The sequence below is a fragment of the Dromaius novaehollandiae genome, chromosome 12, assembly GCF_036370855.1.
Source record: "Dromaius novaehollandiae isolate bDroNov1 chromosome 12, bDroNov1.hap1, whole genome shotgun sequence".
Lineage (NCBI taxonomy): Eukaryota > Metazoa > Chordata > Aves > Casuariiformes > Dromaiidae > Dromaius > Dromaius novaehollandiae.
In genome coordinates, this window is record NC_088109.1 from 15,121,049 (window position 1) to 16,031,635 (window position 910,587).

At 51.3% G+C, this 910,587-nt stretch overlaps 38 protein-coding genes and 3 long non-coding RNA genes across 91 annotated transcripts in view; 27 read left to right on the forward strand and 14 right to left on the reverse strand.

The window, feature by feature from the left end:
* GRIP2 (glutamate receptor interacting protein 2) overlaps positions 1–283,012 on the reverse strand; it is a 299,043-nt gene extending 16,031 nt beyond the window's left edge. Inside the window, exons 1-19 of one of the 3 annotated variants that reach the window (XM_064518999.1) lie at positions 282,910–283,012; positions 48,905–48,985; positions 44,762–44,897; positions 43,817–43,962; positions 41,202–41,288; positions 40,843–40,918; positions 40,209–40,354; positions 32,967–33,114; positions 32,045–32,214; positions 27,891–28,016; positions 26,313–26,465; positions 25,567–25,753; positions 19,100–19,245; positions 18,388–18,468; positions 10,387–10,453; positions 9,425–9,570; positions 8,990–9,134; positions 4,267–4,406; positions 1,735–1,911 (exon numbers count right to left, since the gene is read on the reverse strand). In XM_064518999.1, coding sequence (XP_064375069.1) covers positions 1,735–1,911; positions 4,267–4,406; positions 8,990–9,134; positions 9,425–9,570; positions 10,387–10,453; positions 18,388–18,468; positions 19,100–19,245; positions 25,567–25,753; positions 26,313–26,465; positions 27,891–28,016; positions 32,045–32,214; positions 32,967–33,114; positions 40,209–40,354; positions 40,843–40,918; positions 41,202–41,288; positions 43,817–43,962; positions 44,762–44,897; positions 48,905–48,985; positions 282,910–282,964 — 2,413 coding nt within the window. In that variant the 5' untranslated portion in view covers positions 282,965–283,012. Of the gene's footprint in view, positions 1–1,734; positions 1,912–4,266; positions 4,407–8,989; positions 9,135–9,424; positions 9,571–10,386; positions 10,454–18,387; positions 18,469–19,099; positions 19,246–25,566; positions 25,754–26,312; positions 26,466–27,890; positions 28,017–32,044; positions 32,215–32,966; positions 33,115–40,208; positions 40,355–40,842; positions 40,919–41,201; positions 41,289–43,816; positions 43,963–44,761; positions 44,898–48,904; positions 48,986–73,528; positions 74,398–139,536; positions 139,798–282,909 lie in introns of those variants that run through there. The other 2 variants (XM_064518998.1, XM_026093139.2) reach the window with 2 other exon arrangements.
* A 366-nt stretch (positions 283,013–283,378) lies between these two features.
* Positions 283,379–286,300, forward strand: LOC112979188 (uncharacterized). Its single transcript, XR_003258125.2, has 2 exons — positions 283,379–283,798; positions 284,601–286,300. It is a non-coding gene; the product is annotated as an uncharacterized LOC112979188 (long non-coding RNA).
* Positions 286,301–299,412: 13,112 nt separating this feature from the next.
* On the forward strand, positions 299,413–313,730 carry CCDC174 (coiled-coil domain containing 174). 2 transcript variants are annotated; one of them, XM_064519006.1, is made up of 11 exons: positions 299,413–299,531; positions 301,009–301,113; positions 302,048–302,148; positions 303,020–303,078; positions 304,148–304,328; positions 306,293–306,388; positions 307,816–307,952; positions 308,321–308,415; positions 308,652–308,799; positions 310,375–310,524; positions 312,833–313,730. In XM_064519006.1, the coding sequence occupies exons 1-11, from the start codon at positions 299,490–299,492 to the stop codon at positions 313,567–313,569; spliced, it is 1,851 nt and encodes a 616-aa protein (XP_064375076.1). In that variant the 5' UTR covers positions 299,413–299,489; the 3' UTR covers positions 313,570–313,730. The 2 variants fall into 2 exon arrangements, with proteins under 2 accessions (XP_064375076.1, XP_025948931.2); XM_026093146.2 differs by having other exon boundaries at positions 310,378–310,524.
* Positions 313,731–328,919: 15,189 nt separating this feature from the next.
* LOC112979177 (uncharacterized) lies at positions 328,920–335,161 on the reverse strand. Its single transcript, XR_003258123.2, has 4 exons — positions 335,031–335,161; positions 334,890–334,945; positions 332,473–332,560; positions 328,920–329,090 (listed from the first exon to the last, which is right to left on the reverse strand). It is a non-coding gene; the product is annotated as an uncharacterized LOC112979177 (long non-coding RNA).
* On the forward strand, positions 335,098–340,860 carry CCDC51 (coiled-coil domain containing 51). Of its 2 annotated transcripts, none has more exons than XM_064519007.1 (5): positions 335,098–335,171; positions 336,261–336,525; positions 336,654–337,000; positions 337,282–337,446; positions 338,687–340,860. In XM_064519007.1, exons 3-5 carry the CDS (start codon positions 336,683–336,685, stop codon positions 339,461–339,463), a joined length of 1,260 nt encoding a protein of 419 aa, XP_064375077.1. In that variant the 5' UTR covers positions 335,098–335,171; positions 336,261–336,525; positions 336,654–336,682; the 3' UTR covers positions 339,464–340,860. The 2 variants fall into 2 exon arrangements, with proteins under 2 accessions (XP_064375077.1, XP_025948923.2); XM_026093138.2 differs by having other exon boundaries at positions 335,168–335,320.
* Positions 340,861–347,690: 6,830 nt separating this feature from the next.
* Positions 347,691–435,250, forward strand: PLXNB1 (plexin B1). 4 transcript variants are annotated; one of them, XM_064519010.1, is made up of 38 exons: positions 347,691–347,766; positions 370,202–370,263; positions 390,687–391,830; positions 396,144–396,326; positions 396,763–396,891; positions 399,365–399,465; positions 400,210–400,342; positions 401,044–401,200; positions 404,179–404,287; positions 404,377–404,485; positions 405,088–405,951; positions 406,365–406,490; positions 407,594–407,716; positions 408,732–408,840; positions 409,058–409,224; positions 410,258–410,409; positions 412,253–412,358; positions 413,969–414,105; positions 414,790–414,966; positions 415,163–415,331; positions 416,647–416,889; positions 419,277–419,453; positions 419,781–419,929; positions 420,282–420,382; positions 421,173–421,390; positions 421,549–421,727; positions 422,480–422,546; positions 423,150–423,296; positions 423,786–423,963; positions 425,489–425,592; positions 426,293–426,377; positions 427,160–427,326; positions 428,411–428,571; positions 428,815–428,962; positions 429,644–429,708; positions 429,801–429,876; positions 430,184–430,258; positions 430,864–435,250. In XM_064519010.1, the coding sequence occupies exons 3-38, from the start codon at positions 390,697–390,699 to the stop codon at positions 430,966–430,968; spliced, it is 6,630 nt and encodes a 2,209-aa protein (XP_064375080.1). In that variant the 5' UTR covers positions 347,691–347,766; positions 370,202–370,263; positions 390,687–390,696; the 3' UTR covers positions 430,969–435,250. The 4 variants fall into 4 exon arrangements, with proteins under 4 accessions (XP_064375080.1, XP_064375082.1, XP_064375079.1 ...); XM_064519011.1 differs by lacking the exon at positions 347,691–347,766 and adding an exon at positions 367,327–367,585; XM_064519012.1 differs by lacking the exon at positions 370,202–370,263 and having other exon boundaries at positions 347,695–347,766.
* Positions 435,251–437,031: 1,781 nt separating this feature from the next.
* Positions 437,032–450,786, forward strand: LOC112979141 (SRSF protein kinase 3-like). Its single transcript, XM_064518558.1, is given in 14 exon segments — positions 437,032–437,227; positions 437,535–437,702; positions 440,230–440,293; positions 440,295–440,353; positions 440,552–440,660; positions 441,227–441,314; positions 443,714–443,801; positions 444,050–444,156; positions 446,457–446,622; positions 447,816–447,901; positions 448,492–448,599; positions 449,058–449,127; positions 449,212–449,304; positions 450,587–450,786. Coding segments are annotated over 14 exon segments (1,590 nt in total). The 3' UTR covers positions 450,775–450,786.
* Positions 450,787–452,887: 2,101 nt separating this feature from the next.
* SETD5 (SET domain containing 5) lies at positions 452,888–527,525 on the forward strand. Of its 8 annotated transcripts, none has more exons than XM_064519017.1 (24): positions 452,888–453,022; positions 480,498–480,672; positions 484,518–484,623; positions 485,312–485,523; positions 485,842–485,900; positions 486,310–486,497; positions 487,602–487,640; positions 489,763–490,005; positions 495,156–495,304; positions 495,630–495,747; positions 496,191–496,300; positions 496,583–496,832; positions 497,028–497,108; positions 499,525–499,788; positions 500,713–501,033; positions 502,835–503,077; positions 506,797–506,926; positions 509,515–509,780; positions 511,939–511,995; positions 513,503–513,970; positions 515,654–515,940; positions 518,956–519,089; positions 524,967–525,040; positions 525,227–527,525. In XM_064519017.1, the coding sequence occupies exons 2-24, from the start codon at positions 480,602–480,604 to the stop codon at positions 525,821–525,823; spliced, it is 4,467 nt and encodes a 1,488-aa protein (XP_064375087.1). In that variant the 5' UTR covers positions 452,888–453,022; positions 480,498–480,601; the 3' UTR covers positions 525,824–527,525. The 8 variants fall into 8 exon arrangements, 7 of the variants coding, with proteins under 7 accessions (XP_064375087.1, XP_064375088.1, XP_064375083.1 ...); XM_064519018.1 differs by having other exon boundaries at positions 496,586–496,832; positions 509,527–509,780; XM_064519013.1 differs by lacking the exons at positions 452,888–453,022; positions 484,518–484,623 and adding an exon at positions 479,887–480,239.
* A 1,660-nt stretch (positions 527,526–529,185) lies between these two features.
* On the reverse strand, positions 529,186–542,432 carry LHFPL4 (LHFPL tetraspan subfamily member 4). Its single transcript, XM_026093119.2, has 4 exons — positions 541,701–542,432; positions 531,344–531,580; positions 531,189–531,205; positions 529,186–530,612 (listed from the first exon to the last, which is right to left on the reverse strand). The coding sequence occupies exons 1-4, from the start codon at positions 542,104–542,106 to the stop codon at positions 530,604–530,606; spliced, it is 669 nt and encodes a 222-aa protein (XP_025948904.2). The 5' UTR covers positions 542,107–542,432; the 3' UTR covers positions 529,186–530,603.
* Positions 542,433–545,776: 3,344 nt separating this feature from the next.
* On the forward strand, positions 545,777–579,303 carry MTMR14 (myotubularin related protein 14). 3 transcript variants are annotated; one of them, XM_064519020.1, is made up of 19 exons: positions 545,777–545,986; positions 546,057–546,202; positions 551,547–551,655; positions 552,694–552,769; positions 553,518–553,578; positions 554,170–554,292; positions 554,823–554,896; positions 557,546–557,616; positions 558,225–558,299; positions 560,253–560,319; positions 561,060–561,145; positions 561,555–561,631; positions 561,882–561,918; positions 563,396–563,466; positions 564,090–564,139; positions 564,368–564,506; positions 567,294–567,470; positions 575,341–575,496; positions 578,929–579,303. In XM_064519020.1, exons 1-19 carry the CDS (start codon positions 545,864–545,866, stop codon positions 579,104–579,106), a joined length of 1,896 nt encoding a protein of 631 aa, XP_064375090.1. In that variant the 5' UTR covers positions 545,777–545,863; the 3' UTR covers positions 579,107–579,303. The 3 variants fall into 3 exon arrangements, with proteins under 3 accessions (XP_064375090.1, XP_064375091.1, XP_025948880.1); XM_026093095.2 differs by lacking the exon at positions 545,777–545,986 and adding an exon at positions 547,717–547,808 and having other exon boundaries at positions 546,063–546,202; XM_064519021.1 differs by lacking the exon at positions 575,341–575,496.
* A 472-nt stretch (positions 579,304–579,775) lies between these two features.
* On the forward strand, positions 579,776–587,472 carry CPNE9 (copine family member 9). Its single transcript, XM_064519022.1, has 20 exons — positions 579,776–579,883; positions 581,862–581,902; positions 581,972–582,018; positions 582,286–582,389; positions 582,485–582,524; positions 583,552–583,628; positions 583,739–583,802; positions 583,907–584,010; positions 584,104–584,208; positions 584,552–584,593; positions 584,683–584,758; positions 584,833–584,886; positions 584,955–585,016; positions 585,103–585,149; positions 585,236–585,417; positions 585,758–585,885; positions 585,970–586,072; positions 586,251–586,308; positions 586,405–586,478; positions 586,571–587,472. Exons 1-20 carry the CDS (start codon positions 579,807–579,809, stop codon positions 586,721–586,723), a joined length of 1,638 nt encoding a protein of 545 aa, XP_064375092.1. The 5' UTR covers positions 579,776–579,806; the 3' UTR covers positions 586,724–587,472.
* Positions 587,473–587,950: 478 nt separating this feature from the next.
* On the forward strand, positions 587,951–603,366 carry BRPF1 (bromodomain and PHD finger containing 1). 5 transcript variants are annotated; one of them, XM_064519024.1, is made up of 14 exons: positions 587,953–588,154; positions 588,727–589,331; positions 590,533–591,492; positions 594,129–594,285; positions 595,435–595,566; positions 595,988–596,134; positions 597,127–597,439; positions 598,298–598,609; positions 599,987–600,274; positions 600,377–600,524; positions 600,899–601,035; positions 601,126–601,244; positions 602,176–602,330; positions 602,473–603,366. In XM_064519024.1, exons 2-14 carry the CDS (start codon positions 588,736–588,738, stop codon positions 602,654–602,656), a joined length of 3,648 nt encoding a protein of 1,215 aa, XP_064375094.1. In that variant the 5' UTR covers positions 587,953–588,154; positions 588,727–588,735; the 3' UTR covers positions 602,657–603,366. The 5 variants fall into 5 exon arrangements, with proteins under 5 accessions (XP_064375097.1, XP_064375094.1, XP_064375093.1 ...); XM_064519023.1 differs by having other exon boundaries at positions 587,954–588,154; positions 598,295–598,609; XM_064519026.1 differs by having other exon boundaries at positions 587,954–588,154; positions 595,988–596,116.
* A 29-nt stretch (positions 603,367–603,395) lies between these two features.
* Positions 603,396–606,118, forward strand: OGG1 (8-oxoguanine DNA glycosylase). 3 transcript variants are annotated; one of them, XM_064519028.1, is made up of 8 exons: positions 603,396–603,531; positions 604,078–604,267; positions 604,368–604,729; positions 604,829–605,008; positions 605,090–605,268; positions 605,348–605,489; positions 605,608–605,657; positions 605,737–606,118. In XM_064519028.1, the coding sequence occupies exons 1-8, from the start codon at positions 603,411–603,413 to the stop codon at positions 605,839–605,841; spliced, it is 1,329 nt and encodes a 442-aa protein (XP_064375098.1). In that variant the 5' UTR covers positions 603,396–603,410; the 3' UTR covers positions 605,842–606,118. The 3 variants fall into 3 exon arrangements, with proteins under 3 accessions (XP_064375098.1, XP_064375099.1, XP_025948898.2); XM_026093113.2 differs by having other exon boundaries at positions 603,473–603,531; positions 604,041–604,267; XM_064519029.1 differs by lacking the exon at positions 604,078–604,267 and having other exon boundaries at positions 603,452–603,531.
* Positions 606,070–609,679, reverse strand: CAMK1 (calcium/calmodulin dependent protein kinase I). The gene is made up of 12 exons (XM_064519030.1): positions 609,585–609,679; positions 609,247–609,368; positions 608,512–608,643; positions 608,255–608,329; positions 608,043–608,181; positions 607,838–607,964; positions 607,617–607,692; positions 607,364–607,476; positions 607,116–607,194; positions 606,936–607,023; positions 606,711–606,843; positions 606,070–606,628 (listed from the first exon to the last, which is right to left on the reverse strand). Exons 2-12 carry the CDS (start codon positions 609,330–609,332, stop codon positions 606,573–606,575), a joined length of 1,104 nt encoding a protein of 367 aa, XP_064375100.1. The 5' UTR covers positions 609,333–609,368; positions 609,585–609,679; the 3' UTR covers positions 606,070–606,572.
* A 541-nt stretch (positions 609,680–610,220) lies between these two features.
* Positions 610,221–615,443, reverse strand: TADA3 (transcriptional adaptor 3). Its single transcript, XM_026093149.2, has 8 exons — positions 615,034–615,443; positions 614,668–614,915; positions 614,377–614,482; positions 612,765–612,906; positions 612,350–612,453; positions 612,151–612,260; positions 611,641–611,826; positions 610,221–611,572 (listed from the first exon to the last, which is right to left on the reverse strand). The coding sequence occupies exons 1-8, from the start codon at positions 615,238–615,240 to the stop codon at positions 611,380–611,382; spliced, it is 1,296 nt and encodes a 431-aa protein (XP_025948934.2). The 5' UTR covers positions 615,241–615,443; the 3' UTR covers positions 610,221–611,379.
* Positions 615,444–615,655: 212 nt separating this feature from the next.
* On the forward strand, positions 615,656–618,073 carry ARPC4 (actin related protein 2/3 complex subunit 4). The gene is made up of 6 exons (XM_026093150.2): positions 615,656–615,895; positions 616,121–616,239; positions 616,824–616,935; positions 617,018–617,113; positions 617,258–617,428; positions 617,785–618,073. The coding sequence occupies exons 1-6, from the start codon at positions 615,893–615,895 to the stop codon at positions 617,788–617,790; spliced, it is 507 nt and encodes a 168-aa protein (XP_025948935.1). The 5' UTR covers positions 615,656–615,892; the 3' UTR covers positions 617,791–618,073.
* A 902-nt stretch (positions 618,074–618,975) lies between these two features.
* TTLL3 (tubulin tyrosine ligase like 3) lies at positions 618,976–625,601 on the forward strand. The gene is made up of 13 exons (XM_064518559.1): positions 618,976–619,069; positions 619,157–619,269; positions 619,384–619,549; positions 619,724–619,860; positions 619,952–620,080; positions 620,193–620,307; positions 620,378–620,500; positions 620,572–620,725; positions 620,799–621,266; positions 621,340–621,775; positions 622,154–622,262; positions 624,188–624,325; positions 625,147–625,601. Exons 1-13 carry the CDS (start codon positions 618,976–618,978, stop codon positions 625,599–625,601), a joined length of 2,637 nt encoding a protein of 878 aa, XP_064374629.1.
* JAGN1 (jagunal homolog 1) lies at positions 625,508–626,968 on the forward strand. Of its 2 annotated transcripts, none has more exons than XM_064519037.1 (3): positions 625,508–625,634; positions 625,918–626,023; positions 626,129–626,968. In XM_064519037.1, exons 2-3 carry the CDS (start codon positions 625,935–625,937, stop codon positions 626,589–626,591), a joined length of 552 nt encoding a protein of 183 aa, XP_064375107.1. In that variant the 5' UTR covers positions 625,508–625,634; positions 625,918–625,934; the 3' UTR covers positions 626,592–626,968. The 2 variants fall into 2 exon arrangements, with proteins under 2 accessions (XP_064375107.1, XP_064375106.1); XM_064519036.1 differs by having other exon boundaries at positions 625,618–625,721.
* Positions 626,969–627,159: 191 nt separating this feature from the next.
* On the forward strand, positions 627,160–631,449 carry IL17RE (interleukin 17 receptor E). 5 transcript variants are annotated; one of them, XM_064519034.1, is made up of 16 exons: positions 627,160–627,310; positions 627,384–627,399; positions 627,814–627,969; positions 628,076–628,182; positions 628,280–628,403; positions 628,487–628,626; positions 628,735–628,803; positions 628,903–628,969; positions 629,060–629,247; positions 629,353–629,400; positions 629,471–629,516; positions 629,594–629,742; positions 629,821–629,892; positions 629,967–630,018; positions 630,111–630,212; positions 630,291–631,449. In XM_064519034.1, the coding sequence occupies exons 1-16, from the start codon at positions 627,212–627,214 to the stop codon at positions 630,893–630,895; spliced, it is 2,040 nt and encodes a 679-aa protein (XP_064375104.1). In that variant the 5' UTR covers positions 627,160–627,211; the 3' UTR covers positions 630,896–631,449. The 5 variants fall into 5 exon arrangements, with proteins under 5 accessions (XP_064375104.1, XP_064375101.1, XP_064375105.1 ...); XM_064519031.1 differs by having other exon boundaries at positions 630,111–631,449; XM_064519035.1 differs by lacking the exon at positions 630,111–630,212.
* A 792-nt stretch (positions 631,450–632,241) lies between these two features.
* On the forward strand, positions 632,242–636,303 carry IL17RC (interleukin 17 receptor C). Of its 3 annotated transcripts, XM_064519040.1 has the most exons (17): positions 632,245–632,495; positions 632,575–632,596; positions 632,690–632,979; positions 633,469–633,580; positions 633,667–633,711; positions 633,838–633,974; positions 634,065–634,124; positions 634,210–634,264; positions 634,342–634,526; positions 634,605–634,655; positions 634,724–634,769; positions 634,846–634,967; positions 635,046–635,114; positions 635,189–635,246; positions 635,329–635,424; positions 635,512–635,550; positions 635,701–636,303. In XM_064519040.1, exons 1-17 carry the CDS (start codon positions 632,412–632,414, stop codon positions 636,261–636,263), a joined length of 2,034 nt encoding a protein of 677 aa, XP_064375110.1. In that variant the 5' UTR covers positions 632,245–632,411; the 3' UTR covers positions 636,264–636,303. The 3 variants fall into 3 exon arrangements, with proteins under 3 accessions (XP_064375109.1, XP_064375108.1, XP_064375110.1); XM_064519039.1 differs by having other exon boundaries at positions 632,242–632,495; positions 632,575–632,946; XM_064519038.1 differs by having other exon boundaries at positions 632,243–632,495; positions 632,575–632,979.
* A 161-nt stretch (positions 636,304–636,464) lies between these two features.
* CRELD1 (cysteine rich with EGF like domains 1) lies at positions 636,465–641,566 on the forward strand. Its single transcript, XM_064519041.1, has 10 exons — positions 636,465–636,654; positions 638,275–638,357; positions 638,446–638,556; positions 638,666–638,757; positions 638,858–639,034; positions 639,136–639,231; positions 639,391–639,474; positions 639,694–639,789; positions 639,865–640,008; positions 640,107–641,566. The coding sequence occupies exons 1-10, from the start codon at positions 636,490–636,492 to the stop codon at positions 640,325–640,327; spliced, it is 1,269 nt and encodes a 422-aa protein (XP_064375111.1). The 5' UTR covers positions 636,465–636,489; the 3' UTR covers positions 640,328–641,566.
* Positions 641,567–641,856: 290 nt separating this feature from the next.
* On the reverse strand, positions 641,857–645,321 carry PRRT3 (proline rich transmembrane protein 3). The gene is made up of 3 exons (XM_026102670.2): positions 644,537–645,321; positions 644,331–644,459; positions 641,857–643,689 (listed from the first exon to the last, which is right to left on the reverse strand). Exons 1-3 carry the CDS (start codon positions 645,171–645,173, stop codon positions 641,927–641,929), a joined length of 2,529 nt encoding a protein of 842 aa, XP_025958455.2. The 5' UTR covers positions 645,174–645,321; the 3' UTR covers positions 641,857–641,926.
* Positions 645,322–648,498: 3,177 nt separating this feature from the next.
* Positions 648,499–673,193, reverse strand: IHO1 (interactor of HORMAD1 1). Its single transcript, XM_064518560.1, has 7 exons — positions 673,138–673,193; positions 663,469–663,628; positions 661,894–662,051; positions 660,026–660,074; positions 659,296–659,383; positions 651,892–651,995; positions 648,499–651,099 (listed from the first exon to the last, which is right to left on the reverse strand). Exons 1-7 carry the CDS (start codon positions 673,191–673,193, stop codon positions 649,783–649,785), a joined length of 1,932 nt encoding a protein of 643 aa, XP_064374630.1. The 3' UTR covers positions 648,499–649,782.
* Positions 673,194–678,771: 5,578 nt separating this feature from the next.
* KLHDC8B (kelch domain containing 8B) lies at positions 678,772–682,110 on the reverse strand. Of its 2 annotated transcripts, none has more exons than XM_064519044.1 (6): positions 681,938–682,110; positions 680,810–681,295; positions 680,018–680,182; positions 679,675–679,899; positions 679,360–679,461; positions 678,772–679,280 (listed from the first exon to the last, which is right to left on the reverse strand). In XM_064519044.1, the coding sequence occupies exons 2-6, from the start codon at positions 681,180–681,182 to the stop codon at positions 679,084–679,086; spliced, it is 1,062 nt and encodes a 353-aa protein (XP_064375114.1). In that variant the 5' UTR covers positions 681,183–681,295; positions 681,938–682,110; the 3' UTR covers positions 678,772–679,083. The 2 variants fall into 2 exon arrangements, with proteins under 2 accessions (XP_064375114.1, XP_064375113.1); XM_064519043.1 differs by lacking the exon at positions 681,938–682,110 and adding an exon at positions 681,565–681,620.
* A 92-nt stretch (positions 682,111–682,202) lies between these two features.
* On the reverse strand, positions 682,203–687,033 carry LOC135329702 (uncharacterized). Of its 2 annotated transcripts, none has more exons than XM_064519045.1 (5): positions 686,724–687,033; positions 686,114–686,499; positions 685,276–685,436; positions 684,721–684,853; positions 682,203–683,017 (listed from the first exon to the last, which is right to left on the reverse strand). In XM_064519045.1, exons 1-5 carry the CDS (start codon positions 686,872–686,874, stop codon positions 682,811–682,813), a joined length of 1,038 nt encoding a protein of 345 aa, XP_064375115.1. In that variant the 5' UTR covers positions 686,875–687,033; the 3' UTR covers positions 682,203–682,810. The 2 variants fall into 2 exon arrangements, 1 of the variants encoding a protein (XP_064375115.1); XR_010391278.1 differs by having other exon boundaries at positions 682,888–683,017; positions 683,755–684,853; positions 686,724–686,959.
* A 97-nt stretch (positions 687,034–687,130) lies between these two features.
* CCDC71 (coiled-coil domain containing 71) lies at positions 687,131–698,145 on the forward strand. Of its 2 annotated transcripts, none has more exons than XM_064519042.1 (2): positions 687,131–687,247; positions 689,795–698,145. In XM_064519042.1, exon 2 carries the CDS (start codon positions 689,855–689,857, stop codon positions 691,058–691,060), a length of 1,206 nt encoding a protein of 401 aa, XP_064375112.1. In that variant the 5' UTR covers positions 687,131–687,247; positions 689,795–689,854; the 3' UTR covers positions 691,061–698,145. The 2 variants fall into 2 exon arrangements, with proteins under 2 accessions (XP_064375112.1, XP_025958470.2); XM_026102685.2 differs by lacking the exon at positions 687,131–687,247 and adding an exon at positions 687,296–687,496.
* Positions 698,146–701,238: 3,093 nt separating this feature from the next.
* Positions 701,239–719,008, forward strand: LOC135329703 (laminin subunit beta-2-like). 2 transcript variants are annotated; one of them, XM_064519048.1, is made up of 35 exons: positions 701,239–701,396; positions 703,021–703,071; positions 703,817–703,992; positions 704,134–704,257; positions 704,364–704,437; positions 704,732–704,920; positions 705,001–705,064; positions 705,171–705,373; positions 705,457–705,577; positions 705,781–705,969; positions 706,049–706,228; positions 707,014–707,126; positions 707,387–707,466; positions 708,008–708,164; positions 708,248–708,385; positions 708,547–708,705; positions 708,841–708,962; positions 710,800–710,920; positions 711,554–711,746; positions 712,438–712,581; positions 713,038–713,269; positions 713,355–713,518; positions 713,614–713,838; positions 714,447–714,661; positions 714,749–714,845; positions 715,567–715,945; positions 716,029–716,213; positions 716,287–716,507; positions 716,613–716,816; positions 717,409–717,553; positions 717,632–717,843; positions 717,928–718,065; positions 718,252–718,428; positions 718,506–718,662; positions 718,736–719,008. In XM_064519048.1, exons 2-35 carry the CDS (start codon positions 703,041–703,043, stop codon positions 718,867–718,869), a joined length of 5,463 nt encoding a protein of 1,820 aa, XP_064375118.1. In that variant the 5' UTR covers positions 701,239–701,396; positions 703,021–703,040; the 3' UTR covers positions 718,870–719,008. The 2 variants fall into 2 exon arrangements, with proteins under 2 accessions (XP_064375118.1, XP_064375116.1); XM_064519046.1 differs by lacking the exon at positions 701,239–701,396 and adding an exon at positions 701,672–701,850.
* A 115-nt stretch (positions 719,009–719,123) lies between these two features.
* On the forward strand, positions 719,124–730,038 carry LAMB2 (laminin subunit beta 2). The gene is made up of 33 exons (XM_064519049.1): positions 719,124–719,436; positions 719,864–720,033; positions 720,110–720,245; positions 720,349–720,422; positions 720,508–720,696; positions 720,777–720,840; positions 721,552–721,754; positions 721,846–721,966; positions 722,307–722,495; positions 722,587–722,766; positions 722,856–722,968; positions 723,119–723,198; positions 723,294–723,429; positions 723,600–723,755; positions 723,863–723,990; positions 724,069–724,189; positions 724,412–724,604; positions 724,684–724,827; positions 724,929–725,160; positions 725,246–725,409; positions 725,496–725,720; positions 725,946–726,160; positions 726,250–726,346; positions 726,424–726,796; positions 726,869–727,053; positions 727,130–727,371; positions 727,438–727,641; positions 727,713–727,857; positions 728,167–728,374; positions 728,470–728,611; positions 729,282–729,458; positions 729,539–729,698; positions 729,784–730,038. The coding sequence occupies exons 1-33, from the start codon at positions 719,397–719,399 to the stop codon at positions 729,918–729,920; spliced, it is 5,343 nt and encodes a 1,780-aa protein (XP_064375119.1). The 5' UTR covers positions 719,124–719,396; the 3' UTR covers positions 729,921–730,038.
* A 904-nt stretch (positions 730,039–730,942) lies between these two features.
* On the forward strand, positions 730,943–753,559 carry USP19 (ubiquitin specific peptidase 19). Of its 8 annotated transcripts, none has more exons than XM_064519050.1 (27): positions 730,943–731,147; positions 735,491–735,735; positions 737,683–737,739; positions 738,866–738,994; positions 739,610–739,743; positions 740,139–740,546; positions 740,981–741,248; positions 741,396–741,552; positions 741,658–741,729; positions 742,264–742,379; positions 742,705–742,919; positions 743,275–743,476; positions 743,566–743,699; positions 743,905–744,063; positions 744,196–744,306; positions 744,470–744,580; positions 744,681–744,782; positions 745,163–745,303; positions 745,577–745,695; positions 745,920–746,057; positions 746,148–746,512; positions 747,206–747,316; positions 747,753–747,969; positions 748,268–748,420; positions 748,520–748,683; positions 748,775–748,953; positions 751,028–752,116. In XM_064519050.1, exons 2-27 carry the CDS (start codon positions 735,627–735,629, stop codon positions 751,259–751,261), a joined length of 4,305 nt encoding a protein of 1,434 aa, XP_064375120.1. In that variant the 5' UTR covers positions 730,943–731,147; positions 735,491–735,626; the 3' UTR covers positions 751,262–752,116. The 8 variants fall into 8 exon arrangements, with proteins under 8 accessions (XP_064375120.1, XP_064375122.1, XP_064375121.1 ...); XM_064519052.1 differs by having other exon boundaries at positions 751,046–752,116; XM_064519051.1 differs by having other exon boundaries at positions 742,711–742,919.
* Positions 753,560–754,397: 838 nt separating this feature from the next.
* On the forward strand, positions 754,398–761,200 carry SLC6A8 (solute carrier family 6 member 8). Its single transcript, XM_064519056.1, has 14 exons — positions 754,398–754,719; positions 755,038–755,262; positions 756,030–756,161; positions 757,209–757,470; positions 757,554–757,686; positions 757,951–758,085; positions 758,167–758,270; positions 758,354–758,478; positions 758,556–758,668; positions 758,739–758,876; positions 759,396–759,498; positions 759,569–759,669; positions 760,517–760,687; positions 760,769–761,200. The coding sequence occupies exons 1-14, from the start codon at positions 754,638–754,640 to the stop codon at positions 760,898–760,900; spliced, it is 1,956 nt and encodes a 651-aa protein (XP_064375126.1). The 5' UTR covers positions 754,398–754,637; the 3' UTR covers positions 760,901–761,200.
* A 3,010-nt stretch (positions 761,201–764,210) lies between these two features.
* QARS1 (glutaminyl-tRNA synthetase 1) lies at positions 764,211–772,111 on the forward strand. The gene is made up of 24 exons (XM_064519057.1): positions 764,211–764,400; positions 764,722–764,869; positions 764,958–765,067; positions 765,325–765,400; positions 765,792–765,856; positions 766,116–766,169; positions 766,611–766,668; positions 767,273–767,344; positions 767,549–767,634; positions 767,873–767,959; positions 768,218–768,317; positions 768,500–768,578; positions 768,682–768,790; positions 768,876–769,006; positions 769,165–769,257; positions 769,460–769,597; positions 769,668–769,755; positions 769,834–769,977; positions 770,049–770,153; positions 770,292–770,384; positions 770,735–770,862; positions 771,354–771,420; positions 771,649–771,774; positions 771,859–772,111. The coding sequence occupies exons 1-24, from the start codon at positions 764,266–764,268 to the stop codon at positions 771,907–771,909; spliced, it is 2,343 nt and encodes a 780-aa protein (XP_064375127.1). The 5' UTR covers positions 764,211–764,265; the 3' UTR covers positions 771,910–772,111.
* A 1,774-nt stretch (positions 772,112–773,885) lies between these two features.
* On the forward strand, positions 773,886–803,244 carry QRICH1 (glutamine rich 1). 4 transcript variants are annotated; one of them, XM_064519058.1, is made up of 11 exons: positions 773,886–774,028; positions 775,044–775,104; positions 778,914–779,243; positions 787,887–788,906; positions 792,766–792,943; positions 793,546–793,700; positions 794,447–794,561; positions 795,871–795,979; positions 796,348–796,499; positions 797,203–797,293; positions 798,086–803,244. In XM_064519058.1, exons 3-11 carry the CDS (start codon positions 778,935–778,937, stop codon positions 798,276–798,278), a joined length of 2,322 nt encoding a protein of 773 aa, XP_064375128.1. In that variant the 5' UTR covers positions 773,886–774,028; positions 775,044–775,104; positions 778,914–778,934; the 3' UTR covers positions 798,279–803,244. The 4 variants fall into 4 exon arrangements, with proteins under 4 accessions (XP_064375128.1, XP_064375130.1, XP_064375129.1 ...); XM_064519060.1 differs by having other exon boundaries at positions 773,894–773,941; XM_064519059.1 differs by lacking the exon at positions 775,044–775,104 and having other exon boundaries at positions 773,899–774,028.
* A 2,644-nt stretch (positions 803,245–805,888) lies between these two features.
* On the forward strand, positions 805,889–818,338 carry IMPDH2 (inosine monophosphate dehydrogenase 2). Of its 2 annotated transcripts, XM_064519062.1 has the most exons (15): positions 805,889–806,121; positions 806,245–806,293; positions 806,408–806,509; positions 807,025–807,099; positions 807,587–807,793; positions 809,812–809,899; positions 810,519–810,718; positions 811,782–811,872; positions 812,738–812,833; positions 814,236–814,307; positions 816,539–816,682; positions 816,921–817,065; positions 817,147–817,290; positions 817,682–817,765; positions 818,076–818,338. In XM_064519062.1, the coding sequence occupies exons 1-15, from the start codon at positions 806,024–806,026 to the stop codon at positions 818,095–818,097; spliced, it is 1,617 nt and encodes a 538-aa protein (XP_064375132.1). In that variant the 5' UTR covers positions 805,889–806,023; the 3' UTR covers positions 818,098–818,338. The 2 variants fall into 2 exon arrangements, with proteins under 2 accessions (XP_064375132.1, XP_064375133.1); XM_064519063.1 differs by lacking the exon at positions 814,236–814,307 and having other exon boundaries at positions 805,891–806,121.
* A 995-nt stretch (positions 818,339–819,333) lies between these two features.
* Positions 819,334–821,723, reverse strand: NDUFAF3 (NADH:ubiquinone oxidoreductase complex assembly factor 3). Its single transcript, XM_064519064.1, has 5 exons — positions 821,586–821,723; positions 820,362–820,554; positions 820,214–820,280; positions 819,980–820,080; positions 819,334–819,778 (listed from the first exon to the last, which is right to left on the reverse strand). The coding sequence occupies exons 1-5, from the start codon at positions 821,648–821,650 to the stop codon at positions 819,695–819,697; spliced, it is 510 nt and encodes a 169-aa protein (XP_064375134.1). The 5' UTR covers positions 821,651–821,723; the 3' UTR covers positions 819,334–819,694.
* Positions 821,724–825,139: 3,416 nt separating this feature from the next.
* DALRD3 (DALR anticodon binding domain containing 3) lies at positions 825,140–830,595 on the forward strand. Of its 3 annotated transcripts, none has more exons than XM_064519066.1 (13): positions 825,140–825,714; positions 825,817–826,106; positions 826,189–826,463; positions 826,685–826,743; positions 826,848–826,970; positions 827,406–827,476; positions 827,965–828,023; positions 828,420–828,502; positions 828,918–829,041; positions 829,298–829,356; positions 829,462–829,575; positions 829,720–829,843; positions 830,104–830,595. In XM_064519066.1, the coding sequence occupies exons 1-13, from the start codon at positions 825,328–825,330 to the stop codon at positions 830,124–830,126; spliced, it is 1,791 nt and encodes a 596-aa protein (XP_064375136.1). In that variant the 5' UTR covers positions 825,140–825,327; the 3' UTR covers positions 830,127–830,595. The 3 variants fall into 3 exon arrangements, with proteins under 3 accessions (XP_064375136.1, XP_064375138.1, XP_064375135.1); XM_064519065.1 differs by having other exon boundaries at positions 825,412–825,714; positions 829,775–829,843; XM_064519068.1 differs by lacking the exon at positions 829,720–829,843 and having other exon boundaries at positions 825,143–825,714.
* On the reverse strand, positions 830,469–835,348 carry WDR6 (WD repeat domain 6). The gene is made up of 6 exons (XM_064518561.1): positions 835,186–835,348; positions 832,735–835,123; positions 832,494–832,589; positions 832,235–832,351; positions 831,984–832,102; positions 830,469–831,873 (listed from the first exon to the last, which is right to left on the reverse strand). The coding sequence occupies exons 1-6, from the start codon at positions 835,346–835,348 to the stop codon at positions 831,383–831,385; spliced, it is 3,375 nt and encodes a 1,124-aa protein (XP_064374631.1). The 3' UTR covers positions 830,469–831,382.
* A 43-nt stretch (positions 835,349–835,391) lies between these two features.
* Positions 835,392–853,971, reverse strand: P4HTM (prolyl 4-hydroxylase, transmembrane). Its single transcript, XM_064519069.1, has 9 exons — positions 853,639–853,971; positions 853,483–853,564; positions 843,436–843,626; positions 842,333–842,429; positions 839,955–840,117; positions 838,145–838,330; positions 837,529–837,619; positions 836,830–836,953; positions 835,392–835,787 (listed from the first exon to the last, which is right to left on the reverse strand). Exons 1-9 carry the CDS (start codon positions 853,894–853,896, stop codon positions 835,570–835,572), a joined length of 1,410 nt encoding a protein of 469 aa, XP_064375139.1. The 5' UTR covers positions 853,897–853,971; the 3' UTR covers positions 835,392–835,569.
* LOC112984667 (secreted frizzled-related protein 5-like) lies at positions 845,651–852,180 on the forward strand. Its single transcript, XM_064519070.1, has 4 exons — positions 845,651–846,137; positions 847,195–847,367; positions 848,715–848,804; positions 849,675–852,180. Exons 1-4 carry the CDS (start codon positions 845,812–845,814, stop codon positions 850,004–850,006), a joined length of 921 nt encoding a protein of 306 aa, XP_064375140.1. The 5' UTR covers positions 845,651–845,811; the 3' UTR covers positions 850,007–852,180.
* A 130-nt stretch (positions 853,972–854,101) lies between the features above and the next one.
* Positions 854,102–890,530, reverse strand: ARIH2 (ariadne RBR E3 ubiquitin protein ligase 2). 5 transcript variants are annotated; one of them, XM_026102673.2, is made up of 16 exons: positions 890,395–890,530; positions 889,527–889,574; positions 885,348–885,693; positions 871,635–871,702; positions 869,746–869,809; positions 867,670–867,817; positions 866,823–866,944; positions 865,802–865,911; positions 864,636–864,753; positions 863,079–863,129; positions 862,958–862,979; positions 861,290–861,441; positions 860,032–860,175; positions 859,612–859,680; positions 858,066–858,149; positions 854,102–857,600 (listed from the first exon to the last, which is right to left on the reverse strand). In XM_026102673.2, exons 3-16 carry the CDS (start codon positions 885,594–885,596, stop codon positions 857,529–857,531), a joined length of 1,473 nt encoding a protein of 490 aa, XP_025958458.1. In that variant the 5' UTR covers positions 885,597–885,693; positions 889,527–889,574; positions 890,395–890,530; the 3' UTR covers positions 854,102–857,528. The 5 variants fall into 5 exon arrangements, with proteins under 5 accessions (XP_025958458.1, XP_025958459.1, XP_025958457.1 ...); XM_026102674.2 differs by lacking the exons at positions 889,527–889,574; positions 890,395–890,530 and adding exons at positions 888,030–888,105; positions 890,119–890,347; XM_026102672.2 differs by lacking the exon at positions 890,395–890,530 and adding an exon at positions 890,119–890,347.
* Positions 861,878–862,951, reverse strand: LOC135329705 (uncharacterized). Its single transcript, XR_010391282.1, has 2 exons — positions 862,834–862,951; positions 861,878–862,721 (listed from the first exon to the last, which is right to left on the reverse strand). It is a non-coding gene; the product is annotated as an uncharacterized LOC135329705 (long non-coding RNA).
* Positions 890,531–890,663: 133 nt separating the features above from the next.
* On the forward strand, positions 890,664–903,398 carry SLC25A20 (solute carrier family 25 member 20). Its single transcript, XM_026102676.2, has 9 exons — positions 890,664–890,929; positions 891,629–891,721; positions 893,812–893,939; positions 897,023–897,113; positions 898,052–898,169; positions 899,298–899,370; positions 899,968–900,077; positions 901,558–901,682; positions 902,209–903,398. Exons 1-9 carry the CDS (start codon positions 890,825–890,827, stop codon positions 902,269–902,271), a joined length of 906 nt encoding a protein of 301 aa, XP_025958461.1. The 5' UTR covers positions 890,664–890,824; the 3' UTR covers positions 902,272–903,398.
* Positions 903,399–910,587: the final 7,189 nt, after the last annotated feature.

Sequence of the window (910,587 nt, forward strand, 5' to 3'; positions counted from 1 at the left end):
AGAGAGCCCCAGAAAAATGCTTGCCAACGCTTTACAACAGTCAGGAGCATCAGCTGTTTGCCGGGCCAGGAGAGTCCCTGCATGCAAGTCCCTGCAGTGGGTAGGAAGCAGATTTGCCTGGGAACACCTTTGGGAACCCATGGGTATGCATACACAGCCGTCACCCGGGTGCCATTGATTTAACCTTCTCCTTGCAGTCCTGCCTCTACAAGCATTTCCCCGGGAGAGCTGCTGCCGAATCCCCGGGATTCAGAGCCACCTGGTGGCATGTTCCCACCAGGGCCTCACAGTGCCCTCGCCCAAGCCCTTCCCGGAGCTGCTTCCCTCAGCCTAAAGCTGTGACTGAAACTAAAAAGCACAAGGGTGAGGTGGCTGATCCATTGCGCTCTATTTGGAGAGTAAACACCCCAACCTCCGTGCTTCCCGCGAGCTCTCCCTGCATTCTGCCTTCCCTGTACTCCTGCTGGCCCCACGGTCGAGCCCGCCTTTGCTGCTCACATCCCACTGCCTCCCAGTATTCCTCTTTCCAGCCAGCGACACCACAGCACCGTGCAGCAAAATGCAATTACCAGGAAAGACGAGAAAGCTCCCGAAGCAAAGTTGCCTTCTATGGATATTGGGCCACTCGGCATCAGCCCTTCTCCGCAGAGCTCTGCGTTCAATTACTCGCTCTCAATTTACCAGTAAAAGTAATCACTTTGCTAAATCCAGTGTCTGACTTGTGTTAACATTTAATTAGATGGAGAAAGACTGCAGCATTTTGAAGGCCAGGGGATCTCTCCTTAATGAAGCCTCTAGTCCCATTTGCACTACTGAATTAAGACTTCAACAGAGAACGAAGTAAGACATGAGCACTGTGAAGCGACACACCAGCGTGGTGCTGTCTTTTGAGCTTTTCTTTCTAAGTCAGAATGCACCAAACACAGGCACGCACTTTGCTCAGCTCATTGGAGATACTACGCAACACCACTCCTGGAGCACCTCCCTCTATTTTCATGTTCTTTTCTGGACCACAGTCTTTTCACCAATTTCGTTTTTTTGGTGGCGTTTCAGGCGTTTGTTTCAAGACAAGCAAACGCTAGCTTGTGTCACTAAATCTGAACTAGAATAGCTATTTTCCAAGTGCTTTCCTCCAAATTAAAATCTATTCCCAGGACTAGAGCATCCTCCATCCCAATTCCAAATGCCTTTCAGAAGCCACAGCTGAACAAACCTGGCCTCATAGACAGACAATACATCTGATCACTCACTGGAGAGTTAGAGAACCTTTCTTGTAGTATTACCTTAATTATTTTGAAAAATGAGTGCTTCTATTCAAAAGAAATTCTTGTATATTTTAAAACATCCTGAAGAGGATTAATACATCCCACATGGCCTCTCTGCAGAATTAAAAGTGAGCTATGGACCAAATATTTTGCAAGACATATGGAGGGCGAATATTTCTCCTGATTACATGAATTATTAAGTGCTGTAATGGTTTTGAAAACGCTGTGAACAGCACGATGCCACATAAGCAAGGAGGAACACACTGATAAAAATACAAAACAGACACATCAACTCAGAGCACCACATGAATGTATTTTAGAAGGCCATCTCCTTGCTGGAGCCAAGGAGCCATGCAAGTGCAGGCAGATCACAATCCATGGCTCAGTCTGAACCTCCAAATGGGCCAGAAGGCTCTGCCTGTCTTCACATGGGCTCAGAGACCTGTAATGAAGGAGGACACTGGCCTACCTTGGCTTCCATAGCTGGCATCAATGCCTGAGCCATCCCAGGACTCCATAGCACTGTCCACGCTAGGAATTGTGGTAGAGTAAATCTCAGACAGCTTGCTAGTTTTCTGGGAGTCTGTCAGTTCATCTTCTGGGTCACTCACTTCATTTATACTCCCGGATTTCTTGGGATAGGGTTCTGAAACCAGAACATACTGCTTTACCAGGCATGAAAGAGCAAGCTTCAGGGAAAGGTTCACATGTGAGCAAACCCAGGTGATATAAGTTCCGAAGAACCCCTTTAGCTCTTCAAATGTAACTGAGAAAGGTCTATGCATCACAGTTAAATGGATTTCATAGAGTACTCTTACCTCATACCAGACTGAAAAACTGTCTTTCATGGGATATAAGATATAAGAAGCAACTACTGGGATTTGGGTATCCCTGAATATGAGAGCGCTGGGACCTAATCTAGACTCACAAGTGCATCTTCTTGTGCCTTTGTAAGCTTCCTACAGAACACGCCTGCCTAGAGAAGTGAGAGCCACTGAGGAGCGAGGCACCGTAGGCCCTTCTGATCTCGGAGAGCCTCCTTTGTGACTCAGATCAGAAGTGCTTCCAGCCAAGGAGCTTCTGGCATGGTTTGCCTTTGGGGACAGGACCGGAACCATTTCAGCAGCACCTAGTCAGGGTGCTGGCTATAAACTCCATACTAGAAAAAGTTTCAGTGACATTCCCAAGACAATACAAACTAGTCCCAAACTATCATGGCTGAATTTACGTCCCTCTTCCAAGACTGTACAACCTCATATCAATTCAGGGCAAACCATCACTTCTCCAAGAGTCTCCTATGCAGCCTCCAGACAACAGTTGTATTCCTAGGCCTGATATTGTGAGACTGAATTTCCCCTGATTAATGACTGGAAAATGGAAAGCTGAATGTGGATGATGAAGCTCAGTCCTTCCCTTCCATTATTTTACTAATAACAGGCCTTTATTACCATTGTATCAAATTCCCTTTCAAGCTAAAGCTCTACAAAGAAGGTTTCTCAACACAAGCATTTCTTTGTACTGAATACTTTAAAGTCCTCATTGATTAAAAAACCTGTTAGCCACCCACACCGTGGATCTCCCATCCTGGGCCTTTGACTGTCAGAGCATTAGCTGGAATAAAGAGCCCTCTGAAAGTCTGCATTTGTCAAGGAGGACAGATTATTTTACCAAAGGCCGGTGTCCTGAAAGTCCCTGTTTTCCAAGCATTCAAAGGACTGCTCACCTTTGAATTGAATTGAGAACAATTAACACAATATTACCTTGAAATTTCAATTACACCTGATTCATTCTTGGAATGATTAATGAGACTCCAACTGGCACTTGCACATCAATTATTTCAATGAGTGATTGAGATGATGCTAAGTGTCAGCAGGGAAAAATGATTATTTCAGACCAAGGATCAAGAAGCTTGGCTTCAGGGAATAAGACTGGGATTTCTTGAAGAGGGATCAATTCCCCAGTTGTACCTCTACTTTGCTAAGTCACTGTGCCTTGGCTAGTTTTCCTCCATTTCTAAAATAGCTGCAATGCCACAGATTTGTAAAGTGCTTTGAGATTTACAGATAAGAATTGCAACACAAGACAGCAATGCCACCTCAGATGCAGGACGGAAGTCCCATAGGCCAAGTGAGCTTGGAAGAGCTTTATCACTTGATGCCTTCCAGTTCCTGCAGCATTGTGGGCCACTTCTTGGGTAGGTCAAGCCAGATCTAGAGGCTGCTGAAGCACAGCACAAAACAGATAGAAAACGCTGTGACATGGCAGAGGCAGTCTAGGGAGAAACGTTGACACTTTCCCTGGTTTCTACCATCCTCCCTCTCTTTCCCCAAAGAAGTGGTCTGCTGTACTAGCTCCTCTCCTGCTCCTTTGGTACCGTGTCAAGTGGGATGACTTCAAAGCTGCAGGGAGCTTGGTGGGGAAAGGGGAAGGGGATTCTAGAGGGAAGGTGAATTGCTTTGAAAGATAATCTCAGGACCCTGAGCTAGAAAGGGAGCATAAAAGATTTATTGCCAATTACTTTCAAGAGTTGAGCTAAGGTCATTTTTTTCCACAAATTCCACCTGCTCAGAGTCCCCTTGCTCATTTTGGGGGTTTGTATTTAAAAAAATCTGCACTCTTCTACTTCTAAAACATTTTCTGCTTCCCTTCAGCCTGAAACACTCACATGGACAGGGAGAACTGGGAAGCCAACAGCACAAGGTGCCAGACTGAAAACATTGTTATAGCCAATAACCTGCTGCCTAATCTCTTCCCAGTACCACAGAGTCCATGGCTTGGCTTTTTTTTTTTCATCTTCGTCTTAGAAGTCCAAAACATGCCCTTCTTTTCCCACTATCCCTGCTCCAACCACACTGCCTTGTCTCAAGTGCCACCAACAGCCAGCCAGGTCCCCGCACACCGACGCACACGGGGACACCGACAGCACTACCTACTTCATCGCCTGGGGTCCTGGTTGGGGTACAATTGTGTCCTCCCACCCCAGCCAGGCTCCTGAACTCACTTTCAGTCTGTTTCTTGATCTTCAGCGTTACCGTCTCTCCAGCCATTTGGAGTAGGTGAATGGCTTCACTCAGTGGCTTGCCCTTGAGGCTCACGTTATTAATAGCTAATATCCGGTCACCGACATGGATGGCTCCAGTTCTAGAGAGGAAAAATGCTGTTAGAAATGTAGAAAGGCAATCTGCCTGAGCGAGACAGGCCATTAAGTTCTTGCTTCAAGCAATAGCAAATTAACTCTCAGTACTTTAAAACAGAATTGAGACCATGACTCGCTTTCCCCTTGACACTGCCTACCAGTGATTCCCTTATTCATCACCACTACCAGGAATCTGGTTTTCCCCCAGTCTTTCACCAGTGTATATACATACACACATGTGCGTGAACATAGGCACATCTCGGTTCCCAGGCCCCTTGGGAACTGGGACTTTAGACCAACTTACATTCAGTTTAAATTCAGAACTCTTCAACGCCAAAGGGGCTTATATGCTAAAAGGACAAGCATTCCCAGTGTGTGATGGCTACAGGTCTTCTTCACACAGGGAGCTGAAGGGCATGTTTCATATTGATGGAAAGAAATGAGGGATAAACCTAGAAACCCATAAACAAATCCAGTCCAACACAGATCGCATGTGCAAGCTGTGAGCTGAGCCAGCTGCAAATCAGTTCATGATATGTTTAAAGTTCAGCCCTATGCAGCTAAACCACTGTGATTTTCTCAGGCAGGACCACAGAGCTAGAAGGTTACTGTGTTTTGTTGCACAGCTCTTTTCCAACGCTAACGTCTGCTCTCTGATAAATAAATCCTCAGGCTTCAGGAACAGCTAGGAATGAATTAATGAATCATGCCTATTCTCACTCTACTCCTCAACCCTTCCTTTCTGGGTCTACCCGCAGACACAGACTCACTTTACCTCTGTCAAAGCTCTGCTGCGCTGGCTGGCAGCTCCCGTACAGCAGGTAGTGCAGAACATATCCATCACCAGCCCCGGCAGCTCCAAAGAGACTTAACGCTTGCTGCTTGCCGGACTGTGCTCACTGCACTCATGCTACAGCTCCCTAACGATAACAAGTGAGAGCAGCGATTCTCCCTTTCTCCAGCAGTGCTACAACGTTTAGCTAACAGGAACCGCAGATGATTGACTCAGGAGGAGCCACAAATCCGGACTGTCATCTCCTATTGTCCATGGCAGTGTGCCTCCCTCCAAGGTTATATTTAGTCCATTAGGAAAGAAAACTGGATTGCTGCTCCTGCAGGAACAGTATTTCATACACTGTCGCAGGCGAAACAGCTACTTATCTTCCCCCCAAATATGGGACCGTTTCAGGAAGGACAAAAGAAAGATTACAAACGTGCCACTGTGAAACATCTACCAGAAGTAAATCAGATAAGGAAACGCAGCCAAACAGCAGGCAGGGCTGTTCAGCCTGGTCCTGTTGAGATGTCCATGCAGCACGTCATGATGGTCCCAACCAGCCACTAGATGTCCGTCTTGTACCACCCAAACCGCACTGAAAAAGCGCTTGGGGAAAACTCGCGTAGTTTGAATAAATTATAGATCAAACCAGAACCAGAGTATTGGTCTTAAAAGTTTCATCTACACAGTCAAAAAAAAATCTTAACTGCTGGCGTACTAAAGGTGCTCCTTTGCTTGCTGCAGTGGTTTAGCATTTAAGGGCCTTCTCTCACGGCAATGAAGCCAGTCACTGCTCTTTCATGGGAACACATCTCTTCCATCCTCAACGCCAGCCTGACTGCTCCCGTCTGAATAACACAATCTCTGTGCAGAAACTGTGAAACTCCCTCGGCAGGGGAAAATACAAAAATGATTAACAAGAAAGGTCACATCCAGCCAGGATTTTCTTCAAGGGGGAAAAAGAAAATCAAAATCCAGGCCCACCAAGGGATGTCTCCCTCTGGGTCTCCCAGGCACTCCTCCGTGGACAAGCAGACAGAAGCTGAGCAAGAGTTAGCCAGAAACAGCTGCTTTCTCTGTAACAACCCTCGCGCCTCTCTGTTCATCACAGGGAATCCTTATTCACCTTAAACACCGACCAGTCTAAGGACCTTCGTGCAACAGCAGAATTGAGCATGGGGTAAGCTGTGAGGCGCACATGGGCCACAGCGCCAGCCGCTCTCCAGACAGATTGGAGGAGAGGTGGACGCCTGCACGCGGTGTGGATTCGCTTGGTGCGTGGGCAGCAGAAGCATCCCGGCTCCCCTTGCAAACACAGGTGGGTGCTGAGGACTCCTGGATCACACTACAAACCCCTCCTGGAGCCACCCCTGTCTACTTCACCAGCGGGTATTAGAGGAGGCTGGTCAAGCCCTTAAGACACTTTAACACATCAGTGATAGTCCAAAATTGCTCTCTGAGAACAATTAAACCTTGACCAGAACCTAACCGTTATCAGTCCCTATTCTAAGCATACATGTTTAGGGAAGAAGGAAAACAAGTCCCACGGCCCATGCTAAAGTCACTCCCAGGCACTGCAGGAGGGGTGACAGAGTGACTAACAGTGGGAGAGAACCGCCGCTTGACAGTAATCCCATCGTCCTGAGCCGCCTCTGGAGCGCTCTGTAGGATCAGACATGCACAGGAAGAAAAATGCTCAAGGTCAAGATAAAACCCAAGTCATTTGAATCTGGAGCCTTTTCAACTCCAACAGTCTGTCATCCGCTGTGACAGACGTGTGACAGGTCCTGGAGGACACTCTGCCTTCCCCGTTACCGGGAGAGCAGCACGAGCCGCAGTGCAGACCTTTGCCTGCCCCTGCATGAGCGCGGGCAGAGCATCCCCATCAGCAGACACCAGGACCTGGTTTGCCCTGCGTCACCGCTGCCCAAACACGTGCTGTGCTCCAGCAAAAGCCAGGCACAGGTTCGGATTTAAACTCCAGCCTTGAGAAACCTGTGACACCCTCAGAGCGTGGCTAAGAATGTCTGTGGCATGGGGAAGGGTATGTGATGGAGGAAAGGGACATCTCTTGCCTTCACAAGGTCAAGGGAAGCCACTGCTTACTGCCACTCCCAGGAGAAAAACATACACCATCTCAGTAGAAAAACATGCAACCTTTCCTGCAGGCAGGCTTCACCGCAGCTCTCCTTCCCCTCCCCGCAGGGAGCTAAGGTTACCCAGAGACCTCCCCACGGCGCTCCGTCCCCATGCTGCTCCGTTGGATAGGCACCATTTATTTGTTAGACTGTTAGGGTGAAGGTGCTAAACGATCCCACCGCTCTTCTCAAAAGGCTTTTTATTTCTTACTGCGTGCCAGTTACTGATCAAAATTCAGTAGTACTGCAGCACTTGACTGTACTACCTTTCTCCAAGGAACAGGCACTGTCATGCATCCAAGTTCAAGGGAGGAACAGCCAGCAGCATTGCAAAGGGACCAGAGAGCAACAAGGGAACGAGACTGTCTTCTGATGCCTGACAGCATTTGGGCTTCCTGTCTTTAACCTCTCCCATGCTGGGCTGCAGGCACAGTGTAGAACCGCTATACAGAAAAGTCTCAGATGTTTTATGGACCTAGCTGTTATTTGCCAGGAAAAAAAACGACTGAATCTATAGGGGTGGGCAGTGATACAAAATCCCCAAAGAGCAGAACCACTACTGAAGGAATCCAGCCTTCTTTCTTACTTCTCAGGATACAATGAAATTCTGCTTTCGGTACCAAAAGAAAGAAACGGCAATGTGCAGCACTGCAGGCACTAAGAGCCAAGGAACCGAATGCAGAACACTGCACTGATTTGTTGTACAGCTCAGCTCAGAGGGAGGCTAGCCTAGAACCAGGAGGAACCAGAGTCAAACCTGAAGTCAAACCTACCCAAGGCCTAGCACTTTATACCTACTTGCTCAGAGGTTTTTGCTGCCATTCTGCCCATCAAGCATCAGAGAGTAATGTAACCCTATGAAGAAGAGTGACTCAGGGCTGCTGAAAAGATCTATTTACAAGTCACAGCTATGGTATGGATAAATTAAGATACAGCGTATGACTCCGTTCCACCTTAAATCCTCAGCAATGTCCTGATCCTTTAAATCCCACACATGCACATATATTCAGACACACGAACACACAGAGTCAACTTCTCCAGCTGCTGAAGGTAAACCTGCACCTAGCTTTATGCAGTATAAATGCCTGCTGTTCTGGCGCATGCCAGCCCTACACTAAGATATCTCCAAATGCAACAGACTGAGCAACAAGCAAAGACAGGTTGGGAGACCCCCGGGGATCTGTAGTTTGAGCAGGACCCACTGCTGTCATGGCCACGAGCCGCAGTCCATCAGTACGGCAGCTCCAGCCAGGATGCTACGGGGGTTTCGTGGGCAGGCTGGGCACTCACCCCGCGAGAGATACAGTGGGGGAAATCAGGGATGAGGAAGCATCTCAGTGCAAGAGGGGGCGGACAAACACATTTTTGTAGACGTTGCATTCAACCTGGATCTGACCCTTCCAAAAGGGCTCTGCTTTGAGTCTCTCTCATCATTTGGCCCTACCATAATGGCACAGTCTCAGCCACCCCACACTTCCTACGTGTGGGTCTGCACATCCCTCACCTGCAGGGCTGCCTCTTTGTAACGGTGCTCGTATCTTTACAGCACCTTTCCTTTTTTCCAGACTAATTGGCTAAAACACCTATGAAGAGTCCATGAAAGCAGAGGAAGCTTTGCAGACTTCAAGATCCCTTCCTGTGCCAATACATTCTTCTGCCCCCTAAACCTCACCTTTCTGCCAGCCCACGCTTAGTCAACCCCGAAATGACGATAGGATCGAAAGGTTCCTCTGTCCCAGAGATGGTTATTCCTAAGGGACCACCATACCGCTTCAGCTCCACTGTGTAGATAATGGCACCGGTTGTCTCCTGCTCATCTGCAAGAAAAAACAGGAATACTGAATTTTTTAATTTGACATACAAAATAGGTCACAAGAAAGACTTACAACATTTAGAATTAGAAGCCTGCAGTCTTTGGTTGTGCTCAGACAGAACAGAATTTTAACCTTCCAGGCTCCATTTAAGCGCAAAATAACAAAAATAGACTACAATCAATTGGAAAGTGGTAACCAGACAGGCTGCAGCCCTTATCTTTGTTGGTTTGCACTACCTACTGGGAAATGTCATTAAAGTGGACAGGCACCAGTTTGCATCAGAATTTCTATACCAGAGTTATCTTCATCCTTCCTAATCTTCAATTTGACCAGGTCTTCACACTGCCTTAAAATCTGCACAGCATCCTCCATGGAGCAATTGTCGAGTCGGATGTTATCAATGGCTAACAGCTTGTCTCCCGGCTCCAAGGTGCCAGTTCTATGTGGAAAGGAAAAGAAAACTAAAAGTACATTTGTATTTGCCTTTCAGATCTTGTGATGCATTCAGTCCTGCAGGGGATATGATGATATTAGCTTTTCACTCTCCTGGATCTTTTCTGGGAAACAACCACTAAGTCTGGGGCAATTATAACTTAAAGGAAGGACGCTTGTGTAAGAGCATGCACTGACCCAGAATAAGTCAGGAGGACTAGTTTGCCACCCTTACCTATTTGGATATACAGCCTGGGTAACATATAGCACTCAAGAAGGTCCCCTGACACATATTCTACCTTTTCTGCAAGCTCCTGCACAAGCAGCCCTCCAGCAGCACTAAATTGTCCTGAAAGCCTTGCTCCCAAGGCGTTGGGATCAGAGGTACAGTTAATAACGGCTGAGTTATTCGCACAGTTCTCCACCAGTGCCCACAATGCACTCACTTGGTTCAGCCAGGCAGGAGCTGAGATGCAGCAAACTACCAGATGGGCTGCAGCACCTTGTGGCATATATAGGGGAAGCCCTTCATCATGCTTTTGAACGAACTCATGAGTGGGACAAACACCCCTCTCCTATAGGAGCAGCACCTCTGAGTCAGTGCCCCAGCCATCTTCTCCATTAGCTCAGCTTCGCTTATCTCAATACAGACAGTTTTTATCCCAAACCCTACTGCAGTTTAAGACAAACTTCTAGCGTCTGCATTTCCTTAGCTACTGGCAAAAACCCAGACCCAAGCGCTGCTGCTTGGACTTCTTTCTACCCTTATTACTGGGCTGCGTATTTTGCATTGGGTTTGGCAGACAGAAAATCCTGCACTCACCTATGAGCAACGCTCCCCTTCTTGATGTCAGAGATAATCAAAGGCTCCCCCGGCTTTCTGCTTGCTGCTGCAAAAGAGACAGATGGATATGAAACTCAGTATTGAGTCTGTAATCTAGGAGGTGGACAGTTAATGGGGAGAAGGAGTTAAAGGAAAGGGAATTTACGTTCCTTTGGCAAAATGATGCTTCACACTTGAAATGTGGCTTCCCTGGAAGCCACACCAGGGAGGGAAAAACCAAATCCCAGCAGATATCTGCTGGTTGCTGCTTCCTTTGGTCTCCTCTTGAGCAAGGGGAGGCTGCATGGAGCCCAACAGCAAGAGGCAAGATTCCCTGACCCCAGCACTGCTAAATAGCCTTCTCCTCACATCTCTAAGTAGAGACAGAGAGCAAGTCACCATCTACGGCAATAGTCAGCCATCCCACAGTATTGCTGCCTAGGGAATACCTGCTCTCAGTGCTGGGCTAACATAAGCCTCTCCATGGGCTTGCAGTGAAGTGTGTTTGGAAATTTTCCGGTGGAAAATAACCCAAGAAAAATTTCAAAATGGCTTTTCCCTGCTGGTTCAGCTGCCCAGGCCACTACCTCATGCAACCACATAAATTACAGCATCGGGACTGCTCTCAGGGCTGGAGGTGGCGGGGGTGGTTTCCAGCCCAGCTCTCCTCTCCTCTCCTCTCCCCTCCCTGATAATCTTTTCAGCCCACAAGAGATCTGAGTATGCATCTCCTGGAGCATTTGCTTTTTAAATTTGCCTGTAAGACCTGATGCTCTCTTGAGAAACCCAAGAGGGATTTATGCCTTGACCCCCTCCTGCCCCCTCTGCCATCCACATGCCAACCTTGTGCCGAGAGCATCCTTGTTGCCCCACGTCACTCTTCCCTGCCTTGCTACAGAAGTTGCATCATCTCACTTAAAGCTGATGGTGCTTCTCAGCAAAAACCGCATGGAAAGGAACAAACTTGCAAGTGTCTGAACATACCCAGTGCAGGTCAGATATTAATATCTGAGAGGTATGTGCCATCAATCACACAGAAACCCACCAACCTGAAGAGGAGTCAGAGAGTGCCCCAGAAAGTCAGACAATGAAGGAATAAACACTTCTTACCACCATCTCTGTTCTGGCTTTTTCTGTCGGTTACATTCATTTACGAGATTTAAAAACCACACATGCTTTGCCAGTCACCTACTCTCTCCCTGATGTAACTAAACCTTCTGCATTGAACAGTGCAAAAAGACAGCCAACCTCAGTTGCAATAGGGTTGAGTATAAAAGTCAGGTCAGACAGCAAACAGCAGACTGTGACTGATTTTATGATAGTCATGGCAATGCGACTGTTGAATGATACAGAACCTGAAAGAATTATTTTGCCCATGTCTCTCTGAGGACCCACCAGTGCATGGTGCCATGCAAGTTTTGTCTGGAAACTCATGTTCAGCTTGTGGCTGTGGGTTGAAGAGAAGTGGAGGGGTTGTTCAGCTTCACTAAGGGCTCGTGTCCGTGCTGAACCTGTCCACGGCGCAGACAAGCGGATACACCAACACAAGCCGGGGAGAGCTGAGCAATGGGAGGGAATGATATCCTATGGACAGAGGCTTACGTGGCTAAAACCAATGCAAAAACACCAGAAGGTGTCTCAGATCCCTCAGGTCACCAGAAGGAGATCCAGTAGGCCACAAGCCACAGGCTGCTGGCTGTCGGCACAGGGAGATGGAGGTGTGCCGCTCTGTATCTACCATTGCTATACGACTTCACTCAACATCAAGCACGGGCTGCTGTCCAAGACCTTTAGTCCAGCTCAGACCAGCTGTTCCTACGTCTTCTTGAACGCGAGATGCGTCTTCCCTGTCGAGGGAGGTGCGCAGAGCCACAGCAGGGCAGCGGCGGTGGAGGTCTTGCTAGCAGACCTCCTCCACCCTCTCCCATGGGGCCAAGCCTGGTGTAGCTGCGTGTGCAGTCGCTCTCTAGCCTCCTTCTGTCAAAACCATCCAGGTTAGTTCAACTGCTTTTCACCACATGCTGTGTTTATTCGTTTCAAAGCAGAGCTGGCGTGATGAAGCAGGTTAGAAAGCAACTCCACAGCCCAGGCACTGGGTTGGGGACGGCAACCTCAAAACCTGGCCCAGTCGTGGCGGGAACAACAGGTCCAGAGACCGCAAATACGCAAATGAGCAAAGAGGGGGAAAAAGGAGCATAGGCAACAACGTGCCTCAAGCTCTGCAGAAAAGGTGTTTTACACAGCATCCGCCTGACAAGCGCTGTGACTCTTGGGATCGCGGCCACGGTGGTCAGGCCCGGAGCGGAGGGCTAGACCCCGTCCTTCTGCAACTTGGCCACAGGGCTCAGCACTGAACACGGCACCGCTCTGCTCACAGCAGAAGGGAGGCTGAAAAACAGTGCTTTACCCATGAGGAACAAAGCAAATTTTAAGGAAAATTTTTTTTTAAAACTGATACTTTCCAAACAGACTTCATGATATTTTAGTTAAATGTAATACAAGCAAGGTATAACGACATACTACTTCCCCTAACAGTAACGAATATCCAAACTGTGCATTAATAAACTGCCAGCCCTCCAGTTTTAAATGATCACTTAGTATAAAATTGAAAGGCTTTATAAAATCATCCTTATTAGTCAGTACCTACAAGGCTGAAAGGTAAGTTAGAATTAATGAATAATTCTCTCTCAAGAGGCATAAGATTCAAAGTTAAGATAATGAAATCTGAAAGCAGTGAATAGTGACTTGCTGTTCAATTTGAAAACCAGTAGTTATTAACTCCCTTATTTTGTCTGTGGTATCCCAAAGCCCTTTCTAGTCTCAAAGTGAGCATTTAGCTGGGATCACTTTGTTTTCCATCCCTCAGTGAGGACTTGGCTCTTCGAGACATACGGACAGAAGCTGGCACACAGAAACCCGCGCTGGTCTCTGCGGGCACTCGGGTTTGGCTTACATCCACCAGGGCAAATCACTTTTAGCGGAAGTAGGTCCTTTTTCAGATGGATTCATATTTTTGGTAAGTTTAACAGCACAGAAGATAGGCTGAATCTGCTCCAGTGACTAGGAGAAAGCTTCATAAATCAACAGTTGGCGAAGCTGGAAGCACGGGGTAGGGGAGAAAGTCCAAATGAAAACACTGTTTCGCAGTGGTGACAGGGCAGCGATAAAAAGGCAAATTGATCAATACTGTTATTTACTTTTTATAAATTGCTTTCAGTCTCTCGCCACCTCTGCTGGGATTCTGCCTCGCTTGGCATTTACTCTTTGATGGATGACGAGGCCAGAAACACATGTCCATTTTGTGTTTTTAATAGAATGCATAATGACTCCTATTGGTAAATTATTCCCCTCCAAGGAGCACCAGCCCATAACTCAATGCCTCAATGCTTCTACCAGTTATAAATGCCCTCCGTTATTGATCAATCCAAAGCAGCATTCTGCCAATCTATAATTAAACAAATTGTAATAATGCCATAAGAATGCATTTATGAAAGCAAACGTTTATAAAGGGGAAAAAAACAAACAAAATCAGAAACTCAATAATTTCAGGATAGCTAAGCAATGGGAAAAGGAATAAAAGCAAATCTGAATCAATTACAATAAAGCAGCAATGAAAATCAAATCCCTTCTACTCGGCTTTTGCCTGTGTCATTTATTAGTCTTAGCGGTAGGCACATAAATTATCAGTGCTTGCAGCAAGCAGGATATTTACACTACTCTAGATCTATTTCCTTTCAAAATCTCCAGGTAGCAAAACCAGGACAGAATATCTCACTTCTGTATAAGCATCTTAGTAGAACAGATGCAAATCTCACTTGAAGCTGCAAGTCAGTGCAGGGGCAGAACGGGAGAGGAGCAGGGCACGCTCCAGCCTGCAGGCTCGCTCTGCCAGGGCAGCGGCAGCTCCCAAGTGGGTCCAGCACCCACAAGCGGGATTTGCTTGGCTCACGCATCCATCTTCTTCCTAGGACAGTGATTCCACTCCTTAAGCAACTTAATTGAAGTTATCTATGCACCCAAATTCTGTTTTTATTGCCCACAGGCTGTTATAATAGCTACTCCTTATCTGTAGTACTTCACCAAGGGCACAGGAATTGATTTTTAAGATATATAAGAGTAATTCTACAAACATGCTATATAAAGAATTAATGCATAGCTCAAATGAGTGATAATATGAATACCTGCTTAAACAGCAACAACATACCTGTACCCTGCAGTGAATCTCCCAAATAGCCCTTGGAGAGGGTATTGGAGACAGACAAGAAAAGGAAAACAGAAGCAGCAATCTTTCATGTAATCAACTATCATTTTCAAGAGGCTAATAACAAATCCATATCTTGTTTTAAGAAGTCAGGTATTGAACATCCAAGAAAACATGACCATTAGCTTCTTGCTGCTGGAGATTTTAATTTGTAGGAGATTTACAGACAGTCTGCACAGGCACAAGTATATCATTCGAATTGAACGCAACCAGAAAGGCCGAGCACTGGTGGCACGTGTTCTGCTAACGGGGACGAGCAGTGCAGGCTAACGAGAGCCAAGTCTTACACTATCGTGCCAAAAGCCTCCCTTTGCACCTTGCACGCGAGCGATTCGGAGCACCTCCGAGGCCTCTGCAACCCAGGGCGCTCCCCAGCCCTCTCCTCTCCGCGCACCAGGCAGCGACGCAAGCGCGTGCACGCTGCCGTTTCAACGCGAGCCGCCGCTCTAAAAGCAAACGCAGCCGTCGCCCTGTGGCAGAACCAGGGCCCTGGAGTACGGAGAAATGGAGATCACTTTTACTGGCTTCTTGTCCCTTCACCCCTGGAAGGGACGAGTGTGCACAAGGCGGCTCTGTCGCTTTGCTTTGCTAATCTTCACTCAGCAAAAGCAGGAGACTGAAAGGGGACGTGAGGCGCCGTAGAAATATGAAGCAGAATCAATGAGAGCCTGAACCCTTGGACTTGCCATTTACCCTTTGGGGGACAAAAGGGGAAACAGTGCTGTCAGCAGATGTCTGCAGCACGCTTTCTAGCTTGCTGCATCCCTTTGCTACACTCTGTTTGGGCCCGGGGAAGAAATGCATCTCTGGGCGCACAGACTGTGCACGCAGAGCACAAATACCCGCCTTAACCAGAAGCAAGCACAGACCCACGCCGCACGTCACACCAGAACCAGCAGCGCCTGCCCTCCTTGCACAAAAACCACTTGGATTTGCAGTCCTTTTATGATGCTTTCCAGCAGATTCATGGTCCCTTCTGCAGACAGCTCCATTATATGCATCTTTCAGTACATCCATCAGGAACTTTGCTCTCTCCCCACCAGCTCCCAATCAGCTCTAAGAGCTGCAGCATAAGGCAAGCTCAATCGCCTTTATTTCTGCAGCACTTCTCAGCAACACTTTTTGCCTGTGTAAAAAGGCAGCACAAACCCTCCTAGACAGAGGAATCAACTACAGCTGAGCCTGCTGAAGCCAAGAGGTAAAACTCGAGGGAAGCAATTCATCTCCAGTGCAGCTGCACCACAAAGTTTTAACACAAACCCAATTCTGTGGCAACTACAGTGCAGGGGCGCATGTACTGATCCTGCCAGGTTGTCATCTATTCAACCTGTCCCAGTGATACAGTAAAGGAAATGGGAATCCAATGTGAGAGGCCAATTAGCCAAGTCCTCTACCCTAAACACAAGTTACGGTCCCTTCCTTGTCAGGAGGAAGCCTGTAAAGGTGGTTTCTAGGTCTAGATCAGCAGAACTAGGAAGAACTGAACAAAATAGAAAAGAGCTCTTTTTACCTCTTTTCTCGTTCTGCTTGCATCACGCTCCTGCATGCACATCATGTCTCTGCAGGGGGGACTTACTGTAAGGCTGCTTGTTTTGATGTTAATGTTTGAGACTGGTGTATTTATCTGCTTGGTCAGAGGCAGAGTGACAGCATGATGATATAATTCACTAGGGGTCACATGGAAATAGCTTATACGGACTAATATATGAAGACACAATCAGGATTCAATTAGCATTTCATACTTGCCACCATGTTTTCTGGATGGTTGGTCAATAAGCAGCCAACAATCTAGTCTTTTGCTGTAGTTTTGGTGTTGATTCAGCACAGGACTGAAATATATTTTAAGTTTATGTATGTGTGTTACTTAAATGATGTCCCGCAAACATGTTCGGCAATGAAAAAGATCAAATCTATTATATTATTAAAATATTGCTTTGTAGTTGATAATGGCTATCTAACCATTTTAAAACTAGTGGTCAGTTCATTCACTTTTTATTCAACAGTGATTGCAAAAGGGTGTGTGCAATCAATTTTTTAAACACAATTCACATGAAAATATTTTCAACACAAAAATACGTCTGAAGTAAATGCATCTCTGAAAGAGATCCCATTTAAGTGAGACTCCAAAAATGAAACCTGGCACTCTCGCTGGTAACCTTCAGGTTCATTTTGCTCCCCAGCTGCAGACAAAGACTAAGCTTTGAAGCTTAAATGGGGTGAAATCCTGGCCATGGTCAAGCCAGCAGGAGTTTGCTGTCAAATTCGGCACCCTTCATTTCTCCCTGAGATTTTAATACTAACGCTAGGAGCAGGGCACCAGGCTGGAGGACCCAAGGCAAGCTCTGCCTCGGCTGTTTCCCTATGCCCCTGCTTGCCTGCTAGTGAAAGGGTTTTACTGACACTCCACTATGTTCGGAAAGCACTTTGATGTCTTCACAAACAGGAGTTGCTACTAAGCCAAATGTTAAATATTGTGTTCTTATTTCTTAGAAGTGCTCTTGTAGCACAAATATGGGAAGCTCAGAAGAGCGGGAAAAGAAAGAACACAAGGTGCAAAGTCACCCCCCAATCAACATCAGTATCATTCCTGAGAATCACCCTAATCGGACAAAAACACCTCCACTTAACTCACTGACTAATCCTGTAAAAACCAAGAGGTAATTGCAAATAGCTTATCTATTTTAATGAAACCCATGTTTAAAGTGTCCTTAGTGACTCTATTCCCCAGACCAAGCTGAGTCCATGCTCCTAAGGGCTCAGACATAAGATCCCATTACTGCAGCTTCACAGGTCGCCTTGTTTCAGCTGAGATGCTGTAGCTGCCTTTGGGCATGGCAAATCGGAGATAATGCAAGTTGGTTTATCCAGCAGTGAGAGAGGGATGAGTGATGTGAGACCAGTTCACATTTGCCATAAAGGAAAAGTTCACAGATGCAAGGCGCAGCAAGACCAAAAGCTGGCCAGAACTTAGGGATAGATATGCCTTATCGTCTCCAAACAGTGTCCTCTCTGAAGAGGCCAAAAGGTCTTTACATGAGAAATATGCATCAGAATAGAAACCAAGATAATTAAACAGGAGTGACGTGATGAAGACAGAACAGAAAGGAAAAGGTTTATGCCTTGCCCTCTGGGTGCCCACCAAGTCCTGGCAGGCACGTCTTACCCTCTACGGCTGCATTTAGTCAATGCAATGACTTTCTCAGTTGTGGCAAACCTTGCCCAGCACCCTCTTTTCTCTAAATTTCCCCCTCCCCTCAGAGGCTCATCTGCCTCTTCCTCCTCTCAGCAGTTTCCCCTCTCTTGGCATGAGCAGCAGGTTCCCAGCTGGGTGCCACATCTCGCTTGCTCTCCTCCCTCCACCTCCTCTCCCTGGCTGCCGCCTCCACATGCACGGGCCCCACCTGAGCCAGGCGATTCTGCTTTAAAGGAACATAATATAACTGCGAGCAAGGAAATAAAAACAGTATTACTAATACTATCTGTGGCACATTCCAGCTGTTAAGCTGTCCTTTAGAGATGCATGCTTTTCCCCTACCACTCCAGTGGCTGCTTTTCCCTTCAGCTGTCAGCTCTTAGAGGCAGGAACCAACCATCTAATTTAGGCTGGAATAAATCACAAGCATTGCAAGTGCTACCAGGAAATTGCACATCATCTTTTCTTTCTGCTGGGCCCCTCTGATGAGCTAGGGTAGACGCCAGTAGCTCTTGCAACTGATAGCAAAAGTCTGAGCAATACTTACAGCTGATGGTAATTCCAAGCTCCACACCTCTTTTCTTGGGCAATTTAACATGGAAAGTACCGCTGCTGGGTATGACAGACTCTGTAAAACCAAAAATAGACAAAAAGAAAACATGAGAAAAGAGAAAGTTTCCAGCTGCATGGATGGTTTCATTGGAACCAAGGAAAAAAAGCCCATAAAACTTCGCTTTATTGGTTCAAATGAGGTCTGAGGCCCTGTGGACTTCAGGTTAAAACTTGGATTCTCATTAAAAATGCATGCTCTGAACTTCAAGCAAAGCACTCACCTCACAGTATTTCGAGGTACTGCTGTCACCAGAGAAGGAAAATTTTTACAATGCTGTACTTTAGCATCAGCCAGTAGCTTTAGCTCCATCCTTGTTTCAAGGCCATAAATTAATACAAGTATTATTTTTATTAATGAAAAAGTATTTGAAGAACAGGTGGCTTCTTCACCTACTCAATAATTTTACTTCAGACACGTGGTGATAGATAATAAGGGATTTATAAAAGCACTAAAGGAAGGAACCTCCATCTCAGTGCACATCAGAAAACAAGACGACATGGAAAGGGTCTTCTCACAGGGTCTTCTCATCCTTCCCCTCAAGATCTATCAGAGACCTCATGTACTTGTGTGCAAACACTGCCTCTATGGGTGAAGAAAAGCCCCTTGCCCAGGGTGGTGAGGAGCAGTAAAACCTTTGGCAACTTACCTGCAACATCAAATTCAATTTCAAGCACCACTTTGTTAGTGAGTGCAGCATCACGCAAAAGCTGGTTGGCTTCCTCCATGGTCCCGTCTTCGGTTGCGATGCCATTGATAGAAAGGACTCTGTCTCCTACTTGTAGCAGCCCACATCTGCAGTCCAGATTGGAAAAAGAGGGAAAGGGGATGAAGAGGAAAGAGAGGAAAGAAGGAAAGAAACAACCCCACAACCAACCATGAGTTACTTTTGCCAAGCAAATCCGTTACAAGATGCACAAAGTGGTGATAAATCGTGACCGAAGTGGCCCCAAAGAGACGACAACCCACTCTGCAACGCCTGTCCCAGCGCAAAGAGCCTGTGGAAGATCACAACACTGCAAAGCCATGTGGTTTGCTTCAAGTTCAGACATACTCAGCACCTAAACAATCGTTTTCTGTCATATTTCATGCAACTTCCAGGAAAATAAAACAAACACTCCCTCTCCTAAAAGTCAACACCATGGCCATGAAATGAAAGTGATAAATGCAAGGGCATGTGCCCTGCTACCATATCTAATGGTACACAGCTCTTTCTGTGCGCCTGAGCCCACTGGAGCCCAAACTAATGGCACTGAAGATTGCACAGAGTCCTCTGCTTAATACATGGCTGATACTGAAGCTGCAATCCAATGAACTCACTGAAATGTCTCAGCAAATTGGATAATCATTTATCCCTTGTAATTGCATTTCTGGAAGCCAAATGTACATTGATACTGTTTAACTGCCTTGAAAGGCCAATATTATTCTGATGTGATAGCCCGCCAATATAACTGCAACTGGCGCTTTGGGCTTTTTGGTTTAGACCCTTGTTCTCCAAGAGCACAAATCAGCAATTTTTTCACTTTAGAAGAAAAATACTGATTGCAAGGCAATGTTGGAGATGTACAGCTACAGCATAGTTTGTGTCTTGAGACTCCTCTGTACTTATAAGCAGAGTTTTTTCACACATGAGCCACTACTTTCACTAACCACCCTCTGCTCTTTTTTTTTTTAAACTTACTATAAAACTAGCAAGACAGTCCTCCACATTACTTTCCACAGCTAATCTGAGCTGGCCCATGACTCCACAAAAGCAAGAGTGCAGTGTTCCCCACTGGCCGTGGGGCAATGGTTACTCATCATCTTCCTTCTCTGCCACACTCTCCAGCAGTTGTTAGCTATAATGCCATCTTTTTGGCTTTTTCACTCAGCACCTCTCTATAAGGCCATTCATTTGAGTACAGCTTGCAAAACTGTTGCTCATCCACCATTAATGTAAGCTACAGACTGGTCTCCCAGATAGCTTCAGGGATAAGGGAAGAAGCCTAAGGTCCACCTCTACATTTGGAGTCGTTTTACTGCAAAGGTTTCCCAGAAGGCATTGAGCATTCTCCAAAGAATCTTTATTTTGCTTCTATTTAATGATCAAGCACTTCCTTTGCCTGCCCTCTTTTAGATGTCAGCTTCCACTGACATTTCATGGAAGACAAGTTCTTTTTTCTTTCTTTCTTTCTTTCTTTTTTCTTTTTCTTTTTTTTTAAGTAATCACTCCAGCCACTCTTCATCACTCACACAGGATTCAATTGTAAGATGGTACCATGGCTTCTGGCCACATAAAGATAACATCAAAGGCAATGGATAGTGGGTGCATTATTCACTTCCAAACAACAGGATATAAATGAAAGGCCAGGTTATCAAGAGAAAACACACCACCAAATTCAAGAAAAATGCACAGGCACAACAGTTTTTTGTCTGTGGCCCATCAAAAGCTGAGATATGAGCCAGTTTGGAGACAGCCTACAGAGGTTATTTTACTGGTAGGGAGGAATATGCTTGCAATATATTTATGTTGCTGCCTGAGTTCATGCCATCCATGGAAAACTGCTGGCGATTTCATGAGAGGTAAATTCAGAAGTGTTTGTTCAAGGAGACTTGGATTAGGACAAACAACTCCATGGAGTATAAATGAAGTCACTCTCGTGAATAAATGCTGTCAATTACATCAAGTTTAATTACAGTCCTTTACTGGACTTGTGGATACACAGTCACATATATGTTTGGAAATTTCAGCTTATAACCATGAAGACCATGAGGAGTATGACAGAGACGTCTCCCTCCAGCACTAGATCTCTCTTGCTCCAGCCAAGACACCCCTTTCAGAAAGGAGGGACCAACATCTGCAAGCCACAGACATCACTTTATCATTTTAAGGTCACACAAGGACTCAACCTGTTTTGACACCACTGTTTTGGCCGCAGGGGGCTGGGAGAACACAGGTTACTTTTACACAGCACCAAAGCAAACCACTAAACCACTACCACCTTCCCCACTAGAGCTGCTTTCTCACAAAACAACAGTTTCTTGTGTTCCTTCACTCAAGGTAGATTTTCCAGCTAATGTACTTTACAGCTAATAGCTCTGGTGGTCAAAAGCATTTTATTTCTTTTTGCATTAGCCTCAGTTGATCATGGTTGCTTAAACCCTGGTCTTGCAGGTTTATAAAAGTTTGTGGAGTGAAGCCACAACTGCCTGGCACCCTCGGTGAGGATCAGGAGACTTAATGTGCCTTGTTACCTCTTCAGAATAATTTCATGGACATCCGTTTCATAACATAATGTGCCCTTGTGTTGAGAGCAGTGTCCTGACAGCCAGGGTTCCTGGTGTCCTTTCTTTGACTCTGCTGTGGGATCCTACACAAACCTTTCAGATGACTTCGCCAAAGAGACAGCATGGGACATGTCTCTCAGATATGCAGTCTAACATCAGAGCTCATAAAGCACTCTGAGATTACTGGAGGACAAGTGACGTAAAATCAGAAAGAACAAGAACACAAGCATCTCCTGGAGTGAAAGGTAGCCCTATGGATGTGTTGGAGCTCAGGACTGGAAGGTCTCCCCTGGGCTTCAGAGATCTACATTTTGTCCTGACACATTCCTTGGGCTCAAAGATGGCAATGGAGCAGCTGAAGTGTCTTGCTAGACATGGAGAGGTGCAAGTTCAAGCCTTGGAAGGCTTGAAGGCACTGAAGATCTCACTTAGGTGTCATTAAACATCTCCCTGGTCACTCTAGCTGTGAGGCAGCAGCTGTGACTGTGACCACATCACTGGCTGTAGAAACTGATGCATTGCGCCCTACCAGGTCCCCGAGTTAACGTGGGCAGGTCAGATGTGTGCACATCTGTGCGTGTGCGTGCACATCTGCATGTGTACCTCTGTGGGTAGGTCACATCCTAAAAAGCTCAGAGCTTTGCTGACTGCTTTACCCAGCTGCCTAACTTTCCTCTTGCAAACCCCTCACGCCAAAAAGCCAGAAACATGATGATCAAACAACTCTGGCTGAGCAGAGCTAAAAAAACATGTAATGCAGCAGACAGCATTGATTTTTGGATACCTGGACAGAGAAGCAAGATACTCTCCCATTGCTGTCAGTGACAGCTGCGGGAGGACACACACAAAATCATGGAAAAGCTGTATGTTGCAAGGCAGCTAAGAGGGAACTTCAGGCATCTTGTTCCACCCTCCCTGCTGATAACAGGGGCTGAATCACTGTCTCATTTTGAGCCCAAAGGGTTCATCTTGCACCCAGTAAACAAAGCACAGGATGGAGAGGGAGGTCTAATAGAAGCTATTTGCTGTAAAACAAATCACAAGTCAGGGAAATGAGAACTTTTGCCCGAGACTGCCTGTCGCAAGCTAACATAGCAGATACGACATGTGAGGCGATGCAGCTTCCTCAAAAACAGGATGATGCTGATCTCCTTCCCGCACTAACTGGAAATTAGTGCAGCTCCAGGAGTCAGTGGTGCTGCCATGGGGTGCAAAGCACTGACCTGAAACACAAGTGCTCGGAGGCGGTAGGGGTAGGCATCCGCCTGCTCCCCTCCTCTTGGGCTTTGGCCACTCAAGACACGGTAGGCACACGGTGCTGGCAGCGCTGTGCCGGACTGGAGATCTTGCGCAGCAGCCCTGCGCCAGCAATGCAGGGAGGGCTGCTTTGCAAGGGATGCAGCAAGGCCTGGAGCAGCCCCATCCTGCACAACGCTCAGCAGTTGGGGATCGTTTCAACACTGCATAGGGGAATTGACATTACTGTCACCCTATTGCCTCCTGTTAGCACCTGTTCTTCAGTGGGAAAACCACTCCTCAAATCCATGCAGAACAGACGCAGGCTGGTGAGCCCAATCCCTCTATCCCCGCTGCTCACCCGCTTTTGCAAAGGGCAACGACTGCAGCACAAGAACGGCATAGCCCAGCCTCAGCTGAGCGCCCGGCCTTGCAAATGGGAGAAAAACGGCTCTGATGTCTTGAGTTGTAGTTACAGCAAAACCTGTCAAGGGTAGGGAATAAGGTACCTAGCAAGGACAGAGCAAACAAGCTCTGCATGACAGCAAGAAACAAAAAGTGAAATGAAAACTTAAAACCGCCTTTTCCACCTCACTGCAAACCTACCGCATTTGTCACTTCAAGACTGCAAGGAAAGAGAGTGCTTTACTGCCAGCTAGGAAAAGGAGCACAGTCTAGGAAAGGGAGAAACACACTGCAGAGATTTTAATCCCCAAATCAAATCCACGCTGCAAATGTTCCCTGCCACCAGAAAGCAGAACAAGGCAGCCAGGAGAGCGTGAGTCCTGCTGGGTGGGCAGCCGAGAGGGAGCGCAGCGTGTGAGACACACAGAGCCAAGCAAGACCGCACCGCAGGGCTTTGCTTCTGCTCCAGGCTTGGCAAGAGGATAAAGAAAAGCCAGGCGGACTTCAGCACATCTCCCTTCTCCCCTGGGATAGCAGGCTTTGTTGCCGCTTGATTTATAAAAGGAGTTTGGTGCTTTGCAATGTGAGCCAAATTCACCCTGGTAATAGGGGATTAAAAAAAACAAAGCCACCACTTTCATTTTTAAATCCTGTTTGGAAACAAAAAAAAATGGTGCAAAAGCTCTTTGAAATCCCTTTCAACCTGCATCACGCAGGACAACACTTCTTCCTCTGCCAGTCCCTTGTGTCCGTCCTGCCCACCTGCCCTCGCACTCACGCTCTCCCTGCCGCAGCATCTGCCGCCCCGAGATGCTACTGCGCAGAGAGACCGCACTGCAAAGACTGGCGCTTTCCTATGCAGGTGCTTTCCCTGTCATATGAAAACACTGCCCTGATTCTCCAGCGGGTTTGGTCCATGTTTTATTTTCCTGATCTGGCTTGGGGATGCCAAACCATGAGCAGGCTGACAAGGCCCACAGGGATGTCTCCTTCCAAGGAAGGTCTGAGCAGGTGCCAAGCACTGTCACTTCATTGCACCTCAGACACCACGACGCAGGACAGATCATCAGGGTAAATCACAGGCAGGAAGGGAAACCTGCCTGTGGGCGTAAGTGCCAGCAGCGGGCTTTGGAGCTGCTGCTGCGGCTCATTCAGCAGGAACTCAGCGTGAAAAGGGCTCTCTTATCCCTCACTATTTCATCTGCCTAAAGAAGCCAGCTCTCCTTTTTACCCAACAAGAGCTAAAGCCATACTGGGATCTGCTCTGTTCAGTAATAAATCCCTGTCGGAGGGCCTCTGCACTGTAGCAGCACAGAGACACTCCAGCAGATCTCAAATGCAGGTAGCAAAGGTGTAGGAAGGAGTTCAGCCACAGCAGTCAGAGTCCCTGAGCTGAGGCTGGGCAGCTGGCAGAGAGATCCTTGCTCCCAGGACCCAAACTAGCTTTGCAGCTAGCTGAGATAACGCTACGCTACATTACCCTGATGACATTATATCCAGGAGTTACCAGACACATCAAACCTGGGTAACAGTTCAGGTGCGTTATTAAACAGATAAGAAAACAAAAGGCACAAAGAGCTGAGAGAAGCATTCAACACTTGCAAACCAAGAAGCCGGCATATTGCATGCTGGCTTGCTTCCCTGGAGGGTCAATGCAGACAGCTATAGACCTTAGTACCGCTCCTCCGTTTGCTCTTTGCCCTGAGGTTGTGGAGCGGAAAGCAGGAGTGCTTAAATGCAACAACTGCCCACTCTGAACCACCAGCATCATCTTCTGGGGTTTGAGATTCTGACTTTCAGGGCCGCGTATACAGCTGGGCTCTGCTGCAATGAAACTGGGCAGAAAACACTTTCCTGGGCCCACATATTTAGCTTTTTCCCCATTCTGCATCCAGACAAAAGCTTTATTTTTCAAAGAAAAAGAAATGGGAATGGTGCGCTCTCTCACACACAGACACACGCTCCCTTCCTCCTCCTCCCAGAACAGCCATAGCCTGGTGCCAAGACGTTCACCTGGGATACGAGGGAGGCCGTGGTCAGCCGACGAGTGCAGAAATGGCAGTGACAGTAAACCATGCCCAGTGAAGAATGGGAGATATTACAAGGATGATAGTAAATATCTAAATGAGCCTCTGAGGAGAGAAAACAAACCAAACCATGAAATGTTCAGCAGCAGCACCATCAGCATCCAAGGGCAAGGTCTCTAACCTCTCTGCCGGGCTGTCAGGCTCAATAAAACGGACGAGAGGTGGGGAAGACAGGGTTTCGGTAGCAAAGATGCCTCCCTGGAGCTGAAGTCCAAAGCCATTCAAAGGGTCTCCCCTGAGAACCACCTCTGTCGTTTCCGTGTGGACAATCTGCCCGCCAGGACCCACCGTGCTAGAGGCCAGCGACACTGAAAGGAGGAGAGAGGCAGAAGGTCAGGGTCGCCATGGCCTAACGGGGTGGCCGCATGCGTCCCAGGGGATGGCCAAAGCTCCTCGGAGGTGACATCAACAGGAGGCGAGGTGGCAGTGCCAGCACTTGCTGTACAGGAGAAGAGGGCAGTAGGGACAGTCTCAGGGGGCTCAGGAGGAACGAGGCCCGCACATGCAGAGAGGAGGGATGGGGAACACTGATGCTGCTGCAGAGCGAAGGTCAGGGGAAGAAGGCAGCAAAAAAAGAAAAATTAAGGGGAGAGAAGCTAAACCTGTTGCATGTTCCTTCATCTCGGAGAGTGCATGTGTAGGGAGAAGACTGTATTGGCATCAAGGCACTGAGTCAGCATAACGGGTCTGGTCACAGACCTTGGTCTGGCAGCAGTGGGGCAGCGAAAGAAGAGGGAGGCACCAACAGCGCTGGGATGAACAGTCCTACCCCGGCACCCTGGGCACCCTGTTAGCAAGGGCAGTAAGGACAGCGAGGCAAGCACTTGCACCCCTGCCAACCAGGCCCCAGCCCATTGCCACTCTTACATGAACTCTTGTGCTCCTTCTTCTTCTGTCTCCTCCTCATCATGGTGGTGCGGGGGCTCATGGGATGGGAGCTGCGAGGTAGCGTATTTGAGTTCTGGCAGGGGAAGCCTTGCGCATTCATGGTGGGAGACGAGAAGTTGGCAGCAACCAGAGCTGGGGAAACAGAGAATGTTACAGGACATGCACAGAAAAACGTGGCGGTGCCACAGGGAAACAGACCCCATACCAGAGACATTTATTGACTAAATCAATTTGCCAGCTGGAATCTGACTCAGACAATTAGAATTGGGATGTGGCTTCCTGACAGGAACAGCCCCTGCCTAGCTGGACACTGGCTATGTCTGCATGGCCATAGAAAGAGAGGTTTCAAACATGCCAAGCTGCACAACTTGCAGGCTTTCCATCTGCCTGGTGGGCGGCTGAACGGGGCTCAAAGCACCTGTACCGCTCTCAGGAAGAGCATGTCCACAGCCCTCTCTGTGTCCAGCCCATCTGCTCGGGTTCCCACTAAAATGTTTGGACAGCTAACGGGTTCAGACCAGCCTTTTCTTCCTAACTCTAGGGCTCAAGGCTGAGGTGAACCCTTGTCCTGAGCTTGAAGGTCTATAAAAGAAATGAGTGGTAAGAGTGGCTGTGAGGAGGGGGCTTAGATCCAAGAGAAATATTGCTTTCCAGGGTGTACGGCCTAAAGAAACAGCAGTGACTGCAATTATTGGGGTGTCTACAACAGAAACGTGCAGGCCACCAGGCAAGAAGTGCATCACAGGTGCAGAGTGGCTAACGGAAGTTTGACACGATGGCACTAATGAAGATTAAGTATAGAGAAACCGTATCTTGGACTTGAACTGCTGGGCAACTGTGCTCCTCTGTTTGCTTACCAATACACAGTCCTGTGTTTGTTTCCTACCCTACTGCCCTAAGACAAGAAACCTGAGTGCCAAATGAAAGTCAAATTCAGCTCGATGAGGTACAATAGAGTCTGGTTCCTGGAAGAGGTGAGTTTATGGACAGATTTTGAAGTAGGCAGTAGTGGTCACAGGAAAAGCTTCTGCACCATGCAGAACCAGAAGAGGGGCAAGGTCCCTGGGGTGCTACAGGTATGGCCTGAGGGGGAAGCAGACCCTGTGGAGCAGCCATAGTCCCGCTCCTAACGTGTCATATAGCACCAATGCTGAGCTGGATGTGCTGGTGTACCACATTCCTATTCCCCGACAAGCCACCAATTGTGCAGAGCTGACCTCTTTGTCCTACAGCAACTCATTTTTGCCCTGCCAATATTAACGGGGCATATGGCTGTGGGGTTGGGGATCAACATGGGGTCAGGGTCAACATGGGGTCAGCTCTGCAACCCACTATAACTGCAGTTACTAGCTCTGCGTGTGCTGAGCTGCATCGACTGATTTTGTGCAAATTATCTCAGCATTGGACCTTTGGAAACAGACTCAGGTCATGGGAGAAGAAATGAGGGACACTTCTGGCTAAGGAGCTGGTGTTACAGGTCGGGTTATTAAGGGAATGGAGGTGCACGACAGAAACGAACACATGCAAAGACAGGGTGACGCCACACGCAGGGGTTACATTTGCAGTAATCCTGGCTGGACGTCTGGTTCCAAGTGGGCGTCTTGCAGTGGCCGGGGTGGTGGGTGTGACAGTAGTTGACGCAGGGGTCCCAGCAATGGTGATGGTCACTCTTCTGCACTTTGACTGATGGCACCCAAGGGAACAGAAATCACCGCAGACAGGGAGGAGAAAGCAGAGAAAGAAATGGTAAGAAGCACAAGCCGGGAGCTAGGGCCTACTGTTCATATCTCCCTTCAGCAGAAAAGACAACCTTGTACAGGCTCAGGACAAGTCAGGATGCAACCACAATATGTCAAGTACCAGCAGCGAGAACGCATCCACATCCACATGTAACCTCGTGACCCTTGATGCAAGGTGGCAGAAATCATCCCTTCCCCATGAAACACTCCGCATCCTGAGCCAACAGCTTGACTAAGGCATGCTGGCAGCATGCAGATGTCACTACCATTTGCAGTCTGTTGTGCGATGTGCAGAAGCTCCCTCTAACCACGGGTTTCCCACAGAGGCCATCAACACTACCAGGGAATCCTCCTTGTACTGCTTCCCACCTTACTGAGTGAGCTGCCCTCCCTGGGACAAGGCTGAATGCCTCTCAGACACGCCACGGCCAGTTTCGAGCACTTTGCTTGGCTCCAGCATTTGACTGTTTCATGGCTCCTCGTGGCCAGGAATCCATTGCAGGGTGCACACAGGGAAAGAGAGGAGCAGTGGAGGGCAGACTCCAGCTCACCAGAACAAAAGGGATTTTACACACTGCTGCTTAAAGGCAATTACACAGGCTCACCTACCCAGGAAGGGAAGCCAATGCTATGGCCAAGAGTAAATGAAAACAGGGCACCAACAGGGCAGACTCCCTATTCAAGGCCACACAACTGCTTTAACTTCAACCCTAACCCTCAGCCCAGCATGTGTTGGCAGAGATCTGTCTACAGCATGACATCCTTCACCCAGAAATCCCTTGTCCCAGGAACCGTGGCCTTGCAATATCAGGTCACGGTGCCACAAATCTCTGAAACACATCAGCAAACACATCCCCAGACACAGGCACCTTTTTCTGTTCTTCCTGAAACTCCTTCTGCTCCTTGGTAGCACAGGATTGATTTTATTTTCTATGCTCAGCAGCACTGGGTTCTCGCTCCCCAATCCCTGCACCATGCTGTCTGCATCTATTTTCTTCCAAGGGAAATTACTAGCTAATGAGCAAGATTGCAACAGTCTCTTTTTTCAGCTAAGCATAAATGGCATCCCACAGCAGTGTGTCACTGGAGACATGTTTTATCCTACAGCTCTTAAACTTGCACTGACTGGCAACCACCCTTCCCGGATGAGATCTCCTCAGGTCTGCACTCCCCAAGTAGGTGTGACTGCAGACAGCACTAGTAGCACCAGCTCTTTCCAAGGGTGCAGATCTTGGACAGGAACACAGCTTAACCAGTGCGTCCACCCAGAGATCTGATCTAAAGGTCATCTGCTAGTGACTTTAACGGCAGAAATCCATTTTGTGAACGTGCATCACAGGCATCAAGTCACTGGGGTCAGCTTTTCTGACCAATAATAGTAATTAATTCTGTGCCCTTGCTAAACATTTAGTGAATTTAGGACTTATTCTATCAAACTCTTCAAAAGTTCATTTCCAGCTCTGAGGCTTCTATTTTGTGAATTGAAAAGCAAACTCACATTCAGAGGGCTTTTAAAAACAAAAATCAAATAAATCTATGTAGCTATGTCTAGACAAACAGGAGAATGTTAACTGTGCTTAGAAAAACTAAATACTTTGAACACTGGGGACACAGCTTATGGGCATATAAACAAGATCATTTAACCCATTTGTAGTAATTAAAGCTTTCCCATTTGTCTACACATTCTTAGTTCATATCTGACACAACAGATAAAAGGCCTACGAAACTCAGATGCTGGTGCACTGGGGGAAGAAAATAGATTTTGGACATTTCTGTGATAAAGCCTACAGCAACCTTCCCCAAGCTTCCTGCCCATCATCCCTGCCTAAGAAGACCCATCCATCCCGGCATCCCTCCCGGGCGCCATCCACTCCCTCTGATCTTGCAAGCAGATCACAAGCTTCCCCACAAGCTCTCCAAATGCCTCAAGGGCCAGAGAAAGCAAACTCAGTTTGACAAATCCTGCGCTTTGACATTAGACCAAAAGGACCATATTTTTTCATGACAGCCAATAGTGCTGAGCAGCTGCAGCTTCAGATCTCTCTCCACCTACTCAATAACTGGACTTTGATTGCACTAGAAGCCACATTTAAAAAACATGACAACAAGTCACATGCAGGCACACCTTGGATGGACTTATTAATGCAAATGCCAAACAGGAACGTGTCTGCGTAGTCTCCTCTGCTCAGCTGCTTTCCAGTAGTTGGTGTCATAGCCTTCAGTCTCCTGCCAACCATGACAGTCTGCCTTTGCACGGCCCATTTTTCCTTGTTGCCCATGTTTGCTTCCTACAACAGCCTGTGGAATTGGCACACGTTGTCTAGCGCGGATGGCAGAGCCTCTCCCAGATCCGAAGTGGGTTTGTTAACTTTGGTGCGACTCCTCAGCTCTCTGCCACAGGCTGTGCGACGCAGCGGTTGGTTAAGCCACCCTGAAGCACCGTTCAGTGATCTGCTCCTTTTGTCCAAACCATGCTGCTAAGACCCTGCTCCTTTTTTCCTGTCCTCACCACCTCCCTTCCCATCCCCATCAGCATCGGTGAAGATTTGAGCCCAAGCACTGGTCTCGAACCACGCACCTCTGCCTCCTAACAGCAGTGCACGTGAACGGCATCCTTTCTTGTGATCCTTTACTTGTTAAAGAGTTTAACTAAAAGTGGGAACAATTGTCATATCCTTTATATTTTCATGTTTTGCAATTACTCTTACAAGTTTGTGCTCTGAATTTCTGCCACAGTAGACTGGTCCAATGTATGGGAATAAGGGGAAAGAGGCTTTGAACACAGAGCTGTCCCTCCACAGACCTTCCTTCTCTGAAACTGCTGCTGAATGCTTATATTCTGAAAGGAGATTAGGACCAGGGCACTAATGGAAGAAGGAGAATGGTTCATTTTAACAGCCATTGAAAAAGGATTATAACTTTCCATTTTTTCCTGGGCACAAAGGTCAAGTCATTCTTCCCCTTTGTTAAACCACTTTAATTCTGCACAAATTGGACTAGACATGTATGAGATTTATTTCTAGACATGGAGATGTTATTAGATTTTATGTTTCACTGCATCATGCTAAAGAAGATGACACAAATATTTCCTTCCTGTTCCCAAACTGTCCAAGAAGAGGATAGAAAGAAGAGTTGTGCCTGGGGCACACAAGCATTATTAAAATGTATGTTCCTGAGGGACATCCATCATCCAGGTGATTGGAAATGGTAGCAAAAGGGGCTGGACTGAACAGTCAATGCCTGAAACACAGGAATTGCAAGACCACCAACATGCACTACATCAAAAGTGCAGGCAAGACCTGCACTAAACCAAGCAGTACTGAGGTTACGTTCCCACTAGGTTTAGATGAGGGGCTGAGTCTCTCACATGGAAGGAGACGCTAAAGGTGGGCCATAAAGATGCTCACTCAGGTAAATTCCTGATGAAGCCTGAAATTTACAGGGATTTTGGTTTTGATTTCATAGGAGCCACTTCTGCGATTTAATGGTCAGACACAGCTGCCCTTCAAACAGGCCTGTCCAGATGATGAACACTCGTGTTCCAGCACTGTTTCCTATGGGAGTCCAATGCGACCCTGCCTAGCCATTGACATGTCCTTTGCGGAGCCTCACCAAACACCAGCAAATGAAAGCTGAGCTTGGAAATATATTTGCCAGAACCAAAGTTGTTTTCCTCCGTGTCCATTAAAGTCTCTTATCTGGGGTACTGAGAAAGTGGCTTGCACAGCACTCAGCACTGCAAAACCCTGGGATTCCCAACGACAATTTTCCCATTCAAGCACAGATGTTACCTTTTTTCCTATTCACATCCTGGAAGAACATCAACTAATCATATGCATTTCATCAAAACATCACTTTTTTTTCCTCAACAGATGTCTCTCTTCAGAGTCTTTTGCCAGCATTCAAAAGCAGCAAGTAGGGACCTAAAACAAGTTTTGAAGGGAACCAAAAATGTTTGCATGGGGCACACACCTGTTTCTGGAGGCTTCAAAGGCAGCCTGCTTTGGTGAACAGGTAGTATCTCCAGCTTGACATTTTCTGAAGTGGCAGCTAAAAGCTGAGTTGCCTCTAATAAGGAGCAGTGCTCTGTGCTCGTGCCATCAATAGAGAGAATATGGTCACCAACATGCAACGCGCCACATCTGCAAAGGAAACAACAAGAGGTATAATTAGACACATGGCTGAAATCCATGTCCTTTGTTGGGAGCAGAAATGTACAAAATCCATCTGTTTTGGTTCACGTGAATTTATTTTTATCTATTTTCATATTCCACTCTTTGACTTCCAATTTGAACCTTAGGTTCAAGTGTTGCTGAAAGCACAAACTAAAATGGTCAGATTTGAGTTAGCGCTGCTGGTGGCTTGGGAAAGATGTTTAAGTTTCTAACAGTGCCCAGCCGTGGCCAGTCAGGACGGCCGAGCGCACACCCAGACTGTTTCTCTGAGCTCCTAGGCACAATTTCAGAATTTTTAGGAATCAGTCCTAAGAGCCAGCAATTCAGTTGAGCAACAAGACTAATCATGGCTAGGACTGCAAAGAGGTCTGTCTTTCTGCATCCCAATGTAATGGGTGACTTGCCTTGCACATCAGAAAAAGGCTCCAGTGACAAGTTTCCAAAATAGGTTTTTGTCGTTCCGATGCTCCAGGGCAGCCAGAGCAGGGTTTTATTTTAAAAAAGGAGCTCAGCTTTCACATGCACTGAATTACACTCATTCCTGGAGAGGAGTGCCCACTGGCATTACGTCAGATATTTTTAGCACACTTGGTTTACCCAGAACATGGACATGGCTATTTCAAAGAGAGGGAGGGAAGAATGGTATATAACTAATAAGGGGACAAAAAAGCAGCAGAGAAGGGAAAAGCAGAACAGGTCCAGCCTGTTGAGCTCTGTACCTGTCCACCACGCTGGCCGGTTTGATCTTGTCAATGACAATGACCTGCTTACTCCGGTGCGTGGTCGTCGTCAGCGTGATTCCCAGCGTCGAGCCTGGGGTCTTGGCTATCTCCACTAGTAAAGGACCTGAAGCATTTGCTACAGTATCTGCAAAACAAGAGAGCATCTGAAGATGCTTCTCATACAGTGTTTCCCATTTCTAAATACGGAAGCAGACAGTGGGTTGGCCAATAGTGCTGACTTGCTGTATGTATCAGCAAACCTGTAGTTTGGACCTCCTACATGCTCACCACTCTGCCTCACATGCTAAGAAGGAAATAAATTCAAGAAGCAACATTGCTTCTGCACAAAACATACATTATAATAAAGTGAAAAGATATAACAACCATTCACTCATGGGTTCAAACCCCCCCACACACCTCCTTTTTGGGGTTAAATAGCAAGATCAAGGAAGCCGCTGCTCAAAGGTCATGCAGCAGTCACATGAACAGTATTATAAGAAAAGCACAAAGAGGAAGATCAGAAGGATATCACCGTTTTAGGCTTCTTCAAAAACAATCGAAGAAGGAACAAAAAACCAGGACCCCACTTTCTGAGATACTCTGAAGTCTCATGTGCAGATGACCAGCCTGGGAGCTAACAACTCTTGGGTCCTCCAGCACTAGCTCTGCCACATCCCCTCAACTGTTCACTTCACCTCCTCCAGCGTGGCAGTGGGAGCAGAGACACAGCTCTCTCTACCTGCATGCTTACAAAAGCCTCCTCTCTCCCATCAGACAATACAGAGGTAGCTCATGTTTAAAAGACGTATTTTTGCAATAAGCTTAATAGATGCTGTAACTGAGACTATGAAACTCCCACAAAATTGCACCTGTTAGCAGAAGCTTGCATCATACCTATTCATCTGCTCTGAGAAAGAGGGAGGAAGTGAAATCTGGGTCTCGGACTGATTAGACAGAAATTCCCTCCACCTCCGTTACACACATTTGCTTCCAGATTACCTAAAGCCATAATAAAGAGGCTGGATTCCTGGTGCATTACCAACCCCACCAAGGCACAGGCAGCACCCCTGGGTGCAGTTTGACCTCCTGCCTCCCCAGAGTGCTTCACAGAAGTCCAGCCACTGGCTCCAAAGGAAAGGTCCACAGAGCCCTCTCTGAGAGCACGATGCTTCTTCAACCCTCAATTATTCAGAGAAGGCTGTTATCTTCCAAAACTACACTCCACTAAAAATACTGGTGCTATTTGGCTCCAAAACTTGACACACGGCTCATTCTTGCTCTCTGATAAATGGGAGCTTTAGTGCAGATCTCAGAGGTTAAGCTGCAGCGTGGTCTTTCCTGAGATTCCTTTAAGATGCTGATTCTCCAGAGACAGAAATATCCCTGGCATGGAGATCAGCCAAGGGGCGTTCGGGCTCTGGCTCTGCTCACTGTGCTCTTTTCTTGGGGGGAGAAAGGAGGAGGAAGAGGCCATGTTAAAGCTTATGAACGACTGACTCCAAGTAAAACAATATTTATTCTCTGTTGAAAAGGGCCACTGGCGAGATTTGCAGACCCTGGCAAAAAGCACAGCCCTAGTTCAATCAAGAGATGCATGAAGCACCCAGGTAAAGCCCGCACAAGGTGCACTTAAGTCTTCGTTAGCAGAGGAGGCACCAAGAGACTGAGGCATCTCCTCCAACAGCAAACGCCAGCTACACAACACTGATTTTGCAGTTGGTATGCAAAATCCAAAAAGAGTCACATGCATATAGTCTTCCAGTCAAAGGGAAGCAGGTACAAAAAAAACCTTGTGGAAACAGGGCTTGCTGCAGTGGTAGACCTGGGTGTTTCTTTGCAAGAAAAATACTTGCTCCTCTTGGTTTTGTCCTATGTCCCTCTCACCTCTCTTCCCAGTGACAACAACTATGTAAAGCACTAATGCCCACTGACTGCTTGGACCAGAGCAGCAACCGAGGTTAATCCCAGCTCCCTCGAGGTGGTTTGCATCTTCTGAATTAGCCTTGTAGCCCAGAGGCCGGGGTCTGGCTAGTTCATGCACTCGCGCTCGTTCACATGCGGTGTGCTGCAGCCGTGCAAACTCCTGTACTTTACACCAAATGTTTCCCAGCGGCTGGTCTCCGCGTGATGGTAAGGGGAAAGGGTTCTGGGCATCTGCTCCCCTGCCAGGAGCCAGGTATCAATAAGACGGTAGGAAATTACGGTCCTTCCTGCACGGGCTTTCCTCCTGCCGCTCAAAGCAAAGGCCACCCTGCTGTCCCTTTAACTCTGACCTCCTGTTGCAAAGATGAGGATTGCTCTAAATCCATTTTATAAAGGCATTTGCTGGGGAAATAGGAGCCAAGCCTCTATTAATTATTTCAGGGAAATATTTGGCTCAAATCAAAGGTCAGGAGTCTGCAGTTTAGCAATATTTCTCAGGCATGATTAGCACGGGGCAATTACACCCAAGCTAATTTAAAAAGAAACATTGAGAGGACCCAGCAGGCCATGCAATCATCTTACTTTAGGGAGTCAATTTGCATCGCTGCTTTGGCACCATGGAGGTATTTCTGTGCTGTCAGACACATCAGCAACCTCACCCAGCCCAGGAAGGAAGCAATGGCAGGGAAAGGCACCCACATCTTCCTGCATTTTGGAGCGGATCTCACCTCACTTAAAGCAAGATCCTTTCTCACAAGTCAAGAGAGTTTAATCAGTTGTTCTGGAGCCTCAGCATTCAGGGGAGATATTCAACTCACTGCTCAGCATCTGCTGAGGGCCAAAATCACACTACTGCAGAACAAGCATTGCAGAGACCAGTGGCACTCAGTTTATATAATGCAACAGCCTTCATCATTTCTGTAGGGTTTTGTTACCAAAGAACAGAAAAACCACGTATGCTTACGCTGACTTTCATGACTGCCGTTTTTTACATAAGGGTTTGAAGGCATTTTGTGAGCCGTGCTTCCCAGAGGAGAAAGGTACCATTTTACAGATTGGGAAACTGAGGCACAGCTGTCACACAAATTGTCCAAAACCACACAGTCGTTCAGTGGTCAGCCAGAAAGGGCCCAGAAAAGGAACCCACTCCCATTCCCCTTCACTGGACAAAAGATTTTATGTCTCCTGACATTGCTGGGAAAATTCTATCTTTATCCATCCTCAAAAACAGTATATTTAGTAAATAAATAAACCCTTAAGCCCTCCACCTTTTGGAAGATATCTGCTCTTTTTAAGTTGTATTGACTAAACGAATAGGACGAACAAATTGGACAGGACCCTCTTAAAATTCAATATCAGCAGCTTCGACCTAAAATCAGTCCCAGAAGCCCAGTTAACCTCCACCTCCAAATCCTGCCTCTGCCTTTCCTTCTGAACCCAAACTCACTCCATTTCAAAATGTTCGGGTAGAAATTCAGCAGCCAAGAGGTTACTCACTACAGATCTAATCAACCCTAATCTTCTCCACCAAAACAGAAAGCAGAAAATCTATCAACACTTGCTCAAGTGCAGTGAATCCCGTCCTCCTGCCTAGCTGGCTGACCCGGGGAGGACACGAAGGGCTGTGAAAACCCACTCGCACCCCTATGCCTGAGGCCTACTCACCCACAGATGGACACTAGGGAACCAGAGTCTTCTCCATGCTGGCACCAAGTAGGAACGGTATAAGACTAGCTGGTCGCCCCACCAATTGAATGCCGAGTGTTGGCAGGTGTTTTATTCGAGATCTTTCACCAGCTTATTTGGGAGGAAACACAGTTGTTCCTCCCTTGCACTAGGCTTCCTCGAGCCCCCCTGCCCTGCTAACCTCCCCAAGGAGGGATGCTCTGGCAACCACGCTGCAACGCCTTACGAGTGCTGCCCAGGGGAGGGATGCCGGCAGGGAGGATGTCTTCCCTGCCGTACCACGTGCCGGGGAGAAACAAAACAAAACAAAAAGGCAAACCAAATCAAGCACAACGCCCCAGAAGAACTGGATCAGGGAGCTTTCCCAGTACAGCACAGCGGCTCCCAGTTCCTCTGGCATCACAAGCGCAAGGAGACTTCTGATTTCATGGCCCCCCGTGCTCTACCCTGCCGGTTCACCGCTTGCCACAGGCCACCAGCACATCAGTGGGTTGGAGGTGGCCAGGGAAGGGAGAGGAGGAAGAGGAGGAGGAGGAGAAGGAGGACACAGCAAATCTCTCTGCTCATTCATCATCCCCAGCAGAGCCTCCCCCAAAGGCTCACAGCCTCGAGTCACGGCGCATACGGCTTTTTTTACAGAGTAACTATTCAAATGCCACTGATTTGCAGCCGGTCAGCTTATTTGCTGGTTGGGGAGGGTTTTTTGCCTGTTTTAAAAGGCCCACAAGCGTCGCCACACGAAAGCACCTGTTTATCGCAATGGTTATCCGGCATCAGCGCAGGGCAGCAACTTTCCGAACCCCCGAGGGACGCGTGTGCCCAAGCCGCCTTCCTTTTAAATGGAAATGGGAGAGTAATTTAACTCTGTAGGTGGCCTTGAGAAGTCCCAGCCAGTTTGATTCAGAGCAGGCGGTGGCCTCGTCCTACGCTGGCCTCCCCGGCAGCCGGGGCTGCAGCGCCCGCTTGCAGAGCGGCACTGGCTCTCTCCGGCTCAGCCTCGGCGCACAGTTTTGGCTGGGAAACTGAGGGCTCCAACCCCACACGTGTGTTTTCAGGCTGTTCACAAGTCCCCAAGCGGCTCCGGCGGTTGCAGAGGTGTCACACCGTACCCAAATCCCGGTCACGCGGCACCATGCCCCATCAGAGGGAAGATGCCGCCCAGCACCGTCCGTGTCCAGAGGTGCTGTGCACGCTCCCCTCCGCTGTGACACCCCGCGGCAACAGGGGCTGCTCAAAGAGCCGTTATCTTTCCCCCCAAAAACCGAAAGCAAGCTCGGGAACGGGGTGTGCTAGGTGTAAGCACCAGCCAGGGCAGTGGCGTTAGGTGAAAAGCTCCGCAGACCCAGGCTCTCTGCACACGAGGAGCTCACTTTGACACGCTTCCCCGCAGCGAGCTGCCGTCTGCTCCCCAGAGAGCACAGGCCAAGGTTTTTGCAACTCTCCCTTCAGGCTAATAACGTACCCCCACGGCTTCCAGTATCTGTTGTTCTCTTCTCTTATCACCTTCCTCTGGTTAGCAAAGAGAGTTTCTATAGCAGTTGTGATTTGGGGGTGATACGCTCACCTCCTATTGCAGTTATTAGCTGTTCCCTGGCAAAACTGTCCGCAGAGATTGTTTTAAGCTTCATGTTCTGCATTTTCTTGCTCTTAAAAAGAAGTATTCTTAGGTGCCTAAAAAAAGTGAAAGCCAGGCAAGTATAGCCCTATATGACATTGGGGAGAAGCACCCTCTATGAAGGAATTATCTGAGGAAAGGGCTGTTTTTGTATCTTCTTTGCAGGCATCTGGCTGTGGTCACTGCACAGTGACACAGGATGGAGAATCGTTACATAAAACCTGACACTGCTCGGTGCTCACTCAACGCTACCATTTTTAGGTGGGAGAGTTACTCAAGAAGAAATATCAAGACATCATCATGGCTATTTTTGCTCCAAGTCTGGTTTTAAAACAATCAGCTTTCTGCAGAAAAGGCACCAGGGAACTGTACAAACAACCCCCCCCCCCCAAAGCCCATTTCCCACGCACCATTAACGGTTTGCCTCTGTTCAGGCTTTGTGCAAAATTCCTCCCTAGCCCTGCCGGCCCCGCTCCCAGGACAGGGCTGCCAGCACAGAAAGCTGCTGAGAAAAAGCACAGACATCCCTTACTGACCTTTGCAGAGGTACTGCAATCAGAATCATATAAAAGGGTAGAAAATAGGGTCTGAGTAGTTTCTGTTTTCTGTAATTTTCATAATTGAGAGTTTCCTCTTTTTCTTGTATACCATCCAGTTTCTAAGCAGAAACTCCCCCTGTAACAGGGCAGAAGCCAGCTAGCATGCAGGTAATCGCAGAGGTCTCAACTACTCCTTTCAGCTCTCCCAGCGGAGCATGTGTCTGTGTCACACGCTGCTGCCCAGGTCCTGGCAGCCTCCTCCACAGGGAGACGGCAGACTATGTTGATGCTTGTGCAATTTGTGCTGAAAAGAAGAGACACAGTTCTGCAGAAAGAGACTAAAAAGGAAGCAGAAAGCTCTCAGAGCTTGTGCAAGGAGCTCCCTTACTTTTGAGCAATCTTCTCGCATCTTGCATGGAGTGAGTTGTACAGTTCTCAGCTCCTCTTTTCAGGGGGCGAGGAGGGGGCAGAGCCGTTAGACTCTCTCAACTGCAGATCCTTTTGATTTCCCTCCTTACTGGCAAACCAGAAAACAACCTGATCTCATTGATTTCTATTCCTCACCAGATCCTAGGCTCAGACATGCCAGACTAGTTTGTGAGATTCGTAGAAGATACTCCAAAATAATCCAGCTCGTGGCTCCAGTGGGGGCAGAAACCCCTCTGGAAACATATACAACATCCAGATCTAACGTACAGCAAAATGAGCTTCCAGAGCCAACACAGCTTCGGACTCTGTGGTAACCTTAAACTCATTAACTACGCTCCCTGCAGTAACAGCTGTGTGTCACAAAGCCAGCTCAAAATGACTTTACAGTAGCTAATAATAAACCTTTTCCCAGAACTTGAAACTGAAAACTCAAACAAACAAAAAAAAAAAACCCCAACCCCCAAACCAATCAGCCCCTCCAGTCCTCTAATTTACCATCCACTGTGTAGAACATTTCTTTGAAATTCCCACCCTCTGCCCTCCAGTAAGTTCTGTCTTCTTTGGGGTCAATCAGTTGAACAACCCTCATTCATTTCGGAAGCAGATTTGAACTAAAATTTCTAACAAAGGGAATAGCTCTAGAATTAAGCAGGGTCAAAATTCAGAACCTGAACTATAGCCACATCAAGCCGACGCCTGCTTGCAATCCCTCCCTTGCACAGATTTAATAGCAGTATTTGCAGTGCTGGCAGTGTGCCCACATTCCAGGCGCCTTTAACTCAGACTTCTCCTATGTCCTCCCTTTGCCTACACTAGAAACTCCCTTCCAGCCTTCCTAAAATTAGTCGTCATTCGCCTCGAGAGACATCATCAAATGCAGACATTTCAAATGCCTTTAACTAAGCCAGCTTTGAACTCTCCATCCATGCTGGTAGCACATTGCTCAGCAATTCTTCCATTGAAACCAAGTATCCCAGTTGCTGCCTCTACTCATGTGTATTTTCCAGGTAGTTGGTGAAAATGCCTCCCAGACCACCTTGGCCTTACCCATGATGGTCACATCGTACTCAATCTGGAAAAGGGCCTCCTGGCTGCACTGACGCAGGATGTTGAGGGCATCGGCGTGAGTCACGCTGTGCAGAGGAATCCCATCAACGCTCAGCAGCCTGTCCCCGATTTTCAAGGACCCTTCCCTGTAGGAAGCCACAGGCAAAATTCACTTAAAAAAAAAAGTGTATATGTATAAGCCAATTACCTTGATCCAGCAGGAACTAAACACTCCTTGGGGCAATAATTTGGGGTATTTAGAGTGTCAAGCCCATCACATTAAATTAGTAGCATGCAAATAGATAGACCACCTCCTGTTTTTTAATATAGCATAAGCTCTTCATGTTCACCGAGTTAATTAAGCAGCTGTCTTTGGAAGAGGTGTTTCTGGGTGCTCCAGTAACATCCATGCGCAGGCCAGCATATAAGCATGGCACATGTCCTCCCCACACACCAAGGGCCCCAAACTTCACAGCTGTGTCACTCCGCACACCGCCTGCACTCAGAGCCTTGGGGGCATATGTAGGGGAGACACCAGCAAGAAGGACAAGAGCACACATCCAAAAGCATGATGGTGGCTGCTGGCCTGTTTCATTAAAGCCCACCGCTCTGGGAGGTGAAACGTGAGCGTTACCTGTCTGCTGGGCCACCCGGCCTCACGTAGGTGAGAACCAGCGGTCGGGACTTGTGCCAGTCTTCGTGGGCTCCCCCTGTAATGAAAGCGGGAACGCTGTAATTAACCGTAGATTTGGAAGTCGGAAGGGGAGTGCTGAGAAACTAGAGACATTTATCACGTAACGGCTGACACAGCTCGAAAGCAAAAAGACTGCCCTGGACGAGGCAGCCAGCAGTCCTTGGAGGCTGCGCAGCACGCTCGCCGAGAATGCTCTTGCTCTTCATTGGAGCTGTATGACATTTGCCCGCTTCCTTTTTTCTCTTCCCACTCCCTGAATCGCCCCTGCCAACACGCTTCTCGCCAGAGAAGCCACTAACCTCGCAGCACAAAGCCAAAGCTGTTGCCTTCCTTGTACAGGGACACTTCGATGGTCTTGGGAATAATGCCAGCGCTGCTCTCCGGCACTACAGGGAAGAGAGGGAGATGCAGTTACCCCCATCCTGTCTCACCCTGTGAAACCTGACCAAAACTCAGCTGAACGTCGTTGAAATGAAAGTGCAGTCCCCGTAACGGGGCTCTCCACCCCACCGGGAGGCACAAAGGCCCCGACCCAGGTGCCCGAACCTTCGTTAGAGCAAACCACCACCTTCTGGTATGACTTCACCTGCTGAGCTTTGTGCATCTCCCCTCACATTTGTCTTGGTTGATACTCTGACATTCAAGTAAAACCCTCTTGTTTATCAACCGGCTTTAAAGGGTTCAGCATTACTCAAAAGCCAGCAGCTTCTGCCACAGATGGAAACTTACTCGGGGGAAGAAAAAAAAAAAAAAAAACAAAAAAAAACCAATCCACCAGGAGCCACGTAAGGAATCAAGTCACTGGCTGACCTTAAAGAAAATGAAAATCCCAAATCCTCAGTGCAAAGGGTTGAGGATTTTTTCCCTTCCCTCCCATGTTTTGACTTTAGAAAAGATTAAGTGAATCCTTTAAACTGATCCTGGGGGCAATGCAGTAATTTTATGTTAAATACACAGTACTGTTTAATGTACAAAAGTAAAGAGAAAAAAGAAAGAAAACCATTTCTGTCTCTTGCCATCTCCTGCTATTTAATGATTTATCAAAGTACTACTGTGAATATAGGACAGTCTCCCAGTCTCCTCTGTCCAGACCTGCCCGTGGGATTTCGGCAACCCCTGAACCAGCATCCCTGGGGCAGCCGCTCTGCTCCCGGGCCCTGCTGGCTAATGTGGACATGGCCTAGAAATGCTTCAGAGCGAAACACCTGGGGGACAGGGAGGCTCTAAGCTAATGGGTGATACCCACCTACCAAGAAAAGGGTATAAAGCATCAACAGGCGGGTTAGGAAACTGTCCAATTTCCATCCTAAGCAGCCAAGCATAATGTTTTGCAGCAGTCTTTCACCAGAGCAGCAGGAAGCAGGGAAACCTAAACTAGCGTTAACACGGGGCTTGGCTTATTGATGCAAGAGATGATAGGGCACCATGGCCTGAAAACTAGACCTGGACTGGCGAGGTCCCTTCCCAAGCAGGAAATTACAAAGCAGGGAGAAAAATTCAAACCCACAAGTACAAGCTATTGAGTTGCGCTATATTTCTGCTTTTTGCCCAGGGAGGGAAAGAGGGGTGCACATAACAGCAGCAAACCCTCACCACAGACAACAGCACACGGGGAACCAACGTTTCACTGGAGCAAGGCAGTAATTGACAACTCTCTCTATTCGCCTTTTGCAGTGCCTCTTCGTTTAGATTAGCCATAAAGAGCATCAATAATCTCATTTGAGCAAAGTCATTGTTTTGGTAGTGCTCTTACTGCTCATTCAGAAGTGGAGACATTTTGCTTTGCTGCTATTGATTGAGTCATGCAGTATTGGCTCTGTTCCTTAGCTCGTAAGTACAGCTTATCCGATTTCTAATAGCAAGGCTCACAGCTAAGGAGCAAGGTTAAGAGTTGTCATCTTTAGTGAGCATGAGAACATGGAAAACTTGAACTGGGGCAGGGGAGTTGTTTTACAAGGGTTGTGTGGAAAAGCTAGCTAACATTTACAGCAGGAGAAGAGAGAGAGATGATGAACAAAGGTTCAACTAATTCATTTTTTTTTTCTCCTTAGGTTTTTATATGGCCATTTATTGTAATTCAGTACTTTTCATGGAAAGGCAGCAGCAAAAGCAAAGCCTAGGAAATGTAAGATAAGGTCTTATCTGGGCTAAAACGTTTAGATTTCATTAGCTTTGTTTTTCCTCTTTTTTATTTTATTTCCTCTGCTCAATCATTCTCTGAATTTCTGAGATGCTGAAGAAGTGGTAACAGTGCAGATCATTTCAGCGACAGAAAGACCATGATGAGAAACTGTTGCACAGAATGTATTTGTTTTAATCAGAACAAACAAATCCGTGCAAATGCAGTCTCCCATGTTAGGACACAGCCCCAGTTTATCAGATCCTGGCTCGGCAGCCTCTGCCAAGGGCCCCTTAGCTAGAAAGCAGATTGCTTTAACTTTCCTTCTGAAAACACATAACGTTTTAAAGCATCTTGAGGAATAACAGCACTTGATGCAGTTCAGAGAAGAGGATCTGGCACTGTATGCTAAAGACTGAATAAAACCTCCTGTAGCCATGCTCCAAAAGGAAAAAAAAAAAAAAAAAAAGAGGAAAACAAGCTGAAGTAGCATCAGGAGGCAGATTGGCCTGTGCTACCAAGCCACTGCGAGGCAAGACAAATCTAATCAGCCATCTCCCGCCAGTGTGCATGAACAGGCACCCACTGTGCTGGAAAACACGGCTCTCCGCTCTGCTCCGACGGCACACAGCTCCGCAGCATCCGCCGCAGCTCTGCGAGCAGATGAAGACAGAGTGTAAAAATGCCCTAGGAAACAGCCTTGGCCATGTCGGCTAGAGCACAAACGGACCCATCTGCATCCCAGGACAAAAAGCAGCCAAGAAAAGCAAATAGCATTATCTTAGAGGCACCCACCGGCTGGCGGAAGTTCATACTCTACTTCTAGTACTACCCTTTCGCCCACGTTTTTCAGCAGGCTTATGATCTCGTCGTGCCGCAGCTTGGTTAGGTTAATGCCATTCACTGACTTGATGTAATCCCCAACGTTCAGCTGGTCACTTCTGTAAAGAAAAAAAAAAGAAAAGCAGTGGTAGCAGAAAGTCTCTGCTGCGTTCAGCCTGGACACACATGGGGAACCTTTTGTGACTGCAAGGTTTTCTGAACGAGCCACCAAAGATGTGCGGACCTTAGCTGTCTAATTACATGTGCCCACTATTTCGGAAAGAAATGCAAAAATCAAAGCCGTCTGTCTTTCCTGGTGGCAGTTTTTTAGATCCGTACATAAAGTAACAATCGCAGTGTACATGTTCACAACCTCTCGTTTTGTTGCTCCGTTCTCATTCATGTAGAGCAATCAGTCGATGAGAAACACAACAAGAGCTCTCTGAAAAAAAAAAAACCCAACAGGAAAAAAGAAAACATCCTTCCTTTTACCTGTTTTCTGCAAAGTTGTTCAATTACTCCTTTCCTTTCTCTGCTTCCTGAAGCATTTCTTCTCCCATTCCTCTACTGATCCAGTAACGTTACTTATACACTCGGTATCAAAAAGATACAGTATTAGGCCACTTGGCTTGATCAAGATATATTTTTGTACACCACGCACTCTCCTGACAAAGCTGTCTAGTTTCACGGAATCCCAAATATCCTAAAACAAAGTTTCAGGATGTGATTGCACAGGCCATGGGAAATAGCTCAAAGTAGAAGAGGGTCTACTTACGGAAGCAACAACTTTGCAGTTTGAGGAACTTGGATAAAAAAAGTCTGGCACCAACTATTTTAAGTATAACCATATTCATTCAGTAACTGGAACATGCAGCTGTTCCTTTCCAGCACTCTCTGGGTCCCATTTCCATTTCTCACCTTGCTGCCAGTCCTCCTGGCCTCAGGTTGGAGACTCTGGGCTTTCCATCTTTGTCTGTGCCACCCGAAATAGTTAATCCGAGGGTGCTTCCTTCCTTTTTAATCAGCTCTACGATGGTGACCCCTCTGAACTCCTCTGAAATATCAGGCATAAAGGTAAACATCTCAGCAGCGCACATGTTCCTTTCAATCCCAAGGACACCCTACCCTTCCGGAGAGCGGGAGAGCAGATCTGGGATGATTTATACAATCAGCAGGAATAAAAATCTTCAGTTTCTTTAAAGTGATGAGACAAACGTGGAGGACTTACTATGAAAGGGAAGCTTGGAGGAGAAAGAGGAAAGAAAGAGAATTTTAAAAAGTTCAGGAAAGCGAAAATTCTCTTCTCTGGATGTTCATTTTTTTCATTTTTGAGTCAGTCTGAGTTCTCGGGGGAACTCAGCCCAATGAGCTGTTTTTCTCCAATTGCCGCTGACACTCGCATTACCACAGCTAAGTGGCAGCTCTTCCGATGGCTGGTGTCCGGGAGACACCCGAGCTGCAGCATGAACGACTAATACTGTACCGCTGCCTGCCCTGTGCCAGGGCCAAGGGCCCAAAACATGTCCATTTGAGCAAGCCCCCCCTCCAAAACACTCACTTAGACAACAGGCAACAAACAACAGTTTTACTGGGTTGTAAAAGTGAAGCAGATCCTGATGGACCCACAGAAGTGGGGGGAAAACATTTCATGCAGGTCTGGTGGGCGAGACCAACCAGGGCAAGGCAGAGGAGTGAGGAGTCGTGAGAGGATAAAAGCTTGGTGTTTCCAAGGTGCCAGAGATGGAATCAGTGAAGGGATTCAAAACCAGGGTGATGTGAGCAGGGCAGTGGTCCAGGGAGATTACCTCAGTAACTAGGTTTTATATGGACCAGGATGGGTGTTAGGAAGGCTGGATAACAGGCAGTCACAGTTACCAGGCAGGAGGATGCTGTGGACCTGGAGAAGCTGCCTGGACAGACAGAACAGGGTGAATCTTAAAATATCGTGATTGAAAAAAATATACTGAGCCTTCAATGCAGTTGGGACGTAAGGAACGTAAGGTGGGGAGGGTGGGATCCTGCGTTGGCAGGATCACAGCCACGTCAGAGGAGGGGGAAGCATGAGCTTCATTCATTCACTGCAGTTTCCCCACCCACCTGCACCTGGTCTAAGACAAACTTATTTCACATTGCCCACCTCATCTGCTGCTGGAATTGAAGACATTAGCCACTTGTAAAACAAAACCGGTTACATACGCACTGCAGGCCGTGATACATATGGTAGGGTCCGTTTTACGGCACATCAGCCCCATGCTTGCTGCACCAATACCCCTCCTCCATCTGCTGCAGGTGAATACTCTTTATCCTCCCTTTAGTTCAAGACAACATTCGTGTTTATTCACCACCTATGAATCAAACCAGATCTGATGCCAGTTTGGATCCCACCACAGCTCATCTCTGGGCTTTACAAAAGCAGTATCCCTAAATTATTTCAACTTCTGGATTTGACATGGAGGAAGGGCATAAGTGTGCGGGAGGGCCAGCACTGGCCCAAGGAAAGACCAAGAGCGCCGCTGACTTGGCAAACGCAGCTCCGCGTTAATCCACATGACGGCATTCGCACTCTTTGCTCGGAGGCCTAGCCCTGGGGCAAATCAGATGACTTTCATGCCTTGCCAGAGCCTCCTCGAAGAAGCTTTTGCAGAATTTGCCTACAACATGATTCGTTCACATGCACTGTCCCTGAGTACTGAAGTCCTACAGCAATCTTACAGGAGCAAAACAGCCTCCCTCGCGCAGGGCACCTTTCGCTGAGACCCCGCATGAGAAGGTGGTGAAGGGCATTGGCAGCGCATGGCAAACAACGCTCTCAAGGCTGTAGACTAAAACCCATGCTACAAAAGGCCAAGGAGGAGATCGTTTGCACAGCAAGCCCTACCAGGCTTTAATGAGATGCTCTGCTTGGAGAGGGAACGTTTCAAACCTTTCACACACCGAGTTTCCAGAGCAGTGAAGCAGGCTCTCTTAAACAACATATTGACACAGCAGCTCTGTGCTAGTGTCAGGCTCTCCCCTCAGTCCCTTTGACCATGAGAAAGCACGGCGTCCTTTGGCACCACAGTGCCTCATCTGTCCACGAGGCTCAGCTAGCGCTTTGCTCCTTCTGCAATGCCACTGTGCCACCAGAAATTGCACCTCACTTAAAGTCCCACCATGCACTACCTGTTTTGTAAAGCACGACCCCAAGACTAATCTCTGCACTTGATGAACGCGAGTGGGGAACCTCTTTGCAATCTAGCGCTGGTTTGGAAGGCATTCAGGCACTGCTGTGCCCCCGTTTAACACAGCAATAGCAGCTCATTGTAAAACGTCAGGTCCATAAAGCTCCTGCTCTTTAAACTCCAACAGTTTTGATCCCTTGCCAACTACAGTAACTTAGTTTTCAATTCCCCAACCCAGGATCTCAGGGGCTGCCAGAAACTTTGTGGGGGCTCCCCGCTGTGCTGGATGGAAAGCCATCCGGCACTACCCTGCAAATTTCCTCTCAACTACAGACATGACTGATCAACACAGATGGTGCCACAAGGGGAGATTATTAGCTCTTCAATGGGTTTAATTTTGATCCTTGATAAGTGCTTAAAATGAGAAGTCCCAGAGTGCAATTATCCATCTTGTGGGTTCAAGGGGAAATCACCACTCTGAAAAAAAGGCAAGTCCCCGAGATCAATCCATCAAGGTAAACAACAGGGGATGTTGACCAATACTGCTATAAATCTGCTGCTGGTATCACAGACGCATGCAAACAGGTAAGAGTGCTGGTTAAGCAGGGTCTGGTCCTTCAAGACCTTGTCTTTAAGTGCAAACAGCAGAAGCCCAAGACTGCTCTCACAGGCCACCCTAAGGCCAGCTTGGGGTTGCCATCTCACGCCGATGATGGCCAAGGGGACAGCCTGTTTTGCCCAGCACAGACAGGGGCTGGTTCTTCCAGCTTGTGCAGCTTTGTCTTCACACCTCTCTGCTCACGATGCTCCTGCCAAGGAATTGGGGGAAGGCTTTGGGACAGGACCAACGGGTAGGGAGCATAGATCCCCTCCATCCCTCTCTTTGGGAACCTAAATCTAACACCTACTCCATGATCCAGAGCCATTTCAAGCCCTCCTGACTCCTGCCAGCCTCATTTTCTCCACTGCCCCCCAGGATCTGCTCAGTCATGGATGCCAAGGTACTCTTTGTTGTTCAAAGCACCCTTGGGTGGGGGGAGCACCCCTGAATTTTGCCCTCTCTAAGGGAAGCTTTGAGCCAGGGCTGGTGGACAGACTCGCTCTTGCAATTGAGGAGTCACCCCCTCTCCACAAGGGCCCTGGGACGGCAGCAACACATCACAGCAGCCCTGATCACGCAGGGTAACCCTGGAGCTTGCCAAACCTTTTATCCTTCCTGGAGACTTTTCAGCAGCCCTGGAGGAAGTGCCACATCTGCACTGCTGCAACGAAGAAGAGATGGCAAAAGGGCTGTACTCCCTCCCTGACCTCTCCAGCACGCAAAAGCAAACTGGAGACTGTGCCATTAATGGTCAGAAGTTGAAGCCAAGTCCCAATCTTAACTAGGAAGCAGATGAATTGTCCAGAGCAGCCCATCCAAATCTGCTGACAGGCCACCGACAGACAAGACCTAGCACCAACATTTCTCTATTACCTCTTCAGGCCTCTGAGAGCTCTTCTGCATGGGAAGGGTTATATCACACAGCACTGTGCTGCCACTGATTAAAGTCCCACGTGCAGGGAAATGCGAAGCCAGCCAGCCACTGCCAACCTCCTTCCCAGCTCCCCGAGTCTGGATGCAGCAGTGCTTCTTCCCTCTCTCTTTGCTGTGATTTTCCTCCTTCGCAGGTGTAATCTCAGGGCGGGCACCAGGTCTTTCCTGGCTCATTTTAACTGCTCCAAACCAGACTGTGGATGCACCCATAATACACTGTTCACACTGACGCTGGTTATTACCACCCACTGCTGCCCTCCAGCAAAAGCCCCGCTCACCAATACACTGAAACGGGGGTAACTAGGTAAAGCCCAAGGGATTCCCAGGTGGGGTGGGGCAGGAGCAGGATGCGACCCCCTCCTTTACCTGGGATGCTTTGCCTTCTGGACACCAGGGCCGCGTCCATCCCACTGGAGTCCTTGCTCCCCTTCGAGTAAGGGCCATCATCTGGGAGCAGAGCAGACACAGAAGCTAACGTTAGTGCCAAAAGCAATAAACCAGTAACAAAACCGCAGCATTTCAAAAAGGGTCACCGTAGCTGGGATCACAACCCTGTCATGGACTGTAGGTGAGAAAAAACATTTCCAGCCCCTTGCACTGCCCTGTGTGGGCTCGCCTGCCTTTTAGAGAGGGAGGGAAAGAAACAAGAAACTGGTGGTGCAATAGCATTATCTGATTTATTTCTCTTGGAGCTAATCCGTCAGGAGAGAACAAAATTCCCTTACTCCTGTAATTATGGGGAACAGCTGAGGACAGAGAAAGCTGTGGCATTAGTCTCACAAGTTTTAAGCCTGTCATTATGCTTGTGAAGAAACTTACGGTCTTTGGAAATGGAGTAATACATCAGGACACTAACAGGGCACTAAATCACTATACTTGAATTCAATTGCCTATTCTTACAGATCCTATTATTTCAAAGTCACATTTTCCTGCTGCTGTTCCAGGTTCTGTACAGTACAGAGAGCACCTTCTCTTTAGGGAATTTTAAAAAAAAAAGGATAGAAAAAAGAAGAAATGATATCAGTATCAGCACTGTCCAACATCATTTGAAAGTTAAATGTTAAGTATTTAAATTTCTTTGCATTCTCCTATTGGTAGACTCCTACACTGCAGAGAGTTCATTTGCAGAGAAGTGAGCGTGCTGCCACAGATTTCATTGCCACACATCTAAAATGCCTGTTCGCTGTGGCATTTCATAAAAAGCTGAGCATTGCTGATCAATAATTTCCAGTAAACATGTAGTATCGAATAACTCCCGTTCTCAATAACTGGACTCCTGGATTGCCCTTCCCAACTCTCCAGGAGCTATGGAGGTGTAGAAGTTGCACGTGTTAGTTTAAATACTTGTTACTGCAAAACTCATCCACTTATTCCTGTCCCCAGCCCTTCAGTAACTTAAACATAAGTTACAGGGAAGTTTTTGTCTTGTTGTGTGCAAAGAGAACGACTATTTGTTCAGCCTTGTTCAGAACGAGTTTGTACCCAGAACAATCAAAATCGATTTTCAGTTTGCTGGCAGCCCTCTTCCTCCAATAACAGAAAAATTATAGTATTAATTGGATCACGGGTTGCATTTTACTACTAGGAGCTGCATTTCACTTGAGGCTTGAGCTTTTTTTTTTTTTTTTTTTTTTTTTTTAAGTCAGATAAAAATAAGTTTCCATCTTATCATCCATCCATCTTCCATCCATCACACAATTTTCAAAAAGGCACAATGCATTTTTTTGATTTAGTTTTAATTCTTGTTTCCCCAGCTGAAACGATTTTCACCAGTTGATGGTAGTCAGTGAAATGTTTTAGTTGACCCAAGTCTGCACTCTTAAGCATAAAAATTTCAGCTGAAAAATAAACACCCTTGAGTTTTTCAGCCCGGAATTTGCAGCCCATGAAGGGATAAGGAAGAGACCCAGCCCCTGGTCCCTTCTCCTCGGTCAGTTTGAGGGCTTTTCCATCACCATGAAACTGAAGATTTCTGATAAAACAAGAACTGGCACTTGCAACGAGACCACCACCAAACCACACCAAATCACTGCTGCCAAAGCACACTGACACAGGCACCCACGCCGCCGGGACCTCTGCAAGAGGAAGGGGAAGCGCAGGCAGGACGAAGCGATGCTGTCCCCCCCGGGGAGATGCAGCACATCCCTCGCTGCTGCCAGCTGCATGGGGCTGCAGAGTCGCAGCGAGCACCAAGCGGAGCCATCGATTTCAGATAGATGCTGGTACCATCTGGCCTCAAGAGCAGAAGGCTTGAAAATTAAATTTGCATTTTTAATGACAAGGATCCTGTGGGTGATGTGGAGACCAGGGACAAGGTTAACCTGGGTTTAATGACTCTGGACAGAACTTTGCTTGGGACAGTTTTGCTTCAGCATCCAATTTTTAAAAACCAAAGCAAAGCCGCCTGCCATCTCTTCTTCAGTAAATGTTTGATAGCGATAAATATTCAGAGCTCTGGCTCTCGTTCACCTGAATTTCTCTCTGGCAGGTTATTCCTAACGCCGCGTCCTCCTCCCTCCCCACCACCCCACAGAACTGCGAGTCGCAAAACGGGGACGGCCAAGGGGAGCCTAAGGCAGGCGACGTTTCCCGGTGGAGCCATCCGTTAGCTCGGGACAGCGCTCGGCCGCTCGCTCCCCAACGGCGTCGCGGGGCCAGGCGGCCGCTTGCTGCATGGGGGTGTTTTCACCTGCTCTGACACAAGGTAACGCGCCTGGGGCAAAGCTGCTCTGCCGCGCACGGGAAGCCGGCGTTCCCGGGAAACCGCAGAAGACGATTCGAAGCCAACTCGCTAATCTGTTGGCAAAGCAAAACAGGCAGCCATCTGCTTCGCATAAACACGCCGCCCGCGCGAGGCGGCTACCGGGGCCTCCTGCGCTGAACCTCCCCCTCGCAGCCCCAGTCAGCATCGACACGAAACCTCGTTTCAGTAAGTTATTCCCCCTATCCGGAGAACTTCAATAGCTACTGGCAAATGCCCCTCGGCTACCATTTTAGCAAGCAAGCAGGTTGCCCTCGCATTGCCAACAGCCGAGCGGCCAGGAACAGCCGCCCAAGCTACAGCCGCCGCCTGCAACGAGCCCAAAGCAAGGTCCCGCGCCGCGCGGCTGCAGCCGTCGCAGCCAGCACACAATCAGCACCGCCACTCCCCTCCCTCCTGGGCTTCTCCCTTCCAAACGCAGCTGATTATGCTAAAAACATGTGGCTTTTTTTGCTCATTAGCTGGCAAAAACGTTTGCACAGGAAAGGAAGCTGCCTCGCGCTGCCTGCGAAGTGCGAACTGGCACCGCTCGCAGGAGCGTCCCCGCCGGGCGGCTCTGCGCTCGCTTGCAGCCGCTCTCCTGCTCTGCCTCTCAAGCTGGTACGACTGGAGTCACCCTTCTTTGTTGTTTTTTCTTTGGGGGGGGGGGTCCTTTTTCTAAAAAAATAATAATAAAAAAAGGAATTTTAGCCCTTTGTGCTCCCTATTAGTAATTCCCCTGGCCAGCACAGCAGCTCGGCAGGGGAATTGCTGGTAAGCAGCCTGATTGCTCAGTCGGCCCAAACATTACCAAGCACAACAGCACAACCCAAGCACTGAAAATTCATGAGCCTCTCCGCTCCCTAAAACCAGGAAAATAACTTTTATTTTTTAAGCCCAGGCAGGTTCTTTTTGCAGGCACTCAGCGCTGGAGCCATTAAAGGTATATTTCTCAAGCTTTTTCCCTCACACCAAGCGGGCCAAAAATCTTCAAGAGAAAAACATCAAAAAGCGGTGGTTTTCAGGCAGTTGTGTTAATGCAGGCTCTAGATCTTTGAGAAAATAAGCTCCCTGAGTACTTAAGACTCTCAATAAAACTGAGGGCGCAACACTTTCCATACATTAACCCACGGAAATCTGTGCCAATATAGAAAAGTTCCTGTAAATTCTTTGATAACTTTTTTGCTATTTCGGTGTCTCACTAACACAGGGGAGAGAGGAGCTCCCAAGTCTCTGCCTCTGCGCAGGTAGCCCTAGGCTTTTTTTTTCTGCAGCAACAGTGTTTTTATAGCTGCATTATGTATCTCACGCAGTAATAAAACGAGGACATAATCCCACCTGATCCCCTCAAGAACAAACTTGACAGATGAAGAAAAAGGAGCAGGAACAACATCTGCGTGCTTCAGCTGAAGTAGCAGAGGTAGAGAGAAGGGAAGGTCAGGGAAAATCACAAAACTCAGTATCGCTGCCGGGAAACGCCAGCTCTCGGCAGTGCCTGACGCGCTGCTCCAGCCACTGCACGCGATGCTCCAGACCGGCCCCGCCATCCCGGGCTCACACTGCATTGCCCAGGTTTCCAGGCGAGACAGCCAGGGAGCCCGAGAAGGAGAAGAAGGGGTAATCTGGGGCTCATGGCAAGGTGAGCGACAGCCGTGACCGTGGGGAGCGCGCTGCGGGGCTGCGACGCCCAGAGCCTCGCGGCTCTGCTACTAACCGGCCCCGAGTCTCAGAGCCGGAGCTCTGCCGCGCGCTTCACAAACACCCTCCATCGCCTGCGCTCCAGCAGGGGCCACGGGGCACGAAGAACTTACCGTCACCTGCTCTGTCCCCAGCAGGACCACCCCTCCCTGCTTTTTCAGTGTTTATTGTTTTGGGAGGATTTTCTACCACAGCCTACTTTTTGATGGAAGCTGACCCAATCTGTGTATTTTTTTTTTCCTCTTTTAAGAACTGGGGTATTTATAGAAAAAACAAGATGCTCCATGTGCAGCAGGACTCGCTCTCCTAATTTCCCACGGCTGTCTCTGATGTGGATTCTCTCAGGTCTAATAGTAAGGTTGAACTTACCTCCCCGCCTTTCCCTGCTGAGAAAAAGATTTGGGGGTGGACAGAGTTAGGACACTCAAAACCAGCGCGACCCCCCGGTGCGGCATTGTGCCAGGGACAGAATTGCTCGCGGCCTCTCCCCGGAGAGCATTTCTCCCTTCTCCAGACAACAAAGCGGGAAAATGAGGAGGAACAGAAATGGAAGATGATAAACTAAATTAACAAAAAAAAAAAAAAAAAGGACAATGGCTCTAATCATCTCTAAGCATCCTCATACATCATCTTGCAGACATTCAAGGTACCTGAGGCCTCGAATCCGATCGCTTTGCTAGCAGAGTTGTTGCAGCTGGTACATTTTGCACTGCTCCAGCTAGCCTAGATTTCAGTCACATCCTAAATAACGGCACTTCCAAAACTTCCTTCAATAACATGCCCCTAGTCCAAACGGAACCATGATTGTTGCGCTGGAAAGAATGAAAGGCGGCATCAAGGAAGTGAAAAGCTTATTTTAGAGGAGAACAAAATCAGCTGCTTTGGCTTTGTATTAACACTTAGTCTGGGGGAAGGTTAGGAAGAAGGGAGAAGGTTAAAGAAAATAGTTTTTAATAAGAGAAAAAATCCAAATGAAGCCATTCTCTTTTTGAACAAATATCATTTTTATCCAGAAACTGTTTTTCCCCCCTCGGCAAAAGTTTAAATAAAGCTCTTCCTAAAGACATGCGACAATAATCCCTATAATCAAGCTGTTGCTAGCCCATTGATTCACAGGGGCCAACTACATACGTTTAAATCACATCCTATCTGACAGGAAGACCACAGCTTCCCTAAGTTAGGGATCCCCAAGCTTACAGAACAGTTTAACCCATCTGTCGCCCAAGCCAGTCCACCTTGCAGCCTGTCCGAGATGCCCCGTCAGCCCCTGGCTTTCCCCACAGGGAGCAAATGGGGAAGTCCTGGGTCAAATTCTAGCTCTGTAGCAACCAGCAGTAAAGCTGACTTCAGTAACACCAGGATTTCACTCAGTTAAACTCCCAACGGGACGTGCGCGCAGGCATCAGGAGCTTCTGACATCAGCAAGGTCTCAAGCCAACCTATGTCAAAAGAAGAAAAAGCTTCCTCGGAAAGAGCACTGATTTAGGAGTTCATTACCCCTGCCCGTGAGGGGGGAAAGGGAAGGGTTTTTTTCATTTAGAAGGGTTATAAGTCTATGTTATTAACAGAGATCACCTCTTAATGAAAATTGGCATTGGCTAAATAAGATTCGGTGACAATTAGGCTTGCTGTCTGCAAGTTGTTCAAATTCCCCGATTGGTTTAAGACAGTTCCTGCAGCGAAAGTGCATTAATCCACTGGGAAGACCAAGAGGTAAAACCTCCCATTTGTTTAATGGAAAAAAGACAGTTGGAGACAGTTATTTTGCCACAGGGTAATTGCTTTCCTTGTTTAGAGAAACGAATACTAAAACAGCGTTAAGAACCAAAAGCTGTTCATGCTAACGCAAGCTGGTCTTTTTTTGCTAGAATAAAAGCACGAGGTTGGTAGCAGAACTCAAATGACTAAAACTAAGCGTGATTTGATCCACTTCAAAGAGAGTTATTTCTTTAAGTCAGAGGAAGCATTTATCTGTAGTCAGATAAAGAGCAGTCGGGGTGCATAAGAGTGGGTCAGGTAGCTAGCGATAATTCAAATTGCAGCCTCCTGGGAGGTAGTCTCCAAGGCCCAGGATTTTAAAGACCTATGAGTGCCTAAAGATGCAGACATGCACTTGACAAATGGACTACAGGCATGCATCTGATTCTTTAGGCACCTAACTACCTTTAAAAAGACCTGTCTCTAACAGGTTTGGGAGGATTTGCAAGTTGTCATATTACTAGAAAGGGAAAAAAGACAAATATCTTGCATGAGTTGCTGATCTACTCAACTGCATCTGCCAAGAGTTCCTCCTGTGCCTCCGCTCCAGGTCACTGCACACAGGAGCCCCCATTTCCACAGCCAAAGGCTCCCATCCTCCTCAAGCCTTCCTCACAAGCTGGTTTGAGACTTCTTCCAAGCGATTAAATCCAAAGCTCCTGAGCCCCTTGGAAAATTTGTACATGAGTTCGTTAAGCCCAGTGCAGATGTTCAGTTCTTTTCCTATCTCCAGAAATCCACTGCTCCGGCTTATTAGATAATAGTAAAGCTAAAAAATAAACAAAACCCAAACAAACGGACGAAAAAATCTGCCTGTGATTTCCAGGCTGTTTTTCTTAGAATACTGCAAAAGTTGAGCTAAGGTTCATGAATCTGTCCTAGGCAAAACCAGCCCCAGCATACAGCAACTAATATGCTGACTTCTTAGGCAAAACAGCCCATGCTCTTGTGGAGTGCTTAAAAAGAAAAAAAGATTATTCTGCTTTGGGATTCTGCAGCACAATTTCATTTTTATGACACCATTTTGCTCACTGAATCCAAAAAAACCAAAAAACAAACCCCAACAGCAGTGTTTGCTTCCATTTTATTCTCTGGGAGGTTGGTCGGGGCATTTGGAAATAGGCTGGTTTGACAAACCGGTGCACGTCCTGGACCTCATCTCCAACTCCACCAGTCCCGTGGAGATGTTTCCAAAGCCCCCACAGGCACTAGGCAGCGAGATCCTCCCACGGGAGCTGCTCAGACCTAAATGGGGTTTGGAAACTCTTCTCCCCCTCTGCTGCACCATGAAGATTTTGAAAAAAGTTCTCCCCTTATCAGTGTGTTCAGTCAGAAACAGACCAAGTTATTTTGGGAGCAGCCCCCTTCTCCCCCCAGCTTCATAAATACATGTACCAACAAATTTGTGGTACACACGATGGAGGCTGCCTGTCACTAAGAAAAACCCAGTATTTTTCCTTTCATTGGAAATAAACCTCCATACAGCAGATATTCATGAATTACAAAGATGATAGATGAGGGCTGGAGGGAATGCTTTCTCTTCGATTTCTCTTACGACAAATTTTCTAAGAGCACAGCCAAAGAGGAAGGCTGGACTGTATAATCACAGAACAGCCGGGGTTGTCAGGGTCCTGTGGAGATCATCTGGTCCAAACCCCCTGCTCAAGCAGGTCACCTAGAGCAGACTGCCCAGCACCACGTCCAGTCAGGCTTTGTGCATCTCCAAGGATGGAAACTCCACAACCTTTCTGGGCAACCTGTTCCAATGTTCAACCACCTTCTATGTAAAGAAAGTTTTTTTCTAACATTTAAAAACAATTTCTAATATTTCTAGATAACTGCACTTGCTGGAACTTGCCTCTAAGAAGAAAACTGAACTTTCTTCCTTGCCTCTAAGAAGAAAACTGAACTTTCTCCCCAGCAGTGTTTTTCAGCAGACATCAGAACTAAGAACACCAACGACCTACAGAGATGTTAAGAGAACCCTATTCCTGCTCCTCTGAAGTGATCCATTTGTTTCCAGAAAACATGCAAAGCAGGTCAGAGCAAGTCTTCAACACAGTGATGAAACTTGAAGCAGGTGCCCTTCACGTGTCCTTGCAATGAACCACAGAGCAACGTTGTCCTCGCCACTCCAAGGAGCACCCATGGGGGCTGTGCGCCAGACGGGCAAGCCATACCCCTTTCCACTCTGCACCTAACGATGGTGCCCTTACTCTTCTCCCCGCGGCTCACTACAGCTCCTCTGAGACAACTCCAGCCCCAACTGTCTTGAGCTCCCCTCTGAAGGCCAATTTTTTCTAAAGACAATTACAAAGTCCTAGCTACATCTGGTAGGAGAAAGGTCCCAAGAGCATCATCAAAGCACTTACAGTAGCTGTGGCAGCTACGCTGTGACACCGCTGCGCTCCCTTCCCCAAGGATGGGAACATGCCCCACCGACCGCAGTTTCTTCAGGCATGAAACAGATTTTCACGTCATCTCCTCCATCTATTTGTACAGTCTCTTGGTATCCAAGTCAGAGAAAAGTTGTCTAAACTTTGAGGTTATTCCAGGAGGACGCTGTACTACTTAATTCCCCATACACACAGCGCACATTTCATCTCCCCCGAACCCCCACTCCTTCCCTTCTTTTCTTCTAAAGCCTTTATTCAGTTATCTACCAACCCTCCTAAGGCATGTATAATTTCATAACCACCTGCTACTTTATTCACAGGAAACAGATCTATAAAAGATACAATAGCCTATTGTTCAACAGAAAACTCCATGCTTTGTTCCTCTATTTTTTTCATTTTAATAAGAAACCAAAATTACTTTTAAAGGAACAATTTGTTTCAAGCAACCATTTTCAACCAGAAATGATGCAGATAATTATTTGCATAGCAGTAGCCTTTATGAGACCCAGATATGGGCCAGAACACGCCAGTGTTATCAAGCAGGTTGTCTTCCAAGGGATACCAGAATATAGCTCTTGCTGTCTGCCAGCTCTCAGCATAACATATATATATATAACACTTGAGAAAGAAGGCTCCTGTTTCCCATAGCAAAGCAGGGAGAGAGCATCAGCATTTAGTGAACCTGCAAAAGATCTATATTTTTGTGCAAACCCCCTTTTAAGCTGGCTCTGCAGAGAAGCCAGGCTTTGGAAAGGCTTCACATCAACTTTAACAGGATATTAAACACCTCCCAAGGACTGATCCAAGTCTGATCTGATAAGAACGAATTGGACCAGACTTGAAATGCCAAGATCTGGTATTCCTCATACTTTCTTTAAATATACAGCATTCTATTATGAAAAAAAAACAAAAACAAAAGGGGAAGAAATGAAAAAGACATGATTTAAGAATCTGCAGTCAACCTGCCATTACAGTTGTGTCTCTTATATACCAGACACTGCTACAATGCACTGTCTGTCATCTGTTATTGCTGTGGAAGCCAGCCACACAGTAACTTTATTTACCTAATCAGCATGTCTGATGGGATGTGCAATACAGGACCTGGAAGCAGTTGTTTGTTTCCATTCAAGCTGTACCGAGACACAGAGGAAAAAATACTTTTAAAAGTGGCTAGAATTTATTATTAAATCAAGCTCCGTGTTTTAGCTTGGTTTTCTAGGAAAACTAATTTCACATGCTGCCTGTATGTCCATCCATCTACCGTCCTCTTGTGTCTCTGGAACCCATTGGCCAGCATCAACCAACTTCAGAGGAGGGGTAGTGGCCCAAAAGAAGATTAGAGTCTCATCACTTTCATTAAAATTGTGTTCTGAACAGGAGAGGCCCAAATTAGTGCTCTCAGCAAAGCAAAGAAGTCCACTGCGCAAACAGCTCCACACTAGCCACAGCACCCACTTTTCCGTGGTAGGGATAAGAGTAAGGGATAGTGGATGCAAAGGCTGTAGGAAATAAGGCTTCATTTGCTCTTCTGCTCACAGAGGAGCTTATGTTGTTCTTCTAAAGTAGCCTGGGGTTTTTTTCTTTCTCTAATTTAAAAATATCAGGGACAACTCTGTCCTCATTCTGGTGAGGATGTGCTTTGTGTGTTAAGTCAGGTTTATTAAGGGCTCCTTGAAGGAGGGAATAGGCTGGGTCTTTAGTACAGATAGCATTTTCCAAATGAAAAAAGTAGACATCTTCCCTTTTATCTGTCCCTTCCGAAGCATCTTCTTAAAACTCCAAAAACCAAAAGGTCCCTTTTGCACCAGGGAGCCCTTCCTGGTTCACTTCTTTTCAAGCACTCCTCAGCAAGATCTGGATTTCCAGTGTTAAAAAGGGAAAATAAGAGAGAAAAGGGGAGAGAGTCTCCCTTCCCGCAGTCCTTCCCACTGCTTTCTGACAGCATTTTCAGATAGCTTCCTTGGTTTATATTTATGAGCAACTCACTGGCAGGGGAAACGACGCAGACTCTCAGCCCCTTGCAGGTCACATTTGCGCACACACACATTATACACAGTAATTTTGTGCATGAGAGATGAGAATAGTGCAGAAACCAATTCATTGAGATTATTATTTCTCACTGGTTCTAGTTCTTGAAATAATGTTATTAAAGTTACATTTTCCAGTCAATCTGGCAATTTCTCTTATTAAGCAGCGTAGGCTGTATGGGGGAGAAGCCAGCAATAAGCTAGGAAGATGAAATATCACTGATATACTGATTGTGTTATCTGAAGAAACCACCTTTCAAAAGTAAAACTAAAGAGGAGTAAGATACTTTTTCAAACCAATCTTTCATGAAAGTTATCCAAGTGAGCAATTGTAATACGGTGAGAAGTGACCAGTAAAGTCTAAAGCCATTTGCGAGGAAGAATGCCTCTCCAGCGACAACCGGGTCTACTGGTGCGTGCAACGGGCAGCAGGAAATCCCAGCCAGCAGCGGAATACAATCCTCCCCGTTAACTCCAAGCAAGCTTCCAAACTTCTTCGATACGGAGATGGATAAGAAATGCAGCCTCCTAAATTCAAACCCTGCAGCCTTCCCCCCCCCCCCCTTTTTTTTTTTTTAATCAACAAATGCCATACTAAGCATCTCTGGAGCAAAATCAAATAAAAAGACAAGTCTAGTGCAGCTTTTCACCAGAGAAAGACTGGTGCCATCTAAACCTAATAGCCACTATTACCTGCTTGTTTGAAAACCTTAGTCAAAAAAGTGAAAACAAATTTTGTTTTAATGAAAAACACCATGACTGCTTTCACTGCACAGGGTTTACCCCAAGTTCCCTCCTAACTGGGACAGTTTTTCAAAAGCTATGACAGAAAGGGAACATTTTTATTTTTTGATACATCAGTAGTTAAAGCCAAAAAATGTGTCACTTCGCAATACAAAACGTTTTTTTTTCTGAGCAGCAAAAGCCTCTTCTTTATGAAAAAAGAAAACCGACAAACTCCAAACCCTGATTAATCCAGATCTGTCTCACCTAACAGCGGGCTTAGAGTCACAAAGCTCCAGGGAGGAGAAGGGGAGACCAGAATCAGCCCCCATTTGCAGTGCTGAGCACCGAGCGCACTCGTGCCACAGCCTGGGCGTGAATCCCCGGCACAAATCAACAGCTTGGAAATGGCAGAAGAGGTGGGAGACGCCAGCGCTCCCGCCTTTTGAAATGGAGATCAATTTGCTGCAGCGATAGCGGTAAATTCTTTGACCTATTTTGTCTTCTACGAGCTCCCTTTGGTCCCTATGATCTTCACACTAAGAAGGGTACCTGCTGTCTCCCATCCTCCAACGTCTCCATCAAAGCGCTGTCAGCTCAAGAGGTTGTTAACTTCCTGATGGAGAGAAACCCGCCTCTGGTTTGGGGGAAAAGCCTCCTCCTGATCTCCGTGGTGGACGTGTGCTGAGAAGCCTCCCAGGGAGGGAGGGAGCTTCAGAAGCACGGTCCAGTTCACGTGCCGAAGGGAAGGGGAGAAGGCAGCTCCCAACGCGGGAGCACCTACGTGGGAGGAGAGTACGTAGCTCCTTAAGAAGAGGTCGGAGGGCCAGAAGTTGGACAGGGAAGCGGCAGCACTCGAGCCTCAGTGTGGGAACACGTGTGTCCTCCCCATGAGAGGAAGCGACATCCGCGACACTGAGGTACCCGGTGGCTTTTCACTCCTCTTAGAGCAGGCAGTGGCCAGGGCAGAGAAAAACCCACTGGATTCAGGGGAGAGGAAGGGTAAAGCAGCAGCAAGACGCCGTGCCAGCGAACAGCTTGATAATCTTTTTTTGATGAGGGGACCGTTAAAGTTGCAACACATCTTTTTTTGTTTGTTTGTTTTACTCCTGTAGTACTTCCGAGAGAGTCCACGCTAGCCATGTAAAATAAGTGCTCCCAAGAGCACACATAAAATTTTAGTGCCTGCGCTAGATTTACAGCATGCTATGTGGGGCTCGGCTAACGGCGGTAAACCAATCTCAAGGAAACCTTCTAGGAAAGGTAAGTTTTTGATAACGATGGGATGGGGAAAAAACCCTCTTACAGTGAATCACACTTTCTCTGCTGATCTATTAGAGAGGCTCAGCTTGACATCAGCAGCCCCTGCTCGCGCAAGGCTTAACAAGGGGCCGGCGCCGGGAGCCTGGCCGGGCAGCTGCGAGGGAGGTCGCCCTGCCCCTGCCCAGGCTAGCGCCGTCTCCCCGCTCCTCATCACAAGCCTGCGCCAGCTCTGGGAGCAGGACCAGAAAAAGAAATGAAGAATCAAATCTGGGAGATTTGCTGTGCTGGGTCAAGAGGTGGCTCAGATCGATGCAGGATCAATCGCAGTGCCAACAGCGGCAAGCAAGCCCACACAAAACGCAAGAAAACAGAAAACCCCAAGCAAATGAGGCAGCAGAAGAGATGGGCTTCAGTGCAATAACATTTAATAACAGCATGAGCCAGGGACCAAGGGGTGAAGTGAGAAAACAGATATAAATAAAACCTAAATGATGCCGTCAACACCGGCACAAAAAACAAGAGTGAAATGAACTATGAGAAGCGGATATCAAAGCTGTCCGTGACACCATTTGTTATGGCACTGATCTTATCATCTCGGCTAGACTACAACTTCAAGAGGGGTAATGGAAAATCAGCACAGTTTGGTGAAGCAGGACCATCGTGGTTAAGAGAAGCCCAAAGCCGGGCACATGCACAGTGACCTGCTCGGGGGAGCTTGTCCAGCTCTGAGAGGGGTCCCTGACCGTGGGAAGAGAATAAAATAGATTGACCCAGCAGCGATGAGAGGTAGCAAGTCACCAGCCTTCTTTTGAAAGGGGTGACCTATATCTTCAACAGCTTTTTCCAGCCCGCCATGGGCCAAGGCCACTAGAATTTCTCACAAGTAGGTCTGCCAGCGACACTGCAACGGGGCAACCACCCAACTGGACCCCCAGCCCATGTTGAGGCTCCTGAGGCTTGGGAACCCTTCTAGGAGGACTGCAAAGACAGCTAGTGAGAGACGGCATCACATGGGATGACATTCAATGCAGTAGTTGCAAATCAGGTGCTTTATCCTGGATTTGCACTGCATTCTGAAGCAAAGTGCTTAAAAACCACTAGGAGTCAAGAAATGGGGAATAAGTTGCAGACAGCATTAACTTAAAAATAAAGAAAGATTTCCGGCACCCATTTAGACTTGTTTCCAGCTTATCCACAAAGCTCCACTAAATCTTACTAAGACTTAATTCCCATAAATGTGCTTCTCCCCCCAGTGTTTAGCTAAGTAGCAATGTTTCAAAAAAGTAAATAGCAAATCGTGGGAGTTGGATTATTCATTCATGTGGTAAAAGCCATTATATATGAATATATACAGATGTTCCCACTTCACGACTGATCTAAACATATGTAGATTTTAGACTCTGACACACAAACCATCCATTATGCAATGGCCCGTGTATGCGTCTGGGCTGCTTTTATCCTAGACTGTGTCAGGAGGATTCACAGGAGCTGTAAGAGAGATGGAATAAGCTTATAGATAAATGACTAAGGAAAGTTTATGCAAGAGGCTTGCTGAAAATGAAAGGAGAAGGGAGAAGAGGAGAAATCAAAGAGTTGGGGAATATCAGATTTATAAGGACAACAAGATGAAATAAGAAAGTTTCAAAGCTCGAAGTTCCTTGATGCTGGAAGTGGTTTGGTCTCACCCCCATCAAAATAGCTGTTAAAAATCAGCGAGTCCCTGAATTGCCCATTAAATCTAGTCTCCCACAAGCCCTGCTCCTGTTACCGCCCCTCTTGCTTTCTCTATGAGCCCCAGCTGGGACAGCCGTCCCCCCGCACCAGCAGGGAGTGGGCCGGCTCTGCTGACTCCCCATCCTCCAAAGAGGCTGATGCTCAAAGACCAGCACAGCACCATCGTGACGAACACAAACATCCGTATAGTATGAAAGATGGATAAGGCCGTGCTCCAGCAGGGTTATTAATGCACTCCAGCTGTTTTACGTATCTCCCTTCATGCAAACACTTGTGCCGGTGCTTTACACTGCACGGGCGATGCAAAGCAGGTGGAGAACCCGCTCTCGACCACAGCCAGCACAATAATTCCAAGAGGCATGGAAAATCCTTGCAAAAATCAGAACACACTGCTGCAAGCTGGCCTCTGCTATCCGCTGAAAGGCTCAGGAGATCCTCACGCTTGTGAGCACCTTTCTGAACAAGCAGGGACAGTCTTGGGCTTTTCAGGCTGAAATCCTGCTCCTTGCAGGACTCGGACCCCTACCTTCTCCCCACCCCCTGCAATCCAAGGCCGAGCACAGTTAGAGAGGAACATATATCTGAAAAAATGCAGCTAGGAGTTTTACAGCTTACACAGGGTAGGAAGTGGCAATGAAATTGGGGAAAATTCAGGTGTAACAGAAGACCGCAGGGTACTGAGGAGAGAGAAGACTCACGTGATAGCCTCTCACCCGTCGAGAACACACACCGTTAAGTGTAATGCTTCACATTATGGTTCCCAAATATGCACTTAATTTTGATTCAACAAGGCACTTACGTTAATAAAAATTAAAACCAGCAGGTTCTGTCGAGTGTGTAATAGATGTGTGGAAGAGTAATGCACGCAGGTATTTCTAAAATTAACCACAAACAGTAAAACCATCTGACTGCTTTCCAACTCCAGCAAAGTCTAGGGAACGCTTCATAAATCACTGCCTATCACTCGACACGTGCACTCTGCCGAGGCACGCGAGGCTGCGCGGTACCCGTATGACCCCCCCACCACACCGTGTCTGCAGCACAAGGCAAAGGAAAATCCTTGGCATCAGGCTCCTCCTGTACCCACCTTGCCAACCTCTAGATGGAGTCCGGATGTCTCCGGGAGCAGCTAACGCCATGTACTTACCTCTCGCCACTGCTTACCCAGCACCAAAGGCAGCTGCCAAGTAACAGAGTTTTAGACGAGTGTTAAAGTCTGGGGGTCACTGCTGTAAAGTGACAGCAAGAGAGCTGAGCACGTGCACAGGGAGGAGAGAGAAAGATCGGCCTTGTGAACATTAGATACAGCAGATCCATTTAATGATTAAACGCATATGATTGTTTGCTTATAAAATGCAGTGTCACATAAATCTGCTAGGAGCTAATTGCCTATTATAGCTCATGGTGCTGCTTGAGTCGGCTGCTGAATGATAAAGGGACTTATAAAAAGGAGAGAAAGCCAGTGGCACTTCACTTGTTAGCCGGAGCCGCAGACTCCAAAAGGTTTTGTTTTCCAGTTTCTGCAAGGCGAACGCTTATCACAGCTCCGGCTAATTGATGGGATCCATCTGCTGAGCTCACCTGAATGCGAAGGATGGGGATAAAAAGAACCAAGGGGGGGGGGGGGTTCCCTTGTTTTTTGTTTATTATTATTAATAATAATAAACATACCTCTCTTTCTTGCTCTTCCCCAGCCTGACAACATCACTGCAGCTACTTGACTATCATCGCCTCTCTGGGGCCTGTCTGGAGCTGGGCAATGCTCAGCCACCGCCCGACAGCAACAGCAGCGAGAGGGAAGGAAAACTTCAGCGCAAGCGGAGAGCTGCACGCTGCACGGCAAGGGCAGGAGAGGAAGCAACGGACTGCGGGGCGAAACTTGGCTTAGGTGCAAAATGGGGAGCAAGCAGGGGAGCGCTCTCTAGGTCAGGCACCTCCAAACCTCCTCCTGATTTTGGCTCTACAGGCTGGCAAGAGAGAGAAGTCACCTGGGACACTTGGTCCAGATCTACAAAAAGTACCTGCGCATCTTTCCACTGATCTCTCTGGAGGTCAAGCACCTCCTGTGATGCTGTGCCCCGACTTGCAGCTAGTCCTCTCCTGCCCTGCACACACTTGGTTCCCGCAAGCGACTCCATCGTGTGCTCTGGAGGAGCTGGCAGAGGACGGACCTGCAGGAATCTCCCAGAGATGCCCTTCTCCAAACACATCCTTGCACCGGGGGAGATGAGGACGACGAGCTGCGGGGCCGTGGTTTTGAGGTATTCTTGCAGTACGGATAACAGAGCATAGCGTTACATGGCAGGAAGGAACATGGTGTGTTTACACAAAAGGTTATATGGGGAATGCCTTAAGTTATTAAAAAAAACTTTAGCAAAATACATACATTCGTCTTATGCCAAGAGTTTAATCCTACCCAAGTGGCATTACATTTCATATTAAAAAAAAAAAAAAAAGTTACCCTTGATAAATCACAGGGGCAGGAACAGGCTACGGGCTGAAAGATCCACCTCTAAGATGGCCTGGTAAGGATCAGCCATCACCCAGAGCAGGGCAGGAGGGGGCCTATGCTACCGGCACGGTGGAGGGGCGGATTTATTGCTGGGACAACTCCACCAGGGTTGGGGACACTACAGTGGGGACCGGTTACAGCACAGGAGCAACAGGAAAACTGAGCCCTTCAGCATTTGTAACACGTGTGGTTGCTGAAAGACAGAGGAGCAGGCCCCTGCCTTAGGGGGGTTATTTGGCTGGGCAAAGCACCTGATGGAGCTGCACCCTCACACCTGCCCCGGGTCTGCCAGGGCAACAGCTCCCGCGGAGGAAGGGGCTGCCCGCGCTGCTCCTGCAGGCTGCGGGGCTCCGCGCGGGTGGGAAGAACGAGGCAGAGCCTGGGAGGGAGGAGTTGCTCAGCGATTCGGGTGAGCCGGGTCGTTTAACAGCTGCGGATGACTTGGTGCACGAACCACGCGGCACGCGAAGGGTGCGACAGGAAAACATTCGCCGCGTTGCGGAAAAGAAGTTACTGCTGCAGGTCTATGGAAACAGCCATCCCGCAGGAATGGGTCCACACCAGCGTCCCGGCGCGAGCCACAGCAGGCTTAAAAGCACAGCTGCCACATGCATGCCAAGCCCTGCTCCAAAGCCGCGCTCCTCCAAAGCACACCCCGAGCGTGCCCAGGAGAGCCAGCTCTGGGGGTGCAACAGAGACTCGCCCCACGGGTCCTACCTAGGTTATCTGGGAAACGCAGCACATTATTGAAAAAACTTCAGCGAAATACGCACATTCATCTTACACCAGGCATTTAACCCTACCCAAATGGCATTGCATTTCATAAAAAGTCACCCTCGATAAGTCACAGGGGCAGGAACATCCCTCAGGTAGGTCCTGCCTCCCTCCCCACCTCCAGCCCCCAGAGCCGGGCAGACGCAAGATCAGGAACCCCCCTCCCCTCCTAGGGAGGAGGAGGATGTGATGAAGGATGAGGATGCAACAAATCCCATTTTCATCCTTACGCCAGCAGAGCTGGGAGCCAGATCTTGCTCATCACAGCGCAAGGTCCTGCCTCCCCGGACAAGAGTGTGCTTACTCTTTCTGTGACTGCTCTGCGACCCTTCTTGCCTCGATGCCAATATTGCTCTCCCCAGACCCGAGTCAGCTCTTAACTTACAGCTTCATTAGGATATACACACAGAGTGGTAATTATATACGGAGACTGGAAGCTAGAGTACTACCAGCAAGAAAACCACAACTCCTTTCACCTTTCTAACATAATTTCACGAACTTGCACAACAAGAAACAGATCAGCTGTGAGGCATGATTAAGTGGGACCATCTCTTCACGTCTCAGCTTCACTAAATAGCTTCTGCAAGGCCATTTTGGGACTGATATGCAAAGCAAATTAACAATGATTTAACAAAAAAATATGATATTCCATCTTTTCATGGTTTCCAGGTGTTAGGACCAATTTACTTCACAGCAATTTTCATTTCTGGTCCTTTTTTTCCCCTCCTACCCACAAAATCCTGCAGCTGCCAACTATGTTGGCATCTACAGCAGCTAGGAAACGAATTTCCCTGTGAAGCAAATTCTTCCAGGATGAATTGAATGAAGGCAGAGCTCATAATTGCACATTACTGAAAACATTTCTGATAAAAAAACTGGGGAGATATTTTTATCCACATCTCCAGTTGAAAATTGCTGGGAAAGATGCTTTTGAAAAGCCATCGTCTCCAAGCATGTAATTATCAGATCCTTGAACAAAAACACACGGTCAAAGGAAAAAAAATTCTCATTAAAATAAAAAAATTGAGGATGGCAATTGTTGGGAATGGAAGAAGAGAAATTCACGTAACCTATCCTTTGTGATTTTGCACGTCGCTAAAGTTACCAGACTGATTTGAGAATCCACAGATTAATAAATTAGGCAGATGAGAACATTCAGCTTGGCTAGTAATTTTTCTTGTTATAAAGGGAATAATAATAAAAAGAATAATCAGAACCAGACTGGCAGTCAGACTGTCACAGAACCCACATTTCCATAACTCCCACGGAAGCACGCTTGTCTTGAAAAAGTATTCTGCCACCTTGACTAGACTAGACAGCCATAAAATGACCCAGGGGTCCTATCCTAGCAAGGCTTAAGACCATGCACATACCCTGATGGGATTACTCACATGCTAAAAATTATGCCGTAGCTGAACTGACAGCTGAAGAGACCCTTAAATGTTATTATGCCTGGTAGCATTCAGTTGTCAATTGGCGAACCCTGATAAATATTTATTTTTGCTCTACTTCCTCTCCTCCAGATCTGCAACACCACCTCCTTCCTGATTTTTATTACTTGTTAGCTTTAATTGTTCCTTTTATTCGTAACACCTACTCTTGCCCAAACACAAAGGCACAGGCACCCTTCCCTCCTCTGAGCTCCCTTGTACCTTCTTCTGACTTTCTGCTAGAATTTCATTATTTCCATCCTTGAACTAACTAGACAGCATTACAAGCAATAAACATTGGCATCCACATGCAAATATCAATTTTAAAATTCCATTTTCAAAGGAAATCAAACCCTACATGCCTTAACATATGCACACGCTTTGCCCTAACATACGCATACGTTCAGCTTTAAAAGAGATGCAATATTGGAGAGCGGGCAAAAATATTACAAATCTATCGCCTTATCTTCAGTTCCTGGAACTGATCATCTATTTGTGAGCTGCTAGAAGAAAACTAGGAGGGCTAATCTCAAATCTGGATCTACCATGACTAAGTCATGCCCACCCAATTTCTAGAGCAACATTTCTGGGTGGATGGAAAACGCGAGTTGCAAGGAAGTTCTGTCTGAACACGAGGAAAAACTTCTTTCCTGTGAGGGTGACTGAGCACTGGAACAGGTCACCCAGAGAGGCCGTGGAGTCTCCTTCCTTGGAGATATTCAAATGTAGATGCAGGGTATCTCAATTTTAGAAATGCTTCTGACATGATTTCACATGCTATTTTTATAAGCATGTTTGGGAACAGGATACAGATGATTATGAAGTGTATGCAAAACTGATTGGAAAACCACACACTGAGAAAAGTCATCAGTTGTTCACAATCAGAAGGGAAGGATGTATTAAATGGAGTTCTACAGGGGCCCATCCCGAGCCTGGTAACAGTCCAGCTTTTCATTAACGACCTGAATGATTGCAGAGAGATTGCACTTATTAAGCTTACTGACAATCACCAGCTACGAGGGACTGGAAGTAGGCTGGAAAGCAAACTTTTAATCCAGAATGACTCATACCTGTTTGACATTGATCTGAGAAAACAAATAAGCAATTCAGTAGAGATGCATGCAAGTTACTACACCTGGGCAGGAGCAATCAAATGAACAAATAAAGGATGGGAAAAGCAATCTAAATAATAGTTTTGTGGAAGAGGCTCTTCAGATGCTGTGGATCACAAACCAAACACAAGTCAACAGTGACATGGCATATGCAAGAAGAGCAAATACCTTAGTGGTACATTATAATGATGGCTAGAGCCTGCAAGAGCTGTGAAATCATTTTTTCATTTTACCCATCATTTTACTCATCACAACGTCCAGATTTGGATACCACAGTCCAAGAAAGATGTGGTCCAGCTGGACTTCATTCTGATTAGGTCAATGCAGTCTGGTCAGACATCTAGAAGACATCTTATCAGACTAGGTTGAAGTAAGATGAGTTGTCTATCCTAAAGAGAAGAGAGAGGGGAAAGAGAGAAAAGGTTATTACTGTCTTCAGACATTTGAAAAAGTGATGCACAGAGTGAAGGAGTAATCTGTTCTCCCAGTTAGGACAGGAAAAGCTTTTCTTTAATATTAAAGTTTAGTGAAAAAACTGGAGTTAATGTGGAGTCTCCAGCATGGCTGTCTTCAAATGCAAAGTGGACTAACAAGTAACATTGGTACAGTTGATACTAGTTCAAGGCAGAGGAATGGCCCAAACTCAGTGACCCTTTATTCTCTCTGCCCAGTTTAGGAAAAAAAAAAAAAAAAAACAAAAAAAAACACCCACAACTGTGATTGTGTCCCAGACCCAAAGATGTCTCAGTTGCTAAGTGCATCTCAGTTTCTCATTCTCTTAATCTTTTACTTAGCTGCCTCTGAGGCAAAATCGACAAGTGACGTAAGCAGCTGGATGAGTAGAAGTTACATTAAATAATACTATTGTGATAAATTTTTTAATAAGAAAGATAAAATCTTTCTTCCTAGAAGACTTATCTATAAAGGTTTCCTCCTGTTGTCTTCTAGCTCCTCACAACAGCTCTCTTTTTCTTTCAGGCATTTTTCTCTATTTGTCCTCCTGCCTGTTTGGGAAGATGGGAAGATAGGAAGATCTGGCCCAGCATATGACAGCACAGACCAGGATCACAGGTGAACCGATCCCCTCAAAATCTGCAAGCAAGAGGAGGCAAAGATCTATTAACGAGTCACTTTTGCTGGCCATCCTCACCCTACAAATAAAGGATGGAGTTTGTTGGTGAGGATTAAGGCACAGGAAATTCGTACTGCTGTCCCTTGTGTGCAGAGAATGCATCTCGGTTAGGCTGCGAGCATGGCTTGCAACAGCAAAAGAAAACAAATGGGAAATGTACTGAAGAACATCCTGATCTACCACGTTTGTTTTCTTTCCCTGGCTTTCTACACAAACCATGTTTTAAAAATGAAAAAATAATGGTGTCACCCAAACACATGACCTGCTTGAAAGCAGTTCTGCAGAGAAGGACCTGGGAGTCCTGGTGGACAAAGTGACCATAAGCCACCAATGTGCCCTTGTGGCCAAGGAGGCCAGTGGTATCCTGGGTTGCATTAGGAAGAGCTTTGCCAGCAGGTTGAGGGCGATGATCTTTCCCCTCTACTCAGCCCTGGCGAGGCCAGATCTGGAGTACTGTGTCCAGTTCTGGACTCCCCAGTACAAGAGAGACATGGAGCTACTGGAGCGAGTCTAGCGGAGGGCTAAGATCATCATTAAGATGATCAAGAGACTGGTGCATCTCTCCTGTGAGGAAAGGCTGAGAGAGCTGGGACTGTTCAGCCTGGAGAAGACTGGGGGGGGGGGGGGGGGGGGGTATGACTCTAATCAACGTGTGTAAGTGTCTGAAGGGAGGGTGTCAAGAGGATGGGACCAGACTCTTCTCAGTGGTGCCCAGCAATCGGACGAGAAGCAATGGGCACAAACTGAAACACAGGCAGTTCCGTCTGAACACGAGGAAAAACGTCTTTCCCGTGAGGGTGACTGAGCACTGGAACAGGCCACCCAGAGAGGCTGTGCAATCTCCTTCCTTGGAGATATTCAGAAGCTGTCTGGACAGGACCCTGGGCAACGCGCTCTAAGTGGTCCTGCTTGAGCAGAGGGGTTGGACCAGACGATCTGCAGATCACCTGCCGACCTCAACCATCCTGTGATTCTGTGAAACACATACCTCCAACATAGGAAGGGTTTTCTGAAATTGCCTATGTCACATCAGCTCACCATTTAACTTGGAGTAGTCTGTGATCAGATCTCAGCTGGTCAGTTTGACCAGCAAGAAGCAGGTTCAATTACCTCTGCCATTCTGCCCACTCCTGCAGTGATCCTGCCATAAGGACTAACTGAACATAGAGTTTGCTAGAGAAAAACATACCAGGTCTTCCCAGACTTCAAGAAGGCCAAAAAGCATTTTAGGAAGTCCTCCAACTGCAAGAAGAATTTGATTGTAAAGTCTCTTGTGGAAACACCATGTCACATTGGTATTAGCAGAGCCACATACAAGTTTATGCTAAGCAGAAGATAAAAGTTCCCCCACCTTCCCATACCACATCACTGCTAGTTTGCGCTTTGTGGCCCTTCAGTTATGAAGGGCAGACAAGAGCTCTGTATTAAAAAATATATTTATCTGATAGGACTTTTTTTTTTTATTATTATTAAACAAAGGCCAGTGGGGAAGAAAGAAATCACCAAGACCCTGGCAGTGGTGGTCAGCCCAGGAAGTCAGGAAACACTTTTTGACTGCCTCTTAAAAAAAAAAAAAAAAAACTATTTGGGTTCCATTTTTGCCCGTCACACTTAAAATGCTAAAATGAGTAATGTGAACACAAGTCACTTTATTGCTTCCATCTCAGATGATTTCCAGATGATGAAATTTCACAGTCTCATGAAAATGCAGGTTATCAGGAGAAAAACCACACTGAGAACAGACTTGGGTGATCAAGAGCTGCATTAAGCCATGGCAAAATCAAACCCACTACGTTGTAACCAGTCCCCCCCAAAGCTTTCCTCTGGGCTCTGTCTGCAGGAGAGAGCTAAGAGAAAGATGGCGCAGACAAGATGAGACGGCCACCGGCCTCTCTCTGTGTCTTCGCACTATGGTTGGGGCAAAAGAGGGCCTCGCTGAAGGATGCTACAGAAACCAGCACCTACCGGGTGATGGAAGCGTGGAGGTGGTCCCCAGGAGCACCACCAGCACAAGCCGTAAGGGTCTGGTGCCTGGGTGAAGGAGGTTTCCTCACCAGGTCCGTGAATGCACCATTCCCTTGTACGAGGCAGGGCTACGCACAGGGTTGACCCAATGTCCCTCAAGAGAGGTCTGGGAGTTCAGGCCAGGAAAATTTCCCATTCAATCACGCAGCACCCAGGCAATATCACGAATTTGCAGCAGCAGCGCTATCGCCAGGACTTGCACGAAAGAAGCCTCAGAAGCCTCTGGCGACACATCTGAGGAACTGGACAACTGACCTGCCCCCACGGCTGGTGGCATCCAGGAGACTCCTCTACCGCAGTCAGCATCAGCCAGCCCCGAGTCGGGGGCCCAGCTTACGGCTCAGCCCCGAGAGCGGTGGGAGCTCCTGCCAAGTTGCCGTTTGATCTCTCCGTGGAACGGCTGCATTCCTGCCCCGTTAAATCACACGCTCGGGCTCTCTCTACCTACTGGGACTCCTCTCCGTGGCTCAGTCAGCTTTGAAATAAGCCCCAGCCCCCAAACCACTCCTTGCTGGGCTGATATGGTAAGTGGACATTGCATTTAGTCACCATTCATGTGATTAGGCAACACGGCCAAGCTGAACTGGTTTACACCCGGTTTATTTTACCCCTCAGATTTAGGGAGGGAGGACAGTTTTCTGAAGTTAACTGATACAAGGTTCATGCTTTAGGGCAACTTGGGGCCAGAGTCAGGACAGAGTGTGTCTCACTAAATCCCTTCAAGCAATGTGAAATGATTCAGAAACCATAAATTACCTCTCTACTTCCAACTCCAACGTCTCTGCTTTCAGAAGGGAAAAGCTTGTATCGGAGAAGAGAAAAGCCAGCTCCATGCAGCAGATTTAGCTCCAACAAGCAGAGAGACAGCATGCAGCAAAGTGCCCAAATATTGCACCCCGGCTGGAAATGCCAGAGCCTACCCATCCTGGAGAAGCTGGTGCCAGGATTTGGTGGCTGTGCCCTTTGGCAAGGTGCCCTTCTACACTGATCTACCTACTCTTGTGTAGGGACAAAACAGATTTCTTACACTCCACATTAACAGCACCCCAGGTTTCCAAACAGGAGTCAGCGTCTCATCGAAATGGCAGTTTTCTAGCATGAGCTGAAATATTTTAAGTTGGACAATGCAGCGGCAGACGATGCTCAGGGTGGGGAGTGATCCCCTGTGGTCAGCAGAGCCCCTCACCCCCCTCCTTCTTCCAGAGTCACAAGCAGAGCCCCATTTTCACCGTCACTGAATGCCCAGCCCGTTCACACACTGATCTTGAAAAATAATTTTAGAAGAGTTACATTTTGCTTTTGTTAAAAGAAAAAATAAAATAAAACAAAGCAGCTGCAAAGGCTTCGTAATATTTCAGGTGCCTTAAGAGCAGCCCCTATGTCTTCCAATCCCGCAAGCCAAGAAGGCAGAAGAGGGGGAGCAGCCTACAGGGTAATCTCCAGGGGCTACCGGGAGAAAGTCTTCCCACAGCAGCAGAGACACATTTCACAAATCAAAGAAATTAAGTCACAGTCTGTACGCTAAGGTCTGGATTTGTAAAATCCCCTGGAAAGTAGCACATGAAATCGCTAGTGATATTTAAGGCAGTTAAAGGAAATGCGAGTAAATAAAAGTAAACTACTGGAGGAAAGGGGGAGGGGAGGGAAATATTACAGGCTCACTCACCAAAGTCTGACTGCAAATCCTTTTTCAGTCCACAAAGCATGTCTGCTTTTATCTACCAAAGCATTCGACTATCTGCAACAGCAGCTCCTTCGCTCTCCCTGGCTGCGCTGGAGTCACTTCGCAGCCCTCCCTTCCAGCCCGCTCCCGCAGCCGAGCCGGGCTGCACCGCGCACGCTGCTCCTCCGCTCCACAGCGGGAAAAACACCGCCGTCCTGTGCACTCCGGTTTGCGAGGACTCAAAACCGTTGCAATCCCTAAAAACCAAATGTCTTTACATGACTCTTTGGAAAGCGAGACTCTCCAGTCCTGTGTGGCGATTGAAGAGCGAAGGCTACGGGGTTTTTTTAGCTGGTCCTAAAAATCCAGTGCTAGCTCTCTCAGCTCGACCGGCCATCGGGCATTGCAAAGCAAAAGTTGGAAAGGCGCTGATTAACGCGAGCAGCTGGTCGAAGGGGAGGCGGCAAGCGGACCCCGGCTCTCCGGCAGATGCAGCAAACGTAAAGCGTGCACTTCATTCCCGGCGGCGTTCCCACTCGGAGCGCGCTGGCCGGGAGCAGGCATCATCCCATGGAGACGCGCTTGCCCTTTTGCGCGTGAACCCTGCGGTGGCTTTCACGGGGATTTCAGGCAGGAGGGAAAAAAATAAAGGAAAAAAAAGAAAAGGAAGCAGAAGGGAAGCTGCAGGCAGCTGGTGCTGCGGCGGAGGCTGCCTCCTGCCCCCGAGCCGGCCGGCAGCTGAGCTGCGCCGAAACCCCCAAGTTGCAGCAGCGGGGCTGAGCGCAGGAGGCGGCTGCGGCTGCAGTGCTGCCTGACACGCTTCCCGCTCCCCCACCCCCTCCCGGCAAGTGCTTGCAGAGCCTCCAGCACCTTTCGAGGCAATGTCAAGCTGCTGTCAAAGCAGTACGCTGCCTCCCAAGCGCACTCACGCGCGCGCCGAGGGCTCGTAAGGGAGTACGGAGCTGCAGTCTTATGTCCTGCCTACAGCGGTTGCTGAAAACTCAGTTTAACCCTTTCGTGGGAAGGGCAGAGCGATCCCCTCTGCATGCCTCCAGCACTCGTCGAGCCAGGCAAAACGCACGCAAGCCCTGCGCTAGGATTCAGACGAGCAATGGACTGCAGCGAGGGAGGCGGGTTACAGCTCGTGGGCTTTGGGGGAAAGTGTCCGTCACCAGCTGGGTCACAGGGAATTTTGCCCTCCGGGGCAGGAGGCTTCATGCATCACCCCGAAACAGCTGGTACCGGCCCCTGGCTGGAGGGATGCTGCTGGACTAGAAAGAAATCGTCACAATAAACCCGTGTCTGCTTCCTTTGTTTTTAAAAGGACAACTCAAGCAGGCAGACGAGTCGCGGTGGTGGAGGTACCGAGCAAGCGGGTGATGCTGCCCGCGCTGCAAGACGCACGGCCTGCGGGTACCAACCAGCCCGCGGCTTGCGCCAGCGCAAGGGCAGCATAGTCGCTTTATCCATCTGGGAACTGGCATCACCCGGGACAGCAGGACCGTGCACAGCGAGGGCCTGCTCCCCCCGGATACGTGCCAGCAGGAAACGCTGCAGTCCCAGGGCCCGTAACGCTGCACAGCCCACGCGGGGCAAGACAACTGGGTTTCAGTCTAGCGAGAGTTTTTGCTTGGATTGAAATGCAGCGACATGTCTATTTTGGTTCGAACTCAGCTGTTTCATGCAGAGAAAACTTATACAAAAGCAATAAAATTACTAAGTAAGAAAAACCTACTCACAAAAGAGATATTTTGGTCCATAATTTGTTTTTAAAAAGTTGTTCAGTCTGACAATAGACTTAATTAGTAATTGAGCTGAAGTTTGTAATTAGGAATCTTTTCACACGGCTATTAATGCTTTTGCTGCAGAGAAATCTCATCTTAAAGAAAAAAAAAAATCTCCAGTTGCACCACAAATACAACAAGAAGCTGCTAATTCGAGAATAGTACATTGCTTTGGATGCCATGGCATGGACGTCTCCAACAGGATATTCTGAAGAAAAGCTAAAAGCAATCATTCATGTCTATGCCACCCTAAAAATCTTTCCAGAATCTCTGCCGTGTTGCGGAAGGGTATGAGAGGGCACGTGGCCCTCTAAAGCCTCTCCCGACAGACCAAATCTGGGCAGGTAACAGGACTCAGTGTGGGGGGAAGGGAGAGGACCTCCCTCCCGATTTGGGGAGGAGAGACATTTCGGTAGGGTACACCTCTTGGAGGAAGGGTTGCAACCAGTGGGTCTGCTATGTAGCTGAAGCTCCTTGCTTTTGTGGATGAAAATTGGATGGAGCTGCCCCATCCCCTGCTGCCCGTAGAGGATGAAGGGGCATTTTGGCATTTCAAACTGGGACTGCCTGTGGCGTTCGCCGACCTGGCTGCCAGGAGCCCGTAGAGGAGAGCATAAAGATGTTTACTCTGTGGTTACCAGCCAAAACGCATAAACTCAACACTTGCTTCAAGTTTGTGGTGGCAGAATTAAAACCAGTTGAAGCGAACAGCTTGAGTGCCTCATGGGGCGGGGCACACCTTACATGGTGACAAAATTAGGGAGCCAAAAAAGATGCATTATGATATCGAAATATATGGGCACTACAAAAGCGCGAGGCATCAACCTAAAGCACAGCTTGACAAACCGGAGCAACAGCAAAGAGAGCTTTGACTTTTCAAGAACGTTCTGTACACGCTCTTCTACCTCTTCACATTAACTTTACAATTAAGTGTCCTAAATTAGCAGCTATCCAAAACTGCTTTTGCAGCACCAAGTACATACTAAACAGGCCTCACCTAAGAATTTATTTTTTTTAAACCAAAATGCTATGTCCACTGAAAACGGGAGTTGATTTAAGAAAAAGTTAGAGGGGGGGGAAAAAAAAAAAAGGCAAACTTTTCACAGGAGAAAAAAGTAGTCCTGCTTTCATGGCAAATACTGATCTCCTATGACCTGAACTGGTAGTAATGAGCATGTAAAAAATGTTTTTTCAGGCTCCCTTTCAGTTTGAAACGTTGAGTTGAAGGGACCAGCGCAGGTTCGGGACAAGTCCATTGCTAGAGCAGCTTCCACATGGTCCCTCTTGGAAATATCTACCTGAACAGGTTCTTGATGGGAATCAGCAACTAAAGAGGCAAAAGCAGTCAATAGGCCGTCAGTCTAGAGAAAAGGGTATTTATTCTTCGCATGGATAGGCTGACCTTTGAGAAGTTACTTTCATCCATTTAAAAAACAAAGCAAAATTTATTTTTTGTAACTGAGGAGTTACACGTAGCTACCTTGCCATATACCCACGCACACTAATGCCTGGTTTGTCATTTACCTGACACATACTGTCCTGCTCCTGAACTTAATATCTTTCCCCAGAGCTAACGTACAAATCCTCGGAGAACAGCAGCAAGAGTGAAGCTGCAAATCTGACATAGTCTACTTTGGGCTGGGATGACATTTACAGAATACACTTTTATGCAAACAAAACGGAGAAGAGAGAAGATCACAAGCTATTCAGAATATCAATGATTTAGTCCATTGCTTGATTGATACTTTTCCTGTGACTTAAACCGTTATTTATTTAACCACATCCAAAAGCACTCTCATCCGAAGTCACAGGACTGTGGAACGCTACAGCAAGACCCTGAAAAGGGCCATTTAGTGTCCAACATACTCCGAGCTTGGAAGAATTTGGAGAAGATCTTACATCACTCCACCTCCGTAAGTCTCCAGAGACTCTCCAAAGACAACTGAATGGATGTAACAAACAGTCAGACGCAGAAAAATGAGGAGGAAAAACGCCCAACCACATGCACTTAACAGCACACAGAAAAACACCTAAGTTCTAACCACATATAAAAATCATATTAACAACAACCGAAATTGCTTTGGGTTAGGGAAGGTTCAAAAGAGACTGACGCAGATGCTTTCCATTTCTGTTAAATTTGGATTTTAAGCTGAGCTTTTACATTGCAGTCTCCTTCTCCCCATCCTACTTTCCCCATTTCCCAATACACCCCTCCACATCGGGGCTCTGCCTGGGACTGGAGACCCCCATCCTGCTCGCGCCCCTCCTCTAGGCTGTATCCGACCCAGCAGATTCCTGCTGCCAGTTGTCTTACTGGGAACTCCAGCCCAGCCCTGCACAAAAGCAAAAGGTTTGGACAGCCTCCGTCCCTCCCTGACTGACTTTGGGCCAGAGCAGAAGGGGAGGAGGAGGAGGGATGAGAGGAAGGCCCATCACTCTCTTGATGGAAGAGGGTTCACAGTTGATTACTCAACTATCCACCGGCCACATACTTGCTCCATTTCATTTGCTCCAATTTTACTTAGTTGTGTGTATTTAGAAACCCTAGACAACCGCCTGCCAGCCTCAGGCCTGCGACAGGGCTTATCTTGGTCCTAGCAGATGCCTCATTTTTAGTACACAGGGCTAAAATGCAACACAGTTTTAAATATATATATATATATATTTAGGAAAGGGAAAAAGTATTTTTTATTTTTAATCTTTAGGAAGTCTGGTATTTAAACAGCTTAAAGATGGAGCCAGAGAAAGTACTCCTTGATTACTCTGTCCTTTAAGAGCAAATTCCACCAGCCAGTCCAAAACATTAATTTATTGTCAGTAATGAACACTGTAAGATAAATTGACCCATCCAATAGGCAATTAGAGCCCTTGCTGCACGCACACATGCAGAGCACCAAGACGGAGAGTGTTTCTAAAGGTATTTCCAGGACCTCCATCCGTTCCCCCCCTATCATTAGGGCACAATAAAATGGTCACTGTGCATTTTTCTGCTTAACCATTTCGGAAAGAGACATCCACATCTGTCATTGCCTGACATCGCTGCAGGGAAGTGGAGGGGGAGAAGATGTTAGTGAATATAGGATGCCTCCAAGAGCTGTGATTAATGGGGAAAAAGGAAGGGCTGCAGTGACCCCGCCGTGTGACGCCAGCTCTTTGAAGTTCCCAGATTATGCGTTTCACTTGTATGGTAGCCATCCCTAATCGGGCTGGAGTGCACATTAAGATAATAGACTTTTAGTTCAGGAAAGAAATAAAGCTAAAAATTATAGCAATTGGAAGATCCGATTAAAAAAAAAAAAGTCAGCAGGAACAGGCTGAAGTTTCAAAACAGGGCAAAGTTTCAACGCTCCCTGGTCAACCTCAGCAGATGTCCCTCTTTCATAATGGAGGGGGAGACATTTCCTTCCCCAATCCATGTAGATCCAAGCCCGGGCACTTGAATTTTCTCTTGCTGAAGTTACAAGAGATGTGTTTTCCAAGGGGAAAAAATCCCTGGCCCTCAGTGGGTTTATGTGCCAGATGGCATTGGTCCTCTCTCTCCAAATCAGTCTGGCCTTCTTGACTGGACCCTGCCCTGGAGGCAAATTACAACCAGTGATGGCTCAGTCCTTTCCTTTCGCATGCATCCAAGAAACAAGTCACACACCTGAAAGATTTTTAGCTAAAAGGAGACATACCTAAAAGATTTTTAGCTAAAAGGAAGGGAGAAAACCTCTTGTCTCAGCTTAATGAAAAGAGTTCATCATACTCAACCAAAATGAAAAGTGAATTACATTTCATTCCCTTGGAGACTTCACTGGCTGGTCTCAAATGGATGAAAGCACAGCAGCTCTCTAAACATCAAGGGTCTGCACGTCCACCGTGCAAATGCATGTTCACTGACAATTTGTGTTTGGTTTCTCCCTGTTTGTTCCTGAAAAAAATCTTTTGTAGAATGAGGGGAACAAATATGTGAGAAGACGCCCAAGAACAAAACTCGAGGGTCAGATCGGTAGGCTAATTAACGAGACAGGAGGTACCAGCATCATTAATATCAAGAACAAATTTAAAGGACTGAACCATGTGAGAAGGACTGTCAAAGAAAAGAAATAGCTGCACAGATTTGGGAATAAAAAAATCTATGCCAAAACTGGAATAAGAAGAGCATGCTTTATCTGCTGCCATTTTAGTAGTCACAGGAGTTCCTATTAACAGTTTAGACATAAATGACTTCAGGAAGAAAATACTGTCTCCCAGTGTCATTCCGGGTCCTCATAAAAGTTTACAGTCACGGCCACAACAGTCGCTTCATACACTGCCCTCATCCTTCCGCCTTTCTTTGCCCACATCTGTCTCTGCCCACAGGGTTTTTCTGAGGGAAGCCGGGTTCCTGCCTTCTGCAGCAATCTGCCAGGGGACACCATGCCACCAGGTAAGACAGTCATTTCACAGGAGCCAAGAGCCGTGAATAACAGGCACCATCTCCAGAATCGTGCCCAAGAACCAAACCCCCATCAAGACTGGCTTCAGACCATTTGAAAGCATTTCCCAGCTTTTCTGTTTAACTGCAGTTTGTCTTGAACTAAAAGGAACAGCTTCCTCCAGGCAATTCCTTCTTTCTGCCCTCCTTTAGCTAATGCTAAAGCCAGTTAGCAGCCAGGTATCTAAAGTTGTAAAAATGGGTTCAAAACCCAGGTAAAAAGAAAAAGGACTTCTCATCCTCAATCTGAGTGGGAAGAAGGCTGCGCTCAAACTCTTTGGGGAGCAACTGCATTTATGGATCCTTCACTTAAAGCTGTATCTCAGGTGATGCTAAGAGCAGCCCCAGCCACGTTGCCCTAGCTGAGGCCAGGAGGAGCAGGTCCTTGGGACAGCACGGAGCATGTCTGTCTCCCTTAATACTCTATATATTCCACACAAATTTCTCAGTCACTGAACTTCAGGGGAAATCCCACAGTTGACCCGGTGCTCCAGATTTCTAAATCTGAGTAATCAAAGTAGGAACACTTCAGGGTGGATTATGGGTTACCTGACGCATGTGACAGTGCCTGGCTCCATGGGGACTCCAGTGCTGATAAGAGAAACAGTAGAAGACAAGTTGACTGCAGCAAAGTACAAGATACCTTACTTTCTGGCCAGCTCTAATGATGCAGAAGAGCTTGTTCTGGGACCTTGTTAGCAGAGGCAGCCTTTCATCCCAGCAAAAGTGAATTTCAGCTTTTGGATTTTTTTTTTTTAAGCCAAATGGAGATCATCTTGACAACATATAGCAATAAGCAGTGCAGCAGGAAGTTAACGATCTATAAATAAGCACCAGGCACTCCTGGGCAAGGCAGGATTTTAAGACCTCTCCCCACTGCCCTGCTTTCACCCCCTGGCAGGGCTCCCGGGGTCTCCAAAGGGAGCAGCTCTAGCCTTGTGCAGGCTGCTTTGGATGCTGCGTGCACCAGATCTGAAAGCGAGCCCACTGCTTTCTGCTAGACAGAGCACATTTCTCCCATTTATCCTCAGCTCTGTTACCATACTGTTCCCAATAAGCATTTCTGCTGAGCGAAATACATACCCCCATTTGGGGATGCTCCTGATGGGCTTTACTCTTATTTTGCAAATCTCTCATAGCAATGTAGCTAGCAGACAGAAAACAACCTTGGACACAAGTAAAAACCTCCTGAGTCCTCACTGAACCAGCTCAGCAGAAAACTGTGTGCACGAGTGGAGGAACGGTGCAGAAACCAGAGATGAAGAGCAGTGCCACGCAGCAGGGGGAAACCAAAACGCACAGGAGCTCCCACCTTGTGGGGTAACAGCAATCAGTACTCAGCATCATAGCCCCATCCTTCCAAATTATGCTCTTTTCACTTCAAATAGAGAGAAGGCAACTTGCCTCCAGTTTCAGCAAGAGCGATCAACGTGGCCTTAAGTGCTTAGTAACGCAGGGGCTCTTTGCCTTGGGGGCCTGGGAGAAGGAGAGGAGAGGGGGGAAAGGTGACCCCGCGCTCCCAAGGGTGCCCCTTGCCCCTCATACCTATGGAGCGGACGTGAAAGCCGTGCTTGGCACCTCAATACGATCACCAGCACTGCCCTGGCAGGGCCTGATCATGACCTCTCCTCTTTGGCAGAAATACAGTTTCTTCCTCGCATTTCATTAGCATTGCCAAAAAGCACAACAGTGGAGAGTCTGTACTAGCAGCGGGTCAGCATCCACTTCTGAAGAGCAGTTTAGACCAAAAAAAAAAGCTCCATCATACAAGCTCCCCAAGGGGAGCCCCAGGTGGGAGTCCCAGCTCGCTGCCGGGAGCCACGAGCCCCGCTGCAGGGCTCACGAGCCTGCCCGCGGGGGCTGACCCCGCTGCAGCGGCACGCTGCGTGCCCCGGGCTCGCGTGGAAAGGCACAGCTCAAATGATCAAAGCAGCCCTCTCCTGCAGGAAGAGAGGGGGATTTGAAGAGGGTGGCACAGATGGGAGAGACATGTAAAACCAAGGGGCTGCTTAACCCCCGGGATGCCAAAGTGCCAATTCCCCATTTTCTGTCTAGTCTCAGGATCTCTAGGGGTATGTTTCCCCACTTCTCGTTCTGATTAATGCACTTTGTGGGATGTCACCTTTGGCTGCTTTTCCAATGCAAGAGCCTTCCTCTTGGAAATTAAGAGCCAGAGAGGTCGCGTTGCACGGGGAGCATGGGCAGAGCCCAGCACATGGACTGGTGTCTCTTTTGCGGCTTACAACTGCCGCTCCCCCTTTGAACCTGGCAAGGCTTAGCCACGTTTGCCACTCTGCGCTTTCCCCTGCGAGGAGACGCAGGGCACCGGTGGAGCCTGCTGCGGTAATGCAGCCGTGCACGACGGAGAGCCATGGGGGACATGCATTTATTGGAGCGTGGGCAGAGAATGGGGGAGAGGAAGCAAGAGCAGGATCCCAGGTAACCTCTGGGAAATCCAGAGCGTGAAGGGTTTTTTGGAAAAATGTTCCAGGATTTCTGTTCTTCCCTCTACACAACTCTTCCCAAAAAAGGGACAGCAACTCCTCAGCTCATTTGTCCCCAAGTGACAGCGAGGGAGCTGCACCGTGGCAGCAGAGGCGCAAATGCCGTTGGCGTGATTGCAGAACACATCAGCACCCCTAACCAATCCCCTTGCTATATTACATGCCATGAGCACTCAGGTCTTTGCAGCAGCAGGGCCTGATGCCTTGCTCCTCTTGCTCCAGAAGCACCAGGCGCTTGAGTCCACATAAAATCTCCTTAAGGTAGCAGGAAGATGGGCCATGGCACGTCTCACCCCAAAGGTGAAGAGGCAAAGCTACAGTTTACTGCAGCTTGAAGGACCGGTCTTAACATTTAGTCAGCCTCCAAGTCCACTCCTCTCTGCAGGATGAAAAACCTCTGCATCTTCTCCTTGAAAGATTTATCTCATAGCACCACTATTTTCAGAGACACTGCCAACGCAAATGGAAAAATAAGCAAGTGGGTCATCAGTCTTAGCAGTTGTCACACAGTTTCTGTTCAATGGGTAACAGTGTAACAATGCATTAACAATAAATGAAATGCCATGTTAACACTAATTTGCATAGTATGAAGCCTCGATGCTTTGCCTCCCCTATTCTCCTTCCAGACTCTCCTGACCTGCATATGAATCGAGATGAAATTTAATTGCTGGGGTATTCAGCAGAATCACTGAATTTCTGCTTAATGAGGCTTCATTTGCACTCTGTTGCATCAGATACCTTCTCTCCAAGGTGCTGTATTAACTAGTTCATATGTAAAATATTTTGCAAGGCATATTTTAAGAGGCATTTCAACAGACAAAGAAATCGCAGGAGAAGTGCCAATTTCGGAAAGACAACGTTGCTATCAGGAGCATGATAAGGCTAGCGAGATCCCAACAGCATCACGTCGTATTTCTTAACACACAAAAAAAGCTTTAATAGCCTTCACATCCACTGTTATGTGCTACCATACAGTATCCAGGCAATGCAACTCCTCCAGAGGAGGCAGGGCAAAGCTAGGCGGGACCTATCCAAGGTTTGAACGGGAGGCGGCCAACAACCAGGAGCAATACCAACAACTTTTATGACTCAAAGAGCACAGCCTACATTGCACCTCAAAGTCAGAGCCTCTGCGTGTTTTTACACTCGGACAGCTCATAGAGCTTACCTCATTTAGAAGTCCTTGGCCGTGGCAGGAGGGCTAATTTCTATCTTAGATACTTCAGTCTACATAGCTGAGCAGTTCCCTGAGAAAATCAAATTTGCTTTCTTGTTTAGATATAGCGTAGCTGTTGATGGTAACACAGGCACAGCTGTGTCTCAGCCACACACAGAGACCCCCGCACAAGCTGTATTTTGCAGTCCCAGAGAGTGGAAAGTTTTACATTCACAATAGTCTGGGGAACAAAGGCACAAGTCCCCTGAAAGACATCCGAGCACACTTACTTGCCGTATAGTATCTGATGCAAACTCGCACACACTGTGCAAACAGCTATCAGGATGACGGGAGGCAGTCACGAGCCACCTGATGGGTCTAGCCAAGGCCTCTTGCCCCAAACTAGCACCTCCTGTAGCACAAGTAACGCTGATGAAGGCCAGCACTGCACTTGTGCATCACCTGAAGGAGCCACAGGGGAATTCAGATCACAGTCCAAAAATGGAGATGACCCAAAAGGCTCTACAGCTAGTTGGTGATCAGATCGCAGCTTTCCAACACAGGGATAAAACCAGCTCTTACTCCCTTTCTGCTACTAGAAGATTCATGTCTCTACCCAGGGATCTTGAGGTGTGACACAGCTTTCAAAAGCGCTCAAACACGCAGACACCTTGGTTCCAGTAAACCAGCCATGTATTTTGAGGTAGGGGGTTCCCATCTGCTGGTTTGGGTCTAGCTCCAGCTTGTGAAGTTTCACCTCCCATGCTGGAAGAAAGCAGAGCCACTAGCAGCTTCAGACAACCCCCGAATGCTGGGACCCAACGATACATGAAGGAGCATCTTGGCCTTAGAGCATGCAGAGATCCCCAAGGGACTGTGAACTGTTATTGCAAGCCTGTAAGATGGGATCAGCCTCTCTCCTCCCATCCATCCTGGGAGGAACAGCTACATAACACTAGTAACAGCTAGTGAAGGTTCATCCTTTTTCTTGCAAGTTGTGGGAACTGAGGTGCCTTTTAAGGCTGCTCACCAGCGCGGGTACAAGCAACAGCAGTGAACACATGCTTTTTGCAACAGGCCACATCAGGGGCCCCCAAGCCTGTTTGCCATTTGTGTTATAAGGGGAAAGAGCGAGGAACAGGGTACAGTGCAAGTCAGCCCTCGTTATCCCAGGGTAGCTAATTATAAAGGCTGTAAATTGACAGAAATAAAACCTCATGGTCAATAATAGTATTTTTTAAAAGCTGGAAATTTTAGCCCATTATCTTTCCAGCTGAAAAGCTTTAGTTGAAAATGACTAATCTTCCAGTGGGTTCATGAAGGGTTTACAAGCTAATTGCTCTCTTTTCTTTGGGATTAATACTGTGTGCTGTGAATAGGGGTGGAGGGCAGCAGATGTGCAGCCTTTACTCTCTTTAATCCAAATGCCCCTACTGCCACAGATGCTCCCAATGCTGTGTGGTGGCATAATGGAATCGCTTTCTCGCACATAAAGTGGTTGTTCTGAAATGAAATTACAGCTATCTATTAGGAAGGGAACAATAAATTTCCTCCACCACACATCCCCATCACGAAAGACACAGCATTAGCCTATAAAATGCCTGATGAAAGTAAATCTTGCGGGAGAAAGCAGCTAACAGATGAATTTGCCATTCTCCTTTTGTAACCAGTAGCTGGTGTCATTTGGACGTGGTCAGAAAAGTCATTATCCCGCAAAAGTCCGTGCATGCTTCCACAAACTTCAGGGTGACTGGGTAGGAGCTACCACCTATCGCTCCCCCAGGCAGCAAGCAAGGCTGCTTGGTAATCTTAACTACCTGGCATAGATGGCATTCGCATTCGATGAGAAACAGGGGTTGGTCTGACTGTGCGATCTCTCTGGGAGAGATGCACTTGCGGAAGGAGAGAGAGAAGAATCCCTAATAGCAGAGAAAGGGCGAGCCCTAATTCTAAGAAAGAGTGGAAAAGAAAAAAAAAATGGATTAAAGACTTCTGAAACTGAACCAAACCAGGTCGTGGCCATTCAGCTCTTGCTGCACTGGGCACGGAGGCCTGACTTCTCCCTCATATGAAATCCGTACACACGCTGTTTGGAAAACCAAGCTTCCAGCACCTCCTTGCAAGATCCCAACTACCAGATCCTCACTCTAGTCCAAAAGAGGTAACACACCCGTTAGCAAAGATTTGTCACATTCCCCGATCGGATCAGGGGAATGCTGTTATTCGTAAGTATGCCAACCCACCCTACCCAGACCATGTCTCAGAAAAGCAGTAGACCACCTGGGGCCAAAAGGGACAGGGTGAAGGACAAAACATCCAGTATTTGAACCAGAAGGGAAGTAAAGCTGGCATTTTCTACCATAAAAGCTCAGCAGTGCTGCCAGAGCACCAGCAGCACCTTGCAGGAAGGCGTTAAGGAAGGAATCCACCCTCACCTGTATGAGCTGCCCAGTGAACACAAGGGCATCACGGAGGCTTCCTCTAGGACAACTGAGTATACAGGGAGCTTGGATTAAGCTCCTAGATTTAGCAATCTAGAAGCTGGAGTCAAGATTCATCTCTTTTGAGGTAACAGGCAAAATAATTAATGAGCCTTATTTGCTATTCCTCCTCCCTCTAAAACCTAGAATTTCCTGCTAAATCAGTAGCAGAGCAAACGTACTAAACCACAGCAAGAAAGCAAGGCAAACACCACCCACACAAGAGTGTCTCAGCCAAACCCACGGCAGCAGAAGGCACAAGACTCTGTGGGACAGGTACCAGACACAGAAACATCAGAAGCTCAACTAGTTTTTAAAAACTGTGTGTGTTTAAAGTTAAACTGAATATTTGCCTTTTTAAACCCTTGCCTGGTACAGTCACTAAGCCACTGTCCTATATCAAGCCTTTCCCTAGCTAAAGAAATGGAATATTTAGCCTTCAAATGAAGGCAAATTGTTGCCAGTCAAAGCATCTTATTGCATTCAGTAGAGATCTCTATCATGTAAAGTTATCTCCTCCTCTTCGTGACAAAACCTTTAGAGTAAGCAGATGACAGACAGGCATATCATGGGCATATGACAGTATTAAAATATAGATAGATGGCGAGATATTAAAGGCATGGGTTAGGAGGAGATATTTTCTAAACTTTATTAACCCAGTGACCCACATCAAGAGAAAGGTGCCTTCTCACTTGTACCTTTTGATTACACACGAGAAGAGCTAGCAAGTGCATACTCTATGCTACCTCTGCAGCCATCTGCATGTCAAAACACAGTAGTTACATGTGCCAATATGGCATTCAAAATTGGAGATTTATTCCTTTTTGCCCTGAAGTTTAGAGCTATACTTACAGCAGAGCTGTTTCTTCAATGTCTTATTTCCCTGTACTCTCCTGGACATCGTTTCTACTACTCAAAGGCACAGGAACTGCTGCAGAAGTTCCTTCTCCAAAGCTACATCTCCTCCTCTACCAGTATATCTCTATGCAGGAGCAACTAGGAACAATACTTAAACTTTACTACCACAAGTCTTATTACTCCACAAAGATATGAACACCGAGAATCTAGGCCAGAATCAACACTGTATGAATTATTGCCAAGAAAACACAGTTCTGAAGCTGTAAATTTGCCATGAAGAAGGTTTGACTGCACCCTTCCCCCGCCACACACCTTTTTTTTTAAAGGGGAGGGAAAAAAAAAAAAAAGACAGAGAGGAAATTATTTTCCTAAAGCTATAGGAGGTGCTATGAAGACCTAGATTTGCTATCTCCCACCTTCATACTAGCTGACATCTCTGACACACACTAATAACCAGACCTACTGCAAAACAGGAACAAGCATTACAGGTTTAAAAGAGCTCCCTAGGAAAAGTTTTACATAACACAAACGGTCTCTCCAATTACTTAGAGAATGGTAATTTAAGAATATTTATTCTCTAAAATACACTGTACTATAAAACCTTTTCACTCAGCTATTAATTCGTTGCTAAGAAGCAGCACAAGACTAATAGGACTTTAAGATTAGAGTGAAAATTAGGGGGTTGCTCTCTACGTAGCCAGGAATTGATGTGTGCACGTCAGGCGGGAGGAGAGACAAGAAGAACAGAACGGAGGCCTTGATCAAAACGCTCAGACGGAGCTATAAAGCTCACGGATGCTCTGCACCAGCAAGCACCCACTGAGCACCGGCTCGGGAAGTGGGATAGGGATGCTTCCTTACAGGATTTCAGGTGCACACGGACAGTATCAGCACACTTCTGGACACCATCGTGGGCTAGATGAATAGTGGCCCAGGCATAATCGGCAAACAATTACTGTACATTTTTGGTGATTTTCAGGGCAATGAAGAACTGGATTCCTTTAGAAATAGCATATTTCTCAAGCCCGCAGGGGTGGCTTTTAGGTAGCATAGTTGTGCCTTTGCAAAGGGTATTTGTGATCTGAATTGCGGTCATGTTAAATATATAATTAAACATACAAAATATCACGCAGCCCTAGTTGTCCCTCAAACAGCTCGTTCCCGGAGGCTGGCCTGCTGCAAAGGTGTCTGGTCACAGGCAAAGGGTGCTGGAGGAGCAGGGCGCGAGCACTCTCCACAAGTCATTCCTGTAGCGGCCACATCAGTCCTCTCCCAAAGTCACTCTCTCCTCTCCTGAAGGGAGCCCGCATGCCTCCTTCAGCTCCTCCTCCCAGGAAAGCTTATTTCTGGCCTCCTCTGGAAGCCCTGCCGTGAAGCGACCCCACAGACGAAGACAAAACACTCCCCTTCCTTGAGAAGCATCCAACAACTTCAACGCTTCCTCAGATCCCACAGCGGCGAAGGGCCGAGGTGGCTGGTCCCGATGGCTGCGCTCATGCTCTCCGCCGCTCAGAGAGGGGCAGTGGGCACACACCCGCGAGGAGCCCCCCCCCCCGTCTGCTCATCCGTCAGAAGATGTACGGCTTTGCCTTCTGGCAGGGATTCGCCGCTCTCCCGAGGGCAAGCGGAGTTCAGCAGCTTCCCTCTTGTCTCTCTAAGAAGAGGGTATTTGGCAGGATTTGACAGTTGAGCGAGAGCACATAATTCCGGATGAAAGATGCCAGATTGAAGGATTTCTGCATAGTTAGGAGTATAATACTGTATTTAAGAGCCCGTCGTTAACTGTGGGTATTTAGGAGGCAGCGCGCTCGGTGGAAGCCTGTCTCTCGCCGGATGGGACTAAGGCTGGCGCTAAGTGGATGCAGAGCTTTGTTCTCTTTTAATACCACCCAAAGGCATCCCAAAAGCAGGGCTGGACAAAAGTCCTGCCCCGAATGTGCCAAGCCCACAGCAGATTTCCTTGACCAGATCCTCTCCAGCTTGGAGACATCAGATGTTCCCGGAGCAGCGAAAGGGCTTGTGTGCGCACCGGCTTCGCAGGAAGTTACTATGGCAACAGGATGCAAATGTAATTTAAGTGTTTACAGGGCGCAGCTGATTTACGCCAGCTTGGCCATGCTAAGTTGCCATGGCCTATGGAAAAAGGGAATTACACCTTCTTCTTACAGGCTATCTGAGGAGTTTTGCTCCCTCTCCATCTAATTTCCATAACAGTTTTCAAATTCCAGATTTTGGATTGACAGGTCATTTTCCTGTTAGCTCTGCTACAGAGGAGGGTGGAGGCTTTTTCCACACTTAAGTTGTTAAAAGTTCTCGAAAGCTTGGAAACCTGGGATTTTATGAAGATGTAGTCCAGACAGCACCTACACTGCAAGATAGACTCCTCTCCAAGCAGCAGGTGAAACCATGGTGGTTACAGGGCAGTATCACTTCTCACGTGAGCGGAGCAGAACAGGACAGCTTTACATGCACGTTTTCTAAATATACAACACACATTTCCTCCACGGCTGTTGGGAAGCAGCAGGCAGCACCATCACCAGCTCATCCTTTCTGAAGGCCACAGTACCACCAGGGGAGCTGCCGAGGGTGGTGGACCTCTCTGTGGGGGTGGGTGCAATCCCAAGCAGCAGCTGGAAGCAAACAGGGCGGCTCTCTACAGGGTGTGGGGACGACCCCTTAGGTCACCATGAGATCTTCCAGGGCTTCGTGCAGAACGGAGGTGCTCATGCAGATTTAATCCATGTCCCCACAGTGCAGACCAGTACCCAGGCCATGTTTGCTGAGATTAGGACACAAAGGAAGGAGTGTTGCATGTACCAATAGAAAAAGTCTGAGAGCAAAGAACCTGTCATGTTTGCAGGATCCATCCTGGCTTAACACCACCACATTTAGTCTGGTCAAGTGCACCTGGGTTGCCTCCACTAGCTGGCAGAGCCTGAGCAACAGCCTAACTTGCTTGCCGTTGTGGGAACATAAAGCCTGTTTGGGAAGTGGACCAAACCAAGCTACAGAAGGGCACACTTAGGAAATGTGTGTGTGCAGAAAACACTCAGGAGACCTAATTCATGCCCTCCCTACCTCTGCAAGGGCTTCCCCAATCCTCTCCCTTCTTTCTCCATCCAAATCTTAAAGCATGAGTCAAGAAGCACTCCGAAGAAATTATAACTTTTGATCTCCGAGGCACGAGGGGACGCAGCAGACCTCGAACGCACGCAGGACACTATTCCTAGCAAATCACTTGATGCCTGATGACCTCTTTGGAGCTTTCTCAAAACCCACACTGCTGAAGTTTTAAGATACAGGCATCATTATTAACCCACATCCAGAAGACTCACCAGGTCACAGATTTAAGGCTTGCAGGGACCTTTCTGATCACTTGGTTGCGGGCCAGCAGGCACTTCCCTGCAGTAAGCCTGGGCCTCGCGCCCCGCAAGGAGGATGCATTTGCCTTCCCTACAAGGAAGCCTGCAGCAGAGGAGCTAGCACTGCCTACTAAGTCAGCCAGGCTCAATGCTCAAATTAAAGTAGAAATCTTCCTGCCATCGCCCTGGTATCACGCTACAGCATTCATTCCTCTGCACACTACCACTCCCTCTGCCCCCAGGCTACGCAGCGTCTGCCGCTTCAGGAGGGCTGAGTCTGGGTAAGCGCGTGCTGCCAACACACAACACACCTGCACTAAGGAGGCACCATATGGGGTAAAATTTGAGGCTGTGTTTCCATTGCTGTTTGCAGCTCTGCATGCTCCTACCCCACCTCATTCCCTACAGCACCACCTGGACCTGGAGCCTGAGGTTGACAGGGAATATCAGATTAATGGGCTAAGAAAAGGAGATACACATGTACCACGTGAAGGAGGAATAGGCAGCAGCTTGGCTCAGTCTGCTCTCCAACTCCAGACTTTTCCAAGCCCTCCCCCCTGTTAAAACAATATTGCCACTCATTTGCTGCCCCATCTTCCCTCCCTAACCCTTGCCCTCCTGAGAAACAGGCTTTCTTAACAAATCAGGAGTTCACCATTTGCTGGTTTTAAAGCAGCAAAAGTTTCAAAGTACGTGAGAGGCAACAGTTTGGAGGTTTCCTCTCACCTGCTCTATGGATCACAGCTTGTAAGAGATGGTCCTGCAAAGCCTTCCCACCTCCTCCACGTGCTCTCTTGGATCCCCTCCCTGGAAGCACTAGCTGGAAGGCAGTTATATATATATTTTTAAATCAAATGGTGAAAAGGATGGGCAAGGAAGAAAAAGCATGGGGATTGAGGAGACAGCAGATTAATAGCCTTGCATTTATGGCAGTTTAATAATAGAGCTGTCACAATAGGAGAGATTTACTAATTGCAGAGTCATTTGCTATGGATTCCCGTCAAGCTGCCATTTAAATCGCTGCACAGTTTTTAAGATGGCTTTCGAAACAGGGGAAGGGGGGGGAAGAGACAATGCCCACAGTACTTAGGCAGCTAAATTTAGGAAACCATTGTGTTTGGTTACAGATGAACAAGTAGATGAGGAAAACAAGGAAGGACCCAGCCTTACTATGAGCCCAAAGGTAGCTGGTACTCATATTTGTGTGACAGGGCCCCCCACAAGCAACAAGCAGGTCTTATGTCTGGGGACAAGGCTCTGACCTCAAACCAAGACCTGGCAAGTTTTACATAGCTTTAACCAATGACCTACTAATATCTCTAGCATCTCCTCTCAAGCACTGAGCTATAGCTCTGATGTGTCTTTTTGTAGAATTATAGTCAGCATCAGTTTTAGGGGCAAAAGTCACATTAAAAACCGATACAAACAAGTCACCATCTCTCTGCATTGTCAGGGGGAAGAATCAAGTTGGTCCTTCTTCTAACTGACTTCAAAGTGAGCTCTAAGCTCATAATTCATATTTTCTCACCAAGCAAATCTTAAATTATGCAGTACCTCAACCTGAGGCATACACAGCTATTTTTGTTGTGGGAGCTTGTTGAAGACATGAATTAGTGAAGAACTGCCTTGCATGCCACATCCATGACTCAACTCCTCTCCGTTGGGTCCCTGAAGACACTGATGTCAGCCCTGCAGCGTTTCACAGAGCTACGAGTGCTCAAGGTCCTCCATGGAGCCAGGGTTGTAGGAGAACTGAGCAGGCTGAGCAATCTTTCCAACAAAATCTCCCAGGGAGAGCTGTCATCTGATTGCAATACCTCATTGCAGTTGAGACTGATGTTCCTGAGCCTCGACCAGAAAGCTTTCTGGCACAGTCTGGGGTGAATAAAAGCCAGACCAGGTGCAAGCAAGAGAAGACTGCTCTGAATTAGGCAAGAAGCTTAGATCTTTGAAGAACACATTGGCCCTCATGTTTTTGGGAAGGAAAAGAGGCCATCAGAACAAATGAAAACAGCTCTGCATCCTCAGGTGAGCACAGAGTCAGAAGCCCTTTTCCCCTTGGACACATTAGTCCCTGGACTCATTTCCCCTCAACATAAAAGGGGCGACTGTCCTTTGCCTCCAAATTTTTGAGCTCGTGGCTATGGCAGAAGCAGCAGTTAGCAGGTGCTGCCATGAACGGCGAGGGTCCAGGAGTGCAGCACGAGCTGTGGACACCAACGCCACAGAGAAGCATCCCACATAGGGCTCTGTTTGAGGTATGGGGAGGTGGTGCAGGAGATGGGCCATTTCCGGGCCCCAGGGCCACACTGCCACCCCCTCTCAGCCAGCATCTCATGGGGAGGCCATGCCTTCTGCATCACAAGTGCTCTCATAGCTCAACTGAGATGCTGGTATGTTATAACAGCAAAAAGGCTGTTTTAATCCCCTTTTTCATTAGGGAAACAGGCTCTCTTGGAAGTTGGGTCAGGGCTTTGCCTTTGCAGATCATCAACAATTAGCAGCCTACATGAGTGCACGGTGGGGCTTTCTAGGCATTTCAATTTTACTGTCATCTAATAATCACCAGTGACTCAGAGGCTGCTTTCCTCCCACACACCCTGGCCCAGAACTCTAGTTCTTTTTTATCCTTTCATATCTGCTGGTATGGAAGATGAAAGTCTATGAAACAAAACTGTTTTAGAATTGCATCTGCAGCTATTCCAACAGACTAAGAGCATGATTTGATCAGGTGTTACGGGGCTGTTCCCAAGATTGCTCACCAAATGCATCAGCAAAAAGTATGTTGTATAAAGGCAATATAGGGCTTTTCCCACATTATCTTCAAGGACAGGACAACACAGCATGCAGCCCTGGCACCTTTGCCTTGCTACAGCTGTTTAAATGGTTTTGGTCTACCAGGAACACATTTAGACATAGATGAGATGTGTTACATGGCATTTTCTTCTCAGAGGCACAATCAATCCCTATTTTGTACTCAGTAAAGATAAGATGGGTAAAGCATAATTGCTTTTATTTTATAGGATGCTCTACCATGAACATCCCTAAACAGAATTCAGCTATAACAGACATACAACATGAGATGGTTCCTTATTGAGGCAAATGTTGTTGCCTAGAGCAAGTTCAGATCTAGGCAACTTCAGATGTGTTACTCTGCACCTAAGATGAGGCTTTCTAGTCATGTTAAGCCAAGCCAAGTGTGTCAACACATATGTTCCCTACACATTCCCATCAAGATGAGGGCAACATTACCCTCATCTCCCTGGTTAATTGAATACCTCCCACTTCACTCTGGAAGACGCAGAAGGAAAAGGACTCCCCAGTCACCTTATTCGTGGTATCTTCGGAAACACTCTTCAGGCTTTATAACAAAAGTTTGATCTACGGGAGATGTTGCTTCCGTATAACATCCCGAAGAGTTACCTCTGTGCTCTGGGTCTGCAATCTCCCTCTCACCCTACTCCTGCCTGGAGTCCCCACCACCAGATCCTTCCTGCATTGCCACAAATGCCACAGTGGATCGTTAGTGCTGGAGGAGAGTGTTTGCCTGTTTAGACACACACGCGCCATCACCGTTGGCTCTGGCCGCCACTGCTCTGAGCTGGCTCTCGTCCAGAAGCTATTCAGATGCACGTGCACGCCTGCACTGGTAAGTCCTACCTCAAACACTGCTTTTGCACACTACCAGACACCACCAATTTGGGATTACAAAACCAAAGGAGTTAGTCACCCAGTCTCCCAGCCAGCAAAACAGAGAGCAAACATGACTAACCAGTGAAAGCTTTTTTTCCTGTGAAAATGCTGTGCTTGGGTAGGGCCAGATGAGGATTAGAGCGGTGTTTGACTTGAACAAGTACGATGAGCAAGGGGGGTGGTGGGAAGGGTAAATTACAGAAGACACATTTCAAAGTAATTCCTAAGACTGATGAGATGGAGATTTGGGGGAAAATATTTACAAAAGCTGCCACGAATTATATAAAAACATGATTGAGCTCAAACATGCACACAACCTGGGAGGTTCCTGCAGTTTATTTTTGCTTTATTGGTTAGTTTTGGTCAGGATTCTCTCTCCCAACCGTTCTGCCAAAGTGAGACTGTGCTTCACTCCTACTATTTTTTGTAGGTCTGCAGTGGGGGGAATGAGGTAAGGGAAGAGGGGAGCCTGCTGGGTACTAGAGCCTGCTGAACCTCCAACAACACCCTACTGAGTTTAGCCACCACATACTAATACTTAGTTTCTGATCAGTCACCACTTGTGTAATTACAGCAACCTGGAAGGTTAACAGCAAGCTCCATCTACCATCACCTCACTAGAGGGGATCCGTAATACGGACACAAGCATGTAACTTATTAGCGGTGATGCACACCAGAGACATGCTTGATAGACTGACAGATCTAGCAAGCCACAAATCTTAATGAAACTGCTTAGGATAGCTACTCTTGAATCCCATCCACAGCAAGAGGAGCACGATGAAAGACAGTAGCATGCCTGGGACCAGAGCACAGTTCTGTCTCCAGTTTTACAACTCCTAATTTTTCCTTACAAGAAGTAAAGTTGGAGGGGGACAACTCTATTTTCCCCACACCAAGAGATATCTCACAGAATAAGCAGTTGTCTATTCAAGATGACTTTATTGTTGGAATCAAGGGCATCAATGAGACCTAGTGAAGGTTACACATGGTCTTGCCTAAAAGCACACAGGTCACACATTGATTTCCAGATTTCAGACTGTTCAGTACAGTTGTGCAATGGATTTCTCTTTTGACACCAACTAGCCTCAGCAACACACACACATGACTTTCTCCTGAGAATACATTACCCAGAACATCAAGCACACAAAAAAGCACCCACTTTCCCCTAACCCACCAGATGTCCCCTCAGTTGAGTGTGGTGGTGGTGGGGGCGGGGGAGAACACCTCCCACGCACATTAAGTCTAACCAGCTTTCATTGCTTGGTTTCCCGTAAGCTGGTCCACGTCTCAGATCTGCAACTGAGAAACATTTCCTTGGCGTAGAGACTGAAACAGTCAACAGGAAAAAACTGTTGACAATAAGCAAGCATTCCTGGGATTGCAAACTGAAGCTGGGAAGAGAGGCTGAAGTACAGCAACACAGACATTCCAGTTGTTTCCCTGCCATGTAGTTGCAAAAACCTTCGAAGTTTAAAGAAGAAAAAGCCTGTGAGGAAGAGAAGCTCCCAAGAGGAACGCAAACAGCGTGACTCAGTAACTAAACCTCCACGGACAAGACACATCTTCTGTGCCTCAGTCATCCTTTAAAACTTTGGTCTACCTGGACTCAAGTTCTGGGAGACCAGGACCATCATCCACTATGCTCCTGTACAGCCCCAAAACCCACTGAACAGGTTTCTATTCAGTGGAGTAAAAAACAGCAAGACAGTGGAATATACAGAGCAGCTCTGCCAGCATGGGATTTTAATTTGGAGCAGCACTATTTCATTTTTCCTGGGTACTGTCTATGAATTCCCTTATACAAAGTTTTGAGGTTGATCCTAGCAGACAGGGTGAATGGTATCCCTTACCTTAACAAATCTCTCCCAGGAAGCACTCAGAAGCCTGGCAGACTCAGGATGTCACTCGTCATAGCATCCAAAGGCTTCACATGGGACAGACCTTTATACACATGGGCCGAGAGAGTCAACAGCTCAGGCGGGTGGAGAGCATACCTCCGGGTTTTCCATGCTGGCTTCGTCCCAAGAACTGTACCACTATAGTCACATTTACACCTGCAGAGATGTAGCTAAGAGCACAGCCCTGAGATGGACATTCACAGTGCTCTTTGGCTTCAGTGAAGCGGAAGAGCACGGTCCAGGGAACCTGAGCCATGTCACATCATGCCAGCAGTGCCGGGATCAGCAAGTCACCTGGGGACATGCACCAGCTTTTCCCTGCAGCGGGATTTGTGGGAATGTGAATACAGACAGACAGACTTTTGAAGAGAACAGGACCAAGAGGCAGAGGGCTCCCCAATTCTCCTAGGAAGAAACCTACTAGATCCCACATGGTGATAAAGAGCCTGATGCAAGTTTAAGACGTGTCCAGACAATACTGTCAATACTCAGAGACAGGACAGCTCCTTTCAGAAGATGGTCTGGTCTCAGATCAGACTGAGTGCCTTTCCCACACCTCAGAGCGGGTGGGCTCACACTTTCCCAAGCAGGAACAAGCCTGTCCTGCTCATGTCCTGAGCTGGTGGCAGTGGGAAAAAGAGCCCACACGCAGGTGCCAGTTGTGTCTTTGCTTGAAGACAAAGTAGAGCATAGAAATATCCTCAGGCACTTGAGCTCTGGAGGGAGATGACACTTCACTCTCTACTTGGCTAAGTTTGGAAAGCTCTCTGTTGGGTATTCAGTTACAGTTGCATTGACTGGCAACTGGCTTCTGCATCCAGACCATGTCTGCAGCCCAGGTACCCAACTCTGGGTTCATATTCCAGTCTGGGATCCAAGCAGGCAAGGCCCAGGTACCTCACCACCTTATCTGTGGGCACCAAGTATATCAGCTGATTTGAAACTGAGTACTTGAGAAACCATGCACATCAGGGGAGAGGGAAGACCCTTACACTCACACAGACCTTGGCCAAAGCTCATGCAGGAGATGCAGCGACAGGGCTGCAACGCAAGTATGAGTCTCCCACATCCCAAAATAATCTGAAAGGAGCTTCTGCACTCAGAGCGCTCCAGGAACCTAAGCAGCCAAGCTTGGGGGGGGAAGAAGGGGGCTTCAGACACCCATACAACATCACGCTTCAGTCTCGAGGCAGGTTCCCAGAGGCAGTGGCTGAACTAATCCAGGTGACTACTTTCCCTTGAAATTGGAAGAGATGATGCAAATCTGTCTCCTCCCGTCATTTAAATCCAAAATTCACTTAAAAGCCCCAAACTTCATTTTCTGCATAGCCTGGAAGTGCCAAAACCAACTATCAACACGTTAGCAGGAGGCAGGATCCCACCGCAACTATTCCAGCTCCTTCTAGGCAGTATCATGAAAGATACTCTCAAAACACGCCAGCACTAATAGCCTGCTGAGCATCTGCTAGGAAGATACGTCCATTAGCAATGGCACCTCTGCTAATTTAAACACAAACAGGACCTGTGATCTGCATTTATGCCACTCGCACGGTTTAGAGCGGACACTGCTTGGAAAGCCTACCCCCATGTATCATTAACAGCATCACTCAAGTCATTGTTCAGCTGCTAATTAAGAATCAATTGATGTTTTCAAGCCTCACATCAATATTAATATGAAACCTTTATTAATGCCAGCAACGTCTGTAGCAAGAGGCCCACAAGAATAGCAGGGGTGCAGAGCTGACCTTTCAAAGTGACTAGAGAAGAGAATTTATATATATATTTTTATATATACACACATACACACGCACACAAATACATATATATACGCACACACATTTATATAAAAAAATATATATAAAGACATCACCCCCCCACCCCCCGCCAAATAATATTGGGGCTGAAGGCCAGTCAGAGAGAGTCATGTTTCTGCCAACAGCCCAGCGGCTGCCGCAGCTCCGGCTGCTGTCGGTGCCGAGGGTAAGGCCTGCTCCGGCTTGGTAGGTCCACGGGATGGAGCAGCTCGGGAGCTACAAGCCAACTCTGCCCTCTTGTGATTACAGTCAGCCTTCAAAAAGTCTCTGCCAGACCAGTTGCTTCCCAGTGAGCTGGGAAGTGCCCCAAATGCTGGGGGCCAGCGAGCTTCTCAGCCCCCGACCCGCTGGGAGCCCCCGACCTGCTGGGAGCCCTCAGGCAGGACCTTGGGCGAAAGATCTCCTCCTCCCTCAAAGCTGCGCGATGATCAGTTTTATCTACCCTGCATGAGAGCTGCCAGGCAGCCTGCTGAACAGGGAGGAACAAACCAGCTAATCACAGCACTTTAGGAGGCAAAAGCAGCCCATCATACGTATCTACAACCCGAGATGTCTGGCTGCTAAGAAGGCAAGCGGCAGGCCACGCTCTGGTCTCCAGCTGACCAGCCGAGTCTCACACGTTCTCCTCAATCCCAAACACGGGACTCGCCTCCCCTGCCACAAGGAAACAGGGCTTTTCTCCAAAAAAGCTGCCTACTTCTGGCGGTCTTGTTGTGACTGCTAAGCATATGGATCACTGCCCGGGGCTGGCACTTCCTCGGAAGAGCAGCAGTTCACCAAGCCCTCCAGAGTCACGAGCTGCCGGACAACAGCAGCAGGATTTAGCAGACTCTGCAGCAGGGAATCACTTGAGACAATTCCTGCTCCTCTTCAAGAACAGCCCAGGTTTGCTCCACCTCTTGCAAGAGACATTTAGCCCTGCATTAGGGAGAGCCGGGCACCCTGCCCTGGCCTTAGGCCGGGATGCTGCAGACGCAGGCTAACTGCGGGGAGCGCGGGCAGCAGCCTCTCACTGCCCAGGCACGCCGGCTGCCTGAATCCACAGCGTTGGCTTCTCCAGGAAAATTCATCTCCAGAAAAAGGATGGAGAAATCTCTCTCCCCTGCCACATCCCCCTCCTTCCTTACTCATCCATCCTCAAAAGCTAAGCTGGCTCCACAAGTTAGTCCCACATGTTACAGCCCAGGCAAGGCAGGAGCTGGCGGAAAAAAACAAAGAGAGGGAAAACCCTCATTTCATCACCTGCAAAATTCCATTTTCCCCTCCCTAAAGGGAACAGCACTTAATCTGGAGGCTGCTCAGCCAGGTCCTGCACACACAGCAGTCTGCCTGCGGATGCACAGCAAGGCAGCACCGCGTTCCTCCCCGGAGCCGCGCTTCGCCTGCAGCGCGTGATGCTCCACGAGGGAGCAGCATGTACTTTCAGTTGAAAGCGTCAGACTCCACAACTCCCTTTAACATGGCTAACGCAGGGCTGGGGGAGGAGGAGAGCAGGGACAGAAAGGGAGGCAGTTAAATACATTTATTCTCATGCACACCCAGGTTCACAACATCACCCTGCAATGAGCAGGGTGCTCCTGCAACACACAGCGGACTATTCCTTTGCTTTGCTGCTTGTATGGGCTCCCCTGTTGCTTGTATGGGCTCCCCTGTTGCTTGTATGGGCTGCTGGACAATTATACAAAAAAAGAGACATAGAAAAAACCCAAGTGCCAGAGAGAATCATGCCTCAGAGCTGATTTCAACCCAGCTGCCCAGGCTCTTCAGAAGCCACAAGGCAGGTATTGAATCCATGAGCGCCTGACTTGATCACCACGATAATCTGTCGATAGCCTGATCGAGTCCAATATAAGCACTGGATATCCTTGATCATCTTTTTTCCCAGCCTTTTGACAAGAACCAAGAGTGTCCTTTGACCTGTGTTTCTGCAGCCCCACTCATGCAAATTCAGCAAGTCACAGAATTCACATGCTAACTTTAGTCTTAAGAAAAAAAAAAACCACTAAAATTAATATCCATCAGCCTCTACAGTCAGCCCTTTTCGAAAGCACAGAGCAGCCAGCTAAAAAGGGATGGGGGGGGGGGGTTAGGACTGTTCGCACAGAGCTTCCTGAATCATGTTATTGATTATGTTAGCATTAAGATTACACAGCATTACTTCCAACTGAGCCTCACAGCCAGGCTTGCCAGCCCAAATCCCTGCTAGATCACTATACATTAGCTTTCTGATGATGGAAATACAAGATGCCCTCAATGCAGTGGCAGCCGTAAAGCCTTTTAGCTGGTGGGGATCTCAGAAAATTCTGTAGTGGGCTTGTATATCTGGATGCGTGCACACACATAATGCAGCGAGGGGTTAGGAGAACAAGACTGCACAGAACAAGAGCACAGGCTCTTCATTGTCGAGATAATACTAACAGGAATATTCAGTTGTTATATGATGGAAAATGAAAGATGACCACTGCCTTGTAAAGGACCTTGTAACTCCAGCTGAGCATGGAAAGGAGAATATAGAGGAAAGGTGCAAACTGCCTCTTGCTGCCAGCTTGGGGATAGCACATGAAGTCCACACCAGGGGCCACTGGACAGGCATATCAATGCAGGACAGACTAGTAACATCTTTAAGTGTTAGTAAAATATATATACAGGCACACATTTTTTATATGTATATATATACACACACACAGATGTATGTATCTCACTCTATCTACATACCATCAGATGGTTACATACCATCTCTGTTGCCTTTTGTCACCAGTGCATGTCACTATTCAGACAAAAATGACAAGGAAAAATTTTAGCAAGGTTTTTCTGGGCGTGGGGATGATGCGGGATGCCCTCACCAATGTTGTGAGCACAGAGAAGTAGCAATATCAAAAAAAAAAAAAAAAAAAAAAAAAAAAAAAAAAAAAAAAAAGAAGCATGCTATCACCTACGGCGTGGGTTATTCTTCAGGGCAGACTGATTTCTGGTGGGGATGTTTCCAGGAGCTATTTTGTGGAAGGACTGCTCCGACGGCCGCACAGTCCCACGCTGCTCGGCGCTGGCCGAAAGCCCCCTCGGAGCTGTGGGAGTTTGCCCCCGAGCTCAGGCAGCCTCAGGCCAGCATTTCAGCTGCTACCTGGAGAGGGACCGCAGGCAAGCCCTCCCTTCCCAATTCCGATTTATATTTGCTCTGTGGTAAAACTCATTTGGTTATCAGCCAGACACCTTTCCTCAGCTCTACTCTTCTGATATCTAATGCATAGACGTTTTCTGGGATGTTGGCTAATCTTGCAAAGTTTTATAAGCTCCTCTCCTTCCCAGTATATTGGCAGGGAGATGAAGCAAGAACTCAAACTGACAGATTATTATTTGCTAAGTGCCCTAGCCCAAGGCGTGCGTACATGTACGTACACACACACACACTCCCCATATTGAGCAGCTCCATGAATTAGCATGGGCTCTCAGGTCTGTCAAACTCAATGAGCAGTGATTGATGTAGCCTTCTAATTAATGGATTTTGTCAGGAAAAAGGAGGAAAATTATAACACTGCCCAAACTACTGCAGTAGTTGACATAACCCGGACAGCCAGCTTTGTCGTTCCTCCCCCTCCCCAAGCCAGCCTCACCCAAAGCCTTTCCGCTATGTTTTGCTGTTTCAAATACTTGACTAACTACACAGTAAAACCAGCTGCACCATCCCACTCCATCGAAGTCTCTCTCCCGCAGCAAGCAATAGAAAGGCTGGCTGACGCTTACAGGAGAGTCTTGCAGATCAAGGCACACGAAGCCTATTTAGACATACCTACTTTCCAGAAGGCTTGTATGTACAGCTCTCGATTACCTCCTTGCCCAACCCAGGTCAACAGCAGATGAAAGCCAGGCATTTAGCAAATAGACCATAGCACTACAAGACTTCACTTCCAAGCGCTTTAGGTGGCCCTGTACCTGCAGCTGCCTTGCCTCAAGCCTTTCACTCTCATCCCAAGAGCTGGAGTGCCCAGAGATCAAGGTACCAATAGCATCGGCATCATGGCTGGTGCCTCTAGCAGGGACTCCCCCACAGAGACATCCGATAGAGGCTATTACCACAACAGCTATTCAGCATCCATAGGGCACATGCTGGTCGCCCCCAGTCACCAAACACACACAGACGTGCCAGCACCGATGTCGAGCTCCGAGCGGACAACTCGCTCCTGGCAGCCGCGTCACCTCATCCCCCACCCACTGCAGGGATGGGAATGAACACCATGGCAGCGCGATAGCTTAGCCCCGCTCTGTCCCTAGCCAGCATTCACCTATGCCAATGGAGACATTTTGAGAACAGCATTTCACGGCCTTTTCAATTTTTCCCTACCAATAATGGCTTCTGCAGGCAAAACTGTTTAATGGGAAAATCCAGTTCTAGCTAGAGTTCTCCCCTACCCACAGTCACTGACTCTGACCTCAAAGCAAAAGCAGGGGAGAAGCATCTCCATCAAAGATCCCCTTTATGACTTGCAAAGTCATGACGGCCCACGGAGATTTTCAAAGCAAATTCTGCTGCCGTGGATCCCTGCAATCAGGGATTTCAGCGAGGGGATGCACTGTATTTGCTGTATCTAGTTCCTCCACTGAGGGATGTATTTCCCTCCTGCCAGGCATCCATGTAGGCATTATAGAGCTCACAGTCTCCCACAGGCCCTGGCTGGTCTCCAGAGCACCATCTTCTGGGACACTGGTCTCCTCCTTGACAGCATCAACACCCAGCACTTCAACCCCTTTAAAGCAAAGATCATGTCCCAGAGACTTCTGACCTCCGCAAGTTGCACGTGGAGTTGAGATACCAAGCGACACAGGTACAAAAAGTTCAAGCACTTGTTTATAGCCCTGACAACTCACTACCAAGAACAAACTCCAGGCCAAGGAAGCAAGCACGGCTAGCAGCACATGGGAAGCTTGCTGTACGAGCATGCAAGGGCACTTAATGTTCTACGAGAGAGTTATTTAAGATGCATTTGGGAGATTTAAGGTCCGGAGGAAAGCGGTAAGTAGCAGTTGGCTGGTAACATCCACTTTCATATAGCTTGAGAGTAAAACAGCAGAAGATGAGGTGGTAATTGTCAGCAGATAGAGAAGGGAGAAAACAAATAAAAACGAGGCTTTATGCAGAACCCTTCGGAAGTAGCTAGCTTTTAATTCCCACAGATTTCAGGGGAAGTAGAAAAAAAAAAAAAATTTGCTGTCTTTAGAGGATCCAGATTTGATGCCCTGCAAACAGCCGTGGCCTGCTGGGGGTTTCCTGGAGGCTATTTCTAGTGCACCCCCTCTCCCCAGCCCACTCAGACACATGGACAGGCAAACCAGCTGGCAGCTTCAAGGCAGCCACAGGCTTCACCCTTCTATAAAAGGACAGGCGTTCACCTAAAGAAACTCATGCTATGGAGGAAACATCAACTACATGGGGCGAACACAGGGAAGACACCGCAGAACCTGCGAGATCATTCCTGTACCAGAGCCAGGCTGGCCAAAGAGCATTTGTACAGTCAGACTCGTCTTTTTGGGGGTGCTTGCTATTCCCACTATGCAGCATGCAATAGGTCTGAAAGGCTGCAAATAAGCCTTCAGCTCAGGTACCAGCAACACAATGTATTTTAGAAGAGCAATCCAAGCATCTGCCCTCTTTACAAATCCAAACTTCATCAACATTCACAAGGGAACATCTCCTCTGTCTCCCTCCCCGGCTCCCACCCCAGAGGTTTGGGGACAACTGCCGTCCCTCAGCTAGCAGTCCTTGGTCCCCAGCTTGCTGTACCCGAGCCAGTTTCTCTGTCAGGAAGAAGATATGCATGCAGAAAGCCTGTATAATTTAAGTAAGCAGTAAAACATCCAGATGAAAAGATTATTCAGTGTATTAAAACATCATTATGGCAAGTCATTGCAGAGTTAGGAAGTTAAAGCACAAGGGTAATAATTTAAGATCTCTAGAAAAGAGAGCAGTCCGGCTTGGCTGTCAGCGCAGCACGTGGATGCCATCTGTAAGGCAGATGGCAGGTAGACCTTATAAAAAGGATAGAGGAGCACTGGAAAGCATTTGGTGTGAGACAGCTCTTTGCAGTTGTTTTGTTAACTCCAGATATTTCATATCATCTTTAACTGCGATCCTTAAGGCTGGTTTTTCTAGTCTAGCTGTAGTCAGACAGGCAGGAATCAAAGACTTACGAGAGAAAACAGAAAAATCATAAAAAAAAAATCCACACCACAGCAGACTACTGATCAGAAAAAAAGAGAGAAAGAAGAAAAAAAATAAACAGTTACTTTCTAGGGCTGGTTCAAGCTCCGCACCAGACTCATGCCTCAAGAACACTTCAGTCACTTTGGAAGCAGCTAGCGCGTGGCAGCACGCTCCCTGCGCGCCACCGTCCCCGTCTCCGTCCCCAGACCGCCCCAGGTACGCCCAGGGAGACAGCTGCCCACAGCCCCTGCGAACGAAGCATCCTCCCACTGATCCTCGGCTTCGGCAGTACACACAGCTTTACCAGCTGCTGTCTCCGCAGCCTCTAATCAGGACTGTCTCACCAGCAAACACCCTCAGCCGCTAACAAATAAAGCTCAAATCCACTGCAGGCAAACTCCAGGTCTGTTTATAAGAATAAGCCTCCACAGAAGATCAGCCGCTTTATTAAGAGCCCGTGAGTAGGAGAGGAAACAGCTAGACCACCTTCTTTTCTCCTTCCCAACCCACTTAAGCAACACATCAATACCGAGGCAGTCAGAAGATCACAAAAGTTATTGTTCGGTTAATGAAACATGAGCCTCCAGATCTGCACAGCAACCTAAACGCAAATCTCAGGCAAGCATCACACAACCCACGCTGGTCCCTTGTAGGGAGATTTAAAAACAAACCAAACACCAAACAAAACAAAAAACAACAGAAAAGATAAAAAGGTTAATTAAGCCACAAAACAAACAAAGACTCCAATCAAGAGTGCAATTACCTCGGAGTGCCCTCCATCGGAGGAAGGTCTGCAAGAAGTGCATGCTCTTTCTCCTCAGCCCCGGCGGCGGTGGCAGCATTGGCAAGACCTGGTCTGCTCCAGCGCTTGCTCACGCACAGCCCAGCATCCCCGGGCTCCTTCCACCCCCGGCACTAACTCAGTCCAGCCTCAACGAGGTGCACCTGGTCTGCTCCACTAATCACTGCTGCGGAGGCTGGGGATCCTCTCTCGCATTCTCTCACCCTCTCCAAATAAGCAATTAGCATGAATAATTACAGCTCTGATGATAATACCCAGCCACCTTTGAGCAAGAGGGAGAAGACTGTAATTAACTCTTTCTTAGGGATCAGAGGAGGTTGAAACAGCTCAGGCCCAATTATCTTCTTCTGGGACACCTCCTGGCTACCAAGGAGCCTTGAAGAAGGGTGGGTGGGAAAGGGCAGGTAGCATCCTTTTGGAAAACTCTCCAGCAGACTCAGTTTTAAGCATCCTCTACCCCAGCAGATGTTAGATGTGCAAGTTTACATGATGGGAAGAAGACCCCTCGGTTTCTTCTCTGCCTGCTTAGTCAGTAACGCCCAGAGACTGCCCGCGGTGTTACACTGCGGCAAATTAGGGCTTGGGAGCAGTTCCTCCATGCAGGGATGTGCCGTGGTGATGCACGGCTCGTCCCCAGCTATGACGGCAGGAGCGGTGCAGCGAGCCCCGTGCAGGACTCAGGAGACCTGACGCCACGTTGGGGAGGGTAATGACGCCCACCACGCCAAAGAGCTCACAAAAACCCAGTGCAAAGATGCTCCCACCCTGACAACTTTCTTCCTGCCCTATCCCCGGGCTGCAAGGCTAGGAGAAAAACACAGAAGTAATGCAAGGGAAGACTCGCAGTTGAACACAGCGATCAGGAGGAAGCTGGGCGAGCACGTTGAACATGCTCTGCCTTGGCGCCCACCGGGCCGTGCCCACCTCCCAAAGCCCCTCACGGCAGGCGGATGGGACCGGCACATGGCTACATCCTGCTCCCCCAGCATGCAAAAAGGCTACGCACACCACAAAAACATTAAAGTAAGTCCAGAGCCTACAACAACAGATGATGATCCTCTGCATTAATTGCCCCAAATTTTCAGAAGCACTGGGGGGTTCAGATGGTTGCTATAACATGCTCTCTTTGCGTTATCAGAAAAAGTGATTAATAGAGTTATTATACAATCCTGTCATGCTTTATTGCTATTGCAGCATCTAGAGAAGTTGTTACAGAGTGCTGCAGTACGGCAGTTCGGTACGCTGCCCTCCGAACGCTGAAGTTTCTTAATAAAAGAGCACAGATTTTGTTAACATCTCTTGTACTCTGTTGACCTGTAATGTATAAGAGCGGAAAAATTAGCGTGCTTATGAACCCTTAACACTAGCCGTAGAAAAACTGCTAAAATTTTTATAAGTCTCCAAGCATTTAAGCATTAATTTTCATGTTGCAAATTATTATTTTATTTATGATGCCAAGGTGCTGCAGGCACCATGCAATATAATAATGCAAATTAAAATGCAATAAAATATTTATTTAGATAATAATTTGAGAGATTTAACAATTTTGTAAATGGGACTTTACCAAGATGTTGTACCTAATGTGTATTTTAAGCTTACTTAGCTCATGTACTGTTCTACTACAGAACCATCTTTTTTGCTAATTTCTTGAAAAATGAGCAGATAGACACTTTTATAGTCTGAATCCTACAAATGATTACATATTTTAATTTCCCCTTACTGCGAACAGTTCCACAGGCATGAAGCAGACTAGCAAACAATATCAAGGCAAGCCTATGTGTAGGGACCCAGCCTTTCCAATGTTCAATATTAATAAATACTATGACTGATATGGTATAATGGTTGTGATATGGGGGTCTTAAAAGCTGTTCTGCTGTGAAAAACAAATGTGGGGCACCTACACTTATGCTGTAGTCCAACGCAGATTCAAGAGCGGGTCCAGTCTGAAAACAGAAAAAGTATTTTTGGCTTTAGTTTTATTCTTACTATGATCTAATTGCCAGGGCAGCACATTCAGCCTCCGCTCTGGATTCTTTGCAGCTTACGTATTATCCACAGCATCTCTGCTCAAGGGGTTATTTAAGCTTTATTAGTGGACTTTGGAGATGGACGCACCCGTGTCCGATAGGCAACGAGACATCGTTCCCACGAGGTTGCCCGCCTTGCTGAAGGCAGTCCAAGGACCTCTGTGCTCCATGTCCATGTAGGTGTCCCAGAGAAGGCGGCTTTGCAGGGCTCTACAGCAAAGTGTGGGCCTGGAGGCCAAGCAGAACACCCCCGATGGACCCGGCAGGGATGAGCCATTCAAAGAGTTATAATGGATAGGGAAGTCACAGCGCACACGAGATTTGGAGAGAGCAAACTGGCCTGAGGGCTGGGGGCTAAGCTGGAGAAACAAAGACATGGGACACTGAGAAGATTCAGGCTTCAGGCCACAGTAATCTGGCTCAAAGGCTTAAGGATGCTATTTCATTAACACCTTTTGGCGACTGCTGAACTCCCTAAGCGCGAGTCTGAGAGACGAGCCTTTAGTACTCTGCTCTCTGTACGCAGTACCTGGTGCCTTTGGGCGTTACCTTGCTAAAACCTCCACCACCTTCAATTAAAATGCAGCAAAACCTTTAGTCATGATGTCCTCATGACAAGCAATTGCTCTCCCTGGCTCCTTTCTTCATCGTTGGGGGTAATTTACGGACCCCAGCGAATTATGTAAAGAAAACCCAGAGATCAGTTTTCGACACCTTCGGTGGGGAGGGAAGTTGGCACTTTTCTACCCCCAGGGGGTTATTTAAGCTCGAGCACTGCGTGGCCGTCCTGGGCACGGGCAGCCCCAGAGAGCAAGCCAGCCTCCGCATCGCCATTCCCGTGCCCGTCCGCGTCCGGAGCTGGCACGAGCCCGATGTCCCGTCTCCCCATCACACGAGGCGCCCGGGAGCGTCTTGCTGGGCACCATGGCACTGGCGGCTTCCCCCCGCGGGAAGCGGCCTGGCTCTTCCAGAGCCGGCGGCCGGACCTGTGCGCTCCGGCGCGGTACGAAGCGCTGGCAGGGAAAAGCGAAGAACTGTGAATCTCAGCGGAAACGGGGGTTGCGCTATCATACCCCCGGCACCGAGGGAGAGGCCTAAATAATTAATCACAAAAGCAACCGAGTGTTAACGAGCCGAGCTGGATCAAACCGCATGAGAGATGCGGGAGCCCCCCGCCCCCGCAGCGTGCTGACAAGCCTCATTTTAATAACTTGGCAACCAGGGCCAAAAGGATACACCACAAATAAGTAAACGGGTCCCTGCCCTCGCCGACCTGTGCTTACACCGGGAATCGGCTCGCCACCTCCTCTCCCGCCAGGCACGGCAGGGATCGGCTCCGAGCCGGGATTTGGAGCGGGGAGCAGGGGGCGAGGGAAGCGGCCTCGGCCCTGCAGTGGTGCTGGAGACCCAAGCGTGCCGGCGGGGGTCTTGGCGGCGGCGCCTGCTCGCCTCGCAGCTTGAAGGGACAGGGAAAACGCACGCGGCACGGCAAGAGCAAGCCCCCCGCGCCGGCGTGGTGCCACCGCACGCAGCAGAGCCCAACTACGCAGAGCTTAGCGGCAAAGTCCAGCGAAGCCTAACCAGCAGCGGTAACGGCCTGCGCAGGAGATGGAAAGGTAAACACAGGAACACGCCCCACACCTCCCCTGGACGACTCTGCCGAGCCAGCCACGCCGAGGACGGAGATTTCCAGGTTTCGCAGCACCCCGCGCGCAGCGTATCCCCTGCAGGGTACAGGGCCCAGCGCTGCACAGCGCCAGCCTCCCACACAGGTGCCCCGTGCACAGGCTCACCGCGCACCGCACCCGGCCCTGCTGCCGTCTTACGCCAGCTCGCTAGGAGCTCTTAAACATCAATGTTTACATCGCAGTCCCTTGTCCTGTTTTTATCAGGCTTTTTCCATCCTACAAGAAAGGGTTGTCGGTTAGTGCGAGTAAGAGCATTTGGGCTCCATCATGCCAGCAGAAACAGCAAAAAAGCCTCTAAATAATTCTATCTTCTGCTTATGCAGCACCATGGCTTCCAGAAGGGCTCTGCAAAGTTAAACTGATAGACAACAGGCAGAGGGATCTTCGCCCATCACTCAGATGCAGCCACAGTCGGAAGGGAAATAAGGATCCTGCTTAAGGGCACACAGGAACACGTAAGATTCAGGAGCATTTGTGCACTCGCTGCAGGATACACGCACACATGCTACCCGAACGGATCCTCTCCAGTTTGTTTTGGTTTTGGTATCTTTAGCCTGTAAAAGCTGACGGGGCCATTTCCCATGCAGCTGAGTGCGGGAAGCTGAGGTCAAATACGACCATGAGACGGGCTTTTCAAAAACGAGCTGAGTGACTGCAGGGCACCAGTTTCCTGAAAAGACCTGTGTGCTGAAGTCAGCATGATGCTTCTGAAAATGCCCTGTATAAAACCCAAGGCCCTTTCTGTTCCACCAGGACATTAACATCACAAAACTTGGTTAAGTAGAAGCTGCTCAAGGGAAAGTCATAACCTAAAACAATACTCACACTTACTGCACTGCCAGTCTCCAAGTATCAGACTGTTTCATGATACTAAGGGCACCTACACAGCCATACCCTACAATCCGTTAATCTTCAATATAGCACATTATAGCAGAAAAAGACAACAGACTACAAAATCACTTCCTCTCTTACTAAGATGGAGAAAAAAAAAAGTGAGTTTCACAGGATTCCCCATCAAGGTGTGAAGCCAAAAGACACCAACGGGATGAAGATTTTCTTGGGATGAGAACTGCGGCAAACAGGTGGATGCTGCAGGCTGCGCTTGCAATTGTGTGAGACAGCACCATAGAGCAGGCTGGGGCAGATCGCTGACATACAGTCACCAATTCAGAATTTACTCAGGCAGTTGCTGGTTTGGAGGGGCTTTGCTGCAACCCTTTAATGATATATAGGCTGAATATTTTGCATTTCTGTATGTAAAACCCCATTCAGGCAGAACGAGGTTGCGTCCCTTGCGGTACATCATTTACATTAAAAATTCCCCTGCTTCTCAGTATTACTTTCATGTCCCCCCACCATTTAGATAGCAGAGGCATATGTATGTGTGAGGATAGACAGAAGGGAAAAGTATCTTTTTTAAACATTCATTGAGCTGGAAGCATGGAAGATGCCAGCATACAAAGGGTTTAACTGATGTGGAAATGCAACTCTTTGAAAAGAAGGAACCGAACACCAAAACTGGTTCAGTGCAGCTAAATTGGTCCCCTATGGGCCAGTGGTAACAGAAACCTTCAGTCCAAATAAGAACAAGTGAAATATTCAGCAAACAGCATTTGATACTTATGTGCAGGAGAAAGAAGTGGTGAAACGGCTGGAAAATGAAAATATCACATTACCCAAGCTAACGTAAAAGTGCCAGATGAAGTGGTTGTTGATAAGTACTCTGGGTGCAGAGAGCTTCTGGTGACACCACCACTGACATCTCCAATGTCTCCTAAGAACGTGGCCAAAATCGGTGACAGAGATCATTCCACGTTACAACAACCCACCGATCAGACTGGTTATGCTGGGCTCCCTCCAGGCTCCATGGCTCTGAGCAACGTCCCTCGTGGCGGTGCCGGGGGGAAGATGCCCAGTATGGACCCAAGATTGTTCCCTACCCACTCCGAGGGGGTCCAGGATGGGAGTGATCACAGGGGATCCAGGCTCCACTTCCTACGCGTATGTGAGTGGGACACTCACTGACAAACTTCCCCTTACGACCCAAGGCCACTTCTGAAGACCTCCAGCTTTGAAGGGATTTCAACAACTCCATTAAGGGGAAGGTAGCATTGAACAGACAACCTCAGACAACCTTAAAGACTCAGGCCAATACCTCAAGGCCTCAAAAGACCTGAGCCAAATTGCAGGTGTCCAAAACAGGGTTCACAATGAAGCCCCTAAATAAAACGGGTCTCAGAGCAAATCCCAGACAGACGTGGTCACAGCGTCCTTGACTTCAGTACCGCTGTGCAAGTTTACACCAGCTACCTGATGACGTTTTTTGTCTTCGTCAACCCAAGCGCTTCACCACTGGACATCTGGAGTGGGGCTCCCATGTGCCCTGGTGCAGACGTGAGCCATGTGCCCTCTGCCTACAGGGCAACACCTCAAAACAACCATTCTGCATGAAGCAAGATCGTACGATAAGATGGCAAAACCAACATGGCAATTGGCTTTGTTTTCCACTGCTAGCATAACCAGCTCTCTCCATGTACATGCTAAACAGCTTTCAAAGACTGATGACAGTCAGTCCTCAGGTTGAACCTTCATCTGATGGCCTAGAAGTAGGAAAGGGACCGAGCTCTCGTTGGGTACCTACGTAGTATAGGGCTCACCATCCAAGACTGCACCCAAGCCATGTGCATTTTACCAGTGGCAAAACGGACGTGCTGCTGGGTCAGGGACTGTGCAAGGTTCAGTTGAGCCCCTCAGTTCCCAAAATCAGGGTGGACCTGGCCACCAAGGCTTTAGCTGCCAGTGCCTCCCCTGCACTGTTCATAACCGTAAACCAGCAATACTCTACTGAACCAAATGGTATTATGTCAGCTAGACAGACACACAGATAAAGCCTGAACTTACTCAACATACTGAAAGCTCAGTTCCTGACTACTTTCCAAGAAAAAGATATCAGAAACACTACCACCATTTTAATTCACTCTACGGGGGACAACAGAAGTGCACTTTGTTGTTCAAATCAGTCTGTTCTGTCCCCTTTCCGTATTTCTTCAGTTTTTGTTCTTTCCAGAAAGGAATGTATAAATGTAGGTGCTCTAGTACATGAATTTCTTGAGTCATTTTAGTATCTACTATTAGGATCATTGCTTGAGGACAAAACTGTAAGCAGTGGCTGTTTCCAGGGTATGAAGGGAGTCCATCAGAAAACACAAGAGAAGATTCAAAGAAAGAAAATGCATTAGAAATGAACTGTTCTGGGAAGAAATGCTTGCTTTACAGGAGGAAACAGACAGTATCGAACTATTTGAATTCCTAGTTTTCTGCAAACATCTCATTTTTAGGCATGCTCAGCTAGGTATCATAACAAACAAAAAGGAGTTATTTCTCCCTGCTTTACTAATCTGGGATGAGTTTGACAAAGAAGAGACCTTGCTGGTATCTCTAGGATATAGGAATCCAAGTGCTGCTAATAAATAAGGGCAGTAGCTGATAAGTTAGCTAACTGGACAGTATTTTATTTTCCAGCTGGAATCACTGAACAGATATTGCATAAACTCAGTGTTGGAGCACTCACTTACTGGCAGAGGAAGAATGACTTCAGGAAGAAAGGCCTGTGTTACTGGATCCATATTTCTGTGTATTTCTGGTTGCACTGGCAGCAGGAGTGGGGAAGTATTTTTTTGTCCTGCAAAAATTGAACTTTTGTTTTTTGTGATGATACAGAGGCTGTTTATAGCACAACTGATAATTTGGGGGAAAAAAAGAAAAAAAAAGAACAGAGATTCCAGAGATTCTAAATTGGGCACAACAGAGATCTGAACTGGGATCTCTCCATTTCAGGTGAATGTTCTGACCACTCAGTCGCTGCCTATTTCTCAGAGAAACTTCCCTCACTCTTTAGGCTGATTTTGGTTAGAAAGCTCATCCTGGACTCAAGGAGGAGTTTCCAGTCACAGTTACATCCGAAATCTATAGATCCCCATATATCTAGGGGGTCAGACTCCTCCTTTTAACTAGAAAATTCCCAACTGCTGCCATTTGTTGGACTGCTCACACAGCTTGCGGTAGACCTAAGCAGAAATTAGAAGGACTGAGAGAAAGACACTGCTCTCCTCAATTCCAGACGTACCAGTTGTGTTCCTAATTTCCCAAAATATTTAAAGGCATGCAAACATGCTAAAAATATATATATACATTATATATATACATAAAAAAAAGAAAGCAGAGAGAAAAGCAGAGTCATCTGGAAAAGGATGAGACTTCCTTTTGGTTACATGCCATTCAGCAGAGAAAAGACCGCATCTTCTCATTGCGAGCCAGCAAATAAAGCTGAGACGAGCATGTAGTACACGGAGTCTCTGCTAAGTTCATGCTTAGGCAGAGGTACCATTGTGAAAGCACGTTCACACGAAAATATCTTAGCAAGTGTTGACTTTTAACTGCTTTTACTCTCTTGCAATGCATTTGTCTGTGGTGCAACAGATGCTGATCAACCAAGGGCAGCACAGTGAGAGCAGCAGCCATAGCATGGACCAAGCCACCAGAGGCCAGCCAAATGCTGAACAAATGTCCAAACCACTCAAATTTTCCTCAGGCTTGTTTTCTTGGTGGAAAAAGGAGAATATGCATGAGGAAAAAGCATTATCTGATGACTGTCCCTGAACAGCCCAATCCCCTCAGATTGGGGTTGGTCGTGAGCATACACCATTTATTCGAAAAGGCACTTAGTTTCCTTTTAGTTTTGCATTTCCTGAAATAGCTTGCAAAAAAGGAAATGCAGACAGATCTCCTGGGGATTGATAAGTCATGTGGCAACACAGTCCCTTCCCTGCTCTCTCCTATTATCAGTTATCGAGTCCTGGATTATACACTGCTGTTGATTTCCATGGCTTTGTGCGAGTTATCTGGCTATAGTCTGTAAAGCAAAGAGAACAAGAGGGGGAGAGAGCTCACAAAAAAAACTAGGTTACAATAACCCTCAGGGTCCGGGTGAAACCAAGAAGAGGAGGAAAGTTCAGCACTAGGCTGCCAGCCCGGGCGCAGACGCAATCCCGAGGCCGGCGCGTGGAGCCTGCCCAGGCTGCGCCCAAGGGCAGAGCGCGGCACGTTAATGCGGGCGACCACCACGAAAGGGAGAACAGACCTCGCCGGGGAAAACGAAGTGACGCAAAGGGGTGGCGTCAGCCCAGCTGAGGTGTCACACGGTGTATTTGTTAGGAGAAAAGTTTTTATAAGACTGTATTAAAAGACAACAACTGTAATCAGGCTCGTTGCAGGATGCCCACCCGAGGGTGAGGCAAGTTGCACCCCACACATGCCATATTCCTTCCCTGGCGTATAGCAGGATGCGACCAGCTCATACAACAGGCACTATGGGTAAGCAAGCTGCCTCCGTCCCCGGGGGATCCCCAACACCGGCCCCGCACGCTCTGCCAGGGGACAGAGCGCTCCTCTCACCCGAGAGGAAAGAGCCAGTGCAACGTGGCAGCAGGAAGGAGCCAGAAGCTGGAGGAGCATCTCTGGCGATCAGCTATAGCTGCTGCAACAGCAGGGCACCTGGGCACCAGCAGATTCCTTGGAGCTAATTGGGAAATGACCCTAATTTTAGCCTACAGCAAAAGCCAACCTTAGCTTTCTGTTTGTGCCTGCAACACACTTTTGGCCAGATTACAAAAAGATTTAAAAAAAAAAAAAAAAAAACCACAACAAAAACAACCCCCGCGCCTGCTAGTCTGTAGCCTCATTATAATCTCGGGACTCCACCAGGCTGAAACCTCGCCCCATCCTATTGCTTTGTCCTGTCTCTTACGCAACACACTGGTAAGATATTTTGTTAGTTAATAAAAGCATTTCATTTCATCCACCAGCAACTCTGTCAAAACATGAAATAGAAATCTAGTTTTGTCCCAGGTATTTACACTGAGGGTAACAAGCCTAAATATGCCAGCAAGGAAATAAAACATCTTATATTAGTAGTATCGGTCTGTGGAAAACTAGAACTCCTGCTTTCTTATCTCCTCATCTTGGATTTAAGGGGAGGAAGAAAACAAAATAAACCAAACAAACAAAAAAAACCCAAACCCACTCCTCTTTTTCATAGGTGAATGTTGCAGAAAGAGGCAAAGGAAGAAATTCATTTTTACTGACGTGGGGTTACAATTTTGCCTAGTTGCTTGAGCTGTCATCCTGGAGGCACAGAGGTGCAGGCAGCCTGGCAGCAGTCCCAGCCTTAGCGACTTTTGCTAGGAGGGTACAATGGCATCATAGAAACTTTACTGGGGAGACCCAAGTGGCGACTTTAGGCTTTCAATTCTCAATTCAATTTGGGTGGATTTTCACGAGAAAAACAAATGTACCTGCTGCCACGCTGCTAACAGAGTTAAAAACCCCACCGGTTTCCTTGACCTGGCCCTCGGGCACTGGAGCAGACCGGCCCCCTGCGTATCCCATCAAGTCCAAAACAAAAAGAAGCGTGATTTGGCACATCCCCACCAGCAGGCAAGGTCAGGGAAACCACGCTAGGAGGTCAAGGGATTTCCTCACCTATTTTAAGCGATGGCTTCCAGCCCGCTTCATATTATTCACAGACCTAGAAGAAATGGGCAAGAACTTCGCATAGCTACATATAGGGAATGGAGTTAGTAACAAAATATCTCAGTATCTCACTTACTAACCAGTGAAACTTCTCTAGAGCCATGGTTTTACATCCAACCCCTTTTTGGCAGCCTGCATACAACAGAGACAGGGAAACCTCGGACACAGCTTGTAAGCAGAAAGACACTGATACTGAAATAATATCCAAAAAGTATTGTTTGTATTGACCCTGGACTCATTGTATCCTAAATATTTTGGGGAATGTTTTATTTAAATAATAGTTAATAATATCTACTATTGTCTTTAATTAGTAATATCTACTATCGCCTGAACATGCGTTTCTTCCTCTCATTCACTCTGTGCATTGGCCAGTGGTGACTTTGCTGGCTTTCTGCAGCTTTACAAATTTAAGGCCCAATTTTTCTGTGTGCAATAAAGATGAGAAAAGTCACCTGAACCAAGGAGATGTTTTTCCCCCCCTCCATTCTCCAAAAACACCAGCTGAGCCTGTTAGCTGCAGGTGCACAGCAGCGGCAGCAGCAGCACCATGCTGCTCCCCAGCCTTGTGCAATCTCCCACGTGCCATGCCCAGTTTATATTTCTAAATCGGCAAACAAGAACCTTAAGAATAAATTTATAGCCAGAGCTACTATCAGTAATATTAAAATGATTCTTCCACGGCTCCTTTTGAAGCTCTTGATGCCACTGCGCCAGGCTCAGCGTTTGCCTGCAACGGAGCATCCCTCCGCAGGGAGTCTATCGACTGGATGAGCCAGCGCATTTCCACTGGCAACAGCAGTGGAAATGTCCCCTTTCCCTATAGCAAACATCCCCGACGGCGTCAGCATGGCCTCTGTGCTCTCCTAAAAAATATCCTCAAGTTCTGCCTTTAATTTGAAAGGCTGCCAATACTGCACGATGCAGGATCAATAAACGCATTGCATGAGGACATGGGGAGGATTTGTCTGAAGGTGAGTTAAGAAGAGAGCTGAAGGGTAAACGGGGTTGAGATAAAGATGGATATAATGCCAAAGTCAGTGCTCAAAGGCAGGAGCCAGTTTTTCCGGCACTTGCTCCCATCTTGCGCGTACTGTTAAGTTGCAGGAGACGGGCGGCCGCCCACCTTTCAGCTCCTGAGGCTTTAGGAATCCTGTTTTCAAGCTTCCCTTTTGCTGTGGTGGGAAGCGGAAACATCGGTCCACCTAATCCAATGACTCTAGCAGGTAAAACTTTAAAAACATCACAGGACTCTTTAATTAAATAGCAAAAGCTGGTAAGACTGAGGGCATTTGGAGCCACATCTGCCAGCGGGAGCCCCAGAAGGTCACTCCCCTCGGCACCCATCTCGCTCGGAGGCGCGTGATTTCTGCCATCAATCCTCCCTTAACAAAGCCTTCTCACAGCTCCTGCCCGCCATTAGCTCATTACCCTTCATTTACCCTGGCCTCATTAAAGTACAGCTCCCAGGCACGTTCTCCCCTTCCGAATTACAGCTGGGTCACTGCTTGGTCCATCTTACCGCACAGCGGGGAACGACCCCGATACCTTCGCTAGGGCTCCCACCACAGCCCGGGAACCACGGTTGCCCCACGGCGACCAGAACTGGGGTCTCAGATCACTCATGCAGCCACAAACACTAGAGACAGTGTAAAAAAAAGCCCAATAACTACCTTTTCTCTTGCAAAAAGAAATCCATTATCTGTGCATTCCCACAGCTGAAGGCAAATACTGCTTTTCTTCTGATTTTGAAAGCTGTTTCTGGAGAAAATACTCATCTTAGCTGGGGAAAAAAAAAAGTTTTCAAGACAAGTATTTCAACCAAAAGGTTGAACGGGATTCCTTTGCTGCAAGGGGCAGCTCCGGCCTCCTCCGGGCAGCCAGGCCATTTGTCTTGCCGGGAGGCTGCAAAATCCAAAGGGATCAGGGCTCCAAAGGGAACCTGGCTTTTTAGGTGCTCTTTTCTTTAATTCCACTAAGCACCTATCTATTCCTTTAGCCACCTCAATACCTGCAGCTTAGACACCTTCGAAAGCTATCCCATGGCCACCACGCAAAGGGGAATGAGGTCAGTCCAAAAAACAACTAATTTATCTGCTCTGTTATGGGTCCCCAAAGCCCGTTCTCACAAAGCTCTCTCCCCCCCTTACCCCTCTCCCTGATTTTTCCCGCGTTGGCTTTGAATTTACGTGCTGCCACACGGGCCCGGCTGACGGCAGGGTCGCTGCCACCCCGCCAGGCGTTCGGCCCCCACCCCGGTGCTGCGAGGGCTGCTCTGACCCCCACCCTGCCATGGCAGCACCCCCTCCGCAGCCTAGAGGAAGGCGAGGGCCGAGGCCGAAGCAGCTGCGCAGAGCTGAGCGCAGGTGATAGCCACCTGGGACGCTGCTACATCAGGCTGAAGAATGGGCTTCACTAGGAGGCATAAATAAAACATGCCTGACCATTAGTTATTAATGGATTATCGGAAGGGCGAAGCGCAGCCGTGCTCGCAGAAGAGGCATCGCAGGCAGGCAGCAGCGCGCTGCCAGCTCGGTGGCTCAGGAGCTCTCCTGTGCTTACCGGTGCCCTGCTTCTGCTGCTGGAGAAGGAACGACCCCATAAATATTCACCGCTGCTGCCTCCGAGATGCCTTCCACTAGAAATATTTAGATAAGAACAAATCCTGCGAGGCAACAGCCATCTGGAAGAAAAGGTGGCCCAGAGAGGAGCAGAGCGGTCGCACACTCAGGCTGAGGCTGTAGGTTCAGCCTCTGCGCCACGGCTGCCTTTTGGGGGCAAGTCTGGCTTCTGCGCACTGGTTTCCCAGCTGCAGGGTGACAACTGCTTCTGGGTCTGGAGGGTGACGGTGGCACCAGCTGCGACCTGCTCCAGGAAGAGATACTCCATAGCACTTCTCGCTCCAGCACCTGGCTGAGCCTTGGACCAGCGTCGTGCCACAAAATGAAACCAGTGTTCATCCAATGCTGGTTTTTGGTCCTTATCAAGGATGGATCCAAAATATTTCTTCCTTCCCTGCAGGGAGCAAACCTTGCGGTGACCAAATACCCGTCACAGAAACGCTCCCTGCAACGAAACCCAGCCAGGTTACTTTATGGCACGGTGACACTTCATGGCAAATAAAGTGACATGGCATGGTGACACTATGGCAAATAAGGTGACATGTCACCAGAGCTTGTTGCTCCTTCCTGGGACTGATTTCCATGACGCTGCTCACCACAAAGACACACAGGGGAAATCTAACATCTCTCTACACTGCGGGGGACACAGCAGCTTCTGTCCTTCAGGCCTGAAGGACAAGCCTGGTCACTCACAAGCTCCAAGACGGTATTTTTGAAAATCTGGATCTCGGTATAAGAGCTGCCTTGCCAAAACTCAGGATTTCATTGCAAATCTCATGTTACTTGGCAGTTTTTCAGAACATGTATTTTGGGGTTTTGTCTATTTTTGCTTAGACGTTGTCTCAGTTCCCATTCTAACACAAGAGAAAGAACAAAAGGTAAAAGGAAGCACCTAGTAGTAAGCGTGATTCAGTGAAGCTTAAAAGGCTAAAAAACCCAAAGGTAAATAAAAGGAAAGCAGAACGTATATTTTCTTTTACAAGTTTTGATGCCTGGCGTGTTCCCAAAATGACGAGTTTTGACAATATAACAGTGAAACGACTTTTTTCCACTCTAGCATTCACTCCGGGAGGAATTAGATTGGACAAAAATAAACACGTTTCAAGCTCAAGTACCTCCAACCAAGTTTCTCCTTCTGCCCTGGGATTTGCATTCAGGCCCCCAGGTTTGCGCTGCGGTGGCACCGGCACCGCGGCCCCTCGAGCGGAAGCGGCACGGCCTCGAGCTCACCCGCTCTCGCGGGGCGGCCCCGACCTGGGGCTGCGGCTCGCGGGAAGCAGCGAAAACCGCCAGCGAGCACACCTTTAAATTGCTCTCATTTGCTATTTTTCAGGCCTACACATGTATCTGGTTAATGATGTAGGATCTCAACCACTTCCATTTACTTATTTATAAAATATAGTTGATTTGCTCCAGTAACTGGGAGCCACTAGGGAAGCCAGCCACAACCCTTCTCACCAAATAGTCCAATTTTAGCCAGACCTGGAGCTCAGCTGCATGCCCAGCAAGGCCGTATGGAAACCACGGCAGGGGGACATTCTGCTGTAGCATGGTTATGGGGGAACAGCCCCTCAAACGCATTTGCTGCCTGGCAGCTGGGGCACTTGCTAGCGTCGTTTGGCATTTTCATGGCAACAGGAAAGCCTGCTATCATCAAGGAAAGTTTAATTACTGTATTTGACAAGCGCCCGTTTGCTCCTTGGGGCTGGTTCTTTGCAACAGCAGTGTCTGCAAGGGATCGCGGGACGCCGCGGAGGACGCGGGAGCCCCGACGCTGGACCAGCCGGGTCAGCCAAGAGCACCCGCAGCGCCGGGAAGGAGGCAGCGCTGCCTGGCTCCGGCCAGCCGAACGCCTGCCGGATTAACCGCAAACATTTCCCGTGCCAGGAGAAAGCTCAAGGGCTCAGAGAGAGAAGGAAAGCAGGAATCCAGGAAGACGGAGAGCAAGAGTTTCTCTCTGAAGGGGGAAGATCAGCTGGGGAGGAGCAGGCAGAGTCTGAGCAGTGGGAATGCAGCCGGGAGCTGGGGGAAAGCCTGCATGGGAAGAGGAGCCGGCCTGGGAAAAGGGCATCATCGCTGAGGTTTGAATCCACTAAATTACTACTGACTACAACCTTGCACCCTCGAGCAGAGGGGGTGACTCCCCTAGCAGACACCCCACCGGCCCCGCGCAGGCAGAGCGCAACACGCTCCTGCGACACAGCGTTACCCACCTGCCTGGGTTAGAGGACAGACGGACACCTGGGCTGGGCGACCTGCCACTTCCATTTACACATCCCTCCCTGGATCCACAGGCTATGTCTTCCTTTCCCTCTTTGAAATACAGACTGAGTCACTGATTTAAGGTGGTCGGGCTGTTTCAGGCCAAATAACAAATGCTTTCCCCAGGCTTGGCCATCCCCTGGGCTGCAGCAGGTAGATAGAAAGTTAGCTTTGGAGCATTTATGGATGGAAAGCACAGCAGAGTTCATTCCAGGCTGGCCTAATTCACACCACTTCATTCTGGTAGCAACAATGCTGAGGCATCATTTATTTTTGCTCAATCTTTTGAGGATGTACTTTAAACATCAGCTGTCCCAGAATACAGAAGACAAGTAACAGCATCTCTCTCTGGCTGCTCATTTCAAAGCTCTAGTCCCAAAAGCCAGTTTCAGCTCAGTTTAATCCTTGATCAAAGCAGTACAATTTAGCATTGGATTAGTGATCCTCATATTTAAATGTCACTGAGAAATGCAGGTGATCTAAGCAAACTCTAGATATTTCAACCAAAGCCACTGAAACTTTACCAGGTAGTGCAGGAGGAATGCTCCTTACAATCCCGGGCTACATTTCCAGTGTTTTGAACTTAGCGTACCCATGTCCTGAGCCAGGCAGAACAGTCTTTCCCAACTTTCCTTGAAAGCTGCATAAGAAAAAAATCCCTCAGTGTACAACACCATTGCCAATTACTTTAGGATGCTTGAGTGAAAGAGCATGCCAAAGGAAAAGAACTGGAAAAACTAACATGGCACCAAATCTTCTCCTTATGTCCCATCACTAAAAAGGACCCTGCAGTTGTGTTTGATCCAAAAACTTCTAGGCATCACCACAAAGGTTGAAATCCTGCCTGTGAAATCCTCTCTGACTGAGAAGATGGACCTAATTCCAGTGCAGAGAGATGCTCAAAGTCAGCTACCCGGCTCCAAATGAGGGAGGAGAAGAAACAAAGAAGCATCAGCATAAGTTATCAAAGGCAAGTGACACCAAATAAAAATTCATACATTCACAATAAGCCCAGATCCAGGGCTGCCACTGTAGAGGGGTAACCCCAGGGTGAACATGCCCTTGTGTGCAAAGAGCACGTGACACTGTCTCACTAAAGCCCTAAGCCCTTGGTGCCCTGGCAGGGCCTGTATATCCCTGGGGAAGGCGCACAGCAAGGCGAGCACAACCCCGCGTGCTTCCTAGCTCCCTTAGGACCCCAGTAAACAATTTAAAATACTGCAGTCATCAGGCTGTTGCTCCGTGCTGGGGTCAGTCCCCGAGAAGTGCAAACTGCATCTGAGCAAAGACTTCTTTACTTACTACGGACGTCATGCTCAGGAATTACACCCTGGACTTACAGTCTGATCCACCTCTGAACACACGCGTTGTGTTTTAGGCCCTTTCCTCTGCTACCAAAGTTTAGGACCTGCCCATGCCCTTACAGAGTTGCAGTGCATCAGTGCACACAACTCTGCCCCAGCAAACAACGCTCAGTCCCCTTCAGCGAGGGAAACAGCTGAGTTTGTCTCTTCAGTGGAGCCTGAAATCAGTAATATTCCAGTTACGCTGAACCCTTAAAAGCCATCGTTCTTTAGAGGTGCCTGTAAAAATGCAGGTTGTCCTCTTTTACGCAGAAGGGCTTTGATCTGCCACAAAAGTGCCCAGGAGCCGGCTGCTGAATCGCTCCCAGGCTCAAATACAGCTCCCACCGGCTACAAAAGGCTCCAGGCACCACAACCGCACAAACTTTCCCAAAATCAAAGGCAACAGCGGAGTGCACTGCGTGCCGGCTGCAGAGTGCTGCGCGAGCAGGACACCTTGCAGCACGAGGAACCTCCACCGTGGAAGTTTGGAAAATCAATTTAACACTATCGGAACCAAACCACACGCGAGAGGCACAGGTGTCCGCAGCCCAGCACGAGAAACTTCTTTAATTTCCATCACATGCGATGTTGCAGGATAGTGAAACAAGAAACTTCATCTTGTTTCAGATTAACTTATTCTGAGATCTCCTTAAAATATTACTGCTTCTCATTTCCCAAATCTTCTTGAAGTCGATTTCTCCCTGGGCGCTACTGACACATTTCTGCCCACGCTCATCCTTTCAGCGCGCTCCCTGGGAGGGAGCGCGTGGGTGGGACAGGCATCAGGACTGCCAGACGATATCCTGGTGTCCGGCAAACACCGACCTGCCTCTCCCTGCAAAGCAGCAGCTTCCACACGGGAGGAGGGAAACCTTGTAAGGCTCTGAGGCGAATCTAAATCTACTTTACTGCAATAACAACCGTGGCAGCTGGATAAAACAAAAATCCGGAAAGTCAAAGGAAAATACCTCCGAAAAACATATGACATGTAGGAAAGTAAAATAATCCTGCTCCCCCCCAAACACACACACACCCCCAATGGTGAAAATCGATCACAGACCACATACAATTTTTCCTCCTGCCCAGTGATGGAAAAGTAAACACCCAGTCTGGTCCCCTCCCAGTCACTCTTGCCGGCAGGAGCAAGCCGCTCCGCTCCGTACCTTTACTCCTCCGTCTCACCACCCCTAGCCGGCACTTGAGCGAAACGGCAAACATCTTCTCCGACCGCAGCCGCCCGTGCTCCGCTCACATGGCTCTGTGCAGCTTCTCCCTCTGCACGCTGCCTGGCTCTGCTGGCTCCAAACTCACGTACGGTTCCCGTGAAACGGAGCCGTGCTTCATGCAGTGGCACGGGGAGTAAAGGAAGGGTTTGGGGGAGGATGGTGAAGACGGAGGCAGAGGCACGGACCCTTTCCAACAATACTTCCAGCGCTGGGCTGTTTTGTTATCTTGTCCAGATGAATAAAATCACCAATTCATATTTATGAAACCAATCTCCAGCCTCCTGCTGCTAAGGGCTGGGAATCTGGTAGTATATTAACATATTAATTTGCAAAGTAATGTCATTCCTCAGCATGTATGTGTGCATGCTTGCACTTCACCAGAAAACTGCTCCTGCCAGGCTTACCAGAGCAAGAGACACGGAGCCCTCAACTTGGTGGGACCAGTCCTCTAGAAACCAAGCTGTAGCACACGCGCAGCCTGGGCCATGTGCTGGCAAAAGCCTCGGCAGCAGAGGTCTTGCTAAGGACACTTTTCTGCTAAAAGACTCTCCGTGTCGGCAAAAAGCACTGATGATGTCCCACTGGCTGCGGGGCCAGCACAGCTCAGCGTGGGGCTGGCAGGCTCCCAACTTGCCCCAGCTGGCCAGAGGATGCACCCACTCAGCGGGCAATGCCTAGCAGGCAGCAGCCACGTCCCACTCCCAGGGTGAAGAGAAAAGCGGGGGCAGAGGAGCAAGGCACCGTCGCCCACCCTCCCTCTGAAGGTACTGCCTGTGGGGCAAAGTCTCCAGGTGACGTGAAGCTGGGTGCTCCTCCTCGACTCTTGCGGTTCATCCAGTCCATGAAAGTCGCTGAGGATGTCCTATTAAAAGGGCAGCCTGAAATTGCTGCTGAGGTTTCTGCCGAGGTTGAGGGATCAAAGGATATCACACTGACCCCAGAAGCCTTCATCCTTTCTTCTTGGAGCGAGGCCACCACCCCGGGGGGCACACAGATATCCTGTATGAACACCACCTCACCGAACAACGTTCCTGGTGCATCCCCAGTTGGACCTGCCACTTGCAGAAGGGAGATGATAAATAATCCTGGAGATTTGGTTGAGTATTTCTTGGGGTAGTTGAGAGCTGCGCCTTCAAAACTACCAAAGAGTCTTTTCTTTTTAAAAGCAGTTGCCTACAGCAGCGGACTGCACGCAGCCCCAAGCAAGGTCCCCGCGTTTGGCTGGCTCTCGGCAGGCATTACTGAGTAATAGCAAATACCAGTCTTGTTTTGGGCAGAATTACCAGGGAATTTAAGGGAAGGCAAAATGGATGCCTCACTCTTGGCAGGATCACTTTGCATCCCTGAGAGAAGTCAGCCCAGTACAAGTTTGGGCCTCGCTAGGAGCTTGTGCTCTGGGAGACAGCAAGGGTCTCTTCCATATGCATTCCTGGGAAGGTTTTTGTGGATTGGGGTGTCAGCGAGAACCAGTTCACCTGGGCAAAGGAACCAGCCATGTTCAGGAGGTCCTACCGTGCAGAAGGAGGAGTTTGAGAGACTTGTACATGGGCTCAAACCCTTACATGAGGGGATGGATTTGGTACACAGAAAGAACAAAGCAACTATGAGAAAACCAGTTTTTGTCCATCTAGTTCTGGTGAATGGTGGACATGAAAAGCCAAGCCTGTGGGGTCACATGGTGACGAGACACCACCCACAGTACCCAAGTAACATCCCTGCCAGACACAAGCAACACAGTGGGGAGAAATACATATACAATACGTAAGATATACTGCAAGAAATCTGGCCAAGGAACAGCTATTTGAGATGCAGAGAGACCTAGCTGAGAAGTTGTGGTGTTACCTGTTCTTTCATTCAACTCACTAGTCTTCTGATATTAATCTCACTTTCAAACCTTCACATTTGAACAAATGAGAGAGAACAACAGGGGAGGTTCACTCCCGAGTCCTCACAGAGCATGGTCATATTCATTTGTCTTTTCAAACCCAGGGTAAACAGAGACTCACATAACCTGACAGTGCCTCAAAATGGTAAATTGCAGAGCTTCAATGGGTACAATTTTCTTCTTGTTCAACAAAAATTAGGACTGTGGTTTGCACTGCCCTGGTTTATGTGAACTGTCTTGTGATCGCGCAGTTCCCCCCCTCACATCCCTGTGCCAGAGAGCGGCAACTGGAGGTACCTTGCCTTTCTGTTTTTTAGGTCTGAACTGGATGTGTTGGTGTCACGTACCTGTGCACACTGCCCACTGCAACCTCAACTGGCCTCTTCTACTGAGCAGAGCCTCACCCAACACTTTTTAGCTGTTGAACAAGCACAATATTTCTTGCCCTCTCGCTGTCCAAGGACAGCGATGGAAGCAGTTCTGGGTTGCTTCTTACAGCATTCCCAGGGAGCCTCAAGGGATGGTCCAGGAACCAGTGGGGAAACCTCCCAAACTTTGGATTTACAGGAGAAAGCTCCATTACCAAATCAATATCTGGGAGCTAAAGGGTGCCCACAGTACATGGTCCATTTGGGATTTGCTATCATAAAACATCTGAGCACCTTCCTTAGCCAAACATTTCTGCTGATCCCACAGATGACTTAAGGAGGTCACAGTTTGTTTTCGCAGAGCAGGTGCAGCAGGCAACAACACCCTGCATCTTTTCAGAAGGCTCCTTAAAGACATGACATAATAATTCACCTCTGATGCCTGATCTTAGCTATGCTCTGTGGCTGAGACTTTGCACTTAATTACCAGGGTCACTGTGCCATTTTGCAGGGTGGAAAGACCCACGCACAATTTGATAAATTGAAACTCAGAGGCTGCCACAATAACAGGTATAAACCTGAAACCAAGGGAAAGCCTAACGCAGAGCAACCCAGAAAGCTTCCCAGCAAGAAAAGGGCTGAAAGAAGGCTGCTTCGAACGCGGGGCAGAGTCAGCGGCCCGGCACACATGGCATTCCCACAGGAGCTGACGCTGAGTTGCAAACTCAAGAATTCCAATTACAGACCCCAAAACTCAATAAACCCTCAGTGCTTTGGAGATCAATCTGCATGTAACAGCACCAGAGATTTTCTTGACTCAATATTGCTCTTTAAAATATAGAGCTGAAAGCACTGACTGGTGTGTGTATATATATTCAGTATAGATATACTTAAGATATAGTATATACATTTAAAGCCTCATACAACATATTAAAAGCCTGCGAAATGCCCGAGCATGTTTGCAATGTGCACGAGAAGCACTGCAGCTGGGTACCTGCTCTGTGACCGTTTCTGAGCTGGGGACACGGCGGTGGGGTGCCAGACAAGGGGACAGCCCCTTCTGCTCCTGCCTCTGGCACGAGAGCCCACAGGAGCCGATTTTTCTCCCTCTTCCTCCTGTCCATCTTGTCTACTTGGACTGGAAGGGCTTTGTGCCAGGGACTGGTTTTTCCCCCATCAGTATACGCAAAACCTGGCACAACAAAGTACCATGTCTCAGCCATGTCCCTCGCGCAGCCCATCACAAATCCGCCTTAGGCAGAGCTACACTCGCTCCTACCAGACCAGCAGTGGCCCAGCCCTAGGGTAGCTCAGAGCCACCATGACCCAGTCTGCTGCCTGATAGTTAACCTAAATTCCCCTTTTCTTAAGCCCATCCCATTCCTCCTACTCATCCTCCTTCAGGCAGACTCCGATGGCTTCTCCCTTCCCCAAGTACCACTTCCTAGCACTGAAGCAGTGTCTGCAAGCTGCAAACAGCTGCAGGTAGTCCTCCTCCCTACTTCAATACATGCATAATTATCCCCTCTTCAGACCTCTTGGCCTTTTTATTGCCTCTTTTTGGATTTGATTCCCTCTTGCTAGCATCTCTGGGGATATAAAAGTGCTACTCCAAGGACCAGCATTCCCTCCCCACCCCAAGAGACCAGACCAGCAGTAAGACACACAGTGAGATTTCCTGCCTCCCTCCACTATACTTCATATATTTGAAGGCTACTTCTTTCTTGCTGCCAGCTAGGTCCATGCATAGCTCCCTGCCAAGGGCTTATATTTGAATAACCCAACCCAAGCTGAGCAGCTCTCTGAGCATGAAAACCCAAATATTATAGTGAGTCTCACCTGCATTTCATCCCTATAAGCCACAGAGATGTAGTCAGTCTATACAAGGGGCAACCTCACCCCAAGTTCAAGCTCGATCACCCCAGCCAACAGGACTACACCAGGCTCCTGAGAGCATCTCTACCAAAACTACAGCTTCCCTACTGAGCAGGCACCAGGTGAGATGCATAATGTGGCCAAATGAGGGGCAACTGCCACAGGTGTGACCAACAGCTCATCACCAGCATTGTGGGTAACACACACCAGACCTCATCTCCGCTCTCCAGGTCAACTCACAGAGTTTCCCAGCTGGTGTATTAAGCCACGAGTTTCCCTCTCCAAACTCCTCTGTGGATGGCTGAATTGCTTTGGCTGCTTGAAAAGAGATGGAGAGAAGGCGCTTGCACAGGATGTTTCAGTCACACTGTTAATGTTTGGTGAGCAATGGGACTTCAAGTCTTGCTAGGATTTTTGCAGACACCTGGCCTGCACATTTGGGTGCTGCTGGATAATGTGAGTCCACACAGAGCCCCCATGCTTGATTTCTGTGCCAGGCAGAGAGCTCATCCCCACCTCCCTACCCACCGTCACTTTTAGGTTTTGCCCTTTACAGGTTGCTTTTTCTTCTCCTACTTGCACTGAGCAGATGTGTCTCTCATTAATTTCTCTGGAGCTGTAATAGAGGAATTTATATGGTTTTCCCAAACAAAATACCATTTTGCACCAGGTTTTGCCTGCTTTAATGATGCTGAAGTACCATTCTCTACTAGGGGAATGATGCCATTTCTTATTCTCTCTATGTTCAGCTCTGGGATTTAAGCATATTCAGACACAAACCCTGAATATTAATATCCTCTTACCCTCCCATCAGAGGCTCGGAAAACTTCTTTAGCCTCGGGAATTGCCTGGCTGTTCCCAGACAATTGGTTTTACCTCAGAGGAAATCCCAGCTGCAAAAAACACAGCTGTTTCTCTTTGATACCAAAACAAGCATGTTTGCAGCTCTCCCACATATAAATCTAATCCTCACTTCAGCTAAGGGAATGACTATGGGGACACTGGTCATCACAAGTGCACAATAGAAGGACTGAGAAATGCAGCAATTAAACTAAGCGGATAAAAAACCATTTGTATAATGGGAAATCTATTACCATTTATCATGTCTGGTATTTGAAGCAGCTCTGCCAAGCCATCAAATCCATTGCACATGATGCAAGAAGATACTGAAAACAGATATACACTCAGTATCACAAAAATAAAGCAAAATGTAGTGTGATTAATGAATATACAATATTCAGAATATATGAACGCACTGCTGCCTTTATCTACCTGGCAATGATTATACTTTTTCCATAATAGCGAACTGTGAAAAAATGAAAAGGAAGAAAACTGCTCCCTATTCATGTAAATCATTAAAAAATATACATGAATACAAAATTAAAGGAAGATAAACTATTCTAAGTAGAGCTGACATTAAATTAGTTCATTCCTTCCTTGAGGTTGCTAGACAGTTTGTTTCCTTCCTCAGGAATAATAATGTGAAATCCCATATGTTTAATATATACCTTGCAAATTACACACTGTAGTAAAAGTAATTTAAAAGGTACTGTTTCTCCTACAAAAAGGTACCGTTATGGATGAATGCATTAATGTTACAAATACTGAAAATATCTCCTTTGTGAATTTGTTCAGATTCTTTTCATCTTCTTTACAGTAGCTTAAAAGATGCTCCAACTTTATTTCATATATGCTTCAATTCTTTATGACTGTGGATACTGTTATTGGGTAGACCTATAAAACTGGGTTTTGGGGGGAAAAACGCACATTTCTAGGGAAAGTCGGTCTCTTTTTCTTTGCGTTACACATAAACAGCATGTGTCTTTCAGTTAAATAAACCAAGTTCACTACAAATGGCTGTGCTCAATAACTAGCACATGACTAACTCCTAATTGGAGTAATTTTGGATGTCACTAACAAAGGGTATGAAGCAGCCTGCTTTTTTTGAACACAGAACTTTGTTAAAATATTGCCCTTGTTAAATAGATCTTATTGTATAACTCTATTCATTAAAAATATGTCAAACAGACTGGCAAATGACTGACTGGAGATCTCTCTCAAGCACATTCGTTCAGTAGTGCATGTTAGGATAAGCTGCTGCACTTAGCAGACAACCATTCTCCCCCTAAGAGTCTGGTAGCTCTTGGAGAGCTACAGAAGCAAATAATATTGGCCAAAAGTGGCATTAACGCATTTGGAGACAAACAGTCTGCCTTAGATAAGCAAGTTGGATCAATGCTGAAACAACAAATCCAATAGCACCATGCCTTGAACCATGCTTGGGATGAGCTGATCTATATAAATCAGATATCGCGTAGACTCACGGAGATGACTATGCCATACGTTAGCACGGAAGTGATCCTTCCTGATGCATAAATTTCCTCAGAAATATCCGTATCGGGTGTTCAAAACACAGCAACAATGGGGGAGCCATGAGGCACCCCCTCGCCAAGGGGCTGAGCAGACCCCAGGCTCCAAAGGGACTGTCTCTCCGTGCCTGTCAAATCAAGCATGCTGGTACCAAACGCAGTCAGTCGGGGGGTTCACACCGACAGCTCGGCCAAGCCAGGCTGGGCTCCGTCCTCCTTGTGTGGTGCTGTTATCAATAATGAAGGTTTGGGAGAAGATGCTTTGATACCTATATGGCTTTAACTGATTACCCTTAATAAATGATCCCAGTGACAGCATGAATGATGAACGATTTCATGGAAACCATGCTCGATTAGCACACAATTCCCACAAGGAGATGGTCTAAATTATGCTTTACAAGTACCTTGCCAGCTCCTAATTAGCATGGCTACAGCCTTCCCCCGTGCTACGCCACAGCCTCCGAGGGAGCAACAACGAGGCAAAGTTGGACGCAGCACTATTAGGTTTAATTACCCTGACGGTAACTTAGGAAGGTGACAATCTGTCATGCAGCATCAAGCGATTTAGCCAAACAGGTTTTAATCATTAAGCTTCACCCCTGCTATTTTGAAAGCCTTACTTATTTTGCACATCCACAGGTGACTTCTTTCATGCTCTAGGCACCTTGTACAACTTCTTACAAATTCACTCACTTCACAGAAGGTTTTGTAGTATGAAAAGCCACATTCAACTTTTGGTTATACGCAATCGTTTCCCTGAACGAGAACTTTTCCAGACCATCAATCCTTTGAAGTATCAGCTGCAAGAAAGGAGCAAGAGGCTCTTTGGGAGGATGCCCAGCTCCGACCGTTACACTTGCTCAGACCATGAATGCAGCCCTGTGTAAGCACCAAACTCTCAGTTTCAAAAGTGGCACTCGTGGGGACTGCACCTCCAGCCCAAACCACTGAGATGCCAGTGGTTGGCATGTAGATTAGACTGAGACTAGAATTCAAGGAAGATTTAAAGGTGAATGAGGGCTAGGGGTGAATGCTATGTGCTGATGATGTCTCCCTAGTTATCCTCTCCATAATTCACACCCCAGAATGGCAGGAAGGCTGAATTTGTAGGATTTTATGAGCACTCTTTTGCAATTCAAGTGGGAAAATGGCATTTGGATTGTGCCCCAAAGCTACAGAAGAGGGCTCATTTAGGCATTCACATCTGTGTGCCTTTTTTGAGCATCTAACTTGAGCCCCATCAGTATTACTTAGACCTCTCTTCCTACTATCATTTTATCAGCTGGCAAGAACATCAGGACAATTCATCCATACACTTATTCTTATATTCTTCCCCTGTACTGTTTCAGGGGTGATGCTGCAGTCTTTTCAGCTTCAATAGCCAACCAAAAGCTCAGGTGCTTGGTGCTCAGCTCATCTTTTTTCCTGCTTCTACACAATACAGAATAAAAGAGAAGCGTGGTCCCTACTTGGAAATGCTTCTGCAATAGTAATAAATAAAAGCAGCTATTTAATTGCAGGAAGATATTGTATACATTTGGAAATGGGGTTATGAGAGTTATATTATACCAGTGAGTAGTGATCAAGGTGGTTCTGCCTATTTCCCGTTGTGAGAGATGTGGCCTAGCGGGTGGGATGCTGTTGCCTGGATTCAGCCTAAGACCATATTTTATTTTGCCAGGAAATGCTGAAGCCATTCTTCTTTAATAAATAAATGGTACGGTATGTTTGCTCAATCTGCGAATCCATGGACAAGGCATCAGTCTTTCCAAGGAGACAGCTGAGTCTCCTGAAGCAAGAAATTAAAACAGTCTTATCTCCGTGTGCTGTATTGCCACTTGCTCTGACTGCCAATTTACTTAAAAGAACGAAAGCCTCTCCTGCAAACGCTGACTGTGGATACTAGCCTAAACTGGGGTCACACTACGCCTTCACCTACGTATTCCCAACAGCCCCCTCGCCGGATTTTACATTGCTGTTGTGCTAATGAAGCAATTAGTAACAGCCCAAGACAAGTTAGTATGCCAAAGGCCAAAAGTCATTTCCCTTTTAAGCAGGTTCTCGTTACCCAGAAAAAGTGCCAGCTGCAGTCTTTTACCCTGAGCGCAGTTAAAAGATAATACACAAATCTGACTGCTCCTTCCACTGCATCAGCGGTCTGCCCAGTCCCGCAGAGGATTATAGGAAAGTTGTGCTCACTGCAGCATGCAGCTTACCTTCTAAATTAAACAGCATCGCTTCAGACATGCTATATGGGGAAATTCAAAACAACCATGCAGAATCAGTACTGCTTCTGTCAGGAAATACATATACCTCTTTAATTAGTAGGTCTGTGCTGGTAGACTTGCTTTTATTGATACTTAGTGCCTAGTAAATAACTACTACTATTTTTAAGCAAAAGATTGAAAGTGTGAAGTTACACTATTGTTAACCAATAGCGGTGTGGTTCAGGAGGTCATCAAGACCCATGAAATTAAAATATATATATTTTTTAAACACTGAACCAATATTGCGGTTGCTTACAGAGACCTCATCTAGGTGCTCATTTTGCCTGATGCTCCTGTATCAGAGCACGTATGGTTTGAGTGGAGAAAGAGGAGAAAGCATGGGACAAAAGAAGTACAATTCTCCCCATTTGAAGCTGTTACATACAGATCCCTTCTCCAAAATGCTAGCATCAAAGGTGTTTCACTCACTAAAACAGATTACTTAGGGAAGAGCACATTATCCATGTTCTGCTCTCTTTAAATCAAAAACAGATGCCTTTCTTCCAGAAAACCAACTGAAAGATTTGCTTTAGTCTTGTCCAAGTTACTAGGGATACATGGGTAAAGTTTTTGGCCTGTGTTTTTACAGGACATCAAGCTAAATTATCCTTGTCCACCATCAGAACTAACGGCCACATCCTCTGCCGCGTATAACTGGCATTGCTTTCTCATCTACAAAACAGCCACACCAGTTTACTCTGGCAAAGAGCTTGCTCATCAAGTGGCTTGCCCAGCATTCACACTGGGAGCCAACAGCAGGGTAAGGAACTGAGCCCAGTCCTAATTAAATGCCTACACGACAGGATCCTCCTTCCCATCTGAACTCTAAAAATTAATTTTTCCTGCTTTAAGTATTTCTTCATTCATGCAAAGCCTGATTTTCTTACCCTACGGGCAGCAGGTGCAGATTTGAGGCCCAACTCACCAATCCTTAAGGTTCTCAGACCCAGAGCTGCATCACTACAGAGGTGACCCAGGACTTGCTCTTCCAGGAATTGACTGTGCCCATAATTAACCAGAGACTCATTCGGAAATGCCTGAATTGTAGTAATTATCATCATGATGGTGTAATTAAAAATGGATGAAATCTCACTGACAGGTGGTATTTTGAAAAGCACTTACCATCAATTCAATACTTTCCACTGAGGAAGACACGTTACTTTTGCTATCCATGGGAGACTTCGAGATCTCCAGCTCCCACATCTACTCACTTGAGATCGCATTTATTATTGCTATTTCAGAAGTACTTTCCTACCCCAAATATCGTATGACTCCTCATCCAGGAACTGCTACACCCGTTTCTGTAACTGGCAATGTCAAACTCAGCCCAGCCCTTTGCAAAGGCCAGGACTTCAGTCTGTCCCTTATTTTATATTGACCTCTAAAAACAGTATCAGAGCTGCATTTTACAGCCAGGAAGCCTGAAACTCTCACTCTCTGTTTGCACTTCCTTACTAACAGATAGGTCCCATCATTAGGATAATGAAGGAAAACTGTGCTCCAAAGTCAACGTTAATGCACAATACAGGTGGGGCTCCATATCGATCAGAGGAAGGACAGTGCTTGGAGTTTAATAAAACTGTTATTGTGCCTGGCTTTATTTACTTCTTTTTATTCCTCAACTACAAAAAGCTGCCAAAACAAAAAGTTGAGGATAGATGAATTCCCTGTTCCACATCAAATGGCTGTGTCACCAAAAAGCTTGCCCTGAACTACCGGACGCAATGGGCTTGCCGTGCCTGGATACAACCTCACCGCGTGTAAGACGGGATAGGTATTTTGAGCAGCTGTTTCAGCACCGATCTCTGCTTTCCTAAGAAATCACGCTTTTGGCCTCCACATTTACCTGTCCTTGTGTCCTCTGTAGAGCCTAACTCAGGACCCAGATACGCTCCAGCTGTGAAGGGGATTGAGCTAACCAGCTTCTAGTACTACTATCGATAAGCAAGTAAGGTTTGGGCGTCACTTCTAACCTTAAGCGCATTCATGTACACACTGTTGAAGAAAAAGGCTGACTGTCCCATTACGGATTTTCATTATTATCTACTTCCATGGCGTTTCCCACAGGTGGTCCTGAAATGGAAGGACTGGATTGAATCTAACAGCTCCAGTCATCTGACAGCTCGTACCCACAGCTTGGATTTAGCCTATCCCTAGCTTTTAGCATTATATAAAAGGTGAGAAAGAGGCACGCAGAAATTTATGGAAATTTTAACAGTAAGGAAGTATATTTATCAAGACAAAGCTACTGAGATTAAAGGAATTCATCTGCTCTTCTTTCTTCTTTTTGCAAATATTAGCCTTCAGCAAAGACATAAAAACATTTGTCTTTATTCTAAGGAGGATATTACCGGCTAATTATTTTCTAACACCAAACAGAGTCCAGATGAAGAAGGGTTTAATTGCTGGAAATGTTGAAACAGAATATTTTCATAGTGAAATTCACGTTTGGTTACAATGGATTGATTCTGTTTGATCAAAAGCTTTCTCTGTACAATTGTCTTTGCTGGAAGTTAGAGATCCTATAATCAGCCGAGAGCTTTTAGTCGCCTTTGAATCTCCAGTGTATGCCAGCAACCCCTTTTCTGCAGCCACAGCAGGATGTGCAAGTGGGGTTCCCAGGAGGAGCTATAAATAATGCAGCTCCGCGACCCCATTAGCGAAGAGGGAGATGGGAGATGCTGGGGCTTCGAAAGGGCACCCAGCTCTGCTTAGGAATACAGCTTTTTCCTTCTACTGGTCACCACTGGGGAAATCACTTAGAAAGGCTGAAAAAGGGCAACTCTTTCTAGCTCAATGGACTGGTTTATATCTTGTGACTTGAGCACAACTGCTAGTAATCGCTTCGTTCACAATACGCTCACTACTGTTGGGCATACACGTAGACAGGACGTTAGGGTCTCCAGCCTGGTCTCTTCTTCAGGATCTTTTGCCTTTCTCTACACATAACCTTGCTTTGATATTAACTCTCACTTCATAAGAGCCACACATTAATTTCTGCTCTTAGGTTTTCCCTTTCCACCAGCAATAGTACTGCTCCTATTAGCAGGACGTGCCTTGCTGCCGGGTCTTAGCTTCGCCACAGCCTCTGCAGCAGGTTAAATCCCAGCTGGTGACTGCTACTTACAGTACTCCAGTGCCATCCTCACACCAGCAAGGACCTCCTCCCTTTCCAGCATGCTCACAGCAGCACATTCAGCACCGCCACTACACACACACACACTTCTGCATGACAGGAGAAGTGTCTGTGCTCCTGCACCCCGGGGCAAAGGCAGTTCTGCTCTTGGAGGGAACCAATGGATGCACCATCCCCCAGCAGACCCTCACCTGCTTTGGAAGAAAACTGGTGCAGGTGGGCAAGGGGAGATGCTGGGTACTCCATCTAGAAGATCAGGAGACCCCACAGGACAGTATAGCGCACAGGCACAGCCAGCCCGGTGCCAACGCACAGCCGAAAGGATCTTTTTCCCTTTCCTGTCTCTGCCCCTTACTTAATGTACAGCCTTGACCAAATTGTTTAACTTCCTGAATTCCCATAGGAAAATGACATTTATCTAGAGGTTCCACAGTGAAAAGACACTATTGTAGTTACCACTACTTTTACCAAACAATGTCTTTACATTTGAGGGTACAGGGAGCTCTACATCTAGCCACATTTGAAAACGAGTGGTGTAAGAATGCACGCATCTCTTTTTCCAACATCTGAATTTATTGCTGGAAACGAAACTATCAGCTTTGCAATGTTTTATTGCTGTACAATGAGACCCATGAGATACAAACAGAGGAGACAACCCAGCAGGACAATAAATTGCCACAAACCAAACTGTCATCATGTAACGCATAAAAGCCATGTGAATGCAACCCTGCTGATGGATACACAGCCTCTTGGCAGCTGCTCTTCTGCTGCCATGAGGTGCTGATGCCTCTTCCAAACCAGGCTAGGGTGGAGACTCATGTCTCCTGGCCTCCACTGCCACTAACTGCAGCTGTTCCTACTTCCTAGGACCTACCTGGGGAGCCTCTAGACAGCTCTCTAGCATTAGCAGCAAATATGTTTTTCCTCTTCTGTTGATGAAGGTAGGGGAAGAGATGGAGGATCTCAAGTCCCGTTTTGCCTTCACTCCACAGGAAACATCACTGCACGTAAAAGGATAGTGGTGCATTAAGACTATTTGGAAATTTCTGTCAGGCAGGGAGGTGGCAGCTTCCTTGCTGACAGTCTCTGACACCATGCTGACTTCCAGCTAGTTTTGAGGGACTAGTTTTGACCCACAGCATCCAGAGCTCCTGCCCCAAGCTCCTGATGATGGGACACTTCTGAAAGGCCATCAGGCCGAAAGGCACGTAAAGCAGCCAAGCCCTTTTGACAGCCCAGCCATGTAGCTTTGGAGTTTTTTGATGGTGTTGCCCCCCTCTGGGCAGGGCACCCTTTTGAAGACATTTGCCCTGGTCCTAGGGATCAGGTAGGACAAGACTGGCTCTGACAGGAGCCCATCAGTGATTACCACAGCCCTTGATCTCCAGTGCCTGCCATGAATACGCCTTTGTGGGTCCTCATGCCCCTCCAAGCCCTAATCCTCCCGAACTTCAAAGCCACAAGAAATGCAGGAACAATTCTGGGGAGCTAAGTCAGTGGCTTTATGAGGACAGCTCAGTTTTAATTATGTGCCTGGGGGCTTTCTTGTGGGAAGATGAAGCAACTAGGTTTGGCATCACTTTGCAATGGAAGGGTGGGGATTTAACACAGATGATCTGAAAGACTGAGCAAGATCCCTTTGAATGCATTTATTTAACATGGAGGTTGAGTAGCTCTGTATTTCTCAGGCATATGATAGTGCGTGGAAAAACAGAAGAAAAACTGTACCTCAGCTTTTAGAAGGGCCAGAGCAAAATACTGATCTCCAATATAGATTTAAGCTTCTCCCAACATTACACATTACTTGGCTGTGGGTTCACATTCAGAGCCCAAGTCTAGTGCAAAAAGAGCTATGATAGATGGCACGTAGGTCTTGGTCACTGGCAGTTCCCCCTCCCATACGAGATTCCCCCAAGTGGCCTCTTTGCTGAATCTGCCTTTCTGCTCGCTGATGCCACAAAGCCAGGCAACTTAGTGTTTCTTTGAAATGGGGTGGGGGGAAAAACAAAACAAAGAAATCTGCTGAGAATGTCAGTGGGGAAATCCACGGCGCTACAAGAAGATAAAACGAGAGGCAAAGAAAGAAATCCTTATGAAAATGCATGAGATGTGCAAAACTGACAGGCCAATTAAACAAGCCTAAATACAATCAGAGATTATCCCAATGCCACTGCCATGTCTTATTGTTCTCCACCCTCCCTTTGTTTCTCCTTGTCAGCCTATGGAGGAGCAGCTCGCGAACATCCCCAAATCCCTCCTGCTCTTCCCTCCGACCAGAGGCAACCACACAAATTACAGGCTCATCACTACTTGCCTTTTATCTTTGCACAAACTGTTTTCTCACCAGACTTAAGCCAGCGGATGACATTTCTGCTTTCTGTGCATTACTCCTAAAGAACGAGCACAAATGCCGAGAGCCTGCGGGAAGTGGGGGCTGGCTGACGGTTATGTAAACACCACGCTAATCTGTTTAAGATATTAGACTCCCATATATGTGTTTTTAATAACAAAGGCAACATTTAGATGCTGCCAAGGTATCAGAGACAGTGGCAGACGCAGAAGAGCCACCTCAACCATATAAACAATGGAAAATGCTCTCTTATCTTTTCATACCACCAGGCCTCCAGGCTGCAAAATAAATGATTGCCTTCATTTACATTTTATTGTGGAGATATAACTGGCTGGAATAACTGCCAGCTGAGAACCTGACTGCAGGAATGCACTATTTTTCTCCTCATTTGCCTTAACAGATGGGGGTTTTTTTCTGGCAAGCCATCTCTATCACAGTTGTCTAGATGGTAAAAGGGGCATTAACCCATCACCTATTTTACATTTAGGAAAAAATGCTACCAGTTCAGCCTCTTGCACGACCTCATGCTAGCCAGCCATTACAGAAGAGAAGAGACTGTGGAGGCTCTCCCTATGCATCTGAAGCATACCCATGTGCTAAAGCCAAGTCTTCCTTCGATGCTCACACATTCACTTCCCACAGACCCTCCAAACTGCACATGGGATAGGAATCAGCCCACCTGAGCATCTTCATCAAAATCAGTCATCTACATGTCCCTTACAGTCAATGGAGAGGAACAGCCTCTCAGGGGAATCATTCATCCATCCGGATTGAGACATCTGTCTCAGAATGAGAAGCACTGATTTCCCTCCATTCCCTACTAGGTGAACTAGAAATGTAGCTCAGAGGGAGATGTCCACATTGGATGCCTAGCTGATACAGACCCATGCCACCTATCTAGTCTTTCTTGTATAGGTTAGCCATTAACTGCAGGTTCATTCAGTGTCATTCATATAAACAAAAAATAACCAAAGACGCATGGAGGTAAGATCTTCCAAATCAGCACCCAAAAGGTAAAACGATGTTTCGAAGGATATGAATTGAATATAAATCTCAACTCTGATGGGACCACATTTGCAGGCAACAGAAAACTTGGGGCTGGATATGAACAGCTGAAGACTGCCTACTAAAAAATTAAAGTAAAATATGCACAGGGTCAACAATAGTAATTACTGTCAATTTAGGGCTAGCTAACGTTTTCCACTGTCGTCTTGCCGTTACCTATGGATTTTCATTTCTTAATCTACTGTTTTAGCTTAGCTGTTGATGAGTTTCTAATTAAAAATTATTTAAGAAATACCATGAAAAGTCTGAGCAAAAACACTTGAGCTGTATTTCACTGAAGAAAAGGTGGCAAAAACAAATCTCAGACTCTTGAACAGCCTGAAAAGGTGAGATGTGGGGGAAGTCTGTGCCACAAGAAGCAAAATGAACGGATGAATGAATGAAATTGAATCCAATCAAATCCCAGTGCAAGTGAAGAGGGCTCCGTTAAGGATATCCTCCTCTCACCAGGGCGACTAGTGACTGACAGAAGCAGGGAGACCTCAGGGGGACCAAAGTAGGAAGCTGCCGAGGAGTCCTCTGGTAGCTCAGTCCCACTGGGGGTAGGCGAAGGTCAGGGAAGGCGCTCTGGGCTGGCTTTGGGCCTGGCCCAGGTCCCAGAAAAAGATGAGATGTGCTAGAGTATGTCTTGCAAATTGCTGTGTTGGAATTAAAAAAGGCATTGTGTTCAAAAGCCCAAAGGGCCAGCCTGAGCTGTGCATGCCACCTTTACCTTGGTATTTGCTGGATTTCCACCTCTCATCAATTTGATCCGAACCACCTTTACAATGCAGATTTTAGCATGAAGAGATGTGAGCAGCAGAGTCAGCAGTGGTGCTTAACATGGCCCTGGCTTAGGACCAAGCCCTGCCCCAACCTGTGTAAACCCAGCCAAGTCATATAACCTTTCTGTGCCCCAGATCTCCATCTGAAGATGAACCCATGCAGCCTCCCGGGACGCAGTAAGAACAGGACCATCAGGCACGCCAGTGCAGGATCATAAAAGCAGCTGAACAGTTAGGTGGACAAGAAAGAAAGAAAAAGAGCAAGTCCATAAAACGTTCAAAAGCTGCAACAATACTATTGCAAACAAACTACCAACTGTGACAGCGAAAAGAACAGTGACCTACATTACGTATGAGTGTAATTTCACACAGAGTGTAGTTTCACACGGAGTGTAGTTTCAGAAGTACTCAGTGTCCCTTTGACACTTGCAGTGCAGAATAAAGGAAGCTGAGCCTCATAACTAAGCGCACAACCCTTCAGATCTTCCTCTGCTGGGTCACGCCACATGCAGAGTTCAAGCACGATGGAGACATGCCAGGGAATGCTGTACGTGCCCCTTTTCCAAGCACTGGGCTTGTCCTGTTTGGCTTTTTTACAGATGGGCTAAAACCAGAACCATTTTCGGTGATGTTTCAGCAGTAGTATAGTTTGCTTGGAATTTAAGGGTGGGTACAACAGGACCTGGATCCAGACCGACTTTGACTGCAGTACACTTCTGCAGACAAAAACAACCCTCAGAAAAACGCAACCTAAATGTGCCCATTTCCCATTGTTTCTCTGTTGCACAAACATACATGGTAAAAATCCTGGCTTAAATACTTTGAAATGTCACAACACATTTCAACCATCTTAATATTTCAACCATCAATAAAGTTAATGAGCTGCACACTCTCACCGCGCTCCTAGGAACACCATCCCACTGGAAAGAAGACTCTACCGTACCTGCTCTGCAGATGTGCAAAACGCCATCCTCACGGACAAGGCTGGGCTCAGGAAGGGGACCCAGGAGTCCCAGCTCCCTGCCCTTATCCCTTCTCCCACCAATATTTTTAAGCCCTTGACAATCAGGACAGTAATGGCTTTAGGAAGCTCTCCCGTCGCAAAGCAATGGATATCAAACATAGGCACGTTATCCGCAGAGGAGCAGGAGCATTCCTGTTTCCTTACCCCCGGCACAGAGGCGCAGGCTGCACAGACCGCCTGGGTCACAGAGTTCCCGGCTTTCCACCTCCTCCTCCACCCTCAGCTCCTCTCTCCATCGCCTCCTCCTCGATGACTTTTTAATGATCTTCAGAACCTTGTTCACTTTATGCATTTAGTCTGGCGGCCGCAGAGAGGGGACAGGATCTTCCCCACTCCTGTGTCTCGGCAGCTCCAGCTTCTCGGGGAGGAGGGACAGCTACAAAGCAGGCAGGTCACTCGGAGGCATGAAAGCACTCGTGTGTGGATGTGCGTGCATGCGTGCCTGTGTGTCAAAAGCTTCTTTCCGCCCGAAGAGAGAGTTTTGGGTGGTGGGGGGGAGGAGGGAGAAGGATTTCTTTTGCCTCTGCCCATCCACAGCTCTTGCAGACAGTGAGGGCAGGCATTTCTTCTCCCTGATGACTTGGGAAAGCTAACAACTCACAGGGGCAGCAGATCCTGTATAAGGTTTTCAATTTCTGTTTTCGACAATACATGCATTCTGGCAGATTTCAAATGCTCCTCAGGCAAAAGAGTCAGCATCAGCTCAGAAGAAGCAGCGACTCTCAAAAAAAAAAAAAAAAAAGGAAAAGAGAGAGAGAAGAATAATTCTGGCTTCATTTCAAAGATTAGAAATAGCTAATGCAGACAGCAAGTTATATCTGCGTTTATGGAAAATGCCAAAGATCTGTCCACTCTGTAGGAAAGAGCCTTGACTCTCCCAGATGTGAATAATTACTCCCACTTACCCAGCACCTTTCAGCAATTGCTTTCTCACCCACATCTTTGGGAACAGGCAAGTAATTGCCTTTGTATTCAGCAGCAGAAACAGAGACACTGAGAGGCGAAGTGGCTACACAAGACATTATTAGCACAGCTGCTAAATACCCCCCTGCAGATAGCCTGTCTCCCGTTTTCAAAAGTTTAGGCATCCCTAAGAGGGCTGCCTGTGCATCGCAAGCCTCTGATGTTTTAAACTGACGGCAATGGAAAATAATGCGCAGACTGCAGTGGTCCATCTAGGCCCATAGCTGGCCTTGGCCACCAGCCAGACAACTAAGGGAAGGATGCAAGAAGCCCATCCAGGAAGCTCTGAAGCAATCTCCTTTCCATGGAAATCTCCAAAAATGGCTTTAAGCCCCGAAGCCTGGAGCTCAGAGCCCCATCCACTACTGCCATTTCAAACCAAGGCGTCAAGGGGAGTAAAAAGAGTGGTCTCCTTAAAAGAAACATTTTCCATTCTGCTTGTTTTGTAAATGGCAGTTTTCAGTGTTAGGAGATTAAGTGGAAAATAAACTTGTGTGCTTGGGAAAGGCTTCAGGGCAGCGAGCAGAACCGGACAGATCACAAACAAAATCCAAGTACCTTTGCTGAGGCTGCCAGCCCATCGGCTCAAAATCAAGCTATAAGACGTGACTTTAGGTGGATGCTAATTAACCCATACCTACCCATGGAAACCAACAGCAGAGGCAAGCACTCAACATCACTGATAATCACGTCAAAACTGGGCCAACCTGCAAGGGCATTTAGGTGCCCTTTGCAGGACGGGTCTCCCAGCCCTGGGGCTACAGGGTCCTGGAGGTCCCTCTGGCCCAGCAGAGAAAGCGAACATTGCCTGATCGCCCAAAACTGATGCCAAAGACCTTTCATCATTACTGTCTCCCAATAATTTCTATGAGAAAAGGTGGTTTCTCAAAGGAAAAACTGCAGTTCTTCCAGGCAATGGTCTGCCAGCACAGGAACAGCACTCTGCAGCTGGGCGAGGAGGGGTTAAGCGAACAGAGAAGTCCTTCTCCAAGTACAAGCACAGGCGGGATGGACCTGGATGTGCCAGGAAGCAGGCCTGGGAGCCCATTAACATGCCTAAAACTCCATTTATAGTGATATAATTACAAACAAACCCTGCAGTAGATAGTATTAATGGATGTTCAAATTAAATTATCATGCACTTTGTTTAAGGCATTATAAATAGAGCTGTTATTCTCACTGTTGAGCAAGCCACAACCTGCCCCCGCCTCCACCACGCAAAGGCCAGCGCAGGGCAGAGTGCGGCCCGCCAGCGACGGCCACCACCAGCCTCGGGTTAACCCTGTCGGACCCCAACTCTCGGCCCGGCACGGCCGAGCCTGCAGTGCCGCAGAGCACAACCGAACGGCGAGCTTTGGCTGACGCGATCCGCTCAGCCGCCTGCTCCTTAGGGCCTAGATTTTAATGAGACATGGCCCTAAATAAGCAGCATTGTGTAAATTGTGCCACTCCAGGAACCATGTCACTCCCAGGCGTCCCTGCGGGGCACTGCTCCTCTGCTTCTGCCCCTCTCCGGGCCTGCGAGGCTCAACTGAGAGCACCTGGTTCGAGCAACAACACTTCAGCCTCCACCGCTCTGCCTTGGCGACTAAACACTCTCGTCCTCCAAACCTCTCCTCCATCTCCATCTCGCTCCCACCCCAACCTCACTCCATTTCCTCTCCTTTCCTTTGGAGGACGGCTGTAGTCCTTCACATATTCCTCATCAGGGAGATTTATGAGTACAATTCCATTTTATTTTGATGGTTAATACTAGCGCTAATACTGCTGTCATGTCGACATAATTAATAATGAGACTAATAATGCCAAAACCAATCTAAGAGTCACTTTATTGGTCTTCAGTGTCATTAGTTAGAGCTGACACAATCAATTCAAGTTGCCACTCCATACTGAGCTATCATTAACACTTTTCCTCTAAAATAAGCAGCAGCCAGACTCTCAATCCAGTAAGCAACGTTACAGAGGGTTACTTGCGGGGTGAGCCTCTTCTGATGCTGTAATTAATATTTTAGAGAACTGCAGCAAAGCAGTGAGTAGCAGGAAAGCAAGACAGTGTGGAACAACGTACAGCATTTTACCAGGATGAGCTTTAAGGGAGCAACGAGACCTCCAAGCTACAAGCTGCACTGCCACGTGGCTGCAAATGCTACTTGTATGTGGGTCATTCTGCGCTTTCCCGCCTGCCACAGCATCATGCAGCTTGTCGTACAGATGGACTAGGAATAATTTTCTTTGATGCAATATCACTGTGGTCTTCAGCATGCAAATGCCTGCCTGCACAGCTGGTGCTGCCTGCAGCAGAGGTCAGCCCACAATCTTAACACAGGCTCTGGCTGGGCACTATAACCAAGCAGCAAATAGACTAAGTACATGGAAAAATATCCAGATCTGGGGCTCTCTGAACTAACGGAGCCATCACAGTCTAGAAAGAACTGGAAAGGGGAGACCTGGAGGATTGTGCCATCCTTCCATGCAACCAGGGAGAGGTTAAATGTCCTCAGGGCTTCCAAGCCCAAAGTGCGTTTCCAACTGAGAAAGAACAGCACACGTGAAGGGGTGAGGCAGGTAATGAAGCAATTTATGATGCAGCTATTACCGCGTGTGAGGTATGCATCGTGTGCTATTCAACATACCTACATACGCACACAGCACGGACTGAACCGGGTTACACTCTGCCAGAGCACAGAGAGCCGAGAGCACACAAACCAGCTGGGGAAGTGGGGCAGAGCCCACAAAACGCTACCTGGGAAACCGCTACCTTCCGCCACGGCAGGAGGGCGGTCCAGCACTTCCCATCTTCGGGCTTCTCTCACAAGCTCTGCAGGGCTGGATCGCTGCTGAATGCCTGGAGAATGATGGTGAGTTGTCGCCTTTCTAAACCCATGAATCCCCCAGGCCGACATCCTTGCACACGTTGGTCCTCATGGCAAGGGACCATCTGTGCAGGCTTTTGTTTCTGCCCCTCCTATTTCTCTTCTAAGGCTGCTCTGAAAACTTTCATGCCCAACAAGTGACATTTAGAGAACTGATTACAGAGACTATTTGGAGAGATGTCTCCCACCACTCGCAATGCAACACCAGGCCTCTTCTCTCCTAACGCCTGGTTGGCGTTGGCTTCTAGCGGTGCTTTCTTGAAAGACATTAATGGGCAGCACAGATCAGCCTTCCTGGGTGCTTTCTGGAGGCTTGTCTGGCTTCTCCAAGATGACTGCCCTGATGGGATGAGCTGCTACAGCTCTTGTTTGCCAGAGCAATTGAGAGGCAGCTTGTTGCAGTTAATTCCAGCACTAGAAAGATAATCTTGTCCCACTGCCAGGACGGCAGCCTCACCAGAAGGATGGATGCGGGGATGGGCAGTGCTCTGGTCCTGGCATGGGCTTGGACACAGACCTTGGAACGGCCAGAGAAAAGGAACATTTCTGTCTAAACAGACTTCACTTTGCTCTACACGCCTGCTGATGAAAGATCAGGAAACCTGAAAAAAACAAAGGTCCCTCTTTGCAATCACAGAGGGACCCAAGATTGGGTAATACATACAGAGTCCAGACTTTGGACTCATATATGCCATGTTCTCATGATTAAGAGATCATGAGCTCTCTTAATAACCTGTTTTGGAAAGACTTCTGCTTTATGGCCAGCCTGGCTGCTAATCCTGTAGATTGCACTCACACTGGTTTCAAATTTTATTCTATAGTCAAGGCAGCAAATTACTCTTTTTTTCATCTAAAGGCTGAAATCACTGCCTCAAAGAGCTAAGGATTTAAGGGGTGAAAATCTTCCAAAGAAACTCACTAAATACTGTGAGAACTGGAAACACTTTGGTTTGTATTCAGGTAATCTGACATTCTTTCATGTTTTATTTCCACTTAGCTTTATGTTCTCCTTCTTGCACCTAGCTGAAGCTGTTCGATTTGAGCCAACATTTGGGTAGAACTTAGGAAAGCTCAATAATAACAGTTTAATATTGGTAAATTCATCTGAACTATTTATTTCTCCCTCCTCTTCCAATTCTAGTTCTAGAGTTAAAGTACAGCAGCTATTAAGTTTTTTCCAAAGCAAACCACACACGTTTCAAATTGGTCTCCATTTAGCAGTTTTATTTTTGTGTTAAATGATAGGGAACAGCAGTAACACCACGGTCATTACGTGAGTCAGCAGCACACAGCGGTTGCCTCTTGCCCGACAATACAGACTGCTGATGACTGTCAGTGTGAGGAGACCAGCTTTGCTCTGCTTGAACCTGGGCAATTCTTCTCTCTTCAAGCTCCTGTTTAATCACACCCCTGACAGTCGAGCCATCGTACGTGCCACGGAAGAGGCTGCTCTCTAACTAGCAGTATTATTACATACTTCTCAGCACTGGAGCATCCTCTGTGATTTCAAACAGGAAAGCGGACAACGCTATTATCCTTGATTTGTATCGATCATAGGCGCAACACATCTATCACTTACCCAAGAAGGGTGGCAGGTTTTCAGAAGGAAGACCCCAAGGAGAGAGGGCCCCAGAAACAATTCCATTTCTGCCTCTGTGTGGTTCCCACAGTCACAGCTGTCAGATACAAGCGCACACCAAGCCCCTGTTCTGTTTTGGCAGGCCAACCTCAGGCAAAACTGTAGACACCGTCCTCCAGAGGTAGTGCCTGGCAGCGAGTTCCCATAGCCAGCAGGTCAACCCATATGTCACCTACAGCTGCAGTGCTGTTCTCCACACGTGCTTGCACCCAAGATGTGCGTCCGCTGCAGTGTAGATCCATGCTGTAGAGACACCGTGTCCTCTTTGAAGAGTGAATTCCTCCAAGGCAAGGGCAGGCACCCTGCCCTCAGCACCACTTCATGCCCTACAGCAAGCCTGTGCCTGATTCTGCTCTGCCAGAAGACATTTTGCCATTTTGCTTGCTGCCTAAGTCCAGGTTTCTGCTAAACGTAGCAAGGGTAGAGACAGCATAAAATGCCTTCTTGCTTGCTGCAGTTATTAATCACACCACGCAGGAATGCAGTAGGGTTCACGTCATGAAATTTTCAGCTATTTTAACAGCAATCTGTGGCACTGACCCCTTTGCAAGTTCCTGCTGACTCCCTGTCCTTTAACTTGCCTCCCTGGATATTTTCTAGCTGTTTCAAAGACCATGAGAACCTGAGAAGACAACCACTTAGGGTCTTGTAGCTGCTGCATTTGAAAATACAATTAGTTTGGGCTTTTGACATCATTACAAAATAATAAATACGACAGTAAATTGAAGGCAACAAAGAAAGCAGACAATATGTGAGATTTGCCACCTGTGTGCAGCAGGAGTGGAGAGTTTCAAAAGCTTCAAGAAATAGAAGAGCACAGGCCTGGCAGAGCAAATAAGGATTTGGGCAGCTAGTTCCAGCCACTTGTGCTAAGCTCATGCTTATTTCTAGGGGAAGTGGTCTCAATTAAAACTGCCAGCGAAAGAAAAAAAAATCAAGCAGCTTTTAAAATCTCCCCAATTTTTAAAGCATCAGGTGCAGATTTGGTCTTTTCGGGGCAGGAAAACACATACTTGTGTATCTGTGGATAAATGAAAGGCTGTAACTGCTGTAGAGTCAATGAAAGCTGTACCAGCTGTATAAATAAATTTCAGTGCCTTACAGCGGCCACAGTGCTTTCACTGTAACAACAGGAGCAATGCTGAGACCAGGGAACAGAGAGTGGCCATTTATCATGGGTGGCCATTAAACACGTCTGGGTAAAATACGAACTTATCCGACTTGCACATTTTCTTTCCCAGGTCCTTTCCCGCAATTATCTTCATTTCCTTCCCTTGTCTGGCATTAGCTAGCAAGCTCTTTCAGCACCTGCAGTGCCCTTTTGGCCTCTGCAGATTGCTGTGCTATCATAATGGCACTACATAAATAGTCTCAGTCAAGCCTCAATAGGTTGGGTGAGAGCTGCAGCCCTGCAAAAGCAGGGCGAAATGACATTTAGTGCCTGAAGCATCTCCTAGGCATGTCCCTGGGACTGGCAGAGACCCATGCATGGCCTACAGCCAAGCCCGGGGAACACACAGGTATCAGCCACCTTTCTACTGGAAGGAAAATGAAGAGACAAATGCAAAACTGTCAAAGCAAAACTCTGTGTCTTGTTTTGTGAGAGTTCAAACATTGCATGTCAAAAGGCAAGACACTGCTCATTTAATTTCAATGCCACAACTTCATGCTTTCAGGTAATATTTCTCAACATTTCCATTCTACAACCTTTCTGAAAGTTTGTTTTGATTCAATGGAGTAAGTCTGGGAAGGTAAGATATTCAGGTCCTGCCCCACATGCTGGTTGGAAGACAGTTGCAGAAGAAAACAAATTTAGAGAAGCATTGCTTTTTTCAGGGCTTATCTAAAGGGAAACTCAGATTTGCTCAGCATAGCAGTATTAAGTATCGTGAAGTAGCACAGCAGTATCAAGTTTGAAGGGGAACGATTCTGTAGTGATGATTTCTATCTAGATATCTTGGAAGAAGCTGATCTCCAGCACTTAGAGAGGCAAAAAGGATACAAACACATGGGTCAAATCCTGATTTCATTTGAACCCATAAGGCTCAAAAGCAAAGGGTCAGAAAAAAAGAAATAGTACTGCAAGATGTTACTCAATAACAAAGAAAGAATAGCAAAGAGAGTGGAGTTAGACACCTGGAGGATGGCTCCAGGTGGAAAGGATGGCTGGAGAACAGTCAGTGGAGTGAATCAACTGGAAGCTCCCCTGCCACTGCACATTGAGCCCAAGCTTGCTGGGCAGGAGAGACATTCACTGTGGGGCTTTTTGACTGTAATGAGATGCTGGACTCAACCCAGACTCTGGTGAAGGGTCCTTCTCACAAACTGTGTGGTATTTTGATCGGTAGTTCAGATGCAGCAGCGGGGGATTTACCATCAGTTCTGTTTTTGTACCCCATGAAAGATATTTATTTTACAGCAGACCAAAGACATATTGACAAAGTGGTGTGCTTCAGTGGGATGAGATGGGAGAAGCTTGCTCTGCCACCTCCCAAACTATATCTGTTCTGCAGGCAAACAGAATGCCACTGCATCTTGCATGAAAGGGCTCAGAGCTCATTGCCTCATAAGGGATTCACAGTGATAAAGAAATGTTATTCTTATTTTGCAGATCAGAAAGCTGAAGAAGAGCAAACCCTACATTCTCCAATAGTTTCAGGCGTGACTGTGAATAATCCGCCTCTCAAAGCAAACTCCTAAGAATTTCAAGTTGAAATAGGTCTCACTCCCTTGCTGTAAGCAAGAAAAAGAAGCCAGAGGAAGACTCGTGTAAGCAGCATACAGTTCAGGCCTTAAGGACCTCTGGCTGGATCAAGAAGAGACCTCGGGGCTGCCAACTGGCCCCAGAACACCCTTCCCTTTCTCAGCAGGGAGGTCCAAGGAACGAGTGAGCGTGGCTTACTCATGGAGAGGTGAACTGGCCTCTCTTCCTAGCCTGTGCAAGGTGATGGACTTAGCAACCATGGCACAAGGCACGTCCTCCTAAGAGCCCCAGCTGTGATTTCTGGTGCTAGCTAAAGAGTGAGGGAGGATAGCGTGTGAAGGGTTATGTTTGTACCAGTCTATCTGCATCACATGGCAAAAACATTTCTAGAACTACTGAGGCAGAAACCAAGCCAGACACCACTCAGTAACACAGAGAATTAGTAGAAACAGCTCTGATCCTGTTGAGAGCTGACCAAGGGTTAAAACCCTGGAAGCGGGAAGTCCTATTGCCTCCTGCTCCACAAGCTCGTTGCATGATACAAAGCAAACCGCTTGTGGCCAGCGGGACTTCTGCCTCAACCACCCAGCTTAAAACGGGGATAAGAGCACATCCCCTCACCAAGACACTACCGAGAGAGTGAATACATTCACAACTGCAAAGCGCTCAAACAGCACAGTGATCAAGGCTTCAGTACAAGGATCTAAGCTTATTTAGGAAGAAAAACAATTGCATTTGCTTCTTCAAGTTAAGGATTATTCCAGTGAGCCAGGACTCAGTTCTGAGGAGGGTCACAAGAAAAAAGCTGTTCCCAAGTTTCTTGCTGCCGTCCCTCTTTCCCACTAGCTTCTATCTAGGATCCTAGCTTGAGTGCCAAAGTTTCCCAGCTGCCTCATCACTCCCCACTAATTACAGTGCCTCCTGACCCCTGAAATCTCCCTCCCCAGTGAGATGCAGCCAGCTCACTGCTGTTAACCACCACCTTATTCTTAATGTCCTCAAGAGATATCATTTGGAAATGAAGTCATGGACTTATTACAGCTGTTCAGAGGCTCTGCTCTCCCGATCTGGTACTGAGGGGGCTGAAACAAAACAATCTGAAAAAGATGCTACTGCAAAGCAAAGCAATACACAGTAATGCTTCTGGTTGAAGAAGCTGAGTTACCTCACCAGCATGTTGGACAGTTAAGAAACAGAAGGAATGACGTTTCTGGACCAAATTTTCCTTCTCCCACTACTACTTTCTCCAGTCTCTCCCCCGGGTCAAACGCAAACTTCAGTGTGATTTCCAGTTGCTCTCAGCCATCAATCCTTTGCTTCCATATCAAAGCCATGTGTCAGAAGAACTGGAAAGGAAGGACGTTTCCATACCACGAACTGTCAGGACAGATTATTTCACTCCCTTAAGCTCCTTGGGGATGTAATTTGAAGATAGCCCAAATAAAGCAGATGCCTAAACCCTTAGGCTTGCGGAGGTAGGTATTATTGAGGCCTGTCACCAAGGGTGGTGAAGCTTAGCATATTCTCCCCAGACACTTAGGTTTACTCCCATAATCACTAGAGGTAAACCCAGGTAAAGCTGAAGCTCTCATTTGAAAAGTAATCACTGCACTGCAGCCCCAAATAAATGACAGTTCTTGCAGAAGAACTTTATTATGGTAAAAGCTCCACTGATTTAATAGGAGTAGGTTTTAGCTCAGTGGCTTCCTGTATGCCCCAAGAGAAGTGCTCACATTTCCAGGTTGTTTCACTGGGCTTGTGTCTTCCAAAAACATGCCAGCTCTGGCTGCCTGCACAGGGATGGCAGCCCAATACCAGCACTTGGAACCAGAACTTCAGGGTGGCAGTAAAGGAGGCGGCAAAGAGGAGAGTGGTGTGGAGAGAGAGGAAGAATGAACAGCAAAGGGTTTTCTGATGAAATACGTTATGTTCCGAAGGGCTAGTGTGTTCTAAGGAAAACTTCTGCTAGAAGGAGCTCCGTTTTGATGGGTATCCACTGGGGCCTTGCCTGTTCCCTCGCCATTCTGACTGGGTTTCTCCAAGTTTTCCAAGTCCACAGTAACCATGACATAGAGGCTGCTCAGAATCAAATTGGTTTCAGGGTCTGTCAGGGCAATCTCAATGTAGAAGAGAGGGAAGAGGAGGGATGGAGTCAGCTGTCCCAAGGATCAGGCTGTACAGGGAGTCGGGATCAGACGGATGCTGGAGGCAGCTGTCACAAGATGAGAAAGGTGGGCAGTTGTGTCCTCACTTCTTATACTGCCAGCATGAACACGTGCCGCAGTGATCAAGCTAACTGTGGGGCTAAACAGCCTGCTCAGTCCTATCCGAGGCTCGCAAATTCACTCCTGCCCTCGAAGCACAAGGATCCCCAGAGCTGCAGAGGCTGGAAGCCCTGACAACTGCAAATTGGACTTGACATGAATTTTCTCAGTTTCCTACTGCCTCCCACCGATGAGCTAGCACAAAGCTGCCAAGACTAATGCCAAGTTCAGCCAACAGTCCCATGGAAATGCCAGACAGCAATAGACTTTTCTGGAAACACATTTCAGTGTTTCCATCAGGAATACTGTGAAATTTCACTTTGGAGGGAAATTTCTCAGTTTAGATCTGTTCTGATTCAGAAGTCATCTTCTTCCCCAAACCTCAAAAATGATTATGGAAATCAATTTTTCAGTAAGCTTTAATGCAAATAAATCTCTCTCCAAACACTTTCTAAATCCTTCTTGTTTTTTTCAAGAATATCCAGAGCAATGACCAGTGTAGGAGAACAGATAGTACTGCATCCACTTCAAGAGGATCTGAAGTATGTCCTTGTCCTGATGAAGTAGAAAGCTTTAAACTTTTGAAAAAAAGAATAAAGCCTGTGGCAGTTCAGACTGATTATCACCAACCAACAGCCCCAAAGGGCATATTTCAAGGGCTCTGACTGACTCAGTTTTCCAAATCTGCTGTCCTAATCAAGGCTTATAAGAGCATTTACACATAGTGGAGCTTCATCCAAGTCAACTGTCCAGCTCTTAATAATTAAATAGAACCCACCCATGATGTAAAAAACACTAGCATCATCTTATTTAAAGGAAAGATGGGCTGGGTGAGTCAGACCTCCACATGAAAATACTGTTTCCAAAAACTTCATCCATTTGAAATTTTTCTGGAAAAGGAGGAGGAGGAGAGAGGGGTAAGTGAAAAGGGACAAAGAAATATTCATAAGTTTGGGCTGAATCCAAAAGTTAATTACAGACAAGGAAAATTTAGCAACTGGGAGATTCTAACAGAGAAAAAGAAAAAGGAACTGTATTTAAAATTGTCATTTTCTTTCTTACAGGACTCAAAACAAATGAAGTATATTGATTTACCAGAGGTGCTTGCTTTCTTTGTTGGAGAAAAATATCCAAGACATTTTCAGCTTCTGGGTTGCCAAAGACGTACTTAGACAGTTTTAGACCTACCAAAACTCATCTATCACAAAAAGAGAAGGAAGTTTTTGCATATCTCCATTACACATCCCACCAACACAAGTGAGGAAGTAAGAGAGGGCTCCTGAAACCTGGCCAGAGAAGCAAACCTCTTCCCGGCTGCCATGCAGACTTGCTTTGCCTTGGCCTTGACACCCCCAGCTGTGGAAAGGCCTACTCAATCCACATTTATTAAACACTGACCAGTCAAGGAATTAAAAAACCTCTGTTGTCTTGGGCTGAAAATTAACCTGGGGGTCACAGAGAACGGCCACACTCCCTACGCCTGCCATCAGCTGATGGATGGAGCCCAACAACGTCATGGGGCTTCCCTCAGAGAGGGCATTAATGGACTAGCGAGGCGCCCCCAGGCCAGCCCTTCTCCTTCCAGGGTATCTCAGATCAGGGAAGTCTCATGGGTGCTGCACGGAGCTGGGGCAGCCCCAGTTATACAGGCTCCTTCCCCACGCCACCAGCAAGCCATTAATTTCTAACAGCAAAAGCGGCCCATCAAGCAGCCGTGACAAAAAGCATTAACAGCATTGCCTTCTCTTATGGCAAGGCATACTTAACGCATATAACCACTGTGAGTGCTCTACACGGTTATTTGCCAGCAAAAAAACCCCAATCAAGTGAATATCACTGTTATTCCAGAACTTTTGACAGCATCCCATTATGTCAGATTGCATTGGCCAAGGTCATATAATCCATCATAACTTGACTTAATGAGGCAATTAAACACAAATGCATCTCATGGACAAACTTCTTGGTATATAACCCTTTCCTGATTCCACTTCGCTTCACATTTTCTTCGGGGTGAAGAGTTTGAGAGAGATTAAGAGGAGTTGTTTATTTAATTTCCTTTCAAGTAAATGAAGTGGAAATCCAAAAGGGCTGATTGTATAGTGCTGCTCTCCTCCAAACAGGCAAATAGCGATATACCTGAGCGAGGCTGATAACAGAAGAATTTCTTCAGCGCTGAACAGACAAAAATAGGCAAGAAAACAAGAGGTCTTTTGACCCGTTATTTCAATTTTTTTTCTTTTTTAGAAGTAACAAAAGAGCAAGATAACAACCGGTCTTGGTAGAAAAACAGGAATAAAAAAATAACAAAATCCAGAAACATGACTACGGTCTGGTACCGCAAACCCTCACATGGCTCCCAGTCACAGCAGACAAACAGCCCCAACCTGAAAGCATGGTACATCTGGAAACGCAGGGCCTCGTTTTTTCTCCCAGTTAGAACAGCACAGGAGGCAGTTCTTAGTTTGAAGGATCCTCTTACACTTTTACAGCAGCCCCAGCTCCAGGCTAGAAGCCTTTGGCTGCTTGGGATGCAGAGGAGCTCTTCTCCCTGCGTAAATACCAGTATGAGTAGGTGTACCAGTGACGCAATTTATTTTTCTGAAAGCAGGGTTTATGAGTCACTCCAAGAGACAAGACACTGAACTACTTGGGCTAGCCACCTGGGATTCACTGTACTGTTTTCTCTTAAAAAAAAAAAAGAAAAATCCTGTTGGATCTGGCTCCTTTGCTTCACTAGTATTTGGTACACTTAAGTGAAACCACCTCTCACTGCCGTAGGCCATTTGGAAAGGCACAAGCTGCAGTGCAACTGCTCAGCTTGAAGCCCAAAACACCAGAAATTATGTTTCAGGCAATTACTAAGGGAAGATTTAATTTGTCACTGAGGAACATGCTGCCTCTGGGTTTATGCATCACTTCAGTGGAGCACTGAACCAGGGGAACATCCAGGGGTACAAGCACCTCCTGCAGCTTCGCTGACAATTCCTGCATTGCCGGATCATCACCGACGAGAGCTCTTGGCTCTCTTGGCCTGATTCACCTAGGCCGTCTACCGGTATCAGAAGTGACACTAATGCACTGCTCTTGCTGGTGAAACTCAGCTGTGATATCCCCAATTCCTTCCTCATCTTGAACAGCTTAAAAGGAGCAAATATGGCACTTTCAGAAGCCAGAGTGACACAGATACAAGAACTAAATGCAGACACCAGAGAGAAGCAGACCACAAAGCACATACAATGTCTATACATATACAGTACGGACAACACGAGTTCATACATCTATGTTCCCATACATAGCTATAACTAACACCCACTGTTTGAAATACGAGCCAGACAATTCTGTGCTGATAGAGACCTGGAACAAACGGCTTTGTCTTTTTAAAGCTGAGGCACTGCCCAGCATTTGCTGATAACATTGGTCATTTGTCCTTTCCGAAACCGAGGTCACCCAAACACCAGCTGGTCACCTGCAGGTTCATTGCAAGTGGTTGCTACAGCAAAGAGTGACCAGGGAGGTAGAGCATATTGCTTCATCACAAATAAAGGCAGCTTTTGGTGAAGGAGTGGTGAATTTGTTAATCTTTTGGAAAATACAAACACTCTGTAGCAATTCAAAATATGACTTTTTGCTCACAAAGCTCAGGGAGCCGGAAAAGATGAAATGGAAACCTCAGCTCACCTCCTGCAGCCCAATCAATACTTTCTGTCTCCCCACCATGAGTTATGAGGCGTGAGGGTGAGGGAAGGTCAGCCCATGCCTTACAAAAGACGGAAGGAGCTGGCATTTTCCATGAAGCACCATATGCATATATGTGAATTAGACTGGGGCAGCTGCACCTGCAGTGCCAGGGACTATTAGGAAAACAAGCTGTGAAAGAAATGTATTTCTCTTTCACAACAGTGAGTATCCAGCCCGTTTGCTAGTTAAGTAGCTACTGCATCAATTTTGCCCAGGAAGAAGAAAACTACAGAACTTCAAATGAGCAAGAATCCCTGAGTCCTCAAAAATCTTCACAGCTATTGAGTTGGGTGACCTGAAAAATACCACTTACTCAATAGAGAAATGAGATTTTTATAAATAAGTGTATCAGCAAATGAATATTTAATGCTTTCTGTACATATCAGTGTTCAGGGCTTGCAATATTTAAGCAATAAGACTCGTCAGTGAGTGTAGTAGCCATGATATAATTACATCCCTGGGGTATTTTGATGCACAAGGAGCAGACAAGTGCTTGTACCATCTCAAGAGTGTGATTATGTCATGAGTATAACATCGTACAGAAATAGGTTATTGCCAGTAAAAAATAAATAAATTCCCTACGTGATGACCACTCCGTGGCTTTCTTGGCTCAAAATGAGATAATAGTATGTTCTTTCATTAGCAAAATAATAATTACACTGTATTAGCAATGTTATTGGCATGATTGACAGGACACTCATTAGATGCCACTTTCTGCAATTAAATACACTGTTTAACATACAAGAAATTCCTGGCCTAAGAGGTGTTTTCTCATGTTTGCCCCGAATCTACAGCCAATTATACTTCTAGTCAGTTCTTTTTAGTCCTGTTATTTCTGAGTAAGTGTCCTGTGTCAGCAAAATACTAACACATGGGCTTTAGGAAGAATTCAGCCACACTTAAGTACTTTGATGAATCAGGTCCTAAGACATTTCTTAGATCCCAAAAGCCTAACTCAGCCCTCCTTTTATGCCCATGTCAATCTAGACTAACCTCACTGCCTTCAGCAGAGCTAAATCTCGACTGACACCAGCACACTGAGGCCCAGCCTTCTGCCTCAGAGACAGCTCCAGCTTGCTGCCTTTCAAAGGCTTTGTCCCTGCAAACCCTAACCAGCATTTACTGCTAGGGCCAACACCTCCCGCAAAGCTCCCCGGGTCGCGCAGTCACACCTGGCAGCAGGCAAAGCTGGCTTGGGCTGCACGTAGGGGAACATCGGTGAAAGCAGAGACCGGCTGGGACCCTGCGTCAGAGCCCTGTCTGCACCCTCCCATGTGGTGGGCAAAGGGACTCCCCGCTCTCTGGGATGATCCGGCCCCCGGCTCGGCTCCCGCTCGGCTGCGGAGCGCGGCAGAAACCCAAGCGACCCACCTGGGCAGCCTCCAAGGAAAGGAGAACCCAACCGCGGTCCCCGCGGCTGGACAGTCCCTGTGCTCCCCGCAGCACGCAGCAAAGCCGAGCTAAAACTGGGCTACTGGAAGTGCTTCGGTGCGTGGGATCGCCACGCAGCCCAGCCGCCAGCGAGGTTCATTTTACGGCAGGGGAAAGCACCGACGCCAGCACTAACAGCACCGCGTTACCAAGCCCGTTCTCGCGATGCATATCAAGGTGGAAGGTGGTGAGAGGGATGGGGGGGCCATTTGCTCAGGGTGGGAGGGAAAGGGTCCGTGCAGGGCTGCAACGTGCCCTCCGGCCACGAGCCGGGCTCTCCGCGGGCACGCGATGGGCCATCCCACGCCAGAGGGGAGCAACGCGGCCAACGCTGCTGTGCCGCCGAGAGTGGTGGAGGAGGAGCAGAGCTGTGATTTCCAGCAGTGTTTTCCACTGCTGTTATAAATAAATGACTTACTGGCTGTTTGGCCAGCAAATTGGTATTTCCCATCCCTTCCAGGGTGATTTTCGCCAACCCTCTGACGAGTCATAAGTCACACCCTGAGCAGGGGAGGAAAGATTTACAGGAGCTGTGTTGGACAAAGCAAGCAAACCAGCCAGTTACAGCTGCCTCCAGCAGCACAGCAGACTGCAAGGAGCAAACGTGAAGGCAGAGTATCACCCCGGATGGTTTTGAGACTATTGTTTTTCAGGAATGAGGAGCTGGGACAAGTCATCCTGGAAGACGCGACTGTAATCTCAGCGGCTTTCTACCAAATAAATAAAGCCAATGCAAGGGACCAGAGAGACGCAGGAAATTTTGCACTGAGCAATACAACTTACTGCTCTGTCCCTCTCCGTCTGCCCTGTTCCTTTACAATCAGTTCAGCATCGATTCCTAACAGCATGTTGTGCAGAAAGGAAAAAAAAACAAAAATACCCTGCCCAAAACAACCAGCAGGAACTGCAGCAGCTTTTTTTTTTTTCTTTTTTCCCCACAAAGTGAGAAAGCACCAAGAATTTCCCCCTCCCCTTTTTGCAGCTTTGCCACTGCTGAAGTTAGGCAAACAAATTCGGGGCTGATCCTGCCAGACGCTGAGCAGCTCTTGTGACACACCGAGCGTTGCATGTTAAGATCTTGCGCCCCTAATTAACGATTAAGCAGGACAGCGAAGGGCTCTGCCCTCTCCAGTGAAGTGAGGAGAGTCCAGCTGAGCTTCGGCTGAACAACTGCTCTGCTCAGCTCGCCGGAAAAACGTGCCGGCTCTGGTGTGGGCCCCGAGGATACCTTAGCAAGGCACCACCGTGCCAGGATGCGGGGAATTCGATCCGCAAGGAGGAACCCTGACCCCAGGAGCAGGGAGAGAGATCCCCTGCACGCCTGCCAGCTACTGCTTCTGCGCCCTGAAAACACCACGGGTGAACAGTGCCGCTGCCTGCGCCGCTCCGCAGGGACCGCACGCCAACCACGCAGGACGCGAGAATGGGAAAGCTATAAACTGTGCCACGAAAACCTTCAGGAGGGCAGACCGAAGAGTGTTTGCACCACCTCGGTTCAGCCACCTTAGGGTATAAATAGGAAGACGCAGGTTTAAACTATACAATCACATTCTGTTTTTAATGCAGGGTTTCATCTTCGTTCCCTCCACTGGCTCAATGGCAGTAAAGAAACGGGGCCCTTCGCTCCCTCCACCCTGCTCAAAGCCTGCTCTAAATATAGAAATACGTGTTTCTCGTGGGCATGCCTTTTCTATAGGATTAATTACCATAGCATCCAAGTGCTTCATCACAAATATTAAGGCATTTATCTTCACAATACTACTCAGGAGCGAGGAGGCGATTTCCGCTGTCCTCCCACAGGGTCCCACTGCACAGGCCCTTTGCTCTTTCTGCCCCAGCAATGGCAGGACTGCAATCACCTACAGTCTGCTCCTGTGCCTAACGCCTTGGATTTTGACGTCTAAAGAAAGAAAGAAAAGGGAAAGTCTAACGTAGCCCCCACAGCCCTAAGAGGAAAATCTTTCCTGTTCTGGTCAGCAGCCCACAAGCGTGCAGTCAGCGCAAAGCTGCCGCATAGGGAACGGAGCAGGTTCGGAGACCTTGCGTTGGGCGAACGCAGAGACCACACTCTAAAGAAGTCTTGTTTAGTTGCATGCACCAAGCCAAATTTTTTCCTCTCATGAAATATAGGCCAACACGTTCCCCTAGCTCTCTTCCCCAAGAGGCACAAAGCATTAATTCAGTCATTTCATTAATTCAGACTTTACACATCAAAGTGAATTGCTCCGGGTTTGTTTCTGGATGAGACTGAAGATGCTCCAAACATCAGGGCCCAGCGGGAGAGGACATCTGAGCCACGGTGCAAGGCTGAACACCCCGCTGCGGGTAAGGAGTTGCTCAGGTACAGGTCAGCGTGCTGAGGATCCTGAGCGAGGGGAACAGCGAGGGAAGTACCCATTAAAAAAAGCAAATGCAAGTTCATTTCATCCTCTTGCCCCTTTTGTGTTTCACTTTTTTTGTGATGACGTCAAGAAATGAAGCGCTATAGGCTGCTTGTGCACTGCCGTACAGTGGAAGAGTATCTGTCAGGTCCTGTAAACGTCCACCCGGCTGTTTCGTTTCCCACGTCTGTGGAAAGACTGCATGAACACGTGAAGACATCGCTATCGCTTCCTCTCCTGCCAAACCACGCTCCCAGCGTGCTGGGAGATCCTGCCCGAGGAAGAGCTCTAGCGCTGCCGGGCTGGCCTGTGGGATGGGGGGAGACCTGGCAAATGGAAATATTAGCAAAGACAGGCAGGCAGATCTGGAAAACAGTGATATCGGAGCACAGGAGACTCATTTATCACAGGAAGGATTTCAATAAATGAAAAAAAAGCAGCCCATCCATCATCCTTGCGTACCATCAACAGGCTCCTTGTCTGCTGTACATCCTCGTCCCCGCTCAGCAGACAGCGCGCTGCTCAGTGCTCAGATGGGACGAGCAACAGGAAAGGGTGAAGAAGCGCTTTCCCCAATCAGGGATCTGCAAAGCTTCTGCTGCCAGTGTGGCTCTCAACCTCTTCAAACACACAGCTCGCAGGTAGCTAAATACAGCTGTGGAAAGCGGCACCAGCCAAAGACGAAAGGCCACATGTTCAAATCCTCACTCCTGTCCTTCCAAATGTTTATTTAGCCAACTGCTGTGCTCTGTGTGTGGGGGAAAATTTTGTATCCTGCAAGAGCAGCCAGGATTTCATAAACATATCTTGTCCCCTAGGCTGTGGGAAAGTCACTTTTAAGCCCATGCCCCAACCAAATCGGTACAGTGAATTGAACCTGGATTTCGCACAAGCAGTACAGACTTCTTCCAGCAAGTTCCTGAGCATTTCAGACTCTCTCCCCTTCTCACTTTGATCAGGAACTTCACCGAGGATCTGAGAAAGACCCCTGAACAGCTCTGCTCCCAGGTGTTACCACCTCACTGCTGCGGGCTCTGCCATTCGCTCCCATGGAACGTAGCAACGGGTGAAACACAACCAGCGAGACACAGCGCAAACCCACCGGAACGAAGAGCCGAGGGACGGAAAGCTGGAAGAAAACCTCAAAACCCCAAAAGGATGTCATAGGGGAAAGCTGAGCATGAAACCGAGAGTAAAAATAAGACACAAGGATTTTGTCCAAAATGATCCTGGTCTTCCACCAAGACTCCTCATCAGTGTTTCCTAGCTTCCTGCAGGGAACAAGACGACCAATATCAGAGCGCTATACTGATGCTTGAAAAAGAGAGGACATTTTACACTGTGAGGGAGGTATTTTCAAAAAAAAGGGGAAAAAAAGTAGGCTGGAGAGAAGTAATTAAGCTTTTCCCATCAAATTTGACATTTGGCATCTGCTCAGGCGTCTGCTGAGACTTGCTTTGTTTCCAGTTAATATGTACAACATAATATGATTTAGCCTTTAGCTGAGTAACTCACAGAGCCCAAAGTCAGGGAGAGAGGCAGGCTGGGGTTTTTGCAGGGAAAAGGAGGACAGTATCTCATTTACTTTGCTTTTTAAAGTGATGCAGATCATCTGGCTACATAGTACCCTAAGTAGTACCATAGTGCCATACAGAGAAAGGGTATAGCTGTATTTGAACTGGATTAGGCCCTGGCTAAACAGCACAGCTACAAGTGGACCATACTGGCAGGGCAGTATGTAGCAACAGATGCGGTTATTCTGCACACCAGACTCAAAAGGCTCTTCTGTTCCCGGGGAGGTTGGTGCTGAAGTGAAAGAATTAGTCGCACAGCCAATTATATATATCTATACATATAAGCACAGCTCTCCTTCTGCTGTGGAAAGCCCAACCTTTTATAGCTTCTAGTATGAGGTTTACAAATCCAAGGAAATGCAAATCACGGACCCCTCCAGCATCACGGTACAAAGGCAGCTGCAGGACTAGGACTGTAGGACAGACGCAGCTACTTCTTGACAAGGTCATGGCTTTTCATAGGGAGATGAATGGGTCGTTTTAGTGCAAAACCAGTGATACGACAATGTTATGACTCACGAGGTACCCAGATGAAGACTAACTACCAGTCAAGAAAAAGATGGCAATTAAGACTCTTGGTGTGAAAAAGAAAAAAGAGCCATTGGAAGTCACCTTCCTCTGCAAGTTCACCGAAGACGTGTCCAGAGCTGAGCCTGCTGATACGAGCTTACCAAGCAGAGGTGTAAATTGGTTGTCGTTCTTTATGCTGCAGCACGCACACTCCTCATATGTGGTGGAGACGTGGGGCTGGGCAGCTCCTTCAGACCTCAGCTGCCTCTGCTCCATCCCTTCAACAAATTCCCTGTTTAGCCAAGCCTCCAGCAGGACATCCCCTGGGTGAAGGGGAGGGAAAGTCACAGCGGGCACTGTCAAAAATCTCCTTTCCGCAGTCACATCCTCCTGGAAATCAGGTAGGAGGTGGTGCAAAGTCGGGCCAACCCCTTCCCAGCTCTGCCCTGCAGGGGTGAGCTGGGGGCCCGAGTCTGAGCACCGCACCAGCCCTGCTCCTGGCCTCGCACGGCTCCTTGGGCAGCCCGGTGGCAGCCTGCAGCCTCCCCATCCGCTACGTCCGGGGTGCCGGCTTTGCAAGCAGCGGTTTCGCAGCAGCCCCTTGCTCGCCGCAGGGAGGTACTGACACCTCCCGCACCCCCCCGATGCATGGGGTGCTCGTCCCCCAGGACGGGCAGAGACAGCTAATTAAAGCTCTTTTCTTCAATCTTCACCCCCCTCCCAGCTCAGGATGACAAATGGGGCCATCCATATTTATGATTCCCGTTACCCATGAATGTGAGGGCTTCAGGACCAGTACAAAAGCATCTTTTTTGTGGCCAACTACTACATAAAAGAGGCCAGCCACAGACCAGAGGCAGATCTAATGGACAAGCGCCCAAAACAAAGCAGAATCTCACTACAACAGTATTCACCTGTGACTGAAATATGAGAGAAAAAGGATTAAACTGTGATAAAAGGGAGAAGTGCAGGTTTTGCACTGAGGTGCTTGCTGCAGGCTACCCCCCAACGTCTGCCCAGAGCCCTCCTGAAAGTGTCTTTCATCTGCGTTTCTGTTAAATGTGTGATGCTATTTACATACATCCAGCTAATTCAATCAAAACTACACTCCAAATTGGCCCTCAAGGGACTCCTCAAAAAGACTTTTTATCTTCATGCAGAAATGAACATTAGAGGGAAAACTGGGTTGGAGAACTGTCTCCTAACAGCTCAAAAAAAAAAAAAACTCACATAAATTACAAGCAGCAAAACATACCGCGGCTCCCGGCAGGGACAGAGCTCAGGACGCTGAATCGCTGCGCTCCTGGGAAGGAAAGCCCAGGGCTCTGCTTTCGTGGTAGATCCACTGTGGTGGCACGCGGGAATGGCCATCTCATCACTAGTGAGCTACTTCTCCAGAGGGGACCGGGAAGGACGCCTCTCTTGGCTGTCAAGACAACCTTCTACCTCTAGCGTGGCAGCGAGCATCAAGACGAAGGATTTGAAAGGCCCCGGATCAACTGGAGGAGACCAACCGGTGAGTTAAAACCCTCCTCTTTCATTCTCCAAAGGGCATTTAACATTGCTCTTCCCACACAGTGCCAAGCTCAGCCCTGCTCTTCTCAAAGCCGAAGTATAAAGCTGGTATTTCCCTTAATCCGTGGCATGTTCAGTTCACCCAAGAATCAGCCTCGACTGCACCTTTTTCTTCCTTTTGACACTGAACTCAGTTTCAGCATGTGAGAGAGATACTGGGCTGGCAATCTGGAAAGACAAATTTCACCCCGACAGCACATGCCGAACAGGCGGCAGCCAGGCAAACCCTTGGTGCCTCACCCGCCATCACCAACGCTGGTCTCCAGCACCAAAATCCTGCCCTCATTTCCCCCTCCGATCACTCTGTCAATATGGGGCCACTTATGATTTATGAATTTGTCCATAATGGAGCAAATGAAAGGCACCAAGTCATTTCACACAAACCACCAACAGCCATGTTACAATAATGACTTTCTTCTTGGAAATGAGATAGTAACCTAGAGTGAAAAAGCGTCGATTCAGCTATGAATCCCTTGAGACAGTAATTACAGTATTCAATTATTTTCCCATGTTAGAACATTGCCTATTATGATGCAGATTTCCCCTCCTTGCATAGATATATCCTCAGCATTTCAGTCTGCCTTCACAAAGGGCAACCTTTGAGCCACAGGATACTTTTTAGAGGAATTTTGTATCGCAACAGCAGCATTTCCAATTAAAAGACTATAGAGGAATTAATATTAGAAAGGCCTCAGATAAAAAGAGGCCTCTCTGCTGAGCACTGCTGTATTTGGGCCAGCTGGAAAACATAACAGAAAGGAAGGTTCATAACAGAAAGGAAATACAATACTGGATGAACTGATCTCATATGGGGAAAAAAATATATCTGCTTTCTTTCAGGTCAGTCTAGTGTAGATTCTTCTCTCTAAGGTACTGATGAGAACTGCTATTGACTCCAAGACAAACTCTCCCTTTTTCTCAGTTACTCCTAGGAATAGCCACAGCAAGAGTGCTCCCAGCTGAGACCAACGTGACATCCAAACAGTGGCTTTACACTAACTTTAATCCTCCACTGAGGGATGCAGAGAATCTCGAACACCTTGAGATTAAACTTCACCATTGCCTCTCCTCACCTGCCAGCGAGAGGGACGTGTGGCTGCAGCCCTCCGCCACGCAGGCAGGCTGAGCGGGAGGAAGGCACCGGTGTTCAGTGGCAAAAGTCACAGGAATCAAGAAATCCTGAACTCGGTCAACTGTTCCTAAAACAACTCATGCTTCACAGTAGCTAACAGAGGTAACATAAAACTGGCCATGTTGACCCAGACCAAGGGTCCATCCAGTGGCCACAAGTGGACATCCAGTGCAGACCAAGAACAGAGCAAGAGCATATGACACTCCCCAAGGAGTATCCCAGGCTCCAAATATTTTCTGCTCTGTGTTCTTCTGAGCCTGACCTAGATTGACGCATCTCTCTTCAAAGCACTTCTCCAGTCCCCTGCGAGTCCGTGTAAACCTTCTGCATTTACGACTTCCTTTGGAAAGGAAATTCCACAGGTTTACTACAAACCACCTCCTCTGTTTGTAGAATTTGGTCCATTAGCATCATAAAATATGTATGAGTTGAGGTGGGATACTTTGAAATGACCTTAAGCAAGACTGGTTATGAAACTGCAGTCAGAATTAAGTAAAAATTTGCAATGCTCTAATTCTAAAGGAAAAGACGACTGCATTTAATGAAGTACAACTGTTTTATCATTACCATTAAACCATTTTTACATTTCTTCTAAAGTTAGGCTGGCACAAAGCAACCAAGTCTGCTGATGAAGAAAGAATCAGATAATGGAATTTGGGGACCAAAACCTTATAGTGCACAATTTCTGTTATTAGCTAAATAGAAGTGTGTCAAACTCTTCAATCAGTAAGAATAAGTGTGACAAAGACAACAAACTGAAAAAGATCCTGTTAGTTGGATACAAACGGAAAATAAAATAAACCAAAACCAGCAAGTTCACAGTGGCAGCTGCTATGGGGGCCTAAGCAAATAACATTGGGATGGCAAAAGGCTTAGAGCCACAGATTACTCTGAGAATTTCCATCTGCTTTAATAGGAATAGAAATCAACTGTAAAAAAAGCATACTCAAAATGTCCTTACAGCATCTCTACTCTAACATTAACCACCTATTTGCCACCAACTACTCCAAATAGAGCACCTCTTCAGATGCACCTAGAACTTCTTGGCACACTGTTTGTACCAAAGAACATTCAAGTCATGTTTTAGCTTTCCCCTGGATTACCTTGGGATTCAAATGGAAACCAGCAGCTTACCAGGATGAGGGAAAGAGTAAAGCCCTTCACTGCTACATGGTCAGGGTTGAATCATCCCTAACATCTGAATTGCTTAGAACAATAATTTTTCAAACCAATGCAAAGCAAAAGCATCATTCCCTTCCTTTTTTAGGTGTGTATCAGCCACTAAAGCAGAGCAGGAAATGTATGCAGAGCTCCACCACAGTGAATGAGGTTAATATGGATGTCTTCAGTAGCAACTGCCTGCTGGGCAATTGTGCACGTCAACATCTCCAGATGGGAAGTACCGCCGGAGCGCATCAGTGCGAGCACGCTCTTTTCATGCCGCAAAAACACAGAGGAGCACTCACCTTATTAGTGCCAGAACCTGTGGAAGGCAAGCAACTGCTAATCTATTTTCTCTCTGTGCTCAGGAAGAGCTGACAAATCTGTCTACCGACTGGAAGATCACAGGCAGCGCCAGCATAATTTCCCCAGCAGTCAACCATCCTGCTTGCCTTTGTATCTCTACCTGCCCTGGAGGAGCCTTATTCAGGTGCACGAAGGGAACTGATGCTCCTTGTAGAGTCCCTCTTCACTCTGCTAGGACTGTCAATAAGAGCACTAGCAGATATCCAAATCTACTTAGAACTGAGCTGAGAGTTTCGCGTAGGCTGCCATGAAACCACCATTTGACAGGAACCAGTGAACCACAGGCAAAGACACACATCCCAGCACGAGTCATGAGGAACAGCCCTGTCAATGCAATGGGTTGTACATGGCTGTTCCAAAACAAGAGAACAATGAGAACACCAGTAAGGTGGCCTTTAGGTTGTCAGTGACCCAATGACACTATGGGGTACATCAGCAAATGGGATGTATTTGGTCTGTAACAAGAAAGAGGTTCTTAGGCCTACCAAGGTTTAATTAAAAAAGCTAACTTGCCAAAAGAAACGTTTGTTCAGCACTTGTTCTCCTTTTGTGTTCCCACTTTCTTCAGCTTCAATTCTTCTCTGTTCATTATGGGCCAATTCTCCCGAGCTTTCACCAGTGAACAAGGAAAGAATAATGCAGGAAGGGGCAGGAGGTTCAAAACACCACAACTAGGCATTTTGCTGACATGCCTTAAATCACCCTCCAAAAGACCATACTCCACTCCATTAGCCTGAGAGCAATTCCAGGCACCTGAATTGCTTGAATGAGCGACACAGGTTGGATGGTGTGAACACTCCCCACCCCGAGACGCTGTTCAAGAGAATGGTAATTATGGCTGTATTTATCAGGAGAACTAATTTTTTTTCTCTCTTAAAAGTCTGGTTCAGTTTTGCTATTCCAGCAGAGATTTGGAACAATAATTATTTTTTCAAAATACCTCTTTGATCATCATTTCTTTTAACAATGCAAGAACTAGGTAGAGGTACCTTCACAAGGAAGGGCCAAAGATGAGTATAAGATCGAGGTGTCTGCATCACCGACCCAGGAAGACAACCCCTAAAAGTCCTTAGTTATCTCTTACAACAGATGTGTTCTCACGTCTGCTTCATTTCTACAGCTACTGACCTGTTGAGGACTGCGATTAGGACTGGACCCAACCAGATCACACAACCAGTATATAAGCGCTCTGTGTCATTCCAAAAACCTTGGTTTCAATCAGTATAAACTGTGATTATGGGGGCCTGTCAGACGTTGCTACTCATGTCTGATACCATCTGGTAAATCTATCCACTGGCGCTGCTAAATCGGCTGGGGGATTGCGCAGAACATGCACGGCGGTGATTTCTGCACGCAGCAGAGCGGAACGGGGCTCCTGCAGCTGCCCTGAAGGAAACTGGTGAGTAATGTAGCTGACATCTCTCCGCGTTCAGCACCACTTCCCTCGCCCTCCCCTCCTCAGCGGCCTTTCGTTCTACCTGTAGGGCCTCTTGCTCTCCAGGCCCAGCTCCCCAGCGAGCTGCCACATCGCTTTCCAGTCACTCTGAATCAGGAAAGGCTCCTGTACTGAACTTCAGAGAGGGGAACACACAGTGCTAATGAGATGTCCTCCCCAGGAAGCTTCCTTCGGTGAATAACGCACGTCCCTCCTCCCTGAAGCACAAAGCCTCAAGCAGAAAATCTATCCCTTATCTCATTTGGTCTTTGCACCGCTGCCTGCATCCATGCACCCTGTGGGAATTTAACACTGAGCCTCAAGGGTTTCCTGATTATCTTGCTTGCAGAGTAAAGGATATTCCTGGCACATTAAGGTAAAGTGGCCAGTTCGCCTCTGTAGTGGAAGTTATTCTTAGATTTTCAATGAGCTGTTCACAAATTTGTATCAGGGTCAAGGAGGGAGGGTTGGGGGTATTCAATTCTGGGTTTTGACAATCAACACCTTCCAAGCAAGTCATGAAAAAAATTAATTTAGTCAAAAAAACAAAACAAAAAACACCCAAAGCCAAGCCCCTGTCTCAAACAATAAACTGGCCAGCGCTGCATGGAAGCTTTAAACTGCTTCTATTTTAATGCTAAGTCGTTCCCCTCCACTGTCAAACACACAGCTTATGAAACACATAAAGCCCCTGCGAAGGTCTAAAGGAGACAGCAGTCATATTATTTTACTCAATCCAATTTCGATCTGAACGCGGCTCCAAGAACGCAGCACTAGACTCGATGCAACGTGGCAGGCGGTGGGGCGGGGGGCCGCCGCCGCTGTCTCCTCGGGCAGGATCGCTGCTGGAGAGCTGTATACCAATAAAAGGTAATAGGCAATGATTTTTATTTCTCTTTTCATTCTTAAGAGGCACAGGAATAAAAAGTAAAGCCTTCTATATTTAGAGGGTCAATTAGACCAACTTGGGAAAAAGAAAGAAAAATTTGAGGCATCATTTTTTAGCAGTTTCCCTTTACGTGAGCCGATTTCCATGCAGCACAGGCTGGGGGTTAGGAGCCGCTCTGTTCCCCATGTCCCCTTCGGGCAGGAGTGACCCGGGGCTGGGCGCGCGGCGCAGACCTGCTCCTCGGCTGAGTGCCTGTCCCTTAGGGCTCGTTAAAGGTCTCAGACTCAGACGCTGCCCTGGCCCCACACAGGTGACCTCCCGCTCCTGGGAGAATTACACAGCATCGCTATAATTCACAGATTACACTCTCCCACGGCTGTAATTACACCGCAGCCGTTACTCAGATGGTTATATTCATCTCCTCTGAGTAAAGTTACACTACTGCTATTATATCAATACCGAGACCCTCTGACTTCTATATTATACTTACATTGTGGCTATTATTTGTATTTTTATGTTTTCCTGTGGGTGCAGTTACCTGATACTATCATCTGTGCAGGTAGTTATATCTTCCTAAGGGTGTACTTACATTGCAGGCCATATTTAAATAGTCTTCTACGGCTACAGTTACATTGCCGGGTACCTATAAATAGCATGGTTATGGCATACAGGCAGCAGGCAGTGGATGCAATGCTGCTGTTCTTTATGCAGCACTAGGATCCCACCGGTACAAATACCTCACTCCCCAGGCCCAGAGCTGCATTGCTACACGTATAAGCAAGCAGAGGGAAGCTGCCTGCCCATCACGCTCTTCCTACACCGGAGGAGATGGGAGAGAGCAGAAAACCAGAGCTGGGGTATGCACGTCCCCAAGGGATGTTTCGGCTTTAGAGCTCCAAAGTTCTCAAATTTTCATTTTCCAGACAAAATTTCTCACTTTGTTTCAGTATGGTATTTTTTCAGCTGAACTGCTGTGTCTTTCTAAAGGACTATTTCCACCAGGGAAATAGCTAGATACCAAGTCTTGCAAGGCAAAACCCACTAAAACACAGGCCTAAATAGGAATGACGAGGTATGGCTCAACAGACTGCCCAATAGCAGGATTATTTGCTCCTGAAGGACGAGCAGTTTGATTGCTGCTGTACTAACAGCTAGTCAGCAGTAATGATCACACTGATGCAGCAGGTCAACATAGGTATGGAAGAGCAGAGCAGGTCAAAGGCCTGCCTAGCTCAGCATCCCTTCTCAGACAGCAGCCACGAGTCTGCGCATGGGAAAGAACAGGAAAACTGAGCAAACCTATATTCCCAGAATACTCTCACAGCTCCCCCCCACTGGCAGGATAGGGATGTCCTGAACAGGAGGTGGTGCTTTTGCCTTTAACAGCCCTCTAAGGCCTCCTCCATTAAATCATCCACTTGCTAAGTAAACCCTGAGAACTTACAGCATCCACTGCCACCTGCCAAAAATCACATCCTCTGGTTTCTCTCAAACTTGCCCCCTGCTAGTTTCATTTGATGCCTCTAGGTCTTTACTGCAAGAGAGGGAAAACGATCAGCCCTTATTCACCCCCTCTGGGTCTCTCATGATCATACAAGACCTCTTTTGCATCTCCCCTCAGTGTTCTCCTCAGGCTGAAAAGTCGCAGCTATATAACCATCCTTGCCAGCCTGCCCTGACCTCGGTCTCTCTCCATGCTCACAGTCCTTCCTCCTCTCTGCTGCCAGTCCTAGTCAGTCCTTCCCAGCAGGTATTCATATATCCACCCGGACAGACATCCGCTCTGCAAGGCTGTAAGAGGGGCTGTGCTCATGTTCACCTCTGGGGCAGGAGGATGGAGCTGGACTCTGCCGGTTACCGTGATGTGATCCTGTTCTGCAGGCACCGAGCTCTTCTCAACTTCTGCGGGAAAGATTACATCGAGCAACACCTGCTGCTCTGTCAGAAGCATTTTCCACTAATACACATCACTGTCCTTTCTGAAAATGTTTAGATCCTCATGTATATCAGGAGTTGGCAGAAGAGATTACTACAGCAAGCAAAACCAGTATCTCTGTGGAGATTTGACAGTCCGACAGAAAAGCTCCTGAAGAGAACATCCCAAGGAAAAAATACAGCAACGGGTCTCAGGGGAGAGAGACTTTAATGTTCTGCTTAAAAATTGTGAGTGAAATAGTTTGGGAGTTGCCTCCTAAGAGCAGATGTGGCATGAGACCCTCCACCAGCCCATGACAGAGCTCATCTCCACCGCGGTGGCACCACCAGTGGGCTACCTGCCATGCCACGCCATGCGTAAGGGACCTCCTTCAAATGGCAGTGGGAGAAACGAGGTGCGAGTCTGCTGAGAAACCCCCCACACGAAGTATCCATTTAACATAAGTCTTAAGTCAGGATCAGCAGGGTTAATTCACAGCCCAGGTGATCTCTAGCTTGAGTACTTCATTTTAAGCACTGAATGAGATTTTACTGTATTACTGACAGAAAAGACATGTCTAACTTCTAAGGGACGGTTGAATTCTTCCTCACTATCTGTCACACTGTACCCCCAAAATTTGACTAAGGACTTAGAGCTAAAAGAAGCACAAAGCTGAATGAAAATTCAATCCAAACCTTTTCAATAATTTTTAAATGAAACTGTTCCCCCTCTTCAGAACTAGTTTCTGCCTATACTTTTGGCCCATAAAGTAGTCCTGGAAATACTACAAGAAAATGACTTTCGCAGTCAACCAAACTGCAGCTACCACATATCAAGTTCTCAAATACTTCAATTCATAACTACTAAGGCCAGAAGGCACCATTTGATAACTAGTGACAACTCTCTTCTAATACAGACCATTATCTTCTGCCCAGTTATCTTTATACTAGCTCAGCACCACATAATTTGCTGAAAAATATCTTTCAGAAAGGCACTCAATCATGATTTGAAGGTATCGAGAGATACCTTCAACTCCATTCTTTACCTGCTTCGTCTCAATGATTATCTAAAATTACTCTTTAAAACATTTACTTCTCTTTTCCTTTAAATTCATCTGGCTTCATCTTCCAGCCATCAGTTCCTGTTACGCATTTTTCTGCTAGATTCAAGAGCTTTTTAATATCCAGTACATTCCCATAGTAGAAGTACTTATTTATATACTGTAACTAAGTCACTGCAAAATCTTTTTGATAAGCAAGCCAAAAGGACTCAGATAAGTATCCAAGCATCTAGATGGTTTTCTGCCCTTGGTAAGACAAAGTTTGAAGCTCAACCATCACCAGAAAAAGGAAGGACTTTTCTTGCACATCTGCAGGCTAAGCTCCTAGCTAATATAAACCATCTAAAATCTAAAACAGAAAATCTCTCCCTCTCCCAATCTCTCTCTCACACGTTCATGACAAATTGCCAGATGAGAGATTTATCTCTACATGAAAGAAGTTGGAAAGTCCTGAATCCTTCACACTAAGTGACCTTCTCTTCTTTCGTAATGGCATCTATGACATTCTCTTCTGTCATGAGGCCCTGTTAGACCAATACCCTTGGATGCAAACTGAATGTTGCCTGAATGTGTTAAGCCATATACACCTTACAAATCAGAAATATTTTTTATGCCTATAGATCCTGTGATGCTTATGTAAACAGCTGGATCAGTCTCTCTGTATAGCTTATAAAAATCAAAGACTTTAATATAAAAAAATGCAGTTTTTCAGAAAACAGCAATAATAACCTTATGCTTAAAGGATACGATAGCAATCCAGAGAAACTATTCTTCCAGGTCTCTGCCCTTTGCAACGCAATGCAACTCACAGGGGCAATCATTTAGACAGTTTGATGAATCACTAAACCATGACCTTCAGGCCGAAAAATATTCACTGTATATTTGAGGCATGATGAACACAGTGGTTGACCAGAACTTAGCCATTAAATGCTAGTCTGATTTTTGATGCATAGAATGTGTTGATGGGCTTTTCAGCAAAAACTTGTTCAATGGCCTTTGTAAAATCATGTGTGCTACAGGTTTCTTTCCTAACTAGCATACTTGGCTTAAAGCCACACTTTAAGGATTAGGCCCTGATGCCCAAAACATCTGTATATAGGTACAAAACTTTATGCATATGTACATAGTTATGCATGTGTTTCTGTGTTTGCAGGACCAGAGATTTAAGAAAACAACTTATATATCTTTAATTATTAGAAGCTGTTGTCCAAGCCTCTAGATTACTTTAAATGGTACTACAAAGACACACTTAAGTACTAAAAGACAAAACCTACTTTCCCCATTTTCTAAGCTTATTCAGGAAAAAATATGATTCCAGAAAATCCATCAAGAAAAACCATTTCCCTTTTTGGATGCAATTTGAAGAGGTACATGATAATGCAACTTAATAAACTGATTCTGACTGTAATAACTTGCTATAAAACATTGCTAAAGACATCCAGTTAAAGATAGGAAAAAATGGCTTGCTACAGGTCACTTTTGCCCTCTAGGGCAAAGTGGCTAGGTGTGTAGATCTGTAAAACGGGTTGGCTTGCATGGGTTTCTGAGATTCGCATGCATCCTCTCAGCTTCAGCCCAAATCCAGGCATCTCCCGTCAGGACCACACACACAAGAAACATTAGACATAACACATATGCAAGACATTATGTTTAGCAATATTATTCTTTGCATCTCCTTGTGTTCTTCACATTTCCATAGCCACTTTTTATTTCTCCCTCTGTTCTTTAATATTGCCCCTCCAGTTCAGCTAAATTTAAATCTTCTCTAAAGCCAGGTACCAAGACAGGGCCACGCCATGAAGCTGACACAGCAATAAACTGCCAACCCTCATAAATGGCAATTCTTACAGCAATTTTATTCCATCATCCATATACTATAGGCTATTTCCTTCTCTTGTGCAATCTGCCTTATACTCAGATACTACCAAGAAACATTAGCTGCCTTTCCTGTCTTGTAAATACTAGAAATGGGCTAAAATTGGCCATTTGTTTCAGAGTTTTCTTGGAATGTCAAGGAGATTGGACTTGCAAATTTTCAGATCCAAATTCTATCAGATAGTTTAGGTTCCTGGTCAGTTCATACCTGAACATCATTAAAAAGATGCAGGAATGATTATTTCTGCTGAAATTTGACCTAAGTTGGCAAAAAATCTCTTGAGAGCAACCCACAAGAAAAATTGCATACAGCCAGCTAAATTTGTTTTGGGAACAAGGGAAATGCTTATACGTATGGTTACATTTGAAAAAGTAACCAAGTCTTACTTTGAAAACTGATTTTGGCACTTTGGGTCAGCAAAACCAAAGCCCCTTTTGAAACTGGACTTTGAAACTGGTCTCATCTACAGTTTGAGAACTTTGCTGGTTAGACTAAGCCAGTACAAGAATACAAGGAAACCTTCCTAAAAATAGATGCAACCAGATGAATAAGAAGTACTCAGACTCTTATACTTTATGGTGGTTCTTCTAACGGCACAGGCAATATCAGTATCAGCAATTGTATAGCAGGCTAACAGTACGCTTCCAAACAACACAGCAATAGCTCTGACCTGCCCTGTACTGGAATAACTAGAGAGAGATATATAGATACACATGCGCAGACACACGCATACACACAGTATACTATGTGTAGCACAGTTCACAATGGCATGTTGTTTGTGTGCTCATTATCATCTCAAATAACTCTTACAGATGTTTCTCTGCAGCAAATGAGCTCTGCTTTCATTGCATCCAAAATCAGGTAAAGACCTCCAGCTCTCCACATCTGCAAACAGGTTTCCCATTTCTATCTTAAGGGAAGTTTTACGTGTCTGTGTCTTTAGAAATGACCAAACAGGCTTGTGCACAGCATGGCTCAGTGCTTCAGGCTGCAGGGCTAGCGATCAGGAACACAGCATGATACAATTTATTTCCTATATACAATTTTTCATAAAACAGAGAGGAATGCTGTAAAGATTAAGAAAGGCAGTTTCACAAAAGCTTCTTAAACCTAGAAGAACGAACATATGGCTTATACAAAATGAAGCTCCCATTACGGGCTTCCAAAGCCCCAGATGTAAGATCAAAACCCAGGATGGGTCAAGCTCTGCAACATGAACGTCCTTACTCTGGACGTGACAGAAGAAATCCTGGACAAATCCCAACACGCGCAGATCTCCTAGAGGTGTCTAAGAGCTCCTCACTGAAACCACAGCGGTTCGGTCACGCACTAAAAGTACAGTTCGAACACACCGAGGCTGTTGGTCTGCTCTTAGCACAGCCATTGCCACCTCTGATAGTATATGACAGTGCGAGAAACATAATGTCACATGTGATAAAGGCAGCAGCAGATGACAAATAACCTCATATTGGGCAATGAAAAATAAACAAGCATGGGGGAAGCTACCAATATAGCTGCAGGTATTCAGATTCTGCCTATCTGCAAACTTTGCAATTTTCTTGGATCTAGTTCTGACAGCTAATTATTTGGGATGAAAAAAACCCCAGAATTTTACAAATTCTTCATCGGAGGGGTCTTCATCTAAATTCTGTACAATACTGAGAAAAATAGCTCCCGACCACAGACCCAAGCGTTCTTACATAAGGAACGCACACGCTGCAGACACGGTCGACATCTGCGCTCTGTTGATCCCCAAAGGGATTTTGACACTAAGGTAGAACAAAGATTTCCCCAAGACGTAAAAATGATTTCAAGCAACTTCTTTTGAATATTCAAACGGTGCTGCCTGGCTTGGAGTGAGCTCCCAGGTTGCTTCTTGGCCTGGCTTTGTTCCTCTTTCTGCTGGTGACCGGACAACTTTAGTTGTGCATTTCCCATGTGAAAGTTTATATTTGTAAACCTCAATGCTCATTTTTGTAAAAAAATCCCTGCAAGTCTCTTAAAATTTATGCCTTTTAGATGAAACACAGCACTGAAAAGAGCGTCAGTGCTTAACCTGTCAAATTAGAAATCTGTGGGTATTCCCAGAGCAGCCAACCCTTACAATTTTACTGGGAGTCTCACAACATTTGGTGTTTCTTTTAAATCTGCAATTCCTGAAGGCAAGTAATTATGTGAGAATCTCAGCGTTCATTTTTGAAAAAGCCATGCTTTTAAACCTCACAATTACCAATGGAAAAACTTTGAAAACATAAACTAACCATGCCTTAAAGGCTAAGAAATCACAATGCACATAAAGGACTCCAAATGTATTATTTATAAAGAAAAATAATAATTCAGGAGCTAAACTCAGATACCGAGGGTGTCAGAGACAGCAAATCTAGTTGAAAAAGAATTAATTCAGGAGACTTCGGGACAAGAAAATGAAAGGTGGAGGAAGAGTCAAAGACAACTCAATCTTGCATGTGAGTGAACAGCCTCAGAAGCATAATTTGAAGTACTTCCCCAGCTCTAAGGGTAATAACACTTGAAAATATTAGGGAGACACAAGGCAGCACAGAGCTTCAGTGTGGGCAGAGGAGAGACATCTCCCACGGAGGCACACCACACGGCCCTTATCCCAATACGATATCCCAATACGTTCACCTTTGCCTGCAACAAAGATGTACGTCAAGCACTTGGCACCACCACCAGAGCCACCACAGCTCCCAGGAGCTACTCAGGGGGTTTCAGCCAGCAACTACACGTCCAGAATACTCATCAGAGCTTATTCATTATTTATTACTTTGGCAATCTTGTGATCAAGGGGCTAATTAGCACTGATGGAGGACTTGGTGCTTTCTCATAGGAGGTGTATTTGAGCATGTCACTTCATCACTGCACCTCACATGGCTCCACTATTTCACCTCCTGGCCCGCCTCGCTCTTGTGCACCTCGACTCACCCCCTCGAGCACCGACAGCTCAGTCCTGCTGCAGTCACTGCCACGTTTGCAAGGTCCATCGTGCACAGGTTTGCGGCGGGGAAAAGCCCGGGGTAAGGCAGAGATTTCCAAAAGCCACCAATAATTTCAGCTGCTGCTGTTTGCTGGATCCCCAGGTCAGGAGACCAAAGACCTGACTTGCTGAAACTCAGTCCCAGGCTGGAGCTGGGGAGTATTTTCAAGTCCTTATCAAAAAGTGGCTACCACACGAACAGCCAAAAGCCCTTGTGCCTTTTATAATTATTGGTCATGATGTCCCAGCTGAAAACCTCAAGTACATTTTCACTTATAGCCAGAGGATAAAACACGTCAAAAGCAGCAGAATAGCTGAGACACCTGCAGCCCCTTGCCATTCCACACAATGCGGGTTCATAAATCACTTAGGCACCTCTGCAAATACCACTGCAAACATAGGAATAACCCTTTTCTTCTCCATCACCTACTCCTGCTCCACCCAAGCGTGGTCCCAGCAACTCGCGTGACAGTCAGCAAGGCAGGAGCCCCATGGACAGAGAGAGCACAGGGGCTTCAATGTCAAATCAGCGGAAAGCAGCTCTTTAATTGTCCAGCCTCTCCTAATAAGCCAAAAAAAAAAAAAAATTGCTATTGCAAGCACAGGCTGCCACCCTGTCAGCCTGAAAAGAGCTCTCAAAGTAATGAATGACTCCTGTTGTTCCTACCCAAACAGGGTATCACTCATCCTGACAGCGTAATATATGGGTTTCCCGCAGCCATGCTGCGCATGGAGGGACCCATGCTACTCCTAAGCATTTTACAGCGGATTGTTAAGGGGTTTATATCTTTATTTATTTAGGCAAATTCTCTATTGTTATTGTTCATTCAACACAGGCATTTAGCCACTACCCAGGCTCACTTGCTTTAGAACCACCCTTCTGCTTGTTGCTGAAAGACGCGGTTTAGCCGTCGGTTTGCTATTCCGCGCCAAGGCTGGGGATGCTCGGCAGAGCTCCCGCTGCAGCCCGAGGGCGCTCCGAGGGCAGCAAGGCGGCAGAGGAGATGAGGCTGTTGGTCGGTGCTCCCCAGCGGCACTGGGCCATTGCTCACCACCACGACTGCTTTTGTTTCGTAGCAGCACCGAGCAGCCCCGGCAGAGAAGCTCCTCGCTGCCTTTGCCCCTGAAGAGCTTCCAAGCCATGCGAGCAGATGGAGCAGTAGGAGGAAAGGTGCTTCATTAGTTCTTTTCAAGGTGAGAAGTTAAGGGCAAAACTAAGATATCAAGTCCCATTCAGATTCGAGGCCCACCACACTTGACCCAGAAATACGAATTATCAAGTTTCTATAGTCCCTATTTGCACCAGGGGCTTAGAGGTCGCCAGAGGTGGTAACACCGATATTACTGCTGTTTGCACCACTGTCTGCACAGCCTGGCAAGCTGTAGCCTTGCTGCCTCAGTGAGTCACCTCCACTTACAACAAGCCCTTGACAGATGGTAAACCGAAGGGCTAAGGCAGGCTACCAAAGATGGTAACACAAGCCTGTGGAGCAAGTGGGAACTCGACACACTTTGCTTCTTGCTTCCCCACCTCACCTTGCTGACCATCCTTCTCTCATGGCCTAGCAGCAAAAGTGCGCAGACCAGCCTTGAGCTGAAGTCCGAGCAACCCTGAGCAAATCCTTGCCTAAAGCAAAGCCCCAGAGTTCAGCTAAAAACAGAACATAGCAGGTATTCTTCCCACCTGTATCATCAGGAAAGAATAACATGAAGCACTCGGGAGAAAGAGCCCCTCTCCTTGAATCTGCATCTACAGCACAATCAAAATGCCCCTCAGTTTCCCTAGGACCCAAAATCACAAGATTTTCAGCTTGTTCCTAGGAGGGAGAGAGGAGTCAAGTCAAGTCGAGAAGAGAAGTCAACAACACTCCCAGTTTTCCTCCTCTGGATTCCCTGCATGTCTCTCCTCCAGGGCGGCTTTCACAGGCAGGTGTCTGCAACATTACTCACCACTTTGCATATTACACAGTTGGTTGCTAGCAGTAAAGTAAATAAAGAATAATAAATTAGTAAAAGTTTCTCTACAAGGAAATTTCAGTGGTTGGGAGCACAGCCGCTATCTTCTGATGTGCAAAACCTTGCACAACACAGATGCGCCGTCACCAGCTGGGAATTCAGTCAAATCTTGTGTAGCCCTTGGCCAGCCATTGACTGTGCTGGCTGGAAGGATGGCTAGGAAGAAGCAGAGTGAGCATGGGAGGCATGAGAAATCCCACTGAAACCCATCTGATCTTGCTGCTTTTCTTCTTTTTCACTTTCTCTGTTGCTCCCGATTGCCCTTCATCCAATGCTGTGACTCATTTCCGAAAGGTACGTTTCAGATGCTCCCGCTGCCCTATCCAGGACCATGAAATCGTGAAAAAATTGCAAAGAGAATATGGGCGGATGAAGTAAATACCCTTCTATCTGATTTAATACAGCTCTCACATGACAGATAGCTGCTGTTTTCCAGGCTCCTCTTAGCCTGCTGGCAACAAACATTCAAGCAGCATCCTGGAAATTAAAGGCAGCTGTCAGAGACTTTGCACAGCTAGGAAGGAGCCCATGGCAAACAGTCCCAAACAAATCGGGCAGCAATGCTAACATAAAAACCTGTTTGACGCGAGAGCTGTGCAGCTGGCTGAGACCCCGTCTGATCCCACCCCTCTGGTACTTCACCATCCGCACCACCACCAGCAGAACTGGTGCTGACCCAGAACGGGGCCAAGAATACCATTACGTCCCTTTGTGCACGAATACAACTCCCCAAGCACGTTTTTTTATCCAAGAAATGAAAATCTGTGCTGTTTGCCGTTACTGTTGCATTTACACCATATTCCAAGCATTAGGCCGTTCTGTTTACTGAGCAACATATGATTTTGTGATGGCTCAGATGCGAGGTGGGTGGAGGGCGCAGGAGCACGGGGAGGAGAGAGAGGAGGCGGCATCGTGTGCGTTCTCACAGTGCCTCCTGGGCAGAGGCTCATTACGGTTTAACTCACATCCCTCCGAGCAATCATAACACACAAACATAATGCAATATATAGTGCAAAGAAAGCTCCTTGGGGAAAAACCGCCTGGACTTCGTCCAAAGCAGGTGGCACTGTGCCCATGGCTCCCAGACAGCTCACTTCGACGAGCGGAGCCACTCCATACCTCTCGCTTTCCGCGAGCCTCGAGGCCAAAGCCTCATCGCAGGTAAATCACAGCTCTGACCTTGCTGGAGGTCATTTTCTATCAGCTGCATAGATGGGCCTCTGCATTTCACAGGACAGTAAAGTTCTTACCGGTAAAATCCTTCCCAGGCAAAGAACATAAAGACATGGAAAGGAAAAGAGTCACAGGAGGTTTTACCTGCCCAGGTAAAGTTTAAGCATCTGAATTAAAAACCACAGTCCTCAGGAGTGCATCTCTGCTTTCTTCTGACCTTGGAAGCATGTGAAGCGTGAGGACACCTTTGTTTTTTGTCACCGCAGGGATGAGGCCTGGAATATGGGTGCTTCTGGGCTGCACACGGTTTTCTTCCTTTCTCACTGCTGAAACCCAGGGATGGCCAAGCAAAGCCTTCAAAGACCAGACGCATGGACACAGGATCAGAACGTCTCATCCGTGCAGGGGTTAACCATGGGAAAAGGGTAGGGAAATGAGAGCGCTTTGGGTACCAAAGCTGCTGCCAGCATTTTGAATGCATCTTTACTAGAATAGCTTTTGCTGAGGGTATAACAACATGGCAAGGTCCATCGTAATTGCAGCACTGAGATCCTCTGCCCTGAACCAGAACGGCTTGCAGGCGTCCTCAGAGACATCTCCACGCTCGCGCCTAGAAGGATGTTATCCTACCTCTTGCTGCTTTTACTGCATATGTCCTTAAAACAGTTGGAAAACTGTTTTAGTTGTCCTCCTACTGAAGCTAATTATTTTTTCATTTATTTCTCCCTGACACTAAACAGCTCATTAAATCCAAGTCTTGCAGGGTACAGTTTTAATTAGCCCTTAGCTGTGTCTGGCTGAAAAGGGACCCCTCAGAGGCTGGCAGGGACAGCTCCTCGGCCCTGAGCCACGTAACTGATATTGGAAACTGGCACATGGTTCTTCACCTCCCTGTTTCTCCCTTTCTATGCAAGGATTTCTCCTCTCAGGCCATGTGGGAATGGTCCCTCTGCTGAAGCCCCTTGGAAGCTCTGCCCTCGCACCAGGCAATGCTGGTGGGTGATCTCCTGAGGGTCGTGTGGTCCCAGTGCTGCCATAAGTCACCACTGACCGACGTCCAGCTGAACCCTACCTCCAGGCCTCCAGCGGCAGAGACACCGCTCCATCCCCACACAAGCCATCCCAGCCCTTTGCTACCCCTGCTAATAAAGGTTTGGGTTTTTTCCCAAGCTCTAAGTCTTCCTTCTAACCTTCATCTCCCCTGCTGCTATTTAAGCCCATTCCTTCTTGATCTATTCACCTATCTATTCAAGATATCATTTATCCTTATAATAGCACTATTCCACTCTAAAAATGCATACAAAGGCAGACTTCGTGATTAGTGAATATAGACATCTTATCCATTACTAAGTATAAACATCGAAGAGCACACTGAGTAAAGCAAACATCATCTATCTGCTCCCTTCAAGCTGTGCAAAGCACTCTTTACTGGCCAGAAGAGAGCTCCTGCCAAGACCAAGCTAGCTGACATGAAAATCCCTAAGGAAATGTTCTTAAAACTGCACCTTCATAGATGAGATCTCGCTCCTAAACACAGGACAGAATAAAACAGTAAAGAGCCTTTCATTTAACCCTGCAACACCACAGTCCCACAAGGAGCTGGGGATGCGGAGCACCCCTAAATGCTTCCCGGGGCTCTCCCGGGAGCTGCATAGTGTTTCCTCAACGTTGTCTTCAAGGCATTTCAGCTTGTTGGACGGCAGGGTGAAATGGGTCAGCAGTTACCTTTGTGCTTAAAGAAAAAGAGAGCAAATGAACCCAGTTACCACATGCGAAGCTCTGCCTGGCTTCTGTGTAAATCCTGGTGTCGGTTCTGCTTGGGTTTTCTTGTTTTGAATCCTAACAGCTGAACCTGCCTGGCTTAGCCTCAAAGTCCCAAGCGAAGCACACTGGCCTCCAGCACACCTAATACCCCTTTGCTCCCACTCCTTCTCACCTTGAAGGAGAAAGCATCCATCATTATCCAGAAATCAGCAGCACCGAAAAACAAGCAGCCTTTCAAGTCAACCAGTCAGCTACTACTTGTGTCCTTCCATGAACTCAGCCTACTTTCACCTCTTTAATTCCCAGCAAAGATTAAAACGTTAACTGCACGCTGACTTTGCAACCACATGCTGAAATGGGAACAGTGCTGAATAAATTACCCTGAGAACTAACAGGTAGGCAAAGCACTCGAGGAATGATTTAAGCACGTGTGGGCTAGCAGGTCTGTTACGCCGGGACGTCTCAGTCCATAATTTAAACTAGCACGATTCCCCTTACCATCTCCGTGCTGGGCTGCGCCACTTTTTAATTTGCTAGCAGGAGTTGCTTCCCCCTATGTTGTCCCAGCACTGTGCAATACCCACAAGTAGTAACACACAGGAGATGAATGCCATGGGAAGATGAGAGTAAAAATGTTCTAATCAGTTTGCTGGCAGTAACAAACCAAAAATCAATATTGCACTATTGTCTGCCATGCTGAAATGTGTTATTTGCAGTTTTGCCAGTCCATGTTCTACCACTTCTGCCTCATCCACCACGAGTGGTGACTGCCAAAACAGCAGCTCGGCAGCTGCAGCAGCAGCCTCTGGGCGCTCGGGGGCCAGGCAGGGAGCGCAGGGCGCAGCTCTTTCAACTTACTTCTCTCATCACCGAGCTGAATGAACAAATGAGACAACAAACGGCAATGCCAGGTGCCTGATCAGCTCCCAAAACCAGCCAGCAAATGACCAGGGCTCTTTTAACAAAAGGAGACAAAAAAGCGTGTTTGCTAGGGAAACACAGAAGTCCTTCAGTTGATTTGTGTTTCGCTTCTGAACGGGCTCCATTCTCCAGCCTTCTGGTTTGACTGCTAGTTGTCTGGATGGAAGGAAAAAATCTGCTCCCACAAATACTTAGCAGATGGCTTTCGATTTTCCCAGGTGCTAAGCACACACAGTTCCCATTAAAGTCTGCTCAGACTGCAGGAGTGCAGTGCTGGACCATAAATTCCTCCTCCCAGGTTCCTTCACGTCTATCTTAGTTATGCTGCGGCTTATTTTGTTGCAATATTGACCTTAAACAATAATGGAAAAAATAAATCACTATGGCTCAGCTGCGCATTCAGTCTCATTCCTGCTTTGCACTTGGACCGAGCTGGAGACCACTGAGCTCTGCTTCTCGGGAACACTTGAACTGTGCTGTTCATTGGATGATCCCAAAAAAGAACTAGCAAGAGCAGCTTTCTCAAACCTCCTCTCATACTGCCAGAGTAGGGTTGCTTTCTGCTCTGCAAAGACGTGCAGCTATTTGCTTTAACTAGCAGGGAAACATCAATAAATAGAGTCGCAGCCCAAGTCCTGTAGAAGCCTTGAGAGGGTCTAAGAAAACAAGAGGCAAAGGGACTGGGGGAGATGGGAGGACAGAGCGACCGCGCAGTGCACATACAACTTGCAAACAGTTTCCTCTACCTGGACAGAGAAAATAAAACAGCCAAGAACAGACCCGACTGCTAGTGCTCACCCTCGAGCCGGGCTCCTGCAGATACAGACGCAGGCCGCTCCACCGGGAACCTTCCCAGACCAAGGCGGCTCCTCCACAGCTCCGGCGGGACCTGGGCCACCCGGCACCTGAGGCCACCAGGGGAGATGCGATCCCCCTCGTCACTACAGCAGGCCAGGACTTGAAAGGACACATTGCACTGAATCTGTTTGCATCAAGGCTGAAGCTTTTTTCCTCCCCTGTGTTTTGAACTGAGAACAGGACTGCAGCCAGTTATGTACGTTTGGTCTTAAATGATGGTGAAAGAGCTGCTTTCTGCCAGCTTGGAGCCGCAGTCCCAAGCTGCAGCCACTGCAGATGTGCAGACACTATGCAGGCAAATGGGGTTTTGCACATCGCTGTCGTTCTCTGTGCAGCTTTGGAAACCCTTTTACCAGAGCCGGTTCATCTACCACTAACAAGCGTCTACCTCTGGAGTGGCCCCCAGACAGTTTAACAGAGCAGTGCAGTGCCATAACATCTAGAACAGGAAGCAAAAAACGCCACTTGAAAATTTTAAGCAATAAAGTACTTGCTACATTAACAAAATCATTGCAGTACTCACAGAGTGCATATCTGGACAACTGCGCTCACGTTACATTTGCACAGACACATATAACACAACTGAAGGATTTAATCATAGCCGAACGTCTGCTAATCGCAGTCTCCTGAAACATGCCGGCATCTCCCGTGGGGTGGGAAAGGCCTTACTTGTCCTCCCTGCAGGAAGCAAGGCTGCCGCCCCTGCTGCCAGCGACCCCGTCCCTCCGCCAAGGTGTCCCGCTGTCCGGCCCGAGCTCCCAGTACCAGCCTGAAACTCGGCCAGCACAGGAACAGAAGAAAAAACATCGAGCCCCGGTCTCAGAATCAGTGGAGAAACATGATTTACCACCACCGAAAGCTACCAAAATGCAATAGCGCAATGCCAATGCTTGGCTAAAGAACGACAAGAAGTTTGTTCAAAGCAAGAATATAAACCTTATAAATAGATGCGGCGTCACCTGTTTCCCCCCTTTCCTCGTTACTCAGTTATGATGAAGGCTCCAGGATTATTACTGTTTTCATTACATGACAAAATGAGGACAAGGTTTCGCAATTTTCTGCCAAGTTAAATGAGAAAAAACATTTGTTTGAAACATTTCATTTCCATTTTAATTTTCAACAATATTACAAAATAAAAACAAAGGAATTCCCACTCTAAAAATTCCCGTTAAATATTATTTGGCCCAGAAAAACAGGATCTGTCAGAACAGTACACTTGTATTGCAATATTTGCTTTCGCCAAATCAGCATCTTTAGAAAAAACATTATTCCATGGGGAAAAATTTGGTTAGCAGCAAATGCATTCCCCAGCCAGCAATGCTTGCGCACGGAGAGCAGGCGGCCGGCCGTGCGCCCCGCTGGGTCGCGCTTTGTGCGGCCTGACCCTCGCGCACCGCTTCGTGGGGGCTCAGAGCTAGCCCGAGTCCATAAACATTTTCCCTCCGCAATCTGAAACCGAGATGGGTTTCAGAAGGTCGACTCAAATCAAGTCAAACTCATTTTCGAGGCGGTCGCTGGCGGAGGGAGGCAATCAGCCCCTCATTTACATCTGGGAGGAAAGTGCCTTCCCCGACCCGTGCCTCCCCGACCACGAGCCGTCACTCGTACATGCTCTGCGAGCGGCTCCCTGCCAGGACACGCTGGCTGTTTGCGTCGCAATTTATTGCTTTTTTTCTTCTTTTTCTCCTAGCGTTCCCAGGAGACCTTTCCAGAGCAGCCAGCTAGTCTAGGAATACAGGTCGCATAGGGAATCGACAGGACTCGCGTGCCTAACCCCCTTCAGTAGTTCTTAAAATGCCGTCCAAAATGCGTAACATCAGATCTAAGACTAACGACTAATAAATATGACCTGCTCTAACGGCAGCCTGCAGATGAAATGAGATAGAGACTGCAACTGGGCTTTGGAGTTGAAGAACCACGGCACTTCTGAGCTCCTCGATGTCCCAGCATAGCATTTCTCTTAAATTACAGGCAGAGCCTTTCAAAGCAACGCCGTTACCTTAGCGTGCAGGCCTGATTGGGGGGGGGGGGGGGGGGGGGGGTCTGTGCAGTCTGTCCTCCCTTGCCACTGTACAAAAAAGGCAACTGAGGCAGCGAGAAGGTCAGGGACTTGTTCAGCATGGGCTGGAGAGGGAGCCCTGAATGAACAGGATAAATGCCCACACAGATATATCTCACCTACGTTTTATTCATTGCTGCTGAAGGTATCAGTCTTCCTGCTTACCCCAATGCTTTCAGAGGGTTTTTCCCCCTTAAGATTTCTCTTTACCTTCCTTTCCCCCCTCGATGTACATCTCTACGTATCCTGACACCTGCCCCTGCCGATGGCATAGCGCTTTGCAAGATTTGAGCTCCCACCTGCCAACAAGACACGCAGAAACCATCAGATCTGGACAAATTAATCACTTCTCATCCCGCAGGCAGCTCCCCGCTTCCCTCCTCCGCGTCACTCCCAGCCCGGCGGGCACCGGCGAAGGGAGCATCCCCTGCACCTCCGGAGGGGCGGCGGCACCTTCCTCCCCTTCCCAAATCTAGCTGAAGCGCAAAAGCAGACATCAACCAAGACCCAACTCTCCTTTGCCATCGACTCCCGACGTGAGGACCTCCGGCGGACGCCGGCACGGGAAGCTACAGGTGCCTTTGACTGCTGCTGCTTTTCCAACACAAAGTGACTGGCAATCCCAGAGCAAAGTTTACAGTAATTCAGCATTCACGCCGTATTTGTCGAACGGCTTATAAACTGGCGAGCAAAGACGCTCAAGAGGCTTAAGGAAGGCAAAAGCTGCTGACAGGAGGGCACGCAAAGAGCCAGGCATAATGGCATCTTAAGAGGGTCGGTAATCAAGGCGATACACATGGCACGCGGAGCCAGATTAAATGCGGCCGTCTTCCTCAAACGACTTGAACTGTGATGTGGGCATGAAATTGCGGCAGGCTAATAAAAGCCTGTTAAGAAGGGGGATAAAGAGGGAGACAAGCCTGCATTATGATTTTATTCAGGTCACCAATGAGCATTTCACGGCTGCGAGTCAAGCTGCCGCTTTGCTGGAGGTTCCTCAAGCGCTGCAGCTAAATGGGAATTTTCTTGTCATTTGTCTACATTTGGATCTGAATCACTCTCTCCCCTTTTCCATACACACTATGTATGCTCTTATGTGCATACACGTGTGCACAGGGGGTATGTGCCCACACACATTTACACAAGTGTGCCCATGTATTTTTTGCATATTCCACAGCTACAAGCCAATAAAAGAATATTTTGCCCACAGAGTCGCTACAGGCTGTGCCCTGGCAACGCAATCTTTTCCCACTCTGTCCTACCCAGGTGCCTTATATCTGACATCAGGAAATCACAAGACATCATCGCCTCTGGAGCTGACAAGAGAGCAGTCTTCACAGTCCATTTAACCTCTCTGTTCAAACAGCAAATCAATTTTTTTGTGATGCAGACATCTGTCCCAGTAGGGACTAAACCAACACTCACCAAATTATGCTTCACAGATTACAGAGGAGCTATCAGATGGCGAAGACTTCTTTCCCATTGACTCAAGCTTTGTTTGAGTCACTGATGGAAAGATGAAAGCCTTGAAAGCCTTCTCACATCACAAGACAAAATGAGAAAACCATCCCCTTGTGAAGGGCAGAGCACACAAAAAGGCCTTCTGCTAGTTCCCAGGGCACAGGCAACATCCGTGAAATGTCCGGGAGCTCAAAGAGCTGCTCCGGCACATGCACGTCGCTCCTGAATTTACTTCCAGCGCCCTGAAGATCTGGAATCATCGTGGTGCTAACCATCACGCAGGAGGTTCACACGGACTCATGAGAGCTCAGCAAAAAGCAGAATTTTGTCCTTGCTGCACCTGGAGGGCAGATCAGATGGCAGGGCAGATCAGACGGCAGGGCAGATCAGCCCCTGTGCTCCTGCCATCGCTCCCTCCAGCAATGACTTACTGATGCCCGGGGGACGCAGGGCACTGCCGCCAAACATGGTTACCACCGTCCGGCTGCTTGCACAAGAAACCTCCCAGCCTGATGAGCGCAATCTCAGCCAGACCTTGCCCTCTGCAGAGTCCAGATTTACGTAAACTGCTGCTCATTCTTAAAAAGGCAAAACAAAACAAAAAAGCACTTATGTATTGTAAGGATTATGACAGAATTTGCCCAGATCCAGCACTTCTCACAATAGGAAAGAACTTTATGGCATCTTAATTAGTTAAACCTCCAGCCACCCACCAGAGAGAAGCACTATCAGTCTCATTTTGCAGAGAAGAGACTAAGGCATAAATCCACGGCAGTTCAAAAGAGATTCTGCTAAGAGCAGAAAACCATCGTGATCTGAAGCAGTGCCCTGTGGTTGTGTGATTTTAAAGTACCCTACAAAGCCATGGAAAGCACACATTAAAAGTAAGGCATCTGGATTTGGCCTAGTTGGAGTGGGGAAGTATTCAAACACGTTGGATGCATTTATGTCCTTCATGCTCTTGATCAGGATTTTGCAGTGACAAAAGGGAGGGAGCGAAGGAGAAGAGGTCTTTCGAGCTTGCACGAGTTCAAACACAAGGACACAAGATGCTCAGGCCTGTGCTTCCCAAGCCACTGCTTCCAGCACTGCACGCCACGATCGCCTGCACAGCGCTGACTGGTCCCACTGCTGAAAGCATCTCCAACAGTTTCTTTTCCACCTAAAAATCAGAAATTACCCACCGAGTCACTACATGGAGGAGACAATTCTGCAGCTGTGAGCAAGAGAGAGCTGGTCTGTCTGCTTCCTAATGAGAGAAAAGATCATCCACAAGGGAGTAGCTGCATTAATATATGGCCCAAATTGTTTACCTGTGTCTTAATTCTAAAGCTGATTTTCTGGCATTCATATCTCTCCCCTGTATCTCCCCGTTCTCTTCGGCATCACCTCTGTCCACTTCACACTCCTGAACTAATTTCTGCACACAGCACCCTCAGGAGACAAGGGGATGCTGTTAGCTGTCATCCTTACTTCGCAGACAGGAAGCTGAAACACAAGGCTAAGGCCTGGATTCAGCCCTACAAGTTCCTGCATCGTGCGTTTCCTATGGGCTACATGTCCCCAGAGACCTAGATCCAGCCAGCAACAACCATTAGATGAAGCAAGATCTCAGAGGGGGATGAGGCCTCCTTTGGTGATTTATCCACCATCAGGGGGAACTTGTGAAAAAGGAGAGAATTAAACCAACATCTCTCAAATTCCAACAAACAGCCTCTCTTGTAGACCCTTCTTATTGCATTTAATACAGCTAGTGCTTCTTTAACAGCGACCACCGGTGCACCCACGTCTCCTGACAGCACAGGATGAACTAACGGTACAGACTCTCCATTACCAGCCCAGAAATCAAAAACCTTCTGATGTCTGACAAACAAAACGTCTTGTTGCAACACTGCACGCAGCAGCGCTGACCTCCTAGAAATGCTTTTACAGCCTCAGGTGATGAGGCTTTTGCTCAGGGCTCAGTCCTGCCTCCAAAGGAGAGCTGGAGCAGAGCACCCCAGCCCCACTCGCCCAGGAAAACCCCCTCGTCCACGAGGCAGGTCGCAGGTTTCACTGCCAACAGGTTCAGCAGAAATCGCAGTCAACAGCACCACAACCGTTCAGCCACACTGTCATTTTTCATCATCCAGCACATGTACGCTTTCCAGCATTAGTTTCTTGTGCCATCCCCCTACCCCTTAATTTCAGCTTTTCCATTTGATTTAATAATAGAAATATCAGTTAGAACTAACACAGCCTGAGAAAACTTTGGGGAATAAAACATCACTGGTAGGCAGAGAACAAGTATGGATAGGGGCTGAAATGGATCACTGCTGTCTTTAAAAGTGATTAATCTACCATTGGGAAGAAGCAACCAATGTTTTCACCACCTCTTGAAATAAAATATCATATATGTACTTAAATGTCAAAGGTTTAAGTCAAAAGAGAAACACCTGGTAAATCGATCAGCCCTGGAATACCAAAGATCCCCAGAACCTGGATTATTTTTTTCCCCAGAAGTTTAAATATCCCAAACAGAGGTGGTCTTGGAAGACTACAATATCTTTTTTGAGCTGAAAGCTGGGAAATAGGATTTGCTGAGATAGTTGGTAGACAAGGATATTGCTTGCTTTTCTGCTGCATAGCTTCCCATCATAGGCACTTGGGAAAAAATTGAGATTTAAGGAAAACAAAAACAGCACTGTGATGCTCTCAACACTACGTGTGAAACACTTCCCTCCAGTGGAGAGATTCAGCATTGCTCAATTTTTCTGTCATATACCCTCTCCCATTTTAGACGAAACAGATGCCCGTTTTTCTGGAGAAGAGGAATCTAATCTCACCTTTGCTGTAAGAAGGAACTACAGAGTGACTAGACCGACCAATTGTAGAAAGGCCAATGTGGTCAGGGGTTTATTATAGTATTACATAAATTGAAAAAAAAAAAAAAAAAAAAAAAAAAAAAAAAAAAACCTAAACCTAAAACACTTGTTAACCAATCCAACAACTTTATTACTTCTGTACTGGAACTTCAGCCTCTCCAAATAAAAAGATCTCTCACAGAAGCTTGGTCATATATAAAAACAGCCCTCCAATCTGTGCTGGAATGTATGAACAAGATATATGCCCACTCCCAGGCTGAAAGCTGAACATGTCCATTCAAAAGGTTCAGAAATTATCATTAAATTTTCCAGGTTTGCTTTTTTCCCTTAAGCATTTCACTTCAGGAATCAAAGTGCAGATGCCGGAGTACTCCAGTACAACAGAGTGCAAAGGGAGTGCGAGCTCCTTTAGAGGTCCCTGTTCACATCTGCTCCCAAGAAAACAGCTTGTTCAGAAACTGAGCAACCAGTCCTAACACTTAGGTGTGCTCGGTCCTTATACTCAGGTTCCAGATATCTGAATGGGAATTCACCTTACAGCGACTTCTCCAAGAATTTGTTACTAGTTTCAAGCATGATTGTAAGAACTTCTGCAGAAAGTGTCACCACAGCCTATAGCATAAATCAAAAAGCTCAAAACAATGACAGCCATTGATATCACAGCAGGATCAGAAAATACAGGGCTTTCATTGGGTCAGGCATCCCTACAGGATAAGGGGATAACAGTTTCCTTTCCCATTGAAGCAGGAGTACTCAGCCACGGTCCATTCCCAGCTGCCCTCATTCCCAAATCAGGAAAAACTATTTCCCAGATGGACTATGCTGCGTTGGCAGCCCATGTCTGTGTCGCCTCTCCTGGGCATCGTGGGATGAGTCGGATGCTACAGGAGGAGGTAAAGACACTACCACAAGAGGCAATAATTTGGATTGGACTTTCATCATCTGAAAAGTCATCTGGCCTGCAGCCTGCCCACTGCCCGGGACCGACGAACGTTCACAGAAATGGGCTGATAGAAGGAACCGAGTCCTTGCTGAAAAGGAGCAACGTGGGCACCTGAAAACAATTTAAAACAGGCAAACACAATCCTAAACCTTCATTCACTATTGAAACAGCAAGAGCTTGAATGTCCAGCCACATAATGAAACATGCTCTGCAAAGGAGACATGTACAGTAGCAGCAGCTTTGAATTTTTTGCTTGGTGTAAAGGTTTATGCCACAGCCCCACTGTTATTTCATTGTGGATTTTGCATTCAGCGTAGCCTTTAAGCAAAGGTGCTCTGTGCAGTCTGCCCTTTGCTTGTACAAACTAATAGAGCATTTGTGTGCTTGACATTTCATGTGGCATTACCACCGTGTTCCCCATTCCCAGTGACAGTGTCGAAAGGGCAATCGATGCAAGCAAGGAGCAGGAAGCGCTGTTCTGATAGGTTAGGCCTTTCCACTGCCAAAATGTTCTTCACCGAGTAAAACGATAGCAAATTAAACCAAGTTAATGAACTGGTAGAAGAATGAACTGATATCGCTGCTACCTACATCCCTTTGAATTTGAAAAAGTCTCCTAGCCGAGTCAGAAAATCCACCAAACCCATCAAAATTCACAATCTCTCCAATACAGTATGAAGTTGCATACTCCAAGTGAAGCCATCCACACTGTGAAGACTACACCTGGGCAGGAATAGCACAAATGAGGATATAAGGAAAGATAAATTGGAGCATGAACCAAAACTTACCGAAATCAGTAGGAGTTTCACCAATGATTTCTGCAGGCTTTCAGCTGAGTACAGAGTGATGAACGTTCAGTTTGGTTAAAGGCATGACCTCCTTGAAAAACTAAGTAAAGAAAATCTGAACATGTCTTATGGGTTTTTAAACAGCCACACAATGGAAAGTAGGGCTGGGACAAAAGCCATGCTCATTTCAGTGACTGATGATCTAACAACAGATGAAAACTGGACTTGTTTGGCTCAGCGTATGTCTCGCACGCTGCTGGCCACACTGTGCTTCCGAGAGCGCCTTCAGTGTGGTGAGCACCAGCGGGTTTCTGCACGTTCCTGCTCAGCAGCAACACGAAGGCTACCGGGAAGACCGCACAACATTGCTAGCCATGGTATCTCCAACATTTAGCATTTAAATGATCACCCTGGATGACTTCTGGGCACCCTCTGTTTCAAGATGCTTCAGTTAAGAGGAATGCTGGACTGCCTGGCTGGAAAGTTGAGAGCTTTCCTTTCAGATTGGGGAGCCTAATCAAACCAGGAGGACACCCCAAACCACACAGGTCTCCAGCTGTTTCCCCAGGCAGAGGGCTTGGGTTGAAGCCTCAAGTCCTTAGAAATCCTGCTGCTCAGGGGGCTACTTTTCTCTTGGCTGATACTGCAGCTGTCAAGACCAGCTCAAGAGCTGGCTGCCTCCTCGTCACCGGGAGACGGGACGTAGCCCATGAGCAGTCTGAGCCGGCAGTGGGCCCAGGCTTTCAGGCCAAGGCCTTTTTGTTCCTGCAGCCCACACTTTAGTCCCAACTTGAAGGAACTGGTACCCACACCAATATCACTACGGATGCCCCCTCTTACTGTCTCCAGTGTCTCCCGTGCAGTACCCGCCAGCCCCAGTGTTTCTTAATTTGGGACATCTGATAAGACGTCACCACTGTATGACTGTAAAAACAAAATCAAACAGCTTTCGCATTCCTTATTCCTTTCCTTCCTAATAGTTCTCACATCCCATTTGCTCAGTTTAAAGTCTGACCATGATTTTTCCTAAGCTGACAGCATGCAGAAAGCAAAGGTTGGTATCGAGGGGGGAGTGTCAAACAACTTTTTCTGCTTCATGCATCATTGCCAAACATTATGTTTAAGAAATCAGAACCAGTGTGGTTTTGGCATTAATGATATAGGTAGCAGAAGAGAAGCCAACCTACCGCTCCACAGCTCCAATACACTGGCTCCACAGTATTGATGGGCTTGGATAACAAGGCCTGTAATTTTGCCTCAAACACTAGTTAGATCTAGCTTTGAAGTTCAAAACAAGTTTAGAAAACATTTTTTTTTCTTGTTGATCTCTGTTTTTCCTCTTTCTCTACACTTCCTGGGAGTATCTAAGAAAGGAAATGCAAATTTATGGTGCAATGTGTATACAATCTTCCTGGCTAATCCCTCACTGCTTATCATCGGTTTTCCACTCCACTTTTTTCTCCCTGGCTGCCAGGACTCGGAACCGATCAGCCGTACAGTGACAGCTCTGCCACGTGCCACTGCAGGGCTTCTAGGAGAGGTCAGCAAAGAGTGATGCTTTACAGCTATAGGTTGAACATTGCACACACACACACACACACAAAAAAAAAATCAATAATGTTGAACCGAAATGACCAAATCCTCCTGGCTGAGCTAAACAACAGATTAGAGTTCACATACTGCACCCACCTTCAAATAACAGTGACTATTAGTGCAAAGCTCACTCCTGTCCCTCTCCGAGGAGGACGGACGATTCAGAGAAGAAACGAGGAGGCGCAAGGCTCCTCACCTCTGGAGCGGGTTACTCCACTGTTAAAATCCAACGCAGCCCGGGAGCAAAGCAAGTAACAGTGCCTCTTCATGAGTCATGACAGGTCGTGATACGACATATCATGAGCCCACAGGACGTGCTAGCTCAGTCTCTCAGCGGGTATATCTTTGCATCACAAAAGCTGCTAGCACATACAACTCCAGTGGCCACACAAAATTAAAATAGCTTTGAATCTGATGACTCCAAGATTGAAGGGATGAGAGCTGAATTTAAACCTCGAGGTCAGATCTCGAACCCTGGTTCCAAGCCTGATTGGCAACCCAAAGAGACCTTCCTCTTTGAGCTAAGATTCATCTCATGGCACCTCTCAACTCAACGTGCTGGATGTCGCATAACAGCAGCTAAATCCAGGAAACTGCTTTGGGCAGAGAGCTTGTGAAGGGGGTGTGCAATTCAGTGCTGCTGATCACAACACCTAACAGAAAGCTTTCCAAGTCCGAATACTACCATCCTCAGCCCAGCTCTTCTTTGGCACATTTCAGCCAAGACGACTGAACAGGCCTAGCCACAGAGCTACCTTCTCATCCGTAATTATAGGCCACCTTTGTCAGTGTGTCTTCCCCAGCTGAAAGCAAGCAGATTCCAGAGCTGTGATTGTTCTACCATCTAAAAATTCACAAGATGTTAATTTAACTGAAAAAAGTCAAATTTTACAACCTTTCATTACGGAAGGGAAGAAACGTCCAAGGAGAAAGGACAGCCTACACCAGAATTTTCCCCTCTCTTTCTGAAAGATGTTCTGTGCTGTGACCTCTGTCATGCCACTGAACCTCTCCTCACCTCAACAGCCTGCCCTGCAAAACAAGGATAATAGTATTTGCTGTCTTATGGTTAGGCTGAAAGCCTCAGAGTCTCCAAAGTGTTGTGAGGCCTCCAGCCACAAAGCTGTTCCAGAGCTACCACGGAGAAGATGGGGAATGTATCATCCTCTTGCTAAAGATCTGAATATACAGAAAGAGAAGCAGGAGCCCTCCACTGTGAGGAAGATGGACTTGGGAAGACAGACTGAATTAATGAGCGTTAGTTATGTTATCTCCCCATGCTCTGCATCCAATGAAGTTTTAATAGTCCAGAGCTGGATATAAATACCTCTCTCTGTTTTCATTACAGTGCAGCTCTCCAAACAACCATCCAAGTTTGCACACAAGTATTGACAGTACTGCAGCTTTACGCCAGAGATGAGCGAACCCTGCCAGCTCACCAAATACTCTCACCCGCACAGCTCCGCAGGGTGTTAGGAAACCGAGGGCAAGTGTCCCATGCTCTCCTCCTACTGCCCCTTACAAAAGCCCTTCCACCTCGCAGAGATGGGTCAGAAACAGAGGCCAGATCCAGTCTGCCCTGGAAACATGCTGCTTGGGGCACAGATCCTCAACCAAAACCAACTTCACCGTTCCTGGATATGCCTCCCACAGTACTATACCATGAAATTTCTCCTCTCCTGTATGTCCTTTGAAAACTGCATACACACACACAGTCCCCGAGCTCCTTCAGTAGGTATCTCTAGAGCCTCACTTACAACTTTCTCCACTATCATGTGCCCAGAAGATAAAGGAGGTCATTTCATATCAAGAGTCCATGAGGGGATAAATCCAAGGTTTCTGGCAGCAGGGATGCAAGCAGGATGGGGCAGGCACCAGGGAGAAGGCTTCTCAAGAAAACCTCTCTTCCTCCCATTTCCCCTCTGGAAGATGAACTCCAGAGTCCAGTCTTTTATCAGCCGACCATTAGTCTAAGATTTAAGTGATCACTCAAGCAAAGGACACCTCAAAGGCTTTTCCGTTCACAAAGCCAGTGCCAAGGATGAAATTACTGCTTCCACACTTCCCCCACCAGCACCGGGCAGGCACATGGCAGCCTCCGCACGCCTGCCCAATGCCGCGCCACATCCTACCGAGCCAGCCCACCTCGATGCAGATGAGGCAACGGGACCCGAAAGCCACCCGCTAGCTCTGCCCTGCCGCCTCACAACATCCGCCCGAGCAGAGCACGGACAACCTCCTTGCCGTTGTGGCTTGCACGGATGTAGCCACTGACCAAGGCAAGTGAACTGGAAGGAGGACACAGCTACAGGGTCCAGAGATGCTCTTAGGCTGAAGAGTTCAACCCTCATGCTGCCACGGGCCAGGGGCAGCTCCAAAGGCTACATGTCTAAGTGGGCAGCAAGGATTGCCCTTAATGGAGAAGGGAAGGGGGGTAATTCGCAAAGCACAGCACTGCTTCTTCCAGCCAGTAATGACAATAACAAGGCTCTTAGCAAGCTCTTTCTCCCAACGTGGAAGCAAATGTGGGCCCCCCAGGAGACAAGGGGATAAAATCATCTACAAATTGAGGAGCAAATGGACAAAACGCTCCTTCTTTTCTTCTGAGAAGCCAGCAATTATGGCTGCAGGCTATGGAAATACTAACTGGTTGTTAAAGGAAAAGTCAGTAATGGCAAGATGACAATTTGCCAGAGTTTTCAAAGCCTGCAGGGGTGATGTTTTGTGTTAGGTGATGCAGAAGAACAAGGAGGCAGAAAAAACATCATTCAGCTCTTCAGCTATCCTAAATCTGCAGTGCAATAGTCAAAGCAATTGTTTCCGCAGCTTCACAAACCTTTGCACCTCTCTGTTAATGTGTCAGACTTCATTACATTAATTGCACCTTATTTTGCCCTTGGGGAAAAAAATAGAGTGATTTGTTTAGAGAATAAATAAGGATACACTTTCACTTCCCTCTTCTACTCCTTCATCCTTCTGTTCTACTGTCTGCTTACTATTCTCTGACCAAACATGCCCCTGCAGCAGTATCTCCTATTCCATACACCCTCTTCCTTCCAGCCACCCCACAGCAGCACAGCAGTATCCATTATTTTCATAAGTGCCTTGCAGTTTTATAGTAGGTGATGTCAAAACACATCACTAAAGGAGAATAAACATTTCCATCCCTTTGGGGGAAACTGAGGCATGGGATGGTGAATAGACCTGCCCAGGGATGCTCAAGAGATCAGAGACATGCCTCTGAGCTGAACAGGGACAGCCCCTGCTTTTGCCACACAGGCATCCTAATTAGCTTTAAAGCAGCTTCATAAATAGGATGAAAATCAACAATGATGAGTGGAAATAGGTGCCAGAGAAGATCCTACTCATTGGCTTTGCACATTTTGAAGTGTGCCCATCCTTGAGGCCTTTCCACAGTCCCTTCTTTCCATCCTCTGCCTTCCAGACCTGCACTACAGGAGCAGCTGAAACCAAACTGTTCCCATGTCACTCATCCCTTCCAGGCAGCAGTTTTGTTCTCTGCTAAAATACAATTCACACGATAAAAAGTAATTGAGTTGCCACGGTTTTAAAAAGTAGCCACAATTTACCATGATTCTGCTGATCTCACGCATCTTTCTTGCCTGCCAAAGACATGAGTAAAACCACCCCCAGTTCAGTAGTGAGTGATAACTCAGCCAGCCAAGGGACAGCAGGAACTTCACACCTCTCGATGGGGTCCAGATCCCACACCTCCACTGTGGGCTCAGCTACGTCCTTGCTAGATCAGACCTCAACAACAGCTGCTGATCAGGCTGGACAGGCCCTGGACAGGGCTAGGAGCCATAATGAAGTCTGTCCCTTTCTCTCCGTTTTCCTCTTCCTTCACACCCTCATTCCCCCTGCAAAATCCTCACTCACCACTCCCTCCCCTCTGGCCTTCAAGCACAGTGATGCCCTCCACACTGCATATTCCCCACGACCATCATCTGAACCAGCCTGTTCTTCCTCCCCATCTTTTTTCCAAACTTAAGTCTTTCTCAAAGTACCAGTAAATCAAATGCAACATGTCCTGGACAGCCTGGTTATATGGGCATAGCTTTCTGTGCTTCCTCTAATGCCTGAGCTTTACAGGTGTGAATACTCAGGGAAAAGCAAATTTTACACTCAGCTACTCAAATATTTGCAGGCTACAAGTTTCCAGCCATACAGCTACCCATCTGCAAACATTATGTTCAAATACGCTGTTCCAAATTCATGCTGCCATGGTCACATATGGCATCCAATGGGGAAAGTGCAGCATCGCCATCTGATGTAGGTAGCAAGTTGCGACAGCATGAATTGCAAATAGTTTTAAGGAGTTGTTCAGTTAATAACTTCAGGCCAAGAATTACAGACTGACAAAAGTTTGCTATTAAATGTGAGCACTGAATAAATATGGGAATTTTGCAATTTCTTTGCAGAGAGAAAAGGAACGAAAATGCATGGAATAAATTACATGTCAATTATTTTCTTTTTTTCTCCCTCCCACCTCTTCTCTCCTGTCCCTGTTGAATCACATAACTAGTGGTTTTGGTCCTTCCACCCTTTTGGAGTTCTCCTGAACTCCTGAAGCAAGTTTCTTGCTGAACCTCTGCAACACAATTCCAGTTAGAGAACGTCACCGAGACTGAAATGAGCCATCTGGTTCCTAAGAGAAAAGGAAAATAATTTCTTTTATGCATCTGCCTACAGTTTGTGGGTCGCCAAACTGAGATTATACAAGCACAAAAGCATTCAGGGATTTGTTATTTTTAGAAGAACAAACATAGATTTCTTTTTTAGGATAATTAACAAGCTAATATTAAAACAAACAAACAAAAGAAATAACTGAAGTCCAGCTGCAAACTTCAATACAGATGGAGATGTTCCTCTAAGAGTGACTCTGCCCATGCTCAGAAATCCTGGCAAGGTTGCTCCTCTGGAAGGAGACACAGCACCACATGCAGGTCAGGTCTGTGGCATCATTTCAGCAACAAATTCCACATGCCAAAAAGCTTTTTTTTTCTTTTTCTTTTTCTTTTTTTTTTTTCTTTTTAAACAGAACTAGGTGCCTCTCCATAAAGCAAAGGGGAGAAGCTTTACTGCTCCCTTCTCTGTCTAGCTCCCACACAGGCATCCAAAACTAGACTGCATGCTAAAAATTTTCCTAAAGAGACTAAAAAACGATGATAGAGTCACTGTCCCAGTGAGATGACCATCTACGTAGCATCCTACCCTTCCTGACAGACGGGCTCATCTTCCCTTAAGCATCTGCAAGGGACTGAAGGAGGCCTGCAGCACAAAGAGGAGCCAGGGAGACAAGAGGGCTTGGACTCCTGGCTCCTTCCTTCAGCGCCGTCAGGGTTTCCACCCAGTTCCTCATTTCTCCATCAGAAAGACAAAAGTGAGAGTGCTCAGCACGTGTGAGTCTTGCCCTGCTGCCCAGGTCATGCCGAGCACCACACGATGGCTGAGGTGCCCAGCGCGGCGGTGCCTCCACTTCCAGCGGAAAAGACCGTTCAGACGGGACATCGGCTTGCAGCTCGGCCCCGGCTCCAAAACTAGTTTTCTTGCAGAACCACGTCTTTAACAGCCAGGACCACTGTCCAAAACCAGGACGGAGGGTCACTGCCTTTGCCTCGGTGGGAGGAGGAGGCCAGCCTGCCGGCACCTCGCGGTGCAGCTTCTCCTCGAGGGCAACCCAACGACCCAACGGACGACCGCCTGTGCCTGACCCGACACGAGCCACGGGCAGGAGGCACAGCCTCGACCTTCAGCTCAGCCATTGCAACGAGACGCGCACCTAGGAGACGGCGCTTTTTGTCGTCATTTCCCAGACAGATGTTTAATGTGCTGAAAAGCTTTGTTCTTTATAACGGAGCCAGAAACAAGACCGAATAGCCAAGACGTACGCCTGTTCGAAGCTCCTCCTGGCTGCGATCTCAGCTGCCAGGAAGAGTCGAAGCAGGACGGCGTTCAAGCCAGGAGCGCCCGCCCCACGAGCTGCCCGTCCTCGTCCCGAGGGCAGCGCGAGGAGTGGAGGCCGCCCACCAGCAACACCGGGAGGCCTCAGGTCTGCCACGCCACGTACCTAGCATCTGAGAAGTCCCTCTCAAAAGAAAGGAGAAATCCCAATTCAGCATCCAAAAGTACAAGGGAGAGGTGGAAAAAACCATGAGAGGAGAAAAGGCAGCTGCAGAGAGCAAAGCAGACTAGTTACCAGCACTGCCGAGCAGTTGCCTCCAACAGAACGGGGATCGATAACAAACTGCAAATAACTTTCCATCGCAATAAAACCGGGCAGCGATTCTGCTGCAGTAGTATAAACCATTGCTTTTCAGAGAGGTTTTCAGCTCCTGCATGAGGATGAGCATTTCTGTAAGCGAGAAACAGCACAACATGTCATCTACAGCGATGGTTTGTACCAAAGCTGTGCAGACACGTTTACACACACGCACATGAAGACGACCTGCAGAAACCGCTGGGGACAGAGCCTAATCTCAGCTCAATCTAAAGTAACTCTGGAAATACAAAAAGGTGGAAGTAAAACTGGAATGTAGCCCAGAAAGGAGCCAACACTCAGCTGAACAAAAGAAAAATGAATTTTGTGAAAACAGGCAAGTTCCACCTGGGAAAGCAAAACAAAACAATACTTTAAACACATGAACAAACCTCCTACAAGTTTCTGGAAACTAGAAAAAATTACTAAATTTGCTGAAAATTACTACAAGAGACCTTCATGCAATGCAATGGCTTGAAAACCTCTACCAAAGATCAAAGATAGAAAAAAAATCTAGCAAAATTCAAAATGCTTTAACACTGTTTTGAAAAGCAGGGATTTTCTTACAGCCATATGAAAACCACGACGGGGTAGTCAAGCTCACACACTTAAATTAGCACTTTGTTCATTCGCTAATGACTAATAAATAGTAATTAATGAGTTCCACTCCATATATTTCCTCCTTCCCCTCTCATTATTATTATTTATACACTGTGCCCATTAAAACCAGCTACCTAAGCATTCACAAAGCACATCGTTTCTTCAGCAGATAGGTGGAAAGTGATAAAATATAAATATGCATTAGCACCCTAATCAAAGCAGAGATGATAGCACTGCTCACACTGAGGGAGAGGCTGTGTTTCAGAGGGTTTCTCGGGCAGTTGTCAGCAGTCCCTGCTTGCCGGCGTCACCTCCGGGCCAGAGGCTCCCACCCTGCTGCGGCCGCGAGCGGGGCTGTCTCAGCGGCCGCCCCCCCTCCTGCGTCTGTCCATGCAGTCGTACGTCCATCCCTGCCCACCTCCCAGCCCAAGCCAGTGCGTATGGGAACTGTGCCGAGCCGTTGCTGGGTTTTCAACAGAAAAAAAACAGGCACCTATAAATCTGCCCCTTACCAGCGTTTCCTCACGCCCCGGGAGTCAGGATCAGCCGGTGGCGTCAACTCAGTAGCAGCAGCAGATGCTCCAGACCCAAACCGAGGGGGACTGCGAGGCAGGCACAGGGACTTCCCAGCCAGTACCGTACTGAGTAAGGGCATGGCGCTGAGGAGATGGGTGGGAATGTAGCCCTGCAGTTTGAACCGGCTTCTGTCTTAAAAGACTTGTTCTGTGCATTAAGTCATGGGCAGATGCTCTTAAAGATGAGGGAATGTATTACTTGAGAGGGAACAACAAAACCTACCTCTGCATAGCACCGCTCCTCGCTTCCAGAGGTCCGGCTCATCGCCTTAACCACAAAACCATCCTGTATCTACTCAAGAAACGATCATCAGGGTGAGAAGACAAGAGGCCTGGGCTCTCGCCTTGGCTCTGCAACCATGCCACTCGCACGCCAGCGCCTCGGTTTCCCAGCAGCACAGACCACGCAACCTGCGTGGAAGCACGTCCATGAGAGGGAAGGGAGAGAAGCCCCGGCTTCACCGCTGCCACTCTCATACCTCTCTGTTCCAAAAATTATACTGAATGTTTACAAAATGCAAAAACACAAACCTTGGTATAAGGTACGGGAATCAGAAAAGATGCTTGACACATTTACAGTGTAGTTTAACAAGATCTCAGATACATGAATATTCAGACCCTGCCAATGAAAATGAAGGGCAAGATTCCAGCTTTTAGGAAGTGGACAGAAATGATTCAGGTTTTGGATATGTTTATGCCCTCACACATACACAGAGCAGGTATAGACATATGTGGTGACCTGCCCAGAGATCAGAGAATACCATCTACTACTGAAGGAAATTTTTAATCACAGTTGCTATTAAGATATCTATAACCTGGCACCTTTCACAAGCAATAAATTCATATGCAAATTGCATAATGGAAGAAGATTAAATGAAAGGAGAGGGAGAAAAAGAGAATTCAATATGAGATAAGTTCAATGGTTCAAGCTTTAAAAAGATCCTGATGAATAATGATATCACGTCTCTGCTTCTCTAACATCACCCTGATAGCAACACGTGTCTGGTCACCGAGATGGCCCTCTCAGCTGGCACTTGCGTTCTCCCTTGATTCCCTGGCCAAAGACAAGGAAAAGGTAAGCCAAAAACTAGACAAAATATAAGACAAAGCATAATCCTGCTCTACCTGAATATGGCGAGAAGGAGCAGCCCAACAGGCTGCCTTCAACCTTGCAAAGGCAGAAACATTTGATACAAGTATCCTGGAGCTTTTTGTTTTCACCTCTCATTCCCTTCTCTGAATTCAGGCTGTCCGAATATTCAGCAATTCCTCCTGAATACAGTCACATTCACACAAAGCTGTATCCAGGTGGGAGCGCGTTGCAGGGTGAAACGCGACTACAAGCCATACGCCTTCACCTTCAGCCCAGGGATTTTCTGCTGTCAGTATTAGACTGGGATAGGGAGGAACGGAAAAGCTAAATTGCTCCCTAACCCACCTTGCATTGACAGCATTCAGGGCTGCGGATCCGCGTGCTGCCGTTAGGACTGCAGGCGCCATCTGCACCGCAGGTACCGAAGGCCATAGGAGATCTCTCCACCTGCCGCCGAGCAGGGCTGGCTCGAGGCTTCCCGGGAACGCAGGCAAAACGACCGCACCAAGGCCGAGTGTGCGTCCGGCCCCAGCTGCCACGGCGAGGAGGCAAAGCTGGAGAGGACCAGGAGAAGAGGGAGACCCAGAGGATGGATGCACTGCCCAGGTAATGCAGCGTGGACATGATTTAATGGTTGGCCACAGATTCAAAACTTCTGCCAGGGCCGCTCTCCAAAAGCTCCTCGGGGAAGGGCAGAGATGGGCAACCGATATCTCTGACGTTACCATCTGCCTGATTGCTCTCACGTTGACCTCCTCTGCTTTGCAGTCCTTTCAGGCACAGCTCCAGCGTCCCAAAGCCAGACCAGATATAAAACATATATATTCAGATTTGAGACTATTACAGTAGCAGTGTGAAAGCTTTTATGCCGTTAAACCTGCCCTGATGATCTCTTAATTGTTTTATATACTACAGCGGCTCTAATGAAAGGATGGCACAGTCATGCTATCTGGGTAATTTGCCCCCCCCCCCCCGCAGCACACATGCGGCATGCAGATCGCAAGAGCCCGGAGCGGGCTGCAGAAGGAAGGGGAGCAGAGACCTCTGCCCAAAACACCACCGTGCAGCCGGAGCCCTGTCTCTGCACGCACACCAGACACGGAGGACAGCAAAGGGATCGGGAAGCTTTCATGGCTAAACCAAAGACATTAAAAATGTGGAGGAGAAACATAATCAAAAAGGAACGCGACAGGAAATTATCTGCCTTAGCCATGGCGAGACCCTTGGAGATAACAGTCCCCACGTCTTATTTCTTCTCCCCAGGTGGAAAGGGGTGGCTTTGCCAGGCCCCCGTGCAGGTGAGCAGCCCGACAGCTCCCTCCCCTGCCCCAGGAACCGCTGCCTCTGCCAGCCCCACCTCCCCGGGCCAGCAAAACGGACTTCTGAAGCACCCCCAAGCACCGTGGAGAGAAGAACAAATGTCCTCCACAGGACACACAGTCTTACAACCCTTAATTTTTAAGCAATGAAATTGGGGCTAGAGTGGGTAAATGATCACATCAGTACTCACAGGAAGGAGCTGAGAAGGGAAGCAGAGATGGAGCGTCCTTAAACCCTGCCGCAGGCAGAGCGGGTCTTCTCCCCTTGTTGGTCACACACTGCTGCACGCTGCTTGGGCAAACTAACCATAAACTTCAAATTACAGCCAGCAGAGCTCTCAATTTATATTTACAAACAGTGAACGTGTCCCTTCACCAGATCTCTGCTGGGGATACGGAGCAGCCAGGAAGAGCGAGGAGCCCGCGTCCCAGAAGCGAAATGGCAGGGACAGGTTAATTAACAGAGGGCAGAGAAGGCCCAGGAGAGCGCTAAAGCCTCCGGTGCAGCAAGGCAACGAGCAGGACTGAGTTAGCAATAAACAGTGCCCTGTGCTCCCAGGGACGTCAGGCAGAAACTTGCCATGAACGGTGATGGGAGCTGGCCTGGAGCCCTGACACTGAGCTCTGAGCTTGCCAACGTGAAGACCACGCTAGGTCAGAGCGGCAGAAGCAACGGCAAGAGCACTGCCCTGCTCCTAAAAACAAATCCATCCTTTTGACATCCTTAAAAAGAACGCAGTTTCTTGTTTTCACCTTTTGTTTTACTCGTATCTTAAATGTGGCCAAGATTCAAGTACCGTCTCCTCTATTCAGTGGATGTATCTGTGCCATCAGCTCCTCTGAGCCCAGCTCCCTGCCTGGCAAGGAGGAACTCGGAGAGGAGAAGGAAAAAAAAAACAAAAACAAAAAACAAGTAAGACGTATCCTTTAAGAGAGTCATTTCCCTACCCCGTAATTACGATAGCCAAGTCCCTGGAGCACAGAGTAAGGCCATCACCTGGTGCCACACAGGAAGCCTACAATTCTCTCTCTCTCTCCATTAAGAGCAAGACACCAAAACCAAACACATGCAACCTCCTGAAACTCCGCAAGCTCTTTGCCGTCCCACCCTCTCCTCCCCCTGACAGGAAGGGCTGCACTTTGGGCTTATTCTTGCAAAGAAAACACAGCTTCTAGCACTGTCGAGCCTTGAAAATGTAAACTCGTCTCCCAGGCTGTCTCTGCCCTTGAAATCAAGGGGGATGAGGAGAGATGCTACCCTTCAGTTCTCCCCTTGGAAAAGACCAGTCGCCACACGTGGCTTTAAGTTGTCCTCCAGCCTGAATGGCTCCTCTGCCGAGGGCAACTGCTGTATGCAGCCATGAGCATCCTAGCTTAATTATTTGCAAAACAGCCTAAGTGATGGGAGAAAACTGGAAATATTCCTCTTCCTGACATCCGCATACCCTATAGGCATTACTAGAGTCATTAAGCCAGTGTGCCTGGTCCTGCATCTTAGCACAGTAGTGATTCCTCGCTTACCTACGGTGGCGTTGTGACAGCAAGCACACGTTTAGCTCCTGAATTCACACCAGCCACTTTAGTTGTTGCCAGCCTTGTCACTTTACTGGACTTCTCTTTTTTCTTTAGGAAGATTTTTTTTTTTTTTTTAACTAAGCCTGTGTCACTAATCCCAGCCCTTGGCACGGACAGCTTGCCTCTGCTTCAAGTACAAGGACAAGGAGGTACAGTCCAATGTCCCCCTCCTATTTTATATAGTCAGGTGTGTCTAGAAGCATCACCAAATCCCCCAAATCTGACCCTTCCAGGTTATACACTGGTTATAGTACGAAGTCAGGCATCAGAGCGCACTAGGAACGGAGGGCAGCAGGTTTCAGGGACTCACCGCAATCCTCATGGCTGACTTTAACCTACAAGCTCCAGAGAGCACCAGTGAGACCCAGGAGCAGTCCCAGCGGCCCAGCGATCCTGTGGCAGGAAGGGAGAGACCTGGCCTAAGGACACGGCGGGGGGAAGGCCACCGACACTGTCAGACCCTGAAGGGTCAAAATCTGCATGGGAAGTGCCAGAAGAGGCAGCTCCACTGAAGCACGGCACCAGCTGACCGCATGAGAGGCGACATGGCCCTACGCTGCCTTCGCAGCCAGCCTGAGGCTGCTTTCAGAGCCCACCTGGGAGGGAGGGAGGGCAGAGAAGCGGCCAAAGTTATTCCACCCTCCTCCCTTGACATACAGGCCAAGGCTTGCAAACCGTGCTGCCAGCGGCAGGGCTGGATGGAAAGCGCCATCACCAGAAGCATTATTTTCTACGATCAGTGCTCAATGAAGAAACATCAGGTGCTGAGAGACCTCCCGCGAGGGGTGAAGATGGACCGGCGCGCCAGGGGACCGGCCGGTACACCTGCGGCTGCGCAAGCGGCCAAGCCACATTCGGCTCGTGAGCTCCCTGCAAACGCAAGCAAGAAATTATGAAGCTGTCTGAAAGAAAGCGACTCTGATTTGTGAGCGGCTCTACATAACTGCTCCTACTTCTTCACTGTCATTCAGTGCCGCGGTTACAGTGCAGCAGACTGCAGCAAAGCAAACACTAACGCAAAGTTGCTGGAGGACGCTGTATCCGGAGAGACACCAAGCACCTGAACGTCCATGGGACATGAGGTAGCTCAGCATTTCTGAGAATCAGGTCCTAAACTGCATTAGTGTATGTGAGGTGTGATCCTGCCATGCAAATGAACGCAGCCCCAGAGTCTCTTACTAGTTCACAATGTTTGTTCCTGTCGTCAACACGGAGCCAGCTGGGACACAGGAGACTTCTACCAACCTCAGCTCAGAGTGACAAACTGCACACAGGGGACTTCACCAGGAGAGCCAGGGAAGGGCTGCACTTCTGGACATGCCTTAAAGACAGAACCATTAAAAAGGAGGAAAAAAAAAAAAAGGAGACAGACAGACAAACAGACAGACCGAAATATCTGCAAAGGGCAACCCCAAGACCTGACGATGGATCAGGGAAGTCTGTGAAATGAGCATTGGCACCAGAACACAACAGCCAGAAAAGGTGATGCCCTTGAAGACAACAGCGACCGTGGATAACGGGAGCCTCACCTCTCTCCCCAGGAGGCAAGTCTTCTCTCAGAAAGCAACACAGAAATACTAATCATTTTAAGGAAAGAAGCCTTCTTTTCTTGAAAATGTCCTGGAATTAATTTTGTTGACAATTTCTCAGAAGAAAAACTGAAGCTACTGTTTGGGGGGGGGAGGGCACAAGTATTTTGGGGTTTAAAAAAAGATTCATTTTTGGTAACTCCATTGCCAGTTTTTTCCACAGCAACGCTTGGATCTGAGATTCCAAACACATATATGTATTTAAAAAAAATGCAAAACTAAGTACCAAGAATTAGAAAAATGCAGATTATGCAGAAACCTCTCAAATTAGCTTTGCCTTCTGAAAAAGATGAAAATCTCTGATTGGGTTTGTAAACCCATTTTTCACTAGACAACTACTGTGACAGAGCCTTTCGACTATCTCTTCCCTCATACGTGCACTCCACATGCTCGTCCAGTCTTGGAAGCTCCCATTCTCCCTGCTCCCCTCCTTGCCTGGCAGTGCTCCTGCATTCGATCTCCTGAGGATTTTCATTTTAAATTACCAGCTACACTTCCAGTCCCATCAAAGTCTCATCACTTCACTATTCCGAAGCAGAAGGTAATTTCAATCAAATGGACCCAAAGCAATTTAGCCTTTCGCTTTCTCGTTACTCAGCCGCGCACCACCCAGACACGCTCGCCCGTGCCAGCAGCCCCACACCGCGGCCTTCAGCTTCCTATGGGCGACGAGGGCATTTTCCAAGAAAAACGATGGATTCAGCGCAGGCTGGGAGACTTTCTAAATCTCCTTTTGGCATTGCTGAAGACTCATAGCGGAGAGGCTGCAGCAAAGAGCTGAACATTTCCCCATTCGCCGACCAGCAAAGGGGTTAATAGCGACCCGTGGCCGCACTGAGAGGCTTCTTAGTGAGAATGCTTGCAATCTTCATAGCAATAAATCCCAGTGAATGGGGGAACGCGCAGAGAAATGAATCAATCTTTCCACCTCTCAGTGGCCAATTCCTCCCTGGAAGGAGGGAGGTCTAAATGCATTTTGCTGCCCATCTCCTGCCACCCCTTGCCCCATCACCCCAGGCTTGTTCACCTCCCACCAAATTTCCAAAGGTGACTCCGTCACAACTCTCAGGGTCACGGACCAGCTTTACAGAGGCAATAAAACAAAACGCATGAGCTCAAAACCCCCCCAAAGCAGATCCCTGTGTGTTTGGGTCCAGCAGTTTTCTGCAGCAGAGTCGATTAATATTTTTGAACCTCCATGGTGACTGGCGTTGGATGAATGAAGCCTGCTGCTCTGAGGCATGCACAGCTGAGAGCTGCCACACTCAGCACAGATGAATATCTTGCAAAGTCAGGCCTTTTTAAGGCCGGTCAAAAATTTTCCAGCAACATCTTTTTTGAGATGTTTTTTTCCCCTAAACAAATCAGATTCTACATACACACACACATATATAAACATATAGAATACATATTTTATATATATTATACTTATTTTTTTTTAAATATCTACCATCCATGAACAAAAGGTTGAATTTTCATTGAAAAAAGTGAATCTGGGTTCAGGCCCATGGAAAAAACAAAAAAAGCTGGGAAGTTTCTGTGAAAAATACCAACCAAGCCATATTTTGCCCCATCTTTCCACTGCCATTTTCTGCTGGAAAAGAGAATTTCCATCCAGCTCTAGTCATTTTGTCCCTGTCAGGTCAAATTGGATCAGCTCAATGAGCGGTGCTTTTATTTGCAGTCATGTTTGAAACAGATAAATCAAGCCAGACATCAATGGAAAAATCCCAATCAAGTGAGCATCTAAGAAGAAAAGTGCATGTTATTGCAGGGCAGCAGCATTTGAATAGATTAGCAGGTTTCTTGCCTCTTAAGCAGAGCTGCGGATGTTTCTGTATTGAAGCGGGAGCAGTGGGGTGTCTTATCAGCCTGAGGGAGAGAGGTCTTTAGCTCTCTACAGCAGGAATGATTAGCAGGCACGACTCCTGCAAGCATTAGTCAGCCTCACTGCTGGGCACAACTTGGTGAATCATAAGACTTTTGCGGGGGAGCAGACCTCTATTTAGTCTTACTCTATTCAGTCTTACTCTTGCGCTGCTTGGGATGATCCTGCGCTGCTTCTGAACCTCACAGGACGTCCTCAAATCCACAGCCCGCGACCGGAGCACAGAGCAGCGCAGTCCCTGCTCTCCCAGCAGAGCCCGGCATTCATACCGTCAGCACGTGCTCCTCTTGGCAGTGGTCCCCAGGGACAGGGGTGGCAGCGTGCCAGAACAGCTACTTGTCTTTGTTTAGCTGTCTCAGGTACAGGTGTTTGACAGACAGGGCATTACGCCACCTTAAACAAGGGATCGGAGGACACTAACTCTGCTTTCACACTAACCCTAAATGGGACCAGGAGAAGCCAGTCAGCTGCAATAAAATCCTCCAAACGGCACTATAGTTCATGTATGTTTAGCCATAGAGACCAGCAACACAAAACCTGGCTTCACCTAGCCACCCTAAAGCATATCTGCAGCTGAACTAGATAAGGCAAAACCCACCTGAGATCTTGGTGGCTCACAGGGGAGGAATGGTCCCCCAGTACTGGGGACCAGAGATCTTGGTGGCAGTGAGGAGGACGTTCGTTCTCCTTCAATACAGTGGGGATAACACTACGACATGTTTCATGGGAGGGCTGTGTGATCCCACAACACTTCCCTTACTCCATAAGATCATCTGCTCAGGGACCCATATGCATGTCCAATACCCACAAGAGCAGGACCCTGGCCCTTCTGGGACCACCAGGTACTACCACGGTATCAGCCACAGTACATGGGCTATCTCCACACCTGAGTAAACCCTACACTTGGGCCATCACTGCTTGGGACTCAGCAAGCTAAAGCTTCTCATTCACACCCGCCCCTCAGCAGGCTGCACCTCTCGTTATGGAAAACAGCCTGCTCGTTTTGGAACAAGCACCCACACATGCAGCAGGGACGATGAGGGAAACGAGAACTGCTTACACTTCATGACTACGTTTTTCTTATCAGATTGTCTCTTGTCCCTAGTCATTCTGTCCTCAATTAAATTAAAACATAATGGATTAAAACCATACAGCAAAGCAGCATTTTTCCAGTAAACACAAGACAGAATCTATCTGTGAAATGCAACAGCCTACAATATTACAAAGTAAAAAGCTTACTAAGATTTTTTTTTTTTTTTTTTTGTTAATCTCAGTGTTTCAAACATCAGAAATACATCTGCTATCCCCCTGGCTGGAACAGACACATCCCATTAGCCCCTCAGTTCTCAGGTTGCAGAGCTTCTGCTGACCACTAGCTGCGACGAGGCACACGTTCCCTCTGCAACACGTGAATCAAACGTGAGGTGCTTCTTGAGACTTCTGCAACTTCTTAAACAGTTTTCAAGCTCTCCCAGACACAACACCTGACTAGATAGACCCCGTGTACACTGTGCTCTAGTATGTCACCTCCTGTGTGCACTGCCAGCGCTAAAAACACACATATTTCCTAACCCAATGTGACTTCAGAGGGCCGAGCCACACGCTATTTCAGGAAACACGCCTTGAGCAACACTTTCATTAATCTACAGCTGTTTGAGCAAATTATTAAGGCAACAAAGCTACAGATCTCTTCCCTTTAAATCAGACGTAATTATAAGTGAATGTTTCTTGTGGGCTTTGAAAGTCTGCTCTGGAGCAGGAAATGTGTAAGAGCCACCCCAAATAGAATTTTATGGGTGGATTTTAAACGTGAGTAAACAATGTAGACACCCTACATGCAACATAACTGGAGCATCAGCTTTAGACACTTCACAGATGGTCTCCTCTGTACCGCAGCACATAACAAACACCCACTGCAAACCACTACAGCCAGGTCTAAACCCCACCAGGCCAGCCTCCGGCGTCTTCCCTCGTACCGAACATGCTGGTGTTCATATCCGTAAGACTATGCACAGACAAGCACAACAATCCCTGTGTTTTGGGGGCTGTTTCACATTCTGTTTTTCTTTTCCAGGTACAGCAGAGAAATCTCTTTGGGGCAAAGACTATCCCTTATTTTTATGTAGCACGGGGCACAATGGAGACTTAATTTGTTTGAAATTTCTGGGCATCTTCACTATATAAAGGAACAGTGAGAAAGGACTTGCAGTTCCATCACAGCAGCACTCACACCCCCTTGGATCCGACAATAAGAAGTGACAAACAGGGAAACCCAGAAACCTACCCCAAAAGCAGAGAGGCTCTAATGTCTCAGCTATTGGGCAACCACTGGTTCCTGGAGGATAAGAAGGTCCTCATTTTCGACAGCTCCCCTAACTCTGAAAGCACCCTGGTGAGTTATACAGCTCTTAAGATCTGGGTATCAAAGTCTTCACTTAGCAAGACTCATACCACCTAGTTCAGAGAGCCAAAAGGACAGGGAGCTCTGGGAGTTCAAAGCCTGGAAGTGACACCAGGTCCCAGAGGTCCTGCTGCTCCCCCTGTGGCCTGGGGATTAAAATGCCAGAGCAACCCAGCCACAACCCCAGCAGCTCTGCCGGCTCACTTCTGGCCTGCAGTGGGTAAAGTGGCACCAAACTGAGGTCTACGTGGTTCCAGGAACCATGGTGGGCCACCCTTCACTAGAGCGTGGCCCCAACATCCTTGCAAAGGCTGAAATCCCAGCAAGCTGTGAAGATGCACACATGGGTTGACCCACAACATGCTCTACAGAGTAGGGACCTGCTAGGATCTTCAGTCCTTGTACCTTTGCCGCAAACTCACCTGCTATCCACACCGTCCAAATCCAGCTTGCTCTTGTCTTATGGTTTTTGTGTTTCACTGACAGGAACCTTCCATATCACATCCCTCCCACCTAAACCTTCTTCCCTTCCCTGCTTCACTCCTAATCCTTGCCTGCCTAGGATGACTTTAATCTCTCCCATGCGATGTCACACAGTGGTAATCCTTGTCCTCCTGCATAAACCACTGCGGGTGTAATCCTTCTTTCCACATTTCTAAGGAATCGCAATCTCCCTCCTGCACCCCTGCCCTTCCCCTTCCTCCCGCAGTCACACACACAGTCACGTACTGTAATGCTGAAGGGCTTGGAGAGATTTGCACACCCCTCTGGGATGTGCAGTGTCTACCTTTTCAGCACACTTGTTACAGTTCACTGCAGGCACAGATACGTTTAGCTCCGGCTAAATTCACTGTCAACATCTCCTGAGTAAAACTGAAGCTCCCCATGAACTGTGCTGACTCAAACGAATGACCACATCTTTATTTTAAGTGCCATAACCATTTCTTCATGGTCGCTGATTGACAGCAGAGCTGCTGCTCTGCAGGAGCCATTCCAGCTGCTCTCCTTTCCACTCGCAAATCCCAGGAGCAACGTGGCACCGAAAGGATTTCTGCAGGGATGGATATGTTTTCTCTCCTTTTTTTTTTTCCTCCTTTCTTTTTTTCCCCGTCTCCTGCTTGTTGCTCCATCAGAAGTTTTTACCTCCTCCACCTTTTCAGTTCAGCAGGCTGCATACAACCTCAGACTGCTGATGAATCCAGCCGCAGCTTGCACAGCTCTTGCGCAGCACCTCTCACGCAGGGTTCGGGGACATGTGCCTGACACCCACGGAGGCCTGACGGGACTTGGATGGTGTGGGCAAAGGAACTTTTCAGGTATGACTCCCTCCTTGCCCTTTCCAAGCCCAGTTGACTAATGAAGGATATTACATTCTCAGCAAGGGTTATGTGCTTTCCGTTTTCTATCTGATCCAACTGCTTGCTGCTTAATGAACTGGATGAAAAATATGCCACTGGAGACCTCGATCCAAGCCTCGCTGAATTCGGTGGAGTCATACCAGCAGAGAATTTGGCCAATAGCTTGCAGATATCCTAATAGCCCAGAAGAATAAGGTATTGATTCTGATCCCAGCTATGCTAGCTTAAATCCAGATAGTTTCCACTGGACTAATTCTGTATAGCTGAGGGAAAAAAAAATGCTCTCTGCATTTTCTACAGCCAGTTCCCATCAGGCAAGGGAGAACGTGTCCCTTCCCACAAAGGACGATATTTTCATAACCTTACTAACCCTGCCAGCCATCCAGTGCCCATTCCTACACCAAAACCAGTGACAAACACCCAAGTCCTCATGCCTGGCCTGTTTACAGCGAGAGAACAGTCTACCACTTCGATGGTCTCACGTGCTTTTGAACAGGCCTAAGGGAGGTCGTGCAGGCTTTCTGCCAGCAGTGGCAAGATAAGGGAATGGGTCTGAACCTAAGACCCCTGACAGCAGTGAAAGTTATTCCCCCACTATGCTGGTTCAAGAACACAGTCCACAAACTAACATCTGTTTTTACATCCTCTTGCTGAGGCTGAGGAGATGAAGAAACCCACATATTCAGCATTACTGTTAGTTGACCTCACCAACATGTCTTGCTCATTACCACTTTTGACTGAAACAAGATGCATGAGACCACTAGGAACCCAAATAACTTCTGTTCTCACCACCAGCCCACCTGGGTTCAAAACCATGTATTTCCCCATCCTGTCTCCCTGCTCTACGTGGCAAAGGTTTTGGCTTCTAATAACACCTCGCAGTACTCATCTCTCTGGTTGCCCTGTCCGAGGGACCTGCGTGTCCCCTGACCTGCTGTGCAAGCTACCCACAGAGGCCAGGATACGTATCCTATTAAACCAGTTCAAACAAATGGGCTTTTGTCGCTACGCTATCCTACTGTGCTTAGCGCAGAGGCAAGGTTGTCAGGATCAAGCCAAATCTCAGTCAAGCTCAAGCCTTCTTTTTACCACTTATTTTTCCCCTGGATAATCACAGACAGAGGCCAAAAGTTTTCAGAAACACCTTGCTGAAAGAGCGGGAGCTTTCTTTACAAATGGTCTTTCTATACTTGATTAACAGCATTGTACGGCACCTGGATGCTCTGAATGAGGAAAACAAGCAGCAATTAGACGTTAATGAAACCCTCTAAGACACAAGGGAACGCAAACACATGCAGAATCCCCTCACAGGTACACACCACACAACCGCAGTCATGCACACAACCCACTCAGACACAATGGCACTCTCCATTACTCATCACTGCCTGTTTGCTGGCTGCTGGTGGTGGGAGGATTGGCTAAAAGACTCCTCTATAGCCCAGGTGGAGCACAGAGAATTTATTATTACCCTAAATCTTTACCCCTGAGCCCCTTCAGCATTGCAAATCAGAGCCACAACCCTTACAGCTAAAGACGTGTTTGCTGTTTTTTCTTACCCTAACTAGAAGGATTAGCAAAGCCAGCTCGTACCATCTGGCCTCCGTGCATTTGAGGAAAGAGACCAACTTTGGCATCCAGACTTCCATCTCGATCATTCTCCTTTTTCTCCTCCGTCTGCCTGGTCTCCCCTCGTTGCACTAATGGCTGCATTAAACTTCGCACAAAAAATAAAATAATAATAATAATAAAAGCAACTTCCTATCCCAGCACCACATCCTTCACTGCAAGGTTTAGGGGTAACTTCACCTTGCTCTTTCTCTTCACGATTTTAGACACTGTGGCCAAGGCACTTCGTATCCCCTCCCACACCCAGGACTCCCCCTTCTCTCCCCCATGGGAAGCCCTCACAGGCACCCAGTTACTGTTCAAAGCGCGGCTTCCTATTTGTGACCGGGCCCCTCTCCCAGCTTGTTCCTCAAGCAGAGCTCTGTCGGTGCAGAGTCCAAACACATTCCCTGCCTGCAGTTTGCTTCCATTAACAAAGAAAACAAGATTAACAGTGCTTCAGTGTCTCCCGGGCTCGTTTGAACCTCCGCCCCCCACCCCCAGGACTGCTGTGCTCATACCCTCAACCACTGCTCTCTGGAGACTTGCTCTCCCCTTCTGCTCGGTGGAGGAAAAGGTCTAAGAAAGCATGTTCTTCAGCGAGGCAAAAGATCCCATTTATTCTTTTTCTGGTAGGATCAGTATTTGCTAATGAGATACTGTTGTTTCAGACAAGTGCTGCCAGCCTCTTGGAAATGTTACTGATCGCTCATGACCTGGACGTGCAGCTCTAAAGCTGCACGCCTGCCTCAACAGATTCGGTTCATCCACCGCAGAACGGCGCTCTGCCTTTCCGTCCTCGGTGCATCGGGGTTTTTTAAACCTCATTTCTCTTTCTAGTACGTTTCTCAGAAGTCTGACAAATCCTCCGCGTGCCCCTAACAGACATCCACCCCGTATGTCCTGGGGAAACGTTCCTCCAATTTGCAAAGCAGAGTCATCAGCAGAGAACGCTCCCCAGGACACATCGGACGGGCACAGCACGCCGTCCGCGGTGCTCGCCGGGGAGCGGTACCTAACGCGTCTCACTCCACTAGGACTCTCAGATCACGACTAAGCAGCACTAGCTACATTACCAATATGATTAGTAAAAGGGTGTTAATATTTAAAGTGGCCGTTAGCAGCACCTGCGTGGGAAGGAACCCAGTTAATATAATAAGGATTGTAAAAAGTGATTCAGAAAGAGACTACTTGTGGCTAAATATCGTCAGAAAACTCAAAGGAGGAAGGAGGGCTCGAGCGGCGGAGAATTATAATTAGTTGTAAATTATACTAACTGGTTAAATCGGGGTTATTTCTAAAGCTTCGTCTTTAACTCCAATTCTTCATAAAGAGCCATGGGAAAGAAAAATTCTATGATCTTAAAATGAGCAAACAAGAAAATCCTGATGTAGCTGCCAGCATAAGGAGCAACAGCACTGGTGAACGCTCATTTTTCTTTCTCCTCCTCACCCAGATGCAGCATGGCCATGCAGTGGAAGACGAGCGGAGCTGATCGTCCCCCACCTGCACCCCTGCAGCCTCGTCGCCGGAGGTGTAGCCGTGGAGCCTCTACCTCCCAAGTCCACTGCAAAACACTGCAGAACCAGAAGGCTTAAAAGATGTTTTTAAAAATCTTAATTTTCTTTGGCTGTGTTTCAGGACCTACCTCTGTGAGTAGGTTTTCTAAGGTGCTGAGTGCCCTCTGCTCTCACTGCCTTCAGTGAGGGCTGACCAAACCTCTGCACGTCTACCATCCCGCCAGCCTCCCTCTGCCCCTTGGAACCGAGACCCGAGCCTACTCGCATTTAAAAGTTGTGGCATACATCGTCAGAAACGTAGTAGTATTTGGAAGACTTATGGTGCCGGCTCCGGGTGCCCGTCCAGGCATCGGTGCGCTGCACAAGTTGCTCGCTGCTCCAGTGCACCGGCCCTCGGCCCCACAGCAGGGCACCCACGGGCTCGCCCGCACCGGCTGCCTGCTCCAAGCCTCACGGTGGGCACGGCGCAGGAGCCAAAACGTTGAAGAGCAACCTGAGTGAAGCCCTGAGAAAGCATCTTGTTACCTCTCTTGCTATTCTACGGGGAAGCGAGAAGCAAAACAAGCCACGTGCCCGCTCAAGCTCTACCTCAGCCATTATTTATTTAGGTATAAGCTTACATGTTATATATTATTTATGTACTGTGAATATTTAGCAGCGATGGAGGAGAAATAAGTTACTTGCTGTCTGCATCTATCTGCCTGTGTTACACCATCCCCTTGCCCCTTGGCAGGGAACAATTTTCCCACACTGCTACTGCAGTCCATCAGCCCACCAGAGACTTTACCAGCCCACGCTCCCCAAATGCCCTAAGGAGTGACACCTGGATAAGGTCCCTGCTTTTTCAAATCGTCTCTTGGGATTTTTGAGCGAGGGAGCAGGTCGCACAGGGCACGAGCAGCACCACGAGCCCACTCCCAGATACCTCCAGGCCAACTTGCAGCGGCTCCCAGCACCTTCCTTCCCCAACTCTTTCTGCCAAGGCCCATCACTTCCAGAACCAGGCCAAGGAGTCCCAATCTGAGCACAGCAGCTGCTACACAGACCCTGCAGAAAATGGTTCAAACGTCTGCCAGGCCTGGCTTTGACTCCGGCATATTTTAATGGCTCCTCTGCAGCAAGGCCCAGGGCTTCCTCCACCAAGGAGAGTTTAGCAGCAGTCAGGATTTGCAGCTAGCATCCGCCTGCTAATTTAAGCACCCTCGATCCCCTGAATTATTACATTCAGACTACATGCCACCTTAAGGACTCTAAGCAACACCACGCTTACTGCCTACTGAAGGCTAAAAACCTACTCAGCAGCCAGTGGCAAGCATGGACCGGCCTTTTTTACCATGCAAAGCTACTATTTAATGGCATGCGTGTTTCTCCCCCTTATTAGAGCTTCTAAACATCACTTTGTGCTTGAAGAGCACACACAAACCCAACTGTGACAACTCAGGAGGAGCCATCAAAAGCTGACCAGAAGGAAAAACAGAGGTTTTGTTTGGTTAATTAAAAATGGCTTTGTAATGGATGTTATCATGGTTCCTATCAAATAGCAATTAAGCAAGCAGGAAGTGACTGATGACTTTGCTTAAAAGATGATACAACCATTTTCCAGGCTCCAGCAAATCCAAATAATGACGACTTAGCCCAGTACAGAGTTAGCAGCTCAGTGTTGTCAATCTAATTTTATCCAAACTCTCACTTTATTAACATTTTCTCCTTAGTCCTGAATTCATGTGAATACAAGATAGCCCCTAGTTTTGCAAAGTAAATGACAGAGAAAATCTTGAAAATGTGATCCAAGTGCATATGGAAATTTCAAAACCAAATGGTAACTAAAAAAAGAAAGAAAAATGTATTTTTCCCTTAAATCTCTCCATTTTTAATCCTGTCTCAAGTTTTTAATGCTCCAGAAACATTTTGAGCTGGCAGCCCTGAGGATGAGGATCACAGTGGACAGACAGGGATGAGCAGGATGCACAAGGGAGTAAAACATGGGCCGGCTGCACATTGACAGCAGAGTCACCACAGACACCTTGCAGAAAGACAACTTGGTGCCATCCATTAACTCTGTTAGCAGGGGCTTTATCCCAAGCCAAGGTAATCCTTGGGACCACTCTGAAGCCCACAGAACTAAGCTGATTTACACCAGGTAAAATCCAGCCATGGGCTCTAACATACTTGTCCACAAAACTACGAGTCTCTCTGCTCAGCCCCTCTGAGATGACCAGCAACTAAAGCTTCTCACCTGGAAACAACGCCCTCAGTAAGCCGTTCAGCACGGTTCAACACATGACCTGTTCAATACTTCAGTACGGCTCAAGAGGCATTTTTCTCAGTCCAACGGACTTCTTAAGCTGTGCCAGGAGCACTCTATTTTCCATTATAAGACTCTGTCTTTCGTTGCTTAAGTCTTCACCAAATTTGAACAGATTGGGATGACATTTTTCACGCCAGATGTTTGCCTCAGGCTACACACTCTCATACCTATGTATGTGTGTGTGTACAAATATATATACATATGTATATATAAGTTTGGGGGGAAGGGTAAGATTTCACATGAAATAGGTCAGCTGTTCCTGAGGCTAGCGACAGGAGGGCCGAGTCCGACCGCGTCCTACGTGCATCCCTCCAGCCCAAAACAGCCCTGATCTCTTCTCTTGACACAGCCTCAACTCCAGTTTTGCATTAACTTACTTTTGGTAACTTCACTTTTTGACTGGAACATATTGCAGTGCGGCATTTTGGATACCATCCATACAGAGCATTCTCCCTACCCCAAAAACCAGCTGCCTGGCCGTAATACTGGGGTGTGATTCAGGTATCAGTTTCCTTCAGCAGCTGAAGGCAGAGAAACTCTCTGGGTGGAAGGATGTCATTCCTCATGACCAAGCTGAAATGGGACCACATTATGGAACTTACATTTCCCACCTTCCATAAATGATAAAAAGATTCACTTTTCCCCTCTTTCTTTGCAAATGAGCTTAGTGAGTTTACACTACTCACTTCCACTTTTGTCTCCATCCCTCCCTCCCACTCCCCAGTCAGAGCGTGAAGCAGTGATAACAGTGATATGCAGCAGAATAAACCTCACTGTAAAGAGCTGAAGTCCTCCAGAGGAAAGGAGACAGCTCAGAGGGGCATAAACCCTTTGCCATTTGCGTTGCTTGGCCTTCCCTGGGTTAGGGAGGTCTAGGGTGTGGAGAGAGTTTTCACAGGAGATGGAGTAGCCCATATTCTCACCCTCTTCTATGAAAGGGCTAATGGCAGAGTCAAATTCTGCTTCCTCCCAGCACGACCCGCATGCCTCCATCGACAGCACCATCAGCACCTCTCCACTGCTAAAAGAGCACTATTCACTGCTGCTCAATAACAGGAAATTACTGTCATTTAAAAGAAATGGATTGGTGGGGGTGGAAAGGGCGGGGGGAGAGGCCAATATAATGAAAAAATGTGAAATCTCTCAATAGCAAGGAATCCTTTAAAAAGCATTATATATAATTGCTTCAAAAAAAACAATCATCATCACTATAATTGAGGAAATCAAAGCAACTCTCTCTTCCACAGAATCAATCATTGATCCAAGGTGCAAATTCATCTAGCAACCTGGTCGTTCTGCAGGCTGGTAAGGAGAAAGCAATTACTTCCATAGCTGTCTCCCGTACGTCACAGGAGGATCCCCACTGGGAGTCTGATCATGTTCGCAATTCCACGAGAAAGGGCCCAATCTGATGTGCAGTTATGCCTGAAAAGGTGGAGGCGTTCTGCTAATGATGTGCTCACGCTCGAGACTGTATCTTTCGCTGAGGGCCACAGCGAAGAAGGTGAGAATCCAAGTGCCACCAATGCAAATTTGATCAACTCCGTAAAGCTGAAACACGTATTTAAAGTCTTTCTCATTGTAACTTCCTTTCGCATTATTTTTCCCCACTCCCTCCATGACACATGCCAGCATGCCTAATTCTGTTTGTTATTTTCATTAAGTTAAATTGCAGTGCTAATAGAAAAGCATTTGTTCCCACCTCGCTTTTCTCTGTTGCCACCAGGAGCCCCCCGCCACCCCCATGCACGTGCGCACGCACACACAGAACGGAGCTGACTTCAGACACGGATATTGAAAGGAGATAAGATAAACTGCATAAAGAATTAGAAAAAGCAGGTGATGGATTTTTTTTTTTATGTGATTAGACTGGAAATTACAGTCTCGGACTCTGAAATGGCCCTGCTGCAGCAGGTACCTGCGAGCTTCAGAAACAGGAAGGCAACAGGAGGAGTTGCTCCAGCGCGGCGGTCGCGGACAGACCGGCACCGCTGCCTGCGCTGGATTAAACACGGCGATGGAGGCAAGGACAAATGCAAGCAGATGAAGTCCAACTCCTTCCTGCTCTGGGCCAGGCAAAGCTTATCTCTGTGTCCACCCAGGGGCATGCAAGAGGTGAAGACGCTCACTCTCTTATCACTGTGTTGACGGCTACGTGAGACCTGAAGATCTCCTCCAGCCTTACACACCCGTAATCGTGGCGGTGTTCATTGGTGCCCATTTCTCCCCCCCAAACACCCAATATTGGCATTTCCTAGAGAGACACGTACACCCCTGCTGCACACAGCACGGTACCCACACAGTGCAGATGTGATTAATGAAGCTCATTATTGAGTCTTGGTGTCTTGATTTCAGGAGCCACACTAACAGACAAAAGCGGCCATAAAAGATACCAACCACGAACAGAGATTACATTACGAAAAATCCAACAATCAGAAAAATAACCAGCATAAAAAGCCCAGGAACCAAGAGATACAAACACCAAACAGAAAAGGCAAGTTCATGTAAACTGAAGTAAAGACTCCCTAGGGACTGCAGAAGGCAATGAAAGAAATAAAGAGGAATCACAGCCTGGCTTTGAACCTTATTTTCTCTTTGAGCTGCTGCTGATCTTTGTCCCCCAAGTTTCAATCAAGCTTTCAGCTATGCACACAAAAGACACTGACTTAAGCATTCAGGACAAGTAATCAGCAGGCAGAGTATGAAGTGCGGCCACATGCCATGTACCTGTAATAGCTTATCAAGAAAGCTTGGCCATTTTAGAAATGACAATAAACAAACATTCGGGGTGGGAGCTGGAGTAAGTGCCAGGTCAGGGAAGGGTCCTCGTTTCACCTGGTCAAAGTGTAACCACTGTAATACAGAACTCATTTCCTTCAAAGTCCATTCTCGGTATCTTTTCAGTGATAGAAATGTGGGTTCTGAATAACCCAGAAAACAACAGACTTACTGGGAATTGTTAAGACTTGTTAGTCTCATGATATACTGTAAGGAAATACATCCCAGTCAATGGAAGAGAAAAAGAAAATATACACGTTCTGACCGTCATCTCCAGCATGTTCACGTAAAGAAGTCTGAGACTAAACGAAAGGACTTCTACACAGAAGAGAGCAGAACTGAGTTTCTGCTTTTCCATGTTTTTAATTTATTTTAACTTCTTTATCTTAGAGACACTACGAGCAGTTAGGAAAAAAGATTTTTTGCCTTAAGACTCGGTACCTCTGCAGGCCTTCAGTCGAGCACTGAGAGGGGTCTTGACAGACCAGTCTGAAATAGCTACTAAGGACTCAGGTGAAGTCAAGGAAGGTTGGATGTGACATTCTTGATACTTCAAAACACAAAGGAAAACAAAAAGAAAGGTTTTAAATAATTAGTGGGTCTTTCTCTTTTGATTTAACACAGGAAAAAGAACAGCGTCTGCATGCCTCTCCCTCTTTTAGGAAGCTCGTACCCTGTTATGGACGCACCAGGGTCTCTGCCCCAAAGGTTCATCTACCCGACCAACTCAGGTGAATCTTCCCATCTCTCCGCGATGCTATGACAACTACACCAGCTGACTATCCTCCCCTCCCCGGCCCACTGCCCCACACACTTTCTCTGGTCCATGCTTCCAGGTCGTTATGCCATTTCTATCAGACATACTAATTACCAACCACATCAGGCAGAAGTCTTGCAAATTTAAATGAAGCTACCTGACATTCTTCATCTTCCATTTCTGTGTCAAAAATACAAAGTGAGAAATGGAAGCGACCCTGTCACATTCTTCAGACACTTCAAAATCCACAGCGGAAGCTCATCCATCTTTCACTGTAAACGGCCCAAACCAAACCAGGAAACGAAGCAGTGCAGGGAAGTCCTGGCGGCTCTTTTCCAAACCCTAAAGCACCGCAGTTTGGAAATGGCACCACAGGCGATGCCTGATACCAGCTACCCGTCTGCTATTTCTTACCACGGCAAATCTTTTACCCTGCTACACAACAGGGTAGCCATGGTCCAGTGCAGATTAGTACAGGACTGACTGGCTTAGCGAACACACACTGTGCATTAAAGAAGGTCACACGCTTCATTAAGGTATTGTCAGTCTGTCACAAGCCGCTCATCCACTTGCCCCCCCCCCATTAAAAAGCCCCAAACTCCACCACTAATTATGCTGAGGCTGAAGCAATCCTTGCGAGGCTTTGCCACTTGCAGAGATCTGCCCTCCCTCACATATCACACTTGAGCAGTTTAAGCACAGAGCCCTTTGATCAGAAAGCAGTAATCTAAACTGGAAATTGCCACCAGACTTCCACGGTAGCTCCTCTTAATGCCCGTCACCTACATCTTAGAAAACAGAGTATTCCGAGCACATGTATGCATAAATGACAGGTTTTGCTCTTAGTTCACAATCTGGCCTCTGGTCCCAACGATTTATCCAAGGTCTGTTAAATGTCTGCTGTACCCAGAGCAAGGTTAACTAAGTGAACTGCCTCGACTTCCTGACCATTCGGGAATCCTACAGAAGACAACTCCCTTCCCAAATAGGGATCCTGTCCTCGGTGTTGAATTTCTCCCCGTGAAAGGGCCAGGAGAGGCTGCAAAGCGCTAACCAACACACGGGATCGGAGACACGGCGCAAGGGCATCGCAGAAGGTGACAATTCAGCTCCTCACTAAATTATACACGGAAACAAATCTGGGGAACTCAGATCGTAACGTTCAACAAACTGGTGTAACCTAGTCCTGCTCCATTCCTCCGGCCGGCGGAGGACAACGGTTGCAGCAGGGTTTATCAGGCCACGCCAGCAAGGGGAGCACAGAGGAAAAGGGGTCGAAATCAGTAAAACCACAGAGTGAAACACGCAGGTTGGGACCACCTCAATACTTTCTTCCACTATAGATAGCTATAAAAAGATATACTCCACAAGCCAAACACTGGGTAAAAGAGGATCCTGACGCAGCAGCGTGCTCAGTGTTACAGCTACCCCAGCCATCCTCCACTCTAGCAGGAAACCTGCTCTCCAACGAAGAAACAATATTAAGAGAATGTGTTTTTCGCTGCCAATTTATTTTGAATCTTCTCCTGATTAAAAAATGCAGTAAGTTTCCGTAAGACCAACAGCACCAATAGAGTCTCCCACCACTAACTGCATTATGCCCAAGGTAATTTTGTAATAGGCTTATTCAAAGATTTTTAGTCATGATTGTTTTCCTTCTGGAAGGAATGGATTTTCAGCTAAATGCTATTTTTATGAAAAAAAATGCATCAAGAAATGATTATTATTTCCACTCAAATAAGTTCTTGCAGAGCTTCAGGCCAGCTGTAGTTTTATTCCCTCCTATCCTCGTCATCTTTTGAGGATAAGGTAACCTTGTAGGTAGGACTTGAGCGATTATACACTGCACTGACACAGAGCATCACTTCCTCTCATTTTGCTAAGCTTTTCATCCGAATTTTCTATGAAAGAACATCTTTGTTTTTTCTGTTGCTTCTGCTGGGTTGTATACAGAGCTATATTTTCCTCTGTGTACTGATAAGAAATGATTAGAAACCGGGAAGGACATATTCTATGACAAAATCAAAGTCTTGAGTGTTTGACATTTTCCACAGATTTTTCGATGCTGAATAAAAGAATGAGCCACAAATATGTATCTTTTAGTTAAAATATAAAAAAAAGTGAAACAGCAAAAATTCCCTGTAATGTTTTGCTTCCTCTGAAAAGCCATTTCTCCTAGAAAGAGAGCTTTGATGAAAACATTTTAACCAGACAAATGGCCTTTCCGTGAGGTACAAGCCTTGTGGTGCATTAAAGGAGACTGACTCCTGGCTCTCTCACGGGGGCTTTCTATAATTCTCTTTTGCTTTCATTTCAAATAAAGGTCAACATATATAGAAAAATCTTGGAGCTGCTCTCTGCATGGGGCGGGGGGGAAGCAATAACAACTGTCAAGGTTCTGGCAGAACAATCAATGGATTAAATACTGCTTCGTATCCGACAAGCGCCTAGCAGTCCCGGCATACAGTTTGGTCTCCTACGGGATACCCACAAAATATACAGCAAGTAATAACATCCACACATAGCAGTCCAGGCGGTTGAATTACGAACATCTCTTGCACACGAATAGTCACGGGTGCAGAGTCAGCCTCTGCCAACAAATACCCTGCGCTTACCACGGGAATCTCCTATCTTGAGGATGCATGAGTCCAGCAGTATCACAGAAGCCAAAAAGCGGGCAGCGTTGGCCAAAATGACCACTATTCTTGGCTGCCAGAGAAGGGCACTGGCAACCCCACATCCCTGGAGGCACCGTGACAACTCATGGTCAGCTCAACGCCCTCCTTGTCCTACTTCTGCCAGGATGCACTTCATCCCCATCCACGCCAACACGCGCCTGGAGGGTCCGCAGAGGTTCATGTTTCAGGATAGAGGCGGACAGATTTGATTTGGCCTCAGTCAGCTAATATTTTATTCTGAAATAAAAATATCCCCAAATGAAAAAAGCAGCACTCTTGGCAAGCCGGGCTCACTGAGCTGGCTTGAGGCGTTGCTGGCTGGATCATTACCTGCACCTCTTTAATGGACAGAGAAACGAGGAGTTGTGCTGGAGAAGTTTGGGAGCCCGAAACGTGCCTCTGTTATGCAAGATCAGCTTCAGCCAAAATCCAATAATTAATTTCCACCCTGCATGCGGAGCTCTTTGTAATTCCATCCCACATAAGCTCAATACCACTTTCCATTTGATTTCCTCAGTGTCCAGGACGTCCCTCTCTCTCTTCGCTCCACAGTTAATTACTGTAATATGTTTCCCTGTTCTGCAGGTTTGATTTATTTTTTTTCCAGCCACAACAAATCACAGCAAGTGCTATGCAGGCAGCTCCGTTTCTTTACCACTGTATTTTGACAGACATATCAAAACCCTTTGAGGTCTCCTAGCACCGCACTGCATTGGGAGTTTACCTGAAACACCTCCTGCTCTCTGAGATGCTGCAGGGGCTCTGCTGACGCAGGAAGGCGGCACAGACCCCCCCCGTAAAACCGTGTCGCTGGGCACCACATCTCTGGTGGGGAAAGGCACCCGCTCTGACTCCTTTCTCCGCTCTCCTCGCACGGTCTCACCCTCTCGCCTTGCTCCCCGACGCAGCCCTCACCACGTCTGCAGGCCCAGCACCCTTCAAACTCCCTGACCTAGGGTGTCAACCCCTTTCACGCCACGTCCCCTGGTGTCACCGCCACTCCTCCACCAGCGATGGGATTCACTGCTCTTCTCCCCTCGGTACCCACTACAGGCTCCCAGCCCCGCAAGCAGCGATGTATCACGCTGCTCTGATCCACTCACTGGTCTCTTGTAATTGTACACGTACAGCTTTGGCCAGAAAATGTAAAGTTCCTAACCACGTGAAAAGGGAGGTATTGCCTACCCCCTGCCTGGCAGGGGGTAATCTACTCTTTCAGCTGGTCCATTGGGGAAAGGCAATTTTTTGAGGAATATCTAAGCTCAGCCCTGAGCAGACAGGACAGTTGCTCCCTGTCTCAGTTCCTCGGCTCCCGTTCTCATGCAACCTCATCTCCTTGCATTGACCGTCACCTTCATCTCCCTGAGCTGCCTTAAAAAGGCCCCCTCAAAAGCCTCAATTGATACAAGAAAAAGGTAACGTGTCCTGACCATCTCCAGCAAGGATGCCCTCAGGCGCAGCGCCACAGGGACACAACCACACTGCTTCTAGGTCTGGAGGTGGCTGGGGAGCTCTGCACCCTCCTCCAGTCCACGGGGCAGGCACGTCCGAGGTTAGAAGTCCTGCACCGAGGGGCTGGATGCACATAAGGAAATGCAGAATTCAGCCCTGTATGCCTGGCAGTTACAGAAGGCAGCAACCAACTCCATCCTCTTCTCACAGCAAATTGGAGGTAATTCAAGCGATGCCAAAAAGGCTACTTTTTTCAATTTCTTATTGAAATAGATAGGCCTGCAAATTCGCCAAGCTCAGCAAAGTCGCATCAGCTTAAAAAAAAGCAGAAAGAAAGAGAAACAAATCCCAGATTCTATTTTAAAACAAACAAAACACGTCAGGATATGGGCCATACTTCAAATCTAACCCAAGCCACTCCATCGCGCAGCTTCCCGGCTGTGGAGCAGGGGCCTGGCTCCCCACTGCTGCACTCCACCGCGTGAGCCCGCAGGGGCCAGAGCTGGAGAAGACCGCTCTCCTGCCCTGACGGCTCCTAGCATTTCAGCACGATCCCCACAATACTTTTGGACAGCATATAGTTTTAAATACAATCCATCAACTTTGTAAGTTAAATGCCAGGAATGTGATTAAAGAAACTCAGTACCACGCTGCAAAAGATAATATCCAGAGAACAAGAAGATAGTATCTGCTCTTTGTATTACACTGAAAAATGGGGAACTTGTTATTTATTATTTGTAAGGCACCCAGACATAGATATACTTAATGACTGAGGCCGTTGTAGGAATGTGGTACTTACTCTGTAGCTGGGCTGATATTTATTAAGCAATTCCTCTGCGGTGTCAGTACGGCCTACGTAAAGGGCACTTGTGTGTATTTTCACGTGCAAAAAGGCACAGAAGCGTCAGTGTCACGAAATGCCTGGTGGCAGAAGCGTGAGGGGCTCATGGGAGAGGCAAAGAGCTGTTTCGCCTCGGGGGGCACGCGGCAGGGTGCCGGCAGTGTCCGTCTGAGCCGAGACGCCCGCCTGGGAGTTGCAGGGCAGGGCACGGTTCACCACGGGGACCGGCTTGCTCAGCTGCACGGAGAGGGGCGAACCCGAAAGAAGAGACCGTGCCACCACCACGCAGCCCCCCCAGGACCCAACTCATCACCCACCTTCTCCACCCAGGTCAGCCTCCAAAGCCGAGCCGTGCTGCGTTTGGATAGAAAAACAACTAAAACGGATGGTTGAACTGTCAAATTAGCCACCAGAGGGAGTTATGGCAATATAACAGAAAAAAAACATGTACTTGACAATACAAAAATAAAAAGGTAAAATTAAACACTGTAGATGCTAAGGTAAGTATTCAAATAAAGCACCGCCCCCTTCCTCCGCACCAGCCCCTTCGAGCCTGTAAGGGCAGGTTGGCCTTGCTGTACCAGCTGTATCCTTTGGTGCAGGTTTTCAGAAACAACAACAAAAAATTGCACGGCCACGGAGGTGGTGCACGCTGTCATGGCAGTGGTGCACGCGAACAGCGGCGAATGCGCCAGCCTGAAAATACAGGCCCAGATACACAGGCCAGCAGGTGCAAGCCGAGGTAACCACTGTGTCGGCGTCACGCTGAACTCAAAGGCTCTCCACAGCGATCTGTTCAGCAATAGATCTTCATCACGAATACTCCAAAAACACATGCTGACACTCCCAGGAAGATCTCGTGTTCAGCAGCTCCCTGCTCTGGTGCCTTGCTCTTCATCTGCCCGACCTGCTCGGTCCTCACCTGGCGTCACGCTCATCCTCTTTTCCCTCCTGCTCCTGATGCACCGTCCCAGAGGGGATCGCTGAACCATGCCCAGCACGGTGGAAAACTGATCACCACGGCCTCGGGCTACCGCTGCGATACGACTGTTAAATAATAGTTAGTGGAGGAAACAAAGGACAAAACAGAACGAAATGCAGCTTCCCCACCACCATCACCACGAGACATCCAGTCGTTTATGTGCAATGCTGCCCTAAAACCTCTGCGATCTAGCCAAGGATAGCTGCCGTTTTGGAGCATGAGGACAGGGTTGGCCACTGCCCACACACAAGAGATCTCGTTAGATGCCCCTGGCAAAAGCTACGCTGGGCTCGAACAGGGGTGGCCTGCAAGACTCTTCTAGGTCTCAGAAGTTGAAGAGCTTGAGGAAAAACACAGATGACGTTTTGGATGCTTATTTCCATTTCTAAGAGGAAAACAAATGTATTCTAGTAACTATTAAAGAAACACATTATTCATGTATTTATTGCGGCTTGAATAATAAGAAGGGCGTAGACACAGGGCTGTAAGCAGGCCACAGACAGCCCTTTCAACACAACTCCCAATACCGAGTACCTAAAGCCAAAGCAGCCCTGCTTGGGGCACCCAGAGAAACCCTCCTCCCCCGGCCAGGGACAAGCCACCAAAGAGGTACCTTTAGCCATGGGCAGGGAAGGGAGCTGGAAGGGAGGGCGAGCAGTTCGCAGAGGGGGGGTCGAGCGCCCTCGCAGGGACACCTGGGCCTGGTGTTCAGGTTGGGGTGATCAGCAAGGTCGGTCCTGCAGGCTCTTCCCCACCAACAGAGACACAAATCCCTCAACGTAGCCCCACCACAGGTACCACGACACAGAGCCAGTGCAAGAGCCACAGTTGTCCCCCCATCCAAGATGATGAGGAAGTCTCTCTTCCTTCTGCACAGCTGGTTATTTTCACAAAACCTGAAGACCTCACTTCTCCCCACGACCTCCCCTCTCCACCTCCTCCATTCGTACGGACCAGGGTTCCCGTCAAAGCCAAGAAGTGCTCCTTTCATTCACGGCTGGACTCATTAAAATCGCCGCCACAGCTCTCAAAGGAAAGCACGGCTATGAAAACCACCCGGGAATCCTCAGCGGAGATGCTGATACACATCAAACTGATGGGGTTTGATACATCTTCAGAACATTTTCCCAGGTCAAAAGGCAATTTCCCATCAAAATAATTGAGTGCCTCTGACTCGCTGCGTTGGACACTCTCTGGAGACGGGGCATAAGCAGGGTCGAGCCCTTGCTCCATCTGGCCTGGAGGTGACAGCAGAGAAGCAGCAGAAGGGACACTGCAGCCGGTCTCGTGTGCGCCCCAGAAACACCCTCTTCCCAGAGGGGAGCGCATCTCCTGTCCTGGCAGCTTAAGTCACAACACACTGTGAAAGCTCCCACAGCTTTTTGGTGGTAGAATAAAAGCAATCCTAAACCTCCGGGATTTGTTTTTTTTTTTTTTTTTTCCTACTTCTACTCTGCTTTTCTAACCGAAGATTAAAAAAATATTTCCGACACTGCTGATATAAAATATCAAGATATAAATCACAGATACACATTCTGAGTATAGAAGAGGCAGAATTTCATGCCATGGCTATGCCAGTTCTCTCTTCCAAACTTCTCTTTCCATCTGACACGTTCTGGGACAAACAAAAATCGCAAGTGTTGCTTTCAAGTGCTCCCCAGGAAGGAAGGCACGCAGAACCTCCTGGGTTTAATGGCTGCCAACCTGCCTGTTTAAATGTGTTTTGCTTGGACAAAAATAAAAAGGGAGAAAAGGAGAGGTAGGATGGCAGGGAAGGAAGGAAAGTGCATCACATGCGTAGCGAAATTCAACCAGACCTTTGCCTAGCACAGAGATATTTTGCAATTACTTAGCATAACAAATCAAAACACACAACAGCATACCCTCTGGGTAATAGCTAGAAAAAAATCCACTCATCTCCAAATGTCATCAGCTGAAGGAGTATTTGCGTCCTTATTTTGCAGCTTTATCAGCAAAAAGGACTTTAAATCAAGTTTAAAAGACCTCTTGCCTATCAGAGCAGTGAAAGGAATTAAAAAAACATCCCTGCACTGTTTGCAGGCCGTCCGACCTGCTCTGATGCACTCATTCACAACAGAGCAGCTCTGATTTCAGAGAAGCTTTTCCAGAAAGAAAATGACTCCTGCATAGGATTATGAAGAGCTACGTTTACTTTCTTTGGGACCTGTTTCATTTAGGAACGGGCTCTGGTAGCGTACGAGTCTTGACAGTGCCCAGCTGCCTCTCTGGCTTTAACAACAGGGAACATTAGTCCCATTTTACAGGAAAAGCAGAGGCACAGGCACAACGAGGCAGATGAGAGGCAGAACTGGGAATCAAGCTCACATCTCCTGACTCTTCCTCCAAGTCTTTAACCAAAGTTGGTCTTTCCGCACAGCCACTGCAATATGGGATTTTTGCCCTGTGTCTCCATGGCCAACCAGCATCTCCCCACTGAGCGACCAATCTCAGAGGCAAGGAGGATGCTTGTCTCACCTGGATCCTCTTCTGGGGTCAGTCCCAGGCTTGTGCCACACAGCATGTGCCTGTCTCCCCATCAGCCACCTCTGCCTCTGCTAACCCCTTACCGTATCGCCCCGACTCCCCTGGGCAGCAACTGTCCAGCCTGTCCCATACCCATCCCACCTGCACCAGTCCCATATGCCTGCCACTGCTTCTCCTGTAATTCATATATCTTCATTTGCCTCCCTGTCCCTTACATCTTAATGTTCACCTCCTCCCCTCCTCCTAACAACAACAAAAAAATGTTCAAATCATCCCCAAATCTCCGTCGCAGGGGAGCGATGCAACATTCACAAGGCAGGGCTAGCAGGGTAGCGAGAACACCTCCACCCAACACCGCCGTCAGAAGCGGCAAACCCCCCCCCCCCCCCCCCGAAAGCTGCGAGCAATACATTTTCTTGAAGGACTCGGCATCTCTCTCTGGGGATTTGTGGAGGAGAGAGGGCTCTGCATAACTCGTGTTTCAGAAGTCTAGCACAGAGACGGGGCTGTTTGTCTCTAAGCCCCTGGGGATGCATCAAACTCCTGACATACAGGGATGCAACACATTTAAAGCAATCTGGTATCTCACACGCCACCATCTGAATTACAACGCTGCCTTCCAGCCTGAGACTCAGCAAACACCTCTTCCTCTCCTCACCGTGCAGCTCCTCTATTCCTCTGGTAACCAACATGATTTAGGAGTAGCTTGGGACCGACTTTGCTGCCCTATAATAAGAAACTAACCTGTTACTTGCAATGCACTAGTGACCTTCAAAGTCCCTTGACATAAACCACAGAGAGGGCTGATAGCAGTAATTGCCCTTGGTAAATCAAGAAGTCTCAAGACTTTTCCAGACAACACCATTTTGAGTGGCCATCTGTATTTTGGATTTGCTCGAAGACTAGGACTGTTTCACACGGTTACTCAACCATATACCTTCAGGCCATTTTAGGATATTTGTTTCAAAGTGGCAAAGTACAAAATAAGCTCTGATTTATGCTGTAATTGTTAGGTGATCCTTGTCTCTCAAGCATGCCAGCTGCTCCCAAAGTGAGAGAGAGAGCTGGGAAAGTATTTTCGTTGGTGGTGGAGGCAGCACTCCTGCGTAAGCAACCCAGGGTATTTACAAAATTGTCCCAGGAAGAGTTCACCTCATGAGAGGCAAAGGATAAAGAATAGTCCAACAGTCAGAGAATTTGGGTTTAAATCTCTACTCCACTGCAGACACTCAACAGGACAAGCAGTAAATCAGCACAGGCCTTTTCTGTAAAACAGAGACAACAGCAGCTCCTTCCATCTGTTGAAGCTGTACAGGTCTGAATATTACAGTGTTTTAAAGGTCAGACCTTATAGTTATGGAGGCCATCAGGAGATGGATAGACAGACTGATGGATAGATCAATGAATCGACTGGTCTGAGGGAAAGGCTCAGACATTACCTTTGCTCGTGAAAATGGCTTCAGTAACAAGTATCTTGATGCATTACACAGCATGAATGGCAGGTCAGAGCTATAAATCTGTGTATGTGGCATAACTTGGGCATCTCTTCAGGAAAACTTGGTTTCCAAAATGTATCTGGCAGGAAGGCTGGCAGCTTCAGCAGAAAACTTTCCACAAGTGCTCGTTTGCATGGTTCTTTGCTTTTTGCACCAAGCAGGTTTGAGCTGCATTTGTGTTTGTTTCTTAAAACCCTTCCTGCAGATGAACGGCATTAGCGGAGGCACTTGAGGAAAACATACCTTAAAGGTTTGCAACACACTTTTTTTCCACTTTGGTTCCCATGAGCATCCACACCCCAAACCTGAGCTGGCCACAGCCCATGGAAAAACACCATGCCATCCACATCACCTTCCACACTTTGGTTCCACAGACTAAAGGAGCCACAGAGCAAATGAGACTGCAACTAGCTAATGAGATTAATACTGAGACAGTTGCAGTCTCTTTAACAGAAATGGGGGGGAGGGGAACAAAAGACAAAAAAACCAGAGGTTACAGGCTAAAAGCTGGCAAAACCCATCTACAAAAGACAATTCTACCCATCAAAGCCATGTATAAATTGATGAACTGTTGATCCATCACCTTAGTTTTCACGATTACTTCTCACAGTACATTCAGCAATGTCTTGTTCTTGCTTTAAAGCACCCTCAGAGCTAGAGCTCCCACTCTGAGCTCCCCCAAGAGATCATCTGCTGTTGAAAGCAATTGGATTTGTCTGGAACTTGTAGTTTGTCTGCTGGGTTTCTAAGTGATGCGCATCACCATTGAGACAGATTATAAACCAGTCTCACCACTATCAATCATAACAGTAGGTTATTCAGCCCAGTAAAGAAACATGAGATCCTTCTGTTTAGTTTTGTTACACTTGAAGGGAAAAGACACTGAAGTGTCCTCAGGAAGCATTTGATAGAGGGAGGGATAAATTAAACTGTAAATAGCAATGGAAATGCTGCAGCAGAGTCATCAGTCACTGCGGCTCTGACAGAGGTTTATCAGTCAGCCCAGAGCTGGGAGAAACCAGCAGCTGAATGAGGAGATCATTGCAGCTAACTGCAAATCATGAGGTTTCTGCAGCAAGCCAGGATTACCCAAACCTGAGAGGCATTTGAGGAGAGGAAATCAGAACACAGACTGTGATCTCAGGGCTGGAAAACACTCAATTTCCCCAAGCCCTACGATCACACCCTGAAGGGGTTACTTTGGCACGGAGCGTGCTTCGGATGGGACGACGTGCACGCGCCAGCACCTCGGCACGGAGCCCAGCGGAGGCAGGCGGCATCGCTGCCCCGGCGGCCACCTCCGCCCAGCCTGCCCACGGCCACCCTGCCCTCGGCCCACGGGCACCGCGTCGGTGCCGCTCGCCGCACGTCAGACTCACCAGCCCTTTGGCCACCAAAGGGGAGCGTGGGGGAAATGGGCGCCGTATGAGCTGTCTCACAGCTTCCGATCGCCAGAGAGCTTCTGCAGGAGAAGTTTCAAACTAAAACAAGGAATACTTGCACAAGGAGGGGAAAAAAAGGAAAGAAAAGAAAACACGCACACACTAGTGGAAAGGAGGCAGACTTCCCACCTTGAACTGCACCACCTGAGGGAGGATCCAGGATTAGCTGGTCGCTACCGACGCTGTGCTGCGCCCTTCTAGAAAGGTAGAGAAAGTTATCCAGTTTCTCAGCTCAAATCCTGCCTACTGGACTGAGGCTTAGTCAGAGGTGCAAATCCCTGCTCCACGAGCAGCCAGGGTGGGCAATCGGCAAACTCGCGGCCCCTGCTAGTGCCGATGCCTGGCTCACTGCCGGGCGAGGAAGGGAATTATCTCAACGCGGCAGCAAAAGCTCCGCTCCTTACGGCCCGCCAGGTCGAGCAGGGGCTCAGCTCGCACGGGGTCCAACACGCCGCCCACCCGACGGCTGCCGGACTCGAACGTCACCGCGTGGAGTCTCCTCAAAGGCATCGCCTGCCGTGGGGCTCACCCACCGTCACGGGGAGGTCGACCCCACAGACCCTAACCAGCAAGGCGCAAAACGTATCCACTGCCTTCCTGTCGCTCTTGTGGGCTCAGCAGAGGAGGGATCTGCAGCCTGTTTTACCCCAGCCCACACAATCAGTGTGCCGCTAGCTTGGGGTCTGACTTCATGACTCATTCGAGCAGCAGCAGCACAACACAGCAGCGTACCTGCAAACAAACCGCAGCAAACCTCCTCGAGGTGGGCATCCCGGCTTCCCTTTCTGCCGAAGGGCCAACCCTTCCTGAAGACCTTCCCTGGCCTCCAAGCGACTCAGCATCTCCCTCGAGTCTGCACGACGAAGGCCACGGGGTGAGGTGAGCTGCAACCTGAGCAGCCTCAGCACACAACACCCCAGCGCACCGAGAGGAGCAACTTCAGCAGCCTGGCCAGGCGGCCTTTGGATGCCTCCGTGCTGCCTGTCTACGACTCTCCCAGCAGCTTCGTACCTAGCAATCGTCTTGATTTGGTGCTCGACACCTGGATCCAGTGCTGCTCTGTGCAATTCAACAGCTGCCAAATTCTACTCCCGCAGCTGCATTTCAGCGCTGTACGGAGCGGCTCCTCTACCCATCCTGCATTTTGTACGATATGCCAAGTGTTTTGGAATATCCCACAACGAAGCATATTATATTTATGATATCATTACAAAGCTTAAAAGATTATCTCTGTGTCAAGTTGTTGAGTTACAGAATCAGGTCTGTTTTTAAATGCAAATCAGACAGTACACAGCACATGCTCACTTTTTAACTCTACTGTATGCTCCCTGGAAGGCCAAAGCGCTGGTAACTGAGGTACAGCACAGGGCAAAAATAAAGCGAGGAAAGCAATGAAATACAGGCCCCCCCCCCCGGAGCTCAATTACTTCTGACTCATCCTCCTAAACGAGTTCTTTGCCTTCATAAATCAGAGGGAACAGAAACACTTGCACTGCGGAGATAGAAGGTAATTATTCTTGCACAGTGTGAGGGGAAAACATACATGCTAATAGTGCCAGCTCGCGAGACCGTGCTTGTGTCAGCAGCGAGAAAAACGTGCTTTTAAAATGCACAGGGACCCGCTCGAGCCTATCTGACAGCCCTCAGTCCCATCTGCCTGCTTGGAGCTGCAGAAGGAAGGAGATGGCCCCCTCCAGACGGTCTGCAACCAAGGAGCCCCAGGAGGAGACAGCACAGCCACGTCCGCAGGAACGAAGCACCCCAGACCCTCTTAAAATTCGTCAGGGTACCATGTCCCCTTACAGGACTGCGAGGGAGGACCCAGGAGGGCACTTCAGAACAGGATGGGGTCTACTCCAAACCCACAAACTGGGCTTACGCTTTTTCCATAAAGGTCTGATCCAGATTCCCCGCAGGGCTGAGGAGAGCCAGGGAGGGGGCCAACTGGAGGAGTCAGGAGCACAGGCATTTTAGTCATCTGGCTGGAGAAGAAAAGGCAAATCCAAAACTGAGAACCCTTTACCCAAAACCTTTGAACATTTTCTCCTCTCTCTGAAGGAGAAAATGTCCAGCCTTGTATTCAGCAAAGGGTCTGGATAGTGCAGAGAGCTGCAAACGGCTTGTCGGGAATCTCACTCGTGCGTCAGCAAGAGCAGGCCTGAACCGTTAGAGCATTACGAAAATCAGCAGTCGACAGCAGCATGCGCCGAGCAGCTCTCCAGTGAGCTCCTCCTGGACAGGCGACCATCCCACCAGGAGGCCCCTTGGCAATCTCATTTGAAAAGGCAAAGGACTAAGCAGACGGCTGACTGATGCCCTCCCACGTGAGCCCTCCAGGCCACGACTCGGCACGCTCCGCTACCACTGGATGCGCCACAGAAGCCTCCTACCTCTGGGAAGCACTTTGGAGCTGGCAGATAAAGCTACCCAAAAATGGGGCTGCGAGTAAGAAGACAACATCTGAGCAGAGTCAACAGTGCACACTGAGGCCCAAATGAGTTTTGCTAAAGAACAGCAATCAGGGATACGGGCATGATCGGAGCAAGAAGAATCCTTGTACCACCAACCCAGGACACAAAACACTCATCCCATCTTTGCCATATCTCTGAAGGACCCTCACGAAACACGGGCTGTTAGATCAGCCACTCGTGCCACTTCTCCTGTGGAGCCTCAAACACAGGGAGAGATGAAGAGACTGCAGATCAGCCCAAACAGCTCATGCGTCTGCAGCAGGCTTTTTGGGAAACTTCTCAATTTTTGGCTCACCTGCAAGACCTCAGGGAACATCGCTGGAGTGGGAATTTGCACATCAGGCAGCATGATGAGGCCGATGGGCCAAACTGCCAAGCTCGCTCACAGCAGCGTACGCCAGGAGAGACTCGGGTGCTTATCAGAAGATGCATCACGGCTGCGTGATGGGCTGAAGAAAAGCACGGTGCACGCAGCCCCTCTCAAACAGCGCTTCCTTGGGTAGCTCAGGAGTCGTTCTGGGATTTTTTTGTGTCAAGGCTGTAGGTTAGACAGGTCTCATCTGCCACCTTAGCGGAGCATCCTGAATGCAAGGCACAACTCCAGACGTCTTAAGACTTTCCAGGGCTTTCCCCCTGCTCCCCAAAGCAGTGAAATTAAGCAAATCCAGGACATCTCTGTGACCTTTTCTAAGGTTTGTAGATCTGGATTTAGAAAATATTGCTAGTCCAAAAACAGCAGAGAAGAAAGAACATGATTTTGTTTGTGTAAGCATGAAAGGGCATATTGTTAAATGCCTTCTTTTGCAGTACCCCATAGGCATCACCAGACCAGCAGGGTATTTGATCGTATTGCAAATTTTACATTCCTGAACTCTTTTATCCTGAATTTATTCATTCTCAGATTTAGTTACTGGTAGGTCAAATTCTCTGTCAGGTTCTTCTATTCCAACCTTTTTTATTAAAACAACTCGAAGACAGACAATAGCAGATAAAACTCTGAACAACTAAAAGGAAAATCCAGTGTTTTACCAATTTGGCCTCATGAAGAAATTAAGATTGTGGTTTTCCAGAGAGCAGAGCTCAGCTTTCCCTAGGAGCTCTTGCAACCTCAGTGCCCCCACCTGCTACCCCAGCTCTTCCTTGGGCAAGCTCTTGTGTCAGTCCAAGCCTAAAAGGGCATTTAGCAGTGGCAGCTTATAGGAGCTGATAAACAGGAAAAGAATAGGGAGATGTAGGTGTGCATTTCTAATGGACACCTTTAAGATTATCCAAAAATCCCCAGTCTGAAAAATACAGAGGCAGAATTTCCTCATCCTCTGCCTCAAACCAACAAGCAAAGAAAAGTGATAGATCTGAGTCAGAATAAGGTACATGGGTCATACATTTAAAAGAACACAAACCTCACAGAGGTACCACTGAAATGCTCTTTTCCTCCTGTTCTACTTTTCCACACCACCAAAAGTAATTCTGGGAATAAAAAAAATAATAGTAGTAACAATGAAAAAAGGGGTAAATCCAAGAAAATAAGCCTAATGAGAGTGCAGTCACAGCCTCGGTGTTGTACAAAGCCAGATGCACCGTGCAGCCGAGCAATCTAATGTTTAGGTGAGCAGACAGTAAACTCAGCTCACTGAAATACTCGTTTCTTTTTGGGGAAACAATCTGTCTTCAGCATATACATCAACGCAGATGTCTCTGCAATGCCTGAATGCCAACAAAATGCCAGACAGGATTTTCTAAATAAGACTTGGCACTCCACCTAGCCAGTTTTGATCCATCCCAACTTGACTTGATCCTTGTTAGCAAGACCCTGGCCAGTGGTGGAGACAACAGACCCATCCCTGCTCACCAGGCACCTGAAGAGCATCACGCTGGCCACAGTGCCACCGTGTTACTGTCACACTGAAGCCAACCCTCCAGCGAGCAAGCCCTGAACCTACCCACACAGATGTTGGATGGCATCAAGAGACAGCAAGGCATATGGTCACATTAAAAATTACACAGTCAGGCAAAAGGAAAAGATTTTCATAGTAATCGCAAGGAGTTCGGAGGTCAGAGTGGAAGAAGCAAACGGAACAGCAGTACGCACTGGGAGTAGCCTAGTAACACCAGGATGACAACAGCAACCTCAGGGATAATTCATGAAACGCAGCCAGTTACATTAGAAATAAAAGAGACTTCACAAAAAGCCTGAATGGTCTGCAGCTGCATTGCTGTCAGGCTCTTGGATGCCAAAAACGCTTCATTCTGACAAGGTAACATTTGCCCTAAGCAAGGGGTAAGATCCCAGCTGGATTCTACCATTAAGATCTTCTTTAAGACAACAGTCCAGTTATGGAGTGAAATTAATTTGTAGACCATTCCCCTCAGCTTTCTTTAACCTTCTTCTTTTTATTAAGAGAGATAAAACCCAGACACACTTCCAAGAACAGGATCTCATCATCTTTGCAGACACTGCCCTGATGCACAGAGCGGTGAGGAGCAATGCCAGCGGAGCGTGCCGCTTCCCAGCACCGCTCAGCACGGAATTACCCCAGGTCTGAGCCAGGCTGACGGGAGCAGAGCCTGGCACTGCGCATGCCCTGGGGTAAGGTGGGGAGTAGTAAGGCCCACAGCCCTGCCAGGGCACTTCCCCTCTGAAACCCAGCCAGCTACAGGTGACCTCGCGACTTCAGGAAACATCAGTTAGGAAACAGTGTGAATTACTGTTCTACTGCAGCGTGGAGAAATAAAAATCAATGTGTCTTCATTCATGCACTCGCCTTTTTCTCTCAGCAACACCCCTTCTCCCTGGACACCTTTCTGCTGATCCTGCTCATCCACCATCTAATTAACCTTTCATTAAATACTTCCTAGACACTTATAAAAAGTGTGTGACTTCCCCAATTAGCACTTTATTTCGCACGCATCATTACAAGACCATATTCTGGTCTATGCTCCCCCTCAGACAAGCCCAAGTGCTCTACTCACAGCCTGACAGCTTCATTTGATGCCCCCTAGTACAAGGATGAAAGGGGACCACCAACAATTGCTCCCTAGATGGCCTTGCCATCTCTCTCACGGTTGTATAGACCTCTCTAGTATTTCCCTTTGGGCTTCTCTTTCTCAATCTAAAGGATATTGGTTTACTTAAATAATCTCAGCACATGAACTGTCCCATAACTCCGATTTTAACTCTGCTCTGAGCTTCCTTCCACTTCTTGATCTCTTATCTCAGGAACAAAACAGTAGAACCGCAGCAGTGCTCAAGGGATGGAGAAACCATGGGCTTATACAGCTGCATCATGTTTTCTTCCTGCTGCCTTTGCTAATAACTCCTAACATTCAATTTGTTTTGATCATTGTTGAGCACTGAGCTGATATAACCCAGGACCTCAGGCCCCGAGTGTCTGCAGGCATCTCGCAGCTCATCATCTTACGTAAAGACAGAATTGTTTTTCCTGGGTGCATCACTTCACATTTTCCTACTCCAAAATTCATCTGTCATTTTATCATCTTGCCGCTCAGTTTCAGAACATCTTTCTGCAAATCTTCACACTTTGCCCTTGTCTTTACTACCCCGATTAGTTTGCTATTCTGCCAAAATTCATCCATTTTCTACTCAATCCTTTTCCAGATCACTTATGCATGCTCGAAGCAGCCTAGGCCTCAGCACAGGACCCTGCAGTATTTCCTCCACCAGGAAAACTAATCATTCATTTCCACTCTCTGTTCCTTGTCTTTTAAACTGTTATTTATTCAAATAAGGACCCTCCCTCTTCTTCCACAGCAGCTTGGTTTTTTCCGTAATATCCTTCTCTGAGGAACCTTGATAAATGAGTTTGAAAATCCAAGCAGACTTTATCAGCAGAGCTCTCCGCTCCACATGCTTGTTAACCCCAAAGAAGCATTTTACCCCAGGCCTTCCCGTGCATTCATTTGCAGCTGGCTATCTCTCCATTTGAAAGTGAATTCAGAGTTTCATGGGACACTACTGAGGGCAAAGCTTGTCTAGTTTCAGGTGTTTTAAGAATTCACACTAAAAGACAAATTATGTCCCCAAATGCTTCTTATATAATCCTACAACACCTCCTGGCCCAATCTTCCCTTTAAGCAAAAAAATCCCTGCCCGCAAGTAGCTATCAATACTCATGCAAACTTTTTATCTCATGCCTCTCCCCACAGCCCCTCTGAATACTGGCTAGCCTCAGTCTAAGTTTATTAAAGGCTGGTGGATGTCTTCTTGCAAATATTTACGGGGGCATTGACCCCTGGAACAAATCTTACTCATCCAGTTGCCGATTCAGACAGCATTTCGGCTCTCAGACACACACATCCCTCACTGCAGGAGGCCTCATACGACCTCCTGCTTCTCACTGCGGATTTAAAACCGCCTTACTGCATTTCTTATCTTAACGGTGCTGAATTTGATTGTTTGTGGGCTAGGATTTTCAAAGTATCCTGAAGGAGCTGAATGCCACCGTATGTTACTGATTTTCATCAAATTTGGGTTTTTAATTTCCATGGAGCCTATTTGAAATCCCTACCTCCATGTTAACGTCCACTTCTTTAGCATGGCCAAAGGTCCTGCTTTCAGACACTGCTAGCAAGCAGATCAGATCACAAACACATAAGATAAATACATCAGGCAGAAAATTACCACTTGCACTACTTCTACCCTGAGCATTTCAGATTGCACGCCTTCCATTTTGGATACTAAAAGGCACCTGTGCCTTTTGACCCCACAACCTCTGTATTTCGCAGCAGTTTTACCTGTTTTTTGTCTGATCCAAGACCGCAGGCAGGTCAATAAGCCCCTGAGATACTCTTCACGCCCAGCTCTTGGAGCTGAACTGCCAGTTCCGCACATGTCCCTGGCTGATAAGGTGCCTGGTCTGACATCCGGCAGGACAAATGAGTGACGGATTATTCCCACGCCACCCAACCATCGGAGAACACGCACCACTGTGAGTTGCAGGAGAACAACAGTATGGTTGGATAGAGAAGGAGAAGTCGGAAAGGAGCACGGAAACCACACGAGGTTGGTATTACTCATGGCACAGCCCGAGGGCAGAGCCCAGCGGCGGGGGCAAAGGCAGGCCAGACGGAGCTCTCCCGTTCCTAACGGGGCGGCTGCAGCTCGCTGGGGTGGCCGCACACAGCGTGCACACGTTTCCGCAGATCCTACGGAGAAGGCTGCTGGTGACAGATGGAGAGGGAAAGGAGAGAGGGGAAGTGCACACTTGAGGATGCTCTGTGCATGCCCTAAATCCCCCCCCTTAAACACAAATGATGTTTTAACAGATCTGAATACGAGACAGTTTCTGTGGATACAAAATGCTGACCACATAATTTGTTTGTTTTCCCTCTCATCCCTTACAATTATTGTACAGTCAGACCCTTCTGTAGAAATTACCATTTCCCCAGCGTCACATGAAAGTATGAACCTCAGCTCTATTCCGGAGCAATTTGCACGAGAACACTGAACTGTGCGATACACAGTAGGGACAAAATCTTTTCAGAAAGGTTTACAACGCAGGGCAAGCACCTCGATGTTGAAACCATATTTAAAGCTGACAAGGGAAAACACACAGTTCTGCAGAGTAAACACAAAACAGAAACGTGCGGTTTGCTAACTTAAAATTGAGACTGGTGGCAGTTCCTTATACAAATTCGTAAGCTAAAGGCTTACGGGTGAAGAGCGTCCACTCAGAGCACATGCAGCTGAACCCCGCGAGCCACGCCATTTCTTTTGCTCTCGGAGAATAAGGATTTCAAAGAGGGCTCCAAACATGACAAGCTCAGGAGCCCCGCAAAGTTTCTGCTAAAGACTTGACATCCAACACACAAGTCAGTGATTCTGGAAACGAGTTCTTAGGTACCCGAATGGCTGACTATCCTTAGCAAACCTGGCAAGGGATACATGACCTGGCTTGCTATGTAGAATTACATCCCCTCCCCTCATTTAATTCTGGTAGCTCCCGATGGGTGCAGGCTGTGGACCATCTTAAACCTTTTGAAAGGCCTCTGAAGGCCACTTCACTGAGAAAAAAAAGGATATGCCTCTGGAAAATGATCCCATGTCAAGAGCTTGGGCTGAGAACAACCCCTAGTGCTCCCCTGAGCCAAGAGGAGATCAGACCTGAGCCTCTGATCTGCTGACACAAACTGCCAAGGGTTCAGCGGGCTGAAGTCAGATAACTCCAAAAAAAGAAAATCAGAATGTGTTCTTGCCCAATACTCCGTTAGAGCTAAGGGGCTGCAGGAGGTCTCTCAGCAGACATTCCCCTTCCAGTGCACCAGGCTGTTCCCAAACTTGCCAGACCATTAAACCACTGGTAACTTTTGACATTGCTCATGCACAATCATATGTTCTTCAGGGATCAGGTATCTCAATATCCATCTCACAAATGAAAATTTAGCAATACTGATATTGTCTCTTGGATTATTTGCCATGACCTTCTGGACCACCAATAGTCCATACACTGTAATTTGGTAATCACGGGTCTACGGGAAACTGTTAGAGCAAACAAATACAAGGGTTAGGAAATATCACCTTTTACTGCCTCCCTCAGGGAAGATAATATAGAGGTGGAAAAGCAGCTTCCAATATTGACGAATTTCTCGACTGAACTTCTGTTTTTGACAAATTGTCCGCTTGGTATGTTGTCGCAGTGGCAGTATTGAATAGTTATAGTGCTGCCCCCTGCTTCTCTCCCCCTCTCTTCAGCTAACTGCATAAACTCTGAAAGCAAACACAAGATCTGTGTTTGCAGCAAAGATGTCCTAAATGGGCCCTTTGGACTTTGCTCTCGCTGAAGCATTATGATAATTTGTGTGTTCAAATTAAGTACGTGACAGTAGGCAACAGTACGCCTGCGGCCCCGGCACTCCGCAAATCAAGGCTGCTGCGCTGGATGCCTTAGAAACACCAACAGCAGCACTTTGAGGATGGCAGAAAATTTCGAGGCAAGCAAAATCCGTACATGTGTCTGTGAAGGGAAAAATTAGAGACATCCACTTTCTATTAAAAGGGAGAAATGAAGAGTCTCTTCATAACCTCTGATCTGAATATATTCTTCGAAATTCACGTATGATGTGTGACCTTTAGTGCAGAAAGTCCTGTCTATTTTTAATATCATCTCTTTCAGGCAACTGATGTATTTCAAGTGTTTTCATCAAAAAACAACAACAAAAATCCAAAAGGAAAAAAACAAAAAATATAGATAGCATAATGTTGACATTTGAGGCTGGTATTTAGCCATAATGTCAAGTTTGCTAACTTCACAATTTGTCAGCAATGATCAGACACAGGGATCTTTCTGCATTAGGAAAAAATAACTAACATGAGTCTCAAGGAGACTTTAAGAGAGTATGAATAAAACACATGCCCTCTCCAAGAGAGAGGAGAGGGACCTTACCTTGTGCAAGTGTTCACAAAGCCTTGAGGAGAAACTGGATAAAATACATGAAAGCTGCGGTAATTTAATCCCCAGAAAAGGGCTGTGAAGGCCTCGTTCATATGATTTCAAAATCCCATGTAACATATCTTTTAGATCCGCAGTATAAACAGCGAGCAAAGAGCCTGCTAGCTCTGCGGGAAGGGTAGGAGCGCACCTGAGCTGCCTCCCCTAGAAAGGAGGATGGCAGCACTCCACGCGAGAAGTGCTGCTTCCCAGCCAGCACATGCAGATTACAGTCAATGGAGCTGATGGCAATTGACTGCAAGAAGGGCAGTTCATCTCCCGGCCCATGAAATTGCAGACTGCCATCAGAAGCTATTTCCTTCAATTCATAGTATTCCCTCCCTTTTTCCCCTTTAACAATAGGCCCAGAAAAAGCCGGAGACATCTGTCAAACCCAGATGGCTCACTCTGAAAATGACTGCGCGTCTGTTTATAAGGAAAGCGATAGAGTCAACAGAGAAAGTTTGGATATTTATGTACATTGGAAGCTGCTCCTCTCCTCAATGACAACTTGAACTTACGCCCAGCTCGGATGCAGGCGGGACCAGCGAGCCACTGTTCTGCTGAAGGAACTGATTTCCCATTTGCAACGGGCCACGTCCAGGGAAGGCGAGGCCGGGCGGTTTAAACGGCTCCTCCCTGCGTCACCACAGGCTTGCAAGCCTCCAGCTGGGAGACTCACTTTGGGAGAGGTACGTCCGGAGGAACACTCAGTGATTCGGCAGGTGATGGAAGCAGCAGACTATGGATCCTGGACGCAGCTGCAAATAAAGTGCAATTCTGCCCTTTGAAAGAAAATGAGGAGGAGATAAAAAGGAAACATAACTCCACACTGAAACGTGTAATTTCCAGGGGATTAAGCTATTGTGCTATTTGCTCTTGTCTATTTTAGCTGCTACTCAAGACGTTAACCTCACTATTCCCAGTGAAGCAATGGAAACAATTAACATGCTGGCAATGGGATTTGCAGCCGAGAAGAAACGTGCATTAAGAAAGGATCAAGGAGTCCCAATATGAATCACCGCCTCTGGTCCCAGCAGCACTCTAGAGCCTGTAAGAACACAAGCATATTAGCATCCCTGCAGCTCGGGCCCGGGTGGGCAGGCAGACGGAGACAGGGACAAGACATCTGACAAACCCCAACCCCCCTCAGAGGGAAAAGCATAGGTGTTTCCGCAAGGAGAACCTCAGAAAAGAAACCTGGCATAAGGACGCCTGTCATTGCCCTGGCATCTTCATTTACCAGCAGATGCTGCTAAAAGCAACGCTGTGATAAGAAAACATCCAGGAGGAAAAATATGCAGCCCACGCAGCTGGCCACGTGTCCTAAAGTCACTCTTCTTCTAACCAAAATTTGTTGAGTTTGCTGCAAGGGGGGAGAGAATGAGCTGTTGCAGGCCTGGAGCCCGGGGGAGCAGGTCCGGGTCGCGTCCACGCCGTGGCGCAGACCCCGCACAGCTGCCACGCAGCCGGGAAGAGCGCCTTGTGCGCGGCAAGGCACACGAGGGGGATCCAGCTGAGCGCAGCACACAGCCTTAATGGCCTTTCAACAGCCCTCACGCTGTCAGCCAGTGACACCAAATAACTGCGCTTGGGATTTCACTGTAAATTAGGTGAATTTAGTACTTGCAAAAGGTGTCACACTGACAGAGTTCAAGAAGCGAAGCAGTTTGCTTAAGAACAGAGGAAGACAGGCTCGGAGAGCTTCTGAGCAAAGCTGTTGCAAAAGCCCCCAGCGCAGCCAGGCCTGAACCGCAGCAGGCTCCTCCTGGGCAAACTCCAGCCAGCGCCTCCACCGTCGGATCTGGCCCGATCCAGCACCACTGGTACCCACAGGGATTTTGCCCTCGACTCCAACACGAGCAGGAGCAGGTCCACGAGGAGAACCGTTCTTATGTCTGTCATTAAGAGCTGCCTTTTCAGAGGAGGAGAAAGCAAAATATCCATTTAGTGTTTCCTGCATCCGACCCTCCCCGCCAGCTGTGCTTCCTCCCAGCCCTCTACCAGCACGAGGGGGCAGAGACACGAATCCTTTCCCTCTCACACCGTTTGCTCTGGAAGCAGACAGAGAGGCAGCTTTTATCGCTTCCCTCACGGGGATGATGCAGTGACCCCTCCCCAGCGCTCCCTTCACACCGCGATTAACCCCCACCACGCACCGGAGACCATCACTCAGTGCGACAAGCCCCACGAAGGTTTTGGCAGCCTGCCATCCCCAACAAACCTCTCCGAGGTCCCCCCCATCTCTCAGCAGCGCAGGCTGGCACCGAGCTGGCGATGGGCAGGCAGGGACCTTTCCCTCCCTCTTGCCCATTTTCTTGCTGACTACAGAAGTGGTCACAGCAAACAGACACCTCGGCAGCTTTGCTGCGTCCTGCACCCTTCTGCAGCTCCCCGGCAAGCTTCGCGGGCTGCCGGAGCCGTCTCACCTCAGCCCCGCCGCCTACGCTGCCTGTGCCGGGAACCGCTAAGGGAGCATGCGAGCCACTGCCCCCAGGGGAAGAGTATTTATTCACTCTGCTGCCGCCCTTGCTTTGAAACAAAAAACACCCAGGAAATCCACAAAGATGCCCTCACAACGGAAGAGGCATAAAATTACAAAATATAACCACCAGATGGAAGACAATGGCCAAACACAGAGACTGTGAAATAAAAGAGCAAGGGGATACACTGAGAAGGCAAATCACCCCCTTAATCACCACGTCAGCTTTACCATTTGTAATATCCTCTTCCTCCCAGCCCTGCCAAAGAGTTGGGTTGTACTGTATTCCCAGAAGCATGTCTACTTTGGAAAAAGGCCATAAACCCAGTGGAGCGATCACAAGAGATGCCTGTTGGGTGCCTATTCTACCCTTCTTCTTTCCATGGTACCAGAAATTGGTCACTAATAGTGCAGCAAGGCAAACATCTCCAAGCACACTGCCGCAGGGGCTATTTCCTCTGGCCACACTGCTCCTGCACCGAGGGTTGTTAAAAGAACAAGTAGAGGATGGTTGGTGCCTCGAGAGACACCCCAGTGGTCCGCTGGTGAGAGAGCTGCCCGGCTGGGGAGTCGGGAGAGCTGGGAGTCCCCAGCTCTACTGCTGCTGTGAGCTCACCGCCTGCAGACGCTGGCCCGTCTCCCTGGACTGGAAGAGCGCTGCAGAGCATCTGCTCCTCACCCAGCGCCGTTCTCCCACACTATCCCCAGATCCCCTGAGCACGGGATCCTCAAAAGCTGACACCATGGAGTTTGGATCCTGGACATCTCCGAAGCCCAAGGAGCTCAGGCCTAGAGGTTCAGGTCAAGTCCAACTCAAAGAAACATTTATTTTCTAGGCAAACTAAAGATTCACTGCAGAATTACATTAAACTGAGAAGATGAGAATTCCATTAGCTAATCTAATTTAACCTGATCTGTTTGAATTTCATTACATGTGGCTGCACTGGAGACTCCGTAATGAGACTCCAGTACATTGGGATCCTGACTCTTTCTAACTCAATCTACCAACCTGATGCAGACAGCTGTAATTGTGCTAATTAGCTGCAGAACCTGTGATGTACTTCAGCTGAGCTTGGGGTGAAGAGAGAAAGATTAAAACAAGCCAAATGAATGAGAAAACGTCAGTGCACTTGCATACAATTTACTGGATGGGAATAATACACCCTAGTTGTGCAGATGTCTTCTCTTGACTCACATGGGGGAGGGAATAGCAAGGGAACAACATGTCCCTGCGTAAGATCAGCTAATTAGCTTGATAAATTAAAGGATGAGACTGAAGGTAAAAGGAGTTTTCTTATTTAAATAACATCCCTACAAGTTCCGCCAACCACTGGAAGTCACACACTGAAGCTATTTCGGAAAACAATCGGAGCATTGTTATTTCTAAAGTTAGCCTAGTTGGTGTTTTACATACAGAGAAATCCTCGCTCTTCAATTTTTCAGCACTCCCACTGAGATCAAGAGGATGCAGCTAGACATCCTGCATGGCAGCACCTGGTCCCAGCTCCTGCTCAGGGAAGTTGAAGGGCCCGTGCTGCTTTCTGCTTGCAGGAGAAACGCACGAGTCAGGTTCAACCTCTTGATCAGGGCATGCGTTATTCTAGAATTTATGACAAAAGCAGCTTTGAACTTCAGTGTCACACAGGCAGCCTACAAAATAAATGGCATCTCCTACTGTGCCCGTAAATGCAGTTGTTTTAGAACCAGGGAAAGCGCAGTCCATCCACCGAGGGCATTCAGCCACCAGCTCTCGGACATCTGAGGACTTTTAGCTCAAAAGCCACAGACCATCTGACTTGTGTCAAGAAGGGAAAAGTGTCTTCCAGCAAAGGCCAGACAGAAGGAAGACAGAAGCTGAGATTTACAGTGACAACACCGAGACTCACCTGTGGCCCCAATAATCTGTTTCTCACCAAACTACAGCTGTTTGAGGAGGGGAGGAGATTTTATGATATTGGCCAGACTCTATTACAGACAAGCTCTGTACCCAGAGAATCAGGCTGCTTTCTCTCTAATACACATTTCTACAATACGTACACAAGACATTTGCCTAGAGAGCAAACAGCAGCTCTGCGAGACGCTACCAGGGGAGCCCTTCTGCCGAAACCTCAGCCCGCCAGCATCCATCCCACCACGCGCCAGCCCTGCAGCGCCTCAGCTCCCCTCCCGGGTCTCAGCCCCGTGCCACCGGCTCCCGGCGCACGCCGGGGCTGTCTGCCGAGCCCCACTAACCCTCCCGAGGCAGAAAGAACGAGTTCAGGGAGTTTCCCGCAGCACAGTGACACCAGCAGCACAAGCTCCTCTGCGGGAGACAGCCATCGGAGCTGCTCCCTCCGCCGGGCTGCGGAGGATGCCGAGCGATCTCAGGTGCTTCAGCAACCTGTGGTGCAGCCAGGGCCGCGTGAGCAACGCTTTTCCAGGGTAACCCTTTCTGCGAGGCAGCTCGAACTGCAGACCTCACTGCAGGGCTCCAACGGGCTGGGGATGCCGCTACAGCAGCACCTTGCTGGCAGCCTGTGGCCCCAGGCTGCTGCCTTTGCTGCCGCCCCCGTACAGCCCCCCAGCAAGCCCCCACGGAGCCCATTGCAAGCTGATCGGGGGCACGGGGACACAAGTCACACGCACGCTCCTGCCTCAGTTAACGCCTCCCTTGCAGGCTCCCGTGGTGGGGAGCCGGAGCTCGGAAAGCCAGGCAGGAGCATATTTCGCTGAGGAAGAGGAGGAATTGGGGAAGACTGCTGGCAACCTTCCCCTGGGCTCTCCCTTCTCCCACAGCCCTCTCCCTGGGACACACAGAGGACTTGAGACAAGCATCAGAAACCTCTGAGAAACGTGGCCTCAGGCAATTTAGGAACACTAAGTGTACCCAGCGTGGTGGAGATCTTGTTTATAGCTGGAGAAAAAACCCTGGGTAGAATTAATCCTGATAGCTCATAGAACAGTGGCTACCACTTAAATACTATGCTATTTGTGGCTGAAACTACTCAAGGCCTTCCCATTCCACGGCAAAGTCTCATTGATATCGATTTCAGAATTACTTTCAAATTACAAGTGCTAGCAATAAAATTAACTGCATGAATTTCAAGCATTGCACTTCTCTTGCGATTTCAATTATCGATTAAGCACCGTGGCAGAAGCATTAAGCCTTGAAATGTTAACTGTGATTATTACTTTGCTACTGTGGGTTTTTACTTTGGAGGGAGGAGGGTGTTTAACTTTGGGAGCAATGCTTATGCTGGGTATTCTGGGAGCTGTAGTTCAAATGCCACCAAGTTCAATGTGGATGCAAAGACAAACCTGTTTTCACTCAGGCAAATACAGTGAGTTTTGACAGCAAACAAACACTATCCACTGGATAAACCATCGCGGTCTGTTGGCCTGGCTGAAAGGGCTTTACAATTGGTGATCGTCCCACTATTTTTAGCATCCTACGTTGATCGGCTAGTATTTATCAGAGGTTACACATCATCCTCCCGAGGTTTCCATAAAATGAGGTGTTGAGGGTTTGCTCACAGAGAAGCAAACATTTTAGGAACAGTGCCTGCTGGGCCAGACGTATAGCCGGTGCAGCTCCGCTGGCTGCCCTGACGTTTTTCTAGAGATGAAGGTGGCCCCGGGTTTTTTAACGCAAAGAGCAAATTCATTATCGCCTGCGCTCCCCCACTGAACTCCCACATGCCTCACAAGCTGCACCGACTGAGCGGGAACAACTGAAAACAGCGTTACGGGCACATCCCGTGCAAACAGCGCAGCGCCATAACCCGAGGACTAATCGAGCCGAGCACAGCATTCCCTCGGCCGTGGTGCTGCGGCTGCTTGAACTCATCTACTGAAGCTGCCATCACAAGCGCCCAACCGCCTTCGGCTCAGATGCCTCCGTCTCCTAATTAATACAGCGGAGGTGAAGGTTGGACAGGGAACTATTGCAGCAGCAGTCTATCTGCCTTCCCCATTTATCGTTCTGGAGCAGGTCTGGAGCTACCTCAGGCAGGAAAGCTGAGATACAGATGCGCTTTGAGGGCGCGTGTGCACACACACCTATGCGAGGGAGACGGAGGCGGTCCGAAGTTGCTCGGTTGTTTATTCGCAGCTAGCAACTTACAGTGGGAGCCGTGAGGATTTGCATGGTCTTGCTCCACTGCATAAAGCTCTGTTTGGCACCTGCTTCCTCTGGCAAAGCCGGTCTCTGAAGGCTGGCCTCCATCACTCCTCCAATTTCTCATTCCTTCTAACTAAGCCGATAAGCTATGTTGAATGCTGCTTCTCAAATCACTCAGCAAAATCTCATAGTGGTGTAGGAAGATAGTTTCAAAATTATCCCAACAACTTTGAATTCCTTCTTCCTTTCCCTTGCACTGCTTCATTGAGAAATCCCTTCGCACAGAAATCCAAAGCCCGTTTCTCTATGTTCTTGCATGGTGCCAGTCTAACGCAAAAGCCAACCAAGTCACCGACTGCAAAAGCTTCACCCCATACACAGCCACGGAGAGCGCAACTCGTACACGCAGAGCCATAACGCATCCCTAAAGGAGAAGGCCGGGTAGCGGGGAGGCGCTGGGTTAGACCGCTGCAGCGGGGACGAGAGGCAGCGCCCAGTGGTGCCAGCTCAAGCGCGGGGAGGAACCTGCCCGGGCTCCTTCCCGGCTCCTACTTCACGCTTGCTCCAGAGGGAGGAAACGCAACCTGTGCCAGGACCCCCCCATCCTGCGCTGGCTCTTGGGGTGGATGGCTTGCCTCTAATCCCTGAAACCTCGGCTGTTTCTTAGTGATAAAAGCAACTTGGAGGAAAAGCTCTTGCTTTAGAAATTAGCAACGTCAGATCTTGAGGGCAGCCACTCATTTCCAAGGGGCAGCAGCGCACATCGCGTATGTACCCGGGCACACAGCAAGTTTCACAGGCTACAAACGTTCATTCAAAAGCTGCGTGTTGGATCATGGGTTGCGTCTGCACCTGCGTTCCCTCTTGCCTCCCTGGATATGGCCTTTTGCCTATTCCTGGCCAGTGGTGCCCAGGCATTGCAACATTTACATCCTCCCAGGACAGTTTTGACCTTCTAACTGGAGACATAGGGACCCCAGTAATTTTGGGCAGGCAAGGACATGCCATCTAAAACAAACAGGAGGGAGCTGCTGTTCGCCCCACACAGTTCACAGCTGCACTGCAAAACCCGCAGCTGAAGGATGAGAGAGGGGCCAAAAAGAGAGGTGGGTTTCAAAGGACACCCCCAGCTCACAGCCAGCTCTCAGCGGGTAGGAAGCCCAGCCTGGACTGGGAGCCAGGAGCAGCGGGAAGGCTGAACACACTGCAGAGGGCACCCAGGACACGCACTGACCTTGCAGTCCTCTCTGGGATAGATGGTCTGATCCTGCCTGGCAAGTCTTTGGTTCTTATGAGCAGAGATCATTTGCCAATTTAAGCTCAGTTCAACAATTTAACCCAGCACACTTCAGGTCTCTGAAGCAAAGACAGCAACTGAGCGTTTGAACCAATACCTGCCGGGTAACTGAGCTACAAGACTGAATCAAAACAAACTTAATCATCCCAAAGAATATTAAAGCTAGTAGGTAAGTCTACCCTAAAGCAGCACATAGCCGGGGATTGCAGCGCGATTTATCTCACAAACAATAATGCACCGATTAGCTCCGCTTCTCCGGGGAGAAGTCACCTCATAATTTACATATTTTGGTCATATAGTAAGGAGGGGAAAAATTATGAAAACATATGTGAAGCATTTGGATGTGCTCAACTACTCAAGATTTTATAATGAACACAGTCATGACATTAGATTAGTGTTTCCTGATGCAAAGAAGATTTTGTTTTAACTAGAAGCGTAACAAGGAATTATAGCAGCTGTGCCTGTCATTATTCTGCTTAGCCTGTTAATGGAATTGATTTGCTCGAACCAAATTGGTTCAAAAGATTAATTAAAAACAGGTGGTTCCTTGCAATGACTTCTCCATGCCACATGGATGACTTCTGCAGGTCTTTGGGTGCTTTGGCCCGAAAACGTTCTCTGTTTGCTTGTCTCTGGGGGCCACAAAATAGTAATAAAATTAAATTTGAAATACTACCTGTGCGGCAGGGAACATTGCAAAAACCACCTTCAGAGAAAAACACATCCAATAAACTAGCAAGACTGGTCCGTGTTCGCTCTCCCCGAAGGATGGAGTCCCCTGGAAACTTCCCCCATTTCCCAGTACCTCTCAGGAGGGATCGTCTTTGCACGAGACATCCCTCAAAGGGGCTTAGAAACAACTCGTTAGTCAACAGTGACCAAAGTTCATTAGGCTCAAGAAAAAGGAGGGTTTCAAGTACAGAGTCTTCTGACTGTAAGTAGGCAAGTGTTGTACTGGGAGGCTTTCGTTACCATCTCTGCGGCCCACACAACCCTGGTACAAGCCCACATCCCACGTCAGAGCCCTGCTGGCAAAACGGCTTCAGTAGGGGATGAGTTTCAACGCTGCTCACACAGTGAAACTTGGTCACATAGCCGTGGTCTGCCAATTAATTGGGGGGAAAAATAAAAGAATTTTGGATCTAAGAAGGGACTGGGAGTCCAAGAAGCATACTGAAAATCCCTGGGGAAAATTCAAAGGTTATTTAACTGAATATTTGGGTACCGAATTTTATGACAAAGTACTGGGAGCTTTGGGGGGGTGTTAGGCAGAGGCATTTGGCTGCAAAGGAATCGTCAGAGGTGATGAGGAAGCTGATGGTGATTTGGGTCTTAATGCTTAACTAGTCTCTTTAGACACTCGCTTTTAGTTTGCAAGAGAAAACATTAGAAGGTGCCATCCAAAGATGAAGAAAACAGATCTCACTTGTGAATCAGCACAGAAAACATTGGCTCCCAGTACTGCTGCCCATGAGTTGACACCACACAAATGCTTCCAGTGAGATGGAGAGCTGGAAATATTTTTAACTTGTTACATCGAGGCTGCTGGAGCACGCTCTGCAGAGCATATCCAAAATTGTGTGGGTATGGTGGAAAGGAGATAGAGAAACACTGTATTTGCAAAGGTACTGTGGGTCTGCTCCAAACAGAGGTCTAAGTGCTTCTGGCCACCACGTAACAGAGCAATTTTTAGCGTGTTTCCTAAGGAAACACAGACTTATGGCACGTCCGTGGCCAGGCAGCCACTGCTCCAGCGGGAGCCAGCCAGGACAGAGGAGCAGAGCGATGTGCAGCTCCCAGGAGCAGAGAGGAGACACCCTGCGCCAAGAAGAGGCAGGCCAGCAGAGATGAGAGATCCTGCGTCCCTGCACAGGTACAGGGGGATCAAACTGTAAGACGCAACCCCTCGGAAACCAGGCTTCATTAGCATGCGCACAGAACAGTTCGCTGGCAGGAAAAGGTATAGACGAGATCTCCATAGCTTTGGGGGATTTCACGGTTAGCTGCTATTTCACTGCAGACCTGTAGGACCCTCGCTGTGCGGCAGGGTGTCAGCGAGATCCCACACAGCTACACGCCACGGCATGCCACCCGAGCGGACCGTCCCCCTCTCTGTTAGCAGGACAGGCTATGGCACACCTGGGCGGTTGCAAGGCCCTACCGCAGAGGGAAGCGGCAATCCCCTGCAGCACGGCCGATGGCAGGAGACGGACAGCAGCACCAGCAGCACGCCACGCAGACAGCCACAGCAAGCAAACGTGCAGGTGCAAGACAACAGAAGCCCAGACCTCGAACTCTGTCAAGATCCACTGCTCGTCCAGGGCTTAAACTACACTTCTTTTTCACTTCCTCAGTGACAGGCACAGATAAAATCTCTCTGCAGCAGTGTAGACACCACATCAACGATTGCACAGGTTCTTGTGGGTGTCTGGAGCAGGAGAGGGCATGGACCAGCACTGCTTAAGGACGCCATGATGCTGGAGGGAGCATTAACTTGGGCGCGGTGCCGTGCTGGGAGAGCTATGTATCGTTCTGCATGGGCCTGGAGCAAGCGCTGGCCCGTCTGCAATAACCCCTACACATGCATCCTTTGGCTCTCGGCATCACTCACTCCCCAGGGCTCTTTAGATCAAACGTGTTTACTCAGACCCTCGCCTAGTTGTTAGTTTAGTTATAGCTTGACCTCTGCTCCCTCCTCCTCACTTGCAGATGTGGAATAAATTCAGTTGTACAAGGAAATACAGTTGCGCAAATTAGAGCCTTAGGTATTCTTGGCCTCCACAAGGTATAAAAACAGCAGTGTACGACAGCTCCGGGCAGGAATATGCATACAGGCTGTGCAGAATCTGGACAGCATCATTAAGTTACCCATATGCGAGAAAGGCAGGCTGAGCTGCAGTTTATGCAGCAGTAGATACCGTAAAGCCAAATCACAGCTTCACAAAAGACTGACAGTCACATAGCTGGGGAGGTTTCATTTATACCTGAATCCCTTTACAGAGCACATCAAAAACTCCTTGCCTGTGATACTGCAAACGCTTCTCAGTCACAAGCAGTTAGGAGTACAGCAGGGCCAGACTCGCCACGAGAGCAGGCTGGAGCTCAATACTTTGTCATGTCCTCCCTCATTTTAACTCCCAGAAGACCAGAGGGAAGTGGAAAGGAACTGCACCTGCAAAGTTGCTTTAACTTCATTTCCAGTTTGGGTTTAAATTTTACCATTTTACCGATCAGTTATTACATTACATCACAGAAAATTCCCGTGCTTATTCCTGCTTAGTTTTACTTTGCTTCGGCCTCTGGTTGGATCGATAATATAAAATCCTGCGCAATGGCAATGTTTGGAGGGGACTAGGAAGCAGGAGAGGGACGCGCATCTCCTGAACAAGCTGATAAAAACAGGTACCAAGGGCCTAACACCACAGGTCAAGAGCAAGGGCCCGTGAATCCGACCTCCCGAGCCCTCCTTTTGCTCTCTCCGCAGGTCAGAAAGGGCAGAGACCTGCCAGAGTGAAAGGCGAGGGGGAGGCAGCGCGCTGGCTTAGCTTCCCTCATTACCACCACGTAAATATAACCTGAGTCGCTTTTTCTCTTCTTTTTTAACAGGTATCACAAACATTGTGGACATGAAAATGTGGTATTTTACTTCTAACTTCACTCTAGCAGCTGGGGATTGACATGGAAAATGCCTATTAGCTTTGCAAGATAGGAAACCAGACAACATAAAGCACCTAATGACTGGAAAGTCCTAATAAACCGATCTCCCCTGATATTACCTGGTGCCAGGCTTCAGGCAGAGAGGCGCTGTCCGTGACCAAGACTAACGGGAACATTAGCAGGATACGATTCTAGCAGCCTCCTCCTCCTCCTCAAAGCCAGTGTCGCACCTCCATCACCTGCGCTCCCCAAGGCAATTACATCCCCCGGGAGAGAGCTGCCAACGCCACCTCCCTGGCTCCCCGACGCCTGCGGGAAGCAAAGTTACAAGCCAGTGGCAGCAGCCCCAATCAGGGGAAGACATCCTTCACAGCTGAGCTTCGGCTGGAAGGTTAAATGGCTGCTGCTGCACCTGCTGGCAATTCCCATTTCACAGCAAGATGAGCCAGACTGCCGCCAAGGCTCTCCTGCCACCCCGGGGCAAGGGAGGCAAAAGATTACAGCTAATGCCAGTGGTGATGTCCTCACGGCATCCTGCTGCTCCGCACGTGATCACGCCACGTGCCCTGTCGTCCCAGAGACCTGTCCGCAGCTCGAGGACAGACACTTCTTGCAGCACCAGGCTGCACCCAGCCCAGACAGGAGCAGAGCTCACAGGAGCAACAAGCTTCGATGCTCAGCCCAACACCGATCCTCTTGGCTTCACACCTATTGCAACCAAATGACGACAAGACTGTAGGAACTCCCATATTCCAGTAAGTCCTTCATGCTGGACCATCATCGTTTCCACTGAGTCAGCTCTGGGTGACACAGCGAGCAGAACACATGATGCTCCAGGTTTGGCCAAATAATACCATACCAGTACGGCTACGTCAAATCTAGATCTCTCCAGATGAATACTACAGGCGCATGCTGCAATGGTCGAGTCAGGCGGGTTTCCCTCTTGAACTGAACAATCTGGGAGAGGGGTTCTGGATACCTTAATAAAATAAACCTTGTCCTTAATAAGGCTATCTCAGCAAGCTGCATCGATCAGACCTGCTCTGCAAAGCAGCCTAGTGTGCACCGTGCTCAGGGTAAAATCTGCATGGGGTCCCTAGGCGGAGGAAAGGTCTCCTTGGTTGTAAAGTTAGGAGAGAAACTACCTGAATATTACAAGAACATGGTCTTATCCCAGAGGCAAAGGAGTCAGCCTCCCAGAGGCAAAGGAGTCAGCCTTAAAGATTAGGAGTAGGAGCAAACTGGACTTCCACAGCTTTAGGAGGACCCAGACTGAACACAGGGTTACAAAGCTTTTTTTTATTTTTTTCTCCCCCCCCCCCCTTTTTTTTTTTTTTTTTAATACATTGCAGCCTCATTCTAAACATGTTCTGGGAAGAAATCACACTAATTCAGCTCAGGGTAGAAAACAGAAAAAATGCCAGCAGTTTCCCCACTGCCTGTGCTTCAGTTTCTGAAGTGCTTAGTCCCCAGCAGACGCAACAGCATCCCCCAGCCAGTACTCCAGAAGAGGCCGGGATCCTCCCCATGAAGACCCTCTGCACAACCTGCCTTGCTGTCCTTTAGGTTTTAATAATATTCAGTGTTATGATTCTTGGAGCATAAAGAGAGGAAAGAAATTGCTGCCCAGGAACGTCAGAGATTTGTGCTAGGAATACAAATTTGTTTCCATTCCAAGGGGAATAAAGATGTCAAGTTAAAAAAATATTATTAGTGGGAGATTAGAATGATTCTGTGATCAAGGACAGAGTACTGTAACTAAATACATTTCATAGTCTACCAAGCAGCAAAATATGAAGACGCTTGCCACACAGGCTCTCTGTGGCTGAGGAAGGTATCCTAGAAAACTCTTAAGTTTAATGGAATAAAACTGCATTAAAAAACCCACTCAACTGCTCTTGCATGATTGAGTGCTCCCTCCTTGCATGGAGTATGCTCGCTTCTTTGTGCCTGTGCATAATTTGTGTTCTGTCTCCTGCCCATTTTGGGACTCTTCCATATTGCTTTGCAGATTCCCCCTGATAAGATATTTATTAACACTTAACATTCCCCTTCCCTTCCTGCCACTGGCAACCTGTACGTTTACGGACAGGAGCACGGGCTCAGCTGCTGTCAGGGGAGAGAGTTGCTGGACCCCATCTCCAGACTGCTGAGCACCCCTGTCCTCCCCAAACCAGGCTGATTCACTCACTACAAAAAAAGATAGAGTAGAGACCCTCCAGCATCATGAACCACATCTGCTGAAAGAGAAACCGTGCCCAAATACCGCATTGAACATTTGAAAAAAAAAAATATATATATATATATATATATATATCTCCCAAGGGATAATTTTACAAATAAGATCAGGTTCTGGCTGAATATTTGTTACCTGGCAGCAGACGAGGGGTTCACAAACAGCCAGGTCAACGTTAGTGATTTTATCCACTTCATTCAATCATTTCCTTATGAAAACCAGAGTTGCTAGCAGTATTAATATCAGCATTCAAAGCTCACATCCCATCCCTCTCCTCAGACCATTCTAGCAACAAAGAATTCCTGCTGGGAAATACAACAGAATAAGTAGAGTACATACATAAAATACAATCCACTAGCATAGCAAGACTGGGCATTTCATGCCTTATTTTTTCCCCCTTCTCTTTCCTTTTTTTTTCCCCCCCTAGTCCTTCTTCTCCTTCCTTCTCTCACTCTGGCTCCACATCTCCACAGCTAAAATAGGAAATATCTATTTAGTGCACGCCTTAAAATGCACTCACTAATTTCCCTGATCTCCTCCTCCTCAGGATGGGGCCATATCTTCAGCTAATTAAAACTACACTCACAGTGGCAGAGCTTTTTAAATCACAAACCCAAGCCATTGACTTCTTTGCAAAATGATGGGTTTTAGCATAAAATTTCATTTTTCTCCCAGTGGAATATCTTGGCCCAACCCCCCCCAAGGAAACGGTTGCTTTGGGGGGTGGGGGGAGAACTATTGGCTTTCTAGATTTTGACTAGGGAAAAATATATTTTCACTCAGGGAGAAATACTTTTAAAATGAGGGAAAGAAAGGTTTGAAAAAAAAACTTAAAACGATGCTCAAATATTCCACACCATCCTTCAGCATGTTGACTGCAGAAAGTCTGTAGTTTCCTTTTCCCCTCCTAGTTCTTCTCCGGGCTGAACTTACTGCAGAGGCTTTTAGCCTAAATGCTCCAAATCTCCCACGATGACTTCCTTGCCCCAACAGCCCCACCGCTTTTTTCATATTTACAGAATTTGCTGCTAATTTCATCATTTAACTTCAGTGTGACATCTTTCGCCTTGTCTTTGCCATATAGGTGCTACATATACATCCCAGACACATACCACATATAGGACACATGTCCATCTCATGCCCAGTGATCCCTACTGAGCAGCACCCACCTCTCTCTGCCCAACACACCTCGATGCTCTGCAGCGCGACAGCTGTAATGCTGCGAACAGAAACATTCCCTCGCGCTAGGGATGGGTGGGAAATGCTCTAACCCTCCCGGTTTTCGCTCTCCGTCATTAACTTCTCTGCAAATGCTTCTCTCAACAAGACAAATAATCAGTCAAAATCACTCTCAAGTTTTTTTTTTATTCACTAAAAATCTAAATGCGTTTTTATGGGTGAGCAGAGCATGTGGAAAAGGATTTTGAATAAATTGTCAGGAAAAGGAAAGGAAGATTTTCTTAGAACTAACGTTTTGAGATAAACTTATTTTGGGAAACATGCTATTTTTAGATGAAAAACCTTTTTGCTCGCAAATGTTTTGCCCCACTCTGCCTGACGCCTGGACGAGTACATTTATGTTGTCCCTTCTTCAACTTCCACCAACTGAGAAAAATAACATCATGTTTATTTTCCAGCTTAGAGCCCCCAGGCACAGCCTTGCTCTCCCCCTACCTGGCTAAGACTTCTGGCAACCTTGGCCTGGTGGGTTCAGTCACCTGTGCAGGCTCAGAGCTTTCTTTGACAGGTCTGCAAAAGTCAACTTCACTTCAGCCATCTAGCCTGGCTCATTTCCAAAGCTTTTTTTTGAAATACCCCTGCTGAAGGCTCCCCTCTTTCTTCTGACACTTTGCTCTGAGAGCTAGGACTTACCAGCCTTCAGACAGCTGGACTTTGCAATCAGCTGTTCTAAAATGACCCTAATTTCTGCCAGTAACTCCATCCTAGAAAAGCCATTTCTGGCATTTGTCCCTTGTTCGCCATAAATGATGATGCAAAGAAATCATTTATTTATTTTTAAAAATCAGTCTTCTCCCCTTCCTGTCCACAAGCCCCCCCCCCCGCTGATGTTCTCCAAGCTCTGCGGGTTCCCGAACCACCTCCTGATTAGAGGAACTTACATTCCTCAGCAATGGCTGCATCTCTGCACCTCTTGGGCAAGCTCCCTCTCCTGGGCCACTTTCTCCTTCCATGGCCTCTTTGGCTCTCGCCTGAGCTTCCAGTTTTGCTCTCCAAACCCCAAGCGCTGCTCTCCAAACACGCTCTGCAGGCCGGGCACAGCGCTGTGCCTGTGCTCTCGCCCGTCCCCGTGTGACACGGCAGAAGACCCCTTCTCTCGCAATAGCGACAGCCGACACCAACACCAGCAGCTACTGAGCCACTGAGGAGACACGAGATCGCAAAGCCACGGCAGCAGCCCCTGCCCGGGGAAATCGCTGCCCTCCCAGGCGGTATCGGCAGGGCTCCTGCTGCCCACGGAGCGGGCCGATGCCCCGGAGGGGAGCTACGGGCGACGCGCCGCCTCCGCCTGCACATCGACGGCAAAAGCGGCACGAGAAGGCGGCGTCCGTGCGGCGCCGCGGGCCCAGCGCTGCCCTAGGAGGAAGGCCCATGCCCCCGCTGCCAACGGCCCCATCGCATCCCCGCGCGTTTCTCCCCATTTCCCGAGCAGTCGTGCAGCGGCGCCTCTGCAGATGGCACCTCGGATCACAGAGGAAGCGCTCCTGCCGAAGTGAGAGATCGTGTTAGGAGGGGCGCAGACAGAGCGTGAAGCTGTCATCAGAGGCTATTAATGTTTTCTTAATGCAGGAACTGAGCTGGAAACAGGGAGCAGGAGAAAGAGAGAAAATTGAAAGCCTGTGCAGACACGGACGGTGCCTCCCCTGCCCGCCCTCCATGCTCCCGGAGGGAGAGGGGGGACCCTCTGGCTTTCCTTTCGCCGCTGTCACTGCGGAGAGTCAACGCAGCAGTGAGAAACCGAGCAGGATGCTACAGCCTGCTCTGCCTTTCCTCCCGTCTGGTCCCCTCCTCTCCTCTCGCTCAGAGCCACGGGAACTGCCGTGAGCGCAGGATCTGTGCTCCCCCGAAGGGCGAGGGTGCAGCCCTTCCCGCCCAAGCCCCGCGAGGAACGGCGAGGGCTACTGCACTCGGTTACGGATGCAGACGGGAGGGCTGGAGGAGGCAGAGGGCACCTCTCCGTGAGCCCCCAGCAGCGCAGCGTGGGCCGGATCCTGCCTCCGGAGACCGCCGCTGCCCCAGCTGCTCCCTCCCCACAGGGGACCATAAGCAGCCCTCCAGGGCACACGGCCCCGCTGCCATAGGAAGGACTAGGTGACCGCAGACCCCTGGTTCCAGTTCGATAACAAGAATGAGAAAAACGAACATACTTCTGCCAGGCGAAAGCCAGAAATCAGCACGTGGCTGACCTCGCAAGAACAAGGAATTTTAAACGCCTGGGAGCGAGCAACACGCGACAGCGAGATCCCCCGTCAGCGAGCCTCAACCTGCAGGAGCTCACGCATCCTTCCGAGGCACCTCGCCCCAGCCCCGGGACGCACGCTGTCCCCGCGGGTCACCGGCAGCCGCGGACGCTGCGGGAAAGACGGGCTGGCCACGCGGGCTGCTGCCGGCCCTGCCAGACCGTGAGGCATCACCCTCTCCCCGACTCGGCTCTGCCCTGCCGGGGCATCCCGGCCAGCCCGACATTTTTGTTAAGCCCTGCGGGTTTAAAAAAACGACCTGCTTTTTGCATGCATTTGGGTCTGGTTGAGCGGGGTTTAATCATGGCCTAACGCTGCAAAGCCCTGCTCCGGGACAAGGCTCAGAGGCAGCGGTGGCGAACAAGCTCCTTTTAGGGGTTAATGGGAACAGGAGATGGGATTTCCTGAACACCCTCAGGGCTTGTCTTCTATATAAAAGCTGCATGCATTTAATTACAGTCAGTTACATTAGCTACATCAGTCGATTTAATTAAATTGCAAGGACATTCGTAAGTTGATTTAACTCTGCCTCAAATGGATTTAGCAAAAGTTGGCAAGAAACTATAGCAACATAAACAAAGATTAAGTCAACTGAAGAGCATCCACACCGGTTTTTGCAGCAATTTAACAAAACCGATTTCAAGACCCATTCTGAACTGAGTTGGGAAACCTGGGCACGGAGGAAAACGGACTTTGGAGAAGATGGCAAAGCTGCTTGCATCTCAGCAGCCCCATCTAAGAGAATGGAGCTGTGAGAAGAGCCCCCTCCTTCTCCTCTATCTCCTGCACTTGGCATTTTATTTTTATAGCTTTAGCCGCACATAATTTGTTTTATTCATAATCTTGGAAAACATTTGCCCAACAGCACTCAACACGCGGTTGACATTTCCCGTCGCAGGCGTCCAAGCTGCGGGTCACACGCGCATGCGGAGCGCTGTGCAGCTGCAGCCTCCATCAGCGGAGCACCGGCATTTGTCAGGATGACGGAAAAAGGCTGCGAGTTTGTGAGCATCAAACAAGCCACCTCGAATTAACTCCCAGCTCTGAAAGCACGCCTAATTCTAATTGGAAGCTTTTAGCACTGTGAATTTTTCAGCACACAGGAGAACACACACAGTCGGCAGATAACGAGACACGGGCCTCTCGCGGGCAAGTGCAGCAAGCGAGCCGGGCTGCCGCTCTCCTTCCTGGGCGGCGATTCCAGTGCGTGCAACCAAGTCCACACGCGTCTTCAGCGTGCGCTTGTAACACCTTACTCTGTACCAAGAGCGGAGTGATGGAGTAGAAACACAACCCTGGTTTTCTATGTGGAAAGTGACAATTTGCAACGACACCCACACCAAGAAGGGAATCACTTTTCTTCAGGAAAATCAAGGGGCTCTCGCAGGCAGCACCCCGCTGACTCGCACCTCTCGTGGCACAACCCATCCCGACCTCCAGCCAAAGACACGCCGCAAGCTCAAAGCCAGGTAAGTATTTACAAACTCATTCTCCTCAACCAAACAGCTCAGTTAGCCCGGGATTTGCTTCTCGGAGGTCCGTCGGCCTGGAACCGATCCGTCCCAGCGAACACCAACCGCTCTTCTCACTACACAACCGATTTATTTCATAGCTGCACTTAAATGCAGAAGAAGTCACGTTTGCCCTCACAAATGAGCACCTCTTCTATAGGACAGGAACAGTCTTAACTCAATGGCTGGCTTTCCCAGCAAACCCAGGGAAGCCATAATGATTTATGCCCAGTTTAATGCCACTTTTTATTCCGCTATAAACTAGGTTTACAATTCTGTGACTAGCAAGAGTGAAGCTGCCATGGTTTCCTCAGTGCTATGATGACCATTATAGCAGTACTCTAAGCAAAGGTACCTCTGTCATAAAGTTTCAAGATTGCCTCATTTCAGTGCGAAGCCATTTGCAAGCCCAAGCTCTGCAGAAGGGGAGGAAGAGGAGAAAACCCACGGCATAACAGCAGCAATCTGAGAAAGAGGCAGTTCCTGCACCACCTGGGACTGCTCCTGCAAGAGCTGCCCCCACATCACACAAGCAGCAGAAACTCCTTGTATTAAAAACTCCAGGCTGCAAAAAAACAGCCCGGTCCTGCCGCCGCTCTGCAACCTGGGCAGATCTCTCTAGATCTCCATGTCGTGCTGTCTGTAAGATGTGCCCTCCCATTTTGTAAAGTTTTTTGATACACAGCACAGGAGAAATGCTGGGAAGCAAGCAGTGGTAGAAATTAGACTCAATATGTTGGTGATATTCCACTCAGCTTAAATATGATAAATGCCTAAATTCTGATATACATACCTATATTAAAAATGACACTTTCAACTGCTTCCAGATTAACTTTTCCATTAGTTTTTTTAATTATTTAAAATAAAACAAGTATCTGAAAACTTTGAAATGAATTTACATGAAAATACTATTTCTACATCTGACTGCCCAATATTAGGTAAGACTGGACGCACAGAAAGACAAGAGCAGCGTCCACCCTTTTTAACCACGCAGCCTGGCTTGGCAGCTGGCTGCTTGCCAGCTCACGTACTCAGCAATGGAAAATACGCGTCCCTGGAGAAGTTACTTCCAAAAATATCGCAGAGTTTGCAGCACCCTCCTCACTTTGCTGCCGTATCTCTGATACCTGGACTCTTTCCCCATGCTGGAAAGAGATGAATTTACTACCACACTGAAGGCGAATTAACTAAGAAGGGAAAGCAAAGAGCACACTGACTGCTTTCTGCCAGTCAGAGATGCAACGGATCTACGAAACAGGGCCCAGCCACGGATCAGCTAACAGGTGTGAATGCTGCTGTGAACTTCTCAGCCAGATTAGGTTGGACCTGCTGCTGCACGTCCGTCAGCTGAAGCCATTTCACTGATTTTCATGGGAGATTTACCAGGATCTGAAGGATGAAAGACTGTCTTTCATGCAGCTGACAGGGGGAACCATCCAGGCTATCTCCCATATTTGGAGCAAAAAGATCTACAAAAGGAGAAAAAATAAGATGCTGTGAACAGGAATGCTCTACTGCTACATATACCAATTGCATTTCTCAGCTTTCCTGTTACTGCAAATAGTTTCATTCCCAAAAATGGCCAGGGACAACACGACCATGCACAGAAGCAGGAACCAGCAGCAGCTCTGCCTGGTGTGATGCCTCAGCTTACAGACACCAAAAATGGGGATGGACTCCAGATGCCTTCAAGCCTCCAACTTCAGAAACAGAAGGCCACCAGGCATCTCGGACAACAGCAGCATTTAGGGGTGTCCTCCAGGCTTGTAGGTACTGAGCAGCCAACGTGCAAAGCTGCTGCTGTCAGGATGGCACTCCAGCTCTGCTTCTAATTCAGTCATTAAAAGAAAATACACCAACAGACAGTGTGGAAATACACATCGTTGTGTTGGATCCATTGTCAGGACAAAATTCATTCTTGCTGCCTCCAAAAGGACTGCATTTCTGTGCAGCTCAGGCACTCCGGGTGAGTAATCTCCAAGTTTGGTGTTCAGGACACATCTGTCACTTCTCACACTTGAGGATGAGAGATCATCACTTGGAAAGATCAGAGAAGACGCTTACTCCTTAGTGCACGCGCACGCACCCCACAGCCACGTGGATCCAGGCATTTCAGAGGCAGGTGAAAGACACTCCTGGTTTGAGATAATCTGCCCTCTGGGAGGTCTCATCGTAATCCATAAAGAGAGTTATAGACTGAAACTTTTTATGGACTAAATTTTGCAGGCTTTTTTTTTTTTAAAAAAAAAAAGCTCTTTTCTAAACCTCACTGATTACATTACAGTCTAGAATGAATTCTGACTAAGCCTGTAACAGTCAATCCCTGCTTGAATCTTTAAAAAATTCTCGCCCTTGACGGCATTTCAGAGTAGTGAATTCCTCAGCCCCACTGTGTGGATAATGACATGATATCTTAATCCTCAAGTGTCACCTTTCTGTTACATTTTACATCCCCTTTTTGTTCCCCTGTTGCCAAAACAGAAAGAGTGAACACTCACATTTGGCCTTCTCTAGACTGGTCATTATGGTACATACTTTATTGATATCCTCTCTTATATATCTCCTTTCTCAGGTACACTTCCAGCCTTTACCTTCTCTCTTCTTAAGAGACTTTTTCCACATCATTAATTATTTTTCTTCCATCCCCTAAATACTCCCTAATTCTGCAATATATTTTCCAACGTGGAGCAACCATCGCACACACTCTAAATAAGATGTCCACCTGATTACACAATGACACAGTGAGATGAGCTACTTGGGATACACTGTGCAGGGCTGTGCTTCATACCCCTAAAGTCTGAGTTGGCAAAGCAAATCTCCCGAGAAATTGTGGCAAGTCAGAATTGGAAAACCAGGCAGTCAAAATTAATAGCTACTTCACTCCCACAGCAGTGCCTGGGGGTCCAGCTTGCCGTCGCAGCAAAGCTGCCCGATGGAGCGAGGGAAGAGGCTGCTCCATGACCCAGACTACTCCTCCATCCCTCTCAGCGTGGGCCTTGTGTCTGGCACCTTTCCACGGGGCTTGGTTTCTCCACCGCCCTCCTTGCGCAGTCAAGTGTGAAATATGGAGCAGTGGTGCTCCCACCTCTTTCCTCAGGGGCTTATTTCATTGTTTAAGTGATCCTCTAGCATGAGATGTAAGGAGCTGTCAGGAGCACGGCTAATAGAGCCACCACCCGAAGGCTAGGAGCCCTGCTCTACCCACACTTTTTTTTTTTTTTTTTTTGGTAGGTTAAGTGATCTTTGACAGAATGCACTAGTGGTGAGGGACTGAGATCTGCGCAAACACCATACACCCAAGAAGGGAAACAAATTAATAGCCACAAAACCCACAAAAGGGAGGCAAGGAAAGGTTTACCGTGATCTCTTGCATGAGGTAGCAACTGGCAATGCAAAACTACTCCCTGTGCTGCGCTCTCACGCCTGGCCCAGCCCAGCCCATTCCTGAAGCACCAGTGCTGACTACCCCCCCGAGACCCCTGCCCTTCCAGCAAGCTCCACTACCACAAAATTTATCTTGGGAGGTTTGACTTGGATTTTCCTCTCCTCAGTGGCTAATCTTGGCTGCAAAGTGGATGTTCCAGGGAGACAAGTCCTCTTCCAATCCCACCTTCTCCAAGTTAAATGAGATATTCTGCTGCTGGCTCCAAACAACAGCAAATCTCCATAACAAGCTCGAAGGCATCCTTTCCCCTCTGCTGCCCATTACCACCTTCAGGAGGCTTCAGGAGCACAGAGGTGAAGGACAGGCCCAGTGCCACGCTGACTATTCACACACAGGCTGGCACACAAGTGACACGCAGGCTTGAGCTAAAACTCAACAACCAGCACATCTGCCCCACGCGCTCCTAGAGCGGGACAAGGCAGCACCAGGGCTCACTGCCGGTGCTGCGGCTGCCGAAAGCCCGGAGAGCGCTCTGCCACCAGCCCACTGAACCCATCGAGGCAGCGGAGACCGCCCAGGCTCTGCACGTTGCACCAAGGCATCGTGCACCTCTCACGGTACGTCAAAAGATGGTTTCAGCAGATGCTTTGGCTGCCTCCACCAGTTGGCCGCTTGCTTCAGAAACGCGACAGCCCAGTAGCCCTCTGCCAACCCCATTTTATAGGATTCAGGGGCAGCACTAAATTAGGCAAACACATGCCTGCACCCGACAGCACACTGGGACTCGGACAGTGGCGCCTCTATATGGAGGAGACACTGTGATCTTAATATTAAGCCACAAAGGAAACATTATGACCTTCCTCCCACTGACATGCCGAACCCCCCTTTGATACCTCCTGACCACACACGAGCAGTTGGGTGCCCGACAGCATTTCTCTCTCGACAGATGGGTCCATTTTCAGAAAGGGTTCCACGAGAAAGGAAAAAAAGGGACAAATCTGCTACATGCACAGAGACTCAGTATACTACTGATAGGAAGGAGAAGAAAAAAAGAGAGTCCCATCTGCCTCCCAGCTTATCCCAAGCAATGAACTCCTGAACCCTCTCTAAGCTTCTCTTTCCATGCACACACACAGAATTCCCTGGGGCATAAGGACAGAAATGGATTCACTCTACATTAAGGTGGATTAAAGCTATGGGTTACTAGCTAAAACACACACAAAGACGAACACCCGTCCTGGTTGCCGGTGCTGGACACGATTGTTTCTGACATCAGAACAACAAGGTCGCAGCACTTCCGCGCGCGGTGCCTCGCGGTCACAGCCCAGCACAGCTCTGCACCAGCTAGGCACTGCCCGGGGTGAGCATCCAGCTACCAGCTCCTCCCAAACCCCCACAGCTCCAGCAGAGGGAAAAGGATGCCCGGTCAGACCAGGCTCAGAAAAGGAGATACGTAATACGCGATATCCGACACGAGACACTAGCCTGTGGGTACCTGGCTAGGTATCAAGCAATCCAGCCTTGAAAACTCTCCCTGACGTCTCGCTCCCCAGCTCAGTTTTCCTTGCAAAGGGAACAAGAAGCTCAGCTTCAAGGAGAGGACAGAGGTGAAGGGAAGAGGGGATACAGGGAACAGGGGTTGTTTGTCCCTCGGGTGCATGTCTGACCTCCCGCGGGGTAGATGAGCTGTACAGCAGGGTGTGATCCTATATAACAGAGCAGAGGGAACTCCCTGGGTGCTGGGGCACGGGCACGGTCCTCCTCAGCTCGCCCCACCTCACATGCCCTTCTCCTTACGCTAAGGTGCGCACACAGCTCTGGGAGCACCCAGCAAGACACGTGGACATTTGTGAACAAAAAGCAATAGAAGAGGATGACAAGCACTAGAGTAACCAACAGATAGGACTGCTTTTCCCACCGCAACAATATGACTTAGAGCAATTCATTTATTGTATTTATTGTTACAACCAGCTGACCGAGTACGATACTGGAATACACTAAAGCAAAGCTCCTTGGCGCGGTGGCATCCTGCCTGCACGTGCCACGGTGAATTATGCCTGGGAGATACGACATGTATTTTCACAAGCAAATACAGAGCATTTACAAGTGCTGAATCTTTATAGCAGGAGTGCCGTTTACAGCTTCTGCTAGGTGCTATATGCTGCAGCCTTCCCCCCCAAAGCTTGCGAGCATTACTGCGACAGAGCAGCTGTAGGCGAGGGAGGAAGACAAAGCACAAGACTGGACAGGGAAGGGAGGAAGAGCAAACCTTTCCTCCCCACAGTTAGGGGACCGTACTCCCCTCAACTCCTCGGGAAGGTGCCACACACCTCCCCTGCTCAACGCGGGGCTCTGCTCCTACAGGGCCAGCTTAGGAGCCATCTGTTCAGGGTGCATAGATCAATATCCAGGAATAGCACTGATCAATTTTTAATGGGAATAACAACTATCTTACCTCTCACTAAACAGCTGCACACACATTATTCGCAGTTACTGCCAAACCTCTGAAAGATCCACTAGGGACCACACTAATCAATTTTTATTTCCAATTAAACTGATGCCTGCAGTATGCTGGAAGCAGCACAGGCAGGAGGCACTACCTACATTAAGATCTTTAGGAAAAGGGAGGCAGAGGGAAGATTTACACAGTGCAGTTGGTTTTTTGGGCAGTCCGCCAGGCAGCCAAGACACCACTCCAACTTGGGTTCCCAAATCTTTCCCTCCTTCACTTCATCCCTCTCTTAGTCACCTTAATGGGGATCTACTTCCAAAATTAGATCTCAGAGGACAAGGTAAGTTAGGATTTAGTGGACTGACTGGCAGGTTTGTACCACTAATTGCAGCCTTCTATTACCAACAACTCAAACTTCACTTTTCCGCTGAATCTCTGGTTCGACTTCCTCCTGCTTGGAGCTCAGCAAAGAGGCATCCTGGCTGGGGACACCCACCCATCTCTGTATTGTTACCTGCCTCGTTAAAACACCCCGGGCCCTGGCTGGACCTAGGCAGGGCAAGGGGACAAAGACAGCGGTATCCTGAGGTCCATCTGCCCCCCCAACCCCCCCAAGTGAAAGCAGCTCACTGCACTGCTCAGTCTCCCAAGCCAACTCAAAAGAGCCTCTGGAACAAGCAACAAAACATTATCATCTCTTTCTACACCCAAATCCTACCACCAGATGTAAGCAGTTTGCTGTAAACTTTAACTCTCACAGTGGGCAAATGAAAAGCTGCTTTGAGAGCTTTTTTTAATGCTTAAAGTTGTTTCACTGTTGTCTCCCCCTCTCCCAAATAAACATGAGCACTAAACAAGCTGCTACTGAGCTGCTTGCAGGGATTCATTTCCAGTTTTGCAGGACAGCCTATTTCAGTGCTCAGGTGCCAGCTCCTCCATCTGTTTTTCTTGTTTGCAATGCTGTGCTCTGTGCTGCTGCACGCTGTATCCACCGCGGAGCCGACACTTGGGAATGGTTTGGAGGTGCTTTGCTATTCTCTTTGCTGTTCTCTTTCTTCTCTTTTGGAGGGATTTCTGGGGTTTTGCCTGAGACAACCTGTGCATACAGATAAAGTAAAACGACTACTTCAAAAGGCTCCCTGCCATGTGTGCTCAGCATAGAGGCAAGGGGAGCTTGGGGGTCCACAGAACAAATGCATCAGCCTGGTCTCACATCCCTTCACTGGGCTCAACTTTGAAGTTCCTCTCGGCCAAATCCCAACCTATTTGCAAAAGTGCCCGATTCTCTGTAGTAACCTTTCTCCTCAGGAAGCAGTTTGTCACTCCTCCCTCCCAGGTACCATGGGATTGCTGCCATAGCTCGGAGAACGGCGATGGCACTTTGCACAGTGCAGCTGGTCCCACGCAGGAGCCATGGCAAGGGGAGCAGCCCCAGCATTCCTGCTGGCCTCCTTTCCCGTGGCCTCTTCCCCTTCTCCAGCGGTGGTGTTTATCCTTCTCACACAAATTTGCATTGCCCAAGCAAGCACCATCGTTCCTGTGGGAACTGCCATGTCACGTTCCCAATGACCTCTTCTTTCTGCAAGCTGAGGAAATTCAGGACTTTTTTCCTCTGTGAGGTTACAGTCTAGGATTTAGCTGCAGCCTGAGCAGTGACTACGTGCAGAGATATATCTAGGAGCAAAGGCATTTCCATACATATATATACATACATGCTGTGTCCCTCATCCAAAGATTGTGATCACACCCATCACTGCCGCTGGAAAAAAGGCATTTCAGGATGGTTGTCTGAGGGCTGCCCATACCCCCATGGGCAATGCAGGGTCTGTACCAGCACTGCTTTGGCGGCATAACGCTGGCAGTTGAACACCTACGCTGCTCCCAGAGGTGCTTCAACGTGACCAACATGCAGCAGGGTCTATACACCTCTGTCAACGAGAGGGAGAGAGGGAAGAGCAGCAGCTGCCCAGATGATGACTCAGAATCCTGGGAACAAGGAGCAAACATACTCTGCTCTGCAAGTCACTTCCAAGACTGTAGCCCAAATAGTGTAATTCTTAAGAAGATTGAACTAAAAACCTGTATTCTATACCATAAGGGTTTGTATTCCCGTGGCTTTATGTAGGTGGGACCTTGCAGTGTTCATGGGCTTCCTAGTCGAGGCCAAGCAGAGGAGCCCTGAGCAAGCCCTCACCCACCAGCTCCGATGAGCTCAGAGAGCATCACTTCACCTGCCCTGCTTCAGCTCTTAACCACAAATTAAAAGCTCTCAAAACTGTTGAGAGAGCCTATAATCTTCAGGAAATTTAAGGTAATGGAAATGAGCTAGAAAGGGTTGTGCTGACATTGGGAGGAGCTGGTAAAGCAGATGAGCTATCGTGGCTAGTCAGAGGAGCAGCCTCCTTGCAGCAGCTGGAGCAATACTGCGCAATGGGGACTGAGGAGGAAGTTACAGGAGAAATCTGAAACACGTTTGCAGAAATACCTGGGAAGCTTTAAACACCATGGAGGGCAATACCGAATTAGAATCCAAAAGTCTTATCATGCATATATCCCTCTAAAACCCTCACCTGCTCAGGTTTTCCAGGCTGGGGAAGGCAGAACTGAATCAGACACTGAGCTTACATGTCTCCGGGAGACAGCAGCACGGCAGGTCACTGCTTGCGGAGGCCGCCTGATCAGGGAATCGGTGAAGAATGATAGATGCTCACTGCCAAAATAGATGACGACCGAATGGCCGGCCGCCCCGGCACCCTCTCCTCTCCCGCTCCTCCCGCTGCGTTTCCCTGCCTGTCCAAGGGGACGGCAACGCAGCAGAGACCAAGGGGCCCAGCACTGCTTGCAAACTCCACTGCCTTCTGCCTAATCACAGCACAGCCCATAAATTTGCCACCGATGGCAGTAAGATTACTCATACATCAAGCGTGGCAGACAAGGAGATGGTCTCTCACTCACGCGACAGCTAGCTTCTGTGAAGGCAGATATCTGCGGGCGATGATTTTCAAATACATGCCCACATGCAGCAAAAACACACCACCAATTCCTAATTCCAGCTGCGTGATACTTAAAGACGGCTTCAGAAAACACGTCCTCGCGGAGTTTAGTTACTGTTGGGCTGGGCATTTTCTGAATACTTCTGATTTTGTACCAATCGCACGCAGCAGCTACGGCATCCTCCAGGGAACGAATGAGTTGACTTTTTTTAAGGAAAGAATTTTTGTCAAGAAATATTCCTCTCTCAAATAACAAAAACAACCTTTGCTTTCTACAGCCTGATAATTTTTAAAAAATTTACTAAAAGCCAAATTTCCTCCATAGAAATTAATTTTAAAAGCAAAACTTTGTATCAGTGCACACCAGAATAGTATCCGCAAGTAAGGCTAGTGGAACTTAGATCAAATATTTTCCTAACAAGATAACTGGTAGGACAAGAGGGGGAATGGGTCGTTTATACCCTCACAAATAGTACTACCGAAATATTAACATTTTCTATGACAATTTGTTTCATTTTTCAAATTAACAGTAGGAAAGAAATAGCAGCCAAGCTAGGAGGAAAACACATCTTGATTTGGGGCAGCAGATGTGATTTAACTAAGTTAAAAGCTGTTGAGGCTTTGACTAACAAAAAAAAAAAAAAACATTCTGTTTTTAGCTTTAAACAGTGGCCTGAATGACTTCTTGGTTGCCACAGGACTGGGTACACTGGCAAGGGATTCCCTGCACGCCCCGAAATGGAGGCACAGAGGCATCAGATAGCTCCGGTCTAAATTTAAAACTTTAGATGATCAGATAAATAACAGCTTCAAGAACTTTTGTTGCTTAATTGGGATATAATCAGGCAGCAAAGAGGTGCTTTCTTCTTCCGTTTTTTCCTAATATTGAATACCATGGATATAACTGGAAACCTAATTCCTACAAAGAACAAATTCAGTCCCCAAGCCTACCAACATCATCTACTCCTTGCTCTTCCCGTAAAGTCACATGAATCATAGAAAATATTCCTGAAGGCATCTCAAGAGGTCATCAGGCCCATGCCTTCTCTGACAGTATTTTGGTAGCACCTTTCAACTCAATGACATTTTGAACGTGCAATAAGCAAATTCTCTGTTCCTTCCACAGGTTGTTAACGAAAGAGTTGACTCATGCCAGACCTTCAACAGACACCAAGGGACTTCACTCACTCTTTGTCCCCTGTGACAACCACCACTGTGAAGGTACCTCAGGTACAACTTGCCAGCCACCACATAACATCATGTTCATCTAGGTCTTGTTTCCATAGCTTGTCTTCCTTATTTTCTTTAAGGAGAAATTAAGGTGGCAACAGGCAACACGCTGAGGGAGACTGTTTCTGGTAATTTATAATCTCAGTTTTCCTCCTAGTGAATTGAGCAGTATTTAATATACAACCTTATCTGAGCACCTCCACAGCAGAGCTTCATAAAAACACTGAAAGATAACAATCGTAAAATTTCGAAAACATAAATTACAGACCCATAATGGGAGGTTTAAGTCTCCAATTCACTTGGAAAAGAAGAGGGGCTATAAATTAGAAGAAATACAAGCTCCAGAAGAATACCTCTGCGCTAGATTTCACTTTATGTACCAAGAATAAATTTCCATTTTAGACAGGGGGAAGATCTGTTTACTTATTTCCCTGAAAAATGGATGTCACAGAACAGATCTATCTAGAGCTTGATATATTATTTCTTCATATGCCTTGCTGGAAGGCAAGGGCAGCGTAATTAAAATTACCTCAAAGGCCAACATACCGTATAAAACACCAACACACAAATGCACTGGAAGTTGCGCCACAGGCTTTTTGCTAAGAGCACAAGTAACCACTCAGCAAGACCCTCTTGGCAAGCAAATACTAGGATCCAAGCGCCTTGAGATCGTTTTGCTAAGCCCTATTAGTAATGCCCTTCCCATCTCTACCTGCACCTTTAAGCCAAGGACTATAAAGCCGTAACTCTATGGCTCATGTAGGAATTAGTTGCCATGAAATGTAAATAGTTTTAAAGTAACTGAATAGTTTAAACTGCCAACATGTGGAAAGAAGAAGTCAATATTTTATAGTGATCAGAGGTGTCAGAGGTGCTTCAGACAGAAAGGCACAATCCCTGCAGGCCATACAATCTAATTAAGTTAATTAACCATGTTATTTCCCTGGTTGCTGGTATCTCCTTAAAATCAATGAACTAAGACTTAACAGTGAAGTACATAACTAGGAGCCTTATTGATCATATCTGCACACAACACCGACTGACTCTCAAAGTCACAGCTCAGCACGCGCTGGGCTCAGGGTAAAACTTAGAAAGGACATGTCGGTAGCAGACTTTCACTTAATTATCCCACAGCCCTGGGCAGGTACCAGAAGATAGGGGAGAAGTGATGGAGATGCGAGAGGCACTGGAACGTGAACATCAAGACAGCAAATAAACACTGCAGACACCCAACTCGCAGCCCTGCCACCACCAAAACCTCCCCAGGGAGCAGCGAGACCGTCCTTTCCCCCACACAGCTGGGCGCAACTCACGCTGCCACGCGATGGCTCTTCACCCATTAAGACTCCATCTCATCTCCATTTTTATTAATGCTTGCCAGCATTAACCTTTCACCAAGCATTCAAGTTCCTCTTCCCTCAATGCATCTTGCAACACCCAGGCATGCCACACCAACCTTTCGGTGCTGCCCCACCGCCTGCCTTGGTTTTTCCTCCCTTTCCAGGCTGGGAAAGCCCAGCACGAGCACGCAGCTCCTCCGCCAGGGCAGAGGGGAGCAGAGAGGCCAGGTACAAGTCCACCGAGCGAAGGATTACAAGTCCGTCTCGTTTTTGATTCAGCTGTGACAGCAACTGCTCTAATCGACCAGGTGCCTATAGCTAATTCCACTTTTGCTCTGTTCTCTGTAGTACAACCACAGTTTTATATAGGCAGCAGTAAGTATGTACGACTAACGCAATGACGTAGCGCAGAGAAACACAGGCCTGGTATGAGAACAGAAACCTTGAGAAGTGAAGGCACAGGATGCAGCATTGAGGACTACCCGCATGGCGTGGCAAGAAATGGGGCACAGGCTTGGCCCCAAGCACCCCAACGTGATAAATAACTCACTAATGGTCATTTAAAAAATGCAGACCTCAAGCTGGACAAACCTGGTTTTAGGGGTAACAACAAAAAAAAGCAGTGCTTAACATATATAAATGGGGATGTAACCCAGAGCTACAAAACGATGAAGAAAGAGCAAAGGTGTGAAAGTGCGTTAGCAAACACAAAAATGACTCCAAGCAGATCCTAGGGTGAGGAAGAAGAAATCATCAACATGAACATCGTATTCCTCCTGGCAAAGGACTCCAAATGCTGACAACTCACTCTGACACCCCATCACCACCAGAATGAAACTGCTGACCCTAGGAAAAAAGAGTAGCAGCACAAGGATGAGTATAACGCCAGGAAAAAGGGCAGAAGCTAAGAGGACACTTGGAGCATAACAGCAGTCACACGCAGTCTAAAGCAATAGCAGGCATGAAGGGACAGACCCTCTAGCTGCCTTCCCAGCTCTTCTCCAGGATAAGCCATTACCAGCTCCTAATGACACAGAGGGGACTGTTCATTTTCGAATAGGTCAGTGACTCATTATTTTAACTCATTTCCCTGTCTTTAAAATCAATGAGCTCCTGAAATAGTATTATCCTGACAGATTGGTGTTTTAGCATCTCACTTACAGGGAAAGCAGACCCAGGAGGTCCCTTGCAATTCAGGGCCACCAGAATCACCCATGAAGATGAACTTAACCCCTTGGTGGGAAACAGCCACCTCCTGGGGAAGAGAACACCTGGATGGGTCCTTTTCTATGACTGTGGGGAGATTTCTGTGTGTCTTGTCTTCTCTGGCAGCAAAATAGGGACATCGTACATCAGAAGAGAGCTGTGCTCTGTCTAGTAGAGCCGGCTGGCCATGGCAGAGTCGGACAAACCACCCCCGTTCTCTTGCTTAGCTAGTCACATGAATGGGTTTTCCTACTCCCTCCACCTACCCCTGTATCATTCTTTTCCACTCTACTTCAAATTCCCATGCATGAAAAAAAGGAGGGAAATATCTCCCCTACCCCCCAAAAAAAAGTTCTCTTCAAAGAGCTTTGCCTCTACTCACATCACGCTCCCCAAAACACAATCAGCAACAGTTTCTTCTCACAGCACAGATCAAAGTATTCGTATTACCTGAGACGGCCTGTTTTGCTTCCAGCTTGCAAGGCTGGCTAACCCAGTGCATCTAAACTGTTCGCGAGTTTAGTAACTTGCCGGTGGCTAAGCAGCTCGGCCGGTGAGCAGCAGGCTGAGGAGGAAAACGGGAAACAGGTCCCACAAGCTGTCAGATCAGCTCTGCGTGGTGTTTTATCCCAGGAAACCTGCAGGGCTCCAGTGGGAAACACTGACCATGGAAAACCGCTGCTGGGGAAAGGAAGTGGGATCAGGATCTGTGACGGGTTACAGCATTCAGAGAGGAGTTCACAACGCTGGGGGCCACCACCGTCACTCTGGGGTGATTTCCCGGCTTTCGCGCTGTTTGTGTTGGGGGTTCAGCGGGTCACTCAGTGGCGATGAAAAACAACACAACTCCCCCAAGCCAACCCACCCCCGAATTAAGTTCACATTCAAAAAACCTGCACATGCTCATATACACAGAGGAAATTCCCCAGTCCTGTTAAAATACTGCTAGGGAGGCCATCGCCACTCACAACCTTTAACACAAGCACCAACTCCATCAGCGGTTTTTCCTTGTCAAATGCCCAAGGGAGAAGGGGGGAGGGAATCTTTTCAGCAGAGTACAACAGGCCCATGCTGCTAAAACCTGAGCACAGGGGATCTCGCTGCAATTCGCAGGCACACATACAGAAAACACATACACACGACGGCCACAGCTGCTTGGTCAGCAGCCTTCGCGGCTGCAGCATTTGGGGAAGCAGATGGGCGGCGGAGAACAGCACTCCCTGGCTGAAAGCCACACTCCCTCTTTTAATTATTCACAGGCAGAAATTGGACAGCATTCCTTGCCGCGTTGCCTGTCACCCATTTACTCCCGGGCGGTACGCGACCCTCGGCAGGAGGCAGCCCCAAAGCACCGCGGGGCAGCGCCGGCCGCCGGCACGCAGCCAGCGACCCCCCCCGAGGGCGGCGAGGCCGCGCGGGGGAACGGCCGCCACACGGCAAGGCGGGCCGCGCGGTGGAAGGGACACGGCCCCGCGGTCCGGCCCCGGCTGGCGCGTACCTACGGCGAGCCCCGGAGACCCGCGGGCACGGCGCCTTCTGTGCAGTGCAAGCGTTTGCCGCCTTACCCCACCCCGCTTGCCGCAAAGCCCTCCGTGAGCACGGCGACCACGAGAAAGAGAATAACGCAGTCAAAGCAGGATAGGATATGCCAAAAGCAAATTACAATGGCTATTCAGGAAAAAAAAAAGTGACCAAACGCCCTTGGCAGGTGACAGCGAGGAAAAGAATAAATACAATCAGAAAAAAGACAGACCGACCAGCTTGCTGTCACGCTGGAAACGCAGTCTCCTGCGGCCGGGAGCAGCCTGACGGATGAGGGTGAACTGTGAAGTTCCTCCAAGGCAGGTTGCCTAGAGGTACAACCAGACTCCGGCTGACAGAAACGCTGTTAACGGCGCCTAATTTGCTAGGGGATTATCACTTGATGTAAGGGATGGAAACTAGATTAGATACCTGGGGAAACTCACACCACAGATCGTTACTTTACAGGGAATTTTTTACACGCTTAAACAGGACTCCTTGTTCGCTTCCTCTATGTGCTACAATAGATTCGCAACCCTATGCCAGAAATGCATTTTCTGTGGCATTTTGGCCATTTTTCCAAAGATTTGGTGCAGCTGCCATAATTCTGACTGTGAAGATAGTAAGCAGAGAAAGCCAGCCATGAAATTACACTCAGTAACCGTACCTTCATATATGTTTTGATCGGAGCAGCAAAACCTTCTGAAACGCAGCCATTCCCCATGTTTTACAGGTAGGAAGGCTGGGGCACGCAGAGGTTAGCCGACTGGTTTTCCGAGAGGCGCAGAACTCCCCAGGCCCATTAATTTCAACTGACAGAGAGAAATTCCCTACTGCTCTGAAAACAGTCAAGTGATAGTTTTATTTTGTTCCAAGCTAGACACTCAGCCGGGAACAAAGCCAGGCACAGCACCGAGAGGCCTGCAGCTCAGTCCCCTGCACTAACCTACTAATAATAAACGCCAGGCACACTGGAACCACCGCAGTTTCCACCGGACCACAGCCCGATCTGCCGAGGAACACGGCAGCTATTAATGCAATGAGGTGGTACCGCACAAGGAGCTAGGAGGGGACGTAAAGGACATACAGCCCACAAAACATGGAAGAGTAGCAAAACATGACAGGTATGTTGGAATTTGCTCACAGCATCATCTCATCTAAATGCACACCCTGGGATTTGCAATGCACCTGAATTTATCTATCACTTGAAAGCACCTCGAGGTAGTACACAAGCCTCCAGCCCCATATGGGGACAGCGTCTGAATATGTTATCTGCACAGAAAAGGAGCTATCAGAAGTTCTGGCTTCTCTGTTAAAGAGCAGTTTAAACCATTCATTAAGTCAAAAGCTGTTTGCAAATGTTTTATATATATTTTTTATACATATATTTATATATATATATATATACACACACACATATATATATAAAAAAGAGCTGGAACACCAAATTACTTCTCTTCCATCCTCATTCACTCTTCAGCAACTTGTACTGATTTCTGCATTACAGGGTTAAAGCAACTCTTGTCTTCCATCTCCTCCAGAGCTACTAACAGCTCTGCCATTGGTGGCTCGCTCGTTTTTCCTGGGACTGAGCATTAGCTTTAAGACTTGTTCTCTTCCACTCCCCATTCCCTTTTATTGATCTAGAAATACTTCCTTATTTAGGGAAAAAGTAGTCATGCATTTTAAGGAGCCTTGGCCACCAACAGGAACCACCAGACCACAGCGTCTCTGGATACTGAGGCACAGAAGAGGCAAGGAGATACTGAACTTGTCTGAACCCCACGTACAGGGTGATCCTGCAGCAGCTCCAAGCCATCGTGCCCTTCGACAAGCCGGGGTGTCGGAGTTGCTGCTCCTCCTGGGAGCGGGAGGGAAGCATCCTGCTGGAACAAGACCTCACAGCACGTTTGCCACAAGGTTTTTCTCCAAGTTACTGACGATTGCCAGACAAGGAGACTAAGCATACCCCCAGCTTGAAGGAGAAAGCCCAGGAGAGGAGAAGGGGGAAGAGATCATGTTCCCAAGGGGACCGAAAGACAGCATCACAGGGCTGCTCCCAGCCTCACTCGGCAACAGGGACAGAAAATCCTACACAAGTCTACCTGCCCTCTCAACACAAAAAAGGAGGATTCATGAGGTTTTTAGGAACAAAACTGCATATACAATAAGGAGATTGACTGCTTCCAATTCAGAGATGAAAGTATGCGAAGGAATACTTAACTTAGGCATGAAATACCCATTCCATATAGTAGCCTCTGTTCAGGATTAACAAAAAGCCCCAAACAGGCTGCTATGAATATTTACTAACTCATCCTCCCAACTCACTGCAAAGTTTGTGCCACTGTGACAGACCCAGGGAATTTCCCTGAATTCCTGGTAGCCAAAGGCAGCAGATGTGGGCAACCTGTTTTCATAGAGGAGCCCTCACACCTGGCAAATACTAACATTTTCTGGAAAACACAAAAAAAAGGACTGAATCTGCATTGGTAAAGCACGTTGGTACCGGCTGAGATAACAGCAGCTTAGCACCACTAATTTCTGTAGAACTGCCATGCTCCCTGACAGTTTGCCTTATTCTCTTATTTTCGTTTTTGTTTCTTTGCATCTTACTTGTAGCTAGAGCTTCAAGGCCTTCGCTTGCAAGGGGATGGGAATGGAGACGAGCCCTCCCCTTCAGCCCCAGTTCGTATCCTCCTGCACAACATCCCAATTGCCCCTGCCAGCCTGCACACACTGCTCAGGTTGCGACCGCTCCTGCCGTCAAACTGGGGTCCGCAGGTAAGATACTGGGCCCCGCAGGTAAGATACTGGGCCATCACCTAACCTGTGCTCTAACAAATGGAGGGGAACAAATTTTTATCAAAGACAGGACAACAGATCCAGAAGCCAACCACAGACCTGTCCCACAGGACCCACGTGAGATCCCCAAAGCTTGAAGTAATTCCTACACCTAGCAACAGCTCCCCTTTTTGGCTGCATGAGGCAACACTCACACGACAGTCAGGACCTTTATTTCTCCGCGCAGACGAACCGAAGTGTCACCAAGACACCAAACAGCATCACGTTTGCAGAAAAGGTGACAGCACTGGTAATCCAAATAAATACTCAGAATATCCTCTAACTCCGGCAACAAAGAAACAGCCAAGGTTAGTGTAAGTGCTAAAATGAAAGCTCCGTAATGCTTTGTTCACAGTGGAAATAAAGTTGTTTAACAAGAAACGTGTGCTACTTCACAGACCAACACTCAACTGGAGGAGTGCAGAATTATCAGAGTTTATTTTGCCGTCTCAGCAAGAGACTTCTACCTGTCAGAAGGCAGCAGCTCAGCTGGCAGGGTCGCTGACACCTCCACTTACATACACGGATAAGACATGAATCTAACCACATCCTGATGCACAGCATTTCACTGACCTCAAACAACACACAGTAGCCCCTTCTCTTTAAATCCAGAGCGGTCTCACTGCAGAGTACCGGAGGCTGTCAGGGAAAAACGCGTCCGACTGAACTAATTCCCCGGTAGAAAGCAGCACTCCCAGCACTGTCAGCAGAATCAGCAAATTTTGCTGGAGCCAAAAACCAGTTCTGGTTCAAAAATGAAAGCTGATGCCAAGTTCATTTAATATTAATGAGGGGGAAAAGTCAGATAACAGGGAAATCATCATAATTCTACAATTTAAGTTTGTTATCTTATTTGAATTCCTTCATCTTCCAAATGGACAAAGAAGGAGAGAGAAACATGGGAGAAAGTAGAAAAGGCAGTTCATTCCCTTGACAAAGTGAGAGGGCTGAAAAAAAAATCATCCTACTTGAAGTTCAAGTGAAAAGCTTCATTACTTTTCCTTTCAGTGGAACAAGCCCATGGAAACACCAAACTTAACTGGACAAAATGCAGGCCCTTCCAGGAGAAGGTGTTTTATCACAAAGCATTTCACCTGAGCCAAGCACTGCCAAAGAGAGAGGCTCCCATTCCCTACGGAGCCCACCAGCATGGGATTTATTTTCTGAGTCAAACGCTAGCTGTGTTGCAACTCCAGCTACACCAGTGTCAATCCACAGTAGCTGCTCTGGTTTCAGAGACGTGAACACTCGCATGGTGTAACCCCGTATGGCCCAACACGTGCATGCAGGAGCAGGGGAGCAAGGAGCAGCACCTGCGCGTGCCGAGGAGCTGTTTTTCCCAGCACAGGCATCAGCAGCCTTTGCGGGAGTGGGTGGGAACGAGAGATGCTCAGTTCCTCTGGAAAAGGAGGCCACTGCGGGAAGAACACAGCGAGTTTTCGGCTTGCCCTAGACATTACACAACCCTTTCAGGCTAAGATCACTGCTCTAAACTTCAAGGGCTAGGACTGACTTTTTTAAAAAGAAGGCTCTGGTTACATGACGCAGAGCTCCAAAAATGCCTGCTTCTCTGTCTTAGGGCTCATCTACAAAGGGAAACTCTTCAACAGAGCTATACCCTGACAACTGTTCTACTACAATTATACCTCTGCGCATTTGCTTCTGTTTCAAAGGAAAAGCAACTTTATTCCACTATAACGAAGTCAAGTAATTAACAAAATAGTCATTTTCATTCTAGAACAGATCCAAAGGAAGGCCTACACAGCTTTAAGCATAGAAGATCTGACATGGAGCATGCGGTCCAGTGGAGAGCCCTGTTCCAGACCAGACTCCTGCCTGCTCACAGCATCACCCCAGAGCAAGCACCAGAACAGAGCAGCAAGGGCCTGGCTGCGGGTATGACTGAACAGCCCCTCTGCTTAGAAGACACAAATAGCAAACTTGAAAAAAAGAAAAAGCAAAGCAAATCATTTGCCTCTTCAACTGGCCACACATCTGGGTTTAGTCTGAGCAATCTTGGTTTCAGTGCAGCCCAAGGTATTAGAAGACCTCCCATCAGCAGCTGCACACATAGCTGGAGACCAGAGCATCTTCTAATACTGCGTCCACTGCTTGAGAATTGCTCATGTGCTGCACATACTTCTCCAATAAACCTGGCATAAACCCACAGCAACACCAACAGGTTTGGAGAACAACCAGCCTCCGCTGGCATGGACCAAATCCAGACAGATCTGGCAATTCTCACTCCACTATGGAAATTCTCCTGGCTCCCACAATTCATGGTTTCCATCAAGGTCTTCAGTCTCCAGAAAGGTTCCCTCCACACATCTTCCAACACTGGCACCTCTGAAGCGAGAACGTGCCAAATCACCGCAGCTGATTGATTTGCACAGCACTAAGTATCATCACTGATCATCGCTAATAAAAAGACGCCACTGGTATAAGTCCTACAGCACATAACAGCGTAAGAAACAGAGAGCAGAAATGCAGTTTCATATGACTGTAAATTGCACAAATACGGAATCGCATTCAGGTTGTAAAATCTGGCAGACCGATTCCAAAAACAAAACACAATGATCAATCTCTCTCTTTAATCAAATTCCCATAAGGCTCTAGAGTCATTCTGAAAAACCCTAGTGGCTTCATCCCTAACTAAATTGTGCAGGACTTTTCAATCAGAGCTAAATTTTACGACTGTTGAAGGCCGGGATCAAAAGCAGCAGCCCGAATTCAGCGCAGCATGACAGCGCGAGAGCCTGCGAGGAAGCAAGCGGGCAAGCTCAGGGCTCGGGCACAGCTATTACTCCCTCCCTTGACTGCTGCCAAATCCACATCAACATATTAATGAAAGAAAAAGACCTCATCAAAGTCTAGCAGGATTTGCTGTGGCTGTCCCATCAGTTTGATGAATGAACATTATCCTTTAAGCATTACCACCACAGCCATCAAGCAATTCTAATTCCCCGCCATACTTTACCGGGGGTCAGCACCTTTATTTTAACACTTTGTTTAAAAGCAGTGGCCTGTATAATTAGTATTACCAACAAACAGCAGCCCATAAATTCCTAAATACTGTGTATGCGGTTCCTCATCTCCAACAAAGCTTGGACGCACTGTAAAGTTAAGACTATCACACGCAGGCATATATTAATGGCTGCACGCTGGGTTCAGCAGACAGACGTAGCAGCTCTTCAACCACCCAGCAGTCAAACTGCTCACTGTTTAAATGACAACTATCCAGTTGAATTTCTTTACTGAAAATTAAGTGCCAGTACAAGAGATCGTGTTATTGTAGCTTTGGACAAAAGGACTCAGCAAAGCAAGGTATTGAACCTCAACAGACTCAACCCGGGACTGAAATACAGGTCTAAGACAACTTGATAAATTCAGGAACTCCTTTCTGAAAGACTGAATGAGATCCGCCTTAGCAAGCACAAGAGCAAACGCTTAATTTTTAAGCGGTGAAATAGCCCAACTGATTTCAGGTTATGCACACACATCTCAGTCTGCAAGATCAAAATGTTTATGGGTAAATGAACAAACATGATTTGCTTGATTTTTACAGTTACTCTAATTATTCTACATATAATGTGTGTATCACAGAAACACAACCGTCAGATCTTACAGAGCTTGCTGAAAAATCTAATTTTCTATTAATTGTGGCCAAAAAATTTCCATCTTCATGTTATTGGTACATTTCTCCTTGATGTGCGAGATTAAATAAAACGGAACCCTGTTTCCAATCATAATTGTACAGTTTCACAGCTACGGAGCAAAACATCCTGGTACACTGTTCTGAGGACAGAAAGCAAAAGCTGATGTTTATAGTCCAACTGTTATAAAACCTCTCCAGACAGACTGCTGCTATATTTTTACCTTTCGATTATAAAAATTTAAACAGCCCTGCCAAAATCACGAGAAACCACCCCACTGCTAAACTCTCCCCAGGGTCCCATTGCTGCCAAACCGAACCCGCAGCAAGATAACGCCGGCGAGAGAGATGCTGCCACGATTTCTCCTCTGCTGCCTTCGTCCCACAAATTACACACGTCACGGAGAATCTCCCTCTCCCGGCGCCTCCGCCGCAGGATGCGGCCACCCCCAGCGCGGCAGCCCCCGGCCGCGCAGCAGCACCGTGCCCCTATATGCTCCTACAGCTGTTTCCTAGGTAACCGGCGCGGAGCCGTATACACCAGCCGTATACGCCAGCCCTACGCGGGGAAGGAAGCAAACAGCAGCAACACAACCCTGCGACGACGTTTGGACTTTCCGGAGCAGGTTTAAGTTGCCGCCGTCCCTTTCCAACCCCCTGCTGCCCCCGATCCGTGCGAGGGGAACACAGCCTGCTTCACATCTTGTAATCTCTCTACATCAGTCTTTAGGGGTTTTTTAGGATAAGGATCATATTGGGGTTGTAAAGCACAAGCCAAATTTTCAGGTTGTTACTGAAGGAAAAATATCTGAGACGGGAAAGGGAATTGTATTAACAGCCCAGATTTATAATCAAACCCTGTATTTGCTCCAAGTAGTATTGGAAAACTGTTTCAGGTTCACCAAAGGGTGCCTGCATACTACTGTGACCGATGTTACACGGGTCACATTCCTCTAGATAACACTTATTTTCATCAGCTGGATAAAAGCATCTCCACTGCTCAGCCTGCAGAGGTGATTTACCCTTTCTACGTGCCCAATTTCTGCGTTCGCTCAGATGCGCTGAAGTCCCCGTGGACTTTCCCACCTGCCCACGTACGCTCATTCTCCTGGAGCAGAAACAGCCTTTGTTTCTTCTGCTATTGAAAGCCAGGGAACAGCAGGATACAGCCCGAATCCTGCAGTCCTCGCAGAGAGGACAGCAGCATGAGGGGAAAAAGAGGACGGGAAAGGCCCTGCGTGGCCAGCTCGTCCTCTCCCTGGCCCGAGAGAGGGAAATCAGCAACGAGGATGCTGCTCACGGGATTCGGCCTTGCAACTCCATACAGCCAGCGGCAGACAGCACCGCCTCGCCATGCATCCTAGCCCCATGTCACCAAGTCCGAGGCAACCCCACGGCTGTAGCACATTTCCAGCAATGGTAATGCACTACTCGGTCACGGGACTGAAAACTCAGTGACCAAGCGTGTCCGTTAGCACAGGGGAGTTGCAGCACGAGCTCTTTACCGAGGGATTTGAGGCACGTTCGGCAAGCGCTCAGATGAGGAAGCCTGGCGCCAGCTAGATCGGAGCAAGGCACTAACAGCAGGATTTTCCCATCAACTCCAATGGCCTTTGGCTCCCGTTCGTAGCAAGCAGCCGTCCTGGCTTTGACGGAGGCATTTGCATGGTCACAGACAGACTGACAGCATGGACCCCCCGACGTGGGAGTTGCAGGGCTATCGGCACAGGCTGCAGGGAACACCTCTTCCAGCAAGCACTTCCAAGCCATTGCTGTCAATGCTTTTTTCTGCATAAAAGCAAGAGTTGTATCAATCCCACACACAACCCTCTTCTAATGGGAAACAAAAGATCTGTCTGAGACCACAGCATGCCTGCACACTGGTCAGGGTCACCCCCTGCCCCCAAGGGACAGAGATTTTAAGACAAAACCCGTATAAGGGAAATCCCTGTGGATTTGGGAATGGCTATCATACATCAGTACAGCTCACGCACATCTTCCATTTTCCTAACTACGTGACTTGCTATAGATGACCTTTTGAATACCAACCGTGATTAATGAAGCTTCCAATCCAGCACTGAATGGCTGCAAATTGCAGGAGATGAGCATCACATTAATATTCAGTAACCAAAATACACCGCTCGTTCTAATCACCAATGTGCTTCCGCCGAACGCCAGGACTTTTGCTCTGGAAATTGAAATATTACAGTCCTCGTAGGAAGTTAACATGCCAACGGGCAAGAGCACATGTGTCTAGAGAGGGGCTACCTGATTTGGGTGTCTCAAATGAAATTACCACATCTGCATAGTCAGAGATGCCAACAAGGCAGTTATAACTTGTTTCAAATATGGAAAACTGGCAGTCAGCATTTCTTCGTAGACTGGTGAGCATTTGCCTTGCAAAGTAAATCCGAACAGAAAGAACGCTGCAGTGATTTCCTGGTGCTGTTATATATGAGAAGACGTGAAACTTTCTCCCGAGTCTAGTTAAATCTTGTACTCTACCATACCTGTCAACATCAGAGTGGTACAGATACATTAACGGGTACATCTCTGTTATTCCAGCACAAGCGCCAGGTTTCATGCTGCAATATGGATATCGAACTGCTTTGCCTTGTAGAAAGGGAAAGAAGTTCCCTATGAACTCAGCCTGTTACTTAGCAGGCATGCACCTTCTGCTCTGCGCAGCTCGCCAGCTCCAGCCTGCAGGATTTATTCCTCCAGATAAACCACTTTCTGATTAACCAAACGGTAACTTCCAAAGACAAACTGCTCTGGAGCCAGCCGCAGAAACAAGTGCGGTATCACTAGGGAAGATGTCTAACGTCTTTGAAAGGATGCAACGGGGAAACCAGTACACCAGCCACAGACTCGCTGCAGTGGGAGGTCGGGAGCAGGGAAGACGAAGAGAAAGTACATTATTCCACAGACCCCGGAGACAAGAGCCAGGATGTACATAGGAACTCATAAAGTAACAAGACAAATCATGTTATCCCACCACAGCTAATACATCAAGAGGTCAGTGCTATAAATGTTCTTTAAGACCTCCAAAACCTTCCCTGGTCCAGTGGTGCAAGAACAGCCCTGCCAGCTACAGCAGGGCAGCGCTGCAGAGCACTGCATCACATGAGGGCTGAATTCACAGGCAGGTCTCAGCGTGTCGAGCAGGGGGGACCTATTTATTCTTCTACAGAACAAGACTTCTGATTTCTAACAGCGCTCAGTTTCAGGTGGCTGGAGACTAAGTGGAATCAGTGGTCCCAGCAGGGTCAAATATCAGAAATAAATGGTGTTTTCCCAAAGCAGTGAGAGGAGGGAAACAGCATCAGAAAGAAAACTCATCAGCTTAGCGACTCAGTCCTGGCACCTCGCAAGGCACGTAACCGAGCCGTTTCCCCCTGTACTTCCTAACCGGCCGGCCAAGAAAAGCCCCTATTTTTTGCATTACTCACAGCAAACCGCGTAGCTGTGCTCCCTCAGGTATTCGGTGAGCCTGCTCGCCTTTGCAAGGTTGGGGAAGGGAGCAAGAGCAAAAACGCAACTCGCTCCTAACGGCTTGCGGTAGAGACGCTGAGGCTAACGAGCAGCCGCTCCTGCTGCCTCCCGGCCACCCCACGCCAGCTCCGCCAGCTGAGTCCCATGGAAGCACATGAGGATGCGCTTCGTTTCTGAGGCATCAACTTTCCCCACGGCTCTCGCCCCCATTCATACCTAAACCCAGGAGCCGGTGCGCAAGGTTTAAACCATCTCTGCGCTATGCCACCTTGTGGGTACCTTCTCCCAACTTTTACGAGCTGCAGGTCCAGCCTTAATTTAACAACATGCTCTCGAACACGTAAACAAAATAATTCGCAGTCACTGCGAGTCACCGCGAGCAGCACAACAGGAACAGGGTGAACACGACGCGCCCCCCGGGCGCCCCGCAAGCCCTCAATCCCCACGGGGAGCTGCGCAGCGAGAAGAATTACCAGCCGGGAGCAGCAGCACCCGCAGCTCTAGAAAGTTGCAGCTCAGATGCTGCAAAACCCCCTGAACGTCCAGGAAGGGGCCGCGCAGCCGCCTCTTCCCCACGTCTGCTCCCGCCGCACCGGCTGTGGCGAGCCGAGGTCCCCCCGCCCGGGGGCGGCGGGGCAGCCGCGCCGCAGCCAAGTTCGGTAACGCGGTGGGGGCCGCGGGCGAGGCAGGGCCGGGGAGGGGAGGGGAGGGGAGGGACGGGAAGGGCAGGGCAGGGGGCTCCCGCGGCGGGGCGGCGCTCACCGTCCTCCTGGATGCGCTGCAGGCAGAGGGCCAGGCTCTTCCTCCAGCCCGGCATGGCGGCGGGCGGCGCGGGCTCTAGGGGCCGGCGGGCTCCATGGGGCGGCGGCGGCGGCTCCCCCGCGCTTTATCGCCGGGCGGCGCCTGCGGCGGCGGCGGGAGGGAGCGAGGGAGGGAGCGAGCGAGCGAGGCGGCGGCGGCGGCAGCGGGGGTGGGGGGGGAGGCGGCCGCCCCGCCTGCGCGAAGCGCGCCGGGCACCCCGCGCCGCTCCAGTGGGGCCGGGCCGGGCCGGGCCGCCGGTGCGCGGAGCCGCGGCTTGGAGGTGCGCGCCCGGCGGAGGCAGGGGCAGGGGCAGGGGCAGGGGCAGGGGCAGGGGCAGGGGCAGGGGCAGGGCCGCGCACGTGTCGCGCATCGCCGCCGCCCGGCGCCTCCTCCCGGAGCGAGCGCGGCTGCGGCCCCGGTGCGGGGGCGGCCCCGGCGTTTCGCCACCTCGGCCGAAACGCAGCCGGGGGGGGCTGAAAAGCGCCTTTGTCATTTCTTAATATTCCAGAGGTTTCGGCGCTTCGGCGCGGACACAAAGGGGATGTTTATTGCCTGTGCCGCGGGATTCATGCTTTTAATTTCCTGGGGGCAACATATCTCTGCAATGACTAGCGGCTTTTTTTTGTTCTCCATCAGGCCTTTTATCAGCCGGCTGATAGGGCTCACTCCGCATCTCTGCCTCCCTTCGTGAGAGCGATTGTTATGTGCAGCGTCTGCTGTAACCTCAAGTATTACGTACCCAAGTCTCCCTGGGACAGCATGAGCTAATTCTCATTTCAGAGATCGAGCGTCTGACACACCAGACAGCACAGGACAGCACAGCTGCAATGCCAAGGCTGCCTCCCCCTAGGTACGTCCGTGCGCACTACCGCAGCTTGGTGTTCAGAGCGGCTTTTCACTCAGGTAGGGAGGGAGAAGCTGTTGTTAGGATAGCCACGCAGCCTGCCAAGGGCTGGCACTGGCGCTGCCCTGCCCTGCCCTGCCCTGCCCTGCCCTGCCCGTAGCTCGCGCCTGAGGACGGCTCGCCATTTGGGGCGTTAGCAGCCGGGTTTAAAGGGTAGCCGAATGTGCCAGGGCACGTGCCAAGCTGAGCAGCAGGGGTTTGGAAACCTCTCCGCTGCCTGGTGAAAACTGAAGTGCCTCAACCCAAAAGGCACTTTGGGGAGTGTCTGCTTGAAACAGCCTCCCGCAGCTCGGTGCATGCCCAGGGAGAAAAGCAGCTCCGCAGGAAGCGGGTGAAAGCAGAAACCGACCCACGGCAGTGACAACAGGGGAGTCTAACGGAGGGGAGGAGGATCCTAATTGCAGTACTTGAGTTAAATGCCTACAGTTAGGTCAGCTGAATATTCTTTATTCCTGCCCTCACATGTTCTTGAAGAGCAATGGGGGAGCTGCCAGCCCTGGGATGGGATGGGATGGCCTGGAGAGGATCTGGTTTGAAGTTATCATTACTGCATTTTCCCTGCAAGGTTAGGCTCTGATCCTCCGTGTAAGCCCATGAGGGTAGCCCTTTTCATCAAGGCATAAGAGTCTGCAACGCTGGGGAGGGCAGACAGTGAAGTGCAACACCAGAGAGCTGCATCAGAAGTTCCCATCACCATCACGGCAGAGTAGCACTGTAATGGCTTGCTCCTGTCAATATTTCCTACTAGGCAGTTACCCGTCAATTTAAAGGAGAGTGATTGGAGTGATGGCACCTGAAGGTTTACTCCAGTCAGCTAGAGCAACCACTAAGAGACCTTTCCTGAAGAATATCAGCAGCTGGAACAGTGTGATAAGCTCAGACCCTGCCTGTCCCCTGCTAGCAGCACAGAAACAAGGAGTTAGTTACACAGGAAAATTCATGGAAACAAAAAGATTTTTGTCCATATTTGCCATTAGGGTAGAAATGAGCAGGGATTGACTCCCCACCAAGCTAGAACTTCTTAAAGAGCTCCTTTCTTTAAATTTAATATGACAGCTTTCTGCAGCCTGCTTCTCCAGGAAAAACACAGCCCTCTGCAATTCGATTATAAATGTGCATGATACCTTTGGGACTAGCAGCAACGCAGAGCTCCATGGCTGAATTTGATCAGGGCATGTCACACCAACTTATAGGAAGTTTGTGATACGCACCAAATATTTTAGCTGACAACAAAACTCAAAAGTTTATAGAGAAGAAGTAATCTGAAGCCAGCATATATACTGGTGTTCAGTAGTTAAAGCACAGCACATGGAGAGATGCTGTTGAGTTATATTACTGACTCAGCCACATACATAGGCAAATCTACCTGCCCTTTCTATGGCTTGGTTTCCTCAACTGCAATTCAGAATCGCTTGCTGATACTCAGATTCTGTGCTATTAGGAAATGATTCCCAGAAAAGTGATCATTATTGATCTAGTGCTCTCAGGTAAAGCAATGAGAGTCTGAGGAAAACATGACATATGAAGGAGCTTTTAAAAATAAGGTCAAATCTACACTTTTGTGCTTAAAAGCTCATCTGTTTCTGTCATCTACACTGGCTGATCTCATAAAAGTCTCCTTTACGTTATCTCTTTAGACCATCATGGCTACAACAATACAACTTTTAAAGCACATTAGTGCCACAGAAATGATTAAACATGGATAATAGCAAGCACATTAATAGTTGAAAATGTAGCCCAGGGCTTTTAACAATTGATGCATGCGTTATTGTAAAAAGAACGAAAGCTAGCAGGGTGGGATTCTCAAGAGCACTTCATGTTAGCTTAGCGTCAGTACTCGAATGGGAAATTGTGCTGGAGAAAACAAAGCATAGCTAAAAATACTGGTGCTGAATTCATAAGCAGAGTCAATATCAAACAGATGCTATGGTAGATGTTTGGAGGGGAGATCCTTTCTCTACGAGAATCAGCAGTAGTCACAGAGAGATACTTCAAGCAGCAAAAATCCATAGGAAACCTCAGAAGTGAATATCCATGTCCTTGAACTATGCCTGGAATCTGCCTGCATGACTGAAATGCCTGGCTGTAGGATCTCAGGCACCATGATGACATGGATACTGCTACAACCACAAGAGATGCTGCTGGTTTGTTGCCAAACCTCCCACCAGCTGTGCCATCCTGCCGAGGCTGCTGTCAAACCACACTTGGGAGGAACAGACTCCTCTTAAGCAACATCCCAGGGCAACTTCACAGAATAGCTGGGTTTGGCAGAGACCCCTGGAGATCATCTGGTCCAGCTCCCCTGCTCAAGCAGGGTCAGATAGAGCACGCTGCCCAGGTGTCCAGTCACGGTCTGAATATCTTCAAGGATGGAGACTTCACAACCTCTCTGGGCAACTTGTTCCAGCATTCAACCACCCTCAGTAAAAAAGCATTTTCTGACATTCAGATGGGATTTCCTGTTTTAATTTGTACCTGTTGCCTCTCATCCTGTCACTGGTAACACTGAGAAGAGTCTCCATCTTTTTTTGCCCTCCCATCAGGTATTTATACTCACTGACGAGATCCCCCAGCCCCCCTGAGCCTTCTCTTCTCCAGAAACAGTCCCAGCTCTCTCAGCCTCTCCTTGTATGTCAGATGCTCCAGTCCCTTAATCATCTCTGTGGCCCTTTGATGGTCTCACTGCAGTAAGTCCACGTCCTTCTTGTCCCGGGGAGCCCAGCGCTGGACCCAGCACTCCAGATGGGTCTCAACAGGGCTGTGGTGTCTCTCCAGGGTTGGAGGAATGAAGATGGGTCCCAAGTTGCAGATTTGTTCCGAACGGGTTTGGAGAGAATGTACACAGGTCCTATAGGCTGAGCTAGGTTCAAGCACTTAACCTCCCACCTAGCAGCTTTCTTTGGCATATAAGAGGAGGGATTTGGGTCCATTGTGCTTCAGATACGATTAAAGCTGTAGGAAAAAAAGGTGAAAGCAGTGAGTTTTCCAGTCTCGAGAGCTGGCTGCTGGGCAAAGGTTCAGGTCTATCAGCAAGTGTGCAAAACAGTCTTTGGAAATTAGATGGGTCTTCCACCACTCTTGCATGCTGTGTGCACTGGGTGGTTAGCTGACAGTCACATCAAGTGTGTGGTTAGAGGAGGCTCACAAGTGCTCAACCTTTTCTTTTCAAGGTTGGGCTACTTCGAGTTTTGAAGCAATGCACCCTGCATCCTTACAGTGATAGCTAGGATAGCCTGTTCCCATACCCAACTGTGTGCGGAAAACTCCATTTTCACCTCCCAGGCACATGAAATAGGCCTGGGGATATAACGGGATTAATATCTATCACAACACAGCATCAGGATGGGTTTATTTCACTGATGTCTGCTACAGCTCTCACCTATATGCAGCTGTGTCCTGTAGCCCACAGACAGCAGTGATCTGCATTGAGATCATGGAATTTAAAAATAATCCTGTCATGCTGGAAGGTTAAAGACAGTTCTAAAGTGGATTATCTTCATTTTGCTACCACCAACAGAGGTTGATCAATAGCAAGTTTACCTGTTAATCCCACTTGGTTCTGTTTTGCCTTCAACACAGGCAGAGCAAAGAGTTTACTCAGTGTGGTGTCTGTTTCTTGTTAGGAACTTCAAGACACACATTCCTTCAGGCTCCTGCAGAAGTGTTTATGTCCAGCTAGGTTTTGAAGGCTGGAGGAATCTGCCATTCTGCCTTTTCTAGCTGATATTTACCCCTCTAAAAGGCTGAATGTCTTCCAGAGAGACGAAGGGAGGATGTCTTTGGATTTCACTGACAAAAGTTTACACTGTGTTTACAGGCACCGTGAGGACACGGTCACCGCTATGCTCTGTTCCTGCTGGAAGGGAGCACGAGCGCTCCTTGTTTCTGGCCCAAGGACACACTTGGAGATCAGCTCCAAAGTTGGTTCCTCACCTCCTTCCTTGGAAATTATGGCGTAAGTCCAAAGTGGCTCGGACCAGTCCCTCACCTCCTCCCAGTCACCTTCGTTCTGTGAGCACTCTGCAAAATAAGCATGTACCAAGGCTCTGAGCACCGAAGCAGCAAGGCTGCCTGTCAGCCTCAGAAGACTAAGTGGTATGAGGTGTCTGTGCTTGGCTCTTCTCCTGAATCACCACCATCAGTGGGTCTTCCTTCGCTCCTGGGCACAGGGCTTGTCCTTGCTGACTTCATTGCCAGGGCTGATGCTAATGCCAAAACCTTGGTTTTGCTTTCCTTCGAGGATGGTTTTTTTGTTTGTTTGTTTTAATTTTTCATTGCTCTACTGTCTCTGTTGACCGCACTGGTGTCCAGCTGCTGCTGCATCACTCACTCACACTACACCTCCGGAAGCAGGAACCTAATAGACACATCCCACCAGGCTGTTCCCAACCAAATGTCTCTCATTGCTGACTGACGATGCCTGCAGTACGGGAGGACTGGTGCCGGGAGGACTACACAGGGAGCAAAATGAAGCCCGAGGAGCTTTATATCTTCCTCTCTGCTCACTCAAAAATATCAGCACTTAAGCAAGATGCAGAGGTCTGTGCCGCTTCCCCTGCTAACAGCAGTGTTTATGGTCGTGCAGTGCACAAAGCTCCACTGCAACTGCTGTGTATTGATTTCCGGGCTGCTGAGGCAGGTTTCAGAAACCCAATACGCTGAGGTGACTGCCTATCTTAGCATGTTATCCTGTGTAGCCTCCAATTCCAAGCAGTCAGCACTGAGCCTGAAGCGCTAGCAGCTGATACAGTTGCTTAACGTTATCAATATTTCCTTACAATTGTACAGCATAAGAGAAAAGAGCCATTTGGTCCCCATCCTCTTTGCGAGACTCCTTGGGATGGCCAGCTCACAGCTTTCTCTGGGGTATAGTGAGGATGCTGTGTGATCTGGACAGTTATTTAGGAACAAGCCTGAACTCACTCACCCCCAGCAGTATGAGAGCTGCTTTTCAAACGTGTGGTTGAAGATGCAATTGCTGGAAACGTATTCTTTCCCTTTCAAAATTGCCTTTAGGACTCCCTCCCTGCCTTTTTTGCTCCTGTTAATTTCTCCCTCGCACACCATCCTTCCCCCTAGACACACATCCACACAATCATTCAATGCTGCACACACATAGCATCACAAATAAAATAGCACCCATTTGCACCATGACCAAGTATTCACCTTCACAGAGCCACATAATCCTCTTACAAGACTGGTGCTTATCAGCATTTACCCATCGTAAAGATCTCCATACCATCCCTGTATAAAGGTTTTCATTCCAGGAATTCACTTAGTAGCAAGATCATAATTTGCCTCTGGCTACATAAGGCTTCATCTCTGCTCCTCATTGCAGAGGTGCTTCAGGGAAGTTTTACAAATCACTTAAGTGAGAAAGAGTCATCAAGCATGGGACAGTCAGCTCTCTGCCACCAGGAATCCCAGGTACCCAGGATCTCAGCCTAGGAGAGTTTTCAGCTAGTACCTGCTCTATATTTCACTTTGATTTCCTGACTGATAAACACTTCTGCATGGGGAAGTATCTGCAAGCTGTCCCTACAAAGACAAATTGCATCTTTCTTGGTTACCAGCTATGCAAGTAAAAAAAAAAAAAAAAAAAGTTGCTTAGCTGGGATTTTCCATCTCTCCTAGGAATAGCTTAATGTCTTAACATCCACAGAAGAAATATATACCAGAAGTCCTTTTATGCCATCTATTAACATGACAACAGGATCTCCCATGCTTAGAACTCAATTTACAACCACATTGGGAAGGGAAGGGAGCGCAGCAGAGCATCCATCCCAGGTGCTCAGGAACAGCCAAACACAGGGTAGCAGCTGGCGGATTGGGCTGTGCCTTGTTTGGTGCTGCTGAGCCTGCTCTGTCCGGACCGCATGAGCTAAATGAGCTTGTGAGGCAAGCTTAAGTTGCGCATCAGCGGCAGATGGTTCAGGACATAAAAACAAGCTTGGACTCACCCCTTCATTCACGCTACAGACAGTCTCAAGCTCCCTCCTAAGCTTTCATTAAATCAGAGCTGGCATAAAATACTCAACTGCCCCACCAAAATTCACTCCAAACTACTGCACTTGATAACAAGCAGGGAGTCACCATCCGTCTTACAGCAAGGAGCATCAGCATTTGCATCTCAGGAAGACAACTTTCAGTATTGCCACCAGATAAGATTGAATGTTTTCTTTTTTCTGGTCACTGACCGGAAGCAGTTAGAATAGCGAACAGGGCTCAGAAAAGCAGTTCTACAGCTTTGTCAATGTATCTTAAAAATCATTTTACTATGACTATCTTGCTTCCTCGTCCTTTTCAGTTCTGACCTGACTTCAGCGATCAGTAACACAGTAATGCCTACTGTCCATTTCGAAACAGGGAAGGAGGCAAGACAGTTACAAATCAGGTCAAGAGAGTGATTGTTAATCTTAACCACGTATGTTCACATGTACATTCAAAGAGGATTGAGAAAAAAAAACAGGAAAAAATGGCCATTTCCATGTTCTGATCTCTCCCAAACTAGCTGGCAAAGAAAGAAGTACTGTGGGCAAAAGTCAAAAATATAAAGCCCCCTTTGCTTCCATGTATTGTAGGCTCCCTCCTCCAGTGTTTTATAAAATGTTGGAATTTGCAGTTTGTATGGCTCCTTGGTATAGCTGAGGAGTTGCTTGGCACTCATCAAGGCTTTAATAAAGCAATCATTGGACTTTTGCCTGATGTAGTTATTCATTCTGAAATATTATTCTAGTTCTCTCATTCCACTTGTCTATATTTGACTAATGGCAGCAATGCCACACACACTTCTAAGCTCTCCATGGGCACAGACGCAGTCCATTTCTTTTCCAGTCATTTTGAGAACAATATCCATAATCACACTCTAAGCTTTCTTTTGTGATACATATAGCAACACTTTGGTGCCTTCTGGGTTTCTATTTTAAGTAAATTTTGTATCAGGAGGCCTTTCCTGGATGCTGGAGCCCTGTTTGACAACAGGCCAGGGATCGCTCAAGCAAAAGTGCAGATTTCCTTAGGACATGCCTCAACAACCCTGCAAAGGTAACAGTCCTTTTGGAGGACTCCTTACCTATTTATTCTTTAGTCTTATCCCTAGCAAGGCTATTGTCAGCCTTGAGTTTGAAGGGGTGACAGCTGTTACACCCATGCTAGCTAAGGTACAAGCAGTTGTCTAGCTTGCATTTCACAGAGCCCGCTAATGCAGAATTTGTAACCTTTCAGTCCCTGCTAACCCATGCAGAATTTGAACAGGCAGCCTGAAATCGAAGGTCAGCTCTTCTGGTAATTCTGGGGTTTCTGCTTGTCCTACTTCAAGTAACTTTACATGTTTGACACTGTGGAGGAAGTGGGGAGGAAACCCCTTTACTCCTCAAATGTTGGAGCGATGACAAGGAACTGCAGGAGAGAGACGCTCATTGATGTGCGGTAACTTCTGCCAAGTGCTCACAGTACCACTGAGGTACGAACCCTGTGGCTGTAATAACAAGTCTTTTACTGCCATCTACCGCGTTGAGAGAGATCCAGTTACCAGCACGAACGATTAACCTCCATGACATTGCTGCAGAGGGAAGCTAGGGATGAACGGATGCCCACTGAAAGCTGCTTCTTCTGTAGCCCTGCCGATCTCCCTCTGCCTGGGGAAGGTTTTGCCACGCGCCCCTTTGAGCAGCGCGCCTCCCCCAACATGAGCACGACGCTCAACTACATCGTCCAGAAAGACAGTCATCTCAGCAACACACTTCTTCCGCTTCATGTTTTGGGTCTGGGCAACTCAGAGATGAGAGATGATGAAAGAGAGCACTTTACTTTCAGTAATTAGAGATTTACCTGCAGTGAAGATGGGAGCCCAAACTAGATCAAGGTATTGAGCCTTGGAAAAGTGGAAAAACAGTGGAAAAAGTCCTACAGTTCTAAAATGCATCTGATGGCAGCTTTTCACCACCACAGTATCAGAGAAGGAATATATACAAGATAATAGCATGAGGGGTTTTTTTTTTAGTTAATCAATCCTAGCTGCCACTTAGCCTTCTATGCAGACATACGGTGGACGACTGCTAGGTAACCAATGACCATATGCTAGAGAACCTCCATACCGAATTATGCTGATTTAAATCTCTCCAGTGCATCAAGGTAAAAATTATCATATGCCAGAGAAGTGTCATGCCCAAGTGCACAGCTTTCGTCATTCCTCTGCATGAGAAATCACATCATATGTGAAGCCACAGTCTGCTTAATTGTGCCAGCCCATCTTCTGCTCAGTGTGAAGAACTAGACCCTCCACAACCAGAAAGGATTATGTCTCCACAGCTGTGTCTCAAAGTGCAATTCAAGTATTGCTGATAGCTAACAGGATAAAGATTTTTTTAATATACTTTCTTTTTTTAATGTTGAAACATGCTGTGGCATTTCTAGCCTGAGAAGACAAATTAGAAACCTCAGGCTAGTTTTCCATAGTTCCCAGGAAGAAAGACATGCTGCTTTGCACTGAACTGAAATCCCACTCAGATCACATTTTAATGACACCAGCATGAATTCAAGATATATTTAAAAAACACCAACAGCAATTCAACAATATTGCACTAGGACTAGTAAACGCAAATTATGCCTCCTCCCCCAAAGTTGTGTAATAATGTGCTAGAGGACCCAGATTCCTGCCACCATGTCAGGAAACCTGAATATGCTGCCATGAGCCTGCTGGTTTAAAATAATTCAACTCAAACAGTGGGATATAAACAGAATCATTTCACAGGCAGTGAAGGTGATATAAATACAGCTCACAACATCACCCTGACACTAAATGCACGTAAATAACAGGTTTAAACTCGGAGTTAGAAAGCAGCTTCTTTGGAAAGTTACATCTGCAATGAGCATGTGTCTATCTTCTTGACACAATCAATAGCCCAGTGATTTCTTCAAGAGAAAAAAACTGGAGCATGAAGTAGGTACACGACCTTTAAAGTTCCCAACCATTATGCTCTGATAGCTGCCTTTTACCAGACACATACAACTTTACCAGTGCAAAAGCTGTATCTGCTAGGCCAGGTTCAGATTAAAGACAGGGCTTTAAGCAGAACAGGCATGAATTCACTAACAGCATCCTCACTGAGAAGATCTGGACCGGTACTCTGGAAGAGTAACCGATTTCAAGGAGAAAATACGCTTTCTAAGGCGAAGCTATACTGTAGTTGTTCTTTTCTTTTCTTTTCTAATAACCAATAGCCACATGTTTTTGGACAGATACTGGGGCTTCAGCAATGTCATGAGCAGCTAGAAAAAGGAGCATCGAGCCTACACTCTTCCCACAAGCATCTCTAGATTATAGTCTCCTCCTTTACTGTAATATTCCCTTCTTGCCTTACCTCTGTCCTGCATTCGCTGCAAACAAAGAGCAAGGCTCTTCCTCCAGCCTGGCATCCCAGCCCGAGAGAAAGAAATGCAAGTTCGCGGTGTCTTGAAGGGGCTTGTAGATATGCAGCTGGAATAGAAAACCCAGCTTCTTTATAGGGCTACACCTTAGCGTAGAGGCAACTCCATCCGAGCTTGCAAAGACAGGAAACCTCCACTGCACGTGAAAGCCTGACTGTGAACCATCCAGGCTGCATTTTGCTGCAGGGATGGAGCAACTTCACATGTCCACAGCAGAAGAAACAGATGGTGAGAGAAGAAGGGCAGACAGTTGAATGGGCAAATCTCAAGGAGTTGAGCAGTCCCTTAAAGGGCACGCTTGCCTTTTATGCCAGCTACACAGAAGCTACAGACAACAAAATAAGCACAACACAGTGCACTTACTCTAATAGCTTATGGCTCCTGTGCAGGGGATGAAAATATTTGCTCCTCTCACCACCACCATTTAACTGATAAGCCAAATAGTTTTCTTTGCAACATCCTTGCTTCTTACATCTCCAGTTCAGAAAATGTATGTATTTATACCTCTTGCTACAGGAAAACATTGAGAAATATGCTTATCTTTTCACTGGAACTCAAATTTTTCTTACGCCAGTCAGAGTTAAGAACATGCACATGTACTCCCCAAAGGAGGAAGGGTCATGATGCCCATTTTCATCAAGGCTTGCTAAAATGCGTATTAAAAAAGGCTATCAATAACAGTTTTCTAAGTAAATTCCAGTTATATTAACTATGTCCCTCCTACAGATTCTGAAATAAATTGGCATTAAGCCTACTTCTGATCTAAGTTGTTGAATGCTTTTAGGGAATTCTTACTTTTTAGCTGTATTTCTGAGAGGAATAACAATGTATACACAAATACTACATAAAAGCCACTCATAATACGTGCAAAGAGAGGAGAGAGGAAGATGCTGTTTATACATCACACAATTTCAAGTCCACTATAAAACTGTACATAAAATGCAGGTTCTCATAGAACAGCATGAAGCTGCTTAAGATTTCATTTCAATTTCGCATTAACAAGTTGTTAGCAGATTTGCCTTCTGTGCCCACTCTGCAGTTTGCAAACAGAAATAAGCTAGCACAACAGCATTCTGGCACTGCATCTTCTGACCCAAGCAGCAAAGGGCTGGAGAGCCACATGTGTACCAGGAACATTATAAACACTATTGTTATGCACCACTTCTGGTTTTGACTTGATCACAGAAAAAAGCATTTATTACAAGCATTTATTACAAGTTATAATTGTTTTCTCCTGACCTTCACAGCTAATTACATATCTAGAACATGGTTTAATTTTTATTTCTTAGTCTTCTCCAAAAGATATATCCATAGTGCCATCTCTGCACCAACTATATTTTTGACCAGCAAAGGGAGACTTTTTGTTTTTGCTGCAGCAATTTCCGACTCTTCTGTAAATTTAAAACTAGAACACAAAATCCTGGATTAAGTTTCAGGTATCTTCACAGAAATATACAGATCTGAGTAAAGAGAGAAGATATGCTGAGGACTTTGTCTTGGGAAGAGACGTAATCTTTGTTGTGAAGGAAAGGTAAGCGCTTCTGGATCATTCATGTTACAAGAACTAGTCTGCAAACAGTTTTGCTTGTGCCACAATCTATTTGTAGCCTCACGTATTAAGTCTCCTCTTTAAAAAGCTCAAACTCTGTGTGCTATGGATTGGATAGAGAATTAAACTGCAGGAAGTGAGAAAATTCTTGCCCTGTTTTAAAGGGATACTTGTTGACACAGCACAAATTGGCCATGGTATAATAACTTCTGAGTTGCAAAGTGCCTAAAAGACACCAAAAAATGGCCATTTCCTCACAGAAAGATAATTTCTCCATCTTCAGAGAGATGTGGATATATACCTTACATCAAGAGGCTATGAAACTGTTGTGTGATGACCCAGCACCCTAACCCCAAGTCTTATTTCAAAATGTTCAGCTGTTATTTGCCCACAGTTTTCTTTCACCTTAAAGCCAAGATGCAGTAACTAAGATGGGTTTAATTCTACCCTAAGGCCTTGCTGGTTTTACTGTCTATAAAAGAATCAATCTCAGAACAGCAAATCCTCCAAACATCAACATAATTTGTTTTTGAACTCCTTTTCTAAATCCAGTTTTTGGAATGGAGTGGGAGGTAGGGGAAGTACCCACCCAAGCTTTGCATCTAATTCATTTGGAGTTTGTACAGCTTTCCTCACCAAATCCTCCAAAGTGCTGAAATTCCCCTGTCTCTCGAAAAAACCCTTAGAATAATCCACTGTGATCCCCATCTTCCTCAAAAACAATAAACAAGCTTTTTGTGTTGATGCAGCTTTGTGGAAGTAAACACAATTAGGCCTCTTATGCTAAAATAAGTGGCACACTAATGAGAAATACTGAATGAGTTATTCCCTGGGAACTGAAGACTATCAGCAGTCTTAGATCAGACACGCTAGTTTATACAGACTTCACAAATTCCTAGCAAGAATTAAGCCTAATGCAGCTACACTGAATCTGTATCATACACACAAAAAGACAGTTTTCCCCTTCCTCACCCTGTTTCTTCTAAATTAATCAGATTTTGCTTCACAACCTAGTAGAAATGTTCTTATTCCAGCTCCCCCTCCTTCATTTACATGTTATTAATTGCCTGTGGGCAGGATTAAAAAAAAAAAATCCTGAAACAGACTTCCATAGGTTAAGGTTGACATTAAGCCTTTTTGGGGGAACCATACGTGTGAAAACTCGGCAGGTCTTAGACTGTAAATATGAGAATACTGAACTGACATTTACAAAGTGCTTGAAAGTCATCTGTCTGGATGCACTCTCTGGAGTACTGAATCACACACCTATAACAGCACAACAGCACACAGAGCAACCCCGCGGCTCCGGCAAGCACGGCAATCCCGTCTGTCTGGATACGCTTTCATTACTGCCTGCTGGTCTTGCTGATGTTAATTGAGAAAGGGGATGCGAGCTAAAGGTTATCTCATAGCTTGAGACCATCAGTTGTACAGCATCAAACAGTGACACTGATTGACTCGCTCCCAGTCCACGGATGCCTAGCCAGACCTTTGCAACCCACAAAACAGAAAAAGTCTACTGTTCCTTGCAAGCGCAGTGTCAGTTCTGCAATCCTTGCTCATGGCAACAGCATGAACTAACTTGCAGTTTCTAAAGATCAATTCCTTTTTCTGTCTCCTGTCAAGTAACTACCTAGTAGCACGGCTTTTCCTCACAACCCTGGTTATGCATGTCAACCTTAACCAGAAAGAAACATTTTAAGAGAAGATAGACACATCCAGGGCCTCGTTCTGTCTTTGCACGTTCCCTAAAACTATCCAAGTAATGTCTCTTACACAGAGGGCTGCTAAGATGATTCTGAGCCCTTACATAGATCAAGAATGCTAAGTCATTTATTTAATGCCAAGGCTACAAGGTAATATTTTATGCAACACCCAAAACAGGAAGAGTGCTGCTCCGGCGTGGTTTGGACAGATAAACATAAAAAGTCAGTCTAGGAAGGACAGAGTAAGTCACTGACAAAGAAACTGGTTGGTAAATATGGAAAAGGAGAATAGGTACTTCCAACATTACAAGAGAGGGTCAGTTTTCTTGTAAAGAGGAAAAAAACTGCTACTGCGAATTGAAATTAAGATGGTGTGACAAGCAGAGTGTTAAGAAATGTGGGCAGGTCACAGGGGAAAAAAGGCAGCAGCAAGGACAGCATGCAGTAAAAAGCTGTAGATAGCCTTACAGGAGCTTAGAGTCAGTGCCAAGGAGTAAGAAACCCTGTAGACAAAGGTCTGGTCTCAGATATTTGCCTACACTGAAAAGAGGAGATGAAAGATGGAAAAGTGGATTCCAGAGAGTAATGGCCTGAATAGATTCAGCATTTGAATCATTTTCCCTTTCAGCTAGACAGTATAAAGAAGCACCTATACAGCTATCAAGTATTACATTTCTAAAACTGGTCATTTACAGTTCCTATCCTAGAGCCTCACAGATGGGGTTTAGAAAGGGGGCATTCTACTCTACAGACCAAGTTTTGAAGAGATGTCAAGTTTTCCCGACACACTTTTGCATCTGCAGTTACAAGGAGACACAGAGGACCAGGTCTGATGGTCGGCTCTTCAGGAGCACTTCACGGTACGAGAAACCCACCTGATGCAAACACTGCTGAGATCCTGAAATGCTCAATACCTACAACACTGGAAACACAGAAATGTGAGCGTGCAATTCCTGTCACTGTAATGTAGAACATGAGTGACGGGGAGAAAAACTGATGCATGCCAAGGGGGAACGTGCCCTCACACACACTCCCCTGAAACAAATGATGGGAACTACTAAGTCAGAACCAGCCCTGGGTTGGGTGTGGGCTGGTTTCTCTCCTCAGTGTCGTCACCAGGTGAGGTTTGAACAGACAACTTAGTGCATGATTTGTTGTAGTGAGATTAATTAGAACAGCACAGCTGTTTTCATTCCTTTGTCCTACTTCTCAGCAATGCTATTTCTCTTCTTCCATTGCAGATAAAACCAGTAAACCTCATGGCCTTAATATGACCTGCAATTTTCTTTTCTGTTGTCTCTCATCATTTTCCTTTCTCCCTTCAATAAGCCAAAAGCAAGTCAGCCTTACTAAGGCTACAGATTGCTCTTTCTGAGCTGCACACCTGGTACTCCCTGCAATACAGGTGTAACATATTTAGCAATGGCGTACCTATGTCAGAGTGATTTGCAATTCTGTGTCCATAAACCACCCAAATATGGGCCTGACCCAGCTTCCCAAACATAAAAGCAATATATTTAAAAAACCAAAACAAGTGCATCTGAACCTTGTATCAGCTGTCACATCGCCAAGCAGCAACACCCAAGTACCTTGTATTTTTCCATTTTAATAAAGATGAGTGAAAGGCAGCCTCCTCTTGTAACTCCAGGTGATTACGATCTCCCGAATCACTCTGAATTAAAACCTACCAGGCAGCTCGCAGGTCAGACAGTGCAGCCTGGGGACTCAGCCGCCCTGCGGGGCCCTGCTCACCAGCCTCTGCTCCGGGCGCCGCGGGGGCTGAAGCAGCACTGCCAGGCCGCAGCCGTTGGCGTCACGTCCACACAGCACTGCCAGGCCGCAGCCGCTGGCGTCACGTCCACACAGCACCGCCGGGCCTCGTGCGTGTGGCGCAAGCGCCCGCCTGGAAGGGAGATGCGGGAGTTCAGCTTGATTTGCTGCCCGGCCACCTGGGTCCCCCCAAACCACACCGGGCAGGACGGGGCTTCCCTGTCTCGGGTATCCCCTCAGGTGAGCGTTACAGGACAGGGCCGCCCCGGCCCCAGGCAGCATTTTGGGTCCTCACACATCAACCGTGCCACGACCCAGGGGCTTTCTCACTTTCGCAAAGGGCCCTGATACCAAATTCACCTCGTTTAGCCCCGAGCACCGCTCCAGGCCGGCCGGCACCCCACCAAGCCCCAGCGCAGCCTTGCCGGCTGAGGGGGCTTTGGCTGCCACCAAGCCACACGAGGCTGGGAGAGGCTTGCTCCCGGGGCACTCCGCCACCACCGCGGGGAGATGGTAGAGCTCTGAGGGGGGTAAGGACCGCCTGACAGGGGCCTGCTGCCTGCATCACCTGCTCTGCACTGCGGGAGGCTGCGGCAGTGGTGCCAGCAGGGCCATGCACTGCTGCGCCCGTGCACCATTGCACCCTTCTACCATGTGCACCCGTGCACTCGTACAGCATTGCACCTTTCTACCATGTGCCCCCGTGCACCACTGCACCCTTCTACCATGTGCCCCCGTACAGCATTGCACCCTTCTACCATGTGCACCCGTGCACTCGTACAGCATTGCACCTTTCTACCATGTGCACCCGTGCACCATTGCACCCTTCTACCATGTGCCCCCGTGCACTCGTACAGCATTGCACCCTTCTACCATGTGCCCCCGTGCACTCGTACAGCATTGCACCCTTCTACCATGTGCCCCCGTGCACCACTGCACCCTTCTACCATGTGCCCCCGTGCACCCCGGCAGCGCGCGCCCTGCAGTCGCGCGCGGCCGCTCGCAGCGGAGGCTCCGTCCGCCTCGCCCCGCTCCCTCCAGCTTGACCTCCCCAACATGGCGCCGGGAGAAAGTCGCCTCAGCCGCCCTCACGGGCGCTGTCGCAATAAGCGCCGCACACCTTTGCCGCGCTTTACGAGATAGCCGTAAAGGGGGGAGGCGGGTGCCGGTGGGGCTGGCCGCCATGGACCGGAGGAAGAAGCCGCTGGACGTGGCTGCCTCCTCGGTGCGTGAGTGAGCCGGGACGGAGGGAGGGAGACCGGGAGGCCTCCTGCCCCTCCCTTCCCCCCGCTCCTAGGCGGCGCGGTGGTGTGGAGCGGCCAGGCGGGCCCCACTGGCGGGCGGGCCCCGGGGCTCGTCTGCCGGCGTCGTTCCCAGGGAGAGATGGGCGACCCGGGGGGGGGGGGGGGGGTAACTGCCGCTTCTTAGCCCGGGCCCGCTGAGGTGCGCGGTCCTGCACGCCAATACTGCTTCAAAAAGCTCCGCTTTGCGCTGTGACGCCGTGTGCGGCGAGGTCTAAAATCGCTTCTTGCTCTTTTGAGGTGCCCGAGGGGTTGGGGGAAGGTGTGTTTAGCCCCTTCTTTCTGACCGCCTGGCAGCTTATCCGAGTGTGCTGGGGCTGAATTTGCTGCCATCCTTCATGGGGTGATAAAAGTTTTGTGTTAGGGCGTGAGAGGGAAATGGGAGTGTGTTTCCTGGTTTGCCCTAAAAAACAGGAGGGCCGTGTCATGGGAATTTAACCGCTGAACCTTGAGGCATGGCGAAGCGATGTTCCCCTGCTCTTCCGTGCTTAGCTGATGAGGGATTACCACCAAACGCTTCATGCATTCTTCCAAATAAACTGTTAACGCAAACTATTGGGTGTTGTATATGTAACATTCAATGTTGAATTTTTGGGTGATCGCTTATAAGCGTTCAGAGGAAAAACCCTAGTTTTGCATCATTGTTACAGGTACCCAAAAAAGGAAAAAGCTATAGTCCTTGGGACAAATATTAATACCAAAGTTTCCCGCTTTCTTGGTCTAATATATGTCCATGCAATTTGGCTTCTATAGGGCTTGCAGGAAAAGTGACACAATGACCTCTTCCATACTAAATTTTTGAATGTAAGACAGTACCTCTGCTGAGTGAAGTTTCTTAGTAACAGATGAGATGGGGATTGTCATAGACCAGAATGCCGCATCCTTTTTTTTTTTTATGTTAAATGCTGTGGGAAAATATATATATTTTATGGACACAAACTTTTATCGATTGTTCTTTTTCTGAGACCGAATTTTATTCATTACCTAATTGTTAGAGGTTTCCTTTTGAAATTAAGCAACGTAGTTATTTCATTAGTCCTTCTCTATTTGTTTGCCTTTAAGAGGCTGGTAAAATCTGTGCGGGATTATGTCTGTCCTATTCCCATCCATCCCAGGTAGTAAAGGATCAAGGATAACTTTGATTTTTCTTTTTTTTTTCAATCCCTAATAATAAATTGCTTTCTGTGTCTTTTATGTATTGATTTCTGTAAACTTAAGAAGGATGTTCCTTTTGAGATCACTGCTTACAAGTTCCTCATGAGAAATGCAATGAAATACTCTTATAATTGTAAATGCCAGATTATTTTACCAGAAATATGCTTATTGTTTTACAATAGTAACTGATGTATGTGCACATAATGTGTCTTGGTTATTTATTCATTTATTTTGCTGCTCATGTAGTTGGTAGACCTCAAAGCAGAACTCTTCCGAAAGCAAGAAGAATTCAAGAAAGAAAAGCTATTGAAAGATGCTGGCATCTCTACAAAGCCCAAAACCTCTAATAAGGTAGAAATATTTTTCCATCATTGTTTTTTTTTTCATTCTTTCTCCTTAAATTAAGAAAGATTCAAATCATTAAAAAAAGTTTCCAGTACTGTGGTTTTTTCAAATGTAAAATCTTAATGATGAGGAGGCCCTTTAAATTTCTGTCAGCTCATTTCCAGATGACATTCTAGTGCACAGCTGAAAACTCATCTCATGCTCATGCCCATCTAAAACATCTCTTAATCTCTAGTCCCTGGGGAGCCACAGCTTTTGTAACTAAAGGGAAAGATGTTTCTTTTTCAGTATGCTCGAAGATTTTGTACTTTTCCTTGGAGGATAAGAGGCTCTTCCAGAATCACTGAACTTCCTTGATAAAAATTCTGCTATCCGTTCCTCTGTATTGTGGTGAATGATGATGAATAAATAATTATCTCTCACATGTTAATCTTTATTGCATTTTGTCTTCTATTCATTCTGTAGCTCTCAGTAGAAGAATATAGTATCACTGCCATATTTGAAGAACATGCAGCTATTTACACTGTTACAATGTAAATAGCCAAATTGGTTGTATGTTAGACCGGAAACAAAGAGTAATAGAGAATAGAAACGATTCATAGCTAGCTTCATTATTACTTTAGTAATGGGAACGATAAATGTTAGTAACTTTTTTTTACTTTAACAACTTCTCCAGCATGGATTTTCCTCATTTCTGAGTGCTTTCTTGCTTCTCAGCCTGTCCTTAACTGTCATATTGTAATGCAATGTATGCAATTTTAGCACATCCTTGTTGCATTCTACAGTGCAGTAGGAACAGTTTCAAACCAAACATGCTTAAGATGTTATTTACCAGTCTTTCATGATTTATTTGCAAAGTTTGCAATACGCAGTTGAAATCTTTATCATTATTATTTTTATTTATTTTTATTTGTTGTTACTGTAAAATTTTATCCTGCAGAAACCAAGCATCTGGAACAAACAAAATGCAGGAGTTGCAAATCGATCTGAGAAGGATGTTGAGCAGAAGACTGAAGAGGACCAAACATTAGATAAATCAAGGTAATTCTTAGGCTGTGTAAGAAATGAAGACTTTGCAGAATGTTTTTTAACATTTGGAAAAGCACGTAAAATGAGTTATGAATGTATTGGGCCAGCAGTTCTCACTAGGTTGACAGGTAAGATCTGCAACAATTCTGTGATCTTTACCAGTAATGTGCAAAACTGCATCCCCAGTCTCATACTTTTGGTCTCTTACTTTTAACTTTGGAGTAAAATAGCCACCCTTACATTACCATGACTATCTAAATATGTCAGATAACTGATTTTTTTTTAAAGTCATCTTTGGAAGTAAAAGCTGGGGCAGAGTTAGCCACCTCAGAATGCAAAGGGTTTCCTGAACTTGATAGAAAATGGCTGACTTCCCCCCCCAGGGTAAATAAGATTTGGCTCAGCCTCTAACTGGCTTGGTTGTACAACAAAATATACATTGAAAATGTAAATTATAACCTATTTGCTGATTGTTTGTAAGCAGTTCATACTTCTACCATGCCAGAAGCTAGCTAAAGTTTTCTTCCTCAGTTTCTAAGAACAAGCATAACTCCGTGTTATATCTTTCATATTTTTTTCAGTTACATAGAGGTAGAATATTTGTGACTTCATGTTCCTGCCTACTTGACAAATTGCACTGAAGATGAAGTCTGTAACTTCATTAAAACTATTTTCAGTATCGGCTCTGGAACTGGTTATCTATGTGTCTTCAGAAATATCAGTTAATGTTCAAAATCATAGCTCAGCTTCTGTTAAACATTTCAAGCACTACTGGTACTTTCCTATTGCATTTATCCAATGATAAATTGGTCATTTTGAACTGTGTTTGGAATTGGTGAGATTACAATTTTTATTTATTTATTTTTCGCCCCCTCTCTCTTAGGAAGAAACTAGAAGAGAAAGCAAAGCTCTATGAAAAAATGACAAAAGGCGATTTTCCAGGTGAACGAAACTAGTCTAAAATGTTTTTGTGTGTTTTTTTTTTTTAATAAATTTGCTTCTGAGGTTCATTCTAAAAATTAGCCTTCCTGACCATCTAGTAGTTGACAGCTGCTACACTATGAAGTTATTGTTTGTCTTCTTACAGGAAGGAAGATTTTTTTTTTTTTGCAGGTATTATACGAAGTGATTGGCATGTGTTATTTTGCTATGGAAGGGAGCAAAAATAAAAGTACTAGAAAACAAAAAGCATTACTTTCTGAAAACCAGCCTGCTCTAGTAAAGCACCATGGGCTTGTTCCATTCAGTCAGCCACTAAGTGGGTGAAATATATCCTGTTTTTTCAGTACAGAACCTTAGAAAAAACAAAATCAATTTGTCCTTCATCATATAGTCTCTCGATTTGATTGCTGGTTTTCTGTGCTTCCTTGTAATTCTTGGACCTTTATGAAGAGAAGAGGAGCAGGAGGGGAGTCTGGCTGGCCCATGTGTAAATGCAGCTAATAGAGTTAAAGTCTAACTTGTCCATTTCTTCTTTCACAAATTCAGTCCCTTGCATGAAATAATTATTAAAATACAAGTCAGATCTCTTTTTGCAATTAATTTCTAGTGTTTTCTTTACTAGTGTCTATCTTTGTCATATATGACCCCACCACTTTTCCCTCTTTTTCTAAAAAGAGCTCTAGTGACTGCTTAGTTGCTGTCAACATACCAAATATTAAGCATCAAATGAGTATTTTAACTATTAAGTAACAAGCCATATACTTCTGAAATAGTTAAGAAGCAGGGAGTATTGTAGCACAAAGACTGCAACCTTTTTTGTATTGTACACAAATGATTAATTGCTTTAAAAAAACCTCTGAAACTTGTATTGAAAAATAGAGGTTATCACTGTGGAGCCTGCTTATAGTTCCAAGTTTGTTTGGAACAAAATGAGATTAAAGTATTCTCCAATAGTATGGTCAAGGGCTTTGTTGGCAGCTGAAGAGCTGATTGTGGCTATCTGATATTGATTTTATGTTCAGTTCTGTTCTTTCATGCCTGTTCTCTAAGAACTGATTTTCTGCTGTAGATGAAGAAACTGAGGATTTGTACCTTGTGGATTTTACTCAGAAGATCATAGACAGACAGCGAGAAGTACAGGAACTGTATCAGAGTGAAGCTGCTAGAAAGACTTTTGAAAAAGAGATAGATGATGAAGAAACACAACCTGAAATGGAAATACCACCGCCTCAGGATCCAGATGAAGAATGGTTGGTACTACTGAGTGTGCTGAGCTGTCCCAGCTAATCTGTTTCTGGACAATTGCAGGAGAAATAATTTTATTCCCCCAAATACGTGGAGTGAGATGGGGGGATGCTAATACTACATGTTAGGAAGAGGTGGCAAGGTTCTTTTATTTCATATATCTTTAAAAGACATTCCTTTGTGTTACTTTCCTTTCCATGTAGGTAATGCTGCAATAGAACTTACGCACAGGATTTTTAGAAATATCAACCAGGGAAATGTACCATAAGTGAGAACCATTGGAATATTCTCTCTTTATTTTCTTGCAGAGTTTATGGGAGGTCTGAACTCAGCATCAATATGGTTTTACATGCTTTAGTGTCTTGCCTTGAAATATACTTTAGCAAAACATGGGGGGGGGGGGGGGGGTTATTGCATGTGACTTCCAAAATGAGCAGTCATTTTTGTTGTATGACCTCCTTTTGAAAGAGACAAATTTTCCAACTGGAGAAAGAACACGATTTTTCCAGATTTTCTTCCACAATTTAACTGCAGCATTGCAAATACCCTGTGAGAATTTTCTGTGACGTTCCAGGTAGCTACTGTTTTTTTTTATCCTCTAAGAAGCAATTATGCAACCAGTCTGGACTAAACATCTTCCTTGCCAATTTGTGAAAAATGCTTATGTACCAGGCATCTTACTTCTGGTAACCAGTTTAAAACAGCACTAGCCAGTATGAAAAACAGCACTCAGGTTCTCTAATATATTAGGCCGGGATAAGATTTGCAGTTAATTTTTCAGAATAAGTTGTGAGAGTGAATCCAGGTACCAGAAAATTGTTAGATTGGAAAGGCAGATGTACCTGTTACTAGTATCTAATTGAAATCCAGGATGAAACTGTGAAGCAGTCATCCGTAGTTTAGAAATTTAAACGAATATATTTTACCATTCATATGGTGCTTTTCAGTCACTGCCTACATCTCACTTCAGTGACATGTAAATTGTAAAACTACTGTATGAGAAGCCCTGTGGGATTAAATCTTTTTTAAAAAAATATTAATATATTGCCAAGCTCAGCGAGGTTTTATCCTAATGAGGATATTTGGGTGCTAACATAATTGTTGCTAATTATTCTGCAGCCATATTTATATCTTTTGTATAGAGATTGCAGAGGATTTTTTTTGTGTGTCTGTGTTAAATTATAATAAACCATGGGTACTGATATTAAGCTCTGAGTATCCTGGAAAATTATGTAAAAGACCTAACTTACTAAAAGTGCAGATCTTTAAAAGTTTGTATTTTGGGAGCTAGATTGCCAGTCATACTTTTTCCCCCATGATATGAATTCTTTAAAATGGGCCAATTGAGGCAGCTTGATGCTAAAGAACTCTCTAGCATTATTGGACAATAAGTACAGCTCTTTATCTGCTCTTTGACAACTGTAAATTAAGTGTTCAGTACTCTAAAGAGTTGCATAAGGAGCACAGTATGTGCTTCAAAGGAACATTTTGCTGAAATTTTCGTCCGCCTTTGTTATGCCAGTTGAATGAACACTATCAGCCTATTCTAAATGAGCTTTAGACTAGTAATTGAAATACATTGTAGCAATTTAATATTTGCAAGACATCAATGCTGCATCATTATTTTCACCATGGGAAGCAAGGATTAGGCACAGTTTTATTATGTCACGTAGTTTTGATACCAAAACTTTTAAACATTTTTTACACAGTCTTACTACGAAAGCAAACAGTTGGCTGGAAGTGAGATTGAATGCAATAAACTGTGTGATAAATCTGTCATATGCCCTATTCGAAATGCATCGTTTTAACCTGAGTCTGTAATTGAAAGGTAGAAGAAACTGTCACACATGAAGAGACTGAGATACAATGAATACTCTTCGGAAAGTGTCACTGCTTTTATCTTCTGGTTAAGTGTTCTGTAAATTTGCAAGTGTAAGTTTTCTGTGAAATTTCCTTTCTTTCGTTACAGGGTTGATTATGTGGATTCATTAGGCCGATCTAGACGTTGTATGAAGAAGGATTTGCCAAGTCTACTTAAAATGGATCAGGAACTTCAAGGGAAAAGGTGTGGTCTCTTCAACAGACGTGCATATTCCTTGCTTTATTTAGCATACATATGTCTAATGGGAGGGAAGAGAGGCTATGCTGTATTATCCCACCCTCCATCCAGAACTGTTGAAGCTGTTGCTTTCTCTAGTTTTAGTTTAGACCATCTCCTGCTGGTTACGACAGTATACCTTAAAAATAAAAGGAGTAGCTTTGGTCAAATTGTGTGTGACAGTGGTTTTATCAAAACTCTATTACAGAGTCATATAGTATTTCAGGGCTTCTATTTTATTTCACCTTGGCAGCTGACCATTTGAAATACGTAGCTGATATATCGGTTTTAAATTGCAACAGATTGAAGGCCTTGGACGTCAAATAAAATCCCAAATTAAATTTTTAATAAACTACTGGAAGCACACTTTTTGATGAAAATGCTGACTAAATCTAAAACCTTACTTGCAGAGTGTAGCTTGTACAGAGAAATTTTGATACCTGACAGACTGCCAAGTCAGTCTATCTGATGCATCTTTTGAAACTGTAGGAAAAAAAAAATGTAGAGAAATTGTGTCATATTGTACCTTTCAGAAAAACACCAGAAGAATGATTCCTGGTTCTGAATAAACGGGTTATAGACTTTTAACAAATCCAAATTCATTATGACATTCAAAGTGAATTTATTAGATTTCAATTTGTTTTTGTAATTACAGCTCTTCTGTAAAATTACTGTAGTAGCACTGGGAATTGTTTTCATGAAATACTCTAAAGGCACCTTGACTGAGCCCTTACTGTTGCCACAATGAAAATTCTTTCACACTGAAAATCCATTAGTATGTTCTCTGTATTTTAAAAGTAAGATAGAGAATACAGGTGTTTTGAAACTGCAGTGTCTGCATGGATATGGATGACTGTGTGCCAGCAAAACCTGCTTTAGCTAGACTGTAAGAGAAGAGAATGCTGCTGCTTCCCTTGTGAAAACAAAACTGTTTCTGATATTGGGTATTAATATTTGGGCTAGACTTCTAGGGTAAACTAATAGCTAGATTTTTGTTTTTTCCAAATCCTTTCATTTTCGTATATTAAATTTCAAATGTTTCTCTATACAGTTGCTAGCTTCCCAACAGATGCTGATAAAAGTGAACACTTATCTCCTGTTCTGTTTTGATAATGATTTCATAAAGCCTCTGAAAAGGATACAGTTTTGTTTTTAAAGAGTCTTTTAACAACATATTTTACTAGTACCATGTTTTGGAGGTAGTATTGTGTTTCTGTCTTTGCTTTGAACCATGCTCATCAGTGCTGCATCACCAACTAGTGCTAGAACAGTCTGTGTTTTTGTAAACACTGCAGTAGTGGATTAGACTCAATTGTACTTTCGTTGTTTGATACCATAGAACCTGTAAGTTCTGCTCTGTAATCCTTAATTTTTTTTTCTTTTTTTTGAATTAGACAAATTCCTGATGGGAACACTCTGTTATCTGAAGACATGAGAAGAGAACTTCAGAGGCAGCAGTGGGAAAGGGAGGAAGAAGAAGCTCTCAGGAAACCCATGGGACCCATACATTATGAAGACATTAGAGACAATGGTATATTTTCATATTTTGTGTCACTTCTCTTCACAAAGATTTTAGAGGAAGCAAGGGAAAGTTGCTTCCTGTGCCTGTATGACAAACTTTAGGTACGTGTTAAGCCACATTTGTAATAACCTTTTAAATTACCAGTACATTATTCTAGGAGGATTCTTTTCCTCAGGTTGTATTTTTCTTCAAATATATTTTTCAATTTTCATTCCTTCATCCTGCCTTCTCCTTCTGGATGCTTCATTTCATGCATCGGCTAAAACTAGCCTGTATGGTGTATGTTTTTGGGAGTAATTCAGTGCGTGAAAGCAGGGTGCATGATGTTGCTGTGGATTGTAAACTGAGTGTAACACGTTTATTGACTTTCTTTTCAGAGGCCAGACAGCTTGGTGTTGGTTACTTTGCCTTTTCTCGTGACAAAGAACTTAGACATAAACAAAGAGCAACACTGGATATGCTAAGAGAGCAGGTATGAGTGTAAAAAGCAAATTGACATACAAAGGCATCGAGTTGCAGTTGTCACTGTCTTTAGCTTGTTGTGTAAGTATTATGCGCAGTGATTCCTGCAGCTGACTCCAAAAAGTGGGACCTCTTTTCCCCTGTTGATGCCTGATAATGATTGCTTTTAGTTCTCTATTGAAGGAAGATACGCAATTGATTATAACAACACAGGAGGGTTAATTCATGTTTTTCTTTACTGTTAAGACACTTGATCAGAGAACTAAACGTGAACAGATAAAAGAAAAAAGGAAGGCAGCTCTAGAAGCCAGACTGTCTAAACTTCGAGCACGGAAGGCTAAGAAGTTAAAGGAAGATGGATTAGAGGAAGAGGGAGACCAGCTGGAGAGTGGAGGTACGATTTGTTGCCTTCTTTAAGTAAAATATTTGCTATCTCAGCTTATGCCTGAGCAGGTGGTTGCACTTTACTTGATTTAGATTTGGACACTTAATATATTGGAATGATATATTCTATATATGCAATTAGTATGATCATTAAAATAGTAGTTCTTATAACTGGGTGTAGGTATAAAATTATGCCAGAAATAGCTTAATAATGCAGGAAGAAATATGTGATATGTCACATGTGGATTATAGTTCTTTTTTTAATTCATGCCTGACAGCAGGAATTATGCAGGTTAATTACGCAGATAGAAGTTAGAGCTGCTGACATTTTACTGTTTTTTTTCCTAAAGATGAGCTGAGATTAAAAAAAAATAGTAATAAATTAATTTGTATATCATCTGATATACTCTCTTACAGTTGTAGAGCAATCTAAGTTGGGCATTTGTAAAACTTAAAATTTGTAAAAAACTTAAATCCTTAAATTAAGGACAAGATTCTGTGCTTAGATTGTTGTGTACACCCACTGGAGGAAGAAGTTTGCTATTAATGCTATAACTTGGCATACTTATGCAAAAAGACTCTATTTTGTGATGTGACTTTTTCTTGTGAATGCTTTAAAAGATGTAGTGTATATACAAATGGACATATTCCAGAGCTTGCTTATATCATACTGTACAAAGATAATATTCTTCAAGTGTAAGAGTCCATGGCTAGATGAAATTATGCTGTCTTTACTGCAGAGATAACTTGAGCATAGATAACTCAATTTAACATAGGTATGGCCCATCCTATCCTTTTTATACCTGTTCCTTTCTAGGCCTGCTAACTCACGTACATTGCTACTTCCCTGAAGTCTTGTCAACACATACAAATGCTTCACTTGAATGTTACCTTAAAATTAATGCTGGAGGGAAGTTTTGATAAGAGCTTTTCTGAGCTTTACCTGTAGAAGGCATACAGCCAGACATTTAGGATTCAGGATGATGAATTTGAGTTCTAATCCCATCTCTGTGCATTTTCCCTCATGACACTACCAGTCACTTGTATTGCCTGTCTCCTGCTCTAAAATGTAGTTCATGTTTAGTTGTGTCAGAATTTTAAGCAAGTGGTTAAATGTGAAGTGTTTTGGAAATGAAGAATGGTAGTGTGCCGCTGCTAACTGTTCCTGTTGTTCGGAACAATAAGAATGCAAATTGTTTTCTCCAAGATTATTGAAGTGGAGCTGCATGCTAATGTTCTTGTTTTTACCTAATTTTCTAGCTTCAATATAGCACTCAGCGCATTCTTTTTTGGGGTTATTAGGCAATAGATTTTTAGCATTCTCTTTGGTACCACTAGAAAGCTAATGAACTGTCTCTTGGTAGATTTGTTTCTTGATTATCTGACTTATCCATTATCTCTTCTGAAATAATATGCAGAAATTAAAAAAAACAAACAAACAAACTGCGTTTTATTATTAGAATGAAATTAGATAACTACTGTAAGCTTTCTAAATGCAAATAACCATTACTTGCTTATACCTCTTATGAAGCTCAAATAGGAGATTTTGTGTTAGTAACAGAAACTATTCTCTTGCTTTTTAAAGCAGAAGTTAAAAATGTTACTGGCTCAGTACAAACCGAACTGGAAGCTCCAAGAGTTACTGCAGCAAGTAGGAAGGTAGAGGTCATCATCCAGGAAAGAAGAGATACAAAGCCTGGCGTGCCTTATGTCCGAGAGTGGGATAGAGGCAAAGGTAAGGAAATGTAGATTCAGAAACATTGCTTAGAAATTGTGTGTACACAGCTGTCTTCTTCCCTCTTTGATGACAAAGTATGATAAGACTGAAAAGTAATGAAACACTTTCTCCTTTTAAATTGATGACTATCTAGTGCCAAGTGCAGTGATTGACAATGCATGCCATAGTGCCAGTAGCTGCCATTGTGTCCCCTAATTTTATCTTCTATGAGTTATTACATTTCTGGATGATCCAGAGAGCTTGACAGAATGACAAATTTCATAGTTCATGAAATTTACTATCTTTCAGTCTGATCTGTTCTTGATATATTACTGTAGTTTGTGCTACTTGATGGCAGAATGAAGCACAATGAAACAGGTACAGGATGATAATAAAAAGTGATGCAAGCAGTGACCACTTCAGTGCCAGTGTAATGTATGGTCAGTGTATCTAGGAGGTTTCATGGAATAAATGAATTACAGGGAAGAACTTGGAGGAGAAGCAAAGAGATGGTTGGTATATAGAGAAGGGAGATTGTTGCATGATTATTAGAAGGGTTACGCATATCATGAAATTAGATGCATGCAAGAGAACTGAAGAAGAGAAAGTATTGCTGGGTCTTGTTGCAAATATTTTTTAAATTGAAAAACTCAGTAAGGTGAGGAGCCATATTATTGTTGTTTACCTCATAGCTGAAATGTAGTATGTCTAAATGGGTTAGCAGTGAAATATATGGTTACACCCATTTTTACCAAATTACCAGATACATGGGAAAGCTGATGGTGGAATTACTTTCGTCTATATCAAAGAAAATCACTCTTTAAATCAGAAGGCTTAGTACTACTTTGCCTCAGCACTGCTACAGTGAATAAGAATTACATAACTTGACTGTTCATTTTAAAGAAAGTGATTGTCCAGAAATGTTCTTCGAAGAAAATGGGTTTTTTTTGTCATTAGTGGAGTTGAGCCTCTAGTTTTCTCAGACTCCATTTCTTACCTGCTTGCACAAGTATCCGTGTTGCTATCCCACTTGGAAGCGTCTTCCTTGTCACAGCATCAAGTGATTGGTCTCTTCCAGATGCTTTCAAACTCATTAACTCACTTTCACCATTAATCTAAGCTCATACACATTTTTCCTGTAGTCCGATGCCTGACTTCTAGATAAAAGCAAGCAAGAATGAGGTAAAGCGCATAAATCCACCTTCTGTGGACTCCTATAAAAGCTGCATTCTTCTGTAGAATACTGATGTATTTCCAGATGCTTCTTACTTTTCACAGCCTTGTCTTTGTGTTCAGTTAATGAATACTGTTTGAGTGGGAGGAAGGAAGTGATTCCATTAAAAAACAAAACTTTAAGTTTGTCTCTGTTAAGCCTTTATCCTGCCTGACCCTTTTTCGTACCCCTGCAGAATCCTAGTGTCTGACTGGGACATGCAGGCAGTACCATACTACACAACAAAAATTATCATCCGGAAATAGAGGGTAACTTACTCTAAAATGTGAAGTAAAATAACTATAGTTCAGGCTACCTAAATTTAACATAAGCATCTAGATTATTATGAGAAGGGATAAACAGAACTCTACAGTCCCTTAGATTACTTCCTCTTTTCTATTTAATATTTTTACCAGAGCAATGGAAGATGTCCTTTCCCTTGTTGGGGTTCTGTTTTGCTACATCAGATGAATATGTAGCCCTCCTATATCACAAGTTTCTACTTCAGTTCTTACAGAAGTCTTGGAAGAATTGGATAGTGAAAATATTCTTACTCCTTTTAGAAAGTAGATTTTGGGGACATCTTTGAAAGTATGGTGATTTTGAGTTGTCATCCCATTGCAGTACTTCAGAACGATATTTATCGTGCCATAGTAACTAGAATATCTACGAATTCTGCGGAAATAAAGAAGATACTGTTTTTTTCCGTACGCCCACTAACAGCATAACCCATTGTGATACTGAGACAATCTTATACTCTCCATCTTCTAATAACTAAGCTCTTAGTGCTTTGATTGGTGTGTACTTTGATTCACCCCTAACTAATTAGCAGTTTTTCATAACAAGTGACCAGGTTGTTAAAAGGATCTTAATGTGACTAAGATGGGTTATTTAGAGGATGATGGTTATCTTTAATGCTCAGTGGTTTAGTTTCTGTATAGAGAAAATGGACTATCGGCTTAGCTAACAGTTAGCACTAGATGGGAAAGTAACTTCAAATGGCTTTAAGCAGATACATCTTCCCTGATTGCTAATTCTCTCGTGACCTCCTTTCTGACTGATCTTCAGATGCTGAAGTCTATGTTCAAACTACCATTTCCTTATTTCTGACAGAACTGATTTTTGGACAATGGTTAAAGAAACAAGAAGAACTCAGAGATGAGCGAGATCCAGAATTTGCACCACCTTCTGATTACTTTATGGGACAAAAGAAAGCTGATAATTACAGCCAGAATTTGAACAGTCCTGAAGCCTCCCCTGAAAAAACAGAACAGGAGACAGGACAAGACCAACAGTTGCCATCACAGCAGGCCAATGACAGCAGCGCTGAAGATGTGCCACCATCAGCACAGGCTTGCAGCAGTGATGCTCAAGATGTGTCGGCCTCAGTAGAGGCCTGTGGCAGTGACGCTCAAGATGGGCCACTGTCAGAGGAGTCTGACAGCTGCAGCGCTGAAGATGCGCTGCAGTTGGCACAGGCTTACAGCTGCGACGCTCAAGACATGCCGCTGTCAATGCAGGATTACGGCTACGGCGCTCCGGATGTGCTGCCATCAATGCAGGCTTATGGCTACGGCACTCACGAGGTGCCAATGCATGCCTACGGCTATGGCGCTCAGGGCATGCTGCCGCCGATGCATGCCTACTGCTATGGCGCTCAGGGCATGCTGCCACCGATGCAGCCTTATGGCTACGGCGCTCAAGATGTGCTGCCGCCCATGCAGGCGTACGGCTGCGACACTCAAGATGTACCACCTTCAGCGCAGGCCTCCACCAGTGGCACTCAAAATCAGGAACCACTTTACCAAAGTTTAGATGATATGCTGTCATATTACAGACAAGTGACTTGAATTGAACAAAAGTACAAGCAAGAATCGTAATTTAAAGGACTGATATAGAATTATGTTCTAAGCACTGCTATTATTTTCCCGCATCTGGGAAAAATAAGTTTCTGTAAGTAGATCTGTAATAAATCTTCTGCAGACCTAAGCTATTTTACATCACAGCTATACATTTGCCCCCTCAGTCTTTTTACTAAACTTTTTTGGTTTTGTGTCAGCCTGTATTTAATTTAGCACACACTTCATTTTTATTCTTTGTCATTTATGCCTGAACTTTGGGGTTTATTAGTAGCTTTCTCTCAAAAATATGAACTCTTATTTTACTTTGTCACTCTTCCCCCCAGCTCTCCCTCATTAGCTAGCCCCAGCTAGCTTCTGGTTTGGAGGCACTGCAAGTTCAGTGGTATCTGTAGAAGTACTGTTGAAATTTCAGGCCTTCTGCTGCTGAATACAAAGAGGTTTTAAGAAATTTATTACATACTTGATCTACTGACTTTATGGACAGGAAATGCAAAACATCATCTAGTGAACAGTTGTAGCATGTAGTTCACATGGTCACAGTGCCTTCTGCATTCCTAAGATCTGTATATAACTTGTAATTCTGTGAAGCAGTTCAGAGTTGCAGAGGCACTGCAGAAATCAATAAATAATGATTGTTAGACCAAGACACTTTACTAAAATGGAAGCCTTGACACCTGAAATTACCATCTTACTTGTTTAGAAAATGCTCTCGTAATTCTCAAAGTGCATTTTTGTTGTATCACTTGTATATTTTCAGCTTTATTTAATTGTTTTTTCCAAAAACTGTGACATTGCAATGATAATATATATAAAGTAGGCTGACATTTGCTGAACAAACTTCTATTTCAGTATCTTAAATCAGTTAAATCGTAGGAGTATGTATTTACCATTTAGGAGATGAAGGTTCTGATTTCTGAAGGCAATTTAGATAACCCATTTCTATTTTAAAAGCTCATAAAAAGATAAACACTAGAAAAGTGGGCTGGAATGGACAATTTCATAATTATGTGTAAGGTGAAATGATGATGATACTGTCAAAGTAGTGAACATTTGAACCAAATAGTGAGTTGGCCAGGGTGACAGACAATGTGCTGCTTTTGTGTGCTTCAGTGGGATCTCAGGCTGCTCTGCAAAGCCTGATGTATAGTGGTGTCTCTACCACAGGGAAACCACATACGGCTAAACTGACCTGTTCAAGGTCACTGAACAAACTTAGCAGCACACAGAACACGTTCACTATCCCCAGACTGTTTGAACCTTGTCTAGTAAACGCACTTCTGTCTTCCCTCATTCCTACCTTGCTGGCTTTTGCACAGGGATTTGTAGGGCAGCAAGAACACCAGTGATACCATTTTAAAGAAACAACATACTCCCTTCAGTCTTGATCATTTACCAAATTGCTGAGAGACAGGAGCTTTATGATAACTTTGTGTTTATATGTCTCTAGTCAGACCTAGAATCTGAGGATAGTATGGCACAGTTAAAGGCCACATCCATCTGAAGTGCACAGAAAGTTTAGCACCAGTGCATTGCTTTTACTGCTGCTGGCACTGGCCTGAATTCAGCCGTTGAACGTGGAGTTAGGGTTTGTGTTTCTTCCCCTCCTTGAATATCTTCAGTGTGGATAAAGAGCTCGAAAATAAGCAACTGTTGTATGCTAATGACTAAAAGGAAGCGGATGATGTTACAAATCCATGTGTTTCTACCAAATGTGACAGCATCAATTCACAATTTTTTTTCCATTGAACAGGTACAATCTCAGATTAGTCAATGTCCATGAGGTGGCAGTCTAATCTCATGAATTTGCTAGAAGAAATTCTGCTGGTAGATACCTATTTGCTACTATTTACTTCATAGTAACGGTGAAGTAGCCTCCACATCTGGTCCAAGGAGGAATTTTTCAAATGCTGTGTCACTCCATGTTCAATGTAGAGTTTAAAATTGTTGTTTTGCTACAGCAGCTTTGTTCCAGAAAGGTAAGAGGTGGTCAGAAGGCAGTGTCAAAATTGAGTAGCTAGAAACAAAACAGTTTTCCTGCACTGCCCCCAGTTGTTCAACTTGTAGGTAGAAGCTGAGGTTAAATGTTGTAATGTAAATAAGAAGTGCTTGGCTGCCTCAGAGCAAGCAAGGCAAAACCGAGGTGCTAAATTTAAGAGTTATTTGCAAAGACCCTGCAGCTTCCTTAGGGTATCAAACCAGTCTAAGTTTACCAAGCAACCCACTACCAAATTCTGTTGCTGTGTGTGGCCTTCCCGTCCCATGGCTAAGACTATAAAAGGTTCCGGAGACAGATGCTCTCACGCTTGAGCTCGCTGAGAAGTGTGATCAGCTGGGTATGGCTGGAACATGTCTAACATGCTGACAGAAATGACTTCATGGTGGCTGTCGTTTTTGAACTATTTAATTAGGGCAGCCTGGTTGTTACAGCATTAGCCCAGGAAATAAAGGACCCAATTCAGATTCCTGCTGTCAGTCTGGGAAAGCTATGATCCAGTGATGTACCTTTTGTGGCTATGAGTGAATGGTAAGTTTGGACTCACTGAAAAAACAGCTTTGCTCTATGTTGGAACAAACATCCTGGAATAAACATCCAAGATTTCGCTTGTAACAAGCAGTTTCAATGTGTGAAGCAGGAGAGAATTGGTTTCCAGATTAGAAACGCTGTTGATAAACTCTTTTAAAGCAAGTAATGCTGTTTAGTAGTAGTTTATGAAATCTATTGAAAAAATAATCCCTTTTGATCAGAGATGCTTAACTAACCTATATTGAAATTTCATAGCAAGAAAGAATTTATTACTGTAGTTTCTTGGCTCCTACAGGTAGATAAGATCAGAGTGAATGAGTGTTTCTGCTGTTTGAAAGAAATTGAAAAAAAAAGATGAAAAAATCTTTTAAAAAATTTTTTTGTCTCTTCTGACATTTGGGTATTGTTTTGTATCTTTGAAAGGTCATAACTTAGAAACCGCTATACTGCCCTTGGGAGATGGGGATCCAGTTGTTATCGTTTCAGTTTGGAGAAAAGGGAAACTAAGATGGAGATTGAGCCACTAAGGGTCACACAGGGATCGCTAGTCGAGGCTCAGCTAGACCCAGGAGCTCTATGCTCAGACTGCTGCTGTACCTCCATCATATTGAGTCCCTCTTCTAAGTTTTTTGTTTGTGCAAGTCAGCCATAGGAGGAAGGATCAACTGGAGCATAAAAGCATGAGAACCTCCCTAGTGTGTTTTGCAGCTCAGTTTCCGCGTGTGGGTGTAGAGTGCTCTGTGCCACAGAGCTGAGAAAGGGCAGCTCTGGGCCCTTGTCACACGCGGCCATTTGGGTTTGGGGATGTCAAACACAGAGACGACAGCCTGTTCCTGCTAATAACGGTGAAAGCACAGCGGCTACCTGGTTTAGCTGTTCACGAGCTCTTTTTATTCAGGAGTAGGCTGCATGTTACGCTCTGGAATGTGAAACATTTTAAACGTTCAAGGTAAGAAAACCCAATGGTATTTTTCAGGGAAAAGGAGCTCTCTAATCTGCTGAGGATTCCCATTTTTCAGTGTTTTATTTTCATCTCACTTACAGAGGTATAAAATAACCCTGTTGTTCTTTAACAACCTATTATATTGTATGTAGTGTTCTCTGCAAGTCTACTATGGAATAAATAGAAGAACTGGAGCAAAGACGCATACTAGATGAATATACAGCTACATTTAAGAAACAAAACCTAGTAATATATATACATCTTATGTATAGGCTGTGAAGAGGCTGGGTTATTTAAGAAGGCAAGACAAAGAGCAAAGATATATTTAGAAGTGCTGAAAAGATTTTTCTCAGTACAGTTTAACTGTATATCTATCACAATTTGCTCAAAATAGCTGCCTTGTTCAATTAGGATGGAAAGCCCAGCCTTAAAGGATCTCAGAATTAAGAGTCTGGGTCCCTTTAAATTGGAAATTTAGATCTCCAGCTCCTTTGGAAATCTCAGTCCAAATGTTTGCTATTCAATTATAAAGGGTTATAGTGCAGAGAAAGGTATCTGCAGTCGGTGTGAATGGAGATGAGAAAGCAGCAAAGTGCCTTGGGTTTTTTGGACTTTGAAGACAGAATAAATAGAAGCAAGCACTGGGAAAAGTCTAAGGTTTTAAGTCACTGAGTGCACAGTCCTGTTAGACACATGCATAATTGTGGGATTGCACATCAGAATTAACTGCATTGGAATAGATGTGAAGGACTTAAGGGATGTTTGGGGTTGTGTTACTTCACCATTCCATAGTCATTCTCAGTCTAGAATCTGAGTATATTACAATTATTTGTGAATTAAGCTTCAGAATATTATTCTGAAGTAAGATAATACCATTATGCCCATTTTGCAGAAAGAAGAAAATTGAAATGCAGAATGTCTTCTGTCACACAGCAAGTCTGTGGCAGAGCAAAAGTTCAGCCCAGTTCTCCAGCCTTGCTAGTTTCTTATGCTAGAGTAATTCCCTGCTGAAGACCTCGCGTGCATCAGTAAGTGGAAGCCATTCAGAGTGAGGTATGATTTCTTTGGAGCTGAACTAACTCCAAAAAGTAGGCAAAATATTTTGAAACATTAGAGCTTGACTTGAATTCATTATGGCAATCTTATTCTTTGAGAGATTTCTCTATAAACAATATTTGCATCTGTTTTGCTATTTTAATCGTCTTTGGGGTTTTGTTTTTTCTGTGCCCTTCAGACTGGGTAACGTACGTGTGTGTGTGTGTGTGTGTGTGTGTGTATGTATGTATGTGTATATATATATATGTATATACATACATACCCAGCACTGTGTGGTGTCAGGGTTCAGGAACAGGGGTATGGCTTTTCACCCCAGCCCCCTCTTCAAACCAGCATAACCCCCAGCCCCAACAAACACACGCGCATGTACAGGCACAATGCAAGCGACAGAACAGATTCCCATCTGGGCTAGGAAAAGAACTGAGAAATATTTCTCTCATCTTCGTCGAACCATATCTTCTCATACTAACCTCTCAGCACTGCAGAAAATTAATAGTGAGAGATTTTTTTTCAGCCTGCCCCAGGCTACAGACAGACTGATGCCCTTGAGACATTTGTTTAAACCCTCAGAGTCACCTGGGTGTTAAAGGCAGCAGTTGCTGCCCATTTCCTTTCTCAGCAGAGCTGTTTGGGAAGGTCAGCACAGACACGTACCCAGGGAAAGAACTCGAAGAGTCAATGAAATAAATTGTGACTTACATTGGAAGATCTCTGCAGGTTTGAACCTGCCTTCCCTGGGACTCTCCTCTCACTTTATTTTGCAGTTTATTCATTGGGAGTTTTCTTTCAGCCTTTACCTTCCCATAGCTCTGTTCTGCAGGAAAGAGATCATCCACCCCATCCTGAGAGGTCTAAAGAAGGGGCAAAAGGTGGGAAAAAGAAACATCATTATTCCCACCTTATGGATCTGGTGTGAGGCAAAGAGGGAATAAAACTAGATCCAAACTGTGGGACCAGCTGCACTTTTTTCGCTCTCAGGTCCCAGTACGTGCCTGGCCATGTCCAGATGCCATGTCAGACCAAGAGTGAAGGGGACACTGTGCCTCTTATCTTGCCCCTTTTCCCCACAAAGGTTCACCATCCTTCAGGACAAAAAGGAGTTGTGATGCTTTTTGGGCAGGTAACCCGGGCGACCGGAGTACCAAGCCTGCTGGACAGGCTCATGTCTCCGGATCCCCAGACCAGGCCCTCCGCCTCAGCTCCCCTCTTTCTTGCCTGCCTGGGTGTGCAAATGTAACTGAAGAGCTGAGGTATCTACTTTCTAGTTTTCTTTTCTTGTTGGATGCTTCTTTTTATTTGAAAGTTAATCATTTTCACTTGCTAATCCCTGCCTTCCCTCTCCATTTTTTAATGCTTTGCCCAGAACCACAGGCTGCTGGCATGAGTAGCCCCCTGGCCAATGCTCCACAGTTTCGCCCGGTCTCTGCAGCGTGCTTCAGTTTCTCGCTGTCATCAGGAGAAAACAGAGTGCTGGAGCTGCTGGGTGAGTACAGTTCTGAGCACGTGCTGCTGCCTCAGTTTGGAGTGGGGGACTGGAGAAGGGGTCAAACAGGAGGCCCGTGGAAAAACAGAGAATTAGATCTGGAGGGTTCATAGGACTGTCTTGCTGCCTTTGCAACCAGCAATGAAATGACAGCAATCTTCTTATTGGTAATCTTCCTTTTTCCTCTTGTCACTTCCCCTCCCAAACTGTAGTGTTCCCCGTGTACATGTATTGTCTCCTATTCTATTAAAATTAAAGCTAGTTAAAAATGCTTTCTTTTTTCTGTAAAGAAATCAAATGTTTCTGGTTGTCTGTGAGAAATGCTCTCGTTTGTTGACAGGCTGTAATTCTAGTAGCTGAGAGTTTCAGTAGAGCAGAATTGACTCAGAAACCAGTTTGTTTTTTCTCCTTCTGAGTAAAATTGATGTTGCTTTGTGACAAGTACAACCTGTTTACAGTACAAAACAAATAAACTTCATCTCAGCTCCCATGTCACCCTATTCCAAGTACAAGGGCAGAGAAGTGATATTTGAGCAGCTTTTATATTATAAAACATCTACCTTGTAGGTTCCCCGGAAATTGGATCTGTCCATCATAAACACCAGAATGATCCCTGCCCAGAGGACGAGCGGAGAGATGCGCTGACATACGTTACCATCCTCAGTGGCCAACAGGTGCAGGTCAGAGCAATGCAAATAACTTCTTTCCTCTGTTATCTTCTTGCCTTTGCATCTCATGCCTTCGACATTGGAGAATCAGAGTTTTTAACAGAAGGAAACTCCACAATGGGCACACAACTTTCACATAAGCAGTTTCTGATTTAGTAGTTGGTTTACACTATATATGAGGGCTAGACCCCCTTGTGCATCTCAGTATGTCTAATTAATCTATTTACTTCTATTCTTTAGATTTATTTCCTGCTGCAAGAAGCTGATCAGAACTATCTTCAGCACATTACCTACTGGGGAAGAGAGATCTCCCTCTCTTTTTTCCCAAAACAATAAGATCTAATTATTTTTAGCCAATTTATGGTTTCTTCCTGCCTGATTAACATCACAAGGAAATACGCACTTTGAATGTTTATGCTTGTTGTAAAGACCAGCATCCCACCAAACATTGCTGGTGGTCCCGTCTTCTAATGGAAGTCAGCTATTTGATCGGCTCAGCAGGAGACTTGCTCACAAACCCTGTCTGTCCATAGTGACAGCACAGAAAATTCTTTTGTCTGTCTCCAGCATTTCCTTAACAGAACTGTGCGTGCATGCTGTGTGATATGTTCCTCCTCAGCACTGCCAGGAGGTATCAGATCTACTGCTTTTGAGCTTTTCAGTGAGCTTGCACAGTTAGGAATCAAATATACTGTGCACATGCAGTAAATGTTGACCATCCAGGGAATACAATCCTCGCTGCACCTGCACTCTGCCACTGATCCATCGGGATCCCAGTTAGGCTTCATCCAACTCCTTCGGAACTTGCTAAGAGACCTTTTCTTTCCCTCCTTTCCCCTGCTCTCTCTACTCCAGGCCCCCAAGCTCCATTATTTTCTGTTCTGTTAAATTTCCATTCTTTCAATCCCCCATTCCACTCTTCTTCTACCCTTCATCTCCCCAAATGTGAAAAACATTCGCAAAACCAAGCGAGAGAATGAGCGAATTCCTTCCTGAAATAATTAAATTTTCATAATTAAACTTTCCTTCCCTGTCCTTCAGGGAGTTCACAGCCTACTAAGAAGCTGGAGTGCGAAGGGACTTGACAGCCTTGTCTGAGTTGCTGTTGAATTCTCTGCTCTCTATTGCAGGGAATTCCTTTCCAATACCTTTCTTAAAAGCATCTTGGCCGCACTTTAATCTGTAGTTGCTTCATAAGAGCTTGTGTTCAGTTTGACCTTTTGACTGAACTGGATATTAAGAATTTAAAACTCTCACTTCAAGATTTCATATTATTTTTCTAGTTTAAAGGAGCCATTCCTCACCCTTTATCCACTCTGAAGCTTTTTAATACAGAATATTCAATACAAATGGCTCATTTGAAGACTTTTTCATTCCCTTTTTTATTCTGCTTCTTGCTCTTTACTTGGTTAATGGAAGGAGTTGCTGCAGGGTTAGGTAGGAAGACGTCAGCGAATTACACTCTTCTAGCACAGGCTTCCCCAGAGAGAGACAGAGCTGGTGCTCAGAGTTTTTATTCAATTTTTTCACATAAACGCTTTGGTAGTAATTTTGTAAGCTCCCCAACTCATTACAAAGGTCTGAGAAGGTTTTTGAAAGTACTTACAGCTGTGATCTGGCATTTGCTGCTTTGCAGAATTCCGCTATAATAGCAATGCCTGAGAGTCGAGCAGGAATATTACATATGATTGTTAATGCTAGATGAAGAAATTTTTTTTTTCCTGCACAAAATGAATTACCCAATTACTTTCAGACTGAATTAAGTATCCTGGCCTTAGAATAAGATGGAGAAAGGAGAAAAACAATGTTGCCCCACAAAATTAATGTGTTCATATATCTTTTTTTGAGACAGCAGAAAGTAGACTTTGTTGTAAAATTATTACTGAAGTTTTGATTAAAGTGGAAAAATGCTTAGAGAAAATGTGCATTTTTTGTTGCAAAAACAGCTTTCATATTTTGGCTGAAAATCTTCAAAGACATTTTGTTGTTGCTGTTTTCTTCAGAGGAAAATTTCATATTTTTGGAAGAAAAGCATCTGTATGTTTTCTATTTAAAAGTGTTAAAGGAATCCTTAAAGTTGAAGAAAGTCTGCAAAAAGTGGATGGTGTCTCTGGACACAGTATCTTTACAAAGTCCCTGGAACACAAAGGCTTTATAGTTTCCTAGATGTGGGTACCATGTTACCACGCGTTTCCATAGTATTTTTGTATCATTCATTAATGTAGGTGTTAACTGTGAGGGAAATTTCAACAAAATTCCTTGCTTATTAAGAAAACTTCCCCATTTGGAAATATTACTAAAAGCAGATCAGAAGCGTAGCTAAAATAGTGGACCTTTCACCATGCCCTGAACTTTATCAAAGTCTGCTTCCAGCAAACAGGTCACTGAGTGGGGCTGGGTCTTGTGACAAGGCACGTGCTATTCCAAGGAATTCATCTACCTCCTTAAGTACCATGATCCCAAGGTAATGGACTTGGGGGGTGTTGGGAGGGAATGCATGCGGTGCTGCTGTAAGGGACCAAAGTGAAAGGTGCCTGTAACAGACCTTTGACTAAAATTGTAAAATTTGGCAACACCAAGATAGAGCACCTCGGAAGACCCTTGTGTGTAAGCACTGGTTGCACTTGGCAGTGCATGCAAGTTACCTGTCAGGAAAGATTGCTGTTTGCCAGTTCCCTTTGTGCTGCATGGAAAAATTCATCACCCTTCTCTTTAATGGTGCTCCAAAGCCAGCTCTTTTAGTTCTTTTATAGGTGGAAGCCAGGCATGTGTATATTACTCCTTCAGAGCCTGGTGAGTGGATTTTTAACTTCCTTCTGTTGAGCAGTGGGGACTGCAGGAGGGAGGCCCAGGAATCTCTTTTCAAGAGCTATTAGGTACTAATGGCTCCTCTTGTCCTCTGGGAGATCTGGACAGAAATCTGGGAGATCTGTCTCAGCAAAGCAGGCTCTGAGGATATAACTTGATACTGAATTTTGAGTCCTAACAAGCAGGCAGCGGTGTTAGAGGAGCACAGCACTGTAAATGATACCATAGGGTGTGTTTACTGTGATACTGAATATTCATAGACCCAGAGAAGTTAAAAGAAGTTACAAAACAGAAGAGCACTTTTTATGGAAAAACTAAACAATTTTTTAATAGAAAAACTAGAAATACTTACAAACAGGACTGTAGTATCTGTCATATATTAATATAAGGCGAAAAGGGCATAAGGGTGTATTGCAGGTGATGGTGATTCTTTTTGCTGAAGTACCTTGTCTGAGCCCAGAGCAGAGAGACACTGCAAACTCATTACTTAGTGACTTTAGTAGTTTCCTATTGTGCGCTCTGTTAGAATAACAACTGGTCTGGATGCTGTGTGTTGCACAGAGGAGAAGAGGTAGATATGAATGGCATGGGCATGGGACCAAGCCTGGGGAGCGGGCACGAGGGGAAGGGAAAGGCACGTGGTGGGTGCAATGCAGGCCATAACCGAGACAGAAAACACCTTCGGGGAGCTGAGCTGGCAGGTGGCAGGAGCAGGCAGAACAGAACGGCGGCTGGGTGGTGAATGCACCATTGCTGTACCTGAGTGTTTGGCAAAGTTCATTATTATTGCTCGCTCTCACAAACACTGCATCTTAAAGCCAATCCTTTTGCTCACCCCTTCTGTGCCCAGCTGTCCAGTTGCATTGCTAATGGATCCTCAAAGAGTCGTCACAGACAAAAAAGGATATTTGACTCACAAATGGAAATGGTCTTCAACAAAGCCCATTTCTAATTCTTTAAAATTTCAGGTACTTGATATTCCTAAGGGTAGGAGAGCTGGTGCGTAGAACATCCTCTCAAGATGCGCAGTGGTTTGCATAGCACTGTGCTGCGCTGTTTAAGTCACTGACCCAGTTTTAAGTTCATCTGTTCAATCCAGTGGTGGCAGCTTAATTGTGATTTGATTATTCTTATTCCCTTTCTTCTACTTGTGCTCTACTTAGGGAAATAATTTACAGACTGTGAAGGCTGTAGTAGTAAAACATTCAAAAGACTAAACTTGTGAAATAGTTTTCTAGCTATGCTTTATTGCTAAAGTTGGGACTATGGCTTTAATAGTTAAAAAAGCAGATGGGAAGACCTTTTTACTTCCAAAGAGCTGACATTTTCAAAGGATCCTGTGAGACAAGGTGTGATTACTTCTAAACATTAGGGAAATTTATCATTTGAATCTCAGACCTGTCTCTAAAGCCTCCATCCAGATTAAGCTTTGACTTATTAAACTTGTGCTGCCTGACTAGATTAAAACATCCAAAATTCTCACAAACCAAAAGCTTCATTGGCTTTTGGCTTTCACTCTCTGATGACTATATAGATGACACCAAGCTTTCTTTCAACGGTGAATTGCCCCAAGCTTTTAATTTATTTCCATTCAGTCCATTTCACTCCATTCACACATAGTGTGTGACTCTCTGGACTCTCAACAGGAGCAGGACTAAACAAAGTGTCCACTTGTGAGAGAAGTCACAGTTCTGTGGAGCTGTGGATGGTTCTTAATGCCTGCTCCTGCAGAGGTTCCCCATTCCCTTCATCTCCTTAGGCAAAATTGTGAATTTGACATGATTCATACTTTTTCATTGAAACCATGTGAAAATATGATTTTCTGCACATTTTTGGCATAGGAGAACTGACACAGAAGTGTTTGACAAACTGATTCTTTCTTGCTCCAACTAGTCTGAAACTCTAATAGAATTTCTTAGATGTATTTCAAAAACCTTGCTAGCTGTCAGATGAAGAAATAGGTACAAATCTCCTTGACTATTACATAGCAAGAAAGCAGAATAGGAAAAGAAGGATATAATTAACCCTGTTTCTTTCCTCAGATAAATGAACAGCTAAAATTAGAAATATCTGGCAAAAACTATATGACTCTTTCTTTTACTGCTTTACCAGACTATTAACCTGTCTTTTACAAGAGCTGAATGTTCTCACCTGCTCAAAGCTGACAACAGGGTAAGGATGCAAACAAAAGTCAATTAAGCAGCCATGTGGTGTGGACTATAGCTCAGGACATTGCTGTTTTGCCTGGTCCAGCTGGGCTGTATTCACTTAAGAGGGTTAAATAGGCTGAACTGAATGTGAAACTTGTTTGTTCAGTGGGAATTTTAAAACTTGGTGTTTATTTAAAAACTTAATGTTTGTTTATTTGGTGCTCTGAGGCTTTTCAAAAGCTCTTCTCACTATAGGTCAGAGCCACATTAGTGCATTATCCCTCCTAAGTACTGCATGGACCTGGAGAGGTAAATGAATTTGTAAGCTTAGCTCTGGCAGTGCACTTTTAGGGTATTTCTACACTACCTGGTATTTAGGGAGAATGTTGTTCACATTTGCAGCTGAGATTTCAGGCAGGGTTGGTGTGAATGGTGCCTGACACATTACTACAATGCCTCATTGTAGTGGCCAGTTCAGAGCCATCTGCAATTTAAGAGGAGCAGAAATTAATAGTAGATACTTTTTATGCCCTCTTCTAGTCAACAAAGTTCAGCTCCCCTGCTTAAAAGAGGAAGCAAGCATCTCAAGGAAATTACTTTATTTGTAATTTTAGCCTACTTTTCATCTAGCACTCAGCCCAAAGCCTCTCACTTCGCTTGTGTCTGAGGTTTATGCTATCAGAATAACTGTGATTCTCACTTGTAAACATCTTCCTGAATTCTTTGCTGCTTCTTTAGTTTCTCTTTCTCCCTCAAACACTTGTACTCAAAATGGGGATTTCACCAATTGGTGCTTCCTCTTGGGCACTGGGATTCAATTTCTACTTGATCTCTCTTCTAAAAGCTGCCTACAGAAACTATTCTGAATAAAAAGCAGCTGGCTATAGCCACCAACCATTTCTGAGGGCTTAATCCAAGCCATAATACCACAAATCCAAGAATTCTCATAAAAAAGCCATTTTCTGTCAATCTCCATATCTGCCCTCACTTCAGGACCAGAAAAGAGTAGCTGAGCAACACCCTCAGTGAGTAAATGCAAAATTTACTACACTCGTGCACTACTGAAATCCACATTTTCCAAAAATATAAACAATTTTTTAAAGTAAATAATGTAGCTTGATTGAAGTAGGCCTTGACCCACTGGTCTTTTTGAGTTGGTCCCCAAAGCTCACTGACATTTAGAGGGTAGCCCCTAGCAACTACATTCAAACCTGCCTTAAGACAACCCTGTCTTTTAAGAGCTCATCCCCAGGTTTTCCAAAGGCCAACTAGCCTTCATAGGCTAGTTGGCGTATATTTTAACCATGTGGTGTTAATTTGTCCAGCCTTCACATGTAGAATTCATCACTGTCCCAGCAGTCATTTTTGGGTTTAGTGCTTCACTTTTTAAATACAGATAAAATAAAAAGGGTTATTCACCATAAAGAGGGAAAGCTGTCAGGTTAGAAATCAAACAATATGTGGAAAGCTATTTCCTCTTCATTAGCACATAGCTTCACTTTCAGTGTTAGAGTACAGTGAATGTGGGGCTTCCAGGAAATGTTTATTTGCTACAAGAAGCATTTTGACAGGTCATGGACTCAGAAGTGGGGAGGATCATTAAGATAGTTGTATTAGTGTGGGCTTTGCACAAGCTTGTGCACATCTTGGGATGGATTGCAGCATCTAATGTGCTTTTAAATCTTTGAATCTGGTGTGCTCTGAATACAGTCTGGATTTTCTTCTCATGCTGTGCTAGGCTATACAGTTGTTATGACATTTAAAAACCCTGTGTTTGCTTCAGCTGAGGGGCTGTCCAAATTAAAACCCAATAAACTGAATCAAATAAATACATGATACCTCCTCGTAACTGCAGTGACAATTTTGTAATCATGTGTTTTCATATGTCATAGGAAATCTTGAAGGTTGCAAACATCCTCCTTCAAACAACATTTGAAACAATTTTCCTATCCTTGGTAAGTCTACTTTGTTCTTGTTTGCTTGCTCAGTTCCCCCCAGCACTTTGAAATTGCAGTGTTGCTCATCTGCGCTTCCCAGCCCAAGATAGCATAGGATATATTTCATGGCACACGCAGCAGCATTTTGCTCATGTAAAAGCTGAATAGCTTCTAAGAGGCTTTGGGATTCCTGAAGTTGAAATGTCTATATGAGTGCATGAGGGAATTGTGCTTTAGTTACTCCCTTCTGTTCATTTAAAAATACCAAGAGACCACTCATATCCCTCCCAGATGGTCTATATATCTGGTTTATAGCCAGTGAAACTTGATGGAAGAGGTGTCTGACAGTGCACCTTCCTTCCCCCGTTGTTCACAACGATACATATGCCCCCGGTGATCACTTTGGTTCATAACCCACTTGATCACTTGATGAGGGAGTGACTGTCCCATGGGTACTTCTGTCGCCGTTCTCTCCGGATTCGTTGTGGAACAGTCGCTGCAGGTTGGGAAGAACAGCATCTCGGCTGTGTGTTAGAGCAGAGAGCTGCTCCTGCTTCGGTGATCCAACACGGGGCCATTGCACTGTGTGTTCTTCTGGAAGATCCAACTCCCCCAAAATGGATACTAAAATAATTTATTTTTTAAAAGTTGCAAGGTATTTAAGGTACACCACCCATAGGTTTCCTGTATGTGGATGTGTTAGAAAGTGGAAGATGTAAGTCATTTTTGATGTCACGTTCACATATGATAAGGGGAAAAGGATAAAAAGGTGGCAATCCAATGGTTTGTTTCTCTTACTGCCCCTGGCTAAGGCTGATGAGTCCTTATGGGGGGGGGCAAAGGGAGGATGGGGCAAAGGGGAAGCTTCATCCACACACTTAGGGTATGTGCCAAAACCTGAGGTGGGACAAGCCCTTTTCTGTTCTGAATTAGTAACTGTCCTATTTCTCTTTACGGATCTTTACGGATGTTCAGAACCCAGTGACACCGCAAACAAGCTGCACAGCTGAAGAGAGCTTTGCCAGAGATAAGGAAGCAGTATCAGAGGAAAGCAAAGCTATTTATTAATGCTATTTTGACTGCTTCAGCGTGCCGCCGCTCCCGGCAGCTCCCGGGATGCTCGGTGCCAGGGAGACGACGAGCCCAATGGCCCGTGGAGGCGAGGCGCTGCCCCGCCGCTCGCTTAGATGCCGTGAGGGGCGGTGGCTCCGCGCACCGCGCATACGCTGAGCGCAGCGCTCACGGGGCGGGGCTGCGGCAGACGGGCGGCGCATGCGCCCCACGCGCCAGGCGGTTCTGCCTGCAGCCCAGCGGCTGGCGCATGCGCCGCGAGGTGCCGCTGTCCCGTGAGGCCCCTGAGGAGAAAGCGTGGCGAGCGGCAGCGCGCATGTGCGAGCCGGCCGGCCGCAGCACTGCGGTGTAAGCAAGCCAGGGCGGCAGTGCGCAAGCCACGTCGCGCATGCGCGGTGCCCCCTCCGCGTGTGGCCGCTCTCAGCCGCAGTGCGCATGCGCTGAAACTGAATATTTCCTTGCGACTAAACCCAAAAGCGGAGCCGTTGGCGCCTCCCGGTGAAACTCTGCAGTTTTAACACTCAGACCGTGACCTTCACTCTCAGAAAAGAGAAGTTTGTTTATTCTCACACATTACCACCAAACCAGCAGCTGCACGCAGGCTGCATAAGGTCACGCGTGGCCTTCAGTTAGTGTTTCAATTCCAGGACAATCTGGTAATGCAATTTTTAGCATAAAACCTTCAGTTAGAGAATATATGACATCTTAACAAAAGAGATTTATTCTGACTAAACAAAATGTACAAGGTTTTTCAAATGACAGTGAGTTTTTTCGACTCTGAAGCCAGCAGATCCACTGAATAACTCGATCGCTTTTTCCAGCAGCTTGGTCAAACTACTTATTGCCAGACTTCTTGATTCCACCACTAGCTGCCAAAAGAAACAACACAACTGTTTAGACAATTTTTACACCTTAGCTACAGATTTAGTTCCTCAGAGTTGCTTCCCCACTAGACTACCTGCAAAACTCACTTCCCCGCTGGTAAACTTTAACAACACTGCTGTTTGTTTGCATTATATTCCCAACTTACTATTCGAGTGAATTGTTTTTTCATGTTACTGTTATGTTTGCGATCACACATGCCTTACGCTGAATAAATAACTTTACATTAGAGACCAGCTTTCTCAGGAAACCAAATAAACCCCTTAGATTTACAAAAGGGCCAAGTATTTCAGCAGTTCCTTCGTGCCTCTGAGGATACTCTCCATTGTTTACTTCTTTAGCAGCAGCATAATCACAATGAAGAAAACTTGAATTAGCATACGTATTTGATTGTCTGTTTCTGTCCTACTGAATGCAGTTGGGCTGCACAGCAGTAACAGACAAATTTCAGCCAGTGAGTGCAAGGGAAATGAGGATATATGTTAGAAAACTTGGTTAATGCCGTGTTAAGTCTTAGGCTTTTTCCTCCTCATTCATCATATATGAGGAAGAAAGCAATAGTTACATGCTCAAGGGCAATTGCTGACCAATCCACAATAATCACAAGTCAGTCCTTGTTTCTATACTTTTCTGTTTGAGTTAAATAGCTGCCCTTCTGCCAGAGAGGCAATCAAGTGAATAGTGTTTGGTGATTTCTTGATCATCTGCTTGTCAAATCATATTTACAATTATGGGAATAAAAGCATCAGTATTCCTACAGCAGTCAGAGTCCCCAGTTGGGATCAAAGCTCTGCTGAAGCAGATACTAGAATTACAAGAGCATCTGTTCTGTGTAGTCCCTATCATTGAAGAGACTAAAGCAAGGTGAAAGAACACAATGTATTAACACACTAAAAAGCACAGTATAGTTTGTAAATGCTGTTTTTTAGAGCACGTGTAGTATATGATTAACAGAAAAAGAGACAAGAATATCAGGGCTACAGCAAGATATGCTGCAAGGGCTGGCAGGCAACAGCAGACCGTGTGCCCTAGTATAGTCATTCTAACAGTGTTGCCTTGCTCAGCCTCTTGGGAATAGTCTAGCCAACACAATAACCTAACACTCACTATCTGCTTTTGCAAGCATTGGATGAGGACCAGATGACTGAAATTCAATCTAGAAAAAGGCAGAGTAACAATGGCAGCAAAGTACTATCAAGAAATATTTAAGTACTCGCAGCTGAAATGCCCTATACAGAACAAGTTTACCGTGGTAAGGCCACAGAAAAGAAGGCTCAATGAATTTTTTGCAACAGTCTGTACTATAACTATCATTACAACCACCATGTGAGAGGACTCATGGACTGTCCACGTAGCTCCCAAATACAGAAAAGAACTAGAAAGGAACTGGAAACCTACAGACCAGTGAGTCTAACTTCCATTTCAGGCAAGATAAAAGAGTCTGTAATAAACTAAAGGGATAAACAGTCTTTTGCATGTTTACAGGACTTGTGTAGATGGCAAGTCCTTCCTCACTAACCTGCTGGAACTCTATGAGGGTATCGTTAACCATGTAGATAAGCAAATCTAGGGGACATAATATTTTCAAACAACATTTGGCGAGATTCCATAGCAATGGAAACTAAGTTGCCGTGGGATTGCCGGAAAGGCCCTTCTAGGACTTTTTAGGGATTGAAAGCTTGCTAAAGAATAGGAAGCAAAGGGTAACGTTTAAGGGTCTTTATAGAATGGAAAAGATTCAACAGCTGGGTCCTGCAAAAAGCAGTGCTGGGATAAGTTTTATTGAACATCTTTGTCAGTGACCTGGACAACAGAGCAGACAGTTGAATCTCCAGTTTTACAGATCATGCTAAGCTCCTGTGGCTACTCAAATGCTTCACCAATGATAAGGAATTTCAGAAGGACCTTACAACACAGTGCACAGAAAAGCTTAAACCATGCTGACATGATGCTGAACTCAGAAGCAGCAGTTACAACTCAGGAATGAGCTGTCATTCCTTGATCACAGAGCTGTGAAATCATCTCAATGTGCAGCAGGAAAAAAGCCAGCAAAAATTGGATGGCATGAGGAAGCGTACAGAAGTCATTATTTCACCACTGTGTAAAACCTTGGTGTACACATCTTGAGTATTAAGTGCAGTTTGGTCTCCACATCTCAAGAAGGATGTAGTATGATTAGTAAAGACACAGAGAAGGGCAGCTATGGGGGCACAGCAGCTGGCTTTCAAACAGAAGCCAAAAAGGTTCAAATTCTTCGGTATGGAGAGGAGAAGACTAGGAGGGAATTTGATCAAGGCTTACAAAATTGTAAAGGCAGAAGAGAAGAACACAGAACCATGATTCACAAAATCCTACAATAGCAGAATTAGGGTCGCTCACTAAAACAAGCATTTACTTTCAGAAAACCAAACACATAATGGGTAATGAACTTCTGTAACTTGTTGCCATGGAAGGCTGTGGAAGCAGAATGTATCACTGGGTTCAGAAAGGGATTAGTCAAATTGATGGACCACAGGTCAAAAATATACCTCGAACGAATAGGCAGGGATGTACCCTTTAACATTCCTAATGCCTAATAGTGAATGATGGAGTACAAGGCAAGCGGACACACTCGTATGCTCTTGGTTAAAAGCATCTCCTACTCCTGCTGTTCGAGACAAAGACTAGTCTAGGTGGACCGTCAGTCTGAACCACTACAGCATTTGTGACATTCTGCCTTGCTTCTGACTGATGTGGACAGGCATACTTCATCACATCTCCTCCTGAAGTAGTTTCTCTGCGTGAACTCTATGCACTGCAGACATACAGCTATATGCCAGAGCTGCATAGAAACAGAGTTTGGCAACACGTTCTGTGATAGAGTGTATTTTACAGTCACTTAGGCAAAACAGTTGAAGCCAGACTGTTACAAGTCACAGGTTTTTTTCTGCCAGGAATCTTCTGCTCGTGGAAAAAAATCATCCTCTAAGAGAACAAAGACCGGATTTGTTAAACGTTTAGGACTGTGGCAAAGCCTGTGTGTTTCTTAATATATCTGGAAAGGAAAGACTGAGTGTACTAAAGGAAGGGCAGAAATGCCTCTGCACCACCCCCCAAGAAGAAGTTAGCTTGCCAGACATACTGCATACTGTTGTACCTGTTAAACCAGAGCTTGTATCAGTGATTTGGTGGTGAAACTACATAATCAAAAATTAAGGGAAAAAAAATAGCCACCATTTGTTACTTATCGTCTGCAGCTGCCATCAAGTTAATGATGTATGTTAAATAACTTAAAGGTGCATGCCTTTTATGTTTATCAAGAAAAAAACATTAAATTTTTGAAGCCAGCCAGCCCCTCAATTTTTCCTATCATTATGGCACCTCACTTACTGAGGGGCCCTTTTCCAGCAGCTTTTGCTTTCATCTCCTCAAGTTTCTTTTGCTCCTCCTTCTGCTTTTGTTTAAATGCCAGATCTGCCTAAAGAAAAGAACAACAGTGTTTGTTAACATCTTCTCTCAAGAACAACAAAAACCTAACACACTAAACAAGCAAGATGGGCGCATACTATTAAATATGGAAGACCTTTCAGAACTGTGAAAGTTTTTTTTTGCTGTACCAGAACACAGAGCTTTAATTCTGGGTGCATCTTTCTGATATTAAAGAAGTATCATTTCCCACACCATTATCTTATTCTGCCTTCTGAGTGACAGATATGTACACTAAAACCATTCATTAATATGCTACCACTGACACTAGGAACCTAGCACATGAGCATTAACAATAAAATTAGGGTTAAATAGAGTTACTTTTACCTCAAAAGTATTTTTAGAAGTCCTTCCACAATGTTACTATTTTTGCAGTTTTCCTATAAAGACTCTTTAATAAATTTGTATAATTTATCCCCCACTAATTCCAAGAAAAGTAATGAGACTGCAGATAAATCCTACATGCGAGTCAGCTGTTGAACATCCCTGCTAGAACAGCCTCCAGAATTCAGCAGAGCTGAGACATACTCGATCCTTTAGATAAACATTCTTCATAGACAACAAAGCTGAAAGGGACTTTAGTCCTCTTGCTTGGCGCGCAGGATTTTTGGGCAACTAACCTGAGTATCTTAGACAACTGAGATTCTATAGATTTCTCATGAACCTAGTCCAGGGCTCAACTGCCTTTATAATTGGAAAGATCTCCTCTTCTTTAATCTAAAGCTTCCCTTGCTACATATAAGCCTATTATTTCTTCTATTTGTGTCACACACAACAGAATATGCTGCTTCTCTCTGCACATTTTCTCCTTGGGTTTCTCTTCTGTAGCCTAATGCCTTTCCTAGTAAATCATTCTCTCCCATTCATCCACTTTTTTTTTTAAAAAAAAAAAACATACAACGTGATGCCCACATTTGCTCGCAGTACTGAGAGGAAAAAAAAATTACGTTCTATGTTTGACACATGAAGCTTTTTTCAGACATCTTGTATCATTTTTTTTCTTTTGCAACACCTGATTTTACTGGTTCATATTCTAACAGTACTGTCTAAGGTATGGTCCAAGTCTCACAGTCTAATATGATCTAGATCATGCAGACCTGCAGTTTAGCCAGTCATTCTCTCTGCATTTTACAAGATTATTATTCTTACCAAGGAAAGGCACTTAGCACATATGCTTGACTAAATACATCAAGATTTTGTTCAAGTTTTCTCCAATTTGTTAAGATTACTTTGAACACTAATCTCTCATGGCCTGTGGCCCCTCCAAATTTTCTGTTGTCTACCCAGAGAATAAGCAGCGTTGTCAGTAAGTTAGTCAGCCAACCAAATCAGTAATTAAAATGTTAGTAGAATCTGATCCAAAACAAAATCTTGCAAAATCCTATTCAATATATCCTCATAGTCAGGCATTAAATTGTTAGTAACTGCCTTTAGAGTGTGACATTCCAGCGAGTCGCATGCTCACCCTGCATCATTTTAAGCCCTTCTAGAACACGTTCCTAACCGGCTTTAGAGAACGTTATGTGGGTTAGCATCTAGAACCTCATATCTACTGTTTTTCTTCCCCCGTGCATAGCGTTTCCCCACTATAGAAAAAGAATTTGCTTTGGTTTGCCACAGTTTTATTAAAATCCATACTGGCTATTCCTCATTATGTTATTGCAATCTGGATGCTTGTAAACCAACTTGGTTGTAATATCTCTCTAGGAACGAGGGTAAACTCATTTACACAGCTATAGGTTTCTTTTCCCTTTTCAAAGGGGCATCATATTTGTTCTCTTCCAGCCACTGGTGCCTCATCTATCCTTCACGATTCTCTGAAGTAACAGCTTAAGCCCATTCTCTAAGCCGTTATCAATCTCTAAGTATGAGATTCACTACATTAAAGTATTTTTAAACTAAACTACTCGATAATCCATTGCTTTCCTATCCTATCTTAGCTTCATAGGACCGTGTTAATTCGTCACACTTCAGATCGCGGCTTGCTCCTTTAGCAAGGCCACCTCGGCCTTCCCGCTGGCATCCGCCTCCCCCGCGAGCCGGCACGGTGCCTCTACCAGGAACACAGCGGGACGTCAGCAAAAATAACGGGAAACCGCCGCCGCGGGCCCCGGCACGAACGCGCGGGCCGAGCCCTCAGCGCTCCGTGGCGTTACTAACGCAGCGCCTCACAGCTCGCAAAAACGGCATTCCCGTAGGAAGCTTCGCTGAGGCGGAATTAAGGCAGGGAAGGAAGGCGCCTTCCCCCCCCCCCCCCCCCAAAAAAAAAGGCCGGAGCCGCCGCGGGTCCCGGCTCGGCACCGCCCCCGGCGGGGCCCTACCTCATCCAGGTCCTTCGACTGCTTCTTCGGCTGCTTCAGCGGCTTCTTCTTGCCGCCTGCAAAGAGAGACGAGACAGTAAAGCCACGGGAGCGGGGGGCCGCCGCGGCGCCCGGGACCCTGCCGGTGCGGCCCGCCCTTACCCTCTCGGCCCGACATGGCGCCCGCTCCGCCGCGCTGCCGGCGCCCCCAGCGCGCGCGCGCACCCCACCGCTTCCGGCTGGCGCCGCGCGGCCGCCGTAGCGCTTCTGCCGCCGCTTCCGCCGCGGGCGCCGCGCGGGCAGGTAGGCGGGGGGCGGCGGCGACAGCGGAATGGGTGCTTCTGTGGGGAAAGGTCGTCCACAACCGTCTGCACGGAGACCCCCCTCAAGCCTCGCCGCCTCTCCCTGCTCCCGCTGTCCCGGCGCGGTGGCCTGACCGGTGCCGCAGCGCGGTGAGGAGAGGGAAATCCGCGCGTCTCCAAGCGGCAGAGCTGAGCTGCGGCTTTAGTGCGCGGCCTGCAGCAGGGGCTGGGGGTGTTACAACGGTGGGGTGAGAGCGTGCGGGTGATACCGCGGTCGGACGGAGGAGCGGTGCTGGGAGAAAAGATAACGTTTCCGTGGCGTTGTGGTTTTGGTCTACTCTGTTGTTAAGTGTGAGACAACTGGTCAGGTTTTCACAGCGCTGTTGTTCATTGTTACTATTATTTGTTTGAAGTATATAACCGGGAAGGGACCCATGGCTTTCCAGATCCGGATAAAAGCTGATCAAACGTGCCATCCAGCAGGGAAAATCCTTTCCAGCCGAGATGCTTCTCTCTGCACATACTTGAGTGTCGTTAGTCAAAATTAACATGGAAGTCCAAATTAACATAGAAACCTGTTAAAAAAATCTGTGCACCAAGTATCAAGCCTTTTTCAAACTATTCACGTTCTTATATTAGTCAAAACTTAATGCAGTCGTACACAAACTTCAGCTAAAACCTTGTTTCAAAGTTTTCCCACTTAAAATGTTTAGAGGAACACACTAAGTGGAAAATTTAAATCTTATTTACAACTGCAATGCTGAAATTAAACTGTAGTAAATAGTCTGTTTTTGCAGGGAAAGCAAGAATTTTAGGCTCATTTTAAAATGCAGCTCTAAGAGTGCGTTCAGAGCCTGATATTCTAATGATCTTATGGCTCTTCCATACATTTGAGATTTCTAGGTAGTCTCATGAGGAAAACCTGTCATGTTCAGTTTCACTTTTGTGTTTTCACTCTGTCCTTTATGTGTTTGTCTTTCTGTCTTTGACACTTTCAGTATCTGTTGAGTGTAAGATACAGGGAATGGTCAAGCCCTGTTTCTTTTCTTCTCAAGCTCCCCCCCCTTTTTTCCTCTCTGTTCTTTTTCAGAATTGTTATCTTCAGAAGCATTGTCTATTAAACCGAAGTATGAAAACACATAGCAGGAATTCATGCGGGAAGCACTTTTGGGGCTTAAGCATTGTGTTACTGTGAAGCTACTCCTGCTGATACTGGTTCTGCACATGGGCACCAGTCAGGATGCGGTGAGTGAATTAGTAATCAAAAGGCATGGTGGAAGTACTTACTAACGTGAGAAAAGCAGGAATCTGTGGCAGAACTGCCTTTTGCTGAAAATCCTGGAAAGTTCACTAGGGTAAGTAATGGTGTCAAACTCATGATGATTTAGCCATTCTTCAATTTTACTTTAATTTTAGCTTGCATGTTTAGTTTTAGGTGATATTTACCACTTACAAGTTTTTTTTTCCTTCTACATCTTTGTAGCACTTTTATTTAGTAATTAAATTCAAGACATGGGGCCAATGAAATATAAATCAAGTGTGTCCTCAGTGTCAAGTGGCCTGCAGTATCACCATTCTTTGGTAAAACGGAGTCAAACAATGAATTTACGCATAGTACGGACTTACTGTTCATCAACACCTAAAAGGCCCGAAACCAAGTCTGCAACAGAAATGGCCATGGGTCTTCTTAATCGGCTGACAGAAGCTGGGACCATTATGGGAAGAAAATCCCTTCAAAAAATATCCACAACATGCAAGAGTTGGTGGGACAGATACGAAGAGTTTGTTGGTCTTAATGAAGTTCGAGAGGCTCAGGGAAAAGTGACACAGGTAAATACAGAGGAAATCTGGAAATTTAAAATGATGAATTAAACTATGTGAAATCTAATTGCTGGCTGTGAGGCAAAAAAGAGCTTCCAAACAGAGTCGTGTATCTTTTCTGCTTTAACTGGCTATGTAGACACCATAAATGTGTTCCAGCCCATGCACATTAGTAAATGTATTTTATCCCCTAGATTTTGATGTAGGTTTTTTTTCTTCCAAATGCACATAATCAGCGTTTTAGATCTGTATGGTAATAAGACTCTAAAATAAATAATCTCTCTTCTCAGGCTGAAAATATCTTTATGATAGCTCGAGGGATAGTACGAGAGGCTCGTGAAAATGTAGAAGCCCAACAAATTAAACTGAAGGAAATTCGGGACCGCTTAGACAGGGTCTCTCGGGATGACATCCAGTATTTAGAACTGGCTACTCTGGAACACAAGTTGCTGCAGGTAATTTGTTCATACTTGAGCACTGGCTAATAGGATGAAAATTCATGTGTTATGCTTCCTCACTAGTGACTGTTTTTGCGGATGAAATTCAATTTTGAAATACAGTGGTGTGAGTTAATTTCTAATGATCTTGTTTTGCTTGAAGTAATTATTATAGATGATTGAGTCTAGTATGCAAATTGTATGCTAATGTTAAAATATAGTAGTAAGTTTGGAGAAGAAAGCTGAAGATAGTGAGCCTAGAAAATTAATTGTTTGAGTGGAGACAGGTACATGGGTAGTCGATTAAAAAGCTGGGATTCAGTGAATTGTTCCTCTAGGTGATGAGAAAAGTTAATTCCTGGTTGTTAATCCATGAAAAACTCTCTCAGCTGCCTTCTATCTGGCTGCAATGCCCAGGCAATTTAATGAAGCCCTTGTCAGGGAGCAGCAGGAGAGATGCTGCTCTGTGAGGAAGGGGAGCAGGGAGCTGCAGTTGACCATGGTGCAGGCAGGAGCAGCGCCCTCACCAACAGGGCACTGTCCTGCAGCTCCAGCGCTGCATGAGCAGAGCAGGGTTGGCAGCAGGAGCAGGCTCCAGCGACAGTCCGGCAATCACCAGACAACAGCAAGCAAGTCAAGGCCAAGCTCAGTCCAGGAAATCCAAACGATACTTTGGGAGCCGGAGGGAACAGGCCTGCAAACAGGTGCACCTTTGAGAAAGCTCAGGCAAGGCGGGGGTGCACAGGCCTGAGCTAAATGGAGCTTCTGGATCAATGTGCAGAGCATCAGAAGAGAACCAAAAGTAGCTGTCTAGGTAACGGATCAGGTGGGTGAGACCCCAAGAAGAGTGAAGCTCTGCGTGATTATAAGCAAAGGTAAAACTGAACCGAACTGAAAGGGAGAAGTGTGACAAAGGCATTATGGGGAGTGAAAGCATTGGGACAGAGAGAGAAGGACCTTGTCTGCTCACACCACTTTCCTGTCATCAGCATGTGGCAGGTTCCTGTGTAGAGAATCTCCAGCTGTAATTCTTGATGACCTTCTCTGTTTCTCAGTTTTGACTGAAAATAGTGTCTCACTGACTTAAGTAGCATAGCAAAAAAAAAAAAAAAAATCCCACAATAAAAGGAAAATTGCTGAAACAAAACTAATGAATGTGCTTCACTTCCACTCTTTCATCTGCACTGTTTCTTTTGTAAATACAGAATTTATAGCTTCACGTTACACCTTCTCCTTCAACTCACTGTGTTTCTTGCAGGAAGAGAAGAGACACCGAGCTGCCTATTTAAATGCAGAAGAATCTGAGCGAGAAAAATTCTCTCTCTTCTCTGCAGCTGTAAGGGAAAGTCACGAGAAAGAGCGAACAAGAGCTGAAAAAACAAAGAACTGGTCCATTATTGGTTCTGTACTGGGAGCCATTATAGGTGTTCTTGGTTCCACCTATGTTAATCGAGTGAGGCTACAAGAATTAAAAGTCTTGGTGCTTGAAGCGCAGAAGGGCCCAATAAGTCTACAAGAAGCCATCAAAGAACAGGCCTCCAGCTATTACTTACAGCAGAAGGATCTCAGTGACATCATAGCAGACATGAAAAACATGCTGCAGACAAGGACATCACAGGAAATAAAAGAAGGTGTTTTGCTAGCTAGACAAGACAGGAATGACTCCTTTAAAATAGATTCTCTTTTAATTCCTTTAAAAGAACAGCTAAGCCACACTAAACAAGTCAGTTCATGTCTGGGGAATTTACAGCAGCAGTTTAGCAGTCTGCAAGAAAGTATAGCACAAATGATTTCTGAAATGCAGAGTGTTAAACTTGCAGTTCATTCTAGACCTATGGAAAGAGTGGTGCCGAGGTCTTCAGTGGAGGGTAAGGGCCAGGCTTCTGCAGTGAAAGATGTGATTTTAGAATTGTATGATACAGAACGGAGACTGGAAACACAAATCAAGAGAAATTCTGTTTACAGCACTGCACTGACATGCGCGATGTTTGCTTTTACTCTGCCAGTACTTTATATTATATTTAAAGGAAACTGATTTCTAATTAATTACCATAACTTACTAGATTAATAAAAGTAAACTTGCACTCTAAGTAGTTAGAGTACAAGTCCAAATAAATGTGTGTTAGCATTTTCTCATGCTTTTCTTCTGTACAGTTGGAAAACTTGTAAAGACTTAGTCTGTCCACTGGCACAGACGGTATGTTAATACTCGTCATTGGGTGGTTTTAACCCCTCAAGCAAAGGAGATTCAGCTGTTTCAACTGTTGTACTTTTTTATTATCTAGTCTTATGTATCTTACAAACCAGTAACTTTCACTCTGGAGCTGTATTCATGATTTTCTGTTTAAATGATTCCTTTAATCTGTCAGGAAGCTAAGTGCTTTATGTAAAATCCTGTATAATTTTGCTCCATATTTCTTCCTAATTGTTCCGTTTGTCCATACACAAAGTTCTAGGAGTTGCTTTACCAAAAGGATTGAAAAATTTGCCCTGAAGATATCTTTTTTTTCTTTTTTTTTTTTTTCTTTAAGATATAGGGCAGGGATAGGATATGACAAACATCAAGGATCATATGGACAAGGAAGGATTGGAGTTACCATGAGACGTGTTTGTGCAGCCACATGATGCGTTTAAAATACATATAGTAGCTCTTTCCTAAGGCTATTTGTCATGTGTCCAAAAGCATTTCTGGAACTTCAGCCATTCCTTATTGATAGCTCTGTGTCCTTAAGGCTTACAGGCATGGAAAGAGAGAGAAGAGATGTGTAAGATGATGATCCTTCTGCAGATGCGGGCTGATTCTGTCCTTTCCCTGCAGCCTCATTGACCCATCACTCACTGGCTAGTTTGTGCTTTCAGTAATCCTCTAGGGAACAGTCGCTTTCTGATCCCTTCCAGTGTCTCTTCTTGGAACATTCTCCAGTTCTCATTCATTTTCAGTTACTGTCCTGTCTGGAAATTGAAATGCTTCTTCACAGCAGGTGCTCTTAAGCTGGTACATTAGTGGCAATAGTGTTATGCAAACTACTCCAAAATAATATTTGGAAAAAAAATAAAGGTTCAGCTGCCTGCCTTTTCTGGAGGGGATGAGCAATGGCCAATTGAAGAAAAACAGTCTAATCAGCTAAGCATCAGTATCTGCACAAAGCCCAGAACAAAGTTGTTTGTATCGCAGTGATAAAATACAGTTTCCTCTTATGATGGTAGCAGACAAGCAATCCAAATTTGGAACCCCTGCTCTATTTAGTACTTGCGTGAAACTGTTGCAGAGGAAGGACAGACGACCTCGCTTCATGCTGTAATGCCCTTGTGTAGGCATTTCAGAGTGACTAAGTTGTGTTTAGTATACAGTCTGCTATGTTTATTTTTCTGTCAGCCTTTTCTACTTCTGCCCAGTAAACAGATTAAAAGAGATTGAGGTTTTGATTGTGAGCTCTTAACACTGTGAGATCTTTGGGACAGGGACACTTGCTCTGTGAGGCATCAACCTTATTTGAAATCATTAGGTACTTTTATAGCATGACTGAATAAACCATATTAGGAAAGATCTGTGATGATTCACTATTTGTAAGTGAGATGAATTTTGATAGGTGTTGGTAGGTGTTTGGGGGAGGACTGCTGCTGATTTATATATTGATTATTTGGAGTTTAAAGTATATTGCAAGCATTTGTCAGGGAAGCTATATGAACTGATGGCAGACATTGAGATCTGGGATAAAAATTTTTAACTTCATCAAGAAGTACATGCACAGATTACAGATTTTCAAATCTGATGTTTCATTTTCTCACTTCACAAACGTTTCTACAGGTTATCCTTCTAGTAGGAGCTTGGTGAAAATCAGATTCAAGTACGTGATGAAAGGGGAGGGGATAGTAGAAAGGATCCTATTTACAATTGACCAACAGTAGTGACTGAGAATTCTGAAAAAAAATTTCCAGTTTGACTATGTGAAGTTAACCCCCCTTGTTAGGTAAGTGGCTGAATTTGGGATATTCAGCATCACTGAAAAGCATGTATTATATATCTGACTGGTTTTAAAATGCTAAATGTTAGGCAGCTAAACCTGAACACTTTGCTCACTGAATTGTACTTGTTTGAATTGTAGCATCAAGAGTGAGCAGGGGTGTGAGGCTGAACTTGGATATGATAAATGCAGGAGTACAAAAACTAGGGTTGTTTATTGTTCTACTTTCTTCCCATTTAAAGGATGTATGCCAGTAGGTAGCTTTAACATTATCTAGTGTTGTGGGAAGAAGTCAGTTAATGCGAACAGTAGCAAATAAATTTAATAATCTAGAGTGCACTGGACTAAATCTGAGGTGAATGAGAGCTTGAAGTACACAGCCTGACGTCTGAGAAAAGCTGGATAGTGTGATACATATCAGCATGAGAATAACTGGTCTTATCCTTTGCACGATGTTTGGAAGATTCAGGAGTAGGTTCTCTGTGTGCAGTATTGTACAACCGACAGAAATCACTGTTGCAACTGATTACTACAGTTCTCTTATTTCTGCTCTTCCTTGCTAAATTCCTGTATGTGAAGTGACAGCATGATCATTTTAATTAGAAAGCATCCTTTTAGGAACTGTGTCTGTGAAACAACCATGAGGGCAGATTCATCAATCCTGGATTAATCATCACTCCATTGCAGCAATGTTTTAAACATGTACTTTGGTACTTCAGCTTATGTGTACTCCAAAGTCAGAAGATGTAGTTGCATCAGTGGTAACTGTACCTTGAGCTAGCTGAAGGCAATATAGGTATACACTCTAATACAGACTTTGCTCATAATTTGTTCAGTACTTTGTGCTAAATTTCTGTCACGGTAACATGGGCAGCAAATATGCAAGTTTGAACAAAACCAGCACAGATGTACAGTGAAGTGTTTATCTGAGTGCTCACATTAGTGTATTTGCAATATTGGCAGTGAGTTACCCAGTGTACAGAGTGACATCTCCGTATATATTTCCTGATGATTCAGCCATGACCAAATTAATATTTTGTTGCTCGGGTTCTTCTGGGTTATTTAAGTAAAAGAACAGTGCTCTACTGTAGACCTATGACCTGTAGACCTATGGGTCTAGGCTATTTTAGTAAAAGAACAGTGCTCTAGTGCATAGCTATGGGTTATTAACACAACTTACAATGAATAGTTGACTTTTGCTTCTGGACTGAGGTCTCTCAGCTCTCTGTGTAAGCAAAGTCCTCTCTGGGCAGGAAGGTTCAGGCAGCCTTGCTCATCAGCTGGGAGAAATGGTGATTCACAGGTGCTAGTGAGGCCAGGGACTGACCTATGCATTGTGCTGTTGTACAGGGAAAGCCAGTGCTATTTCAAATTATTTCGACTGTTAACCAAGAACAAGAAACAGAAGATAAGTGAAAAGGGAACCCAGTAACAGCATCAGGAAGCTCTTTGATAGACAATAACCATAAAAAAATGAGTGGCAGTGGTCTGGGCTTGGCCCCTCCCAGGCTGCTTTGAATACTTAATGTTCCAGAAGAAACCACTGTTAACTCAAAAGCAAACAGCCTCGTGGCTATGGAAAAACTTTTAATAAGGTCAGTACAGACTTCTAACAATAAATGCATTTTGAAGAGAAAACTTGACATTCCTTCCGTTTATGAAGGTGGTATCAAATATTGCTTATGAATACAGAATAAAAGCAGTTATATTTGGTGTCACAGTCAGTATATACATATTTATTAATGCTTGAGTTTTGAATGTTCCAACATTCTGAGATTGTGGTGGCAAATTGCAGGTGCTCCCATTGACGTAATTGTAACCATCTGTTTGGCAAAGACAAGGAGAACTTTCTTTTAGAGAATACTCTCTAAAAACAAATTTTCTTCCCTCATGATGGATCTGAGGAGTGATAGAAATACCCTGTTTAGGAACAGCATTGAGATCAGCAGTCAAAATACGATTCATGAGCTAGCAAAAGGGAGACAAAGCTGGTTTGTCCATAGTTTATTTAGAACTGTATTTCACTGCCAAATTTTAGCTAGCAAGTTATATTTGCGCCCTGCCTCGCAAAAAGACAGAGAAATGCAATTTCTGGTGTTTAGCAACTGGTAATTAGTATAAGAAGGTGTGGGCTTAAACTACAGCAAAAATTATAAGGACTAAGCATTAGATAGGACACAGTTTGTATTTTGAAGGAGAATTAAGCGTTCAGGTAATTATTGTTGTGGTAAGGCTTTGAAGTTTCCATCATGGGAAGTCTTTAAGAATGATTTAGATAAACATCACTAGGACTGATACAGGTATAAATGGCTTCTGCCCTGAAGCAAGATGGATTCAGTCAAGAGTTTTCAACCTTTTTTGTTCTAAGGACCACCTTTCTATTTAATTTTTTTAATTTTTATAGAGGGGAGAGAGCGAGAGGGAAAGTCTGTGGACTGTCTGATATCTGCAAGGTCATCCTAATGCAAGTTACCCTGTAGTGTAGGCTACAACAGAATGAGAAAGCATTCTGTTAAGAAAATAGTATCTGTTTACTATGGGCTGTATGGTGTTGGCACCAGGAGAGATGTAGAGTTATATGTATGTATGTGCTGCTGCAAGAAAGTAGGACCCTAAAAGTATCATCTTGTAATTATTTTTCAGAATTCAGTTTGTAAGGTGGCTTCTCAATCAATTTTGAAATACTATACAGGGAACTTTCTGAAGCTGTTTTTTCATAAAGCCATTGCTGATTTGCGCACTCATGCTGTAAGCCTTTGATTTTATATGGCTGCGGCCTACGCTGGCCTTTCTATGAGTTTGCCTGAAGCTAACTGGCCCATCAAAGATCATCTTATTTAAATACTGGCACATTGTGAACGCTCAGGAACTTCCCTGTGCTTCAAGAGTTATTAAAAAAAAAAATCTGTGTTGATTCAGGGTGCCCATCACCCAACCCTGCCTAAGAGTTTGGTGTGTGTAATCTGCTTCAGCAAATAGATCTTAATACTTGATTTTCATGGAGGTGACTGTGACGACCTGTATGGCTGAAGCCCTCATCTGTGATGTTGGAAAACTTGTTCATGGTGACACTGGATGTGTCATGCGCAAATGCTCTAGCCACACAGCTCCTGGATAAAGGGATTGCCACAAGCATCCTAATCTTGTTGTGCTGTTTCTGCAGGGAAAGACGTGAGCAAATAGGTGTGTGGTAAGAGAGTCTCTTACTTTGCTCCTGCAGAGTAAAGCCACATGTTTGCATTCAGGTAGGCTCAGCCGTGAGCAGGCTCTCGGCTGCTGGGCACTGCGCAGGCTGCACGGCACGCAAGGCATGTTCAGAAGCAGACCTTCAAGCATCAACATGAGAGCAGTGACAGCCTTAATGCTGTTTCTAAATGTCCTGATGAACTGAAAACTAGAAAGGAGCCAAATTTAAAATAGGGCAGATGTAGTCAACCTTCTGATGGTCCCTGAATTACTGCTCTAAATGCAGTCTGTTTCCAGAAGCTATAGACAACATTCAGATATCCCTTGTGACTTTCTTAACCTGTCTCATCCCCTGCTTGGAGGGGAGGAAGAGTAAGAAGGAAATCAAAAGGAGGAGTGTAAGCAGCTGCTAGCCTTGTGATTATCATAATAGTTACGTAAGAAACTTAGCTAACCTGCTTAGAAGCAGACATGAAGAAGGGCTTTTACAGAGGAGGATCCTTTCTGTATTTAAATATATAAAAAAGCTTCTGAACAAATGGAAACCAAAGCCTATTTGAGTTAAATTTGTCCCTCATATAATGTTTGTTCTTTGTGTCACACTGTTTTCAGCTGTGTAATATTTGAGAACTAGCTTTTCCTCTAGTTTATTTTTAAGAACTGGAGAAGAGTTTCATGGAGAGCAATCAGAACTCCTCCCTGAAGAAGGAATGTATAATTCTACTGTGGTTTTACAATATGCTTGTCGCTATGGAGTGCTGCAAGTACGTAAAGGAGGCCTAAGGCACTGTAATGTCCTTCCAGTGCACAGAAGCTCTGTCGTTGCCCTGCTCCTGAAGCAGACCCTGCAGCCAGCTCCCTGCGCCAGCCCCACCGTGGCACAGGAGGAAAGGTGGCTCTTTTCCAACGCACTCTCCTGTTTTCTGCTTTTTAAGTGAAGCTTGGAGACATTTTGTAGTGGAGTGAAGGGGCTGCAGGTTGGGACTGGCTCTGGAGAAGTACAAAGGGGATTAGTGTTCTGAGTCAGGAATGGGTCAGAGCAAAGGAAAATGTTTCTTGCACTTAGCTACCGAATTTGAATTTTGGTGGAAGTTATTGGGGTGCAGTTAAAACGTGTCTGATTAGTGAAAAGGTAATAATATTCTGCACAGTGAGCTCTAACTTGAACAGCGATTCATTGGAGGGTGTGGTAATAGGATAGTTTTGTCTGTGTGGGGAGGGAAGGAGAGGAGCAACTACGGCATCATCTCCTCATGAGAGCGCTGATGGGCTCTGCACACAGTGAGCCCTCAAGACTCCTCCGCATAACAAAGCTCCAAGGAGCAAAGGCCCAGAGAAGCAGCTGGTGTTTCCCTCCCAAAGGATCCTTTGGGGATGACAATAATGCTGCAGATACTAGAGGCTGCTCACCATCCCTAAACTTTCAGAACTGCTTTTTCCTTTAAAAAATGCTGGCTGTTTGGGGTAGGGGGGCGAGAGGCAAATGGAGTGTAACAAAGGGAGTACATGTTTAAAGGCACTGCAGGACATGGGACTTGTACCAACGACGTTCCTCTGAAATGTCAGAAATGCACGTGGGAGGGAAGCCTGATTCTGACTTCCAGAGAAGCCTTGTGTCTTGAGCTGAGCCCTGTAGCTCTATCTAGCCAAGAAGGAAAAACGATGGGCATCCTTATCACACAGCTAACTCTGCTTCGCAGAACCTGGCCAGTGCCTGTTCCCCCCTCCCTGGAGCTTGCTCTGACCTAAAGCTCCTGTACCACTTCTGCACGTCCTCAGACACATCCTCTTTTCCACGCAGAATTTGCGGCTGGGTGGTAAAAGCAGAATTTGGCCATTTGTGGGGGACTTCGGAGCGTCGGATAGTCGTTACAACAGGCGAATGGCCATCAGGCTGTGTGGTGGTATTCAGTACCGCTGCAGTCAGTCACCACGTGTACCGCGGTCAGATGGGTCAGTCTAACTGTGTGCTTGCTGATAAGCAACGCAACAGAGCGCAGCACATCTGGGGCACATAGAAGTTGCAGTATAAGCAAGAAAAAATGGGAGCATTAATTCTGTCCCTCGCTATAGCTGTTCCTGACAGAACCTAGCCCTGATTCAGAGGGAGGTTTTATGCAGCCGGCTCCCGGGCAGGGAATTCCTCTGCGTATAGAGCACTAGTGTCTGCGCTGTTCTCATGACCGAAGCTTTCAGCTTCAAAGGAATAAAATCTACCAAACCATCAGCAGTTTATATTGCATATACCCACGTGGGGCAGTTCTGCTGGATGATGCTATTGTCTCCTCAAGGTTCAGCCGGAATGGTATGTTCTCCGCTGCTTTGTAACCGGAGATAACCACGCTTTGGTTGCGTTCTTGGGTGTTGCTGATGCCCCGCTTCCCGCGTGCTCTGCGAGTGGGAGCTGTGCCCCGTCCTCGCCACCTGATGCAGCGGTGCTCGTACGAGGAGACGGTTCCTCAGTGAGCAGAAAGTTCCCGGCGTCGGATCGTGCTCCCGCGCGTGCCGCGTCGCCGCAGAGCCCTGCTCAAGCAAAAGGCCGTGTCAAGCCAAACACCGGTGACTTCGCCACTAAATACAGAGAGAAACGCTCTGATTTCCCCCAGAACGCGCCGCTTCAGCCCACCGCCGGGCGCAGGCGGAGGTCGCCAGCACCAGCCCCCTGCAAGGGCCGTTTGCCCTTCGAGCCGGGCGGCCGCGAGCGTCGTTTTCGCGGAGGCTTCGTGAACGCCGGCCGCGCCGGGCCTTTGGCGGCATCGGCCCGCGGCCGGTAAGCCCGGGGCTGCCTTTCCGCGAGGCAGCGGCAGCCGGTGCCCGGCAGCGCTCGCCCCGGCCCTGCCGCCGCCGGGAGGCCCCGGAGCCGCCCCGCCCCGCCCGGGGGAGGCCGCGGCGCTGAGGCGGTGGCCGCGCGCCGGCCGCGCCCCCTCCGCCCCCCTACCTCACCCGGCGTCGGCGGCAGCCAATGGGGTCCCGCCGGCGGCCGCGAGCGCGAGTGGGCGAGGAGCGGGCGTGGGGACCGCGCGGCGCCGCGGGGGCGTGGCCGCGGAGGGCGGCGGGTTGCTATTGGGGCAGGGCGGCGGCCGGGGGCGCGTGCCCCGGCGGGGCGGGCGCGCGGCGGGGGCGGGGCCGGCGCTCCGCGGCTCGGTGCGGGCAGCGCTCCTCGGCGGCGGGCGGCGCGGGGCGGCAGGTGAGGGGCGGCGGCCACGGCGGGGGGGGGGGAGGTAGCGGGGAGCTGCCGGGCCCGGCGCGGCTCGACCCGACCCAACCCGGCGCGTCCCGGCTCGCCCCGGGGTTGCTGGCGGCGCGGGCGGGGGGCGGCAGGTGCCGGCGGGGCCGCGCTTTGTCTGCGCGTGGGGGAGGGGCGCGGGGCGGGCGCGGTGTCACCTGCGCGGCGCCGCTCGCAACATGCCGCGGCCGCTCTTTCCCCGGCGGCGGCCAAGAGCCGCGAGCTGCCCCGGGGCCGCGGGCGCCGCCGCGTTGGTCAGCGGAAGGCGCGAGAGCGGCCTCGGGGCCGGGGCCGGGCGGCCGGCGGCGAGCGGCGAACAATGGTCGGGGCCGGGCGGCGTTTGGAAACCCGGCGCTGCCGAAACTCCGGCCTCGGGGGAACAACGGCGCCTTCCGCGGGGAAGCTGCTGGCTGACAAGTGCGACTGAATTGTTAACGTGGGGAGGCGAAACGGTCTCTCCTGCAGCATCCCTTCAGTGTCTTCTTTTTTTCCAGCAACAGTGAAAAATGCGTTAGAAGGTAGCTTTCTGGTAAACGCGGCACCACTTCTGACTTCTGGAGGGCTGCGCGTTCCCGTTTCCCCCTCGGCACTTATTTCACTGTACTGAAACTTGCGTGATCGTATCCCGTTGTTCTGGAGATCTCACTTTTTGCCCTGAACATGCTCCTTTTGGACCGTGCGTAGCGAGTGTGTGGGCCCCCTGAGCAGGTGCGTTTTTTCGCTACATCAGTGCAGCTTGAGGTCTTTCCCAAATCTTGGGCTCTAAACTTTCTGTCACCGCCGCTCTAGCTCAGCGTCGCGGTCTGGAGCGAGGGCAGCCCCGGGAGCGTGCCCGGACTGCTGCAGCAGCTGTGGAGAAAGGGGCTGCAAGCCACAGTGCTCTGCAACAGCAGGGTCGGTATTTTCGTAAGCAAGCGCCTTATTCTGTGTAAGGTGGGGTGGGGTTGTGGTCTGCTCTCTTCTGCTCTGACTCCGTGAATGGAGGTCACAGAAGTCCTGTGTCGTCCTGTGTATTAAATACAGAAATCGATGACCATTACACTAATGATGTTTCTGTGCATGTGACAGTGGCAGCTAAGCCAGTGACGGAGCTGCTCATCCTGCGCCGGGTGGAAGCTGATCCGTTGGGCTGTTGTGCTGGGTTGTTCTGAGGGGGAAATTGGGGTTTCCACCTGATTGAGGGGTTTGTTGCAAAGTGAGCATGGGATTAAATGAGTTTTGTAGGGTTCCTCCGAGAGTCGTGCAGGATCCCAGGAGAAGAAAGCAAGTGGGTTTTGGACAGAAGCGAAGAGTCTGTCAGGGAGCCTGGGCAGTAGGTAGTTGGTGTGTGGCAGACTGCTTCCCTGCTCATCACACCCGTGTGTAGCAGAACTGGAGTTCGCAAGCAAGGGACTTGCCCTGAATTGGGATTTGGCTAGAAAGCATATAACCTAATGTGGTCATATATGGGATTTTCTCTTTAAATTTCTTCCAACATGTGAAAAGAGTTAAGTTAGTAATACGATTAACGATATTTAATAAGATTAAAATTACCAGCATAACTCTCTCCAGAAAGGTGGATGCAGACTGTCAGCAGCTGACCCTCTAATCTCTGCTCTCTCCCACGTAAGTGGCTGTACGGAGTTTGGACTCACAGGTTCTGCTCGCTTTTCAGAAAAGGAGTATTCTGTCCTCGTATGCTGACTGTTCAGGTATTGCCTTACCTTTCGTGTCCAGCAAGAGCATCGTATTCCCAGTGGGGCCTGGGATGTTCCCTTATAAGGGCAGAGGGAATAGCTGACAGAGGGCTGTAATTCCCTTTGCTTCGTTGCCAGTCTTTGTGTAAAGCAGGGTTGTTTCTGCAAATGCTGCTGTTGCTGGCACACTTGGGCTTTGCTGGCAGCGTCAGCAGAAACTGCAAGGACTGATCGGGTCTGGAGAGTATCTGTTGCTGCCGAAGGTGGCCTCGTGTGCCTAGAGAGAGCCTGCCGGCTAAATAAGAAAGCCTCTCCCATGCTGGGTGTGCTCCAAACAAAGGAACACCCACCCAGGTTGCCTGTTGGGGGGTGCTATCCAGCACTGTCCAACTGGGAAACAAAAGTATTTGCATTTGCTCTCTTCTGTTATTACTGTTTTCTTTCTGGAGTTATACTCAATCGTGCTGCTAGACGAATAGGGAGGCATGATATCTTTCAGTGGAAGCAATGCTTTATCCTTCAGTGACACCTTGGTGGGGGAGGAAACGTGTGAGGGGAAGTTCAGAAGAAGGTAAAGTAGCCAATACCCACAAATGCTTGGTATTTTCAGTGATAAAAGCCCTAGCTCTGGCTCATTCATTTTATTTCTCTGCTGTCATCTTCCTCTGCATCTTAGTCCTTTCTGCCTCTCAAAGGAAGCTCATAAGGGCTTCAGTCTCTCCTCCCAGGCAGCCCCTCTGTCTGTTTTGTTGTTGTTGTTTTTGGTTTTTTTCCTCAAAACTTTAATTTGCTGCTGTAACCAAGTTCTGAACTGAACTCTCCCTATCTTGTATCAGAATATCCTGGAGGAAGATAAGACTTTGATTTCATCCCAACTTGCAGGCTTTGCAGGGCGGCAGCAGTCAAAGAAGGCATGAGCGTGCCTGCTTGCTGGTAAGAATTAGTCCTCTAGATATGAGCTACTTTCAGGAAGTAGGAGTTGAACTGGTGCCCTTTTTTCTCACCTGGATCTTCAGTGAAGTCTTTGTGCTTTGAGTGTGGAAAGCTGGTGTGTTCTGCTGACTCTTCTTGGAATTCCCCATAATCTGTTAAAGCCTTGGATCTGATTATCGTTTATTTGCAGTTCTCTTAAGTATCTGATTGCAGGATTACTGTTTTTGAAAGGATTCATCTTTTGCTGTTCATCAAAACCACAGGATGTCTGCTTTTGCCTTTATGTGAATATGCCAGCTGGTCTTTCATTGTGGTGGTATCATTTTCTTTGTCCTGTTATCTAAGTCATCTTTGACCTGATGGTGGTAGTGATGATGTTGTTAGAGAAAGAAGGATTCATATTGATATTTATTCCAGTGTTGTCTGGTTTGGTCTCAGTGCTGGCAGAGAGTATTCAGAAAATTCTTGCATGTGTTTTTCAGGGATAGGAATCGGAGATGTTAGGAGCATGCTATCATCTTGTGACATGATGCAGTTGCTCCAGGAGGCAGATTAGGTGCTTGGTTCAACTGGGAAACAGTAATCTCAAATTTTGCACAGGCTTCAGTCCGGCACTGTGGTGGGAGGAAAGAACTGAAAAGCCATCCCGCTCAGCATGTTGAGTCTAGGGAGCTCTCCAAAAAGCACTTGGAGGGATTTTTGCTGTGTAGCTCCTTCTAGAACTGTATAGGATCAGCCTTGGTGCTGTGATTTGTGTTCAAGCGTGCTATAGTGATACCCGAGATATGCCCCGGTTGATAAAGTGGGCTGGGTTCTGGTTGCTGGAATTGCAGATTTGCTACTCTGTGAAGATGCAAAAATGTGAAGCAGGATGTTTCGACTTGTACTGACATGCACCCTTGACTAAGGGAAGAACCACGGTGCTTTGGTGTGATCTCTTTAAGGCACTGCTCTTTCTCCTCAGCCGCTTAAATAATAAATGTGGAGGAGTTGTTTTCACTGCTATTAGATTATTTCAGCCAAATAGTAACTAAGACATCTCAGCTATTTTGAGGTTGCAGGAAGCAATTAACATCTCCCTTTTATTAATCAGAAGTTAGCATCACCTCCCAATGCTTGCAAAAAGCCATCTCAGAAGAAACAATGATTTCAGTCTAGGTGGATTTGGTTTTGATTTGGCAGTAATTAAATTCATTGGGATTCTGAATTGGTTTTATAAAATACGGTTTCTAATGTCCTGAACTTAAGGATAGGATTTCACCTTCAAATCCCTGATCACCACCGAAAAAAAAAAAGGGGGGGGGGGGTAGAGAAGCAGAAAAGAGCTTTGTGTTAGCATGATCTGACAGGAAGACTTTTGAAGCCAATCAAAATCTGATGAACATCTTCAAATGCTATAGATCCTAAGGAAATTCCCAAATGCCAGATTTTAATTGCATGTGAACTTCAGTTATTTGCTTATAGTATAAACACTGTGAGTGCTGTAAAGAACACTTCTATGTCTGGCAAATATGAGATTTCACATTGCTTTGGTCTTTGAAGTTTAGCTTCCGAGCAGCGTGGAATTGCTGCGTTAGGTTTCCACAACCTCTCCTCCATGACGGTGCTTCTGCCTTCAAAATTCTTACATCTTCATAGCTGTTCTCTTTGAGGAAATGATAGTTCCTTTCCCCTCCTGAAGGATCTGAATGTTATCGTTTCATCTTCCTACTTATATTACTTTCTGTTCTGTCTTAATGCCAGGAGTCTTTTTTTTTGCCTTGGTGCCACTGGGGCATTTTTAAGACCGAGGTTGTAAGTGTATTGATTTTTGGTACTGGTGGTGGTTTGGCTAGCTGGCTTCTGTGCTGGGGACCGGAGTTTAGCAATTGTTTGACCGCTTGCTCCAAATACCCATCTGGAATCAGTGGTGAGCCAGCAGGACACACAGGTGTAAGCTATTAACTAAATGGATTGCTGTTGCTAGCAAGCATTATATCTGCAGGTGCAGAGAATTTCGAGTCATCGCTGTTTTCATTCTCTTTTGCATTTTGTCTTAATTCTGAGTTTGAAGACAATGCTGCCTTTGGAGCTTCTGGGTTTTGGTGAGAAAACATGCATGTAGCTTGTCTCAGCATAATGCAGTGTTGCCTGTTAATGGAGCTGCACTGACAAGATCCAAACTTCTGCAGAAGCTGCACAAGGAGAATACTGTTTTCCTTGGGTCCTGCCCTTCCCTGCAGCTCTGTTACGGCATTTTGATGGGAGAGTAGCTGTCTCCAGGACTATGCAGGTGGGGGAATTTGACTGTATTCAAGCATTTGTTTATGCTGATGAAACTAGTTTTCTGACTAAATTGCATGTAATTCTATGAATAGAGTGGGTATTTTGGTATCTTATCCCACTGTAATCATTCTGGAAATTACTACTGTAGGACTAGTGTGTTCAGCTTAAGGCTTCTGCACATGTTTGCCTATTTCAAAATGATTTTTTTTGTTTCAAACTAGTTCCCATAGCTCTCCCTTGCTGCACTGCTTCTTGTTTTGGGTAGGTGACCTTCCTATTCTTTATGTTGGCCCATGTTGCAGAGTTACCTTAAATACTGGAGTGCAGCCAGTCCAGTCCCGTCCCCTCCCACCGGCCCCTTGGTTCTGACTGCTGGAGAAAGCACACCTCTGAGATCCTTAGTTATGTACAGTAGCTATGCCCCCATCCTTCTGTGCAATATTGTGAGGAGTTTCTGGACACTCTCATCTCCATAAAGAAATGCCAACCTGTGTGAACTGCTGGCCAGGAAAATGCTTGAGAACATGCTCCAGACAGTGCTGCACGAGTGCTTTGCGTTCAGCCACAAGAGCTTTAGGCAACAAGAATCTAAAGCGCAGGAACAAGGGCTTCAGAGATGCTCCCGTACCTGCTGGACCAGAGTTTGCCAAGAATAAGGTTACCATTGAAGTTGGTGCGGGGAGTTGGACAGCCCGAGTTTAGGGGCCTGAAGCACCTCTCTCATTAACACTTTAACCTTTCCCCCAAGATTTTCACATCAGACGTACCTTCTGAAAGTGCTGGAGAGTGCAATTCTGTTAGTAAACTAGCAGGTGTGAGAGAGGATTTCAGTAACTCTTCTGGTATTGTCTGTCTGCTGCCATCTGCACACCCGAATCATGAGCTGTTCTCGCCTGCCTTGTGCTCTCTCCTACCCTTAGTGTAGTCAAAAAACAGATGTGCTGTAGAGCTGAAGTGCCAAAGCAATTCCTGGCCTTTCGAATCCCATCAACGTTTTGATCTCCATTCGCACGCGGCTTGACTTCTTCCTGTGTGCAGATTGCAGTGGGCCACTGATTGATTTTGCCCAAGAGAAGGGTGCAAGAGGCATGCAGCTGGATGAACTGCATGGGAGCTGTGCTTGCTATTGTGGGAAATGGAAGTAGTAGTAGTAGTCAGGGGCCCTATTTATTTGTCAACTTCTTTTTAGCTGCTTTGGCATTTTGAGAGAAATTGCTGAAATGAGACTGCAGAACTGTTGAAGGATCTAGGGAGACTAAGGCGTCTGTGGATTTATATTCTGATCTTTAGCATAGCTGAGATTTGTGGCTGCATTTCATGTCTGCCACTATGAGGGAGAGTGTGAGAGAGAGGTAAGGCAAAGAAAGTGCTTTTGCTTTTCAGCGTGCATGTCAGTGCAGCTTTCCCCTGGCTGCCATTAGAGGCGTGGTTCCCTTGCATGGCCATGCATTCTGGCGGGACTGCAGTTGCTGTGACTAGTAGCACTGTGTTTCTTACCTTTTTATTTGTTTCCTTCTCAATCCATTTTTTCCTGAGGTTTTTTGGGGAATTCATCACTAGAAAACATTCTCCAGACTTGTGACAGCCTACAGAGGTGCATGTGCAATTACTAAGTGGCCCTTGGTGCCTACTACCTGCTTGTCGTCTTGGCAGCCTAGGCAAAATTTAAATTGGAAAGAGAGCAGAGCAGGTCCTTGGGGCACTGCCATCCCTGGGTGACTCAGTGTGCTGAGCTCCTTGGCCACGGTTACAGGCAGTTGGAGCCCCAGTGCTTGAGTGTCTGGTCCTGCACATGCCCAGCACTGCTGAGATAACGTAAAGCTGGAGAAAAAGGAGTGGAGAGGTGGAGCAGCTACCTGCGAGTTCAGTTGTTCTCTACCTGCGAGGCCCCTCTCCGCAGCAGCAGAGATGGGCAGCGGGGGCTGCGTGTGCCGGCAGCGTGGCCGCGTGAGCAGCTGCACTGCAACACGTGAAAGAGCCATTTAGCCTGTTGTGCTTTCTCTTGGCTTGGGACAGACAAGTCTCTGTCCCCATAGTGTCCAAGTCACCATGGCCCCTGCCTTCTCAATGCTTAACTAATCTAGGAGGGAGGTGGAAGAGCACGTATTGTTAGCCTCAGTAACAAGCGCAGCAGAGAACCACTAATGTAAAGGCTTATAAAGTAGTTCTGACAATTGCATTTTCTTGCTTATTTTATTTTTAAACTGTTCCTGTGTGTCATAATGAAAGTACTGTGTTCTCAATATTCAAACCTTGTAAATGCATTATATATCCACAAAATGCAGAAGGCCTCCTTGCCATGAATAGTTTCGCAAATACTTGTTCTATCTCACTGCAGTAATGAGGGCTGTATGTTAAGGATGGAGGCATCAGGAAGCTTGCCTTAACGACCCATGTTGATACTGGCCAGTTTCCCACAACGCACAACTAGGCTTTGCAACACCGTGGAGAGCCCTCTTTGTTGAAGTCTGTGAATAAAAGTTGCAAAAGAGTAGGCAAGCTGATGGCCATATTGCAGTCCCATGTTATTTTGAAGCCAACCATTCAAACCATCTACAACGTCCTATTACCATGGACCTCCTATGGCAACAGCTATGACAGTGGATTTATGAATGTCAAACTCATTAGCTGCAGACAAATAACAGCTAAATAGTGCTTACCTTCCAGATGATGACAATGGTGGGATTCCTGCTGGGAGGAGTTTGTACGCTGGCATTCTGCTCACGAAGTTCCAAGAAACACAAAACCCAAACATTTCTGGCTAAGTAGTTTGGTCAGCAACCGAAGGTCAAACCGCAGGTCTGTGTCACCGTCTGGTGTGGGTGGTTAGCAGCAAGTCCCATGGTGGTGCTGTGCTGAGCAAGGCTGTTGTAGGACAATGACCTGCGCTTGCAATTTTGAGGCTTCATTCTTTACCTTCGCCTGTACGACCTCCTGAATTCTTGGAAGCCGTTGGGTTGTGCATCTGTTCGCCTCCTGACGGGCGCTGCGGTGACGACTGCAGTGCTCGGTGTTCTCCGCAGGCTGCCGGAGCGTGCGGGATCATCCAGACGCAGATGACACCTGGCAGCTCAGCTCGGCAAGTCTAAGAGCCATCGCCGGGTGCACCATGCAGAAAGTACCAGAAGGCGCAAGTCCTGGTGGTGGAACTTGGCCCAAAATGCAGGTGCTTATTTTAAACAGGTACCGATCACATGTGTGCAGTGATTCACGACGGTGATAGTTTCAACCAATACAAACACGTAGAGCATCCTTCTTATTCCAAGAATACAACGAAGACTACATCTTGAAAAGGTTTTTTCTATGTAGAGAAGGCCTTAAACTTTTTGTGCTTATGAAACTGTTACCTCTGCACTGGGAACCAGCATCTGTGATACTGCTTCACTTGCCGGTAACTGTTAGAAACTGTTAACGTACAAACTGGGACCACTTTCTTTACTACTCAGTGATCTATAGGCATATCTGTCTCTTCTTGTGTTTGTCTTCAGGCTGCTCTTTTGTATATGCTCTGAGAAGTGTTGTCCCTTTTGCCTATTTTTGACAGAAAGATGAGAAGTTTGGGGAGGGAGGAGAATTAATCTCTTGGAAGGTGCAGGAAAAAAGGAGTATTACTGAACTTTATCTTCCAAGTGAGCAAAACACTGCCCTTTAAAATGAAGACTTTGTGTGTGTTAATTGCCTTTGTTTTTGTGGGATGTAAAGGTCACTTTGTCTAAACTGTGAAGAAATCAATAATCTAATCAGTTTCTAAAGTAGAATCAGTTAAAATGACTATTGTGGTGTGGTTTGGGCCTGAACGTGTGAAGGTGTCCCAGAAAGCTGCAAGATAAGTGAGAAGTCAACGCAGAGTACCACTGCAAATAAGTTCTTAGAATCTGTAGGGGAATTTTGTCTGTCCTGTTCACTATGTCGACGGGATTTTCTCCCTCCTGGTCCCAGCATGGCTTCCTCCTGCTGTTTCTACTGAAAGAATGGATTGCTGTGAGCAGATGAACAAAAGCAGTCATGCAGTTCACTTGGGCAGTCATGCATAAATATGGGCAGACTTTCCCCTATTAAAACAGATGGGTAGCCCTCCCTGCCACCAATTTTTCAGAGGCCGCGTGCCCCTGCTACTTGGAGCTATGCTGAAAATCTCATCCAAGAGGGTCGCGTCCCTGTCGGACGGCCAGGTAGTCATGTTCTCAGGTAGCTGGGATGGGGCTTTCACAATGGCAAGTAAATGTCTTGCTTTGAAAATACAAAGTTAAGGATTAATAAAGCCACAAGTGTCTCATTCTACCCTATTGTCTTGGAACTGCTTTTTATTCTGAGTGATATAACAGGCAGAGTCCTTCCTGCCTTTCCTCCTGCTGTCGTACTGACCTGCACCCAAATCTCTGCCCTTGGTCCTGCCTGCGCCAAGGGCGTAGACCCTCTACCTTGTGCTTTTTGCAAGCTCAGATGTGCATTTGCAGTATAACACAAAATGAAGACTGTCACTAAATTGAAGTGCTGATTGGAGGTGGAAGTTCAATGAGCTTCTGTTCATTTGATATGTGGAGATGAGAAAAATAGAATTGTTTGATACATGCTTCTGCTTTCTACTAGAATAGAAGCAGTAGGAGGTACTTGTGCTCGTGATGTGGAATGCCTGGCTGACAAGTCGAGGGGGGTGTTAGTTAACATCTACAAGGAATTGATACTTTCTAAGCAGTCGGCCTGAATAACTCTGATCCCTGAAGAGACTTCTGACAGGTAGTCATTGCTTTTTGATATATATTGAGGGTTCTTCTGAAGGCTCGCATTTGTCTGGTGTACTCATTCAGAAAGGGCAGCTGGAAAGAATCAGGTAAGTGCATGACAGCAGGTAGCTATACGCATGTAATGTTGTTCTTAGTGTGTTTGACTTGGAGCTGTACAATGGTACAAATAACTGACCTGTGCCAAAACCAACAGCATAACTCAGAATCATTAAAAAATGGCTGGTGCATCTGAAATTACTAGTTACGAGGGAGATGTCAGAAAGGGATATCTTTAGTACCTGTCTTCAGTGGGCATCAGCACTAGACCCTGTGCTGTTCAGTAGTTTGTTAATGTTCTGGAAACTGAAGTTTGTGCTAATGCTGATTCAGCAGAGAAGTAGACAATGCAGAGGGCAGATCCAAAGCTGTGGCTGGAAATGATGGGTCTGTTTAGATTTCTTTGCTTGAAGATCCTGAACAGTATATACGTCTCTGAGTGGGAGAATGGGGGTCGGATAGCACAACTTTCCTTAGAGCTTTTGGAGAAACACTTAGATAGCGTTTAACAAAAGGTATGGGGTCTTCCTTGAGCTCCTTGTACTCATCAGAGTCAGACAATTCATGGTTAGTGAACCGTTGTAGTCTTTGCAGTCTAGGATTTCTGTAGTTCCTCCGTTATACTGTAAATGAGCCTAATGAAATAAATCCATCTGATGCAGGCAGATACAGACTTACACATGCTGGAGATGCTAATAGTTTACCAGTTGTATTTGTCACCAAAGCAGTGACTCTGAAGAGAATGAGTGTAGAGGGGGAAGGGAACCATGATCGAATTTGCAGAAAGAGCCCTAAGTTATTCAAGAGCTAAAGAAAGTGCTTTGTAATGAGAGCCTGGATAGGAGCAATCTGTTGATTGTCAAAAGACTATTGAGAGGTGACTTGGTCAAAGCACATGCATAACTGACTGAGGAGCTACTCTGTAATCCAGCAGAGAAGGAATTAATGGCTCGAGGCAGAAGGCAAACAGAAATAAGAAATTAGACTGACCTGGTTGCCAGAAAGAACGATAGAGCTGTTGGAAGAAACTAGTAGGAGAGTACTGAACTTTTGTTTTGGCCTCCGAAGGCCTCTAGTCTGGATAATCATAAACCACTAGATTTCACAGACCCACTTAATGGGCTATGTGGTGGTGTGAGTGGGTAAAATGGAATAGTACATGTGTGCAGGAAGTCAGAGTGGTCTTATCTTAAATTATGTGAATCTGATTCGTCCTGTTGCAATTGATTTCTGTTGTCCTGTCTTTTAGAAATAACCCCAAGACTAATGCAGTTGCCTTCCTCACCTTGGTTTTTTCCTCCCAGACTTTGTTCATATCTAAATGCTATGTGCAGAGTGAGCGATGTATCCTTGAAAGGAGGAGTCTGCTCATGACAGGACCATTAACTTGGGGGTTGTACTTGAGGTGTTTCCTGAGAACGGAAGCCTTTTGCTTCTCAATGTTTTTTTTCACTGCTGTTCCTTCTACCTGACCTATCTTGTGGTACTTATTGATCATAACCTTCCTAGGAAAGTAGAATTTTATGAAGCAATTTGTATATTTAACCACTGTGTATATCAAGGAGCAGTGTTAAATTTCAATTTCATTTAATCATTCCAGTTACTTTCTTTCATTGATCCTCTTTTGGATTCGATATGAAAACACTGTAGAAGAAGCAAACCTGGTGAATTATGTAGTTTAGTCCATGATTCTTTCAGAATAACTTCTGGTTGGTTGTTTACAGGCTGAAAACTAATTATAGTTTTGTAAAGCCAGATAAGTCATTGGGAGCATGTAGTCTGATCTCTTGTGTAATGCACAGTGGGCTTCCCTGAATTTAAGCTAAACATCTAAGTCAAGACTGAATGTTAGAGAGAGTTGTGAGTGATGGAGAACATGCCATACTTAATGCATTTTAAGTCATCTTGAGAATCTTTGTGAAACAAACCTTGGTCTTGCTCATTCCAAATACCTGCAATTTGCAAATCATTAACTTTGCTCTGAATTGGTTAACTAACATGGTGCTCATCCTCTTTGGCTTCTGATTGACTATATAATAGCCAACATCAGTGATCTCGGGCTCATGCTGGGCTGCAAAATCTGCTAATTAACACATTTGTTTCAAATTGTTACTGCCAACGCTTGCACTGAAGAACTCTGCTTTTTTGGGCCATGTGGATGGGTGGGAATATCAAGATCAAATTATGACTCTGGTCATTGGTGTGTGATGCTTTGTGTTCTGCTTTTCCCAAGAGGTCTAATCAGACGTGGGGTTGAACAGTGCCCTTCTGAGAATCTTTAACTGAAAGGTCAAAATAAGCACAAGGAAGGCCCTCAGCAGGGCCACAGTCTCTGTCTCTCCGTCTGCGTGTCTCTCTCTATGAACATATATATGCCCTATTGCCAGTGAGGGTCTTCCCAAGCAGCACACAGCTCTTTGCAGGCTGAATCTGTAACCGATTGTGATTGATTAAATATAACCGATATATAATCTCATGTAGCAATCAGAGTTTGTTTATTTGGGGGGGAAATCTGTTGTCTGAGAGCTCCTGGCACTGATGTACTGATTGGGCTGCTGGCTTTCCACCACTTCTGTGTACCATGAACTGCCTAGCATGCCTCTGTTAACCATGTCTAGGTAGACCAGGATAGACTGATTTCCCATAAAGGAAACAGTTGCTTGTAGACTGGGATCTTGTTCTTCCTCAGACGAGTGGTGGGGAAAACATACTTTAAAGTGGCCTCAAAGTGATGGCTCCTAGGCGTGGAGGCTGAACACTTGGGTTTGTTGTACAAATCAGGTTGGATGTCTATGGGATTTGTTCACACTTACCCTATGCTACCTCCCATCAGTGCACTGGAGGCTCTCCCTAGAAACTCCTTATGGGAGAGCATAGCTATTGGTAGTGACAGATGTTGAAGTCAGGATATTTACTCCATCTCTCAGTGTGCATATGGGTAAGGTGCCTTTGTTTTAGTAAATGAGGCGATTTATTCTTAAGGTCTTGATGGGCCCGTGCCTGATATGAGAGCATTCGGGACAATCAACTCTTGCTATTCTATTACTTTCACTGTTTCATCCCTGCCTTGACTACTTCCTTACCTTAACTCCCCACACGCACCTGAAGATATGGTATTTAAAGGCCCTAAGCAGCCCACCTAGTTGTTCTCGCGCAGTCTTGCAGCTCTTAGTGCTGGGAGCTAGTGCTGTTTGTCTGGTAACGTGAGCCTCCGTTGTTTCCTTGGGCTGCTTTTGAAATACGTTGTCTTGCTTTTCTCTGTGTGAGAGATGGCTTGCCTGTAAGTGCATGCCACCCCACCTCATTATTCTCCTCCAAAGTCCTTCATCAGATCTTTCCTGTCATATAGTTTAAAAAAACCCACTTCCTGCGCCCTTGGAAACAGCAGTCTCCTTGTTCTGCTGAGCTGACTGCTGGCCACACTGGTCAGTGCCGTTTCCTTTGTCTTCGCTTATTTTAGAGTTAAGCTATAAGCTGTTTAAGACTGGGCTCTTTCTGTTCTGTGTTTTTGCAGGATCTTTTACATGAGTCTATTAAATGCTAAAATAAATGCTCTCCTTAAAGGCAAAACTACCATCCAAGTCAGGGACAAAGTGACCATTGCTCTAAAAGTGAAGTTTTGTATTCCTGCTCTGCTAAACTGAAGCACATTTCTGGGCAGAGAAATTGCTAGGCCAGGGCCGGAGCCATGGCCATCTTTAGTAAGCTGGATTGGCTTTTGTCAGCTAGATTCCTTAGGATCTCCACCTTCCCTCTCGGTTACTTTTTTTACAGTAGCTGTGGGTGCTCAGCAGGGACTCGGCAGCCGTGTTTGCTTTAGCTGGGGAGATGTTTGCCTTTACTGCAGAATTCCAGCTTCCAGCTGCCGGGGAAACCTGGAGCAGCTCTGTTGATTTATTAGGGCACAGAGTGCCTCAGGAATGCCTCTCCGAAGGGGCTACGAGTGATGCAATGGATCCGGCCCCATGCGCGGTGTGGAGCGTTTTTGTTTCTCTTTACACAGGCGCTAAGCAGGAATTCCCCAAAGCGAGGTAAGAAAAATGGTTCACTCGGCTGATTACTTTAGACGGTGTCAAAGTGAGATTTGAGTTAGGTTTCCCTGGCGTAGAATCAAGGAGGTGGACAATAGCTGGGATTTTAAGAGTGCGATTTTAAGTGAGCGTTGGTGGGAGACGATGCCGTTGAATTGCCTGCCCAGCAGATTTGTATGCTTTTTGGTTTGTGTTAAGAGCTGGCATTCCCGTGCTACTGACTGGGGCTTTTTTCTGGGACTTGGCTTTGCGCCATCTGAATGTTTTGTACTTAAAGAAGCAGGTTTCAAACTTTTTGGATGTGCAGACTTTTAAACATTTTCCAATATAGGTATGGCAGTGGGTTTGCTTTTTTGATTATCTTTGCAGACAACTAAGGTCTACGGACTGAAAGTTAAGATATCACTGGTGTGACCGTGTGTTCTCTATAGTGAATTCACTAGAATACCTTTACCTCTCCATAATTTTTTTTGCAGCCATCTGAAGTACACCCTTTACTTTCCTTTCTTGTCTGGCATATACGAGAGATGAACTTTTCATTTCTCTTGAGATTTTGAAGACAATTGCCCAAGCTGATCTGAAGCCAGCACTGTTGGGTGTTCCTGCAGGGTGGGGTGGGCAGCTGGTCACTGTGTTGATCTAGTGTTTGGTAGTTGCAGAGTAGGTTGTGTTTATGTGGGGCATCAGTGCTGAGAAGGCATTTCCTTTCCTGGCTGAGGCAGAAAGACTGTCCACGTACAGCTTTCTTCCTTTGCTTTAACATTCCTTGAGGTTGTTTCCTATTTTACAAATGCATCTTTTGAGAACTGCCAGGAAAATGTCTTTCTCACAGGGAAATGGAAATTTCTGAGCTCACGGGGGTGAAAACCTTTGGGTCTGTGTTCACCGGCTGAAAAGGGGATTACCAACCAGCCGTTCTTCAGCGTGCAAAGCAGCAAAGGAATGTCTGCAGAGGCTCTCCCAAAGTTACTGGCTTTCCCGAAGAGGCTACTTGTGGGTAAAGTTAAATGAGATCAGTCCCATCCCTTTTAGCTTCCATGCACCAAGTATAGAGAGGACAATGTAACTTGGAACTCAGCAGATGTTTTGCAAACAGGTCCAGAGCCAGTGTTCATATGTCACTGTACATAGAGAACTGATGGTTTTGTGACTGCATTTGGACCTGATAGAAAGCAGGGTGAGGGAGGCAATGCTGATTTCCCAGAACTATTTGAAGGGCTCAGAAATGAGGATGGTCTGCTGGAGAGATGCAGATGGCTCGTTTTCATTGGGGACTGTAAAACCTGCCATAGTGCAAACTGCATCTTAATAGAAAGATGTGAGCCAAAGCCTGCACATCTCTTCCTCCTAATTACCACAGCCCAGCTGCTGCTGTCTCTTATGCTTACACATCTGAAAGGTGACAATGACAATGTCTTGCATTGCAAAGCCATAGTAGGGAGGTTCCTTTTTTTTAATTTCAGCTGTGTTCTAGAACAAAGAAGTCATTCAACAAATAGACAGGAATATCCTTGTGAAAATAAAATCTTTCTCTTGGACCACAGTGGCTCTTCATGAGGCCAGAGGGGTTTTCGTAGTTCTCAGTGATTTGACTGCTGAGTGACCACAGATAAAGCAGCCGCTGGCTTCCTCCTCTGTCCCCACTGATAGCCCTGGGAATGTCCGTCGGAGCAAAAGGACTGCTGCTTTTGCTGTGTTACTGCAGCTCCGCACGGGATTATCTCTGCACACGCTACCTTTCCAGGAGGTGGGAAGACTCTTCCCGCAGTGTTATGGCAAAACTTCCTCGTAGCTTTTTCACAGCATGCACTTTGGGAGCCAAAGTCGGGACCGGACTTTCTGATCCTCATCACCGCCCAGTCAGGGCACCCAAAAAGGAAGGAAGCTTGCTGGTTTCAACCATGACTTCCTCCCGGGAGAACAGGACTCTGCGGGGGATGATGGCACTGCAGTTGTGACTGTGTTGTGGTGGTGCAGAAAAACGGTGGAGGCAGCAGCTCCCGGTGGGCCTGCAAATGACGGTTTTGGCTTCCCTGTTACTCTTCTAGGTTGTGGTCTCTCATGGCAGTCCCGCTGGTTAGCTATTAACCTGCTCAGTCTCTCCTCACCTGCGGCCCTGCCCTGTTTTGTTGTACTCCCGTAAATCTGGTTTAAGCAACAGCTGTGTAAAAGTTTCTTTTCCTGCCTCCCCTCTTGTCCTGTTGATCTCAGGAGAATGTGCCGATGTCGAAGCTTTTGCAAGGCTTGTTGCAGTGCCCGTTTTGGTTCAGTCCCGTTCTGACACTTGTCCTTCAGCCCTTGGGGTGCCACCTTCTAGGGGCAGCAGGCAGGACGGGGCTCCGGTCGGGCGCTGTGCAGCAGGCTGGCAGGATTCCTGTCACCTGGGAAACGCAGCAGCAGAGGAAAGGCAAAACAGAGCTGGAAAATGTGCTTTTTCTTTTCTCTACTTCCCCCCCCCCCCCTTTTTTCCTTCCCTAGCCGAGGGGAGAGTGCCCGTACGTAGCCTCTTCCTGCGCACGGTGGTATGGTGTTTTCTCACACTGCCTCAGTGTTAGTGCAGATCTGAAAGAGCAAGCTGCATTAAGAGATTATTCTGCAGTGGTGTTTGCCCTGTTTCTGTGGAGGGCTCCGCTTCTTAAGGACTCAGCTACTTGCATCTGTTTCCTCTTGTAAGATGTTCCTGTGAGTACACTTGCTGCAACTCTGCTGGACCCTAGAGCTCTTCCACCCCCCCTTGTAATAGCCAGCTTCCCTCAGAAATAGAGGGGGGGAAAGGTTGGAGGGAGGGGACGTCTGTCCATTTGTATCAGCCTGGGGAGTGGTGGGTTTCTCTCCTGAGGCCTTTGCCCCGGGCATCTTGCCAGAAGGCGTCTACACTTCATTTGCTTCAAACACATGCAGTTCCGAAGCCAGAAATGTGCAGAAAGCTGGTGAACTGTGATCAGCCGAAGGCCAGACTGGTGCCTCCTAAAAGCCAACGAATTGAAGAGCTGTGACTTCTGGATGCTTGGGAGGTGTGAGCAGCCTGTGGCACCAGCTGTGCAATGTGCATCGGAAGAGGATCACAGGATGGTAGCTCAAAGATGGGTCTAATCTATATTTTCTATAGGAAAATATCCTAAACTCTGATCTGAAAGAATTAGGATTCGTGGAAATTAAATGCTTAGGCAAACACAAGCAAGTGATTACCTTCTTCACAGAACCTACATATGGGTTTCCTTTTTTCAGAGCGTGAGAAATTTAATGCAAATTTCAGTTTGGGGCTGAAAAGCATACTGCTAGCAAAGGCAGTGCAGGCCTCTGGTATTCCCAAAGAAACGCAAACTGCAGAAAAGGGTATAGCTCAGCCTTTTTTGCTGGTGTGCTTCGCAGGCAGTCCCGTACCAGCTCGGGTTCAGTCCTCCACAAGTGACCTCTGTCCCTGGAGCAGGAGCATAAAGAGCCTCAGTGAGCTTTGGCTGAACTGGGCCTTTGCCCGTCTGCTCCGGAGAGAGTAACCTCAGTGTTCCCCTTCCTCCCTCCCTCCCCCCAGTGTGTCTGTGAAAATACTAACTTGATTTAGCTGCCAAAAAAAGACATTTGAAAAGTATACATTGCGCTCTTGTGTCCTAACTCCTGTAAAATATGGGTTACGGTTGGTTCCTGTGTATGGTGCTCAGTAATTTTACAGAAGAGAAAACGGCATCATCACAACTATCTACACAACACTTAATACAGTGAGGTCTTAGTACTAGGGCTCCTGAGTGCTATTCGGCGCATTATTAACTGGATTGTATTACATATAGATGCATATAGAGGTCAAATGGCTCAGAGTAGTGCTCAGGATGTTAACTGTTTCTATTGAGCTCTGCATTTACAGATCTTTGTGGCAGAGGAGGGTTATGCTGAACGAGGTAGCTTTCCTTCAACAAAATAAAGCGTGTGTGTGCAGTTAGGGAGTGCTTTGTATTAGACTTGCACTTGGGGTGACCTGCGTTCCAGAACTTGCTAAGTTATGGTTGCTCAATATATTAATCTTGTCACTATCCCAGCTTGTGCAGCTGCAGGTGTTGTGAAAAGGCACTTGTTAACGTAGCTGTATAGAAGTGCATCAGAAACCTCGCAAGGTGCTTTGACTGTATCATAAGGGATAAAACCATATGTAGCATGTTATTTGACAAAGTTTGTAATAACAGCATCGAATGTGATTACTTGTAATTCTTGATAACCTGTGGAAGAGCGTTGTTAAGACTTGGTTTTGTTTATGAAAGTGACTTTAGGGATATAGAAGGTTCTTTCCAGTTTTAGTTTCCTACAAAAGGGTTTCTCTTTGTGATTTATGTTTTATTTGTGCTACTCCTGATTTTGTTTAAAAATAAATAAATCTGTAGGTAGGTTAGTGACCAAAACGAACTTGCTGAGTTTTGCACTGCTTGAATGTGCATGGAGTGCCGGGTGGGAACTGTGCAACTCTTCATCCATCACCCGAGAAGTACAGGAAGAGGTAAGAAACCTGTGTAATTCTGTTGTGACCCTGACTGAATGTGAAGTGTCCTCTGCCAGCAGACAGGTACGCCGAACTTGGAGTCCAGATGGCTGCTGGCAGAGGGAAAGGGGTGCAAGCAGTGTTGTGCTGCTGTTGTGGAGACGAGGTGCTGGGTTAGGGAAGGTTGCTGACTTGCTGGTGGGGATGGGAGAATAGGAGTGCTGGGAGTAGCAGCAAGGGCTTGCGGGGAAGGCCAGCTCCCATCCCTCCTTGGAGGCAGCAAGGCTCTACCTTCTGTGGGCTTGGGGTGAAGCTCTTCTCCCAGCAAAAGTGCAATTTGCAGCTCCTTTCTCTGTACTGGGAGAGATGGGAGTGTTCAGGCAGGGACACTGCCTGTGATGCAGTGAACACCTTTCTCTGTGGGAGACAGAAATGAGTGGATGGAAATAACCCATTTGCTGCATTGGGCCCATGTGCCACTGGTTAGATCGTGCTGCAGTTGATGGTGGGGGGTTCTTTTTCTTTCTTTTCTTTTTATGAATATCCTCTTTTTCAGAAAGGCAACAGCTTTGCCTTGCAAAGGCTTTGCTCTCCAAACTCAGGGTTGTGGAAGGCCTGTGATGACCTTGGTGTTTCTGTCCTTTCTCAGTTGCTTTCTGCCTTGGACTCTGTTGACCCTGAAATTTGGATGCATTTTCCTCTGCTGCTTCATGGTTAAAAAAAAAAAAAAAAAGGAATGAATTCTAAGATGGGGAAACAGACATAAAATAAAATAAACATGAAGAGGTGTTGATATTGGAAGGGTTCTGGTGAGCAGTGATAACTGGGCGGGATATTGTGGTGAGGGGAAGAAGGGAGGCTAAGGAGGGATTGCAGTAGGAACCAGGATCTGCAATAAATATTGCACAAGTGGGGCATGAAGGGATAAGTAGTCTCCTTCAGATCAGATTCTGCTCCTGAGCCCTTCTCCAGAATTCCCAGCAATTTAGATAAATGGCCAACATCAGATTTTTTTTAAGTGGTGTTTGTGCTGAACACTTGCAAGGGCGAGTTCCCGTCCAGCTGCTAAGCAGAAATCCTTGTACTTCGGTCTTGCTGGGAGCTGCTTTGAGCTTTTCTGTGGCAGGCTTTTGCAATCTGAGCCCCCCCCCCCCACTCAAAAAGGATGGTTTCTTCTGTGAAAGAAAGCAGCAGAGCCAAGCAGACATTATCCCCTTGCCGGAAGGAGGGATCCAAGCTCCCTGGGGAGGAGGGGACTGGGGGGAGCGAGTGATTCATTGCAGCTGGCTGTAGTTTGGCCTCCTTCTCTCTCTCTGCCCTGGGTGCCAGGGAGTGACAGCTTGTGGGCAGCAGGCCAAGCTGTGAAAAGAGGAGTGTGTGAGGCCTTCAGCTTTCTCATGCTTTATCAAGCTGCAAAGAATAGCTTGATATTCAGGCAGCGTTGGTGCAGGTCAGGAGAATGGAAATGGTAATTTAACTCCTGACATGCCGGGTGATTTTCGAGACGCTGACTTGACCGCACGCTTTGCGAGGAGCAGGGGCCGGTTTCCCGAGGCTTTGTGCGGCAGCACGCGGAGCAGAAGGAAGGAAACACACTGGGGTGCAATGATCAAGACATCTTCCTATTAGGTGGGCAAACTGGGGCAGGCTGATGGGAGCGTGGAAAGACGGCAGGCGCGCTGGCTTGCCGTCCACGCGCTGGGGGAGGATGCGAACGCTGCAAGGTAGGGCAGCGGGAGCCACGGGCGCCGTGGGAGAGCGCGAGCCCCTGCGGCTGGCGAGCGGCAGGGCTGCCCTTGGCAGACCCCGCGGCGCGGCACAGCCGGCCCCACGTGCGGTGGCTCTCAATGAGGGAGAAGTGGTGGCCTGGGAAGCGGGATGGGGCCCGTCCTGGAGCTGTAACCCTTTGCTGGAGGGCCCGGCAGCGAGGCGGCCGGCGGTGGCTGCTGCCCACCAAGGGCTGCCGCCGGCGCCGAGAGAGTTAAGCGCTGTCGGCTGCTGGGGGTGAGCCTACCTCAGGGGTGTTGAGCTCCATTCCCACGGCTTTTCCTTTCTGACTAGGGCTGGGGGAGGGATAATTCCTGGAACAAAGTAAAATGCCCTGAGGCCGGAAAGCAGCACCCCGGCCCCTCTGGCCTTGTGCGTTGGTCTGGGAGAGATCTGAGCTCATGGCGACCTGGACAGTGACTGCTGGCCGAGGCCGGGGTCCGTCACCGCTCGGTCAGCTGCTGTGCGCTGGGTAAGATCGCAGATTTATTTCCCTGCTTTAGGCAGACCGAGACGGCTTTCAGGCAGTCAAGTTCCTGCCTAGGGGACTGAAATAAATTATTTCTCAGCTGGAAGTATGTAAGGTAGAAATCAAGTCCCAGCACCTCTATGAGCAGATCACAGCCCAGGTTAATATATGGGTTTTCTGGCTGAGTGAGAGTAGTGTTTGAAGAAGGATTGTCCCCTAGAGGGACGTGTAAGTTTCTCAAAGGCATAAAACACAGGGCCCTTCTTTCCTGACGCTGACTCCACCTTCTCCTGTCACACTGTTTGAGCTGCTGAGTTGAGCTGTTTGAGCCCATGAGAAGCAGGGAAGAGGGGGAAGACCAGGTGAAGGTTTGAGGGGCCAGAGAGTTGATGTTCACTTGGAGTGCAGCCTGCGGCTCCCTCGGAGCCCAAATCCATAGTGGCTGAGTCAACAGTGCCAGGAGGGCTGCAAGAGCGAGCAGCTCTGCCACGTGAGCTGGCCTTGGAGCTGGGCGCATCTCCCTTCTGCAGGTGGTGTTAGTCCTGACCAGTAACAATTCACAAGCAGAGGGAGATGAAAGCACCGGTTCAGACCCCAGAAATATCCTCTGAAGTCCTCTATGAGGGCATACATGCAGTCAATATTCTCTACAACTTCTGAATGCAAGGCAGTCCACTGGTCTGAGTGGATGGGATTCGGTGGTAGCGTAAAGGAAGGATGAATCACGGGCTCGGAGTGCAATCCCATGTTTTAATTCCATGGGACTGTGCTTGCAGCATGCAGACCCTGTTATGCCAAGAAGTATGGCAAATATGTGGTTGGAGACTGGATTTTTGTTTGTTCACAGAGTGACTGGCCTTGCTGCCCCCGCCCCAGATCCTCTGTGGGAAAGCTGAAGCTCTGCGCTGCTCACACTTGCTGCGCTGGCCCCAGCGACAGGAGCATCTGGAGGGGAGAGGCCGTGGGAAGCAGCGTTGTCTGCGTGGGGCAAAGACTTTGCTTGCAAGACCAAGGGAGTAGCATGGGCTGGCAGCTAGATACGAGCACAGGTGGCGAAACAGTGTCTTCGCAAATGTTTTGCAAACGCTAAAGTTTGCAGAGATTTCCTAGCGGATGGATCTTGCTGGCTGCTGGATGGCAAAATCCTACCAGCTGGTAGGTGGCAGCCCGTGTTCAGCTGTCCACACCCAAGCACTTAGTGGTCGCTGCGCTCTGCTTTCAGGTATCCTGCAGCTCCTTGCTCTGTCCTTTGTCCATCCAGTGATGGGAACTCTTGCTGGTGTGGGAGCCTGCGTCCCGGCCTGATCCGAGCCCTGCGTACAGGACTGTGGAAGAGCAGCTCTGGCTTGCGGTGGCTGGTGACCAGGTGCAGCGAGCGCGGCACGCTGGGTGCCGGCTTTGCTGCAGCGCTCCTGAGGGGGCAGAGGGGTGTGTTCCCGTTGTGCCTGCTCTGGTTTGCTCCTGTCAAGCCTCTTCTCCTATTACTCTTGCCTTGAGCTGCCTCAGGCCCGGAGGCAAAGTGCTACAGCAGGCTCTGTCGACTTGCCCTTGAGAGACGTGCAGTCCTTGGAGGGTGGCTGTGCGAGGGAAGCGCTGCAGTGGGCTGAATTGAGGCTGTTTCAGGCTGCACGGCTCTGAGCTAATCTCCCAGAGGCAGAGACATTACTCACCAATCAGGAATGTGTCTGTATTTTTCCTAATGAGAACAAAACATTTTATCCCTGTTCATTAGCAGAGAGTTAGGGTGTACTGTTGCTATGCCAACAGACTCCTCTCCTCTGCAGACGCACTGGGGGTGTCCTCCCTGCCATGGTTAGAAGGGTGAATGGGAAGGCTCATTCTGGAAAGAAAAAGATCCCATTGTTTTCCCAGGGCTGCCTGGACTTTGTGCAGCTGGCCAGACCTTGCCTCCTCAAGGGGAAGGGAACCACAGCAGGAGTCAAGTGCAGCAGAGATTTAATTTATTGGAAAAATAGTCTTTGCATTTCATGTTATGTTGTTTTTTCCAGCTTGAGGCACACTCTTCAATAAGAGAAATGAAGGTGTCTCAGCGTTCCCAAGAGTCCAAATGGTAAGCAAAATGCGCCGGGAGGCAGCACTGGGACACCCATGGACTGTGCAGCCCGCTGGGCCCCTCGGTGTTCCTGATCACCTCGCTTTGTGCAGACAGTGTGATGTTAGGCAGCCTCTTGGTGCTACTACGTAATGAACCCCCCAGAAGAACGGTACCAACTGTGATTAGTTGGACAAGGGGCTTCCCACATACACATGATCCATGGGAAAGAGTGGGTGGCAATATGTGAGGAAGTCGTTCCCTTTATGCTGACTCCCGTAAAGAAGGGAAGCCGTCCCTTCAATGGGAGCGTTGATCTGTCGAGTTCTGCTGTAAGTAGATGCATTTGCTCCGGTGGTTGTCTGTGCCTTTTCTCTTCTCCTCCGTGTTTGTCTTGGTCCTCTTCCCCAGCGGCTGCCCCTCTTCTTGAGGGACCAGCTGGGATCTATGGACTGCAGAGGTGCCCGAGCCACCCCGCTGTACGCTTCTTGCCAGAGTCTTCTCTGCACCTCGGGTGCTACACTTCTCTCTCTGTTGCAATATAACAAGGAACTTTTAAAACCTGAATTTGCTAGAGAAGGGAATGGGTTTAACCTACAGACTGTACAGTGTTTTCAGAGACCCCAAGGCTAGCAAAGTATCAGAAACGAAAGAAAGGTACTCTCTGACTGTAATATATTGCCAAAATGGGCCAGCAAGTGTGGCCAAATCTGCAGACAGCTTCCCGGAGTTCGTATCTGGCTGCCAGTAGGCATGCAACGTGATGAGCTGCTTTGCGCTGCTGGAGCTTGGTGTTGACAGCTATAGACCCTTGAAGAAATGTCTGCCTGAAACTGAGTTCTCATTTCAGGCTGCTTCCTGTTAAACAGGATAGCTGCAACTCCTGCTTCAGTTAGCCTGGCAAAACACACTGTGAGTGAATGTGTGGAATTTGAATACTGAAATTTGAATATCAAATGTAGGGTAGTACAGCAGAAGTCTTGGACAGAATGAGCTGCTAGAGATCTGCAGATCTGCATGAACTTTGGGTTGGGGAGTGAAACCCTGGCACCTGGACACTGGGTGCTGATTTACATGAGTCACCAAGTCTTGCACTAGAGAGATGAATATCGTGTTAGAGCCCTGGGAGCTCAGGAGCCCTTCATCAGAAGGATGGAGGAAATCTGCTTGTTGGACAAGTAGCTATAGCAGTAGGAGGGTTCAGCAGAAATAAAAGCAATGAAGAAAGCCAGGGAGAAACCCTACTCCAGGCTGTGTGTATGCTGCCTGTTTGGTTTCAGTTTGGCAGTAAAGCTGGATTAAAATCTTGGATATTAAAGAGCAGGCTTTGGGAAAAATCTATTTTGAACTGGAGCCTCCAAGAATAAATCCTGAGTACACATAACATATGTACAAAGGTTGGGGAGTCTGGTTTCCTCAGCTTTGCATTAGCTCTGGGTGGTTCAAGTAAAACCACTAAATCAAAGCTGTTTGAAATAGGGAATGAGTAAGTACTTGAGATTATTTGAATTCAGGCCAGTTTCTTTTGGATCCATGCTTTCAGGGTACATAAAAATAAAGGACTGCAGAGAGGACAGAGGTCTGTGTACTGCCTGTATGCTGTGTTTGAGGAAGCCAGCTGATTCTCTCCAGATCCTATTGAAACAGTGCTCCAGCAAAAGTGCACTAGAGGAAATGCTTCTTAGTATTTTTAAGTGGAAAAGATCATGGCTGAACAAATTAACTTCTGAAATGTGAGTTATGATTATTATCCAAGTCACTATCTACCTCATTCTTGTGCAGCAGCAATTCACCTAGGAGAGTGTCTGTTACTTTTCCCTCCCCTTTGGTCCCTATGCTGTTTAAAGAGGACGGAAGAGGTTTTGTGTGCTGCTTATTTTCTGTGGAGCACCTCTTTTTCTCCTTTTGAATAAGAATAAGTGTGTAACTGTTGTGCTGCTCTGAGTGTGAGTTGGGAATCCTTCAGGAGAAAACTCTCATCTTTTGGGGGGCGGGGGGCATTTTTCCAAATATAGGGAATGTGATGGTGCAGTCTGGCTGTAGACCTTTCTCATTGCTTCCTATGCCTGGCAAGCTGCTCTCTGCATGGTGTGCTCTCTGCAGAGTGGTCAGAATAGTGGGGGTTTTGGTATGTCTGGATCTGGGGCCACAGCTTCTTTCATCTGTGACATGATGCCTCTGCATAACTACCTTAAACTGCTGCTTCAGTTCAAAACATGATGTTCCAGTGAAAGACAAGTCCAAATTGCTGTCTGGTCTTGCATCTTGTTGTTTTGCAAGCCTGTTTTCCAGGTGTCTTCCACTGCGTGCTGAGTTTTTCTGTTAATGTGCAAGCTCCATTTGTTTAATTATTTAACCTTATAACAGCTAGATTCTTGTTTTAGTAGCATCTGAACTTCTATTAGTGGAAAAATAATACAGCTGTACATATATCCACAATGGAATGAAGAATAAAATTTCAAACCTGTTACTACTGTTTGCCTCCGAAGCACTGCAGGTGTAATACCAGTAACCAGGTGGATGCCTATGTGAAAATAAGCTCTTTTGTTATGTTCTAGATGCAGTCTTTGTGTAACTTCCAGGGTTGGCATAGCTTGATGCCACCAACGATGTGGACAGCTCTATTGAGCTGAGTTCTGGCAGCTCGCCTTTTAGGAAAAGCTAATGTCTTGCTCATCTGATGCAGTGGAAGAGATGGGAATAGCTGGGCTGAACTGGGCTAGAGGAACCTTGGGTCCTATGTGCTGCTCAGTCACCATGAGAAGAGGTTCCCCTTTGCTCAGAACTAGTTATGGGCTGTTTGTGGGGTGAGGTGTTCCTTCCACCCCTTGATAGACAATGGTTGAAAGCCTTAAATGATGAGACAAGCTTTTATTTATTTAAAAAAAGGAAAAAAAAAAGAAAAAGAAAAAGCTAGTTGGCATTAAGTATTGTAACTCTAGGTAATGTCTGCCCTCTTTTGAATTCTGTTTTTGGTTTCAGTGGCCTCATTTCTTTATTTTATTCTAGTTACATTTCTGCATCTTAAAAAATGCTTGTTCAACTCTTAGTATGGAAGCTGGCAAAGGATGTTGAAAAGCCAGATATTTCAACCTGACTGGAAAGATTAGACTACTTAGTGAGTTGGGCATGTGTAAATAGTGGCTTTAAGTCAAGTCCTACATCAGATAATGAAGAATGTAGGTAATAATTAGGAAGGAACACTGCATTTGTGGAAGAAAAAATGACTTGGGGATTTTGGGGGAGTTGAGGTAAAACAGTATGTCTAAACCCAAATATAATTCTTATATGACTCTCTGCAGAAGAACAATGGCTGGTAAAGGTAGAGATGTTGCTGTTTTATGTGGTATCTGTTAATCAGTGAATACTGGGCCTATATTTGAGGGGAAAAAAGTTGATAGATTCAATTATTCACAAAGAGTATATACAACAGAATAAAGCTCTGGTGAGCAACCTTTGTAGTGAGGGACATATCCTTCATCAGGGCAAGCTAAACTGAGCATAAGAAGGTTATTTGTGTTTTCAAAGTATTAATGTGGAGAGAGTTTTCGAAAATGCACCTTATTCTGGAAGAAGAAGGTGTAGGTGGATGCTGCGGCTTGAAAGTAAATCTAAGAAGTTAGGGTGCATATTTTAACAGAGAATTAGCTAACTGTAGCAATTAATTATAGCGGGTGGAGAATCTGGATTTGTAAATAAATCAAACTAGCTTCTCCAACTCATTTAGAAGTTAAGTTTCTTGCAGCTTGGGGAAAATTGTTGTACCTCAAGAAGGGTATCTTCAGTTACTCAAAATGGAACAGCAGCAACAGTGATCAAAGGTGAGGAGTTTCTTCCATACAAAGAGCAAGTGGATAAGCTAGGACTCTCCAGCCTGAGAAGAGATAAGTAACGGATACCTTCAAAATCTTGAATGACGTGGAAAGGTTAGAGGGGGAACAACTCTTCCATTACAAGTATGAATAGGTATTGAATGAAGCCAGCATGTAGTAAGCTTAAAACCAAATAAAGACTTAGTCCTTGATGTGTGCAGTTAAGCAGGTAAGCTTCTTGCCACGGGATGTTGTGAATGACAAACATCTGTGTGTATTTGGCACACAGGGCAGTTCTATAGAAGGAACTATTCAAGGTTACTAAATGCATAGAAACCACCTTTGTCTCAAGAAATCCCTGTGCTGCACACTGTTGAAGTTTGGGAAAGTATTCAGGGAAGTGAAGTGCTGCTATGTGCTTACTTCATTCTTATGATTTCGGGCTATTGCCGGAGCCAGAACAACTGCAATCTGTGGTTTCTCAGTACGGGGGAGTGGAAGAAAAAAACTTCTGAAAACTGAAAGTGACACAGCTGTGGTTCAAGTTGCTTCTGTGCTGCCTGTGATGTGCTGCATGTGCCTGTTACTTGCTCAAAGCATTGCTTGTGAGCTACTGAAAGCTTCAGACTGTTGACTTGAGTTTGAAGAGAGGTGGACAGCATATTTCAGGGAACTGTGCAGCTAGGTAGGAAGGGCAGTGTGAAGACTAATATTCTGAGCACAGAAGCTGAGTTTCTTCCTTCTGCTGTGGCATATATTGTGCTTTTAAATATAGTTATTCCTTTTAATATAGTCTAGTATAGAGGCTGTCTTGCTGCTGATAGCCTAAAGCCTATCTACATGGATTGCCTCCTTTAAAAGGATGCTTCTTGCCTTGTAGTAGACTACAATTTAATTTGACCTAAAATAGGTGCTATGCAGTTGTATTAAAAAAAATCCCTGTTCCAAAGAGTTTTCAATCTAAAAATGCCAAGGTCTATGTGAGGCCAGACTCTTCAGAAGTGCTTAAAATAGTGGTATCATTTTAGGTGCTGTCTAAACATTTAAAAATAATCAGAAAATAGGTCCCACTTCTAGATGCTTCACCCTTGAAAGCTGGGACTTGCACTTGGTTTTAGGTGCTTATCCAAGTCTGCAGAGAACATAGTACAGAATGGCTGCCCTAGATGTTCCTTTGAACTCTTGTTTCTCTTTCAGGACCAGAACGATGCTGAGTTAGCTGTCTTTACATCTGTAGGGAGCATGGCCTCTGCTGTTGGATGTTGTTCCTCTTTTCGCATTTGTTGACTAGCTTTGCTGCTTTGGGGAATGGCTATGCAAAGCTGCCTGGTAGCAGCGGTAAGACTAGAGGTATATTCTTGGAGTTATGCCCCTACGACTGGAAACAGTTGAACTGATGTATTTTGAGAAATTACAGCTCCTCTGTGAAGACGCAGAAATCGACTTGTCTGCATCCCCTGTTCCACAGTGAGCTGGCTGAGATGTGCTCAGTCTATAGAGAGGAGGGATAAAGACACCTTTCTGAGTAGGGTGGACTGGGACTGAGACAAGAAGGCAGGTGGAGTACAGACAGGATTAGGACAGGGGTTATGTTGGGGACTGGGAATAGGTGGAATGGGCTTAAGTTTGTAATAAAGCACAACATCTGCCATCACGGGTGCTTTGTCTAGTTCCCCTAAGCAATCCAAACCTAGTGGCAACCTGTTACTTCTAGCCCAGACTCCTATAGCTTCAGTGACAGAGGTCTGCACTGAATCCAAAGACTTCAGTTCTGTGGCAAACTTGCAGGATGTCACTGTGCATGGCAAACAGTGGAATTAGTTCTTTAGTCTGCCCTAAAAATTGTAAATATAAAATACTTGTTTATTAATCACATGTTGTTATGTATGTATAGCAATGCTCTTTAAATTAGGTGTTCCTGCATCAGTTTTTTCATAGTGATCTCGCCTCAGTTGTGGAATACGGGCCCATGCTAATACCAAATCAGAGTTGTATGCTGAAGGCACAGGATGCTTACTTCATCTCCTGCAGAATAAGACTAATGTCAAGGCAGTCAAATGCTGCCAGAGGGTTGACTTCTGTCCCTCCTCTGTAGAATTCCTGATGGATTCTGGGAAAGTTGCATAAACCAAACCCTTTGCAGATGATTGATTGCATCCTCCTCAGATCTGTCTTGAGACCATGACAAACGGACTGCAGCTGTGAGTCCTCAGCACTTTGCAAATCCTTTATCAGTGGGATTTGTGCTACATAAGTCTTGTATCATAACACATTGAAGGAAGAGGTAATTGTCACCTTAAATTGAGCACTCTCCTCTCTGTTCCTCAACTCTTCATTTGTAAAATGGGCATAAACCTGATTCTTCCCTCTCCACCAGAGGACACTGAATGACATTCACTGAGCAGTCAAGTCCTATCGTGCTTAAGGCCATAAGAAAGCATGTGGCAGTTAATGCTTCAGTACTCACAGTGTGGCTTGATAGGTGTGTTGTCACAGCACAACTTCAAGCCTTCCTCACAAGTGTAATGCACAATATTAAGTTGGGGCTAGTTCAGTGGTGGGTATTTCTGTGCAGAAGGAGAGAGACTGCCTTGGAAGAATATGGTAGGATGATGCAGTTTTCAAGTCTGTGATGATGCATATGTTCAAAAGTGCAACTTTACTCTAGATCTTTTTAATTTTTCAGTGTTTGACTTTGATTTTGTTTTTAATATAATCTTGTTTGCAAATATGTATTTTACTTTCTTGATGTGTCCTTGGCCAAACTAAATGACTACACTAACTTTTGTTCCCTTCCTGTTGATTGTTACATTATCATCTTAACAAGTTGCATCCATTTAGTCAGCTGTTTGGTGCAAGAAGCCAGGTCTCTGTACCAAAACAGAAGCTTCATCAGTGCTAAGTAGCAATGGGAAAATTCCTTCCCCGGTGGGTCCTGCTGAGGACTCAATTGCAACACCATTCAGAGAGCGGCTTCCCTCTTGCACTCTCAATTTTTCAGTTATTGCTTTCATCAGTAGTTAAGCGTTCCAGCAGTGACTCCCTCTCAACCTGTTCCTGTCAGTAGGTGCTGGACACGTGTGCCATTTTCCAGGTAGTCTGTCAAGATCAGATTTAGTTTAAACGCAGTCTTTAGCCTGTGCGATCTTTTCCATTGCTAGCTATTCTGTGATTTCAACTAGTGTTTCCCACTAAGCCTTGAGAAGGTTTAATTTAAAATATTTTACAGTGCTGGACTTGTGCCAGCCCCACTCTGAATGGCCTCTTAGGTTCACATTAAGTAGCTGATTGCTGCTCAATTTGGTCATTTTATGTCCCTCTCAAGAGTGCTGTCTGAACCATGTTTTTGTAGTTCTTGATTAGTTACCAATGTCATGGCAAAATTCAGCATTTTCCTTTCCCAGAGGAAGACACAGTCCCTGCCATAAGGAATATAAAGCTTAAAATGACAGAGGAAGGGCGTGTGGACCTGGGACAGTCGGCAAACTGTGGTGACCACAGGCTATGGTTTATCCATTCAATCTGCATGTGCATACTTCTTCTTTGTTCCCCTTGCCAGCTTGGCTGCTCTCGCCAGCCACTCCCTCCCATAAAAGAGCAGCCACTCGGAAGCAAAACAAACAAAAGGCCAGAGGCTGATGGAGCTGGCCGGTGAGAGGGATGTTCAGGGGGGGTGGGGGGCATGTCTGGAGAAGAGTGACTCTGGTGCGGGCAGTGTGGGCATCACTCCTCTGCCCTAGTAGCGTTTGCATGTTGCAAAAAGTTCAGCTTGCTGTTGCTCATCAGCAAAACTTGCTTGTGTTTTCTCAGGCCTGATCTCTGTGCATTTAGATCATGGTTCTTGTGTTTCTCAGTTACCTTCTTCTCACTTTTGAGTTTTTGGACCTAGGGACTTCCTGAGGTATTGTGAAAGATGAATCATAGCTTTTTTTGGAGGAGCATCAACGGTCTTTGCAAGGAGTTCAGGCCATGAAGGGAAGTATTGAGTAACAGTTTGGGGGGATTTTTGCTATAATGCCACCTTGGGTGGGTCAGATGAACAGGGTGTCCTCTGACCGCCTGACTTGCCACAGGCACTTAGAAAGAGCAATCCATGTCAATGTGAACAGCCTAATAGAAATAAGTCAGTGACTTTTTGCTCAAGGTTGAGCGTGGCTTTTATTTGAACTGCTCTTAGCTGCACACAACAAACAAGAACTGGGCTGAGTTTTGTCACTGACGGCTCTGACAGGCGGAGGTGACCTGTCTGCACTGTGTGAGGAACCTCACAGAGGGGCAGCTATATGCTGCCCTAAACCTGTTTGGTCCCTCTTAGGTGTCTGTGGCAAAATAACTACTGGGAAAATAAAAGCTTAATGTAATCAACAAGTAGGGAGGGAGATTACAGTAGTTTGATAAAACCCATGATATGAAACCAGGGGGAATAACTGGAGAATAAGGGCTTCTCTGAAGTCTGTATTTATTTTGGATTACCTTGAATGTAATAAGTAGACTGTTAGAATAAAACCATCCTGAACCCTTGTAACTTCCTTGCTTTTCTGCCCCCTTATCCCTGTACAGCTGATTTCTCAGGGCACATCTACCCTAACTGGGAGCCGTTCTGTGGTAGGATATGGATCAAACAGACTGTTCTGTTCCTGGTAGTCATCTTCCTGCTGTCCGTAACAAACTGCCGTAGATGTTTTCCTGTCTTCTGGACGCTTTTGCTCAGGGGTCGCCCTGACAAGATAGCACTCTCTCGAAATGCCGCCAGCCAGCCAGTTATACTGGCTGCAACTCCTGCTCGTAGCAGTTTGCATTCGCGGACTAGCCTCGCAGTTTATGCAGCAGACCTGTTGGTGCATCTCCGTGGCCCTAGGGTGAAGGTCTGGGCTTCCCCGAGAGGCAAAGGGAAGAGCCAGCCAGTCAGTCCTGTCCAGCCAGTGGCTGGCAGACTGCAAAGGTGGGAGGGGAGCAAGGCAGATGGGGAACAGCCTCAGTCAAAAACCCTTTAAGATTCACTGCTGCCAAGAAGAGGTAACAGCGGGGCATTTAGGACAGCACCGAAAAAGCCTGCTCAGCCCTGAACAGGACCAGGAGCTCAAATATTTTGCCAGAAAAAGTTAGGCTTGAATGAACAGACAGCACTAGATGCTCCTGTTGCAAAACCACCTGGTAGTGCTAAAATGCATCTCTTGCAGTGAATTTTGTATTGTATTAAAACTCCTCCTTCTGAATAAGGTGTGAATAGATGTCTCTCTGTTAACAAGGTGACTGGAGAACTCTAGCTCCAGATGGTTTATTTTCCAAGTACAAATCTTCCAGATCTCTAGTTTCTACTTTGCTGCTTGATTTTTGATGTTGCCCCTTTTCGCTCCAGACTGTGGAGTGAGAGAAGTATGTATTAAAAGTATTGTATGATGGCTCATGTACTGTGGCAGTCCTCCTGCCTCTATCTGTATGAAGTTTCGTGCTATGGACTTTATCCTTTCTATGATAAATTGTTCAAAGACTAGTTCAGAAACACTTCAGAATGTGTTAAAGCTTGTATGCCTTCATGACTATGTTTGAATCAGGTCTTCCATGCTGAATTTTTATACAGACTTACAGTGCACATTCAGGTGATCTGTAGGTCTTCTAAAAGAATCTGAGGTCGTACTTTGGCATGGTGGCTGCAAGGAAAGCAGTATTTCTGTGCTACCTGTTGTTGGAGATGGTTCCCTATTGTTCCTGGACATATCTAACTTACAGGTTAGTGTATTGCCTTTGGGAGCAGGCACTGTCTGTCTCCTGGGGGGTTTTTATCAGGACACTCTCCAACAGAAGAACAGCCTATGGAAACATACTGTCCTGCCTACATACTCCCTTTGCCCAAGTTCCTCACCCATCCCCTGCACCTCCATTAAACAAAACATCAAGATAGCAGCAGTGCAGGGCTGCTATCTGAGAGCGAGAGAGACGATGTGTGAAATAGCCTGTGATCTTCAATATCATCTTGAGCAGAGAAATGCTGTGTGGAAATACCAAGTGGACAAAAATTCATTGTTCCTCTCTCGAAGGTCAGATGGGATGGTCATGTCTGGTGCTGGCCTTTCTGCCACCTTATGCCTGATGCTTTGTCAGTCTCAAGTAGAAATGTTCATTATTAAATGACTGTAAATCATGAATATTTTTCAAAACATGAATTAGAACAAGAGCTTCCAAGCGTAGGCAATGTCTGGGGTGTGGGACTCTATAAGGCACAAGGGAACACTGAATTGCTGCCTTCAGCCTGTGGCTCCTCGACTATGTGCATCTTGAGTGCTCCAGGGAGGGCTCCCGCACTGCTCTATTTAGGGCTGTGTTTGGGAGTGGGGGGTAGCTGGGCAGATCCTGGGCTGGGTGGGAAGGTCGGTGCTCAGGGCTGTTGAGGGTGCTGTGAAGCTGGTCCTGGCTCTCAAGTCTGCACCCGGCTTGTTCCTTTTTCTGCAATAGTGCAGTGGGAGCCTGGGAGCTCTCGTGCTTTCTACTCGTTAATCACAACTCGGGGAGGTCCCCAGGCTTCCTGAATGACATGCTGTGTTGCTGTCTGTTCTTGGCCTTATGAAAGCTTTGGTATCAGCTTGCAGAGGTGGGAGAAAATGCCTGGCCACCCTAAATTGGATCGTTATCTAGCAGACCTGTGTAACCTAATTACCAGAATATTTAACTTGATAGTTTGTAACTGACTACTGTAAGTCTTCCAGGCTTAGGTTCTAATTAATGGAAGGTTAATTGATCCCAGCTTCATTTCTGGTAGTGCTTTAAAATGAGCTGGCTAATACAAGATGGAATATACCTCAACTTGATTTGAAGGCAAACCACAAGCAGATTGTGGTAGTGATGTGGAATTCTGTTGATTTTGCTGTCTCTACTGGGTGGGAGGTGGTAAGTGCTACGTGTGTGGTTGCATTGCATCAAGTTTATTTGCATATTACTGGCTGTATTCATGGTTGTAGCCAGAACTGCTGACACTGTTAGAATGATGGAGAAGACTGTCAAACTGCTGTTAGGTTGTGTCATTCTCCAGAGTGAGGGCAGAAAAGTAAATCTTACTTGAAGGAAATCTCCCAGGAGGAGAGTTCCTTCCTGTCCACCCAGGACATACTACTACTTTATAGAGCTGTTGTGGTACTAACCAAAATGAAGACTTTTAGGGTGTCAAGGAAATGTTCTGTTCTTTACCAGGCCAGAACGTTCTGCACTGTTCAGTATTTGCGGAGGGGATTTATTCAAGGCTGGCTCCAGTGTTTATAACAGTTCTGATTTGCATCTTGACAGCTAGATAGTGGAGCTCAGGTTGTGGTCCTTGTGTGTCTACTTGTGGTCTATAACACCACCAGCATGAACTCCAGTGGTACGTGTCTCTCTTCTCCCTTCCTCTCTGCTAGCTAGCAGGGCTAGCCCACCTAGGGATGGGGATATCCAGAGCTTGAACCTGCCCCCCATGTGAAGTAGAGGAAGGAGAAAACCATCTCAACTATCTGCTTGTGGTTTCTCCAGAGCTCTAGGGCTGGAATGGGTAGGGAGCTACTACTGCTTGCCTGAGAAGCACAGAGGATGTGCCAGGCAACTTCTGCATCTGATCGGTGGATGCAGCTGGAGCTAGTGACTGGCTGGCTCAACGGGGGGTGTTGCGAATCCCCTAGTAGGAGCATGTTTTAAAGGTGTTTGCAATTCCTTTCCTCTCTTGCTAGGTTGCACCAAGGCCTGGCCACGTACAAAGGGTCTTGGCTGGAGAGCATGGCCTTTGCCCCTGGGATATGAGAGTGGTTTGGGGTCGCAGTGCTGTCCTCCGTGAAGTGTGTGCTGGTTGCAGGAGGCTTCTTCCCTCCCTTTGGGAGGGCACAGAGCCAAGCAGAAGAGGCTCCAGGACAGAAATGATTATACTGAGAAGGTTGGGCACTATCGTAGCTGTTTCTAGAGGAAGCAGTTGAGCGTTTCCGCTCCGCATTTACTGCCTTAGCTGTTGTATGTTGGTTTCTCCAAAGCAGGGCTCTGACTTTCCTAGCAGTCCCGTGGAGCTGAAGCTGAGAGCAGGAGGGATCCTGGCTGAGTCTGGGGAGAGGTGCCGCTAATGACAGGGAGGGCAGTGTGGTTGGGAAGGCGTGCCTCGTTTGAGGTGTAGGCTGGTAAAATATGAATCATGTCTGTTTGAAGTAGTGATGAAATCCCTGATGAAGGATTTCTCTAATACCTGGCCAAATAGTCTGGTGTGCTTTAACTTTCCTTTCTCTCTAGTCAGAACATACGGTCCTGACCTACTTTTACCAATAGCAGTTCTGTTAAACACTGCCCAGTACTTAGCTGTATATACAGCAGACACATTTTATCTGTTTTGTTCAGTCAGCTTCTGAGTGAGAAGTTTCCATCAAATATTTAGCAAACAGGGAAGAACTGTTCCTGGAAGAGAGGCTGTTCATGTTTTAAACCCAATTCTGCCGTCTCTGTGCCCAGTGGCTCAGGCCTTTGCTTCAGTTTCCGAGCCTGCCGAGGGTGATATTTGCTTGCTTCGCTGGCGTGTTGTGCTTTAATGTTTGTGCTGTGCTGTCAGGATTCGGTTCGATGTTATCTGAATGTTAATATGATAGACAGCACCTTTAGAAATAGTCGATGAGGCTAGGTTTCCGGCTTTCTAAATATGAAATTAGGAAGGCCTAGAGTTACGTTCCTAATATCTAAAGTAAATAAAACTTACAAATGTACCATAAAATGAGAAGTTTAATTATAAATGTCATCCTAGAGCAAACTGCAAAGCTCTGTCTAGCTCAGTTTCTTTGACAATAGCCAGAAGGAGATGCTTAACGAGTGGTGTAAGGAACAGGGCATGTGTAGTGATGTTCCCCCTCCCCTTCCTTTTATACTCCCAGCTTATGACCATCAGCTGTTTAAGGCCCTCTTTGGCTAGGAGTCATATCTGGTCTTTACTACATCTATTCTCCATTAATTTATATAATTTCTCTTTTAACCTGTTTATGTTTCTAGTCTCCATGACATACTACAGCAATGATCTCTACAACTCAATTATGCATTTTAGATGTAAGGTAAAGTATTTTACATTTAGTGAAAATGTCCTCAAACTGGCTTAGAAATGCTGTCTCTAGCTTTATAGGTGCTCTCTTGTTTCTGCATTGTGAGGGATGGTGGTTAATTATTTTGTGTTTTTCATCTTGACGCTATTTGTCATGTTACAGACCTGTTGCATTCTCCCTCCCTCCCTCCCTCCCCGGTGGTTTCTTTGTCCAGCTGAAGGCCCAGCCTGTTCAGGCTCTCCTTTTATGGAAGCTGTTCCACGCTTTTGATCATCTTTGTTGTCCTTTCTGTCATTCTGCATCCTTTTTCGGATGTGGGAATCAGAACTGCCTGCAGCATTTGACAACATAATGGTGATTTGTTTTTCCTTTCCTAATTGCTCCTAAGGTTGTCTTTGCCTTTTGCCTCATAGTAAATACTGAACTGAACTACAACATTTCCAAACTTTTCCTGAGTGATAACAACTAATTTAGATCCTGTTGTGTTTGTGTAGTTAGAATATTTTGTGTGGGTTTTTTTGTATTTATCAACATTTTAGTCATTGTGTACTTGCTTAGGACCCTGTGATCGATGTTGCTTTTTTTTGATCTGCTCTGAATTTGATTGTGCCGAATAATTTTATTCTTGGTTAACTTTGCCACTTCTGGACATCATCTTCATAGATCATCTTATGAACATGTTGAGCAGCACAGGTCGCAGAGCAGATTCTTGGCTGATCTCACCCATTGCCTTCCTCTGGGTAGGAAACTGCCTGTTCCTACCTTTGCTTTCCTGTCTTTTAATTATTTATTAAATCATGACAGGACCGTAACTCTAATTACATGAAAGCTTAACTTTATTTTAAAACGCCTTAGCTGACAGTTCTTTTTAAGTCAGTTTAGTTCTTATTAAACAGATTTTAAAACTGGCTTTTGGATCTCAATTGGAAATGGGAGGAATCCTGCTCTTGGAGTTCCCTGGATACTATGAGGATTTCTCTCTGCTCCAAGTCTTTGTCTTGATCAACAATTGGGTTCCTGAACTTTTGCAGACAGATCTGTTGTTAGGGTGGTGATAGATTTATGTAAACTTGCGTGGATAGATTTGTTCAGCAGGGTGAATGGGATGGGTAACTTTAAGTGAGCTCAGCTTTCCCAGAGGGAATCTAGTATAGCTAAATTAAACTTATCTAGGATCTCTGGATGTACTACACACTGAGGGAGAGAGAGATGGTTTCTCTTTTTAATTAACTGCCTGGGAGGATATTTGTGAGTCACAGATGATAACCGACTGCATACAAACTTGGCATGCGATGGGGCAGCTAGGAGAGTGAGAGCCCCTTGGGTGCGTAGCTGGAGGAAGGGCAGTAGAAGTGGGCAAGATAACGTTGCTCTGGGTGCAGCATTGGAGACCAAGGGATGGCATGTGCAGGCCAGGTGCTTTAGAAAGAAGATCCTGACAAACCAGAATGGGCTCAAAGAGGAGCTACAAGAAAAAAATCATTTCTTTTTCTGGCCAAAGAAGCTCAAACCTCCTAATGTATCCACCAAGGGGATTACACACGGATCCAATCTGTGCCTCAGGAAGGCTCAAAGCTGGAAGGATGGATAGGGTAAGCATTGCCTTGTGCCTGGCTACTCTTACACTTCTCCCTAGGCATCTGTCTGTTGCTGGAGACCAGGTTTCTGAGTAGATGGACCTCTGTCTGACTTGGGATAGCTGCTGTTATCTTCTTGCCCAAGGAGGATTAAGAAGAAGGATCAGCTCTCAAACTGTGTATGCAAAAAGTGACTAGAAGCATCTTTGACTCAGAAGATCCTATGACAAGCAAAGCTGGACAAAATAAGGCATTTTCCTCAGGGTAAATAGCCACAGGGAAACAGCTAGCTGAGTTAAGATGGTAGCTTCTCTGATTAATGAAGCTGGAGAAAAAATTCTGCTTGCATTGAAATAGCTTAGTTCAGTCAGGCGCTCATGGGCTAAAAGAAGAAATTATGTAGTGATGCTCTTTGCCTTGGTCTACGCAGAAAGTTGGGGCAGATCATAAAGGACTCTTTAAACTTCAGATGCATAACATGGGCAGAAAGTTACCCTCTTGCTATATTAAGATACTAGAAAATTAACAGCTGACTTGACTTCCCCATTTAAAAATGTAGATGCAATATGGCACTTGATTTCACTTTTTGTTGTCAGTGCTTTAGAGGATGGTAAGGTGAAAAGAAGTCCCTCAACTTAGAATTACCAAATATTTATAAAGAAAAGCTCTTGTAACTGCAGCGAGTTTGTGCTTGTTTTATGTTCCTTGTATATGTTTGTTTAGTTTGTCTAAATTCATAAGAAGCTCACAGTTTCACATCATATTAATCATTAACTCTTCATTAGCCGTTTGTACTGGAAGCTTAATAAACTGTGTTACTGACTTGTTTTAGCATGTGCAGAATAAAAGATGTAAGAGATGCTAGAGCTGTTCAGGGGAAATACCTGCAGGATGTCTTGGACTTGAGATCCTCATCGGTGTCAATTTTATTTGGAAAACAGGTTTGTGTTCATCTCTGCTGGTGCCTGTTCTGAACAGCAGAGCGTGAAACAAGCCTAGTGGTAGTAAAAAATAAGTTGCTTTGGGGGTCTTAACCATAATAGGAATATGCTCTTCTGTAGTAGAAAACAGTAGGTCTTTTTGTTGAGCATTATGATATTTAGAAGGGGAGCAGCAATTCAGGGCTTTTGTGCAGAAAATACAACAGTTATGTTCTTCCTAACGCTGGGTGACTTGAGCGTGCTGGAGCCTGAGGGCCATTGCGTGGCTGAAGGAATTATGCTTTTAATTTTAAGCTCGTGCAGAGCTCTCGCTGAGGGCTGGCTCAGTGCATCAGGGCTCTGCGTGATACAGCGGGAGCCGCAGGTGCGGATGCCGGGACCTGCTCCTTCCCAGGACGGTTCTGCTGGGATTGGTAGCAAGTATGAAACGTAGCCTAGAAGCTGTAACGTTGTCTGACCTCTCCCTTTTCAGAGGATAGGATGTGGCATTAAGGAAATAATCTAGGAGGATTGAAATAATCTTTATGTGTTGATATGCTGTTAAAATGTGTCTGAGTGAGCTCTGGGTTTGTTTCTTTAATAAATGAGTGAAGTCTTTCGAGGAGGATACTTGAGGTCAGAGAGGTAAAAATAGTGCTACAGAAAACACTGTCTTGTTTCAATTTCCAAGTAACAAAATAGTGCCATTGCTTCTGCATTATTGGTTGTTATTTAGTTGATGTGATATAAATATTCTGTGGCAGAACTGACTAATCCTCCAGCCCTTCTGTTGTGATCCAGATTAAATAAATGAAACTCAGAAGGATCATTTTCATGTTAATATTTTACAGTGTGTTAGGCAATGTTCAGAATTGTCTGGAGCATTTTCTGTTTAAAGGGAATTCATCAAAAAATTGAATATTTAAAAAGAATCTTTAAGCTCTGGCAACTGCCTTCGGAATTAATTAAAGGCTACACACTTACAGTGCAATCTGTCTGTAACAGCTGTGTTATACCCTCGCAATGAGCACAGGAAGCAGAATAGTTAGGTAAATCCATAAAGGGCTCAGGAGCATAGCTTGTCATGAAACTATCAGATTTAAATGTAGGTTATCCTTCATGTCCTCCCAGAGAGGTTATGATGGGCTTAACTGAAGAGTAAGAAAGAGGCACTGATGCCCATGCTTGAGAAATAATTTGGGAAATTGAATCAAAAGACAGGTTTTTTTCCTCTCAATTTTTCAGATAAAAGGGCATAATGCTTCTAAGTTAGTACTGGTAGTCACACAGACTTATGTTCATTTCTAATGTATATGTTTGTCTATATAGCAGTAACTACAAGTTCATCTGCTAATGGCTCTTCAGTGAAAAAAGAACAAAGAACCTATTCAGTGTTTATCCATCACTCAAAGTGACTGGAACCAGCTTGCAGAACATGTACTGTACCAACTATTTTCAGCCTTCTCAGCTGCCCTCTGTTCTTCCAGAGCATCTTTGTGACTAGATAGTTTAGAGCTATTCCTCATGAAGATCTTCCAGGTAAGAATCTACTAAGTTACTTTTAGGGGGATATTTGTGAGTGAAAGAAGAGAAATAGCTTTAGGTCAGAGCTTTGACCAGAGCAGGATCTAGTTTTGGTTACAGTCTTCTGGAGTGAAGGGCTACTTGCTCTTCTATCTCTTTTTCCAGTACAGATGCTCCAAAAGGTGAAATGCTTTCAGTAGAACATTAGGGTTAGGTTCAACTACAGATCAGAGGACTTGTAAGGTCTGTGTTGCTAGACTGGTGTGATGCAGTGGATCTTGAGTTCAACCAATGGTTGTGCATGTGAGTGTTAGTTCTGCCCCTGGCACTTGTCTGCAATGGTATGTGTTGGACAGAGCAGAGTCTTCCATCTTGTAGGCATGACCATTAGTCAGAAAGCCAGTATTTCAGAATTAATAAATTCCCAAGACTTGCTAATTTTACTGTAAGTGCTGGCTAGGAAGGTTGCATTAGCTAGAAGGAAGATTAGAGGTTTTTGTAAGTGGTACAGTGTAATGATGACTTGTGATCCTCAGCAATTCCCAGATCAAAGACTGCCTTCTCTATGTAAGTTTGGCCCTGTCACAGCATAATCAAACTCCTTCTGTTGGATGATCATCAGCCTGCTGTTTTGTTTCCAGGCATTTTAAGAGGAAGCTCCAAACAGAGCTGTGCAACAAGCTATCATGGCATCTGTGTGATGGCTGTGCAGAGGTACCCAGGCAGTTACTTGGTTAAGGAGTTCCTTGAATACGGTATTCTCCAATAAATGCTGTGAGAATGCATGGAAGTCTATAGAAGTACAGGTCTGTCTAGAGAACTGATCTGTTGCATTCGGGGCAAGATATGCTCTACTTACTGATGTAAACTGGAGGCGATTTGGTTAAGTTACAGAGCTCCATCCTGACAGTCTGTGTGCAGCTACTTGCTGGCTTTATAAATATCCCTCATCGTGCTTCAGAGATAACGTCCCCCGTGTGATGAGGACCTCTGTCCAACCCTACAACGCACTCCCTCACCACCCTGGCAAGAGACAATTCAAGGCCAGTTGAGGGCTGTTTGTGAATCTGGGTGAAGCAGAGTGCACTAGTAGCACTGAGAGCAGAAAACACTAAATGTCTATTATCAGTTCAAACAAAAGCCCTAGTGTGTGCATGTAACCTAAACATAGCTAGGGCTGGTATGATGTGAATCAGCGCCTGTATGCTCGGAGGGAAAGCTGCCAATGTAGTACTGAAATTCCTGCATGTGGGTATATTCTGACAATGCTACCTACTTACCTACAGTAAGTGTGTGAAGTGGAGCTTTTCCAGAGCTTCACAAAGCCTATATTTAATAACTGATTGTGTTTATAATACCTTCCATCCGCTGGATTTCACAAGTAAACTAATCCTCTCAACTGCCCTTTTGGTAGAGCAAAGATGCCTATGTTTTACTGACAAAGGAGCTGGGAAGAAGGCGGCTGTGGCGCTTTTCTGCAAGTGGTGATGTAAGAGATGGATCTAGAGTCTTGCAGTTATTGTTTTCACTGTTCCTACTGTGTCTTCTGTACACCGTGTGCTGGGTGTTGTACAGAACAAGTGGAAGGTGCAGTTTGTGTGGCGAGGAGTTCATGATCTGAAGTCCTGCAGTGAGCCAGGGTAGTCTTCTCTTGAAACGCTGCAAACCTGTTTCCTGTCTCTGTGCCCTCAAGCGCGTCTGAGCTAATAGCACTTTGAGCTCACTAAGAAAATCCAAGAGGGACGAGGCTGTAGGACAGAGCTGACAGTAGCTTTTGCTACAAAACAAGCACCACCCCCACTCCTGAGGAGCTGGGTTATTGAAAGGAGCACAGTGGATTACAGGGCAGTTCTGGAGGATGCTGTGTGCCCAGCAGCTCTGTCGAGCCCCTGGCACAGCTTGGCTTCTGTAGAGCTGTGTGTAGCTTTGATGCAGAGTCTGCTTCATGACGGGGAGGGAGGGAAGGGACTTGATTCACAGGTGCATCACAGCCACTTCTCCATTCAGGTAAGGTCCTTCTCATAGTAGATTACGGGTACTTGCAGCTGATGCACTTTCTCTGTAGGGAATTAATAATCTAAATGTCACAGATACTTGCTACTACATTTCCACCTTGCTGTGGGACACTCCATGCTGTTCAGGACAGCTGTTCCCAGCTGTGCCATGGCTTGGGTGGATCACAGCTGCTTCTGAGAGGGGCTGGTCCAAGGCTTGTCCGGAGAGGAGCAGACCAGGCTTGGCGCTTCCCCAGGTTTGTCTAACACCCACCCTGTCTGGCTCTGCCTGCACTTTGAGGCATGGGATAGGAAAGGAGTGGAGTGTTGCCCTGCAGAGCAGATGTGTTTATATTGCCTTTTACGGTACAGAGAGAGGTGCTGGGGAGAGACGGGTGGCAGCAAGGAGCCTTTTCCCCCCAGTGAATGCAGTAATGAGTGGATAGGAGGAGATGGTGTCCACCTTGCCCAGGCCTGCTGCCTCTACCCAAAGAGTAGCTGGGGCTCATGGGGACCAGCTTGGTGGAGTGCGCAGGCGATGGGGGGTGGCTGGTGGCCTGCTGGCTCCAGTGGGGTGGCTGGAGACAACCCTGCCCAGCTCTCTGGAGGCCTCATCCTGGCATCAGGGCAGAGCAGTCCTGCTTCAGGTGGGCCTTGTTCAGCAGCAGCGATGGCATGGAAATGTCTCATCTGAAATGCTAGTGCCAGGGCCCTAGATCCAAAGGAGCACACTGATAGCCAAAAGTGGGACAAGAAAGAAGAAAGAAGAGTATTAGTAAAGTATGATAATTTCCTGAAATATTAAGAAATATTAATTTCATTCTAGATCAAATGCAGACCAGAGGGGATATTTGTTTTCTCTAAGTGAGAGCCTGCCTATGATTTATTTAAACAATGGTCCTGCAGGGTGTGTTTGCCTTGGACAGCAGTGTGTTTGTTTTACTGTGGTGTTACTCATTAACAATGTATACATATACGTATACAATGTACTGGGTGCTGTGGGATGTGGTCCTGTCCTGGAGTACTTAAAACTCTTTCATATGATGCTATATTTACAGGAGTCTGGTTAAATGTGGCTCACTTCTTCTGAAGGCACAAGAATAGCAATGAACTTGAGCTGCAGTGTTTGAGGCAACCCTTTGTCATGGTATAGATAGGACCTGCCTCCTTAAGTTGCATCCCTGTATTGATGAATCTGCTTTGGGACTGTTTCTTCAACAAATTTAGTACAGATCTTAAACTTAGGAGGTGAGGAACAGCTCTCACCAGTACCTCCCAGCAGTCTCTGGGAGACACCCCCAAGAACATTACTTGTAGTATTCCAGCTCCTCGTGAAGATGCTGTGCCTGTCATCTTGATGCCAAGGTGACTGAGCAAAGCCTCTGATACTCCTATAGGCTGCTTTCTGTTGGTGTTTCTAAGAATGTTCTGTGTTGGCTCTTTGAGTCTAGTTCTCTGCTTTCTATAGTTATCTATGTCCTCTTTACCCATCTCTCATAATAAGAATACTATTGAAGGAGTTTGGTGTATGTTAATCTTCACTCCTGGTTTCAGAGGAGTTATAACAGCTTTTTCTCTCTTGCAGAGTGTTTACCATGCCTCTGGGAACATTCCTCCTTCCTGTTCTCTGTTTCTTGGGAGCAGCGATTCCAAGGGGACTGCAATATGTCACGTTTTCACGCAACACCACAAAATTCCTCCACTTGTCTATGGACTTGGACTCTGAGACCATTTATTTGGGGGCCACCAACTTTCTTTTTCAGTTGACATCTGACCTGCTGATGAAGAATGTGGTTCAGACTGGGCCAGTTCTGGACAGTAAAGATTGCCTCCCTCCAGTTTCAAAGCTGGAGTGTCCTCAAGCACACTACACCGACAATCACAACAAGCTGCTGCTGGTGAATACGGCGCAGAAGGAGCTCATTGTGTGCGGCAGTGTGCACCAGGGGATCTGTGAGAAGAGGAGCCTCGCATCCATTGACCACGTTCTCTTCCGACCAGAGAGCCCCGGTGACACCCAGTACGTTGCTGCCAACGATCCCAATATCACCACCGTGGGACTTGTAGCCTACTCAAAGGATGAGGTCCCTTTGCTGTTTGTGGGACGAGGGTACACCAGCCGAGGAGTTGGAGGAGGGATCCCTCCCATCACTACCAGAAATCTCAGGGCCCATGGAGGGGATGTTCAAGCAACCGACTCTCACTCCATCTTCTCCTATGAAGAAACAGCAAAATTGGCTGTGGGCCGGCTCTCTGAGTACAACCACCACTTCATTAAATCCTTCACTTACCGCTCGAGTGTCTATTTCCTGTTCTACCGTCGGGACCTCAAGTCTCAGTCACGGGAGTACAAGACTTACATCTCACGAATCTGCCTGGATGACTCTCATTACTACTCATATGTGGAGCTACCTCTGCTCTGCCAGAGCAAAGCCAACACGTACAGCCTTCTGCAGGCAGCCTACGTCACCCGGCCGGGAAAAGGCCTGGCCCAGGGGCAGTTTGGCACGGAGGGAGAAGTGCTTTTTGCAGTCTTCTCTGCCTGGCAGGCTTCTTCTGGCAAACTGAGTGAGGAGTCTGCGCTCTGTGTCTACGCAATGGAGGAGGTGGATCGCCTGACCAACTGGACTAGGGATGTTTGCTACATGAGAGATGGGAAGTCAGAAGAAGGGATGGAAGTGGCTTATATTGAATACGATGTCAGTTCCAACTGTGTCCAGCTGCCAGCGGTAAGTGGTTTTATACCTTTGCCAGGGTAAAAAGGAACCCGTAGCACATTCTTGTGCTGCTTTGTGTTCCTGGAGTGAGCTCGTTTCCCACAGGTGTATGATGAAATCTGCTGGGCTTGTAGAGCCTCTGGGCTCAGGCTATGTTTCTCAGCTACTGCAACAAAGCAATGCAAGATGAATGCTTCCCATTTAAGTACAGTCTGTCTTGTTGCTGCTGTTGCTCCGTCCTGCCTGGGCAGGCTCACTGGCAGAGGATGATGCACTGCATGTGGCCGTGGGGAAGGGCATCTCGCGTGACCTAACCCTAGGCTCTGTCTTGTGGAAATACCTGGCAAGAGCGTTGAAGCTGCCATTTAAGTAGTTCTTAATCTGTATCTTCATGTCTTGGCGTGTGCTGTAGGGGAGCAGAGGCGGGTACCTGTGTGTTGGGGAGGGGAATTCAAGTTGTGTGGATTAAAGGTGTGCCTGGTCCCTGTCACTTACAGGTGAGTCGCACCTCACCGTGGCATCCCGTAAGGACACCCAGAACTGAAAGCAGAGCATAAGCAAAAGCGAGTGTGTCAACAAAATCCCATTTCCCCAGACTGTATTTGTGCCCAAAGATGGCTTGTTCCTGACCTGGCTCTTCCTTGTCTCCAGAGCTATAAGCAGCGATAATCCCCTTTATAAGCATAACTTTAATTTCTATGGCAAAGGCATGATGGGATGTTGCAGGATAAAAAGGTGAACTGAAGTGACTGCAATCCTGAATCCTTGTGGCTTGTTAGCGGTGTTGGCTGGTGCTGTGATACCGGAGACGGCGACGCTAACATAGAGCAGCAGTGTTGTCGGGGGCGGTGGCCCGGCAGGAGGCTGTGTTGCTGTGAGCAGCTTGTTTTCACCGAAGGTCTTGCTAGCCCTTAGCAGAACAGCGTGTTATCGTGTGCCTGCTTTTCACAGAACAGCCTGTCCAGATGACTCGCCCTTCCCCGCCTTCTGCCACAAATGGTGAAGTGGCACCACAGAGCTTAGGGAATCTCTAGAATTGGATGTGTGGCCCAAAAGCAGTTTCAAAATTGCAGCTTTTTCTTTCAGTAGCTAGAGCTGACTGTAGACTACTTGTGGGACAGCCCAAGGGTAAAGGAGCAGACTCGGAGCGGGAAGAATACAAGGTCAGGAGGAGTATATAAGATTTGGGAGGCAAGAGGCCTTGCAGGTTTATGTCCTGCTTTCGCTGTGGTTCTTAGTCATGTCCCATGTGTCCTCTGTGGGACAGCATGGAAGGAGTTGTCACAAGTGACTTTAGGACAGCTTGGGGGAGTTGAATGTCGAACCAAGGTGAACAGCGTAGAAAATCCTTCACTCAAAATGGCGAGTCCCGCTGCGATTCGATCTGGTGGGGAAGTGGGTGCAGCGGGGGGGAGGAAGAGGCCGGTCTTCGCCGTGTAAGTCCTGATGCGCTATTCCAGGGTCCCAGCTGCACGGTTTGGCACTAAGTGGGCTGATTAAACCGTGGCACCTTTTTAACAAGTGTGTCCAATGATATGTAAATGCTCTAACAAACTTTATCCTTGGCCATTCAGTACATGGTAGCGGTTGTCGCTAAGATTGTCTCTAACAACGCGTAAGGGCCTGTGCCAGCTCCGGCCCGCTCCATTCAGCGCCGAGTGGAAGCGGCTGTCAATGAGCATTTTATGCAGGAGCAGTTTTAACTCTGGGTTTCAATGGTGGCAGCTTGTGCTTTATGTAAGAATAATGCTGATGGATTTCACGTTTTTCTGCTTCCAAACCAGCCTGTGCACAAGGTATGCCCTTTTCCCTAGCTAGCACTCCCTTCTATTTTTAGCTCGTCGGGAGGGACTGACATTGGGTTTTACACTTCAGTATGGTTTCAGCTAGGAAAAATACTTGTTTTTATGTGAATTTCTGGACAGGTTCGTTTGTTCTACAGTGCTGGAGGTCTGAAAGCATACAGAATTTTCCATTGGTCTAGGGTTGCAGGAGGTTATGCAGATGCTGTTCGTGTCTTGATAATTAAAAGTATGACACGGATTTTGCAAGGCTTGGGGAGGCTGTTTATCTTCTCAGGATATAGTTTTCCAAATATGTGGCTTGCACTTTTGCACCAGGCTCCCAGTCGTCCTCTTGTATAGATATAGATTTATTTCTTGGGATCCTGTCCCTGCATCTGTGGACTGTAAGAAGAGCACATCAGGATTCACGCCAGGAGCTGCAGCCTCCAAGCTTGCTGCATCGCAGGAGGATGCTGGATGATCTCTGAAGTGTATTCTCTCTGAAGTGTATTCTCCACCTCACTGCCAAGATGTCATTCACTGAAAACAATTCAGACAGTTCAAATGTGGATTTATATAACCACTTTATACAATTACTGCAGGCTTGATCCTGTGGAACAGAGCAAGTTTCACCCTTGACTGTGGTTAACTGCCCTGCGTACGGTCCCTGCGAGGCCATGGGCAGGCCGTACTGCTGCTGGGAAAGCGTACGCAGGTCACTTTGTCATACAGTAGCTGGATGTTAGGTGTGAAGCAACTTGGCCTTGGCATCGCACATAGGCAACACAGGTAGAAAATTGCTAAAAGTGTAACCTGCTCTGAGACTTTAGTTTAGAGCCTTACACCTAGTACGTAGTAAATTAGTTGAATTAGTATTTGAAAGGAAAACAAAGCACCAGAAAGGAAGTAGTAATAGTCTAGCATGGTTTCTTCGATGGAAATATCCTGTCATCCCCTCCTTACCTGTTACAATAGCAGTAAATCTGAGAATAAAAGAGAGGTAAGAGGTATGAGCAGGTTAAATATATTTTTACCATGGAATTTTCATAGACTTTGTCAAAAACTCCTGGTAATTATTAGTTTCTCCAGCAGGCCGTCATGAAAAAAACAAGATGTGGGAGGAGAGCAGTGAGGAGGCTCAGGCTTTGCGCTGGGGTGGTGGGGGGAGCAGGCGGATGCCTCGGGAATTCCACGCTGCGGGTGTTATCGCTGACCGCCGACGAGGGAGGACGGCCTGCCTGGTACTAAACGGTACCGCGCGGTTCAGCGCTGACAGCGGGAAGTCGGGGACGTCGGACGGAAAGAATACATCGCCCTGCTCGGGGAGGCTCCGTCTAACCACCTCGCCCGAGGGCGAAAGGGGAGCTGCAGCCAGCGTGAGCTGCTCAGCTAATGCCCTGCTCCCCGCACAGCTTCATAAAAGTACCCAGTGACGGACTGGAGAGGAGGGTGAAAATGGTACCCGTAAGGAATTCCATGATGAAAATCATTAGTTTGTACAAACAACACTGTCTGAAGACAAGCCACTAATTGATAAAAATGTTGTTTGTAATTGTTGAATGAACAATACTGCATTCAGTCTCCAAAAGGGTACTGTAAAATTAGATTGGATACAGAACAAAGTGTCAAGAAAGACTATAAAGCAATGGAGAAACCATCCTAGACAAGATTGGGTTTGTTATTTGGGGGGGGGGGGAAATAGTGTAATGAACTATCTTCTCTCCACACATGCAAATAGTAAATCAGTTGGCAGCTTTTATTCTCTTTCCTTTAGAATTCAATCAGTGAATGTTTGCTGGGATTGGAAGGTATCTAACTGGAACAGAAAGATAAGTGTTTTCACACAGTGCTTTGTACACTGTGGAATTAATTTTCAGATGTCTAACAAAGCTCTGAAGAATTGGAGTGATGTGCAGAAAAGAGTCTTGTTTTGCCTCTTTGTGGCCTCACTCTAGACCTATGCACTCTGATTTTTTTTTTTTTTTAGGCATAATTTATAAACTATGCTGCAGTCTGTGCTTATACATGTCCTGATGCTTTGGGTTTCTGCTTCAGAACTCATTTGTAGGTAATACGATAGCACAATGTAAACATGGGTAACTGTTGGAGGTGATGTTTCTGGCCGGGTAGTTGCTTCCATTTTGCACTGGAAACAGGAATTCTCGTCTCCTCTTTGTTTTGTTTGTTTGTTCTGAAAAACAGAGTGAATTTTTTCCCTAAGCCCATCACTTGGGGGATTGATAGTTTAATAGAGTTTAGGTGCATTTCATTACTGATGTGTCTGTTATGCTGAAAGGACTTGGCTGAAATGTCTGCAGGGTCCTTTAAGACTACAAACAGCCAGCAAAGCTAAACTAATTATTAAAAGCTGGTTTTCTATTCTCAGTCAAAAACCCCAGAGGTGTTCAAAGCTGAATTCACTGTTTAGGCACCTCTTTGAGGAGTTTGGCTGGAAGAAGATGGTGATGAAGGTTGAAGATGCTAACGTTACTTGTATCTTCTTTTGTTGCACTGGTCTCCCTGTTTTTCCCCTCAACGAAGGACACCCTGTATGCATACCCCTGTGGCTCTGACCACACGCCCAGCCCCATGGCCAGCCGGATACCCTTGGAAGCAGCTCCCCTCCTGGAGAAGACAGAAGCCCGCCTGACAGCTGTGGCAGTGAATGTGGAAGATGGCCACACTATTGCTTTTCTGGGAGACAGCAGAGGGAGACTGCACAAGGTACGAGCTGGATGTGGCAAGAAATGGAGGGTAAAACTAACCAGGGATGCTCAGGTGAAGGGAAAAAAGGTTCTCCTTCCCCTCAATCCCTTAAGCAATCAGATTCCTACTAAAGATGATTGCTATCAGATGGCCTCTTCTCATGCTGTCTGTACTGTCTGTTGAGAACATGAATGCTCAAAGCAGTTGTCATGCTGCCCTTGGTTACATCTGCACTGTGCCAGTGTCAGGACTGCTGTGTCGTATGTGGCTCCTGCGGGTATTGCTGAGCACCTGCTTCATGCTCCTGAAGTTGTTGCATTGGGATTTTGATGAGAGGTGGAAACCCTTCCTTGCACACAGCAGCAGTTCCAGGTTGCTCCTGATGTAGGACAGATGCCTCCTGCTCCTACTCTGATACTCCGCCTACATACCAGTGTGACTCTGTCTCTTGCAGGCGTACTTAGGAGCCATGGGAGATACCAGCATATATGCTTCTTTAGCTATCCAGTTAAATAGCATGGTGAGTGGAGACCTGCTATTTGACCAGTTGCAGAAGCACCTCTTCGTCATGACCCAGTCAATGGTAAGAGCAGTAAAATCCCTTCTACAATGAAGTGAAAACATCTGTGGCCCAGTCAACCTGCTGAAGGGGATGGAAGAGGCAGAGAAACAGTGCCCATAGCTAGGCTTGTGCTGGGTGGCACCTGCTTGCCAGGCTGGCATACTGGTAGGGGACTGGCCTTCTGCAAAAGCTGTATGAAGTGTGGGGGAAGTCTTGTTACCCTAAACCATGCCTGTTTGCACATGCCAGTCAGTGATGTATCAGCAGTGGTGGAGGAATATGAACTGCAGGTTACAAAAGGCTGCTTCACTGGGGTAAAGAGAAGGGAGCACAGATCCCTGGGTTCCTCTGTGTCGAGCAAGGACTGTTTAGGTGACAGTGCATCTTCACCTGAGCAGAGGAATATGAGCCTCCTAGGTTCACAAGTAATATGACTCATTTTGGGTTAGCAGCAGATTGTAAAGAGAAAAGGGAGGTTTTGTGTAATTAGAACCGTGGCACGTCTCCTGTTCTTAATCAGTTAGAAGATTAAGCTGTTCTTCTGTAGGCACATAACCTATGGAAAAGAGAAATGTGTGGGAAGTATCTTCAGTTAGCAGAGGTGTGCTCTCGACAGGTAGATAGTAAGTCTTGAAGATGAAGTCAAAATATATAAGGAACACATTAGACATCTTTCCATTGTCTTCTCCTGCCTTCTATAGTTCTACCTCTGGTAGCAGCAGGAAGAGGCATGGGGATTGCTGAAACTTTTGGGGTACCGATATCTGCAGAGTGGAAAATTCAGCTATAGATACCTTATTTAAGAGGAGTTATATAACACTCATATCAACTTCTTGAGCTAGAAAGAAAAGGATCCTCCTAGCAAAGGAAAAGGAGGCCCTGAGTTACTCCATGTCTGAAGGGAAGAGCAAGCTACAAATGAGAGCATACCAGAAAAGGACTCCTTCCTTTCATCCCCCTGTGTGCATTTTGCAGGATTCAGAAATTCTGTAACACTTCAAAGGAGGAGTTAAAATCTGTGAGTGGAAGAAGATTAGGGAAGTCTGAAATATATCCTTAAGAGTAATTGTTCTGTCAATAAAGAATGCAAATAACGAGATGTATTTAGCAAAAGTGTTGGGTTAGGGATTAGAAGATGATGGTTTAATGTAACTGGCAGTGTAGTAGCTGATTAAAGAGGGGGCAAGAGGCTGAAATTAGCAAGGCGGGGGGGTGGCGGGGGGTCAATAAAGCAAAGCAGAAGTGTTCTGCAAGTCAAACTTACCCCTGGATGGCAGGAGGTTATTTTTCCACCTTGATCAAAGCCCGTTGGTCTAATTTCAGTCAAACGATAGTCCTGCCAGGTAGAGTTGGGCAGCAGAGAAGATGCATTCAGAGGCCTCAGCCGGAGCTACCATGTCCAGCTTCGGTCACCTGCATGTCAAGAGAGATTATCTGCCATGACAGAGTCCAGACAAGCAAAAGAGTGAACGGTGGAGGCCTTAAAAGCAGGCAAGACTGAAAGAACTAGTATCCCTAGGTCTAAGGGAGAAGGGAGGAAAAAGGGGGAGGCAGGTGATAACTGAGAGAAGGAAGGAAAGAAGCCTTTCTCCATCATGCTAGTGAGTAAGATATGGAGTCATGGGTTCAGATTTGAAGTAGAGAGATTTAGACGAGGAAATAAGGAAGAATTGCAAATCATGAGGATAGCGACACGCGAATTGCTTTCCAGGGTAGCTTGTGGCTTTTCCATTCTTGGAAAATTTCTGGAATAGATAGGCTAATATGAATAACATATCTAGCAAAAATTTGCCTTGGGAAATGAAATAGATTAAATGGTGAGATTCTTCCCAGATTTATTTTTTGTGATACTTGCAGCCCTTGAAGTAAAGGGTTAATATCCTGTACTAGTGTATGAAGAAATGGAGAGGTGTGATACACAGGTTTCTTTCGTGAGCTTTTTGCTAGATCTGAAACAAATTCTGGAGTTCATTTTTTGAAATGGATGTTAAAATTCTAGTTGTTTCAGGGAGGAATGCTTTAAAACAATTAATGGTTTGAAGAACCCACATCATAATGAGAAATTTAAGAAGCTCAACCTTGTAACCTTGTTTGCCTAAGACAGGGTTGAGGGGTGTGGTATGTATGCAACCAGAAAGACAGAAACTGCTATTCTTTAATCCTTTTTGTTAAAGTGTAGTTTTTAATCACTAAATAAGGTCTCCTTTTCACAGAAAAAGTCAAGGATAATCTATGTTATAGCAATGCCTTTGTTTTAGGTTTGCCTCAGTGCCTCTGTAGAAACTGATATTTAAGTGCTTTCCGTCAATATGTGAAACAGCCATTCACAAAGGCTCTGGAAACTTGTTCCTTTTTTCTTTAGTTTTAAGCAGTATTGGGAATTACTACAAAGTTGTAGTAGCATCAGGATAATAGAACTTGTTAGCTGGGCAGAAGTCATAGCATTGGAACCTGCTTTTTGTGTGCTGTTTTCACTAATTTCTTTTTCCGACAGGTCGTAAAGGTTCCGATATTGGAGTGTTCCCTGTACTCAGACTGTGAATCCTGTCTGACACTGAAAGATCCTTACTGTGGCTGGTGTGTCCTTCAGGGACGGTAAGATAGATCCCTGATTACTTGCAAGGTTTTTGAAGGGATGGTGCTTAGGGAATGTGTCTACTTACTCTCTTCCATTTCTGTATCTGTCTCTCTCTGTATGTCTGTGTGTCTGGATTTGGTCTATTTTTGGCTTCTTTATGTGATATGCTTGGCCTACAGATTCACTCTCTCTAACTTACCATTCTTCTATCTGCCTCCCTAAAGCATTGCCACCACCAGCCACAGTTGCACTTCTCTTTCCAGAACACAGTATCTTTCTGTTGCTTTCTGGGTCTTTGGTCACCACTCACCATGCTCCCCTACAGTGGATTTCTGCCTGGTTTCAGTCTGGCTGCAGCTTGAACTACCTCATTTCAAGTACAGAGGAACTATCTTGGCTCTTCTGCTGATGTCACTTTCTTATTTAGCGCTCTTCACTGCTTACTCACTGACATTGCTTAATAAGACATGGTTTATTCCAGTGTGTACGTCTGCTTGCTGACTGTCTCCCAGGGAGATGCCATAGGAACTAGTTTATGGCCCTTGAGGCCCAGTGAATGCCTACTCATCTGTATGTACTGGCAAAAGTTCATCCTGTTATAGATGGTGGTGGGAGGCTGGGACTTCTGTGGCTTGTGCAGTGGGCTCCCTGACCCTCCAGCAAGGTTTCTGAAGGCCAGTGTCAACTTGGAAGCGAAAGAACAAGTGTCCTGTTTTAGGCTGTGCAGACCTCCCATAGGGCTTCTTGCTATTTCTCTGCAGGTGCAGCCGTCGCTCTGAGTGCTTGCGATCCAGGCTGAGTGAGCAGTGGCTCTGGAGCTTTAACTCTACACAGCAGTGCCTGTCCATCCAGTCACTAACTCCAGCCAATATCAGCAGAGAGGAAAAGAGAAATGTGAGCAATGGTGATCCTCTATGATGATGCTCAAGCATGTAGAAGGTCCCCTGCAAGCTCTGAGGAGTCACAAGTCCTCCTGTTGCTTTCAGGGGTGTATCAAATTGCTAAGCCTTCAAGCACATTTTGTCTATCTCACATAAGGAGCTTACATGATCTAGCTTTCTCAGGAGATAATTTCATTGTTCATCTAAAGCTATAGGTCTTTGTCCTGCTAATAGGAAGTTATTAAGTATTTTGCACTATTTGGCTACTTGGATGGGATCTCTCCTTGGCTTGATTTGTATAAGGTGCCCTTCTCTGAGGGTTCAGAGTATTTCTGACACTCATTGTCAGAAAGCTCTGGAAGAAGCTACCTAAAGTTACAGCTTCAGTCTGGTATCAGATTGCTGGCAGAAAAGCTAACAAGATGCTGCAATGTTTTGAAGTCTGTCAGTTTGTCAGGAGGTGGTGAGAACCTGCCTTCATTTGGAGACTTGAGCAAAGGGGGAGATTTTGCTGATGAATGAGCAAGTTTGGTTTGGGAATGGCAAGGCATGATGGACGGAGCAGCCAGGCCTAGGAGGCATAATAGAAAAATGTATAGGTATATGGATGACTTCTTTCTGGCATTCTTACTATGAAAAAGTAGAACCCCAAATTGTATGAAATAAGAATATCTTAGGGGGCAAATAATTTATGGGACGTTATTGAATTGGTAGATATTCCTGGCTATCTCGGATTTACCATCTCTACGTGAGGAAGAATTTTACTCATGCTACTTTGAAGATTATGAAAGCCCAGCAGTTCTGACAGAGTCAGGAATCATGTGCCCCTCGCCAGATCCCAGCCAAGCACCAGCTTTGCCAACTGGAGCAGGTCAGTGAAATGCTTTAAATGGAGTGTGATAGCTCTGATAACATTGTCGGGAGAAAGTACCTTTCAGATCCATCAGACTGCCAGAGTTAAGTCATGAATGTATATGGTCTATCAGCAGGTGTTCATTTCATTCTGTCATAATATGTTTGCTTTCTACTTGTGTCGCACGCATCCTGTGCTATTCTGGGCTGTTGCCAGGTTCCAGTGCCAAATTCTGGTAGTTGGAAAGGAGGTTCTGCTTGAAGAGTTATATGCAAATCTGAATATGATCTGAAATACAGTTTAGAGTGGTGGCTGGTTTGGCAGCCTTGTCAAAAATCTGGGCATAGGACTATCTTGCGCACATGTGCGTGCTCTCTCTCTCTTTTTCTTTTTATATTTAAAAAATGGGTTAGTGTTTAAAACCAAACAGAACACAAATGTTTTCAAAACCCACATAGTAGTGGGACAAGGAAGTACTTGTAAGGAAAGGCTAGACGAGAACCATGGTCCTAGGAGAGATTAGAAATGAATCTGCAATGCAGCATATACTCAGAAAATGCACTGTCAGCCTTCTATTAGTGTGACAAGTAACTGACTGGGCATGCCTGATTGGCCACTCTAAGACTAAACACACCCGGAAGGTTCTCACTCAGTTTGTTGTCTTTGCATTGGATTTTGCAGTACTTAACCTGTCAATATGAGTACCGATGAGCTGATCTCTTCAGAGAATGTGTTCATCTGAAATAAAAGGCAGGTAAAGGTTGGGAAGCATTCCACAAGATTCATCTAAATGGCTAAACAGTTTTTCCGTGTCACTGCAGCTGGCGAAAAGGTCTGAAAGGTCCTCCATGGACGTAACATGACTGCTGAAGTTAGCTAGCTCAGTCATTCAATCTCAGACTCCTTGATTTTCAATGATACTTGCCTGTTGGCTTTTCACACTGCCCCAGTCTGGAAAGAACCAACTAAGCCTCCATTCAAGGTGGATAGGCACAGAGGAAAAACGTTTCATGCACTGCCATTGTAGCAGAGTGGATGGGATTGGCTTCAACCATTTGGTTGTGCAAAAGTGAGCCTGATTTTGGGCACAGCTGTGAAAGTCAGGGTAAAGCCACAGGCTAGTTCCCGCTCCTCCAAGTTTCAGATACTCTCATCGGCGCCTTTGTAAGCCAGCCTTGCTCTTACTCCAAGTCTTCACAGATGCTTTACCTATGCTGTTTTCATGTTGCTTCTCTGAGGCTTAGCAAGCTGCTTCTGCTTTCTGCCTAAACTTATCCATGGATGGTTTGTGTCCATTTGATCTCATCTATGTTATTGTTTTGCTTCAACAGCTCTTCTGCCATCCAAGGACTTATGGCCAGGCATTCTTTGCATGGAGTTCTGCTATTTTAACTGTGCCAACTTTTTCTTCGTGTTCTTTTGTTATGTAGGTTTCCTCTTTCCTTCACTGTCTTTGTAGCCCTTCTTGGCACTACTTCAGTGGTCTCTACTAAGATGAATTGAAGCTAGTAATGAGAATCGTACACTGTTTTTTAAATGAGGTCTCATCAGGGCCTCAGGCAAAGGCACTGGAACTTTCCCATTCCTATTTGAAATACCTTTCCCAGATCACTGAAATACTTGGTGGGGAGTTTTTTGGGTTTTTTTTTTTTGTTTGTTTGTTTTTTCTCCCAGCTTTGCTTTAAGGCTTGTTTTTACCAAGTCATGTGTCATTTCAAGCTGATGAGCTCCAAGTCAGTAGCATAAACCCTTTCTCTTAGTTTGCAAGCACTCATCCTTGTCTTCTGCATTGTTGAATAGCATTATTGGCAGTCATGGGAAATAATGGCATTCTTGGGGAAAGGAATATTTATAAATGTGGTGTCATAGCCCTGAAATCCTGGGAGGTATTGGCCTCTCCACTGCTGCTAAATACCATCACCTCAAAAACAGTAGCGGAAGTTGGCAATACTGTGGTGTCTTTTGCCTCCAGCCACAGGTGACACCGGTCCATTTTCCTAGTTGTGGTTTTTCATATGCACGTTATCAGCTGTTTTACTAGCATACTGCTTCACTTGCCCTTCTACCAGGAACCCAGCTTAGGCCTGACTGATTCTCCACCAGACAAGATAGCTGCTTTGTTGTGGTCCGAACATTTGCAAATGAATGGATCTTACCTGCAAGAGAAGGCCTGAACTCTGAGAGGAAAGATGGGCAAGCTTCTTACTCCTATAGCAAATTGTCTTGGAGAAATGGCAGTTCCTGGAGCCCAGCAGAGCATGTAATATGTTCTCATTAATTAGAGAACTAACATCTGACTCTAGGGTCAGGGGGCGCTTGTCTGGATCAAGTTTTTTTGTTTTTTTTTTTTTTTTTTTTTTTTTTTTTTTTTTTTTTAAAGTATTGTTATATGTAAAACATCTCCTTCAGGCTCATGCTATCAGCTCTATCTTCAAGTTATGACTATCTCAGCAGTTATCCATCTGTCACAAAACAGTGATAGTCTTCCTCCAGAGAGAAAGAGGCTATCCTGAGGATGGAGCTAACATGAGACCTCAATCTGAAGCAGATAAAAGCCTTCAGTTATTGAAGCTGATTACAAGTTTTGTAAACTCCTTCACTTACCCACTTAGTCTAGACATATAACAAGGCTCTCATGGTGATGGCAGCATGTGAAGTGCATGTCAGTTCTAAGGGCTTGGTTTTAATTTGACTGACAAGGGAAAGCAATCAGCTTTGAGCCTGGAATGTTGCTTCTTCCTGTAATACAGAGATGACAGTGGAATTACAGCAGATAAACATGGGGGGATCTTTGGAACCATCTTCCTTCCCACAAGCTGGCAAGAGTCATCATAAACTATTCCTGACAGACTTGTCCAGCCTGTTTTTAGTGTCCATAGGATCATCCAGGATTGAAGATGCTACAAGCATGCAAGGGAATCTACCTCTACGTTTGATAGTGTCTTTACAGACTTCTAGCGGCTCCATTTCTGAGAAATTTTTATTTTTGCTTTCAGATCATGTCACCATAAAGCTTGTAGTGCGTTTCCATGACATCTTCATTGCCTCTGTGGACTTCTCTTTCTATGACTGTGCTGCTGTTGCCCTGCTATGGAAATCAGCACCGTGAGCACCTGGGTCTTTATCTCTAGTTATGGGGAGGGTCACTGTCCCCTCCTGGGTCATGTTAGTGGCTGCTTTTCTATTGCTTCCAGGTGCCAGAAGTGTGTGAGCAGTCCCTGGAGATGTAACTGGTGCATCCAGCAGCACCTCTGCACCCACAAAGCAGCCTGTGAGGAAGGAACCATTATCTACAATGAAAGGGTGCGTCTCCTGGTCAGTCCTATGTGCTAACAGCCTCCTTGTGTCCCAGTGTGTCAGATATCTTCTCAAGTAAAATAGCAGCTCTTTCATGCACGGAGCTGAGCTGCTGGAGCAGATCTTCCCCTTGATGTGACACGAGGCTCCATGCGCCCACACTGGTATAAGGCCTTGCTAGGTTTCAGGGAGGTGCCATCAGATGAGGCAGGTCACTCCTCTCCCTGGGTCATCCAGCCTGGGCTCTCAAGGTGAAGGACTAGCCTGCAGGGAGCTGTGAGTGGGGAGGCAGAGCAGCTGCATTTGTGGCAGCCGCAGGTCACTTTGCCGTGTTGTGAGGGGTGAAGGCAGGCAGACCTCCCTCGGAGCGGAGGCGAGTGCAGGCATCTCTGTGGGAAGCAGGAATGTTGCTGAATCTTTCACACTGTGAGCACTGCCTGGTCCTGTTCCAAGGCAGGTGCTGTGACATGTAGTCCTCCTCGCTGAAATCCAGTGGGTGAAGCAGCCTGTCATAAACCTTGCTGCGGGAAGGAATAATCTGTTTTCTCTTTGGGCTTTTTTTCTGTTTATTTTTTTGTCTTCTCACTCCACCATGTTGTTTTTTCTAGGCCCAGCTTCCAACCTCAAGTCTGTTTCCTTCTTCAGCAGCTCCCTCCAGCAAGTCCTCTACCATAGCCCCAACGGCAGCCACAAAACCTGTCACTCCTCCTGTGCGTGTGGTGCTGAGCACTGTGCCCCCCACAGAGCCTGTCCCCATCACACCTTCCACAGTCTCGGATACGACAACTGAGCCCACAGGGACCCTCAGCTACACATACTCGACTCTCTCATCTGAAGCTGCCTCTCTCCAAGCCTCCACAGAATCTCCCCTGCCACCACCAGCGGACAAACCTGCTGTCACAGTGCCGGACACAACTTCCCCTGCTGCATCAGTCCTCACCAGCCCATCGAAGCCTCTGGATCTCACAGCCCTGCCCACCTCTGAGACCAGAGCCACTGCCCGGGAGCCATGGCCCACCAACCCACCCACCACCGTGGTGGGTAGTCCTCTGCACACATCTGTGGCAGCAGTAACGTCTTCTCCTCATGTCACCAGTTTCACGTGGCCTCCCAGTTCTGTTCCTACCACAGCGGTCCTGACATCTGCCAGCCCATCTCCCCAAACCCACAGCCATAAGCCAGGGGTCCCTGTTGCCTCTGATGACTCTCCCAGAGAGCTGGGAACTAAACTGCCTGCCTCAGACCTCCCACCGTCAGCTCCCCCAGACTGGCTGCTGGGGGAAGGCACAGAGCTTCAGGACACAGAGGACTGGATGGATTTGCTGCAGGCTGAGAATGACACATCTCCCTTCTCTGCTTCTACTCTTCTGTCGGGCGATGGTGATTCCTCAGAAAGAGATGCCCCTGACTTTCCCAGGATCCTCCATCCTGACCTCGACTATCAGTATGATGCCCCTGGGTTTTGGGAGGAGGTAAATTGCTGGGCTTTGGAGTCCACAATCTAAGGCTGTAACACTTTAAAATTTCGGTACAAATTGCTGATCTAGTACGTTTCAGCACACAGGAGAGGTTGTGCTCTTCTAGAGGAGAGAAGCTGGCAGCTATAATGTGCAGGGTGAGAAGTGGCACCCTGAGAAAGAAAAATGTGTGGGAAGAGGTTCCAAGGTTTTGTAGAAATGCTGCTGGCCTGGAGGTGACAGCTGCTGTGATGTCTGGCATGTTCACAGCTTTCTGCTGTTCACTTCAGGCTCCTGCTTTGCTTTCTGTAACCCTGCAGTAAAGAAGCACAGCTTCCTGTTCTTGTTTCTCTGTTGGCCTGTTAGGTTCTGATTCCCTCTGTCAGAGCCGTGGAAGTCCCTTTCTCTACAGGTTTGTTTCTTTTCAGAATGAAGAGCTTAGCTGGGGTCCTGATGCATGTCCCTGTGTGCAAGGAATCCAGGGATCTTCGCTGTTTCCAGTCAATGTGGCGAGGAAGATAACTCTGCTGGGAAAGAACTTCCACCTCTATCAGGTAGGCAGCTGCTATCTCCCATTAGCATTGAGAAACTGTCGTAGAACAGAGCACTCTTTGGGCAACCTGTCTACTGGGCTGCTAAAAATAGTTGTAAGAGGTGATTGGGCTCTGCCTAGGTTTTTCCTGCTGGAGAAATAGCAGATCTATAGATAAGGAATTACATAGTTAGACTTATTGGTGGGTAGGAGGGCAGCCAGGGAGGAGAGTACAGGTGTGGGCCAACCTGTCAGAAATGATCTGCATGTGTTAGCATTAAATTGCACCTATGCTGTACTGCAAGTGATAATTTTTGGAGTAACTTCCTGCTGAATGTCTGCTGATATTCGTGTCTCCATAAGCTGAAGATAAGTCATCTGTTCCTTTTCCTTTCTGGCCTCCTAATGTTGATGTGGCTATTCCTGTCGTACCTGAAACTTCTGCAGTGGGGAAAACCAGCCCTTGAAAGCTACATTCCTTGGGTGTGACTCTGATAAAAATTCTGCTTGCTTCTCAAGACAGAAGACTGATTTAGTAACTTCTTACAAATGACCACCTTGGATCATGCATCCCACAGACTAATTGTTACTTTATATGTTAAACCTGATATATTACATTGCACAGAGGAGCAGAGCTGGTTACAGATGCATATCTATCTATTTTACAGGAATTGTCTAAGCAATTCAGTAGAAAGCTTATAGGAGAGAAGAGAAAAATACCCTTAGTGTTTTTGAGGTGCACTGCCCTGGTCTGCACACTTTACTCTTCATTTCCTAGCTAGTCTCTCGCAGACCTGTACAGGCGTAACCTTATAGTCCCACTGGTTTTTCTTTAATTCTTCCTCCTGTGCTGAGTTCTCCCCACACTGATATTCACACGCTCCCTTCTAGGTGTTTTGTTTTGTGTTGATTTGATTCCTTTCAAACATGGAGGCAGTGAGAGCTTGGAAAGCCCTTCAATATAGCATATGAATGGCATAACGAAGGGAAGGAGAGGAGCATACTGCCTGCGCAGTAAGCAGCATGGTACAAGGTACCGAACTGCAGAGGCAGGAGCCCACTGTCATGCACCAGGAAGCTCCATGTGACTGAGAAATGGTGCTGTAAGCATCTTCCCATCTACAGGACCAGCAGTGGGACTATGAGTGTGTCCTGAACTTGGAGGGAAGGACAGTGGTGATGGATGCTTATGTGGAAGGGGAAGAAACAAACCAGTCCCTCTGTTATATCACATGTCAGCTGCACCAGGTGAGTGCTTGGGATGTGTGATGCCATTTCAGAGTTCACACTGATCTGTTTTTGCTTGGCTTGTTTATCTGACAGGCTGGGAAGTGAGCTCTTTGGGGGTGCAGAGCATGTTTTGCTAAAATATTTATACTGTATTTAGCACTATGGGGCCCTCACCTGTGATGCTGCTGCCTGGTCGTAATGGTGTCTTCAGCCTGCAGAAAGATTGTGCTGTTTGAGCCACAAGATCTGTTGCTGCATTTACCGCAGCATGGAACAATGCTGTTTCTGAATCACTGCTCAATGCTACCTGCCAGGACGATGCTGTTTCTGCTTTAGCTTGAGTCACTGCTGTTCATAGTTTTCTGGATTGTGATTTCCTCTGTAATGGTGGTTCTTTTGCAAAAAGAAAAAAGATACTGATACGAATTTTGGTTTCGGTGGTGGAAGCTAGCCTATAGATTATAACAATATTGGGCACAATAAAATAGCAGTGTGGGATGTGTGCATTTTACCTGAGGCAAGATTTGCAAACAGAGGTGATATTTTTAGTTTGCAAACTAATATAGTTGAGGGAGAGGAACAGCATAAGCTTTTGTGGACACAAGCCCTGCAGACCAATTATAATCCTACATTTTGGTCTCAACTGAAATGAATTGTGCTAAAATGCTATCTTGAGCAATTCTCTGAGCAGGTGGCTTGTAGGTAGAAAGTTAGATATTTAGGAATACAGTTAAGAAGTTAGACAAGTGACTTTGTGAGTGTGTTCTCAATGCTCACCTGGTGAACCAATGTCTGCTGCTCTTTCTAGTGCAGGTATTGTGGCTGTGTGAACTAGTGAGGGCAGGCTTATGCTGCTATTGCCTCAGTTAATGCTGCCTTGATTAGTTTTGCTGCCAGAAGTGGTCTGGCTGCATTCGCAGGAAGCTCCATGTAGGCTATATATGTCCCAGTGCAGCATGCAGGATAGAGAGACCCTGATTTTGTTTGTTCAGCTGGCTCATTTGTGCCTCCATTAAGTCCTTGACCTTGATAGTCTCTGTCTCTGCAGTACAGTTACACAGCGCCTCAACTCGAATTCAACGCTGTGGTGTTTGTGCAGAGGCGGCGGCACCTTCGAGTGGACAGTGCTGCAGATCTTCACGGTAGGAGTGCAACACCTCCCCAGCAAGAAGAAAGCAAGTGGGATGGAGGGAAGTTGAGAAATCCTCAACAGAGACTTTTTGTATCTGTAGTAGTGCTGCCATAGGGAAATGGGGGAAGCTGTACAGCCTTGTTCCCATGAGTTGTTGCGGGGAGGACAGGAGAGGATATCTCCTAAGGGATGTTTGCAGATGCCTCTGAATGTTCTCTCCTTTGCAGTGACTTTCTACAACTGCTCTGTTGGGCACACTGATTGTAGCCGCTGCCAAACAGCTGACTCAAAGTACAACTGTGTGTGGTGTGGAGGTGAAAACCCCAGCTGTATCTTCAGGGGGTCCTGCAAGGAAGAGATAGAGGACCTGTGTCCAGCGCCTCTCATTCACTCTGTGAGTAACTTGCTCGTTAGTGTACTCCAGCTGGGACAAGGAGGGCTCCATCCTCCAGCTGAGACCAGAAGTCTGAACTCAGATTGCAAACAGTACAGCTCAACAGCACATTGGCCATCTGAAGAGCACACTTATTCTATTCTCCTGTGGTTCCTCAGTGTTGGGGGGGGACACTAGACTTTTGTGCTGGGCTTTCAAGGGACTGATAGAGATCAATGGGGAAAGCTGCATTTGTACCTCATGCAAGCTGAAACTGGCAAGCTGGAAGGAGCAGAATCATCCAGCAGCTGGGAAGGGGCCCACAAATGGGATGTTCAACAGTTCCTGAAGCAGATTGGCCCAGCTGAGCCTGGGGAAAAAGAGGACAAAATCTAATGGTAATGGCTCAGCAGGGATGGGAAGGGCATGACAGGTTACTGGGATTAATGATTTTTGTCTGTTTATTTTGAATGTTTCTTGCTAACTGCCACATGACAAATGTCTGTAGCCATGTGTCCCTTTTGCTGTCAGCTTGTCCTCCCTCCAGTGGCACACTACATCCATGTGCTGCATCTTGTCTTAGCTTATCTTGGGTGCTGTTCAGGGCCAGAGCTTTGACATTTGTGCAGCATGCAATTCATTGTTGTACTGATGCTGAGGAGGATGGTGCTTGCTGCTTCAATACTAGTAGCATGTATTAGCTTTGCATTCCCTTTCCTTCAGCAGAAATGCCCTATGGAGTGGTCAGCATGTTGATGAGAAGTCAAAGCAGGGCAGTCCTTGCTTAGAAATCTATAGTCTCTAGGGGGACTGCTTGTGACAGTGAGGTATGGGAAAGAAGGCTCTGATTGTGGTGTTCTCATTTATGGCCTTTCTTGTGGTGATGGTGCAAACTGATGCTAGTCCCAGCCAGTAAAAGGAATCCATTGCAATGCCCAGACAAGGCAGAGTTGGTAATGGGGTAGTTCTGAAGGACCCTGTGCTGCAGATCAGTTGCCAGACTGCAGGGATGTGAGATACTGTGACACTTACACATGCGCGGATGTCTTTGCAGGTGTACCCCCTGTCTGGACCAGTGGAAGGTGGCACTAGAATCACCATCACTGGCTCAAACCTCGGGCAGAAACATCAAGACATTGCAGAAACTGTCACTGTTGCAGGAATTCCCTGTGCCGTAGATGCTCAAGAGTATGAGATCTCTAGCAGGTAGAGTATCTGTGAACCTCCTCCCAGAGGCAGGCACTGGCTTTTCCCTTGACTGCTGATACTAGGCTGAAATGTCATTGCCTTTGCTGTAGCAGGTATTGAGCCTTGCCTGTTCCCCAGGGAGTGCCGCTGAGTAAGGTCACTGTCTGATTAGTTAGGCGGTGACCTTAGAGATAAGATCGTGTGAAAGGAAATGACCCAACAGTGCTGCGGTATGCCAAACACACTGCAGGTGCAGGGCCTGCAAGCCAGCCGGGTCAGGGGAGTCACAGGCTAAGCACCATGCGGTTTCATGGGTGTATGTCCCTGTTACAGGGTGACTTCAAGAAAGCAAAGATGTGGCTTGTGTAAGTGGTATTGCTAGGAAAATATCCTGATCTTGTTAACACAATGTGAGGATGGGAACGTGCGGTTGGAGGTACTGCAGTTTCTTGCCTCTGTTTGAGCGGACGTGCCCTCAGACTATCAGTCCTCACTAGCTGACCACTCTCCCAGGAATGCATCCAATGAAAGGACCCTCCAAGCCAGCGACTAACAAGGAAGTCCTGCTAGGCCCTATGCCACTCTTCGGTGGCTGGCAGGTCGCACAGTGCTTGTAGAAGTAGGGGCTAGGAGGAGGAGAAGAGGAAAAAGCTGTCCTGCGGGATGCAGCTCATGTCAGTGATAAAGGGCAGTGGGTATCTGGTGTGTCTGGTCAGGAAAGGACTCGTATAGCAAGGAACTGTAATCAGGTGTTGAGAGGTATGACTGGGGCAGCTGGGAAGCAAGGAGAAGGGAACATGTAGAGTTGGTCTATGGTTGGGCAGGTAGATGGGAGGCTTGGACAAGGGAGGGAGAGGAGCCAAGCAACCAGCAGGAGATATGGAGAGAAGAGCAGAGCAATTGTGAGTAACCTCTCATCAGAGCTTATCGTAAACCCATTTTTCCATTCCATGTTAGCAGTAGTTGTAGCACCCTTCCCTCTGGGAGCCTGGTAAGATCCTGTTGGGAAGTGACCCACTGTGAGCAATGTTGTCCTCTCTGTGCTCCTTGTTTGTCCAGTTCCATCTGCTTTTTGTTTTCATCCTAGAATTAGAACATAATATTTCTGGGGTAGCACTGTCTTTGTTCTGTATTGGCATGTCACCAGGGTCCTGGACTGGTACTGGCTCCCTGCACTGCCCAAGTCAAAATTCCTGAGCCTTTTTGGTTGAAGGATGCAGCTGTGAACTTGGAATGCGTTCCTGAGCAAGGCCAAACAAAATTAATCTTCTACCACATAGGAAGGCTGAGGAAACCCTTCTGGCAGAGTGAAGGTTTTCTGTTAGCTGAATCAGTATTCCCTGTTCTAAATACAGCCTGACTTGTCACCCTGTCAGTGTCTTCCATACCAAATTATGGCTGGAAAAAGGACTGGGAAGAATGGATAGCGCAGATCAGGGGAGTGGGCTGGTCCCATAGGCCACTGGCTGAAGACTAGTGCCATCTAGACGTAGAGCCTCAAGAGTTTTCTTCTGCATCACAATGCTAGTCTGTGGATTGACCTCTGATAGCCTAAGGCCACTCCAGATGTGGCACTCTGCTTGGCCTCTTCATGCATCTGTGTTACAAAGGGTTTCATCCTGTCTGTCTGAGAAATAACTTTGGATAGGATGGGCCTGTTGTGGAATTGCCCCCTGCTTTTCCTAGTTGCACCTAAACCAGCTGTTAAAGCTCCTTCCCAATGTTTAGTCATATGTTCTGAGCATGTGGTAGAGCTGCAAGGGGGGAGCTGGGGGGGCTAGATGTGTTTTAGGGCCTGGTACAGTGGATTCAGCTCATCTTCTCTCCCACGGTGTGACGCTCTTCTCGGATTGCCCTGCAGTATCGTGTGTGTCACTGGCGGGAGCTGGACAGAGCGATTTGGGCACGTTGTGGTGGAAGTGCCTGGAGGAGGACGTGGAGTTTCTGGGCATGTTTTCACCTATCAGGTAATGCTATTGCTTCTTAAGTATCTCTCCATGTTCTTCCAGTGCTTCTGCTGCAGAATCCTGTATTGCATCAACTTACGGGGTTCTGCCAGATATTTGTAGCTGGGATTTTTATTTGATTTGGGTGTTTGGGTTTATATTTTCCATTCCTAAGACCATAAGAACAGCTGTACAGGGTCATACCAAAGCCTAGTAGCCTAGTATTTTGTTTGACAGTGGTAACTATTAAATGCTTAAGGAAAGAAGCTAACTATAGAGAGTATGATTTTATGGCAATCTGCAGCTTGGACTTTCTGAATTGGAGATTTTATTGGTAACTTAGCATTTTAATCGAATTTAAGACTTTTTAATGTTAATTTTTAAATTGCTGCTTGAACATGTTTTTACTTCTGATCTTCAGCAGCTAATGGCAGTAAGCCCTGAGTTACTGTACATTGTATGGGAAAAATGCTTCCTATTATTTTTAAACTCCTGTCTGATAATTTATTGATATTTCATAGTCCTTGGGTTTAAGATAATATTTAAGTAATTATATTTAAGAAAAAATTGCTCAGTTTTATCCTTACTGTGACATTTAAAATTTTGTGTACCAAATTGTATGTTCCCTTCCCCCCTGGGAAGGGGAAAAAGAGTCCTGAAAAGTCTTAACCAACTTCATCTTTGGCTGTATAGAACCTTGTTTGTTTCTCTTCTCTGTTTTGGTTCCCTTATCCCCATTCTAAGGCAAGGTGATAAGAACTGCATGCTATAGTCAAGATGCAAGTGCAACATGAAAATAACTTTTTTTTCCCCTAGATTTCTTTCCCAATAAGTCTTAGTGCTTAGTGGCTTGTGCTTTTTTTTTCTTTTTTTTTTTTTTCCTCTTTACTACATGAAACACAGATCTTAGCTGTTGCAGGTACCAAAGCACTCCTGAGTGGGCAGTAGCTAGTTCAAAATTCTCAACTACATGCATGTATACTTGGGTCACTTTGTTGCAGTGTTTCTGCTCCTTCTCACTTCACATATTTTTCTTTTCATTCATGGACAATGAATTACCTGTGCCACATTGACTGATCCCTCTAAATTTTTCTGCAGTTCCTCAATGGGATTAAGTCTTTGTTACTCTGAATAACTTATCGAATTTCATTTCCCCTTTCCAGGTCACCTACAAGTATGTATAACAGCACAGATATTGGCACAAATTCTTAGGGCTCCGGGCTGGTAACCTCCTCCTTTATTGGACAAACAGACAATTTATTTGCTACCTTGTCTTTCCTAACTTGAGTTATTAATCCAGTTACTGGTCTGAACAATCCCTTTGAACTGCTAATCCCAGGCTTTGTGTGAGAGGCTCATAGCTCTGCAGTTTGCGGCATCCATCTGCCTTTTACCTTATGTGGAAAGACTGTGGTCCCTGACTCGCATTTCATAGTGGTGTTGATCCCTCTTCTCTTGCCTCCGCTCCATAATAAGGTCACCTGCGGAGCCTGGCTGAGGCCTGCATGTGATTGGGAACTATAGCTTCTGTTTTCAGAGCATTGGAGGTCACTGGGCATGTTCTGCTCTTTTCTTTCCTTGCCTTGTTTTGTGAGGTCCTTGTCATTCACCTCTTAATTCTTTTCTTGTAGAACCCGGAGCTGAAATCCATTGTTCCAACGCAGGGCCCCAAAGCGGGAGGAACCTGCCTTACCCTTCTGGGCTCAAAGCTGCTGACTGGGCATCCCGGCGAGATCAGTGTCCTGCTTGGAGACCTCCCTTGCCACATGTAAGATGAGGGCCTGCAACCAAACGTAGCCTGCCATGCTGGCTGCGCACCGCCCATCCGTCAGTCCTTCCCAGAGGATAGCAGGGCATGGTGCTGCCTGGCTCAGCTCTTTGTGCAGGCTGTGGGAGCTGTGCTGTCCTCTCGTGTCGCCGGAGATCCTCTCCTCGAGGGTTGTGGCAGCAGCCTCAACTCTCTTTCCTGCCCACTTTCCCTTGCATAGGGACAATGCTACATGGTCTCTGCTCTTCATGCCTCTTGACAGGACACTTTACCCCATCCTGACAGCTCTGCTTTTGCTGATGGGAACCCATTCACAGTGGGATCCTGCAGACTAACACTAAGGGCTGCTTGTTCTCTGGCCTGCTGGGACAAGTATGCCTGACAGGACTGCTGGTGCTGGTGAGAAGGTGCACCAGGCCTTGGTAGCATGCCTTCAGTCTCTTCAGCCTGGACAGTGACTGTATCTGCTTTTTTCCATGTGCTGCTCACTGACGACTGTCCAGCAATTGTTGCTTGCCTATAACGGATTTCCAGATTAGGAAGGGAAGTAGATAAGCTACAAGACCTTTCAGCATCAAATTCAGGAAAATACCAGACTGTCAGCAAAGAGCATAGGGTAGCACTAAAGACCATGTCTCTGCAATGGCTGTATTAATCCCTTGTTCTCTCCTCTGTCTCTCCAAGCCTTTCTGAAATGAGGGAGGATCAGCTGGCATGCCAGACGAGTCCCAGCAATGTGTCTGCAGAACTCCCAGTCACTATCAAATACGGGGACCAGGAGCGGAGACTGGAAGGATCCCTCTTCAGATATACCCTGGATCCCAACATCACTTTTGCAGAGCCACCTAAAAGCTTCCTCAGGTACAAAGACCGAATACTTACACCGTCCTTAGGGCTGCAGCAGGCAGGTACTACAGCACCAGTGGCTTCTGTCTGTTGTGTTGCACCCTGGAGTAAAGCTAGGCTTGTGGCAGTGGGCATAAACGGAAGGGTGGGAGCACAGGGGAGAGAGCTATTGGCTAATGGATGGATGAGACTAGCTGCTTTTCTCTTCCAGTGGAGGGAGAGTGCTCAGAGTTCATGGATACAACCTGGATGTTGTACAAAAACCAAAGATCCGAGTTACGGTTTCTCCATCTGAACGCCGGCGCCGGGGACTGGGACGATGGCGCAGAATTATCCCAGACACTGAGTGCCCTGAGGGTGCTCTGTGCAGCATCCAGCAGGTAGTGTGGCAAACAACTCCATGGAGCTGAGGATGCATAAGATTTGGTGTGCTGCACTAGGAGATGGACTTTCTGTCTCCAGGGCCTCTGGGGCCCCTGCAGTTACCGGCTTGGCTCCTGCTGACTAAGTCCTGGGCAAATGGAAGTGTTCTCTCCTAGGCTTAAAGGTTAAGTGCTTTCACAAACACTTGCCTGAGTTAGGTCTACCTGTGGCTAGAGCTGTGCAGGACTTGTGGTGGAAGACAAACAGCAGAGCAGCAGTGTGGAGATGAAATCTACAGCAGATCATTCAGCATCTCTGAGCTCCAGACTCGTCCTTTTGCATAGTTCAGGCCTGTCTCTGTAGCCCCTGGGCTATCTTTTACTTTGAGATGTTAAAGCAGGCAGAGTTCAGTGAAATGATCAATTCCACCAACATTTTTCTGGTCTCCTGCTGTCAGTGTCCTGAGGTGGGTCACTGCAGAGAGATAATGATCTGGTCATCAGGACTGTAGAGAATGCAGCAGAATTTGCAGAGCAAAAGGGTATTTGATAGCTGAAATACAACAGTGATTTGCATTCCTAGTGCAAGCAATGGAGGGCTTCCTGTACATAAACTCTGAGGCCTTGTCCTATTTCTGTCTCATGTCACAGTGTGCAGTGAGGTAATTATCTGACATTTCATCTGGCATTTCCAGAGACATGATGAGGACAACGTTCTTCATATTCTTAAATGTATATGAAGGTTTCTCCTAAGCGTGGAGGACTTTTTAATATGAAGTCCATTCTAGGTTTCTGTCTTACAGATGTGGGGCCGGATATGCCCCGATGTACTTATACACTAGTAAAAGCTGTTTTCTCCCATGTCCTTAGGAAGGCACTTGTGGTGAATAAAACAATTGGACACAGATACTTTTATCACATGTATGAAATGTCCCCCAGCCCACCAAGCGGGTACTTCTTTCACAGAAGCATCCAGGTTGAAACTGGCCTTGAATTGGGCATTGAAGGCCCCTAGTCCTGCTCTGTCTGAGCAGGGAGTTCCAAAGCTGATGCCTCTCCAGGATTTGCTGCTGGAGAAGCATGAGAGCTGCTTCCCACTGTTGAGACCTGAGTACTCTCAGCAAAACCTGTGACTATGAAGACTGTCTCTAGAGGATCATAGAGAACTCCTCAGATTTCGGGTTTTCCCTCTACTATTAGCAGAGCTGCTCTTGCATTGCTCTAGATGAGATGAATGTAAGCTGGCCCTAGAGAGCTCAGAGTTGGGGAGTATTGCAGGGCTGCAGCTGCACTGGGGTTTCAATACTGATGCTCTTTTTTCTTTGGCCTTTAGTTTGAAGAACCGTGTCTCATTAACTCCTCCTACCTTATCCTGTGCAAAACTCCGGCCATTAACCTGCTATTGCGGAGTGCTCATATCAAACTGGAATTTATTCTGGATAATCTGAGCTTTGATTTCAACTCGCTCCATCCCATGCCCTTCTCTTATGAAGTCAACCCCATCCTAAAACCCTTGAATTCTGAAGACCCTGCCAAGCCATATCGTCACAAGCCTGGAAGTGTCATCTCTGTGGAGGTAAGACAAACTAGTTGGAAATAAAATACTTTGTACAAAGTCGTTGCTAACCGGAGACTGTTTTTAATCGGTTTCGTCCTGCATCCAAGCTTTTAAAGTATTTGACAGGCCTACTACCTGTCACAACAGTACCCAGTAAGGAAGACCTGTTACTGGGTGGAGGTAGGAAACATATCATAACAATGTATCATAACAATGATACAAAAAGGTAGACTTTGTTAGTGGGGGGTTTTTTCTGTATATGCATAGAAGAAGGCTCTGAGGTATTTCTTTTGTATGGAAAAGTACTTTCTGGTTGACTGGAAATGGAGAAGGATAATGGCTACACCTGGAGATGCACACTTCCACTACTGACTCTTTTTTTCCACATATGAATAAAAACTACCAGGATATTCCAATTTAAAAATGTCTGGACTTCTGCTGTTGGTATTGAATGCATCTTGGAGAAGTAGGGGAATCTGAGAAGACTGGAAGGAGAACCAACATGACACCAGCTCTCAAAGAGCAAGGTGGTTGAGCTCCCTACTTGTCAGGTTACCACGATAGGACTCTCAGCAAAAGTATGAAAATGCTGCTGCAGGATTCAATTTGAAAGCATTAAAGCCTAAAAATGTAATTAGTGCCGATCAGCATGGTTTTATGAAAAAAAAATATCTTAAAAAATGAAGTCAGATTTGTTTGGCTGATAAGAATGATATAAATGTGTTAGACTTTTGGTAAGCATTTGTTGAGTAATCTGAGCACTTAACTTTCCTGGCATGAGACTACCTTTAAAAAAAAAAAAAAAAAAAAAAAGAAAGAAAGAAAAGAAAAAAAGAAAAGAAATGAGTGAAGAGCTGGGCTTAGCTGTGCTGTGGCTGGAGAACTTCCATTAAATAGGCTTCTTCCAGCTGTACTTATGTAGCATGGTATGGGTCTTAAAGCTATTATCTTTAAACAAGAAAATATCTTGATTACAACTTGCAGATGCTAAGCATGATGCCAGTGGCAGTTCTGTTGCACAGAGTAAGCATCTCCAGGGATTGTACAGAATAATTGGTCCCATCTCATCATACAGTCCAGGTCAAGCAGCATATGTTTTGATGCAAAGTTTTACATACAGGAGCCAGGAAAGCAGCACAATGTGAAAATGAGAAGGGGGTCAAAGTGACCTAGCAGCTGAGCACACAGTCTCAGAGTAATACTGTGACAGAGTTAATGCAAACCTTGTGCAGCCGGAGGAGCAGTGAGTATGAAGAGGGAGGCTGTTTCTTCTTTTCTTCGAGATTCATGAAGCTGGCAGTGAAGCATCGTGTCCCGTTTGAATGTCAATGTGTTTAAAGTGGATGCTGGAAAAGGAGTGAATCTGGCAAATAATCGTAACTGATTACACTGGTGGTGGGGGTAGAGAATGACTGGAGTTGGAGAAATTCTTACAGATGCCAATTTTATTAGTGACTAATTCCTCCAAACTAAATCAGTTGTCCTCCTTGGGAAGACAGTGTCATGTTGAAAAGCTCCTTAATCTCCTAGAGGAAAGCTTTAACAAGCAAGCAGAAGCTAGATACATTTGAACTAGTAGTGAGGTACAGCACATGGGGCTTCAGGGAGGCAAAAGGTGGCCAGTGGGACTGAGAGAGGGGAGCAGAGAGAATAGACATGATTTGACTTGAGGTGTGAGAGAGGAAATTTTTCACAAGTTAACAAACCTCCAAAACAAGACCCTCTCCTGAAGTTTTCAGATGCGGTGCGGGGGGGAATCTTTGGATGATGGTTTATCTAAACACAAATCATTGGCTCAGAGCAAAGGCAGCACTGTAGCTTGTGATATGGAGGAGATTGAACTGGATGGTCTAACAGTCCCTTCTGATTCAAGGCTGTATGTTTCCTCCTGGTAGAGGAGGCAGTGCTTCAGACAGAGTTGGTCTGTGCAGCAGAGGACTGCTCCTGCTGATGTGGTCATATGAAGAAGACTGAGGGAGGGTTAAGGCAGCTGGAGACTGGGAGAAATGAAGGTCAGGTGGAAGTGAAGGTAAGAAACAGGAATGTTGCAGGGATGCTGTAGTCTGAATGGTACAAAAAGGATCTGTGCACAGGTGCAGCTGGCTGGTTTGTTTAGGGGATTTCAGGACTGAGAGGTTTAAAGGAATAAATGAAGGTAGGAGTACTGCAGGGCGCTCATAATTCTCAGAGCTCTTCTGAAAAGTGACTTCTGCATCGCAGATGTCACTGTGTGGCTTAGAAAATGAAGTCATGTAGCCAGTTCAGATGTAAGCCCAGTCAGGCAAGAAAAAAGGCAGCTTTCATCCTTTCCAGTTGATCTCCATCTTCTCTGGAGCAATGGACAGTGCAGAGCTATTTTTTTTTTTTTTTTCCAAATCTGATATGTTTTTCCACCTCTGTTCCAGGGGGAAAATCTAGATCTGGCCATTTCCAAGGACGAAGTTATGGCCATGATTGGGGAAGGAATCTGTGTGGTGAAGACACTGACAAGGAATCATCTGTACTGCGAGCCTCCCTCTGAGCAGCCAGCTCCACGGCACCGCACGAAGCGAGAGGGCACAGACTTGCTCCCAGAATTCACGGTAGGGACTCGGCAATAGTGCTAGAAATCATGGTGTCAGTGGAAGCACAAGCAGGAGGAGACAGGGAGTAGGATGGGAAGTGGAAGAAAGGCAGAAGCACTGCTGGGGGAGAGGAGATACCAGGAGCGGCAAGGAGCAGCAGTTCCCAATTTTACCCTTAAAAGCACTAAGCGTTGCAGAAGCAGCTGGTACCGCTGGATCCAGGAGCTGTGCTGTGGTATATAGCTTTAGAGCTGAATGCCAGCTACGCTTATTCTGGAGAAGCCCGGTGGTTTTGCTGTTCATCTGGTGCACTGAACTAATATCTTGGCACATCCTTTTCTGCAGGTACAGATGGGGAACTTGAACTTTCTCCTGGGCAGAGTACAGTATGACACAGAAAGCCAACTCACCTTCCCACTGGAGGCACAGATTGGTTTGGGTGTCGGTGCATCCTTTGTGGCACTGATTGTTCTGGTCATTGTCTTCATCTACAGGTGAGAGGCTGTGATGTTGTATGGGAGCCTTAAATTGCTGTACATTATTATTCAGTGGATGTGGACAAGCCCATACATACAAACAGGGTCCCAGTTTTCTTTATTTTGTGCCAAATTCTGAGAGAGACAAGTATGGTGCACCTGCTGGTTGCAGCCTGCCTTGTGGTTCACTCAGAGCATGAACCTCATGGATGCTCCAAGAGGCACATATGATTTACAGAACACAGTTTTGCATCCTATAAAGATAGAAACCACCTCAACTGCATTGTCCTGGAGTCTTTGGCAGCAGTATAGCAGCTGGCAAAGACAATTTCTGGGATAGGTCCACTGGAAACTATTTTGCTTGTTGCAGGAGGAAGAGCAAACAGGCTCTGAGGGATTACAAGAAAGTCCAAATCCAGCTGGAAAATCTAGAAACAAGTGTTCGGGACAGATGCAAAAAGGAGTTCACAGGTCAGTCATGTTGTTCCTGGGTTCTTGCAGCTACGGGGGAGTTTCAGAAACCACTTTCAGCCCTACTTCTCTTCCCCTTCCTGCATCCTTGTTTAGGTAGCTCAGAGCAGGCAATAGCTCTATCGCATGCCAGCACACTGAAGCACACAACCAAATTCTGCTGCCCCATATGCCAGTGAGAATATTTGTGTATTTCACAATAGTCTGATCTATGCAGCCCCCTTATTCTCCAGTTCATCCTCCAGAGATGAAAAGCCAAAGCTCGTAGACAGTGCATTTGGAGAGACCTTAAAGACACGTAGTCCAGCCTCTGTGTAGGGCAGGTCAAATTACACCTTTACCTGGGCCCACAGACTTTGTACTTCAGCTGGTTACAGCAGTGAGCACTTCTGTGGGGATCCGGGGCTCCAGAATGGTTGAAGTGACTCAGTTTGTGATCTCCAGCTGGGGTGGGAAGCAGTGAGGAGCAGGAGCTCTGTATTACTCTGTGCTGTAGGTGATGGCCAGAACTGCTGATACCTGCTGAACAGTGGCCTCTTCGTTGTCAAAATGCAAGTCAGCCCCCAACTGTAAACGAGAATAATGGCCACATTCACCTTCTTGTTCCTCCCCATTTTTCCCAGTGCCTAGTCTAGTTTTAAATGGGACTCCAATATGCATCTTCCTGGCAGGAGACATCCTTCCACTTCCTCAGTCCCACCCCACTGGCCCTAGTTCCGCTAACCTCATGCTCTGTACTGCTGGTTGTTCAGTCACACGGTCAGCATCATGGGCATTTCCTTTCCCTCAGACCTGATGACTGAGATGATGGACCTCACAAGTGACCTTGTGGGCACAGGAATCCCCTTCTTGGACTACAAGTCCTATGCAGAGCGCATTTTCTTCCCGGGCCACCGTGAATCACCACTGCAGAGAGACCTGGACATCCCTGAGTGCCGACGGCAAACTGTGGAGCAAGGCTTGGTCCAGCTCTCTAATCTGCTCAACAGCAAGCTTTTCCTCACCAAGGTAATGTCCCTCTCTGGGGGACTGCAGGAAGCAGGGTTTGTTCATTAAGGTTCATCCCTGAATAGCTCCCTTCAGCACCACTTCCTTCACAAGCCAGAAGCTGTACTGCCCCCTTTTTAGTGGATTCACACACTGACTTACCTCTTTCTCCCTGCCAGTTCATCCACACTCTGGAAATCCAGCGTACTTTCTCTCCAAGAGACCGGGCCTACGTAGCGTCACTGCTCACTGTGTCACTCCATGGAAAGCTGGAGTACTTCACTGATATCCTCAAAACGCTCCTGAATGATCTCGTTGAGCAGTATGTGGCCAAAAACCCCAAGCTGATGCTGCGAAGGTGAGTCAGCCAGCCATAGTCCCACTGCTTGCTACATATGGGATGGAGCCTTTCTGCCTGGCTAGCAAACTCTGAAACTCCTGCAGGCAGGGTAACGTTGTGGCATGAGCTGCAGTCGAAGGTCCAGCGTGTTGTCCAGATAATGTGCATCAAACAGGAGGAAGCAGAAACAATGATACATGTCACCCCAGCCAGCAACTGGCAGAGGGAAGAGAGCAGGAAGGGGTTGAGAAGAGCAGGGAGCTGGAGTTGCCCATCACAAATTCCTGTTCCTGTGAAGCGGCTGTGCATTTGCGTTCTCCTTCTGTTCAGACACTGAGGCTCTACCAAGTCTGCTAGTCTTATTTTACTATTTAGAGGTCCCTGGGCTTGCAGTGCTTCAATACTTGGCAAATATGTGGAAATAGCTCCTGTGTTCAGATCCCCATTAGCTGCCTGTCCAGCACATCCTTCTGGTCTGAACAAGTTCCATTGGTTTGAGACCTACTAGAGGCTTTTCTCTATCTTCTGCTTGCCTGAAGTGTTTCACTTCTGTAATTTGGTGCCTCTTTCAGGCTAAAACATGTCTCAGATAAGGAGTGATATCGAGAGCATTAGCATTATTGGCGCATAAAGGCCATTCTTCTTGATCCTGTATCATCCCTCAGTGTGTTCCTTTCTAAAGGGGAGTGATCTTTATCCCCTGTTCCCTCCCTGCTGTGCACTTCCACTTGGCACTGTTGTCCTGTGACCAACCTCATGCTCTGTTTCAGGACAGAAACGGTGGTGGAGAAGTTGTTAACCAACTGGATGTCCATCTGCCTGTATGCGTTCGTGAGGGTGAGCCCTTTGTGCCTTTGTGGGGTTAAGGGGCCAGAAGAGGGGGGAGAGCCGCAGCCCTGGTTTGTGCCTCACTCTTAATTGAAATAGTGCCAGAGTCACCCTGCGTTTCAGGGTGTGGAGATGAGAGAGCTGGGCTGCTCGCTGGGGAGAGAGAGAGGGGCTTAAATCACAGAGCATTAATGCCACTCAGTGCTTCCAGTACATCCAGTCAGATTGTGGAGGACTCGGCATAGCTCCGTTATCTTCACAACTTGAGATATGCTGGTGGTGGGCCGGTCTGCGCATGGGGAAGACACTGTGATCGGAGTCCCCTTCTGGAGGAGGGGCTGGCTCGAGTGTCTCGATTTAGTCATGTGGAGACTGAGAGATCCCTTGGTCTTGTGGGTCCAGCCTGATAGCTGGCCCATGCAGTTTCCCTGTAGAGGCAGCAGGAGCTATCGGTGGGGACCCTGTCTTTGCCTGTAGTGGTGCAGCTGCTGCATTGCCTGGTGTCCTGCTCCGCTTGTGCTTGGAGATGTTCTGTGTTTCCAAGCTGTTGGGCTTTGCTCTGGGGAGGAAGCTGAACTTCTCTCAGGTGAAACTCCTTCCTTTCTGTGCCAGGACTCTGTTGGGGAGCCCCTTTACATGCTGTTTCGAGGAATCAAGCACCAGGTGGACAAGGGGCCTGTTGACTGGGTGACAGGGAAAGCCAAATATACCCTGAATGACAACCGCCTTCTGAGAGAGGACCTGGAATACCGGACTCTGGTAGGCACTAGATCTTTGTTCCCTCTGGGCTCTCTGGTGGGACAGGGCTGAATGTTTCTCTCCCTGTTGTTGAGGTGGAAGCAGAGCATCCTGCCTCCTGGAGCCAGATTTATCCCAGGGCACAAGCAGCACAGTTCTGCAGATGAACAAGAACTCTGCTAAATCAGGCACTTCTGCCCTGGGCTGATACAAGCTATCACCACATTAATCTGGTGTATGTGCCATGTTCTGTGTCTGGAATATAAGGAGACAAAATTGCTGATGGCACATGGAAGGCCCTCCCCAGCCCTGTTAAATTGTATTCCAGTTCTTGAGGCAAGACCGAGGGCATAGTGTGCTACATCTGTGGTGCTCTCTTCTCCGAGACTCTTCCAATGAAAAGACTAGCCGTTAACTTGCTTTAATGCCTAGGGGCTTATCAAAGGTGTGAATGTGTCAGATGTAGCCTTATAATGGCGAATGGCTGTGACCTTTTCTTTTCTTCCCCAGACCTTAAATGCTTTGACACAAGCAGGAGTTGCTACAGGAGGGGCAGAGGACTCCCAAGGTGTTTCTGCGAAAGTGCTAGACTGTGACACCATAACACAGGTGAAGGAGAAAATCCTAGATCAGATCTATAAAGGGACGCCATACTGTCACCGACCAGACCCAGACACCCTGGACCTCGGTGAGCAGAACTCCTTGGTGCCAAAACTCAGTGAGGAAGTGGAAGAATGGAGTCATTAACTGTCTGTGCACAGCGCCCTGGCGTGCATGACATTAGTTGTTCTCTGCTGGGTGTGCAGAGTCCCAGTGATCTTGCACTCTGGCTGGACCCAACAGGGCATGATGCCAGAGAGAGATTAATGGCAAGAGGTAGGGGTGGGACAGAAGCAGTTGGAGTCCAGCCTCTCTGGTTTCATGTTGTTTGTTCTTTGCTGGGCCTGGCCCGTGGCAGTGGGTTGTACAAGGGGATACAGAAAAATAAGCGTGGAGAATGCATGGGAGGGGAGGATGATAGGAGTGCAGTGCTGAGGCTGTGGTCACAGACTGGCTGCTGCTGCTGCCAGTGAAGTCAATGACAGCATCCCAGTAACATCTGTCAGGGAGAATACTGCCCGCAGGTCAGTGAAAGTTAGGACTTGCATTAAGGCTGGAAAAAGACTGTTCTCCCTCCTGTTCATTCCTGTTTGTTTCCAAACAGTGGTGACATTTATAGATGAGCACAAGCTGGGGAAATAGCTGATAATAAGGAATACGGGCATGTACTCATGGTCTGAATCATGTGCTTGAATGGCCACAATCTGACAGTGCAAATGAATTTGGCCAGTGCTGGCTGAGATACCTGGGAGGCCAGAAAGGAGGTTGTCCCCACGCTTCAGCTGCAAAGACCCAGCATTGCTATAGGCATTTGCTCACTTATGCTGGCAGTGAAATAGCACAGCTAAAGATTAGCAAGGATCGGAGGGTGTGAAACAAGGGAACTGAGAGGTCAAAGCAAGAGAGCAGTCTTCCTGATGCTGTGCTGAGGCAAGACTATTGCTAGACCCAGATTTTGATGTTTGCTTTTCCAGAAGAATATGGCAAATGCAAAGAATTTTGAATTATCCTGGGGTTGGAAAACAAACCTTGTAGGGTTTAAAAGCTTAGCATGTTTGGCTTCTTGAAAAGAAGGTTGAGATGTGACTTGACACCTTTATAAATGGAAAAAATATCTGACAGTAAAGGCTTTCTGGTCTTAAGATCTTAAAGTCTACAGACTTTTTTGCTAAATTTTGCTAATCCTCGTTCTCCAAGGTGATAGATAAGCCAAACTGGCAAATGATGACTTTCTATTCAGGACAGTCAGACCTGAAGTGGTCTGTGAAGAGTTCCAGATGAAAACTTTATTATTGAATAACTGGTTAAAAAAAATCTCAGTGCCTCAGGTGTCCTTTTGTGCCCTCGGTTTCTTAGTTTTTGGGGACAAGAACGAGCTGCTGTGAAGCTCCAGGCACTCTGGGAGAAACTGGCAAATCTCTTATACTACTGTGAGAGAGAAATATGGATAATGGGTAAAATGCCTTTTCCTGGAATGTTTCTATTTGAGCATGGTGTTAGTCTTCTCTGACTTAAGGTTCCACTGGTCAAGAGTGAAGCACAGTAGACTTTAGAGATGCCTCAGCTTTCATAGTAAACAGTTTGTCTTTTTACTTTCTGTGTTTTGATTGTAGAGTGGAGATCAGGGCTGGCAGGTCATCTGATACTGTCTGATGAGGACGTGACATCTGTTGTTCAAGGAACTTGGAAACGCCTGAACACACTTCAGCATTACAAGGTCAGAACTCGGAGTCTTCCCCGCCATGTGTCTGCTCTCACCCTTTGTACACTGTTATGCTCTATTTGTGGCTCTGGCTGTCAAAGGGTTGGAGCTTTTTTGCAGTAGCACATTCAGCTTATGTCTGTGCTGAGGCCTGTGCTTTAACTTCTCAACCAGTATAGCCCCCTCCGCATCCTGTGCCTGAGAGCCTGGGCAGATCTAGAGCTTGGGAAGAGAGGTGTGACTTCACGCCTGGTGCTTGCTGCAGTGAAGGCAAGGCTGCTGGGTCTACTAATGTTCCAGTCCAAAGCAGTTAGGTGGTGGTGCACTCATCTGTGATGTAGCTTCTAGCATTGGGAAGTAATTTTTAACTACCTTACACCAATACATCATACCTTGTCGTGGTGTGTTCTGGATGTGAATGACCTCAGCCCCTGACGGTGATTAGTGTTATCATCTTCATTGTTCTGTATGCCTCAGGCTTTTTAAATCTGTGCAGAGAAAATTCTCCCAGCATCAGGCATACCAGTGATGTGCCCCAAAGTCCTGTTTCTATCACTACTGCTAATGATCGGAAATTATAAGAATTTAATGGTTCTAATTCAGAGTGTGAATCACAGAGTGTGTTCAGAGTCTCTTGTACTCTACAAGCACTTCCCTGTTGTACTGGTGAGAAACATGCTTTGTGTTTTGAATGATGATTCTTGCTTGTGAGCAGGTGCCTGATGGAGCAACTGTAGCGCTGGTCCCACGCCTCACCAAGCATATCCATAGGGAAAATCAGGATTACATCCCAGGAGAAAGTGAGTCTGATGTCACATTCTCAGCAAATGATTTCATAGCACCTGCCAGTTAGTGGGGCAAAACTCTTGCTATAGCCCTAGCTTTATGCTGACATAGAAGATTACTGTGCAATTTGAACCCTTATAGTATTGCCAGGCAATTGAAACCCTGGGTGGGTGAAATGAGAGAAAAGCAAAAGATTGTAAAAGCAGAGGAAAGCGAGGTTGGTGTGAAAATACAAAGTCAATGGAATTTTCCAGCCCTGACTCTAGAGCTGATTGCAGTCTGCTGCTTGTAGGAAATGGTGGGATGCCGGGCAGTTACCTCATTGCCTGTCACAACATATAGCTCCCTGGATTTTTCTGTGATGCAAGGCACAATAGCCTCAGGTTGCAGCTTAAGAGGTTCAAACCAGACATAAAATCTTCCGCAAAAGGGTGGTGCTGCCTTGGAACGGGCCACCAGAATTAGAGTGATCTCCATCTGGAACAGGCCAGCAGAGGTGGAGTGATCTCCATCTGGGGAAGTTTCCAGGACCGTGAAGGTTTTAGAAGGACAAAGGGTCGGCAACTCGATCTCGTGCTAGTGATAGCTGTAATCTGTGCAGGAGGCTGGATAGAGGTCTCCAAAGGTTTCTTCCCACTGGTGTTTCTGCCACACTGTGAAATCTTGCTCTCTTCCTTTTTTTTTTTTTTTTTTTTTTGGGGGGGGGGGGGGGGGCGCGGCAGCAGGGGAGTATTACTTGGCTAAGCTCCACTGTGAGAGGTCTGACACCCATCTGCAAAAAATTGTTTTGTTTCAGAAACACCAATGCTGGAGGATGCAGATGAAGGCGGAATAAAACTTTGGCACCTGGTAAAACCAACAGAAGAGCCAGAGCTCCCCAAGCACCGCCGTGGGAGCTTACGAGACAGGGAACGAGCCAAGGCAATCCCAGAGATCTATCTGACGCGTCTGCTCTCTATGAAGGTGAGAAGCACAGCTTTTGCTGCATTGGAGATCTTGCCCTCCCTCATAGTCCCCTGTCAGGTTACGGGGATGTATATGGAGAAGAAGAGTCCCTATGCCTGGGCTGATGCACTTGCTGCTTGGTTCTCCTCAGATCCCAGCACCACAGTACCCAACTCTTGCTCCTACTAATAGAGTAGGCTTTGCAGGGCCTCTAGGAGAGTGAGGAATGGTTTTATCCCTGTGTCCATCCCCTGTTTTTCTTTGTGGGTCCTGCTGTAAAATGCAGGTGCCCTGTATTCAGCAGCAGTCTTGCTGGCAGCAGTGTCCACTGGGCTGCCATATCTATCCATCTTCCACCGCACCCAGGACCAAGAAGATAGGACTGACCTGTCACCTGCTGCAGCAAGATGATACTAATGGTACATACCTGCCATGTACAGATTCAACTGCAGTCATAAATCAGGCATAGTGCCCTCTTTCATTCCCCTTTTTGTTTTATTTCAGTGTAATGGCTTAAAAAAATTTTTGACCCAAAAACTTGTCCTTCAGTGCTCTGTCCTTGAGAGAGAGTCTGCTTCAGCATCCAGGTTCCTCAGCAGTGCCCTGCTTGCAGTAGCACAGTTCCTTGAGGAACAGCCCAGTGACTTTGTCAGGCGGTGCCTGTGTTCTGCCCACAGTTACTGAACATCCTCCTGGTGCTGAGCAAAACTTCTCTTGTTCCTGTGTCTGGCTGAATGCAGGTGTCGGTGGCCAGCAGTCTGTTTTCCTCCACCCCCGTCAGTCTTTCAGTGCCTTTCCTTCATGTTGCAGGCTCTCTCCTCTGTAGCAAGCCCTGTTAACTGCTCTCTTGGATCCTGTAGTGGCTCAGTACATCTGGCTCCTCTCCAGGTGTCCCCTGATCATATGCTTCTTCCTGGACTCTGTTCCAGAAAGCTCTGGGGCCATTTTTCTTCTTCAGTGCTCCCTGCAGTGGATGTGAGGTAGCTTTGGACTAGTGAGTGGAGGTTGCTGAGCAGAACAGGGTAACCTCTCACCTGTGCAACGCCTGGACTCTCTGCTTTCCTCAGCCTACGCTGACTCTCTCCTGCTTGGTTCTCCACAGGGGACCCTGCAGAAGTTTGTGGATGACTTGTTCCAGGTAATCCTCAGTACCAACCGCCCTGTCCCTCTGGCTGTCAAATACTTCTTTGACCTGCTGGATGAGCAGGCAATACATTATGGGATCGCAGACCCCGAGACGATCCATATCTGGAAGACAAACAGGTATGGTGTTCGTGTGGACCCCAGAGGAGGCACTGCTAGTCTGTATAGACTGCACAGTTGTGAGGTGACAGCTACCTTTGTCAGCATCGGGGAGGAGCAGAATGGGAGGTGCAAGGCAGCAAAGCACAATATGAAAAGCTGGCTTTGTTGAGAGGGCAAAGGTGGGAGATGAAAAACAGTAGCATGTGTAGCACCATAGCCTTCCTCTTTGCTGATATCTTGTCATGTTTTTCTTCTCCCCAGCCTGCCCCTGCGGTTCTGGATCAACATCATTAAGAACCCCCAGTTTGTCTTTGATGTGCAGACATCAGATAATGTAGATGCTGTGCTCCTGGTCATTGCACAGACCTTCATGGACTCCTGTACAATTGCTGACCATAAGTTGGGGCGGGTAAGTACAGAGGTAAAAGAGAACATGGTTAGCATAGCCTGAGCAGTGCTGCCCCAGGAAGGCAGGAAAGTCACCTTAATTTCAGTGGGGACAGTAGGCTAAGGTCCCTTCCCTGCTCCCTTCATGGGGACTCATGTGAAGAGAGGAGGAAGGAGCTGGCTTTATTTAGCCCGCTGAAGAAGTTGAGAGGTGTTTTAATTGCAGCCTGTAGCTACTTGAGGGACAGAGCCAAACTCTTGCTGGTTGTGGTAGACAGCTTTAACAAGTCACAGATTGCATCTTGAGAAGTTTGGGGTGGCTATCAGAAAAAACTTGCTACCCCCACTTTCTCCCTGCTGAGGGTGGAGCAGCCCTGCACAGATCACCAGAGATGGGGAGGGTCTCTGCTATCACTGGAGGATTTCAAGACTTTGCGTTTTCTGTGGCTTTGTCTAGCTATCTCACTCTGACAGCCCAACTTCAAGTGGGAGGTTGGACTAGAGATCCCAGAGGTCCCTTCACATACAGGTCTTGTGATTCCTCAGACTGTTACTAGAAAGGAGTCTAGCAGTGGAAGTGCCCTTCTGTGCATAGGACAAAAATTCCTTGCCCCCAGTGAATGATGCAGAATAGTGGGCTAAGGTTAGCCCACAGCATGGTGAAGGATTTTTTTTGTAACCAATTCTGTTTTGGATATTTGAGGACTCTCCAATCAATAAGCTGCTCTATGCCCGGGACATTCCTCGCTACAAGCAGATGGTGGAAAGGTGAGCAGTGAATGCGTGCGGAGTCATGGTTTGAGCAACGAGAAGGAGACTAGGAGAAACAGTGCGGTAATTGACTGTTTATTACCGTGTAGGTATTATGCGGACATTCGTCAAACCATCTCTGCCAGTGACCAGGAGATGAACTCTGCCCTGGCTGAGCTGTCACGGGTAAATAAAGATATTTATTTCAGCTATTGCCCTGGCCTCTTACTTGTATGTATGTTAGAAGGTTAGCAGTGCAAAGATCAGATATTCTAGCTGAGTCTGCCCAGCTAGTGCTGAAAAGTGTCAAGGCTTCAGGGCAAGGTGTACGTGTGACTTTTCCTTCACTAGGAACCACTAGTGAGTTCCCTTTCCTGTTGCTTTGTGCTGGGTTTAGTGACTCTGGCACATTCCCTTATGAGTTGTGAGGACAATTTGAAAGAACAGTTGTGAGCTATCTGAAGATTTTGGCTAACTGACTCTCTTTATTCAGAATTACTCAGGTGACCTCAATTCCCTGGTGGCACTACATGAATTGTACAAATACATCAATAAGTACTATGACCAGGTGAGTGTGTCTCCAGTAGGTATGAACATGCTCTTTTCTTTCCTATCATGTGTTGGTGAACCGATTAAGTTTATATTGGGAAGCTTATTCTGCTTCCCATCCAATTAAAAATAATAATCATAATGATAATTAAAAGCAGCAAAACTATTAAAATGCTGTGTATTGTTTTATTTGGCATATCATAAGTTCGTTTCTTTCTTATGAAAGAGGGAGAAGAAATCACAAAAAAGGACTTAGCTGTAACCTGGATGTGGTTGGGATTTCATATGTATTTCTCTTGTTTTGATTCTGGTATCCAAATATTCTACTTAAATGCAGTTAATTAAGATTCATTTATTAAATATAAACTCTTCAAATAAGTTTAGTATTTCTTTTCCACTATTGAGTTTATATTTTATTAGAACTAATCTGAAATACTTATTTTATGGTTAAATTGTATATTTGAGTTGAATTACTGCATGCCCACTCTAGTCTTGAGCACACTGGATCCCAGCTTGGGGCGCTCTACACTGTGCTCCTCTGCGTGCTCTAGATGTGCGTGGAGTCAAGTTGTTTGAGTGCTGTGCACTGGAGAAAGGCTGCCAGTGAGCTCTGTCTCATTGCAGATCATTACTGCCTTGGAAGAAGACCCAACGGCACAGAAGATGCAGCTCGGATATAGACTGCAACAGATTGCAGCAGCTGTGGAGAATAAAGTCACAGATTTGTGACACACACAGACAGACTGATGCTCTCACCTGGCTGAACAGGGACAGTGCTTGTCCTAGCTATACACAGGGTGTCCTGCTGCCATTGGAACCAGACTCTCCAAGGAACCGGCGGGTGACATGAACAGGGATGGCCAAGGCAGTACAAAGTACAAGCGTCCTTGCATCTCAGAGAATATTTTTTTACAGTTTTCTCTTTTTAAAAACAAAACAAAACCCTTCGGTTTTCCTCTGACCCAGAATGTCGGGGGACTAGACAGCTCCTTCCCACAGACGTTATGTGAATGTGCCAAGTTTCCAAGCCACATTGTTGAAGAGCCTGGTGACAGCGCCAAACACCATGTCTGTGGAGGCCTTGGCCTCGCGTGGAAACCCCTGCCAGTGCTGGAGACTCCCCTGCTGCAGTTGCTCATTTTAGCACTGCAGCTGTGACCAGCTGTGGTGCCGCTGGCAGGCAGGCCAGTGTGGAGCCAGTAGCTCTGCTGGCTCCCTGAAGCCTCTCTCCGGACCAGGAGGGACACAGGAAACTTTTTCCAGGCTGATCTCTCTGTATGTCTATACAGACTAGTGAGCACTACTACAGAATGCCACCTGAGAAACGTCCTTGCACCAGTGTTCCCACTGGTTCTGAATACTGGATGTAGAAAGGAGAGGGACCGATAGCAAAGGTCTCTTGCTCCCAAATGTTCTGGTCTCTGACAGCTTGTGTGCAAAGCCTGCTTGGATATAACACGTTCACCAGCATATGTGCTTGCCCAGAGACCTACTATAAATGGACACCGCACACTGACCCTCTCGCTCAGGACAATTTTAGCATGTGAGGAGTAGGCTGCCTGGCCCACCTCAGTCTCCACTGACCCAGCTCTGGTTCCGTCTCCCTGGTTCCCTGTGGTCAGAAGTTGCCCTGCTCTTTGGAAAGCACAACAAATGCCTTGTGCCACTTCCCCTTCCTTTGGTGTCTAGCTGTTCTGCTGCTCTAAACTGGACTTGTAAATACCCTCAGAAAGATAATGTATTTAAATGCTAAAGGAGAATGTTTAACTTTGTGGCTTTGAGACAAAGCTTTTCTCGGAGAAGCATCTCTGTGCACTTCTACTGACAAACGTCTGTCAGCACTGGAGCAAAGTTTTCTCCACTGCTTTGTCTGCAGGGATAACTCTCAGATGTCTCCATTGTCATAACAGCAGCTCACTTTCCCCACAGCTTGGTTCAAGGCTTAGCTGTATGTTCTTCTCTTAGGCTTGCCTTATACCTTATTCACAAGTTCACTTTCCCAGACTCTCCTGCTGTGGCAGATAGAAGGATTGTTTGGTGAGCTGTGAACTCAAGGAAGCCACGAAGCACAACTGCGTTGCTCCTGGAGAGCATCAGGTGTCCTGCAAATGGGAATGATTCGAATGAGGAAGGAGAGGTTGGAGCCGGTATACGCACAGTTAGTTGCCAGGCTGTCACTGGGCAGCTCTTTATTCCCTCCTGGAGAGCACTCGGGCACTCGGGGTGGTTCCTCTGCCCTTTTGGGAGCAACTTCCTACTTTAAAGGATGCCCTACCCTCATCTCCCTGCTGAGCCTGGGCTCATGTCTTGCTTGCCTGGGAGAGATTGCGCACAGGGGCAAGTAGGCAGGTCTGACTTTCCATCACTTCCCTTAGCTGGCGACTGTACAGGCCAGGAGGGACCACAGCTAAAACAGGGCAGGATCATGTCCCTGCCTCTGTCTTTGCGTTACATACAGCAGCACTCCCAGACCTATCAGCTCAGCCCTGTGGTTTTGTGCGGGCGTTGTGTCATTGTGAAATTGTTCTCTGAGCAATACAAAGATGAGCTAGTGTTGGCCTCTGTTCCTATAGACCCCCGTGCCACAAAACCGGCTCTCTCCTATGAGCCTCCCTCAGCAATATTCCCAGGTATTCCTGCACACCCTGTGTGTCCAGAGTACACCCACTGTCCCCAGGCTGCCTACCGCTTGTGTCCTGCTGCATGGAGCAGCTGAGCATGTCTTGCGCAGAGCCATGTGCGAGCTGGCTGGCCTCTGCCACGCGGAAAGGGAAGGCTAGAGTTTGCCTGCTTCTCTTCCCCCAGGCGGTCACTGATATAGGGGTCTCTCCTGCCTGACCACCCCTTATGATGAAACTGGTGGGAACATAACATCTCTGAAAGAGAGCTCAGTCTCAACCAAATCTGATGAGTTAGCCAGCAAGCCCAAAAGACAGGTGGAGGAAAGGACTGGCAGGTGGGAGAAAGCAAATAGAAGGCAATTTCATAAAGCCTGTTTCCTTAGGAAACCAAAGAATGTAATTCCTTGGTTTGAGGCAGGTGTAGGTAAATGAAGGAATGAAGAAAGGGTTGGTGGCAGCAATAGTGTTGTCCCACCTCTGTGTTGACAGGCAGGCTGCCAGCTCGGCAGCAAGGCTTTGTCTGTGACCTCTCCAACCGGCTGAGTATCTGCCAGGAGCCATCAGTATCTGCTGGGTTTATGGCTCTGCAGAATGTTTATGCCTTCCCCATTTTTGCAAAGTTTTCTGTGCTCTCCTAGCATGGTGTTGCGTGGGGCTTAATTCTGGATCCACCTCACAGCAGCAAAGGGAGGAAGACTCGGGGGCATTCTTAGAATCATAGTAACAAGAATCGCGGTGTCTCTCCTGCTCCCCTTTGGCAGCTCACTGAGTCCTGCAGGGTGTCCTTTGGCGTTGCCCGCTCTGGTCAGGTGCGACCATAGCCTCTGCCCACGCACGCTGACTTGGGCCTTAGAGTAAGTGGGCTCCATGTCCCCTTTACTTCTCAGCAGTGCTCATGGATGTTGGAAACAATTTCTGTTCTGAGTCTATCTGTGAATGTCCACTTCTACTAGAGCAATAATCAAAACTTAAATCACTTAAATTTAGCTCTGTTATTTAACATCTCCAGTTCATCCTTGTAGAGTTGAGCAGGATGCAGGCCCCAGTTCAGGTGCAGCGAGGATGGAAAGCTGGTAGTACCTGTCTCTTGTGGTCAGTTTGTCCTTGGTGTTGTAGATACGAGCATCCTCCTCAGCTGTGGACGTGCACTTAGGTCCCCTTGATGGGATCAACTTGGATGTTTAGGCATGGCCCCTTTTCTCTCCGTCCATGCCCCTCTCGTGTGGCAAAATCCATTACTACAACAGGGTTAGGTTGCATATAAATTTGCACAGAACAGCATTTATTATAACTTCCCAATTGTAGGGAAGACTAACTTATTTATTTCTCATAATCCTTCCAGTTTTCTTCCAGTCTCTGCCTGGTTCCGCGACCAGTTTGTCAAACGCTCCAGAGGCGGTCGCTGCTTCTGGTTAAAGAACAATCCGCCCTGGAGTTCACTGTTTTCTTACCGGTAGCAAGTTCTCCGGGCACCGGCTGACGGCGTCCTGCCACAGCCACCGTCCTCCTCCTGCAGGACGTGTGTGCTGCAAGGGGGTGTCACTGTTTTAATAAACCCGCTGAAAGAAGATATTCCCGAATGACAGACACTGTCTAGATTTTGTGCTGCAGTCAGAGAAAGAGAGTTGCGTCCACCGTGGTCTGGTGAAACACTGAGAACTGAAGTTATCAGTATTAAGAGATATATCCATTAGTGTATTTCAGTGTCTGTCTCCTGTTGGCGTGACTAAGAGTAGTTGGCACCCGCAAGATGTAGATGTGAGAGCACTTGCTTTTATCTGCCTGGGGGCAAATTTAGGCTGCAGCTGGAAGCTTTTTTTTTTTTTTTTTTTTTTGGTAAACATGACAGCTAATTGTTTTTCTTCTTTTAATGAAAATGAGGGGGATTCTTGGATCCTGCTGCCTTGGTGGAATGCCATTTCTTTTTCAAGGTTTGCCCCAGTTGCAGTGAAATGCTGCTTTTCTTTTCGTGCCTTTCTCGTTGGGATGATTCTTTTGGTTGCCAGAACACCCGGTGCGTTTGCTCTATTCTTCTTTCTCCTAGTCCTCTGTCCCAGTGACTGTATCCTCCCCAATCTTGTAACTTGGTGTCTCTCTCTCTGTTATGGTCTGGTCTTGCCTGACCTGCATTTATGCCCTGCCACATCTTGAGTTCTGCTCCAAGCACCTGAGGTACTGTCTCTCTCAAATTGGAATTAATAATTAATATAAAAAGCTTGAAAAATCTGAATTTTGTTACATAGTGTAATAACTGTTTGTAGATACTGTTCTGAGATGTAGGAATCTATTGGTGATATAAGAGGTTTTGTCTGTAAATAATCAGTTTAGAGTCCAAATGATTTTAATAAAGAGAATTCTTACACAATAATTCAATAAATTTTAATATACAATTGGAGTGTCATGCTTGTGTTGCCAAATGCTGCAACTGGCAAGAGTGTATTCACCTTTTCTATTCTCCAAAGGGTGAACTCGGTACTTTGGGGCATCAGGACTGGAGGACTTGTGCCAGGAGCGTGGGGTTTTTCCTCTCCTGCCCCCTCAAACCTCTGCGAGAGATCAAGTGTGGTGCTTTGAGGCAACCTTGTGCCAGCTTCTGGTAGATGGCTCCTCTGGGCCGCCAGAGGTTTCACAGGGAGCAGGTTCTGCCCTTCCTGCAGTTCACATATGGTCCCAGCTGTTTTCTTTGGTGCTGGTGGAGCCTCCCTGCCAGGGAGGGCACCTCCGGTCCCTGGCCGAGTTCCTCAGCTCCTGCGCCGGGAGCTGGGCCGTGGCTGCGGGAGCTCCCGTGGGAGCTCGGTGGTGGTAGATGTGTGCTGGGGTGTGTTACAGCTCTGGCTGCGTGTGGGGGGCACAACAGCTGGGGGGGGGGGGGGGTCGTGATACAGTTTGTTAATCGCTGTTGTCCACCACTGTGAGTGAGAAGGTGCTCTTCCTAACTTAGCTTAACAACTTAATTCCTAAACCAAAGACAGCTGATTAGCTACCTCAGGGTTGGTTTGTTGTTGTTGGTTGTTTCGTTTTGTTTTTTTCCCCTCTCTGCCCTACCACCTCTTCTTACTTTCTTTTGAGATTTTTGGGCTACAGCGTTGCAGCCTGCCTACCCTGACCTCGGCTTCCCCCAGCAGCGGGGACGGGGGTCTCGGCCTCTCTGAATATTGCACAGCCGTTCCCAGACTCTTAAAGCTGGCCAGTACATCCCTTCTTTTCCTCTGTCCTTTATGAGTAGAGCTTTGGATGCTGTCTGCCTCTTCGCTTGTGTACGTAGCCCCTCCTTTACCCTGCGCTGCTTGTGCTCTCGCTGGCCCTGTGCGGGGTGCAGGCAGGCCTCCCGCCATGGGGCTCAGCCCCACGGTGCTGCGGAGGGCCGGCTGCCCCTGCCCAAATACCCACTCCTGACAGCACGTCTTTCTGGAGCCTCTGCCCCCTCCCTCGTTATTTTTAGTGCGGGGGCAGGCAGGTGAGAGGGCAGGGGCGCAGGAAAGGGGAGAGGTGCTCCGCGAGGCGCTGGTTTTGTCTTGGCAGTGTGCGGCTGCAGCAGCACTGCTCCGAGGCAGCGTTAACCCTTTGCTCGGGGGACGGGACTAGGTCTCCGCAGTCCCAGCAAGGAAACCCGAGACGTACAGTACGAGGGCCCCAGCTAGGGGGAAGGTCCGGGGCATGCCAAGCTCTGCTGCGAGGCCGCGGCAGCGGGGGAAAGTGTGAAGTGATTTTACTGCGTGCCGCCGGTTGCTCCTTGGTGTCACGTGGGTGCCAGGATGCCTGGCCCCGGCTTGGGGGGCGAGTGTGGCCGCAGGGAGGACGCTGCTCATGCTGCTCAGTGCGCGCAGGCTGCTTCCCGCTTGCCCTTTCCACGCTGAAGCCCTCACGTGGCTCAGCCAAAGCGTTGGCCACTGTCACCATCACGTGCGTGGAAAACCAGATCTTGTTAACCCAGATGGGCTGAGTGGGAACCAGATGCTGCCACCCCGCAGGGGTGTCCTGTGGGCCCCGGCACGTCCTTTTCCCCCAGCAGACGGGGACAGCAGCTTCGAGGCCGTGTCGGCTGCCCGGTGCTGTGCCAGGGCCCTGAGCAGCCGCAGCGCAGGTGCCTTGGGCCAGCCCCCAGGAAAAGGGTGAAAGTGGAAATCGGGGTCTGCAGTAGCCAGTGTCACGCTGTGCCGTGTTTGGCAGCATGCTGGTGCTGCTGGGGGAGGCAGAAATGCCTCAGGACGGCGAGCATGGCATGCAGGTGCCCTGGGGAGCCTGTCCCCTCCACCAGGCGCACATCGGGGACCGCTGGGCCAGGCAGGGACGGGAGATGGTGCCCCAGCAGCAATCCTGGCCCGGGAGCCCTGCAGACAGGCTGCGGGAGCAGCAGGAGCTGCCAGGTGGCCCCTCGGTTTCTGGTTCCAGGGACTGTGGAGCGGCAGGGAAGGATTTTGCTGTTTCCATCCTAGCAGAGCTCTAAATTTCCCTCTATAAATAGTTGCTGTGGACACTGCGGAGGTCGCGGCAGCCTGACAGACCTGCAGCGAGGGGAGTGGAGGGGAGGCAGGGAACTGCTCAGACAGGTGCAGAGCGAAGCCGGCAGTAAAAATGAATCCACTGCAGCTGTCCTGGGTCTCCCAGCTATCCTGAAGCCAAAGTTGTTCCAGGAAGCAGCGCTGTGATCCGATACCCTGTCCCGTTCCTCAGTGTATCTATCCAGCAATGCAGGAGACTTTGGTCTACTCAAGGACACCCCTCCCAGACAGTGCAGACCAAAAGGAGAGCGGGACCAGCTGGGATCTCGCTTCCTGGAGCTCCAGCATGAGCCAGATCACAAGCGGCGCTGCGTGCCCTGCTGCTGTGAGCTGCTGCACGGTAAGTCTGCAAAGGGCCGCCGGGGCTGGTTCTGCGGTGCGCGTTGCAGCTTGCAGGGATGCTGCATTCAGCAAGCGCTTCCCAGGCCGTGGCTTGCCACAAGATCAAGGCACGTATAGCTCTGGTAAGCTCTGCAGCTCCCCGTGCCCAGGTGGGTTAGCCGAAAGGGAAGGTCCAGGCAGTGCAAGGCATGACCGGTAGTGGGGGAGGCCCCCTACACCCTTCTGGGCACATCAGGTGGAGTGGATCAGGTCCTTCAGGCAACATCATCAGAGGTGAAGCACCGCTCCCTACCCGTAGCTCTTGTGGACCAGGCAGCACCAACATGTTTCCAGGCTGACTGAGGTTTTCCGACGTGGTCCAGGCCAGCAGCAAACCAGCAAGTTCTGCATGACATAGCTTTTAATGACAAAAAAAAAAAAAAGATTAGATAAAGGCATCAAGTGATGAAGTCTTTAAAAACATTATTGAGTGTCCTTCATCACAAAGCTTAGAAAAATATATTTCACTCTTCTATAGCAAGTTGCATAGCAACACTCCTTACTTATCCTTTACCGGCGTATCCATATAACTACGGTGGGCTCTTTACCTTTGTAGAGTCTCGCATGTCCAAGGAAGGGCCTGACTTGCTCTCAGCAGCGAGGGGGGATGTTAGGGCCCCAGTGAGCTGTTCAAAAGCTCAATCAGCCTTAGTATTAGAAAGTGTTTTACGCTAAAGGAGCCTGGCTTTGGGTCCTAAACACTACATCACGATGGTACTGCTTTCCTGCCAGATTCCTGTTTCCAAAAAAATCTGTCCAGGGAAGATGCTGTTGAACTGCCATCCGGATAGTTTCTTAAACTTTGCTTTGCTAGGTGAATGGTGAGCGATGTAAGAAATTAAATCTCTAAAGCTGTTGCTCAGATCTCAGATCAGCCCTCACAGTTCTCCCTAATGACGTGCCAAAATCTTTGAAGATGTGAATGAACAGGTCTTGGCGTATTCTGGTGGTGCAGTGGCTCGCAAGGGTGTTGATATGCAAAGTCTGTGCTCATGAACAAGGGAAATCCTATTGATTTCACCCAAGTTTCACAGATGAGACTCTCGCAAGGGTTTGCCAAAGAGACTGGTCATAAGGAGAGGCAGCCTGATATTTTACGCCTAAATTATACAAATTCTGAACACTTGTAAGTGCTATGGTTAGAGGACTAAAAAATACAAGGAGGGAGAGGCATTTTGAGCTCCTTTCACGCTGCTGTATGAGCTGGGGTAAATGGAGCAATGCCAGCTCCGACAGTCCTGGGCGTCCCTGGCAGAAATGGAGTCTCAAGCACAATCTGACCCTTAAGTAGAAACATTTTGAGAGCTTGCTTGGTTCCCAAAGACAGACTACATCTCTGTGCTGTACTGAGAAAGGAGTATCAGGATATGCAAAGAAATCCTAGTCTTCTGAGGAAGTCGTGCTTCTGTCTCAGCGCTCAGGTAAGAGCGTGCCCCGGCAGGCATTACTGTCCTGAAACAGCTCCCCGCTGCGTTGTTCCCACTGCAAGTGAGGGAAAATGCGCCAGTGCAGACAAGCCGTTAGCTTTAGTGCACTGATTCTGAAAGATTTAAAGGTCAGTATTTCCACCCGTGCTAATAGCCTACTCAATTATCACGTGTCGCAAGCTCTGGTGATGTATGTTAATCTGAAGGTTAGGCCATAAAGCAAGTGATGTTTCCGTGTTATGAAACGCTAGGTTGGGAGCACCCAGGCTATAGCAGCTTACATCGGTATTTCCATGAGCACCGGGGGGTTCAGGGGCGTTGTTTCAGGTGACCTGTGCTTCAGCCAGTTCTACATGGGTGCTGGCAGGGGGAGCATAGCACTTGCATCAGTCTGTCTAAACTGACTCTGTTTGTACCTTTTTGCTGCCATAGTAACAAACACTGGATAATAGCCTCTCCCCCTGGGTTACAGCCTCTTTCCTAGGGGGTCACGGGATGGTGGGTGATAAATATCTGCTCTGGCCCCAGGGCTAGGCTGCAGAGAGATGTGCAGTGCTGGAGTTTCTAAAACACAGACTGTGTTTAATACTGAACGTGAGGCTCCTCCTGCCAGTGAAAGCCCAGGGCTCACTCCTTCCCCAGCTGGGCAGGAGATGGGGAGCAGAGCGCTTTCTCTGCAGGAGGCCAGGTCCCGCCAGCGCTGCAGCCGCGGGAGGGGATCCCGCAGGCCCCACTAAGCCACCGAAAATCCACACGAGGCACTAAGAAACCTGAGACTCCTGCTGGACTCTGGCCCAGCTGCACACAGCCAGGAGCCCTGCTCAACCCCAGCCTGCCAGCTTTCCTTTTCTGAACTCTTAAAATAATCTCTAACCTCTCCGAAGTGCCAAAAATGTTTACAACAGCCCGGTTCCAGGTTCTGGTGAAGCAGATGGAAAGGAACAGGGCAGGGGGGAGGCAGAAGTGGGAACAGGAGCGATGCATATCAACATGCATGTAGTAGAAGTTGTGGCTGTTCTGCAGCTACCTACCTCTGTTTAAAGGAGTAAAATGCTGAAGATTGCACCACCTGCATTCCAAAACCTGGTTCCCCACTGCTGCAGTCCCCTCACACCAGGATCTGCTGCGATGATGGAAGAGCGGGAGTGGGTGCAGGAGGAGGTGCCTGCAGCGCAGCACACAGGTCAGTCCTCAGATGTGTGACTCCAGAGTCGCGATTGTGCCAGGCTCTTCCCAGGCCGGAGGAGGCCATGGGCAACCTGTCCAGCCGTTCCTCTGGGATACCCAGCCGCTGGGAGGACAGCTATCCTCAGTTGCTCTTTCAGTCCAACAGCATTTAAAGACATGTCAGTAACGTTGCCTTCTGGCAATGTCCCCACAGGAGGCCACCACCCAGTGCAGGAAGGAGAGGTGTTCAACATGAGATACCAGGCTCTGCGCAAGCTGGGCTGTGGGGCCTTTGCCACGGTTTGGCTGTGCCATGACGTGAGGTGAGGGGCTGAATACATTTCAGGGGCTGTAGGAAGGGTGTGCTGTCCTCCGCTCGGGCAGGGCCTGTCCCTTTTGTGCAGAAGCAGTGGAGCACAGCAGCCTGCCCGGGAGCACGTCAGCATCAGCTCCGAGCGCTTCAATGCACAGAGGCTCCCAAGGAGGACAACAGCGACTGCAGCTGGGGCAAATCTGGCAGCAAGATCCGTGGGGCACAAATAGCAGAGTTGCTCCACAGAAACTGAAGAACATAAATTAGGTGGGATCAGCCCTTGCTCCACCTTTGCTCTTCCTGTTTAGAATAGGTCAGACCCTGCAGTATCCCTGTTCTGCCTTTACTTTCTGGTCCTTCTCTGCTCCCTGGGGCAGCTATGCTGCAAGATGCCAGCATCATCACCAGGAGAGACGTGCATGGTCTTTGCATGCCGCAGGCCAAGGGCAAGGCTGCTTGCAGGAGGGCAGCGCTCTCCCTGCAGAGCCCAGGGCTGGGTGACTGGGAGAAGGGGAGGCGTTGCTGCTTGGAGCTGCACTGGCGTGCATTGGCATGCAGCTGTGATTCATCTCGTAGGAGGAAGAAACACGTAGCTGTGAAGGTCCCCAGGAGCGGGGAAAGCTTCGCTGAGGCTGCCCAGGACGAGGTCGCTCTCCTTCGATGTGTATGTATGTTCTCTGGCTCCGTGCCCTGCATCATGGGGATGGCCACTGAGTTCAGATCTGAGTGTCAGCTTCACCATCCTTCTCCCTCCAGGCATCAGTCTGAGGATCCAGGTGGGGAACAGAAAAAACACGTTAGATAGTTGATAGAAATTGCCTTCGTTCAGTACTGGCCTCTGAAATGGCCACCTTCTCCTTGTGCTGGCATGGATGGCTGTGCCCTGCTTGGCCTGTAGACCCATTCCTTTCAGCTGAGACCAAAATCAAGCAAGTAGGAGGAATCTGCAGAAATACAGGCTGGCTAATCAACAGGAAAAAAACAGGAGGTCAAGTCCAAGTTCTTAAACAGGAGGTGGGAAGGTGGCAATGTTTCCACTGTATTTGTGTAGTTCCCAGCTCAGGTGGTACTGCTCTATCACAACACAGAGAGTGAAGTACATGGAGACAACTGCAAAAAATGGTAGGATGCAGCAAAATATATTAAACATCTGAACTCAGAAAGCTTCCTTCTGCTATTGCCAATGGGTCTGGCATGTATCTGAGTTTCAGCTACTTGCCTTTGAAGGCAGCTTGACCTGCTAGTTCTAGAAAGCTCGTGGTTACAATTCTTAAAGTTTGCCTGAATAAGAAGTTACATCAGCTTTATATGAATAAAAGTCATTAAATTTTGCATTTCAAATTACTGTGAGGCCTTTTTCCAACAAGTTTGAAAAGGTGTAGTTTGCACCTGCAAATCTGCAGGCCATATCTAAAGGGATATGAGCCAGACTTAGTGATGCAAGAGGAAGTACAAAGTGGCACTAATTTAATGTAATCAAAGAGGTGCTTTTCTGCACATCAGCACAATACTGTGTATAGACCAAGCCTTACCCTTAATTTATTATGAATTCTCTCTGAAAGACACTCCTTCTCCTCAACAGAATATAGACGGTTCCCAGGGCCATTTCTGTCAGTACAAGGTGGTTGGTGCCTGTAGTGCTGCCAGAAGAGGCGGTCTCCCACCTTCCGTGGCTGCGCACCTCTGTCGTCCCAGCAAAACCTCCTGGTGCTGCCACAGACACACCAGGCAGCTGCACAACAAAACAACCCCAAATCCCCCACAGTATGGCAGTGTGCAAAAGTCCTCATTGCTGTACCAACATCAGCGTCCTGTGGGAGCAAACTCACAATACAACTCACCGCACAGATGTGCAGTGCTGATGCGAGATCTGGGGATGCCAAAAGCACCCACACTTTGGCAGACTAGGGATCACCCCGCCCTGCATCCTGGGCCAGTGGTAGCCAGCAGGGTGTAAGGAGAGGGTAAGCACAGAGTGCTGCTCCCACTGAACACTTCCCCAGCCTCCCGCAGTTTTCAACGGGAGATTTCTTGGGCCAAAGGAGACGCTATGTAGGCAGCAATCCTCAATGGGTTTATCTTCCAGAGATAAACTGTCTCACTCTGCCATGAGCCCATGCAGGTTTCAGCATCCACAGCACCCTGTGCCAAGATTTGCCACCCATTACCTGTGTGCCCCATGAAGAACCGTCTCCCCGGCTTGTTTCTGAACCCGCCAAGGGCTAGGTTTGTGAGATACACCCATGTTTCTCATATGAAAGCAGAAAATAACAGCTCTGTGTTCACCCCTTCCCCTACCACTTAGTATCTTACAGCTCTCTGTCATACCTGCCTGTAGTCTACCCTTTTTCAGCCCAAAGAGGCTTAGTTCAATGGGTTGTTCCATGTGTGGAAGTTGCTCCGTACCCCAGTGGGACAGAGTAGCCTTCAACTAGCCAAAGACAAACACAAGGTCTTCACCTCTTTGCAACCACTGGCAAGAAATTGCTCAAGGGAAGCTACAGGTTTTAGAAGGCAATGTTGCAGGAAGACTGCTTTTCCCCACTGAACCACGAGAAACTGTGTGACACCAGACAAATTCCAAGCGATGCCACAACAGTGCCTGGCCTGTCAACCAGAGAGGAAAAGGAGCCTTCTCCCAGAGCAGAATGAGGAGTAGAGGCTGCAGAAGGTGAAGAAAATGGGCAGCCATCGCTCCTGGGTAAAATGAGCTGAGGCCTCAGGGAAATCACCTTCCACCACAGGCAGGAGCACTTTCAGGGCCTGGATGGGGTGGAACGAGCAATGGGAATTGTTCTAGACCTGTTAATAGGAAAGGTTTGAGTTATTCAGACACTGTGAGGGTGACGCTCCTACCTGGTCCAGGGCTAGACAACATTCCTTGGGAAGGAAGTCTGCTTGTTTAATTGGAGCCTGGTTTTCTTGATGCTGTTATCGCTGAATGTCTAATGAAGTGCCAACCACTGGAGGAGAAAGTCTGTAGAATGGAATAAAAATGGGCGCAAGAAGTCCTTGTGCATATGTATGCCTCTAATTGCAGCTTTCTTGGAATCCTCCCTTCAGGTGAGCAGTATGAAGAAGAAGGACCGGGCAGGAGAAAACATCGTCTGTTTATTAGACGACTTTAGAATGATGGGACAGAACGGCTTCCATATCCTTCTGCTGAGTGCTGCAGCTCTGGGTTGGCAAAGCCTTGGCTTGCCTTGGAGAGGTCACACGATGGTTTTAAAGCAAAAGCTGTGGTCCAAGGAGGATGAGCAGGGCAGCAGTTGGACCTGGGCACATGAAAGTGGCTGGTGGGGGCAGGTGGAGTAAGGAGGTATTTGGCTACTCTGGTAAAGGGCAAAATAGTGGTGGTAGTATCTTCTCCCTGTTAGTGAATCCATGACTCTTTCCCACATATGTGCTTGGTATTTGAAGCACTGGGTCCTTCTCTGAGAAGTCTGATGGGTAACTATGCAGCCCAGGGCCTTCCTCTGCCTTTTGTGAAAAAATCTTTACAGCAGGTGAGAACTTAGCTCTAAGCGGGTGACGGCATCAAGGGACTGGTTGGGTGGGGAACACACTGTTGTGTTCATCCTGGGGTCATCTGCCAGAGCTCCTGTGTGATTCCATCTGCAGAGAAAGGAACAACACGGAGTGAGTGCCCAAGGCATACAATTTGGAAGGAAAACACTAACTATTTATTTTGGGTATACGGGGAGAAAATGTTTTAAAAATAAAATAAAAGGCAGAATGGGAAGTCATCATGATCCCATTAATATAGGCGCACTGTTCATCACTGGCTATGCCTGTAGCCTCATCAGGTTTGGAAAGGAGTCAGGACCACCAGCGTGAAGAGTCAGAAGCCTGCAGACCTGCACCAGGCATTCAGGGACAACAGTTATGTTCAGATCTCAGTAATCACTGCATTTTTCTTGGGATCAGTTCTGCCACTTGCCGGAGTAGTGGGGGGACAAACAGCCTGCCACAGTTACACTTCTTGTTGGCAAGCCATAGATACCTCTCTGCCCTCCGGCAGCCATGAGGATCCCCCTCCCATGGTAATGCTGGACTGCTGGCATTTGTCTTGGCATCGAGTTGTGAGCAGCACTGACGTATGCAGGATCCGGCAGGGCTCTGAGGCTGGCCTATAGCTTTCCGCACAGTACTGTCGAAGGCTGCTAGAAGTCTGTCTCATAGCTGATTTCTTTCCAGAGGCTTTGTAAATAGCTGGTTCAGTTGGCTGGTCCTCCACCCATGTTGAGGTTTTCCTGCTCAGAGCCAACCCCTCCTTCATCCCCTGTAAGGATGTGGCATGCTGATCAAACAGATCGCAGAACTTGAGTTTCTTGTGCGTTGTCCATGAATAGCTAAGGAATGGGAAACCTCAGTAAGGCCTCAGAGTAGTTAAAATTATATTTTGTCTCCAACGCCGAGATTTATTAGAAGTCCACTGGCTTGTCAAGACCAAGATTTGCTCCTTTGATTCCTGTGCTCTTCTAGAGACACTAAGAACGAACCCCTTTCTCCTTTATCCTTTTTCTGCAATAGCTTCTTCTTCCTGTAAAGCAGCTGCACCAACACTTGAATAAGTTATACAAAAGTGTAACAGCATTAAGTTATGTGCTCAATTTCACACCTAAGCCTTTGCCTGCACCTCCTTATCTGCTTAAACTGTAAAAGCTCAAACCCTTTTTCTTTTTCCATTCAGATTAGCACTAGGGCAGTATTTACTTCTGATTCATTCCATTTTAGCTATTTAAATCTTTCCTTGTGTCTCACAGTTACCATTTAAGGTTGGTATTTCCCTGGGGCTGGTATTCATCCCAGAATAGATTTTGATAATGCACAGAAAATTTGCCAGCCCTCTATGACTGACCAGAGTGTATTAAGAAAAAAAAAAAGCCTTCTCCCAGTAGTCTTTTTGCTGTTATTGATTTCCAAGAGTGAATGTTTCTCTCTCGCCTGCACTGTTTATCTCTCCCCTGTGACAGGCCCAACTCTCCCTGCTCCATCGTAAGCTCTCTTCCCTACATGGTTCCCTACAGAGAAGGGACTGTACCCTGAATTCTCTACACACAATCACTCATCTTCTCTCCCTCCTCCTGTCTGCATTGTGCTTCATCTCCTTTTCTTTACTTGTGCGATGGGATCACTTAGAAGGCAGGGCCTGCCTCCTCATCGTGTCAAATGCTCTCTGACCAAGTCCCAACTTCCAGTCCAGCACTAATGCCGTATTAACAGGGATGGCAGTGCAAGGATGCCAGAGCCAACCAGCAAGAAGTGGCTTTTCAGCACATAGTTCAGATGTGTGACCATAATGCCTCCTTGTAGTCCTGTCTTCAAAGTAACTGCAGCCTTTTGCACCAACTTCCTATTTCTCTAGGCTTCTCCATCCACGCTGACATCTCTGGATTTTCACACCTCCTTCTGCTCCTTGTCATTTCTGCATCCTCCAAATACACTCCTTCACTGCCAGCATCCACGGGCTCCATATTGCTTATCATGCTGAACCCATAGGCTTAGGTGGCAGCTATTCCTGCCGAGTCCTGTGCACCTACGTGTGCTTCCACAGTCCCACCCTAACCCGTGACACCACTGTTTTGGATGCAACTCCATGTTAATACAAGCAACCCATTATACAGAAATAATTTATTGTAGAAAATTATCACCAGTGTCCTCTTTGCCCCATACCAGAACCTCCACAAATCACATATTCATTGTGGCGGACTCTCTGCTCTGACAGCACTAAAAGCTGTTTGGGACGGGAGAAAGAGGTGAGACCTTTATGTTGTTAACGTAAACTATTCTCTGGCTCTCTCAGGTGCTAGCAGGCCTGCACTTCCTGCACAAACGCTGTCGGATTATTCACACAGACATCAAACCAGAGAACATTTTGCTGTATGTAGGTGACAAGACCCTCCAAAAGTTGCTACCTGATATTGTCAACTCTAGCCAGAGAACAGATTTGGGTCTAAAGGGACCACCAGGTAAGCAGTACAGATTTTTTGAACCAGAAAAGGGACCTAAGAGCTTATTGCCAGGAGTGAAACAGAGAGGTAGCTAGGCAGGCAGACATCATTTGTGAAAAGAAAAAGCTCACAACCCCTGCAGTGGCTAGTACAAAGTTCATGGTGATGATCTCTGCTTAACACAAACATCACACCTGAGTTAGTACAAGTTTCTCAAGGTGCCTGTGTAAATGTGGTGCTGTAGGTAGATTTGTGCAGAGAAGAACTACAAATCAAGTATTTTTTAATAACCTTACCATAACCTCAGAGCAGATTCTCATAGCTTTAGGTACTTCCACCGTGTCTGCTGCTTTCAGCCACTGAAAGGTTTACATATGCAATGGTTTGATCAAAAAGCTGTATGACATTTCTGCTATTTCCTGTATTTCCAAGGTTTGCAGGAGACTTGTATGCATTGCTAATCTCCAAGGCTTTTTGAGACATAATTATTTTCAGAGAATGGTGTGAACATAGAATAAGACATAGGGCTGGATAGTTTCTCAAGAGATTATCTAGTCTCTCCCAGCAATAAGTCCTTTTACATTTTTCTCCCACAATGTTCTCCCACAAGCATTTCTTCTGTGATGTTGCTGTTTTGTCTCTCAAATGCTGGGGTAAATGGGGAATGCTAAATTATTGACAGATATTTTTGCTTGAAACAGAATAACATAATATTGGACATAGACCAGCAGCTCTCTGTAAAGTATTAAAACAAAAATTACCCTTTCCCAGGGTGCTATGAAAATGTCACCTTTATGGTGCTTAGCTGAGCAAGCCGTATCCAAGATCTGTGACAACCAGGATTGCTGAAGGCTGAGGATGTGTTACAAAAGTGTTGTGTTTGACAGATGCTGGTGGGCTGTACTGTCCTCTGAACTCACATTAATCTCAATGCTAGAGGTACTTTGCAGCAGAACAGGAGCACATGCTCACACCACTCCACTGTAGGATACTGTCCTCTCTAACGTGCTCTTGGATTTTGACTATCAGCCCTTCTCTTGTGTGGTTTACTCAACAAACAGGCGTGGCATTTTACTGACAATAAAAAAGAGTCTCTTATCCAAAGCATTTTAGGATTTTTAAGGCTGAAAATCTTTAAAGGAAGGCATATGTGTGGTGATGTACCTGCTGGTTTGGAGCAAGACCTGATTTCTCCCTGTCTTTCCATCTAGGAGGCGATCTTGGCAATCGATTGGAACATTCTGATTTAATGAGCATAGAAGTGAAAATTGCAGACCTGGGCAGCGCATGCTGGACAGTGAGTCTGCTCTGAGTCTCACTTCCAAGACGACATGAGATGCTACCTGCTCCTTTCCGCCACACCTTGGCTGTCTGTCATTTTACAGCTGAATAGTTATTTAAGAGTGCATTAAAGAGATGCTGATTTCGGTGTGTATTGTATTCAGCAGTCCCTGCACTCTTGGAGATGCTGTCAACTTTGGACCTTTATTCAGCTTGCAGTTAGTCACAGGATCACAGAATGGTTGAGGTTGGAAGGGACCTTTGGAAATTGCCTAGTCCAACCCCTTTGTTCAAGCAGGGTCACCTGCAGCAGGTTGCCCAGGGCCACGTCCAGATGGCTTTGGAGTATCTCCATGGATTGAGACTGTCCCTACAACTAGAAATCTAAAACCATGTTCACTGTGGAATTTTTAGAGGATAAATTCACCCTGCTGTCAATGGGGCTGAGCATGTGTTTGCTGTGCCCTGCGCATAGTTTAATATGTGCATTCGGTTCTGTGTCACGAGGTCCTTGTCACTGTGCTGAAAGCTTGTGACCACAAGCATTGCTCTTATTCTTACTCTATTTTATGGATGCTAACTAAAGGTAGTTTGTTTCTGTTTCAGTACAAGCCTTTTTCAAAGGAGATCCAGACCCAACCGTACCGTGCCCTGGAAGTGCTTCTTGGGTTAGACTATGGCACTCCTGCAGATATCTGGAGCACAGGCTGCCTGGTAGGATTGGACACCATGCACTGCATGCAGGGAAGATGACTGACACTACCAGGCCAGAGGATGCATGTCCTCAGTCACCCAATTTATCTGTATAGCAAGATTTCTTTGCTGTTCCTGAGTCACAGAAGGACAAACAGGCTTTCTGCATTCATTAATTTCAGGCAATATAGGCTGCTGATAAAATTCACCTCAATTAGCTTATGATAGAAGGCAATTCATACTCTATATAGGGAAACTGATAGACTTGGACAAATCAGGCACATAGTGGTTTCCATCCTAAAGGAAAAAAGGTGTTATTTCACAATGGCAGAGTATGGACAGGAGGAGTGTGTATGTTTCCATGTTTTAGGATTGGTTTTGTGTAATAGGAAGAGAAATTGGCACTGGTACTATCAGAGTTAATGGTGAAGAAAAACTCCAAGTCAGTCAGTGCATTAACAATGCTGCTCCACTTCTAGGCATTTGAAATGGCAACTGGAGAGTGTCTATTTGATCCTCGACCTGGGAAATATTTCTCCAGAGATGATGGTAAGACTCCATCAGTTTTATTGATTTCACTGACAGAGGAGTCATAGTCTTTGTATCTAGATGTGTTTTCTCTCCTCCATCCAGATCATGTTGCTCGTATTATTGAACTCCTGGGCAAAATTCCTCCCCAAATAGCTCTCTCTTGGAAGAAGTCAACAAAATTTTTCAGCAGACCAGGTAAAAACTGGAATAGGGAAGTTTACTCTAAAAATACTGTGGACCTCTGACACACTCCTACTCAACTCACATCAGAAAACAACCAGAACTTATGTCAAACAACGCAGGCTACAGGCAGGGACAAAAGAGAAGCGGAGACTTCATGAAGTGCAGTAACACTTCTTGCCCTGACATCTAGCTTGCTCTCCCACCTTTGCAATCCAGGAGTGTTCCAGTGATGAATGCAAATGCAAAATCCTGAAAAATCCTCATGGCAAATACTAAAGAGGGAAAAGACTTCCATCCTTTCTCCTCTGGATCTAGAGAGAATGGAAATATGGACAGGAAATAGCTACATAGCAGTAAAGCCGAAAAGAATGTGTTAACTGGCCGAATTTCACCTATTCACTGGCAGAGAACAATAATGATCAGGGACAAGACAATCATAACCTCCCACCCTTCTTTCATCCACCCTAAATGTGGCTCCTATGTTTAGTCTTCTGACCCCAACCATAATATCTCTTCTGTTTGAATCTCCCTGAGTCCTTTCCCTTTGTCTCATTAAGCTTTAACTCCTTGTCTTTGACTTCAAGGCATTGCATGACTCTGTCCTTCTACCATTTAGTTTGTCCTACCTCCTTGTTTTCACACTTACAGCAAGCAATACAGACTCAGTATACCCACACTTCATTCTTGAGTGCTAGTACCATGCTGCAGTTCAGCAAACACCTCCCTGCTCGTTCAGAGCCCTTGTTCATGCTCATTCCTTCTATGGCGTTCAAAAGAAATGAGTCAAAAACAGTCCTTGTTTTATATTTGTTCTGTGTGTGAACGAAGCTGGCCTAAGCTGAATCACTGCATTTACAGCATGTACTGCTTGGGGACAGGGGTAGCTTTTTGGTCAGTAGTGGCACTCTGTTGGGCCCCACAGAGCTACCTAGCACAAAGCAAATTAAACCTTACTATTTAGTGAGATATGGCCCTGAAACAGCCTGTGTTCTGGGTTGCAGGCAGACAGCCATAGGGAACTAATAGCAATGGCTTTGGCATGACTATTCTGGGAACATTTCATTCACAAGTACTCAAGAATGGGGAGACTAGCTTGGAAAGATGATTTCTGAGAAACAGCTGAAAGCCAAATCTGCAAGTGGAAGCGCAGGTGAAGCTTACAGAGAGAGGAAGACCCACAGGAGAAGGAAGGGATCCTTCGGGATGCTTTGGATGAGCTGTACGAGGTGAGCAGCTGGAGACCACGAGTCTCGCAAGCGTAATTAAGGGACCGTGCTTATGTTGTTTCGGACAGGTGCTCTCCTGCGGATCTCCAGGCTTCTGCCCCGCAGCCTCTGCAACATCCTGGTGGAGACACACAACTGGACAAAACACGAGGTTGCGCCGTTTAGCAGCTTCCTCCTGCCAACGCTGGAGTACGCGCCCGAGAAGCGGGCCACGGCGGCGCAGTGCCTGCAGCACGCGTGGCTCAGCTCCCCGTGACCGCCCGGCCGCGGCGCCGTGAGCCCCGGGGCAGCGGCGGCTCCGGCCACCGGGGAGCAGGGACCCGCAGGCACCGAGCAGCCCCCTCAGCGCCCCCGGGGATCCCTCGCCGCCGCCCCGGAGCTCTCGGCCGCCCCCGCGGCGGAGGCGGCGGCGCGCACAAGATGGCGCCGGGGCGGCGCGGCGGCTCCTCCCGGCGGCGGGACCCGCCCGCAGCCACCGCCTCTCGGCCGCCGGGCCCGGGGGGGAGGGGGTGTCCTGCCGCCTCCCGGCGGAGGGGGGCTCAGGGGCGGGAGCGGCCGCGGGGAGAGGTCGGTGTGGGAGTGACACGACCTCGGGTGCTAACACACAGGGAAGTCAGGAAGCGCTCGGGGCCGCGCAGGCGGTGTGTCGGGCACTGTGAACCCTTCCTTGATCCAGAGACTCTTAACGTGCTGCGGCTTGTGCTTTAAAAACCCCTCAGCGATGCAGATGGGCATCAAATGAAGGTGATAATCAGTGGAAGTTCCCTTCCTCTTCTTCCCCCCCCCCCCCAACACTTACTGGATCCCAAGTGCTTCCAAGAACGCGTGGGTTGCTGGTGCACGCTTCCGTGGCTAGGTTGCTTACATGCCTGTAATTCCCATTATGTCAAATACCTGTTCTGAATGATTTTGGAAGTGGAGCAATTGCAGCAGCTTCTACCTTTGTGCAACACCGATAGGCATTGGACTCCGTTTTTTTCTGGTGTTCCTCCCTGCAAATACATGCTAACTTTGCTTCTGTCAAACTACATTTCCCAGTAAACTTGTAGTTCATGAGTAGCATTAATTGAAACTAGCTGTTAGTATCCGATAATCCCAGGAGTCCGTATGCTGTTTAAATGAGGAGCAAGGGCAGGGAGGGACTCTGTGTTCCAGCTTGTGACCGAACTTCCTTGCAAAACGCCTGGAGTTCCAGTTTTCCTAGCAGACGGCAGGCTGCTGACTCGCTGTTTGCGATGCCTAACCTGTTTTTGACCCCTTAGTAAGAAGGCTGCTATGTCCGAGTGACATCCCGGCAGAGCAGCCGTGGGTGCGTGCGGGGGCCACACAGGAGGGGCTGGCGACCAGCGGCCTGCGCCTTTGTCTGGCACCGGGGGGACGGCGGCCCCGGGAGCGGCGAGGTCCAGCTGCGTGCTCAATGGCCGCTTCTTTCCCTTTTTAAAATTTTTTTTGGTCTGGAGGAAAGGCCACGGTTTCCCTCGGATTCTCGCTCACTGGATAGCAAACCCGAGGCAGCGTTACTCGAAGGGGAGCGCCGCTGCCGGGGATGCAGCTCTGCGGTGGGGAGGAGGCAGACGGCAAACCGCGACCCGGGAGAGGCCGCGACCCCGGGGGCGCGGCAGGGAGCACCGCCGAGAGGCCCCGGCGCCCGAGTGGAGGGAGGGCGGCCGCCCAGGAGGCGGGGGGCCGGCCGAGGCTGCTCTCCCTCCCGAGGCCAGGCCCCACCGGCGGCGGCCTCCCCCCCGCGGCGCGGACGTGCCGAGCCGCAGGCCCCGCGCCCGCCACCCCGCGCATGCGCCGCGCGGACCCTCCCCCCCACGCCCGCGCCGAGGTCGCGCATGCGCGGCGCGACGGCGGCTACCGCCCAGGAATCCCGGCCGCCCCGCCCCGCCCCTTCTTTCTGCCACGTGTCCCGACGCGGGAGTTACCCCGCGGAGAGCGGCGCCGCGGAGGGGGCGGGGCAGCCCCGGCCGGCCCCGCCCCTCGGCACGTAGCGCGGCTCGGCCAGCAGACACCGCCGCGGCCCGCCTGGGCGCACCGCCTCGACGCCGGCGGCCGCCCCGCCCACACTGCCGCGCCGCGACCGACGGGCAGCGCGGCGCGCCAATGGGCAGCCGCGGCCGTGGGGCGAGCGGCGGGGCGGGCGCGCGGCGCCCAATGAGACGGCAACACAGGCGCGGCCGGTCGCCGCGGCGGCCAATGGCAAGTGCGGACGGGCGGGGCGCCGGCGCTGGCGGCGCGGCTGGGGGGGCGGGGCTTAGCGGCGCGGCAGCCAACAGGGAGTGGGAGTGGGCGTGCCCGGGGCGCCCCTGGCGCCGGCGCCGGGGATCCCCGTGCGCCCAGTGCCGTTTCCGCCCGGCCTGGGGAGACGCCGCCGCTGCCAGGGGGAGGGGCTGGCGCCGTGGCCGCCGCCGAGGGGCTCGCTCCCGCCGGCTGCCCAGGAAACGCCGTGGCGCTGAGCCGGGCCTAGTGCCGCGCGGGGGCCCGGGGAACGGGCCGGCCAGGTACGGGCGGGGCGGGGGGCGCCGGCGGGGCCCGGCGGCGCCGCGGGGGAGGGAATGCCCGGGCGGCGCGGCGCGGCCGGGGACTGCCGGCGCGGGGGGCGGCCGGCGCTCCGGGGCTGGGGCTGCGGCGGGGGGCGGCCGGGGTGGCGCGGGGGCCCCGCGGGCAGGCCCAGCCCGGCCCGGCGCGGTGCAGTGCAGCGCGGTGCGGGCCATCATGGCGGTGCCGGCGGTGCGCGCCTGCCCGCGGCGGCCGGGCCCGGGGGTCGCGGCGGCTCCGCGGCCTCCCCGCCCCCTCCCGCAGCGAGCGCCGGGGGAAGCCCCTGCCGGGGCCGCGTCCGCCGCTCCGGCCTTTTTGTCCCGGCGGCCGAGGGAGGGAGGGAGGGAGCGGCGGGCTCGGGGCGGCCCGCGCTGCCCGCCGCCTCCCGGGGCCGCGGGGGAGGCGGGGGCTGACCTGCATTTTCTGCTTTCTCATGGTGCCTGCGCGACGCGGCCCCTCGGCGCCCTCCCGTCGGCGCCGCCGCTCCCGCTGCGGCGGGGGCCGGCACGTGCGGGCGCTGCCGGGGGGCTCCGGGCCGCGTTCGCCGCCGGCCGCGGCAAGGTCACGGTAGCCCGGGGCCGTCCTTGGGCGCCCGCCGCCGCCGCGGGGCTCGCTGGAGGCGCGGGGAGGCGGCGCCGCTCGGCCGCGCCGCTCGGGAGGAGGCAGCGGCGGAGGCGCGCGGCCTCGCCGGGCAGGAGCGGCCGCTTCGCGTCCCCGCGCCGCCCCGGGAGGGGCCGGGAGGAGGCAGCGGGGTTTTTTTCCCAGCTTTCGGCGGCTCTGGCGCTCCTTTAAAGGACATCGCTCCCTGCGCACCTTCCCGGGCCTCCCGCGGGCTCCCGCGGCCCTTGTGTCCCCGGAGCGCCCGGGGCCCGGTCGGGCGAGGGCTGCGGGCCGGCGGTGGCTTCCTGCCGGTGCCTCGCAGAACTTGGTGCTGGTATCGGAGGGAGCGCAGCTACGTTACGTGTTTCGAACAATTCCCCCCCGCCCCGGCTGGCTCTGCAGCGGGTGTTACTGCCACAAGGCAAAATCTAAAACGAGAGAAAGAATTTCCTATGTCTGCAGTAGAAAGAGGGGATTCCCCTTCTCATTATATAAGAAATACTAGGATTTTTTTTTTCTTGTGGTTGACCCAGGAAGTCATCTTGTTGCCAGCCTTCTGGTTTTTGCTTGAGAGGGACGGAGGGGAGGGTGTTGCTGGGCTCTGGATCTTGTGGGGAAGCGTTCGAGGCAGTGACAGCAGCTGCCGTTGGCTCTGGAGCTCTGGTTGCTATGAGAGAAGCTTCAGTAGACTTGGCTGCTATCTCCAGGGAAGGACAGCAGAGCAGCCTCCATTAGTGTGGTGGTGAGGAGATGGCTGGCTCACGTTCGGGAAAGGGCCTTACTTTTGGGGCCGTTTCCACAGGTCCAAAGTAGAAGAGTGTGTGTTTTGGTCCAGCGGGACAAAAGCCTACAAAGTGGCTTTCCTCGTTGTTCTTTAATTAATGTCATTGCCTGAGAAGCTGGGCTGGAAACCCTGAGCTACCTTTTTTTTTTCTAGATATTTTGGTCTGTGTGAAAACTAGGACGGTGAGAATTGATATGATCTTCCTGTTAACTGAAGGCTGCAGTCATGTCTCGTTTGAACTCCAGTCTCCTTTCCAGCCAGTAGCCGAGCCAGATGCTTTCCTTATTGTTTGTGTGTCTCCTTCCTCCCCTTCCATCGGCTGGGCCCCACTTGCCTTATTGACTGGAATTTCTGCTGTGTGCAGTGGGTGTGTGCAGCAGACACCAGCCTGCTAATGCTGAGAAGGGATTTTCCATTCACAGGCTAGAGAACAGTCAAAATAATGGCCCAGCTCAACTTTGCGACTGGAAACAGAATGCAGCTAGAGGAGTTTCCCTCTGGTGCAGGGTACGGAGCAAAATCTCCTCTGCCGCTGCTTATGCACTCGCGTGTCAAAAACGTATGGCAAATACTGCTCTGCTGTGGAATACAGAGATGAAACATCCTGTGAATAGTGTGAAAGATTCCTCTCTTTTGCTTGACTCAAATGCCTAATGAAGGAACAGTTTGCAGGAGGCCATTTTTGACGTGACTATGTATTGTGGAATCTGCCAGCTCCTATCCACACTCTGTCTGCTCGAGTGCAATAGCTTCCTTTCTTAAGGAAGAATGAGTGCCTTTCTTATCTGCTTAACTAACCATTTGACACCGGCCACTGCCTATATGATAATGTATTGCTGAACTGAAGCTATCAGCCTATTTCAGTGGGTTTGTTAAGGATGGTGTAACCAGAAACTGTTAGTTGAGGTATGCAGCATGCGAAAGGAAGATACATTAGTATTAGAAAACAACTGTCATCTTTGTAAACTAACACCTAGAAGGGGGAGCCCCTCTCCCTGCTCCCTGGCAATTCCTGGCCCAGGTTATCAAACTCATAATTACTACCACTACCTGGAAGCAAAAATTCCAGGATCGGAACAATGTGAAAGAGATTAAAATATGTTCTTAAATTCACTTGGCAGGCAGCAGTAATGCTCTAGTAATGCTCTACTATACAAAACTTGTATAGTAACTTGTATTTGAGAATCCATAGCACCCAAATCACTTAAGAAAGTAGGATGAGCGAGTAACTTTTAACGCACCTAAAATGCATCCACCGCTGCAGCAGAACGTGGTGTCTGCTCAGTAGCGTAGTGCAACATGACAACAGCAAAGAACTTGGAGTTTTGTGAGGGTACTAAACCTGGCGTCCACGGCTAAATAAAATACAGCAAGCGATCTTCATTGCCGCTTAGTCTTTGTTTACAGTCTCTGTACGTTGTTTACAGTATCTCTGTACGTGGTAATGGGGAATGAATTTGCTGCCTTGCATCCTGTTGAATAACTGGCACCACTTTGACAAGGCACTGGCTTTTTGTTTTACTGCCGTATCCCAAGCGACCTGCGTGCAATATTTCTTAGTTAATGTTATCTGAGGTTATAGCCCAAGGTGGGGTGGTGAAATCCCATGTATGTTTAATTCCCTTTCTAGAAAGAGTACTCAGTTACAGCCGGTTCTTATTTTGAGAAGTGATAAGTCAAAGTGAAGAGATGCTGTTGAAGGGGATCTCTCTTAAAAGTTTATGCTTCTTTTTTTGGTTGGGGGAGTTGATTTAAGTTTTCTGAGTGTTCTATGAAATATAAAAGCATTTTTGATTAAAAATTTCAGGTGCAAAGCTTGTAACAGAGGACTGAGCTTAATGTGTAATATCCCGATAATGTAATTTATGTAGTCTGACTTGCCTGTGCTTTCTCCCATTTTGGATGGAGCAAACTTTTACAAACTTGTTTTGAATGATGTGATGAAATAAAAATGTTTCTTTCTATTCTGGCAGTAGTAGAACAAACATAATGAGTGCTTAGAGATTTGAAAATTCAAAAATCATTGTTTTCATGGCAGTATTACTGTATTACTGCACGTTTGTATTCTTACTCTGGTGCTGCTTGTGTATGTAACCTACAAACCTTGCTAATGAAATCTTACGATATTTTCAGTGTGTAAGAAAAGTTGTGATAGGCAAAAGGTTTTTTTGTAGAAGGTTTAGTAATAGTACTTCAGCTGAAAGTATTAAAATGTATGCTTAAATGTGTAGCATGTGAGCATTAAATCTTAGTTGCCAATATGAAGATTAAGCTGCTGTTTGATTGTAAAATAAATATATTGTTGCATTACATTTGTCAATTTAGTTTTTTGCTCTTCCAAATAAAAAGAAAAAAGCAGCTATGGTTAGAACTGTTACAGATTTCAAAGTCAGTCTTTGGTCTACATGAATGAGTTGTGGCAAGAGTTAGTTCATAGTAGTTTTGCTATTATATTGTTAAATTAGAGACAGTTTTGCATAAATCTATCTTAACCTAAATCTTTTGCTTATTTTGATCATGGTTGGGGGGGGAATCGCCCCACACTGTAATGCAGCAAGAATTCAACATCTTGAAACTATGGGAGCTGAGTTTCTCACCTTTTCAGTTTTCTTAATTCCTTACTGAAGTTGCTGGGATTTTTTTTTTTTATTTTTATTTAACAGGATTCGCTATTTTGGTGGCAGTTTTCCAGTATTCCTGTAGCAAATCATCCAAGCGGCGGCCCCTGTCCCTGCTGAGCAGGGAGAATGTGCAGTTCTCCCGGCCTCCCCGCCGAGCTCGCAAAGGGGTGGGACTTGCTAAGCTGCTGAAATCGTGGCTAATGCCACTGAGCAGGCTGAGAAACGGTTTTTCAACTGCTCCTAGTTTAATTTTTTTCTATAATTAGCAAAGATGCTCTTTGTCTCAGGGATGAGCTACACGACAAATCAGGAGATTCTTGTTCATCTTCCCACCCCCCCCCACCTCTAAGCTAGTGGTGAAGTATTATTTTCCTGTAACAAAAATAGCAAAAGGGATTTTTCCCTCGCTTCAACTATCTGATCAGTCCAAACTTGAAAAGCTGCAGCCAGAAGGAGAATTTTGCAATGAATAAGAATCTTAACACTCGTTTTTGTTGCCAAAGACCCCACAGAAGTGTCGCTGTCATTGTTTAAATTGTAAACCTGCAACTTTATGATCATTAAATCTAATTTGAATGTGCAAGCAGTAGAATGCACACAAGTTATATTTTAAATAATAAATATGAGGAAGAAAGGTCTTCTTGATGAGTTTGTTTTTTGTGTGTTTGGTAGGAGGAAAATAACTTATTTGAGCAATGTGGGAAGCATTCAGAAAAGTGCACCGATGTGCTCAGGCTTCAAGGTGGGGAAAATGTAGGAGGACTTGTCAGAAGTTTGAATGACTGGCAAGCATTTAGTGAGCATGAGAAATACTTTCTTTTGTGGTCAGGAATCTAATAGTCCTGCATTCACCAAATGTTAAGAAAAAGGGGGAATGAGCAGGGAGAAAAGTAGAAAAGGGGTACTGAGAAACACCTACACTGAGAAAAAAACCAGGAATCTGGCTTTTAGAATAAAGTTTAAAAATGATCTGTTTTTGCTGAAGTTTAATCCCTATAAACTTGATAACATAGCTAGGTATTGTATTCTTCCCTGAGGGTCGTGGAAGGTCTAAGTTTAGCATTGGAGGTATCCTAAGCAGGCAGGTCTGTGCAGTTTTTAAGAAGCAAACTTTTTTGCTTATTCAACCAATTCTAAATTAGCTTAGGGTTCCCCCCCCCCCCCCCCCACTTACAAGCAGCCTTTTGAGACAAAATTTGGGTTAGTTTTAAAAACAAAATCTTTTAGCCCTACAGTAATTCAGAGTGGCTTGAAAGTGGAAAAGTGACAGTGCTTTTGATGTGTTCATATTTAGAATGTGATTAAAATTGCAATCGTATTAGCGTTGGAAATAAGATATTGCATGTTTTTGGTAGCTGCTCATTCACTGACTCAGGCCTGTTGTCCTTGCAGAGCTCATACCACTCCATGATATTGAGCTGGGTTTTCTTCTGCAACCTTGTTGATCTACAAGACAGAACTTTTCAGCTATTAAGCCAGTGGCACAGGAAAGAGTTTGCAGTTCTGATACTGAGAAGAATCCTCTTGGCTTTGAAGTGAGCCAGTTTGAAATGCAAGTCATTGATAGGGAATGAATCTGAGACCACACATCATGAAACTTTTTAACAGAACATGCCTATTGATGATGATTCAATTAAAAAATAAATAAATAAGATGGAGATTCAAGTTTCAATCTGTCAGTATCAAATAATGCAGTCTCTTGGTTTTGCATAGACTTTGTGTCATGAAAATAATTGGACAATGGCTGCCCTTTATTTTATTTTGAGGATTGTATTGCATGGAAGTATTCGGATAAGGAAGACCACTTAAGATCACTTTGTTTGGACTGGAAGAGGGAAAGAAACTTGCTTCTGAGGGAGATACAGAGGAGATAGCTGGGAGGAGGATGGGACTAGGAAGGCTGAGCCTTCTCATTGCAGCCCCAGCTGGGTAGTGCAGAGAACAGGGGCAGAGGAGCATTTCTCAGCGTGGCTCTGCTTCCCAGCTCTGCTGCTGCCTAAGTTGTGTCTTCTGGCCATGCTCTTAGTCACTCCCCAGCAGTGTACCCCTTCGGGAGGCCTGTGTGGAAGCTGCTCTCAAAAAACAATTCTCAGATGATTTTTACAGGAGAGAGTGGAGAAATGGGACTGTATCCTTGCTTGTAGGAAGGAAAGAATACACTGGAAAAAGGTTGAGAATCACTGATTTAGGAAACAAAGTGCCCTGGGGATTCAACATGAAACACTTAAAATAGTAAGCATGTCTCAACCTGAACTGCAGTGTCAATTTATAAATACTTGCAGTCTGTTTAAATTAATGGAAGAACGTCTGAACCTTTTAAATCCATGTGGCCTGTAACTAAGGACACTAAAACAAATTATTTCCTGTTTATTGGTGGCATTAGGCTCAAATAATTTATAGTTGTGCTGCAAGAATGCTTTCAGTAACATGGCTGTAGATTAACTTTTCCTGCAGCAGTGAGATCTGGAACTTTCCCGTAAAATAGCGAAGGTGAACTTTTGAAGAAAGGAGAACTGTTTGATCAAGTTAAGTAGGATCTGGTTAACTGCAGAGGAGAACTAATTTCTGATTCAAAGTTCCTGTTGCAGTTTCATGAATTTCAAGGGTGTTGGGCATGAAGGTGGCCTGGAGGTTGGCGTGGGCTGGGGATGCTTCGATGGTGGAAGTCCGGTTCTGAGCTTGCTGCAGACTCGCTTTGTTGCACAGTCCTAATGTGCACCTCAGTGTTTGCTTGTACGTGAGAACTTGTGCGCGTTAGGCTGAAGCAGGCACTTGTGACGCTGTTCCTTGCACAGCTTTGTGGTGGCTCCTGTTACACGCCGATGATATGGTTCCATGGCGATTCAAGCTGACCTGATGTGGTGTTACCCCATCCTGCTTCCTCTGCCACCCGGACTTCTGCCTCTGCTCTGGCACGTGTGTACCCCTGTAGTGAACTATTCGGGAAGGCTACCTGGCTTCAAACAAGCATGTTTCGGTTTGGGAAGTATGAGTTTTCTGCTGGCGTCTCCCCGAGGCGCCTCGCCGTGGGGTCAGGGCAGCACCCGCGCAGGCTGGCGGTGGGGAGGCTGCACGGAAGCAGTGCCAACTGAAGTCAGCCTTAAACTATTGCAGACCTGCACCCTGGGCGCGAGGTTACTCCGGGTGAAGCTACATGAGACGGCTGAGTAGATCTAACGGCTCTGCTGCTGAATGGGGAAAGTTTGGCTCCCCCTTCCTCTCCCACCCAGCAGATAGTTCTGCCTTTTCTATCAGGCCAGCTCTGGTTCTTGCTGGGATCCATTTTTGAACTGATTCAGCTTGCTAACCTGGCAGGAAGCTGTTTTGGATTTTTATGTTTTGTTTTTTGCTGGATGATTTTTTGCCAAGATGGTGAGTTGAACTGGCTCACAAAGAGATTTGACAAGCTTCCAGAGCCGCCACAAAATACATGGGGGAGAACATATGGGTGGAAGCGCAGAAGATGTGATGGGGAACGGAGAAGGGGATCAGGGTCTCCGCTTTTTGGTGGCAGCATATTGTACAGCCAGCTCAAGCTGTCTCATGTAACTTCACGTTCTTTTAAAGGAAAGCGAGCTACTGTCCTCTGCGTGTCCACCAAAGGGGCTGCTGTGGCATCTATGATATGCTGTAGGTTTATACCCTTGGCTGCTGTACGTGAAGTGTTTTCTTTAGACAGACCTGTAGTTCCCTGGTTGGAAATTGCTAGTGTAGTCTTTCCTTTGTCTGTTCCTGTTTGCTCAGTACGATGGTCAGAAATAAGTTCTAATGTAGACTCGATTGTGGTGTTTGAGCGATGTTGTAACTGAATCATGGTGCTTGTTTTAAAACAGCAAAATCTTTTAAGTGTATTTTTGCAGAAAGTTAGTATAGCAGTGAGTTGAAGTGATCCTCATTTTGGAAAATGACAAAATATTAATTGGTATGCAACTATTACAATTCTGTATAAATAAATGCATCACAAAATGTTCTTTATCCTTTTTTACCTGGTTATTAGGAAGTTTTTATTTTGTAGTGGCTTGCCAATCATTATGACTTGTAAAATATTGAGGCACTGCAAAAAAACATGGATTACTGAGGGTATGTTGTCAATCAGATGTATAAAAATACAGCAATAAAAATCATAGCAATAAAAATATAGCTTTGCTGAAAAGAATATACAGATGTGAATGGGACTGGAACATTGCAAAAACTTAAATTCGCCAAGGCTAGTTGCAGTGGAAACTCAAAGTAAAACTTAGTTGTAGCAGCTTACATTTGAAATAGAGCTATTGTCTGTGTTCTTCAAATCCCATTGCTTCATCTTATAGTATGTTGAGGCTTTTAGTTTCCTATGTAGTTAGACCATTTGATCTAGTAGAACTTGAGGCAGCATTTTGGCAATTTCCATTTGAATAAAATTATTTAAATGGCAACATGTGATGACATCTCCAAATGCCTATTGCTGCACAAAAAATTAATGTTGGGCATGAATGCTACCTCTTGTAAGCAAGGAATCTCATCTGTTGTGAGGGTAATCTTTTATTTCATTATTAAAGAACCAAAACTTTCACAAGTAGCCCCAAAACAATCATGCTGCAACAAGTGCAACAAACAGAAAAACCCAAATGGTTGCAGCGGTTGTTTGCTGTGCTGTACCTTGCCAGTGATAGCAGTTGTTCTGGCTTTGCAGTGTGGTAGCTGGGTCTGTTGCTTGTGAACACCTAGGTGAGTTGTAGGGTGACACAGGCAGGTGTAGTTACTGTGTGGTTACTGTCCACCTCCCCTCCTGCGCTCCCCAAACTGAGTACCCACAGTTGGGAACTTTCTTTATCTGACGGGACCATCAGAAGGTGGAAAGTTTCACTGAGGAATTGACTTTGTGGTATTTTGGTGTGTCCTATCCCAAACCTACCCTGTTTCACACACACCTTTTCAGTAGGAAGACCTCTACTGGGGTTAAAGCTACCCCAGTGTAACTTGAGGAAACACCTCAAACCTCCTTCCCTGACCCCTCCCCCAGATTTTCCATTTAAAGAACCTGTTCCGAGATGCTTTAGCTAAGGTGGAAGATACTCGGCTGCAGACTTCTCAAACTGATGGTGTCCCTTACACAGCTGTGGGTGTTACCATTTGTTAGTGTTGGGAGAAGAATGGTGCCTGTTACTTTTCTGGGTTAGCTCCCAAAACACCCTGGATGCAGTGTGGGTCAGTAACAGCATTTTAAGAGTTGGAGCACAAATATCCTTGCGTCTGGCAGTAGAAGTCCACCATTTGTTGGATTCTCATAAGCCACTGCAAATTTAGAATATCCTTTATGAAAATTCAATGTATGAAACTCATAAGGAGACCAAAAATCTACTAACTGGGAAAAGATTTTCCTCACAAACTACCAGAAAATGCAATATTAAAATTAATATGCTTCGCAATTCCTGTTTCATGCTTCTATATTTCTAGTCCTTATATAATCAGATAGAAGTAATAAATTAATGAAAAATAAAGTGCTAACACGTTCTGAAAGTGTGAGTATGAGTTGGAACATGCTGTCGTTAGGCCTTTTTGGATACAGATTACAACTGCTAGCTTGAAACTGCAATCAGCAGAAATTTACTGGAATTGCACATGAAGAAAGGGTATCTTGAAAGAGCAGAAAAAATGAAATGGCTGATCCAGATGTTGATGCAACTGCCCTGGTTTTCAAAGAACTCTATAAAGATGCAACAAGGATCCTTTGGGTAAAATACTTCGGCTGAATATTCTGGCTTTGCCGTATCACACACAGGAGATGAATGAGGATGATTTAGGAGCAAACTGTTCTTGCAAACAAAAGTTTCTAGCTTGCTGTCGCTCCTCTTGTGTCAGAGTTGAAGGATTTGCTCCTTTTCCTAAGTGATAATAGAGTAGACTGTTCCCATGAGAGTTAGTGTTGGGGCAATGTTTTGAAGGAATTCTGATATTTCACAGTTTTACATGAAGACAAGATTATGAGGGAGGGAATAAATGGCCTTGATACATACTTGAAAGTGATGGAAACTTTTTTTTTTGTAAAATAAAATTACCCAAGTTGTTAAGAAAGAGGGTTTCTGCAGAGATGGTGTGTGGGTTTAAAATGTAAAAGTCTGTCTTGAACAGTAGGAATTGCTATGGAGCTCTGTTAGTATTGAGAAGGTTTTATTTAGATTTTTCTCTATGAAAAGTTGTATTGGCTTAGCTAAATAGATTTAAAAATCTCCGCAGTTCACTTGATTATCCCTGCATGTTGGGAGATTGCTGCTTCTCCTCTGGGATGCCTGTGCGGGTTTCCAACCTGTTGCAAATGTGAAATTAAACAAGTGAAATCGCCACAGTGAAAGGTGGGGCTGGTTTGACTGCCTTTACGTGATCTGTATTTGGATTTCTGGTGGCTTATGTTACATTGATCTTAATTTTTTTTTCAGGTTTTCTTTCCCACTCAAAAGTCCCCGGTGCAGTTTTTTGGGGGTACTTTGTCCCATTCTTGTAATGGCTAAATCTGTTGATTCAGCTCTAGCTTTCACTTGCATGGCTTGAAACGCTGTATATGACATCTTAAAGTGTTACTCTGATTTTACTGATAGGAAGATTAAGGCTCAAAGAAAAGGGTTAGCTTGAACAGGGCATCTTACCAATGGTGCAAAGATAAAAGATGGATTTCTTGACTCCAGATCCAGTGGTGCAAATAGCCTCTTTTAGACTTTTTTAGATGGCTCTCTCACTTGTATCAGTCCTCACCCTTACCTCCATTATAGCTTTGAATGCAGTTAGCCTACTACAGAACATGGACACTGTCAATGCTCTTTGGCTTCCGCATATACCTTTAGCTGCTTATAGTGGTATAGCAAAACCGTGCCATCGATACTGACATTAATAGGTGTGCCATATGTACAGTGTGTGGTGGATACAGGTGGAAAAAAAATCCACTGTGTGTTGTTGATGGGGGAACTTGAAATGAGGCATGGTGTTTTTCCTGTTTGTTTTTACTAGAGTTGTGATGCTACAAGATCGTTCAGGTTAAGAACAATGTTGCTACTGATTTGCAGTCATGGGGACTGATAACGTATAGGAAGGGGCCTTCAGAGTATCTTTGGCGAACTGTTTGTGGATGCTTAGTGTATACAAAGTCTAATTGCATGATTCAGGAAGATGATTTTTTTCTCTTTGCTGTTTTCCTGCTTTATTGAAATCATTCTACTGTCTGATTGTTACACAGCTGAGATTTTGATAGTTCTCAACTTTTCCATACTGACAAAATCAAACTAATCCTAAGGTGACTGGTGGATGTGAAGTTTCTCTTGGTTACAGGGTGATGTCCTGGATGTTCTCTAGTTAGGATTTTGTTTTAGGGAGAATTCAGTATCTTTACTTGTGTTCGGAGGGGAAGGGAGAAATGGTGCAGATTAGGAAATGCTGGCCTGAAGAGAAGAGTTTGTAGTTTTCTTCTAGAACGTAATGTTTTGCTATAGCTGAAATCCGTCTAGCTGTGATGTAGTCATCTTCCGTCTTGCACCGAATGCATCCAGTCTAAACAGTTGAACATCTCCCTCCTGAAAGCTGCAAACCAGTGTCCTTTAGGCTTACGTGGAGCTGTAACGGGCCACCTATCTCCTTGACAGTGCCTTCATACTTCTGGAATTTATTCCATCATGCTGTTAAGCCTCATTTACTCATGCAGTGGGATTTTTTGGGATTCTGTTCCACAACTTTTCAGGTTTAAAGAGCTTCCTAGCTGTTGACAGGGAACGGGGCATTGATAACTCCAGTCAGGAGTAAGAACCGAGAACATAACGTGAGAACAAAAGTGGCTCTCCTGGGTCAGACTGGAGGTTTTGATCATCTCTGACAGGGCCACAAGTAGATGCTAAGGAAGAATATAAGGTGAGAGGACCACAAGCTCCTGGCTGACATCACTAATTTCAGTGTAGTAGTTTATACTGTTAAATCAAGTGCAGCCCTTTTCTTAGCTGCTTTGATTTCAAATAGCTATTCTTTGAGAAAGGGGGATAACTCAACTATTACGGCATGATTTTGTATGGACAAATATATGTCCACCTTAATCCTTTGTTTAGGTAATTGTGTTTTTTGTGAGGGATGGGGGAGATCCTCGCTAGTGATGAGGCAAGCTGGTAAGCTTTGTTTGGACTAGCCTGTGTAAGTTGAAAGATATTTTCTGCAAGTTAAGGGATGATGGACATGCTTATTTAGGTGGTCAGATAAACATAGAAGCTGTGAATATATTGCTAAATAAAAATAATAGTGATAAAGATAGGTACTGAAAAATATTAGTACTATGAATGTGAAAGATATTTAAAATTATATCCATATGTTTGCTACAATTCTGTATTTCATTAAGATGAAACTATGGGGAATCTTCAAGTGTCCACTTATGCAGTGGAGAAGGAATCTCCCTTGAAGATGTAGTTAGAGCAGGAGCTTCACTTGGGTACTTTGCAGCATCCTCCAAAGGCTTCTGAGAAACTGTTTAATGTAGTTTTAGAAAAGTTTTGCACTGTTTTCATAAAAACTACTAAATGTACTCCGATTGCTGTGAAAACTTAATGGCTTGGGTTGGTGCTGCTTTGGGACCTCTACGCTACAGTATTACATGATTTTAAATTTTCCCCACAGAGCTGTGGGAAATCCTCTGCTGGTCTGTGGACTGCATTAGACAAACACGGGCTAGTTCATTTGTAAGCTGCAATGCCAAGTGTAGAAATGACTAGGTGAGATTTTTCCAGTCTTTGTTAGATGGAAAGTCAGATCACCAGTAGGTTATTTTTGGCCTTAAAATGCATAGTTATGCAAATACTCTTAGTGGTGCTGGAGAAGAAATGGGCAAAGCCCTGAGCAACCTGATCTGGGTTGGCTCTGCTTTGGGGAAGAGGGGTGTTCGAACCAGTTGACCTCCAGCGGTCCCTTCCAACCTGAATCATTCTGCGATTTTTGTGGAAGTTGGATGGGGAGTAGTAGGTGTGAGGAGTATGTTTGCTTTGAGGGGAGAGGGCAAGGAAGAAGGCACAATCCTCTCTGAATCTAGCACGAGTTGTGCAGGAGAAATTCAATTAATAGTGGAGAACTAAAGTATCTGGGGTTGTAGCTTTGAAAGAACATGCCTGGCTCTAGAGGGGGTTGTGGAAAGGAATCAACTCTTAATTTACTGCCACTTTACCTGGATAGCATAAAATATTTGATAAAGATCTCATCAGACATGCACAGTAGTGAGATGATAAAGTATATTTAGAGAGCTCTGAACTGTTTTGCCACATTTCAACAAAATGTATGAATTCATCCCATTGCAAGGTGGTGTATTTGTTAGCAAAACTGCAAAGCTGGCCATAGAAGGTGAAACAATTTTAGAAAGCAGGGGCTTAAAGGATTAGAAGGTCATTACAGCTAACTGTCTCTACATGATACTTGGGTCAGTTTTTTATTTATTTATTTATTTTTAAGGTTAATGTGATTTTGGGGCACATTTAAGAAAAAGGAGGGGGGGAAGGAATGTCAAGCAAAAATATGTAAGCAATCTTACAAACATTGCAGTGTTAAGACTGACACTGGAGTCGAATTTTGGTTTCCATGCTTCAAGAAGAATGCCAGTGTCTTTGGAGAGAATTCAAAGGACAGCTGCAGAAATGATCCAGGGACTGGAAAATAAGCCTCATGATGGGAGGTTTAAAGGAGCTCAACTTACTCAGCTTATTGAAAAGACAATTGAGAGAGGACTAGATCTTTCTCTAAAAGGACTTGTGAGATTTCCTGACAAAGGCATAGCAATATCAACTGAAGTTAGACAAATTCAATCTTGAAATAGTTTCATAGCAATGACAATAATTAAATGTTGGAATGGCTTACAGGGAAAGGGGGAAGGAATGAACATTCATCTTAAGCCTTTAAAATAGGCCCAAATAATTTCTTTGTGGAGAAAATACACTGTGAATTTTTTGATGATGGTAATGGTCCTTTCCTGATACTGGAATTTAACAGTCTTTGAACGTTGCATGCCATAATCAGTTGGAGCAAGTTCACATATATGCATTCACTGTCAAATCCAAGGTCATGAAATTAAGATTAATTAAGAGGAGAAAGAGTTAACTTGGTGACAGAATACTGCCTTGCATAAGACTTATAAGATGTGAAGGGAACTCTGAAATTTAATGCTCTGTGGCTTGCATCTTTGGAAGTCTGTTCTGAAGCAGCGCAGTATGGGAAAGATGTTTAAGATATGGTCAAGGCTTTCTGAAAGCCTCTACAGTGAGGCAGTGATGTAGCTGTGTGCAGTCACTGTATTCAGATGAGCGTTTCTGAATTCCACTTGACCACAGCAGAAGTCTGTAAATCTTTTTCATCCTTTTTTAGAAACTGTATTAAAAAAAAAAAAAGCACAATGGCAATATATTACAGTTCCTCTGAAAGGCAAAGTAAGCACAAGCTCTCTTAGTAGGTTTCATTCTTAATGTAGGGTATGTGTAGTCTCTCAAGTTAACTAAACTTGATCTGAAAGCTTAGTCATGTTTGAAACAATATTAAATAGCTGTCAAAAGCAGTATTCTGTTGGCACTTTTGCTGTTTTTGTGCCATTTGAATAGGAGTGCTTCAGTGGTTCTGCTCCTCCCTTGCTTTCTAAATTCACCTGTGAAATTGAGTGACTCAGTTCAGTAATTGCTCCACATGATGCTTGCATTTTTTTTTTGCTCGTCCATTCCACCACTCCCTCAGTGGCTCTTGAGTTTCTGTATTTTCATAGATTACCTGGTTCCAGGTGCCTTTGCAGGTGCCTTTGCAGGTGCGTGGAGCTCTGAAATCCCCTTCCAGGAGCGCTCAGAAGTCACTGCTTGAGCAGCCAGAGCTCTGCTGATCAGCTCTGCGTGTGTGTGCAGGTGTGTGCTCTCCGTCTCGCCTGTGCCTGCGCACCGAGGATGGCTGGCGGGGCTACCTGGGCTGCCGTCACCTCTCCTCCGGCGTGGCTGCATTCCTGGCCGCCCCGCGCTCCTCCAAGGGAGGAGCTTAATCAGTGTCATCTCTGCAGTGATGAAGCAAAGAATAGGAAATGCTCGTGTCTCAAGAACGACGAGGCGGTTTTTGTACGTTGACCCTATTGATTTGTCACATAAACTGAGCTATTTTTTAAGTGAGAAGGAGGTTGTCTAGCAACTACAAGTTTCCTTGCTTAAGGCTAACAGCTTAGTAAACTTCAGAAATATGTTGGGGCACCGCACAACATCAAACAGAGGCCTTCAGCTTCATGATCTAATGCAACCTCTGCTACTTACTGCATCCTGTCAGCCTTATGCATCTTAACCTGTAGAAGCTACTCACGGAAAGTACTACACGCAACAGAGGTTGCAAAGGATTAGCAGCAAAGTCCCCTTCCTTAGCTTCCCTCTCTGGTGATGTCTGTGTCATCGTCCCCCTTTCCCCATCACGGGACTGAGGGAGATGGATGACCAGTGTTCCCTCAGTTAGAGGAGCGCTGTCAACCACTTCTCCAGCATTAACAGTTAAATTTCAAACTAAGATGCAAATCCCCATAAGAGGTTTCGCCATGTGGTTGTACGTACCTGTGCTTAGTTACATCTGAGATGGTCAGTAATTAAAACATCCTCAATACATTACACTTCTCGTAATAGAACGTTTTAGCAACCCTGTGGTTGTGCTAACAGATATAATTTCATTATTGATGTGTTACAGAACCATATTCTCAGCATTGCTTTAGTGTGAGCTCTATAACTAGCACTCTTAGCCAGCTGTCTGAATTCAGTACTCCTGTGTTACCACCCGTGTGTAGTTAAGGTGGTTGGTTAGCTTTCCGTGCTCAGAGAAGTTCTCTTCAAAGGTAGAAATTACTGATTTATCTGCAAGTAACCAGGAGTAAATTTATTCCAAGTGCCTTTCTTCTGTATTTGCTCTCTGATTGCAGGTTTATGACTGCTGATTTTGGTCATCTGCATTTACTCTGAAAATACATTCAACTTGATTATCTGCTTTTCATCTTGTTAACAAAAATGCACGAATAAAGGTGACCATGGCTTGTAGCACTGTCTGTACCACTGAGCTTTGCATTTCTTGCTAGCAGTTGTGCTTATATGGAGCATGTATTGGTAGCTTTGTGAATAAATATCACCTTTCATATCTGTGGTTTTGAGAATGAGTTTTTGATTATTTTGTTTTACCAGAAATTTTATCAAAGTTTTTGATTTCTTGCTTCACAAGAAATCATTTATATTCCTTAAAGCTTATTTGTCCAATATATTGTTGGTTAATGGCTTCTGTAAATCTGACTATTGTAATACTGTTGATGCAACTGGGTGAACATCCGCTGTGCATGGGAGATCTGACATGCAGAGTAAGGGCACGCTATGCTACTGTGTGAGTAATGTCTATATTTTAGGATCAGTGCCAAACTACAAATACAACACATGAGATACAAGTAAACCAGAAGAATGAAACGCAGAGAACGTCCTATGAGCAGAATTTAGCATCAGGAAGTGGGTAGAAGCCTCAGAGTTTGAGGTGGAAGAAGAAACTAGGCTTTTTGCTGAAATGCTGTCTTTGGGCCTTCATGATAGCCTTCTGCACCACCGCTGACTCTGTCTGCTTCCTAATATCTTTTTGTCCTATGAAAAGTAGATCTGCAGGAAAAGTGTGAAGTTTCCTAGGGTCCCAGAAGCATCGCCAATGACTTAGGTATGTCACTGTGCCACCGGGATCTGGGAAAGTGCAGTGATCTGTGGAGTTTCCCACTAAGATTTTACTGAAAGGGGGATGTGTTAGGGCAGTGTTACAGGCTGAGCTTTAAAGCCTATCAGAATGCTGGGAGATTTCTGAAATCTTTCCTGAGCTCCTTATTAACCATGTAAAATTCACTGGATTTTAATGCTTCTCAGTGATTACATAGCTTAACTAATAAATGGATTTGAATGCCTCATTCCATGTGCAGTGCAGGTTGCAGATATGTATATATTTTTTTAAGCTGAGTTTCCCACTTGAAATGTGTTAGACAAATTGTTGTTTGTTAGGACACAGCAAAAGAGCGTTACATAAGCTTCAAATCAAGATGAACTTTTTTCCAATATGAAGAAGAGTGTATTTGCATGCCCTCAAGTCCAGGTGCAATAGCGCAAAATTGCTGGTCACGAACCACAGAGCTCAGATTGGAGCTGAAAGGGCAGTTACTGATCATTTTAGTGGGGGAGGGTCAAAATGAGCCTTATAATGGGAAGCAAGATTGGACCTTAACTTTGGAGTGGCTGCCACCGCTCCATAATTGCCACACTGTGTTATGTTGCCATGGTTGCCTGTGCTGTGTCTCGGCATGGTTTCCTGGTTCCTGAGAGTGGGGCTGGAGCTGCCAGTCGCAGAGGAGCTGTTGTACGTGTTTGGGGAGTTCAGGCTTGCACTGGCAAGCCGTGATTACAGGACGATCCAGAACTTGGATTTTTGAGGCTTTGAACAGTAGCTCAGTCTCTCTTCTGCCTTTGCTCTCCAGCAGACCATAGGACGAGCGATAGCTTTCCAGGTCTTCAGACCGGTCTTTTACTACTTTCTTGCTGCTGCAGGATCCCTATTTCTTTCTCAAGTCGTGGTTACAGGAGGAGCGAGAGGTGCTAATGTGAAATGGAGGATTCCTGAAATCCTGGGGGGAGCGGAGGGAGGCCAGGGGGGCCTCGCTGTGTTTGGATTGGCTCGGGAGTGTTTTGATCCAAGATCCTTGGCTGCGTTGCCATCTGCAGAGCCGGTGAATAGTTTTCTCTGGCACAGACCCTGTTCCTCAGTGTTGCATCATCTCTGGGAGAAAGGCCAGGTCCGGAGCCCTCGTACAAAGGCTTTCTGAAGCTGATGAAGCTTGTTCTGTGTGCGAAGCATCTCCCTCCTTCCTGTCGTCCTTTCCCCAGGATTGCTGAACCGGCCGCGCTCTGAGAGCCCCTTAGTAAATAGCTGCTTTATCTCGGCGGCTTCCTGTACACCTGGCTGATGCAATGTCTGTCTTTGAAATCCCTGCTGGAATCTCCTCTGGAGCTGTTTTGTTTGCCCTTTCGGGGAGGGGCCAGGCGGGCGGCCTTCGTCACGTGGGGCCCTTAAATAGATGTATAAAGGACGTCCAGCCAGACTTGCAGTGCAGAGAGTATTTAGTGGGATTACAGAGAAATCTTTTCCAATTCTGGGGCTGGAGGTTGCAATCCACTCCTGGCAACTTGTTTGTGGGTAGCCTTCCACTAGTCGCAACTGCTGGCCGCCGCTCAGTGCCAGTAAATTCTGCTGATTCTAGTTCTATATTCAGCGACTTCCCGTGACTCTGTGGACTGTGTGGATTCTCAGGGGAACTGTAATTCTCTTGGTTTGGATTTGATCCTAGTTATTGCCCTTTATTGCACTGTTTCCCTCTGACCTTGCATGTGGTGTAGGGTTTTCTCTGAAATCCCTTCAAAACACAATTCCAAGTTCTAAAGGTTTGTGGGCGGGGGGTGTTGTCTGACAGCCGCCTTAATTTAGGGCTTGTCTACTTAGGAAAGTTTTAATAGTTACGGTGATATAACCCTTCATGTGAATGCTGTTGTATTCGCAGGCAACAAAATCTAGAATGAAGACAGCCACTGGTCTGCTAGGATTAAACTAGTGTAGTTTACATTAATTTTGTATCTTATTATAACTATTTGCTGGTGTAGGCGGTCCTCTTAAATTTAATCTGTAAATGTAGGACATTGATGAGCAATGTGTGGTGTGCTTGGCAGTGGGACTTTCCGATATTGCTGTCCCTGGTTGTCTGCTCTTCCCCATTGCAAAAACTTCTTGTCCCTGTAACAGAGTATCTGAAAGGAAATGTGTATTTTACCTGCTTCTGCTTGTTCTCCACTGCAGTCGATGAGACATGGCAACACTTCCTTCCTGCCAGCTGTTAGGGCAAAGGGATGCAGGGGACAGCTGGGGCACTGACATCTTCAGCTGCCACAGCTGGATTCACTGGAGGTTAGTTGTCAAGCCCTTAATCTCAAACTACCTATTCTAAAACTTTGTTTGCACTTTCTTATTTTTCTGGAACTGAGACATTTGAGTGTCCTCCTTCATCCTTATAGGAAGAGAGAGCAGCAATCTCAGATTATGGAACAGGCACAGCGATCAGGACATGTAATGTATTCCTCTAGCTGCAGAATATTTTTCTCCTACTACTGTCTCAAATCAAATATTTGTAGAAGTGAAAGAACAGATTTTCTTTTCCCCCCCTCCTTTCCTTTTCATTTACTTTAGTGATTTTTTGTACAGTCATTTCTATGCTCTCTGCGCAGTTGTCCTTTTTCTCTTATATTGTTGTAGATCTTTCAGGAAAGACTAGACAATAGTATTTGCAAAAATAAAAGCATTTCCTGGGGCCACCCATATTTCATTTTGAAAATATCCTTTTAAAACTTCAGTGTTCAGAGAATCTATCACCTTTTACAATGGCTTGTTTTGCTGTGAGGTGCAGGGAATATAGTACAGCAGTTTTAGCATAGAGGTGGGCCAAGAATTATCTTTTTCTGCCTCTCTATTTTATGGGATTGTCTGAATTTCTCCACTACTGTCATTATTTTTTAGGATTCATTTTGATGATTAACAATTATAAGGTGTTAGTATTTTATGTAGGTTGTTATACTTTCAAAGTATTGCATACTTGTGAAGTTTGCTTTAAGAAAGCATTTCTTTTGTTTATGGCCCTCTAAACTCCAACAAAGTTATGTGGCCTTTGATGCAAGCTTCTCCATTGTGATGGTCCCTTTCCCTTTTTGAGGCTGTTACTCCCTTAAAATGTCTTTATCACCGTGCTGCTCAGCAAACTAAGTTGTGTGCAGCACTGCACAAGTGCAGTGAGGTGTCTGCTTGTCAGCAAGGGGTGCAGGCAAGGTTATCTTGTGTCTGCCTGCCACCTCTGCATGTTAACAGACCTTGGTGTGATTTGGTCTACCAGCGACCCTGCTACTCTATAACTTGCTTCCTCTTTCTGATTCGGTGCGCTTTCGCTTATGGATGACTCTTCAAGCAATTCCAAATCAGTATAAACTAAAGTTTCAAGTAAGGTTTTGTGATGGAAGTTTTGAGAAAATCCAGATGAACCCTAGTATGACTTCTCCATCTCCTGAGTGTACTGGACTGTAAAGAGTGTGGTAGAATTGTCCTGTAAGGCGTGTTTCTGGAAGCTCAGGCCTATCTGTCTTTCCTTTATTATTACATTTTTTTCCTTCTGTTTCTTACCAAATACCTGAAATCCTTAGTAATTCCAAAAGAAAAAACATAGGCTAATTTTTTGTCCTTCTCCGAAACAAAGAGGTTTTACTTCTTGACTGCTGAAGCAGCAGCAAAGTTTTGAGGCCATTCTTGCTGGTTTCCTGAGTAAACTTCAGTGTTTGGCCAGTTACTGAGAATGAGTTACTTGACGATGCATTTCCTGATTTCTTGGCTTGATGGTTTAGTTTCTTTCAGTTGCTTGCTGTCATCACTGGTAATTCCTCAGGGTGTAGATTGCCGATGAGTTTAAGTAAAACTGACGTTTTCTGATTCCGTTAAAATGATGGAATCCCATGGACAGACATGACTAAAATTGGCTTACAGTATCTTAAATGTAGCTTACATAAACTTAATCAAAGTATTTTTATTGTCGAGTTGTTTATCAAATTTTATCTAAATTATTTTAATCTATTTGTGCCTCAGTTTCAAGTGTGGCTTACATAACCTTAACTGAACTGGTTTATCACACAGACTTTATCTAACTATGTGTACTTATAAACACACATTGAGGTAGTTTCCAGTGCTTCCATAAGGTGCTTTGAGGATGACTGGAATCATTAATTTGATTTCACATCTTATAGGGAACTGCATTCCTGAGGTGTAGGCCCGGAGATGCCAAAAGCTATTGTAAATCCCCCGTGTCCTGAAAGCAGCGTCTCACCTTTCCCTGGATCAAGGGCTTGTGCAGCAGTGAGCAGGATCAGCAACCGATTTGTGCTAAAATTGACCTTATTTGCCAAGCCAGCTTTTAATTCTTATCAGTTTTCAGACTTGCCTTGATCTTATTTGACTACAGAGAAGCTTATGAGACACCTGAAAAATGGTTGTTGGGGGTGAGAAGACATGTCCACAATCCAGAGGAGGGTAGGGCTGTTCCTTTCAGCAGCTGGGCCCGTTCAAAACGTTCATGGAAATACAGCATATGGTTTATGGTCTTGCTGAGTTGTTGCATTTTGACACACTTAACAATTTTTAGATGGTATTCTTATTCTAAAAAATCATCAGTGCTTTATCATGGCTCTCCAGATCCCAGAAAACAAGATAAACTCTGAACGAAATGTATACACATAAGCATTTCTTTTTGCATATGGTTACTTGTTTATACAGCAGGAGAGAGTCTTAAGAAGCTCTAAGATATCAGGTGAATTTTTAACCATTGCACTATGCTTGTTGATAATTTGGTTATCCCAGTGTGCATTAGCTAGCCATAAATACTAGTGTTGCCTATTATTTTGATCCTTTCTCTTGTGGAATAAGACTGAGTCCTTTGAAGCCCAGTGGGATGGATTGCTGTCTTACTGTGCCAGTCAGTGACCAGGTGGTACCTGGTACTAGTGATAATAGTTTATACCCATGTAGATATTTTAGTTTTTGAAACTGACTCAGTTACTCACTCACTGCTTAGTGAATCCAGCTTGTTTTCATAGCCAGCCTAGGCGTTTCTATTGGCAGGCTGAGGCACAGTCCAAATACCTTTAGGAATCTGTACATTTTAGAGTAAGTTGGAGCTATGTCACTTAAGGATTTGTCTGCTCTGCGCATGCCTCTGTCTAGGTGTCTCTATGGAATAGTGCATCTGAAATTCTGGGAATTTGGTGTGTGTTAGAGCTAACTATTTTAAACTTGCAAAAACTCTTGACCTGACTCTATTTGCACTAAATATTCTTGCCCTTCTGTGAGCATCTGCCCTCTCCGTGATGTTTACAGGTGTGCTGGAGAGAACAGGCCGTGCTTGCTCACGTTCAGGTGGACTGCAATTTATATTTGGGTGACATGATATTTGAGGCAGCAAATGTTCTGTTTTCAGTATAACTGAAGCACTGCACATTTAGGTTAAATGTCCTGTAGATCTGCACTGTTCAGAGACTTCAAGGAGAAAACATTAATGAACTGGAGCCAGAAGCCTGCTACGCTGTTTCTGCTGCTCCACTTGCAGAGTGATTTGCTACTAATGCATATGACAGCATAAGTATGAACCAGTCAAAATTTGCTGGCTCTGTCCCAGGCGAGGTTGCTGGAGAGGATATCAGCTCAGGCTTGGTGGCAGAGTTGCAATTTCCAGTTTGCCACTAGCCCTGGCCCATGGCAGTGCAAGCTGCAGGAGAGGAATGTGCTTTGAATTTTACCTCCCTGGCAGTGGCTCGGGAGCCGAAAGAAGTGCAGTTCGTGGAATTATATGTGGAGCTCATCCTATATACGTGACTCCTAGGCCTGTTGCCAGGCATGCAGAAGAGGATGGCAGTTACCATTTAGACACTAGGAATCCCGGATTGTCAAAAGTCTTGGGTCCACGTCTGCTTTTGGGAATTGAACACCTGGGGCTGTTGTTAGGGAGGCATGGCAGGTAGTAAAGAAAATGCGTGTTTGTCCTTTGCTGTCCACAAATAGGAGGTATGTGAGAAACAGTCTTTGTGCCTGTGGGCAGAGGGGTTTCCCCATCCTTGCCCTGGCAGACACGTTGAGGTTTTGTATTGTCAGAAGAGTGTTTTTCTCGGTTTACCCATGATGTACAGTTACCATTTCACCATTCTTAGTAATGAATGAGATGCTGAATGCATGACGTTCAAGTATTTTAAAGCCTCCATAGATGAAGACTTAGACTTGCACTCACACTGTGCCGAGAAACAGGGTCAGTCTCTCTGTCCTCCCAATATTTGGCAGCTACTTTAGCCTTAACTCAGTGATTGTGGAAAGGTACAAGGGGAGGGTCTTTTCCCACCAGAAACTATCATGTCACCTGAGCGTTTACCAAGTGGTGTTGTAATCCATCTGAATGTCTGAATTTGGATAGCAATTGCAGCCTGTGGGTCTGTGTCCAGGATTTCTGTCAGGTGGTGAGTTTTCCACAGTTCTCAAATATTGTGTAGAGCTGGTCAGTAGCTGTTGGGGACCACAAATGACCAGAGGTGTCTATGAGACTGAGGCGGTAGGGCTTCATCAAGCTCCTGGTGAAAACAGGGACAAACACATCTTGAAGGAAGCCCTAGCGAGTTATTTTATTCACTCTGTTTGATTGTTAATATTAATTTTTTAACAGTAGAAATAATGAAATAGGTTTCCAGCAGTAAGTTTTCTATGTCTGTTTTATTCGTAACATGGAAGGGAGCTGAGGGAATGCTACTGGCGTTGCATCCTAAACAGAGTTTTGAAAATTAAATTTACTGTTACAGCAGGTATTACCTAACCTTCACTTGGCCGGTTCAGATTTCTTAAAGTCTTTTCTGTTGATACAGAGTGTTGCCTGAAATAACTGAAAAACATACCTTTATACCCTCTCTAAGGCCACCATTTATGATTTTGGTTCAAAGGTGAGTTTCTTAGTTTGTGACCCGAACTGAGTGAGAATCAAGGATCAAAAGCAATGGTAGCCGTGCAGGTGGATGTTCATCTGAGGCGTTCTGGTGATGTTGGAGGAGGTGGCTGTCTTTATACTGGGGTGACTGGCTTAGGAGACAGGAGTGCTGATATCAAACGTGGGAAAACATATATATTTTTTAATACTGGCATTTTCAAAAGCAACAAAGTATTAGTTGCATTTTAGGCCATGAAACTTCCTATTTCCATTTGATTTCTAGAAAAATTGTATTATAAGGAAGATAGATTTGTGCTGTGATTGCAGCTCTTCAAATTTGCATTACGTTTTTGAATGCTAGGACAACTCTTTCAGTGGCTCTGGAATGTACTTGATCCCCCCCATGGCTATATATTTTGGGGGAGAGGTAGAGAGGAGTTTAGGGATTGGAGGGACAAGTTTCTTAGCGTCTTTCCTCTTGATCTTTTAGATCCAGTAAGTACAACTATGCTTTTGACCTGTACATGAAGTCAATCAGCCAGTTAAATGAGTGAACATTTTGATGTCACCCCAGTATTTTCTGTGCATGCGAACATTTTGGGTGTTTGTATGGAAGGTTTCATGAAGACCACACTGTAGTTTAGCCTGAAGGTGATGTGGCCTTGGATGGCAGTCGTGAGATTTGTCACAGCAATTCATCATGAATGTTACATTGCCAGGGTTGAAAGTACAAATCAGCCAGCAGCAGCAAAGGTCAGAATCGGAGCCCCGGCGATGATTGAGCAAGTACTCCTGGGTCAACATAAAAGCGATCGAGCTAGCGTTCGCCTTGTCTACCCTTTTGTTTTGTAGTTCATGTTCCTTCGGTATTCGGTTTTCCAGAAGTGGGACTGTTGTGCCGAAATGGGCTGATGTTTGTACAGTGTCGATGGAAAGAGTTTCCTGTGAAAAGTGACTCGGAATTTGTCACATTTACCCCAAGACTGACAAGAATATTCCTGTGAATATTGAATCCAGAAGCCATCCCTGAAATGTTTCAGTTCTGCTGAGTCCCAAAGAGGCAGGAGGTTGGAATTTGTCCTAATTGCCAGCAGCCTGAGTCTCAGCTGGTTATGGTCATAGGAGAGGCAAGAAATCAACAGGAAAACATCCAGAGAAGTACTAAAAAGATTATTAAAAAAAACCCCAAACTTCTCCCTTAAAAGGGAAGGGTATTTCAGACACCGTGAAACTTCTATCAGTTTCTTAAGCTTTAGCCAGAGTTGTGTGTGAATTGGAGATGAAGGAAGAAATGATGTCAGTAGCTTTTTAGCTATAATTTAGCAGCAGAGTCTGTCTCGCTTGATGGCACTATGAAGTCAGTGCGACTACGTCCCAATAACTGCAGGTACGCGCGAACCCTAGAAACTCTGGAGCTAGAGGGGATATAGAAAGGAGAAGGTGGCCCTACCCACCAGTGGGTCCCTGTTGTATCCTCTAGAGATTATTCTTTTGACCAGTATCTGTCCCTATAAGCCATGAGTTTGTACAGGCTTTTGGATTTCCCTAGATGTACCTTTTTTTTTTTTTTTTACTGAACTTGTGCAATATATATATTTTTTCTTAGTGCTGTAGGTAAAAAAGCTTGGGAGGATTGATGGTGTGAGCTGCCAGGCACTGGGAATCAAGGTGCCATTTTGGGGTCTTTGATATTTTCTCTGGACGATGCATGTTTTCCTTGCTTGGTTTACAGAGGCACACTTCGAGAGACCGGAGAAGCAGCCTCTGTAATGCCTCAGAGCCCCCTGAGCACTGCCTTGCCTGTGCTTGGGTGGGAGCCTCTGCTTACACTAACTGTCTTATCTAGGGCTGAGGCTTAATCCAGTTGGAGCATCTTCCCTGTGAGGAATTGTCTGTTAATAAAAACATTGAGCATTTAAGAGAGGGATCTTATTTGCTGTCTTGTCCCTGGGGTTAAGCCAGGTTGGTCGGTGAACTATGTGCCTTCTTTTCTCTTCAAATAAAAGCAGTATTCGTTAGCTCCTTTTGTATGCAGATCTGCAGAAATCACAACTTTGTAGCAAGCACAGGAAAGGGTAAATGGGACATTGCCTAAACTTCCTTTTTTCAGAAAAACGCTCTGGACTGCCTCGGCTCTCTTGGGTTTGTGGGGTTGCCTGTGAGCTCCGTCCGGGTCTGTTTTCTTTCTCCCCACCTTCCCTTTGAGACCATTGTTTTGTGGCATAATAGGGAATTACTGCAGGTGAATTCTTAGAAATAAATATTATTAGCAATATTTACACAACACTCCTATAGTTCTCTGTGTGATACATGAACAGAAAGAGATTTCTCTTAGAGGAAAGTATTTCTTGTGATGAGGGAGGCCTGCCTTCCGAGGCAAAAGGGAAATGGAAGATTGCATGGGGAATTTCAGCCTTGTGACTCACGTGTGTTCCTGCATTTGCCCTAGTAGCGAGCTGCTACAAGATGCTGGTGTGGTTTTTTTAATATTTTTTTTTAATTAAGCAATCACTGGACTATGATGTCCAAAGTAAGTTCCCTGTGAGAAGTTCACTGCCCACAGCAGAGTTTGGCGCTCAGCCTCTCTGTAGCCCCCGAGTATTTGTTGGCTGGTTGGCAAAATCCTTGAGATACCGGCGAGCATGTGACCGGAGGTTAGCACGGAAAGCTGTCTCGTTTGGGTTACGCTTTGCAGGCCTTACAGAGCCGCACTGCCCAAGTCCGTGGAAAGACTGCAAAAAGTCACTCAAGGCTGTTCTGATTTCAGTTAAAGTTTAACTTGCAGAGAGGATGGCTGTAGCGATAGCCTGTCTTCTGAGTCGTTGCCATTTTCTCTGGTTTCGGCGCTTTGTTTGCTTCACCAGGTGCTGTGAAATGCAGCACTTACATATATTGTGGGAATTCTCTTTGGGCTTGCAGAAAATAACAGCTCCAGGATTAACTTTTATCGAGGTTATTTACGTAACGAGGAATGTATGCTGCTTTATCTCCGCTCGGTATCCAGCCCTTGGAAGCCTACGTTTCTCAGCGCTTCCCCTCGCCGCCTTGGCGAAAAGCTGCGGTCAGCAGGAAAGGTGGAGCCTCGGCGCGGGTTTTCCTGCCGGCCCCGGCGGGCTGCAGCGCGTCGCCCCAGCCCGGCCGCGGCTGCGCCCCGTGATGCCGCCGTGACTCACCGTCGTCTCCGCGCCGGGCCAATGGCGCCGCCGCGCTTCTCGTCACGGCCGCCTATGGGCGAGCGCCGAGCCGTCTGACGTGGCCCTGCTGCTGGGAGGGCTCAGCCGGGATTTCGGAAAGTCGGGGCCCTCTGCGTCAGGGCCGGCCGGCCTGAGTAATCGGGGCAGGATTCAGGGCTGCCCTTGCTTGTCGAGAGGAGCCTTCCCCTGCTCCCGGCGTAACCTTCCCGCAGGTCTAGCGCTTGCCCTCGCTGGAGGCAAAGTGAATGCAAATACGGGCCGGTCTCCAGCGAGGTGTCTCAGATCAGCCCAGCTCCTGCTCTGGGCTCCTTGTCCTCCCAGAAGAGGATTTGACTGCAGCTTGTGTCGGGAAGGAGTTAGGAAGTGTCCATGAAGGGCTGGGGTGATGGGTACCAGCCGCTACACCCGTGCAGAAGGAGCTAATACATTGCCTGTGTGGTAATTAGTGCTGAGTCTGGTCGCGGGGGGAACAGCCACTTCGTGGCAGTGGCTCATTTCATGTCTGCCCCGGACTGTACGAAGCTGCCATCTACCTCCTTCCCCGGCCCCAGATATGAAAATGACGTTAAAACGGTGCAGCGTGGCACTTGCTGGAAATCTGTTTCTGCTTGTCTGCTACCTAAAGCCATCTCTGTGGGGTACTGGGGAGGCCTCCTGCTCTCGCAAAGATACAACGCTCTGTTTCTCCCCCGGTAGGTTTCCCCATGTCCGTGACGTGTTGGCCGAGGCTCTGCGGCTCCTCTCCGCCCTCGGAGCGGCCAGTCGCTGCCCTCTGGACTCCGTGATCCCCGACGGGCGTCATGAGCATTGCAATCCCTCTGGGAGTCACCACACCAGATACGTCCTACTCCGACATGGCTGCAGGATCGGAGTGAGTGCTGCCCCGTGGCGGAAGAGGGGAGGGTGTCCGAGCGCGGCTGCGGGGTCCGTGCAGGCGCTAGTCCGCTCAGCTGAAAGGGTGTGCTGGCCCGCTGGCTGTATGAGAGGTGAATGTGGAGACAGGCTCTGAATGCTTAATAAATGCAGTGTTACAGAAGTTGGTAAGTTTGAGACAGGAGACAGGCAAAAGGGGAATTCCAAAAACGTGAAGTACTTAGCTCTGATTTTTATATGAGCTGGACTAGTATGTCTGCATGTGTGAGTGCAGACAGTTGTGCAATTTCTGGACCCATGTTTGAAGTTGGCTAAATACAAGTCAGCTCCTTTTCAAAAACTGTTATGTGCGGGATCAGGATGCTGAGCCTCCCTTGCAGCAGGGCTTAGCTCAGACTCAGTGCCACGCTTACATGATTGTCTGACTTCTGGACCAGCTTGGAGCTTGGCTGGAGATGTATGACAGCATCTGCCTGTATAGAGACCCTTATGTATGTTGCTCCTGCCCCTTGAGCAGGTTCCAAGAAGGGCACCTTGGGGGGCAGTCCTTCAGGGTCCCTGTCACAGGTGCCCCTTTTACAGGACTGTCACCACAGTACTCTATCTTGTTGGGGGGATGCTTACCATTTCTTTTGAAAGACTCTGCCTTGCAGGAGTCAGGTAGTGTTTCAAATCCTGAAAATACTACCTTGTGATCTTTTCTTAAAACCCTTGTTAATATGGTGTCAGCCGAGATGAGTACTGTGTTTTTGTTGGGGGCAAGAGAAAGGGCTGAAGTGATTTCTTTGTGCTTCTGCCTCCTGCTTTCCTGCATCCATCTTTGAAATATGGGCTGCACCATTTCTCTTAAAAAGCATATTTGGGGAGGAGGGTTTCCCATATAAAATTTGAAGGTACCTCCTGTGCAAATCCCTGCATACAAATTTGATCAGTGTAGAACAGATAATGCTCCACATTCTGATTTTGAGCTGTAAGAGCAACGGACTAGGGTGTGAATCGTTGCTTTTCCCTTCCATCTTGTCCTGATTCTACACAGTCAAACTCTCTGCAAGGCTTCCTAATGCTTCTTTTTGCCTGTTTTCCCATTGACCCCATTCTAGGCATCCTTTTCTCCTTGTGATGCTTCATTCAATCCAAAAGTCCATATTTTTGTGTGTCATTTTTAAGAGAGGAGTCAGTCTAATAAGTCACTGCTGACCAGTGACTTATCTGGTCCTTTACTTTTCAAGGTTTAACATTCAGTATTTCTTGTCACCATGCTTCTCCCACCCCAGCACTTTAAAGGCTCAGCTTCCAGGAACTTTAAGCTATCTTTGACAGGGAAAAGAGTGGTAAAAGGTCTGCTCATGTTCAATGTGCTTTGCCTTCTGAGCTGAGCATGATAGAGAGGAGAGACAGATATATCTGCACATGTCAGTTGTTACATTTAAATATCAAAAAGACTGTCTATAAACCTTCTGAAAAACTATCTTTCCCCCTGGTTTTAAGAAATGCATAGGTCCAACTTGAGGCTCGGCTGGAGTACTTTCTAAAATGGCTTTTGAGGATTTCTGAATTGGCCTCTCTGTCCATTTTCTAAAAATTGGGAAAGCCAGGACCCTGGCTTTCCATTGTTGCACTGTTGCTTCACTGCTGAAGTATCCTTCGTGAACGTGTTCAAAGTTAAGGCTATCCTCCACTTGTCGTTTGAAATTCTGTAAGTCTGATGCATGAAGTCTGGTATCCAAGTTTCTTGGCTATTATAAGGCATCGATTTCAAATATGTTTATCATTAAGGTAATGGAAAGGTAAATGGGAAACTAGCTTGGCCTCTCTTCAGGCGAGGCTTTAACATCCTCCCCTGCATGCTGATGCAGAGGGGAGCTGAAAATGCTGAAAGATACGTGTTTTATGGTCTCTGAGGATGCTCTGGAGGCTTCAGAGTACCTTTGCTATGATAATCTGGCTCTGCATAGTGGAGGATGTTGAGGCTCCTTGCAGGGTTGCAGTGCTTTCTGTGCTGATGAGGAAGCATGGGCCTCCAGCATCGTTGCCCCTGGACACCGTTGCACCAACAATCTTGAAGTTTTATTGTTGGTACTTATGGCAGCATTACTAGTATTCTAGGTTTACTGTTGTTAGGAATATGAGGTGACCTGGGCAGAGGACAGAACTGCGGCTTAGGCTGTTTGATCTCTTTTCCTTCTAATGTTGTTTCTGAAAATAAGATTAAACCTGAATGGATTTAACTCTACCAATCTAGAAATCCTAAAGGCCTTTTGTAGTGAAGATCCAGCAAGGCTGGGTTATATGGCAAGCTCCACACAGTGTCTTTATTAAGAAAAATATCATCTGGGAGGGATCACCACCTGTATCTTCTGCTTTATCAATTTAGGTGACTGTAGCTACATTGAAAACCAGCTGAATTTATGATGCTATCTGCCTAAATTCTGAGCTATGGATGTGGGGTTTCAGTAGATTAAAGGCCTGCTAATTCCTATAGTTCTTTGTGCAATACATTACTGCTCCTTGATGACCTAAAGGCAGGTCCACCTTACTCCAGAATAAGTCAAAAGCTTGGGAAGTTAGTATGTTAGTGGAGGTCAGGTTCAGTGGCAGGGTGGGGCAAATTTCAGTGCAGAGATTTCAAGAGCTGAAGAGGAAGTCCAAAGGGCACAGGGGTTAGCTTTCTTGGGTGGTGCCCAAACACTGCCCCACGCATGACGGCTGGGCATTAGTGCTCTGGAGCTCTGCCCGTGTCACGCTGGCAATGTAGGACCACCTGAGAGTCCTGCAAGATCTCGTCAGAGAAGCAGAATTCCAAGGTAAAGTTTTCCTTTCCTGTATTTTTCCTGCTTGTTCAGCTCCATGCCATAATTTTGATGAAGGTTTCAGCTGTAGCCTTTACTAGGTAATACTCTGTTGTATTCTGACATGGGCCCTACTTCTGTATACACAGAGGTTAGCTGACTTCCATCTGCCTGTGGAAAGTTCTTAACAGAGTGTGTTTCCCTGCTAGTCTTTTATCCATAGCCTCACCGTCTACTATTCCCTGCACTGAATTGCAGCTGTCCCTTCTCTGAGTAGGGTTTCTGCAGCCTCCTGCTAATAGCAGGATATACCTTTCATTTTGGGCTGTTTTTTTTCACCACCGTGTGGTGGAAGAGTGCATTGTACCTCATCAGCAACAAATTTCCTATTCAGCACATTGCACACTATGTTGCCTATAGAAATCACAGAGCAAATCTGAATTGTTTGTGGCCACTATCTGTTCAAGTCATGAGTTTCATTTGCTCTTTGTAACAGGAATCTCCAACTCCTGCTAGTTGTTCTCAGGACAGCTGCAGCTTTCATGCAGACTTTATCACAGGACATTGGTCTTGGCTAACAATTAGTATCTGAGGGAGAGAGAAAGAGGCACAGATGCAGGAAAGCTGCTTAGCTGCTTTCTGAAAAGAGCTGTTGTGGAAATAACATGGCAGTAGTGTTCAGTCCAGTGGGTTCAAGATTAACTTGGCTGAATTCAGATGTGAATGCTAAACTATACTCAACTTCCTCAGCTATAATGAAACTGGATTTGTTTCTTGGTTCTTACTCTTTTTTTAACTTCTCAGATTGAGACCCAGTTTAATGTAACAGGAGTTATCCAGGGTGGCCCTTCCTCAGTTGCTTGTCTTCTGTTGAAAGTAGGTTCATTCTGTCTCTCCAACTTCTGCACATATGATGCCTGGTGAAGTGCATAATACACCTTGATTTCATGAAGTTTCTTCATTTTGAGCTTATATGTTGAATAGGAAGGAGCAGTGAAATATTGGCAATGGAAGATGATATATTGATGGGTTTTGCTTCTGGCCCTTTCTGCAGCCCAGAGTCTGTGGAAGCTAGTCCAGCTGTCAGTGAGAAGAATGTGTACTCCAGCCACGGCTATGGGGCCACCCAGAAACACAGCTATCGCGGGCTGCCTTACGCAGTGAGTACTCTCTCTGCAGTGAATCAGCTCTTTATTGTTTGCTCTACTTGTTTCCTTGTTCCATAGTTCCTCATTACACCTTAGGAGTTTTTATTGGCTTATTTATTAGGGAATACATGTGGTTGAGTTGTGCCATACATGTTGTATCTTGTCTGTTTATTATTTGTGACCCCTTGTGTGCTCTATAGCAAGCTTTTTCAGTGTTCTAGGGGATAGATTTTAACTGAATGAAGTATATGAATGAGGTGTGAATATGTATGAATATGTAATATTTTCCTGATGGTATTTTTATGCCCTATTTGATTTATTGTACACTGTTTATACTAGCAGCTGCATAGATTTTCGTATTGGTAACTTATAACTATGAGAAATGAGGGGAAAGTCAGGGAGAGTCAGAGCATGGTTTGAAACTATGGGATGGATGGCAGATCATCTCAGATGATTGGCATTTTAACAGTTAATGTTGAAATAGTCTAGTTGCTTTCCTAGGTTTTGAATTTAATTCGTTGATGCAGAGGAAAACCATCTGCATCTCTCAGACTTGCTTTACCTTTGTGGTAGATTCAGGAATTGGCTATAGTTTTGCACTGGTTGCTTAAATAATAACCTGGGAACTGTGGATTTGGGACTTCTGTTTCTGGGCATCTTATCTCCATGTTAATAGTAGTACTGCAAATACTCATTTCAGGATCATAATTATGGAGCCCCTCCTCCTCCAACACCGCCAGCCTCTCCTCCTGTCCAGACCATTATACCTCGTGCAGAACTGAATGGCCTGCACTCACCTGATGAGGAGAACTCCGGGGACAGCGAGAGCTCCTCAGAAGGAGAATCAATTCCCAGTTGGTGCCACTGCAGTGTCTCCCAAGATGGTTTCCTCCTCAAGTGTGAAAAGTGCAGGTCAGTTTTGGTGCAGTGCAGATCCAGACTGCTCCTCGTGTTGACTTCTAACGCCGAACTGTCACATTTGGGCTGTGGGATGGACTTCCTTTTGCTAACTGGAGCATTCTTTCCAGTGCTTTACCTAGTATTGACCCTCCTCCTTTGCGTTGTCAGCCTGACAAGTGTTGGTGGCACCAGGAGTGGAGATGAGGATGTTAAATCGATGTTCTTATCATCCTGGGCCCCACTGAGGGCACGCATCTTGTGACATCCTGTTGAATTTCAAGTGACTTTACTCCTACAAACCAGCTTCAATTGTGCATTCTCGTTTGGCAGAGGAATGAGCAGGGGGAAGGTGATCAGACTCCGCCGCCGGAAGCAGGACAACGTGTCAGGTGAGTCTGAAGTTGTAATTCTGATAATGGTGATTTTCATTTCTTTCTGCAAGGCCTCGCTGTCTTTTGGCTGCTGTAATCATCCTATTGTGATCAGTGCCTTCTAATGTTCTTTTCCTCTCAACCATCGGGATTTTCTCTTCTCCTTCCCCCTTGCCCCAATCATCTCTGGGGGAGAGCAGATTACTTTGTGAACAGAAAAGTGAAACGTGTATCAGTGCCATTCAGTGAGATATCAGAAGTTTAGGAGTCCCGTTCCCAATTTGGGAGGGAAAACTGAGGTGGTGTAATTTTCTCAGGGAAGAGCTATGCAGAGCCATCAAGTCATCTTGATGAAAATGGACACAGGGGTAAGCTGTTCTCTATGGGATAGAGAATAAAGTTGCTAATGAAGCACTCCTCTCTGTAGGTGGGGACAGCAGTGCAACCGAGAGCTGGGATGAAGAACTGTCTCCCTCTACGGTGCTGTACACAGCCACACAGCACACCCCTACAAGCATCACTCTGACTGTCAACCGTGTCCGTAGAAGCAAACCTAAGAAGAGGAAGAGGAGTACCGAAAAAGCTCGCGCTGCTCCAAAGGCGAAAAAGATCAAGGTATGTGAAATGAGATGAGGTTGCTACAGTTCTGATCAAAGGCTATGCAGAGTATTGAGAACAGGCTGGCCCTTGAGGACGTTTTTGGTAATAGGCAAGAAGGTTTTGTCCTACCAGGAATTGCTTTTTCTGGGGTCATAGTGTGACACTTTATTTTTGTGAACTGCTAGAGCATATGGCTGTTAATTTACGAATTACCTGTCTGGTACTCCACGCTTGTTTCTCAGCACTGTTCATTTATGCTCAGGGGTTTTGACTCACTTATCTTCTCCCTTCTCCTGTATTAGGATTTGGGAGAATAGCTCTTGGAGTCTGTCTGCTTATGGCAAAGGGGAATCTGTGAATAGGATGAAATATGAAGGGAAAAGGGCAGTACTTAGTGGATTAAATTAGGGATCTGGCCAGCAGTGCTTCTTGGTGCTGTTCTTCAATGACAGCTCATACCTGTATGGAGAATTACACAGGTAGTGATGAACATCTGAGGGATGACTTTACTATCTTGATTGTGAGGATTTAGGGACTGGGATGGTTTCGGATTGCTTATGTTGGAATGCAGGTGGGAGCAGCTGGTTCTTTTCTATCATCTGCTAGCTTTATCATGATTCTCCCCAGGTTAAGCTTCCCTTGAAGTTCTTCTGGTAGGCACAGAGATTTGTGCTGATTAAATAAAAGATTGGGAACAGGAGCTGTGTGAGCTCTTCAGTGTGTGTCGGGTGTGGGGTGTGTATGGGTGTTTTTTGTTTGTTTTTTTATGAACCAGCTCAATTCAATTGCTGGCCATTTCTTCTATCAAAGTGGGATTAGTTGGGTGAGTTTTGGTGTTGATCTTGAGATTTTATAAAAAGTGTGAAGCAGGCTTTCTCAGTTCAGAAATCCTGGCTGTCAAACTTTTTTGCAGCTTCCACTGGATCTGCATTGTGGAGTTTCCTTGTTCAAGTCCATTGCTTCTTGTATAAGTTTTCCTGTTATTTTTGCCATCTGTTGTTAAGAGTTAATCTGTTGGGGTAAGAGCCACTGTGTTTCTGGGGCTCTTAATTCTGAGTAAAGATTTATATAACACTTTTTCTTTTTTTCTCCTCTCTCTCCTCCTTATTCTGGGGACAGGCCTTTCGAGAGGGCTCACGAAAGTCTCTGAGGATGAAGGTGAGTGGAACTGGAAAGCCTCTGTGATGGTGGTGGGTTTGGGGTTTTTTTCCCTATAGTTTTCTTCTTCTCTTGGTTTGCCTGGGGAATCTCTGATTGCGGTACCAGCCTTAGAATAATCCTAAGCCTTATCATGCACCGCTATTCAAAAGGGTATCACAGGAATTACCCCCTGAACCTTGCTTTTGCTTTAGATGGCTCATCACTTTCTGCAAGGCAGATGTCATCCTGTTTCAAGAGATGAGACTGATTTATGATAGCTTGGAGTGGGGTGTTTGATATAAGAATGCAGAACTGGTTGTGGCTGCTCTCTTGTGGGGTCAGTTATCATTTGATTGCATCAAAGATATTTTAATTTTGGGCATCTAAGTTGGTACAAATTTAATGTTGGAGTTTCTAACGGTATTGCTTTGTTCCTCTCCACATCCTCTTACCAGGGATGGGTTGAAGAATGTATTTATTTCTGATTTTTTACAATATTTGTGGGTGTGGCCATCCGACAGAGAGATTTGACAAAAAGGGGGGCTTAATTTTGGAGCTAAATACGTTCTAGAGACATAAAAGTTGCCTTAAAGTTCAGACTCTGTTCCATCTGGCCTCAGTATTGTAGCTGGCAGTGGTTGCTAGCAGGTGAGTCGGAGGAAATGGGACAATTCTGTGGTGTGTCTGTGTGCACCTACCTCCATAGTAACTAAGTATCTTGAGAGGGTAAAGATGCCTGAAAGCTCTTAGGCTTTTAATATATGTGATGAAAATAATGATTGTTCTTCAGTGTTCTTGTCACTAAAATATCTGTGTCACATATTTCTCAGTCTTTTATTAACCCTGTTAAATTTTTGACCTCTGGAATATCTTTTGCTGAGTTTCTTGAATTACTTATCAAGTTACCAATGAAGTTTAAAATTGTTTTTACCAGCTTCTCTCTTCCCTCCCTTACAAGATGAGATTATCTGATTTTTACCTTTTCTTCTTTACACTGCTTAAGACTTGCAGTTCTAACCTGCTCAGTATTACCCTATGCTTGTGTCTTGCTCTGGCTGCTTTTCATCTGCCTGTTCCATTTCGATGTACTACTGATCTGCATTTGCCCAGAATTTTGTCAGGATCAGAACTCCTGCGTGTGTTTGGGTACCAGTCACACACAGAAGCAATACTCTGATCAAATATAAAATGTAGTGAGTAAGCGTGTGCAGTAAGTGACAGAGGGACAAGATTGCAGTGTTGTGACTGTCCCATTCTGTGCTTGGTGATGGGCACAGCTGTGATATTCCAAACCAGAGAAAGATGCTTTATTTTCTGTTAAAGTGTCTGCCTGTTTTGTTTTCCTTCAACCTTTCTTTTTTTTTTTTTTTTAAGTTTTCCTCTTTCACAGACAGTTAACTTTGCATTTTTGTCAACCATGTTCTTGTGCTTATTGTTAATATTTTCCTTTTGTGTCCTTGTTGAGTATAACAGAAATAAAAGGATGGTGAGGAATAGCAGATGGGAACAAACAGTAGTTAAGGAGTGTAAGGAGAGCACAAAAATCTGTCTTTAAAGACTGAGGAAGAAATTTCATCTTGTTCCACTTGTTTCCATGCCTTCATCTGTGTATGTCTATGTAGGATAGCCCAGAGAGACATCTCATGCTTTCATCTGACATCTGTTGTGACCCTAGACTAGACAGTCTTCCTATTCCCTTGCATATGTTGGGGTCCGTCTCTGTAAAGAGTCAGATACAATCGGTATGAGCTAGCACTACGTTGGACGTGTGTGTTGATTGTAGGACAAGCCTGCATGAGGTTTATTTGCTTTTGTGTGTTTTTTCCTTTGCTTTTTCAATTTGCTTAATCGTGCTTCTTAAGAGTCTTAAAAAGAACTTCTAATTTTCCTGTATGCAATAGTGCCAAGCACCAACTGGCAAGAGGTCTTAGTCCTGCCCAGAGTTCTCCATAGATTTTTGAGTAGCACCTTTGTACAATATTTTGGAGAATGGAGATTCTGAAAAGGGTGTCCTCGTAACTAATGCTTTCTTAGGTTGGAATAGATACGAGTTTTCTGTAGCAGATTCACATGCTCGGGATGGTGTGGGTAGGTTTTCCCCATTGTATGCTAGCCATTCACCCTTTGCTATTTGGTGCAGAATTCCCCTTCTGAAGCACATGCCTTGGATGAAAACACAGCTGAAGGGTGGGAGAATCGAATACGACTCTGGACAGACCAGTATGAAGAAGCCTTTACTAACCAGTACAGTGCTGATGTGCAGAACCTGTTGGAACGTCATCTAAACTCTAATAAAGAATATGTGGGCAAAACTGCTATGCTAGACACAATCAACAAAACGGAGCTGGCCTGCAATAATACTGTTATTGGGTCCCAAATGCAGGTAAGAACCGATGTGGCAGCAGTGGGGTAGGTCAAGTCCTCTGGTTTTGGGGCATAAGGTGTGGGTGAGCAAGCATATCGTAGCTGGTCATGGTATTGTTTCAAATTCCAGAGACTGGTAAGGATAGGTTTGATATGAAAAGAAATAGGAGAGATAGCAGTGCCACATCATGAGGTCGCCTTTGCGTTTACATTCAGAAGGACGTGCATTCAACCACATCAGTTTTGCTATGCTGGGGATGTTTTGTACCTTTCTGGGATATGATTCACAGATATTTTACCATATAAGCTTTTGGTGCCTGAATGGCTTGGGGCGCAGAACCAGATCTATCACTTGCTGGAAATAGGAAATTTCCTACTTTTCAGCTGAGTTTTTTCTCTTCTTTTTTTCTGGCTAATGTTGTATACAAAGCTATTTTAAAGACACCTTTCAACATTATTCCAGACTTTTGGATGAGTATTTGGACAGGTAATTTTCAGCTACTCTAGGATGACAGTTGATTTTCATGGAGACTGTCTCCCCAGCTCTTTCTCTTCTGAGATGTTCAGTGATTGGTATTTTGCCAGCTTCATGCTATGCATGTAGACTAGGACAAGCGGGAAAAGAACGTGTTTGTGTGGTGTTGTCAGTCCTTTTCACCACTCTTGTCAGCTATGTTTCATTTGTTCATGCTTTATTGAATAGAGGGTAGCATTGCCACTCGTTTCAGCCTAGGCTTTGTGGGTTATTCCTTGAACTGAGATAGGTGAAACTGCAAAACGATGGGCTCCAAAATGTGTGTACGGCCGCTTTTCTGTAGAGAGGGAACAGAGTCAGAAACCTAAATATCAGGTGGAAGTTTGTGCTTGAATCGCTCCTGTTTATATCAGCTGACTCACCTCTATCTGAAGTTCATGTGCTCCCTCCAGCTTTTCCCTCTGCTTTCATGTAGATGAAGCACTCCAGGCAAAGCACAGAGCCTATAAGGGAGAATGCAGAAAGGGGACTTCAGACCCAATTTCCTTCTTCCATTTCCTCTGTTTCTGGGATAATCTTTGTTTATATCTCTCTTTACAACTTGTAGAGATAAAAACTTTTATGTGGCTATGAGCAGCCTTCTAAGGTGGGACAATCATGGGGAAATACAGGAGGGGGAAATTTTCTGCTTCTCTGAAGATCTTTTTTTTTCCCAAATCTAGATTTTATGCTTTCTACCTCTTTAACAAGCCCTGACAAGCCCTGAAATAAGTAATAAAACATATGTCCGTTTCCTTTCCTCACCCTCACAGAAGACAGCAGGGACAGGTCATTGTAAAAGACACCATACACAAGTGCACCTGCTGCTTTTGTCATGCTTTCTGCTCTCTCCCTTCCCTGTACAGGTATAGACTTTCCCATAGGGAGAGAGGGGCCAGCATACCAAATCAGAAGAATCCAAATGTGATATATTCCAAAGAAACATAAGAATCGAAAGTTGCAGAACTGCATAGTGAGCTGCAGTTATTCTAAACAAGCTGTAGTTATCTGTCTAGATGATATCTATCATTTCACGTGTTGAGAAAGTATAGTAGAGGCTTGGTGGCTTTGTAGCACCTCTTGCATATTGAGGAAGTGTCAGGTGGCTGTCCCAGGCTGCTGCTTGTCAGCCCTTACGTCCTTGTTTTCTCTGCTCAGCAGATCGCTGTGGAGTGTTGAGAGGAGGATAGCCGGCAGAGATGTGGAATGACCAGCAGGGAGTATGTGGTCTTTCATCCTATGCTTTGTATTTTTCTTCCGCTTCTTCTGTCTCATCTCTCTTACATAAAGTGAGAAGGTTTTTCAGTTTGCACCAGTCATCATTTAACTGGGTATCATTGCTGAGCATAAAAGTAGCTTTTCTGGGTGATGAGAAACTGGCTGCTTTAAACCAGAAGAAAGTTTTGAAGAGTAGTGGCGTCAATATAGAGATAGCAGCCACGTGTATGAGATGGGTATCATGACTGCCCTATTTGGCTATGGAAACTCTGGAATGGAGGAGAAAGGAATAAAAATAAAATGTCGTTTATGTCCTGCATACTTTCACAATTGATTCAGCTTGGGTAGGCAATGATGCAAGTACAGTCCCTGTATTCTTGGGTGGGAGGGGGGAGACCTAAATGCTTCTCCAAAACCAAGGGAAGAGTAGGGAAAGGTGGGTTTAAGAAGCTTCATATGGGATATGGGATTTTGATCCCTGGAATGTTTGGATAAACCAATTCTCAACTGTCCTAATGATGCAAAGGGAAACCTGTGAAAACCTGAAGCTGTTTAATGTCCTAAGTAAAATCAGCTTAGTTCTTGCTCCTGCCAGAAGCTTGGCAAATTGAAAGCCGTGAAGTACTTTTCTGCCTGTTGTTATCAAACCAAACGCAGGGTCAGTAGCTGCCCTCTGTTGCCTCTGATAATTGCTGACTGGAGCTCAAACCCCTGACTGACTTCACATTCTGAAGTGAAAAGCAAAAGTGCTTTTATAAAATAAAGCCACTGAGTATTATGCAGGTATTGCTGTGCAAAAATATCAGAACAGCTTTGATGACGAGTCAGCAATCCCTAGTCTATGACATGAATAAAATCATTTGTTCATTTTGCACATGAAAGCATGGCAGCTAATCCTCTTCATATTTCTAAACTCGGAGAACTAAAAACAAGCTGAGCCAGGATCTTATCAGAAATGCTATCAGATCATTCCTGTTCTACCACCCTCAGATAATTGTTAAGTTTTACAAACGCAGAGATTCCTTTCTAGGCTTTCTTCTCCTTCCACCACCCCACTTTATCTCACTTGTGTTTCCAAAGTTACTTTCTAGAGTTAGAGGAACAGTTACACTGATAATAAACAGGAAAAAAAAATCACTTCCCTTAGGTAACTTGTCTAGTTAGATAGAGCTCTGTTCACAGGAGGTAATCCAGCTGGAGACATACAGTTCCTTGAGCATGATCACAAACACAGACATATAAAAGGTCAGTCATGGGCCAAAAGTGAGAATGAATGCTGCCAGATGTGAACCCACATCTCTGAAAAATGCTAGGAAAATATGACACAATGGTAGAATAATTTAGGTTGGAAGGAACCACTAGAGGTCATCTGGTCCAACCCCTGCTTAGGGCCAGCTTAGATAAGGAACTGATCATAACAGAAAACAAGTGATAGTATAGAAACAAATAAAATGATCCTCCTGGAAATAGGATAAAATTTCTGATTTCTCACATCTGTGCCTCAGTCCTAATTTATCTGCTAACTTCAGATATTCCCTCCTTATCTCCTCCCACCAAACATGCCAACAAATCTAGTTTCACCTGTTTATCCTACACTGCCATAATTGGATAATGTAAAGTATGTCTAATGTTTTTAAAATAATTTGGCCAGAGAAGACTACTACTGTCCTGGGCAATGCAAACTCATCTTATCCTAGAGTTCACTGGTGTCATGGGGTTGGTGATCAGAAATCAGGGCTAGCAGTGTAGCTGCTTAGCCCAGAAATAACTTGGTCCTTTCGTGTCAGTTCAGTGGGCTTCTGTGGACTTGAGAGATGCTCTGTGAGCTCCTGTCAGGACCTGAGACAGGAGATGAACAACCTTCCGCAAGGCTGTTCAGTCTCTAATATGTACATTCGGGGTTTTTTCAGTTGTCTGGGGATAGAGCGGTATGAAAATGGTTCCTGGAAGTGTACCCTGTAGGCATGATGTAGCATTGGATGCATCTCTGAGAGGAGGTCTGGAATAGCACAACCATTACTCACGTCTGCATAGGTTTCAAATGAATATTTTGATAAAGCTATTTTTATCCTGGACCTGAGAGAGAAAAGTCAACAAATGGGTCTTACTTTACTGGCTGATCTAAGGTCTGCAGTATGTCATGTTAAAACAATGAAAGTATTCCTCCTCCAGAAGAGGTTTGTTCAGAGCATGTGTAAAAATGTTACAAAAGAGAAAGGTAAAGTCTGTGATTCAATACTTTGAACACAGTCAATACAGAGGGTTTCATTTGGTTTCCAGGACGGAGTGCTGCCTTAAGGCATTAGCTTTATTTTCAGGAGGGAGATTAGAAAGTCATCGTTCTGTCATTGTCCAGATTGAGCCCCTCCTTAAGCTAGGGTGATTTTTATCCATTTGAGCAGACTGCCCAGTAACTGTTTCTAAGCAGAGAAGAGTTTTATCAGGAAAAGTTGCGAGCTTTCTTTTAACAAAACCTCGTATTTTAGTTCTAATGTAGATAGGTGATTGTCATTATTACTGAAATAAGAATACTTTGTCTAAATTCACTCTGGAAAAGTATCAGAATCTGCCCCTTAAGAATAGCATGATTAGGAAAGAGCAGGCACAGCTCTTATGGTAAGGCAGTCAGCCATCATTACGTAATTTTGCAAATTTCCCTAATTTTCACTTGCAGAGACGTTCAACCTTTTACAAACAAAGTACTTTTCCTACTTATGGGAGAAGTGTTTTCTATGCCTTCATGCTTATAATACTCCCTCCATTATTCTGTAAAGCACTTCTCCCTTGGATGTCTGTCCTTAAAAAAAAAAAATGTTGAGGTTTCATACTGTCAAGGCATGTTGATGTGAAAATCCGTTGTATTGGGTCTGTGAACTTAACAAAGATTCAGCAAACTGCCGATAGTTACTTGAAAAACATATTTCTTCACTTTTTTTAAATAAATAAATAAAAGTCCCCAGCATTAGTTGAGCAGGAAGATAAAGAGAAGATTCTGGATGGCAGTAGATAGCCACAGCTAAAGTCTTTGGCTTGTTAGGTAGAATTTACCATCCTCTGTAGAAGGAAAAACATGTGGTTTTTTTTCTCTGAATGTGTGACAATCCAAGATTTAGGGGGAGCAGCTCCCTACTAGCAGCAACTGACAGGTCTGGTTATGCCTTCGAGCTGCAAGACTAAAATACTTGGTCCGATAGATTTGTGAGACTTACTGTTAAAGGAAAAGAATACCTATTATTTTGTCTGTTTTCAATAAATACTGTCAAGGTCATTGATAGTTGCTGAAATGTCACAGAATAAACAATATATTCACCTGACCAGAATTTCCCGGTGCTGTTACTAGATGAATTTTTCTTTTTATGTAGGAAAATACTCTTCACAAAACAGTGGCCCAGGCCTTTGGTCTAAGTTCTCATATTGTGCTCTGGTTTTTGTTACAGCTGCAGCTGGGAAGGGTGACTCGGGTTCAGAAGCACCGGAAGATCCTGAGGGCAGCAAGAGACTTGGCACTAGATACCCTTATAATTGAGTATCGAGGGAAGGTTATGTTACGACAGCAATTCGAGGTCAATGGGCATTTCTTCAAAAAGTAAGAGTACTATGAAGTGACTAGTGTGAGAGCATCATGGCACAGAGAGACTAGCGTCTCTGCGGGATAAAGCACACTGACAGGGCTCTTGTTGGCTGTGCCATCCATAGAAATGTGAAATCAAATACGCAACATCAGCTTGATGCTCTGTTTATGGATGAAAACCTTCTTAAGTAGATATGTTAAACTGTGATCCTGGAAGTGCATAAGCCTCCAGAGCAATAGTGCTGATGGGATCACTGTTTCTAGTAAAGCGAGGGATACCTATTATAAATGCTATGGGAATTGGGTATTTTGGGATTGAGATGTTTTGTTACTTCTCTAGGCCATACCCATTTGTGCTGTTCTACTCCAAGTTCAATGGCGTTGAAATGTGTGTTGATGCCCGCACCTTTGGTAATGATGCCAGGTTCATCAGGCGTTCCTGCACTCCAAATGCAGAGGTAAATTCTCACTTCATTGTCACCATAATTATGGATAGATGTTTTACATATGTTTAGTGTCTTACCTTTTTATGAATATTAAACCTAAAATGCTGCAGATGGGGTAAATTCTCTGCATCTCTTACTCATTTGGCAGTTTATACTTGGAAGATGAGATCAGAAGAAGTTGGGGAATATGACTTTTTCTTGAGAAGGGAAACTTCTTTTTTAGCTTTCCTTTGGCTGCAGAATGCTAGTTAGAGATAGCAGGTGGTATGAAGTGTAAGTGGAAAAGCACAGGATGAGAAAGATCAATGAGAGACCAGTGAAGCAGGCTTTTCTCTATGGACAATTTAATTATTCCTGCAATAGATAAGAGCTATTTTGCAGAAGGAGGCTTCCCCCTTGAAAATAAGAAGCGCAGCTGGTGGAGATGTCAGTTTCTCTCTACTTTGTTTAACAAGGTTCGTCATGTGATTGCTGATGGGATGATCCACCTGTGTATCTATGCTGTTGCCACCATTGCCAAGGACACAGAGGTTACCATCGCCTTTGACTATGAGTACAACATCTGGTGAGTCCTTCACCTCACCCAGGAGCTCTCCACTGCCCTCCTGGACTGGACATCTTCCTCCAGCCCTTTCCTCGCATTCTACATTTTGCTCCGTTTTCTACTGAATTGCATTTTCCGGCTATTCTGTCCAGTTCTGCTGGCATATTCTACAATAGAGGCCATAAGGTAGCCTGCTGTCCTTGCTTTGGCACGTGGTGAGATGTTTAGTAGGAGATGCATTAAATGTCTCTGTATAAGGGTTGAGAAATGAAGAGTGACACGAATTATGTTTGTGTTTTGGAGCAGCAACTATAAAGTGGATTGTGCGTGTCACAAGGGGAACCGGAATTGCCCCGTGCAGAAACGTAGCCCAAATGCTGCGGAACACCTACCTCCACCTGTTTTAGGCACACTGCTTGGGGCAGAAACACGCCGTCGAAAAGCCCGTCGAAAGGAGCTAGAAATGGAACAGCAGGGCATTGCATCGGATGAGAATGGCAATCAACAAACAGAGGAAGTTCCAGAGGGACCTGCAGCAGTCAGTGACAGTGAGGTAAAATCCTTGACGCTTTGTCAAATATCTTTGTCTTTCTGTGGTGTGGATTCTGTTTTATAGGGCAGTGGTTTCTCCAGGGCAAAAACTGCGAGCAGGCCTTCTGTAAAACTTTGGCATGCAGATTGATATAAAAGCACTATAAAAGCAGCTTCAGATTTTGTTTGCCTTACTAAGTCTGGGCTTCTCTTTCAGGTTGCAGATAAAGAGGAGAAACAGGAAGGGGAGAAAGAGGAGTCTGTAGATGAACAGGGAGCCTTGGTCCACAACCGACGGGCAAGTACCTCTCTCAGTCTGGGTATCATTCCCCTTAGGACTTGTTTCATGCCCTGACCAACAGGTCCAGCTGGTTATTTCAGTAGTTCCAGTACAAGTTCCAGTTCTTAATGGTCTCTCTTAATTTGTTAAAACCAGGCTGTTCCCTTATCACAGGATATTTGGTAGGGCACTGCAAATTAGAAGATCCAGGACAGGTCTGTTGCCCAGCTGAAAGGATTAACTCTTACTTTCAGGGCTGTTCTACAACCTAAAACATACTATTAACAAGATGGCACCAGATTTGGAGTAGTTGCACCTTTTTTTCTGCTCCTGCAATGCCCCTCCTTTTTGCCAGCTCAGGGATTTATGGAGCCATATGATGAATCAGAATTTGAAATTGATCCTGGTTAAAACTGACCTGTTTTGCTGGCTAGTTTAGGTTTGTTAACCTTTATCTGTTCCCTGTGTGGGTTCACTGAATGGTTATGCAAACATGTTGGCATGAGGGTGGCAAAAGTTGATTAGAAGGGTAGACCACCAACAGCAAGGTTGGCACAAGTCTGCGAAGAGTATCCATGGAGCTATATTCTTTATTAGGAAATCCCTTTGTGCTCCCAAATCATTGTCATTTTAATCAGTATTCTTGATAAAAATGTTTCTTAGTGCTCTTGGATCTTTAATCACACAATCCCTTCTCTGCCTTCTTCTGTACTGAGTAGAATTAGTTAGGTTTTTATTCCTCCAGTATTTTAGGTGTTCTTTAAACTGTGATTAAATAATTCTTTTCTGCATTTTCCAAGAGGAGCTATAATTTCTTATGCCTTCTATAGCATCTGGGGTTGCTCACTGGATTAGGATATTTTATGCATGTGAATGCAGGTGTTCTGAGCTCTGCTCAATGCATTGATGTTTAAAAGGAGGGAGGGGGAAAAAAAAAGCAATGAATAAAAAGTGTTCCTTTCCTCTACCGGGCAACAAATGTATCAGAGCTCAGAATTCCCTGTCCTCTTTGTTCACCAAATACCTTAACCACCCCTCTTCCTCTGATCAAAGAAACTGGTCTTGTATGTGCAAATTTTCTGAGCCGTGCTTTAAATAGTGTTGGGATAGTGTAGCAAATTGCAAAGTTGAGGGCCATCCACAGAGAATGTACAGCAGCCCTTTTCTAATCTCAGCAGAGATATCCTTGGAGTATCACATGGATTTTTTTAGAAGGGACAAGATAAAACAGTCAGTTTCTGCTAGAATTTGAATAAAAGCAATCTTCTATCAGACTGGCCTTAAGATTGGAGGGAAGATTTCATTTTTAATGCAGAGAAGCTGGTCTCTTTCTGGGACAGTATAACTCAAGAAATCTTTTCTCACAATAAGGTATTAGTTTTCCCTGAACCTGTGTAAGCCCTGTTCCTGTACATGTTTCACCAGTTAATCTTCTTTAACGAGATTGTTTTCTATACTTGGCACCACGTAAATACCTGTATTTATAGTTTTCCTCATGTCTCAAAAAATTTATTTTTGTGTGTATTGAATATCCTTTGAACAGAAAACTGTAAAAGCCAGGCTGCTGTGATTGAATGCTGCTCTATGATTCAAGATACTTTCTCCTCCATGGCACTTCTCAGCATGCACCTGCCCCCACCTCTTAAAATTCACTCAATTCAGCCTGCTTGTCAGTCACTGCTGCCTTATTGTACAGAACCTTTTATATGCATAATGACCAATTATCTTGATACTACCAGGTGATAAGATTTCCTGTCCTTTCTGTTTGCATAATAAATACTTTCTTTTTTGCCTCCGTACTCTCTCATGTTGTTCTGTTTTTCTTATCCACTATGTAAGCTGCTTGGACAAGAGCTTTTATTTTTGAGCTGTGTGATCTCCTGACATCAGGGAAGGAATGAATCTGGATCATTTTAGTCAGTTTGCGTGGTGTGTTATACTTAATGCAAATTACTGATTCACTTAATTCTGTTGCCTTTGGCTTATGTTTACCTCTAATGCTTGGTCATTAGTGAATGGCTCCATTTGTTTCCAGATTGTCTCTTCACTCTATTCTATGTCTTATGTGTTTTAATTCTTCGAAAATATGCGTTTCCTTATGGCTGTTTTATGAATATAACTCAGTAGTATCTAAGTACTCTTATGTAAGAACAAAGTCTAGTTCTTCTAGTTATTCTATGAACATGTAATTATGCTATTGGCATTCTGGGAAATTTGCCATCTTGAAAAATGCAAATATTGGGGCGGGGGGAGAGGGAAACCCTGCTTCTCTCTGTCCCATTTCTGGCTCTTGTGTCATTGCTACTTGGAAGTTGTGTCCTAACTGTGTTGTCAGATTTTCTCTCCTGTGCCGTGTCCTGTATCTGTTCTTGTATCCTCCTCTTTATTTGCATAATTTGCAGTACTGACTTAAATTTACTCTTATGTTTTCTAGTCCCGAGAAGATAGGAAGGTAGAAGCCATCATGCACATGTTTGAAAACTTGGAAAAGAGAAAGAGGAGACGAGAGCAACCATCAGACCGGAACAGCACTGATGCTGAACTCAACATCAATGCTGAGGCTCCTGAGCTGGAGGAAATAAAAACAGAGACTCCCGAAACTGAAGATGGAAGCTCAACAGTTAGTGCTGCTGTTCCGAATGTTTCTAACAGTAACACTAGTACTGGAGTGAACACACGACGGTCTTCACAAGTAGTGGTAAGATGAAGAAGGGACTGTTCTATAGATTGCACCAAGCACATGTGCAGCATGTTTGATCATAGGATTGATCAGGTTGGGAAGGACCTCAGGAGGTCTCTAGTCCATCCTGCTCCAGGCAGGGTCAGCTCTGAGGTCACATCTGACTGGCCACAGCTTTATCTATTATTGTCCCAAATATTTCCAAGGATGGAGATTGCACAACCTCTCTAGGAAACCTTTTCCTATGCATGACTGTTCTCTTGGTGAAAAAGTTTTCCCTTATATCCAGTCTGAATGTCTTGCTTCAATTTATGTCATTGACTCTTGTCCTTCCACCATGCACCACTGTGAAGAGTTGGGCTGCATCTTCTTCCGGATGATCTTCTGGATGCTGGAAGGCTGCTGTTAGGTCATGCCCAGCTCCCTTAGCCAGTGGGCCCCCTGTAGCGGCTTGAGAGACTGGATTCTCTCTTGCGTACTGATGTGTTCTTAAGTTGGCTGCATGCCTACAGTGATTGAGGAAATTGTTTGTTTGTGGTGTGGTGTTTTTGTTTTGGGGGTTTTTTTTGCCAACAGGTATCTGAGCCCTGCCATATACAGGGAACACGTGCTTCCAAATTAGATTTTGCAATGATGCATGTCAGCTCAGATCAGGAGTGGGAGTAGTTACCTTCAGACAAGTGGCAAGTTTCATACTGCTGCTTTCTTGAGACAAGATGGTTCTGAATGTTCTGGTTGACCATTTAACATCACAGCAGACTGGAGAAAATGTGCCAGTCTTTTAGAAGGGTCCCAAGCCATCTTATAAGCCAATACAAATAAGGTCCAACCAGCTTATGTGGGTGAGATAATGTCAATAAATAAATCTCAATCCTTGTTCTTGTATATAAAGAAAAGGAAGATTCTTAGAACTGCTTGGACTAATGACAGTTTATGTTGTAGGATGCTGTCCCAGAAAAAACAGTTACTAAGCCTGCTCCAGCAAAACCTTCCAGGCCCCGACCGAAAAGTCGATTCTCTCGATATCGGACCAGTTCAGCACAAAGACTGAGAAGGCAGAAGCAAGCCAGTTCCCAACAAGCTGAACTCGCACAGGCTGTCCCAGAGGAAGGAAGCACTGCCAGCTTGGTAACCACAGCAGATGTCAGTAATGTAGAAGGTCCAGGAGAAGGCAAACAGTTGACTGGATCTGACCCAACTGCTATTCTGGCTGCAGGATCTCAGTCTAATCGGGCCACAGTAAAGTACCCCAAAACTAAAAAGGTAACTATCAAGTGCTTAAGCTGGGGAGAGGAAAAGAGGGCTTTAGGTGGCCTTCAGGAAAAAATTGGCTCAGGGAAAAAAGATCTTTGTTATACTTGCAGTGATGTGACTTTACGTTTATTGTATTGCTTGCCTCATTGTGGCTAAGAGCCCTCATTATGGGTCAGAATCAAGCTGTTCAGTGCTGTACAAAGATTGAAAGAGGTTAGCTGGTCTATACCACAAGTCTTCGTAGGGCTTAAAGATAGATGCCAGCAGCATGGTACAGGTGCAGTAAGCAGGGTCGCACTGTTGGGCCCAGCAGAGGTGGGCTGGAAAGAGGTAAATGACGCATCTTTGTGTAGTGGGGAGAAAACTGCTTCTGGCGTGAGGGGCCCTGCAAGAGAAGGTCTGGAGGGGCTTGGAAATAGAAGGAATTGGATGATGGAGGCTGGACCCTGTGTAAGGGAGGCAGAAACAACAGTCTCAGCCCTGGATGTTGAGGGCAGTGGGAAGCTTGGGAGATGGCCAAGAAAGGCCGTGGTGAGGAGAACAAGTGTTCCTGTTGTTTGTGCAGGAGAACAAGGTACATGTTAGAAAGATGAAGAGAGCTGATGTGCCTGTGCACCATGAGCTAGGAAAAGCTTTTGGCAGCAGTGTGCAAGTGATTGTTACAGATGTATCAGATGGGGTAGCAGTCATTTAAAGACTAGATGCTGATAATCTGGGCAAGAGTATGAGCTTTTAAGTCCAAAAGAAAGGCTATGTCTTAGAACAGATTGAGGGGCCTTGGAGAGAGGTCTGGAGAGAAGGTAACTTTCAGATTACTGGCCTGAGTGGCAGTGCCAAGATTTCTGGTGATGTTTGCAGTAAGGAAGAAAGCCAGGCACAGTTGAAGAAAAGATTAGAAGGGCTCTTGTAGGCACACTGAGCTTGAGATAGTACTCACTCATCTGTGAAATGCTGGACAATTTTAGGAGAAAAAAATTACAGGAAGAGGCTTTACATGAAAGAGGATGAATACCATCTCAAGAAATTTTCTACTTATTTCCAGTATCTTAAGAGCAAGGAGAAAAAGACTGTCAACCAAGAAAGCTGTCTTAGATCAAGAAGTGAAAGGTGTAGTGAAAATTGCTTACAACAACAAAACTAGAAATAACTAGGATGTTGCATCTTGTAAAGGACAGTAAAACAAAGGTTCTCTTGGGTTTATTAATGAGAGATCAAGGAGTGGAGCCATTGTGTAATAAGCATTAGGTGGAATTTAGGATTAAGTTTAGAATGCCATAAAAAGGTGTTGGATGTGGGAATCAGTGGGAACCCCTTTTAGGGATGAGGGTGTGGTGTTTGTTTAGAAGAAACTAAAACAGATCAGTTTTCATCTTAGTAGAACAGAAGACTGAGAGGGGATATCACTGCAAACTGCAGTGTACAAACTGGGAGAAACCTGTAAGGGACAGGAGAAAAACAGCAGAAGATAGTGGATGCTTGGCACATCCTGGACATAGTTAGCCATTAATACATTTAGGCTTGCAATTAGAAGCTGGTTTAGAACAAGGTGATCAAGTTCAGGGAGAGCCTTCTAATAAGATTAGTGGAAGCATAAAACTGAGCTACTCGTGTGAACTAGATGGTGTGCATGCTAATAGATGAGAACTGGGATTGATGCAGGAAGTCCTGGCTGCATTCCTTCTTGTTGAGGAGCACAGAGGTCTTAGCATGCAGGCTGACTTGAGCATTGTTTCCCCATATGCCGTTGCGCTGTATTGCCTTTCTTCTTTGCAATTGCTAGTTACATTGATATTTTTGTTTTCTTCTTCAGTATCTTGTTACTGAATGGCTGAATGACAAGGCAGAAAAGCAGGAGTGTCCCATTGAATGCCCTCTGCGCATTACTACAGACCCGACAGTTTTGGCAACAACCCTAAATATGTTGCCAGGTCTCATCCACTCCCCACTAATTTGTACCACACCTAAACACTACATTCGTTTTGGTTCACCTTTCAACCCTGAGAGACGTCGAAGGCCATTTCTGTTGGATGGAATGTACAGCTCCTGTAAAAAGGTACGTTTGTTTGTGTTTACCTTCAGGAGCTTTGTGTGTTGTCACTGGCATCCTTGTAAAGCTGCTGTATCATATTTGAGCCTATTTCTATGCATTCCTGCCGAGATGGCACTGTCTGATATGTTGATGCAGTCAATGGAGCGTGTTTTCAACCCTCTCCTCCATTTTCGCAGTCAGAGATGGTTGGTAATGTGGGGGTAGGAGTGTGTTGCCGAACACCTCAAGAATACAGTGCTTCAGTCATTGTCCATTGTCTTTGGAGAACCTTTATTATTTAGCAAAGCTCTGAGTTTGCCTGTTCACAAGAGCAAGCCCAGAGCTCTGTGTTGGACTACAGACTGTCTATCCACAACAACTGTTTGTGGCTCTGCAGCAAGCCTGAACTGCGAGCCCAGCTGAGGACTTTATTCCTCCAGAGATGGTATGTGGCCAGTAAATATTAGCATTTGCTCATCAGCAGGGAAATAGCAGTTCAGGTTTGTTTGGTAAACTGAATTTCTGTCAGAATCCCTCTTGCCTATCACCTGTCAGCTTTGCTCAAAGGTGCTTCCTGGTTCCTGAGAGCAATCTTATGGAAATCCTGTCTGATCTCCCAGTCCTGGTAACTTTCAACGTCGGGTACCACATCCTGGATTCTTTGCCCTCCTTTGAGGAAATTTTTTCAGAGAGAAGTTGTAGCCCTTGCTGTTCCCACCTTCAGCCAACTGGTTGTCATGCACTAACATGTACCTGTGAAAAGAAGCTAAGGTCTCCTGGGTATTTCCTTCATAGGTACAGCTTTTGGTGGTTCATTTGTACTCATATGTGACCAAAATCTTGTTTGTTTCCATGTGCATAGGCAATCTCCCCACACATCTATAAGCTGAGAATTGTAAGGCTCATGCTGCTTTTTGGGGCACTTAACAGTGTCCTTGAGCCTCAGGGAAAAGAGAAGCGTCCAGACCGGACCTGGCAGATTTATTCCAAGTTCCCTGCTTGCTGCATTTGCTGCACAACTAGCCAAGAAGCTCCCAATTCAATGAGAATTGTTATCATGGAACCAGTGACAAGGACTGCATGTGGACCTGGTGTCATGCAATCACAGAAAAAAGTCTTGAGCATATCTAATCTATTTCTGACTGATCTAATTCCTGCAATTGTTTGTTCAGACCCTTATTTAAGCTCTCTACGGGTGAAGTTCATAACAATCTTAATCTGCCTTGAGAAAGATTGTCTCTTGTTATTATCCTTTCCATTATGGAACAGAGAGATTTTTCCTTTTCTTTAGAAGCAATCTTTTACTTATTTGAAAAAGCAATACTATGTTCTGCATAATCCCCATCTTCCAGCCTTTTCCTACCTTTGCCTATTTTTCTAGCCCTATGATAATTCTCATTGCTGCATCTATGGATGACTTCCATCTGGTCCTCGCTTTTCCTGAAGTTCAGTGTCCAAAACTGGATGTTGTGTTGTAGCTGGGGCATTTTCAGTGCTGAATAAAGCAGAAGGTTGCTCTGTGTCATAGCTTGTACCCTTTTTTGTACGTGATGATTGGATTTTTTTTTCCAATGAATTGATTTAGACTCATGTTTGATTCATGACTTACTATGTTTGTTAGAACAACTCAATAGTTTTCTAGCCTGTATTTTCACAAGTAATTGTTTCTGACTTAGTGTGGTACTTTTCTCCAGTCCTTGCAGAGCTACATCCTATTTTTTCCTATCAATTTCCCAGTTTACTAAGAATTTTGAAAACTGTCTTCCAGCATGTTCTAGTTCCTCTCAGCTTGGTGTCATCTAAAAACTTAGGCAATGCTGCCTGTTGTATCATCTAAATAATTAATAAAATATTGAAAGGTTCTGTGCCCAGAACAGATATTGCAGAAAGTCATTTGGTTCATCTGTACTTTTTGAAAGTAAATCGTCAATAACTGTTCTAATAAGGGTTTTCATCCACTTTGTGGGAGTTGCCCAGCTTTCTCATGAAAATACTGCTTCCTAGCCTTCAGTGTTTTTTATCACTACTACGGACAGTCTAGATGCTGGCTGGAGATGTCCTGCAGGAAAAGTCTGACTTTCACATGTTTTGGATGTTTTAGAAAACTGTCACAGTGAAGACTCCCTTTTCCGCTAGCTGAGGTCTGGAAATAGTCCAGAGCTTGACAGCTCTACTCTTTCAAGACCTGATCTTCTCTCTTGTCTGCTTCTGACTACTCAGTCACAAAGTTTGATTTGTAAAGGCTGTTGAAATAGATCACATTTCGTATTTTCTTGGATTGCCAGCGTGCTCCTTGTTAAAATACTAAGGACTGTGCCAAAAAAGAAACTTAGACGATGTTCTCAGCTTGTATCCAAAGTATTCCTTGCAAGGAAACTGAACTGTGTAGCCTGTTCACATTAATCATGCATCATACAGTGACTTGGCTGTCAGAGGTATTTGAGGTAGCAGCGTTCCAGACTGGTTGATGCTCCTTGTTTTTTCTAGTGGCTGCAGTGGAATCCTATTGAGACCTATTTGAACAGAGAAAAGGTGTCAGCTCTGTAGTAGTGAAGTCCGTCAAAGCAGTACTGTGACCTGCCCTTCATCCTTGCGCTAAAGTTTTCAACTGTGGCAGTTTTACTTTGAGGATTGTGGGCACTGAGCTTCTGATGTGCTTTCAGGTTAGCTTTGAGGAATTTTAAGATATATATGTGTATCTCTAATAGGGTACATGTTGATGTAGAAGAACTATGACTTACTGGAAAGTGAAGTAATGATTTTAAACCTCTCTAGGAGAATAAAAGGCTGGTAAAGTAAGTCCCTCGGGTAAAACTACGCAAATGCAAAATACTGTATTTATTTTTCCTGCAGTTTTGCTGTTGGTTTACTGAATCACTTGAATGCTTTTTCATTAGATTACATTATTTTTCATAGTAAAGCAAGCAGCGGTTTTCTGCCTGCCTTCAGGGATCAGTTTGTGTCAAGGTATAGGGCTGGTACACCCACTGTAGCAGATGGTTTGCTGAGCCTTTGATTCTTGGTTGCTTGGATGAGACATGAAACATTCTTCTTGGTCCATGTTCTTTCCAACTGTGATTTTCATTGTTTGTTTGTAGCTGAAGAAATGGTTTCCCCTTACTATCTCCTCTTGTGTAGCCCCTCAAAAACTGCTGCTCATGTTCTCTCAGATTTTTTTGCTCTTTTTCTCACTCTGGCAGAAAACACAGTGTTAGAAGAATTGTTCTGTGGCTGAACTCAGCCGTTTCTCTGCTGGAGCTGTTAGAGCAGAATCTGTGTGCGGCACTAATATGCCTTAGTAGGGCAGGGGACCAGTGTGTTCATGGTCCTGAGCAGGAAACAGGGCTTTCTGCAGAAATGAGGTTTTTAACACAATTCATCACTTCCCCCCTCACCCCAGTGAAACTTGCTGTTAGCAGTTCTTAGCTGCCAGATCTCTGGGTTTAATCTATTAATAGTAAGTATGTTTATTAATATTTATCCTTATGTTATTGCAAAAGACTGGCGATCCCTAGAATACGTCTTATCAAGAATGCATATCCAGACCCATCATAGTCATCATTAGATTCAGTATTAACAGCTGTGTTCTAGCAGGTTTGTCTGAGTGCATGTGAAGGAGGTAATGTCAGAGTACTGAGCTGTCTGCCCTGCCGTACAAAAGTGTAGGAGTTGGAGTACGTCCTGCACAGTAGATGTAAAGTATTTGAGGGGTTGCACGTTTATGTAGTCTCCTTCTGTTTCAGCGCTGGATCAAACAAGCCCTGGAAGAGGGGATGACTCAGACCTCACCAGCTCCACAAGAGAACAGAACGCAGTGTCTATACCAAAGTAACGAGAACAGCAGTTCTTCCAGCATCTGCAAAGATGACACAGGTAAGTACTCGGCACCATCAGGGCAGCTTGGGCGCTTACGAATGAAATTGCAGGAAGCAATTGAACAAAGGTAGCCACACTGGATGACATCTTAATGTTTGAAGCACGTACTGCTGCATGGTAGCATGTCTTTGTGGCAGGTGAGAATGCTACTTTGCTATTCATTCAGATTTCTACAGACCCATTCTAGCTTTGAGTATGTATAAACTTTCCCAGGATTTTCCTATGAAAATGCAGTTTCTTTATCTTGTATCACTAACCTTAGTGCTGTGTGGTAGTTTGTCCAACAGGAAAAAAGGAGTACAATGTCATCTCTTTTTCAGCAGAGTGCTGTTAGGCAGCTAAATATCTGCTGTCTGTAGAAAGCTACAGCAAAATCTTACAGGCATGTATGCAGTAAGCAAACAATTAAGTAAAAAGGTCTCGAAGATGGAGGTGCTAAAATCTAAGTAAAGCAGCAGAAGTCTTAAATAGTTTATCTAAATGTATTCTTACAGAGAAAGAGGGTGGAGATCTGCCCAAGTCAGGGATCAATTTTCCAAGAGTGACAGACAGGAAGCTGGGCAACATACAGCTAATACAGAATTGATTATTGAAAAGTTGAGTAAAAACAACAGAGTGCCAGAATCCAGAAATCCGCATTCCTGAGCAAGACCTGAAGAAGCAAACAAGTGAACTGCAGAATTTATTGAGTACTTTTTAAAAATTGATCACTTTTTTTTAAACTGAACATTAAAAATATAGTATTTTGAAAAGACATTTGAGATGTGTCTGGAAAGGCATGAACACTGCCCTGTTCACTTACAAAAGTCGTAAGACCAAAACTAAAGAGCTCCGATTTTCTGAGATTTGCTTAATACCGGTGGCAGACTGACTCTTAAAGAGATCCTGGCACCTGAAGCCTACATTGATTGGCAGCTTTGCGAAGGCAAATTTGGCAGAAGTAAGCTTTATTCCATTTATGGAGCTGTTGGAGTTCTGGGAGGACCTTGCTGCTGAAAACATGGGGGAGCTTGAGGACTGTAACAGATTTGGTTGAAATGGGATTTGGCATCGCAGGCAAATGGCTTTTGACTGAGCCCTGAAGTGGGAAGAGAGAAGAGAGGCTTAGTAGCAGCAGGCTTGGAACAAGAAGGCAAACAGCTGGAGGCTTTCCAGTGTGGGAGGGTTCAGGAACAGAACAGCAGGGAGCAAGGGGCTATCACATCTCCTGCTCTAGTAGGACTGAGAATTAATTTTGCTAGCCTTTCGGTGCAACTCTTTTTCCTGGGGAAGTGAAGAGAACAAGGGACAAGTAAGTCTTCTGAAAGACAGTGGATGGGCTTTTGAAGAGTGGAGGTTGGTGTGAGATCAGGAACAGGAAAATAACCGCAGAAGATGAACTAATGAGGGAGCAAGTGGCCCATGGCAAAGGTCCTGAGATAACTGAAGCAGCACCAAACTGAGCTCTGTCAGACCATGCTCAGTGCAGATAAAAGGCAAGCTGGAAATTGAGCACTGGCATGGGGTTGACTACTAGACTAGAGCTGTATTTTTCCCAGTAGACCAGTTTGCCATCAGTGATGCCCAATAAGGAGATCGTGGTTATTAAAGGAGAAGAGACTCAGGGTTTCTCTCTTCGGAGTAGGGACATTTCATGGTTGCTACATAAGAGATCTGCTGGAGCTGAGAGACATCTAAAGCCAATATGAGGTAAAATGCGTACTGTATCAAAAACTACTAGAATCAGTGGGTCAGTAGCTGTAGTGAGAGGAGTAAGGATTAAACAGGTCATTGAAAGAAGGCTGTCAGAAAAAGATGAGTAATTACATACTGGAGTTTTAGGGTGCCACAGATGGTAATAGGAGAGAAGATGGTGAGGAGACATCCTTGTCAGGGCACAATTAGGGGAACAGTCTGCAGGCTGGAGAGATGTTAAAATGAGTAGACTCTGCTTCTGCACACTGCACGACATCAATGGACGTTGCATGCTAGTTATCTGAAAGCATTCTTGTGACTTTTAGTCTGCTATGAGCTTAAGTCAGCAAACTTGTTACATCTCAAAATATATGCTGGGTATTTTTCAGAGTTTTTAATCAAAAATAATTCACAATGGTGGAGCAAGCGTAGGCACCACACAGAGGATGAGTAGGTCTAAGAGAAGGGATTCATCCTTTGTGGGCATTAACATATTTGGGCTGCATTGATATAGTCTATAGAGAGCTACTGAGTTCAGTTAATGAAAACTGAGCTGTCTGTGGTTCGTTCATAGCAGTTGTGGAATGACATTTCCTTCTGACCTCTTGCCTCTGTTTTTATCCCTTTCTGGCTCCCTTTCCCTAGCTCCCTCTGCTTTGTCCCATGCTTACTTTCTACTAGTTGAAATATTTCTCTTTCTTGTTTTACAGTGTTGCTGGTTATGTATTGTTCTATTGTCAATATCTAGACCTGTCTCGAGACTGGTATAGAAGTACTTTGGAGGTCTTTCTTTTTCAGGAGTCTGTCATAGTCATGTTGGAGATTTGTGGGCTCCATTTGGGTTGGGAGCAGTGGAAGGAGATTGCCTGTGATTTGCAATTAATAATGGTGCAACCTTATCCTCAGTTCAGTTTGTTTTTCAGACTTGCTGAGTCCCCTGAAGAAATGGAAGTCTCGCTACTTGATGGAGCAGAGCGTTAAGAAGTTACTGAGGCCTCTGTCTCCGGTCACCCCTCCGCCTCCCATCCCTTCAGTTCCTGACTCAGTGAGCCCACAGCTGGCTACACCCTGCTCATCTCTGCCAGGAGAGGAGGAGAGTCGCAATGGTTATGGCATGATGTTCTCACCAATTCCTTCTCTGGCTGCTAGTCGCTGCAATACTCCACTACAGTTTGAGGTAACCCTGGCAGGAGACAGGGAAGGCCAAAAAGGGAGAGACTGCTTCTCTTTCCTTGAACAGCTTGCAGTAACCCCAAGTACGGTAGAAATCTTACATCAGCTTCCACTGTGTTTTTTGGTTTTCCTTTCTCTTGATAGTATAGCAGGAGAATACCTTGTGCCCTTTGTTTCGGGATAGCTTCCTTTTGCAAAATTTGCAGAAATGCTAAGCAGACTGTGCAGATGGTTTCCCTTGCTCTAAACTCTGTGGGAGGGTTATCTGTATCCATGCAGCTGGGAGCTTCCGCTTCCACTTTGTGTTGCTGCTCTGTGGTTGTGAATAGTGACCATGCCATTTGCAATTTTAATTTATTTTCTGATACTGCATATTTTCATTTAAAAAAATAGAACTCTTCACACCTCTGCCATTTAAAACCATTAAAAAACATTTTATGCAGTGACTGACTGCCCACATATTGGACTGTTCTGCAGCAATCCCTTATCTGTTTTGCAGCAGTGCACACAGTCCTTTGTTTGCGGCATTTGTTTTTAGCTAAGTGTGCTTTTGATTTTTTCTGTGAGGGCCCTTTGCTGAAAGCTGTCTGAGAGGGAGATCTGTTGAGGTTAGTGAAGAAGATTGTGGAGCACACAGGAGAGAGATGAAAGACTGATTCAGGCACAGAGCTTGGTATAAAAATGATCCCTACCTGTGCTCTGGTTGAGATGGCAGATCAGGGCAGTGTTGCAGTGGACCTCCACCGTCTAGTCACTGATTTCCTGTCCCACCTCAGTGTTAGTTATTTCTGTTGCCATTTGTAAGACATGGGAGACCTAGATTTCCCTGGGCATCTATACCTTGCTTGTCCTTTTTACTTTCGTTTTCCTCTAGGAAAAGGAGTCTTGGTGGATGTTAGGTGGCTTTGTTCAAACTTCTGTATTTCTCTAAATGCAGCTCATTCATAACATTTCCATTTTAACGTCATGTTTATTTCATTTATTTATCATCAGTTCTAACCTGAGAGTGCATTTCCCCATGTGTAAAGGGTTTATACTTCAGTCCTATGACCGTGGCACTGTGGGAGGAGAACAAAACAAAGATTCTTCCATCAGTTTACAAGCCTCCGCTAGTGAGTGGAAGATGATCCACCATTAGCTTGCTGGGGAATACATTTTTTTAAGTTATGTCTTTTGAGGAACTTCCTTCTTGATTAATCTCCTCTAGCTGCTCTCTGAAGAGCTTGTCCCATAAGTTTCTGAAGTTCGAGTTGGTCAGGCTTTTACAGGCTAAGATTTTTAACTCAATTTTCAGACTTTTTGAGATTGGCCCCACCCATATTCAAAGGAGAGACTTCTAGTGTATTAACATGCATCTGCTCTTTCTGTGGAGTTTGTCCATTAAAAGCTTTTTCAGCTAGCTGAGAAGATTCTGAGAGACTTCATGAGTTTTCTGAGTATTTCTGCTTGGCAAAGGGCAGTAATTCCTCTACCGTTCTCCTGATGGTGCACTGTACATCTGGGAAACCTTCCTTTTTGGTTCAATTTTAGGGCTGCTTAGTAACATGGAAAGGAAGGCTGTGGGGGGAGGCCTTAAACATGCCATCACATGCTCAAGAGCTGCCCTCCTCCGATATGTATTCAAATGATGCATCATAAAAGCTGTCTGTTCATACCTGTTCTCTTGACTTTTGCTGGAATGATGAACTATGGTAGATTTGAGGGAGCCATTTTTTGTCTTCTACTAGAGTAATATCTATGAAAATTCACTGTTGTGTCTGGGGGATCTTAGCTGTCTTTGGGGCAAAACTAGGCTTTCCAGCCTTCCCATGTCCTTGGACTAAATGCTATGCATTGATTTCTCTATATTTTATGGTGCAAATTCTGTATCTGATGGCATCAGAAATATAAAGAAAAAGATGCTTCTTTTTAATCTTTATGTGCTGTAGTTTGGATACCAAGTTATAGCATGAAACAGAATAGCCCAGTCCTGTCTTTGTGCTTCTGGGAAGCTCAAGAAGCCACTTAACTGATACACTTGCCATCTAAGCTGGGGCAAGTTCCTGGGATAGTCTTTGTCTGGAACAGCTGTGGCTAACCTCTATGCTTGTTTTTTGCTTTCTTTTGTTCTGCTGCTTGACTTTTTGAGTAGATGAATAACAAGATGCTTTTCCTTCCTCTAGAACGTGTCCTCCCCTGAGAGTTCCCCTGCGCATAGGCCTGAGTCCCTGTCACCCGAGGTAGTTATCACACCATCTCAGTTGCGTTTGCGGCAGAGGGTGCGCGTGTGCTTGTGTGTGCGTCTGAGGCTGTGGTGGGATGGGAGGGATGAGAGTGCAGAGGCTCATGGAAAGTGAGTGCGTGGGGGTGGAGCATGAGTCACAGTAAGACCGAGGAGAGCTTGCAGGCTTATTGCAAGAGAGCAAAGAAGTCAAAGTGAGATTAATTGAAGACTGGAATTTATTATTTGCTTGTGGACACTGCTAGGAAACAGGCAGTGTGAAGACCTAATGTGTCTGGGCTACTGAGGTGAAGGCAAGAGGTCTGGGGAACCTGGAAATACCGTAATCAATGTCGGCCCTAGTCTAGCAGATAAGTGGTGTGTGGTATTTACCCTGTGGCAGCAAAAAGGGAACTGGGGAAGAAATGGGAAAGTCCTCACTGGTAATTTTGACTGGTAACAGGCACCTGACCTCCTCTCTTTAGCCTTTATTACCTTGTTCACTTGCAATCTTAACATGTTAAGGAGATGCAAGAGAGAAGTACTTTGTTTAGCTGCCAGCCTTTTTTAAAATATGAGGTGACATACCCTGACCAGAGACTGTTTCACTGGGGAAAACAGGCATTCATCTCTAGTGTGGGAGATTCCTCAGAGCTGTAATACAGCAGAGAAAATGTGCTCAGTAGCTGCAGTAGGGCAGATCTGGTGCCTGGTGTGGCTGTGTTTTTTCCCTGAGCATGATATTGCTGCAAAGAGGTTGAAATCATGTCAGCTCTGCTCATTGTCCAAGGTCCTACATTATTAATATCGCAAAGGAGATGATTACGCCTTTGTCTTGGAGGATTTTTGGCACATAGAGCAGAAAAGCGTATATACCATTGTGTCAGTGCAAAGTGCAAACTGACAGAGCAAAGATAATGCCATTATGGTTTTGTTAGAGAATGTAAAATGTAGAAATGCAGTGTAAATTAAATGAATGTACTATTGTTAGAGATAGCTGAAGTTGACAATAAGTGGAAATAAACGGCTTTAAAGCCCCGGGCGTTGTATTGTAGTTTGTAGTGGTCTTTAGTAGGTTTTGGGACACTTAAGAACTTGGCTAATAAAATAACAATTGGACTGCAAATCTCATCTATTCTGTCCTCATAGTGAACCTTGCTAGCACTAGGTATTAACATTCGCTTGGGGATATGTGAAGGCAATTGAAGATGCCAGCTATTCTTCACTGACTGCCTGGGGATAGTGCTGAGTCTTGTCCTCCTCCTGCAGTAGGACTGCCAGAGGGTAAAGGGCATCTCATACTGAAATGCTAAACTGGATTACTATTTAGTCCCCAAAACCTTCCCCTCTAGAAAGGATAGAACAGTGTAGGAAAGGGCCCAGGGGGTGTTAAGAAAGGAACTGGAGAGCTGTAAGTTAGCATTGTACAGAACACTTTCTGACTAAAGTTTTTCTCCCCACCCTTGCCTGACCCTTTTCCTAACTTCCCACTCCACCCTGTCCTATATCCTTGTTGGATTTTCTAGCTGTGCCTCCGAACAGACCTGGATTTGAAGGGTGGATACCTGGATTCCAGTACAAACACCTGTCCAGAACGGTCGTCACTGCTCAGCTTTGGACCCTCTGATCTGGCTACACAACCCTCCATAAACTCCGCTTCAGAGATCAACTTCCCAGGGAAAAGTGGGGAAGCACAGCTGCTGCTAAGAAGCTCTGATCAGGCTTTTCGGACAGAGTTTAATTTAATGTATGCTTTCTCCCCATTGAACGCTATGCCACGTGTAGATGGGTTGTTGCGGGGGTCTACTCCTTTGGGAGACAGGAAGCCAATGAATTCGGAAGCAGGATGCTGCAGCTCTCCTGCCGAAGGATATTTCAGCAGACATGAGTCAGGGCTGCTTAAAGAGACAGCGCATGGATCCATGTCTCCCTGTGGCGAGAGGGCTTGCGAAGGAGTCAGATCTGCTCCGCAGAATCCGCCACAAAGGAAGAAGGCAAGTATCCTTGCAAAAGAAATGTGGACTGTATGAACCTGAGTGGCAACAGTCAGTGCCACGGGAAAGACTTACAGGGAGAATGAAGAAAACAGAATACAACTAAAATATAGTCTGGGCAGGTAATCCAGACATCCAGTGTTTAGTGGGAGTGAAAACAGTCCAAAGTTGTTAAAGGAGAGGGAGCAGTCTTTTAAGTGAGATTTTGATGTGAAAGGTGTCAGAAAATGACCACAATGAAAATACCTCTTTTGGGACTAGAGAAAGGAGAATGTGATGCAAACAGCCTTCATAAGCAGTTGTTAAACTGAGCTAAGATCCTGAGCAATAACTGAGTGTAACTTTTCTAGTTGGTGGAGGAGTTATTTACCAGGATGAAAAGGGTCCTTACTAGAAATGAGCAGTGTTTTGAAAGAAAATGCGGGCTTTTTATTAGAAAAGGCTAATTAACATGGAAATGCAGTAATACTGCAAGAAAAGCAGATGGACTTCTGTTACTTAAAATTTAGCTCTTTGAGACTAGAAACACTAGAATATTGTTTAATAGCAAACAAATGTGTATTAGTTTCTCATAACAGGCCAGTGACCCTCCTGGTACTAAAATGGAGTCAAAATGGCAAATCGGGAGTTGCTGTGTTAGAACAGAGTGCTGAAGGGACAAATAAACATACACTTGCAGAGATGTGTAGCAGCGCCTTTTTTTGTGCTTGAATTTTTTGCTTGATCACTTGCATAAATGTCCAGCTAGATAGGAAATCTTCATCTCAATTCCATTTCTGGATCTTTTGGGGGCTTTGGGGGTGTTTTTGTTTGTTTTTGTTTTAAACAATTATACATATCTTAAAACCTTCACGTGTTGAGATATGTGTGGAAATACCCTGTTCAGTATTTTAACATCATAAAACCTGTTGAGCCCTAGTGATAAATTCTTCAGCAGAGCTGCCTTCTGTTGGTCCTTCATGAGGGACTGTGCATTGAAATAACACTAAGGGAAGGCATGCTGAAGTGGTAAGTGCTGAATTGGAAGAAATACTTGCACCCTTTGGTTTTGCCATCCCCATGTTACAAGTCTGCATCATCCAGGATGCTTTGGTCTGTCTCTTTGACAAATCTGAGAGGGCACAAAATAGATTCCTGGCAGTCTGGAATACTGGCTGCTGAGCCACCAAAGGCTTTAGCACTAGTGCGGCTGTGCCAGTATAGGTGAATAGGACTTTCTGAAGGTAGCAGTTTTGTAAAGAAGATTCTTTTTCTCCATTTTTGAGATGTGCAGATACTGAGTGATTCACGTTATGTAAAATCTAACAAACTGTGGAGACAGTGAATGATAGGGGTATAGAGGCTTGATGTTTAAATCAGGGTTACTGAGAATTTTGATAATGAAGTAATGGGAAATTCTGGGATGTTGGAGAAGTAAACTAGTGAGGTATTTCTGCTGAAATATTGGTCATAATGAGTAAAATGTGGGTAAGCAGGTCAATTGATGAGTGGTCTAAGTTTGCACCTTTTATCTCTCTTTCCAGAGTGCCTGCAGATTCAGGAAGATGCATAATCTCAATGTACCTCTTAAAGTTTTCTCTGCAAACACAGAGAAATGGACTTCAAAAATGATGTGTGGGAGCAGGTTGCTCTTCTTCCCCAGTCCCTTGCTTTCCGTGACTTATGGCTGTATTTTTCTCCCAGGTGTCGCTGCTGGAATATCGCAAGCGGAAACAGGAAGCCAAGGAGGGAGGCGACACAGTGCGATGTACAGGGACTCCTACCCGACAGGGCAGCAGCGGTTCTGTGACTGACACAGATGTCAACAGCCTGCCAGGCTCTGTAGTACGAGCCCCATCCTCCCCACAAAGTGGCTTCTCCCCTTCTCATCCCTCCCTGCCTCATATAGAGGAGATCAGCCCACCGGACTCAAGGGGGGCTAGTTCCTCAACATCACTCAGCAAAGCCCAGGAGAACATCAGCAGTAGGTGGTGAGTGTTATCCCTCCAAGCAAGCCCGAAATGTCTCCACAGACAGACAAACTCTCTAGGGGCCATTTCTGTAACAATATGTGCAGCTGGATGGATTGTGTTGAGTCTCTTTGCAGTGTTCTGTTTGGTAATTGCTTAAATAACCACGAAGGATAGCAGCAGCCTTTTCAGCCTTCCCTTTAGTTCTTAATTAAGATGCAGTGAAATCTATCTTGAAAGATGTAAAGTTAAAGTTTTATCTGTCTTCCACCAGTTTCTTTTTAAGGACCCAGATTTGAAGATCTTGTTCTGACAATGAGAATTTGATCTTGGTCTTTTTGCTGCTGAACCTCCGCTCTGTTTGGGCATGTGTGATACTAAGTCTAGTTTCTGTTCAGAAAGCAAGCCAGCAAAGCTCTCCATAACTTTGCATGTAAGAAGCAGGGCCAGTATATGAAACAACTCTGACTTTCCTAGTGTCCTGCACACACAGCTCAGAAGAGCAGTTACCAGTGTGCAGTTCAGTGGCTTGCCAAATGGAAGAATCACCTTTATCGTGTTACTGTGGAGAGCTTGATGAGGGTAAATGCTTGTCTTCAAAAGTTTTAAAATTGATGGTAATCTTTGGTCCAAAAAATTAAGAACCTCAGCGCTGAAGCATGGTATATCAAATTGTTGTCTGTAAGCAGTGACGATTACATGTTCTGCTGTTCGGAGTTGCATAGTATGCTGGCTTCAGCTGCTTTGTTTTCAAGATCTATTTGTGGACACCGCAGGCAAAAAGGCGTACCTTTCTTAATGCTGATTCTCTGCGTATGCACCTGCGTCACTGCTCGTATAAATGGAGGATGGCAAGGGAAGAGATGCTGAGCAAAGGGAAGAAGAAGTATGAAGTGTATGTTGAGAGTGCTTGAGAAGCACTGTTTTGGGTTAATTTACAGAAGTAGCAAGATCCACTTCCTCACCTTTTCCAATCCTCCTATTCCCCTGAATGTCGTCAGCACTTAAAGTGGAGACTTACAGAAATCATTTATATTGTACTTGTCTGTCAGTACTCTCCCTACGAAGTGACCCTTTGCCAGATGTTGGGACTAGCTGGGACTGATGCAGTCAGCCAATAATTAGTAATCTATTTTGTACAAGTGTTGATATCCCCTTCCCTTCTCCTGTGCCACTTCCTTTTGCCTGCAAGAGGATGAATGAAAAACAGTTGAATGAAAAAGCATAGTTTGAGATGAGGTGTCAGTATGGTAACCTTCCTCCAGTGTGATGCTTTATATTCTATGAGCTTCATCTGCTGCTCCTTGGCAGATGCTCTGGCTCCAGTTTCCCATATGATTTCAAGAGTAAGTATTATTGTGTGGAACTAAAGACCATATTGTCATGGGACACTGAATATAAAAGTTGAAACCATACCGATATGTTTTGAAATCGGATTAAGTTGTTTTGCTGCCATTTTAATTCCTGTTCTGTGTTTTAATAGGTGAGGCTAGCAAACGTACAGCCCCCTTCCACTTTTAAAAATATTTTAGAAAGTGCATGTTAATGAGTTAAAACTGTGAACCATTTTCATCTTTAACTCTGAGTGTTTCTGATAGATTTCCAGACGTTCAATATAACATAATATTAGGGACAGAAGAAAATGGTGGGAACTAAAATTACATGCCTTAATTTTTAGAGTTGTCCGGATTTTTGCTGAATTCTACAATATCTGCCAATAGCTTTCATTTAAAAAAAATTAAGTTTCTGTCTCTTTCAGTTGCCAAGATACAGCCATCACAATGTAAACAGATGTGCTGCTGCCCAGTAAACCCAGCCTTGCAGAAAACTGTCTCCAGCAAAACAATAGCAGCAACGAAGGTGTGAATTCACCCCCTCACCCCATTCACCTCCATGAGGTGTGAACTCTGCCCCCTTCTCCCTTCTGCATCAGAGAAGGGTGAACTTCAATGTCTGGGCTGTAAGACAAAACAGACAAACAAAAAAACTAAAAACCCCCAAAATCTAATGTAAAGCACAGTTCTTCAAATATATTTTAAAAAAGAAAAACTAAATGTGGAAATCTGTTAATATAGTGTTAAGCCACACAAGCACCTTTTATACCTATATGGTATGCAGTGCATTTAACATTTTTAAATATTTAAATTACTGGCCTTTTAGGGCACAGATTTGTCAGTGTTCAGGATGAGGCATTGAGAATCTCAGATCATGGTGCTACAGGTTAAAACACATACTTAGAGGCTCGGATGGTCCAGTGAATGGTAGATTGAATATGGATGCGGGAATCTGGGGGTTGTCTGTGGCTCTGCTTTTGTCCTGTAGGTTGGCTTTAGGAAAGCCACTTCACGTCTGTTTCTCACCCTCAGACCAATCTCTTGTGATAAATAATTGAACAGCATCTAGCACCAGTCTTGAGTGGAGACTTTCACAAAACATGGAGGATAAAGTAGCATTAATGGGCAAAATGGCCAAGCTAGCTCTGCTCCAGGAACCTTGCACTACCTGACTGTTCTGTCTCAACACTATTATCACAAAGTACCAATTTTACTTCTTTTTAGTTCAAACAAAAGGGATCTCTGCAAAATAACTGCATCTAATTTTAAAACACCACCAGGATTTTCGAAATGCTGTTGAAGCTTGAAACAATTTTCTGGGAGAAAGTGTCCTGTAATCAGGGAAACTACTGAGTTGGATGTTTACAATGTGTTTCTGATTAGAGTAAAAAATTTACCTTTCTGAGGGCAGTGATTGACAGTCTAAAATCCCACAGGAGGGTATTTACACTGCAAAAGCAGTACAAAATTTTATTCCTCATCTGTTGAGAGAGCTGGTGTTGTCTGATCCCTCCGTTCTATGGCAAGGGTTTGCATTTGCCTTAACTTCCTACCAGTGATTTCAAGCAGAAACTTTTGAGATTTTAAAGACAAGCCTGTCTTGTAATTATACCAAGGACCCTACAGCCCCCTTGTGCTTTGGTCACGTTGCTCTCAGCTGCATTATAACAATCCTCAGCTGTTACTGTTTTTTTTGTTGCAGGATGGTTCCAACGTCGGTGGAGAGGCTTCGAGAAGGCCGAGGCATACTTGAGAAGGTCCTGCGAAGTGGTGCAAAGGTATCCCAGAGAAATGAATCCTCACCTACAGCTGACAGTGCTGTTGAGAGAGATCCAGGTAAGATGATGAGCCTTTGAATGCTTGTTTGATGGGAAATGACTGGCTCAGATAGCTTTGTATGTATGCTCGTCTGTGAAGTCAGTTGTACCTTCATCTTTAACACTGTCTGTGCCTTATGAATGCCTTCTGCAAACCATACTTTGTCGTGATTCAAATATATCTCTTGAGCCTGTTTCCCTCTCCTCTTAAACGTAGAAAGCCTCCAAGTTTCAAGATCACTTGCATCTTGGCTCTTCTGAGAACAGCTTCTTTGACCTTGGAAAAATTGTGTTAACCATCACTGCCTCTGCTCCTGTGTATGGGGGATGAAGATGTTACCATTTAATAGTTATTAAAGTTACCTGAATATCTGGATATATCGTACCAAAATGCAGATGTAGGGTTTAGGCAGTGCAAAGAACTAATTTAGCTTCCAAGCCTTATTTCAGCTCTGTATTTGAAGTTTCCTTGTTCCTTGAGTTATGATACTTACCAGTTATGTAAAATCCACATAATTACTAAGGTAAATTCAGTTCTGCATAGATGTTCCTTCCTTCCTTCTCTGAAGTAAGGGGTGTCCTTACCGAATATCGTGCAGGGTCAGTGAGTATTTGTGACTTGAGCTGAAACTCCCCCTCTATCCACCTACGGTTTCAGGGTGAGATAAGACTTCTTGTAAGATGGATAGATCGCTCCATCATTTCCCAAGTTCCCAACTGTGAAATACTTTTATTTAGCAAGCTCTGCGGAGCATAGATTGTTTTTCAGTAACAGAGTGCTCTGCATAATAGAACTCTGATCTCACTTGGGATTTATGGTGATGGGTCATCATATTTAAATAACTTAATGTGTATGTTGCCATGAGCCTCTACTTTTTCATAGCTGAGGACTGTTATTAGCAGTTCTTAGTTGATACTGTTGGCTTGTTGATGATTTGTAGTAGGAATTTGAATTGCTTTAGAAACCAGAGTTACGGAGAATTTTAGGCATGGAAAGGCTAGAGCCTTTTAACCCAGGCTAACTCAGAGCTCTCTTTAGATAATTCAGCAGGAATAGCAACTCTTGCCTCTGGGCTCTCTCAGTTCTGAGCATTTTATGGCAATATATTTATTTCATTCCCAATCAGACTTTTCCCACAGCTTAGGGAAGATTTATCTAGAAAACTTTCTGCAAATTTGCCTCTCATCCAGGGTTTTGTTATTTCTGTACACCTAAGAGCATCTTTTCCAATGTCTTTGTTCATGTATTCTTGAGAGGGGGATTCTCTACTCTATCAAAAATGTCACTGAGAGCCTGTTTCCTCTCTCTGTCATTGCCAGTGGAAATAACTTTCTTGGTGGTTATTGGCTAGAAGGGCAGGCAAAATTCAGACTCTTGCAACAGGTCTTTTGCATACTATATTCCATATGGATCTGGCTTTTCAGTCTCACCCAAGAGTTAGACTGGAGCTAGCCTTCACCTAAGTCAATCCATTCTTCTTCCTTGTTACATAAAACTCCATTCTTTTCCAGGTAGTGAAACTTTAATGCTCTACGTGACAGAATTTTTTTAATCTCTTTTATTCCAGCATAGCACAGTATTTTTTCTTTTTTTGCATACTGCTGCATTTTTTTCTAATAGCTTGTTTAGATTGTGAGCCATGATCCCTCCCCTGCTTGCTGGGCTGCTTATCAGTGAAACAAATGAGTTGTTGAGTCCCTGCCATGCCTGGTGTCACCTACAGCAGCTGTGACCGTACACACGTGTACTTGCTGCCCTAATGGATGATGATATAGGGGGGGAAAAAAAAAATCTGTGGTGGTTGTTCGTGGGGCATGTATGAATGAAGTGGAACTTGTGTGCATGCCACACTTCCGGGACTTGCAGCTGCTGTAGGTTAAAGTTGTCACTTCGTATACATTTTAGGTTGACACAGGCCAGTACTGCCAAGAAAAGAAGCAGCTCCCGCTCCCACATTGTGTCCTTTCTCGTGCAGATATTAGGAAATGGGGGAGGGAAATGGTGGCTTTGTCTTTATTAAGATTATAAAAAACAAATTCAGGAAGGTTATAATTTATTCCCCCTTTGTAACTTAGGGTCTTTAGCTAACCTTCATCTTATCAAGAATTTTTCTTTGAGCAGGAACCGCCAGTAATATATACAGCATTGTTGGTATGCCTGGCCTTCTGAGAAACAGCAATATGGAGATCCTAGAAACTTCATCTTGCTATATTATTTACGGTCATCTTCTGCACTGACATTATCAAAGTGCAGTCTTTGATACTGAAAGACTTTGTAAATTCTGGTGTTTAGTATGTCAGAAGGCTAGGGGTTATCTTTGGGGTGCATGTAAAGGTGGGGCTGTTGGAGTAGAGTGGCTTTGGTAAGAAGTGACAGATCACACAAATTTGCAGAAGGCTGAATGAAGTTTGGACAGGAAAACTTCTGCAGTGCACTATTAGTAATGTCACCCACCACAAGCAGCTACTTGATGCATCAGGTGTAGTTTCAGAGAATGAAAGAAGAAGGCACAGGGGACATGCTGGAAGCTTCACGCCCTGGTCTCTGAAGGTCTTGTGTCCTGGGGAAGAAGGCTTCTGAGCCTCAACAGCAGACAGGCTAACTTGATCCAGATTTCCAATTAGCTAAGCCAGCAACCGTGATATGGCACAGAGAGGACAACCACTGCAAAGCCATGGGTGCTGCTGACACTGCTCGTGGCAGTGCATCTGTGCAAAGCCAGACAGGGGAAGGAGACCCGTCTGGCAGAAGTACAGAGCAGACTAAGCCAGCGTGTCCTGTTTCATGGCTGGGAGACATCTGCCACACAGATTTGATACTAATACCAACACTATTTCGCCAAGGCATTCCAAAAGCTGCTGTTGAGAATCACTGGGATGCTGCAGCCCTGTCGCATAAGGCTGCAGCAGTATAATTCTGATGTGAAATCTAGTCCCATCAGTTTCATTCTTCCCTAAAGAAATGTGATTCTGAAATCTAAAAAAGATCACCTACCCTCTAGGATCTGGTCTCAGGCTAGTTCTGTAGAGAAAAAGCTTATTCCTCTTGATCTTTGCATCCTTGACTGAATTTCTGGATTTCTTTGTCCTGGCTCAAAAAGTTATTTTTGGCTAGTCAGGTGACCTTTCTTTCAGTTTACGTATGCATACAGGGAGGAACTTAGGGAGATAAACAAGTGGGACAGCTGGTAGTTGGATGGTTTTCTGGGAAGCAATGAACATCCTTCATTCAGAAAACAGAACCGTTGACTCCCTTACTGACACTTGACAGGGCACTCTTGCGCACGATTCAGGTACCTTCATGAAAGGACATGCTGCATTAAGAACTTGCTTTTTGAGACACCAGTCTTGCTTTGCACTCCACAGACTTGCATGTAAGTCAGGCTGTATTGGATCAGAGTTAGGCAGCCTCCATCCTATCCCTGCAAGCTGCCCTTGTAGGAAACTGCTGAAATGCACGTTACCAGCTGGCTGTGCAGGGATATACCTGACCCTAGATGGCATTAGCAAATTTGCTGAAACTGCCAGATGCTTCATCATGCCTTATTTAGAGAACTTGTGAAAATCACTTTCCTGCTTTAGCAGAAGTAATCTGTCAAAAGACCAGAGAGATGAGTCGTGGAAATCACTGCCCTACGCAGTCTCATGTTCTCCAGCTCTTTCTGCTACCAGCCCCTCCTGTCCCTTTTCCACAGCCTTTCTGATGGGAGCTTGCTGTATGAGCAGAATGGGTTTCACTGCCCCCTCTAGAAGCTCTGCAAATGCCACTGGCAGTCAGAAGAATATCCTGCATGGCAGGGCCCTCTGTCTGGTCTGCTGGCAGTCCTGCAGCTCCTGCTACTTCACTTGGCACCAGCCTCAGCAGACAAGTCTGTAACTTCTGTCAGACAGCGAGGAAGGCACAGAGCCATCCATTCTCTGCCACAAAGTTGTTAGGCTGTGATGGTACCTGCCCATTTGTCTCTCTACCTACAAGGTACCAGCAGTGACCCTGCATATGTTTCCTGTGAAAACATATGGTGGGCGGTCGTATTTAGTCATTGCTTGTTTCCTCGTAGATATCCAAGGAAGAGGAGCTGGCTGAGAACATAAAGCTTAGAAGGCAGCGTTGGGTTGTTGCTTTTACAAAGGCAAAGAAGGAGGCTAACCAAGTAGAGATCGTGGAATTTAAGAAGGCAGATTTAAATAAACTTGAACTGGTAGGTAGAACTCCACGTGGGGTGGAAAAAAAGCTAAGGAAAAAAATGTTCAGGAGAACTAGCAGCTTCACAATGAAATTATGTTAAGAACATGCGCACTGAGACTGTCCGCGTAGACGGAAATCTCCGTTACTAGAGGCTGTTAAACAAAATCACACAGACTTTTCACATATGTTTTAGGTATAAACATTCTTACCTCTTGTACTCTGTTCTGTTTTTTCCTTGATTTTCTGTGAACTTGATCTTTCTTCCCAAAAGACTTTTTTCATAAAGATTAGCATCAAGCTCCAGATCTTCTCCAGGAGGTGTAAGTCTAAGTTGAAGTTGCAGTCAGGAGGCCTTCATGTATCTTTTAATGGACTTTCTTCAATTTGTGGACAGATGTTCAAAGTCAAGAGCCAAGGGCCAATACTGTGCCAATTCTGATAATTCCCTATTGCTTGAGATATTTTTGACTCTCAGGCTCCTTGTATGGGCCTGTTTGTAGCCCTGATATTTCTAAACTGTCTAGATGGCACATGCCAACCTGTGGTGATTCCACAGAATAACCTAGATGTCAGTCAGTACTTGAGCACCGTTGACTGATTTCTTCTTAATGAGTTCAGGAGTTGCTCATGCAAGCAGAAGGCTGGCTGAGGGACAGACTGGTTCTTCCAAATGCAAGATGGTTCTGTCTGGACAATGCAGCATAATCTAGACTGGTCAAAGCCTTGCTGCCACAAACACACCGATGTTGGCATTTAATTCATTCAGTGTCTACCATTGGCCTGTAACACTCAGGAACTTTTACTTTGCTTTTTGTCAGTGACGTTAAGACTGTACAGAGTGTCTGTCAAACCAACCTGCTGTTCATGGGACCTCACATTTACTCTTTGGCGGTCACTGTCAGACTTGGCATATCATCTCTTTCCCCTTGCAAGGTCTTGCCATGGTCATAATCTCAGTTTGGAGATGAAGTGATTTAGAATATTGTGCATAGATATGCTCTTTCTCAAGAACAATGGGATTCTGAGACTGGACTCAAAAGTTTCAGCTGAATTTAGTTGATCAACATGTCTAGTCATCTTCCGAAGCCATCTTTGATTCAAAGAGGAAAGCTTCTTTCCTTGGACAGTTTTAAAGCATTACTTTGTTGCCTAGATCGGACACTCTGGCCTGTCTTCTCATATTTACAGCTGAATCCAAGTCATCCAAAAGGCATCCTACTGACAACCCCTCTAAGGAAGGACAGTTTTGTTTTCCTCAGCTGTAACTGTAGCCATTGTGGATTCCCATGACCGAGGCTGAGTGGAGAATTACCAAGTCCTTAAAAAATGTCTTCTACCTCTCATACCCTTCTGGAAAGCCAAGGGAGCATAAGCAGGCTGTGTGCTGTCACCACATATAGCCGTTAAGATGGGCTGGTTCAAGGCGAATGCTGTTGCAGGGAGCTTTGCACTAAACCAAAATAGAGGTGGTGTAAGGGAAGTAGCTGATCCTTACTAGTATGGCTGGTTTCTGCATGTTAAGGTTTTCCAGTTGCCTTTTGTTAGGGTTCTTGGTCTTCCAAAAGGCCAACGATTGGGGAAGCAAGTCTTGTCTTAGCTGTAACTGTATGCAGAACTAGACAGCTGCGGTGTGCGCAGGTGTCACTTGAACTACTGTGACCTCAGTCCAGAGGGTGAAATTTAACATCTTGACTGTGCTGTACATTGCAGACACAGCAGAAGGAGACACTCCAGACGCCCTCAAAGGACCAGCAGTTTACAGTCCTTCTAGATACAGCTACCAGGTAAATTCTGTTGTAATTTTTTGCACATTCTGAAATAAAACTTTAAACAACTTTAGGGGAAGCTGGGTCTGGTGGACAATTATTTCCAGTCTTGCTACACTGAACTACAGCATAATGAGGAGGTAGAGAATGAGGAAGTCAGTCTATGCTTAACATGCCTTTTCTTTTTCCTACTGACTTGTTCAGCTCCTGCAGTCTGACAGTCCCCAGGCGGAATCGCAGACCCTTCTCCAGCAAAGTTCCTCCCCCTACAGAGGACACCTTACTCCATCTCCTGGATACAGCTATCGAGCAGCAGCACAGAGGACAGGACACAGCCTCTCCCATGGTTCCTCAGAAACATCCCTCTCCTCCACCTCATACTCCAGCCCTGCCCACTCGGTCTCCACAGACTCTGCCCTGTTTGCAGGGAATTTGGGGTATTACAGCAGCCAGCAGCACTCTGGCAGTGTCAGCGGCAGCCTCCTGAAGAAGAGCTGCCCTGCTGCTGCCAGCCCAGCACAGCAAACGCCTGTGGACTCTCTTTCCTCCGAGTCTGTTCCTCAGCCCTGCACAGGAGTGTCCGGCTCCACCTCTGCTCCCCAAAGTGCTAGGTCGCTACAGTCAGACTTGCGGACTATCAGTCTGCCGAATTCTGGGCAGTCTGTTCTCTACCAGGGCTCCAGGGGGGCAGTGATTTCCAATGCACAACACTATCAGCACCGTGGGGGAAGCAGTGTCCATCAGTACAGACTTCAGCAGCTTCAAGGTTCGGGAGTAAAGACTCAGACAGGACTTTCCTAGGGCTGCCTGGACTCGTGGAGGACAAAACTGCCCATAGCTCCTTCTAGTCACCTCTGGAAGTGGCTCCTGGGCCAGTGTTGGGAGTTTGCACCTGATGCTGGGGTGCCAGGGGTCAGAGGCTGAGGTCTGAAATGCACGGGTGAGATTTGTGAGCAGTATTGGCCTCTGGCCTTGTAGGAGAATGCAGTTTTCTCTGAGGCAGAGACTGTAGCAAAGCTGTTCCCTGATGTGTGGGTACATTGCAAAAAAGCAAATGGTTCAAGTGCAATGACTGTGGTGCAGCCTCTGTCTCTTGTCCGTGCCCATGGCCATAGTCACTCATGCAGTACGGACATCTTTTTTAATATGAAAGCAGTTTAAAGAAAACGTTGGGGAAGTTTAACTCCAATCCCAAAGCTCTCTTTTATAGGTCAGGTTCTCAGTGCGTTCTGGGGAGGGCTTTAATCCGTTATGATCATTCCAGTCACAAGCAGATGAGCGCACACAGCTGCCTTTGGGCCTGGGTCATGACTGCCACAGTCGGATCTTTTTCCAGGACAACAGAGTCTCCGCAAATGTGAACTAGCACGGGGAGTTGGAGCGTGTGTGCCTGTCACTGCGAGGGGTCTGGGATGCACTGTAGCATGCTGCTCTGAGGGGGGGTGATCCCGTGTCAGGCGCAGGTCTGCGAACGGGAGCAGTGCTGGCGTGGTGCTGCCGCGCGTCATCGCGAGGAGGGTCTCTGTCCGCACAGACGTGCTTTGGAGGGGTGACTGGGGGCCTGGCCGGCAAAGCGATAGTGGGGCGTGCTGGAGGCTGTCTGGTTGAGGAGTGAGCAACTGTTTGTGGAGGGGTTGCAAATAGGTAGCAGTAGTAAGTACAGGCGTGCTAGGTATTTGGTGGGAAGCCTGGTCTGTGCCAAGCCAGATACTCTTTGTAAAGCGTCGTGCAGACCTTTTCCCACCTGAGGTTGTTCGCTGAGTGTGGCAGCAGAGCCAGCCCAAACACAGTGCGCTGTCTGTTCAATTCCATAAGATTGCCAGCTTCTTTCTCACTTGTTTACTGTAATATCGGGCGTGTTTTTATTTATCTAATTTTATATTCAGTTATAACCATAGTAGGTTAGCTAATATACGACAGGTGTCATCCCTGGTGCTGCAGTGGAACTTCTCCTTTCTCTTGGATAACATAATGCTGTGAGTCTGTCTCCCCTGTCTTTCAGATGCACAGTCTTCTTCCTTTTTTAGGACTGTTACAGGTTTCTCTAATTCACAATTGAAATCAGGTGTTTGTTCAACCTAGGGGAGACTTTTAAAATATTGAAACAAAGAGTAACTTTCTCACACTGTCTGGCTGTGAGCGTGTTGGGATGGAACTTGTCACCCCACAGTTGGGTGTCTGTATACTGTATAAAATAGGTGTAAACTTCGCTCGGCTTAGCCCTGGGTGTGCAGCCTCCCCTTTCATGCTATGAGCAGCATGGGGCAGGCAGGCTCTGCCCTGCCGGGTGGCAGGAAGGGGTTTGCGGGGGGAGCCCTGCGCAGAGGCTCCAGCACCTTTGTATGCAGCAGGAGGGCAGGAGAGAGGGACCCTGGAAAGCTCTTGGAAAGGTGGGGGCTGTAGCTTCTTACTCTAGTGGAGTTTTTACACCATGCTGTAACATTTGAACTTTCACAAGAGATGTAATAATTTTGATAATAAAAATACTTAACTTGAAAACCAATATTTTGGAAAGTCTCTTTCTGTTTTCTTGCTGCCTCGAATGCTGTTGCCCAGGAAGGTTGTGGAGTGGAGGGTGCATCCTGCTCAGTTTTACCTGCTTCAAAACCTGTCTTCTGGACATGGTGGCACTGCTTTTGACCAGCACGTGTGGTTTTCTGGTGCACTGATGCACAGCGCTTTTAGTTTTAATATTGCTTGCCTTTTCTTTAGGAAGCCTTTCTGAGATGGAGATGGACCCAAAGCTAGGATAGGGCCAGCCAAGTGTGCCTCAAAGTGCTCATCGTCAAACCTGTGAAGTGTCAGGCAGCCAATGCCTCTGAGCATCCCTGCCAGCTTGGGGCCAAGGGGAACTGCTGCTCTCTCCGGAGTAAGGCCAGGACTTCCAATGGGAATGAAGTTGCGTGCTTCCTCGCCTCTCGGACTAGGAGCTGTTACAAGGAGCTCAGGGGACATGGTGCGTGACTCCTGAGGTTGTTGCAGACTTGCTGCCCAGCCCCTGGGAAGCTGCTTGGAAACCAGTGGAGCCTATTCTGTTGCCTGTCAGTAGTAACTCTTTCTTGGAGTCGCTTTGACATTGCAACAAGTTGTCAGCTTGAGTAGAGCCTCCCAAAACCACCACTCGGCATTGTGTCACGGCTGCTCAGCAGGAGCCATGGGAGCCAGGGCAGCTGCAGCCCTGCTCTTTGATACCGGAGCTGCTCTTGTGCTGGCAGGCAGTGGTTCCCTGCTCACCAGTCCCTCTGAAGCTGTCCACATGCCCCTTGTGGCAGCTGGGGACGGGAAGCCACCCCAGGCTGGGTCTGGACAAGGTCCCCCTGGGTAACGTGCAGCTCTGCCTAGGCTGCTGCTGTGCCAGCGCCAGCAGGCAGGGAGGTGAACAGACACAGCCCGCCCTGGGCAGCCTGTGGGCAGGATTTGGGACCCGCCTGCCCATCCCTGTCACGGACCAATGCATTTCCCACCAGTCTGACGCCATGCGCTGAAGGCTGGGCCCCATAAGGGCCACCCTCCAGACCCACCCTGCTCCTAGCACTGTCCCCCTGGTTACGTGAGCCGGGTTTCCGCAGCAATCCTGGGAAAGCACCCAGGGCACGTCTGGCTGTACCGCATCCCCTGGGAGATGCTGCAGCAGGCACGGGCTCCCCGGGATGCTGCCCACAGCCTGCCCTGGTAAAGCTTTTCTCCTCCCAAGGAAGCTCCCAGAGATGAGGCTGTCGCAGGCCCCGTGACACGCGGAGCCTTTGCGCCCGTCCCCAGTGGGGAAGTGGAGCCCATCTCTGTGATGCCAGAAGACTCTGGGCCCCTGCTTCAGTGTTTGACCGCTCTCATGGTGAAGTTTTCCTTGATACCTCCTGGGTGTTTCCCCTGTTCCAGACTGTCTGTTGCCTCGTCCCATCCGCGTGCGTTGCTGAGGGGAGTCTGGCTCCATCTTCTCTGCACTGTCCCAGCAACGGCCTCTCCCTTCGCCGCTTCTGCTGAAGGCTGAACGAAGCCACCTCTCAGCCTCTCCTCATCCAGCCCCCACCATCTCACTGGTCTTTGCAGCTGGCACAGCAGCTAATTAACCACCGCTTTGCAAATCACCCTTCCAGCCCCCAGACGAGCCCCCATGGGCACTGCGCCCCGCCTGCCCCAGCCCCTGCCTCAACCACACCACCGGGTCAGAGCTGATCTGGTTTGAATTATATTTTTCAATAAGGTTTTGTGAAACACTGTATCAAACTTTGTACTAAAATACAGATATATTACAGCTACTGTATTCCTTTCTCCACTGATTTTGCTTTGTTTTGTTTTGTTTTCCAGATGGATCAATAATGGCACTCGCGACGGGGCCGGGCCTCCGCCACCAGCCGCACGGGGAGGCCCGGGGCTGCGTCTGCAGCGCGGGAGCGCCCGGAGCGAGGTTGGCCCGGGCGAAGCTCGGCGCCCCGCTTGCAGTTCGGTGCGCGGTTCAGCGTGGCTCCCTTTCCCCCGCCGCCCCTCAGGGCACGACTTACCGCCCGCCGGGCGCCCCGGCCGCAGCGGCTCGCCGGGCTGGGTCATGGCTCCTGCGTAGCCCTTCATTGCCTTTCCCAGCAGCGTTTCCCATCCCGCGCCGCCCGCGTTGGCGCCCGCTTGGGGCAGTGGCTCGTGCCACCATCACCAGCCGCCCAGCCTCCTGCTCCCAGCGGCAGCCTCGTCCCTCTTGGATCGCTCCAGCCCGGCGCCCCTCCGCGAAACCCGCGTGCAGCCCCATCCGCCGCCGCTCCCCGCGGCACCCCACGGGCCCTGGCTCCCCCCGGCTCAGCGTGGCGCCGAGGGCGTTATTGCATTGCGAGGGCTGCTGCTCGGGGCGCCGCGGCGGCCAGCTCGCAGCCTGGCCCGGCACCCGCACGCTGGGGCCCTCGCGGCCGCGCCGCGGCAGCCTGGCTGTCACCAGTGGAGATAAAGCACCGTTCGGGGAGGGAAGGCGATGGCAGCGGCCGGCGCGGGGCTGGGGCTGGCGGGGGCCGTCCCGCCGGGGGTCGGCGCTTTCAGCTGCTCCCGGTCCCCGCGGGCAGCCGGACTGAGCGGTGCGGGGTGCCGGGGCTGCACTGCCCGGGCAGCGGGGAGAGCGGGGAGGGGGCTCGAGTCACTTTACCCTGTTTCGAGAATATGAATTTACACGTAAAAGTACAGGCTGGCCCCGTCCCAGCCGCGGGGCGCCCCGGCCGTGGAGACAGGATCACGGAGCTGTACAAAATGGGCGCGGGGAGGGTGCTGGGGCGGCGGCGGGCGGGAGGCGGCGGCTCTGGAGTCCGGGGGATGTAGAAATCTGTTAAAAACTCTGAGAATGTTTTTTCCTCCAAACGAAACCGCAGTTTGATGCTGTTCGCGGACGAAGCGGGTCGGGGGCGTCCTCCCGGGGCGGCCGGCGGGCGGCAGGGGGTGCGGAGCTGGCGGGACGCAGGGGGTGGCGGTGCCGGCGTGGACGTGGACGCGGTGGCGGGCACCGGCGCGGGGGACCGCGGGGCTGCTGGCAGCCGACGCCGGGTGGGACGGGGAGGGGGCGCCCATGCCGCCGGGTGCGGGGCGAGGGTCCTGCTGCAGCCGCTCGGCCCTATATCCGCTGCGGGGAGAGCGCGGCGGGTCGGGCCCGGCTCGGCGGGGATGGGCACCCCGCTCCTGGCAGGGGCAGTGCCGCCCCGGGCCTGGCTGCACCGATGTGCTGCCAGCACATACACGTGCCTGTCCCGGCCCCACTGCCCCCAGCCCCGTTGACCCCAATCCCACTGACCCCAATCCTGCTGCCCCCACTGTCCCCAATCCCGCTGCCCCTGCTGTCCCTGGCCCCATTGCCCCCAGGCCCACTGACCCCAATCCCACTGCCCCCAGTGCCACTGACCCCAGTCCTGCTGCCCCCAGCCCCATTGCCCCAGCCTTGCTACCCCTGGACCATTGTCCCTGGCCCCACTGCCCCCAGCCCCACTGACCCCAATCCTGCTGCCCCTGGTCCCTTTGCCCCTGGCCCCACTGCCCCCAGCCCTGCTTATCCAAGCCCCACTGGGCCCACAGCCCCCAGCCCTGCTGCCCCCGGCCCCGCAGAGCGCAGGCAGCCGCCCCACGCGGCACCCCCTGGCATGGCATGCGCAGACCAGCCGCACGCTCGGGTAGGGGGAGCAGGACGGCGCCGCTCCGGACTTACCGCAGTGCCGACAAAATCTGAAAAACACAAGGAGAGCGAGAGCATCAGGCAGGGCCGCAGGCCCCGGCCGGCCGCACCGCTCCCACCACCCCGTGCCCAGCCGCGAGGCCGCCGGCGCGGCGGGGGCAGCCCCGAGCCCCGCGGCCGGCCCTCACCTTTGCTCTCTGTCTTGAGCTCCTCGTGCAGCAGGTCGTTCTGCCGGTTGCCGAGGACGAAGGCCAGGAAGGAGAGGATGAGGGCGTTGAGGATGCCGATGATGGCCAGGATGTACGCCCAGCGCACGGAGCAGTCGCCCAGGGAGTATTTCCCCGTCTTCTCCCCGCACATGTCCCGGATGGTCTCGGCGTCCCAGCCGTCGGGGAAGATCATGCAGCCCAGCACCAGGCAGAGAGCTGGGCAGGGAGACGGGGCGTCACACGGGAAGCGGGCAGCCTCGGAGCTGGGCCCCCCGTCCCGCAGAGCTGCTCCCGGGGCTGGGCGGCGTGAGGCCGGAGCGGGGAGCCCATCTCGGCTGCGCGGCTGGCAGCCGTGTCTTGACGGGCTCCTGCTCTGCAGACATTAGGAACGGGGGTGGCAAAAGTACAGTGCTCTGCTGGCGGCACGGGGTGCTCAGGGAGCTGAACGTGAAATTAGGCTGCAAGGGGCCCTCGCTGGGTCCCAAACACGCCCCGGTGGGAGGCCGACACGAGGCCCACAGCCTTAGCAGCCTGCTCCAGCCTGTGTGTGGCCTGGCCTCGTCCCCTGCCGTCCCTGGGGACCTGCCCTCCAGCCGGCCTGGAGCAGGGTAAGACCCCAGGGGCCACCGCGTCCCTGCAGACACCAGCCCCTCGAGAGCATGTCCTTCTCCCATGGGAGAAACTGCCCAGATGAGCACCTGGGGGCAAGCGGCAGCAGGCAGGGTGCCCGCAGCGAAGCGTGGTGCGGTGGCCTCCTGCGCGCTCTTGCTTGAGCCGCTTTGCCGCCGGCCCCCTGCCCGTGTGTGGCCCGGCCCGGCGGTGAGCGCGGGTGCAAGTCGTGCCCCACGGGGCTGCACCCCGGCAGCAGCCACCGCCACGGACTTAACCTTTCCCAAACACCGGCAGCAGCACCCTGACAGAAAGGCGCGAGTCTCTGAAAGGTCAGGAAGCGCCGGAGCCTCCCCGCGCACGTGCCTGAGCCGCGCGTGGCACTGCCACCTCGCTGCCCTTTTCAGCCAGCCCCGTCGCATCGGCTCTGACGGGCTGCAGCCGCCTGCCCCTCCGCTGCTTCCCCTCCCAGCAGCCTTCCTTTTGTCACCGGCCTCAAAATGCGCAAAGGTCTCTCAGACACTTGGGTTTGCATGAAAACCTCTTTTTTTTTTTTTTATTTAAAACTGCCTATTTCTAGACCTTGCAGCTGTGGAAACGGAGAATTATGACTCCTACAAGATCAGCTATAAAAAAGAGGAAAAAAATAACCCAAGTCCTGTCTATTTTTTTTTAATTCTTATGCTGCTGAGGTTCGCGGGGGTCCCTGTGCGCGGGTGCCGCGGAGGGACGCCCACCTCCTCCACGCTATCACACCCCACAGCAGCAATCCCCGCTCCAGGCCCGGGCTGCAATTCCCGCCTGCAGGATTTCCCCAGCTGGGTCACTGGCGAGGGGGAGCGGGGCGAGATGGGTTTGAGGACACGCGGTTTGGTAGTGCCGGGGGCAGGGGCTGCACAGAGGGAGGACTACTCGGCCACGCTCGCAAGGGCGGATTACAGCAGATCACAAGGCGGATGCTAGTGAGGCTGTTAGGGAAAAGCAAATGTCACACGGGGACATGAAAGCATGAGGACACTATGACAGCTAGGTAGTGACACTTCTCTGCAACCGTGGTGAGAAGCAGTGCTGTTTTAGGTGCAGCACTTCCAGAAATCAGGGAGCAGCTGGAGTGGGGTCTAGAGTAAAGCAGGGAGCACGCTCAGAGGTCTGGAAATGAGCATTTAGCCCGTGGTCTGAAACCCCGTGCCGAAAGCCCTCCGCTTGGTTTGCTGCGCTGCCCGCAGGACTTCTGCTTGGGCTGAGGCTTTGGCCCGGGGCTGCCAGCAGCTCCCAACTTGTTTCTGCAACTGTTTCATACTCTTTGGTGCTACCTTGTCAGGGCTCCTTAGAAATGAAATGTGCATCTCAGGGGCTTTTGATACCCTGGCAAAATAAATTAATTGAAGGGAATTCAATTTTATGACTCAGGCTGCAACAATGGAGCAAGGTTTTTGCAAAGCAAAGCGAGGAGGCTCTTGGTGACAGGATCAAATCCCCCTGGCAGAAGGTGCATTTAGCTAATTTGGAGCATCTGAGTAACCGGTGTGTTTGCAGAGCATCGGGGTTATCCCAGTGTGGCATGAGACCAGTGGAGCTGTGCCTGCAGGATTTAAGTCTGACTTCTTTTTAATCACTTAGCTTGTTGTCTAGCTTGAAGTACTGGGCAAAGACTGGCTTTTTATTCTCCTCTCCCACCATGGCTGGAGAGCCAGGGCCTGTTCGGTCCTGAAGTCGGCAAATGCTGCTGATGCTGAAGCCCTCGGCCAGGCGAGATGCTACCCTGCGCCAGGCGGCTCGTCCTGCGGGGCAGCCGCTGCAACCTGCGCTGCCACAGCACAGGCCTTAAAAGCTGCTCCTGGGGAGGGGGGCAATGAGTGCTGCTGGGACTGGGGAGCACCAGAGCTGCACCTGGCTGCACTGATTAGCAGGGATCTGGCATGAGGACCAGGTGAGGCTGGAGCTGCCCAAATTCAGCTGGGGAAAGCAGCAGAGCTGGAGCCCCCAGCGTGCCAGGGCTGCTGAGGAGGGGATGGGGCTGGAGGGGGGAGCCAGGGCAGGTTCGGGCAGCCAGAGCCCTGGCCCTGGTGCACGTTGCGTGTCGCCGTGCCGAGGGAGTCCCTGCCAGGGCAGGCATGGCCCTGTGAGCTGCGCTGAACCCGGCTATAAATAAACGCTGGCTCTAAAACTCAACATCTGCAGCGGAGGAACCACCTCCCGCAACAAACAGCGGCTCCGGGAGTCAGCGCCCTCCTCCTCCTCCTCCTCCTCCTCGCCTCGCTGCAGCGTGTGCGGCTCGCGGCCCCACTGGCAGCCAGCCCCGTCCCCGGGGATGGGCACGTGCTATTTCTGTCTCACGCGGAGTAAGTGGCAGCCGAGCGGAGCAGAAGGGGCTGCAGAGGGGCTCCCGCTGCGCTGGGCTCCTGTCACGCCGGCGTCTGTGCCGCCTGCTCCTACCCAGCTGCCCGGGTCGCTGCGCGGAGGTGGCCGAGGCTGGGCCCCTCGGCGTCGCACACGACGGCTCGTCCCCGTGTCCCCCAGGGCAGCCTGCCCTCCCGCAGGCTCACGGACCTGGCTGCGAATAACCTGAAGGGACGCGGCACCGGCCCGCCCTGGGCACAGGGCTCAGCCCTGCTGACACGCTCGCCCTGACCCCGTGGACGGGGAGCCCCGGGGGACGCGGCGGGCGCTCGCAGCCCAGCCCCAGCTCCGATGCACGGCTCTGACCCCGCTCCCAGCTCCCCAGCAGCTCTGCTGCGCTTTCCCTCGTCCCAGCTCGTTCTCAACCAACCGTGACTTTACTATTTGCCATCTGTCCAACGCACCCTGTCATTGCCAGCCTACTTCAGGTCCCGCAGGAGGAGAAGGCTCCTAACGCCTTGAAATCATCGAGGGAAAGCGAGTCCTGAGCCGCTCTCCCTGCGCCGAGCAGGAATGTGGCCCAGTCCCCGGGGCCTGGGGAGGTCAGGGGGTGGCTGGGCTCCTGCCCCCCCCGGCTGGCTCGTCGCCAGCACAGCCTCTCTGCTAAGAACAGAAATCCCCTGAAAATAAATGGAAATGAAAGGCAGCACGCTCACGACAGCTAACAGGACATGCCATTTCCACAAAAGGGAGCTGCCTTACGGCATTTTGCTCCACAAGCTGTTTCTGAGCCAGAAACTCAGCAGGCTTCAGAATAGGGTTAAGAATTTGTATGAATCAGAACTGACAGTTACTTTATCTAGAACAACAGTGAAGAGCTGTAAGCTCCAGGACACAACCAGCTCCTAAACGCCTGGCTCAGACCCTCGCCGCAGGAACGCGGGCCCATTAAGCCGTCATTATGGGAGGCTTCCGCTGTCTTCAAAGGCTCAGGGCTGGCTGCTGCGAAGCACAAGCTGCTGGATGGATGCAAGCTCTGTGCTGCTTTGGTTGCTCACGTCCCTGATACAAGGCAGGCTGGCAACGAAGGCACAAAGTAGAGTAGCAGAGGAGGGTGAGGGGAAATCCTCAAGAAACTTGTTTGGATAGAAATTGATAATTCAGCAACTGCAAATTTTTCACATGGGTGTCTTTTTTTTGATGCAATGTTGGTAGCTGGAAGCTGATACACTGGCACTAATTCTTCCTTGGGCAGAGAAAGGCTCAAACCCATCTCTTCCTCACTCCCAATAACTGTCCCAGTTATACCCTCTCATTGGTTTGGATCAGGGATATGTCTCATTTTTTCATTAAGGATTTTTATATCCATGAAAACTATTTTCTGAAACCTCCAAACTCTCAGCAGAAGAGCTGGCCCTCCAGCCGGAAAGGTGGACCTGCGCTAACGTGGCTCAGGAGACGCGGCGCTCGCTGCAGCACACGTGAGCGTCCCAGGGCTGAAGCGTTCGCACGGACCAGACCTTGCTGCTCTTCACCCCCGTTACTGCGACCGGGGGCCACCGCGTGCCGACGCCACGCAGAGAACAAGAGCGGGCGCCGGGAAGGGCCGAGCACAGCAAAGGGGTGGCACAGACAGGGCTGAAGGTTGCAGAAATGTGCTGAGGAGGAGGAGGTTCAGCCCAGAGAAGACAAAAGGACGGGCAATGGGGACTAGCTGCCCCCCACATAAAGCAGTTTCTGGGATCATCCTCCACCCCTCAGAGACTGCAACCATCAAGCCAGGCAGCACCGGCCATGCCGAGGAGAAACCAAAGCGGTGCCTCCACAGCAGAGCAGCCATCCCTCTGCAGCAGGGACGTGCAAATGGGAAATTCACTTTGCTCTCCAAAAGCGCTGTGGTTTCCCGAGTGTGTGCTCTGACTACGGGAAACGGAGCCTGCTCCTTTGTGTGCAGATGAGGCACGGAGACAAGGCTGGCAGCAGGAAAGGGGCTTCCTTGCTGCTCTTCTCCATGGACATGTCACAGCCATGCTGTGCAGCTCTGCCGCAGGAGGGATCTCCATCCAGAGGGTGGAAAATGCTGCTTTCACACAGAAGATAAAATTGCTGAGGCCTTGCCTAAGCTCCTGATTCACACTGTGGTGGGTGGGAAGGGCCCATTGGAGAGAGCTAAGCGTAGCTCTGAAGTGGCTCTCCCAAAGGGGAGGAGGACTAAGATGCATAGATATTACCACGTTCTCCATTGGACAAGGTGTCTGGACACTGCGCGATTAATTCCACCGTGTCACCCATAAAGACAAAGGCCAATGCCACGGCCAACGGTCCGACCCTGGGTAAAGGCCCTCTCACATTTTGTGCTCACACCTGCCCTAAGCGGGCGAGAGGGCCTCAGCGCCCCGACTGCTGCGCTGGAGCTGCACGGAGCAGGAGGAACGGGGAAACACCATCACGTGTGGCCAGTAACCTCCCCATGCGAGATGGGCTGTGCGCAGCCAGCCGCCTCTTCGGTCCTTCTAATTGTCGGTGCAAAACCAGACATCTCCTTCTTCTGTGCTCCCAAACTCTCCTGCCTCCCCACCAGACAGTTTGACGGCTGCAGCCAGCCCAGCGACGCGTGTGCTCAGGCCACAGGGCGCTCTGCCTGCGGCGCTGTTTGCGGGTGCTTCCACCAGCCAAAGTGACCAGGCCGATGTCCGACGGGGGAACCGCCGCTGCCGTCTACATTTCCCGCAGAGCCCAGCGAGCTCACGGTTTAGTGTGACACAACTGGAGGGTGGACGAGAGGGCCACCCCTGCAGCCAGTTCCTCTGCAAGTAAGTATTGCGCCGTGGGGCTCTCCGAGGAGCTCCTTTGGCGATGTGGGCGCGGGGGGCGGATACCAGGGTGCCCTCCGTCACGCAGTTGTTGATGGTCTCATGTTAAAGGCACAGCATTTCTGGTTTTGTAACAGAAGGATTTAGCACAATCTCCAGTTTTGTGTTATTGGGATTTTGAACAGGGCAGATGGCTAGGTTTCTATTTGTGATAAAGCAGAGTCTTTTCTCTTAATTAGATCCAGTTTCCTCCTAGGGGGGCAGTGGCTTTTGAGATGGGGCTTTCTGCAAAGGCCTAATTAAGCCCTTCCCTGATGGTCGTCCACTAATTAGACATTGAAGATTTAAACTTTTTTTTTTTTCTCTGAAAAAGATGCTGTCTGTTAGCTCCTCCTTCTCTCCTCCTCCCCCACCTTCCTGGTCTTGACTGTCTCCACACTGAAAAGCCCGTTTGCTCCCTCGCACAGCAGCCCTGTATTCTGCACTTGGCCATCCCATACGGACAAGGGTGGGCGCCCCTCTGCCACACTTCTCTGCCGTTCACCATGTTTGCTTTGCTTTTGCCAGTGAGACAGGGAAGCTCAGGCCTCACTGCTGCTTCTGCCCCACAGTCGCAAGTCCCCCTTCAGCTAAATCCTCACCCGGGCAAGAGCATTGTTTTTCCCTCCTCTGCCTCTCCAAGCCCTGTGCTCTGGCACTGCCCGCCGCCCCCCCCCCCCCCCATGCAGGGGTATCTCCCAAGCCTGACACCACGCTGTCCCCGAGCCTGCGCCGGGCCATATCCCTGCCCTGCGCCATGGCATTCGGCCCACGGTGGCGTCTCTGTGGGTCCTGGCAGCTCCGTCTCCGTCCTACCTCCGCCTGCGGCCGCCCCTGACGCACCCCGAGCAGCTCAGCCCCAGTGAGCCCGACAGCCAGGCCTTCTCGCGAGCGCAGCTGTGAGGAACGCAAGTGTAGTAGCAAGGCGCAAAGTGTGAAGCGAGGCACGTGCCCAGGCAGGGCGGGAGGGACCGTGAGGCCCCGGCTCCAGCTGGGCCCAGCAGCCACTGCGGGGGCTGAGCGGGGCGGGCTGAGGCACTGGGGGGACCTGACGAAGGGGGTGGGCTGAAGGCAGCCTCCCACCAGCTCCAGCTTCTGCCCATCCCAGGCTGCATCTTGCCTTCAGCAGGAGCCCAGAGGCATCTGGGGCATCTGGGCCCACGGCCACGCGTGGGGGCACAGCCATGCTTCAGGCCCCCTTGCTCCCGACCCTCTGGCCCCAGACCCCTGCCCACGTCCCTCTAGGGCACTGCTGCGGTCGCCGCGCAGAGCCCCGGGCCAGGGCAGGGCTGGCCAGGGCAGGGCCCCCAGGAAGAAAGCCCCGATGGTGGCCTGGGACAGCCCCGCGCACGCTGCCCGCCGCCACAAGCTCCCCGCGCAGCGGCAGCACCCGCCAGGCGCTCCAAGCCACTGATTAAGCTGCGGCCAATCAGTGGGATTTGGACTCTGAGCTTGCCTTAAACCAGTAAATCTTTAGGACGGGGAAAATTAAAGATGAAGGAATTTCCCGATAAGCCAAGGCAGCTCCAGGTCTGGTCTGGGTGAGGAGAGGTCAAGCTTTCCATCTCAGCCAAGCTGTCAGGAGGAGCCGGGCCAGCTGCAAGCCCCTAGCACGGCGGGAGAGACCCCACAAGGCTATATCCTGGAGGACTGGGGTCCTTCTCCCAGGAGGTGGGACTGGGGGTCCTTTCACTGGGAATACAGGGCCCTCCTATACAGGGGGCTCTGGGTCTTTGCCCAGAGATGCTCAGGGTGTTTCCAGCACAAGCTCTGGGACTATCCACCCTCACTGGGAACTGGGTGGGGAGTAACGGGATGTCTTGACACCTGTGATAAGACTGGAGAGAGCTGGAAGCACAGGGGCCTTCTACATGCAGTGCAAGGCCCCATTACTGGGGGAGAGCTCAGCATTTTTTTTGGGGGGGGGGGGTGTCTTTCTCCCAAAAGGATGTTGGAAGCTCTGTGAGGAGAGCTTGGAGGGCTAGGCACAAGGGGAGACTTGAGATCCTCAACAATGCCTGCAGCAGGTCCCCTTCTGGGGCAGTTTGGGTTGTATGTGCGGTGTCCCTTTATGAGGGTTCACTTTGGGGGAGTGAATGAAAGGGCTTGTCCCTTTTGAGAAGCCATCAGAGGGAAACGTATGGCGTCTCTTTGGGGAAAGCTACACCTACGTCTCTTTATGGCGAGAGCCGGGAAGGGGTCATGCGCAGGGCCTTTTCATGGTGCTGGAGGGAAGGAGGCTGCGCTCAGCAGCCCTTTAAGTGGAAGCTGGAGGGTCTGTGCACAGGTCCTTTTACAGGGTGGGGGGCTCTATGCATGGGCTCCTGCCAGAGAGCCGAGGGGTTGCCCTGGAGTGAGCACCTCTCGGGGCTGGGCAGATGGGGAGTCTGGGGCCCTCGGTCCCCAATGGCTTGGAGGGAGTCCCCGATCCGGGGTGCCCCAGGAGGCTGGGGTGCTCTGAAGAGGGTCTGTGGTTCTTGAGGTCTCCCAGGGGGTCCTGTGGTTCTCTGCAGCCTGATCCTGCCCTTGATGCCAGTGCTGGTGCCTGTTTCCAGTACTCTGCCGGTGCTAGTGCCTGGCCATGGTGTCCCAGGGAGCTCTGGGGTGACCTGGGGCCCCCAGTGCTGGTGCCTGGCTCAACTTTCTCAGGGAATCCTGGGGTGCCTTGAGGCCAGGCTCCCTCGGTGCCAGTGCCTGTCCCAGGGCCTGGTCACACATGCCCTGTCCCCATGCTTGGACCTGGTGTCCTGGGAAGCCCTGTGTGCCTGGTGCCTATGCCAGTGCCCAGTACTGGGGTCCTGGGAAGCCCTGGGTGCAGTGCCCAGTGTCCCAGGGAGCCCCGGGTACCGATGCCTGTTGCCAGTGCCTGGCCTGGGTGCTGGTGTCCGTGGGAGCACCTGGTACAGGTTTCTGGTGCCTGGTGCCTGGCCCAGGTGCCAGTGTCCGGGGAATTGCCTGGTGTAAGCGTCCGGGAGGAGCCCCCAGTGCTGGTGCCAGTGCCTGGTGTCCAGGAGAGCTCCCAGTGCTGGTGCTGGTTTCTGGTGTCCCAGGGAGCCCCCAGTGCTGGTGCACAGAGTCTGGGGGGGCCCTTGGTGCCAGTGCCTGGTGTCTGAGGAGCCCCTGGTGCTCAGGGAGCTCCTGGGCCAGTGCCTGGTACCGGTGCTCGAGAACCCCCCAGTGCTGGTGCCAGTGTCTGCTGGAGGCCCTGGTGCCAGTGCCCAGTCCTGGTGCCTGGGGAGCCCCTGGTGCCAGTATCCAAGGGAGCACCTGGTGCTGGTGTCTGGGAAGGCCCCTGGTGCTGGTGCCTGGGGATCCTCCAGTGCCAGATCCTGGGGAGTCCCTGGTGCCAGTGCCCACTGCCGGCGCTTGGGAGCCCCTGGTGCTGGTGCCGATGCCAGGGGAGCCCCTGGTGCCGGTGCCTGGGAACCTCCCAGTGCTGGTGCCCAGCAGATCCTGATGCTGGTACCCAAAGCTGGTGTCTGAGGAGCTCCCAGTGCCCAGGGAGGCCCTGGTGCCAGAGCCAATGCCTGGGGAGCCCCAGTGGTGGAGCTGGTGCCAGTGCCTGAGGAGCCCTGGTGCTGGTGGCTGGGAGCCCTGGTGCTGGTGCCCGGGGAGCACCGGAGCTGGAGCCCAGGAATCCTGGTGCCTGGGGATCCCTGGGGCTGGTGCTGGAGCCAGTGCCAGAGGCCCTGGGGCTGGTGCCCAGTGCCCTCAGAGCCCTTGGTGCTGGTGCCCAGTGCCAGTGCCTGGGATCCCAGTGCTGGTGCCTGCATAGGCCCGGTGCTGGTGTCTGGGAGTCCTGGTGCCCAGGAGCCCTGGTGCTTGGGTAGCCCTGGGGCTGGTGCCTGAGATCCCTGGTGCTTGTTCCTGGGACTCCCAGTGCCCAAAGCCCGGGATGCCCAGTGCCCAGGATGCCTGGTGCTGGTGGCAGTGCCTGGGATCTCTGGTGCTGGTGCCCAGGAGCCCCGGTGCTCGGGATGCCTGGTGCCGGAGCCTTGCTGCCAGAGCCCAGGATGCCCAATGCCGGTGCCAGAGCCCTGATGCCTGGGATGGCCAGTGCCGATGCCTAGTGCCGGATGCCTGGTGCCAGTGCCCAGGATGCCCGGTGCTGGATGCCTGGTGCTGGAGTCTGGAATGCCCGGTGCTGGATGCCCGGGGTGCCCAGTGCCAGATGCCTGGGATGCCTGGCACCCAGGATGCCTGGCACCAGATGCCCGGTGCTGGAGCCTGGGATGCCTGGTGCCGGTGCCCAGTGCCGGATGCCCGGTGCTGGAGCCCGGGATGCCCGGTGCCCGGGATGCCTGGTGCCGGAGCCCCGGTGCCTGGGATGCCCATTGCCTGGGATGCCTGGTGCCGGTGCCCGGTGCCAGAGCCCGGTGCCAGAGACTGGGACACCCAGAGCCGGTGCCCGGTGCTGGATGCCCAGGATGCCTGGTGCCGGATGCCCGGTGCAGGTGCCCGGTGCCAGAGCCTGGGACACCCGGTGCCGGAGCCCGGTGCCGGTGCCGGAGGGCGCGGGGGCGGCGCGGCCGTACCTGCGAGCAGCTGCATCCAGGCGCAGATCTTGTAGACGGTGGCGGTGTTGCAGAAGAAGAAGAGCGCGAAGCAGGTGATGCAGCCCAGGATCAGCACCATGGAGAGCAGCACGAAGAAGGCGGCGGCCTGGAAGGCGCCCGAGGGGATGGTGCTGAAGTCGGTGAAGGAGCCGCGGCACGAGAGCTCGCGGCCCGCCAGCCCGCTGCCCACGCAGTAGTGGAAGAGCCCGAAGTAGCCGGGCTTGGGCGTGTTGACGCTGTCGCCCACCCAGTAGGGCTGGATGAAGACCACCACGTTGATGATGGCGAAGCAGATGGTGAAGATGGCCCAGAGCACGCCGATGGCGCGCGAGTTCCGCATGTAGTTGTCATGGTAGAGCTTGGAGGCCTCCTGCGAGGGCAGCATCCTGCCGGCCGGGGGGCCGCGCCGGCGGGGCGCCCGCCGGGGGGGCCGCGGCCTAGGCGCGCCCGCGGGCTCCCGGCCCCTGCGCCACCCGCGCCGCCATCTTGGCTGCCGCCTCTGCGCCCCGCGCGCCGCCGCCGCCGCTGCCGCGCGCGCCCCCCGCCACTGCGGAGCGCGGCGGAGCGCGGCGGAGCGCCGCGCGCTCGGGAGCGGGCTCGGCGGCGCTCGGCTCGCTCCGGGGCGGCTCGGCAGCGCTCGGGAGCGGGCTCGGCCGCGCTCGGCTCGCTCCGGGACGGCTCGGCAGCGCTCGGCTCGGGCTCGGCCGCGCTCGGCTCGCTCCGGGACGGCTCGGCAGCGCTCGGCTCGGGTTCGACAGCGCTCGGCTAGCTCCGGGGAGGCTCGGCGGCGCTCGTCTCGGGCTCGGCGGTGCTCGGCTAGCTCCGGAACGGCTCGGCAGCGCTCGGCTCGGGCTCGGCAGCGCTCGGCTCGCTGCCCGAAGCCTCGGCAAGGTTCGGCTCCAGTTCGGCAGCGTTCGGCCCGCTGCCCCGGCGGCTCGGGAAGCTTCGGCAAGGCTCGGAGCTGCTCGGAGCGTCCCGGCGCTCCGGAGCGGGTGGCTGAGGTCGGGCTCGGCTCGGAGCGCCTCGGCAAGGCTCGGAGCAGCTCGGCGGGGCTCCCCCCGCTCCTCCTCCCGCCGCTAGCCCCAGCCCCGGGGGCGGCGCGGCGGGCGGCGGCAGGAGGCCCCCGAGTCGGCAGGCCGGCGTGGGCCGGGGCCCGGGGCCGTAGCTCCGCTGCCCCGTCGGGTCCGGGCCCGGCCCGAGGGGGCGGGCAGGGGCCCGGGGTTGCCAGCGTGCCTGGCGGCGGGGTCTCCCCGGGGCCCTCGCTCTGCCCCGCTGCCCCCCGCCGCCCGGGCCCGCCGCAGGGCGGCCCTCCGCTGCCCCGGGGAGGCCTGGAGCGCGCCCCGGGGGAGCGTCCTGGCACCCTCTCTGCCTGGCCCTGCAGCTTCAACCCCTCCTGCATCTTCCTCCCTAGAAGAGGGCCAAAAGTAAAGCGTGCAGCAAGCGGGATCCCCTGCTTGGAGGCGGCCCGTGGTCCGTCTCCGCTGCACGGAGGAGAGCAGGCATCGTCCCCGCTGTGCAGCAATATTTTCATTTTATTTCCGTGCGGGACGTGTGGTGCGGTAATGCCATCAGCAGCTAAGCCTGCTGGCTGCGGCGACACAGTGCCCGGCTGCCCCGCAGCAGCTGGCCGCCTCCGCCGGCCCACAGCTGCCCAGAGCGTTTCCTGCGCCCGCAGCGCGCTCCTGCTGCCAGGGCTGCGGTGCGGTGCTTGGGCCGCTGCTGCGCTCCTGCCGAGCGGTGCATGACACCCACCTGGCTTTGCGCAGTGCCAAACTCCCCCGGCGTGGAAGGGAGCAGGTGGCCCCTGCTCACGCTCCCTGTGCCGGAGAACAGCAACGGTGCCTGCTTAATCACAGCAGACACATCTGTGCGTGTCTGACGGGACTCGGCCCGCAGCGAGCTCCCCCAGCCCTTGCACAACCTGGGGAGAGCTGCAGGCTGGCGCAGGAGCCTGCCCGTGCCAGGGGCAAATCTTCCCGACCAGTTTGGTAGTTGGAGCAAGGTGTCACCAACGTGCGCTGTACTGGTAGCAGCAGGGGCCCAATCCAGTGTGTCCTGACGTAGCAGGGGCCTGGGTACACGAGCGTGCAAGGTCAGGGCTGGCAAGCTGTTGGCCTGAGCAGTGGGTTCATGAGCCCTGCTGAGAGGGAGCTGCTCGCTGGCCGGAGGCAGCGCTTTGCCTGTTAAGGGAACCCTGCAAGATCCTCCCCCCACCCCTGCGTCTTCCTGCTGGCGCCAAAATACCAGCAGAGGCCAGACAGTCTTGGGCTATTTTTTAATCCAATTAAAATGCATGGTATTTAGCTGCAGCTATTGTTGTATGGAGCTTTTGTGAAATGCTCCAGAGGCTTCACTGGCTTCCAGGTCTCTTCAAGGTTTGTAGCTGATTTGCAAATCAGACATTTGCAGATTAAAAAAAAATCTGGATTCCCCTGTAAGAGAAGAGGAGCTGTTTGCCATGTGCCTTGGGCAGAGGTAACCAGTGGTTTCTATTAACCCCCGTCTGCTGCAAAGAGTATTTGCTGGCTCTGTGCCTACGTGAAGGTGTTGGCACTGTCCTTGCTACCATCCAGGATGTGTGAGCTACTGCTCTCAAGTGTGCAGTGAGTGCTGTAAAACCTTTGCTAATACGCACCTTGGAGGTGTCGCCATGCCTGGTTTTGTGTTTGCAGTCACACATTGAGACAGGCTTCTTTAATACACACCTCCCTTTCTGAAGTCTTGATTAAGAGCAGCATCCTGCACCCTTTGGGCATTTCTGCACAGTGCCATGTCAGATCGCTGCTTTGGGCAATGAGGTTAAGCACAAGTGTCCGTTCCACTCGCCACCAGCCATGGATGTTCCCCTCCCGCAGCTGCTGTGACAGCTCCAGTTCACTGCTCTCTGCCGGCATCTGCCCATACTGACTTCTCTCCCTGGAGTACTCCTTCTGCAGCGCTTTTCATGTTTTCATTTTTTTGTTTAGCTTTAACCCAGCAACTGTTTCTCTTTGCAGAACTATTTATAGCCTGCCAAAGTTTTTCCACAGACTTAAACATGATTTACGCAAAGCTTTAATGCCCTCCGTATCGTTACAGCTTGCTGCATTTTGCAGCTCCAGTGTTGGTGGGAGCAGCCTCTCTCTGGGGGTGTGTGTGCGCTTTGGCAGTGCCCAGGCCCGTGCTGGCAGTGCAGCATTGGCGCCAGACTGTGCTCCTCTTGCTGGATGGCGTGAAGCTTCTGGGCATTTCTGCAGCAGGCCGCTTTCCAGGCCATGTTTTGGACTGTTGCTCAGGCAGTGTCACGGTGCTCCTCACCCGCTGGAGGCTCCAGCCTGGGCCAAAAGCCTTTTATTGCCTGGCAAATTGGAATCGCTTTGTCATGGATCTCCCAGGGATCTTTATGGGGCTTGCTTTAAATTGCAGTTGCTTGTTTGCTTATGCCCTCAGCACCACAAGATTATCTCCTCTTTGCCAGATCAGTCACAAACTCCTTCAGGCTCCTTATTGTGCTTGCTCAGATTAAAACCTTCTCTCTCATGTTTCACTTTTAAGCAAAACAGACTCCCCCGCTGGCCCTGCAGCAGTTTCGCAGTTTGCTTCCCTTCACTAGGTTAAACGAAAAGTCATCATTCGCCTTGTGTGCGAGGCCTTGCTGTCGTTAGAACTACTTTCTGGATCGCTTCCTTTCACTTTGGCTTTATTACTGTAGATAGAGGGAGGCTCTGGCTAAACCTGCAGCAGCTCCGTGTTTCCAGCCCGTTTCTGCTCCGGCTGCGATTTTACCGGCCCCCGTTTTTCCACTCGGGTTCCGTTTGTCCCGTTTCCCGTGATTCACAGGAAGCACTCTGGCACCTAAACATCTCTCTATTCACGCGCAGACCCGGACAGGCCTCGCCCGCGCCCGCGCCCCGCCGAGGCTGCCGAGCCGCCGGCCCCCCGCTCGCCGCCCCCAGTCCCCGCCGCCGCGCCGTGCAGCGCCGTGACGGCGGAGCGCAGCGCCTCGCGATGGCGTCACAGGGCGCCCGGAAGGGGCGGACCCTCGGGGCTGGCGGGCGGCAGGCGATTGGCGGGACGCGCAGGGCGGGCGCGTGCGACAGCGGGCGGCGCCGGAAGCGGCGGAGAGGCGGCGCCATGGGCCGGCGGCGCTGAGCGGCGCGGCGATGGCGGCGGCCCGCGGCTGCCCCCCGGCGGGCTGCGGGGACCGGGCGCTGGCCGAGCTGCTGCTGGAGTTCTCCCGCGCGCAGTACCGCGCCAAGGACGGCGGCGGCGGCGGCGCCGCCAAGGTGAGGGCCGGGGGCCGGGGGGCCGGGCCGGCGCCGCGGCGGCGGGCGCTGACGCCGTGGCCTCGCGCAGGTGGAGCGGATCGAGCGGCGCTGCCTGGAGCTCTTCGGCCGCGACTACCGGTACAGCGTGATCCCCAACGCGCACGGCGAGGTCTGCGCCCACTACCCGCGCCACATCGTCCTCCTGGAGCGCGATGCCGGCGCCGCCCGCGACCCGTAAGGCACCCGGGCCCGCCCCGCCCCGGGCCCTCCCCACCCTGCCCTGTGCCGCCCCGGGCCCGCCGCGCCGCTCCGCGCTCTGCGCCGGCAGCTTTGTGCCCCCGCGGCAGTCCCCGCCGCCTTGGGGCTCCTGGGAGGTCTTGTTTCATCCGGGTGCGTCACCCGCCGATCTCGGCACTGCGCGCTCCGGGGCGTCCCCCCCCCGTGCAGGTCGCTCCGCTGCCCTCCCGCCTTGGGATTCCTCCTGGCTCTTGACTGCCAAAGTCTCCTGAGCTTCCTTGTATACCGGCTCCTGAGCTAAAACCTGTAACTCGGGGAGCAGGAAGGAAGCGGGGTGCTGCAGCGCAGCTCTGGCTCTGCTAGGTGCTGTGCTTGCATAGCTGCAAGTGCAGTGTTGATGGTTAATGACCACTGTGCTTCAGCTTTCCCAGAGGCACAAGGAGCGTGTGGCGGGGCGCTGGGCTGTGGGGTATCTCACTGTCTTCGCAAGGTGCCTGTGGTTGTGTTAGAGGGCCTGTGATAAGGGAAAGTTTGGTCTGGGAAGTATCTCACGGTGCTCCAGTCTGCCTTGTGCCCGGAGTAGGGACAGAACAGGCCAAGGCAATCTGAGCAGAAGTAATCTGCTCCCACTGTGGTGTGTGGATCAGAAGGTGTTCAGGCTTAGTGACTTAACGGGAAGTGCTTGCTTGCCATTTAGCGGATGTCAATGCATTTCCGGACTTCGACCCACGTGCTCAGAACCTCAGTGGTCTCACTTCCAGCTGGGTTTCATCTGCTCTCTATGGCTGTAACAACAGCCTTTTATTTTCTCTCTTCCAACAAAGCCTAATGCAATTCTCCAAACTTAACTGTGATCATAACAAGTAACGTACGCCAGGGTATGGTAGTTACTGTATTCCCGTCCTGGTGGTGGCATGTCTCCAGCTGCCTTGCCTGATGGTGAGCCGTCCATTGTCATGCTGAACGCATGTCATCCAGATGCTGTAGAAGAAGGGGGTCTTTGGACAAAAATGACAACTGATGGACAGGTGGGAGAAATTCTGCTTAAAGATTAGAAAAGATTGAACTCTTTAGAAAGGAGAGAAACTGAAGTCTGAAGCTGTAAATATAACTGAGAGTATCTTTAGGGAAGGAAGAGCACGTGCTTCTGTTTTTCCTGTCCTTGCAAGAGCAAAGGGTACTTTATTTTTCCGATGGGTAGTGTATTCAAAACAAGTATAGTTACATTCGGTGTCCCGTTTTCTTCTGATACTTTTGAAGCTGGCAATGGAAATAAACATTTTAAATACTGATTCTTTCAAGTCTTGATTTGCTGTCCTAGAGAGTCATGGAAACATGCTCTCCTTCATTCTCCCCTCCTCCCCATTTTCTGAGCAATAATCTCTGTAAAAGCTGCTAAATCACTTTTACATGAATCCGGTTTTTAGTTGCAGCATGGTACTCTATGGAATAATTGTGAAATACAAGCAAATCTTAACAATATAGAGAACATTGCACTTCTTGTGTTACAGAACGCAAGAACCTCTTCCAGTGAATGGGACACTCCCTCTAGGACCTAATGTCTTTGGCTGCCTTTCATCTTTGTAATGTTCTTATTCAGCTGGTAAGATCTCCTTGAAGTGTGCAAGACGCTTCACACCTCTGAGAATACCAAACAAACATTTTTTTTGGAAGCAGTTCTAGCTTATGCTAACTCTGCCCTGCCCCGTCAGTTCTGCTGGTACAGCTGTTTCTGGAGCTGTGTGGGGAACTAGCAGAGAAGGGTTATTTTTAACCCAGATGAGTCTCCTGGTCCCATTCGTTCTGTGGCTGTGCGGCTGGGGGAAGAACAGATGTTGCTTAAGGGTTCATCAAACTTTGCTAACAGTACTCTGAAACCCAGGCAGGCCCATGAGGCAATGAAAGTGTGGGAAGAGGTTGGTGTGTGTTTTTGGCTAACAGCCAGGGCAGCGTGTGCCCTGTTGTTAGGCGCTGCTTGTGATGAGCCGCAGAAAGCAGCGGAGGGCATCTGGCAGCCAGGAGCCCCTTCCATGTGAAAATAGCTCAGAAGACTAATGTCCCCATAAAAAGAGTGAGCAGAAGCTGCAGGGAATGGAAAAGGAGGGATGCGCTCAATTCTTTACTTGCTGTCTTAGAGTTACTGTCACAGCACTTAATAATAATGCCTACATCCCAGGCATAGGCCGTGTCTTTGGTTTCTCTTGCTGATTCTGTTACGTGTCTGTTCTGCAAATATAATATACATATAATTAGAGTTGCACATAATAATCTGAAAATGTATATAGGATATGAGAGGAACACTTAAGTTCTAGTGCTATTATGGCTAACCAAAGAGAAGCCTCTCTGCTTCAAGCCTATGTAAAATTTACAGTTGGCAAAATGATTGCTCCTGCAGGAAATGTTTCCCTCACATTTGAAAAGAGAAATTCAGGTTTGGGGAGGGGGGTGGTGCCACAGAGAAAGTTTGTCCAGTGATACCTTCTGGAAAACAAACTTCTGAAAAACAAAAACACCTGAAAATTCAATAAGTAAGACTTAAGATATATGTCATTCCTTCTTCCTCTTTCTCTCCCCTGCCCCAAGCAGTCATAATGAGGTTCTGTCATACCGCTTTTGAAGTGTACTCTCATTTGTGAAACTTTTTTCAGTGGAATTTACTCCTGCCTATGCTACATTTAAACACTTGTCCCTGTGAGAGCACTGCGCCTGTTCTTCAGAGCAGTTCTTTCCCCTCACTACAGTAGTCTATCTACAGCTCTATTCATGTGTCATTGAAAATTCGAATCATGTTCATCTCTAGATTTACTAATGACGATTCTTAGGGCAAGGGGGTCCGAGAGTCCTGTTTGCAGTGCAGCCGTGAAGGGGAGCTGAGTGGGTCTCTGGGGTGTGTGTGCACGTTTTCTGCTCAGGAGAGGGTTCATCCTCTGCCACCCCACTGGGGTGCTGGACTCCCATCTCACCCCCTGCAGCAGTCCTACCAAGCTGATCCGATTCATTCCTCCGTACCGATTCACTCCTTCGTTCGTGCCTCTCCTAGGAATGCAGTTAGGGTGCTAGAGGTGAAACCTGTTGGCTAGTCTCTGCTCCCAGGGGAGGTGCTTGTCATATTATTTCTGATCTTCCAGGGGGTTGAGTTTCGCTCTATCCCATTTTCTGCATGTAGAAGCAGTGCCACAGAGGTATTCTAGTAACACTGTATTTAAGTTTTTACCATCTTCCCCCCTGCTCTGCAAATATTTTCCATCATAAAGGAAACAGTAGAGACAGCTGGTGCAAAGTGCAAGATGTGTCTCTTAATCTTGCACATTCATCTAAAAACAACTCCAAAACCAAGTCTGTGCATCAGAATCTCCCAAAGGTTTAAAATAGTTTGGTATTAGGTGTAACATATGAAGCAGACTCTTCTGGAGCTGCTCACAGGCTGTTCCTGAGGTGTGTGTTAGTCAGATGCTCTCTGAGGAGGGTGTGCTAGGAGAGAAACAGATTGCTGAGCAGAGCTTCTGGCTCTGTTTGCTGCGACAATGCTGAGCAGAGCTTGGGTTGTGTTGATCAGGTGCGGGCTTCCATAACTTGCACATAATCTTATGTACACTTCTGCAAAACACAGTGGGCGAGCATTTTCCCTGTCTTTGCACTTAGCAGCCTTGTGTCCAAAACATTCGAAGAAGATGAACTTCTTGGGTTCTGATTCTTTAAATCCTAGTATATACCAAGGCTCTCTTGGAGCATAACAATCAAAATAGTTATATATAGGGAAAAACATGAAAAATCCTAAGCATCAACTGTGAATTCTGAGAATGTATTTCTTTATTAAAAAAAAAAAAAGTAGGATTTGAAGGTCCTAGTTGCACTCTCTCTGCTTTCACCAGCACCACCTCATATAAACTCTTCCATAAACAGATCAATTTCCATGTTAAAAATAGTTTATTTCTTAATGCTTCCGAGAATGCTTGTAGGTTGCTCTAGACTGTCACTACTCGGAAGCTTGGAAACTTTCTTTTAATTTCCAGCGTAAAAGTATTAATTTGTTTTTAGGCCAGCATTTTCTTTTGAGTTCTTTTCCCTCCCCATTGCTAAGTTCTCTCCTTATCCCTAATGCATATATTGTTGTGTCCTCACTTAATCTTCATTTGCTAAGCCAAGCAAGCTGTGATAGTTTCTCTTGCAACACAGATGCTTGTCCCCTGACCACGCTAGTGATCTCACTGCCTCTTCAAGCATGTGTATGTCTCCTGGGTGTAGGTCACTAGAATCAGACGCTTTGTCTCAGCTGCAATCCCGTGCTCTGCACAGTAGTGCTGGTACTTCTCTATTTTACTGGAGAGTTTCCTAGGTTTCTGTTTGTCCCTTTTTCACCCTTACTATGTTGACAACCTGTGGGCATCCAGCAATCAACCAGTTCATCTAGGCTCTTCTGCTAAGCTTCACTGCAGGAAAGGGTGGACTACAAATTCTTGTTAATCATCTTTAAGTGTGTGATCACACATCTTTTTATCATTGAACATCTAGTTTCTTCTATGCCAGTCTAGATGCTTGTCTAATTCCTTGTGGAAACTCCAGTCCTCTGCTGTGTTGACCATACCTCCTGAAGGTCTGGGTAGTTTAGAATTAAATTTGGATTCCTATCAAATTTAGACTGGTACTTTAGACAAATTACAGGAATTTGAAGTTGCTTCTAGAATGTGTCTCAAGCCCAGAAGGCACTTCTGTTTTAACCAGAGAACCAAACAAACTTCAGCCGTGTAGATACAGCTGACATTAATCTAACTACCCTGCTCAACCCACTAGCCAGTGTACGGAGAGTGGTCTAATTACTCATCAGTGGACATATTCAAGTGAGCAGAATTAAGGTTCATTGACAGTTTAAGCTTTGATTCTATTTTATTTATTTTTACCTGTAAAATTCACTCTGATAGTCAGAAGTGCTGAGCTTCTTTTTGAAGAAAAGGTTGTGGAGAGGCAAAACAGAATGTACATTTTTGTAGACACTGGCTTACTGTGGTAGTCATTCACTAGTACTCCACATGCTAGTCTGTAGCAGACCATTCTGCCAGGCACTGACAGTACTCATATTGCCAGCCCCCTGTTGCTCCTGAAGATGTTTGCTATCACAGACTGCGCAGTTGGTCTCTCAAAATAAAGAAAAGGAGACAGAAAAGTGTCCACAGGTTGGATAGCAGTGGGAGCAATTCTTGTGTCCTCTTGCTTGCTAACTTCAGAGCTGGCTTCTGAGCAAAAGGGATGGGGATTACAGCCCATGCATGGGTATCTATAGGCACTTCATTGAAAGAGATGCGAGAAGATACGCTGTGTACTGAACTGAATCTCTGTCCAATAGGTTTGAGAGCACTGTGCAGGTTGGCAAACTACAGGACCTTATCAACCGAAGTAAGATGGCGAGGTGTAGAGGACGATTTGTTTGCCCAGTCATTCTATACAAGGGAAAGGTAAAGCTTCATGGGTTACCTGTCTTAACTTGGAAAATGACCTTTCTCCCTGCCATTTGAACTGTGCAGCCATGTCTTCAGTAGGTTGTTACCTTCCCTAATGCTGAAAAGTCTAGTCTTAGGTGCAGGCAGGCAGTCTGCAGTAATAGATAGCATTTGCTGTGTAGGCTACATAATCATCTGTGGGGGCTTCAGGCTGTTTTTCCCCACCATGTCATGAGCATTGCACCAGAGAGCTAACATTTTCTACATCTCTGCGTTCCTTCCAAAACACCAAAGATAACTGGCTTTTGAGAGAGGAGAGACACTTCCTGCCCTGTTATCCTTTCCAGCAGCAAGCTCTCTTTGAGTAACTTCTGTTTCTAAAGAGAAGTTTCCCTTGTGTGCTCCCTGGGGAGGCAAGATTGCATAAATGGTCTCATGAATGTGTGGGCTTGTCTGCAAGGGGATCTACTAGAAAGTGAAATTAGATTAATATTTATGTGGATTCTTTAAGCTGCATTGAAGCCCGACAGGAGTAATCTCATTCAAAATTTATGTAACTTAATTCAGTTTTCTTAATTCAATTCAGAAACATTGTATGAATAGCAAAATCATACCTGTGACAGTTTTAATCTGGCTTGACTGGAGCTGTCATGGGCTGAACCTGCTGACCCTTATATGTAGGACTGAACTGCCCGGTGTGGCACTGGATGTGACCATCCATAATCTTATCAACAGGAATGTGAAGGATAAGGCTCAAGCAGGGTATTAACAGAGCACGAATGTTGCTAATTTATCAGGAATTGAATGTATTAGTGAATTGGAGAACTGGAGATGAAAATGTGATTTAAAAAATGGTTACAGATTGAGGCTTTTGGGAGGTTGATGTGTTTGGAGAACTTAATCCGGGTCAGGCTGGGTTGCAGTGAAGACTGCTGAGAGGCAGTCACTGTAGGTACCAGCCATATCTGTGTAATGTGACAGCAAATGGGACATGGGCCTGACGAAGAAAAGACTTTTGGAGCAAGTGTGGTTAATAACAAAATCTTCCTCCAGCATATTTGCAGATCAGCAACGCTAGCAGGCTGGGGAGAGCTCTATGGGCGTACCGGCTACAACTATATCTTCTCAGGTAAGTGAGGAACCATCTGTTACAAGCTACATGGTTAGGCTGGTCAGTGGTGGGATGGTGACTGAGACATGAGACCAGGCTTTCCTGAGAGCAGGTGCAGAGCTCTATTATGGACCTACTTATATCAGGCCCTGAATAATAGGACAAAGCATGAAATCTGGCGTCTGTTTCCGAGCACCATGCTACAGGACAGAGCGCCGTGCCTCATAGTGCAAGGAGAAGAAGCAAAAGAGCTTGAGGCTGACACGTGAGTTATGGGAAGCATGTAGGCAAGTGAGGCAGCCTGATGGATTCGGGGTATTGATCCCCCGAAATTGAGGGTGGGAATAAGAGAAGAAAGAGAAGAACTTGCTGTTGCTTCGCTGATCATCGTGAATCAAATGCAGCTAATGGTGAGATATACTAAACTCTGGGGAAGTTTCTTCAGGGGAGTTTTGAGTGTCTGGTGTATGGGATCTGAAACTTGACTTTGACTTGAAGAACTGCACGGCACCATCGGGGTACCCTTCCAGCTGTCAGTCATGGGACTGCCAGGACTACTGAGATCATCTGTCCTTTGCAAGGACAAGGGAAGAGTGGGCTGCATTAGAAAACAGGCTCTGTAGGGAGAGGACATACAGAGGGCAATCGAGAGCACTTACATGTGGAGGGAGATCCCCAAACTGTGGCCTTTGGCAGACGTGTGTGTGTAGGGCATGGGAATTGAATTGGTTTACACAAGTTTCAGTTCTTAATGTCTTCCTTGCAGGGGGTTCTGACGATGCTTGGGCAGATGCAGAAGACATTTCAGAGGAAGACTCTGCGCTTAGGTTTGTGTGCATCACTTGGATGGGGAAAAGGGAGTTTGGACCAAATCTGACTGGCTCAGACACTGAGTGTTGCTCCTTTCTCCACAAGCTGGGCTTTGGTGCAGGCTTGAAATCACCTTTGAGCTTGGAATCTTACTTTCCTTGCTTTTGAAAAAGAGCCTTTCGTCATGTGCTTGACCATGCTGATGCTAAAGGCTGGCTAAATCCAGTGCAACTGAAGCCTGCTAATCTACTGCTGGGGGAAGGGTCAGGGGTTGGAAGATGTCAGGCTGTTAAAAAGGCCTCTGAATTACACGGAAGTGTTTACTTTGTCAGAAAGCAGATCTCCAGGCTCGAGAAATTTTTCTGTGTTTTGCTTATGTGCTTGTGGCTGTAGAACAGAGTGAGATATGGAGGGAGGGACCCTAAGCACTAGGTCTGCAGTATCAGTTCATTGCCGAGCGTGACTCCGACCTGTGGGGACAAGGCTTGTGCTTCGGGGCTTATGGCTGGCAGTAGTTCGAGAGGGGCTGCGGCTATATCATGCGGGCGGTCAGACTGACAGGGTCAGTGTTCTGTGCTGATGTGGCTTTACCTTGTACCGTGTTGCAGAAATGCAGACTCCCAGCTGTTTGACAAGGTCAGAGGACATGACATCAAGCTGCTTCGGTACCTGTCTGTGCGATATATCTGTGATCTGATGGTGGAGAACAAGAAGGTGAAGTTTGGCTTGAAGTGAGTCTGGGTTCATTTGTTTTTCTGCAGGCTTTGAATTGCAGCTAGTAGCCCTCACTTGTGGATGGTTATTGGGCCTGTGCCCAGCATCCTGGGAGCAGCCCTGGAAATGTCCTACAGCAGGATCATCAGCTAATCAGTGCTGTAAAGAGAACCCCAAGGTTTTAGGCCAAAGAAAGCTGTAGCAATGGGGAAGATACCTGCTTTGCTGTGTTGTCTTCTGCGATCTGAGTAGGTTTTCTCTGTAGAACTTTAGGTGATGTGAACATTTCAGAAGGGGGAGAGTAAAGGAGCCCTCCGATGGCATACGGAAACAGAGATGATTCTTCTGGTATTCCTCTCGGAGAAAAGCTTAAGTGTTTTTGTCCCATACTTGTCCATCTGGATTTGGATGTGTTGCTCTAGTTCTGCCCCTGCCCACTCCTGAGTCAAGTCATAGTGTGAGGAGATGCTACAGGTGGCTTTTTGGGTGTCAGTGTCTTTGTGAAAAATACTCTAAATGTCTGTTGTTCTCCTCTTGTCCTGCACAGTGTGACGTCTTCTGAGAAAGTGGACAAAGCTCAACGTTATGCTGATTTCACGCTTCTCTCCATCCCATATCCAGGTATAGGACTGATGTCCAGAGGGACTCGCAAGGGACAGGTGACAGTTCATTTCTGGGGACTGGGAACTACTTGTGTGTGTGGTGAAACGACTGTGGCTTGCTGAATTTTTCCTATGCTCCCTCTGGAGGGGGAAGGCCTTTTAAACTGAGAATAGCGCAGTGGAGTTGGAGCCTCTGGCAGTGTGAGTCAGCATTAAGCACTCTTTGAGATGGCAGAAGAATTTCTCAGCAGTTCTAATGAATTCAAGCTCAGAGGAAAAGTCCCAGAGATAGAGCTGGGGTTAAGACAAGATCCCTCAGTAGCCACCAAAGTATTTTGGCCTTTCCCATTCTTGCAACTGCAAACTACTACTTGACGCAAAATATATAATTTGATTCAGCCTACATACAGCCCCAGTTCTTAAGAGAATTTCCTAGTCCCAGTGCTTGCAGAGAGAACCTCTGTAATACATACTCAGTGCTAGGCAAAACCGTTGACCCAAGCCTGCAATGTATGACCAAGATACAAGCCACTCCGGTCCGTCTCCCTGGTTATATTAGTCCTTGCTCCTAGCAACCGTCACTGGGTCACTTGCTGCACTCTTAAAGATGAGCTGAATATTGCTGGCTGGCTGCTGCTGTCAGGCTTGGTAATATGATTGGATGTGAAACTGCTGCGTTTGAAGTCTGTCTGCAAAAAAGGACCCCCCCTCCCTTGCATACAAAGACAGGGAGAGGGGGAAAAAAACCCAAAGCCGTTATGGATGCTCCAAACCCAGACTTCTCCTCAGTTACTAGTTGTGGCCCTCAGGCATCTTAAAGATACTTTTCTATTTATACAGAAATTAGTGACAATTCAGGAAAACTGTGTTGAGATTTCTACTGAGCTTGCTGTGCAGATAGCAGAGGTGTATAGAAATAATAATATTACTGGTTTCTGTAGCAAGTGCCACAGGTATAAGTTGCTGCTGTTTGTCTTAGCAAACTGAGACCCTGGGAGATGGTGTAGATAAGTCCCTGTCTCTGCTCATGTGGCTTTTGTAAAGTTTAGCTAAAGCTGCCTTTTAGGAGCTCTTTCTTGCCATGCTGGTGATGACCTTTGTAAAACTGGACGCCCTTCCTGCAGATGTTGCCTGATTTCTGCAGTGCTGCCCCGGAGGAGAATGTTGTCATTCAGTTAGATCCAAGTGTACACATGTAAGGCTCAGCAACCCTGTAGTGACTGGCCAAATGCAGTGGTATGTTCTTACTGATGTTTACAGATTTGCATCAAAAGAATTTCTGTTTTGTAATTTATAGCTGAAGTTACTCTGAGATCCTGTTGTCTAGGGCGAGCAAGACAGTGTCCAGACGTGACTGTTTAGGGTGAACAGCTTGGGTTAAAATGGGGTCTCTATAGATGTTTTTGTGCTCTCCAGTACAGAAGTCCTCTTTTCCATCTGACCAGTGGTTGGTATTTGTAGGTTCCAACGCCTACTGTCATAATCCTTCATTCTTTGCTTTAAATATGTTTTTGTTTGGAGTTAAATCTCAACAAAGAGATTGCTTCCTGGTTGTGTGTTCTTGAGAGCTAGTCTTGTCCTTGCACAAAGATTTTTTCTCCATTTGAGTTGCTTGTGACTTCCAGGGTAGGAATCATTGTGTGTGTAAGCAGTGCCTGATGCCGGTGTCTCAATAATACGGGCACTCGGGAGGTTCTGTGACGTACACAGTACCTTGGGAGATGCGCTTCGTGCGGCCTGCAGGCAGCTGCGGTGCTAATGGTGCTGCTCAGCTGTGACTAAGTGACTGCAGTTTGCAGCAGAGATTTCAAATAGTTGTTCAAGAAGAACAGGACCCAAAGGACAGACACTTCAGGAGGGACGGGCTTGGGGGAAAACCCCAATTACAAAGTTCAGGGGAGGGAGAAGCATTTCTTATATTTGTGGGTTTTTTACACTGCTTGGCAGTATTAAGAGTATGAAGTTAAGCGAGTCAGGCAGTAGGTAAAGTTTCATCCAGAGTTTTGCTTCTGCACCATTACAGAGTGAGCATATGTGTGCACCTTGAAGGGGTGATTACAGTGGCTCACTTCCTCCAGTAGTGTCTGGTGAATCTCCCAAGGCTCACTTGGGATGCATTCAGAGGCTACCTTGGAAGCTGTTATGTACCTGCTCCCTTCAGATAGGGCAGTTCTGATGTTTGAAAGAAGAGACTTAATATGAGATAAACCACAGCCTTCTCTGACAGAGCCCTTTCCTGTTACCTGCAGCAGGTGCCCTGTGGAATTTGACTTTCCCCAGGGCTCTGTTAACACCTTCCTTTGCTGGTTCCATCTCAGTCAGGATGTCAAGCTGATGCCCCAGATCTGTGCAAAAGTCAGTGGCCCTGGAAAGCACAGGTCACTTCGTGAAACCTGTTGTCTGGGAAGACGTGGAATCTCTTTCTCAAACTCCAGATTTACTGTGCTTTTGGAGTTTGCCCTTTGCTGTGTGAGTGTGCTCACTGCTGAGTGCTGTGGGTTGTAGCTGCTGAGAGACCATGCTGCCGACTGTTCTTCACTTCCCACAGGCAACATTTTTGATTGGTTTGATGCTTTGGGGCTCTGGGCTGCCAGCACTTTCAATCCCATAGGGCAGTTCAGTTGTTAGGTATCAGACAAATAGTTGTTCATTACCTCTTTTCTTGCAGGCTGTGAATTTTTTAAGGAGTACAAAGATCGGGATTATACAGCTGAAGGTCTCATATTTAACTGGAAACAGGTACATGGATATTACAAAATGGAAAGCTGTGGGCCTTAGTGCGCTTAAGTCTTGTCTCAAAGAATTCCTGAATTATGGTGTATATGTTGTACGCTTATTCCTAATCGCAAGGAGGACATAAGCAGGACAAAACATAGTGAATGTACTAAATGACTCATTCATTGTAAAAGTCATATGTAAAATGAATGAATCATTATCCCGAACTCCATGATGTTCAGCCTCTCATGGGAGGCATGGGTTGCTCCTGTTTTTCAGTATTGATGGTGTTTTGTTGATAGTCTCTGTTCTCGGTTTTGTCTTCATAGCCTCTCTTCTGCTGGAGGAGATGGTTGAGTGAGCGGGAACAGCCCAGTAGGAATTCAGAAACTAAAATGCCTTATCCCAAGCTTTCTGTGCTCTTAACAGTGAAAAGCTTGTCTTGTCCACTAGTCATCCTTCCTCTAAGAGTGGGAGTTAATTTTTACTACTACAGGTTTTTGTATCCAAAGATGCTTTGCTGAGATAATTGCTTCTAGATGTACCATTTGGCAATTGTTGTTTTATTTTCTAGAGCCAGTTGTCTCCAAGTCATGGCTTTTCTCTGACCAGTTATGTCTGTTTTTTTGCAGGATTATGTAGATGCTCCATTAAGCATCCCAGTCTCTCTGACCCAATCTCTGAATATTGATTGGAGTGAGTACCAGGTGAGGAAAGTGGGTATCTCTGTGGGAGGTCAGAGGTTCAAACAGGAAGGATGATTAAAGATTTGAAGCTTGTCTTGTCACCGTTGCGGTACCCCCGTGGACCCTCCGCTGTCCCCTCCCTGGTCTTCTCCAGTTTTGCGATGGTTGACCACTGTGCTGGAGTGTGCCACGCTCCTGTGCTCTGTAGCTGGAAGCACTGCGGAACTAGGAGGGCCTCCCAGTGCTGGGGTCACCGTTTCTCAGTCAGTGATGAAAATAATGTTAAAATGCCGGCATAAGCAGAATGATGGAAAAGCAGCTTGCAGTGCTGAAGCAGAACTAATGGGACCACAGCTTGCTTATGACTAGAAACTTGTTCACTAGAATGCTAAGCAGCCAGTGTTTTAAAAGCCATACTTTTAAAAGGTATGTTAAAAATCGAAGAGGATGTAAGAAGTAAATACAGAAATGTCCTAAGGACTGGAGAAGGTGCTTAACTCAAAGCTAAAGTTCTCAGTCCGTTTAGCTAATCACAAAGGTGACAGAGAGTTGACTTAATTAGTGTATAAGTACCTTCACAGGGAGAAAATACCAATTCTAAAGCACTCTTCAGTCTAGGGGAGGAAATTGCTTAGGAAACAATATCTGCAAGCTGAAATCAGACAAATGAGAACAGCAGTTTTGCATGCTATTTTTGAAGGTGATCTGTTGGAACAGGCTGTCAAAGGAGCAATGAACTTTCAACCCCAGATTAGATGCTTCTCTGGACAGAGTTATTGCCAAGTTCAAGCTTTAGGCTGTGTATGAGGCAACTGGTCATTTTGGTCTGTGGTATAGAGAGATCAAACTGGATGATTAAATGATTCCTTTTGTCACGAACACAAGATTGGGTTGAAGTGGGCAGATAAGGATTTTGGAAGAATGTGTTTTTCTGCCCCAAGGCTCAACATGTTTCTCATTTCCCTACTCTTCTGTTGCTCTGCAGGCTTCAGGGCAGGGCAGTACGTTCTTCATCTGACAGTAGTCTAAAGTGCACTTACACATGCACAACAAACTGTTCTGCTTTTGGGCGGCAAAAATGATTCACACCACCAACTGTCATGATGAAACATTTGACCCTCTCTTTGCCTCGTCCTCGCCAGTGCTATCCCATTTCCGCTGGCTTAGTTCTGGCTCCGATCGGACTCTCAAAATTCCCTGTGTCTTCTCATGACATAGTGGTTGAGAACAGCACACTTCAACTTGTTCTGATCTTATTCTCCAGGCAGGTGAAACACCTGCCTCTCTTGTAGCACTGGGGGTCCCTGAGTTCAGAGCCCTTCTGTGCTGCTGCTGCTGCTTGAGCATTATTGCAGAAGTTTAGTACCTATCTGGAGCTGCTAGAAGTGTGTCAGCCCTCTGCAAGCAGCCTGCTGGGCCTATTTACCTGGGCTAGTCAAAGAATTTTGGGCAAAGTGCTCCAGTTGCGGGGATGGGCTGCTAACCTGCTCACCCCATCGTCCTGCTTGCATCGTGTACGCAGCTGTAACGTGGCTGCTGAGCCATTTTGTAAAGTGAGCGCATGCAGGGGGCTGTGGAACTAGGTCAGTGCTCCGCAGGTGTTCACCAGCTCCATTTAGTCTCTTAGAGCATGGTCTGCTCGGAGCTATGGGGTGGCAGGCAAGCAGGTTCTGTGCCCTACCTTCTAGCCAAGGGTCAGGCTGGGGGGTCCTGACAGCCGCCAACCTAGACAATAGAAATGGCTTTTTTTTCCCCCTCTCTCTGGCCTCTTGTCCCAGGGGGCCTGCTGCAGAGGATGGGGAAGTGATTAGAGCCCCCAGGGGAAAGTGTGCCATGCTGAGCAAGGGCCATGGGGTTATTTGTGCTTAGCTGCTGTTCTGGATAGAGAGGCCAAGGACATGACAGGCTCTGAATTACAGAGCAGCCTTTTGTTGTGAGCAGACCCTTACTGTTGTCATTTCTCTTTCCACATAGAGCTGGGACCTCGTGCAACAGACACAGAACTACCTGAAGCTGCTCATCTCTATCATCAACAGTGATGGTAAGGCAAGCTTGTTGCTCCAAGGGTCTCATTAGGTGCCTAATTATGAGCTCCTTTCTTCACAGCCACCCCAGCTCCCTGAAGTAAGTGGGAAGTGCCCTACGTTGGCATCCTGTTCCCTCTGGACACTGCAATATTATACCTAGGCTCGTTGGGCTGTGCTGCCAAAGCCAGCCACAGCTCCATCTATCCAACAGCAGACTCTCCTGCAGTTACTGTGTTGGAACACCCTGCAAACTTTCTGGAGACCACGGGAGTGGTGCCCTGTGTGTGCGCCTCTGCACAAGTGTGTGTCAGCGGGAAGGGGAGATATGCTTTTCTCAGAGCTGATGTCTGGATCCTTCTGCCTTCTTAGTGAGGCTGAAAGAAGATGTTAAGTTGGAGCAGGTTTACCTCTGATATGGGGATAGATGGTGGTAGTGGGTTGCAACGGGGCAACTGTATGTTATGGGAAGCAAAATGATGTTCATAACTAGTGACTTTGTGTCCTGAGCAGCTGTTAGAACTAGGGCAGCACGTCAGCCAGGGCTGCCGACAACCCCGGACAGTCTGAACAAGTGGTTGGCTGCCACGTCCAAGGCAAAATGTTCTGGCTTGGTGGCTGAGCTCTGCTCCGGCAGCACAGATAGGCTGTGGGGATGGAGAATGGCTTATCGCTACGAATTTGCCATAGAGAATGGGCATCACTCTTCTTACAAGACCTTTTGTTTTCCTCTCCTTCCTACTCCCACCTGGAACAGATGATAGCGGGCTCCTGGTGCACTGTATATCTGGCTGGGACCGAACTCCTCTCTTCATCTCTCTATTACGCCTCTCCTTGTGGGCTGTGAGTACCTAGCTGACGTGCTCTGCTTCTGGGGGTGATAGCTGGGAGAGAGGAGCAACCATGTCACCCGAAAGTGGTGGTGGAGTATTACTTTTCCTTTTGACCATGCTGGATTCAGAGAGGGTGTGGGATAGGCTCTGATGTGGAGTCTGACATGCTGTCCTGCCGTCAGGCAGAGTATCGCGGGGGTAGAGCAGCATACTTGCAGCTCTGCTCAGAGGATCCTCCATACCTCAGGCTGCTCAGCATCAGGAATGCCATGTGCTGTAACCAGGAGGTGCCTGATGTGGAGGCAGGGCACAACAAGCTGGGCATCTTTATTCATCATGGCAATTTCCAATAGCTCATGAAGTCCAAATCCTTACCTCCAGGGCTGCTGCCTGAAGGCTGCCTCTCATTTCCTTTGCAGGATGGGCTGATCCATGCGTCCCTGGAGCCGTCTGAGATTCTCTACCTGACAGTGGCCTATGACTGGTTTCTTTTTGGGTATGCACACTAGGGTTTACTGGCATATGTAACTCTGCGCAGTAGGGGTAAAGCCTTCAGGGTGTCATCTTCAGTGTTTGCTCACAACCGGGGTGGATATTGCGGCTCCCACTGAGTTGTAGAGCTGTGACAAGAAGGGGTGGTACATTTTCTGCCAGAGACTGGGGCATCTGACTGTTCTTGATAGCTTGTGCCCTTCTGCTGATCCTGGCTTCTAGCATGTGACCTCCTTCCCTTGCTCTCTTTCCAGGCACATGTTAGTCGATCGACTCAGTAAAGGAGAAGAGGTGAGTGTCTGGTCTGGGGCGGTGCTGAGCACAGCTTTCTGTTCCCTGGGTACTTGTTTGAGGTAGTAGCATCCCTGTTTGCTTCCTGGTAATACCACCAGTCTGGCTGGGCTCCGAAAGGATTGTTCAGGTGCTGGGGATATGAGGTGGGAGCCCTGCCCCTGTTGCTTCCTGATGTGTAAAGTGTGGGAGTGCTTTTTATCTCAGGCTGCAGTCTGGTTGGTGAGTGTCAGTCCTGCTGGTTCCCCTGCTGTGACATTAGTGTTTAGGCCCCTGGTGAAAGGGAGATGGGACTCTCTAACCAGCTCAGCAATGAGAAGGGATGTTTAAGGTGTCTGATTCCTGGGAGCCTGGAAATAAAGCTGCACAGTCTTGTGTGCTTGTCCTGAGTGCCAGCCCTCCAGCCTGCGTGCTGCAGCTGCACATGGCTTGCGTGTCGTCACAGGTTCATGGAGCAGCTTACACTGGTTCTGGTGTGTATCTGTGGGTGCACAGATGGGTCTGGGAGGCAGTAAGAGTAGTGGGACTAATTGTGTTCAAATCTTTCACTGCTTAACAGCAAGTGATTGCTCTAACAATAATTGCAGTATACTGTAATATCATTTTTGGATAGGGGCCCACAGATGGGAGTGTGTCTAACCCTATTGCTAATCCTGTGTTCCTCAGACTCTCTAGTGAGTCCCTGCCTCTGAGCAGTACTGCACCTGTTGCAGAAGGCAGATCTGGGACCCTGGCCCATTTTCCATCCTTTGAGGGTTCAGGACCCTGTCTTAGTATCTCTCCTCTCATTCATTCCCTTCGCAGAGCTCTGCTGGCTTGTGGCTGGCAGCTCTGCTTGGGTCTGGTGCTTGCTCAGCCAAGGGAGGCGTCAGCAGCTGGAGTGGGAATGAGGGTGTGTGCCTGGCTCTAGCACTCGCCGGCACCCACGGCAGGAGTGGAGGGGCTCTGCCCTGTCGAGGGAGGTGGGGTGGCAGAGGCACAGTGGGGTGAGTGCTGCAGAGCAGGCCGGAGCATGGCAGGGCACCAGCCCGGGACCACAGACACTGCAGGTGCTGCATGTTTCCAGGTGTGGTAGTGCTGTGGTGCCAAGGGGGAGCATGCGACTGTTCTAGCCCAGCCAGCCCTGCTGGGGTTTGCTGCTCGCTTGGGTGTATAAGCAGCTGCTGGGGGCCCATCCCTTTTCCAATCTGCGTTGATGGCACAAGTGCCCTCTGCGTGCTCGTGGCATGCGTGCAAGGCATTGATAAGGAGACTTGTTATGCACTCCTTTCTGGGCCTCCCCATGGTGGGGAACAGGGTCTATTTTACATGCAAGACAAGGCCCAGGACGGGACGGGGGCAGCCCATGGCACATCGGAGTGTGGTAGCTGCAGATTTCTTGCTATCTCCTTCCTGCCAGCACCTCCCTGCCAAGATAACAGGCTGCATGAAGCCTCGGGTTCATTCCTGAACCGCTCTTCTCTCTCCCTTTGCTCAGATTTTCTTTTTCTGCTTCAATTTTCTGAAGCACATCACCTCTGAGGAGTTCTCTGCTGTGAAGTCGCAGAGGTAAGAAGCCTGTGCCTGCTGCTGCATGGGCTACAGAGCCAGGGAGCTCGTTAGTGCTGTTTCTTTGGGGAGATGGAAGCCCTGGTGTCCTGGCCCAGTTTTCTTTAATTTGTTCTGCACTCTGAAGGCTGCAAAATGGGGCCGAGGCTTGTGAGGTGCGACGTTGCGCTCTGAAAAATTGTCCAGGCTGAAACGTGCTCTCTGCTTAATGAGTGTCCGTGGCTGCCTAAGCACGAATGAACCAGAGGTGTGTGCTCTGGCTCAAGCGGGCTGCACAGCAAGGTCCGTCAGGATGGCTGCTCTTTAATAGACTGCTAAACATTAGCCCTTCTTATTTCAGGAGGGGCATAAAGAAACAAACCCCACCCTGGAGGAGGCTTCTAACTGATTAAACGCACAACTGCCTTCAGCAGCCTGTTGCCACCCTCTCAAAGTGCAGTGTGTGTGGGCTGGGATTGTTTGGAGAGTCAGATACTACGCCCTGGCCCCCTCCCCTCTCTTCTGCCCCTGCACAGCTGGTTCGCCCCTAGTCTGATCTGGTGTGTGCTACAGAGATCTGGCTCTGGCCGGACTCTGTGCAGTGCTGCAACACGGCTGAGGTGACCTTGTCTTTCCTTCCCCAGAAGGAAGAGTTTGCCCCCTGGCTTCACCCTGGAAGAGATCTGCATGCTCCGTGAGTGCGGCTGCTGAGCATCAGCCCCTCTGGGTGCTGGTAATGGTTGATCACTTGGGGGCTTGGGTTCCCAGCATCAAGGTGACTACAAATGAGCTGTGGTCCCCTTGGGGCATTGCAAGAGTGATGCCCCAGGGCAAATGGAAAGTGTAAGGCTCGGAGGGAGAGGAAGAATCAGCGAATCCAAGCTGGTCTTCAGGTAGTTTTGTTTCTTTTTTTTTTTTCTAGAGCAGAGAGATCGGGGCAGCACCACAAGTCTGAGCAGTGACTTCTCCCTGGGGCTGGAAAGTTCCCCTGGAGCAGCTGGGAGCTTCACCTATGAAGCAGTGGAGCTGATGCCAGCAGGAGCACAAGCCCAGGCAGCATGGTGAGGAGATAGTCACTCAGTGGACTGCAGAACAACAGGGGCAGGCTTTGACCACAGGAGAAAAGATACCTCTGAACTCCCAGCCCTCTGGTCTGCTCTCTGAGCCATGGGCTCCCTACAGTGAAGGGAGGAATTTGGCTATCAGAGACTTTGCTGCAGCTTGTGCTACAGAACTTCTGCACCAGGAATTGGAGACTTCCCTGTGTTAATGACTGTCACGCTTCTGCAGGGATGTTCCTGAAGTTTGTCCCCTGATCTAGTAGCAGAGCAAGTTTTTGTTGTTTGGGTTTTTTGTTTTTGTTTTTTACCAGCTCCACTGTTAAACACAGTGAAATTGTTTCTGGATTAGTTTAGAAGAGGGTTCTAAACAATGGGAAAATGACATTTGGCAGCAGCCTCACCTGGGAAAAGTGGAGGCAAAAAACTTAGTTGCTCTGAATGAAGCTTACTTGGTTTATGGAAGAGGTTATACAACTTGGTTTATGGAAGAGGTTATACAAGGGGGGCGTCTGCACTAATGGGACATAGAGTGGGTGACCAGGAATCCCCTCTAGACTTAAGTGCCTCTAACAACACATGGTGTGTGAGCTGAAACCAAGTTGCTGTCTGGAACGTTGCCTAGAGATGGTTCTGGGAGAGAACATGAAATTCTCAGTGCTTCCTGTTGTTAAAGAGTTGTATAGGACTTGCCTAGGGAGCCAGGTGGCTGCCTGGAAGCTGGACTGGGGCAGATGTCTCAGGTGATGCTGCTGCTCTGGGACAGGTGCTCTGCTTACTTATGGAGTTTCTGGTTCTGTGTTTTGGGATTTCAGAGCCCTTCTCTAGGGCTGCCCCTCTCAGTTTAATTTTTCACTCCTTTCCCTCAGCACATGTGAAGATGCTATTTTGTATTGCAATTATTTTAAATTAAATCTGGGTTGTGCTGGAGGCAGCTGGAAATCCTCTGGGACTGAGGAGCCTGCAGCCATGCTAGTGGCAGCAGCTTTTCTAAAGCACATTATGATTCAATTTATAAAACACTGAAGAACAGAGGATCTTCCTGCAAAATCACAAAACAAAGGTGGGGAGCCCCCAGCTGCATTTGCCAAGTGACCAAGTCCTCTTAATGTACAGAAGCTACCTTATCCAAGCAGGAGAGTGACTGCAGCAAATAAAGAACCACTTTCAGCTTGCCCACCTACGGGGTTGGAAACGGGAAGCATTTACACTGACCCGAACCATGTTCTGGAGTGCTCAGGACCTACAGACTAGATCCTGCAGCATGATCTTTACAAGATGTGAAGTGGTTGGAGCATGCTGGGAGAGATCTGCTATACTTGTATGTGCCAGGGCTTGATTTGATGGCGTTTTGTAACTCTGGTTTGCTTTCATTCCTGTTGGAGACATCAGGTTATTTTGGGGTTTCTGCAGCTACCAGGGTGATGGTTTGGGCCCACGCTATGAGCTTGAGGAGGGGAAAGTTGTAAGCCTTTCCATGCGAACTTAGTGAGGGGACTGGGCATGGATGTCTTGCTGGAGGCTATTGTGGCTGTGTAGTGTGGAGAACGGGTAGAGCTTGCTGCAACCATGACTGTCAGTGAGCTAAGCTGTGCACGCTGTAAGGAGGGGAGAAAAGAGATGTGTTTCATTGTGTTGTCCTGAAAACAGGTGGGTCAAGGTCTCCTTGCATGGAAAGGCATTTGTATTTTAGCTGTATAAGCTTGTCTCTGCAAGCCGTGCTTGGAAATGTTGGCAGCTATGATAACATGAGATGAATAATGTGTGAGAGAGGCTGTGGTGTGATGTTTGAGGGTGGACGTACTTTAAGAAGGGAAGGAGGATATGGCGCTTCCCACTGTACGATGAGCCTGTCTTTAGCTGCACTTGCTGACAGTGCTCAAGATCTTAATCAAAGCCAAGGTGCCCTTTCAGATTCTAGGAAGAACATCATCTTTTTTCCCTTGGGTTTCTGTTTGCCTTAGGTGTCCCTGTTTACTTGTGTACACAGGGAGATCTTTGTCCAACTCACTGTGGTTTTGCAAGGGGAAAAATTCCTGGGACTTCTCCAGAAAAAGTACTAATATAAAAAAGAGAGCCCCTCTGAACATGGAACAGCAGTGACATGAATTAGTCCCAAGTGTGTGTGCTTGTTCAGTATGTAGCAGGAGGGTACTATGAGCTAAGACTAGATGTAGCAATGTACAGTGAACTGGATGTGGGTCTGGCCAGAAAAGAGGCCAGAGCAGTTCTGGGCTGTCAGCTCAGAGACTGGGAGAAGACTGAAATGCATCTGCATCTGGGGTAGTTGTCTTGAGCACATAGTCAGAAACATGATCAGTAGTGCCTGAAGGAAATCACTAAAAGGGGAAACAACACTGGTGTTGTGTCCCTGTCACCCTCATCAGGGTACAAGAATGCCCACCTGGGCTGAGCTCCTTGCTGATGTAGAGTTTAGAGTGGATTGAAACGGCCTTTCCCTGCTGAGAGGCCCTTTGCTTGAGGCATTTTACAGCTAGACTAAACAAAGAAATCGCTGTATGTGTGTGGGCCGATGCATTTTCCTGTCTCTGATTTCCAGGTCACGTGGACAGTGATCTACAAAAGAATGGGCTAAGTTGGGTTGAGCACAGTGTACCACCATCACTGAGCAGTTACCTGTGACTCATGGTTCCCTGGGAGGGAGGAAAACAGGTTCAGTGGGCACAAGAGCTTTGTAGCTGCTAGGATAAAATCTGGCCTGGTGTGGAAAGGCTTCCTGGTTGGAACACGTGGGAAAGAGCCTTCTCACACAGGTCATCCATTCCACAGGAGGAAGAGCTGTGCATCATCGCCACAAGCTGTGCTCTGGAACCGGACACAGCAGTCTGAAGACAGGCTGCTTTCCACAGGGATGGTTGAAGCGAAGTCCTCCAGCTCCTCCTCATCAACCCACTCTGATAACTTCCTGAGGATTGGAAGTAGCCCACTGGAGGTGCCCAAATCCAGGTGAGATGGGATGGAGTAGGGCATTTCTCAGCAAAACTAGTATCTGGCAAAGGGAGAGCTGGCTGCTTTTTTGTAGCTCTGAGGAGCCTGGAACACATGGGTTTGTAGAACTTGAGGCCAGGAGGCCTGTTCCTCTCTAGCCTGACCTTATGTGTAGTGCTGGCCACTGAACATAGAAATTCCTGCCTCGGCTCATTTAGAGGAGAGAGGAAACTGTGCTGATAACAGCCTGGTGTTGGTTCTGCCTGTCCTCAGTGCATGCCTCAACTCTACGAGGTCTGGCATCTCTGCGTCCTGCATGCTTGGGTCGTGCAGCGCTGTCTCTGTCAAATGCATCCGCAGGGATATGAAATGGTTAAGGGCTGCGTTGGGAGGCAAATCATCTCAAACCAAGCAGACCCCACTCTGTGTCTATTCCTGTCTCCGTTTCCATCTGCTAACCTTCCTGACACTGCAGGGTGAAAAACTCCAGGTGCCGGTGGCAAGCAAAGGTAGAATCCGCTGGGAGCAGGCTGAGTGTTGTGACAGCACAAAGGATTTCGGCTGGGAGGCTGTGCGTTCCCACTGTGCAGCCGGGAAATGGGGAGCCTGGACCGGGGCCTAATTTCATGCCATAACAAAGGACATTCTGGCACCCTTCCAAAATCTGGTGCTGTGGTAGGGCAGAGCGGAGCAGTGAGCTGGGCTAGGGGAAGGAAGAACAGAGCCTGTGGAGCCAGCGCCATGCGTTTAGGCCGACGGGATAAGAGACTCTTGGATAAGAGGTTGCAGTTAACAGCATCAAACACTTGTGTGGTCTCTGACGGTTTTCTGCTGAGTCTTTTTCTAGTGATTCACATCAGAACAGCCACCAGCCAAACATTATTACTCTCTTATCACATGCAAAATAAAGTGACAAACAAGCAAATCATTGAAAATTTATAGGATTTTCTTACCAAGTTTCTTGATTCCAGAGAAAAATTGCTGTCTGACAGGCTTCAGAAATGGTGTTAGCTGTTATCCCTGAGGAAAGAGATCAATAGGATGTTTTTGAGTTGTTGCTAGGACTCACCTCTGTATTCTCTGTAAGATGAAATGAGTCTCCCAAGAAGAGAACAAAACACCGAGAGAGTGCAGCTTGTCTTGGAGGCTGCGTTTGTTCAGAACATTAATGCCACTAATATAAGCCCTGTGTGTGGTCTCATGCTGTCCCAAAACCTAACAGAGTGTTCAGTGCTGGGCTGCATAAACTGCCTGGTAGTGAGCTTGTAGCAGTGCTGTGGCAGAAGCTGTTCATAATGCGTCAGCTGGACTCCACTCTGTGAGAGCACGGAAGAGAAATAGAGCAAGCAGAAAAGCACCACTGGAACAGGGCAGGGGGGCCACAGTCCCTGGGACTTGCATTCCAGGGGCTCAGCACCGGTAAAGCCAGCACTTACCTGTCCTCTGGCTGTGGCTGCTTTTCAGGTTTAGATGATTAGTGCACGCTGATACCAGGCATTTGGAACCTGAGTCCCCAGGGTTTGAGGCAGCAGGCAAGCATGGCGGGAAGCTTGTTACTTCCAGGCCAGTGGTCTTGAGGCTGACCTTTCCTTGCACCCAATAAAATAACCTCTGAGAAGGAGTTGCAGTCTTCTGCCATTACTGTAAGAGGTAAATGTTCCGTGTATGCCATTATGAACATTTCTTCCTGACCCTTATGCTAGTGTCTGGCATGGCATAAAGCCTTTATAACCCTTCAGCACACAGCAAAGCCACACTGGTCCATCTTCAATCCCTGTTGATGTTTACGCATCAGGCACTGTGAAGGGCTGAGCTGGAAAAAGGTGCATAAGAGGCAAACAGGGGATAAAGAGGGACCTCCCTGCAAGGCTTGAAATGAAGAGGGTGGGAGAAGGAAATCAGTTGGGAGGCCAAAGTGGTAAAGTCAGCTGTATGCAAAGATGGCTGATCTGCCATGTTGATACTGGGTGGAGATTATGTGCACACTTGTATGCCTGCTGCTTCTCTGGTGTCACCTGGGTTTTCTCTACTCCTCTCTGTGTGCAAGCTAGAGGAAATGAGCCTGGAGACCCTGCAGGGAGTGGGTGGAATTGTCAAGGCAACGGCTGAACTGAGCTGCTTTTTCAAACCAAGTCTCCTGGCATGTTTATGCTCCTTTGCCTCATAGTCCCCTGTAGATCAGCCAGGCTCTGGTCTGTGCCCTGCCTGCTTTCCCTGGGACAACACTGGTAACAGTTCGGCTAGCTGAGGACTTGGAGCAATGCATTGCCTTGTCAGTGCTGACATGGCTTGCACCTTTCGAGGCCTGAACATGATGTGTTTTATCTCCAGAGAGGGAGGGGTTATGTCTTGCTACTTGGCTTTGGTCTCCCTGTTCAGACAGTCTGAATCTGCCTGGTGAACTCCATGCAAGTAATGGATATCATAGTATCTTCAGCCACTGTTCTCCATCCTGGAGGGAGGAAGGGGGTCCCATTTTGGGGAGGGAGAAGGGGTGTATCTGTGGTGGAAGGAAGGAAGAAGTTCTCTCCCTTCACTCCCTGAGAAATGGTAGGACTAGGATGGAGGCTGGGGCACAGAGACTGATGATACCAAAAATACCTTCATCTTGATGGTGCTGTTGCAAGTTAACACCCAAGGCTCTTAAGATGAAGAAACTACTGTACTTGACTTTCTAATCCTCTGGTTGTGTGGCCATAGCAACAAAACACTTAACCACTGCAGCAGCAGCAGAGGAAAAATGGTTGCTTGTAAAATGCCAGCAGGCAGCCTTCAGGCAGTTCACATGAACTTGTCCAGTCAATGTGCTGTCAGGCAGGTGAGCTCAGGAGAGAAGGGGAAAGCAAGCTGGCTCAGGTGAGCAGAGTCTGTGCAGACTCCTGGGAGGAGTAACTGGGGTGTCCTAAAGGAGAGAGTTGCCAATGCCGAGTCAAGCAGTGTGAGCCAAGCCCCTCTCCTGTGCAGACCATGACAGTGGTCTGCTGCTGCCTTCATCTCATCAGATGGGTCTTCTGAGACCTGCTCTCATCCAGGAGTCCTAGGTCCCTGTAAGTGTCTGGATGATCCTTATCAGGCAAAGCATTTCAAAGGCAATTTCAAATGCCACGTTCTCAGTAGACAGTGTTTCTGGCTCATCCCAATGCAATGGTAGCATCATGTCTGAGCACAAACATGTGAAGACGCTGCATACGTTACTTGCAAAGTAGGACAAGGTGTTCTTTTTCTACAAACTGAGATCTCTAAGTGCAGCAGATAGCATGCATTGGCTGTAGCTTGCTGCCTGTGAGTGGGTAGTGGCCTGCAAATAATGTCCTGTGTTTGCATTTGACATTAATGGTCTGTGTCCCGTGACACTGCAGAAAAACCCTGTACCGATGTCAGGGATTTAGTGTGTGTGCACATCACTGATGTGGATTAGCAGCTGGATAATCTTTGCTTGAATGTGCTTTTGCTAAGTCAATTAAATAAAACCCGAAGTACTGTGGTCTGAAGAGTCAAGATCTACAGGAGTTGAATCATGGAGGATCTGCTTTGGCTGCCAGTCACAGAGAACTCCCTCACTTAAAGGGCTGCAGATGGTTCAGATGTGGTTCTGGAGGGAGTGCAGTGAATGCAAGGAGGGACTGAGAAACTGCTGTCCCTTGGCTTTGGGGTGTTTGGTTGACTGTGGTAAGGCTGCGCATGCAGTACGTGTCTTGCTCCGTATATCCACCTGGCTTGGAAGGCGGATCTGCCATGTGACAGCAGTGAGCCTGGCACAGTGACCACGGCAGGAAAGGAATTGTTTACAGGAATGTTTTTTGGAAGTGTTGCACTGATTATGCCACAACACAGGCTTGCCAGGACCCTGGTTGGCACGTGGCTGTACTGCAAGCAAGAACGGTTGTGCTCACAGAGCACTGTGGCCTGCCCAAGCTATTACAGCATTGACCCGGTGTGTAGGTAGCTGACTGGGATTCAGCCAGGGCTGTCAGTACAGCTCACTGCCAAGCACTCCTTGCCAATTGTTCCCACGCAAAGGTGGGAAGGACTGCCCTCCTCACCAGGTTGCCACAGTCTGTCTGTGCGTATAGTACCTCCAAATCTGAGCCTCTCTTCTGGCATCTGGTTCTTCTAATTTTAGTAGCTGTGCTAATAGTTAATGCTTGAATTTGAGGCACAGAATATGTGCTAGCAATTGAGCCACTTCCCAAATAGTCCCAGGTACGTGGGAATATGGCAGGCGAGGGAGGGCAGAACAGGGCAAGATGTGAGCCTAGCTGTTGGGCACTTGGCAGCTGACTCACTTACGTATTAAGAAATGGAAGGATCCCCGATTGCTGCTCTGCCTCCTGTATTGGCTCTCCTCTGGTAAGCGGGTGTCCATGTGCTCTGAAATACTCTATTCTGTGCAGCATGTTGCATGGGAAGCACTGACCTAATTAAAAGGAACCATTCCAGGCTAGGAGTTGCCAGTTTATGGCCTGCTAATGGTCCTTCCTTGTGTGAAGGAACAGCTTGCGGCTCATCTCTGTTTTGCTAATCTAATTTTGTTAATCTTGCACTTTTGAGGGAGTCTCTTCCCACTCGTGGATCTGAAGAGGTGGGTGTTCGAAGCTTGCTTTCATTCTGTCTTTCCGTTTGCCATTAAATGTCTTTGGCAGAGGCATTGATTTGAAGACTTGCTATATCTTTTCTCTCCTAACAACCATGTCAGTTTTGCTGTAGCAGTCCAGCTGCTTCCCGAGACCCTCTGCACTGCCCTCACAACTAGCCAGCCTCTGCACGGCTGTACCGTGATGCAAAGCTGTTCTTGTGAGCTTGGAGACTGTGGGTGTCCCAGCACCCGCAACTTCCTCTGGAGCTTCGCTGAAGCCTTCTCTTTGGGCCTCTGCAGCAAGACTTTACTAAGAGCCTTCAGGGGTTGCAGATAGAAGTAACAGGAAAAATTTCACCTCTAGCATTGGCTGGACTGCACTGGGATGCAGTCAACTTGGAGATTTAATCTTGGTCTCAAGCCCAAACTCGGCTTTTAAGAAGCTCTACTGCTGCTGAGCAGGACCCTCGCTGGAGTCCCAACTCTGTGGCCTCTCTCTGACAGCCAGTAGCACAAGATTTCCCACCGTGCCCTCCCTGCCTGCCTGACCCAGCCTTGACTCTTGCTGTCTTTAGAGGCTAAGATGCTTTTTGGTTGTGACATTTCCTCAGGAGCCTCCCTTGAGAAAGTATCAGAGTTAGAGGGGAAGACTGCCACAATATCTTTGTTCTGGTGGCTGCACTTAGGTATCTAAACCAGGAGAAGGATGGCCCGGAGTCATTGCAGAGTTGGTCAGCTTATTCACTTAGGCAGCAAGTGTTTATTTGGCAGCCTGGAGGTGAGAGGCAGAATTGGCTTCCTTGAACTCCTAGACTCCTGTGCTATTAGGTTAGATGTAATTTGACCAGTTCTTAGCTGTCTGGACCAGCCTGAAGGAGAGGATAGAGCAGCGCATGCCGTGTGGCAATTCTGTACTGATGGATTCGGTCAGGCAATCTCTTGGGCCTGTGCTTTGGGTTGGGGTTCCCCGTTGTTCTCGGGGTGGGTTAGAGAGATGGGGAGCCTGGGAACATTGCCCTTTCTTCAGGGCCAGACATGGACCAACCAAGCAAAGTGCTTTTTTTTGTTGTCCCTGGTGGCCTGGATCATGTCTTGCTCCTCTGCTCGCCGTGTGGTCAGAGTCTATGCAGGCTGCTGCTGCTGTTACATGCCCCTTCACAAGCCCTGCAGAGCTCTGTTCAGTTCTCTTCATCTTCACTGCTGTAGTTCTCCTTGGCCTGTCTCTGCCATTCCAGACTCACCCTCTTCAAAACCTTTATTTCTGCTTTGCCCCAACCCAGTGCTCTGTTCGACAACTTGTTTCTTCTCTGACAGCGACATGTCCCCATCTACATGCCTTCTGCCCAAGCCCATTGCCTACAGACCTCTTGACTGCTTTAGCTCAAATTCTTGTTACCCAGCATGTAACTAAGGCACTGTCATTTTTCCTGTCTGGCTCTGCTGTTTTCTCAAGGACATGACATCCTCCTCTTCCCTCTGCTTGCTGCACCCAAGTGATGTTCTTCTAGTCCTTGTATGCTTCTCCTTGGCTTCCTGCACTGTTCCCACTGCGTTTCCAGCACGGCTCTGTGCTCTGGGCCGAAATGCTCTGCCTGGTGTCCTCCTTCATGCAGATTTCCTCTGTTTCATTTGCCAGATGCAGCAGGGAAAGGGGTAGATGTCGCTGAACTGCTGCTCTGTTTCCTTTACAAATTCCGTGTGTATCCCAAGAAAGGTCTGATCTCTAGAAGGTCTTTCTAACAGTATGTGCTGCAGTCCCATTTTCAAGATAGGAAATGCCTGTATGAGTTCTTACTGCAGTGTTATATGTTCTAGAAAATCCATCTTTCTGCAAGAAGGAGTTCTCTTTAGTAATGCTTAACACTCAGTGCCTTTCTGAACCTCACTCTGCAGTTCATCTAGCAGGCACAGAACAAGAGCTATGCAGGGCAGGTGAAGCTCTGCTCTTCCCATTTTCTGCTTCGATGCCCTTCCAGAGCCTGAACTTGACAGTGGTGTTACCTGCATACTGCAGCTGCAGGAGCATCAGGACCATGATGGAAAACTAATATATAGCGAGCTCTCTGATTTCCCATTCTCTGCTGTCCGTCCAGCTCAGGACCGTGTTTCAGACTTCTCAAATTTGGACATATTGGTTAGACTACTTAAGTGGCAGACTTGGGTTTAGATCTAGATTGCAAGTAGATTTCCCCTGGCCCCCCATTCCAGTCTTGCTGAGGTCCTTATTGCTGTGGGAAATCCTGTATTTCTTGCTGTTCTGGTCTCTTGGGGAGCAGCTGCAGTGCGCCACTGCTATTCTTAGCTGTGAAGACAGCATGCAAGTACCTGGCCCAGCAGAGCTGGAGCTAGTGCACTGCCTTCTGCCCAGCAGATCTCAGATAAATTATCTAGAAGATCTGGATAGTGTGTAATTGAGTAGCTCAGCCACAGGCTGTGCTTCCAGCTACGTACACTTTGCTGTGCAGCAGGGCACAATAATTACTTGCTCCCTGGGCACCCGGGAGCTCTGGGTTTATCTCAAGTGATTGTGCCCTCTCCTCTGAGATTTTTGAGGGCCTCCTCAGATTCACACATCCGATTTACTGCTGCTTCCTTTCCTGCTGGGAGGCTGCCTGCATTGAACAACTGTCCTTCCCTAGGCTATTTTTCCTGTCCTAAAGATGTTTTACCACCTGGCTTCTGACACAGTCCATTCTTCCTGTGCAGGAGTACAAAAGTCTGCAGATGCTGTGGTGGGTGGGTGCCCTGGGGACATCTGGAGCAGTGACTTGCTCTGTTCAGAACTGCTGTTAATGCCGCAGGAGTGATCTGCTTTCTAATGGCTGCAGCACCAAGGATCTCTAAATCTTCCCCACTGCCAACCAAGTCACTACCTTGATTCTTTGTCAGGCCTTACCATTGCACTGCTATGTGCTAAGAGCTGAAGCAGGCAACTGGTGGATACCCCTCAAACAGTGCTGCATCCACATTTGTGAGGGATTTGGGGCAGGACATGCTGTTGCATCTTGCTAACGAGTTTCACAGTTCTGCATGGCCATCTGCTTCTCGCTAGCTTTGTCCTGTCCAGCTCACGGTGGACTCTTTCTGCTTCATCAGCTCCAGCCAGCTTGGCTTTCTGCTCCCTTTCAAAGGAAAGGTTTGGCTTGGGGCCGAGCCAGAACTGCATGTTGCACCCCGGTCCCAGAGTGTCAAAGCTGCTGGCACAGATGCTGCTGGCAGTCAGCCCAGCGTGTCCCTGGCACCGGCGTTAGTGAAAGGCGTGTGGCTGAATGACCTGACTGATTGCACCGTCTCCCTCTCTCTCTGCCCCAGATCGGCGGACCATTCTCTGCCCGGATCTTCCGTTTCCACAGACTTTGGCAGCTGGCAGATGGTGACAGGGTGTGGCAGTATTCGGGAGCAGGCAATCCTGAGTGCAGACGCCTCTCTCCCTTGCAGCTTCCCGGATGAGTTCCCTAGCACTTGCCTGTAAGTGTCTCAAATGCAGGATCTCTCCTTGGGTCTCGCAGCTGGCTGCGGGCACTGGAACTTTGGCACTTCTGGAGACACCTGGGAGCCCATAACAAGCTGTCCCGTCTTCCCTGCCTTGATGCTTTCCACCCACAAATGCTGTCATTGAGTGCTCTTCGGTTACCCTGAGCTCTGAGAGAAACCAACATTTTCTCTGCTTAATGATGGGGAGGGAGGGCACTTTGCTTTCTGTAGGAAAGGGTCTTTCCTCCCTGAAGACACTGAATTTGGGCATAACTTACTGAATTTGGGGGTGCATACTTGCCAGGACAAGACTTCATTAGCCGGTCTCTCTTGCTTGTGGATCTTGCTCACCTCCATCTCCCTGCTGGGTTCAGATCCGTGCTGCAGTAAGAGCGGGGCTGTCATTCTGTCACCCCTGCCTTTGCCTGACTGCGGCATCATTTGCAGCTGCCGTGTCCGGGCAGCGCGGAGCAGCACAGACCCTGCACCCTGCTGCGTGTGGCAGGGGCTGCTGTGTAAAATAGCCGGGAGGCAAATGTTCCTTCCCAAATAGGAAGTCACCTCTGTGGAAACTTGAAAGACAGGAGATGTGCTTTAATTGCAGTTAGAGGAGAACCTTGCCTTGTGCCTCCAGGCTGCAAACTTTCAGTCAAGAAACTGTGAAATGGCAGATCGGGTGCTGCCGCTAGCTAACTGCTCTCGAGATGTGCTGCTGAATTTACCGAGATCCGAGTATGTGCTTTGGAGGCAGAGGGCAGGAGATGCAAAAACAAATATCTCCTGCGAGACAAGCTAGCTGGCCTGGCTCGACTTCTTACGTGGCTGTTTGCTGTCCTGCTGAGCAGAACCGGAGCAGCCACTCCCACGTTATGGTGAAATGATGAGACCCATGAATTAGCAGATAGAAGAATCACGAGGAATGTCTGATGTGGCCTTGTTGGGAGCTCCTGACAACACAACGCTCATCTTCTCCTTTCACGAGAACACGCCGCACTCCTCTTGCAGTTGTTTGGTTATGTTGAGGGAGCAGAACAGGAAGCACGCTGAGAAGGGGACCAAAGAACAGATGTCTGAAGTAGTGACCGCTTTACCATCCCTTGAACCTTGCTGTGCTGGTGGCCACTGATTGCCAGGGAGTCCACTGCTGCACTTCTTGGATTTCAATCTAATGTCAGAGTAGGGAAATCAGTAGAGAGAAATGTGATTTAAAGTTGAGCTAGTGTACTCTGATAACATTGGATCTGGATCAGGGATTTAGCAAAGAAATTTGCCAGTCACATCTGGGATCACTCTGTGCCAAATGTAGGCTCTCGCAATTTGGAGTCTAGCTGCTTGGGACAGCCAGCTTCAGAGGGAGGTTCTGCACTCCCTTGGGCGCGGAGCAGGCGCTAAGAATGCTTTGCCCTAGACAGATCTTCACTGAAACTGTGTGGTCCTATGCTCTTGGGCTGGGGACTGCTCGACTGCAGGTGCTGGGACCAGGCTGATGTTTTGGAAGTGCCTCCAAGATGAAGAGTTACTGAGGATATTGCTTTGAGCCTGTCCCAGGGCTTGGATTCTCTCTGCTGCACATCAGCTGTTTTTTTAGGAGCCCACGATGGTTTTATCCTAATTTGTTGCAGCCCAGAACAGTATGAGCTCTTGGAAATAAAATTCCGTTTAGGTTCCTACTTTACATCTCATGAATTGGTGGCGGTTTGCGATGAAGGTATGCTTTTCACACCCTACTTCCTCATGCTTGTGTGGGGCTTGTCAGGATTTACTTGGATCTTGGGCTGTGACAGTCGCATCTCATCCTGTACCTCTAGTTGAAGACTGGAGCATGCAGGCTCTGGGATATGTAGCAGGGCAAAGAGGCACAGCCACAACCTGCTTTGCTGTTTGAACTGTTGGCTGAAGCAGTGCAGTTGGTCTGCAGGGCTTCTCTGTGGCAGCTGGCAGTGGTCTGCTGCTTGAACCTGCATCCTTGAGTGCAAGTTCCTTAAGTATCTTAAGTTCTTTAAGTTACCTTAAGTAGAGAAAGCTAAGAGTCTACATAAAGAATCCACATTTGTAAACAGGTGTGAAAGCCAAAAGGCGCAGGACCTAAGCCTGATACACACCCTACCTTACCTCTCTGCACGTGACATTTAAGATTATTGAACTCTGGGTGCAAGTAAGTTCTGCTTTGATATAGCCTGTTTCTTAATGTTAGCAGGTCTGCGAGTTCCACATTCTAATTAGGTTGCCAAAAAGCATCTTTTCATGTGTTTTGATATGTTGCCTTTTTACTTTGCCCTCTGGCTTCTCTTCATTATCAGACACTGTAAACAGCGGCCCGGTTGGCTGCCTCAGCATCGCTTGCTGTTTATAGGCTTCCCACCATATCCTCTTGCTGCTGTTTCCGGACTGAAGCTGTTGGCTGTGGGTGGTTAACACTTCTATTCAAATTAGCTGTGCCAGTTTATAGCCAGCCCAGGCACTGGAGAGATTAAAGAGAATCCTTTATGGGAAGGTTTGCACTGTGCCCTTGGAGTGACCTTTGAGGAGTGCCTTACGCTCTCTGGGAGCCACTGACGTGTTGTGGAGACACACAGCAAGGACGGGTTCAGGCCCGAGCACTCAGAGCAGATGCCTTGGAACCGTGGTCTTGCTTTCTGCCGCGCTGTCATCTGAAATACTCTGTTCTCTCCTCTCTCTTCCCCCACCCCTAACCAGGTGCATAGATCAGATGGAGAGGAGAGCAGGCCCTTGGGGAAGCCATGCCCTACTCTGCGTGCAGCGCTCCTGCTTGCACAGAGCAGCCTTGCCATGGAACAGAAGTAAAACGTCACCCGGCTCTCCTCTTTCCATGGCTGGAGCTCCTTGGGGCTTTTGTCACCTTGTCTGCCTCCTCTCACTTAGCCAGACGGGTCCCAGGTCCCCAGAGGTGTCTCTGCTAGCCCAGCTGGGTGCAAGGTGGGCAAGGCCTGGGGCAGTGGTGTGCTGGCAGCGAGGGAGGATTGCAAAGAGGTTGGAAGCAACTGTCCAGACAGCACACATGTGGCTAGACTCCATCTGGAAACACTATGTGAAAAGGGGGAGAGCTGGCACGGGGGGCTGACGTCAGCCAGCGCAGGCTTGGCAAAAGCAGTGCTTTCTATAGGAACCACATCCTGCGAAGGATCATGGTAGGAGAAATGGGTGGTGTTGAAGGAGGAGATCCCGGAGAGGGAGGCAAAGGCACTGCCGCCTGGGTGCTGGGGGGCTGGCACTGCCTGCGGGCGAGCAGCGCTTGCTGCCGGAGCCGGCTCTGCGTGCTGCTGCTGCCGCCCTGTGCTGGGGCAGAGGCCAGGCCCTTGCCCCGGGTGCGTCCTCCAGCCCTGGGGAGGGAGCAGGAGCTGGGGCTGGAGGAGAGGAGGCCGTGGCTGTGGCCGAAGTTGCTGACCTTCACCTTCTGTCTCCTAGGCTGGTGACGGCAAGCGACCGCGAGTCCCGCCTGGAGGAAGTGCGTTCTGCCTTTCTGGCCAGCTACAGCCGAACCATCGGCCTGAAGGCCGTGCCCCCCAGCCCCTCGGGCGCCATCGGCGGCCTCCTCGAGCAGTTCGTGCGGGGCGTGGGACTGAGAGGCAGCAGCACGCTCTGAGCGCGGCCCTCCTGGACCCGCAGACGGACACCCGGGACCCGACACATCCCCGTGGCCGAGCTGGGGCCCCGGTCCTTGCGTGGCTCCGGCACCCGCGGCCTCCTGCGCTGGGCGCCCGGTCGTGGCCGCCCTTGCCCGGGCTGCGCCGGGGGCCGCCGGCTCCAACAAATCCGTGCAGTAAAGACATCTGTGCTGTCCCCGCTGCCTGCCTCGTGTCTGGGCTGCGGGCGGGGGGCGCGGGAAGCCGGGGCGGTGGCGCCGGGGGGAGCCGCAGCGGAGGCGCCGGGAGCTGCTCCGGCGGGGGCGCCGGGAGCTATAAATAGCCCGGCCCACGCTCCGGGAGCGGCGGCACCGAAATAGCTCCGCGCCGGGAGCCGGGCTCAGCCCGCGCCTCCGGACGGGGCTCCCGGCGGGCCGGGGCCGCAGCCCAGGACGGGACCCCCGGCGGGCCGGGAGCCGCGGCCGGCGCTGCCCCCGACGGGACCCCCGGCGGGGTCGGGAGCCGCGGCCGGGGCTGAGCCCCCGCCGGAGCCGCGGCCGGGGCCGGGGCCGGGCCGCCCGAGGCGGGCGGGGCCCGGGGCGGCGCTGCCGGCGGGGCCGGGGCCGCCGTGCCCGCGCCCGTGCCCGCCCCCGGCGCGCCCGCCTCGGCGGCGCGGCGCGGGAGGCGGCGGCGCGGAGCAGCGGCGGCGCCCGCGCGGGGATGGCGTCTCCGGGAGCGCTGGAGCCGGCGCCCGGCAGCGTCCCGGGCACCAAGGTGGAGCTCACCGTGTCCTGCCGGTGAGCGCCGGGCGGGGGCCGGGCGGGGGCCGGGCGCGGGGGTGCCGGCGCGGGTGGGTGCCGACCGCACGTGGACCCGCTCCCGTGCGCTGCTGCCCTCGGTCCCCGGGGGGACGGGCTGCCGCTGCTTCGCCCGCTCGGCGCCGGCCTCGCTGCGGGCGCCCGGCGCCCCCGGCCCGGGAAGGCGGCGAGGGGAGCTGGTGCCCCCCGGGGCCGCCGCAGCCCGCGCGGCTGCTGGCGGTGCCCGGCGGGAGCTGCTGCCCTGGCGCCCAGCTCCTGGGGCGCTCGGGGCACCGGACGGCCGCGCTCGGGGCGATGCAGCGGGCTGCAAGGCGGCGGTGCTGGCCGGCGTCGGGCCGCTCTGGCTTTGCCCTGCTCGGGCTGCCCGGGCGTCGGGCAGCGGGGCCGGGACCGGCCGGGGCAGCGGGGCCGGGCCGGGGGCACGGGGAGCTGTTGCTCCCGGGGGGTCTGCAGGGCCAGCCGGTGGCTGCCGAATGAATCTGTTGGTGGTTAAAAATAGCCCTGCAGAGAGCCGCTGTCCTCGCTGCCCAGGGCTGGGGACCGTCCTGCCCGCAGGTGCCGTGGCGGCCCGGGAGCGTGGGCCAGCGCGAGCAGCCCCCTCCCGTGCCCTGTGCCCGGGACACGGGGGGCTGTTGCCGGCACCCCGCAGCGCCCTGCACTTTGCACCACTCAGTGTCCCCAGGGCGTCTGAGCAGCTCTGACGTGCCCCCACCTGCAAACTCCGGCCCCTGCCGGCTCTGTGGCCATGGCCAGACTGTGTCTCCCCAGGGAGGGGACAGATGTGGATCCAGCTGTGCCAGAGGGCCCCTGCCCTGCCCTGCTGGGCGCCCAGCTCAGCACCCCTCACTGGGGGCTGCTGTGCCCCCTCCCTGCGGCTGCTGCCCTCCCTCGCTGCCAGCCCCATGCGGTGGCAAAGCCACGGTGGCCCCTGTGCAAAGCCCACAGGGGCTCCTGTCCTGGCCGCTGGCATCTCTGGGCAGGGGTGTCCGAGGAGCACTCCTGGAGGGAGCCAAGGGCTGCGTCCCAGCCAGGCTGGTGTGAGCCCTGTCCCGGGCTGCTGGCAGAGCCCGCGGGGGCTCCCCCCTGCACCCCGGCCCTGCCCTGCCAGGGATGGGGGAGCTGGACAGACCATGGCCACGTCCCGGCAGCCTCCACTGCGGCCCCGGGGTGCAGGGAGGTCCCGGCGGAGCTGGTCGCGGCCCCCGGCACTTTCTGGTGTCGAAGCACGCGAACCGCAGCGATCAAAGTGCTCTGGATGCTGCTGCTCCGGGGCCGCGGGGTGCGGAGCGGCGTGGGCTGCCCAGACCCTCGAAGCGCCTGCTTTCTTCTCGCTCACGCGCCTCTCCCCATTAGCGGTGCTCCCGCTGCCGGGGCGCGACGGGCGCTCAGCCATTACCGACTGCGCCGGGGAAAATTTGCTCCTCTAAATGGGCTCTCTGTCATGTTCAATCACTGTCAGAGCTGGAGCCGATGCTCCCCGCGCTCCCGGCTGCTGGGTGAGCCCGCCTGCGCCCAGCCACCCCGCGGGCGCCCGCTGAGCCCCGGAAGCGCCGAGGGCTGCGGTCATGGCGCCGCGAGGCCTCTGCATGGCCAGCAGCTCCCCTGGGTGCAGGGAAGCCTCGGCTGGGGATCGGCCCGGGGGTCCCCCGCGAGGCCGAAGGAGCCGCGTCTGGCAGAGGGGACGGCAGAGAGACGCAACAAAACTGAGGCTGCCCGAGGGGTCAACCTGCTCCCATCCCTGCTGGGCAAGGAGGGGCGGCTTGCCACTGCCAGGGCCACTGGGGTCCGTGGGGAGAGAGGCCGTGGAGGGGGACAGCGTCCAACTGTGGGGCTGAGCCCCACGCTGTCCATGGGGCAGCTGCCGGGGCGGGCGCCTGCAGCTCCCACCAATGCTGCTCCCGCTCTGCCTGCGGCAGCTGGGCCAGCAGGAGCCTCACGCCTGGCTCTGTCTCCCCAGGAACCTGCTGGACATGGACACCTTCTCCAAGTCTGACCCAGGTAGGTGGCCGGGGCTGCGGGCAGCGCGGCAGGACACGGCACGGCACCACTTGACTCCTCTCCCCGCAGTGGTGGTCCTGTTCGTGCAGGGAGCTGGGAGCAGCGAGTGGAAGGAGGTGAGCGCGGCCCCCTCGCCTGGTCCCCCACCCGTCCAGCTCCCAGCCCACCCGAGCCCCTGGCCCCGTGCAGCCCCCGGTGCCCCCCGGCAGCTCCTGGCTAATCCCCGGCTCAGTTAAACGAGCCCATATGGCCTCCCGCTTCCACGCTAATGATCCCCCCGCCGCTAATCCCCGCACCAGGATTAGCACCAGGGGCAGCTGTGGCGAGGGGGGGACCCCAGGGGGGTGCGGGGGTCGGGGCCGCCCTCACCCCTCTCCCCCCAGTTCGGGCGCACCGAGGTGATCGACAACACCTTGAACCCCGACTTCGTCCGCAAGTTCGTCCTCGATTACTACTTCGAGGAGAAGCAGAACCTGCGCTTTGACGTGTGAGTAGCGGCACACGGCCGCGGCGGTGCCGGGGGCTCAGCGGTGGGGCCAGGGGCGCCGCGGGGCCCTCACGCTCCCCTCTCCCCGCCGCCAGCTACAACGTGGACTCCAAGAGCTGCGCCATCTACAAGCAGGTGAGCGCGGCCCATGCCACCGCCGGCTGGCCCCGGGCACAGGGGCGAGCAGCGTGGCTGCTGGGGGGTTGGAGGGCAGGGGCGGGCACCCCGGTGTGGATCCTGTCTCCCTGGGGGCTCTGACCCGCTCTTGGCCTCTCCGTGCCGCACCGGGATGGGCAGAAGGTAGGTGCCGGCCTCGCGCCGGGCCCTCCTGGGGGGTGTGGGGTGGGTCAGGGTGCTCCTGGGGGTGCTGGATGGGTCCAGACCACGTGAGGTGGCTTTGGGGGTATGGGGTGGCCCTGGGGACACAGGGTGGGTCCAGGGGTGCAGGGTGGCTCTGGGGGTGCAGGATGTGTCCAGGGCTTGTGGAGTGGCTTTGGGGGGTGCAGGATGGCCAACGGTACATGGGTGGCCCAGGGGACACAGGGTGGGTCCAGGGGTGCAGGGTGGCTCTGGGGGTGCAGGATGGGTCCAGGGCTTGTGGAGTGGCTTTGGGGGGTGCAGGATGGCCAGCGGTACATGGGTGGCCCAGGGGACACAGGGTGGGTCCAGGGGTGCAGGGTGGCTCTGGGGGTGCAGGATGGGTCCAGGGTGGCCCTGGGGGTGAAGCATGGGTGCAGGACTCACGGAGCAGCTCTAGGGGTGCAAGATGGGTCCAGGATGGTCCATGGTATGTGGTGCGGCCTTGGGGGCATGGAGTGGCCATGTGGGTTCAGGGGTGTAGGGTGGTCCTTGGGGGTGCCAGATGGGCCCAGGGCACAGGGGGTGGCCCTGGGGGTGCGGGATGGGTCCTGGAGGTGCAAGATGGGTTGATGGGTGTGGGGTGGTCCTTGGGGGGTGCCAGATGGATCCAGGACACATGGGGTGGCCCTGGAGGTGCAGGACGGGTCCTGGGCTACAAGGTGGCTCCTGGGCCATGGGGTGGGTTTGGGGCACTTGGGGTGGCCCTGAGGCAGGGCTGTGGGTCGTGCGGGGATGGTGAGGGTGTGGGGCAGGTGCCAGGGGGCCGGGTGCCCATTGCTCACAGCACGCGCTCGTGGCGCAGGACTTCCTGGGGCAGGCGTTCGTGGCGCTGGGCGAGGTGATCGGGTCCCGGCGGGGCCGCCTGGAGCGAGCCCTCACGTGAGTGACGCCCCGCCGGCCCGCCCGGAGGGGTCCCACGGGTGCCGTCCGCCCCGCTTGGGCCCCCCCCGCCGTCGCCGTGCCGCGCTGAGCCGCCGCTCTCGCCCCAGGGGCGTCCCGGGGAAGCGGTGCGGGACCATCCTGCTGCTGGCGGAGGAGCTGAGCAACTGCCGGGTGAGCGCCGGGGATGGCGTGGGGGCACCCACGGGGGATCGGCCAGGCTGGGTGCCCACGGCACGGGCCAGGGAGCCGGCCCGCAGTGACAGCCCCGTCCCCAGGACATCATCACGATGCAGCTGTGCGCCAACAAGCTGGACAAGAAGGACTTCTTCGGCAAATCGGACCCCTTCCTCGTCTTCTACCGCAGCAACGAGGACGGCACGTGAGCGCGGGGCCCGGCGGCCGCCGGGGCTGGGCATGGTGCCGCGGGCCGGCCCAGCGCGCCCTGACGCCCTGACCCGTCCCGTCCCCGCAGCTTCACCATCTGCCACAAGACGGAGGTGGTGAAGAACACGCTGAACCCCGTGTGGCAGCCCTTCACCATCCCCGTGCGAGCCCTCTGCAACGGCGACTACGACAGGTGGGCGGGGGCAAGGGGGCAGCCGTGGGGCCGGGGCAATGGGGCAGCCGCGGGGCTGGGGCAGGGCGCGAGCGGCTCCCTTGCAGGCAGACCCGGTGTGGCAGGGCGCTCTGAGCCGGGAGCTCGACGGGTTTCTTCCTCTCTCGCAGCCCAAATTACGTAAAGGCATCCCTCCCCCCTCCCCACGGGCCCTGCCGTGACCCAAATTTCCCTGCTCCCCTCCTCCCTGAGAAGCCAGCAGCTGGGGCGGCTGCCGCCGCGGCACAGGGGGCTGCCGTGGGGTGGGGGGCTCGCGGGGTGCCCCCAGCCCGGGGCCGCCCCAGCCGGTGCCTTTGCCTTCCAGGACGGTGAAGATCGACGTGTACGACTGGGACCGGGACGGGAGGTGAGGCCGGGTGGACGGGGCAGCCCTGCTGGAAGCGCAGCGCCCCGCCGGCCCTGGGGCTCCTGGCCCACGCCGCGCTCGCCCCGCAGCCACGACTTCATCGGCGAGTTCGCCACCAGCTACCGGGAGCTGTCGCGAGCCCAGAGCCAGTTCACGGTGTACGAGGTAGGGCCGGGGCAGCCGGGGCCGGCGGCGGGTCCAGGGGTGCCGTGGCCCTCACCCCCCCCCGGCGCCCGCAGGTGCTCAACCCCCGCAAGAAGTGCAAGAAGAAGAAATACGTCAACTCGGGCACCGTGAGTGGGGCCGGGAGCAGCGGGGTGGCGGGTGGTGCGGGGCCGTGCTCAGCCCACTCTGCCCGCAGGTCACGCTGCTCTCCTTCTCCGTGGAGTCCGAGTTCACCTTCGTCGACTACATCCGCGGCGGGTGAGCGGGGGGGCGGCGGGGGGCTGGGGGCGGACGACGGGGTCCTGGCGCCGTGGGGCCGGCAGCATCCCGTGCTTGCCCCCAAGGACGCAGCTGAACTTCACCGTTGCCATCGACTTCACGGCCTCCAACGGTGAGCGTGGCTCCGCAGGGCGGGCCGGGCGCCGGGGGGCTGGCGGGGGGCGGCCGGGGGCGGGTGCCGACAGCGCTGTGCCGCAGGGCTGCCGTCGCAGCCCACCTCGCTGCACTACGCGAGCCCCTACCAGCTGAGCGCCTACGCCCTGGCGCTGAAGGCCGTCGGCGAGATCATCCAGGACTACGACAGCGACAAGCTCTTCCCCGCCTACGGCTTCGGCGCCAAGCTCCCGCCCGACGGCAAGATCTCCCACCAGTTCCCCCTGGTGCGCCGGGGGGCAGGGGGGGCCCGCACCTCCCCATCATGGGGCAGGGCGAGGGGAGAGCATGGACCTCCCCGCTATGGGGCAGGGTGAGGGGACAGCATGGACCTCCCCGCCATGGGGCAGGGCTGGGGGTAAGACCAGACCTCGCTGCCATGGGGCAGGGCTGGCCCTGTGTGGGGTGGGTGCAGCTCCATGGCCGCACAGCAGCCTGGGCAGAGGGTGCAGGGGGGACGTCGGGGAGCAGGGCAGCACATGGGGCACCCGTCGTGGGGCAGCGAGGGGCTGGGCCGGGAGCCACGGCCGCCCCGAGCGCCGGTGCCGTGCCGTGCCATCCCCGCAGAACAACAACGTGGAGAACCCCAGCTGCGCTGGCATCGACGGTGTCCTCGAGTCCTACCTGCAGAGCCTGCGCACCGTGCAGCTCTACGGGCCCACCAACTTTGCACCTGTCATCAACCAGGTGGCCGGGTGAGCGCCGCGCCGTGCCGGCGCCCAGGGCCTGCGGGTGCCCCGCGGCGCCAGTGGAGGGGAACCACATCTCTGTCCCCGCAGCACGGCTGCCCAGGTCACCGACGGCTCCCAGTACCACGTCCTCCTCATCATCACTGATGGTGTCATCTCTGACATGCTGCAGACCAAGGAGGCCATCGTCAGTGTGAGCGTGCCGGATGCCCCTCGTGCCGCGGCCAGGCTGGCCCAAGGGGCCTGTGGCCATGTGCAGCGGCCGGCTCTGATGCCGCCTGCGCAGCCCTACCCGGTTGCTGGGGACGCGGCCGGTGGCAGGGAACTGGCGCAAGGAGCTGCGCCATGGTGACTCTGCTGTTGCTCCTCAGGCTTCTGCCCTGCCGATGTCCATCATCATCGTGGGAGTGGGGCCGGCCGAGTTTGAAGGTTAGTCGGGGCTCGCAAGCGCTGGGTGAGCTGGGGAGGGCATGAGGCCAGGGCACAGCGTCCGCCTGGGGTGCTCAACGGTGCTGTCATCACCAGCCATGGAGGAGCTGGACGGCGACGAGGTGCGGGTCTCCTCCCGGGGCCGCTACGCCGAGAGGGACATCGTCCAGGTGAGGGCCGGCGGGGAGCCGCACCAGAGGGGCCGGACACACGCCGTGCCCACGGCGGCCCGGCTCCCAGCGCCCGCTCTCCGCTCCCGCAGTTCGTGCCGTTTCGGGACTACGTGGACCACTCGGGGAACCAGGTGCTGAGCATGGCCCGCCTGGCCAAGGACGTGCTGGCCGAGATCCCCGAGCAGCTGCTGTCCTACATGAAGACGCGGGACATCAAGCCCCGCCAGGCCGGCCCGCAGTAGCGCCTCCGGGCAGCCCGCGAGCCCCAGCGCTGGTGCCAGCGAGCCAGCTGCCCCCAAGCAGCACCGGCTTCGGTGCCCGCCCGCGGGGCGCTCCTCTGGCACGGCGCGGCGCAGCCACGCGTGACCCTTCCTCTCCCCTGGGACACGAACCGGCCTGGCTGGGCGCCAAGACCAGGGCACAGAAACGCGGCTGCTGGGGCTGCTCTTGCTCGGACAGCGGGTCGCACCCAGCATGTCACCCGGGCGTGGGAGCCCCTGCTCGGCTTGGGCCAGACTCACCCCCTCCTGCCGTGGGGCCACATCCACGTCCCCGTCCCCATCCCCGACCCACCTCCCCACGCAGCCGGCAGCAGCCGCGGCGCGCTGGGATGGGGCAGAGGAACGAGTGGGGTGCCCGCCGCAGGGGCCGGTCCCGTGAACCCCCCGCGCTCGGGGCTGCCGGGGAGAAGCCCCCCCCTTTCCCAGCAGCATGGGCAGAGACAAGGCGGTGGCTGAGGCGCTTTGATGCGAGCCAGGGCTCCCGCACCCCGGGGCCGGTCCCGGCCCGCTTGCTCCCCCCGCGCCGCGTCTCCCGCCAGGCACCGGGGCCGCGCGGGCAGCCCCGGGGGGCCCCGTCCCGCCCCCGCGCCGCTCCCCTGCCCACAGGGCTAACGGGGGGGGGGGGGGGGCGGCGGCGGGCGCGGGCGCGGGCCGGGGCTGCCCCGGCTGTACCAGCATCAACCCCTGTAAATAAACTGCTCCAACCGGGACTGCTGCGCTGTCTGGGGGGGGCACGGGGGGACCGGGGGGCGGGGGCAGGGGCTGCGGGGAGCGGGGGGGCCGGGACCGAGGAGGGGCCGGGGGGTCTCGGGGTGGGGAGGTCCCGGAGGCCCCGGCGGCGGGGTGGGGGGTCCCGGGCCGCCCGGAGGCCCCAGAGGCCCCGGCAGTGCGCGGGTCCCGGAGGCCCCGAAAGCCCCAAAGGCCCCGGCGGTGCGTCGGCCCCGGAGGCCCCAGAGGTTCCGGGGGTCCCGGAGGCCCCGGCGGCCGCGGCGCTGCGGAGGCCGCGGGGGCGCCGGTGCGCGGCGCTCATTGGCCGGGCGGCGCCGCCTGTGATTCCGGGCAGCAGATTCGCCTCGCCCGGCGCGGAGCCGCGCGGCCCCCGCCGGGAGCCCCGGGGCCGCGGTCCGCCGCCGCGGCCCGCCTCGCTCGGCGCCCCCGCTGTCCCGCCCCTCGGCCCGCCCGCCGCTGCCGCCGCGCTCCTCGCCGCGCCGCCGCCGCGCCGAAAGTGCGGTTGCTAAGGGCCGCGCGGCGCTTTACCCAGCGGCCGCCCCGCGCCAGGCGCCGCCGCAGCCTCCATTGTTGCGGCCCGGGCCCGGCCGCCGCCGCCGCCGCCGCCCATGGACCCGCCGCCCGCGCCCGCCAGGCTCCGCCGGTGACCGCGGCCCCGCGCCGGTGAGCGCCGCGAGAGGGCGGGCCGGGGCCGGGGCCGGGCGCTGCCCGCGGGGGGCGGCGGGGCCGGGGGCCCGGCCCTCCCTCGCCTCAGCCCTCGCCGCAGCCTTCGCCTCGGCTCTCGCTCCAGCCCCTCGCCCCGTCTCCTCCCCCAGCCCCTTGCTTCACCCCGTCTCCCCTCGCCCGTCTCCCCTCTGCCCCTCGCCCCGTCTCCTCTCGCCTCAGCCGCTTCCTTCGCCCCATCTGCCCTCTGCCCCTCGCCCCAGCTCCCCTCCCCTCAGACCCTTCCTTTGCCCTGTCTCCCCTCGCCCGTCTCCCCTCTGCCCCTCGCCCCATCTCCCCTCCGACCCTTCCTTCACCCCGTCTCCCCGCGCCCATCTCCCCTCTGCCCCTTGCCCCATCTCCCCTCCGACCCTTCCTTCACCCCGTCTCCCCGCGCCCATCTCCCCTCTGCCCCTTGCCCCATCTCCTCTCACCTCAGCCCCTTGCTTCACCCCATCTCCCCACGCCCCATCTCCCCTCGCCTCAACCTCAAACCTCTCCTCGCCTCATCCCCTCACCTGCCGTTCCCGCAGGGCGACGCCATGGGGGTGGACTTCGACGTGAAGACCTTCTGCCACAACTTGCGGGCGACCAAGCCGCCCTACGAGTGCCCCGTGGGCACCTGCCGCAAGATCTACAAGAGCTACAGCGGCATCGAGTACCACCTCTACCACTATGACCATGACAACCCCCCGCCGCCCCAGCACACCCCGCTCCGCAAGCACAAGAAGAAGGGCCGCCAAGCCCGGGCCGCCAACAAGCAGTCGCCCAGCCCCTCCGAGACCTCGCAGTCGCCGGGCCGCGAAGTGATGACCTACGCCCAGGCCCAGCGCATGGTGGAGGTGGACCTGCATGGGCGCGTGCACCGCATCAGCATCTTTGACAACCTGGACGTGGTGTCTGAAGATGAGGAGGCCCCGGAGGAGGTGCCCGAGAACGGGAGCAACAAGGAGAACACGGAGACTCAGACCGTCACTCCCAAATCTGGGAAGCACAAGAACAAGGAGAAGCGCAAGGACTCTAACCATCATCACCACAACGCCTCGGCTGGCACCACCCCCAAGCTCCCCGAGGTGGTGTACCGGGAGCTGGAGCAGGACACCCCCGACGCCCCACCTCGCCCCACCTCTTACTACAGGTACTGCCGACGGCCGGGGCGTGAGGAGACTCCTGGGTGATTCTGGCTAGCCCCCAGGGTCCTGAGGCAGAGTTGCTCCCTCTCTGCGGGTGGCTTGTACAAGGCTTGCGTAAACGCTCTCCGTGTGCCTCTCCTAGGTCCCATGGAGTTGGCCATCTTGTGGCTTCAGACTCTTGGAGCTCTTGTGTTTCTCTCTGGTTTTGAGGGGTCTCTATGCCTACAGAGTTTTTGATTACTTCCCATGACCTTGGCAGCAACTTGATTGCTACATTCTTTCTTTGCTGGTAGAGCAGGTAGAATTATAAGAAAACATGAGCATGTCCTTGTGCCTTCCACACTGTTCTCCAGAGAGATTCTGAGATGACTCTGGAGTCCCCCAGCACCAAGATGTAGCTATGGGATTTGTATATTTGCAAGTTTAGTATCTTTGTCATCTTAGATTTTTTCCAAATGTGGCTTGGTAAGTTAAGTGGCCCAAAATAATCAGTAACTCAGTGGAGGATTAATGCTGAACACTGAGGTAATACTTTTATGTCCATCTCTGCTGTCTTTGTCACTATGTTGCCTAAGAAATTAGCATCAAGTTCTAGGGACAGAGTATCAATGTTATTTTGTTTAAGGTTGTTATAAAAGAAAACCCCACCTAACCTGTCTGTAGCATCATTTGATGTGATGGTGGGTGGTGTTTGCCATTAGCTGCTGGAACATGAAACTAGGGGTTCAAGCTCTTTCCTCTATAAATAATAGCACCTCAACCACAGCTGAGACTAAAAGGGGAGAGTGCAGCCCTCATTGCCACGATTAATGAAACATTGTGCGTTCCATGCTGCCTCGTTTGCCAGCAGGACTGGCACTGTTGTACCTCAGCAATGAGATCACTGTCTCCAGAGCACCTGCTGCCTGCCTGGAGGCTTGCACCATCTCCCATCTTTCGTTGATGAGTCTCCAAGGTCTAACTTGCCCAGTAGATGAGTGTTATTTGGTCTGAACGCCTTGCTTTGTGCCAAATGCACTGTTGTGCTGCTGCTCTGCTCCTCCTGTTTCTGCATATTCCTGCCTCTTCCCGTTGTTTTTTTTTCCCCCTGACTTACGGTTGCTGTAACATTTAAATATCCCCCCAGCGAAGGCCTACAGAGGTTAGGGTCCAGCGGCACTGAGCCCATACGAGTCATATACTCACCTTCTTCCACTGTCCTTCCAGGTACATTGAGAAGTCAGCAGAGGAGCTGGACGAGGAGGTGGAGTATGACATGGATGAGGAAGACTACATCTGGCTGGACATTATGAATGAGCGACGGAAGACTGAAGGCGTGAGTCCGATTCCCCAGGAGATCTTTGAGTACCTGATGGACAGGCTGGAGAAGGAGTCCTACTTTGAGAGCCACAACAAGGGGGATCCAAACGCCTTGGTCGACGAGGATGCAGTGTGTTGCATCTGCAATGACGGAGAGTGTCAAAACAGCAATGTCATCCTCTTTTGTGATATGTGCAACCTGGCTGTCCATCAGGAGTGCTATGGGGTGCCCTACATCCCAGAGGGACAGTGGCTCTGCAGACGGTGCCTGCAGTCACCCTCCCGAGCGGTGGACTGCGCCCTGTGCCCAAACAAGGGTGGCGCTTTCAAACAGACGGACGATGGGCGCTGGGCACACGTGGTCTGCGCCCTCTGGATCCCAGAGGTGTGCTTTGCCAACACGGTGTTTCTGGAGCCCATAGACAGCATCGAGCACATCCCGCCTGCGCGGTGGAAGCTGACCTGCTACATTTGCAAGCAGCGTGGCTCGGGGGCTTGCATCCAGTGTCACAAGGCAAACTGCTACACCGCTTTCCACGTGACCTGTGCCCAGCAGGCTGGACTGTACATGAAAATGGAGCCTGTCCGCGAGACAGGAGCAAACGGTACCTCCTTCAGTGTGCGCAAAACTGCCTACTGTGACATCCACACGCCACCGGGCTCTGTGCGCAGGCTTCCTGCGCTCTCCCACAGTGAAGGGGAAGAAGAAGATGAGGAGGAAGAGGAGGATGGTAAGGGCTGGAGCTCTGAGAAAGTGAAAAAAGCAAAGGCCAAGTCTAGAATCAAAATGAAGAAGGCACGGAAGATCCTGGCAGAGAAACGAGCTGCAGCACCTGTGGTTTCTGTTCCCTGCATCCCCCCACACAGGTACAACCTGCTGCCCTCCCTTTGCTGTGCGGAAACTTCTCTTTCTTGTATCCCACTTTGCACACAGATGTTACCTTGTTGTCACTGTTGCTACCTTGTTGCACAAGTGCTTTTCACTTTGTTCTTGCACAGGGATGTTCTTGGTTCCCTCTGGGAGTCCCGCAGGGAGGCAGCGATGTGTGATTCTGCTGTTCTGTACTGTACTGCCCTGTGAAGGTGTTTGGGCCCTCGGAGGGGCAGGAAGTAGATGCTGTTGGTTTAACGGCAGAGAACAAGCTTGGCCGGAGGTGTCAGGAAGCAGCTGGGGGCTCCCAGAGCTCCTTTCCTGTTGCGCTGACCTCAGACACTAGAGTAAACTACTGGAGGGGGGAGGGGGCTGCTGCTCTTTCTGGTGATACTTTTTTCTTCATGGGGTCCCATTTTGGTTCTTTATATGGAAGAGGGAACATCCCACTGAGAAGTTCTGTGCCCAGAGTCCTCTGTGTGTCCATGTGGGAGTGAGCCAGGCCCAGGAACTGGGCTGACCAGGCAGTTGCTTTTGTCTGAGTCCTGACTGCAGAGCAAAGAGGTCTTGGTCGTATGAGACCTCTGGGGAGATCCCTGTGCCCCGGTGAGCGCAGGGAGCAAACACTTAGCGTTTGCTGGCCTTCCTCAGCCTTTTATGCTGCCTGCTGCTAGTCCCGGTCAACAGCCTCTCCCTCAGGGCAGTCTCTTAGAATGGGTTTCAGCAGCAGCCACCTCTGCCCTGCCACTCCTGCAAGGGAGTGGATGGAGATGACCAGGACCCCTGCTTGCCGCGAAATATGGCTCGGTGAAACTGGCTTAACAGCATAAGGGCAGTGTAGACACCCATCTGGAAGACAGTTGAAGCTTTGCTAGGGGTCGTGTCTCTGTCATGTCCAACCCTAAGGGCTTTGCAGGAAGGCGCAAACACCCTGTGGTTACAGGTGAAGAATAGTCTGCTCACCGCTGTGTGTGCTGCTGTGGTCTGATCGTTGAGCTGCTGTGTAAATCCTGAAGCCAGGACATTTAAGACTCTTGCCAAAATTTATTGGTGTGATTTATAGCTTTGGGTATTCTCGGTAGCTTGCAAAAGTATCTTCAGTCCATCTTTAAATCTCGTTGTCATCCTGCGGCAGGCATTGCACAGTTGAAGTGCAGGTTGTGCAAGAAGGTGTTTGGCTTTGCGGGTTCTGAATCACCGCTCTTGGGTTAGGCTGAGCACTCCTTCTTGCTGTGGTGTGAGGTGGGAGCAGCAGGTGAGCTGTGCCAGAGGTGTAACCTTGCGAAACCCTGTCGCTGTGCCTGCCAGCTGGCAGTCCCTGCTGAACACGTCTGTGACAGCTCGGGGGCAGGGGACTGCCACTTGCCTGCAGGTCCTTAGCACACCCTTGAGACTATCGGGGCTCCTGTGGGGTGGGACGGGAGGTAGATACGCAGAGGCTATGTGTTTTGCTCTGCGGGCAGTGTCCCAGTGACTTGCGGAGGCAGATCTCTGCTAGAGTTGATGGCTTTTTGCCATGCTTTGTTCATGGACTGGCCTTATGTTACTCTTTGGAGTTGCTGTGTTACTGGCGCCTCTCTTTTTCTCATGTTTTGACGCACTGGCAGGCTGTTTGTATGCTCTTGTGCAGGCTGTTTCTACCGTCTTGTTGCTATTATTGTGCTCACAGTGAAACCCACACTGAGATAGAAGCTGTTAACCTCACCCCAGGCCTTCCTGTTGGGATTAACTATTCTTCAGGGGCTATTGCCAGAATGCCAAATGTCTTCCTGTGGGAGCTATGCCTGGCCAGCGATGGCAAACGAGGCTGCTCTCTCCAGCCTCGTCAGCTGAGGCTGACAGTGATGCAGGCAGGGCTGTGCTGTGTGAAGATCCGTTTGTGCAAAACGTGGAGATTCAGGGGGTTCATGCATTCAACTCCCCACCAGCAGCAGGGCATCTCTTTCCAACATTGATAGAAGAGACTATCACAGTCCCTTTGGGTTTTCTGCTGTTGTGTAGAATAGGAAAACTCCTTGTGTTGTGTTTTGGGTTGTTTAGGGTAGTTCTTCATTACCTCAAATAGCAAGCTCTGTTCTGCTAGTGCCGACTGTCCCCTCCTCTTAGCCTGCCTGATTTGTTCAAGGTAGAAGCTCCCTGGAGTGCCGGAGTTTGTCTGGTAACATTTGAATAGGCCCTTTGCCATCTTGGATGGCCTTCAGTTGCCAACATATAAACAGGGTAAATAACGGTTTGGGGATAGCAGTGTCCGAGTGTGTGCAATCTCAGGGACTTCGGGGATGTGTTAAAAGGTCCAACCCTTGATGGCCCTGTGTTACACTCCCGGTCCGGCTCACCGTGTCCCAGGCTTTTGCTTGAACAGCTGGCAGGAGATAGAAAGGAAGAGTCTGTTTCAGAGAGGCAAGACTGAATGTTTCCTGATGGCCTTCTTTGTAGCTGCCTCGGCAGTGCTGCTGCCCTGCATAACTTGGCACTATAGAAGCTGCTGCCGCACAAAAGGCTGCCGTCAGTCTGAGGAGCTTCTCAGCTGCTTGCAGGTGGCCTTGCTGCTATATCGCCCTGATCAGGGCTTTTCCTGCAGTGGGCTGGCTTGTTTTGTTGATTGTGTTTGTGGTTCCTCTCCCTCCTTCAGGCTCAGTAAGATTACAAACCGCTTGACTATCCAGAGGAAGAGTCAGTTCATGCAGAGGCTACACAGCTACTGGACTCTGAAAAGACAGTCCCGCAATGGCGTCCCTCTGCTGCGCCGGCTGCAGACACACTTACAGTCACAGAGAAACTGTGATCAGGTAAGGGCTGCTTTTGGGGCGCTGAGGGGCATCCTGGGTGTCTTTGTGTGCTTCCTGCATCTTCAGAGCCTTGGGCTCAAAGCATTCGCTGCATGTGGTGCCTGCAGGCTCAGAAAGGGGCCAGAGATGAGCTCAGCCTCCCAGGTGAGGAAAGAGCAGCCCCAACCGCCTGCTTTTGCTGCTTCACCTTCTCCACCGCTCCCAGCATTCAAGGATTTGCCAGATAGTGATGCCTTTGGCAGCCTGCCATGGAAAGGGAATCCTGCCCTGCTGTGCTGCGGCACAGAAGTTAGCTCCTTCCTCATTCCCACATCTAGCTGGCAGCTATGGCAAAGCTGTCACAAATGGCTCCAATTTGAGGCCAGTGCGTGAGAGGGCATTAAGAGGGATGGCCAGTGATTTCTAGGAACATTGTCTGGAAGAAACCAAGGCCTCACTTCCAGTTTCTGAAACTCTACAGGAGTGCTGCCTGCGGGTGCTGCTTCCAGCCCACTGTCTGCCTCAACCTTTAGTCAGTACCTCACAAATGTGAAGTCTCTGGTGCCAGGGAGAAAGATTTTTATTTTGGCTCACCATTGGAGAGCTCTAAGTCTTTTTCTTTCCGAGCCCTTTGAAGACTGTGGCAGAGGTTTCCCTGCCCTGCCCCTTCTCATTTGAATTTGCTGGAGAAGAGTTGAAACTGCTTCTGCTCATCTTTTGGCTACAGCAGCAAAATAAATGTCACCATTTTTCTGATGATCCAGAACTGAAAGTAGCCAGGGCTGTATTCCCTTTGCCCTGCTGCTCTTCACCCGAGCTCTGAGCAGCTGCACAGACACTGGTGTTGCTGGTCTGCAGTCTTGGGCAGCTGCACGCACTTGGTCATGTTAGGAAGAGCATTTCCAGAGCCTCAGGTGTCCACCTTCTGGCATCCTAAAGCCTTGGTGATCAAAGAGCAAGTATTCAGCTCTGGTCAGAAGTTGGACTGTTTCTGTGGGTTCGTGCATGCCTGTCACTCACTTAGCTTCCAGCAAGGGAACCTAGATCTTCCCTGAAGCAGTGGGGCAGGCAGGCAGCTTCCCTTTGCCAGGGAAGAGCCCCAGCACATAGCAGGGAGGTGGAGGTGGGAACACTGCTCCTATGAGCTCATGGTCTCTGATGTTCCTGCAGAGAGACACTGAGGATAAGAACTGGGCCCTGAAGGAGCAGCTGAAGTCATGGCAGCGCCTCCGCCATGACCTAGAGCGTGCACGCTTGCTGGTGGAGCTGATACGCAAGCGGGAGAAGCTCAAGAGAGAGACGGTAACAATTGTTTGCCCCTCCTTGGGGAGCTGCTGGGGTGGGCATGAGCATGGGCTCTTTGGTGTGCTGGTCTATTCCCCCTCTCCTGTCAGCCGTAGGGTGTGCGCCAGGGTCCCCTCGGTTGTGCTGTGCCCTGCCCCAGCGGTTCTGAGCAAGGGTGGCTGCTGTGCGAGGCTGGTGTGGGAAGCGCAGGTGCTGGAGCCGGTATTGCACCTCTGCTCGCCGGAGTCGGTGGCAATGTGCAGACTGGGTCGCGTTTAGCAGTCCGTGTCCCCTGCATGCAGCCCTCACGCAAGCAGGGTGGCCCCTCGCAGCAGCTGGGAAACATATCGTTTTCCTGCACAGCTGCTCCCTGGAGACCGTCCCCGCCGTGTGTGTGCCGGGGCAGCGGGCTCAGCCGCGCTCTGTTCCTCTCTTTCAGATCAAAGTGCAGCAGGTGGCACTGGAAATGCAGCTGACCCCCTTCCTCATCCTCCTCCGCAAGACGCTCGAGCAGCTGCAGGAAAAAGACACGGGCAACATCTTCAGCGAGCCGGTCCCTCTGTCTGAGGTAACAGAAATCTACGAAGTAAGAACCCCCTCCCCCAGATTTCTACTTCACTCAAATTTGTCCCTTGCTCGTGCCAAGAGCCGTCCGTGGTGGTCGCCGCTCCCGTAACACACCTGGGCAGCCAGCGGGCAGCCTGGCGCTGGCTTGCTCGTCCCCGTGGCATTCACCCGGGGCGGATGTGTGCAGCGTCGCCCCTCCTGACTGAACTGAGGGCAGGACGGCTGAGCTGGTGCTGGCAGCTGCTGCTGGCCGGGAGTGCAGTGCTCGATCTCCTTTTCTGTGCGTGTTGTTGGCAATTCCCCAGTCTATGAGAGGTCAGAATTCCTGTTCGGGAAAGGGAGGATGCTGGTACTCGGACCCTTGGCAAATGGCACGCTCGTACCTGTCCTGAGAATGCCTTTGCTAGGTGACAGACCGAGCAGAGCACAGAGATGGGTTTGACCTCCGGATCATACCTACTGGGGACAAGGGATTTCTGAGAACGTCATCAGCTCGCCACTCGGGAAGGTGGGAAAAGGGAATCCTGGCTCTGCCCTGCTGTGGCAGCAGGTCAGCACTGAGGTGTCTCAGCAGAGTGGGGGAGGAAGGCTGCGTGGTCCCAGCCTGTAGCCGTTGCTGCCGCCCTGACAGTTGTGTTTTACTTGTCTGCACTCACCCTCACCCCAGGGATTAGCGCTTGCAGCCTCCTCCCCTGTGGGAATCCCGCGTAACATTGTGGGTTCCAGCTGCCAAAAGAAAGGAGAGGGTGGGATGCTGATGTGTGCACTGGAGCCTTTAAAATGCTTCCAAGTGTGTATCTGCTCCCAACAGGTTGAGTACGGCACATGGCCTCTAATCCTCAGGCCTTACTGTTCCCCTAGCTGCAAAAAGCAGATGGCATTTCCAGATGTGCATTTGGGCAGAACAGCAGGGAGCAGCAATACCTGATTCCTCTAACGACTGTTTTCTTGGAGCAGGTAATGCTGACTGGTGGCTCCTAGGCTCTTAGTTCTGGCTGTTTTCTTATGCAGGTCCCAGACTACCTGGATCACATCAAGAAGCCGATGGATTTTCAGACAATGAAACAGAACCTGGAGGCCTATCGTTATCTGAATTTTGATGACTTTGAGGAGGATTTCAACCTGATTATCAACAACTGTTTGAAATACAATGCCAAAGACACAATCTTCTACCGGGCAGCCATTCGTCTGCGGGAGCAGGGCGGCGCTGTTCTCCGGCAGGCTCGCCGGCAGGCAGAGAAGATGGGCATTGACTTTGAGACAGGCATGCACTTCCCACACTGTGTAACTGTGGAAGAGGCTCAGGTCCAAGATGTTGAGGACGGTGGGTACTTGTCCCCTGTCCTGGGGGACCAGGGCTACTTAGACCTAAAGCCTCTGCGGAGTCAGGGCACCGGGAGGTTTGTTCTTGCTGCTTCCCATGGGGCAGTTCGGTCTGATAGCTGGACCATGTGTGCCCGTTCCCCAAAGAGGTGGGGGCTTTGCTAGCCAGGTATATATTGATCCCGTTATCTTGGTTCTAGACAGTTAGTCCCCTAGTCCAGGGACTGTCCTGCCTGTCACTCGGTCACTCTTCCTCCTCTTGGTCAGAGCAGAGGACTGTCTGGGAAGTGGCCTCACTGGCCAGCATCGGGGTGCTGTCACATCCCATCCACAGCATTTGGCCATGAGCTGCTGAGGCTCCTGCCGTGCTGCCAGTCTAGAAGGGCTGAGCCCCTCTGCTCAGTGCTGTGTGCTCCTCCCCTCTCTCCCTGAAGGCTTTGCTGCCTGGCGCACAGTTCCTGAGACCGCTTAGCTAGACCCTACTGGCTCCGTCTGATTGTAGTTTTGCTTGTCTCTGCTGGGCAGAGGGGAGCACCCGCCAGGAATAATTTGTCGGAGAGGGGTCCTTCTCTCTTTGCTTCTTGTTCCTGTGGTGTCTGTGCTCCAATTGACATGAGCCCTGATATTCTCTGTGCTGCCGATCAGCCTGTCTTCCCCAGCAGTCCTAATTGGCTTGCTTCCCACAGAGCTCCTTCTCCAGGTCTTTGGGGTAACTTGCCATGCTCGCAGGTGTTTGGTGCCATGTAAGCGATTTCCCTCCTGAGGGGAAGCTGTATTGCCCTGTGGCCTTTCACGTAAAGGATCTCCAAAGAGTTCCTGCTGTCTTTCATCCATCTGCTCCTCTTTGTGCCCCCAGAAGATGTGCGGCTGCTGCTCTCGGAGAATCAGAAGCACCTGCCCTTGGAGGAGCAGCTGAAGATCTTGCTAGAGCGGCTGGACGAGGTTAATGCTGGGAAGCAGAGCATAGGACGGTCCCGCCGGGCCAAGATGATCAAGAAGGAGATCACAGTCCTACGCCGGAAACTTGCTCACCCGCGGGACCTGGGCCGAGATGGGCCGGAGAGGCATGGCTCCTCTGCCAGGGGAGTCTTGCAGTCGCACAACCCCTGCGAGAAGGACCTGCAGACAGACAGCGCTGCTGAAGAGAGCAGCAGCCAGGAGACTGGCAAAGGTACTGGTCACTCCAGAATACTGCTGGTTCCTGGGGAGCTGTGGAGAACCCACCCCTGGACAGGCTGGTGAGCCAGGTGGCTCCTGAGAGCTGAGGGCCATGTTGGCAGCTCTGTGCGCAAACCTTGCTCTTAGCTCCTCCTTAGAAGCGGGACAAACGGCCTCTCTGGAGGCAATCCCTCGGCTCCCATTCCCATGGGGGAGTCCCTCGGCTCCCATAGCACCTCCTGTAGGGATGGGTGGCCTGAGGTTCCTGCAGAGTAGAAAGTCTGCACCTCCCCAAGCTCCTTGCTGGTGTGCTGAGCTGGGGGATCTGAGGGCGGCAGCCTGCTGGGTATTCTGTAGTGAGCCGTGCCTGCCAAGCCGGGGAGAAGCCATCCAAAGGAGGCCGTCTGCTGTGTCTGGAGCAGATGTGGTATGGTGTGTGTTTTTTCCCTGGAAAGTCAGCAGGTCAGTGGTGTTTGCAGCTGTGGTCAGCCATTCATCTGGTGAACTCACCTCCCATGTGGCTGAGGAGCTGGATATCATCCAACAGATTGAGCATTTTGCCGTGAAAATCCCAGCTGTGTGATGTGAGGTGTGAGACGTGTTGTGTCATGATGCCAGGCCCCGCCCAGACCTGCCTCACTGCCTGGTTTCTCTAGAGGCATTGACAGGCTTTCAGAGCTGCCGTCGTTGTCCCTTCCTGCCAGGGGACAGCATGGGGCACAGGAGGGAGCTGCAGCAGGGCTGGAAGTCAGGGCTGACTGCTGAGCTCCAAACACCTGCTCAGGCTGGGCGCTGAATGCTGATCAGCCATGAGCTCCCCGGGTCCCTGGTCACGTGGGCTGGTGGAAGGAGGTGCGGAACTGGGCTGCTTGGAGAGCACAGCGAAAGCTCCACGCCACAATGACCCCAGGCAGAGCTGCAAGGTGTCCCTGGGGCTTTGTCACCTTTGCGTCATGGTTCTGTCCCCCCAAGCACTGGGAAAGCAGGCTTTTCCGCAAGCGGAGAGTATTTTAGTGCCGTTGTCTTTCAAGGGCACAGGAGAGATTCTTGGCTGCTGCCTGTTTGAACACATCATGGGAAAGGCTATTCCTGCTTATTCTCTTCTGTCTCTCTTTCTTGATGACTTTTTCAGTTAGTTTGGTGTGTGTGAGGGCATCTGTGTGGCTGATGGAGTGTTCTTTGATGTCCCCATCTGTGCTAAGCTCCTGCTCTAGGTTTTACTGTCAGCAGACTTGATGGTTCGACCCTGAGGTCAAGCGTGGCAAAGCTGAGGACTGAGACTCTTTAAGAAGGAGTTCCTGAGAAACTGGGCTGCTCCTTTCTGCTGTTGCCATGGGGTGCCTGACAGGTCCCACGGGGTGGAACTGATGCCTTCTCCTCCCTCTTTCAGGTCTAGGTCCCAATTCTTCTTCCACCCCAGCACATGAAGTTGGCAGGAGGACCTCCGTGCTCTTCTCCAAGAAGAATCCTAAAACTGCAGGACCCCCAAAACGTCCAGGACGCCCCCCGAAGAATCGGGACAGCCAGATAACTCCGGGGCATGGGAACAGCCCGATTGGCCCCCCCCAGCTCCCAATAATGGGGTCCTCCCAGCGGCAGAGGAAGCGAGGGCGAAGCCCACGCCCCAGCTCCAGCTCCGACAGCGACAGCGATAAGTCAACTGAAGATGCTCCCATGGGTGAGTGCAGCAGCTCCTCTCTGCGCAGCCGGGCCGTCGCAGCCCCACAGGAGCATGTGGCAGCGTCCTGCAATTATGTTGTCCTGCTGACTTCTTTTGCAGACCTGCCAGCCAACGGCTTCAGCAGTGGGAACCAGCCAGTGAAGAAGAGCTTCCTGGTTTACCGGAATGACTGTAATCTTCCTCGAAGCAGCTCTGACTCAGAGTCCAGCAGCAGCAGCAGTAGCAGTGCTGCCTCCGACCGTACCAGGTACCGTGTCCTGCCGGGGCTGCCTAGGTTGCCGGTGGGCATCTTGCAGCCTTGAGCTGCTCTGCGAGGAGCGTATTTGCTGGTACCTCTTTCTTTCACCCTCCTGCAGGCCAACTGGTGATGACAAAGTGCTAGAAGGCTGCGAGGCCTGGCTGTGCCTCCCGTGCCTTTTTGTATGTAGCACTGCTGCAGGTCATTTTCCTGCTGAGCTCAGTGGGCTGCTGCCCTTTGTGGTGCTGGCGGTGGCAGCTAGAGCTCACGAACTTACTGGAGCTCTCTCCAGGAGCCTGAGGCACCAGGATTGCCATCTAGGAAACAGTTTCTGGAAGCTTAATGTGACTCCTGTAACAGCTCTGCTCTCTCTCTCCTTTCAGCACAACACCCTCAAAACAGGGTAGAGGGAAGCCCTCCTTCTCCCGTGTGAACTTCCCAGAGGACAGCAGCGAGGACACATCAGGGACAGAGAACGAATCCTACTCCGTCGGCACTGGGCGAGGTGTGGGGCACGGCAGTAAGTATCTTGGCCTTTCTGCCCCAAGCCCAGTGTTCGTCATCTGGAAGGGACAAAGCTGACTGCCTTCTCGTCCTTTTTTTGGCACAGTGGTGCGGAAGGGCATCGGGCGTGGAGCTGGGTGGCTCTCGGAGGACGAGGATTCCTCTCTGGACGCCTTGGATCTCGTGTGGGCTAAGTGCCGGGGGTACCCATCATACCCAGCGCTGGTGAGTGCAGCTGGCCGCACGCTCTCGCCTCTCCTGCTGCCCAGGGTCAGCGGGCTGGGAAACCTGCGCCTGGCGGGCTGGGAAACCTGCGCCTGGCGGGCTGCAAAGGGCCCGGGCAGCAGCAGCCAGGCTGCTCCGCGGGCTGGGCAGAGCTTGGCAAACCCGCCGGCTCCCTCGCGCTCAGCGAGCCAGAGAGTTTCGCAGCTGTGGAGGGGTATCATGCTGCCAGCTCCACAGGGATAGACTGGGATGGAGCCTTGCAGCCTCATCGTCCCTGCTGAATCCAGCCCTTTTCCCTCCCCCCGCCCCTTGAATTTGTGGTTCTTTTGAAGCCATGTGAACTGGGCAGGGATTGTACAATGTAGCCGCTCTCTGCGGAAGAGGGAGGGCACCTTTTATCTTTGTTTCCAGTGCTTGACCGGAGGCAGTTGCTGCTACTTGTAACAAATGGGATGGAAACAAATGCACTTTGCTCTGCTGTGCAGCCATACCCGTGCAGAGCGCTGCGCAGACGTTTCGGTGGCGGGTGTTTATGTATAATCCTTGGCTCTTTTCCTCCCAGAGAAATTGTGCAGGCCTTGGCTGCCATCAGCGCTTTGCCAGCACCGTGGCTGGGCACCAGGCTGCTGGGCCCGTGCCAGCGCAGAATTACCGGGTGGCATTTTCTGGTCCTTAAGGGGTGATTGATTGTCCTCCGCTATTGGCCCCGTCCCAGTCCCTTAAAGGGAGCTTGGAGGTGGCCTAATGTCACTGTGGGAAACACCTCCCCAGGAGCCTCAAAGGCCAAAATCTGGTGCTGGCTGGAGGGCTGTGAGCCCCACGGGCAGCGCAGCACCGAAGGACTGCAGCCTCCTCCCCACAGACCGGGTCTCAGCAGTGCCTGGTTGGGGGTCTGCGCCCCACACAGTGCCTGAACTTGCTCTTTCACCAGATCATCGACCCGAAGATGCCCCGGGAAGGCATGTTCCACCATGGCGTCCCCATCCCAGTGCCCCCCCTGGAGGTGCTGAAGCTGGGGGAGCAAATGACTCAGGAAGCACGGGAGCACCTCTACCTTGTCCTCTTCTTCGACAACAAGCGCACGTGGTAAGGGCCGGCCTGGGGCGTCTCCCACGGCGCGGTGCGGCGGGAGGTCGGGGCTGGGCCCCTCAGAGGTAAGGGGCTGGAAACGGGGGCGACGTGCAGATGACTGTAACCCTCAAATGAGGTGGCTTCCCTCTCCCCGCAGGCAGTGGCTGCCCCGAACCAAGTTAGTGCCTCTGGGGGTGAACCAGGACCTGGATAAGGAGAAGATGCTGGAAGGCCGCAAGTCCAACATCCGCAAGTCGGTGCAGATCGCCTACCACCGAGCCATGCAGCACCGCAACAAGGTGCAGGGCGAGCAGAGCAGTGACTCGAGTGAGAGTGACTAACCCCGACGGCCGTGACCGCACTCTGCTCCCTGCTCCTCCGAATCTCAGGGCAAACGGGGCTCTCGGGCCTGGGCCCTAGTGCAGCGGGTCTGCACAGCAGAGGGGCCGCCCAGCGGCTGCCCGTCGCCCCCCGGTCGCGGCGCCGAGATGCTGGGGCTGCTGCGATGGGTGCAGGCAGAGCTTTAGCCGGCAGTGGAACGCAGGGCCCCCGGCACCGCCCCACACTCAGACCACCGCCCTCCCCGCAGCCGGCCGGGGGGTCCTGCCGGCCCCACGCTCGCCCGACCCCCCCTCGCTCGGTGCCCTCCGGCAGCCCCCCCAGGCACTCGCTGTGGGAGGCAGAACCCCCTGGTCAAGGAGCCCCGTGGGCTCTGTAAATACTGTACAGCAGTGGCCGGTTTAAATTATTCTCGCTGAGGCCCCTCTCCGCGGCCCTCCCGGCTGGGGGGGGGTCGGGGCCCCCCGGACCTGGCTGTGGCCCCCCGGGATGGCCGTGGCTCCGGGGACTGCCACGGCCCGCGGGATTGCCATAGTCCCCCGGGGATCGCTGCGGCCCCCCGGGGCGGCCGCGGCCCCGCTGCCGCCGCGCACTTGGATACTGTAGCTTGGCCGCGGCCCCGCTGTGCCCCGGACTCGCGTGTCCCCCTCGCTCGGGCGTTGTTTGTATTTATTTTGAAGGAAGAAAAATCTATTGATTCTTAGAAAATAAACCCGCCTCTGCGGAGCCTCCGCCGCCGCGGGTCGCGCCGCGGCCATGTGCCGCCCGCCCGCCGCGCCCCCGCTTCCGGCGCTCGGCCACAGAGCAGCCGGATGCGAGACAGAGCGCCGACCGCACTTCCGGCGGGCGCTCCGCGGGGGGAGCCGGGAGCTCTATGGTGGGGAAGTGCCGGGCGCGCGTGGGACGGGAGCGGGGTCGGGGGGCTGCGGGGTGTGGGGCTGGGCCGGGGCTGGGGGTCCGGGGGCTGCGGGGTGTGGGGCTGGGCCGGGGCTGGGGATGTGGGGCATGGGACAGGGTGTGGGGTCAGGCTAGGGATGGAAGTAGGGGGTGTGGGGCTGGGTGTGGGGCCAGGCTGGGGGTGCGGGGCTGGGCGTGGGGCTGGGCGGGGGGCCGGGGCACCGGGCGGGAGATGGGAGCCCGGGGGTACAGAGGGGCCGGGGCTGGGTGTGGGGCCATGGGGCAGGGGTAGATGTGGGGCAGCCAGGGGAAACCTGGGCATGTGGCAGGATTGGAGTTGTGGGGCAGAGCTGGGGGACAGAGGCAGGGACCGTGGGGCAGAGGTAGGGCGCGAGGGCCCCAGGGCAGCGGCGGTATGCGGGGCCAGGCCCTACCAAGTCCATGGGGTAGGGGGATGTGGTGCCTGACCCTACTGCATTTGTGGGGCAGAGACACGATCCCTGACCCTGCTGTGGCCGTGGGGCAGGGGGGACGCAGTGCCGGGCCCTGCCGTGGCCGTGGGGCAGGGGGACGCGGTGCCGGGCCCCACCGGGCCCCCCGGTGCCCATGAAGCTGCGGGCTGCCCCGGCCGCCTGCCCGGCGCTGTGGCGCTCGCTGCCCTGCCCGCAGGCCGAGCTGCGCCTGGACCTGGTGCTGTCGAGCGGCCAGACCTTCCGGTCAGTGGGGCGTCTGTGGGGCAGGGGGCGGCTGGTGCTGCTGGGCGGGGGGCAAGAGCGTGGCTGCCCCCCGCCCGGGGCTGCTGACAGGGCCGCGCAGGTGGCGGGAGAGCAGCCCCGGGTGCTGGACGGGCGTCCTGGCCGGGCGTGTGTGGACGCTGACGCAGGCCGGCGAGCGGCTGTGGTACACGGTGTACGGCGAGGAGGAGGAGGCAGCTGAGCGCCACCGTCCCACCACGCCGGTGCCCAAGCGGCGCCGCTTGCAGCAGCCGCCCGCCTCGGGGCGCAGCCCGGAGCACCTGCACAATGCTGACGCCATCGCCGAGTCCCCGGGGTCGCCCGGTGCCGAGACGGACAGGATCCTTCGCGACTATTTCCAGCTGGACGTGGGGCTGCCCGCGCTCTACCAGGCCTGGGGGGCGGCTGACCCCCACTTCCGAAAGGTGGCTGCCGACTTCCCAGGTGAGGGGGCCTCAGGGCCGGTGCTGGTGCCCTGCGGGCTGCGGAAAACACGGCCCCGGAGAAGCAGAGTGCCGTGCTCCTCAGCCCTCTCCTCTGCAGGGGTGCGGGTGCTGCGGCAGGACCCTGTCGAGTGCCTGCTCTCCTTCATCTGCACCTCCAACAACCACGTCGCCCGCATCACGGCCATGATCGAGCGCCTCTGCCGGGCCTTCGGGCGCCGCCTCTGCCACCTGGACTCGCAGCCCTTCCACACCTTCCCCACGCCGCAGGCGCTCGCAGGTACGTGCGGCCCTCCGGAGGGTGGGGGGGGGGTCGCCCCATGCCCAAGCGCGGCCGACGTGCCTCGCTGTCCCCTTGCAGGTGCCAAGGCTGAGGCCCAGCTGAGGGCCCTGGGCTTCGGGTACCGGGCGAAGTTCGTGAGCCAGAGCGCGCGGGCCATTGCGGAGGAGCTCGGCACCGAGGGGCTGTGCGGGCTGCGCGCCGTGCCCTACGCCGAGGCGCGGCGGGTGCTGTGCTCCCTGCCCGGTGTGGGCACCAAGGTGAGACGCAGCCGCCCCGGGGCTGCTGAGGTGGGGGGAGCTGTGGGGCGGTGGGGCTCACGGCGCTGCGTGCTGGCAGGTGGCCGACTGCGTGTGCCTGATGGCCCTGGACAAGGCGGAGGCGGTGCCCGTGGACACGCACGTGTGGCAGATCGCCCAGCAGTGTTACGGCGCGGCGCCGGGCGCCAGGAGCCTCACTGCCCGGGTGCACAAGGAGATCGGTGCGTGTGGGGCTGGGGTCTGCGCTGGGGGCGAAAACACAGCGCAGGGCATCGCTCCTTGGTGCTGACTTCCCCCCACCCAGCGCTGCAGGGCCTCACTCGCTCGCTCTTTCCACAGGCGACTTCTTCCGGGGGCTGTGGGGCCCCTACGCGGGCTGGGCGCAGGCGGTGAGTACCCCCTCCCCGGCGCCCTGCTGCCCCAGTGGCCATGCCCCCCCCCACCGCACTGCCTTCTCCCCCCTCGCAGGTTCTCTTCTGCGTCGACCTCCGCAAGGGCCGGGAGCCGGCGAGCAGCGGTGGCCAGCCCCGGGGGGGCCGAGGCCGGGCTGGGGGCAAGGCTGGTCCCTCCTAGGGGCACCTCAGCCCCGACTGCGGGGAGCACACGTAACGCACCGGGGGGCCCAGGCAGCAGCCAGGAAGGGAAGCGCTGCCCCAGCACTCGGCTCAGGACCTATGGGGCGGAGACGGCTGTGATGTCTGTCTGTCCATCTGTCGGGGCGTGGGGCTTGCTGCTCCAGCCGTCACAGGGCAGGGAGCCAGGGCTCTGGCCAGCGCCCACGTGGGGCAGAGCAGAGCCCAGTGGCATTTGCCTCTTTCCTTTATTACAAGCAATAAAATAGAAACATCCATTTGGAAAATTCTTCTTGAACATGCCGGGGGGGGGGGGGTGGGCACGGTGCTGGGGCAGAGGTGATGGGGAGGGACGGAGGGAGGGGGCCGGGCGGGAGCCCTGCGTTGGCAGGGCAGGATGGGAGAGGCTCCCCGCCCTGGGGGCGGCTGCCCTGGCACAGAGCCCTGCTGGGGCTGAGCCCGGCCCCTGCGGTTCCCGGCCCCAACGGGGCCAAGGGGATAGACAGGGACAGCGCTGGGGGGGTGCAGAGGAAGGGCCTCCTCTTCCTCCCGCACTGCAGCCCCCGCTGGCGGGGGGGGCCGCACCGTGGCTGCCTCTCCATGTCCTGCCCTCGGCCCCACGGGAGGGCACGGCCCCCAGCGCGGCCCCCTCCCGGCCCCGCTCCCTGGGGCCGGTGCTCGGGCAGCGCCGGGGCACGCGAGGACGCAGCGGCACGGGCGGTGGGGACGCGCTCAGTCCGGAGGGAGGCGGTGAGCCCTGTTTGCCGGCGAGCGCTCGCAGTCTGAACCTGGCGGGAGAGAGGAGGGGCTCAGCGCCCACAACCAGGCCTGACCCCCCGCCGGGGCCGGGAGGCGGTGGTGCCGGCTCACCGTTGCTGGTGCCGATCCCCAGCTGGTCGCTGTGGCAGGGGGTGGTGGGAAGCATCTGCCCCGGCCCTTCTTGGCTGGTTCCCAGCTGCAGCTTCCGCATGTGTCGCACCACGGCCGTGGCGTTGAAGGCTTGCTGCAGGCAACGGAGAGCAGCCGTGGGGCAGCGCCGGGGCCCCCCGGGGCCCCCCCGCTGCACCGGTCCCGCACCGGGGCCCCCACACTCACCTTCCACTTGCTCTTAGCGAAGTTCTTCTTGATCTGCTCGCTCACCGACTGGTGGATATTCTTGTCCAGCGCCGTGTCCCCGGCGATCCTGGGGCGGCAGAGGGGGTGGCGGGCAGCGGGGGCCCTCCCCTGCCCCACGGCCCGGGGGGCAGAGCCAGAGGCAGGTTCCCCCGCCCTTACCAGGGGTGCTGCAGGGCCTGCTCACACGTGAAGCGCTTGCTGGGGTCCTTCTCCATCAGGTGCTTGATAAAGTCTTTGGCTGGGAGGAAGCGCGGCGCGGCCGTGAGCGCTGGCTGGGGCACGGCAGCCCCCGTGAGGGCCAGGGCCGGCCGCTCCGTGTCCTCCGGAGCCGGGCTGCGCTCCGGAGACCCTGACCCAGCGCCTGGTCCCGGGCTCGGCCCTGCCTGCCCCGCGCGGCCGCAGCTCACCTGAGTCGGAGATGTCGTCCCAGTAGGGCGAGTCGAACTCGTACTCGGCCCGCAGGATCTGCTCGAAGAGCTTGGCGTCGTTCTCGTCGTAGAAAGGGGGGTAACCGCAGAGCCTGGGTGGAGAGCGGGGAGGGTGACTGCCGTGGGGGGGACCCCAGCGGCCCAGGCAGCATGTGGGGCGGGGGGACGGGATGGGGACGGGCCCGGCAGCAGAGCTGGGGAAGCCGCTGCCCCAGGACCCCACAGTACGTACAGGATGTAGGCGATGACCCCGATGGACCAGCAATCCACCGCCTTGCTGTAGGGCTTCTGTGCCAGCACCTCGGGGGCTGGGGGGACGGCACAAGCGGGGGGGGGGAATCACCGCCTGCCCCCCAGCCCCATGCCCTGGGGAGCCCCAGGCAAAGCCGGGGGTGCTGGACCCTTCCCGGCACCCAATCCCCTCCTCGCATCCCCCCCTCCCCGAGGTCTCACCGACGTAGCCGGGGGTCCCGCAGGCCGTGGACATGACGCTGCCGCAGCCCTCAATCTTAGACAGCCCGAAGTCGCTGATCATGATCTTGGAGTCCTCGTCCAGGCTGTAATAGAGCAGGTTCTCGGGCTGCGGGAAGGAGGCGTCAGTGCAGGGCGGCGGCGGGGCAGCCCCGCGGGGTGCCCCCCCCCCACCCCCGCCGCTCACCTTCAGGTCGCGGTGCACGATGCCCATGTCGTGCAGGTACTTGACGGCGTCGAGGATCTGCCGGATCAGGGCGCTGGCGTCCCGCTCGGTGTAGAAGCCCTTCTCCACGATGCGGTCAAAGAGCTCGCCGCCCGAGACCCTGCGGGGCCGCAGCAGCGGGGTGAGGGCTGCCCCACGCGCCGACCCCCGGCCCCAGCCCCGCCGCCACTCACAGCTGCATGATGAGGTAGAGGTGGCTGCCGCTCTCGTAGATGTCATCCAAGGCCACGATGTTGGGGTGCTTGATCCTGCGGGCAGAGGCGGCGGGGTGAGAGGGGCCCGGCCGCACGGGGCGGCCGGGGTCAGCGCCGGCGCGTGGCTCGGGCTATTTTCGGAGGCGCTGATAAGGCCCGGCGGCGGGCGCCGGCAGCGGGAGCGGGGCTGGGGACGGGCACCGGCTGCCCCACGGCCATGGCGCGGCAGACCCTACTTGTGCAGGACGGCGATCTCGTTCTCGATGCTCGTCTCCTTGCCCTCCAGCGCCTTCTTAGCGATGCACTTGATGGCCACCAGCTTGCGGGTCGTCTTCTCCTCCGCCAGGACCACCTCGGAGAAGGCCCCACTGGTGCGGGGGCAGCGGGGTGAGCCGGCCGGGGGGCTGCCCGCCGGCCGCCGGAGCCACGCGCCGCCGCAATTGCCATGGCAACAGGCAGAAAGTCCGGCTATTTATAGGAGAACGGCGAGCGGGAGCCGCCCGCCGGGCCCAGGGCGCGGGGGCAGCCTGGACCCCGAGGCCTCCGAGCGGGAGGCCGTGGGGCGGCGCAGGTGGAGGGCAGCGCGCCCGCCGTCCCGTCCCCTAAGCCCTTCTGTAATTAACCCGGTAATCCCGCCTAAGAGCCTTACGGCGCCGCGGCAGGCTTGGGCAGTGCCGTGTGGCCCCACCGGCCTGGGGGCGGCCGGGCGGCCCCTCACCGGGGTACGGCACCGGGCTCTGCCACGGGGCTGCCGGCCGGCGCTCGTGCTCGCCGTGCCCCGGCGAGGCGGCCAGGCGGAGCGGTGGCCCCCGGCCCGGCGCCTCGCGTGCCACCTGCGGCGGCCCCCGCCTTGGGCCAATATTTGCCGTGGCGGGTCTCCGTGGCGGCTGCCAGCTGCCAGGGGAGCGGGGCGCTGCCCGGCGGGGCGGGATGCCGGGCGGCCTCGGTGAGGGGCGCCGCATGCCACTCACGTGCCCAGGACCTCTCGGAAGTCGTAGATGCGCCGAATGTCCTCGGTCCTCTTCTTCCAGCTGGGCCCGTCGCGCCCCAGCGGCATGGTGCCCCGGGGGCCGCCCGCGGCCACGGGCCGGGCCTGGCGCGCCGACGGGACGGGAGGGGACGGGGCGTCAGGGCGCGCGGGGGGGCGGCTGCCGCCCGGGAGCGGCGGCTCGGCGCTTTCCCACGGGGCTCCCGCCCCGCGCCGGGCTGCGCCGGCACCTCGCGCCCGCCGGCAGCGCCTGGGCCGGGCCGGGCCCGCGTCCCCCCGCCCGGGCGCCCCGTCCCCCCGCCGGTCCCCGCCCGCCCTCACCGACGGCGCTGCGGCGGCCGCGGCCCCGCGCCGAGCAGCGGCGACTCCTCCCGGCGCGGCACCGCCGGCCAGCCCTGACGTCACGGGGGGGGCGGCGCCGCGCGGCACCCCAGCCAATGGGCGGCAGCGGGTGGGGGCGCCACGCGTGACCGCGGGTGGGGGGGTCTCGCGTGGGGAGCCCGCGCGGGCCCGGGGCGCGCAGGCAGCGCGGGCCCCGCCTGCGGCATCTCCCTCGGGGGGCCCACGCGTGACCGCGTCGTGGCGTGGGGCAGCGTCCGCGGGAAGGGGGCGCCCTCAGCCGCGCCGTGGGGCACGGCCCAACCAGCCCCACAACGAGCCTGCCCCCTGCTACGGGCCCACAGCCGCGTCTCCCCCACCCCACGAGGGTGCCACCCCACTCCGCACCAGGGGGAGGCCGTGGGGCATGTGCCGTGGGGCAGGTGCCGTGGGGCCTGGCCCAGCGCCCCAGCCGCTCCAGCTGACAGCGCCAGCTCCAGCCGCGGGGGGGGAAGGCGGAGGGGGTAGCGCAGCAGGCAGCCCCCTGGCCTGGGCTGCTCCCCACCTCCAGCCCCGCTCCAGCCTGGCTCGGCGCCCGGGGGCCCCGCGGTCCCGGTGCCAGCACACCACCACCACCACCACCGCCGCCGCCTCCCAGGGCTCCGTTTATTGGCAGCACAAACCACACGTACATGGAGAGCCCGACCGCAGCAGGCCGCCACCACCCCCCGGCTGCCCCCTGGCCCAGCGCGCTCCCCCCGCAGGCCCCTGCCCTCCCCGCCCCCCTTCCGCTCCAGCCCCAACACCCGCCCTCGTGTGGGGCGCCGCTGTCCCCCCCCGCCCTGGCGCGGGCTGGGGGCCAGGCACAGCGTGACAGCCCCGCGGGGGCCGGCCAGCTCCCACCCTGCTGCCGCCGCTGCTCCTCCCCGCCGGCAGCCCCCGGCGCCGGGCTCGGGATCCCCCCCGGCAGCCGGGGAGGTTGCCAGGCCGTGGGATCCATGCCGCAGCGGCCACCACATCCGCCCCACGGCCCCCCTCGTGGTGCGGCTGATGTCAGGCTCCGAGAATAACAGCGGCAGCCCAGCAGGGAGTGGGGGGCGGAAGCGGCCCAGGCGGCGGTTCCCAGGAACGCTGCGCGCGGCTGCCTAGCTCCGCGCCCAGGGTCCCTGGAGAGGAAAGGCAGGGGCATCCCCACCCTCCGCTCCGCTCCCCTGCGCCAGGCCCGGGCACAGGGCTCGCGCCCTGCCTTCAGTAGCGGTGGCCATGGCGCTGGCCCCAGGGCTGAGCGGTTTGGGGCAGCAGGCCACGGCCAGTCTACCCCGTCCTCCGAAGGGCTGCAGCAGCCTGGGCCCCCCAGGGGTCGAAGCCAGAGCACGGGGGTGGCAGAGGCGGGGCAGGCAGCTGCCCCCCTCTACTGCCGCAGGAGCAGCCCAGGAAGAGGGGGGGGGCCGCTGCGGGGGCCCAGCAGGACACGAGGGAGCAGCAGCTGGGAGCTGCCTCCTGGGCCGGGAGGTCTAGCGGGACGGGCAGCGAGGGAGGCAGCGCAGGCCCAGGCCTTTCCGCGGGGCGTCACACCGCTGGGGGCTTGGGCACCCGCCACGCCGAGCCCACGGGGCCGTCCTAGGCAGAGCGCAGCCGCGCCAAGACCCCGCACGTGACGGGGGCACTGCCACCACGCCAGGCCCATGCGCAGGGCCATCCTCCTCCCCACGTTGCCCTGCCTGGCTGCTGGGGCAGCTCAGCTGCAGTCTGCAAAACGGGGGTGCGAGCAACTTGCAGCCCAGTCCTCAGCTCCCTGCTAACCGTCCAGCAGCTTGAGGATGCTCTCACGTTCCTTCAGGGTCTTCCAGGCCTGGTCCTTCTCCTTCTTGGTGGGGGTGCGCTTCTTCTGCCGCGCCGCCATGATCTTGCGGAAGGCATCCATCACCTCGTTGTCGGCCATGCGGACGCGCTGCCGTAGCTCCTGGCGGTGCAGCTCCTCCTTGGCCAGCCTGGGGGGATGCCAGCGTCAGGCCCTGCCCGCCAGCCCCGCGCCCCCGCCCTCCTCCGCCGGACTCACCGCAGCAGCTCGTGCTTCTTGGCGCGGTTGTGCGCGCTGAGCGCCTTGAGCTCGGCCTGCCTCTTGCGCAGCTCGGCCAGGACCTCGTCCTCCGAGTCCTCAGCGGGACGGTCTTCCGACTCCAGCAAGCCCTGGGCAACCAGCTCCTCCTTGATCCGCCCCTCCAGCGACTTGGTGTGGGGGACGCTGCGAAGAGCAGAGAGCGGGTGCTGAGCGCGCCATGGCCAGCAGACGGGGCAGCGTGGCCGCGCGCGGGCTCGTCCTCTCCCCGGGGCACAGGGTGGAGGACACGCTTGCTTCCGGGCCGGGACCTGGGCACGGCTGTGGTACCACGGGAAGCACCTGCGCTCCAGGCTGTGCTACAGTTTGCCCCAACCTACTCCGCTACAGTTACTCGAGGGACAGGTTTCTCTCTGCTCCCTGCCAACCCTTGCGGAAGACGCAGAAACCCCAGGCATGTTCAGACATCCAGCGGGCAAAGCAGAGCTTTGGGGCTGCCTCAGCGCTCACCTGAAGGGCTTGTTCTGGCTGCGGGGGGAAGTGCCGGCGCCGTCGGCTCCCGAGTCCTTGCCAGTGATTTCGGGAATGGGGGAGTCCTCAACGGGGGAGATGATGTTCTCCTGGAGACCAGAGGGCAAGGGAAGGGTCAGGTTAGCGAGCTGCAGCGTCGCTGCCCCGCAGAGCTGCCACGCGAACCGGAGCCCCTCACCTCCACGAGGGCCTGCAGGAGACGCTGCGTCAAGGGCCCAAAGGGGCACCCGTCCTCCGGCTGCTCGTGCTGTGCCTCCGACTTCTTCAGCAGGGCATCGACATCTGGGAGGAAGCAGGGAAAACAGTGAGCAGCAGGGGAGAGGCCCGGTCCAACGCCGCGGCGGGGCTCCAGAGGAAGGCGAGCTCTGCTCTCCTCTGCAGACACAGCTTTGCTCCCGTTATCTCTCTCTGGCACCTGAGCTTCCCTGTGGCCGTGCCGGAGTTGCGCCCTCCTCTGGGCAGCCTCCAGCAAGGGAGGAATCCCCAGGGCAGCAGGGCCAGGGCCCCAGGGCCTTGGCTGCGCTTGGCGTAGGTGCCTTGCGGCCCCCTCTGAGCCCTTTACACCGGGCAGACGCAGGCAGGGACGGAGGCACCTTTAGTGTCCAGCTCAGTCAGCGGTCCCAGGATGCCTTTCTTCTTGTCGGCAGCAGCCGCGGCCCGGGCTCCATCCTTCTGCTCCTCCAGCAGGTCCTCCTGGGCCCAGCGCTGGGAATAATGCTTCCCCAGAGGCGGGATCTGCAACCGCAGGACAAGAGAGAGCAGCGGTCAGCACAGCGTCCCAGGGCCCTCGTCCACGCCGGAGCCGAGGCACGAGGGGGCAGGCCCTGCCGTACTGCGGAGCTCAGGCCCAGCTGCACCCCACCACGGCGACGCCGGAGCAGAGCCTGCAGGCGCAGCACGGCCCCGCAGCAGGCCCTGTATCTGAGGACCGAGCCCCACACAGCTCACAAGGCAGAGCCAGGCCAGCACCCCGCTGCCCTGCACCTCTACAGCCCAATCTCCAGGGCTGCTCTCCCGCCTTCCCAAGACCTGGGCCCTCCCCTCCTCTCCCACAGTCCCCATGCAGAGCAGGTCCCAGAACTCAGCACCTCCAGACGCGCCCCTGGTGGCAGCGCAGCCGACCATGAGCTCCAGGGCTGGGCTCCTCGACAGCCGCCCTGTCCTTCCGGCTGGCGCGGCGCCTGGCAGTGCCACGGCCCGATGCAGACACACAGGTCTCCAAGCTACGCAGAGTGGCAACCGCAAGCTGCGCTCTCACAGGAAGGGCAGCCACAATGCCACGAGCGAAACTCAAACCCCTGCTACGGGAAGAGCGCTCTCCTGTTTGCGACTCAGCTGTCCCCACTGCGCAGGGGCACAGGCCTGTCACATACACACAGCGCTCGGCACCAACTGCCGGGACGCATCCGCATCTGGGCGCCATAGGGATCCAGCCCCAGGAGCGTCAGCACCGGCCACGGCGTACTGGATCAGGCAGGTGCCCTCGCCCAGAGCTCTCCTGTCGCCAAGACCAGGCAGAAAATCTCCCGAGCGCGGGAACCGCGGCTGCCCGACAGCACCGCAAACGTAACGCGGCAGAGCTGAGAGCAGCATGTCTCCTGTCCCGCCCTGGCTGCTACTTCTTGTCCCCACAACTGTCCCCGTCCCCCGGTTCTGAACCCGCTTACAAGCAGCTAAGAACAAAACCAACTGTCCGCTGCCACTGCTCTTCCCTGGAGTGCCTAAAATCCTCCTGCTCGACTCCCTGGAACAAGCAGGGCCCTGCACCTGCCACAGGGGAAGGGGGGTTGGGGTTTCTCTAAAAGGGTGCAGAGAGGTCCCGTGTGCTCAAGGATGGAAACAGCGACAGGAACTCGGCATGTAAGAACAGCGTAAGTCTTGCAGGCCTGGGCTGTACTGCAGCGGGAACAGACAGACCACAGCTGGGCACTGCCTCCCCCGGGCAGGACAGGAAAGGGCCCGGCAGCAACCTCAGCACTGCCCCAGCACAGGGGCAGCAGGCCGCAACCAGGATACTGTCCCGCAGGAGCCAGAAGGGAAGAATGTGCAGGTAAACTCCTGCCTTTGTGGGAAAAGGCGAGCATCGTCCCCACGCGGGGAGCATTCGGTGTGAGGCATAAGACTGCACTGACAGGCAACCGGCCCAGGATTAGAAAACAGACAGGGAGAGAAGCTACAAGACCGGGTGGGCTTTGGGTTTTTCACCTTGTAGTGCTCAGCCTCGTCCTCAGGCGGCTTGAGCAGCTCCTCCAGCACCCTGACTTCCTCGTTGGTGAGGTCGGCGCAGTACGGCTCCACCGAGGCCCAGAACCTGCGAGGGTGGAGCAGACGGACAGTAAGGGGGGCGGCAGCGGCACAGCATGGGCTGCCCAGGGGCCAACCCACACAGCCCCTTCCCTCCGGGGCACCTCTTCCCTCGGGTCCAAGTCAGCACTCTTGCCGGGTGCTGCGAGGAGGGAAAGTGATGATCCAAATGTTTCCCAATGCCCTGTGCACCTGTTTGGAGCATCATTTTTAGGAATCCGTGGCACATCGATGGGGTCATCTGGGAACTCGTATTCCTGGATCTTGGGCTGCAGGTTCTTGGATTTGGGCCGCCCAGGGCCAGGCCCTGTCCCATGGCCCCCTTTGCCCTCCAGCTTCTGCTTCTTGGGCTTCGTATGTTTGACAGAGGTGCCCACGTCATGGTCCTTCAGCTTCAGGAACCGCCGGTCACCCTTCTTGTCCTGCCAGTCAGTCAGGATCTGGAAGAGAGCAACACCACGTCACACCACATGCGTGGCCACCGGCACCCGCGCCGACAGCAGCCCCCCAGTGCGAGCAAGCAGGACCGGGAGCAGGCGGCAGGCCGCGGTCCCGCACCTGCGTCTCGGCCTCCAGGACGCGGAGGCGGCGGCTGGCGGAGGAGAGCAGCGTCTCCAGCTCGAGCTGCAGCGTGTCCAGCTCCTCGATGCCGATGCCGTCGTCCTCGGAGCGGGCCAGCACGGCCGTGTACCGCGGGCACACCTTCGCGTGGTCCACCGACTTGAAGTCGTGGAACTGCAGCGGGCAGTCCTTCAGCTCGCTCATGGCGGCGGGCGCCGGGGGGCACTGGGGGGCGGCGGGGGCTGGGGACACCGGGGGGTTGAGGGGCACCGGGGGGGGGAACCGGGCCAGGGGGAGGCCCCGGGGGCGGGTCGGGGAGGTCCCGGGGCGCCGGGGCCGCCCGGAAAGCGCTGGCAGGGCAGCGCGTGCCGCGGCCGGGCGGGCGGCGGCGCCGCGGGGCGGGGGCGGGCGGCGGTGCCGCGGGGGCCGGGCCTAGGCCGCTCGCCCCTTCCGGCCCCCGTAGGCCAGAGCCGCGCCCGTCCCGTCCCGCCCCGCCCCACGCTTCCCATTGGCCGAGCCGCGCCCAGCGCCCAGCGCCCATTGGCCCGGCCCGCGCTCTTTCTGCCTTCCCTAATATGGATGCAGTGACAGGACTGTACCAAGGCGGCGGGGCGGGGGGGTAGGCGGGCCGCCGCCCCCCCGCCTCGAGCCGCTGCCGCCGCGCTCCCCCTGCTGCGCCGCCGCCGTCGCTTCCCTCTGCGCGGCGCAGCGGGGCCGTCCCCGTGCGGGCCGTGCGCTCGGCGGGAGCCTCCTCTGACCCCCCTCCCGCCGCAGTGGGAGCTCCTGGCCATCCCGGAAGAGAGGACCGCCGGGGGCCGCCACTTCCGCTTCCCGGGACCGGACCGGAGCCGCCACCATGGTAGGGCGGGGGACGGCGGGGGCCGCGCCGGCGGCACCGGCACCGGCACCGGGATGGGGGCGGGCCGGGGATGGCGGGCCCTGAGGGGGGGTCGGCGAGTCCTAGGCCGGGGCACACCGGGGGCGACGGGCCCGGACCGGGGGGTTGGCAGGGGCGGACCGGGTGGCGGGGCCCGGGGCCGGGGGCGGCGGGCCGCGCGGTGCTGCTGACGCCGTGTCCCCGCAGACCGCCACGCTGCGCCCGTACCTGAACGCGGTGCGTGCCACGCTGCAGGCCGCGCTGTGCCTGGAGAACTTCTCCTCGCAGGTCGTGGAGCGCCACAACAAGCCCGAGGTGGAAGTCAGGTACGGCCGGGGGTGGCCGCGCCCGCGGGGCCCCGCTCTGCTCGGGCCCTCTGCCCTCCCCAGGCTGCTGCTCGGCCTCCGCTGGGCCCCGGGGCCAGCATGTCCCTGCGGAGCCGTTGTGCAGCACGGGGGGGAAAACAGTCTCTGCTCTGGTTTTGTTGCCCTAAGTCTACCTGAGTTCTGTTCTCAGACACGGGTGGGTTAATTCTTGCTGGGGTCTTTACATCCAAAAGCAATCCTGTTTAGTCACTGTTGCCTCCGCTTAGCGTGTCTGTGCCCAACATGAGGGGACTGTGCAGCCTGGATGCTGCTGGAGAGGCCTCCCTGCTCAGCAGCTGCCCCCAGCCAGCCGCGGGGCTGGACCCAGCAGGCGAGCTGAGGAACTGTGGAGAGAAGGGGGAGTCTGCCTTCGTGATGCACGCATCTAGGAGGTGGAAAGCATCACGTAGGAGCACGAAACTAAAACTCCAAGTGTCCGCGTTGGCTGTGATCCCTGCAGCTTCCTGCTTGTGTACCCTGTGTGCCCCCGTGTGGCCAGCAAATGCTCCCTTTTAATCACTCCCGACCTTCTCTTGCATCTGCAGAAGCAGCAAAGAGCTGCTGTTGCAGCCAGTGATCATCAGCAGGAACGAGAAGGAGAAGGTTCTTATCGAGGGATCCATTAACTCTGTGCGAGTCAGCATTGCGGTGAAGCAGGTGAGCTGGTGGGAGGGGAGGGAATGAGCTGGTGGCTTGCACACTGCTTGGAGGAAGCCTCACTTCTGCTTTCTCTCTGCAGGCTGATGAGATTGAGAAGATCTTGTGCCATAAATTCATGCGTTTTATGATGATGAGGGCTGAGAACTTCTTCATCCTGCGCAGGAAGCCCGTGGAGGTGAGGTGACCCGGGGAGCCGCAGAGCAGCGTCCTGCTGCCTTTTCAGCGTTGCCGGGGGTGGGGGGGGTCTCTGGAGCAGAACGAGGGCGCGAGGTTGTGGGATCGGTGTGCTGACTGCTTGTGCCACTTCTCTCTTCCCCAGGGCTACGACATCAGCTTCTTGATCACCAACTTCCACACAGAGCAGATGTACAAGCACAAGCTCGTGGATTTCGTGATCCATTTTATGGAGGAGATCGACAAGGAGATCAGCGAGATGAAGCTGTCTGTCAACGCCAGGGCTCGCATTGTGGCCGAGGAGTTCCTCAAGAATGTGAGGCTCTAGAGCGGGGGGTGACGCTTCCCGCGTCCCTGGGGGGGGGTGGGGCTCGGGCCTGCTGCGACCCTCGTGCAGAAGCCTGGCCCCGGGCTGTCCCCGTCTGCGGGGCAGCTGGTGGCAGCCCTCTGGGAAGGTGGCCTTAGGGGCAGGGGGGAGTGCTTGAGGAGTGTGAGGATGCCTGGAAGAGTTAATACCCACAATTATTGTCAGCCTCCGTCCCCGTTAATCAGCTCGCCATGGCTCGAGGCCACCTCGGGGCAGTGCGGATCCCACGCTGGGGTGGGAGGGAAGGGCGAGCGCGCGAGGAGCAGGCAGTCAGCAGCCCTGTGCCTTCCCCTCTTGCCCTGCAGTTTTGAGCCGTGGTGCCGGGCGCCCCGCTTCTCCCGCGTTCCCACGCGCTGCCCCGCAGGGCTGGCCGCAGCCCGCCCTCGCTGCCTGCGGAGGAGAGGAGAAGCTGCCGGATGCCACGGAGCCGCGCGCGGGATGCACGGCGCCGTCCCGGGGACGGGCGAGAGGACGCGGTGTCCTGAAGCAAACCGTGCTTGCCTGAGACTGTGTCAGCTCCCTGGTCTCTGTCCTTGTTTTTTTTTTTTTTCCTTTGTTTTTCTTTTTTTTTAAAGAATTCCTCGTTTGCTGTAACTGGGCTGAGCAGCTTCCTTGTGCCTGGGGGTGGGGGCCCCCCCCGCGCTGCCTTGGGGAGGGGGCGGGGCCTGGCGGCGCGGGGGCGGGGCCTGGCGGCGGCGCCATGGCAACGCCAAACAGCAGGGGCGGCCCCGACGGTGCGGGCCGGGCTGGGGCGCGGAGCCCGGCGGGGGGGGGCTGTGGGGCACAACGGGGTCTGTGGGGGGCTGTGGAGGGGTCTTTAGGGGAGCTGTGGGGTACAACGGGGTCTGTAGGGGGGTTGGGGGCGTGGTGAGGTACAATGGGAGCTGGGGGGTAGGATGGGGTCTGTAGGGGTTGGTGGGGCACAAGGGGGGGCTGTAAGGAGCGATGGGGTATGTGTGGGGGGGTCAATGTGGTACAAGGGGGTTTGTGGGGAGAGGTAGGGTCTGTAGGGGGGTCTGGGGTACAAGGGGGTCTGCGAGGGGCTGTGGGGAGAGATAGCGGCTGTGGGGTACAGGGGGACTGTGTTGGTGGGGGGCCGCATATGTCGCACTGCAAGCTCCAGCGTGCATCGCCTAGTTGGGGGACCGGGGCCTTCCCCCACCCCAGGCTGCTCGGCTGCCCCCCGGCACGGCCCCTGCTGTGGGGCCGCCCTCGGGGCTGTCAGCAGTGTCCTGCTGCAGCGGCATCCGGCTGGAGCATCCTGGGGCCCCGCTCCGGCGCATGCAGGCGTCCTGCACTGCCAGCGGCTTCTCCGCATCCCCAGGACGCGCCATGACTAGCGGGCCGGGAGGCTGCTGGTGGCTGCAGGGCGAGCAGCCCTCCGGGTGAGGGGCAGGGGCGGCGGGCCGCAGCCCCCCGGGCGCACCGGCAGCCCCTGGTTGAGCCCCTGGCCCAGCGGGCGAGGGCAGAGTGGGCTTTCACGGGGGTTTCTCGACATGCGGATTGAGCGAGCGGCGGACGCGGCGGCAGCGGAGAAAGCGGCCCTGCCTGCCCCCTTCCCTGCGGGTCTGCCCAGGCAGCGGCAGGATGGTAGGAGCCTCTCCCTCCTGCGCCACCACTCCCCCATTCCCCCCCACCCCCGGGGACGTGCTGCCGAGTTGGGGCTCCCCCCCCCAGGGCACCCGGCACCGGCGACCAAGGGCTGTGGGTGCTGCCAGCGCGGCAGGCGCCCCTGGCTCGACCCCGAGCGGTTGAAGCGGGCCAGGCTGCACGTGGAGAGGGCCGTGGAGGTGAGGGCCCCACGCCACTGTCTGCCCGGCCCCACGGCGCGGTGGCTTCCCGCGGCGCTGCCTGCCTCTGGGGCCCAGCCGGGCAGCGTGCCCAGCTCTGCTGGCCCTCCCCAGCAAAAGAAGATCTTTGCGCTGCAAGGCCCCTACCCGGTGATCCGGAGGCTGCTGCGAGCCCGCGGCTGGGTGGAGAAGAAGCTCTCCTGGGCGCACAAGGCAGGGCGCGGGCACCAGCGCCTTCCCGGCGGCGAGGAGGAGGGCGATGGTGGTGCTGCCGAGGAAGGTCAGGGTGCGGTGGGCACTTTCTGTGCTCCAGGCTCCGCGCGGAGCAGCAGCTTCCCGGGGGAGGGCCTGGAGATGCTGCGGGCCCCGGGGCGGGGATGCTCCTCAGCCTTGGTCGCGGGGACGCAATGGCGGTGGGATGCGTCCCGGTGGGGAGCCCTGCGCCCGCCCTGAGGTGCCCGCCCTGAGGTGCCCGCCCTGAGGTGCCCGCCGTGGTGGGGATGCGCCGGGCTTGGCCGACTCCGACCTTCCCCAGACGAGGAGGAGGAGGAGGAGCAGGATGAGGACCCCAGTGGCACCTACAACCTCATGGTCAGCTGCGTGTGCTGGGGCTGAAGGGCTGGGGGTGTCCCCAGAAGCCAGGGCAGATTCGGGGGGACAGGGGTCACCTTCCCACCCGCAGTCCCAGCTGCTCCGAAACCAGCTGCCTTATTTCATCTGGACCAGCCGCCGCGACGCCGTCGACAGCCGCTCGCTGCGCAAGGACCAGGTGCTGAACCACTTCGCCCAGGCGGGCTCCTTCACCACCAAGGTGGGCCGGGCGGCGGGGGCTCCCGGGGCGGCGGGGGCTCCCAGGGCAGTAAGCGCAGCCCCCCAAGGCGCTCAGGGAGCCCACGGGTGCTGACGCCCATCTCCCCCCTTAGGCCGGGCTCTGTCTCAACCTGCGAAACCTGCACTGGTTTGACCAGGCCGACGTGGACGCCTTCTTCCCGCGCTGCTACCGGCTGGGCACCGCCGAGGAGAAGCAAGCCTTCATCGGTGAGCGCTGCCCCGGGGGCGTCCCCACGGCGGGGTGTCCCCGCCACGGGCTGACGTGCCGCTCGCGCAGAGGATTTCCAGCTCACCGCCGCTCGCGGCCTCCTCAAAGTGGCACTGCAGCGGGCGCAGGGGCCGGAGCAGCCCCCGAAGCCCAGCGCGACGCCGGGTGAGTGCCTGCGCTGGGCTGGTCCTCGCCTCCGGGACGTGGTTTCTGCGCCCTCCCCCTTGCACCCGCTCCCCGGCGCTCACCCCGCGCCGCGGCAGGGAGCCGCCTGCCCGCCCGGCTGCTGGAGGAGGCCCTGCGGGCGTGCGGCGAGCACCTGAGCAGCCTGCGGCACCAGGACATCGACGGGGAGCCCCCGCACGCCGGCGGCGCTTGCTGGGACCGGTTCCTGCAGGGCTACTACCGCGTGGTGCAGTAGGTGCCGGGGAGGCGGCGTTGGCGCGGGGGGAGCCGCGCGGCCGGCGCTGAGCGTCGCGTGTGCCCGCAGCGAGGGTGCCGCGCTGGAGGCGCCCGGGGCGCTGCTGGAGCACAGCCGGGCGACGCTGCGGCACCTGGCAGCGCTGCTCCCGCAGCTGGACATGGAGGGCGACCGCAACATCTGGATCGTGAAGCCCGGGGCCAAGTCCCGGGGCAGAGGTAGGGAGCGGGGGGGCGAGGTGCCGCCGGGACGCTGCCCGGCGCCGCTCCGGCACGGCGGCCGCTGCCGCGCAGGGATCGTCTGCCTGGCCCGCCTGGAGGAGGTGCTGCGGCTGGTGGACTGCAACCCGCTGCTGGCCAAGGAGGGCAAGTGGGTGGTGCAGAAGTACGTGGAGCGGCCCCTCCTCATCTTCGGCACCAAGTTCGACGTGCGCCAGTGGTTCCTGGTGACCGACTGGAACCCGCTGACCGTCTGGTTCTACCGCGACAGCTACCTGCGCTTCTCCAGCCAGCCCTTCTCCCTGCAGAGCCTGGACGCGTGAGTGCGGCGCGGCCCCCCTGCCGCCCCGGGCCCGCCGCCGCCGCCGCTGACCCCGCTCTCTCCGCCCCAGCGCCGTCCACCTCTGCAACAACTCCGTCCAGCGGCGCTACGAGAACGCGCGGGGCCGCCCCCCCCAGCTGCCCGCCGACAACATGTGGTCCTCCCAGCAGTTCCAGGCCTACCTGGAGCAGCTGGGGCAGGCGCGCGCCTGGCCCGACGTCATGGTGCCCGGCATGAAGGCGGCCATCGTGCACGCCGTGCAGGCCTCGCAGGACCTGGTGCAGTCCCGCAAGGGCAGCTTCGAGCTCTACGGGGCCGACTTTGTCTTCGGGGAGGACTTCCAGCCCTGGCTGCTGGAGATCAACGCCAGCCCCACCATGGCCGCCTCCACGGCGGTCACCAGCCGGCTGTGCGCCGGCGTCCAGCGGGACACGCTCCGCGTGGTCATCGACCGCAAGGCTGACCGCAACTGTCCCACGGGCGCCTTTGAGCTCATCTACAAGCAGGTGAGCAAGGCTGGAGGGAGCCTGCCCCTGCCCGGCCACCCGGGGCTGGGACCTGCGGCAATGCGAGGGATGCGCAGGCTCCACCTGGCCCAAGCGCGAGGTTGGCCCAAGCGCGAGGTTGACCCAGGAAAGCAACCGGCAGCAGAAGAAATGGGCTACAGGGCAAGAGGGGCACTTCCATGGGGCAAGAAGCCAAAAGGCTTAGAGGGGAAGCCCGGAACTATAGGGCCAAAGGACCTGTCCCCAAAGTGGGGACCCTTTGGGGGTCCTTGAGGCCATGGCCACTCGCTTTCCTGCTGGCCTTGGGTGGGCGGTTGGGGCAGCCGGGAGAGCGGCTCCCTGCCCAGGCTGCCCTACGTCACCCTGCCTCCTCCGCAGGCGCCGGTGGCCGTGCCCCACTACGTGGGCATGAAGTTCCTGGTGGAAGGCTCCCCGCTGGGCAAGCCACGGGGCAGCCCCCGGCCCCCCGCAGCCAGCGCGCCCCACGGCCGGCGGCTCCCCGTGCCGCCCGTCCCGAGCGTGTGGGGCCCCCGGCAGCGCTGCGTGGCGGGGCTCCCCCGGCCCCCGGCACCGCCGGAGGGGGCAATAGTGACCCAGCCCTGCACACCAGGCAGGGAGCCGGCCCGGGGGAGGCAGCCGGTGCTGCCCATCTCCTCGGAGGGGACCCAGCCGCCCGCCCCGGAGCGCCCTGGGGCCCCGGCGGCAGGGAGGGAGCGCGTGCTGTGCCCCCGCTGTGCTCTGCTCCCCACCCCGGCACCCCGCCGGCTCCCACGCCTCGGCCGGCGGCAGGAGCAGCCCTGGGGCTGCTCCGCGGCTCCGACGTCCTTCCCGCGGCTCCCGGGAGCCCCGGGCGGCCCCGAGCCCCCGCGGGCGTGCGGGACGGTGCTCTGCCCCGCCGGCCGGCGCAGCACGGCAGCTGTGCCCCCCTGCCTCGCCTTGGCTGGGCTGCGGTGCCCCCTCCATCGCCCCCGCCGTGACGGGCCGGGGCAGGGGCGCGTGGCAGCTCCCGGGGGCACGGCACCGTGGAAGAGCGCCGAGGCCTGACGAGCACCGGGAGGAGACGGCACAGGAGCTGCAGTGCTGGACCCGCCGGAGAGGTCGCGGCACCCGGGCCCTGCAGCCCCCCGCTCCCATCCCGCAGCACGGGGGGCTCCGGGCTCTTCCCAGCCCTCCTGCTGTTGCCACACGTGAGCACCCGGCCCGGCCCCACGCCGCGGCCGGGAAAACACGCCGGCGCACGGGAGCAAGGCTCTGCCCGTTTGTGGGGCGGGAGGCAGGGGGTACGGCGCAACGTGGCTTCCCCCCACGGCCGCGTTCCCAGCCCCAGCGTTCCCAGCGTGGGGAGATGGGGTGAGGCCCCCCCCCCCCGGTGCCCGCCAGCAGGAACCGGCACCACCGATGGAAACCACCAGCAGCTCCGCTGCGGTCACCGCTGCAGCGTGCAGCCCGGCGGGGGGGGGAAACCAGGCAGCCAAGCGCCCGACAGGGGTGAGGGGGGGCCCCTCGGGGCAGCTCTTGCCAAAAACGTGAAAGCAAGCACGGGGAGCAGCGCGGGTGCGGAGCAGGCTTTAATGCGGGGGCACCGGGGCCACGTCGGGGCCGGGCAGCCCCAGCAGGCGCAGGGTGCGCAGGAAGGGGGGGGGCGGCGGGGCCGTCAGCTCGGCCCCCGGCAGCGCCAGCCGCTGCAGGTGCAGGTGCAGCGGGGGGGGCCGCCCCGGCGCCAGGCGCAGCCGGCGCGCGAGCTCCTCGTCCAGCACCTGCACCGAGCAGTAGGGTCAGCACGGGGGGCTGTGCAGGGGCCCCACTACCCCCCCCCCACCCAAGTCCCCCCGGCGGTACCTGCGTGGGGGGCTGGGCGGCCTCGGCAGGCAGCAGGAAGGGCTGGCCCAGGACGCGGCCCACGCGGGGCTGGGGGTCGCCCAGCGCCGGGCACAGCAGCAGCGCCAGGTGCGCCAGGAGCTGCCCAGGGAAGGCTGTGGGGGCAGTGGGGCCAGCGTGAGCCCGGGGCCACCGCCGTCCCCTCCCCACTTTGTCCCCCCCCCCCGCGCTGCCACCCACCTGTCCTGGGCTGCAGCTGCAGCAGGGCGCAGCCCCCCGCGGCGCCCAGCACCCGGTAGCGCGTCAGGGTCGTCTTCACCTCCTTCCTGGCCAGGCTGCCGCGGGACGGGGCCGCCACGGGCACCGCCTGCGCCCACCGGAGCCGGGCCTCAGCTGCCAGCCGCGGGGGCGCCCCCCCCACGTACCCCCCCCCCGCCATCGCCTTACCCCCGCGGCGTCGCCGAGCCGCTGCCAGCGCAGCCCCGTGCGCACCTCGCCCTCGGGCTCTGCCGGGACCCCCACGGTGACGGCGCTGTGGGCATGGGGGGGGGGGGTCAGCCCGGGACAGGGCCCCCGCTCTGCCCCCCCCCGCAGCGGCGGCTCACCAGTACGTGGTGGGGAAGCGGCCGCTGCTGCGGGCCTGGGCGAAGAAGCGCTGGAGGCGCTCGGTGGTGCGGCGGCAGCTGGACAGGAGGACGAGGCCGGAGCTCTCCCTGCGGGAAGCAGGGCAGCGTGGGGGGGGCGCCCCACGGCTCCATGTCCCCCCCCCCGGGACCCACCACGTACCTGCCGGGCGCCTTGACCACGTGCAGCTCGGGCGGCAGGCCCAGGCGCCGGCTCAGCGCCGGCAGCAGTGCCGCCAGGCTCAGCTCCCCGCTGCCGCCTGTGACACCGGGGCTCAGCACCCGCCGCGGCCCCCGCGGCCCCCCGGCCCCCCCACGCACTCACCGCACACGGGCAGCCCCAGCGGCTTGCTGAGCGCCAGCACGGCTCCTGCGAGGGACGGCGTGGGGTCAGCGCGGCCCCCCCGGCAGCCCCCCCGCCGCCCGCCGGCCCCACGGTACCTTCCTGGTGCACCACGGCGGCCTCCAGCAGCGCCAGCGTCTCCTCGGCACCCAGCGGCCGCCCCGCGCCGGCCCCCCCCCACCTGCGGCGCCGGTGGGCTGGGTGGGGGCACACCGGGACCCTGCCACCCCCCGCCCGCCCCCGTGGGGGGTCCCTGCACCAGCGCCCCTCTGCTGCCCCCGCCAGCCCCCCACGCGCATTGGCACCCCACAGGCCCCCAGCTGTGCCCACTCCCATGCTTGCCCCCCACACCCCCGTGCATTGCCCCACATGTGCCCCCCATGCCTGCCCCACATGCACCCTGCCCCGCAGCCCCCCACATCCCTGCCCTCCCCCAAGTGTGCTCCCCCCGCACCTGCCCCACACATGTCCCTGCCCCGCAGCCCCCACACTCCTGCCCTCTCCCGCGCGTGCCCTCCTGTGCCTGCCCCACGCGTGTCCCTGCCCCACCACAGCCACGTGCCTGTCCCACGCGTGTTCCTGCCCAGCAACCCCGTTCCCACCCCCACGCGTGTCCCCGCCGCAGCTCCCTGCACACCCACGCGTGTCCCTGCCCCACGTGTCCCCGTTCCCGCTCCAACGCGCGTCCCTGCCGCAGCTCCCCGCTCACCCACGCGTGTTCCCACCCCACGCGATCCCTTCCGCACCCCACGCGTGTCCCCACCCCACGTGTCCCCGTTCCCGCCCCCACGCGCGTCCCTGCCGCAGCCCTCCGCTCACCCACGCCCGTCTCCGCCCCACGTGCACCGCCCCCACCGCACGCACGTCCCCGCCGCAGCTCCCGCACACCCACGCGCGTCCCCGCCCCACGTGCCCCCGCCCCACGCGCGCCCCCGCTGACCCTGCGGCGCGCGTCAGCACGCGCACGGCGCTTCCCCCCGCCATGGCGCCACTGCGCCTGCGCGGCGGCTGGCCCGAGAGGCCAAGCCCGCAGCGGCCATAGAGCTTAGCTTCCGGGCGCGCAGAGCGGCGGGCGGTGCGTAACGGCTGGGGCATTCTGGCAGGGGCAGGCGGGCCCATAGAGAGCCGGAAGCGCGGGTAGAGCGGCCCGGCCCGGTGGCAGGTGGGGTGCGGCGGGGCGGGGGCCGGAGGCGCCGGGTAGCGGCAGGTCCCGGCGCCGGGGCTGCTCGGGGGGGCCGGGGCTGCTGTCAGGGGCCCCCAGGGCCGGGACCGCCGCCGGGGGGTCCGGGGGACGGGACGGGGCGGTGGCGGGGTGCCCGGGCCGGGGCCCAGCGTCGCCTCTGGCTGTGTCTCCGCAGGCAGCTGCGGCCGCGCCATGGCCTCTCGCGGGGGCCCCCGCGCCACCGGCACCGACGGCAGCGACTACCAGCACCGGGAGCGCGTGGCCTCGCACTACCAGATGAGGTAGCGTCCTGCCGCCGCGGGGGCCCGCCGGGCCCAGCCCCTCCCCGCTGGGCCCCGGGGCCCGGGCTGGGCCCCCGCGGCGCTCACGGCGGCCTCTCTCCGCAGCGTGGCCCTCAAGGCCGAGATCAAGAAGCTGATCTACATGCACGTGGGCATCTGGCTGCTGCTGCTGGCCCAGATGTGCGTGGGGCACCTCAAGCTGCTGCCGCACGACCAGGTGGCCATGCCCTACCAGTGGGAGTACCCCTACCTGCTGAGCATCCTGCCCTCCCTGCTGGGCCTCCTCTCCTTCCCCCGCAACAACATCAGCTACCTGGTGCTCTCCATGATCAGCACCGGCCTCTTCTCCGTGGCGCCCCTCATCTACGGCGCCATGGAGATGTTCCCCATGGCGCAGCAGCTCTACCGCCACGGCAAGGCCTATCGCTTCATCTTCGGCTTCTCCGCCGTGTCCGTCATGTACCTGGTGGTGGTGGTGGCCGCGCAGGTGCACGGCTGGCAGCTCTACTACAGCAAGAAGCTGCTGGACTCCTGGTTCACCAGCACGCAGGAGAAGAAGAAGAAATGAGCGGGGCCGGGGCAGAGCGCGCACGCGTGCCGCTCCGGCCGCGGACCTGGGCGGAGGGGGCTGGAGCCCTGTGGCGCCCTGCCTGTCCTCGCCAGCCCTGCCACCTCCCTGGGGACGTGCGGGGGGTGGCGGGAGGGAAGGGGGGGCACTCGGGCTTGCTGGCCTTGCCCAGGCCGCAGAGCTGTGGGGCATAAAGGAGGCAGCGCCCCGCGGCAGAGTGGGGGCTGCCCCCTCCGGCCCCTTTGGGGACCAGCGTGGCTCAGGGTCGCAGAAGGAAGCCTGCCGCCGCGGGGGGGTCGGTGCCGGTGCCCCCTCCCCGCTGCCACCCCCGGGCTCGCGTGTGTAGCGATATGGAAATAAAGGAGCCGCGGGCCGAGGCCGGGTGTACGCTCGCCCCGCGGGGCAGTTTCCCACGGGGGCGGCGGCCACCGCCGCAGGAAGCGCTGCCGCCGCAACCAGGTCGCGCCGCCCCCGCGTGGCGCCTGTCGCCGCGGCGTCGGGGCGGCCGCACGTGCCGCCGGAGGAATGCGGCGGGGCCGGCCGGGGAGGGGCGGCGGGCGGCGGGCGGGGATCCGGCCCCGGCGGCGGCGGCGGGAGGGCGCCGTGCGCCGCGCTCGGCCATGGGGCGCCCGGTGCCCCGCGCCCTGCTGCTCGCCGCCGCCGCCGCGCTCCTCGCCGCCGCCGGGGCCGTCACCCGCCTCCGGGTCTCCGCCAACTTCGTAAGCGCCGGGGGGGCGGCGCGGGGGGGGAGCGGGTCCCGGCGGCGCGCTGACCCCGTGTCTTCGCTTGCAGGAGTGCCGGGCCAGCGGTGAGTAGCCCCGGCGCCGGGGCGGGCGGCGTCCCGGGACAGGACCGGGACCGGGACCGGGAGCAGGGCTGCGGGCGCGGCGCTCGGGGGCGCGGGGCTCCCGGGGCACTGCAATCCTGGTGCACGGGGCTCCCGGGGCAAGGGGCTTCCCCGGATCTTCCCGGTGCACAGGAATCCCGGTGCACGGTTCCCCCGGAGCTTCCCGGTGCGTGAGGCTCCCGGGGCATGGGGTTTCCCCGGATCTTCCCGGTGCACGGGAATCCCGAGGCACGTCGCTCCCGGTGCATGGCTGCCCTGGAGCTTCCCGGTGCACGGGAATCCCGGGGCACGGGGCTTCCCCGGAGCTTCCCGGTGCACGGGGCTCTCCCGGGCCGCGGGACTCCCGGTGCACGGCTCCCCTCCACTCTCCGCCAGCCGACAGCACGCTGAGCAGGCCCCACTGCCGCCGGGCCGCCCGCGCCGGGCCGCCGCTGGAGCCGCCCGCGCTGGTGCTGAGTACGGCGCTCCTGTGCCGGCGCCCGCAGCCGTGCCAGCCGTGCCTGCGGGTGCGCCTGGCCCTCCCCGCCGCAGGTACGGGCAGCGCCCGGGGCCGGGCACCCCGCGGGGGAGCCCCGAGGTCTCACCGGCCGGTGGGACGCAGGGCCGCCGGCGTCAGAGCGGGGCCGGTGTCTCGCAGGGCTCGGCGGCGTCCGCGGGCTGCAGCTCGACTTCCTGGAGCTGGACTCCAACAGGGCCGGCTGGCTGCAGGTGTGGAGGCGGCGCGGGGCGCGGGGCGGCGTGCCGGTGAGTGCGGGGCCGCGGGCCCGGCGGGCGGCGAGGCCAGGGGCAGCGTGCGGGGCGCCCGGCCCAGCCCGGCCCGCTCAGCCCCGGCTCGCCGCAGTGGCGGGTGCGGTTCGACTGCTTCCCCGCGCAGAGCGGCCGGCGGGTCCTCGTCTCCCTGCGCACCATCCCCGACCGCGGCTTGGCCCTCAGCCGGAGCCACCTGGTTGCCACCGAGCCGCCGGGTGAGCACAGCCGAGGGGCCCCATCCCCTGCCCCGCCACGAGGGGGGACACCGGGGCCGGGCTGAGCCATGTGCGCCCCGCAGGCCCCGTGTTCACCCACGCCTGGGTGCCTGAAGCGCGGGCCATCGAGGTGTCCGTGCCCCGCGGCCCTGCCCTGATGGTGCGGCTGTGCCACCAGCTGGCCCTGGAGTGCGAGGAGCTGCCCAGGCCCTTCCACCAGCAGGTACCGCCTCCGGTTGTTCCCCCTGCTGCGAGCGCACGGGGCCCGGCCGGGCGGATCCGGAGGGTCCCCGCGCTGCCAGCGAGCTCACACAGCCCCTGGGCCCCGCAGGTGCTGGTGCCGGGGGGCCGATGCGTCCTGCTGCCATACGAGTTCCTGGTGCCCTGCCTGTGCATTGAGGTGCGTCACCAGGGCGCTGGGCTGGGGGGGGCTCTGCACCGCTGCAGCGCCCTGGCGAGGGGGCCCAGGTGGCCCTGACCGCTCCGCCTGCTGCCCCAGGCCTCCTACCCGCACCGCGACAGCCTGCGCAGCAAGAGGTGCCCTTTCCAGGAGCAGCCAGCGGCCTGTGAGTGACAGCTGGGGGGTCCCCGGCGGGGCTGCGTCCCATCCCATCCCATCCGCGTCCCCCACCGCCGGCTGACCCTGTGCCCCGCAGACGGCCCCGAGCTGTGGTCCTCGGTGCGCTTCCACGACTACAGCGCCAGCAGCAAGGACCAGATGGCGATGGGGCTGAGCGGCCGCTGCCCGCTGCGCCCTCACGCCGCGCTGTGCTGGAGGGAGGCGGCGGCCGGCGCTGCGCCCTGCCACGACATCCCCAACTCCACGGCCAGCGAGGAGGAGCAGGTGAGGAGCCCTGGCGCCCGGGCGCGACGGCGGCACCCTGGCACGGCGGGCAGGCGGTGTGGGGCCGGCATGGGGCCGGCGGCGCTGACCCCCTGCCCGTGCCAGGCCTACGTGCTGGACAAGGTGGACGTGCACCCGCAGCTCTGCTTCAGGGTGAGTCCCGGCGAGGCGGGGGGCCGGGGTGGCTGGCACGGCCTCCGCGGTGACCCGCCGCCTCCCCCAGTTCTCCTACGGGAACAGCAGCCACGTGGAGTGCCCCCACCGGCCAGGTGAGCCCCCCGCCCGCCGCGGCCCCCCGCGGCCCCCGCGCTGGCGGAGGGGGGCCCCAGCCCTCTCCTTGCCGCAGAGACCGCCTGGGAGGTGTCACTGAGCGCCCAGGGCCTGCGCCTGCGCCTGCGCCTCGCCTCCAGCGTGCCGGCCGCCTTCAGCGCGGCCCTGTGCCAGCCCCATGGCGGGCAGTGCCAGCCCCAGGGCCCCGTCTACACCGTCACGCGGGTGAGTGGGGCGGCGGGGGTGGCCGGGGGGGCCGGCATGGGGGGCCGCGCACCACCAACGCCTCCCCGTGCCTCGCAGGCGGAGGGCTCCACTGCCGGGGAGCTGGCGCTGCTGCTGCCGCCGGCGCCCGTCCTGGGTGGCTGCGTGCTGGTAAGGTCCCGCGAGCCCCGCTCCGGTGCCCCCCCAGGCTGGGCAACCCCACCCACCGCGCTTCCCCCCCCCAGGTGTGGCGTTCGGACGTGCGCTTCGCCCGCAAGCGGCTCCTCTGCCCCGACGGTGAGCGGCGGCCCGGGGGCGGCGGGACGGGGACGGGGACGGGGACGGGGACGGGGCGGGCGGCGGGCGCCCCCCTCACCCCCCCCCACCAGTCTCTCGCAGGCGCTTTGGGCTGCCGGCGCTGGCGCTGGCGCTGGTGCTGGCCGTCGCCGTGCTGCTCCGGAGCCGCTGCAGCGCCGGGAGGCCGGCCGCGGGTGAGGGCCGCGGGGCGCGGGGCGGGCGCGGGGGGCGGCCCCCCGGCAGGCCGTCAGCGGCACCCCCCTCGCCCGCAGGCGCCGGGGGCCGCCGGCCCGTGCTGCTGGTGTACTCGCCCGACTCGGAGGCGCACGCGGGGCTGGCGCGCGCCTTGGCGGAGCTGCTGCGCGCCGCGCTGGGCTGCGACGTGCGCCTCGACCTGTGGGAGTCGGGCGGCGTGGGGCGCCTGGGGGGGCTGCCCTGGCTCTACGCCCAGCGGGCCCGCGTGGGCCGCGAGCGGGGCACCGTGCTGCTGCTCTGGAGCCGGGGCAGCGCCCGGCTGTGGCGGGGCGCCGGGGCGCCGGGGGCCGCCCACGACGTCTTCGGCGCCGCCATGGCCTGCCTGCGGGGCGAGCTGGGGGCGGCGGGGGGCGCGGGGCGGCCCGGCGGCTGGGTGCTGGCCTACTTCAGCCGCCTCTGCGGCCCCCGCGACGTGCCCCGGCCCCTGCGGCCCCTGCCCACCTACCGCCTGCCCCGCGAGCTGCCCCGGCTCCTGGGCGCCCTGCGCGGCCCCCGCCGGGCCCCCCGCTGCCTCCGCGCCCGCGGCCTCCTGCGCCGGCTGCTGGAGGCGGGGGGCGGCAAGGGGGCTGGCGAGGAGCCCCCCCCCGGGCGCCCGGGGTTTGGCCCCGCCGCCGGCACATGAGCGCCGGCGCCGGGGCTGAGCTGGGCAGAGCTTGGGCACCGGCGGGGCCGGGCCCCAGCGTTGTGGGCAGAGCCGAGGCCGCAGCCGCCCTGACGCCCCGGTGAGGGGCTGGTGCCACCCGCCGAGGAGGGCGGTCGGGCCGGGTCGGGGCGCAGAAGAGCTTTGCCCACAGTGAAGACTGCACATGCTGCGGGGACCCCGGAGGTGCCAGCGCGGCGATGGCGGAGGAGCAGGACCGAAATCAGCGGGCCGGGCCCTATGGAGCAGCGACGGTGGAGCGGGGAGCGCGGCGCAGGGCACTGCCGGCCGGGCGGAGAGGCGCCGGCCAGGAGGGAGGCACTGCCCCGGGGCAGGGCAGAGACAGCTGCGTGTCCCTCCTGGCGCCGGCGTGGGAGGAGAGCCGGCGTGGGAGGAGAGCCGGGGGCCCCCGGGGGCCCCTGGGGCCGGGCGAGGGGCCCGGGAGGCACCAAAGGGATGACGTGGCGGGGCTCTGGCTCCGTTTTGCAGCTGAAGCTTTGTAAACTGGAGCAGAATAAAGACAGCGGTTGCCCCTCGCTGGGCTGTGAGTCGGGGCGGCTCTGTGGGGTGCGGGAACCCCCTTGGCCCTGTGCCCCATGGGGGGCTGGAGCCTGCCCGTGCCCCCCAGCACTGCTGGAGTGACCCAGGGAAGCGCCGGGGCTGGCTGGGATGTGGCTGCTGCCGCCCTGCAGCATGGGGAGCCCCCACCGTGGGGCTTGCTGTGGGGCTGGCCCCGCAGCGGGGCTGTGCAGAGGGGGTTCCCGCAGGCTGCGGTACTGCCGGCCTGAGCCACATGCTGGGTTATGGGGCAGCAGCTGGCCCTGTGCCACGCCGTGGGGCTGGCCTGAGCCATCGCAGCAGGCTATGGGGCTGGTCTGCCCCCGTGCTACACTATGGGGCTAGCCTGGGTCACCATGCCAGGCTATGGGGCTGACCCGCACCACTGCACTGAACTATGGGGCAGGCCTGACCCCGTGCTGCACCACCGTGGGGCTGGGCTGCACCACTGTGCCAGGCCGTGGGGCATCCCAGGCCCCGTGCCCCACTGCTATGGGGCTGGCCTGGCCCTGAGCCACACCACGGGGCCGGCCTGAGCCCCTGTGCCGGGCTCTGGGGCTGGCCCGTGCCCCATGCTGCTATGGGGCTGGCCTGAGCTGCCACAGCAGGCCGTGGGGCGGGCCTGGCCCGTGCCGCACCGCCGTGGGGCTGGCCTGGGCCGCCGCACCAGGCTATGGGGCAGGCCTCACCACCGTGGGGTAGGCCCGGGCCCCGTGCGGAGCCGTGGGGCGGCGGGCGCAGAGCCCTCCCCGCGCCCCGTCCCGTCCCGTCCCGTCCCGTCCCGTCCCATCCGCGGTCCGGGCGCGGGGAGGCCCCACCCCGGGGCGGTCGCCGGCGCCGCGCTAGGACCCAGGTGTCCGGGAGAGGAGCAGGAAGCGGGAGCCGCCGGCCGCCGGCGCGGGGCCGTGGGGCGGGGGGCCGTGGGGCGGGGGGCCCCGCCATGGGGCCGCCGGGCCTGGCGCTGCTGGCGCTGCTGGCGGCCATGGGGCGCTGCGCCCCCCGCGACACCCTCGCCTGCTCCCAGGTGGGTCGGCCTGGCCGGGCCCCGGGGGGGGCGGCCGTGGGGCAGCCGTGCCCCCCGCCCTGACCCCCGCCTCCCCCAGGGCCTCGCCTGCCGCCTGCTCGGTAAGTGCCGCGCGGCCTGGCCGCCGCCGGACCCACGGCGCCGGGGAGCCGGGCGACCCCCGGGACCCACGGCGCGGCCCCCCCTCCCCGCAGAGGCGGACGTGCTGTGCGGCCCGGAGGCGCCGGGGCCGGGCCCGGGGCTGGTGCCGGCGCGGCTGCGGCTGGAGCCGGCGCTGCGGTGCGCGGGGGCCGCGGCCTGTGCGCCCTGCCTGCGCGCCCGCCTCGACCTGGCGCTGGGGGCGGCCGCCGGCCCCCCGCGGGCCCCGCCGGGGGACGGGGACGGCGCCGTCGCCGGGATCCTGCTGCTCTCCGGCCACGCGTACTCCTGGTCCCGCTGCGTCGCTGTGGAGGTGCGGGCGCCGCTGCGCCCCGGCGGCACCCTGGTGCGTAGTGCCGTGGGGCGCCGTGGGGCCTGCCGTGCAGCGGGGGGGCTCAGGGTGGGGGTCTTCTGCGCGTCCCCAGCATCCCGGGGCGCGGGAGCGTGGGGCACGGGCAGCGCGGTGGTCCATTGCCGCGTCCCACGCACCCCAGGGGCATGGGGGATGTGGGGGGCGGGCAGCGTGGGTCTCTGCTAAGCAGCGCGGCACCCCAGCCCCACACCCCCCCGGCTCCCTGGGCACCCCACACATGGGGACGTGGGGCATGGGTGCAGGCGGTGTGGGTCCCGCTGTGCAGCACGGTGCTGCAGCCCCTGTGCCCCCGGCGTCCCCACACATGGGGATGTGGGTCACGGATGGTGCTGCAGCCCCTGTGCCCCTGGCACCCTGTGCATGGGGACGTGGGTCATGGATGGCGCTGCAGCCCCCGTGCCCCCGGCATCCCCGTGTGCGGGGCGCGGGCAGGCTCCGCAGCGCCGTGGTTTTCCTGCCCAGGGCTCGGTGACGTTCCAGTGCTTCGAGGCGGCGCTGGGCTCCGAGCTGCGCGTCACGGCTTACACCAACGCTCGCGGCCGCCCGAGGCTGAGCCGCAGCCGCCGGGTGCCAGGTGAGACCCCCCCGGCCCTGCGGCCCCGGTGGGGGGCCGCTGCCCGCCGCGGCCGGCCCCGGTGCTGAGCCCCGCTGTCCCCGCAGACTGCTCCTGGCCCGCAGCGCAGGCCGCCGTCCCGCAGTGCCGAGGTAGGTGCCGTGCCCCCGCCTGGCACCCCGGGGGGGTTTCCGCGCTGCTGGGGGAGCGGGCGCCCGCGGGGGCCGGGCATCCCCCCGGTCTGGCCCCCGCGGGCGCCCCTGAGCCGCGCCGCGCAGTGCCCCGGCTGCAGGTCTGGCGCGGGCCCGCGGTGGCGGTGGTGCAGGTGCAGGAGGCGGCGGCAGGGCACGGCTACACCCTGCGGCTCTACCACAACCGGAGCCGCGGCGCCGGCGCCGGGCGCGCCGTGACGGCGGTGAGCGCGGGGCTGCCCCCAACCCCTGCCCTCCCTCCCTCCCCACGCGTCCCACCGCCGGCTGACCGCACGTCCCCTTCCCGGCTGCAGAGCGGGCCCCTCAACTACAGCCTGCCGGCCGACGAGGTGCTGCCCTGCCTCTGCCTGCAGGTAGGTGCCCGGGGCCTGAGGCGGCGGCGGGGTGATGGGCTCCCAAATCCCGTCCTGCGCCTTGCAGCATCCTCTTCTCCCCCAGGTGTGGCCGGAGATCCAGGACCCGCCGCGGGCCACCTCGTGTCCCTTCTCCCGTGGTACGTAAGCTGGGTCTGTGGGGGGTGGGGTGCCCGTGGTGTGGGGCACCCTGACCCCTCTCCCCGCACCGCTGCAGACGCCGAGGCCTGGGAGCGGCTCTGGGCCCGGAGCCGGCTGCTCCTGCACGACGCCGGCGACTCGCTGACCTGCTCCGTCTCGGCCCCCTGCGACCTCCCCGCGGAGCTGGTGCCCTGCTGGCGGCCGGAGCCCGCCGGGCCCTGCCAAGCGCTACCGCAGCTGCGGCAGCCCCTCGCAGCGCAGGTGAGCACCCGCGTCCCCGCAGGGCCGGGGCGGCCGGGCGCCATGCGCCCCGCTGCTGCAGCCCCCCTCTCCCCACAGGGCCCCCAGGAGTTCAAGGCGCTGCGGCCGCACCCCAACCTCTGCGTGCAGGTAGGGCCGGATCCTGCCCCGCGGGCGCCCGCCCGCCGGCGCCGGGTGCTGAGCCGCTCTCCCGGCAGGCGCGGAGCGGCGGGCAGGTCCGGCTGACCCAGTGCCTGCGGGACCGTGAGTATCGGCCCGGATGGGGACGGGGACGGGGCGCGGCGGCCCCGGGCGAACCGCGGCCGTGCCTCATCCCCAGGAGCGCTGCCCGGCCGCGCCGACGACCTGCTGCTGCTGGAGAGCCGCGGGCCCGGGGGCAACGCGTCGCTGTGCGCCCTGGAGCGGGGCGCCTGCACGCCGCTCGCCAGCTTCACCAGCACGGTACGGCGCGGCGCGGCGCGGCACGGTGGGGGCTCCATGGCCGGCGGTGCCCTGCTCACCCCGCGCTCCCTCCCGCAGGGCGCTGGGCGGCCCGGGCTGCTGGAGCCGTGGCTGCGGCAGGACGTGGCGGCGGGGCAGTGCGCGCAGGTGAGCGGCAGCGGGGGCACGGCGGTGGGGGGGGACACGGCACCGGCAGGGCCTGACGCCCCCCGTCCCCCCAGGTGTGGCGGCAGGAGAACGGCACCGTGGCGGCGCTCTGGGCCTGCCCGCTGCACAAGTGTGAGTAACCCGGCGGGGCCGGGCGAGCGGGGTGGGTGCCGAGGGGGCGGCCGGCGGGCGCTGACCCCCCCGCGCCCCGCAGACCTGCACGCCCGCTGGGCGCTGGCCTGGATGGCGGCGCTGCTCTGCGCCACCTGCATCCTGCTGCTGCTGCTGCTCAAGCAGGAGGACGTGAAAGGTGAGCGGGGGCCCCGCGCCTGCCCCCGGCCCGGTGGTGCCGCCGGCGCCCCGCTCTCCCCGCCGCTCACCGCTCTCCCCCCCGCAGGCTGGCTGAAGACCCTGCGGGCCGGCTGCAGCCCCCAGGGTGAGCGGGGTGCCGGCGGGGGGGGGGGGGGCTGTGGAAAGCGGGCGCAGGGGCGGCCCCCTTTGCTCTGGGCGCCGGGGGCCGCCCCGGGGGGTTGCGGGAGGGGGCGGGTGTTGGTGCGGAGGCGGCAGCGCTGACGGTGCGGCGCAGGTCCGGCGCGGGGCCGCCGGGCGCTGGTGCTGCACGCGGCGGAGCCGTCGGCGGAGCGGGCGGCCTGCGCGCTGGCGGCGGCCCTGCGCCCGCTGGGGCTGGCGGCGGCGGCGGCGCCGGGCGGCGGGACGGCGGCGGCCGCCCGGGGGCCGCTGCCCTGGCTGCACGCCCAGCACCGGCGGGCGCTGCGGGGCGGCGACACCGTGGTGCTGCTGCTCTCGCCGGCCGCCGCCGCCGCCGCCCGCCGCTGGGACCGCGACGACGAGGACGGCGGCGGCGACGGGCCGGGAGGCGTCGAGGGCCCGGCGGCGTGCGAGGCCTTCGCGGCGGCGCTGGCGTGCGTGCTGCCGGCGCTGGCGGCGGGCAGCGGGCGCTACGTGGTGGCGCGGCTGGAGGCGGCGGTGCCGGCGGTGCCGCGGGCGCTGCGGGCCGCCCCGGCCTTCGCGCTGCCCTCGCAGGCCCCCGCGCTGCTGCGCGCGCTCGCCGGCCGCGGGCGCCGTACGGAGCCGCAGGTGGCGCGCGCGGCCGCGCGGCTGCGGCGCGCGCTGGCGGGCGGCCAATAAAGGCGCGCGGGTGCGCGCGCGCGCGGCCTGCTCGGCGCTGCGGCTGCTGCTGCCTCCGCTCGGCGCGCGGGGCCCTTTAAGGCGCGGCGGGGCGGGCGGCGCGGGTTGGCTGCGGGCGCGGCGCCCCCCGCGTGACGCGCGGCGCCGTTGGCTGGCGGGGGCCGGGGGCGGGGCGCGGCACCACGTGGGCGCGGGGCGGGGCCGGGCGGGGCGGGGCGGCGCGAGCATGGGGCGGCGGCGGCGCCTGGCGGCCGCGCGGCTGCGGCTGCGGCTGCTGCTGCTGCTGGGCCTGATGGGCGCCGCCGGGGGGGCCGGGGCCGCCGGGGCCGGGGCCGGGGCCGAGGCCGAGCCGTGCCGCGCCTGCCGCGGCCTCGCCGACAGCTTCAGCAGGGTGCGGGGGCGCGGGGCGGGCGCGGCGGGGGGCGGCACGTTTGGGGGGGACACGGGGGTGGGGGGCGCTGTGGGGTGGCGGGGGGGTGCAGCCCGTGGTGTGGGGGACACGGGGACGCTGGCAGGGGGTGACGCGGCCTGTGGGGCAGGGGGTGGCACTGCGGGGAGGACACAGCCATGGGGCTGGGGGACACGGGGTGATGCGGACGGGGGGTGGCACTGGGAGGTGGCACTGCCCGTGGGGTTGGGGGACATGGGGGTGACACGTGGGATGACGCAGCTATGGGGCTGGGGGATAGGGAGTGACAAGGACAGGGGGTGGCATGGGGGGGTGACACTGCCCATGGGGTTGGGGGGACAGGGGGTGACAGACAGATGGGGTGACACTGGGGAGATGACACTGCCCATGGGGTTGGGGGGACAGGGGGTGACGGGTGGCACTGGGGGGGGCACAGCCCATGGGGGGGGGATGGGGGTGATGCAGGCATGGGGTGTCACTGGGGGGGGTGGCACTGCCCATGGGCCTGGGAGGACACGGGGGTGACACGTGGGATGACACAGCTATGGGGCTGGGGGACACGGGATGACACAGACAGGGGTGGCACTGGGGGGATGACACTGCCCATGGGGTTGGAGGGATGGGAGGTGACGGGATGTCACTGGGGGGGTGACACAGCCCATGGGGGTGGGGGGTGATGCAGGCATGGGGTGTCACTGGGGGGGTGACAGAGCCCATGGGGATGGGGGGTGACGCAGGCATGGGGTGTCACTGGGGGGATGACACTGCCCGTGGGGTTGGGAGGACACGGGGGTGACACTTGGGATGACATGGCCATGGGGCTGGGGGACACAGGGGTGTCACAGGCAGGGTGTGGCACTGGGGGGGGTGGCACTGCCCCTGGGGCTGGAGGACACATGTGACATGGGCAGGGGGTGCCATGGGGTTGGGGGGTGCGGGGGTGGCACTGTGGTGTTTGGGCTCCAGGGGTGACCTGATTCATGGCGTATGGGGGACACGCTCAGGTGACCCTGAGGAGGATGACACAGGACGTGGGGCTGAGGGACATGGGGGTGCCGTGGGCATGGGGTGACACTGGGAGGGATGGCACAGCCCGTGGAGCTGGGGGGACGCAGTGGGAGGTGGCACTGTGTGCGGTGGGTGGCCGGGAGTGACATGGCTCGGGGGTGTGGAGGGGACGTGAGGTGACACGGACTGGGGTCAGCATGGTGCGTGGCATGGGGGGACCTGGGGGGGTATGGTCTGTGGGGGCGGGGGTCCCATGAGTGACACAGGGGGATGTGCAGCAGGGGGGCTGGGGGTGGCGTGGCTCCGGAGTGACACAATTTGGGGGGGGTGGCGGCACAGGTAGGGGGTGACAGAGACTGTGGCCTAGGGGGCCCCGGGAGTGGCACGAGAAGGGGCGACATGAGCTGGGGGGGGCTAGCGGGGCCGGGGAGGTGACGCAGCCCCCGGGGGGGAGGATGACACGACGCGGGGAGGGTGGCCCGTGGTGACGCTGGCGGGGCGGAGGGGCCGCACGGAGACCCGCGGCGGGGTGACGGCAGTGCCGGGGGACAACCGGGGGGGCCCACGCGTGCCCTGCCCGCCCCGCGCGCCCAGGGCCTGGAGCGGACCCAGCGAGAGGGCTTTGGCGGGGGCAACACGGCCTGGGAGGAGGAGAAGCTGGCCAAGTACGAGCACAGGTGAGCGAGCGGCGGCGGCGGCGGGGGACACGAGGCCGGGGTGAGGGGCACACACGGCCGTGCCCGCGCTGAGCCCCGCCGCCCGCAGCGAGACCCGGCTGCTGGAGGTGCTGGAGAGCGTGTGTGCCCCCTCGGACTTCGCCTGCCACCAGCTGCTGGAGCGCAGCGAGGAGCACGTGGAGCGCTGGTGGTTTCACGAGTGAGCACGGGGCAGGGGGTGGGAGCCAGCCCGGCCTGCGGCCCCTCCACAGCCGCGGCGGGGTTTGGCGACGGTGGGTGGCCTGAGCGCCCTGTCCCCGTGTCCCCAGGCGGCAGCAGCATCCTGACTTCTTCCAGTGGCTGTGCATGGACAGGCTGGCGGTGTGCTGCCCCCCCGGCACCTACGGCCCCGACTGCCTGCGTGAGTTGCCGGGGCGGGCGGTGGTGGGGCCCGGTCCCCGCCGTGGGGCACGGGACGCCCAGGGTTTGCCCCGTCCCACCGCCGCTCTGTCTCCGCGCAGCCTGCGCCGGCGGCCCCCAGCAGCCCTGCAGCGGCAACGGCAAATGCGACGGGGACGGGACGCGCCGCGGCACCGGCCTGTGCGTGTGCAGCCCGGGCTACGGCGGCGCCTTCTGCTCCGAGTGCGGTGACGGCTACTACGAGGCGTCGCGCAACAAGAGCCACCTGGTATGTGCCGGTAGGTAGGGGCCGCATCCGGAGGGGCGCTGGGCCGGGGAGCCCGCCGTGGCGCGGGGTGGCAGCACCCCGTCACCCACGCCGCGCTCTCCCGCCCCGCAGAGTGCTACTGGGCCTGCGGGCGCTGCACGGGGCCGGAGGACTCCAGCTGCCTGCGCTGCAAGCGGGGCTGGGTGCTGCACGAGCACCGCTGCATCGGTGAGTCCCCGGGCTGCCGGCTCGGCAGGGCGGGCTGCGCTGCGGGGCGGTTTGGGCTCGCGGCGTGGCCCCTGCTCGGCGGTGCCGCGTGGCGAGGTCCGGCTGGGGCTGGGGCTGTGTTGGGGACCGTGCGCCCTGCTCAGCCGCTCTCTCCTGCAGACATAGATGAATGCGGCACGGAGATGGCGCACTGCCGAGCCAACCAGTTCTGTGTCAACACCGAGGGCTCCTATGAGTGCCGAGGTCAGGCGTGCGCGAGCGGGCGTCCGCGTTGCTGCCCGAGCCCCCCCCCCCCCCCGTAGTGCATGCACGAGCAGCCACGTGAGATGGCCCTGCTCAGGCAGTCACCTGTGGACTTTGCCAGTCCCGGCTGCTGGGCCAGAGAGGGGCTTTGGCCTGCAGGTCCCTGGGGACAGCGTCTGTCTGTCCGCACCCGGGCTGGCAGCGCTCTCACCTCCACAGACTGCTCCACGGCCTGCATCGGCTGCATGGGCGCGGGGCCAGCGCGCTGCAAGAAGTGCAACAAGGGCTACTGGCGGGACGGAGCCAAGTGCCTGGGTGAGCGGCCTGCCGCGGGCCGGGTGCCATGCCGTCCCCGTCGCTGCCGTCTGAGCCCTGCCTCTCTCTCCGCAGACGTGGACGAGTGCGCCAGCGCCGAGGAGCCCGTGTGCGCCGGGGCGCAGGAGGTCTGCGAGAACACGGAGGGCAGCTACCGCTGCGTGTGCGCCCCGGGCCACGTCCGCAGGGACGGGCAGTGCGTGGAGGACAAGCCGCCCGGTACGGCCCGCCACGGGGTCCTGGGAGGGGGGTGCGGGGGGCGGTGCGGGGCTCTGCGTGCCCCATCGTGCCCGTGCCCACCGGCGCCGTCCTCGCAGACGCCCCGGAGAAGGGCTTCTTCGACGACGTGACAGACGATGAGGTGGTGGTGCTGCAGCAGATGTTCTTCGGCGTGGTGATCTGCGCCCTCGCCACGCTGGCCGCCAAGGGCGACATGGTCTTCACCGCCATCTTCATCGGGGCCGTGGCTGCCATGGCCGGCTACTGGCTCTCCGACCGCGGCGACCGTGTCCTCGACGGCTTCATGAAGGGCAGATAGCTCTGGGCACGGCCCCCCCGCTTCGGCCAGGGCACGGGGCTCTCGGAGCAGGGCTGGCTCCCGAGGCCGGATCCTGTGCGCGATGTGCTCGGGGCTGCACCTGCCCTGCATGAGACCCCCAGTGCCCCCTGTTAGAGTAGGATCCCACCTCTCCCCGTCCTGCAGAGCGAGCGCCAGGGGCCTGGGCCCTGCTTCCCTCCAGGGATCCCGCACGGCTCCCCCCTCCCACAGGCGCAGCCACGCTGAGCCGCTTGGAGCCGCAGGCCCGGGGCTGCCGGGGGCACAGCACACTGCTACCAGCCACTGCGCGCCAGAGCAGGGGGCTGGCGCTGGGGGGCACGGGAGGGGTCGGAGAGGTGGGTCGGATGCTTTCACACCACCTCGTGCCGGGGGAGGTGGTGCCAGCAGAGCTTGGACCTGCTGCCTGCCCAGGGCGTCCCCGAGCCAGGGCGCTCGCAGCCCTCCAGGCGCCCCAGGCACCGTCGTTGGGGCCCCGAGGCGGCTGGGCTGGGTGCTGGGAGCAGGCAGCCAGGCTGGGACCTGTGGGTTCGGATTTTCCCAGGGCTGATCCTGCCCTGGCAGAGTTGGGTGGCAGAGCCGGGCTCACGGGGCCCGGAGGGGAGCAGATGGGATGCTGCAGGGCCAGGCGCCTGGCCTGAAAGCCAAGGGAGGTGGCAGGGAGGTGCCGAGGCACCAGCCCGGTCGTGCCCCGAAAATGCTGCCCGTTGCCCTCTGCGGCCCTGCTGTGCTGGGGGCCAGGACGAGGGCCAGCTCGGTGCCAGGATTTTGGGGAGGCAGCGGTGGCGGCAGATCAGGCTGAGTGCTGGAGGGTTTGGGGGAGCCGCGGTGCTGTGTGGGGCGCCCCGGGGCTGGGACGTGGTGTGCGCGGAGCCCGGCAGTGCGCGGGTCCTGCTGGCCCCGGGGTCCCCGGCGTGTGGCCCTGTCCTGGCCCAGGCTGGCTTCGGCAGACGCGATGCCTCGTGCTCTGCCTGCCACCCCCAAACCCTCCTGCCCGCGTCCCTCGGCCCTTGCTCCCCTCCCAGCTTCTGCCCCCAGGCAGGGCCAGGGCGCCGGGGGCGGGGGGGGGGGTGTCCCTCACTGCTGCCCGGCCGTGCCCGGGGTGCCATGCTGGCGGTCCTGCCTGCTGCATGAACCTGGCCGCTGTGTTTGTCCGTGGGGGTGCGTGCGTCCATCTGTCCGTGTTATCCATATCTCAGGAAATAAACCTCTGCGCACCCAGCCCGGCTGCTCGGCGCTCTGTGGGGGCTGCGGGAGCCGGGTGGGGGGCATGGGGCTGGGGCCGCATCTCGGCCAGCCGCTCTCCCCACGGCGCACCCCCGGGCAGCCCCACGCGTCAGCCAAGGTCACGGTGCCGCGGTCTAGTGACATAAACTTTATTTCTCTCTTTTGGCACAAATAGTCTGGCCCCACGCGGGGCTGCTGGCTCACAGGGCCCCACGGACGCCCCCGCGGTGGCGAGCACCACCCGGCGCGGGCCACGGCTCTGCCGGCCCCCGTCTCCGCGGAGGTTGCGTGGGGCCGCGCTGTGCAAAACGGGGCTGGGGATTTTGGGGGTGGGGTGGGGGGGGGGGGTCCAGCTCACAGCTCGATGGTGTCGCTGGAGAGGCTGCGCGAGTCCACCTGCTTGCTGAGCGCCAGGAAGCTGCGGCGGGCCTCGCGCTCCGAGTCGGGGGGCTGGGGGGCGGCGGGGGCCGGGCGGGCGAGCAGGGGCGCGCGGCTGGGCGCCTCGTCCGGCGGCGGGCTCTCGGGCGAGGAGAGGCCGTGGCGCCAGGGGTTCCAGCTGATGTGCAGCGAGCTGCTCTCCAGGGAGCTGGCGGAGGCGGCGGCGGGGGGTGCCCGGGGGGCCGGCAGCTCGGTCAGCGAGCTGCAGCGCGCCAGGCCGCCGGGCTGGGTGCCAGCAGGCAGCGAGGCGCCGGAGCCGCGCCGCGGCCGCCCGAACAGGCCGTCGCGCAGCAGGTGCTGGCGGCACAGCGCCTGGTCGATGCTGCGGCGCAGGTCGATGGGCGACGGCGGCCGGAAAGCCAGGTCGCCCAGCGAGAGGGCCGAGCCCCGCTCCAAGCACAGGCTGGCGTAGGAGCGCGCCGCCGCCGCCGCGTTGGGGCACTTGGGGCTGAGTCCCGGGGCCGGCGCGGCGGCCGCCCGCGCCTCGTTGCTGTCCTTGAGCGCCCGCAGCGGCAGCTGCTCGGCCGCGTTGCGGATGAGGCTCTTGCTGATGTCGCTGGCGGGCGCCCGCTCGGGGCCGGCGCCGGCCCAGTCGTAGCAGTTGTTGGGGTACTCGGGCGCCGCGGCCTTGCGGGCGGCGCAGAAGTACCGCAGCGCCTTGGCCCAGCACGAGTGGCCGGCGGCCCCGGCACCGCGGCGGCGGCACAGCGGCTCGGCGGCGGCCGCCAGCAGGGCCAGGGCCGCGGCCAGCTCGCCGGCCCGCAGCCACAGCTGGGCGGCCCAGCAGGGCCAGCAGAAGCGCCCCGGCGGCCCCAGGGCGCCCCAGAGCCACAGGGCGCTGTACAGCTGCAGCCCGCAGCAGGGCAGCCCCAGCGCCGCCGCCGCCGCCAGCGCCCAGGCGCCCCGCCGCAGCCCCAGCGCCTCGCTGCCGCCGGGCGCCCGCAGCACCCGCCAGCACCCGTGCAGCCCCGCCAGCAGCAGCAGGGCCCCCACGGCACAGCCCAGCGCGTGCAGCGCCAGCCCCGCCGCCGGGCTCAGCCAGGGCGAGAGCAGGTCGGCGGCGCCCAGCGCCCCGCTCTGCACCGCCGCCGCGGCCCCCAGCGCCGGCAGGCTCCGCAGACGGGGCGGCAGCAGCCGGAGCTGCGCCAGGCGCTGCAGCCGCTGCAGCAGCACGGCGAAGGCGGCCAGCAGCAGCGGGAAGGGCGCCGTGGCCAGCAGCAGCACGGCGCGGGGCGGCAGCCGGCCCCGCGTCCCGTAGGGGTCCAGCAGCAGGAAGGTGGCCCGCAGGACGCTGGCGGCCAGCAGCAGCCCATGGGCGGCCAGGATGTGGGGCAGGTGCGGGGGGCGCAGGGCCGGGGCGCCCAGCAAGCCGGCCAGGCAGCCCAGGCTGAGCAGCAGGAAGAGGGCGGCTGAGCCGTAGACGTGGGCGTCCCAGGCGAAGCTCAGCGCGCGCCGCAGCTCGGCCCAGCGCGGCCCCGTGCCGTTGCCCCATGGCGCGCCGCAGGGCTCCCCGGGCGGCTGGCACGGCGGGCTGGGCCCTGGCGTTGCGGGCGTCATGCTGGGCTCGGGCATCGCGGGACGTGGCAGGGCGCGCTGCGTTGTCACCCGGATGAGCCCCCGGCGCCACGTGGACGAGGGGGCTGCGGTGCTGGGGCCGGGCGGCCGCGTCCCGGTGGTGTCTGCAAGGGGGGAAACAGCGGCGGGTCGCGGCGGGGGGGGCAGCCCTTCCCGCAGCGGTGGCGGTGGCACGTGCTCTCCACGCACGCGGCTCCGTGCCACCGGCCGCGTGAGCCCCGCGCCTGCCTGCTGCATCCCTGCTGCTATAGCAACCCGCATCTCGCGGCGCAGCGGCCTCCCGCAGCCCGGCGGCGCGGGGCAGCACAGCCCCTCCGGCCTGGCACTGCCGCATGGGTGCCGGCCAGCCCCGGGGGGCAGAGCGCCGCGGTGCCCAGCACCACCCGAGGGGCCCGTGGCGGGATGTGCGGCGGGATGTTGATGGCCGGGGCCGCGGGTCCCCATGCCCGCCGGCAGCGCCTGGGGGTTTGGGCCAGGCAGGACGCCCGGGTCTGGGGGGCAGCAGGGCCTTGGCACAGCCCGACCCCCTGGGAAGCCCCCACCCGCTGGGCACTTAGCTCTAATCCCCGCGGGCAGCTGTAGATTAGGGCCGTTGCTGGGCACAAGCCTGATTGAAGGTGTCACCGTGTCCCGGCCGGGCGGCCCAAGATAGCTGCGGTGCCCTCCCGCCCCAACGCGCGGGGCCCCGGCGCTCGCCCACCCCCCAGACCCGCCGCCGTGGGGCTGCCAGGGGACGGGGCGTCACCTGCGCGCTGGGGGCCGGGCGTCCCTGCGGCGGGCTGTGGGGCAGGCAGGGCCGCCTTGGTGGCGTTGGGGGGGCTCAGGGCGCCCCGGACGCGCTGCGGCGAGCCCAGCTCCTCCTCGGGCTCCGTGCCTGCGGGAGAGGGGAGAGCCGCGCCGTGGCACCCGCGGGGGCTGGCGCGGAGGGGCCGCGGGGTGCCCCCCTCCTACCTGCAAGCGGGCTCCCGGGGGTGGCCGTGCCGGTGGCAGGCACCGGGGCGGCGCGGGGCGGCGGTGTGGCCGGCGGCGCGGCGGCATGCCCGGCGGTGGCGTTGCCCGGCGGGGCCCTGCGTGTGCTCCGCTGGTGGGCTGCGAGCCCCGGGGTCCAGCTCTCGGCCGGGGCCGCCCGCTCCGCCGCCCCCGGCAGCGGTGAGTGCGAGGGGCCGGAGGAAGAGCCCGGCAGGACGTCGGCCATCCCCACCGCTGCCCCCGGCATGGAGCGTGGGGCAATGGTGGAGACGGTTGGCCGGGGGCCGGCGGTCCCCGCGAGGGACAGGCCGTGGGCCGGTGCCGGGGAACCCGGTGCCACATCTGTCGGCGCTGCCGAGGGCACCCAGGTCCCCATCCAGGCACCGGCGCGGCCCTCGGCCTCCCGTCCTCGCCCGGCGATGAAGGGCTCCTCCACCGTGGCCGGGCTGCCGTCCCTCCAGGCCCCGGTGCCAGCGCTTGCCGGGGTGGCCGCCGTCGCCGTCACCTGCAGGGAGTCACCGGTGCCCCGGGGCCACGGCGGTCGGGACCACCGCGGGGGGCTGGCATCCCCCCAGCGCTCGCCGTCTGGGTCCCCGGCGCCGCTGAGCTCCCCTGCCATGTCCCCCAGGGTGGCCGAGCCGGGCTGGCGGTGTCCCCAGGAGGAGCCGGGGTCCCCGGCGGCCGGCGGCGTCCCCTGCGGCGGGGGGCGGCCGGCCGCGGCGGGGACCCCGGCGGCCAGGAGCAGCCCCCAGGCGACGAGGCGCGCTGCGGCCATGGCGAGCACCCGGGCTGCCCCGGGCCCTGCGGGGACAGTGGGCGGGAGGTGAGCGGGCGCCGGCGGCGGGCATGCGCCTGCACGCGGCACGGGCGTGCGAGGCGGGCGGTCACGCCGCTCCCACGCTCGCGGGGCTCTGAGTCACCGCGTCGCCCGCCGGCACGTGGCACCCAGCGGTGCCCAGCCGGACCCCGCGCGTGTCGGAGCCCCAGCGCCCGGGAAGCCGAGCGGCCCGCCGTGCCTCCCGGCTCTGCCCGCTGCCTCTTCCCAGCCCTCCCCGTCCCCAGCGGCCCCTGGCTGTCCCCGTCCCCGCGGTCCCTGCCCCGGTCCCCGGCAGCCTGGCCCCGGCGGTCCCCGCTGCCGGCGGCCCTCGCTCCCGGCCGTCGCCATCCCCCGGTGTCCCCGGTGTCCCCGGCGCCGCGGCCCCGCGCACCGTTCACCTTGGCGCGTCCCCGGCGCAGCCCGCGGGGATGCTCGGCCCGGCCCGGCCCCGCCGCCGCTCAGCCCCGCCGGGCCGGGGGCCGCCGTGCGGTGCCCCCGCGGGATGCGGGCCCGGCGCCGGGGCCGCTGCGGTGCCGCAGCGCCGGGATCGCCGCACCGAGGGCGCCGCGCCGGCCCCGGCGCCGGCCCCCGACCGGGCAGCCCCCTCCCGCCGCCCGGGAGGCCCCGGTGCCGCTGCCGGCCGCGGCCCGCCGCAGCCCCCCGCCCGCTCACCTGCCGCTGCCGCTCCGCTGCCGCTGCCGCTGCCGCTGCCGGGCTCTGCGGCGCAGCGGGCGGCGGCGGCGGCGGCGGCAGCCGGTCACGCGCCGCCCCGAGCCGCGGGCACCCGCGCCGGGAGCCCGCCCGGGCGGGGGGGCGGCCCGGGCCGGGGCGGCGGCGGCGGCGGGGCCGGGGCTGCGCGGGGGCAGCGGCCGAGCCCGGGGGCAGGTGCCGGGGGGCTGCGGGGGGCAGGCCCGGGGGGCGGGGGCGGGTCCCGGTCGCCGTGGGGCAGGTCCCCATGGGACGGGGCAGGGGAGGCTCAGGTTTCCCATGGGGCAGAGGCAGGTCACTATGGGGCAGGGGCTGGTCCCTGTGGGGCAGGACAGGACAGGACAGAGGCAGGTGCCTATGGGGCAGGTCCTCATGGGATGGTGCAGGGGATGCTCAGGTTTCCCATGGGGCAGAGGCAGCTGCCTGTGGGGCAGGGGCTGGTCCCTGTGGGGCAGGACAGGACAGGACAGGGGCAGGTGCCTATGGGGTGGGTCCTCATGGGGCAGTCTCCGTGGGGCAGGCAGGGCAGAGGCAAGCCCCCATAGAGCAAGGCTGGGGCAGGGGCAGGTCCCAGTCCCCATGGGGAAGACGCCATGCAACAGGTCACCAGGGGGGACACAGGACCCCATGGGGCAGGTGCCCGTGGGGCAGCAGGACAGGGCAGGCCTCCCGCCAGAGCAGCCAGCGTGGTGAAGCACTCGCTCCCGTGGCACCCAGAAATGGGGGGCTGTTGTACCAGGAAGGCCCTCACTGCCCCACGCCTGCCCCACACCTCCTGCCCCATGCCAGGCACCAGGCTGCTGCAGAGCTCTGGCAGGCGCCGGGTGGATGCCGAGAGCCGGGTAATTAGCTAACGACCCCGGCTGGGAGCCCCGGTCCCTGCTGCACCTTGGTTGGGGTCTCGGCGCGGTGACGGCACGGTGCCGTGAGACCCCCCGGGGTTCTGCCGTCGCAGGGCCGCGAGGCTGAGGGCGGCCAGCCCGGGAAGGGGGGCAGTGCCAGCGCGCCGGCCCCACAAAGCCCGCAGGCCGGGCGGCTAATCCCGGGATTAGCCCTTGCCGGGGCTGCCTGCTCGCTGGACGCAGCCCGGCCACATCAGGAGGAGGCAGCCCTGCGCAGTCCTCCCCGCGTGCTGCCGCTTGTCTGTGCGGTTTCGCCGTGCGTTTTACGGTGGTGCCAACGCCATCGCCAGCTCCGGGAGAGCCGAGGGGGAGGCAGACGCGCTTCCATTTTTGTACGAGGAATTGCTGGTCGTCAGGGCCATATTGGGACAACTATTCGTGCTGGCAGTGAAACCCAGGGAGGAGATGCTGGATGGACAGGAGAGCCCGGCCGGGGGAGGCAGCACGGGAGCCGCTGGCGCCGAGGGGCTTCACTCCTCCTCGGCTGAGGGGGCCTGGGGAGACGCATCGCGCTTGGCTCCCAGCCTCCTCCCGGTGTCCCTGCACCTTTTCCCAGCAGTTTGGGTCCTGACCCCACTTCGTGCTGTCGCATGGGTCCGGTGTGCGGCACCGGCCGCACGCGGAGGGGAGCCGATGGTCGCTGGTGCTCCCGCCAAGCAAGGCCCCTCTGCGCCCGCACTACCTGGGCTCTCCGCATCCGTGTCCCCGGGGCGGCGCGCGCTGCGCGGGGGCTGCGGCAGAGCCCTCCAGAGGTCCCTCCAAGCTCAGCGATCCGGCGCCGGCGCTGGCGAGTGCGATGCTGCCGCTTCCCGAGGAATGAGCTGCCCTCCCGGAGACTCGCCAGCACCGGCACCGGCGGGCGACGCTGGCACTTGTTTCCCCGCCGTCGGGGGCCGAGGGCTTCCCCTGCCCCAGCGCCTTAAACGCAGGAGAAAGCTCAGGCTCTGAAGAGCAGGTTTTGCCCAGCAGAGGAATCACAATTGCAGAAGAAAAGCATAAAATGAGCGAATGCAAATGCACTGGGCGCCTAGCGCTAGCCCCAGGGTGTCCCGGGGCGTCTCGGGCTCACCGCGGATGGGGCACGCTGGGGGCCGTTCCCTCGGCCGCGGGGCGCTCACACGGTGCAAACACGCCCCAAGCAGGCCCAGGCCTCCCACCTGCCTCCTCCCTTGCGAAGTAATGTCACTGCACCCAGCTGCGAGCAAGGCGCCGGCGTCACGCTGCCCTTGCCGTGGGTGAAGGGAGCCTGGTGCCGAGCTGGCACTGAGCGGCTGCCGGCAGCCCGGGGGTCGCGGTGCGGATGGGAGCGCAGCAGAGCCCCTGTAACCTGGCGCTGCTGGGTTATAACTGCAACAAGGCCACCGTTTCCTTTAAACATCAGAGACGAGCCGAAAAAATTATCTTGGTTCCATCCTGGGGACATAAACAGCTAAGGAGCAGCTGTCTGTTCACCTCCTGAAATAGCATCTCGCCAGCTCTCCCCTAAAAATCGATACAAAGAAACTGGACGGTTGTGAAGAAACAATGGGTTTATTAAATCCAGGAAAAAATAATCTCAGACTGTTTGTATTTAAGACAAGAGACCTGTTTCGTGAATATTGAAATGCTTCCTTTGCCGGTAACGTCTCAGATCGGAAAACCAAACATGATAAAAATACCTGCAGCAGTGGAAACTTATAATCAGGGCTGGATATCCTGGAAAGATTTGCTCTGCAGGAGTTGGGGGTGTCAAGTTATCAAGCTGCTATATCTGTCAGATTAGATGATCAGAATAATCCTTCCTGACTTGAAAATCTGTATGTCTGGATTCATTCCTCATTGGGAAATTATAGATTTCTAAAGGAAGAGAAATATCCAATGGTTGCTTTGTCTGTTGAGTGTAAGTGTTGCATCTTTTGGTTTCTGCTTGAGAACCACCATCTTTGAAATACATATGACGAAGAAGTTCTTGATTAGTTAAGAGATACCCAAGCCAAATTAGATAGCAACTAAATAAAGTGACTAAGAAATTTCAGCCTAAAAGGAGAAGAAATGCAACAATCAATGTAGCTGAGATGCTGGGACTCTCCTTTCCTCAGCTAAACTTACAACTCTTCAAGTTTACAACTTCTTACAAGTCCAGAGTTCACACACGACTCTTGGGACAACTCTTAACCTTACTGAAATCAGTCAAAACAACACCCGCTACTTCCTAGGGCACTAAAAAGCTAAATTTTTAGACATATGAACCAACATAGACACAAAGAATGAAAAAACAGCGTTACAGCCTCCAGCCACAGAGATATTATTGCATATATCCAATTAAAAAGCTTCAAGTGGATCCGAGTGCTAAATCTGGCGGCAGGAGATCCAGCCGCGTGCCCGTGACCTGCCAGCCGCGTCCTCCCTAGCGAACGCCTCGGTGGACGCCGCAGAGCTGCTCTGCCGCACGGACACGGCAGCAACCAGAGCCAAGGGCATCCCTGCCGAGAGTGGGGGGCTGAGAAACACAGACCCCATGGGCTTCCCACGCAGGGGGAGAGCTTTCCCCAGGCCTCGCCGCAGTCCCTTACCACATATCAGTGGGCACTAACATTTCAAAGCACGCCGGGCGCAAGCCTTCTCTGTTTTCAAGTGGCTGTAATGTATACAGGAGAAACTCATTCCTCCTTTCCAGATCCCCCAGGAGCTCCCTCAGCTACGTGGGAGGCCCGTGAGAGCAAATCATGTAAGAACCTAAACAGCTAATAAACCTAGAGGAATAAACTGTGCCTGAAACGGCCATGCCTGCACTGAAAACCCTGAAAACTAAACAAGAAACTTCAATCAGAGTAATCGCTATCAAAAACTAAAGAGCAACATGCTGTATTCTGCTGAGCCACCGTGTCGGCAGGACACGGTTTGTTGGAGCTCGCAGAGCTTGGGGCACTGAAGCAGCTCATCTGGTTTTCACCTATTGTGCTGCACAGGGAAAATACGTTTTCCTGGGGAGAGGAATCCCAAAGATTCCTTCTCATATGGGAAACGTTTGCTCCTTTTTTATTTTCCAGACTTCTCTTTCTTCTGTCTACAAGTTGCTGCGTGTCCTGACTGGAGCGGGGCCCTTGCAAGCAATTCTTGGTGAGCCGCTGCTGAACGCTGCTTAGCACTCGCTGGTTGGGAGCTGCAGAAACTGGGTTGGAGCTTCCTGAATTGAGAGTGACCGTATATCTGGGAAAGCAATTATTTCTGGAGCCTTCCAGCTCCAAAATCCTGTGTGCCATCCTTTGCTTCAGCCCACTGTCAGAGCATCTCGAAAGCTCTCCTTTTCTCCTAGCGGGGTACGTTTTCTTCCGCCCTGCCGCTCTGCTCCGGGGGATCCTTCCTGACTTCTGTCTTGCGCTGTTTCCTACAGCTGTGCTCTCCATCGCACAGACCGTGGATGAGTTCTTGTCTTTTTGCCCAGACATGTCATTTTGTACAGAAAGGTGGCAAACTTGAGGCTGCCTCTGTTGCGACTGTGTCACAGGCTTAAACCCTTTTGTGCCTCTCCTGACCACCTTCCTCAGCGGCGTCGGTAGCGACGCCTCCTGAGGAACAGGACAGGGTTTCTTCCAGCTGCTTCCGAAAGCGTGATTGCTAGCACAGCACATACAAGGACTGTTAGCATAGCTCTGTGTTTCTAAAGCAGATTTCATCTCCTGCAAAGGAGTATTTTCTCTGCCACTTGCCACTGTAGCGACGGGGCTGACTTTCCTTCCTGAAGCTGTGTTTAAGCCACCACTGGAAGTGCTGTCCCCCACGAGCTGGCGGCTCGCGTGGGAGCCTCCGTGCTGCTCTGCCACGCAGGGGGGCCGAGACGGAAGCGAGGAGCTGCAAACCCTCCTGCCTTGGCAGCACGGCCAGCGCGCGTTCTCCTTATCGAGAGCACAGTCCTGCCCTGTGCCAGGGGAGGTCTGAGAAGAGCTATCCGTCATGTGCGTGGGGAGTTTGGCGGTGGAAATGAATGTATGCAGCTCGGCTAAGGCGCTGGGGAGCTTCAGGAAGCCTAGCTGTTCACACAGCTTCAGGTGCTGATCGCTCAGCTGAGCTGGCAGCGACTCCAGACCCTCCTTCAGCAGCTGGATGCTGGATTTCACCTCCGAGATCTCCGCATCTTTCTGGGGGAGCAGAGAGCAGAGCAGAAGCCGTAAACAACACATTAAAAGATGCAAAAACAGTAGGCAGACAAGGAACTGGTATGTATTATGTATCAGCCAGACCCTGTAACTTGAGTATGAACCCAAAGATCAGCAAACTGGATCTCCCTGTGTAAGGACGTGTTCTCAAACTGTCCCACAAAAGTGACAGCTCTGGATCGAGGTGTACTCCTAACCACTGTGCTGCCCCTCTCCCAGTAGCGTTGCCCTCTCACGTGTTGGAGTGACACTTCCTTGCCAGAAGCAGCTCCTGCAGCAGGGTCTCTGGAGAATCCAGACCTGTCCAGGACCCGGGAAGTCTCTGACCTTCAATGCTCTTGTCTCTGGCAATTATTCCTTTTTGACCTCTTTTTTCTCTCCCAGGGGAACCACCCAGCTGATGAGACAAGGTCCTGCATTTCTGCCCAATCCCCCTCCCTCCCCAGGCAGGTGCTGCACCACCTCCTCCGGCGAAGGTGTGCGCCAGCATGAGAGCAGCGCTTCCCCGGGCGCCTGCCGCAGCAGGGCGCTGGCGGGCTCCCCTCTTACCGACGGGGATTTCGGCAGAGCTTACAGCACTCTTAACAGACCCCTGGTAAGCATTAGTATCTCGCCTAGAATTAGCATTTTAATATCTTACCCCTTCATCAGAATAGGAGCTGTCTATTTTATAATCCAGCATTTGAAGATAATTTAATATTCAGTTAATATTTTGAAGAAATGGGAGAAATTCCGAACCACGATTCAGAATACAAGACAAATCTGTGTACTTACAGCTGCGAGTCTTCTCTCCATCTCCAGCAGTGTCTGCTCCATTTGGCTTTTATCTGTCAGAGCTTTCAGCACCGAGCCGCAGTGAGTTTGAAGCGCATCTTGCACTAAACAGGGAAATCAATAAAAAATGCATTTGGTCTTTCATTTGTAAATGTGAATAAAGTACTATCAATACTATTGCTGCTTCCTCCAAGGCTTGGCATGAAATACTCCACTGTGCTGTGCAACCATAGCGATTTGCCGGCTGAAATCTCCCTGAGCACCAAGCAATGAACAACAGGGTACATGTTTAATGCAAAGCACTTAAAATTTATAAAATGCTGAGGATAGGCCGAACTGTGTTTACCGTGCTCTATTAATATGGCAGCTGGAGAAGGAAGGCTAGGCGAAGCTGAAAAACTGGGTTGGCTCAGCACAAGGAAGGCTGAAGCTTAGTTTTCTACTAAATGCAAAAAAAGCATGCCCACGGGAAGGGAACCCCAACGTAACGACCCACTTCTGTAACTAGCTGGTGGCAAATGGGAGCTTGAAAGTGTGGCAGGAATAATAATGTTCCTAATAACAGGAAGAAGGTGCAAGAGGTTCATGATTATGAAGTGCAGCCAAGCAGAGAATATGTGATAGAAATGTGTAGGAGGCTGGTAACCCAAGGAAGGCTGCCTTAGCGGGACAGTGGGACACTATAAGGGAGTGTGGAAAGAACTGGGATTCCCAGTCACTGGACACCGGCTGCAGATGGCTGGGTGCTGCTGTGTACGCTCTTGGAGAGAAATTTGGAGAGATTTGCTCCATATGCATCGTCCTGCACCAAGGCAAAAACTCAGGTTGCACACTGAGCATCAGGTTGGGCTCCCTGGCTGGGAACAGCCGAGCGAGCCCGATCCTGGGAAGAAGTGGGATCAGCAACAGGCTTGGAGGCAGTCGGCTGCGTCCAGCCATCGAGCAGCTGCAGCTGGAACCCCAAAAGGCAACCGTGGCTGGCAGCGGCCTGCTGGAGCACGGACCCGGGGAGGGACATCCATGCGGAGTTTTCAACTGGACCATGATGCTCTTGGCTTCAGTCAGTCTTGTTGAAAAACTGCTAAAAAAGAGGAATTTTGTTAAACAATTGAACAAAAATAAACATCCCCCGTGTAGCTGTAGTTACTCTTGCAGTAACCACTGCTGTGCCTAATACACTACAGCACAGGAGTACAGCTTACGGCATGGGTGGAGATGGAAAATCCTTAGCAGTCTTACAGCAGTATTCTTGTAAGATCAGGATTGTGATGCAGGGAAGGAGGAGCCGTTCACCACACTCGTCTGGTGGCTCTTCTGAACAATGAGGGAAGGTGTGTGCGGATGACGTGGCTGGGGTGGAACGCTTCCCAGCTGCATCCAAAGAGGATGCAAAACACTCCTGCTAAAACAAAGCCTTTCCAAGCCGCCCAGCCTGGATAATTGAACCTCTGGAGTCCCAGACTACCGCTGAGAGGCTGAGAAAAGGCAGCATAAAGCCTATATTCCAACAAGTGGCTACATGAGCTCTGCAATTAATTAATCCTCTTTTGCTACAGATTCAACCTGTCTGACTGACTTTGGTGAGCTGTGAGCCCAGCCGCAGCTTTGCCTGCATGTGGAGCGTTTATCTCGGCTCTTTTCCGTGCAGTTTCTCCGACTCCAGTGAAGTGTGCTTTCACGCTGCAGAGCTACCGAGCAGTCAGGAGCTCTTCTCCTCCTGCCAGCTATTTTCATTAAACTCGCAGGGACTTAATTACCTCGGTGAGCTCTGCCCTTCTGCCAGATTCTAATGGAATTGGCCAAAGAGCCAAAACCTAATGGGGACAGACAGACAGAATGTGATCATACAAGCTGTGTTTCTATAGGAAATCAGGGACAGTTAAAGAGTACATTCGGGGAGGAAGAGAGGAAAGAGATCTGAGTAATTATGGGCTTACTAGTTTGTCCTCATACTGTCCTAGCGTTTAGAGTAGACCTTGAAGGAAAGAGTAATCAGGGGCATGGAGGAAAATGGAATAAATGGGACAAGGTTTTATAAAAGGAAGATTGTGTCTGAATAATATAATATCCCATGATAAGAGCGCTGACTTCGTTGCCAAAGGCAATGCAGTGGCCTCTGTCTAGATTTAAACAAAGCTTTTCATTGGCAAGCATTACCTAATGTGAATAAAGTTGAGGTTAGATGGATAAAGACTCCATTAAAGGGAAAACATCAGCTCTTGCACGGAGTGTCCTGAGGGGACAACGCTGTTCTGGAGGGTGCTCTTGAGGACTGCTCATGGGCCAAGCCTGTTTAAAACCTGCCGTAGTGACCTGGGTGCAAAAGCCAGCTGGGCACCTAGTGGGTGACCCAAAGCCGTACGCCAGCACGGGGGGCTGGACTGTGACACTGGAGCAACCAGGTGAGATACAGCAGGATGGCACGCAAAGGCCTACGAGCTGGGACCGGCATGAATTTCTGCGCGAGCACGGCACGGTCGGAAGCCCATGGACAGTTCTAGCCACTGATGTGCAATGACAGACTGAACGAGGACACGTGCAGAGAAAAGCTAGCAGATAATTAAGTGATTAGATGATAATCTCCTCTTACGAAAGGAGATTGAAAGCGTTCGGCTTATTCAGCCTAACAAAACAGAGGTGTCTGGTGGCACGAGGCTGCCTGCCCTGGCGAAGGTGCTGGTCAGGTGTCGTGAGGCTGACGCTCGAGGGACAGGAGCTTGCCGAGAGCCGTCTCCTGGCAGGGGGAGCCTACATGCCAGGCAGTATTTCTGTCTTTATTTGCCTTCCTCCAAAGCCCTGATGCTTGGCCACAGGGCATGCGGCTGCCATCTGGGAGGAGGAACACTGCAGTTGCCTACTTTGTGTGTCTTCTTCACATGCTTTGAGTTAAACTACCTTCTGCACCAAGGCTCAGGAGGAAGCTATCCCTTGGGTCAGGATGTCCATCATCCCTGGGCTTTGTCTCCTTCTCTGTGGGAACAAGGCTCATTTTTTAGGACTATCTGGGCATATTTCACCTAATAGCCTCTCTGCCTTTGCAGGCAATTTGCTTGGCCTGATCTCTCACTGTAGTTTTTAAGCTTTTGTCTTTTGCTTTGACATATTTAGATGTTTTTTATAAACTCCTGGGGGATAGCTGTGGCACGTAGAATGGCTTTTTAGTGGTGGAGCGAATGTTTGAGTGGACCCTTTTAGACTTAGCATCTCCCTGGTTAGACCTAAGGGCTACCCACAATTGGAGGGCAGGTTTTCAGGGAGCCTCCCAGACCCTCCCAGGCTGGGAATCCTCCAAAGAGGAGGAAAGCAGCAGTGACAGAAGGAGCAAGCTTCTTTCACGTCACTTCCTCGCATCCCTTCTCTATGTAGCGAGGCTACAGAAAGGCCCAAACTGGAAAGCTTACCTCAGCTTGCTCTGCTTCCCCATATGCTTAATTTTAGCTCTGAATTATTTTTAAAGCTTTCTGATTTCCCTAGTCTGTCTGCTCTTCTACAACATGGTATCCTTACTCTAAAAATAGCGCTGTATCCACTGGGCTTGTGATCTGCATATACATTTGACTCAGCACAGCGTGCTGCAGGCAAGCGACCAACAGCGAGTCTCTTGGAAGTGTTTTATTCGTATGTGTAGGAGTATTCTGCAGAAAATATTCAGAACAGAGGAGGAGCAAGTGCCTTCCCTTCCACGCCAGAGGAGTGTTCAGGCTTGTCAAACATTATTAAACAGAATAAAAATGCAGGTTTTATCTATACTTAATAAAAAGCATTGAGACAGCCAAACTAGAGCACATCCAGAACCCTTTTAGTCAAATCTCTTGTCTTTGAAGGTGAGCAAGAATAACTGCCTCAGAGAAAGTTTTCTTCAAATAAAATCTGCAGCAGATAGTTACTGAATAACCTGCTCGTGGAGGAAAATGCTTCCCTTAGTTAATGGATGGCTTATGCATAGACTCCTCTCTCTCTTAAGGTATTTTACTCTAAACAGAACGTTTTTTTACAGCCTGGATCATCACTGTGTTTTGATTCGCTATAGCACTGCCTTTGAATGCTACCAGTTTACATTAATAACACAGGGAATGTCAAATCTGTCACGAGACAAAACCCCGTGAGGCCTCGGGGCAGGCCCTGGGCGGACCCACTGCCTTAGGCTCTGCCGCGCGGAGAATTCAGGCAAATCAGCCCAGGCTCCCGGGCAGCTGCACTCCCGACAGCTGAAAACTATAACCCCAGCAGCCGAGGGAGGGAGCATCGGTCTCCCAGCCTAGAAATATTAAACAACAACTGCTTCTGCTGCGTATCTATCATCCACGCGTATGCAAGCCTTCCTGAGATTCGCACTGACAGCAAAGCAGCTTTAAATAACATTTTCGAGGGAGGTTGGTTCCTCCGCGCCCAGCTTCAGGAAGGGAAATCGGAGGTGGTATGAACCTGATGAGACATGAGCTGTGAAAATGACTCGGAGCTCAGCAGAGCACTGCGTTTCCACCGTCAGCAGTGAGCTGAGCTGTGCCAGCGTGCGGGATGCCGGGGCTGGCGTGGTTGCGTGCTGCTCGGACCCACCCCAGTAACCGAGCAGCCTCTGGCAGGCTGGTGCCCCCCTAGTCTGGGTCCCGATCCGCAGCACGGCAGAGGACACCTCCACAGGGCAACGTGGGATGATCTGCCCCAGCTCTCAGCCCGTTCTGCTATAGACATTGCCTGAAGCCCTGAGATACGACCTTGAGGGGTTTCATCGCTTACCAAGGTAACTGCACATCCTCTTGACATCTGCGTCAAGTTGTTTCTGCGATCTCATTAAGCTCCTCATCTCAACAACTTTCACTGCCAGTCACTGCGCAGTTAGTTAGCAGCTGCATGAGCAAAGGGCCTCGCTTATCAGTTTCAAACCTTTCCACTTCTCGATCCACAGAAATGCAGAATGTAAGGGGACAGATCCTACTGACGTGGCAGACAAGGTCACATCCCACTGTCATAAACATAACAAATTCCCCTGCAAACCTTGCCAGCCACTACTGGGCTTGGAGAGTCCCGAGGCAAGTTGTGTTTGGAAACTACCCGCCAAACACTGGGTGTTGTCAGAGAACTGTGTCAGTTTGGGCCTCTTTAAGGGGAATATTTCATACATTGCACTATGTAAGGTGGAGGAACGGAGCCCATCATAGGGCCTGCTTGCCTGTCTACATCCATGTGCGCGGCACACCGAAATGTGGGTGAGGAGAGCAGCTGTGCCTCTGCGGAAGCTGCTCAGGCAAATGTTATCCCATCTCCGCTGCCAGACACGGCTCTACCCACCGCGTGCACACACATATGGACGAGCGCTCAGAAGAGAACAGTTTCTGTCTTATTACATGGAGCATGCCAGCCCAACAGCATTTGGAAATGCTTTGGAAATGCACTTCGAAAAATATTTTCTGTTTTGTTCTAGTGCTGCGGCTACGTAGGCTGTGCCAAATGTATTTGCTACCCACTGCTATAAATGAGGCTTGTGGTGCTCCTTGACTCTGAGACTTGATTTCAGGTTACACCTTTCTTTACTTTTTATGGCTCTTTGAATGTCCTGGTGCACTGCTCTCTTCGAAGAGAGCCTCTTCCAGTGCTATATTCATCTCTTAAATGTGAAATCCTCCACTGCCAATGATTTTACATGTTTCTACCAAGTCACCCACGTCCCCAGGTATTGTATAAACAGCCATTGGCATTCAGTCCTTTATCAGCTCTGAATTTAGTTTTTTATCGCCTGAGTTTAGGAATTTCATACCAGTCTTTCTGAAGGAATTGCCTCAGCTGGGATCTTTTCAAGGCACTAGTGCAGATATTTATGTGGTGGGAACTTAATTATCCATCACTGTGATACCAGTCAAATGGCAGTGTTTATCAGCAATTAACCAGTGACAGATGAACCTCCCAGAAATATAAAAAGAACAACATTGTGGAGCGTGTGAGGATTTTCATTATATAATCAACATTCTGCAGCATGATACATTACGGAAAGTGCCAATTTTTCTTTTCAATTGCTTTGAAAATCAGCAGCAGGCACCTCTGGGAGGTTTCTCATTTCATTCAAAGCACATTTATTTAAAACGGGTAGCAGAAGTAGCAGGACAGCTGAGCAAATGGCATGGAAGGAAGATGGGGAATCACGAACAATAGACTTGATTTTCAATGCCCTGACAACAATTTCTGTGCAAGGGGTGTACGAAATCAGGCAGAGTCCTGCCTCAGAGCAGACAAGCTGAGGCACCAAAGTAATTAGGAACTGGGTAAATGTGTAACAGGAAGCTTGTTGTGACGGCCAAAATGGACAGATTCTTGCTTACATTAAGGTCCCACCAAGATCACTTGCCAAGCACTGCAAGGGAGTGCTCTTAGTATAACAAGCTTGGTATTTTACACGTACAAGCTACCGAGGCCTCATGAAGAATGCATCAGGCTCCATTTGTTTTGCCCGAGAGGCCTGTACTGACTAAAAGGGTATCTGCCAACGCTGTGCTTCATGAAAGCCACATTTTACTGCATGGTAAATATTGTAGTGCTTCTGTGAAGGTCTGCTACCTTGAACTCACACGATATAACTCACTTCACATTTCTTGTATGCATTGAGCTGGCCTCCTGTGCTTGCACAGAGCAGTCCAATTCTCTTTAGAGCCCTGACACAGTGCTGATAAAAAATAATGCTAGCCTTAAAAATTACTGCAATCTCCAAGGCTCAGATCTAAGCCAAATTAGAAACAATTTCTGTGAAGCACTCTCCCACAATAAAGACTTCTATGACTAGCCACTCCAGAGCCAGAGCTGCTCAGAAGTGTTATATATTATTGACTTTTTCAGGAGGTCACCATTTTATCAGGGAAAAATGCATTTCGTTACTTGCTTCTTGCCTAAGAAGAGCACTACCATTATTTTGCTCAAATGCAAAATATAATCACCTCAAGCATTGAGGAGCCATGAAAACTTCAATCTACATAGGAAAATTTGAGAAAGGTGTAAAAACTGAAGATGGCTACTCAGGCTATAAGTATCTGTCAGCGCTATTTCATTTGTGCGCCAGTTAGTCTAAAAATTGTCATCCTCCGGGCAGAACACAAAGCAATAAGGCTCATTTATCTGCATGTGCATGGGGTCTAACCACTCAATATTTTAGTTCTCCGACACAGCACAGCAAGAAAACGCTAATATCAAAAGAAAACAGATAGTGTCTCTAGGCAATGGGAAAAGCCAGCAGAGAAAGAATGGCAAAATAAACGAGTCCATACTGTGGATAGATGTTATTTGCTGTTCTCCCTTATGAAGAGCAGCTGTGAGTGGCATGACTTGCCCGGCTCACCCCAGCTTGGAGCCAACACACTCGCCTTCAGCAGTTTGACAATGCCCTCTGCTGTTAACAGAATTTACATATAAAGTGCTTACATGTCTTGGAAATGGTTTCTAGGTGATCCAAAACGGATTTGTTTCTTGAATCGAACGTTTCTTCAAACTTGTCCAAGCACTCTTGCAACTGCAAAAACCACGGTAAATGAGAGAATTAATATGTTGTCCTCTCTTTGTTTGCAAAAACACAGCCCAAAACACCACAGAACAACAACTGCAGCCCAAAAATGCATATTTATCTAGCGCTTAAAGCAGTCTGTCCAGCTGTTGTTGCATCCCCAAAGGAGACTTGGAATGGCTCAAAAGGCTCATGAAATGTTACAGCAATCTTAACAGGTTTTGAAATAGAGGTATTAATCTGTAAAAAAACACATTAATAATAACATTAATCAAATTAACTATGAAAAGGGGACCTTTAACCTTCAAACAATAAGACCGCACTGCATTCAGTTATTGCAGAGCAGAGCCTACTTTCTTCAGGTGGAAGGAAACAAGAATTTCTATTTGCAAGCAGCCATTAGAGACTGCTCTTGCTCCCTAGCCCCGAGGTAACTCAGTTGCTGACTCCGAGGCAAGGGGGTCACCCAAGAGATAGGCCACAAAGAGAATGGTACGTACAGAAAAATTCGGTAATTGTTGGCTTAAAGTATCTGGATGCTCAAGACAAACAGTGTCATAATTCAAATAGCACAGTAAATGGGAGAAAGTGCATATTCTATAGCATTTCTAACTCACCCTTATTCTGGGCTCTGGATTTGAGTTAACTTACCCCTTGAAGCCTGTCTTTGATACTGGAAATAAAGGTGCTTAAAACCTCACTAAAATGAAAAAAAAACAGCAAATACAAAACAGACGTGAGTTGCGGAGGCAGTTAGAGATCGAAAAGCTCACAGTAGTCGCGAGCCAGGAGATGCTGCCAGGCACAGCGCAGTGCACAACGCAAGCACAGCGCCGTGCGCACCGCAAGGGACGTAACCGTTTGAAGTCACCGTACTTGTTTTTGGAAAACATGAATACTGCTATGTAGAGTAAGAAAAAATATATACACACACACATACACATACATGTTTGTTTTATTCTCCCACTTTTGGCCTAGCATTTGTGCACCTCTTGGAAGTTTCAGGGTGCATTTACACGACTGCACGTCAGCTGCTGGGGAGCTGCCGCTGCGCTAGCTTCCCTGGGAGGAGGCAGCCTTGGTGGAGGTGCCCCGCCAGCTGCGGGGATACACCGGTATTATATTTGGACTGAAATAACTGTGGGAAAAATATGGGAAAAGCTTCAGCATCAACAAAGCCCAGGCCAGGAGGAACAAATACGGCAAATCCCTTTCTCCTGAGATTACGCCTGTGGTTTCTGTTATCCCTCCTTTTGAACCGAGGGAGCCTATCAGGACCCAGGCGATAGGCATGATTAACCTATCAAACCAAAATGCAAGGGCTGTTGCTAAGCAAAGCAATAACCTATTTCCTCTCCAAAGATTCAGGTCATTTTGAATTGATCATTTAGTGATCCAAATTGCAGCAACCAAAAAGGGGGAGGCCAGGTAGAGTCTAATCACGAGGCGCATTATGTAAAGGAAGCTACTGATCTTAATAGTCAAACTGGCAGGGGATGCAAATTGGGAAGTTATGCATTTATCTTTGTAAAGATAATATAGCTATTTCTATAAAGTTGTTTCTAATCCTGGGAGGGAGTCTGGAGTTTAGAAAGAAGCACAATTCATTCAAAGAAGAAATAAAGGATAATTAACAGTTTTGACAAAACATTTAAAATAATTTGTTCATTCCTCATAATTCACGTACGAAAAATCCTCTTCCTCCCTAATAGGCACTAAAACATCAGATTTGGCCTTATCAGAAGCCCGGCGCCATTGCAAAAGAGAGAGAAAAAGATACACAGTCTGATTCAGTTAAAGGCTTTTAACAAAAATGTGTTTCACTTTGGATGTCACATTACAAAATGAGCAGAGCTAAGAATTATTTATAGCTCCACTGGGGAGTTTGCCATCTTTCACTTTTGAGATTGAAACTGTTAGCTTGTTCAATAAAGCCCTATAGGACCTACAGGTATATTAAATCCTTAACATCTGACGAAGAGCTCATTAGCAAATGAAACTTGCCTGTTAGCAAAAACACAGATATAAAAATCTTGTAGACAAGTAAAATTATAGAGATATGTGTCGATTTCTACAGATGTAATCATTGCATCGTCCACTGCCCGCAAGTATGCTCGGCAGTCTCCTCCTCTGCCCTGGATGTAAAGGCTGCCCTAACTGTCCCTTTGATCGCTCCCAGTAAAATCCACAAAACTTTGAGAAATATGGGCTTTAATAATCAATCAATACAGACAAAAAAATCTGCTGATCAGATAAAGAAGGACAAAGGCAAATTCAGGTTATACTCTTTCTGGTCCTTGTGGCTTATGGCTGAATGCGTTACATAAATCTCATTCCAAATAAACCCTGTTCTCTTATCCTGTGACTCTTTCCAATCAGAGATTATCTAAAACCCCAAAAGATACTTTTCTTGGAGAAATATGCAGCCAGGTCATGTATGACTTTTAAGAGGGACAGAAGGAACTGCGGGGAGTGAACACGCCCTTCACAGAAATAATTTACTCTGGATGTCTACGTACCGGTCGTATTTGTCCTTTATTTTGTTCTTATTCACTTCAAAATTTTCCAGGACACTCTTCACTCTTCCTGCGCCAAAATGAAGTAAACCTTTCTCTTTTGCATCTTCATCAAATAGCTGTGGTTTTGTCTGGTATTTGGTAAAAATACTGGGCTCGCTCTGTCACACAAAAGGAAGAAAAATGTTGAACTATAAAAATAACGAGAACATTAGTTAGCAAAAAACATTTGTGTACCAAATGCTTTGCAGGCAGAGGGATCATAGTGATTGGACATGACAGATCAGCTTGGACGAGGAGATTAAGAATTTCACGAGATTATGGTTCGCTCAGCGTACCTAAATCAGCCTCCCGTGGAATCGAGCCCCAGCCTGCGCTCCCGCAGACTCGGGTTTTTCCCTCTTTTGTGCTTATTTTCAGTCAGTTGCAATCATCAGGTACACACATTTTTTTACTATATGCTGAACACAGACATCAATTAACTCCGGTGTTCCTCATAACAGCACAAAAGTTCAGGGGAGAGCAAGTTGTGGAAAAGTTAAAGGTGCCAGTGGGAGCCCCCCATACATTAATCTAAATAAAATCCTATCGCATTTCCTGTTGGAGGACATCATTTTGCTGCCAAGTAGCAACATCAGCAGACCATAGATCAGTTTTTCACATGCTTCAATATAAGAACAAGAAATTTAATATTAATAGGCAAACCGTAAAGACCTTCTTCATCCTACAAACTTTGCAGACACTGTGTGACCAAAATGGAAATGCCTTTTCCTTAAAACATAAACAAATGCAAATTCCACTAGATTGTCGTTTTTCATCTTGAAGAGTGAATTTCTTTTGCTGTGTCTGATGAAAAGCTACTGCAGTTAATGGGCAAGATCTTCAGCAAAATGCAAAGGAGAGCAGATAGGATCGGGAAGCGAACGACTGCCTAGGGCCACTGAGCTGGCACAATTACTCTCCCCTAATCTTTGCTGTCAGGTGTCTTTATTTGGCTCCAGAGGTATCTGTTAGTGGTGAAGGAACTATTTTAGGGAGGCTGGTAACATCAGAAGCCACACGCTGTAGGAGGAGGATTTTGAGCACAGAAGCTCTTCATCCAAAATCATTTGAGCATCTGCCATAACAGCAATACAGCAAGTTAATTTTCAGCCCACGGAAGTAAATAAGAAAATACTGACTCTCTCTGTCACTCTTCCAGGAAGCTAATAAAGCGAAACACAGCATGGCTCACAGAAGGAGTAAATGGAATATCGTACCTTAGACAGCTGGTCTGAAGGCTTTAACTTGAGAACAACTTTGTATCATTTTAGTAATTTAAAAAATGCAGCAAAATAAAATAATACCTATCCCAATAACAATCTATTACAAATACTAGTTTTTTAGTTGATCAGGCAGATATTTTGGTTAGTTACAGTAAATATGTACTCTTTTTACAGCATCAAAAGATATTTGATCTCACGAGTTATTAACATTTTCTGGGGGCAGGGAATTTTACACCCTGTTTGCAGTATTTTTCATGCATTCAGAATTGCAGCTGTGTCCCTGCATGGGGCTAAACGAGAGGGGCAGACTCACGTCCTGGGAGTTTTGCTGGCCCGCCTGGGTGCCCAGCTCCAGCAGCGCCGCTGCCGACTGCGCGTTCTCCGGGCAGAACTGGGAGCCAAAGAGGAGCTGGGAATCGCTCAAACTCGAGTAATCGCTAGGCGCGCTGCCCCGAACGGAAAACTTGTTGGGCCTGAAAAAAGGCAGAGCAGGTTGCAAATGAATCTCAAGCAATTAAAAAGCAAAAGACCAGAAATGCCAACCAGACTGGCTGCAGACGCTCAAGCATCGCCTGCCCCACTTTGCTCATTTTCCCCCTTCGTTTGAGCTTTTAACGCTGGGTGAGTGCTCGTAGCCCGCTGCTGTGCACAGTCACTGCTCCCCTGCCCCACGCGTGTTTAACCACAAGGTACTCGGCCCTTCCTCCTTGCTTGGTTGGCCAGTCCTAGCTTAAGGGACACCTTGGGGCTTGTTTGTACCAAGTGCCAGGTCTCCTCCTTTTCAGTACACTGGATAAAAATTTCTGCTGCAAGCCAGATGTGGCTGGGCTTATTGGAAAACCATTCCAAGAAGCTGAAACTTTTCTACAGATACTTGATGTTTCTTGGGCATTTATTCTCCAAATTAATTGGACATGCTGAAACCACAAATAAATAGGTAGCATATGTCTGGCCAAATTGATCCAATTATTAGAAATAGTTCCTGAAACCACAAATAAATAGGTAGCAGATGACTGGCCAAATTGATCCGATTATTAGAAATATTTCATATGCAATATCACGCTTCTCAAAAGTTCTCTTGATTTTCCCTGAGGGTCACCCACACAAGCCCTTTCCGGCTAGCCTTGATTTTGCACCACGTTTCTGTTTCTACTCCTCTTCGTGGACACTGCCTCTACCAATTTATCACCTAGGATTGCGGTGTGATACCGGGCTCCCTCTCACCGAGGTTTCCCACATGGCCGTACCATTTCTCATTTTGTCAGAGGCTGCTTTCAATTTTTTTGCCAGCAAAGGAGCTGGCTTTTTCATTTTTCACATGCTCAGTACCCCATTGCCTTGGCCTGCTGGAGTACTCAGGCTAGGTCCAAACAGAAGCAATGTGGGGCCAGGTTCATGCTCTCAGTCCTGTTTTTTAAGCTAATGAAATGAAAGGGGTGCGTTGCTTCCTTTGGTGCTGCTCCTCAGGAGCAATAGGTGAAACCGCAGGGGCTGAGCGAGCCTTTCCTCCACCCGGGGCCTCACTGCGCAGGGCCTTACCCCAGCCTGCCCAGGGGAACAAAAATCTCATTATAGAACATTTCTTAAAAAGGGACGAGGAGAAAACAGACTAAATTAGTTCAACGCAAAAGTTTTACTAATACATCACGAAGACTTTCTTGTGATCGTGCCTGGTAAAACAGGGGAGAACAGAACTGAGCATTGCAGATCAAAATTAATGGAAGAGACTCTCAGGCAGGGTTTTGCTTCCTATAAAATCATATAACTGAAGGAAAAAGGGAAGGGAGATTCACTCATGCGTCTAATGAAAGATGATCACCCCAACGTTTATTAGCAGTGAAATTTGCATTTAATCTCCGGTTTTGGAAAGAGCCCAAGCATCATAAATACACACAACAGGAAAAGGATTTACTATGAGTGGCTGAACTGTTCAGGCCCCCTCTTCTTCATTTAGTAGACTCAGTGACAATATCACACTAATACTTTTAACTTTGCACCCACTGAGTCCACTGAGCTGCAGACAAAATTAGGCAGAGGAGGTATGAGTTTCTGGATCCTCAGAAAGTCCCATAAATCTGCTTGAATTCAAAACTTCTCCCTTGACCTGTCTGAAGACCCCAAATCTAATTTAAAAAGATCTGAATGTAACTTTTACCGTCACAGCTTCGTTGCCTTCTCAACTAAGCTTTTGCTAAAAAAAAACCCACAAACCAAACCCATGACGAGCGGCGGCTGCCGAGCGCCAGCGTGTCGGGGAGAGACGGGACACGCCGGCTGCCGCGGCCCCGCACGGCCAGCACCCGGCTTGCAGCGCGGCATCGCAGCTCCGGCACCAGTCTGCGGTATCCTCCCGGGTTTAGCCAGGGGAAACTCTCTCTCAGTTTGGGGAAGGGTTTTTACAATCCCTAAGTGTTTTAATGGCAATATCTAGTTCCATACTCCCCTTTGAAAGTGTCTGGTACAATCAGTGCATTTCATATCCCATAACCTGCTCATTTTCTCAGTCCCTTTATATTATTTAACGTCCAAACTACAGGTTTCCTAATAATAAAGAGTTTTTGCTACAGACACTCTGAGGAGTACTGCAGCCCAGAGACTTCACATGCCACGTGACTTCCCCACCGTACCGTGCGCTGGTGCTATGACCAAAAAAGGCTGTCAAATGCTCCAGAGTCTCATTTTTCTATCTCACATCCACTCTCCCAGTGAGCAGTTCAGGAACGATGACACTTCTGCAAATTATGAGGGCAGAGGAAACAGCTGTCTCTCCTGAGTGCACTCATTCCCCCGCGCGGCAGATTTCTTTCTCCCTTGCTTAACGCTGCTAGCAATTAATATACTAACATGAGCCTGCGGACAAGACACCGGCGTGGCCACGCTTGGGCCCAGGCCAGTCTGCGATGGTGAAATCGGACAACCGCGGCTTTTCTAACCACCTGACCACTTCTCTCAGGATTCCTGAGCTTCACGGATGCGTGATCTGTCCTAAATATAACGCTTCCTTATAAACAGCGGGAAAACATTCTAGATACCTAATCCCGGCTGGAAGCCCTGTTTAGGTGATGCAATAGTTCATCCCAGGAGAACTCAGCTTTCTGCTGCAATGAGCCATCTCCCGAGTCCTTTGTGCATTTGTGCCAAGAGGGCTCCCAGGGTATATGCACCAGGATCTGTGCCTGGCACAGAAAAGATTTAGGAATAAGACAAGTGCAGTCATAAGTTCTTGTGAGCTACAAAAGTGCCAGCTCATACTCCGCTGACCCATGGAATCGTTCCTTTTTGCCACCTGACTTTACACAAGGTATTGCAACACTGGCAACTCTAACGCTTTCTGTAATACGAGCATGCCGAAAAATGTGCAGCCCTCTGCATATCTGGGGAGTCAAGCAGTTCTCCGCCGGCTCAGGTTCCGTGTTGTCCATGGGAATTCCCCCTCCGCAAGGCAAGTCGCATCCTTTCAGAACGTCTTCCCTTTCTCTGAGTTCCGATTTCCACCACCAAACGTTTTATGATGACCGTCTGCAAAGGTATCACCTTTCATTCAAAGGTTTTACCTTGCCTCAAAACAGCTGCCACATACAATGGACTGAGAGAAATACACCGTGCAATTCTCCCTTCTTGTGTTTCTTAGATGTTTATAGCTGCGCTGACAAGCTAAAAATCTATAAATTGTCAGAGGCCTCATCTGGCAACAGGAACGATTTTTACTCTGTTGTTTGGATCCATCCCTACTTGCCAATACTAAGTTTTAGGAGGCAGTTGGACAAGCAAACTGAGCGTTAGAATAACATTTGTTCACGGTGCTGCAGCAGACTCCTGTAAATGATTTTATTTCGTTATATCACCCACGCTGAATCTGTGCCAACATCCTTCTGCAGAAGCCTGGTGGATGAAGCTCGTTTATGCCTTCCTGACAGATTTCTTCAACGTGCAATAAGGCTTCTTGCCTGAAGAAGTGGTCTTTTACTCCTGGTGATAATCTTGAGTTGCATCAGTGCAACAGAAGTGCCTTTTTTCCTGATTCCTGTCCAGAAAATCTCTGAGCCCGCTCTGCTCCTTCTCATTCAGTGACCAGGACTGCGTCATAACAAATCCACGGGAAAATCTGGCAGCTCCTTTCCACCTGCTTTCCTCATAGCTTTATTCTGTATCTATAGGAAGCGACTCCAGCTCTGCCGTGCTCTTCTCGCTGGTACTTCTTGCTGGCTGCCAAAGCGTTCAGCGAACGAGCAAGGATCAGCGTGTGCTTTGGGTGCAGAAGAGCTTTAGCATCCACGGGCGTTTTAAGGAATTTTAACTGCTATTACAGCTTCCAGCCATTCACTGTCTCTTCACTGGGAACTGCCACGGTGTAAAACTATCCGTCTGTTTTCCATCCTCTGGAATGGAATGACTTGTTTGCTGGAAATCATTTGTTTTGTTTGAGCCGTATCTTAAAAGAAATTTCTCTACAAACAGATTTTGTAGACACCTTCTTGGCACGGACCCTAATGTATTAACCACAACGAACTCCCTATAGGCTATCAGCTCAAACTGCCTCCGCTTCCGGATTTTAGGCTCAAATTCCTTCTGGTCTTGTTTTAATTCCTCAGGGTCATTTTTACTTTCTGTGAGCAATTCTATTATTTGTTCCAATGTGATTCAATCCTCTGTAAACATTCCTCACCTTGGAAACCATGTTATCCCTTTTGTCCTGAGCAGCGAGTCTGTCGTCAGGGCCTCTCAGGTCCCTTCCGTTACGAGGAGATTATGGACGGGGAGTCGGAGGTTTCTTTGGAGCAGCCTTGTTTACTTGCACCAAATTTGTTCCTGACCATATTAGGAATTAGACATCTGGAGACAGTTTTCTCCCCCAGTCTGAAGCCATCTTCCAGCCTGCACACTACACTTAAAGCCCTGGTTTCTTATTCCTCTAAGGCTCCAGATTTTTTACGGCTGCTCTCTCAGTCATTGATCGGGCTGTCTCCTTCATTTTTTCCTAATTCTGTGGCTTTCAGGTGACTTCAAAACCTGTGGGCCTGCTATGTGGGACAGAATTTCATGAAACAATTCAATGAGGCTGTAAAACTTGCAAGTTTTTTCTCAGCAGCAGAAATAAGCCATTATATCGAGTAATAGCCCAAGCAGGCCTTAACTTACAGGTCTTTTTGAATGTCTCTTTAATATTTTCATCGTATATTGGCCTGACACTCTCTGGCAGGCTTTCTGTTTCTGATGTGTTTGAAAGTCGATTTATTACTTTCTATGCCTTTAGCAAATTACTCATTTTTTCCCCTCATGGAATAATATAATTCTGGTAACTTCAGTGTAAAATATTTTGTTTTCTACTTTTCTCCTTGATAAAGCTCTAACTTCTTGAAGGATGTCTCCTCAATTTCAGTAGTCGTCTTTACCATGCTGCTTAAGCATGCCAGTCTAGTACTGGTCCTTTGCAAGCCTCATTTGATAGCTGGTAGGCATTTGTCCTGAGCTTCAATATCGGGTCTAAATAATCTCTATGCCTCAGGCAAGCATTTAACCCTTTTGGCTCTCCCTTTTAATTTCTTTTGAGCAAGCTTCCTTATTTCTATGTCAATCCTTTTTTTTTTTTTAATTAAATATTTCTGTAGTGGATTTTTGGCTTCGGTTGCTCCTGCAGAGATGTTGACTTCAGCTCATTTCGTCACTTTTATGGTAGCACTACAATAGTAATGTTCTGAAGGAGGGTTTTGTGCTCAGCTCAGGACCAAGGCACGTGTATTCTGTCCTCTGGGAGTTCCCTGGCTTAGGCAGGTATTTATGGTGTCTGAAAATGTAGTTTTAGCCTCACATCCTGGTGACGCTAATCCAATCGATAAAAGGCTAATTGAGGTATCACTGCTACCGCGACTGCTGTTCCCGGATCCTCGGTGATCTCTCTTAGCGTGCCTTTCTCGCGGGGCAGTCAGCAGTGCAGATCTAATACTACACTTTCCCTAATTAGGCATTTCAATCCAAAAAAAATTGAGTTGTTTATCAATACGATTAAACTGACTCTAAGCTTTCCCCACTGTACAGCACTATTGGCATGACCTCCCCCCTCCTCCTTAAATAACTGGCACCCTGATATTACAGCGTTGAACTGATGAGCTTCCTTCTGCTAAGTTTCTGAGATGTCTATTATGTCAACAAATGTATTTAAAACAAGGGACCCCGGTTTCCCCACCCTATTTTCTTAGGCTTCCAGCACTTGCAGAGAAGCAACGTGCATCTCAGAATAAATTACAAATAAAACCCCAAGTCTCCAGTCTGCTCTGAGACATGGCAGGCAGCACAGAGAGAAAGGAGGCACGGAAGGGTCACAGTAAATCATCCCTTCTCCAGGGTTTCGGCAGAAATTATCATGACGTCATTGTGTCACCGGAGCTCCACATTTCTGACGGCCCTGGTGACAGCTGCTCTCAAAAGCAGCACCCCGCCTCGAGCTTGCAAAGAGCTCACAGCACGGCTCGTATCCTGCCAATATTATATGCTAATTTTATGTTTCATTTTAAAGGTCCCTCAAAGGCAGCATTCTGGGAATTATATATCATATCCTGCTGTAGTGAGAAAAGTCTCTAGTAACAGGGTAAGTGAGTTGGGAAAAAGTAATTAACACCTTTTCCCACTATTTCAAATACTCACGCACATGCTCACACTCCTATGTGTGAACTTTTCTCTCCCTTTAGAAAAAGTTAATTTGCCTGCTGAGAGCCTGCTCCTTCCTCTTAACTTCTCCAAAAACCCAGCTGCATTTTCGGTAATGTTTTATGCCCTACTTGACCCTTGCGACTCACTTGCAAAAAATAAGGTGGAGTGGTGAGGAGCTGGTGTTAAAATCCTGTCTGTGTTTTTTCTTTTTTTTCCCTGCATTAATAAACTAGTTAAAACTAAAGGAAGGGAAGACACTGTAGCTGACAGGACACGTTGGAGGAGGAAGGAACTCAAATGATCACCTGCAGGCACCTGCACTTCTGTTCGTTTCCCTCCCTACTGCATGACTCTACAGAATATTATAGATTCATATTCTTCACTAAGTTTCCTCCGTTCATTCTCTGACCAGAATGAAAGTTGTGGGTTTCCAGGCTACACTTAAATGTAACTGCTTTAAAATAAATAAATAAAAGAGAAATCTGTGTGTACCAAGAAGACAATAGAATTACGCAATGCATATTTATAAAGAACAAATCGTGACAGACACAGACTTTTCTCTGAATTAGCTCCCCTTTGACCCCTGCATCTGTGCAAAATTCAATTAATTCATGTGCATGTGACAAGTACTTTTATAATGGGCAAGTAAGCTATTATTATGTTTTCATTATCATCCATCATCATGGTAATATCAGCCCAAAGAGACTGTGTGAATAAAACTGTGAATGCAGGTCTTATGTAACTGGCTTTTTTAACTAACAGAGGCTCAAATTCATCAATTAGCTTCTCAGAAGTTAAACAAGGGATAAGTCTAGCTCTATTTTTTAGCTATGTGATGCAAAGGAGAATACTCTGCTATCGATAATGTAGCACTCCTTATGTATTTGCTCTCCAGATATTTATACCCAAATATTTGTTGTTTCATTACATATTGTAGATGTGGGCAGTTCTATCTGCTCTTTGACTTCTATTTGAAAAAAAATGTGTCATACATAGAAATGTAATATATGGAATAATTTTAGAGTTACATAATGTGCAATGATATTGCAAGTCATGATTCATTTTATCTATTCTCTCCATAAAGCGAGAAGGGAACATTTAAGTCACTTATCTCAGTGTTACATAAGACAGGCCAGAAGACTTTCCTGCATGAACTCCTGCTTGAACAACAGAATAGCTTTTAGAATAGCTTTTAGCAGAGCAGCCAGTGTTGATTTTAAAATTCCCTACAATGGTAAATCTATCAGAGAGCTTAGTAGCTGAGAATAACACAGACACAAACAGAATCGCAGAATGGGTTAATTAATAGACAATAATTAACCATAGATTAATCCTATAAATATCTCTTGCAGTTCACTCAGCTGTTTCTTCCTGCTTCTTTACAAAGCCGTGACTATATAATTATGGCAGAGTCTCCAGCGAGTCTCCAGAAATATGAAGCCACAACAACAGAACAATATGGTTTCAACAATATTTTTCCAGCTGCCAGATTACCTCTTAGCTTACTTCCCTTGCAAAGTTTCTGCCTCTCCCTATTCTAAACCAAGAGAGGAAAGCAGCCTGAAAGTCACTCAAAAGCTAGGAACCAGGGCAAAGGGGCCATTTCTCTTTACTCGACCCCTTCTGTGTTTGAACCATGGAGACTAGTCCGAACTGTTTTGCACCGTCTGCCACCACATTTGCAGGAGTACTAACGCAGACAGTATATATATATATATATATGTATATATTTAATGGCTATACCTCAGGAAGTCCCTGTCCATACTCCACGGTCCTGCTGGTGCGCAGGGAGCTCACTTTTGGACAGCCGCCCTCCACAGCCAGCTCAGCATCCTGCTCCCTGGGACGAGCTCACCATCCTGCAGGCACGGACTGCTCCGGATGGCTTGCCCATGGGTACCACAGATCCGCAGGGGGGTTTGGTCTCACAGAGGCTGAATGGAGATGTTCTGCTCCTCATCTGGCTGCAGAGCACCTAAGCCTAAGCATGGCTGCTAATTTCAGTGCCTCTGCTGACTGCACAGGTTAGTTGAGATACAGCCAGACCATGCTGTTTGCCTCAACTCAGGCCTACCAAGGGATTCTGCTAGCTCTGTGTCAAAAGACCTGCCACCACTATTTTCTACTCTGTGATCTTTATAACATTTGTAATTTTTAACAGTAATTATTCTAGGTTTTCCTCTAGGTAATAACGGTAGCAGACAGCACCAAGCCACGTACCGAACTCCGTAAGATCCCGCCAGAAACAGAAGTCCTTGATATTTCTGATTTAAAATTACATTTAAGATACATCAGTTAGCTAAGTTTATGTCCTTTTAATGTGTCCCATATTACTTTTTTTATCATTCTGGATTCTTAATGAAACTACCATGTACTATTATCTCACATCTTAACAGAAGTTTTAACACTGTGTTAATACCAGACTCTTTACCAACCAAACTTAAATTGCATCTTATTGCATCTAGGTATCAAATTAGTTTGACAAGCTCGCTACATGAATTCTCTATATGAATTAGCATCCACTACAATGAATGAAAGATAACCTAGCCCCATATGAACCATTTTTTGATTTTGCCCAGGATTAATATGGGGGAAAAAAATCATTATCTGGGTCATCCTGTCTGTCTCCAAATATTGGGGCTTTTTTGTCATCCCTGTGATTTTACAAAGTAGCTTAAAATGATCATTAAATGCTCCTAAGCTCCTCAGCCAATTGTTTTAAGACTCTTAAATTCAAGTAATCGGACCATTAAACGCCTAATTTGAGTAAATGCTATTAAACATCCACAATTTTGGTAAAACCAAGAATTGTTTAACACTGACAGCACAAGACCTCCGAAATAAACCATCCAGCCTGAAGCTCCTTGCGTATACAGTTTCCTCACTTGTGCTCGATAGACCCCGCAGCACGAACCGCGCGGGGGAAACCACACAGACACACACGCAGCCTGCAATTATTTTACGTGGTGATAAGGCAATTTCTTAAGCGCAGAAGTACGTTAGCATATAGACTGTTAGCAGCGATTTAAGGGCCCGTGTTGGGGCTGGGATTTCTCAAAGCCTGCAGAGCTTCAGCAGTCCGAGCACACCGTACCGGTGCGGTGCAGGAGGCGGAAAGCGCGCCCGCTCCCAGCTGCAACAACCCCGCCGGGACCGCAGGGCCCCGCAGCCGGCGGGGGTCCCGGTCTCTCGGCCCCCCTCGGCAGGGCAGGGCTGCTCCAGCCGGTCCCCGCGCTCCCGGGGCTGCCCAGCTCCTCGGCGCCGCCCTGACGCCGTCGCCATGATTCGAGCGTTACAAATGTTAAGAAAGCGGTAAAAATCGCGAAGCGCTTACCCCGTGGCGGTCGGCGTGCTGAACATCTCCTTGATGTTCCAGACGTTAAAATTCATCTTGGGCGATTAACTGCTAAAATAAAAAAAGGGCGAGGAAGACGTGAGCGCTACCGACCGGCTCTGCCGGGGGAAACGCCGGCGCCTTGCGCTGCGGGCGGAGGACGGCAGTGCCTGCAGCCCTCCTCGCCCTGTCGGGGGTCGTGCAAGGCTGGGGCAGCCCCACGGCCACTCGCCCCAGCTGTCCGGTGCCGTCCTCCGTCGCGTTTAGCCCATTTCAGTTTTTTTCCCCCCGACGTTTCCCCCCCAGGGCGCCCCGCGCGCCGGGCCTGCTCAGGACGATGCGGGTGTGGGCCCGCCCGGCCTGCTCGTGGCCCCTGCCGGCAGCCCAAATTCCCCCAAACCAGCAGAGACTCCCAAATTTTCACCACTGCCCAGGCCTGGCCGGGCCCCACGGCCGCCCCGGGCCCCACGGCCACCTGCCCGGCCCGGCCCTCACTCACCCCTCCGTCCAGCGGCCTGGGGCGCCCCAGGGCCGCCCGGCGTGGGGCGTCTGCAGCCTGTGCCCCCGCAGCGCCCCACAGGGCCCGCAATCGCCCCGGGGTGCGGGGCCTGGGATCACATGTGGGGCTGGGGGCCTGGGATCACATGTGGGGCAGTGGGGCCTGGGATCACACGTGGGGCTGGGGGCCTAGGATCACACGTGGGGCTGGGGGTCCTGGGATCACTTGTGGGGCTGGGGGCCTGGGATCACATGTGGGGCTGTGGGGCCTGCGACCACTTGTGGGGCTGGGGCCTGCGATCACGCGTAGGGCTGTGGGGCCTGGGATCACATGTGGGGCTGGGGGGCCTGGGACCATATGTGGGGCTGGGGGCCTGGAATCACTTGTGGGGCTGGGGGTCCCCTGAGATCACTTGTGGGGCTGGGAGCCTGGGATCACACGTGGGGCTGGGGGGCCTGGGACCATATGTGGGGCTGGGGGCCTGGAATCACTTGTGGGGCTGGGGGTCCCCTGAGATCACTTGTGGGGCTGGGAGCCTGGGATCACACGTGGGGCTGTGGGGCCTGGGATCACTTGTGGGGCCGGGGGTCCCGGGATCACACTTGGGGCTGGGAGTCCCCTGAGATCACTCATGGGGCTGGGGGTCCCCCAGGATCACACGTGGGGCTGGGGGTCTCCCGGGCTCACGCCTTGCTCTTGGCTCTCTCCAAGGCCGTCCCAGGGGCGGCAGGACGGTGCCCGGCAGGACAGCACCCGCCAGGCTGGGCCCCGCTCGCCGCCCCACGGCCCTTCCTCGCCGCCCCCCTCGCGGAGCCGCTTCCCGCAGCATTCCCGGGACGGACCGGCCGGCAGGGATGGCGATGCCACGCCAGACGCCAGCACCCGCTGTCCCCGGGAGCGTGGCTGCCCCGGCACCGAGCTGCTCCACGCCCGCAGGCTGTGTGGTCCCTCGTGTAAATACTGCTCTCACAACGGCAGAGTGATTTAATTTTGCCCATTAGAAGTATGACAAAAATAACCCATGATCTAAACACTCCCTAGGGAAGATTCTCAAATATGACTGCGCTGGAAATTTTTTGGTTGTGCTTTGTGTCCTGTTCTTGAGGAACGGGAAAGGGGCACGCTGCTATTTGCCTATTTTTTTTTCTCCCCTTGAATTTAAAGCAGTTCTAATGCAGGTTAAAACGTTTGGTTGCTGGTTCTGAAGATACTCTGTAAGCACAAAAACACTACAGTAATAAGGCTGATATAAATTCGTAGATATGTCTGAGAAATTGTGCACATTTGCCGTCTGCTCTTTTCGCCTGGCGAGCTTATTCCAGAGTGAAGAGCCTGAGGCTCAGCCGTGTCAAACTAATGCCCTGCTTGATGTATATATATCTGGTTCCCTTAGCAAATGCTGCAGAAACCAAGCTTCTGCTAAAAGAAAAACAAATCTGGACTTTTACCCTTAAGAAACTTCTCAGAGTGACATTGCTGTATTGTTTTCGCTTGTAAACAACAGGGCGAAGTCTGATATAAATAGCTCAAATTTATCCCAGTGGCTTGTTAGCGCCCAGACCGTATGATGGGCCAGTAATGGGCAGAGTCTCTACAACTTAAGCAGAGAACCGTATTCTCACTTCAGGACTGTGGTAACAGCCAAGACAGCTGTGGGCTCAAGTCTAACCTCTCTCCAGAGAGCGCTGCTGCAGGGAACATTAATGATTATGGCATTTATTGAATAAACGACGGCCTCGCTGTACTCCTGAACACTGCACGGCTCTGTTGCATGGGCTGATGCACGGCCCCGTTACCAGCCACAAGCCGTGCCATGCATTGTGGGTCGTACTTGGCACTGCCTCATATACAGTTGTCTTCATCATTTGGATATCCATAATTACAAAGTTTGTCTACAACTCTCTTCTCAAGAGCTTGCAGGTCCCTGTATTCATTTACAGCCTTTCCCTTGCTATTAGGAATGGATTTTCCGGCGCTTTGTGCACCGGAGATAAGATTGGTGCATGCTCAGTACATTATTTTAGGTTATTATGCAGAGCTATTCAAATTTCTGACGTGGTTGGAGCTTTCTGGTTTGAGCGTCTACCAAGTTTGTGGAATATGATAAATGAGATTTTTGTATTTCCATCTCTCCCGACAACCAGAAAAAAATTCCTATGAAGAAACATATTTTTTTAATTATGGGTTTGACAGCTAGGTCCCTTTCCAGTCGCCCTCCCTCCCTCCTCCGTAACGCAGCTCCTCTGAGATTAGTAATGTTGCCAGGCACTGGCTTGTAGCACTACTTACATCTGAAGTAACAGACTCTGCTTCTAGCGTTAGGGAGTGTGGCCAGATACTTGAAGCTTTTCATTTGGTAGAAATTAGAAGAACATGCCAGGAGATAGACGACAATATATCTTGTGCATGTTCCTTAACTTTTTTTTTTTTTCAAAGTGCACGTGGTTTCATTGGAAACTCGCAGGAACCCTTCAGTCAGTCTTCAGGCGTGTTCAAGGCCATCGCGATTTATTTTGCCTTTTGACTGAAGATTTCTCCATCCATCCTGACCTGTCCTTGGCTATCGCTCCGGCCTCTCTCCTGCTCTCATTTGGGCAGGATTCTGCTCCTGCACCTAAAAGTAGAGATAGAAAAGAATGAGAAAACCAAACTTTTAGGAAAGGTCATAGATTTTTCTTTCTGTTCACTTCCATAGCCTAACGCCAGAGAAGCAAGGTCACCCGCTGAGCTGCTATTTTAGCATAACCATAGCAAGTGTCTTTATGTGATAATGAATCTTTATGTAGAGATGAATCTTCCTCTCACTATCTCTGCTCACAATTGCCACTAGCACGGCTTGAGTGCTCATTAGAAGCTGCAAGTCATATTCCTAATTTCTGCTAGTAAACAAGCAAACGATGCTAAAAACTAAGCCACTTAAAGCTGCTTGGATTCGGAGCATGAACGTGCCTCGGACATTAAACAACTGTTAATGCGGTAATGCCCCGCTGCAGCCTTAGTGCCATATCGGTGCTTTCGCACAGAAAAACAGGCCTGAAATGGCCAAGCGGTGCTGCGGCTGGTGGCTGTGCCTGCAGCCTCTGCCGGGGCCGGGCCGGGTTCAGCACTGCGTGATTTAGGGTGCCAAATCATGACGGTTGTGATGAGAATGAAGTTCTCCCGCGCTGGGCCTGGGACGCCGGGGAGACGTGACATTGCTCCAGTGGGGCAAGTTGGGGGTGGCTGGGAGGCGGGCGGTGGGACGAGGAGAGCACGGCTGACGCTGGGCATCTCCCGGCTTTCCTGGAAGGAAAAGGCCACCATGGCGGAGTGCAGGGGCATCGTGCGCATGGGAAGCTGCTGCAATAGGAAAAAAAATGTTTCACTCTTCAGAGGGTTTATAAACGAGAGGAATCGAACAGCCTCACTCTCTGGGATTTCCTTTGTGTTTGTCCCTTCTTAGTCCCGAAGAAGCGTTGCGTGAAACCGCCAGCTCCGGCCATGGGTTACCCAAGCCGTGGGCAGAATCGAGGTGCACGTGAAACTCTGCATGGAGAAACGGTAAGAAGCACTGTGACGCCTCGCACCCCGAAGACGGGAACGCCTCGGGCTGTCCCCCGGCAAGGCTCCTGCCACGGGCTTTGCTGGGGCACGGACACCCACGAGAGCAACGGGGCCCAGCAGCACCATCCCACCGCGCCAAGCAGTGAGCCGGGTCCCACAGCCCTGCAGCACCCGGGAGCGGCCCGGCTCTCGGAGGCGTCCCTCTGCCCGGCCTCGGGGCGCACGGGCGCACCGCGAGCCGCTGACCCTGCGAGCTGCCCCCGCGCCCCCGCTGCCGGGGTATCGCTGGGCTGCGGATTAGGGGCTCCCTGCCGGTACTTCGCTCTGGCACACGGCAGTTTCTATAGCAACTCCAGAGGCAGGCGCAGGGATGACTTGGCCGAGGTAGGAGCCCAGGTATCCGAGGATATTCCTCGGGAAAGGCGGGCAAGCGGCCAGGCAGGGCACGTCCCCTCGGGGCAGCATCGCAAAACCTCCCCCTGCCCCCCCAGCCCCGGCTCTCCCCTAACCTAAGCACCTGCAGAAGTTCACTCCATTAACATGCAGGAGGTGTTTCAGGCCTCAGACTTTCTCTTGTCTGAACCGCTTCCAACTTTTCCCGCGTGACGCCCACGGCAGACGAAGCAGCCAGCTCCAGCAGCGCTCCAGCTAATGCCACACTGCAGTAATTGGGCTTCCCATCTCGCAGTCTCGCTGCCTGCCCGGGGATCACACTGGCTGCCTTTTCTGAAAGGTCAGGCATTCACGTTTGATATTTACCCAGAGCTGGGAGATCTTCCTCCTGCCACACCATTAAAAGGTAGAGCCCTGGCCTGCGTCAGCGACCACGGCTCTGTGCTCCGAGTGGCTCTGCACCGAGCCGAGGCCAGCAGCGCCCAGCTGAGCCCACCGCGCCAAGCGCTCGGGGGATGCTAGCGCTGGGCTCCCCGTGCCGCTGCCCACCCCGAATGGTGCTGGCTCGCATGCTCTCCCCGACGCCGATAGGCAGGAGCCCCTGCTGAAATGGCGCAGGGCCCGCGGCTGCACGCAGCCACCCTTGCCCAGGCACCCGCTGCTTCCATCCACCAAGGCAGGGCTGCGGGTCAGGAGCCCCGGTGCCGGCACTACAGCAGTGCCTGTGCCGGGGAAGAGCCCGGACGGCCAAGCAGCAAGCCAGGAGCCCCGCAGGCGAGGACCACCACCTCCTGAGCCAGCATGAGCCCCCGGGATGAGCCCCGGCTCAGCCCCCAGGATGAGCCCTGCCAGGATCGCTGGCAGCGCTTCGTCCCTTCCCAGGGCCCCGGTTGCGGCTGCTGCCCCTGCTCGCGTTCCCACCTTCCCGGCAGCGCTGGGCCAGCCTGGACTGGTGCATCCCACCCCCAAACGCTCCAGCTCGGATGCGGGGACTCCTCCTGCCCCCTCTCCCAGCCGGGCCAAGACACCCCCTTCCCCGCCCCTGCGTTCACCTCCTCGCCGGGCAGGAGCAAGGCTGCAGCAGGCAGCACACCCCGTGCCCGGCTCCCCCTCTGCAAAAGCAGCACCCGGCTCTGGCGGTGGCATTGCAGCAGGCCGCGGCGCTTCGGGAAGCGCAGGGAGCACACGACTGCGGCGGGTAAAACTCCACGCGTGTCGTTTATTCGAGGCGCTACGTCACCTCCTAGGCACTGAGCTACAGGGCACCTCTGCGCTACATGAGACATCGACTGGGTCTACGACGACACAGCACGCACTGCTACACACAGGGCACGGCCGCGCCGCCTCCCCCGGCGTGCCGGCACCGCGGCACGGCCGGTGCCGGGCCTGCCGCCGCGGCTCCCCGCGGCGCGGCGGCTCCCATGAGCGAGGGAGCTCGCGCGGGCGGGCGCCCACCCTGTCCCCGACTTGAGGCACTTGGTGCTCCGCTGGGGCCGGCCCCCGGGCGCCGCTCAGGGCGCCTCGCGCAGACACAGCGCCTCCACGGCGCCGCTGGGGCCCTGGGCCACGCCGCCGATGACGAAGAGGAGGCCGGGCGCCGGGCAGCTGGAGCAGGAGCAGCGGCCCGTGGGCATGGGCGGCAGCGGCTCCCACTTCTTCCGCGAGAGGCTGAAGCCTTCCGCCGAGTCCAGCGGGCACGACTGGTTGCCTGCAAAGAGACGGGGTGGCCTCAGCCCCCGCCGGTGCCCCCCAGCACCCCGGACACACGCCCCCTCCGCGGGCATTACCGAGGCCACCCACGGCCACCACTCTTCCTCCGAGGCAGCCGGCCACGAAGTCGGCTCTCTTCTCCCTCATGCGCACGGCGCGGCTCGGCTTGCTCCAGGCACCTGGGGAGGGCAGCACGCGGCAGCATCACCCGCCGGCCCCGGGGCTCGTCTGCGGCTGCCGGCACGGCGCGGCGGGCCCCGAGGCGGGCGCCGAGGCCGGGGGCGCGTCTCCCGTGGCCGCACGGGATGGCCAGCTCGGTGCCGGGTCCCGCCCCGGCGGCACTGCCATCCCGGGCACGAAAGCCGAGCGCCCGGCTGGCGCCCCACACTCACCCTGCGCGGGGTCGAACATCTCCACGGTGTTGACGAAGTGGGGGCGGGAGTAGAAGTTGTGGGGCCCCGGCTGCTGCAGCCCCCCCAGGCTGAAGACGACGCCGTCGGCCATGGCGCAGGCGGCGAAGGCGCGGCGGCTGGGCACGCTGGGGTAGCGCGTCCAGCTCCGCGTCTCCAGGTCGAAGGCCTCGAAGGCGGTGACGGGCAGCTTGCCCTGCCGGCCCCCTGCGCGGAGCGGGGACGCGCTGCGGCAGGACGCTCCATCCCCGCGCGGGACGGGGCCCGCCGGCTGCGGCACCGCGCCGGGGAGCCCTGCTGCCCCCGGACTCACCGCGGTACCTACCCAAGACGAAGATCTTGTTGCCCTGCAGGAAGGCGAAGGCCCCATAGCAGGGGGTGGGCATGGAGGGCAGCGGCTGCCAGTGGTCCTTCGCCGGCTCGTACACCCGGACCAGCGCTTGCGGGGCCGTATCCGCGCCCATCCCGCCCAGCGCGTAGACGGCGCCGTCTGCAAAGCAGGCAGCTGCCAGCTGCGGGGGGATGCTCGCGGTGCCTGGCCGGCGGCAGGGCAGGCGCTTCCCCCGCACGGAGTTGCGCTGCTCTGGCCTCGCCGAGACGGACCCCGCAGCCGACCTGATCCTGCCACAACCCCGGCTGCCCGTGGATGGGAAGCATGAGGGAGCACAAGGCCATCGACTCTAATTATACTCAGTCAGCACCATCTCCCTGGAGACACCATGGCAACACAGCCATGCTGCCAAATGCTGCTTCCACTTTGCCCCGCGCCGGCTGGCACCCAGCGCCGGCTCCCGCCACGGCCACCGGCCCCTCTGCCCTCCTCACCCGCCCGCCCGGGCCTGCGGCGTCCCCGGCGGGGGGAGCACACGCGGGGGACGCCGCACGAGGACAGCCCGCAGCCAGGCGCTGCTGCGCCGAGGCTCGGAGGCTGCTCGGCAAAGTTTGAGCAGCAGCATCCTCGGCCGCGGCCCGGCTCAGTGGAGCAGTGGTGGTGCCAGGCAGTGCCAGGCTGCAGCCCCGGCGGGGCGAAGCCCTTGCACCACGTCCCAAGCGGCAGCAAGACCCGCGTCCCACCTCGAGCAGCCCCGTGCCCGCAGGCCGCGTCCCAGCCCCTCACCTCTCTGCACGGCGGAGATGCCCATGGACGGCTGTGCCAGGGCCGCCTTCTTCTCCCACTTGCCCTCGTCCACGTTGTAGACCTCAACGGAGGCGAGGGGGCTCTGCGCGGCGTCCACGCCGCCCACCACCAGGATCTGCTTGCCCATGGCGAGGGCAGCGGCACCGGCCCGCGGCGTGGGCAGCGGCGGGAGCGTGGTCCAGCGCTGGCTGGGGAGGTCGAGCACCTCGGCGGCCCCCAAGGCGCGCCCACTGCCACCGCAGCCGCCCAGCACGAAGAGCTGCCCGTCGCGGTGCGCGGCGCTGCAGTAGACACGCCGCGTGGGCATGGCGGGGAAGGAGGCCCACGCGAAGGCGGCTGCGGCCGCGGCCATGGACCGGCTCAGCCGCCCTGGGGGTCCCCGGCCCCGGCCCCCGCCGCGCCGCCCATCCGGCCCACGGCGGCGGGGCTCCGTGCGGGGCTGGCCCGGCTCCTGCGCACCTTCTCCTGCGGGGAGAGCGGCAGCATCAGCGGCGGCGGCTGCTGGGCAAGGACTGCTCCCCTCCAGCCCCGGTGCTCCCGGTGCACGAGTCACACCCACCGGTGCTCCTGCTCCCGGGGCGCAGCCCGCACCCACCGGGGCTCCCCGGGGCTGCCGGTGCGCAGCCCGTGCCCCCCGCGGTTCCTGCTCCCGGGGCTGCCGGTGCGCTGCCCGCCCGCGCCGTCCCGCCCGGAGCCGCCCGGCACGGGGCAGGCACCGCGCCCGCCGCGCTCACCTCGCCGCCCGCTCCGCCGCTCTCCGCGCCGCCGCCGCCGCCCCGCGCCGGTCCCGCCCGCTGCCGCCGGGGGCGGCGCCGCGCCCGCCGCGGCCCCCCCGCCGCACCTGCCCGCCGCGCCTGGCCCGAGGGCGAGCGGAGCGGCGCGGGGCTCGGCCGCCCCCGCCGCCTCCCCGGCCCCGCCGCCCCGCGATCCTCGCTTCCCTCCAAAAGTCACCGAGGGGAAACGGCGGAGAGGGGCCCTGCGGCGGCAGCAGCTGGGGGCCGGGAACGGCGCACACCCCGCGCTCGCAGCCCCGCGCTCCTGCTCCCGGCCCCGCGCTCCTCCGGGCGCTCGCTGCCTTTGCCGGAACAGCTCCAGAGCCAGGCTCACCTTTCCGGGAAGCCCCGAGAAGGACCCGCGGCGGAGCCCAGCGCGAGCACAGAGGTGACTCGGGGCTGCTGGGACGAGTGTGTTTCTGGCGCCAGCCCACGCTGAGGCCTCTCAGCAGAGCCGGGAAGGTGCTGCTGGTCCCAAAGCCAGGGCTGGCAGCTTCTCCCTCACTTTGCTGAGCTCTGTGATCGAATGGGGACAGAAGGACACGCCTGCAAGCACAGGCAGAGCCAAGGGCAGGAAGAAATCTCACACCAAAAACAAATTAGAAAGATTTGCTTTAAAAACAGGTAGCAGTGACATCGAATCACTAGCTCTGCTAGGGAGAACACCGTGAGCAAACAGCAGTCACACGGGCACCGCGGGTAGCACCGCACTTCCCGGCGGCACCGACTCCAGACCCGCTGCCGGAGGCGGGAGTAACGGGACGTCCGAGCACGAGCACCAGCACAACAGCTTGGGCTGCGGTAGCAGCTGGAGGCCCCCGGCCCTCCGTCCCGCCAGTGCAGAGCGGTCAGGCCCGGCACAGAGCCCCCAGCCCCAGGCTAAGAGCAGACACACGAGGTAGCGCTGCTGGCAGAGGGGCTCCAGTGTGGCCGACAGCTCTTCACAGCACAGCTGAGGAGAGGACCCCAGCGGGAGCCGTTTCCTCCCAGGGATCCCGCCGCACAAGCTCCCCGGACACTCATGTTTCGTGGAGAGGGCCTGGAGGTTTCCGGTACAACCGCGTGGGTATCTCACGCACTGGAGAGGAGAGGGGACAGCTCAAAGCAGCAGCCCAGCCTGGGACTTTAGCTGCGGCGGGTAGCAAGTAAGGAGCATCCCACTTTTAAGCCCCTTGGCGCAGGCTGGGGCTGGGCCCTTGAAGCGGCGTCACTGTCCGTCCCATAGCTGGCTCGAGGAGCCATTCTCCGTGCAGGCCAGGTAACGGTCGTAGTTCTCCTCACACCTCTGCACGCAGCGGAGGAAATAGTTCTCATCAGCGATGGCCTCCAGGAGATGGGTCTGCACCAGGCAAATATCGTACAGCTCCGAAGTGGGAGCACAGCGAGGGCTGCTGCTGCCCCGCTCTGAAAACACCTGCAGGGAGAGAGCAGAACGCAGCACGGAAGCACTCGCAGCCTCCGCTGGCCGCAGTGCTGTGGCCAGGCCCCGCACAACGCCCGGCAGCAAAGTGCACTTCCTGCTGCGCGCCACGCTAGTGGTGATCCCACCTCCCGCTTCTGCCAGGTGCTTTCACACTAACTCTGTGAACACCCTGCAAAGCAAGACGGTGGCAGAGGGCATGAGCTCCCATTTCCACTCTAGTGGTAGAATAAGTTTCTCCAGATTTCCTCTATTTGCTAGGAAGGCCGGAGTCTCACTCTGGCTCAGAACCGAGTCCTCATGACATGTGGCAGGGCCTCCTTGAGGAAAGGGCCACACCACACAGCTGGAAGAAAACTGCACTCGGAAGCAGCCGACTTCAGGACAACCTCTGCTGGCAGCTCTGCCTTTATCAAATGAGGCTGTCACCAGAGCAGGGGCAGCCGCACGGCGGAGGAGGCAACAGCAAGTTTAACTTCTGACCTTTACCCCGTTCTGCCTAAGGCCACCCGGTGACGGGTTTCCCTCCCCGCACTGCTCTGCTGCTGTCACTGACACAGAGGCACAGCCCTGCAGGGCTGGTGACACGGGGAGAGGAAGGTGGCGTTAGCCAGCATGTTGCGGCTGCAGGACAGCCAAAGCCCTGACAACAGAAACAAGCGCTGCTGGCAAGGTGCTCAGCTGCCCTTCAGATCCCAGCTAAGTCTGCTGCTGAGATAATTTGCTCCTACCTGTCTGGTGTGGAGTCAGGAGAGCCCCAAGGGGCCTGAGGTTATCTTCACAGACGCCCTGAGACAAACCGAGCCACCCAGCTGACCCATGGACAGCTAAGGGAGGAACTCCTCCATCAGGGAAGCAGCCCAAGGCTGAAATCCGGCAGGCGGAGTTGAGCAAGCCACGCTCTTTGGCTGCTGCAGACAGGCAAGGCAGCAGCTGCTGCAAGCAGAGGCCTCAGGCTCTTAGCAGAGCCTTCTGCCTTAATTCACTTGAAACAGCCCAGATCACACCGAAATCTCCCTTCTAACAGGCCTGCTCCGGGCAGCGACAACTTGCATCACCAACTACACATCCAGTAACTGACAGAGCTTGTACGCAAGCGAGTACCCAGAGCGTCCCTCCCCTCGCCACTCCCCAGGTGCCCAGCAGTTGCTGCGGATCATTCACAGGCCACCGCACACTTCCTTCCTCCCATGCTCTCTCCTCCTAGATGGAAATACGCCGGAGGTTCAGACTCGCTGGTGGAGCTGCAGCTCGTGTTCAGGCATCAATAGCTGTCCAGCTGCCAAGCGCATTTCTGCCTGCATTAACGTTCCCTTCTGCAAGCGTGCTCCGGCACAAACGCTGCCCTTTAAACGTTGTGCCATAAGCGAGGTTCAGCCGCACGCAGAGGCTGGCTGCTGCTGGGCTCCAGGAGGGAGCGGGGATGACTCACTCCAGCCGAGCAGCGGAGCTGGCAGCAAGCACAGGCAGGGGACACCTGCTGTTTTGTGCTGACAGCCGATTTCATCCTCCCCACTGAAGCCCTGAGCATCTTTCTCGCTGATTCTAATCTCTTGGGCTGTAGCGACACCAGGGCTGAGCCTTGATCCCCCTTTGCATCAGCACGAGAGGGTGAAAGGGAACAAAACGTGCCTGAACTAACCAGGAACGCCCTTCAGCCTGGGCAGCTAGGACCCCAGGGGTGCTCCACCACGTACCTGGGGGTGCACAATGGTGTCCGTGTCATCCAGGCGGATGTTGTCATCAATAAAGATGTGGTGAACACTGGGATCATGGGGGTCAATCCACAGGGGCTTCCCACCCTGTGAAGAGAACTGGTTTCTGGCCCACCTGAAACAGCAAGCAGGACAGCCAACACTCAGGGAAGGACACCACAACGGCTCACATGTGAAGCCGGCAAGTCTGGTTCAGTTCACTCCTTAGGGCCAGGGAAATGGGACAAGACACAGGCAGTCTCGTCCCTCTGCCTACTGTTGCCTCCCACCAGAGAAGCATTTTGCAGCCAGATGATGCATTAGAGGGTGTTTGGAGAAAAGCAAGAGGGGCACCAGGGGACGGAGACCTGAGGAAAGGTGTAAGAAGCCCAGTCCCCCCACGGCAGAATGAGGAGGTCAGAAGTTACGGGGGGGGGGGGGGGGGGGGGCTGCATAGAAGCCACAACGAGGTGAAGACCTCAAAACTAGGAGCTATCTCAGAGAATCAGAGGAGAGGAGAAGATGCCCAACTCACTTTCTCAGCGGCCTATTTCTCACCAGTCAAAGTGGTCTTGGAAGCCTCCAATTCCCTCAAAATTGCTGAAGTAATCGTAAAGCTTTCTTCCATCTTCACGGGTGGAAAGTCGCTCTGATCCCCTCTTCAGCACAACCTCTCGCTTACTGCAACGTATTTGGCCAGGAGTGAGGTCCACAGAGAGCTGCAGTATCATTGGAAGCAAGAGATGATGAAAGGTTTCCAAAGCAGACAGATTGTTTAGTGCATTGTCACAGACAACAGTGGCCTAGAGACTCCTTATGGCCATGTGAGAGGGCAGCGCTGGGGAAAAGACAAAAAAAATAAGGAACCCGTATAACATAAAAGCTTTTCCTCCTCTGAGGAATTAAAATAAATGAGCACCTAGCGACTCGCTCCTCCCATTTCAGACTGTTCCTTGTCAACTCTCTGAGGAACAACCAAAGTGACTTTTCAACCCTGGTGCTAGCGTCCCTGTCCAGGATCCTGCAAGCGTGGGAGAGCACAGCTGCAATCAGCTCTGACGAAGGGAATCCTGTTCTGCTGCAAAGACCCCTCTCTGTGGGAAGAGATGCTCAAACCTGGGATACCTCGAGAGGAGGGGATCCTTCCCACACCACACATGCATTTAGCGAGCAGAGACAGTGCAGAATTCACAGCCATACACGCTCTCCCCCAGCTAACAGGCTCTTCCTGAGAAGCTGGATGCATTTCTTAGCAGAAGCCAATGCTCCAACGAGGCAGGTAGGCTAAGCGGATTGAAACTAGCCCAGCCCAGAGAGCTCAAGGCAGGACATGCTGCGAATATCACAGGAGGATTTCTGCCCTTCTCCGGCAGCTCTGCCCTCGGGCTGCACTCACCGCCACGTCCTGCAGGCCAGGGAACTGGGGGTGCTGCCCAGCCAGGGCACAGTGCACAGCGCGGAGAACGTGGGGCAGGTCTGTGCCAAAGGTTCTGAAGACGACGGCAAACGACCTCCCATCGCGGTGCAGAGCGTCCAGGAGGCGGAAGAAGGAGGGCAGGACGAAGTGGTAGTGCTTGTTCTCCTCACCCTGAACAGAGAGCACCTTGTGAGCCTTGCCCGGCCACTCCAGGAGCTGCAGGTAGTGCGCGTGGAGGCTGCTGAAGCGCTGGCCCGGGCCCAGCTCGGTGAAGGCCGGGTCGCGGCCGTACCGGCAGTAGTAGCTGACGGCGCCCGGGCAGGGGGGCCCCAGCGAAGGGCGGTCGCTCGCCCACTGCCACTCGCCTGAAAGAAAGAAGACTCAGTTCAGCGGCTGCCCAGCAGAGCCGAGCCCCGGGCTCCCCCAGAGGGTCCCTGGCATCCGGGGGCCCAGAGCAGCGGAGCCCCCAGCAAGGCACCGGGCCTGGCCCCCATCAGCCCGAGGCACCGGCCCCTGCGGGGGAGGGGGCGCCGCGGCCTGGGGGCGTCCCGGAGCGGCCGAGCCCCGGGGAGGCCCCGGCGCTGCTCACCGGCAGGCCCGGCGGCGCCCCAGGTGACGGTGCTGAGGAAGCTGTTGAGCGCGGCCCGCGGGCCCTGCCCCGACACCGCGTCCGCCGCCACCACCGTGTTGTTGAGGTCCACGTGCAGCACCAGCCGCCGCCGCGCCGCCCGCCCGCTCATCGCGCCGGCACCGGGCCGCGCCGCGCCGCCGTTACCTGGATACGGCGCCGCTTCCGGCGCGCCACTTCCGCCGCCGCCCAGAGCGACCCCGCGCGGCGCCCGCGGCGGCTCCAACTGTCGGCTCCGCCGGAGGCAGAGGGCGGGGCCTGAATGGGGCGGGGCCTGAATGGGGCGGGGCCCGTGCGGGGGGCGGGGCCCGTGCGGGACTGGGGGTGCGGCCAAAGGCGCCGCGGCGGGGTGTGGGCGCGGTGCCGGGGTCAGTGGAGGGGGCGGAAGCGGAAGCGGAAGCGGGCGGCCCTTCCGGCGCTCCGCGGGCGGCCATGTTGGAGCGGCGGTGGCAGCGCAGCGGCGGGTGTGGGTCTCGCGGCGGCCGGTAGGTTGGGGCCGGCGGTGCCCGGGCCCCGCGCTCCCGGGCGGGGGCGCTGCCGAGCCGCCCGACGGGGCGGTCCCCGGGCGCTGGAGACGGAGCCGCGGCGCCGAGGGTCCCGCTCCGGCTCCCACCCCGCGGGCCCCGGAGCTGACGCGGGGGGGCCGCACCCGCTGTCTGCACCAAACACCTCCCCACACCCCCCAGCGAGGGCACCGGCCCCGCACACCGGGAGCCTCCAGCCCGCGGGAGCCGGTGAGGGGTCAGGTCTCCCCACGCTGGGCCGAGCCTAGGGTGAGGGGAGTGAGGGGCGGGCAGCTGGGAAGGGGCATCCTCTCCACAGGGGGGCGGACCGGGAGGAGAGACCGAGCCAGGAGGCTGCTTGCCCGTGGGCAGCCGCCAGTGAGTCCTCTGTGGTGTCCACGCCAACCTCCACGGGCTCCTTTCCGCAGGCTGTCGCAGCCCAGCGTCTCAGTGTCATCTCTGCGGACAGCCTGCTCGCCCCTCCAGTGCGCCCAGCGAAGTGTTGTGGAGCCCACCCTTTCCTGAAGGGCTCGTGGTCTGATCCTGACTGCTAAATCTGGGCTGGTTGGAGCATTGTGTAAGGGTTCATCCTGTCAGCGCTCTGCTTGCGGGGCAGCTGTATCGCTATCAGGAGCGCTGTGGGTCCATGGCCCTTTGGCGCCTTTGCTAGGGCATGTCCTCAGATAACGTGTTGACTAAACAAACTTCCTTTTGGCTGGACGAGATATCAGTGCATGCCTCTCTATAACCATCCTTCTCTCATACCATGTGTTACATTGCACGACACAGGAACATAGTTGCCATGAATGTCAGGTCCCAGCCCGGCTGATGCAGAAATACCTGTTAAGGCGTTCTGGCTGTTCCTGGGCTTGGTGCAGCGTGAAGTTCCTGGCAGAAGATTGTATATTTTGGTGTCTGTTGAAAGCATATTGATAGTTTCTCTACCAGATCAGAATTAAGCTTTTGCATCCTCGCTTGCTTCACTCTGCCTAGTAATTCGTGTTCGTTTTTGAGATGACAAATCTCACATCTAGCCTATGATGCCAGCTTCAGCGTTGTCGGAGTGCTTTCTTTCCTGCCTCCCCTCATCTGTGGGAGATGTCCTGAGTGTTGCAAAGCAACTGCATTATCCTTCACCAGATCCCTCTGCTGCTGGATGTCTACAGAACACTTGATGGAGACGAGCCCTTCACGCAGAGCCTGTTACCCACCTGCCAACCTGTGCTGCCCCCTTGGGATCCTTTTGTCATCTTTGGGCTTAAGCTACAGGCTTGTGTCTTCTCTCCGTACCTTTTGTGGCAGCATGGGCACCTCGTCCACAGCTGGCTCTCCCAGGCTCTGCGGCTGCAGAATAGTTGGAGCTCTGGAGAGAGCTTGAGATACGAGCAGTTCCTTACTCTCTGCTCAGGTGCCAGTTTTCCAGTCGTGACTTTCTTATCTGTGTCCTGCCCTCTTTGATAGCGTCTCTGAGACCTTCAACGTTTCTCTGAAGAAGATTGTTCACTGAACACTGCTGATGAGCTTAAGAAGCTAAAGACTTTATAACCTCTTGCCGCTGCTTCCAGCTGTGGAGTTGGCTGGGCAGCCAGCTCAGTGTGAGACAGTTTGAGTTCTCCCAGGTTCCTGCCTGGGCTCCTCTTCAACTTCCTTTTTTTTAAAGCAGTAGTTAGTGCTTCTGTCCAAGGCAGATAGTTGCCTAGTGCCTGTCGGGGTGAGCTGGGTGTTGTCCCTCTGGCGATTGTATGCGTGGCTCTGGCGCTATCTGCTTCCTGCTTGCTGCCCCTCTTGAATTTCCTGCTTCCTGTTCACTTGGCAGTGAGTGTCCTTGGGTCAACGGCAGCTTGCTGTGACAGTGAGTTGCAGACCATTGTTCAAACCTGGGGAAAAACAAGGAATGGAGTTGTCTTTCCACAGTACTTGGCGTCAACGGAGCACGACTGAAATAGCCTCCAGCTCTGCTGTCAGTTCTTCAGAAGGATGCTGCAAATTTAGCAGGGATTCAGAATCAGTTTTGGGCAGAATCAAATAGAAAGCTGGAAAATTGAACATGACACTGGGATAGACTTGAGGAACTCGGGCTGTATAGTTCATTGAAGAGTGTTGAGATGGCTTGATCATGTTATTCCCAGTATGTGCACAGGGCAAAGATTTAACGGAAAGCTGCTTTACAAAGGCAAAATGAGATCTGATTACCAGAAGCTGAGGCTTGTCAAACTCAAACTGGAAATGAGCTGCAAATTTCACTGAGTTAACCACTGGAACAGTTCATCTTGGGATGGGTTGGATGGGATTGCCTGAAAGCTTTGTTTAGGATTGAAGTTATTTCTGTAATAGAGATGCTTTAGTTTTACTGCAAAGACAAAACAGTGACAGGATTTTCTTGATGCTGCTGCTAATTTGAGTTATGCACAGAATCAGACCTGATGTTTGCAGGTAGCCAGGTCTAGTCTTAATGGTTTCAGGTCTCTACTTAGAAATGCGAGATGATTGCAGTTGCTATAAGCTAACTATCTTCTCTCTCCTTTTGAGGTGTCAAGTGTTGTTTTTCCAGTAATTTGGACCTTTTGAAGCACCTCCTTGCCTAATGCCATGAATATTGCAGTGAACAATGTGGAAGAAAAAGCTGTCCATTCCTGGTCGAGAATTTCCTCTGCAGGACAGAAAGTGCTGGAGGAAGCCCTCCGAGTCTTCAACCCAATGTCCAAGGACCTTTCAGACACAGAGACCCAGCTGGTGGCCTTTCTTCAGGGCCTCAAGGAGGAAGGCTATCAAGCCACAATCCTAAGGAGTAAAGATGTGTATGGTTACAGTTCATGTACAGCAGACACGCCTAACCAAACAAAAGAGAGCACACAGCATGTTTCCACTGCCGCTGCCGCCACGACTGCGTCCGATTCCACTAAAACTCCAGCTAGAAACACTGCAGCTGTGGCAAAGGTGTCTGCTTCACCCACAGGCATTTCAGTGAACTCTCCTAAGGTCTCCGCTAAGCCTGTCTCTAAAGGTAATTCCACAAATCTGCTGCTGAACTCCCTGAAGCAGACCAGATCTGGCACATCCAAGGCCTCAGCAGTGGGCTTCCCTGCGAACATGTATCCTAACGTATATCCAGCAATGAGACTGTCCGTGGTCCTGGAAGCTCTGGTGCCGCTGAAAACCACCGCGGCCTGTTTGGAATCCAAGTACAAACAGGGGCGTCTTGGAATCTCGCCCTCAGACCTTAAACTCCTCAAGGCTTCGAGTCCCGCAAGGCAGTCCTGCTCAGGCAAGCCCACTAAAATAACAGAAGCTAAGGGGTATAAGCGTTTGATGAAGAAAGCACCAGATTCTGCCACTCTCACTTTAAATCTTCTGAAGGGACCGAAGGGTGGCGTGCTGCAGGAGAGTAACGCTTGCAAAGCCTCGGGAGTCCTGAATGGGAGGGTCACCGGGAGCTCAGCTCAAGGCAGCACCGTAGCACCGCAATCCAAGGCTTTGAAAATCAAAGCTAAGGAGGCTCCCGTGGGGAAAACGGAGTGGAAGGATAGCAGCAGTCATCAGGAGACTGTCGGGCAGAAGAGGAAAAGAGCTGCAGAGGTGAGAGAAGCACCGCAGAAGAAAAAAACAAATACCATTCCTGTCCAAAATAAACCTCAGCGGGCTCAGAGCACTTTGAATCTGCTGAAATTCCGGGCAATCAAGGTGGACAACTCTTCTGATGATGAAGTGAGGAGGAGAGCACAGAAAATTCTTAGGGTCAACCTGTCCCCTGTGATCCGAATTCAGCCCTTGTCTCATTCTCACAGTGTCCCCTGAATTTCTTCACTTTGTCACTTTTTTTGTAAGTAAGTATGAGCCAGGCGCCAGAGTGCAGAGAAGTGTGAGAGCAACTTTGGATCTCTAGTGTCTGGTGATGATATGTCGACTAACACCTGCAGATGGAGCAGCCTGCTCCAGTGCTGTTTCTGGCTGTCTACCACTGCTATGCAGAACTGACTGCATAAGTACCGAACCACGTTTATGAATGCAGGATGGTGACTCCTTGCCCACGGCAAGCCGAGCAGGTCAAAGTGTTCACTTTCTGTGGGGTCTCTTCTAAACGTGGCAGGCTATGCTCTTGTGCAGGAGGAGAGCATACGACTTTCTCATGACATTGATGCACTGTGATATTTGCTCTTTTTTCAAGCTGTACATTTACTGGTTTTATTTTGATCAAATTTTATAACTTTATTATCTATATATCTATATATCTATATATGTGCATATTGCCCAGGAACTGTGGGAAGATGCACTTCCTCCACCCCTCTGGGATTGGGTTCAGTAGCTTTTGTTCCCCCTCCCCTCCAGCCAGTCTTTTGTTGAAAGGTGCCAGGATTTCTTTGTGATTCAGTGTTGTGACAGCCTGTTCTGGGCTCTCTTGGACGGCTCAGAAGCAGGCAGAGTTATAGCCACTTGTTTGTCTCCAAAAATGCCATGCAATTTTGGAGAATTACCAGCTGATAGTTGAGTATTGTTTTAATCATACTTCTGGTGTTACCTCCGCACAAAAGCACGGGAGTGTTACTGGGCTGTTGCCTGCAAGTCTGCCTGACGTTTCTAGGTGCCTCCTCCAGTTGTTGGTAGCAGAAGCTCTGAACTCGTCTTAGGGGTTTGCCTCCAAAGAGCGATTCTGCCTCAGATCCCAGTGGTGTTTTGTTCCCTTGTACCCCAGGTGCAAACTTAGAAAATGAAATTGTGACTGTTGCCAGCCTAAAAGCTGGAGCTGTTAATAGCAATTACTTACTTTCTCCTGCCCACAGTTTAACTGCTTTGCTGTTGCTGAACGTTTCAGGAGCAGGTTCTAGGTGCCAGTAGAGAGGATATCTGCTGTGTTTGAATGTATTAGATGCATCCTGTCTCTCCCTGAGTTCAGTGGAGTATTTGAGCCTGAATCAAAGCAGAAAAGCAGAAGGGTTGGGAGGATATATGCCAGCACTTAAAACAAATGTAGAGAGCTTCTTGCTATCGGTCTGTGGGGGCGAAGCAGTAGGAGAGAAGAATTACCCCACCATCATTAACATATCATGACGGATGACAGCTTTGCTGTTGTTTCTGGGATGTTGTGAGATGGTTTGTGGCAGGTAGGAAAGCTCCCTGTCTGCAGGCTCTGCCTGTCCCCAGGAGGCACTGCAGACCTGCTGCAGACAGGCTGGGACGAGGCTTCCTGCGCCTGGGGGCACGCTGCTGGCTGCAAACGCAGCTGTACGCAGCCTGGGGTCGGGTCTCCTCTCTGCAGGGAGGGGATCTGCAAACTCCGTGAGAAACACTCATGTTCAAGCGGTTGGTGCTGCAGCGGCCACCTGGGAGGGACAGCCTTCATAGTCTTACGTGTGACTGACTATAAGATCCCAGTTTGGATACTGCAGAAGTAGAAGATGGCAGCTTGGGGAGAGGCAGCGGTGTCAGGCCAAGCATGGCCTGGCTCTGTGTACTGCTGTACGTTCAGACCTCTGCAGCAGCAGGCCAGTAATCCACTTGTTCTCTCACCAGCTCAAAATACCAGTTGTCTGACCTAGTAATCTGTGTGGATATTGGCTGAAAGGCTGAGCTCCTTTGGGAAACTGCAGCTCCCTGCATTCCCACTCTTCTCTAGCACCTATCTGGATTTCAGTGCTTTATAAAAAGGGTCAGTATCTGATCCCCAGCTTGGAGAGGAAAGCTGAAGCACGTAGAGGAGAAACAAGTTTCACTAGAGAGCAAGAAACTGGGTGTCCTGGGGTGCAGCCAGGGCTCTCCTGACTCACCCAGGTAAGGCAGCGCTGTTAGCGGGACAGAGGTTTTCCCTCGGGAGGTGGTTGCAGGCTCTGAGTCACACACTCGGGTTCTGTGTTGTTTTTGCTGTGTGTAACTGAGTTGCTGTCAGAGATCATAATTTGCTGCAGTGTTTGAGGCTGACCTGTGAATGCCGCTGGTTGGCTGGAGAGCAGAAGGAAATATTTTCTTCTGCTTCTGTGTTTTTAAAATGCCCTGGCAGAGAGATCCCCTTTCCTGATGCGATGCTGGATGAAGAGAGACCCTCCATCACTCTTGCCCAGCCAGTGTTGCTTTGTCTCCTTTGTTTCCATCCCTTCAGACCCTTCTCATTCCCACGCTCTCAAATGCCAGATCTTGAAGTCTTGCACTGGAGTTTCTCTTTTTGGCTGTTTCCTGAGGAGGGCTCTGAACTCCAGCCTGTGGTATTGCTGCCTGACAGGCTGCTCTTGTGGCTTCCCCTTGTTCCCAACCCCATATAAGGGCACCAAGAGCTGTCTCCGGAGCCTCTTTCTGTGCAGCGAGCAGATGTCCTAGCTGAGTGCCTGGGCTCTGGGGGGAAGAGCAGCTGAATTCAGGTTGAGGCTGCTTTTCCTCCTGCCTGAACAGCCTCCAGGAAGCTGAGCACCTGAGGCCAACACATCAGGACGCATCCTTTGCCTTTGTCACACTTCTCTCTGCTGAATTGCTCCCTGCCTCCCGGCTGTTTTGTCACCTCTTGTGTTTCACCAGTCTGAATCTTTGCCAGTCACAGACTTGGCTTATGCTGTTGCTAAACACATCAAGCAGAACATACTGCCTTAGCAGGGCTGTGCCTTTCTAGGCACTGAGCTGAGTTCTGAGAACACTTGATAGTGATGGCTCGCCTGGTATCCTCCCCAGGCCACCAGCATAAAGGTCTTCTGCTCTGCAAACAGAGGTGGGCATCAGAAATGTTTGTTAGGGCCTTATCACTGAGGCTTCTGAGAGGGAATTGAGCACCCTGTAGCTCAGGGACTTGCCCATGATCAGTCAAATCCCTGGCAGCTTTTCTGCACATCTGTAATAGGGACCACAGGGCACCTGAGCTAACTGGGCAGCACTGGAGCTCTCAGAGTTCAGATCTAGTTTGCTGGATGTCTTTCACACTGATTCTCTGTTGTCCTGATGTCTCTTCTCCTGTGCAGATGATTTTGAAATTTGGCTGGAAGGAATGCAGCTTGTTAATCACAGAGGGTTTTCATAGCTTCTTGTGCCAATGTCAGCAAGTGCTGCCTGCCAGTTACTTCCCAGTGAGTCCAGTGTTGGCGTATGGAGTCCCCGCAACCTGTTAGTGGTAGGTTTTGCAGTCCTTAGTCTTGTGGCTGTGTGCAGGTACTCCTGGCAGCTGGGTCCTTTGACACTGATGTGCAGGAGGCTGCTGACGGGGCTGTGCTGTAACCGCCTGTTGGCTGGTGTTTAGGGAAGATCAAGGGTTTGATCAAAACAAGTCTAAGACTTGATCTAACCAGACAGCTCAAGTGGTCCCTTCCAACTTAAATTTTTCTATGACTACAGTTAGATCATTTGCCTTCCAGGGATCTGCAGCGGCTGTAACTGGCACAGCAGGTAGAGAATGTGTTGCCTGGAGTGCTCTGGTCTCTGCTGAGCGTGCCGTATGCAGGTTGTTTAGACCTGTTTCTGTATTAGTCACTTTGAATTCATCCAAGTGCCTAACCTGGCCTATGCTGTTCCTGGGCGCTGTGACAGCCGAGAGCCTTGGAGACTCTCTTAGGAATGCTTTTACCACATGGATTTGTGCCACTGTCACTTCTAGAAATGATTCAGAGTTGAAAGGACTGTTCTTCAGACTGAGTTTGTGGAAATCATTTCTCATTTTATTCAGCTGCTGAGAAGCAAGAGATTGTGCTTCGCCTGCACCAGACCAGCTTCCTCTGTGCTTCAGACATCCGTCAGTGAGGTCCGCGGGGAGAGCAGCTTATCCGGCAGGCAGGTGAAGGGGGAGCTGACATCACATACCAGGTTGAAATTATGTTAATTAGTAGAAACATTGTTTTAAAGCTCATGTGCACAGTGATCAGGTTTCACCTTCTGCCACTACTTTCAACTGGATAAATTTCTTCCCTGCAAGCCATGTAGTGTGGTGCTGCTGTTTCCAAACTGTTTGTGTTCTACCCCAGAGCCAGCTGCAGTAGTGATCCTTGTGCAGAACTTCTTAAGCACTCTTCTGCAGAAGAAATAAGAAGGGACTATTTTTTTACTCCTGTTTTGTAACCCACTTGTAGAACTATAAATGTCCTGGTATTTTAGCGTGGGGAGAGGTGTGTTCTGCAGAGTGTAGTGAGGGCTAACGTAGCTGGATACTTCTCAGACCAGAGCATCGTCTGCCCAGCCTGTTGCTGCCATGCTCCAGGACCCTGCTGCGGTCAGTCCCCTGCAGAGCAGTGAGGAGCTGGTGCAACTTGTTCTGCAGAGATGGCGTTCTGCTCCCTCCAGCATGGCTGCCTGACCAAGATGCCCCTCGTTTGGTTTTTCCTTGCACAGAGTTCGGCAAGTCGCCAGCTACGACCATCTCAGAGCTGTCAGGGGTAAAGCACCACTGGTGAGTGGGGCCACTCAGTTACTGGGGGCTTGCTGCACCCCGCTCGGCGGCCCTGCCCAGTAGCTGCATGTGTTGTGCCTTCCTGCTGCCAGAGCCCCCCCTTGGACACCAGCAGCACTTCTCCACTGGTGGAGCTGGGTGGAAGTCCCCCTGCTCCAACTGTGGCATGATGGGGGGATGCTCTGGGTTTTGGGCCTGAGCACAAAACTGAGCAGCAGTTTGGCCCTTTGGCTTGTGGCTGTTGCCCTGGTTCCATGCAAAAGGGTGGCAGCCTCTCCGGGTGCTTTCCCCTTGGGCCAAAGTTTCCTGCCTTGTCTGGGACTGGGCCTTTGGCCATGACATGAGGTATGTGTGCTGACGGAGAGCAGACTTGTCTCTTAACTGCAGTTGGACAATGTAACGCTAGCTGGAAAGCCTCCCAGGCAGGAGGGGAGGTTTAGGTGGGTGGATCCTGGTTTCTGCCATGCTTGGCAGAGTTGGTGCCATGCTGTGTGGAGCACCTGCAGCTCCAGCAGCTTGGTTTGTGTGGAAGTGACTGTTTCTGTTTTTCAGTATACGAAGTGGCGCTGGCCTTTCTGGTCCTGTGGTCAGATGGTGACAGCTTTCTGGGAGCTGAGGTGGCTTGAGGAGAAGCACTGTTCCATGGCAGCTTTTGCCTTCTCAAAGGTGCTGCAGCCCTTTGCTCCCTGAGCTGGGCAGGCTGGGACCATCCTTGGAGAGGGTACCAGGAAAGGCTGCTCCCAAGCCCTCGTGCTCCTGGGCTCTGTGCTGTGCTCAGATTTCCTTCTCCTTGCAGCCTGCTCCTGCCTGGAGCTGGATGCTGTTAGACAAGTGCCAGGTGCCTTGCTGACTCTGGAGTGGAGACCTTGTCCCAGAAGGCAGGAGAGCCAGCCCTCATCACTAGGTCAGCCTCAACTATCAACTGAACAGTGTCTGTAGATGCAACAGCGTTAGCACTAAGCAGCTTGGCCGGTTGCTGCTTCCAAAGCAGTGGTGCTGTGGCCGAACCCCTCGGTTTGCTCAAGAAGATTGAGGAGTCTGGTGAAAAAGGAAGAAGCTGGGATTAGGCAAAACCAAAGATGCCAGTAGTGTCTGGCTGACCAGCTTCGTTTGCTTTTGCTGCAGGAGGATGTCCCCAAATAGAGGGAGCTAAGTATGTAGCATACTGGTAGCACTTCTTGAACTCCATCCCTGTCCAGCTAATGGAGCCTTTCCTTCTCTGTCTGGTGGCATTACACAAGGCACTTGGTGCTGCGGGCTCTGGAGGGCAGGGAGATGCCCTTTTGAAGCAAGCACCTCTTCTAGCCTTTAGTTTCCGTCCTTTGTTAGTTGCACAAACTGGCTTTGCTCAGGTGGTCACAAGGAAGGGAAGCCGCTCTCTCAGCTTGCAGAGCCCCCCTGGTGTGTGCTGACTTGGACCCTCTGGAAGCCCTCGCAGAGAGGGTAGCTCTTCCTTGTGTGAGCATCTGAAATAACTTCCCCTGCGGGGATGATTAGGCCTTGCCCCTGGGGAGTCCCTCAAAGGCCTTATTATCGTCTGGGACTGTCTCCTCATTGTCTTAATTAGCCCTTTCCGTTCCTGTTGCTACAGGCAGCCCCTGTGAGAGTCTGGTGATTCCCACAGACGCGGTCAGGCACGCGGTGCTGGTATAAAAGAGAGGGTGCTGCAAAGCTACCCCCAGAGATACCTCCCCTCCTCCCCCAGGGGCCCAGGCTTCAAAGCAGAGCACTTTGAAACGTGCCCCAGTCCATCGAACTACCAAGGCCTGGGAAGGGACGTGATTAGCGTTGGAATTTGTCACGGGGAGGATGCAGCCTCCGGAGTGTAACGTCATTCTCTCCTCAAAGTTCCTGATGCAGCATTTCTGAGGAACGTTATTTCCAGAGCAGTGGCACAGCAGCCAGTCCGTGGGGCATGGAGGATGTGGGGTAGCGAGAGGCACTGCCCAGCCCCGCGAGCTCGTCTTTGCCGCCCGTCGTCTCTAAGAGAACTGGCTCCACGGCTGCAGCGCGACTGAGCTGCTCTGGCTGGGACTGGTGCAGCCAGCTTAGCCACGGATGTTCCCCGGTGGTCAGGAGTCCTGAGCGACGCCCGCACAAGCAGGGACCTGCCGTGCCCGGACTGTCCGTGCCAGCGCCCCACGGCTGCCCTGTCCCAGCGAGCGTCCCCGGAGTCCGATGGGGAACGGCTGTCGCCCAGCAGAAGGGCGAGTAACAAACTTTTGTATGGCGAATTTACAACAACCGATCACCTTGTTCTTGAGTGAACTTTATACCGTTTCATTTGTTTGTGTAGAATGTTTCTGAAGCTATATTAATATTTAATGTTTAATATGAGGCTGGGCTGCTCCACACTCAGTGTTGTATATTTTGGAATGACATTGTTTAGTGAAAAGGCAGTGTTAGTATTATTCCGCTCTTAGGGAACGGGACGAAAAACAGACTGTCTTTTTTCTTACATGAAGTGAACTTTTTGTTATGAAGTCCTAGCAGGTGTCCAGCCCTTCAGTAAAATGGTGCTCAGAACCGCCCAGCGTGTCCAGCTCATCTTTGGGCCCTGCCAGACCGTTCCCCTTGGGGCTTCTGATTTGAACCCCAGCTGAACTCAACGGGGCGGTGTCTCCGGTGTGCTTAGCCGCCGTGCGGGACGCGCATAGCTGGAGACTGCCGCCGCCACGCTCTCTTCCTCCCACCCGATTCCTGCCAGCGCAGCGCTGAATGCCCCAGTGGGGTTTGGGGTTACCTAAATCCAGTTCAAGAATGCCTGGCTCAGGATCGAAAATGTTCCAGACAAGCATTACTGGGTGCTGAACCAGTATAAACTGGCATAAATCTGCATTCCAGGTTAGTTCCTAGATATGTGTTGGGCTGACTGTGCTGGCAGGCTTTTTGCCAGGTCCCATCTGTCTGCCCACCCTCCGGCTTCTCTCTGGATCCGCCTGTTCTGCAGCCGTATTGTGCGGCTGGCTAATTCAACAGCAACGCCATTGTTCGCCTGCCTGTGATCCGGATCCAGTCTGTACTGCCGGGCAGCCGGTGCGCTGACCCAGCGCTAATGGTGCTGGGACCGTGGCTGCAGACAAACATCGTCTCTTCCCTGTGCCGTCGGGAACAGCTGGGAACTAACTGCCTTTTTCTCTCACAGAGACCTGAAAGCTGCAGCGCCTGGGTGAGCCAGGCCTGGAGGCACGGAGGCTGCCTGAGCTGATTCCCCTGGAGGGGAAGTGGTTAAGTGGTCTTCCTGCGTAATACGGATGTTCAGGGAAGTGCCGGCCACCTGCTGAGATGCAGCCAGGTCAGTCGGAGCAGCGCTGGCCGGGCGTGAGAGGCTGCCCCAGCACTCTTCCCAACCAGCTCCCTGCCGGAGCAGCTCAGAGGCTCAGCTGGCCTTTGGGGCCCTGCTCTGCGAGCCCCCAAAGCTGTGCTGGCTCTTCCCACTGCTGCCCCTCGAAGCCGGGACACAAATGGTTTGCGGATGGTGGTGAAAGTGCACTAGTTACTCTTGAAAGGTGTTGGTGGAGCTCAGTTGCTGATACCCAAGGTAACTGGATGCTGAGCAGCTTTGACATGCTGGTGACGGAGAGCTGAGTCACAACTGCTGGCAGATCTCTGTGCAGCGGAGGAGCGCTTGTTTTCCCCCCCTTCCTCCCCCCCCCCGGCCATGTCATCTCCCCTTCCCGCCGTGCTCTGGGCCACGTGGTCTGGGCTGAATTCCCTCTGAGAGCAGAGGGCGGCCAGCAGCGGAGCTGCGGCAGGCACTAACAGGCGTATGGGGGAGAAGCAGCTGAGAGCAGGCCTGGCCTCGGCGTGCGGGGGTGGCCTTGGGAGGGGAAACTTTGCTGGCAGTTGGATTTGCTGGGCCTTCCCTGTTCCAGGAACAGAGCTCTGCAGGCTGTGTGTATCTTGCACTGAGTATGAGAGCCTGTTTGACTGAAGAGTCCTCCAGAAAGGCAGCGATGACCTCCTTGGAGAGGAGGTCTCCTGCCTTGGAGATCTCTGCAGGAGGTTATCACCTGCCTGGGAAACCTGAGCGTGGGCTCAGCTCCCTGCCAGATGAGCGGTGGAGCACGAAGGACCCCTCCTCCCTGGGTTCCTCCTCACCAGCAGCGTACGGATGCTGCTCTTGCTCCTCCAGACAGTTCAGGCTGGCTGAGCTCTGCAAGCCCTCCTGGGAAGTTTCTCCTGGCCTGTGGATCGCTCCTACTGCTCTGTACCTGCTCCCTTTCCCAACAGCCTTGCAGCCCCCCATTGCACAGGGCTCCCCAGGACCCCCAGCCAGGGCCATGCCTTCTCTGGCCCCTTGTCCTTCCAAGCACCCCTTTGCCTCGTTTCCAGCCCCCGTTTGTAGTCAGCCGATTCCTGCTGGTCCTTGTGAGCACATGTAGCCCAACAGCTCCCCTGCCCCAGTGCTTGCTCCCTTAGCCTGACAGCGGATGAGCTGAGCGGGCCGAGCCCTTGCGAAAGAGGCTCTTTGAGGCCAGATGGGTGGGTGTTTCTGGCAGAGGCTCACTTCTGGTGCTTTTCAGCTAGGGCTCCCCCAGGACCAGAGCTGGAGACAAACCCTCTCTGCTTCTCTTTCACCCACGGCTCCCAGCAGCTCTTGTGGTTGGGCCATGGCCATGGCTTACGGGATCTGCCACTGCCCTGGGCCCTCACTGGCCTTTCGCATGGCAAGCCCCCGGGCCTGGCAAGCTCGCGTGCCCCCAGGCCTCCAGCACTGGATTTGTGCTCTGGCTTCTGCCTGTTCTCACCGGCCCGCTCGTGGCACTGCCTGTTACTGAAGCCCTGTGGTCTTGTGCCGAGGGAGCTCTGTGTTCAGCACCATCCCCTTGCTGGAAAGGGTGGGAATGCCTTCCGTTTCTCAGCTCTCCTGAAGGTGTCCAATCTCCCTTGGTGTCTATCTGTCTCTCTTTCTGTCTATCTGAGGATCCCTCTCTGCTGCTCTTAATTTGCTTGCAAGGCCAAATGTCTTGAAAGATCCTGTTACCATCACCTTTATCAGGCTACTTCTGATCTCCTCAAAGCAAATAAGGTTTGCTTGGCAAGATCCCTTTGATACAGACACCATGGCCAGCACTAATGGCTCTTTATCAGTTAATGTTCCAGCTCTCCCCTTGCCTCGCTGCAGCCGGAGCTGGTATGCCTCAGTCACCCCCTGCACCCCGGCAGCCTCGGGGAGGACCCTCAGCTCCTCCCGTTTGCCAGGTTTCTGGGCAGCAGCAGGGCCACGCTCTGCCCTGCGCAGGGACTGGCAGGGTGCTGCCTCCACCTCCCCTGACAGCGGTCCTGGCGGCAGCTGGTCTTGCCCCGCCACACCAGCCGTGGAGCAAGGCGGGAGGTTCACGATGCTGGAGCCGGGAGCTGAAGTCCTTCAGCATGTTGAGGTGAAAGCTGCCCGGGGTCTGGCAGGGCTCAGCCCATGCTCCTTCTGGCTGGGAGCATCCCTGCTGCGCCACGCTGCCTCCGGATGAGCCTGGGCCGGGCATGGGGCCTCCCTCACGCCCCGCTGTCCTGCCTGGGGCCACAGGCTGTCACGTGCCTGCAGCCCCAGGAGCTACCGCTCTATCTTCCCGCGACCTTGCTCACCGGCGTGCGGCCAGGGCTCAGCCTTGGCGTGCAGAGTGCGCAGGACCTCTTCCTTCCTTCAGCCTTGGCTAATAAAAGGCACAATCCCGGCGTGGGAGCGAGGGCTCAGTGCAGCCGTGCAAGCGGGGCTGCCGGCTCGGCGCCCGGCCGCTCGGAGGGCTCCAGGCACCGCCGGCGAGGGCGGCTCTGCTCGCGGTGAGTGGGGCCAGGCTGGTGGGGCTCTGCGGTGCCTGGGGTGCCAGCGCGGGCAGGGAGCAGGAGGCAGCCTGCAGGTGGGTGCGGGGGGAGCGCGGCTGGCGGAAGTGCCTTCATGGAGCTCCCCACCCCTGCAGCGAGCGCCGCCCGGGCCGCGTGTCTCGGTGGCCCCACGGAGACGCCGCGCCGGCTACCGCGCAGCCCCACCGCCAGGCACGGGCCCCCGCACCTGGCCTTTGCCTCACCTTGGCTGAGGCTTGGTGCGGGCAGGTCCCTCCCCTCGCCTGGCACCGCTCGCCGGAGGAGGAGACAGGCGCCGCCGTGCCGGCCGCCCTCCTCCGGGAACAAACAGCTCAGCCCAGCCCGAGCCCGAGCTGAGCGGGTGGCGGGGCCGTGACGGCCTCCCCCCGCGGCCCACCCCGGGGCACGGCCCCGCCAGACCCCAGGCACCCAGGTAGGAGCCAGCCCGCCGCCGGTGGGACGCGCCAGGGCACGGCTCAGCCCCGGGGCTGGGAGCAGGCGTCCGGCCTTGGCGGCACGTGGGAAAACAGCTGCGGCTCCCGGTTGCGGCGCCGGGACTTTGCCCGCGGAGCCGCGGCAAGGGCACGGTGCCCGCAGGGCCGCGCCGGGGCATCGCAGCTGCATCTTGCATCTTCCTGTCTTCCTGGGAAGGTGACGGTGGTGCTGGCCGGGGTGTGCCGGGACCGCCGACGCCTGGGCTGGACGCGGTGGCCCGGCGGGCGGGCGGGTGGCGGGAGCCTCCAGGCAGAAGGAATCGGCAGTGACATTCCCGTAGCCTGGAGACGGCGGTGCCTTTCAGCGGGCAGCGCATTTGAATAAGAATCGGGCGCGGGGAGGGGGGCCGGGAGAGCTGCCCGCTTTCCCATCGCCTCCCTCGCCGGCCGGCTCATTTCGGCGCGGCGCCGTCCGGGGGGCGGCGGGCCTCCGCCACCTCCCGCCACCGGGTCCCCGGCACCGGGCGAGCCAGCCAGACGCCGCAGCCTGCCCAGCCACGCCGGAGCAGGACGCCAGGTACCACCGGGCCCGCAGGGCTCGGGGACCCTCGCGCCGGCACGCGGCCTCGCTGGCCAGTCGGGCTCTGCCCTCGTACCCCCAGGGCCCCCGCCGCCGCTCCGGCCTGGCCGCCGCATGGGGACAGGAAAGATGTGTTTAGGCAGCGCTTGGGCCGGGCTTTGATCCAGCAGTTACACGGTTGGAAACAGGCGGTTACGGCAGACAGGAAAGCACAAAAGGCGATTCTAGCCTAAATTTAACAGCGGGACCTCGGCCAGCCGTCGGGATGGCCTTGCCTGGCCTGCTCTGGCGGCGCTGGCTCTGGCCCCGGCACTGGGACCCTCCAGGGACGCCGGCACCCGAGCCAGCAGCGCTCGCGGGGACGGATCCTCCCTGGGCAGCCCTGAGCAGGGCAGGGGGCCGGCACGGCTGGTGTGGGGCCACGAGGGGCTCGGGACACGGCCACAGCCCCAGGGCTGGGGGCTGAACTGCCCCAGCCCCCTGCCCAGCCCCGCTGCCGTCCCCGGGGTGCTGTGCGGGAGCCGGGGGGTCCCCGGGTTGCAGGAGCCGAGCTCTCAGCCCCGCTGCAGCGCCCTCTCCGTGTCCCCAGGCCAGCGGCCGCGGCTGCCCATGGACCTCCTGGCGCTCGCTCTCCTCCTGGGTAAGTGCTTCGGCAGCGGCACCGTGGGGCACCGTGGGGCGCAGGGAGGGCTGTGGGTGGGGGTGGCCCCCGCAGCAGGGGCGGCAGCGAGGGCCTGGCACTCGGTTGCAAATCCCAGCGAGGAATCCGGGCTGCGCTGAGCCCGCGGGATTAGCGAGCACCTGACCTAGCTCCCGGCTCTCCCTGCCACTGTGCTGCTGGCTGGGGCTCTCCGGCCCCCCAGAGCCCCGCGGGCGGGCGCAGCCCCCCCACGCATGCGTGCACACGGAGCATGCACACGCGGAGCACACGTGCACACATGCAGCGTGCGTGAGCACACGCTCCTGCATGCCTGCCCCCAGGCCTGCAGCACCCGTGCCCCTCGGCACACGGGCTGTGCTCCACAGGAGCCCCTTTCTGCACGCACCACCATCTCTCATGCACGCACAGGCGCTCCCGCACGCACCCCATCCCAGACCCTGCCGCCGGGAGCCCTGCGCCCTTGCTCCCACGTCGTCCCCCCAGGTCCTGCCCCGCCGGCACGCTCGAGGCCCCAGCTGGGCCATCGGCACCTTTCCGGGTCACGGAGCTTCATGCTGCATCAGTGGGTCGGGACGCGGGGATGGGACGGGGTGGCACAGCGGAGGACGGGGGCGCAGGGCGCATCCGTGCTTGGGGGGGGTGGAGGGGCGCAGGACGGCGGGTGCGGGGGGCACGGGTGCCCCAGTGCAGCCCCCCTCCAGGCCCGTCCTCGCGCTCTCGGCAGCCGGGGGGCCCGCGGCGGCGGGCTGGGAGGAGCCCGACCTGTCCCACGGCTGCGCCCAGGGCAGCTGCTACCCGGCCACCGGGAACCTGCTGGTGGGGCGAGCCCAGAGCCTGAGTGCCACCTCCACCTGCGGGCTGCGCGGGCCCCAGGAGTACTGCATCGTCAGCCACCTGCAGGTGAGCCGCGCCGCCCCGGCACGCACGGCCCCGGCACGCGCAGCCCCGGGCACGCACAGCCGGACCCGTGCGGCCCTGGGTGCGGGGGCCGGTGCAGGGCCCGGGCGCCGGCCCCGGATGTTGAGCCGCTCCCCGGCGCAGGACTCTGAGAAATGCTTCACCTGCGACTCGCGGGACCCGGCGCTGCGCGACAGCCACCGCATCGAGAACGTCATCTACCTGAGCGGCCCCGACGGCGAGCGGACCTGGTGGCAGTCGGAGAACGGTGAGGCTGGGCGGGCAGCCAGCCAGCTCGTGGGCACGGGCGGCTGCGGGCCCACGGCGCTGTGGGGCGTGGGGGTGCTGCGGCCATGACCCGTCCGTCCCCGCAGGCGTGGAGCACGTCAGCATCCGCCTGGACCTGGAGGGCGAGTTCCACTTCACCCACCTCATCATGAAGTTCAAGGTAACGGTGCCCGGGAGGGCCCGGGAGGGGGCACGGTGCAGCACGGCATGGCCTGGCACAGCACGGTGCAGCAGGGCACAGCGCGGCACCGTGCAGCCTGGCACGGTGCAGCATGGCCCGGTGCAGCGAAGTGCCCCATGGGGCAGCACGGCAAGGTGCACCAGAGCATGCACGGCATGGTGCAACGTGGGGCAGCAACGGTGCACCGCGGCGCAGCACAGCGCGGCAAGGCACTCTGCAGCCCTGGGAGCCACAGGGCAGCCGGGGCCGCCGTCGCAGCCTCGCCTCCCGCAGACCTTCCGGCCCGCGGCCATGCTGGTGGAGCGCTCGGCCGACTTCGGGCGCACCTGGCGGCCCTACCGCTACTTCGCCTACAACTGCTCCAAGCTGTTCCCCGGCGTCGCGGGCCAGCCGTCGGGGCGCGTCGACGAGGTGCTCTGTGACCAGCGCTACTCCGAGATCGAGCCCTCCAGCCACGGCGAGGTGCGTGGTGCCGGGGTGGCCGGCGCAGGGCTGGGGGCCGGGGGCTGGGGCCTCGCTCACCCGCCCCTCGCTGCCCCCAGGTCATCTTCAAGGTGCTGGACCCCTCCATCCCCGTGGAGGATCCCTACAGCCCCGACATCCAGGGTGCGTGGCGGGGGGGGGGGGGGCGGCGTCCCCGCACCGCCACCTCAGGGGGACGTGGGGAAGGGTGCGCGGGCGGCACGGCAGGTGCTGACGCTGCCGTCCCCAGACCTGCTGCGGGTCACCAACCTGCGGGTGAACCTCACCAAGCTGCACACGCTGGGCGACAACCTGCTGGACTCGCGGCGCGAGGTGCTGCACAAGTACTACTACGCCGTGGATGAGCTGGTGCTGCGCGGCAGCTGCTTCTGCCACGGGCACGCGGCCGAGTGCGCCCCGGCGCCCGGCGCCCCGCACCCCAGCCCCGGCATGGTAAGGCCCCACGCTCCGGGCGCCCAACCGGGTCCCCGCTGGTCTCCGCCAGCCCCGGGGCTGAGCCGGCCGCCTGCCCCCAGGTGCACGGCCGCTGCGTCTGCCAGCACCACACGCAGGGCCTCAACTGCGAGCGCTGCCAGGACTTCTACCACGACCTGCCCTGGCGCCCGGCCCAGGGCACCAGCAGCAACGCCTGCCGCAGTGAGTGCCGCCGGCGTGGGACCCCCCGTGCCCGGGCTGCCCGGGTCCTGCCGGCTGCGCCCAGGGGCTGGGGTGCTGCGTGCCGGGTTTGGGGTCGGGGCACTTCATGTTGGGTTTGGGGCTGGGGTCGGGGTGCTGCGTGCTGGCTTTGGGGGCTGGGGTCGGGGTGCCGCATGCCCCCCCCCCCGGTGCCGTCCCCGCAGAGTGCGACTGCAACGAGCACTCGCGACGGTGCCACTTTGACATGGCCGTGTACCTGGCCACGGGCAACGCCAGCGGGGCCGTGTGCGACGGCTGCCAGCACAACACCATGGGCCGCCGCTGCCACCTCTGCAAGCCCTTCTACTACCGGCACCCGCGCGCCGACATCCGCGCCCCCACCGCCTGCGCCCGTGAGTGCCCGCGGTCCCCCCCCGGCCCCCGCGCGCTGCCCCCCGCGCGCCCAGCCCCACGCGGGCCCTGTCTCCGCAGCCTGCGACTGCGACCCGGCGGGCTCGCTGGACGGGGGCGCCTGCGACGGACACACGGACGCGGCGCTGGGCATGATCGCGGGGCAGTGCCGCTGCAAGGAGAACGTGGCCGGGCCCCGGTGCGACCGCTGCCGCCACGGCGCCTACGGCCTCAGCCAGGGCGACCCGCAGGGCTGCCAGCGTGAGCAGCGCCGCGGGGACGGGCGGGATGGAGGGGTGGGGGATAGAGGAATGGGAGATGAAGGAGTGGGGAATGGACAGATGGGGGATGGAGAGAGAGGGATGGAGGAATGGAGAATGAAGAGATGGGGAATGAAGAGATGGGGATGGAGGGATGGGATGGAGGGATGGGGAATGAAGAGATGGGGATGGAGGGATGGGATGGAGGGATGGGGAATGGAGGGATGAGAGATGGAGGGATGGGGAATGAAGGGACAGGGGATGGGGGATGGAGAATGAAGGGACGGGGGATGGAGGGATGAGGAATGAGGGGATGGGGATGGAGGGATGAGGAATGGAGGGATGGGGAATAAAGGGATGAGAGATGGAGGGATGGGGAATGAAGGGACAGGGGATGGGGGATGGAGAATGAAGGGACGGGGGATGGAGGGATGAGGAATGAGGGGATGGGGATGGAGGGATGAGGAATGGAGGGATGGGGAATAAAGGGATGGGGATGGAGGGATGGGGAATGGAGGGATGGGGATGGAGAGATGTGGGATGGAGGGATGGGGAATGGAAGGGGGATGGAGCGATGGGATGGAGGGATGTGGGATGGAGAAATAGGATGAGGGATGGGATGGAAGGATGGGATGGAGGGATGGGGCCAGGGTCGGCTCAGGGCTGTGGGGCTGCTGGGGGGTGGGCAGCAACGGTGCGGCATGGTGTGGCATGGGGCGGGTGACGGAGTGAGCCTGTGGCCGCGGTGCCAGCCCGCGGTGTGTGCGTGTGCGTGTGCGTGGGCAGCGTGCCGGTGCGACCCGCGGGGCACCGTGGCGGGCAGCTCCCCCTGCGACCCCATCAGCGGCGACTGCTACTGCAAGCGCTTCGTGGCCGGGCGCTCCTGCAGCCAGTGCGTGGTGAGTGCCGCCAGCCCCACGGCTCTGCCCCACAGCCCTGCCCTGCAGCCAGCCCCACAGCACTGCCCCACATCCTTACCCCATGGCTGTCCCTGCTGCATGGCCCTGTGCCACATCCCTGCCCCACACCTTGCCCTACAGCTTGCTTGCCCTGCCCCATGGGTGCCCCTGCTGCCCGGTGCTGCCCTGTGGCCCTGGCCCCCCGCCTGCCCCCAGGGGGCCACCCACCCCCTCCCCATCTGACCCCCGTCTCACTGCAGCCCGAGTTCTGGGGCCTGAGCTACGACGTGGGGGGCTGCCGGCCCTGTGCCTGCGACTTTGGGGGAGCCTACAATAACCGGTGGGGCCCGCGGCGCCCGCGGCACGGCTCGCCGGGGACGGGCCCGGAGCCTGGGCTGGGGACACGGCTGGGGGCTAGATGGGGAATGAGGGAGGGATGGGGACAGGCACGGCGAGATGCAGGGATGGGACATGGATGGGGAGGCAGATGGGGCTGGGATGGATGGGGACAGGGAGGGATGGGACAGGGATGAGCGGGGGAGGACAGGGAGGAAGGGGTGGGGCAGGGATGGAGGAATACGGATGGGGATGGAGGGATGTGGCAGGATCCCAGGAGACGGATCCCTGGGACAGGGAGGGAGGGATGGGAACAAGGACAGAGGGACAGGGACAGGGATAGAGGGATGCGGCAGGATGGGGACAGGGAGGGAGAGCCAGGAGAGAGATGGAGGGTTGTGGCGGGGATGGAAGGATGGGCATGGGGAGGGAGGGACGGGACGAACCAGGGGGCTGCTGGATGGGGCTGGTGGGCAAGGCCAGAGCCAGGCAGCGGGCATGGATGGATGGACAGACGGCTGGAGGGCCGGGCCGGTCACCCCCAGGTGCTCCATGGAGGATGGCGCCTGTCCCTGCCGTCCCCACCTCATGGGGCGGCAGTGCGACCAGGTGCAGCCCGGCTTCTTCTGCGCCCCCCTCGACTACTACACCTACGAGGCCGAGCAGGCCACGGGCCATGGGCCCGGCCACCCCCAGCTCCCGGTGAGTACCCCGGCACCCGGGGGCCCCAGGGAGCCCCGTCGGCCCGCCGGCACCCTGCCACCCCCGACGCCCCGTCCCCGCAGGGTGCCGTCCGGGCCGAGGCGCCCCTGGACTGCCTGGAGTACTACAACGGGGTGCCCAGCGGGCGGAAAGGGCGCTCGCGGCACCGCCGCAGCCCCCCGCGCGCCCCATCTCGCCGCGGCCGCCAGCAGCCCCCCAAGGTACCCAGGGGGCCGGGTGGGGCGGGACGTGCTGGGCTGGCATGGAGTGGGTGGGGGCAGCCGTGGGGCAGAAGACGGGGGGGGATCGGGGTGGTGCAGGGAGAGGGGCCGGCACGGGGCAGGGTCGGGGCTGGGATGGGCTCAGCTGTGCCGGTGCCCAGCCCGACGTGGAGGAGGTGGCCCGGGACGGAGCTGGGCGCATGGTGACGTGGACGGGGCCCGGGTTCGCCCGTGTGCGGGACGGTGCTGGCCTGACCTTCCACGTCGACAACGTGCCCTACCCCATGGAGTACGAGATCCTGCTGCGCTACGAGCCTGAGGTGAGCCCAGCCCCGGGCAATGTTGTCCGTGGGTCAGGAGCCGTCTGGGGCACGCGCCATGCGGGTGTGCACTGTGGGGCAGGCAGCCCGCACGCGCCGCGCAGCCCCCGACGGCCCCCTCGCCTCTCGTCGCAGTCGGCCGAGGACTGGGAGGCCGTGGTCAGCGTCAGCTCCCAGGCGCTGCCCACCAGCCCGCGCTGCGGGAACCTGCTGCCCTCCGAGCAGATGTACCGCGAGAGCCTGCCGCACACCCAGAGGTGAGGGACGGGGACGGGGATGGGGATGGGGATGGGGACAGTGCTGCCGCACACCCAGAGGTGAGGGACAGGGATGGGGATGGGGATGGGGATGGGGACAGTGCTGCCGCACACCCAGAGGTGAGGGACAGGGATGGGGATGGGGACAGGCCTGCCGCACACCCAGAGGTGAGGGACAGGGATGGGGATGGGGACAGTACTGCCGCACACCCAGAGGTGAGGGACGGGGATGGGGATGGGGATGGGGATGGGGACGGGGATGGGGATGGGGATGGGGACAGTGCTGCCGCACACCCAGAGGTGAGGGACAGGGATGGGGATGGGGACAGGCCTGCCGCACACCCAGAGGTGAGGGACAGGGATGGGGATGGGGACAGTACTGCCGCACACCCAGAGGTGAGGGACGGGGACGGGGATGGGGATGGGGATGGGGACGGGGATGGGGATGGGGATGGGGACAGTGCTGCCGCACACCCAGAGGTGAGGGACAGGGATGGGGATGGGGACAGGCCTGCCGCACACCCAGAGGTGAGGGACAGGGATGGGGATGGGGACAGTACTGCCGCACACCCAGAGGTGAGGGACGGGGATGGGGATGGGGATGGGGACAGTGCTGCCGCACACCCAGAGGTGAGGGACAGGGATGGGGATGGGGACAGGCCTGCCGCACACCCAGAGGTGAGGGACAGGGATGGGGATGGGGACAGTACTGCCGCACACCCAGAGGTGAGGGACAGGGATGGGGATGGGGACAGTACTGCCGCACACCCAGAGGTGAGGGACGGGGATGGGGATGGGGATGGGGACAGTGCTGCCGCACACCCAGAGGTGAGGGACAGGGATGGGGATGGGGACAGGCCTGCCGCACACCCAGAGGTGAGGGACAGGGATGGGGATGGGGACAGTACTGCCGCACACCCAGAGGTGAGGGACAGGGATGGGGATGGGGATGGGGACAGTGCTGCCGCACACCCAGAGGTGAGGGACAGGGATGGGGATGGGGACAGTGCTGCCGCACACCCAGAGGTGAGGGACAGGGATGGGGATGGGGACAGTGCTGCCGCACACCCAGAGGTGAGGGACAGGGATGGGGATGGGGACAGGCCTGCTGCACACCCAGAGGTGAGGGACAGGGATGGGGATGGGGACAGTACTGCCGCACACCCAGAGGTGAGGGACGGGGATGGGGATGGGGATGGGGACAGTGCTGCCGCACACCCAGAGGTGAGGGACAGGGATGGGGATGGGGACAGTGCTGCCGCACACCCAGAGGTGAGGGACAGGGATGGGGATGGGGACAGGCCTGCTGCACACCCAGAGGTGAGGGACAGGGATGGGGATGGGGACAGTACTGCCGCACACCCAGAGGTGAGGGACGGGGATGGGGATGGGGACAGGCCTGCTGCACACCCAGAGGTGAGGGACAGGGATGGGGATGGGGACAGGCCTGCTGCACACCCAGAGGTGAGGGACAGGGATGGGGATGGGGACAGTACTGCCGCACACCCAGAGGTGAGGGACGGGGATGGGGATGGGGATGGGGACAGAGCTACCACACACCCAGAGGTGAGGGTTGGGGATGGGGACAAGTACAGGAGAGGGATGGGGAGAGGTGACAGCTCTGCCACACATCCAGAAGTGATGGACAGGGATGGCAATGGTATTGGGGACAGCATGGGAAGGGGGACAGTGCTGCTGCACACAAAGGTGAGGGATGGGGGCAAGATGGGGATGGGGACAGAGGCAGGGAAGGCGGCCCAGTCCTGCCGCACAGGGTTGTCCCCCTGCCATGCCCGTGGTGCCGGGGCGCTGTGTCCTGACGCCTGCCTCCGCGCAGGTACGTGCTGCTCTCCCGGCCCTTCTGCTTCGAGCCCAGCACCCCGTACGAGGTGGCCGTGCGGCTGCAGCGGGCCGGCGTCACCCAGCGCCACCCCAGCGCCTTCATCCTCATCGACTCGGTAAGGGGGCAGGGGGCGGATGGGGTGAAGAGCAGGGCCTGGGGACTGCGGGGCGGGCAGGGACCCCGGACTGCTCTCAGCCTGGAGCTGTGTGTGGGGCTGGGAGTGGGGCTGGGGACAGGGAGGGAGACGAGAATGGGGATAGGGACAGTGATGGGGATGCCAGTGGGCACGTTGATGGAATGGGGCTGGGGGCATCAATGGGGATATCAATGGGGATGGGGTTGTCAATGGAGCTGGGGTTATCAATGGGGCTGGGGTTGTCAATGGGGCTATCAATAGGGCTGGGGATGCCAGTGGGGATGGGAATATCACTGGGGCTGGGGAGGTCGATGAGGATGGGGATATCAGTCGGTCTGGGGGAGTCAGTGGGGATGAGGGATATCAGTGGGGCTGGGGAGTTCGAGGGGGCTGGGGACGTTGATGGAACTGGGGCAGGGGGTGTCAGTGGGGCTAGGGGGTATCAATGGGGCAGGGGCGGACGAGCCCCCCGCGGGGTGGGGGCTGCACCGTGCGGATGGGGGACGGGCCCCACACGCGGGGACAGTCCCGCTGAGCCCGGCATCGGGGCTGCTCTGCCCCTGGCCCCGCGGGGCTGCGCCCGCCTCCCACCACCCCGCTCTGCCGCCGCAGCTGGTGCTCCTGCCGCGGGTGCCCGAGCTGCCGGGCTTCGAGGGCGCGGAGGCGGCGGCCGCGCAGCGCCGCCAGGACCTGGAGCGCTACCGGTGCCTGGAGGCTTTCCGCATGGTGCCACCGCCCGCCTTGGCCGAGGCCTGCGCCCGCCTCGTCTGCAGCGTCTCGGCCCTGCTGCACGACGGGGCGCTGCGTGAGTGGGGCCGCGGCACCGCCCGGGCGGCCGGGGGGCTGCTGTGTGGGTTGGGGGGGGCATGGCAATTGCGGTGGGTCAGGGGTACCCTGTGCAGTGAGTCAGGATGGGGCTGTGCCCATTGTAATGGGTCAGGATGGGGCCATGCCCCTTGGATGGGGGGGCAGGGGTATCTGGTGCAGTGGGTTAGGATGGGACTATGCCCCTTGCAGTGGGTCAGGATGGGGCCATGCTCTTTGCAGGGGGGACAGGGGTGGCAGGGGTACCTGGTGCAGTGGGTCAGGATGGGGCCATGCTCTTTGCAGGGGGGACAGGGGTGGCAGGGGTACCTGGTGCAGTGGGTCAGGATGGGGCCGTGCCCATTGCAGTGAGTCAGGAATGGGCCATGCCCCTTGCAAAGGGGCCAGAGGTACCCGGTGCAGTGGGTCAGGATGGGGCCGTGCCCCTTGTGGGCATGGCAGGATGGGGCCATGCCCCTTGCAGTGGGTCAGGGGTACCCTGTGCAGTGGGTCAGCATGGAGCCATGCCCCTTAGAGGAGGGGGCAGGGGTACCTGGTGCAGTGGGTCAGGATGGGGCCATGCCCCTTTGGGGGGTGGGGGGCAGGAGTACCTGGTGCAGTGGGTCGGGATGGGGCCGTGCCCCTGGCGGGGGGCAGGCCGGCCCCACTCCACGCCGCTCCCCCTCCCGCAGCCTGCCAGTGCGACCCGCAGGGCTCCCGCAGCGGCGTGTGCCAGGCGCTGGGCGGGCAGTGCCAGTGCAAGCCCCACGTCGTCGGGCGCCGCTGCCACCGCTGCGCCCCTGGCAGCTACGGCTTCGGGCCCCTGGGCTGCAGCCGTGAGTAGTGGGTCGGGGTGCGCCGGGCGCCCTGCTGTCCTGTGCGGGGCCCCTGCGCTGGCAGTGGCGGTGCCCTGGGTCCCCAGCCATGCGCGTCCTCCTGTCTGTCTGCCCGGTGGGGCCCCACCGTCCTGCATGGGTCCGGGTGTCGCTCTGGCTTGCAATCACCACCGATCCGTCCGTCTGTCCGTCTGGGCATCTGTCTCAGCCCTGCTGCCCTGCAGCCTGTGGGGTGGGCATGCTGTGGGTCCAAGTCTCCCATCTGTCTGTCCATCTGTCCTTCCATCTATCCGTTGGAGGCCTGCTGTCCTGCATGGGCTGGGCTCACCCGTCCCTCCGCCCCTCCATGTCCCCGTGTCCCCCTGCCCTGCCGCCCGTGGGCTGGGTGCGCCCCGGGTCCCCCCATCTGTCCGTCCCTCTGTCCGTGCGTCTGACGCGAACGGCTCCGTCCCGCAGCCTGCGCCTGCTCCCCCGAGGGCTCGGTGTCACAGACGTGCGACGCGGCGAGCGGGCAGTGCCGGTGCCAGCCCGGCGCCGTGGGCCGCCAGTGCGACCGCTGCCAGCCGGGCCACTGGGGCTTCCCGGCCTGCCGGCCCTGCCAGTGCAACGGGCACGCCGAGGACTGCGACCCCGGCACGGGCGCCTGCCACCACTGCCGCGACCACACCGCTGGGCGGCACTGCGAGAGGTGAGCGGGACAGGGCGGCACGGCCGTGCCACGCCGCGGGGGGACGTCCCCGTGCCCCCCGGCCGCTCAGCCCCAGTCCTTGCAGGTGCCAGGATGGCTACTACGGGGACCCGGTGCTGGGCTCGGGGCAGCAGTGCCGGCCCTGCCCCTGCCCCGGCTTCCCCGGCACGCGGCACTACCACGGGAGCGCCTGCCACGCCGACCAGGAGACCGGCCACATCGTGTGCCTCTGCGCGCCCGGATACGCCGGTGAGGGGCGCCGCGCCGGGGGCTTCGGCGCCGGGGATGCTCCGGGGGGTGCCGGGCGCCAGCAGCACCCACGGGCCCTCCGCCGCTCCCCGCAGGGCCACGCTGCGACCGCTGCTCCCCCGGGTACTTTGGGGCGCCGGAGACGGAGGGGGGTGTCTGCCGGCCCTGCCAGTGCAACAACAACATCGACGCCAGCGACCCGGGGGCCTGCGACCCCCGCACGGGGCACTGTCTGCGCTGCCTGTACCACACCGCCGGCCCCCGCTGCGCCGAGTGCCAGCCCGGCTACTACGGCAATGCCCTGCAACGCAGCTGCCGGCGTGAGTGGGGCCCCACGGAGCCCGAGGGCTGGGGACAGGGGCTGTGCAGGGATTTTGGGGCCATGCAAGGGGCCAGGGCCATGCAGGGGTCTGGGGCTGTGCAGGAGTTTGGAGCTGTGCGGGCTGTGCAAGGGGTCGGGGCCTTGCAAGGGGTTTGGAGCAGTGCTGGGGTTTTGGGGCCGTGCAAGGGGTGGGGGCCGTGCAGGAATTTGGGGCCATGCAGGGGTTTTGGGCCATGCAGGGTTTGGGGCTGTGTTGGGGACTGGGGTCATGCAAGGAATTAGGGTCATGCAAGGGGGTTGGGGCTGTGCAAGGGGTCGGGGACGTGCAGGGATTTGGGGCAGTGCAGGGGTTTGGGGCCATGCAAGGGGTGGGAACCAGGTGGGGGTCAGGGTTGTGCAGGGGGCTGGGGCTGTGCAGTCTTTGGGGTCACCTGTGGGTCCAGGACCCTGCAGGGGGTTCGGGGCGGTGCAGGGGGTCGGTGCCAGGCAGAGCGCTGCTCCCGGCCGGCAGGGACGCCGGGGTTGGGGTTGGCGTGCCGGGAGGCCATCGCCGGGGCAGGGGACAGTGGGCAGAGCCAGCACCCCACGCGGCCGCCCACCCCACAGGCTGCGGCTGCGACCCGCGGGGGACGCTGGCCTCGCACTGCGCCGCGGGCGCCTGCACCTGTGACCGAGCCTCGGGCGCCTGCGCCTGCCGCCCCAACGTGGTGGGCAAGAGCTGCGACCGCTGCGCGCCCCACTTCTGGAGCCTGGGGGGGCCGGGGGGCTGCGAGCCCTGCGGCTGTCACCCCACGCACGCCCTGCACCCCGCCTGCGACGCGGTGAGTCCCCCGCGCCCACTGGTGCTGTGGCTCCGCCGCCCCCGGGGCCGTGCCGCAGCCCGGCTGAGCGCGCGGCTCTCGCTGCAGGTCACGGGGCAGTGCCTGTGCCGCCCCGGCTTCGGGGGCCGCCTCTGCTCCCAGTGCCAGCAGCATCACTGGGGCGACCCTGAGCTGGAGTGCCGAGGTGGGAGAGTGTCCAAGGGTGCTGGGGACGGGGGGCAGCTGGAAGATGGGGGCCCTGGGGACATGAGGGGCCTTGGGGACACGGGGGGTCTGGGGACATGGAGGGATGCTAGGGTCTCGGGGGTCCCTGGGGTCATGGTGGCACCCTGGGGACATGGGGTCCTGGGGTCATGGTGGGACCTTGGGGACACAGGGGTTAGGGGACATGGTGACACCCTGGAGACATGGGAACCTGGGGTCATGGGGTTCCCTGGGGACATGGTGGGACCCCGGGGACGCAGAGACCTGGGACATGGTGGGATCCTGGGGACAGAGAGACCCTGGGGACATGGTGGGATGAGGAGGTCTTGGGGGTCAGGGGCTTGGGGCCATGGGGGCACCCCAGAGCTGTGGGAACCTGGGGTCATGGGGTTCCCTGGGGACGCGGTGTGACCCCGGGGACTCAGAGACCCTGGGACATGGTGGGATGCTGAGGTCTTGGTGGTCCCTGGGGCCATGGGGGACCCTGGGGCGACAGTGGGACCCGGGGACAGAGGGGCCCTGGGGACATGGTGGGATGCTGGGGACACGGGGGACCCTGGAGACCTCATGGGACCCTGGGCTTACGGGGGCCCCTGGGCTCACGGGGGGTCTCAGGGATGCGGGGACATGGGGGACGTGGCAGTAGGCTGGGGAGGCAGGGGCTGCGCGGCGGCGGGGCGCGACGGTGCCTGTCCCCGCAGCCTGCGAGTGCGAGCCGCTGGGCGCCGAGAGCCCGCAGTGCGAGCGGGCCAGCGGGCAGTGCCGGTGCCGGCCGGGCTTCGGGGGGCCGCGCTGCGACCGCTGCCAGCGGGGCTACCAGGACTCCTTCCCCCGCTGCTCACCCTGCCACCCCTGCTTCGGGCGCTGGGACCCAGCACTGGGCGGCCTGCGGGACGGGCTGCGGCGGCTGCGGGCGCAGGCACGGGCGCTGCTCGAGGGGGGCCCCGCGCCGCCGCCGAGCCCCCACCGCCTGCGGGTGCTGCAGGAGGCCCTGGGGCGCCTGGGGCTGCTGCTGGGCCAGGGGGGCAGCGCCAGCGCCCCGCTGCTGCACCGCCTGGGCGACCGACTGGATGACAGCAGGCGAGTGTGGGGCGCCGTGGGGCCGGGCGCCACTGTGGGGCGCGGGGAGCTCCGAGGGGGCCTTGAGACCCGGCTGCCCACAGGATGGAGCTGGACGACGTCTGGAAGCAGCTGCAGGAGCTGGAGCGGCATCTGGAGCAGCTGGCGAGCGGGGACGCACGGCGCCGCGAGCGGCTGGCCGGGCTGAGCCGGGAGCTGGGCGAGCTCAACCGCACCGCGTCCCGCCTCGACGGCGCCCTGGACACCGTGCCGGGTGCCGGCTTCGGAGGTGAGCACCGCGGGCGAGGGGCCAGTGGCGGCCGGGTCTGGCCAGGCCCTGACGCCACTGCTGCCGCCCGCAGAGTCCTACCAGCGCGTGACGGCAGCAGCGGCGGCGGCGCGGCAGGCGGAGGAGCGGGCGGTGGGCGCGCTGAGCCAGGCACAGGCCACGCGGCGGGTGGCCGAGCGGGTGCTGCGGCGCCGGGGCAACGCTTTCCGCCGCGGTGCGGCCGCCCAGCGCCAGTCTCTGCGGGAGGCGCGGAAGCGGGTGGCCGGGCTCGACGTGGCCGGCATCAACGCCAAGGTGAGAGCGGCGCGGGGCGCCGGCGGGCGCACGGCGTGGTGGGACGCCCCACCGCCCCTCCGTGCTGCGCGCCCTGGCTCAGCCCCGCGCGTCACCGCCCTGCAGATCTGCGGGGCGCCCGGGGACCGGAGCTGCGCACGAGCCCCCTGCGGAGGAGCCTTGTGCCGGGACAGCGCCGGCGGCCGGCACTGCGGGGGCGTGGGGTGCATGGGTGCCCTGCCCGTGGCCGCGCGCGCCCTGAGCAGTGCCCGCAACACCTCGCAGCAGCTGGACGTGGCTCTGGGACAGCTGAGCGCTGCGGCACGCAAGGTAGGGGCGATGGGGCATGGCCCCATGTGCCTCCCCGCAGGCACGGCCTGGCCCTGCACATGCCCCACTGCGTCCTCGCTGTCCCTCCAATGTCCTTGCTGTGCCCCTGAGTTTGGCCCCTGCACAGCCTCCTCCTGCCCCCCCTGCACGTCCCTTGTGTCCCCTTGAATGGCCCCCTTGTTCCCTTTGCACGTGCCACTTGTGCCCTATTTGTGCCCCCTTGCATGCCCCCTTGTGCCCCTTTGCATGTCCCACTTGTGCCTGTTCTATGCCTCCTTGCACATCCCACTCGTGCCCCATTTGTGCCCCCTTGCATGTCCCCTTGTGTCCCTTTGCATCTCCTACCTGTGCCCTCTCTGTGCCCCTTGCAAGTTCCCCTTGTGCCTCTTTGTACATCCTGCTTGTGCCCTATTTGCGCCCCCTTGCATGTCCCCTTGTGCCCCTTTGCACGTCCCTCCTGTGCCCTTCCCTCGCATGCCCGTTGCACCCCTTGCACGCTCCCCTTTTATGTCCCCTTGTGCCCCTTTGCATGTCCCCATGCCACCACTGCGCCTTGTGCATGCCCTCCACCCAGCGCCCCATTGCCCCCCAGATGCAGGAGGTGCAGGATCTGGCGCGGGGCGCGCGGAGCCGAGCCGAGGAGGCGCTGGGGCGCTCGCAGGCAGCCCGCAGCCGGGCGGAGAAGGCCACGGCGCAGCTGCGGGACTTCATCCGCCGCATCAAGGCCTTCCTGGCAGGTAGGGCCGGGCGCCAGGTGCCGGGTGCAGGGCGACACGGTGCCCACGCTGTGCACTGCCCCGCTCATGTCTCCGCAGAGGAGGGAGCCGACCCGGCCAGCATCGAGCTGGTGGCCCGGCAGGTGCTGAACATCTCCCTGCCCAGCAGCCCCGGCAGGATCCAGGAGCTGCTGCGCGAGATCCGGGAGAGCATCGGGCAGCTGGACGGGGTGGACGCGGTGCTGAACAGCACGGCGCAGGGGCTGGCTGCCGCCCGCCGCCTCCTGGCGCAGGGGCAGGAGGCCAGGCGAGTGCCGGGGGCCGCGGGGTCCCGGCTTCGCGGGACGAGCCGGCCCCGGCGCAGGGGCTGGAGCTGCCGGTGTCTCCGCAGGCAGCGGGCGGAGGCCGTGCGGGACGCGCTGGCGGGGACGCGGCAGGCGCTGCAGGCAGCACAGGCGCAGGTGGCGGCGGCAGGCGGTGCGCTGCGGGGCGCCAGGGACGCCATCCGCTCGGCGGAGAGCCGGGCCAAGGAGGTGCGGGGCCGCCGGGGCCGGGGGTGCCGGGGCTGGGGGTACCCTGGGGGAGGATGCCGTGCCGTGAGCATGCCAGGGCGGCAAGGCCAGTGCCCCGGGGCCACGGGAGCGGGGCAGGCGGCGGGTTGCCGCACGTGCCGGTGGGTGGCCGTGCGTGCCGGCAGCCCGGTGCCCCCGCTCGCCCAGGCGGAGCGCAAGCTGCAGGCGCTGGAGGGGAAGGAGCAGCGGGTGCAGAAGCGGCTGCGGGAGCTGGCGCAGCGCGTCGCCGCCCTGCGGGAGCGGAGCCAGGATGGCCGGCGCTTGGCGCAGCGGGCCGAGGAGCAGGCGCAGCTGGCCACCGCCGCCGCGGGGACACTTGGCCAGGTGAGCGCTGGGACAGAGCGGCGTGGCGGTGGCGGTGGCGGTGGCCTGGCCTCACTCACGGCACTGCTGCGCCGCAGGACCTGGCGCAGGTGACGCAGCGGTACCTGCTGCTGCGGGGCCGGGTGAGCGAGCTGCACGGCGCTGCCCCGGGCGCCCGGCAGCGCGTGCTGCGGATCACACAGCAGGCCCAGGACCTGCTGGACAAGGCCAACAGCAGCAAGAGGAAGCTGGAAGGTAGGGGGGCACCGGGGCGGGCGGGCGGCGGGCGCAGCGCCCGGCCGGGCCCCCACGCCGCCCGTCCCCGCAGAGCTGGAGCAGCACTTCGGCGCCAACGAGCAGGCCATGGCGGCGAGGGCGACGCGGCTGCAGGCGCTGGAGCGGCGGGTCTCGGGGCTACTGGAGGAGATCCGGGAGAGGGCCAACGCTTACGCCACCTGCTAGGGCGCCCCGCGGCCCGCCGGGCGCCCCCTCCGCGGGCAGCGCCGGGCGCCGGGGCCGCCCCGTCGGGGGGCAGCGCTGCCCCGCGCCCCGGCGGCTCTGTAACACCGCGCCGCCGCCGAATAAAGCCCCGAGCCGCGGCCGCGCCGCTCTCTGGTGTCTCGTCTGGGGATCCGCTGGGAGGGGACGGGACGGGACGGGACGGGACGGGACGGGGGGGGGCTGTGCCCAGCCCGCCGCGACGCGGGGTCGCTGCCGCCGCCGCTCCGGCCGGCTCCGCCCCGCACTTTCCGCGCAGCCCCGGGCGCAGCGCCCGCCGCCGAGTTTGGAGAGGGGCGGCGGGAGGCGCCGCTCGGCTCCGGGGGGACGGGACACGACACGGGACACGGGACACGGGACACGGACACGGGACGGGAAGCTACTGCCGCGCACCTGCCCAGCGCCCCCGCGCAGCGCGGCCGCCCCCCCCCCGTGCGCCCCCCCGGGCAGCGCCCCGACAGCGCCCCGACAGCGCCCCGGTGGCCACGGCCATGCGGAGCCTCCGCGCCGCCCTGCTGCTGCTGCTGGCCGGTGAGTGCGTCCCCGCTCGGGGGGGCCGGGGGGCCCGGGGGGACTGCGGGGCTGCTGAGCGGGTGCTGCAGCGGGACGGGGCGTCGAAGCGGCGGGGGCAGCCGCCCGCCTGCGTCCCCCCAGTGCCCACAACCCCGAGTGCCCACACGTCCCGCTCCGGCCGGCGGCGGGGGGCTAGGCCCGGGCTGGCGTTTCCGGGCGGTCGCGGAAGGGCCCCGGCAGTGGCAGCGTTCCCGTCCCCCGCGGCAGGCGGGGGAGGGCGTCCGGCCTGGCTGCGCCAGACGAGCCGGATGAGCCGGACCCGGCAGCGCCAAGGCCGCCGCTGCACCCCCCGGGCTCCCAGCCCTCAGTGCCCCCTGGCCGGGCCTGCGTGCCCGCCGCCCCGCGAGCCCCCGCGCTGCCCTGAGCTGCCCCGTGCCCCCTGCAGCGCTGGGGGGGGCCCTGGGCCAGGCCCCCGACGCCCCCCAGGGCTGCGCCCAGGGCAGCTGCTACCCGGCCACGGGCGACCTGCTGGTGGGGCGAGCCCAGCGCCTCCGTGCCTCCTCCACCTGCGGGCTGCGGCGGCCCCAGCCCTACTGCATCGTCAGCCACCTGCAGGTGAGCGGGCCGGGGGGGGGCTGCGGTGGGGGGGGTGTCGCCGCAGCACGGCTGAGCCCCCCACGCGCGCCGGCAGGACGAGAAGAAGTGCTTCGTGTGCGACTCGCGGCGGCCCTATGACGCCCGCAGCAACGCCGGCAGCCACCGCATCGAGAATGTGGTCACCACCTTCGCCCCCCGCCCCAAGAAAGCCTGGTGGCAGGCGGAGAACGGTGAGCGGGGCGGTCCCGGGCGGGGCACAGGCAGCTGCGTGCCGACGGCGCCGTGGGGCGCAGGAGGTGCTGCGGCCGTGACCCGTCCGTCCATCCCCTCCAGGCGTGGAGCACGTCAGCATCCAGCTGGACCTGGAGGCCGAGTTCCACTTCACCCACCTCATCATGACCTTCAAGGTGGGTCCCCGGGGCGCCCCCGGGACGGACACCCCCCCCCCGTCCCCTGGTGGCCGGGCCACGGTCACAGCCTCGCCTCCCGCAGACCTTCCGGCCCGCGGCCATGCTGGTGGAGCGCTCGGCCGACTTCGGGCGCACCTGGCGGCCCTACCGCTACTTCGCCTACGACTGCGCAGCTGCCTTCCCCCGCGTGCCCCGCGGCCCCCCACGCCGCGTCGACGACGTCGTCTGCGAGTCGCGCTACTCTGACATCGAGCCCTCCACCGAGGGGGAGGTGAGAGCCCTGCACAGGACCGTCGCGGGTCGGGGTGGCCCCGGTCCCCCCGTGCTGCTCCACCGTCTCCCTCCCCGCAGGTGATCTACCGGGTGCTGGACCCCGCCATCCCCATCGCCGACCCCTACAGTGCCGACATCCAGAGTGAGTCGCCGGCTGCCGGGGGCTCCGGGCTGGCTGCTCTATTTTGGGCGCAGCTATTTTGGCTGCTCTTCCCCAGCTGTGAGCCCCATGGCAGCGGCTGGGGGCCAGATCCAGCCCGCCAGGGCTCGGGCCCCCGCCTGCACCCCAGGAGGTGCGCGGGGGGCCACGGCCCGTGGGAACGGCTGAGGGTCGGGCTGCGTGGGAGCGAGCGCGGGGTGCCGAGTGGAGAGGGATGGGCCTGCGGGGAGCGTCGGACAGCCCGGAGCCCGGCCCAGCCCCGGCGCCAAGCAGGAAGGGATCGGCAACGGGAAAGGCCGTGGGCCGGGCCTGAGATGGAGGGGGTTAATCATCCGGGGCTAAATTTAGGCTGGGAGCAGCAGGAGGGGAGGAATCTGCAGGGCAGGCTTGCTGGGAAGCTGCGGTCCCGGGGGAGCTGGGGTGGCGCGGGGCTGCGCCCGCCGTGCATGGCGCTGGCCCCGCGCAGCCCCTGCGGCAGCACCCCGGGGCCCCCCAGCCTGCCCTTGCCTAGGGTGCAAACCTCTGCTCTGGGGGGCCAGGACCGCGTGCATGGCCCAGGCAGGTTGTGCACAGTCGCGCACCACCCCGGCTGACGGTGTACAGCCGCACACAACCCAGCCCCGCGCGGGCCATGTGCTGCTGGAGCCGGGTGCGCGGCGCCCGGTGCCCACACTGACCTCCCACTGTCCCCAGACCTGCTGCGGGTCACCAACCTGCGGGTGAACCTCACCAAGCTGCACACGCTGGGCGACAACCTGCTGGACTCGCGGCGGGAGATCCGCGAGAAGTACTACTACGCGCTCTACGAGCTGGTGCTGCGCGGCAACTGCTTCTGCTACGGGCACGCCTCGGAGTGCGCCCCGGCGCCCGGTGCCCCCGCCGCCGCCGACGGCATGGTAGGGCGAGCCTGGCCCCGCCGCGGCACCGTGCTGCAGCTGGGCGGCCTGCATTCCCGGTCCCGTGCCCCTCACCGCTGCGTCCCGGCAGGTGCACGGCCGCTGCGTCTGCAAGCACCACACGCAGGGCCTCAACTGCGAGCGCTGCCAGGATTTCTACCACGACCTGCCCTGGCGCCCGGCCCAGGGCACCAGCAGCAACGCCTGCCGCAGTGAGTGCCGCCAGCACGGGGCTCCCGATGCGGGGTCTGGCAGGCTGTGCTGTGCTGGGCGATTCGGGGGTGCTGCGTGCTGGGCTGGGGTTTGGGGGGCCATGGGGATTCTGCAGGCCATGTTTGGGGGTACTGGGTCTTGCAGGCTGCGCTTGGGGTGCGATGTGCTGCGTGCTGTGGTTTGGGGGGCCTTGAGGGTTGAGGGTGCTGCACGCCGTAGTTTGAGGTTGGGGGTCCTGTGGGCTGCACCAGGGTTTGGGGGGTCGGGGTGCTGCGTGCTGGGGTTGGGGTTGGGGTCGGGGTGCCGCATGCCCCCCCCCCCCCGGTGCCGTCCCCGCAGAGTGCGACTGCAACGAGCACTCGCGGCGGTGCCACTTCGACATGGCCGTGTACCTGGCCACGGGCAACGCCAGCGGGGCCGTGTGCGACGGCTGCCAGCACAACACCATGGGCCGCCGCTGCCACCTCTGCAAGCCCTTCTACTACAAGGACCCCAGCAAGGACCTGCGGGACCCTGCCGTGTGCCGAGGTGGGAGCCGGGGCTGGGGCGTCAGGGTGCCCCGGGAGGCGCCCGGGGGCACAGGGCCAGCCACGGGCGCTGACCCTGCCTGTGCCCGCAGCCTGCGACTGCGACCCCGAGGGCTCGCTGGACGGCGGGCTGTGCGACGCTGCCGACGACCCGGCCCGGGGGCTCCTCGCGGGGCAGTGCCGCTGCAAGGAGCACGTGCAGGGCCCCCGCTGCGACCGCTGCAAGCCCGGCTTCTTCGGGCTCAGCGCCGCCAACCCGCAGGGCTGCCAGCGTAGGTACCGCCGGCGGTGCTGGCTCCCGCGGGCGCTGGGGCCCGGCCCGTGGCTCGGCCCTGCCGGACGCCGCTGGCTTTCTGCGCAGGGTGCCGGTGTGACCCCCGCGGCACCGTGGCCGAGGGCAGCCGGTGCGACCCCGTCAGCGGCGACTGCCTCTGCAAGCGGCTGGTGACCGGGCGCAACTGCGACCAGTGCCTGGTGAGCGGGGCTGCGCACGGCTGCCCCGGGGCTGTGCACGGTGCTCGGGGACCTTGCACAGCTGCTTGCACAGCTGCCTGGGGACCGTGCACGGTGCTCGGGGACACAGCGTTGGAGCCAGGCGCTCGCTGACGCTCTCGCTGCCTGCAGCCTGAGCACTGGGCGCTGAGCCACGACCTCCCCGGGTGCCGGCCCTGCAACTGCGACGTGGGAGGCGCCCGCGACAACCTGTAAGTTTGGGCGGGGGGCAGTGGCGGGGCGCCCTGCCGGCACGCAGCCCCCCGGAGTGCCGGGCTCAGCACTGACGGTGCCGTCGGCGTGCCAGGTGTGCCATGGAGACGGGGCAGTGCCGGTGCCGCAGCCACATGGTGGGACGGCAGTGCGGCCAGGTGGAGCCCGGTTTCTACCGCATCAACCTGGACCACTACACCTACGAGGCTGAGGATGCCCGGCTGCAGCAGGTGAGGGGCAAAGCTGTGCAGGGGACCCCAGGGCAGGCTGGGCGCCGTGGGGAGCTGCAGGGTCCCCAGGCCGGTAGGCACCCTCTCCCGCAGCGGGGTGCCCATGCAGAGGGATGCCTGCGGCCAAGGCACCCGGCGGGGTCTCGTCTCACGGCTGCTCCTCGCCCCAGGGCTCGGTGGTGGAGCGCGAGCCCCCCGCGGGGCGCCCGGCCTCGTGGACGGGGACAGGCTTTGCCCGCGTGCTGGAGGGCAGCTCGGTGGAGTTTCACGTGAGCAACGTGCCCTTCTCCATGGAGTATGACGTGGTCATCCGCTACGAGCCCCAGGTGAGCCTCGGCCGGGGAGGCTGAGCCGCGTTCCCAGCCGAGGGGCTGCGGGCAGCCCTGGCTGGCTAGGCCTTCGGTGCAGCGAGTGCCCCGTTCTCTGCCTGCAGCACCCGGAGCCCTGGAAGGAGGTGAGGCTGCGGGTGCTGCGCCCCAGCCCCGTCTCCGCCAGCAGCCCCTGCGGAAACACCATCCCGGCCGACGACCAGCTCTCCACCAGCCTCCCGTCCGGTGCCAGGTGAGTGTCCCTATAGCGTGGGGTGCTGGGGGGCAGGAGGCCCCCGGCTGCCCTTGCCCCCCTTCTGCTGCCCCGCAGGTATGTGGTGCTGCCCCAGCCCGTGTGCCTGGAGCAGGGCGTCTCCTACACCCTCCGCCTGGAGCTGGGCTGCGCCACGGCCCGGCAAGAGCCGCCAACCGCCAGCGTGCTCATCGACTCGGTGAGGGGCTCTGGGCAGCAGGGCGAGGGGCAGCACCCAGTGGGGCACCTGGCTGTGGGTGCTGTGCAGGGAGCACGGAGCGGCTGGGCCATGCATGGGGTGTGGCGTGGAGCAGGCAGGGAGCCGTGCAGGGTGCACGGGGCAGCTGCGTTGTGCATGGGATGCATCTGTAGGGCATGAGGGGAGGGATGCGCGTGGTGTCCTGATTCCCTCTCGGCCCAGCTGGTGCTCCTGCCGCGTTACTCCTCCCTGGAGATGTTCACCGTGGGCGACCCCAGCGCCATGGGGCGTCGGGAGACCTTCGAGCGGTACCGTTGCGCCCAGCACTTCCATGCCGTGGGGCCGTCGCCCGTGGCCGAGCCGTGCTCCAGCCTCCTCAGCAGCCTGTCGGCCATCCTGCACGACGGGGCGCTGCGTGAGTCCGGCCCCACTCACCCAGCGCGTGTTCCCCACGGCGCTGGGGCCACCGCGCTCATGCCGCGCTCTGCCCGCAGCCTGCCTCTGCGACCCCCAGGGCTCGCTCAGCGCCGAGTGCCGGCCCCAGGGCGGGCAGTGCCAGTGCAAAGCCAACGTGGTGGGACGCCGCTGCCACCGCTGCTCCCCGGGCACCTTCGGCTTCGGGCCCGGCGGGTGCCGAGGTGAGTGCGCAGCAGAGGAGCGGGGCAGCTCCGCGGGGGTGCATGGACGGGGACGCTCCGCGGCGGCCCCAGGCAGACGCTCTCGGCGCCCTGCCCCGCAGCCTGCCAGTGCAGCAGCCAGGGGTCGGTGAGCGGCATCTGCGACGGCGCCACGGGGCAGTGCGCCTGCCGCGAGGGCGCCCACGGGCTGCGCTGCGACCGCTGCCAGCCGGGCCACTGGGGCTTCCCCGCCTGCCGGCCCTGCCAGTGCAACGGGCACGCCGAGGACTGCGACCCCCGCACGGGCAGCTGCCTGCGCTGCCGCGACCACACGGACGGCGAGAGGTGCCAGCGGTAAGCGGGGCGCCGCGGGGCGCCTGCCTGGGCCGGGGCACGGTGCCACTGGCGGCCCCGGCCCCCACTCACCGCCCGTCCCCAGGTGCGCAGCCGGGCACTTCGGGAACCCGGCGCTGGGCTCGGGCCAGCACTGCCGGCCCTGCCCCTGCCCCGAGGGGCCCAGCAGCAGCCGCCACTTCGCAGCCTCCTGCCACCAGGACGGGCAGTCCCAGCAGATCGTCTGCCACTGCAGCCCTGGGTACACAGGTGGGTGCCAGCCCTCGGGGCGCCCCGCGGTGGCGGCCAGGTTCCCCCCCCAGCTCCGGGTGCTGCCCAGCTCCCTGTGCCGGCAGGTCCCCGCTGTGATGAGTGTGCACCTGGGTACTACGGGGACCCGCTGCAGCTCGGCGGGCGCTGCCTGCCCTGCCAGTGCCACGACAACATCGACGTGACCGACCCAGAGGCCTGCGACCGGCGCACGGGGCGCTGCCTGCGCTGCCTCTACAACACGGCGGGGCCCCGCTGCGCCGAGTGCCAGCCCGGCTACTACGGGGACGCCACGCGGCACAGCTGCAGGCGTGAGTACCCGCGCTGCCCACCGAGCCACCTCCAGCTCCGCTCCAGGGCCCGGCACATCCCCAGGGACCCTGTGCACCCGCAGCTCCCCCTGCCCATGCACGCTGCAGGGGTCCCGTGCTCATCTCCGTCCCCATCTATGTCCTCATCCCATCCCTGTCCCCATCCCATCTCCACCCCCATCCCTGTCCACCCCCACCCGGTACTCAGCCCCCGTCCGGTTCCAGGTTGCTCCTGCAACACACTGGGCACTGACCCCAGCACCTGTGGGCCACAGCAGTGCCAGTGCGACGGGCGCAGCGGGCAGTGCCGCTGCCTGCCCCACGTGGAGGGCCAGAGCTGCGACCGCTGCAGCCCCAACTTCTGGAACCTGGGCAGCGGGCAGGGCTGCGAGCCCTGCGCCTGCCACCCCCAGCACGCCCTGTCACCCGCCTGCAACCAGGTGAGACGCCCCAGGGACGGGTGATGGGGATGCCGGGGGCCAGGGGCGCGTGGCGGCGGTGCCAGCCTCGGCCTCGACGTGTCTTTCAGTTCACGGGGCAGTGCTCGTGCCGGCCGGGCTTCGGTGGCCGGACCTGCGCCGACTGCCAGGAGAACCACTGGGGCGACCCGCAGCAGCAGTGCCGAGGTGAGAGTTGGGGCCGGCGCGGGGGGAGTGGCCACCCGCCAAGCCCCACGGTGCCCTGACGCCCTCTCCCCCCGCAGCCTGCGACTGCGACCCCCGCGGCGTGGCCGGCACCCAGTGCCACCGCGGCAGCGGGCACTGCGACTGCCGGCCCGGCGTCTCGGGCGTCCGCTGTGACCAGTGCGCTCGTGGCTTCGCCGGCGCCTTCCCCACCTGCCAGCCCTGCCACCCCTGCTTCGGGGACTGGGACCGCGTGGTGCAGGACCTGGCCGCCCGCACCCGGGCGCTGGCGCAGCGGGCCAGCCTCCTGCAGCACGCTGGCGCTGCCGGCGCCTTCGAGGGCACCTTCCGCCGGCTGCAGGAGAGCCTGGCCACCGCGCAGGCCGTCGTTGCCGCCCGCAACGCCACGGCAGCCGCCGCCACCCACCTAATGCGCACCGTGGATGGGCTGCGGTGAGTGCCGGCACCGGGCGTGGGTCCCCGGGGCAGCCCCAGCGGTGGGTTTTCACCCCCTTGGCCTCGCAGGCAGCAGATTGGGGAGGCCACGGAGAGGCTGACACGGCTGGAGGGCGAGCTGACGGCCGCGCAGGACGCCAACTTCAACGCCAGCCATGCGCTGAGCACCGTGGACCGGGGCGCCCGCGCCCTCAACCACAGCCTGCAGGAGCTGGGCCAGCGGCTGCACGCCCTCAAGACCTCCAACTTCCTCGGTGAGCCACGCCAGGGGCCGCGCCGGGGTGGCAGGGCCACGGCCGGGGGTCTCATGGCACCCGTGCCGCCCCCCAGGCGCCTATGACAGCATCCGCCAGTCGCACGCGGAGTCGAGGGATGCTGAGCACCGCGTGGACGCCGCCACCCGCGCCCCGCACGGTCCCGTCAGTGCCTCGGCGTCCACACGGCACCACACGGAGCAGCTCCTGGCCGGCCGCCGGGATGACTTCAACCGGCACAATGCAGCCAGCCGACGGGCGCTGACGGAGCTGGCGGCGCGGGCGCAGGCGCTGAGCCTGCACCCGCTCAATGAGAAGGTGAGGGGCGCGGGGCAGGGACGGGGATGGCGCCCCAAACCGCCTCGAGCCTGCGCTGCCTTGCAGGTGTGCGGGGCCATGGCCGATGTGCCCTGCTCCGAGAGCCCCTGCGGAGGAGCCGGGTGCCGGGACGAGGACGGGGGACGGCGCTGCGGGGGCCTGAGCTGCGGCGGGGCTGTGTCCACGGCCGACAGCGCGCTGGACCGGGCACGCCATGCCCGGGAGGAGCTGCAGCGGGCCGCCAGTGACGTGGCCCAACTGTCCCACAAGGTGGGTGCTGCGGGGCCGGCGAGCACTGGGCCGTGCCTGCCGGGCGCTGAGTGTCTCTGCCCCTTGCCCAGGTGGCCGAGGCCAAGGGGAAGGCGGATGAGGCCCGGCTCCGGGCGCAGGCGGCCCTGGACAAGGCGAACCAGACCAGGGCCCGCGTGGAGCGCTCCAACAAGGAGCTGCGGGAGCTCATCAGCCATGTCAAGGCCTTCCTGAGCCGTGAGTGGCGGCATGCTGCGGGGGCTGGCGGCCCCTGCCCAGCACTGCATGGCTCCGCACCGCCTTGCACAGCACCACGCGGCCCCTACACTGCATGTGGACTGTACAACCCTGCACTGCATCGCCCAGCACTGCCCCCAAATCCCCTGCCCCCCTGCCCCTCCCTGCCCCCTCCCTGCCCCCTCCCTGCCACCCAGCATCACCTCCCCTGTCCACCTGCACCTCCTGGGCGTCCCCAGCCCTAGCGTCCCCAGCCCTGCGCCCCTCTGCCCTGGGGTGCCACGCAGCACTGACGGCTCCTGCCCGCAGAGGAGGGGGCCGACCCCGAGAGCATCGAGGTGGTGGCCAGCCGGGTGCTGGAGCTGTCGCTCCCCGCCTCGCCGGCCCAGATCCACCGGCTGGCCGAGGAGATCAAGGCGCGGGTGCGCGGCCTGGCCAGCGTGGACGCCATCCTGGAGCAGACGGCTGGTGATGTGCGCCAGGCCGGGCAGCTGCTGCAGGACGCCCAGAGGGCCAGGTGAGCGCGGGGCCAGGATGCGCGCCAGGGGGACGCAGCCCCGCCAGAGATCCCAGCCCCAGCAGGTGCTGAGGCTGCGGCCGCCCCGGCTGCAGGTCGCGGGCAGAGGGCGTGAGGAGCACAGCCAAGGCGGTGCGGCAGGCACTGGAGGAGGCTCAGCAAGCCCAGGGCACAGCTGAGCACGCCATCCGCAGTGCCACCAGCGACATCCAGCACAGCGAGAGAGCACTCGGCGCGGTAAGGGTCTCCTCCTAGCTCCCTGCAGCCTCTGTCCCGCAGGAATGAGCATAGCCCCGTCCCCACCACCCCAGCACCCTGATGGTGTTGGTCTCTGGCCCATGGAGACCTTGGCCGTGTCCCTCCCAGCCCTCGGGCACCCTCCTGCCATCAGTCTCCACCATGCGGGCAATCTCATGGTGTCCTTTTCAACTGTGTGAGCTTCTTGACAATGTCCGTCCTTGGTCTGTGGGTATCCTTGCAGTGTCCAGCTCTGCCATGGGGCACCCTGATTGTATTGGTCCCACCATGTGGGCCACCTCATGGTGTCCTTTCCTACTGTGTGGGCACCCTGATAGTGTGCACCTTTGGTCTATGGGCAACCTGATGGTGTCTGTCCCTGGTACACAGACGCCCTGATGGTGTCCATTCTCACCATGTGGGCACCCTGTTGGTGTCCGTCCCTGCCATAGGGCACCCTCATGCCATTGGTCCCCACCATGTGGCCACCCTCATGGTGTCCTTCCGCACTGTGTGGGTTCCCTGACAGTGTCTGTCTTTGGTCTCTGGGTACCCTGGTAGTGTCCGTCCCTCCTGCATGGACACCCTCACGGTGTCCATTCCCGCTGCATGGGCGCCCTGGTGGCATCTATCCCCGCCACATGGGCATCCTGATCGCGCCGGTGCCCAGATCCAGGCCCAGGCAGCGAACGCGGAGCAGCAGCTGGCCAGCGCCATGGAGCGGGTCGGGCTCCTGGACCGGCAGGTGGACGCCCTGAAGGTGAAGCGAGCCAACAACAGCCTGGCAGCCGCGCGAGCAGAGGACACGGCTGGCGGCGCGCAGGCCCGAGCCGACGAGGCCAAGCAGGCAAGCACGCCGGGGACGGCCGGGGGCGTGCGGCAGGTCGGGGGCGGCGGTGGTGCTGACGCTCCCCTCTCGCACGGCAGCTGCTAGAGGGGCACCTGCGGGACCGGTACCGGACGGCGCAGGAGCTGGTGCAGCACCGGGCGCAGGGCGCGCTGCAGGCGGGGAGCCGGGCGGACCAGCTGCGTGCTGAGGCCGCCGGGCTGCTGCACGAGGCGCAGAGCAAGCTGCAGCGCCTCCGAGGTGAGGCGGTGGCCGGGGCCGGGCGCGGGGCCAGGGGCCGGGTCGGCGGCGCCGCGCTGACCCCCGTCCTTCCCCGTCTCCCCAGCACTGGAGGAGGCCTACGAGCAGAACGAGCGGGTGCTGGACGCCAAGGCAGCCCAGCTGGACGGGCTGGAGGCCAGGATGAGGGACATCTTGGCCACCATCAACCAGCAGGTCCAGATCTACAACACCTGCCAGTGAGCGCTGCGCCAGCCCAACCCCACACGCCCCATGGGGCCGTGTCGCTGCCCCGTGCCGCCGGTGGGCACTGGGGTCCCCGCGGCGCCGCTCACACCTGTGAATAAAGCTACAGCATGAGGCTGCCCGCGTCCCTGCGATGGCTGTTGGTGCGCAGGCCCCGCGCTGGGCATGGGGCCGTGGGGGGCTGGGGACATGCTGCGGGGCTGGGGGCTGGCTGTGCTGTAGGGTGGCGGTGAAGGGCTGGTGTCCTGTTGTGGGGCAGGCGACGCTGTGGGGCAGGGGGACACATTAGGGCCTGGGGGTGGACTGTGGGGCGGGTTGACAGCGTGAGGCAGGATGACATGGTGTGGGGGAGGGTGACAGTGTGGGGCAGGTGACACCGGGGCTGGGGGTTGGCTGTGGGATGGGTGACACTGCAAGGGAGTGATTTTGTAGGGTTAGGGGTTAGCTGTAGGGTAGGTGACTGTGGGGTGGATGACAATGTGGGGCTGGGTGGCACACTGTAGGGCAAGGTGACAGTGCGGGGCTGGCAGTTGGCAGTGGGGTGGGTGACACTGCAGCAGGGTGACAGTGGGGGGCAGGGTGACAGTGGGGGGCGGGGGGTTGGCAGTGGGGCAGATGACTGTGGGGCTGGGGGTTGGCAGTGGGGTGGGTGATGCACTGTAGGTGTGGGGCAGTGAGAGTGTGGGGCCAGGGGATGGCAGTGGGGCAGGTGACAGAGTGGGGCTGGGGGTCGGCAGTGGGGCAGGTGACAGAGTGGAGCTGGGGGTCGGCAGTGGGGCAGGTGACAGGGTGGGGCTGGGGCTTGGCAGTGGGGCAGTGACAGTGCGGGGCCGTTGGCCGTTGGCAGTTAGTGCCGCGCGACCAGGCCGCCGCGCCGCCGGGCCCGTTGCCATGGCGACGCCGCCGGCAGCGCCCGGGGCCAGGGGTCGCGCCTTTGCCCGCCCTTGGGGGCGGGTCGCCCCGCCGGCGCCGCGATGGCGTCACCGCCGGCGTCGTTGCCATGGCGCCGCCGTGCCAGGCACCGGCCCGGGGAGGGGGTCGGGCTAGCGGCCGGCCCCCAGCTCGGGTCACATGACCGCTTCCCCCCAACACACGCTCCCGCGTCACGTGGTCTCGTGAACCGGCTTCCGGAAGTGCGTCACGGGCTCGGGCCTGTCTCCTGAGTCGGCCCGCTCGGAACTTCGGCTCGAAACAAAACAGACCGGAGCGGCGGGCGGGGCGGCCGTGAGTGCGGCGGCGGCGGCCGGGCCGCGGGGGGCCGCGCGGGGCCGGAGCGGCGGCCGCGGGGGCAGCGGGGCAGCGTGGGGCGGGCCGTGGGGCAGGAGGCGGGCAGCGCGGGGCAAGGGAGAGGGGATCGGGGGCAATGTGGGGCGATAGGTGGGAGCTGGGGGGCAGCGCGGGGGGAGCAGAGGGGGACCAGGAGCCGTGTGGGCAATGGGGCAGGACCTGGCGGGCAGCGTGGGGCGAGTGGCAGGAGATGAGGTGGGAGCTGGGGGCAGCGTGGGGGGAGGAGCAGGAACTGGGGCAGTGCGCGGGGGAAATGTGGGGTGATAGGTAGGAGGTGGGGGGCTGAGACAGCACCGAGGCGGGATCTGGGGGGCAGCGTGGGGAGAGCAGTGTGGGGCAAGGGGCAGGAGCTGAGGACTGGGCAGGGAGAAGCTGGGGGTGCCGTACTGTGGGGTGAGAAGCTGTGTGGCGGAGGGCAGGGGCTGGCAGTGTGGGAGTGGGCAGAGATTGGGGGAATTTGGGGGTGGTGCAGGACAGCATGGAGGCAGGAGGTCAGCGCAGGTGGGGGGAGGCAGTGTGGGGCAGCTCAGCAGCAAGGCTGTGGGTCACAGCGGGGCTGGTGACGGGGGCGGAGCTCAGGAGCCTCCTGGCACAGCTGGAAGGAGCCGTGGGGTTGCTGCCTGGGCGCTGTGCAGGCCTGCGCTGCACTTGCTGGGTGTGGGAGCCCAGGGCAGCTCAGCAGAAGCTCGTTCCCAGGCCCTTTTCCCCTCTCCAAACGTGTGAGGCCAGGCAGACGCCCAGGAGGGGCCGGGGGAGCTGGGCTCCCCACACAGCACTGCTAGAAGGGCTCATTGCTGTCACAGTGCTTCAGGGACCTGGTATTTTTTGCAAGAATGGAAGCGTTGCATGTGGCTGTTCAGAGTGGCTCTGTGCTTGGCTCAGTCTGCATATCAGGCGTGCTGTGAAACTGAAATAAGAAATGGGTTTAAGTTTCAAGACTTTTGATCCCTCTGGGGGACAAGAAGCAGAAGATGCCAGACGTATTTGCTTGCCTGAGGGAAGTATCATTGTCCAGCCGTATTAAAGATGTGGAGGATTCAGAAGTCATTGGAAGGCAGAAGATGGGGGGGATGGAGAGCCTTCTCCATTGCTCTCCAGTAAAGGCCTTGGAGCATTGAGGGGGAGATGCTGTAGAAGAGAAATAAGGAAACTTTCCCTTGCTAAGGGCTAAACACGCTCCAAACACATTTGGCAAGCTACATCTCATTGTGCACCTTCTGCTGTTGTTCAAAGAGCAGTTTGAACTAGCCCCGTCTGGCACTGCTGTGGGAGGAGGGGATCCAGTTCTCCCCAGCCGCTTGGTGCCATCCCCTTGCTCACCCTTTCCTTGGGCCGGTACAAACATTTGTGCAGCCACATGGTGAACGAGGTTGGGGAACTGATCTAGGCTAAAAGAAATTTGGCGAAAAGCAGTTTCAGTCTGGGGGGGTTCCTGATCTGGTGTGCCCTGCAGCCACGTGGTGCTTGCACTGACACAGAGCATGGGTGAGGAGAGAGGAAAGCAGTACCGCTTCTTTTAGCAATAATGCCAGGCTTTCTCGGCTTAAAGTGCTTGTGGAAGTGTTGTGTAAGATTTTTTTAAACTAATGCACAGCCCATCAGGTGTTTCTCAAAGGTATATATAGCATTTAGCCAGGGGAGTTTCACCATCTCTCCCCTGCAGCATCTCCCACAGAGCTAATATATTTGTAATAGCAATGCCAAAAATCCTGTGCCCCTGGACACTTGGCTGCTGAATATCTCACTATGCTACACGTTTCCTGATTGCAGATCAGGAGAAAGTCTCAAGAATTAGAATAAATCAATCAGAATAAGCTATGCTTTGTTTGCACCTGTCTGAAACCACGGGGTGCCCAGCACGGCCTCAGTTTGTGATCAGTATTCTGGCAAAAATCAAGCAAAGCCCCAGCCCTGCTTGATTCCTGTCTTCTGTTAGAAATACTTGTCAGCAAAGTGCCCGAGGGGGTTAAGCCTGCAGTCGGGCATGAGAGTAGCAGACTTCTCCAGGGAGTGACTGAGAATCAAAACAGACACATCGACCCTTCTGGCTCTCCCTTCACCTGGTCTGGGGAAGGAGGAGGAGTGCTACCACACTGGTAGAGCCCTTCTTGGGGCTTGCTGCCAGCCTGTTTAGCGGTTATCCTCATGCCACCCTTCGGAGGCAATGGAGCCTAGCTTGGCCCTGTGCAGAGCAACTACCGCTGCTCGTTTCCTGTTCTTCCTGGGGTTTTTGCCCTATAGGCGAAGAGGTTCAGCCGGGAAAGCTTCCCCGCAGTTGCCGAGTCCAGGTTAGCTTTTACAGTGCTGGGAATCATTTCGTAGCTGACCTGTCTCGGTGTTACTGGGGCCTGGAGCTGAGAGATGATAGTGTGATCGGTGGTCTGCCAGCGCTAGGGTGGTCAGTCCTGCTGACCGCGGTGGTGTTCACAACTGCAAGGGACCCTTCGGACTCCACCCAGTTCAGCCAGAATCACCGCAGTGTTACAGGAGACGCAGCGCGTGCTGCACCTTGGGGATGCGCTGCTGCCCCCCCCATCTGTCCTCATCCCTCTGCGGGGCAGCGCTGCCCTGCTCAGCGTTCCCGTCTCCGGTCACAGCTGCGTGAGTTGTCTGTGCCAGCCGGGCAGGGTAGACTTAGCGCTTGGCGTTGTCAGGTGGCTGCGGTGGTTCTTGGTTCCTGGGGTAGGGTTTGCCTGAAGAGCAATGGTTTGGGTGCAAAGCCTGTCGCTGAGCTGGGTTTGCCAGAGCTGTGCGAAGAGGAGGATTGCCTTGCTCTTCGGGGTCCTTCGCAGTTCGCGGCTGTGACTGGAAGTTTGTGGCTACTTGTTGCTGCGAACGTTTTGAGAACTTGAATGCCCCAAGCGCTCGCGGGCTGCGCAAAGCCGCCGGCGTGCTCCGCTTGACCTAACGCTTCCCCTGGAGGTGTGTCCTGCCCCAGGCTGTGCCTGGATGGGGCTGTCGGGACTGTGCCTGGTGTGTGTGTGATATGTGTGCGTTGTGGGTGCAGTTGCTGCGACAGGACGGGGCGTTGCCAAGGTGCGCGTCTCTCCTCCCGCTGTAGGAGAGGCAGGTTCAGCGGAGGCGTGCTGTGCCAGGATGCTGCCAGGCTCAGCTCCGTGTCCTCAGATGCTACCAGGGCCGTAGGAGGAGGTGTGACACCGTGCGCTGCAGCCTGGGAGCTGCTGCTGTGGCTGCTGGGACCTGGGGGTGGGCAGGATGGATCCAGCTGGTCTGCTCCCCCGGGAGCAAATCCCTGCAGAAGGGCTTGCGGTGCCCGCGCTGCTTGAGCGGGGCGTGCAGCCAGTGTGGCGAGGAGAGCCTTCCCAGCGCTCTGCTGTCAGCCCTGTCTATGGAGGGACCTTGGGCCAGGCTGTTTTCAGTGGGTTGTCCTGGCTCTGCTCCGTCACAGCCTGAACGCCAGAGAGTGAAACCGGAGAGTGAAACCGAGACCAGGCGGCTCCTAAAGCCTGTCGGGGATCTGGGGCTCCGCCTGGGAGGTCATGGCCGAGGGGGCCGGGCGAGCCGGCCGGAGGGCATGCCCTGCCCTCTCCCGAGGCATGCGGAGCAGAGGTGTCTTGTTTCCAGGCCTGGCCCCCGCTGGCGCTGTCTGTAAATCGACTGGGAGATGAATATGCAAGGTGCAGTCCTGCTGGTTAAGCTCCCAGCTGGTGGGTGGAGGGGGAGGAGTTCTCCTCTTGCCAGAGCTCTGCTTTCCTCGTCACAGGAGGCTGCCCCGAGCCTGGTGCTGCTCTGCTTTCTTCCTTCTTAGGGCGTTACTCTCTCCCACTCCCGCCTTCTTATATGGGGCACTGTTTTACTCAAATGACCTGCACTGGTGCCCCAAGCCATGGGGCAGCCTGTCCCTGTTGATCCTAGAGGTTTCCTTTTGCAGCTCAGGGCCTCCCCTTTGCCTCATGCTCAGCTTTGCCTCAGGGTGTTGTTGGAGCCTGTATTTTCTTGGGGCCAGGATTGCTGTAGTGGGATCCGTGAGCTTGACAGTTGCTTTCCAGGCTTTTAATGTGTGTCACATACAGAAGACCCCTGGTTGTATCTTAGAAGCTTTGGCAAGCCTGTGCTTTTGGCAGTAAGCATCGTAACAGCTGTGATGAGGTAGGTTTCCTTGCTGAGTGTTTTGTGTGGTGCTTTCCATAAATGCTACAGGGAAGGTTGTGTGAGAGCATTGACCCTGGGAAAGTCTGGCACTGGGGCAGAAAGTGGAGCCTAATGCTGTTGGGCTTTCTCCATCAGCTCTAGCCATGCTTCTTCTCTCTTCTCTTTAGGCCACTAGTTCCTTGCCAGAGAGTTTGACCACAGAGAGTCGCCAAGATAGCTGGGCCAGGAAGAAAACGTCGCACCCCTGACCCAGACTCCATTACCGACCCCGGTGGGCCGTTTGTGTCATCCAAACGGCTGAAAATGTCCAGCAGCGCCAATGCCCCTGGCCAGAGGAGAGTATCTCGGGGCTTGGATGATGCCACCAACAAGAAGAAGCAGAAGGATCGAGCCAACCAGGAGAGCAAGGAAGGTGAGAGCCCCTTGGCAGCACTGCTGTGAGCAGGCTCAGTGTGATGGTTCCTGGGCCCTGAGGGTAGGAGTCTCACAGCCATCTGCTGCGGGATAAGCAGATTTAACTAATCGCTTCCTGTGGCTGATTGTAACCCGCGTACCGTGGGATCCTCTTTGGCACGCTGTCCTCCCTGGACCTGTAACCTCCTTTTTTCAGGTGCTGCTTAGCCCCAGGTATGTGAGGGCAGGTCAGACCCACTTCCGTGTTAGCTTAAGCTTGGAGTTGATCTTGGTGGCTGTTTCTAGGCTGGACTCTAGATACTGTTTCTGGGTGGGGTCAAGCTGCCCTCATGCAGAGGGAGTGGGATTGAAGCCTGCAGGTGCTCTTGCAGCCGGACATGTTACCGCTTCCCGACCTGTTTGCGAAGGCCAGTTGCTACGAGGCCGGACCTGAGTGCTGACAGCATGCCCAACGCAGGGCCGTGGGTGGGGCCCTTACTTCAGATTCTCTGTCAGGGCAAGGTGTGGCGTAAGTGAAATGGTTGCTTTGGAGTAATTCCCTTCATAGCTGCTGCGTACCAATGACAAAATTGTGGCTTCAGTGCAGGCATCTGTGCTGGGCAGGCAATGCCTGCAGGTGGGACGCAGACAAGGGTTCCTCCGGCAACGCTGCAGCCCTGGCAAATTGCTTGATTTGCCTGCCTTACTCCATTATGACTACTGTAACCTCAAAATAATACGGTGTTTTATAGGCCAAGGTAAAAGAGTGCTTGCTGAGCTCTGTGCTATAATGGTAGGATGCAGTGCCCAATGTCAAACCACGGCGTGGAGAGAGCAGTGTTGCCTTCTTCCCTCACCGCGAGATCTGTGCTGTGTTTCAGACGGGGCATGACCCTCTGCGCTGTCTGACGCGGAGCAGCTGCTGCCTTTGCAGGCGCCGTGGTGTGGGCCGTGGTGCCTCCAGGCCTTTTGTGCCGCGGCAGGGAGGGCCTGGAGCAGTCGGGCTGCTCTGGCTGTGCCAGGTGGTGGTGCTGGGAGATCTCCCAGGCAGTGCCACTGCAGCGCTTCTCACTCTGGCAGCGCCGCCAGCGCCTTTGCACTGGTGATCACAGTGGCCAACAGAGATTTGTTGTGGTTTGTGACTGGTTTGTAGCCGGTCAAGACAGGCAGTGACAGCCCTCTGAGTGCTCTAAAGTGCAAACCCCAGCTCCCGTGCGTCTGCTTTTCCCTGCTGGGCGTTGCTGCTGGTTCTGTGCTTCAGGACAAGGTGCTGTCACCTCATGCCTCTTGCTTGGCACAGCTTGCACCCTTTGGGGGTGGAGCAGACCCTGAGATGCTTCTGGGTCTCAGCAGTAATCCAGCAGGGAGCAGGGATTAGGTGTCAGGTCAGTTTGGTTCTGTAGTCTAATCTGGCAGAAAATTTCAGCTGCAGACATCAGCAGGTTGTGCAGTAATGGGTATGCTGGGTGCATGGTTCTCTGGCTATGGCAAAATTGGTTTGAACAGAGCCAAACATCAGGTTCACTGTGTAGGATCGATCAAAGGGCAGAACTGTACAGGTGGAGATTGAGGGCAGGAGGAGCCTGCTTCACCGAGGGGGCGTGCACAGCGCAGCTACCACAGGCTCCACAGTGAGACTTGTCTCAAAACAGCACTGACCATCTGGTGTAGTGATGTTGTCGCTTCTGTTGATAGTGCTGGCGAGACTGAGGTACAGTGGTATGCCCGGAGTGCCCGTCCTGGGGTCTGACTTGCTGTGCTGCTGCAGGCAGGGCTCGGGGGGAAGGGGAGGTGTGAGGAAGCAGAGGAGGGAAATGGTTCTGCCAAGCAGCACGTGCAGAACGAGGGCCTCACCAGAGGTTTGTGGGAGAAGGAGGTGATGTGTGAAGTTTTGGGCATCAGAGTGCTCGCCCGTGCCCTGAAGTGACAGAATGACAGACTCGTGCTCTGCTTCTCTGCCCACTAGTGTCTTGCCCTGAGCTCGAGCAGGCTGAGACTGCCCAGGAGAGGGACTCAGAGGAGGGTAAGTCAAGGTGTGCGCTGGCTATCAGTGCATGGCTGTGGAGAGCCCTTGCCGAGGGATCTGCAGCTCTCACCTTGTCGTGGTCCTGTGGCCTGGCGTAGAGCAGCACTAACGTGAGCACTCCCTTGCCCCAGCGTTTGTCTTAACAGGATGCAGCCGTCCCAGAAGCAGAGGAGGGTGCATGCGGCTGCGCGGGGCTGTCTGCAAGGGAGAGGCCTGTGACAGGCTGCTTCTGACTTGGGTGTCGCTGTGCCACTGAGCACAGCCCTGGGACCCCTTGCTGCAGGCATCCCCCCTGCTTGTTTGCTGACCTCTTGCTGAAGTCACGTTGGGCTGGGAAGATCCCAAGCTGTGTCACCCAGCAGGCAGCGCTGGCTGGTTTCTGCTTTGGCTCCAGGCCCCTGCTCAGAGGACAGAGAGAGCATGAGCCCCTCCTGCCACAGAGGCTAGCCCTGATCTGATCTGAAATTAAGGAAATATCAGCTTTTTGACTTGAAGACTTCAGGATGCCACAAGGCCAAACCTGGAGCCTGGCCCACACCTGATGGGGATTCAGCATGCAGCAGAGTGATGCTGCACCGTTTTCTCCCTGGATACCACGTTCTTGCCAGACTGGCTTGCCCGCCTGTGTTTCAGCCGTGTTAACAGTTTTCCTCTGGCAGGAATACAGTGCTCTTGGCAATTGCTGCTGGACTGCTTGGTTTGCACATGCAAAGGGGAAGCTGCAATTTCTGATTGTGGTCAGAGTCCGCTCGAATCCCCCAGAGTAATTCTGTGGCTTCCTCATTCCCTGGAAAAGCAGCAATTGCTTTATAATGAACAGAAGCCACCCATTCTTCCCAGCCACTGCTGCTGCACATGGCTGGGCCAAGAACATCGCTGCTGTTCTGATCTTTCTGATTCCCACTGGGATTCACCTGCCCTGTTGTAATGTGTGCTCTGGCCCCTCGTTCTTGGCCTCTTTGGAGCGGATTGTAAATGTCCTGTTTATTGTCGTGATCTGCGATCCCTGTACTGCCTGTCCCGTTCAGCTAAGCGTGTGTTCAGGCTCGTGCTCCTCAGCAAAGGCGGGGGCATCACAGCCTCGTGCCGCAGTGAGTGGGTGATGCTTCCTCCCTCTTCCTAGAGCTGCTGCTGGACTGGAAGCAGAATGATGAAGAGATCATCGTCAAGCTGAATTTGGGCAGTGGAGCTCTGAAAGTGGAGGATGTGGACGCTGCTTTCACCGACACTGATTGTGTGGTCAAATTGCCAGGTATGGGGAGCGGAGCGACTGCTGCAAACGCTTCTCCAGCAGGGCTTGGCACGGCCCTGGGTCAGGCACGGGACTGATCCAGGCAAGTGTAAAACCTCTGCCTCGGGAGGAGACTTACCTGCCACTTCACAGATCTCCCCTCCCCTGAGGCACTGCTGTGCTGTCAGCTGGCACGGCTTCAACCGGGCAGGACTGATAGGAGAGCAGTGTAGAAGCAGAAGGATGCAGGGTGTGGGAGGACAGGAGTTGGCCTCTGTGCACTAAGCAAGCGAGTGCCCACTGCTATGCAGGATGCGACCCTGTCTCCCGCTCGCTGGGGTGGTTGTGTGGTTCTAGCCGGGTCTTGTCAAGGGGCTGAGTCAGCTCTGGGTGTTACTTGGAGAAGGGGCTGTGCTCCTGAGGGCAGGGAGACCCAGGGCCTTCCCTCCAGGGAGGAAGCCAGCCAGACGTGCGGCAGCAGACCCCAGGCAGCAGGCATTACCCTGAAGGCTCCTGGAGCGTGGCGGCAGTCCGCCTGCAGCCCCTTCGGCCCTGGCTGAGTGCTCCCTTGGTGCCGGCAAAGCAGGGCCGTGGGTTGGCAGACTGCTGTCGTGAGTGGTTCCTCTGTGCTTGCAGATGGGCGCCAGTGGAGCTGTCAGTTCTACGAAGAGATTGAGAGCTCCTGCAGCAAGGTCCAGTGCAAGAAGGGCAACTTCCTGCAGCTTGTGCTTCAGAAGAAGACCCCGCTCCAGAACTGGACTTCGCTTCTGGTGAGGCGGGGAGCATCTGCCTTTTGGGAGACTTTATGGAGCCTGGCAGAACTGGGAGCTGGAGCTGGGGTGATGGTTTCACTGCCTGCCCTTGAGCTGTCCTTGCCCAGGGAGCTCTGTGGGGCCCATCCTGCATCCACAGGCTGCATCAGGGCAATGACCCAGCTGCCTCTGCCCTTGGGAGGGGAAGGTATCATCACACCCTGCCACATAGTCTCCAGGTCCTGCAGCAGAGCCCCAGGGTACTCTGGGAAGGGGGAGCAAGGGCTCTGCTGTGGTCCACGTGAGATTTCTCCCTCTGATATGCTGGGGTATGGAACCCCTGAAAGGGTGAGGGGCTGGCAAAGAGTGAGCTGCCTGGATATCTTCCCACCACGCTGCCTTGCTGTTCACAGAAGAGACGGAAAGATGGATCCAAAGAGCTGGCCAAAGGGGCCACGTGCTGGGAGAATGGGAAGGAGAAGGCTGCTGCTGTAGAGGTGGCCCCTGAAGAGCCGAGGGTTGAAAGCACCGAGCTGCCGAGGTCCAGGCGGGAGCCCTCCAACCCAAAGCGTGCTCAGGGAAGAAGCGAGGCCCTGGGAGGGAAAAGCCCGGCCAGCCCAGGGACGCAGAGCGGCCCCAGCGCCAAGCGGGCAGTATACCTCAAAGTGGCTCCGACTGAAGAGGAGCCAAACGCCAGGGTCACTGGCAGCGTGGAGCCCAGCAAAGGGCACAGCGGGAGGTCAGGCAGCCGTCGCAATGGCAGAGCCGGCCAAGGTGATGTGCCCACAGCCCTCACAGACATCGCACCGCCACTGGAGAAGGTACCAGAGGACCCAGCTGGATGGGGCACCCCTGTTCCCTCAGCCCCTGTGCAGGGGATGCTGCTCACAGAGATGCACCCCTCCAGATGATATGGGCTCCTGGATCCTGGGGGGGGGGGGGGGGGGGGGGGGGGGGGGGGCCTGATGTGGGCCTGACTCCAGCAGGAGGGTGAGGTGAAATACAGGACAAGAGCTGGCACCGCTGCAGACGTGAGGACCCAGCACTCGCTGGGCTTAGCACATGCTCTGGCTTGAGACCGTGTGCTAACATGGGACTGAGCCAAGCAAACGGGACGTATGGGGGAAGCAGACAACATGGGGCCATAACTGCCTGGTGACAGGAGCAGGTTGCAGAGAAGGGCTGCAGGGGGATGGACTGGGACAGCTCAGGGACGGAGTTGTTTGTTCCTCACCATGTCCCTCTGCCATGACAGGCTGCAGTTTTGGCAAAGGGGACTGGTCCTGTGGAGATGCCGCCTCTCGCAGCCACCACAGAGGTGTTCCCCCACTGCGTTGCCACCTGCGTGGAGAAGAGAGTCTTGCAGCCAGGCAACCCAGGTGAGGCCTCCCGGAGCCGGGACTGCACACCTGTCCTGGGAGAGAGCTCTAAGGCCATCCCAGCGGCCACCCCTCCCCTGGGCAGAGACAGCGAGAAGAGAGACTGGTCCAAGGACGATGTGGCCTTGGAAGCAGCAGCTGATGGTGAGTGGCCACAGCTCAGGGGTCAGTATCCATAGGCTGGCCTGGTTGGGAATGTCCGCCTGCTCAGGCGCTCTCCCAGGCCAGCCTGCAGTGCTGCCTCTGCATGCAAGGAAAGTAACATCTCTCCCTGCATCTTTCCCTTCACAGAGCCAGAGCCCATAGTGAGCCTGACCTTTGTGAAGAATGACTCATACGAGAAAGGCAATGACCTGGTGGTGGTGCACGTCTACGTGAAGGAGATCCACAAGGAGACGTCCAAGGTGTTGTTCCGGGAGCAGGACTTCACACTGGTGTTCCAGACGAGGTGTGGGCCGGCCCTGGGGTGGCGCCAGGCTGCTGCAGAGCTCCCGGCTGCGGCACAACTGCCTGTTTGTTCACTTTTTCTCATCCACTTCTGATTTCTTTGCAGCGACGCAAACTTCCTTCGCCTCCATCCTGGCTGTGGGCCCCACACCGTGTTCTGGTGGCAGGTGAAGCTCAGGTACTGCTCCTGCCTTTCCAGCCCATGCCAGGGTGAGGGAGGAGAGAGCACAGAGCTGGAGCAGGAGCCAGTCCCAGCTGACTAGTCTGTGCAGGCCATGCCTCTGACTGTGCCTGGGGGTCTCCCTTGTACTGTGCTGCACTAACATCCCAAGCCTGGGGTGCCTTGACTCAATGTGGTGGCTTGCAGGGATGGAAATCCCAGTGAAACTGCCTGCAATTTCCCCCCCCGCCCCCAGCCTGTTGTTGAGCTCTTGGGGGCTGAGCCAGGCCAGCCTGTGTGCACTTTGGGCCTGATGCTCAGCAGGGTTGAGCATGTGGAGACAAGCAGAATGGACATGCCAGGACAGTTGCCCTCTCTGTGCCCAATGTGGTCGGGGTTGAGGGTTTCTGCACTGCTTCGCAGGGGCCCGCCTTGGGGTTGATGCTTGCCCATCCCTCCTGCCTGGAGGACATGGCCCTGCTTTGTGGAGGCTTCAGCGTGTCAGGCCGTGGTGGGCCCCGGTGCACGCCTGACCTGCTGCGTGTCTTGCAGGAACCTTATTGAGCCGGACAAGTGCACATACAGCTTCACAGTGTCTCGCATCAACGTCTGCCTGAAGAAACGCCACAGCCAGCGCTGGGGGGGGCTGGAAGCTCCGGCCGCACGAGGTCTGCACCGTGGCTTCTCCTTGTCCTGCCTGCTGCGCCCTGGTGGGGCATGGGCCTGGTTCCTCCTTGCTGCCAGGAGCAGCCAGATGGTGCTGGGCAGTTGAGGGGAGGCAGAGGGGCTGAGCAGGCACGGGCAAGAGGGATTTTGGGTAGGGCAAGCTGGAGGTAGGGCACTGCCATTCCTCTTGCTCATGGGGGAGAGGAGTGGGAGGGAGCCTGTGTGCGAGCATGGGCTGAGCCCTCCGCGGCATCAGTCCTGCCGTGGGCAGCTGCCCCTGCACGCGCGGTGCTGCTAACCACAGGCCCACCCTTCCCCCTTTTTAAGGTGCAGTGGGTGGTGCAAAGGTTGCCATGCCTACAGGCCCTACCCCGCTGGATAAGAGCCCGCCAGGCAGTAACCAGCACCCCCTGTCCAGCAAGGAAGAGGCCCGAGCCAGCGACAAAGAGAAGCCGCGTGTGGAAGATGGGGGCCTGGACGGAGTGGCAGCCCGTACGGCCCCAGAGCACGTGGCAGTGAAGCAAGAGCCACACATTCCCTCTGTGAGTGGGGCTGCACTGGGTTTGAGGCCTCGGGGTGAGAGTGAGCTGGATGTTTGACCCCCCTGTGGTGTGGGACTGCCTCCTTGGTGCTGCTCCAGGGACCGGCAGACTTCCCAGAGGAGCCAAGTGGGGAGGCAGGGCTGTCCTCCAGCCCTAACCGGCAGTTTTGGGGTGGCAGGTTGGCCTGGCTGCCAACCAAACCACAACCACAGCCCACCAGTCCTGGTGGGAGGTGGGGAGGGTGGTGTGGCTACTCCAGCCCAACTCAGTACTGCCTCGGGCAGTCAAGTTCCTCTGGTGTTTCTGGAGAGGCTCCTGGAGTGCAGCGTCCTCATGCCCAGCTCTACTTTGGCAGCCCAAGCCGACATGCATGGTGCCGCCGATGACGCACAGCCCAGTGAGCAGCGAGAGCGTGGAGGATGAGGAGGACGAGGACGAGAAGAAGAAGGTGTGCCTGCCTGGCTTCACGGGACTGGTGAACCTGGGCAACACTTGCTTCATGAACAGTGTCATCCAGTCCCTGTCCAACACCCGGGAGCTGCGCGACTACTTCCATGGTGAGCACACACCCCTGGAGCCAAGCAGGGCCCTGCTGCTCGGACGGTGCAGCCAGAGGCCACCCTCGCTCTCCTGTGTCCCTTTACAGATCGGTCCTTCGAGTCGGAAATCAACTACAACAACCCGCTGGGCACAGGGGGCCGCCTGGCCATCGGCTTCGCCATGCTGCTGCGGGCGCTGTGGAAGGGCACGCACCATGCCTTCCAGCCCTCGAAGCTGAAGGTAGGGCTGCAGGCAGCAGCGCTCCCTGGGAGCAGCCGGGCCCGGCTCGGCTGGGGGCCTCCGGCCCTCCTCCGTGGGCACGTGGCTGCCGTGCTAGTGCCGCTGAGAGCCAGCTGGATGCGGGTGCGCACGGCCGGGCTTTGCGCGTGGGGCAGGCAGTGCTGCCGGGGGCTGCCAGCCGGTCCTGACTGCTCTGCTCCCCCAGGCAATCGTGGCCAGTAAGGCCAGCCAGTTCACGGGCTATGCCCAGCACGATGCTCAGGAGTTCATGGCCTTCCTGCTCGACGGCCTGCACGAGGACCTCAACCGCATCCAGAACAAGCCCTACACAGAGACAGTTGACTCGGACGGGAGGCCTGACGAGGTGAGGGCACCTCTCCCCAGCGCCGCTGGTGCTGCACTGGGTGCTGCAGGGCAATCCTGGCTGCTCTGGACAGGGCAAGTGATGCAAAGCTGTGTGGTTTAGTGTAGTGCTGAGCCCTCCCTCTCCCCGCAGGTGGTAGCAGAGGAGGCCTGGCAGCGACACAAGATGAGGAACGACTCCTTCATCGTGGACCTGTTCCAGGGCCAGTACAAATCCAAGCTGGTGTGTCCAGTGTGCTCTAAGGTAGGGCAGCTCTGGATGCTCTGCACCCTGTCCTGGCTGTGCAGCAGGCTCAGGCCTCCATTCCCTGATTCCCAGAGAACACAGGCTGCTAGGTAGGGCTGGATCTTGGCTCTGCCATGGGTTCAGGCATTTCCCACAGCTGAGCGTGCTCTTGGTTCTGCAGGTGTCCATCACCTTCGACCCCTTCCTGTACCTACCGGTGCCCCTCCCACAAAAACAGAAGGTGCTGACTGTCTACTACTTCGCGAAAGAGCCGCACAAGAAACCTATTAAGGTAAAGGACACCACCTGCTCTGGGGGGAGGGAGCTTGGTGATGAGCAAGACCTGCATGCCTTGGTGTGGCATGACTGACATGGCGCTTCCTCCATGGCAGTTCCTCGTGAGTATCAGCAAGGAAAACTCCAGTGCCATGGAGGTACTGGACTCGGTGGCCCACAGCGTGCGTGTGAAACCAGAGAACCTGCGCCTGGCAGAGGTGAGAGCACTTGAGCTGGGAAGCAGGACACAGCTGCTCCCATGGGTGCCCCTGGGTCTCACAGCTCTGCAGGGAGTGTCCGTACAGGCAGTTGCTTGCCCTGATCCAACATGGACAAAACATGTGGTCATGTATCATGCACTGGGTGCTGCCTGCCAGATCCCTGCTCAGGAGAGCTGGGCTACTGTAGTGGGGCAGAAGAGGTTCATCCTGCCCTGGCTGAGCAGTGAGCTGAGCACAGCGTCCCCAAGGTGCTGCTGTCCCCACCACTTGCTGCGGGGTGGCACATCTGTGGCTTTCCAGGAGAGCAGAAGGGTGGGCAAAGCTCTGTGAGCACGGGGCAGCCCTCACACAGCCTTGCTCTGCTGCTTTCCCGGCAGGTGATCAAGAACCGCTTCCACCGCATGTTCCTGCCATCCCACTCGCTGGACACCGTCTCCCCCACGGACCTGTTGCTCTGCTTTGAGGTGCTGTCCCCAGAGTTGGCCAAGGAGCGGGTGGTGGAGCTGCAGGTCCAGCAGGTAGGTGGAAGGGGGAGATGGGGACTGCTGGGAGGCTGAGCCTGCAAGCGGGGCCGAGCAGGAGAGGGAGAGCAGCACTAGGGCTGCGTGAAAGGGTGATGCGCTGGCTGTTGTGCGCCCAGCGCACAGCCCTGGGAGCCCTCTCTCCGGGGAGGGGCTGGTGCCCATCCTGGTGAGCGCCGTTCCACCAGCTGCAGCAAGCGCAGGGGGCTGCCAAGGGGCCTCACCCTGCCCAGGTGCCCTTCCATGCCCAACGGGTTCCTTCTCCTGCAGCGTCCGCAGGTGCCCAGCGGCCCTGTCGCCAAATGTGCAGCCTGCCAGAAGAAGCAGCTGTCGGAGGACGAGAAGCTCAGGCGCTGCACGAGGTGCTATCGAGTCGGTTACTGCAACGTGTGAGTTGGCTTGGTGCCTGGCAGGGAGGGAGGGTCTCCCGCGTTGAAGGGCTGGATGGGAGAGCTCAGCCTGCTGAGAGGAGAAGAGACAGGCCTGGCTTTCGGGAGGGGGCCAGTCTGGGCTGTAGGGCTCTGCTTGTCCCGGATGAGCTCAGCAGGGCCGGAGGGGCGCGTGCCCAGGGGGTGGGCACGGACGCTGGGTTCAGCGGGGCTGTGTGTTACAGGGCATGTCAGAAAACCCACTGGCCAGACCACAAGGCTTCGTGCCGCCCCGAGAACATCGGCTTCCCCTTCCTCATCAGCGTGCCGGAGTCCCGCCTCACCTACGCCCGCCTGGCCCAGCTACTGGAGGGCTACGCGAGGTAAGGGCCCAGGCAGGGGGTGCTTCTGCCCCATCCCGGCAAAGGGCACAGCCTGGGCCTGGCCGCTCTGACTGTCCCCTCCCTGCCCAGGTACTCGGTCAGCGTGTTCCAGCCCCCGTTCCAGCTGGGCCGGATGTCGCCAGAGCAGGGGCTGCAGCCTCTGCTCCCGGACAAGCTGGAGCCCCCAGCCAAGAGCAGCTGTGCGGCAGCGACCTCCGCCCCCGAGCTGGGGGACGGGGACAGGGCTCCCAGCCTCCCGCAGGAGCCCCCGCTCTCGCCACCTGTGCCCGAGCTGCACCCTGAGCTGGGGGACACCGGCACTGTCAGGAGCAAGGTGCTGGCGGCCAGGAGTTCCCTGCTGAGCTTGGATTCGGGCTTCTCCGAGCACATGGAGTCACAGAGCGACAGCTGCTGTGAGAAGGAGCCATCCTATGAGAGAGCCCTCAAGCCAGAAGGTAAGAGGACAGGGATTTCACAGGCACTGCCACGGTGCTGCCTGTATTTCCCCTCTCTGTCTGTGCCAGGAGCTCAGACAGCCTTCAGGCAAGCCAGGGAGGGCTTTTTCCTCCATGGCTGGCCCCAGAGACCCCTGGGGACGTATGGCAGGCCCTAGGAGCCCTGGTTTGGCAATGCAGCCCCACCTGAAATGCCTGCCAGCCCACGCGCTGCCTTGCCCTGGCAGGCCCACAGGGCCGAGCAGAGACCTGGCTTGCAAGGAGGCTGGGGTGTCATGCTGCGGTGGGAGGGGCGGGAAGGCAGGGGCTGGCAGAAGCCGCCGAATCCCTGTGGCCCCGTGGCAGGGCAGAGCCCAGTGCGGGCTGAGCCCCTCGGGCCTGTGCGTGCAGCGTTCCCATCGCTCTGACTCAACTGCACGGGAGCAGCCTCTCGCGCTCGGCTGCCTGGCTGTCACGTTTCCAGGCACTCGTCTCAGGATGGCAGCAATGTGCAGTGAAGGGGCAAGGCAGGCAAGAGGAGCGCAGCTTGCCAGGGGCAGGCGCCTGCTAAAAATAGTCAAGGACACAGGGCACGTGGTTGTGTCCCTGCAAGGCCATAGCATGCGGGGTGGGGGTGGGGGCACTGCAAATTCTTGGCCCCTACGCAGGGCAGGCAGGCAATGCCACCAAATATCTGTCCCTGCCCGTCTGCAGCTGCCATCCCTGGGTACCAGCACACTCCAGACTCGCTGAGTGCCCGTGCCACGCAGTTCTACATCAACAAGATCGACGCTGCCAATAAAGAGCACAAGCTGGAAGATAAAGGTGAGTCCAGAGCTCAGGGGAGCTCCACCTTCATCCCTCCTAGCCTCTGGCAGGGTGGTGAATCTGTTCCCTGGGAGCTCCTCTTGCCTACGACACTCATCTGCTCTCCTCAGCAAATAGACCCGTTTCTGTCGACCTCCTGCAGCCGCGGAGCAGCTGTGATGTGTGTGTGCTCGTATCTGAACAGGGTGCCCGCACTGGGTGCTGGTGAGGGAGACGCTGCAGGGAGGGGCTGTGCCAGCCTTGCCGCCCTGGCTGCGGGACTCTGCCGCCCTGGGGTGGGGATGCTGGCTGCGGGCGTTGGGGGTGCTCGCACCCTGGAAACACTGCCTCATTGCTGTGTCAAGCTGGGCCAGGCCTGAACGCTCCTAGCCCCAGGCAAGGGGGCCTGGCTGTAGCCTGGGGACAGGTGTGTGAGGTGTGCACCCCTTCGCAGGCGACACCCCGCTGGAGCTGGCGGATGACTGCTCCCTCGCTCTAGTGTGGAAGAATAACGAGCGCCTCAAGGAGTTTGTGTTGGTGGAGTCCAAGGAGCTGGAGTGCGTGGAGGACCCGGGCTCGGCCAGCGAAGCCGCCCGTGCGGGCCACTTCACCCTGGAGCAGTGCCTCAACCTCTTCACCAAGCCCGAAGTGCTGGCCCCGGAGGAAGCATGGTGAGGAGGGCGGCGTGGTGGGTTCCAGCCTGCGGGCCCAGGCGGCGGCGGGAGTTTCCCAGGAGCTGCCCAGGCCTGCACGCTGTTTCTTTCGGCGGCCAGAAGCATCAGGCTGGCTTTCCCACGTGCTGGGAGGGGAGGCCAGAAGCCAGCAGGGAGTAAAGCCAACACTCCGTGGGGCTGTGCTGGCCTGCCCTGGGCCTCCCACATGCCGTCTGCAGGCCCTCTGCTTGGCAGGTAGAGGCCATGAGGCCTGGAGCTCTCTCTCCACGCAGGTAACGAGCGTGTTCTCCCCTAGGTACTGCCCCAAGTGCAAGCAGCACCGCGAGGCCTCCAAGCAGCTGATGCTGTGGCGCCTGCCCAACGTCCTCATCATCCAGCTCAAGCGCTTCTCCTTCCGCAGCTTCATCTGGAGGGACAAGATCAATGACATGGTGGACTTCCCTGTCCGGTGAGAGCCCTGGGATGGCCCTGCCTGTGCTGCCCTGCAGCCTGGCTTCTCCCTCCCCGGCACCGACAGCCCCTAACTTGTCCCCGCGTGTCTCCCCAGGAGTCTGGACCTGAGCAAGTTCTGCATCGGCCGGAAGGGCGAGCAGCAGCTGCCCATGTATGACCTGTACGCTGTGATCAATCACTACGGTGGCATGATTGGCGGGCACTACACGGCGTACGCCCGCCTGCCTAACGACAAGAACAGCCAGCGCAGCGACGTGGGTGAGCACCCGCCGGCCTCACCGCCCCCTCTCCTGCCACCGCAGCTGGCTGGCTCGCCTGACCCGACCCTCCTCTCCTCTCCTCTCCCCAGGCTGGCGGCTCTTCGATGACAGCACAGTGACCACCGTGGACGAGAGCCAGGTGGTGACCAGATACGCCTATGTCCTCTTCTACCGCCGGAGGAACTCTCCTGTGGAGAGACCCCTGCCAGGGCACCCCCCAGACCACCGCGCCGAGCGCACCCCCTCCGCCGAAGCTGCTGCCAGTCAGGTGAGAGCTCGTGTCCCCCCCGGTGCTGTGGGAGCCCTAGAGCCTTGAAATGCGCGCGTGCTCGCGTGGCCTGCCCCGGCAGCGCCCATGGAGCCTGGGGCTGCTGCGGCACGGCATCTGTGTCTCTTCTGGACTGAAGAGCTTGTGCTGGCCAGGCTTTGCCCTGTTCTCGCTGTGAGCTGGGGACAGTCTCTGCCCTGAAGGCTTGCAGGAGAGCTGGTTTTGTCGCCAGGGCGGGGTGTTGGCAGCAGTGGGAGGGTGCAGAGCTACGTGGGGCAGGAGGGGGCCCTGCCCTGCTGTGTTCGGTGCTGGGGGAAGGCTGTGAGCAGTGACACTAGATCTGGCTGCACCAGGGAGCAGCGATGACCTTCCCTTCGTGGACTGTTGAGGGGTGGGGGCATGTTCTGCTGGGGCCTCATTCAGGGCCAAGCTGGGTACAAATGAGGCCAAGATTAGCGCTGAGCCAGAGGCCTGAGAGCCTCCGCGAGGTGCTGAAGAGAAACGTGTTGGAGCAAGCTGGTGCCACGGGGCTGCCAGGGAGGGGTGGGCCCACCGGGACGGTGCTTCCTCTGCGTGCCGGTGGGGGAAGGTTGGACTGATCTGGGCGCTTTGCACAAAGCTCAGACACAAAGGCAGGTCCTGGGGGCTGAGGGCACTGCCTGCCTGGCCGGGCTCACCTGGGCTGCTGGGCTGTAGCCCTGCTCTCTGCACTTGGCAGCCCCGCGGTGTCTGGGGACGGCGCTTGGCTTGTTTCTGGCAGAGCCGCGCAGGCCTGCCCCGCGGGACCGTCTTGGCTTGCCATCCAGGCCTGTCTGGTTCGGGCAGCCGTTTGCCCTGGCAGGGACTGCGCTGGTTAGGCATCGGGGCCCTTCCGCTTCCCTCGCAGCTGCAGGCAGGAGCCATCAGGCTCCAGGGCCTGGATGGAAGTGCCTGGCACGTCGGTGCCCAGCTGCCCGCACCGTTTCTGTCCTGGGGCGTGGATCGTTGTGTCCCAGCACAGGCCTGGTCTCTGGGGGCAGCTGGTGGCCCCAGCAATAGCGAGCGTGGAGCTGCGGGGCACGGGCCTGTCTGCTGGCCTGGGCCACCGAGCTTCAGGGGCCTTTGCGGTGCCAGGGTTCATCGGCTTCCCCACAGCGCTAGATCCACCGTGGTGCTGGGATTTGGTCCCTGGCAGCACCAGATCTGCAGTGCTGGGGCTCATCGGGTCCCCAGCAGCACCAGATAATCCATGGCACTGGGGCTTATCAGGTCCCCGGCAGCAGCAGATCCCCTGCAGCACCAAGGCTCAATGGATCTCCTACAGTGCTACAGCTTGTTGGGGCTCCCTGGCAGCACTGGATCCCTCGTAGCACCGGGGCTCATCGGGCCCCCAGCAGCACCAGATCCCCCCACGGCGCCAGGGCTAGTCAGGTCCCAAGAGTGCCTTGGACCACTTGCACCCTCCTGGGCACTGGGTGCCCCCCAGAGACCTGCGTCCTGATTGGCTGCCCTGCGTGATCACGGGCACAGCGAAGGGCTGGGCTGGGATTGGCTGCCTGCGGATAATCCTCCCAGAAGCTGGGCTGTGATTGGCTCTCGGAGGGATCCCACCCACCGAAGCAGAGCTGCAACTGGTTGAGCTGCGACTGTGCCTTCTGCTCCCACCTGCCGAGCTGGGTTGTGATTGGCCATCATCCGAAAGATCCTCCAGCTCATGGGAAAGCCGCACAGTGATTGGCTGCTGCCTGCCCACTCGCTCACCTGGGCCCACCAATCCCAGAGCATCAGCTCCACCAGGATCCAGCCAGGAGAGGCACCTGCTCCGCTGCCCACAGCCATGCGAAGACCCCGCCGGTGGCCACCCCACACCGCCCACGCCGCTGGAGCCTCGCCGTGCCGCCAGAGCTGCGCCGCCCGCGCCGGAGGCCCCGAAGAGCTGCGGGGGCGGGTGCGACCGTGGCCGTGACTGTGCTGCATGGGGAGGAGGGCTGGCTGGGCACGGGGCTGGGCTCGCAGGCGCCGCCTGCCCCGGGGGAAGGCGAGGGGTGTTGCCTGTTGCGTTCCCCGAGTGCTGACGCAGGTTTCCACATCGCAGGCTTCTCTGATCTGGCAGGAGCTGGAGGCTGAAGAGCAAGACCTGCAGCTCGAGGTGCCCCAAAGGCCTGCAAGAAACTCCTGGAGGCCCCGTGGCCAGAAGAGGAGTCCAGGCACCCCCCAGCACCCAGACGAAGGCTGCGTCAGATACTTCGTCCTGGCCACCACGGCCGCAATCGTGGCTCTCTTCCTGAACGTGTTCTACCCCCTCATTTACCAAACCCGCTGGAGATAGGCACGGGCACGCAGCCGGGCACGGTGGGATTGGGGCTGCTGCTGTCCCAGGACGCTGCACGAGGACGCTGCACGAGGAAGACGTCAGCTGGCAGGACAGAAACCTCTGGGAAGGACTTGCGTGCCGCTGGGATGAACCAGCTCCTCCGAGGGAAGCACGGGGCCATCAGCTCCCTGCTGCCTGCTCCAGCATCTCCCGTGCCAGCTGGCAGGGCTTTGGGGCCAGCCCGCAGCATTGCCAAGGCACAGCCCAGACCCGGGAGTCTCTCAGCCCGCCCTCGCTGTCTCGTGGCTACCTGCTGCTTCGGAAGGGATGTTGCCGCTGCGACGGGGCCGCAGCCTGGGAGCCCTGCTGGGAACATCGACTGTTTCTACTCAGCTCCCGGGAAACGAGGGGAGACCTGCCGTAACAGGCAGGAGGCCGTGACGCAGCTCCTGCTCCTGACGCCTTGCGGTTGCCTGCGCCGCGGCGCTGTTGTAGGAGCCTCGTGCTACGGCGGGCCAGCGTGATCCCGTGAGCTTGGGCACACCCTGTTCTCCTGCCCGGCGTGCTGGGGCGAGCTGTGCCCCCGCCGCACGTGCTGCTTCTCTTGCCCAGGGCACCCACGGCATGCACGGACCTCTGTGGGCTGCTGGCTTGCACGGGGACACACGGACTGTCCCTGCGGGGCCCTGCCCGGCTGCGTCGGGGGGCCGGGGAGGCACGTTGTGGTTTCTTGTTCTCAAGGGGCCCCTCACCCTGTGGCAGCCCGGCTGCAACTGCAGGCAGGACTTCAGGCAGGGGAGGCCGGAAGGAAGAGCTCTCCAGGGCTATGCCCTACGGGCTCCCTGAATAAAGCCAGCTCTTCCAAAGCGACACAGCATCCCTGTCCTGTGTGATGGGACCCTAGCCCAGGTGCAGGGGCCGTGCAGGACCCTGCTCCAGTGAACAAGCAGGTGCCGGTGTCCGTTTCTGTCTCCTTCAGCCCCAAGGACAGCCACGCGCCATCCCGCAGACTCTCTCCGGCGCAGGGAGCGCGGGCCGGGCTCTGTGCATGGCCCGGCACACCCTGCGCCGCAGCAGGCTCCGGCTCGCTGGTGGCAGCTCTGCCTGCTGGCGCCGTGGGGCACCGTGGGGCCCAGGCTGGGAGCTCCTGCTCCCCAGCCGTGGGGCAGCGTGTGCAGGGCCGTCTCTGCCTGGCAGGGCTGGCAGCGTGCTGGGGCCACGGCGTCTGTCCCCCGGGGGCTGGGACGAGGCCTGCAGCTCTGGCGGCGTCTGACATTGAGACGTGTCGCCCTTGGCTGAGCGCAGCTCAGAGACTGCCCGGGCTTGTTTGGGTTTGAGAGGTGACTTCAGAGCCCTGTGACTTCCCTTCGCTCTCCGATGCTGTCCTGCCCTCCGTGCCCTTGGCTGACTCAGGGAGGATGCTTGGCGGGGGGGTCTCCCGGGTTTCTGGCCGGGGCCGCGGCGACAGGCGGACAGCGGCGAGCCCGGGGCTCGCTGCGCCACGATGACCTCGCCGCCGGTCCCGGGCAGCGGCGCTGGGCAGCAGCGTGGTTGGGAGGCGCCTGCCCTGCAACAGTCGCCTCCTTGTCTGCCGCGCCGAGGGCCGGTGGCTTCCTGCGCTCGCCCACGGCGCGGGCCTCGTGGCGCTGAGTCAGCGCCGCCGGGGTGACCTCCGCTCCGGCTGGCACGGGAGGCCAGGGCTCGGGGCCGCTGCCCGTGCCTGCCCGCCACGCTGCATCCGGCCGCGCGCCCTCCCTCCTGGAAATCCCCTCCGGTCCTCCTGTGCTCCCGCAACCCCAGCATGGGCTGGCAGCCTGTGCTGGGGCTTGCTGGGGCCGCTGTGCGGGCTGGCTGGGGGCCCGCGCTGGGTCGCAGGGCGCTGCTCCAACCGGCCCCAGGGCTGAGCATGCCACAGCCTGGCTCCCACACGCAGGCGGGCCGGGGCTGCTGCCGGGGCTGGCCCGGGAACGGTTCCTGTGCCGGTGCTGGGCCGGGGGCCCGTGCGCGGTGCTACTCTGCTCCAGGTCCCCCATCTCACGCCCACCTTCTGCTTGCAGGGACTCACCTCGGTGCCGTTCGGATCCGGCCTGGCCCCCGAAGGAGCCCCGGCGCTGGCCGCGGAAGGCCTCCCCGAGCGCTTCACCGGCCCCGCTGAGCGCCCGGCCCCGTCCTACAGCAGCATGGAAGAAGTCGACTAGGGCGCTGGGGAAGCCCTGCCCTGGGGGGTGCGGGCCGGGCCGGGCACCGGGGAGGAGGGCTGGGGTGGGCAGGGGTCCGGGGTTGTCCTGCTCTCATTAAACTTGCTGAACTCTGCTCGCCTCTGCTGTGTGCTGGGAGCCTGGGGCCGGCGCGGCGCCGTGTGCCACGGTGCCCGGTGTGATCCCCTGTCCCGGGGTGCCACAGTGCCTGGTGTTCCCTGCTGTCCCCTGGGGCACCAAGCTGCACAGCATCCCTGGTCGGTGTGCCTGGTGTCCCCCGGGTGTCCCCTAGCACTCCCCATGTCCCTTAGTTTGCCTTGGTGCCTGGTGCATCCTGGTGTGCTGGCTGTCCCCCGGGTGCCCTACTGCCAGCTGTCCCCTGGGGTGTCCTGGTGTGCCCTACTGCCTGGTGACCCCCAGCGTGCTCCAGTGCGCCCCGCTGCCTGGTGCGTTCCAGAGCCCCAGTGTGCCCTGCTGCCTGGTGCGCCCCGCTGCCCTGTGTCCCCGGTGTGCCCTGGTGCCCCCCACTGCTTGGTGTGCTCCAGTCCCCCCCGGTGTGTCGCTGTGCACCCCACTGCCCCGTGTCCCTGGTGCCCCCCGGTGCCCCCCGTGGTGCCCTGCTGCCTGCTGGTCCCCCAGTGCGCCCCGCTGCCTGGTGCGCCCCGCTGCCCAGTGCCCCCCGTGTGCCCTGGTGCGCTCCACTGCCGGTGCCCTTGGTGTGCCCCGTCGCACCCTGCTGCCCGGTGCCCCGGTGCCCCCTGCGGTGCCCTGCTGCCCGCTGCCCCCGGTGCGCCCTGCTGCCCCCTAGTGCCCGGCGCGCGCCGGAGCCCCGCGGCCCCTCGCCGAGCCCCGGTGCCCCCGGGCGCGCCGTGCCCCGGTGCCGGTGCGGCGGGACTGCAAGTCCCGGCAAGCCGCGGGCGGGCGGCGCGGCCAATGGAGCGCGGGGGGCGGCGCGGCCCGGCGCTGCCTCCGCCGCCGCCCGGTGCCGCGGCGCAGAGAGCCCCGGAGCGGCCGCGCGGCGCCGGCCCCGCAGCCCGGCTCTGAGCCGCCCCCCGGCCCGGCCCGGCCCGGCCCGCCGCCCTCAATGAGGTTCTTCCGACTCACCTTCAAGTGCTTCGTGGATTGCTTCTGAGCGCGGGCCCGGAGCCGCCCCCGCCCCGGCCGCCGCCGGCCCGGCCCCGGCCCGCCGCGCCATGCCCCCCGTCCCCGCCGACACGGCCGCCGAGCAGCCGCCCGCCGCCCCGCGCCGCGACGCCCCCGCCCCGCCGGGCTCCGGTAAGCGCGGCGGGCGCCGCGGCCCGCGGGGGGGCGGGGGGGCCGCGCCGGGGGCGCCCACGGCCGCGCGCGACCGCGGCGCGCGCGCGACCCCCCCCTCGCCCCCCGCCGCCGGCGGCACGTGGGCGCCGCGCCGCGGGGTGAGTCACCGCTCTGCATTGTGACGTCACGCCCCCCAAGCTGCCTTCTGACGTCACGGCCACCCCCCACGCGCGACCCCCCCACACACCCCACGCGGGACCGGCGCGGGGGGCGCCGCGGGCGGCCGCGGCCCCCGCGCGCGTGGGTGACGGCGGCGCGGGGCGCCTGTCTCGGCAGAGGGCCGCGGCCGCGGGGAGGCGGAGGGCGCCGAGCCCCCCGCGGCGGGCGAGGAGCGGGCCGTGACGGCGCCGCTCGTGGGGCCCCCGGGCGCCCCCAAGGCGCCGGCCCCCGAGCGGGAGACCTGGACCCGGCAGATGGACTTCATCATGTCGTGCGTGGGCTTCGCCGTGGGGCTGGGCAACGTCTGGCGCTTCCCCTACCTGTGCTACAAGAACGGCGGAGGTGAGCCCCGGCGGGCCGCCGCCTGCCCCACGGCGCGCCCGGGGGGGCCCCACAGCATGCGGGGGCACCCCGCGGCCGGCACGGGGGGCGCCCCACGGCGTGGAGGGGCGCCCTGCGGTGTGCTCTACAGGACGGGGGGCTGCCCCGTGGCATGGAGGGGCGCCCTGCGGTGTGCCCTATGGGACGGGGGGCTGCCCCACAGCCTGGAGGAGTACTCCACGGTGTGCCCTACGGGACAGTGGCCTGCCCCACGGAATGGAGGAGCACCCCACGGTGTGCCCTACGGGATGGGGGGCTGCCCCACAGCGTGGAGGAGTAGCTCACGGTGTGCCCTACAGGATGGGGGGCTGCCCCACGGAATGGAGGAGCACCCCACGGTGTGCTCTGCAGGATGGGGGACTGCCCCACGGCGTGGAGGAGCGCCCCGCGGTGTGCCGTACGGCACGGGGGGCTGCCCCACGGCATGCAGGGGCACCAACCCCCCGGCCCCCCCTCCGGCCTGCCCCGTGGCACCCATCCAGGCCCGGCGCCGCGGAGGGCCGCCCTGTGCCCGCGGGGTCACCCGATGTCGCCCGGGGCCGCCCGCGGGGCGCGATGCCGCCGCGCGCCCCCCGCCACCTGCCCGCGCTGACCTACATCGGCGGCGCGGCGCAGGGGGAGGGCGCGGAGACGCGCTCGCCATTCGCTGCCGCCCGGCGGGGCGGCGCGGGGGGGGCCCGGCCGGGAGCCGCCGCCGCCGGCCGCTCAGCCCGTCCCGCTCCCCGCAGGCGTCTTCCTCATCCCCTACCTGCTCATCGTCTTCGTGGGCGGCATCCCCGTCTTCTTCCTGGAGGTGGCCCTGGGGCAGTTCATGAAGCAGGGCGGCATCGCCGCCTGGAACATCGCCCCCCTCTTCAAGGGTAACGCCGGCCCCGCGCCGCCCCGCCGGCTCCCGCGCCCCGCCGGGGCGGCAGCGCCCTGCCCGCGGCTCCCCGCGCCCTGCCCGCGGCCGCTGGCTCCCGGCCCGGGGCTGGCAGCACCCCGCGCCCTGTCTGGGGCTCCTCGCACCCTGCCCACAGCTGCTGGCTTCCTGCCTGGGGCTGGCAGCGCCGTGCACCCTGCCCGGGGCTCCCTGCACCCTGCACCCTGCCCGGGGCTCCCTGCACCCTGCCCGGGGCTGGCAGCTCCCTGCCTGGGGCTCCTTGTGCCCTGCTCGAGGCTGGCAGCACTGTGCACCCTGCCCAGGGCTCACTGCACCCTGATTGGGACTGGCAGCACCCTGCCCGGGTCTGGCAGCACCCTGCACCCTGATTGGGGCTGGCAGCACCCTGCCCAGGGTTGGCAGCACCCTGTATCCTGCCCGGGGCTCCGTGTACCGTGTCTGATGCTGGCAGCTCCCTGCCTGGGGCTCCCTGCTCCCGGCACGGTGCTGGCAGTGCCCTGTCCATGGCTGCTGGCTCCCTGCCCGGGACTGCCAGCACCTTGCACCCTGCTCGGGGCTCTCCGCACCCTGCCCGCATCTCCCTGCACTCTGCCCGGGCCTGGAGCGCTGTGCCCGCACCCTCCCAGCTCCCTGTACCTTGCCCACGTCCTGCTGGCTCCCGGCACCCTGCCCGCTCCCTGCCAGCCTCTGCCTCCGCCCCTGCCCAGCAGCTCCCCGCGCGCCGCCGTGCCCTGCCGGCGCCTCGCCTGCATGCCCTGCCCTGGCTGCCAGCAGCCCACGGTGCCTGTGCCCACTCCGTGCCCTGCCAGCCCCCCGCGTCCCGCCCCATCCCCACCGGCTCCCCGTGTCCCACCCGGTCCCCATCAGCTCTACGTGTCCCACCTCCTCCCCGCTGGCTCCCCACATCCTGCCGCAGGCTGCCGGCTCCCCGCGTCCTGCCCGTCCCCAGCAGCTCCCCACGTCCCGCCGCGGGCTGCCGGCTCGTTGCAGGTGGCCTCCAAGCTCTGCTCTCCCTGTGGCCCAGGTCTGGGCTTGGCCTCCATGGTGATCGTCTTCTTCTGCAACTCCTACTACGTCATGATCTTGGTGTGGGGGCTCTTCTACCTGGTGCACTCGCTGACGGACACGCTGCCCTGGGCCACGTGCGGCCACACGTGGAACACGGAGCAGTGCGCTGAGCTCTTCCACCTGGAGCTGTGCCACAACGCCAGCGCCAACACCAGCGCCTTCAACGTCAGCTGCGCCGACATGGCCAGCAAGCGCTCGCCCGTCATCGAGTTCTGGGAGTGAGTGCGGGGCTGCAGGGGGGCTGCGCTGGGGGCCGTGGGGCTGCCAGCGCTCAGCACCGCCCCGCTGTGCCCCCTGCCAGGAACAAAGTGCTGAGGCTCTCAGGGGACCTCAGCGAGCCGGGAGAGATGAACTGGCAGATGATCCTCTGCTTGGTCACCACCTGGGTCGTTGTCTACTTCTGCATCTGGAAGGGCGTCAAGTCCACCGGGAAGGTAACGCGGGGGAGACGCGTCTCTCCTTGCCCGCGGCGTGCCCAGCGTTGGTAGCGCACCTGGGAATCCTGCCTCGGGCACATCGGGGCTGCCAGCATGGGAGCACCCAACGGTGCTCCCAGCCACCACAGTGGGTGCGGGACCTCCGGCCCCATATCTGCTGAGGAGGCACCACCAGCAGCCCTGGCCATCCACAAGCCATGGTGCCGCTGGGACGTCAGCACCTCGGCCCTGGGGGTCTCAGCGGTGCCCGCCCCTCCGCAGATCGTCTACTTCACGGCACTCTTCCCTTACGTGGTCCTCATCCTGCTGCTGGTCCATGGGGTGACACTGCCCGGGGCACTGGGTGGCATCGTCTACTACCTGAAACCCGACTGGTCCAAGCTAGCTGAGGCGCAGGTGAGGGCAGGAGAGCACATGGGTGCTGCATGTCCCACGCCAGCCCCAGCACCCTCCCCAACGCCCTCCCTTGCTCCCCAGGTCTGGATTGATGCCGGCACCCAGATCTTCTTCTCCTACGCCATCGGGCTGGGCGCCCTGACTGCACTGGGCAGCTACAACCGCTTCCACAACAACTGCTACAGGTAGGGCCACGCCACCCCGCGCTGGCCTCCGTCCTGGTGGTCCCGGCATTCCCAGCATCCCACTGACTCGCTCCTGCCCACAGGGATGCTTACATCCTGGCCGTGATCAACAGCTCCACCAGCTTCTTTGCCGGCTTCGTTGTCTTCTCCGTGCTGGGCTTCATGGCCTCGGAGCAAGGCGTGGATATCTCCAAGGTGGCCGAGTCTGGTGAGTGCTGCCTGCCAGGGCGATGTGGTGGGCCTCGCGGGTGCCTCCACCAGTGCCGCTGACCTCTCTCCCCACAGGCCCGGGGCTGGCCTTCATCGCCTACCCCAAAGCCGTGACACTGATGCCCTTGTCCCCGCTCTGGGCCACGCTCTTCTTCTTCATGCTCCTTGTGCTGGGACTCGACAGCCAGGTAGGGCGGCGGGGAGGGGGCCAGGCCCGGGGTGGCATGCACCCCCGCTGAGCCCCGCTCTCTGCTGCAGTTTGTTGGCGTGGAGGGCTTCATCACGGGCATCCTGGACCTCTTCCCCCAGCCGGGGGCCGGCTCGCTGCGCCGGGAGCTCACCGCTGCGCTCTGCTGCCTCGTGTGCTGCCTCATCGACCTCTCCATGGTGACACAGGTGAGGGACACGCTGGGGACGCGGCCCGGCTGGCCCTGCGCTGTCCTCTCTTGCGTCCTGCACGTGGGGCAGGAGCTCCCCAAGGCTGCTGTGAGGAGGCTGGTGTGGGGTGTCCGTGGGGTGCCAGGGCCATGCAGGTTGCCCGTGCTTCGCGGCGGGCCTGTGCTGTGTGGGTCACCCGTGCCATGTGAGTCACCCAGGCTTTGCGGGTCACCCGTGCTGCATGGGTCATCTGTGCCGCGTGAGTCACCCAGGCTTTGCAGGTCACCCGTGCTTCGTGGGTCACCCATGCTTCGTGGGTCACTCGTGCTGCATGGGTCATCTGTGCCGCGTGGGTCACTCATGCTTCGTGGGTCACCCATGCTGCATGGGATGTCCACGCCACATGGGTTGCCTATGCCAGGTGGGTCACCCATGGGTCACTCATGCTTTGTGGGTCACCCATGCCGCATGGGTCGCCCATATCCCATGGGTCGCCCGTGCCACGTGGGGCACGGTACCAGCCCCGCCGTCCCGCAGGGCGGCATGTACGTGTTCCAGCTCTTTGACAACTACTCGGCCAGCGGGATCACGCTGCTGTGGCAGGCCTTCTGGGAGTGCGTCGTCATCGCCTGGGTCTACGGTGAGGCCACCGCCGCTGGGGGGGGACACGGGCGCCCCGTGGGGCCCTGCTGACGCCCCTCTGCCCGCAGGCGCCGACCGCTTCATGGACGACGTGGCCCGCATGATCGGCTACCGGCCCCTGCCCTTCATGAAGTGGTGCTGGGCCGTGGTGACGCCGCTGGTCTGCGTGGTGAGCGGGGCCCCCCGCGCCGACACGCGTGTGTGCGCCCGCCGCCGTGGCTCCGTGGGCAGCGGGCTCCCCCCGGCGGCCACTTGGGGCATGACAGGCCACGGCATGGGGCGCCACGGGGAGCCACGCGTGTCAGGGCCGTGGGGAGCTGCGTGTTGGGACTAGGGGGGAACGTGTTTTGGGACCCTGGAGAAGCCACGTGTGTGTCGGGGGCTGTGGGGAGCCACATGCATGTGGGGATCCTGGGGAGCCACGTGTGTGTCAGGACACCAGGGAGGACAGCTGATGCATGTTTTGGGGGCCACATGCACGTTGGTACCCCAGGGACTCCCGTGTGTGTCGCGACCCCAGGGAGCCACGTGCATGTTGGGGTCATGGGGAGCCACACGCGTGTTGGGGCCATGGGAAGCCACATCCATGGTGGGACCCTGGAGAGCCACACACGTTGGGGTCCGTGGGAGCCACACGTGTGTTGGGACCGCAGGGTGTCACACGTGTGTTGGGACTCTGCAGGAGCCACACACATGTCAAGGGAGCCACCTGCATGGTCGGGGCCCAGGGGAGCCACACGTTGGACGTGTATTGGGGGCCTGAGGGAGCGACACGTCCAGGCCTAGGGGAGCCACGTGTTTTGGGGTCTACAGGAGCTACACGCGTGTTGGGACTCCAAGGTGTTGCATACCTGTCAGGGCCATGGGGAGTCACAGGCGTGCTGGGTCCATGGGCAGCCCCGGGCATGGCGGGACCCCGGGGAGCTGCCCGTGTCAGGGTCCAGGGGAGGCCACCCGTGCTCGGGGCCCGGGCAGTGACGTGGGGCGGCGGGTGCTCACCGCCGCTGCCGGCGCAGGGCATCTTCTTGTTCCACGTGGTGAACTACAAGCCGCTGACCTACAACAAGACGTACGTGTACCCATGGTGGGGCGACGCCATCGGCTGGGTGCTGGCGCTCTCCTCCATGCTCTGCATCCCCTGCACCGTCCTCTACAAGCTCCTGCGCTGCAAAGGCTCCTTGCGCGAGGTGAGCCCGCCCGCGGCACCCGCCCTCCCCGGCCCCCTGCCCACGGCCGGCGGGCGCTGACGTCCCCCCGTGTCCCCGCAGCGTTGGCAGCTCCTGACCACGCCGATCTGGGGCCACCACCACCTGGAGTACCTGACGCCCGAGGCCGAAGCCAAGCTCCTGGCCCCGGAGCCGCCCAAGGAGAAGGCGACGCTTTTCGAGACTGTGATCTGAGCGCCGCCGGGGGGGTCGCGCCGCTCCCGCCCGCCATAGCAATAATGCCAGCACCGCCTCCCACCGCCGCTGCCCGCCGGCTCGCCGCGGGGCGTGCGGGCACCCGGGCGAGCGCCCCGGCGCGGGGCACGAGGCTCCCGCCCGCCGGGGCAGCCCCGCTCCGTCCATCCATCCGTCCGTCTGCCCGCACCCCGCGGCGGCCGGGCGGCGCCTCGCTCACTAACCGCTTCCTGTAGCGTTTGTCTGGTGTAACCCCGACCGCCCCGACATCTGGCAATAAATTGGGAGACCCTGGCACAACCCCGGGCGCTGCGGGATGGGGGGGCGGCCAGCCAGATGTTGGGAGGGGTGCACATCTGGGCAGCGGGAGCTGGAGCAGGGCGCCACGGCGGCTGTCTGCCAGCTCGGGATTGGGGCAGCCGGGACGTCCTGTTCCCTATCTGCCTGGGTCAGGGGCGTCCTGGGCACCCAGTTCCCCATCTGTGTGGGGCAAGGAGGGTCCTGGGCACCCGGTTCCTCGCCCGTGGGGTGGATGGACCATGGCAGCAGGCCCCAGGGCGAGCTGGGCTAAGGGGCTGGTGGCGCTGCGGGTCGCGGTCCAGCTGGGAGCTGCTTGTCCCGGCTCCAGGGCTCCCCATCCCCTTGCCGATGTCGCAAGCTGGGGATGCGGGGATGAGATGTCAGAGCCGGGCGAGGTGCCGGGGTGGGGGGCCGTGCGGTGCTATCTTGCATCACAGCGTGCTCATCATGCCATGTCATGGGAACATGTTGCAACACGCTGTGCCGGGGGGAGGCTGCACCGTGCCATGGGGCCGTGCCGGGGGGCCGCACCGTGCCATGGGGCCATGCAATGATGGAGGGCTGTGCCGTGCAGCCAGCGGGGCTGGAGGACCCCGTGCTCGGGGCCGGTCCCCGCCGCCGTACCCTGTCACCCCGTGGGGGCGAGCCAGCTGGTCCTGTCCCGCCACCGCCACCGCAATTAGTGCGGGCAGGGCGGAAGCGCTAATTGGCGGTGACTTGTTCGGGCTGGAGCGCTGCGTGCCCGGGGCGCGGCAGGACTTTCCAGCAGGGCTGGTCCCCGCGGCCGCCCGGCCCAGTGGCAGCCGGATAAGAGAGCCGGGCGCCGGCGCGGAGGGGCCGTCGGCGGGCGATCGCCGCCACCGCCGCCATGAACCGCATCACGGTGTACGAGGGCGCCGACTTCGAGGGGCTGAGCCGGGAGTTCAGCTGCGACGTGCCCGACCTGCACGAGCTGGACTTCGGCGACTGCATCGCCTCGCTGAAGGTGGTGGGGCAGCCCTGGATCGCCTACACGGGCCCCAAGTACGAGGGGGAGGCGCACGCCTTCGAGGAGGGCGAGTACCCGGCCGTGGGGCGGCCCCGCAGCTTCTCGGCCCTGCGCCTGGTGCTGCACGACCTGGCGGAGCCCCAGATCACCCTCTACGAGCGGCCCCACTTCCAGGGCGCCCGCAAGGTGGTGACGGAGGAGACCAACCTGGCCTACGGCTACTTCAACGACCGCGTGGCCTCGCACGAGGTGCAGCGGGGGGTCTGGCTGCTCTACCAGCACCCCGGCGGCAGCGGCCGCCACTGCCTGGCCTGGCCGGGCGAGCGCCTGGCCTGCTACGAGCCCCAGCTGGGCCTGCAGGGGCGGCTGTCGCACCTGCGCCCGCTGCGGCCCGGGAAGCCGCTGGTGTCGGCGCGGCTGCTGTGGGAGCGGCGGCGGGTGGAGGAGGAGCGGGAGGTGCTGGTGGACGAGATCGTGGGGGTGAACGAGACGGCGCGGGAGCAGGCGCTGGCGGCCAGCAGCACCCGGGAGTACAGCACGACGCTGTGGCAGAGCTTCCACTTCAGCAACGCCACCAGCCTCAAGGCCGGGCTCTCCTTCACGCTGGCCGTGGAGGCCGCCAACGTCTTCACGGTGCAGAAGGGGCGCAGCGAGAGCAGCACGCGCCGCGAGCGGGTGGCGGTGCAGCTGCCCGCCGCCATCCCCCCCCGCGCCGTCCTCACCATCCACGTGCTGCGCAAGGAGGTGACGGTCTCCGTCCCCGTGCTCCTCACCATCACCCAGAACGAGACCGTCCGCACCGAGCTGGGCGAGTACCGCAGCATCTCGGGCACCAACATCTGCGCCCGCTACAGCGTGAAGCCCCTGCCAGCCCCGGGGGAACAGGAGGCCACAGGGGACCAGGAGACCATGGGGACCCAGCAGGCACCCGCCGAGGGGGACCAGGAGGCCGAGGGAGTCCAGGAGGCTGCAGGGGACCAGGAGGCTGTGGGGGACCAGGAGGCTGTGGGGGACCAGGAGACCATGGGGACCCAGCAGGCACCCGCCGAGGGGGACCAGGAGGCCGAGGGAGTCCAGGAGGCTGCAGGGGACCAGGAGGCTGTGGGGGACCAGGAGGCTGTGGGGGACCAGGAGACCATGGGGACCCAGCAGGCACCCGCCAAGGGGGACCAGGAGGCTGTAGGCACCCAGCAGGCACCTGCCGTGGGGGTCCAGGAGGCCACAGGAGACCAGGAGGCCACGGGGACACCACGGGCTGCGGAGTAGCGCAGGTGCCCGCTGGGGGCCAGGCCCCGAGCCCCCTGCCCTGCCCCCTGGACATGCTGGGCCCCACGTCCTCGCTGCCGGTGCCCCCCAACAGCTCCAATAAATGGCTTTGGCAGCCGCCCGCCTGCTGGTGGTGGGGCGGGATGGGGTGTGGGGGGGGGCGCCCAGCCCCCCGCTGAGGGGGGCATCGGAGCGGGAGCGTCGCTGGGGAGGCTGGGGTGGAAATGTCAGGGCTGGGGGGATGTGGGCGGAGGGGGACGTGGGGCTGAAGAGGACACGGGGGGGGGTTGACATGGGGCCCGTGAGGACATTGGGGAGGACATGGGACATGGGGGGGGCACGGGAGGGGGATATGGGGCACAGGGGGAGGCAACAGAGGGGGGCAGACACGGGCCCGGCGGGGACCCGGCAGGGGGATGGACACGGGCCCGGGGCGGGGGGGCCCGGGGGCCGGGCAGGAGGGGGCGTGGCAGGGAGCGCGGGACGGCCCCGCCCCCGCCCCGGAGGCCCCGCCCCGGAGGCCCCGCCCAGTCCCCGCCCCTATGCCCCGCCCGGCCCCCGCCCCCGAGGCCCCACCACGTGTCCCCCGGCTCCGCCGGGCCCTTTAAATGATGCAACCGGCCGCACGCTCGGCCCTGCCCCCCGCGAGCCTATTCGCGGAGGCCGTTGGCCACCTCGCCTTTCTATTGGCTGCGTTGGGAGGTGCGCGGCGCTGATTGGCGGGACTTTCTCCGGGATCCCGCCCTCCCCGCTCCGATTGGCCGGACGCGGTACCGCCCCCCGGTTGGGAGGTGGTGGCTGCGGCGGCAGCATGGCGGCGGCAGCGGCAGAGGAGGAAGCGGAGGCGCTGGGGCTCTTCACCGCCATCGGCCTCAGCGAGGGCAAAGCGCGCGAGACGCTGCGCAATGGGGCGCTCAGCGCGCTGCTCCGCCAGGCCGTGCTGCAGGTGCGCCCCGGCCCGGCCCGGCCCGGCCCCTGACCCCTGCGCTCCCCGGCCCCTGACCCCTGCGCTCCCCGGCCCCTGACCCCTGCGCTGCCCGACCTCTGACCCCCGGGGTCCCCGACCTCTGACCCCCGGGGTCCCCTGATGTCTACCCTCTGATACCTGGCCCCTCTCCCCCGTGTTCCCCCAAACCCTGCCCTCTGACCCCTGGGCTCCCCCTGACCCCTGCCCTCTGACCTCTCCCGCTGCCGGGTCGGGTCGCGCCGTCCCGCCGCGGGGCTCCTCCCGGGCCCAGCCTGACGCCGCTGCCGCCCCGTGCTCCAGGCGCAGCGCGCGCTGGGCCCTGCCCTCGACAAGGCCACCGGCACCCTGCTCTACAACGCGGCCTCCCGGCTCAAGGACCAGCGGCACCTCAGCTTCCTCGTCGGCTACATCGCCCGCAAGCAGATCCTCACTGACCTGCAGCTCGGCGGTACGGCCGCCTGCATCCCGCCTCGGGAGCCTCCCCTCCTGGGGGGAGGCGGCGGGGGCCCCGCTCCTCACACGCTCTCTGCCTCCAGCCGCCCTGGACTACCTGAAGAGCCACCCCCTGGAGCCCCTCGACGCAGCAGACTTCGAGCAGGCGTGCGGCGTGGGCGTGTGCGTCACCCCCGAGCAGATCGAGGAGGCGGTGAGTGTCCGGGGCAGCGCCTGTCGCGTGGGGCTGCCGGCAGCACTCCAACCTGGCAGGGCCAGGCGGCACCGGGCAGGCTGCTGGGGTGGAAAGGGGCCACTCCCGGTCTCTAGGAGCTTGGGCCCTTCGCAGATGCCCCCTTTCAGGTTGCCTGTATCCTCACGGGGCTGCCCCGCAAGGAGCGCCCCTGCCGTGGCGAGTGCCCAGCACGGGGCCAGGCCCCCTCACTCATCCCTGCGTCTCCTGCTCCCCAGGTGGAGGCCGTGATCAGCAAGCACAGAGCGGAGCTGTTGGCAGAGCGCTACCACTTCAACATGGGGCTGCTGATGGGTGAGTGCTGGGCACCGCGACAGCCCCCGGCATCGCCGGCAGCCGGCAGGTTCCAGCCCTGACTCTGCAGATAGCGCGTCTTCCCCTGGACTCTGCCCTGTGACCCAGCCCTGCTGGGTGCCGTGTGCTGCCCTCGCCGCTGCGTGGGCCGTGCCTGGCACAGAGCACCCTGCTCAGTGGAGACATCCCACCGCATGGGCCGGGCCGGGAATGCAAGTGCCCTGTGCCAGGGGCCTGGGGGCATCCCGAGACAAGGACTGCTCGCAGCCACTGGCTGTGGCGTCCCGGGTCAGGATGGGGGCTTCTGCTCCATGAGGTGCTGAGGGAGGGCCTGGCTAAAGCCCCCAGGGCCGGGTCTTGCCCCTCACCCACAACGTGCCTGTGCCCGCAGGGGAGGCAAGGAGCCAGCTCCGGTGGGCGGACGGCAAGACCATCAAGAACGAAGTGGACCTGCAGGTGGGTGCAAGGGCAGCGGGTCGGGCGCTCCCTGGGGCTCACGTTACTGTCGGGGCTGTGGCCAGCGTGGAGCCCGCAGGACCCACTGGCCTGGCCTGCACTGTGCTGGCACTAAGGAGGGCACTGGGGGCAACCTGCCCTGGGTGGGCACGGGCCGGGGCAGGGCTTGCAGCTGAACAGGGCCGCTCCAGGTCTGGGGGGAGCTGGGAGCCTTTCCCACCCCCTGCACTCGTATCAGGCCCCTCTCTCACTCCCCCAGGTGCTGCATTTGCTGGGCCCCAAGACAGAAGCTGACCTGGAAAAGAAACCAAAGGTGATGCAGAGGGGACAGCTGGGACCTGGGGGTGGGATTTTTCTGCTGCGTGTCCAGGCGGGTCCTGCTGCTCCCAAACGCCTGCTCTATGCCCCCAACCACTCTCCTACACCCCTGACTACCCTCAGGGCCGTGCGGTTGGGCTCTGGGCTGGGCATGGAGCCCTGAAGCTCACTGTGAGCAGGAGCGTGGCAGTGCTGGCCTGGCTCCAGATCCCGCTCGAGTTATCTCCTGCTCCTCAGGTGCCCCTTCTCCCTAAGGGATCATGGGCAGCACGAGGAGCCTGCTGCAGACCCACAGCTCCCTGCACCATCCTAGGCCCTGCCACCGTCCTGGGCAGAGGGGGTGTGGGGAGGCTTGGGGACAGCGTGGGCTGGGCTGGGGTCAGGGGACAGAGCCTGCTGGTCGGGATGCTCAGTCGTGCTGTGCTGGTCCCCGCAGACTGCAAAGGCCCGGCCGGTCCAGGCGGAGAAGCAGAAGGTGGCCGTGGTGGAGAACGGTAAGAGGCTCTGTTGTCCTGCCGGCGACTGCTGAACGCTTCTACAGCTCTGCACTCCTAGAAAATTCCCCTCCCTGTTCCTGCTGAGACAGAGACATCATGTAACGCTAGCCCTGCCCTCGCTGTCGCAGCTGGCTGGGACAGTCAGCGCGCGTGGTCACTCCCTGCAGCACTGGGAGTTCTTTGCGTTCCCCGGGACAGCACCGTTCTCGCACACCTCGTCCTTTTCTAGTGAAAAGTGAGGTGTGCTTAATGCCTCAGCGTCGGGCGGACGCACCAGGCCTGGGCAGCCCCCGCGGCCCTGAGCAGCCCTGCCTGTGCGCAGCCACTGCCCCCTGCCCTGTGAGGACCCTGGGGACGGTTGCCTGCCCCGGGGTCACTACTCCTCCTTTGCTGGTGGGACTCAGCTGGCATCCAGCACCCATCCTGCCCTGCTTGTGGGCCCCAGCGGGCAGGAAGGGAGGGCAGGATGCCAGGCAGGGCTGAGCGCCCCTGAGGTGTGGGGGCAGCGGTGTGAGTGGGTTTCATGCCGGTCACTCCCTGGGCAGGTGGAGGGGGCTGTGGTGGCACCAGCTGCTCCTCAACCCCTGTCCTCTCTCTGCAGGCGAGGCGGGCACGGAGACACGGTCGCTGCTGGAGCAGCTCCGGGGAGAAGCCCTCAAATTCCACAAGCCAGGTGAGTGCATGGAGGTCTTGCTGCAACCTGGTGGGAGCTGCATGTGGGAGCGAGTGGCGTGGCCCCAGCTTTCTGTTTTGTGGGAGGCTGTCCCAGCCCCACATCCTTCCCTGTGGGCTATCCCGACCCAGAGGGGTGCTGGAGCCCTGCTGCATCCCAGGAGGGGACCCCTGCACCCACGCTGACCGTCCTGCACCCTTCCAGGAGAGAACTACAAGACAGAGGGCTACGTGGTGACGCCCAACACCATGGCTCTTCTGAAGCAGCACCTGGCAATCACAGGCGGGCAGGTGAGGTCGGGCCCCTGAGCCCAGCATCTCCCTTTGAGGGCGCTGTTGATGGTGGCTTGTTGTACCAGGCCGTGGCCCAGTGAGTGGGGTGGCTGGGGAGACACAGTCCACATTGGGGACAGCCAGAGGTGGCACCCGCCTGGCACAGTGGCTCTGTCAGACCTTAGGGAGCTCATGTCAGTCAGAGGGATGGAGTCTCCTGCTGAAGGACAGATGTGCCCCCTTTTCCCCCATGCAGGTGCGGACACGGTTCCCACCCGAGCCCAACGGGATCCTGCACATCGGCCACGCCAAGGCCATCAACTTCAACTTCGGCTATGCCAAGGTGAGTGACGCCAAGCCCTGCTGGCAGCTCCCCCAGCCCTGGGGCCTGCTGCCCTCGCCTGGGCCAGGCACGCGGTCCCTGCTCTGCACACAGCCTGCCCTGTCCTTCCCACTGTGCTCGGGGTCCCAGGGGAACAAGGGGTTAGCGGAGCTGTGGGGAGGCCAGGCCTGCTCGGCCACGGGGCCCTGCGGAGCAGAGCTCCTGGCCTGGCTGCGCGGCCCCGTGGGGAGCATGTGTTGACTGTCCCTGCGTCCCCAGGCCAACAGTGGCGTGTGCTTCCTGCGCTATGACGACACCAACCCCGAGAAGGAGGAGGAGAAGTACTTCACGGCCATCCGGGACATGGTGGAGTGGCTTGGTATGGCTGGGGCTGGGGAGGGCTGGGCTGCCACAGGCATCTCTGCGTGCAGGTCCTGCTGCCGGGAGCTGGGGGCAGCCCCAACCTGCTCTGCGTCTGCCCCAGCTGCCTCCCTGGTGGGCTGGGGCCACGGAGCAGGGGGCCTAGCGCAGCACAGGGCTTATGGCTCCCCATCCCCACAGGCTACCAGCCCTATGCCGTGACCCACGCATCAGATTACTTTGACCAGCTCTACACCTGGGCCCTGGAGCTCATCCGCAGGTCAGTGTCCTAGGGCGCCACGGATGCCCGGAGCAGCAGCCTGGACTCCCTCTCGCCGAGGGCCCTGCTGCTCACGCCCGGTGCCCGCATCTCCCCCCTGCAGGGGCCAGGCCTATGTCTGCCATCAGAAGGTGGAGGAGATCAAGGGCCACAACCCACCACCCTCGCCGTGGCGGGACCGGCCCGTGGAGGAGTCGCTTCTGCTCTTCGAGGTACTGCCTGGCTGAGTGCAGTCACTGCGTCTCCGTTGGGGTCCTGGGGCTGTAGCCCGGCTGACGGCCTCTCCCCCCTCCACAGGACATGCGGAAGGGGAAGTTTGGGGAGGGGGAGGCCACGCTGCGGATGAAGCTGGTGATGGAGGATGGGAAGATGGACCCCGTTGCCTACCGCGTCAAGTTCACTCCACACCACCGCACTGGGGACAAGTGGTAGGGTGGGCCTGTGGCGTCCCAGCGCCTGCGGCAAGAACAGGCTTGTGTCTCTGTGGCCCGGGGAGGTGTCAGGGGCCAGCAGGGAGGCTGTGCGGGTGCCGGGCTCTGGGAGCGGGGCCCGTGCTGCCCTGGCGCTGACTGCACCTGCCTTCCAGGTGCATCTACCCCACGTACGACTACACGCACTGCCTGTGCGACTCCATCGAACACATCACGCACTCTCTCTGCACCAAGGAATTCCAGGCCAGGTGAGCACCATGGGTTGCCTGGCCAGAGCAACCCAGACCTGGTCAGGCAAGGCACAGCTGGCTGCAGCCTGGTGGGTGCCGAAATGCCAAGGAGCAGCGGGGGTCCAGCCAGGCCAGGCTGATTGAGCAGGGGGACAGTGTGTCCGTGGGGCTGTGGACAGGCATGAAGCTGAGCTGGGCTGGGTCTGTGCCTGCCTTGCAGACGGTCCTCCTACTTCTGGCTTTGCAACGCGCTGGACGTCTACTGCCCCGTGCAGTGGGAGTACGGGCGCCTGAACCTCCTCTACACTGTCGTCTCCAAGAGGAAGATTATCCGGCTGGTGGAGACGGGCGCCGTCAGGTAGGACTGGGGCCGGCAGCCAGGGCAGGTCTCTGTGCGTGCTCAGCTGTCACATCATCCTTTTTTTCAGGGACTGGGATGACCCGCGGCTCTTCACGCTGACAGCCCTGCGCCGGCGAGGCTTCCCCCCTGAGGCCATCAACAACTTCTGCGCCCGGGTAGGCGCTGTGGGGCAGTGTGGGACAGGGTAGCTGGCCGAGTCCCTCAGCTGGTGCAGTGACGCCTCTCTCCCGCAGGTCGGTGTGACGGTGGCCCAGGCGACGATGGAGCCGCATCTGCTGGAGGCCTGCGTGCGGGAGGTGCTGAATGAACAGGCCCCCCGCGCCATGGCCGTCCTGGAGCCCCTCAAGGTCACCATCACCAACTTCCCTGCCCCGAAGGTGAGACTGCTGCAGGCTGGGGTGCGCATGGGGGTTCCCAGGGCCAGTGCTCACCCCTGCCTTCTCCCCAGGCTTTCGACGTCCTTGTGCCCAACTTCCCAGCTGACGAGAGCAGGGGCTTCCACAAAGTGCCCTTCCACCCCACCGTCTACATCGAGGAGACAGACTTCAGGGAGGTGAGCCGGGCACAGGCCTCTGCCCACACTAGGCCATACTGCCCTCACTCCTGGGACACCGTTTTGGGGATGGAGGGACGCACTGGGGGAGCAGGGCCTGCCCTGGGGACCCTCTTGCACTGGTGAACTGTCTCGCAGGAGATGGACAAGGGCTACAAGCGCCTGGCCCCTGGGCAGCCAGTGGGGCTGCGACACGCTGGCTACGTCATTGCCGTCCAGAATGTCATCAAGGTGAGTGGCTCTGAGCACCGGCGCTGCAAGGCTGGCCCTGGAGGCTGTGGGGTGTCAGGGCATGGCTGTGGCCCTCCAGGGAATGGCAGCGATGGTGTCTGGGGCCAGGCTGGGTGCCCGTGGGCACCTTCAGAGGCTCTCTGTGGAGAGGAGGCGCAGTGGGGACACAGGCTGCCTGTCCAGCCGGTCCCTGCTGGCCCTGTCCTTGGCGTGGCTGGGAGCAGGGGCTCGGCGAAGCAGAGTAGCCCCCAGCCTGGCCCGGCCCCTGAGCTGTGGGGCTGGTGGTGCTGCCCCAGGGCTGCTCTGCGGTGACAGGGCTCTTGCCTAACAACTCATCTCGCCCTGCCCAGAACGCCAGCGGGCGCGTGATTGAGCTGGAGGTGACCTGCACCAAGTCGGACGTGGCAGACAAGCCCAAGGCCTTCATCCACTGGGTGTCGGAGCCGCTGGTGTGTGAAGTGCGGCTCTACGAGCGGCTGTGAGTACCTGGGCTGCCTGCAGAGGCTCGGGCGCAGGGTCCGCGGTGCTGGAGCACTTGGTTTTGCTGCAGCCTGGCCTGGCAGCGTGGCCGTGTGCCAGCAGGCTCTGCTGAGGCAGTGCCTGGCTCTTGTTGGCAGCTGAAACTGGAGCTGCATGTTCAGCAGCTTTCTGCCGCCAGCGGCTCTGCACTCCCCCCAGCCGTCCTGGCACCTTGGCTGCATCCTGCGGCCCTCCCCTGCCTCGCACCGTGCCAGGGCTCAGCGTCCCCCATGGGGAAGGGACACACAGCTCCTGGGCAGCACTGCGGGTCTCTGGGTGGTGCCGGGGAAAAGCCGTGTCCTGCTGGTGGCAGAGGTGCACCCGGCCGCTTGGCGGGGGCGATGCTGCTGTGGGGCTCTGAGAGTGGCTGCCCCGTGGCTGCCGAGGGGGCAGCGCTGCCCCACTGCCCCTCGTGCGGGACTTTGGCTGACAGCCCCTCTCTCATTGCAGGTTCTTGCACAAAAATCCCGAGGACCCAGCAGAGGTCCCAGGTGGATTTCTGAGTGACGTCAATCCTGTGAGTAGTGGCGGAAGGGGCCAAAATGCTGGGGGAAGCTGGGAATCTGCTCCATGAAACCTGCCTGCCGCAGGGCAAACCCTGCTGCTCCCTTCGTGGGGCCCTGGCTCATCCCCAGCAGCTCCAGGGAGAGGCAGCGGGCCGTGGGGAGTGGGGCCATGGAGGGGAGAGGGGGATCGGAGGCACTGATTGAGCTGTTGCCTGTTCCCGTCCCTCTCCCCCTCACAGGACTCGCTGCGCGTGGTCGACAGCGCCCTGGTCGACAGATCCGTGTTGTCCGCCCAACCCTTCGCCAAGTTCCAGTTCGAGCGGCTGGGCTACTTCTCCGTGGATCCCGACAGCACCGAGAGGAAGGTGAGCCTGGGAGAGGGGGCGGCTGTGCTCCCCGGGGCGGCATGGTGCCGTGGGGCTCAGAGCTCTCCCTCTCCCTCTCCCTAGCTGGTGTTCAACCGGACCGTGACGCTGAAGGAGGACCCTGGGAAGGCCTGAGGACCCCGCAGCCGCTGCCTCTGCTGCTTGCGGCTCCCTTGCGGTCCCTGGCTGTGGGGATGCGCCCCAGCGTGGTGCTCCCCCGCAGAGCTGGGCAGGGCCCCGGCCACGCACGCTGCAAGAGCCACAGCTGCCTTAGCACAGCCCCGCAGGGCTGTGCAGCATATGGGACAGCATCACCTCAATAAAGTGGAGCATCAGAGCCCCCGTCTCTGTACTGTCACTGGCCCTGTCCCCCACCGCGGCCTGGGGTCAGCCAGCCCTGGGAGCAAGGGAAACAGAGGAGGGGGTCTGTCTTCTCAGCACACAAGGGCTTGGGGCTGAGTTTGGGGCCCTTCCTGCCCCCCTGTTGTGGGGCCCATGCACCTGGGGGAGGGCCATACCTCTGTCTCCCCCCGCGCTCACCAGTGTCCACCCTGGAGGGGAGCCCTTCTCCAGGGCCTGGCCCTGCCGCAGCAGCTCCTGGGCTCTGGGGTCTAGAGGTGGCAGCTTTGCTCCCTCCACAGCAGCACGGCGTGGGCTGGGGCAGGGCATCCCAGCTGGCCAGGGCTGCCCCAGGGCAGGACAGAGCAGGATCCTCCCTGCCTGCGGTGGCCCAGGGCAGTTGCGGAGCCAGATGGGGCAGGGTGTGGGGCGCGTGGGGCAGGAGGGCTCCCAGGGCCGGCCGAGGTGGTGTGGGGCCGGATGGCAGGGTGCAGGCAGCCCAGCGCCTGCGGGCGGGATGGTGTGCGCTCTGTGTACAAACAGCACCCGAGCTCCGGCCCCGGTTAAGGTGGACTCGAGTGGGGTGGCTCCTGCCCAGCCCCAGGCCGGGGGCCACGGCAGCTGCGTCCAGGCTCCCAGCACGGCCCCTCTGCCCTGCGTGCCGGGCGCTGGGGGCCCCGGCCCTGCCGAGGGGCGGGGGGAGGCTCTGCCTCACCCCACGGGCCACCTTAAGCGGCAGCGGGGACCGGGCGGCTGCACCGAGCACATGGGCACGTTAAAGCAGCCTGGTCCCTGGCCCGGGGTGTGGGGACCCTTCGCTGCAGCTGTGGGGGCCAGGCCTCTGCCCCCCGCCGGGCCTCAGCTCCGGGCACTGGGAGGGCTGGGACGGCGGCACGGCCCAGCCCATGGCCTGTAATGGCCGGGAGGCCCCTGCACCCTGGCTGGGAGCTGGCACGTAAGGGCCGGCACCTTGCCCCCATCCGCCCCCTGCCTCCGCATTCGGCAGCGGGGTCTGCGCCTTGGGGGGCAGCGAGGTGGGCGTTCATCGTGGCGACGACGAGAAGCCCCGGCAGCCCCCGCTCAGGGCTGAGCTGCTGCCTGGGGCCGGCTCTGTCCTCGCTGAGCCGGAGCTCTTGGCTCTGCGCGGAGCGGGGACCACCGCAGCGGGGGCCGCCGGCACCCCGGGGGCTGGAGAGCCTTCGTTAGCGGGGCTGGCCCCTTAGCCTGGGGCCGGGGGGGCAGAGGCCCTTGCGGGCGCCAGCCCACCCCAGGGCGGTGCTGGTGTCCCAGCCCCACGGCCGTGGGCTGGGGCTGGCCCCCACCAGCAGCCCGTGGGTCATCTCCGTGGGGCGCAGCCCCCCGAGGGGCCCGGGGCGGCCCTGACCCCACGCTGCTCGTGTCCCCGGTGCTGTCCCTCGAGGGTGCTCAGCCCCACGCGTGTCCCTGGCCCCGCAGGGCCATGTGCGTGCCTGGGCCTGGCCCCGTGGGGCGGGGAACGTAGGGGCCATGCCTGCCCCCAGCCCTGCGGGGCTGCTCGCGTCCCCCAGGCCCAGCCCCGCGGGGCCGTGCGTGTCCCTGCCCCGGGCTCAGCGGCTCCGCGGGAGCCCCGGCCCAGCCCGACGCGAGGTCCCCGCGGCCCCGAGCCTCGCGCAGCGCCGAGCCCGGCGCGCAGGGCGCCCCCCGGCGGTCGCCCCCAGCCCCCGGCGCCGGCCGCGGCGCGGCCCCTTTAAGGCGCGGGGCGGGCCCGGGCGCGGAGTTCTCGCGGGGCTTGGGGGCCGCGCTCTCGCGATGCCTGGGCCGCGCGCTGATTGGCTGCGGGGGGTTGAATGTAAGATGGCGCCCAGGGAGCTGTGAGGGGAAAAGACTCGGGGCCGAGGCGGCGGCGGCGCGAGGCGGCGACGGCGGCGGGGCCGGGGTGAGGCGGGGCCGGGCCACGGCGCGGCGCAGCGGGGCCGCCGGGCCGGGGGGGGCGCGCGGCCGCGGCCGCGGCGGCGGGGCCGGGCGGGGCCTCCCGTCGCGCGCGGGGGGAGGCGGCGGCGGTTCCGGGGGCGGCGCGGGCCCGGCGGGGAGGGGGAGGGGGCGGCGCGGCGCGGCCCCGCGGCGCGGCCCCGCCTGCCGGGCGCGCACCCGCCTCTTGCCCCGCGGGGCCCCCCAGCACCTTCCTCCTGGGCCGGGCGCGTCCCCGCCTCCCCCCCCCCCCCCTTGGGGCGGCCCCTTCCCTGCGCCCCGCGCGCGGGCACGCGCGGCGGCGGCAGGAGCGCGCGCGCCGGAAGGCGCGGCCTCCGCCTCGGCGCGGCCCTCGGCGGCCGCCGTCGCTGGCGAAGCCCCCAACATGGCTCCCGCGGCGGGCGGGGAGGGGCGGTGCAGCGCCTCCCGCGGGGCCGGGAAGGCGGTGGCGGCGGCCCCGGGCGGGGGCACCGTGCTGGCGCTGGGGCCGCCGCGGGCTCGCCGCCCGCTTGTTGCCGGGGGGCCGAGGCCTGGCCGCCGGTGGCGGCGGGGCTGAACGTGGGGCTCGGCCTCGCTGCCGCGGAGGGGCCTGGCCCGCCGCCGCGGGGTCGCTGCGCCTGGAGCACCTGCGGGGGGAGCAGGGAGGGACTCTGGCTCCTGTCACTGCTGCTGCCTTGTTCTAAGTTCTGCCTTCCAGTAACTCCAGTGCGGACGGCGCCCGTGTGCCTGGCCGGCCTGCGCGGGGCTCTGCGGCGCACACACGCCGGCGCCCGCTTTCCTTAACCTGTGTTCAGACCGAGGGACAAATCAGTTAGGAATTGGGCATCTCACAATTCTTAAATAAGGACCGCTAGATGATCATATTTTTCTTTGATTTTTTTTTTTTTTGCCAATGGAATCTATTTTAAAAAAATAATAAAATGGTTTTAATAAAGAAAGAGGAACTGGGGATGGAAAGGGCTTCTTTGTTCTGTCTTCTCCAGAACGTTACAAGTCTAAGAGCTCAGGACAAGAGCAGCAGAAATACATGCAACATGGTGACTGGTGAGTCCAGATTGTCCACATGCTGCAAGTTGTGTGTGTGTTTTCAGTAACCTCAGTCTAAGTTTTATGAACTAACCGTATGTGCTCATGATCTTCAAAGAGTTTCTTGAACTTATTTCCTGGAAAATGTAGTTACTCTGGGCAGGAAGGAATTAAGTCCCTGTGTTGAAGAAACTGTACTGCTTTGACGTTTTTACTTCATTTTTTTAAATACAATATTAAAAACCCATGCTGCCAAGTAAGGGTGGATATTTGCTATTTTTAACAGGTGCCTACTAGTTCAATGGAATGCATAAATTGATATAATAACTAACAGTAAAAGTGGCAACTGCAGTGGTAAACTGTGTTGAAGTACAAAAACCTATTGAATGCACTATTGAGTCTTAAAGGAGACTTCAGTCAGAAACGGTTGTTATTGTTTGTCTCTCTCCCCCCCCCACCCCCCCCAATCTTTTGAGTATTAATAAAATCTCTCTGAATACAATGTTACTTTTCTGAATTTCCAGCCAGATCTGGTACCTCTGCTTCTGCACAGGGTTCTGTGAAGAGCAGTTTTAAGCAGTTTGATGCTTTTACTTGAAAACCCCCAAGGAGTCTTCAAACCGACATGAATGTGAATGGTGTGTTCAGCCTGATTTCCCCCTCCCTCTCCTAAGTTGCATGGGTGATTCTGGAAGACTCTTTTACCTGTAGTATCTTTAGCTCTTTCTCATTGCCGATATGGGAGAGCAGATTCTCCGTGTTCTTAAACTATGAAGGAAGTTCCTGTTGCTGTTTTGGAGCAGGGGCTATGCTTTATATACCATGTGGTTGCACTGAGGTTCTAATCCAGGATTGGGGCTTCAAATGCTGTAGTGGTCCAGGTAAGCGTTTCACCATTCTAGGCATTAGTAACTCCTGGTGTCATAATCTTATCTGAATAACAGCCAAGACTTTCCGTGCTAGATGATGTAAAGAGAGCTTCCTTCCAACAGCTTGTGACAGGGGAAGACTCACAAGAGCGGGCTGGTAGGCTTTTGATATTGATGCTTGCTCAGTTAAGATGGAACAACTGAGCAGGGCCAAGGATTTGTATTTAAAGAATTCATGCTGTATATGTTCACCTTCCTGGTGGCTGGAAGAGGTAGGTGAAGATTTGGTGGCGGAATCCCCCTGATCTTTGGGGCTGTTGCTTATGCATCGGGGTTTCTGGTGGCTTCTGGCCTCTGCTGTGGAGAAGCGAGGTGTACGTATGAGCAGCTCTCAGCCAAAGAGTTGGACTCCCAAAAGTGTCGTATGAATTTTACCAGGATGTAGTCTGATGACATTGCATAGCTGTTAGGGCTAATGGATAACTGCTGCTGAAAGCAGTGGCCTGGCTCGTCTCCCTGCTCTCTCCCTTGACACGATTAACAGAAAGCAAATAGCTTCCTATGACTCTATTCCCTGAGCTGTGGCACCATAATAAGCACTAATGCAGGAGCAAGGAATTAGGCAGGACCATTGCTGAGAGGTGAGTCCATCCTGTTCAGCTGCGGATAGCTGTCATACAAGCTTCACTGTAGCATCAAATAGCACCTGTAGCGTTCTCTTCTGGGTTCCCAGCTTGGCATCCTTGAGACTTATTCTTCAGGAGCGTTTTCCCCCTGAAAGCTGTGTCCACTAATGCGTCTCCAAGTGGGCGTGCAAAATGATTATGTGCTTCTGAAAGTCCAGCTGTGGTGCTGAAGTCAAGTATTTGCAAGCTGTAAGCAGGAAAATTGGGCAAGCTAATCACTCAGTCTGTATTTTCCAGCTTCAGAGACCTAATGGAGCTTCTTACAGTTAGGTGCAAGATTCATTTGACTGTGTCTGGTAAAGGCCCTGTCTGAGTCACGGAAGATACGTTAACAAAGTTGACATGCAGTCAGCAGTCAGCTGGGAAAGGGTTAATACTGTGTGCTATGGAGAGATGCAGGGTATTGACTGAGCAGTTAGTGTTCCTACCTCTTCAGTGGGGAAAGGTGAGTGCTGAGCTTACAGAGATGCTTAGCTTTTTCTTGGGTGGCTTGTGGAGAAACTTCACTGAGTCAGCAACTAAGCGAATAGTCTTATTAGCTCTGTCACACAGAGCTGGCTTGAAAATTTGTCAAAATCATTGAGAGACAAGAGGTTTGTTCTTTTTTCTGTCTAGCTCTGGCTCTGCGGGAGACCCTGCATGCTGTTTTTTACAGAATTGTTGCATTTAATAATAATAGCAGCGAACACCATTAGCATGTGCTTTTTAATCACTAAACAGTGATGCATGTTTTAAGAATGTTTTCTTTAGTCGCCTAATACAGCAACATTTGTTGCTCAAAGACCCCATAAATTGTATATTCAGCAAGAGCTACCTCATGTGTGCTCCCTTTATGTTTGATACTCCTGTTTTCTGTGAGCCTGGTCTAGTTAGTGCATAAGCAGTGAACCTCTGCATAAATAAATTTTGGTGGTGTTTATATTGCTGTCATAGAGCAGCAAAGGGTGGTTAAAATCTTCTTCATCTCCTTCTGATTTTGGTGGGAATTGGAATCAGACTTGTAGAGCACCATTACAGTGAGGTATAGCACTGCTGAGAGCCTAGAACTAACTTCCATTTGCAGGCAGGCTGTTGAAGTCTAGTGTTTATTCAGATATTTCCATCTTGGTTCCACTTGATCAAATCACTGTGAAAAACTACATAAGTAGTTTTGCTTTTCATATCTATTTTATTTAGAATTACGGTCTTAATGTACATGCAGTGGTGTTCATCGCTTTTTCTGCCCCTCCACAGCTTGATCTAGCAGTACTGAATTCCCTCTTCTAGTCCTGATCTTGTACTGTTTCACATCTTTTCATAACCATCTCAGCAGCTGGCGGTGTTATAGCTCAAATCTGTTTACCCTGTATCAGGACTAATTTAGTGCCTTAACAGTATACCCACTGCAGAAATAATTTCTGGGTTTAAACAAGATAAGTCAATAACAGAGAGAGGAGAATGCAGTCAGAGAGCAAGCGCTAGAGGTTTCTAATGCTTTCGAGTGGATTTCTTTTTTCCTTGCTCTCACTTTTTCCCTGATCTTCTGTTTTCTTTTTCTCTGTCTCTCTTGTTTTCATACATGGCATGTTTCATGCTAACCTCTTCCTATAACAAAGAGATATCAAGAATTGATGCTGCTGTTGCCTCTGTCATTTCTAGAGTTTTCCTTTTCCATGTCTCTAGCTTCCAGTTTGAGGAATCTCTTAATTCCAGTGCTCACTTCCTTTTGCTTGTTAGGTTCAAATCAATAGGGCTGTCCTAGTCCTAATAGCAGCGTGGCTGAATGCTGCATCTGATGCTCTTCCGTTGCGCTCCCCATTAGCTGCTTAGAATAGAACTGCATGGCCTGCCAGAACATGCTGCTTCGTTCTCCCACCTCTGTGGCTGCAGAGCAGGGCCACAAATATTGATTTCTAGGCTGCTGTCACTAATACTGCATGCTGCGAACAAATGAAACTGTGTGACTTGATTTAGTCTGTTACAGGACTGGCCTGGTCTGTGTTAAATGCAATGCTAGAAGATGATTTCTTGTGGCAGTGAACTCTTTAAATAGGTATCATAGTTACATGTGGTTATCCTTCAGACTTCCCTGAGCTGCTAAGGGTTACTTAGAGAAATGTGTATTAGCACAAGATGCCATGTAAAACTAAAGCATCTGTCTCGGGGCATCTGGCTGTGCATGTTTGCTAGTTTTCATATGGTACTTAGTGTGAGAAATGAGTTACTGGAGTTGGGAATATCCTTGCACAACAGGAGTGCTGTAGTTAAGAGTTTACCTTTCTCTTTTATTAAGGAACCCTAAGGACCTTGCAATATGAATAATTCTCTGGAGAACACCATTTCCTTTGAAGAATACATCCGTGTGAAGGCGCGAACAATCCCCCAGCACAGGATGAAGGAGTTTCTGGACTCCCTTGCTTCCAAGGGGCCTGAAGCTCTGCAGGAGTTTCAGCAGACAGCCACTACCACAATGGTGTATCAGCAAGGTGGCAACTGCATTTACACGGACAGCACAGAGGTGGCTGGGTCTTTGCTTGAACTTGCTTGTCCTGTGACAACCAGTGTCCAGCAGCAAACTCAGCAGGAGCAGCAGATACAGGTTCAGCAACCACAGCAAGTCCAGGTAAGCATCTTAAATCATTTTGGATGTATGTACGATCTCCTAACCCACGGAGTAGTGTTCAGAGCCAGCTACTGTCTAACTTGAAACCACAGGCAAGTACTGAAGAGACAGGGCCAATAACTTTATATGTAACAGCTTTATTTCCCTTTTGTATAAGGAGTTTGATAGCAAATTTCTCTCTTGATCCTGCCTCCATTGAGCCCCGCTGTAGGAGGAGCAGCATACATAGCAATGTAGTGGTGTAACCTATTTGAGAAATGGTTGACAGTTCTGGCATGTACACAACTCCCTGAAGCCTTGCACTCTGTATGAAGCAGCTATAAATACCCCTCCCCCTCTGCTGGTCTTAGTTTCTCTGTCTAGTTGTTTAGAGTGGTCATGGGGTCTAACCCCTTCACATTTTTTTAGTGAAATCAGTACTCTTTAGAATTATTTTACTTGAAAGTTGGGAACGTTGTTGTTCTCGAACTGGCTTTTAAGCTGAGGGAAAATGAAGGGGAAGTCAACTTATATTATCAACCAGGGAAGGTATCTTTCAAGAAAGACTTTCTAAAAGGTACATATGTGTCAAGGAGGCTTATTTGTTTGCACAGTGGAATGAGTCATGTCTAGGTTTTAATAGATACTACGGTAACTTTTTCTTAAGCATTAAATAAGCAAATCTAGCACCAGGAAAAATGTAAAACTTGGGATAACTGCCTTGGTCCTCCAGTCTTATCCCATATGAGTCTACAGAGCATTTGCTAAGGTTCTCATATGTCTCAAAACAGCTGGACTCTGATTACAGGTGTAATTCTCATACACTTCAGATATGAATCTTCCTGTCTTCCTTAGCTTGAATCTAAATTTGTAAACTTCTCTCTTTTGCAGCAAATAAGGAGATATAAATTACTGCAGATGAGATTATTGTTCTGTGGCAAGTTCACACTGACTTCTTAACAGCTCACGTGCACACTGACATCCTACAGTAAAGACAAAGTTACTTACCTTTTTCACTGAGTAATTCACCTGCAATTACTCTGTCTAAAGAGTAAATAAATGCTAGCTGTTCACGCTCTTAACTTGCTGCCCTACAGTAACTTGTGTCATAAGGCTTTGGGAGAATAAAAGCCTTAAGTCTTACAGATGGAGAGATGAATTGGACCTCTTCATGACTCTTAAAACTGATCAAAGGTGCTTCTGGTTTTGCCAGCTAGTAGATTTTCAGTCAAAAATTTCATTTTCAATAGAAGTAAGAGTTTGGGGTGTGGTTTTTCTTTTTTTTTTTTTTTTTTTTTTTGAGGGGGAGTGCCTCAGTCTTGAAGATGTTGAAGGCACCAAACCAGTTGTAAAAATTACAAGGAACCACTTTTTTCTGCTGCTGCCTCCTTTCAGAACTAGTCAAAGTTCAGACTTGACTCTTCCAAACGTTCTAGTGAGGCAGATGGGGACAGAGGTCATATATCATACACTCTAGAAAAAAAAATAAGCACCTGACCTTGAAAATAACCGTAGAGTTGCTGCCAGAGCCCTGTTCCTATTTTTTAAACTAAATGGCCTGCACTCTAGGGACTGCAAAAAGTACCTAACAAAAATCAGACCTTACACAGCTTTCCTAAGGGGGAAGAGCATAGACAACATTCCTTGTTTTTGATGCGACTCTGCTTTAAAATACCTGCTGTCATGCCTGTCAGTACAAACAATAATTCGTATTTTGTATTGCCTACCCTGCAGCTTGCTTTGGTCTGTTACCAACCCCCAGAACCCTCGGATAGCATAACCTGGTGCTAGATATGGCTGCAGCTTTTGTGCATCATCAGAGCAATTGGGCTCACATGTATTTCAGCAACTGTCTCAGAGTTATCTTGAAGTGAATGAATTAGTCTTGCTGTTTTGCAAGGACTGAGGTGGGAAAGTGTCTTTATCCTTCTACAAAAGCTTTAATGTTCTTCTGTCTTTCAAGATTTCTCATCAAGACGTGATTAACTTGAAACCCAGGGTTTAGCATTCACCTGTTTCAAGACTTGCTGTGGCACCAGTGACACAGCATAGTGCCTGAACAAAGTTGGATTTTGTTACAACTTTGGGATGGACAGTGTTTCACCAGAGCAGTGCATCTGATCCAGCTCATTCACACTGGTACAGAACCGTAGCCAGTAAAACCTGAAGAGTTTGGATGTGGACCATGAGGAAGTCAGCTGCAGACTAGTATGGGCTGAAAACAAAGTCCTTCACCCTGTTCTAGATTTTTGCATATTAGCTTGGCTGTTGAGCTACTTTAGCTGTTGTGCCTTGTTTGCTAAACCACTGCTTGTGTTATCTCATGAGGAACTTGGTTCATCCTCTGAAGCCTCTTACATTTTGATCAGAAACTTGTGTCATCCCAGTACTTGACTCGATAATCCACTTAGTTCTTGTTAACCCAATTGCAAATCAGTGGGAAACCCTTTGAATGACTCTACTGAAGTCTAGCTGTGTGATGGTGGTGCTGAAGGTGACTGAAAATATGACCAGTTGGATGCAACCTCACAGTTGCAAGCACTGATGACAGCCTTATGATCATAGACAGTGCTCAGGTTTCATCCTAGATCTTGCTGTGGACCAATGACAACAGTACGTGACTGCTTGCTGTTTTTATTTTATCCTGGGAAAATAAATTTTCTGCTTGAAGGAGAAGTGCCTTAGAGTACTTCTCAAATTTCTTCTTGAATACCTTAGGGTTTTCTTGTCAATAGGTTCAACAGACTGTTGTCAGACACTGTTAACTCAAAAACTGAGTAGATGGAACTGTCCAGTTAGGTTCTGTACAAGTGCAAGTGTCTTGGAGCTCCTTCCATGGCCAGGGTCACAGTAGTGCCACTATCAATCTCAAGAAATAGTTTTGTATCCCAAGTTGAGGTACTTTGTGCTGTACTAGTTGGGAAGAGCTGTGTTTTTCTCCAGTCAAGTAAGAGCTTTTCTGTTTCTACCTTTGGCAAGATTATTGCTAGTTGGTCTTGTGCATTGAGGTCCTCTAGAATTGATGATACTGGGGTAAAAAGGTGTTCACATTGACTTGCTTACGGAGTAGGTGTTTCTGCAGAGGTCAGTGAACCTCTTCTTTTTGTTTCTCATCTTCACCAGTAAGAAGACGTAGCAGAAGGGACATCAGAGGAGAGTAAGGTATTTTTGCTTAGGACATACACAGCGCACGTAGGGAAGATCCTCAGTTCCAGTCCTTTAATAAGACTTTGGCTAGATGATGCATAGATGGCAAGAAGTCCTTGGACTGGGACTGAGGGGAGATGCTACAGCTGAGCGAGACTGCAGACTTGTATAGGGAATGATTAAATACCTGCAGAAACTGTTAAGTACTTATGTCTTACTAACTGCTCAGTTCCTCATATTCACTCTTTGGCTTTAACTTGTTTCATTCTTTCCCCAATCTCTGTTCTATGACTTCAGACCATTATAGGAAGCTGGCTGGTATTAATGAAGTATGGCAGGGAAAGAGGCACTTATGTAGCCCAGAAGAAAACTTTTTTTTCCTCTGCCTCTTCCAAGAATGCATCTTTCCTTCACTTTGGAAGGCTTTCCCCTTCCCCCTGCCTCCTGTCTTAGTTCTGAAGTTTAGCCCCTCTTTTTCTAAGAAAAGGTAAGGCTCCTTTTAGTTTATCTTTGAAAGCAACCAGATAGTAGTATAGCAAATACTAATTAATACTAGCTGCTAGGTCTGAGTGTGTCTCTTCAAAGTTTGATTGTAGTCAAGAGTAGTGTTTTTAGAGGTGGCCCTTCTTGTGTGTGGAAATAGATTTCTCTTTAAGAGGGGGAGCTGTTTTGTTTTCCCTAGTTCACATGTTGTAAGTATCTTGGATCTAAATCCTGCCCCAGTATGTATCTTGACAGCATAGTCTTATTGTTAGAACTGTTCAAACACATAAAAGGCATATTTTTGGCCAGTGGAATTATCTCACAGAAGTTGATGAATGAGCAGAGGAAAAACACAGAGTGAGAGCCTGTCTGGCAGTTGTTCTGAACAGTTGACTTGTACACTCCCCATAGACCTTGTTTACTTTGGTAGATAGCAAAGCACTTCCTGTAAAGCAGTTGTATAACAAGTTCAACATTTCCTGCTACTAAAGAGTGATCAGTGTTTTTACCTACTCTGTTTTGCAGATCTATTTTATAGTTGTACCTATGTGCTAGGTAACGTTGGCAAGATGTAAAAAGGAACCCTTTATTACAGTGTTAATGTTTTCAATTCTGGAATCACTTTGGCTTAGGAAAGTTCTTGAGGAAAGTGTATTTTAAGCCTCATTTCTTTAAGTTGGGCTGAAAAAGTTGTTCTCTTACTGTCATTAAGTTTCTGAGTGGTTGATTTCAGTCAGCTTGCACAAGTGTGGAAGTTTGAGGTGCAACTGTGTTACTTTGGGGGTTTATTTGAAGTGTACTTCCTGCAGCAAGTCTGCCTGCTCCTGCTTACCACTCCTGGTTTGGAGCCTATCAGTGAGGATTCATTTCGGATGAAACCACGCCGTAAGAGGTAGTCTTGTTGCGGCTAGGTCAAGCCTGGCCTGGAAAATGAGGATCTAAGTCTGAAGTAAAATCTCCTGGAATGCCTAGTACAAAGATGCCAGGTCCTTTTGTCTTGCTCTGAAGATCTGCTCTTTTTGTATCATACTACTTGCTAGTGTAAATATAGATTCAGGAAACAAAGACGTGTTCAGGAAAATAAGCATCTGAGAGAGAGTATGTTGGTGCGCTAGGGTAGGCTAGATGCTGGAAAATCCATGCAGGCAAGAGTTGGTATGAATACCTGAACCAGCAGAGAAATTTCAATTAGAGTGAGATTTTGGGAAATGCTAGATAATCCAGTCAGTCCACAGATGAGATTTCCTTTGCTTGTGAATTCTTTCAATTTAATTATTTCAGAACTGCAGTTCTGCAGTGTGGATTCTTTGCCTAAGAAGGAATCAGACAGGGCAGACATGTTGTGAATATCCTTCTTGCAAGTCTTAGTTGGAGTTAGTCTGTCAACCATGAGGGGGAAAAATGTTTTGGAAACCAGGCTTTATTTGTTACCTTGCTGGTGGAGTTACTTATTTTCTCTTTGCATGTGCTCAGTCCTAGACAGAATGTGGTTTTGAGCTTAATGTAACAAAAGATTCTCTTCCAAGCCTATAAAACAGCCATTTTCACTTTCTAGAGCATTATTTGTCTTTTTTTCTGCTTTGACTTCTACTGCTTTTGATTCTCTAGTCCACTAGTAGTTGGTCAAACTTCTAGATACTTTGTGGTAAAATGCATTTCTCTGTGTGATAGTAGCCTGCTGGGAAGTAAAGCTTTTCTTGGTGTTCCATCCAAACTTCTGGCAGTAAGCAGTCTTTCAGTACTGGTAACTTGGCATGTTCCTCTTTTGCAACAGTATAACCCAAGAATTCCCAGCATAACATGCCGTTACTTTCAGTCTTCACCTTGTGCAGAAGACTGAAGGCCTCTCTGCTGGTCTTGGCCGGTAAATTTAAAGCATTCCTCTTCGTGTAGAGTCTTCTTTAAAAGTCAACTGCAGATGTTGTTCAGAGTAGTTCTTCAGCCTTCTATCTCAGATCTCAAGTTAGACAATGAGGCTAACTAAAGATGCTTCTGTTTCAGATTGGGTATGTAAACCTGAAATAAATACCTGTAGCACTCCTGGATACAAGCTACTTGCAGAATAAGGAGGGAGCTACTGCAAAATAAGGTAGTTTGAAGGGAAGTGTAATACCCAGGGGATGTCTGATGCGCAGTAGGTATAGCTTCAGTGTTCCTTTAAAGAGGAACAATCTGTGGTTGAAAACATTGTGTCAGTGGTTTGCAGTATGGAGAACTTTCAGTGATTCTGGAGTCTGACTTTATCATCTCGCTTGGGTCTGGGCTTATTCTTCGGGTATTAAAAAAAAATGCTGTGTGAACTCAAAAGCAGTGGCAAGACATGCTAGTTCTAGTGGTTGGGATTTATGTCTGGGAAAGTATCATATGGCCTTGGGTCATGATTCCTCACATCCTGAAAGTAGTGGAAGTTGCCCATGGATTTTAGAAATAGTAGGCTTAGGATCTAAAAGCTGGAAAAAAGAAATGCAATCTCAATTTGTCTGTTCTTAGTTCTGGAGATGCCCCTTGCTTAAACCCACTCATTACTTTTCTAGTTGCACTTGCTTGATAAAATTGTTTGAGGGCAGGAGCAGGCTTTCTTACTGCTGGCGACAAAAATAGTCCTCACTAGTCTGAGGTGGTGAGAGGTAGCTTTGTATATACTAAAGTGGTAGCAGGACTATAATCTAAAATTTTGTATGCACAGAAGGTGAAGGTACTTTTAAGGTGTTCTTAGTCAACCTGTGCAGATTCCCAAAACACACTGCAGATAAGATACATGCTTGGGCTATTTTGACAGTCTGTAGGGCAGTATGATATGAGCACCAAAACAGAATTTAAAAAGTGTGTCCCATAAGTGACTTCATCCTTTTCAATTAACTGCCTGCTCAAATCACTCATTGATGCGGCTTTCTAAACTGTTGTGCTGGCATGAGGTCATATGTTTCTTGTTACCTTGCTGGAAATTACATAAAATCCACGTCATCTGGATTACAGTATATTGCATATAGCTCTCAGCAGAAACCTTTAAAATTTTCTGCTCTTCCTGGGAATGGAACTAGTTCTTGACAGGAGGTAACTTAAAAAGTTGGTCTGCAAGTGATGTATTTTGCTAGTCTGCTTCTTCCTTGGCAACTCTTAATTGGCTGCAAATGAATGCTTAAAATTTTTTAAGACTTTTTAGAGGTGACTTTGGGAGGTGGGGATGAGTTTTCTTGTATCTATGAAGTGTAGACCTGAGTTGTTGGTATTGTCAGGCTGGCTAGTGTGGAGTCTTTGTGTGGATATTAGGTTAGCTTATTGGACTTAAATAAGTGAGATAGAAAAGAGTGAGATAATGTGAGTAAGGAAAATATGGTTTTATGACTAAATAAATCAGTGTTGACTTCAGCCATCGTACAGCTTTCATGGGTGCCACTAGCAAAACTCTACATCTCTCAAAGTTGGATTTGAAAGGGGAGATTGGGTAATTAATTACCTACTTAAGATGCAGCATTAAGGAAGCCTGTCAAAGCAGGTGATCACCAGAGCCTGAGACATCACTTCTAGAACAAGGCAAATGCAACAAAGTGGCCCCGTAGGTCTGGGGGGACAAAGCGGTGAAGCATCCGGAAGATGAAAGCAAAGCTCATGTAGTGCCCTGGGAAGGGAATAAAGAGAGCAGTTGTGTTGAGCGTGAGGCCTGGAGTGTAAAGCTGTGCGGGACCAAACTTTGTGTTTGGGATTCCCTCTGACTCCTAACTCCAAGTCTGCTCCTGGACTGCTTCTAGATAGTGTGACAATTGTTGGGCAAGTGGATGCTGATGCGAGTTCTTTTTTTTCCACAGAAAGGGTCACTATGCAAAGACACAGATTATTACTCATTTCAAGCAAATAGGTTCAAAAGGAGACTGCGTAAGCTAATGGAGGCTAGATTTATCAGGCTCTTAAATGCATTGGATTGGAAAATGGTCTGAGCTGGAAGTAACATGCCAGGAGAGAGGGATCTGTACTTACCTTGTTTCCCATAAGTTTGGGAAAAGAGTGGTCAATTCCAAAAGTATATTCCTAGGATGCCTTGGGACACCTTAAAGTGCCCTCTTCTCTCTAGAAGAAAGTGTGTGTAATTCTCCTCCCCCCCCCCCCCCCAAACTCAAACGAACTGTGTTTGGATCCAAGTTTAGAAGTATTTTGCCCATGTTATTCAGCATTGTGTACGTGCACAGGTTAGAAAATACAGCTGAATAACTTGGACAATAGATGGAATTAAGTGGAATACCTAAAGTCCAGTTAGCATTTCGTTATTTACTTATTGTTGCCAAAGAAATATTTCTGAAGTTTAAAGAATAAATGCTGCAATGTTGCCCTTTAGAGCATGAAAGAGATTCAGGTTACACTTGCAACTTTTCCTGTGTTGACACCTGCTTGTATGGTGCTACTATACAAGTGCTACTAAAGTGCTTTACACATGATTTCAAAATAATGCTTCTCTGCTTTGTGTGGAAAGAGCCAAGCATTAGTTTCAACATATCATTTCTTAGCGCCTGTCACTGTCAAGTGATCCCGGAGCCATTTTGGGGACTGGGGTTGGAAGCAGTAAAATCGCTCTGTAGGGCATAATAAGAATGAAGCAAGCTCCTGCATTTTGTAGCAAGATAAATTTAACATCAGAGATGACCTCAAAGACTTGCTATAGCAAGGCCTCTGCTGAAATAACATTGTAGCAATGCAAATAGTTCTGGAGGCTGTCTTTCGGCTTCTAAGGATGTAGTCTGTTCGCATAAGTCTGTAGAACTTTCTGAGGATGGAGGAGAAACGTACAGGCACTGTTCTGTTTCTGCTGAGAAGAACAGAAAATGTGCAGTACTAGCAAATGCAACATCTACTCTGCCAAGCACTTCTGGAGTGACTCAGTTTCATTTTCTCTTTGGGAGAAGATTAGTATATGGAATCATAAAACTAAACCTAAGAGGCCAGGGGCATAGAGCTCTAGTGATGGGCCATTTTGGTGGGTGGCCGCACTTTTGGATCATTGACACTTGCTGATCTCTAACTGCTGATTTGGTATTGTTGCAGGTTCAGGTCCAGGTCCAGCAGTCACCGCAGCAAGTCTCCGCCCAACAGCTCTCTCCCCAACTCACTGTCCATCAAGCTTCAGAGCAACCAATACAGGTCCAAGTGCAGATCCAGGGCCAGGCGCAGCAGCAGGCATCCCAGACAATACAGAGTCAATCTCTTCAGAGCCCCAGCCCGTCTCAGCTGCAAGCAGCTCAAATCCAAGTGCAGCATGTGCAGACTGCCCAACAGATCCAGGCTGCTGAGATACAGGAGGAACACATACAGCACCAGCAGATCCAGGCCCAGCTTGTGGCAGGACAAGCCATTACTGGTGGCCAGCAGATACAGATCCAGACAGTTGGGGCACTGTCACCTCCACCTTCTCAACAAGGCTCTCCACGAGAGGGAGAGCGGCGGATCAGCACTGCTAGTGTCCTTCAGCCAGTGAAGAAACGCAAAGTGGATATGCCTATTACTGTATCGTATGCTATTTCGGGGCAGCCAGTTGCCACAGTGCTGGCCATTCCTCAGGGCCAGCAGCAAAGTTATGTCTCTTTAAGGCCAGACTTGTTAACAGTGGACAGTGCCCACCTGTACAGTGCCACTGGGACCATTACTAGCCCCACTGGAGAGACTTGGACCATCCCTGTTTACTCTGCTCAACCACGCGGTGACCTTCAGCAGCAAAACATAACTCACATCGCCATCCCTCAGGAGGCCTACAATGCCGTCCACGTCAGCGGCTCACCAACAACGCTGGCTACCGTGAAGCTGGAAGATGACAAGGATAAGATGGTGGGAAGTACTTCGGTAGTGAAGAACTCGCATGAGGAAGTGGTGCAGACTCTTGCTAATTCGCTCTTTCCAGCACAGTTCATGAATGGCAACATCCACATTCCAGTGGCAGTGCAGGCTGTGGCAGGGACATACCAGAATACAGCACAGACGGTGCACATATGGGACCCGCAGCAGCAACAGCAGCAGCCCACGCCCCAGGAGCAGGGGCAACAGCAGCAGCAGTTACAAGTCACTTGCTCTGTAAGTTGAACTGCTTCTTGGTCTCAGTCCTTGATTAATGATTTGCAAATGCTGTGGGGAGTAGAGGATATCTGCGGTCAGCTGGTATCTAGGGAGCAGAGATGTCTCATCCCAGTAGTCTGGGCGTGACATACGGCATTTGACTCCTGACAGATGTAGAACTGGGCCATGTTAATACTGGAATGTAATTATAAGATGCAAAAATTGAAAGAAGAAAGTTCTCTGATGATCTTTGTAGTGTAAATTAGTATATATAAACTCACTGCTAGCTTCTTCGTGGCAGGTACTCCGAGTTCTGCGGTGTTCCCTTGAGCCATTCTAGGGATTGCAGGGGAAAGGTAGGGACTACTGCAGCAAAAAGTGATTTGTGCAAATACTAGTCATCTAGTCATCGGTTACTTTGTATCGAGCAGCACTTAAGGACCTTATCAGATCTGTGCTTAGGTAAAGTGTTAAAATCTGACTGTCAGAGCTAACTTTATAGATTAGATGTATCTATCTGTAATGCTGTGTCCTGTTTCCAGTAAATGCTTGGTAGGCAAGAACACAAATGAGCAGTGGCAAGTAAGCATCTCTTCGTAGAGTGCTTGGCAAACACAGCAGCCAAATTTGTTGCTGTTTTTTAAAGACTTTATTGCTATCTGTAAGCCATAGGTTATTTTAAGCGGGCTTTTAAAACTTGAATAATTAGGGCTATTAATGCCCTGTCTTATATGTGCAAGGACAAGTAGTATTTATTTTTTTGTTATTACCAGAAAGTCAAAAGTAATTGATCTGTCAGAGCCTTTTTTTCCTGAATGGAGTGGGGGTGAAAATATCCAAGTCTGTGAGCATAAATGTTAAGATTAAACATTATTGTAAATTCCTTCCCACTTATAAGCAATGCTGGTTTTGTAATAATTTGTAATGGTGTATGTGCCCACTACTTCATCAGTAAGCACTGGCACAAGGAGGATTGCTTTTCTTAGCCATATTTGATTGTTTCTGAACTGAGTCATCTTCTTGATAGGCTAAAGCATATCTCTTCAGTAGAAAGGGTTCCCTATGTCTCTAGAGCAATTTTCAGTTGCTAGATGCCTCTTTCATAAAGCTGCATTTTTAAGCTACAGCTTTTGGGCCTTGTCATGTGTAGGTGTAGGGGGTTTTTTGTGTGGGTGTGTGTGGGGGGGTTTGGTTTGGTTTTTTTGCACAGTTTAAAGAGCCTTTTGTATCACATTTTTCCTGCATTGCTACTTTAGAGATTACTTTATCACTGTCAGCTGCTTGACCAAACTAAGTTGATAGAACTTTTTGCCTTTCTACTAGCATGATTTCTAGGCTTATTCTAAGTTATCTTAAGAGCTTCAGTCACATTCAAAGAATCCTTTCTGAAGTGTGAACTCCACAATGGCATGTAGTATTTCTATAATGGTCACTTACAAAGCTTCTACTAATGCTGTGTATTCCTGTGCACAGTGGTCCACAGTTCTTAGGTATCAGACAGAGTTTCCTGTTACTATTCCCTTGAGTAGTGGGTGTTGCATAACCCCCAAAATAGACATGCAAGTCCAGGAGGCATCCATCCTTCCTCTAACAGGAGGACAATAAAGCTGTTATAGGTGAACATCCAACTTTTTCGGGGTGTCCTTCATACAGCTGTGGGACCGAGAAGGAGGTTCCTTCCTTGCCCCGCACTGTCCTCTGGCATTGTGCCGCGGTGGGAATATCATGAGAATCTTGACGTCTTGCCATGGAATGAGCTTAGTTCTTCCAGTAACTCTTTCACACCTCATTCTTGCTGCATTGTGGTTCCTGCCACAATGTCAGCTTAACTGCTGCCAATCTGGACAAGTCGCAGCTATTTTGCTCTATTTGTGAAAAATGTAAGTCAGTTAAGCAACTTCCAGTTCAGTGAATTAACCCAGCCTGTTTGCTTGCCTTTAAACTAGATGAGCTAGCTGCAGGACTATGGGAGAAGAATGCCACTTTGGGCTGAAGGAGATGGCTGGCTATGAAAAGCTTTCTGTTCCGTGGGGAGCAATGAGGCAGCATTCAGGAGGAGAATGGAGGAACAACCCTAGCTTCTAAAAGATGAGGTGTCAGTTCACCCTTAGACTCCTGTCCTCTTTAAGACAAGAGCTTGCTTGACAAATTAAGCTTTGTCGCCAGCTGCCTTGACTAAAAGTTGAGCCCTTCCAGTTATTCTTCCTGTGGAGCTATGGCAGACTCTTCTGGTGATGCAGGGGCTGATATGCAAACAACTGTTAAGAGCTGATGCAAAAAACTCTATCAGAGGCAGTAGGTCTGTCTGAAAGCTCCTCCCTGAGGCTCTTAAAAGACTCTGCCTCTTCAGGTGGGAGTGGTTGTTATACTAAGTAAGATACAACTAATACTAAAGTCTCTACACCACTTTCATTATGGTCTCTAATACTGTCAGAGCAACATTCACTAATAATTGACTCTCTTGGCAGTATCAAAGCAAAAGTTACATATTCTAACAAAGCCTTGCTTTTTTGGGGTGGTTCTTAAGGAGAAAGGAAAAGTGTATTGATGAAAGAATTGCTGTCTCTGTAACACTTCGGGGAGCTGAAGAGAATGATTAGCTGTTTGACTAAGGACTGTGTAAAATTTCAGGTTAGTCTTAGTCACGGTAACCATGGGACTCTTTTTGGCACAAGACTGAGAAGCTGTAGTGGAGATTGGAGAGTGAGTGCAGCTATAGGTTTCAACTGCGCTTTCTGGATAGGTGCCATTGGTGCCTGTAAAATAAGTTTCAGTTTGACGTAGTAATCCTTGACGACTTAAGGTCTTGTTGCAAAGTAAACTTCCGAAGAGGCCGAAGACCAATTAACTATTTGCAGAACAGTTGCTAGTCTGCCTTAGCAGTGATTCTGTGGTTTGTGAGAACATGTCATTGCAATCGAACTTATGTTTTCATGCTGGTGTTCTAGGCTATTACTGCTTTATATCTCTTACAAATAAGTTGCAGATGATAGTGGAAATCCGGTAGTGTAGACTGTCGGTACTAGTAGTACCATAGTGAAGGGTAACCATAACTTGTACGGCGTATCTGTTCTGTCTGCCTGTTACATACAGTATATCAACATCCTGCCTACATCCTATCAACAGATTGCAGTTGCTGGGCAAGGGTGGGGAGGTTACTAGCAATGTGCTACACAGGCGCATACCCAGAACCCTGGCTCAGGCGAGACAGGGCTGTCTAGGCTCAGAGCAGTGATGGTCAGTGAAGCTGATGCCACCTTGCTGCTCTTCCCAGCTGGGGCAGCCGGTCTCTCTAGCTGCTAGCCCTCGAGGCTGTCTGCAAGGGGCCTTGGGCTGCTCTTGCTGTGATGAGATGGCTTTTTGTGATTGTTCACAATGTTAGCTGAAACCAACAAAAATGCGTCAGAGCAAACGGCTCCAAAATCTAGTAGTCATTTATTTCACTGTTTGAGAGGCGATCAGCAGTCTGTTCTTGAGAAGATTTTAAACCTATGAAGATCCTTGCCTTTGAACCTACTAGTTAGCTTCTCCACAATATGGCCACAAGAAGCGGTCATGCCTACTACGTCTCCTGTGATGTTTTGCAAGACTTCTAAGTACATCAAACTGCGGGTTGTATGGATTCGCTAAAGAATTACAGATAGGCCCATTCAAACAAAAAGCGTTCTTGGAGAGACAAATGCTGTTTAATGAACAGCAATTCAGGTTAGACAGCAAAGGCTGCATTCTTTGGATTAGGCTCTCTTTAGAGAAGAGTGTTGCAAAAGGTTAATGTCCTGGGGCAAGAGGTGGTAGTAGTACTACATGACTTGGATTTTTGTCTAGTTGTTGCACACCAAGGTATATATGTATGTAACTGAAGTGTTTTCTTTCATAGGCTCAAACAGTTCAGGTCGCTGAAGTTGAACCACAGCCACAGCCACAGACTTCACCTGAACTTCTACTTCCAAACTCTCTGAAGCCAGAAGAAGGGCTTGAAGTTTGGAAAAGCTGGGCGCAGACCAAGAATGCAGAGCTGGAAAAGGAAGCCCAAAATAGGCTAGCACCTATTGGAAGTAAGTGTCATGACAATGTTGCCTTTATTTCTTTTCAAGTAGGGGTTAGACAGTGACCAAAATGTTAATTGTTAAGCCCTCTGTTGGGAACATACCTTTCTGTTTCATCAGTGATTGTTTTAATTTCGGTTTAAACTTTGAATTACTTTATAATACTATTGCATGATCCAGCTGGCATAGAACCTGTGTCAAGAGGTATGTTAGCTCTTTGCTGAGCCAACTTGATCACCTAGGTTGATGGCAGTAGAAAAGGGTGTTGTATGACTATAATGCATGAAAAAATGAAATGGCTGTGCATGCCTGCCAAGTTGGTAGAACAGTCATGGAGTTGCTGTTTTTCTATTGCCTCAGGGCATTGTTTCATTGTGGACGTGGAGAAAGGAGGCAATCATGCAGTTGGCGGGGCAGAGAGGCTTCCTCTTGTGTTCTTTCCTATTTATCTTCTAGTAGCTCTGACAGCTTAAGATTTATTTCAGCTTTCTGTATTACCCTAGGAGGGTGAGATAGTACTGAGCCTGCTGGATAGAGTGGTGAAGCTGGAGAATTGGGATATCATTCCTGAAAAATCAGGACTCCTGATACGGCTTTGTTCTGTTTTCCAGGGCGCCAGCTGCTGAGGTTCCAGGAGGATCTCATCTCTTCAGCTGTGGCTGAGCTGAATTATGGTCTATGCTTAATGACACGAGAAGCTCGAAATGGTGATGGTGAACCTTATGATCCAGATGTGCTCTACTATATCTTCCTGTGTATTCAGAAGGTAGGGGGGAGGACAGCTGTATGTGCAGCAGAGCTGTGCGTGTTGTCAGAATGTGTGGAGAGCATTCTCTGTTTCTTTGGGGTTTTTTTGTTTAAAAAAAAAAAGGAGACTGCGGCTTTTATTGCGCTTCCCAGCAATTTCACAGGAAAAAAGTCTCTTTGCTAAACTATCTTTAAGTGCAGATAGTCTGAAGTCTACTTAGGGGGCAACAACACTTTTTCTTCATGGGTTAAGACTGGGAGGAATTGTTAGCTACTGAATTCAGTAACGTAGTGAAAATGAAATTTAAGGCAAGAACTTAACTTGGTATGGTTTGGGAAATCTGGGCTGCCAAAACTAGTGTCCTTTGTGGAGGAGCTACAGGAACAGAGCTAAAGTCTGATAGGAAAACCAGGCACCTCTCTCCTTGTCCAGAAGTCTGAAAGAGCCTAGAGTCCACAGGACAGTCATATAAAATAACTTCCAGTGAACACATTTAAAATAAAAGGTGGAATCCAACTAGCTTTCGTTCCTAAGATGTTTTTCCCTCTTGTCTTACCATTTCCATGATAGTAATTGAGATTACTTATTTTGTACTGGCTTAAGCACAAGCATCCTCAAACTCTTCTAGGTGGGATGTATGGATCTTCAGTGCTGTCCTGTAAAGTATTCGAATAGCTGGGTATGCAGGCTCTTAGGATAAAATCTTGTCTGAAAGGAGTGTACTTACTGCCGCTGTACTGGCCTGTGTTGTGAATCTCTTACAGTATCTCTTTGAAAATGGTCGAGTAGATGACATCTTCTCAGATCTGTACTATATTCGGTTCACCGAGTGGTTGCATGAAGTTCTCAAGGATGTACAACCTCGTGTCTCCCCTCTTGGTAAGAACTTACTTGTGTTTAAAATCTTTAAAACTTTCTGGGATTTGGAGCGTTGAAACCAAACTGCAGCATGAGCGTAGTTCTGAACAGAAACCCTGCATAAGTACTTAATGTCCCTATGGCAAATCTCTCAGAGAGAGATGTTCAATGTCTACAAATAATGTTGGGCTTATTTAAATCTGCCACCCCCTAGCCCTGATCCTTGTTTGGGATTATTTGTTTATCACGTATCACCCATTAGAGGGCAAGTTGGTGGGACTTTGTGGTGTTGTGAGGTTGGCTTACTCAGAAGTCAGCTGATCCTTGAGATCTGAATCAAGCTTCCTCACCTCAAGTACTAATACATCTTGCCTCTAGCATATATTGTCACTTTGGGAATGCTGTCATGTAGCCAGATGGATACAGTCTCCAGGACCAGCTAAGCTTCAAAGAGAGAAACAGTGAGTGATTAGTGTCTCACATGCTGCAATCAGATGCAGCTCCCCTCAACCCTATGTCTAGAGAATGATGGTGACGGGTAGGGGGGAGCAGTTCTTGAAAACGCAGGTTTTGACGGAGTTGTCTATGAGAACTGGAATTGCACTTTCAGAGAACAGAAACCTGGCTTCTTATGACTTCATTCCCTTTGATCTGGTTAGATGTCAGTAAAGAAGCTATTGTTTGTGTTTGGAAAAGTAGCTGATGTTAGAGACTTGATGGCTAAGTAGCACCGTGAGTTTTGGAATCCTTTTGTTTCCACTCTGGCTGTTTGATCTGTGCTTTGTCATTCCACAAGGTGTGGAGTTCATACTGCTGTCTGTTTTTCTGTTTATCTGTGTATTTGGAATATAGTATTTCTCTTCTACACAAAGGAAGAAAAAAATCTGAGAATCAAAGGATTACTCGTGTCCAAATACATCACTTGGCACCATGTGCTGACTAAAGCTGCACGCAGGGCCAAGAGCTGATTTGTTTTACTGGCCTGCCTGCTCTCACATATTATTGGATTAGGAGCATCTGCATTGGAGTCAGACCATTAATTAAAAGCTGTTTAAGTGCATTATTTATTTCTATCTGGTCTGGGATGTATAGACATACTGCAGGAGTATATTCTCTATAACTTGAGGTTGACACATGTATGTAAGTCTTTCCTAACTGTACGTGCTATTTAAAAACAAAAAAATTACCTGTATAGTAATGAATGCTGACACTGAGAATCTCGTGCCTCTTCCTTTAAGATTCATACTGTCTAGTACTTAGGGTATAAAATGCTGCTGGAGTTCCTGCAGTAACTGTGTCCTGGCATGATGCTGATTACTGGTTATTGCAGGTTACGTCCTCTCCAGTCACGTAACAGAAGAGATGCTGTGGGAGTGTAAGCAGCTAGGAGCTCACTCCCCTTCCACCTTGCTCACTACACTGATGTTTTTTAATACAAAGTAAGTACTTAGGTCTTGGGGGGGCGGGGGGGTTGTTTGTTTTGGCTTTTTAATAAAGGAACTTTGAATACCTTGGCAGGAAACTGCTGCCCTAGATTAGGGTGAGATTATGAATTTTGAATGGTTATGTGCAGAGTCCTCTTGCAGTCCCATCAGGCAAAGCAGCTGTAGTACAACAAGGAAACGAGCTAGCCAGAGGGCAGACTGAACTGTTGGCCTTTGCATGCTTTGCTGGTGGAGCAGTGTCTAACTCGGTGCTGGTTTGTGTGCTCGTCTGACCTGTGATGAATAGAGATAACCACCTCATTGTTGTGACTATTACCTTTTGCGTGCCTCTGAATGTCCTGTGTTCTCTTCCTGCTGCTCAGATACTTCCTGTTGAAAACAGTAGACCAGCATATGAAATTGGCCTTCTCTAAGGTGTTGAGGCAGACCAAGAAGAACCCTTCTAATCCCAAGGATAAAAGCACGAGTATCCGCTATCTGAAGGCTCTTGGCATACACCAGACAGGCCAGAAAGGTAATATGTAGAAGTTTTCTTTGGGAAATATTTTTTTTTTTTAACTGGGCTTGGAGAGACACAAAGATGCTTCCAGGTAGGGGCATGAGAACCTAAGGCTCTGATTCTGCTATGCTGAAGAAATTTGGCGGTTTTCTGTATGCTTGTTCTGAGAGAGCATAGTACCTTCTGTTATATCTTATCTGAGGCATTTAGGAATCATTGAGAGCTAAGGATGACTATTTTTAGTTCTGCTTTTGTGGACAAAGGTGCTATTGGATGCAAATGTTTTTGAACAGAGAGAGAAACTTCTTTGGGAGGACTTCTCTTTTTGGAAATACTTGAGTCCTGTGTGAACCCACATAGAGTCCATACATAAATAATCTGCTCTCCTGAAGGTGTGGACCCAGACTTTCCTGGATCAAACACTGCATTTTCAGTAGTGAAATTTCTTTTAATTTGGGCATGGGTAGAAGAGAAATGTAAAGATGGGCATGGGCTGTGGTGTTCAGTGGGCCTGGGATAAAGCAAGCTCTCCATATAATGTTTTGCGGCCCTATAACCAGGCGGCCCTGCCTGGGAACAGCAGTATGCCTCTTGCCAGCTATTGCATGGTGACAAAATGTTTCTGAGTGCTGAGGCTCTTTGACACTGCTCAATTTGTCATACTTCTCATGCAGAGCACCTGACTCACTTTGGGGGGGGGTGGGGGGCTTGTTTGTAGTTACAGATGACATGTATGCAGAGCAGACTGAGAATCCGGAGAACCCCCTGAGGTGTCCAATAAAGCTGTATGACTTCTACCTCTTCAAATGGTGAGAGCTCCTGTTCTGTTATGGTTGCTTGTCTTGTGACTGGGTTAAACTGCATCTTAGAGCTGGCCTAGTCTTCAGGGCAGTGTTTCATTGCTGGCACAGTTTCTACATTTACCTAAATTCACATAGATGGGTTTTGGGGCGTTGATGTGAGAGGGTGGTGTTTGGCCTGTCACTGCATAAAATAACATAACTGGAATGTGTTTGGTATTTAAAGAGACAAATCCTGATTTGTGAACTGGCTGCTGTTAATCTCGTGTTCATTCTGAAGGTTTGCTCTGTTGGCATAAGCTCACTGTTCTGCCTGTGACTTCGAAGCAAGTCATCTGGAAGCATCCTCTACTTGAGATTAGGGTTCTGTTCAAATTAACTTTTAAAACAAAAATAAGCGCTTCAGAAATAGGAGGGAGCCTCAAAGGACTCATGTCTAAATTCTGATTCCGATCACTAATGTTGTACATGTTCCTCTTCATGGACGGCTCTGTAGCTAGCCTGGGTGTGAAAACACCTTATTTTTGCTTTACTCTGAAACACATTTAAGGTCAAATATTTGTTATACCTACTAGTGTGAAATAAAAATTACTTTCTTGTAGTTGACCTTGGCATGGCCCAAAAGCCGTGGGACCGCTCTTGCCCCTAGGAGTAGCTCTGTACCTACACAACAAGTACCTTTGCATGTCTCATCAGCCAGCTGTTCACTGTCAGGATTTGTGAAGCCTGAGATGAGGACATCGGTGGTGTCTCTCTCAGGGCATGCTGTTAGTCTGGTTGTTTCTGATCTTCCTCATGCAGCCCCCAGAGTGTGAAAGGCCGGAATGACACGTTTTACTTGACTCCGGAGCCAGTGGTGGCCCCCAACAGCCCTATCTGGTATTCCATCCAGCCGATCAGCAGAGAGCAGATGGAGCAGATGCTCACCCGGATCCTGGTGATACGAGAGATTCAGGAAGCTATTGCCGTGGCTAACGCCAGCACCATGCACTAAGGCATCCTTCTTGGCTCAGAAGGGGTGGGGCGGGGTGACGGGGGAGGGACAAGCAAAGATAAATTGTACAGACTTTTACACTAAAGGAGATGCCTAAGTTTTTGGTTTTTTATTGGTGTAGTTATGAAGCCCTTTTAGGCTTCTTCTCTTTAAAAGAATCTAAAGGAAAACCTACCCATTGTGTATCCTACCCAACACACCAAACTGTTGGAACCATTGGAGGCTGCATATCCCCTGCAAGCTGGGAGCTGTGGAAAGCTGCTGGTTGACTCTGTTTTTTTTATGATGTAGAAAACATGAACTACAGGATTGGCCTGGATGGCTGGGGCCTCTGTCTCCTCGGAGCCTGTACAGCCTAGAGGGCACAGAATGATGGATGGACCTGCCCAGCCAGTGGAGGAGAGGCAGGCATCTCTTCTTTTCTTGTGCTTGGACGTTAATTTGCTGTTATCTTGGAAGGAAGAGGAGAGAGTGAACTGCAATTGTGATTTATAAGAAAAAAAAAAAAAAAAGCCCAACGATTTCTATTCAGACCTTTAAGTGACATTTTTAGATGTTAAAAGTACAAACTTTACCACGCTCTTCTTTTTTGGCCTGACATTGAGGCCTTAAACCTTGAGGCTCCTGTGCCTGATGGAATTCTTGTAACATACACTTGTGTATCATATAAAGATACCACCCTGTTTCTCTTATGTATTCTTACTCTAGTTGTTTATTAAGAATGACGAGCACGTCTTTTCAACATGCCATTGAACAATGTGTCTTTATTTGGGGAAGAGTGAGCTGTGAGGGTGGGGGGGCATTATACAAAGATCAGTATGCAATCTGGTTGTTTTCATCCCTGTTTGTGCTTTCCAGCTTGAGTCCACTGGACTCCTTTCACCCCTGCAAATTAGGAAGGTAGAAGGGGATTAACTTCTGTCGAAGGACCTGGATGTCTGCTTGCTGATGGAAGCTTAGTGTCAGGCTAGGAACATGGAATCTGCGATACCAGATCAGACCGTCGGTCTGTCCTGGTGTTCTGTGGCCAGCGTGTGAGGCTTCACTCCTAGGTAAATCCTCCTCTCCCCACTTTTACAAATGCAGTGCGCTAGCTGCATGGTGGAGGGGTTCTGGAGGGGAAAAGGCCTGCCAGGAGCAGCATGTGGCTCACTCCTGCCATGTAAGAGCTTTTTCACAGTTTTTAATGCAGCTGTGTAGCTTCAGGCATTGTTCATGATCATAAACCCAACCCTACAGCCTTGCTGCATCTTAAATGGTTGCTGTATTTTATATCATTAACAAATAGTCTGCTCTTTTGAGGCCAGCAGGTAGCCAGTTGTGCTTGAAATGGGAGATCGCTCTAGCCAGGCTTGTTATTTGTGCCACCAGCTTCTTGGATGTGGAGAGGTGACTCTGCTTCTTGAACTTGTCTTCCCTGCTTCTCCATCTCATATGTCCCTTCCCCATTCCAAAATATATATATATAAATATGTACTACAGTAAAAGAACTTAAACTTGTGTACAGGCAAACAACTTTTTTGAAGCTTCTGTTGAGCAGCACCTGTCTGTATTGCAAAGGGAGGTCTGTCCTCCCTGGTTGCTGTGTGCGGTGTAAATCTGCACGTAGGTTAGGTTAGACCTTGACTCTGGGAGTAGCCATAATGTTGCCTGCCTCTGTGCTCTTAATCAGTGTAGAAGTGTGTGGGCCTGGAGACTTCAAGCTTGTGGTGCTTCATGTTGACGTCGGTGTTTATGAGAAAGCAGACGTGTGTAAGTTGGTTGTGAAGATGAGCAGTTTGTTCCCTATCTAGGTCTGTGCTCAGATAAGTGCAGAGAGGTAAGGTAGCAGGTAGCTGTTGCTTACTAATACCTGCACTCTAAAGTAAACTTCTAGCTTAGTCTCCCACCTCAGTTATGTGAGGGGAAAATAGTGTCAGGTTGGTACCCACATCCCAGTGGGAATGTTAGGAGGGTAGGGCCAAGCTCTGTGTAGTGCTGGCAACATGTAGCCTCCACTCAGTTCAGCTGCTGGGAGCCATCAGTTGCCTCCTGGTAGGGTGACTTTCAGGATCAGTAATCTTACTTCAGCTGTAAGAAGTCTACAATCCCTTCCCCATATTTTAGTGGCTGAAATGTCCATCTCTGGCCCTAACTTAACTATTTAAGGACATGGTTAGGGGCTAGCTCCCACTGTTCCAAGCAGCTGGGTGTGCTTGTTGCTCAGGATGCCTAACAGGCCTGCACAGGGTGGATTTCCCATTCTTTTGAGCAGTTTGTCCTGTCTTCTGAACAGAGATGTGATAACGTGAGAGAAACTGCAGACTAAATGCCTGTGTCCAAGTCCCTCTGTGTGCTCTGCAATACTGCATGTGAAATTAGCTCCAGTGTGCCTGGACTTCAGTGTGAGCCTGCTGCTTTGTCTAGCTCCACTGGAAACAGGGGGTTTTAAACTCGTCTGCCAGGTACTAAGTGTGCAAGTCACTTCATTAGGTGGCTTTGGGAGTCACCTCTTAGGCTAAGAATTGCCAGAACCTGGAATGACTTGACAGAATATTAGGGCAGTTTCAGGTTAGGGCTGAGCAGATACGATAGCTGAGCTATCTGGGGAAACAAAATTCCACATTGCCTAAAAATTCTAGATTGTGCTCTTTACTTACTACTGTTAACAGCAAAATGATCTAAAATATTAGAAGGGGAAGAATTCTGCTTGATCTTGAGGAGTATAGCTCTTAAGAGTGGGGGAACTTGGCACATAGTGAGCTGTGGAGATCTCTTAGTGATTGGGTTTGTCCTGACAAATGTTTCCATTGCTTTCTCGTTCTTCTGACATATGTAGGAGATGAATTCATTGACTTGAAAGTGGACTCGTGTACTGTTTTGTACTGTCTCATCAAAACGTCCACTGTTAGTTTCATTCCCTATTTTTAGAGACAATCGATATACTGTGACTTAAGGATTTTTTTTCTGGACGTGGCTTCTAGTCTGGCTCTCTGGAGCTAGTTGAAAAGGTACAGTATTTCTAGAATATAAATACTATGTTCTTTGATAGTGAAGAACATGATCTGTTCCCTTTTAGGGACTCATAGGAAGACGAAGACATGTGCACAGAGTAGCACAGACGAGTGCTGTGGCTTAGGGTTGCTGTCCAAGTTCTGGGAAATGTTCCCAGTCAAATGTGTAAAATAGCTTTTTAACACTTTCCTATAACCAGCTTATTTGACTGCTGCTTAAAGGGCATTCCACCTAGGCCCCAAGAGTGCCAAATTGCTAGCTGTTGTATGCGTGTATATATTAAACAAGAACTCTCCCTGCCCTTTGCCCTGTATGAGACGGAGGCTGAAAACGCATCAGTCTCTAAACTAAAGCTGAGAAAAGGCAAACTAGAGACCCTGCATTGTTGGTTTTGAACTATGCCCATCTTGTCTCTGTGGTATGAAAGGAACTGTAGAAAGCAGAGTATGACTGACTATTGTAAAGCATCTCACATTCTGACTGTAGACTTGTGTATTGTCCTGTCTCTTGACACTAATAGTGTTGCTTTCCTACAGTAACGTGTAGCCTCTTACACACTTGTCCACAGCACCATTAGATTTTCATTTATTTTTGAGAGTTCAAGCATTTTCTTTAAGTGTTAATGGCTGAAGCAGTGGAGAGCAGACTAGAGAGTTGTTCTTCACTCCTGTCTAGAGTGGCGAGTGAAGGGAACAGTCTAAGTGTAACTTAATAGGGTTGTCATCTGTTGGCTGCTTCACCCCTAGAGACCTCCTGGGCTTTAGATAGGAGACAAGGTCTGAAGCAGTTCCTAAACTATTCTGCCTTGGACCAGTGGAGGGGGGAGTGGGGGGGAAATCAGATCCCTAAATAAGAGACCTTTTTCCACACTATTGCTCCTAGGGCAGAAATTAAGGCAGTCTTGTTCTCAACTATATCAAGGCTACTTACTGTCTGCCTTGGTGTATTTAGAATGGATTAGGCCATCTTAGTCTCTGATGCAGTGATAAAAGCAGATCCAAAAGTGGTAGAAAAGAGCCCTCTGAGCATATGTGGGGTGGAAGGCTTCCTGATACAGTACTTTCTCATCCTCTTCCTTTTCTGGCCGAGTGCTGCTAAACACTAACTGACTCTGCACAGTCTAACCAAACTGCGCTCTCATCCAAGTTTAATGGCGACTTACTTGCAATTAGTGTTTGGACTCTTAAATCACTGTTAAAATGGGATATAAACTGTCTTCCACCCTATATGGGGCTTTTCTCCCCATCTTCTTGCTGGAGCTGCTCCTCTCTTAAATACTACAGGGAATGCATCTTATCCTACTGTTTCAGCCTGTTCCATTTCATTGGTGCCAATGCATAGGAAAAAGCCCTTCTCAACTGCTGGCAGTGCTAACTCAAGCATCTTCCTATCTAAAGAAGTATCTCAAAACTTCTTCTGGAAGTCTTATTGACATGCTGCCCAAAATCTCTGAAGCAATTGCTGTCCCCCCCTACTTGTTGGTTCCCTTCCGTTGTGTGGCTGAAGCTCAGCTCGCAGCATCGCAGACACCTTGTGCATGGCAGCCAAGTTTGCCTGCTTCTCTGTGTCCTTGTTTGAGCTCATCAGGATGGTGAGGCAGATTGAACCCACTTAAAGCAGCAATAAACTGGGTCTAGAACTCAAGAGGGAAGTGCAGGAGAGAACAGGGTGGAGGGGATGCCTCAGAAAGGCAGGGTCTAGTTGCAGCCCAGAGCCTCGCTTGATAATGAGTGTGCAGCCTATATGCAAAAATGTCTTGTCTGTCCCTCCCGTGTTGACCCTGGTCTAAACAGCACATGTGATTGGCATCCTGCAAAGTGACCTTCAGAACTCTCCAGTAGCTTTGCCCCGTGAGTAACTCACACTACAAATCATTTTAAAGAGATGCACTCAACTATTTTTTTAATTTAATTTTACTCTTATATTCTCTGCTCTTTGTAATCTGCTTGGAAATAAAATGTTTTTCCCTGCAGCCTTTGTTGTAGTCTGTTTGAGAACCATTAAACTTTGCCTTGTGTTTCTATTGGAACAGAAGCCAACTTGCCTGTTTACTCTTGTGCCTGTGCTGTAGCATAACAGCTGAGATCGGTGTGTGCCTCCTGGTAGGGTTTAACAAACCTTTGTTAGTGCTGTCCTTATTTAAAATTGAGGGTATGTAGACCTGTTAAACTGATCTTAGTCTGGCATGATGCCTCCAGTTCTGCTGATCCTGTGACAGGTAAAGCTCGCTCTCGAGTGCGTGCCCTTGATGGATAGTGTTTTCCTTTGAAATACTGTGTTTCTGAAGGCTCAGCCTCCTGAATAAGTACTAGCTGCTTTTTACTGTAATCTGTTTTTGGTGCGAGTCTGGACACTTAATTTACTATGAAGGACAGTGCTTTCTTATAGCTCAGTAGCCCAAACAAACTGTAAATAATGGAAAATTGCTATCTGGATTGCTGAACTCAACTCTTAGCTGAGAAGTGACCTAGGAATTACATAAAGAAGTAAAATCAGTGTGGGGATGTTATATTTTATAGTAGTTTGTAGTAGAACAAGAACTGGTACCCTGTGAAGTTCAGAGCATAGCATGACTGCAAGCAATATTAACATATGGCTGTAGGATAGAGGTTGTATCGATGCCAGTATTCAAATTAGTATATAGTAACAGGATAGTTACCAGTGTTTTGGCTTTTAATAACCTTTAAGTGATGTTGCAGATCCTTGTCACTGACCTTAAGTATACAAGGGCCTGTTTTTCTTAGTTACATGAGAGCCACTGGAAGCTCAACATACTCACTTTGCTGTCAGGAATATGTATCCTTACACTAAGGCATGCATGTTCCTTTCCTGCTAGAAACAAAACCACAATCTGACAGGAAACAACTGTAACTTTTAGAAACTGCAGCCTCAATTCTGTACAGATTAGTTCTGAAACCAAACTTGCCATGCGAGAGTCATGCTGTTATCCTGAGCATTTTTCACTCATTATTTTTCTTCCCTATAAATGTGAACATATACACCAAAAGCTTAGCTAAACTGGTCCCTCTCCAAACCGAGTCTTCTGGGAGAGCCCTCTTGGGACCAAAGCATGTTAATCCAACCTACAGGATCGAACCTGACCAACTAAGCTTGCAGTATACAAGGGCCACTTCCTTCTGAAGAGTGCAAGAGGCCTGAACAGACCTCTCTCCCCATCTCCTAATGTGAGTAATACTTAGGTTTTCATAAAGCTACCTGCAGATCTTTGGACAAGGATTTAATCTACTGCAGTAAGAAATAGTTGAATATTTGGGAATACCATTCTGTAATATCCTGAACTTCTTTATTATAAATACTTAGTTGCCTTGAAGAGACTGCCATAGAAGTGCAGGGTGAGAAGGGCGCTCTCATCATCTCTGAGGTCAGATCAGGTACCTCAAGACATGGCAAACCACCGGAGATGCTTGTGGAACAGCTGTAGGTACGTGGTCTATAGTTTAGAAAGTTTTCCAGATGCTCGAATGGATTGCAGTGAGGAGAAGCATTTCATCCTAGTCTTGGCATGCCTGGAAAATGCTGATCACCATTTTCTGAAACAATCCTCTAATGTAGAGCCGTGTTTACGCCCTTTCTTCTCCTGCAGACACAGTTCTTTCCTATTTCTGCTGTTGCTTTTCTCTGAAGTCTACCTGCCCCTCCGTGGCACATGCAGTAAGGTGCTATACTGAGGTCTCGCCAGTACGAAGTACAGTGGAATCGTCCTCTTTAAAGCATTTGTTTATATGGCTGGGGTGATGGTTTGGGGGAAGGGGGGCTTGTATAAGGCTAATGCCCTGTTTGGGATCACCTCGGATCCTCTCCAGCAGTGCTGCTGCCCTGTCGCAATGCCGTTTTGTATTTGTGCCTTTCGTTTCCATCCCTTTGCTAGAGCAGTGCTTTGCTCCTGCCTCTTGAATTTCCATCATTTTTGCAGGTTTCTGACTTAGCATAAGTTGCTTTTAACTCTGGTAGTGTGGTCCAGCTTAGCATCAACCACAAATGTGACAAGCGTGTGCTCCACTCCTCCTCCTGAAGCTGTCAAAGTACTGGTGTTGGATCGATACTCAGCTGGCTGGACCCCACTGGCAGTATTACCCTGTGCCATGGTTATCCAGAGCTAGTCCTTTTTAGGTGCTTTTCTAAGTGTGTTTCTTATAATCCAGGTCATGCTTGTGTGAGCAAAGTAGAGGAAGCCATACAGGCCTGTACTGGCGCATAATGGGAGTTAGCCTATCTCCTCTATGCTGCCCTTCCTCTGAACTGGCTGCTTGCTTGCAGAAAGGCTTGCTGTAACTCCCCCCATCCGTGTTTATCCCGGGCCGGGGTGTCCGGCTGTTTCCTAAAACCTTCCTTGGTGGTCGAGGTTTAGGTGTAAAGTGCCGAGAGGCTGGGGCACCTTGGCTGGCCTCCCCTCGGGCCGCCCGCGGGTCCTGGGGGAGGGTGGCTGCCGTGGGAAGGAGTAAGGGGATTCACTCATTAATTAACGGGTTCGTTAATGCCAGCGCGTGTCCCCAGGCGGGCAGGAGGGGACCTCTGGGCGGCGCAGCCCGCGGCTGGGCGGCCCCGCGGCCATGGCGGGGGAGGAGGGGGGCGGGGCGCCCCCTTCCGGGCACCGCCTTCCGGCGGGCCGCTCTGGGCCGCGCTCTCGCTGGGCGGGCGCGGGCTGAGCCCTCGCGGCCGCCGTCGGGGCGCGGCCTGCGCTCGGGGGCGCGCGGCGCGGCGGTGCACGCGGCGGCGGCGGCGGCGGCGCCATGGCGGACTACCTCATCAGCGGCGGCACCGGCTACGTGCCAGACGACGGGCTCACGGCGCAGCAGCTCTTCAGCTGCGGCGACGGGCTCACCTACAAGTGAGGGGGCCGGGCCGGGGGGCTGCGCGGCGCGGCGCGGGGCCGGGCCGGGCCGCGGCGGGGGCTGCGCGGGGCCGGGCCGCGGCGGACCCGCTGACCGCTCTCCCTTTCCGATGCCCCCAGTGACTTCCTCATCCTCCCGGGCTACATCGACTTCACGGCGGACCAGGTGGTGAGTGCAGCGGGGCTCCCGCGTGCCCCCCGCCCCCCCGGGGCGGCGGCGGCGGCGGGTCGGGGCTCCCCTGGCGGAGCCGCCGCGTCGCTCACGCGCTGCTCCTCTCCCAAGGACCTGACCTCGGCGCTGACCAAGAGGATCACCCTGAAAACGCCGCTGGTCTCCTCCCCCATGGACACGGTCACCGAGGCCGGCATGGCCATCGCCATGGCGGTGAGTGCCCGCGGGGCGCCAGGGGCACCTCGGCATTTATTTCGGCCAGCCGCTGGGTCGCGGCGCACGAGCGCCGGTCGCCGTGGGCGTCCCGCGGTGCCAGCTGCGCTCCCTGCTCCCAGATGCTTTCTGTTGGTTTTATCAATGTTTACCTTAGCCGCGTGGCCTTTCGCTGCTGTGTTTGTGCCCTGCGAAGGCAGGGGGAGGTAAATGCCTTGTGATGCGCACACGTATCTGCTGTTTAATCACCTAAATGCTTGCGAGAACAGGCTGGAGCCTTGTCAGGATAAGCAAGTGCCTTGTGCTTGTCCTTGTCGTCCCCCGAGGCATTGGGAAGGGAAGTCGTGCCTGCGGACGGACAGTCTGTGTGCTGCCTAGTTCTTGTGTGAAGGCTTTCAGGACTGGCTCCTTGGGGGTGGTTTCGTTTGGTCTGCTCTCTCTGTCCAGTTGTCGGATTCGCTTGATAAAGGGTTGGGCCTTTTTTCGGTGACTTAGAGCCTCCTTTGCGTTCCCAGCTCACAGGGGGAATCGGGTTCATCCATCACAACTGCACCCCGGAATTCCAGGCCAATGAGGTGCGGAAGGTGAAGGTAAGTGACCGAAATGGCAGCGGTGACCTGCGCTTACGGAGCACTTCACGGAGGTGGGCAGCGGGTTTTGGCTCCACTAAAGAAGCTGTGAGATAAGCTGTAACTGTGAGAGGAGACCGTTGATGTCTGCTAGGTCTTGGTGCTTCAGAACAGATGTGGTTGCCCACACAAACCTCTTGTATGTTAGGCATTACCCCACATGCAGCTTGGGACTTGAGAACTGTGGCCAGGCCTCCTCAGTGGGGGGGGGGATAGTCCCTGTAATCTCAGAGAGGAGGTTCGTCTGGGAACTCCTGGGAATCAAATGCTGCTTGGGCGAGCCAGGGTGCTGTTTTGTGAGTCATCCTGTTGGTGAACATCTGCCCAGAGTGGGTGAATTGCAGACCTTTGTGACCATGTGGCCACAGTAGCTCTCAGGCGTGCGTCCTGCTTCTGCTCAGTCTGGCTGTGCTGGTTGTCCTGTCTGCTGAATCCATTTCTTTTTTAGAAATACGAGCAAGGATTCATCACAGACCCCGTGGTGCTGAGCCCCAATGACAGAGTGCGAGACGTGTTTGAAGCAAAAGCTCGTCACGGATTTTGTGGGATTCCCATCACAGACAACGGGAAGATGGGAGGGAAGCTAGTTGGGATCATCTCATCTCGTGATATCGACTTCCTGAAAGAGTCAGAGCATGACTTGCCCCTTGGTGAGGTGAGAAGGGCTGGTGAACAACTGGTGGATGTGAGCATTAAATGGCTTGTGATACGGAAAAGGATTAATGCGTGGCTGTGAGGGTACGGTGCCAGCTGGAAGCAGCAGGTGCCACGTTGGCTCTGCTGGGTTGGTCTTTATTTTAGTCCCAGGGCTGGAGTATCTCCTTCACTTATGTTCTCTTCGTGAGTCTTGCAGAGGGTTTGCAGATAAAAGAGAGAGGCTGTGCAGTTAGCGTGTGTGCATGACCGTGGGGTTTTCTTTCAGTGTCGTGGGAACAATCCTCCTCTCCACAGCTGGTGCTCTCCCTTGGTTCGGTAGCTCCTGCTATTCCTGGTTGCTGCCGTTGTCCCAGCATTGGCCGGGGCTGTAGCTGCACTCTGTAGAGCAGGTCCTCCAAGTGCTGGTCTTTCTTTGCGGGACTACCTTTCCCTTTGTGCCTCCTATTATTTAGGAACTAGGCTATTTACCCTTTAAAATAATTCCCTGAGCTTGAAGACTGATAGTTTAGCTTTTATAATGCTACAGAAATACCCTCTTTCAGAAGTACGTTTCTTCCGTGCAGGTGTTGATTTCTGTTACTTTTGGTGTTTGTGTTACATGAGCTGTGTAACTGTAGATCTGCGGCATTGTCAGATTACACTAATGGTGCTTCTCAGTCAGCCTCTGCTCTTGACTTGGGACTATTCTTAGCTCTTGCTGACCAGACCTGGTATCACATGCTCTTCCCTGTTCGCTTTGAAATTGCCTATAAATATCCCTAACAGGAGTCTTAATACAGGAGCGGGTTATAAAAGTTCACATGGCCCTTTGAAGTGAGGCTCCCCCATTCAGAAGAGCCAGATAAGAATCTTGCCTCATCCTTTGCGTGGATCACTCAGCACTGCAAAGCTGGAAGCTTGCTCATGTTATTGTTTGATGCTTACCTCTGTCACCAGACAAAGCTAAGGAAATGGATGGTCTCTTAGATCTCTTCCCACTCGCAGTCCAGCAGTGACCTTGCTGACTTGTTCATTGCCACCCTGTTAAATACAGAGGTCTCCTGCGGCTGAGGAAGCTCCTGGACCCCACGGACTTAGGGAGTGTATCAGGATATTTCTGGGATTTCTCAGGTTCTTCCCGAGATGTGTGTTTTGTCAGAAACAGGGTTCTGGGTGGAAGTGGGCTGGGTGAACCTCTTCCCTCCTGCTGTTCTTGTGGTAGAAGGGACCTCCGGAGGTCTCATCTCTCATCCAACCTCCTGCTCAAACCGGGTTTGGCTGGAGCAGGTTTCCTGGGTCTGTGTCTGGTCGAGGTTTCAGTGTCTCCAGGCATGGAGACTTCACTGCCTCTCTGGGCCTCTGATCCAGTGTTTGCCCACCCTCATGGTGAACGCTTTTTTTCCGTATATCAAGTCAGAATTTCACGTTCCAGCTTGTGTCCTTTGCCCCGTACCTTTCCACTGCATTTCGGTTCTCGTTTGTCAGAGTGAATGTGGGTGAGCGTGTTTGTTTGGATTCAAAAGATTCCTTTGCCCTGTTGACCTTCCCAGCAGCCGTGGGCTATTCTGAGCAGAGCCCTTCCAGAGTCTGTGTGCTGGGGACTGCTGCCTGCAAACAAGCTTGGGGACGGGAGGTGTTTTTGCCCAACAGCATGGGACTGTGGAGGTACCTCCAGCCCTTATTTGCCTGTGCCCTATTAAAAAGCAGGGCTGTTTGGGTGATGTTCCAAACAAGGGTCATCTGGGAGTCCTCCCTTGCTTCCAGGTGCTCTCCCTCAGCTTGCTGAGGCCCACTGTCATCTCCGTTTTCAGTACTGTAGTGGGTTTGGGGGCTGCGCATGACAGATTCCATCTGGTAGCTGCTTGCATGGAGACAGGGTGGTGTAGGCTGTGTGTTTCTGGAGGTGCGTTGCTGTGCTGCAGCCTCCTTTGTCTGCAGAGCGCTCCCACAAGGCTGCTTTGGGGTATTTTGGGTGGCAGAAGCTTTTCAGATCGGTGCGAAGGAGTTTTGGTGACTCTGTCTCCTCCCTCCCACTAGATTATGACAAAGCGGGAAGATCTTGTTGTGGCCCCAGCTGGAGTAATGTTGAAAGAAGCAAATGAAATTCTGCAAAGAAGCAAAAAAGGTACCTATGGGTGTCTACGTGGCACAACGGAGAGTTGTGGAAGCACTGTCTTGGGAGCAGTAGTGAGTGAAATGTGGGCACGCATCTGTGCGTGGGTGGAACATGGAAGGGCCACGTGCCAGTGTGAGAAAAGGACGGTGAGGAGAGACAGTGCTCAAAGCCCTGTGCCAGAGTACAGAGTTCACATGCGTTCATCTCGGACCTGTTTTGAAGCTCAGGGGTGCTTGGCAACCCAGGAGCTCAAAAGCTGCAGCTTGTCCAGCCACACGTCTTCAGTTTTGTATCCTTTGCATTTTGGCACTCAGCACAGCTCTGTGAGGGTTTGATAGCAACTTTAACACAGTATCAGATATCTAACTAATAAAAAAAGCTGCACTTGTTCTATGATCAGTTTGAACATACCGAGTCCTTTCCCAGTCCTCCAGATTCCTTGTTCTGTTCCCTGAGTCAGGGCTGCTGGCATCTGTGACTGAAACAAGACTGGGTAATGTAGCCTTGAGTCTCTGTCACGCACCTCTGTTTGGGTTCCTGCCTGATGCTCCTGGTCTGCTGTGCTGCTCTGGACTAACATCTGCCTCCTGCAGAGGTTTGCAGTGATGTGCTTTCTGTTTGTTTCAAGGCAAGCTGCCGATCGTCAATGAGGATGATGAGCTAGTGGCTATAATCGCTCGCACGGATCTCAAGAAGAACCGGGACTACCCTCTGGCTTCTAAGGATTCCAAGAAACAGCTGCTCTGTGGTGCTGCCATTGGGACCCACGAAGATGACAAGTACCGGCTGGACCTCCTTGTGCAGGCTGGCGTAGATGCCGTAGTTCTGGTGAGCTGCCTGCCCGCTTTGGTGCTGGCCTGATGGGTTTGGTGGGTTGAGGATCCTATTTGAATGAATCCGTTTGACACAGGGATAGCAGTGCTGCAGTTACTATTTTCAATGCAGATCTCTCTGCTTTAAGAACGTGACAATTTGTTGATCTCTGCATCTCAAATTGAGATTGGAGTCTTCAAATAAGAAGGGTTCCACTTGCCCAAGAGCTTGTTTGGGAGTATGTAGGGTGCAAGAAAGTCTTGAAGGCTGAGTAAAGAAATGCTATCAGTTAACACAGAGTCTTCTACAAATGCTTCTTGCCCTCTGACACCATCCTCTCTGATTGATGGTCCTGACTAGCTTTGCAGAATAGCGTGTTTGACTTCTTACAGTTTTCCTTAAACTGCTCAGTATTTGTTACTATGTTACTCTCTTAATTGCTTGATATGATACTCAGGGTTGCAGACCTGGAGCAGTCAGCCCACAGCTGTTCTGCTAGTCTCCACATCTGGTCTGTAAGCTTTCAGGCACAGCAGTCACTGCCTATGTTAGCACATCATTTTCTCATCGATCGTTAGCTTGCAAGTCCACCATCCTCTGAGAACATGGCTGAGCAGTGTTGCAGCTGGAAATGTTTAACAGACACTGCTAGTAAGCTGGATCACTGAGAACTGACAGGACTCGAGTGCTAGGTAGTCGATATCTGGTATTTCAGCTGTCCTGGTGCACAGCAGGGAGAAATGTATCCCCCCTCCTGCCCTTCTCTGTTTCACAGGGAATATTCATGGTTCCACCTGTAGTCTGAGACAGGGCTGGTGGCATCCTGTTGGCAGCGCCAGCCACTTCTTCCTGCTGCCTGCAGCCAGAGGTGCTGCATGAGGCCTACTGTATGAGGCAGGGCAAGCTGCAGGATTTAATGGCTATTACTGAAGTCTCTAAGATAGACTGCCTCGTGTAGGATATTACTGACTTGGCAGCCGCCTTAGCAGAGAGCCCAGTAGGCAGAGTGAAGATCCGAGGATCCTCCAGAGCTCTACTGCAGAAACCCTGGTTTAAATGGTTTTTCTTTCTCTTGCAGGATTCCTCTCAGGGAAACTCCATCTTTCAGATCAATATGATTAAATATATTAAGGAGAAATACCCTAACCTACAAGTTATCGGAGGAAATGGTATGAATCTGTCGAAGACTCTTCTTGTTTCTAAAGTGTGTTTGCTTCTTAGACGTAGATGGAGCTGCAGGGATGTGAATTAGACGTTCCTCTTGTTGAATGTCTGTGAACTTAAAAGTGGTTTCTTCAGGCGTGTGGAACAGAGCAAGGCCACTCTGCAGAGAAGTGCCCTGCTGTTGCCACTCTGTTGCAAATACTTGAAACCTTTGTTCTGCAGCACAGTGCACTGTAGCGCCTTACACTTCAGCCTCTGTTACACCAGTTCAAAATCTTTAAAATTATGGATAATTGTAATATTGAGTGTTGCTCTATGTGGAAATCTAATGGAAATTTTCCCTGCCGCTTGACTGTAGAGTTCAGCAGTTCTTGTCTTTACCTGGTTAGCGTGTTACTGGTGTTGCTATTAACCTGTGCTCTGCCCTCACTGCCTGGTGTGGCCCAAAGCGTTTGGCACCATGTGCTGACCTCTGCCACCTTCCTGGTTATCACCTGCAGGCTCTTCAGCCTCTGGATTCTGTGAAAAGTCCACCACTTTGAGACACTCAAAGTCCAGTGTGATGCCGCTGAAAATAGGGCTTTGTGGGAACAGCCATGGGAAACTGCGGCCTTTGGTTGTAACTGTGTTACAGAGTAGCCTAAAAGGCCAATGTCTTCCCATCCGCCAGGGCCAGCTGGCGCTGAAACTAACCCTGCTTTTGCAGGTAGGCCCGGCAGCAGTGAACAGTGAGGCCCGGGCTTTGACGCGGGTGTGCAGCTGCCACCCTGGGTAGGGGATAGTTGCAGCCGTGAGGGCACAGACCAGGGCAGAGTGGTGTCGTGTGCAAGTCTGCTTGTCTCTCTTCAAACGAGTTTCTGCTCTCCACAGTTGTGACTGCTGCTCAGGCCAAGAACCTCATTGACGCAGGGGTCGATGCCCTGAGAGTCGGGATGGGCAGTGGCTCCATCTGCATCACGCAGGAAGGTGAGAGAGATCAGCTATCTCCTAAGTAGGTTGAAGACATCTGTTCAGTAGAGACTCTCTGCTGAAAGGCAGCATAGCTGGGATGGACTTCTCCCGTTGTAAAGGCAACGTCTAACAGCAAGCGGTCTTTTACCCCCTCTGTCCAGGACGCTCTCATCACTTGGGTCAAACCTCTGGGGTTGCAGCAGCAGCAAAGGCCAGTACTGACCGAGACTGAGTAGAGCAGGTGTGGCACACGCGGCTTTGCCCAGAGGAGCCACAGCGGCTCCTGGCTAGTGTGAGATGGGGTCGAGGGCAGCTCTGCACTGAGAGGGACTTCCCGGATCTCCAGTGTTGACAGCCATGGGGATGGGTTTAACTCGCCAAGCTGTCTGTGCTCCCCTTCCCTCTGGCAGCAGTGTGCATGATGCTTAAGTACTGGTCTGCTGGGCTTGATGCCTTCCTGCAATTTCCAGGCTGAAACAGGATTTCTGGCCCTTGTCTCTGCAGTTAGCTGGAGCCTGTGCTGAGCAGAGGCAGTATCACCCTTAGCTAAAAGGTGGAGAGGGGTGTGCCCTACTCAGCCAGAGGGCATGGCCTGGAGGAAGACCTCTGTGAGGACGGAGACTCGGTCTTCATGTTTTGAACCTGGCAGATGAGGCGAGGTGCTGCAGCCTGCAAACACAGCTCCTCCCTGCTTTGCTCCTTGGTCCTTGCCACAGGAGGCAGCAAGACAGCAGCCGATCGCTGAAGGCGGTACATTAGCGCTCTGCCAATGCCAGCATGGAGCCTAAGAGCAGCCCTGGAACTAGACTGTGTTCTTGCTTTGCCTGCCGTGGGTGCGCTGGCTGCAGGGGATTTCCCTGTCAGGACAGTGTGTCTCAGGTGACCTTTACTGAGGAGTTGCTGTGTCTTTGGCTGTCTCCCAGACAGCGCTTGGACCGAAGCTTCCATAGTAGGAGCAGAACGAGGAGGTGTCCGCCCCTGGGTCTGACCTAGAGGGCTCAGGACGTGCGCTGTTTTGCAGCATGGCGAATGTCTCCAGAGGATGCTTCTCTTGGGTGCTGTGGGAGGTGGGGCTGGGTGCTTATTTGGGGGAAGGAGGAGAGCAGAGAGCACAGCACGTAACAGGAGACACGGGTGCAAAACTCTCTTAGCCACAGCTTCCCAGGTCTTTGCCCTCTTAGAGCAAGAACGCTGGCTCTTGGGGTTAGCAGGGCTCCCTCTCTGGATGGCTGCTGGGGTAGGGCGAGCATGCGCTGTGCCCAGGGACTGGCCTCTGGTTTGCCTCGGGCTAGGAAAGGATTGCAAAGTCAGCTCTGTCCCACACCGTATGCTCTGCCTAGTAGCAGGTCACTGCTGGGGCCCTTTGTTCTGCTGCTGTTCTTCTGTCTCTAAAATGTGTGTGTTTGTTTTTGTTTAGCTGCTCCAAAGATCCCTCCAGACCTAAAGTCCCACAGCCCCAAATGCCCTTCTACTGTCACGGGCACCTATAGTAAGTCACTTGCCCTGTTCCCAACCCTAATTATGTGTCTTGAAGCAGGACCCTGATTTGGCTGCACATGGCCCTACTGCTTGTTTGAGAATAATTTAGCTGTAGATGCACTTGGGGTTTTGTGGCTTTGGATACTGGTTTTGAATCTGAAATTCAAACTGAGAAGCCTGTCTGAGTTCTTAAAGCAGGGTCTGAACTACCAAGGCTGAGGGCATTCAGGCCTGTCCACCTTCCATTCCAAAATCCAGTTCAGGAGCCCGACTTTCCAGCTGCATCTTCTGGGTCTCTAGCTGGGTGCACACCTGCTGACCCAGTGCTGGGAGATGATCCCTGAGCAGTCCTTGATCCTGCTCTAAATCTGGCCCCAGTTGTGGGGAAGTTGTGCACTGGCTAAGCTTTACTTGAAGCTAGCTCCCCTGGGGTTAAAAAAGGACTTACCTGTGTGTGGCCAACTTGGCAGCTGTGTACCAGAACCACATCTTTCCCCACTGACTTCTTCCCCTGCCCAGCACAGGGTGCAACTTTGTCTGATCTGTACTTTTCTGATGCTACTAGATCAAGCAGACATCCAAGCTGAGTCTTGGTTTTTGCCCTTTCTCTTAGTTTTGAAGAACCTCACAGGGAAAGAGTTTTCCATTGCAGATCCTGGTCTAGTGTAGCAGTTGATCTTGTAGGGTCACCCTTTGCAGATATGCTAAAAAAGACAAACCATCACCCTGACTACTTGGTGTGTGTGTGCGTGCGCTCTGAACCTTGCTTGGGAAGCCTGCACTTCCTTCAAAGCTGTGGCACTGGGCCCCGGGAGAGTCAGCATGGCATGATGCTCCCAGGAGCCCTGAGCCAAGCTGTTCGTTAAAGGGCTGGTCTCCGTGGTCGCTGCTGTGAGGTCTCTGCAGGCCATATTCCCTGGGGAGAGAACGGCACAATCCTGTAGGCTCAGGGCTCTGGTCCTCTGAGATCAGGTCCTTCCTTCTACAGGGATCTCTTCCCTCGCAGCATTTGTGACCTCAATGTGGCCTTTCGCACCGTGGTGCCAAGTGAGACCATCTCTTTAAGACTAACGGCATTCATGTTACTGCTGGCAGACAATTCCTGGCTGGCTGAGTCCTAGCTTGATGCAGAGTTTTGCTCAGTTAAAATCAGTTCTTTCATCATCTCCACCTGGAGTCTGGCTTTGCTCTCTGAGCAGCTGCTGCTGAGCCCCGGGAGCAGGGTGCTCACAGACTCCAGGTCTTGGCAGATCTCTCTGTCGGGGTGTGCGCTGCCAGTGCTGCTCCTGGGCAGGCTAAACAACACCTGAAGTTTGCACTCTGAAGTACTAATCTTGCATGCCTATAATCTTATCTGGTGTTTCAAACTAACTGACTGGAGAAAAGGCTTCCAGTTAATTGTGGGGAGGGGAAGCCTCCAGGAGAGAGGCTTATCTTGGCATACGTGCATGCCTGTGGCTGACAAATGTGTTACAAGACGTGTCCTGTGATGGTTTCCCCTCAAGCCTTTCCAGGTACAATGGAAAGCCTCTAACTGCTAGTGACTGGGAAGAGCGGCTAAATCCAAGACTAGTAACTTTTCCCTATGGGGCAGCTAAACTTAAGAGTCCTTGCTACACTGCAGGGCAGGAACATAAATTATTTCCCGCAAGCCATCAAATCCTCCTGCCCATTTCCTTTCCCACTGCTGCATGTGTGTCTGTGTGTGTGTGTGCAGATAGATTATATATATATGTATATGTAAAAATATGTATATATACATATATCAGCTCTCTCCCAGCCAGCTGCCTTTCCATGCAAGAGACGCATCAGACAGCTGCTGAGTATACAGAGAAGGTTCTGGCACTGCTAGGAAAGAGCAAATGGTGGGACATGCCAACATGCTAGGGATGCTCTGGAGAGAAGCTTTTGGAGTTTGTTCCGCTTCCTTCCTGAGCTCCCCGCACATCTGCTGTGCGCCAGGATGAGCCACAAGACTTGGCTGATCCCAGGCACTCAAAAAATAACCCCAGTCCCAAGGTCACCTACAGCTTTTGGAGTCGAGGGCCATGAGGACGTCCCAGCAGGCGTCTCCTGGGCATCTGCTTCTCTTGCAACTCGGCCTAGGGAAGAAGCATCCAGGGATTTGCGTGTTCCCGAGTGCTGGAGCATGTGTGTGCTGGAAGCCTGAAGGGCCTGCTGGGGAGGGGAGGAGCTGCAGTGTGGGAGCTGACCCTCTTCCTGCTCTCTCCCCGCCTGTAGTGCTGGCGTGCGGCCGCCCCCAGGCCACAGCGGTGTACAAGGTATCCGAATATGCCAGGAGATTTGGAGTCCCAGTGATTGCAGATGGAGGGATCCAGACTGTTGGGCACATCGCAAAGGCCCTCGCGCTCGGCGCCTCCACGGGTGAGCAGAGCATTGAGCAACTGGGTCGCTCGTGTTGTACTGCGTAGCAGGAAATCCCCTAGGATGGGGCTCCGGATAGCATTGGACTTCGCTGGGTACAAGTGTGGGTGGCTGTGGGCACGGAGGTGTCCAGCCCAGTACAGGGTGCTGTGCCTGGGGGCACCAGGTTGCCCTGCGGGTTTTGCAACCACAGCTCGCCTGCTGCTGACGTGCTGCTCTTGGTGATTTCTTGCGCTAGTGATGATGGGCTCTCTCCTGGCTGCCACCACGGAGGCCCCGGGCGAGTACTTCTTCTCCGATGGAATTAGGCTGAAGAAATACCGCGGCATGGGCTCACTAGATGCCATGGACAAGAACTTGGGCAGCCAGAACCGGTATTTCAGGTTAGAGATGGTGCTTTGGGGCAGCAGGTCAAGCTTTTGGGGCCTCTCTGCTTCATGAACTTTGTTTTCACCCCCATGCAGTGAGACGGACAAAATCAAAGTGGCACAGGGCGTCTCCGGGGCAGTGCAGGACAAGGGCTCTATCCACAAGTTCATTCCGTACCTGATTGCTGGGATCCAGCATTCCTGCCAGGACATTGGTGCCAAGAGCCTGACCCAAGTTCGGTGAGTGCTGCTTCTTGCTTGCACTTTGGTTAGGGCACAGTACTGCCATTTAGGGTCTCAGGGCAAGCTTCCCCAAGCCACGCTGCAGTGTTTGGCACCATCCAGCCTCCCTGTAGCCCCTCTTCCCTTGTCTCCAGTGGGTGCTGTGGGATGGACTTGCCAGCCCCAGGGATGCAAATGAGGAATATGGTCCCTTGCAGCATATTCTGCTGGCCTGGGCCTGAAACACTGGGCTGTCTCATGCTGCCTGGCTCTTAGAAGCGCAGCAGAGATCATCTTGGCCTCAGCTGGTAGAACCAGCGTCTGTCTGGTCTCAGTGCTCCGGTTGCTTGTGTGTCAGAGCACTCTCCAGGCTCTGGCTGACCTGTGACCAAGTGTCCTCCCTCTTCAGAGCCATGATGTACTCGGGAGAGTTGAAATTTGAGAAGAGGACGACGTCTGCCCAGGTGGAAGGAGGGGTTCACGGTCTCCATTCGTAAGTGCTCCTGCCGATGCTGCCGTCTCCCTGGGCTGGGTGTGCGAAGCAGCTTAGTGCCGTTGTGCCATGCTTGTTGTCTGGCCCTGGCCAGCATTCCTCCTGCCCTCCTGCAAGAGGGCCCAAGTGGAGGAGCTGCTGCTTGCTGCCATTGTGCTGGGACCAGCCTGTCCCTTCCCCACCGTGGCCTGGCAGGCCAGCGGCTGTTCCTGACTGGGCCATTGGTCCCTTCCGTGGGACAGATGTGTCAGTGAAAGGGCTTTCTGGTTTGCTGCCTCTGGAGGCTCCCCTCACTCCCCTGTCCTCACAGGTATGAGAAGCGCCTCTTCTGAAGGAGGTCCATCCGTGTCTTGTCATCGTGCCACTCAGCCCTGTGCCACCCCGCACAGGAGCTGCTCTTGCTGCAGAAGTGCCATTGCTCTGTGGGCTGCCTGGAGCCCCCCCGTGTCCGTTGGCTGCTTCACCACCACCTGGGAGGGCCCGCCAGCCACCCAGGAACTGTGCTCCTGGGCTGGCGCCTGGAGCCTTGCAAGTGTTGGCCGTGTTTTACAATAAAAAAGGAAAAGATGTGCAGTTGGCATGTGTCTGGATTCCAAGGTGATGAGCGCCGAGTCAGCCTGGAGCCCCTCTACCCTCTGTGCTGTGCTTACCCGTTCTTCCCTGTCTCTCCTTTTCCTCTTCCCACACCCCCAGGGTGCCCTCCATGCAGTACGTGGTGCTGCAGGTAGCACCCTTGAACAGCAGAGAGGTTACTGGCATGATCCAGATCCGTGGGCTTACTCAGATGCCACCTTCCCCTCCTCTCTGTGTGTGGCTGGGGCAGGAACCCTCCCCAGGGCTTCTGGGGCACTGGTTGTTCCCAATGCAACTCCAGAAACTCAGGAGCAGGTAAAAACGACTGACTGACTGACTTACCTCCAGCTCAAATCATTGCAGTTAGTACTGCTGCATGAGGGCTGGAGGGGCTCCCAGCAGCTTCATGAATACCTGACACTAATGCAAGGGCATCTGCAACTCCATCCGATTGCACAGTGCTAGCAGCAGCGTTAGATGCACAATCTGAGATAAGGGAAACACCAGCACTGGGTCCCAGGAAGCTGAGGGCGTTATTAGGCTCCCAGACTGTGTCATGATTGCATTATTTGGAAGGCCAGGAGGATGCTTAGCGAGGCTAAAGCTTCAGGGCTTGTGCAGGAGGGAAGGGCCAGCCCCATTACAATGCGCAAAGCAAACTTGCGGCGGTGGTCAAAATGATTCCAGGTCTTGGGCAATTTTTGGGCCACCAAACCTAGTGCAGGAGAGGTGGCTGAGCTGAGGAGAAACCTCATTCAATCAGGACAAACTTACAGAGACAGGCAGGCAAGAGGGGCAGGGGACAGAAGGTCTGCAAAGGGGCCCAAGCTGTCACACGGCTCACAGACACAGGCCTGCCTTGGGGCAACAGGTTCCTATGGCTGAGCTAAGAAAACCCACGCCTGCCCCCCTCCTGAGCCAGCCGCAGGAGTGCTGTGCTGCCCAGCAGCACGAGGAGCCGTGACAGTTTAACACCCCCAAGTAAGACACACCAGTCTCTCAGGCAAGTTTATCACACGGTGCGCAGAATCCCAGGTGCTGGGGACGCAGCAGCTGCCAGCGGAGCAGGTACCACCTCGGCAAAACCTCACGGCTTCGGGCGCAGTGCTGCTGGCCACGCTCGCCCCTTGCGTTGCTCCCAGCCCCGCTCCAGCGTGCCCGCAGCCCACCGCTGGGCGAGGAGGACAGAAAGCCCCGTGACTGGGGGGGCCAAGGGCTGAGCCCATGCGTCCACAAGGCCCCCCGTGCGCACAGAGCCACCGCCCAGGCAGCAGCTGGGGTCTGCCGGTTTATTCCGAAGCAGTTTCCCGTCTGGAGCAGCGGCGGTCGGGGCTGTTCAGTCCGTGGCCGAGAGCACTAGCCGCCCCGGGGAGGGATGAGCCCGGCAGCCGCGAGGCGTTTTTCGCTTGTTAGGAAGTTGAAGGTCGCACATGCGTTCGGCTGTGGGATGAGACAAGGGCAGGAATGAAGGCCGGGCTGCTGCGCCCCACACGCAGGCCCCACGCTCGCCCTCGGGCAGGACACAGCCCTTCCCCACGGGGCAGAGGACCTCCCACCCTCCAAGCTTGCCCATCCCCAGGCAGGCAGAGCCCAGCCAACCCCCTCCCCAGAGCCCGCCGCCTGCGCGCGCCCCCTCCTCACCGTGTCCTGCACCTCCACGGCGATCCCGCACTCCCGCATCTGCTTGAGCACGGCGGGATGCAGCCGCTCCACCCGGTCTCCCGTGCCCAGCACCAGGATCTCTGCAACAGCACGCACAGCCGGACGGTGGGGGGGCGGCATTCGGGCCGAGAACGCCCCACGCCTCCCCCCGCCAGGCCCCACGGGGGAGCCGGGCCCCGGCAGCGCCGCGTGGGCAGCACCGGCCCCACGTACCTATGCGGGGCTCCAGCAGCCGGAATAGCACCAGGCTCTCCTGCGAGATGTCCCTGTGGGAGCCGACCTGCGGGGACACCGGGGCGCTGAGCGGGGCAGGCCCTGCCGTGGGGCGGGGGGCCCCCCCACCCTGCCGTGGGGCACTCACGTTCCACTGGAGGATGGCGCGGGGCAGGATGGCGCAGGGCCCCACCACCAGGCTCCCGCTGACGGCGAAGCCGCGGCTGGTGTAGCCCTCGACGAACATGGTGTTGGGCGACTCGGGCTCCAGCACCGTCACCCGCGTCCGCTGGTACAGCTCGTCGTCCGCCGGCGTCAGGCGGTGAGCGCGGCTCGGCGCCCTGCGGGGGGGGCGGCTCGGCCATGGGGGGCCCGCGGCAGCGCCACGGCTGCCCCCCCGCCAGCCCCACAGTGACCCCCCTGCCAGCCCTCTCTCCTGGCCACCCCACAGCTACCCCCCGCCAGCCCCACAGCAATCCCTGTGGCAGCCTCAAAGTGGCCTCCATCAGCCCCGCAGCCCCCTCCCCTCCCCATATGGCTGCCCCATAGCTACCCCCTGCCAGCCCCACAGCCCTCTCCATTCCTGCCGCACAGCAACCTCCTGCCAGCCCCACAGCAATCCCCATGGCTGGCCCCCATCAGCCCCACAGCCCCCAGCCACCCCACAGTTACACTCTCTCACTCCCGCAGCCCCCCCTCCCCCCCACATAGCTGCCCCACAGCTACCCCCTGCCAGTCCTACAGCCCTCTCCATTCCTGCCCCACACCTAACCCCTGCCAGCCCCACAGCCCTCTGTGTTCCTGCCCAACAACAACGCCCTGTAAGCCCCACAGCAATCCCCATAGCCACCTCAAAGTGAGCCCCACAGCCTCCCCCTTGGCTACCCCACAGCTATCCCCTGCCAGCCCCACAGCCCCCCCCAACATGGCTGCCCCACAGCTATCCCCTGTCAGACCCACAGCAATCCCCACGGCTGCCTCAAATTGACCCCCACCAGCCCCCCACCATGGCCACCCCACGGTTACACCCTCCCACTCCCGAAACACCCCCCCCCCACATAGCTGCCCCACAGCTACTCCTTGTCAGCCCCACAGCCCTCTCCACTCCAGCCCCACAACAAGCCCCATGGCTGCCTCAAAGTGAGCCCCACAGCCCCCATGGCTGTCCCACCGCGACTCCCCCTGTCAGGCCCACAACCCCCCCACACGGCTGCCCCATAGCTACCCCCGCTCAGCCCCACAACCCTTCCCACGTGGCTGCCCCACAGCCACCAGCCCTCGGCCCCACAGCGACTACCCCCCCCTCGGCCCCACAGCCCCTTCCACGTGGCTGCCCCATAACCACCCCCCCCCAACCCCATCCCGGTCCTACCCGCTCAATGCCGCCGCCGCCCGCGGGACCGCGCGGCCCAGCTGCCGCAGCGCCGCCGCCGCCATGGCCGCCGCCGCCCCCCCCACCCCGGCGCCGCCGGATAGGGCGGGGCCTCGGCTCGCCCCGCCCCCGCGCCCCGCCCCTGCCCCCCCGCTCCCTGGCGGCCCCCCCGCGCCCCCCCGCGCCCCGCCCCGGCCCCACGGCCAGCCCCACGGATCGCTGCGGCCCCACGGACAGCCCCCGCCCCACGGCTGGCCCCGCCCTGCACCCAGCCCCACAGACAGCCCCGCCCCACACACAGCCACCGCCCCAGCCCCACGGATCGCTGCGGCCCCACTGGCAGCCCCCGCCGTGTCCCACATCACCCCCCCCCCCAGCCCCACTGGCACCGGCCGCCCTGACCCCGCCGGCAGCCCCAGCCCCACAGACCCCGGCACACGCCGGAGGCCCCAGCCCCACGGCTGGGCCTGGCCAACCCACGTTGACGGCTCTGGCCCCACTGACACCCCATCCCACGCTGGCGGCCCCAGCCCCACGGTGAGGGTCCGACCCCCACGGACAGCCCCGGCCCCACGCGGTGGGAGCAGGGCTCGGCCAGGGGCTCCCGCCAGCCCCACAGCGTGGCGGGTCAGCGTGGGGCCGTGGGGCGGCAGGTGGCGGCGCGGCCGGGGCCCCGTAACCGGAGAGGCGGTCGGCTGCGGCTCGGCGCCTGGTGCGCCCGGGGCGGGCTTTGGCCAGCGCCGGAGCAAAAGCGAAACCGGCTGTGCCGGGAAAGGGGAAGTGGCGGGGAGAGGCCGCGCGTGGCCCCCGCCGCCCCGCTTCGCCGTGGGGACGCGGGGAGACGCCCCGCCGCCTGCGCCCCGGCCGGCGGCGCCTGGGGGGTCCCGGCCCCCGGCCCCGCGCGGGGGGGGGGGGGGGGTGTCCCCGGCACCCTGCTCCGGGCGGCACCGCCGCCGTGCCCCCGGGAAGGCTCCGCGCCGGCCGAGGCTGCTGCACCGGAGGCGGCCGGGGCGCCCTGCCCGGGGCCGGAGGTGAGAGGGGTCGCGCCGCGGGGCGGCTCCGCAGGCACTGCCCCCGAACCGGGGTCCCGTGCGGGGATTGCCCCCTCCGGCCTCGCTGCCCGCGCTGGGGAGGCGGGAGGCTGCGCCCGCCGGCTCCGCCATGTGCCCGCCGGCTGCCCCGGGGCGGCGAGGGGCGCGCGAGGGGCGCGGGGCGGCCGCCGCAGCCCTCCGGCCCAAACCGAAACGCGTGGATGCTGGCAGCGTCGCCGGCGGGGGCCCGCTGGGCACGAGGGCTGTGGTGGTCCCACACCCGTGGGGTGCCCCATGGGTCGGCCGTGTCCGGCCTCATCCCATTCCCTGGGTGTGGGGCAATGCCAGCAGCCCCCTCATGGCACTCCCAGGGTCAGAGATCCCTGCGGGGCACTGGCTCCTGGGTGGAAATGGGGGGACGCCCCATGCACGGGACAGGGGGTGGGCAGCACCCGCCAAGAGCGCTGCGCAGCTCCCTGCCTTGCTGTGTGCTGGGCCCCACTGTGCACCCCCTGCGCCCCATGGCATGGCTCTGCCCCCACCCTGCACCCCATGGCACGGCTCTGCTCCCAGCCTGCACCCCACAGCACGGCTCTGCTTCCACCCCGTTCCCCATGGCAGGGGCCTGCACCCCCATGGCAGGAGGCTGCTCCCACCCTGCACCCCATGGTGTGGCTCTGCCCTCCAACCCATGCCCCACACACTGCTGCCAGTCTGCACCCCACAAGACGGGTTCCCCCCCATTGGGGGGGCCCCGCTGCCATCAGCCCCAGGCTGAGCTCCCCCGTGGTGGGGCCATGACTTCCCCTGCCCCAGCTCCGCAGACTCTCGGGTTCCTGTTTGCATCTCCCCGTTTCTCCTCCCGCGCCGCTCGTGGGCCTGGCAGCCGCACCGGGGTAGGGGCTGGGGCACACGAGGCTGCCGAGGCCCCACGTCCCCTTCCCCCCCGCCACCCGCCGCAGGGCTGGCCCGCAGCCCGGGCAAGCCCTGGCACCGCGGGGGTTACCGGGAAGTCTCCCAGCCTCCGTAACCGGACCTGTTCCCATCACCCTGCCAGCGGCGGGGAGACGCCGGGCTGCCCCCAACCCCTGTGGAGCCACAGGCCCGGGCGGACGGCACGGCCCCCAGTGTGGGGTGCTGGCGGCGGGGGCTGTGCGGAGCCGGTGGGATCCCCCACTCTGCCAGCCCGGCACCCGGAGGAGGCTGGTTTCACTTCCCCGCTGGGGGAGCCGGGCGGCGCGGAGCCAGGAGGCACCCAGGGCTGTGCCGTGCCTGTGCCGGGAGCCGCATGGCAGGTGCCGGGGCGGGTGCCCTCCTTCGGGGACGGCTCGGGTTTCCAGGGGCCGCTCCGACGGCACCAGATGCTCCAGCCCCACCGGGGCTTTGTTCAGCGCCGTTTCCTTTCGGCTCAGCCGCGCCGCCCTCTCCTTGGCGCCCGGCCCGCGGCAACGGAGGCAGTGGAGGGGGGGCCGTGGCACCACCCCGGCCTCTCCCGGCACCCCCGGACACAAGCGGCCCCTGCCCGGCGGTAAGTCGCCCTCCCCGGGGTGGTGGGGCAGCTCCCGGCCTGTCCGGCCCCGGCGCCTGCGCGGGCAACGGAATCCCAAAAGCAGCTGTCCCCGCTGCGCCCAGCTGCCCTGGGATTTCGTTACCCGCGCCGCCGCCCCCGCTCCCGCCCCGCTGCCCCCGGCCCTCCTCGCCCACCACCCTGCAGCTGCCCCACTGCCCCGAGACGGGAAAAAGGGGCGCCCGGACCCTGCTTTGCTGTGCAAAGCCCCCCCCCAGGGCCGGCGAGGCTCTCTGGCACTCGCGTGCTCCCCCCCCACTCCGGTCTAAAGATAGCAGCTCGTTTCCTGGGGAGAAACCGCCGGAGCGAGCGTGCCGCGTGGCTGCCGGCCGCAGCCGGGATGTGGCCTCCTGCGGCGGGGCAGCGAGGGCCGGCGCGGGTCACGAGACGCTGCGCCAGCTTCCTGCCGCCGCGAGCCGGCTGCCACGCATAGGGCCCCCCCCCGGCTCGTGGCTTCCCCCCGGCACCGGCAGGGTGGGCAGCGACATGGGGAAGGTGCCCCGGCGGGATCCGGTCCCTGGAGAGAGATGGCTTTGGAATGACACGATCACTCCCGCTGAGCGGGCAGCGGAGAGCCATCGGGAATGTCGTGTCTGTCCAAAGCTTTTTCGGCGCCGCCGTGAGCCTCGTGTCGGGCGCGTGGCCCCGGCTTTCGCGGGGCTGCCACCGAGCCGCGTCCCCGGGCTGGGACCTGCCGCTTCGGACCCCCCGAGCGGCTCTGCCGGGGCAGCGGCCCGAGCCGAGGTCCAGGCGACTCCTCAGGCCGCGCCGCTGCGTGCCGGGCAGAGGCGCTGGGCAGCTCCCGCCCTGCAGACAGTCAGCAGTTGGTCTGGTGCGAGCAGCGAGTCTCAGATCACCTCTTGGCTGTGGGCAGTGCGGCGAGCACGCTGCCATGGAGGAGCCTGGCCCTGCGGCAGCCCGTGCGGGCGTTCTGGGCCCCTGGAACCGCTCCCTGGGGAAGGTGCTCCCCTGCAAGGCTCCTCTCGTGCAGCGGCACGGCTCCTGCTGCCAAACCCCCGGCGAGGAGCGCCAGGCCTCGAGGGCGGCCGTCGGGGCTCTCCAGGCGCCCCCGGACCGTCCAGACCTCACCGGCTGCGCCACCGCCGTCCCGGGGCTTCGCTCGCCGCGGCCCGCCGCACCCAGCATGGCCGCGCCGCGCTGCCCGCCACGCCCAGCATGGCGGCCCCGCGCCCGTTACCCCCAAGATGGCCGCCCGGCCCCGTCCGACCCTCCCGCGCCCAAGATGGCCGGCCAGGCAGGCTGCGCGCCGCGCCCAACATGGCGGCCGCCTCCCGCCAGGCCCCGCCCACGAAGGGGTGTGACGTCACGCACGGGCGGCGGAAGCGGCGGCGGGGAGCGCATGGAGGCGGGCGAGCGGCGGCCGGCGGTGGCGGCGACGCTGCGGGCCCTGAACGGGGCGCTGGGGCGGCCGGCCGCGCCCTGGGTGAAGGAGACCGGCGCCCGCCACCTGCGGCACCGCGACTTCCTGGCGCCGTGGGCCGCGCTGCGGGCCGCCTTCGGCGGGGGGCAGGTAGGCCGCGGGGGCGGGGCCTGCCGGGGGGCGGGGCCTGCCCGAGGGGTGGTGCGGTGGGAGCCGGGCCCAGGCCCCTTACCCAGCGGTGCTCCCTTGCAGGTGCCCGCTGACGTCATGGCGCGTGTGACGTCACTCTCGGGCCCGGAAGTGCTGCCACTGGGCGAGTGCCAGGAGACCTCGGCGGGGCTGGCAGTGCAGGTGCAGCGCCCCGAGGCCTTCCAGCGGCTGCTGGGCGCCCGCCCCGCGCCCGCCCCGGCGTCGGCGTCACCACCGATGTCGGTGGTGCTGCACTGCCCGGGTCTGCGCGGCCCCGGCGCCGCCCTGGCGCCCCGCCACCTCCGCCCCGTGCTGCTCGCCGACCACCTGGCCGAGGTGCTGACCGCCCAGGGGTGAGTGCCCACCTGGCCCCCCGCCCCCGCCCGCCACCCCACTGCCGCCTCTCTCCTCCCTCCCTCCTTCCCTCCCTCGCAGGGCCAGCGTGTGCCTGGTGCCCGCCCCGGGCGACGAGGCCAGCTGGGAGGTGCTGCGGCGGCTCCGCGTCGCCTGGCCTGGTGGCTGCCCCGGCCCCGCGGACGCCATCCCGGCCCTGAAGCGGGCCCTGGTGCAGTCGCCCTATGCCACGGCTGGCGAGTGGGGGCCAGGCGCGGCCGCGCTGCCTGAGGGCGTCCTGGCTAAAGTGGACCTGAAGAGCTTCGTGGAGCGGCAGCGCCTGGAGGGCTACGACCCCAATCTGGACGTCCTTCTCGGTGAGCTTTGTGGGCGCAGCGTCGCTAGCGTGACAGCACGGGGGGTGAAGGGCTGCAGACGAGTCTGTTTCTTGTCTTTTTTAAATTATCCTTACAAAAATAAAGAATGTTTAGATCTAGACTGCCTTTTCTTCTTGTTCCCCTGCCTGGGGCTGGGGCAGGATGGAGCAGGGGTGCAGTATGCCCACGCTTCCCTCCCTGAGCCTCCTTCCTCCTTTCAGTGACGGAGGAGAAGCTGCGGTGCCTGGCAGAGCTGCAGCAGGCCGTCCTGCAGTGCGTGGTGAGTAACCCCGCCACTGCCGCGCTGCCTGGCTCCCACTTCCCAGCTGGCGTTCCCTTCTGTCACACACCGGAGCCTGAGCCCACCACTGTGCTCCGCTGCAGGCTGGTGGCCAGGGAAGCTGCTGCCACGTGGTGCATGTGGTGAGCTGCGAGGAGGAATTCCAGCAGCAGCAGATGGATCTGCTCTGGAGGATTTTGGATCCGGGAGCCCACACAGCCCTGCAGGTGAGGAACGTTGTGCCCTCCTCATCGTGGCCCCCAGGATCTTTGTGCTGAGCCAGTTCTCCTGCAATCCCTGTGGTGAATCTGGGGTCCAGCCTCATCTCCTTGTGAGTCTTCCCTTCAAGCGTGCTGGCCCCTCCGCACTCTCACCCAGGCTGTGGAGCAGTCGCTCTGCCCTTGGGATTTTAGTGCTGAAGAAGGAAGGGCAGGAGGAGGTTGCAGGGACACATCTAGAACCAGAATGTTCTTAACCGAATTTGCTGGTGTTCTTCAGCAGCTCCTGACGCTGGGCTCCCCTTTCCCTGTGACACCTCTTTCCAGGTGTGAACAGGGGTTTCCCTGGCTGCTCTCCAGGTTCAGTTCTTCCTGCACTGCCTTTCAGTGCAGTACAGCTTCTAAGTCCTTGAACCTGAGCCCAGTGTCTCCTCTCTCTTTCAGAAACACCTTGTCTGTGGACCGGTGAAGGTGGCAAAGCCCTCGTCCCCTGTTGGGACGGACCAGTACTTCCAGTAAGTTGGTATTTAGGAAGGAGCCAGCTGTGTCGCTCACCTGCCAAGGCTGCCTGGGTTCTGCTTTGGCCCGGCAGACACCTAGGGAGCTCCCTGAATAGCTGAGTGTGCGGGAAGTTTTAGAAAGTTTCCGTGCAGTCCCAGCAGCCCTCCTCCACTATGGTTTTCTGTGGCTTTGTGGCCATCTCTAGAGGCCTGGAGATCCAGGGCACGGGCAGGAGAGGGAAAACAACCGTTTTGCCCTCCCTGCTCTTAGTAGCCCCCTCTAGCTGGGCTGCCTGTGGCCCTGTCGGCGCTGACTGCCGGGGGCTGCAGCTATCCCCCTGCCCAGCAGCGCTGCCGGGAGGAAAGGCCGGGGCAGGAGCTGGGCCCCGTGCAGCGTAACCCACCGCAGCAGCCCGAAGGCTGGGGGAGCCCTTGGGCGCTCTCTGGAGCAGGCTCGCCCGGGACGGGGAGCGGGTGGCTGTGACTGTCCATGTTCCTCCCAGGCTCCGAAAGCGCCAGATGTACGAAGCCTCTGTGATGAAGTATGGGGAACTTGCTCAAGGTGAGGATTTGCTCTGTGGCCCCACACGTAGACGCTGCTCTGTCACTTCCACACTGCTCCCACGCGTCTCTCCCATCTGCCTCACGGTCTCGTGGCTGTGGCCAGCAGGTCTCCCACCCACGGTGCTGGCTCTCCCCACTGGGAAGGAGCTGGGGTGCTGACCTTGCTTGGGAGGAAGGCATCTGAACTGTCCCACAGGGCACCAGCACAGAGCGGTGCCTGCGGAGGTCCCCTGCTCGCTCCTGGGAGAAGGGGCTGGGAAAGTGTGTGGGTTTCCAGCCTGTACCCCAGCTTCAGCAGGAACCTCCTGCCCCCAGTGGGGGTTCCTGCCTAGGGGTGGTGGGTACGTGGGGATGGAGCGAGCTGTGCATGTGGCGCCACTTGTGCTTTCTGCAGACGAGGCCTGGACTGAAGTTATTGATGTCCTGACAGCGGCTGCCATCAGGTTCGAGATGCTGAGCACTGCCCACCGGAGTCAGGTAGGACAGGCCAGAGCTGCAGCGCTCTGTGCAGGGCCAGGGGGGCTGTGAGCAGTGGGACGTACCACTCTTTGGGAGCTACAGATCGTGGTACAGGCTGAGGTCAGGCAGAAGCAGAGGGACAAGTAGCAATGGGGAGAGGGAAGGTGCTGTGTGGGCTCTTTGGCTGCCCTCGGTTGGGGGGCAGAGGGCTTTCCCATGGGATGAAGCAAGCAGGTGTGGGCTGGTGTTCCTGCACCCGCAGCCAGCCCTGGTGTCCTCCACCTGTCTGCCCAGGATGGGCACGGGCTTGGCCCACTGGTGGTCATGCTCTGCCTAGTGGGGAAGGTTCTGCTGCCCCAGCGGGAGGTGCAGGGACTCGCCAGGACTGGCTCTGTGCCGAGCTGCCTGGACCTCAGCCTGTCTCTCCCCTCAGATCGTCCTGGACCTGGAGGACAGCAGCATCTCCACAAAGGGAACCAAGAGCGGCGCCTTCGTGATGTACAACTGTGCCCGGCTGGCCACGCTCTTCGACACCTACCAGCGGGCCGTGGAGCGAGGTGAGCCCCAGCGCAATGGGCCCCCTCCCGTGGCAGCGACTCCAGGGCTGCTCCTCATGGCTGTGCGGGGACAGGGCTGTTCCTGGAGCCCCGTGAGCTGCTCCACAGCCGCCTTGCCAGCAACTCTGCCAGAGGCTGATGGCCTGTGATGGGGCTCCAGCACAGCCTGTCCCCTGGGCTGCCCCGAGAGGCGCCTGCGGCAGGGAGGCCCCAGCGCTCCTATGAGCACGGCAGCAGTCTCTTGCCTCCTTTCCAGGCACGTACCCCCCCTTGCCGCCACCATCAGAGCTGAACTTCTCCTGCCTCCGGGAAGAGGTGAGGGATGGGGACCGCAGGGAGCTGCATGCACTCAGGGCTGAGGATGGATGCTCCTGGCCCAGGGGGATCCGGCCCTCTCGGACACACCTAACTCTTTTGCAGGGCGAATGGCTCCTGCTCTTCAACTATCTCCTGCCCTTCCCCGAAGTCTTGCAGCAGGCAGCACAGCTGCCCCTACCCAGTAAGGGGATCCGGATCACAGCCAGCACGGAGACGGTAAGTGCCATGTGTCAGAGCACCCATGGGTGCTGTTCTCACAGAAAGGTGCTGCCCGCAGTGTGCGACGCCCGGGCAGTGCTGAGGAGCCTCCCTGGGATGAGACCGCAGCTCGGCTAGCGCTGCTGTGCTTGGTGGGGGCAGACGGCCCAAGAGCAGACGAGCCCCACAGTGCCGGCACTCGCTCTGTGTGCTGCAGGTGTGCAAGTTCCTGATCCAGCTCAGCATGGATTTCAGCTCCTACTACAACCGTGTCCACATCCTGGGGGTGAGTCAGCTACCCCAGGCAACTTGCTAAGGGGAGGCAGCACCACAGCCATCCTGGGGGCTGCACTAGAGGCCTTTCCCTTAGGCTGGGCTGCGGCAGAGGACAGCCCTGCCCAGAGCAGGCTCTTGGGTGCCAGCAGCAGGATATGGCCCTGCACTGGCCTCTTGAGGCCGTGTAGGCAGGGCAAAGAGGCAGCAACGCCTCTAGCGCCCAGGGGGACTGTGGCCCCCAGCACCACCTTGCCGCCTTTCTCCCCGCAGGAGCCGTTCCCTCACCTCTTTGACCAGATGTTTGCTCGCCTCCAGCTGCTGGCAGCGGTGAGGGACATGTTCCACAGCGCCCTGGCGACTCTGCACCTCCCGCCTCTCAGCCAGATTTGAGCTGCTGCTGGACAGAAGCGCCATGCGGGACGGGGCAGTGCATGCTCTCCCGGGAGGGCCAGGGGCTGCCGCTGGCCACGGAGGGGAGGGTTTGGGTGCGTGCGCCCAGGGCGAGCCTGCGAGCCGGGAGGAGGAGAGCTGGCACCGTCTGTGCCCACCAGGCCGTGGGGCACAGCGGAGGAGGCCGGGGGAGGCGAGGACGCACCAGGGAGCAGGGCACCCACAATACCAAACACCAGCCACCCTCCCCTCAACGCTGTTTATTGACGGGTAGCTCTGTGCCGGCACAGAGCGCCTGGGGCTGCGTGGCCCCTGCCTTGCCCAGGGCCAGGCCGCGATGGTGAGGGCCAATACAGTTATTGCTGGACAAGTGCTCTGTGTGTGTGTCTGACCCCAGCGGCGGCGATGCCTGAGGTCGGGGGGTGGATGCAGGCACAGCCGGGCTGGGAAACAAGGCCGTGCTGCACTGGTGCTGGTTTCTGCTCCCACCCAGCTGCATGGAGCAGGATGTGGCTCCTAAATGCCCTGTGCGGGGCGGGGGGCAGAGCCATGGTCTCTCAGCACTGGATGCCCTGTGAGCATCTTGAGGTGGGGGCTTCTCATCTCTATCTGTGCTTTGACTGCTGGGGCCTGAGCTGCTCATGAACACGCTCGCCAGCTCGAGGAAGGTACTGAGGACTGCTCTGATGCGGATGGCCTGGCTCAGGGTGTCCCAGTGGGGTGGGGGGGGGCACACTGCCACCGGGGAGCCCCAGCCACCTCCCTGGGGCACCTAAAGGGCTGTGCACCACCACCAGCAGCACCTGTGGCCTCTGCGCGGGGCCAGCACCATCCTTCCTGCCTTACCACGAAGGCCGAACCAGCCCTACACATGGCAGCTAGAGGCTCATCCTCCCTGGAGAGGGGACAGTCCTGCTGCGGGTCACCTGCCAGAGCCACTGCAGCCGCCAGCCTGGGCACCAAAGGGCCTCAAAGCCAGAGCCGAGAGCTGCAGAGATCTGGCCCTGCTCATCACAGGGGCAAGCGAGCTTGTGGCCCCAGCTAGCAGGCGTCCCTGAATTGCTGAGCACTGGCCAAAGAAGGACTCTGCTGCTCTCGTGGCACCTGCCGTCCCCTCGGCAGCAGCACGGGCGGTGGGGTTTGCTGCGCGCCTCCCCCTTCACTGGGGCGCTTCCGGCAGCGGGGGCTCGGGGCGGGCGGCCCGGGCGGCCCAGCGCACCATCTCCAAGCCCTGCCCGCAGAGCACGCAGTAGTAGTGCAGCTCCCCGCCGGGCTCCGCCGCCGCCTCCCAGCAGTCCAGCTCCGCCAGGTCGGGCACGTGGAAAAACGTGGTGCTCAGCTCCTCCAGGCCACCCGGGCCCAGCTGCCACAGCGTCAAGCGCTGGTCCACCGAGGCGGAGAGCACCAGGTCCGGCCGCAGCACCCTGATGCCCGTCACGTGGGCGGCGTGGGCGCAGGGGCGCGAGAGCTGCTCCAGCAGCCGCAGACAGGCCTCCCCCTCGCCCGGGGCCGCCTCCACCAGGCAGACGTGGATGGAGCCGTCGTCGCTGCCGCTGGCCACCAGGTACCGGCCCTCCGGCATCTCCCGGACATGGAGGCTGTTCACGCCGCAGCTGTGGGCCATGACGGTGAGCAGCGGGGCGCCCAGGGCTGGGGAAACAGGCGCCGTAAGGGGAGCAGCAAGGCTCGCGCCGCTGAGGGCAGAAGCGCCGCTGCCGCAGCCTCACTGCCGCCCTCGGGGCAGGAGCGGAGACACCCACCCAGGGGTTGCATCGCTCCCTCCACTCGCTGCAGGGCGTCCGTGGCCTCCGCGATGGGGGCGGTGATGTCCCAGAAGGCGACGCTGCCGTCGGTGGCCGCGCTGCACAGGAAGCATCTCCTAGGAGAGAGGCGTCGCGGGAGCTGCCCGAGCCTGGCAGGAGAGAGCCCTGCCACCCCCAGGGCCCGGCTCCTCCCCGCCACCTCCCGGCCCGGTCGCCCCGGCCCTGCGAGGCCAAGCGCGCGGGCTCACCTCGCGCCTCCGGCCCCCGCGTGCAGGAACGTCTCCACCTTCAGCACGCAGCGCTGGTGGTGGAAGGACTCTGCCACGAGCACCAGCCTCCGGGCGGCCTCCAGCAGCCCGAAGAGCCTGCGGCGGAGCAGAGGGTGGTCAGCTCGGGCAGATGGGGCTCCCTCACACGCGGCGAGGCGCGTTCGTGGCTGCAACCCCTGCGCTGAGCTCCTTCCCCAGCGCCAGCGTCCCGGCCCCGAGTCCCACAGCAGCTCCTCACCGGACGGAGCCATCGCTGCAGGCGGCAGCCAGGAACGTGCAGGGTGTCGGCAGCTGCTCAGCGTCGGTCCCGGGCACGACCGAGAGGGACATGTACCTGCAGCAAACACACGATGCTCGCTCGCCGCCCGGGGTCCTTCCAGCAAGAGGAAGGACCGAGCCGTTCCCTAAGCCCGAAAAGCCCCTCGGGGCCCAGCCACGAGGAGCCGGGACCGCCACCGCGGGCTGCCACTGAGTGTCACCTGGTCTCGGGGTCCATCTTGACGAGCTTGTGCCTGTTCTTCATTCGGTCCCAGTGTTCGTCGAGCCGATGGGAGGCCACGTGGAGAACTTCGCAGGCCACGGTGCTCTCGGAGGCCGGGTCGCCGGTTAAGAGCAGCCGGTAGCACTCGATCTGCGCCCGGCCCCCGCCGGAGAAGAGCAGGACGGACAAGGCGGCATCGTGGGGCCGTGTGGGGCCGGCCAGCGCCAGCGCTCGCACGCTGGAGATGTGGTCGTCGAGCGTGGTGAGGGGCAGGGCCGCGCGGGAGCGCTCGCTGAGCGCCAGGACGCAGGCCGTGGTGTCCTCGCTGCCGGTGACGAAGACGTTAATGGCGGGGCACCCGGGCGCCCGCACGGCCCCCAGGCGCCGCACGCACGTGATCTCCCGCCCGTGCAGGGATGCCAGCAGCACCTGCTGCTCGCAGGGCTCGGGCGCGCTGCTGTAGAGCATCACGTCCCCCCGCTTGACGTAGGCGAAGGCCTCGGCCGAGGGGCCACTGCTGTAGCTCCAGGAGCGGTGCCCCCCGCCGCAGGGCACGCAGTGGAGGTTCTCGCCGGTCCTGGTGCTCCACACCACGAAGCTGTCGGCGTGGAAGCCCAGCACGAGCAGGTCGCCGCTGGGGGTGAAGCGCAGCTCCTCGATCCACTGCAGCCCCTTGCAGGGCCTGTGCTTCCGCAGCACCTCCAGCCGCCGGCCCTGCAGGCGCAGCTGCCAGTAGCAGCCGTCCCGGCCCGTGCTGTAGACGTAGCCCCCGTGGCAGGTCACCGACGTGACGCCCGTCTTCCCGTGGAGCCCGAAGAGGACGCACAGCGGGGCCTCGAGGGGAAGAGCCTCTTTTTGCCGCAGGAGAGAGGGCTCCGCCTCGCTCCCGGCGCCATCGGCGGGGACGTCGCTCTCCGCGGCCGGCCCCGGCGGGGGGCTGCAGGCGAAGAGCAGCAGGGAGCCGCGGCGGTCGCCGCACACCAGCAGGCCGCCCTGGGGCGGGAAGGCGGCGGCGGTGTGCCAGCGCTGCTTGCAGGGCGGCAGCAGGTAGCGGCCCAGCGGGCGCAGGGCGGGCGCCCGCCCGGGGCGGCAGGCGACGTCCAGCCAGAGCAGCTCTCCGCCGGGGCCCGAGGCCAGGAGGGTGGCGGCGCCGGGGGGCAGCCCGGGGCGGGCGGCCCAGCTCAGCCCGCGCACGGCCCCCTCGAAGAGCCGCGCGTGGACCACATCGCCGGGGCGGCCCAGGGCGAAGACGGCCAGGCGCCCGTCGCCGCCGCCCAGGGCGCAGAGCGCGTCGCCCGCCGCGCCGGGCAGGGGGGCGGCCGCCAGCACCGCGCGGGGCCCGGCGGCCTCGGCGGGCAGCACCGGCGCCCAGCGCCCCGCCGCCGCCTCGTAGGCCGCCAGCCCGCCCGCCTCGCCCAGCGCCAGCACCCGCCGCGGCCCCGCCAGCCGCACGGCCCGCGGCCGCCCCGGCGCCCCCAGCGCCGCCGCCGCCGCCGCCGCCTCCCGCGGCCGCCACAGCCGCGCGCCGCCGTCGGCGCCGCCCGTGGCCACGCAGCCGCCGGCGGGGCGCACGGCCAGGGCACGCAGGGCCCCGCGGTGCCCGCGCCGCGCCCGCCGCACGCCGCCGCCGCCGCCCCACTCGAGGCAGGCGCCGTCCTCGCCGGCGCTCACGGGCCGCGGGCCGCGCAGCGCCACGGCGCCCACGCGCGCCCCGTGCCCGTAGCACACGAGCAGGCAGGGCGCCTCGCCGCCGCCGCCCAGCTCGCCCACGGCCCAGAGCCGCACGCTGCGGTCCTCGGAGGCGGAGGCCAGCAGCCCCCGCGGCGCCGCGTAGCTGAGCGCCAGCACGGCGCCGCGGTGCCCCCGCAGCCGCCGCCGCGGCGCCGCCGCCGCCGCCGCCCGCCACACCACCACGGCGCCCGCCGCCGTGCCGGCCGCCAGCGCCAGGCGCGCCCACCCCGCCGCCGCCCCCGCCAGCGCGGCGCAGCGCAGCGCCCCGGCGCCGTCGCACCGCGCCCGCCGCAGCCAGCGCCCGCCGCCGCGCCACTCGTACAGCGCCACGGCGCCGCCGCCCAGCGCCAGCGCCAGCCGCCCGCCCGCCGCCCACCGCGCCTCCCACACGCGCGCCCCCACCTCCCGCGCCGCGCCGCCGCCCGCCGCCGCCAGCGCCGCGCCGCCGCCGCCGCCGCCGCGCCGCACCGCCAGCACGGCCAGCCAGCGCCCGCCGAAGGCCGCCACGCGCACCGCGCCGCCGCCGCCGCCCGGCTCCGCCCGCAGCCCCTGCACGCTGGCCTGCCGCAGCACGCTCCGCCGCCCCGCCGCCGCCGCCGCGCCGCCGCCGCTCAGCCGGAACGCCGCCACCTCCGGGCCCGTGCCTGCCGGGACAGCGCGTCAGCGCGGCCCGCCGCCACCGCCGCCGCGCCCGCCCCCCGCCGCCGCCGGCGCTCACCGGCCAGCAGCACGTCCCCCGCGAACTCCAGCGCCGTCACCGGCGCCACCAGCGCCACCGACTCCATCGCCCGCCGCCGCCGCTCGCCCGTCCGCCCGGCGCGGCAGCGCTCGCCGCCCATTGGCCGCCGCCCGCGCACGCTGATGAAGCGCTCGCCGCCCATTGGCCGCGCCGCGCCACGCCCCCAAGACACGCAGAGGCGCGGCCGGCTCTCCACGCTTTATTGGCGCGCCCCCGCGGCCCCGCCCCCCCGCCCAGCGCGGGAAAAAGCCACGTGCGCGCCCGCGCCGGGAGCCGCTGCCGGACGCCGCTGCCGGAGCGACCCCGCCCCGCCGGGCCTCCCGGGCACGGGGCTGGGCTGGGCTGGGCCCGCCGCCCCCGGCCCTACAGCTCCACGTGCACGCCGCTGTAGGCTTTATCCACCGTCCACTCGCCCGGGGCCCCGGCCTCGGCCCCCGCGTAGCGCGCCATCTCCTGCTCGAACCGCAGCTGCCGCCGCCGGTTGGGGTCCACGTTGATCCAGTTGTTGGCGATCCACTTGGTCCCTTGGGTGACAAGGCAGCCTCCGTGCAGGGCGAAGTCATCCAGCTCCCCCACCCAGCCTGTGAGCGCAAAGCAGTGTCACAGGGCGGCAAGGAGTAGCGTCCCTCCTCTTTAAGGCTACCAAATCCCAGCTGCAGAGGCTGGGATGGAAGGCATGAGTGCTGCCACTAGGAGACCTCTTGGGGAGTTGGAACCTCAAGGACATATTAGACATCACATTTCACCAGCTCCTCTATTTATAGAGGTCCTATGGGTTTTCTCTGTGTCAGACTCACATCAGCAGCCTTCTATCTAGGAACAATTTGCTCATAAAAATACTGCAACAGGGCTCTTCTTACAGCACAATGATGGTCCTGACATTACTATCCAACAGCCCAAACACTGGCCTTGTGATCTCCTCTGTGGATTTTCTAGAGATAGAAACACAGGCTGCTCCCACGAGCAGTGGGATACTACATGCCTTCTTCCCAGTAGTGCTCAAAATCCATCACTGAAGCACTCTGGAGTCATATTCGCCAACAGCCTGGAAGATCCAGCTTTATCCCCCAGCCTGACTGAATGTCAGAGACGAGAAAAAAATTGCACTGAACTTTGTGAGAAAAACAGCCACTCCAACCATAGCATCAGGCTGCAGCTAAGCTGAACAGCAGGAGCAAGCCCCAAGCACAGCAGAGCAGGGTTACGGAGCTTATGGCCATCCCTTTGTCCACCTCCCCTCCCCACTCCTTTGGGCAACACATCAGCAAAACGGAAACGTTTTGAATTGCGGACCAAGTTCCAGCAGGAGTTTCAGCTCACACAGCGGGAAGGAAGGCAGCCGGTGATGGCTGGCAACAGCCACGGTCTTTGTTTGCTAACTAGTCCCGTCCCCCAAAGCCATCAGGAGCCACTGACCTACTGCCTGTAAACAAAGGCCTTTCAGAGCCAGGAAGCTCCTACCCAGCTGGTGACAAATAGACTTGAACGTTCCCCCTAGAAGGCAGCTACCACACCTTTTGGCTCTCCTCTGAGCACCCAGCCACAGCAAAACCCACAGAAGATGGCTGTCACCTCGTGCAGCCCTATCCCTCCCAAGAGCCGAGTCCTGAAAGGGAATGCTACCTTCTCCGTCCGACAGGTAGTTGTACCAGAAGACTGCAGTGCCTTGCTGAGGTTTCACTCGCAAATTGCCCTTATCACAATTTTTCCGAGTATCTCGCAGGTCAATATCGTTCTGGATCAGGGACTGACAAAAAACACAGAAAAGGGATGGTAAATGGGTCTGGAATGAAGTGCGTGGACTGGGCTGCCTCCACTGACAGCCGTCATCCTGCCGTCTGCCTGAATGCTCCACAGGCACAGCTCTAGGCCGGCACTGGGCAGGATGGGGCTTTCGCAATCCATCTGGAGCAGCCAATTTCAGCCTCCTGGAAGCCCATGCCTGGTTCTGAGCAACTCCCTTAACACATGGTTTGGCAGGCGCACAATATAGTTGCGAAGACTTATCTTAGCCTGAGGAAACCTGCCCAGATACAAACAAGCAGGAGCTGCATTATGGCAGCAAGGGCCACAGGCTGCTTCACACATCTCTAAGCAGGGAAAGCTGCAGTTGTCAAAGCCCTGCACATCTTCCCTTGGCCTCTGAGCCAAAGACAGGAGGTGGAGCACAGCCTTCCCATGGTCTAGCTGTAAAGACTAGTGTCTGCCAACCTCACCCTCCAGCCCCCTTCTGCAGCCACAGTGAACACAGACATTCAGAGAGGGACTCAAAGTCAGGAAACAGTGAAATCCCCGGGGGTAACGAGTAGGAGAGTCATTTACCATTTCTTCATATGTCCTGTTATCGGCTATTGGAAAGACTGTTTCGCCTCCCCCAGTCACATTGTTCAGGTAGAACAGCACTGTCACATAGCTGTAAGAGAGAGTGTGGAGTGGCTGTCAGGGGACACCACTGGAACTACAGATGTGTGGTGGCCGTCCATACCCTGCCCCTCCATCACACACACAGTGGTTCCTCCAAGACATCACAAGACATAAGGTTTACATCAGCTTTTCTCCAAGGCCAAGACAAGGACAACAAAGAAAATCTCCACTCACAATGCCAACACTGCAAGTCTGGCGTCTGGTGGGGACAGCTCAGCAGCTCGGCAGAACCAGTGCACACTGCTCTTCTCACTGGCCTACAGACCCACAGGATTCACCCACTTCCCCCTTCAAGCCCATTCAAGCCAGCAACCTCTGGAACTGGTTTCCAAGCCTGCAGCCTCAGCGCTGAGTCCCACATGAGGTGAGGTGAACCAGCTCTCCACACTTTTCTGTTAGCGCGTTCCAGATCAGTCTTTAAAAAGCTTTCTTCCAAACTGACCCCTGCAACACCCCGACCAGATGTACAGCACAATCGCTGTGCCTTACCCCAAGGTTTCACGGCAGGACTTACCGGCATGAGGTCTCAAAGGGAGCACTTTCATTGGCGACCAGCTTGGTGTGGCTGCAGGCAGTCTCAGGGAACACAGGGCCACTGTCCATGTGGGCATGGTAGTGCCCTCCTTGGTCGTACCGCACAACCTGGAGGGGCTCGCTGTGCTCCACAATCTCTGGGGGCAAGCGAGTCAGGCGCATTACCCTGGGGAAGAGGAAAGCAGAACAGGTGAGGAGAAAGCACAGTCACCCTGGTCAGCCTCTACTCCCGAGCACCAAACAAATCCAGAGAAAGATAACCCCCTTCCCCAAGAGACCGGACAGACGGATGGGCTGCAGCAAGCATGCCAGGAGATAACTAGGTCCTTACAGATCTGTTGGACCATCAGCATCAGCTCAGAAACTCCTCGTCAAGGTTAATAAAAAACAAAAACGAAGGGTGCATCTCCAGCAGGACTGCTCTCGAGGACTGCTTGCTCAGAAAGATCCCTTCTGTGTGTGTCCCTGGAGCCTTCATGTGCCATCTCATTGCTTCTCTGGACTCCTGCACACCACCTACAGACCTCGGGGACAGTTAGCAAAGCAAAGGGCTCCTGCTGAGAGTGAAGGAGTGACTAGCTCTAGGAATATGCTTGTCACCTAACTCACCTTTCCCTGTTGCCTTTTCAACAGCCTCCCCCCAGGGCAGAGGGGCATGGGAAGTGATCAAGGAGACCGGAGCCCTCCTGCTCTGGGATTTTTCCGCTGCTACATCTGAGATCATCCCCAAGGCAAGCAGGTACCTCTCGAGACCTGCCAAAGAACACTTAGAGCTCTGAGAATCCAGACGGGTGAAGCCCTCGGGACAGGAACAGGGGGGTGCAGCACCGAATCAGGATGGCAGAGCCCATCCAGGCACCGCATGGTCCCATGGAGGATTTAAGAGCCTCCTTCTGCACCAAGTTTCCACTTCCGCAGAGGCGTTCTAGCAGTGACAAACCAAAGAGTGTAAAAGCAACATGCTGATGCTTGGGTGCCAGCTGGCACAGAGCTGGTGGCACCCACTGTCTCTGCTCTAATCAAGGCAATATGCAACCCCATTCTCCCTCTGGAGTGTACTGAAGAAAAGGAGCGGCCACCAGCCATTTTCAAGCCTCGGGACAGATTTTACCCACCCATGTCCTGGGCGAGGACCAGCACCGCAAGACAAGAGAGTCCCCAGCCAATTATCTGAAACTCACCACAGCTAAACGATTTGGCCTGGGTGCTGGATTTCAGCTCTTCCCAATAAGCAAATCCAAGATGAAGGGAAAGATGAGAGGTTCTCCCATCTGCCGTGAGGCACCCTGTTAGATGTGTGCTCAGAGGATTACGCTAACTTAGCTTACTTCAGATAAAATCATGCTTGTTAAAAAGTCAGTTCTGAACAGCTAAGACAGACTTCAGTGAAATGCATGAGTAACTAAAGCAAATGACAGTAACTACTGGCACCCAGACAGCATTGGAAATGAACAGTTTCTCTCAGTAAGCTCGTTTACTAATTGGAATGAATTGTGTCAAATAATGCCAAGTCTTCTTGGTTTTATAAGGCTGTTCCCAAAAGTGAATGGAGATGTTGAAAGGTTTGATTTTTTTTCCCCTTTTGCACAGGACAATACAAACTCTTGTTCTAATGAGAGCCTCCTCTCCCCATTTCATGCCTGTGTTCAGTGCTCTCTATACTCCGAAGGCCTTCACACAATTAGGAAGTGCGAATATTAACAAGTCTCCCACTACCATCTCCCAGCACAGGTGGCCTTTGTGCCTACACAAGCCCGCCTGCTGCTCGGCTGCTTGGCTGGAGCCCTTACCTTTGCCGTATGGCTCTCATGACCTGGTGTGCCCCCTCGCCCTGGTACAGCCAGGTGTGCTGGCTGTTCCGCACCAAGTCACTCATCTTCACTTTCTGGCTTCCCATGTATTTGTGGAAATCACGGATGTTCAACTGTTTGAATTCCTCCAAACTCAGCACACCTACGGGAAGAGAACAAAAAGCAGGCTGACTCTTGTGCAGCTACCCGTAGGTAATGGTTCTTCGTGTCCTGAACTCAAAGCCGTCAGCTGAGGGCATTGCAGAAATTGCCTTCCTCAAACAAACACCATCAAGTGTCCACCACTGTAGCTCACCAAGGGCTGCACCCCACATGCACAAGATTACCGATCCCAGCAATGCCTGTAGCCGAGTGGAGGGCATACAGCAACCTGCAGAAATGAGCCTTCAGTTGCAGTGGAGACTCAGAATTGGGGGAGAGAAAATACAATTTTTAACTTTAAAAAGCTCCTAAAACACAAAACAATCCATCAGAAAAGAGAAATTACTACAGTTCCAACACATGCAATATTGCAGCTAAAAATCTGTGTATGCTGACTCCTCAGAGGGGCTTGTTACTTAAATATTTAAATAGACATGTTTCAAAACAGAGTGGGACACCTCAGTCCACATTTTCTACAAGACCTTTTAGGGTTATTCTAAAAAAAGCAAACCCAAATCAACAAGCAGGAATTTCTGCATTTGTATAATTAAAAAAACGCGCGAGAGATGCAACAGAGCATGATCTGGCACAAACAGGAGTAACAAAAAAGTGAGAGGTAAAAAGTGGCTTCCGCTAAAATGGGTATTTCTTGTTTGCGCTCATCTGTGCTTGGCAAGGGATGGATCTTTGCCTTTGCCAACTTCAGAAAAATCCTTACTGTTTGTTCTTTCCCTGTTCTGGAGAAGAAGGGAAATCTGTCACTGGGGACCAGGTCTCCAAGACCAGAGCATGCAGAGCGCTGCACTGGGCAGCCCAGCAGCAAGCACATGTCCAGACATCTTGCAACATGTTTAACTTCAAACCAGAAGAACAAAGTGCCTGCAGGACCCAGTGCCCAGGCAGCAACTCCCCGGACTGCGCGCGGAGCTCACTCGGGCAGTAGATACGCTGCTGCTGCAACGCCAGCGCTGCTTCCTGGGCACAGAGCACCCTCAGGCAGGAGGGAGGAAGGACCAGCCACTGAGGTCAGCCTAGGGCACTTCCCCAGGTACCGGCAGTCATGACCAAACTATTCACCGTTATTGTATCTAGCTCCCTGCTCGCATCTCTCTGTCCCCACTTCCCCTTACTCCCCATGGTCTTTGGTGATGCAGTGCCACATCCAGGTTGTGACCTGGCCACTCGGTGTCATGAACCAAAGTAACAATGGGGGGAAGCAGCACTCTGGAAGCAAGGTCCTGCCAAGAGCACTTTAACAGGACTTTTCATTTGTTGATGTCCAGAATGGTGGAAAAAGCCACTGACGACTCAGTCATCCGCTCCTATCCCTGCCAAGAATGCCATCAACCCGGAGGAGCGAGGCATGGGGTGCCCTCCGGATATTTAGGCATTCACATGGGTACTGCTTTGACTCCAAGGCAGCTCCTCTCGGGCAGCTCTTGACGCCAGGCTGCTGGAAGAGTGTGCACACAGCCTGTGCGTTCACTTAATTTGATTAGGAAATGGAGAGTCGCTTAATTGAGGACACTCTAATTAGAGCAGCAGAGGTTAGAGTGCATGTCCGGGGCAGCAGGAGCCCTTGGGAGACCAGCGGAAGGAGGAGCGGAAGTGGCTGCTTGGGACACAGACTTTCTGCAGCAGCGGAGAGGGAGGGCAGCACCAAGAGCTGACCAGCAAGACTCCACATCCACCTGTTCTGCCCTCCCTGCCCAGCCAGTGAAGTTCAAAGCTGCTCTCCCAGCCTGCTGCAGAAGTCTCCCTGAAAACAGGGGGTGAGCGGAGGAAGTGCCTTTAAACCTGCAGCCCAGGTAACAAGAGCTACACCATGAGAGACGGCATGGCTTCACAGGCCAACAGAGCAGAAGTGCACCTTGAATATCCTGTTACGGCAGGGCACAAATTAAAGCAGACCTGACATGGATTTGTGCAGGGGACAGGGAATGCACAGCTGTGTGTTCTGGTCCTGTTTCTGCAAGATCCACCCTCCTCAACAGGCAGAGGGACTAGTCTACCTCTAAGACCAGTGAGGAAGGGGTGGGAGGTTTATGCTGGTTTTATTTTTCTGTAAAGGTCTATAAAGCAGCATTATTTTGCTTTGAAGAACACACCTAGAAAAACAGGCCTGGGCCTGGACATGCCTCCCGCTCTTCCCTGCAGCACTGTGTGAGGTGCCCAGTGTGCTGAGGACAAAATGATCCCCATGGAGCTCCTCTTACCATTCCCATCAGGATCAGCCTTGACTGCAGTGTACATCTCCCGGATGTTTTCGGGGGTCATCCACCTGCCATTCCCAAGGCGGGTGTGGGTCAGCACCTGAAATTCAGAATTGGATCAACACTGGGCACTAGTTGCTAGCACTAATGATTCCCTGCTTGAGGCCTGGCAGAGTCTCCTCCGAGGAACAGCAGCCAGCCAGACTTCAGCACATCTCTGCAGAAAGATTTGAGTGGGAATCATTTGGCAACCACACCCACAAAGATCTCTGCTGTTATTTCCAGTTTAGGCCATGGCAATTGACTGCTGGGACTCAGTTAACCAGTCCTTAGACAAAGAGGGCACAGTTCTTTCTCTTGAAGTGAAAGTCAAACTACTGATTACAAAAGTGAATGCTTTTACTTATCTGAGATAAGGCCTTGGAACGAAACGCGCCCTCTCCAAAGGGACGCAGAAATGTAGTATGTTGGAGAGCTCTTTGTAGGCTCTGGCCTCCAGAGATAGGAGCCTTGCACCAACTTGTCCCTGGTGCCAGTCCCCCATACTGCCACAATGCTTGTTGCCCACTCGACAGTATGTGTGTCCAGCCCCACCTGAAATGGGAGCCTGGGAAGCAAATCCTTGAACTGCCAGGTCTCACCCCAATCTATCTTGCTGTACAGAACAAGGGTGCTGTACAAGGTGCTCATCCCAGGCTCATTAATATGGGCGACTTTCTGGCATCCTGTCAATTGTGGGAAGGTGCAGTCAGTTCTGCCACAGGCTTCACGAAACCATGCCTACGACACTACAAATTCACTTCACTCAGACACCTAGCAAGAAGAAATTCACAGCATATGGAACATTTTACCTAGCATATTTGAAACACACATTTCCTGGCAAGGACTATTGCTACCTCCCAGCAGGATCACAACTGCTGCACGTTTGCCCACAAATTTCCCTTCCATGCTGAAGTTGAGTACAAGACTCGAACCATAAAATTAAGGAAATACTCATCAGTACACACTGGGGTCTGGCCTGCTCAAACACACGAGTAATCAGGAGTCCATACGAGGAGGGGCGCAGCCAGGGGAAACCTCCCCAGGTCTGCCACCCTGCACTCTACCTCTTTGAGTTGCAGCTGCCCGTCCTGATTGTGGTCCAGCAGATTGAAAATGTCCATCTGGCTGATTTCTATCATTTCCATGGCTTCCTCGTAGTCATCCGTTGGTAGGATCTGGCTCTTCTGCAGCCCCTTCAGCTGTGCCAGATGGACAATCAGCTTGCATTCCTCCTCTGTCAGGAAGTCTGGAATTTCTGCAGCAAAAGCGTGAGCAGCAACAGAGACTAAGGCAACGGTTACAGTGAAACTCCTACCAGTGGCAGGCCACTCGAAATTAAAGACAAAAAGAAGTCAGAGGAAATATTTACAAACTTCCCAACAAGTCAGGGAGATGAGACATTCAAGCGCATCCATCCTTCTACCAGAAGAGCTCTAAAAGAGCAGACACCGCACAACTTAGCTGCTGGAGGCAGGTATTTTCACAGTAGCAGTTCTTAAACTCTTGGATCCACAGGCCACGATAAACCCTTAAACTTTCTTGCAGATCTGCACAATAGCCAAGGGAGTGAACAAACACGTGCAAATCACTGCGTATTGTCACTTCAAAGGGTTATAGGTGGGTCATGGTCTGGGCACTGCTGCTCTACAGGAAGGGGAGCTAAAAATCTTCACAGTAGGAAATAGTTACAGTGGCCAGGGTTTCAGGCTTCCTTGCTCTCATGTGGAGAAGACAGCATATAGCACAGACCTACACACCTTGCAAGGAAACCTGGCACAAACGGTGCTCTGCTATGAAACTCAAGCTGCAAGGAGACAACTTCCAAACTTATTCCTGCTCATCCCCTTGATTCCCCCATTAAAAATAGTCTTAAAAGGTATAGGAAAGGGGAACATACTGCACATTCTGGATGCCGTGCTCCATCCCCAGCTAGCACACCAACAACACCACCTCTCCTCTGCAGCACAACACCGGCAGCAATCAAGCAATGCCATGATCCCAAGCAAATTTAAATTTAGACAAATCCACCAATGACTATGAGGCAAAGAGATTTCTAGCGGCATGGTGCACTGCACACGCAATCGCACTTGCAAAATGCTGGCGAGGTCCCATACCACAGTCCAGCTACATTGTGGTCCAGCAGGTTGGACACATCCTTCTGGCTGATTTCTGTTATTGCTACGGCAATATCGCATTATCGTCTGTTGAGACTTTTGAAGAAGAGGGAAAGAACGACCATCAACGCAGGGCAGATATAAGTGTTCTTAGGCCTAAAATCCCGCTCTCCAAATCACAGCTCCCTAGCGTTTCTGCAGGTATGCACCAAGGACACGTTACATCCCAACCACAGCAGCATTCCACACAGGAAAAAAAAAAAAGTTAATTACTTCCGTGACCTTAAATCAACTCTAAATGCTAAAACTGTCAATAAACAGCTGGCTTCTTGCTAAGCACAGACAGGAACTAGCCCTGTGGAAAATGCGATGCTGCTGGATAGCCCCAGGAACACAATGCAGCCAGTTGTATCCATAACACCCTCTGAGGAAACAATTTCCGTCCCAGGCGGCAGAGTCCTTTTAACAGAGGATGCTTCAGAGCTGAAACTCCACTGGCCGGTTTGTAGTTAATGGCACAGCACTAGTTAAAAATTAACTGTACACAAGCAACACTCCCAGTATTTCCAGTTCCTCAGACTGGGCTAAAATACTGAAAGCTTTTGGAATCTTAATTACATGCAAGAGGAGGCACAATCTCTCTCTTTGGCTGTAGTAACAGGATCCCAATGAAACAAGCAGTCTTGCTAACCAGAAAGGGCTTTCTTGTGCACAGGTTGCAAGGTGAGAGGTTTTCCAATTAAATGCTGGCAATCTTCTGTGCAAACAACATTTCTCCACAGCTGCAAATTAGTTCCTCTCTATCCAAAGCTCTCTGAAACAGTTAACTTCTGGCTGTGAGACCATCCTGTCTCTCTGCCTGCTCAACAATAGATCCAGCTAAACAAATGCCTCCTAATTGACTTTGAGCAACACTTGATTGCTTTTACAAAAAACAAAAGAGGGGAAAACATTGGGGTTTATGAAATAATGCCTAATCCTGGAGCAAGAGAAAGGGGCTGGGTTGGAGCACTGGTGTCAAACTGAGATGCAATCTCAGCTGAAAGAGCCACAAGACACATGGGCCAAGTCATTCATCCCTCCCAACTGCCCTCATTTCCACACCTGCTGATCTAAGCCAAACCCCTGCTAAAATCTAAACAATCGGGGCCGCTGGCAAACGAAAATTGGAGCATTGTCTTCCCCATGAGAGCTCTGAAAGGGCTGCACTTAATGAGGATGGACTGAGAGAGAGGTGGCTCGTAGGCTATAAAAGGCTCCCCACAGGCAGGAGCGGCTCAGTCCGGGGTGCGCTGCCCGTTCGTCTGCTAGCGGCTCGCTCCGAGCATGGTCACGGCCCACCGCAGGCACCCCTCGAGGTCGGGCAGCCCATGGCTGCTGGCTCTGCTGGTGCGCCTGCTGCTCGGGGGCTCTCCCGGCGCCCGGGCGAGCTACCTGAGGAGGTCCTCCGGCTGCACGGCCATCCCCAACAGCATGGCCTTGTGCTACGACATCGGTTACTCCGAGATGAGGATTCCCAACCTGCTGGAGCACGAGACCATGCCAGAAGTGATCCAGCAATCCTCCAGCTGGCTGCCCTTGCTGGCCAGAGAGTGTCATCCAGACGCTAGGATTTTCCTCTGCTCCCTCTTTGCACCAATCTGCTTGGACAGGTAAGATATTTTTGCAAGTTATTTCAGCTGTAGCAAGGAACACTTCCCAACAGCGCAATTGCATTTGCCTCTTGAGAGAAAATGTGTGAAATCTGATCATTGCAGTCATTTAGCAGCAGTCCTGCCCTGCTCAGTGAGGGGAAATGGGATTACTCGGCAGGGAACTTCCCCCTGAAAGCGAAACATGGACATTTCTGAAGGGGAAACAGAAATCCTGTCACATTACCAAAACAGCCTTTTTGATTTATCAAATCAAAATACATCATGTATAAACATATTCATGTTACCAATTATCTTGGAAATAGCTTTGCCACACACTGACCATGCTGGTCTTCGTCTCATACTCTTGTGCTTCCGTTGCACACAAACTCTGCTGGCCTCTCTCCTGCCTTGCATACAAAGCAGGAACACTTGTACCTGCCCGCAGAGTTGTTTCATTTTGCAGGAGCAGTAGCATTGCATTCCTCCGTGGGATTTCCCTGGTTTCCCACCTCAGACATAGTTCCCATTTGCCCCTGCACACCCCTCTCACACAACACATCAGCTCACCAGGAGCTGCATGCTGCAATCCCACAGCTTCGCCTCCAGCCTCCCGCCAGCACAACCCCATACACCTCTTCTGCATCCCTCACTGCTACCTCTCCCCAGTCACACGCAGGCTTTCTCAGTCTGCAAGTGACTGCAGCATAGAAAAATCCTGACTTTTGTGCCATAGGCATCAAACTACAGAGCTGTTAAGAAAATCGGGTATCTAATTAGGCAGCTGCAAAAACAAGCAGCTGTTGGTTGCACAAATACAGAAAATCCCTGGGGGGAGGAAGGGCTTCTGGCAGCAAGCAGCCTATATCAAAAAGCCTGCTCCCATCTCACTCCCATCCTTAGAAATTGTTTGGATCCTGGACTTGAGTGTTCAAAATACATCAAGCATCCCATAGCACTGCTAGTGCTGTGGTGCACAACGCAACCCCGCGAGGCGGACAGCAAGGTGACAGAGCTCAACCCTCAGCCTGCTCTAAGGAAAACTCAACATTTGCTGCAATCCTGATTCCCTCCCCAGGCTCATCTACCCCTGTCGCAGCTTGTGCGAAGCTGTCAAGAGAAGCTGCGCACCCGTCATGGCTTGTTACGGCTACCCGTGGCCTGAAATCCTGAACTGCAACAAGTTTCCTGCAGATCACGAGCTGTGCATCTCAGCAGTCTCCACCGAGGAAACATCCTCAAGCAGGAGAAGTAAGGTGTTTTTCTCATCCATTTTCCCACATGTAACATTGAAAGGTGAAAAGATGGGCCTATGCCTTGTTTGTGTTCCTAATATTTTGGGGTTTAAGCTATATTAAAAAAAAAATAGAAATTCCAGTTTTATTCTCTCTGGGAACCTCCCCTGGGACTAGAAAATCAGTGTAACATTGACTAAAGCTTGCCCCCCCCCCCCCCCAACTACTGTGTTCATTAGTTACCCGGGACCAGCATTCAGCTGCAGTGTGAGAGTTAATAATACGCAGTCCCCAGGCAGCGAAATGTCCAACCACCAGAGCTAAGGAAGTGCAGCCCTCATGTTTCTGCTATACCCAAGGCTTAAAAAGCATACAAAAAGAAATGTTTTTCAAACCTTCTCTTTATACTTTAGGAAACAACACAAAAGGGCGCAAGTTCCACTTAAAAATACCCTCTATTATTCTGCACACCAAAATGAATTTGATTCAAGTTTGAAAGAAAACACCCTGAATGCTTTTGCTTCCTCATTGTATTAGCTGAGGTATCAGTGTTGCTGCATTTTCATATTATACAACTATTTCCATTGCCTAGGTGACACCACTGTTGCCTAACAGGTCATACTGCTAAATGCAGTTATTTGATAGCAATTTCTCCAACACTCCTAAATGCTAATCCTGGTACTCAGTTGTTTGCTCCAGGAAAAGCAGGTGCAGAGCATCCAGATCAGTATTTACATAAGTGCTAGCTAACCTGGGAACACCAGACTGCCCTGGACAGATACCGGGGTGCTATTCCCCTTCGGAGGATACTCTAGTCACTGAAGTATCTTGAGGCACCAGACTCCGAAAACCATTGTGCTGATTAAAAAAAAAAAAAAAAAAAAAAAAAAAAAAGAGGAGAAGGAGAGCAGGAGAAAGAGAAAGGGAGATCACACATTAGAAACACAGATACTGATGGGGGACACTGGTGGGAGATTTAACAGAAGTCAGTGGGAGAACAGCTGCCTCACTTCAACCCCGCTGGATGGAACCCGGCCATGCCGACTGCTTTACCATTTCATCTAAACCCATCTTCGTTAGGCTTTTTCACCGCTACTGCAGTGTGCGGTGCCAAACACAAACCTAAGCAAGGCATGACAAGCAGTGCCTGCAGTGATCCGGGTCACGGGGAGGCAGCCGCAGCAGCAGTAAGCAGAGCTCAAGATTTCCCATCCCGGCAGCCTGAGCAGTCCCTCCAGCGACCGAGCAGCTTGGGAGAAGTACCACTCAAACACTGCAAGCCACCACTCTCAGACCTCAAAATGGTGCTATGCCTTTTGCAGTGAAGTTTGACAAGATTGTTATAACCAGATTTCTGTTGCAGCAGTGCCCCGAGCCAGCTGCAAGGATTGCGAGCTCGAGGAGGCCAGCACTGCCAGGGAGATCCTGGAAAACCTGTGTGCCAGCGATTTTGGTGAGTACACCCACGTCTCCCCAGTTGTTGTTTCCACTCCAGCAACCAAACAGTGGCATGCACTGAAAATAGCTTTGCCATAAAAACTTGACTTGGGGGAATTTCATCTTTTACAGCAGATCCCAGAGATCTTTTTCAGTCCCCAACTTACCTGCTAAGCAGCAGGAGGACTCAGCCACATGGTGTGCCAAGGGCGAAGTCCTGCTTTATTTCTGTGGGTTCTCATTTGTTTTCAGTCTGTGGCTGCTAAATATAAGGACTACCCTGGTTTCCTGTAGAGACCAACATTTAATCCATGTCCATAAAAACCTCTGACAAACTGCGTGTGAGCTGTTTCAAACTTCAGCACTGGTCCTGGCAGCACAACTCTCCCTTGCCCAGCCAGAGCAGGTGGCAGCACCAAGCCTGCTAAATTAGCTGACATGAAGTTTTCAAGATACTGTTCCAAATTCAGGCACACAACCTTCATGACAGCAGAGAGCTAAAGTCCTGGGCAGCAGGCACTCATGTCATCTCCTGAAATCCCAGCTCAGAGAAAAGGAAATTAATTCGTAGGAGACCAGGACTGAGACGCATCCACTTGCTTGTGCGGCTGCTTCCTGCGGAGTTTCTGCCCACACAGTGATGTTGATGTCATGTTCCCTCATGAGAAGTGTGGCGAAAAGAATGGTTTTCAGTGCTGGAAACACTAACCTCAAATGAGAGCTTTTACAAGTTTATTGCAATTACATGTGCTTGGATGGATGTGTCACCACTTTACAGAAACAGCAAGAAAGCCTCCTGTTAGGCTGTGTGTTTTGGTGACTGAAGTGGGTAAGAGCTAAGAAATGTAAACAGAACCAACTTCTTTTTTTTTTTTCTCCCCCCAAGCGGTGAAAATCAGGATCTTCAGGAAGAACACAACCACAACCATCTCCGACTTCGACCTGGACCCCTCCCGGGTGGAGGTCCTGAAGCACGGCCCGCTCCTCCGAACCGAAATCCCCAGCAGGCTCCAGCAGTGGCTGGACATAGATGCCACCTGCGCTCACAACATCATGAGAGGCACCCACGCGGGGGTCTTCGTCGTGAGCGGAGAAGCGCAGAGCGACAAAGTCGTGGTGAACAAGGCCTATGCCTGGCACAAGAACAGGAACCTGCACCAGGCGGTGCGGAGATGGAAACATCACCGCTGCCCGGAACAGCCTGGCAGGAAGGTCTGAAATCCCCCTTCCGCAATGAGAAACTGCTCCCTTCCCTACAGCTAGAAAACTCCTTTCTCTGGCAGTTGCGGGTTTGGAGACGTACAGTCAATATTTTTAGGTGATTCAAAGCAATTCATAGTCAGCATAAAGGGCCTCGCTACAGATCATCTCCCTGAGAGATCACTGAAATTGTTTTAATGAGACAGAGCTTAAGGATACAGACGTGCCAGAGCCCTCTCCCAAGCTTCTGCACACCCCGGATTTCCGACGGACAGCTCTGTGTAGGAGCAAACATCACAGTAAATGTGAACCGAACTCTGCAGGTGAGCACAAACTAGAATAACAGCTTCATAACAGTTCCTACTAGTTCTCATAATCAAAGTTGGTAATCATTTCAGCTGCAGTACTTGACTCTGAAATACTGAGGCTGTTGAAGCGCCTGCTTGCTTTATGGCCAGAGAGACTATACAAAAGTTACCCTGACTGCTAAAAGATGCTCTTTATTTAGTGGAATAAACACTTTATTTTTGAGCAGCCTGTAGTACATCAAGGGGGGAGGGAAGGCAGTGCCTAGCCCCTTAAAAAAAAAATGCTAAATTGGGCTCTTGAGCAGTCATTCGGGCTGTTCCTCCGGCTTGCTGCTCTGAGCGTTAGAGGCCACCTGCACAGGTGAAAGGAAATGGCCATTCTGGCACAGGAAAGGGTAAAGATAGCTGAAGATTTTTACAGAACAGGGGAAAACACTTTTTTTACATTAGAAATGCAGTTTGGATCAAAAGATTCCGGTAACTAGGGAACTATCAAAGATATCGCAAGAGCCTTGAGAAAGAGCACAGCAGGACTGGACTCTAGCTGTTTAAAGCTGTTTTGGTGGCAACGGCAGCTTTGCTGGGGATTCGGAGGTGAGCCCCAAACACAGAGCCCGGCAGGAGGTACTTCTGCAAAACCCGAGATGCCGTTCTTTGTATTTCTGAGGTGGGGAGAAAAAAGAAACACTACGCATCTGTTCGGCCTTCTCTCTGCATGCAGGAAAGATAGAAAGGGTAACAAAACCCAGTCTCCTGAAGTTCTCTGCAGATCACCCTCTAATCCAAGCTAGTACGGACTGTAGTTACCTTCAGGGACGAATACAGCTATAGCTCCAAGCTACAGACTGCAAAACAGAGAACAGCAAATCCCAAAATGAGAAAACATGTCCGATTTCTAGTGTCTGACAAAGCACCGTCTATGTAAAGTTTTCTACACTGGATTAAACTTGGGACTGAAACAAGGAAATCACAGGAAAAAAACAGCTTTGGGGATAAATGCGTTCTTCCTTGTGCATGAAGTCTGCATTTGCAGTGTGGAGAGAGCCATCGGGTTTGATGAAGACACATTGCCTCCCTGTGCTCATAAAGCACACCAACAACGCGCAAGATTTTCTCTTCGGATTTAGTGCCGGCTGAGATGAGCGCTTAGACACTCATACTGAAATTCAGCTGTGCCCTGACATTTGTGCAGTGATTACTTCTATTCCCCGAGGCTCAGAAGAAAAACACAGCGAGATTTCCTATTTTTATTCCTCCCTGCTGCCTTGTCTTGCAAACTGCAGCCCAGTCTACAGAATCTGCTGCCAGGTGGTCTCTGTAATGGCAATATCTTCTGAACAGACTGCATTTTGAAAACACAACAGAACACATAAAGCTCTGAAGGTTGAAAAGGCTTTGTCTGATATTTGTTTTCCATTAATAGGATTATTTGATTACTAGTGTTTCCTAACTAAAAAGGGCACAGATGGTCTGACTTACGAGCTTTAGAAATGACGTCTCATAGCCAGAGGGGAGAAAAAATAGGGCAGGGACTTTGTCATAGCTCCATGAAACATGCTTGGGTTCAACGCAGATGGTTTATCCACATTTTTAAAAAACAAACCGCAAATTCCCCTATGGTGTCCACTGCCATCCTCCAAAACACAAAGCTCACATTAAGTCATTAGTGAGGCATCCGCTCTGTGGTCCCACTACAGCCTGCTCTGCCGAATGCAAAGGTCACAGACCATCCACTTATTTCCTTGAACTGCCTCTCACAGGCCACAACGCTTATTGTTAAATAAACTCCCCAGAACTTAAGAGCCCTTCTTTGCTGATGACTTTTGGTTTTGTCTATCGCAACCAAGTTAAATATTTGTTTCAGCTAATTTAAACAACAGAGATGCAACAAATGAGTTTTTAAAACAGTTGATTTAGATGGACACCATTTGCATAGATAAAGAAGTCTCTGGAAGTCTTTTTAAGTCAGTGCCGGCTCCCGGCAGGTTCATCTGGGAGATAAGAGCTGTCTTGCAAGCAGACACTTCTAAATAAGGACCCCCTATCAGGGGACCAAGGAGGGCAGACTTGCACAGAGACTAAAATGACGAATGTCCGTCACTGCCCCGAGGGTGTCTTCCCTGATCTCACCCGCAGGGAGCAAAGTTTCCCCCCCGAATCTGACAGAGGTGCCAGGGTGACAAGTTAAAAGCTGCGGGATTACTGCTGCCTGCCTTTTATCAGCTCCAGCACCTTCCTTGCAGGGCAGGATTAACTCTTTTCCATAAGCAGTATCAGGGCAGAGAAGCTGGAAGCAGGAGCGATAGGAAAACCAGACTGATCCCCCCAGATTGTGATGCTGCTAATTATGTCTCGGTTTTGTGAGCATTGAAGGATATCAGTTCCAGATTTGTGTGCCTGTTTACCGAACGTCAGACAGAAAACCACTTAGGAATTCGCAAGCCATGAGTAGCGCATATGTAAAGGTGATAAATCTTGTGTATTTCTTACAAATACTTATTACATTAAAGGTGTTTAATAAGAAACCTATCTGATTTATGGTCGAGCTTTCAATCTGTATAATCTATTCAGAATCTGGAAAACTTTTCCTTATGTTTTTGTGAAAGCATCTAAAAGACTCTCAGCGTTACCTCTTCAGGGGCAACAAGTTTCCCATGACTTGGCAGTATTAGGAACTTTGTAATCATTAAGTGCCAAAAGACTAATTTGCATATTCTTAATGGATTTCTGGACTATACTGAGCCAAATGTTCAATTAAAGAGACTTTATCAGTTATGGTAAAATGACAGGAAGGCAAAGAAGGCTTTAAAATATCTGAAGGAAGGATGCTGTGTAGCTGGATACCGCAGAGCGGCCAGAGCAAGAGAGAAATCCAGAGCGGCATGCAAAGCGGTGGGAGACACGACGCCTGCCGGCTGCCTCGCTCTCCGCTCACCACTGAGGCACCAACACTAAGTCGCTTCAGCACCGTTTATTACCAAAACTTTGGGGCTCTCTCCTCCTTTCCTACTATTCAACAGTTTCTCCAGCGTCCTCGTCGCCCGTCCTCTAGCCGCGGCGCTTAAGGGGCAGCCTGCAAAACCCGGAGAGGTTAAACCTGCCGCCCGGGAACGCGACGGCACGAAACGGGGCGCCGGCGGGCGCAGCCAACCGCCCGGTGCCGGTGCCGGCGGTGCCGGTACTCACCGAAGAGGAGCGGCTTGAGGCTGAGGGTGCGCACGGCGTGCGCCCGCCCGGGCACCAGCTCCACGCGCTGCGTGTGGCCCACCTGCGGGGAGAGCGGCCGTGAGCGGCGGCGGCGGCGGCGGGCGGCCCCGGGGCGGCCCCGCGGCGCGGCCTTGCCTTGATGCCCTCGAGGCGCGGGAGGGCGCGGGCGGGCGGCGGCGGCGGCGGCGGGGCGGCGGCGGGCGGCGGGCTGCCGGGCTCGCCGGCGCTGAGGTGCACGAAGAGCAGCAGCCCCAGGACGTTGAGCACGTAGAGGTGCGCGAAGACCATGAGCACCAGGAAGTAGGGCCGCGAGCACACGGGCCGCGGGCGGCCCCCCGGCGGCCCGGGCAGCGGGGGCCCCTCCGCCCGCGCCGCCGCCGCCGCCGCCGCCATCGCGCCGCCCGGGGCCGCGCGTCACCCCGGCAACCGCCCGGCGTGCTGCGTCACCGCGCGCCGCCGGGGGCGGGGCCACACGGCAGCACCCGCGTCACGTGAGCACGCGGTGGCGCGGGGGGGTGGCGGGAAAGGAGCACGTGGGCGGCCAGCGCTGTCCCCCCCCTTCCCTTCCCGCCCCCCCACAGAAGAGCCGGCACGCCTCTAAAATTAGAAAGTCACAATTTATTTCCAATACACCAACTGCAACCGTCTGTTTCCCCTGCCCCTCTCCAGGGCCTGCGAAGAAAAGCCGGGGGGGGGGGCAGCTGCTTCGTGGGACCCCCCAGTGCCGCCCCTCCGGGACACAGGGCATCCTCCCCTCCACAGCACCTGCTGCCCCCAGACCTGAACCACCTCACCAGACCCGGGCACGGAAAGGAAGCCCCGGAACAAGTGTCTCGTTTAAAAATAAAGTTCTATTTTTCACCCGCTTAAAAAGTCTAAAATTTAAGAGTGCAAGATTATAGTACAGAAACCTCCTGCTGCTCCACATCGGCACGGCACATTCCTCAGCGCGTGGAGCAGCAGTCATGCAGTTTATGTCGTCAGTAGAAAACTTTTTGTTACAGTCTGGGAAGCCTGAGGACTATTAGAGATGAGGCAGCCAATGCGCTAACGCAAGCGAAGCTGAAATGAGAGAGTATCGGATGCAGGGATGAGGAGGCGTCAGGCTGGTGCAGGAGTGGAAACTAATGCAAAAAGAAAAACAACCCCTGTTCCCCAGCTGCAGCAGTAATGCATCAAAGGGAAACCTGTACCTCAGAAATAATGGCTCACGGACCAGTTTCTAATCACCTACGTTCATGTAACCTCACTGACTTGAATAGGGCTGTGTACCCAGCTATTGGGAAAAACTGGCCTTCTGCTCTCACGTCAGGAACCTGTTTTCCTTCCTGCCTGTCATCTGCCTCTTGAGCAGCATCAGTCACTTCACACAAACAGCCAATATTCTCTGCGTGCTGCAGGTTTCATCTCCGAGTCTGTGACTTTCTGTATGACACCGACAGAGAAGTCACCCTGCCTGGGCTGCAAAAGCAAAGTCCTGTTGCTTTCCCAGCAAGTACAGAAGTAGGATCTACATATGCAAACCAGGGCATTCACAGCCTTCTTAAAGGCTGTATATTTTTTTTTTTGGGGGGGGGGGGGGGAGGGAAGAGGGGTGTTAAATAAAACTGCTGACAAAGCTCTAGTTTCATGAAATTTCAAAGAATTAGGGGGCACTTGATGCAACATGTATTACTGCTCCTCAGCCAAGCACCTCAGCAGTCTGTTTAGTAAGTTTGGCTGTAGCTATTCGGCCTAGTTTTTCTACAAACAAGGATTCTTAGCAAAGCATTTTTGTGGGGGCATGGGAGAGGGAGGGAAGGAGAGCGAGAGAGAGACAAAAACCCTTCTCATGTAGCTCAAAGCCAGACAACTATGTTACAAGAGTGAGGGAGCTCTTTGGGGTTAGGAAACTCCATATACCAGTTCTGCAGAGAGATTGTGTGTTAGCTAGTTACATTTAGACAACAAGAACACCAGCTTTTATCCTAGATTAGTACCTTGCACATTACATCTTTAAAGAACAGTTTAAACATTAGTTCTAGACACTGTCAACTGCTGGGTACACAGCAAACTTTCTCCTGTGCTCATGCCTTCTCCAGCATGCAGCATCCCCAGACTTTGGGAATCATTTGGGAAGGAAGAGACAGACCTGCAGGATTTATTTTGCAGAGGGCACAAAGAGGCTGCTGCTGGGAGCAGAGGAGGGAATGAGGTCAGGAGATGGCTGGAACAGGGAAATCTACCCCCTTGGCTCCAGCCTAAAGAGGGAAACGGCCACAGCATTAGTTCATATGACAGCTATTCCTCCTTTAAACTGATAAACCTCTCTTGTTAAAATCCACCTGCCCAGTTATACATGCAGCAAATACCTGTCTCTCACATCTCAGGTGGATGAGAAATGGCTCCATCAGCAGAGTTAGCTTATTCTGACAAGCAGGAATTTAGGACTTTTCCCCCTCCAGTTTAATCTTTGTCAAATGACATTGTGTAAGAACAACATGAGAGCACAGGGATGCATCAAAGGCAATGCCTCCAAATGTGGCATGGAAGGGAGTCCTGTGACTTCCCCATAGAAGTGAAGATTTCCTCACATCAGAGACTCCAGCTCCGCCCTACTGGCCTGCATACAACATATTCCTGGCGCAGGTGACATACATGCCTGTGAAATCTTAACACGTGACCTGCTTCCTATAGCAAACAGGCAGGCATCAGCATTTAAGTAACCATTTTCACGTTAAGTCCCTGCTAAGATGAATTGGGTTTTCACATTTTTATTTTAGTGTATATTTTACATTAGAAAAAGAATGTTAATAAAAAACCTCCACATGCTCCTAACAATCAATTTTCTGATAAGTCTCTACCAGCATCAATACCAATATACAAATAAATTAATTTTGCCAGTTAATTTTCTGCCTGGCTCTGCACAAGCAGCGCACCTGTTTTCAAGTGCCTGTCCACACTGTCAACATGTGCCACGGAGCGTGTTGTACGTAATCTTTCCTCCTCAGGATGTAGTGGCATTTAGTTTCACCTTGATGAATGCGATCGAATTTTCTCAACCATGCTACCCAGCAGGCACAAATAATCTTTACCAGGTTGTATGGCACTGTTATAACATGGATTGTTTCATTCTGCGAAAGTCCCAAGCCTTGATTAACAATGGTATGCTACTATGCCCTTGTCACTCACTTTGGCAATACAATGCCCTCCCCACAAAAACAAGTAAAGCAAAAATCTACATGGAAGACCTAAGATTCATCGAATGCAAGGATCTGACCTGCCTCAAGGCATATCCCCCAGTGTTAACCTGGTCTCTCTCCTACAATTCCTCTGATCACTTTTGTTTATGTAGCAGGATTTTGCACAGCTGATTTACAAGAGAAGAGATGCCACATGTAATTGCGCTAAATCACAGCCACTGCTGGTACTGTCAGGTCAGACACAGCAGCAGCCACTCTTACACCAGCCACTCTCCCCATGCAATGCCAATGCTACAAAGCCCTGGTTAGAGGAGGATCAGGAAATCTAGCGGAGTTATTTTGTAACCTCCTTCAGTGCCTGGGAGGATTTTTGGGTCAGAGGAGGGAAGAGGCAGAAGGGGAAAAGCCCATTAAATTTACAAGCAGATTAAGGAAAAACACTCCACTGCCAATTTATTTTTAAAAAGGGTTGTGTGTTATTCTAAGGTTTGTTTGTATAATTGTACAACCGTTGAAAATTACATAAATTGTAATGATCTAATACTATTAACAGCCATTCAGAGAAAAACTCCCTCCCCTTCTGAAACCATCAAGGGCAGGAGGGAAATGTCCCAGGAAATATGCCAATCTGAACTCTGGCCTCTAGCCTGGCAGAAACAGAAACAGAAAGATAAGAGAACAAACTGGACTAAGATGTGGTGTTTGCATGTGTCTGACTTGCAAGGGGAGGGGTGGCTTTGTCCTTGGCCATGTTCTCCCAGAGGCAGTGCCTGCTTATCATGGTGAAGCTGCCATCACTTCACTCGCTGCTCTCACCCCTGCACTCTGTCACTTCCTCCTGTCTTATGTGTCATGGAAGTCTTTCAGCAGGGTCCTCCGTCTCTGCTCTGCTATGTGCATCTGATTCTCTAAGTCCTGGAAAAACAAGGTAGAAACTGTTAGTGTGAACTCCCCAGAGAAGGGCTCATTTTCTTCAGGGAGATACTCAGCTCTAGTCTGAGAAGCACCAATCTTCACACTACATATGCACTCTGGATCACAAGCATTTATTTCTTCCTCTTGACATGGGCTCCCTCTGCAGTTACCCAGCTCCTGCTCTGTCTTAAAAAGCTAAGGAATCTGCTCTTAATCAGAGGGCTGAACGCATCTTCCTCTAGAGCTTTACTGGTCCCATTTCGGTTCTCCAGGACTCACTGCAGCCCTCCTCCCCTCCCAGGAGGCAGTGAGCTCTCCACCTCTGCAATATCTGTTGCCTACAGGCAGAAAGGCCAGACTCAGTTTCTCAGCACCCTCCCTTAACCGCCTTAGCTCTCCTGCAGAGGTGTTAAGTCTGACCGCAACAAAATCTGACCAGCAGGCTCGGGCCAGCAGAAGACTCACCCCTCTGTCATAGCTGTCTGCTCGTTCCACCTTCCATGAGAGATTTTCAATTTCAGCTTCCAACTGGGCCTGCTGGTATTCAAACTGCAAACAGCACAGTTACACAGCAACAAGAAACAAGTTTAGTGGAGCAGCTTCATACGACAAGCTATGCTTGAAGTACAGACAAATGCATTCTGCTGGCAGCTGTGCTAGCAGAGGTTTGTGCCTTCTCCCCATCTACTTTCAGCTATTCATCCTCAGCTACACATTATCACCCCTTCACATGAGGAACTCCTGGAGCACTCCCTGACCTGCATCACTCAAAAATTAAGCATGTCAGCCTAAAAACAGCCCAAGTGACAAATAGCTACTAACTCAGCTCATTTTGCCAGAAACGGGTCAGGAAACACTCTCAGGAGTAGCTCTGCAGGCAGAGCTGAGGGCCAGCTAACTACACCTGGGGGCAGTGACCTGCTCCACAGGCAGTGAGATCCAAAGAGAACATCTGCCCACAGCCTGAGCGAATACACACAGTGCTACTGAGAGTTCTGGTAACATATCTTACTGGACAACTAAGTCAAAGAAACAGTCTCTTCTCAGACTGGTACGTCCAGTGAATTCAGGACTCTTTTTGGACATATCCAGCCTATGGGATACTCCAAGCCAGTAAGGAGCTCAGAGTGGGAATCAAAAAGTCCACAACTGGCAAAGCTACACTCTAATTCAAGGCTGGAAGAATTATCCTCCAGCAGCTCTTCACATGAAATATGGCCCAGAGCAATGTGATAGTTTAACCAGGGGAAAAAAAAAAAAAACCACACTTCCAGCCTCATATCATTCTGGATAAATTGCTTGTTAGGGTAAGCACAGTGCTGCCCTGGGAAAATTACATAACGTATCAGATGACTGAGCTGCTGGTAAACCCCAAGTGAGGAAGAAAGGTGCAAAAACACGCATATTTGTCCTGTCCTTACCCCAGAAGGAAACCAAGCAGCTCAGCACTCTCAGAATCTGGTAACTCCCCAATTAAACAACAGTGTGTGGTTCTAAGGCTGAGACTTCTCAAGGCAGAGTGCTTTCACTAATTCTTTGCACTCCAGCTGACTTTCTATTATTCCTTTCAGACAGTCTCCCAGACAGGCAGTTACCGTTAACTCTCATCTTGATAGAAAGCAGTGACCAAGACCATGTACTTGTTCATGGCAATCCAGAACTATGAAAAATCTTTAGAGAAAAATCCCAACATCCTGAAAAACCTAATTTTTGCATTATGTAATAACACCCTAATACATTTATGGAATCCGTAAAGTAGGTCTTTGAAGTGAGACATAATAACCAAGCCAACATTAAAATATCTTTACTCAGAAGGGGGAGAACTCAGGTGAGGTGTCATTTTTTCCCCTTAAGATACATTTGAAAAGTGTGGCAACTATCCAATTAAATAATATTTCAGATAGTACCAAGCTCTGGAATTAAAGAGAGAAGCCTGCCTATTCCTTTGGCCCAGCATGCTGCCATCTATACCCCAAGATACTACCAGCCAAGAGAGAGCAAAATGTCTTACCAGTTTCTTTCTGGGACCAGACTCCATGTAGTAGGCATACGGATATGTGTACTGCAGGGTATAACGACACTATTGTGTAATTGGGGGGAAAGAAAAGAAGGAAAAGAGTCTCAGACTTGTAAGTCAGCACAGTTGCATTTACGTGACCAATATTGACAGAGGAGCTCCCATTCTGACAAGGGTGACCGGACATCTCATGGTGCAATTTCCTACCCATTCCTTGGAAGGACGAATACAGTTAAAGTATAACTTCACAGATGTCAATTCCAGCTGATTTTTGGCTGGCTCACGTCCTAGACTGGAGGTACTGTCCCACATACCCATAACTCTCAAATTGCTCTCTTCTCACTTGACATTGTGAATTTAGCATTCTGGTGTGCAGATTCTCTTCTCTGTGCCAAACAAACCACAACTACCCACCTTTGCAAGTAGCTTTGCAGCATTTTGTAGGTATTGCCAGTCTATCCATGTTCCCAAGTTGTTCATAACTCTTTCTTGGATTTTCTCCTGGATTCGTTGGTATGTCTGTGCCTCCAACTGCAAGCTTTTATTGTGATTCTCCCACTGCAAAGGGGGTGAGGGTGAGGAAAGAAAAAATGGCATGAGACCAGAATACTGCTGCTGTAAAAGCACAAGCTCTAGCAAGCAGAAATTATAGTGGGGCAGGAGTCCAGCAAGGCAAGACATGCTCTGGGAAAGAACAGGAAGGCAGCACCTCCAGCAGCAGGTAGTGGAGGCTGTAAACAACAGATGGAGCAGGAAAAAGCGGGGAGCAAACCCAACTCCTCAGAGTGGGAATGTCCTCTGCTCACGCAATGACCTTTTGACTAATAAGATGGAAAGTGATGGTGATTCCCCTACTTAAAGGATTTCTACAGAAAAGTCAAGAGTTTAAATTTACATTTAACACTGGCTCAGTGAACTCCAACATCCAGGCACAGATTGTAAACATGGCCATTTCCCAAAGCCTGTTGGTTTAGAGAGCCGAGAATGAACACATTTATTTTGTCACAAGACTTGGCTCATGGTACGAAGAATAAACTCACTTTAATGGGGAAACAAGTGCACTGAAAAGCAGCAGCACTGAACATCTACCACATTCTCTTCTAGCGAAGCTGCTTTAGAATTGCACTGTCTGGCCAGGTGCATCAAGTCTGCTGAGCAGACAGAGTGGCTTTGACTGCCTCACTGTTTTGCAACAGATTCTAAGAACTTAAAAATAAAATAAAAGCATGAAATTTTATGAAAACTTTGCTACTGCCAGTGGAGCTTTGAACATGGCAGAGTTTATTTCTTCTTGGTCTCTACAAAGACATAATCCAAGGAACTCTGAAGTTCCCTGATCCTGAAAGGGAATGACTGGAATAATGTCTATCTACATCTATTTACTACAGCAGCACTCATCTTGCAGGAAGACAGGATAGTGGCACACAGGTAACACTGATTTTCTCTAGCTTAAGGAAACATGGGAGTGAATATGATTTGCCTTGTGGAGGACATTACTCGTTTGGATGGGACTCACAGGGGAGGATTTTGAGTAAGAAAGAATAAGGCCTGAAAATTCTGCACAGATTCTCTTTGGGCAGTTTCTTGCACGGAGATTGCTGGCAATGACCTTTGCACCAGGCAGGGAGCATTAAAAGGCTACAGCAGCTCTGGCCAAAGAGATGTCTCCTACCCTCTCAAAATAGAACAAGTACTTCTTAAGGGCCTCCCTGGCCTGTGCTTGCTGACTCTGGTTTACAATATCAGGATTCTCTTTGTACCGACTGCATTCGTAGTACTCGCTGCCGTGAGTCTTCCAGTCTCCCAGACACATCCAGCAGAAGTCTGCAGAAAACAGCAAAAAACCCATGGTGATACACAGAAAAAACAGCTCTAAGAAAGAAAAGCTTCAGGAGACACAGCCCATCTGTTTTCAGATATTTCTGCTAAGCTGAGAAACATGTATTTTGTCACATTTTGCATAACGGAACGCAACAGGTGAGCCAAAAATACCAGCCCATCTTGAAGGTTTTCGCTGTACAGCCTCCCGTGCAAGTACGGAAATAAACCCCGAAGTGCTGCATTCAGTACACCCCAAGAGGCTTGGACCAATATGTAGAACTGTACTTGCGCACTGCACAGGCTGTCACACTAGATTATGGAAGAGGCAGGCTGCAGTCTTATTTGCGAGTTGCATCCTCCACACTACTGGCATACTGCCATACATGAATCTCTGGCTGAATAAAATATGAACAATCCAATCCAAAAGTGAACAAACTCATGCAAAGAAAGTCTGCCCTCATTTCTCTCAAGGAGAAAATAACTACCCTGGTAATTTTAGACATCAGCAGTTTATGACACTTCAAGTTAGGAGCCACTGAACTGGGAAGAAAGTGGACAAAAGAGAGCAACAGTGAAACCTGCATGGCAGTTTTCTGATTTCAGGGGAAGGCTGGGAGTGTTCCGCTGGGAAGGAAAAAAGATGGAGATGAAGTCGTTACGACAGGAATCGCTTTCACGTCACTCATAATGAGAGACTGAAATTGGTACTTCCAGAGTTCACCAGCCTTTCGAGTGCCAGTCACCATGGTATCTTGGCACTTGCTTGCTCCCCCTTGTCACAGAGCTCCATCAAATCACGTCCAGTGCTGCTGAGAACCCCAAAGCAAAGGAAATGAGAGAGGACAGAAAACTTTAAACATCTTCCAATTAAGGTTCTGATACTAGAATATGTGCTAGTGGCACATCTAACACAGAGGGCTTGAATATAAGCTTTCTCACTCCAAGAAAATAGAAATGAATTCTGCCATGAAAAGAGCAGTGCAAGAACAGGACATCATTTTGTAGGACTACACCATGGGCCAAGGACAGTCAGGCTATTACTTGCACAGGGGTGGACTGAGGAGTCTAACACACGACATTATCCAAAACAATTCACAACTCCTTCTGCAGTTTCATCTGAGTTAGGACTCACTCTTTCCATCAGTGAGCAGAAAGAAATGGTTCAGTTCTGCCAGTATTTTCAACTGACAAGTCCATTTACATGGAAAGCATTTAATTCCCCTCTGAGATGGTTTCTGTTGTTAACATTATGATAGAGATGGAGACTTCCTTATACAATGGACCTGTCAGGGAGAGGGAGTCAAAACAGCACTGAATCAGAACCTGGCTGAGATCACAGACAGTGAAAAAAAATAAAGCTATTGCACACAAGTCTGTAATTAGTATCTTGTTCACCTTTTACTAGAGAAAAAGGTATTTCAGTCAATTTTCACAATTTGTCTTCATATCACAAAAAAGAGGAGAGGAGATCATCACTAAAACACTGTTGAAAAAACTGCTTCCAAATCCTTCTACTTACCATGCTTGCATTTGGAGCATTGCTGAAAGAGAAGAGATGGGAGGCACGGGTTAGTGGAAAGTGGGAAGAAAAATTTCTGCTAAGAACAAGGAGGATCTGAAGTATTCAGGGAACTGCTCACCATGTGATTGCAGCCTCCATTCTTTTCAATACAGATATTGCACTTGGGACACTGGGAAAACAGAGGTATTTGTTAGACCAAACTCTGTCTTGAGCAACCCTTTGCAGAATGACAACACTTGCGTGATTATTTGCCCCCCCCCCCTTTTTTTTTTAATATATATGTAAGTGTATGTGAGAATACGAGCACGCGTACACCCCCTTCTTCACCGATTCCTGACAGCTCCATTTAAAAAGGAGGCAGAAAGCCAGGAATGGTGCACTGCAGCACTGGATTGCTGGCTCAAGAAAACATCTTCTCCTTGTTGGTGTTACTGCTTGTAAAATTGAATGTCTCACCAAGTTACCATTTAGCAGTTTCTCAGCCATACAGATATAATCAATCCACATATGACAAGAGCTTCCACAGCTATTTACACTAAAAGATAAATCAGATCTGTATCCTGCCTTCAGCAGCCACTAACAGAGGACAGTTAGCTAGCAGAAGAGACTCTGACTGACCACAGTGAGAGCCACACACTTCCTTGCTCCATCAGCAGTCCATTGATGCCCTGGAGTGTCAGGTTCCATTACATTTTTGGAGTTGCATAGGTACCAAGAAGGAAGTGAGTCTTACGGCTTTTTAAACATTTTAACGGCAGGTAAAATGCACGCCAGGACAATGCTCCATGCAACAGAATTTTACTTCTACAAAGGAGCATAGTAGCAACAGCCCTATCACAACACCTTGACACCTTCTCCAGAGAAAGAGTGGAATTTCATATCTCTAGTCTAAGTACCCACTTTTCTAACAAAACTGAAGCTTGTGGCTAATTAGCACTGTCACAGTTGTCATTAGCTATGGTAAAACAAATGCCAGCTGACTAAGAACTGTTTTGAAGTCAGGCCACAAAATCCTAAAATGACATTAAACATTCCAATCTGCAGACAGCTAATCTAGAGAATAAAGGCAGAATATCTATAATCTTTAATTATAGACTACAAATTCTGCAGGTAGACCTGACTGCACAACATGTAATACTATTTCTTTTTCATGGGTCTAAATTTACTACAAGTACCTTAATGCCTTATTTACAGATGCTGTCTTTCCCTTTTGCTGTCCTTGCCAAATCAAGACTTATCTCCTGCACCTTCCAGTTCACAGTATTCTATACAATTGTCCAAATGTAAAGAACACTAGTGCATTATTTGATGCTAGCTCTGCACTTACTGTACCCTCTCTTCTCCCTTTAAATATGTCTCTGCATTGTTTAGAGGCAGCCACAATTCTGCCTTTTGCCCGTGGGAGGGCAGCACACCTGAGTGCCAACGATTTTCACACCGCACCATGTCTGCAATAAGGACCGCCAAGTCTCCAGGGATCCCTGTGGCACTCTGGCCAGGAGGGCAGCTGGACTTCCTGCACAAAGTGTTCCTAAGGCGTTCAGCTGTGTAATATCAGAGTCCCTAGAGAGCTGGGGGAATTTGCTGTCTGGAAAAGCAGGATACAGTGCTAAGTACATATAAAACTGTATCTTGCTTCCCAGGGAAAGAAAGAGCACGCAGGTCTTCTCCTTACATCTTTAGTGTGAGCACTGATGTAGTTGGCTGTTTCGGAGTCGTCTGCACACTTGGTGAGCCATTTCCGAATGGTAGCACAGTCTGTGGGTGCATGGTACATCTGCCGACACTTGAAGCTTAACAGGGGAAGAAAAAAAAAAAGATACGTCAATTTTGAAGGATGTCACTCAAGAATTGAAGCTTTTCTGATGACCAAAATCTCGGAGGCCAAGAGAGGTAAGGGACACAAACGTACTTGTGTATTACTAGAGTGCAAAGACCAAGGCTGAGTATTGCATGGCCAACGCTCCAATAAACCTCATCCTCTCACACAGAAACCCGTGTCAGGATGAGAGTGAATTGAGGACTTCTCTGACAAAAAACATAAGCCTGAGGGCTGACATATCCCTTCCTACAGAGTCTACCTATGTCTGCTCTAAGGTGACTACAGAGGTCTTGGCACATACCAGTGCTTTACAAGTAGGCTAAATTTGATGATGGATATCAAGCTCCTGTATTAGCATGATCCTAACAGCCTCAGGTGAGTGAGAGCTATTTGCATGGAGACACCAGGAAGCTGGGGGTCTCTAAACCCAATTGTATTGTACCCCACAAACATTCTCAACAGCAGTGATTCTGGAGACCCAAGAGCAGAAGACATTCCAGGAGTCCTGTTTTTACTACAAGCTGTTTCTTTTCTCTTTAGTCCTGTATACACTTGAAGTCAGACAAAGTTCATTAGGCTTCCTATCCAAAAGACATTTATTCTTGCACCAGCCTCAAAACACACCAGATACTCCAGGAATAAATACTTGTAATAAACCTAAAAACCCAAAACTACCAGCTGATAGCTGCGAGGCCTTCACATCTACTACCAGAACCTCTTTACCAGTATTTGTACCCCTAGCCAAATTAAGAGAAGGCAAGAGAAGGCTTACTCAAGTCATGAGTTCCCTGGTTGTCAGAACACCTACCTCCCAAGGAGTTTAGGGAGGTAGAGGAAGGCTGACCACCTGAAGAAGTCAGATCCTGGGTGTCCAATTACTCAAGCTAACTCAAGTTACAAACAACTCCAGCAATGCATTTGATATGGTTCTACACCCTGAATCTGTTGGCAAGCAAATGGAGCAGCTCTGAGGACAGCATATACTTTCCCCATGATCTTTAACCTTTTCTGTTTCTTACCAGAAGACCTCATTGCAACGATTGCACTGCACTCGCCGGGCTTTCGGCTCCTGTACCTGTATGACCATAGGGCAGTCTGCACCAGGACACAGCTGCAGCTGATAATGGCTCTGTGAACATACCAAGGTGGTAAGGTTAGCAGTGTGTGCAGAAGAACATTACCAATTTAAGTTTAACCACTCCTATCCTCAAAAATAAACAAGTGAGTATTTCTTATGGAAACAGACAGTGAAAACTGTCACTAAATGTTGGCTAGCAGAGCAGACAGACCTCTTTCACATTAGGAAAGGGAGTACTGGGTACTTACAGCTTCTCTAGAAGAGGGAACTCAAATGTAGAAAATTAAAACCCACAGCAACAAAATCAAACAGCCCCGCCAAGACACTGAACAAACAGTTTTAGTACATTTGAGCTCTTCCCCCATCCTCGCTTTATGCCCCAGAATGTACTCATCTGCTCTTTTGTGGGGACTCTTCCCTCCCAAAGAATCTCTTATTGGAGACAGGCAACACCACTCTTCCATGCTGCCCCTGCTTCTTGAATGTTCTTCACTGTTTCCACTCACCAGAATACTTCCTACACATTCAACTTTAATAATTTCTTTAGTTTCAATAAAACTCATGTAAAATGTTATAAAGCAAATCAATACAGCTGTGCTGCACTGAGATGAAGGACTTATTTTTCAAAATCTAAAATATCTACACAAGAACAAGGAAGACCTTAAAACTCAGATCGAAGTTTTAAGTTCTCAGCTGCAACACTCAGAAAACTCTGCTTCAGGAAAGGAGCCAAGCAGCAGCTGAGGAGTTACTAGGTGACCTTACAGCAGAATCTACTTTGGCAACCTGCTAGAGTATTTTGTCAGTGAGCTCTTTCCTATAGCAGCAGCCACGTCATGTTTATCAGAGACAAATTTGCTGCAGTTACTGCATTTCTAATCAAAGATGCAAGACACTTCAAACAAAATTTCTGCAAGTCATTGGTGATTATAATTGACTCAGGGTACTTTAAGAGACAACACCTCCACATAGTCCCTGAAGAGGTAGCGTCTGTATTTGTCTTTCAGCTCCTCACTAGGCAGCAATGGAAACACAAAGTCTTCTGGTGTCCGAAGCAGGCAGTCCTGAGCCATGCAGGAGACCCCTGCGAAGAGAAAGCAATGTTTTAGCACAGTGCAACATGTACTAAGGAGTGAACACACAGATAGCACCAAATACAGTTTCCTAGGTGCCATCTGTTGTTGTGTCAAGAGGGACACAACTGTGAAACAAATCTATCAGGGCTGCTGGAAAGCTGAAGCCCAACTGTATTCACTGAAAGATGACAGGGCACAAGTGCATCCAAGACCAGTAAGTGCTTCACCCAATATTCCCAAGGTCAGACACTTAAAGTAGAGAGCTGAATGCTACTGCCAAGACAGCGTGAAGGACAGGCTACAAGAAGCCCAAAGCAACTCTGGCAGCTACCGGCTTCTACCCAACAAAAAGGGAATAGATGTTTGCATCCACAAACACTCCGAAGATATCGAAACAATACATCATGAGAGATGCAAATTCAAAACACAGCAGATTTGCAACTTCTAATTTGTTAGTCATGCCCTTGAGATCATAAAGAAGAGAAAGAGCATCAAATGGATCTATGGATTTGCAGGTTTTGTTAGGCAAGAGTAACACTCTCCAGACAGTATGGCAATACTCACGTCAGACCACTAGTTAAAATTGTTAAGGACACAAGTAGCTTGTCAGAAAGACTCATTCCATGCTCCATTTTCTCATCATTGTGATGTTCTTACAGCAATTCAGCCACTCATCTTCAGAATGGTCAACACACTGAATACAGACCCACTACCACACTAGCCTTGAACTCACCAACTCCAACACCATCCTTGACGAGCACTGTACAGTGCTGCTCCCAACAGCTGCGGCAGAACTGGTGCTGACAAGCCAGAGAGAGCAAGTTCTCCTTCCGGACAAACTGCATGCACACTGCGCAGTGATGAGAGGAATGTACCATTGCCTAGGAGAGACACAAATCAGCTTTACCGTGAAAACATCCCAGTTCTCTCAGAGCATTCTCACCTCATTCACAGTCACCTTCATCATCTTCTTTGTGACAACGTCTCCGGTGAGCTCCAGGCCAGAACAGCTTCATAAGCAAGTGGTACGTTGGGGTACTACACTGCCCCAACAGTCAAGCCTTCTCAGGAGCCTCTTTAATCTCACAGAGCACAACAGATTCAACAGCCACTGAACAGCTCCTGCCTCAATCTGGCACCACCCAGAACTCAGCTTTGCTTTCGTGATACATACTATCTCCCAGTTTGAAAAATGAGGAAATACTTCACTGCATTGGTCTGGATCTCCCCTTTGCTAGCACACAACTCATCATTCGATAACAGAGCTAGCCCTTAATGCATCTTGACTCACCTCTGGGACCTGAAGAACTAGGTCTAGCACAGCATCATCAAAACCAAGGCTCTACAAAGCTACGAGTAGGAGTTTATGTTCTTCTTTCCCCTTTCACAGGGAAACCATATAATCACTTTTCATCTACCTAAACTTCTGCTACCCTTTGAGAAGCCTGTATAAGATAGCCCGCAGCCTCCATGCATACCACTACATGCCAGAGACGCTCACAAAGGAGCAGCAGCATGACAGCCCAGCCACGTGACCAGTAGAGCACGTTTTATATCATGACTGCATGAAGAAAGGAAATAAAGCAACTTTGTTCTAAGCAGCACCACTTATGGACCAGGACAAGATTCATCAAGTCAGGAATGACTAGGTGATTGTCTAGATCAACTGCTCAACGTGAGCAGCAAGCATTTTGTACTCTGTCCCCCTGGGCTCATCGCTACAGCCTCTGCCTATAGGGTTAGTTGTTGTACAGTATGAAAATCTGCTCCAAAGTGCCCCCCAAAAAATCATCGTTCTGCATTAGGAGCTCAATGACTCTTAAGTGACAGCAGATAGAAGAACCAGACAAAACTCAAAATGCATTAAAAAAGTGCTCACAGGACTCATTTGCAGATATGTCAAACAAAGAATTTTTCTGGAACCTAGGCAGATCACAATTTATTTTGAGTCCATGAAGCTTACTCCTGCCAGCTGTTTAACTGTTTTCACTCTCTGCTAGTTATAAATCAGCTCAGATGCCACAGAAGGCTTTTAGTTTTTTTTTTTTAAAGCCCCACCCCCCCATACACTGCTTCCTACCCGAAAGAATCCTTCTCAGGTGTAATATTTTATCATTCAAAATCTGACACAAGACAATCTGTTCCTGGGGTAACTGTGGATTGGACTGAGACACCTGCTGTGAATAAATTCTGTAAACATGCAATAGGAAGTTTCTATTTAAAGGAAAAAAGTATCCAGAGATCTGCATAGCCCTGGCTGCAAAACACAAGCTGTTGGTTCAAATATCACTACTGACTGGCTCAGCAGGAACGCTGCTGGAAAATTTGGCTTACGCATCCTCGAGCACAGTAGTGCAGCAAACTCAGTTATCTCAGGAAAAAAATCTCTGTTCCAGTCACAAACAAGCTTGTTCAGTCTGTGCAGCCAGAACTTCTGTGGAGCACAGAGAGCAAAATCGGAACAGGTAACCAGGCCCACATGCTCTGCTCCTTCCATTCTGTAGCATCACTCATGCCAAAAAATTATCTTAATCTTCTTAAGGCTCTACAGTATTTAAATTCTTTTACAGGACAAATAATTCTTGAACATTAACTGCAAGACAATAGCAAAGCTGTTATTTAAATGTTAGATACCTCTTGAATGCATTCTCATTGAAAAAGCTGAAACAGTGTTGAGTTGGGGTGTAAGGCCTTGAGTCTGCAAAAGGTTAATATGGGACAGACTACGCCATTAGTAATGCAATCCTCGAATGAGGTGGATCAAAGGTGCCATTGCCAAGGGACAGACCAAAATAGTTAGCATACTTACGTGTTTGGATGAGGTGGGCTGAACTCGTGCTTCCACTAGCAACTGGGCAGCATTAGACTTGTGCCTGAAAGGGCAATTGAAGAATGATCAAATCAATTTCTGAATGCTTTTTGCTTTGTTAAATTGATCCTTCTCACCTGAAAAACTAATAGGCTCTGCACGAATGCAGGCTTCAACAAGAAAAGCATGCGTGTGTCCCGTGTGAGGCCCCCCTCACACAGTGAGCTGAACTAACATCAAAAAACCTTTCTGATAGTTTCTTCAAAATCAGAAACAGGGATAACACTTTACTCAATAACAAACTAACATTTCCCTTATTATCCTTGATGGACATTTTTCTACAAATATTCCCTCCTCCCCTTTTTAAGTGGCCAGAAAAATAGCTTTTGAAGATAAGATTTCCTAGGCACATTAACGCTTTCACTCCTAGATCAGTCCTAAGCCATCACCCATGATAACACACTCCAGCGAAAGCTCCTGTCTGTCTGCCTTTCCTTTGCAAAAATCAAGCTTTCCTAGTTAGGTCTCACATTGATTCCTGTCTAATATCCCATTAATATTTACCTTGGGACAGATTATCATCCTTTAGGAATATGAAGCTGTCTAGCAGCAGCACTAGAATTAAATATGCCCTGCTGTTTGTGATTTTCATTGCAGGGGAATGCTTGTATCTCCAGTAAAAACTCACCAATGAATTCAGACAATAGAGTGCAGAACCACTGTTTTGACTAGGCTGTAAACTCTCCCCATTAGTACTTTTTTGTTGTATTAAGGATTATTTCAGAACATCACTCTACAACAAAAGCAACCATAGAAGGAAGACAGAAGTTTGAGGACCAGATCAACTGAAGAACAACTTGCAAAGTCACAGCTTTAGGAATAAACCCTTCCCCAAACTTCCTCTTATTTAAAGCTGGGTAGTTACCCGGCAGAATTGCTCGGAGCTGCTGCGGATAAACCTCACCCTCCACGTTCCCCAGAGAAGGGCTGTCACAGGAAGCATGGTAACCAAGAAGCACACAACATGCTAGATATCAGAGATGCTGCAACAACATCCATACAGAAGACCATTTCCCATATGTTATCTGGATGAAGCTGCTGGCTAACAGGGCCAAAAATGGCATGGCAGAGAGAGTCTGACTGATGTGCTCTCTATTTTCAGACAATGTTTAGCTCTGAGCCAGTATTTTCTGGAGGGGCTGCCAGACAGCAGTGCCTCCTGACACACTTCCTGCACACACTTGGGCTCCTCCTGAAATCAGCTGGAGGATTTCATTGCAGTTCAACACTAACCAAAGGACAAATGAGCTGCAGCACCACTTTCCAGTTACCTCACATCATCTCCTGCTGCTCTCCAAACGCTAGGCAGACTGGAAAAAAAAACCCACTTAGGTCCAGAAGGAGCAAAAGCCTCAATGCAAATTTATTACTAACTTGTACATCAGCATGGGTTCAGTACTGCTTTACGATTTATGGCTCAGTTTTTTCTCAATAGCAGAACTCCTACTAGAAATAGATTCAAAACCGAACATATGTTCTCTTTATATTTGTTAAAATAAATAATTATAGATGCAGCTCTCAATCTGTTATCCCAATGCTTAAGCTAAATGCATCTACAGGGCTCCCAGCATGATGATAACTCCTCAAATTGAGAGGCATCCGCCACCACTACCGTCTCCCTGTTTACAGTTCTTTACGGGCAGTGCAGTCTCAACAAAATAATGTTTCTCCTCTGTTCCCTGGAACGGACTGTGCAGCCTGCTTTCAGGTCCAGTGACACATGTCTAAGGACACCTGCAGGACATCCTGAGCATTCTTGCAAAAAGAGGGGAAAAGCATGGAGCATAGAGAGCATGGAGCATAGAGAGCTGAAGACTACTTGTACTTACCTTTCCAAAATCTCTGAGATTTGCCAGTGGAAACTAACTAATACAAGCTTAGCAACAGCATGAGATACCTGGGTGGAAAAAAAAAGAAAGGTCAAGTTTGGCATATTTTTAGGGCAGATCTCTGCTTAGGAGCATGACTTTCTAAAAAGACTAACATATCACACAAATGAGAATAGCCCAGTGATAGCCAGTTCCCATCAAACTATTAGACATGATATAGTTTTCACAGTCAGGTGTATCTGCAGTACACACGTTGTAATGAAGAATGGATGTACCCAAACAAACTCCCATACTCTTAGCAATCTAGTCACAACAGCACAGAGAGGAAGAAACCAAAGAGTCATTGGATTAGCTTAATCACTAATGGATGCCCAACTTCCAGTCCTGACCAGGGTTGCCAGTTGAGAGGCCCAGACCAGAATGGGATCAGGGTCCTTGCTAATTAAGCATCAACAAGTAGGTTACACAAGGGCAGATACCACTTACTTAGCTAGAGAAGCAGTAACGAGCTGCAAGCACAGACATGCTGTGACAGCAAAGGCTAGAGGGGGTAGAAAAAACGTTTTCCCAAGCCTTTAGCACACAGAGGAAAGTTCTACACTGGAATGGAATAGGAAGAGGGAGAACTGCTCTGACAGGGGCTATTTCTATGCAGGGCTGCTTGCACTATGTGGACTCCTGGCAAGCTCTAGCATGGTCCATGCTAGCCAGAGCAAGTGTCTGAGCACTCTCTAGAATAATGCAACAAGGTGTTTAAAGTTGTGTTACGAGGAGACAGGTGCATGAGTTCCGCTTTACTTCTATGCACTGATTTATTTCAGAAGAAAACAGACTGCTCTATTAGCACAAAAAGGCTCGCAGCCACCAAGATCACAGGCATCGGCTGAACTGCTGGACTTTCAACCAGTCACTCGCCCCCCCCCCCCCCCCCCAAAATGTCTTTTGTCAGGCTCACGGAGTTCAAACAAAGCAGGTCTCCTGCAAACCAATGCCTCTCCCAAGGGAATCCAGAAAGCTTGAAGACTCCTGCCTCTCCACTCCTCTCTGTTAGGGAGCACCTGGACAAGCCCCGGGGTCTGCACGTTCTGCGTTCAAACACCCGCTGACATTAAAGGGCTCCATTTCCCCACTGTGAGAGAAACTATCACCATAGCATCTGGCTCTCTTTATTACCCTTACAGAAAACACAACTCCTTCCACCTCAGCGGCAGGAAAAGCTTCTTTTTTCTAGAGGAGCTGTCAGTCCAAATCATCAGCTGAAAAGCCATAAGCCATCTTGAATCCTGCTACAGTTCAATCATGGAATCCAACGTACCGATACATACAGACACTCAATACAACCCATTAAGAAAAAACGAGCAATGGTTGCTCCTTCTACAAAACAGACTGGCTCTGCACACATGCTGGCAGCATATTCATTACCTCTCTGACCCCCCCGAGGTGCAGTTTCACAACACAGCTGACCTATTCCTGCCATGTGATCCCACGCCAGCACTGCACTGGCATTTGTCAGTGCTGCACAGTCAGTCTGGGGAGCTAAACCGGCACAACGCTGCCGTCCCGCTCAGGCAGCCAAGCGCTCGTGCAAGGACGGGGCAGGGAGAAAAGCAGGGGAGTGGGACCACCCTGCACGGAGCAGCTAGCCATTAGGTCAGCTTTGCTCAGTGGGAAGTTGCATGATGCACTTCGCGTTTTTAACTGGCTCTTAGCCACCTCTGCTTTTTGATTTGCCAACCTTGCTGGCCACTAAGAAATCCCGGTAATAAAAGAGTAATTTTCAAAGTTCAGATAATCCTGTTTCTCAAAGAACTGAAGCACTGGCTCAGTCACCTCCCTTGACTTTAGCGGCGATGTGACTCTGGTGAAAACAAAGGCCACGCGTGCGGGGCTGCCCCCGCTGCCAGCGCCGAGGCCTTGGATCAGAGGGATCACGGCCTGCAGGGCCCTGCTGCTGACAACACAGTCTGCTCCAGTTTGTACGGGTGCGGGGCCACTGCCAGCCTTGGATGGGGTGTTGTGTTAGCCCTCCCTCTGCCCGGCAGACCCCCAGGCAGGAGCTTTAGCTCGAGACAGGCACCTTTGGCGTGCTTGCACAAGGAAGACATCTGCATTTCGCTTCTGTAAAACACACAAGCGGTCTCTACAAGACTGGCTTCCTGCGAATGCAAACCACACGCTAATGAATCATTCCCTAACAGCAACAAAATTATTTCTCAGTAGCAGCAAGGAAGAACTACCATCCTGACAAAGGAAAAAACAGTCTTAAATGGGAAGTTCATGTGTAACACATGAAAAACAGTATTTTTCTGTTGGATTTTCACAGCCGGAGGTGTAGCATCCATTCCAGCATCGCACTGCCTTAACAGTGCACGAAGTTACTTGTTCCCAGAGAAGGAACCGATTAACAAGTATAGTCAAGAATGAAGATGTACAGAATTACCAATATTAGCATATGTATCTCTGAAGTCTAACAAACTACCTTAACACATTCAAATGCTTTTGAATCAACTTATTTGTCCGGCAAAATGTGTAACTATTGTACCAAAAAGAAGCCAGGTTAACAGCTCTAGGGACAAGTTACCATGGAAGAAATTTTAAATCAAGATCAACGATTTTGTAAAACTTTTTTTTTTTTGTTCTAGAACATGTTTCAGGGAAGTTCTATCACAAGCAAAGAAAGTCATTTTTGCCCTTGACTGTGAAGCCAACTAATCACAGTAGCCAAACTTTGCTTCCCAACTACCCCTTCTCTGCTGTTCTTGGTAGGGGAAGAAGAAGAAAGCTTTTGTGGCTATTTCTGTTTTGGTCCATCTGCAAACACAAGGACAGGACCAGCTATAGTGCCTCTTTTATTACTTGCATCATAGAAGCATCAAAGGATAAAACATTCTCAATTCATAAAGCCAAGTTCATGACAAGAGTCCACTTTCATAAAAGTCCTGAAGCAGAGGAAAAGCCTCGATACTGCCATTTGGAGTGCACGGGAACTTGCAAACAAGAAAGCCCAGAGTCGGTTATAGCAACGTACCCAAAGTATGGTTGGCATAGAAGTACTAGTTTTTATATGTTAAAGATCAATAACATTCAAACTGTGAAAATTAGGGAAGGAAGAAGAGATAACTGATGAGGCTGGGCCTTCCCTGTTGATTAGGGCAGATGCAGTCTCGCCATATGACCATCTATGTCCTATTCATCAAGAGCAAGGTTGGGAATTCAAAAGTCAAACATCAATCACAATAAGGGCCAACCCTGCTGGAGAGATTCAAGAAAATAAGCATGGAAAGAAAAAATAAGTTCTTAAAAAAAGCCTGCTTCTATTGATTAGCAGTGCTCTCCAGACTTCAATTAGGAGAGTGAGCAAATGACTGTACCAAGGCAGCCAGATCTTTCACAGTGCCATCCCAGAATAATGGAAGCATTTCTTCGTAAGTAGGAGCCAAAACATGCTAAGCACAGAAAAACACTGCAGGAGTCAAAAGTTTGGTCCATGAGTACCTAGTCCATTACCTTACACTACTGGAGAAGCAATGCACAGAAGCTGAGGCTGCTCCATGAACTATTCACTAGAAGACATCAATATGCCTGTGCACCCACTGCAGCCTCCCCGCAGGAGAAAATAAGTCTTGCTTGCTGTTCAGGGCACACTGCCCAGCACAGGATTTCTTGGACAGTCAGAAGTTCCACACAATGAAAGATCTCAAATTCACGAAACATTCTGGAAAGCTCTGCTTCAGTCTTCTATCAGCACGTTCTCTGGAGCAATTGGGTGCCACAAAAATCTCACATTATCCAAGAAAAACAATACTTCGGCTCAGAAGCAAAGAAAACAAACTGAAAAAGATGCCTTTGATAATTTTGCTTATACCTCCTTATTCTGGTTTCAGAGTACTAAGACCCCAAAAAGAATGAGATGGCCCACTGGTGTCTCACTGGCAGCAGGCCATTTCAGTAAATGCTTCTACAAACCACAGCACAGAAGAGAATGCATATTCTAGATGCTCCGCGTCTATTTTGGGTTTTGTCTGCAACTGATGAATTGTTCCAATGCTTCTACATAACTTGAGGTCTCCAGAACTTTGCTCATTATAATTAAATGTACTAAAGTTTAGAAGAGGAGACCTGAAAACAGTAGTCATGCTGAAAGACTTCTTTCCTTCTTTCTTATTTTTCTCGCCATCAGGCTTCTTTTTCTTCATGACAGGGGGCTGGGGGTGGTGAAGCTGAAGAAAGAGGATTGGCTGGGCAGCATCTCATCCAATCTGCAATTTCCAGCTTCCCATTAAAACAGCAATTTGGTTATCTCAGAAGCCTTTTCCCAAACTCCATGAGTTTAACTCTGATTTCCTTGTGATAGATTGCCAATTGTCAGAATCGGGCACCAAATGCTAATGTTTATCAATGCATTGGAGAAAAAGTGCCGTGTCTATACACACAAGAAGGGTGCCAAGAGGAAGCTGCTCTGTATAAGGGATAGTCTCCATAGGAATCATAAAAAAAAAGTCTGAAAAATGTACATAATGCTGGACAAAATTAGATTTTCAAAGTAGAACAAAGAAGTAATGCCATAGTATTAAACACGTCTATTCATTTTTTTGGAAGACGGCACAATATTTTATATTATTTCTATCTCTAAGTTAATCTCCTGGGTTCTTTACTCTCCAGATTATGGACAATTCTCACACTTGTGATATACATGGAAAGACTGTCTTGTCCAAGAGAATGCCAGACTACCACACAAATCTGCAAAGAAGCTCTGTAGGTACCTTCCTGCGTTTGGACAGCTCTAAGACAGCTATGTCTCAGCTTGCTTCACTAGATAAGCTATGCTGTTTGAAGAGCTGCAGTTTCATCTCTCTAGAGCAGAAAATCTTTTCAACCATGCCACTTTGACAGTTGCTCATTCAGACAAAAATGTTTCCTAAAAGCTAAAAAAGCACTGTCTTTTGTAGAGTTTATATTCTACAGAAATTGTTCATGAATATTTATGAAGCATGTATATCTCATGAGTTCTTCGTCTCACTTTTCTTTAAGGGATGGCCTATTTTTTTGGCCTGCTTGGTCTGTTTTCAGCCTCGCTTTTGCAGAAAACTTCCACTAGAAATTGAAACAGAATTCTAGAGACACTCTTTAAATAAATATTTTTTCATGACCCAAAGATTTGGAAAAGCACCCCAGAAGGGTGCAACCCAACCCACAAGTTCACAACATGGTCCTGAAAGAGATTCAATTCAGAATGTGCTGGACACGTTATGATCTGGTTGGAGCTGATATCCTGAGGCTTTGCATCAAGCTGACAACATTCTGTTAAATCAGGGTTGCACTGAAATGTCTGGCTGAGGTGAACACAAACCCAGCATAAGGAAACACAGCTTCTATTTCTTGGGTTTCCCCTAATCAAAGTTTTTTTATACAAATACAGTTAGACAAGTGGGATTAACCTTGAAACGCATTTCTTCTCATCCTGGAATATGATTTTTGGTAGTCCTACAAGGAAAGGAAAATACTTATGAACATATTAATTTATGTCTTGAATCAAAACTTCTAAAAACACACTCTTCAATTCTTTAGAACAATAAAAACACACAGAGCAAGAGTCTTAAATTGTTGCTGTTGGTGAGCAGCAATGGGTAAAATAGAGGAGACTGAACTGAGTCCACAGCAGAGAACAGTAAAAACATCAGAAAGAAATCCTGCTTTGGATAGAATAATTGAAGAAAAAACACAGAAAAAAGTATCTTCAGACACGCATTACTTAAATATACCGAGGTAAACAAATCGACCCACAACTGGAAATAATACTATTTTACACTGATTTCTCATGTTTAAAGTAGATCTGACTCCCTGCACGGCCTGTTGGAAAAGCTTTATCTGACTGCCCTGTTTTTATTGGAGGATTTCTCAGAAGACTGCAGAAATACTAGGAATTAAACAAAAAGAAACACATATGAGCAAACAGAAGGCTTTCCTTGGACCATATTTTCTTCTTTGTTTTGATCCATCACTCTTTTTAAGCAGATTTCCAACATGCAGTCCTGGTAGAAGTCTCATGAGGTTGCACAGGCCTAAGCTGTGACGGATATCTCATGCTATAAACACTGAAAGCGCTCAAAATTTCATAGCAGTCCTCCTTAGCTGTCATACAATTTTGACTGTTAGAAGGCTATTTTCAAAACTGAACTCAGATTGATTTCGCTTATCAGAAATTCACTATAAAAAAAGACAAAGTAACAACAAAACAACCAGATGCCCCTGCCTAAAGTTTTCTGGGTTCATTTAAAAAAATATAGGAAAAAAGCCCTCCATCTTTAGATTTTCACTCACAGTATTATTGAGAATTGGTTTGACATTTCAGCCCCTCTCCTGATTACAGATGCAGGCTGCACTGGTGAAAGAAATGCAATTTAGATTCTTCAGCTGCAGTCTCAATACCATGGAATAGTCTTGACAAACAGCAACCATTGCTGCATCACGGGCTTTTAATCTGCACCCTGCACTCACCCGCTGACATGCAGAAACCCAGTGTCAGTCCACAAGATTAGAAACATATTTATGAGGCAGAGTGCAGTTTGGGACTGATAAATACTGCCACTGTTACTATGCAAGGTCCATGAAGCTGTCTGTGTACAACCTAGTTTGCCACATATTGAGGAAAGGGGATTTCAGGTTAAATCCTAACCCCTTCTCTGCACTTACACATAGCCTTAATCCATCTGCTCCCCTACACAGGACAGTGCCAATTTCAGCTGCCAACAAACAGGATCAGTAGGACTCTGCTAGGAAATCTCAACATATGTATTTCTCAAGCTGTGATGCTATTCCTCCTGAGGAGGATCAGAAATAAATTAAAAAAGAAAAAAGTTTTAAGCAAGATGGCATGCCAGAAGGCACTATTACAAAATAACTATGCAATTTCTTTGAAAGATTTAGATCAGAAGAAATGCAGCAAGAAAGCTGTAAGACTGCACATGGACGTAAGATTGACGTGAGAATCCCCACTCACTGCAGTTATTCTTTCCAAGGCAGTGCAGCATCTAAGAGCAACAGCGCCCTGTGCACACCACACTGCACTCCCTGTGCAGTGCCAACATCCCCACCAGCGGCTGCATTCAATTATCCTCTGCTTAAGTGCTTTCCCAGCAAAACATAGGTGACTTGGATAGTTCTTTCTGGACACACAGAGGATTCAAAGGACGGGCAGTAGCAGAGAGGAGCTAGCCTGTATCTACATGGTCGTGACTGGTGGTGGACAGTTCTGCCAGCTCAGAGCACAGCCTGCAAATTGTCAGGAGCCACCTCAAACTGGAAAGCACCGGCACACACATGCAGTTGCAGAAGCAGGCACACGCAGCGTGTTGGGCTTAGGGCAATGCTCAGGTCAACTGTGCAGGGAGTATCCCTGTTCAGTTCCAAAAACCAGCACTCTATTTGACAATCCCAGCTTCTAAGGGCATTTTTTTTTTATTACAAAAAAAAAAAAAAGAGGAGGAGGAATGGCTGCTTCGTAGAATAGCGTTGCATGGTACAAAGATTAGCTCACTTCTGCTACTCCATGCTTAATAGTCACAGCACACAAAATTTGGCAATGTATTTCAACTGCCTCGTGCTGCTTCTGTGATCATGTTGTCCAGCTGTAAGTCTGCAATGTGAAGCAGTTCCTGAAAGATTGTTTAGGCATTTTTAATGACTTGTGTCTTGCCTCTACCTCCCACCAAGATCAGACTCATCAACAGCTGTGAACAGATTTTTGCTCACTGCAGAGTTACACGGGCTGTAAGATACATTTAATGTATGAATCACAAAGAAATGTGTGGGCTTTAATCACCCTCCACATTTGTGGCTCATTTTTCCAATCAAGCTGAGAATTTCAGCAGTCCTGGGCAACGAGGAACAAAACTGATTTCTCTCCTCAAATGACTTCACGAAGTTGTCACAGTTGCAAGGTCTGGGCTCTCCAGCCAGCTCTTATCTTGCTGACCAGAAGTCTAAGAAAATTTTAGCTATGCCTTTAACAAAGTTTGAGAGTCAAAATAACACAAACACTGAAGACAGTTATGGACATGCCCATATCTTCTTGATGCTCAATGTATTACTAAAACACAGGCTTTGTTTATGTGGCACATAACAACATAGCTTTTGTATAACAGAACTTCCAGAATCTTTTTGGTTGGCTACAAAACAAGCAGAAAGGACAAAAACACTTTTAACCTGTGTGTTCCTAAGGATTCCAGTTACAGACTGGAGGCCAGAACATGGTACAAACTTATACATCCTGACTAACTTAGGGTTCACAGGTATTTTAAATACAATGTGTTGTCACTGCCAAAGACCATCATCTGGGTGTATGCTTGTATGTCAGGGTCTACCATTTAAAAATCACTGATATTTAAATATTTGCTATCCACCAATTTCAGTTACTCTGACATTGCTTCAAGTTCTTACGGACACACTAACTTTGAACATTTATTTTCCAAACTCTGCTCTTGTACATTTACATTTTAATATTTGAGGGGGTTTTAATGCATCCCCTGAACTTAAGGTATTTATGTACTTATTTGTTATGACTTCCATTTTACATTGTGTATAAGCCTCATGAAGTCCTTATGGCATCAAGACTATGCAACATGGCAGTTTTTTCAGATAAGCACCCTGTACTACATACTTCACTGTGGTTTGCACAACAATACAGGGAGGCATATACATTAATCTTTTGACATCTGGCTTTTTACAGACTTTTTGCAATCACACTGAACAGACACTCTACCAGTGCCAGCTCTTTGGGTAGAGCTGCTCATGCAGGCTGCCAATCTCCATGCACATGACTCTGGATCTGCTAAAGATGGTATTTGAAAAGGACTGTTGCCAGCATTCAACAAGCAGCTCTACAAGCTAACTGTTCTGTGTCAGCGCAATTTGAGTGTGGAATATTTTCACAGGGTTGTGTTTTGATGAGCAAATACTAATTTTGTTGCATTAAAAGATATAAACATCAATGAGGTGAGTGAGAATATATGGAATAAACTGGTTTATCTTGGAAAGTTCAGTAGCAATAACATGGATTATTAGATTCAGTACTATGACTGTACTACGACAGCAAATACGCTTTTTGTACCTACCAAAGTTTTGATCTTCACAGGAGAGGGTTTAAAATAATAATAATAAAAAAAACACAAGCTGTTATTTCTAGGAACAAGGGAAACAAGCTTTTTGCTGTCTGGTGAATATCAGCAGGTTACTCACATTAATGAATTGAAAAATTTAAGTTCTCCAGTTTTACAATTCCTGCAGTTTTAGTGAAGACTACATCAGTATCAACAGTCTGTAAAACAGCATGACTGACTATCTTTCCTTGGTATCTTGTACCTGCAGAAATGACTGACAATCAGTTTCTGAAAAGGCAAAGTCACAGTAACAGTAACACTTTTTCACAAATTGTAACTAAAATTGTCTTATTTAGCTGCTTAGATCACCAGCGTAAAGAATTTGTTAAAAACTAGAAAGATCTTATCACTGAAACAGAGAAACTATTGCCAGTTACTTGGAACATGACATATTCCAGACTTGTACAGGAGACCCTCAGCAGAGCCAGGAAGTGTCATTCACCAGCGAAAACAATATGACATCACACACTTAACTGCTTGTCAGTGACAGGGTCAACTTTGTTTGTACTACCGTTGAGTATCGTACTGTCTGTGTGCACTGATATCGCCACTCCAGGACTCACAATTACTCAATGACAATTTGACACAGTTAACTTGAAAAAAGAACTTATTACTACCCAATTTTAGTCCATTATTTTTGAAAGACACTGATTTTATAAATAGGTCTGCTTTTTTTAAAGAACTATCACAAATTTCTTTGCTGGTCTGCAGGCAATAAATACTCTTGAGAGCAAAGCAGCACTATCCTTAAGAAGTGTTGACTGTTGGGTCAGCTGACCCTTTGTGGAACCAAAGGTCTACAAACTGTTTCTGAAAACTGCCCCTGAAAATGATCTGCTTCAGTTCACAAGCCTTTTGGTCAGAGAACCACCATTTTGGATGATATTAGTTTGAGGTTTTATTCTGGTGTATTTCAGCAGAGATGGTCTGTCCTTATTGCAGTCAAGGTATTTACCGAGTCCTCCACGAACAGTCCTCCTGACTCAATGGGACTAACCAAGGGGCAAGCGTTTCCACTCCTTTTTCCCAGAAAGCTAGGACCTACTCACAGTTTTTACTAAAAACAAATTGAGAAGAAACTTTTAAAGAACAATTTACAAAGTCTCTCTAGTTTCAGTATGGTGATTTCTGTTCCTAGATAACCACATACTGTTGTTGAAGGCAAGGCACACTGCACAACTGACTGTATCGACTGCTACCTTGTTTGTACTTCCTTTTTCATCCATAATTCCGTATTTGATAAAAAGTAAGTCAGAAAAACTCAAGGTCAAAGTTTCCTATGACAATATGAGATACATTGGTTCTATTCATTGCTAATTCTATTAGTGGCAGTTTTTAATAAATTTTATTTTTAAACAGACTCTAGTCTAGAAATTCTATAGCTGAGAGAAACAAAAATTCATATATATATCAGTATATATATGAATTCATATATACTATGTCAGTTTAAAATGACTGAGGGTTTTAACAAAACAAGGGCTTACATCAACTTACATGCTGGGTTTCATACTTTTATCATAAAATCTAGGATTTTAACCCATTTGTCACTAGCTGGAGCGGATAAACAAAATGAGTGTTTTGTGGCAGAGACTATCTTGTTGCATTTAAACTTCTAAACACACATAGGATGTTCACACCTGACCTGAAGGTGGCCAGTCAACCCAAGGTCAGCTTCAGTAAAAGGGAGAACAAAGTCTGCTGCAAGTCATAAGGCATGAGAACAGGTAGCTGAGAGGGTTTCTAAGGAAGGTAATCCTTCACCCTGACACTTTAAGGAAAACAGGCATTCAATGGAGTCAGCCTAAAATAGTCAAGTAACACAGTTAGAAAATATCTTGAAGGTTAATGAACACAGCAAGTGAAATACTATTTATTTAGATTATTACTAACAGTGTAAGTTGTGAGTATGAGGATACAAGGCTCTGAATACCAGTTTTTGATCTTAAAAGAGTGTATACAATATGTCACAGGGAAAAACACGCTCAAGACCCCCCTCAATTTAACCTTTGGAAAGCAAATCACCTAATGACAATCTACCAATGGCAGAGCATTCAAAACTGCTTTGAGTTCATTCACTGCATTTATTTTTTTTCCTTTACTTTAGAGAATTGTATTAGTCTATTCATTGCCCAGGATAACAAATTGTTCAGCTTCCACACCATGGACTGCATTCAACATTACACCTCCTGCAAATGGTCCTTAATTTACCTTTGTCTTTCCCTGGCAGAGGCAACCACTCTGTATTAAACATGATCTAATGCTGAAAAGCACCACACAAGCACTAGACATCACAAAGACTAGCCCTGAAAGGAAAAGGAGAAGGAATCAGCAAAGTGGACTAGGGCGCTCACAAAAAATGATCCCAACTATCCAAAAGGCAAGGACGACATTATGAAAGGTAGTCTTCAAAAGAAAAAAGTTTAGAGCTCAAGGAAGTTAGAGGAAAAGAATGTTAACACAGTTCTTATAAAAAACAGCCCCTGTTTATGCATCTCCATTAAGTCAATGGAAAATAACGATAACAAATAGTTCAACATGTTCTATCCAATTTCCTTCTTCTCATACTCTTGCTAATGTGACCCAAATTCTTTCCACTCCAGTTTGTCTCAGAAAACTACAAAATCACAGCTTTCCTTGGGGGGAGGTGGGGGTAGGGTGGAGAGGGAAAAAAAGGGGAAGGAAGAAGCAGGGTTGCTGAAATATTGTAAGAAAGGATGCCAGGAAACAAAAAGCACATGCTTCAGATACACAGCAGATTTCCAACTTAAGAAATGTACATTTCTTGCACCACCACTGCTAGCAAACAGAGGATGAGGATGGCACTTTAAGAGCTAAAGACTTAATGCATGGCTGACATCATCACAGTTTTTCGGGTTTCTACCCAGATTTATTTTTATCTTCTCATGCACAAACCAAAATGTGTAGGCACTTGATTTTTAAGCAATTATGCAGGCACATTCTTGATATCAAAGGAATCTAAAACCTTCCACCCTTTCCCCCACAAGAGTCACATTTGGGACCAGATTTGATCTAATAGGTTGGTTTTAATGATCAGGGCAACTATAGTCTTTGCTGGTCTAACATCAGAGGGACTTTTGGAATTCTTGAAAAACTATGATTTTAACTCTGGATGCCCCAACTTTAAAGACTGGATCAAATATTGCTCTTGTTAATTTAATTTAAATGAACAACATGTCAACAATTTTTCAAGGGTGTCCCATTTGGAGTCACACAGTAAGGACCAGAAATACCTTTCTAAATCTAGTTAATCACAAAGAACCAAGAGCAACTGGCAGTTGGATCAAAATTGCTGACCAATTATTCCTATTTGTTCCTTTCTTTTGCCTCCCTTTCTTACAATATATACAAAACAGCAGGCATTCAACCCTTGAATCACACATTTTAGAAAAATCACAGTCAAGAGTTTAATAATCAAGAAAGAATAAAACACACTATTTTCTGAGGTGATAGTTCCTGGAAACGAGCACAATAGACAGCAAAATCAGCTACAGATGCAGCAAGAAGTATTAGTGCACTTTATAGTCTATTGTTTATAGGCTTTATCGTCTTCAGGCTTTATTGTTGTAACTACTTCTATAGGACTCTCTGATATACAAATATGGATCATCAATAGATCCCTCTCATTTTTTAAGTTAGGCTGACTCCAGACCAAATTAATAGGACTCAAAAGCCTTCCAACATAGTTTTTACCTACTGTGGTCACCTGTCCTGCTATCACGGGTTGTTCCACAGAACAAACACTAGGAGACCTGTCAGAAGGCAGGCACATTGGTAATTTCAGAGTGCCAACACCTAACAGCTTAGGAACTCAGCTTTCTTATTATCTGTGTCAGGACCAAAGCACACTGACAGGACAGAGGGAACCTCCTCTGATCACTAGTCTGCACTACAGTCATCAGTTGCACAAGAAGAATGAAAATTTCACAAAAATCTTATTCGAGAATAATAGTATGGAGATGACTTTGAGTGGGAATCTTCTCCTGAGAGGAATTAAGAGGGGGCAAGCTCATTGTACTTTAATTGCTTGTCACTGCAACGACAGGGTTAATATCCTGCATGACAGCTGATCTGTCTTTCTGAAAGTCTATGATTATTCTCTCAGAACCAACAAGGTAAGATGCCGATGTTAGAATTAGACTTTTAGCATGTCTTCCTATCTGTCAGTCATCTTCTCAAACACAGGTGCATCGATTTGCATCATTTATGATTTGGTTCATTTCTCTTGTATATACCTTCTTTGCATGGTATTAACGCAAAGAGTTAAAACTCAGGTGCTGTGATCATGACACTCAATTCTGGAAAAAAAGTCGTAAGAATCAACATTTTGTAAGGAAGATTTTCAGGTCCCAGAATCAGCACGCAACATCTGTAAACCTCTGAGTCAGTTTTGTATCAGGGACCTTTAATAATGTTCCTCCAACCCCCATAACAGCAATGTCGCCACAGCTTTTTTTCAGACTCTGTGTTCAGCATTCGCCTTTTCAATCATATAAACTTATTTTACACCTGTGTTAACGCAGAAACCTTTCCTCACCTTTAACGTGGCAGCCAAGCTGGCCATGTGTTCATTCAGAGTGCTCTCCGACTCCTTGTAAGTCAGGCAGGTGAACTGATATTCCTCTGGATCAAAGGCATCTGCTCCCTGCTGCTCCACGTCGTTAGCTACCCCATCATAATAATCCTCAATATCCCCAGGATCCTCATCCTCTTCCTCCTCCTCGCAATTAGGGTCATAATCCTCTTCATTGCTGTCAGAGCCCTGGCTGTTCATGTCCACGGACATCTTAGTGCCCTGTCAACTGCAGGCCAGGCAAGCAATTGTAGCTTCTTTTTCTCCACCAAACTTTATCGTTCTTTTGATTTCATCTGAGCTCTGTTTCCTAAAGGGGGAAAAACAATTTTTTTCTGTTGCCTAAGAAATTGTAAGAGAGGCCATGTCAACATCATACAGGTGATTTAACAGACAGGAATGGACTGATCTGACAGCCCAGCTAAATAAGATTCTGCCATGCAGGGCCCTGGTTTGCACCTGCAAAGCCAGTGCTGCTTTTACATGTGCTTATTACATTATCCTAGCCCCCAGCAAGGGCCCCAAGATTTTTGTCATTTGGAGAAGCTCTCCACAAGCTCCACTACACATCTTCTCCAAGATACATCTATACTCATGATATTAAGTTCTTTTATCAAAAACATCATCTGCATTTCATCAACAAAAAACAAAGAAACTTGTCTAAGATCACCAGGAGCCAGAGAGGCAACTGTGACACCCTGTACAACTACACACTGCTTCAGAACCACAGAAATCACCTGGGACTTTGGAAAGCAAGAAGGGGAAACAGATCTTTCTCTTACACTGAGTTTAACAGTCTTCAGTACCATCTCAAAGAAATGGCAAAATCAGTTTCTTCCTTTAACTAGGCTCTGCTGGATGTGATGTGGCTCGTGCATTGTATTTGAGGGAGAAAAAATAAATTCTCATTTTATTACCTTCTCAATGTACATTTATTACCTTCTGAATGTACAAATTTATGATCAAGAGTTGACAGTTGCTGTTTAGGAGGAATCAGAACAGCCAAGCTATTTTTTGTATTTTCACTGGTAATAGAAAAATCATGTAATCTGACTTTACTTATCTGAACTACACACCTTCTGCTCATGTAACTAAAACAGTATGAATTAGATTTTAAAAACGTTCAGCAGACAGAGCACATACCAACCTTGAATTACGGTCATCTCGTACTCAGTCACAAAGTGCCATTTAAACAATTAATTTTGTTTCAAGAGAGATTAAATACAAGAGTTAAAACAGCATGCTGCAATCAAATTTTACACATAAAATATATACATAAAATCAAAGCTGTATTTCCCACAGGCAGCATATATTGGGTTTCTTGCACATATGTCGCTTTCTGCTTACTGTTTACACTAGCTCTAACATTATAATATATATGCACAATGCTACAATTTGTAGCTGCTGGAGAAACCCTAATCTGACTTCAGAGCACTGGAAATCTCAAACGTAATTTTTCATTATTTTTCCTGAACTTACTTGTTTTCTGGGTCTAATAAACAGACCAGACATCACAGGTCAACCAGGAAGAGATCTGATGCATAATTAATCTGAGGTGCTGCACTGGTTTCAGCAGATATAAAGCTCCTCCAGTGAGAAAGGATGAAGGTTAGAAGTTAATTATATTATCCCTTGAATTCTGGTCTCCATTCCTTTCACAAGACTCTTGATTTCTTGACTATCCACAACACACACATATTTTATAGCATGGTTTCCTGCAGAACTTTAGAGGATTGGGGCTCCGACCCTCCACTCTGGAAGGTGACAGAGGTGAAATCTTGAAGAGTATTTTCCTATCAGCGACACAAAATGAGCTACAGTAGCAATGCTAGTAATGTAGATGATTCCATCAAGCTGCCAAGGCAAAACTTTTTTTCTTCCAGATTAAGAAGCCATCAGGTCCAAGTAACCTACTTATACTGCTGAGGAATCACTCGCACAACTGCTGCTAAATGAGGGTCTCCCTCTGTCACACACAAGCCCATTCACAGACAGAAAAAAATTCTGAGGTTTCCACACATGGCAACTCTCATATAGTGAACCAGGGGAGGTGGTAAACATGCTCCTACAAATACGTATTTCGAAAAGATGGTGGTTCTGATCTGAAAAATAAGTGTACTTTTCTGGCTCTATTTCCAATCAGGGTTCTGCAAATGAAGATCTCTCTGTTCTGTATTTCGGCATCATTGGTGGGCTCTGATTTGACAGACACAAGGCAAATCTATATGCTCCCTCCCTCTAGTCTCTTTCATGATTCAGTCTGGGCTTAATCTGTATCAACACTGACCTCTTGCACAAAAGTAGTAACATATAACAGGCAAAGATCCATTACATTAAAGGAATAACTTATCTGAGAATCTAGAATCAGTCTAGACATTCCTACAGAAGATATCAGTAGCCTAGTGTGTGACAGCTTTGTTGGGCCAGTCTCAGAGCATCACAAAGCCTAAACAGGTATCACCAGTCAGGAAAGTTCCCAAACTCAATCAGATCATCCCACACTATGGAGATAGGAAAAAAAAACCCACGTTTAACAGATGATCCATGTCCTACCTCAATGCACAGTGAGTGCCATCAAAGCAATGAGATGCTTTCAGATGTATAAGTAGAATAAGGGGTTTCTACAGTACCTAAGTAGTCACGTACCAGTCACTGCGGAGAAGAGGCACAAAACTGCAGGGCTCCTAGAAGTACTTTTCAGCCATTTCTCTGTTCAACTAACCTATTTATATGAACAAACAGAGGAACTGTTTGCATGGGCAAACCAATATATCAAGGAGAAAACAGTTTGCAGACTGGATGTCTTCTGTGACTCTTGTCACACCACTTTGGGAAAGAGTTCACTTCCAGCATAACTTAACATCATATGGACATGAGTGAATAAGAGGAAGATTAAGGCACAAACTTGCTGGCAAAACAAGGCAAGATAGAAGGAAAACAAGAGACAGAACTCACCTAATTCTCAGCCTAAGGCCCTCATCACCCAGTCATGAGCTCTCCGAGCACACATTAACAAAGGACATACCTAATACTTGATATCACTAACTTCCAAGACAATAAAGATGACAAATGCAAAAGAGTGTCAAAAGAACAAAGAATATTTAGACTAAATAATTACCATAATCCTAAAGATCAGACTTCAAAATTTTAAACCATATTTAGTTTGTTCTCCTACCCAAGAATGAGGTCCTACTTTACCACCTTCATCCAAAACACTCCCTCATTTTCACTAACACTAATATAATTTAATCCTCTTTCTTTCCCCAGCCTCCTTGCAAGAACTTGTAAACACATCCACCCCTACTCTCCGCTCTCTTTCTGCTCTACCAGAGATGCCCTCTTGCCGATTTCCACTTTACAATATAATTCTTCTTAACAAAGTCTATTGAAATAAATGCCTTCAAGTATGCTACCATCAGTCTCTTTCTGACCTCACTGTGGTGTTTGATAATAGGAAGTTACACAACCCCATATTGTATTTTGTCTCACCACATCATCCTTTTCTGATTTCTTATCCTCTGTATCTACCTCTCTGGGACCTCTTGAATAAGTGGTTTGGAGGACATCCTCCCGCCTTCTACTTCTGCGGTTGATAATTTCACAGCCATGTGAGATGGCTTTGTCCCCTCTCACCTCTTTACTGATAATTTTGAAATTGAGAGAGCGTAACTCAAGTCTGTTTCCCGAGTCACTTATCCACGCAACCTTTAAATGGACTGACACTCTCTCTTTCCTCTGAAACTCTTTACAATCCCAGCTCCAAACTTACTATCATTGTTAATCGCATCTTTGTCTATGTCACTCAAGCCTGTAATCCAGGGATCATCTTCAATTGCTGCTTCACACACACCCAGCAGGCATACTTTGCCATTTTCTTCTCCACTGAGTTTTCAGATGATTTTTTCATTCCAAGACAGAGAACCAGGAAGATCACCTCCCACCCTTTTTACCATACGTGACTCTGCAGAGACCTCCTTGCAGCCACATCACACATCCACTGTGAATTTACCTGCTCTCCTTCCCGTTTCCAGTCTTAGTATTCTGACTACCACGACTATCTTGCCCTTCCCAACTAATCTAATCTGTTTCATTCCTGTCCCTTCTAAGTTATCATCATTTTTCAGCACGTTATTTTATCCGTACCTACTCAAGCCTTCCTTCCACGGTAACTCTGTGCTTGGAGTGTCCTCCCTACGTCGGAGCAGAAAGACACCACGTTCATTTAAGCCACCTCACATCCATTTCTTTTCTAACGTGCTCAAGACGAAATCACGTACTTGTCCCACGCATCCTGAACGCGACAGGAGGAAAACAGGAGAAGCCGGGAGAAGGAGCGAGCCGTGGGTGGCCGGGAATGAGAAGAGCTGGAGCGGCGGCGGGGGGCGGAAGGAGCCCCAGCACGGCCAGCTCGCCCCGATCCCTAGCGCCGGCCTCAGGCGCTGCGCGCCCTCCCGACCGCCTGCCCCCCGGGAGCCCCGCGCGGCGCGAGGGGACGCCAAACGGAGCAGGAGCTCCCCCCAAACCAGAGGGCGCCGCTCGGCCGCGGGGCTCGCCGCGCCGCCGGGTCCGCTCCGGCCTCGGGAACAGACCCGCGCCGGGGCTCCGGCCGCCCCCCGCCGCGGGGGCACGGGCCCGGCAGGCGGCGGCGCGCCCCAGGCGCTCCCGGCTTCCGCCGCCGCCACGGCGCGGGGCAGGTCGCCTCCGCGGGAGCCCTCCACCGCCCCCCCGCACTTACCGGGCGCCGCGGAGCGCGGCCGGGGCGGCGGAGGCAGGGAGCGGCGCCCCGGGCTCCTCCTGCCGGGCCGCCACTGCCTGCACGCCGGAAGCCCTGGCCTCCGCGCGGCGTCACTTCCGCCGGGCGGCGCCACGGCCACGCCACTGCCCTCAGACCGCACCACTGGCGTGGGGCGGGGGCGGACCGAACCATTAGATTAGGGCGGAGGGGCGGACCGAAGCAAGGTCGGGCGGGACGAACCACCGAGGCACCGGGGGGGCGAGGAGTGGAACAAACCATCGGGACGGCGGCGGGGTGGGCAGGATGAACCACCACGGCGGCGACGGGGGCCGCTCCCCACGGAGGGGCTGCCTCCTGCAGTGGCCGAGCCCGCCGCCCCGGTCCTTCCCCTCCGGAGCGGCGAGCCGGCGGCGCGGCACCGCCCCGCGGTGCCGGCTCGGCGCCCTCTAGGGCGGCGAACAGCCCGGCCCGGGCCTCTGCCGCTGTCAGGGCTCGAGCGACGCTACCCGGGGCCGCCACTATCCCGGCCTGCCCCGCGCCCGCCCCCGCGATCCCGGCGTGCCGCGCGGCCTGGCACTGGGGTAAAGGTCGCGGGGCGGAGGGGGCGGTGTTTACTCATCGGGGACACAACACCCCGATCCCGATCTCGGTCCCGGTCCTAGTCCTAGTCCCAGTTCTAGCCCCGGCCCCGGCCTCTGCCGCCGCCATGGCGAAGCAGGTGCAGCCCATCAGCCCCGTGAAGAACTTCTTCGCCGGCGGCTTCGGGGGTGTCTGCCTGGTGTTCGTAGGGCACCCGCTGGACACCATCAAGGTGAGGGGGCGGCACGGTGGCGCGCCGCCGGGACGGGACCGCCGCCGGGGGGCACCGGGGGCGGCCGGTGGGGGAAGCCGGCGAGAGAACTACACTTCCCGGGGTGCTCAGCGAGCGCGGCAGGGGAGAACTACAGCTCCCGGCGTGCATTGCGGCGGCGGGGAGTGAGTCTGAGGAAGACCACGTTTCCCGGCGTGCCCCGCGGGGGGGGGAGGCCGACTACATTTCCCGGCGTGCCCCGCGCGCTAGGTGGGCGGGATGTTCCCTGCGGGCGCGGCGGCCCCACCGCCTCCCCGGGGGGAGTCGCCCGGAGTGGCCGTTGCCTTCGACGGCCGCCGCCGCCCGGCAGGAGCCCCGGCCCCCTCACCCCGCGCTGGGCTCTCCGGCGGCCGGTTGGAGCCCGGGCGGGGCCCGCGGCCGTCCCGCAGCCCCCCCGTGAGAGAAATGTAGTAATAATAAATAAATAATGATAAATCAGAGAAGTAACGCTGCTAACATCATCGAAGCAATTAAAAATCGTTAAATACACTAAAACTCAAGTCTCTTCTGTAAATGGCTAAAACGATGCTAATGTCTTTGCCACTATCGTGAAGTCTGGTCACAAACACTGTTACTGCCTAGCCGTGCAGACGCGTTCTCTGAATCAGAGCTCAGGTAGAGAGATTTAATAAAGCGGTGTCTCCTGTCTCTTTTTGCCAGGTCAGGCTGCAGACCCAGCCCGTACCCCAGCCTGGGCAGCCTCTGCTCTATTCTGGGACCTTTGACTGTTTCAGGAAGACTCTGGTTGGAGAGGTACTGTGTTAGCCTGCGTTACCGTGCAGCGCCTGCCAAAAATGTCAGTTGTCCGTGTACGTCACAGCAATGGCATCGTGTGGGAATGCTGCCCCCCTCCCCGCCCCCAGAATATAAAATTCTTGGGTTATCACTTGAACTGATTCTAAAATTTTTCATCGGATTACAAAACTTGAAGGGAGATCTATTTTGAGGAGTACTTACCATCTACTTCTTCCAAATGCGTGTTTTTTTGCTTTGTGAAGAAACGCTGATGGTTCAAAATATTGTGATATTAATATCTGAACCTAAAGACTGGGGTTAACATTGGCAGTTGCTGGCTGGCTTTGTTGTCGTAGGTGGTGGAATCTCGTTGTCTTTGGTATTTGGAGCTCTCTTGGGAAGTCCTAAAATAGGCAATGACTTTTGTTAATAAAAGCAGTACTTTTAATTTCTTCTATAATATATTATTATACCATCTGTGAGAAGGTGGATGAGTAAATGGAGGTTTTAATTCCTAGTGTTTTTTTCTTTCTCTTCCCCCCCCCCCCTTTTTTTTTAAGGGTCAGAGGGACCATTATAGTAACTTTGTTTGATCTTCTTCATAAGGTGGACATTGGCTTCCACTCTGTGACCCCTGAATCAGCCCATATCATGTGATTGAACTATAGTCTATTTTTTTTTTTAGAAAGGCATGCAGCCTTGGTTTAAAGACTTTAAGTGACATAGAATCCACCTTGCTGCTTGGTAAGTTTTTCCAGTGGCTATTTAACATTTGGAAACAATGGGTATAATGCCCAACTGTTTATTTACTAGTCTGAAGTTTAGTTCTTAACCACTGGATCTAGTTGAGACACTCTTTGCTAAATGAAGGAGCTGTCTCAGATCAGAAATCTACTTTTGTGATAGAGCTCATAGATTGTTACCTAACCAAAGTAAATCTTGCTTCCCTAGTCTCTTCCACAAAGCACTGAAAAGCTTTAGTAGCTCTCTTCTGAATCCCTTGCAATTTTTCAACACACCTTCTGAAGCATGGACGTCAGAGTGGAACTGTAATCATAGTCTTCTGATGTGAAGTTCAAAAGTAATGTTGCCTCTCTACTCCTACTCAATACTCGTCTGTTTCTATAAGGAAAAAAACGTTAAGCCTCTCTGCTAAGACCTTTTACTTCCTACTGCTCGTGGGAAGATTGAGCAGGCATGTCTGATCTTTGTCAAACAGATAGGATTTCATTACACAGTCAGTTGTGCCTGTAAGCATACAAGCATATATTGGGATAGGCTGATATTGGGAGAGGGGAGGAGAGGCAGAAAATACTTAATTTGTGCATCTAGCCTTTATCTAGAAGGATAATTTGTAACTCTCCTTTTAATTAGAAAGGAGTTAGTATCATCAGTTGAAAGGCAAGATAAATGAAATAAATGGTACTGCTGGGGTCTGTATCAGAGTTTGTCTGATACAGTCTGCAGTCTGATGATGTCTTTTTTTAATCTAAAGGGAAACATCAGGGATGTAAACTTGTGTCGTGAAAAAGTTTTGGCTTAGGGAAGGAAAGCAAAAATAATCTGCTCTTGAACTCATTCCAAACTGAGTTTGTTTGGGAAGTGAAGGAGTTCAAGTTGGTCTCCCTGGCTTAGTCTTTACCTAAAGAATGAATCAGATCCAGCATTGTCAGGCTTAAAGTCAGGATTTTACAGTAATGTTGCATTTGATGACTTCTTCATAAAGCACGTGTGCATTTTTGTATGTATTTGAGAGAGAAGACTTTGGACATAATCTAATAGGACTATTGTTCAGGTGGCTTTTAACTTAACTTCCTTATATTTGGCATGTCAGTACAGGAGGCAGCATGAACAGTATTGGAAGAGAAGGCTGAAAATGATGCCAGTATTGTCCAGGAAGGATAACCTTCCTTTGCAACAGGCCTTGAGCCTCAGTTAAGTGTGCATCATTGCAAGTAAACAATAGATCCCATTATTCCTCTAATTAATTGGACTGGCTGACTCTGATATTATCCTGTGTTTTAACCTTTTGCTTCTCAGTAAGTTGAAATGTGTGCAAAGAGTTATGTATTTATAGCAAATAATTCTTGTGATAACATTTCTTGCAGGGAGTCCGAGGCTTGTATAAAGGAATGGCAGCTCCTATTGTTGGAGTGACACCCATGTTTGCTGTGTGCTTCTTTGGATTTGGCTTGGGAAAAAGACTCCAACAGCGAAAACCTGATGACATTTTGACGTGAGTTTCTGTGTTATTCAGACATTTGGGAAAGGCACCCTAAGACTACAGCCTGCTGTATTGTCGCACATTGAGTTGTGGTGTAAATTTGTCTCTCCTCCTAGGTTATAAATATAGCTCTAAAAAATAAAACATGGGTGTGTTTTAATGCTTCTGGAAGCGTGGGACTGATAGCACAGGCTAAAAACAGACAGCATGTGGGCAAGTGCTATGCAATTCCCTTTCTACGCAAGAAGGAGCTATTAAACAACAATTCCATTTTAGATGAATACAGTGTGAGTTATATAATGATTGCTTGAGAACAGTCTCACTATTAACAGAAATTATGGAAGAATTAAATTCACGGTCAAGCAGTCTTGACAAAATTCAGTCACGAATCCTGATTCTCCTTTCCCTGCTAGCTGTGACTCTTACTGTGTCCATATATTAGGATATAATAACAGCGATAGAAATATTTCATGATTAATTTCTGAAAAGCAGTGTTTATAAGCAGCCTAGCTCTGTGGCACTTCTAACCTTCTGGAAAAGAGATGGTCCTGTGGAATGAAAAGGATGGCTAAATTTTCTATGAGAAGCTAATAAAACTTTGTGTCTCTCTTCAGATTAGCTTACGCATAAGGAGACCCCTTCCCACCCCCCCCAAAGTACTCCCTTTCTTTGCTGAATTGTGAAATACAGCTCTAGAGGAACAGTACTGTAGCTTAGCGACATTTTATTCTGTTATTCATACGATGCCTAGGAGCCATGTTGGAAAGCAGGAGTCCATTGTGTTGAGCCAAGCATGGAGGGGTGGGGAGACACTGTCTCCGTTGGAGCTTTGCCTGAACAGGGAGGTGCCTGGGTGGTACAGAGTGCATCCGGCTGTGCAGCGCTAGCCGCTTCCGCGACATGGAGCAAGCTACCTTTGCTTGGGTTGCGTAAAGGGAGAGAGTGCCGAGGCGCTGTGGCACTGTTTGCATACTTGTAGTTTACCAGCATAACTAACTTCCTCATGTGGACAAGGCTGAAGGGTAAGACCGGAGGGGGCTGGCGAGGAGTAGAGAATACAAGGAAACAAATAGTCTGTGGGCTCATTGCCATCCTCCTAATCACCTCAATGCTTTGTGTTTTGTACACATCATAGCAGAATGGAGTTTTAAGAAGCAAGCTGGAGGGGGGCAGCATAGTGTTGTGAGTCTTTATGGAGAGCTCCTCCCAAGCAGAGCAGTGGGAGAGAAAGTACAAAGATCAACAGATAAATGGTAGAGCGGTCACTGCGCCCCACTGTGCTGTACCTTAGATGCAGACATTTTTGTGTAGTAAGATGTAGTGTGCCTGGGATGTGGGGGCCATAAAGAAAGCTCAGACTGTTACTACCATGGTTATGGGTCTAGAGGCAGGTAGGATGGCAGTGGTTCCCCATGCTGATTTGGAAGGGAGGTTTGGGAGGGAAGGAGATGGAAAGAAACCTGAGAAGCCGAAGTTTTGTCTTTTCTAGGGCTGAATGGTCCCAAGGTGAATTAGAAAACTCAAAGCTTAGTTTGAGCAGGAGGTGCATATGGATTGCAGAGAGAGGTCTAAAAGACCTGATAGGCAGAAACTTGGATCAGTCTCTATGAATGAGATTACTTGGAGATAAGGTGCAGAAATGGAGAAGAGCATGTGGCATGGTATGGACAGAGTCTGTGGTGACTTCATAGAGATTTGGAGTGACATGAGTTACCATCTGAAGATATTATCTGTTAATGCAGGGAGAGAAGTCAATGAGGAGGGAAGGGTCATAGGAAGCAGCAGCGGGAGGCCAGGATGGGAGAGGGAGGGAAAAAGTTTATGATGGGGAGCCTGATTAATGGTGCTGACACCAGCTGAGGGCTGAAGAGTAAAGCTGGAGTGGCAGCTCTGGATTCAGGTTATGAAGAAAGTGTTTGCACAGTAGTTCCACTGCTGTTTCAGTGGTGTAGAAACTAGACTGGAAAGGGACAAGGTAGTCTTCCTGGAATACGGCCTTCAGATGTTGCTGCAGACTGTATTAAATGGACTCTGAAAGGAGATAGTGCAGCTGGTGGACAGAGTTGTGGGGTCAAAGCAGGAAAGAATAAGTTGCACCTTATCCTATTGGCAGAAGATGGGAAGGAAGAAAATGTAAGGGGAATTTAAGAGTAAAAAAGGGGTATGAGAATAGGAAAACCTGAATGGAATGCCATTTCTTAGGCATATGGAGAGAAGTAGAAGATGTGGAATTTAGGTAATTGAGAAACTAGGTCTTTTTACTAGGTAGGTTAGCAGGAGGTTGGATATAAGCACAAATCTGTGATGGAGAAAGTTGGCCTGCTTAAGAGATCTCTGTTGTAGAGACAGCATGAAAGCTGTTGTAGAGACAGCATGAAAGCAAATGCAGAGTGTGGGGGGACGAGGGCAGGCTGATAGAACAGATTTGGCAATGTGAGAAGCTGAAAGAATGAGGGCCTGAGAAAAACTAAGTTTGGAGAGACACAGCCTTTGTGTTATCAGGAGAAAAGGCTGAGAGTAAATGGAAGGTCAATACTGAAACTAGACATACAGACAGATTGAATCATAGGGCCTGATGGACAATGTTAGAGGAGACCAGGGAGGGAGCTCCGTGGCAGACACTCTGAGTGTGACAAGACTATTGTCACCTCGCAAGGGAATAAGGGCGACAGGCTTGAACAAGGTTTGCAGAAATGTGGCTCTTGGTGGCACGAGCAGGAATAAGTGTGGAAGCTGTGGTCACTGAGAAGAGAGTGGAAGACTGGAGGAGGAAGAAATGTTCAGAATAAAAATCAATGGGGAATGCAGTAGCAAATAATGCAAGTAGAAAGAATATTAACAAATACAATAAACGTGAAGAGCTGAGTTACGGTTGCTGTGGGAACTGTGGTTTTGAATCCTAGAAATCTTAAATGTTTAGCTCTAATTGTGCATTAAATGAGGCACTTTTGCACTGATGATAGGCAGTGGATGCATTTCTAGTTTCAATGCCAGCCTTGTTTGCAACAGTGTAATCTGACGATACAGGGATCTTTCTGCCCTTCATTGCCTATGTATTGTGTTACGTTAGGGTCTTTTCTGTTTCCTCTGAGCAGATATCCTCAGCTGTTTGCTGCTGGCATGCTGTCGGGAGTGTTTACAACAGTAATCATGGCTCCAGGAGAGAGAATCAAGTGCCTTTTGCAGGTAAGGCAGATAGTGATTATGGGAATTTAATTTTAGGGGTCTTGTCTTCCCATACCAGGAACTTCTTTGGTCAGTGAGTTTACTCTGTTCTGTTTTTTGGCAGGACTGAGACAACTGTCATTTAATGCAACTGTGTCATGAAGAAGCATTATACAAACTCACCATGACAGTATAGGCACATACAGCATTCACTGCTCTATTCACTTTACAGAGCACAAGCATTATACTATGTGGCATTATATGAGGCATCAGCAGATGCCTCAGTCCATTTTAAAATATGGAAAAATCCATTTTTTCCAGAATTAAATTTATTCTGAAGACATCTAGACCCACTAGATCGTGGGACTCTTTCTGTGGCAAAGATTTTTCCATCATCTTCCCATGTTCCCAATACATAACTGAGGGATGTATTTCAAAATACATAGAATACTTTTCTAGTGTTTAGCTGAGTGACTGTAAGCTCTACACTTCCTTCAGGGTTTTTAAGGCATTGTTAGGAAATATAAACATGAACAAATGAAAATACTGTCTTTGGCAGAGATGGGAAGGTTTGCTTTTATCACACTATCTTGCACTCTGTTAGTATGGAAATGGGTGTTTACGCATTAGTTCTGACAGACATGATATTATCATAAAAATTGTTTGAATTTTACTAAATTATTTGAAGGCTAGTTTTTGACAAGTGTATGTATAAAATTACCTGACTTCAGTTGTTTCAAACTTACACTATAAAGGGAGAATCTAGCCACTGTGGACCAGTAAATGCATCCTCAGCTTGAAAAGCAGAGAGCTGTCTGAGAAAATGATGCAAAGGTTTCATCTGCAGGAGTGCCTGTGGAATGAATACGTGCTCTTTCCTCTGGCAGCATGCACGTGGCTTTCTTACTATTAGCTGAATGATTGTTCACCACCCAGAAACAATCACTTTAATCCTTCAGATCCAGGCAGCTACAGGTGAAACTAAATACAGTGGCCCAATGGACTGTGCGAAACAGCTGTACCGTGAGGCTGGGATTAGAGGCGTGTACAAGGGGACAGTGCTCACCCTTATGAGAGGTAACTGATGGAAATGTTCTGATGCTTCTTCTGCATGGGGTACTTTTAAGACTGACATAGTGTCATAAATCTCACTGTCCCTTTAGCCTATTGGAGATGCTTTATGTCATCTATTTTTTTTTCTTTTTTTGCAGTCTGCAGAGCTACTCCAATGCCTTAAAGGGACTGAGAAATAAACATGAGATTCTCAGTGAGTGAGGAAGAGATTAGATGACAAGGATTCAGAGGGATATAGGAACTAATTAAAATCCAAGAAGGCAAAAGGAATCAGAGACTTCAAAATACAGAAGTGCGCTTTTTTTTTTTTTTCCCCTCCCCCACCTCTTGGGAGAAGGACTGTGGCTGCTGTCTGTGACTATTGTTGTATAATGATGATTGCTTTAAAAAAATGCAATTGCAGCAGTTATGCTTTCTACCTGCTTGAGTGTTGCTTATTTTGGAGTGGAATGGCATGTCCCCTCTCCTACAACAACAAGAGCAAAGTAATTATGCCAGACACTAAAGGCTTAACATGTTTTGTTTTCTTCCCCTCTGAACAATGTTAGATTGTTCCCTTTATTGGGGCAGTGTTTTCTGAGTATAAGCTGAAATTTCTGTATTTTGAGATCTCAGTTTAGGAATTTGTTCCATCCTCTGCTTCTCAGCTAGCAATTTAATTCCATACTGGCAGTGTTTCTAGCCAGAAGCTGGTTGTCCAATTCAGGCATGAGCTAAGAATGGGCTGTGGGAGTACCCTGGAACAACAACAACCCCAAAACATCTTGATCAGAATAAATAATGTGCAAAACTTACAGTTCCTGAACTGCTCTGATCTGCTATGCATCTAAGGAAGCTTAGTGTTGTCTCATAGTTAGCTTAACGGCTGGCAGCCAGGTTACAGTCTGATTAGAAGAGCTGCTGACAGAAGTCCTCAAGAACAGGTATTTTCCCAATTCTTGCCTTTAACACCTGCTCTCCCTAGAAAAGTTCAGGCTCCTCTGTGTAGAGCAGCAGCAGCACTTTGTAGGAAAGGCTTAGAAGAGGAAGCTGGATGTATTTAGTGGTGTTGCTGAGCTGGCACAGGGCTGCTGTCCCTCAAGGCCTTGTTTGGTTTCCCACTACTCATCGCCTGTGTTGTTTACCCACTAGACGTCCCAGCCAGTGGAATGTACTTCATGACGTATGAATGGCTGAAGAACATTCTGACCCCTGAGGGAAGGAGGTTAGTGAAATCCCAAAGTCAGCCTTCTCTAGACTTTTCAGACACTGCTGATTAATCTCCCCAGTCAAGGAGGAGTTTTGAACAGTAGTGTGAAAATAACCCCCCAAAAAATTGCTGTCACTGGTTGTCCTGGTTGTTGAGCTATTTTGGTCTGGGGTTAGCTGACAATTAAAATAGTATTCTGAGTTTCTCACAAATTCTAATCCTGGATCTTGTTGGCACACGTAAGAAATATTTGGAGTGTGTCTCTTTGCTCTTTCAACTGTGTGTGTGCAAAGAGCTGGGGCTTTTTTTGTTTTGTTTTGTTTTTTTTCTCCACAGCATCCTTGTGTGTGTGTGTGCTGCTGAATGAAAGAGTTTGAACCTTTAGGGTGGAGTAGATGCATTTTGCCCAGAGGTCTCTGACTCTTGGAATTGTTCCTCAGATACTACGCTCTGTCTGTTTCTGCAGCATTTTTCTGCCTTCTGTCTGTCAGCCAGGTTGCCTCTTTGGTTGTCATTTTAGTCAAAACATGTAAGCTTTTACTTTTTTTTTTCTTTTTCTTTCCCCTTCCCCCCCCCCCCCCCCCCATCCCATCCCACTCCAACCCACCACAGTGTGAGTGACCTCAGTGTGCCTAGGATCCTCTTTGCTGGTGGTCTGGCTGGAATCTTCAATTGGGTAGTTGCCATTCCACCAGATGTGCTGAAATCCCGTTTCCAGACAGGTAAGTTGCGTGCCAGCTTGTCATGGCCACATGGGGTGTGGCACTCCAGCGAACGGCTGGGCACTGGTGGAAGCTGCCGTCTGGGCATCTTCCTGGGTGAGAGGTAGCACGGCTTGAGTGCCACTTGAGACAAGTAAATGAAAAATCCAAGTGTGTCTCTAGCTTTTCAGTTGGTTTCCTGGTTATTCTTTGTCAAATCAGGCTGCACTTCTCTGTCTCTGTCTCTCTACCAATATAATGATCCCAATTTTAGAGACTGATTTTGAAATCTAAGCAGGGAAATCATAATATTAGAACCAGGTGTCTTGACTGTTCTACTACAAATGTAATTCTTTGAATGGCTTTGTCATTTCTCTTCAGACATGGTAGTGTACATTCTCGCATGTGCTGTCTGGAATTAACAGCAACTGTGTGGCCCTGGCTGAGAGTATTGCTTTTAGAGTATCAGATCTGCTCTTGAATATCTGTGGCCTAGCTGTAGTGAGTTGGTCCCAGGCCTTGAGCTTCAGCAAGATTTGACAGGTTTTCCATTGGTTTCTCTTGGAGTCTTACTCAATGAAGAGTTTTGTTAAGGCTCTCCAGTAGTCCCTGTCTGTGGACTTAGCTCTCCACTGGACAGTACGCTTTTTTGTTTGTTTGTTTTTGTGTGTGTGGCTTTTTTTAATATATGTATATGTGTATTATGAATCATAACTATCTACTGCAGGAAAATTTTCCTTTTTTCCTGAATAATGGCTGCTCTGGTTGTTTGTCATAGCTAGGGTTGAGTGTAAAATACATTAGTCTTCTGTCCTTGTTCCACTGAGCCAATCTACAATAGTGCTTTATAGAAGATGTGGTTTAATGACAGTTCTGTTTACCTGGGTTAATTTGTGGAGTACTTGTTCAGTTCAGAGGGCTGGCAGAGGCAGTACTTTCCAGAGGAGGGTCAGGACGTGGAAGAACTTGTTCATCAAACAGAATAACTTTTTTAAAACACCTCAGCAAATCTGTGCAACATCAGCCTGTGCTCTTCACTTGAAGTTTGTTGCTGTTCTTGGCTGGGGCATGTGACAGCATTTTCTACTTTTTATAAACCAGCTTTATCAATTATTACACCTGGCCTTCCTATCTCCTAATTGCAGTTTTTGGGAGAGCTATGATCAGCCGTGAAAATAACAGCTCAGATATCCAACCCTGGCAAAAGTTCTTCTTTCTCCCTTCCTCACAGAAAGATGACTTGGTTATGTAAATTCTTTGTGGCGACAGTGAGCACCTAGCTTCTCTTTGCTGGATCTTCAGTAAGGTGGCTTGTTTGTTTGTTTGTTTTTGGCTGAAATAATTTTCCCAAGTAGATGTTTTCACAATATAGCTTCAGCGATGCTTAGATTCTGGTGTGGCAGTATGAACATGCTGAAAATCTTGGGCTGTTACACATGCCCCATCCTTCAACATTTGTGACTGTCACACGTCTTATCTAATGTGTTTTGATCCCTCACAGCTCCTCCCGGAAAATATCCAAATGGCTTTAAAGATGTGCTGAGAGAACTTATCAGAGAGGAAGGAGTTGCATCTCTGTATAAGGGCTTCACAGCTGTAATGATCAGGGCATTTCCCGCTAATGCAGTAAGTAAATTATGATTTCAGATGGGTTTCAGGGACCTGGCCACTTAGAGCGAATATTTGCAGATACAGAGGAGATGACTCACTGCTTGCTGGTGTACCATTTCAGTGAGATTCTTTGTACTGCAGATGCTTTATGGCTGTTGGTGTCTGGGTTCTAAAATGTATCTTAATCAAGGGACAAAACCAATTATACCTTCATTCTGAGCTTCACATGGAAGTCCGGCTTCACATGGAAGTGGCTGTTGACTCATTCTGATTACACATCCACCAGTAGAAGACAGAAGTGTGTGGATGTTTGGACTGGCTTCCCATTCAGCAAATAATGAACCTAAGGGATTAGAAGTTCTGCCTTTGTATGGAGGGATATGATAGTACTCTTACCTCTGCTCCAAGACTGTTTTTTTTTAAACTCACTTCCTCCTTCCACATGAACCATATCAGGTGTTTATAGCACTGCATTTCAAAAGCCCTGTTTGGAATAGGTCTTTACAGTCCATGCTTGTTCTATGTGTTCTGTCTTTTCTAGGCTTGTTTCCTTGGTTTCGAAGTTGCTATGAAGTTTCTTAATTGGATCGCACCAGGTCTATGAAGACTAGGAAGTCTTTGGAAATTAGAGATGAGAGGGAAGAGTGCGAGTATGCCTCCGAGGAATAAAAGAACAATCACTTGAAGTTCCAGGAATTATTACTTATCTAATACCTTTTTGCCTTCTTCACGTTCTTTAGGTGGTGCTATGTGTCATTCAGAAATAGAAGCCATAACTCTGAAATAGAGTTGATCAGGAGTGAGAGGTGTTATACCTGATTTCTGAGCCAATGTACCACAGCAGTAACGCTGCTAAAAGGCGGTTATCACTATTAAACTTCCTTAAGTACTTCCTCATGGAAGAAGGGGAGATTTCTTACATTTTAAATTCTTTATTTACTGAAGAATCATATAGCTATTAATGCTGAGAAACTTGCATAAAATAATTGTTTGGCAGTGTGTACTTAATTCTCAGGGCATAAGCTAACAGTTGCACATATCTGCAAACAATATAAATAGCATCTCATCTCTTGTAGCTTTTTAGTTGTGGCTGTTAGCATGTTGACAGTGGTTTTAACGTTATGTGCATGTAATGCAACAAATATGGAACAAAGCAGGCAAGGCCAGAATTATGTTTTGGTGCACTGAGAGGTATTACAGATACCACATAGGATCTTCATGTTGATTTTTTTGGTGGAACTAAGAAGAAAAATGAATTATGCTCAGATGTGTTTACTGAACTTTACTGAGGCAGCCAGTAGGAAAATGTGTGTGACTCACCTGATCTCATCTTTTCTCTGAAATCCCTTTATCACTTTCTGTTCCAGTGAATGGGATAAATATCTCAAATGCAACTTAACAGGTATAGCATGATCCATAGCAACCCGCAATATATTTGATTCATCAAATGATTTGTCCTGGGATTCAGTACCTGACCTAAGAAATTTCAAGAGGACTTCTAAGAACTCAATTTCTCTAATACATGAGGGGGATACATAGGGGACACTAGCTCTGCAGTCCTGTTTAACTTTACTCTCATTTCTGTTCCTTGGTTTTCTCTTAATATTAAACATAATCCATTTTCATCTGAGAAATGACTAATGCTAAGGAGCAAAAAAGCAACTTTAATTTGTTCTGGTTATGATGCAGTATTGTCAAAACTCAATAAAGCTAGCTGCTGCTTGGCTAGAATGCGTGCTTTAGTTCATTTACTTTTTGCATGGTCATGCATGGTTGGTTCTGCAAAAGTTTTCCAATTCTTAATTCTGAGATGTGAATGTGAAATAAGCTGTGTCATGCTGTCTTTAGTTGTTAATCCCTTGCCTTTTAGCTTTCAGATCTCCTGCTGTCTGACACAAACCATGGAAACAAATGTTTCACACTAGAGAACACATCCTGTCTGTGGAAAGCGAGTGTTTTATGTGTTCCAAGGAGAGACCTAGACAAAGTTGTGCAGAAGCTTAGGGAAAGGATCTGTCCTGATGCCCCACAGAAAAGGAAGCCAAGAGGTTGTTTTCAGCTTGGCATGGCCTGCTGGTCCATACCATAAACTAGTCTTCACCTTGGCTCCCTGTAGGGTTATTCCTAAATATATACTACCAGATGCTACTACAGGAGCCTTGAATCCCATTCTCCTTCCCAGTTCTTTGGAAGGACCAGAAGGGAACCTGTCTTCCCCAGAGTCCACCTTTGTTTTACAGGGACCAATGAAGTAGCCCCCAGCATGCAAAAAGCCCAGTTGCTTAGAGCTGCCTCCATGTTTTTCACGCTTCTTACCTGTCACAGACCCTCCCCACTCCTCCTGCTTCTCAAAGTCATTGCAGGTATGGGTGAATGATGTACTTAAAGCAGGAACACTTGAGTTATTACTGGTTCAGAGCAGTGGTGATCACAGGGCACCAACCTCTCAAATGGTTTTAACCACAACTCTAGGTTTACTGAGGCTAAATCCAAACTAGTTTTAAGAGGACCAGGTCAGCTTTTATGACTGTGCTTCCTAGCCACCAAATAGTATTCTGTACTGATTTGGTTTCCTAGTTGCTCTGGTCACTTTTGTGACTTCTGTGCTAGAGCTGTGATGCCTAGAAGTGACTCCTCTCAGCTTTAAAATGTATCATAAAGCTGGATTATCTTTTTTTCTTTTTACTGGTGTGTTCCAAAAATAATGACAATTCTTGGAAGAGACAGACATGCACACACTCTGCATCTCTTCTCTTAGAATTCCAGATAATGATGCTTAACACTGCCTATTCCAGTTGCCCTGTCAATTAATGCATCATGTTGAGCTCCTAATCTCATAGGAAGCTCGGAAGAACTGAAGCATAATGATCCTGGTTGTAGACCAGGATCTATTCTAGATTGTTTTTTTGATGCGATTGCCCAGCAGATGGCTGTCTGCAGCTGTCAGCAAGATGGACAGACCAGCAGGACCAAAGGGGAAGACAGAGGCAAGCAAGCACACCAGCTGGTGCTGACAGGCCTCTGCAGCTTCCCAAGTCAGGCTGCAGAAGTTTTGTGTGTCTGTCAGGACAGAGAGGCAGCTGGGGGGCAGGGGCCTCTTCTCCCTGTCTATCCCGCTGAAGATGTTGGTGATCCTCCAGGCTTGGTGGTAACCTGTGCTGAGCTGGAGTCAGGGACCTGCTCTTGTGCACAACAGTCAGTCCTCCCTCCCTTTCCTAGAGTGCTGCAGCTTCTAAAAATTTAATTCTTGGAAACCAAATCAGTGACTAGTAGTAGCACCCTGAATTCAGTTACTGTAATAGGGATTAAAAACTTCTCCATTCAGTAGATGAGCCGCTTTCTCTTAACCTGCATGCTGGCCTATTGCTTGGTGCTCCAGCACTTGCACCTTGGCTGTGCTGTCACCAGCTCAGGCTCACCTGTCTGTAGCTTTAAGCAGTATTTGCTCTGAAAGATTAAGAGATTCCCTACATTGTCTAGTACTTTCTTTATTGCCAGTAATGGTAAACTCTCCTTTCTGCCAAACTATCCATTTTAATACCTTTTTTTCTTAGCATTTCAGATCCCTTTTCCAATTTTTATTATCCTAATTACATTCTCCCTAATCTGAAGTTTTTGCACAGCTTTGTATTTGGTGTGATAAAATTCTCAGCGTTTAACATGCTTGACTTCATTTGATGCTTTCAGAAAGTAATTACAATAAGGAAGAGGGAAGGTGGGAGGGAGGGGCTGCTTTCCAATGGGAAGAGAAGAGCTTTGGGTAGGCCGATCAGACATTCATTTGTTCAAAAGCTGCAATACAGGCCCCCTGGATAATGCTTAAAAAGCTGCTTTTGGCTCTCTGATTCTGCCATACAAATTTTATTAAGTCCTTGCCTCCTGGTGTGTGCAATCTGAAAATGAGAGGGATTTTAATGCAGGTTCAGTTTCCTGCACACTGAGAACTCTTGCTTTCAGGAACCTAGATGTGCATTCAAATGTTATTTTCTAATTGCTCAGCCAGGAGTTGAAAGGCATCCTGTCAAAACTGAGGTAGTGTGTATACAGGTTAATGAAACACAGCAGCAATGGGAAAGTTGGTCTCAGGAAAGGATAGTGGTAATATTTGTCTTTATGCTTCTTGTGCTAATAGCAGCTGCTTTTGCTGTATCAAAATCAGCACAGATGTCCAGCAAATTCTTGCACTGTACATCTTCCTGGACCATCCTGCTTTGATGCAAGTGATTCTCCCGTGATCATTCAAGATGCCTGGGAGTATAAAAGAAGTAATTTAAGCCTTCCATGTTTGTATTTCTCTGCCCACTGTGTGCAGTTGGTTTCTGTATACACTAAGCATTGCTATATTGACAGAATGGTCCTTGGAATAGCCCTGACAAGTCACAGTCTTGATCAATTTTGACTAATTAAAGGAAACTACCTGTGGGAGGATTACTGTAGACTTGCCAGTTTGGAAAGGAAATCACAGAGGAGATCTTACTAAACCATAAATGATACGAGGAAGGTGAAGAGGGCATATTTGCTCACTATTTCTCACAAAACATACAGTATGTCTAGTGAAATTATCAAACAAGTTTAAAATAAAAATATTTTTCTCATATAGTACATAAGCTATGTAAGTCATTGCCACAAAATGTTGTAAAGACAAAAAAGTGTTGAAAGAACATGGAAAAATAGTTCACCAAGAACTACTGAAAACTGATGTGGCTACAGCTTGCACAAGGAGTTCCTGAATTGCAGGTTGTTAGGAACTGGGAGGTTGTGCTGGGGAAACTGCACTGTAAAATCATGTTATTTCTTGAGATCTTTCCTTCAACATCTGCTGTTGGATAGTGTCAGGTGCCGTATAAGCAAGAGCAGATAGACCTTTGATCTAATCTGTGATAGTTTGGCTGGTGTTATTCTTATGATACAATGGGGAAAAAAACTGACTAGTTTCCTGGGGTCTGCAAGCAGGAGGTGCTAGCCGAGTACCTTGTTAATAACAACGTATACTAGGACATAGCACGAGCTATAGTTTTGCATGTGCTGAATTGGCCTGTCATGGTTCAGTTGCCCATTTTAAAGTTTTTCTTCCTACCTGCTTCCCCTTAGTAAGAGAACTCCTATGTCAGTAGTCTACTACTAGAGCTGAGGGACTAGCCTGGAGTGTACTGTGAGGAAAGTGGCTTTCACCACTATGCAGCTCACCAAACCACAGAATGGTTAAGGTTGGCAGGGACTTCCAGAGATGGTCTAGTTCAGCCCCCCTGCTCAAAGCAGGGTCAGCTACAGCAAGTTGCCCAGACTGTGTCCAGTCAGGTTTTGAATATCTCTAAGGGTAGGGACTCCACAACCTCTCTGGGCAACCTGTTCCAGTGTTCAGTCACCCTTTGAGTCAAAAAAATGAACTTTCTTTAGGTTTAAGTTGAAGTCCTCCACACAACCTGTGCCCATTGCCTCTCATCCTGTCACTCAGATGAAGAGTCTGGCTCCATCTTTTTTACGCCCTCCCATCAGGTATTTACACACACTGACAAGATCCCCCTGAGCCTTCTCTTCTCCAGGCTGAACAGTCCCAGCTCTCTCAGCCGCTCCTCCTATGACAGATGCTCCAGTCCCTTCATCAGCTCTGTGGCCCTTCGCTGCACTCGCTCCAGTAAGTCCATGTCCTTCTTGTCCTGAGGAGCCCTGCACTGGACCCAGCACTCCAGCTGCGTCTCATCAGGGCTGAGCAGAAGGGAAGGATCACCTCCCTCGACCTGCCAGCACCACTCTGCCTAATGCAGTCCAGGATGCTGTTGGCCTTCTTTGCCACGAGGGCATGTGGCTGGCTCACAGTCAGTTTGTTGTCCACCAGGACCCCCAGGCCCTTCTCCCCAGAGCTGCTCTCCAGATAGTTGGCCCCCAGCCTCTCCAGGCATATCGGGTTATTCCTCCCCAGCTGCAGGACTTTGTGTTTCCCTTTATTGAGCTGCATGTGATTCCTGTCAGCCAATTTATCCAGCTGGTAGTGTTCCTTCCATATGGTGGCATAACCCTCTGGTGTATCAACCCCTCCTCCCAGTTTTGTGTCATCTGAAAACTTGCTGAGGGTGCACTCGGTCCCATCATCCAGGCCATTAATGAAGATGTTACACAAGCACAGTCCCAGTATCAACCTCTGGGGGGACACCACTGGCCTCCAGCTGGACTTCATGCCACTGATGACAACCCTCTGAGCTCAGCAGTTCAGCCACTTTTCAATCCACCTCATAGTCCACTTATCTAGCCCGCATTTCATCAGCTTGTCTATGAGGATGTTATGGGAGATAGTGTCAAAAGTCTTGCCAAAGCCAAGATAAACAACATCCACTGCTCTCCCCTCATCCACTGAGCCAGTCGTCTTGTCATAAAAGGCCATCGGGTTGGTCAGGCATGATTTCCTTTTTGTAAATCCATGCTGACTATTCCTGATCACCTTCTTGTCATTCATATGTTTGGAAATGGTTTCCAGGAGTTACTCCACCATCCACCCAGGGATCGAGGTGAGGCCGACTGCCCTGTAATTTGCCTTCTTCCAGTCCTCAGCAACATCTGAGTGTGGCTTTGCAATGACATTGGCCAGTCCCCTAAGCGCTCGTGGGTGCACCTCTTCAGGGTCCAAGGACTTGTGTGTGTCCAGTTTGTTTAAATATTCCCTAACCTGATCCTCCTCTACTGAGGTTAAGTCTTCATTGCTCCAGAGTTTCCCACTAGTCTTGGGGGCCTGGGATTCCTGAGGACATTCCTGCTGGCCACGGTAAAACAACTACCCACAGTAAACTGGTAGCCAGCAGTTTGAAGCTGGTCCTGAAGCAAAAAAATCTTTCACCATGGCCAGAATATTCTCTCCAAGGGCGCTGCAGCCCCTGGCAGCGATGTGCCTCATACATGCTGTACGAGGTGGTTCTTATCTGGACTTCCCAGCTCCAACGGTAACGCGTGATGGTGCTGCTTGTCAGTACACACCAGGAACAAAAATGCGTGAGTGGTGAGAGGCTGTTTATGCTATGGCACTGTCCTGGTGCACTCAGATGTGCTGTGCACTGAAGAACTTCAATAATGTTGCTCAACTGTTCAGTCTGAAAATAGGACCAGACTCCTTGGCAGCTGTTCCTGGGGATTTTTGCTTCTGACCTAGAGAATTTAAGGGAAGCGTCTCCCTAGCAGCAGTCAATTTCCTGCAGCACCCCAGGCTGGGCAGGCTGTAAGGCTTGCTGGGACTCCAGCCTCTGCGCCCATGCTCTGGAGCGCCTTGCAGACAGTTCAACCTCATGTGAATGGGCTCATTTATGACTGTATGCCGACTGCCTACTCAGAGGCAGCTTAAATGTTCTGTATGAGCCCAATTCACAGCTCAGTTTTAGCCTGCACTTTGTCCTTCTGTCCATTGGACCATGCCCTGAGAAGGCAACCCAGTGAAAGTGAGGGGGTGGGCTGCAGGGCAGAATAAACAGCCTGATGCTATATGCTTGAAATGGATAAACATTCTTAATTTGGGGACATTTGAGTAAAACTGAGGATACTTTTCGCTACCAGTGACCCAACATGTTAGAATAGTTCTGCAAATATATCTCAAACTTGCTAAAAATATAAACCTTCTTAATCAGTGGATGGATAGGCTTTTTACTAACATAAATGTCTATGAATTCAGACAGTTCTATTTAAGCAGTTTACAATGCATAGGTTCTCTCTAGGCTTACTGGAAGCATGGCAATAAAGATCATTATCAAAGCTACAGCAATAGGCTATAGATCAGCTTTACTTCCCTTGCAGATGACAATTTGAATGTAGATTTGCTAAAACACATGGTGCTGTTGCTAACTCTAAGTATTACTGACTGGAAGATTAAAATATTTATCTGTGCAATGAGCTCACTTCCCTTCTTTATCAGAGAATTGGGTACAGGCTCATCTAGAAATGTTGCTGCTCTGAGTTTGAAAAGTTGCAAACAAACTGTAATATCTAAGCAAATATTAAGCTGCCTGGATGCCCCAATGCTGAAAGCATATCCTAGCAGCTATATTTTTGTTATTTCCTAAGTTATTTATTGCTGGCAGATGTTTGCTCCTTCCTCTACCCACTCTTATAATAGAAAAATTCTAAACTTTGATCTAGCCTTGAACACTTTCTCTCTGCCCTGGTAGACCAAAGGTGAGGGAATCAGTTTTCATCCCATCTTTATTCCCTGAGTAGATTTCAACAGAACCAGCTGAAATGCTGAAAAGGTGCAAAATTACAGTGAGTCCTTCTGCTCAGGTTAAGCCAAAGCATTTGAGAAAAGCCCCTGATTGCTTGTATAGACAAATCCTAAAAAAAACCACTTCCCTCTGAAACATGATCCTCCCCACTCATCCCTCCCCCCAGGCCTTGACTCTGTATCAAACACTGCCAGGCAATTATCTGCTTCAGTTACTGCCTCCTGGCCTGAGCCAAAGTTCAGGAACTGGCAAAGGATGGAAGCATCCTGGAGCCTTTCCAGATGCAGCAGTATCCATCCTCACCTACCAGGCCCTAGCAAGGACAGGAGCAGAAACCTTTCCCAGCCTTTTCATCCCAGCTCCACTCTGTCCCCACTCAGCAGAAGCTGTGTTGGACAGCAAAGTTTAACTTCCTCCACACTGGCGAGATGCTCTGAGGTGGTCCTGCCTCCTCCGCACTGGGCTGCTGGGGACCTAGGCACTCGCCAGCATCACAAGATGGGCATGAAATGGGCTCATCCTGAGATGAGCAGTTCTCGTGTGCTGATAAAATACTGGTTTTTTTTTCCATTTTCCTTCTTAACTGATGGGTCCAGCTAAAAGAATTACCCGCTCCTTTGTGACAGACTGTTTGTTCCAGAGGCGCAGGCAGCTGCAAGGCAGAGTCACTCCTGGCGTTTCTCTCATTAACACTCACAAAAGGAACGTGTTCAATTGCCTCT

Bases quoted from the DNA above. Each gene is read 5' to 3' on its own strand.
- ARPC4 (XM_026093150.2), top strand. The intron at 616,240-616,823 runs GTACGGCCGGGG...TTGCATCTGCAG, and splicing joins AAGCCCGAGGTGGAAGTCAG to AAGCAGCAAAGAGCTGCTGT. The intron at 616,936-617,017 runs GTGAGCTGGTGG...TTCTCTCTGCAG, and splicing joins TCAGCATTGCGGTGAAGCAG to GCTGATGAGATTGAGAAGAT.
- WDR6 (XM_064518561.1), bottom strand. From the start codon at position 835,348: ATGGGCGGCGAGCGCTTCATCAGCGTGCGCGGGCGGCGGCCAATGGGC. The intron at 832,590-832,734 runs GTGACACTCAGT...TGTTTGCTGCAG, and splicing joins AAGATGGACCCCGAGACCAG to GTACATGTCCCTCTCGGTCG. The intron at 831,874-831,983 runs GTGGGTGTCTCC...CTGTTTCCCCAG, and splicing joins GGGAGCGATGCAACCCCTGG to CCCTGGGCGCCCCGCTGCTC.
- LOC135329703 (XM_064519048.1), top strand. From the start codon at position 703,041: ATGGACCTCCTGGCGCTCGCTCTCCTCCTGG. The intron at 713,839-714,446 runs GTGAGTGGGGCC...CCCACCCCACAG, and splicing joins CCTGCAACGCAGCTGCCGGC to GCTGCGGCTGCGACCCGCGG. The intron at 718,066-718,251 runs GTGCGGGGCCGC...CCGCTCGCCCAG, and splicing joins CGGAGAGCCGGGCCAAGGAG to GCGGAGCGCAAGCTGCAGGC.
- LHFPL4 (XM_026093119.2), bottom strand. From the start codon at position 542,106: ATGCTGCCCTCGCAGGAGGCCTCCAAGCTCTACCATGACAACTACATG. The intron at 531,581-541,700 runs GTACGGCCGCGC...CTCCCTGCCCAG, and splicing joins CTGGATGCAGCTGCTCGCAG to CTCTCTGCCTGGTGCTGGGC.
- MTMR14 (XM_064519020.1), top strand. From the start codon at position 545,864: ATGGCGGCGGCCCGCGGCTGCCCCCCGGCGGGCTGCGGGGACCGGGCG. The intron at 564,507-567,293 runs GTGAGGAGATAG...TCCATTCCACAG, and splicing joins GCACAAGCCCAGGCAGCATG to GAGGAAGAGCTGTGCATCAT. The intron at 575,497-578,928 runs GTAAGTGTCTCA...TCTGTCTCCTAG, and splicing joins GAGTTCCCTAGCACTTGCCT to GCTGGTGACGGCAAGCGACC.
- IHO1 (XM_064518560.1), bottom strand. From the start codon at position 673,193: ATGAATTTTAACGTCTGGAACATCAAGGAGATGTTCAGCACGCCGACC. The intron at 660,075-661,893 runs GTACGTAGACAT...TTTTCATTTTAG, and splicing joins ATAAAGGACAAATACGACCG to TGAGGTTTTAAGCACCTTTA. The intron at 651,996-659,295 runs GTAAGCACTTTA...TTCCCTGTTTAG, and splicing joins AGAAACCATTTCCAAGACAT to TGCAAGATGCGCTTCAAACT.
- USP19 (XM_064519050.1), top strand. From the start codon at position 735,627: ATGTCCAGCAGCGCCAATGCCCCTGGCCAGAGGAGAGTATCTCGGGGC. The intron at 743,700-743,904 runs GTAGGGCTGCAG...CTGCTCCCCCAG, and splicing joins TCCAGCCCTCGAAGCTGAAG to GCAATCGTGGCCAGTAAGGC. The intron at 745,304-745,576 runs GTAGGTGGAAGG...CTTCTCCTGCAG, and splicing joins TGGAGCTGCAGGTCCAGCAG to CGTCCGCAGGTGCCCAGCGG.
- LAMB2 (XM_064519049.1), top strand. From the start codon at position 719,397: ATGCGGAGCCTCCGCGCCGCCCTGCTGCTGCTGCTGGCCG. The intron at 720,841-721,551 runs GTGAGTCGCCGG...CACTGTCCCCAG, and splicing joins CTACAGTGCCGACATCCAGA to ACCTGCTGCGGGTCACCAAC. The intron at 727,642-727,712 runs GTGGGTGCTGCG...CCCCTTGCCCAG, and splicing joins TGGCCCAACTGTCCCACAAG to GTGGCCGAGGCCAAGGGGAA.
- ARIH2 (XM_026102673.2), bottom strand. From the start codon at position 885,596: ATGTCCGTGGACATGAACAGCCAGGGCTCTGACAGCAATGAAGAGGAT. The intron at 862,980-863,078 runs GTGAGCAGTTCC...CTTCTCTTTCAG, and splicing joins ATGGAGGCTGCAATCACATG to CAATGCTCCAAATGCAAGCA. The intron at 858,150-859,611 runs GTAAGACATTTT...TGCTGTTTGCAG, and splicing joins CTGGTCCCAGAAAGAAACTG to TTTGAATACCAGCAGGCCCA.
- DALRD3 (XM_064519066.1), top strand. From the start codon at position 825,328: ATGGCCGCGCCGCGCTGCCCGCCACGCCCAGCATGGCGGCCCCGCGCC. The intron at 826,464-826,684 runs GTGAGCTTTGTG...TCCTCCTTTCAG, and splicing joins CAATCTGGACGTCCTTCTCG to TGACGGAGGAGAAGCTGCGG. The intron at 829,576-829,719 runs GTAAGTGCCATG...TGGTGGGGGCAG, and splicing joins TCACAGCCAGCACGGAGACG to ACGGCCCAAGAGCAGACGAG.
- IL17RE (XM_064519031.1), top strand. From the start codon at position 627,212: ATGGGGCGCCCGGTGCCCCGCGCCCTGCTGCTCGCCGCCGCCGCCGCG. The intron at 628,404-628,486 runs GTGAGCACAGCC...TGCGCCCCGCAG, and splicing joins GGTTGCCACCGAGCCGCCGG to GCCCCGTGTTCACCCACGCC. The intron at 629,401-629,470 runs GTGAGTCCCGGC...CGCCTCCCCCAG, and splicing joins ACCCGCAGCTCTGCTTCAGG to TTCTCCTACGGGAACAGCAG.
- IL17RC (XM_064519038.1), top strand. From the start codon at position 632,412: ATGGGGCCGCCGGGCCTGGCGCTGCTGGCGCTGCTGGCGGCCATGGGG. The intron at 633,581-633,666 runs GTGAGACCCCCC...CTGTCCCCGCAG, and splicing joins CCGCAGCCGCCGGGTGCCAG to ACTGCTCCTGGCCCGCAGCG. The intron at 635,425-635,511 runs GTGAGCGGGGGC...TCCCCCCCGCAG, and splicing joins CAAGCAGGAGGACGTGAAAG to GCTGGCTGAAGACCCTGCGG.
- CPNE9 (XM_064519022.1), top strand. From the start codon at position 579,807: ATGGCGTCTCCGGGAGCGCTGGAGCCGGCGCCCGGCAGCGTCCCGGGC. The intron at 584,594-584,682 runs GTGAGGCCGGGT...CTCGCCCCGCAG, and splicing joins GACTGGGACCGGGACGGGAG to CCACGACTTCATCGGCGAGT. The intron at 585,150-585,235 runs GTGAGCGTGGCT...GCTGTGCCGCAG, and splicing joins CGACTTCACGGCCTCCAACG to GGCTGCCGTCGCAGCCCACC.
- P4HTM (XM_064519069.1), bottom strand. From the start codon at position 853,896: ATGGCGGCGGCGGCGGCGGCGGCGCGGGCGGAGGGGCCCCCGCTGCCC. The intron at 843,627-853,482 runs GTGAGTACCGGC...CTTTTGCTGCAG, and splicing joins CCTCAAGCCGCTCCTCTTCG to AAATTCCAGACTTCCTGACA. The intron at 842,430-843,435 runs GTAGAGTGCAGG...TCTGAATTTCAG, and splicing joins GGCAGCTGCAACTCAAAGAG to GTGCTGACCCACACCCGCCT.
- PRRT3 (XM_026102670.2), bottom strand. From the start codon at position 645,173: ATGGCAGGGGAGCTCAGCGGCGCCGGGGACCCAGACGGCGAGCGCTGG. The intron at 644,460-644,536 runs GTAGGAGGGGGG...CCTCTCCCGCAG, and splicing joins CCCCGGGAGCCCGCTTGCAG to GCACGGAGCCCGAGGAGGAG. The intron at 643,690-644,330 runs GTGACGCCCCGT...CCCCCCTTGCAG, and splicing joins GCCCGGCCCCCAGCGCGCAG to ACACCACCGGGACGCGGCCG.
- CCDC51 (XM_064519007.1), top strand. From the start codon at position 336,683: ATGGGGCCAATGAAATATAAATCAAGTGTGTCCTCAGTGTCAAGTGGC. The intron at 337,001-337,281 runs GTAAATACAGAG...CTCTCTTCTCAG, and splicing joins CTCAGGGAAAAGTGACACAG to GCTGAAAATATCTTTATGAT. The intron at 337,447-338,686 runs GTAATTTGTTCA...TGTTTCTTGCAG, and splicing joins TGGAACACAAGTTGCTGCAG to GAAGAGAAGAGACACCGAGC.
- JAGN1 (XM_064519037.1), top strand. From the start codon at position 625,935: ATGGCCTCTCGCGGGGGCCCCCGCGCCACCGGCACCGACGGCAGCGAC. The intron at 626,024-626,128 runs GTAGCGTCCTGC...CTCTCTCCGCAG, and splicing joins GCCTCGCACTACCAGATGAG to CGTGGCCCTCAAGGCCGAGA.
- CAMK1 (XM_064519030.1), bottom strand. From the start codon at position 609,332: ATGCCGCTGGGGCGCGACGGGCCCAGCTGGAAGAAGAGGACCGAGGAC. The intron at 608,330-608,511 runs GTAGGGTCTGCC...CTCTGCCCGCAG, and splicing joins GAGATCGCCGTCCTGCACAA to GATCAAGCACCCCAACATCG. The intron at 606,629-606,710 runs GTGAGCCGGCAC...CTCTCCCGCCAG, and splicing joins GGGGATCGGCACCAGCAACG to GTTCAGACTGCGAGCGCTCG.
- CCDC174 (XM_064519006.1), top strand. From the start codon at position 299,490: ATGGACCGGAGGAAGAAGCCGCTGGACGTGGCTGCCTCCTCG. The intron at 299,532-301,008 runs GTGCGTGAGTGA...CTGCTCATGTAG, and splicing joins TGGACGTGGCTGCCTCCTCG to TTGGTAGACCTCAAAGCAGA. The intron at 304,329-306,292 runs GTTGGTACTACT...CTTTCGTTACAG, and splicing joins CAGGATCCAGATGAAGAATG to GGTTGATTATGTGGATTCAT.
- QRICH1 (XM_064519058.1), top strand. From the start codon at position 778,935: ATGAATAATTCTCTGGAGAACACCATTTCCTTTGAAGAATACATCCGT. The intron at 779,244-787,886 runs GTAAGCATCTTA...GTATTGTTGCAG, and splicing joins AGCAACCACAGCAAGTCCAG to GTTCAGGTCCAGGTCCAGCA. The intron at 794,562-795,870 runs GTAAGAACTTAC...TGGTTATTGCAG, and splicing joins ACCTCGTGTCTCCCCTCTTG to GTTACGTCCTCTCCAGTCAC.
- IMPDH2 (XM_064519062.1), top strand. From the start codon at position 806,024: ATGGCGGACTACCTCATCAGCGGCGGCACCGGCTACGTGCCAGACGAC. The intron at 807,100-807,586 runs GTAAGTGACCGA...TTTCTTTTTTAG, and splicing joins ATGAGGTGCGGAAGGTGAAG to AAATACGAGCAAGGATTCAT. The intron at 817,291-817,681 runs GTGAGTGCTGCT...CTCCCTCTTCAG, and splicing joins AAGAGCCTGACCCAAGTTCG to AGCCATGATGTACTCGGGAG.
- CRELD1 (XM_064519041.1), top strand. From the start codon at position 636,490: ATGGGGCGGCGGCGGCGCCTGGCGGCCGCGCGGCTGCGGCTGCGGCTG. The intron at 638,557-638,665 runs GTGAGCACGGGG...CCGTGTCCCCAG, and splicing joins GAGCGCTGGTGGTTTCACGA to GCGGCAGCAGCATCCTGACT. The intron at 639,475-639,693 runs GTCAGGCGTGCG...TCACCTCCACAG, and splicing joins GGGCTCCTATGAGTGCCGAG to ACTGCTCCACGGCCTGCATC.
- CCDC71 (XM_064519042.1), top strand. From the start codon at position 689,855: ATGAATATTGCAGTGAACAATGTGGAAGAAAAAGCTGTCCATTCCTGG.
- TTLL3 (XM_064518559.1), top strand. From the start codon at position 618,976: ATGCGGATTGAGCGAGCGGCGGACGCGGCGGCAGCGGAGAAAGCGGCC. The intron at 619,070-619,156 runs GTAGGAGCCTCT...TCCCCCCCCCAG, and splicing joins GCCCAGGCAGCGGCAGGATG to GGCACCCGGCACCGGCGACC. The intron at 621,776-622,153 runs GTGAGCAAGGCT...CCTCCTCCGCAG, and splicing joins TTGAGCTCATCTACAAGCAG to GCGCCGGTGGCCGTGCCCCA.
- OGG1 (XM_064519028.1), top strand. From the start codon at position 603,411: ATGTGCCGCCCGCCCGCCGCGCCCCCGCTTCCGGCGCTCGGCCACAGA. The intron at 604,730-604,828 runs GTGAGGGGGCCT...TCTCCTCTGCAG, and splicing joins GGTGGCTGCCGACTTCCCAG to GGGTGCGGGTGCTGCGGCAG. The intron at 605,658-605,736 runs GTGAGTACCCCC...CCCCCCTCGCAG, and splicing joins ACGCGGGCTGGGCGCAGGCG to GTTCTCTTCTGCGTCGACCT.
- SLC25A20 (XM_026102676.2), top strand. From the start codon at position 890,825: ATGGCGAAGCAGGTGCAGCCCATCAGCCCCGTGAAGAACTTCTTCGCC. The intron at 890,930-891,628 runs GTGAGGGGGCGG...TCTTTTTGCCAG, and splicing joins ACCCGCTGGACACCATCAAG to GTCAGGCTGCAGACCCAGCC. The intron at 893,940-897,022 runs GTGAGTTTCTGT...TCCTCTGAGCAG, and splicing joins AAACCTGATGACATTTTGAC to ATATCCTCAGCTGTTTGCTG.
- TADA3 (XM_026093149.2), bottom strand. From the start codon at position 615,240: ATGAGCGAGCTGAAGGACTGCCCGCTGCAGTTCCACGACTTCAAGTCG. The intron at 612,907-614,376 runs GTGAAAAACCCA...CTGCGGTTGCAG, and splicing joins ACGAGGCTGAGCACTACAAG to ATCCCGCCTCTGGGGAAGCA. The intron at 612,261-612,349 runs GTGAGGGGCTCC...TCTGGTCTCCAG, and splicing joins TCCTGCAGGCCCTCGTGGAG to GAGAACATCATCTCCCCCGT.
- PLXNB1 (XM_064519009.1), top strand. From the start codon at position 361,412: ATGGATCCGGCCCCATGCGCGGTGTGGAGCGTTTTTGTTTCTCTTTAC. The intron at 428,572-428,814 runs GTATGGTGTTCG...TCTTCTCCCCAG, and splicing joins CATATCTGGAAGACAAACAG to CCTGCCCCTGCGGTTCTGGA. The intron at 428,963-429,643 runs GTAAGTACAGAG...TGGATATTTGAG, and splicing joins CTGACCATAAGTTGGGGCGG to GACTCTCCAATCAATAAGCT.
- NDUFAF3 (XM_064519064.1), bottom strand. From the start codon at position 821,650: ATGGCGGCGGCGGCGCTGCGGCAGCTGGGCCGCGCGGTCCCGCGGGCG. The intron at 820,281-820,361 runs GTGAGTGCCCCA...GTGTCCCCGCAG, and splicing joins GCGCCATCCTCCAGTGGAAC to GTCGGCTCCCACAGGGACAT. The intron at 820,081-820,213 runs GTACGTGGGGCC...GTGCTGTTGCAG, and splicing joins GCTGCTGGAGCCCCGCATAG to AGATCCTGGTGCTGGGCACG.
- KLHDC8B (XM_064519044.1), bottom strand. From the start codon at position 681,182: ATGGCCGCGGCCGCAGCCGCCTTCGCGTGGGCCTCCTTCCCCGCCATG. The intron at 679,462-679,674 runs GTGAGTGTGGGG...TGCCCTCCCCAG, and splicing joins GATGTTCGACCCCGCGCAGG to GTGCCTGGAGCAAGCCGAGC. The intron at 679,281-679,359 runs GTAATGCCCGCG...GTCTCTTTGCAG, and splicing joins GGTGGCCGTGGGTGGCCTCG to GCAACCAGTCGTGCCCGCTG.
- BRPF1 (XM_064519023.1), top strand. From the start codon at position 588,736: ATGGGGGTGGACTTCGACGTGAAGACCTTCTGCCACAACTTGCGGGCG. The intron at 598,610-599,986 runs GTACTGGTCACT...TCCCTCTTTCAG, and splicing joins CAGCCAGGAGACTGGCAAAG to GTCTAGGTCCCAATTCTTCT. The intron at 602,331-602,472 runs GTAAGGGCCGGC...CTCTCCCCGCAG, and splicing joins TTCGACAACAAGCGCACGTG to GCAGTGGCTGCCCCGAACCA.
- LOC135329702 (XM_064519045.1), bottom strand. From the start codon at position 686,874: ATGAGCGGGCGGGCGGCGCGGCGGCGGCTGGTGCTGCACGTGGACCTC. The intron at 685,437-686,113 runs GTGAGTGCAGCC...ATGATACTGCAG, and splicing joins CTGGCCTGCAGGACGTGGCG to CTCTCTGTGGACCTCACTCC. The intron at 684,854-685,275 runs GTGAGAAATAGG...TTGCTGTTTCAG, and splicing joins TTCCAAGACCACTTTGACTG to GTGGGCCAGAAACCAGTTCT.
- QARS1 (XM_064519057.1), top strand. From the start codon at position 764,266: ATGGCGGCGGCAGCGGCAGAGGAGGAAGCGGAGGCGCTGGGGCTCTTC. The intron at 767,345-767,548 runs GTGAGTGCATGG...GCACCCTTCCAG, and splicing joins CCTCAAATTCCACAAGCCAG to GAGAGAACTACAAGACAGAG. The intron at 770,863-771,353 runs GTGAGTACCTGG...CTCTCATTGCAG, and splicing joins GTGCGGCTCTACGAGCGGCT to GTTCTTGCACAAAAATCCCG.
- SLC6A8 (XM_064519056.1), top strand. From the start codon at position 754,638: ATGCCCCCCGTCCCCGCCGACACGGCCGCCGAGCAGCCGCCCGCCGCC. The intron at 759,670-760,516 runs GTGAGCGGGGCC...CTGCCGGCGCAG, and splicing joins TGACGCCGCTGGTCTGCGTG to GGCATCTTCTTGTTCCACGT. The intron at 760,688-760,768 runs GTGAGCCCGCCC...GTGTCCCCGCAG, and splicing joins GCAAAGGCTCCTTGCGCGAG to CGTTGGCAGCTCCTGACCAC.
- LOC112984667 (XM_064519070.1), top strand. From the start codon at position 845,812: ATGGTCACGGCCCACCGCAGGCACCCCTCGAGGTCGGGCAGCCCATGG. The intron at 847,368-848,714 runs GTAAGGTGTTTT...TTTCTGTTGCAG, and splicing joins AACATCCTCAAGCAGGAGAA to CAGTGCCCCGAGCCAGCTGC. The intron at 848,805-849,674 runs GTGAGTACACCC...TCTCCCCCCAAG, and splicing joins CCTGTGTGCCAGCGATTTTG to CGGTGAAAATCAGGATCTTC.
- SETD5 (XM_064519013.1), top strand. From the start codon at position 480,187: ATGGGTACCAGCCGCTACACCCGTGCAGAAGGAGCTAATACATTGCCT. The intron at 480,673-485,311 runs GTGAGTGCTGCC...TACTCATTTCAG, and splicing joins GACATGGCTGCAGGATCGGA to GATCATAATTATGGAGCCCC. The intron at 501,034-502,834 runs GTAACTATCAAG...TTTCTTCTTCAG, and splicing joins AGTACCCCAAAACTAAAAAG to TATCTTGTTACTGAATGGCT.